Genomic DNA, 987,951 nt, shown 5'->3' on the forward strand with positions numbered 1-987,951 from the left:
GAGTAAAAAAGAACTTTCTCCGATTAGTTTTAAATGTGCCACATGCTAACTTCATGGAGTGCCCCCTAGTCTTTCTATTATCTGAAAGAGTAAATAACCGATTCAAATCTACCCGTTCTAGACCTCTCATGATTTTAAACACCTCTATCATATCCCCCCTCAGCCGTCTCTTCTCCAAGCTGAAAAGTCCTAACCTCTTTAGTCTTTCCTCATAGGGGAGCTGTTCCATTCCCCTTATCATTTTGGTAGCCCTTCTCTGTACCTTCTCCATCGCATTTATATCTTTTTTGAGATGCGGCAACCAGAATTGTACACAGTATTCAAGGTGCGGTCTCACCATTATGACATTTTCCATTTTATTCACTATTCCCTTTCTAATAATTCCCAACATTCTGTTTGCTTTTTTGACTGCCGCAGCACACTGAACTGACTATTTCAATGTGTTATCCACTATGACGCCTAGATCTCTTTCTTGGGTTGTAGCACCTAATATGGAACCCAACATTGTGTAATTATAGCATGGGTTATTTTTCCCTATATGCATCACCTTGCACTTATCCACATTAAATTTCATCTGCCATTTTGATGCCCAATTTTCCAGTCTCACAAGGTCTTCCTGCAATTTATCACAATCTGCTTGTGATTTAACTACTCTGAACAATTTTGTATCATCTGCAAATTTGATTATCTCACTCGTCGTATTTCTTTCCAGATCATTTATAAATATATTTAAGGGTCCCAATACAGATCCCTGAGGAACTCCACTGTCCACTCCCTTCCACTGAGAAAATTGTCCATTTAATCCTACTGTTTCCTGTTTTTTAGCCAGTTTGCAATCCACGAAAGGACATTGCCACCTATCCCATGACTTTTTACTTTTCCTAGAAGCCTCTCATGAGGAACTTTGTCAAACGCCTTCTGAAAATCCAAGTATACATCTACCAGTTCACCTTTATCCACATGTTTATTAACTCCTTCAAAAAAGTGAAGCAGATTTGTGAGGCAAGAGTTGCCTTGGGTAAAGCCATGCTTACTTTGTTCCATTAAACCATGTCTTTCCATATGTTCTGTGATTTTGATGTTTAGAACACTTTCCACTATTTTTCCTGGCACTGAAGTCAGGCTAACCGGTCTGTAGTTTCCCGGATCGCCCCTGGAGCCCTTTTTAAATATTGGGGTTACATTAGCTATCCTCCAGTCTTCAGGTACAATGGATGATTTTAATGATAGGTTACAAATTTTTACTAATAGGCCTGAAATTTAATTTTTTAGTTCCTTCAGAACTCTGGGGTGTATACCATCCAGTCCAGGTGATTTACTACTCTTCAGTTTGTCAGTCAGGTCTACCACATCTTCTAGGTTCACTGTGATTTGATTTAGTCCATCTGAATCATTACCCATGAAAACCTTCTCCAGTACGGGTACCTCCCCAACATCCTCTTCAGTAAACACCGAAGCAAAGAAATCATTTAATCTTTCTGCGATGGCCTTATCTTCTCTAAGTGCCCCTTTAACCCCTCGATCATCTAACGGTCCAACTAACTCCCTCACAGGCTTTCGCTTCGGATATATTTTAAAAAGTTTTTACTGTGAGTTTTTGCCTCTACGGCCAACTTCTTTTCAAATTTTCTCTTAGCCTGTCTTATCTTTTATTTGTTATTTAGTTTTTGATTTTATTATTTTATGAATTTTATGTATACTATTTTTTTATGTTCAATATATTTTTATTGAGTGAATTCGCTCAAGTGGTACAGAAGCAAAGCAACAACGAAAATGCCAGAAAATGAAAGCACAGCAAGAGTACACCGCGTGTTGACTAGTAACTCTACACTCCTTTCATAGTGAACCATGAATGTTCTAAACTGTTCCCCCTCCCCGCCCCCCCTTAAACCTCCCCTTCCCCCTCTGGAGACCTAGTCCCAAAATCAAACACTGTCCAGATACTCCCCAAGTATACATAATCAATCATTGAGAGCCAGACTTCTAGCTCTATGGGGCAAAGACTGTAGATATGGTTCCCAGGTAAGCAAAAAAATCTTCCATCTTTTGGGTGAAGTACGAGCATAGAAAGCATCCATCTGCATTAGTTTATGGAAATGGATCCTCCAAGTCCGAAAGGAGGGTGGCTCTTTATCACGCCAATGAAGGAGAGTGATCTTCTTCCCCACCAGTCCAGCCTTTTTTAGCAAAATTCGTGAACTAGGATTCACCACCAGGTGTCGAGTAACACAATGAAATAACCAAAGATATGGTGACATCGGTAGACGAACCCCCACCAGCGACTTTAAATAACCAGCAATTTGTCGCCAATAATTTGCTATTTTTTGACACTCCCAAAAAACATGAGCCAGGGTCCCCAACCACATCTGGCAGCGTACACATTTATCAGTGTTGGCAATACCAGCTTTATATGCAATCTGAGAAGCGAGATATGCCCTACGTAAAAATTTTAAATGCATCTCCCGAAAGTACATATTGCCAGAGAGAGGAAGTACACTCCGTAAACTATAGGAGAAAATGAGAAGTGTTATCAAAAATGCTCCGTCTCGGTTCCAGCGATCAACAGAAACTTGACAGGACTCCTTGGGGGTACCACATGCCAGCCTCTTATAATAAAATGGTCAAAGTGAAAAAAACCATCCAAAGCTTTAAACACTGCCAAATGTTGAGCAGGAGGACCCAAGTCCCGAAGATAATGGCCAAGTTGTTTATGTATACTATTTTAAGGATATATTAATGATTTTATTATTTTATGATAATTTAATGGTTTGCGATATTAATTGTATTTCTGATTATTGTATTTTATGTTGATTGTACACCGTTGTGATGGTCTTTTAGACTGATGTAATGGTATAGAAAACCCATATAAACTATAAACCATAAACTAAACTATCAATGTCTTACATTTAACTTGCCAACGTTTATGCATTATCCTATTTTCAACTGTTGGATCCTTCTTCCAATTTTTGAATGAAGATCTTTTGGCTAAAATAGCTTCTTTCACCTCCCCTTTTAACCATGCCGGTAATCGTTTTGCCTTCTTTCCACCTTTCTTAATGTGTGGAATACATCTGGACTGTGCTTCTAGAATGGTATTTTTTAACAATGACCAAGCAATTAGGCATACTTAGCAAAATAAAATGAACAATTTAAATTTTTTAAGGAGACAAAATGGTATTTTTTAACAAGGACCAAGCAATTAGGCATACTTATCAAAATAAAATGAACAACAATTTAAATTTTGTAAGGAGACAAAAAAACCCCAAATCCTGTACACGCCCTGGAAAGTGGACCACGTGTCTCCGATGCCCTGGAAGCTGCAGCCACCGGGTAAGATTCGTGTCCGGGGCGCAGGACTATAATTCCCGGCGTGCAACGGTAAACTGCGCTTGCGCAGTGAGCTGGGGAGGCCCCACAATCTGGGCAAACCTGGCATATCACCGCCTGGACAATAGCGAAGGGAAACAGTAGTCCTCGAGGACCGGCGACCGGGAGATCCAAGCATGGGGGATCAGAAGGTAATCAGGGATGTAGGGAGGACTGACAAGGCTGTGGGCGGTGCTCCTGCTGTTTCAAGGCGCTCTGTGCTGGGATAGGGAGGGGAGCGTTTCTTTTCAGGTAATGCTTAGAGAGATGCAGCCGGCCAGGAGCCTTGCACCACCCACCCAGCAGCTTCCTGCAGTTTTAGGAGTGCATCAAAGGACAGGATGTAAAGGAAGACGTGAATCCTATATCCTGTATGCTCCATCCAGTCTCTACATGAGTCAGGGCTGTAGCCGAATAATAATGTTAATTCGATTACCCTGCATGTAGTGTTTCTCCCACACGCATCCCTTTTGTCAGTGCAGATAATACACAATGATGCGGGCTTTCAGAAACAAACAAAAAAAATCCACATTTAGCTAGGATTGCATCGCGATTAAGGTTGCAAACTTTCAACCATCGGATTTCCGAACACTTGGAAATGCAGTTTAATATGTTCTCTGATGAGTTTTTCACAAATTAATATTCTTCCATGATTAGAAAAACAGAGAAACATAGGTCAGTATCTGCCATTGTATTCTATCTACTGTGCCCAGTTTAGTTCCTACTACAGTGCCATCAGAGCTAGATTTAAGAGTGTATGGTGCACATAGGCAGGGGGTTTTGCTCCTAGAAATGAAAGAGCAACAGGAGAAGACCCAATTTGTGGGCATCTTCAGAATTTGGTGCCCTCAGCACTTGCCTGTGCCTAAATCCGGCCCTAAATACCATAGACCCCAGTTGATCTCTACCTTTCCCCTCACTCTTGCGAGGAGTTCCTTTGGTCTGAAAAAGGTTTGCTTCTATCAGCCGAGAGGGCCAAACTATATTTTTAAAAATTTTTTTAGGCTTCTCAGTAAACGGTGGACTGAAGGCTACGTAAATGATACAAAATGTATTCAACACATAGGGCCAGATTTTAATAGCTACGCGCGGGTGTAGATTTGTGCGCGCAACCCAGCGCACACAAATCTACGCCCAATTTTATAACATGCGCGCGCAGCCGCGAGCATGTTATAAAATTCAGGGTCGGCGCACGCAAGGGGGTGCACACTTGTGCACCTTGCTCGCACCGAGCCCCTAGGGGAGCCCCGATAGCTTTCTCCGTTCCCTCCGAGGGAAGGGAACTTTCCCTTCCGCTCCCCCCCCACCTTTCCCACCCTTTCCCCTATCTAACCTGTCCCCAGCCCTACCTAAATTCCCCCCCCATCTTTATTTTGCTATTTGTGCCTGCCTGTGGCAGGCGTAACTTGCAGCCGGCGCGTGATCCCCTGGCACGGCCACTGTGCCAGAGGCCTCGGTCCCGCCCCTGAACCACCCCTGGACCGGTGCCCCACCCTCGCCCCCTTCCTGCCCCTTTTTCAAAGCCCTGGGACATACGCGCGTCCCGTGGCTTGCACGCGTCGCCTGGCCTATGCAAAATAGGCTCGGCGCATGTAATCCCCCCTGCGCTCGTAAATCTAGCCGGATTTATGCGCGCAGGGCTTTTAAAATCTGCCCCATACTGAATACAGAGTAGCTATCAAAGTGCCTGCAATATAGTATAACTGCAGGGGAGAATTGGATGGTAACCTGTAGCTGGAAGGCTAAAATCAGGACATTGCTGAATATTTTAGCTGTCCCTCATTTTTCGGTACAGTACCTCCAGAATCTGTACAGTCCAGAAAAACATCAGGACAATCGGCAGCCCTAATTAGGATGCATAAGGGACATAAGTGGATAAAATTAGAAATCATCCACACTCCGCCTCCTTCAAATTGAATAAAATTTTGTGTGGATGTTCGCTAGGGCCTCAAACAAAACTCTGCAAAATGTTTCGGCTGGATCTCTATTGGTTCAAGTGCCAGAGGCAGCTGAATGAAGGTCACTCTTAGAGTACTGTGCTCTGTGCAACACAAAATGGCCACTTTGTCCAGGCACTGCAGCCATACAACCCCTGTTAGGGGCCTGAAATTTTGTGGATTATTACAACTTTTGGTGCTAAGTTCCTATGTAAAGTTTTGAGCTTGCCACCCTTTTTATTTACCAGCAAAGTATGCAAAAAATTTTACAAAAGAAATTTAAGGCCTATTTTGCTCCTGATGTAAACTTCAATTCACGCCATAACTGGATCAGTAGTCATGACCTATGACATATATCTAGGATTTTCACTAGGAGGCTTTGCATCCAATTGGAAGCACAGGTATAGGTATATAAAGACATGATGTCACCTTTTTATGAAAATTGTGTAGCTTTTAATTTGATTTCTTTCTAATGTCGCTTGAAAGAGCACATTTTTAGCTAAAAAAAAAAAAAAAAGTCACCTTGTTTCATAAGAACATAAGAAAATGCCATACTGAGTCAGACCAAGGGTCCATCAAGCCCAGCATCCTGTTTCCAACAGTGGCCAATCCAGGCCATAAGAACCTGGCAAGTACCCAAGAACTAAGTCTATTCCATGTAACCATTGCTAATGGCAGTGGCTATTCTCTAAGTGAACTTAATAGCAGATAATGGACTTCTCCAAGAACTTATCCAATCCTTTTTTAAACACCGCTATACTAACTGCACTAACCACATCCTCTGGCAACAAATTCCAGAGTTTAATTGTGCGTTGAGTAAAAAAGAACTTTCTTCGATTAGTTTTAAATCTGCCCCATGCTAACTTCATGGAGTGCCCCCTAGTCTTTCTACTATCCGAAAGAGTAAACCGATTCACATCTGCCCGTTCTAGACCTCTCATAATTGTAAACATCTATCATGTCCCCCCTCAGCCGTCTCTTCTCCAAGCTGAAAAGTCCTAACCCCTTTAGTCTTTCCTCATAGGGGAGCTATTCCATTCCCCTTATCATTTTGGTAGCCCTTCTCTGTACCTTCTCCATCGCAATTATATCTTTTTTGAGATGCGGCGACCAGAATTGTACACAGTATTCAAGGTGCAGTCTCACCATAGGGCGATACAGAGGCATTATGACATTTTCCTTTTTATTCACCATTCCCTTTCTAATAATTCCCAACATTCTGTTTGCTTTTTTGACTGTCGCAGCACACTGAACTGACGATTTCAATGTGTTATCCACTATGACGCCTAGATCTCTTTCTTGGGTTGTAGCACCTAATATGGAACCCAACATTGTGTAATTATAGCATGGGTTATTTTTCCCTATATGCATCACCTTCACTTATCCATATTAAATTTCATCTGCCATTTGGATGCCCAATTTTCCAGTCTCACAAGGTCTTCCTGCTATTTATCACAATCTGCTTGTGATTTAACTACTCTGAACAATTTTGTGTCATCTGCAAATTTGATTATCTCACTCGTCGTATTTCTTTCCAGATCATTTATAAAGATATTGAAAAGTAAGGGTCCCAATACAGATCTCTGAGGCACTCCACTGTCCACTCCCTTCCACTGAGAAAATTGTCCATATAATCCTACTCTCTGTTTCCTGTCTTTTAGCCAGTTTGCAATCCATGAAAGGACATCACCACCTATCCCATGACTTTTTACTTTTCCTAGAAGCCTCTCATGAGGAACTTTGTCAAACCCCTTCTGAAAATCCAAGTATACTACATCTACCGGTTCACCTTTATCCACGTGTTTATTAACTCCTTCAAAAAAGTGAAGCAGATTTGTGAGGCAAGGCTTGCCCTGGGTAAAGCCATGCTGACTTTGTTCCATTAAACCATGTCTTTCTACATGTTCTGTGATTTTGATGTTTAGAACACTTTCCACTATTTTTCCTGGCACTAAAGTCAGGCTAACCGGTCTGTAGTTTCCCGGATCGCCCCTGGAGCCCTTTTTAAATATTGGGGTTACATTTGCTATCCTCCAGTTTTCAGATACAATGGATGATTTTAATGATAGGTTACAAATTTTTACTAATAGGTCTGAAATTTCATTTTTTAGTTCCTTCAAAACTCTGGGGTGTATTCCATCTGGTCCAGGTGATTTACTACTCTTCAGTTTGTCAATCAGGCCTACCACATCTTCTAGGTTCACCGTGATTTGATTCAGTCCATCTGAATCATTACCCATGAAAACCTTCTCCATTACGGGTACCTCCCCAACATCCTCTTCAGTAAACCCCGAAGCAAAGAAATCATTTAATCTTTCTGCGATGGCCTTATCTTCTCTAAGTGCCCCTTTAATCCCTCGATCATCTAACGGTCCAACTGACTCCCTTACAGGCTTTCTGCTTTTGGATATATTTTAAAAAGTTTTTACTGTGAGTTTTTGACTCTACAGCCAACTTCTTTTCAAATTCTCTCTTAGCCTGTCTTATCAATGTCTTACATGTAACTTGCCAACATTTATGCTTTATCCTATTTTCTTCTGTTGGATCCTTCTTCCAATTTTTGAATGAAGATCTTTTGGCTAACATAGCTTCTTTCACCTCCCCATTTAACCATGCCTGTAATCGTTTTGCCTTCTTTCCACCTTTCTTAATGTGTGGAATACATCTAGCCTGTGCTTCTAGAATGGTATTTTTTAACAATGACCACGCCTCTTGGACATTTTTTACTTTTGTAGCTGCTCCTTTCAGTTTTTTTTTTAACAATTTTTCTCATTTTATCAAAGTTTCCCTTTTGAAAGTTTAGCACGAGAGCCTTGGATTTGCACACTGTTCCTCTTCCAGTCATTAAATCAAATTTGATCATATTATGATCACTATTGCCAAGCGCCCCCACCACCGTTACCTCTCTCACCAAGTCCTGTGCTCCACTGAGAATTAGATCTAAAATTGCTCCCTCTCTCATTGGTTCCTGAACCAATTGCTCCATAAAGCTATCATTTATTCCATCCAGGAACGTTATCTCTCTAGCTTGTCCCAATGATACATTTACCCAGTCAATATTGGGGTAATTGAAGTCTTCCATTATTACTGCACTACCAATTTGGTTAGCTTCCTTAATTTCTCTTAGCATTTCACTGTCCATCTCACCATCTTGACCAGGAGGATGGTAGTATACCCCTATCACTATAGTCTTCCCCGACACACAAGGGATTTCTACCCATAAAGATTCAATTTTGTATTTAGTCTCATGCAGGATGTTTATCCTGTTGGACTCTATGCCATCCCGGACATAAAGCGCCACACCTCTTCCCGGGTGCTCCTCTCTGTCATTGCGATATAATTTGTACCCCAGTGTAGCACTGTCCCATTGGTTATCCTCTTTCCACCATGTCTCTGAGATGCCAATTAAGTCTATGTCATCATTCACTGCTTTACATTCTAATTCTCCCATCTTACTTCTTAGACTTCTGGCATTAGCATACAAACATTTCAAAGTTTGTTTTTTGTTTGTATTTTCATTCTGCTTTTTAATTGATAGGGATAAGTTAGAATTTTTTGGCTCAGGTGAGTTTTTAGTTACAGGCACTTGGACTATTTTTCTAATTATTGGAACCTCACTGTTGGGATGCCCTAATTCTAATGCATCATTAGTATCCTTTGAAGATACCTCTCTCCGAACCATGCGCTGCTGAGCGACTGTCGGCTTTCCCCTTTGTTCTAGTTTAAAAGCTGCTCTACCTCCTTTTTAAAGGTTAACGCCAGCAGTCTGGTTCCACCCTGGTTAAGGTGGAGCCCATCCCTTCGGAAGAGACTCCCCCTTCCCCAAAAGTTCCCGAGTTCCTAACAAAACTGAATCCCTCTTTCTTGCACCATCGTCTCATCCATGCATTGAGACTCCGGAGCTCTGCCTGCCTCTAGTGACCTGCGTGTGGACAGGGAGCATTTCAGAGAATGCTACCCTGGAGGTTCTGGATTTAAGCTTTCTACCTAAGAGCCTAAATTTGGCTTCCAGAACCTCCCTCCCACATTTTCCTATGTCTTTGGTGCCCACATGTAGCACGACAGCCGGCTCCTCCCCAGCACTGTCTAAAATCCTATCTAGGTGACGCGTGAGGTCCGCCACCTTCGCACCAGGTAGACATGTTACCAGGCGATCTTCACGCCCACCAGCCACCCAGCTGTCTACATTCCTAATAATTGAATCACCAACTATGGCGGCCGACCTAACCCTTCCCTCCTGGGCAGTAGGTCTTGGGGAGATATCCTCAATGCGAAAGGACAATGCATCACCTGGAGAGCAGGTCCTTGCTACAGGATCCTTTCCTGCTGCACCTGGTTGGTGCTCTCCCATCATGAGACCTTCTTCCTCCAAGGCAGCACCAGGGCTGCCAGTCTGAAGTTGGGACTTGGCTACTATGGACCTGAAGGTCTGATCTATATACCTCTGTCTGCCTCAGCTCCTCCAGGTCTGCCACTCTAGCCTCCAGAGATCGCTCTTTGCATCACATCCACATGTACAACTTCTCACCGGTGGGTAAAAAATCATACATGTGACACTCTATGCAAAAGACTGGGAAGCCCCCCTCTTGCTGCTAGACTGCTGCCTTCATCTCAATTTTGATCAGTTCCTAGTTAAGTTTAAGGTTGCTATGGGAGTAGGAATGTGTGTAACGTCCTTTAAATGTATTAGTGAATTCACTATGTGTCTGGTAGTGGCCTCCCATGGTCTGATCGAATTCTCAAAGTTTTTGTTGATGTTTTTTTTTTTTGTGTGTGAAAGTGGCACCTGCCTATAAATTAAGGGATGAGCTAGGGGTGGGTGGGTTGGAAAATCCAAACAGTCTAACTTCAGTTAGTCAGCTAGAGTGACTCACTGCTCTCTTGATTAACAAATGTTGGTCCCTATTCAAATCAATCACACTACCTCAACACCTTTCCAAGGTGAGTAACTGAGCTGAACTATTCAACTTTTTTACTTAGGTATACACTGCTCCTAGCTTATTTCTAGCTTCTGGCTACTTTTTGGTTTTGGGTTTGTTTTTTTTTCAATACAAACACTCAGTTCTTTAAAAGTCTGCAGAACACTCAGTTCTGCAGACTTTTAAAAATAAACACACTATCTACTGCTTACTAGCTACCTTATTGTCTGACTATTTAAAAATACAGTCTAACTTGTTTATTCACTGCCTTTCTGACTATTAAAGGCACAAACACACTAAATAATATTCCCAGATAGTTAACTTTGCCCCAATACTTTAAAAAAAGACAATGTCCCAAGCAAAAACTTACTGATTCCTTTCAGCCACCAGCAAGGTGATCCTCTCCTCTCAGTGTTCCCTCTCAGTGTTTCGTCTTGGACCCAGCCTTCTTTTGGTCAGAATTACTGTTCAAAAGACCATTATTTGCATGCGTGAATGCATTATATTAAAAAGAGCCATCTTTGGTACCCAACTGTGAAACATGTAAATGAGCTAGAGATGTGACATTTTACAATACAGCTCAGTTTATGATGCTTACCACACTTTTAGCTTTTGACACACATTTGTTTAGACATATTTTCAAAAATTAGTCATCAAAGTCTGCAAAAAACGTTGTATGCTGATTAGTTGCCTTGCTTTGTTCAGTGGTGGCTGAGCCATTGCATCAAAATTGACAACCCCGTTGCCTAGGAGCCACTCCAGACAGCCAGACAAGGTACCAGCCACAGGTTTTATTTAAGCACAAAACAAGAAAAAGCAAGATACTGCATATGAAAATTGTTTAAACTACAGACTTCACAAAAATTCACTTAGTCTTTTTTCCTGCTTTGCACATGCTTTTGTATGTCCCATCGATGCATGACAAAGTGGCTTGTGAATAAATGTACTGCCTACCTGAAGAAGTTGTTATGGGTGCATCAAGAGTAGCAATAATGTGCTCTTCTGGAACCCCCAGGTGCCTCTATGGGGCGGGCTCGTAAAATGACCTGGCAGGACCTTGGGGGTGCAAGAAATTGACCAAAATGACATGTTCCTCATTTGAGACTTTGCATATATGGCCAGTCCACCAGGAATTATCATAGATGCAAGCTAAATATTGACTAGCAGGCCGATACAGTACAGTGCGCTCCGGTGGAGTGCACTGTTAACCCGCGTTTGGATGTGCGTTTTCGACGCGCTAGCTTTACCCCTTATTCAGTAAGGGGTAATAGCGCTTCGAAAACGCGCATCCAAACCCCACCCCCCCAAAACTAATAGCACCTGCAACATGCAAATGCATGTTGATGGCCCTATTTGTCATTCCTGCACGATACAGAAAGCAAAATGTGCAGCAAAGCCGCTCATTTTACTTTCAGAAATGTGCGCTTACCCAAAGGTAGGCGCTAATTTTTGCTGGCACCAGGAAAGTGCACAGAAATGCAGTAAAAACTGCTTTTCTGTGCACCCTCAGACTTAATATCATGGCAATATTAAGTCGGAGGTCCCAAAAGTTAAAAATAATTTAAAAAAATAATAATAAATTTAAAATTGGCTCGTGGTTTGAAAACCAGACGCTCAATTTTGCCGTTTTATTGTATCGGCCTGAAGGTTGGCAGCTGAATACTTGAAGGACAGGCAACATCATTCAAAATTTTGCTAATGCAAATTTTAGTTCCATCAATGGGCTTGAATTGATGATTTTCCTTTGTGCCAGCAACTGTATGACCTTTTTAAACCTCTCATCCTGAACAGGTCTGATTGCTTCAATGTCCTCCTTTGGCACAAAAAAAATTTGATACCACAAAGGGCACAATGGTGTCACAGACCAGGGCATGTTCCCAAAATCTTTGCCACAACACACTTAACATGACATTACCATAGTTCCTTGTGAAGGTGATACTTTTGCATGCAGTAAATAACAGCACAATAAAATATCCATTTTGAGGGGTATTTATAAAAGTGTCGAAACAAGATGTCAGAAGCTAAAAGCTTCACCGCATTGTAAAGTTTCACATCTCTAGCTCATTTGCATGTTACACAGCAAGGTGCCAGGGATGCCTCTTTTTAACATAGCGCGCCCATGTATTCAAATGATGCAGGTCATTGGGGCCTTAATTGTGACCAAAGCAAGATCGGGTCCAAAATGACAGTGCGACTTCTGTTGAAAAAAAGATGCTCTTTCAAGTGACATAAAAAAGAAAAGCTTTAAAAACAACATGGTAGAGATATTTGCACCTGAAAATTGGCAAAAATTTGCATTAAAAAAGTGACATGAAGTTTTTATGTAATTGTATCTGCTTCCAGTTACCTGTAAAGCCTATGGGGCGGATTTTAAGAGCCCTGCTCGCGTAAATCCGCCCGGATTTACGCGAGCAGGGCCCTGCGCGCTGGTGCGCCTATGTTCAATAGGCCTACCGGCGCGCAGAGCCCCGGGACTCGCGTAAGTCACAGGGTTTTCCGAGGGGGCGTTTCGGGGGCATGGTTTCGGCCCGGGGCGGTCCGGGGGCGTGGCCGCGCCCTCCGGAACCGCCCCTGGGTTGCGTCTAGGCGCGCCAGCGACCCGCTGGCGCGCGGGGATTTACTTCTCCCTCTGGGAGGCGTAAATCCCCCAACAAAGGTAGGGGGGGTTTAGACAGGGCCAGGGGGGTGGGTTAGGTAGAGGAAGGGAGGGGAAGGTGAGGGGAGGGCGTTAGCGAATTCCCTCCGAGGCCGCTCCGATTTCAGAGCGGCCTTGGAGGGAACGGTGGCAGGCTGCGCGGCTCGGCGCGCGCCGGCTACACGGAATAGGCAGCCTTGCGCGCGCCGATCCAGGATTTTAGCGGATACGCGCAGCTATGAGCGTATCTACTAAAATCCCGCGTACTTTTGTTGGCGCCTGGAGCGCCAACAAAAGTACACGAACGCGCCGTTTTTGAAAATCTACTCCTTAGTGCAAATCTTATACGTATATGCCATGGGCATATACGTATAAGTCAGGGCCTGAATCAAAGTATAGGTTAGGACAGTGGTCTCCAACCTTTTTTGCATCAGGGACTGGCTTCAAGCAAGACCATTTTTCCATGGCCTGGCAGGGCGGGGTGGGGGTGGGGCAGGGGCGGGGCTTTGGTCATATGGGGTGGGGTTATGGAGGGGGTTGGATTTTAGTGCATACTTATCATTTAATTATGACATTTATAATGTGAATGTGACTCAACTCACCATAGGTTCAGAATGAGTGGGAGCTTGTTTTCCTTGTTTTCCAAACTTCACACCTCTCTCCTCCACCTGACGCCTTCCCTCTCATGACCTCCCCTGGCTGTGAGCAAACCCCAGGAAGACACCCATTCATTCTCATACACAGACACACCCTCAGGCAGGCACCCATGCATTCACACACATACACCACCAGGCAGACTCCCATTCATACTCATGCACACACTAAAGGCAGACCCCCTCTCTTTCTTTTGCCAGCAATCTCTGAGCCTCTCTCGTTCTTCTGCTGCCACTGTCACTGCTGCCGCATGGCTATTGCGGGGACGCTGATTGCTGCTACTGGCTCTGAAGCCCATTTGCTGCCTCCTCTGTGCAGGCACCGTGGGCTTCCAGTTCCTCCATGCTGATCTCGTACATTGTGAGATCCGCATAGAGAAAGTGCTACTCTTGCACATTCCGAAAGATTACATGTGTCAATCTGTAAAAAGTAATTTATTTTTTTTTCCATTTGCTGTCTGATCTTAGTTTTCTAATCGGTTGTCACAGGCTTTTTTTTTACCACCTTGCCTTTCTTATTTTTTTGTCAATTCCTTTTATATTGTCTTTTTTTTCTATTTCTTTACTCTCCATCTGTCTTCTTCCCTCAAACACACAGTCAGGTTCTCCATTCTCACATTCTCTCTCTCTCTCTCTCACATGCTCTCTCTCATACAGTCATTCATACACACAGTCTCTAACTGGCACATGCTGTCTGACTCTCACACACACAGGCTCTCTCTCACTCCCACATGCTGTCTTGCTCAAGCACAGGCTCTCACTGTCACATGCTGTCTCACTCACACACACAGAGGCTCTCACATGCTTTCTCTGCAAACATTCAGGTCCTCACTCCCACACACAGTCTCTCAACTCACTCTCACACACAATCTCTCAACTCATCTCATACACGCACACATACACACTCAGCCGCTCTCTCACCTCTGGGCCTCTTCTTTACGGGTGCCACAGGATGGGCTCAGCAGCAGCCCTGGTCTTCTCGGGCCGCGCTGCTCCTCTTCTGCATGCGGCTGATGCTCCTCCTCCTTCCTGCCCTCACGGCTCCGGCAACGTTTTTCTTCCGGGGCCGTGTGGGCAGGAAGGAGGAGGAGCACCTGCACGTTTAGACGCGACCTTTTTCTTCGGACCGTGGTGACGTGAGCTCCAAAACGGCCCTGCTGATCTTCTTGCTGTGTGTATCCGGCACACAGCACAGAAGTAGTTCACTGCTCAGCAGCATCCACCCCACAAAGTGTGCTCTGAGCCGCCATAGAGCAGAGCACACAGTCAGTGTTTAGTGCTGGTCTGCGGCGGTGGCGAAGACCAGCAAAAAACCCCCAACGGCCCGGTCCTGGTCCGCGGAACGGTGGTTGGGGACCCCTGGGTTAGGAGCATTATGGGGCGGATTTTAAAACCCCGGCGCGCCTATTTTGCATAGGCCGCCGGCGCGCGCAGAGCCCCGGGACGCACGTAAGTCCCGGGGCTTCCAGTCGGGGGGGGTGGCGGAGGCGTGGCGGGATGATGCGGCGTTTAGGGGGCGAGGCATTTTGGGGGCGGTGATATGGGCGTGGTTTCAGCCCGGGGGCGTTCTGGGGGCGTGGCCGCGGCCTCCAGAACTGGACCACGGACTGGACCACGGAGCGGGGCAGCCGGCCGACGCGCGCACCTTTGCCGACAAAGGTAAAGGGGGGGGGGTTAGATAGGGCCGGGGGGTTGGGGTTAGGTAGGGGAAGGGAGGGGAAGGTGGGGGGAGGGCGAAGGAAAGTTCCCTCCGAGGCCGCTCCGAAATCGGAGCGGCCTCGGAGGGAACAGGCAGCAGGTGCTGGGCTCGGCGCGCGCAGGTTGCACAAATGTGCACCCCCTTGCTCGCGCCGACCCCGGATTTTATAAGATACGCGCGGCTACGTGTGTATCTTATAAAATCCAGGGTGCTTTTGTTCGTGCCTGCTGCGCGAACAAAAGTATGCGCTCGCGCAAGTATTTAAAATCTGCCCCTATATTTCTATTGTAAAATTTTTCACATACTTTGCTGGCCCATAATAAGGGAGGCAAGCTCACGTTATGTTCCAAACTTTGCACTGTGATTTATGACCAGGGGTTGTAATAATCCACAAAATTTCAGGCCCCTGAGAGGTGTTGTCAGGCTGCAGCACCTGGACAAAATGACCATGTTAGTTTGCGTAGAGCATGGTACTCAGAGGTGACCTCCATTCAACTGCCTCTAGCTCTCCAACCAATGGAGATCCAGGTGAAAAGTTTAGTACACTTTTGTTTGAGACCCTAGAGAACATCCGTGCAAAATTGTGTTCGATTTGGAGGACATTGAGCATGGACACCTGTTCTACTTGATATGATTCTCTGGGGGAATCTTTTTGCTCAGAAGTTTTTATTTTTAACGCACAAAAATGGTGGTTACCATCTGCTGTGTAGAGGTTACACATCCAGTGCAAAATACCACATGCTGTCTCAACTGAAAAGTATTCCTGCTTAGAATTACAATAGTGCGGGATACACATTTAAAAACAAACAAATAAATACAAATTGTACATATATTCCATTATCTGTTTCTTTTTTTTATTGCGGAAAAAAATGTCATTCCTGGCTGATGTTTTTAGATTGGGGGAAAAAACCGATGTGCGTAGTTTGAATTTTCAAATATTTGTGCATCATCTTTTGCGGGATAGGTCCATCCCCAGAAATAGCCTGGATAAGTGTAAGTATCCACGTTAACATTACACAGATTTTCAAACAGAAACTATCTGGGGAGCTTCTGTGTGATAATCCACCTAGTGGCCTGCTGCAAATTTACCCCTTAACTTCTATATAGTAGTTTCCAGAGGGTTTTTTTGTAGCTGTTTTCCTGAACCCTTGGGGAGGTCCAGCATGTCTAGAAAGCATTGTGATGTGTTTCTGTATGTCATGTCCGATTGTGTTGGCCCTGGCCGAGACACACTGAAGTCTCATGCAAAGAATGACATGTGTAAACGCAGCTGTGTCCAGCGGAAAGAAATAGAAAAGACCGTAAAAGTTAGAGTTTTCATTCTTGCAGGGTGAGTATTGCTTCCTGCGTGCCACACTTTAGAAATATCATGTGCTGCACAGTGGGTAAAGAATCTTTTCTATGTAATAAGGGGAAGGGAGGGGAAGGTGGGGGGAGGGCGAAGGAAAGTTCCCTCCGAGGCCGCTCCGAAATCGGAGCGGCCTCGGAGGGAACAGGCAGCATGCGCTGGGCTCGGTGCGCGCAGGTTGCACAAAATAAGCTACTATGCGCGCAGGTTGCATAAATTAAGCTACTATGTAACCAACCTACTATGTTTTAACCCACGTTAAACCTCCAATTAATCTCTTGTAATTACCTCTCAGTTCCTGTGCTTTCTCAGCTGCTATCCCTTCCTCCTTTACTTTCTCCCCTTCTCCCCCTCCCCTCCTTTTTTCGAGCCTGCTCCATCACCCGCTCCCTGTTTTTTGTAACTTTCCTCCTTTCTCAAGTTTATTGTAAACCAGCGTGATGTGCTCGCACGAACACCGGTATATTAAAAGCTGTTAAATAAATAAATAAATAAATAATGCTTGCTTTGCATTGCCTCAGCCTCTGTTTAGGCCACCTGTCAACTCTTATCTTGAACACCTGAAGAATTTCTGACCTTTTGAGGCCTCGAGCCAATTTCCTTCCTTTTCAGATGGTCAGATGATGCGATCTCTTTTATTTGCCCACCGCTCTGCCCCCTTGCAGTGGGGTCATCTTGAACTTTTCACTGATTGTCCAGATCCCTTAAAGATCAAAAGAGGCAAAACTCAGACCATTTTGTGAACAGCCAAACTTATTGGGTATCTCAAGAGGTATTGTAAATGAATACAGGGCAGGAGCAAGGGGTAAGCAGAGAAATGCAGAAAATCGGATGACCCTCTGTTTGCCCCCTTGCTTTGGCCTTTTTGGCTCCAGTCTTAAAATGTAACCCATGCTCTCAAGAAAAGCTTACCCCTGGACACATCTGCTCTGACTCCATAGTGATGTGCATGGCGGCCAAAAATTTTCATTTTGATTTGTTTCATAAATTGTTTTGGTGATTTCAGGGGCCATTTTCAGTTCATTTCAGAGTTAATGAAACAAAACAAAAATGCCCATTTTCGGTTCAGATTACAATTCGTTTTTAAACAAATGCACAGCCTTAATGTGCCTCAGCAGAGCTTTGGTGGAGCTCTCAGGTTTTCCTGGCAGCCTTTTGTCCTTTCTTTTCATGCAGTCACTGGGGAAGTTGCTGTGTGATGCAGCTTGAGGTTTACCATTGTGCTGTTCACAGAGAAACTTGTGCATGTGAGGCCAGGGGGCTCCAGTGAGAACATTTTGCTTCTGGTGAGAATGTCCAAAGCTACAAAATCCAGTGGCTTTCTTACTCTGAGCATGTGATAGACAAAATTAGCTCTGTGATAGAGAGGTGAAAAGTCGCAGTGAGGTCGCTAGGCTGGATTTCCAGGTACTGTCATCTCTTGAGGTGGTGGTGTTATTTTTTTCCTTTTCTTCCTTTAACTTTTGAAATAGGAGTCTCTAAAGAAGATCATAACTACCTTGGCTGTTAAGAATGAGGAAATCCAGAATTTTATTTATACCCTGAAGCAGATGCTGCAGAATGTAGAGGTAAGGGTGGAGCATGCATGTCACTGTTCTTCTCACAGTGCACCCATTCTCTTCCTTGTCCCCACTGCTCTCCTCTGTTTGTATTCCTCTACCTTTCTTCAGGTCCACCTTCTGGGTTGTTTGGTTTTTTTCTTTCTGTCCTGCTTTTCTCATCCCAACTTCCTCTCTCCCTTCCATTGCTACCCTCTAGTTCTGGGATACCCAACACCAATCTTTGTAGACCCCAGTCAGGTCTGGCTTTTAGGCAATTCATGATGGATATGCATGAGAGAGATCTGCAAACATTGATTCTGAGAAGTAGGTTCGTTTTGCATACTTTTGCTACCCTGAAATCCAGAGGTGTTTGAGGGCCCTGAGAACTGGAATGAAGAATCAGTGCCTTGTCTGCCCTTTGCCCCCACTGTTGCCTCTCCTTTCTCTCCTTCTCTTTCCTTTCCCTCTTCCCCATTCTCTTAGAGCTCCATGTGATGAGAACCGTTTACATGCGTGAGATTCTGAGCAGGGAGCCATAGAGGTTACACACTAATTGTATGGATAGGATACTGTCCATCCAGGTGCCCAGGAGTCTACAAAGAATGTCCTGCAGATGTATATTTGCATAATTAGCTTTGTGAATGTACTACTGTTAGGTTTTGTTACCAAGCTGCCAGCAGTTTTATAACCATTACCCATTTGGCACCGGTAAGAACTGGCTTAGGGCCCTGTCCTCCTGTCTTTGCGTGGATCTGGTGGATAGGATTTCATCTGCTGTTGCTGCTGCCTCTCTGACCTCAGGAGAACTCCATCAAGGTGCAGCAGGATCTGGAGGCAGAGTTCCAGTCACTTTACAGCATTCTGGATGAGCTGAAGGAAGGGATGGTGATGAAGATCAAACAGGAGCGAGCGAGCAGGACCTACGAGCTACAGGTAGGAGCAGATCCTTGCTCAGTTATCTCCCTCCTCCACAATCTCCCTGCTCCCTCCTCCCCTTTCTTCCTGACAGTAAAACTAATAGTGATTTTCAGGGCCAGTAAAAGCCAGACAGATATGGAGGGAGATGAGTTGGAGTTAAGTCTGTGAGGTCAGATGTAAATCCATGGAGGGAAGCAGAGGCTGAGGCCTGTTGATGGGTTCATTGTGATTCTTTCTTTACAACTGATTTTTTTCTCTCTCTTTCTGACTCTTGGATAGAACCAGCTGGCAGCCTGTACCAAGGCCCTGGAAAGTTCCGAGGAGTTGCTGGAAATGGCCAATCAGACGCTGGAGGTGGCTGAGAGCGACAGCTTTTCTCAGGTAAAGCAGAGCCCCTCTCTGCAGTACTTCCTCAGCCCTCAGGGGTAAGACGTGAGAAATGCCTGCATTAACCAGGAGAGAGAGTACCTACTGGTAGGCCAGAAAGCCCCTGGGGACAGAGAGGTGAAGTTACATTCGGAAGGGATGTGGGGGAGATTATATCAAGGAATAAAAGCAAGGTGCCCGAAGTCCCTCATGTCAAGCCAGCATGGCCCTGTGAAAAGGTCACCCTTAAAGATTCGTGCTGGTAATATCCCGATGAAATCCCACAAGGATGGAGGTGAGCAGCAGCCGACGGTGAAGAAGTAAGGGTGACATTTCAGCCTCTGAGAAGACAGATTCCCCTCTGCCAGTGAAGTACACATGGTTGCTGAGAAGTAACATGGCCCTTGTCAGCAACTGTGACTTCTCAGCTCACCCAGTTCCCCAGCCCTGCCTATGGTGTCATGGCAGCCTCCAGTCCATCCCGGCCACTTTCCTCCCTTCCTCCCTCCTCCTTTCCACCTCCCTCTGTGTCCCTGGCATGCTTCACTCAGCACCATCTCTGCTGGTGGGGGATTTCAGATACCCACCACCCTCTCAGATTTCCAGGCTCTTGCTGCCATGAGGAGGGAGCTGGGTTCAATTCTCGGCTCAGGACCTTCCACTCCCCGGACCAGCCAGGGATGCTGTGGAGACAGATCTCGTAGCTCCTGGTGGGTGAGGGTGTCCCAGTCGTTGCATACTGGCAGCACTTAGTGACCAAATTAGGGCTCTGCAGTGATGGAACAAAAGTAGGTCAGGAGGGGATAAAGACCCCAGGTAGTTGTGAATGAATGCTTATAGCACCCAATCTGAGCTTGGTTCCATCTGAGTTGGAAGCACCACCTAAAGAAGCAGGAGGAAACGGCTGGGGAACAAAACAGAATTTCCTGATATGTTTGGTAACGATGTTCTGGGCATCTTGGGCCTTTGCTGCATACCAGGTTGTTAGAGACAAAATAGTAGGGGTGAAGGGGGAGGAGGCAAAGGCTAAGATCAGATGGGACCTCTCCCCACCTCATCCCTCAAAAATAGAAAATATCTTAGTTTTTCCCACTGTGCTGATCTGGAAAATGCATCCATTTAATATTTTAAGATGTGACTCCTTCCATTGCTGCAGGTTGGATGGTAGGAGGCGGGGTGGAGTTAAACAAGGGTCGGAGGCCTTGTGCCCACGTACTGGGGGGAAAAAACTGGGCTGGATTTCCAGAAGGATAACTGAAGCTTTGCTTGCAGCTTCCTTGTCTTGTCTTATTGTCTTCCCCTTTTCTCTCTCTCTCTCTCTCTCTCTTGTTGTGCTTCGAAGGCCGCCAAACAGATCAAAGATAGGTACAGTACCAACCTCCTCCTCCTCCTCATCTCATCTGTCATCCCATAGTAACCTCATTCTGCTCGTGAGTGCTCCGTTACCATAGTATTAACAGGTGGCAGTGGCTCACTTTCTGCCTCCCCATTTTCATAATGCTAACATAGTGCTGTGTGTCACACTCCACCTCCCCTGAGCTCCCCTGCTCCTCCTCCTCATAGTGCTACCGTAGTCTCCCTCCACTTCCCCTGGGCACCAGGAAAAACTCTCAAGCTCCGTAATCTAGAGGACAGGGGGAACGAGCTGTGCCTCTCCCCTTATTTATATTTTCTTGATAACCCCCCTCCCCGCCCACATTCCTCCAGTTTTGGTTTTCTTTGTGCCACTTAAGCCCCAGCAGCAAAGTTTTAGTCAACTAAAACAAATTCAGAAGTTTGCCAAACTGAACGGCTGCTGTAGATTGGTACTGGAATCTGGTCACTCTTTTCTTTTAATTTGCAAAAAGCTGTATAAGGACAGCAGCGACCGATACGGCCCGTCACAATTTGCAGCATCTTGGGCTCAGCCCGGCAAGAAGCAAGCCCCAGGATGTGCGGCTGTTGCTTCTTGGCTTTTCAGCCTCCTGCCTGAACCCATTTCCTCGGGGCTCTGAGCTCTCCAAATTGGGGGAGATGGGTATTTACACAACCAGGGATTTGTGTCTAGCTTGGGATCCAACCTGCCAAGCCAGAGCTTTTGAGGAAGGGGACGGACCCAGCTCTGGTTCTACAATAGGATGTCGGCCCTTGGGAATCTCCCTGATTACCATAACAGCCACCATGTAATCTGACTGTGCTAAAAAAAAATGATAATATTAAAAGATTGGCAAAGTTATGCTAACATTAAGCATTAGAATTAAACTGAAATAAGTTCTAAAGCAAAACTCACACTGTCTTGCTCTCTTCTTTGTCTTGCCACGCTCGCCTCTTTCTGTCTTGCGCTTTCATGTCTGCTTTGTTTTTTTGTTGGTTTTTTCCCCCTCTCTTCTCTGCCTCCACCTGTGCACCTTTTCTGGGGAGCGGTGCTGGAAAGAGCCTCTCATTTCCTGGACTTCAGGTGTTAGCTGATCCCACCATTTCCTTTCCATCCCCTGGTCTGTGTTTGGTTTGTCTCCTTAAAATGTCTTTTATTTTTTAAAGTGCTTCTTTATTAAATTTTCACAACCAAGCCTTCACATGGTGTTTTCCAAGCCAGGCAGCTGCTCACCAACCAGACATCAGCTCTAGCAGATCATTTCTAGGAATGCCAAGGCCAGCCTCCATGTTTTCTGAATTTCTTTAAAAAATGTCCTTATGCTCTGTCTGTGCGGGGTGGGAAATATGGAGGGCATCTACCTAGGCCCGTGGGGAAATCCCTTGAGCATGTTCTGGGTCTGGTTAGAGGAACAGAAACTCCTTTATGCGCCATCTTGTTGATGTTGTACCTCAGGACGGGGGCTTCCAGTGGAGGGCATCTTTCTGTCTACAATTCAGTTAGAAAGGGAAATCCCTTCTTATTTGACTCCTGCCACCTTTTGTGTCTCCTCCCCCCGCCCCCAACTTCTCTCTGCAGTGTCACAATGGCCTCTGCATTCCGGCTTTCACTCAAGGCCAAGGTCAGCGATAACATGACTCACCTGATGGTAGACTTTGCCCAGGAGCGGCGGCAACTCCAGGCCCTAAAATTTCTGCCAGGTCTGACACACACAAAGCTGTTGAGGGAGAGTGTGTGGGGGTGGGGGTGTGCGTACGCGTTGGGAATGAGAAGCAGAACAGACCATGGGGCATATGTCTAAAAGAAGAACCAAAAACTTGACCAAATATTCTCCAATCCTGGGTGACATTTCTACGTCTGTTCTTTGGTGTCTTGTACAGGGTAGCCTTTCTCGGGACTGATTATTATCTTAAAGGTTTCCGTGGACAGGATTATATGAGTGTGATATGACTTACTTAAGCCTTGCTCAGGATGTGGCTATTATGATAGCCATCTCAGTGATAGCTGCTTTGATACTGCTTACAATAGCTCTCGTTCCATGACTCTTCTCTCCCTCTCCAGTTCCCAGTGCCCCAGAAATTGATGCATCTGAATCCCTGGTGGCCGATAACTGTGTGACGCTGGTCTGGAGAATGCCCGATGAGGACAATAAAATTGATCACTACGTCCTAGAATATCGCAAGACCAACTTCGAGGGTCCACCCCGGTTGAAGGAAGACCACCCGTGGATGGTGATCGAAGGGATCAAAGAGTCTGAGTACACTCTATCAGGTGAAAGGCAGAAAGGGCTCTTGAGGGTAGCACCCAGTTCCCTGTACGTACCCGGATCAGTCCAGACCGTGAGTTGAGCCTCCTGTCCAGCAGATGGAGATGTAACCGTCTCTTTTAGTCAGTAAGGAGGCCCAGTCAACTGATCCGTAAAGATAGACTTTTATTGCCAGCAAGATGCAGCTAAGACAAAGGCTCAGTACAACTGCATGCCACGCCCCCTCGGGAGCAAACTTTTATGCACTTTACAACTCTTATCTTTCACACATGCGTTCTGATTTTTGCTGAACAAACAATTCACAAACTGCTGAACAAGCATTAGCTAGCGTGGTCCTCTAGGAGGTGTAGCTTATGATCATATTATCGTTTCGTCATTTAATTGACGTGTTAGACATTTTACAGCGGCATTCGTATTAATACAATACAAATTATTATTCCAAAATGGAGTTACGTTACGTTACGTGTTAGTGCGCAACTGCGTCACTACGCATTACGTGTCATTTGCGTTGCAAACATTAGTACGTTCAAAATGGCTGTGCGTTTCACTGCTGGCATGATTAGTCGGAAGACTTTCAGTTGTTTCATTCTTCGGGGGGCCACGAAATTGAACCCCTTCATTCCCCCCTTTGATACTTCAACTTCGGGTAGAAGGCAGAAGTATCACACTTCATCGTCTGGGTAGTAACTGAAATGACAAACAAGAATTAATACCAGTGTCATTAGATTTGAGCCCTAATGTGTTGCTGTGTCGTTGGTTGCTTCACGGGTTTGAGACGGGTGGACCCTATTGGTGTCACCCCCCTTTGTAGCCCGACTTACCACAGCGAACAAAGTGGCTCAGTAATGTTAGTTACTCAGAAGTTATGCAAATTATAAGTTAGTGGTTAGGTACTCATGATCAGAATCAACATCAGGAATATCTGAATCATCGGTAGTGTCGTAGTCAGATGAATCGTATGAAGGGAATGTGGAAACAGACACATACTTATTAATCATCATGACGTGGGCAGCCGCTCGTCGATCAGCAATATTTTCAATCATGGATCGGAGATTCCTGAAAATAAGAGGTAGACACAGAGGAAATAGAATACAAGTTAAAATAAGAAATAGGAAGGGAAGGAAGAGTTCCTTAAGTCCTGGGATGGAGGTAAGCCAGTTGGGTAAGGAGGCTGTCCAATCAAGAATCCCAGACCACGTCTGTACTGGAACATGTGCCAGTCGGATCATTCGATCAGTGATCTCTTCAATGACCTTACTCTTGTCATCGACCTGTAAACAGCAATTAGAAAGATTAAATTTTCCACATACACCTCCTTCCTGTGCTAGGAGGTAATCCAAAGCCAATCGATTTTGGTAAACAGCGGTGATAATTTTTGTGTTCTGCTTGGCGAGGATGTTGAGAGCCAAGGCAGAATCATTTGTTAGGAGTTCTAATACAGCTTGTAGTCTGATAATACGATTGAGCATGTAAATAGGGGTTCTATACCCATAAGAACCATCCTCAGCCCACGTTGCTTGGCCATAATATTGTACAATTCTTTCAGGAGGCCACTCCTGATCTTTCCAGTCTCCAATGGTTACTTTGGAATTTCTGCGACGTTTGTTTGGTCGCATGGGACTGTATACTGGTACTCCTAGGGTTTCTCCAGCAGTGATTGGAAGTAAGAAGAAACTGGGTCGTATAGTAGCCAAGAAACAGGTTCCGTACCAGTGTGTGGGTAACTGTTCATAGGCTCTTCGCCCACATACAAAATAGTAGCCATCTGGGGCAGTGAAGATGGTGGTGGGTACGCCTGCAGCAGTCCATGTCTTGTTTAAAGTTGATTCAGTCCAGATGGGAGCAGGCATGGTGGAATTTTCCGTCTGCCACCATGTATGGTTAGTTAGATTGGCTGTGAGAACTCCAGTACATGGAGAGTTTCCAACAGGTATGGTATAGATACGCGAACGTTGTCGAGATATACATTGTCTGCCAATCACATCAGTCTGGAGGGCCCACTCATATGGATGAGTTTTACGGTTGTAAGTAACAGTTGTGTTCAATGTATTAAGATCAGATTGAAATGTTTCTTTGGCTTCCCAAGGCCATTGCTCTCCTGTATTTGTTCCTCCACATACAAAACAGTTCTTGACTTCCAGAGAGAGAGCAATATTCTCAGCCAAATTAACGAACATGTTCTTTGCTTGCTGAGAAATTGTATGTTTCTTCAATTCCTCAGTCACATGAGATATTTCATCGAAGAAAGACTGGTAGCCCACTACAGTGGTCTGGTGAATAATTGGACGAGGTTTGTCTCTCCGCTGCGTGATAGTAATGTAGGTCATGGGGTCTTTTCCAGTTCCATCGATACCAAATCCCCAAGTATCTTGCCAGGGGAATCCTTCACTTCTTATAGGCCATTGTATAGACACAGTGTTACCAGTTACTTCAGTTAGCCGGCCTATGCCGTGGCAGCCATGGTAACCTCCTCCAGTATAGTCGCAGACTAGAGCCCATCCTGACAGGGTCAGGTCCCCTCCACATGGTATCCAACTGGATGGATTGGCGGCTCGATTGTATGGACTAAGGTATTTGTGATTGTACACATAGGATTTTTTCCAGGCTTGAGACCCACAATGGAGTGCATTTGGGTGTTTATCAATGGCCTCACAGGCATCGAAGGTTATTGTGACGGTAGACTCTCCTCCCATAAGGACTTTGGTCGAGTTGATGTAGTACAAGATACCTTTTCCTTCGGGGATAATACTTGATGTGTAGCTTTTTGGTAATCCAGCAGTGAGGGTAACATTGTAGTACTTAGGAGTAGTTGGGGTATGACAAATGATTTTGCTACCCTCTAGACATCGATGGAAAGATTGATAGCCTTGAGTAGTATTCAAGGCACAAGCAGGTAGTGTGGCACAGGACGTAGGAGGTTGAGATTGGTGGATGATTGTTGATACAACTTGGAATCCATCTTGAGTTGTAGTGCGGATTAGCTTGATGCATTCTGTACAATTTTTGCTCAGAGGCAGGAAAAGAGAGGTAGTAGTCAGTACAGAAGAGTAGTAAAGAAATTTGTAGGCTGATTGACAATTTCCTGTAGAAGGTAGTTGCCGCGTAGATCTTTGAAGTCGGTATCTGTGACATTGCTGTATGATGTAGACAGTTGCAGTCATAAGTTATGGAGTCTGAAAGGAAGGAAAGAAATGGACACGTTAATATTGTTTAGAAGTTACTGAGGTCTTTTGCTCAGGACTAGCATTGTGCCTGCCTTGGGTGAATCTTAACTTGTGGTCCCCAATCCTGGAGACTTGCCAACTGGATGCAGCTGGTTTAATTCGTGACCAATGAATCCATGAAGGGCATCCAAAGACTTTAACTGCTGTTGGAGTGGTCAGTAACACAGTGTACGGTCCTTTCCATCGGGGTTGGAGGAAATCAGACTCATCCCAATCTTTGATCCACACAGAATTCCCAACCTGGAATGGGTGGATCGGGGTTAGCAGGACTAATGGCTCAGTGTCACAGGTGTAATTTTGAATTGCATTGACTGTGTTATATAGTCCTTTGAGTTGGTTACTGAGAGACATCTCCCCTTGTATCTGCAATGATTCAGGAAAAGATGGAAGGGGTGGAGGTCTTGCATACATCATTTCATAAGGTGTTAGACCAGACTTTCTTGGAGTGCATCGAACATGTAGTAAAGCTAATGGCAGGATGTCTGGCCATTTAGTTTTTGTTTCTTGACACAATTTAGCTAACTGATTCTTTAAAGTCCTGTTAGCTCGTTCAACTGCTCCGCTACTCTGAGGTCTCCAAGCGCAGTGCAGGTGCCATCGGACACCCAAAATTTGACTCAGTCGTCGTGTGACTTCACTGGTGAAGGCTGGTCCGTTGTCTGAATTTACTTGTCGTGGTAATCCGTATCGTGGCAAGATTTTATGGAGAAGCAAAGACACTACCTCCTTGGCAGTCTCAGTTCGCGTAGGTACGGCTTCGATCCATCCAGTATAAGTACAGACAGCTACCAGCATTGCTTTGTATCCTTTTGAAGGAGTCATGTGGGTGAAGTCGATTTGGCAAACTTGGAACGGAGTAGTCCCTCGTAGTATATGTCCAGGGGCTGGACCAGGTCCATTTCTTGGATTGTTTCTTGCACAGGTGACACATTGATTGACAGCATATTTAGTTAGCTGTATGAGTCTGTTAATGTAGTAAGTTTTTGCCAATAGAGTTGCTAATGCATCGCGACCAAGATGAGTTTTATTGTGGGCTTCTTTGACGATGGTCCAAGCCAGTGCGTCGGGTATCCACACCCGATCTCCTTGCACAATCCACCAACCATCCTGCTGGCGGAATTGTTCAGTTTGTGCCCAGTCATTTTCTTCTGCCGAATAGACAGGGATTTCAACCGGAAATTGCAGAAGTGGGCAAGTTTTAGTTGAGGTGTGTAATCGACGTGCACGTGCTACTTCTTTTGCTGTCTTATCTGCCCATTAGTTTCCTTTGGCGATGGGATCTGATTTCCCGGTGTGGGCTTTACAATGCATGACAGCTACTTTCTTTGGTGCCCACACGGCATCTAGCAATTGATGTATTTCAGATGCATTAGCTAGTTGTTTCCCTTCAGCAGTTAGGAATCCGCGTTCCTTGTATAAGGCTCCATGTACTTGGATAGTAAGGAAAGCGTACTTTGAGTCAGTATAAATGTTGACAGTTTTTCCCTCTGCCAACTGTAGAGCCCTGGTGAGCGCAATGAGTTCTGCTTTTTGCGCTGACGTCCCCTGGGGTAGGGGCTCTGCTTCGATAATGTCGTCCTCGGAGACCACAGCATATCCAGCGACCCGGGCACCATTTAGAACCTGGCTACTTCCATCAGTGAACAAAGTCCAGGCTCCCTGCCAAGGTTGATCGTGTAGATCGGGTCGGCTGGAATGTACTATAGCCATGATTTCCTCACACTTATGAGTGACTGAAGTGGGAGTTGGGAGTAAAGTTGCAGGATTCAGATTTTTACTGTCCTGTATTTGAATTTCTGGAGTTTCACATAACAAAGCTTGATACTTTACGAGACGTGAATTAGTCATCCATTTTGGCCCATGAGTCTCTAGCAGTCCTTGAATGGTATGGGGAGTTGTTACGTTCAGAGTTTGACCAAAAGTTAATTTGACTGCTTCTGGAATGAGTAAACATGCAGCCGCGATGCTTCGAAGACACCCAGGCCATCCTTTTGCTACATTGTCCATTCCTTTTGAGAGATATGCAACAGGTCACTCCCATGAGCCTAAAGTTTGAGTCAATACCCCAATGGCCATTCCCTTTTTTTCATCGACGAATAGATGGAATGGTTTCATTACATCTGGCAATCCTAGAGCAGGTGGTTCAATTAAGGCTTCTTTTAATTGACGTAAGCTTGCTAGTTCATGTCCTTCCCACTGAAAAGGTTGGGACTCAGTTTCTTTACCCCGCAATTTGTCGTACAGGGGTTGAGCAATAACTGCATAGTTAGCAATCCACAGTCTACAGTATCCTGCAGCTCCAAGGAACGCTCGGAGTTCTTTCTTGCAAGTGGGTACAGGTTGACCTCTTATCGAACTGGTGCGAGAAATTCCCAGACAACGGGTTCCTCCACGGATCTGGAAGCCTAAATACTCTACTTCCAACTCACAGATTTGCGCTTTCTTTTTACTTGCACGATATCCTTTTGAGTACAACGTCTTTAGCAGCTGAAGAGTGGATACTGCACATTCGAGATACGTCTCTCGAAACAACAGAAGATCATCCACGTATTGTATTACTGGCCCATACATGACTTGGTACATCTTCAAGTCTTTTGCCAGTTGCTCACCGAACAGCGTAGGTGAGTGCCTAAACCCTTGAGGCAAACGAGTCCATGTGTACTGCTGCTTTATTCCAGTAGGTGCATTTTCCCATGTGAAAGCGAAAATCTTTTGACACTCCTCCGCCACCGGGACGGAGAAGAAGGCATCTTTGAGATCAATGACACTGTACCACTTTGATGCAGGGGAGACTTGGGCTAGGATTGAATATGGATTTGGCACGAGGGCTACTAGATCCTCTACTTGACTATTCACTTTCCTCAGGTCTTGTACTGGTCGATAATCATCAGATCCAGGTTTCTTTACGGGCAACAAAGGGGTGTTCCAAGCAGATCGGATGCGTCGGAGAATGCCCAAATCGTACAGTCTCTGCAGATGTATCTGGATTCCTTGCCTGGCCATATATGGAATGGGGTATTGAGGTTGATTGATCACCTGTGCATTCTGTTTCATCTCGATCCAAATAGGGGTAGCATTGATGGCTATTCCTCCTGGGTTTTGTTCGGCCCACACTTTAGGTACACTATCCATCAGCTGTCTGCGCTTTTCGTTAAGGATGGTGTTCTCTCCATAGCGGTGCGTAATGATGTGCTCAACTACAGGAAGATGTAATCTCCATTCTTCTTGGAGCGGGCAAATGAGAGAGACTGGGTTATCAGCGAAGGAGGCTTTGATTTCTCCAGTAGATTCGAATTGTAAATTGGCTCTTAATTTGCAAAGAAGGTCTCTCCCTATGAGTGGGACTGGGCATCCGGGGACATAGAGGAACTGATGGGATACTAATTGTCCCCCTACTCGAACCTGTCGTTTTTGGAGAAAAGGAGCGATGAGTGGCTTTCCAGAGGCTCCTACGATGGAAATATTTTTTGAAGTGGGCGTGGTGATAGCGGTAGTCATGACTGATCTTTGTGCCCCGGTGTCTAACAATCCTTTAAACGTCTCAGTCCCTACTTTGATTTCTACTAAGGGATCCAGGGGAAGATTTCCCCTGTCTAGTCATGTTTCACTGTCTTCGCCAGAAGTTTCCCCTACGGCCATCTGCCATTCAGCTTCTTTTGGTTTGGACGGAGTATATCCTTCCTGCTTCATTTGCAGGGACTCCGGGCATTCAGACTTCCAGTGTCCTTCTTGTCTGCAGAATGCACATTGATTGGCCCCCAACGGCATCCTTCCACCTCTGAACGATCCTCCTCTACTTGCTCGTCCTCTGGGCGGCCCCCTCGAGGGCGACCTGCCCCTTCCTCTCGGTCCAGGATATCCTTGGTAGTGCCTGGACGAGTTCCCGAAATTAGTTTCTTCCAGCGCTGCGGCTAACAGACTAACACTTTCTCTTAACTTTCTACTTTCTTTCTTTTCCTTCTTTTCTCCGTCCGGCTCTCGGTTTACATAGAGTTTGTCGGCCATGGCTTTTAATTGGCTAATAGTCATTCCCTCGAATCCTTCTGACTTCTGTAACTTCCGGCGGATATTGGGATAAGACTGTCCGACGAAACTCATCACTATGACGGACTGACTTTTGGGGTCCTCTGGATCAAACGGACTGTATTGCCGATATGCGTCCATCAATCGCTCCAAAAAGATTCCGGGGGTCTCGTCTCTCCGTTGCACCACGTCTTGGATCTTTCCCATGTTCACAACTTTCTTCTTTCCTTTCTTTAAAGCTTCAAGAAAGGCGATTTGGTATGCAGCAATGCGCTCGCGCCCTGCTGCGGTCTGGAAATCCCAGTTGGGATCGGCAACCGGGGCTTGTGCTCTTACTACTTCATCAGGATTACCGTCTGCCCCAGCTCCTAATCGAGCTGCCTCTTCCAGATTTAATTGTATTTGTCGGTGCTCTTCAGTGGTAAAAAGAATGGAGGCTAGATGCCGAATGTCAGCCCAGTTGGGGTTATGGGCTGCAAAAATTCCCCTTAAAAAATCTATCATCTGATCTGGTTTATCAGCGTAAGAGGGGCCAAGCTGTTTCCAGTTAAAAAGATCACTGGAAGTAAAAGGTATGTAGGTAAATAACTTTATTGTTTGCGTAGTATGATATTCGTTTTCTTCAGTCGGGACCACGGGAACTACGGTGGTCGTTTCCCTAATTGGTAGCTGCAAGCTTGCGGCTTGGGTTTTACTGCGAGTACCGCCTGCCACGGACGATTCGCCGCCGTCTTCAACTTTTGCCGCTGCCGCTTCAAGCCGTGCTTCGGGAATCGGCACTAGTTCAGGATCAGCTTGGGCATTGGCGGGGGCTGAGGGACCTGGTGGCGCATTGTACGCTGGAGGGTAGCTAGGGACATACGGTGGCGGCAGAAGATGTTCTGCGTCAGACAGTACTGCGGACGGCAGGGGTTTAATTTTTTTTTCTTGAGTCCTTGCATTCCCTTGCACTACAAACATGGCCGCCGCAGCTGACGCATGGTCTTGTATTCCCAAGATGGCTGCCCTTCCCTTTCTCTTCCGGTTTGGGGACTTCCGGTCTCCCATTTTGTTCACTTGCGCCACCATTACGAGGGCGGCTCCCTCCACTAACTTCTTTGCCCATGACGGAGGATTCTCAATGACTGCAAGCCAAGCAGTTATGTACGGTAAATCCTCAGGGCAACCCGTATCCCCCTGTTTCAGGGCTATATTCAGGACCCTTGTGGCCGTTTGGAAATTGAAAGTTCCTGCCGGAGGCCAATTTACACACAAACTGGGCCACCTATGGGTGCATCGCTGAATCATTCCGGGTTTCGTACATTTACGTTTATCGAACACTTCACTATAGTGCTCCGTCATAGCTTTTAGCGGAGTTGAGTAGCCCCCTCCCATTAGGATAGAATCACAGACAGAGAAGGGAAGGGAAGACGGATAGGTAAGGGGTCCGTATCCGCCAGACACAAAAGGGTCACAATTGCCCCGACTAGAACTGCGAGGCCATTCACTCTCTTTCACACAACAAGAAACCTATTCCCGCTATTATACACTTTACTTATAATTTCCTTTTTATGCGCGTGGCTTTCGGAATACGATTCCTACTAACCCACGGCGTGGGGTGTGATCAAAGCCCCCTCGGTCCGCTTGGGGATGGACCGGTTATTTGCTACTCTTTTAGCTATCCTTCACTTCTCCCACAATACTCGCCTGCAGGGTTCTTCCGATCGTCACGAAAGCCTTCTTCCCGGATCACCAGCCCAGAGGTCTCAGAAGAATGTCTGTGGAACGGTCCCCTCAGAAACCTGATCGCTGAACTCAGCGGTGGCCACTCACCAGGTGCGTATGGGGGATCGCTCCGCCACCAACCTACCGGACCCACTGGGGGGCTAAAATAGCGTCCCCGGTACCTCCTGGCTGGCTCGCCAAATGTAACCGTCTCTTTTAGTCAGTAAGGAGGCCCAGACAACTGATCCGTAAAGATAGACTTTTATTGCCAGCAAGATGCAGCTAAGACAAAGGCTCAGTACAACTGCATGCCACGCCCCCTCGGGAGCAAACTTTTATGCACTTTACAACTCTTATCTTTCACACATGCGTTCTGATTTTTGCTGAACAAACAATTCACAAACTGCTGAACAAGCATTAGCTAGCGTGGTCCTCTAGGAGGTGTAGCTTATGATCATATTATCGTTTCGTCATTTAATTGACGTGTTAGACATTTTACAGCGGCATTCGTATTAATACAATACAAATTATTATTCCAAAATGGAGTTACGTTACGTTACGTGTTAGTGCGCAACTGCGTCACTACGCATTACGTGTCATTTGCGTTGCAAACATTAGTACGTTCAAAATGGCTGTGCGTTTCACTGCTGGCATGATTAGTCAGAAGACTTTCAGTTGTTTCATTCTTCGGGGGGCCACGAAATTGAACCCCTTCAGAGACAGACCAAAACTGTGAGGGTATCCTATATCAGGACAGAGCCTACCCTACACCCCTTCAGTATTGGTCTATCTCCAGCAGATGCAGGCAGCTGAACCAACGGTTCCCCTTCTTTTTCTTCCCATAGTTTCCCGAAGGGGATCTTCTTTCCTTTTTGGTCTGGATCAAGCAAGTATTTAATTCTTGTTTGTTTTTGTTTTTGGTTTTTTTTTATTTATTTATTGTTTTTTTCACATAATATACATTCAAATATAACACTTGAAATACAATTTCCTCATTTCAACATACTAAAATAATCAAATAAAGAAATAACAATCTGGATAAACAAGTAATCTTATGTTGAAATACCATCATTGTGAATTGAATTTTTCATCAGGAGTATTAATACTACATCTGAGAATCATTAGGGAGGATAAATGGAGATAATTAACCTGAAAATACTTTACTAAGGATAAGGTACACTTTCACAGTTATAATTATATTCTGCCTGACACCTAGGTTGTTACTGGGGAGGAGGTGATTGGTTCTCTAGCCACAATGAATTGAATCAATTGTTCCAGTGGTCCCCAACCTTTTTTGCACCAGGGACTGGCTTCAAGCAAGACCATTTTTCCATGGCCCGGCAGGGTGGGGCAGGGGCGGGGCTTTGGTCATATGACGGCGGGGTTATGGAGGGGGTTGGATTTTAGTGCACACTTATCATTTAATTATGACATTTATAATGTGAATGTGACTCAACTCACCATAGGTTCTCATATGCATGGCACACTGACCCATGATCGTCATGGGGCTAGATGTAAAAGTACAGTTTGTATCCACGGGAACCCCCCTGACCCACAATAATGGATGTAAAGCAGAATTCTGACATTCCCCATACAACTCACCCTACAAAAAAGATGTTCTGGTGGCATCTCAGTAACAGTAACTCAAACTCCTTCAACTTCCAGGCTCAATAGCCCTACTTATGAAAAGACAACAGTTTACCACCAATGCATGTCCTCTTGAGAAAACACAACAAATAAGACCGATACAAACGCTTACATGCTAGCAAAATATTTCATCTCAGTAACAGACACAGAACCGACCTAACATACTCCCAGGATCTGTAGTAATGCACATAAACTAATCTGCACACAGTTACACCTGTATTATGGAATACACGCAAACAGGAGCAACCCTATCTATGAAAAGGCAACACTACAAATATTAAATCAGGTCCTAAAAACCAATACACCTCTTATTAGGAAAACAGAACTAGCAAGCAGCTATAGATCCCCACACAGAAATAATTGTAAAACTATACTAATAAGCAGAATAAATGTTTCAAAACAGCTATGAACAGAATAATATCAAACAATTAAAAACTCATAAAAACTATTAAACATTCTCCAAACACCAATAAAATATTTCAAAAAAGCAGACATCACACAATTAAAATGGCAGTCAAGAAAAATAAACTTAAAAAGCCACTTTTACTTACCCCCTCCAGCAGCTGTCCTACTCCCCTTCCCTGCAGGCCGTGGCACACACCAGAAGCAGCAGTAGAAGCTAAGCTCTATACTTATGGTCCTCTTCCTTAGTGCCCTTGTCTCTCACACACACACCATACCAGTCATGCCCCCATGACCAGTTTCTGTCTCTCACACACCAATCATCTCCCAAACAGTCTTTGGCACACACACACCAGTCACCTTCCTGAACAGTTTCTCTCATGCCATACACACACACAGGCTTCCCACTCCCGTGTTCTACTTACATATATGGGTTTCTCACTCTCATAATCACTTTCTCTGTCTCTCTCTCTCACACACACACACACTCACCAGTCTCTCACTCCCATGTTCTCTTTCAGATATACAGGCTTCTCCCTCCCATGATGTGTCTCACACACACCCAGGTTTCTCACTCCCATGCTCACTCTTCACATGCACAGGCTTCTCATTCCCATAATCACTTTATTTCTCTCTCTCTCTCTCTCTCTCTCTCACACACACACGTCACCTGATCTCGCTCATGCATACACACACACACAGGCTTCCCACTCCCATGTTCTCTTTCAGATATACAGGCTTCTCCCTCCTATGCTGTGTCTCACACACACCCAGGTTTCTCACTCCCATGCTCACTTCTCTTCACATGCACAGGCTTCTCATTCCCATAATCACTTTCTCTCTGTTACACACACACCAGTCTCTCTCATTTCCATGCTCACTCTCCACGTGCACAGGCTTCTCATTCCCTGAATCACATTCTCTCACATGCTCTCACATTCACACACACCAGTCTTTTTCTCTCACACACACCGTCACCTTACCAAGCAGTCTCTCTCTCTCATGCATGCACACTCACCCAGGTTTCTCACTCCCATGCTTTCTTTCACCCCCACACCACCAGGCTTCTTACGCCCATGCTTTCTCACATTCCCAGACTTCTCATTTTTCTCTCTCACACACACACATCAGTCACCTCCCTGACTAATGTCTCACACTCTCACATACACATCAGTCATCTCCCTGAACAATCACTTTCATTGTCTCTCACATACACACACACATCAGCTCTCTGACCAGTCAATCACACACATGCTGGCTGCCTGCTTCTCTCTCTTTCTCTCACTCACTTCCTCTCCCCCCCCCCCCCCCCCCCCCGAGCACAAACGGTAGCTGCACCTCCTCCTCCTCCAGCCCCCGCAGGCCAAGAAAGAAGAATCCCATCGGCCGCGGGAGGCTCACGCTGCTGTCTCCTTTCCCTATTATCAGCTGCTTCGATTGCTCGGGGGCCGATGCTGCTGTCGCCGCTGCTATTTTTTTCATGCGGCACGGCTCTTTCTCCTTCCCGCGCACCACGTATCACTTCCTGTTCCGGGTCAGAGGGAGGGGGGCGGGAAGAAGAAAAGGCCAGCCGCGGATGCCACGGCTTTTTTTTTTTTTTTTGCACCGCTGCCGTTCCCGCTGGGCTTGAACGTGCTAATAGCCCAGCGGCAATGGCAGCAGGGAAGGAAGAGCAGCGGGAGAGACCGGGAGCGCGCGACACACCTGCCGGTGTTTGGCGGCGCCGCGGACCGGCAAAAAACTCCCAAGGCCCGGTCCCGGTCCGCGGACCGGTGGTTGGGGACCCCTGAATTGTTCCACCAAAGTGAAACTAAAGGACTCATTCCCCCTTTTAATTATACATCTACACGGGTATTTCAGAAGAAAAGAGAAACCCAGAGATATAACTCTGGGTTTTAAAACCAAGAATTCTCTTCGTTTACTACGAGTAATTGGTGCAAGATCCGGGAAAATTTTAACATCTTGTCCCATATATGAAATCGGAAACTTTTGAAAGTAACTCTTCATTAATTTAGTAATATCCCCTGTAGTTACAAAGGACACTATTAAGGTGTTTCTTTCAAGGACCTGTAAAGTTGAATCTTCCAGAAAACCAGTAAGATTTTCTGGAATAGTTACTATCGGATCTGAAGATCTTTTCTTTACAAAGAAACATGAGTTCACAGAAGGAATATCATTTTCAGAAAATCCAAGTATCTCAGACAGAAATCTCTTTAGGGAAACAAATACAGTTTCACCTATAATTTTGGGGAAATTTACAATCCTTACATTTAGGTGTCTAGCGTTATTTTCAAGATATTCTAAGCGCTTGGAACAAATTACATGATCTCTAATCAACATATTATTGACAGACTGTACCACTTCTATATTTCTCTCTATTTCTTCAACTCTGGTAGTGAGTCCAGTTACTTGATTTTGCATAGTGGAAACCTGTTGTTGTAGATTAGAAGAAACATTATCAATTTTCCCCTCCAGCCTGTTCACTGTGGCATTCAAGCCACTCACCAAGTCCCAAATAGCTCCCAATGTAACCGTCTCGGGCCTAGTTATTGATGGCTGTACATCCACGGATATTTCGGGTTGGGGGGATCGTTGTTGTGGACCTTCAATTGAAGTTGAGGGTTCCCCTATTACAGGAGAAATCTCCTCAACTCCTTTCACTCCCGATATCAAGGCGGGGCTTGCTCCCTCAGATGCAGTCTTTTGTTCCACCTCTTCGGTGGACAAAGTTGCAGCTCCTCCGCCTGTTCCACGTTGGAAGGGAGACGGACGGTAGACAGGACTAAGGGAAGCCTCTTCCTGGGAGGCCGCTTGTTCTCCTTCCAAGAGGCCTCCAAAGGATTCATCGGTATCCTCCTTTTTTAACTGTGTCATAAAACGGTCTATCTCTAGTTGTAAGAGGGGAGGCAGGGGTTCTGAGGGAAACACCCTTACCTTCCCCTTTCTTTTGGCTGGCATAATAACTCTTAAGGGAAACAAATTTCAAAACCAGTAATCAGAACGCTTTAATGGTACCTGTTTTCCTATGTTCTCAGTTATGGAGTCTAGAACAAAGAGACTTCCTCCTTCTAGTCCGTCTTAATCCGGACAAAGCCGTGCGCACCCGGGACCGGACCATCTCCCCACCCCAGCTGGACGTGAGTGGGAGGAGCCGCGAGCAACAAAATCGCCGCGGCGGCGTTCAAGGAGAGCCGGAGACCAGACTGCTGGGCCCCTCTTCCGGGACCGGACCATCTCCCCGCCCCAGCCGGACGTGAGTGGGAGGAGCCCGGAGCAACATTAATTCTTGTTTTAAAAAAAAAAAAAGAGGACTTTGAAAGTTTTCTCCTTTTTTTTTTTTTCTCACAGAGATAGTTCGGTCTCTTCACTCTACTGGGAGCCAAGGGGGGGACTTGCCCTCCCCTTTTTTTTTTTATCCTAGGCTCCCTTTTCCCAGTGACCATCTGGGGTGATACTGGTGGTCCAGTCACTCCCCCATTGTCTAGCTGTCCACTGTAGAACAGTACCCTCTGGCTTGAGGGGGAGTGTTTTTCCCCTTGACTTAAAAAAAAAAAAAAAAAAAAAGGGTACAGGCAGGGCTGTATTTTTGTAAGTTGCTTGTCTTTTTTACCTTTTAAGAACTGTGGACAGCTCCGGCAGCATGCAGAGTTCAGTCACTGCCTCCGCTGACCGGCTTCAGCCCTGCACAGCTTAGCTGTTTTTAGTTTATCGATTTTTTTTCTTTAGCGCTGATGCTACGTTCCAGCGCCTGTAAAGCATGTGGAGAGCCTGCCACGAGGCTTTCCTGCGGAGGCCTCTGTTCAGGGTGCCTGCCGGGTGGGGCAGGTACCTCATCGGTCCCCTTGCCCACAGCAACCCGGGGGTGAGTTCCCCGCCGCATGGCCAGGCCGTTCCCGGCCCAAAAAACCACGGGAATGGTGGCCATCTTGGAAGCAGGCTCTAATGCAGAATCGGATGTGCAGGAAGAAAGTGAGCCCGATTCTGTAGTTTCTCCGGATTTGAGCCCCCGGAAGGGGTGCCTGACCTTTCCCTCCCCCCCCCCCCCCCCCCCCCGGGAAGTCTAAGTCTTGTTTCTCCACGGAGTTTGTCCTCCTTATCCACAAGGGGTGCCTGACTTTTCCCTTCCCCCCCCACCCCCACCAAAAAACCCGCGAATTTCCCCTCCAAAGGCGCCAGAGGGATAGGGCTCAGTTAGGGTGGTTCTGGGGGTCCCGCCGCCTCCGGGTCCCCCACAGCTGCCCCTGGTCCCAACTCCAGATCCAGATGTTGATCCTCTGCTTCCTAACCCCCCCCCCGACGGGGACGATCCTCGGGTTCTATGCTTATTTCAAAAGGAGGAACTAGAACCGCTCATTCCCTTCATTTTGCAGGAACTAGGAATTGAGCTCCCCCCCCCCTGGCGGATACGGTTACAGACGCAATGCCTCCCAACATGGACCCGCTTCTGGCGGGATTTAGGGCTCTTCATGTACTTTTCCTTTTCACGCTATGCATAAGCTGATGCTCCTTATGGAATGGGAGTCCCCTGAGGCAAGAATCCGAGTGGGTAGGGCTATGGACAAACTCTACCCCCTCCCTGAGGACTTAAGATGCCCAAGGTGGATTCCTCTGTCACAATGGTCACCAAACACTACCATCCCAGTGGTTGGGGCTACGGCTCTGAAGGATGTCCAGGACCGCAAGTTGCAGTTGAACCTCAAACCCTGTCCTTGGTAGTCGAGCGACAATCTGCGGTAGTCTCATGCAGCGGGCAAGCCTTAGGTGGGTTTAGTAATTACTCAGCAGCCAAGACCTCCCGTCTGCAGAGGCGGAGCAGGCGGATCGCTTGGAAGGAGCGATTGCATATGGGGTGGACGCCCTTTACGATTTTCTGTGAGTGCAAGCCAAGGCAATGGTCTTCGCGGTCTCGGCCAGGCGCCTCCTCTGGCTGAGAAATTGGTCTGTGGATGCCTCTTCCAAAGCGCAGTTGAGAACCTTTCCCTTTAAGGGCTAGTTGCTTTTTGGTGAGGATCTAGAGCAACTTATCAAATCTCTGGGAGAGTATAAGGTTCATAAGTTGCCGGAGGACCGCCCGAAACAGTCTAAACCTTTCTTACCCTCTCTCGCACTCAATTTAGGGGGCAGCATCGTTTTAATACCAGAGCACGGAGTTCTTTCCCGAGGATTAATGCTTCCCGATCTCAATCCTGGTCTCATTCCTTTCGGGGACGCCGGCCTTTCAGGGATAGTAGCCAGCAACACTCTGCCACCAAGTCCTCCTCCCAATGCAATGGGGCCGGCTCATTCCTCCGTGCAAAACTTAGGTGGACGACTGTCCCAGTTTCTCGAGGAATGGGCCAACATAACGATGGATCAGTGGGTCCTAGAGGTGATAGAAAAAGGCTACGCATTAGAATTTGCTCGAGACCTATCGGTTCTTCATCTGATCTCCCCCTGCGGAAGTCGAAAGAGGCCTGCAGTCGATCGGGCTGAATTGCTTCGAGAACAGGTGTGGGCTTCTCGGCGCTCCTCGAGCCCACAGCCTGGGACTACCTTCAGCTCCTGGGATCCATGGCCTCCACTATCGATCTCGTACCCTGGGCCTTTGCCCATCTACGCCCCTTACAAAGGGCGCTGCTCTCGCGCTGGAAGCCGGTCTCACAGGATTACCAGCTTGTCCTTCCACTCCCCCAGTTTGGCAGGGACAGCTTCCTATGGTGGCTAGACCCATGTCACCTGGCGCAGGGCATGTCCCTCGATGTGCCAGAGTGGGTGGAGATCACCACGGATGCCAGCCTGTCTGGCTAGGGGGCAGTCTGTCAGGTGAGATCTGCACAAGGTCAGTGGACGAAGACCCAAAGCGCGTGGCCCATCAATTGCCTGGAGACGAGGGCAGTACGCATGGCACTGGAACAGTTCCTTCCACTTGTGCGGCATCGGGCAGTCCGGATTCTATCGGACAATGCGACCACAGTAGCGTATATCAACCGCCAAGGTGGCACAAGGAGCCGTCACGTCTCCCTGGAAACGGACCTCTTGATGGCTTGGGCGGAGATCCACCTCGCTCGTCTAGCAGACTCTCATATTGCGGGCGTGGACAACATTCAGGCGGATTTTCTGAGTCGAAAACGTCTGGATCCCGGGGAGTGGGAACTCTCTTCCGGCGATGCAACTACTCGTCTGTCGCTGGGGGACCCCACACCAGGACCTTATGGCCACCTCGAGCAACGCCAAAGCTCCGAGACTCTTCATTCGCAGAAGGGACCACGGCGCAGAGGGCATGGACGCGCTTGTCCTCCCATGGCCTCGGCATCTTCTACTCTACGTGTTCCCACCGTGGCCACTAGTAGGCAAGGTCCTCCGAAGAATAGAGGGGTACCAGGGAGCAGTGATTATGGTGGCGCCGAAATGGCCACGTCGGCCTTGGTTTGCGGACCTGATCAACCTGGTGGTGGACGGTCCACTACACCTGGGGCACTTGCCGTGTCTTCTTCATCAGGGCCCAGTATTTTTCGATCAGACAGAACGCTTCTGTCTTGCGGCCTGGCTTTTGAGAGGCGGCGGCTCCAACGCCGAGGGTATCCGGAATCTGTAATCACGACGCTGCTCAAGGCTAGGAAAACCTCAACATCCATCGCTTATGTTCGGGTCTGGAGAGTCTTCGAGGTCTGGTGCGGGTCGCATGCTACATGGCCGAGCTCGGCCTCGGTGCCTCAGATACTTGAGTTTCTCCAGGATGGGTTGGACAAAGGTCTCACCTACAACTCCTTGCGTGTCCAAGACACGGCCCTGGGGTCCTTGTTGCAGGAACACAGGTCCCTGTCTTCTCATCCCGACATAGTTCGTTTCTTCAGGGGGGTGAAGCATTTGAAGCCTCCAAGCCAGTCTCCTTGTCCCTCCTGGAGCCTCAACTTAGTTCTCCGCGCTCTGGCCGGACCTCCCTTTGAACCACTGCATTCCTCCACTCTCAAGGACCTCACGGTCAAGATGGTTTTTCTGGTGGCTATCTCCTCTGCCCGTCGGGTCTCAGAGCTACAAGTGCTATCATGCAGGGAACCCTATCTCCGTTTCACTGACTCCGTCGTGTCCTTACGCACAGTGCCCTCCTTTCTGCTCAAGGTGGTCTCGGCCTTTCACCTGAACCAGACAGTAGAATTGCCTTCCTTTTTGTAGGGATGACTCACGGGATCTTCGCAGACTCGATGTCAAGCACATATTGATCCGATACCTCTAGGTCACCAATGATTTTCGTCTCTCCGATCATCTTTTGGTCCTCTGGTCTGGACCAAAGAAGAGTTCCAAGGCGACATAGTAGTCAAGTCCCAACTTCAGACTGGCAGCCCTGGTGCTGCCTTGGAGGAAGAAGGTCTCATGATGGGAGTGCACCAACCAGGTGTAGCAGGAAAGGATCCTGTAGCAAGAACCTGCTCTCCAGGTGATGCATTATCCTTTCGCACTGAGGATATCTCCCCAAGGCCTACTGCCGAGGAGGGAAGGGTTAGATCGGCCGTCATAGTTGGTGATTCGATTATTAGGAATGTAGATGGCTGGTGGGCGTGAGGATCGCCTGGTAACATGCCTACCTGGTGCGAAGGTGGCGGTCCTCACGCGTCACCTAGATAGGATTTTAGACAGTGCTGGGGAGGAGCCGGCTGTCGTGGTACATGTGGGAGGGAGGTTCTGGAAGCCAAATTTAGGCTCTTAGGTAGAAAGCTTAAATCCAGAGCCTCCAGGGTAGCATTCTCTGAAATGCTCCCTGTTCCACGCGCAGGTCACTAGAGGCAGGCAGAGCTCCGGAATCTCAATGCGTGGATGAGACGATGGTGCAAGGAAGAGGGATTCAGTTTTGTTAGGAACTGGGGAACCTTTTGGGGAAGGGGGAGTCTCTTCCGAAGGGATGGGCTGCACCTTAACCAGGTGGAACCAGACTGCTGGCGCTAACCTTTAAAAAGGAGATAGAGCAGCTTTTAAACTAGAACAAAGGGGAAAGCCGACAGTCGCTCAACAGCGCATGGTTCGGAGAGAGGTATCTTTAAAGGATACTAATGATGCATTAGAATTAGGGCATCCCGATAGTGAGGTTCCAATAATTAGAAAAGTAGTCCAAGTGCCTGTAACTAAAAACTCACCTGAGCTAAAAAATTCTAACTTATCCCTATCAATTAAAAAGCAGAATGAAAATACAAACAAAAAACAAACTTTGAAATGTTTGTATGCTAATGCCAGAAGTCTAAGAAGTAAGATGGGAGAATTAGAATGTATAGCAGTAAATGATGACATAGACTTAATTGGCATCTCAGAGACATGGTGGAAAGAGGATAACCAATGGGACAGTGCTATACCAGGGTACAAATTATATCGCAATGACAGAGAGGAGCACTCGGGAGGAGGTGTGGCACTTTATGTCCGGGATGGTATAGAGTCCAACAGGATAAACATCCTGCATGAGACTAAATACAAAATTGAATCTTTATGGGTAGAAATCCCTTGTGTGTCGGGGAAGACTATAGTGATAGGGGTATACTACCGTCCACCTGGTCAAGATGCTGAGACGGACAGTGAAATGCTAAGAGAAATTAGGGAAGCTAACCAAATTGGTAGTGCAGTAATAATGGGAGACTTCAATTACCCCAATATAGACTGGGTAAATGTATCATCGGGTCACGCTAGAGAGATAACGTTCCTGGATGGAATAAATGATAGCTTTATGGAGCAATTGGTTCAGGAACCGACGAGAGAGGGAGCATTTTTAGATCTAATTCTCAGTGGAGCACAGGACTTGGTGAGAGAGGTAACTGTGGTGGGGCCGCTTGGCAATAGTGATCATAATATGATCAAATTTGATTTAATGACTGGAAAAGGAACAGTGTGCAAATCCAAGGCTCTCGTGCTAAACTTTCAAAAGGGAAACTTTGATAAAATGAGAAAAATTGTTAGAAAAAAACTGAAAGGAGCAGCTACAAAAGTAAAAAAAGTCCAAGAGGCGTGGTCATTGTTAAAAAATACCATTCTAGAAGCACAGTCCAGATGTATTCCACACATTAAGAAAGGTAGAAAGAAGGCAAAACGATTACCGGTATGGTTGAAAGGGAAGGTGAAAGAAGCTATTTTAGCCAAAAGATCTTCATTCAAAAATTAGAAGAAGGATCCAACAGAAGAAAATAGGATAAAGCATAAACATTGGCAAGTTAAATGTAAGACATTGATAAGACAGGCTAAGAGAGAATTTGAAAAGAAGTTGGCTGTAGAGGCAAAAACTCACAGTAAAAACCTTTTTAAATATATCCGAAGCAGAAAGCCTGTGAGGGAGTCAGTTGGACCGTTAGATGATCGAGGGGTTAAAGGGGCACTTAGAGAAGATAAGGCCATTGCGGAAAGATTAAATGATTTCTTTGCTTCGGTGTTTACTGAAGAGGATGTTGGGGAGGTACCCGTAATGGAGAAGGTTTTCATGGGCAATGATTCAGATGGACTGAATCAAATCACGGTGAACCTAGAAGATGTGGTAGGCCTGATTGACAAACTGAAGAGTAGTAAATCACCTGGACCGGATGGTATACACCCCAGAGTTCTGAAGGAACTAAAAAATGAAATTTCAGACCTATTATTAAAAAATTGTAACTTATCATTAGGGATTGCTTACCTTACCTTAACTTAACTTAACTTACCTTAGGGATTGCCCCATCTGTTCGGAACTCTCTCCCTTGAAAAAGTTGCTGGCTGAAGTTAAAGCTGAATTAGCTTCAATAAAGAAAGTCTCACCCACTTTTAAAACCTAGCTCTATGGTACCGTAACACTTTACTATTTTTCCTGTACAGCCCAAGTTTGCTTATGTCCTGTTTAATGTAACTTTGGAACAACATTCCTTCAAGCCTCCGATTAGAACCCTGTCTCATTACGTTCAGAAAAAAACTTAAGACGTGGCTATTCCACCAAGCCTTCGATGATCCTCCAGACAATCCTTAGTCTTCTTTTTCCTCACTTGGACGTAGAAGATTAAAGTCCTCCAACCATTCAAACGAAGGACTCTGGCACTCACTGATTAAAGCATCTTTTGCTCTAATCCAAATTCCCTTTTGTATTATGCTTCTTTAATTACCTTTTGCCTTTAACTTTCTTCCAGCTCTTAAGCTTCCCAAGTTTTTTACTCCTTGTTAAATGTAACTTTACCTTATTCACTTCTCTTGTTAATTACTTTTATTTATTGCTTCAGTTATACCCTATGTAAACCGATCCGATATGGTTTTTTACTATGAAGGTCGGTATAAAAAAGTGTTAAATAAATAATAAATAAATAAATAAAATCATCCATTGTACCTGAAGACTGGAGGATAGCAAATGTAACCCCAATATTTAAAAAGGGCTCCAGGGGCGATCCTGGAAACTACAGACCGGTTAGCCTGACTTCAATGCCAGGAAAAATAGTGGAAAGTGTTCTAAACATCAAAATCACAGAACATATAGAAAGACATGGTTTAATGGAACAAAGTCAGCATGGCTTTACCCAGGGCAAGTCTTGCCTCACAAATCTGCTTCACTTTTTTGAAGGAGTTAATAAACATGTGGATAAAGGTGAACCGGTAGATATAGTATACTTGGATTTTCAGACGGCGTTTGACAAAGTTCCTCATGAGAGGCTTCTAGGAAAAGTAAAAAGTCATGGGATAGGTGGCGATGTCCTTTCGTGGATTGCAAACTGGCTAAAAGACAGGAAATAGAGAGTAGGATTAATTGGGCAATTTTCTCAGTGGAAGGGAGTGGACAGTGGAGTGCCTCAGGGATCTGTATTGGGACCCTTACTTTTCAATATATTTATAAATGATCTGGAAAGAAATACGACGAGTGAGATAATCAAATTTGCAGATGACACAAAATTGTTCAGAGTAGTTAAATCACAAGCAGATTGTGATAAATTGCAGGAAGACCTTCTAAGACTGGAAAATTGGACATCCAGATGGCAGATGAAATTTAATGTGGATAAGTGCAAGGTGATGCATATAGTGAAAAATAACCCATGCTATAATTACACAATGTTGGGTTCCATATTAGGTGCTACAACCCAAGAAAGAGATCTAGGTGTCATAGTGGATAACACATTAAAATCGTCGGTACAGTGTGCTGCGGCAGTCAAAAAAGCAAACAGAATATTGGGAATTATTAGAAAGGGAATGGTGAATAAAACGGAAAATATCATAATGCCTCTGTATCGCTCCATGGTGAGACCGCAACTTGAATACTGTGTACAATTCTGGTCACCGCATCTCAAAAAAGATATAATTGCGATGGAGAAGGTACAGAGAAGGGCTACCAAAATGATAAGGGGAATGGAACAATTCCCCTATGAGGAAAGACTAAAGAAGTTAGGACTTTTCAGCTTGGAGAAGAGACGACTGAGGGGGGATATGATAGAGGTGTTTAAAATCATAAGAGGTCTAGGACGGGTAGATGTGAATCGGTTATTTACTCTATCGGATAGTAGAAAGACTAGGGGGCACTCCATGAAGTTAGCATGTGGCACATTTAAAACTAATCAGAGAAAGTTCTTTTTTACTCAATGCACAATTAAACTCTGGAATTTGTTGCCAGAGGATGTGGTTAGTGCAGTTAGTATAGCTGTGTTTAAAAAAGGATTGGATAAGTTCTTGGAGGAGAAGTCCATTACCTGCTATTAAGTTCACTTACAGGTCGATACAGTAAGGCCGCGGTAGAAACAGTGCGGCAGTGTCAGGCGCACCCTTCCTCCCCGCACGCACAGTTCTCTTCACTAAGTCCCCGATACTCTCTTCTAATTGCATGCAAATGCATGCCGCGGCTGTGAAGCGATAGGGAAGGGTTATGCCCGCGCAACCCATTTTACTGTATAGGCGCTTAATACAGCACCTATACAGTAACCTGGGTGCGCTGGTACCTGTCATTTCAAATGTCATTTCAAATGACATTTGGAATGACAGGCACCGGGAGGAGAGAAGCAGCGAAGCGACTTACTTCTTGCTGTATCTCTCCTCCTCCCGGAGCAGGGCGCGAAAGCAGCCTTGCTCCGGGAGGAGGTGGGACACAGCGGCGAAGCAAAAAAAAAAACCAAAGGCGATCGGGCGGGTAGGCGGCAGCAGCGGCGGCAGAGAAGGAAAAAAAAACCAAAAGCAATTTTTTTAAAAGCGACAATTTTGGTTTTTTCCAAAAGCGACTTACTTTTGGGATCTGTCAAGATCCCAAAAGTAAGTTGCAAAAGTAACTTACTTTTCTGAAGCCATCAGGAACAAGATCGTAGCTCCTCCCGATGAAGACGAAGATGGCCGCCTGCACGGGAAAGCGTGCAATTGGCCGCTGAAGACGTGACGTCACGACGTTTGGCGTCACGGGATGTGACGTCACGTCTTCAGCGGCCAATTGCACGCTTTCCCCCGTGCAGGCGGCCGTCTTCGTCGGGTGGGAGCTACGATCCTGCTGATGGCTTCAGATCCCGGGGGGCGGGTGGGCGCGTGTCCGGCTCACGCCGCTGCCTGGATGGGCGCGTGTCCGGCTGGATGAATGCCCGTGCGATTTTGGCACTCATGCCATAAGCGCCAAAATCGCACGGGCATCCATTCCGGCGGGGGCCGTGCACTCATCCAGGCAGAGGGAACCGTGGGCCGTTTTCGCCACCGGTTCCCTCTGCCTGGATGAATGGCCGTGCGATTTTGGCGCTCATGGTATGAGCGCCAAAATCGCACGGGCATCCATTCCAGCGGGGGCCGTGCATTCATCCAGGCAGAGGGAACCGTGGGCCGTTTTCGCCACGGTTCCCTCTGCCTGGATGAATGGCCGTGCGATTTTGGCGCTCATGGTATGAGCGCCAAAATCGCACGGGCATCCATTCCAGCGGGGGCCGTGCATTCATCCAGGCAGAGGGAACCGTGGGCCGTTTTCGCCACCGGTTCCCTCTGCCTGGATGAATGGCCGTGCGATTTTGGCGCTCATGGCATGAGCGCCAAAATCGCACGGGCATCAATTCCGCTGCTGCCCCCGGATCCCGGATGCCGCTTTTTTTGCTTCTTTGCTCCCCCCCCCCCTGCTGCCGCTGCCGCTTACCCGCGAAATTGGGAGGAAGGGAGAAGGGACTACCGTAGCAGGCCCGAGCCTTGCTACTTTTTCGGTTTTTTTTTTTTTTTGATTCGGGAGGAGGGGACCGGACGGGGCTGCAGGAGACCGGACTGGGGCTACACCGGATGGCTGGACCGGGGACCAGGGCAGGTAAGCAATTTTTTACACTACACTACACTACACCAACACCTACTAGGGGGAGGCGGTAAACTAGCACGTTAAGGCTGCGGCAGAACAGCGGGTTACTGAGGAGATAATATCAGCGCCCGTTACAGTATCGGAGGGGAATAGCTAATTCCTTCATTATACAGCTTTTTCGTTCATTTACATGCTGGGTGCGGAAAGGGTTATGTGTTTATTTTAGGAAGCGCTAAGGACGCGTGAAACTGGAGACTGTATTGCTGGACCGCCTTACTCGTCTGTATTGTGCGCTCCCAGCACGTTACAGACGGGGAATCTTTAACTGCACGTTACTGTATCGACCTGTTAGAGAATAGCCACTGCCATTAGCAATGGTTACATGGAATAGACTTAATTTTTGGGTACTTGCCAGGTTCTTATGGCCTGGATTGGCCACTGTTGGAAACAGGATGCTGGGCCTGATGGACCCTTGCTCTGACCCAGTATGGCATTTTCTTATGTTCTTATGTTCTGGTAGAAAATGGATGGTTTTGAAAGTTAAGGGAAGGCTTGGAGGAAGAGCCAGGTCTTAAGTTTTTTTCGAAAGGTTAGAGGGCAAGGTTCTAGCCTGAGGTCTGTGGGCATGTTATTCCAAATGGCCGGACCCGCTGTCATTGCGATATAATTTGTACCCCGGTATAGCACTGTCCCATTGGTTGTTCTCCTTCCACCATGTCTCTGAGATGCCAATTAAGTCTGTCATAATTCACTGCTATACATTCTAATTCTCCCATCTTCTTAGACTTCTGGCATTAGCATACAAACATTTCAAAGTTTGTTTTTTGTTTGTATTTTCATTCTGCTTTTTAATTGATAGGGATAAGTTAGAATTTTTTAGCTCAGGTGAGTTTTTAGTTACAGGCATTTGGACTACTTTTCTTATTATTGGAACCTCACTGTCGGGATGCCCTAATTCTAATGCATCATTAGTATCCTTTGAAGATACCTCTCTCCGAACCATGCGCTGCTGAGCGACTGTCGGCTTTCCCCTTTGTCTAGTTTAAAAGCTGCTCTACCTCCTTTTTAAAGGTTAGCGCCAGCAGTCTGGTTCCACCCTGGTTAAGGTGGAGCCCATCCCTTCGGAAGAGACTCCCCCTTCCCCAAAAGGTTCCCCAGTTCCTAACAAAACTGAATCCCTCTTCCTTGCACCATCGTCTCATCCACGCATTGAGACTCCGGAGCTCTGCCTGCCTCTGGTGACCTACGCGTGGAACAGGGAGCATTTCAGAGGTTCTGGATTTAAGCTTTCTACCTAAGAGTCTAAATTTGGCTTCCAGAACCTCCCTCCCACATTTTCCTGTGTCGTTGGTGCCCACATGTAGCACGACAGCCGGCTCCTCCCCAGCACTATCTAAAATCCTATCTAGGTGACGCGTGAGGTCCGCCACCTTCGCACCAGGTAGGCATGTTACCAGGCGATCCTCTCACCCACCAGCCAACCAGCTGTCTACATTCCTAATAATCGAGTCACCAACTATGACGGCCGACCTAACCCTTCCCTCCTGGGCAGTAGCCTTGGGGAGATATCCTCGGTACGAAAGGATAGTGCATCACCTGGAGAGCAGGTCCTTGCTACACCAGGTTGATGCTCGCCAATCATGAGACCTTCTTCCTCCAAGGCAGCACCAGGGCTGCCAGTCTGAAGTTGGGACTTGGCTACTATGTCCCTGAAGGTCTCATCTATATACCTCTCTGTCTGCCTCAGCTCCTCCAGGTCTGCAACTCTAGCCTCCAGAGATCAGACTCGTTCTCCGAGAGCCAGGAGCTCTTTGCATCGCATGCACATGTACAACTTCTCACTGGTGGGTAAAAATTCATACATGTGACACTCGATGCAAAAGACTAGGAAGCCCCCCTCTTGCTGCTGGACTGCTGCCTTCATCTCAGTTTTAATCAGTTCCTAGTTAAGTTTTAGGTTGCTATGGGAGTAGGAATGTGTCTAATTGATGTCCTTCAAATGTATTAGTGAATTCACTATATGTCTGGTAGTGGCCTTCTGGGGTCTGAATAAATTCTCAATAAAGTTTTTGTTGTTGTAGTTGGGTTTTTTTTTTTATGAAAGTGGCACCTGTCTATAAATTAAAGGATGAGCTAGGGGCAGGAGGGTTGGGAATACAAACAGTCTAACTTTAGTTAGTCAGCCAGAGTGACTCACTGCTCTCTTGATTAACAAATGTTGGTACCTATTCAAACCAAGTCACACTACCTCAACACCTTTCAAAGGTGAGTAACTGAACTGAACTTTTCAACCGTTTTACTTAGGTATACACTGCTCCTGGCTACTTTTTTTTGTTTTGTTTTGTTTTTTAAATACAAACACTCAGTTCTGCTTACTAGCTGTCTTATTGACTTACTATTTAAAAATACAAACAGTCTAACTTGTTTATTCACTGTCTTACTGACTATTAAAAGCACAAACACACACACACTAAATAATATTCCCAAATAGTTAACTTTACCCCAATACTATTAAGAAAGACAATGTCCCAAGCAAAAACTTACTGATTCCTTTCAGCCACCATCAAGGTGATCCTCTCCTCTCAGTTTTAGTCATGATTGTTAACTATATATAACTTGATCCACCGCTGTTTTCTAAGGCTTTGATATTCTCGATACTGAGACTTCTCTGAGGGTGCACTGGCTTATGTGGCAGCACCCTCCGAAGCTTCATTCTGACTCCATCTGCTGGATGGAGGACGTAACCCACTGTCTGGACTGATCCGTGGTACTATAGGAACGAAAATTAGCAGGTAAGGAATAATTTTCTTACGCCAGCCTCTCCGGCTGGGGAGCTGTATGCCAGACCCAGTCTACCCAGGGGTATTGGTCTCCAGTCCAATCTCGCTGGCACATCAGTCGACTGGAAGCTTGAGCAGTTCGACTGCCTCTCAAGCCCTCCTTCCCCTACTCCTCCAGAAGGCGGTGCGGGTGCTATTGGACAATTCCACCACTGTAATCTACATCAATCGACAGGGGGGCACCAGGAGTCGCCTAGTCGCTCTGGAAGCCAGCAAGCTCTTCGCATGGGCAGAACGTCACCTAGAGTGCTTAGCTGCATCCCATATTGCGGGGAAGGAGAACGTTCAGGCAGATTTCCTCAGTCGCCAGAGGTTAGACCTCGGCGATTGGGAATTGGTGGCCATCAGATCCCCTCACTTGGATCTGATGGCCACCATGAGCAATGCGAAAGCTCCTCGGTTCTTCGGCCGCAGACGGGAACATTGCGCGGAAGGGGTGGATACCCTGGTCCTTCCCTGGCCCCGTGTCGTTCTACTGTACGTGTTCCCTCCCTGGCCATTAGTGGGCAAATTCCTCCGAAGAATCGAGCTTCATTGCAGTCCCGTCATTCTAGTGGCTCCAGAATGGCCCCGCAGACCGTGGTTTGCGGACCTCGTGAATCTCGCCATGGACGGTCCTCTCCGCCTCAGTCATCTTTCCCATCTTCTTCGTCAGGGTCCCATATTTTTTAATCAGGCGGATCGCTTCTGTCTCGCGGCCTGGCTTTTGAACGGCGGAGATTGAGAAAGAAGGGATATAAGGAAGAAGTTATATCCATTCTAATGCGGGCCAGGAATCCAACTACCTCGCTTGTTTATATCCGAGTATGGAAGGTTTTTGAAAGTGCATGTGTCACCTCAGGTATATCGGCTCGTAAGGCTCCGGTTTCCCAGGTCCTTTCTTTTCTCCAGAACGGTCTCGCCAAGGGTTTGTCTTTCAGTTCCTTGCGAGTGCAGGTCTCCGCTGTCGGTTCCCTCTTAGGTACCATTGATGGTTATTCAGTGGCGGCTCATCCAGATGTCGTCTGTTTCCTCAAGGGAGCCAAGCACTTGAATCCTCCAGTCCGGGTTACTTGTCCCTCGTGGAGTCTTAACTTGGTTCTCCGCGAAGCTCCTTTTGAACCTTTAAAGAGAGCCATGCTTAAGGATTTGACTCTCGGAACCGTCTTCTTTCCTAGCGTGTAGCAGATGGACTCAGGACTCCTGTGCTCCTGATAGCATTTGGGGACGGATCAGATTTCAATCTGACATCAGCCTTAGTACATATACCCCTGCAGGAAGCTCTGTTCCTCAGTATTTTCCGTCTCCATAGCAGTTCGGGACTCTAAACACGCTTGCACAGCGTTAGAGTATTCTAACCAAAGAAATCTAAAACAAAGAAGAAAACTTACCTCTACAGACGAGCCCCGCTGTCCTGCGGTGATACCTACGGGTCCCTCCCCCAGTTGAGAATAGCTGAGGTGATTTCTGCGATCCCTCAGAGGTAAGCCTTGGTCCGGCAGCCGGTTCCCAACGTGGACTTAGCTCCCAGCAACAGGTGCGGCTGAGAGGCAGCGGGTGCAACTTCGAGCACGGCGGTGAAGGTACTTTTCCCTCTCCCCCCCCGCAGCTGGAGACCGCCCGGAATGAGACCAGGAAACGCCGAGATGAGGTAAGGTAGAAAACTTCTTAAAAGTCTCCGGTCTCCGAGGCTCGAATAGCTGCACAGATTGCCAGCCGGCGTCACTGCTACCGATTTGATAAGCCCTATCCGGGCTAGACCTCGGTCCGATACGAGGGTCCTCCCACGTGGAGACCCTCCAAGGTGGTTGCCTTATTGCTCGCGTGGTCGCCGTCGCCATTTTCACTTGATCGCCGTCCTGTCCGCCAATTCGATCCGTGCGCACAGAGGTGAGCTGCGCGCGCATAAGTGCCGTGCGCACAATGATGCGCACAGCCACACACTCAACTGTGCCAGGCGCATAAGTAAAGCCCGTGCGCACAGCGGTGCAGGCATCTTATTGAGTGCGCATCCGGCCTACACGCACAACTTCGGCGCATGCGGAGCGCATAACTCAGCCTCCCGGCATACGCTTGAACGCACAAACCGGAGTGTTCTGTAATCCTACGCGCACAAACCATGGCACCACCAGACAAGAAGCTCAAGGCCCTGGGCCTCTGCCCAGCATGCCACATTAGAGCAGCGCAGCACGAAGAGGCCACAGCCCTGTGTCTACAGTGCGAGGAGGTTCCGGGTGAACCAGGCCAAGGTCCTCTCCAACCAGCACTGGGATCTGGTACACCGGATCTGGCTACCCCCAGCGGGAGCCTCCCTCAAACGGGGCTCCCCGAGGACGCAGTGCCTCTCAATTTAGACCCAGCATCTTTCTCCTGGGTTGAATTCTTCAAAGGCCTACATACCTTTGTTCACATGCAACTGGCGCCCCCATGACACAACCAGAGCCTCCCCCAGAGGACCCTAACATCCCGGTACCCTCTAAACCCAGATAAATGCCCCTCCCACCTCAAAGCCCCAACATTGGGAACACGGACACCTCGGACGAGGATCAAGACTCCCTGGAGGAAGGGGAAATCCCTCCAGGAACGTAACCGTACCGAACCATGAGGCGGTTCTTCGCCAAAGATGAACTATAAGACCTTGTGGCTCACAGCTTGAAAGAGCTTGCTATCCCATGTATGAGTGCCACAGGAGAACCGAAGACGAACCCCCTCCTCGAGGGACTCAGTCAGGCCTCCCGCCATTTCCCTTTGCTGCAAGCCGTTCAACAGCTGATTGACCTGGAATGGGAGGCTCCAGAGGCCACGTTCAAGGGGCACGGACTCTAGCAGCCCTATACCCCCTGGACCCCGCTGCCAAAGATCTCCTGGCATACCCCAAAGTGGATGCCATGGTCTGAGCGATCTCAAAGCGAACTACCATCCCAGTCGAGGGAGGAGCGGCCCTCAAGGATGCCCAGGACAGTTGTCTGGAATCCATCCTCAAACAGTCATTCGACGTATCAGCTATGTCACTACAGATTGTGGCCTGCTGTGCCATGGTGACACGCGCCTGCTTATCAAAGACCAGGAACACCACCACACCCATCGAAGCACTAGAACCAGCGGTATCATTCCTCATGGATGCAACCTCTAACCTGGTGTGCACCGCAGCCAGAGGCATTTCGTCTGTTATGGCAGCCAGAAGGCAACTCTGGCTTCGAAACTGGTCAGCCGACATGACGTCCAAGACGAGACTCACGAGAATGCCTTTTAAGGGAACCCTCCTGTTCGGAAGCGAGCTGGATAAGTTAGCCGACAAATGGGGCAAATCCCCAGTACTGCGGCTACCGGAGGACAAGAACAAGAGAAGCCAGCGCCCCTCCCCCAGAATATCTAAGGGCAGGGGGATCACAACGCTTCAAACCGTACAAAAGTACATATCAAGCATCTCGCCCCGCAGGCAGGGGCCAGTCCTTTCGGAACAAACACAGCAAGATGGGAACTGGCGCGGGTCCAGGCCCCAGCCGCACCCCAAAATGAAGATCAGCTGACCCATCCACAGGAAGAAGCCATAGGGGGCAGGCTTGCCCTATTCTAAAAAAGATGGGTCGAGATAACTTCGGACAAGTGGGTCCTAATTATCATTCGAGAGGAATATTATCTGGACTTCCACAATATCCCTTTGGACAAGTTTGTGAAATCTCCCTGCCAGGACCCTTTCAAGAGGACGGTACCTCGCTTCTGCATGGAAACCCTACTCTCGGTCATAAGGGTGATACAGCCAGGAGAATTCCTTAATTCCCTGGATCTGTCAGAAGCCTGCCTGCACATCCCAGTCCATCACGAGCATCAGCATTTCTTATGCTTTGCGATCCTGGACCACCACTACCAGTTCCAGGCACTACCCTTCGGGCTAGCCACAGCACCCCGAAAGTTCACCAAAATCATGGTTGTAGTTGCGGCGGCTCTGAGGAAAGAAGGAATCCTTGTACACCCATATCTGGACGATTGGCTGATCAGGGCAAAATCCCCAGAGGAAAGTCATCAGGCGACCACCAGAGTCAAAACTCTACTGGAGAACCTCCGGGTGGGTGGTCAACACAAACAAGAACTGTCTGCAGCCCTCCCAATCTCTGGAATACCTGGGAGTCCGGTTCGACACCAGACAAGACTGACTCCTACAAGGAGAACAAAACTGATGAACCAATTGCAAAACCTGTTAAGCAGTCTTCGTCCCAAGGTATGGGACTACCTCCAAGTCCTCGGTCTCATGACATCCACACTGGAAGTGGTTCCATGGGCAAGAGCTCATAGAATCCGATGTCCCAGAACTACTCCATTCGCCTCCAGCTCCCGGAGGAAGTTCGAACCCAACTACAATGGTGGCTACAAGACCATCTGAGCAAGAGAGTAAGGCGATCCTGCTCACCACAGATGCGAGTCTACGAGGGTGGGGAGCCCACTGCCAGGAACTAACCGCCCAGGGGCAATGGGACCAGGAAGAGTCGGGATGGAACATCAATCGACTGGAAGCACGGGCAGTCAGGCTAGCCTGCCTACGGTTCAGTCACAGACTGCGGAGCGAATCGGTCAGATTCATGTCAGACAACGCCACAACAGTTGCCTACATCAACCGCCAGGGAGGAACCAGATGCCAACAGGTGTCCCTGGAAATAGACCCCCTAATGGCGTGGGCGGAGTCACACCTACAAGAGATCTCAGCCATCCACAACGCAGGAAAAGACAACGTCACTGTGGATTACCTCAGCAAAGAAAGTCTAGACCCAGGGAAATGGAGGCTGCCTTCCAGTTGATAGTAAACCGCTGGGGAACACCAGCCATGGAACTCCTGCAACCCGGTCCAACGCCCAAGTTCCCGAATTCTTCAGTCGCAGACGGGAACCACAATCTCAAGGGATCGATACACTCGTCCAGGCCTGGCCACAGGAAACCCTGCTATAAGCCTTCCATCCGTGGCCGCTACTGGGCGGGATCAACCACAAGATAGAACACCACAGTACTGCTAGTGGCCCTGGAGTGGCCAAGAAGGCCATGGCCATGGTCTTTCTGCCAGGATCCTTTCTCAGTCTCTGTCCTCCTCCACTGCAGGGGCTCGTGCGGTCGGCACAGCTCAGTCGGGGAAGAGCCCGCTCACCCCTCCCTTCTGTGAGCCAGCAGTGAACAGTGAACCGGGAAATTAAGAGAAAAAAAGAGACAAGAGGGCTCAGAAACCTGCAAAATAAAGAGAAGCAGCAGGACCACGTGGTGAGTGATACTGCTCCCACCCCCAGCCCAGCACTGTTTTCAGGTGTTTAAATTACAGACGCTTCCCTGGGCGTCCCTCTTTCTGCCAGGATCCTTTCTCAGTCTCTGTCCTCCTCCACTGCAGGGGCTCGTGCGGTCGGCACAGCTCAGTCGGGGCAAGAGCCCGCTCACCCCTCCCTTCTGTGAGCCAGCAGTGAACAGTGAACCGGGAAATTAAGAGAAAAAAAGAGACAAGAGGGCTCAGAAACCTGCAAAATAAAGAGAAGCAGCAGGACCACGTGGTGAGTGATACTGCTCCCACCCCCAACCCAGCCGTCTAGCCCAGCACTGTTTTCAGGCCATTAAATTGCAGACACTCCCTGGGGCGTCGCGCACCAGGCGTCACGCACCCGAAGGAGCGCAACCTAAGGGGCCTGCCCCTTAGTGCGCTCCTTGGAGCGTCCCAGAGCAAGATCCATTACCCACCCTTATCCATCCATCCAGCGATCACACATCCACTCATCCAGTCTCCAGCAGCACTCATCCAGTCTCCAGCAGCACTCATCCAATCTCCTGCAGCACTCATCCAGTCCCCAGAGGCACTCATCCAGCAGCACCCATCCAGTCTCCAGCAGCACTCATCCAGTCTCCAGCAGCACTCATCCAATCTCCTGCAGCACTCATCCAGTCCCCAGAGGCACTCATCCAGCAGCACTCATCCAGTCTCATGCAGCACCCATCCAGTCTCCTGCAGCACTTATCCAGTCCCCAGAGGCACTCATCCAGCAGCACTCATCCAGTCTCCAGAGGCACTCATCCAGCAGCACTCATCCAGTCTCCAGAGGCACTCATCCAGTCCCCAGAGGCACTCATCCAGCAGCACTCATCCAGTCTCCTGCAGCACTCATCCAGTCTCCTGCAGCACTTATCCAGTCCCCAGAGGCACTCATCCAGCAGCACCCATCCAGTCTCCTGCAGCACTCATCCAGTCTCCAGAGGCACTCATCCAGTCCCCAGAGGCACTCATCCAGCAGCACGCATCCAGTCTCCTGCAGCACTCATCCAGTCTCCTGCAGCACTCATCCAGCAGCACTCATCCAGCAGCACTCATCCAGTCCCCAGAGGCACTGATCCAGCAGCACGCATCCAGTCTCCTGCAGCACTCATCCAGTCTCCTGCAGCACTCATCCAGCAGCACTCATCCAGCAGCACTCATCCAGTCCCCAGAGGCACTCATCCAGCAGCACGCATCCAGTCTCCTGCGGCACGCATCCAGTCTCCAGAGGCACGCATCCAATCTCTAGCAGCACTCATCCAGGCTACAGAAGCACACATCCAGTCTCTAGCAGCACATCCAAGCTCCGGTAGCACTCATCCAGCACCGATCCAACCTGAACAATAATGTACTACAGACCACGCACCTACAAATCACTCATCCCAATCATGATTTCCCCCACTACACAGTTACTAGGACTCACCCTATTCACCATAATCCTATTCAACGCCCAATCTCTCACCAACAAAACTCTTATACTCAACGACATACTGCAGGACACAACCCCAGACGTTTGCGCCATAACAGAAACATGGCTCAAATCCACGGACATCACACTCATTAACCAATTACCAACGCAGACTTACGATTTCTTCTCCATCCCAAGACAAAAAAAAAGAGGAGGGGGTATCTTCCTAGCTGCAAAAAAATCCTTAAGGTTCTCACACCACCCCATCAGTACAGTAACTAAACTAGAACTAGGATTGTTCAAATCAGAACAACTCCAAATCCTGCTAGTCTACGCCCCGCCAGGCTTACTAGAGTCAGACTCCTCTCCTATCATCGAAACCATAACTCTGCATCTCAATCTTGACTCCCCTGCTATAATCCTGGGTGACTTCAATTTACATGTTGACAAAGTTCCCCTCTCTACAAACTGTGAAGCCCTCCTCACCGCACTGTCAGCGATGGGATTCAGACAACAAATCAATAAACCCACCCACAAAGCAGGCCACACGCTCGATCTACTCTTTACAAACACTGGTATTTCTCTTACAAAACAACCAAATTGCAAAAAAGTCCCATGGTCAGATCATTCTCTAATCTCCACCAGTTTTTCCTTACCTCGATCAGACTCCAAACTCAACTCAAGACCCTCTTTCCTATACAGAAAACCTTGCAACTCGGAACATCTAAGTAAAGCTCTAACCTTGGATCTACCACTCATTGAAGTATCTACCCCTAACGCTGCCCTCCAATCCTGGTCCAAAATAACAAAATCTATAGCAAACACTCTCTGCCCACTGACAACCAAAACAAGGTCTGCTAATACATCCAAACGTCAACCCTGGTATAATGATGAACTACGAAAACTCAAACAATTACTTCGGCAAAAAGAAAGAAAATGGCGCAAAGCCCCTTCACCAGCCTCACTCTCTGATTACAAACGATCACTCCATCTTTACAAAAGTACCACGTTGAAAATCAAAAGAGACTACTATGCCCGAAAGGTTCATCATCTCAGCTTTGACTCAAAAGCTCTATTCGCCTTCGTTTCCAGCCTCACTAAACCTATCACTCCAGATATACCACCCGAACAAGCCCAGACTAAAGCAGACGAATTGGCTCTTCATTTTAACAAAAAAATATCGGATCTCCTTAATCAGCTGATTCCAAACACTACGTCTCCAGATAACACATATCTTCCCCAAAATAAAGACATCCAGCTTAATGCCTTTGAACCCATCACAATCACAGAGATACAAAATGTATTAAAAAGAATGAAACCGTCATCACACCCATTTGATCAAATCCCTACCAAAATGCTTCTTCTTATCCCGGACACAATAGCAAAAACCCTAGCAGATATTATAAACTGCTCCTTATCACATGGCATCTACCCAGATGACCTAAAAACTGCCTCAATCAAGCCACTGCTAAAAAAACCAAATCTAAATGCATGTGATCCCAACAACTTCCGCCCTATTTCCAACCTACCATTTATAGCTAAAATCATGGAAAAACTGGTAAACACCCAACTATCCAACTACCTAGAGGACCACAGTATTCTGTCCCCAAACCAATATGGTTTTCGCAAAGCCGCAAGCACCGAAACGCTACTAATTTCACTCATGGACTACCTACTCTCTGGTATTGATAAAGGCCAAGCATATTTTCTAATCCTCCTTGACTTCTCGGCGGCCTTTGACACCGTCAACCACGCCCTTCTTCTAAAACAGCTGGCAAACATTGGTTTAACAGGTGCCACACTAAACTGGTTCAAAACATTTCTAGAAAACAGAGGATACAGAGTCAAAATTCATAATAAAGAATCCCAATACCACCCTTCTAATAGAGGAGTGCCGCAAGGATCATCACTTTCACCCACCCTTTTCAATGTCTACCTGCTACCACTCTGCCAACTACTAACAAAATTAAGCCTGAAACATTTCCTTTTTGCAGACGACGTACAGATCGTAATCCCTATAAAAGAATCAATCTCAAAAACAATGGAATACTGGGACAGTTGCCTATTAGAAATTAAACTTCTCCTCAACAGTCTAAACCTTGTACTCAATGCTTCGAAAACAGAATTCCTGCTCATATCACCGGAAAACAATAACACACTTCCTAAACCACCCACACTCCTTCAAACAACCCACGTAAGAGACTTAGGAGCCATCCTAGACAATCGTCTCAACCTCAAAACATTCATTAACCAAACCACCAAAGATTGCTTCTACAAATTACATATCCTGAAAAGAATAAAACCGCTGTTTCACACTCAGGACTTCAGAACAATCTTGCAAGCAATAATCTTTTCCAAACTAGATTATTGCAACTCATTACTATTAGGCCTCCCAGCTTCTTACACCAAACCTTTACAAATGGTTCAGAACTCTGCAGCCAGAGTCCTTACAAATTCCAGGAAAATTGACCACATTTCACCTATTCTCAAAAACCTCCATTGGCTTCCGATCCACTATAGAATCATGTACAAAACCATTAACATCATATACAAAACTATCAACCAACACACGCAACTTGACCTACAAATACCACTTAAAAAATTCACCTCCGCCAGGCCTATCAGGGAACACTACAAAGAGTCACTCCAAATTCCAAAGGCCAAAACCTACCAACATAAATCCTTGAGTCTCAGAGCCTTCTCATCAGCAGGTCCAGCTCTCTGGAACTCGATCCCACCTGATTTGAGACAAGAGCCATGCTCTTTAACATTTAGGAAAAGACTAAAAACTTGGCTTTTCAAAAAAAGCATTTCCAAGCCTTGAATAAAACCTCCTCTCACTAGCACTAACTCGTATGCAATAATGGAATGTAAACACGAATCAACCAACCTCAAACCCTCTCTCACTAATTCCTGCTGAATATTTATCATACTATTACCATTCACAACTGTCATATTTATTCATTTGATTACCTATGTACCGTTTCATTTTTCACTTGCTATTCTAATGTATCAATAGGCTGAAATGTAAATATTGTGCTGTTCAATTTCTCCCCTTCCATCCCAAGTTTATTTTCCTTGTTTTTTGTAACTTTCCCTCTCCCTTTTTCTGATTCACTGTATTTAAAGTTCAAGGTTCTTATTGAAAATATTGTTTTTTACGTTACGTTATGCTTTACACTCCTTGTTATTTGTAAACCGGGTTGATGTGATGCCTATCATGAAACTCGGTATAACAAAAACAATAAATAAATAAAATAAATAAATGGTACGCAGACATGAGAAGACTACAGACAGGGAGCCCTCTCCCTCGACCTCCACACAGGGATCTGCTCCAACAAGGCCCGATCCTCCACGAAGACCCAACTCTATTCTCTCTTATGGTCTGGCCATTGAGAGGACACGCCTGAAGAAGAGCAGATACTCAGGGGCGGTGATTGACACTCTGCTCCGAGCACGCAAGTTTTCCACATCTCTAACCTACAAACGAATATGGAGAATATTCGAAGCCTGGTGTGAAGACCGCGACCTCCTTCCGTGGACAGTCAAAATTCCCACGATTTTGGAATTCCTGCAGAACTGCTTACAGAAGGGGTTGTCCTTCAACTCCATCAAGGTGCAGGAGGCCGCGTTGGCCTGCGTTAGAGCCAAGCTGGAGGGTGGCAGCCTAGCCTCTCTCACCCGGACGTCTCCCACTTCCTGAAAGGGGTCAAACAGATCTGATCACCCCTAAAGTGGCTGGTACCCTAATGGAATCTCAATCTAGTCCTAGACTTCCTAGCAGGAGCATCCTTCAGACCCACACGCGGTCTGTCCCTCCAACTACTAACGTTGAAGACTGCATTTCTAGTGGCAGTCTGTTCGGCCCGTCGCATCTCCAAGTTTCAAGCACTGTCCTGTTGAGAACCGTTCCTCAGGTTCAAACCGGGATCCATACAGCTACGCATGGTCCCCTCCTTCCTCCCAAAAGTGGTTTCTCACTTCCATCTAAACCAAACTATCTCGCTGCCATCACCAGACAAGCATAAGGACTCGGAAGAATCTCGCCGCCTTCGCTATCTTAACGTCGGCAGACTCCTAGTCCGATACCTGGAAAGGTTGGAATCCGTATGAAAGACGGACCACCTATTCGTCCTTCACAGCGGGAAGAAACAAGGGGAAGCGGCCTCCCGGGCTACCATAGCCCGCTGGATCAAAGAAGTTATCAAAGTGGCCTACATAGAGGCAGGCAAGCCTCCACCTCTACAAGTCAAGGCCCATTCCACTAGAGCTCAGGCAGTGTCCTGGGCGGAAACCAAGATGCTGTCACCTGCCGAGATCTGTTGGGCGGTAACATGATCCTCCATTCACACCTTCTCTAGGTTTTACTGCCTGGACATTCAGGCTTGGGAGGACACAGCATTCGCAAGGGCCACGGGCACCCTCCCACCCAGTTCGGGAGTAGCTTTTGTACATCCCATTGGTCCTGAGTCCATCTGCTACACACTAGGAAATGGAGAAATCACTTACATGATAACTTCATTTTCCTTAGCTGCCGACAAACACAGAAACCTCGGGTGACCAAGAGCAAGACAAACATGGGTAAGCCAAGCTTCCCTCTAATTAAGACACCCATTCCTTCCGGGTGTTGGCGTTTCTCTGTTGAGTGCACTGGCAGTCTCCAGATATAACCACATCAGCCAGTTCAAGTTAATCAAAGTTAACCAAGTTAATCAATTTGTTCAGTCACACATATATCCACAATTGCTTTTCAAAGAAAATACTGAGGAACAGAGCTTCCTGCAGGGGTATATGTACTAGGGCTGACATCAGATTGAAATCTGATCCATCTCCAACTGCTATCAGGAGCACACTATACCATTGGTCCTGAGTCCATCTGTCTACACTAAGGAAAATGAAATAATCAGGTAAGTAATTTCTCCATTGGTGTCCATTTGTTCAGCCAGAAGAGTCTCAGAGCTCCAAGCCTTGTCATGCAGGGAACCTTTTCAACGTTTTTCTGATTCAGGGGTATCCCTTAAGACGGTACCCTCTTTCTTACCAAAGGTCGTGTCTTCCTTTCATGTCAATCAGTCCCTGGAACTCCCGGCTTTTTCTTCGTCAGAAGTAACAAATACATCTGGGGGTGATTTGCGGCGCCTCGATGTGAAACGGGTCTTGCTGCGTTACATTCAGGTTGCAAATGAGTTCTGGGTCTCTGACCACTTGTTTGTGCTGTGGAGTGGTCCAAATAAAGGTAATAAGGTTTCCAAGGCCACAATCACACATTGGCTAAAGGAGGCCATTGCGTTGGCTTACATCTGCAAGGGTCAGCCAGTGCCGGAAGGCTTAAAAGCTCATTCCTTACGGTCTCAGGCTAGTTCTTGGGCGGAGAGTCTCTCCGCAGGAAATATGTAGGGCAGCTACTTGGAAATCCCTGCATACTTTTGCTCGTCATTACCGCCTTGATGTGCAGACTCCAGTTTTTGGTTTCTTCGGGCAGCAGGTTCTTCGAGCGGGACTATCTCGGTCCCACCTTGTTTAGAAAAGCTTTGGTACATCCCACGGGCTGGACTGATCCAGGTACGTGTACATGGAAAGGAAAATTGGTTCTTACCTGCTAATTTTCATTCCTGTAGTACCACGGCTCAGTCCAGACACCCTCCCGTACTAGATCTGATACGTCTGCATGAAGGTTCTATTTTCTCTACAGGTTTTTCAATTATCTGATTTTTTTTTTTTTTTGTCTATTATTACTCAGGCACCAGAAGCATCTTACAGATGAAAATACAATATTTCCTGGCGTGTAGCCAGATGGACTCAGAACAAATGGGATAGTATCCTCGTGCTAGCAGTTGGAGACGGATCTGACGTCACCACGGGGGCGTATATATCCCCACAGGAAGCGTAGCTATTCAGTAATTTCCGTCTCCAAAGCAGTTTGGAGTGCTTGCACGCTAGTTGAGCGTGCTTTCCAAGACTACTTTAATTTTTCTCTTTTCTTATCATTCTAGATTCTACTTCGTTTTGCTGTCTATTCGACTTAGAGCCCCGCGCTCCTGCGGTAGATACCCAAGGGTTCCTCCCGCAGCGAGCTCCCGGGGTGATTGCCGTGCTCCCCCAGTGGGAAAGTCCTCGGTCCTGCCGAAGCGCGGCAGTGACGCAGTCCCCGGACGCAGTCCGCGTGAGGTATACGAGGCCCTCGGTCCCGGTGGGGACGAGGTAGCGGGTGCATTCCCTCAATTGCGGTGGCGAGGTGCTCCCTTCCCCCGCAGCCGGAGACCGCCTGTGTTCCAGCCGGGAAGCGCCGAAGCTGGTAAGGAGTACGTCTCTTCCTACGGGTCTCCGAAGCGCAGAGGATCGGCGGCGTGGCACGCCGTGGAGGACGCCCTGGTTGGGCCTTGCTCAGGTACTCCGCGCCCGTAATAGGCGCGGCTTTCTTCCTCCTTACTGAAAGCTTATTGAATGCCTATTGAGAGCATATTGCTGACCGCTTATTACTGAAAGCTTATTGAATGCCTATTGAGAGCATATTGCTGGCCGCTTATTACTGAATGCTTATTGACTGCCTATTAAGAGCATATTGCTGGCCGCTTATTACTGAAAGCTTATTGAATGCCTATTGAGAGCATATTGCTGGCCGCTTATTACTGAAAGCTTATTGACTGCCTATTAAGAGCATATTGCTGGCCGCTTATTACTGAAAGCTTATTGAATGCCTATTGAGAGCATATTGCTGACCGCTTATTACTGAAAGCTTATTGAATGCCTATTGAGAGCATATTGCTGACCGCTTATTACTGAAAGCTTATTGAATGCCTATTGCGAGCATATTGCTGGTCGCTTATTGCTGAAAGCCTATTGAGGGCACATTAAGCGCTTATTGCCTGTTGTATTACGCGCCTATTGCTGCCACTTATTATTATTGAGCGCCTGTTGTATTCAGCGCCTATTGCTGCCGCCTCTTATTATTGAGCGCCTGTTGTATTGAGCGCCTATTGCTGCCGCATATTATTATTGAGCGCCTATTGTTCAATGGATCAGAAAGCTGCAGAGTCTTCAGCGACGGCGCCGCCTGCTTCAGGCATTGCAGCCCTTGGCCTCTGCTCAGCATGCCACCTTAGGGCCACGCGCAGGGATGAGCCAGATTCTCTGTGTGCCCAATGTGAGGGGGCCGTGCGACCCTCGGGCCAGGACCTGTCTCAACCACGATTTGTGGACAGTTCCCCAGGGGCTACCCCGGAGTTAGGGGGCAGTCTCGACCAATCAGGCATCCCGGGGGAGCTTGTACCCCGGCGATTAGAGGCTGCTTCCATTTCCTGGGTGGATCTCTTTAAGGGAATTCATGCTTTTGTACAGATGCAAACGGCTGCCCATCCAGGCCCTGCGGTTCCTGTAGTTCCTGTGGTGGCTGCGCCTGCGGCGGCTGCTCTGGTAGCAGCTCCTGCGGATCCGGTTCCTGGACCATCACAACCTTATCGCAAGCGGGACTTCCCACCGATGGATAGCCCAGATCAGTCAGACCAGGAGGTCTCACAGGACGAGTCAGAACTCCCGGACGAGGGAGACCTCCCTCCAGGGACTGAGCCATATCGAACCATGAGGCGGTTCTTCCCTAAGGAGGATCTCTCCGACCTGGTGTCTCAGTGTCTGGCAGAATTGGATATTACAGGTCCCAGCGCTTCGGTACCTTCTGCGCAGAACCCCCTGCTGGAAGGTCTTCGTCCTACGGCCCGCCATTTTCCATTCTTACAGGCGGCGCAACAACTGATCGATTTAGAATGGGTGGCTCCAGCGGCTGCCTTCAAAGGGGGTCGGGCTCTGACGAGCATGTACCCATTGGCACCGGCTATCCAGGATCTGCTGGCGTGCCCTCAGGTCGACGCCTTGCTTAGCGCTGTGGTCAAGCGCACTACCATTCCAGTTGAAGGGGGGACGGCCCTCAGGGAGCCGCATGATCGGCGACTGGACGCCATTCTGCATCAGGCCTTTGAGGTGGCAGCTTTATCTTTACGGATCGCCACCTGCTGCACAGTGGTGACGTGTGCCTGTTTGTCATAGGTTAGAAACAACGCTCCAGCGGCAGACATGGAATCCGCTCTTTCGTTCCTTACGGATGCGGCATCTGACCTGGTCCAGACGACAGCTAAGGGGATTTCATCCTCCGTAGCCGCTAGGAGGCAGCTCTGGATCCGAAGATGGTCGGCGGATGTGCCTTCTAAAACCCGCCTCACCAGATTGCCCTTCAAGGGCTCTTTTCTATTTGGCAGCGACCTTGATAAACTGGCCAGTGCATGGGGCGCCTCTCCAGTGCCCAGATTGCCGGAAGATCGGTTCCGAAGGGGCCAGCGCGCCTTTCCAAGGCCCTCCAGGGGCAGGAGTTCCCAGCGTTTCGTTCCTTACAGGGGTCGTTACCAGGCACCACGTCCTCCGGCCAGGAATCAGTCCTTTCGGACCAAGCAGCGCAAGAGGGGAGCGGGCCCGGGCTCGGGTCCCGGCCGCGCCTCCCAATGAGAATCCGCCGATTCATCTGGGGGACGGAGCCATAGGGGGCAGGTTGACCCTCTTCTACCCCAGATGGGTCGAGATTACATCGGACCAGTGGGTTCTTGCCGTTATCCGGGAGGGATATTATCTGGACTTTCATCATCTCCCTCCGGACAAGTTTGTGGAATCTTCGTGTCCCATACACAAGAAGGCAGCATTGGAAGCTACCCTGGCAAGGCTCCTGTCCTTGAAAGCCATCATCCCAGTACCTGCCTGGGAAGTGAATTCTGGACATTATTCCATTTATTTCATGGTACCCAAGAAAGGGGGTACCTTTCGGCCTGTCCTGGACCTCAAGTCTGTCAATTGATACTTACGGGTCCCGAGGTTTCGCATGGAAACTCTACGCTCCGTCAAGGCCGCAGTACAGCCAGGGGAATTCCTCACGGCATTAGACCTGTCAGAGGCATACCTGCATATCCCGATCCATCCGGATCATCAGCGCTACCTACGCTTCAAGGTTCTAGGCCGCCACTTCCAGTTTCGGGCTCTGCCCTTTGGGTTGGCGACATCGCCACGGACATTCACCAAGGTAGTAGTAGTAGTAGCGGCGGCGCTCAGGCGGGAAGGAATTCTGGTCCATCCCTACCTAGACGACTGGCTGATCAGGGCAAAGTCTCGAGAGGAGAGCCTTCGGACCACCGACAGAGTGATAGCCTTTCTGGAAAGCCTGGGCTGGGTTATCAACCTCGGCAAGAGCTGCCTACAGCCTTCCCAGTCACTGGAATACCTGGGAGTACAGTTCGACACCCGGGCAGACACGGTCAGTCTCACCACCAAGAGGACGCTGAAACTTCAGCAGCGTATCCAGTATTTGATGGGAGCCAGTCGACCCACCGCCTGGGATTATCTGCAGGTTCTTGGTCTCATGGCATCCACCCTGGAAGTGGTGCCCTGGGCGCGGGCCCATATGAGACCTCTCCAACACGCCCTGCTCTCTCGCTGGAGCCCCCGTCTACAGACCTACTCCACGCACCTACCTCTACCAGCCCGAGTGCGGACCCAGTTACGGTGGTGGTTGCAGTCCAACCACATGAGCAGGGGATCGAAGATGTCCTCACCCACGTGGATTTTGCTCACCACAGATGCCAGCCTAAGCGGCTGGGGCGCACACTGCGAAGAACTCACCGCGCAAGGGCAGTGGAACAGAGAAGAGTCGGCGTGGAACATCAACCGTCTAGAGGCCCGGGCTGTCCGATTGGCATGCCTTCAATTTGCCCACAGACTGCAGAACAGAGCAGTCAGAGTGATGTCCGACAACGCCACCACGGTGGCATACATCAATCGTCAGGGCGGAACCAGAAGCCGACAGGTATCTCTGGAGATCGCCCCTCTGATGACTTGGGCAGAGGTGAATCTTCAGGACATCTCCGCCGTCCACATCGCCGGGAAGGACAATACCACAGCAGACTTCCTCAGCAGGGAAAGCCTGAATCCGGGAGAGTGGCAGCTCTCACCCACGGCCCTTCCAGATGATTGTGGATCATTGGGGGTTTCCGGACATGGATTTACTGGCAGACAAGTCCAATGCTCAAGTACCCAGATACTTCAGCCGTAAGCGCGACCCGTGCTCACACGGAATCGATGCCCTGGTTCAGCCGTGGCCTCCAGGGACTCTACTGTACGCCTTTCCTCCGTGGCCTCTGCTAGGCGATGTCATCCGCAAGATTCAGAGACACCGGGGCCTAGTCCTTCTAGTGGCGCCAGACTGGCCAAGACGACCCTGGTACGCGGACATGAGAAGACTACTGGCAGGGGAGCCCTTTCCCCTGCCTCCTCTCCGGGACCTTCTACATCAAGGTCCCATTCTTCACGAGGATCCGGCTCAATTCTCTCTTACGGTATGGCCCTTGAGAGGGCTAGATTGAAGAAGAGGGGTTACTCGGAGCCCGTGATTGATACCCTCCTCCGAGCTCACAAGTTTTCCACATCCCTCACATACATCCGGATCTGGAGAGTATTTGAAGCATGGTGCGACACCTACGGCACCAATCCTCATGCAACCACAATCCCTATTGTGTTGGATTTCCTGCAGGATGGCCTTCAGAAGGGTCTCTCCCTCAGCTCCATCAAGGTTCAGGTGGCTGCGCTGTCTTGCTATGGTCCCAGGAGGGATGGCAAGACCATCGCCAAGCACCAGGATGTTTCTCGCTTCCTGCAGGGAGTCAAGCATATTCGTCCGCCACTGAAGTGGCCTGTACCTTTGTGGAACCTCAACCTTGTTTTGGATTTCCTTGCGGGATCCACCTTCAGGCCCCTTCGGGGCCTGTCTCTTCGTTCCCTCACTTTGAAGATGGTATTCTTGCTGGCTGTATGTTCAGCCCGCCGCATCTCAGAACTACAAGCATTGTCCTGCCGTGATCCCTTTCTCAGAATCACTCCAGAGGCTATCCATCTTCGTACGGTTCCCCCCTTTCTACCTAAGGTGGTTTCACAGTTTCATCTTAATCAAACCATATCCTTGCCTACCACGGCGGGTCTGAAGAAATCTGAAGAAGGGCGTTTGTTACGCCATCTCGACATTGGCAGATTGCTGCCCAGATATTTGGAACTTACACAAGACCTACGAAAGACGGACCATCTGTTCGTCCTGTACAGCGGGAAAAAGCTAGGTGAAGCGGCCTCGCGGCCCACCATCGCCCGCTGGATTAAAGAAGTTGTCAGAGCAGCGTACGTAGAGGCCGGGAAGTCTCCGCCTCTACAGGTCAAGGCTCATTCTACCAGAGCACAAGCAGCATCTTGGGCAGAATCCAGGATGCTATCGCCTGCGGAAATCTGTAAAGCGGCGACTTGGTCTTCCCTCCATACCTTCTCCAGGTTCTATCGTCTGGATGTTCAGGCCGGGGAGGACTCGGCATTTGCGCGGGCGGTACTACATGGGCCTCAGGCAGCCTCCCCCCCAGGCTGGGAGTAAAGCTTTTGTACATCCCATTTGTTCTGAGTCCATCTGGCTACACGCCAGGAAATGTTGGGATTACTACCTGATAATCCCCTTTTCCTTAGTGTAGACAGATGGACTCAGCATCCCGCCCAGCTGCCTGCGTACATGGGTATCACTGTTTCAAGGTAAGCCATGTCCTCTGTTTCCATAAGAGCGTACACTCTACCAGGTGTCCACGCCTTCCGGTTGGGAATGCTGGCGGTCTCCAGCTACTGTCAATCGGTCAGGGGAATCCTGTTTCACTTTTTAACTGAGCGTCAGTACACACATCTATAACAGCTTTTGCAAGGAAGATTACTGAATAGCTACGCTTCCTGTGGGGATATATACGCCCCCGTGCTGACATCAGATCCGTCTCCAACTGCTAGCACGCGGATACTATCCCATTTGTTCTGAGTCTATCTGTCTACACTAAGGAAAAGGGGATTATCAGGTAGTAATCCCAACATTTTAATTAAGAGCGTTTTTGTTCATTCAGAATTCTTTCAATTGTTCACTGGTTAAATTTACCAGTTTTTTTCCTTGTTGCTTGCTTGATCCTTGGGAAGTCATATTTGCTTTGAAAGTACTTTTTACTGAAGGGGTGTAGGGTAGGCTCTGTCCTGATATAGGATACCCTCACCGTTTTGGTCTGTCTCCATCTGCTGGACAGGAGGCTCAACCCACGGTCTTGACTGATCCGTGGTACTACAGGAACGAAAATTAGCAGGTAAGAACCAATTTTCCTTTGTGAAGGAGCTTAGTGCTTCTGCAGTACCAGCTACTGCCACCAGGAGCTGCTGCATTGCCTGGTGCCAGAGCTCTGCCTATGGTGTGGCCATTGCAGCCACAGAGTCCCAGTTTCTTCCAACAGGAGGCACTGCAGGGATCAGTGCTAGGAGGTGGGGCAGTTCCAGTCTCTTTCATCAGGAAAAGCTATATGGAAGGGTTCAGGGCCTCTGTGAGTGTGAACAGTGGAAAGGCAAATAAAAAAAACAAAAAGGGTGGGGAGGCATTGCCATTGAACTTGCTGTCTAGCTTTCTGGTGGTAGAAAGGACTTTTTGTAGGCCACATGATCAAGACTGTGACAGGTTCATTGCAAAGTCCATTGTCCATGGCTAACAGACGAAGGCTGGGTGGAAGGAATCTTGTGCGCTGTGCTGGAGGAATTGCACAGAGCCAGGGCAGTCTTCATATCGCTAGAAACATATATTTTTCCTTTCTTTTCCATAGGTCAGAGGTTTGATATGAAGTACATGAACTTCCGGGTGAAGGCCTGTAACAAGGCTGTGGCAGGAGAGTTCTCAGAGCCCGTCACTTTGGAAACGTCAGGTACATGTCCGAGGCCTTCATACCCCAGAGGTTCTCTGTGCAAGCTCCTTCTGGAGAACAGTGATGTTACTTCTCCCTCAGGACCTTCACCTCTGAGCCATCCTGCCATGCTCCCAACAGGGCCTCCAGCAGAGCTATCCTGACCCCGTCCCTGAGTGTAGCTTGTCCTCTTGTGAAAAGCAGTTTTCCGAATGCCACAGCGCCTTTACTGTGTCCTTGCAGGATAAACGTGTCACTGAACAGAAGAGCGATGGACTCCTTGGTCAGCAGGCGCCTTGGGGGGATAAAAGGCTGCTGCGATCAGACTGCTGTGAATTGCTTGTATCTGTTTCAACAGCATTCATGTTCAGGCTGGATGCTGGCACATGTCACCAGAACCTGAAAGTGGAGGATTTAAATGTGGAATGGGATGCCATGGGAGGAAAGGTGCAAGACATAAAGGCTAAGGAGAAGGAGACCAAAGGCAGGACAGCCTCTCCTGTCAACTCGCCAGCCAGGTAAAGTGCCCACCTCTACCAGCCCCTTCCCAGCTAGGTAAAGTGGGTCTGCCTGCCCCCTCCCTCCTCACCTCACCCATTTCCAGCTAAATAAAGTGCCCAGCTGCCCCATCCCAGCCTGGTACTGAGTGTTATATCCTCAGCACTATGTTAATGCACATGCCACTGAGAATCGCATTCAGTCTTTACTGAGGCTGCTAACATGGGGCATCAGTTAGTGCCGACGGTGGTGGAGCATGCAGTGCTGCAAGGGCACCCTCGCTAGGATTGGGACTCTGACCCCAGCCATTAGGATGATTCCGATCTTGGATTGCTCGTAACCAGCTCCATCCAGTCCCCTTTCATTGTGTCTGTTATGCAGAGTGATGTGTAGGGGTGGGGAGATAAAAGGGTACCCAAATGGAGGGAGGGTATAGTGTGAGAAGGAAGTACATTGTCCTTCCAAGTGCCTCCCACTATCTGACAGTCTCCTCTGCTGTCCTCTGCAGGTGTGTGCCATCCCCCAAGAGGATGCCTACGGGACGGAGTGGCAGGGACCGATTCACAGCAGAATCTTACACCGTCCTGGGTAAAAGGGGACTCTGAAGAGTGAGGCATGACAACTAAGACAGCCACTCCATCCTCTCTCGCCAACCAGGGGAAATTCTTCACCCCCAACAGCAGGCTGTGGCTTGTGGTTGAAAGTTTTTTTTCTGAGAAATGACATTTTGTGTGACACTGGGGAGAGGAAAGGGAGAGAAGATGCAGGGGTAGAGTGGGGAGTCTTTCCCTTGAGACCTCTGCACTGAACTCACTCCCTTCCTGTGTCGTTCTGTTCCAGGTGACACTTTGATTGATGGGGGGGAGAATTACTGGGAAGTTAGGTACGACCGAGACAGCAAGGCCTTTGGCGTTGGGGTGGCCTACAGGACTCTGGGTAAGTTCGACCAGCTTGGGAAGACCTCTGCATCCTGGTGCCTGCACCTCAACAACTGGCTGCAGGTGAGCTTCAGCGCCAAGCACAACAACAAGTCCAAGACACTGGATGTGACTGTGCCCGACAGCATTGGGGTCTACTGCAACTTCCCTGAAGGTGAGCGCCTGCACTTGGAGGGGGATAGGGGGTACAGGGACACTCTCCTTTATTTTAATTGTTGTGCCCCCTCACATTTTATCTCTTCAATTAGTCAAAAGCGCTCTCTTGTGAATTCATGAAAAATAAGGAACCAAGAAGTTCTACCCACAACTAATGGAAGCTTAATGTTCAAGACACGTGCATCCATCCATGGTCTGCATAAATCCCATCTCCGTCAGAGTCCTTGTGTCCCTTCTCTCATATCGTAAAAATGTGATGTGGATAAAGTAGGCTAAAACTCCTAGTGCATGTATAAAAACAGCAGAAGCCAGGGCTGATTCTAGGAGGGTGTGGGGGCCTGGAGCAAATCAGCCAGAGTAGACCTTGATCCAATCTGCAACTTTATTTGTTGACCACTGAGATCTCAGCCATCAGTGCTCAGGAACAGGTAGTGATGTTGGATGACACAATTGGGGGGGGGGGGGGGGGGCACAGCTGCTGTGGCAGAGCAGGCCATTACAAAGTGTGGGGCCAAGGGTAGTCACCTTGACTTGCTCCCCTGTACCATGTATGGCCTGGGAGATACCATGGCATAATCTGCTATGCCTCAAAAGTGCTTATAAAAGAAAGTCCACTCACATCTACTGACTCATATCTGGGAGGAGGCACGGGCTCAATGAGACACCAGCAGGAGCTATGACTGATGACTTGGAGCCATCTTGCGGTGATGTTCTCGCCTCCCTGGTCAGTTGGATGACGCCATGAGCAGCTCATGATCCTGAAAGGTGTGAGCGCCGAGAGGGTAAAATGAGAACTATTTGTTTTATTTTGTTAGAAAATGTATCTCATCCCATCAAGTTAAAGAGAGAGATTCAACACAGTGTGTAGAAAGGTTTATCAGAGTCTTCCTTTCCTCACAGTAGAGCTGAACATGGAGCTTGTGCCATGGTGTATTCATACTGGTGCGATGCACGTGGCAGTTTTGTTTGCTGCTTGTCTGTTCTCGGCACCCACCTTGGCCTCCTCATACTATGTCTCTCTGTCTGTCTCTTTCTACTCGCAGGACACCTCTCTTTCTACAATGCCAAGACAAAGCAGCTCCTCCACTCCTTCCGGACCAGATTTATGCAGCCTGTTCTGCCCGCTTTCATGGTAAGACCTGCTTTTTCTTGGCTGGGGCTCATCTAGTCTCTTCCTTGATTCTTCTGGACCTATTTTTTCAGTTCCTTGTTTTCTGCCCTCAGAAAATGCACGAAGGATAGCACTGTAGGACTGTTCTTGTATGCCCTTTAACTAGCAAGCGTACGGACAGGGTACTGATGCGAGGAAGCTCATGCTGCTGATACAAACAGCCTCCTGGCTGCCAGACTAATGGCCTTCCCCCCCACCTCGTCTTCCCCTTTTCTGCAGGTATGGTGTGGAAGCTTTCATGTGCACTCAGGGCTGCAGGTACCAAGCTCCGTGAAGTGCTTGCAGAAACGAAACAGCTCCAGCAGCAGCTCCACCGCTAGCCTAACTTAATGCTGGCTTCTGAAGCTGGGAACTTCCAGAGCTTTCTCTAGGGCTGGGCCCCAGCCTGCCTCTCTCCACCAAAGCCTTCTCCTGAGGCAGTGAAAGTGGTGCCACGTTTTGGATCCCAGGAGCTGGAGAGCAACCTCTGTGCAGAATCAAGGCCTCGCTTGAAAGTTCCAGTACTATGGCTCTCTATGAAGCCCACTCAGCCCTTCCTAGCCATTACAGTAGGAAGCCAAACTCATCCCTTTATAACATGAACCAGTGGGACAGACGGTTAGGGATGAGAGAGGGTGGAGCAGGAGTTGTCCCAGTTGAAGACCTTGGAGGTGTGCTTTTTCCCCATTGCCCATGTCCTCACCCTCCACACCTGTCCAGATCCCACCAATCTCTGCACCCAGACTAGCCAACAACTAATATATAGGTGATTACTTTTTTTTTTTTACAGATGTGTGTGGAGGAATTAACTTAATACATTTGTAACTGGCTTTCAAGAGCTCTGTTCACTTTATCAGGTCAATGCAGAATTCTGGCACTCAAAAATAAAAACAGACTCTTAAAGGGGGTGCTCTGAGAGTCATAGCTGCAGGTAATTGGACACACACATCATTGCTTCTGGCTGTATCTTCTGATAAAAATACTGCGTCTAGCCTTAATAAATTGTGTTGTAGAAATTTCTCCTGCCTTGATGCCATTTCCCTGCCCTCATGCAGGGAAGTGTGTGGGTGGGGGATGAGATGGTGAGATGGAAGTCAGTTTTTGTTAAAATCCATGGAGCAGTCCAGTGCGGTACTATTAACCCCTAAACAATGTTTAGATAATTCATTTGGATTCTTGGTGGACCACTGTAACTCCTTTCAGTGAACCAGCACCAGACTTATCCAGAGCTGATGAAGGACGCCGCAGGGCAGTAGCCACTGAAGGCAACGCTGCAGACCAGTGGGCATGGGAGAACCAGCTGGACTAGCCCAAAAGTTTGTGGAAGGTCTTCAGTGCTTTTAGACGTGTCGCATGTCCAGCAGGTTGTAGCAGAGCCTTCCCATAGGATCCAGTGGTTTATTTATGGGAAGTGGGGATTTGAATGTTCATGGGCATTTTGTGTTTAGACATCCCCATGTAGCTCACAGGATGTTTGTAGTGACAGTTGGGGGTGAGTCTCTCTTTTGACACTGACCGAGGACACACAGTTTCTTCAGAATATGTGCCCCCCCCGTTTCTCTTTGCCACCTCTAAAGGTGCATAATATGGACTTCAGCACCAAACTAGGGTGACATTGTGAGGACATTTTTGAAAAGAATTTGCTCAGCTAACTAAGAAATTACCCGAGTAAATTCACAGGATGAAAATGCCCCTCTCCTCAGCAGACAGGAGGGCACTGTTTGACAATAGGCGGACTTCTGCCTTTGGGTTAGGGCAGGGAAGGTAATGCACATGCTTAGATTTCATTTTAGAATATCTGTGTTTTGCACCTTCCTTGCAGAGGCCCTGGGTATATCACTGCCGCATGTGTTGTGTGCAGTGGGTGGGGTTTGCAGCCCTACACGCTGCTCACCAACTTTGGAAATTGCCCCCTTTACTTTTTCTCATCTGTAAAAATTGCAGCAGAGACAGTGAGTCCTGTAACAGTTCCCAGCACCACATTCTGACAGAAGAAACCAGAGGCCACGGGTATCTTTCCCAGTCCACCCAGCTCTTGTACTGCACTGCTCTGAGCAGAAACAGTAAGGAAAGAATTTGCATACATGAAAATGAAAATAAGAGGTGAGATAATGTACACTTAACATTTAAGGATGTGTAAACTCGGAGTGCCCAGCTGTTTGCTGTCTGATATGGTGCCAAGTTTGCATACGGTGGGTGATGCCTGCGTCTGCCTTTCAGAGTACTCAGCTGAAAGGTTTAGATGTGTGGACTAATATTAATGGATGTAAACTCTGCTAGTGGCACGGTGCACGGATGCTGCAGGTTGATACGCTGTTTGTGCATGAGTCGGCAGGGAGCTGTGCGCGTTCTCTGCACCATTCACTGCTGTACCTCCAGGAGAGAGAGCAATGCTGCAGGAGCTGGGCCTCCAGATCAGGCACCCTACGCTCCCTGTTGTACTGCATTGCTGTGGCTCCAGGAGAGAGTGCTGCAGGCGGCAGAGATATGTTACAGGAGATTAACAGGATAAAAGTACACCAGCCTACCATGTTAGGCACAAAGAAACAGAACCAAGAGACACAACAAAGTCAGAAAGTATTAATTTTAATTGCATTTTTTGATCAAGAGTTTTACTTATAGTCCTCTGAATCTCTTTGGCAGCTGTAGATCCACATATCTTAAAGTTGGTTAAAAATTCCTGCGAAGTACATCTGGTATTCTTAAACTGGTTCCACTCGAGCATCACTTTCAAGAGTTATCAGAATTACAGGATTCACCACAAAAAAATTTAAAGTGCCTTGAAAAGCAGGATGAAATTGTACCCTTTTTTGTTTTTAAATAATGCTGCAGTTTCAAACCGCACAGCTATGTGATCTTGGTTTGTCCTGGTGGAGCTTTAGCTCAGGACCCACTGTTCGAGGGTTCTGTGAAACTTTGGGCTTGGTCTACTGCTAAGAAAGCAGACTGGCATGTTGCCAACATGACCTTTTGACAGAAACATGGTAGAAGGTGGGATGTTTCATTGTAGCTTGTGTCTGCCAGGTTCTCTGGTTCCTTTGAACGTGACTACATGCATGATGGAGGAAGAGAGGGCCTTTGTGTTCAGATACAAGAAGTACAGAAGGAATTTAAATAGGCCTTAAGAAGCACTGGCAATTTTTTTGGGGGAGGGGTGCTTAGCTCATCTTTGAAGATTATGCTCAAAGTGGCTTAGACTAGAGCATTATTTGAATTCAGGTACAATGTGCCCAAGAGCTTAAAATCTGCATATCACATATCATGGCACCCCTCTCTGTTCACTGATCTCCTTCCCTCTCGTCATCTTTGCAGGGAGGATCATAACAGGTCTGAAAGGTCAGCTTGCCATCTCTCATGATAATTAACATGCAAAAGATCGGTGACGTGCAAATGACAGGTGAGGAGGGAATTACAGAATCCTGAACGGCTCACACAGTTGAGGTTTTACGTAACGGTGCCTGGAGAGGGGATCCCCCAGTGCTCCTTCACTGGTCGGTCATTTTTGTTCCATACTCGCTCCCTCCCTCTTAATGCTGCAGGATCTTGGTCTTGCCCCCTCCCTTTTACCCCTCCAGCTTCATCCGCCGGATTTGTAGCTTCTCAAGCAGCTCCAGGCTCATATCTGCAAAGCAGCAGAGAAGAAAGGCAGTTACAAAGCAGCAGATGTTCTCAGGCAGTCTGCCCCTACCGTGCATCTTTTTGTAGCGTCCCTGGAAACATCCAGACAGGGGCCCTTCCCCACCCCCCAACATTGCCAATCATATTTAAAGCAAGCAAACATAAAACAGGACCAAAACAAAGGTATCTCTAAACAAAGAAAAGCTAATAATTCTCAGTCTGATCTAAAGTTATGAGCTTGGAACTAAGAGAGGTGAGCACAGCTGCCTGGGCCCTGCTAAACTGTACTTGAACATTATGCCCCTTCCTGCTGCTGGGTAAGCGAGCAGGTTCCTCGCCTTACCCAAGAGCCCTGCTCAGTCAGGGGACCTGGGTAAAATGCCAAGAGTAGGCTGAAAGCTGGAGCAGATGCCGCTTTTGATGAGGCGCTTCCCCTCTGCTGTTATGTGTACTAGTCAGTTGGCTAGAAGGAAGGATGAGGGTAGAACAGGGGCTTCACGTTAATCTTCATCATCATCATGCTTCCAAACACCAGAAGCTGGAAGTATTTGACTTCCAAAATGTTTATTTCTTTAAAATGTATGTCATTCACTTTGAATGTATACACAGCGTTGTTCTCTGCTTCTACGGCAGGGGGGTAATGTGGAAAAAAGGATTAGCATTCAGACAACAACCAACAAGCTTGGGGGTAGCTTGCTTATTACGGCGGTTACTACCCTAAAACAATTAAGCCTGATACATCACTTTGAAAGCATATACAGCATTGCTATCTGCTTCAACGGTAGGGGGACGTGAGGAAAACAGGATTTACATTCAGACATCATCCAATAAGGCATTGATCTGTGCAAACTGGGTAAACAAGCATCGGGGTAACTTGCTTGATACGGTTACAACCCTTAACCTTAAGCCTTATGCTCACCTTTGATGCAACTCCAACATTACTCTCTGCATCAATGGCAGGAAATTTGAATCAAACAGTTACCAACAAGAGCCCTGAAGTTGGTGGTTGGTGAAACAGATAAGTATGGGAAAATAAGTGTGGAAGCTTGCTGGGTAGACTAGATGGGCCGATAGGTCTTTTTCTGCTGTCATTTCTATGTTTATTTATATTTCCAAAGGCGGGGCTTTCTGGACATGTGGGAATTTTCAGCTCTCAAAACAAAATATCCTCACTGTTAAAGTAAGTGCCCCTGCTTTCAAGCAGCAAGTGTCCCTCCCCCTCCCAGTCAAGGATGCGCGGGGTGGAAGGCAGGAGAGAGGGAGAGCCTAGCAGTTGTTCTTGTGGTCCCTCTTGTGTCCTTCAGGTTTCCTCTTCCCAGTACTACATCCAAGGAGACCAATCTCCTGGCAGAATGAACTGCGATTGGGATATGAACCTCCCCCTGCAGGCACTTTGCTTTACGAGCAGATTCCTAAGGGGGGGGGGGGGGGTGAAACAGAGTGACAAGAAACCTGCAGTGAAGTACAGCCCAGCGCCCATGGGATGGGGGAAGAGGGAAAAGGCCATACACACATTAGGACTGTGACTTATTCACCATGGCCCACTGCACCTAAATCCACGATAAGCTCATTAGAATAAGATAATATCTGCCTCCTTAAAGGGAATGGAGATTGTTCAGCAGAGTGAAGCAGGGGAAGCTACAGTCTCTTAATTACACCTGCCCACTGGTTTTGCCCAGTGTTGCTTCCCTTACTCCCAAATCATCCATCTCATCATAACCTCCAAGGGCATTCACAGCTGTGCTAGAGCATCACGAGAATAATTTTTCTAGAAAATAAAATACACTGCATGGCCTCAAAAGTTTGAAAATATTGGAGACTCCAACTAAATACAAATAGAAGGAGTGAATATGAGAAACTGTGGCAAAAACAACGAGAGAGTTGGATGTGATACATCAGTGAGAGAACTGGAGCACTCAGAAGTATGGAAAAGAGCAAGAGCCATGCAGGAACAACTCACAGGCATGAGATGCAGAGGTGTGTCAGGGCAATCGCAGGCAAGGAATATAGCCAGAGGCATGACCAGACCATTCCAGTTAGGGAATACAACCAGAGCCCTGCAAGAACACCTCAGAGGCAAGGAGTACAACCCAACGTGTGCCAGGGCACCTCACAGGCAGGGAATACCACTCAAGGTGTATCAGAACACCTCAGAGGTAGGGAATACAGGCAGAGCCCTGTCAAGACACCTTAGAGGCAGGATATTGCAGCAAGAGAACAAAATTAGCAGAATGAATGGGCTTTCTGGTCCTCTTCTATTATTCTCTATATATCTTGAGCAGTATAGGACAGTGGCACTGTCTGTCTCTGCCAGCCTCCAGCTTTTGGAACCCTAAAATGAAACAAGAAAAGCGGAACTACAACTGAACTATAATTAAAAAATCATGGTGCAGAGAAAACTCTGAGACCTGGAACTGCTTCCTGACTCCCAGCCACAACCAAAAATTAGATAGGCCCTCTCTACCTATCAGAAGAGAGTTTTGCCTCCACCCTACCCATCTCTGGAAATCTGGATGCCCAGTCATCCTAGAGCAGTGGCCCATTTCATAACTTGTTGCCTAAGTAACCTAACACTACAGGCAGGTGGGAAGTGGATTTACCTGCTGCTATTGTCTGTGCAGCAGCCACAGTTGTTGGAGTCTTTGGTTTGATATTCACATTCATCGGAGTCTTGGGTGTGGCAGTCACATTTCTTGGAGTTTTTGGTTTCACTTTCACATTTTGTGGCTTAGCACTCACATGTGATGGGACCATGGGTTTGCAAGGCACAGAGGGCAGTGCCATACCAACTCTTGGTTCTGTACAAAAAAAAAAAGACAGATGTACTCAGTCCTGTAGAAAATACCAAAGTGCTAAAACACAAAGAAAGAAAGGATGTAAGAAATTAGCAGAGACAGGTGCACAGTGTGGGTGCAAAAGATAAGAAAAAGAGACTAAGAAGGTGAAGAGAAAGAGAGGTAGAAAGAAATATATATATATAAGCAGGGAGAGACAAGTCTGGTCATGAAGAAAATCAAGCACTATTCGCTCTGCTTCATTAGGGATTTCTCACGGTAGAAACAGGGGCTGTAAATATCACACCTTGACCTGCTTCCCCAAAAATCTACTGCATTCTTTCATACTGGGATACATGACTGAAATGGGTAGTATGCAGAGGTCGCACTGAATAGCTTTAGAATTCTAACAAGAAAAAACATTTCTAAAAGTGGATGCCCTGCTGTTGGTAATGTGGTGGTTCCCCTTTCCATATGGAAATATTCCCGATTTGGCAGCTAAGGTTTCCAACTCACCCGGATTAATGTACTCGGCGTCTTCATCTATTGGCTCATATGTGTCCTCCTCATCTGATGGCAGGGGGTCTGTTGGTATTGCAGGGGGCACTCTCTCAAAGGGCTTCATAGGCACCACTATTAGATGCAAATAAACCAAAACCAACAGGGTCATGATACAGAGGGCAGGATAGGATCTTGACTCAAGGTCATACATTACGAACAACTGAAAGTTCTCAACAAGGAGAGCTGAGAGACAAATGTCTTAAAGCAGCAGCATTAGAAACTTTTTTTTTTTTTTTTAAATATGTAATTAAGTTGGTAGCATGCCAAGAAAAATTATTTTTTGTTCTATTTTTATATGATTTCTGAGAAGATATTGATGTTTAGTGTATGTGAAAGCTCTTTACCACTCCCTATTCTGAATCTAAATCAGGGCTCTTCCTCTTCAGAATCCAATGCAGCTATCACATCAATACATGTAAAACATAGATATTGCATGGGCATGTAAAGATTGACCTCTGAAAGGAAGGAATTAGTCTCTTCCAACATCTTCTGTGCCTTACACTCACATAAGCATCCTCAGGAGCTGAGTGACATCACCTGTGATGCACCATGGGAGTTTGAAGGCTCTTGGAATCTAATAGGGTCATTTATCAAATCGTGTTATGATGTTTTCGCATGTGAAAAATGCCTTAACGTGCGAAAACGCCTTAACGCACGCGATAAGCACCATAACCCATGGTGCGATGCAAATTTTTAAAAGAGGAGGGATTGGGGAGGGGTAAAGGGCAGGATTTCCGAAAAAGTGGGCTGGCTTTGCCATAACGCATAATATTACACAGTTTTAACGCCGAAAATATGCCTTTTTCAATTGCAATTTGCGATTTTTTGGCAAATTTTTAGGCTGGGAGAGAGAGAAAGAGAACACCTCTAGGGTGGAATCATAGTAAGCAGCTATTTATGCTACTATAGAAAGCCCACCTAGTAAGTCGAGGTGAGGTTTAGGTAGTAGTGTAGGGCTGAGGGGCCACTTTTACATGCAGACTGAGACATACGAACAGAACAGTACACTCTTGTGAAGATTTGATGTCCAAGATGAGATTTGTACAGTGTTTTCTCACCCTAGCTGGATGGACTTTCTACCTAGGTAACATCAAGCTAGGGTGAGAGAACATTGTACAAATCTCATCTTTGTGTGAGTTTCCTCACTCCGAAGGACATCAAATAAGAAAATTATTCCTTACCTGCTAATTTTCATTCCTGTAGTACCATGGATCAGTCCAGACAGTGGGTTATATCCCCCAACCAGCAGATGGAGTCAGAACAGAGCTTGAGAGCGTCAGCATATAGAGTAGTGCACGCTCTGCTGGAGCTCAGTATTACGCATAGCAAAGCCCAAAAGCAAAACACAACATTTTGGATCCAGATCCGTCCCCAAAAAGGAACAGAGAAAGATATAAGTAAACAAACGGTCAACGGGACCACCAACAGTCAACTTGTGAGGAGCTGTGAACAGTAACAATAATCAGAGACAAACAGAATGAAAGTTACCTGGAAGAATCCGAGCAGGACCTAATGAAACCCCTAGTGGCGGGCGTCTGGACTGATCCATGGTACTACAGGAACGAAAATTAGCAGGTAAGGAATAATTTTCTTTTCCCTGTACGTACCTGGATCAGTCCAGACAGTGGGATGTACCCAAGCTTCCCTAAACCGGGTGGGGTCCTGAGAGACCTGCTCGGAGAACTTGATCGCCAAAAGAACCCGTGTACTGAGGCGCCAGGTGTAGTCTGTAATGTCTGGAAAAAGTGTGCAACAACTTCCACGTTGCCGCACGGCAGATTTCCTGGGAGGAAACGGAGCGAGATTCCGCCCAGGACGTCGCTTGGGATCGCGTGGAATGAGCCGACACGCTGCGAGGCGGCACCCGCCCCGCCACAATGTAAGCCGATGAGATGGCGTCCTTTATCCAGCGCGCAATAGTCGTCTTGGATGCCTGAGAACCTCTCCTCGGTCATGACCAGAGGACAAACAAAAGATCGGATACCCGGAAGTCATTGGTAACCTCCAGGTAACGGAGCAGCACACGCTTGACGTCCAGGAGCCGGAGAGACCGGGGTTCCTCTGGAGCGAACGCTGGAAGCTCCACCGTTTGATTGATGTGGAAGGCCGAGACCAGCTTTGGTAGGAAGGATGGCACCGTACGAAGGGAAACCCCGGAGTCGGAGAAACGCAGATAAGGGTCCTGGCAGGACAAGGCTTGGAGCTCTGAGATCCGGCGAGCAGAAGAGATGGCTACCAGGAAAACCGTCTTGAGGGTCAGGTCCTTGAGGGATGACTCCCTCAGGGGTTCAAAAGGAGGGCCCGACAGCGTTCGCAGCACCAAGTTGAGGCTCCAAGAAGGGAAAGGATCCCTGACCGGTGGCCGTAGGTGTTTGGCACCCTTCAGAAAACGTGCGATATCCGGCTGAAGGGGTAGAGAGCAGTCCTTCTGTACCAAGACATTCAAGGCCGCCACCTGAACCCGGAGCGAATTATAGGCGAGACCCTTATCCAGACCATCCTGTAGGAAATGAAGGATCAGCGGGACAGTCGCCTCCATGGTTTGGACCCCGCAGTCGGAGCACCAGGCTTCGAAGACCTTCCAAACTCGAACGTAAGCGACGGAGGTCGAAGGCTTGCGGGAACGAAGCATCGTTGAGATCACTGTCTCCGGGTAGCCTCTGTGGCGGAGACGGCGCCGTTCGAAAGCCAGGCCGCAAGACAGAAGAGTTCTGCCTGCTCGAAAACTACCGGCCCCTGACGCAGAAGATGAGGAAGATGGGACAGGCGAAGTGGGCCGTCCACCGTCATCTGAAGTAGATCTGCGAACCATGGCCGACGGGGCCATTCCGGGGCGACGAGAATTACAGTCCCTCGATGATGTTCCAACCTGCGGAGAACCTTGCCGACCAGAGGCCAAGGAGGAAACACATAGAGCAGTTGATCCGACGGCCACGGAAGGGCGAGGGCATCCACCCCCTCCGCGCCGCGCTCTGATCTGCGGCTGAAGAAGCGTGGAGCCTTGGCGTTGAGAAAGGTCGCCATTAGATTGAGGCTTGGAGTCCCCCAACGACGGACGATGAGATGCATTGCCTCGTCGGAGAGAGCCCACTCGCCGGGGTCTAGCTGTTGACGACTCAGGAAGTCCGCCTGAACGTCGCACCAGGGGAAGAAAACGCTGGAGAGTGAAACGCACGGCTCTCGTTTCCAGGCGATTGATCGGCCACTTTGCCTCCTCTGGCGTCCAAGTCCCCTGCGTGGCGCTTCTTTTGCAGACAGCGCCCCATCCCGCGAGGCTGGCATCGGTGGTCACCACCCAATTGGGAACCTCGAGCGAGACTCCCCGAGCCAGATGCGAGGGGACAAGCCACCAATCCAGGCTTTTCCTGGCTAATGGTGGAAGCGGCAGGATCACCTGATACTCCTGGGAGACTGGTTTCCAACGGGATAGCAGGGACGCCTGCAGTGGACGTAGGTGTGCAAACGCCCAGGGTACCATGTCGATGGTGGAGGCCATTACTCCCAGGAGCTGCAGATAATTCCAGGCGGTTGGTTCTTCCAAAACCGAAAACCGAGACACGTGCTCCCTCAGGGCTTGCGCCTTGTCCTGGCGCAGGAACACCATACCCCGTCGGGTATCGAAGCTCGCTCCTAAGAAATCCAGGTGTTGCGAGGGCACAAGGGAACTCTTTGGAAGGTTCACCACCCAGCCCAGAGAGTGTAGGAATTGTACTACTCTGGCCACTGAGGTCTGACCATGTGAGAAGGACTTCGCTCGAATCAGCCAGTCGTCTAGGTACGGATGTACTAGGATACCCTCCTTGCGGAGGGCCGCCGCCACCACTACCATGATCTTTGTGAAGGTCCGAGGTGCGGTCGCCAAACCGAAGGGAAGCGCCTTGAACTGAAAGTGTTGACCGAGAATCTTGAAGCGAAGATACCGCCGGTGAGCCGGCATGATGGGAATGTGCAAGTATGCTTCCGAGAGATCCAGTGAAGCGAGGAATTCTCCCTTGTGCACTGCGGCAATCACTGATCGAAGAGTCTCCATGCGGAACCGGCTGACCCTGAAGGCCTTGTTTACCTCTTTCAAGTCCAGGATGGGCCGAAAGGAACCGTCCTTTTTGGGAACGATGAAGTAAATGGAATAGTGGCCCAAGCCCACCTCGTCGAAGGGGACGGGAACGATGGCCCCTATGTCTTGCAGTCGGTCTAGTGTTTGTTGAACCGCTATCCTCTTGAGATCCGAACCGCAGGGGGAGAAGATGAACCGGTCCCTCGGGGGGCGGACAAACTTCAAGGCGTAACCGTCTCTTATGGTGTCCAGCACCCACTGGTCCGTGGAGATAACTGCCCACTCCTCGTAGAAGTCCATGAGGCAGCCTCCGATCCGGGGAGGTGAGAAGTGGGCTCCTTTGGCATCATTGGGAGGACTTTGTGGGCGGATTTCCCTGCCCTGGACCCTCTCTCGCGTGTCTCCGCCCATGAAAGGAACGAGACCAAGGCTGGGATCTTGTCGGCTGTGTCCGGGAACCGGACTGCCGGTAAGACCTATAACGTCGCTGTGCCCTGGCCCTGGTTCTACCGGAAGAAAATGACCTGAAGGAACGCTGTCTATCCTCCGGCAGCCGATGCACCGAATTTTCCCCCAGTGACTTGATGATCTGATCCAGGTCCTCTCCAAATAAAAACTTCCCCCTAAAGGGGAGGGAGCCAAGGCTCAACTTGGAGGAAGTATCCGCCGCCCAGTTGCGAAGCCACAAGAGCCGTCGGGCTGCTACAACCAAAACCATGGACCGCGCTTTTACGCGAAAGAGATCATACAAGGCGTCCGCCCCGTATGCTATGGCAGATTCCAGACGGTCCGTCTGGGCGGCCTCTTCGCGGGGCAACTCCTGAGAGGTGAGAAGCTGCTGTACCCAGAGTAAGCTGGCCCTTTGCTCGAGCGAACTGCACATCACGGCCCGCATACCTAGGGCGGAGACTTCGAAGACCCTCTTGAGGAAGGTTTCTAGTTTACGGTCTTGCGTATCCCGCAGGGCCGTTCCACCCGTGACCGGGATGGTCGTCCTCTTGGTCACTGCCGACACCGCTGAATCCACCTTGGGCACCTTGATAAGATCCAAAAAATCCTCAGGGAGCGGGTATAGCTTTTCCATGGCGCGTGTGACCTTCAAGGACGCCTCGGGAGTGTCCCACTCCCTGGTGAGAAGCTGTAGGAAGGACTCATGGATAGGGAAAACCCTTGCCCTAGGACGGAGGGCGGCAAGTACTGGATCCCCTTTGCGAGAAGAGGTGGCGACGGCAGGAGCCACAGGGATCGGCGGATCTGGAGGTGGGTCGAGGTCCAGCTCCTGAATAATATGGTGGATGAGTTCATCCAGCTCTTCTTTTTGAAAAATCCTTAGGGCTCGAGGGTCGTCCCCCTCCGTATGTCCATCCGGATGCGCCTCCGGGGGTTCCGGGGAGTCGTCTCTCACCGGCGAAGCCGCCCCCGTGGTACGCCGGGGTGGCACGGGAGAGGGACCCGGCAGGGATCCAGGCATAACGGGCGAGGCGGTGAGACCAACAGCAAGTTTAGGAACCTTGGGGGGAGGGGCCCCCAGGGGATTCGGCGCCTGCGCTCCCATACCCTGCAAATAAGCCATGTGCATTGCCAGAATAAAATCAGGTGAGAAAAACGGGGAGCTGATTGGAATCCCTGGGGGGGGACCGTCCTGGGAGCCCCGGTCGGGCAAACCCCCCGCTGGGGGCAGAGCCTGTTGAAAGCCAGTGCAACCAATCCTGTCTGCATCTGGGAGCAAGTCCGTCTCACGCTGTCCCCCTAAAATGGCCGCCGTTCCCGCCAAAGGCGGCGTCGTGGCCGGCCCGCACCGCCCGGGCTGAGGAGGAGGCAGGTCCGAAATCGCAGCGGAGGACTGCAGGGTGCCTTCCCCGTCGGGGAAGCACCGCTCACAAAGCCCCTCCCTCAGAAATTGATTCCCCGGTTCGCCGCAGGCCTCACACCTCGAGGACCGCGGCATGTCAGTACCGGGAAAAAAGCCTCGGGGGGGGGGCCAAAAACGAGCTAGTGCCGTGGGGGGGCCTGGAATGGCCCTAACAACCCGCCGAAGGGGTCCAGGAACTGCGAGGGAAAACCCCCGTTTCAGTTGAGCACACACCCGCGGGCGGAGCTTGCGAACCGCGGGACCCACAAACGACACGTGGAGCGGCCGGAACCACCGGCATCCACGGGGCACCACCAAAAAGCAAACCTGTGGAGAAAGAAACTCAAAAAACTTCCACTTACCCCAACGGAAGAGGAAAGGAGTACAGAATAGAGAAGGCAGAGCCACAGACACACGCCTCCTCAAAAATTGAAGTCTTTTTTTTTTTTTTTTTTTTTAAATTTTAAGGATCCAAAATGAAGAGAAACATAAGACAGGGAAATACTGTGGAGAAAAAGAAAGAAATAACCAAAAATGAAGAAACCCTGTCAATCTGGGGGAGCTAGTGGATCCCCCTGCTCACATCTGCTGGAGTCAGAAGAATACTGAGCTCCAGCAGAGGGTGCACTACTCTATATGCTGACGCTCTCAAGCTCTGTTCTGACTCCATCTGCTGGTCGGGGGATATAACCCACTGTCTGGACTGATCCAGGTACGTACAGGGAACTTCAGTATTCTGTTCGTACGTCTCACTCTGCATGTAAAAGTGGCCCCTCACCCCTACACAACTACCTAAACCTCACCTCGACTTACTAGAAGGGCTTCCTATAGAGCATGCTCTCTCTCTCTCTCTCCTTCCTCCCCCCCCCCCCCCCCCCTCCCAGTGGAGAAATTAGTACTTTGCAGCTAGGAAAATGCAATTATAATTATATACTTCGCATAAGTATCACCGCGGTGATACTTATGCGAAGTGCTAATGTAGCGCACATTGCGATAATTAGGAATTAACATAAAACACGCCCCTTTTTCTACCGCATGTGATATTTACAGCAATTGATAAATCCAGCTATAAGATGGCTGCCTGGTCCCCATGTCATTATTCTTTTTTAGAATGTACAACTTCTGTCTTCAAGGGCACAATGTGCATGCAAATCTTTCTCAGGCAGATTCATTAGAAACATCCTAAAAACCTGACTGGCTTATGGCACTTCAGGGCTAAAGCTGAACAACCCTACTTTAAACATTTTTTCACCCTCGAATAAAGTATCAGAATACCTGAAAGGCCTAAAACAGAAGGTGAGATTGGTTGGGGGATTTTGTGTTTTGGAGGTTGCAAGACCTTTCCTTTGATCTATACAGAATTTCTCTTATCTCCTGCACTACGTAGTAGGAAGCATTACCTGGAAGAGGTGCAGGAAGGATTGAGCCTTTCTGGAACACACTTTCTCCACTCTCATTATCAACCTCAGGATAGACTGAAAAATAGAAGAGACCAAGGAATCAAATATGAATAGACAACTGACTTTGCTGAGCAGAAATAGGATTTTGCCACACAGAAATATTTATTTCCCTGTACGTACCCGGATCAGCCCAGACCATGGGTTGAGCCTCCTGTCCAGCAGATGGAGACAGACTAAAACTGAAAGGGTATCCTATATCAGGACAGAGCCTACCCTGCAGCCCTTCAGTATTTGTCTGTCTCCAGCAGATGCCGGCAGCTCACCCTGCGGTTCCCTGGCTTTATTACTTAGCCTTTGCCATGTGGGTTCTTTTTCCTCTATTTCTTTCAAGATCAAGCAAGTATGTTTGTTCCTTCTAAATTTAAAAAAAAAAAAAGTTTTTGTCAAAGTTTGAAAAGGCTCTGTTTCTTCAGGAGACAGCGCTGGCTCCTCGCTCTTGGGGAGCTTGCCCCTTGTGTTATGCAGCCTAGGCTCTCTTCCCGGTGAACCTTGTGTTGGGGCGATACTGGTAGTCCCTTATATAGCTGCCTCTTTCCCGGGACGCTTAATTCCCCGGCCATGCCAGCAGGGAAGTTCATTCCCCTGCATTTCAAAGTAAAAAAAAAATAAAAATTGAGGCACTACATCTTTTAAGGGTGTTTTTATTACTCGGCAGCTTATTTCTGACAGAAAAGGAGCGAGCAGGGTTCATTCTCCTGCACCCGCTCCTCAAGGCAGCACAGCTCAGCTGTTTTTTTTCTCTGCCTCACGGCTCTTCTTACCTCCTCATGCCACGTTCAAACCTCTGCCTTGCCTGTGGGGAGCCTGCATCGCTGCTCTCCCGCGAAGGGCTCTGTTTGGGGTGCCTATTGGGTGGGGAAGGCCCCTCCCCGGCAGCGATCAAGCCAGAGACCCGGGGTCGATTCTCCCACCACATGGCCAGGCCGTTCCCGAGTCGACAAACTGCGGGAACGGCGGTCATCTTGGGAGAGGGGCCTGATTTTAATATTTCTCCCAATTTAAGCCCCGTGCGGACTCAGGATGCGGGTCCTGACTCTTCCCCCCCCCACCCTTCCCCCCGGAAAATCCAGGCCACGTTTTTCTTCGGAATTTGTGCTGTTAATGCAAAAATCTTATCTGGCTAGTTTACAAGAGGAGGAGGAACCCCCCCCAGTCCTCCTCCCGCTAAAATCCCATGGATGCCCTCACCACTCGCTCCCGCGGCGCCGGATGCGCAGGGGTCCGTTAGGGTGCGGGTGGTCCCTGGGGCTTCTCCCCCCCCTCCGGATCCACCTGCGGCTCCGGACCAGGTTCCGGATGTGAATTTGTCAGGGACAACCCCCCTTTTAAAGGGGATGACCCCTGAGTTCTCTGCTTATTTCAGAGGGAAGAGCTGGAGCCGCTCATTCCTTTTATCCTTCAGGAGCTGGGGATTGAGAGTCCTTCAGTGGATACGCTCACGGCCACGATGCTGGCTCATGTGGACCCAGTCCTGGTGGGACTTAGGGCTCCTCCACGCACCTTCCTGTTCCATCCCATGCACAAGCTGCTACTTCTCCGGGAATGGGAAGCTCCTGAGTCGGGGCTCCGAGTGGGGAGAGCTATGGACAAGCTCTATCCTCTCTCCGAGGATTGCCTGGAAATGCTTATGATTCCCAAGGTGGATTCTTCTGTATCTGCGGTCACTAAGCACACCACTATTCCGGTGGTGGGGGCCACGGCTCTTAAAGATATTCAGGACCGCAAGCTCGAATTCTATCTCAAGTGTATCTTCGAGGTCTTGGCCTTAGGAGTTCGGGCGACGATCTGCAGCAGTCTCATGCAGCAGGCAAGCCTTAGGTGGGTTCAACAATTGCTCAGCACCCAGGACCTCCCGTCTGCAGAGGTGGAGCAGGCTGAAAGGTTGGAAGGCGCTATAGCGTATATAGAAACATAGAAACATAGAAATGACGGCAGAAGAAGACCAAATGGCCCATCCAGTCTGCCCAGCAAGCTTCACACATTTTTTTCTCTCATACTTATCTGTTTCTCTTAGCTCTTGGTTCTATTTCCCTTGCACCCCCACCATTAATGCAGAGAGTGGTGATGGAGCTGTATCCAAGTGAAATATCTAGCTTGATTAGTTAGAGGTAGTAGGGGCAGTAACCGCCTCAATAAGCAAGCTACACCCATGCCCATTTGTTTTTACCCAGATTATGTTATACAGCCCTTATTGGTTGTTTATCTTCTCCCCTGCCGTTGAAGCAGGGAGCTATGCTGGATATGCATCGAAAGTGAAGTATCAGGCACATTTGGTTTGGGGTAGTAACCGCCGTAACAAGCCAGCTACTCCCCGCTTTGTGAGTGTGAATCCTTTTTCCTTCTCCCCTGCCGTTGAAGTTATGCTGGATATGCGTGAAGTATCAGTTTTTCTTTTCCCCTGCCGTTGAAGCAGAGAGCTATGCTGGAAATTCGTGATGTATCAGTCTTTCTCCCATGCCGTTGAAGCAGAGAGCCATGCTGGATATGCGTCGAGAGTGAAGTATCAGGTACATTTGGTTTGGGGTAGTAACCGCCGTAACAAGCCAGCTACTCCCCGCTTTGTGAGTGCGAACCCTTTTTTCTTCTCCCCTGCCATTGAAGCAGAGAGCTCTGCTGGATGTGTGAAGTAACAGTTTTTCTTCTCCCCTGCCGTTGAAGCAGAGAACTATGCTGGATATGCATTGAAAGTGAAGTATAAGAATGGAGTGGTCAAGCTAGTTGAAATGCATCAGGAATAGAGGAAGGTGGAGGTAGTAATTTGGTTATTTGGTTTGGGGTAGTAACCGCCGTAACAAGCCAGCTACTCCCCTCTTTGTGAGTGCAAATCCTTTTTTCCACATTTCCTCTTGCTGTTGAAGCTTAGAGTGATGTTGGAGTCACAGTAACCATGTGTATGTTTATTGAATAAGGGTATTGTCTCCAGGCAGTAGCCATCATTCTGGCGAGTCACCTACTCTTCATTGGCGGCCTCTTGACTTTATGGATCCACAGTGTTAATCCCACGCCCCTTTGAAGTCCTTCACAGTTCTGGTCTTCACCACTTCCTCCGGAAGGGCATTCCAGGCATCCACCACCCTCTCCGTGAAGAAATACTTCCTGACATTGGTTCTGAATCTTCCTCCCTGGAGCTTCAAATCGTGACCCCTGGTTCTGCTGATTTTTTTCTTATGGTAAAGGTTTGTCGTTGCCTTTGGATCATTAAAACCTTTCAAGTATCTGAAAGTCTGTATCATATCACCTCTGCTCCTCCTTTCCTCCAGGGTGTACATATTTAGATTCTTCAATCTCTCCTCGTACGTCATCCGATGAAGATCCTCCACCTTCCTGGTCGCCCTTCTCTGTACCGCTTCCATCTTGTCTTTGTCTTTTTGTAGATACGGTCTCCAGAACTGAACACAGTACTCCAGGTGAGGCCTCACCAAGGACCTGTACAAGGGAATAATCACTTCCCTTTTCTTACTCAATATTCCTCTCTCTATGCAGCCCAGCATTCTTCTGGCTTTTGCTATCGCCTTGTCGCATTGTTTCGCAGACTTCATATCATTTGACACTATCACCCCAAGGTCCCTCTCCTGCTCCGTGCACATCAGCCTTTCCCCCCCCCCCCCCCCCATCGAATACAGTTCATTCGGATTTCCACTCCCCATATGCATGACTTTGCACTTCTTGGCATTGAATCTCAGCTGCCGTATCTTCGACCACTCTTCCAGTTTCCTTAGATCCCGTCTCATTCTCTCCACTCCTTCCGGCGTGTCCACTCTGTTGCAGATCTTAGTGTCATCCGCAAAAAGACAAACCTTACCTTCTATCCCGTCCGCAATGTCACTCACAAAGATATTGAACAGGACCGGTCCCAACACCGATCCTTGCGGTACACCACTTAAAACCACTCTCTCTTCAGAGAAGGTTCCATTTACCATCACACATTGTCTTCTGTCCGTCAACCAATTTGCAATCCAGGTCACCACCTCGGCACTCACTCCTAAGCTTCTCGTTTTATTCACCAGTCTCCTGTGCGGAACCGTATCAAAAGCTTTGCTGAAATCCAAGTATATGACATCGAGCGCTCTTCCTTGATCCAATTCCTTGGTTACCCAGTCAAAAAAGTCGATCAGATTTGTCTGACAGGATCTTCCCCTGGTGAATCCATGTTGCCTCTGGTCCATCAATTCTCCGGACTGTAGATAGTTCACTATTCTCTCTTTCAGCAGAGACTCCATTACTTTTCCCACCACCGAAGTGAGGCTAACCGGTCTGTAGTTGCCAGCCTCCTCCCTGTTCCCACTCTTGTGAAGCGGGACCACCACCGCTCTTCTCCAATCTCTCGGCACCACTCCCGTTTCTAGGGATCTATTGAACAGGTCACACAGCGGACCCGCCAGAACATCTCTGAGCTCCCTCAATATCCTTGGATGAACCCCATGGCTTTGTCCACTTTCAGGTTCTTTAGCTCTTCCCACACATTTTCTACTGTAAAAGGATTTTCATCTATTCCACTTCCCTCCAGTTTTTTGTTGTGTAGAGATGGTCCTTCTCCAGGGTCTTCTTTAGTGAACACAGAGCTGAAGTATTCGTTTAATATTTCTGCCATTTCTTCGTCTGTCTCCACACATTGATCATTACCACCTTTCAATTTCACTATACCACTTTGGACCTTTCTCTTTTCGCTGATGTATCTGAAAAATGTTTTGTCACCATTTTTTATCTCCTTGGCAATCCTCTCTTCCGCTTGATTTTTTGCCAACTTGATTGTTTTCTTCGTCTCCCTCAGTTGATACAAATATTCTTCTTTGTGCTCCTCCCTTTGGGATCCTTTATATTTCTTGAAAGCTGTTCTTTTAGCTTTAATTTTGTCAGCCACCTCCTTTGAGAACCAGATAGGTTTCAATTTTCTTTTGCTTTTCTTTATGTTTCTAACATATAGAGCAGTTGCCTTGGTGATTGCTCCTTTTAGATTGGTCCACTGCTGATCCACATCTCTCTCGTTCTCCCATCCTTTAAGTTCTTCCTCCAGGTACTTTCCCATTTCCTCAAAGTCTGTGTTTTTGAACTGTAAAACTCGGGTCTTTGTGGTTCTTTTCCCTATTCTATTAGTGATATTAAACCATACCGTTTGATGATCACTGCTGCTGAGGTGGGCGCCCACCTGGACATCTGAGACATTATCTGCATTAGTGAGCAATAAGTCGAGTATAGGGTGGATGCTCTTTACGACTTACTCCGCATCCAGGCAAAAGCGATGGTTTCAGCGGTGTCGGCCAGACAACTCCTCTGGCTGCGCAATTGGTTGGCGGACTCTTCTTCTAAGTCGCAGTTGGGCACACTTCCTTTTAAGGGTAAGTTGCTTTTTGGCGAGGACCTGGAACAGCTTATTAAATCCTTGGGTGAAAACAAGGTTCATAAGCTGCCTGAGGACCGCCCGAAACCGTTTAGGGCTTTTTTCCCTTCACATTCCAGCTTTAGGGGCCAGCGAAGGTATAATAATCGGGCGCGAGGTGCTTTCTCTAGAGGAAATTCCTCCAGATCTCAGTCCTGGTCTCATTCCTTTTGGTGTCGTCGTACCTTCCGAGATGGTAACCCACAACATTCCACCACAAAGACTGCCTCCCAATGAGATCCGGCCGGCCCATTCCTTCGTTCCAAACTTAGTTGGTCGTCTCTCCCTGTTCTTAGAGGAATGGGCCAAAATCACGTCAGACCAGTGGGTCCTCGAGATAATAGAGAAAGGTTACGCTTTAGAGTTTGCTCGAAACCTGCCGGATCTGTACTTAGGCTCTGTTTGCGGACACCGAAAGCGGGCTGCCGTATGCCAGACTCTTTCCAGGGGCTGGGGGCCATAGTCCCAGTCCCGGTGGAGGAACAAGGTGCTGGCCAGTATTCCATCTATTTCGTTGTGCCGAAAAAGGACAGTTCCTTCCGCCCAATCTTGGACCTCAAGAGAGTCAACCGAGCCCTCAAGGTACCACATTTTCGGATGGAAACCCTGAGGGCGGTAATAGTGGCTGTACGCTCCGGAGAATATCTGGCCTCTCTCGATTTGACGGAGGCTTACTTACACATACCGATCCGATGCGAGCATTAGAAGTATCTCTGATTCAACATCTTGGGCCAGCATTTTCAGTTCAGGACTCTGCCCTTTGGTCTAGCCATAGCGCCGTGCACATTTACCAAGGTCATGGTGGTAGTGGCGGCCGCTCTCCGGCAAGAAGGGGTCCTTGTCCATCCTTACCTGGACAATTGGTTCGTGCGGGCCAAGTAGGAGACTCTCTGCAGGCTGGCAGTTGACCGCGTCCTTGCTCTCCTCACCTCTCTCGGGTGGATAGTCAATTTTCCCAAAAGCAATCTGCAGCCCTCCTAGGTCCTGGAATTTCTGGGGGCACGCTCGGGCGTTCAAGCTGATGGATCAAGTACGAAATCTCCTCTCGCTTCTGCTTCCTATGGCGTGGGACTACCTCCAAGTTCTGGGGACCATGGCTTCCACTATCGACCTGGTCCCCTGGGCTTTTGCGCATATGTGACCATTACAGAAAGCTTTGCTATCCCCTCTGGAAGCTGGTGTCGGAGCAGTTTCGGACGGCTCTCCCAATCTCCGACTCTACCATTGTCGACATACAATGGTGGCTATCGCTAAAGCATCTCCTGAAGGGAATCTCCCTACCGACTCCGCAGTGGATTGTAGTCACGACAGATGCCAGCCTCTCTGGGTGGGGAGCAGTCTGCCAGTCCCAAACTACGCAGGGATACTGGTCCCCAGTCCAATCCTGCTGGCACATCAATCGCCTGGAGGCCAGGGTGGTCCATCTGGCTCTCAAAGTTTTTCTTCCGCTGATTCGCTGCAAGGTGGTACGCATGCTCTCGGACAATTCCACCATGGTGGCTTACATCAGTCGACAGGGTGGCACCAGGAGTCGCCTGGTGGCCCTAGAAGCCAGCAAGCTCTTTGCCTGGGCGGAGCGCCTCCTGGAGCACTTAGCAGCGTCCCATATAGCAGCAAGGAGAATGTGCAAACCGATTTCGTGAGTCGCCAGCGTCTCAATCCCGAGTGGGAGCTATCCGACGGAGCGATGGATGAGCAGGTGGGGCCTTCCTCACCTGGACCTGATGGCAACCTTGAGCAATGCCAAAACTCCCAGGTTCTTCAGCCGCTGGAGGGAGCACTGCTGGGAAGGAGTGGATACACTAGTCCTTCCCTGGCCCCGCGACGTCCTGTACGTGTTTCCTCCTTGACCCCTAGTGGGAAAAGTTCTCAGAAAAATAGAGCTTCACAGGGGTCCAGTCATTCTCATAGCACCCGAGTGGCCCCACACCGTGGTTCGTGGATCTGGTAAACCTGACAACGGATGGCCCTCTTCGTCTCTACCATCTTCCACGCCTGCTACGGCAGGGTCCCGTATTTTTCGACTAGGCGGATCACTTCTGTCTAGCGGCCTGGCTTTTGAACGGCAGAGACTAAGAAAGAAGGGATACTTGGATTTTCAGAAGGCGTTTGACAAAGTTCCTCATGAGAGGCTTCCAGGAAAAGTAAAAAGTCATGGGATAGGTGGCGATGTCCTTTCGTGGATTGCAAACTGGCTAAAAGACAGGAACAGAGAGTAGGATTAAATGGACAATTTTCTCAGTGGAAGGGTGTGGACAGTGGAGTGCCTCAGGGATCTGTATTGGGACCCTTACTTTTCAATATATTTATAAATGATCTGGAAAGAAATACGACGAGTGAGATAATCAAATTTGCAGATGACACAAAATTGTTCAGAGTAGTTAAATCACAAGCAGATTGTGATAAATTGCAGGAAGACCTTGTGAGACTGGAAAATTGGGCATCCAAATGGCAGATGAAATTTAATGTGGATAAGTGCAAGGTGATGCATATAGGGAAAAATAACCCATCCTATAATTACACAATGTTGGGTTCCATATTAGGTGCTACAACCCAAGAAATAGATCTAGGCGTCATAGTGGATAATACGTTGAAATCGTCGGTTCAGTGTGCTGCGGCAGTCAAAAAAGCAAACAGAATGGGGCAGATTTTAAAAGGCCTTCCGGATTTACGCACGCAGGGCCCTCGCGCACCGGCGCACCTATTTTGCATAGGCCACTGGCGCGCGTAAAGCCCCGGGATGCGCGTAAGTCCCGGGGCTTTGGAAAAGGGGTGGGGAGGGGGCGCGTCAGGGGCGTTTCGGGGGCGTGCCGCAGCGTTTCGGGGGCAGGCCCGTGGGCGTGGCGCCGGCCCGGGGGCATGGTCGAGGCCTCCGGACCAGCCCCCGGGACCGGAACACGGAGCGGGGCTGCCGGCCGGCGCGTGCAAAGTTAGGGGGGGGTTTAGATAGGGCTGGGGGGGGTGGGTTAGGTAGGGGAAGGGAGGGGAAGGTGGGGGGAGGGCGAAGGAAAGTTCCCTCCGAGGCCGCTCCAAAATCGAAGTGGCCTCGGAGGGAACAGGCAGCGCGCGCCGACCCCGGATTTTATAAGATACGCGCGGCTACGTGCGTATCTTATAAAATCCAGCGTACTTTTGTTCGCGCCTGGTGCGCGAACAAAAGTAAGCGATCGCGTATTTTTTTAAGATCTACCCCAGTGTTGGGAATTATTAGAAAGGGAATGTTGAATAAAACGGAAAATGTCATAATGCCTCTGTATCGCTCCATGGTGAGACCGCACCTTGAATACTGTGTACAATTCTGGTCGCCGCATCTCAAAAAAGATATAATTGCGATGGAGAAGGTACAGAGAAGGGCTACCAAAATGATAAGGGGAATGGAACAGCTCCCCTATGAGGAAAGACTAAAGAGGTTAGGACTTTTCAGCTTGGAGAAGAGACGGCTGAGGGGGATATGATAGAGTGTTTAAAATCATGAGAAGTCTAGAACGGGTAGATGTGAATCGGTTATTTACTCTTTCGGATAGTAGAAAGACTAGGGGGCACTCCATGAAGTTAGCATGGGGCACATTTAAAACTAATCGGAGAAAGTTCTTTTTTACTCAACGCACAATCAAACTCTGGAATTTGTTGCCAGAGGATGTGGTTAGTGCGGTTAGTATAGCTGTGTTTAAAAAAGGATTGGATAAGTTCTTGGAGGAGAAGTCCATTACCTGCTATTAAGTTCACTTACAGAATAGCCACTGCCATTAGCAATGGTAACATGGAATAGACTTAGTTTTTGGGTACTTGCCAGGTTCTTATGGCCTGGATTGGCCACTGTTGGAAACAGGATGCTGGGCTTGATGGACCCTTGGTCTGACCCAGTATAGCATGTTCTTATGTTCTTAAGTTATATCCACTTTACTGCGTGCCCGCAAGACTTCTACTTCGCTTGCCTATGTCCGGGTTTGGAAGGTTTTTGAAACCGTCTGTGCAGAATCGGGTGTGTCGGCGCATTCTGCCCCGGTATCCCTGGTTCTTTCTTTCTTCAGAGAGGCCTCTCCAAGGGCCTATCATTCGGTTCGCTTTGGGTACAGGTGTCCACTCTTGGGTCTGTCTTAGGCAGTATTGATGGTTATGCAGTTGCGTCTCATCCGGATGTTGTCTGTTTCCTCAAGGGCGCCAAGCATTTGAATCCGCCTATCCGCCCCACTTGTCCTTCGTGGAGTCTTAATTTAGTTCTTCGGGTGCTCTGTGAGGCACCTTTCGAACCTCTCTGTCAGTCTACTCCTAAGGATCTGACACTTAAGACAGTTTTCCTGGTTTCTATCTGCTCCGCTAGAAGGGTGTTGGAGATTCAAACGTTGTCCTGTAGAGAAGCCCTTCCTGCAGTTTTCTGATTCAGGCGTTTCTCTCAAAACTGTACCTTATTTCTTACCGAAGATTGTCTCTTCCTTCCATGTCAATCAGTCGGTGGAGCTTCCCGCCTTCTCTCCTGAAGATATAGTGAGTACGGTTGGGGGTGATCTTCGCCACCTTGATGTAAAACACATTTTACTGCATTGTCTTCAGGTTACCAATGACTTACGGGTTTCAAATCATCTTTTTGTCCAATGGAGTGGTCCAAATAGGGGCAAACAAGCTTCTAAGTCTACGATCGCTCAGTGGTTGAAGGAGGCGAACTCGTCGGCCTATATCTGCCAAGGCCGAGCGGTTCCGGAGGGCCTAAAGGCTCATTCCTTGCGTTCTCAGGCTACTTCTTGGGCAGAGAGTCAGTCGGTCTCTCTGCAGGAAATATGCAGGGCCGCTACGTGGAAATCCATGCATACCTTTGCTCAACATTACCGCCTTGATGTACAGGCGCCAGTGTTTGGTTCCTTCGGTCAGCAGGTTCTTCGAGCGGGACTATCTCGGTCCCACCTGGTGTAGGGAAGCTTTGGTACATCTGGACTGATCCGGGTACGTACAGGGAAAGGAAAATTAGTTCTTACCTGTTAATTTTCGTTCCTGTAGTACCACGGATCAGTCCAGTCACCCTTCCCTGTACTTTTTCTGCCATCCACTCGAAGCTTTTTTTTCATCTGTGATTCTCCTTAAAGGCACCGGAAGCATCTGTTTTGATGACAATGGATATTTATGCAAGAGCGATCATATACAGAGTCCATTCAATGTTTTCAATTGTTAGGTTTTTCTGAGTTCTCTCATTACTTGCTTGATCTTTTACTGGTTATCTTTATGCTTATCTGCTTTGACAATGGTAACACTGAAGGGCTACAGGGTAGGCTCTGTCCTGATATAGGATACCCTTTCAGTTTTGGTCTGTCTCCATCTGCTGGACAGGAGGCTCAACCCATGGTCTGGACTGATCCATGGTACTACAGAAATGAAAATTAACAGGTAAGAACTAATTTTCCTTTATTGGACTTGTATCCCACCAATCCAGGCTGCTAGCTGTTGATACATTTACATTTTGCTATCACTCAAAGATGAAACATCACACAATACAATGCTAAATTACATGCACACATAATGGCAGTGAAAGTTAGTAGAAAAAGAAAATGATTCCTTACCTGCTAATTTTCGTTCCTGTAGTACCTCGGATCAGTCCAGACTATGGGTTATATCCCCATTCCAGCAGATGGAGACAGAAGAAAAACTTGTGAGGTGCTCTGAATTACCCATGAGCACCCTCTGCATCCCATCAGTATTAACAATATCAAAGCAGAACAAAAAAATCAGAACTAACTGATGAATGGATCAAGCAAAAAACTCCCAACCAAATAGGGAACTATATACAGGTTGCCGTTAAGGCATATAGTGTCTGTAGCCCCAAAACTTGCAAATGCAAAATCTCGAAGCCTTCGAGAAAAATCTTGCAACCTGAATATACCGCCAAAGAACAGGCTAACTGTGCTGAGGAAAAACAAGATATTGCACAGAAATGTGCTATCGAAAAGTGTGGGTGTGCATCTGGACTGATCCATGGTACTACAGGAACGAAAATTAGCAGGTAAGGAATAATTTTCTTTTCCCTGTACGTACCCGGATCAGTCCAGACCATGGGATGTACCAAAACATCCCCACATAGGGTGGGCCCTCGATAGCCCTGCTCGAATGACCTGGTCGCCAAACGAACCCAACCCCGGAGGTCTTAGATTAAGACGATAATGACACGCAAAGGTATGTAGATCCTTGCATGTAGCCGCTCTGCAAATTTCTTGAGGAGGTACCAACTGACTTTCTGCCCAAGAAGTCGCCTGAGAACGGAGAGAATGCGCTTTAATACCATCCGGAGGGGGGCTTACCAGATCCGATATACGAGGCAACAATGGCTTCCTTCAACCAGTGAGCAATAGTAGTCTTAGAGGCCTGTTGACCTTTCTTGGGGCCACGCCAGAGAACAAACAGATGGTCTGAAAGATGGAAATCGTTAGTGACCTCCAGGTGACGAAGGAGCACTCGCTTAACATCGAGCCGCCGCAGTTTCTGGAGTCCTCCTTTGGAAGGCTGGAAGCTCCACCGACTGATTGAGATGAAACGAAGATACCACCTTCGGGAGGAAAGATGGCACTGTGGCCAGGGTGACACCCAAATCCGTGAAGCGCAGATAGGGTTCCCTACAAGACAAAGCTTGCAGTTCCGATATTCTGCGAGCTGAAGAGATGGACACGAGAAACACAGTCTTCAGAGTTAAATCCTTGAGCGTAGAATGCTTCAGCTCAAAAGGTGGACCACTCAAAGCCCATAGTACCAAATTCAAATTCCACGAAGGACACAGGGCACAGGCCGGAGGTCTCAGGTGTTTGACACCTTTCAAAAAGTGGACAATGTCTGGATGTGATGCTAGAGGTGTTCCATCCAAATGCCCAATGAGCGAACCAAGGGCCGCTACCTGAACCCAAAGAGAATTGTAAGCCAAACCCTTGCCGAGTCCGCTCTGCAGGAAAGAGAGAATCTGAGCCACAGACGCACGACGAGGAGCAATTCCCCTGGAGACTCACCAGGAATCAAAAACCTTCCATATTCGTACATAAGAAATGGAGATGGAAGTCTTCCTGGCCTGCAAAAGCGTGGAAATGACTTCCTCTGGATAGCCTCTTTTTCTCAGCCTTCTCCTCTCAAAAGCCAGGCCGCAAGACAGAAGCGATCTGCCTGAACGAAAAATACGGGACCCTGACGAAGGAGTCGAGGAAGATATCCCAGACGAATTTGACCGTCCACCGCTAGATTCACCAGATCTGCAAACTACGGCCTTCTTGGCCACACTGGCACCAACAGAATCACTGCTCTGTGGTGAACTTCTATTCTCCGTAGAACCTTCTCCACCAGAGGCTATGGGGGAAACACGTAAAGCAGAACGTCGTGAGGCCAGGGCAGTACCAGAGCATCTGGCCCTTCCGCCCCATGTTCCCGTCTGCGACTGAAAAAGCAGGATGCCTTTGCATTCCTTAGAGTAGCCATCAAGTCGAGGTGAGGGGACTCCCACCTCCCGACCAGAAGAGACATTGCTTCTTCGGATAGCTCCCACTCTCCGGGATCCAACATCTGCCGGCTTAAGAAATCCGCTTGAACATTGTCTACTCCCGCTAAGTGAGAAGCCGCCAGACGCATGAGGTGACGCTCCGCCCATATCATGAGTTTGTCTGTCTCCCGAGAGATGTATCGACTCTTCGTTCCCCCTTGCCGATTGATGTATGCCACCATCGTAGCATTGTCTGAGAGGATCCGCACAGACATGTCGCGCACCAAAGGGAGAAATCGTTTCAGGGCAAGCCAGACTGCTCGGGTCTCTAGGCGATTGATTGGCTATTTCGCCTGCATCGATGACCAGTGGCCATGTGCCGCCTGAGATTGATACACCACCCCCCAGCCAGAGAGACTGGCATCCATGGTGACAACCACCCACTGGGGGACTTCCAAGTCTACACCACTGAGCAAATGATCTAGACTGAGCCACCAGCCCAGGCTGTTCTTGACCAGATCCGGAAGTGGTAAGGGAGCTTGGAATTCCTGAGACACCGGCTTCCAGCGAGAGAGCAATGCCCTCTGCAAAGGTCGCATATGCGCAAAAGCCCAGGATACCAAATCTATGATGGAGGCCATGGAGCCCAGTACTTGAAGATAATCCCACGCCGTGGGAAGTGTCAGACTCTGGAAACATTGAATCTCTGAAATGAGATTGAACGCCCGGTGTTGATGCAAGAAAATCTTGCCCACACTGGTGTTGAAAAGAGCTTCCAAGAAATTCAGTGTTTGCGACGGCGTAAGACTGCTCTTAGCAAAATTGAACACCCATCCGAGAGAGTTCAGGAGATGCAACACCTTGTCGCCCGACTGCTTGCAAAGATCCTGGGACTTCGCCCGAACGAGCCAGTCGTCCAGGTAGGGATGACCTAGAACACCCTCCTTCCGTAGAGCTGCTGCCACCAATACCATTACCTTGGTGAAGGTGCGGGGAACGGTTGCCAGACCGAAGGGCAGGGCCTGAAACTGGCATTGCTGACCCAGAATCTTGAACCGGAGAAATCTCTGATGAGCCTTGTGGATGGGAATATGGAGATAAGCCTCCGTAAGATCTAAGGACGCCAGGAATTCCCCACTGCGGACCGCCGCTATCACTGAACATAGAGTTTCCATCCGAAAATGTGGAACCTTTAGGGCCCAATTTACTGTCTTGAGATCCAATATGGGTCTGAAGGCATTGTCCTTTTTGGGAACCACGAAGTAGATGGAATAGTGGCCTTTGCCTTGCTCCCTCACCGGCACTGGGAGAATGGCTCCAAGGTAGAGTAGCCTGTTCAGCGTCTGATGCACTATTAGTTGTTTCCACAATGGACTGCAGGGGGAGAACAGGAACCTGTCCCTTAAGGATCGAGCAAACTCTAAGACGTAACCGTGCTTTAGAATATCCAGGACCCACTGATCCAACGTGATTTTGACCCACTCGTAAAACAGGGAGAGTCATCCCCCAATTCTGGGCGGCAAGGAGTGGGCCGGCGACCCTTCATTGGGTTGACTTGGAAGCGGATCCTTGTGGCAAGCCCTCTCGAGGGGATCTGCGGCCACGAAAGGAATGAGACCAAGATTGAGACCTGGTAGAGGGAGGATGTTGAGAAACAGGTCTTGACTGTGAAAAATGCATTTGTCCTCTGAATCGGGCCCTAGAAGAATTGAATGTTCGAAAATTCCTCGGACGGTCTTCTGGATGCTTGTGTACTTTATTCTCCCCAAGAGATTTGATAATCTGCTCCAAACAACAATTTACCCTTAAAGGGGAGAGAGCCCAGCTGTGCCTTGGAAGAAGAGTCTGCTGACCAATTGCGGAGCCAAAGGAGACGTCTGGCCGAGACTGCCGACTCCATCGACATGGCCAGGACCCTCAAGAGATGATAAAGCGCATCCGCCAAATAAGCAATCACCGCCTCCAGGTGTTCTGCTTGCTGCACTTCTCCAGGTGGCAACTCCTGGGTACCGAGCAACTGCTGTACCCATCTCAGACCTGCTCTTTGCATTAGAGAGCTGCAGACCACTGCTCTGACACCCAATGCTGACACCTCAAAGATCCTCTTGAGATATACTTACAGTTTTCGATCCTGCAGGCCATGCAAAGCTGTCCCCCCTGTCACTGGGATGGTGGTCCTCTTAGTGTCCGCCGACACCGAAGTGTCTACTTTTGGGACTTTAAGAAGTTCTAAGAATTCCTTCGGGAGAGGATTTAACTTATCCATAGCTCGGCCTACTCGGAGGCTCGAGTCAGGAGAATCCCATTCCCTGGAGAGCAGCTGCAGCAGCATGGGATGAAAAGGAAAAGTTTTTGCAGGAGGATGCAGTCCCGCTAACACAGGATCACCTTTTGACGCCCCCGTATTCAAGCCTGAGGGGTCCTGAGGCACATCTATATCTAATTCAGAAAGTACATGGGAAATAAGCGGTTCAAGCTCATCCCTTTTAAAAAGCCGCAAGACTCTGGGATCATCCCCCTCCATGTGCATACTGGAGAAAACTCCATCCGGGTCCGCAGCACCATCTTGGTCCGGATCCGGGTCGACCGGAGCTGGGTCTGGTAAGTTGGGAATGGGAACTACTCGAGCCCGAGTAGAACCTGAGGGAGTCCACGAAACATCCTGGGCACCCTCCAATCTGGTTACCTTAGGGGGGGAGGGCCCAGAAGGAATGCTGTCCTGCTGAAACATGTGGGCCAGGTAAGCATTATGCATTAATAAAATAAAATCAGCCGAAAAAGCCAGTGGGGGATGGGCCCCATCTAGGGGAACAAAAGAGCTAATCCCTGGAGTTGTCCCGAAAGTTGAGGGGTCCCCGGGGGGGTCCACTGGAGTCAAAACGGGCGGAGGCAAAATCGCCATCCGGGCTGCCCTGCAGATGCGCTGACACAGACGCATCTGAATTCAAAATGGCCACCGTTCCCGCACTCGATGGGAACGGGGCCAACCTCCCAGGAGAAAGACGGGCTGAAAAATGACTGCTCGGTCTGCTGTCTGCCCTCGAAGAGCCCACCCCACCAGGGAGGCATTTGGTGCAAATGCCTCCCTGTTTCCCTTCCCCCATGCCGCGTCCCTCGCGGCATGGGGGAAGGGAAACAGCTGAGGCGCTGACAAAAAAAGAAAAACTGCTCTCGAAAGTGCTCCTGGCAGCCGCCAAATGAAATGGAGCCAAAAACTTTTCTGCGGACGACCGCAACGGCCCTACTCGCTTTCTTTCTTTTCTTTTCTTTTTTTTAAATAGGGCTGAGGAATGGCGCCTCTCAGCTCCCAGAACCCCGAGGAATGGTGCCTCTCAGGTCAGTCAGCCTTAGGGTAGGGGGAATGGCTGGACCACCAGCTTACACCCCTAGGGCCAGGAACGAAGAAAAAAACCTTAAAAGAAAACAAAACCTACCTTAGAAATAATACAAGCTTATTTTCAAGGCAGCAACACATGCAAGCTGTAAGGCAGGCAAGCTTAAGAGCCTCCTATCAGTTTCCTGACAGACTCAAACACAAACTTTCTTTTTTTTAAACTAGATCCATTCAAAGAAAACATGCACTGTGAGAGGAAAGGGAAGAAATAACAATTATTCTACAAACTTTCCTTAAAGATTTGAAAATTTAAGTGGGAACCGCAGGTTCAAACAGCCTTCATCTGCTGGAGACAGAAGAATACTGATGGGACGCAGAAGGTGCTCATGGGTATTCCGAGTGCCTCACAAGTTTTTCTTCTGTCTCCATCTGTTGGAATGGGGATATAACCCATGGTCTGGACTGATCCGGGTATGTACAGGGAATAAATGAGCTTTGAGCTTTTTCCGAAAGAGCACGTAGTCATAAATTAGATGAAGCTCCCAGGCCAAGGCACTCCACAGGGATAAATCTATCACTGAAAAGGCCTGCTTCTGCGTCACTTGCATCCATGTTGCCTTAAATGACACATCCTCCAGCACCTTCATTGGCTACCGATCAAACACAGGATTCACTTTAAAACCCTTATGATGACACACAAGGCCCTACACAACATTGCACCTCTCAACCTAACCTTTCAACTCCAGCTGCACTCCTCCAAAAGACCGACTAGAAGCGCCTACAAGAACATGCTACGCACCCAGCCAGCAAAAACCTCCCTGAGGAAACGTGCACTTTCTACAGTGGGCCCCACACTCTGGAATTCGCTCCCTCCAGACCTTCGCCTTGAATCGTGCCATATGGAATTCAAAAAGAAGCTAAAGACTTGGCTTTTCGCCCAAGCATTCCAGGAGAGCTAAGGGCCAGAAGAACATAGATCTCCTTCTGTACATAGGTTTTCAGATTAGTTCTCTGTTTGTTACTTAATTAGAAATGATTGTTCTTTGTAAGTTCCCCCTAAGCTCTTATTTGTTTTAATGTAAGCCGCCTGCGAGGCAACAGTTCTATTTCCTTGTAAACCGGTGTGATATGTATATTATACAGGAACATCGGTATATAAAAATAATAAATAAATAAACTAAGAGATTGTCACTCTTAGAATGCAAAGATCATGCAGGCACATGTACATGAAAGGAATCTTTCAGATACCCAAAAGGGCCTTAAACCTTATCCTCTATATAACAGGAAGCCAGTGCAGCTGACACAGAATTGGTGACACATGGTCTTTGAAAGGGCAAGGAAATAAACAATATCAACAGTTCTTACATTTGCTGCCATGAATGAATAAACTAGGGGTGGCCAATTCTGGTTCTCAAGAGCTAAACATAGGCATGATTTTCAGGATATCCATAAACTTGGGCACAGTGATCAACACAAAGCAGTGCTCACACTGCATAATGCACATATTTGTGCACTTTTGCTCTAGGAGGTGGGTTAGGCCTCGAGTTGGCTATTCAGTCCCAGGCAAATCACAGGAAGGTCATATCTTAGGCTTGTATTACTATGCTGGCTGACAAATTGTATGGAGGACAATTTGGTCAGTTTCAAAACCCCAGACCCATCTGGGGAAACTGGTACCTCATGGTTAGTGACTCTGGAGTTCCAACCATCTGCTCAAATCCTTGCAGGAAGGAAGATGAGCTACTGGGATTAGCTTCCAGTTGATGGGCAGAGTTCCCCCTCCAGACTGGAGGCCTGCTTGAAATCGTCTCACTGTGTTGCATCCTGAACAACACACACCCCACACACCTATCCACATGGTCACAGCTATTTATGCACTTATTCCCCCACATTTCTGTGCTCACTCCTGTCCGTACAAACACAAATACACTGAGCCATGCTCACTGCTCCACACTCACACACCTAAGCTCACACCTCATACTTACCCAGCCGGTCTTCATAGTCTGTGTTCCATACAAAAGGAGTTAGTTTGTACTTAGTGCTCATCACAAAATAGTCCACGATATCTGTAAGTGAAAAGAAGCACACCTAGAAAAGGGATAAAAAAAAAAAAAGGTGTTAAATAGAGCCTAGAGAAACAACGGCAGGCGAGAAGAGTCAGTCAAAAACAAGCACCAGGGCATAGGGTTGAAGAACAAGACAGAGCAGAAAATTAAACAATATAAATGGAGAAAACAACCTAAGGCCAAAGGTTAAGCAGTTTTCATTTGTGTCTACTAAGAAAGAGGCAGGCATGCTTGAGTGTGTGCAGCAAGACAGAATTCAGGAGAGAAGCAGTGGGAGGGACAGAAACAGATAGTCATTGGAACTCTTGGTCAGTTCTAGCTTGTCCGAATCTCAACACAGTTCTCTTCATGTCTCTGGAAGGCTAGTTATGCGAGCTGACTGAATATCTATTAGGATGGCCACCAGGAGCTGTTTGGGACCCAGTGGGGGCAAGAAAGGGAAGCAAAACTATTCAGACCCAATCTCTGATCTTAAAACGCTTAAAAAAGTTTCCATCTTTGGCCTGTGCTAGGCTCTTACTATTGTCAGGCTCCGGGAGAACTACCCCTCTCCCTCCTCTCCCGCAGCAGCCCTGGCTTCTGAGAGATTTCAGTAGGAATGTTCCAAGTGTGTCTGCTGATCTCCAAAGAGCAGCATCCAGTTTTCTGATAATGAAAGGGTCTAGGAAATACTCACAGGTGGGTCCACCTGCAGCACGTATTCCTTCTCGGTCTGCTTCACTTTGAAGTGCTTCGTAATAGGTTGGCTGCAACAGAAAGGAAAGGGATTTGACAGAGACACAGCTGAGGACTTGCCAACCCAGCTCAACTAACTTCTGAGCCAGCTGTCCAGACGCAGGAGTTCTCAACCCAGTCTTCGGGACACACCTAACCAATCAAATTTTCAAGATATCCATAATGAATATCAAAAGATAGATCTGCATACAATGCAAATCTCATGTATATTCATTGAGGATTTCCTGAAAACTTGACTGGCTAGGCGTGTTCCATAGAACCCATGGTTCAGAAGGTCTGATGTGACATTCCAGCGAGTAGAAATTCAAGTTTACACTCCCAGCCTCTGAGTGCAATGGGCTTCCATGCATTTGTGCCAAGTTTATAGAATGATCCAGTCCTGTTTTTAACCCCATTGCATACATGGGGTTAAATAATACAAGCCCTGTAGTTCCGACCTGTCTTAGGGAAATTGTTAACGAATTCTGTGCCTGCAAGAGGGCAAAACTAGGACTGGATAAGCTTATCCTGGAAAAAATGGAAATCAGTTGGCATCCCTGATGTGAAATCCAGAGTCGTCAAGTAACTCCTCCCCAACAATGGAGGGGCACAAGCTGAATTCTGTTATTAATAAATTCATTTTCAAAGCAGAACAAGCATCCTTTCCAGTAAGACAGTCAAACTCTGAGGCAGTCTACATGCAGGTGAACACTGGCAGAACCATCTTCAGTGGAGGGCTTCAACAGTGCCTGTTTTTTAGTTGCTCATTGCTAAGGGTTAAGGACATGCCTAGTCTCAGTAGGGTTAACAGGATGGACAAATGCATAGCTTCAAGAGTGAAATGCCAATTTTCTTCTCCTACCTGCAATGGATGTAGCATATGGAGATGGATAAGCTTGTCTGGTCTGATCCTGGACGCATCAGGAGGTTTCCGCAGCTCGGGTTATTCTCTAGCAGAGCCTGGGCCTCCATCCGTGACACTTTGTAGAAACAGCTGGTGATCCAGGAAAGGAAGGGGGGGGGGGGGGAGAGACCGCGTCACCACTTTGGTGGGATAAGAGCCTCTCTCTGCCCATATCCTGCAGACCTATGCTCAAGCTCCAAATGTTTCACTTCCAGAGAATCCCTGTGTTCTCTCTCCACCACCCCCCACCCCTATCCACCGCTAGAGGGCTCAGTTTTAGGCTGAGAAAGGAGAACGTCCAGAGGTTCTATGTGAGTTAGCCATCCAGAGGCAAAGAGGCTCGCCTTCCCTCTCACTGCTGATTAGAGATGTGAATCGGAACCGGGTTCGGTTCCGGTTCCGATTCAAATTTTATAATTTTTATCGTCCGGCCCGATTGTTTTTTTGTTTATCGGCTGCGCCCGATCCGATAAACAAAAAACCCACCCCGACTCTTTAAAACTGACCCCTTAGCCTCCCCCACCCTCCCGACCCCCCAAAAACGTTTTAAAATTACCTGGTGGTCCAGTGGGGGCGCAGGGAGCAATCTCCCGCTCTCGGGCCATCGGCTGCCACTAAAAAAATGCCACTAAAAAAATGGCGCCAATGGCCCTTTGCCCATACCCTGCTCCCCGCGCCCCCACTGGACCACCAGGTAATTTTAAAACATTTTTTGGGGGGTCGGGAGGGTGGGGGAGGCTAAGGGGTCAGTTTTAAATGGTCGGGGTGGGGTTTTTTTTTATCGGGCCATCGGCGCCATTTTTATTAGTGGCAGCCGACGGCCCGAGAGCGGGCAATCGGTCCCGGGGCTTCCACTTGACCACCAGGTGATTTTAAAACATTTTGGGGGGGGGTTTAGGGGTTTTAAAGGGTCGGGGTGGGTTTAGGGGTTGTTTTGGTGTGCCGGTTTTCCCGCCCTCCCCCCAAATAACTCCCGTTAGTGGACACAAACCCGATTAACGATTTTTCACGATAAATCGGGGGAATTTCTATTGTATCGCACTCTAACGATTTTTGACGATTTAAAAAATATCGGACGATATTTTAAATCGTCAAAAAACGATTCACATCCCTACTGCTGATTCATTTTTCACTAAAAGGTACAATGTGGTAGCGTGCACTAGAAGACATGCACACATTCACTTAAATGTCCATTTGCAATGGCACCAGAGTGGCTGAAATGAAAGGTCTCATTTTTGAGACTTTTGTGCATGAGTGCAGACTCAGACAGTGGCCTTGGATGCAGGCTTGGGTAATGGGCCCAGGTAAATGGGATCCAGGCTCAGACGGAGGCTCTGGTGAATGGAATTGAGTCTTGGACAGTTGTCTTGGTAAATGAGATCAAAACTTGGATGGTGGCCTGGAGTGGAATCCAGGCCGTTTGCAAGTGTGACTGAGACTCAAGACGGTAGCCTTGGTGAGTGGGATCCAGCACTTACGAAGGCTTTTCTTCATCATCGGCCCGATCATATTGGCTACTCTTCAGCTCAGCCAGTCGCTGTTTCTCCTTCTCCAAAGCTTCCCCCAGCATGCACAGGTGGCCCGGTAGCAAAGTCAAATTAGTGGGAACCCTCAGCTGCAGAAACATTAATACCACCATGGAAAGAGCAAGAATAGGAAAGTACAATAAATAAATATAAATAGTTACAAAAATATATAAATAAATAAATAAAGCAGAGCTTCCCAAACCTGTTCCTGTGGACCCCACAATCAGTTGGGTTTTCAGAATATCAACAATGAATATGCATGAGATACATTTGCATACCATGGAGACTCAGTATATGCAAATTTATCTGAAATAGAGGTGTTACATCAACAATGACAGTAGTTAGAGCCCTTCCTCCAAAGCAATACCACCTTTTCACCACCCACCATCAGTGCTTCAGAGCACTCCTGCATATGCACATGTGCTCACTAAAAAATCTTGATGAATTAGCTTCAGTGAAGTGTAACATAAATCATAAGTGTGGTGCATAGGCTGAAATCATATTCCGCAGTCCTAGAAGAGGAGGAGAGAGGTTGGCAGAAATTGAGTCTATGGACTTCCATGGCAATACCCTCAGCAATGCCGTGCCTATTCCATTAGAACACAGATCTTCCACTTTTTATGGTCTTAAGCATAGGGAAGACTAGAATCATTTAGAAAGCAGGTTGGCAGGTCTGTGAGTGAGGCAGTGTTGCTTTTGAGCCTTAGTATTTCATCTTGACTTGGCCAACAATACTATACAGTAACTGTACCTCAACCACTGTCAAAATGAATCCTTTCCATAGCTCTCGCAGCTCCAGGTTCTCAACCTGTGAACAGAAAAGAGGACTTTAAAAAGATGAAGAAACCCTTGTGCCTTTCTTCAGTCTTCCCAACACTCCTTGGTGCTCAGCAGTGACCTCTCTGACATACTCAGCACGGAGAAAGAGAAGTCTTGTATGCTAATGCCAGAAGTCTTGTATGCTAATGCCAGAAGTCTAAGAAGTAAGATGGGAGAATTAGAATGTATAGCAGTAAATGATGACATAGACTTAATTGGCATCTCAGAGACATGGTGGAAAGAGGATAACCAATGGGACAGTGCTATACCGGGGTACAAATTATATCGCAATGACAGAGAGGAGCAGTCGGGAGGAGGTGTGGCGCTTTATGTCCGGGATGGCATAGAGTCCAACAGGATAAACATCCTGCATGAGACTAAATACAAAATTGAATATTTATGGGTAGAAATCCCTTGTGTATCAGGGAAGACTACAGTGATAGGGGTATACTACCGTCCACCTGGTCAAGATGGTGAGATGGACAGTGAAATGCTAAGAGAAATTAGGGAAGCTAACCAAATTGGTAGTGCAGTAATAATGGGAGACTTCAATTACCCCAATATAGACTGGGTAAATGTATCATCGGGTCACGCTAGAGAGATAACGTTCCTGGATGGAATAAATGATAGCTTTATGGAGCAATTGGTTCAGGAACCGACGAGAGAGGGAGCAATTTTAGATCTAATTCTCAGTGGAGCACAGGACTTGGTGAGAGAGGTAACGTGGTGGGGCCGCTTGGCAATAGTGATCATAATATGATCAAATTTGATTTAATGACTGGAAAAGGAACAGTGTGCAAATCCAAGGCTCTCGTGCTAAACTTTCAAAAGGGAAACTTTGATAAAATGAGAAAAATTGTTAGAAAAAAACTGAAAGGAGCAGCTACAAAAGTAAAAAATGTCCAAGAGGTGTGGTCATTGTTAAAAAATACCATTCTAGAAGCACAGTCCAGATGTATTCCACACATTAAGAAAGGTGGAAAGAAGGCAAAACGATTACCGGCATGGTTAAAAGGGGAGGTGAAAGAAGCTATTTTAGCCAAAAGATCTTCATTCAAAAATTGGAAGAAGGATCCAACAGAAGAAAATAGGATAAAGCATAAACATTGGCAAGTTAAATGTAAGACATTGATAAGACAGGCTAAGAGAGAATTTGAAAAGAAGTTGGCTGTAGAGGCAAAAACTCACAGTAAAAACTTTTTTAAATATATCCGAAGCAGAAAGCCTGTGAGGGAGTCAGTTGGACCGTTAGATGATCGAGGGGTTAAAGGGGCACTTAGAGAAGATAAGGCCATCGCGGAAAGATTAAATGATTTCTTTGCTTCGGTGTTTACTGAAGAGGATGTTGGGGAGGTACCCGTAATGGAGAAGGTTTTCATGGGTAATGATTCAGATGGACTGAATCAAATCACGGTGAACCTAGAAGATGTGGTAGGCCTGATTGACAAACTGAAGAGTAGTAAATCACCTGGACCGGATGGTATACACCCCAGAGTTCTGAAGGAACTAAAAAATGAAATTTCAGACCTATTAGTAAAAATTTGTAACTTATCATTAAAATCATCCATTGTACCTGAAGACTGGAGGATAGCAAATGTAACCCCAATATTTAAAAAGGGCTCCAGGGGCGATCCGGGAAACTACAGACCGGTTAGCCTGACTTCAGTGCCAGGAAAAATAGTGGAAAGTGTTCTAAACATCAAAATCACAGAACATATAGAAAGACATGGTTTAATGGAACAAAGTCAGCATGGCTTTACCCAGGGCAAGTCTTGCCTCACAAATCTGCTTCACTTTTTTGAAGGAGTTAATAAACATGTGGATAAAGGTGAACCGGTAGATATAGTATACTTGGATTTTCAGAAGGCGTTTGACAAAGTTCCTCATGAGAGGCTTCTAGGAAAAGTAAAAAGTCATGGGATAGGTGGCGATGTCCTTTCGTGGATTGCAAACTGGCTAAAAGACAGGAAACAGAGAGTAGGATTAAATGGGCAATTTTCTCAGTGGAAGGGAGTGGACAATGGAGTGCCTCAGGGATCTGTATTGGGACCCTTACTGTTCAATATATTTATAAATGATCTGGAAAGAAATACGACGAGTGAGATAATCAAATTTGCAGATGACACAAAATTGTGCAGAGTAGTTAAATCACAAGCAGATTGTGATAAATTGCAGGAAGACCTTGTGAGACTGGAAAATTGGGCATCCAAATGGCAGATGAAATTTAATGTGGATAAGTGCAAGGTGATGCATATAGGGAAAAATAACCCATGCTATAATTACACGATGTTGGGTTCCATATTAGGTGCTACAACCCAAGAAAGAGATCTAGGTGTCATAGTGGATAACACATTGAAATCGTCGGTTCAGTGTGCTGCGGCAGTCAAAAAAGCAAACAGAATGTTGGGAATTATTAGAAAAGGAATGATGAATAAAACGGAAAATGTCATAATGCCTCTGTATCGCTCCATGGTGAGACCGCACCTTGAATACTGTGTACAATTCTGGTCGCCGCATCTCAAAAAAGATATAATTGCGATGGAGAAGGTACAGAGAAGGGCTACCAAAATGATAAGGGAAATGGAACAACTCCCCTATGAGGAAAGACTAAAGAGGTTAGGACTTTTCAGCTTGGAGAAGAGACGACTGAGGGGGGATATGATAGAGGTGTTTAAAATCATGAGAGGTCTAGGACGGGTAGATGTGAATCGGTTATTTACTCTTTCGGATAGTAGAAGGACTAGGGGACACTCCATGAAGTTAGCATGGGGCACATTTAAAACTAATCGGAGAAAGTTCTTTTTTACTCAACGCACAATTAAACTCTGGAATTTGTTGCCAGAGAATGTGGTTCGTGCAGTTAGTATAGCTGTGTTTAAAAAAGGATTGGATAAGTTCTTGGAGGAGAAGTCCATTACCTGCTATTAAGTTCACTTAGAGAATAGCCACTGCCATTAGCAATGGTTACATGGAATAGACTTAGTTTTTGGGTACTTGCCAGGTTCTTATGGCCTGGATTGGCCACTGTTGGAAACAGGATGCTGGGCTTGATGGACCCTTGGTCTGACCCAGTATGGCATTTTCTTATGTTCTTATGTTCTTATGTTCTTAGAGATAAACAGGACCCATTCTTCTGGCACACAGCAGAATGGCAGAGCCTAGCCAGGCATGCCATAACATTAAAGCATGGTGCAATGTGGTGTGATGTAGTGTGGCATGGGTAGGCCCAGTGTGCAGTAGTAGAGATGTGCATTCTTTTATCACGAATTAGGCAATTTCAACGAAATTGCCCAATTCATCATGGTTCGGGGGACCCGAACCCCGAAATGGATTTTCCCCGAACTTTGGGGAAAATTTGTTTTTCAGGTTAATGTGGGGGGGGAGGGGCACATTTATTTAAAAAAAAACAACCCACCCCAACCCTTCAATTTTACTTTATTACAACCCCCCCACCATCCCGATCCCTTCCCAAGAGGGTCCAGCGGGGTCCCGCGAGCGATGTCTCCCTCTCGGGTCATTGGGCCTGCCACGAATCAAAATGGCGCCGGAGCCCTTTGCCTTTACCATGTGACAGGGGCTACCGGTGCCATTGGTCGGCCCCTGAGCGATGGATGGATGGTGCCATCTTAGAAAATGGCGCGAGTCATCCATTGCTCCTTACCATGTGACAGGGGCTACCGGTGCGCCCCTGTCACATGGTAAGGGCAAAGGGCACCGGCGCCATTTTGATTCATGGTAGGCCCGATGGCCCGAGAGGGAGACCGCTCGCAGGACCCTGCTGGACCACCAGGACTTTTAGTAAGTCTTGGGGAGGGATCGGGATGGTGGACGGGTTATATTAAAGTAAAATTGAAGGGTTGGGGTGGTTTTTTTCCGATTCGGTTTTTTTTTATTTGTTTTTCGGGTTCGTTTTGCCGATTCGTACCGCCGAAAAATGATCCGTGGGAAAACAAAATTTCCCCCGAAGTGCCCGAACCGAAACCCGACCCGGAAAAATGAAGCTCATCTCTATGCAGTAGTACGGTGTGCCGTGGCCCAATGTAGAGAGGTGTAGGACATACTTTTAACTTCACTTCTGTGCTTCTCAGCTTCAGTATCAGCCTGTGCTCCTTCTGATTTTTGCTACTGCTGTCATCGGTCAGGGACACAAAATTCTCCAAGTCCAGTTGCTCGACGTCCTGAAACATGAAACATGTAGCATGTAATACGTGATGGGAGGTGCGCTTCATTGTAAAACACCATCAGACCATCAACGATATTTATTATGCCATTTTGTGCCGTTTCCCATCTGAAATACAAAAAAACTAACAAAATATTGCTTTTGTCGTTTATGTCGATGTAATGCATACTGTATACAAAATCAAATAAAATACACGCATTGTAACTGTTTGCACATTGTAAAAATATAACCAGATGGCATAAACTGAAACAAAATGACATAATGACATGAAACATATATGCAAAATCTAATCAACTGAAAAGAGAGGGCCAGGAGCTTTCAAACTGATCAAGCGAATCTGACCGGGGAATCAGCTGTCTTTTCTGGACTATTGACAGATTAGTTACAAAGAGAAATGCTAGGGTTAACAATATGTTGGGTGGGGCAGTCCCTTGCTCAAATTCATGATACCTGGACGTCTTTGAAGTAGTTGTAGAAATAAAGTGTCTTTCCCAAGATTCCTGTCCAGAATTTCTTAAAATCCTGAAAAACAACCAAAAGAAAAATAACAAATAAAACAAAACAAAACAGAAAATGTTAGAGTTTGCAGTTGGGAGAGCGGAGGTGAGCATGGCCGGACAAACAAGCAAAGAAAGAGAAAGCGAGGAGAAGATGGGAAAGACCGGACAACTGGGGGATGTAGGAAGTTAAAAAAACACAGTGACAAAAAGGCCGCAACCAAGACATCTGCTATTGTGGAATGCGAGTCCTAGAACAGGAGGTCAGAATATGGGGTTTGAAGAGGATGGACTCAGGAGTAACATCAGAAAATATTTCTTCATAGAGAGGATGGTGGATGATTGGAAAAACTTCCAAGGGAGGCGGTGAAGGGGAAAAAAAAAACCGAAGAGATTTTAAGAATGCCTGGGATAAACACAGACAATCCTGAGCTGCAAAGAATGAAAAATAAGAGATTAACTGGGGTCTATGGCACTGCATAAGGAATGATATTGGACAGATTAGATGGGCCTTAGGGTAAGGACCTGCCATCATATACTCTCCAAAGGTCCCACTGATCTTACCCTTCAATGTTTCCCATCCTGCCAAAAATGTCACACCCTCCCTTTTGTACCAGACTTTAGACTCCTCCAATATTTAAAAATATTTGTTTACATTTGGGTTTGGTTTCAGCTTCCTTTCCATAGTTCCCTGTCATTCCACGGTCAAATATACAGAAGCTTCCTGGCACTGGCACTGGGAAGGATGTTCGAGAAATTCAGATCAATCTCTCCTTGCTTCCACTTTGGTATCAGTGAAACAAAAAGTCTTTCTGCTCTGCCATTCAAGTCTCCAGCACTATTCGCATTTTTAGCCCCTATGCTCTCCGCACTTTGCTGGAGTCTCTGGCATGCTCGGTTCCTGCAAAACTTTGCAAGCGTATGTAGGCATGTGCAATTGCATGCTGTGCACCTGTGTATTCATGGGTTTAAGTACATCCCAGTGCGTGTGCAAATAAAATTGCTTCTCTTTATTCTTCATGGTTTGATTACAGGAAGAAATAAATACCTACTGTTTTACGTTCTTGAAAAACATTCAAAACAAAGCAGTGCACGTACCAGAGCTGTCTGAAGCTCCGAGGGAAGTCATGACTGCTGGAATTTGACTTGTGTAACTAGATTCCAGACCTAAAATAGGTCATGTTTATTTACGGAGCCACAATGACAATCAGACAGAGAGCCCACAGGAAGTGCACACAGGAGATGCATTCACACACTACACATGAGACAAGATTGCACATACGTACAGCCCCTGCAGTGGGAAAAACAGAATGTGAAGGGAAGGAAGAATATAAAGGGTTTGAAAGAGAAAGAGAAGCTGGGCAAAGAGAAGAATTTCGCCCAGCCTTGATAGGAAGGAACTCACAGCAGGTCATCTCAGTATACAAAATGCATGGAATGGGAAATTATGTAACCAACCATTGTTTATTTGTTGAGTTAGAACGATTAATTTCACTTTGTAAACCGTTATGGTCTATATGTGGAATGACGGTATATAAAATGTCTAAATAAATAAGTCATGAGAGGCCTAGAACACATAAAAGGTATGGCGAGAAGAACCTGACATCCACAAGAAGCCTGGAAAGAGGTGTTACCTCCACGAGAGGCAATAAAAGGAGGTGTCACCTCCATTAGGTGGCACTGAGAGGAGGTGTTTCCTCCATAAGACAATGCATTGAAAAGGATCTGTCAATCCAAAAGTGGTGCAGAATTGAAAATGCATAACCCTAGGAGAGACACAACTGAGGAGAGCATGTCACCTCCTCGACAGGTACAGTGAGGGGGTTCTATACCCTAGAAGAAGGGTTTGGGGAGAATGTGTCACCAGCATGAACATCTTTTAGTGGTACAGCAGAGAGTTCTAGAAATCAGCCTCCTGTTACTGAGGATACTACCATGGCCTTTCTCACAATTGTCCCCAGCAGTAGGTGCTGTGTGACAGGGGTACAAGAACCTCACAGCAACCTTTATCTTACAGCAGCTAAGGAATGCAGAAAAAGATAACATGCTGATTCATGGGGAGAGGGTGAAGAAAAGGTGCCAGGCAGTGCCACTAAGTGATATAGTCACAAAGCAGGAAACATGGCAAAAAAATAAATACTCCCGAGGCAGGCAGGATGTGGCGATCTTGCCACTTGGATTAGCATTGGTATCAATGTGACTGGGCCACTTCCTGCATGGGTGGCGGAGGAAGGGACCATCTGGAAGGCCTTAAAACACTTCTGTGCCCAACTGTGCAGGTCAAAAGCTGACAGGGCAAAACCAGGACACTTTACCAAACCTGAGACCTACGACTGTGGTGAGAGACGGATCATGCAACACCTTAAGGTCTGCCCATTGGTTGGGGCCGGCCACCGCATGGTGCGGGATCTTGCTAAGACCAACACACATGAACTGAAATGTGCTCACCAGTGGAAAGAAATACAACTGGTGGCAGGAGATGAGAAGAAGACCTCTGCCAAAATATAAAAAAAACTTCAGTTTCTACGACTTAGCCATTTCTCTTAATTTCAGGGTCTCCTTATGCATTCTCTCTCTCTCTTTGCCTCCAGGGTTCCTCTCTCTCCCTTTCCAGACCTTCATCTGTCTCCCGAGTCCACATGCACAACCGCACATTCCTCATCAATAGAACTGCCTCTATAAAAAACAAACCTAGAAATGACTGCTCTGTTGTGATATCTGCACTTAATGTAAAAATGAAAGCCAGCAAATAAATGTAAATGATAGATTTTTATCTCACAAATGTGTTATTTTGGACCTGCAGAACAGGACTCTGTTGGGCTATGGCATCATAAGTCTTAATTTTTCTCCTATTTTTATATTTCTCTCCCAAGTCAGCTCTGCCAGTGCATGACAGCAGTTAGCCAGGGGCCACAAACTGCATTTCCCTGCAGAACTCGGCTAATGTGAACTCTAAGTCTGGTCTCTAATTGTCACCCTTAAGTGATGGCTGGTACTCCTCCCCGGAACTGTGAACGCTGTCTCTATAGCATCGCCAGTTCCAGCCAACCCAGAGAGCAAAGGCCTGGTCTGGAAATCAAACTCAAGTCTCCTGAATAGTAGTGCACAACGCTATCAATGAGCCACCAGGCTGGCCCTTTTATTGGGTTAACTTAATACACGTGTGACTAGTTTTCAAAAGCTAGTCACAAATGTAATAAATTCATCTAGTGTAAAAGGGTAGATTCAGGAGTAATTTAAGGAAATATCTCTTTGCAGAAAGGATGGTGAATGCATGGAACAGCCTCCCAGTGGATGTAGTCAAGACAAGGACTGTATCAAAGTTCAAGAGAGCATAGGACAAACAAAAGGGATCTCTGAGGGAGAGAAAGGGGCTATACAACTGAACAAGAGATGTGGATTGGCCCTATGGTCTTTATTTGCTGTCAGGTTTATATAATATAAAAAGCCTCATTTACAATGTATTTGCTGACTTTTACTGCTATATGGCCAGGAGGAATAATGTGGCAACAACATAAGATGCAGATATGCTTCTGGTCTTCTTCTAAATTCTTTGCTACACATAGACATGATGCATAGAGTCTAGTTTCTGAATGCAATTAATAATTGTAAGCAGTTTTTATCCTGTTGCCTATTGATTTTCACCAAGAATGACTGAGTCCCAACTTACATTGTTAACCAGGGTCCAGCCCTAGCCAAGATCTGCTAGAATCACCTAGTTCTGCAGCAACATTAGGTTTTCTTGCTTCTTTGACTATATCAGCCCACATTTCTTTGAAGCATTGACTAGGAGCACATGAATCCAGCTTTATTTTTAAAGCCTTCCAAGTGAACATGCCCAAGAAGCTTACAACAAGGAATAAAGGAAAATTAGTTCTTACCTGTTAATTTTCATTCCTGTAATACCACGGATCAGTCCAGACCATGGTGTTGAGCCTCCTGACCAGCAGATGGAGACAGACCAAAACTGAAAGGGTATCCTATATCAGGACAGAGCCTACCCTGCAGCCCCTTCAGTATAACCATTGTCAAAGCAGAAAACATGAAGATAAAAAGTAAGGAATCAAGCAAGTAACAAGAGAACTCAAGCAAACAACAAGAGAACTAAAAAAATTTGAACAAGCACAAACATTGACTGGACTCTGTAGATGGATGCTCTTGTATGAATGTCCATGGTCATCATATAGAAGCTTCCGGTGCCTCTTGATTATCATCACAGAAAAAATCATTCGGAGTCCTGCAGAGAGAGGAAAGAAGCTTCGAGCAGACAGTAGGAAGTAAAGGAAAGGGTGTCTGGACTGATCCGTGGTACTACAGGAACGAAAATTAACAGGTAAGAACTAATTTTCCTTTCCCTGTACGTACCCGGATCAGTCCAGACCATGGAATGTACCAGAGCTTCCCTAAACAGAGTGGGACCGAGACAGTCCCGCTCGAAGCACCTGCCAACCAAAGTAACCAAAAACTGGCGCCTGAACATCAAGGTGGTAATGCCCAGAAAAAGTATGTAGAGACTTCCATGTAGTTGCCCTGCATATCTCCTGTGGAGATACCGACTGACTCTCTGCCCAAGAAGTTACTTGAGAACGCAAGGAATGAGCCTTCAGACCCTCTGGGACCGCCCGGCCCTGACAGATATAGGGTGATGTGATCGCCTCCTTCAACCAGCGAGAAATCGTAGTCTTAGAGGCCTGTTTGCCCCAGTTGGGACCACTCCATAAGGCAAAGAGATGATCCGAAACTCGGAATTCATTGGTTACCTGAAGATAACGCATGAGAACACGCTTCACATCCAGATGGCGTAGATCATCCCCGACCGTACTTGCATTATCCACGGGAGAAAACACGGGGAGCTCCACCGACTGATTGACATGAAAGGCAGAAATAACCTTCGGAAAGAAAGACGGTACAGTCTTAAGGGAGACCCCCTGAGTTCAAAAAACGTAGGAAGGGCTTCCAGCAAGACAACGCTTGAATTTCCGACACCCGTCTGGCGGAGCAAATAGAGACCAAAAACACCGCCTTAAGTGTTAAATCCTTGAGAGTAGAGCAGCGGAGAGGCTCGAAGGGAGCAAGGCAGAGAGCCCGGAGGACCAAGTTAAGGCTCCAGGAAGGACAAGTGGAATGCAGCGGCAGCTTCAAATGTTTAACTCCCTTGAGGAAACAGACAATATCTGGATGAGACGCAACCGCATAACCTTCAAGATTTCCCAAGAGAGAGCCCAGGGCAGAAACCTGTACCTGGAGCAAGCCAAACGATAGGCCCTTAGAGAGCCCGCGCTGGAGAAAGGAAAGAACCAGCGAAACTGAGGCTGAATGTGCCGAGACACCCGATTCCATGCAGACAAGTTTGAAAACCTTCTAAACTCGGACATAGGCGAGGGAAATAGAAGTCTTGCGAGCATGCAGAATAGTGGAGATGACGTCCTCCCTATATCCCTTCTTCCTCAGTCTCCGCCGTTCAAAAGTCAAGCCGCTAGACAGAAGCAATCCACCTGGTCGAAAAATACGGGACCCTGCCGGAGAAGGTACTAAAGATGACCAAGACGAAGAGGGCCGTCCCTCAACAGGTTTACTAGATCCGCAAACCACAGTCTACGAGGCCACTTGGGAGCTACGAAAATGACCGGACCTCTGTGGAGCTCTATCCTTCTGAGTATTTTTCCCACCAGGGGCCAAGGAGGGAACACGTACAGAAGGACGTCGCGTGGCCAGGGGAGGACTAGAGCATCTACTCCCTCCAAGCAGTGCTCCCTCCAGCGGCTGAAAAACCGGGGATCTTTGGCATTGTCCAAGGTTGCCATCAGGTCCAGGTGCGGGGGACTCCACCTGTGGACAATCAGATCCATTGCTTTGTCGGACAACTCCCACTCGCCTGGATCGAGATGCTGACGACTCAAGAAATCGGCTTGAACATTCTCCTTGCCCACAATGTGAGAAGCTGCTAGGCACTCTAGATGGTGCTCCGCCCACGCAAAGAGCTGACTGGCCTCGAGGGCCACCAGGCGACTCCTGGTGCCCCCCTGGCGATTGATATACGCCACTGTGGTAGAGTTGTCCGAGAGCACCCGAACTGCTCTTCGGCGAAGCAGCAGGAGAAACGCTTTGAGAGCCAGATGAACCGCTCGAGCCTCCAGGCGATTGATGTGCCAGCGGGATTGGGCTGTAACTGGCAGACTGGCAGACCGCTCCCCATCCAGAGAGGCTGGCATCCATCGTGACTACAATCCACTGCGGAGTCTGAAGGGATATTCCTCTCAGAAAGTGCTTGAGCGATAGCCACCATTATATGTCACTGATGGTAGAGTCGGAGAGCGGGAGCGGTGTCTGAAACTGTTCCGACACTGGTTTCCAACGGGATAGCAAAGCTTTCTGTAAGGGACGCAAATGCGCAAAAGCCCAGGGGACCAAGTCGATAGTGGAAGCCATGGACCCCAGAACCTGTAGGTAGTCCCACGCCGTGGGAAGAGGCATGGAAAGGAAGTTTCGGACTTGATCCATCAGCTTGAACGCTCAAGAGTCCGGCAGGAAAACCTTGCCGACTCGGGTATCGAACCTAGCCCCTAGGAATTCTAAGACCTGGGAAGGACGGAGATTGCTCTTGGAAAAATTGACTATCCATCCCAGGGACGAGAGAAGAGCAAGGATGCGGTCCACTGCCAGATGGCATAGGGTCTCTGACTTGGCCTGTACTAGCCAATCGTCCAGGAACGGGTGGACTAGGACTCCGTCCCTCTGGAGGGCGGCTGCCACCACCACCATCACCTTGGTAAACGTGCCTGGTGCTGTGGCGAGACCGAAGGGCAGAGCCCGAAACTGAAAATGTTGACCCAAAATGTGGAATCGGAGATACCTCTGATGTTCAGCATGGATTGGTATGTGCAGGTAGGTCTCCATCAGGTCAAGAGAGGCCAGAAATTCTCCGGGATGAACAGCTGCTATAACTGCCCGCAGGGTTTCCATCCGAAAGTGGGGCACTTTGAGGGCTCCGTTGACTCTCTTAAGATCCAAGATGGGACGGAAGGAGTCATCCTTTTTCGGAACCACGAAGTAAATAGAATACTGGCCGGTGCCTTGTTCTTCCTCCGGGACTGGGATTATAGCCCCCAGCCCCTGGAGCCTGGCGAGAGTCTGACACACAGTGGCCCACTTCCGATGTCCGCACAGAGAGACTATGTACAGGTTCGGCAGGTCTCGAGCAAATTCTAAGGCGTAGCCTCTTTCGATTATCTCGAGGACCCACTGGTCCAACGTAATTTTGACCCATTCCTCCAAGAACAGAGATAGACGACTACCTAAGTTGGGAACGGAGGTATGGGCCGGCGGAATCTCATTGGGAGGCGGGCTTGGCCGCAGGGCATTGTGGATTACCATCCTGGAAGGCACGACGGCCTCGAAAGGACTGAGACCTGGACTGAGACCTGGAGGAATTTCCCCTAGAGAAGGCGCCTTTCGCCCTGGGGTTATATCTCCGCTGACCCCGAAAGCGGGTGCGTGTAAGGAAAAAGGTTCTCGACTTTTTCGGGCGGTCCTCAGGTAGCTTATGAACCTTGTTCTCACCCAAGGATTTAATAAGCTGCTCAAGGTCCTCGCCAAAAAGCAACTTACCTTTAAAGGGAAGTGTGCCCAGCTGCGCCTTGGAAGACGAGTCAGCTACCCAATTATGGAGCCAGAGAAGCTGTCTGGCCGAGACCGCCGAAGCCATCGCTTTCGCTTGGACCCAGAACAAGACGTAAAGGGTATCCACCCCATACACTATAGCGCCTTCCAACCTTTCAGCCTGCTCTGCCTCTGCAGACGGGAGGTCCTGGGTGCTGAGCAATTGTTGGACCCACCTAAGGCTTGCCCGCTGCATGAGACTGCTGCAGATCGTCGCCAGAACCCCCAAGGCCAAGACTTCAAAGATGCGCTTGAGATGGAATTCCAGCTTGCGGTCTTGGACATCCCTCAAGGCCGTAGCACCCATCACTGGGATGGTGGTGGTAGTGACTGCCATCACAGAAGAATCCACCTTGGGAATTTTCAGCATGTCTAAGCACTCTTCCGGGAGAGGATAGAGCTTTTCCATGGCCCTCCCGACGCGGAGACCCGAATCGGGGGTCTCCCATTCCCGGAGGAGCATCAGCCTATGCATTGGATGGAAGGGAAAGGTGCACGGAAGAGCCCTGAGTCTCGCCAGGACCGGGTCCGCACAAGCTGGCATCGCAGCCGAGAACTCGACCACTGAGGGACACTCGATCCCCAATTCCTGAGTGATAAAGGGGATAAGGGGCTCCAGTTCCTCCCTCCGGAATAGACGGAGAACTTGGGAGTCATCCCCCTCTAGAGGGGGAGGAGTTTCAGCAAAATATGGATCCTGATCCAGGTCCGGGACAGTCAAGGGAGCGGGGGGATCCGGAGGGGAGAACCCCTGGGACCAGCCGCACCCGAATAGACCCCTGCATGTCTGGAACCGCGGGAGCAGAAGGCACGGCAATTTGAGGAAATTTAGGAAGAGGGGGGCCAGGGAGGGGGTCCGATTCCTCTTGCAAGCTAGCTAAATAGGATTTGTGCATTAAGGGCACAAATTCTGAAGAAAAACGAGGTCTGGAACCTCTGGAGGGGGGCGGGGGAATAGAGGAGGGGGGTCAGGACCTGCATCTGGAGACTGCACGGGGCTCAAATCGGGGGGGGGGGGGGGACTCCAAAAAATCCAGGTCCTGTGAGTCTTGCTGCCCCAAAACAGGAGCAGCCGAGAAACCCAAAATGGCCACCAATCCCGCGGTTTGTTGGCCCGGGAATGGCGTGGCTATGTGCTTGTGCGGCCTAGCTCGGGCTCCGGAGGAGATCGCAGCCCCGGAGGGACCCAGTAGAAGAGAGAGAGAGAGAGAGAGAGGCTGTACACGGGGAGTGACTGACACCACCAATTTCACCCAAGGGGCAAAGCCCCCCTAGGCCCCCCCCCCAAGAGCGAGGAGGCAGAAACTGTCTCCTGTATGGAAATCAACAGAGTCCAATATTTTTTATTTTTTTAAATTGATAAATAAATACTTGCTTGATCCAATAAGTTTAGAGAAGAAAGCCCCAAAACAGGGGCTAAGCAAAAGAAACAGGGAACCGCAGGGTGAGCTGTCGCATCTGCTGGAGACAAATACTGAAGGGCTGCAGGCTAGGCTGTGTCCTGATATAGGATACCCTTTCAGTTTTGGTCTGTCTCCATCTGCTGGACAGGAGGCTCACCCCCCATGGTCTGGACTGATCCAGGTACGTACAGGGAACTTAATTTTATTTTCTGTGTGCAATCCCTCCCCTGCCCCAAGTTCAACTTATTCAATCTATTGTAAACAAACCTTCATCTGTAGGCACTTTCAAGTATCCAATTACATGGGTTTCTGTAAAAGGATGGATTTATAGAATGGTTAGACTGAAGAGACCCGATATTATATCCTGACCTGAAAACCTGGGGTGGACTGGAAATCTACTGCAGAACTTCTAGTGACATATGGATTCTCCACTGCCATAGAGATATATATTATTAGACTCTGTTGCTCTTACTGAGGAATTCAGTCCAGGATCTCCCTAAGTCCCCTCATTTCTCCCTTGCACATATGGGTACAGCCATTTCAAAACTAACCACAAATGAAAGCTGGATGCACAGAACCCAAGGAAAGTGACTGGCTGAGTCCCAACAGAATCATATTTCATTCACAAACCCCTAGAGAAAAGGAAAGCCACATCTCAGTCTTACCTTGTCCTTTGAACCCTTCTTCTCCATGTATCCCTCATAATAATGTGCTCGCAGCATTATCTTTGCTCTGCTGTTTCTAAGATTGGAACCGGAGTTAGCCATGCTTGCTGGCTGCCCCTACACTGCAACAGTACAGATTGTGGGAGAGACTTTAACTGAATGTATGTGCAAAGATCAGTACCAGGAAGTAACAAAGATCCACCAGTTGTGGCAGTTTGCCCAGAGAAGTCCAGACTACTCCACCTACTTCTCCTTTACTCACCTAGCAAAACAGATACTCCCTAGGAGCTAAGGTAGGGATCTTTCACAATTAAAATTCTCTTGTAAAGTGTAAAGAAAGAGATATGAGGATGGACAAAAGAATGGACAGGCACAGCTTCCCATAACGCAGCAGCCCACATTCTGCCCCCCATTAAATTCTCCTTGCCCACAATATTGTTGTTAGTTTTGTATTTTGCTACCAGGTGTATGCAGCTCTTTACAGACATATAGGGGGTCATTTTCAAAAGGAGTTATGCGCATAAATGTAACTACTATTGTAGCAATTTTCAAACGCTATTTACTCACGTAAAGTGCATTTATGTGAGTAAATCCTATGGACAATTCAATGGCATATATTGTAGCAATTTTCAAAAACCCACTTACTCGAGTAAAGTGCATTTACTCGAATAAAGCCCAGTTTTACTCAAGTAAATGCTTTTAAAAATCAGGCCCATAATAGATAGCCCCTGCTTCTTGAAGCGTACAATATAATACTGCTATAAAATGCTGGTGAGTCCTTATTCTTGTGTAATCTATGGGTATTGATGGATATCACCAGTTTTTGAAGCCAGCAAGGTTTCTTATTTTAAAAAAATGCATGTAAGATAGACAATTCAGTTATTCCCCTCTCTAGATTTTGGAGGCTTTTCCCTCTTCTCAGAATAAAACCAAACTGACAACATGAGTTTATACTTTAATTGGAGTCTTGGGTGATAAAATTATGTTGAAGGAGCCTTTTAATAAATGCTTTTTGTGCTATACAGTACCACCCCTCAAAAAGTGTTGTCCCTGGGATTGACGGTAGGAAGAATGGACAGGGTACATCATTTTACTTTTGCTTGCATTTCTTAGACCACCTTTTCAATTTTAGCTCCAGGCAGTTTACTACATTCTCCAAGTATAATAAATCCCTTTCCAAAAGAGCTTACAATCAGATGGGTACATGAAGCAATGGGAGATAAAATGTCTTGCCCAAGGTCACAAAGAGCGCCAATGAGAGATGTGGGATTTGAACCCTGGGTCACCGGCCCATTGCTCTAACTACTAGGCCACTCCTTCTGTAAGTAATTGAGTTATGAGTAAATACCAAGCAGACCAGAGGAGCCTTCAAGAAAGAAATGATTGTATAGGGAAAATTGTGAAAAACATACATATAGGAAACCTTTTGCCGAGAAAGAACCACAGGATCATGTGTATCCTTGTAGAGGGATGAATCTTCATTCATCCTCAGGGAGAAGGAGTCAAGGATGGGGGCAGGAGGTTCGTGGTACCCTTTTATGTGGTAAATTATAATCTCAAGGAAATTAAAGAAGGAGATAAGTAAAACCAGTACCAGTCAGGTACAATATAACAGGAAGGAGGAGAAGATGGAAGAACTGTAAGAAAGGTATGAAAAATGGGATTTTTATCATGAGACATCTAACTTGGTATAATACTATACCCATCAGCTAGTAGGAGGGTGATTGTAAATTGCCCTAACTACTGGAAGAGAGAAAGGCTAAAACTATCTGTTGAAACTGGCTTGATCATCAGTATAACTTTACTGGAAGTGAGAGGTCACAAATTTACTACAGATCTGGACTGTAAAAATGGATTGTTGATCATCCATAGCTATAAAGAACTGCTTTACCATTTGCATTAATTATTAGTAAAAGTTTTAAGTTGAAACCATCACAACTTCCAGGGTGCTTATTACTGCTGTTTACCTGTATGAGATCATTAGTGCTATTTTCCACTTAATTTAATGTGTGATTGAGAACTAAACAACGCACAGAGCCCAGAAGAATTATCTTCCCCCTGCTCAGGGATTCCCTGAGCAGGAAGAAACTTTAATATCTGAGAATGTTTTGAGGTGTGGCTCTTGTGGCCCTTTTGGGGATTGTTAGCCCAATGGTTACAGAAGTCTATGGAGGTAGGCAACATGTGGGAAGAGATATTCAGTCCACGAAGGTGAATAGCTCAATTGGGAAGGTGTTGGCCTCTCTGAGGGTATTCTGAGTGCAGAAGCAGAACTAATTTGTTTTGTGAGAATGCAGGAATTTAGAAGTGATCTCTTGGCTCTTGCTCTGCTCTCACTCACTGCTGGAATTTGGCTGCAAGTCAAGAGAGGGAAAAACCCATTTGAAATAATAAACTTTTAAAACTGTTCCTGGAGTAAAGGTGTATTTTCACTAATCTAGATACACAGACCATGTTCCAACAATCTGTGCTTCTGAAAACTGGCTAAAATAAAAAGCTGCCTGACCTTTAACTAAGAAAAACGTTAAAGAAATAGTTGAAAGCAGCATAAAGTCTGAAGGTATGGCACAAAAAATTGGAATGGATAGTGTGGACAGGTTAACATGTATTGCCTGGATATATGCAGGAATGTAAATTTAATGCAAAAATAAAGCTGCTTCAATTACTTAAGATCTTTGGGTTAGGGACTTACCATACCTGAATACTTATCACTGTTGTACAGTGCTGCATACATCTAGTAGTGCTATAAAAATAAGTATTATTATTAAAACAGACATTGCAGAGGGTAATGAGTCTCAAGTCTCTTTCTATTGTGTCTCCGCTTTGATCTTGCTGAGCCAGTAGCAAACCATCTGTATGGAAGGCTGCATGGACAGAAAGAGGGAGAATGACAGTAGAAATTATTATTTTTATTATTATTTTTTGCCCTGCAGTTTCCCCCTGCACCTGTGAGCCTCCAGCACAATCCAAGCATAGTCAGTGATGTCAGCAGATAAAGATCTTTTGGTCCATCTAGCCTACCCGGTTTGCTGCAAATGAATATATTAGCACCTTGCTGCAGTTTCATGTTGCCTCAGTCTCCTTCGAAGCCTATTGCAGCTGCACTAGTGAGGTGATGGTGCCATTAACCATTATTTGTTGCTTCCTGGGGTTTCCCCCTATGTCCATTCCTCTCCCGTCAACTCTAGCTCATCCATTGTAGTACAGTCTGGGCTGGGGGTCATGGATTGTCACTTCTTCTGGACCCCAGCACAGGTCTACCTTGAGTCTGGCTACAAGGAGAAATCATTGAAACAATTGGAGAAATTACTTACCTGATAATTTCATTTTCCTTAGTGTAGACAGATGGATTCAGGACCAATGGGTATAGTGTACTCCTGATAGCAGTTGGAGACGGATCAGATTTCAATCTGACGTCAGCCCTAGTACATTTACCCCTGCAGGAAGTGCAGCTCTTCAGTATTCTCCTCAAAAAGCATTGTGGATATATGTGTGACTGACTAATTTGAATAACTTCAATAACTTCAATAACTTGATTAACTTTATAACTTGATTAAATTGAATTGGCTATAGCTGGAGACCGCCAGTGCCCTCAACCGGGAAACGTTGACACCCGGTAGGGTGGGTGTCCTAGATGAAGGAAAGCATGGTTTACCCTTGATCCCTCGTTCTCGGAGCTGTCCCCCAAGAATTCCCAGAGTAACGGCAGCCATGGGTGAGATGCTGAGTCCATTTGTCTACACTAAGGAAAATGAAATTATCAGGTAAGTAATTTCTCCATTTCCTAGCGTGTAGCAGATGGACTCAGGACCAATGGGATGTATAAAAACTACTCCCGAACCGGGTGGAAGGCTGCCCCTGATCCACTGAGTACTGCCCTTGCGAATGCTGTGTCCTTCCGAGCCTGAACAACCAGGCGGTAAAACCTGGAAAAGGTGTGGATGGAGGACCATGTCACCGCCCTGCAGATCTCTTCTTGGCCAGTCCGAGGCCACAAGAAGTACTGGCCCCTGTGTAGACTTATCTTGTGAATGATCGCACCTAGTAGGGGTCACGGTGGGAAGGCGTATAGCAGAGTCTCCTGTGGCCATATCTGTACCAGGGTATCGATGCCCTCGGACTGAGGTTCTTGCCTGCAGCTGAAGTAACTGGGTACTTGGGCGTTGGACCGGTTTGCCAGAAGGACTATGGTTGGTGTTCCCCAACGGTTCACTATCAGTTGGAACGCTGTGGTCGACAGCTTCCATTCTCCTGGGTCTAGACTTTCTCTGCTGAGGTAATCCGCCGTGATGTTGTCTTTCCCGGCGATATGGACGGCCGAGATCTCCTGGAGGTTCCCTTCCGCCCACGACATTAGGGGGGTCTATTTCCAGAGACACCTGTTGGCTTCTGGTTCCTCCCTGACAGTTCCTCCTTGTGCTCCTACCATGTGACAGGGGCTGACCAATGGCACTGATAGCCCCTGTGACATAGTAAGGGCAAAGGCTATCGGCGCCATTTTGATTACTGGCAGCCGATGGCCCGAGTGCAGGAGATCACTCCCGGACCCCCGCTGGACCACCAGGGGCTTTTGGCAAGTCTTGGAGGATCCTCCTGACCCCCAAAAGACTTGCCAAAAGTCCAGCGGGGGTCCGGTAGCGACCTCCTGCACTCGAACCGTCGGCTGCCAGTATTCAAAATGGCGCCGATAGCCTTTGCCCTTACTATGTCACAGGGGCTACCGGTGCCATTGGTCAGCCTCTGTCACATGGTAGAAGCACAAGATGGCGCCAGCCATCCAGTGCTCCTACCATGTGACAGGGTCCGGCCAATGGCACGGATACCCTGTCACATGGTAAGGGCAAAGGGCCATCGGCGCCATTTTGATTAGTGGCAACCGATGGCCCGGGAGCAGGAAATCGCTCCAGGGACCCCCACTGGACCACCAGGTACCTGTAAAAGGTTTTTTGGGGGGGTCGGGAGGGTGGGGGAAGCTAAGGTATTAGTTTTAAAGGGTCGGGGTGGGTTTAGGGGTTATTTTTATGTGCCATTTTTCCCGCCCTCCCCCAAAACGATAAGAGAACCCCCACGATCAATATCGTGGGGTTTTCCTATCGTTTTGGGGGAGCCCCCGATTTCTGACGATTTTGAAAATATCGTCCGATATTTTCAGTCGTCCGAAGCCCAATTCACATCCCTATTTGTCTCGGAGTCTGTGACCGAACCGTAGGTAGGCTAGTCTGACTGCCCGGGCTTCTAGGCGATTGATGTTCCACCCCGACTCTTCTGCGTTCCACTGCCCTTGGGCGGTTAGCTCTTCGCAGTGTGCTCCCCATCCTCGTAGGCTGGCGTCCGTGGTGAGCAGGATCCAGGTCAGTGAGGATAGTCTGTTTCCCTGGCTCAAGTGGCCGTCTTGTAGCCACCACCGTAGTTGGGTTCAAACTTTGCCCGGGAGCGGTAGACATACGGTGTAGTTCTGAGACAGTGGGCTCCATCGCGATAGGAGTGAGCACTGTAAGGGCCTCATATGAGCTCGTGCCCATGGTACTACTTCCAGTGTGGATGCCATGAGACCGAGGACTTGTAGGTAATCCCATGCTGTGGGGCAAGGTTCGCTCAGCAGGGTTCGGAACTGGTTCATCAGTTTTAATCTCCTCATCGGTGTCAGGATGACCTTGTCTTCCTTGGTGTCGAATTGGACTCCAATTCGACACCAGTCTAGAGACTGTGAGGGCTGTAGACAGCTCTTGTTTGTGTTGACCACCCATCTGAGGCTCTCCAGTAGAGTCTTGACTCTGCTGGTTGCCTAGCAACTTTCCTCTGGGGATTTCGCCCTGATCAACCAATCATCTAGGTAAGGGTGTACGAGGATTCCTTCCTTCCTCAGTGTTGCTGCCACCACTACTATGATCTTGGTGAACGTCCGGGGTGCTGTGGCTAACCCGAAGGGTAATGCCCGGAACTGGTAGTGACGGTCCAGGATTATGAAGCGAAGGAAGCGCTGATGTTCTTGATGGATCGGAATGTGTAGGTAGGCTTCCGACAGATCTAGGGATGTGAGGAACTCTCCCGGTTTGTATCGCCCTTATTACAGAGTGTAGGGTTTCCTTGCGGAAGCAGGGGATCCTCAGGTGGTGGTTGACCGACTTGAGGTCCAGGATGGGCCTGAACTTTCCCTCTTTCTTGGGGACGATAAAATAAATGGAATAATGTCCAGTATTTATTTGTTGTGGAGGCACTGGGGTTATGGCCTCTAGGGCCAGTAATCTGGTCAGAGTAGCCTCCACTGCCACCCTCTTGGAGGGGGTCGTGGTAGGGGGATTCCACGAACTTGTCCTGAGGGGTTAGGAGGAAGTCCAGGTAGTATCCCTCTCGAATGATGGTTAGGACCCACTTGTCCGAAGTTATCTCGACCCATCTTTGGTAGAATAGGGCAAGTCTGCCCCCTATGGCTTCTTCCTTTGGACGGGTCGGCTGAATCTCATTGTGGGGTGCGATTGGGGCTGGGGCCCGAGCTGGTTCCCCTTTTGTTGTGCTTGTTCCGAAAGGACTGGTTCCTGCCTGTAGGACGAGGCGCTTGATAAGTGTTTCTGTATGGATTGAAGCGCTGTGAACTTCTGCCCCTGGAAGATCGGGGGAAGGGTCGCTGGCTTTTTTCTTATTCCTGTCCTCCGGTAGTTGTGGCAATGGGGACTCTCCCCATTTGTTAGCCAGTTTCTCTAGTTCGCTGCTGAACAGGAGGGATCCTTTGAAGGGCATCCTTGTGAGTCGTGTTTTGGAAGATGCGTCGGCCGACCAGCTTCGGAGCCAGAGTTGCCTCCTGGCTGCCACAACTGATGATACTCCTCTGGCCGCTGTGCGTACCAGATCGGAAGCAGCATCCACAAGGAATGATACTGCTGGTTCCCATGGCTTCTCCAGGGGTGTTGCTCCTGGTCTATGATAGGCAGGCACATGTCACCATGGTGCAGCAGGTCGCTATTTGTAGGGACATAGCGGCGACATCAAAGGACTGTTTAAGAATGGATTCCAGGCGTCGGTCGTGAGCATCTTTGAGCGCTGCACCTCCCTCCACTGGGATAGTAGTGCGCTTCAAGACCACGCAGGCCATGGCATCCACTTTTGGGCATGTCAGAAGGTCTTTGGCTGCCGGGTCCAGAGGGTACATGGCTGCCATAGCCCATCCCCCTTTGAATGTAGACTCTGGAGCTCTCCATTCCAGGTCAATTAGCTGCTGGATGGCTTGTAACAGAGGGAAATGGCGGGAGGTCTGGCGGAGTCCCTCTAGCAGGGGATTCGTCTTAGGCTCCCCCGAAGCACTTGTGCCTGGGATAGCAAGCTCCTTCAGGCTGTGGGTGACCAGGTCTGGGAGCTCGTTCTTGGTGAAGAAGCGTCTCATAGTACGGTGAGGCTCTGTCCCCGAGGGCAGTTCCCCCTCTTCTAGGGGCTCTGATTCCTCCTCTGAGTTGTCTGTGTCCCCAAAGGTGGGACTTCTGGGCAGTGGATTCATTTGTTTGGGCCTAGAGGGGCCTGGGGCGTAAAGGTCTTCTGGTGGAGGCTGTGGCTGTTTTGCTGGAGGCTCCGTCTGCATGTGAACGAAGGTGTGTAGGCATTTGAAGAATTCCACCCATGAGATAGACACTGGGTCCAAGCTAGGGGGTGGTGTGTCCCTGGGGGTCCCCGTTTGAGGGGGTGTCCCGCTGGAATTTGCTAGGTCCAGGGTACTCATTGAGGAGCTAGTACTCGGCCCTGGGTGGGACTGGCCCTGGGCTGGATCTCCCAGGGCCTTCTCGCACTGGACGCACAGGGCGTTGGCCTCTTTGTGTTCTGCGGCTCTGATGTGGCATGCTGGGCAGAGGCCTTGAGCCTTGAGCTCCGTTTCCGGTGGTGCCATGGATATAGGCGTGTAAATCTTTATGCGCTCCAGTGCGTCGAAGATGTGCGTGTGGGTTGTGTGTGCGCGCAGGAGTGAGCACAAGTCGCAGTTATGTGCTTAGCCCAGTAAGCGCGTGATACGCACATATCTTGTGCGCACGGTACTTGTGCGTGTAACTTTATGCACACATGTATTTTGTGCGCCCGGATCGAGACGGCGGACAGAGCGGCGAATAGGGCCAAAATGGCGATGGCGACCACGCGGGCAATATGGCGACCACCTCGGAGGGTCTCCACGTGGGAGGACCCTTGGATCTAACTAGGGCCTAGCCCTGCTAGGGCAGATCAACCCGGTGGCACTGGTCCCGGCCGGCGACCTGTGCGACTCCTCGAACCTCGGAGACTGGAGTCTTTAAAGAAGATTTCTACCTTACCTTGTCTTTGACGCTTCCCAGTTTCATTCCGGGCGGTCTCCGGCTGTGGGGGAAGAGGGCAAATACCTTCATCGCTGAGCTCGAGGATGCACCCGCTGCCTCTCAGCTGCGCCCAAATTCAGGGGCTAGGTACGCGCCGAGGATCGGCCGCCGGACAGAGGCTTACCTCCGAGGGACCACGGAAATCACCTTGGGAATTCTCAACTGGGGGAGGGACCCGAGGGTGTCATCGCAGGAGACCGGGGCTTGTTTGTAGAGGTAGGTTTTCTTCTAAATTTGGGTTTTCTCCGTTGAATTTGTTCTAATGCTGTGAGAGCGTGCAGGTAGTCCCTAACTGCTATGGAGATAGAAAATACTGAAGAGCTGCACTTCCTGCAGGGGTATATGTACTAGGGCTGACGTCAGATTGAAATCTGATCTGTCTCCAACTGCTATCAGGAGTACACTATACCCATTGGTCCTGAGTCCATCTGCTACACTCTAGGAAATGCCATGTTTTCTGCTGCTGTAAGTACAAAAGTAACAGACTAGTATTAAAAAATATGACAGGGGGGTGAGTTCAAGATGGCGTCCTGACCAGACGTGTGGACTCTGAGCTCCATTTCCTCCCTTTACCTTGCATTTTCTTGTTTCTCTTTCCTTTTTGGCGCTATGGGGAAGAGGAAAGGGGCTGTTAGAACTTACCCCTCTGTTAGAGCTACACGGCAGACCACCATGCCTGAGTTCTCACCCACATCACCTTTGCTGATGTCAACTGCTGACTTGGCTGGTGGGGCTGCTGGCCCATTGATTTCTGAGGTATCGCTCAGCCTGATCATTGCCGCAGCCACCTGGATTTGCCACCAGCGTGGGTGTAGAATTGCCAGAGCAGGCGCAGTTCCCGGAGTTTCTCCCACTTTTTCAGGCAGTGTTTGTGTCTCTGCTGCTGCTGAGGGACCGCAGCTGAAAGTGGCAGAGCAGTTCCAGCTATGCCAGGAGGCAGACAGTTCATTGAGGGAACGGTTCCTGGCGCTCTGGCAGCAGGTGAAGTTCCCTCACCTGGCAAGGTCTCTGGCTTACAGCAGATTTGGGACACATTCAATATTCAATATCTGCTTTGATTAAACCCACCCGTAACTTTGGATAGATTATGGGGTGTCCTTACATCAGTTGAGAAGTCTTTCATCCCTGGTCACCCTAAATGTTTGAATCAAGAACAACGAATGGCTGCATGTGAAGGTTCTATCTATAAACTGGAGACATCAGTCTCTCAGATTAAAGAATTGCAAGCTAAACGAGTAGTGAAATCTACTTTGGTATCATGTAAATTAGAAAGCTTGGAGAACGTTTCTAAGAATTTGAATTTTCCTCAAATTCCATTACTTTCTCCAACTAAAATGTTCAATTATATGAAAGAGGTTCTGCAAATCCAGGTGTCGGCCTATCCCCCGTTTCAAAAAGTTTATTATTTTCCATCTACTAAGAAAAATATGGACAGAATACAACAAGAAGCTTCTCTGAATTTAACAGAGTTCCTCAGAATTCTGCTTTGCCATCTGATAATCAAGCTAACTTTGTTAATCTCTTTTGTATTCTTTCAAGACAGAGACAATATTCTTCATCTATTTTTTCGTAAACGTGAAGTTCTGTTTAAAGGGGAAAAGATTTGGGTTTTTCCTGACCTAGATAGGTCTACTCAGGAGAATAGAAGAAAATGTCTTGTTATGCAACCAGATGTGTTAGCAGACAGCCATGCTCAACTGGGGGACTTTATTGAGGCTAGGTGCTTTGTTTCCCCTCAACTTACTTAAGATAAGGATTGAGTGGGTAATGCAAGTCAGGAACGCTGTCTTTTTCTCTTTATTTCTTTTTTTCCTGATTTGATTGGTCTATTTGCCCTTCGACCTTTTTTCTTCCCCCCATTATTTTATTTATTTATTTAACAGTTTTTTTTATACCGACCTTCATAGTAAATTTACCATATCAGATCGGTTTACAATTTAACAAAGGGAAAAACTAGAGTAACAGATTCACGTAAACGAAAGATAACAATAAGTAGGAATAAGTCAAAGTTACAATCAACAGGGGGAGCGAACTTGGAAGCTTGTAACAAGCTGGAAAGAAGATAGGCCGGTAAAAAATTTTACCATAGAGTGTACAAGTTAAAAACTTAAGGACGGTGCTTTAACCTGAATGTCTCAGAGTCCATTTATTTTTTCTTTGAGAAACGGAGTGCCAGACCGGGTAGGAATGAAGGCCAACTAGTGATTGTCTGGTGGTTCAGGGAAGGCTTGTTGAAAGAGCCAGGTTTTAAGACTTTTTCTGAAAGATAAAAGGCATGGCTCCAGTCTGAGGTTTGATGGGATACTGTTCCAGATCGATGGGCCTGCTATCGAAAAGGCTCTGTCTTTGGTTATAGCGAGGCGTGTGGCTTTAGTAGGGGGAACATTAAGAGTGCCTTTGTAAATGTCTCTAGTTGGTCTGATAGAAGAGTAGAGTTTGAAAGGTATTTCCAGGTCAAGTTGAAGTTGATGATGGATGGTTTTATGGATTAAGGTAATCGATTTGTATAGAATTCTGTAATTTACTGGTAACCAGTGTAGTTTCCTGAGAATTGGTGATATGTGATCGTAGCGGCTGGTACTGGTTAACAATCTTGCTGCCGCATTTTGAATCATCTGCAGAGGTTTAGTAGAGGATTTGGGAAGTCCTAGTAGAAGTGCGCTGCAGTAGTCTATTTTGGCAAACAGTAGCGCTTGGAGGACTGTCCTGAAGTCGTGGAAGAATAAGAGAGGTTTAAGTCGTTTTAGAACCTGTAATCTGTAAAAGCAGTCTTTCGTTGTAGTATTGACCATTTTCCTTAGGTTTAGTCGGTTATCTAGAATCACCCCAAGATCTCTAACCTGCTTACATGTGATGTGAGAGTCGAGTGGTGTAGGTTGGTGGATATTGTTGTCATTTGAGGAGATGAGGAGAAGCTCTGTCTTAGAAGCGTTAAGGACCAAGTTTAAACTGTTGAGTAGATTGGTGATGGAAAGTAGGCAGTTATTCCAATGGGTGAGCGCTTTTGAGATTGATTCTGTTATGGGGATTAGAATCTGTACGTCGTCTGCGTACAGATAATGAATTAGGTTGAGATCTGTTAACATTTGGCAGAGGGGGAGGAGGTATATGTTGAAGAGGGTTGGGGATAAAGAAGATCCTTGTGGTACGCCAAGATTAGATTTTGTTAGGGGTGACTCTTTATTATTGATTTTGACTTTGTAAGTCCTATTGCTGAGGAAGGACTTGAACCAATTGTACGCAGATCCAGAGATGCCGATATCTGCTAGGCGATCCAACAGGATGGTGTGATTGACGGTGTCGAAAGCCGCCGAAATATCTAACAAGACTAGTAAGAAGGAGTGTCCTTTATCTAACCCCATAATAATATGGTCTGTTAGTGAGATGAGGAGGGTTTCAGTATTGCGTGATTTACGGAAACCATATTGCGAAGGGTATAAGATCTTGTGGTCTTCCAGGTAGTCAGAAAGCTGTGTGTTTACCAGTTTCTCCGTTAGTTTAGGGACGAAAGGGAGGTTAGAGATGGGTCTGAAATTTGCTGGTACATTTGGGTCCAAATTGTGTTTCTTGAGGAGGGGCTTGAGTGAAGCGGTTTTTAGGATGTCTGGGTAGCTTCCTTGGGATAGGAGGCTGTTTATTATGCTGGTCAGAGGTCCTGAGATCAAGTTTGGGATGAGAAGCAGGAATCTCGATGGGATATTGTCAGCTGGATGGCTAGCAGGTTATATTATATCTATGCTTACTAAGAGGAAATTGCTGTGATATTTTATTATCATTTTATAATTACTTTTTGTTAGCAATATAACCTCTGTTTTTCTTTTCAAATATGTGTGTATTTGAAATAATGTTAAACCTCAATAAAAATAAAGTTAAAAAAAAAATGACAGACATTGAGGAAAGCAAGTCCTTACGGTTTCTGTGCTACATGTTCACCCTTTTGGGCTTCATCTGCATGGAACTAATCCAATCATCAATGAACAAGGAGAGCTGAATGTTTAGGAAAACAGCCTAACCGATCTTGGTGGCTGTGTAGATTGTTGCAGGGCTTGGTAGAGGAACACAACGGACCCTGGGTGCTGCATTGAGTTGTAGTCTTCTGGAAAGCAAAGAAAGATGCAAAGGCCTGGGGTGGCCTGCTGGAGGAAGTAGTTAACTTGATTAGTATATATGTATGGTGTGGTGGGGGGGAAGCAGAGTTAGGGAATTCAGGTGGGAGACATGCTAGGGGAGGGGAAGAGGGGAATGGCATTGGGTATGGGAATTTATGTGCTCGAATACCTAGGGTGGTAGAAATATATAGATCAAGAATCTTAATTGGGCAGACTGGATTGGTCTTTATCTGCTGTAATTCACTAAGTTGCTGATCAATGTTTGCACATAGCTAGCCATGCTGCCTACTTTTAAGGTAATATAGCCCTGCTGGACCATCAACCACAGGGGAGAATATTATTTTTTTGTTTTCTTTTATTTAAAATATGTAGTGTCAACCTGTGCTGTTTTATCAACCACTGAGTTTGAAAGCATATAAACTGAAAGCTTCTGTGTAGTTTGATTGCTATTCTCGAAGTAACCAATGAAATATAGTTTGAAAGAAGATTCCCTCTCAGGAGCTTTGGCATGTTTTTCCATTGAAGTCTCTGGAAGTTAATGAATTAACAGTGGTGGGTAGGAGATAGAAGAGAACTTTGCACAGTTCACGGTAATGAATGATAGGGAAAAGTATTTACATAGACTGGTAGTGTATGACAGTTTAACGCCAGATTACAAGAACTACATATGGTCACTGTCATATAGCTTGGCAATTACCATACCTGGAAAATCTCTGGGTTTTACCTAGACTCCTGAACATTCTTAAAATTGCCAGGTCTCTGCAGACATAAAAAATCTCTGGGTGCTGGAAGGATGCACCTGTAGCCACATGTTGAAAGGAGGATGTGGCAATGACTGCACATGCCACAGGAAGAAGTAGCATCATAGGCCCACATGGGCCAGAGAAAGTGGCAGTGGCTGAATCAGCCTTGGGTAGCTAAGGTAGTCACAGCTTCAGAGGTGGGAGGGTTAGAGGCCAGTGTGGTGTCTGTATACCGTGTGCATACCGTGGGGGTACTGGGACGGGGATGGGGCATACATCTTTTTTAAAATTAGCGGCCAGCTCGTCTCGCTCCCTCCACCGTGATCGGCGAAGACCCATTGGGGTCCGTGGAGGCCGCACCGGACAGCAGCGCCGAGATCCAGCCGACTTCCAACCTCGCAAGGCCCGCCCTGCCGAACACCAAGAGGCCCGCCCCGTTGACGACATCACCGCAAGCGCCGGGTAAGGGGATTTAAAATCCAGCCCCTACCTCAAGCGCCTTCTCTTCGCGGCCAGCTCGTCTCGCTCCCTCCACCGCGATCGGCGAAGACCCATCGGGGTCCATGGAGGCCACACTGGACCACAGTGCCGAGACCCAGCCAACATCTGACCTCGCAAGGCCCGCCTCGCCGAACACCATGAGGCCTGCCCTGTTGACGACGTCACCGCAAGCGCCGGGTAAGGGGATTTAAAATCCAGCCCCTACCTCAGGCGCCTTCTCTTCGTGGACAGCTTGTCTCGCTCCCTCCACCGCGATCGGCGAAGACCCATCGGGGTCCGTGGAGACCGCACCGGACCGCAGCGCTGAGACCCAGCCGACGTCCGACCTCGCAAGGCCCGCCCCTCCGAACACCACGAGGCCCACCCCGTTGACGTCACCGCAAGCACCGGGTAAGGGGATTTAAAATCCAGCCCCTACCTCAGGCGTCGTGTGACTAAGGGGCAGGCCCCTTAGTGTGCCCCTTTATGCCGCTCCTTTCGGCCGCTCCAGCCTTCTTGAACATGCAACATAGACCAGATCAATAAATAATATATGAGCAACATAACCATATACATTTACACCTCCCTCCCATCACACGCCTGACCTCCCTTCAAAGCTGCCTCATAGACCGCAGCTGAAATCGCTGACTGATCAGCTCAGGCCCGCTCTCAGTCCTGCCGTACCTGCCTCTACTCTAGGTCCCCCTATACACCTTCCCTCCCCCCCCTCGCATCCTCTTACAATATGGATACAAGATTCACACCCCCTACATAAGCCACCCACACCCCCTACAAACACTACCCGTTTAACACAACAACAGGAGCCAACCTCAGAAGACTTATCACCATTCCCCTATTCCATGACACACACATGGCTGCCGTATCAGTCCTTACCCTCCTCCTACTGAACGCACAGTCCATAACAAAAAAAATCCCCATCCTCAATGACCTCCTCACAGACCAAAATCCAGACCTTCTCTGCATCACAGAGTCATGGCTCAAGAACTAAGATACCCCCCCCCCCTTATCAATTACCAACAAGCAGTTACAATATCTTCTCCATTCCAAGATCCAGAAAGAAAAGAGGCAGCCTTCTGTTTCTAGCAGCCAAAAAACTTAAATTCAGTACTCTCCCCATCAACCCCCCGTTACCCCTCGAAATCAGTCTCTTCAAGTCTAAAGCTCTACAAATCCTGCTGATCTATGCCCCTCCGGGCATTCTCAACAAGGATCCCTGCCCCCTCCTCGAAACCATAACATCTTACATCAACACCAATCACCCCACTATCATCCTAGGAGATTTCAACCTCCACATTGACAAATCTCCCCATTCCCCCATCATGCGAGCTCCTCCTCAACACTCTAACTGCTATGGGCTTCAAACAAATAATCAACTTTCCCACTCAAAAATCAGGCCACACCCTGGACCTGATATTCATCAACAACAAAGTAACACTCAATTCCCCCCCTTCCACCACCTCTGTCCCCTGGTTAGACCTCATGTTAATACAAACCAAGCTCCAAGTGGATAACACCCATTTCCACTCCCACAAAGACAAAAAAACTCATTTAATTCACCAAAACCTGCTCCAGTGAAGTCCTAGAAAAAACCCTACCGGAAGCCCTAAAACAACTGGATACCTCCAATACCATAACTGCAGTTAACTCATGGACCACAATCAACACGGAGATTGCAAAAAATGTATGCCCAACCATCAAAAAAGAAATAAGTACCTCACTAAAACACAAAGCACCCTGGTATAACCAGGATCTAAAAAACATAAAACGCCGGTTAAGGCAAGCTGAAAAAGCCTGGAGAAGAAACCCTACAAACCAACTTCGTGACCGATACAGAACACTGCTCTACATATATACAACAGACATCAACAAAGCCAAACGGAATTTCTACTCCAAAAGAATTCACGACTACCAATACAACCCGAGAGTCCTATTCGATTATGTCACAAAACTGACTTGCCCCACAAACAACGCACCTCAAACAGATACCCCAACAATATCCAGTCATAAATTCGCCCAATACCTTAAAGACAAAACATCCAAACTAAGTTCAAATAGCCCATCAATCAACTCTGAACCCCCTACAACATCATCCCTTACTACACCCAAGTGGTCACATTTTGAGACCCTTGCCTCCACTGAGGTGGAAACTATTATCCGGAAGATCAACCCAGCGGCACACCCACTCAACCCCATTCCAACGAAAACTCTCAGACTAATCCCGAACTGCCTAGCAAGACCCAATGCGGACATCATCAACCTTTCCCTTGAACAAGGTCTCCTCCCGGATTCCCTTAAAAGCGCCGTGGTAAAACCTATTCTAAAGAAGCCTCAACTGGATCCGACCATCCTGTCCAACTACCGACCCATCTCTAACCTTGCCTTTCCTGGCCAAGATCATCAAGAAAACAGTTAACCACCAACTCTCAGAATTTCTGGAAAACCAAAATACACTTGTTTCTGCCCAACACGGTTTCAAGAAATTTCACAGCACCAAATCATTACTACTCACCCTCACAGATACAATACTTCGAGAGTTTGACAAAGGTACTTCCTTCCTCCTAATACTTCTTGACATTTCTGCCGCATTTGACACAGTCAACCACGAGATCCTAATCCACAGACTACGAGAAATTGGTCTCAATGACACCATTCTCCAATGGTTTCAATCATTCCTTTTTAACAGATCCTTTAAGGTAACCTACAATAGTAGAACATCAGACCTAATACCCCTATCACAGGGAGTCCCACAAGGCTCATCCCTATCCCCCACCCTCTTCAATGTTTATATACTGCCATTATGCAACTATTTGGACAAAGCAGGCCCTTCCTATTTCCTATACGCTGATGATGTACAGATTCTGCTTCCCATCAGAGATAGCATCAATAACACACTAAGCCAATGGGAAACATACCTTACTGATATAAAACGTATCCTCACCCAAATGGCACTCACGCTCAACCAGAACAAAACGTAAATTCTTCACTTTTCGAGCAAAACTTCAACACCCCCCACTGTCCCTACAACACCGCTCAAATACAAACTGCTCACAACAGTTAGAGATCTCGGAGTCAACTTGGACAAGGAATTAAATTTTAAATATCATATCAACACTCTGATAAAAGAAGGTTTCTACAAACTACAAATCCTTAAAAAACTCCAACCCTTGCTACATCCTCCAGATTTCCGGACAGTGCTACAATCCCTCCTCTTCGCCAAGTTAGATTACTGCAACTCCCTCCTAATAGGCCTTCCCGCTGCCACCCTCAAACCCCTCCAGCTCCATCAGAATGCAGCCACAAGATCACTAACTAATAGCAAAGAAACAGATCACATCACACCCCTACTCAAACAACTCCACTGGCTACCTGTCCCATTCAGATCTCAATATAAGATCCTCATGCTCATTCACAAAGCAATCCACAATGACAAGACCAGATGGCTCCAAGAACCACTGCACCCCTGCATTCCGACAAGGAACCTCTGCTCATCCAACACAGGTTTGCTTACAACTCCCTACATTAAGGAAGTTCATCGAGCCTCCATAAGAGAAAGCACTGCATCAATAGCAGGCCCCTACATCTCGAACAACCTCCCGGTTCCTCTCAGAACTGACCCCTCTATATCTTCCTTCAGAAAGAGTCTCAAAACTTGGCTCTTTAGAAAAGCTTTCTCTACAGAAAACTAACTCCCGGCTCCCCCCTCCCCCCCACTCTGCCTCTGTACATAGCAAGTTTAAACTCAGAACTTATTTACTGTTAGTAAAGTTATTATGTAAAGCAAGTTTTTCTTTATATTTACTCGGTTAATTTGTTATACTGTATCATGTCACCATAAGGTTCACCCTTTGACATCCTGTTGTATGTAAACCTGCGAGGTCGGACGCATCGAATATCGGTGTAGAAAAATAAATAAATAAATAGATTTAGCTGAGCACCACCAAAGTTGCAGCTGCAGCCTGCAGAAACCAGTAGAGCAGAGGTGCGAAACCCGGCCTCCGGGTATTTTTTTTTCAGTTCTATTCTGAGACTGCACCACCAGCTTATCCCCTGCCAGTGACTGAGAATGGCAGGGGAGGCACAATTGACATGCGTGCAGGCTGGCCAGAAGCAAAAGAAACAAGAAGAGCAGATGCTTTGGGTGAGGCAAGGAACCCGAGAAGAAGCAGCCAGTGACTTGTGTCAGCCTATTCAGGGCTGGGGATTGGAGTAAGATTGCAGCAGGACATCAACTATGGGCAGAAGAGAGGGGCAGATGACAGTGATGGCCTGTATATATAGAGCTGGAAAAGGAAACCTGAAGAACAAACTTGGCATTGAGCAGAGGCAAGGAGAAAACAAACAGGATATGGAGGGAGGGAGGGGCCAGAGAGCCAACCTGGCATTGAGGGAAGCAGGTGAGGTGTGTGTATGTGTGAGAGAGAATGATTGTGAGCCTGCCTTGAGAGGAATGTGTGAATGAATGGAAGACTGCTTGGGAGGGGAAGAGAGTGTATGTGAAGTTTGTGCTGCTCCACTAATCCATGACAAGCTCAATCTGACAGGAAAACAAACATTTTCAGGTAAGGATAGTGAGGGATTTTTCCATCCTTTTAATTACTGGGTGACCGATGTGTCTGCCATGTTGAAATATTTTATTCCTGTCTGGAAGAGTTTAAAAACTTTTTGTATGAGCTCTTAATTATTGGATATTACTCTGTTCATCAGCTCATTGGAAATATTCTTTTTATTAGTGTGGCTTTACTATTATGATTGATTTTTATTTCTTGATTTTATAGCTTGATTTATGAGGATTGGTGATGTTTTTCCATTGTTACATTGCCTACAGTAACATATCGTAGTAACATAATCTGCACTGAACGCTTAATGCTAAGAGGATGCATAAGATTCAATATAAATATAAACAGTAATGACAGCAGAAATAAATGGCCCATCCAGTCTACCCAGAAAGTTTCTTAAGATAGAAACTGCTGCTTGTGCAGTTTACCCCATGTTTCTTTTAAGGGTTGTAACTGCCGCTCGGTGCAGTTTACACTCAAGCCTTATGTTAAGGATAGTAATATTTACAATTAACTCAAGGAACTAATGTAGAAATTACTTACCTGATAATTTCATTTTCCTTAGTGTCGACAGATGGACTCAGGACCAATCAGTATAGTGTACTTCTGATAGCAGTTGGAGACAGAGTCAGATTTCAATCTGATGTCAGCACTACATATACCCCGTGCACGAGGCTTTGCTCTCCAGTTTTCTCCTTGACAGGCAATTATGGATATATGTGTGTTTGGATAATTTTGGTTAACTTGAGTAACTTGATTAACTTGATACTTGATTACTCGGATTGGTGACGTGGTTTCTAGCTGGAGACCGCCAGGACACTCAACCGAGTGTCCTGGCGGTCTCCTGGTAATATGGGTGTCTGAGCTAGAGATAAGGGTTGGCTTACCTGTGCTTGTGTTGGACTCGGGGGGAGGTTCCCCTGAGGATTCTTGATTGCGAGGCAGCCATGGGCAGGGTGCTGAGTCCATTTGTCTACACTAAAGAAAATGAAATTATCAGGTAAGTAATTTCTACATTTCCTAGCGTGTAGCAAATGGACTCAGGACCAATGGGATGTACAAAAGCTACTCCCGAACCGGGTGGGAGGCTGCCCGTGGCCCATTTAGTACTGCCCTTGTGAATGCTGTGTCCTCCTTGGCCTGAACATCCAGGCAATAGAATTTCAAGAAGGTGTGGATGGAGGACCACGATGCCGCCCGACAGATCTCTGCAGGTGACAGCATCTTGGTTTCTGCGCAGAACACTGCCTGGGCCCTTGTGGAATGGGCCTTGACTTGTAGAGGTGGAGGCTTGCCTGCCTCTACTTAAGCCGCCTTGATTACTTCTTTGATCCAGCGGGCTATGGTTGCCCGCGAGGCCGCTGCTCCTTGCTTCTTCCTGATCTTTCCAGGTATCGGACTAGGAGTCTGCCAACATTCAGGTGGCGAAGAAGGCGTGAGTCTTCTGAGTTCTTATGCTTGTCTGGAGATAGCAGTGAGATGGTTTGGTTTACATGGAAGTGAGAAACCACCTTTGGCAGGAAGGAGGGTACCATGCGCAGCTGTATGGATCCTGGCGTGAATCTGAGGAACAGCTCCCGGCATGATAGTGCTTGAAGTTCGGAGATTCGACGGGCTGAGCAGATTGCCACGAGGAACGCCATCTTCAAGGTCAGGAGCCGTAGCGACAGACCGCGAGTTGGTCTGAACGAAGCTCCCGCTAGAAAGTCTAACACTAGATTGAAATTCCATAGAGGTATCGGCCACTTTAGGGGTGGCCGAATGTGCTTGACCCTTTTTAAGAAGCGGGAGTCATCTGGGTGGGCCACTAGGCTGGTGCCATCCACCCTGGGTCTGAAGCTGGCCAGAGCGGCCAGTTGTACCTTGATAGATTTGAAGGACAACCCTTTGTTCACGCCGTCCTGCAGAAATTCCAGGATCATGGGGATTTTGACTGTCTGTGGAAGTATGTCGCGGTCCTCACATCAGGCTTCGAATATTCTCCATTATGTTAAGGAGGTGAAGAACTTGTGTGCTCGGAGCAGTATGTCAATCACTGGTCCTGAGTATCCACTCTGTTTCAGACGAGACCTCTCAATGGCCGTAAGCGAGAATCTCGTTGGGTCTTCATGGAGGATCGGTCCTTGCTGGAGTAGATCCCTGTGTGGAGGTAGGCGTAGAGGGTTTCCCGCCAGAAGTCTTCGCATTCCGCGTACCACGGTCTTCTTGGCCAGTCCGGAGCCAATAGAAGTACCAGCCCTCTATGGTGTTCTATCTTGCGGATGATTCCGCCCAGTAGTGGCCATGGAGGGAAGGCGTACAGTAGGTCCTCCTGTGGCCAGGTCTGGACGAGGGTGTCGATTCCCTGGGACAGCGGTTCCCATCTTTGGCTGCAGAACTTGGGAACCTGGGTGTTGGACCCGGTTGCCAGAAGATCCATGGCTGGGGTTCCCCAGTGGTTTACTATCCACTGAAAGGCTGCTGTAGACAGTGTCCATTCCCCTGGATCCAGACTCTTTCTGCTGAGGTAGTCTGCAGCGATGTTGTCTTTTCCCGCGATGTGGGGGCTTTATTTCCAGGGACACCTGCTGGCTTCTGGTTCCCCCCTGGCTGTTGATGTAGGCCGCTGTTGTGGCGTTGTCCGACATGACTCTGACTGATTTGCCCCAGAGTCTGTGGCTGAACCGTAGGCAGGCTAGTCTGACTGCTCGGGCTTCCAGTCAGTTTATGTTCCATGCCGACTCTTCTTTGTCCCATTGCCCTTGAGCCGTTAGCGCTTGGCAGTGGGCTCCCCATCCCCGCAGGCTCACATCCGTGGTAAGCAAGGTCCATTTCGGTGTGGATAGGCTTGTTCCCTCGCTCAGATGGTCTTCTTGTAGCCACCGTTGTAGTAGGTTCCGAACCTTCGCTGGTAGCCGGAGGGGGGCGGAGTAGTTCCGAGACATCGGGTTCCACCGTGACAGTAGAGAATGTTGTAGGGGCCGCATATGGGCCCTTGCCCACGGGACGACTTCTATGGTTGATGCCATGAGTCCGAGGACTTGGAGATAGTCCCATGCCATGGGGAGAGTGCAGTTCAACAATTTATTTATTTATTTATTTGAGTTTTTTCTATACTGGCATTCGCGATGGGAATCGCATCATGCCGGTTTACAATTAACAAGGTGTGACAAAAGGAAAATAATAAGAACATTAACAAGTGCTAAAAGAAAAAATAGCAGTTACAATAAAACAGGGACATAATACAACTTGGAACGGTGAGAAGGCGATAGTAATTTAACAGTGAAAAATAAAAGAATAAAAACCTGCCAATTTAAAAGAGATGCTCGTAGTTGTTCCATCAATCTCCTTCTCCTTTGTTCTATTTGGTGTCGAACCGGACTCCCAGGTACTCTAGGGATTGGGAGGGCTGCAGGTGGCTCTTGGGGTATTGACGACCCACCTGAGGTTCTGCAGTAGTTCCATGACTCTGGTGGTTGCTTGATGGCATTCCTCTGGCGATTTCGCTCTGATCAGCCAATCGACCAGGTATGGGTGCACAAGGATCCCTTCTTTCCTCAGTGTCGCCGCTACCACCACCATGATCTTGGCGAACGTTCAGGGAGCCATAGCTAGCCCGAACGGTAGGGCCTGGAACTGGTAGTGATGGCCCAATATCGCGAAGCGTAGGAAACGCTGGTGGAGGCGATGGAGCAGTATGTGGAGATAGGCTTCTGACAGATCCAGGGAGGTCAGGAATTCTCCCAGCGGTTGTACCGCCTTTATGACTGAACGCAGGGTTTCCATGCAGAAGCAGGGTACCTTCAGGTAGCGATTGACGGTCTTGAGGTCCAGTATGGGCCGGAATGTTCCCTCTTTCTTGGGCACAATGAAGTGGATGGAATAGTGCGTTCCCTCTTTCTTGGGCACAATGAAGTGGATGGAATAATGCCCAGAATTTAGTTGGTACGTGGGCATAAGAACATAAGAAATTGCCATGCTGGGTCCATCAAGCCCAGCATCCTGTTTCCAACAAAGGCCAAACCAGGCCACAAGAACCTGGCAATTACCCAAACACCTAGAAGATCCCATGCTACTAATGCAATTAATAGCAGTGGCTATTCCCTAAGTAAACTTGATTAATAGCAGTTAATGGACTTCTCTTCCAAGAACTTATCCAAACCTTTTTTGAACCCAGCTACACTAACTGCACTAACCACATCCTCTGGCAACAAATTCCAGAGCTTTATTGTGCGTTGAGTGAAAAAGAATTTTCTCCGATTAGTCTTAAATGTGCTACTTGCTAACTTCATGGAATGCCCCCTAGTCCTTCTATTATTCGAAAGTGTAAATAACCGAGTCACATCTACTGGTGTTATTGCCTTTAAGGCGAGTAGTTTTGATAGTGTGGTTTCCACTGCCTTCCTCTTGGAGGGGTTGTGGCATGGAGAAATCACAAACTTCTCCGGGGGGATGCTGTGGACATCCAGGTAGTATCCCTCTTGGATGATGGATAGGACCCAATTGTCCGACGTTATTTCGACCCATCTTTGGTAGAATAGGGCAAGCCTGCCCCCTATGACTCTTCCTGTAGATGGGTCTGCTGATTCTCATTACGTGTTGCGGCGGGGGCCTGGTCCCGAGCCGGCTCCTCTTTTGCTGTGTCTGTTCCGAAAGGACTGCCCCTTGCCGGCGGGGCGCTTGGTAAGTGCTTTTGTATGGTCTATAACGCTGGGATCCTCTGCCCTTGAGTGCCCGGGGAGAGGGATGTTGGTTCCTCTTGTTCTGTCCTCCGGTAGACGGGGTACTGGGGACTCGCCCCATTTGTCGGCTAACTTGTCCAGGTCGTTTCCGAATAGGAGTGTTCCTCTAAAGGGCATTCTCGTGAGCCTCGTCTTAGAGGTCGCGTCGGCTGACCAGCTTTGGAGCTAGAGCTGTCTTCTGGCTGCCACTATGGACGAAAGGCTCCTGGCTAAGGTGCGTTCCAGGTCTGAGGTCGCATCCGTGAGGAATGATATTGCTGGATCTAATGCCTCGATTGGCGTAGTTGCGTCCCTGGCCATAGCCAGGCAGGAGCGTGATACCACTGCGCAGTAGGCAGCGATCTGTAAGGTCATAGCTGATACATCGTAAGGCTGCTTGAGGATGGATTCCTGCCATCTGTCATTGACATCCTTGAGTGAAGCTCCTCCCTCGACTGGTATGGTAGTGCACTTTGTGGTGGTGCAGACCAGGGCATTGACCTTGGGAAACCTCAGGAGTTCCTTCGTCGCTGGGTCCAAGGAATAGAGAGCTTCTAGGGCTCAACCTCTCTTAAAAGTGGCCTTTGGAGCGTCCCATTCCAGATCGATCAGTTGTTGTATGGCCTGTAGCGTAGGGAAATGGCGTGAGGTCTGGTGCAGCCCGGCCTGGAAGGGGCTCGCCTTGGACTCTGCTGTGTTGCATGTATCCGGGATGGCCAATGCCTTCAGACTCGTGGCTACGAGATCTGATAATTCATCTTTTGGGAAGAAGCACATCATGGTGCGATAGAGTTCCGTTCCTGGAGGGAGTTCCCCCTCTTCCAGGGGTTCTGATTCCTCCTCCAAATCATCTGTGTCCCCTAAGGGGAGGTATTTGTCCAAGGGAGGCTCATCTGGTGGAGGCCGGGAGGGGCCTGGGAGATTCTGGACCACTGGCGGGGGTTGTGGTTGTGCCGCTAGTGGCCCTGTCTGTGCGTGGATGTAGGATTGCAGCTCAGCAAAGAATCCCGCCCAGGTGAAGTTGCCTGGGACCGCATTGGGTCCGACGGCGCTCCCCGAGGGCCCCCACTGTGGAGGGGCCGAGTTGGGAATAGAGAGGTCCAGGGTAGTCTCGCTGGTGGATCCGGAGTCCTCTACAGGCTGAGGGGAACCTTGAATCGGCTCCCCCCGAGCTTCTTCGCATAGCAGGCACAGGGCGGAGGTCACCTCAGGCTGTGCCGCTCTCAGGTGGCATGCCGGGCAGAGGACTGGATCTTTAGCTGTCTTGGACGGCGGTGCCATGATTTGCACGTGTATCCTGTACAGGTGCGTGGGCCGGGAGGCCTGGTTATGCGTTCCGGGTGCACCTACGTTGTGCGCGTAGGAAAGGAAGGTGCGTGCGGGCCTAGTTGTGCGCTTGGCACCCCTGGGCATGCCGCTGTGCGTGTTGCTGTGCGCACAAGTACTTTGTGCATCCGGCTGGCCGCTGTGTGCACAGCTCAGTTGTGCGGATGACGCAGCGACCGGGGGGGGGGGGGGAGGTGCCAGTGACCATGCAGTAAGATGGCAGCCCTCCTCAGGGGGTCTCCACATGGGAGGACCCTCTTGCCAGATTGGGGTCTAGCCCGGATGGGGCTGCTCAACCCGAATGTACAGACGCCGGAGGGACGATCTGTGCGGCTGTCCGAGCCTCGGAGACCGGAGACTTAGAGAAAGTTTTCTACCTTACCTTGTCTCGGCGCTTCCCAGTCCTCTGCCAAGCGGTCTCCGGCTGCGGTGGGGAGAGGGAATTACCTTCACTGCCGCGCTCGGTTCTGCACCCGATGCCTCTCAGCTGCTCCCTTTCAGGGGGCTAAGTCCAAGCCGGGTCGGCTACTGGACCGAGGCTGCTTCTCAGCCGCTCCCTTTCGCGGGGGCTAAGGCCATGCCGGGACCGAGGCTTACTTCTGAGGGATCTCGGAAATCACCTCAGGAAATCTCGACTGGGGGAGGGACCCTTAGGCATCACCGCAGGAGAACGGGGCTTGTTTTGGAGGTAAGTTTTTCTTTGTTTTTTCTTTAAATTTGGAGTTTGGTTTTCTAACGCTGTGAAATCGTGTGAAGTCCCGAACTGCTATGGAGACGGAAAAAACTGGAGAACAAAGCCTCGTGCAGGGGTATATGTAGTGCTGACGTCAGATTGAAATCTGACTCCGTCTCCAACTGCTATCAGGAGCACACTATACCCACTGGTCCTGAGTCCATCTGCAACACGCTAGGAAAACAAAATTACTGCTAGCAACATTTTTACAGGGTGAGCAGCCTTCCTGATAATTCATACAAAGCTGTTGCTTGAACATAGTTTGCTTTTGGACTTGGCAGTAGAATCAGTCCTGTGCTTTTTTCCTTATGCCTGTAAACCAGTATCTAAGACTGTAAAAGTCAAGGCCCATGCTGGCTGCTGTTTAGGAGGAGGATGTTCATAACTCGAAGACCAGAGTTGTGGAACTCAGTGCCACAGGAAATAAGATTGGAAATAATTTTTTTAGCTTTTAGGAAGAAAATAAAAATGTTATTTTAATTTGGAAAAGCAGAGTACTTGTATTTTTATTGGTTTGATATGAAGTTATGACTGATTTTATATTTTGTTTTCTAAATTTTTGTATACTGCTCTGACCAGAATTGTTCTGCTTTAGCAGGTTAAAAGAATTAATAATAAATAAATAATTCCAATCCCCACCCCCATTGTTAGAAAGTGATGTTGCAGTTACATCAAAAGAATCTTGCTTATTGCAATTTCCAGTTTGGTTTGTCTACAGGAAAATTATGTTTCTTACCTGATAATTTTCGTTCCTGTAGTACCAAGGATCAGTCCAGACTGCTGGGTTATGTCTCCCCTCCAGCAGATGGAGTCAGAGAGAAAACTGAAAGCACCTACCAGATATACTGGTGCGCCACCTGCCGTCCTTCAGTATAATGGATAACCAAGCAGAAGAAGAAGAGAACTCCTCCGCACACTTAGCCAAATAACCATGGCAACTGTCTAGATCAAGTAGTAAGGAAGGTAAAAAACAGTAACCTCGTGCAGAAAAGGCAAAGCGCAAACAATGCAAACACCAATAGAACGCAATGCGCAAAACGAAGAGAACAATAAATCTGCAGCCCCTAAGGCATTCCTTCCCCAAACGAGAAAGAAGGAAAAATTCCACTTACCTTGTGCAAAGCGGAATTGTGATAGAAATGGGAGTCGAGCGGATTCTCCTACGCACAAAATAGGGCGGGCGTCTGGACTGATCCTTGGTACTACAGGAACGAAAATTATCAGGTAAGAAACATAATTTTCCTTTCCCTGTACGTACCAGGATCAGTCCAGACTGCTGGGATGTACCCAAGCCGCTTTAAATGGGATGGGACCCCGAGAGTCTCGCTCGAATTACACTACTGCCAAAAGAATCAGCCGACGGCCCACGAACATCCACCCGATAATGACGAGCAAAAGTATGTAATGACTTCCAAGTGGCTGCCCTGCAGATCTCCTGGCTAGAAACCAGAGGATTCTCTGCCCAGGAAGACGCCTGAGAACGCAGAGAGTGGGCCTTAAGGCCGTCCGGAACGGGCTTACCACAACCAATGTACATGGACGCGATCGAGCCCTTCAGCCAACGGGCAATAGTGGTCTTGGAGGCCTGTAGACCCTTTTTTTTGTGGCCCCTGCCACAAGACAAACAGGTGATCTGACCGTCTGAAGGCATTGGTGAACTCCAAATAGTGCAAGAGCATGCGACGAACATCCAAACGCTTCAACTCGGACACGTGAGAAGACTTCAGCTCCGCCTCCGAGAAGGATGGTAAATCTACAGACTGATTAACGTGAAAAGCCGACACAACTTTAGGCAAAGGGCGCGACGGTGAGGCCCTTGAGTACCAAATTCAAGCTCCAGGAAGGACAAAGGGCTCTGAGAGGAGGACGCAAGTTTCGAACACCGCGCAAGAATCTGGCCACGTCCGGATGCGAGAGAGGATCCTTCAATCTTTCCTCTCAAACAACCCAGAGCCGCCACCTGGACTCTCAGAGAACTGTAAGCTAAACCCTTCTTCAGACCATCCTGTAGAAAAGTAAGGATATCCGCTATCACTGCACGACGAGGCTCAACGTGGGCGGTCGCGCACCAGGAGTCAAATACTTTCCCCACCCCGGCATAAGCAAGTGTGGTAGAAGGTCTCCGCGCGCGAAGCAAGGTAGAAATAACCGGTTCCGAATAACCTTTCTTTCTCAACCGCCTCCGTTCATAAGCCAAGCCGCCAGACAAAAGCGATCCGCCAGATCGAAAAATACTGGTCCTTGACAAAGAAGGTTCGGAAGGTGGCTCAACCGTAAGGGCCCGTCCCTGGCGAGATTGACTAGGTCTGCAAACCATGGTCTTCTTGGCCACTCGGGAGCCACTAGAATCACTGGACCTTGATGGGATTCTAGACGTCTTAACACCTTGCCGACTAAGGGCCAGGGGGGAAACACATAGAGTAGGGTGTGACAAGGCCATGGAATCGCTAGCGCGTCCGCCCCCTCCGATCCGTGTTCTCGCCTCCGGCTGAAGAAACGCGCTGCCTTGGCGTTTAGCCGGGTTGCCATCAGGTCTAGTCGCGGCACTCCCCATCGCCGGGTGATGAGACTCATTGCCTGGTCCGAGAGCTCCCACTCCCCGGGATCCAAGTACTGACGACTGAGATAATCCACTTGGACGTTGTCTACGCCTGCGATGCGAGTAGCCGCGATGCGAGCCAGGTAGCGTTCCGCCCAGGTCATTAACAAGGACGCTTCGACCTCCACCTGCTGACTTTTCGTGCCGCCCTGGCGATTGATATACGCTACCGTGGTTGCGTTGTCTGTCAGGACTCGAACTGCCCGACCCCGTACCATCGGCAGAAGCTGACGCAAGGCTAGGCGTACCGCCCTGGTTTCCAGACGATTGATGGACCAAGAAGCTTGACGAGGGGTCCACGACCCTTGCGCCGCTCGCGATTGACAGACTGCTCCCCAGCCGGTCAGACTGGCATCCGTCGTCACTATGACCCAAGGGGGGGGGGGCTCGAGGTCCACTCCTTGTAAAAGATTGTCCGGGACCAACCACCACGCTAAGCTGGACCGCGCTCGGATTTCTGGTCCCAGCGAGAAAGAAGAGCCCTTTGCAACGGCTGCATGTGAGCAAAAGCCCAGGGCACCATCTCCAGAGTAGACACCATATGTCCAATGACTTGCAAATAATCCCAGGCCGTGGGCAACGTGAGATCCAGAAGTCTCTGTACCTGAAACATCAGATGCTCCATTCCCTGCCGAGTCAGGAATACCTTGCCTACCAAGGTATCGAAACGTGCTCCCAAAAATTCCAACCGTTGACTCGGGAGCAGCTGGCTCTTTGCAAAGTTGACCACCCAGCCTAGCGACTGCAGTTGCTGTATCACCAGCTGGACTGCCCGGTTGCACTCGCTCTCCGATTTCGCCCGGATGAGCCAATCGGCCAGATAGGGATGCACCAATATTCCTTGACGTTGCAGGAAGGCCGCGACTACCACAAGCACTTTGGTAAACACCCTCGGAGCCGTTGCTAGGCCGAATGGAAGGGCGCAAAACTGGTAGTGTTCGCCCAACACCATGACTCTCAGAAATCTCTGATGACGTTCCTGGATTCCGATGTGGAGATATGCCTCGGCTAGATCCAAAGAAGCCAAAAATTCTCCCTTGTGGACGGCCGCAATAACAGACCCTAGAGTTTCCATGCGAAACCGGGGAACGCGCAAGGCCTTGTTTACTCGCTTCAAATCCAGGATAGGACGGAATGTTCCTTCCTTCTTTGGGACTAGGAAGTAAATGGAATAGCGGCCCGTCCTTACCTCGTCCGAGGAAAACGGGCAGCACTGCTCCTAGGGCCCGTAAGTGATTTACCGTTTGGGCTATAACCAGTTGCTTTTCTCGAGGCCCGCAAGGAGATATCATAAAAAAAGTCCCGGAGGGGCCGAGCAAAGTCCAACTCGTAACCGTAACGCACCACGTCGAGGACCCATTGATCTGACGTGATTTTGACCCACTCCTCCCAAAACAGGGACAAACGACCTCCGATTCGGGGGAAGGAGGAATGGGTCAGCGCGCCTTCATTGCGAGGGTTTCCCGGCGGGCAATGGCTGGGAGGATCCCAATCGCTGCGGTCGCCTGCCTCGAAAGGAAGGAGACCACGATTGAGACCTCGGGCCTTGCTCTTTCTGGGAAAAAGAGCCACCCCTGCCGTAGTGAAATCTGCGCTGCCCCCGGAACCGGGATCGCGCATTCCCGAAAGGCCGAAACTGACGGGGCTTGTCTTCCGGTAATTTATATACCTTATTATCCCCCAGGTCTTTGATGAGCTGAGCCAATTTCCCACCGAACAATAACTTCCCTTTGGAGGGGAAGGCGGCTAGACGTGATTTAGAGGAGGCATCTGCCGACCATCGACGGAGCCAAAGTAACCGCTGAGCCGCAACTGCCGAAGACATAGTACGGGCAGAGGTTCTTAATAGATCATACAAGGCGTCCGCCATGTAAGCAACCGCAGCTTCTACACAGTTAGCCTGCTCCGCCTCAGCCGGCGGAAGTTCCTGTGTGGTAAGCAATTGCTGAACCCAGCGGAGAGTGGCTCTCTGCACCATACTGCTACAAGCCGCTGCACGGACCCCCAGGGCCGCTATTTCAAAGATGCGCTTTAAAAGAACCTCTAACTTTCTATCTTGGAGATCTTTCAAGGCTACTCCTCCAGTGACCGGAATGGTAGTATGCTTAACCACAGCGGTGACCGCCGAATCAACGGACGGAACCTTAAAGATCTCCAAAGAATCTGAGGGCAGGGGATACCACTTAATCATTTCCCTACTCCCGCGCAGCGATGCCTCTGGAACGTCCCAGTCTTTAGAAACAAGCTGCACTACCTTGGGATGTAAGGGAAAAGTTTGAGGGGGGGGATCTCCAATTCCTTCAACACATGCAGGATGAGAAAGTTAAGCTCGTCCTTGCCAAATAAGCGCAACACTTCGGGGTCATCTCCCTCGAGGGACCCCTGTAGGTCCGAGACCTCCGGGCCTGCGCCATCCGGAGATTCCTGGGTAAAATCTTGGCCCTCCAGGCCACCCGTACCCCCTAAAGAGATATTTCCCGTTCCTACTGGAGCCACAGCTTTTCCAGGGAGCTCAGGCTTACCTGGGATAGGAGACACCCTAGGGACCTTCACGGTAGGGGGCTCATCTGGCTCCCAGCCTGCCTCTGCCTCCAAGAATGCCTGGTGCATTAAAAGCACAAACTTTGATGAGAAAGGCACCCTCCGTTTAGTTGAGCCTGAAGGGGGGAGGGGCTGGAGGAGCAGCTTCCGACCCACAGCGTGGGCTTAAGGCAGGCGGCGAGAGAGGAGAGAGAGCCTCCTCATCTGACGCTGAACCCTCATTTTGCCGCGCTGTCAAAATGGCCGCCGGCTCCCTCACACAGGGAGGCGGGGCTGACGACCGCGCGGCAGCCAGTCTCCCCTGTCGCGCCGAAGACGACTGCAAAGTGCCGCTGCGGGCAGCGCTCGGCCCCAGGGAGGGTCCCTCGCCCCCGGGAATGCAACGGGAGCAGAGACCCTCCCTGGAGAGTCGCGCCCCCGCCCTACCACAGGCCGTACAGGCCGAAGATCGCGGCATGCCAAGACCGGGACAGAAGACGCGCCGAAGGTAAGAGTTCGCACAGCCCCAGAAAAGCGCACCAAACAGCAGCTCGAGAAATCGCCGGGTGACTCAAAATCCACCCCCTCCGGAGTCCCTGGTAAGCGCGGCAGGCTAGGGTTTTAAAATAGGGCACTGCCTGCAACCAGCAGGCCTTACGTGTCCGCGAAGGTTCAAATTTACAAATTTTTTTATTTTATTTTTTTTGTAAAATGAAAAAACCCTCTTCAGCTTATGCTGGCAAAGATACCCCTAAAGAGGGGAGGGTGACCGGCCCACCGGTAAGCTCTCCCCCGATACCAAAGGGACACTTAATCCGGGTAAACAGGGAGAGCGAAGCTCTCCACGCCTGCCTGAAACCCCTTAGAGCACTGCTGTTAACTTAATAAATCAAAAAATCTTTTTTTTTTTTTTTTTTTAAACTAGGGAAACCCCAGTTGATCTAGACAGTTTTGACAGTTTGGTCAGAAAAAGAGAAGAAAAGACCTAAAAGAAAATTTTAGTCAGGACAAACCGCAGGTTATGTCTCTCATCTGCTGGAGTCAGAGGAAATACTGAAGGACGGCAGGTGGCGCACCAGTATATCTGGGAGGTGCTTTCAGTTTTCTCTCTGACTCCATCTGCTGGAGGGGAGACATAACCCAGCAGTCTGGACTGATCCTGGTACGGATTTCCATTTATACTTTATGATCTCTTTATTTTGTATTTGGTGAGGGCCTGTGTTCTGCATGTAAAACTGAGGTGGGGTATTGTGCTAGCATGTAATTTCTATGTAGGGCCTGGTTGTTCTGTTTTCATCATAAGAGGTGCATTGGTGTTTTAGGGCATGGTGTAATATTTGCAATGTTGTCTTTTCATAGATAAGGTTGTTCCTGTTTGAGTGCTGGCATTAGTACTGATTTGGTACAGAAAGTTTACGATATAGCTATTGTTCAGTGTATTCAAGTCTTTCATAGGGCCTAACCTACATCCAACATGTTTCAGGAAATCTAATACAATATGGGCTCCAAGTGTCTATTTTTTTTTTTGCAGGGTTTTCTGGGTGGCACCATAGCAGTACATTTATTTCAGTACAGAAAATGGGACCAGCTGGCACAAATTTTACATACGGATTGGTGAGGAAGGAGCACCTGCCCAGTTTAGATGTTTTGGACCTGCAGATGGGGTAAGATAATTTCGGGAGGCGTGTCAGTTTTGAAAGTTTAGAATGCAGGAGGGAGCAAAGCTTTTTTTCAATGGGGAAGGGGGCCTAGGACAGACCATGAGCCTAACAGTTTGTATTGTGTTGGTTATCAGAAAAATAATAAAGATCCTGTGTAAAAAAAAAACAAAAAACAAAACAGAGGGAGGCAGCACAGTAATTGTTTTCACAGGGCAGCAAAATTGCTAGCACCAGCCTTGGGTGTCTGACCTGCAGGGCTAAGAGAAAAGACAAATGGTGCGGACGGGCATGGGAGCAGGAAAGAGAAAGTGCTGGGTTCCAATTTATGGAGGTAATGGGATTTGGCATGAGAAGAGCATTGTGCTCCTCCCCGCAGGTGCCCACCTCCCTTCTGCTAATATTGATCCACACCAATCTCAAGGGGTCTAGAATTTAATAAGGTATGGCAATTATGCACAAACTGAATAAATGCAGAACAAAGTGAAAGGATACCTGAGCAGTATATAACAATACCTGACATAGCGAAAGAGTATTTGAACAGTTTAGGACAATACATGGCATAGTGAAGGAATATTTAAAGAGGTAATGGAGATAAGTGACATAATCGAGTGGATGTTCTCCGAACGAAAGCACTATTTAACCTTTCACTCTCTCCTCTCTTTCTCACAGATGAAACATGACCTACTTCCATTCTCCCTCTTACTGACGCCCCACCCCCAACCACAATTCATCTTCCGCTCTCCTCACACACTCGGCCCTCCAATGCGGATATTACATCACTTCCTCCCGCGAGCCGCATCTTTCCTCTGCCCTTTTCATTACAAAGCGACTTCAGCCGGCTCTGAGTCCGAGAATCGAAGGGCAGGAAATGACGTAAACCTCTGCCCCTCGGTAGTCCTGGCGGCGGGTCGGTGCCGGGAGAAAGAAAAGCGGTATGGAGCATGCGCTATGACTATGTCGTGGGAAGGCGCGGAGTGGAGGTGACATTTAAAGAGACAGCGCTGGGCAACTTATTCTTGTTTGCCTGGCTGAAAGAGTCAGGCTGTGGTTTTGTTCATCATAAATCTGTTACCATCCCTTCCCGGTGTTATATTCTTCACTTTATTGCAAATCTGTTACTGTTGGGCAACTTGTTTATATTTATATCATCCTGTTTGGTTAACATGTTCATATATAACAAAAAAAAAAAAAAGAAATAGCCTTCGTTAGTGCTGATTTCCTGTTCATTATTACAGGTCTGCATAAATATTTCCCCTGATGTGCTGTTCATCATAGACCTATACAAACATTCCCTACCAATCTTGTCTTGTTATATCTTAACATCCACTCCTCTGGTGCTGTGTTTTGGTTTATCATTACAGGCTTGTGCAGACAGATCTCCTTTCCGTCCCCTTCCGTTTCTTTGCGCCTGCTGATCACAGAAAATTGTAGTACTAGAAGAAATAAATGAGGTGTGTGAAGTTAACGTTATCGTACAGGGAACTGATTTTTTTTTTTAATGGGCTGATGCTTTTCGTCATGGGAATTTTTGAGAAATTTTCTTGCTTTGCAGATGATGTGATTAGGTGATTTACTCCTGGAAATATCTCTGTGTAGCACGAGTGCTTAATAGAAGTATAGGCTATAGCAGTGCTTTTCAACCTTGTTTTATTTCATGGAACACTTTCAGGTTTAATCCTTGTGGCACACCAAACCAAATTTTCCACAATTCTCACCCCTCCTTCCACCAGCAGAAGGAAATTAGCATTTTTTACTTATGTGCGCCTCATTCTGCCAGCTTCAATCTGTCATCTGAATTTTTGGAACAAGCGGGTCCTGCAAGATTACAAGGCCCCACACATTTTGAACATTTATTTATTTATTTTTAATTTTTATATACCGATGTTCTTGTATGAAATACAAATCACTCCGGTTTACATAAAACAGTGAAATGCCCAAAAAAGGGGAGGGGATTTACATAGAACAATTGAACAAATACAAATTAAACAAAGTATAATATAGTATAAATACAAGAAACGATTGAACTCAAAATCATAGTGCAGTTAAAAAATCATAATAGTGCAACAATGAGGTGTCCTATAATTTGGGTTTATTATCGCATCTAGGCAGCATTAAGTGTCTGGGAAGGCTTGGTGGAAAAGCCAGGTTTTTAGCTTTTTTTTAAACTTCTGATGACCTGGTTCAAGTCTTAGATCTGGAGGGAGCACGTTCCATTGGTGGGGGCCTGCTGAGGATAGTGCTCGTTTGCTCAATGATGATTTTACCTGCAGGGCATGCAGTGTGCCTTTGTATGCGCTTCTAATTGGTCTGGAAGATGTATGAGGTTGGAATTGTGTGCTTAACATGATAGGAGCAATTTCCTAGCGTGTAGCAGATGGACTCATTACAAAAGGGTATAGTGTGCTCGTGCTAGCAGTTGGAGACGGATCTGACGTTAGCACGTGGTACATATACCCCTGCAGGAAGTGCAGGCGCGCAGTAATTTCCGTCTCCAAAGCAGTTTGGAGCTACCTCACGCTCGCTGAGCGTTCTTTTCCAAATTCTAACGACTAAATTCAGAGATGTCCTACCTGAAGACGAGCCCCACACTCCTGCAGTGATACCATTGGGTCCCTCCCCCAGTTGAGTTTCCCGAGGTGATTTCTGTGGTCCCTCGGAGGTACAAGCCTCGGTCTGGTGGCCGATTCGCGGCAGGGATCTAGCCCCCGAGTGAGAAGGGCTCGGGCGCGGCATAGAGGCAGCCTCGGTCCCGATCCGTTCGCGGTGAGGACTTGGCCCCCGAGCGAGACGAGTTCGGGCGCGGCCTAGAGGCAGTGGGTGCACTTCCTCGAGTGCGGCGGTGACGGTAATCGCCCTCTCCCCCCGCAGCCAGAGACCGCCCGGGTCGCAGCCGGGAAGCGCCGAAGGTCAGGTAAGGTGTACATCTTTACTTTACTGGTCTCCAAGGAAGCGAGGATTGGCGGGGTCTACCTGCATAGCAACCCGCCTAGGAGGTCGCCATTTTGCCTGCCTGCTCGCCGTCACCACTGCCCTGGTTCGCCGCCTCGCCCTAGCGCTCAGACTCAGCACACAGGCGACGGGCGCATTAGTTAGGTGCCCGAAAATAATTGGGCGCATATTGTTGATAGGCGCACGCTGCTAAGCGCACATTGATAGGCGTACATCTTCGCGCATATTTCAAAGCGCATAGAGATAACATACGCGATGGATCGTATGAGAGCCCACACGTCCGCAGAGCCGGCACCTCCAGAATCAGGCTTAAGAGCTCTAGGCCTCTGCTCAGCATGCCACCTCAGAGCCACACAGAGCGAGGAAGCAGACTCCCTATGTGCCCAATGTGAGGAGGCCCTGGGAGTTCCAGGCCAGGGCCGGTCCCAGCCCAGCATAATGGCTAGTTCTTCGGGGAACACCCCGGACCTAGCAGGCTGCGCCGAGCAGCCAGGGAACCCTAGAGACCTGGTGCCCCTAAGGCTAGAACCTGCTTCGCTCTCATGGGTGGAATTATTCAAGGGGATCCACGCCTTTGTCCAGATGCAGTCTGATCCCCGAACGGTCCCATACGTACCAGACGACCGGGCCCCTGGACCCTCAAGACCTAGGCACGGCCACCCGGAAGCCCCATTTATGGGGATTCAGATTGCTCTGTGGAAGAAGAAGAGCTCCCCGAGGAGGGAGAACTTCCCTCGGGGATAGAGCGGTATCGAACCATGAGACACTTCTTTCTTAAAGGAGGATCTCCCAGACCTGGTCTCTCAATGCCTGTCGGAGCTGGCTATCCCGGGCCACGGCACCCCAGGGGAACCTACAATGAACCCCCTGCTGGAAGGCCTTCGTCAAACGGCCCACCACTTCCCCCTCCTACAAGCAGCACAGCAGCTAATCGATCTCGAGTGGAATGTGCCGGAGGCCTCATTCAAAGGGGGTCGGGCCTTGTCTGGCATGTACCCCCTGGACCCGGCAACCAAGGAGCTGCTGGCGTGCCCTAAGGTAGACGCCATAGTTTGCGCAATTGTGAAGCGCACCACCATTCTGGTGGAGGGAGGGGCGGCCCTCAAGGATGCACATGACCGGCGCATGGACGCCATTCTGAAACAAGCCTTTGAGGTGGCAGCCATGTCCCTACGAATTGCGACCTGCTGCACCGTGGTGATGCGTTCCTGTTTATCACAAGCCAGGAACAACACCCCGGGAGAAGAAATGGAATCAGTACTCTCGTTCCTCACTGACGCCTCCGATCTAGTCCGTACGGCAGCCAAGGGAGTGTCATCCTCAGTGGCAGCCAGGAGACAGCTCTGGCTGCGAAATTGGTCAGCCGACTCCTCCTCCAAGACGCGCCTTACCAGAATGCCCTTTAAGGGATTCCTCCTGTTCGGCAGCGACCTCGAGAACCTGGCTAACAAATGGGGTGCCTCTCCATTGCCCGTCTACCAGAAGACAAGTCAAGGAGGAACCAGCGCCCTTTTCCTATGCCATCCAGAGGTAGAAGCTCTCAACGCTTAAACCCTTACAGGACTCGCTACCAAGCACCTCGTTCTCAGACCAGGAACCAGTCCTTTCGGACCAGGCACAGCAAGCGGGGAACCGGCTCGGGTTCGGGTCCCGGCCGCACCCCACAATGAGAATCAGCTGACCCATCTGGGGGACGAAGCCATAGGGGGCAGGCTAACCCTATTCTACTGCAGGTGGGTCGAGATTACTTCGGACCAGTGGGTCCTCGACATTGTCCGGGAAGGGTATTACCTGGACTTCCTTCACCTCCCTCCGGGCAAGTTTGTGGAATCTCCTTGTCCGCCCCTCAAGAGGGCGGCGCTGGAAGCTACCCTGGGAAGGCTCCTGTCCCTAAAAGCCATAATCCCAGTGCCTGCATGGGAGATACATTCTGGGTATTACTCCATTTATTTCATTGTACCCAAGAAGGGTGGCACCTTCAGACCCGTCCTGGACTTCAAGTCTGTCAACCGGCACTTAAAGGTCCCAGGATTTCGCATGGAAACTCTGCGGTCAGTCCGAAGTGCCATACAGCCAGGGGAGTATCTCACATCCCTGGATCTGTCAGAAGCTTATTTGCATATCCCAATCCATCGGGATCATCAGCGCTACTTACGCTTCAAAGTCCTGGGACAACACTTTCAGTTCCGGGCTCTACCCTTCGGGTTAGCCACCGCGCCACGGACCTTTACCAAGGTAATAGTAGTGGTGGCGGCATCACTCAGGAAGGAAGGAATTCTCGTCCATCCCTACCTAGACGATTGGCTGATCAGGGCAAAGTCACCGGAGGAGAGCCGCCGGGCAACCAACAGAGTTATATCTCTCCTGGAAAGCCTAGGATGGGTAGTCAACACAAACAAGAGTTCCCTACAGCCTTTGCAGTCGCTGGAATACCTCGGAGTCCGATTCGACACCCAGGGAGACAAAGTCAGTCTGACCTCCAAGAGGAAATTAAAACTCCAGCATCATTTGCAGACTTTGCTGAGCGCCACCCGGCCCACAGCTTGGGATTACCTACAGGTCCTCGGCCTAATGGCCTCCACTCTGGAAGTGGTACCATGGGCGCGGGCTCATATGAGACCGTTGCCACGCGCCCTTCTATCTCGGTGGAGCCCACGATTACAGAACTACACCGTGCATCTACCTCTACCGGCCGGAGTACGGCATCAGTTACGGTGGTGGCTGCAGCCCGGCCACATGAGCCGGGGGTCAAAAATGTCCTCTCCAACCTGGACCCTGCTCACTACGGATGCCAGCCTGAGCGGCTGGGGAGCACACTGCGAAGAACTAATCGCCCAAGGGCGGTGGAACAGAGAAGAGTCGGAGTGGAACATCAATCGACTAGAGGCATGGGCAGTCAGGTTAGCATGCCTGCGGTTTGCCCACAGACTTCGCAACAGAGCAGTCAGTGATGTCGGACAATGCCACCACGGTGGCATACATCAACCGACAGGGAGGAACCAGAAGCCGACAGGTATCCTTAGAAATAGCCCCCCTGATGGCGTGGGCGGAAGCAAATCTCCAGGACATCTCCGCCATCCACATCGCTGGGAAGGACAATGCCACGGCAGACTTCCTCAGCAGAGAAAGCCTAAACCCAGGGGAATGGCAGCTGTCGTCCACGGCCTTCCAGATGATCACGGAGCAGTGGGGGACGCCGGGCATGGACCTACTAGCGGACAGATCCAACGCTCAAGTACCCAGATATTTTAGTCGCAGGCGAGATCCTCTATCCCAGGGGATCGACGCCCTGGTACAGCCATGGCCTCAGGAGATCCTGCTATATGCCTTTCCCCCATGGCCCCTGCTGGGTGCCATTATACACAAGATTCAGCGGCACAGAGGCCTAGTTCTTCTGGTGGCCCCGGACTGGCCAAGAAGACCCTGGTACGCAGACATGAGAAGACTACTGGCAGGGGATCCTCTACCCCTGCCTCCTCACAGGGACCTGCTGCGGCAAGGTCCCATCCTCCACGAGGATCCAGCTCAATTCTCTCTTACGGTCTGGCCATTGAGAGGGCTAGACTGAAGAAAAGGGGATACTTGGGGCCGGTAATAGATACACTCCTCCGTGCACGCAAGTTCTCCAATTCACTAACTTATATAAGGATCTGGAGAGTATTTGAAGCCTGGTGCAAAACTCGCAGCACCAATCCACATGCCGCTAAAATCCCCATCATTTTGGATTTCCTGCAAGATGGGCTCCAGAAGGGTCTGTCCCTCAATTCAATCAAGGTTCAGGTGGCAGTGCTATCCTGCTCCGGCCCCAGGAGTGACGGCAACAGCGTTGCCACACACCCAGATGTTTCACGTTTCCTGAAAGGAGTCAAACACATTCGCCCGCCACTGAAGTGGCCAGTGCCCCTGTGGAACCTCAACCTAGTTTTGGACTTCCTAGCGGGACCTGCCTTCAGACCCCTCCGAGGCCTGTTCCTCCGTTTGTTAACCTTGAAGATGGTGTTCTTGCTGGCCGTGTGTTCAGCACGCCGCATCTCAGAGCTACAAGCACTGTCCTGCCGCGATCCGTTTCTCAGGATCACCCCGGGGGCTATCCATCTTCGCACGGTTCCTTCCTTCTTACCCAAGGTAGTCTCGCACTTCCACCTCAACCAAACCATATCCTTGCCAACCACGGAAGGTTTGAAGAAGTCTGAAGAAGGTAGAATACTGCGCCATCTCGACATCGGCAGGTTATTGTCCAGATACCTAGAAATGTCGGAAGCAGTACGAAAGACGGACCACCTGTTCGTCCTTCACAGTGGGAAGAGGCAAGGCGAAGTGGCCTCACGGGCGACTATTGCCCGATGGATCAAAGAAGTTATCAAGGCGGCCTACGTAGAAGCGGGAAAACCACCACCTCTACGGGTCAAGGCTCACTCTACCAGGGCGCAAGCGGCCTCCTGGGCAGAAACTAGGATGCTGTCGCCTGCAGAGATATGCAGAGCGGCAACGTGGTCCTCCCTCCATACCTTCTCCAGATTTTACCGTCTGGACATCCAGGCCAGGGAGGACACAGCATTTGCAAGGGCAATCCTAAACGGACCTCGGGCAGCCTCCCACCCAGTCCGGGAATAGCTTTTGTACATCCCATTTGTAATGAGTCCATCTGCTACACGCTAGGAAATGGAGAGATAACTTACCTGATAATCTTGTTTTCCTTAGTGTAGGCAGATGGACTCAGCATCCCGCCCGGCTGCCGATATACATGGGAATTCACTGATTCAAGGTAAGCCATGTTTTCTGACATTGGGCATCCACCCTGCCGGGTGTCGACGCCTTCCAGTTGAGAACACTGGCGGTCTCCAGCTACTGTCAATCGGTCAGGTGAATCATGTTCAGTCAATTGATCGGTCAGTCACACATATATCCATAAAGCTTTTGCAAGGAAGATTACTGAGCGCCTGCACTTCCTGCAGGGGTATATGTACCACGTGCTGACGTCAGATCCGTCTCCAACTGCTAGCACGAGCACACTATACCCATTTGTAATGAGTCCATCTGCCTACACTAAGGAAAACAAGATTATCAGGTAAGTAATCTCTCCAGTTTGTGTGTTGCTTTGTGAACGATTGTGAGCACTTTATAGAGGATCCTGTGTTTAATAGGAAGCCAATGAAGGTTGCGAAGGATTGGAGTGATATGTTCTCTTTTGTTAGAGTTTGTGAGGATTCTGGCGGCGGCGTCCTGTACCATCTGTAAGGGTTTGATAGTATTTGTGGGGAGACCAAGAAGAAGGGAGTTGCAATAATCGAGCTTAGATAATATGATGGATTGGAGTACTAGCCGGAAGTCAGTAAAGTAAAGGAGGGGTTTTAGCTTTCTGAGGACTTGCAATTTGTAAAAGCAGTCATTTGTGGTAGTGTTTATAAACTTTTTTAGGTTTAGATTGTTGTCTAGCCAGGCTCCAAGATCTCTGACGTCAGGTGAGAACATGGTATTTGAGTTTATTGATTGAGAGGAGCTTGATGAGATGGTGAGGGGGTCATGGGAGATAATGAGCATTTCAGTTTTATTGGCATTCAATACTAAGTTGAGGCTAGAGAGTAAGTCTTTAATTGGCTGAAGGCAATCATTCCAGTAGGTGATAGTTTTTTGAAGGGATTCTGTAATCGGGAGAAGGATTTGTATGTCATCCGCATAGAGGTAGTGGGTGAGCTTGAGGTTTGCGAGTAGGTGGCAGAGAGGGAGGAGGTAGATATTGAAGACATCAGACTGAAGCTGGCAAAGGAGTCACATACAGATAAGTTCTACTTTCTTGCCAGGGGGAAAGAGGGTAAAATTAGCAGAGTTCTAGGGGTAAATTTGGGACACTTGTTCCCTGTAATGCTTAGTAGTGAGTGAGCAATTTATTTTGGTGGACAGTCGCCATGGAAATTGTACTAATCTAATCTACTCTCAAAATATACCTAAGGGCACATTCTTTAAGTTTTGTTACCATTGAATATTTTCAAGCCCAATACAAAAGCCTCCTTGCTGGTGGGTATGTCCTGCATACAAGATAATTATGTACCAGAATAAGTCAAAATTAGCCAATAAAATCCAGTTATTCACAACATGCAAATTCTAATTGGGATGGGAGACTTTTCCATTTGAACTGTGTCACAGGCTATTTGTACTGATGTGTTATTAATATTCTCTATCAGGCAATACATTTCCAACCTTTAGTGTCTGGCTTTTCTGGCTCATTGTCTTTTTTTTCTCATTCAGTGCTGGCCTTCTCTGTTTATTTTTTTTGTTTTCCTTCTCTCTTCGGTGTCCTCTTTCCTGCTTCTTTGTCTCTTACCTTCAGTAGATATTTTAATACTTTTCAACTTTTCTGCTCTTTCCTTGATGCTCTCTGTTCCTCCTCTCTCTCCTCAATTCCTCATTCCCTTTCTTCATTATCTTCCAAGATTCCCCACCTCCAAATCCAAAGTCATCTCTCCCTCTCCCCCATCCCCAGCTTTTATTCTGGTCCTCTTTCTCTCTCTCCCTTTCTGTCCATCTAATACCTGATCCCCTCTTCCACTTCCTTATCCAGTGTTCTTTCTCTTATCTCTGCCCCCCCCCCCTCCATCTCTCCCCCTAGTCCAGGTCCCCCTTTTTCTCACTAATCCTAAGTCATTTCTCCATATCCATCTTCCAAGTACCTGATCCTCCCTCTCTTTCTCTATCCTGGGTCCTTTTTCCTTCTCCATCACCCTGCCCCTTATCCAGGGTCCTTTGTCCTTCCTTCCTCTCCCTCAGTCCCTAGTCCTCTTTCTATCTTCTCCTGCACCCTCCTGGCCCCCCTCCCCTTCTTTCTCATACCTGATCCTTTATTCCTCCTTATCCCCTCCCATGATATGCCCTAGCTCGTCCTCTCAATTCTTTCAATGCCCCCAGACAGCAGGAGCAGCAATGCATAATATTGTGTCAGCATCCTGGACTTCCTCCCCCAACATTCATTCACCTTTTTGCACTTCCCACCCCAAGCATTCACCCACTTCTCCCCTCACCCTCTTTCAACATTCTCTCCCCTTCCCACAAATCATTCTTGCCTGACTGGAGCGCCAGGTGGCTTCCTACTCTACTGTCAGATGAGTCTCACGTTTCTGCAGAATAGACATCTAAGGCATGGGGCCCTGACTCTTCAAGCAAACAGAGACAGCAGAGAAGAGCCCTGCACTCCGGGCAGCAAAAGGGAGCGGAGGCTCTTGTCTGCCACACACTGCTGCAGTGCTGGTTCCCTGCTCCTGCCCCTCCCTTCCAGTTGTCCCAGAGATGTCTGGACAGAGGGGCTGGAGTAGGAAGCAGATCTGAGGTATTGTCCAAAAGAGTCAGAACATGAGCCTAGGGAGGAGGATTTTGCTAGGGCTGCCAGTACTGAGGCATAGGAAGTACTGGCACACTGGTTGAGAATTATTTTTCTAGTCAGGATTTGACAAGTGCTTGTAACCCCTGGATGGGAGGGATCCTTTACTTGGCACCCAGGGGAACATAAAAATAAATTAGAGATGAACCCTTTCTGTACCACTGCTCCAAGTTTCTATACAATTCCTCCCTAATCTGTTGTCCAGGAGCTTCAAATTGGTGGGGACAAACAATGTCTTATATCCTGCTTTTTTGCAGTTGGCCCTGTTGCCATCCTTAGTTCATAACACTACTCATTACACAGTCTCTGCATCCAATAAACACACAGGAGAAGAATGGTGGTTTCCTACTTCTTTACTGATATATCAGATGACTGAATATTATCTACACCTCTCTGAGTTGATCGATTAGCAACAATAAATAATAAGGCAACAGACAGAATAAACTTGTGATTTCTTTTCTTTAGCAAAGTCTCTACTTCTGGAATCCCATTTTTTACCCTAAATTCCTTCTTGCATGCACTTTGTTTTTAAATTACTCAGCTTGTTCAGATTAGTTTAATCGTTCTTTACCTCCCAATCGGGCTGATACAGGTACCTGGATACGTATGTACCTGGATCAGTCCTGTACGTACCTGGATCAGTCCAGACTCCTGGATTTTGCCTCCCCTCCAGCAGATGGAGACAGAGAAATTTTGATGGACTCTGCCATAAATACCAGGATGCCACCTACAGTCCGTCAGTATTACTCTGTCTCCAGCAGATGGCAGATGCAAAACCTACAGTCTGTGAAGTGATTTAGGATTGGCATTAGGTTTAGTGCTAGCATAGATAGTTTTCTTGAGGATTTTATTTCCAGTGTTTCCAAAAAAAAAAAAAAATTCAGAGGAGACAGTCTTCCGCCTCCCAGAGGGTTGTTAGATCCTGAGGGAATCATCCCCTCTGGTTTTCGAGGCCGCTGATGTACAGGGTTGAGAACCCTATTTCCAGCCACTCACTGTCCTGGAGGTGATACTGGGGAGCCCGGCTCACTCCCCCCAGTAGGATCGGGACCCGGAGGCTCTGCGGCAAGTTAAAAAAAAAAAAAGTCTTTTTTTTCTGGTTGTCACTTTGTGGGCTCTCTTTTCCCTCTGTTCCCTTCAGGCTTCCTTCGCCACGCCATTTTTGGGTGGTGCTGCAGGAAAGTTTGGGGGTTGGAGTTGTCAGTCATGTTGAGGAGAGCCGCGTGTAAGGCATGCGGTGCCATGCATGCCCGGATTTCTTCTGAAGGTCTTTGTGCCTCTTACCTCTTCGGAGGAGAGGGAGCCTCTGCGACCCATGCGGGTCCAGACTGTCTCCGGAGCGTTTGGGACCCTGCTGGCCCCGAATTTCGGCCTGTTCCCGCTGAGCGCGGGAACGGGCGCTATCTTGGATTCGCTCACATCGGCGAGCGCGGCAGCGGTGGGGGAAGGGAATCTCCCACCGCAGTTATCCCCTCAAACGTTTCGGGGGTGCTTGGCCCTCATGGTGTAGGGAAGGTCCCGGCAGGAAATGCTGCGGATTCTTCTCTGATTCGTCATTTAATTCTGACTTTGTGCTTCTGATGCACAAAGCTTTTAAAGCCAGACGGTCAGGCAAAAAGAGGGGAAGAGAGGCCACGAGAATTTTGGACCCTACGGCCCAGCCACAAAAGAAGGCAAAGCATGTGGAGGAGACGGTACGTCCACAGGGAAGGAGACATAAGAACATAAGAAAATGCCATACTGGGTCAGACCAAGGGTCTATCAAGCCCAGCATCCTGTTTCCAACAGTGGCCAATCCAGACCACAAGAACCTGGCAAGTACCCAAAAACTAATTCTATTCCATGTTACCATTGCTAAGGGCAGTGGCTATTCTCTAAGTGAACTTAATAGCAGGTAATGGACGTCTCCTCCAAGAACCTATTCAATCCTTTTTTAAACACAGCTATACTAACTGCACTAACCACATCCTCTGGCAACAAATTCCAGAGTTTAATTGTGCGTTGAGTAAAAAAGAACTTTCTTCGATTAGTTTTAAATGTGCCCCATGCTAACTTCATGGAGTGCCCCGTAGTCTTTCTACTATCCTCTGCGGTTTGAGGCCCCTCAGGAGGTCTCGTCTACTTCTTCGGAGTCTGAGGATCCGGAGGATCCGCAGTTACCTTCCCAGCCTCCGAGGGGGGATCGAAGGGGAGTCGGATCCCACGCAAGGGAGTCTACATAGAGCTCATGGAATGGATGACGATGATCCTAAAGTTGTCAGGCTTTTTCGTTGAGATGAGTTAGGCCCTCTCATCCCTGTCATATTACAAGAACTGGGTATTGAGACCCCCCCAGGCAGAATCTCGGCTGGGGGCTATGGACCCGGTTGTGTTGGGCTTGCGGGGGCTGCCTTCCTCCTTTCCATTTCATTTTTCAGCTTCAGACTTACTCTTGTGGGAGTGGGATACCCCGGATTTGGGGCTGAAGATAGCCAAAGCTATGGATAAGCTGTATCCTCTGCCAGAGGAGGCCTTGGAACTTCTCAGACTTCCCAAAGTGGATTCGGCAGTTTCGGCGGTCACAAAAAAGACCACCATTCCGGATAGTGGTGCGATGGCCCTTAAGGACTTGCAGGAACAAAAGCTGGAAATTCAGCTCAAGAAAATTTTTGAAGTCTCAGCACTTGGGGTCCGCGCGGCAATGTGTAGCAATTTTGCCTTGCGAGCAGGTCTTCGCTGGGTTCAACAGTTATTAGCCAACGAGGCATTGTCGGAGGAAGAAGCCCTCCAGCCGGGGCGTCTGGAGGCAGTCATTGCCTATAGTGCGGATGCTTTCCATGATTTACTCTGCACTTCAGCCAGGTCTATGGTTTCCGCTGTGTCGGCTCGCCATCTGTTATGGTTGCGAAACTGGGCGGCAGACATTTCTTCCAAGTCTCAGTTGGGATCTCTGCCCTTTAAGAGCAAACTGCTCTTTGGCAAGGAGCTGGAGGACCTGATTCAGTCCCTCGGTGAGAATAAGGTACACCGTTTGCCTGAGGACAGGCCGAAGTCTAGAGGATCGTTTGGGTCCAGATCTCTGTTTCGTGGGGGTCGAAAGCCTTGGACATCCCGTCCACCTGCTTCCTCCTTTCGACAAAACGCTAACAGACAGCAGTCTTGGTCCCAATCCTTTCAAGGGAGGCGTTTTGGTAGACCTGGTAATACCCAGACCTCCCCGGGGGGGCAAGCCTTCGCAATGATGGGCGACTGACCCGCTCCTCGGTGCCAGTGGTCGGAGGCAGACTGTTTCTGTTTTACGAGGAGTGGGTCAGACTCATGTCGGACCAGTGGGTCCTTTCAGTGATAAGACACGGTTACGTGTTAGATTTTGCATGGCGGCCCCGCCATCAGTTTCTTGTCTCTCCCTGCGGGTACATCACCAAGTGACGGGTGGTCAGGGAAATTCTTCAGCGCCTTCTGGATCTCGGGGCAATTACTCCCATTCCTCCAGCGTAACTGCGGCAAGGTTGCTACTCTATTTATTTACTTTGTGGTTCCCAAGAAGGAGGGAACCTTACGGCCCATTCTTGATTTAAAGAAGGTCAACAGATTTCTCCGGATTCCTCTGTTTCGAATGGAGACATTGTGGTTGGTGATTGCTTCCGTGCGGCAGGGGGAATTTCTAGCATCCCTGGATCTGACAGAGGCGTATCTGCACATCGGGATCAGGGCCGATCATCAGAAGCTTCTACGGTTCTCTATTCTGGGGCAACATTACCAGTTTCAGGCTCTGCCTTTCGGTCTGGCCACTGCTCCCAGAACATTTACCAAAATCATAGTAGTGGTAGCTGCACAACTGCGCAGGGAAGGATTTTTGGTGCATCCATATCTGGACGACTGGCTGATTCGGGCGAAGTCAGTCAGAAATCCTTTGCCAGGAGGCGATCAACAGGGTACTTCAGCTGCTGCATGCCCTCGGATGGGTTGTCAACCTGTCCAAGAGTCACCTGGTTCCCTCCCAGTCTCTGGAGTTTTTGGGAGCTTTGTTCGACAGTCATCTAGGCAGAGTTTTTCTCACAGCGGACCGCATTGCCAAATTGCAAGGACAGGTGAGAGCATTTTTGTCCAAATGTCCGCTGACGGTCTGGGATTACTTACAGGTTCTGGGATCTATGGCTTCGACCCTGGAGCTTGTCCCTTGGGCCTTCGCCCACATGCGGCCCTTGCAATCAGTTTTACTTTCTCGTTGGAGTCCAGTTTCCGAGCAATTCCACCTGCAGTTACCTTTACCGGACACAGCACGAGCCAGTTTAGACTGGTGGCTCCTTTCGGGAAGTCTGAGCCGTGGGGTTCCTCTGATTGTCCCGGAATGGACGGTCGTAACTATGGACGCCAGTCTCTCCGGATGGGGAGCGGTTTGTCTGTGACAGTCTGTGCAGGGGCAGTGGGCCCAGGAGGAGCCCAAATGGTCCATCAACCACCTGGAAACCAGGGCAGTTCGCCTGGCATTGCAGGCCTTTCTCCCACTTATCAAGGGGAAATCAGTCTGGGTTCTGTCTGACAACGCGACCACGGTGGCCTATATTAATCGCCAGGGCAGGCCAAGAGTTGGCCGGTGGCGTTGGAAGCTCGTATGCTGATCAACTGGGCAGAACAATACCTGGTCAATATTGCAGCATCTCACATCGTGGGGGTTGACAACATTCACGCGGACTTTCTCAGTCGACATTGCCTCGATCCTGGCGAGTGGGAGCTGGCTGGGGAGTTTTTCAACTCATGTGCGACAGGTGGGGCACGCCCTGCATGGATCTGATGGCAACATTTCGGAACTCCAAGGCCCCACGTTTGTTTGCTCGCCGCAGAGAACTGGGGGCAGAAGGAGTAGACACTCTGGCGCCTCCATGGCCGACAAATGTATTGCTGTATGTTTTCCCTCCTTGGCCACTAATCGGAAGGGTACTCAGGAGAATAGAGCGTCACCCGTCCGAAATGATCCTAGTGGCTCCCGAGTGGCCTCGATGCCCTTGGTTTGCGGATCTAGTCAATCTTGCAGTGCAAGGTCCTCTGTGGTTCCCGAATCTCCTAAACCTCCTTCATCAAGGACCTGTATGTTTCGACCAGGTCGATCGCTTTTGTCTAGCGGCATGGCTTTTGAGAGGCAGCATTTGAAGAGCAAAGGTTATTCCGATGTGGTAGTCTCCACACTATTGAGTTCACGCAAGGCTTCCACATCCCTGTCTTATGTTCGCGTATGGAAGGTTTTTTAGACTTGGTGCGTAGACAGGGGGATTCTGCCTTCTCGAGCGTCCGTGCCGGAGATTTTGTGCTTTCTTCAGGCTGGTTTGGCGAAGGGACTGTCGTGTAGTTCCTTGAGGGTAAAGGTCGCAGCGCTTGGTTCAGGGTGTTCCATTGGCGACGCATCTGGATGTGTCTCGTTTTCTTTGCGGAGCAAAGCATCTTTGGCCGCCGGTGTTTCGTCCTTGGCCATCTTGGAATCTAAATTTAGTGCTTTCGGCCTTGTGTGCTGCACCGTTTGAACCGTTAAAGAGAGCAACGTTGAAGGATCTCACGTTGAAGGTGGTGTTCCTAGTGGCAATCTCTTCTGCTTGGTGGATTTCTGAACTTCAGGCTTTGTCGTGCAGAGAGCCATTCCTGAGGATTTCGGATTCGGGGATATCCTTGCGGATGGTTCCTTCCTTTCTTCCAAAGATAGTCTCCTCCTTTCATTTGAATCAATCAGTGGAGCTTCCTTCCTTTTCGGATTTGGATAGTTCTGATCCTCTTGCTCGCGACTTACGGAAACTGGATGTCTGTAGCGCATTGTTGCGTTATCTTGAGGTTACCAATGGTTTTCGGGTGTCGGATCATCTCTTTGTCCTCTGGAGTGGTCCTAAATGAGGTAATTTAGCATCAAAGACCACTATCGCCTGATGGTTGAAGGAGGCTATCAATTCAGCTTACTTGTTGAAGGGCAAGTCCCTGCCTCAAGGGCTCCGAGCGCATTCTACTCGTGCTCAGACGGCATCGTGGGTGGAATGTCAGCATATTTCGCCACAGGAGATTTGCCGGGCGGCCACCTGGAAATCATTACATACGTTCGCCAGGCATTACCGCCTGGACATGCAGGACCCAGGTGCGGGAGGATTTGGAGCAGGTGTGCTGAGAGTGGGCCTCTTTGGATCCCAGCCCAGGTAAGAGTGCTCTGGTACATCCCAGGAGTCTGGACTGATCCGGGTACGTACAGAGAAAGGAAAATTGGTTCTTTCCTAGCATGTACCAGATGGACTTAGGACTAATGCGTATAGTGTACTCCTGATAGCAGTTGGAGATGGATCAATTTCAATCTGACGTCAGCCCTAGTACCTATACCCCTGCAGGAAGTGCAGCTCTTCAGTATTTTCTGTCTCCATAGCAGTTAGGGACTACCTGCACACTCTCACAGTGTTAGAGTGAAATCAACGGAGAAAACCCAAAATAAGAAGAAATTTTACCTCTACAGACGAGCCCCACTCTCCTGCGGTGACACCTTCGGGTCCCTCCCCCAGTTGAGAATTCCTGAGGTGATTTCCATGGTCCCTCTGAGGTAAGCCTCGGTCCGGCGGCTGACCCTTGGTGGGGACCTAGCCCCCGATTTCGGGTGTGGCTGAGAGGCAGCAGGTGCAACCTCGAGCGCGGCGGTGAAGGTATTTGCCCTTTCCCCCCGCAGCCGGAGACTGCCTGGAACGAAACCGGGAAGCGCCGAAGACAAGGTAAGGTAGAAATCTTCTTTAAAGACTCTGGTCTCCGAAGTTCAAGGAGTCGCACAGGTCGCCGGCCGGGACCAGTGCCACCGGGTTGATCCGCCCTAGCAGGGTTAGACCCCGGTTAGATCCAAGGGTCCTCCCACGTGGAGACCCTCCGAGGTGGTCGCCATATTGCTCGCATGGTCGCCGTTGCCATTTTGGCCCTATTCGCCGCTCTGTCCGCTGTCTCGATCCGTGTGCACAAGACGAGCTGTGCGCACAAATTTACTTGTGCGCACAACGTTACACACACAAGTACCGTGCGCACAAGATACGCACGTATCATGCGCTTACTGGGCCGGGCGCATAACTGCGACCTGGGCGCACACCAGCGTGCACATCCTGAGCGCACACCCAATCCACGCGCACATCTTTGACGCACCGGAGCGCATAACAGATTTTGTGTGCCTATATCCATGGCACCACCGGAAAAGGAGCTCAGGGCCTCTGCCCAGCATGCCACATCAGAGCCGCACAGCACGAAGAGGCCCACACCCTGTGTATCCAGTGCGAGGAGGCCCTGGGGGATCCAGCTCAGGGCCAGTCCCAACCGGGATTGAGTGCTAGCTCCTCAATAAGTACCCTGGACCTAGCGATCCCCAGCGGGACCTCCTCTCAAACGGGTCCCCTCAGGGACACAATGCCTCCTAGCTTGGACCCAGCATCTATCTCCTGGGTGGATTTCTTCAAAGGCCTGCATGCCTTTGTTCACATGCAGATGGAGCCTCCGATAATACGGCCACAGCCTCCACCAGAGAATCTCTACGCCCCGGGCCCAGAGAAGTGAATCCACCGCCCAGAAGCCCCACCTACGGGGACATGGACGACTCGGAGGAGGAGTCAGAGCCCCTGGAAGAGGGGTAACTTCCTCCGGGGACAGAACCTCACCGGACCATGAGGCGCTTCTTCACCAAGGACGAGCTTCCAGATCTGGTCTGAAGGAACTGGCTATCCCTGGCACAAGTGCCTCAGGGGAACCTAAGATGAATCCCCTGCTAGAGGGACTACGTCAGACCTCCCGCCATTTCCCCCTGTTACAAGCCGTCCAACAGCTAATTGACCTGGAATGGTCTACCTTCTACCTTCAAAGGATGACGGGCTATGGCACCCATGTACCCTCTGGACCCGGCCGCCAAAGACCTTCTGTCATGTCCAAAAGTGGATGCCATGGTCTGCGCGGTCTTGAAGTGCACTACTATCCCAGTGGAGGGAGGAGGAGCACTCAAAGATGCTCAAGACCGACATCTGGAATCCATCCTTAAACAGTCCTTTGACGTCGCCACTATGTCCCTGCAGATAGCGGCCTGTTGCACCGTGGTGACAAGTGCCTGCCTATCACAGACCAGGAGCAACACCCCTATGGAAGCCATGTAACCAGCAGTATCATTCCATCAGCGGTGGCATCCAGGAGACAACTCTGGCTCTGAAGCTGGTCGGCCGACGCGTCTTCCAAAACGAGACTCACAAGGATGCCCTTCAAGGAATCCCTCCTGTTCGGCAGCGAGCTAGAGAAACTTGCTAACAAATGGGGAGAGTCCCCACTGCCGCGGCTACCGGAGGACAGGAATAAGAGAAACCAGCGACCCTTCCACCGATCCTCCAGGGGCAGAGGTTCACAGCGCTTCAATCCACTTATCAAGCGCCTCGTCCTACAGGCAGGAACCAGTCCTTTCAGAACAAGCACAACAAAAGGGGAACCAGCTCGGGCACAGGCCCCAGCCGCACCCCACAATGAGAATCAGCCGACCCGTCCAAAGGAAGAAGCCATAGGGGGCAGACTTGCCCTATTCTACCAAAGATGGGTCGAGATAACTTCGGACAAGTGGATCCTAACCATCATTCGAGAGGGGTATTTCCTGGATTTCCTCCGAATTCCCCCGGACAAGTTCGTGGAATCCCCCTGCCACGACCCTTCCAAGAGGATGGCAGTGGAAGCAACACTGACCAGATTACTGGCCCTAGAGGCCATAACCCCGGTGCCTCCGCAACAAATAAAATAAATGGAATAATGTCCAGTATTTATCATCCCCAAGAAAGGGGGAACGTTCAGGCCCATTCTGGACCTCAAGTCGGTCAACCAACACCTGAGGATTCCCCGCTTCCGCATGGAAACCCTACGCTCTGTAATAGAGATGTGAATCGGAACTGAAATCGGATCCAATTCTGGTTCCGATTCACATCTCTACTCTGTAATAAGGGCGATACAACCGGGAGAGTTTCTCACATCCCTGGATCTGTCGGAAGCCTACCTACACATTCTGATCCATCAAGAACATCAGCGCTTCCTACACTTCAAAATCTTGGACCGTCACTACCAGTTCCGGGCACTACCCTTCGGGTTAGCCACAGTGCCCCAGATGTTCACCAAGATCCTAGTGGTGGTGGCGGCAACACTGAAGAAGGAAGGTATCCTCGTACACCCTTACCTAGACGATTAGCTGATCAGGGCAAAATCCCCAGAGGAAAGCCACCAGGCAACCAACAGAGTCAAAACTCTAATGGAGAGCCTTGGATGGGTGGTCAACACAAACAAGAGCTGTTTACAGCCCTCACAGTCTCTAGAATACTTAGGAGTCCGATTTGACACCAAAGAAGACAAGGTCATCTTGACACAGACAAGGAGGTCAAAACTGAGGAACCAGTTACAAACCCTTCTGAGCGAACCTCGCCCCACAGCATGGGATTACCTACAAGTCCTCGGTCTCATGGCATCCACACTGGAAGTAGTGCCATGGGCACGAGCTCACATGAAACTCCTACCGCGCTCACTCCTATCGTGATGGAATCCACTGTCCCAGAACTACACTGTACGTCTACAGCTCTCGGGCAGAGTTCGGACCCAACTACAATGGTTGCTACAAGACGACCACCTGAGCCAGGGAACAAGACTATCCTCACCATCCTGGATCCTGCTCACCACGGATGCCAGCCTACGAGGATGGGGAGCACACTGCGAAGAGTTAACTGCCCAAAGGCAGAGGAACGCAGAAGAGTTGGGATGGAACATCAATCGCCTAGAAGCCCGGGCAGTCAGACTAGCCTGCCTATGGTTCAGTCACAGGCTCCGAGACAAAGCGGTCAGAGTAATGTCGGACAATGCCACAACAGTGGCCTACATCAACCATCAGGGAGGAACCAGAAGCCGACAGGTGTCTCTGGAAATAGACCCCCTAATGTCGTGGGCGGAGGTAAATCTCCAGGAGATTTCGGCCGTCCACATCACCGCGAAAGACAACATCACGGCGGATTACCTCAGCAGAGTAAGTCTAGACCCAGGAGAATGGAAGCTGTCGACCGCAACGTTCCAACTAATAGTGAACCGTTGGGGATCACCAACCATGGACCTCCTGGCAAACCGGTTCAACACCCAGGTGCCCAGTTTCTTCAGCCGCAGGCGGGAACCCCAGTCCCTAGGAATCGACACCCTGGTACAGGCCTGGCCACAGGAGACTCTGTTATATGCCTTCCCGCCGTGGCCCCTGTTGGGCACCATCATTCACAAGATAGAACAACACAGGGGACCAGTACTTCTGGTGGCCCCGGACTGGCCAAGAAGACCGTGGTACGCAGACATGCGAAGACTATTGACAGGGACCCCCCTGCCACTACCCCCACACAGGGACCTGCTCCAACAAGGACCGATCCTCCATGAGGATCCAGCTCTATTCTCTCTTATGGTCTGGCCATTGAGAGGGCCCGCCTGAGAGAGCGCGGATACTCGGGGGCGGTAATTGACACCTTACTCCGAGCACGCAAGTTCTCCACATCTCTAACATACATAAGGATTTGGAGGGTATTCGAAGCCTGGTGTGAGGACCACAACATCATACCACGATCAGTCAAAATCCCTGCGGTCTAGGAATTCCTGCAGAAGGGATTGTCCCTCAACTCCATCAAGGTGCAGGTGGCCACATTGTCATGCTACGGAACCAAGAGCGAGACAGACAGCATAGCCTCTCAAACGGATGTTTCACGCTTCCTGAAAGGAGTTAAGCACATCCGACCACCCCTAAAGTGGCCGGTACATCTTTGGAACCTCAACCTGGTCCTAGATTTCTTAGCAGAAGCCTCTTTCAGACCTCTCTGCGGCCTGTTTCTCTGACTGTTAACATTGAAAACAACCTTCCTGCTGGCAGTTTGTTCAGCCCGTCGTATATCCGAGCTACAAGCACTGTCCTGTCGTGAGCAGTTTCTCAGGCTCACCCCAGGAGCCATCTAGTTACGCACGGTTCCCTCGTTCCTCCCCAAAGTGGTGTCTCACTTCCATCTTAACCAAACCATCTCGCTACCATTGCCAGATGAACATATGAATTCTGAAGAGGCCAGAAGTCTATGCCACCTCAACATCGGCAGACTTCTATCCAGATACCTGGAAAAGCAAAATTGCTTACCTTGTAATAGGTGTTATCCCAGGACAGCAGGATGTAGTCCTCACATATGGGTGATATCGGTAATGGAGCCCTATCACGGAAAACTTTCTGTCAAAGTTTCTAAAAAGCTTTGACTGACACTGGCACAGTGAGTGCACTGAGCATGCTCAGCATGTTTCTACAGGGGTCTCCCTTCAGTTTCGTTTGTAGCATTATGCGTAAGCGAAAATATAAAAGAAAATAATAAAACGTATTGGACCCAACTCCGCGGGGTGGCGGGTGGGTTCTGTGAGGACTACATCCTGCTGTCCTGGGATAACACCTATTAGAAGGTAAGCAATTTTGCTTTATCCCAGGACAAGCAGGATGCTAGTCCTCACATGTGGGTGATTAGCAAGCTAGAGGCTGAGTCATTTTGTAGTGAATCAACATTGCAGTATTGTTGGTAAAAATGAGGAAGCCAAAATCACAGCAGGTTGGATGTAGAAGGAGTTGTTTAGTCTGGGTAAACAAATAAGCATGGGAGTAGCTGGCTTGTTACGGCGGTTACTACCCCAAATCAAATAAGCCTGATACTTCACTTTCAATGCACATCCACCATAGCTCTCTGCTTCAACGGCAGAGAGAATGAAGAAAAGATGATTTATATCTGCATCAACCAACAAGGAATGAATTACATAGTCTGGGTAAACAAATAAGCATGGGTGTAGCTTGCTTGTTACGGTGGCTACTACCCTGAATCAATTAAGCATGATACTTGACTTGGAATAAATATCCAGCGCAGCTCACTGCTTCAGCAACAGAGGGAATTAAGTAAAGAGGATTTTTATTCAGACAACCAACAATGGCTGAATTGCACATGCAGGGTAAACAAATGGGAGTAGCTTGCTTATTACGGCGGTTACTACCCCACACCAATTAGCTAGATACTTCACTTAGATGCAGCTCCAGCACTGCTGTCTGCATCGATGGTGGGGGTGGAAGGGAATTGGAACCAAAACGTTACCAATAAGGGCCCTGACCGCAGTGGTCAGAGTAACAGATTATGAAAACAAATAGGTGTGGAGGCTTGCTGGGCAGACTGGATGGGCCATTTGGTCTTCTTCTGCCGTCACTTCTATGTTTCTATGACTTGGGAATATATTGGAAACAAGTTCTGTAAGACAGATTGTCTAAAGGCCGAATCTTGTTGTTCTTCTTTGCCCAAGCAATAATGAGCTGCAAAGGTGTGAGGGGAACTCCATGTTGCAGCTTTACATATGTTAATAATGGGCACTGGACGATAGTGTATGTAGACATAGCCGTTACTACGTGTGCTTTTACTCGCCCTTGGAGAGGAACTTTGCTTTTTCATAACAGATTTCGATAGTCTGTTAGTCAGTAGGAGAGAGTCCGTTTTACTACCGCGACTCTTGGTTTATTTATTTATTTATTTATTTTTATTTTTGGTGAAAAGAAACAAAGAGTTGGTTGGATGTCCTATGGACCGCCGTGCGGTTCAGGTAAAAAGCTAGTACACGCTCTCAGTCTAAGGTGTATAAGACTCTCTCTCCTTGGCTAGAGAGAGGTCTTGAAAAGAAAGTAGGCAAGAGTATTGACTGATTAAGTGAAAATCTGTGACTACTTTTGGTAGGAATTTGGGGTGAGTGCAAAGGACTACTGTGTCATGCAGGAACCTTATGTAGGATGAGTATGTGACGAGAGGTTGCAACTCAGTAACCCTCCTAGTCGATGTAATGGCTACTAAGAAAAATAATTTTTAGAACATAAGAACATAAGAAATTGCCATGCTGGGTCAGACCAAGGGTCCATCAAGCCCAGCATCCTGTTTCCAACAGAGGCCAAAACCAGGCCACAAAAACCTGGCAATTACCCAAACAATAAGAAGATCCCATGCTACTGATGCAATTAATAGCAGTGGCTATTCCCGAAGTAAAATTGATTAATAGCCATTAATGGACTTCTCCTCCAAGAACTTATCCAATCCTTTTTTAAACACAGCTATACTAACTGCACTAACCACATTCTCTGGCAACAAATTCCAGAGTTTAATTGTGCGTTGAGTAAAAAAGAACTTTCTCCGATTAGTTTTAAATGTGCCCCATGCTAACTTCATGGAGTGCCCCCTAGTCTTTCTACTATCCGAAAGAGTAAATAACCGATTCACATCTACCCGTTCTAGACCTCTCATGATTTTAAACACCTCTATCATATCCCCCCTCAGTCGTCTCTTCTCCAAGCTGAAAAGTCCTAACCTCTTTAGTCTTTCCTCATAGGGGAGTTGTTCCATTCCCCTTATCATTTTGGTAGCCCTTCTCTGTACCTTCTCCATCGCAATTATATCTTTTTTGAGATGCGGCAACCAGAACTGTACACAGTATTCAAGTTGCGGTCTCACCATGGAGCGATACAGAGGCATTATGACATTTTCCGTTTTATTCACCATTCCTTTTCTAATAATTCCCAACATTCTGTTTGCTTTTTTGACTGCCGCAGCACACTGTACTGACGATTTCAATGTGTTATCCACTATGACACCTAGATCTCTTTCTTGGGTTGTAGCACCTAATATGGAACCCAACATTGTGTAATTATAGCATGGGTTATTTTTCCCTATATGCATCACCTTGCACTTATCCACATTAAATTTCATCTGCCATTTGGATGCCCAATTTTCCAGTCTCACAAGGTCTTCCTGCAATTTATCACAATCTGCTTGTGATTTAACTACTCTGAACAATTTTGTGTCATCTGCAAATTTGATTATCTCACTCGTCGTATTTCTTTCCAGATCATTTATAAATATATTGAAAAGTAAGGGTCCCAATACAGATCCCTGAGGCACTCCACTGTCCACTCCCTTCCACTGAGAAAACTGCCCATTTAATCCTACTCTCTGTTTCCTGTCTTTTAGCCAGTTTGCAATCCATGAAAGGACATTGCCACCTATCCCATGACTTTTTACTTTTCCTAGAAGCCTCTCATGAGGAACTTTGTCAAACGCCTTCTGAAAATCCAAGTATACTATATCTACCGGTTCACCTTTATCCACATGTTTATTAACTCCTTCAAAAAAAGTGAAGCAGATTTGTGAGGCAAGACTTGCCCTGGGTAAAGCCATGCTGACTTTGTTCCATTAAACCATGTCTTTCTATATGTTCTGTGATTTTGATGTTTAGAACACTTTCCACTATTTTTCCTGGCACTGAAGTCAGGCTAACCGGTCTGTAGTTTCCCGGATCGCCCCTGGAGCCCTTTTTAAATATTGGGGTTACATTTGCTATCCTCCAGTCTTCAGGTACAATGGATGATTTTAATGATAAGTTACAAATTTTTACTAATAGGTCTGAAATTTCATTTTTTAGTTCCTTCAGAACTCTGGGGTGTATACCATCCGGTCCAGGTGATTTACTACTCTTCAGTTTGTCAATCAGGCCTACCACATCTTCTAGGTTCACCGTGATTTGATTCAGTCCATCTGAATCATTACCCATGAAAACCTTCTCCATTACGGGTACCTCCCCAACATCCTCTTCAGTAAACACCGGAAGATACACATTTAGGAGGCCCTTGATGGAAGAAAGGCGTCTATGGGAACGCATTGGAAACATGTGTAGGTAGTAGAATCTGTGCACCTATGGTTCGATTCGGAAGCAAAGGGCAGGTTTGATTGACCTGCACGCTAGAAGATTTTCCTCACTACACATGTTGAAGACCATTCGACAGGATGGACACCTATATGGAGAAGATCTGCTAGTGCATTCAGTAAGTGTCTGAGATCAGTGGCTCGAGGATGCATAGAGTGAGCAAGGGCTAAGGACAGATCTGTGCAGCCTGCTTGCAGAGCAGCTAAGATGTTGTGCATGCTTGTATGTTGGAAAGCAGATTGTCCCTATGCTGTCTGTCTGTATGCACAAAGCATTGTTGCAGAGGCAGTATTAGAAGGCATAAGGGTATAACTCATGTTACAAGATCCATGAAGTTTATGTGGAACTGCTTGGAGCGGAATAGACGCATATTGGTGAGAAGATTTGTGGTCAAATTTACAACCTGAAGTAAATGCGAGCATGAGCAGGATCAGACTAGGATTTTGGTTCCAAATCCGTGATATAGAGAGGGACGAAAGCGGTTGAATAGCTTAGACCCACTGATAATGGGATGTCACTGAATCTAATTCATAGCAGTTTTGGTCTATGAGGGAAGTGCATAGTGAAGGTTATGGAATATGCGCGCAGGGAAATGTAGGAATGTATTAAAATGTCTGTGCGGATGCTGGACAGTAAGGTCATTGTGACTATGGTGTCCAGAAGTGTATAAGGGAATTATAGCAGTGACAGTAATCTCAGATAGTGTACTGCCTGTGGTTATGCAGCTGTCCATGTAAGGAAAGCGTGAATGATGTCGGACTCCGTAGAGAAACAGCAGTCACTGATATTGATTCAATGAAATACCCCAGTTGTCGCAGCTTGTGCCACCGGCAGAGCTTGGAATTGTAATATTGTTGACTCACCATGAGGCGCATAGAAAGAATAGAGGTAATGTTCTTACTGCAATTTGGAAACATGGTAACGAGAGATACCATTTTACCTGTGCCTTCTGAAGAAAGTTGGTATTTCTGAGGTCCAGGATGGGTGGAGAGTAACTACTTTCTGTTGAAAGAAAGAATAATGTAATTAAAACTCCCCAACCCCCCTCTTCCCCCTTCTGCGCTTTGAAGCGTGTAGGGGAGTGTACCGGGAACCTTGGTACAAGGTGGGGGTGGCTGCTCTGATATCCGCCCAGTTGGAAAACCGGGAGGTGTCCAATTGGAGGGGTTGATGTAATGTGGACATCAGGTAACCTCCCACGGGAGTGAGAGCGGTAAAGTCTTACCCGCATTTCTGAGTGCTGTACAAGGAGACATCGAGACCCATATCAGGCTTCGAGGTGGACTTATAGTTGAGGCAGCATGTGCTGGATCTCGTGTTTAGCAGAACAGTAAATGCACCTAGAACTTTGGTACTGAAACAGGAGCCAAAAGCTAGAGCATTAATCAGTACAGAGCCACGTTGCTGAAAAAGGGAGGAAGCCCTGATGCAAACCCAAAGAAAAGAAAGAGAGGTTCTCCTGGTATTGTGGCTGACATAGCTGGCATAGTGACATGTGACACTAATACAGTTGTTGGAAAGTACATGACCTAGAACTTTTCTAACCATGTGGCCAGAATTAGAGAACACATCTCAATGGGAATGCCGCAGAAGCGGGTACTTACCATCCGACGTGAACCGCCGAAGGACGACCCGGTGAAGATTGCTGGCTCCGTGGATTTCCGGAGTCCTCTAAGGGTAGCCTGTGGACGTCAACGTCCGTCTCAACTCTGATATCTGGTATGGTGGCGCAGGTATAGAGGAGACCAGGCTGGGCGTGGCTGGCGCTTAGACCGTAATGAGCGGAGGGCCAGAATCCCGCACCAATGTCGGTGGGGTACGTCTGGGAACAGGGGAGCCAATTAACGAACTCATGAAGCCAACCATTGTCACAGCGGCACGATGTCTCTTGATGCCAGTGCAGAATTCTGCGGACCTCGATCCGGTGTTTCTGGAGCAGAAAGGACTGCCAAAACTGTGCGGAACAGTGCCGATGGCAGTGGTGATGTTGCTCGGCCCGAGCATTGTCCAGCATCGAGAAGAATAGCAGCAATGTGTTGGATGGCATCGGTGGCAGACACCCTCCAGCATCATCACCACCTTCTTTTCCTCTCTTTTTCCTCCAACCCTGGCATCATCACCTTCCCTTTTTCCCCAACTCCCTGGTGCTCGACTTAGTCATTCCCCAACGCCGAGATGGAAGCCCTCGCTGTCCTGGATGGCGATCGATGATGGCTGTCAGCATGCCTGCTCTGCTCCTGATATGGGGCATTAATAAGGACCCAAAGCATGGAGCACTGTGTTCAGGCGAGGGCATTATGTGGCGGTGTTATGTCGGCATTGACGGTAATCGAAAACATCGCTGGATTCAGAAAAATGATATGGGCATTGCCGGAATCAATGACCGCATTCATAAAAACGTAGAAGATGCCGATGGGAACGACATGGGTGTCGAGATCATCGATGTATGGAGGCCGGCGCCAACAATATCTGCAGTATGGCCACAGGCATCGATGGTATCGATTGGATCGACTCGGGCAACAATGACATCCATGGCAGTTATGCCACGGACATGGGCACCGATGGAATCTATGTTGACATGGATTTCATCGATGGAAATGGCATTGGGATGGATGCCATGCATGGAAATGGCATTGGCATGGATGCCCATCGATGGAAATAGTCTGGGCATCAATTTCCATTGATGGAAATAGCCTGGGCATCAATGGAAAACAGCCTGGCATCGATGGCCATCTATGCCCATCGATGGAATAGATGAAAAGGTCCAGGGCATCGATGGCATCCATAATTAAAGGATGGCATCGATGGAAATGACCCCAACAGCGATGGAAGTGCCCAGGGTAGCGGTGGCATCGACCAGAGTATGGATGTCAGCGACGAGGCAAGGTGTCCATCGATGGCATCCATCTGGGCAACGATAGCACCAATAAAAGTTAAGGAAATAAATCAGTGCCATGGATAAAACATAGATGGCACTGATAGAAACTATGTAGGGAGGATGGCATCAGGGTACCGCAGGGGGAGGGGTACCTGTGGCATCTAAAAATGCAGGGTTGTCTGAAGGGGGGTACCTACGGTAGCGATGGGGTATCTACTGTGCGAAGGTACTGAGGAAAATAAAGGACCTGAATCTACCGGGGCAGTGGCAGCACCGGTAACCGTGGAAGTCCCTGTCCCACTAGCCAAGCAGAGTGGCACAGAGGGACACTCGCAGGCTGGGTGTGACTAACTGAAAAATAGGGAGAGGGAAGGCCGCAGTTGGTTGGCAGCCAGAAATGTGACAGGAACCGACCGAAAAAATATGGCATAGTACTCACCGAACGTCGATTAAACCAACGCGGAGGGAGACCCATGCAGGGAAAAGTGTTTGTGAAGTAAAAATGTAAATCTTTCCGTGAGGAAAAAAGTGTTAGAATTTCTCACAGAGCTCCTAATCGCTATGCTTACAGCAGAGCGGAAAAAAGAAGACTGAAGGGAGACCCCTGTGGACGCAGGGATCATAGCATGCTGAGCATGCTCAGTGCACTCACTGTGCCAGTGTCCGTCAAAGCTTTTTAGAAACTTTGACAGAAAGTTTTCCGTGATAGGGCTCCATTACCGATATCACCCATATGTGAGGACTACATCCTGCTTGTCCTGGGATAATGTCGGAATCCGTACGAAAGACGGACCATCTGTTCGTCCTTCACAGCGGGAAGAAGCAAGGGGAAGCAGCCTCGCGAGCAACCATAGCCCGCTGGATCAAAGAAGTCATCAAGGCGGCCTATGTAGAAGCAGGCAAGCCGCCACCTCTACAAGTCAAGGCCCATTCTACTAGAGCCCAGGCAGTGTCCTGGGCAGAAACCAAGATGCTGTCACCCGCCGAGATCTGCAGGGCAGTGACATGGTCCTCCATCCACACCTTTTCCAGGTTTTACCGCCTGGATGTTCAGGCTTGGGAGGACACAGCATTCGCAAGGGCAGTACTAAGTGGGTCACGAACAGCCTCCCGGGTTGGGAGTAGCTTTTATACATCCCATTGGTCCTGAGTCCATCTGCTACACGCTAGGAAATGGAGAAATTACTTACCTGATAATTTCGTTTTCCTTAGTGTAGACAGATGGAATCAGCATTCCACCCACGGCTGCCGTTACTCATGGAATTCTCGGGGGACATCCCCGAGAGCGAGTGATTCAAGCATAAGCCATGCTTTCCTTCATCTAGGACACCCACCCTAACGGGTGTTGACGTTTCCCGGTTGAGGGCACTGGCGGTCTCCAGCTATAGCAAACTCAACCAATTCAAGTTAATCAAGTTATGAAGTTATTCAAATTAGTCAGTCACACATATATCCACAATGCTTTTCGAGGAGAATACTGAAGAGCTGCACTTCTTGCAGGGGTATATGTACTAGGGCTGACATCAGACTGAAATCTGATCCATCTCCAACTACTATCAGGAGTACACTATACCCATTGGTCCTGAGTCCATCTGTCTACACTAAGGAAAACGAAATTATCAGATAAGTAATTTCTCCATTACCTGATAATTTTCGTTCCTGTAGTACCACGGATCAGTCCAGAGTCCCTCCCAATTGGAGTGCGCAGGTAATCGAGAGTCCGCTCATTCAGCTGGTCTTAAATTTAATCGGCCGATCTTTGTTTACCGTGTCTCACCGTTCTGTTCCCACTTGGGGGTTAGTGAACCAGTTTAAGTTGTTAGGTTACCGTATATAGTTAGTTTGGTTTCTTACCATTCTGCTTTGTGACTGAGCAATACTGACAGACTGTAGGTGGCATTCTGGTATTTATGGCAGAGTCCATCAAAATTTCTCTGTCTCCATCTGCTGGAGGGGAGGCAAAACCCAGGAGTCTGGACTGATCCGTGGTACTACAGGAACGAAAATTATCAGGTAAGAACCAATTTTCCTTTAGCCCGGGTTTGGCCGCGCGTTTTCGACACGCTAGCTTTACCCCTTATACAGTAAGGGGTAATAGTGCATCAAAAACGCGCGGCCAACCCCCCCCCCCCCCAAACTAATAGCGCCTGCAACATGAAAGTGCATGTTGATGGCCCTATTAGTTATTCCCGCGTGATCCAGAAAGCAAAATGTGCAGCAAAGCCGCACATTTTACTTTAAAAAATTAACGCCTGCCCAAAGGCTGGCGTTAATTTCTGCCGGCGCCGGGGAAGTGAACAGAAATATCATAGCGATATTAAGTCGGAGGCCCCAAAATTAAAAAAAAAATAAATTTAAAAATCGGCCTGCGAGTCGGAAGACGGACGTTCAATTATGCCGGCGTCCATTTTCCGACCTCTGCCTGTCCACTGACCACATCTGACCACTGCCTGGAACTTGACCTTTGCCTGACCTGACTATGCCTGGACTGACTACAGGTACTGACCCCTGCTTCGGCTGACCATTTTGGACTGATACTCTGGCCTGAATCCTCGCTATCCACTCGGACACTCTATTCTGGCCTCCTGCGACCTCTGGACATTCTTGCTTGGACATTGACCATGCACCCTTGTTCATGGTGGGCACTCCCCTGCGCTTCCTCTCTAGGAGTCCCTGCGAGGCTCACTAAGACAAGGCGGCCTGGGTACCCAAGGGCTCAACCTGCGGAAACCCCGGGTTGCTATTGGCGAAGCTCCAGTTAGCCTCTGTCTCCTCCTGTGCTCCGCCTCCTGGTGGCAGGTGCTCTCTGGGTCTGACCAGAGGGCTGTACCAATCTTGCACCAGGCCAATACTTGCCTCCAGCGCAATACTGATGAGCCAATCATCCAGGTACTGGTGCATCAGGATTCATTCCCTCCTTAGTGCTGCTGCCACCACCACCACCAATCACTTTCATGAAAGTCCATGCCACTGTCGCTAACCCAAAAGGAAGAGCCCAAAACTGAAAATGCTCCCCTAGCACCTTGAACCGCAGGAATCTCTGATGGCCAGATCTTATGTATTTAGGCCTCCGTCAAATCCAGTGATACCAGAAACTCTCCCTTATGAGCCACTGCTACCACCGTCCGCAGTATTTCCATACTAAAGTGTGGCACCCGCAGCACCCTATTGACCTTCTGTAGATTAAGGATGGACAGAAAGGTCCCCTTTTTCTTGGGAACCACGAAATACACTGAGTACCTTCCTAGTCCCTGCTCCTGAGAAGGAATCGGAACAATCACATTTAGGCGCTGTAACCTACCGTAATGTGTCCTGCACTGCCTCTCACTTGGTGTGGGAAGTGCAATGGGAGACCACATAGGCTTCTCATAAGAACGTAAGAAATTGCCATACCTGGTCAGACCAAGGGTCCATCAAGCCCAGCATCTTGTTTCCAACAGTGGCAAATCCAGGCTACCTGGCAAGTACCCAAAAACTAAGTATATCCCATGCTACTGATGCTAGTAATAGCAGTGGGTATTTTCTAAGTCAACTTGATTAATAGCAGGTAATGGACTTCTCCAAGAAAATTCTAAGGTGTAGCCATCTCTTATCACCTCCAGAACCCATTGGTTGGAAGTGATCTTGGTCCATGCCTTGTAAAATAGGGACAGTCCACCTCCGACAGCTTTCAAGGAGGAGCGGACCAACCTGCCTTCATTGGCTGGCCTTAACTCTTCCAGTCTCCTGGCTGGAGCCATCACGGGAAGGTCTACATGCCCCCTGAAAAGATTGCTGCCTTCATGAGCCTTGCTTTTGCGTTGTAGGCATAGAACCTCTGTTGGAATGAAACCTTCTTGCGTCTCAAAAACAAGCACATAGTGAAAAAGTCTTCTTGCCAGCCTTCTTAACTTCGGATAACTTATTCCCTTTTGACTCCCCCAACTTCTTCATCAGCTGTTCCAGATCCTCTCCAAACAGCAGCTTTTCTTTAAAAGGGGGGATTACATAGCTGCACTTTAGACCACACATCCGCCAACCAATTCCACAACCACAGGAGTCTCTGTGCTGCCACTGCGGAAACTATATTTCTGTTGGAAGTCCAGACCATGTTGTATAGGGCATCCACCACATATGCCACTCCCACCTCCAACCAGACAACCTGTCTAGAATTGGTCACAGTCCCAGATTCCTTCTCCTATGCCTTCTGCACCCAGCACAGGCAGGCTCTCTGCATCAAGCTCCCACAGTTCGCTGCTTGAAGGCTTAAAGCTGAGTCCTCAAGCAGCCTCTTCAATAGAATCTCCAACTTCCGATCCTGGACATACTTCAGCGTGGCTGATCCTGCCACAGGGATGGTAGTCTTCCTTGGTCACTGCTGACACCACTGCATCTACCTTAGGAAGCCTTCAAAGCTCCAAGATCTATTCCGGCAAAGGATACAACTTAGCCATAGCCATGGATACCTTAAGAACCCGCCTTAGGAGATTCCTACTCCTAGTCAACCAACTTCGGTCAGTTCAGTGGAGCAAAGAAGGGAAGTAAAGCTTCCAAAGGCATGATTGTGCAATGGTTGAAAGAGGCAATATTTTCAGCCTATATTTTTAAGGGTTGATCGGTCCCTGGGGGAGTTGTGGGCGAATTGTATTAGAGTGCAGTTAACCTCCATAGGAGATTTGTCAGGTGGTGACATGGTCTTCACGTCACACTTTTACCAAACATTACCATCTGGATGTTTGTGCACCAGAAGAAGTTGCGTTTGGGGAAAGTGTATTGCATGAGGGTCTTTCAGGTTCCCACCCAGTGTAGAGGGGCTTATATACATCCCATTTGTCTGAACTGATCTGGGGTATGAACAGGAAAGGAAAATTAGTTCTTACCTGCCAATTTTCATTTCTGGAATACCCCAGATCAGTCCAGAAGCCCGTCCCCTTGATTTTTCGAAAGACTTTCTTCGCCTCTGGATGTTGCTCATGCAGTTTTTAGTCAAATGCAGACTTACAAAGATTGTACATAGGTTAAATAGTTACGCTTGCAAATTGTAATGATCATTATTATAAAAGAAGGGGGCCCTAGTTTTAGGGGACTCCAACTTTGAGTCTATGCTCAACCAGATTATTTGGGTTTTTTTTCAGATTGAACATCTTGGCTTGGGTACAGGTCAATACTGAGGGACTGCAGGTGGCATTCTCGATTATGTAATAGTGCCTGAAAAGTTTTTATTCTCTGCCTCCATCTGCTGGTAGGGATGCAAAATCCACTTGTCTGGACTGATCTGTGGTATTTCAGGAACAAAAATTAGCAGGTAAGAACCAGTTTTCCTGTATAGATGCCTGATGAGACCTCCTTTGGAATACTATGTACAATTCTGGAGACTGCTCCTTCAAAAGGATATAAACAGGTTGGAATCGATCTAGAGGATGGCTTCTAAAATGGTCAGTGGTCTTCATTCTAAAGCATATGGGGATAGACTTAAAAATCTAAACATGTATACCCTGGAGGAAAGGCAAGATAGGAAAGATATGATAGAGACATTAACTATTTCAAAGGTTTCCATGCACAGGATGCAAGCCTCTTTCAACAGAAAGGAGGCTCTGGCATGTAGGGTCATGGGATGAGGGTGAAAGGGGGTAGACTCATGAATAATCTTGCATGGAACGGCCTCCCAGTGAAGATGATGGAGACAAAAACATATCTGAATTACCTGCCCCAGACTGTTCTTTGGGGGGGGGGGGTGGTAGTAAATAAAATTAAATAAAAATGGGAAAAATAGAGGGGATCTCTGAGGGAATGATGGGAATTGTAAGGCTAGATAAACTGACTAGCAAGGTGTTATTAAACTCACTGGGTGCCGAGGCTACAGCTGTTCATTTTTAGAATATGAATGAAGTGCTTTGTAGCTCTATCTGTATTTTTCCAAATTATCTTATGTTTATTTTTTCTGAATTATCTCCATTTCTGCATTCAAGTGGGAATCCCATCTCAGTTTTCTTGTCCTTTTGTTTCAAGCCATGGATCCACAGTCCCCTGGTGGTGAGGAGGCATTGGAGGAGGAGGAAGAAGAAGAACTAGAGGCGAGCACAGAAGATCCTGGAAAGACAGTACCCAGTGGCCGTGGCTGCTTCCTGACCCGGCGAGGAATCACACTACGAGTGCTCCTGAAAGATGGCTTGATTGAGCCTGGGGAGGGCAAACTGTCCATTTACTACCTGGTGAGGGATCACAAAGCCAAATATAGCCTTTTAGGCTCTCAGAGGATCCCACTACTTGTCTTTACAGAATAAATTTGGCACACTACCCAGCCACCTAGCTGGGCAGGAAGGTTGAGACCTAACTGCTTCCTGAGCTAGCATATCTTGAAGATGGGCTTCCCCAGTGTTGGTACGGTTGCTGGGGGTATGCATCTTATGCTGCACTAGGAGACAAGTGATGCCACCATGTCCCATCTTTGGCAGGAAACGTTCTGCAAGATATTCAGGACCAGGAAAGCTTGGTCTTAAACTTGGCCAGCTAAATGTCTAGACAGTACGTCCCCAGCTACGTCCCCTTGAAATTTTGGACACAAGAGGTTCCCCTTATACCCAATAAGCTTTTCAAATATTCCTTAAATATAGTGTAAAAACTGGAGAATTATATTCCGACAGTTTAGAAAAGTGTAAATTATAATTTACCTGATGAGAGAAGTAGGTTAGTGAGGATTTCATTCCAGGCATCCCTTTTTTTCTCTCCTTGATTTTTCTAGGGCAAGAGGTTTATTGGTGATCTCCTGCCAGATGGGAAGATTCAATGGCAAGAGACTGGACAGGTGTTTAATTCTCCCAGTGCATGGGCAACACACTGCAAGAAACTGGTGAATCCAGCCAAGAAGTCAGGATGCGGCTGGGCATCCGTGAAATACCAGGGTCAGAAAACTGGGACCAGTACAAAACAACATGGCTTAAGAAACACCAGCCAAATGTGCAAGCCATGGATGTAGTAAGGAGTTTACTTTTCCTCTATTGCTTACACCAGACACTGCTTCAGTATTGTTTACTTGCATGAATCTGAGCTTAGTTCAGTGCATGTCTGCATGTGGGAACTGAGGCCTTACTGGAGGGTGTGTGAAGTTGAAAGCTCTTGGTTGAGGCTTTCACTGTGCAGGGCAATGAAAGGAGTATCTTATCAGAGCAGGATAGATTTTGATGTTGCCTTCACCTCTCCAAGTTGTGTGTGCCCCATAACATGAAGGCAGAATAGAGCTACCAAAGTTCTAACCTTTCACTTTTCTCCCTGCGTTCAGAACTTGGTGAGTGAAGGAGAAGAAGAAGAAACTGGGTGAAGAAGAGGAGGAAGACACGGCAAAAGACAGGGAAAACCCTTGTGCCTGACTCTACACTTGGCAAGAAAAATGGAGGGAAAAAAACGCAAGCATCAAAGCAAAGCATCTTGGATCATACTACCAGTAACTATAAACTAGGACTTGTGGGGAGGTGTGGGTATGTGTCTCAGTTGTGATAGTGCAAGAATGACCAACTCACATCCTCAAGAACCACCAACAGGCCAGGTTTTCAGGATATCCAAAATGAATATGCAGGAGATATGGCAGTGCATGCAAGTCTATCTCAGCACCCTTGAAGGAGCTGTACCAGAGCAGAGCTTTAGAGACTACACACAGTATTTTGATACAGTGGCAACATGCTGGAGCTGTCAGAGCTTAGGAGAAGCTGCAGCGAGGACTGTGGGCTTGAGATTTCCTCTCTTGCTTGGAGCTGTTGTCACTGGAAGTTTGTTCTGGATAGTTTATTGCTGGCAGTATAGCAAGCAGCTCTTTAGTAATATTAAGGATTCTCCGCGTCCCACTTCCACAGGAGTGAGGAGGCCTCCTTATACAGAAACGTTCATGAATTGTCTGTCCTTACAGATAATGGGCAGAATGAGAAGCGGAATGGAGAGCAAGAACCGCACACCAGTGTCTTACGCCACGCTGGGGAGCCGTGACTCTGCCAGGTATGGATCATTTCCATACTGCCTTCCCTCACATCATGTGCTGCAACATCTGCCCCCCTTCTGCCTTCCACTAAATGTCCTGCTGTCCGATCTGCCTTCTCCTTGCACACTCTGCCATCAGATCTTCCCCTCACACACTCCATTAGATGTGGCTTTCATCCGCCTCTCCTCATACGCTCTGCTGTTAGCCCTGTCCTTCTCCTGCCTTCCCAGTCTGGGTGTTGACGAGATGTTTGCAGTGACATAAGATGATACAGTGAAGGAGTATCACTGCTGACACTCAGTGTGGACCTTCCTCAGCATCCTGGACTTGTTGACAGCAGTAATATTGGCATTTGGAAAGATGGAGTAATAATGAATAAATTAAATAAATCCTTGGAGATGCGCTTCTGTCTGTTTCCTCTGCGATTGTTTGGGCCTGCTGATCCTGGGGAAGAGGGTCCTGGCTCAGGATTCTATGGGGCCAGTTTCAGTTTTTGTGCTGAATGGGTTTTCAACTCTATTTCAGGGATCCCCACACACTGGTAGAAGTAACTTCCTTTTCGGCAATTAACAAGTTCCAACCTTTTAATGTAGCAATTTCCAGCAATGTGCTCCTGCTGTTGGTATGTATTAATCTACTTCTAACCCTTGACAGCCTAATCTCTCATTTACCTCACCCTTTGTTCCCCCCTGACCATTCATACCTCACCACTGACTCCACCCTGCACAACATTCCATTAACTTCTTAAACCTCACAGCCTTGCCCTGAAGGCTCTGAAACTTATTCCAATCCTTCGCAGGTCTGACAGCACTTTTTGTAAAGTGTCTCTATCTGCTGATAACTCACAGCTTCATGTGACCTCTGTAACCTAACTGGAAGCTCTGACATCTCAGTACCTGATTGTTGATGTTCCTCTAACTTCACCCTAACAATAACCATTTTATCCTGCCAATCCCCACTCTAATCCTTTTCCAAAAATCTGCCCAGTGTCTGATAGTTTAAACACCATATAGCCTAGTCCCTCTAAACTAGTCAATAACAAAATAATGCATCACTGGTGGGGAGGAGTTACAGTAACTTTCCTGTCACTAAAACAGAAGCGTGATCATGCTTTAGCCATTCACATTACCTTAATAGGAAAGTGAACACGCTGTGCAGTGCAAAACATTTGGACGTTAAACCTGGTATTTAAAACTTGTTCTTATGTATTGATTTCTGAACTTCTTTGTACTCTCCTGGAGCCTGTCGTATTGGCAAATGTCACAATTGATACCACATTTCTCCAGATTTGATTGTTTACATTTTGGCTATGGGATCACCCATTCTGTATGAACCAATTAGCTAGCAATTCTATGTAGCGTAGCCACCAGAGGGTATAGGGGAAATTCATGAAAGAATTTCAAAAACAATAGCAGTTCCTGTACATACCCAGATCAGTCCAGACCAGTGGGTTATGCACTCCCAACAGCAGGCAGGAGAACACTATATACCAAGTGTGCCACCTGCAGCTCCTCAGTATTTCTCTGTCTCCAGCAGATGGTTGTGCATACCTGCAGCTCTGAGCAGAGTTTGGATTCCTTGCTCCTCGGGGTGCCAGGTTTAGTTTTCTGGACCATCCCTTGAGTAGAGCCGGGTGAACGGGGGGGGTTCCCTGTACGTACCGGATCTGTCCGACTCCTGGGTTATGCCGCCTCACCAGCAGGTGGAAACAGAGCAAAACTTGACAGGCTCTGCCATATATACTGGTGGTGCCACCCAACAGCCTGTCAGTATTTCTCTGTTTCCAGCAGGTGGTATGGGTGCATAGCTCACAGCCTAGTTAAAAAATAAAATAAATAAATAAAGGGAGAGGGGTTTTTGGCTATAGGATAGATAGCCAGTGTACTTTTTTCGCTCTCATCCTGTTTAATTAAGTTTTCAGAAAATAAAAAAAAAAAAAAGTCGCGATACTTTCTGTTTTTTTCCTCAGGTAGCAGAGGAACGGTCTGTGCTCCCAGGGGGTTGCCAGGTCCTGAGAGGGCCAGCCCCCTGGTCGAGTAGATTGCTGGGGCTAGGGGTTGAGGACCCCATCGATCCAAGGCCAGCCGGGGTGATACCGGGGAGCCCGGCTCACTCACCCCAGCCGGACCGATCCAGCACTCGTCAGGGGACAGCGCCAGTGAGGTAAAAAAAAAAAAATTAAATTCTTGTCGGCGATCCTCCGAACTGGTGCAGCGGCTATATTTTTTTAACCCGATCCTCCTCCCCCTTCCTTTCGGCGAGCGTTTTCAGGGCTAGCAGCAGGCATGCCACGTGGCACGGTCTGCGGCTCCAGGAGCGCGCGCCTCTCCCGGGATGGGCTGTGCTCGGCCTACATCCCGGGAAGTGAGGGATCGTCGGGGGCCATTCGGGGGGTGCTGGTTCGGCAGAACTCGCTGGCGATCGCGGTGGGAACGTGGTCCATGCCGGTATCTACGCTCCCTAGGAGGAGCGCGGGAAACTCCACCATTTTACCGCCAGAACCAGGGGTTGTTGCGCCGGCGGGGGAGGGCCCAGGGACTCCCCCACCCCCATCCCTCTCCCTGCAATGTCCGGCGTCGCAACCCCCTTCCCCATCGGCGACCGCAGGGATGGGGATGGCTCGGAATACGGACACAGATTCGGATGGCTCCTGCACCTCGTTTTCGTCGGGGTTTTATTTTAGCCATGCATAGGGCTTTTAAAGCCCATAAGGCCATCAAGAAGCGTCCTCCCCCGCCCGCGCCCCAGGGGATACCACCCTTGGCGCCCAAGGCTCGCCCTTTACCGAAGGACATAGCGGGACCTCCTAAGGCCAAGCGGCCACTGTGAGCTTTCCCAGTTCAGGACGATACGCACCCTTCTGACACCTCGGAGGACGCTGAGAGTCAGGAGGCTCCCTCACCGCCCCTGAGGGGGGCTGATGGAGATGGTACTCCCCGCACAGGGAGTGGCGCGCCAAGGCCAGAACTCAGAGGGCGATGACCCGAGGGTCATATGCCTTTTTCGCCGTGACGAGTTGGGACCCCTTATTCCGGCCATCTTGGAGGAGTTGGGGATAGCAACATCTCCGGAGGAGTCGCGACTCGGCTCCATTGATCCAGTGTTGTTGGGGCTGAGCGGTCCCCACACAACCTTCCCCTTTCATTTTTCCTCGACGGACCTGCTCTTTCGAGCGTGGGATACTCCGGACCTGGGACTGAAGGTGACAAAGGCCATGGATAAGCTTTATCCTTTGCCGGAGGAAGCGCTAGAGGTCCTGAGATTACCGAAGGTGGGACACTGCGGTTTCAGCGGTGACAGAGTGGACGACCATTCCAGTTATGGGTACCACGGCACTGAAGGACCTTCAGGATCGGAAGTTGGAAATCCAGTTGAAGAAGATTTTCGAAGTCCTCAGCCCTGGGGCCCGGGCGGCGATCTGCAGTAACTTCAGCCTTGCGGGCCGGTCTGCGTTGGGTCCAACAGCTTCTGGCCAATGAGGGTCTCTCAGAGGAGGAAGCCAGACAGGATGAGCGTCTGGACGCGGTGGTCGCCTATAGTGCCCTGCATGACCTATTCCGCACTTCGGCCCATTCTATGGTGTCCGCGTTCTCGGCCAGACGTCTCTTTTGGTTAAGAAACTGGTCAGCGGACGGGGCCTCCAAGTCTCGTCTGGGTTCTCTTCCTTTAAGGGCAAACTGCTCTTCAGTAAGGAACTAGATAACATGATCCAGTTACTAGGCGAGAATAAAGGGTACCGTCTGCCAGAGGGACAGGTCAAAGGTCTAAGGGAGCCTTTTTGTCTCTTTCCAGATTTCGGAGCAGTCGTAAGTCTCTGTCCTCTTGGCCCTCTACCTCTTCTTCCTCCTTTTGTTCGGGAGGCGGCAGGCAGCAGTCTCAGCCCTTTCATGGAAGACACTTCGGTTAGACCTGCTTCCACCTCCTCGGCCCCGAGTGGTAAGTCGACTCAATGATGGCCTGCCGGTCCATCCCTCGGGTCCCGAAGGTAGGGGGCAGGCTGTCCCTCTTCTACGAGGCTTGGACCGCAATCACAACAGACCAGTGGGTACTATCAGTGATAAAAGACGGTTACGCTCTAGATTTTGCTCATGCCTTCCCCCACCCGAGATTTTTTCCCTCCCCATGCGGGCACACAGTCAAGCGGGAAGCGGTGCATCAGACGTTGGTCGGTTGTCAGAACTGGGGGCTATTGTTCCAGTTCCCGCCTTGGAGCAACGAAGAGGATACTACTCAATATACTTCATCGTTCCAAAGAAAGAAGGTTCGTTTCCGCGCCCATTCTCGATCTAAAGGAGGTCAGTCGTTGTCTCTGGAATCTACACTTCCGCATGGAGACTCTGAGATTCATGATTTGTGTCAGTTCGACCAGAAGAGTTTCTAGCTTCACTGGATCTCACGGAGACGTATCTGCACATCGGGATCCAGTAGGGGCATCAGAAGTACCTTCGATTCTTTGTGCTGGGGAAACACTATCAGTTCCAAGCATTGCCGTTCGGGCTTGTGACGGCTCCCAGAACCTTCACCAAGATAATGGTGGTAGTGGTGGCCCAATTGCGTCGGGAGGGGCTATTAGTCCATTTGTACCTGGACGATTGGCTGATACGGGCAAAGTCAGAGGAGTTGTGCAGGGCGGCGATTCGACGAGTCCTACAACTGTTGCACTCGCTCGGCTGGGTAGTCAATATGACCAAAAGTCACCTACAACCCTCTCAGTCACTGGAGTTTTTGGGAGCATTATTCGACACGCGACAAGGCAAAGTTTTCCTCTCTCTGGACCGCTGTTGCAAGTTATGAGGATAGGTTACGGCCTTCCTGCACATGCAGCCGCCGACAGTCTGGGACTACCTACAGTTGATTGGCTGCATGACCTCTACTCTGAAATTGGTCCCGTGGGCTTTTGCGCACATGCGTCCCTTGCAGTCGGTGTTACTTTCCCGCTGGAGACAGGTATCTGAGCAGTTCCAGCTTCCCTTGCCTCTGACGGCCGCAGCACGTTCCAGCCTGAGATGGTGGCTGCAACTGGACAATCTGCTGCAGGGGGTCTCGATTGTGGCCCCGGAATGGACGGTGGTCACCACAGACACGAGCCTCTCTGGCTGGGGGGCGGTATGCTTACAGCAGTCAGTCCAGGGTCGCTGGTCCCTGATCGAGTCCCGCTGGTCGATCAACTGCTTGGAGACCAGGGCGGTGCGCCTGGCGTTACCGGACTTCCTACCCCTGGTCCAGGGAAAATCGGTCAGAATCCTGTCCGACAACGCGACCACCGTAGCCTATATCAATCGGCAGGGGGGGACTCTGAGCCGCCCGGTAGCCTTAGAAGCCCGGCTCCTAATTCAGTGGGCGGAAAGGTATCTTCTCCGCATCGCCACGTCTCATATCGCAGGGGTAGACAATATTCACGCGGACTTTCTGAGTCGTTATCAACTGGACCCAAGAGAGTGGGAACTGGCGGACAACGCCTTTCAGCTTCATCTGCGACAGGTGGGGACGACCGGCCATGGATCTAATGGCGACCTTTCAGAATGCCAAGGCGCCCCGCTTCTTCGCCCGTCGCAGGGAACCAGGGGCGGAAGGGGTGGATGCCCTGGTGCTCCCTTGGCCGACGGCAATCCTCCTGTATGTCTTTCCTCCCTGGCCTCTCATAGGCAAAGTCCTGCGTCGCATAGAGGATCATCCCACGGAGGTCATCCTGGTAGCTCCAGAGTGGCCTCGAAGGCCGTGGTTCATGGACCTCTGTCAACCTGTCAGTGGAAGTGCCCCTCCGGTTACCGGTGTTACCGAATCTTTTTCATCAGGGCCCCGTCTGTTTTGATCAGGTAGTTCGCTTTTATCTAGTGGCTTGGCTTATGAGAGGCGCCGGCTGAAGGGAAAAGGTTATTTGGATGCAGTGGTGGCCACCCTCTTGCGGTCGCGCAAGGCCTAGACTTCGCTCTCATATATGTGTGTCTGGAAAGTTTTTGAGACTTGGTGTGTGTCTCGTGCGATCCGTCCTACTCGGGCAACTATTCCTGATATCTTGGCTTTTCTTCAGGGGGGGCTTGGCTAAGGGGCTGTCTTGTAGCTCTCTGCGAGTACAGGTGGTGGCCCTTGGTTCCTTGCGTGCTCGGTGGATGGGGGACCGTTGGCATCTCACCCTGATCTGGTATGATTCCTGAAGGGAGCAACGCATCTGCGCCCACCGGTGACTGTACCTTGTCCCTTCCTGGAACTTAAACTTAGTTCTCAAGGTCTTGTGTGCGCCCCCGTTCGAACCCCTGAAGAGCCTCTCTGAAGGATCTGACTTTGAAAGTCGTATTTTTGGTGGCAATCACCTCGACTAGAAGAGTCTCGGAGCTTCAGGCCCTATCCTGTAGGGAACCATTCTTGCAGATCTCTGAGTCGGGCGTGAGTCTCCGGACTGTCCCTTCGTTCCTTCCCAAGGTAGTACCCACTTTTCATCTGAATCAGTCAGTGGAACTTCCAGCGTTCGTCCATCTCGAAGGTTCGGATAAACCCTCCAAGGAATTGAAGAAGTTGGATGTGCGTAGGGTCCTCTTATGCTATCTTGAAGTCACTAATGGATTCCGAGTTTCGGATCACCTTTTTGTACTTTGGAAGGGTCCCAATAAGGGCAATATGGCGTCTAAGACTACCATTTCACGTTGGTTGAAGGAATCTATAAATTCTGCGTACCTTCTGTGTGGTTGGCCTCTACCCTTGGGGCTGAAAGCGCACTCTACGCGTTCGCAGGCGGCTTCCTGGGCGGAGTGCCATCAGATCTCTCCGGTAGAGATCTGCAGGGGTAGCAACTTGGAAATCTTGGCACACATTCGCGCAACATTATCGTCTGACATTCAGGGTTCCAGGGAGGGTAACTTCGGAGCAGGCGTGTTACGAGCGGGCCTCTCCGTTTCCCACCCCAAGAAGTGAGCTCTGGTACATCCCAGGAGTCTGGACTGATCCGGTACGTACAGGGAAAAGAAAATTAGGTCTTACCTTCGATAATTTTCATTCCTGTAGTACCAAGGATCAGTCCAGAGTCCCGCCCTAGGCTGCAGTAAGTTCGGAGAGTCCGCTGTTCTTGGTTTTTCCTCGCTGAGTTTGGTTGTTTTTTGACAACATTTTGGAATCTGTTCCCTGAGTTCGACTGGGTTAGGTCCTTGTTGGGGGCTGTGACCCATTAGTTCCCAGGTTGACATTCATGTACATAGTTAGACTATATGGGGGTATTGTCCTGCTTTGACATTGTGTAATACTGACAGGCTGTGGGTGGCACCCCCAGTATATATGGCAGAGCCTGTCAAGTTTTGCTCTGTTTCCACCTGCTGGTGCGGAGGCATAACCCAGGAGTCTGGACTGATCCTTGGTACTACAGGAACGGAAATTATCGAAGGTAAGACCTAATTTTCTTTTGGATACCCCTGGCAGTGCTAGCCCGTGTAATAGCCAGGGGACTGGCTCCCTCAGCGACCCGAAAGCTCCCTCTCCATGACTGCGGTTCAGGGAAGTATCCCCATTGGGGAAAGTTAATTTTTTCTGTTTGCATTAAGTTTTGATGGGAAAAAAAAAAAGTTCCTTTTTCTTCTGTCCCACAGCTCCCCAGGAGAATCAGTCTGCTCAGCGGGGTTGGGCCAGACAGGCCAGATTTCAATTTCCTGAAGAGGGGAGAGCTAGCAGCCTTTAGTGGAGCCTTCCCCGGGTGGTGAAGGGCCTCTAGTAAGTGTCTCCGTGGCAGTCCTGGGTCTATTTTTGGCACGGAGGCCATTTTGGGTTTTTTTTTCAGCTTCCACGAGGCTCCCCGACGGTGCTGGAGCTGATTTTTCCCGACGATTTTTTGGGGAAACATCAGTCCTCCAAGGCAGCACTTGATTTCTCCTGGGGGGGAGTGCCCTTGGACCCCTTTTGGAGTGGTACAATGGCAGAGAAGCCACTGGTGGAACCCTGCAGGGCTTGTGGGGTATGGTCTGCCTATTTGAACACCCTCTCACTTTGCACTACTTGTGCTGTGGGAGGGGGTCTTCAGCTAAGGGTTCTAAGCCTTGGAAGGTCACCGGAACTGGGTCCAAAGGTAGTGCTTCGGCACCCGCTGCTCCCCCTGCGGGAAAAGATTCCCAGGATGACCTTCCTCCGCTGTCTCCCGCGGTGTGGGAACCGAGACCGGAGGACTTGAGGGACACGGAGTTGGACTCCAGTGGTGATGAAGCTAGCCCAGGCAGTTTTTCACCAGAATGTGTGCTCCTAATGCATAAGGCATTCCTGGCAAGGAAGTTTGCGAAGCATAGATCCCTGGAGGGAAGTGTGGGGGCCCCAAAGCGTCCCCATCTAAGAGCGGACAATTATATTTCCTGCGCTGCCTTGGCACGGAAAGATTTGGATGGCTTGTACGACCCGTTGGGGGAAGAGGTTCCTCCTTCCCCAGGTGACCCCGCTGATGATCAGGGGGAGGTTCTCCTGGACTTGGATGCGGGCGATGGCGACCAGTGTCAGGTGGACCCTGGCCCGGAAGGCGACGATCCCCACGTAGTCCGGTTGTTCAAGAAAGAGGAGCTACAGCCCTTTATTCCCCAGGTGCTGGAGGAACTGGGGGTGAAACTCTCTCTGGAGTAATCAGTGACCGGGGGCCACCTAGCGCCTTTCCCATCCCGTAGAAGATTCAGAAGCTCATCAGCCGTGAGTGGGAGTCCCCGGACACAGGCCTTAAGGTTGGCCAGGCAATGCAAAAGTTATATCCGCTACTTGATGAGCACTTTGAACGCCTTAAGGTCCCTAAGGTGGACGCGGTGGTATTGGCAGTCACTAGGAAAACTGCCATCCCAGTGGCAGGGGCTGCGGCGCTTCGAGATATGCAAGACCGCAAGCTGGAATTGCAGCTGAAACTCTTGTTCGAAGTCTCCTCGTTGGGCCTTTGGGAGGCGGTGTGCGCAAGCATGATGCAGCGGGCATGTTTATGTTGGATTCAGAAATCACAGGAAGCAACGTCCTCTGGTGTCCTGTCCACATCTCAGGCGGCCGCTTATGTGGCAGATGCCTTATATAACCTGGTGCGTGTGTTTGCCCGGACCATGGTTTCTTCGGTTGTGGCTCGATGGCTTCTGTGTCTCTGCCATTGGGCAGCGAAAGCTTCCTCTAAGTCGCAATTGTGTAATCATCCCTTTCAGGGGAAATTACTATTTGGAGAGGATTTGGACCAGCTGATGAAATCTCTGGGAGAATCCAAGGGCAATAAGTTGCCGGAACATAGGAAGCCCTTTAAGAAGCCCTTCGTTCCATGGACCTGGTTTCGGGACCCCGAAAATACAGATCAGAGAGAAGTGCTCCTTCTAGTGCCAGGCAGTTCACTTCTCGTCCACAGTCCTTTTGCGGCGCCGGCCCACATGCGAGGACCTGGAACTGGTAAACCTGCTCAATGAAATCAGGCCTGCCCACCCCTCGTGTGGGACGATTGGGGGCAGGTTGTCCCATATTTACGAGGAGTGGGCCAAGATCACTTCAGATCCCTGGGTGCTGGACGTGGTAAAGGACGGTTACGCCTTAGAATTTTCTCGGCCTCTCAGGGAGGTTTTCCTGGAATCGCGCTGCATTTCCCGCAACAAGCGGGCTGCGGTGGAAGGCACCCTACAAAGATTGTTGGACCTGCAGGCTATCGTTCCCTTACCGCCGGAAGAGCAGGGAAGGGGGCGGTATTCCATTTATTTCATGGTTCCCAAGAAAGAGGGGACTTTCCGCCTAATTCAGGACCTGCAAAAGGTGAATCACAGCCTGAAGGTCCCCCACTTTTGGATGGAGACTCTCCGAACTGTTATCGCGGCGGTCCAGAAGGGGGAATTCCTCGCCTCCCTGGATCTCACTGAGGCATACCTGCACATCCCGATTCGCAGCGATCATCGGAAGTTCTTGCGACATTTCCAGTTCTGAGCGCATCCATTTGGCCTGGCGACGGCCCTGCGCACCGTTACCAAGGTGATGGTCATGGTGGCCGTGGCCCTCCAGCAGAAAGGGGTGATGGGTCACCCGTATTCGACGATGGATGATTGAGCCAAGTCAGAAGAGGACTGTGTGCGGGCGGTACGCTGGGGTGACCCATTGCCTTCAGTCCCTCGTTTGGGTGATCAACGAGGCGAAGAATTCATCTCTGACCTCTTCCCAGCCCCTGGAATATTTGAGAGCCTGCTTTGACACCTTCCTGGGCAGGGTGTTCCTTACAATGGACAGGTTGTGCAAATTGCAGCAGCAAATGTGTCTTCTACTGCATCTCCCGATCCCCAGAGTGTGGGACTATCTAGAAGTCCTAGGGTCCATGGCATCGACTTTGGAGTTGGTTCGTTGGCCTATACTCACCTGAGACCATTGCAGATGGAACTCCTTGACCCAGTGGAATCTGGTGTCTGAGCAGTACCAGTTACTGTTGCTGTTGTCACAGCAGGCCCGGTCCAGCCTGGAGTGGTGGCTGTTGGAAGCTAACTTGCAAAAAGGGAATGCCCCTCGACATCCTGGATTGGGTGGTCGTGTCGACAGATGCAAGTCTCCGGGCTGGGGAGCGGTGTGCCTGGGTCATGTGGCCCAGGGTCTCTGGTCCTGCCCGAATGGTCATGGCCCATCAATCACCTAGAGACGAGAGCAGTCCGCAAGGCGGTTGGTAGCATTCCAGTCCCTGGTTCAGGGAAGGATGGTCGTGTCTTCTTGGACAACGCCACCACGGTTGGCTTATCTCAAGCGCCAGGGAGGAACCAGGAGTCCAGCAAGTGCAGGAGGCTCACCTCCTGTTTGCTTGGGCCGAGCTTCATCTGGAAAGAATCGCAGCCTCTCACGTGGCAGGTGTGGACAACGTGCAGGTGGACTTCCTCAGCCATCAGCAGCTGGATCTCGGAGAATGGGAGCTGTCCTGGAGGCTTGGAATCACATTTGTGCCAGATGAGGAGCCCCACAACTGGACCTCATGGCGACCCGCATCAACGTGAAGGACAGATTGGTTCTTCAGCCAGAAGAAGGAAGTTGGGGGCGGGTAGGAATGGACGCTCTAGTTTGCAAATGGCCAACCGGAATCCTCCTGTATGTCTTCCCACCCTGGCCACTGATTGGTCCAGTCTTGCGGCATATAGAAGATCATCCCGGGCTGGTAATCCTCGTGGCCCTGGAGTGGCTTCGGCGGCTGTGGTTTGCCGATCTGGTCCAACTGGCAACCGAAGGTCCATTGCGCGTGGCTCATCTCCCGGACTTCTTATGTCAAGATCCCATCTTTTCGGATTGGGAGGATCGCTTCTCTCCTTGCGGCCTGGCTTTTGAGAGGCGGAGGTTGCGAATGAAGGGGTATTCGGGAATAGGTGATTTCCACCCTGCCTGCAGGCCAGGCGGCCCTTGACTTCTATGGCTTACGTCCGGGTGTGGAAGGTGTTTGAGGTCTGGTGTGTGATCAACAAGGTTTACTGCCGTTGTTGGTATCCATTCCTCAGGTTTTGGCTTTCTGCAGCAGGGGTTGTCTAAAGGCTTGGCTTATAGTTCCCTGCGGGTTCAGGTTTCAGCTCTGGGGTCGGATAGTGTGCAGAACCCTGGCCAGCCACCCAGATGTAACCCGTTTTCTGAAAGGGATAAAGCATCCTGTGTCCTCCGATTCGTGCCCGGAGTGGAAACTCGACCTAGTGTTATGGGCGCTCTGTGATCCCCCTTTGAGCCTCTGGGGGCACGCCTCTCTGAAGGACCTCACCTTGAAGACAGTGTTTTTGGTGGCCATCTGCTCCGCGAGGCGTATTTCAGAATTGCAGGCCCTGTCCTGTAGGGATCCCTTCCTGTGCATTTTGGCGGATAAGGTGTCCCTGCATACAGTGCCCTCCTTTTTGGTGACAGTGGTGTCTGTCTTCCATGTTAATCAGACTGTGGAGTTGCCCGGTTTTCCCGAATGGTCTCGTGACTCGACTTCGGGAAGGGATCAGCTTCTTCTTGATGTTCTCCGGATTCTCCGTCATTTGAAGGACATTTAACTCCTTTCGGAAGTTGGACCACCTTTTTGTTTTGTTTGGGGGTCTGAGGAAGGGTGAGAAATCATCCAAGGCCTCCTTGGCTCGCTGGCTGAAGGAAACGATTTGCTTGGCTTACATTGGTAAGGGGCGATCCGTACCTGCCGGATTGAAAGCTCACTTGACGAGGGCACAAGCGGCTTCTTGGTGGAGTGTCAGTTGTTGTCGCCTGAAGAAATTTGTAGGGCCACAGTCTGGTCCTCCCTGCATACCTTTACAAGACATTACCATCTGGATGTCAGGGCTCCGGACCAAGCCCTTTTTGGAGAAAGTGTTCTGCGAGCGGGTCTTTCGGGTTCCCACCCGGTGTAATGTGGCTTTGGTACATCCCACTGGTCTGGACTGATCTGGGTATGTACAGGAAAGGAAAATTTGGTTCTTACCTGCTAATTTTCATTCCTGTAATACCACAGATCAGTCCAGGAACCCACCCGCGTGTTACTGCCGAAACACTGATTTACCTGCACTTTAGCCACTGTACATAAAAAATCTATCAGAATTGCAACTAGGACAATTCGGTGATAGGAACTGTGGTTCGGACCTGGTGTCTTCAGGTTCGAGTCCTTTTTTTGTTTCTGGCCCTTGAGGGTTTTTTTCTTTCATGTTTGCCCTTTTTTGGGAGTTGTTTCTTGGCTTGGGTATGGTTCGACACCTTCCTGGGCACCTGAGAAGCTGCAGGTGGCACACTTGATATAAAGCAGTGCCTCAAAGTTTTGTTCTCTGCCTCCATCTGCTGGTGGGAGTGCATAACCCACTGGTCTGGACTGATCTGTGGTATTACAGGAATGAAAATTAGCAGGTAAGAACCAATTTTCCTTTTTAAGTGAAGATTTTTAAATTGGCGCTTGGGAAGTATTGCTGCTTGCCTTGTGTATTTTCCAAGTACTGTACACTACCCAAAGACTGGAGTCTGTTATTTCTGGTTGGACTCTATGGAGGTGTTTGACACTGCCAACATTAAGCTCATTATCTTTCAACCCTCCCTGCTAACCTTAACCTTAAATTATCCTCATCAACAAGTCATTTATGTACATATGTTATATACTATAATCAAATGTTCCATGTAATCCTGTTATTTCTGTTATAATTCGTTATATTTATTACAATGTTATAATTTATTATATTTATTACAATGTTATAATGTAAAATAGGGCTGTTACTACCCTATTCTTTTAGTTATCTGGAAACCGATGTGATATCTCGATCGAACGTCGGTATATAAAAGAAATAAATAAATAAAATAAATAAATTATCCCTCATAATGAAGGATTGTGAGGGTTCTTTCTTGTGGGAGCAGACTTCCTGAGGTGACTCATGCCTCATCATAAATATGTTATTTATTTAAAGTATTTAGTACCCACATCTCCAATTATAGGTTGGGGCAGGGAACAATAAAACATACATAATTAGAAAACAACACAGGACAAAGTAAAAACACACCAAATAATCATACAATAACGAATCATTAAACAAAATGCCAAAATAATAGCAGGAATCTTGATACTAAAGGTGGAATATCTGGTGGACAGAAATTCAGGGAGATATAAGAGGTCAATATTTATTGTTGGTGAAGGCTTTAAGAAACAAATCGATTTTTAGAAGTTTCTTAAAGTTTTCACTTTCCAGGGCCAAGTAAGTATAACTTGGCAGGGAGTTCCACAATGTGGGGTCATAAATAGAAAAGAAGCCCGCCCTTGTGACTGAGAGGCGAGCCCCTCGAGGGGAAGGAATATCCAAGAGATACTGACCAGAAGAGCACAGAAAGCATGAAGGGGCGTGAATACGCAATGTGGACTCGATCCAGGGAGATGAAATATTGTAAAGAAGGTTCTGAATAATGACAGCAGTTTTATATTGTAAATAAAACTGTATTGGTAGCCAACACATGGGCCGATACAGTAAAGTCCGCGGGAGAGCGGATGAACACCCGCTCTCCCGGCGCGCGTGATTCACTATGCAAATTAGGCAGCGCGGTAGAAACGAGAAAAAGGAGGCGCTAGGGACACTATCGCGTCCCTAGCGCCTCCTTTTTGACAGGAGCGGCGGCTGTCAGTTCTCGAGCCTGCTGACAGCTACGGGCTCAGAAACTGGACGCCGGCAAAATTGAGCGTCCGGTTTTCAGCCCGGCAGCTGGAAGCTGAATTCAAATTTTTTTTTTTTTTTTACTTTTTTTTTACTCTTCGGGACCTCCGACTTAATATCACCATGATATTAAGTCGGAGGGTGAACAGAAAAGCAGTTTTTGCTGCTTTTCTGTGCACTTTCCCGGTGCCGGAAGAAATTATCAGCCTGACAGTGACTTAAGAACAGGCATAATATGATCTCTGAGTGTGCTTGTGAGTAACCGGGCTGCAGAGTTTTGTTTTATTTGCAAGGGGCAAATTGTTGAAAATAGCAAAGCGATGTAAAGAGAATTGCAATAGTCTAGTCCTGTGAGGACTAGTGCTTGTTGGATGGTATGGAAATTAACTGATTCCAGAAAATATTGAGGTGATGTAACTTTAATTTAAAAAAAGAACTCTGAACACCTGATTGGACTTGGACTATCGTTGATAGTCTAGGATTAACGTATACTCCAAGATCACATGCTTTGTTTGCAAATGTTGTGGGCAAAGTATACGCTTGCTGTTGCCCTAAAAGAATGATTTCAGTTTTTGGGTTTTTTTTTACATTAAGGGTTAACTTGTTTGGCCAAAGCCAATACTTAATAGAAAACCAGGCACAGGGAAAGAAATGATTAGCAGCAGACTAGGCTGCCAACAGGGGGAAGGAGAACATGAAAATCATCAGCTTACAGAACAACTACTAATCATAGCAATCGGCAACCTAGTTTAAGACCACTAATTTCTCTGGAATCTTTTCCTTCTACTCAGGACTTTCACAGTCACCTGACGAGAAGCGAGGTGGTGGGTTACTTGGGAGCCGATGGGACACCAACACTCAGCGTAGGTATCAGGCATGTGATAGTATGAATTGGTTGCCACGATAGTTTTCACCTGTCATTCACCAGTTTGAAATCATGTAAGGGTCAGGCTGAGCCAAGCCTAATTTTTCCCCAGTACATCTGTAGTTCAGAATTTATTAAAGCCTCCTTTCCTGTGCTAGTGCCTCAGCTGGCAGAGCACCCTGCTGAAAAGTTGGCTCAATCTTTAGGTGCTTAAAGGCCAGTCACGGCTCCAGCTTTAAGACCCAGCAGAAGGACTGACAGTGGTACTCAAGACTTAAATATTATCATTTTATTTAATCAGGCAAATTTGATATAGATGACAAGAACTACCCAGCCAAACACCAAGGTTCTTAGAATGCATTGATTTCCAGTATCACATTTTAGACAGTGTATTAATGTGATGCTAATATGTTGAAGCCTTGATAATAGTGCAGGTCATGTAGTGATAATCAAAACTACCACATTTTGAAGACCTTATTTAGTACTTGCTTTTTTTTGTTATCAAGACAGCTTCCAGCCATCATTATATTGTTCAGACTTGCCCATAAGAGAATGAGGTACATTTCTAAACAGGTATTTCACTCCAAAGGTTTTACGGGTAGATAGAATTGATCCCTTTGGAGATGGCAAGGAGAGGCAGGCATTGACTATTCCTTTTTCAACTCAGTGGCTGTTTCCATGATTCTTTTATATCTTCCAGTTGTTAACGGTCCTGCGAGCTTTCCTCCTGCCGGACACGACTGGGAGATGCAGACTCAGCTGCTGCTATTGAGGAGGAGGTAATGTTGGTAAGAGGGTGGCAGGAGAGTCTCACACTTGGTATTTTCCATGTGGCTATCTCTGGGTCTGAACCGTTTACCTCTTTAAAAGACATTGAGCAGGAGAGGCAGCACCCTTGGTAGAGCTTTTGGGAGACCCCTCATCTAGCTCTCCCGCCCCTTATTGCTTCAGCAAAATCTAGTTTCTGCTGAATCTCACCCAGAAACCATAATTATTTGTACTTTGACTGCTGATTAGTACCTTACTGCTGATTGTTATTATGTTGTATGGAGAGGGCCTATGGGCATGTTAGACTACAGTTTAATAAAAAGGGTCATTCCTAGAGCAGTGAGGAAGTTGGTGTAGTGTTCATCCTGATATTCAGAGAAAACAATCAGAAATGCAACCTACCATTAAAGTGTGTGTGTGTGTGTGTGTGTGTGGGGGGGGGGGGGGGGGGATAGGGGTATGGAAACCTACCATTGTGTGTGTGGGGAAGATAGGGTATGAAACCAACCATTAAAGTGTGTGTGTTTGTGGGGGGGGGGGGGAAGATAGGGTATGAAAACCTACCATTAAAGTATGTGTGTTGTGTGTGTGGGGGGGGATAGGGTATGAAAGCTACCATTAATGTGTGTGTGGGGAAGATAGGGTATGAAACCTACATTAAAGTATGTGTGTGTTTGGGGGGGGGGGGGGGAGGATAGGGTATGAAAACCTACCATTAATGTGTGTGTGTGTGGGGAGAATAGGGTATGAAACCTACCATTAATGTGTGTGTGTGTTGGGGGGGGGGGGGATAGGGTATGAAACCTACCATTAATGTGTGTTGTATGTGTGTGGGGGGCAAGGGGAGAATAGGGGTATGAAACCTACCATTATTGTGTGTGTATGTGTGTGTGGGGAGAATAGGGTATGAAACCTACCATTAATGTGTGTGTGTGTGGGGGGGGGGGGAAGGGGGGGGAGGATAGGGTATGAAACCTACCATTAATGTGTGTGTGTGGGGAAGATAGGGTGGATTCCAACTTCCATTTTTTCTTTCAGATTTGCCAGAACCTTTTCCTTCGAGGCCTCTCCGTGGTAGGCTGGTATCACAGCCACCCTTCCAGCCCTGCTGTGCCATCCCTGCAGGACATTGACATGCAGATTGGATTACCAGCTAAAATTGCAAGGCAGCAACAACAGCTTCCAGCCCTGCCTGCACTGATCTCTGGTAACAAGCCTAGAAGGGTGGGGCTTTCACTCAAACCCTGCTTCACTTCATGACCAAGCAGCTCCTTAACATCCCTCTTCCCCAGCTGGTGTTTGCAGAGGAGGGAGACCTTGTTCTCTCAAGGTGTCATTTCTGCATTACCCAATAGTAGTAATATTAAAGAGGGGGAGGGATGGCAAATTATTTTACCCTCCCCTCTGCTCTGCTGAAGTTCTTTGTGTTGCACAGGCATTGCCCATTCATCTAATTTTCAAGTTCCAGGCAGCACTATCTGCCTCATGTAACAAGCCCAAGTTTCCTGTTTTGAAGAAAATCCAGGAATGTACAGGCTGATGAGTTCTCTCTCTTCCTGCCCCCAGCTCCTTATCACCATGGCAAACCAGGGTGCAGAGTCTAAAATTTCACCCTTCTGGGTCATTGCCACCTGCAGAGGTAGGTTCCTGGCAAAGATTAATCCGTTCCTGTTCTGCTGGAGGGGATTGGGGGGTTTATGGTGTTTCTCGGGACAGAGGTTTTCTGTGCTGTCTAGTGTTAAAACACATAACTTTTTGTCTTTCATCCCTTGTGACTAGCAAAGGCCAAATGATTATGGAATCCCAATGGAGGTAGAAATGACATACATGCAGGATGGCTTCTTAACCAGCGATGTTCTCCATGAGATGGTAAGACCCAGCCTTTAACAGGTACAGGGTCTATTCGCATCATGTAAACAAGTCTCACCCTCTTTTCTTAATATAAAGTACAGCCAATAAACCGCCCTATGTCAGGACCCCACCATTTGTTTAGGTGAATTGTGGAGTTGGTTTCTCAGGCAGGATGTTCTTTCACTGCAGATGCTGCTTGTTGAATTTTATAAAGGAGCCCCAGACCTGGTGAAGTTTCAAAACATTTGGAAGCAAGACCAAACCTACTTAGAAAAAACTGAAGGTCATACCTTATTTCTCTTTCATCTTCTATGGCCCACTTTCTGGTGTGCTTGTGCCTGTACTGAATGCTAACATAATGCTTAAACCAAGCCTAGGAGGCCTGCAAGCGAAAGGCCATGGGCTTAACATCACTCCTGGGGCCTGGCTTAAGACTAGGAATGTAATGATCTTGTTCATCTCCAACTCCCTGCTAACGTGGCATAGTTCAGTACTGTTAGGATTAAATTCCTGCCTCTAAATAGGTACTGAAGATTATTTACTTATACATATATCCTAAAATTAATTCAGTGCTTTATTTCAGATAAGTAAAGCAAATGGTATTAAGCAACATCTACAAAAGAAAAAAAATTAAAACAATTTTTCCTCCTTTAATAGATTTTTATTTTCTACATACCAGTTACTCTGCTAGTCAGCCAGGACTATTACTAGCTAAACATATTTCTCAAATCCAAGTGGAACAGGTTGAGGTAGTAGTAGTGGTACATATACATTATACAGTCCACTTCAGTAAACTATGCACTTGAAGAGTTATAGATGCAATGCTGGAGTATAACATCTCTGCTTCATTTTCAGGGCTCCCTTGCCTGCAGAACTCCCAAAGATCAGGGGTTTAAACATGTCCTAGAACAGATTTACAGCCTGCTCAAGCACATTAGCTGACCTCAACAGCAAAGCAGAAGTGCATCAGGTGGCCCTCCATCATCGCACAGCTAATGCACCATAATTAGACAGGCTGCAAGAATAGCATCATACGTTTTCTCTACAGCCAGCAGTAGTGATCCTGCACTGTGAAACTCTCTCCTATATATCTCGTCACCTCCTGCAGTAGGGCCTGATGTTGGATGCAATCTCTGGTCTTGGAGGGCTGAGTGACTTAGGTGTGAAAAGCAGCTGTAAACGATATATTTCTCCTTATTCTGCTGTAGGCTTCAAGGGTTAAAATTTAAATATCACCTCTTTCCTGCTACGAGGTGGAGGGGGGGATAGAGCAGACAGTTCTATACTTTGGCATTAGCATTTCTAGTTCCATCACACTGGAGCAGCTGGAAGAAAAAACATCTATTAATTTCAGGGACTATAGGCAACTGCACTGCAGAAATGTGACCTAATCGATAGAACATTCCAGGATGCTGTGGCTATACTACCATCTACAGGTTGTAGAGGAATTGCACTCAGCTGCAGAGTCACATTGTTCTCTTGCTCAGTACTAGCTTTAAACAAAGCGTGAAGGACTCAGATTCCTGTATGGGTGTAAATGATCCTTTTGAAGGGAATGATATTGGAAAAAATTTCTGCAACTGTTTGAAACCGCTCTCTTTGTCATTGTTGGAAGATGTAGAAACTTGCTAAGCTATTCTTAAATTCTATTTAAAGTTGATGGAACATGTGGTTTTATATTAAATTAAGTCTTTGCAACTTATCCATGGCACAATTGCATTCCTGTACAAAAGCATTAAAGATCAAAGTGAAAGGGGGAGAGGGGTTTGAGAAAGTCACTTCTTCTGCAGATAGGCCCCTTTTTCTTAGAGAAGCAATGATACCACAAAACGGGATTTTCGATCTTGATCCAGCAGGTCAGTCCAAACCAGTGGGTTGGGTCCCTCTAGCAGCAGATAGAGACAGAGCACACTCATTTCTGCAGTGACATTACTAAAACTATGTATAGGTGGTGCAGCACAGGGACGACCCAATATTCTTTGCCTCCCACAGATGGTAAGAGTCACTGGCACTGTTGCAGGCCAGACCCCTGCTATGCCAGTTGAGTGAACCATCTAAGAGGGGCACTCAGTCGGGGGGGGGGGGGGGGGGGGGGGGGGAGAATCTCCTGGAAAAAAAAAATAGTCCAACACATCTTGCTACACCAGTCCAGCTCTGACAAATGGGTTTTTTCCCCCTACCAGCAGCAGGAATCCAGTATTTTCTGCTTCCAGCAGATGGTAGACATGGCATGATGCAACATGCCATGGTCTGCTCTCACTCCTGGAGTGTTTGGTTGTGCTTCAGAGGAGCATGATAAAAAAAAAAAAAAAGACTGGGGGATGGCGAGGAAGGGAGAGGACAGAGAAGCTTAATTTGTTTTTTTTCCTTCTAAGAGGAGCTTTTGGTTCCTGTACCTTTTGTGAATTGTTTGTTCCCCACATTGTTTCCTTCCCTCCCTCTCTTGAACAGCCATGGTGGTGTGCAGGACAGCAGCAGTGCAGTGGTAGTGGTGGCTGTCTGGAGGTGAGTGCAGCTGGTGTTGCTGGAACCATGAAAGGGGGGGGGGGGGGTGGAGCAGGAGGAACTGGGGCACTCTTACAGCAAACAGTGTAGTGGCACAGTTAACCAAATGAAAAAATTGGGCTGTGGATTCCATTGCTGCGAGGCCTGTGGAGTCCTTCCAGTGTGGGGAAGAGAGGCCCCATGTGCCTGGCACGACACCAGACGGGGCAGAACCCAGCTCTTGCGCACATGAGAGCTTGGCTCTTCCTTCACCGTTGGCACATAACTGTAGAAGACCCTGACATGCAGTCATCAATTAGGCTCCAGAGGCAGCTGCCATCTTGAATGTTGCCACATGTTCAGGCATGGATGGGCTGTGAGGGGGCAGGAGGCGGGGTGGGGGGAGGTGGATTCTGCTCCTGGTTTGGTGCTGACTATGGCTGAAGGGGGAACTGCATAACTGGATTGACACTGGGAGCGAGGGGGGATTCTTTTCCAGAATATTTCACTTCCTTCACTAAGGCTTATATGCATTCTCCAAACCTGCGGGGCCACAGCTAAGATGGAAGGTGATTGTTTGTCAATTCCCTCTCCCGAGATTCCTGCCAAGAAGATATGGCTGGCGATTGAGGGGCCAGGGGATTCTTGGGAGGAAGCAAGGATGCCAATAGTTTGGCATTGTTGGAGGGGAAACGCTTCACGCTAGCTGAGACAGATTCTATGATTCATCTTTTTTATAGGGACAAGATCGGTTATTTGATTGAGCAGGTGATTTCTTGTTTCCGCCTGGAGGAGATGAAGCCACAGTAGACTCCAGCTTTGAATTCTATAATTAAGGGAAAGAGGAAATCCACAATCACCCTTCTGCTTAACCCGCATGTAGAGCAGAAGATGTTGGCTGAATGGGAATCCCCAGTCAAGCCTTTGGTTTGTTAATTTCCTGCCATCTGTTGTACCCACATCCAGGGGCCTTGGTATAGAGGTTTTTCAGATCCTGTATGGGGATGCTCTGGTTACAGCTGACACCAGGCATACCACCATTGGAGGGGGAGGGGGCACATCAATGAAGGATCAGTTGGCAGTTTGGATTTCCATTTGTTTGGCGGTAGCGGCTGTTGAATCCAACAGCTGCTGGAGAGCATTGAGGTGGCCAGAAGAGAGTCCACAGCAGCTTTTCTGATGGACACTTTGTATGACTTGATCTGAAGCTCCTCACGGACCATGGGCTTTTCGGTTATAGTGTGGCTGCTGACTCTTGATATAAAACCTGCCTGGGGAACTTGTTCTTTGAGGGCAAGCCATTGTTTGGCGAGGATCTGGACCAATTTGTCAAGAATCTCTGAAATCCAAAAGCCCAGTGCTTGCCAGAGGACAAAGGTCGCTCCTTTTGTAGAATGGGCATAGATTGGAGACAATTTTGAGCCTCCAGACCGTAGCAGCTGGGTAGACAGTTTTGAGGGGCCATCTCCTTGGTATATTCTGTTCTAAGAAGGCAGGTACCCAATTTTACCAAGAGTACACTTCAGCCCACACAGTCCTAGGGTACCTGGGGGCACAGTTCAATACGCAGGTAGGACAAATATTCCTCACGGATGAAAGGGTCTGGCCGAAACTCCATCAGATTCAAAGGTTCCTGGAGATGCTAGTTCCCTCCATGTGGGACTATTTGCCAGCACTTGGGTTGATGGCAGCAACCCTGGACTTGGCCCCATGGGTCAGAGCCTACATAGAACTTCTCCAGACATCACTCCTGTCAAGAAGGTCTTCAGAGATTCAGGTCTACAGCATGCAGCTTCTACTGAGTTAGCTGGTATGTGAGTCACTACTTTGGTGGATGGTTCCTTTACATTTGTTGAAGGGAGTCGGCTTAACAACACTGTCCTGAATTTTGATGATGATGGTTGCGAGCCTCGCTGGGGCTCACTGTCAGGATCAGGTGGATCAAGGAACTTGGTGTCCGCTGGAGGCTGGGTGGTCCATCAATAGATTGGAGAGCAGGGCCATTGGGGTTGTATCTGACAACGCAACAGCAGTGGCGAATGCGATTGGGTAGGGAGGAACCCAGAATCTGGAGGGGGGGGGGGTGTTTCAGTGGAGATGTCATTCCTGTTTCCTTGGGTGGAGAGGAACCTATGGTTGCTTTCAGCAGTGCACACTGCCGGTCAGGAAAATGTTCAAACCTACTTCCGCTGCTGAATCTGGTTAGATCCCAGGGAATGGAAGTTAAGCAAGGATGTTTTTTTACTAGATCTGTTGGAGGTAGCAGTTGTCCACCAATGGATTTGATGGTGATCCAGCAGAATACAAAAGGTAGATCATTTTTTCAGTCAGCGACAGGACAAGGGAGTGACGGGCATAGACACCCTAGTACAGCCCTGGCCAGAGCGAGAGCTCCTGTATGTCTTCTCTTCATGGGCACTCATAGGCAGGCTGCTATGGAGAGTAGAACTAGAAAGCAACTAGGTCGTTCTGATTGTGCTGGACTGGCCTCGTGGACTGTAATATGCGGACTGCATGCGGTTGCAAATGGACTGATCCTTTTGCCTTCCGAAGGCATGGGGGTCTTATGGTTCAAGGGCCCGTGCTCAAGGAAGATGATGCTCCTTTCTGTCAGAGTCTGGCTCTTGAGCGTCGACTTTGGAAGAAAGGGTAGTCCTCAGCGGTGATTTCTATGCTGTTTAAGTCTCAGAAATGGTCCACTTTCTTGGCCTATATTTGCGTCTGGCTGAGCAGTTTTGAGGGTCCATATCAGACTTTCCCTATTGGGTACACTGGATCTTGGCCTTTCTTCAGGGTGGTCTAGACAAAGGAGCTTGCCTTAAATTCCTTGAAGGTGCAGGGGGAAGAGATTTCATGGTACCAGGCCCTGCTGGGGAGGTGTTGCTCTAGTGGCTCATTTGGATATGTCCCGCTTCTTGAGGAGCATGAAGAGGTTGTGATCTCATTTTTGACCCATTATTTCCATATGAGATCTTAATTTGTTGCTGAAAGCCCTACTGAGGGCTTCCTTTCAGCCTCTGAAGCAGGCTTCACCAAAGGACCTATCATTGAAAATGCATTCCCGGGGCAGGTCTTGTCTCAAAGGGATCCCTTTTTGGTGATCTCATCGGGTGCAGTCACTTCATCCGGTACCGGCATTTCTGCCTAAAGTGAATTCTGTTTTTCATATCAATCAAATGATTTCCCTCCTGGCTTTTTCTCAAGAGAAGCGTGGGCTGCAGTATTGGTCTCTCAAGGCCTGGACGTGGAGGCTTATTCTGCGATATTTGGAGATTACTAATGACTTCAGCAAGTCTGACAAATTGTTTATCCTGTTTTGAGGTCTACGTAAGGGGGAGGCAGCCTGTAAGGCTGCCCTGGCTCACTGGATAAAGGAAACTATTGTTTTAGCTTATTTCCTCAGCGACAAGAAACCTCCAGCATTAGTGCACGTGAACTCCACCAGGGCACAGTCGGCATCCTAGATGGAGGTGAGGGCTCACAGTAGCTGATAGTTGCAGGACAGCTATGTGCCCATCGCTGAATACCTTTGTGAAGCATTAACAGCTAGATGTGCTTGTGCAGGAGGAAACAGCTTGGGGGGGGGGGGAGAAGTTTTGCAGGCAGCCATCATTTCCTAGCTCCTGGGTAATTGAAGCTTTGGTACTTTCCACTTCTGAGCGCTGGACTAGTGTAGCAGGATGAGATGAAAGGAGAAATTTCCTTTCCTTTTAATGAGGCTTCAGGACCATCTTCCTCTGCATCTCCCAGATGTCAGGGGTCTTCTAGTTCATGGATCAATTGCCATGATCAACCCTTTTCAGATCTATCTTACAGCTTGGCTTATGAAGGGCATGCCTGAGCAAGGCTTACTCTTCTTCAGTCATTTCCACTCTTTTAAAGGCTTGAGAGTTTGACTTTGGCTTACATTTGGGTTTAGCCCATCTTGATGCCTTCTGCAAGGAAAGGTGTTTCCTTAACATTGCAATGTTCCTGGCCTTTTGGCTTTTCTCCAGAAAGGTTTGGAAAAAGGCCTGGCATTGGAGTTCCATGCAGGTTCAGGTTGGAGCTCTGTTCTGTTCCAGGGGACAGTGGTGTGTCTGTGGCTGCTCATTTGGACTGGTCCCCCTTTTTTTTTTTTTAATGGGGAGAACTTTGCCCTCCCTTGCAACCATTGGGATCTCAATTTGGTTCTTAGGGGTTTGGCTGCAACTCTTTTTAGTCCCTGAAACAGGATTCTCTGAAAGATTTTACCTTGAAAGCAGTTTTTGTACTGGCCATTTGTTCAGCTCAATGTATTTCAGAAATTGTAGAAGTCCTTTTCTGATTATTGGTTCTGAATTTGTGTCCTAACATATTCCCCACTTTTTGCCTAATGTCTTGTCAAGTGTTTCATTTGAAATCAGTCTATTACCATTCTGGTCTTTTCAAAGACCAAGTGTCAGGGCAATAAGTAGTACTTAAGGTTTCTGGATGGGTGTCAGGTCCTCCTTAGGTAGTGGGAGTTATCTTTTTTTTTTTTCCATATGACAGATTGTTCATTTTGTTTAGGGAGCCACACAGGAGTGAAGCAGCCTCAAAAGGCACTATTGCCAGATGAATTAGAGAGATGATTGCTTCAGTGCATTTACTTAGGGGTCTGGCACAGTCCTCCTCTCGGGCAGAGACTGTCACAGTTTCTCTTGCAGATAGTTGCAAGGAAGCTATCGGGTTGTCCTTGTATTCTTTTTGCAAGCATTGGACAGCTTATAGCATTGGGAGTTGTGAAAGCAGCCCTTGCTTCCTCCCTCCCTCCCTAAAGTAGAGGGGCTTTGGTACTTGTATTTATTAAAATGTATTAAGCTCTGCGGGCCTAGGCACTGTGCAAAACATACATAAGTCACAAATCTAAACATAGTGCAGAGTTAACTAAAATTATAAATACAGAACAAACTGCCAATACCACAATCACCATGCAAGCTGTTTCATTCCATAAATTTCTGTAAACAGTCAATTACACAAACACTAGTCCCAGCAGGAAAAAAAAAACAAACCCCCCCCCCCCCCCCAAAAAAAAAAAACCAAACCAAAACCCAACCCACTTTGCACTTGTTTGGACTAGACTAATTTGAGCAAGATGAAATGGAAGGAGAACCAGAAAGTTTGGCTTCTTTGCGTTATGCTCAGCCTGTGATTCCACCACTTATCTTTATTTTGAATATATTTCTTGCAAGCCAACTCTGTTGAATTTCCTACTGGGGATGCTTTTCCTCCCCATCCTGTTTTCTGCCTTTGTTTTGTCACTGTTTAATTTTTTTTTTTTTTTTGTATTTTTTAGTCATTTTCATCCATATACAACTTTAGCTGAAATGCAACACATGAGAAGAAGACTATCACTATGGGGTGGATTTTAAAACGAGCGCGAATAGCCTACTTTTGTTTGCGCGCCAGGCGCAAACAAAAGTATCCGCTAAAATCCTGGATCGGCGCGCGCAAGGCTATCGATTTCGTATAGCCGGCGCGCGCCGAGCCGCGCAGCCTACCCCCGTTCCCTCCAAGGCCGCTCCGAAATCGGAGCGGCCTCGGAGGGAACTTTCCTTTGCCCTCCCCTCACCTTCCCCTCCCTTCCCCTACCTAACCCACCCGCCCGGCCCTGTCTAAACCCCCCCCTTACCTTTGTCGGGGGATTTACGCCTCCCGGAGGGAGGCGTAAATCCCCGCGCGTCAGCGGGCCTCCTGCGCGCCGGGACGCGACCTGGGGGCGGGTCCGGAGGGCGCGGCCACGCCCCCGGGCCGTAGCCACGCCCCCGGAACGCTCCCGACACGCCCCGAAAACGCCGCGCGGTTCGGGCCCGCCCCCGACACGCCCCGACACGCCCCCTCTGAAAACCCCGGGACTTACGCGAGTCCCGGGGTTCTGCGCGCGCCGGTAGGCCTATGTAAAATAGGCTTCCCGGCGCGCAGGGCCCTGGTCGCGTAAATCCGCCCGGTTTTGGGCGGATTTACGCGAGCAGGGCTCTGAAAATCCGCCCCTAAGGTTTTGTTCTGATCATAGGCTTGTACCGTTGTTCATACCACAACCAACACTATCCCCTCAGTTACTCTCCTCCTCCTGCCTAGGTAGAACAGTTCGTGTTGCCATTTATCCTGCCTTTAACTCTGGTTGCAAGTTAAATTTCCTAGCGTGTAGCAGATGGACTCAGGAGCAATGGGTATAGTGTACTCCTGATAGCAGATGGAGCTGGAGTCAGATTTCAATCTGATATCAGCACTACTTCCCTGTACGTACCCGGATCAGTCCAGACCATGGGTTGAGCCTCCTGTCCAGCAGATGGAGACAGACCAAAACTGAAAGGGTATCCTATATCAGGACAGAGCCTACCCTGCAGCCCTTCAGTATTTGGCTGTCGCCAGCAGATGACAGACAGCTCACCCTGTGGTTCCGTTAGCTTGCCCTTACCCTGCGGGGCTTCTTCTTTGCTTCTTTTCTTGGTAGGCAAGCTCAAGCAAGTATTGATTGGATTTAATTCTATTAAAAAAAACAAAACAAAACAGATTTTAAATTGTGTCACTTTCTTTGACTGTGTTAGGGAGACAGTCCTGTCTCCCTTGCTCTTGGGGTGCCTAGAGGGGCTTGCCCCTTGACTCGTTCAGCCTAGGCTCCCTTCCCGGTGATCCTTTTACTTAGGGCGATACTGGTGGTTCCAGTCACTCCCCCTTTGCCTTCTGCCTTGCCCCAAGATGTTGGTTCCTCAGGTGTGTTCTCAGGGACGTTTATTCCCCTATCATATTTTTAAAAAGGAGAGAAACTTAGGGAGATTGCAGAGAGGCAGAAAGGTTTATTTGGCATTTGTTGTTTGTCAGGGAGAGAGCAGGGTTTGATCACCTGCACTTCTCTGCCAGGGGCTCCCTGCTCAGCTGATTTTTGTTTGTCTCACGGCTGTGCTTCACTTTTAATGCCACATTCAAATCTCTGTAGTGCCTGTGGAGAGCCAGCCTCCTGGCTCTCCCGAGATGGTTTGTGCTCCGGATGGCTGCCGGGTGGGGAGGGCCCCTTCTCGGCAGCATCAAACTTCAGCCCTGGGACGTGCTCCCCAACGCATGGCCAGACCATTCCCGACCCGACAAACCACGGGAACGGCGGCCACCTTGGGAATTAGTCCCGATGCCGATTCTGCTTTACAGGGGGCAGAGGAGCAGGATCTGCACGTTTTACCCCCTGATTTGAGCCCGGTGCGCTCTCAGGGGGTTGTGCCGGACCCCCCCTCCCCCCATGGGAAAATCATCTCGGGCCCGATTTTTCTTCTGAATTTGTGCTTCTTTTGCACAAATCATATTTAGCTAGCCTGCATGAGGATCCCCCTCTAGGTCCCCCCACCAAAGATTCCTCTGATGCCCGCGCCACTACCCCCCACGGTGCCGGATGCACAGGGCCCCGTCCGGGTGGTCCCGGGGGCCCCCCTCCCTCCGGATCCGCCGCAGCCTCCCATGGATCCCCTTCAGGATCCTGATGAGGATTTTTCTACGCAGGCCCCTCGCTCGAGGGCGATTATCCCCGCATACTCAGTCTATTCATTCTACAGGAATTGGGGATTGATGCTCCCCCTGGAGGATACGGTGACAGCCGCGATGCCGGCTAATGCAGACGATGCCGGCTAATGCAGACCCGGTCCTGGCGGGACTTAGGGTGCTCCTGCGCACATTTCCCTTCCATAGATTACTTCTTTTACACAGGAATGGGAAGCTCCAGAAATGGGTCTCAGAGTCGGGAGAGCTATGGATAAGCTCTACCCGCTCCCAGAAGATTGCCTGGACATGCTGAAGACTCCCAAAGTGGATTCTTCTGTCTCTGCGGTCACCAAGCATACCATGATCCCAGTGGTGGGCGCTACAGCTTTGAAGGATGTTCAAGACCGCAAACTCGAGTTTTTTCTTAAGTGGATCTTTGAGGTCTTAGCTTTAGGTGTCCGGGCGACAATCTGCAGCAGTCTCATGCAGCGGGCAAGCCTTAGGTGGGTTCAGCAATTACTCAGCACCCAGGACCTCCCTTCTGCAGAGGCTGAGCAGGTGGAACGCCGCTTAGAAGGCACCATTGCATATGGCGCGGATGCCCTGTATGACTTGCTTCGCGTGCAGGCCAAGGCAATGGTTTCCGCAGTTTCAGCCAGACGCCTCCCTCTGGCTGCGCAACTGGTCCGCGGACTCTTTGTCCAAGGCTCAGCTGGGCACACTTCCTTTTAAGGGCAAGTTGCTTTTTGGAGAGGACCTGGAACAGCTTATCAAATCCTTGGGCGAAAACAAGGTCCATAAGCTGCCAGAGGACCGCCCTAAACAGTCTAAGTCTTTCTTCCCGACACGTACCCGCTTCCAGGGACAACGCCGGTACAACAGGGTGTGAGGTTCCTTTCCCAGAGGAGGCACCTCCAGGTCCCAGTCATGGTCTCATTCCTTTTGGGGCGGTCGTGGCTTCCGCGATGGGTAGTCAGCAACACCCGGCCACCAAGTCCGCTCCCCAATGAGATCCAGCCTGTTCATTCCTCTGCACGAAACTTAGGTGGGCGTCTTTTTCTGTTTTGCGAGGAATGGGCCAAAATCATGTCCGCTCAATGGGTCCTCGAGGTGATAGAAAACTGTTATGCGTTAGAATTTGCCCGGGACCTACCTGATCTTCATCTAGTCTCTCCTTGCGGTCCACGAAAGAGGCCTGCGGATGGTCAAACCCTAGCCAGGCTCCAGGAACTTGGGGCGATAATCCCGGTAACCAGTGCAGGAACAAGGTGCCGGCCAGTATTCCATTTACTTCATCATGCCCAAGAAGGACAATGCCTTCCATCCAATCCTGGACCTCAAGCGAGTCAACCAAGCTCTCAGGGTAAACCATTTTCAAATGAGACCCTGAGGGCGGTGATAGCGGCGGTCCGTCCAGGCGACAGAGGCTTACCTTCACATACCGATTCGATGAGAGCATTAGAAGTATCTCAGATTCCACATCCTGAACCAACACTTCCAGTTCCGGGCTCTACCCTTCGGCCTTGCCATCGCTCCCCGCACTTTTACCAAGATCATAGTGGAAGTGGTGGCTGCACTCCGCCGAGAAGGAATCCTAGTCCACCCTTATCTGGACAACTGGCTCGTGTGGGCCAAGGCGTCAGCTCTTTGCGGGCGTGCGGTTGACAGGGTCTTTGCTCTCCTCACTTTGCTCGGCTGGATAATCACCTTCCCCAAAAGCAATCTCCAGCCCTCCCAGGTCCTGGAATTCCTGGGAGCTCGCTTCGATACCCGGACCGGAAAAGTATGTCTCCCAGACGCTTGGGCGCTCAAGCTCACCGATCAAGGCGCAGCTTTATTTCCCTGCCGCTTCCCATGGAGTGGGATTACCTGCAGGTTCTGGGGACCATGGCCTCCACTATCGACCTGGTCCCCTGGGCTTTTGCGCATATGCGGCCATTACAGAGAACGTTATTATCCCGCTAGCAGCCAGTGTCCGAGCAGTTCCAGGAGATCCTACCTCTTTCCAACTCTACCAATGCAGACATACAATGGTGGCTGGTGCATCTCCTAAAGGGGTTGCCCCTACTGACTCCCTCGTGGGTCAGTCATGACGGACGCCAGTCTCCCTGGGTGGGGAGCAGTCTGTCAATCTTAAACGACACAAGGACACTGGTCCCCAGTCCAGTCCCATTGGCACATCAATAGTCTGGAAGCTCGTGCGATGCGCCTGGCTCTCAAGGTTTTTCTCCCGCTAATCCGCTGCAAGGCAGTACGTGTTCTCTCTGACAATTCCACATCTGTGGCCTATATCGATCGTCGGGGGGGGGGTACCCGAAGATGCCTGGTAGCGCTGGAAGTCAGCAAGCTCTTCACTTGGGCGAAGAGGCACTTGGATCGTCTGGCTGCCTCCAGCATAGTGGGCAAGGAGAGAGTGTTCAAGCCCACTTCCTCAGCCGACAACGTCTCGATCCTGGCGAGTGGGAGTTGTCAGATGAGGAGATGGCTCTGATTGTTCGCAGGTGGGGTCCCCCTCACCTGGACCTGATGGCAACTCTGTCCAACGCCAAAGCTCCAGATTCTTCAGCTGCTGAAGGGAGCATGCTCAGAGGGAGTGGATCTCTGGCCCTCCCTTGGCCTCCCGACATTCTCCTCTACATGTTTCTGCCTTGGCCACTAGTGGGAAAAATTCTCAGGAGAATAGAGCTTCACCGGGGACCGGCCATTCTCGTGGCCTCGCAGGCCATGGTTCGCGGATCTGGTAAAGCTGGTGGACGGTCTTCTTCGCCTTGGCCATCTCCCCCGTCTTCTTCGGTAGGGTCCCGTATATTTTGACCAGGCGGATCGCTTCTGTCTAGCGGCATGGCATTTGAACGGCGAAGATTGAGGAGAAAGGGTTATAAAGAAGAGGTTATCTCCACTCTGCTCCGGGCTCATAAGCAGTCTACGTCCCTAGCCTATATCCGCGTCTGGAAAAGTTTTGAGAATGCCTGCGCGGAATCTGGTGCCGTCGGCTCGTTCCCCTTCGATTTCTATGATTCTCACTTTCCTTCAGTGGGGTCCTCTCCAAGGGTCTTTCCGTCAGCTCTTTGCGTGTCCAGGTTTCCGCCCTCTGTTCCCTCCTGGACACCATCAAGGGTCATGCGGTGGCCTCTCACCCAGATGTCGTCCATTTCCTCAGGGGCGCTAAGCACCTGAGGCCACCCGTTGGGCCACTTGTTCTTCTTGGAGCCTAAATTTGGTCCTCCAGGGTCTTTGTGCGGCTCCTTTCGAACCTCTCCATTGGGCTACTCTCAAGGACTTGATGCTCAAGACTGTCTTCCTGGTTGCCAGTGCTCCGCTAGAAGATTCAAGCTCTGTCCTGTAGAGAGCCTTTTCTGCAGTTCTTGGATTCAGGCGTCTCTCTCAAAACCGTACCTTCCTTCTTGCCGAAGGTTGTTTCCTCGTTTCACGTCAATCAGTCAATGGAACTCACCGCGTTTTCTCCTGAGAATATAGCGAGGTCAGGTGGCAGTGACCTTTGCCGACTGGATGTTAAACGCATTTTACTGCGTTACCTTCAGGTTACGAATGACTTCCGGGTCTCGGATCATCTTTTTGTTCTGTGGAGTAGTCCTAGTAGGGGCAACCAAGCTTCTAAGACTATGATCGCTCAGTGGTTGAAGGAGGCGATTTCTTCAGCCTATATCTGTAAGGGCCGGGCAGTTCCTGAGGGCTTGAAGGCTCATTCCTTGTGTTCTCAGGCTACTTCTTGGGCGGAGAGTCAATTGGTCTCTCCACAGGAAATATGCAGAGCAGCTATGTGGAAATCCCTGCATACCTTTGCTAGGCATTACCGCCTTGATGTACAGGCACCAGTGTTTGGTTCCTTTGGTTGGCAGGTACATTGAGCGGGACTGTCTCGGTCCCACCCTTTGTAGGGAAGCTCTGGTACATCCCATGGTCTGGACTGATCTGGGTATGTACAGGGAAAGGAAATTAGTTATCATCTGTTAATTTTCATTCCTGTAGTATCACGGATCAGTCCAGATGTGATACCAGTCTTTCCTGGTTTTTTCCTTCTTATAGGAATATTTTTGTGTCTGCATGGCTCTCTTGGATTCTCATTACAGGCACCGGAAGCATCTTTTATGATAGATCTGGGGTAGTCATACAAGAGCGATTAGTCACACAGTTCTTTCAATTGTTCTATTGTTTGCTTATTCTAAACAACTTAATAGTTATCTTGTTACTTGCTTGAACCTTATGCCTTTTGCTGCTTTGACAATGGTTATACTGAAGGGCTGCAAGGTAGGCTCTGTCCTGATCTAGGATACCCTTTCAGTTTTGATCTGTCTCCATCTACTGGACAGGAGGCTCAACCCATGGTCTGGACTGATCTGTGGTACTATAGGAACGAAAATTAACAGGTAAGAACTAATTTTTCCTATATACCTGTGCAGGTAATGCTCTGCTCTTCACTATTTCTCAGTCTCTTTAGCAGTTTGGGACTCTACCCACGCTTGCTCAGCGCTAGAAAATCCAAACCAAAGAAGAAAGAAAATTCCAAAATCTTACCTCTACAAGTTGAGCCCCGCTCTCCTGCAGTGATACCTAAGGGTCCCTCCCCCAATCGAGATTTCCTGAGCTGATTTCCGAGATCCCTCAGAGGCAAACCTCGGTCCAGTAGCTGGCTCCCGGCATGAACTTAGCCCCCAGGAAACGGGAGTGGCTGAGAGGCAGCTGGTGCAATACCGAGCGCGGCGGTGAGTATTTCCCTCTCCCCCCGTAGCCGGAGACCGCCCGGCGCAAGACCGGGAAGCACAGAGACAAGGTAAGGTAGAAACATTTTAGTCTCCAGTCTCCGAGGCTCAGATAGCCGCACAGATCGCCCTCCGCGTCTGTCCCATTGGGTTGAACAGCAACCGTCCGGGCTAGAACCCGATTCGGTAACAAGGGGAGGCCGCCCTCTTGCCCATAGTGGTAGCCGGCGCCATTTCCCCCCCTTTGATCGCTGTATTGGGCGCACAACTGAGCCGTGCGCAACAGCGTCGAATCAGGCGCATAAACTACTGCCTGCTGCGCCATGGTGACACGCGCCTGCTTGTCACTTTCCAGGGATGTAACTATGTCCATTGAAACATTAGAACCGCGATATCTTTCCTCACAGATGCGACCTCCGACCTGGTGCGCACCTCAGCAAGGGGCGTCTCATTCTTAGTGGTAGCCAGAAGGCAACTCTGGCTCCGAGGGTTGGTCAACCAACATGACTTCCAAGACTAACGTCATGAGATGCCTTCAAAGGAGCCCTCCTGTTCGGCAAGCGAACTGGAGAAGTTAGCCGACGAATAGGGGTATCCCCAGTACCCTCGGCTACCGGAGGACAGGAACAAAAAAGAAGTCACGCCCCTCTCCATCGAACACATAAGAACATAAGAAATTGCCATGCTGGGTCAGACCAAGGGTCCATCAAGCCCAGCATCCTGTTTCCAACAGAGGCCAAAACCAGGGCCACAAGAACCATGGCAATTACCCAAACACTAAGAAGATCCCATTCTACTGATGCAATTAATAGCAGTGGCTATTCCTAAGTAAAATTGATTAATACCATTAATGGACTTCTCCTACAAGGTTAGAGATTGCAGAGTTTTAAAGCATACAAAAACCATACCAAGCACCTCGCCCCGCAGGCAGAGGCCAATCCTTTCGGAACAGACACAATAAGAGGGGAGCTGGCTCAGGCCCAGGCCCCACCCGCACCCCACAATGAGAATCAACAGACCTATCCACAGGAGAAGCATTAGGCTTGCCCTATTCTAACCAAAGATGGGTCGAGATAATGTCAGACAAGTGGGTCCTAACCATCATTCAAGAGGGATACTACCTGGACTTCCACAGTATCCCTCCAGACAAATTTGTGAAATCCCCTTGCCACTCTCTCGCCAAGAAGACGGCGGTGGAAACCACACTGACAAAATTACTCGCCCTAAAGGCTATACTGGACACTATTCCATCTATTTTATCGTCCCCAAGAAAGAGGGAACGTTCCGGCCCATCCTGGACCTCAAGTCCGTCAACCGCCACCTGAGGGTACCACACTTCTGCATGGAAACCCTACGCTCGGTCATAAGAACAGTACAGCCGGGAGAATTTTTGACCTCTCTGGATCTGTCAGAAGCCTATCTCCACATCCTGGTCCATCACGACCACCAGCGCTTTCTACGCTTCACGATCCTGGACCATCATTACCAGTTCCGGGCACTGCCCTTCGGACTGGCCACGGCCCCTTGGACGTTCACTAAAATCATGATTGTACTGGCGGCGACACTGAGGAAAGAAGGAATCCTCGTACAACCCGTATCTGGACGATTGGCTGATCAGGGCAAAATCGCCAGAGGAAAGTCACCAGACGACCACCAGAGTCAAGAATCTACTGCAGACACTTGCGTGGGCCTGTCAACACAACCAAGAGTTGCCTGAAGCCCTCCCATCACTAGAATACTGGGAGTCCGGTTTGAAACCAAACAAGACAAGCTCGTTCTTTCCCCCTACAAGGAGAAGGAAGTGATGGAACCAGTTGCGAAAAATGTTGAACTGTGCTCGGCCAAGGTATGGGACTACCTCCAAGTCCTCGGCCTATGACATCGACCCTAGAAGTTGTCCCATGGGCAAGGGCTCACATGCGACCAATTCAACGTTCCCTACTGTCATGCTAGTAAACCCGATGTCCCAGGGCTATGTCGTTTGCCTCCAGCTACCGGCAGAGGCATGGACCCCAGCTCCAATGGTGGCTACAAGACGACCATCTGAGCAAGGGAGTAAGGCTATCCACAACCGACTTGGATCTTGCTCACCATGGATGTGAGCCTACGAGGGTGGGGAGCCCACTGCCAGGAACTGACGGCCCAAGGGCAATGGGACAAGGAAGAGTCGGGATGGAACATCAACTGACCCGGAAGCCGGTCAGTCAGACTAGCCTGCCTATGATTCAGTCACAAGACTCCGGGGTGAATTTGTCAGTCATGTCAGACAACGCCACCAACAGTTGCCTACAATCAACCGCCAGGGAGGAACCAGAAGCCAACAGGTGTCCCTGGAAATAGACCCCCCCCCCTAATGGCGTGGGCGGAAGCAAACCTGCAAGGGATCTCAGCTGCCTACAATCGCGGGAAAGACGTCGTCACTGCCGGATACTACCTTAGGCAGAGAAAGTCTAGACCCAGGGGAATGGATGCTGTTGACCACAGCCTTCCAGTTGATAGTAAACCACTGGGGACACCAGCCATGGATCTTCTGGCAACTCGGTCCAATGCCCCAAGTTCCCAACTTCTTCAGCCACAGACGAGAACCACAAATCCCAGGGGATCAACGCCCTTGTCCAGACCTGGCCACAGGTGGACCTGCTGTATGCCTTTCCCCCATAGCCACTAGTGGGCGGAATCATCCACAAGATAGAACATCACAAAGGGCTAGTACTTCTAGTGGCCCCGGACTGGCCCAAGAAGGCCGTGGTACGCAGACATGAGAAGACCCTCTGGCGGGGAACCCTTCTGTGTCTACCTCCATACAGGGACCCTGCTCCAGCAAGGACCAATCCTCCATGAAGACCCAACTAGATTCTCTCTTACGGTCTGGCCATTGAGAGGACTCACCTGAAGAAGAGTGGATACTCGGGGGCAGTGATTGACACCTTGCTCTGCGCACACAAGTTTTCCATGTCTCTAACCTACATATGAATATGGAGAATATTCGAAGCCTGGTGTGAAGACTGCGACATCCTTCCGCGGACAGCCAAAATCCCCATGATCCTGGAATTTCTGCAGGACGGCTTAAAGAAAGGATTGTTCTCTCAATTTCCATCAAGGTTCAGGTGCCAGCACTGGCCTGCTTCAGAGCCAAAACGGACTGCAACAGTCTATGTTCCCATCAAGACATCTCCCGCTTCCTGAGAGGGGTCAACAAATCCGACCTCCACTAAAGGTGGCCGGTGCCCCCTATGGAATCTCAATCTAGTACTAGACTTCCTAGTGGGAGCTTCCTTTAGACCTACCCCGCGGTCTGTCCCTACGGCTCTTGACCTTGAAGACTGCATTTCTAGTAGCAATATGTTCAGCCCGTCGCATCTCTGAACTTCAAGCACTATCCTGTCGGGAACAGTTCCTCAAATTTACACCGGGATCCATTCAGCTATGCATTGTCCCCTCCTTCCTTCCAAAGGTGGTTTCGCATTTCCACCTAAACCAAAACCATCTCACTACCATCTCCAGACGAGCATAAGGACTCTGAAGACTATCGCCTTCTTTGCCATCTTTACATTGGCAGACTTCTAGGCAGATACCTGGAAAGATCGGAATCCATACGAAAGACGGACCACCTATTCTTTCTTCACAGCGGGAAGAAACAAGGGAAAGCGGCCTTGCGGGCAACCATAACCCGCTGGATCAAAGAAGTAATCAGGGTGGCCTACATGGAGGCAGGGAAACCTCCACCTCTACAAGTCAAGGCCCATTCCACAAGGGCCCAAGGCAGTGTCCTGGGCAGAAACCAAGATGCTATCACCCGCCGAGATCTGTCGGGCGGCGACGTGATCCTCCATTCACACCTTCTTGAGGTTCTACCGCGTGGATGTGCAGGCCCGGGAGGACACAGCATTCGCAAGGGCAGTACTAAGTGGGTCACGGGCAGCCTCCCACCCAGGTCAGGAGTAGCTTTTGTACATCCCATTGGTCCTGAGTCCATCTGCTACACGCTAGGAAATGGAGAAATTACTTACCTGATAATTTTGTTTTCCTTAGTATAGACAGATAGACTCAGCATCCTGCCCATGGCTGCCCCAAAATATGGAAACCTCGGGTGACAATCCTCGAGAGCAAGACAAGCACGGGTAAGCCAGACTTTACCCCTAGTTAAGACACCCATAGTTACTGGCGTTTCTCAGCTGGTGGTCTCCAGCTGAAAATTACGTCAACTGGTTCAAAGTTAATCAGGTTAATCAAGTTATCCAAACACAAATATATCCACAATTGCTTTTCGAGGAGAATATTGAAGAGCAGAGCTTCCTGTAAGGGTATATGTAGTGCTGAAGTCATATTGAAAACTGACTCCATCTCCCACTGCTATCAGGAGTACACTATACCCATTGGTCCTGAGTCCAACTGTGTACACTAAGGAAAACGAAATTATCATGTAAGTAATTTTTCCAATGTCATCAAGTTAAAAATCGTTAAGAATTAAGCTCCTTGCTTTTTGGGGTAGAGATTGTATGCATAAATTGCAAACTACCAGAAACATTTTTCTTCAAGTCTGTTTTTTCCACATACTTTTCACATAGATACACATGATCGATTTGGTTCCTCCATTGAGTAACTGTTGGTGGATGTTCAATTAAATTTTGCAATATAGTTTTTTTTTTCTAACACTAGCACCTTGTGTATCCAAACCCTTGTAAGTTTTGGTCCCACCACCAATCCATTTAAGTTGTCAAATAGCAAAACGCGTGGCTGGTGCGGTAATTTTACATTACCCACCATCGGCAACAATTGCATAACTGAATTATTTAACTGGAGCACTGAGCATAGGGATCTTCAAGCATGGACTAAAGGGGTCAACAAAAAACATTTTCTGAGTATCACCTTGAATGGTTGAAGGCAAATGTAAAAGGAAACCCAAATTAAGTAAAGAAACACTCTTGTTCCTTTTGTGTAGGGGGTGCAAAATTGTGTACCCAATATCCAGTGTGCCACATGTTGCATGCCCTATTGTAAAGCCTCAGGATCGGCTAAACTCATAACTCCTCTGTCTCGCCTCTAATGCCAGTTGTGGCATTGCATTTTTCCATAGAAAACTTCTCAAAACTACTGTAATTCCGATTAGTTATGGAACAGGGTATAATCTGAATCAGAGCCACTTGGGCAACACAAACAGCTGAAAGAGGTTTACGCTGCCTGATAGACAGTGGGAAGTCCTGCCAATGCTGAAAAAGCGCTTTTGTGGAATCCAAGAGTCAACTTCAACTTATATAATTTGCCAGGATCAACTGCAATGTTACTCCTAAATATGTGAATCAGTCATCCATCTCATTCAAAAGTTATCCCCACAATTCTCTTGTCCACATCTCCAAGCAGGGAGTGCTTTACATTTTTCTAAGTTTAATTTTAACTCAGCCACTTTACCATATTCTGTCATTTCTCCTAATAGAGCTTGCAGTGAATTTTTAGGGTCTGCTATATGCAGCAAGATGTCATCTGCAAAGGATCTGGTTTTCACATCAAGAGGAAAGCAGAGTTCCTTACCTGTAACAGGTGTTCTCCTAGGACAGCAGGATGTTAGTTTTCACAGATGGGTGACATCATCAGATGGAGTCCAGCATGGAATACTGCACACTGAGCATGCCCAGCATGTCACTAACCCCATAGCCACATGGGGGTCCCCTTTCAGTCTCGTATCATAGCAGAAAGAAAGAGCAAAAAAATAAAATGCAGACAAACCCAACTCCACGGGGTGGCGGGTTGGTTTCCTGAGGACTAATATCCTGCTGTCCTGGGAGAACACCTGTTATAGGTCAGCAACTCTGCTTTCTCCTAGGACAAGCAGGATGGTAGTCCTCACAGATGGGTGAATACCAAGCTGCAGGCTGCCCCCGGAATACACTGGGCCAATAGGCACCCAATAAAGTGCAACAGGCACAACAGGGGTGCTATTGGCAACAATGGGAGGCAAGCTGAATCTCATACTGGGCCCTAGGTAGGGAGAGTTGGGTTCTCACACTGGGAATAAGTTACAGAGGACAGACTGGCCAAAGATGCTGGCCTGTCAATTATCCTTGTCCACACAGTAATGGGCTGTGAAGGTGAGGAGGGAACTCCATATTGCGGCCTTACAGATTTCGGCAATAGGGACTGCCCGGAAGTGGGCTACTGACTCTGCCATGGCCCTTATTGAATGCGCTTTCACTCGGCTTCCGACTGGAAGGCCTGCTTGCTCATAACAGAAAACGATACAGTCTGCCAACCAATTGAACAGGGTCTGCTTGCCCACTGCAACTCCAAGTCTATTCTTGTCACAAGAGACAAAATGTTGGGTGGACTGCAGACCAAGCCTGCTCACCTGGGTGACAGTGTGGCCTCGGGAAAAAGGTGGGCAACATGATGGACTGATTCAGATGAAAGTCAGTCACTACCTTAGGCAAGAACTTAAGATGAGTGCGCAACACCACCCTGTTGTGGAAGAACCTTGTGTAAGGCGGATAGGTCACTAGGGCCTGCAGCTCACTGACTCTGCGAGCAGAAGTAACTGCCACTAGGAAGATGACCTTCCAGGTGAGATACTTCAACTCGCAGGAGTGCAGGGGCTCAAATGGAGGCCACATGAGCCATGTCAGAACTATGTTGAGGTCCCAGGGCACAAAAGGAGAATGTAGTAATCCTCTCATGAAATGCCCCACTAAAGGCTGCACCGAGATCAGAGTGTCGCCTATTCCATGGTAGTAAGCACTGATGGCACTTAGATGTACCCAGATTGAGGTAGTCTGTAGCCCAGACTCAGAGGCGCCAGAGGTAGTCAAAAAATCTAGGTGTTGGGCAAGTGAAAGGGTCAAGACCCTGTTCCGCACACCAGGATGAGAACCACCTCCACTTCACTTGGTAGGACTTCCATGTGGATGGCTTACGCAAAGCTACCAGGACTTGTGAGACAGTGTCCAAAAGGTTGAGGGATTGCAGCGCTAGCCTTTCAACATCCAGGCCATAAGGGCCAACGACCGGAGGTTCGAGTGGCATAGCCTGCCCTAATCCTGTGCGATGAGGTCAGGCAAGGTGCCCAGATGGATGGGTTGCAGAGGATCGGAAACCAGACCTGTTGCGGCCAATGCGGGGCTATAAGGATCATGGAGCCTCGGTCCTATCGTAGCTTCACGAGAGTATTACCTATGAACAGAACCGGAGGGTATGCATACAGGAGACCGCACTCCAGGTGTGGGCGAAGGCATCCACGGCTGGTCCCTTTCCCTCCCTGCACAGGGAGCAGAAGCAGTTCACCTTGTGGTTCTGCCAGGACATGAAAGATCCAAGTCCGGTTGACCCCACTGGTGTAAGATCTTGTCTGCCACAGAGGGGTTGACGGACCACACAGGGTGGAATGTCCGACTGAGACGGTCCGCCACCACATTCTCCGTACCTGCCAGGTAGATCATGCACAGGAGCATGGAACATGACAGGGCCCAGGCCCAAATCTGCGTTGCCTCTTGGCAGAGGAAATAAGAGCCTGTGCCCCCATTTGTTCACATGCCACATGGCCACTGGGTTGTCCGTCTGGATTAAGACGACCCTGTTGGAAAGGCAGTCCTGGAATGCGTAGAGTGCATACCACATCGCTTGGAGTTCCAGGACATTTATCTTGCATCTCACCTTGGGCTTTCCTAGTGTGTAGCCAGATGGACTCAGCAGATGGGAGACTGAGTCAGATTTCAAAACTGACATCAAACTAGATATATCCGGCAGCTGTACCCAGAGATGCAACATCTGAAGCTTTCTCTGTTGGCCCCGATGTCATTGGGAGGGGCCCACGCGCCAATATAATCGGCGCTGCAGCGGCGCTTCAGTGTAGCTGTACCTGGATTGAGAGACATACACCTGGTGAGACCCAGAGACGCAACATCTGAAGCTTTCTCCGTTGGTCCCGTCATTGGGAGGGGCCCACGCACCATTATAATCGGCGCTGCAGCAGCGCGTCACCAAAGCCGCGCATGCCTAAGGGGCGCATGTAGCTTGGTCCGGCTTAGTCCGGAGTAGTGGAGAAGAATCTCCGATCTATTACAGCTGCCACAGAGGTAAGAAAATTTCACAGTTTGCTGAGCATATACGAAATACCCTATTGAAGAAGTATTCAAGCTTTTCCTTACTAATATGCCTCCAAAACGAAAGGGGAAAGTCAGGGTGTATCCCTCAATGCCCCTTCCATCTCCTATTCAACAGGAGATTGTTCAATATATGTCAGCGTCTGCACTAAAAAGTCCAGCTGCCAAGGAACCTGCTGAACCAGATCGTTTGGGAGGAAGATCTGGATCTACAGAGGAGGCATCGCTGAGCCCCAATCTTGGTTTACCACCTTTGCAGAGGGCGAATGAAATTTCTCCTGGGAACATACTGACTAAACCATGCTCTCTAGGAGCCGAGGATTCCTTGGAGTGCCTAGGAGCAGGGTCCTCAGCTGCAGAGGGAATTAGCATGGGCCAGAGTGAAGAACAGCAAGAGGGAAGGATATCCCCCGAGGCCGCGATTGGAGGGGAAGATCTGGCAGCTGGTGGAGAGGTTTAGGAAACTAACTCGCCCTACAGTGGTAACACTGGAACTGGTGTGGGACTTGATGGTTGTGATGTCAACTAATATTAAAGGGTTAGAGAAAAAGATAGATTCTATTGCAGGGAAAAGTCAACAGGATATATTAGGTATACAAAATGTGGTTAAAAAATCCGAGGATAGAATTAAAACCCTGGAGGAAACAGGAGTAAAGAATTTGGAATTTCAGGCTGCTGTAGTAAAGGATAGAGAAGCATTATCTAGACGAATAGAAGTCTTTGAAAACAATTCCAAACGTTTAAATCTGTGTCTACTTAATTTCCCGAGGGTAGCAGGGGAAGTTTTGATGGAGACGCTGCAAACATTTCTAAAGGAAGTTTTGCTTTTTTCTGAACAAGAATTGCCAATTATAATTTACTGTTATTTTTTACCTAAGAAAAATGTTAATTTAAACATTTCGGAGCTGCCTTTTCAGGGTAATTTAACAAACTTTCTAGAAAGATCAAATAATAGATTGGGGTATATAACTTGTTTCCTTTATAAACTTTTCTGACCTTAATAAGGTTATGAAAAGATATTTTTCCAAATATCCTATTTCCTTTCATGAAAATATAGTAAAGATATTTCCTGATCTATCTTTTGCTACGCAGTTGAGGAGAAAAGAGTTTTTGGTCCATCATCAGGAAGTGATATCTATGGGATATTCCTTTATCCTAAGATTTCCTTGTAAGTGCTTAATAAAGAAAGAACAAGATGTTTTCATATTTTTTCTACCCGATCAGTTGAAAAATGTTATTGAACAGAGGAGAATAACCACCTCTTCCCCACTTTCTAGTGAATAGATTAAATAGTACAGAACTGTGAATTGTTTATTGAGTAATATGTCATGTTATATTGTATCTCCCAATAATCTTTAAGCCTCTGTTTTAGTTGACAAAAGTACCTGTTTCAATTGACTATGCTATAAAAAACAATTACTTAATAATTATTGGTGAAGTTATTAAGTTTGGAGGGTTATTCACTGTACCAAATTTTGTGTATTTTTGTTTATTTTAATTATGGAAAATCAATAAAGATATACATTTAAAAAAACAAAAACTAGATATACCCCTGCAGTAACCTCAGCTCTTCAGTATTTCTCCGTTTCCTAGCAGATGCAGACACTATCCCACACACTAGAATAGTGTTAACAAATACAGCAAAGAGACAGAAAAAGAAAATTTACCTTACAGATCGAGCCCCACTCTCCTGCGGTGAAACCTAAGGGTCCCTCCCCCAGTTGAGAATTCCTGAGGTGATTTCCGATATCCCTCAGAGGTGTGCCTTGGTCCGGTAGCCGGTTCCCGGCGTGGACTTAGCCCCCAGATTGGCTGAAAGGCAGCGGGTGCAAAACCAAGCACAGTGGCGAAGGTAAAGCCCTCTAACCCCGCAGCTGGAGACCGACCTGGCACTCTATCGTTAAGCGCCGAGATCAAGTAAGCAGAAAAACTTTAAATCAGGTCTCCGGTCACCGTACCAATTTTACTTACTTCCCAGCGAGGTAAAAGGGAGCACTGTTTGGGTTGAGCAAACCTAGTTGGGCTAGGCCCCGATTCGGTGCAGGGGTCCACGTGGAGACCATCGGGGGCGCCAGTGCTATCTTCCCTTCTCGACCAGTGGTACGCGCAGGGCAGGCCGGGCAGCCGATGCGCCTAACTTGCGCATTTCCAATACAGATGCGCGCACAGCTGCACACACAGCAGCGCGCACAACTGGGCCGCGCTCACCGCGTTGGACAACTACATGCACAGCCGCGTTTACAGCTACACATGCGCATTGAAGCTAGAGGCAACGTCACCAGCACCCAAGAAGGCCAGAAGGCACTCTCTTTGCATAGCCTGCCACATAAGAGCCGCGCAGCCTGAACTGGAGTCCTGCTTGTGCCAGCATTGCGAGGAAGCCCAGGGGGAACCAAAGCCTGGCCCCTTGCTGACTGGGAATGGGTCCGGAACTACTACAGACTCAATAAACAATTCACAGTTCCCCAGATCTATGCATCTCTGAGATGGCTTCTCCACAAGAGAGCACCTCAGGAGCTCCTGCGCTGACTCCCCCTGGGATTAACATGGACCTTCTCCTGGTTAGAATTTTTTCCAAGGGCTACAAGCCTTCGTTCAAGCACAATCAGCCCTGGCTGCACCCCGGGCTCAACCCTTGCCGGAAGCACAAGATCCTCTCGGCCTTGCTCAGATGCCTCGAGACATGCTTCGCCTAACCAAGAATTTCCCTGACAGGGACCCAGACATCTCAGATGATGATGGCGACTCCCTGGAAGAAGGTGAAATTCCTCCAGGCCTGGAACCATACCGAACCATTCTTCATTTCTTCCACAAGGATGAACTACCAGCCCTTGTTTCCCAGACTCTGAAGACTCTGGGTATTCCAGACACGGACCCGATGGCGGAACCAAAGAAAAACCCCATCCTGATGCCCCTTCGTAAAGCCTCATGCTACTTCCCAATGATGGAAGCCATCCAGGAACTGACTGACCTGAAGTGGGATGCCCCGGAGGCCAGCTTCAAAGGGGATTGAACATAAGAACATAAGAAATGCCATACTGGGTCAGACCAAGGGTCCATCAAGCCCAGCATCCTGTTTCCAACAGTGGCCAATCCAGGCCATAAGAGCCTGGCAAGTACCCCAAAACTAAGTCTATTCCATGTAACCATTGCTAATGGCAGTGGCTATTCTCTAAGTGAACTTAATAGCAGGTAATGGACTTCTCCTCCAAGAACTTATCCAATCCTTTTTTAAACACAGCTATACTAACTGCACTAACCACATTCTCTGGCAACAAATTCCAGAGTTTAATTGTGCGTTGAGTAAAAAAGAACTTTCTCCGATTAGTTTTAAATGTGCCCCATGCTAACTTCATGGAGTGCCCCCTAGTCTTTCTAATATCCGAAAGAGTAAATAACAGATTCACATCTACCCGTTCTAGACCTCTCATGATTTTAAACACCTCTATCATATCCCCCCTCAGTCGTCTCTTCTCCAAGCTGAAAAGTCCTAACCTCTTTAGTCTTTCCTCATAGGGGAGTTGTTCCATTCCCCTTATCATTTTGGTAGCCCTTCTCTGTACCTTCTCCATCGCAATTATATCTTTTTTGAGATGCGGCGACCAGAATTGTACACAGTATTCAAGGTGCGGTCTCACCATGAAGCGATACAGAGGCATTATGACATTTTCTGTTTTATTCACCATTCCTTTTCTAATAATTCCCAACATTCTGTTTGCTTTTTTGACTGCCGCAGCACACTGCACCGACGATTTCAATGTGTTATCCACTATGACACCTAGATCTCTTTCTTGGGTTGTAGCACCTAATATGGAACCCAACATTCTGTAATTATAGCATGGGTTATTTTTCCCTATATGCATCACCTTGCACTTATCCACATTAAATTTCATCTGCCATTCGGATGCCCAATTTTCCAGTCTCACAAGGTCTTACTGCAATTTATCACAATCTGCTTGTGATTTAACTACTCTGAACAATTTTGTGTCATCTGCAAATTTGATTATCTCACTCGTCATATTTCATTCCAGATCATTTATAAATATATTGAACAGTAAGGGTCCCAATACAGATCCCTGAGGCACTCCACTGTCCACTCCCTTCCACTGAGAAAATTGCCCATTTAATCCTACTCTCTGTTTCCTGTCTTTTAGCCAGTTTGCAATCCACGAAAGGACATCGCCACCTATCCCAAGACTTTTTACTTTTTCTAGAAGCCTCTCATGAGGAACTTTGTCAAACGCCTTCTGAAAATCCAAGTATACTATATCTACCGGTTCACCTTTATCCACATGTTTATTAACTCCTTCAAAAAAGTGAAGCAGATTTGTGAGGCAAGACTTGCCCTGGGTAAAGCCATGCTGACTTTGTTCCATTAAACCATGTCTTTCTATATGTTCTGTGATTTTGATGTTTAGAACACTTTCCACTATTTTTCCTGGCACTGAAGTCAGGCTAACCGGTCTGTAGTTTCCCGGATCGCCCCTGGAGCCCTTTTTAAATATTGGGGTTACATTTGCTATCCTCCAGTCTTCAGGTACAATGGCTGATTTTAATGATAAGTTACAAATCTTTACTAATAGGTCTGAAATTTCATTTTTTAGTTCCTTCAGAACTCTGGGGTGTATACCATCCGGTCCAGGTGATTTACTACTCTTCAGTTTGTCAATCAGACCTACCACATCTTCTAGGTTCACCGTGATTTGATTCAGTCCATCTGAATCATTACCCATGAAAACCTTCTCCATTACGGGTACCTCCCCAACATCCTCTTCAGTAAACACCGAAGCAAAGAAATCATTTAATCTTTCCGCGATGGCCTTATCTTCTTCTAAGTGCCCCTTTGATGATCGAGGGGATCATCTAACGGTCCAACTGACTCCCTCACAGGCTTTCTGCTTCGGATATATTTTAAAAAGTTTTTACTGTGAGTTTTTTGCCTCTACAGCCAACTTCTTTTCAAATTCTCTCTTAGCCTGTCTTATCAATGTCTTACATTTAACTTGCCAATGTTTATGCTTTATCCTATTTTCTTCTGTTGGATCCTTCGTCTAATTTTTGAATGAAGATCTTTTGGCTAAAATAGCTTCTTTCACCTCCCCTTTTAACCATGCCGGTAATCGTTTTGCCTTCTTTCCACCTTTCTTAATGTGTGGAATACATCTGGACTGTGCTTCTAGAATGGTATTTTTTAACAATGACCACGCCTCTTGGACATTTTTTTTACTTTTGTAGCTGCTCCTTTCAGTTTTTTTCTAACAATTTTTCTCATTTATCAAAGTTTCCCTTTGAAAGTTTAGCACGAGAGCCTTGGATTTGCACACTGTTCCTTTTCCAGTCATTAAATCAAATTTGATCATATTATGATCACTATTGCCAAGCGGCCCCACCACCGTTACCGCTCTCACCAAGTCCTGTGCTCCACTGAGAATTAGATCTAAAATTGCTCCCTCTCTCGTCTGTTCCTGAACCAATTGCTCCATAAAGCTATCATTTATTCCATCCAGGAATGTTATCTCTCTAGCGTGACCCGATGATACATTTACCCAGTCTATATTGGGGTAATTGAAGTCTCCCATTATTACTGCACTACCAATTTGGTTAGCTTCCCTAATTTCTCTTAGCATTTCACTGTCCATCTCACCATCTTGACAGGTGGACGGTAGTATACCCCTATCACTGTAGTCTTCCCTGACACACAAGGGATTTCTAACCCATAAAGATTCAATTTTGTATTTAGTCTCATGCAGGATGTTTATCCTGTTGGAACTCTATGCCATCCCGACATAAAGCGCCACACCTCCTCTACACAGTTCTGGTCATTGAATCTCAAGAAAGATACAGCGGAACTAGAAAAGGGGTGTAGGGCCTTGGAAGCCCTATACCCCCTAGAACCAGCAACCTAGCAACGCCTGCATTTCCCGAAAGTGGACACCATGGTCTGTGCCATCTCAAAGCGAACATCGATTCCTGTTGAGGGAGGGGCTGCATTGAAGGATACTCAGGTTAGACGTTTGGAATCCATCCTTAAACAGGCCTTTGACGCAACAGCAATGACACTGCAGATTGCTTCCTGCTGCGCACTGGTGGCATGTTCCTGCTTGCTCCTCTCGAGAGAGGCAAATAACACCGGAACGTATACCGGTGAAACTATGGAACCTGCAGCAGACTTCCTGATGGGTGCAAGCTCAGACCTGGTGTGTACCTCAGCCAGAAGCATAGCCTTGGTCTTGGCAGCCAGAAATTGGTCTGCTGACACGACATCTAAAGCGAATCTCACAAGAATGCCTTTTAAAGGATCTCTCTTGTTCGGAAGCGAATTGGAGAAGTTAGCCAGCAAATGGGGTGAATCCCCAGTGTCTTGGCTACCAGAAGATAGGAATAAAAGATCTCAGCATCCCTCACCCAGGAGAACCAAGGGTAGAGGCTTGCAATGCTTTAGACCCTATAGGAACTCGCAGTTCCAAGCACCATGTCCCTCCAGAAGGTCCCAGCCCTTTCAGAGCCGATAGACCAAGAGAGGAGCAGGCCCGGGGGCAGGATCCAACCGTGCTCTACAATGAGAATGGGCCAACCCATCCACAGGAGGAAGAAATAGGGTGTCGACTTGCCCTCTTCTACCAAAGATGGGTCGAGATCACGTCTGACAAATGGGTACTAAACATCAACCGAGAAGGCTACTCTCTGGAGTTCCGCAGCATCCCTTGACAAATTTATGTCACCACCCTACCACTCCCACACCAAGAGACTGGCAGTAGAAACCACCCTGACAAGACTACTCAGTCTGAAGGCAATAACTCCGGTTCCCACGCCCCAACAAAATATGGGGTGCTATTCCATCTATTTTATCATTCCCAAGAAGGAAGGATCATTCAGACTCATCTTGGATCTCAAGAATGTCACCTGTCATCTGCGGATACTACACTTCCGCATGGAAACCCTTCGTTCCGTCATAATGGCAGTACAACCAGGAGAGTTTCTAATCTCCCTGGACCTCTCCGAAGCCTACCTTCACATTCCAATTCATCAAGATCACTAGCATTTTCTACGCTTTGCGATACTGGGTAACCATTACCAGGTCAAAGTGCTACCTTTTGGCCTAGCAACTGCCCCCAGAACATTCTCCAAAATTATGGTGGTCGTGGCAGCAACACTGAGGAAGGAAGGGATCTTGGTACACCCTTACCTGGATGACTGGCTGATCAGGACAAAGTCTTTGGAAGAGAGCCGACAGGTGACCAGCAGAGTCAAGAGCCTACTGCAAGAACTCGGTTGGGTCGAGAATGGGCAAGAGCAGTCTGCAGCCTTCTCAATCCTTAGAGTACCTGGGGGTGCGTTTCAACACCAAACAGAACAAAGTCTTCCTCCCTCCCCCGAGGAGAAGGAAACTGATGGAACAATTACGACGATTGATGACCAATGCACGCCCCAAGGTGTGGGACAATCTTCAAGTCCTCAGCCTCATGGCATCAACCCTGGAGGTCGTCCCGTGGGCAAGGGCCCATATGCGACCGCTCTAACCCTCCTTACTGTCACGATGGAACCCACTGTCCCAAGACTACTCAATTCACCTCCAACTACCAGCAGAGGTACGTTCTCAGCTTCAGTGGTGGCTACAGGAAGCCCACCTAAGCAGAGGAGTAAGCCTATCCCCACCAAATTGGATCTTGCTCACTATGGATGCGAGCCTGCGAGGGTGGGGAGCCCACTGTCAGGAGCTGATGGCCCAGGGGCAATGGAACAAGGAAGAGGCAGAATGGAACATAAACCGCCTGTAAGCTCGAGCAGTCAGACTAGCTTGCCTGTTATTCAGGCACAGACTCAGAGGCAAAGCGATTCAAGTAATGTCGGACAACCCTACAATGGTAGCTTACATCAACCGCCAGGGAGGAACCAGGAGCCAGCAGGTATCACTGGAGATAGACCCTCTCATGGCATGGGCAGAGATAAACCTAGCAACCGCCCCCAGGCGGCCTCCTACATCGCAGGAAAAGACAACGTCTCAGCAGACTTCCTCAACAGAGAGAACCTGGACCCGGGGCAATGGACGCTGTCGACCACAGCCTTCCAACTAATAGTAAATCGCTGGGGCCTCCCAGCCATGGATCTACTGGCCACCTATCTCAGTGCCCAAGTCTCCAGGTTCTTCAGCCACAAACGAGAGCCACACTCCCAAGGGATCGATGCTTTTGTCCGGAATTGGCCAGAGGAAGACTTACTGTATGCCTTCCCCCCCCCCCGGCCGCTACTGGGCAAAATCATCTGCAAGACTGAGCATTGCAGGGGACTAGTTCTACTAGTGTCCCTGGATTGGCCAAGGAGGCCATGGTACGCAGACATGCAAAGACGTCTTGCGGGGAACCCTCTATGCCTACCTCCACACAGGGCCCTGTTCCAGCAAGGCCCGATTCTTCATGAAGATCCGTCTTGATTCTCTCTAATGGTCTGGCCCTTGAGAGGACTTGCCTGAAGAAGCGAGGTTACTCGAAGGCCGTGATTGACATCCTGCTCTGAGCACGCAAGTTCTCCACATCCCTGTCATACATACGGATCTGGAGAGTATTCGAAGCCTGGTGTGAGGACCGCAGGATACTCCCGCGGACGGCCAAGATGCCCATGATTCTGGACTTCCTACAGGATGGTATGAAGAAGGGGTTGTCACTCAACTCTCTCAAGGTCCAAGTAGCCACACTGTCCTGCTTCAGAGCCGAAGAGGACGGTATCAGACTATCAACTCATCCAGATTTGTCCCGCTTCCTGAAAGGAGTTAAACAACTCTGGCCACCCCTAAAGTGGCCGGTACCCCTATGGAATCTCAATCTAATATTAGACTTTCTAGCAGGGACTTCCTTCAGACCAATCCGCGGTCTGTCACTATGCCTCTTAACATTGAAGACGGTATTCCTGGTGGCAATATGTTCAGCTCATCGCATCTCTGAACTACAGGCACTATCCTGTCGGGAACCATGCCTTAGGTTCACTCCTGGAACCATACAGCTGTGCATCATTCCCTCCTTTCCTTCCTACCGAAAGTAGTCTCAGAGTTTCATTTGAACCAGGCCATCTCCCTGCCATCTCTGGATGAACTTAAGGACTCTGAAGACTCACACCTTCTTCGCCACCTAAATGTCAGCAGACTCCTGGTGCGATACCTGGAAAGATCGGAACAGATACGCAAAAAACGGATCGCTTGTTCGTTCTTCACAGCGGGAAGAAGCAAGGAGAAGCGGCCTCGAGGGCGACCATAGCCCACTGGATCAAAGAAGTAATCAAGGCAGCCTACACAGAGGCAGGAAAGCCCTTACCCACTACAGGTTAAGGCTCATTCTACGAGGGCCCAAGCAGTCTCTTGGGCAGAAACCAAGCTGCTGTTGCCCGCCAAGATCTGTCAGGCGGCGATGTGGTCCTCCATGCACACCTTCTCCAGGTTCTACGCCTGGATGTTCAGGCCCGAGAAGACGCAGCCTTCGCAAGGGCCTATCCAGGAGTAGCTTTTGTACATCCCACTGGTCCTGAGTCCATCTGGCTACACGCTAGGAAATGGAGAAATTACTTACCTGATAAATTCGTTTTCCTTAGTGTAGACAGATGGACTCAGCATCCCGCCCACGGCTGCCCCAAAGAAGGAGAACCTCGGAAAGCGAACCTCGAGACTAAGCAAATACGGGTAAGCCGCTGCCTACCCTTAGTTCAAGACACCTACAGTTTGTCCGGTGACTGCGTTAATTGGTTGTGTACATTGGCGGTCTCCAGTCTTGAAATCAGTTGAATCAGTTAATTAAGCAAAGATTTATCCACAATGGCTTTTCAAAGAGAATACTGAAGAGCTGAGGTTACTGCAGGGGTATATCTAGAGTGACGTCATCTTTGAAATCTGACTCAGTCTCCCATCTGCTAGCAGAAGAGCACATAACCCACTGGTCCTGAGTCCATCTGTCTACACTAAGAAAAACGAAATTATCAGGTAAGTAATTTCTCCATTCGATCACACCCCTTGCGTGTGGAGGCTGACATGGGCCCCCCATCCTAGGCTGGAGGCATCCTTGGTCAGGATCACCTGAGCAGCAGGGGGCTGAAAAGGAAGTCCCTTGGCTCAGGATGGATTCCTGCACCCGCCAGGTGAGGGAGAGCTGAAGTGGTTCGGTTATCCAGACCAGTGTAGAGAGTTCTTGAGAGGCTTGGTGCCACTGAGACCGCAGAATCCACTGCATAACCCTCATGGCCAGGTGGGCCATTGGGGTGATGTTTACCGACGAAGCCATGTGACCCAGCAACTTCAGAGGCAGGCGGGCTGAGGCCGTCTGCCGGCGACGCATGGACCTGGCTAACCCAGCCACGGTGGCTATGCGTTTGCTGGGAAGGAACGCCTTGGCCACCATGGTATCCAGATCCTCATCAATGAAACCGAGCTTCTGGGATGGCGTCAGCTGGGATTTCAGGAAATTGATGAGGAACCCCAGCAATTGGAGGAGCACCACCGTCATTGTTCAGGGATTGAAGGGCTCCTGCCCTCAAAGAACTCCTGATGAGCCAATTGTCCAGATATGGGAACACATGCACCCTTTCCGGCACAAATGTGCTCCTACCACTGCCAGGCACTTTGTGAAGACCCGGGATGCGGAGGTGAGCCCGAAGGGAAGAACCCTGTACTGTAAGTGCCGCTGGCCTACCACAAGCACACACATTTCCGATGAGGCGGAAACATGGCAATGTGTGCATAGGTGTCCTGTCAATCGAGAGAGCAGAGCCAGTCCTCTTGATGCAGAAGGGGGAGTAAGGTACTCAAGGATATTAGTTTGAACCGCTCTCTCCGGAGGAACTTGTTTAAGGCCCAGAGGCTGAGGATGGGATGGAGACTGCCTGTTCTCTTTGGAATGAGAAAATACCTGGAGTAGAACCCCCGGCTGTGCTGAGCCCGGGGGACTGGTTCTACAGCTCTGGACCGTAGTAGGGCCGAGAGTTCTAGTCGAGGGTCATTGTGTGTTCCATGAGGCTCCATGCCGGAGAGGGTGAGGAGTCTGGGTGGAACATTGAGAAGGTTCAGGTGGTAACCCTGTGCTACGATGGATAACACCCATCGGTCGGTTGTAATGGGGGACCAGCTTTTTGCGAATAGGCAGCCTGCCCCCCACCAGTGGGTCGGACGGTGCGGGCACTGGGGTTAGGCTACTGCTCTCTCTGTGCCAGTCAAAATCCAGCTGCAGAGTTAGGTTGAGGGGCTGGCTGAGACAGAGGTATCCGTTGTTGGCGAGGGTGGCCCTTTTGGGTAGCTCGAGCCAGACGAGCGCATGAGGCTGGGGGCAATATCTCCATTCCCTGTAAAATTGCTTTCTGGAATCTCTACATGGCACCCTGTGGATCGCCGAGGAGGGGTCCGAGGTGGTAGTAGATCACTGGCGCAGGGTCTCATGGTAATCCTTGAGCTGGGCCACTGCATCCCAGATTTTGTCCCCAAATAGGTTTTCTCCTGTAGAGGTGAGGTTGGCCAGTTTGTCTTGGATCTCTGGATGGAGATCGGAGGCTTTCAGCCAGGCCCAGCATCGGGCACTAATGCCCTCTGCTAAGACCCTTGCCGTCGTCTCAAAAACATCGTAGGCCGCCCTCACTTTATGCTTACCGGCCTCAAATCCTTTTTGGAGAATGGATTCCAAGCCCTCCTGGAACTGTTGTGGGAGGCCCTCAGCAAACTCCTGGACCTGTTTCCAGAGGTTTCGGTTGTACTGGTTCATGTACAACTGGTATGCCGCTATTTGGGTGATGAGCATAGCCCCTTGGAAAACTTTCTGACCTAGAGAGTCTAAGGCTCTGTGGTCCTTCCCCGGAGGGGCGAAGGAGAGAGGATGGGCTCTCTTGGCCTTTTTCTGGGCTGATTCCACTACCACTAACTGGTGAGGCAACTGGCTCTTCTGGAAGCCCAGGGCCTGATGCACTAAATAGGTGGCATCTGTCTTTCTGTTGACCGGAGCCACGGAACCTGGCTGCTCCCAGAGCCGGTAGAGGAGGTCCAGGAGAACCTCATGTACCGGGATGGCCATCATCTCCTTAGGGACATCCACGAATTGGAGGACCTCCAACAGCTTGTGGCGGACATCCTCTTCCGTTAAAAGTTGGAAGGGAATGGTCTCTGGCATCGCCTGCACAAGGCTCGCGAAGGATAAGTCCTCAGGAAGCGAGGCATCTCTCCACAGGTTGCAAAGTGCCTCCTCCTCACCACTAAACTGTTTGGGTCATGGAGGAATGGCCAAAAACCAAATCACTGGGCGTGGGCACTGATGGTAGGTGAGGGGGAACAGACAGCGGTTACACCGGCATTGAGGGCACCGGGACCTGTGATGGTTCAACTCCTCTCTAAATGCGGGTGCGGAGAATACAGACCCGGGAGGAAGAGGCAAGCTGGGCATCACTGGAGCATCCACAGGTATCTGCGGGGGCTCGGTGCCCGACACTGAAATCGGTGGGAACGCCCTGGGGTATCGGGCTTGGAGGAGGCCCCGTCCTCCTCCCCTCGGTGCCTCTTTGGAGGGGGTTCGTATGAGGCCGATGCCCCTCTGGTGTCTGTGCCAGCACCGGCCGGTGAAGACAGTCTGTGCCGGTGTCTATGCTTCCCATGGTGCTTGGCCCAGTACTTTTCCGGCGCAGAGGAAGACGATCCAGAAGCCTACGAATATCCTGCTGCTGGTGAGGGGCAATCTCTTGCCCCTTGATCATCACAACAGGGTACCAAACGCCAAGGTCCCGAGTCAGATCGATCCCCGCAATTCAACGTAACCAGTACTGGAGTCAATGGAGCACTTGCTTGGAACCAATGGAACACTTGTTTGGAACCAAGCAAGTGCTCCATTTTGTCCAGGCGGGCATGCCGCCTTTGGGGGTTCATATAAGCACAGCTGGGACACCGATGGACATCATGGGAAGGGCCGAGACACAGGACACAAACGTCATGTGGGTCCATGATGGACATAGTCCATGGACACTCAGAGCACTTCCTAAACCGGTCACCATTGAAAAAAGGCATCGTGCAGTCGGTGGCCGGCAGCCACCAGGAGGTAGACGCTCGGGAACTAACCGCAACAATGCGAAAAAATACCTACCGAACGCTGGAGGAATCGATTCACGATGGGGGACCCAGAGGTGGGGAAAAACCGAAGGGAAAAAAAATGGTGAAGTTCTTCCGTGAGGGAAAAATAAAAGAGCGCCACCAACCGTGAAGCAACAGTACTGCGGAAAAAAGGAGACTGAAGGGGGACCCCGTGTGGCTACAGGGTTAGTGGCAGTGCTCAGTGTGCCAAAGTTTCTAGAAACTTTGACAAAAGTATTCCGTGCCGGGGTCCATCTGATGATGTCACCTATCTGTGAGGACTACCATCCTGCTTGTCCTGGGAGAAAGCTCTTAATCAGATTGTTATTTTTGATTCTCATGAGAAGGGGTTCTAATGCTAGGATAAATAATAAAGGAGATAGCGGGCACCCCTGTCTCATTCCTCTACTTAAATAAATGAGACTTGAGCTATAGCCATTAACTGAGACATACACTTGTGGACTGTTATATAATAGTTTCTACGCCTGTACAAAATAGCCTATCCTAAAAAACTGTAGCATTTGAAACAAATTCCCACGCCAAACGATCAAACACATTCTCCGCATCCAGACTCAGCATCAACGATGGCATCCGCCCATTCCTACTGCTCTCTAGTGATGCAATAATCCTATGCCTATTTATAATGGGATAATGGCCTTGTACAAATCCTATTGCTCATCCCCAATGAGTGTAGACAAGATGTTAGCCAAGCGATTTGACAATATGTTTGCCAATAGTTTAGTATCAAAGTCTAATAGTGAAATCAGACAATAGGATGCTGCAGAAGTCAGATCTTTACCTCCCTTCGGCTTGATTAGGAGCTAGCGGCAAGTGTCCCAGTTCAACCAAATCCTTGAACATTTTCCCCAGCGGTAGTACTATCTTCTGGGATAGGAGTTTATAAAACTCTGCTGAGAACCCATCCGGGTCTGGCGCCTTCAGTAACTTCGCTTCTTTAATGCCCTGCATTATCTATATATGGGCTGGTTTAATTCTGACAATTGATCTGCACTTACACGCAGCAGTCTAATTGACTAAGTAGATTTTATCTTGCGGATCTCCCAGGGCCGCTGTATATAAAGCTTGGTAGTAATTCCTAAAAATTCCTATCTTTCCCCGAGTTGACCATTGCACTTGATTCATTCCATAACATTGTGACATACTGGGTTTGCGGCCAATTTTTTGTTATGTTAGCCAAAGATCTGCTCATTTTGTTTCCTTGTTGATAAATTTATATCTATAATATATGATTCCCTTCTTTGCCTTCTACTGCAATAATGTAATTAAAGCTGACTGCATGGTCAAGAATTTCTATGAACTGTGTTTGGACTTGCTCATATCTATTTTTGTCTAAATGTAATTGTATTCTAGGGCTAGGACCCTTGCAGCAGTAGCTTTTTTCTTTGCAGCCACATACAACATAATATTGCCTCGTAACACTGCTTTAGCCATGTTCCAGAATAGTAGGGGTATTGCCTGGTGCATCCTATTATTGTCAAGAAAAAATCCCATCTTTTCAGTAAATAGTCCCCAAATGCTACATCTTTATAAAGATATCTAGGAAAGCACCACATTGGACAGGCACCCTTCCAGGTGAAAACCCTCCAAGTCCACCCCATATAGGTGCGTGGCTCGAAATAAGCAAACCAGTTTTTGAGTCCAAAACAACCTCTGAGAAAGTCTCACATTTTAGGAGTATATAATTAATGCGAGACTGTGTGTTGTGAGCATGCAACATATGTGTGAATTCCTTTTCTAAGGGGTGGAGCATCCTCCATACATCTATTAAATCTAAATTTCCTAGCATGGAGCCAGATGGACTCAGAACCAATGGGTTATGCTCTCCTGCCAGCAGATGGAGACAAAGTCAGATTTCAAAGCTGATATCACCCTAGATACACTCCTGCAGTGACCTCATTCCTTCAGTATTTCTCAGTCTCCAGCAGACGGTGGCTGTACCTCTCCCTATGAAGATTGCTGTACTTTTTGGAAGGAGAAATTCTACATTTAAATTGGAGAAAAAATTGAGCCTGTTAAAAACCTTGAAACTTACCCCTCCTGGTTTCCTCCCCAGAGATAGCCAGTGATGAAACAGGCTTAGTTTCAAAACATAACATTTATTAAGTAGCTTAGAGATCTTATAAGAGCTGGCAGGATTTATTTCAGCTTGCATACAAAGTTAAGATAGCGGAAACTATAAGGAAAATCAAGATTGTGTTTTCCTTATGGAAGTAAACGGAGCCCAGCTTACAGAATATACTATTTTGTGAGCAATGCCAGTTTACTCATAGTTTTAAATTTGCATTGGTCTTTTATACACTGTTAAACATGGCTCACATATGCTCCCCCCCCTTCTCATCCCCTACATTTGCTGGTAATTTTCCTTCATGCGCCTCTCAGACATCACATATTCTGCTTACTCAGTGCTTCTTTTGTTTCTTGTAACTTTGGCACCTTTCTTATCAGGAATTCAATCTGACTCTCATGCCGTTCTCAGCCTCAGTTGTTCTGTCTCTGGGCTGAATTTTTTTTCTCTTCAGGCCTTTTTAATCCAGTTACTAGTCAACATGGGGCAGTTTTCTTAAAGCAGGAATTAAACTAAATCCTCCAGCCCCCATTCTCCTGCGGTGATACTTAATGGTCCCTCCCCCAGTTGAGAATTCCTGAGGTGATTTGCGAGATCCCTCAGAGGCGTGCCTTGATCTGGTAGCCAGTTCTTGGTGTTGACTTTGCTGCTTAAGCAGCTGAAAGGCAGCAGGTGCAGGAAACAGAGGGTAGGGATTCATCCGGTAAGCGCTGAGCCCATGCAAGTTTAAAAAAAAAAAAAAAGATTTACCTCCCCATTCAGAGACATTTGGAGGGATTTGGGTAAGATGTCCTCCGGTCTCCTAGCTCAGCGCCCCGTACCAACGACATTCCAAATCCCGTTGGGGTAAGGAGAACTGGGCTTCTGAGCGGCCCCCGGTGGGCTAGGCCCCGCTTTAGACTTGGTTGGCACACTATGTGGTGGGCTGTGGCAGCGCTATCTTGTGCGTGTCTTTGTGCAAGCCGTATTGCCCTCCATAGAATGTCGGTACGCGGTGTGCGTCGGCTCTGTGCACTTGCCTCATGCATAACATCACACGTGTACATACGTCCACAACCTACTAAGCGCAGAATACAGGTAAAGCTGGGCGCACAGGCTGTGCATGACCCTCACCGCATCCCGCTTAGGTGCCCAAAATCTGTGCGCATACAATTTTTTTTTTGAAACTTTCTTTATTGAGGTTTTCAACAGTGTACAATTGAACACAACTCTTCCATTTCTAACAACTCATTCTGTAACCTTCCCCTCCCAACCCCCCTGCTCCCCATCCAACTCCCCCATACCCACCACACCACATACAGTTGACCAAACAATAATAAAAGTAATTAGAGTTCGGTGACTCGTTGACGTACTCTTGCAGTCAATCTAGCTTCAATATTCAGATTCGTTAGTATAATGGCTCATAACCGTGTCTTGTATCCTAAACCTTATAGCGACCTTGATTCTTCTGACTTTTGTTTACAGCCTTCCCTGGAATGTGTATACTTGTAGCCAGTTGTGGCTAAAATAAGATCTCGCCTGATATCCGTGAGAGACCACCAGAGTTTGTTCCATATTGCCGAGCATATGGTCTGCTTTGCCTGAGGCTGAGTCTGCGCGGACCAGAGTTCATGTTGCAGCAACGATACCAAACACGAGTGCCATTGTCCCCCTGTAGGTCGATCGGGTGAAGTCCACTGGCACATGATTGTCTGTACTGCGATTAGTAAGGCTTTTTCCACAAATGTCCAGTCCCCGTCCAGCAAGTTCTGTAAAGTAGCAGTATTAGGTAGATGTCCTTGGAAATGTCCTTGGAAATTGAGATGCGCATAATATTCTCTAAACTCAGCAGCACCTCCGTCCAGAACAGCTCTATTTGAGGACACTCCCAAATCCCATGTATAAAAGTGCCTTTTTCCTTCTGACATTTAAGACAGGCAGCGGAGTCACATAATTTCGCTGCGTATCTTTGAGCCTGAGATATGTACATACAATGCAAAAGCTTGAAACCCACCTCTTGAAGAACATTTTCTGACACTTTAACACTTTTTTCTAAAATTTCACCTATCTCAGCAATAGCCAAATATATATTTGCCACCCTGACCCATTTGTTTTGTATCACCAGTTTGACCGACAGGACAGGAATTTCTTGCAGGGCTTGGGACAATGAGGAACAAGAATGCCCCGTCCTTGAACGCGGCCCGAAGAAAACCCGTAATGCTTCCCATCTTGGATCCAGCTTGTAAGCATCCATAAGTGTGTATACATAATGCCTTACTTGCAAAAATGCAAAAACATCTTGCTTCCGAATCTCATATACAGACTGCATCTCTTGAAAGGACCACATTATCCCAGTTCCGGGCGCTAATAAATTAAAGACATTCTGTACCCCCTTGGCTCGCCACCCTTGGAACCCGTCAGACCACTAGGGAACATGGGATTACCCCATAGGGTTATGTATGGCGTAGTGACTCTACCTAATTTTAATTTCTGAAGGCATAAGAACCTCCAAGCTTTTCTCCCTGTAGTAATGATCATATGACGTTTGTAAGAAATAGGAACTTGAGCCCCCGGCATTTGTATCAGCGTTTCCGGATTGTAGGGATACAACCAGTCTAACAAAAACCGTCTGGGTGTAAACTTCCCTGTATTCTCTAACCAGTCCTGTATATGGTGTAATATACACGCTAAGTTATACTCTCTCCAGTTAGGGCAGGCCAACCCCCCTTGCTCACGGGTTAACTGCAAGGTCTGTAATGACAGTCTGGGTTTACGTCCCTCCCATAAATATGTTCGAATCGCTCGATGAATATCATCTATCTCGGTCTTTTTTAGCCACAAGGGGAGTTGTTGTAAGACATATAACCAGCGAGGTAATTCCAACATTTTGAGTAGTGCAATTTTCCCTTTCAGTTTTTTAGTCAGATTGTGAAGTAACGGGCAAATATTCACTTCGTGGAGTTGAGTAACATCTCTAGTAAGTAAGATTCCTAAATATCTCATGGTCTTGGTCTACCCATCGCAATTTAAACTCCCCTATCCAATTTTCCCGAATATTCTTGCCCAGCTCCATAGCTTCCGATTTATCAACATTTATTTTTAACCCTGCAAATGCCCTGACAACTGCTGATGTGCCAGTACCTTTTCCAGAGAATTTTGCGGAGATGTTAGAAACACAAGGACATCATCTGCGAATGCTGAAACTTTGAATTCCTGCCTCCCCCATGTAAAGCCTTTTATCTGTGCATCCGCTTCTATCTTCCGTAGCAAAGGGTCTATGGACAGAATATATAACGGGGGAGACAGGGGGCACCCTTGTCTCGTGCCTCTGTATAGCCTAAAGTCCTCAGAAACCCGCCCATTTGCTCTAATCGCTGATGTTGGGGCAAGACAGAGCATCTGAGTAGCTTGAACTATCTTCCCCCTCGAAGCCATATCTATGTAAAACTGAAAAAAGGTATTCCCATGAGACCCTATCGAATGCCTTTTCCGAATCAAAGCCCACCAATACTGCCTCTATTCCCTGTTTATGGCATTCCTCCATGGCTATTATCAGTTTGGTAATGTTAGTACTGATCGCTCAACCTTTAACGAAACCCACCTGATTTTGGGTAATAATGTCTGGGAAAACTCCGCTCATCCTATCTGCCATGATTTTGGCAAACAATTTAGCTTCAAAATTTAGAAGAGAGATCGGTCTATATGCCGCTGGAGTAGACAAGTCTTTTCCTGGTTTCTCCAATACTGTGATTTAAGCTCTGGTTGTTTCATCCGGAAATTGACCCCTCCTTTGTGCTTCTTGATAAAAGGCCAATAAATCTGCTCCCGCCCTTATGCTCAAACATTTATAGTATTCAGCAGAGAGACCGTCAGGACCCGGGGCCTTATTCAGTTTACTAGCCATTATGGCTCCCCGCAGTTCTTCGAGCTGGATGGGTTTATTCAAATATTCCAACTGTTGGGCCGTAATCTTTGGGATATGTAACCCAGTGAAGAACTCGTCCTCTTGTGGACGTCCCCCCCCCTCCTGTCCTCCGTGTATAACTTCTCATAAAAGGTACGAAATTTTGCACATATCTCCTCCCCGGTTACTAATGGGGTCCCATCAACCCGTCTTAATTTATCAATCACAGTGCTGCCCCTAGCTAAGCGGACCATGTTCGCCAATACCCGTCCTGATTTATTCCCATATCTGAAAAATGTATGCATTCCTCGCTGTAGCCCCCTCTGTGCCCTCTCATGGAGTAATGTATTAAGCGAACGCAATATATCGTTATAGTGCTCTAACGCCTGAGTAGAGTTCTGTAGTGCCAATCGCTGTTTTGCCTGACGTAATTGTTGTTCCAAATGCAATATATTCTGGATCATTGCTTTTGATTTTGCTATTGTGTAGGACATTATTTCCCCCCTCATGACTGCCTTGCTGGTCTCCCAGTATAGCCAGGGGTCTGTTTTATGCGCACTGTTGTTTTTTTGCAAAGTCTTCCCATTTACTTAATAGGAATTCCCGAAATTTGGAGTCGCCATGCAGGTGACTGGGAAAGCGCCACTGGTGAGCCGCTGCCCCCCCTGCCCTATCGCCTATGTCCACCCAAATGATCGCATGGTCCGATATTTCTATAGGACCTATCTTGGCTCGTCCAGTTTTCGGAAGTAAACTGGTCGAAATCAACACATAGTCAATTCTAGACATAGTTGCGTGTGCCTTCGAGACATGAGTATAGTCCCTTTCAGTCGTGTTGAGTATACGCCAAATTTCAAGGAGCTGAAGCTCCTCACATACATATGCGACTCCCTTTCCCCTCATATTTTGTGTAGATTGCGCCCTATGTGACCTATCCACTCCAGGGTCACTCACACAGTTAAAGTCCCCCAACATCACCACAGGTCCCCACATAGGACCCACCAACTCGTTTACCACTCCTTGGAAAAAGGTATGAGTATACGCATTTGGAGCATATATATTGCACACAGTGACGTCCATGCCATTCACCTTACCAATCAAAATGATATATCTGCCCTGCTCATCAGATCAGACACCTGTCGGATTAATTCAAACTTTATAGATTTATGGATTAATATCACAACTCCTGCCTTCCTCCCCACCGCCGGCGTGGCATAACACTGTCCCATCCATTGTTTTTTCAGTTTCATACTTTCAACCATGGACAAATGTGTCTCTTGAAGGGCTGCTATCCCCACCTTTTGCCGTTGGAGGGCGCTCAATATTTTTTGTCTCTTAATCGGTGTATTAATGCCTCCCACATTCCAGGATATATACCGAATCTGTCCTATCCTGTAGTCAAAGCCGTCTCATACTACCCGAACCAAAATTTCCATATTCCGGACAGCAGCCTCCCAGCCTGAACCACCCCCCGATTATGTTGCAAGCCACTTTCCTCCCTCTGACTTCCGCCTGTGGTGTAGCGTGTATTCCCCTCCCTAACAGCCCCCTCCCATTCAGCACTTTGTCTCCCTCCCCTCCCCCCAAACCCCCCCCCCAAAGTGAAGAAGTACTAAGATAATGTCCCACATGTATGTGGGCTAGAGGACCGTTTATAATGCATCCAGGTGTGAGCCCACTCATGAACTTTTCTAAGCCTCTGCGTCTAAACATAAAACATAGAACACGCACTTGGTAAACAGTTCAAAATCATGCACCAGTTTAACTTTGCTAACTCTTAACCTCCAGGAGGCTACTTTGTGACCACGCACAAGTCTGGGCGGTACATTGAGTACCAACATTGTCCTGTTCTAGCCATAGCACTTAGCTGACATCCTTGCTCGGCCCTTTTCGATAGTCCCATGCGTAGACGTGTCTTGTCCAAGCCGTTCATTCACTGACCAGGGGTTCCGGGTATGTGCCCCTAGTGCGCTCTACAAGTTCCCCCAAAATCCCTGCTGCCATCGTGTATCTTCTCAATTTCGGATTAACAGTGCAACTGTGGTGCTTCTGTCCCAAACGTGCAATAACCCAATAACAGTGAACTGGCATCCCTTAAAATTGTCTCTCCTGCAGAAAAAAACACCCTGGAAATTTGACCGTAGCTCCCCATTGCTCCTCCGCATTAAGATCAAGCTATCAGTCAGTCTCTTCCCATTCCAGTTAAGTTGATTCCAAATTGTTACCCTTGTCCATAAGGTTACTTCGCAACGCCATTATTTTGATGCCACTCCTTCGCCTTGTCGGGCGTGTCAAAGGAGTGCACTTTGCCATCTCGCCACACTTTTAAAATCGCGGGGAACTGCAGCACAAATCAGGCATTGCTGTTATATAAATCGTTACAAATGGAGGCAAGCAGTCTTCTCTTGGCCGCCACTACAGCCGAAAAGTCCTGGAACATCACAATCTTATGTTCTTTATATCGGAGGTTTCTTTTCTTTCGGTAAGCCGTTAAGACAAGAGATCTTTGAGCCCAGTTCATAAATCTGGCAATGACTAAGCGCGGGCGGGTTTCTGAGTCCCTCCTAGGTCCCAATCTGTGCGCTCTCTCAACAACAAGCTTCCCCGCCATGCTTTCCAAGTTCAGAGCACCCGGTAGCCATGTTTCTATTAAAGTCTGCAACTCACCCTCCAGTATCTCTTCGGGCAATCCCATAAATTTAAGATTGTTTCTCCTCGCCCTATTTTCTAGATCCTCTAATTTGTTATCAGCCAGGCTCACCGTACGCTCCAGGGCTGTGACCCGTGCCGCGAGTGATTGCTGGTCCTCCTCCACTGCAGCTATCCGGCCTTCCGCGATCTCAATCCGATGTCCAATGTCTCCTAAAGATTCTTTAAGGGTCGCAAAGTTTTCAGCAATCCCCGCAAAATTTGGTTCAAGCGCCTCTACCATGGCTGCCGTCATTCGGGTAATCGCCGCTTCATCAAAGCCAGCATTTTCAGGCTCCTTCGCGCCGTCGGACATTTTGGGCTCACTTCCTCCGCTCTTCGGTTTTTCTTTTTCCTTTCTTGGCGGTTTTGCCGACATTCCCTCCAACCTGCAAATCTCCTTGTTTTAGCTCAGTGTTCTCCGCCGCCCTCTGATACCGTTTGTCAGCTATTTGGCGTAATTTAACACTTCCAATTGTTAGCTTTTAGCTGGCCCACACCCAGAGCTCTGGAGAGCGCGGCTCACCAGGCTAACGCATCACGTGACCTCGCGCATAAAATTTTAAGCGCGAGCCGACTGAACACACAGTTACTGCCGCCAATGGCTCCAGCAGCCAAGAAACATAAGCGCCTTTCTTTCTGCGCAGCTTGTCATATTATGGCTTCACAGTCTGACCTGGATTCCAATTTATGTCAGCACTGTGAAGAAGCCCAGGGAAAGTTGGCCTCCCTGGACTTTGCTAAGCCCGGCTCCTCCCATACAGAGGATGGGTTAGCTACAGCCTTAACTGGAAGTACTCTAGATCTGAGGACCCCCAGACTGAGTCATCCATGGGAGAGGGAAATTCAGCAGAAACTACCCCAGTACCTCCTAGGCTAGGAATGGACCCAGCTGTCTTCTCTTGGGTGGAATTTTTCCATGGCCTTCAAGCCTTCGTACAGGCGCAGACTGTTACCTCACTTGCCCCTGTCCGGACAGAACCTCAGCCGGAAAGCCCTCCCTCTCCCAGTCCTATCGGCAGACCTTGAGGAATGCTTCGCTTCACCAAGGGTATCCCCCTAGCAGGGGCCTGGACGAACAGGAAAGCAAAATTGCTTACCTTGTAATAGGTGTTATCCCAGGACAGCAGGATGTAGTCCTCACATATGGGTGACATCGGTAATGGAGCCCTATGTACGGAAAACTTCTGTAAAAGTTTCTATGAAACTTTTGACTGGCACCAGAGTGCCTACTGAGCATGCCCAGCATGTCATGATATTCCCTGCCACAGGGGTCTCCCTTTAGTCTTTGTTTGTAGCAAATAGCGTTAGCCAAAAATAAAACAATAAAACGTATCGGACCCAACTCCGCGGGGTGGCGGGTGGGTTTCGTGAGGACTACATCCTGCTGTCCTGGGATAACACCTATTACAAGGTAAGCAATTTTGCTTTATCCCAGGACAAGCAGGATGCTAGTCCTCACATATGGGTGATTAGCGAGCTAGAGGCTGATTCATTCGGTGCTGAAACGACTGTAAGGTATTGTTATTGGAATGAATCAGTCGAAATCCCAGCAGGTTGGATGAAGAAGGAGTTGGGGTTAAACTGGAAACAAGTTCTTTAAGACAGATTGTCCATATGCTGAATCTTGTCTTCCCTCTTTGTCTAGACAGTAGTGAGCTGCAAAGGTGTGAAGAGAACTCCATGTTGCTGCTTTACAAATGTCCAGAATAGGTACAGAGCGAAGGTGTGCTACTGAGGTTGACATTGCTCTGACTGAATGTGCGTTTACTCGCCCTTGGAGAGTAAGGCCTGCTTTTTCATAACAAAATTGTATGCAATCTGCTAGCCAGGTTGACAGAGTATGCTTACCCACTGCTTTACCTGGTTTGTTTGGATCATAGGACACAAACAGCTGATTTGATTTTCTTTGGGCTGCAGTGCGGTTTAAATAGAAAGATAACGCACGCTTACAGTCCAAAGTGTGTAAGGCTCTCTCTCCCTGGTGAGAGTGAGGCCTAGGAAAAAATGTAGGTAAAACTATGGTTTGGTTTAAATGAAATTCCGTGACAACCTTAGGAAGGAATTTTGGATGTGTACGGAGGACTACTCTGTCATGAAGGAACTTCGTGAAGGGTTCGTAAGTTACTAGGGCCTGCAGTTCACTGACCCTTCTAGCTGATGTAATGGCTATAAGAAATACCGTTTTCCAAGTAAGGAATTTAAGGTCACAGGTATTTATGGGTTCAAATGGAGAACGCATAAGCTTGGTTAAAACTACGTTCAGGTCCCATTGAATGCTTGGGGAATGAATTGGAGGTTTAATGTGAGTTAGGCCTCTCATGAATTTACTGACGAGAGGCTGCGTGGAGATCGATGTATCTCCTAGCTTGTTATGATAAGCTGAGATTGCACTTAAGTGTACCCTTACAGATGACGTCTTAAGACCAGAGTCTGAGAGATGGTAAAGGTAATCTAGTAGCGAGGTAGTGGGGCAAGTGAAAGGATCTAAATCTTTCTGAGTGCACCATAAAGTAAACCTTTTCCATTTGTAGGAATAATTCTTTCTAGTGGAAGGTTTACGTGCAGCTATAAGTACCTGAGATATATTAGTTGAAAGGTTGAATGGTTGTAAGATCAGGCTTTCAACATCCATGCTGTCAGGGACAGGGATTGAAGGTTGGGATGGCGCAACTGACCCTGTTCCTGAGTTATGAGATTGGGAGCTACTCCCAGGCGAATTGGATCCCTGACTGAGAGATCTAGCAGTGTGGGGAACCATACTTGTCGAGGCCAATATGGGGCTATGAGTATCATTGTCCCCTTGTCCTGTTGTAGCTTTACTAAGGTTTTGGTTATGAGCGGTATTGGTGGATACGCGTATAACAGGCCTGAGTTCCAATGGCGGGCAAACGCGTCCTTTGGTAAGCTGTTCTGCCGGAAGAGGAGAGAGCAGTAATTGTTCACTTTGTAGTTCAGATGTGACGCAAAGAGATCTATTGTTGGTTGACCCCAGCGTTGAAATATCTTGATTGCTAACGCTGGGTCGAGGGACCACTCGTGTGGTTGAAAGTGACGGCTGAGGCGATCCGCTACTGTGTTGTGGATGCCTGCTAGGTAGGTGGCCCGTAGTAGAATTGAGTGTGCTAGGGCCCAGTCCCATATTTGAGCCGCTTCCTGGCAAAGGAGGTACGAGCCCGTACCACCCTGTTTGTTGATGTACCACATGGCTACTGTATTGTCCGTTTGGATCAGAACAGTCTTGTGTGAAAGGCAGTCCTTGAATGCATATAGAGCATAGCGTATAGCTCGAAGCTCCAGGAAATTTATCTGAAAGGAAGCTTCTTGCTTTGTCCACTTGCCCTGTGTTTTCAGATGAGCAATGTGCGCTCCCCATCCCAAGGTGGACGCATCTGTAGTTAAAGTCACTTGTGAAACTGGTTGTTGAAAAGGTAGGCCTTTGAGCAAGTTGAGTGGTGATGTCCACCAGAGAAGGGAATACTTCAGCTCTGGTGTTATCTGGATGTGAGTGGACAGTGGTTGAATGGCTTGAATCCATTGAGATTTGAGTGTCCATTGCATTAGTCGCATGGTCAGTCTGGCCATGGGAGTGACGTGAACTGTTGAGGCCATGTGTCCGAGTAGGATGAGGCACTGATGAGCTGTGACTGTATATTGATTGCGAATAGAATGTACTAGGAGAACGAGCGATTGAGCCCGGTCTTTCGGAAGAAAAGCCTTTGCTGTGATGGTGTTGAGATCTGCACCTATGAACTGCAACTGGTGAGATGGTGTGAGATGGGATTTGTCGTAATTGATGAGAAATCCCAAGGAGTGAAGCAATCTTATTGTGAGATGGAGAGAAGTGACAGCTCCGCTCTGTGTATGACTCTTGATGAGCCAATCGTCCAAGTAGGGGAACACATGTACTTGTTGCTTGTGAAGATGTGCCACCGCTACTGCTAGACACTTTGTGAACACTCGAGGTGCTGAGGCAAGGCCGAAAGGTAGCACCCTGTATTGGAAGTGTTGACCTTGTACCAGAAATCGTAGGAACTGTCGATGAGGTGGAAATATGGGAATGTGAGCGTAAGCGTCTTGAAGATCCAGAGAGCAGAGCCAATCTCCTTTTTGAAGAAGAGGTAGCATGGTGCCTAAGGACACCATCCTGAATTTTTCCTTCTTTAAAAATTTGTTGAGATTTCTTAGGTCCAGGATAGGACGTAGACCCCCGGTTTTCTTTGGAATGAGGAAATATCGGGAGTAGAATCCTGTGCCCCACTGAGGCCTGGGAACTCTTTCGATGGCCCTGGCAGTCAGGAGGGTAGATAATTCTGCTTGCAGGATTGTGTAATGATGAGACACTGTCCAAGACGGAATAGGGGGATTGTCTTTTGGTACAGTGAGGAAGTCCAAGTGGTACCCCTGAGATATGATTGAGAGTACCCATTGGTCTGTAGTGATGGAGGTCCAAGTTTGAAGATGGTGAGCAACTCGGCCTCCAACCGGTACTTGTGGATAGGGATTTTGATAATGACTCATGCCCTCTGGTTGAACTTCAAAATCCGGAAGTGGACGCCGCAGGCGGAGGTTGTTGAGGCCTAGCAGGTCTTTGGCGAGGCTGAGGCCGTTGAGCAGGTCTTTGTTGTCTGGGCCTGGCTACTGGCGGATAATACCGCCTAGGGCGGTAATATGGCTTTCTTTGTTCCCTTCTTGGAGGCCTCCTAGAAGGTTGATGTACCTCTTGTGGCAGCTGAGAAAGCTGTTTGAGGGTTTCTGTATGGTCCTTGATGGTGGCTACTGCCTCCTTGACCTTATCGCCAAAGAGGTTCTCTCCTAAGCAAGGCAGGTCCGCCAAGCGCTCCTGTACTTCTGGTCTGAGCTCTGATGATTTAAGCCAGGCCCATCTTCTCGCCGTTATTCCAGCTGCAGACAATCTGGAGGTTGTCTCGAATGAATCATACGTGGCCCGAACCTCGTGTTTCCCCGCCTCTAGGCCCTTATGTACTAGGTTTTGAAAACCTTCCTGAAGATGGTCAGGTAACTGCTGAGACAGGGATTCAACTTGCTTCCATAGGTCACGCTGGTACTGGTTCATAAAAAGCTGGTATGAATTTATTCTAGCTACTAGCATAGCAGCTTGGAAGATTTTTCGACCAAGATTGTCCAAGAACCTATTATCCTTTCCAGGAGGTTTGGAGGCATGTTGCTTTAATCTTTTGGCCTTCTTTTGGGCCGACTCGACCACCACTGACTGATGCGGTAGTTGAGTTTTTTGGAACCCCGGGATGGGTTGTACTAGGTAAGTGGCATCCGCCCGCTTATTAACAGCTGCCACCGACCCAGGGTGTTCCCATATCCTGTACATAAGTTCTTGTAAAACTTCATGAACAGGAATAGCAAGAATTTCCTTGGGAGGGTCTACGAATTGAAGCACCTCCAAGGTTTTTTGTCTGCTGTCCACTTCAGAGATGAGAGAAAAGGGAATTGTTTGAGACATCTCCTTAATAAAGTTGGAGAAAGAGAGATCCTCCGGTGGTGACTTTCTTCTATCTTCTGGGGGAGAAGGCTCAGAAAGGAGGTCTTCATCCGAGGAGAATTCTTCGTCACTATCATCCAGAGGGAGCTCCAACGGCCTAGTAGGCTTAGTTGGCATTTCAGAAAGTGGAGTCTGAGGTCTGAGGGGTGGTGGGACACCCGAAGGACCTGGTATTGGCTCTTGACTGTCATCTACATCTATAGGATGTGGTAGAGATGAGAAGCAATGTATTAGTGAGTCCAGCTTGTCCATCAATGGTTGAAAAATGGACTCTTGAGAAGGCATCGAAGGTGCCATCGGGATCGATGGCCGTGGTGGAATCGATGGTACTCGGGGAATCGGCAATGCTGAATCCGGTGGCTGCGGCCTAGGTAGAACCGGCAATGGAATCGGCGCCATCGAGGAGAGCGGTGATTTCCTTGGCATCGGTAGTGAAGGAATCGGTGATGGAACCGGAGATCCTCCTATGACCGGTGTCGATGGCAGAACCGGAGTGGCAGGCCGTGGCATCGCCTCGATAAAGGCATCCTTAACCGCTTGACGTATGTAACTGTCAAGTTCCGCCCGCATGGATGATGTGAACAGAGCACCCATGGGGGGAGGCGGTGGTGGCGACAGTAGTACGACCTCAGGGCCCTGAGGAGGTACGATTCCTTCCGCCGGAATCGGCGAGGGTTGGCCTGTCGGTGGCTCGGAAGCCTTACTTTGGAGCCGGGCTTTCTTACTCGGTGCCCCGTCTTCCGCCGATGGCTCGCCGGGTATCGGAGCGATGGTTGCTGGTTGCGGCCTGCGATGCCGATGGCGATGTTTATCTTTTTCGCGCCCTTTTTCGCTACTCGATGTGGACGCTCTGGACGATGGTGAGGGGGAGGAAAAAGGAGCGTCTCCCGAGTCACCGGAGTGACGTTTCTTCAAGACCACTTTCCTAATCGCCCCAGCCGGAGACGATTGTGTGGAAGTAGATGGAGCAGTAATCAGTTGAATTTTGAATAATTGCTCCATCTTGTCCATCCGTAGACGTCGACCTTTCGAGGTCATCGTAGCGCATAAGGGACAATTTTTTACATCATGACCTTCACCAAGGCAAAGTACACAGTCTTGGTGAGGGTCTGTAATAGACATATTTCTCGCGCATTTCGGACATTTTTTAAAACCTGTAGCCATTTTGTGGCCGGGCAGCCGTCGACGGCCTAAGGCTCAGGTAAATTTTGTTTTTAGTCAAAAAACGGCACGGAACCGTGAGAACGGGAAAAACTCACCGCGATGATCAAACTAAGGGAGACCCTCTGCGTTTGAAGTTTTTTAAAGCTTTCCGTAAGGAAAATATGTGGAGAATCCCACAGGACTCCTGATAACCGCGAGGCTAATTGCTTCGCGGAAAAAAGAAGACTAAAGGGAGACCCCTGTGGCAGGGAATATCATGACATGCTGGGCATGCTCAGTAGGCACTCTGGTGCCAGTCAAAAGTTTCATAGAAACTTTTACAGAAGTTTTCCGTACATAGGGCTCCATTACCGATGTCACCCATATGTGAGGACTAGCATCCTGCTTGTCCTGGGATAAAATACAAATTCCTTGGAAGAAGGGGGAAGTCCTCCTGGTTTAGTACCGTATCGGACCCTGTTACGGTTTTTCCATACAGACGAATTACCGGCCCTGGTTCCCAGACCCTGAAGATGCTGGGAGTTCCAGGGGCAGAGTCAATGACAGAACCAAAAAACAACCCCATTCTGATTTCCCCACGGAAAGCCTCTTCCTACTTTCCAGTGCTGGAAGCCATCCAGGAGTTGATTGACCTGGAATGGGATGCCCCAGAAGCAAGTTTAAATGGGGACGAGCATTAGAAGCCCTATACATATATTATATATACATATACATACATATATAGAAACATAGAAACATAGAAATGACGGCAGAAGAAGACCAAACGGCCCATCCAGTCTGCCCAGCAAGCTTCACACATTTTTTTTCTCTCATACTTATCATTTTCTCTTAACTCTTGGTTCTATTTCCCTTCCACTCCCACCATTAATGTAGAGAGCAGTGATGGAGCTGCATCCAAGTGAAATACCTAGCTTGATTAGTTAGGGGTAGTAGGGGTAGTAACTGCTGCAATAAGCAAGCTACACCCCTGTTTATTCCCTTTACCCAGACTATGTCATACAGCCCCTATTGGTTGTTTTTCTTCTCTCCTGCAGTTGAAGCGGAGAGCCATGCTGGTTATGCATTGAAAGTGAAGTATCAGGCCCTTTTGGTTTAGGGTAGTAACCGCCGTAACAAGCCAGCTACTCCCTGCTTTGTGAGTGCGAATCCTTTTTTTTTTTTTTTTTTTTCTCCCCTGCAGTTGAAGCTATTCTAGATATGCGTGAAGCCTCAGCTTTTCTTATTCCCCTGCTGTTGAAGCAGAGAGCTATGCTGGAAATGCTTGATGTATCAGCCTCTCCCATGCCATGAAGCAGAGAGCCATGCTGGATATGCATCGAAAGCGAAGTATCAGGCACATTTGGTTTGGGGTAGTAACCGCCGTAATAAGCCAGCTACTCCCCGCTTTATATATATTATAAGCCAGTTATAATTCAACCAGACTTGGTTCATCTTTATCTAAAACCATCCAGTTTGTCCCTAACCCAGAGAAGTTACCTTATGAAGTTTCCTTGAATCGTTACTATTCATTATGTTATGTAAAGCCTTGTTTAATATGTTTCTTGTAAAGCCAGGGGCACTGTTTCCCGTGCCGCGGCATTATTGTTGTTACCTGTAAACCGGACTGATTTGTTTCCCCAACAAGAATTTCGGTATATAAAAATTCTAAATAAATAAATAAATAAATATACCCACTGGATCCGGCAGTGAGAGATCGTTTGCGTTTCCCTAAAGTACATGCGCTGGTCTGTGCCATCTCTAAGCGAACAACTATCCCAATGGAGGAAGGAGCGGCCTAAAAGGATGCACACGATAGCCGGATGGAGACCATCCTTAAACAGGCCTTTGACATAATAGCAATGACCTTACAGATTGCTTCTTGTTGTGCCCTGGTAGCTCGTTTGTGCCTACTCCTGTCTCAGGAGGTGGATGACGTAGGGTTGAATTCCATAGTGGTTATGTAACCTGCCGCAGCCTTTTCAGATGTCGCAGGCTCGGATCTAGTTCCTACTTCATCCAGACGAGTGCCCTTAGTGGTGGCGGCCAGAAGACAGCTATGGCTACAGAACTGGTCAGCAGATGCAACCTCCAAGGCAAATCTTACAAAGATGCACTTTAAAGGATCACTGCTTTTCGGATGCAAATTGAAAAAGCTGGCCAGTAAATGGGGCGAAGCTCCAGTTCCCGCTACCAGAAGATAAGAGAAAGCAGTTACAGTGTCCCTCGCCTATGAGGGGGTCAATCCAGGGCCTCCCTACGCTTTCACCCCTACAGAAACGACATTTCAGAGATCATGGCCCTTTTAGAGGACTCAGTCCTTTCATAGTAGACAGCCTAAGAGAGATGAAGGCTCAGGTTTAGGTTTGTCCCAAACCCCCCAGTGAAAATTTGCCGACCCACCCTCAGATCGGGGCGTCGACTGCCCTCTTCTACCAGAGGTGGGTCAAAATCACTTCAGACAAATGGGTACTGGAGGTCATATGAGAAGGATATGCGCTGGAATTTCACAGCACTCCTCGGGACATATTCATGATGTCTCCTTGCCACTCCCAGCACAAGATGCAGGCAGTGGAGACTACTCTTAAGGCTCTTCAAGATGAGGGCTATAATCCCAGTACCTGCACCCCAGGAAAATACGGGGCATTATTCCATCTATTTCATTGGACCCAAGAAGGAAGTTTCCTTTTGCTGCATCCTGCACCTCAAGAGTGTCAACAGACATCTATGAGTGAATCATTTTCGCATGGAAACCCTACACTCCATGAAAATGGCCGTACAACTGGGAGAGTTCTTAACCTCCCTGGACCTATTCGAGGCCTACCTACATATTCTAATCCGTCAAGAACACCAGCGTTTCCTATGCTTTGCAGTACTGGGTCGCCATTATCGGTTCCAAGCACTGCCCTTCGGCCTAGCCACTTCAAAGGATACTAATGATGCATTAGAATTAGGGCATCCCGACAGTGAGGTTCCAATAATTAGAAAAATAGTCCCAAGTGCTTGTAACTAAAAACTCACCTGAGCTAAACTCTAACTTATCCCTATCAATTAAAAAGCAGAATGAAAATACAAACAAAAAACAAACTTTGAAATGTTTGTATGCTAATGCCAGAAGTCTAAGAAGTAAGATGGGAGAATTAGAATGTATAGCAGTAAATGATGACATAGACTTAATTGGTATCTCAGAGACATGGTGGAAAGAGGATAACCAATGGGACAGTGCTATACCGGGGTACAAATTATATCGCAATGACAGAGAGGAGAACCCGGGAGGAGGTGTGGCACTTTATGTCCGGGACGGCATAGAGTCCAACAGGATAAACATCCTGCATGAGACTAAATACAAAATTGAATCTTTATGGGTAGAAATCCCTTGTGTGTCGGGGAAGACTATAGTGCAAGGGGTATACTACCGTCCACCTGGTCAAGATGGTGAGATGGACAGTGAAATGCTAAGAGAAATTAGGGAAGCTAACCAAATTGGTAGTGCAGTAATAATGGGAGCCTTCAATTACCCCAATATTGACTGGTAAATGTATCATAGGGACACGCTAGAAAGATAATGTTCCTGGATGCAATAAATGATAGCTTTATGGAGCAATTGGTTCAGGAACCGACGAGAGAGGGAGCAATTTTAGATCTAATTCTCAGTGGAGCACAGGACTTGGTGAGAGAGGTAATGATGGTGGGGCCACTTGGCAATAGTGATCATAATATGATCAAATTTGATTTAATGACTGGAAGAGGAACAGTGTGCAAATCCAAGGCTCTCATGCTAAACTTTCAAAAGGGAAACTTTGATAAAATGAGAAAAATTGTTAGAAAAAAACTGAAAGGAGCAGCTACAAAAGTAAAAAAATGTCCAGGAGGCGTGTCATTGTTAAAAAATACCATTCTAGAAGCACAGTCTAGATGTATTCCACACATTAAGAAAGGTGGAAAGGTGGCAAAACGATTACTGGCATGGTTAAAAGGGGAGGTGAAAGAAGCTATTTATTTTAGCCAAAAGATCTTCATTCAAAAACTGGAAGAAGGATCCAACAGAAGAAAATAGGATAAAGCATAAACATTGGCAAGTTAAATGTAAGACATTGATAAGACAGGCTAAGAGAGAATTTGAAAAGAAGTTGGCTGTAGAGGCAAAAACTCACAGTAAAAACTTTTTAAAATATATCCGAAGCAGAAAGCCTGTGAGGGAGTCAGTTGGACCGTTAGATGATCGAGGGGTTAAAGGGGCACTTAGAGAAGATAAGGCCATCGCGGAAAAATTTAATGATTTCTTTGCTTTGGTGTTTACTGAAGAGGATGTTGGGGAGGTACCCGAAATGGAGAAGGTTTTCAGGGGTAATGATTCAGATGGACTGAATCAAATCACGGTGAACCTAGAAGATGTGGTAGGCCTGATTGACAAACTGAAGAGTAGTAAATCACCTGGACCGGATGGTATACACCCCAGGGTTCTGAAGGAACTAAAAAATGAAATTTCAGACCTATTAGTAAAAATTTGTAACCTATCATTAAAATCATCCATGGGGGGCTGACCTGAGAGAAAGAGGAGGCAAGGTTTGTCCAGCCGAGGAGCCTTTTCCCACCGCCTAAGAGTCTTTGCATCTGACTCGGGAGTCCCGGAGTGGAGAGGGGCGTGACGTCACTTCCGCCCCCACCGAGACCCAGCCTATAAAATCGGGGCTGTAGCGGTGAGAGACGGGGGCTGACCTGAGAGAAAGAGGAGGCAAGGTTTGTCCAGCCGAGGAGCCTTTTCCCACCGCCTAAGAGTCTTTGCATCTGACTCGGGAGTCCCGGAGTGGAGAGGGGCGTGTCGTCACTTCCGCCCCCACCGAGACCCAGCCTATAAAATCGGGGCTGTAGCGGCGCGCTGCCTAAGCCGCACGCGCGGTTGTGATTTTGTTTGGGGGAAGTCTTCATAAAATTACCTTTAAAGTTAATTATTTACCCTCGGATCCAAGCAGCCCTTCCACTGAGAGATTCAAAAAGAAGAAAGCAGTCAGTAAGTAGAACTCAGACTCTTTGTTGAAATTTCTTTTCTTGCTAATAAATGCCGCATACAAAAAGGAAAGGGAAGGTGAGGGAGGCAACCTCGACCCCTCGCCAGGCCTCCCCAACTCAAACAAAGATTAAAGAATTCTACCCTGCAGTGGGGGCCACACCAGGAGAGTCAGCTGGGTTACAGGATCAGGAGCAGAATCCTTTACCCTTTGACGAAACATCTCTGAGCCCTGGTGGTCCTGTGACCCCTTCTCACCCTCTCCACGATACAGCGACTGATACTGCTAGCCCCTTGAGACCAAAGATGTCTCAAAGTGGGGAAGCAGTCGAGGGAGCAACAGCCGCTGTAAAAGTTGGACACCTTCAGGGTGAGAAAGTTTTATCTGCCCTGAGGGAGATTAATATCGGGACGATTTCTGGGATTGGAAGTTCAACTCCATTACCCAATGAAGGGGAGACACTAACAGGAAAGGACAATTTATTTACTTTTTCTCAGAGATCTCCAGCAGTCATACCTGAGGTATCATTGTTAACAAAACCAGAAGTTGTCACTCTAGATACACTATGGAATGCTATTTCTGTTTTTGAAAAAACTATAGTATCTCTAACTCAAGCTTTTCAAGTTTTTCAGGAACAATCATTAATGGTTAATCCAGTAGTATTGTCCAATTCTATTAAAATACAAAAGTTAGATAACCAAGTAGAACAAATCAAAGAGACGCAAATGACTTTAATTCAAGGGGAGACTAGAAATGATAAAAGAATAGAGATCTTAGAGAATAGACTCAGATATAACAATCTGAGGATGATAAATTTCCCAAAATGTAAACTCATTTCTCCTATCGAACAACTAAATAAGTATTTTAAAGAGGTACTATCTTATTCTCCCACAAATATGCCAAATGTAATAAAAGTTTACTTTTTACCTGATATTTTGAAAAGTGGAGAAGGAGAAGGAGTGAAAAGCACCCCTAAGGAAAATAAGCCTTCATTATCCCCCTTGGAAGATTTATCAGGCTTTTTGGAGACCTCTCAGGAAGAGCAGATAGAGAGGAGGGGCATATTACTGGTTACATTTGCAATATCTATGGAAAGAGATACCGTGTTAAGAAATTTTCTTACAGCAAGGAATAAATTATATTTGGGGGAAAGAATCTGGGTTTACCCAGACGTGGTAAGAGTCACACAAATTCGTAGGAAAAATTTTTTAAATTTGTGCCCTAGAGCACGAGCATTGGGGGCACAAATATTGGTTAAATTTCCTTGTAAATGTATTTTGACAATAGATAATATACGGTATGTATTTCTGGAGCCTGAACAATTAGAGAAATTTTTGTCCTCTAGAGAGGAATCTATTTAGTTCTTTCTGTAAGTGGATCCAGGATTATAAATGATACCTCCACTTCTTTCTATACTTATTTATATAAAATTGGAATGAAATTTCTGCTCTATTAATTTCCTAACGAATCTTTCAGATTTCATAGTATGATATAAGGTAATAGTATGGAAGTATATGTCATTTTTCTTTTTCTTTCTTATAACCTGTTAGTAGAAAATATACTATGCTATACCTTATGGTAAGGTTTAATCCTTATTTGTATGTAAGTTGAAAAATTAATAAAGAGATAATTAAAAAAAAAAAAATCATCCCTAGAGGAGCTAGCATGACATTAAGATATCCCTGTAAATGTCTCCTGAAATATCAGGAAGCTAAATATATATTTCTTGAACCAGAACAACTAAGAGATTTCTTAGATGGAAAGGCTTGATTTGCAGTAATTAATCAGGGATAGTCCTATGCTGTTTGGTTTATTTTTCCTTATATTCATGATTTATTTAAGAGCTCTATAAAATTCCTATCTTGGTCCTATATTGCCTGAATAATTTGAGATCCATTGGAAAATTTTATGAAAATGATTTTGCATATGTTGTTAATACCTTGGATCTTTATTGCCTTGTCGATATATGATGTAATATATCTAAAACTGCATAAATACAAAATTTTAAAAAAAAAATCATCCATTGTACCTGAAGACTGGAGGATAGCAAATTTGATTTTTATTTATTTTATTTTAAGTTTTTCTATACCGGCATTCGCGATAAATATCGCATCATGCCGGTTTACATTTAACAAGTGGATAGGGAACAAAAAGGTAAAAAATAACATTGATCCTAATAATAGTAATAAATAATGATAATAGTAATGATAAAACATTAACACATTAAACAAGAGAAAGGCTAAGGAATGCAGTTACAATAAAACAAGGGAGTAATACAACTTGGAGCATAGAAAAGAAGCAGGGGATTAAATAGAGAGAGTATATATGTCAGACAATGTGCTTGAAGCATTAATGAATTGCCCTTATGAGGTAGGGATGTTAATTACCATGATTAAGGCAAAGTCTGAGCGACTATTTAATAATGGAATAGGTTCAGTTTAGTTCGGGAAATATAACCCCAATCTTTAAAAAGGGCTCCAGGGGCGATCCGGGAAACTGCAGACCGGTTAGCCTGACTTCAGTGCCAGGAAAAATAGTGGAAAGTGTTCTAAACATCAAAATCACAGAACATATAGAAAGACATGGTCTAATGGAACAAAGTCAGCATGGCTTTACCCAGGGCAAGTCTTGCCTCACAAATCTGCTTCACTTTTTTGAAGGAGTTAATAAACATGTGGATAAAGGTGAACCGGTAGATGTAGTATACTTGGATTTTCAGAAGGCGTTTGACAAAGTTCATGAGAGGCTTCTAGGAAAAGTAAAAAGTCATGGGATAGATGGCGATGTCCTTTTGTGGATTGCAAACTAGCCAAAAGACAGGAAACAGAGAGTAGGATTAAATGGACAGTTTTCTCAGCGGAAGAGAGTGGACAGTGGAGTGCCTCAGGGATCTGTATTGGGACCCTTACTTTTCAATATATTTATAAATGATCTGGAAAGAAATACAACGAGTGAGATAATCAAATTTGCAGATAACACAAAATTGTTCAGAGTAGTTAAATCACAAGCAGATTGTGATAAATAGCAGGAAGACCTTGTGAGACTGGAAAATTGGGCATCCAAATGGCAGATGAAATTTAATGTGGATAAGTGCAAGGTGATGCATATAGGGAAAAATAACCCATGCTATAATTACACAATGTTGGGTTCCATATTAGGTGCTACAACCCAAGAAAGAGATCTAGGCGTCATAGTGGATAACACTTTGAAATTGTCGGTTCAGTGTGCTGCGGCAGTCAAAAAAGCAAACAGAATGTTGGGAATTATTAGAAAGGGAATGGTGAATAAAACGGAAAATGTCATAATGCCTCTGTGTCGCTCCATGGTGAGACCACACCTTGAATACTGTGTACAATTCTGGTCGCCACATCTCAAAAAAGATATAATTGCGATGGAGAAAGTACAGAGAAGGGCTACCAAAATGATAAGGGGAATGGAACAGCTCCCCTATGAGGAAAGACTAAAGAGGTTAGGACTTTTCAGCTTGGAGAAGAGACGGCTGAGGGGGGATATGATAGAGATGTTTAAAATTATGAGAGGTCTAGAACGGGTAGATGTGAATCGGTTATTTACTCTTTCGGATAGTAGAAAGACTAGGGGGCACTCCATGAAGTTAGCATGTGGCACATTTAAAACTAATCGGAGAAAGTTCTTTTTCACTCAACACACAATTAAACTCTGGAATTTGTTGCCAGAGGATGTGGTTAGTGCAATTAGTATAGTGGTGTTTAAAAAAGGATTGGATATGTTCTTGGAGGAGAAGTGCATTACCTGCTATTAAGTTCACTTAGAGAATAGCCACTGCCATTAGCAATGGTAACATGGAATAGACTTAGTTTTTGGGTACTTGCCAGGTTCTTATGGCCTGGATTGGCCACTGTTGGAAACAGGATGCTGGGCTTGATGGACCCTTGGTCTGACCCAGTATGGCATTTTCTTATGTTCTGGAATTTTTGCAGGATGGCTTGAATAAAGGTTGAATGAAGGTCTAAGTGGTGGCTCTCTCCTGTTTCAGGGGTGAGGTGAATGGAACTTGCCTGTCGGCTCATCTGGATGTGGCCTGTTTTCTGAAAGGGATGAAGCTCCTACGGTGGCCAGTTCCCTTGTAGAATCTTAATCTATTAGAATTTTTGGCAGGGCTTTCCTTTCAGCTGCTGTGCAGTCTTCCCTTGCATTTATTAACCTTGAAAATGGTGTTCCTGGTGGCTATATGCTCGGCATGTCGCATCTCTGAACTACAGGCATTGTCGTGTCGGGGACCGTGCCTCTGGATGACTCCCAAGAATGTTACAACTTCGTACCTTTCCATCCTTCTTGCCCAAGGTAGTCTCAGAGTTTCATTTGAATCAGTCCATTTCGTTGCCATCCCTAAATAAGCACAAGGACGCAGAAGAATACCGCCTCCTCCATCATTTGAATGTCAGTACACTTTTGGTGTGGTATCTGGAAGTTTCAGAACCGGTCCGAAAGATGGACTGCCTATTTGTCCTTCACGGTGGAAGGAAGCGGATAACCAGCTTCACGGGCTACTATAGCTTGCTGGATTAAGGAGGTGATCATGGGAACCAATGAGGCAGCAGGAAAGCCATTACCTTCTCAGGTTAAAGTCCATTCCACTAGGGCTCAGGCGGTCTCATGGGCGGAAGCCTGACTGCTGTCTCCTGTCGATATCTGCCGAGCGGTGATGTGGTCCTCCTTGCACAACCTCTCCAGGTTCTATTGCCTGGACATACAGGCCCAAGAGGATTCAGCCTTTACAAGGGTGGTATTAACCGGACCGCGGGCAGCCTCCCAACCCGATTGGGAGTAGCTTTTGTATATCCCATTGGGCCTGAGTCCACATGACTACACATTAGGAAATTGAGAAATTACTTACCTGATAATTTCGTTTTCCTTAGTGTAGACAGATGGACTCAGCATCCTGCCCATGGCTGCCCAAGAATGGTGCCAAGGATTTGCCCGTGGATTGGATATCGACTCCAAGAGATTACGGGTAAGCTGTCATCCAATCCCTAGATCAGGGTTTAGTGATTGTGATTGGTTGAGTACAATTATAATTATCTGTTTTTAATCATATTTTAAATCGAGTTTTTTCAATAGTATGTCCACAGTAGCTTTTGAAGAGAATACTGAAGGGCTGAGGTCACTGCAGGGGTGTATCTAGGGTGGCATCCGCTTCAGTCTCCATCTGCTGGCAGGGGAGCATAACCCATTGGTCCTGAGTCCATATGTCTACACTAAGGAAAACAAACTTATCAGGTAAGTAATTTCTCCATTCGAGCACAGATATTTTATACTCTTACCCAATGTTATCTCAGGGTTTATTCTCGCAGAGGAACGATTTAATCGGTTATTGGTAACATAATTAAAATCTCCCCCCAGTACTATAGGCACATTTCCTTATGGCAATAAGAATTTCTTTATTTTTGTAAAGACAGAATACTCATAATTATTTGGGGCATATATGCTACAATACATAATAGGTTTCCCATGAAGAAGGCCTTCTACCACCAAGAAACGTCCCTCATCTGTAATAATTCTGGTATGTTGAAATGATAATGTTTTAGCCATTAAAACTGCCACCCCTGCTTTTTGTGAACTTGATTGAGCGGAGTAAACTTTCCCTACCCATTGCCTTTGTAATTTCCCATATTCCACGATATCCAAATGCATCTCTTGAATCATTGATATTTGTGCTTTCCACCTTTTTAAAGTTTGTATCATTTTATACCTTTTCATTACACAGCCAATTCCTCCCACCTTCCAAGTAATGCATTGTAAACTAGATGAAGTCATCTAACTTATTAAAATTAGGGCTGCCTATGTTATGCTATGTAAACCAGTTAGAGCCTCTCCAGCCTAGGCTCCAACATCTTACATGTAAACTCAAAGCATAATTGTGGCCAGTCATGGCATATTAATTGATGGACAACAGTATGGCTACTTCTTTCATGTCCCTCAACCTTATTATCCTGAATTTTCCCTCTCCTTCTCCCCATTCAAACTCCTTTGGTTATACCCTTAGGTTCAAATCATAACGCATACAATTCGCTCAAACTCGAACTGGAGATAACGTGATTTAAGTGTGTTGGGGCCTCATTCCCCTTAAAAACTGTAAGGACAACTACAATTGAAATTGAATAGCTCAAGTTAGAGTGTATAGCAGCAAATGATGAGATTGACGTAATTGGCATCACAGAGACTTGGTGGAAGGAGGATAACCAATGGGACAGTGCAATATCAGGGTACAAATTATATCGCAATGATAGGGAGGATCAACTTGGTGGGGGTGTGGCACTTTATGTCCAGGAGGGTACAGAGTCCAACAGGATAAAGATCATACAAGAGAGTAAATGCTCAGTAGAATCTATATGGGTAGAAATCCCATGTGTGTTGGGAAAGAGTATAGTGATAGGAGTATACCACTGTCCACCTGGACAAAATGGTCAGACAGATGATGAAATGCTAAGAGAAATCAGGGAAGCAAACCAATTTGGCAGTGCAATAATAATGGGAAATTTCAATTACCCCAATATTGACTGGGTAAAAGTAACATCAGGACTTGCTAGAGACATAATGTTCCTGGATGTAATAAATGATTGCTTCATGGAGCAATTGGTTCAGGAACCAACAAGAGAGGGAGCTATTTTAGATTTAATTCTTAATGGAACGCAAGATTTGGTGAAAGAAGTAACTGTGGTGGGGCCACTTGGCAACAGTGATCATAACATGATCAAATTTAAACTAATAACTGGAAGGGGACAATAAGTAAATCTGCAGCTCTAACACTAAATTTTAAAAAGGGAAACTTTGATAAAATGAGGAAAATAGTTAGAAAAAAACTGAAAGGTGCAGCTGCAAAGGTTAAAAGTGTTCAACAGGCTTGGACATTGTTTAAAAATACAATCCTAGAGGCGCAGTCCATATGTATTCCGCGCATTAAGAAAGGTGGAAGGAAGGCAAAACGATTACCGTCATGGTTAAAAGGTGAGGTGAAAGAGGCTATTTTAGCCAAAAAAAACATCCTTCAAAAATTGGAAGAAGGATCCATCTGAAGAAAATAGGATAAAACATAAGCATTGTCAAGGTAAGTGTAAAACATTGATAAGACAGGCGAAGAGAGAATTTGAAATGAAGTTGGCCATAGAGGCAAAAACTCATAATAAAAACTTTTTTAAATATATCCAAAGCAAGAAACCTGTGAGGGAGTCGGTTGGACCATTAGATGACAGAGGGGTTTAAAGGGGCTCTTAGGGAAGATAAGGCCATTGCAGAAAGACTATATGAATTCTTTGCCTCCATGTTTACTAATGAGGATGTTGGGGAGATACCAGTTCCGGAGATGGTTTTCAGGGGTGATGACTCAGACGAACTGAACGAAATCACTGTGAACCTGGAAGATGTAGTAGGCCAGATTGACAAACTAAAGAGTAGCAAATCACCTGGACCGGATGGTATGCATCCTAGGGTTCTGAAGGAACTCAAAAATGAAATTTCTGATCTATTAGTTAAAATTTGTAACCTATCATTAAAATCATCCATTGTACCTGAAGACTGGAGGGTGGCCAATGTAACCCCAATATTTAAAAAAGGCTCCAGGGGCGATCCGGATAACTATAGACCAGTGAGCCTGACTTCAGTGCCGGGAAAAATAGTGGAAACTATTCTCAAGATCAAAATCGTAGAGCATATAGAAAGACATGATTTAATGGGACACAGTCAACATGGATTTACCCAAGGGAAGTCTTGCCTAACAAATCTGCTTCATTTTTTTGAAGGGGTTAATAAACATGTGGATAAAGGTGAACCGGTAGATGTAGTGTATTTGGATTTTCAGAAGGAGTTTGACAAAGTCCCTCATGAGAGGCTTCTACGAAAACTAAAAAGTCATGGGATAGGAGGCGATATCCTTTCGTGGATTACAAACTGGTTAAAAGACAGGAAACAGAGAGTAGGATTAAATGGTCAATTTTCTCAGTGGAAAAGGGTAAACAGTGGAGTGCCTCAGGGATCTGTACTTGGACCGGTGCTTTTCAATATATATATAAATGATCTGGAAAGGAATACGACGAGTGAGGTTATCAAATTTGTGGATGATACAAAATTATTCAGAGTAGTTAAATCACAGGCAGACTGTGATTCATTACAGGAGGACCTTGCAAGACTGGAGGATTGGGCATCCAAATGGCAGATGAAATTTAATGTGGACAAGTGCAAGGTGTTGCATATAGGGAAAAATAACCCTTGCTGTAGTTACACGATGTTAGGTTCCATATTGGGAGCTACCACCCAGGAGAAAGATCTAGGCATCCTAGTGGATAATACTTTAAAATCGTCGGCTCAGTGTGCTGCAGCAGTCAAAAAAGCAAATATAATGTTAGGAATTATTAGGAAGGGAATGGTTAATAGAACGGAAAATGTCATAATGCCTCTGTATCGCTCCATGGTGAGACCGCACCTTGAATACTGTGTACAATTCTGGTCGCCGCATCTCAAAAAAGATATAGTTGCGATGGAGAAGGTACAGAGAAGGGCAACCAAAATGGTAAAGGGGATGGAACTGCTCCCCTATGAGGAAAGGCTGAAGAGGTTAGGACTTTTCAGCTTGGAGAAGAGACGGCTGAGGGGGGATATGATAGAGGTCTTTAAGATCATGAGAGGTCTTGAACGAGTAGATGTGACTCTGTTATTTACACTTTCGAATAATAGAAGGACTAGGGGGCATTCCATGAAGTTAGCAAGTAACACATTTAAGACTAATCGGAGAAAATTCTTTTTCACTCAACGCACAATAAAGCTCTGGAATTTGTTGCCAGAGGAGGTGGTTAGTGCAGTTAGTGTAGCTGGGTTCAAAAAAGGTTTGGATAAGTTCTTGGAGAAGTCCATTAATGGCTATTAATCAATTATACTTAGGGAATAGCTACTGCTATTAATTGCATCAGTAGCATGGGTTCTTCTTAGTGTTTGGGTAATTGCCAGGTTCTTGTGGCCTGGTTTTTGGCCTCTGTTGGAAACAGGATGTTGGGCTTGATGGACCCTTGGTCTGACCCAGCATGGCAATTTCTTATGTTCTTAACTTTAAAAACACTGGGAAGAAACAACATGAATGCATCCAATAAAGTGGCAAAACCTCATGTAGAGTGCTGACAGTCACACTTAAAGTAGTTGAACCCAAAGATTTGAGAATTGGTCCTTTATCCACTTTTGTCTCAGATTGCTCCAGTATCACCCAGAAACTCTGATGCATTCATTCAAATATGTCAAAACCAGTATTTCTTTCACAGTATCCAAACTGAGCCAAACAAATGAGTACTATGCCACAGTATCACTAATCTCTCATGTCTTCCCGTGACTCTGGTGTTTTCAGGTGCGTACGAAAAAATTCTTCTGCCTCTTTCACTGAATCAAGCATGTGGCTAGCATTACTGTAGGTAACTCTCAGCCTTGCTGGAAATTGCAAGACAGAACTGATTTGTTGCTGCACTAGTTGAGAGCAAATGGAAGCAAAAGCTTTCCTCTTTGTTGAAACTGCAACGAATAATCCGCAAAAATTAACAGAGTGCCCCTCATATGCCAACTCTTGTTTCTGATGATATTGCCGCAGCACTTCCTCTTTATGCCGAAAGTTTAGGAATTGTGCTATCACGGGCCTGGGTTTCCCTTGACTTCTTCCATGGGTTCCCAGGCGATGTGCCCATTCTGTAATGAACTTCTCTGGTATCGCTGCTAGCTTGAGCGCTGTCTGTAGCCACACTTCTAATGTTCACAGTAGGACATGATCATCAATGGTTTTGGGAAGGCCAATGGATCGTAGATTACTCCTACGAGAGCAATTTTTTAGGTCATCTGCTTCTAGGTCTGTTTTCACTGCCTTGGATTTAAGTGCTGCCCATTTCTTGCTCTAGGGCCTGCTCTCACTTGTCTACCCCAGTAATGTAGAGATTACTTACCTGATAATCTCCTTTTCCTTAGTGTATGCAGATGGACTCAAAACAAATGGGTATAGTGTGCTCGTGCTAGCAGTTGGAGACTGATCTGACGTCAGCACGGGTACATATACCCCCACAGGAAGTGTAGCAAATCAGTAATCTTCCTTGCAAAAGCTTTATGAATATATCTGTGACTGACCGATCGATTAAATGAACAGGATTACCCTGACCAATTGATGGTAGCTGGAGACCGCCAGCGTCGACACCCGGCAGGGTGGATGCCCTATATAAGAAAACATGTCTGACCGTGAGTCGGCGAATCCCCATGTATACCGGCAGCCGGGCGGGATGCTGAGTTCATCTGCATACACTAAGGAAAAGGAGATTATCAGGTAAGTAATCTCTACATTTCCTAGCGTGTAGGAGATGGACTCAAAACAAATGGGATGAACAAAAGCTACTCCCGGACTGGGCGGGAGGCTGCCCGAGGACCGTGTAGGATTGCCCTCGCAAATGCTGTGTCTTCCCTGGCCTGGAGAAGGTATGGAGGGAGGACCACGTCGCCGCTTTACATATCTCTGCGGGCGACAGCATCTTAGTTTCTGCCCAAGAGGCCGATTGTGCTCTGGTAGAATGAGCCTTGACCTGTAGAGGCAGTGGTTTTCCTGCCTCTACGTAGGCTGCCTTGATAACTTCTTTAATCCAGCGGGCGATGGTCGGCCATGAGGCCGCTTCCCCTTGCTTCTTCCCGCTGTACTGCTTCTGACATTTCCAGGTATCTGGACAGCAGTCTGCCGATGTCGAGATGGCGTAACATTCGACCTTCTTCCGACTTCTTCAAACCTTCTGTGGTAGGCAAGGATATGGTTTGGTTGAGGTGAAATTGTGAGACCACTTTGGGTAAAAAGGAAGGAACCGTGCGAAGATGGATAGCCTCTGGAGTGATTCTGAGAAATGGATCATGGCAGGACAGTGCTTGTAGCTCTGAGATGCGGCGTGCTGAACATACGGCCAGCAAGAACACCATCTTCAAGGTTAACAAACGGAGAGACAGGCCTCGAAGGGGCCTGAAGGCGGACCCCGGTAGAAATTCCAATACTAGGTTGAGGTTCCACAAGGGCACTGGCCACTTCAGTGGCGGGCGAATGTGTTTGACTCCTTTCAGGAAACGTGAAACGTCTGGGTGTTTGGCAATGGAGTTGCCGTCACTCCTGGGACCGTAGCAAGACAGCGCTGCTACCTGAACTTTGATGGAGCTGAGGGACAGACCCTTCTGAAGTCCATCTTGTAGGAAGTCCAAAATGAGAGGGATCTTAGCAGCATGTGAATTGGTGCTGTGAGTCGCACCAGGCTTCAAAACCTCTCCAGATCCTGATATATGTCAGTGATGTGGAGAACTTGCGTGCTCGGAGGAGTGTATCTATTACCGGCTCAGAGTATCCTCTTTTCTTCAGTCTAGCCCTCTCAATGGCCAGACCGTAAGAGAGAATTGAGCTGGATCCTCGTGGAGGATGGGACCTTGCCGCAGCAGATCCCTGTGCGGAGGCAGGCGTAGAGGATTCCCTGCGTGCCAGGGTCTTCTTGGTCAGTCCGGGGCCACTAGAAGAACTAGGCCTCTGTGTCACTGAATCTTGTGTATAATGGCGCCCAGCAGGGGCCACGGAGGAAAGGCATATAGCAGGATTCCCTGAGACCATGGCTGTACCAGGGCATCGATCCCCTGGCATAGCGGATCCCGCCTGCGGCTGAAATATCTGGGTACTTGAGCGTTGAACTTGTCTGCTAATAGGTCCATGCCCGGCGTCCCCCACTGATCCACAATCATCTGGAAAGCTGTGGGCGACAGCTGCCACTCCCCCGGGTTTAGGCTTTCTCTGCTGAGGAAGTCTGCCGTCGTGTTGTCCTTCCCGGCAATGTGGACGGCAGAGATGTCCTGAAGATTTGCTTCTGCCCAAATCATCAGGGGAGTTATTTCTAGGGACACTTGGCTTCTGGTTCCGCCCTGTTGATTGATGTATGCCACCGTGATGGCGTTGTCTGACATCACTCTGACCGCTCTGTCGCGAAGCCTGTGGGCAAATCGCAGGCACGCTAGCCTGACTGCCCATGCCTCTAGTCGGTTGATGTTCCACCTTGACTCTTCTCTGGTCCACCGCCCTTGGGCAGTGAGTTCCTCGCAGTGTGCTCCCCATCCGTTCAGGCTGGCATCTGTGGTGAGCAGAATCCAGGTTGGGGAGAACATTCTTGTTGCTGTAGCCACCACCGTAGTTGATTCTGCACTCTGGTCGGCAGAGGTAGGTGTATGGTGTAGTTCTGTGATCGTGGGCTCCATCGAGATAGAAGGGCGCGTTGCAATGGTCTCATATGAGCCCGCGCCCATGGCACCACCTCCAGAGTGGATGCCATGAGGCCGAGGACTTGTAGGTAATCCCGGGCTGTGGGCCGGCTGGCGCTCAGCAGGACCTGTAGATGATTCCGGAGTTTTGACTTTCTCTTGGAGGTCAGGCTGACCTTGTCTTCTTGGTTGTCAAATTGGACCCCTAGGTATTCCAGCGACTGGGACGGCTGTAGGGAACTCTTGTGTATGTTGACTACCCATCCTAGGCTTTCCAGAAGAGCTATAACTCTGTTGGTTGCCCGGTGACTCTCCTCCGGTGACTTTGCCCTGATCAGCCAATCGTCCAGGTAGGGATGGACGAGAATTCCTTCCTTCCTGAGTGCCGCCGCCACTACTACTATGACCTTGGTGAAGATTCGCGGCGCGGTGGCTAACCTGAAGGGTAAAGCTCGGAACTGGAAGTGCTGATTCAGGACTTTGAAGCGTAAATAGCGCTGGTGATCCCGATGGATTGGGATATGCAAGTAGGCTTCCGACAGATCTAGGGAGGTGAGAAACTCCCCCTGGCTGTACTGAATTCTTGACAGACCGTAGAGTTTCCATGCGAAAGCTGGGGACCCGTAGGTGTCGATTGACTGACTTGAGGTCCAGGACGGGCCTGAAAGTGCCCTCCTTCTTGGGTACTATGAAATAGATGGAATAATGCCCAGAATTTCTCTCCTGCAGGTACTGGGATTATGGCTTTTAGGGCCAGGAGCCTCTGTAAGGTCACTTCTAGTGCCGCTTTCTTGAGCGGTGAGCAAGGAGATTCCACAAACTTGTTCGGCGGAAGCCGAAGAAAATCCAGGTAATATCCTTCTCGGATGATGGTGAGGACCCACTGGTCTGAAGTGATCTCGACCCACCTGCGGTAGAAGAGGGTTAACCTGCCCCCTATGGCTGCTACCCTCGGATGGGTCGGCTGATTGTCATTGTGGGTTGCGGCCGGGGCCAGAACCCAAGCCGGTTCTCTTCTTGTGCTTAGTCCGAAAGGGCTGGTTTCTGGCCTGAGAACGAGGTGCTTGATAGCGAGTCCTGTAGGGGTTGAAGCGCTGAGAGTTTCTAGCTCTGGATGGTCTAGAAAAAGAACGCTGGCTCCTCCTCGACCTGTCTTCTGGTAGACGGGGTAATGGAGAGGCACCCCATTTAGTAGCCCAGTTCTCAAGATCGCTGCCGAACAGTAGGAAACCCTTAAAGGGCATTCTTGTGAGTCGTGTCTTGGAGGACGAGTCGGCCGCCCAATTACATAGCCAAAGCTGTCTCCTTGCTGCCACTGAGGAGGATACTCCCTTGGCTGCCGTACGGAGGAGGTCGGAGGCTGCGTCAGTGAGAAAAGCGAGAGCTGATTCCATGTCTTCTCCCGGGGTGTTTCTCGCTTGTGATAAACAGGAACGCGTCACCACGGTGCAGCAAGTCGTGATTCGTAGGGACATGGCTGCTACCTCAAAGGCTTGTTTCAGAATGGTGTCCATGCGTCGGTCATGCGTATCCTTGAGGGCTGCTCTCCCCCTCCACCGGAATGGTAGTGTGCTTCACAATTGCGTTAACAATGGCGTCTACCCTGGGGCACGCCAGCAGCTCCTTGGACGCCGGATCCAGAGGGTACATGCCTGACAAGGCCCGACCCCCTTTGAAGGAGGCCTCTGGTGCCTTCCATTCCAGATCGATTAGCTGCTGTGCTGCTTGTAGGAGGGGAAAATAGTGAGCCGTTTGGCGCAGGCCCTCTAACAGGGGGGTCATTTTGGGGTGTCCTGGGGTGTCCTGGCCTGGAATGGCCAGCTCCGATAGGCATTGTGAGACCAGGCCTGGAAGATCTTCTTTCCGAAAGAAGCGTCTCATGGTCCGACATGGTTCTATCTCCGAGGGAAGTTCACCCTCCTCGGGGGGCTCCTCATTTTCCTCGGAGCAATCCGAATCACCATAATCGGGGCTGTCGGGTGGCAAGTGGCCATGCCTAGGTCTCGAGGGTCCAGGGGCCGGATCAACCGGGACGGAAAGACCCATACGAGGAGCAGACTGCATCTGGACAAAGGCGTGAATCCCCTTGAATAATTTCACCCAGGAAAGCAAGCCGGATCTGGCCGTAGGGGCACCAGGTCTCTCGGGTTCCCTGGCTGCTCGCCATGGCCTGCTAAGTCCGGTGTGTTCCCTGAGGAACCGCTGGGCTGGGATCAGTCCTGTCCTGGAACTCCCATGGCCTCCTCACATTGGGCACATAGTGAGTCTGCTTCCTCGCTCTGTGTGGCTCTGAGGTTGCATGCTGAGCAGAGGCTTAGAGCTTTCATGCCTGATTCTGGAGGTGCCGGCTCTGCGGACGCATGGGCTCTCTTATGCTCCATTCGCCTGAAATTCGGTGTCGCCCAACGATGTACGCCTAACAGCATGCGCCTATAAACGGGCGTCTTATAAATGTGCGCGTATCCTAGTAGCGTGCGCTTAGTCAACGTGCGCCTATCGCGTGCGCGAACGTGCGCCTAACGCATGCGCTAACAACGTGCGCTTATCGCGTGCGCTTAGCAACGTGCGCTTAGTTGGCGAAGATGAGTAGGCAGGCAAAATGGCGATCTCTTTGGCGGGCTGCCTCATAGGCAGGCCCAGTTAGTCCACACTTCCTCGGAGACCAAGTAAAGATGTACGCCTTACCTTGTCTTCGGCGCTTCCCGGCTGCGACCCGGGTGGTCTCCGGCTGTGGGGGGAGAGGGTGAGTACCTTCACCGCCGCGCTTAAGGAAGTGCACCCGCTGCCTCTAGGCCACGCCCGAACTCGCTCGGGGGCCAAGTCCATGCCGGGACCAAGGCTGCCTCTAGGCCGCGCCCGAACTAGTCTCGCTCGGGGGCCAAGCCGCGCCCGAGCCCTTCTCACTCGGGGGCTGGGTCCCTGCCACGAATCGGCCACCGGACCGAGGCTCTTACCTCCGAGGGACCACAGAAGTCAGCTCGGGAAACTCAACTGGGTGAGTGACCGCCTGGTATCACCACAGGAGTGCGGGGCTCGTCTTCAGTAGGTTTCTTCTATGAATTTAGTCATTAGAATTTGGAAACACGCTCAGCGAGCGTGAGGTAGCTCCAAACTGCTTTGGAGACTGAAATTACTGATTTGCTACACTTCCTGTGGGGGTATATGTACCCGTGCTGACGTCAGATCCGTCTCCAACTGCTAGCACGAGCACACTATACCCATTTGTTTTGAGTCCATCTGCTACACGCTAGGAAAGATGTGTTGATCTCAGTGAGACACCGAGAGTTATCGGTAAGCAATGTTTGAAGTTTATCAAATCTGGCATATTTATCTCATTTAGAGTCCATTGAATGTTCACAGTTATATCCCCCGTGTTTCTGTTGCTGGTGACAGCAGATCACCAGGAACGCTCACTATTTTGCTTATCCCAGGCTTGGTTTTCTCTTTCTGGGGTACTTTGTCATTCAGATCACGAACCGGTAAAAAATTCCCATTTCTCAACTTGTCTGTTTCACCTTTCACCTGGTACCACTAGCGGTAGCGATCGTAAATTGAGGGAGCAGATACAGCCAGATATTGGGAGTGGGGCCCCGGAGCTATATAAAGGATCACATGCACGTGCTCTCACCACATTATGTGACCTTGTTTTGTCACTGTTTGATCAGGCGGTGGATTCTCAAGGATTTCCTTTTTCACATGTCTTTTGTTATAACTGTTATCTTCTAATTTGTGTGTTGTTTTCATTGCTTTGCCATACTGATACTGGGTTCTCGCTGCGCTACCTATATCCAGTGATGTCACTGGATAAGTCAGTACATTCTGCTTGCATCTGCTGGTAGGGGGACAAAATGCACCTGTTGTGACTGGACTGGTGAAAGGATTGCATTGTTGTCCTAGCTACTGTAAGACTAACATTTTATTGTATAAGAAATTAAAATCATGAAACGGGCATGGGCTCCCACTCGACAAAGGTTACTCACATAGCAGCAGGTAGTCACTCATATGGCCAACTTGCCAGGGGAAGCTAATCATTGTTTCAGGCAGCAGGACCCTCAACCCAGAAAGCATCACCTCTTAAACATCAGATACTTATATACCGCAAAATAGGACAGTAATCTGACCATCAAAGGCAGTGATGGCCAACCTTTTGCGCTCACAGTGTGTCAAAATTCATAAAAAAATGAGCATAAATCTGGTGGTGTGTCACTTCTAGAAAAATCCATAATTTTGTGATATTTGTAGCTCTAATATTAAATAACAAAAAGTTATAATTTTAATATATGTTCTGTATTTATTAATAAAGCAAAAACAAATAATTCTTTACCTTACCTGCTTAGTGACTTTTTTGTTGCTGAATTTCATTGGCTAAATCTTCAATTAAAACACTCTCTCCCCCTCTACCACCCCCCCCCCCCCCCACATACACAAACTCTTACTCCCCTGGATTTTCTCATACACACTCATGCTCTCACACTCACTGGCTCCCTCACACACACACACCCAGGCAGGCTCCCAGTCACTCACACACACACACACACTGAACCCCAGGCAGGCTCTCATTCATTTTCACACCACTCCAGCTCCATCCTCCAGGCAGGCACCAATTCATTCTCACACACACACCCCCAACCCCGGGCAGGCACCCATGCAGTCACACACATACACCCCCATGCAGAGTCCCATTCATTCACATGCACACACTAAAGGCAGACCCCCCTCTCTTTTGCCAGCAACCTCAGAACCTCTCTCATTCCTCTGCTGCCACTGTCACTGCTGCCGCATGGCTATTGGGGAGGCACCGATTGCTGCTACTGACACTGAAGCCCATTCTGCTGCCTCCTCTGTGCAGGCCCCGTGGGCTTCCACTTTCTCCATGCTGATCTCGTACATTGCGAGATATGCATAGAGAAATTGCTATTCTTGCACATTCCCAAAGATTACATGTGCCAATCACTAAAAAGTAATTTATTTTGTTTTTTTACCTTTGCTGTCTGATCTTCGTTTTCTAATTGGTTGGTCACAGGCTTTTTTTTCCCACCTTCCCTTTCTTATTTTTTTTGCCAATTCCTTTTATATTGTCTTTTTTTCTGTTTCTTTTCTCTCCATCTTCTTCCCTCAAACACACAGGTACTCATTCTCACATGCATTTCTCTCTCTCACACACACACAGGCTTTCACTGTCACATGTTCTCTCTCATTCAGTCATTCATACACACAGTCTCTCACTGGCACATGCTGTCTGACTCACACACACACAGGCTCTCTCTCCCACATGCTGTCTTGCTCAAGCACAGGCTTTCACTGTCACATGCTGTCTGACTCACACACACACACAGGCTCTCTCTCACTCCCACATGCTGTCTTGCTCAAGCACAGGCTCTCACTGTCACATGCTGTCTCTCTCACACACACAGAGGCTCTCACATGCTGTCTCTGCAAACATTCAGGTCCTCACTCTCACACACAATCTCTCAACTCATCTCATACAAGCACCCTCTACAGACCCTCAGCCTCTCTCTCACCTCTGGGGCCTCTTCTTCGCGGGTCGCCGCAGGATGGGCTCTGCAGCGGCCCTGCTACCGGGCCTCTTTCTCTTCTCGGGCCGCTGCGTCTTGGGATTTGCGGCGGCCCTTAAACGCAAGCGCTGCTCCTCTTCTGCACGCGCTGATGCTTTTCCTCCTTCCTGCCCACGCGGCTCCGGCAACGTTTACTTCCGGGGCCGCACAGGCAGGAAGGAGGAGGAGCATCAGCGCGTTTAAACGCAATCTTTTTCTTCGGGGCGTGGTGACGTGAGCCTCACCACGGCCCTGCCTATCTGCCTGTCGCTGCGCCCGGGGGCATTTGGGGGGGGGGTGTGTGTGGAGGGATACTAAAAAACTAGTTTTAAAGGGTCGACGCAGCTGATAAAAAAAAAGGCTCGGCACAGCCGATAAAAAAAAAAAAATTCCCGATAGTCCACGAACGCTGTGCATGTCAGCAAAGTCTCGGCGTATCACCTCTGACACACGTGTCATAGGTTAGCCATCACTGATCTAAGGGGTAGCCAACTCCAGTCCCTCAAGAGCCACAAACAGGCTTGGTTTTCAGAACATCCACAAGGAATATGCATGAAAGATTTACATGTAATGCCTCAGATTTGCAAACAAAGAAGGTAGTGCATATTCATTTTGGATATCCTGAAAACCAGGCCTAAGTCTGGCTCTTGAAGACTGGAGTTAGCTACCCCTGCCGTATTGCAGCTTGATGAAAATAGCATCTAGACACCATACAGGAAGTTAGCAACATTTAATACTTTTATTTCAAGATTACAATTCAAAAACAGTTTATTTTTTTTCTAAACAAGGAGAAACTATAACAAAAATTAGTTTCCCTCCAATTAATATTTTTTTCCATTTTAACTGCAGAAATTTAGCAAAAACATGGCTTTTGGAAAACATGGAATGCATAGCCAGCAACTTAGGGATAAAAGAAAAAGTTAGCCATTCTGCCCAACAGAATTCCAGCTTGCTGCAGGGTTGAGAGTCACTTAAGCACATTAGCTGGCACGTGTTTTCACAGAAAGGGCTAGCAGTAGGCTGCTGGCCCCTAATTGGTGTGATTTTAAGACAAATCACTGGGTGTAATAAACATACATTAACATGCCTGGTTAAAAAGTAGAATATGCGCTTCTGCAGCTGTAACAAGATATAGAGTCCATATAACCAAAAAAAGCATTGTTTACAAGAAGATTACATAGATCTACACTGATAAACCCCCAGAAAGGAGTAATACAAATACACTATAAATTCCACAGATACTGACGGTGCATGGGATGGGGTGCAGAGGTGCATGTGCCTGGAACACATAGTGGGATATCTTTCATAAAAGGATCTTCCTTCAAGAATCTGACAAAAGCTGTTCTAGGTACCTATGGATTCCAGTACCAGCAGAACATTTAGAGAATCAATGGTGATGGGAGAAGGAAGCTTATTTCCATGCCTTCCATAACACTTGGCTGGCTTAAGATTACCCTAAAGTTCCAGGTAACTAGAAAGCAAGGGCCAAAAGAAAAAGCACTATTTTCACTGTTTTCAAGGAACACTGGGGAATGTAATTGAAAATGGATTTTTGTGCTTTACACGTGTTCTAGAAAAATCCGATATGACCCCGTGTGTGTATATATATATATATATATATATATATATATATATATATACACACATACACACACACACACACATACATACATACATACATACACACACCCTTCTACTAAATGAGTGTAGGTATTCACATTGCCCCAAAGACTGCATCTATGAAGACTAAGAAAGAGGAAGATCATGGCTTCCTCAGGCTGTGAGCAGGATGGTATTTAATACTTACACACAGTTACATAGTAAAATTACTAGTCCATGCTAATGTTTTATTAGCTAGTCTAAACTCCTTCCACAGTATTTGTACTCAGCTTCCAGATAAAGCCCCTTGAAAAACCATTCCATTTTACAAAGAATGGACTTTTTTTTTTTTTTTGCATACTCATGCTGCTTTTCTTTCTGTACTCCAGACAGCAAGCTTGAGGGAAGAGGATGGCAGGTCTGCATTAAGACTTAACTTTTCTCATTTTGTCCTCTAGCAGTATACCCACAGTATATTCCCCCTCTACAGAGGCTTGCTATTCTGTTGCATGGCTGAATAGGCAAAACTTGCCTAGTCTACAATATAAAGAAAGTTTGGTGGGGAGTTTGAGAGCAGCAGATGGGGAGGGGAACTGAGTGTCAATGGACAGCTTTGTTTTGAGATATAGGTTTCATGTAATCTCTTATCACCTCCCTCCCCTATACCCTGGCAGACTTCACCACAATGCAAGGATTGGAGGGGATGAGGCAGCAGCTCCAGGTGCTATGGAGGATGCTGAATCTGGCCTCTGCATATCTAACACATACCATGTGCTAGTTAGCAAGTCACAAGTCTTGATTAGTAACAAGGCTGCTATTATGCAAATAAGGGAAAACATTTTTACCCCTTAACTTTAGAACTTTAAACAAATATAAAGAGAAAATCAGGCAGAGATGTTTAGGTTAAGGTCCTGATTAATAGTATAAGAGAATAGAAAAGAGGGAACACTGTAGGGGGAAGAGGCAAAAATAAAAGCAGGAGAAATTTACAACAGTGGGATTCTCCTGAGCAGCACTACAAAGGGAGAAGGGAGGGTATGTCCTATTTTGTTTACAAGAATAAGCTTTCCTTAATCTGGTTTGTAGTGTTTAAAGCAGATTGTAGTGTTACTACTTTAAGTGCTGCTCATGGGGCAAATTAGGGGTTCAACAGGCCAAGGGGCTACGTTTACGATACTCCCATCCCCTGCGTAACAACTGCACACACTATGCTGTAACAGAAAAGAGGAGCATACCACTATGGCAAGTGTCCACAAGCATCTCCGCCCATCAGAGATCTGAAGCATGGATAATCAACCCTCCCCCCAAAAATTGATGAGTTCCTTTTATAGTCTCTCTCAATGATCTTGTTTTGTAGTTCTTTGCTACTTGGGTTCACCTGATACTGTTATGCTATGTGGTCCCTTTATGAAGTCACCTGAAGGCACAACAATGACAGCTGTTCCACAGCTCATCCCAACATGTTACTGCTGGCATACTAGAAGAGGCAAATGGACAGCCACCTTCCTTTTTGCTTTAATAACTTGGAGGTGACACAGCAAGGAAGACTCAAGAGTGCTGTAGGGTATACAAAGGAATGGGGCAGGGGTAGAGGTAGATGTTGAAATTTTTCCTCACTGTAGGTATGCTGCACATCTTTCCTGTCTGTACAATCTTATAAGGAATGACACTTCACTATACTGAAAAGTGCAATCCTATGCCAAAGGAAGTACCTCAGTCAAACACCAGTACTTACTGGGCTCTGTAGGACCCTACCATCCCTCTTTGCACCATCCCAGTGCACTACAGGTATAGTTTATGCACTGCTTTCTGCTGGAGAAGAGGGCTAGTGTGTTATACCATGGAATGCAGGAAAAATATGGGAATCACCTCTTCGTCGTGTGGTAGATTTTGGGGCCCTGTTTGTATGAGGAGGGGTATGGAGGGGATGCTTCATTGAGGTAGTGGGACCAGCACCTCCACATAGTTGAGTGGGAAGAAGCCTGATTGGCCGTTGATCATGCCTTCGTACCAGTTTTCATCGATCTGATTGGTCAGAGTGATGATGTCTCCCTCTCTGAAGCCTAGCTCCCCATCATTTTCAGGCTCAAAGTCATACAGTGCTTTGCAGCAGGGCTGGTCCAGGGCTGAAAAAAGATAAAGCATAGGTCAGTTTGAGATCCTGGGTTCCTTCTCCTGCCACACACTTCACACCAGGTCAGTCACCACATTTTTTTTCCTTTCCTGAAGCTGAGGAAAGGATTTTCCACACCTGGTGTTGTGTCCCACAGCATGTGATCTTTCTGGGAAAATTGAGCTCTTTAGACTGTGTGCGCAAGACCCTGCCCATCAATGAAACTGATTTGCAGCAGGTCCTTCAGGGTGAAAGAAGTTGATAAACAGTACTGTTCTTTCTTCATGATACCACACTAAATAAGCAAATGCTAGTAATGGCATTGAAAAGCATGGGTGAGAAAGCAGAGTTGCTTACCTGTAACAGGTGTTCTCCAAAGGACAGCAGGATGTTAGTCCTCACACATGGGTAACATCAGATGGAGCCCTGATCAGGAACTTTGATCTCAAAGATTCTAGATCTTTCAAACATGCCCTACTGAGCATGGGCAGCTGTAATCATCACTCTGCCCCCAAGGCAGAGTCACTCAGTCCATGATATAACTAATACATGGAGAAACCAACTCCCAAGGGAGGCGGGTGAGTTTCGTGAGAACTAACATCCTGCTGTACTCAGAGAACACCTGTTATAGGTAAGCAACTCTTTCTGTGAGGACAAGCAGGATGGTAGTCCTCACATGGGTGATTCCCAAGCTATAGGCTATCTGTGCAGGACAAAGCAGGAAACCTCACAGTGCTGAAAGCACCACCTCTCATCCTTTTGCCTGTGAGGCAGCCAACCCACAAAGGGGTCTACGTGGGAAAACAGTTGGGTTCTATAAAGAGAAAACCATAGAAACGACTGACAAACAAAATGCCCATGCATAGCAGGGGGTGCTTAAAGCAGAGAAGAAAGAGTGACAGCAAGAAACATACTTCGCATCACGGAAAACATTACAAATATGATTTTGGATCAATAAACCCTGATGACAGTAGGTCTAGAACCTCCTGGATCCCAGAAAAAAATCTAGAGATGTAAACAAGAGAAGGACTCTTGGCCATAGAGGCAAAAACTCACAACAAAAACTTTTAAAAATATATCCGAAGCAAGAAACCTGTGAGGGTTGGACCGTTAGATGACCAAGGGGGTTAAAGGGGCTCTTAGGGAAGATAAGGCCATTGCAGAAAGACTAAATGAATTCTTTGCTTCTATGTTTACTAATGAGGATGTTGGGGAGATACCAGTTCCGGAGACGGTTTCCAAGGGTGATGAGTCATAGAAACTGAACCAAATCACTGTGAACCTGGAAGATGTAGTAGGCCAGATTGACAAACTAAAGAGTAGCAAATCACCTGGACCGGATTGTATGCACCCTAGGGTACTGAAGAAACTCAAAAATGAAATTTCTGATCTATTAGTTAAAATTTGTGATCTACCATTAAAATCATCCATTGTACCTGAAGACTGGAGGGGGGCCAATGTAACCCCAATATTTAAAGAGGGCACCAGGGGCGATCCGGGAAACTATAGACCTCAGACTGGTTTAAGTGCCGGGAAAAATAGTGGAAACTATTCTAAAGATCAAAATCGTAGAGCATATAGAAAGACATGGTTTAATGGAACACAGTCAACATGGATTTACCCTTGCCTAACAAATCTACTTCATTTTTTGAAGGGGTTAATAAGCATGGATAAAGGTGAATCGGTAGATGTAGTGTATTTGGATTTTCAAAAGGCATTTGACAAAGTCCCTCATGAGAGGCTTATAAGAAAACTAAAAAGTCATGGGATAGGAGGTGATGCCCTTTTGTAGATTACAAACTGGTTAAAAGACAGGAAACAGAGAGTAGGATTAAATGGTCAATTTTCTCAGTGGAAAATGGTAAAAACAGTGGAGTGCCTCAGGGTCTGTACTTGGACAGGTGCTTATATATATATATATATATATATAGATATATATATATATATAGATAAATGATCTGGAAAGGAATACGATGATGGAGAAATTACTTACCTGATAATTTCGTTTTCCTTAGTGTAAGACAGATGGACTCAGGACCAATGGGTATAGTGTACTCATCATAGCAGTTGGAGACGGAGCAGATTTCAATCTGGCGTCAGCCCCTAGTACATGCAGTAAGTGTACATGTAGTAACTGCAGGAAGTGCAGCTTTTCAGTATTCTCCTCGAAAAGCATTGTGGATATATGTGTGACTGACTAATTTAATTAACTTGATTAACTTTATAACTTGGATAAACTTTATAAATTGATTAACTTGGTAAATTTGGTCTGGTTGACTTGGCTATAGCTGGAGACCGCCAGGATACTCAACCGGAAGGCGTCGCCACCCGGATGGGTGGGTGTCCTAGGTGAATGAAAACATGGCTTACCCTCGAAACATTCGAAGATCTATACGCAACGGCAGCCAAGGGTGGGATGCTGAGTCCATCTGTCTACACAAAGGAAAACGAAATTATCAGGTAAGTAATTTCTCCATTTCCTAGCGTGTAGCAGTTGGACTCAGGACCAATGGGATGTATAAAAGCTACTCCCGAAGCGGGTGGGAGGCTGTCCGTGAGGGAGGCGTTGCAAATGCCGTGTCCTCCCGAGCCTGAACATCCAGGCGGTAGAACCTGGAGAAGGTGTGGATGGAGGACCATGTTGCTGTCCTGCAAATCTCGGCGGGCGACAGCATTCTGGTTTCTGCCCAGGACACTACCTGGGCTCTAGTAGAATGGGCCTTGACCTGTAGAGGCGGAGGCTTGCCTGCTTCTATGTAGGCCATCTTGATGACCTCCTTAATCCAGCGGGCTATGGTTGCCCGCGAGGCCGCTTCCCCTTGTCTCTTCCCGCTGTGAAGGACGAACAGGTGGTCCGTTTTTCTTACGAGTTCCGACATTTCCAGGTATCTGGATAGGAGTCTGCCGATGTTGAGGTGGCGTAGGCTATAAGCCTCTTCCGAATTATTCAACCCATCTGGCGATGGTAGCGAGATGGCTTGGTTAAGATGGAAGTGTGACACTACTTTGGGAAGGAACAAAGGGACTGTGCGTAGCTGGATGGTTCCCGGGGTGAGTCTGAGGAACGGTTCACAGCAGGACAGTGCTTGTGGCTCCGAGATGCGTCGGGCTGAACAAACTGCCAGTAAGAATGCTGTCTTGAAGGTTACAGGCGGAGTGACAGACTTCGGAGAGGCCGGAAGGAGTTTTCTGCTAGAAAATCCAAGACCAGGTTGAGATTCCAAAGAGGTACCGGCCACTTTAGTGGTGGGCGGATGTGTTTAACTCCTTTCAGGAAGCGTGAGACGCAATTCTGTCGCCCTCGCTCTTGGAGCCGTAGCATGACAATGCGGCTACCTGTACCTTGATGGAGTTGAGGAACAGACCCTTCTGTAGCCTATTCTGTAGGAATTCCAGGATCATGGGAACTTTAATTGAGCATGATATGATGTCGTGATCCTCGCACCAGGCTTCGAAAACTCTCCAGATCCTTATGTACGTTAAAGATGTGGAGAACTTGCATGCTCAGAGTAGGGTGTCGATTACAGCCCCCGAGTACCCGCTCTTTCTCAGGTGAGCCCTCTTGATGGCCAGGCCGTAAGAGAGAATTGAGCTGGATCCTCGTGGAGGATCGGTCCTTGTTGAAGCAGGTCTCTGTGTGGAGGCAGTGGCAGAGGGTTCCCTGCTAATAGTCTTCTCATGTCTGCGTACCACGGTCTTCTTGGCCAGTCCAGGGCCACCAGAAGTACTAGTCCCCTGTGAAGCTGTATCTTGTGAATGATTGCGCCCAATAGGGGCCACGGCGGGAAGGCATATAATAGGGTCCCCTGTGGACAGGTCTGCACCAGGACATCGATCCCCTGGGACTGAGGTTCCCGCCTGCAGCTGAAGTACTTGGGTGTTGGACCGGCTTGCCAGGAGGTCCATGTCTGGTGTCCCCCACCGGTTCACTATCATTTGGAACGCCGCGAGCGACAGCTTCCATTCTCCTGGGTCTAGACTTTCTCTGTTGAGGTAGTCCGCCGTGATGTTGTCTTTCCCGGCGATGTGGGTGGCTGAGATATCCTGGAGGTTTACTTCCGCCCACGACATTAGGGGGTCGATTTCCAGAGACACCTGTTGGCTTCTGGTTCCCCCCTGACGGTTGATGTAGGCCACTGTCGTGGCGTTGTCCGACATTACTCTGACCGCTTTGCCTCGGAGCCTGTGAGCGCATCTTAGGCAGGCAAGTCTGACCACCCACGCTTCTAGGTGGTTGTTGTTCCATCCCGACTCTTCTGCATTCCACTGCCCTTGGGCGGTTAACTCCTCGCAGTGTGCTCCCCATCCGCGTAGGCTGGAGTCTGTGGTGAGCAGGGTCCAGGTTGGTGAAGATAGCCTCGTCCCCTAGTTCAGGTGGCTGCCTTGCAGCCACCACCGTAACTGGGTCCGAACTCTGCATGGGAGTGATAGACGGACGGCGTAGTTCCGGATTCCATCGTGTCAGAAGTGAGCGCTGTAGGGGTCTCATGTGAGCTCGTGCCCATGGCACTACTTACAAGGTGGATGCCATCAGACTGAGGACTTGTAGGTAATCCCAAGCTGTGGGGCGAACCGCCCCACAGCTTGGGAACCGCCAAGCAGGGCTTGTAACCGGTTCCTCAGTTTTGATCTCCTTGTGGAGGTCAGGCTGAACTTGTCCTCTTTGGTGTTGAATCAGACTCCTAGGTATTCTAGCGACTGTGTGGGTTGCAAACAACTCTTGTTTGTGTTGACCACCCATCCGAGGCTCTCCAGTAGAGATTTGACTCTGTTGGTTGCTTGGTGACATTCCTCTGGCGATTTCACCCTGATCAGCCAATCGTCTAGTTAAGGGTGTACGAGGATTCCTTCCTTCCTCAGTGTTGCCGCCACCACCACTATGATCTTGGTGAACGTCCGGGGTGCTGTGGCTAACTCGAAGGGTAGTGCCTAGAACGGGTAGTGACGGTCCAGGATTTTGAAGCGTAGGAAGCACTGATGTTCTTGATGAATCGGGATGTGGAGGTAGGCCTCCGACAGATCCAGGGATGTGAGGAACTCTCCCGGTTGTATCGCCCTTATTACGGAGCGTAGGGTTTCCATGCGAAAGCGGGGGATCCTCAGGTGGCGGTTGACCGACTTGAGGTCCAGGATGGGCCTGAACATCCCCTCTTTCTTGGGGATGATAGAATAAATGGAATAGTGCCCAGTATTTATTTCTTGTGGAGGCACTGGGGTTATGGCCTCCAGGGTCAGTAGTTTCCACTGCCACCCTCTTGGAGGGGTCATGGCAGGGGGATTCCACGAACTTGTCTGGGGGAGGGGGTGTCGTAGGAAATACAGGTAGTATCCCTCTCGAATGATTGATAGGACCCACTTGTCCGAAGTTATCTCAACCCATCTGTGGTAGAATAGGGCTAGTCTGCCCCCTATGGCTTCTTCCCTTGGATGGGTCGGCTGAATCTCATTGTGGGGTGCGGCTGGGGCCTGGACCCGAGCTGGTTCCCCTCTTGCTGTACTTGTTCCGGAAAGGACTGGTTTCTGCCCGTAGGGCGGGGCACTTGGTAGTTGCTTCTATATGGATTGAAGCGCTGTGAACTTCTGTCCCTGGACGATCGGGGGAAAGGTCACTGGTTTTTCTTATTCATGTCCTCCGGTAGTCGCGGTAATGGGGACTCGCCCCACTTGTTAGCCAGTTTCTCTAGTTCGCTGCCGAACAGTAGGGATCTTTGAAGGGCATCCTTGTGAGACGCGTTTTGGAAGATGCGTCGGCAGACCAGTTTTGGAGCCAGAGTTTTCTCCTGGCAGCCACAGCTGATAACACTCCTCTGGCTGCTGTGCGCACAAGGTCGGAAGCAGCGTCCGCAAGGAATGACACTGCTGGTTCCATGGCCTCCCCAGGGGTGTTGTTCCTGGTCTGAGATAGGCAGGTACGTGTCACTATGGTGCAGCAGGCCGCTGTTTCTAGAGACATAGCAGCGACGTCAAAGGACTGTTTAAGGATGGATTCCAGACGCCGGTCCTGAGCATCCTTGAGCGCTGCTCCTCCCTCCACTGGGATAGTAGTGCGCGTCGAGATCGCGCAGACCATAGCATCCACTTTTGGGCATGTCAGAAGGTCCTTGGCCGCCGGGTCCAGGGGGTACATGGCTGTCATAGCTCGTCCCCCTTTGAATGTGGACTCTGGAGCACTCCATTCCAGGTCTATTAGCTGCTGGGCAGCTTGTAAGAGAGGGAAGTGGGTTCGCCTTAGGCTTCCCCGAAGCGCCTGCGTCCGGGATAGCGAGCTCCTTCAGACTGTGGGTGACCAGGTCTGGGAGCTCGTCCTTGGTGAAGAAGTGTCTCATGGTTCGGTGAGGTTCTGTCCCCGGGGGGAGTTCCCCTTCCTCTAGGAGTTCTGTTTCTTCTTCAGAGTTGTCCGTGTCCCCATAGGTGGGATGTCTGGGCGGTGGAAACATTTGTCTAGGCCTAGAGAGCCCTGTGGCATAAGGGTCTTCTGGTGGAGACTGTGGCTGTCTAGCCAGAGGCTCCATCTGCATATGGACAAAGGTGTATAGACCTTTGAAGAATTCCACCCATGAGATGGGTCAAAGCTAAGGGGCATTGAGTCCCTGGGGGTCCCCATCTGAGGGGGTATCCCGCTGGAATTTGCTAGGTCCGGGGTACTCACTGAGGAGCTAGTACTTGGTCCTGGGTGGGACTGGCCCTGGCCTGGATCTCCCAGGACCTCGTCGCACTGGGCGCACAGGGCGTTGGCCTCTTCGCTTTGTGCGGCTCCAATATGGCATGCTGGGCAAAGGCCTTGAGCTCTGTTCCCAGTGGTGCTATGGCTGTAGGCGCTAAACCCCTCTTTTTATGCGCTCCGGCGCGTCTAAGATGTGTGTGCGGGTTGTGCGTCTAAGTCGTATATATGCGCTCAGGCCAATAGGCGCGCGAGGCGCGTATAACTTATGCGCGCGGCCCTTGTGCGTGTATTTTATGTGCACATGTACCTTGTGCGCACATGTATTTTGTGCGCCCGGATCGAGACGGCAGACAGAGCGGCGAATAGGGTCAATATGTCGACGGCGACCACGTGGGCAATATGGGGACCACTTCGGAGGATCTCCACGTGGGATGACCCTTGAAACTAACCGGAGCCTGGCCCTGCTAGGGCAGATCAACCCGGTGGCACAGGTCCCGGCCGGCGATCTGTGCGACTCCTCAAACCTCTGAGACCGGAGTCTATGCTGAAGATTTCTACCTTACCTTGTCTTCGGCGCTTCCCGGTTTCGTCCCGGGCAGTCTCCGGCTGCGGAGGGAGAGGGCAAATACGTTCACCGCCGCGCTCGAGGGTGCACCCGCTGCCTCTCAGCCATGCCCGAGATTGGGGGCTAGGTCCTCGCCGCGATTTGGCCGCCGGACCGAGGCTCACCTCCGAGGGACCATGGAAATCACCTCGGGAATTCTCAACTGGGGGAGGGACCCGAGGGTATCACTGCAGGAGAGCGGGGCTCGTCTTCGAGTAAGTTTTCTTCCAAATTTGGGTTTTCTCCGTTAAATTTTGATCTAATGCTGTGAGAGCGTGCAGATAGTCCCTAACTGCTATAGAGACGGAAAATACTGAAGAGCTGCACTTCCTGCAGGGGTATATGTACTAGGGGCTGACGTCAGATTGAAACCTGATCCGTCTCCAACTGCTATGACGAGTACACTATACCCATTGGTCCTGAGTCCATCTGCTACACGCTAGGAAAGTGAGGTTATCAAATTTGCGGATGATACAAAATTATTCAGAGTAGTTAAGTCACAAGCGGATTGTGATACATTACAGGAGGACCTTGCAAGACTGGAAGATTGGGCATCCAAATGGCAGATGAAATTTAATGTGGACAAGTGTAACCCTTGCTGTAGTTACACAATGTTAGGTTCCATATTAGGAGCTACCACCCAGGAAAAAGATCTAGGCATCCTAGTGGATAATACTTTGAAATAGTCGGCTCAGTGTGCTGAGGCAGTCAAAACAGCAAACAGAATGTTAGGAATTATTAGGAACGGAATGGTGAATAAAACAGAAAATGTCAATGCCTCTGTATCGCTCCATGGTGAGACCCCACCTTGAATACTATGTACAATTCTGGTCGCTGCATCACAAAAAAGATATAGTTGCGATGGAGAAGGTACAGAGAAGGGCAACCAAAATGATAAATGGGATGGAAAAGCTCCCATATGAGTAAAGGTTGAAGAGGTTAGGGCTGTTCAGCTTAGAGAAGAGATGGCTGAGGGGGGGGGATATGATAGAGGTCTTTAAGATCATGAGAGGTCTTGAATGAGTAGATGTGAATCGGTTATTTACACTTTTGGATAATAGAAGGACTAGGGGGCATTCCATGAAGTTAGCAAGTAGCACATTTAAGACTAATCGGAGAAAGCAAAATTGCTTACCTTGTAATAGGTGTTTTCCCAGGACAGCAGGATGTACTCCTCACATATGGGTGATGTCACTGACGGAGCCCTACTGCGGGAAAACTTTCTGTCAAAGTTTCTAGAAACGTTTGACTGGCACTGTGAGGCCACTGAGCATGCCCAGCATGCCATGATATTCTCTGCCACAGGGGTCTCTCTTCAGTCTCGTATGTAGCAATAAGCTTTAGCAAAAATAAATTAATAAAAGGTAACATACCCAACTCCACGGGATGGCGGGTGGGTTTCGTGAGGACTACATCCTGCTGTCCTGGGATAACACCTATTACAAGGTAAGCAATTTTGCTTTATCCCAGGACAAGCAGGATGCTAGTCCTCACATATGGGCGATTAGCAAGCTAGAGGCTGAGTCATTTTGTAGTGAAGCAACATTGAAGTATTTTTGTTGAAAATGAGACAGCCAAAATCACAGCAGGTTGGATGTAGAAGGAGTTGGGATTAAACTGGAAACAAGTTCTTTAAGACAGATTGTCCATAGGCTGAATCTTGTCGTCCTTCTTTGTCCAAACAGTAATGAGCTGCAAAAGTGTGAAGAGAGCTCCATGTTACAGCTTTACATATGTCAAGAACTGGCACTGAACGATAGTGTGCTACTGAGGTTGACATTGCTCTTACTGAATGTGCCTTTACTTGCCCTTGGAGAGGAAGGCCTGCTTTTTCATAGCAAAACTGTATGCAATCTGCTAACCAGTTAGATAGAGTATGTTTACCCACTACGTTATCTGGTTTGTTTGGATAGCAAATGTTGCTTACCTGATGTAACAGGTGTTCTCACAGGACAGCAGGATGTTAGTCCTCACAAATGGGCGACATCGAGGATGGAGCCCCAACCACGGAAAACTTCTGTCAAAGTTTCAGGAACTTTGACTGGCCCCTACTGGGCATGCCCAGCACGGCACCAACCCTGCAGCCAGCAGGGGTCTCCCTTCAGTCTTGTTTTCAAAGCTACAGGCAGTGCCGAAAAGATAAAATAAAAACAAACCCAACACCGCAGGGGTGGCGGGCGGGTTTCGTGAGGACTAACATCCTGCTGTCCTGTGAGAACACCTGTTACATCAGGTAAGCAACATTTGCTTTCTCACAGGACAAGCAGGATGGTTGTCCTCACAAATGGGTGAGTACCGAGCTGAGGATGTCCTGACTTGCACCAAATGTACCCAACGGCGTGCAACAGGCACAACAACTGGGGAGGAATTTCGTAAGGGTGTTGGTACATCAAGTTGGAAAAAGGTTACGCAAGACAGATTGGCCGAAGATGGAATCTTGTCTTCCAGCTTTATCCAAACAATAGTGGGCTGCAAAGGTATGGAGGGAACTCCAGGTTGCAGCTTTGCAGATGTCAGGAAGCGGCACCGATCGAAGGTGTGCTACTGAAGTCGCCATGGCCCTCACAGAGTGTGCCTTAACACGGTCTTGGAAAGGAATGCCAGCTTGCTGATAGCAGAAGGAAATGCAGTCCGCCAACCAGGAGGAAAGAGCTTGCTTACCCACAGGTTGTCCTAACTTGTTAGGATGGAAAGAGACGAATACTTGAGTGCTCTTCCTGTGAGAAACTGTATGGTCTAGATAAAAAGCTAGAGCTCGTTTACAGTCTAGGGTAATCAGAGTCTGTTCCCCTGAGTTGGAGTGGGGCCTGGGAAAGAAGATAGGTAGTATGATGGATTGATTGATATGAAACTCCGAAACTACCTTAGGTAAAAAATTAGGGTGAGTGCGGAGTACCGCCCGGTCCTGCAGGAGTTTAGTGTAAGGCGGATAGGTAACTAGGGCCTGTAATTCACTAACCCTGCGAGCTGAAGTGATAGCCAAAAGGAATAACACTTTCCATGTGAGATATTTTAGGTCACAGGAGTGCAGAGGTTCGAAAGGTGGTTTCATTAGGCGACCAAGAACCAGATTAAGGTCCCAAGATGGGGCCGGAGGGCGTAAAGGTGGCTTCAAATGGAGCAAGCTTTAAGAAAACGGGTTACCAGGGGTTGTACTGAGATAGGGACATCCCCGATACCTTTATGAAAGGCGGCTACCGCACTAACATGCATTCTAATGGAAGAGGTTTTTAGACCTGATTCTGATAGATGCCATAAATAGTCCAAGAATTTAGAGATTGGACAGGAAAGGGGATCAAGGGACTGAGAAGTGCACCATGATGTGTACCGTTTCCATTTGTATGAGTAAGATTTTCTTGTGGAAGGCTTTCGTGAAGCGATCAGGACACGAGAAACTGAATCCGAAAGGTTAAATGGCTGAAGGACTAACCTTTCAACATCCATGCCGTCAGTGACAAGGCTTGGAGGTTGGGATGGAGGAGGCATCCGTCGTTTTGAGTGAGCAGATGCGGGTCCGTTCCCAGAGGAATGTGTCTGCGGATGGAGAGATCCTGTAGTATGGGAAACCACACTTGGCGTGGCCAGTGCGGTGCTATCAGGATCATAGTTCCTCTGTCCTGACGCAGCTTCACGAGAGTCGTCGACAGAAGAGGAAATGGAGGGAATGCATAAAGCAGACCGGTTGTCCACGTGAGGGAGAACGCATCCCTCGGCCGAGAGTGCTGGCTCCGAATGAGAGAGCAGTAATTGTCCACTTTGTGGTTCTGAGGGGACGCAAAGAGGTCTATGTGGGGATAACCCCACTTGTGAAATAGAGAGGTCGCCACCAAGGGATTGAGTGACCACTCGTGTGGTTGGAAGACACGGCTCAGCTGGTCTGCCAATACATTGTCCACTCCCGGGAGGTAGGTGGCTCTGAGGTACATGGAGCGGGAGAGGGCTTCCGCCCAAATCTGCGCAGCTTCCTGACACAGAAGGAAGGAGCCTGTGCCTCCCTGCTTGTTTATGTACCACATGGCCACCTGGTTGTCTGTTTGAATTAAGATTGCGTGGTTCGATAGGCAATCTTGAAAGGTCCTGAGAGCATAGCGGATTGCTCGCAGCTCCAGGAAATTTATCTGGTGTTTGGCTTCCTCTAGTGACCAGTATCCTTGAGTTTGCAGATTGTGTAGATGGGCTCCCCACCCAATGTTGGAAGCGTCGGTGGTGAGGATTATCTGGGGATCTGGTGGAAGAAAGGACAAGCCCTGTAGGAGGTTGCATTGATTTGTCCACCAGGCAAGAGACAGATGGAGTGCATCGGTGATTGTAACAATGGAGGACAGAGGCTGAAGAGTTTGAGTCCATTGTAGTCGTAGAGTCCATTGTGTGACTCTCATGGCCAGACGGGCCATGGGAGTTACTTGAACTGAGGAGGCCATATGTCCTAGTAGAATGAGGAATTGGCGAGCTGTGGCTGTGTGTTGAGACCGCAGCTGGCGAGCTAGGGACACCAGAGTCTTGGCCCGTTGATGAGGGAGGAAGGCTTTTGTTTGTAAGGTGTCCAAGTCTGCCCCAATGAAAGATAAGGTCTGAGATGGGACCAAGTAGGATTTCTCGTAATTGATAAGAAATCCTAGAGAGAGCAAAGTATGAATTGTTAGTGTCAGGGAGGACCAAGCTATTTGCTGGGTTGGGGCCCTGATTAACCAATCGTCCAGGTAGGGGTAGACGTGGACACCTTCCTTCCTGAGGAATGCTGCTACCACCACGAGGCATTTGGTAAAGACTCGTGGTGCGGACGCCAGGCAGAAAGGTAGTACTCTGTATTGGTAGTGGTTTCGGCCTACTAGAAAACGCAGGTATTTGTGATGAGATTCTGTGATCGCAATGTGGGTATATGCGTCTTTCAGGTCTAGAGAGCATAGCCAATCCCCTCTTTGCAGTAGAGGGAGCAGCGAGCCCAGGGTTACCATCTTGAACTTCTCCTTGGAAAAGTACTTGTTGAGGGCCCATAGGTCTAGGATTGGACGAAGTCCTCCTGACTTTTTTGGTATCAGGAAGTACCTGGAATAGAACCCGAGTCCTTGTTGTAAGGGAGGAACGGGTTCTATAGCGTTTGACTGTAGGAGAAGAGAAACTTCCTGCTCTAAAAGAACAGAGTGATCGGTGAGTCTCCACGCCTGCAAAGGTGGGGAGTCGGCAGGAAGGGATAGGAAGTTGAGGTGGTAACCCTGTGCAATGATTGCTATCACCCATTGATCTGTGGTGATTTGATGCCACTTTTCTAGGAAGTGGCACAGCCGTCCTCCTACCGGTATAGCTGGAAGAGGGGTTTGGCAACTGCTCTCTAAGTGAAAGTCAAAAACCCGCCGCAGGGCCCGGTTGTGGAGCTGCTGCAGGCTTTTGCTTACGAGTCTGGCGAGGCTGAGTCTTATGGTAAGACCGTGCAGGCCTAGGCTTGGTTGATGGGGGATAATACTTTCGTGGCCTAAAGAAAGACTTCTTGGAGTCCTTTCTAAAGGGCTGTTTAGAAGGCAAGTCAGGAGGAATGGATGAGAGCTGTTTAAGTGTCTCATGATGATCCTTCAATTCAGCAACAATTTGTTGAATTTGCTCACCAAACAAATTATCCCCTAGGCAGGGTAAATCAAAGAGCCTGTCCTGAGCTTCTGGACGAAGGTCAGATGATTTAAGCCAAGCCCAACATCTGGCAGAGATGGCCGTGGCAGAAATTCTAGTGGAAGCATCAAAGATGTCATAGGCTGTTCGTATTTCATACTTCCCAGCTTCAAACCCTTTATTTAGAAGGGATTGAAGCTGTGCCTGGAACTGTTCAGGCAAGGCATCAGTGTATTCCTGCATCTGTTTCAGGATGACCCTATTATATTGAGTCATATAAAGTTGATAAGAAGCTATTCTGGAAATCAGCATAGCTCCATGATATACCTTCCTACCTATACTATCTAGGAATTTGTTTTCCTTAGTAGGAGGTATGGAAGAGTGTGGCTTTAGTCGCTTAGCTTTCTTTTGAGCTGATTCTACGACTACAGAATGATGGTCTAACTGAGGTTTTTGAAAACCAGGTGCTGACTGTACAAGATATGTAGAGTCAGCTTTTTTGTTGACTGGGGAAACAGATCCGGGAGATTCCCAATTCTTTTTAAGAAGGTCTAGAAAAACCTGATGAATGGGAATAGAAGTGATGACTTTCGGGGCATCCAAAAATTGGAGCAATTCCATCATCTGGTGCCTGTCATCTTGTTCAGATTGAAGTTGGAATGGGACCAACTCTGACATTTCCTTCACAAAATTTATGAAAGAGAGGTCCTCAGGAGGAGAACGCTTTCTACTCTCCGCAGGAGAGGGCGGTGAAGGCAAATCATCGGTGTCAGTAGAGGTATCATCACCCCAAGTATCATAGGGATCTGGATGATGACCTGCAGGACCTCGAGGGGGCTGAACACCTGAAGGCCCAGGTTGAGGTTCCGAAATATTGGTTGGAATCACCGGGGGCATTGAGAAAATCCTCAATGGAATCGGTGCCGGTGTAGGCATCGAGAGAACCGGTGTCGGTCTCGATGGAATCGGTGTCGGCATCGGAAACCTCGGTGGAGCAGAGGTGCGTATCGCCCCCGAAGAAGAAATCTGTGGCGAGGGACGACCTGGCATCGATTGAACAATTCCCAAAGGGGGAATTCGATACGGTGTTTCTCCACCTGATGATAAACCTGTCGGTGACAGCGGTCTTACCGGTGTCGGTGACTCAGGTATCACCGGTGGAAGGGCTGTCATGAGCGCCTCCATCCGGTGTAGCAGCGGTGCCAGTGCTGCTGCAATCGGCTCGGTGACCGGTTCCACTCTCGGTGCCGGAGGAGTCTGGAACCGTAGCATCGCCTTGTCGATGGCCTCCTGGACCAGCCGGTCCAGTTCTGCCCGGAGACCAGGGGTAACAAGACCCGGCTCGACGGGAGACGGAGGCTGAGGCTGAGCCGGAGGGACCACCGTCACCGGTGGGATCGCGGCTCCCAAACCCCGAGGAGGTGAGGGTTGCCTCGGTGCCTGCGAAACAGTAGTGGACGGTGCCACTTCTGATCGAGACTTTTTTGGTGGTGGCTCGGTCGGTGCTGAGGTCGATGACGTCGATTCCTCGACAGGCCGAGACTTATGACGTCAATGGCGATGTTTTTCTTTCCGATCCCCTCGATCATCAGGGGAAGGAACGGGAGTCGATGGCCGCGAAGTCATCGATGGCGGACGGTCACCGAAGGGTTGTCGATGATGAGACCTCGACGGTGCCGGTTCCGATGACGTCGATGCAATCGATGGCGTTGGGGTACGAGCTTGGAAGAGGAGCCCCATCTTCTCCATTCTGGCTTTGCGACCCTTTGGTGTCATTAGGGCACATTTGGTGCAAGTCAGAACATCATGCTCACTCCCTAAACACAAAACACAGACTCCATGAGGGTCTGTGATTGACATAGTTCGGGTACAGTCCGGACACCGACGGAACCCCGACGCCATGGCGAAAGGCCAAAAATTTAGCCGCGGGACTGTCGAATGCCAACGGGCCTCAAGGGCCAAACTCGACGGAAGTCGACCAAACGACGGCAAAAACTTACCGAAGTTCCGCGGACCGAAAAATTTGTTGAAGGGAGACCCCTGAGGGGCAAATTTTTCTTCAGAATTATTCAAAATTCCTGTCAGGAACGTGGTTAAGAGCTCTTCTACCGCGTGCCTACTGCTGCGCGGAAAAAAGAAGACTGAAAGGAGACCCCTGCTGGCTGCAGGGTTGGTGCCGTGCTGGGCATGCCCAGTAGGGGCCAGTCAAAGTTCCTGAAACTTTGACAGAAGTTTTCCGTTGTTGGGGCTCCATCCTCGATGTCACCCATTTGTGAAGACAACCATCCTGCTTGTCCTGTGAGAACATGGAATAGACTTAGTTTTTGGGTACTTGCCAGGTTCTTATGGCCTGGATTGGAAACTGTTGGAAACAGGATGCTGGGCTTGATGGACCCTTGGTCTGACCCAGTATGGCATGTTCTTATCTAAGCAAAAACAAAAAGACACTGTAAATTATTTCTCCATGCTGTGGACAACCAACTATAATGTGAAAATTAATAAGATTAATGAGATGAAACCGCATCAGCAAGCCAGACAACGGCAGTGTTTCAACTTGCCGTCTGGACCACTCGTCATTTGCAGTGTGATCTTTTCAAAGTCCGAGCGACTTAAGTCATAAGAATGTTCATTCAAAAAATCATATATCAATCATCTGTTCCCCGAAGTAAAGTTGAAGAATTAAACCCGACAACGGCCGGTGTTTCGCGATATCACAATCGCTCCTTCAGGAGTAAATTTCTAGAAGTATATTTTCAGGACAGATGCTATTAATTCAAAAAGAATAGAAGTCAAATGTATTGATTCCACAAGATAAGATAAATACTTAACTCAAGATGTCACAGCGGCACCAACCTTCATCCTGGACGCAAACGTCTCAAACGCGATTCTGATATGAACGGGACAGAGAACGACCTGAACTACTTTTGAAAGTGATGACGTATAGCGTACCTACGTGCTGACGTGTCGTTGCTATGTTAGCATGTAAACATTTGTGCATTTATAAGAACACTTGTAATTCTAATGTCAAATTCAAACCTGCAGGTTGCACGGTCCCGAGCCGATGAATCCAGCGTTGTTCTGCATGCAATAAACGAGTGTTAAAGTCCCCTCCTCTCCAATTATGGGATAGTTGTTCGAGAACACAAACTTTTAAATCATCAAAAGTGTGTTGAAATTCCACGCAGTGAGATGTCAATGGGGCTGTAAGCCGGCCCGTGGAAATGCAGGACCGATGTTCAATGAGTCGAGTTTTAAGTGCCCGTTGAGTCTTTCCTATGTACCAAAAGTTACAAGGGCACTGTATGAGATAGATTAACCCTGTTGAACGACAATCTGTGAAATTTCTTAGAACAAAAGTAAAATCAATTCTTGCAAAATGTAAGGAGGACATATCAATCATTACATGGCAGACTGTACATGCACCACAAGATGTATGTGCTCCTATATTAGTAGAAGACTGAGTCACCGAAGAGTCAGAGTGTACCAAAAAATCTTTAAAATTGGAACTCCATGTGAATGCAAACCTTGGAAAATCTTGAAATTCATTGTGGATCTGTAACATATGCCAATTGTGATGAATAATACGCTTCATAGTCTGAGTCATAGATGAGAAAGGCAAAACACAAGTCAAAATGTCCATAGAGCATGGCAAAAATAACCAATCTCTATTGGTGAATTTTGCTCGAGTGAAAGCACGTTTGACACACCGCAAGGGGTAACCTCTCTTAATGAACCGGTCTGTCAATGAAACTGCTTGATGACGGAATTCTTCTGTCGATGTGCACAGTCTTCTTAACCTAAAAAATTGGCTCACTGGAAGATTTTCTTTCAGAGAACATGGATGTGCACTAGTGAAATGCAAAAAGGTATTAGATGAAACTGCTTTTCTATAAATCATAGTGTCAAAACCATGGGATTTTTTGAAAATCTTAATATCCAAAAAATGAATATGTGTAGTGCTGGTATCAGAGGTGAAATGAAGATGGGAATTCCGACCATTCAGCCAACTTAAAAAATCTTGAAAATGGGAGATGGGACCATTCCAGAACAATAGTATGTCATCTATATATCTTTACTCAAAATAATGATCCAGATTATACCAGACACTTGTGTACTCAACAAAAAATATGAATAGTCTGGCTGGAAATGGATTGTATATGTTTGAACTGGGGAAACCTCATAAAGTGCCTAAATTGGGCTATATGGATATGCCCAATGGCTACTAACGAGACTCTAGCTCCAACTTAGTGGTTGTTAGAGAAAAGTTATTTATAATCATTGGAAAACCCCAGAATGTACAAGTTGCTCAATCTATTATTCTGATGGCTAACTTGATAGTCCAGTGTGAGTCAGCTGTGGTGGTATACAAAAATTAAATGTTATACCATAAAAGACTCACATTTATGACGCCAAGATATTGTATACATAACTTCATGCAATAAGTATTGTAATCCCGACAGTGCAGTGTTTCGAGTAAATCCTCTTCATCAGGGAGTGACTCTTAAGCATGGAATATACCTCTATGACTCAGCTGTGAAAATGTGCTCTTTAGGTGATGGCAAAATTTGCTCCTTCACATTGAGTGCTGTGCTGACGCTGAAAATGTCACAGTGATTATATCTTCTTGGTCAGAGTGCTTTTTCTCTCTTAGAATGCGCGATGTATTCATACCGCTGCTTTGGCACTGTCAGTGCACTGTCAGTGCTGCTTTGGCACTGTCAGTGCACTGTCAGCACTGTCAGTGCTGCTTTGGCACTGTCAGTGCACTGTCAGCACTGTCAGTGCCGCTTTGGCACTGTCAGTGCACTGTCAGCACTGTCAGTGCCGCTTTGGCACTGTCAGTGCCAAAGCAGCGGTATGAATACATTGCGCATTCTAAGAGAGAAAAAGCACTCTGACCAAGAAGATATAATCACTGCGACATTTTCAGCATCAGCACAGCACTCAATGTGAAGGAGCAAATTTTGCCATCACCTAAAGAGCACATTTTCACAGCTGAGTCATAAAGGTATATTCCATGCTTAAGAGTCACTCCCTGATGAAGAGGATTTACTCGAAACACTGCACTGTCGGGATTACAATACTTATTGCATGAAGTTATGTATACAATATCTTGGCGTCATAACTGTGAGTCTTTTATGGTATAACATTTAATTTTTGTATACCACCACAGCTGACTCACACTGGACTATCAAGTTAGCCATCAGAATAATAGATTGAGCAACTTGTACATTCTGGGGTTTTCCAATGATTATAAATAACTTTTCTCTAACAACCACTAAGTTGGAGCTAGAGTCTCGTTAGTAGCCATTGGGCATATCCATATAGCCCAATTTAGGCACTTTATGAGGTTTCCCCAGTTCAAACATATACAATCCATTTCCAGCCAGACTATTAATATTTTTTATCTATATATCTTTTCCATGCTTTTATATATTGATTAAAAGGATTGTTGTTATATATCCAGTTGTCTTCAAAAACAGCCATATATAGATTAGCCAAATCTGGTGCCATAGTGGCACCCATGGCAGTGCCACAAATTTGTTGATAAAAAACTCTTTCAAACACAAAGAAATTTTTTGTCAAAGCAATATCTAATAATGCAGACAAAAAAGTAGAGGGGATCCTATGCGGACGTGGTCTGTCTTCAAAAAACGTTTTCTGCGATTTGTAACATCTCATCCTGAGGAATACAGGTATACAGTGCTTCAACGTCAATAGTCACTAACAATAGCTGAGAAGTGTCCTCATGAAAGGTTTCCAGGAATTGAATAATCTGTTGAGAGTCTCTAATATATGATTGTTGTGTGGTGACAAAAGGAGCTAGAAAAAAATCAATAAATCTAGACAATGGCTCCAATGACGATCCTTTACTGGAAACTATTGGTCTTCCTGGTGGATTTGAGATATTTTTGTGAATTTTGGTAAATGATAAAATACTGGAACAACTGGATGTTTGTTTAATAAGAAGGCAATTTCATGAGCTGTCAAAAAACCAACGATTCTGTTGAGTCTGTGACCGGGTCTGTCTGGTGTAATTGGGCCCTTCTGTCCAACGGCCCCCTCAAGATTGTGGGGGGCGTCGGAAGCCCCGACCATGGCCTAAAAAACGATTCTCAGTCGAAGGCTCTCTTTGCGGTGCTGTATTAGAACTTGGGACCAACTCATCACCTGATGAATTATCACTGCCTGAGTCGAAAGTGACCCTATTGGGCTTCTTTTTTGCTTTTTCATCCATCCAAGGATAGACATAGCCTTGAGTGTAGTCCCTTTCGTCTCTTTGTAATTTTTCAAAATTTCATTTTTTTCAAATCTTCCTTAAATTTGTCCAAAGAATCATTTGTATTTTTGAGTTTTTCCGTATATAGGTCCAATTCAGAGGAGCTGGACAATTGCTCTTGTAACGATTGAATTTCTGTCTTAATTTCAGACTCTTTTACTTGTGCTGTTATTGGAGCCATTGTCTAGATTTATTGATTTTTTTCTAGCTCCTTTTGTCCCCACACAACAATCATATATTAGAGACTCTCAACAGATTATTCAATTCCTGGAAACCTTTCATGAGGACACTTCTCAGCTATTGTTAGTGACTCTTGACGTTGAAGCACTGTATACCTGTATTCCTCAGGATGAGATGTTACAAATCGCAGAAAATGTTTTTGAAGACAGACCACGTCCGCATAGGATCCCCTCTACTTTTTTGTCTGCATTATTAGATATTGCTTTGACAAAATATTTCTTTGCATTTGAAGGAGTTTATCAACAAATTTGTGGCACTGCCATGGGTGCCACTATGGCACCAGATTTGGCTAATCTATATATGGCTGTTTTTGAAGACAACTGGATATATAACAGCAATCCTTTTAATCAATATATAAAAGCATGGAAAAGATATATAGATGACATACTATTATTCTGGAATGGTCCCATCTCCCATTTTCAAGATTTTTTAAGTTGGCTGAATGGTCGGAATTCCCATCTTCATTTCACCTCTGATACCAGCACTACACATATTCATTTTTTGGATATTAAGATTTTCAAAAAATCCCATGGTTTTGACACTACGATTTATAGAAAAGCAGTTTCATCTAATACCTTTTTGCATTTCACTAGTGCACATCCACGTTCTCTAAAAGAAAATCTTCCAGTGAGCCAATTTTTTAGGTTAAGAAGACTGTGCACATCGACAGAAGAATTCAATCATCAAGCAGTTTCATTGACAGACTGGTTCATTAAGAGAGGTTTATCCCTTGCGGTGTGTCAAACATGCTTTCACTCGAGCAAAATTCACCAATAGAGATTAGTTATTTTTGCCACGCTCTATGGATACAATGGACATTTTGACTTGTGTTTTGCCTCTCTCATCTATGACTCAGACTATGAAGCGTATTATTCATCACAATTGGCATATGTTACAGATCCACAATGAATTTCAAGATTTTCCAAGGTTTGCATTCACACGGAGTTCCAATTTTAAAGATCTTTTGGTACACTCCGACTCTTCGGTGACTCAGTCTTCTACTAATATAGGAGCACATACATCTTGTGGTGCATGTACAGTCTGCCACGTAATGATTGATACGTCCTCCTTACATTTTGCAAGAATTGATTTTACTTTTGTTCTAAGAAATTTCACAGATTGTCGTTCAACAGGGTTAATCTATCTCATACAGTGCCCTTGTAACCTTTGGTACATAGGAAAGACTCAACGGGAACTTAAAACTCGACTCATTGAACATCGGTCCTGCATTTCCATGGGCCGGCTTACAGCTTCATTGACATCTCACTGCGTTCAATTTCAGCACACTTTTGATGATTTAAAAGTTTGTGTTCTCAAAACAACTATCCCCTAATTGGAGAGGAGGGGACTTAAACACTCATTTATGGCGTGCAGAACAACGCTGGATTCATCGGCTCGGGACCGTGGAACCTGCAGGTTTGAATTTGACATTAGAATTACAAGTGTTCTTATAAATGCACAAATGTTTACATGCTACCATAGCAACGACACGTCAGCACGTAGGTACGCTATATGTCATCACTATCAAAAAGCGCGGGCTTTTTTAAAGGGTAAGTAGTTCAGGTCGTTCTCTGTCCCGTTCATATCAGAATCGCGTTGGAGACGTTTGCGTCCAGGATGAAGGTTGGTGCCGCTGTGACATCTTGAGTTAAGTATTTATCTTATTTTGTGGAATTAATACATTTGACTTCTATTCTTTTTGAATTAATAGCATCTGTCCTGAAAATATACTTCTAAAAATTTACTCCTGAAGAAGCGATTGTGATATCGTGAAACACCGGCCGTTGTCGGGCTTAATTCTTCAACTTTACTTTGGGGAACAGATGATTGATATATGATTTTTTGAATGAACATTCTTATATGACTTAAGTCGTTCGGACTTTGAAAAGATCACACCGCAAATGACGAGTGGTCCGGACGGCAAGTTGAAACACTGCCGTTGTCTGGCTTGCTGATGCGGTTTCATCTCATTAATCTTATTAATTTTCACATTATAGTTGGTTGTCACAGCATGGAGAAATAATTTACAGTGTCCTTTTGTTGTTTTTGCTTTGATTGATAAGACTGTGGCTTTTTGGTTCTTTCTATTTTGTATGTTCTTATCTGAGCCATTGTTAGGCATGCCGCGTGTAGAAGGTGTCCTACCAGTCTCTGAAAACCTTGCACGCTTGACTGGTTAGACCATCGTCCCAGTAAATATAATGCTGGATCAGGCTTCAGCGATTGAGAGCATATGACTGATATAGTAGGGCATTTTTGAAAGTTCTAGAATCTTTGAGATCAAAGTTCTGGATCGGGGCTCCATCCGATGATGTCAGCTATGTGTGAGGATTACCATCCTGCTTGTCCCTCAGAGAACTCCTTTATCTTTCACAGGGAAAACTGGTCTTTTTTTTTTTCCATTTATTATAATGGAATAAAAAGTTACTGCAGCACACATACACATCAGGACAAGTGAAAAGCTTTTGAAACATGGTGACTGGTACAGATGTAAATGCAAAAGAAGTTCTCATTTACTTTCAATAAATAAAAAGATTGTTAATTCACGAAGAGGTGAAAAACAGAATTTTAGTTGAAAAAAAATAGAGTTAGCAAGCGACAAGGTTTATATACTATACTGAGAAAAACTTATGAACGCCAAGTATAATGAGAATTCATGTTTGTTATCATCCAGACAAATGGGTTTTTCCTCCCGTATCGGCAGGTAGAAACAAAATAAAAGCTTCACTGTTTCAACTAAATGTACTGCAGTTCCTCAGTATTTCTCTATCTCCAGCAGATGGCAGAGGTACTGGTCCTGAGGTCAGATGATCTGTGGAACAAACTGCTCTGAGAAGTGGAAAGTCTGCAAAGGCTATCCTCCTGGTTCAGTAGGGGGGGGGGGGGGGGACAGGAGAAAGGGAAATAAATGTATGGCCTTTGATATGCTGCTGCTCTTTAATCAAGAGACACCTGAAAACCAGTGGTGCTTGTTCCATCGTTCCTCTCTCTCCTGCTCTGGCTCCTGAAGACAGCTGTCAGGGAAGTATTCTTTTTTTTTTCAGTAGGTTTTGTTAAAATTTAAGAGAGAAAAAGAGGGAATCTGAATCACTCGTTGGCTGGGGCAGGGCAGTGAAGTGGCAGCCTTTCAGATGGTGCAGGTCTGTGACAGTGTTAGCAGTGGTGGTGGTAGTGGGGGGGGGGGGGGTAAAGAGTAACTGGCAGGGTTATTTCATTTTTAACTCGCAGCAGTGCAGCATCATCATGGCTGCTTCCACTGAGAATGAGAAGTTGTCTCTCACATGTGGAAGTTGGTGGGGCTCCATCCTGGCCTCTGGGTTGTGTTGATCTTGTTCCAGAGGTAGGGAGGGCCATTTGGAAGAAACTTCCTTCCCCCTCCCCTATATCAGATGGCAGATGAGCCATGAGTAATAAGCAGACAGAAGTTTATCTGCCTAGATTTAGTGGGAGAGATCTGAGTAGAGTGGCAAACAGGCCATTATCAGTCCTTCTCCCATTGGGAGGGAGAAGGTTCTGAACTGTTTGTGCCATAGAGTAAGGTAGAAAGGAGTTCTGCTCTTCTGGAGGATTTGGGATTGTATTCTAAGGAGCCTTTTCTCCTAATTTTTTGTTAATGCACAAGGCATTTTTTAATTAAGAAGTCTGAGGCTTCAGGTGATATTTCTTTGGGAGCCCCAGTTGTCCCATCTCCTAAGCAGCCTGGGCTTGAAAACAACATGCTCTCCCATAAGAGAGCCTCCAAAGGGAATTTTTGTGGACAGCAAACTGGATAAAGACTTGGAGGAGGGAGATAATCCTAGTGTATTCCAGCTGAGTTTGGTATTAAAATAAAAAACAAACAAAAAAAACCAAAACAAAACAGAGTAATAAGGGGAAGATCCTATATTAAAGGGTCTTAGGGACCATGCTAAAGCATTTCCTTTTCACAGGACAGCTAAAGCCCTAGTCTCTAAGGAATGGGACACTCGAAGCTGATCTGAAAGTGAGCAGGGCCATGGCTTAGTTGAATCCCCTTCCTGGGGTAGCCTTGGAACAGGTGAAAATAATGTCTAAGATGAATGCTTCAGTGTCCATAGTCACAAAGATGACAACAATCCTTGTTGAGAGGAATGCAGGATGCTGACGACAGGATGCCAAAGACAGGAAAATTGAGATGCATCTCAAGAGGGCTTTTGAGCTTTTGGCCTTGGTTCTTAAGAGTAGGTCTGGATGAGGTGTGTAGTCTGAGCGGGATTTGAAGGTTAAGAGGGACTTGGTTGTGGATGAATTTATGGATGATGGTGGTGGACTTGTGAAGTATTCTGAAATGTATTGGCAGCCAGTGTAGATTTTTGAGAATGGGAGAGATGTGGCCTCTTCTTCTGGTGTTTGTCAAGATTCAGGCTGCTGCATTTTGGAGCATCTGGAGAGGTTTGATGGTGGATGAAGGGAGACCTAGCAAGATAGAGTTACAATAGTCTATCTTATAGAAGATTATAGCTTGGAGGACTGTTCTGAAGTCCTTAAAGTGAAGGAGAGGTTTAATTTATTTTAGAACCTGCAGTTTATAAAAGCCGTCCTTAATTGTACGGTTGATGAATGTTTTTAAATTAAGGTGGTTATCAATTACTGCTCCTAGGTCTCTTGCTTGGGTAACGAATATATTACAGGGTGCACTTTGGGTGATATTACTGTTTTCCAGAGCGATAAGGAGGAGTTCAGTTTTAGCTGAATTTAGTATCAAGTTTAAACTAGCAAGGAGGAGGTTAATCTCATGGAGGCATTTTTCCCAGTACTCGAGTGTTTTTGTGATAGATTCTTTAATGGGGATCAAGATTTGCACATCGTCGGCGTATAGGAAGTGTTTTAGATTAAGTTTGGTTAACATCTGGCAAAGTGGAAGAAGGTATATGTTGAAGAGAGTAGGGGATAGGGAGGAACCTTGAGGGACTCCCAGTGAGGAGTTGCAGCGGGTGGATTCTTTATTATTGATTCTGACTTTGTAACCTCTGTTACTGAGGAACATTTTGAACCATGTAAATGCAGTTCCTGTTATTCCAATGTCTGACAACTGATTGAGGAGGATGGAATGGTTTACAGTATCGAAAGCTGCCGAGAGGTCAAGGAGGATCAGTAAGAAGGATTGTCCTTTGTCCAGGCCCATGATGAGGTGGTCTGTCAGAGATATGAGTAGGGTTTCGGTGCTCCGTGCCTTGCGGAACCCGTATTGGGTGGGGTACAGTATTTTGTGATCTTCACTGTAATTGGAGAGTTGGGAATTGACAAATTTCTCCATGATCTTAGCTATAAAAGGAAGATTGGAAATAGGGCAGAAATTGTTGGGGTCTTTAGGATCCAAATTCGGTTTCTTTAGGAGAGGTTTAAGTGAGGTCAGTTTTAGGGCATCTGGAAAGATTCCCTGAGATAGTGAGCAGTTTATGATATCAGCCAGGAGTTTGGAAATGGTGTCTGGTACTAGCAGGAGAAGGTTAGTTGGGATTTGGTCGAAGGGATGGGAGGACGGCTTCATTTTCTTTAGTAGCAATTGGATCTCCAAAGCAGTAGTGGTTTCAAATGTTTCAAGAACGATTCTTTTGTTTAGGGGATGATATGATCTAGTAGTAGATGTGGGGCTAGGGGGCAACTGCATTAGGAGGTTGGAGATTTTACTTTGGAAGAAAAGAGCCAGTTCGTCAGCTTTGGATTGTGCTTGGTCATTAGGGATAGCTAGTGTGTTAGTTTGTGTAAATTCGGATACGTAAGAGAATAGTGCTTTAGCGTCAAAGATAAGGTCATGAATCTTGTGCGCGTAGAAATTCCTTTTTGATCTTAAGGTAGAGTCCTGTAGTTGTGGAGAGCGAGTTTGTAGGCGGATAGTGTGCTGGGGCAAGGGGCTTTGCACCATTTTCTCTCTGTCTAAGGCTTTGAGTTTTCGAAGTTCGTTGGTGAACCATGGTTGTCTTTTTGGGGAATTAGGGTTGAGTTTTTTTGTCGATAGTGGACATAATTTGCTACTATCTCTGTGATGTTGCTCCAGGATCGAAGAGCTGAGTTAGGATCAGAAAGGTCAATGTGAGGGTTTTCATTAGCCAGGTGGTTGCTGAGGTCATCGGAAGAGCAAGATTTTCTATAAAGAAACGAGGATTGAATGGGGTGAGTGTTACGGGTTTCTGTCATAGTGAAGGAAGCGGAGATTAATGCGTGATCCGACCAGGCAACCTGTGTGCAGATAGATGGGGATGAGTGCTTGATGACAGAGTTTATGAAGATAAGGTCCAGAGTGTGGCCAGCTTATTGATGACCTGATTGAAGCCCATAGCAGAGAGGGTGGTGAGAAAGGCCTCACAATTGGTTGTGAGTGTGGTGATGTCAACATGAAGGTTGAAGTCTCCTAGGATTATAGCAGGGGAGTCCAGATTGTAGAGATTACTTACCTGATAATCTCGTTTTCCTTAGTGTATGCAGATGGACTCAAAACAAGTGGGTATAGTGTGCTCGTGCTAGCAGTTGGAGACGGATCTGACGTCAGCACGGGTACATATACCCCCACAGGAAGTGCAGCAATTCAGTAATCTTCCTTGCAAAAGCTTTATGGATATATGTGTGACTGACCGATCGATTAAATGAACAGGATTACCCTGACCGATTGATAGTAGCTGGAGACCGCCAGTGTTCTCAACCGGAAGGCATCGACACCCAGCAGGGTGGATGCCCTATATAAGAAAACATGGCTTACCGTGAGTCGGTGAATCCCCATGTATACCGGCAGCCGGGCGGGATGCTGAGTCCATCTGCATACACTAAGGAAAAGGAGATTATCAGGTAAGTAATCTCTACATTTCCTAGCGTGTAGCAGATGGACTCAAAACAAGTGGGATGTACAAAAGCTACTCCCGGACTGGGCGGGAGGCTGCCCGAGGTCCGTTTAGGATTGCCCTCGCAAATACTGTGTCCTCCCTGGCCTGGACGTCCAGATGGTAGAATCTGGAGAAGGTATGGAGGGAGGACCACGTCGCCGCTTTACATATCTCTGCAGGCGACAGCATCCTAGTTTCTGCCCAAGAGGCTGCTTGCGCTCTGGTAGAGTGAGCCTTGACCCGTAGAGGTGGTGGTTTTCCCGCTTCTACGTAGGCCGCCTTGATAACTTCTTTGATCCAACGGGCGATGGTTGCCCGCGAGGCCGCTTCCCCTTGCTTCTTCCCACTGTGAAGGACGAACAGGTGGTCCGTCTTTCGTACTGCTTCCGACATTTCCAGATATCTGGACAGCAGTCTGCCGATGTCGAGATGGCGCAGTATTCGACCTTCTTCCGACTTCTGCAAACCTTCCGTGGTTGGCAAGGATATGGTTTGGTTGAGGTGGAATTGTGAGACTACTTTGGGTAAGAAGGAAGGGACCGTGCGAAGATGGATAGCCTCTGGAGTGATTCTGAGAAACGGATCACGGTAGGACAGCGCTTGTAGCTCTGAGATGCGGCGTGCTGAGCATACGGCCAGCAGGAACACCATCTTCAAGGTTAACAAACGGAGGGACAGGCCTCGAAGGGGTCTGAAGGCGGGTCCCGCTAGAAATTCCAAAACTAGGTTGAGGTTCCACAGGGGCACTGGCCACTTCAGTGGCGGGCGAATGTGTTTGACTCCTTTCAGGAAACGTGAAACATCTGGGTGTGTGGCAACGCTGTTGCCGTCACTCCGGGGACCATAGCAGGACAGCGCTGCCACCTGAACCTTGATTGAATTGAGGGACAGACCCTTCTGAAGTCCATCTTGCAGGAAATCCAAAACGATAGGGATTTTAGCGGCATGTGGATTGGTGCTGCGAGTGTCGCACCAGGCTTCAAATACTCTCCAGATCCTTATATATGTTAGTGATGTGGAGAACTTGCGTGCTCGGAGTGTATCTATTACCGGCCTCGAGAATCCTCTTTTCTTCAGTCTAGCCCTCTCAATGGCCAGACCGTAAGAAAGAATTGAGCTGGATCCTCGTGGAGGATGGGACCTTGCCGCAGCAAGTCCCTGTGCGGAGGCAGGCGTAGAGGATTCCCTGCCAGTAGTCTTCTCATGTCTGCATACCAGGGTCTTCTTGGCCAGTCCGGGGCCACTAGAAGAACTAGGCCTCTGTGCCGCTGAATCTTGTGTATAATGGCGCCCAGCAGGGGCCATGGAAGAAAGGCATATAGCAGGATCCCCTGAGGCCATGGCTGTACCAGGGCATCGATCCCCTGGGATAGAGGATCCCGCCTGCGACTGAAATATCTGGGTACTTGAGCGTTGGACCTGTCCGCTAGTAGGTCCATGCCCGGCGTCCCCCACTGATCCACAATTATCTGGAAAGCTGTGTGCGACAGCTGCCACTCCCCCGGGTTTAGGCTTTCTCTGCTGAGGAAGTCTGCCGTGGTGTTGTCCTTCCCGGCGATGTGGACGGCGGAGATGTCCTGGAGATTTGCTTCCGCCCAAGTCATCAGGGGAGTTATTTCTAGGGATACCTGTCGGCTTCTGGTTCCGCCCTGTCGGATGATGTATGCCACTGTGGTGGCGTTGTCCGACATCACTCTGACCGCTCTGTTTCGAAGTCTGTGGGCAAATCGCAGGCCTGCTAGCCTGACTGCCCGTGCCTCTAGTCGGTTGATGTTCCACCCCGACTCTTCTCTGTTCCATCGCCCTTGGGCGGTGAGTTCTTCGCAGTGTGCTCCCCAGCCGCTCAGGCTGGCATCTGTAGTGAGCAGGGTCCTGGTTGGAGAGGACATTTTTGACCCCTGGCTCATGTGGCAGGGCCGCAGCCACCACCGTAACTGATGCCGTACTCTGGCCAGTAGAGGTAGATGCACGGTGTAGTTCCGTAATCGTGGGCTCCACCGAGATAGAAGGGCGCGTTGTAACGGTCTCATATGAGCCCGCGCCCACGGTACCACTTCCAGAGTGGAGGCCATTAGGCCGAGGACTTGTAGGTAATCCCCAGCTGTGGGCTGGGTGGCGCTCAGCAAAGCCTGCAAACAATTTCGGCGTTTTAATTTCCTCTTGGAGATCAGGCTGACTGTCTCCCTGGGTGTCGAATCGGACTCTGAGGTATTCCCGCGACTGCGAAGGCTGTAGGGAACTCTTGTTTGTATTGATTACCCATCCTAGGCGTTCCAGAAGAGATATAACTCTCTTGGTTGCCTGGCGGCTCTCCTCCGGTGATTTTGCCCTGATCAGCCAATCGTCCAGGTAGGGATGAACGAGAATTCCTTCCTTCCGGAGTGATGCCGCCACTACTACTATGACCTTGGTAAAGGTCCGCGGCACGGTGGCTAACCCGAAGGGTAAAGCTCAGAACTGGAAGTGTTGGCTCAGGATTTTGAAACGTAAGTAGCGCTGGTGATCCCGATGGATTGGGATATGCAGGTAAGCTTCTGACAGGTCCAGGGATGTGAGAAACTCCCCTGGCTGTATTGCACCTTTGACTGACCGCAAAGTTTCCATGCGAAAGCTGGGGACCCGTAGGTGTCGGTTGACTGACTTGAGGTCCAGGACGGGCCTGAAAGTGCCCTCTTTCTTGGGAACTATAAAATAAATGGAATAATGCCCAGAATTCATCTCCCATGCAGGCACTGGGATTATGGCGTTTAGGGACAGGAGCCTCCGCAAGGTAGCTTCCAGCGCCGCCCTCTTGAGGGGTGGACAAGGAGATTCCACAAACTTGTCCGGAGGGAGCCGAAGAAAGTCCAGCTAATACCCTTCTCGGATGATGGCGAGGACCCACTGGTCTGAGGTAATCTCGACCCACCTGCGGTAGAATAGGGTTAGCCTGCCCCCTATGGCTTCTTCCCCCAGATGGGTCGGCTGAATCTCATTGTGGTGTGCAGCCGGGACCCGAACCTGAGCCGGTTCTCCGCTTGTTGTGCTTGGTCCGAAAGGACTGGTTCCTGGTCTGAGAGCGAGGTGCTTGGTAGCGAGCCCTGTAAGGGTGGAAGTGCTGAGAGCTTCTACCTCTGGATGGCCTAGAAAAATGGCGCTGGCTCCTCCTTGACCTGTCTTCTGGTAGACGGGGTAATGGAGAGGTGCCCCATTTATCAGCCAGTTTCTCGAGATCGCTGCCGAACAGGAGGGATCCCTTAAAGGGCATTCTTGTGAGGAGAGTCTTGGAGGAGGAGTCGGCCGACCAATTTCGTAGCCAGAGCTGTCTCCTGGCTGCTACTGAGGAGGACACTCCCTTGGCTGCCGTACGGACTAGGTCGGAGGCTGCATCAGTGAGGAACGAGAGAGCTGATTCCATTTCTTCTCCCGGGGTGTTGTTCCTAGCTTGAGATAAAACAGGAACGCGTCACCACGGTGCAGCAGGTCGCAATTCGTAGGGACATAGCTGCCACCTCAAAGGCTTGTTTCAGAATGGCGTCCATGCGCCGGTCATGTGCATCCTTGAGGGCCGCCGCCCCCACTCCACCAGAATAGTGGTGCGCTTCACAATCGCGCAAACTATGGCGTCTACCGTAGGGCACGCCAGCAGCTCCTTGGTTGCCGGGTCTAGGGGGTACATGCCAGATAAGGCCCGACCCCCTTTGAATGAGGCCTCCGGCGCATTCCATTCCAGATCGATTAGTTGTTGTGCTGCTTGTAGGAGGGGAAAATGGTTAGCCGTTTGGCGCAGGCCCTCTTAGCAGAGGGTTCATTCTAGGTTCCCCTGGGGTGCCTTGGCCCGGGATAGCCAGCTCCGACAGACATTGAGAGACCAGGTCTGGGAGATCCTCTTTAAGAAAGAAACGTCTCATGGTTCGATACGGCTCTATCCCCGAGGGAAGCTCTCCCTCCTCGGGGGGCTCGCCTTCTTCCTCGGAGCAATCTGAATCCCTATACGTGGGGCTTCCGGGTGGCGAGCGGCCGAGCCTGGGTCTTGAAGGTCCAGGGGCGGGGTCCTCCGGTACGTATGGGTGTGTTCGGGGATCAGACTGCATCTTGACAAAGGCATGAATTCCCTTGAAGAATTCCACACAGGAGAGCGAAGCAGGTTCTAGCCTTAGGGGCACCAGGTCTCTCGGGTTCCCTGGCTGCTCACTGTTGCCTGCTAGGTCCGGGGTGTTCCCTGAGGAACTGGCAAGTACGCTGGCCTGGGACCGGTCCTGGCCTGGAACTCCCAGGGCCTCCTTACATTGGGCACATAGGGAGTCTGCTTCCTCGCTCTGTGTGGCTCTGAGGTTGCATGCTGAACAGAGGCCTAGAGCTCTTATGCCTGATTCTGGAGGAGCCGGCTCTGCGGACGCATGGGCTCTCCTACGCTCCATCTTGACTGTTATCTCTATGTGGTGTGCTCCCAGCCGGAGTATGCGCATTGTCTACGTGCGCTGTGCGCCTATGAACGTGCGCTTACCTAGCAACGGGCGGCTAGCGGCGTGGGCTGAACAGCGTGTGCCCATCAACGTGTGGCTATCAAGGTGTCTTCGATGTGCGCCGTGTATCAAATATGTGCCCAATTATTTTCGGGCGCCCAACTTATGCACCCGTCGCTTGTGCGCTCAGTCTGGCCGGAGCGCTAGAGCGAGGCGATGAACCAGGGAGATGGTGACGGCGAGCAGGCAAGAAAAATGGCGACCTCTTTGGCGTGCTGCCACGTAGGCAGACCCTGCCAAACCTCGCTTCCTCGGAGACCCACAAGTAAAGATGTATGCCTTACCTTGACTTCGGCGCTTCCTGGCTGCGACCCGGGCGGTCTCCGGCTGCAGGGGGAGAGGGTAATTACAGTCACCGCTGCGCTCGAGGAAGTGCACCCGCTGCCTCTAGGCTGCGCCCGAACTCGTCTCGCTCGGGGGCCAAGTCCGCACCGGGACCGAGGCTGGCTCTGTGCCGCGCCCGAGCCCTTCTCACTCGGGGGCTAGGTCCCTGCCGTGAATCAGCCACCGGACCGAGGCTCTTACCTCCGAGGGACCACGGAAATCACCTCGGGAAACTCAACTGGGGGAGGGACCAAATGGTATTACTGCAGGAGTGCGGGGCTCGTCTTCAGGTAGGATTCTTCTATGAATTTAGTCGTTAGAATTTGGAAAGAAAACGCTCAGCGAGCGTGAGGTAGCTCCAAACTGCTTTGGAGACGGAAATTACTAAGTTGCTGCACTTCCTGAGGGGGTATATGTACCCCGTGCTGACATCAGATCCGTCTCCAACTGCTAGCACGAGCACACTATACCCACTTGTTTTGAGTCCATCTGCTACATGCTAGGAAAATTAGTTTTACCTGATAATTTTCGTTCCTGTAGTACCACGGATCAGTCCAAACTCCTGGGTTTTGCCGCCCCCCCCCCCCCTCCTCCAGCAGATGGAGACAGAAGTTTAGCAGCAAACTCCGCCTTATCTAGGATGGTGCCACCTACAGTCTGGCAGTTATACTTAATATCAAAGCAGAATGGATTCCAAAACCCCCAAACTAACTATATACAGTAACCTAACAATTGTAAACCCCCAAATGGGATCAGCACCCAAGGTATTCAGAAAAAACACAACTGATCTGCAAGAGAAAGAACAACTCATGAAAGCAATAGCACGGACTCTCCAAATTCTGTTAAGACCCAAAACAGGGTGGGACTCTGGACTGATTCGTGGTACTACAGCAACGAAAATCATCAAGTAAGAAACTAATTTTCCTTTCCTTGTACGTACCTGAATCAGTCCAGACTCCTGGGATGTACCAGAGCTTCACTTTCTTGGGATGGGATCCGGAGAGGTCCGCACGCAGTACCCCTGCTCTGAATGCCCCTGTCCCTGACGCTTGAACATCCAAACGATAATGTCTAGCAAAGGTGTGGAGCGACTTCCACGTAGCCGCTCTACAAATCTCCTCCGGGGATACCTGATGACTTTCCATCCAGGAAGCGGCTTGAGATCGAGTAGAGTGAGCTCGAAGCCCCATGGGCAATGGCTGACCGCTCAATAAATAAGCAGAATTTATGGCCTCTTAACCAACGAGCTATCGTAGTCTTAGAAGCCATATTACCCCGACAAGGTCCACTCCAGAGTACAAAGAGATGGTCTGACACCCTGAACTCATTGGTAATTTCCAGGTAGCGCAGCAACACTCGAAGAACATCTAACTTCCTCAAATCCTTATAATCTGGGTCCGACAGTTCTTGATCAGAGAAAGCCAGAAGCTCCACAGACTGATTCAAATGGAAACAAGACACCACCTTGGGAAGAAAGGATGGAACTGTACATAGGGAAATACCCGAATCAGAAATCCTCAAAAAGGGTTCCCTACATGACAACGCTTGAATCTCCGACAGTCGGCGTGCCGAGGCAATCGCCACAAAAAATACCACCTTCAAGGTGAGATTCTTCAAGGTCACACTACGCAAAGGTTCAAAGGGTGCCGCACACAAGGCTTTAAGAACCAAATTCAAATTCTAAGACAGCATTTGAGACCGTACTGGCGGTCTCAAATGCTTCACACCCCTCAAAAATCAAGAGACATCAGGATGCGCCGCTAGGCCCATCCCTTGAATATTACCATGCAAACAACTGAGCGCCGCAACCTTCACCCGCAAGGAACTCCAGGACAAGCCCTTCGACAAGCCATCCTGAAGAAAGCTCAAGACAACCGCGGCTACCGCCCGGGTAGACACAACACTCGTGGCGAGACACCATGCATCAAAAACCTTCCAGACCCGGACATAAGATAAAGAAGTGGAGAACTTACAGGACTGCAACAATGTAGTTATTACAGCATCCGAATACCCCTAGGATTTCAAACGTTTCCTCTCAAAAGCCATGCTGCTAGACAAAAGTGTTCGACCTGATCAAAATAAACCGGACCCTGATGGAGGAGGTCCGGCAGCTCCTGAAATCTCAGAGGACCGTCAATGGCCAGATTGATCAAATCCGCAAACCATGGGCACTGTGGCCACTCGGGAGCTAAGAGAATCACCTCGCCGGATGCAATTCTATAAGAACTTGCCATCCTGGGTCAGACCAAGGGTCCATCAAGCCCAGCATCCTGTTTCCAACAGAGGCCAAACCAGGCCACAAGAACCTGGCAATTACCCAAACACTAAGAAGATCCCATGCTATAGATGCAATTAATAGCAGTGGCTATTCCCTAAGTAAACTTGATTAATAGCTGTTAATGGACTTCTCCTCCAAGAACTTATCCAAACCTTTTCTGAATCCAGCTATACTAACTGCACTAACCACATCCCTGGCGACAGATTCCAGAGCTTTATTGTGCGTTGAGTGAAAAAGAATTTTCTCCGATTAGTCTTAAATGTGCTACTTGCTAACTTTATGGAATGCCCCTAGTCCTTCTATTATTCGAAAGTGTAAATAACCGATTCACATCTACTCGTTCAAGACCTCTCATGATCTTAAATACCTCTATCATATCCCCCTTCAGCCATCTCTTTTCCAAGCTGAACATCCCTAACATATTCAGTCTTTCCTCATAGGGGAGCTGTTCCATCCCCTTTATCATTTAGGTTGCCCTTCTCTGTACTTTCTCCATCGCAACTATATCTTTTTTGAGATGCGGCAACCAGAACTGTACACAGTATTCAAGGTGTGGTCTCACCATGGAGCGATATAGAGGCATTATGATAGTTTCCGTTTTATTAACCATTCCCTTCCTAATAATTCCTAACATTCTGTTTGCTTTTTTTGACTGCTGCAGCACACTGAGCCGACGATTTTAAAGTATTATCCACTATGATGTCTAGATCTTTTTCCTGGGTGGTAGCTCCTAATATGGAACCTAACATCGTGTAACTACAGCAAGGGTTATTTTTCCCTATGTGCAACACCTTGCACTTGTCCACATGAAATTTCACATGCCATTTGGATGTCCAGTCTTCCTGTCTTGCAAGGTCCTCCTGTAATGTATCACAATCCGCTTGTGATTTAACTACTCTGAATAATTTTGTATCATCCGCAAATTTGATAATCTCACTCGTCATATATATATATATATATATATATATATATATATATATATATATATATATCTCTAGATTATATATATATATATATATTTATTTATTTATTTAACAGCTTTTAATATACCGGTGTTCGTGCAAGCACATCACGCCGGTTTACAATAAACTTGAGAAAGGAGGAAATTACAAAAAACAGGGAGTGGGGGAGTGGAGCAAGAGCGAAAAGAGGGGGGGGGAAGAGGGGGGAGAGAGGTAAAGGAGGAAAGACAGCAGCTGAGAAAGGTATAAGGAACATATCAGTATTTACAGGATAGGTTGCTTAATGAGGTTAGAACAAGGTTGATTTTTTACAGCGGTTAATGAGGAATAAATAGATTATATAATGATATATATTAAAGCTTAATTACAGCAGTTATGGTGGATTATATAGATAACTTATTAAACAATTAAACACTTAAACATATATATAACTTATTAAACAATTAAACAATTAAACATATATATAAAGTATTAGCTTATTTACAGCAGTTACAGCAGGTAATAACGGAGTCTTGATTTCGACATATAGGTTGTAAGTTTTAACTGGGTTACAGTGGAGCACGATGGGAGGGTGGCGGGGGTATAGGGAAAGGGTAAGGGGAGGGAGGGTGGGGGTATGGGTGGGTTGACGGGTGAGGCTCGGGTGGATTCAGGGTGGTGAGGCAGGGGAGAGACAGGGGGGAGCGATTGGGGGGGTTTCAGGGGGGTAGACTATAGGGGGCCGGGGCAGATTTAGGGGGGTGGACTACGAGGGGCTGGAGCAGTGGTAAGCCTGTCGGAAGAGCCAGGTCTTAATGCCTTTTTTGAAGATGGTTAGGGAGGGTTCAAGACGGAGGTATGTGGGGAGGGAATTCCAGAGGGCGGGGCCTGCGATGGTAAAGGCTCTTTCTCTGGTGGTGGATAGGCGGGCAGTTTTGAGGGGGGGAGTGTGGAGGGTGCCTGTGGAGGTGGATCTAGTCTGGCGGGTGGAGAGGTGGAAGTGGGGCATTTCTTTAAGCCAGGGGGAGTTGTTATTGTAGAGGGTGTTGTGAAGAATAGTAAGGGTTTTGTATTGGGAGCGGAACTGGATGGGCAGCCAATGTAGGTCTACTAAGATGGGTGTGATATGCTCTCTTTTACATATATATATTTATATATATATATATTTATATATATATATATGTATATATATATTATATATATATATACATATATATATGTATATATATATATACATATATATTTATATATATCTATCATATATTTATATATATCTATCATATATATATATAGAAAAGCACCGGTCCAAGTACAGATCCCTGAGGCACTCCACTGTTTACCTTTTTCCACGGAGAAAACTGACCATTTAATCCTACTCTGTTTCCTGTCTTTTAACCAGTTTGTAATCCACGAAAGGACATTGCCTCCTATCCCATGACTTTTTAGTTTTCTTAGAAGCCTCTCATGAGGGACTTTGTCAAATGCCTTCTGAAAATCCAAATACACTACATCTACCGGTTCACCTTTATCCACATTTATTTTTTTTAAATCTTTTCTATACCATCGCTAAGTTATATACCATTGCAACGGTTTACATGTAGGCACATAAATTAAAGTAGGTGAGATGTGTACCATAGTACATTCTAACAGGTGCCACAATAGGTTCAGTTACAATATATTAAATAATACAATCGATTGTTTAGTGAAAATGGTCATGACCAGGTGTGCCTGTAAGGTACTATTCACAGATAAAATACATAATCTTTGTGTTTTACAATTTCGTTTGATGTGAAATAGAGTTGTTAGACTATTTTAATGCACATTCTGAGAATAGTGCTGTGTGCTGTTTATTAACCCCTTCAAAAAAAAATGAAGCAGATGTGTTAGGCAAGACTTCCCTTGGGTAAATCCATGTTGACTGTGTTCCATTAAACCATGTCTTTCTATATGCTCTACGATTTTGATCTTGAGAATAGTTTCCACTATTTTTCCCGGCACTGAAGTCAGGCTCACTGGTCTGTAGTTACCCGGATCGTCCCTGGAGCCTTTTTTAAATATTGGCGTTACATTGGCTACCCTCCAATCTTCAGGTACAATGGATGATTTTAATAATAGGTTACAAATCTTGTAATAGATCAGAAATTTCATTTTTTAGTTCCTTCAGTACTCTAGGATGCATACCATCCGGTCCAGGAGATTTGCTACTCTTTAGTTTGTCAATCTGGCCTACCTCATCTTCCAGGTTCACAGTGATTTCGTTCAGTTTGTCTGACTTATCACCCCTGAAAACCATCTCCGGAACTGGTATCTCCCCAACATCCTCATTAGTAAACATGGAAGCAAAGAATTCATTTAGTCTTTCTGCAATGGCCTTATCTTCCCTAAGAGCCCCTTTATCCCCTCGGTCATCTAATAGTCCAACCGACTCCCTCACAGGTTTCTTGCTTCGGATATATTTAAAAGTTTTTATTATGAGTTTTTGCCTCTATGGCCAACTTCATTTCAAATTCTCTCTTCGCCTGTCTTATCAATGCTTTACACTTAATTTGACAATGTTTATGTTTATCCCATTTTCTTCAGATTTCTTCCAATTTTTGAAGGGTTTTTTTGGCTAAAATAGCCTCTTTCACCTCACCTTTTAACCATGATGGTAATTGTTTTGCCTTCCTTCCACCTTTCTTAATGTGTGGAATACATATTGACTGTGCCTCTAGGATTGTATTTTTAAACAATGTCCAAACCTGTTGAACACTTCTAACCTTTGCAGCTGCACCTTTCAGTTTTTTTCTAACTATTTTCCTCATTTTATCAAAGTTTCCCTTTTTAAAATTTAGTGTTAGAGCTGCAGATTTACTTATTGTCCCCCTTCCAGTTATTAGTTTAAATTTGATCATGTTATGATCACTGTTGCCAAGTGGCCCCACCACAGTTACCTGTCTCACCAAATCCTGCGTTCCACTAAGAATTAAATCTAAAATAGCTCCCTCTCTTGTTGGTTCCTGAACCAATTGCTCCATGAAGCAGTCATTTATTACATCCAGGAACTTTATGTCTCTAGCAAGTCCTGATGTTACATTTACCCAGTCAATATTGGGGTAATTGAATTCTCCCATTATTATTGCACTGCCAAATTTGTTAGCTTCCCTGATTTCTCTTAGCATTTCATCATCTGTCTGACCATTCTGTCCAGGTGGATGGTAGTATACTATCACTATACTCTTACCCAACACACATGGGATTTCTACCCATATAGATTCTACTGAGCATTTAGTCTCTAGTATGATCTTTATCATGTTGGACTCTATACCCTCCCGGACATAAAGTGCCACACCCCCACCAAGTTGATCCTCCCTATCATTGCTATATAGTTTGTATCCTGATATACGCAGCTCAAAACCTGGCTTTACATACAAGCCTTCAAGAAAGAAAAATGATGCAGGAAACCAAGCAAAGATATGCGGCATAAAGCACCAAATACCTAATTTAACGATCCTTACTGAATTATTTCAACCTTTTTAACTGTAGGCAACCTTCAGGACACATTGCTATGCAACACTCAATACCCAAATAAACACCTTATTGTTACCGAATACTAATGGCACCACCTATGTAATGTACGACCCATATTTTTTATATTGGTGCCCTATTGTAAACCGTTATGATGGTGAATAACTTAATGACAGTATATAAAAACTCTTAAAAAAAATAAATAAATAAAGCAAAAGAAAAATGAAACCTATCTGGTTCTCAAAGGAGGTGGCTGACAAAATAAAGGCTAAACGAACAGCGTTCAAGAAATATAAAAGATCCCAAAGGGAGGAGCACAAAGAAGAATATCTGGTAGAACTGAGGAACACGAAGATATTAATCAAGACGGCAAAAAGTCAAGCGGAAGAAAAGATTGCCAAGGAGGTAAAGAGAGGTGACAAAACATTTTTCAGATACATCACTGAAATAGAGAAAAGTTCAAAGTGGTATAGTGAAATTGAAAGGTGGAAAGGATCAATGTGTGGAGAGATACGAAGAAATGGCAGAAATATTAAACAAATATTTCAGTTCTGTGTTCACTAAAAAGAGGACCCTGGAGAAGGACCGTCACTAGTTAACAAGAAACTGGAGGGGAGTGGAGTAGATGTAACTCCATTTACAGTAAATAATGTATGGGAAGAGCTGGGGAAACTGAAAGTGGACAAAGCCATGGGGCCTGATGAAGTTCATCCCAGGATAAATGAGGGAGCTCAGAGATGTGCTGGCGGGTCCACTGTGTGACCTGTTCAATAGATCCCTAGAAACGGGAGTGGTGCTGAGTGATTGGAGAAGAGCGGTGGTGGTCCCGCTTCACAAGAGTGGGAACAGAGAAAAGGCTGGTAACTACAGACCAGTTAGCCTCACTTCGGTGGTGGGAAAAGTAATGGAGTCACTGTTGAAAGAGAAACTAGTGAACTATCTACAGTCGGGAGAATTGCTGGACCAGAGGCAGCATGGATTCACCAGGGGAAGATCCTGTCAGACAAATCTGATTGACTTTTTTGACTGGGTAACCAAGGAATTGGATCAAGGAAGAGCACTCAATGTCATCTACTTGGATTTCAGCACAGGAGACTGATGAATAAAATGAGAAGCTTAGGAGTGAGTGCCGAGGTGGTGGCCTGGATTGCAAACTAGTTGACGGACAGAAGACAATGTGTGATGGTAAATGGAACTCTCTCTGAAGAGAGAGAGGTTTTAAGTGGTGTACCGCAAGGATCGGTGTTGGGACCAGTCCTGTTCAATACCTTTGTGAGCGACATTGCAGACGGGATAGAAGATAAGGTTTGTCATTTTGCAGATGACACTAAGATCTGCAATAGAGTGGACACGCCGGAAGGAGTGGAGAGAATAAGACTGGATTTAAGGAAGCTGGAAGAGTGGTCAAAGATATGGCAGCTGAGATTCAATGCCAAGAAGTGCAGAGTCATGCATACGGGGAATGGAAAATCGAATGAACTGTATTCGATGGGGGGAGAAAGTGTCTAGTGATCTGAAGTCGGCGAAACAATGTGACAAGGCGATAGCTAAAGCCAGAAGAATTCTGGGCTGCATAGAGAGAGGAATATTGAGTAAGAAAAGGGAAGTGATTATCCACTTGTATAGGTCCTTGGTGAGGCCTCACCTGGAGTACTCTATTCAGTTCTGGAGACTATCTCCAAAGAGACAGAGAAAAGATGGAGGCGGTCCAAAGAAGGGCGATCAAAAAAGTGGAGGGTCTTCATCGAATGACTTATGAGGAGAGATTGAAGAATCTAAATATGTACACCCTGGAAGAAAGGAGGAGCAGAGGTGATATGATATAGACTTTCAGATACTTGAAAGGTTTTAATGATCCAAAGACAATGACAAACCTTTTCCTCGGAAAAAAATCAACAGAACTAGGGGTCACGATTTGAAGCTCCAGGGAGGAAGAATCAGAACCAATGTCAGGAAGTATTTCTTCACGGAGAGGGTGGTGGATGCCTGGAATGCCCTTCCGGAGGAAGTGGTGAAGACCAGAACGTGAAGGACTTCAAAGGGACGTGGGATAAACACTGTAGATCCATAAAATCTAGAGGACGTGAATGAAGAGTGGGTGGCTCGCGGGAATGATGGCTACCACCTGGAGATAATACCCTTATTCAATAAACATACACACGGTTAATGTGACTCCAACACTGCTCTAAGCTTCAACGGCAAGAGGAAATGTGGAAAAAAGGATTTGCATTCACAAAAAAGCAGGGAGTAGCTTACTTGTTACGGCAGTTACTACCCCAAACCAAATAAGCCTGATACTTCACTTTCAATGCATATCCAGCATAGCTCTCTGCTTCAATGGCAGGGGGAATGAAGAAAAGTGGATCTATATACAGACAACAACCAACAAGGACTGAATTATATAGACTGGGTAAACAAATAAGCATGGGTGTGGCTTGCTTATTGCAGTGGTTACTACCCCTAACTAATTAAGCTAGATATTTAACTTAGATGCAGTTCCAACACCGCTCTCTACATTAATGATGGGGGTGGAAGGGAAATAAAACCAAAAGGTTACTAAAAGCCAAGAGTAACATAAGTATGAGAGAAAAAAAAAGTGCGAAGCTTGCTGGGCAGACTGGATGGGCCGTTTCGTCTTCTTCTGCCGTCATTTCTATGTTTCATTTCTATGTTTCTATAGCACTGTCCCATTGGTTATCCTCTTTCCAGCAAGTCTCTGTGATGCCAATTATGTCAATATCATCATTTGCTGCTATACACTCTAACTCTCCCATCTTACTTCTTAGACGTCTGGCATTGGCATACAGACATTTCAAAACGTGTTTTTTGTTTGTATTAACAACCTGCTTTTCAGTTGTTAGGGATAATTCAGAAATCATTAGCTTCGATGCTTTTTTACATATAGGCATATGGACTATGTTTGCTTTTAATGAAACCTCACTGTTGGGATGCCCTAACTCTCCTGTTTCATTAGTATCCTTCAAGGATACATTTCTCCGAACCATGCACTGCTGAGTGACTGTTGGCTTTCCCCCTTGTTTTAGTTTAAAAGCTGCTCTATCTCCTTTTTGAAGGTTAGTGCAGCAGCTTGGTTCCACTCTGGTTAAGGTGGAGCCCATCCTTTCGGAAAAGTCTCCCCTTTCCCCAAAAGTTTCCCAAGTTCCTTACAAAGCTGAATCCCTCTTCTCTGCTCCATCGTCTCATCCACGCATTGAAACTCTGGAGCTCTGCCTGCCTCTGGGGACCTGAACGTGGAACAGGAAGCATTTCAGAGAATGCCACCCTGGAGGTTCTGGATTTCAATTTTATTCTGCGAAGAATTCGACCGATGAGTGGCCAAGGAGGAAACACAAAGTAGGACATACACCACCAAGCTTCTTTGCCCTCTGTGCATGGTTCCCCGCTGTGGGCAAAGAAGCTTGGCACCTTGATGTTTCTGAATGTCGCCATGAGATCCATACAGGGTGTTCCCCAATGGGCACAAATGCGATGAAAAGCTTCGTCAGCGAATGTTTTCGACTCTGGCAATGTGGGAGGCCGCTATGGTGAACAAGTTCCATTCTGCTCAAGTGATCAGCAGATGAGCTTCCAATGCTACTGGATGACTCCTTGTTCCTCCCTGACGGTTGATATAAGCCACCGTGGTCGCATTGTCAGACAGAACCCGCAAAGACTTGCCTCGGAGAATTGGAAGAAATGCCAACCTCACCGCTCTGGTCTCCAGGCGATTGATGGACCACCTGCCCTGCACAGACTTCCACTGACAAACCGCTCCCCAGCCATAAAGGCTGGCATCTGTCGTGACCACCGTCCAATGCAGAATTACCAAAGGCACTCCCCGCTTTAAGTTGTCCGGGTTGAACAAGCGCATTCCATCAGAGACAAAGGAAGATGAAACTGTTCTGAGATCGGGTTCCAGCGGGAGAGTAACGCGGATTGCAAAGGCCTCATATGAGCGAAAGACCAAGGAACCAATTCCAGAGTTGATGTCATGGAATCTAGCACCTGTAAATAATCCCAAACTATTGGAGAAGACTTGGCTAGCAAGGCCCGAACCTGACCTTGAAGCTTGGTCACACGCTCTTCCGTTGAGATACCATGCCAGGACAAGTGTCTAACAAAGCCCCCAAAAACACCAAGGACTGGGAGGGAGTCAGTCGACTCTTGGTCAGGTTGACCACCCAACCAAGGTTCCCTAGCAACTGCAATACCTTATGGACTGCTTCCTGATAATGCAATTCCGACTTTGCTCGGATCAGCCAATCGTCCAAGTATGGATGGACTAGATATCCTTCCTTGCGGAGCTGCGCCGCCACCACTCCCATAATCTTGGTGAATGTTCTGGGTGCCGTGGCTAGTCCGAATGGAAGTGCCTAGAACTGACAGTGATGCCCCAGGATGGAGAATTGTAGAAAACGTTGATGATCTGCTCGGATGCCGATATGCAGATAGGCTTCGGTGAGATCCAGAGACACCAGAAACTCCCCCCGACTCACTGATGCAATGACGAATCTTAGTGTTTCCATCCGGAATAGAGGAATCCACAGGCATCTGTTCACCTGCTTGAGATCTAGAATGGGTCGAAAGGTTCCTTCTTTTTTTTGGCACCACGAAATAAATGGAGTACTGGCCCTTTCGAAGCTCCTCAGACAGCACTGAGTTTGAGCAGCCATTGAAGCGCTTCTTATACCTTTCTGCGCTTTGGTGCCTGGCTGCAGGGAGAGACCAGGAACCGCTGGTGGGGCATACGTGCAAAATCTAACGCGTAAGCGTGTCTTATCACAGAAAGGACTCACTGATCAGACATTATTTTGGCCCACTCCTCATAAAACAGAGTCAGTCTGCCGCCCACTACTGGGACCGAGGAATGAGCCGGCTGCCCATCATTGCGAGGTCTTTCCACCCAGCGCGCTCTGGCCGGAGCCAGGCCTACCGAAACGCTGCCCCCGAAAGGACAGAGTGTAGGACTGCTGCCTACTGGTGTTGTGATGAAAGGAAGAAACCAAACCTCAAGAAGTCTCGGTCCTCCGACCTCTGCGAAAACGAAACCTGGAGGGAACAGAGCTCCTCTTGATCGGCTTATCCTCCGGCAGGTGATGCACCTTATTCTCGCCTAAGGACTGGATTAGATCCTCCAGTTCCTTGCCGAAAAGCAGCTTACCTTTGAATGGCAGGGAACCTAGTTGAGCCTCCGAAGACACGTCCACAGCCCAGTTACAGAGCCACAAAAGACGTTGTGTGGACACCGCCGACACCATGGTCCTAGCTGATGTGCAAATCAAATCCTAAAAGGCATCCGCACTGTAGGCAATGACAGCCTCCAGACGACCTGCCTGTAGGGCTTCTTCCTAGGATTACGACTCGTTGGCAAGGAGCTGCTGGACCCAACGCAGACCTGCTCTCAATGAAAAATTACTACACATCGCTGCCCGAATCCTCAGGGCAGAGACTTCAAATATCTTTTTAAGCTGAACTTCCAGCTTACGATCCTGTAGGTTCTTCAGGGATGTTCCCCTCCCGTGACCGGAATAGTGGTGGTCTTTGTGACTACCGCCACCGCTGCATCCACCTTAGGGACCCTCAATAGTTCCAAGGCCTCCTCAGGTAAAGGATAGAGCTTATCCATGGCCTTCGCCACCTTCAGTCCGGAGTGTCCCACTCCTTAAAAAGTAAGTCCGTGGCTGAAAACTGGAAAGGGAAGGACAAAGGAGGCTCCTGGAGTCCCAACATCACAGGGTCCGTAGCCCCAAGCCGAGACTCCTCCTGAGGAAGCTAAATGCCTAGCTCCCCCAGGATAGCAGGTATAAGAGGTCCTAGTTCATCTCTGCGAAAAAGCTGGACCACCTGTGGATCATCTCCGTCCGTCCCATGGACTCCCCGCAGTCCTCCCTGTTGTCTCTCGATGTCTCCCCTCCACCCCCCCTTGGGGACTGAGAAGGCAACTTTCGGTCGTCTTGGTCCTCTGATTCTGAGGACGAATCGGAGTCAGCCACCGTGGTTCTTAAGGGCTTCGGTTGCTGGCCAAGCAAAAAACTCGCATCCTGAGGAGCCCTAGCCCGCTTCGGAGGCCAGGGTTGAGAGTCCAGGAGCAGAGGCCTCTTTTTACCCGCCTTGCGGGCCTTATGCATGAGGAGAACAAAATCTGAGGAAAATGAAGACTCCGAGGAAGTGTCATCTGTATCTGAAGCATGAGACCTGCTCCCCTCCGCGGTCCTTTCCCCCTTAGGGACTCCACGCTGCGGGGACAAAGTGGGAGGAAGCTCCTCCTCTCCTGGCGCTGCCTGCACTGCTGGACTCATTGCTGTGAAGGGAGGCAAAATGGCGCCCACCGGAGCCTCCGACCTCGGGGAACCTAAAATGGCGTCCGTTCCCACGCTGCCCGGGAACGGATCAGAGATCGCCCCCGGCAGCTCACCAAACGTGCCCATCACGGTCTGGACCCGGAGAACGACTCTCTTCGGGGCCGCACAGGCACCCTCGCCCCCGGAAACACACGCGGCGCACAGGCTGTCTCTGGACAGCCGCGAGCGCGCCACAGGCTCGACACGCAGCCCGACGCGGCATGGAGGTTGAAGGAACGACCCCCCCCGCTCCCTGAAAACGCGACAAAACGGCGTATAAACACCCTCCCCCCCCCCGCAATCGGGGCAGCCCCGGAGATAAGCTGCGCTAAAAATAAACATCAGATTTTTTTTTTTTTTTTAAAGTACCTGTCCGGCGCCTCTGGGTCCTGAACATACTGGGGGGGAATGAGCCAGGCTCCCCGGTATCACCCCCAGTAGTAGAAAGTGTTGATCGATGGGTCCTCAACCCACAACACTTACAGCCTCTGGAACCAGGGATGATGGTCCCCTCAGGACCTCACAACCCCCTAGGAGGCAGGAGACCCCGACCTGCAGGAACACACTGCAGTCGGTCTCCTGACAAGAAATATTTTTTAAACTTTTGCCTAACACTAACTCAGCTAGGCCCTAACTCAGGACTGTAGGTTTTGCACCTCCTCCACCTGCTGGAGACAGAAAAATACTGCCAGACTGTAGGTGGCACCATCCTAGATAAGGCAGAGTTTGTTGCTAAACTTGTGTCTCCATCTGCTAGAGAGGGGGGCAAAAACCAGGAGTCTGGACTGATGCAGGTACGAACAGGGAACCACCATTCCAGCAAGCCACTCCCATGGCTCTACTCTTCATTTCCATCCTCTAGCCTTTATGGATCCACAGTGTTTATCCCATGCCCCTTTGAAATCCTTCACAGTTTTAGTCTTCACCACTTCCTCCGGAAGGGCATTGCAGGCATCCACCACCCTCTCCGTGAAGAAATACTTCCTGACATTGGTTCTGAGTCTTCCTCTCTGGAGTTTCAAATCATGACCCCCAGTTCTACTGATAGTTTTCCCCAACAGAAAAGGTTTGTTGTTGACCATGGATCATTAAAACCTTTCAAGTATCTGAAAGTCTGTATCATATCACCCCTGCTCCTCCTCTCCTCCAGGGTATACATATTTAGGTTCTTGACTCTCTACTCGTAAGTCATTTTATGCAGACGTTTTTGGTCTCCCTTCTCTGAACCGCCTCCATCCTGTCTGTCCCTTTGGAAATACGGTCTCCAGAACTGAACACAGAACTCCAGGTGAGGCCTCACCAAGGCCCTGTACAAGGGGATCATCACTTCCTTTCTCTTACTAGATATTCCTCTCTATGCAGCCTAGCATTCTTCTGGCTTTAGCTATCACTTTGTCACATTAAAGAGACTATTGCTTCAGCATATATTTGCCAAGGTCATATTGTGGCAGAGGTTTTACGAGCTCACTCAACTAGGGGGCAGGCGGCTTCTTGGGGTTAGCATCAGCTGGTTTTACCACAAGAAATCTGCAAGGCAACAACTTGGTCTTTGCATACTTTTTCCAAGCATTACAGATTGGACCAGAAGGCTTCAGAAGTGGAGGTCTTTTGGAGCAGGAATATTGAGATCAATTTTTGCAGGGTCCTTCCCAGTGTAAGAATGGCTTGGGTAGATCCCATTCATCTGGACTGGGCTGGTAGATAAGGAAGGAAAAACTGGTCCTTGTCTGCTAATTTTCTTTCCTTGAGTCCTACCAGATCAGTCCAGAGTCCCACCTGGTTGGACTGCAGACTGCTCTCACATGTTTGTATATACTATGTAGAGCCATTATTTGCTTTTGGTTTTCAGTGTTTTTTTCAGCTTCTTTCAGTTGAAGGGAGTCAAGTTGTAAGAATAGTGGACCCTTGTGCTGTTGCATAGTTGACACAGCCTAGTAGGCAAACTTACTAGGCCCACGTCGACATTTGGCGAACATGGAACAAGACTTGAGCTTCACCTATACCAGCCCCATTCCCCACAGGTTGAGCCTTTGGGTTCCAGGGGCCAGCAGGACTTAGTGAAGGGTCCCCACAGGCATAAAGGGTAAGAGTCTGGGACTGGATCAAAGTCAGAACAAGCATGCTCAGAGAACAACAAGTAGCAAAATGGAGATTGAGTAGGCGGCAAGCAAGACATAGGCAAAGTCCAAAGATAAAGTCAGTGGTAGGTGGCAGGCAGGCGAGTAGTCTGTATCCATAGCAGAGGTCAATATTGAAGTCAGTCTGGAGACAGGGTAGGTTGGACAAGGCAAGGCAGGTTCAGGAACACAGGAGAACATGTACTGATAACAAGCAGGAAGGCCTGTTGTTGAGGCAAGGAAGGGAGTGTGGTTGGGACCTTTATACCCAGCTGCATAATATCTTCAAGGGGCGCTAGCCAGGCTGTTTCCCGCCACGGGAACTATAAAGGCACCATACTGCGCAAGCCTAGGGAAACTCGAAGAGCAGGGGTGCTGGTGGCATCATGGTAGCATCCTCACTGCTTCAGGGGAAGTTGGCATCCTGGAGAGAGTGCTGCCGGAGGCGCTTGGGAAGCAGGAGTGCTGGTGGCGTCATGGCAGTGTCCTTGCTGCATTGGATGCAGTCTGCATTATGGGCTGAGTGCTACTGGTTGCAGGATGACCCTATGATCAGTAAAACATTACAAAAATCTGTTTTATGGTTCACTGAATAACACTGTATACCTCTGCTTGAGGGGGTGAGGTGGGGGGTGTATGGGGTTTTAGCTTTGTTACAAGAATACTGAGAAACTGCAGGTGGCACAGTGCATTAAATAGTTGATACAGTGAAGCTTTTATTCTGTCTCCATCTGTTGGTAGGGGGGGGGGAAAAAACCCATTCATCTGGATCGGTTTGGTATTACAAGGAAAATTAGCAGGTAAGAAGCTTTTTTCCTTCTTATCATGATAGCCTTAATTGAAACTAGACTTCTGAAATAAAAAGGGTATAAACTAAAAACAGTTCCACGTTTTAGATACAATAATGTACAAAGTAAGAATAAGACTAATTCAAAATTAGTGTGTGGGAAATATTACATTAACTTCTAGTTTCTTTATCCCAACTAATTGGAAACAACTCAACATTCAATTACATTCTACTACAGAATGACTGAAGAAATTTCATGTTTTGGATTTGCCATCTACAAATCCTGACCTAACCCCTACTGAAATGCTGTGGTAAGACCTGAAATGAGAAGTTCATGCAAGGAAGCCATCAAATGTCAGAGCAGACAGTTCTGTATGAAAGAGATTTTGGCCAATTGACACTTATGAGAAACATTTCGTTGAAGTTATTGCTGCATAAGTTGGTGCCAATTAGTGAATGAAGGGTTCATACAATTTGATTGTTCAAAATAAGTATCTGTGTGAAAAAGTATCTGTCTTATTTATTCAAAGGGGTTTTATTTCTAATCAGGCAATCATGTTTTGAGTATAAATTGTGCTAAAAATAGATCATTCTCGGGAGTTCACAAACTTTTTCAGCACTATATATCTATAGGTGGTAATGGCCTCAATTTTACAGTATTAATGACCCAGCCATGATCATCCAGCAGATAATCTGACTCCACTGCCACCAAAGCACCACAAAATTTGAAGGAAAAATGTTCCGTTCTTGGAAACCCAGACAGACAAGAGTCTATACTGGTTGAATACCATCAAAGACTAAGCTCTTGAATACATCCAGCAGCAGAAGCATTGATGATAGCTTGAAGTCCGGGTGTGGGGAAGAAGATCAAAGATGAGCAGATGTCAAATGCTTACTTCAGCAGTAGTGTGGAATTCTCCATAATTCTCACCACATGCAATTTGGATGGTCCATAATGCATTGTGAAATGGAGCTCATGACAGAGGCATCACCTGCTTCTACAGCAAGCACAAGCCAGCCAATGGAGATGCAGTTAAGGGGCTGGGGTGTAGCAATAACCGCTTCATTCACAGGACAGTTTTTGTTTTGTAAGCAGGTTTTTTTGATGCCTTTGCCATTTCAAAACATACATATACATATATACATACATACATATATGTATATATATATATATATACACACACACATATATATATACACACACACATATATATATATAGTGCAACCCTATAAAAAGGTAAAAAGTCTTCTCATACGGTGAACATTTTCCAAAACACGATTCTTTCCAGAAAAGCCTGCATTCCACTACAAAAGATAACTGCTATATGTTCTAGTTGCTTCAGTACACAGCAAAGATGATCATCCCCTTTGTATCACAAACACAAACTCTGTATTCATGGAAAATGCTCTTGATAAACATAAATACAGATTTGTTAAGCAACTGGCTTGCAATTCTCATTCCTGGGAGCAGTCACATTAGTGAGGGATAGAAATTACCTCATGCTCACTGACTCAAATTAACATTGTAGCCAACACAAATGTTAATTTTTGACTATTTCCAATATGGCAGTCCCCAGGGTTCTTAGGAAAAAATTGCAGTGTTGCTGCTTGAAAGAACTTCAGAACTATGCATTTAGCAGGAAAGTCTGTACCAGACCCAGGCTGAGAATCAGCACCTGCCATGGGTGCTTATGAAACACACAATGCAGACAGGTCCTACTTTTCTTTCCAGACTGCTTGGCAGTCTACCAAGTGCAAAAAGTAAAGAATTCACCATGACACATGTTTAAAGATATAAGCATGTTCTCCCTGTAGGATTTCATTTGATTTTCCTAGGGCAGGAAGAGGGAAGTGAATTGTTTGGTACAATTCTTGTGGAAAACATTTAAAGTCATGAATACCAATATGTTTATTTCATAGGACAAAAAAAAAATAGTGACAATTGATCTAACCATACTGTTCGATTAGGCAACTGTTTTGTCACAACCATCCAGTCAAAAATGTAGAGCTAGAGAAAATCCTTTCCATCCACTACCAAAAAAAAAAAAAAAAAGCCTTTTTGGCATATTCCAGAATTAATGTTTTCTATCAGATCAAGGCAAAAGTTTTAATGCGCTGTGCAGTCTCATGCGACAAGTGTGGAGAAAGAAAGAAGGAAAGGCTGGAAGGCTGGGAGAACATCCTACTCCATGCAGGACAGGAGATAGAATCAGGGGAAGACTCACGCGTGCTCCTGGTGCTTGGAGTCCGGGTGGGCTTGTCAAATCGGAAAGAGGATGAGGCTGCTTACATTAAAAAGTAAAATAAATGCACACGAAACAAACAAAAAAAAGAAACATGGATGTTTGAAGACACAGCATGGTGCAATAAGATCCAGATACTTTCTCAAATGCCTATTTAACTATCAAAGCCTATGAGTATTGCAAGTGCATGCCCCAAATGTGTTCTGGATCAAGAAACATGGCCAGATAACCAGATTGCACACTACAGCCTATAAAGAAACAAGTGTTTTGGTTAGCTGTCTAATTCAATGGTTTGGGTTTTATGCTCCTCCTGCAAGCTCTCACAGCCCCCACCACATCTAGTCTATTGACCACAGCATAAATCCAGTATGTGTGCATACCAAGTCTGGCCACTAGGTGTCATTGTGCAATGACAGACAAAGAAACCCAGATCCTTGTGCCACAGTGCTGGGTATTTTTTTTTTAATTTTAATTTTAATTTATTTATTTATTTATTTATTTTTAACACAAACACTTTAATCTACTTCACTTAAAGCCCATTATGCAGATAAGTTAGCCATGGGTTTATTGCACTAAACACAATCATATGTGCCCCAACAGCATTCTCTGAAATAGGAAAATTAGTTTCTTACCTGATAATTTTCGTTCCTGTAGTACCAAGGATCAGTCCAGGACACCTGGGTTGTGACTCCGCACCAGTAGATGGAGACAGACTAAAACTTGTGGGCGGAGCCATATAGGACCCTGTGCCAGTCACAGCCCCTCAGTCTTACGTAATGTCAAAGTAGAAACGCAACTAGAACTAGCTATCAACTATCTGTAATTAAACCGAACAGAATGTCAAACCCCTGTCGAAACTGGACTCCCCAACCAGGAGAGCGAAAACAAGCGACCAGGTTAGCTAAGAAGAACTCGGAGCGGACTCTCCGTTACTTCAAAGCAGCGCTGCGGGCAGGATCCTGGACTGATCCTTGGTACTACAGGAACAAAAATTATCAGGTAAGAAACTAATTTTCCTTTCCCTGTACGTACCAGGATCAGTCCAGGACACCTGGGATGTACCAGAGCTAAATTACCGAGGGTGGGAAGCAGAGAGTCCCGCTCGGAGTACCCTCTCTCCAAAAAACCCCCCGAAATCAGTAGCCTGAACATCCAATCGGTAATGTCTAATGAAGGTATGGAACGAATTCCAGGTAGCAGCCCTGCAAATCTCTTGAGGCGACACCTGCGAAAATTCCGCCCCAAGACGCCGCTTGAGACCGTGTCGAGTGAGCCCTGAGGCCCCAGGAATCGGTTTCCCCCCCGCACAAAGTATGCCGAACCAATGGTTTCGTTTAGCCAACGGGCAATCGTCTTGCGGGATGCTGTGGCCCCTTTCTTTGGACCCGAAAAGGAAAACAAATGATCTGTTATCCGAAAGGAATTAGCGACCGCCAGGTAGTGTAGAAGGGAACTTCGCACCTCAAGTCTCTTTAAGTCCCTCGCTTGAGGATCAGAGGAGCTCCCGTCCGCAAAGCGGGCAGCTCCACTGACAGATTCTGATGAAAAGACGAAACGACCTGAGGTAGAAAGGAAGGGATCGGCCGCCAGAATACCCCCGAATCGGAAATACACAAAACGGTTCTCTACAGGAGAGAGCCTGCAACTCAGAAAAGCGCCGCGCCGAGGCAATCGTCACCAAGAATACAGTCTTTAAAGAGAGAACCTTAAGAGTTGTACGCTTCAAGGGTTCAAACGGTGCCGAGCACCAGGTGGAAAGAACCGAATTAAGGGTCCAGGACGGGCAGGGGAAACGCAATGGCGGACGGAGATGCTTAGCCCCCCGGAGAAACAGGAAACATCCGGACCCGCAAGCAACCAAGCGCGGACCCGCCGGGAACTGCATGCCAATCCTTTGGCCAGACCAGCCTGGAGAAGCCAGAATATCAGAAACAGAAACGGCAGTGGAATCCACACCCCGCTGCACGCACCATACCGCAAAGACTACCCAGAACCGGACGTACGCCAAGGACGTAGACTGCTTCCTGGAACCTCAGCAGCATAGCCACCAGCGCGTCAGAGTAACCTTCCCCTGTTAGCCGATGCCTCTCAAACGCCAGGCCGCGAGACAGAAGGGATCCGCATCCTCCAAACAGACGGGGCCCTGACAGAAGAGCCCCGCGAATCCCTGGAGACGCATGGGACGCATGGGAGCCGCCACCGACAAACTGAACAAGGTCCGCGAACCACGGACGGCGAGACCATGCCGGAGCCACCAGGATCACGTTGAACACGTTGAACGGGTGCAAATCTATGCGGCGCAGAATCGTGCCGAACATCGGCCACGGAGGAAAGACGTACAGCAGGACATCCGTCGGCCAGGGAAGCACCAAGGCGTCGACTCCTGCTCCCCATCCTTGACGCCGACTGAAGAATTGCGGAGCCTTCGCATTGTGGCCTGTGGCCATCCAGTCCATGTGGGGAATACCCCACGTCTTGCAGATGAGGCGAAAAGCTTCGTCCGCCAGCTCCCATGCCCCGGGATCCAGATGATGACGGCAGAAAAAATCCGCCTGGACGTTGTCGACCCCAACGATGTGAGAGGCTGCAATGTATGTGAAGCTGCAATGGATGTGAGAGGCTGCAATGTTGTCTAGATTTAGCTCCGACCAAGCCATCAAGAGCCGCGCCTCGTCCGCCACCTGTGGACTTCTCGTCCCTCCTTGGCGATTGATGTAGGCCACCACGGTTGCGTTGTCCGACAAAACACAGACTGCCCGTCCCCTCAGCAGAGGTAGGAACGATTGCAGCGCCAGATGGACCGCTGTGGTCTCCAGTCGGTTGGTAGCCCATCGGGCTTGAGACGCTGACCGTAGGCCTTGAACCGACTTCCCTAGGCAGACTGCTCCCCATCCGGAGAGACTGGCATCCGTAGTCACCACTGTCCAGTTGGGCACTAGGAGTGACACTGCAGAGGTCAAATGACTGGAATCGAGCCACCAGGACCGGCCGGATCTCGCCCGGCCTACGAGTGGAAGTGGACGGTAGAACGCTTCCGGAGACCGGCTGCCAGCGGGATGGTAAGGACGACTGCAACGGCCGTAGATGAGCCAACGCCCAGTGGACCAACGCGAGAGTGGAGGCCATAGTACCCAGGACCATGAAGTAATCGCCGACCCGTGGTAGGCGGAGCGACAGCAAGCGCCTCACTGGAGACTGCAGTTTGCACCTTCGTTCCTGCGATAAGAACACCCTGCCCCGTTTCGTCGAATACGGCTCCAAGGCATTCCAGGGTCTGCGTGGGTACCGGCGTGAGTACCAATGGACTCATGTTGAAATCGACTACCCAGCCTAGCGACTGCAAGAGGTGTAGGCCCCTGGCCACTGACAGCCGACACTGATCCTCGGACTTCGCCCGAATCAACCAATCGCCCAGGTAAAGATGAACCAGAAACCCTCCCGGCGAAGTTGCGCCGCCACCCCGACCATCACCTTCGTGAAAGTACGAGGCGCCGTTGCGAGCCCAAACGGGAGAGCCTTGAATTGATAATGCCGACCTAGGATGCAGAACCTTAGGCATCGCCGAAGAGACAGTGGAATACCTACGTGAAGGTACGCCTCCGTGGAACCTAGTGAGGCCAGGAACTCTCCTGAACGCACCGAGGCGATCACCGACCGAATAGTCTCCATTTGGAAGTGAGGCACACACAGGCATCTGTTCACCCCTTTTAGATCCAGGATTGGTCTTGAAGTGCCGTCTTTCTTTGGAACAATGAAGCAAATGGAGTAACGTCCTTTACTGTGCTGACTGACCGGAGCGGAGGAAATGGCTCCCAAATGTTCCAAGCGCCGGATGGTGTCTAGCACTGTTGCCTTCGTTTTGGGAGCCTTGCACGGCGAGCCCAGGAATTAGTGTGCTGGGGAACGAACAAAATCTAATGCGTAGCCGTGCGTTATCACGTTGAGGACCCACTGGCCCGATGTTATCCTGGCCCCTTCGCCGACGGGGCTCCACCCTGTCTACCGAAGCGTGTACCCTGAAAGGACTGCTGCCATTGATGGTTACAGGAGGAAGCTGACCTATAAGAAGGACCGGTAGACCTTCGAGGACGCGAATTCCTGGGCCCTTGGAACCGGGATCTGGCCAAACAGAAGGAGCGCGCCCTGAATCTGTCCTCGGGCAGCTGCTTTGGACGAACCATCTGCAGCCCAGTTGCGCAGCAACAGCAGGCGACGCGCCGATACAGCCGCCACCCCGGACCTAGCGGATGTACGCAGCAAATCTTGGAGAGTATCTGCCCCATACGCTATTGCTGCCTCCAACCTATCTGCCTGTGATGCCTCTTCCGCCGACAGACCTGCGTTCGCCTGAAGAACTTGGGCCCAGCGCAGACTCGCTCACATAGCGAAGTTGGTACAGAAGGTAGCCCGCACACCCAGGGCAGACACCTCAAAATCTTCTTGAGTTACACGTCCAGCTTCCTATCCTGTATATCCCGGAGAGCCATGGCTCCCGTAACCGGAATAGTCGAGCTCTTAGTCACCGCAGAGACAGCGGAATCCACCTTCGGCAGGCGAAGGAGCGCCAGCACATCCTCCGGTAGCGGGTAAAGCTTGTCCATGGCCTTACTGACCTTCAATCGTAACTCCGGCGTGTCCCATTCACTGAACAGGAAATGAAAATTGAAAAGGAAATACTAATGTCGGCCCCGTGAGACCTAAGAGCACCGGATCCATGATTGCCTCTCGGTGGATCCATGTTTGCCTCTCGACGGGCCCCCCCCCCCCGGCAGAGCCTCCATTGCCAGTTCCTGAAGAATTGCTGGAGTTAGCGGGGACAGTTCCTCCCTGCGAAATAGCCGTACCACCTTGGGGTCATCCCCCTCCACGGCTAGTGCCCCTTTGCCCGCGCTGGGCTGGACGGGACCATCCGCAGCCGCCTCCTCGGCCCCCATCAGGGACGGGACCGTCCGCAGCCGCCTCCTCTGCCCCCATCAGGGACTCCACTGGAGACTCTGAGTCAACTGCCGATGAAGATTCCATCGCAGACTCCTGAGGTACGCCACGCGGCGGATGCTTCCCCCGCGAGGGCTCCCGAGAGCCCCCCGCAACATCCATAGTCTTCTTTTCTTTGGAGCAGACCTGCGGGTGGCCCCCCCCCGCGACGCCCCTCCGGCTGCGCTAAATACACTTATATTTGAAAACCCCGAGCAACAGGAGCGCAAAATCAGATAACATCTGAAGAATAATCCGCGGGAGCCACCGGGGAACGAGGCCCCTCCGTGGGGACCCCCCCCGCCGGACCCCGCTGCAGGGAAAGCGCGGGGGGCAGGGCTGTATCCCCTGTTGTGAACCGAGCGATTTCGCGGCCGGAATTTAAAATGGCTGCCGCGCTCGCACATCTTGGGGCCTAGCAGCCGAGCCCCCCCCCCCGCGCGGCGGCGATCGCGCGGTTCTGGACTGGGCCCCCCGAGGCGCTCCGGACACTCCTTCTCCGCCCGTGCGACCGGAGCTGCAGAGGCCTTGCTGCGAAAAGCGCGCGCGAGCCGAGCCGCAGGCCGGGCAGGCCGACCCTCGTGGCATGCCGGCGAGCGCGGCGAAAAAACGGGCGGCGAAATTCAAACTAAACTTAAAAATCAAAATCGGCGACCTCCCTTCTGCTACCGGCGCCCCCCCCCCTAAAAAACGGAGCGAAGACGCGAGGAAACGGAGAGCCGGCACAACGAAAACAAAAACCCTTTTTTTTTTTTTTTTTTTTTTTACAAAGCTTGCAGCTGTCCTTGGTTCTGGAGCCCTTTTCCTGCAGGGGTGAGTGAACCGGGCTCCCCGGTGTCACCCCTGACGTTGCTACTAGGCAAGCCGGGTCCTCGACCCTAGCAGCGGCCTCGACCAGGGGAGGGTAGTCCCCTCAGGACCTCTCAACCCCCCTGGGAGGCAGGGCGGACAGACTTTACTCACCAAGAGAAAACACCTACTTTGAAAAGCGCACCTAAGCTTACCTCAAAAACACAAAATTACTTAAAAAAATAACCGGACCTGACCGACTAACAGAATCATGCCAGGCAGGGGCTGTGACTGCACCTGCACCATCTACTGGAGACAGAGAAAGACTGAGGGGCTGTGACTGGCACAGGGTCCTATATGGCTCCGCCCACAAGTTTTAGTCTGTCTCCATCTACTGGTGCGGAGTCACAACCCAGGTGTCCTGGACTGATCCTGGTACGTACAGGGAACTAGTGTTTTCTGTTCCTTCCCCAGTTGCATATTCAGGCAGTGGCAGCTTAGCAGGCTCAGAGGAGGATCAGTCGGAAGCTAGATGAATAGCAACCATCCAAAAAAGCAACAAAAAGCCACTGCTATTACTAGCAACGGCAACATGGAATAGACTTAGTTTTTGGGTACTTGCCAGGTTCTTATGGCCTGGATTGGCCACTGTTGGAAACAGGATGCTGGGCTTGATGGACCCTTGGTCTGACCCAGTATAGCATGTTCTTATGCCAGAGACGATGGCTTTTACTTTCCATGCTATTTTCTCTGGAGTGGGAACAATCCCTATTTTGCAACTATCACCCCAAGGACAGCCTTCAAGCCATCTAAATCTGGAGTTTTCTTTATTCTGAACTTTTAATTTATTCTGTTATCCTGGGAGCACTGTATACAGCGCCAGCTTGGGCATATTCATATCCATCTTTTTTTTTTTTTTAAACTAACTTTAACAGTAAACCATGCATAAGATAATCAGCCATTTTAAAATAGATGCCAAGTTTCTTTGTTTACAATTCTTACTTCATAAAATGAATCCTAAAATAAGCCATGCGCTTTGGAACAGCTGGACTATGCTGTATGCAACTGGCTTGGCCATCTGCTGCGCGGTTTTGAAATTGGTATGGAATCTCTATGAAAGTAGACTTGCAGACATCTACTTCAATAAGGCATTGATTTTGAGGGGTACAGGATGCTTCCCACTCCCACCCGTTTTGTCTAGTAGCTCTTCCTTTTTCCTCCTTCCAACACACTCAGAATCAATGCTCTGATGAGTCAACATGAGCCTTCATTTTCAATAACCCTGGGATTTTTCCCTCTATTTTAACAGCTCCTTCCTTCCACTATTCCTAGTCTGGTCACTGCAGCAAAGGGCCTGAGGCCAGGAGCCAGGCACCTAGGCTTCCTCCACAATCCTGTATCATGGTTTACCCCATTCTACCCACTTCTGAGGTCAAGCTATCTTGTTATACACTTTTTAGCCACTAAAGCTTCCAAGAATTATTTCTCCTAATCTGTCAAGTGTAGTCTTAATTCCAAACGTTATACTGCATCCAATAATATGTTTACATGAGTGGCTACTTTGTGTTATTTTTTCTCCAGAAAAAAAATCACTAGGTAAGACAAGAAAACACGCAAACGTGTCCCTCAATTGCCATAACTCCTCCATCAGTTGGCCCTTCCTGGACTATTTAAATTGGGATGGGGGGGTGTCTGAAAACAAAAGCCAAAACGTAGTAACACAGTAGATGACCAGTCAAGCCCATTTAGTTCACTCAGTTGGTTTTTTTTGGGGTTTTTTTTAACACATTGGATAAGCATATAAAATGCCTATACTTAAATCAAAGCCAACTGCCCACACCCATGTCTTACCAGAGCTCTCAATCCTGTATCTATAACTGCCCTCCATATCTTTCCTAAACATACTTAAATTCTGTTAAATTGTTGGTTTGCACCACCTCTGCCAGTAGGCTATTCCAGGTCCTATCATCTTCAATGGCTCTTACGAGTTTCATACTTAAATCCTATACCTGGGCCTCCTCCCATGTCTTGCCATTGAGTTTTGAAATAATCCAAATTTGGATCTTCCACTCAAATTCATTTAGGAAATTTGTACTAACTTCCACAGATCTCTACCCACTCTTTTCAGGTGTTTTCTACCTCAAGCTCAATTGCCCATGCATGCAAACTTTTTTTTTTTTTTTTTTTTTTTTTTAAAGAATGTGTACACATGTGATGTAATTCAGCTACCTATTCATATGTGATCTGCCTCCAGCTGACACTGATCTACCTTCAAGTTGTTTTGTCATGTAAGTATCTACCACGCACCTGGGACCTCTCTACCCGGCACTCGGACAGATGCATTACAGGAAAACCCTCCATTGGACTGGCTGGCTTCTCCAAAGTCGTAGTTCTCTCTCAGCTTTGGTTTGTATTCTCGCTTAGGTCGGGAAGATGCTTCTCTTATCCTTCAACAGAACAGAACATATCCTTAACATGAAAATTACATACAGCATGCTGGAGACATCACACAAATTAATATGGAAATGCAGACCTTGCTCAAGGATCCTGTCAACTATAAACCAATTAAACATCAGTATATAATCCTAAAAGGTTACACGTCTTGGGATCAAGACCCATAAAATTATAGGGAGGAAGATAGCAAAAGCTTTATCATGCAAAAAAAAACCCAAAAAACAACCTTACAAAAGAGACAAGATGACAAATTGTCAACTTCTCCTTTATAACAACTCTTGGCATAACTTTCTCATCTACAGCTGTTGATATACACCACTTTGGGGAGAATTATATGGTAAAGAAACCCCTGCCGATCCTGATGTGAACACAGGGAGATAAAAAAAAAACTTATGTTTTGCAGAAGTGGCATAGGAAAGACTAGAACCTGTGTTCTACAGGTCTGTGGCTTGTACAAAGCTGCAACTTTAAAACTCTTTTGTATATCTAACCAATTCTTCCAGGCTCCACAGCTCATATGGAACACAGAGTTGGATAACTGAGTGCAATGTGGTCTTTTTGAGTTTGTCTGGGTGATGGCCACACTCAGCCTGACTCAGAAAGTGTTATGGATATAGAAAAGGGAACTGTTATGCTGCTTATAATAAAATGCTTCTGAGAACTGCTTTGAGAACCATGTAGAAATGTTAGGCTAACATGCTTATGTGAATTCTCAGGAAAGAATCTGGAAACTGGAGTTAGTGCCAAGGCAGTTCCCAGGTACAAAGGTATATACAGATATACTAGTCCAAGAGTCTGAATGGATAATATTGAGAGGGAGGGGACATCACTTCTGCTTTGAGCAGTTACAAATTCCAGTCTCACGCAACTGCTTTTTTCTAGTATAAAATGGTGCGATTACTTACCTGATAATCTCGTTTTACTTAGTGTAGACAGATGGACTCAGAACAAGTGGGTATAGTGTGCTCGTGCTAGCAGTTGGAGACGGATCTGACGTCAGCACGGGTACATATACCCCCACAGGAAGTGAAGCTCTTCAGTAATCTTCCTTGCAAAAGCTGTTATGGATATATGTGTACTGACGCTCAATGAAATAGTGAAAACAGGATTCCCCTGACCGATTGATAGTAGCTGGAGACCGCCAGCATTCCCAACCGGAAGGCGTCGACACCTGGCAGAGTGGACGCACTCATGTAAGAAGTGATAAGGCTTACCTTGCATCGGTGAAACCAATGACTACAGGCAGCTGGGCGGGATGCTGAGTCCATCTGTCTACACTAAGGAAAACGAGATTATCAGGTAAGTAATCTCACCATTTCCTGTCGTGTAGCCAGATGGACTCAGAACAAGTGGGATGTACAAAAGCTTTACTCCCGGACAAGGGCGGGAGGCTGCCTGAGGACCGCGCAAGACTGCCCTCGCAAATGCTGTGTCCTCCTTGGCCTGGACATCCAGACGGTAGAACCCGGAGAAGGTATGGAGGGAGGACCATGTCGCCGCTTTACATATTTCTGCAGGCGACAGCATCCTAGATTCAGCCCAAGATGCTGCTTGGGCTCTGGTAGAATGGGCCTTGACTTGTAGAGGCGGTGACTTCCCGGCCTCTACGTAGGCCGCTCTGTTGACTTCTTTAATCCAGCGGGCGATTGTGGGCCGAGAGGCCACTTCTCCTTGTTTCTTCCCGCTGTGAAGGACGAACAGATGGTCAGTCTTTCGTACTGTTTCTGTCATTTCCAGATATCTGGGCAGCAATCTGCTGATGTCAAGATGGCGAAGCAAACGCCCTTCTTCTGATTTCTTCAAACCCGCCGTGGTAGGCAGGGATATGGTCTGGTTGAGGTGAAATTGTGAGACTACCTTAGGCAAGAAGGATGGAACCGTGCGAAGATGGATAGCCTCAGTAGTGATTCTGAGAAAGGGATCACAGCAAGACACAGTGCTTGTAGCTCTGAGATGCGGCGTGCTGAACATACAGCCAGCAAGAACACCATCTTCAAAGTGAGAGAACGGAGAGACAGGCCCCAAAGGGGTCTGAAGGTGGATCCTGCGAGGAAATCCAAAACTATGTTGAGGTTCCACAAAGGCACTGGCCACTTCAGAGGCAGACGAATGTGCTTAACTCCTTTCAGGAAGCGAGAAACATCTGGATGCGTGGCAATGGTCTTGCCATCCCTCCTGGGACCATAGCAAGACAGCGCAGCCACCTGAACCTTGATGGAGTTTAGGGATAGACCCTTCTGAAGCCCATCCTGCAGGAAATCCAGAACAATAGGGATAGCAGTCGCATGTGGATTGGTGCCATGAGTGTCGCACCAGGCTTCAAACACTCTCCAAATCCTGACGTAGGTGAGGGATGTGGAGAACTTGCGCGCTCGGAGGAGTGTATCTATCACTGGCTCCGAGTAACCTCTTTTCTTCAGTCTAGCCCTCTCAATGGCCAGACCGTAAGAGAGAATTGAGCCGGATCCTCGTGAAGGATGGGACCTTGACGTAGCAGGTCCCGGAGCGGAGGCAGGGGAAGTGGCTCCCCTGCCAGTAGTCTTCTCATGTCCGCGTACCAGGGTCTTCTTGGTCAGTCTAGTGCCACTAGAAGAACTAGGCCCCGGTACTTCCGAATCTTGTGGATAAGGGTGCCCAGCAGGGGCTACGGAGGAAAGGCGTATAGCAGGGCCCCTGGGGGCCATGGCTGAACCAGGGCGTCGATCCCTTGAGAGAACGGATCTCGCTTGCGGCTGAAGCATCTGGGTACTTGAGCATTGGACCTGTCCGCTAGTAGGTCCATGTCTGGAATCCCCCAGTGATCCACAATCATCTGGAAGGCTGTGGGCGACAGCTGCCATTCCCCCGGATTTAGGCTTTCTCTGCTGAGGAAGTCTGCCGTGGTGTTGTCCCTTCCGGCAATGTGGACGGCGGAGATGTCCTGAAGATTCGCCTCTGCCCAAGCCATCAGCGGGGCTATCTCGAGGGACACCTGTTGGCTTCTGGTTCCGCCCTGTCGGTTGATGTATGCCACCGTGGTGGCGTTGTCCGACATCACTCCGACTGCTCTGTTCCTCAGTCTGTGAGCAAATCGCAGGCAGGCTAACCGGACTGCCCGTGCCTCTAGTCGGTTGATGTTCCACCCTGACTCTCCCCTGCTCCACCGTCCTTGGGCGGTGAGTTCTTCGCAGTGTGCTCCCCATCCGCTCAGGCTGGCATCTGTGGTGAGCAGAGTCCACGTGGGGGAGGACATCTTTGACCCCCTGCTCGTGTGGTTGGACTGCAACCACCACCGTAGCTGAGTCCGCACTCTGGCTGGTAGAGGTAGATGCATGGAGTAATGCCAGAAGCGGGGACTCCAGCGAGAGAGCAGGGAGCTTTGTAGAGGTCTCATATGGGCCCTTGCCCAGGGTACCACTTCCAGGGTGGATGCCATGAGACCGAGAACCTGCAGGTAATCCCAAGCTGTGGGCCGACGGGCTCCCATCAAGGACCGAAGACGCGTCTGAAGTTTTAATCTTCTCTTGGTGGTGAGACTGACCGTGTCTGCCTGGGTGTCGAACTGGACTCCCAGATATTCCAGAGATTGGTAAGGCTGTAGGCAACTCTTGTTTAGGTTGACTACCCATCCCAGGCGTTCCAGAAGGGCGATCACTCTGCTGGTTGCCCGATGGCTCTCCTCTCGTGATTTCGCCCTGATTAACCAATCGTCTAGGTAGGGATGGACGAGGATTCCTTCCCGTCTGAGCGCCGCTGCTACTACTACGATCACCTTGGTGAAGGTCCACGGTGACGTGGCCAGCCCGAAGGGCAAAGCCCAGAACTGGAAATGACGTCCCAGTACCTTGAAGCGTAGGTAGTGCTGATGATCCTGGTGAATCGGGATATGCAGGTAGGCTTCTGATAAATCTAAGGCCGTGAGGAATTCTCCTGGCTGCACTGCGTTCTTGACTGAGCGCAGAGTTTCCATGCGTAAGTATCGGTTTCCATGCGTAAGTATCGGTTGACTGACTTGAGGTCCAGTACGGGCCGGAAGGTGCCCTCTTTCTTGGGTACCATGAAATAAATGGAATAATGCCCAGAATTCATTTCCCGTGCAGGTACCGGGATTATGGCTCTCAAGGACAGGAGCCTCGCCAGGGTAGCTTCCAATGCTGCCTTCTTGTGGATTGGACACGAAGATTCCACAAACCTGTCCGGAGGAAGATGATGGAAGTCCAGAAAATAACCCTCTCGGATGATGGCGAGGACCCACTGGTCCGACGTAATCTCGACCCATCTGGGGTAGAAGAGGGTTAACCTGCCCCCTATGGCCCCGTCCCCCAGATGGATCGGCTGAATGTCATTGGGAGGCGCGGCCGGGGCCTGCACCCGAGCCGGCTCCCCTCTTCTGTTGCTTGGGCTGAAAGGACTGGTTCCTGGCCTGAGGACGAGGTGCCTGGTAGCGACCCCTATAGGGAATGAAGCGTTGAGAGCTTCTGCCTCTGGAAGGCCTTGGAAAGGCGCGCTGGTTCCTTTTGAACCTATCCTCCGGCAGTCGAGGTATTTGAGAGGCACCCCATGTGCTGGCTAGTTTATCAAGGTCGCTGCCGAACAGGAAAGAACCCCTAAAGGCATTCTGGTGAGGCGTGTCTTCGAAGGAGCATCCGCTGACCAATTCCGTATCCAGCGCTGCCTCCTGGCAGCCACAGAAGATGAGATCCCCTTGGCTGTTGTACGGACAAGGTCAGATGCAGCATCCGTGAGGAATGAAAGAGCGGACTCCATGTCCGCTGCCGGAGCATTGTTCCTGACCTGTGACAAACAGGAACGCGTCACCACTGTGCAGCAGGTTGCGATTCGCAAAGACAGAGCTGCCACCTCAAATGTCTGTTTCAAGATGGCGTCCAGTCGCCGGTCGTGAGCCTCCTTGAGGGCCGCCCCCCCCTCAACTGGAATGGTAGTGCGCTTGACCACCGCGCTAGCCAAGGTGTCCACCTGAGGGCATGCCAGCATCTCCTTGATTGCCGGATCCAGGGGGTACATGCCTATCAGGCCCCGACCCCCTTTGAATGAGGCCGCTGGTGCAGTCCATTCCAGAACTATCAGTTGCTGTGCGGCTTGCAAGAAGGGAAAGTGGCAGGCTGTAGGCTGAAGACCTTCCAGCAGAGGGTTCTGTGTAGACGGCACCGTAGTGCTGGGGCCTGAAATATCCAACTCCGCCAGGCACTGAGATACTAGGTCGGAGAGATCTTCCTTGGGAAAGAACCGCCTCATGGTTCGATATGGCTCCATCCCCGAGGGAAGTTCCTCCTCCTCGGAGGGTTCTGATTCAGTCTCCGAGACATCAGGGTCCGCCTGAACCGGACTGCCCGGAGGCGGGTGTACTTGCCCACGATAAGGGCGTGAAGGTCCAGGGGGCAGGATCCGCTGGAGCAGCAACCGGAGCCGCAGCAATAGGAGCAGCAGCAGCAGGGCCTGGATGGGAAGTTGATTGCATCTGTACAAAGGCATGGATCCCCTTAAAGAGATCCACCCAGGAAATGGAGGTGGTCTCAAGTGGTCGGGGTACCAGGTCCACCGGGATCCCAGGTTGTTCGAGACTGCCTGCGAGATCCAGGGTGGTCCCTGGGGAACTGTCAACAAACCTCGGTTGAGACTGGTCCTGGCCCGAGGCTCCCACTGCCTCCTCACATTGGGCACAAAAGGAGTCTGGCTCCTCGCTGTGCGTGGCTCTGAGCTGGCATGCTGAGCAGAGGCCGAGAGCTTTCACGCCGGAATCAGGAGGCGCCGCCGCCGGGGACACCGGGGCATTCAATTGTTCCATTGCGCGCTGATTAATATGCGGCAGCAATATGCGCTCAACAATACGCGCTCAACAATACGCGACAGCTATATACGCTTAATACAATATGCGCTCAATAATATGCGGTCAGCAATATACGCTAAACACAATATGCGCTCAATAATATGCGGTCAGCAATATACGCTAAATACAATATGCGCTCAATAATATGCGGTCAGCAATATACGCTAAACACAATATGCGCTCAATACGATACAGGCGCCTATCATGGGCGCTCAATACCTGAACAGGGCCAACAAAATGGCGACCTCCGTGGCGTGCCACATACAGGCAACGCCGATGATCCTCGAACTTCGGAGACCAAAAGTAAAGGTTTTGCGCCTTACCTGATCCTCGGCGCTTCCCGGCTGAAACCCGGGCGGTCTCTGGCTGCGGGGGGAGAGGGGAAATACCTTCACCGCCGCGCTTGAGGAATGCACCCGCTGCTTCCCAAGTCCACGCCGGGACCGAGGCGCCTCTTAGCCCGACCCAAGCCTTCCTGCTCGGGGGCTTGGTCCCTGCCGCAATTCGGCCACCGGACAGAGGCCTAACCTCCGAGGGACCACAGAAATCACCTCGGGAAACTCAACTAGGGGAGGGACCGAATGGTATCACCGCAGGAGTGCGGGGCTCGATGTTCCTGTAGAAATTTGGTAAGTAGAAAGTAGAAAATAGAAAGTAGATTGGAAACACGCTCAGCGAGCGTGCAGGCTCTCCAAACTGCTTTGGAGACGGAAATTACTGAAGAGCTTCACTTCCTGTGGGGGTATATGTACCCGTGCTGACGTCAGATCCGTCTCCAACTGCTAGCACAAGCACACTATACCCACTTGTTCTGAGTCCATCTGGCTACACGACAGGAAAATAGAGATTAAATCATACATACTTCATACTTCTGGAAGTGGCAGAGCAGACTGATTCCTTGGGTTTGACATAAAAAATGTAAGCTTTATGATATATACATACACATATTTAGGCATTCTCTTTAGTAATTGTTAACTGCAAACAAGTCTTCTGTATTATCTGATTTTATTTATTCTCTGTTCTATCATCTTATTGCTCAAATAAATGTATCAAGTGTGTGTGTATGTGTGTGTGTTAAGATCCTGGGTTCTAGCCCCTGGTTATAACCCTAGAGTTGGCCAGTATGTTTACTGTTTAAGCTCCTGAGGCACATTCCTGTTGGTATACAGGTTAATCCCTTGGGTAGTTCTCTCCTTTGACCTGACTAGCATGTATATGTAAGCCTCTTGGGTATAATTCCACTGTGTGCGGTCTGAACCCAAAACACAGACTCAAGAAGCTTTAATAGAACCTGTAAAAGTAGATAAATCACAGAAGAGCAGAAATGTGAAAAAAAAAAAAAAGTTGCTTTTTCTCTTTCCAGAGTTGGATAACTGTGTAGCTGCGGAATCAGTTTTTGTTACACACAGCAGCCTCTTCTTACCTGTCCTTGAGTTTATCAGTCAGCTCCTCTAGGATTTGCACAGCTTGCTTGTGATAGTCTAGCTGAGCATCCACTAGGGCTGAGAGCTGGCTCACTTGCTCAATCTGCAAGAAAGATGTACATGTCCATCTGCCATTAAACACAGCACATCCTTGCACAGGAGGGGTAACTGCAGTCATTAACATTAGTCCTCAACAGGGTAGGGCATCCTTAAACTTTTCATTATTTGGGTTGGAGAAATATAAACAGATACAGCAGCTGGAAAATGTATCCAGGGATTTTAATCATATAGCCAAGGAAAGGCAACAGATTGATACCAGATATTCACATGCTGTAGCATTTGACAGAATCAATGAGATGTTGGGTTTGTGTTGGTAATGGAGCACTGAGAGTAAGGGCTGCTGCAGGCCAAGATTAAATAGACTTGGCCACAAACAATGATATGAATTCAGCATCCTCACAGGGAGGTATGCAAACCCCATGCTGCATATGATGTGCCCAGGGCCCCTTACGTCTGTCTCCAGCAGGTTATGCATGCTGGTCTCTGCCACCTCCTTGGATTCCTCAAATTTTTCCATGGCCTGACGCAGTTCCTCATCTGGAATCTTCCCTTGTCGTTTCTTCTTGTAGTCAAAGTCGAGGCGCCGGCCTTCCAGCTTCTTCAAGTGATGCTGCAAGAGGAACAGGAGTGGGTACAAAGATCAAAGGCAATGGTGCCATCTGTCACACCCACTCAAGAAAGCTTTTTATTTTGCATCTTCAGAACCTGAGGAAGCATGTGAAGTCACATGTAAAGCAACAGCAGCCTAGGCACACACTGCCAGATTAATAAAACTGCAGATAAGTACCTGAAACAGTCTGTGCTCATGTGCTGGCAGAAACCAGTTAGAACTAGGAATAATGCAAAAAGCAGAATTTTTTTTTTTTTTTAAACAGATTTCATATTTTCTATGTTTAACAAAGTCTGGATTCCTCAATCCTAAGAAAGAACAGAATGGCCTACCAGGGTGTTTTCTCTTTATCCCCTTCCTACATGTCAGAGTAGTGATAGAAGACCTACAAGCCATGAAAGATCTCAACATGAGCCTCTGCACCTGGATGCATTCATCTTATGCCCAGTAGCTGAAGCAGTGATGTGAGCTTGAATGCAGGTAGACAGACTGGCAATGAGCCAGTGTTTTGCACTTGAGCAGTAGTGTAACATCTCCATAACCCTCTTATACACAAGTTCTGCTTCAAACCCATCTCTTTCTCCATGTGTTATTTTCAACTGGATGGCATGTAAACCCACTGAGAAATGGATCATCATATCCAAGGTTATCACCAGTGTTTACAGCCATGCTAAACAAGCCAGTAGAGCTGCAGATATAAGAGACTGGAGTATAAAAATACCGTCATCCATAGTGGAAACTCTACACTGACAGACTGTCCGAGTCCTGCTGCAAAAGCAGGGTTTAAGCACCTACACTAACAATATTTTATCTATGGTTGTCCAGCCCTCCCATGGACTAAAAATCTTCCTGCACTAGGGAACATTAATTTAATCTTTCTGTTTTTTTCTGCAGTTCTTGTATCCAGAATGAAATGGTTCCTAGAAGCAAATAACAGGAAACAGGAGGTTTAAATGAAAAAATAAAAAAGTCACAAACACCCTTTGAAATCAGACTACCTGAATCTCTTTCAAGTCTTTGTCACACAGGTTCTGTAGGGGGTCAATAAAGTTTTGTTTGACTTCAATATCTAGAGAGTCCTTCACTTCAGCCAATCGTTTCATGGATTCTCCGGCATCCAGAAGGGCATCACCTTTTTGGGTGGGGTGGGAGAGAAGAGAGCGTGATAGGAATCAAAGTTAGATAGAGCTCAGCAAGACATCTGACAGAGTTAGGTGGGCCTTCATGTTTGTCCAGGTTATTCAAGCTCTATATCATAGAGCTTCTAAAGAGGTAATGATCAATGGTACTTCCTCCATGGAAATTGTATTACGAAAGAGATCTAGACAAGGATGTCCACTCTCACCACTTTTGTTTGTCTTGAGCCTCTTCTTCAATGTACTAGACAAGAATGGATAATTTCTGGAGTCAGGATGGGTCTTCTCAGAGTTTAAAATTGTTATCAAAATGTAATCAGAAAATGCTGCATGTTTTTGACCTATTTGAATCTTTACAGTGCATTTTACAGGAATTCTTAAGAAAATGGGGAAACTGCTGGGTTGAAAAAACAACCAAATCTGATGCCTTGGCCATGCTGGATGAGGTGAAAGACCTATGGAGATCTCAATTCCCTTTAAAATGGGCAGGGGACTTTTAAGTATTTGGGAATCTTTTTGCCCAGAGATGTCATGACCTTACAGTCTAAGGCAGGGGTGGGCACTTCCGGTCCTCGAGGGCCACAAACCCGTCTGGTTTTCAGGATATCCCTAATGAATATGCATGAGAGAGATCTGCATGCACTCTGCCTCAGTTGTATGCAAATCTATGTCATGCATATTCATTAGGATATCCTAAAACCTCGACAGGTTTGTGGCCCTCGAGGACTGGAATTGCCCACCCCTGGTCTAAGAAGTTTCCCCATTTGCTCTATACTACCAAGCTAGGTCAATATTTTTCAACCCAGTCCTTGGGGCACACCTAGCCAGTCAGGTTTTCAGGATATCCACAACGAATATGCATGCAATAGATTTGCATACAATGGAAGCAGTGCATGCAAATCTCTCTCATACATATTCATTGTGGATACTCTGAAAACCTGACTGGTTAGGTGTACCCTGACGAATGGGTTGAGAAGCCCTGGGCTAGGTTTCCAGATTCTTTTAATTGTTAGGATTCATCTACTGCATATGATATTTCCTAAATGGCTATATGTTTTTCAACCACTACTCAAGTATTTGACTAAAAAATGTAGCAGCTTTGATTAGTAAAGTTAAGGGAATTTTTGAGGGGTAAATGCAAGAATTGCTTTACACATATTAATGATGCCAATTGAACAAGATGAATTAGGTCTAATTCCTCAGGTGTATAACACCTATTATACGTCTGTGGAGGTGGAACAAATATTGTTTATATTCCCTGTTCTTCTGTTCTAACTTAAGTTTAAGCTGTTGCTATAAGTGGTTGATATTTCCCCTTGTTCTTCTTGGCAACCCATCTTCCTTTACTCATCCATTAGCCTGTTCTAAGCTGTTCATAATCCAGTTCATAGTTCTCTGTAAAGCCTGTTTGCTATACTTTAGTTTATGTAAACCGATATGATGTTCCCCTACTAGTATCTGTATATAAAAATGTTCAAATAAATAAATAAATATTGTTCAGATTTTTTTAATTTGACCTAGATACATTGCCTTCTAAGATCCCACCTAGCCTTAGATTAACTGGTTTGATTCAATGGGTAGTAAAAACTTGGAGATGGCTATGTTCAGCTGTTTCTAGACCAAATGGCAGTACTTTGTATTATATAGAAACATAGAAATGACAGCAGAAAAAGACCAATCGGCCCATCCAGTCTGCCTAGCTAGCTCCCTCACTTATTTTCTCATACTTACCTGTTTCACCAACCACCAAGTTCAGGGCCCTTGTTTGTAACTGTTTGATTCAAATTTCCTGCCATCCCCTGCCATTGATGCAGAGAGTAATGTTGGAGTAGCATCAAAGGTAGCATAAGGCTTAATGGTAAATGGTAACTGCCGCATCAAGCAAGTTACCCCGATGCTTGTTTACCCAGACTGCACAGATCAATGCCTTATTGGATGTTGTCTGAATGTAAATCCTGTTTTCCACATCTTCCCCTGCCACTGAAGAAGAGAGCAACGCTGTATATGCATTCAAAGTGATGTATCAGGCTTAATTGGTTTAGGTAGTAACCGCCGTAAAAGCAAGCTACTCCCACGCTTATTTGTTTACCCAGATTGTGAAGTTCAGTCCTTGTTGGCTATTGTCTGAATGCAAATCCTCTTTTCCACATTTCCCCCTGCCGTTGAAGCAGAGATCAACGCTGTATATGCATTTTAAGTCTGATGTATGAGGCTTAATTGGGTTAGGGTAGTAACCGCCGTAAAAGCAAGCTACTCCCATGCTTATATGTTTACCCAGATTGTGAAGTTCAGTCCTTGTTGGTTGTTGTCTGAATGCAAATCCTCTTTTCCACATTTCCTCCTGCCGTTGAAGCAGAGAGCAATGTTGGAGTTGCATTAACAGTGCGAAGGCTTATTGAGTAAGAGTAGTAATCACCAGGTAGTAGCCTCCACTCCAGTAATCCACCCCCATGGCTCTTCTCTTCATTCCCATCCTCTAGCCTTTATAGATCCACAGTGTTTATCCCATGCCTCTTTGAAATCCTTCACAGTTTTAGTCTTCACCCCTTCCTCCAGAAGGGCATTCCAGGTATCCTCCACCCTCTCTGTGAAGAAATTCTTCCTGACCTTGGTTCTGATTCTTCCTCCCTGGAGCTTCAAATCGTGATTTTTTTCCAACGTAAAAGGTATGTTGTTGACCATGGATCATTAAAACCTTTCAAGTATCTGAAAGTCTGTATCATATCACCCCTGCTCCTCCTCTCCTCCAGGGTATACATATTTAGGTTCTTCAATCTCTCCTCATAAGTCATTTGTTGAAGACCATCTACCTTTTTGGTCGCCCTTCTCTGGACCACCTCCATCCCGTCTCTGTCCCTTTGGAGAAACAGTCTCCAGAACTGAACACAGTACTCCAGGTGAGGCCTCACCAAAGCCCTGTACAAGGGGATCATCACTTCCTTTCTCTTACTAGATATTCCTCTCTATGCAGCCCAGCATTCTTCTGGCTTTAGCTATCTCCTTGTCACATTGTTTCGCCGACTTCAGATCGTTAGACACTATCACCCCAAGGTCTCTCTCCTGCTCCGTGCACATCAGCCCTTCCCCCGCCCCCCCCCCCCCCCCCCCATCCCATCAAATACAGTTCTTTCGGATTTCCACACCCCATATGCATGACTCTGCACTTCTTGGCATTGAATCTCAGCAGTCATATCTTTGACTACTCTTCCAGCTTCCTTATATCCCATCTTATTCTCTCTACTCCTTCCGGTGTGTCCACTCTGTTGCAGATCCCGTCCGCAATGTCGCTCATGAAGATACTGAACAGAACCGGTCCCACCACAGATCCTTGTGGCACTCTGCTTAACACCGCTCTCTCTTCAGAGTAAGTTCCATTTACCATCACACATTGCCCTCTGTCCATCAACCAAATTGCAATCCAGGCCACCACCTTGGCACTCACTCCTAAGCTTATTGAAAGTGTTGGTTTTGCAATGGGTGACGTCAAACAGCACCAAGTCAGGTAGCTAGTCTCTCCTAGCTCAGGTCTTACTAGAATTTTCATGAGCATGTACGATTGTCAGCATGCCAATGTTGCTGCTCGAGCCACCTCGGTCTCATTTTGTCCCGCTTTGCAAACAGTTGGATCACAAGTCTTTCCTAACTTTGCTGCATTAAAAGAATACATTCTTTAACACCTTTAGATTCTTTAGCTTTATCAGTTTAGCTTTAGATTTAGCTTAGGTCTATTTCCTTGCAGTTTAAAAAAAAACAAACAAAAAAAACCTCAGGATGAAAGGTTATTGAGGAAAGGTAGAAGACCATTAAAATTGTGAGAAATGCTATTAAAAAAGATGGACAGTCATGACCAGCACAAACTGTGCTTAAAATGTTTAGGAACAGACCATGATACAAGACTTGTTGCACCTAGGAGCACATCTCTCTGTGCCCAGTCTTAGAGCTCTAAAAATAAAAGATAACTTGCTAAAAATTGTCAAAATGGGTCTGAGAATAGAAAAAGGAAAAATACCATCTTCTCCAGAAAGATCTCACAAACATCAAAAGTCCCATAGTTCAAAAAGGGCACTGATAAGTCTTCAGAAGCACCCAAAGCAACTGATGCATAGGTGTATTTCATAGCCCAAGGAACTGTGAGAGCTCAGAGTTGGTGTTGACATATGGTGTATAGTGTGAAAAATAAACGCTGATGTATGGCACAGTATCACTGTTGTCAAGTCAAGTGCTAAAGTGCTGTTGTGTTTGTGGCATTGTGGACCCTTGGTCGCTATGGAGATGACTCCTCCCATGGGGAGGGGCCCTATGGGAAACCACAGTGATAGGCTAAACTCAAATAGCAGACACGGAATGAATGGAAGGCTTTATTGTACTGCTGTAGATAGTTGGTATGAAGCAGGAAGATAAGGCACAGAGGTCCGCGAGGTGCCAATGCGTTCAGTCTCAGATGAAGAATCTCACCCTGATGTTCAAGATAGGTGGGAGCCCGCAGTGCGGGTAACGCCAAGCCTGGTGGATGGAGTTGGATCACCGGATCATAGAGGTACTCAAAGGAGTGCAGGCGTCTTTCTGGTAATGAGATGGTGGGACTGCAGGTCCCTGGTGCAGGATACATAGACTGGTAGGCCCTCGAGGAGCGAGTACCTGATAGTCTGGAGAGAGACAGACCCCCGAGGAGCGGTTGTCTAGTTAGTTGAGGCCCCAAAGGGTGGATGGTAGCGAGAGACCCCCGAGGAGCAGGTGCCTAGAGCTTCTAAACGGAGCGAGGCCCTGAAGTGTAGAGCAGCTTAGAGCGGTCAGAGTAGTTAAACCGAAGTCTTTGCTAACTCAAAGGTGGAAGCGTAGCGGAGGCTTTAAATACCCGGAGGTATTGACATCATGCAGTGGGGACGCCCCCGAGGTTCCCACCATGATGTGTATTTGAGTGTAGGAGATGTGCGTGCGCGCGCCCTAGGAGGCCATGGGAATGAGCAAGGCGGACTGGGACACCCATGCTGAGCTGGAGACGCTGAGGCCCTCGGCACGGAAGCAGCCATCTTGCCCAAGGAGGAGGAAAAGGGAAGAAAAGAGGTAAGGCAGAGCAGTCACAGACGTCTGCGACAGACGGATGCAACAAGTGCTTTGTCAATGATCACATGCTTACAGAGTAGCTGCCACCTAAAAAGCATAAAAGCAAAATAGAGAATATTGAAAAAATTTGTCTCCACGACTTAAACATGTCAGAAGGTATCATGATAGTTTAGAGTGCAGTATTACATACAGACTCTCCAACATGCTTAGAACCAGCCAGACATGCCCCAGAAGATAAAAAGCAAATTCCACTGCATCCAAGAGGCTACTTTTTTGAAGATATATTATGGTCGAAATTTGCAGCAAATTATATGGATATAAAGAACCTTTAAAACCTAAGATATCAAGTCACAATGCTCAGGGAGAATTATCTCAAAAAGGAGAAACTGATATCAACAAAAAAAAAAAGACACAAAGTCTTCGGCAGGCCCTGACCAATTGCTAGAAGTAGAAACCCAATCAGAGATTTCTTTAGACTCAATTTATTCATCAGAATATTCTGAAGCACCTTTAACTGCACATATATCTTCAGGTTCATCACCTGGACCTACTGGTAGAACAACCCAGCCGGAAGATACTACATATCCAGCATTTCTTCAGGAAGTGCCTGTGCTAAATAAATTGAATCTGCTGGAAGAAGACGCAGAATGATGATATATACCAATTTATACAACCTCTGAAGCAATGTAAAGTACTGCTATTAGAACTACAATCACAAATGTTATGTTATTATGTTAACATGTTACCTATCTAGTTGATTCTCTCAGGTTCTCATATATAGCCTACGCTAACTGCAACACTGTTGTTGCTTAAGTTCCACTTGTTGTCCCTCTTCTTTGTATTTTTCCATCTGAAGTTTTAATGTAAACCGACATGATGTACCTACAAATGTCGGTATAGAAAAACTGTTAAATAAATAAATAAGGAAAATACATTTTTCAACATCACCAGTGGAAAAAAGTGTAGATATGAAATACAAAATTCAAAGATGTCCAGGGCATGTAAAAGCTCAAATACCCCATGAATCAATAGTCGTAAAAACAGCCTTAAAAAGACTGAAAAGTACACACTCATTCACCCTCACTGGAAAGGGATGCGAGATTGAAACTTTTTTTCCTGTCATGTGACATTGATTTCAAGAATAGCTGTTCATTAGATACAGATGGCTAGGTTTATCTATAACACTACTCAAAATCTAGAAGACCTTACTCAGCATATGAACCCAGACTATCAAACTAACTCAGATAGTAACAGAAGCCAGAGACTACACAAAACATATGACAAGATCCACATATGATGAGACAGCTTCTAGAGCATCTGCTTGAGGAATATCAATAAGAACATTAAGTCTTGACAATTTGAGCCAAGCCAGAAAAGACATCCATGAAAAGCTTGAAGACACTGTGTAATGGCAAAAAACTTGTTTGTAAACCAGGTTAAAGAGGCAGTGGAGCACTTGAAAGACAAAAACACAGCTATCCTGTCTTTGTCCATTCCTCCCAGACTGGATTTTATAAATAAAGCAGCTACCAAAGGAAACCATTCTACAACACACAAAGACGACGGAAGACCTTAAAACTAAAATTTATCCCGTACCATATGCTCGCTATCTGGGAATAATGATAGTGAGCTGAATTTTAAGACACACATTGCAACAAAAATCAAAGAGGGTTATTACAAACTATTAACTTTGAGGAGGCTAAAGCCTTTTCTTAACCCCGATGATTTTAGAACAGAATTGCAACTTCTCATTTTTACCAATATAGACTACTGCAATTCTCTCTTACTTGGATTACCTTTATCTACAATATGACCACTTCAGATATTACAGAACTCAGCAGCCAGAATCTTAACTGGTACCAAGAAACGCATGTTACACTGGTTCTGATATCCCTGCACTGGCTACCAATAAAATTTAGAATAGAATATAAAATCCTAACAATTATCCATAAAATCATGTACAGAGAACAAACAGACTGGCTTAACACGGCAATTAAAATACATGTACCTCAAAAGGAACTTATGCTCTGCTAATAAAGGCCTTTTATCTATTCCATCAGTATACTCAGCACAGCTTACCTAAGTAAGAGAACATGCAAAATCCCTTGCTAGTCCAAAGATTTGGAACTCACTCCCCACAGAAACACGCCTACAACAAATTTAAAGATATTTAAGAAAGAGATTAAAACCTGGCTTTTTATGAAGGCTTTTAATGATTGAGAAGAGTGAAATCCGAATCATGAATCTTAATACATAGCAACAAATAGTGGCCCTTGGGGGTCCTTAGTACAGCGTTTACATTCAAATACCAGGATAGATGCAAAGAGAATACCAACCCCCACATATTTAGCAGTTTTGTTATTGGCAGACTAGTATTGGTGATTACATTTGGATGACTTCATGAGAGATTCATGTCGACTGGAGAGATGAGTCTCCTGCACAAATACTATGTCTAGGTAAGAAACAGCCAATTCTCTATAAAAGAAAGCGCTTTTGTGGGGAGTTTAGTCCCTTGGCATTTACAGAAAGGAGTTTTAAATCTGCCATTGCATGTTTATTAATTGTAGGAGTGTTAGAGAAGCAAGACACTCATTTCTCGAGTCCAAAGCAGTGAGACTACCGGTGGTACCAGTTAGAGAGGCATTCAATACCTGAAATAGAAGGCTTAAGAAAGGAATTAGTATAAACATCAAAGAGACATTATAAAAGTTTAGTCTCATCCGTGCTAAGAACAAAACATAAGGAAGAATAGGCATGAAAGTAGTATAGACAACAGAAGTAGCATGAATCCCTTGAGGACTATATATGTCCCCTAAGTATGCCTGCATAAACCTCCAAGCAGGCTTGCTCCATCCCCTATCTGGGGGAGAATACACATCACTCACGAGAGGGGTGGCTCTCCACCGTCTCCCATACCAGTTATAGCATATTATGGAAAGATACAACAAAACATGTAAACAGCACCTGTGTCCAAAAACATGAAACAAGGACAACCGGACCAAGTAAGGTGAAAGATTAAGTTATACCAGAAAGCTAGAAAGTCTGTCTACTGTCTCCTTTTTTGTTTAGGTAGTTGCCCTATACAGCAGTATAAGGTTAAGCAAATTGCTCAGGTGGGACCTTGGCTGGTAGCAGAGCCTCTGGAATGGCGGCGCAACCTGCTGTTGCGTTTGCCTACTCACTGCCAAGCTGGATATGGTAAGTGGGAGGCTGTCGCGCTGGGAGCCTTCATCGGAGCTTGCGAGCTAGTGAACCTGCATGGTGATAATATTGGTAGTGCTTCTGTGGGGGCCAGGATTTTGTGGGTAATGCCTTCCATAACAAAAGGGAGCCCAAACGGATGCATCCACCTATATTTTATATTTTTGCTGCGAAGAAAAGTGGTGATTTCTCTTAAGGGTTGCCGGTTTTGCAGGATGAATCAGGAAAGATGGTGATATCATGCCCTTTCCAGGGCCACGCACTGCGAGCCCTGGCTGCTGCTGTGATTTGTTCTTTAATAGAGAAATCATTAAAACAAACAATAATGTCTCTGGTGCGATTTGGCTATGGGGCTTTAAGAGCTCTGTGCGCCCAGTCCAATTTTATTTCTGGAGGAGCATAGCCTTCTGAATTGTTTGCCTCTGTCAGCAAATGGTGACTACATTTTTTAATGAGATCCTGGCAATTCGCTGGGGCCGCTGCCTCGGGGAATCCTCGAAAGCAGAGATTGCTCTGGCTTTTCCGGTTCTCAATGTCTGCGATTTTCGATACTAATTGATAGCTTCCGATCGCAGTGATTCACAGACTATTTTGTTGGAATTGGTTAGCTCCACTTGCCCATCGAGACGCGCATCCATTCATCAACGTGATGCCCCATGGATGTAAGTTCTTCCCGCATCTCCTCCTGCTGATACGTTTTAATGTCTGCCTGGAGACTGGCGAACCAGTCCCGGAATGCGGCACAAGTGGGGTGATCAGAATCTAACATGCTCGATTGCTTGGAGCATATCCTATGTGTTTCTGGGCTTTGAGAGCGCGAGTCGGCGTCATCTTGGGCCTCTATCTCACCGTCGGCTAGGCGTTCCGTAGTACGTCTGCAGTCTTTAGTAAAGGGAAAGCATTGAAAGTCTAACTTTTTCTTTTTCGCCGCCATGGCGAAGTACTTAGCTGCTTTCCCAAAATAACAGAGAAGTTTTATAGCTGAGAGGGCGCAGATGCTGTCAGATTTACCAGGAGAGGTGGGAGCTTAGGAATCAAGCTGCCATCTCAGCTCGTGACGACATGTCCTCCCTAAAATCCAGACACTCTTATTCATCAACAAAAACAGTCAAGACAAATGGAAGTCGTCAAGAACGAGTTGGAACACCTGCTATAAATCAGAGCAGTAGAACCTGTCCCTCCAGATCAAAGAGGGAAAAAATTCTACTCCAAAAAACATTCCAATTCCAAAGAAAACAGGGGACTTTTGTCCAATACTAAAACCTAAGATAATTGAATTTCTAAAGAGAGAAATTCAAAATGAACTTGTTAAGCATGATTTTTCCACTACTGGCTAACATCCATAGATCAAGGACATCCATACATCCATATGGCTAACATCCATAGATCAAGGACATACATACCCATACATGTGAAAACAGAAACTTCTTGACATTCACATTCCAAAACCAACATTTTCAATATAAAGTACTGCCATTTGGTCTAGAAACAGCTCCCAGAATTTTCACCAAGTGTTTTGCAGTAGTAGCAGCCTGCTAGCGTTTCTGTGCTTCAACTGGTTAATATTGAGAGCATCATTTGAAGAATGAACGATCTAGCTCAAGAAGTGCAAACTATGCAGCATTTAGGTTTTGTAATTGTCTGAACCAAAAGGACACTCATTCTAAAAGGCATAATACATATTATCCACAAGAGAATGTGGGAAGCTCCCAGAAGTTTCCTCCACTTGTTAGACCACATAGCATCTACAGTGCATGTAATATCCCTAGCACATTAAACACGAGTTGAGCAAAATAGCATTTGAGAGATTGGCCTATTTAAATCCAAGACACTTCAAATCTGCCTAATCTACGCTCCCCCAGGCATTCTCGAAAACAACCCATCACTACTCCCAGAATTCATCGCCAAACACATTGAAATCAACTCCCCAGCCATTATACTGGGGGACTTGAACGTTCACGTTGACCGCCTCCCACAATCCCCAGCCTGCGAAGCATTAATGACCTCACTGAACGCTCTAGGTTTTCAACAAACTGTGGCTAGCCCCACACACAAGGCTGGACATACCCTCGATGTAATATTTACCAACTCACTCGTCCAAACAGACCTACCCCGCTGCACTCCTATCCCCTGGTCAGACCACTACCGGATCGATATGTGTTGTACAATTAAGCACCCCCCACCTACTTCCCACTGCAAAAAAAACGATATACTTTCGAAAACAGTGTCAAATGGAAGATATCATTAATGCTCTATCAGAAGATTTCAAAAAATTAGACCTCACAAACGCAGACACAGCCTCCTCATCTTGGTTCCAAATTACTAGCAACATAGCAGACAAACTCTGCCCTTTGCGAACCAAAGAAATCAACACAGAGAAGATGAACAAAAAACCATGGTTTACACCTGAACTAAAATCAATGAAAGCTGAACTACGCAAATCGGAAAAGAAGTGGCGCAGAAACCAAAATCCAACATTTTTATTAAAATTCAAGTCATTACTCCACAACTACCGCCAAGCCACGGACAAAGCAAAGAAAGACTTTTATGCAGCGAAAATCCACCAATTCCAATTCAACCCCCGTGCCCTCTTCCAATACGTCAACAGCCTCGTCACTGCACCAGTCAACTCAAACTCAAACAATGATGATGAATCAAATTGTGAGAAACTAGCTACTTACTTCCACAACAAAATAGAAGCTATTCTGACACGCTTCAATTCACAAATCTTGCCCAACCCATCTTTAACTCCAGCAACGCTCACAACAACAAACACCCTCTCACTACACTCACAACCTCCATCAACCAATCATTACAGCCACTCATACAAACATAGAAATGAAGCTTACAAACCTTGAGACTACTTCTTCTACAGAAGTCGAGACTATACTGAAAGAAATTAAACCAGCACTGCACCCCGCAGACGTAATGCCTACTAAACTCTACTTTCAAACCCCACTACTATAGCAAAACCCATTGCAAAGATCCTCAACAAATCGATTTTATTGGGCACTGTTCCTTCTCAGCTCAAACATGCCATCATAAAACCTACCCTTAAAAAAACAAACCTAGATACTGCTGATCCAGCGAACTATCGTCCAGTTTCGAACCTCCCATTCCTATCCAAAATAATGGAGAGAATCATCAATAAACAACTCACCGAATACCTCGACGAGCATCAATTACTCTTCCCGTCCCAATATGGATTTAGAAAGTACCACAGCACGGAAATGCTTCTACTATCCCTATCAGAGTCTATCCTAAAAGCCCTAGACTCTGGCCACTCATACATTCTTGCCCTTCTAGATATATCTGCTGCCTTTGACACTGTCAATCACAACACCCTCATCACCCGCCTCACTGAAATAGGTACTACCGGCACAGCTCTACGCTGGTTCCAATCATACCTGAACAATAGGACCTACAGTGTTAAAAGTGGACGATGTGAATCCAAGCCAAGAAGCCTCGCACAAGGAGTACCCCAAGGATCCTCACTTTCTTCAACTCTGTTTAACATTTATCTCACACCTCTGTCGACTACTCTCAAAACTGGGTTTCCAACACTTCATTTACGCAGATGATGTGCAGATCCTCATACCTATAAACAGCTCTCTCACTAATGCCCTGAACACATGGAATGCAGCACTCACGGAAATAAAAAAACTACTTACTGACAACTACTTGGCCATTAACACCAACAAAACTGAGCTGCTCGTCATCTCACCTCCAAACAACTCCACTCTGAACACAACTTCCTTATCCCAAGTCTGCCCACCCACAGCACAACAAGTCCGCAGCCTTGGAATCATCATTGACAACAATCTCACCTTTAAAAAATTCATCACTGCCACTGTTAAAAATGGATTCTTCAAGCTCCATACACTAAAGCATATCAAACCTCTCTTACACCCATACGACTTCCGCACAGTGCTACAAGCTACAATCTTGTCAAAGCTTGACTACTGCAACGCATTACTGTTAGGCTTACCAAAAAACACGTTACAACCATTACAAATGCTACAAAATGCAGCTGCCCGCATACTCACCAACACACACTGCAACGATCACATCACTCCTACTCTTCAGTCTCTGCACTGGCTACCCGTTGCATCCAGGATTATATACAAATCCATTACACTAATACACAAGGCTATTCATAACAGAAACATGCAATGGTTTTCCGAACACCTGTATTTCAAGAAGACAAACCGACCAACAAGATCGCTGCATCAGGCCAGACTGCCGATCCCCTCCCCTAAACTTACCAAACATGCATCTACAAAAGAACGCTCTCTCATCATAGCAGGATCCACAATATGGAACAGTATGCCCTCTGAACTACGCCAGGAACCATGCAACAGAAAATTTAAACAAAACCTATAAACCTGGCTGTTCAAAAAAGCATACCCATAACTGACTGGGCCCTATATAGGCCGCATATGTCGCTCTTTAACCTCCATCCTGATTCCCCCTCCCATCCTACCTGCACTTGTTCCCTAGAAACGCTCGCTACTGTATAATGCTATATGTAGATCAAATTCTCGGTAATCCCTGTTACTCTTACATCAATGATATTTATTTGCTTAGTTAACTGTTAAACTTGCTGTTTGTACTTTTTTTCTTTTATTATTTTTGCTCCGTTTAATATTTGATTGTAAAGCCTGTTGCTGCATTGCTGTTTGCTGTAAACCGAGGTGATGTGCTGCACGTGCCGCAGTGTATAAAAAAAAAAAATCTCTAAATAAATAAATAAATAAATAAACTTGTGCAGAAATTGCACAATTGCTATTGCACAGAATTCTGATCACCCAGAATTATTTCCCATTCTCTAAAATAGTGGATGAATGAAACATCCTTGCTGGTCAGAACATTCATATGCTAGATGGAGAAATTACTACTTACCTGATCATTTCCTTGTCTTTAATAAGGACAAGTGGATCCAAAACCAGATGTAGACGGAGCAAAGCCGATGTCATGGTAATATACCCCTGTACTGACATCAGCCCGCCAGTATTCTCTCCAAAAGCCAACTATGGATAAACTAACAAAACTTGACTATTAACAGATAACCATTCCAGCACTTAGCCAACAGGAAAACACTGAGCTCAGAAAAAAAAAAAGTGTAATAACACTAGTCTAGGGATTGGAGAAACACTTACCAGTAACCCCTGGAACATGCAGCCACACAGGACGACAATAGCACAACCATCCAGGAGCCAATGGTGGGAAAGTGGATCCACCTGTACTTACTAAAGAAAAGGAAATCAGGCAAGTAGTAATTTCTCTTTTCTTAGCATATGGACAGGTGGATTCAAAACCAGTGGGTTGTACCAAAGCTATTCCTAAACAGGGCAGGAGGCTGCCTGCAGACCGATCAACACAGCACGAGCAAAAGTTGTGACCTCCCGGGCCTGCACATCCAAGTGGTAATACCTGGAAAAGGTGTGTAAGGAGGACCATGTCACAGCTCGACAAATGTCGACAGGAGACAACAATCTAACCTCCGTCCATGACACTGCCTGAGCACTCTTGGAATAAGCCTTAACTTGACTAGGCAACAGCTGCTCAGCATCCACATACATGGCTGTGACTACCTCCTTAATCAAGCAGGCTAACATAGCCCATGACACTGGCTTGCCCTGTTTACTCCTCAAAATATGCCTCTTGACATCCAAGGGCTGTAACAGGCGATATTCCTCTGTATCTCTTTCCCTGTCCAGAGATGGCAGGGAAATTGATTTAAGTGAAAATCCAAGACCATTTTTGGCAAAAAAGGAAGGCAGGAACAATACACAGCTGTATCGCCCCCAGAGTTACCCGTAAAAATGGCTCCTGGCAAGAAAAGGTCTGTAGTTCGGATACTCTAGGCGTAGAACAAATTGCCACAAGAAACAGAGTTTTCAAGGTCAGTAACCTCAAGGAAAGACTAAGCATCAGTCGAAAAGGGCCTGCCAAAAAAATCAAACTATATTAAGGCTCCACAAAGGCACCAGTAAGCGCAAGGGAGGACGAAGATGCTTCACTCCTTTTAAGAAACGAGCCAAGTCTAGATGAGCTGACGAGTGACCACCATTCATCTGACCAAGAAGACAGGCAAGAGCCGCCACCTGTACCTTTAATGAATTAAGGGCCAACCCTTTATTCACTTCATCCTGCAAAAGTTCCAAAATGAGAAGAATTAACTGAGTGAGGAGGAATCCCTTGATGTTAATAGCAAGCTTCAAACACTCGCCAAACTTGCACATAGGCTAAAGAAGTGGAGAACTTTCTCACTCAGAGCAAGGTGGCAATCACTGCAGTAGAATATTCATGCTTCAGCAACCTAGCCCTCTCGAGAGCCAAGACAAAACAGAGTTGGATCTTCGTGAAGAACAGGCCCCTGATGTAGCAGATCCTGTGAAACAGAAACTGGAGGGGAGAGTCCACCAGGAGACTTTACAAATCTGTATAGCACGGTCTTCTGGGCCAATCCGGTGCCACCTCCGAATCATTCTGCACAACATGGGCAATGGGGGAAAGGCATATAGTAGCTTGCCCTCCAGTCACTCTTGATGAGGGCATTGATGCCCAAGTACTTTTGATCTCTCCTATAACTGAAGAAGTGAGGAACCTTCGCATTGTGAGAGGACGCTAGCAGGTCCAGAAAGGGAAGGCCCCAGCGATCCACTATGAGCTGGAACGCCTCATTTGACAATTCCCATTCTCCTGGATCCAGACACTGTCTGCTGAGAAAGTCTGCTCTTACATTGTCTTTTCCTGCAATGTGCGAGGCTGAGATCTCCTGACGATGCACTTCCACCCATTTCATAATTGGGCTATTTCCTGCAACACTTGCTGGTTCTTGGTTCCTCCCTGCTGACTGATGTAAGCCACTGTCGTTACATTGTCCAACATTATCCGGACTGCTCAACCCTGCAATCGGTTGCCGAATCGCACAAGCATCAGTCAGCTGGAAGCCCCAGAGAGACTCTTCTGTACTCCAGTGCCCTTGTGCTGCCAGCTCCTAACAGTGAGCTCCCCAAACCTGGAGGCTCTCGTCTGTCATGTGTACTAGTCAGTCCGGTGAACTTAGGGAAACCCCCTTTCTTAGATTTGCTGCTTGTATGTAGACCTCCATTGGTAGGTGAAGCCGAATTGAATAGTCCTGAGACTGAGATCCAACGAGACAGCAGAGTGAACTGAAGAGGACACATATGCGCCCTTGCCCACAGCACCACCTCCAGTGTCACCGCCATCAATCCGAGTACCTATAGATAAGACCACACTGTCAGATGAATTATGTTCGTCAATAGATGCACCTGCACCATCAGCTTTTGAATACAGCCCTTCAGCAGGAACACCCTGTTCTGCTTCAGGTTGAACCGAACACCCAGATACTCCAATGACCTTGGTAGCTGAAGATTGCTCTTGGCCAGGTTCACCACCCAGCCTAGCTCCTGCAACAAGGAGATCGCCTTAAGTGAGACCTGAAGACTCTCTTCCAGACTCTTGGCCTGAATCAGTCAGTTGACTAAGTATGGTGTACCAGTCAGTTGACTAAGTATGGTGTACCAGAATCCCAACCTGTCTCAACTTCGCTGCCACCACAAAAGTTTGGGGCACAGTGGCCAAACCAAAAGGCAGTGCTTGAAACTGATAATGAAGCCACAAAACCGCAAAATGCAGAAATCGTTGATGCTGTAGTTGGATGCTAATATGCAGGTATGCCTCGGACAAGTCCAGAGACATCAGATACTCCAACTGTACTGCCATTATTACTAAGCGCAAGGTTTCTATGCAAAAAAAGTCACCCACAAATGATGGTTGACCCCCTTGAGATCTAGGATGGGGCGAAAAGAGCCCTCCTTCTTGGGTACAACATAATAGATGGAATATTGGCTCGTATTTTCTTGAGACGTGGGTAATGGAACCACAGCCCGCAGGCTGAGGAGTCTCGACAACATACACTCCACTGCCTATCTCTTCTGTGAAGAGTTGCAGGGAGACACCATGAAAACATCACAAGGAACACTGTGAAACTCCAGCGCACAACCATCTCTTATCTCCAGAACCCACTGGTCTGACATGATCTCGACTCACCTCCAATAAAAGAGAAGTGAACCCCTATCTCCTGTTCCCGGGGGTGGGTCAGCACACCTTCATTGAGAGGCTCAGGGGGCGCCACTAACCAAGCCTGCACCCCGTCTGGATTGCCTGGGATGAAAAGGACAGACCTACCCAAAGGTCGAGCCCTCTGAAAGCCACTCCCTCTGTAGGGTTGCAAACGTTTGAATCCCCTAGTACGACCTCTCGTGCTAAAGGAGTGCAGCATTTGTTTTTTATCTTCTGGCAAGTGAGGAACCTGGGACTCACGCCACTTACTGGCCATTTTCTCCAGCTCACTCCCAAACAAAAGCGAGCTTTTAAAGGGCAATTTCATAAGGTTAGACTCGAGGTTGTATCAGATGACCAATTTCTCAGCCATAACCGACGCCTGGCCGCTATTACAGAAGCCAATCCCTCTAGCCAAAGTGTGGAATAAATTGCAGCCTGCATATGCCAAAAAGGTGGCTGCTGGTTCCATCACTGCCCTGGAATTCACACCAGATTAAAATAGACCTCCTGAGAGAGAAGTAAACACGAGTGAACCACGAGAGAACAAGAAGCTATCTGCAAATTCATTGCCATTGCTTCAAAAGCATACTTAAAGATGGCCTCAATTCTCCTACCCTATGCATCCATCAAGGCTGCTCCCCCTTCTATGGGGATAGTCTGCTTGGTAACGGTACACACAAGCGCATCCACTTTTGGGAAATGCAATTGCTATCTCGCAGCTGGATCTAGGGGGGTACAGTTCTTCCAAGGCTGGTTCCCCTTTAAAATTAGCTTCCAGGAACCCCACTCAAGATCGGTCAATTATTGAATGGACTCCATAATACAGAAGAAACATGAGGCCTCACAAAGAAATCAAAATAGGATCTTTCTTTGGTTCAGACATGGATTCAGCCTCCAGTACTCTCAACAACCTCAATGTCTGGGAAATCAGGGCCGGTAACTCCTCTCTATGAAAGAACCGCAACATAGTTCTATACAGCTCCAATCCCAGAGGAATTTCCCCATTCTCAGGGAGTGCAGGGTTATATATACCATGACGTCAGCTTTGCTCAGTCTCCATCTGCTGGTAGAGTTGCATAATCCACTGGTTTGGATCCACCTATCAGTATGCTAAGAAAATCCAAGTTACCCTCATTACAGATGTATCACCTCACAGACCGAGAAGCCAATCTCAACCAGATGTACACACAAGGTCTTTGGAATGCACAAGAGAGCAGGAATCATACCTATCTTTTATAATTGAGAACAATGTACAAAGCCAGGACAGTATTCAAGACTTAGATAACAGGCAAAGTACTCCAAATACAGGCAGACAATCATGTAGCAATGTTTTATATAACAAGTAAGAGGGAATAGGTTCCTATACTCTGTGCAAGAAAGCAACAGCTATATGGGCAGTCAGCAAAAACATTCAAATATCTGTGATCTGTTTTCTAGGCAGGGACAACAAGGTCAGACACATTGAACAGAAAATTACAGCCTCACAAATGGTCTCTAGATCAAAAGAAAATTCAGAAAATCCTCAACACATGGGGAATACCAGATGTAGATCTGTTTGTATCTCAGAACAATCAAACTGTAGTAGTTCTGCTCCAAGAGACCTTCCAAGAAAGATATAGCTACAGACGCATTTGTAATTCTGTGAAACAGAAATCTGATGTATGGGTTTCCCTTCAATTTTGAGGACTATTCAAGGCCAAAAAACATGAAGTTTCAATGATTCTAATAGACCTGTATTGGCCAAGACAGATTTGGTTTCCATAGCTACTAAGGCTGTCAAAGGCTCCCATTCGACTTCTGAAATTTCCTAACTTCCTAATGCAACATCGAGGAATACTAAGCCTTCAAAACCTCAAAGCCCTAGTACTGACAGCATGGATGTTGAAGGAAAAAAAATCAATAAATAGCAAATGTTGCTTACCTGTAACAGGTGTTCTCACAGGACAGCAGTATGTTAGTCCTCACATATGGGTGACATCACAGGATGGAGCAAGCCCTTCAAAAAGCATGTGACAAGGGGCTGTATTGAAATGGGTACATCCCCGACACCTTTATGGAAGGCGGCTACCGCACTGACATGTACCCTGATAGAAGAAGTTTTGAGGCCTGACTGACAGGTGCCAGAGATAGTCCAGAAACTTTGGTGTGGGACAAGTGAAGGGATCGATGGACGTACACCATCCCGTAAACCTGTTGCCCATGAAAGGGAGAACATATCTCTTGGTAGTGAGTGTTGGCTGTGAGTGAAAAAGCAAAAATTCTCTACTTTGCGGTTTTGAGGTGACGCAAAGAGGCCTATGTGAGGGTAACCCCAACGTTGGAATATTGAGTCTGCTACTGTGGGGTAGAGGGACCACTCGTGGTGCTGAAAGGTGCGACTCAGCTTGTCTGCCAACACATTGTCCACTCCCGGCAAGTAGGTGGCCCTGAGGTACATCGAGTGGGAGAGGGCTTCCGCCCATATGCAGCTTCCTGACACAGGAGGTAGGAGCCCGTCCCTCCCTGTTTGTTGATGTACCACATGGCCACTTGGCTGTCCATCTGGATCAGGATGACCTGGTTGGAAAGGCGATCCTGAAACACCCTGAGAGCATATCTGATTGCTCTTGGTCTCCAGAGGAAGCCAAACATCAAATTTCCTGGAGCTAAGTCCCTTGAGTTTGCAAATTTATTATTTATTTTATTTATTTGTGATTTTTCTATACCGGCATTCACGGAGTTCGTATCATGTCGGTTTACATAAAACAAGGGGTGAGCAATACAAAACTATAACTTGAATGTATTTATTTATTTATTTATTTATTTAGAGGTTTCTTATATACCGAGGCACGTTTGCAAAACATCACCTCGGTTCACAATGTAACATAAATTAGCAACAGGCTTTACAATAATAACATTAACAGGTAGGAATTAACAAGGGCAGAGGAGAATAATACGAGAAATATATACAAATGTACAAGTTGATATTAACAAGTGGGTTAAATAAGCAATAAGGATGATTGGGGGGGAAGAAGAGGAGGGAACCTAGGGTAAAGAAGGGGGGGAAGGAGAGGGTGGGGGGTGTAGAATGGGCGAGGGTCAGAAGGGTGGGGAGAGGGTCAGATGGGGTAGGGAGAGAAAAAAGAAGGTGAGAGGGTCAAATGAGCGGTCGGTTGGTGGTCAAATGGACGGTCATGTCGAATCTATGTGGGGAGTCAGTTTATTAGTCAGGATACGCTAGTTTGAACAGCCATGTTTTAAGATTGTGCTTAAATGTTTTGTGGCAAGGTTCCTGGCGTAGTTGGGAAGGCATTTTATTCCAGTGGGAGGTTCCTGATATGATAAAGGATCGCTCTCTAAAGGTGATATGTTTCAAGCACTTAGGAGAGGGTATTTGGAGTTTGGCTAGGTGATGTGTTCTTGTGGGTCTTGTCGGAGTGTGAAGCAGGAGATGTTCTGGGAACCATTGCATGTCCTGATTATGAATTGCTTTGTGTATTAGCGTGAGTACTTTATATATTATCCTGGAGGTTACGGGGAGCCAATGTAAAGATTGAAGGACTGGTGTGATGTGGTCATGACGGTGTGTGTTGGTAAGGATGCGTGCCGCAGCATTTTGTAATAACTGTAGAGGTTGTAGGGTACTTTTTGGTAAGCCAAGGAGGATAGCGTTACAATAATCAAGTTTGGACAGGATCATAGCTTGCAGAACTGTGCGGAAGTCGGAGGTATGAAGAAGAGGTTTGATTCTCTTCAGTGTGTGGAGTTTGAAGAATCCGCTTTTTATAGTGGCTGAAATGAATTTTTTAAGGTTAAATTGGTCATCTATTATAATGCCAAGGTTGCGGACTTGTAGTGTAGGAGGGCGATCAGGTAGTTGGGATGTGGGGGAGAGATAGCGTGAGGGGTTGTTAGGAGGGGAGAGAAGGAGTAGCTCTGTTTTGTTAGTATTGAGTGCTAGGAAGTTATCGGAGAGCAATTTATTTATCTCAGATAGCACAGAGTTCCAGATCTTCATGTATACATTACAACTTATAATAAATTATAACAAATTATAACAAGTGCTCAGAAGAAGAAGTTACAATAAAACAGGGATGATTCTAACTGGGAGTAAAAGAAGAGGAAGATAGAAGTTTAACAAGAGGTAGAACTTTGCCACATGTGCTCCCCAGCCGAGGTTGGAAGCATCGGTGGTAAGGGTTATTTGAGGATTTTGAGTCTGGAAAGGTAGGCCTTGGAGGAGATTGGTCTGATTTTTCCACCAAGCCAGAGCTGTCGAAGTGGGTCGGTGATGTGGACAATGGTTAACAGTGGTTGAATGGATTGAGTCCATTGTGACCGTAGAGTCCACTGCATGACTCATGGCCAAGCCGGCCATTGGGGTAACATGCACCGAGGACGTCATGTGCCCCAGCAGGATGATGAAATGGCGTGCAGCTGAGCATTGTTGAGACTGTAGCTGGTGTGCGAGAGTGAGAACTCGCTGTTGAGGCAGAAATGCCTTTGCTTTGAAGGTGTCCAAGCCTGCCCCTATGAATGACAAAGTTTGAGATGGGACTAAGCAAGATTTCGTGTAATTGATGAGAAATCCTAGAGAGATCAGAGTGTGTAAAGTAAGACGTAGGGACGACTGAGCAGCCTGCTGAATGGGAGCTCTGATTAACCAATTGTCGAGATGGGGTAGACGTGAAGACCTTGGGTCCTTAGGAAGGCTGCTACCACTACGAGGCACTTGGTGAAGACTCGTGGAGCAGATGCTAGGCCAAATGGGAGCACTCGGTACTGATAGTGCTTTGGGCCTACCAGGAATCTCAGAAATCTGCGATGAGACTGAGTGATGGCTATGTGCATGTAAGCGTCCTGGAGGTCTAGAGAGAAGAGCCAGTCCCCTCTTTGCAGAAGAGTAAGGAGGGAACCCAAGGTTATCATTTTGAACTTTTCTCGTTGGAGGTACTTGTTGAGGGCATGTAGGTCCAGAATTGGACGAACGCCGGCTGACGTTTTGGGGATTAGGAAGTACCGGGAATAAAATCCGAGGCCCTGTTGGGAGTTGGGCACTGGTTCGATTGCTGTGGATTGAAGGAGGAGAGAGACTTCCTGGCCCAGGAGTAGTGAATGGTCTGATGTTCCCCACTTCAGCCGAGGTGGGGAATCCAGTGGGATGGAGAAAAAGTTCAGGTGATAACCTTGAGAAATTATGGCAAGGACCCACTGGTCTGAGGTGATTGTGTGCCACATGTTGTTGAAGTGGCACAAATTGACCTCCCACTGGTACATGCAGCCGTGGAAGCTGGCTGCTGCTCTCTATGCAGGCGTCAAAAACCAGAAGCAGGCCCCACTGAGGAGCTGCTTGCAGTTTTTGTTTACGAGGTTGACGAGACTGAGCCTTTTGGAAAGGCTTTGTGGAGCGACCTCTAGACTGTGGTGGACAGGACTTCTTTTGATGATAGAATGACTTTTTGGAGTTCTTCCTGAATGGTTGTTTGGCTGGGTATTCAGAAGGCATCAGAGAGAGTTGGCGAAGAGTCTCATGATGATCCTTGAGCTGCGCCACTGTTTGTTGGATCTGTTCCCCAAACAGATTGTCTCCAATGCAAGGCAGATCGGATAATCTGTCCTGGATTTAAGTCTGAAGACTTAAGCCAGGCGCATCTTCTTGCAGAAATAGCAGCTGCCGAAACCATGGAAGCCGTGTCAAAGATGTCATAAGAGGACCTTATTTCATGTTTCCCTGCTTCAAAACCTTTGTGAACCAGGGTTTGTAGCTGTTTCTGGAATTGCTGAGGCAGGGACTCTGCAAATTCTTGTATTTGTTTGAAGAGGACCCTGTTGTACTGGGTCATATAAAGTTGGTAATAGGTGATCCGAGAGATAAGCATTGATCCCTGGAAGACACGCCGACCAATGGCATCCAGGAATTTCTGCTCCTTGCCTGGAGGGAAGGAAGAATGGGGCTTTGAACTACGGACTGGTGATCCAATTGAGGTTTTTGGAACCCTGGAGCTGACTGGACCAAATATGTGGTGTCTGCTTTCCGGTTGACTGGTGCTACCGAACCAGGGTGTTCCCAATTCTTTTTGAGAAGATCCAAAAGAACTTGATGGATAGGGATGGAGGTGACTTCTTTGGGAGCATCCAGAAATTGTAACAGCTCCATCATCTGATGTCTATCAGTTTGCTCAGTCTGTAGTTGGAAAGGAACCAACTTCGACATTTCCTTCACAGAATTGATGAAGGATAAGTCCTCCGGAGAAGAACGCTTCCTGCTTTCAGTAGGAGAGGGTGGTGATGGTAAATCATCAGTGTCTGGTGACGAATCGTCGGTCCAGGTTTCATAAGGATCAGCTACTGTCCCTTTAGGAACCTAAGAGGGACGGGACGAGGGTATTCCCCGAAGGTCCCGGTCTAGGCTCCAAAGGCATCGAGGGAGTTACCGGGGGCACAGATGTCGGCGTCAAGGGCATTGATGGACAAGTCGGCGGCACTGACGGCAGTAGCGGCATCGAAGACATTGATGGTTTAGACAACGGCAGGACTCCCGATGGAGGCAGATGGAACAGTGTTTCTCCTCCCGATGACAGCGGAAGTGGAGAGGGCGCCGGATCCATCGGTGGAAAAGCGGCTATAAGCGCTTCCAGTCTCGAAAGCAGCTGTGCCATCGCTGCTGGAATGGGGTTGGTGATTGGTTCCACACTCGGCACCGGGTTTGGCATTTGAGGAACCTGGAATCTGTGCATCGCTTTGTCGATGGCCTCCTGAACCATCCGGTCCAGCTGTTCACGGAGACCTGGAGCAAGCAGCCCCGGCTCCGGAAGGGGAAAAGGAGGCAGAGGCGTAGCCGGAGGGACCACTGTTAAAGGCAGAGTCGCGGCTCCCATTACCCGTCCAGGTGAGGGTTGCCTCTGTCTCAGAAAGGTTCGATGCCTTTTCTGGACGGGGCTTCTTCGATGGTGGCTCGGACGATGGCTCAGTCGATGATTTGCCTTCATCGATGGTCTGAGGTTTTTGGTGCCGATGTCCATGTTTTTCTCTTCTATCCCCTCAGTCCTGAGGGGGAAAAGAGGTATTCGATGGCCAGGAAGTCATTGATGCTGGATGGTCACCGGCCGGTGCCCGATGCTGGCTTGACGTGGATGGTGCCGGTTCAGACGACGTCGAAGCTATGGATGGCATTGGAGTTTGAGACCAAAAGAGAAGTCCCATTTTCTCCAGTCTGGCTTTGCGACCTTTTGCTGTCATTAAGGCACATTTGTTGCAAGTCAGGACATCATGCTCACACCCCTAGGCACATTACACAGACTTTATGCGGGTCTGTGATGGACATGGTGTGAGTGAAGTCAGGGCACAGACGGAACCCCGACGCCATGGCCTTTGAAAAAAAAAAATTGAGCCGCAGTGTGGTCGATGGCCAGTAGGCCGCAAGGGCCAAACCAGATGGGAATCGACCGGAACTGGGTAAAAACTTACCGGAGTACTGCGGAACTAAAAATTCAAGAGGGGGACCCCTGTGGGGTATGAAAGTTTGAAGTAACTCCGTGAGGAAAAATTCCTGTCAGGAATATCCAAGAGCTCCTTAACCACGTGGCTACTGCTGCGCGGAAAAAAAGAAGACTGAAGGGGGACCCCTGCTGGTTGCAGGGTTAGTGCCATCCTGGGCATGCCCAGTAGGTGCCAGTCAAAGTTCTAGAAACTCTGACAAAAAAGTGTTCCGTGATTGGGCTCCATCCTGTGACGTCACCCATATGAGGACTACCATCCCTTCTTGTCCTGTGAGAATGCATATCCCTTCTAACATAAAAAGTGTCCCATAATAGTAAATGGAAAAGATTTTCAATCTGGTGTACAAACCACAATGAAAACCCATTCCAGTGTTCCACTGAAAGCATTGTGTTACCTTTTACATATTTCAGAGGCAGGATTAAAAACAAACCGAAAGAGTTCACTTCATCACAATTGCAGCACATCAGCTAATCTATGCGAAACCTGTTTCTCAGAATGCTGTAGTAGCAAGATTTATGAAAGGCATATTTAATCTTAAGCCCCCAAAAAAGACTCCACCGGCACAATGGGTTTTAAATGTAGTATTAAACCAGTTAATGCAACTCCCATTTGAACCACTATAAACATAAAATTTGTGTCTTCGAAAGTATTGTTCTGTTAGCAGAATCAGTAGCTTTGGTTTACACTCCTTACACTCAAATATTTGAAGTTAATAGTTTTTTTTTAGAATGCACCCAAAATTCCTTCCTAAAGTAGTATCTCAATTTCCTATTATCTTAACCATTGTTCTACCATCCTTCCTGAAACATACCAATTCAGAAGAAAACCATTCGACTGTAGAAGAGAATTATACTATATTTAGAAAGAACTAAATCATATGGAAAATTTCAATTTTTTCTCTTTCATGTCATAAAAAAAAAAGTTCCAGTTTAGAAACAAACTGTCAAAATGGCTAACACTGCTACAAACGATTGGACCAAAATCAACCTACAGGAACAATGGAGATAGAGTACACACTCTGTAGTGTAACAGTACGAGAATAAAAGCATGAACATTATAAGCGAGTCCTTACAGTATAATTCATGGAAGAATCGTTCACTTTCAGGCCGATTCAGTAAAAGTCGCGGGAGATGTGCGCGTGATTCAGGGGGGAAGAAGATGCAAATGAGGTCCGCGGTAAAAAGAGGCGCTAGGGACACTACCGCGTCCCTAGCGCCTCCTTTTTGACAGGAGTGGCGGCTGTCAGTGGGTTTGACAGCCGATGCTCAATTTTTCCTGCATCGGTTCTCAAACCCGCCGACAGCCACGGGTTCGGAACACGGACGCCGGCATAACTGAGCGTCCGTTTTCCGACCCGCGGGCACATTTTACATTTAAAAAAAAAATGTTTTCATTTTTTTTATTTTTGGGGCCTCCGACTTAATATCGCTATTCTTTTCTGTACACTTCCCTGGTGCAGGCCGAAATTAGCACCTGCCTTTGGAAGGCGTTAATTTCTGAAAGTAAAATGTGCGGCTTAGCTGCACATTTTGCTTTCTGTATCGTGCGGGAATGTCTAATAGGCAGGCGCTATTAGTTTCGGGGGGGGGGGGGGGGGGGGGGGGTTGGCCGCGTGTTTTCGACATGCTATTACCCCTTACTGTATAAGGGGTAAAGCTAGCAGTGTTAGGAAATATTTTAAAGTAATAATACAAAAAAAGTAATAACTTTCTGCAAAAGTCACAGGTTGTAGTATAATAAAAAAAAAAAAAAAAAGTTACACTACAACCTTACTTAGGTCCCACCTGTGTGGATGTATTGTCCAGCTTGTCCATGGAGAAAGCAAAGTTGTTCTCTGTGGATAACAGGATAAATAGCCACACAAACCTGCCCTCCTCCCAGAAAAGTTCAGATAAGCTAGGAATCAGACAGAGATGGCTTGAGTGGCATTGTTGGCACGATGACAATGGCACATGCTCAGAAAAACTCTAGCAAGTCCTGCACCTGACTTGGAACTGTCATATGACATCACCCAGTTGTATGGGTGTTTGTCCTGCTGTCCACAGAGAACACCTGTTACAGGTAAGCAACTTTGCTTAACTTTCAAGCGTGCTATAAAGCTTCTCCATATTTACCCATCGTAGGCAATAAAGAGTTCTCCCCTGGATTACAAAAACGTATTTACAGATACAGCAAGCAAACAGGCCGATACAGTACAGTTTGGCCGCGCGTTTTTGACGTGCTATTTTTACAGTAAGGGGTAATAGCGCGTCAAACGCGCTGCCAATCCCCCCGAAACTAATAGCGCCCGCAACATGCAAATGCATGTTGATGGCCCTATTAGTTATTCCCGTGCGATACAGAAAGGAAAATGTGCAGCCAAGCCGCACATTTTACTTTCAGAAAATAACGCCTGCCCAAAGGCTGGTGTTAATGTCTGCCGGCACCGGGAAAGTGCACAGAAAAGCAGAAAAAACTGCTTTTCTGTGCACTTAAAATTGAGCGTCTGCTGTCAAACCCGCTGACAGCCGCCGCCCCTGTCAAAAAGGAGGCACTAAGGACGCACTAGTGTCCCTAGTGCCACTTTTTACCGCGGGCTCTCATTTAAATACTGGATCGCACGCCCAGGAGAGTGGCCTCTCGCGTCGGAGCGCCGGCTCTCCTGCGTATTTTACTGTATCGGCCCGAAAGCGAGGAAAGCAGAGTTGCTTACCTGCAACAGGTGTTCTCCCAGGACAGCAGGATGTTAGTCCTCACATATGGGTGACATCATCAGATGGAGCCCTGTCACGGAACACTTTTGTCAAAGTTTCTAGAACTTTGACTGGCACACTGAGCATGCCCAGCATGCCACTAACCCTGCAGCTACCAGGGGTCCCACTTCAGTCTCATTTGTAGCAAAAGTACGAGCGAAAAATAAAATAATAAAACTTAAGCAAACCCAACTCTGCGGGGTGGCGGGCGGGTTTCATGAGGACTAACATCCTGCTGTCCTGGGAGAACACCTGTTACGGGTAAGCAACTCTGCTTTCTCCCAGGACAAGCAGGATGGTAATCCTCACATATGGGTGAATAGCAAGCTACAGGCTGAGTCGTACGCATGAGGCCAAGCAGCACCCAACATGTGCAACAGGTACAACTGGGGTGCTGTTCGCAAGGATAAGGCAGCCTGAAATTCACAGCGGGTCGAGGTAGGACGAGTTGGGTTCCTACACTGGGAATAAGTTCCTTAGGACAGACTGGCCAAAGATGGAATCCTGACTCCCAGCCTTGTCCAGGCAGTAGTGAGCTGCAAAGGAGTGAAGAGAGCTCCATGTCGCAGCTCTGCAGATGTCAGCAATCGGTACTGAACGGTAGTGTGTTACTGACGTTGCCATTGCTCTGTGTGCCTTCACTCATCCCTGTAGTGGAAGGCCTGCTTGCTGGTAACAGAATGCGATGCAGTCTGCCAACCAGTTTGACAGTGTTTGCTTGCCCACCTGATTCCCAAGTTTGTTCTTATCAAAAGAGACAAAAAGAGTTGTGTGGACTTCCTGTGGGCTGTAGTGCGGTCCAAGTAAAATGCAAGAGCACACTTACAATCCAAGGTGTGGAGAGCTCGCTCACCTAGGTGAGCGTGAGGTCTTGGAAAGAAAGTGGGCAAGACTATGGACTGATTTAAATGGAAATCAGTTATTACCTTAAGAAGGAATTTAGGGTGAGTGCGAAGAACCACCCGGTCATGGAGGAACCTTGTGTAGGGTGAGTAGGTCACAAGGGCCTATAACTCACTTGCCCTGCGAGCAGACGTGGTGGCTACAAGGAAAAGTACTTTCATGTTCCTGAGTTCGCAGGAGTGCATGGGCTCAAAAGGAGTGTGCATGAGCCATGCAAGTATGACACTGAGGTCCCATGCCATGACCAGTGGCCTTAGAGGAGGCTTAAGCTGTACTAAGCCTCTCATGAAGTGACTCATCAGGGGTTGAGCCGTTATCAGGGCATCCCCTATTTCTTGATAGTAAGCAGAGATGGCACTAAGGTGCACTCGGATAGATGATGTCTGGAGACCAGATTCCGAGAGGTGCCAGAGATAATCTAATAGATTCGATGTGGGGCAAGAAAAGGGTTCCAAGCTCATTTGTGTGCACCACAAGGAAAATCTCTTCCATTTGAGGCGGTAAGATTTCCGCGTGGAAGCCTTCCGTGACGCTACTAGGACTTGAGATATGTCACTTGAAAAGTTGAGTGGTTGTAGTATCAGCCTTTCAACATCCAGGTCGTCAGAGAGAGGGCCTGGAGGTTCGGGTGGCGTAACTTGCCGTGATTCTGTGTTATGAGGTTGGGCGACGTGCCTAGGCGAATGGGGACCTGGACAGAAAGGTCGCAAAGTATGGGAAACCAAATTTGGCGTGGCCAGTACGGGGCTATGAGAATCATTAAGCCCCGGTCCTGTTGTAGCTTCATGAGAGTCTTGCTTATTAGTGGAATCGGAGGATACGCATAAAGCAGGCCTTTGTTCCAGGGACGGGTGAAGGCATCCCTGGCTGGTGCATGCCGATCCCTGTGCAGGGAGCAGACGTTTTCCCACTTTGTGGTTCTGACTGGACGCAAAGAGGTCGATGGTCGGATGAACCCACCGGAGGAACTTCTGCTCACAACTGAGGGATCCAGAGACCATTCGTGGGGCTGGAAATGTCGGCTGAGGCGGTAAGCCAGTGCATTTTGTGTGCTCGCTAGATAAGTGGCTCGCAGAATGGAATGCAACAGGGCCCAGGCCCAAACCTGCGCCGCCTCCTGGTAAAGCAGATAAGAGCCCGTGCCCCCCTGTTTGTTCAGGTACCACATTGCAACTTGGTTGTCTGTTTGAATCAGGACAACTTTGTTGGAGAGGTAATTTTGAAATGCATAAAGGGTGTACCACATCGCTCGAAGCTCCAGAAAGTTGATATGATGGATCGCTTCGGCTTTTGTCCAAGTCCCTTGAGTTTGAAGGCCTTGGACGTGGGCTCCCCAACCTAGGTTGGAGGCGTCCATAGTTAAGGTCACCTGAGAAGACGGTTGCTGGAAAGGAAGACCCATTTGTAAGTTGGCTTTGTGTGTCCACCAGGCAAGGGACAGACAAAGATGGCTGGTTATGTGTATCATGGACGACAGCGGCTGAGTAGCTTGTCACCACTGAGATTTCAGAGTCCATTGGGTCACACTCATGGCAAGACGTGCCGCCATAGGGGTGACATGGACTTTTGATGCCATGTAACCAAGCAACCTTAGTAGCTGCCAGCTGAGGCTCTTTTTCGATGGCACATAAAGCTGGCAAGGTTGGACAGTGTAATCGCACGGTCGTTGGGTAAGAATGCTCTGGATAATGTCATGTCTAGGTCTGCTCCTATAAAGGAGAGAAGATTAAGAAAGGTGGAAAGGTGGCAAAACAATCACCGGCATGGTTAAAAGGGGAGGTGAAAGAAGCTATTTTAGCCAAAAGATCATTCAAAAATTGGAAGAAGGATCCAACAGAAGAAAATAGGATAATGCATAAGCGTTGGCAAGTTAAATGTAAGACACTGATAAGACAGGCTAAGAGAGAATTTGAAAAGAAGTTGGCCGTAGAGGCAAAAACTCACAGTAAAAACTTTAAAAAATATATCTGAAGAAGAAAGCCTGTGAGGGAGTCAGTTGGACCGTTAGATGATCGAGGGGTTAAAGTGGCACTTAGAGAAGAGAAGGCCATCGCGGAAAGATTAAATGATTTTTTTTGCTTCAGTGTTTACTGAAGAGGATGTTGGGGAGCTACCCATATCAGAGAAGGTTTTCATGGGTAATGATTCAGATGGACTGAACCAAGTCACGGTGAACCCAGAAGATGTGGTAGTCCTGATTGACAAACTGAAGAGTAGTAAATCACCTGGACCGGATGGTATTCACCCCAGGGTTCTGAAGGAACTAAAAAATGAAATTTCAGCCCTATTAGAAGAAAATTTATTTATTTATTTATTTAACACTTTTTTATACCGCCCTTCATAGTGATAACCATATCGGATCGGTTTACATAGAACAAGGATAATTGAAGCAATAAATAAAGTGATTAACAATAGAGGAGAAAAAGGTAAAGTTACATTTAACAAGGTGTAGAAACTTGGAAGCTAAAAATAGCTGGAAAAAATAAAGGCAGGAAGTATTGTTATTTATTTATTTTATTTATTTATTTAATTTTTAATTTTTATATACCGAAGTTCTTGTAGGGACTACAAATCACTCCGGTTTACATAAAACGAAGAACTGCTCAACAGAGAGCGGAGCTTTACATGGAACCGTATAACATATGGAACAGTATAACTGGTTGACAATTTAACATAGTGCTAAATAAAGTAATAATATTTTAACTGGTAATAAATAAAGAAATATAATATTTTATATAAGAAGTATAACTATTTAATGTAGCAATAAATATAAATATAAGCAATGCCAAATATATATATGAAATAAAGTGAATTTTTGAGCTCAAAGATAATTGTCCAGTTGCAGATTCTTAAAAGTAGTACTTGATACAGTGTCCATAGTTAAGGGATACCTGGTAATTAGGAAGTCTGTCAGTCACAGTAAGATTAAGCGTCTGGGAAAGCTTGTTGGAAGAGAAAAGTCTTCAGTCTTTTTTTGAATTCTTGATGACTGGGTTCTAGTCTAAGATCTGGGGGAAGCGTGTTCCACTGGTGTGGGCCTGCTGAAGATAGCGCTCGTTTGCTCAATGATGATTTTATTTGCAGAGCATGCAGTGTTCCTCTGTATGCGCTTCTGATTGGTCTGGAGGAAGTGTGCGGTTGGAGTTGAGAGCTTAATGTGATGGGGGCTAGTTTGTTTGTCGCTTTGTGGATGATAGTGAGTACCTTATAGAGTATCCTTTGTTTAATGGGGAGCCAATGTAAGTTCCGAAGGATTGGGGTGATATGATCTTTTTTGTTAGTTAGAATTCTAGCCGCTGAATTCTGAACCATCTGTAATGGTTTGATAGTGTTGGCGGGAATACCTAGTAGCAGGGAGTTGCAGTAGTCTAGCTTGGAAAGAATGATGGATTGTAGTACTAGCCTGAAGTCGGAGAAGTGAAGGAGGGGTTTAAGTTTTTTGAGGACTTTCAGTTTGTAAAAGCAGTCCTTTGTGGTATTGTTTACGAACTTTTTTAGGTTTAGATGATTATCAAGCCATGCTCCAAGGTCTCTGACGTCCGATGAGAACGAGTTGTTTGTGTTTGGTAGAGAAAGGCTGGAAGAGATTGTGCGTGGATCCTGGGAGACAATGAGCATTTCGGTTTTATTAGCATTCAATACTAAGTTGAGGCTTGAGAGTAGGTTTTTGATGGGCTGTAGGCATTCGTTCCAGTACGTGATGGTTTTTTGAAGGGATTCTGTGATCGGAAGGAGGATTTGTATGTCGTCTGCATAGAGGTAATGGGTAAGCTTAAGGTTTGAGAGTAGATGGCAGAGAGGGAGGAGGTAGATATTGAAGAGGGTGGGTGAAAGTGATGATCCTTGTGGGACTCCTTGCTCTGTCAGGATTGGATGCGATTCTTTGTTGTTTATCCTTACTTTGTAGAATCTGTTGCTTAAGAAGGAATGGAACCATCTAAGGGCTGTGCCTTTGATCCCTATGTTGGCTAGTTGGTCTATTAGAGTAGAGTGTTTTACCGTATCAAATGCAGCGGAAAGATCCAGAAGAATGAGCAGGTAAGATTGTTTATTCTCCAGATTAACGAGGATTGTGTCAGTGAGAGATAGTAAGAGCGATTCGGTGTTTAGGCGTTTTCGGAATCCATATTGAGCTGGGGATAGAATATTATGATCTTCCAAATAATCTGACAGTTGCTTGTTGACAATTTTTTCCATCAGTTTGGCGATAAGTGGTAAGTTTGCGATGGGTCTAAAATTAGCTGGGTCTGATGGGCAAGCGTTTGGTTTCTTTAGTAATGGTTTCAGTATTGCCAATTTTAACTGGTTAGGAACTAAACCTTGAGAAAGGGATGTGTTGATAATTTCTGCAATTGGTTTTGAGATGGTGTTTGGTATGGCAATGAGGAGATTTGTTGGTATTGGGTCAGATGGGTGGGAGGAAGGTTTGAATTTTTTGAGTGTGTTTTCAATCTCCAGTGAAGAAGTGAGCTCGAATGAATCCAGGCTTGTGGTTTGTTGTGGCAAAGATGTGAGATGGTGTGTTAGGGTAAGGCTGTTGGATGTGATTGATTGGGTAAGGTTGGTGATTTTTGTTTTGAAGTAGTTGGCTAGTTCGTTTGCTTTGTTGAGAGCTTGGTGGTCTGGGATAGTAGGAGGAGATGGTTTGGTTAAAGAGGAGACGTAGGAGAAAAGAGCCTTTGAGTCGAATATAAAGTGGTGTATTTTTTTTCCGTAGAAATCTTTCTTTGTTCTAAGTATTGTATTCCTATAGTTGTTGAGGAGGGATTTGTAGATGGCATGTGTTGAAGTGGTTGGGTTTTTTCTCCAGCTTTGTTCTTTTTTTCTAAGAGATTGTTTAAGGGATTTAAGTTCGGGTGTAAACCAAGGTTTCCTATTGTCTAGTGTAGGTTGTATGGTTTTGGTTGTAGTTGGGCAGATTTGATCTGCAATTTTATTGTTAATATTGATCCAAGAGGTAGTTGCAGTTGTTGCGTCTGTGAGATCTAGTTGCTTTAATGCATCAGACATCTTTTCACTGAGTATGTCTGGAGAGCATGGTTTCCTGAAGTGGATGGTGGTTTTGTTAGTGGTTTGAGGTGGTGGGTTGTTGATATTGAGGGTTGTGTGGATAACTTTGTGGTCTGACCATGGAACTGGTGAGCAAGTTGGGTTAGTATGAATGTTAAAGGGTTCGTTAATAAAGATGAGGTCCAGAGTGTGGCCTGCCTTGTGGGTAGAACTGTTGATAATTTGAGTAAAGCCCAAATGGTTGAGAGAGGAAAGAACTGTTTGGCAGTTGATGGATTGTGGAGATGCATCTACGTGTAAATTAAAGTCTCCGAGGATTATAGCAGGTTTGTCGGCGTTTATGTGTTTGGCTATAAGTTCTATCAGTAGAGAGGGATCCAATTCTAAGGTTCCTGGTGGTGCGTAGACTAAAGCTATTTGGATTTGTTCAGATTTAAAGAGGGAGAATTCTAGTTTGTTGGAGGAATTGGTAAGTTGTAAGGTAATATTAAGACCTTTTTTTGTTGCAAGAAGGAGACCTCCACCTCTTTTTTTGGGTCTTGGGACGGAGAATAAGTCGTAAGATTGTATGGGCAGTTGATTTATGAGTACAGTATCTGTGTGTTTTAGCCACAGATACTGTACTAACATAATAGTAAAGGATGTGTGTTAAAGCTTAAGGTGCTTTAACCTGGAAGTGCCTGAGTCCATCTTTCGAGAGGATAGCAAACCATTCGTCTGGGAGGGGATAAATTCGTCCAGGAGAGAATAATGGTGACTAGAGATTGTCTGGGGGGTCAGCAAAGGCTTGATGAAATAGCCACGTTTTGAGTTTTTTTCTGAACGTTAAGAGGCAGGGTTCTAATCTGAGGCCTGAGGGAATAATTCCTTACCTGTTAATTTTCGTTCCTGTAATACCATGGATCATTCCAGACGGTGGGTTATGTTCCATGTCCAGCAGAAGGAGTCAGAACACAAAATTCCCAGGGGAGGAACCACATAACCACGCCTCCCCTGTAACAGCTCTCAGTAACTAGACTAACAAAGCCCAAAAGAGAGAGACTAAAAACAGAGGGATCAAGTAATCAAAGAAGGAATTGAAATAACCGCTGTCCAAATAAACAGCAACTAAATTCTGAACAGTGAACTTGCAAACAGCAGTGAGTGAACAAAAAGGACACGCAATATTCGAAATACAGAGTAAAAGATTGTTAAGACAGGTAGGCAGGGATGTCCCACAAGCAAAACCCCCAAACCAAGGGACCCCGTCTGGAATGATCCATGGTATTACAGGAACGAAAATTAGCAGGTAAGGAATAATTTTCTTTTCCCTGTACATACCAGGATCATTCCAGACGGTGGGATGTACCAAAGCTTTCCCATCACGGGTGGGCCGCAGACAGCCCTGCTCGTATTACCTTGTCTCCATGCTGACCGCCCGATGGAGCACCGACATCCAGGCGATAATGTCTCGCAAAAGTATGGATCGACTTCCAGGTGGCCACCCTACAAATCTCCTGAGTGGAGACTGAGGAGCTCTCCGCCCAAGATGTCGCCTGGGCTCGAAGAGAATGAGCCTTGACAACCAGCGGAGGGGACTTACCTACACCAAGGTACGCCGCTATGATCGCTCCCTTCAACCACCGCGCTATAGATTGTTTGGAGGCCATGCAACCCTTCCGGGGTCCGGACCAGAGGATAAAGAGATGATCGGAGAGCCGAAAATCATTAGTCACCTCCAGATAGCGTATCAGAGACCGCCGTACATCCAGTCTACGCAGGTCTCCAGACTCAGAAGAGGCAAAAGATGGTAATTCCACCGACTGGTTGAGGTGGAATGCCGAAACCACTTTAGGGAGAAAAGAAGGAACCGTCCTCAGCGAAACCCCTTCAGGCGTGAAACGAAGGTATGGTTCACGACAGGATAGGGCCTGCAGCTCGGAAATACATCTTGCTGAACTGATTGCCACGAGAAAAATGGTCTTGAGAGTGACGTCCTTGATGGTAGCCGAGCTTAGAGGTTCGAACGGCGAACCACAGAGGACTCGGAGAACCAGATTCAGATTCCACGACGGACAAGGTGGGCGAATCGGAGGCTTCAAGTGTTTAACTCCTTTAAGGAAACGGGAGATGTCCGGATGAGAGGACAGAAACTCCTTATTTCCACTGCGAAGAAAAGCCCCCAAGGCCGCCACCTGAACCCGAAGAGAATTGTAAGCAAGACCCAAATCCAAACCTGCCTGCAAGAAGGAAAGGACTTGTGGCACTGAGGCCTGCATGGGAAGAATGTCATTCGCTCCACACCAACCCTCAAAGACCTTCCAGACTCGAACATAGGTAACAGAGGTGGACATCTTACGTGCTTTCAGTAGCGTTGAAATAACCGGCTCCGGATAACCACGCCTTCTCAACTGACGCCTCTCAAAAGCCAGGCTGCAAGACAGAAGCGATTTGCCTCCTTGAAAAATATTGGTCCCTGGCGTAGAAGACATGGCAGCTGACCGAGACTAAAGGGACCCTCCACCGTCAAATTGCGCAGATCCGCGAACCACGGTCGTCGGGGCCACTCTGGCGCCAGAAGGATCACCGGCCCTTGGTGTCCCTCTATCCTGCGGGTGACCTTGCCCATGAGAGGCCACGGTGGGAAAACATATAGGAGACAGTGGCGCGGCCAGGGTAGGACCAGCGCGTCCACGCCCTCGGCTCCGCGCTCCCGCCTGCGGCTGAAGAAGTGGGCGGCCTTTGCATTTCCGGCGGTTGCCATTAGGTCTACGTGCGGTGTCCCCCATCGCCGTACTATTATCCGCATTGCCTGCTGCGAGAGCTCCCACTCTCCGGGATCCAAGTTTTGTCGGCTGAGAAAGTCTGCCTGTACATTGTCCACTCCCGCTATATGCGAGGCCGCTAGTCGTTGGAGGTGAAGCTCTGCCTGCTCCATCAATTTGTCGGTTTCCAGAGAGACCAACCGACTTCTCGTGCCTCCCTGGCGATTGATGTACGCCACTGTAGTCGCATTGTCCGATAGCACCCTGACTGCTTGAAGGCATACTATGGGGAAGAAACCCTGTAACGCCAGACGGACCGCCCTGGTCTCCAAGCGGTTGATGGGCCACTTCGACTGTTCCTCTGTCCATCAACCCTGGATTGAGCTGTCCCGACAGACCGCTCCCCAGCCTGTGAGGCTGGCGTCCGTGGTGATAATCACCCAATCCGGGTCCTCCAGCGACACCCCCTGAGCTAGGTGCCGCGGTTCCAGCCACCAATGGAGACTGATGAAGGTTCCTCTCGGAATCGGAAGGATTGCCTGAAAATCTCTTGACACTGGCTGCCAACAGGAGAGTAGGGATCTCTGCAGAGGCCTCAGATGCGCAAATGCCCAAGGAACCAGATCGATGGTCGAGGCCATGGTCCCCAGTACCTGCAGGTAGTCCCAGGCAGTGGGTGTCTCGAGCGCCATAAATCCTTGAATCTGCTGACGCAGAGAATGAGCTCTGTCCGGATGCAGAAAAACCCTGGCATTCTTGGTGTCGAAGTGAGCTCCCAGAAAATCCAACGACTGGGACGGGACCAGGCTGCTCTTGGCGAAGTTGACAATCCATCCCAGAGATTGGAGAAGTTGTACCACTCTGTCGACTGCGAGGATACACTGCGCTCATGACTTTGCACGGATGAGCCAATCGTCTAGGTAAGGATGCACAAGGATGCCTTCCTTGTGCAAGGTTGCTGCCACTACCACCATGATCTTCGTGAAAACCCGTGGAGCTGTGGCCAGGCCAAAGGGAAGAGCGCGAAATTGGAAGTGTTGACCCAAAACTTTGAAGCATAGGTAACGCTGATGAGCTTGACAAATTGGTATGTGGAGATACGCCTCCATGAGATCCAACGAAGCCAAGAATTCTCCCGGATGAACTGCCGCTAACACTGAACGGAGTGTCTCCATGTGGAAACGAGGAACTCTGAGAGACTGGTTGACCTGCTTGAGGTCCAGGATAGGACGAAAAGTACCTTCCTTCTTGGGAACCACAAAGTAGATTGAATAATGCCCCCCGCCCAGTTCGGCGGCTGGCACCGGCACTATGGCCCCCAATTGAAGGAGACGATCGAGGGTCTGCTGCACGGCTCCCTGTTTGATTAAGGACCCGCAAGGGGAAAACAGGAACTGGTCCAGAGGAGCGCAAACAAAATCCAAAGCATAACCGCGTCTTAGAATATCCAGAACCCATTGATCCGACGTGATTTGGACCCACTCTTCGTAGAAGAGAGCAAGGGGACCCCCCCAGTCGAGGGACCACCTCGCGGGTCCGTCTGGCATCATTGGGTAGATTTAGTGGATGCACCAGCACCCTGCGCTTCCTTACCCTGGCGGCGCCCACGAAAGTGCCGGTTCCAGGAGTGCGAACGAGAAGAGGGAGCCTGAGGTGGCTGTTGCCTCTGAGGACGCGCTCTCCGCTGGTTACGATAACGGTTTCTGGAGTAATTATATGATCTTGACGAACGGGGACTTGATGATCTGATCCAAGTCTTCACCAAAAAGATACCTACCCTTAAAAGGAAGGGACCCCAAACGTGTCTTGGAAGAGGCATCAGCCGACCAATTGCGAAGCCAAAGGAGCCGACGCGCTGAGACCGCCGCCATCATGGTTCGGGCTAGGACCCTTAAAAGACCATATAAAGCATCCGCTCCATAGGCAACAACGGTTTCCACTCTGTCCGCCTGGTGAGCCTCAGCGTCTGGTAAGGACTGGGAGGTGAGAAGCTGCTGCACCCACCGAAGACCCGCTCGCTGTGCGAGGGAACTGCAGATAGCCGCCCGCATCCCTAAGGCCGAGACCTCAAAGATACGCTTGAGGTAAACCTCCAGCTTCCGATCCTGCATATCCTTCAATGCCGTCCCTCCAGTGACAGGAATAGTGGTATGTTTTGTGACTGCTGATACCGCAGAATCTACGGCGGGAACTTTGAGAATTTCCAAAAAATCGGCTGGCAGAGGATACAATTTTTCCATGGCTCTACCGACCCTAAGGTTGGCCTCCGGGGAATCCCATTCCCGAGTGATCAACTGCAAGATCCTGTGATGAGTGGGAAAAGACTTGGCTAGAGGCCGCAGTCCTGCTAGGAGGGGGTCCCCACCTTCTTGAGAGCCGGGTCAGGCCCCACCGGTTCCGGAGAGGGATCAATATCCATTTCCTGGAGGATATAGGAGTGAGGTCATCTAACTCCGCCGCTTGGAAGATGCGGAGGACCCTAGGGTCGTCGCCCTCCACCTGGGCCGCCAAGGTGGGGTTGTCCACGTCAGGGTCCTGGGATTGTCCTTCCCCCGGCGAAGTCTGTATTATCGATGGTGTCCCGGTAAGGCCACGAGATGTCCCCGCTCCCCCGCCTACTAAAGGGGGGCGAGCCTGAGGGAGTGTCCCACCCAGGAGGGGGTAGGACATGGTATCTTGGAGGGAGAGGGTCCCCAGGTCCCGAAGGTCATGTCTCTGCTCTGAAGAAAAGCCCTGTGCATCAGGACTATGAATTCAGGGGAAAAGGCCTGGCATCCTGAGGGGTCACCCCCAGGGGATCCCACCTCTGCCTACCAGGATTAGACTCGGAGCAAGGGTCTAAAACGGGCCAAGAAGTGGGGAACGGATTATCCGTGTCCTCCTCAGAAAGCACGGCATCAGAATCTTGCAACAAAATGGCTGCCGTTCCCGCGTTGAGAGGAAACGGGGCCTGGCGCTTCCTTCCCACGCGGTCTGCAGCTCGAACGTCCTTGTTAGTAGCTGGCGCACATTCCCCCTCAGGGAAACCGCCTGAGCACAGACCCTCTTCAGAAAATAATCCGGCCCCGGAGCCCTCACAAGGCGCCGCGGACTGCATCGCCGCAGGGAGAGAGAGAGGAGGGGGGGGAGGCTCTACAGGTGGCTTGCGCCTAAAATGAGCGCCGACCCGGCAACGGACGCTTGCCGCGGTCCCCCACCGACCTGAAAACTGACTGGGAATTAACCTCCCGACAGCAGGCGGCCCCGAGGAATGGTGCTTTGCGGGGCCGCAGGTCGGGACGTCGGTCGCTCCCCAAAAGGGAGGGGGGAAAACCTGGGTCAGGAGGGAGAGGCCTGCGCTACTGACTTTCACCTCAGAGAGCCGAACGGAGTCCAAAAAATTGTAGTCTTCTGCTGAAAAAGAAGATGAAACAAAAAATACACTTACCCCAACTGAGCCCTCAGTGAGGAAAATGAGAAAAGAAAGAAAGAAAAACAGGCAACAGCCTGTCAGCAAGTCACCAGGCTAGAGAGCGATGAGCCAGCACCAGCGGAGAGCTCTCCCCCTGCTGTAAGGGGAGCCTTAGCAAAGTGACCTAAACTGTAAATTTAAAAACTTCCTATTTTTTTTTATTTTTTTTTTTTTTTTTTAACTTGATCCCCCTGAGGAGGTAGCCCTAAGCTAACAAGCTGGGGACCACAAGTCCAACCTGGGAATTTTGTGTTCTGATTCCATCTGCTGGACATGGAACATAACCCACCGTCTGGAATGATAAGAACATAAGAAATTGCCATGCTGGGACAGACCAAGGGTCCATCAAGTCCAGCATCCTGTTTCCAACAGAGGCCAAAAACCAGGCCACAAGAACCTGGCAATTACCCAAACACCAAGAAGAACACATACTACTGATGCAATTAATAGCAGTGGCTATTCCCTAAGTATAACATCGGACAGTTAAGACAGCCTCAACACCAGGCGTCGCATGTGGGAAGCCAGATAACATCAAGGGGCACCCTGCAGCGCTTCTCACCCCACAGTCATGGGAGGGGAAGTGAAGGAAACAGCTTGATCTTCACCTGGAACTGGAAAGAAGCAGCGATGTAAGTGCTGAGTTCGTTAGACCCGCCCCCCCATGACGTCACTAACATCGGACAGTTAAGACAGCCTCAATACCAGGCGTTGCGCGCCAAAGGCGCGCGACAAAGGGGCTCTCCCCTTTATGCACCCCTTCGTGCAAACCTTTGTGTATATGTAAAAATTTATTTTTATGTTTCCTTTGTTAACTAAGCTGTTTCATTGTACTCGACTAAGGAATTTTTTCCTGCTTTTTCTGTTTCACTGTAAACCGGCATGATTTGCATTTAATGCAAGAATGTCGGTATATAAAAGTTAAAAATAAATAAATAAATAAATAAATAAATAAATAAATAAATATAATTGATTAATAGCCATTAATGGACTTCTCCTCCAAGAACTTATCCAAACCTTTTTTGAACCCAGCTACACTAACTGCACTAACTACCTTCTCTGGCAACAAATTTCAGAGCTTTATTGTGCGTTGAGTGAAAAAGAATTTTCTCAGATTAGTCTTAAATGTGTTACTTGCTAACTTCATGGAATGGCCCCTAGTCCTTCTATTACTCAAAAGTGTAAATAACCGAGTCACATCTACTCGTTCAAGACCTCTCATGATCTTAAATACCTCTATCATATCCCCCCTCAGCCTCTTCAGCCTTTCCTCATAGGGGAGCTGTTCCATCCCCTTTATCATTTTGGTTGCCCTTCTCTGTACCTTCTCCATCGCAACTATATCTTTTTTGAGATGCGGCGACCAGAATTGTACACAGAATTCAAGGTGCGGTCTCACCATGGAGCGATACAGAGGCATTATGACATTTTCCATTCTATTAACCATTCCCTTCCTAATAATTCCTAACATTCTATTTGCTTTTTTGACTGCTGCAGCACACTCAGCTGACCATTTTAAAGTATTATCCACTATGATGCCTAGATCTTTTTCCTGGGTGGTAGCTCCTAATATGGAACCTAACATCGTGTAACTACAGCAAGGGCTATTTTTCCCTATGTGCAACACCTTGCACTTGTCCACATTAAATTCCATCTGCCATTTGGATGCCCAATCTTCCAGTCTTGCAAGGTCCTCCTGTAATGTATCACAGTCTGCCTGAGATTTAACTACTCTGAATAATTTTGTATCATCCGCAAATTTGATAACCTCACTCGTCGTATTCCTTTCCAGATCATTTATATATATCTATTGAAAAGCACCAGTCCCAATACAGATCCCTGAGGTACTCCACTGTTTACCCTTTTCCACTGAGAATATTGACCATTTAATCCTACTCTCTGTTTCCTGTCTTTTAACCAGTTTGTAATCCATGAAAGGACATCGCCTCCTATCCCATGACTTTTTAGTTTTCGTAGAAGCCTCTCATGAGGGTATGTACAGGGAATAAAAATTTGTAACCTATCATTAAAATCATCCATTGCACTTGAAGACTGGAGGGTGGCTAATGTAACCCCAATATTTAAAAAGGTCTCCAGGGGCAATCCGGGAAACTCTGACCAGTTAGCCTGACTTCAGTGCCAGGAAAAATTGTGGAAAGTGTTCTAAATATCAAAATCACAGAATATACAGAAAGGGATGGTTTAATGGTATAAAGTCAGCATGGCTTTACCCAAGGCAAGTCTTGCCTCACAAATCTGCTTCATTTTTTTGAAGGAGTTAATAAACATGTAGATAAAGGTGAACCAGTAGATGTAGTGTATTTAGAATTTCAGAAGGTGTTTCACAAAGTTCCTCATCAGAGGCTTCTAGGAAAAGTAAAAAGTCATGGGATAGGTGGCGATGTCCTTTCATGGATTACAAACTGGCTAAAAGACAGGAAACAGAGAGTTGGATTAAATGAACAATTTTCTCAGTAGAAGGGAGTGGGCAGTGGAGTGCCTCAGGAATCTGTATTGGGACCTGTACTTTTCAATATGTTTATAAATTATCTGGAAAGAAATACGACAGTGAGGTAATCAAATTTTCAGATGATACAAAATTGTTCAGAGTAGTTAAATCACAAGCAGATCGTGATGAACTGCAGAAGACCTTGTGAGACTGGAAAACTGGGCATCCAAATGGCAGATGAAATTTAATGTGGATAAGTGCAAGGTGATGCATATAGGGAAAAATAACCCATGCTATAGTTACAAAATGTTAGGTCCTATATTAGGAGCTACTTCCCAAGAAAGATCTAGGTGTCATAGTGGAAAACACATGGAAATCATCGGTTCAGTGTGCTGCAGCAGTCAAAAAAAGCAAACAGAATGTTGGGAATTATAAGAAAGGGAATGGTGAATAAAACAGAAAAGGTCATAATGCCTCTGTATCGCTCCATGGTGAGACCGCACCTTGAATACTGTGTACAATTCTGGTCGCCGCATCTCAAAAAAGATATAGTTGCAATGGAGAAGGTACAAAGAAGGGCGACCAAAATGATAAAGGCAATGGAACAGCTCCCCTGTGAGGAAAGACTAAAGAGGTTAGGACTTTTCAGCTTGGAGAAGAGACGGCTGAGGGGGGATATGACAGAGGTGTTTAAAATCATGAGAGGTCTAGAACGGGTTAATGTGAATCAGTAATTTACTCTTTCGGATAATAGAAAGACTAGGGTGCACTCCATGAAGTTAAGATGTGGCACATTTAAAACTAATCGGAGAAAGTTCTTTTTCACTCAATGCACAATTAAACTCTGGAATTTGTTGCCAGAGGATGTGGTTAGTGCAGTTAGTGTACCTGTGTTTAAAAAAGGATTGGATAAGTTATTGGAGGAGAAGTCCATTACCTGCTATTTATTAAGTTGACTTAGAAAATAGCCACTGCTATTACTAGCAACAGTAGCATGGAATAGACAGTTTTTGGGTACTTGCCAGGTTCTTATGGCCTGGATTGGCCACTGTTGGAAACATGATGCTGGGCTTGATGGACCCTTAGTCTGACCCAGTATGGCATGTTCTTATGTTCTTAAGTTAAGACGTGTTAATTTGGATTTGGGATAATTTATTAGAAATCCCGAGTTTAGAAACCTTGTGGTGAGACCGAGAGAGTAGAGGTCTCCTTGTTTTGATTGGCTTTTTATGAGCCAGTCGTCCAGGTATGGAAAAACATATGCCTCTGCTGTGTAACTGCGCAGCCATGATAGGCACTTCGTAAAGACTCGAGGCTTCGTAAAGACTCGAGGCTAGGCCGAATGGTAGTACCTTGCATTGATAGTGACTGCGGCTCACCACAAATTGCAGATATTTGCGATGAGGAGGGGAGATCGCAATATGGGCGTATACGTAGAAACATAGAAATGACGGCAGAAGAAGACCAATCGGATTATCCAGTCTGCCCAGCAAGCTTCACACTTTTTTTCTCATACTTATCTGTTTCTCTTGGCTCTTAGTAACCTTAGGTTCTATTTCCCTTTCACCCCCACTATTTTTTCTCATACTTATCTGTTTCTCTTGGCTCTTAGTAAGCTTAGGTTCTATTTCCCTTTCACCCCCACTATTAATGTAGAGAGCAGTGATGGATCTGCTTCCAAGTGAAATATTAAGTTTGATTAGTCGGGTAAGCGGCAGCAGAGAGCAATGCTGGATATGCGTGAAGTATTAGTTTTTCTTCTCCCCTGCCACTGAAGCAGGGAGCCATGCTGGATATGCATTGAAAGTGAAGTATGCCTTGAAAGTCACATTAACTATCATCAAATATTGAAAAGCCTAATAATTGGTAATTGAATAATCCTAATAATTGGTAATACCTATAGCCCATAAACCCATCCCTGTTTTGTTTATTTGTTTTTTTTTCTTTTTTTTAAAATTGGGAGATGGCAGCCCTCCATCCTTCCGCTCCGTGAAGGTGGAACACCAACCACTGGCCACTGGCATCCCGCTCCGTGAATGCCTCTGTGGCTACTGCCGCTCCGTGCAGTGTTTTGCTGCCTACTCTTTATACGCGTCCTCTAGACCAGATGGATCCACAGTGTTTATCCCACGCCCCTTTGAAGTGCTTCACAGTTCTGGTCTTCACCACTTCCTCCGGAAGGGCATTCCAGGCATCCACCACCCTCTCCGTGAAGAAATACTTCCTGACATTGGTTCTGAATCTTCCTCCCTGGAGCTTCAAATCGTGACCCCTGGTTCTGCTGATTTTTTTCTTATGGTAAAGGTTTGTTGTTGCCTTTGGATCATTAAAACCTTTCAAGTATCTGAAAGTCTGTATCATATCACCTCTGCTCCTCCTTTCCTCCAGGGTGTACATATTTAGATTCTTCAATCTCTCCTCGTACGTCATGCGATGAAGATCCTCCACCTTCCTGGTTGCCCTTCTCTGTACCGCTTCCATCTTGTCTTTGTCTTTTTGTAGATACGGTCTCCAGAACTGAACACAGTACTCCAGGTGAGGCCTCACCAAGGACCTGTACAAGGGAATAATCACTTCCCTTTTCTTACTCTATATTCCTCTCTCTATGCAGCCCAGCATTCTTCTGGCTTTTGCTATCGCCTTGTCGCATTGTTTCGCAGACTTCATATCATTAGACACTATCACCCCAAGGTCCCTCTCCTGCTCCGTGCACGTCAGCCTTTCCCCCCCCCATCGAATACAGTTCATTCGGATTTCCGCTCCCCATATGCATGACTTTGCACTTCTTGGCATTGAATCTCAGCTACCATATCTTCGACCACTCTTCCAGTTTCCTTAGATCCAGTCTCATTCTCTCCACTCCTTCCGGCGTGTCCACTCTGTTGCAGATCTTAGTGTCATCCGCAAAAAGACAAACCTTACCTTCTATCCCGTCCGCAATGTCGCTCACAAAGATATTGAACAGGACCGGTCCCAACACCGATCCTTGCGGTACACCACTTAAAACTGCTCTCTCTTCAGAGAAGGTTCCGTTTACCATCACACATTGTCTTCTGTCCGTCAACCAATTTGCAATCCAGGTCACCACCTTGTCACTCACTCCCAAGCTTCTCGTTTTATTCACCAGTCTCCTGTGCGGAACCGTATCAAAAGCTTTGCTGAAATCCAAGTATATGACATCGAGCGCTCTTCCTTGATCCAATTCCTTGGTTACCCAGTCAAAAAAGTCAATCAGATTTGTCTGCAGGATCTTCCCCTGGTGAATCCATGTTGCCTCTGGTCCATCAATTCTCCGGACTGTAGATAGTTCACTATTCTCTCTTTCAGCAGAGACTCCATTACTTTTCCCACCACCGAAGTGAGGCTAACCGGCCTGTAGTTGCCAGCCTCCTCCCTGTTCCCACTCTTGTGAAGCGGGACCACCACCGCTCTTCTCCAATCTCTCGGCACCACTCCCGTTTCTAGGGATCTATTGAACAGGTCACACAGCGGACCCGCCAGAACATCTCTGAGCTCCCTCAATATCCTTGGATGAATCCCATCAGGCCCCATGGCTTTGTCCACTTTCAGGTTCTTTAGCTCTTCCCACACATTTTCTACTGTAAAAGGATTTTCATCTATTCCACTTCCCTCCAGTTTCTTGTTGTGTAGAGATGGTCCTTCTCCAGGGTCTTCTTTAGTGAACACAGAGCTGAAGTATTTGTTTAATATTTCTGCCATTTCTTCGTCTGTCTCCACACATTGATCATTACCACCTTTCAATTTCACTATACCACTTTGGACCTTTCTCTTTTCGCTGATGTATCTGAAAAATGTTTTGTCACCATTTTTTATCTCCTTGGCAATCCTCTCTTCTGCTTGATTTTTTGCCAACTTGATTGTTTTCTTCGTCTCCCTCAGTTGATACAAATATTCTTCTTTGTGCTCCTCCCTTTGGGATCCTTTATATTTCTTGAATGCTGTTCTTTTAGCTTTAATTTTGTCAGCCACCTCCTTTGAGAACCAGATAGGTTTCAATTTTCTTTTGCTTTTCTTTATGTTTCTAACATATAGAGCAGTTGCCTTGGTGATTGCTCCTTTTAGATTGGTCCACTGCTGATCCACATCTCTCTCGTTCTCCCATCCTTTAAGTTCTTCCTCCAGGTACTTTCCCATTTCCTCAAAGTCTGTGTTTTTGAACTGTAAAACTCGGGTCTTTGTGGTTCTTTTCCCTATTCTATTAGTGATATTAAACCATACCGTTCGATGATCACTGCTGCTGAGGTGGGCGCCCACCTGGACATCTGAGACATTATCTGCATTATTGAACAATAAGTCGAGTATAGCACCTTCTCTCGTGGGTTCCAACACCATTTGTTTGAACAAAGATACTTGCATGGCATCCATTATTGCTCTACTATTTTTAGTTTCTGCAGATGGGATTTTCCAGTCTACATCTGGCATATTAAAGTCACCCACGATCACCACTTCTCCCTTCCTGCCTATCTTATGGATGTCTTCAATCAGATCTCTGTCCAGCTCTTCCTTTTGGTTTGGAGGCCTGTACACCACTCCAATATAAATGGACACTCCGTCATCTTTTTTTAGGTCGACCCATAGAGCTTCTTCTTTACCCCAACTTCCTTGTAGCTCAGATGCTTGGATGTTGTTTCTGACATAAAGAGCCACACCTCCCCCTTTTCTATGCTCTCTGTCCTTCCTTAACAAGTTGTAGCCTGGTATTGTATCCCATTCATGAGATTCTGTGAACCATGTTTCTGTGATAGCAACAATGTCCAATTCTGCCTCAGCCATTAGGGCCTGCAGATCTGGGATTTTATTTCCCAAACTATGAGCATTTGTGGTCATAGCCTTCCAGGTACTCTCTTTAAGGTTATTGCTTTTCCTGGACTCCTTATGAGATATTAGTTGAGATTTGTTATTCACTTTACTCTTTCTGTTTGTAGTTGTGCCACTGTTGACAGAGTTATCCATCTCAATTAGATTTTTCTTTTGGTATGGATCTTGAAATACTGCATGCATTGTGTTTTTTCTCTCTTTTCTGGTAATACTGCAATGTTTTTCTCAAGAACTTTCTCAGTTTTTAATATAGCGAGGGCTTGTTCTTTTTGCATTTGGTACATTGTGTGTCTCTTCATCACAGGTCTAATTCTACCAGAGCCCACTGTAATCCTGGATTGTAAAGAATTTCTTAATGACCTGTTTGAGTGGGAGGGTGTACCTGTTGGCTGCTCATCTGTCAAGAATGGATGACTGTGGGTCCTACCTGAGCCTAATGGATCTCCTTTTCTTGACTCCTGGTTTTTCCGTGATATTGGGGAATTATTATCTGTGTAATGCAATGTGGGTGTAGTACTTTTAATTGAAGCTAATTGAGCTTTTATCTCCGTCAGCTCCATTTTCAAGGAAGAGAGTTGTGCACAAATTGGGCAAGCTCTAAGTTTCCAGATGCTTTCCCTCAGAATAAAGGCTCTACAGCAGTTACATTGGATAGTCCTCATCTTGGTAGTTTGTGATTTGTATTTCCTTGACTGTTACCAATGTACTAATTTATCTCGCTGCCAATGGGAAGTTAGGCAGTCTTTATTAGAAAACAAGCCCCAGGGGTGGGTGGGTAGAGGGGTAGCGAGGGAGGGAGTCAAACAGTTTAGCCTGGGACAAGCTGGGTAAAGTAGGGCACTTCTGGACTGTTGCCTTTGCTTTTGGTCAATTGTTTTAAAAAACAGTCTTTATGCCCCAGTTTTTAGTTTGAACCGATTTTTTGTGCCAACTAACTCCAAGGGAGAGTTTAAAAGGTGTTTTAAAAGCTAGAGAGCTGTCTGCTTGGAGGTTTCTTTTTTTGGGTTTTTTTTTTTTCCTTCTAGCTTTATTCAAACAGCAAATCAACTTACTAGATTAATAACTTACTATAAAGAAATGAAACACAGACTATAAAGAAAATTAAAAACAGACAGGAATAATCACAGAACCTTTCTACAGTAATAGTAATTACTTTCTACAGTAATAGTAATAACTATAAAGAAATGAAACAGACTAAGAAAATTAAAACCCACAGGAATAATCACAGAACCTTGCAATAATCAAAAACCTTGCAATAATCAAAAAATATACTTAGCCACAATGCAGATTTCACAATGTAATATACACGTCCACCAAGAGAAAAACCCCTCCAACTTGTGCTCAGGAACACAATCAATTTTTCTACCCTTTTATTATAATCATTGTATATATTATTTTGGCAACTCATGTAAAACTGTCATGCCAATAAAATTATCTGAATCTAATGCTGTTAGTGAGTAAACATGTCAGGAAAGAGCTGCAACTCACCAAAGTTGGATTCATCTCCGAGTTCTTTGCCATAGCGGATCATGCTTTCCCCCAAAAGTCCTTCTGGCTGGGGGTATCCAGGATTCTTCACTTGTCCACGGATCTTTGATACGGTGTTTAGCATAGACAGCTTGGCCCTGGAAGCTGAAACATGCAAATTCATTTAGCTGAATTCGTGCTGCCAATACTCTGCAGAGAAGGGACATAGCTCAACTATTTCAGGATTTTGCTGTTACTTGAACTGCCAGGAAAACCTATTGTCTTCATATCCCCTAGGAAGCATCCTATTAGAAAGGGAGCTCTCACTCTATACAGCCTTTAGCAAAGCTTCCAACAAGATCTAAGGAAAACCCCAGACACACCACTCGTAGGGCACTTGCACAGAAATGAGTCACATCTCTTCACAAAGACCCACTTTGAGCACTGGTTTCCCAGCAAGTCAAATAAAAAGCATCCATTTTTTAAATTCTCAGTTTTTCTTCCCTCCCCCAAGTTCTCTTATTTTAAGCTTTGCTTTTACCAGTTTGCAGGTATTTTTTTGAACAGTGTGTGGTTTTCAATGAACTAAGCAGTAAAAGTTCATATTTTTCTGCATTTCCCCCCAATTGTCACATCACAATTCAGTGTTTGTTACTTCCGCATCATAGCGGCAAAGTGTTACGTTTTGAACTTCCTACAGCCTGCCTTGTCATCTGGCTCAGACACCTTTACCCTAGTTCTAGGTCCATCAGACATTTACTGGGCAGGACTTGAGGTCTAGATACCCATGTAAAAATAAGACAAGAGGATACATCATGGGAGGAAGGCACGGCCTTCAGTAGTAACTGGTGCTCAATTGAGTTTACCTGGGTTGGGCTGAAGGTATTCAATAGTTTTGGTTAACACCTCTGCCACAGCCTTGCTGGTTACGTCCACTTTCTGAGAAGAAAAATAAAGCAAGTTTGTTGACCATAAATAGTGTTTTTTGTAGATAGCAGGATGAACTAACCATGACATATGGATGATATCATTTGGTGGCACCAAATGGACTCATCTCTCCTAGCTAAAAGAGCTTTGAGCACTACTTTGCATGTGCAGGAGTTCCCGAGTGGGCCTCCTCGATCAATCTAAGAGCTAAGCCTAGCTAGGGAGTCGACTGTCTAGGGAGATGGGCAGGTATTTTAAGTGGCTAATTCATCTTGTTATCTACGGAAAACACCTTTTATGGTAAGCAAACTTGCTTTTTCCGTCGATAAACAGGTTGAATTAGTCATGACATGTGGAGAGTCTCAAGCTGAGGGTAGTAGAGCATTTACTGAGTAAGCAACCTAAGCTCCACTGTGGACAGTAGACTACTGTGAGAAGTTAGGAAAAACTGCTTGTCCAAATTTGTCAGTCCAAGAGATTATCTAGACAGTAGTGGGATGCAAAAGTATGTACCATGTCGCAGCTTTGCAGATATCTTCAAGAAGTACCTCTGAGGTGGGGAAAAGAAAATTGGTTCTTACCTGATAATTTTCATTCCTGTAGTACCAATGGATCAGTCCAGAACTCCTGGGTTAATTCATCCTGCCAGCAGATGGAGACAGATAAAGCCTCACTAACACTGCTTGAAAATCCCTGGTGCCACCTGCAGTAGCTCAGTATTGATCTGTACCCAAGCTGAAAAAACACCATGTGCAATAACTGACTAAAAATGTCTTAAACAACTTGAAAAACTTTTATAAGTTTACAACAAAGAACGTAAGTTTGCTGACAAAGTTGTAGCTGAGCGGATGACTCTCCCCTCTAACCAGGGTGGGTTCTGGACTGATCCGTTGGTACTACAGGAACGAAAATTCAGGTAAGAACCAATTTTCTTTTCCCTGTACGTACCCGGATCAGTCCAGAACTCCTGGGATGTACCAAAGCTTCCTAGAGAGGGTGGAACCTGGAGAGTCCTGCTCGCAAGACACCTTTACCAAAAGACCTGGAATCCGAAAATCCCAAATCCAACCTGTAATGCTTTGCAAAAGTATGCAGCGACTTCCAAGTTGCTGCCCTGCAAATTTCCTGCGAAGACACCAACTGAGCCTCCGCCCATGAAGCGGCCTGAGCCCGCGTCGAATGAGCTCGCAAACAGTCAGGAACCTGGCGGCCCTTGAGAATGTACGCTGATCCAATAGCCTCCTTAAACCACCTCGCAATCGTTGTTTTAGAGGCCTTGGTACCCTTCTTTGGCCCGCTCCATAACACAAACAAATGATCCAATCTTCTGAATTCATAAGTAACCTTGAGATAACAAAGCAAGGTTCTGTGGTCATCTAACATCTTAAGCTCTCGAGCATGCTGCGTAGAAGCATCCAAGTCTGGAAACTCTGGGAGCTCGATGGTCTGATTAACACGAAAGGCAGACACTACCTTTGGGACAAAGGAAGAAACCGTATGCAATGTAATACCTGAAATCAGATATTTGGAGAAATGGATCCCTACACGACAAGGCCTGCAATTCTGAAATCCTCCTAGAGGGGCAAATGGCCACCAAGAACACCACCTTCAGAGTCAAATCTTTAAAAGTCGCTCTCCGAATAGGTTCAAATGGAGCATCACACAAAACTCGCAGAGCCAGATTAAGGTTCCAGGAAGGGCAAATTTTCCACTCCAGCGGCCTCATATTCTTAACTCCCCGAAGAAACTGCTGCACGTCCGGGTGAGAAGACAGGGGATAACCCTCAATCTTTCCTTGTAAGCAAGCAAGCGCTGCTACCTGCACCTTTAAGGGAATTAAAGGCAAGACCCTTAGATAAACCCTCTTGTAGGAAAGACAAGACATGAGAAATCGAGGCCTGAACCGCAAGAACCCCTCAGTCGGTACACCAAGTTTCAAACACTTTCCAGACCCGAACATATGAGAGGGAAGTGGATTGCCGCCGAGCCTGTAAAAGTGTAGTAATCACCGGTTCTGGATATCCTCTCCATCGCAAGCAACGCCTCTCAAAAGCCAAGCCGCCGGACAAAAGTGATCTGCCTGGTCGGAAAATACAGGACCTTGACAAAGCAGTTCTGAGAGGTGACTCAGGTGCAATGGACCATCCACCACTAGATTGACAAGATCTGAGAGCCACGGTCGATGCGGCCACTCAGGAGCCACTAGGATCAACTTCCCTAGGTGCTTCTCTATTCTGCGCAATACTTTGCCCACCAGCGGCCATGGCGAGAATACATACAGCAAGACTTTCGGAGGTCAAGGCACAACTAGAGCGTCGACTCCCTCAGCCCCGTACTCCCTCTCCTGTGACTGAAGAACCGAGGAGCTTTCGCATTGAGCCGAGTCGTCATCAAATCGACATGGGGATGACCCTACTGTCTCCGGGTGCAAGGCAGTACCGGAACCACCACTCCCAACTCGCACAACCTTCGCAACGTCTCTCGAACTGGACACTTTGCTGAAAACCCGCAAGGGGAGACTAAGAAGAGGTCGGGAACAGAATGTGCAAACTCTAAAGCTTAACCGTCTCTTATGACTGAGAGTACCCACTGATCCTGCATGATTTTGGTCCACTCCCCGTAAAAATCTGCCAGTCGGCCACCTATATAGGGAATGGTGGAGTGAACCGGCCTTGCTTCATTGGGAGGACTTGACCGCTGCTGCTCCTCCTGTCGCGGGAGCTCTAAAAGGTCGTTGCCCTCCGTGAAAGGACTGACCCCGGCCAGAGCCCCGCGGTTGCTGAAAAGGCTTTTGGGACTGCGCCCCTACGGGCCCCTATGGAAGGACGAGACCGTCTGGTGTCCCTGAAGCGTGACCTGGATTGAAATGCCTGGCAATTTCATAATATGGAACCTAACATTGTGTAATTATAGCATGGGTTATTTTTCCCTATGCATCACCTTGCACTTATCCACATTAAATTTCATCTGCCATTTTGTTGCCCAATTTTCCAGTCTCACAAGGTCTTCCTGCAATTTATCACAATCTGCTTGTGATTTAACTACTCTGAACAATTTTGTATCATCTGCAAATTTGATTATCTCACTCATCATATTTCTTTCCAGATCATTTATAAATATATTGAAAAGTAAGGATCCCCATACAGATCCCTTCCACTGAGAAAATTGTCCATTTTATCCTACTCTCTGTTTCCTGTCTTTTAGTCAATTTGCAATCCACAAAAGGACATCGCCACCTATCCCATGACTTTTTACTTTTCCTAGAAGCCTTTCATGAGGAACTTTGTCAAACGCCTTCTGAAAATCCAAGTATACTACATCTACCGGTTCACCTTTATCCACAAGTTTATTAACTCCTTCAAAAAAGTGAAGCAGATTTGTGAGGCAAGACTTGCCTTGGGTAAAGCCATGCTGACTTTGTTCCATTAAACCATGTCTTTCTATATGTTCTGTGATTTTGATGTTTAGAACACTTTCCACTATTTTTCCTGGCACTGAAGTCAGGCTAACTGGTCTGTAGTTTCCCGGATCGCCCCTGGAGCCCTTTTTAAATAAATACGTACGCGACCGACGCCTCCACGCAATCCGCATCCGAATTATCGGTCCCAGGAGGTGCATCCTGAAAATTCTGCACCCATTGCAGACATGCCCTCTGCATAAAGCCGGAGCACATGGCAGCCTGGAGCCCTAAGGCTGCACTCTCAAAAACCCTCTTAAGATGAAGTTCCAACTTTCGGTCCTGGGCATCCTTGAGGGCTGCGGCCCCTTCCACCGGAATCAGTCTTCTTAGTGACCGCGGAAACTGAAGCATCAACCTGCGGAAGTGCAAAACGCTCCAAGGTTTGTTCCGGCAACGGGTAGAGCTTGGCCATAGCCCTACCTACCCTCAAACCGGAGTCCGGGGAATCCCATTCGTGCTCAATAAATTGCTGGACCGACCTATGGTACGGGAAGGCAAAAGTGGGGAGCACGAAGACTATCGAGCACGAAGACTAACCAGCACGGGGTCGCACCATCCACCTCCGGAACCTCCTGCGGGGGTTTTAACCCCAGCTCCTCAAGGACCTGTGGAAGTAGAGGTGCCAGCTCTTCTCTCCGGAACAACCGAAGAATCTTGGGATCATCCCCTTCTGCCACCGATGGCAGTCCTATGTCATCTCCTTGGTCCGGATCCAGCAAAACAAGATCAGGCGCTGAAAACCTCAACACTGCACCAGCCAGAGGGGGCTGGGACCTGTGAGCCCTCTGGGCTCCCCCACGGGGCCAGGCTCGACGGGAATGGCCGAGTCTCACGGCTGCTCGGATCCCGTCCCGGAATTGGTAGGCTGTGGACCCAGATTCTGAGAGGCCAAAAATCCTGGAGCCCCCCCCATCCCCTCCTGCTGCGCCAGGTAATGAAATCTGCACCAGAATGGTCTCCCTCCGGTCCCTGAGGTAAGGGATCCAAAGAATTTGCTTCTCCAGTGAGCCCCTGCGTATCGGGGGCCCGGGATGGACAGGTGAAAGCCGCGGAGGAGAATCCCCTCTCCCTCCGATAATGGCGGTGGGCGCGAATCCGCATTCAAAATGGTTGCTGCTCCCGCCTCGAGGGAGCCAGCAGACCTGGGGGTAGCAGGAGACTGCAAAACCTGTCCAAACGCAGCAGCCGCGTTTTTACCGAGGCGCTGGCATTTGCCCCCACCCGGGAGGAGGGAGGGAGGGAGGGCCTCCCCCCCCCCCTAGAAATACAACCCGAACAGAGGCCCGATCTACTGAGGCACGCTGGGACCGCCCCACACATGCGGCAAGCCGAGCTGCGAACCATGCCGGTAAGCATACGAAAGAAAACACAAAATCAAAAATTAAAAAAAGAGCCGAAAAGAAACCCGATCGGGGAAGGGGGGGGGAAGAGAGGGAGACACCCCGGAGCCTTATCGTCAGCTGACTTCCTGCTGGTTACAAACTTTTTTTTTTTAAACTTTTTTTTAAAGTTAACAAATAACAGAGCTTCTCTCCCAGAGCTGAATGGAGCTGTCCAGCTCAAAACAGCTGCTGAAATTTATTTATAAACTTTTCTATACCGATATTCGTAGCGACATCATATCGGTTTACAGTATAACAGCAGGTGGAAATTAAATTGAACAGGGAGGAGGCTATAAGGTATACATAGGAACAGTAAGCTTAGCAAGGAAGGGAAACCTCTGACCAAAAGAAGGGCTGCAAGCTGCACGGCTGGCTTCGTGAGGGGAGGGATCTGGACCACCAGATTTACACGCCACGGTACAACCTGGACCTCAACCGGTCCATCTCAACCGAGCAGAGAAGGGTTCCTCAAGGAACCAATCCCCTGGGAGGAAGGCTCACCCGAAAAAGAAAAATCTAAAAGGAAAAAACAGCAAGGGTAAAAGAAAAAGCCCTGCAGGTTAATGCACCAGCCATCTGCTGGAGACAGATAAATACTGAGCTACCGCAGGTGGCACCATGGATTTTCAAGTAGTGTCAGCAAGGCTTTATCTGCTGGCAGGGATGAATTAAGGTAGCAGTAGGTAGGCAGTGAATAAACAAGTTAGACTGTATTTTTTAGTCAGTCAATAAGGTAGCAGTAGGTAGTGTGTTTATTTTTAAAAGTCTGCAGAACTGAGTAGGTAGCAGTAGGTAGTGTGTTTATTTTTAAAAGTCTGCAGAACTGAGTGTTCTCCAGACTTTTGAAGAACTGAGTGTTTGTATTTAATACTGAGTGCTTGTATTGAAAAATAAAAAAACCCACCAAAAAAAAAAACCCCAACCCAAAAAGTAGCCAGAAGCTAGAAATAAGCTAGGAGCAGCGTTTACCTTAGTAAAAAAGTTGAATAGTTCAGCTCAGTTACTCACCTTGGAAAGGTGTTGAGGTAGTGTGATTGGGTTTGAATAGGGACCAACATTGTTAACTAAGGGAGCAGTGAGTCACTCAGGCTGACTAACTGAGTTTGAAGGTTGTGTGTTTGATGTGAATAGGGACTATTTTTTGTTAATCAGCACAGCAGTGAGTCACTCAGAAAATCTAACTGAAGTGTACATCTCCTAAGGGAATAGGTACTATTCTTTGTTAATCAGCACAGCAGTGAATCACTCAGGAAATCTAACTGAAGTGTAAATCTCCTAAGGGATTGCTTTGCACTAATTTACCTAATTTACTAATTCACCCACCGGTGAGAAGTTGTACATGTGCATGCGATGCAAAGAGCTCCTGGCTCTCAGAGAACGAGTCCGATCTCTGGAGGCTAGAGTGGCAGACCTGGAGGAGCTGAGGCAGACAGAGAGGTATATAGATGAGACCTTCAGGGACATTATAAATTAGAAGGAAAGAGCTCAGTAACCCACATTCCAGTGGGCACACAGAGGAAAGGATCACCTTGCTGGTGGCTGAAAGGAATCAGTAAGTTTTTGCTTGGGACATTGTCTTTTTTAAAAGTATTGGGGCAAAGTTAACTATTTGGGAATATTATTTAGTGTGTTTGTGCCTTTAATAGTCAGAAAGGCAGTAAATAAACAAGTTAGACTGTTTGTATTTTTAGTCAGTCAATAAGGTAGCAGTAGGTAGTGTGTTTATTTTTAAAAGTCTGCAGAACTGAGTGTTCTCCAGACTTTTAAAGAACTGAGTGTTTGTATTTAATACTGAGTGCTTGTATTGAAAAAAAAAAAACCCAACCCAAAAAGTAGCCAGAAGCTAGAAATAAGCTAGGAGCTTGTATACCTTAGTAAAAAAGTTGAATAGTTCAGCTCAGTTACTCACCTTAGAAAGGTGTTGAGGTAGTGTGATGGGTTTGAATAGGGACCAACATTGTTAATCAAGGGAGCAGTGAGTCACTCAGGCTGACTAACTGAAGTTAGACTGTTTGTATTTCCCAACCTTCCCACCTACCCCTAGCTCATCCCTTAATTTATAGGCAAGTGCCACTTTCACAAAAAAAAAACAAAAAACAAACCATCAACAAAAACTTTATTGAGAATTTGATCAGACCTCGGTAGGCCACAACGAGACACATAGTGAATTCACTTATACATTTAAAGGACGTTAGACACATTCCTACTCCCATAGCAACCTAAAACTTAACTAGGAACTGATCAAAATTGAGATGAAGGCAGCAGTCCAGCAGCAAGAGGGGGGCTTCCCAGTCTTTTGCATCGAGTGTCATATGTATGATTTTTTACCCACCGGTGAGAAGTTGTACATGTGCATGCGATGCAAAGAGCTCCTGGCTCTCAGAGAATGAGTCCGATGTCTGGAGGCTAGAGTGGCAGACCTGAAGGAGCTGAGGCAAACAGAGAGGTATATAGATGAGACCTTCAGGGACATAGTAGTCAAGTCCCAACTTCAGACTGGCAGCCCTGGTGCTGCCTTGGAGGAAGGAGGTCTCATGAAGGGAGAGCACCAACCAGGTGCAGCAGGAAAGGATCCTGTAGCAAGGACCTGCTCTCCAGGTGATGCGTTGTCCTTTCACACTGAGGATATCTCCCCAAGGCCTACTGCCGAGGAGGGAAGGGTTAGGTCGGCCGTCATAGTTGGTGATTCGATTATTAGGAATGTAGATAGCTGGGTGGCTGGTGGGCGAGAGGATCGCCTGGTAAAATGCCTACCTGGTGGCGGACCTCACGCACCACCTAGATAGGATTTTAGACAGTGCTGGGGAGGAGCCGGCTGTCGTGGTACATGTGGGCACCAACGACATAGGAAAATGTGGGAGGGAGGTTCTGGAAGCCAAACTTAGGCTCTTAGGTAGAAAGCTTAAATCTAGAACCTCCAGGGAAGCATTCTCTGAAATGCTCCCTGTTCCACGCGCAGGTCACCAGAGGCAGGCAGAGCTCCGGAGTCTCAATGCGTGGATGAGACGATGGTGCAAGGAAGAGGGATTCAGTTTTGTTAGGAACTGGGGAACCTTTTGGGGAAGGGGGGAGTCCCTTCCGAAGGGATGGGTTCCAACTTAACCAGGGTGGAACCAGACTGCTGGCACTATCCTTTAAAAAGGAGATAGAGCAGCTTTTAAACTAGAACAAAGGGGAAAGCCGACAGTCGCTCAGCAGTGCATGGTTCGGAGAGAGGTATCTTTAAAGGATACTAATGATGCATTAGAATTAGGGCATCCCGACAGTGAGGTTCCAATAATTAGAAAAATAGTCAAAGTGCCTGTAACTAAAAACTCACCTGAGCTAAAAAATTCTAACTTATCCCTATCAATTAAAAAGCAGAATGAAAATACAAACAAAAAACAAACTTTGAAATGTTTGTATGCTAATGCCAGAAGTCTAAGAAGTAAGATGGGAGAATTAGAATGTATAGCAGTGAATGATGACATAGACTTAATTGGCATCTCAGAGACATGGTGGAAAGAGGATAACCAATGGGACAGTGCTATACCGGGGTACAAATTATATCGCAATGACAGCGAGGAGCACTCGGGAGGAGGTGTGGCGGCTTTATGTCCGGGATGGCATAGAGTCCAACAGGATAAACATCCTGCAGGAGACTAAATACAAAATTGAATCTTTATGGGTAGAAATCCCTTGTGTGTCGGGGAAGACTATAGTGATAGGGGTATACTACCGTCCACCTGGTCAAGATGGTGAGACGGACAGTGAAATGCTAAGAGAAATTAGGGAAGCTAACCAAATTGGTAGTGCAATAATAATGGGAGACTTCAATTACCCCAATATTGACTGGGTAAATGTATCAGCGGGTCACGCTAGAGAGAACTTTCCTGGATGGAATAAATGATAGCTTTATGGAGCAAATGGTTCAGGAACAGACGAGAGAGGGAGCAATTTTAGATCTAATTCTCAGTGGAGTACATGACTTGGTGAGAGAGATAACGGTGGTGGGGCCGCTTGGCAATAGTGATCATAATATGATCAAATTTGATTTAATGACTGGAAGAGGAACAGTGTGCAAATCCAAGGCTCTCGTGCTAAACTTTCAAAAGGGAAACTTTGATAAAATGAGAAAAATTGTTAGAAAAAAACTGAAAGGAGCAGCTACAAAAGTAAAATGTCCAAGAGGCGTGGTCATTGTTAAAAAATACCATTCTAGAAGCACAGTCCAGATGTATTCCAGACATTAAGAAAGGTGGAAAGAAGGCAAAACGATTACCGGCATGGTTAAAAGGGGAGGTGAAAGAAGCTATTTTAGCCAAAAGATCTTCATTCAAAAATTGGAAGAAGGATCCAACAGAAGAAAATAGGATAAAGCATAAATATTGGCAAGTTAAATGTAAGACATTGATAAGACAGGCTAAGAGAATTTGAAAAGAAGTTGGCTGTAGAGGCAAAAACTCACAGTAAAAACCTTTTTAAAATATATCCGAAGCAGAAAGCCTGTGAGGGAGTCAGTTGGACCGTTAGATGATTGAGGGGTTAAAGGGGCACTTAGAGAAGATAAGGCATCGTGGAAAGATTGAATAATTTCTTTGCTTCGGTGTTTACTGAAGAGGATGTTGGGGAGGTACCCGTAATGGAGAAGGTTTTCATGGGTAATGATTCAGATGGACTGAATCAAATCATGGTGAACCGAGAAGATGTGGTAGGCCTGATTGACAAACTGAAGAGTAGTAAATCACCTGGAACGGATGGTATACACCCCAGAGTTCTGAAGGAACTAAAAAATGAAATTTCAGACCTATTAGTAAAAATTTGTAACTTATCATTAAAATCATCCATTGTACCTGAAGACTGGAGGATAGCAAATGTAACCCCAATATTTAAAAAGGGCTCCAGGGGTGATTCGGGAAACTACAGACCGGTTAGCCTGACTTCAATGCCAGGAAAAATAGTGGAAAGTGTTCTAAACATCAAAATCACAGAACATATAGAAAGACATGGTTTAATGGACAAACTCAGCATGGCTTTACACAGGGCAAGTCTTGGCTCAAAAATCTGCTTCACTTTTTTGAAGGAGTTAATAAACATGGGGATAAAGGTGAACCGGTAGATATAGTATACTTGGATTTACAGAAGGCGTTTGACAAAGTTCCTCATGAGAGGCTTCTAGGAAAAGTAAAAATGTCATGGGATAGGTGGCGATGTCCTTTCGTGGATTGCAAACTGGCTAAAAGACAGGAAACAGAGAGTAGGATTAAATGGACAGTTTTCTCAGTGGAAGGGAGTGGACAGTGGAGTGCCTCAGGGATCTGTATTGGGACCCTTACTTTTCAATATATTTATAAATGATCTGGAAAGAAATATGACGAGTGAGATAATCAAATTTGCAGATGACACAAAATTGTTCAGAGTAGTTAAATCATAAGCGGATTGTGATAAATTGCAGGAAGACCTTGTGAGACTGGAAAATTGGGCATCCAAATGGCAGATGAAATTTAATGTGGATAAGTGCAAGGTGATGCATATAGGGAAAAATAACCCATGCTATAATTACACAATGTTGGGTTCCGTATTAGGTGCTACAACCCAAGAAAGAGATCTAGGTGTCATAGTGGATAACACATTGAAATCGTCGGTTCAGTGTGCTGTGGCAGTCAAAAAAGCAAACAGATTGTTGGGAATTATTAGAAAGGGAATAGTGAATAAAACGGAAAATGTCATAATGCCTCTGTATCGCTCCATGGTGAGACCGCACCTTGAATACTGTGTACAATTCTGGCCGCCACATCTCAAAAAAGATATAATTGCGATGGAGAAGGTACAGAGAACGGCTACCAAAATGATAAGGGGAATGGAACAACTACCCTATGAGGAAAGACTAAAGAGGTTAGGACTTTTCAGCTTGGAGAAGAGATGACTGAGGGGGGATATGATAGAGGTGTTTAAAATCATGAGAGGTCTAGAACGGGTAGATGTGAATCGGTTATTTACTCTTTCGGATAGTAGAAAGACTAGGGGGCACTCCATGAAGTTAGCATGGGGCACATTTAAAACTAATCAGAGAAAGTTATTTTTTACTCAACGCACAATTAAACTCTGGAATTTGTTGCCAGAGGATGTGGTTAGTGCAGTTAGTATAGCGGTGTTTAAAAAAGGATTGGATAAGTTCTTGGAGGAGAAGAGTCCATTACCTGCTATTAAGTTCACTTAGAGAATAGCCACTGCCATTAGCAATGGTAACATGGAATAGACTTAGTTTTTGGGTGCTTGCCAGGTTCTTGTGGCCTGGATTGGCCGCTGTTGGAAACAGGATGCTGGGCTTGATGGACCCTTGGTCTGACCCAGTATGGCATTTTCTTATGTTCTTAACCCAGGAATTCTGGACTGATCCGGGTACGTACAGGGAATGGAAGATACCATAGCTCTATCGATGAGCTTTGACAAGAGTTTGTGATTTGCAAGCCTGCAATTCATGACAGTGCTGAATGCAAGACACTATATCCAGTTAGACAAAGTATGTTTGGCGACTGGGATGCCAAGTTAATTTGGATCATAGGATACAAAGAGTTATGAAGCTTGACGATGTGTTTACGTTTTTTGCTTGTAAAAAACTAAGGCTCTTTCACAATGCAAAGTATGAAGGGCTTTCTCCCCTTCATGCATATATGACTTTGGAACGAAGGTGGGTAATACAATGGATTGAGTGAGTGATATGAAAACACTGAGATGACTTCTGGAAGGAACTTTTGGCGAGTGTGGAACACAACCATGTGGATAAGGAAAGAGTGCTTGCAGTTTGCTGATTCTTCTGGCTGATGTTACTACTGCAAGAAAAAAGTTACTACTACTACTACTACCACCTTCTATTATTACAACCTTCTATTTATTGTCATTTTGTTCAACCAGTTATTTTGTTTAATGTAACTTCTAACCTGCTCTTTTCCACATCCTCCTCCCTATCCATTCTTTGTAAACCAATGTGATGTACATACGAACTTTGGTATATAAACGTGTTAAATAAATAAATAAGTAAGAAAAACAACTTTCCAGATCAGGAACTTGTGGGAAGTTGTTTCTAATGATTCAAAAGGCAGCTTCATCAGTTATGAAAGGATAAATTCAGGACCTATGGAACCTGAGGTTAAACAAGCCACAAACTCTTCTCAACAAAAGCAGGTGAGAAGAGATGGGTCTATTGCCAACTGTTAGATGGTAAGCTGCTCGGATACTGAGATGCACCCTCATAGAAGACATGGTGAGGCTTGATTTGGAAAGGAAGAGCATTTCAGAAAATATTTTGGCTCACAAGAAAACGAGTCCAAGGTGTTTTGAGGACACCATCTGGAATTTCTTTTCCTTTTAAAAGCTGCAGACTTTCCTAGCAGATGGCTTCTTGGTGGAAACTAATATGCCTTCTCTCTCTCTGGGTGAAGAAAGATTTGCGATTACTCAGTATTCAACGTCCAAGCCATCAGGTTGAGAGACTGAAGGGTGCATAAACAAGGCCAGGTCTGTTCCCAGATGGATGGGAGGATTGATAGAAAACTATACAAGATATGCAAACCAGATCTGTCTGGGCCATGCTGGAACTATAAGGATCAGTTGAGATTGATCCTATAGCACTTTCTGCACTATTCTGGCAATCAAAAGGTATTAATGGAAAAGTGTAAGAACATAAGAAAGTGTCATGCTGGGTCAGACCAAGCCCAGCATCCTATTTCCAACAGAGGCCAAACCACAAGAACCTGGCAAGTACCCAAACACTAAGAAGATCCCATGCTACTGATGCCAGTAATAGCAGAAGTCATTCCCTAAGTCAAATTGATTAATAGCAGTTAATTGACCTCTCCTCCAAGAACTTAACCAAACCATTTTTAAACCCAGCTACACTAACTGCACTAACCACATCCTCTGGCAACAAATTCCAGAGCTTAATTCTGCATGGAGTGAAAAAGAAATTTTCCGAAAGTGTAAATAACCAATTCACATCTACTCGTTCAAGACCTCTCATGGATTTTAAAGACCTCTATCATATCCCCCTTCAGCCGTCTCTTCTCCAAGGTGAACAGCCCTAACCTCTTCAGCCTTTCTTCATAGGGGAGCTGTTCCATCCCCTTTATCATTTTGGTCACCCTTCTCTGTACCTTCTCCATCACAACTATATCTTTGAGATGCGGTGACAAAAACTGTACACAGTATTCAAGGGGCAGTTTCACCATGGATACAGAGGCATTATGACATTTTCTGTTTTATTAACTCATTCCCTTCCTAATAATTCCTACATTATAAGTCTTCTGTGCAGAATTGTCAAAGGCCTTGCTGAAATCCAAGTACACTATGTTGAATGTTAGTCTCCCACAGAATCATCCTTTACAGGTAAGTCTCCCACTGTCCTATCATTCAAAATAATACATGTCAAAAAATGCAAGCATGTCTACCTTTTTCTGTTCCCAATTTTTTACAAGCTAGAAAAAAACAAGCTTCAAACAGAAGTAACATACAGCAATCAATAATGCCAAAGCAAACTTCCACCCCATAGAAATTCACCAACCCATTGGTAAGCAAAAACACCCAACCCAGTTCTCTATTTCCCTTCACCCCAACCTACCCATATTCCTCTTAACTGCTTACAACTGGTAACATCCCAAAATGATTGCAGCGCTGAGTAGGTACCCAACCCATGCAGTATTGTCCCAACAAAAAAATTAAAATAAATAAATAAAAATACAGTCCAGTCAAAGTATCTGGAGTCCAAATGATAATCTGGCCATATAAAAAGAACAGGCTGCCAAACAAAATAATATTGCCTCTTACGAAGCAATAACAAAAAAAAAAAACACCAAAAGAGCAGTCTATGAAAGTGTCCAAAAACACAAAATCCAGTAAAAGATAGCTTCAGAATGATTGATTATAAAGAACATTTTGAAACTTTTTTTTTTTTGTCATAACAAAAAAGAGGAAACCCCCCATACTGATAAGTCAAAAGAACAGTGGCCCAACATAATAGATGGCCCCCAGTCCAGCCTTGAACTAATAAATGAAAAAAGAAAAAAAGAAATACTGAAAGTCAAAAACAGAAAAATGATTGTGTATTGCATCAATCTTCCAAACACCATTCAAGAAAGAGAAGCAACTTGCTCAATCCAATGCCTTGTGAGCCGTTGTCCAAATAAATGTACTTCAACCGGCTGTATTAGCAGATTGTTATTCTAATGAAAAACCTCGACCTCTGGCAATTGAAACATGGGGTGTTGACTTTTGTCCAGGACACAGAGCTTTGCTGACTATAACATGGCATATTGAAGACCTCTCTCCTACCGTGCATATTTTTATTTCACCATAATTTTGCCTTTGTTTTTGCATCATCATGGAAAAGTCCAGGAAAATAAAAATCCTTTTTCCCTGAAAGAACAATTTGTCTGGCCATATTCAAACTTTTTAGTTTGGCTTTAAAATTGTGATCATGAATCACTAATGCATGAGCCCTGCCATTGGATCTAGGCTACAGACTCAGTGATCTATGAGCCCTATCAATCTTGAGGCGGCCCTCCTGCATCAACTCCAACAGATCTAGCAGCCATTTTGAAAAGGCTGCCATATAGCGTCCTTCCACTGACTCTGGTAAGCCTGCTTTCTTTTTTCCAGATTTGTTTGTTTTTTTCTAAGAAGTTTTTAAAAGATTTCTCCAGTTTGTCTATCTTTCCATATTCCTTGTAAATCACAGATCTGGAAGTTGACGTTTTCCAGCTTTTCCTCCTGTTCCCACACCAAGGCCACCAAATTTACAACTTTCTGTACCACAATAGACAGTTTAGCATCAATATTCCAAACCATTTTGTCAGAGAATGTGTCAAAATGTTTTTCGAAAGTATTCTCCGAAGCCTGCACTTTCTTCCTCACCAAGAGACGAATCTTCCACTGTGCTGTGAACTCCAATATTCGAGCCAGTCTTACCAGACAATGTGGGGTGCTTTGTTTTGTTTTTTATTCCCTAGCCTCGTCTGCCCAGAGTTTAGCAAAAGACCATTTCTGCAACTCTTTGGCGCTCATAATGTCATAAGAAAAAGCTCACATTTAGGATAAAAATCAGTAAATGAGAAAGATCGTACAGGAGCTCTACTAGTAAGCTGTTAGACTTAGAGCATCACCTGATCCCTGGTATTCGAGACATTTGATACTGATAGCTAATATGCCTCAGTGCATGATGCATGGTCTGATTCAGGTGATGCATTGTCCTTTCGCACTGAGGATATCTCCCCAAGGCCTACTGCCCAGGAGGGAAGGGTTAGGTCGGCCGTCATAGTTGGTGATTCAATTATTAGGAATGTAGATAGCTGGCTGGTGGGCGTGAGGATCGCCTGGTAACATGCCTACCTGGTGTAAAGGTGGCGGACCTCACGCGTCACCTAGATAGGATTTTAGACCGTGCTGGGGAGGAGCCGGCTGTCGTGGTACATGTGGGCACCAACAACATAGGAAAATGTGGGAGGGAGGTTCTGGAAGCCAAATTCAGGTTCTTAGGTAGAAAGCTTAAATCCAGAACCTCCAGGGTAGCAGTCTCTGAAATGCTTCCTGTTTCACGCGCAGGTCACCAGAGGCAGGCAGAGCTCCGGAGTCTCAATGCATAGATGAGACGATGGTGCAAGGAAGAGGGATTCAGTTTTGTTAGGAACTGGGGAACCTTTTGGGGAAGGGGGAGTCTCTTCCGAAGGGATGGGCTCCATCTTAACCAGGGTGAAACCAGACTGCTGGCGCTAACCTTTAAAAAGGAGAGAGAGCAGCTTTTAAACTAGAACAAAGGGGAAAGCCGACAGTCGCTCAGCAGCTCATGGTTCGGAGAGAGGTATCTTCAAAGGATACTAATGATGCATTAGAATTAGGGCATCCCGACAGTGAGGTTCCAATAATAAGAAAAGTAGTCCAAGTGCCTGTAACTAAAAACTCACCTGAGCTAAAAAATTCTAACTTATCCATATCAATTAAAAAGCAGAATGAAAATACAAACAAAAAACAAACTTTGAAATGTTTGTATGCTAATGCCAGAAGTCTAAGAAGTAAGATGGGAGAATTAGAATGTATAGCAGTGAATGATGACATAGACTTAATTGGCATCTCAGAGACATGGTGGAAGGAGGATAACCAATGGGACAGTGCTATACTGGCTACAAATTATATCCGCAATGACAGAGAGGAGCACCCGGGAGGCGGTGAGGTTGCTTTATGTCCGGGGTATATAGTCCAACAGGATAAACATCCTGTTGAACTATAGGGAAGTAAAATCCCTAGATTTACAGCCTAAGGTTAATAGGCTGGGATGGTCTGGGCAATCCACATTCAGGGAGACGAATTCTCTGGGATTGTCTAGGACTGGGATACAGGGTAGTGAATTCCCTGGGTATTTAGCCTTGGAAACGGCTAGGATAAGTATGGGAAGTGCACCCCTGCTTATGAAAAAAAAACAAAAAAACAAACCAACAGTGTGGAAAAAGGGGATAGCAAAAAGAACTTTGATTTCTTGGGAACACTTGCATACATGGAGTATTTGTGATACAAGAGGAGAGTGTCTGTAATCCGACAAAGGATTGCTACTTGAGAAAAAAAATGAGAGATTTACCTAGCAAAGTAATACCAGAACCAAGGGTCCCTTACAAATCATTTTTACCGAGCACTAGCATTAGCTACAACTCCTGCATACAGGGAAACAGTGCCTTATGATGCAGGCTATTTTTAAGAACTGCCTATATATCTATTAGGAAAAGTGTTATGCAAGTGTTGCTGCCTATTAACCAAACTTCATAGTCTCTGCTATGGTAGATTGGTTTGAAAGATTTCTTTTTGGTCAAATGCACTATTTCTTTTTATCTACTTTGGGGATGCCCATTACAGACTATTTTTACTTAAGGAGAACTTATTAAAAGTGATTGTGAAGTATTTATCTGTATATTTGTTAATAAATGTGTACTGGGAAAAAAAAACCAAAAACAAAACTATACAAGGAAAATTTAACAGTCCCAATCTGGTTTTTTATTTATGTCTGATTTTTGCTGTAATGCATTACAATTATTATGGCAATTCCAGCACTTGAAAGGTCACAGTAAGTACTTTAATTTAGTAGAATTCTTTCAGAAAGATTGGTTTCATCAGCCTTCTCTGGCTGGCTAACATGTGGTTAAAAGTTAATAAGCTATTGAGTTTGTAAACAATAAATTTAAAAAGACCTTACAATAGGCATAGGAGGTATATTGCATTTTTGTATTGAAAGCACCTAGTTTGGTTCTTGTTGATTTAAGTTATAAGATTGATTTATGGGTCTCAAGGATGGACAGCGGCTGCTTCTCAGCATAACAATTTAACCACTAAAACATTTCTCTGGTAAGTTTGGGATTTCAAATTATGAATTAAGGATTGTGATATATGCAGCAGCTATCTTTTAATTGCAAAAACATGTACCAAGGATTTTTAATTGTTTTTAATTGTTTAACCCCTAATAGGCAGAGAATTTTGATTTATAGATGAATCCTGTACAAAATCAAATCCAGGATTGCTTTGCTGCTAGAGGTAAACAGTTCTCATTACCATCACAAATGTCTGCACAGGGAGCAGAATTTATGAATGATGCTCTAGTTCCCCTGACAGTTTTCACTGCTTCACATTATATATATATATATATATATATATACACATATATTTTCATCTATTAATAAACACTATACGAGTAGTGCACAACCCATGTACCAGCATGTGGGTTCCAAACTTACAGACACCTTTTTCTTTGTTACCAGGTTAAAAATGTTTCTTAATATTTGTCATTATAGAAAAGAGTAAAGGAGGTGAAGATTTAATAAACTCCTAACTAAGGTAGCATTAGAAGAATTAACTATAGCATGGTAATGAAGTGTCTGTAATTAGAGTCAATCATACAAAAATAAGGATTCAGAATTAACCATGACTTACAACACTTATAGTTTATAGCACTGACAGTTATCCCAGAAGGTTAAGATACCTTAATTTGTTAATGTTCTTTTGTATTGTCTCACCCAGTTTTGCATAAGCCATAGTGAAGTAGAAAAATGTTTTCTGCATTCATTCATTAGTTCTTAAAGTATTAAAAGGTAAACGTCAAATGGGTCAATTAAGATAAGATATTATGTTTTATTTCACAGTATTCAGTTTTACATAATGCAAAGACTCAGGTAATCACATTGGAACGCATGATAAAGTATGAACTCCTTTTACAATCAAGGAATATCATCTCTGTTCTGCTCTCACCCCTGCTACCTTGTTACCAGAAATAATTGATTTAGATGTTCCAGACCATGATTGTGCAATGTTAATGGAATGTGAATTACAACCCCGGAAGGCTTAAAAGATATCCCTCTCTCTAATGCTGACGCAGTTTACTCTCCATGATAGTGCAGGCTCGCTGCAGATTGAATGTGCTGTGTGTGTGTGTCCCATGGGGGGGGGGGGGGGTGCTGGAGGCTGGACTTCTCACTGGGGGAGGGGGATTGTGTCTCACTTGTGGGGCATTGTGGAAGATGAGAGAGGTTTTGGCAGCGGATGGGGGAATGATTGGGAGTGTTCCTTTGCTGGAAGCTATCTTGTTGCCTCTCAGGCTGGCAGTAGTAAAAGAAAATAAACTTGACAAGATAAAGCAGCCAAGAATGCAGCCCTGACCAACAGTACAGTAGGAGTTGCAAGATACCTTTTATTAACGCCCACTCCTCATAAGGAAAACAAAGATTTTACTATTAAAAATTTGATACAGTGGCAGGCACAGGATAAAGATGACAGGAAATTGTGAAAAAAAAAAAGGGAGGGGCAACAATCCACAATCAGGGACAAGATCAAATATGGTTCGCCCCAAATAGCGAAGTAATGGCCCCCCGGCACATACTGCCCTATATCCTACTCTCCCTTCATCAGGCATCTCATGCAGCTCCTACAGCACTAATAGGCAAGTTCTTTCACCACTGGTGGAGGTTAGTTTCAGCAGTTAGGACTCTGGCTAATACCATATGTTCTCAGTGTATGCAATGTAACTTGTGCAAGGCCTCCAAGGGCTTGATTGTCACTCCTGCACACCTAAAACCGCCCCCTGGGCCCTCTCTTGCAGATCCAGGTTGACTTTATTGAATTACCCCAATGCCAAACTTACAAGTATGTACTAACAATGTTTTGCAGCTTCTCAGGATAAGAGGAAGCTTTTGCAGTAGTAAGAGCTGATGCAATCTCTGTAGCCAAGATTTTACTAAGGGAATTTATTCCAAGATATGGAATCCCAGAATCAATTGATAGTGTTCAGGGGAAACACTTTGTGAATGACATCGTTGTATCATTAAGTAATGCATTAGGAATCTCTCTAAGGTTTCATACACCTTACAGACCCTCAAGCCTCTGCCCTTATAGAAAACTTCAATGGCAGGCTAAAAACTAAGCTGGGCATTATCATGGCTGCAGCACACTTAACCTGGCTACAAGCTCTCCCTTTAGCTCTAATGGCTTTGTGGGCATCACCCCATTCCAAGACAGGGCTTACCCCATTTGAGATAGTCACTGGTCGACCAATGGCTATTGGTCTAATGCTAAAACCCTCCACTGCTCTTATATTTTCACAAGAGGTATGTCTTAACCATTATTTGTTTATGTTGCAGAAAGTTTTGACTTCAAACTGGCAGAAAGTACGAGTATCTTTTCCTCCAGTGTACACTGAGAGTGTGAAAACCAGGGGACTTTGTTTTTTGAAGATTTTTCGGCAAAAGAACTCCTTGGCTCCCAGGTGGAGAGGACCTTATCAGGTATTTTTAACCTCACATTCCGCAGTAAAATTGGAAGGACACCCTACTTGGGTACATCTTTCTCACTGCAAAAGAACCGACAGTACTGCAACAGCAGGAAGCTCCAGGACATAGAACTCTCTGACGAGGCTACTGGAACGGACATGACCCTGCTTTTGCTTCTCTGGGCAAACTGCACCGATATGATGGCCGTCACCTACAAAAGGTTTACTATTGTGTGGTGAAATATCGTCTGTCTGTCCGCACGATGGAACTTTGTGCATGAATGTTTTGACCATGAACTAAACATGACTGCTCACCTATATAAGGTTTACAACAAGATGGCGGCTCTTCCCGGGGCGCATCCTTCATACTGCATGGACTATAAGCATCCTCCGTGCTTTAACAGGACTCTACCTTGTTGTGACCACAGCAAGAGCAGCCAGTCAGTCTATGCAATACGCCAGCTGTGCCCTATGGAAGCGGAGAAAAGGATTCAAGGGACCTGTCCTACTGGTTATGGATGCAACTTCAGGTGTACTGGGAACTATATTCATGATGAGTACACCCCTTTACCCATGCTTCTGTTTGCCAAGGCTTATATTGAAGAGCAAGGCTGCTCTGTGCTGGGCCTTCCTGTTGTAACTGGAAGGGAACATATCAAAAATCTACTTCACCACCTCTGAGGTAAAAGTGAATGACAGCAGACTATCAGTTTATAGTACTTCAGGACTATGGTTCTTTGCACTGTGGGGAGCAGTAATGTTGAGATTACTTACCTGATAATCTCCTTTTCCTTAGTGTAGACAGATGGACTCAGAACGAATGGGTATAGTATGCTCGTGCTAGCAGTTGGAGACGGATCTGACGTCAGCACGGGTATATATACCCCCACAGGAAGCGCAGCAACTTAGTAATCTTCCTTGCAAAAGCTGTTATGGATGTGTGTACTGACGCTCATTGAAATAGTGGAAATAGGATTCCCCTGACCGATTGATAGTAGCTGGAGACCGCCAGCATTCACAACCGGAAGGCGTTGACACCTGGTAGAGTGTACGCTCTTATGTAAACAAATGACATGGCTTACCTTGAATCGGTGAAACCCATGTACACAGGCAGCTGGGCGGGATGCTGAGTCAGGTAAGTAATCTCAACATTTCCTGGCGTGTAGCCAGATGGATTCAGAACGAATGGGATGTACAAAAGCTTTACTCCCAGCCTGGGCGGGAGGCTGCCTGAGGACCATGTAGTACCGCCCTCACAAATGCTGAGTCCTCCCTGGCCTGGACATCCAGACGGTAGAATCTGGAGAAGGTATGGAGGGAGGACCTTGTCGCCGCTTTACATATTTCTGCAGGCGACAGCATCCTGGATTCCGCCCAGGATGCCGCTTGTGCTCTGGTAGAATGAGCCTTGACTTGTAGAGGCGGAGACTTCCCAGCCTCCACGTAAGCTGCTCTGATAACTTCTTTAATCCAGCGGGCGATGGTGGGCCGCAAGGCCGCTTCACCTTGCTTCTTCCTGCTGTGCAAGACGAACAGATGGTCCGTCTTTCGTAGTTCTTGTGTCACTTCCAGATATCTGGGCAGCAATCTGCCAATGTCGAGATGGCGTAATAAACGCCCTTCTTCAGATTTCTTCAAACCCGCAGAGGTAGGCAAGGATATGGTTTGGTTAAGATGAAACTGTGAAACCACTTTCGGTAGAAAGGAGGGAACTGTGCGAAGATGGATAGCCTCAGGAGTGATCCTGAGAAATGGATCCCGGCAGGACAGTGCTTGTAGCTCTGAGATGCGGCGTGCTGAACATACAGCTAGCAAGAACACCATCTTTAAGGTTAGAGAACGGAGAGACAGGCCCTGAAGGGGTCTGAAGGTGGATCCCGCGAGGAAATCCAAAACAAGGTTGAGGTTCCATAAGGGCACAGGCCACTGCAGTGGCGGACGGATATGCTTGACTCCTTTCAGGAAGCGAGAAACATCTGAGTGCTTGGCGATGGTCTTGCCATCCCTCCTGGGGCCGTAGCAAGACAGCGCAGCCACCTGAACCTTGATGGAGCTGAGGGAGAGACCCTTCTGAAGTCCATCTTGCAGGAAATCCAACACAATAGGGATTGTGGTCGCATGTGGATTGGTGCCATGAGTGTCGCACCATGCTTCGAATACTCTCCAGATCCTTACGTAGGTGAGGGATGTGGAAAACTTGCGAGCTCGGAGGAGTGTATCTATCACGGGCTCCGAGTAACCTCTTTTCTTCAGTCTAGCCCTCTCAATGGCCAGACCGTAAGAGAGAATTGAGCTGGATCCTCGTGGAGGATGGGACCTTGACGTAGAAGGTCCCGGAGAGGAGGTAGGGGAAGAGGCTTCCCTGCCAGTAGTCTTCTCATGTCCGTGTACCAGGGTCTTCTTGGCCAGTCTGGTGCCACTAGAAGAACTAGGCCCCGGTGTTTCTGAATCTTGTGGATGATGGTGCCCAGCAGAGGCCACGGAGGAAAGGCGTATAGCAGAGTCCCTGGAGGCCATGGCTGAACCAGGGCATCGATTCTGTGTGAGAACGGGTCGCGCTTGTGGCTGAAGTATCTGGGTACTTGAGCATTGAATCTGTCCCGCCAGTAAATCCATGTCCGGAATCCCCCAGTGATCCACAATCATCTGGAAGGCTGTGGGTGACAGCTGCCACTCTCCCGGGTTTAGGCTTTCTCTGCTGAGGAAGTCTGCCGTGGTGTTGTCCTTCCCGGCAATGTGGACGGCGGAGATGTCCTGAAGATTCGCCTCTGCCCAAGCCATCAGTGGGGCGATCTCCAGAGATACTTGTCGGCTTCTGGTTCCACCCTGACGGTTGATGTATGCCACCGTGGTGGCGTTGTCGGACATCACTCTGACTGCTTTGTTCTTCAGTTTGTGAGCAAATCGAAGGCATGCCAATCGGACTGCCCGAGCCTCTAGACGGTTGATGTTCCACGCTGACTCTTCTCTGTGCCACCGCCCTTGTGCGGTGAGTCCTTCGCAGTGTGCTCCCCAGCCGCTCAGGCTGGCATCTGTGATGAGCAGAGTCCACGTGGGAGAGGACATCCTCGACCCCTTGCTCATGTGATCGGACTGCAGCCACCACCGTAACTGTGTCCGGACTCTGGCAGGCAGAGGTAGGTGCGTGGAATAGTTCCGTAGACGAGGGCTCCAGCGAGAGAGCAGGGAGTGTTGTAGAGGTCTCATATGGGCCCTTGCCCAAGGTACCACGTCCAGGGTGGATGCCATGAGACCGAGAACCTGCAGATAATCCCAAGCTATGGGCCGACTGGCTCCCATCAAGTACTGGATACGCGTCTGAAGTTTCAACCTTCTCTTGGTAGTGAGACTGACTGTGTCTGCCTGGGTGTCTAACTGCACTCCCAGGTATTCCAGTGACTGGGAAGGCTGTAGGCAACTCTTGCTGAGGTTGATTACCCAGCCCAAGCTTTCCAGAAGGGCGATCACTCTGTCGGTTGTCCGATGGCTCTCCTCTCGTGACTTCGCCCTGATCAGCCAGTCGTCTAGGTAGGGATGAACCAGAATTCCTTTCCGTTTGAGTGCCGCTGCTACCACTACGACCACCTTGGTGAAGGTCCACAGTGACGTGGCCAACCCGAAGGGCAGAGCCCGGAATTGGAAGTGGCGTCCTAGAACCTTGAAGCGTAGGTAACGCTGATGATCCGGATGGTTTGGGATATGCAGGTAAGCTTCTAACAAGTCTAATGCCGTGAGGAATTCTCCTGGCTGTACTGCGGTCTTGACGAAGCGCAGAGTTTCCATGCGAAACCTCGGGACCCTTAAGTATCGATTGACTGACTTGAGGTCCAATACGGGCCGAAAGATGCCCCCTTTCTTGGGTACCATGAAATAAATGGAATAGTGTCCAGAATTCACTTCCCAGGCAGGTACTGGGATGATGGCTTTCAAGGTCAGGAGCCTCGCCAGGGTAGCTTCCAATGCTGCCTTCTTGTGTGTGGGACAGGAAGATTCCACAAACTTGTCCGGAGGGAGGCGATGAAAGTCCAGATAATACCCCTCTCGGATGATGGAGAGGACCCACTGGTCTGACGTAATCTCGACCCATCTGGGGTAGAAGAGGGTTAACCTGCCCCCTATGGCTCCGTCCCCCAGATGGATCGGCGGATTCTCATTGTGAGGTGCGGCCAGGACCTGAGCCCGGGCCTGCTCCCCTCTTGCGCTGCTTGGTCCGAAAGGACTGATTCCGGGCCTGAGGACGAGGTGCCTGATAGTGACTCCTGTAGGGAACGAAGCGCTGGGAGCTTCTACCCCTGGAGGGCCTTGGAAAGGCGCACTGGTTCCTTCTGAACCGATCTTCCAGCAGTCGAGGTACTGGAGAAGCGCCCCATGTGCTGGCCAATTTATCAAGGTCGCTGCCAAACAGGAAAGAGCCCTTAAAGGGCAATCTGGTGAGGCGTGTTTTTAAAGGCGCATCGGCTGACCATTTCCGGATCCAGAGCTGCCTCCTGGCAGCTATGGAGGATGAGATCCCCTTGGCTGTTGTTCGGACTAGGTCTGATGCAGCATCCGTGAGGAACGAGAGAGCTGACTCCATGTCTGCTGCTGGAGCGTTGTTCCTGACCTGTGACAAACAGGCACGCGTCACCACTGTGCAGCAGGTTGCGATCCGCAAAGATAGGGCTGCCACCTCAAAAGTCTGTTTCAGAATGGCGTCCAGTCGCCGGTCATGAGGCTCCTTGAGGGCCGTCCCCCCTTCAACTGGAATGGTAGTGCGCTTGACCACAGCGCTAATCAAGGCGTCCACCTGAGGGCACGCCAGCAGGTCCTGGATAGCCGGTGCCAATGGGTACATGCCCTTCAGGGCCCGGCCCCCTTTGAAGGAAGCCGCTGGTGCCGCCCATTCTAAATCTATCAGTTGTTGTGCTGCTTGCAAGAATGGAAAATGGCGGGCTGTAGGACGAAGACCTTCCAGCAGGGGGTTCTGCGCAGAGGGTACTGTAGCGCTGGGACCTGTAATATCCAACTCCGCCAGACACTGAGACACCAGGTCGGAGAGATCCTCCTTGGGGAAGAACCGCCTTCATGGTTCTATATGGCTCAATCCCTGGGGGAAGCTCCCCCTAGTCTGGGAGTTCGGACTCATCCGGTGAAACCTCCTGGTCCAACTGATCTGGACTGTCCAGCGGCGGAAGGTCCCGCTCACGATAAGGGCGTGAGGGTCCAGGAACAGGATCCGCAGGAGCCGCCACCGCAGCAGCAGCCGCAGCAGCCACCACAGGAACAACAGGAACAGCAGGAACAGCAGGGCCTGGATGGGAAGCCGTTTGCATCTGTACAAAGGCATGAATCCCCTTAAAGAGATCCACCCAGAAAATTGAAGCAGCTTCTAATCGCCGGGGGACAAGATCCCCCGGGATTCCCGATTGGTTGAGACTGACCGCTAAATCCGGGGTAGCCCCTGGGGAACTGTCAGCAAATCGTGGCTGAGACTGGTCCTGGCCCGAGGGTCCCACGGCCTCCTCACATTGGGCACACAGGGAGTCTGGCTCTTCACTGTGCGTGGCTCGAAGCTGGCATGCGGAGCAGAGGCCGAGGGCTTTAATGCCGGAGGCAGGCGGCGCTCCCGCTGAGGCGTTCTGTTCCATTGAAAAGTATGCGCTGAATGAAAAGCGGCAACAACATACGCTTAATAGAACAGGCGCACAAGAATAATATGCGGCAGCAATATGCGCTCAATACAACAGGCGCACAATAATAATATGCGGCAGCAATATGCGCTTAGCACAACAGGCGCTTAATAATATGCGGCAGCAATATGCGCTTAATACAACAGGCGCTTAATAATAATAAATGCGGCAGCTATATACGCTTAATAGAACAGGCGCTTAAGAATAATATACGGCAGCAATATAGACAACAAGTGCTCAGCCATATGCGGCTAACAATATACGCTCAATGGCATTCAATATGCTCTCAGCAATAAGCGGTTAGCAATACACGCTCAATGGCATTCAATATGCTCTCAGCAATAAGCGGTTAGCAATACACGCTCAATGGTATGCAATATGCTCTCAGTAATAAGGCAATATACGCACAATGAGGAATATAATATGCGCTTAGTCATAGAGCGGCGCCTATTACGGGCGCTCAATACCTGAACAAGGCCCACAAAATGGCGCCCTCCACGGCGTGCCACGCCGCCGATCCTCTGTTCCTTGGAGACCAGAAATAAGAGATGTATGCCTTACCTGATCCTCGGCGCTTCCCGGCTGGAACCCGGGCGGTCTCCGGCTGCGGGGGGAGAGGGCAAGTACCTTCACCGCCGCGGTTGAGGATATGCACCCGCTGCCTCGTCCACGCTGGGACCGAGGCGCCTCGTATGCCTCACCCGAGGGCTACGTCCCTGCCGCGAGTTGGCCACCGGACCGAGGACTTAAACCTCCGGGGGATCACGGAAATCACCCCGGGAAACTCTACTGGGGGAGGGACCTTAGGGTATCACCGCAGGAGTGCGGGGCTCGATGCTGTAGAAGTTTTAGTTGAAAGAAAGTAGAATGTAGAAAATAGAAAGTAGATTTGGAAAACACGCTCAGCGAGCGTGCAGGCTCTCCAAACTGCTTTGGAGACGGAAATTACTAAGTTGCTGCGCTTCCTGTGGGGGTATATATACCCGTGCTGACGTCAGATCAGTCTCCAACTGCTAGCACGAGCATACTATACCCATTCGTTCTGAGTCCATCTGGCTACACGCCAGGAAAAGACTATTTCCTTCAATACTACTGCTCAGTTTTCCTTTGGATACATTATACCAGTGTCTTCTTTCAACAGAACTGATTTGCCCCTAAGAAAAGGCGCAGGTCACCTACTCGATTTTCAGATGGACTGTGATACTTTCATCGTATTTTGCGGACTATTTTTCCTGGTTTAGGTGTTTTTGAACTTGAAAGTGCTTTAAAAAGAAAATCTTTCTGCCACTGTGGAAGTCACTATGAATGAGACAATGAAGATTATGGGACTAATGCAACAAGAAATTAAATCTCTTAAGGAAGTAGTTTTAGATAATGGTGCTAGATGTGTTTGGCTTAGGCAGGATGCTAGGACTTTGGGGCCAAGAAAATGTTGATGATTATTATAACTATTTTAGTGTTCCTTCTAATTTTATGTGTATCTGTTCAATGCATTGTTATGTTATACAAGAAAAGCGTTCCTAAAATACTGGTCTCTAAAACACTTACAGTACCACAGAACGCATCTCCGGATGAAGAGTTTAGCAGATTATGCACTATGGGTGAAAGTGTAACTAATTTTAAGACAAAAAAGGACAAAAAAAGGAGGGACTGTGATAAAGAAATATTGGGGCCATCTGTTCAATACAGATGCACCATCTGAGGTCCAGGGGGCACTGCTGGCTTGTAAATTACAATATTCTGCTTTTCTGTCTCTCTTTCTCTAAATAAATAAAAGAAAGGATGTATCTTTTGAAGTTGCATGCTCCCAGGAAAAGAGCTATAAAATGTAGATCTTTTCAAGGTTAGTTCAGCTTCCTAGGGCTCTGTGAAATGTTAGAAGTAGCAAAATATTTAAACAAACGTTTTCCTGTAATCACGTGACTAATTCAAAGGAGTGTTGTCTTAATTACTGGGGAGAAAGATATTTAAGAATGACCAAATTCGATCACAAATTAAGTCGGGCTCTCAGGCCTACGAGACCCGACTTCCTTATGCATAAGAGATATATATATATAATAAATAAGAAGTAAGAAATAAGGCTATTATTCATAAGAAATACACTGTCTATGTTGTCCTCTGTGTCCTTGGTAAACTTTTTTATTGCAATATGCATGAGAGATTTGATACAGTGGAGGCAGTGCATGCAAATATATCTCAGGAATATTCATTGTGGATATGTTGAAAACCAGGCCTGTTTGTGGCTCTCAATGCCCAGAGTTGACCATCCCTGCCCTAGAGGAAAGGTGCGTTAGGGGAGATATGATAGAGATGCTCAAATATCTCTCATTGGTTTCCATGCACAGTAGGTGAGTCTTTGTCAACAGAAAGAGCCTCTAGAATGAGGGGTCATGCAATGAGGTTGAAAGGGGATAGACTCAGGAGTGATCTTAGAAAATATTTCTTTACAGAGAGAATGGTGGATGTGTAGAACAGCCTCCTAGTGGAAGTGATGGAGACAAAAACAGTATCTGAATTCAAGAAACCATGGATAAATACAGGGGGATCTCTAAGGCAGCGGTTCTCAACCGGTGTGTCGCCAAGAACACACAGGTGTGTCGTCACACTTCCCAGTCCCCCGCTGACGCAGCTGCTCCCCCTATCCAAGCGAAATAGGTCCTCTGCCTGGGCTTAAAATGCGTGGAAAAAGATTTGCATTCACAAAAAAAAGCGGGGAGTAGCTTGCTTGTTACGGCGGTTACTACCCCAAACCAAATAAGCCTGGTATTTCACGTTCAATGCATATCCAGCATAGCTCTCTGCTTCAACAGCAGGGGGAATGAAGAAAAGTAGATCTATATACAGAATAAAACCAACAAGGTCTGAATTATTTAGTCTTGGTAAACAAATAAACATGGGTATAGCTTGCTTATTGTGGCAGTTACTACCCCTAACTAAATTAACTACCCCTAACTAATTAAGCTAGATATTTCCTTTTCTCCATGAGTTTATTGTAAACCGGTATGATGTGTCCTACAAATATCGGTATATTAAAAGTTCATAAATAAATAAATTTCACTTAGAGGCAGTTCCAACACTGCTCTCTACATTAATGGTGGGGGTAGAAGGGAAATAGAATCTAAAGGTTACTAAGAGCCAAGAGTAACAGATAAGGTCCATCAGGTCTAGAGGACGTGTATAAAGAGGAGGCAGCAAAACACTGCACGGAGCGGCAGTAGCCACAGAGGCATTCACGGAGCGGGATGCCAGTGGTTGGTGTTCCACCTTCACGGAGCGGAAGGATGGAGGGCTGCCATCTCCAAATTAAAAAAAAACAAAAAAAACAAAAACCCAAAAACCCAGGGGTGGGTAAGAGTATGTAAAATTAACGGAGAGTTCAAAGGCTATAGGTATTACCAATTATTAGGCTTATTCAATATTTGTTGATAGTTAATGTGGCTTTCAATGCATACTTCACTTTCAATGCATATCCAGCATAGCTCTCTGCTTCAACGGCAGGGGAGAAGAAAAACAACCAAGAAGGGCTGAATAACAGTCTGGGTAAACAAATAAGTATGGGTGTAGCTTGCTTATTGCGGCGGTTACTACCCCTAACTAATCAAGCTTGATATTTCACTTGGATGCAGCTCCATCACTGCTCTCTACATTAATGGTGGGGGTGAAAGGGAAATAGAACCAAAGGTTACTAAGAGCCAAGAGAAACAGATAAGTATGAGAAAAAAGAAGTGTTAAGCTTGCTGGGCAGACTGGATGGGCCGATTGGTCTTCTTCTGCCGTCATTTCTATGCTTCTATGTTTCTATGACAAGGGGCTGTGCTGAAATGGGTACATCCCCGACACTTATGGAAGACAGCTACCGCACTGACATGTACCCTGATAGAAGAAGTTTTGAGGTCTGACTCTCAGGTGCCAGAGATAGTCCAGAAACTTCGGTGTGGGACAAGTGAAGGGATCGATGGACATGGAAGTACACCATCCCATAAACCTGTCCCATTTATAACGATAAGACTGCCTTGTGGAAGGCTTTAGTGAAGCTACTAGGACACAGGAAACCAGCTCTGAAATGTTAAGAGGTTGAAGTATTAACCTTGCAACATCCAGGCAGTCAGGGAGAGGGCCTGGAGAATGGGGTGACGAAGGCAACCGTTGTTCTGAGTGATCAGAAGTGGGTCCTTCCCCAGAGGAATGTGCTGGTGTACTGACAGGTCGTGGAGAATTGCAAACCAGACCTGGGTCAGCGGGGAACCGGGAAGTGTGGCGACACACCTGCGTGTTCTTGGCGACACACCGGTTGAGAACCGCTGTCTTAGAGATCCCCCTGTATTTATCCCATGGTTTCTTGAATTCAGATACTGTTTTTGTCTCCACCACTTCCACTGGGAGGCTGTTCCACACATCCACCATTCTCTCTGTAAAGAAATAGTTTCTAATATCACTCCTGAGTCTATCCCCTTTCAACCTCATTGCATGACCCCTCATTCTAGAGGCTCTTTCTGTTGACAAAGACTCACCTCCTGTGCATGGAAACCAATGAGATATTTGAGCATCTCTATCATATCTCCCCTAACTCAACTTTCCTCTAGGGCAGGGATGGTCAAAACTCTGGGTATAGAGAGCCACAAACCCCCTGTCCCTTCGCAACTTCACGAGAGTCTTTGAGATGAGTGGAAGTGGAGGGTATGCATAAAGGAGACCACTGGCCCACGAGAGGGAGAAAGCATCTCTGGGCTGGCAGTGTTGGCTGCGAGTGAGAGAGCAGAAGTTCCTACTTTGCAGTTGTGAATTGATGCAAAGAGGTCTATGTGAGGGTAACCCCAACATTGGAATATTGAGTCCGCTACAGTGAGTGGAGGGACCACTCGTGTGGTTGAAAAGTGTGACTCAGCCTGCCACCAATACATTGTCCACTCCCGGCAAGTAGGTGGCCCTGAGGTACATCGAGTGGGAAAGGGCTTCCGCCAATATCTGTGCAGCTTCCTGACACAGGAGGTAGGAGCCCGTTCCTCCTTGCTTGTTGATGTACCACATGGCCACCTGGTTGTGGTTTGAATCAGGATGACCTGGTTGGAGAGGTGATCCTGAAAAGCTTTGAGAGCATATCTGATTGCACGAAGCTCCAGGAAATTTATCTGGTGTTTGGCTTCCTCTGGAGACCAGATGCCCTGAGTTTGCAGCTTTCCAACGTATGCTCCGCAGCTTTCCAACATATGCTCCCCAGCCGAGGTTGGACACATCTGTTGTCAAGGTTATTTGAGGTTCTGGAATCTGAAATGGAAGGCCCTGCACCAGACTGGATTGATTGGTCCACCAAGCTAGCGATAGCCAAAGCTGTTTGGTGATGCGGACTGTGGAGGACACTGGCTGAGAAGACTGTCCACTGTGATCTCAGAGTCCACTGTATTACTGTTATGGCAAGTCGAGCCTTGGGATTGACATGCATTGTGGAGGCCATATGACCCAATAATATCAGGAAGTGACGTGCAGTTGAATGTTGCCGAGACTGCAGTCGAAAGGCCAAAGAAGCGAGAGTGAGAGCTCGATCTTGAGGTGGGAAAGCCTTCACTTTTAGAGTGTCCAAGTCGACTCCTATGAACGATAGAGTTTGCGAAGGAACTAGCCTGGATTTTTGATAGTTTATGAGAAAACCCAGGGAGATCAGGGAATGCAAAGTGAGGCGAAGGGACGTCAGTGCACCTTGCCGAGAGGGAGCCCTGATCAACCAATCGTCCAGATGGGGTAGACATGGACACTCTGACTCCTGAGGTAGGCCGCTACCACCACGAGGCCCTTGGTGAAGACACATGGGGCAGATGCTAGGCCGAAAGGTAACACTCGATATTGGAAGCGTTTTGGGCCTACTAGGAATCGCAGGAATCTGCGATGTGACTGAGTGATGGAAATGTGCATGTAGGCGTCCTGAAGGTCTAGAGAGCAGAGCCAGTCTCCCCTTTGAAGGAGGGGAAGTAGAGAACCCAAGGTCACCATCTTGAACTTTTCTCTTTGTAGGTATATGTTTAGACTGCAAAGATCCAATATTGGGTGCATACCACCTGGCTTTTTTGGTATCAGGAAATACCTGGAATAGAACCCTTGCCCCTGTTGGGAGAGGGGCACTGGTTCTATTGCTCGGGACTGGAGGAGGAGGGAGACCTCCTGCTCCAAGAGTGGTGAATGGTCGGATGTTCCCCATGTCAGCCGAGATGGGGAATCTGGTGGGACAGAGAGAAAGTTGAGGTGGTAACCTTGGGATACTATTGCAAGTATCCATTGATCTGTGGTGACTATGTGCCATACACTGGAGAAGTGGCACAACCGGCCGCCGACCAGAATAGTTGGAAGTGGAAGCTGGGTACTGCTCTCTAGAAAGGAGTCAAAAACCTGATGCTGGACTTGGTTGAGGGCCTGACTGCGACTTCTGCCCTCTAGGCTGCCTAGGTTGGCCTTTTTGGTAAGGCTTAGAAGGCCGACCCCTGGACGCTGGGGGATAGTATCTCCTCTGCCGGTAGAATTGCCTCTTGGAATCTCTCTTAAAGGATCTTTTGGAAGAAGAAGAGGGATCAGAAGGAAGTAAGGAGAGCTGGCGCAGAGTCTATTGGTGGTCCTTGAGCTGCGCCACTGCTTCTTGAATCTTTTCACCGAAAAGACTATCCCCGCACAGGGCAAGTCAGCCAATCTGTCTTGTACCTCTGGTCTGAGGTCTGAAGATTTCAGCCAGGCCCATCTCCTTGCACTGATACCGGCTGCCGACACCCTGGAAGCGGTGTCAAAGATGTCCTATGCTGATCGTACTTCATGCTTTCCAGCATCTAAGCCCTTTTGTGCTAGGGCATGAAACTGGTCCTGGAATTGCAAAGGTAAGGCTTCAGCAAAGCCTTGAATCTTCGTGAACAAGGCTCTATTGTATTGGGTCATGTAGAGTTGGTAGGATGCAATGCGCGGGATGAGCATTGAACCATGGAATACCCACCTTCCAAATGCATCCAGAAACTTCTGATCTTTCCCTGGGGGAATGGAAGAGTGAGGTTTGGAGCATCTGGCCCTCTTTTGGGCTGACTCTACAACCACTGAGTGAAGATCCAACTGAGTTCTTTGGAAGCCAGGGGCTGACTGAACTAGGTAGATGGCATCTGCTTTTCGGTTAACAGGTGCCACCGAGCCAGGATGCTCCCAGTTTCTCTTCAAAAGGTCCAAAAGGATGTCATGAATAGGGATGGACATAATTTTCTTTGGAGCATCGAGAAATTGTAGAAGCTCTAACATCTGATGTCTAGAGTCCTCTTCTGTCTGAAGCTGGAATGGGATCATTTCAGACATCTCCTTTACAAAATTAATAAAGGACAGGTCCTCTGGAGAATGCTTCCTTTCATCAGGAGGGGAGAGCTGTTAAGGTAGATCATCAGAATCCTGGGACGAATCGTCGGTCCAAGGATTATAAGGGTCATCACCAGTTCCAAAATGTTCTTCAGAAGGAAGTAACGGAGTTATTCCTGAAGGCCCTGGCCTGGGCATCAATGGCCCTGAAGGAGGAATCGAAGGCATCGATGGCGGCATCAAGGGCACCGAAGGGGGTATCGACGGAGGCACCAATGGAATCGGTGACATCGATGGTTGTGTCGGTGGCGGTGCACCCGATGGCGAAATGAAGAGTGGTGTTTCTTCTTCCTCGCCAATTCCCTTGTCATTACAAGGGAATTGACGAGGAAGGGTTAGGTCCCTCGGATCCATTGGTGGAAGGGCACCGATTAACTTGTCCATTCTTACCAATAGCGGTGCAAGCGCCATGGGTATTGGGTCGGTGACCGGAGGAGGAACCGGCACCAGCGAAATTGGAAGCCCTGGAGTGCTTTGCCGATGGCCTCTTGGATCATCCGATCCAATTCCTCATGGAAACCTGGGGCATGAATACCCGGTTCCAGATTGGGAGGCAGCACTGGCGTAACCGAAGTGTCCACCGGTGAAGGTGGAATCGCGGATCCCGGCACCTGTCCAGGTGGGGAGTGCCTTGGTGATCCAGAGACAGAAGAGGACGAAGCCTTTTCTGTACGGGGCTTCTTTGTCGGAGGCTCAGACTACATCTATTTCGAGGGTTTACTGTTATCTATGGTGGTATCGATGTTTTTCTCGATGTTTACTCCGGTGTTTTTCCATAGGAGGAACAGAGGGGTTCGACACCCGTGGAGTCGTCGAGGCCGGTCAGATAGCAGCAGATTCCCGGTGCTGGCGCGACAGACGGCGTCAAAGCTATCGATGGAGTCTGGGTTTTTGGCCGAAAGAGAAGACCCATCTTATTGAGCCGAGCCTTACGACCCTTTGGTGTCATTTGGGCATATTTGGTGCAAGTAAGAACATCGTGGCCAGACCCCAAGCACATCACGCAGACCGTGTGAGGGTCAGTGATGGACATTGTTAGAATGCAGTCGGGGCACAGACGGAAACCCGACGCCATGGCTTCGACAAAATTTAGTCGCGGTGAGGTCGATGGCCGGCAGGCCGCGAGAGAAAAACTCGACGGGAATCGACTGCAAACGGGCAAAAGACTTACTGTTCAACTGCGGAGCAAAGAAATCAATAAGGGGACCCCTGTGGGGTAGAATTTTTTGAAATTTTTCTAACAAAGTTCCGTGAGGAAAATTCCTGTCAGGAATCTCTGAAGAGCTCCTTAACCCGCGTGGCTATTGCTGCGCGGAAAAAAGAAGACTGAAGGGGGACCCCTGCTGGCTGCAGGGTTGGTGCTATGCTGGGCATGCCCAGTAGGTGCAAGTCAAAGTTCTGGAAACTTTGACAAAAGTGTTCCGTGATTGGGCTCCATCCTGATGATGTCACCCATATGTGAGGACTACCATCCTGCTTGTCCTGTGTGTGTCTGTGGTGAGGGAGCATGTGATTGAGAGCCTATGTGTAAATGAGAGACAGAGAACATGTTTGTAAGCATGTAAATGAGTCTGTGTGAGAGAAAAAAAGACAGCATGGATGTGTGTGATTGAAAGCCTGTGTGTGTAAGCGTGAAAAGATAGACAGCATGTGCGTAAATGTGTAATTAAGAGCCTATATAAGTGAGAGAGAAAAAGCTTGTGTATATGTGAGAGACAGAGCCAGTGAGAGAAAAAGAGAGAGAGGAGAAAGTTGCAAGCAAACCATCCCTCCTCCTGCTAATTCAAAACAATCTCAGGGCACCTGGATATCAAATGTTCCCAGGTATGCAAAGAATATTTTGTATCCTTACTATTTTTCATTACTGGGTCTTTGTGTCTGCTATTTTGAAATATTTTATTGGTATCTAGAAATTGTTGATATGAGTTTTTAATTTGATATTCCATTCATCAGCTGTTTTGAAATAATCTGTTCTTTTTGTTAGTATGGTTTTACTGCTGCTGATTTTATATTTCTTGATTTGTTTTATAAGGATGGGTGATGTTTCTTTTTTTTCCTTTGTTTACACTGCATACAGAGACTCTGGTTTGTTCCAATTTCCAATTCAGTTTTTGTCTGCATGCTTTAGTTATGTGTTTTGGTCTCTTTATTAGGTGAGGATCAGCACATGTGATTCAGGTGAGGTTTTCTACTGGCATGTAGTTTCTGTGTAGGGTTCTATAGCAGCCTGACTTGGTCCGTTTTCCTAATAGGAGATGTATTGGTGTCTTATGGCCTGGTGTAATAATTTTCAGTGTTGCCTTTTCTTAGGTAAGGTGGTTACTATTTAAGTGCTGGAAATTGGTGCTGTTTTGGTGTGGGATGTTTACTATTTATGCTCAGACAGAATATGTATCTTTTCCTTGTGTCATTCTTACAAAAATAAAAGGTCCAGTATTATTTTTATTGTTATTTCCACCGTGAATTGTAATGAGCAGTGTGTCACACATTTGAGCATGGTCTGTCAGGTGTGTCACGATGGGAAAAAGGTTGAGAACCACTGCTCTAAGGAATTGATGAGACTTATCATGCTAGATTAATTGGACAGATGGGGAGATTGGATGGGCCATATGGTCTTTTTTTGCTGTCACGTTTCTGTGTGCTTATTTTTTATTGGTTTGATTTGGGATTCCCTGCATTATTTTTTTCACATATTAGATGTCTGTTTGGTTTGAAGATCATTTCTTTGAATGTACAGGGGCTTTCCAATCCTATTAAATGAACTAGAATTTTACACTATCTTGAACAAAAAAGGTTCACTTAATGTTTCTGCAAGAAACCCATATATTTAAATATAAGCATGAAAAAATGGCAAGGGCCTGGATAGATACCGTGATAACGTCTTCATTTAATACTACGAGCCAGGGTACTTGTATCTTAAAACATTACCCTTCACTATTTTCTGAAATTTTCGTGATCCATGGTCATTACTGAAGGTATAGATATTGCTGGTAAATATTTATCGCCCCAATAATTATTCAGAGGAGTTTCTTTATTTGATAGACTTAAATCATTTCCCTCTCAATGTTATTATGGGAAGTGACTGGAACATTTGTTTAAATTCTCATTGGATAGGTCACATTTACAATATGCTTCTATTCAGGTCCCAGCTGCCCTCTGTTTAAATATATAGATATAGATATAGATATAGAGAGAGAGAGAGAGAGAGAGAGAGAGAGAGAGAGAGAGAGAGATTTTCCAGTAGCCATGATTATTTTCTATTCTCCCAGACACTTTATGTATAGTAGAATAGATTTATTTTTATGTAGCCAATCTTTTAATTAGAGAATGCCAGAAACATCACAGTCAAAAACAATTCTCTCAATTCATTTCACTATTACAGTTTTTATTGATTTTATGATGGAACGAGGATCTCGTAATAGATGGCATCAATCTATCTCAGCTTAAGAGACCTGGTTTTTCTGAAAGGATTAAAAAGACTATACATGAGTTCCGAATTCATCACCCAGTTGAGGATTATGACTCTAGGTTGAGGTGGAAGATCCTTAAAGCTGTTCTTTGGGGAGAAATTGTTTCTATTGGTAGCCATAAAAGCAGTTTTTGCTTAAACAGCAGGAACTGCCTCAAGATATTGAGAGACTTGAAACAAATGTGATTGCTCTACATAAACTTATTAAGTTTTACAGTTGGCCAGAGATGAGCTTTCATAATTGCAAACGCTACAAAATGAAAAGATACTTAGGTTCACTAATCACAATTATGAACAGGTAATAATCCTATCACATTGTTGGCTCATTTGATAAATATTAGCGGCTCCTCTTTTAATGTTAGCGCTTTAAGAGATATTCTGGCAAACTTTTACATTCAACAAATCATTTTTGGTGAATTTAAAACTCATTCTGAGTAGTTATATACAGAACCTACTTGTAGGATAGACATACTACAATCTTTGAATACTGTTTCATTACCCAGAGTCTCTATTGAAAGTCAAGGATTCCTTGATGACTCCCTTTACAATACTGGAAATTATCTGAGCTATTAAATATTTGGCTTTAAGAAAGAGCCATACACCGGATTGTTTTCCCTTGGATCATCATTATTTTTTAGAGCAATTGTCCCCTCTTTTGTTGGAATTATTTAATTATTTGGGAACCTCAAATTCCCAAACTGGAACTTTGTTAGATACAATTATTAGTCTCATAACTAAACCCAGTAAAGATCCCCTAGACTGTAATTTGTACAGGCCCATGTCCTTAATGTGGACATGAAAATCATGGCTATGGTGCTACAACTCCAACTAGAGCATATATTGCCTTTGCTTGTTGATTCGTATCAGACAGGTTTTGTTAAAAACAGATCTTCTACCAACACTAAAAGATTGGTGAACATTATTCACCTAGCAAAGACAGACTGTAGATTCTGGGAGTTATTCTCTCTTGATGCCAAGGCATTTGATAGGATCTCTTGGCAATATATGCTTCTAGTATGAAAGTCTTATGGGTTCCCTCCTCAATTTTTGCACTGGGTGGCAGTTTTATGCAAGAATCCTTGTGCTCGCATATTATATAATGAGTTATTTCCTGACTTTTCCTATTTTGCATGGAACCAGACAAGGTTGTCCCCTTTCTCCTTTATTCAATTTAGCTTTTTAATCCCTGGCACAGAAGAATAGAGAACCTATTGATATTTTTCGCTTTAAGGTACAATCTACGGTATATAAAATATCGTTGTACGTGAATATTTTGTTATTACTTAGCCTGACAAATCTATTTCATTTCGACTTTTAGTTATGGCATCTTTTCTGGATAGAAAGATAATTACATTAAATCTCTCCTGCTCCCTATTGGGCCCTTACTTGGACAGTTAATTGTTGACAACTTTTCACTTACTGACAGGCCAATACAGTAAAAATCGCGGGAGAGCGGGCAAGCGCCCACTCTCCAGAGCGCGTGATTCAGAAAAAAAAATTATTCAAATCCTAGCGCCTCTTTTTGGACAGGAGCGGCGGCTGTCAGCGGGTTTGACAGCTGATGCTCAATTTTGCCGGTGTCTGTTCTCAAACTCACTGACAGCCACGGGTTCGGAAACTGGACGCCGGCAAAATTGAACGTCCGGTTTTCAACCCGTGAGCCAATTTAAATTTTTTTTTTTAAAATTTTTGATTATTTTTAACTTTTGGGACCTCAGACTTAATATCGCCATGATATTAAGTCAGAGGGTGTACAGAAAAGCAGTAAAAACTGCTTTTCTGTACACTTCCTGGTGCCGAGAGAAATTAACACCTGCCTTTGAGAAGGCGCTAATTTCTGAAAGTAAAATGTGCGGCTTGGCTGCACATTTTACTTTCTGTATCGCGCGGGAATAACTAATAGAGCCATCAACATGCATTTGCATGTTGGGGGCGCTATTAGTTTCGGGGGGGGGGTTGGACGCGCGTTTTTGACGCACTATTACCCCTTACTGAATAAGGGGTAAAGCTAGCGTGTCGAAAACGCGCATCCAAACTGTATCGGCCTGTAAGTCAGATATAAAATACTTAGGAATTTTGGTTTCCTTTAATCTTAGTGATGTTTACAGACTGAACTACCCAAAAGGTTCTTAAAAATTACAATTGGATTTGGCAAGATGGACTAATTTTCCATTATTGTTATTGCGTGGATTGTACTTGGTCAAAATGTTGACGTTCCCTTGTCGTTTATATCTCTTTCAACATTTGCCCTGTAATGTCCCACAGAAGGCTTTTAAAGACCTTAATAGTGATATCTTCTTTTCTTTAGTAGAGAAGAACCCTTTCATATTAATTAGCTTGACTACTTTATGCTCCCTAGGGACTGTAGTGGATTGAACATCCCTGATTTATATATTATTTTTCTGTCAATGGTTAGGTATAAGAGTTTGATTTTTTCATTTATATGCCCAATTGGGTTTCTTTGGTATACTCTCAGTCAGAAGCAGTTGATTTAATTGCTCTGCTGACTATGTCAATGCATTACCTCTTTATGCCAAATATGTAGATCTAGCCTGTCTCTTTCACATACTTTAAAAATCTGCAAATTTTGAATAAAATGTTGCGTATTCTCCTGGATAGACTCTCTCCCATTTCTTCTTTAAAAGATAATTCCCATTTGTCTGCAACCACTCTGTCTATTGACATGAGGGACTGGTTTGATCATATTTTGAGATTATTGAATCAAAATTTGGCAGAGTGATCAATTCAAAACCTTTGAGGCTCTCAAAACTGAATTTGGTATTTCTAATCACACACATTATGTTCTTCTACAATTGTGCAGAAATGTCTTTAGAATTAGAGGGGATGCAGAGGTTCTTAGAACATGAACTGATCTAGAAACAATTCTAAAGCAATCCAGTTTCCATTTCATGTTGATTTCTCGCTAATATAAATATCTACGGGATAGGATTCAAAAACCTGAAAAAATTCCTTCTCTTATACAGAAATGGAATACTGATCTCCCATTAACTTTGGGCAAGGACGTTTGGAGGGGTATATGGAGTAAGACTCTTAAATTGTCCAAATGTAATAAAGTTGCATCGAAATTCTGATATCCTTTGTACTTTGCTTGATTCAGTGCAGCTAGTCCATTATTATTAGTCCATTAAGAAAGAATAAGCTCTAACTCGTTAAACTATTCGTATCGTTATATTTACTCTACCTGCCTTTATCTTCCTTCCAGCTTGTTTTAAGCTTCCAAGTTCTTCCATTCCTTGTTGATTGTAACTTTGACTTATTCCTTTTCCTTTGTTTATCTATTGTTACCAGAATTGTCACCTCAGTTTACCCTTGTTAAAATGTAAACCGATCCGATATGGTTATCTACTATGAGGGTCGGTATAAAAAACTGTTAAATAAATAAATAAATAAATAAATAAATAAATGTTGCAAAGCATGTGGTATTCCTGCTTCCTATGTGCACATGTGATGAGACTATGTAATAGTCAAGAGATTTTTGGAACCAGGTACAATCATACAGGTTATTACCAATTCTATTGTTCAGCTTAAGCTTCCTTATGTTTACTGGGTAAGCCAGTTGACCAGGTTTTGACTGGATTGGTTCGATAACATTATATATTTGTTACATGCAGCTCGAATTACTAGAGCTTATTATTGGAAATCTACACTGCACCTTGTCCACTGGAAAGCCATGGTAACTGATATTCAATAATGGAATGTATTTCATTTGCTCTTCAGGATAGAAGTGAACAGTATGCGACTATATTGGGGGAGGGAGGTCTATTGGCAATGGAGACATACATTTATAGTCTATTTTGAGATATTTTTTGTTTTTGCTCTGCCTGTTATTTTTTTTTATACTGGCTAAGACTGCAATTCACATACCAAATGAAGAGGTCATATACATGCCTCTGCATTTAGAAATGGTTGGAGGATAACCTCCCTCATTATGCTGGAAGGCAGGCTTCAGTTTTTGTATGCAGTCATGCAGGTATTGTACCATATAAATCTGGTGAAGATATGAGTAATTAGCATTGAACTCAAACACTTTCTTACCAAAATTGTCAAGTAGCCTGCAATCTTTCAATGGAGGGGAATTCAAATAAGTTCTCATTTTATTTGCCTTCCTTATGACGGGTTCTACTATAACTGACTGATAATTGAATATCAAAACCAGGTGATTTTTGTACTCTGAACTTCCTTGCTGTTGAAATGCAAGATATAGTGTTTTCCCACATTCTCGTTTGCAATTGATTCTGAAAGTCATAAATTGGAAGAGCAGATCTTTCTGAAGGAGATCCACAACTTCTGCTCAGGGTCTTTGAATGCTTTTCCCATTTTTTCCCACAAATTTGGAATCATAAAGGTCTTCTGGAGGACTGGCATGTTCCAGAGGACGTAAGGATGCAGGAACACTAATCCAGGACCCAATGATGAAGATGGCAATTCAAGGGGCTCTTTCAGTTATCTGAGGGGATAATCCCTAGTCTACAACCTCTGAGTGCAATTGAGTGGGATGATGAGAAACCTCACAGCAAGGGTTCTAATGATGTATTTATCTCAGAGGAAACTGGAACTGCGCTTTGAGGGATTGCTGAAGCAAAACTGGAAAGGAGAGGATTTAAAGTACCTTCTGACTTTTTAGTTGAGGTAAAGAAACTCTTCACCAGCTCCATTATTTGGTCGAGTGATTGCCATATCCTTTGACTTGGCATGGTGTGGCACATCTTAAGCATAGTCTCCTGTTCCTGTATGGGAGGCAGATTGGATGAAAGTAGTACCAGAGAACATATGGGGTCCAGAGTCTCCAAATGGAAGCCTTGTGCCAGAAGTTTGAAAGATGAAAGTACTCTGTTATGGGAGGAGGCATAACTAACATATCTCATTCTGCTCCCATTCTCAGTTGATGAGCATAAGGTTGTGCTGGTAATTCTACAAGATGGCTATGGTCCGAGGCACGATGCGTGGACTGATGCAGTGTCTTGGACTATGCATCGATGAGAAGGGTGCTTCCAAGACTTTGACAAAGCATGCTTAGATTGCTTCGAGCCAATTTGCTTCATATACATCAAAAACAGTTGGAACCAAGCGGTAGTGCGTCGATGAAGCTTATGTTGAGAGCATTGGTGTCGCTTGTATTGAGAGGACTCTGGTGCTGTGGGTCTGTATGGTAAGCATCGATGAGTCGTGCATCGGCAGTACCGATGTACTGGACAACAATGAACTTCAGGCATTGTGGAGAAGCAGCACCGATGTGTCGATGGCATCAATGCACCACTCTTGCAGAAGTAATGCCATTTCTTTGTTGAGGCAGGGCAGCCAGAAATACTCAACCTCATACATCTCTGGGGGAGTTTTTGAGGAGTTCCTGCTTAATTCATAAACCAGCAAGGCAGACAAAGCTGCCCTGGAGGAAGAAGACCAACTGCGGCTTCTAAGACTTAACTAACTCCTCCATTTTGTGCACTCTGGACTATCAAATATGAAGGGACATTCTTCTGTAAGCATAACAGTTAGCCTGGCTGAGGTCCAGACCAAGGAGACGATAGCATAATTCATGTCAGTCAGGGAGGGATATCACCTTACTACAAATATAGTTCTTAAAACTGCTCATCATAGGTTTATTTTTGACATTCTAACAGACAAAAATAAAGAAGCTCTTTTTTTGTAGCACTGAAAAGTGCTGGTTTTGTGCTGCAGAGTCAGCAAAGCAACTGAAGAATAAAAGTGAAGAATGAAAAATTTGAAAGATATTGAAAAAATTATCTGGAGAGACTAAGTACACATCCGTGCTGTGCTCAGACAGAAAATCACTGAAGATGCTCACAAGGCTTTGCCAATGTGGGTACTCCTGCACATACTCTGAGCTCAAAGCTCTATTAGTCAGGAGAGAAGTCTGTTTGGTGCTGCCGGATGATGTCACCCATATGTCATGGCTAACTCAGCCTGCTTATTGATGGAAAATCCAGATAAAAACTGTAGTCATCTTCCACTAGTTTTAATGAGGACAAAATAACTACCATCTTTCTCATCTTCCCCCGGACAATTGCACTGTTCCCTCCAAGTTAATCCATTGGAAAAAACATAAGTCAGTCAGTACCACTGCATAGCAACCCAAGGGTATCCAAGCTATGTGTGTGTAAACAAAACCCCCCTTTCCTAGGAACTAAACATATCCTCAACCATGCATTGGTACCCTGCTGAGCAGAGTAACATCTGTCACTTGTGCCACAGAGCCCCAACCTTTTTCTATAGGATCCAAGTGCCTGTAGCCTCCCTGTTCCTAGAACAGTCTCCCCAGAATCAGTTCTGCACACCTTCTCCATTTCCTTGAAGTCATCATCCAGCTTGGTGCCTTCAGCTCCTCCGACCTTCTCACTGACGAGCTGCAGAATGATGAACAATTGATTAAAATAAAATTTAAAACGATCACATGAATGATACAATTTACAGCAGGTCAGGACTGAGTTGAGGTTCTCTCACCACCTTCCAGAGGAATCACAGCACAGAGGATAATTTTAAAATATCCCATATAAATAATGCTGCAAAACTACATGCGCAAGCTGCACCTGATGTTAAGTGCACACAAAAATTCCCTGAAAGTTTACACGCATATGGAAAGAAATGACAAGAGGCGAGTGGCACCATATAGACTAATCAATTTATTGAGAATTGAGATTGTAGACGAAGTCTACTTTGTCAGAGGGAAAAATTGGTTCTTACATGCTATTTTTCTTTCCCCATGTCCTAGCAGACCAGTCCAGACAGGGTTTTCTCCCCTATCAGCAGATGGAGACCGAAAACAAAAGCTTTACTGTACACATGATACATCATCTAGTATGTCAGCTATAGTTAGTTGCTCAGTAACTCTCTAACCAAGCTAATAAACCCCATGAGCAGGGGGAAAGCAACAAATCTTGCTGCTGAATCACCAGTTAGCCTTGACTATCCCAATGAGAGGGTATAAATGCCCAGAATACATGATCTTAACATTTGCAACCCCCCACCCCTCCTTCAAAAAAAAAGAAAACACAACCCACCTATATACACATACCCAGAGCAGCAGTCAAGCATAAAAGGGTGGGACTCTGGACTTGTCTACTAGAACTTAAGGAAAGAAAATTAGCAGGTAAGAACCACATTTTCTCTTCGTCATCATTCACCAGGCCAATCCAGACAGATCAGATATACCCAAGCACCATTAAACTGGAAGGGAACCTGAGAGTCGCTTGCAAGACGTCCACCCTGAAGACAGTAGCATATGAAGTATGCACATCCAATCTAATGATGAGAGAAGGTACGTAACAAAGATCATGACTCCACCCTACTAATGTTTTGTGGTGACAATAACTGACTTAGGGGCCCAGCGCACTGTTTAACCCTCTGTTGGACGCGGGTTAAATAGGCGCTAATCCACCCCCTAATGCAATAGGGGGATTAGCACCTATTTAACGCACGTCTGACGCGGAGTGAATGAGTTAGTGCTCATCACATGCAAATACATGTTAATGAGGCTATTACTCATTCACTCCAAATGCAAAAAAATAAATTTGCATCTCAGACGCACATTTATCGCTCAGTTATTAATGCCTGCCTGGAGCAGGCGTTAATAGCTGAACGTACTGAAAGAAAAGCACAGAAAAGCAGAAAAAACTGCTTTTCTGTACTTTTTTTTTTTTTAAGTTAAAAAAAAAAAAAAAAGAAAAAAAACAAATTCTGCCGGCTGCTTGACGCCGATATGCTCGGCGTCTGTTTTCATAACCAGCCGGCTGCAGTAATGAAAACAGACGCCGATAAAGTTGGCATCGCTTTTCATAACCAGCTGACTACAGTTAGTGGCATCGGTGTTCATAAAACGGCAGACCGCCAGTAACCACGGGGGTCGCATTAGCAAGGAGGTGCTAAGGTCGCGCTAGTGACCCTAGCGCCTCCTTGCTAGCGCAACCCCCTAATTTGTTTATTGCATGGTGCCCCCCCTTGCGGGCGCCATGCGTGTACTAAGAAAGCGGGTGCTGAAAAGTCAGCGCCCGCTTTCCACAAATTTTATTGCATCAGCCCCTTAGCCCATGAAGTCACTTGACTCCTAGCGGAATGAGCTTTTAGACTCTCAGGAATCAGCAAGCCCAAAGAAATGTAGGCTAAAGTAATCACCTGCTTAATCCATTGAGTGATGGTAGCTTTGAATGCCTGTCTGCCTTTCTTAGATCCAGCAGACAAGATGAAAAGATGATCTAACCTCCTGAATCTATCAGTCACCTTTAAATAGCAGAGCTAAACCCTATGTATTTCCAGTACATGAAGCTCCTTGTCCGTTCCTCCTGTCACGGAGCTGGACCACCTAAAGGAAGGCACCTCCAATTGATCCAGATGGAACACGGACTATCTTACGTAAAAAAAGGAGAACTGTATGGATTGAAAATCATTTGGCAAAAAAAAATAGAAAAAACCCCACAACAATGCCTGAGGCTCATATGCAAGTTTTGCAAAACAAATAGCTACAAGAAAAAATAGCCTACAGCGAAAGATCCTTCACAGATGCCTTGTGGATAGGTTCAAAAGTAGCCATTCACAACGCTTTATCACAAAATTGAAGTTCCATGGAGACACCAATCTCTTAAAAAGGGAGGACATGAAAGCTTCCCGATCTTCAAAAACCTTACCATATCCTTGTGAGATGCCAAAGCCATTCCTTGCACTATACCTCTGTAACAGAGTGCAGCAACGTGGCCTATAAGAGAATTGAGGGCTAAATCTTTCTGCATCCCAGCCTGCAGAAAGAAAAGAATAGAAAAAAAAGAATGACGCTTTGGCATTCAGACCCCAGGTCTCAAACAGCTTCCACACATTAACATAAGCCAAGGAAGCAGATTTCCTAACCAGCAACAAAGTAAAAAAATAACCTTCCCTGAAAATGTTTTCCTTTTCAACCTTCTCCTCTCAAGAGCCAGGCTACGAGAAAAAAAGCAATCCACTTGTTCCAAGCAAATTGGACTTTGATGAAGAAAATTTTGAACCTGGGAGAGACCACAGTAAACAGACAATCTGAAGTCCGATCAAATCCATGAACCAAGGAAATCTGGGCCATTCTGGGATTATCAAAATGACCATTCCCCAATGCCTCTCTATCTACCAAGGAACCTTCCCTCCTGACAGGCCACAGGGGAAACACATACATAAAGCAATCTGGATGCCAAGGTTGTGAGGGCATCCAGACCCTCTTCCTCTACCGTTCTCTCCTGTGGCTAAAAAACCACAGCACTGTGGCGTTCACCTTTGATACTATCAGACCTACAAGAAAAATTCCTGACTTGGAGTGGACAAACAAATACCTCTTCTGCTACCTCCCATTCCCCGAGATTCAACATACGACTGTTCAGATAGCCTGCACCTTTCCATCTCGGCAATATGGGAAAATGACAGCTTTCAAATGGCATTCTGTCCATCAGAACAAATTACCTACTTCCAACGCCACCATCGAAATCCTGGTTCTTTCTTGCCTGTTTACATATGGCACCTCTATCATGTTATTTTGACAGAACTCTCACAGTCTGACCCTTAGCAATGGCCAGAAAGACCACCAAAGCCCTTCTGATTGCTTGTTTCCAGTCAACTAATGAACAAGGACTCCTCTGCTACATGTCAAAGGCCCCCCGAGTCATTCTCCCCTGAAAGAGAGCTCCTCATCTCTTCAGAAATGACATCTGTGGTTACAATTATCCAAACTGGAATCTCTAACTCACTCCCTTGGACAAATTGAGATCCAAGAGCCAACAGTATAGGCTTACTCTGGCCTTCCCCCAAAGAGGCAACTGGACCTCCTACTCCTGAGACTGCAGCATCCATATTTATTTATTTGTTAGTTAGTTTTTGTATACCAGCATTCATGCAGAACATATTGTTAGAAGCATCTCTCCCAACAGGCACATATGAACCTGCTGCTTAAGGCACAAGATCTAATGTTGAAACCACTGATCCCAGAGCCTGGAAATAAAACTATAAAACCAGGCCCTGGGATACCTCATCAGCAGCAATCTGCAAATTTGTGATGGGAGCTTCAATCATCTTACCATGGTAAGAAACTTTCCCTCAAACTGTTTCGAGCTGAGCACTAAGATACTACAAAAGCTGACAGGGAGAAAAGCTTGCTTTTATGAAAATTGATCACCCTATTGATTGCGCTCAGATAATCTTCCATGGCCTTTGCCCAAATCAACAAATCATTCTGATTCTTGTAAAGATATAAGGAGCTGTTGTCAAACCAAATGGCAAAGCCTGAAACTGGAAGTGACTTCCCAGAACAGCAAAAATGAAGGGGCAGCCGATGATTCCTTCAGATAGGAATGTGCAGAAAAGCCTCTGAAAAGATCTAAATGCCAGAAACTCCCTCTTCCACAGTGCAGGAATCACCGATAGGAGAGTCTCTATGTGAAAAGGGGACAATTTCCAACATGTTCTCACCCTTTTAAATCCAGAACAGAATGGAATCTTCCATCCTTTTGGAACAGCAACCCTAACACTGTTCTCTGACCGGCAACGGGATTACTGCCACCAACCAGAGAAGGCAGCCCAGAGTACCCTTCATCATTTCATACTTTAGACAGGAAGCACAAGGGACATCATGAACACGTCACATAAAGGGCAAACAAATCCTAAGGTGTAACCATTTCTTATGACAGAAAGAACCCACTGGTCCATAGAACATGGCTCCACTCTTCATAAGACTCTAATAACCAGCTCTCAATCTTAATCAATAAATGGACACATTGGTCCTCACTGAACTTTGCATCCTCCCAAAACAGCTACAGTGATTGGGAACTCTTCCTTGGGTGAGACTTCCTAGACTCGTGGAACTTTAGTCTGGCAGGGAATACCTTACACCCGGATTCAGGTTTCTCCTCAAACAACTTATGAACATTGGACTTGCAGAGATGTTTAATCAGTTTCTCCCAATATATTCCAAAAAGAGGCCTCCCTCTAAATGGCAGTTTTGTCAATTGACCACATATTCATGACCCAATTATAAAGCCATAACAGTCTAGCTGCCAACAAAGTTGACAATGCCCGTAGCTGAAGTACAAATGAAATCAAACAAGGAATCAATTCTAAAGGCAACACCTATTTTGATCCACTTCAGAGACAGCCACTGGAATCTGCTACATCTAGGGTAAACACAGCTGGGCCATGACACTTCGACAGCAGCCCCGAAAGCTAGGGCTGAAACATCAAAAGCTCTCAAGATAAACCTCAATCTCCTATTATGAGTATCCCTCAGAGTTGCACCCTTTGGTAGGGACTGTTGTGTTCTTAGTAACTGAGAACACAAAGCATCCACCTAAGGCAACACTAGTAAAGATAATGAATCCTCTGGAATGGGGAACATCACACTACAGCACCATCGACCTTTAGACCCTGCCTCCAGCGTATCTCATTCCAACATTACTAAAGCCTTAGTTGTCCTATGAAACAAGAAGGCTTCCACAGGGCCCCTAAGCCGCTCCAAAATGGGACTTTCATCAATTGTCACCAATTGCCAAAGGCTCAGCTGATTTGTCTTTGATATCTAGCTCTGCCAGAGCCCTTGTAATTGTAATAGTCAACTCCTTTCTCAAACATGAATCCCTGCTGATTATCACCTTCTGAGACAGGAATTTCTTTTTCTTCCAGGAGATCTCTGCCTGGCTCTCAATCCTCTGGAACTCCTGGAGGAACCTGTTCCAGAGATTTGTCCCCTGAAGGCAATCAATCTCCTTCAAAATATAACTCTTCTAAACAAACATTTTGTGCGAGGAGGATACTCACAAAAAATGCCCAGTGCCCCAAATCTAGAAGTACCAGTGCTCTTTTAATAAAAAGGCTTAATAAAAAGGCTTTATGCATCAGCATTACAAACCCTAGGCAAAAAGGCTCCTCAGGGAGCCTACTCCAACTAGTCCTGCAAGGCAGAGCTTCCAGCCCCATGCTCCCTTCACGGTGCACCAACTGCCTTCTCTCACCACCAAAACCAGCGGTTCTGAGTAAGTCTCGCCATCAGAAGTATTCAAAATGGCCACCGCAGCTCCTCTGCTCAGCTACACAGCTGACTCAGGATCCCCAGGAAGCACCAGTTTCTGCTTGTCACATGTTTTTTTTGTATGTCAGCACCCAGGATTCTTCTGAATGCCCCTCTCAACCCCTGGAACAAGAACTACCCAACTGGGAAGCCTGTATAGACCTGCAGCAGCCTCCTCATGCAGGACATTTTTCCCACGCTCAATCATTGTGGCCATGCTGCTGGTGCAGTTAGTAGAAGGGGGATTAAGTTAGAAGCATTTCATGTTCATAACTCTCCCTATGGCCAGAGCCAAACCCAGAGAAACAGCCCCACACCATGGAGCATCTGCCGCTGACAAACACAAGCAGTAGCAATGCTCCAAACTCCCTTCTCCTCTGAATGGAACCGCTTAAGCCTTTTTTTTTTTTTTTTAAACTTTAAAGTACCCTTAAAGCAGCCAAACCAGGAATAAGGAATAAGAAAATCATATACCTTCCTGAATAGGGCACCACAAATCCTAAAGGGAGTGGCCAGAAGAGAAAGTGGAGAAGAATGGGAATGAGGGAGCCAGATTCCCTGGCAATTAGGTCCTCCTCAATACTGGGATTAAAACTTTCCAAGAGTCACCGACCCCCAAGCTCATTCCTACTCGACTAGGAGGATAGCCCCACCAGGATCTGCCCACTCCTGGGAGTAACATCCACCAGATCAGATTGATTGGGTTTAGAGAATTACTGAGTGACTGTGGGCAGCACACTAGATTAAATACCAGGCATTCAGTAAAGCTTTTGTTCTCTGTCTCTATCTGCTGGTAGGGAAGAAAAAGTCATCTGTTTGGACTAGTCTAGTGGACTATGCGGAAGGTTGAATGTTATAAATTATGTAAGTCCTAACCCCTCCCCAATTCTGCCCCAATAATGCCTCCAATCAGTCCAGGAAAACATATGCATGTTGGATGGGCAATTTTGTAAAAGGCCACTTCTACGCATAAAACATTTTCATCTGCAGAAATCCCTTTGAAAAGTACCCCAAAATGGACCAAAATTGAAAAAACCCCATGTTCCACTCTACCCAAAGCAATAAATCTGACAGTGTGCATGTCCACAAATCAATGCTGTTAGGCCTAGAGCAATACCACATTTTCAGCATTATATTCTGTTTCCCCCTTCCCCCCAAGATAGTGCTCAGTGGATGGTTTATACAAACAGATATAAAGAATCCTAGCCAGACACCAAGTAAATCTCAGCAGACCCACTGAGGACACTGACTACCCAACCCAGTGTGACTCAACCAGTACTATCATTACCCTAATAGCCTGGCAGCTCCCAGACACACCCGAGGGAAGATTTCATGCCAGGCCCTCCTAACAATTTATGTATACCTAAATATAGTACTTAATTAGCTAGAAGCAAGATGACAATAAAAGAAAGGTTATTACATTTCTTGAACAGTTTTTCATTTTTATATTCACACTATGGCAGGGCTTCCCAAACCTGTCCTGGGGACCCCACAGCCAGTCTGTTTTTCAGGATATCCACAATGAATATGCATGAGAAATTTGCATATACTGAGTCCATGGTATGGAAATGTATCTCATGCATATTCATTGTGGATATCCTGAAAACTCGACTGGCTGTGGGGTCCCCAGGACAGGTTTGGGAAGCACTGCACTATGGGCTCAATTCGCTAAGGCTCTTCTATTTTATATCTGTGTGGAAAAAAAAAAAAAAAAAGGTTACAGAATCAGACTTTTTGCAATGTTTATTAAATTCACAATAAATTGAATTTTATAAAATTTCTATTTAGTGAATATTTTCTGGATGATCCTACCACTGTGATGAACATTTTATCTCATGAAAAAGGTTGACATTATAGAAGCTAGGATACAAAATCAGATTTTCCTGAAAAGTTTTAAGTTTTTCCAGCTGCTGCAGCAGCTTCATATCTCAGGTCACACTATATTCTACCATGTGTTTCTATAGGAAGAAAGTATCTTTCCAGCTAAAGAAGAGTTTCAAGACCAAGGATGGTAAATTATCAGATTGTGCTGCTTCCACAGAGGCCTCCAAGTCCCCCCGCAACCCCCAATAAGTGCAATCAGCAAACACCAATAGAAACCAGTTTGAGTATACCAGCACCTTATCACATTTTAAAAATCTGATACATCTTGCAATGAATGGCCTCAGCTGAGGCCATTTACATTTTTGAAAACTTAGTATATTGAATTTCATTAACATCCCTTGGAAGGTCAAATCTCTTTTCCTTTTAATATCTGATCTAATGCCCAGGTGCCATGTTGTTGCCACCTAGGACAATTAATACAAGAACTGTTCATTTTAAATACTCTGTTGTACCACAGGAGCATTCTGGTAGTGATCATCCAATTTCTGAAATGCTGCATAGTCTGATTAATTTTTCCTAAATTTTTTTAGGAACCAGGCAGCAAGAGGCAATGAATATCATCATGTGCTTATAAGCATTGCTAGACTACTTGACTATTTGCTTTTAAGGCTCTGCAGAAAAAAATTCTAACATCTGAGAAAATTAGTATAACCACAATATCACTGTACTTCAATGACTGTCCAGCTCCAGCACAATGTGCTTTGCTAATATTTGAATAAGGCCAGATTTTATTTTACTGTTTGCATTAAATGGGCAGAGATGGTAAATAATCCAAAGTTTTAAGTGTCAAATTTTATTTAAAAAAACAAAACAAAACAAAAAAACCCCACAAAAACACAGCAAAGAATAAAACAAAATCACTATCCAAACCAAAACAATGAAGAAGGAGAAACAGAGACAGAAACCATGAAAAGCTAAACAGATATTTTTTTAGGGGGGTGGGGAAGAAGGGAGAGCAGGCACTGAAAGGATTACATGAGCGCCACTTTCTACACATTTCCCCATAACATCCAGCAATAATACAGAGGTGGTAAATACAGAGCCAAAGGGAGCATCACCTTCATAACAGCAGAGCTCAAATTTAGTTATTACACAGGGAAAAAATTCCAGGAACCAGGTGGGGAATGGGCAAAGTAGATAGAAATACAGGGACAGCAAAGACAAAAAGTGATGAGTAAGAACAGAAAAGCAGAGAAAAATAAGCAAAAACATCTATATGGATGGGTAACTGCCCTGGCTCTAAGAAATTTGGGCTAGCACTTAAGCTGTTATACTGTTTCCGCCTCTATCTATGGGCACGATGACAAGTACTTGTCACCAGCTATCAAAAAAATAAATAAATAAAAAATTCACAAAATCCTAAACAGCTGCAAATTACTTTCTAGACAATACACTGAAATACTCAGCTCAGCTAATGCTGGTGGTAAAAAAAAAAAAAAAAAAAAGCAGCAAAATTTGAACATAAGAACATACCATTCTGGGTCAGACCAAGCCCAGCATCCTGTTTCCAACAGTGGCCAATCCAGGCCATAAGAACCTGGCAAATACCCAAAAACTAAGTCTATCCCATGTTACATTTGCTAGGAATAGCAGTGGCTATTTTCTAAGTCAACTTAATTAATACCAGGTAATGGGCTTCTCCTCCAATAACTTATCCAATCCTTTTTTAAACACAGCTACACTAACTGCACTAACCACATCCTCTGGCAACAAATTCCAGAGTTTAATTGTGCATTGAGTGAAAAAGAATTTTCTCCGATTAGTTTTAAATGTGCCACATGCTAACTTCATGGAGTGCCCCCTAGTCTATTACCTGAAAGAGTAAATAACAGATTCACAACTACCTGTTCTAGACCTCTCATGATTTTAAACACCTCTATCATATCCCCCCCCTCAGCTGTCTTTTCTCCAAGCTGAAAAGTCCTAATCTTTAGCCTTTCCTCATAGGGGAGCTGTTCCATTCCCCTTATTTTGGTCGCCCTTCTTTGTACCTTCTCCATCGCAATTATATCTTTTTTGAGATGCGGCAACCAGAATTGTACACAGTATTCAAGGTGCAATCTCACCATGGAGCGATACAGAGGCATTATGACATTTTCCGTTTTATTCACCATTCCCTTTCTAATAATTCCCAACATTCTGTTTGCTTTTTTGACTGCCGCAGCACACTGAACAGACGATTTTAATGTGTTATCCACTATGACGCCTAGATCTCTTTCTTGGGTGGTAGCACATAATATGGAACCTAACACTGTAACTATAGCATGGGTTATTTTTCCCTATATGCATCACCTTGCACTTATCCACATTAAATTTCATCTGCCATTTTAATGTCCAATTTTCCAGTCTCATAAGGTCTTCCTGCAATTTATCACAATCTGCTTGTGATTTAACTACTCTGAATAATTTTGTATCATCACCTACACCCAGTTTTTGTGCCCCTGTTACAATGTAACGTTTTGCCTCTTCAATCTGTGTCTCTTGTTATTTGGTTACGGTTAACCGCTTTGTTCGATGTAAACCGAGTTGATTTGATTTGTATCAAGAAAGTCGGTATATAAAAGCCTTAAATAAATAAATAAATAAATATGTAAATTTGATTACCTCACTCATCGTATTTCTTTCCAGATCATTTATAAATATATTGAAAAGTAAGGGTCCCAATACAGATCCCTGAGGCATTCCACTGCCCACTCCCTTCCACTAAGAAAATTGTCCATTTAATCCTATTCTCTGTTTCCTGTCTTTTAGCCAGTTTGTAATCCACGAAAGGACATCGCCATCTATCCCATGACTTTTTACTTTTCCTAGAAGCCTCTCATGAGGAACTTTGTCAAACGCCTTCTGGAAATCCAAATGAATCACATCCAACATCTACCGGTGTTGGATGTGATTTTCTAAATGTATTATTTATGAATGTTTAATATGTACAGTAATTTAAACTGGACAATGGGATTTGAAGTCACGGTATACAAGAACATACAAATAAATAGGTTAGTAATGATCCAAAAAGGAACACAGAATATAGAGAATATATTATAATCTATTGATCATGGTGCAACTACACCTCGAGTATTCAGTACAGTACTGTCGCCCCATCTTATAAAGGGGATAACTGTCTGATACTACTTTTGGTATAATATTATAATACTGCAGATACAGAGGACAGTGGATGAAAGCCTGGAGTTCACTAAATCTTCTCTCAGAGGTGACTGCAACAAGGAAAATTGTCTTCCAAATGAGGATCTTCAAGGAAGCAGACTAATGGCTCAAGAAGCTTCATCAGTTGAGAGAGGACCATGTTGAGATCTCATAGAACAGGTGTTTTCTATATCAGGGCTTTGATGTGTAAGAGCCCTTTCATATAATGAGATGTGAGTGGGTAAATTGAGATCGGTTTGTTGTCCAAGACGACATGGTATGCTGAGATTGCACTCAGATGAACTTTTACTGAGCTGAGCTGGAGGCTGCCGGTACAGTGGCCATTTGCCAGCTCAGAAGTTGGAAGAAGTTCCGAAATAAAGAAAAATACAAAAGGAAGGGCCTTCAAAGGGGTTGGGGAGGAGAGGGAGGACTCGACCTGAAGTAAGTTGCGCACACTGGCAGCATGCGAGGCTCCGGGACAGGGATCCATGGTGTCTGCCCACCCCCCCCCCCCGCAGGAAGACTGGCATTTATGCGCATACCGGCCTTTATGCGCATGGCCGGGCCTTTTGGAAAATAGGCTCAGCGCGTGCAAGGCCCGGCCACAAGCGTAAAGGCCAGATTTTACGTGCATGGCCTATTTAAAATCTACCCGCAAGTCTATTAGGGTCGTATACAATGAATAAATGTGAAGCCTGATGATATGGTTGAGTTCTCTTCTTATACTAGGCAATGGCTCTTATTTTAAATTTTTTTTTTTTTTTTTTTTTTTAATTAATTTCCCAACATATACAGTCCATCCAACATAGAAATATTTAATGCAGGCGGGCCTATTGGTCGACACTTCCCAGTGTCCTGATATCATGACTAAATAACATTGTCCTTCAAATAAACCCCCAACTCTCCCTCTCTAACCTTCCCCTCATACACCAGGAGTTTTGACCTTAGTTTATCCTCCAACCCTAATCCTTACATTTTAAATAATACATTGCATTAATAGTCATTTAGAACTAGACTGTGAGCTCTATGTAGTAGGGATTGTAAATAAAGGTCCCAAATTAGTAAAAAGATTTTTTATGCAAATCAGTCTTTTCCATATATTTTTCACAGATAAATATATGGTGAAGTTGGTTCCTCCCCAAGTCATTGTCTGTGGGTCTTCCTGCAAACACTGAAGAATGGCCTTCTTTGCCAACAGAAGAGCTTTGTGTATCCAAAGTCTCAAACTTTTGACCAATGCCAACTCCACACATATCAAACAAAAGCACTGTAACCTGGAATGGGAGCAATGAACGTAGCTTCCAATAGACTTCAAAAACTTAACAGAACATCCCCAAAATTGATGACCCATGCTTCCAGAACTCAATTTGTATTTAACACATTTATCTGACAAAGCAATTTTCATAACAAAAGCTAACTTTTGAGAAGAATAGTACCGCATTAAAAATTTATATTGCATTTCCTGCAATGAACATTACCAGTGATAGACCTTATTCTTTTAAAGTCCTGGGCATATTGATCCTCTGTTAGCTCCATTTCAAATTTCCACCTTCCAACCTTGCAGAATATTTTCATACCCCTCACATGGTGTCTTTCCCATCAAAACTGTTTGGAGAGGCAGCTGGAGCCTCTCCAGACACACCGGCACAGGATGCTCTGCTCTCTGCTTAGCAGAATGCCACCATTAAAGGCTCAGGTACACACACAACTAGGACCTGGCAGACTGACACCTAGGCACACAAATTTGTACATGCTTTGGCAGGAAATCCTGGCAGTTGCCCAGTGATGACATCACACGCTCCTGGCTACTTATACCTACCTGGATTCCTCATCTCAGCAACAGGTCTCCTGATTAGCCTGCTTCTCAGTGCAAGTTGCTTGCTATTTCTGCCTTGTGCTTCCTGCTCCTGTGATCCAACTCCTTGGTTGTCCTGTGTCTACTCCTTTCCCCCATCTCTTGACTTGTTTCCTCTCCTGGCCCTTCCTGCTTGTTTGGATCAACTTCTTGGTTTAACCTCAGCTTGGCCATGGACTCTGACCACTTCCTCGACAAGACTCTGGCTTTGGACCTATCTACTGCTTGCTTACCACCTGCCCTGACCCTGGTTCGCCTCTTGGATTCTGTTTGTTGTGGGCCCTGACCTTGTTTTATGCCAGCGTTTCCCAACCGGTGTGCCATAGCTGGAGTGCAGGTGTGCGGCGGCTGCAGTCTCATTTCCTGTTTCCCACCTGGCCTGCAGAATGTCCTTCTGCCAATAGGGGGTATCAGAGAGCAGTGCTTATCAGCAGCTGCTCCTGCTTCCTCTCTGCTGGCTCTCCTATGCAACAGAAACTGCTTGGGGCTCTGTAGGCTTGTGAGATCTGCTGGCCCCATGCAGTTCAAATTGCAGAGGGAAGCCGGCAAAGTAGGAAGAAGCAGCACTCAGTAAGCCTGCTACAGACTTTTGCTGTTCAAGGACTAGGGGTGAAGTGGAGAAAGTGACACCTGAACATGCCACAGGGTGTGGGGAGGGGGGGGGAAGAGAAAAGGGAAGGTGATAATACTAGGAGATGGGGGAGAAGAGTGGAGGGAGAGAGAAGATGATTCAAGGAGGTGGGGAGGAAAGGTGGAAGGACAGGAAAGGTGATAATGATGCTAGAGAGAGATTGAGGGAAGGTGATGCCAGGGGGTGGGGGAGACAGAAGATTGATGATGTCAGTGGGGGGGGGGAGGAGTGGAGAAGGTGATAATGACTACATCGGAGATGAAGAGTTTTGGGGAGAGGGGTAAAAGGGAAAGGGAAGGTAATGATAATGATGATAGGGATGAGGAGGTGAAGATGCCAGAGGGTGCAGGAGTGTGGTAGAAGGAGAGTGAAGGTTATGATGCCAAGGAGTGGGGGAGAGGGGTAGAAGCAAAGGGAAGGTGGTACTGATGATGCCAAGGGTGAGGAGGTGGAGAGAAAAGGTGATGTTGATGCAAGGGAGTTAAGGGGAGAGAAGGTGATAATACAAGGGAGGGGAAGAAATGGTGGGAAAGATGGTGATGCCAGGGGGTGGGGGAAAGGAAAGAGAAGATGGTGATGCCAGGGAGAGACAAGATTATGATGCTGGGGGAAGAGGGAAGGGAGAAGGTGATTATTCCAAAGGGTGGGAGAAAAGGGAAGTGAAGAGAAGAGAAAATGATGGGGAAGTAGGTGGTGTGCCACATCAAGGTGACCCATGTATCAGGTATGCCCCAATTCAATCAATTGCTCATATGTTTTTGTCATTGGGAGAGCTACTTTATGGGCCAACAGTAATATTCAGCAGAGAAACCATCAGGTCATGGGGCCTTTAACAATTTAGCCTTTTTTATTCCTTGTAGGACCTCTTGCAAAATTGCAGCGGCTGATTTAATGCCAGCAATTGTTTTTCCTTTGCCTTATTGTAAATAACTTAATATTCTGCTGTGTGCCTAGAGAAGCCATATATAGCAACTGTAATAGTCTCTAAAGATTGAACAAATACCCTTCCCAGAGGTCACCAATTTCCCTGTTTTATCTTGTATCTAGTTACACATTTTACACCCACCCAATTTTTTGTTAAATTAGCTAAGAACTTGCATTGCCTACATGGATCTCGCTCATATTGTCGCTTGTCCAAATGTACTGTAATTGTTTCTCGGGTTAATATAACTGACGCTGCTGCCTTCTACTTAGCCACACTATAAGAAATAATATCCTCCCTTAGCACTGTTTAAGCAGCTTCCCAGAATAGTATCGGTGAGTCCTGATGTGCAACATTATAATAAAGAAAAACGTCCCATTTCTTAGTTAGGAATTCCTGAACCGCCATATCTTTATACAGACACTTTGGGAAGTGCCAAGATTTGTTAATGTCTGATGGGCGGAATCCGTCTAAGTCTCCCAATACTGGGGCATGGTCTAAAATGATCAAAGGACCTATCTTTATGTCCAAAACTCTGGGAAAAATTTCCCGGCATGCAAGGATGAGGATATCAGGAAATGCTAGCTTCTCCACAACTGAATGACCAAACAGACTGAAATTCCATTTTCAGCTCCAAGTATTCGCTGACATCTGTTAACATGGCTCTAATTCTGCTGCAAATTTTCCATCTGACTTCACACACTATTGCATCTAAAGTTGAGGAGTGAATTCCCAGAGAATTCCAATCAATAGTAAATTTATAATCCAATTACTTCTTCCCTCAAGATTCAAATCCTCTGCTAAAGATATGCTCTCATGGTGCACTCAAACAAGTATTCTTCTTACAAAAGAGAAAGAAAAAGAAAAATGTTTTGCTGTAGTCAAAAGTTGTTAGTATATTAATGAAAAATATGTTGCTAGTCAGACTGCCGAAAGAACTGAATTGTACTCCATAATGTTACTTCTCCATAGCAGACTTTAAAATTTCCTGCGTGTCCTCGACTTTCAACTTCGCTGGAAATTGCAAGAAAAATCTGATTTTTCATTCCTCCAGTTTGGAGCATACTGGGATAAATGAATTTCACTTGTTTGATACCACTACGGAGTAATCTTGAAAAATCAGGGTTTGAACCCCTTCATTCTGTATATTCCTATTTTTTTTCAATATGCCTGCAAAATTCCTTGTTTATGAGCTGAATTCAACAATTTGACTATTATGTAGGTTGGTTTATTCCGGGACAGTATGCATGCTCCCAGTCTATGATCCCATTTTATTTTTAAGATGCCATGCTTAATTGCTCAGAGTGAGGGCCTGAATCAACTAATTCTCCAAAAGTGCTAATTCACTTTCTGAAATATTTTCAGGGAAGCCAACAAATCTAAGATTACCCCTTCAAAACCTCCCAGGTCTTTCAACTTTTCCTCATATTTAGAATTCAAAACTTAAATTTGCTATCTCCATTTCCAAAGCCTGTGTGTGGTTATCCAGCCCTTACACGTGTGCTTCCATTTCCTGCAGTTGTTTCTTGGTGTCTGAGAGCAAAGTGTAAGTTTTATTGAACTTAAGCATAGATTTTATTAAATTTCTCTTCCAATATCTCCACCACTGCTGCCTCTACGTCTTGCATGTTTTGCTCTGCAGACTGTACGGGGGACTCCGGTGAGGAAGGATGGCTTACCCTACTCCCATCTTGCCCGTGGATGCTCTCATTTTCTCTCTTTCACACCAGTTTTGAGGCCATTGCTGAACCCTCCCCCCCCCCTCCCAAACAGATCACCTGCTCGACTGCTATTTGAGATATTCTTTAAATCCCAATAGCTCAGTCTCAACTGCTGTTTGCTTTGCTGTTTGGGAGTGGGGTCCCAGAGCAAAGAGACATCACACCATATGACCCCCCCCCCAGCTCTTTTATAAATTTATGGTATGAAGAAGGACTCTCTATCCTGAAAGCAGACTTTGGTAGAAGTTTTATTTATTTATTTAGCATTTTTTTATATACCGAGGTATAGCATAGTTGCCTTCACTCCGGTTTACATAAAGAACAACTTGTTACATTGAAGGATTTTTTAAACTTTAAATTTAACAATTATGGGAAATGGCATAAAAAAGAAGAGGTACTCGTGTACATAGAGTACACAGGATAGGTACACTGAATAGGTAGACAGAGATAACTGAGTTCTTCATAAAAAGGGAGCATCAATAGCTTGAAACAGTTGAGATTGTCCAAGGGGAATAGTGGGAGTTGGCAGTTTATGGGATTATAATATAAAGTAATTGAGAGCTGTCCTTAAGAGAATGGTTGAGAAGCCAGGATTTTAGGTCTTTTTTGAAGGATTTTAAGTTTTCTTGCGCGGTGATGAAGTGGGGTAGCGAATTCCATAACTTTGGTCCAATGATGGAGAAGGCTCTGTTTCTGGTGGAGGAAAGTTTGGCATTAGGAAGTGAGGGAATCACAAGTTGAAGTTTACTAGATGTTCTTGTTGTGCATTGGGAGCGATGTATGTGTATCATGTCATCAAAGGCAGTGAAGTCGGCTTTGTAGATTGCTTTGTGGATTATTGATAGAACTTTGAATTCAATTCTTTTTTCTATTGGGAGCCATTGTAATTGGTTGAGGACAGGGGTAATGTGATCATATTTGCTTTTGCCCGTTAGAACTCTGGCAGCAGCATTCTGAAGAAGTTGCAAGGGTCTCAAAGATGATTTTGGTAAGCCAATCAAAAGGGAGTTGCAGTAATCCAAACCGGAAAAGATGAGGGCTTGTAGTACGGTTTTGAAATCATGGGGGTGAAGTAGAGGTTTAAGATGTTTGATAATTTGTAGTTTGTGAAAGCCTTCTTTGATTTTATTAGAGATGTGTTTTTTGTAATTTAGATCAATGTCTAACCAAAAGCCCAGGTCTTTAACGTTTTCTTTAAGTTGGATGAGGGTCTTGTCAAAGTGGAAGGGAGGTATTGTTTTTTGTTCAGGGTTTTTTTTGTTAATTAGGATACATTCAGTTTTGCTCATATTTAAGCATAATTTGAGGTGGATTAGCATGTTTCTGATTGCATCCAGGTGAGAGGCTGCTATTGACATGGCATCTTCTATCGTAGAGGAGATTGGAACGAGGAATTGTATATCATCAGCATATATGTAATAAGTTATATCAAGACTTGATAAGAGATGGCATATAGGAATAAGGTAGATGTTGAATAAAATGGGTGATAGAGCCGATCCCTGTGGCACACCTGTTTCGAGGGGGATAGGGTTCGAAGATGAATTGTTGAAAGAAACTTTTAGGTGAGTGGGAAGGGCTACCCGATCATGGAAGAATTGCAGAATGGCGTCTAGCGGACACGATCTTGGAGCTTGTTTACCCTTGTTGCTGGGGAAACTGCAATGAGTAACAGCTACTGTCCAGGTCAAGAACTTAAGAAAACAAATGTCTGTAGTTGCCCGAAAGGCGGCTTCATGAGACAAGAAAGGACAAAATGCAAGCCCACAAAAATGAAAGTTTTCATGTTGGGGGCTTAATGCTGCATAAGCCTTTCATAAGTCTCAATAACAGTGGATGAACAGAGATGGGTTTAGCATGCATGTGAATGTGAAAAGGCGATAAGGTGCTGAGATGTACTTTCACTGACAATGTGGCGAGATCTGAGGCAGAAAGGAGGAGTAAGTACACTATCAAGTGCTTGGGTTCATAAGAAAATGGATCCAAGGTTTTGTGTTGGCACCATTGGGAATATTTGATCCATTTGATTTTTCTGGTGGATGGCTTTCTAGCTGGAACCAAAAAGTCTTCACCTAAGGCAAAGAGATATGAGCAATTACTGAGCATTCAGCATACAAGCTGTTAGATTGGGGCAAGGAGAAAGTTTGGGTGATACAGCATTCTTTTGCCCTAAGTGAATGCAATCTGTCCGCAGACATATGGTGAGACTGCTGGAAATTTGTATGAGATATACAAAGCATATCTGTCTGGATCATGCTGTCATGGATATGAATCCTTGGGTTGTGTGTGAGTGATGCAGCCTAGCAGGCAGACCTATTAGACCTACACAGACAGCAGGCAGACTTGCTTTTATTAGGACTAGAGCATCACCTATATCAGCCCTGTTCCCTATAGGATGAGCCCTTGGGTTCCAGGGGCCGACAGGACTTAGGTGAAAGTCCCGTAAGAAGCAATCTGAAAGTCAAGTCTTGGACTGGCAGCGAGCAATGATATCCAGGTCTAGGCAGCGAGCAGGCAAGTCGAGGTCCAAGCTAGAGCCAGGGAAGGCAACAATCCAGAAGAGTAGTCAGCATACGTAATTATCAGAACCAAGAATCAGGCAGAGATGGATGGAAAAAACAAGACAAGGCACAGAGGACAAGACACAGGAAGGGCAGGCAGGACAAGATAACAGAGAGGCAGGGCAAGGCAGTAAGGAAACAACAAGGGAAGGCAGGCAAGGTAACAAGGCAGGACAATACAGAAACAAGACAAGGCAAAAAGGCACAAAGACAAGTACAACACGCGCTGCAACTCAGGAGGAGCTGTTGCTGAGGCTCTGGCTTGTAGTCTCGGTGATGCTCAAATAGGGCGCCATAGAGCTTTTCCCCCTGTGGGCCCTTTAAGCTTCAGCGCATGCACATCTGAAGCCGCCCAGGATAAGAAAGAAGTATGGTGGCCTCCCTATTGCAAGAAGTGGTCTGCGTTAGGGTGAGAGAGACAGACCTTGGGATTATCCCGCGGCAGGCCAAATGTTACAGTAGCCCCCATTCTAAGCCTCCTCCCCAGGCCTCTTGGCTTAGGCTTCTGAGGAAAGCGTTTAAGAACTCCCTAGTGAGTCGAGAGGCTTGAACATTGGAAGCAGGTTCTCAAGTGTTTTCTTCAGAGCCGAACCTCTTCCACCAGATAAGTTAGTGAAGGAGTTTATTCTGAATTCACTTGAAATCAAGCATCTTCTGGACTTTATACTCTGTATCCTCCTCTGAAGTTACCTCCATTGGTTTGAGAGGAGATCATGAAGGCCATGACAAGAGTAGTTTGAGTAGCGAGACATTGTGAACCTTTAGAGCAGGTGGCAGTTTTAACTGATAAGCCACTGGTTTAATTTGTCAAACGATTGTGAATGACCCAACAAAATGTGGTTAGAACTTGGTAGATGAATTCTTAGAACATAAGAAATTGCCATACTGGGTCAGATCAAGGGTCCATCAAGCCCAGCATCCTGTTTCCAATCCAGGCTACAAGTACCTGGCAAGTAACCAAACACTAAGTAGATCCCATGCTACTGATACCAGTAATAGCAGTGGCTATTTCCTAAGTCAACTTGATTAATAGCAGTTTATTTATTTAAGGATTTTTTATATACCGCAGTAACTTAGCAACAGGCTTTACAATTGACATTCTTAGCAGTTATTAATTAGAAAATGGATTTCTAATTAATGTTAATGTTAATTAACATTAACAGTTAATGGATTTCTCCCCCAAGAACTTAACCAAACCTTTTTTAAACCCAGCTACACTAACTGCACTAACCACATACTCTGGCAACAAATTCCAGAGCTTAATTGTGCGTTGAGTGAAAAATAATTTTTTCTGATTAGTTTTAAGCCATAGATTGCAGGTACTCAGTCATACTAAATCCTCAGATTTCAGATAAAGTACCGTATCCTTTAAAATTTGTCCAAAAATCATACTGGATACCACAAATACTTCATAGGCTTAAACTGTACTTGGTTCATCCTGAATTTCATCCCATACTTCAAGTGCTAGTGCTCATAAATATTGATTTCTGTAACAAACTACCTTGGATTATTGTATTATGTCATAAAATCTCTACAGATGATCCAAAACTCAGGAGCAAGAATACTTTAGAAGCACTAACAGATTTGCGCACACCAGTCCAGTTCTTTGTGCTTTACATTGGCTCTCCATACCGTAGAATGCATACAATTTAAAATCTTAAGAATACTGTTCAGTTGCATAATGGGATGGTTGCATTCATGCATCTGTAACTTACTGAAAATCACGAAGTCCCAGAACAGAAAATCAGTGTTTGGTGCATTCATGGTGGTAGATGCAGTTTGCTAAGGCTCTAACCACCCTGGGGCTGTTACTATTTCCCCCCACTAAAGTCATACATTTGATCTGCAGAAGGAGACAAGGGCATAGGAAGCGCGGGTATGAAGCTGTTTGCTGAGATTTGGGAGTAAATGTTGATCATGGCAAATTGAGCTGTAGACACACTCGCAAGCATGCAGGAGAGGCCTATAACAGATTACTACCATGAGACTGGAGAGGTGGATGGCTCAGGTGGGGGAGGCAAGGAGAAAATGGGCAATAATAGGTGATAATGAAAGCATAGCTAGTGTGCCCAAACAGGAGGCAATGGTACAAATCCTGGGCGAAATAAGGAGTTTGAAAAGTGGAGGTTTATTTATTTAAACATTTTTATATACCAGTATTAGTTGTGGACATCATACCGTTTTACATAGAATGAATCAAGTTTGGAAATTACGTTATAACAGGGAAAGGCAAACTGGGAGAGAGGGTTAACAAGAGGCAGCTAAGAAGAAAAGATTAACAAAAAAGATTAACTAAACAACTGGGTCCTCAATATGAGGAACGCTGAAGCACCATGTGGTGATGCATAATTTGACATGTTTGTGGGCCGTCTATTCTGGGTAAGCTTGTTTAAATAAGAAAGTTTTAAATTTCTTTTTGAATTTGATTGCACATGGTTCCAGGCGTAGGTTGGGCGGCAGGGTATTCCAGAGAGAGGGACCTGCGATCGAGAGGGCACGGTCGCGTGCAGAGGAGAGATGGGCTATTTTAAGTGAGGGCACAAGGTGGGTGCCTTTGTTGGCAATTCTAGTAGGTTGAGTGGACTGGGGAGCAGTGAAGGGAAGGTCTAACCATTTGGAGTTGTGGGTGTGAATGGTTTTATGTATTATGGTTAGGGTTTTGTAGTGTATGCGGGAGGGTATGGGGAACCAGTGAAGGTCTCTGAGGATGGGAGTAATGTGTTCATGTTTACGGGAATTTGCAATGAGTCTTGCTGTGGCATTTTGCAACATTTGTAGTGGTTTAATAGTGGAGTGTGGGAGCCCTAGGAGGAGAGCATTACAGTAGTCAAATTTGGACGAAATGGTGGCCTGGATCACTGTACGGAAATCTTGAGTGTGTAGGAGGGGTCTGAGTTTTTTTGAGTACGTTAAGTTTGAAGAAGCCAGCTTTAAGTATTAAGTTGACGTAGTTCTTCATGCTTAGTTGGTGGTCGATGAGTACTCTGAGGTCCTTTACAAAAGGTTGCCTTGATAGAAGTTTGTGCTTAGGGTTGTTAGACAGTGAGAGGGAAGGGGAGGACTGGGTGGAGATAAGTAGGGATAAGGAGGTTACTGGGTGGAGATAAGTAGGGATAAGGAGGTTACTAAAGAGCTGGATTTGGTGCGAATAGCAATTGCAGAGATTAAGGATCATATGGATAGTGTATGTCTGAAAGTAGAGTTAGAGAACAGAGTCTGCTTTGGAAGATTGGGAAACCACAGCGGCAAACTCTCTAGCTGCTCTCAGAAAGCAAGTGGAATATCTTGAGGAGAAAGTGGTAGATTTAGAAGACAGATCCTGCTGTACTAGTGTAAGAATAGTCGGGGTCCTCAAAGTTGGAGGGGTAGCGGGTAAAGGAGTTCGTAGAGAAATTACTGTGTATGGTATTGCACCCAGAGGAGTGGCACCCAAGGCTGGAAGTTGACCAAGGCAACCAGGTGGCGGGGTTTGGGTGCTCTAACCCTAACTCCTTAGGAGCTATTATTGTGAAATTTGATCGTTTCTAAACAAAGGAGAGGGTCCTGAGGAAGACATGGGAATTAGGCCCGCTGACGTTTCAAGGTAATCGCGTGGCTTTATTTCCTGACTATAGTACCATTACTCAAAAACAATGGGCAGAAAATGGCCAGGTAAAAAAGCTCCTGCATGAGGTGGTTAGTTTTGGCTGCTTTACCTGGCTAAATTATTAATCCTGGTGAATAGAGCTTGGAAAGGGTTTGAAACACCACATGAGGCAACCTACACTAAAGATGGTGCCAAGTCACCAGGTTCAGAATCTTGAAATAGAGTGAGTGGTCACAGCAGCCCAGGTAAAGAGCAAAGAGGGAACCAGATAGCAGGAAGCAACAAGTACTTTTGTTGATAACCATGAGAGCCCAAGAAGAAAAAGCCTGAGAATGCGTGGCAGAGTTTATCAGTATGTGCAGGAACCTTGACAGCAATGCTGGGCGCAGTGTGTGAGCTCCGCCAATCAAGCAGTGAGCGAGGCCAGAGTCAACCCTGTTTCTCCATGGTCTGCTCGAGGAAACAGTGCATGAAGCTGATACTCATAAAGGCTAAAAATCACTGAAATAGATAACAGAAAAGTACCTGAGGTTGCCCAGTAATTGAGCAATATCCTTTTGGCATATGTACATTTGTATGTGTCATGCATGGGACTTCTCCCCCTCGTTTATTTTTTTAATTTAATTTTATCTTATATCTTAGAGGTACTTGGGGTTTAGAGTTGGATGGGGGAAAGGAGGTGTCTGTGTATGGGATACTGAAAGGCTTAGGTCCTGGGGGATGGTGACAAAAGATGGAAGAAGAAAGAGCATTGCTAGTTGGGGAGGGAGAGGGATGAGTGAGGAAAAGGGAGGGATGCAATATCTCAGAATTTTCCTTGTCACTGCTGTCTTGGGAGTCATATTGACCATGGTTAGGTGATCTTCCGTCTATATGTAACTACTCCTGGTATTCAGACAAGAGTGAGGGCTGCAGAGGATCCAAAAAAGTTGTGGACCGAATATGCCACTGAGACGCAGGAGAGAATACGGAAGAGTTCCAGGAAAGAGCATCCTGAGAATTGAGGAGAGGCCTCTGGAATTGTGGGGGTGGATAGCTGTGGACTTAAATACAGTTCTTGGACCTGATAACTGTGACAAGATAGGAGGGGGTTGTTGGGGGGAGAAATGGGTCAAGGTAGAGGTGGGGGAAGAAAGGGGATAGTTCGGGTAAGATTAATCTTCCCTAGAGGAGCACATTGTTGGGATTTAGATGCGCTGTCTGAAGGGAAGAGGGTGGGGCCTGGGTAGAGGTGGTCTGGGGGATGAGAGGCTAAGGTTGGAATGGAGCGAAGGGTCCCCTCACATCCACCAGCGACTATGGCTTAGCTCAGGAGAGAGGGTTGGCTAGTTCCATAGATTTGGGAGTACACATAGTTTAAGGTGCAAAATGAGAAGATTGATGTAAAAGAAGCTAAATTGTTGCAGGCTATTTCAGTGCTTGTCGTCAAGTTCTACCTAACCAATTATGTTCTGTACTGAGGTAAACCTCATCTCATTTAATGTAAGGGGTATTAGCACTCCTATAAAATGTAAACTTATATTGAATTATTTGAAAACGCGAGGAGCAAAGATAGCACTCCTTTAGGAGACTCATTTTAAGTGACATGAAACATGCTAAACTGTAATGGGAGTGGGTAGGCCAGGTGTATTATTCATCCTATAACTTAAAAAGCAGAGGGGTCTTTATCTTGGTGCATAGGTCTCTGCCCCTGCAGGTAAATAAGCAGTGCACAGACCCTAAGGGTCGGTATGTAGATTTGGAGTGCACAATGTATGGAGAAAAATTGCTTTGGTTATGGCCATGGCCTTAATGAGGGCCAGAGGGAGTACTATAAAAAGGCATTGGGAGTACTGGAGAGCTTCTCGTCCCTGCTTTATATTCTGGGGGAGACGAACACTTGCCTGGACCCAGAGAGGGATAATTCAGGGTTGATCAGGCTAGGCAACAAGAAGGTGGTTTCTGAATATTGGCAGATAAACTTTGCTTATTGGGTGTTTGGAGAACTCAATATCCATCAAGCAGGAATTATACCTGCTTCTCTCAGAGACATCAGTAATATAGCCATATAGATTTCTTCCTTTGTGCAAATGCCCTTTAACACCTCACTGGCTCTATGGATATCTTGCCAAGTCAAATCTCAGATCATAATCCAGTTCCTGCTGCCCTTAAATGTATCAAGGCACTTTAATCCATTGCTACTAGCGAATGATTGCTTTTGTGATATGATAGCAAATGAAATTAAGGAATATAGAGATCCATGATGGGGCAAGAGCAGAACCTGTTGTGATTTGGGAGGCTATGAAATCTGTGCTCAGGGGACAAATTATTAGTTTTGCAAGCCACCAGAAAAAAGTGAAGCAGCAGAAGGAAAGGTCCCTAGAGCAGCCCTTAAAGCAGGGGTCAGGAACCTTTTTGGCTGAGAGAGCCATAAACGCCACATATTTTAAAATGTAATTCCATGAGAGCCATACAATATGTTTAAAACTAAATACAAGTAAATGTGTGCATTTTATGTAAGATCACACTTTTAAAGTACAATAAGTCTCTGAAAATATTACACCAGGCCTTAAGACACCAATACATCTCCTATTAGGAAAACGGACCAAGTCAGGCTGCTATAGAGTCCTACACAGAAACTACACGCCAGCAGAAAACCTCACCTGAATCACGTGCTGTCCCTCACCTAACATAGAATAAAGAGACCAAAACGCATAACAAGAAGCATGCAGACAAAAACTGAATTGGAAACTGCAACAAGCCAGAGTCTCTGTATGCAGTGTAACAAAGGAAAAAAGAAACATCACACATCCTTATAAAACAAATCAAGAAATATAAAATCATCAGCAGTAAAACTGTACTAACAAAAAGAACATATTTCGAAACAGCTGATGAGTGGAATATCCAATAATTAAAAACTCATATAAAACATTTCCAGATACCAACAAAATATTTCAAAATAGCAGACACAAAGATCCAGTAATGAAAAATAATAAGGATACAAAACTTTTTTTGCTCTGCATACCTGGGAACGTTTGATATCCAGGTGTCCTGAGATTGTTCTGAATTAGCAGGAGGTGGGGTGGTTTGCTTGGAACTTTCTCCTCTCTCAGTCACATACCAGCGCTCTCTCTCACACTGGCTCTCAATGACACACCTATACACACATGCTCTCAGTCACTCACATATACAAATGTTTTTTCTCTCTCACTTATATAGGCTCTTAATTACACATTTACACACATGCTGTCTATCTTTTCACGCTTACACACACACAGGCTTTCAATCACATAAATACATGCTGTCTTTTTCTCTCACACACAGACTCTCATTCACATGCTTACAAACATGTCCTCTCTTTCTCTCATTTACACACAGGCTCTCAATCACATACTCACATGCTCCCTCACCTAAATCAGCTCTCAATCACACACATACACACATGGTCTCTCTCTCTCATTTAAACACAGGCTCTCAATCACATACTCACATGCTCCCTCACCTAAATCAGCTCTCAATCACACAGACACACATGGTCTCTCTCTCTCATTTAAACACAGGCTCTCAATCACATACTCACATGCTCCATCACCTAAACCAGCTGTCAATCAGACACAGACACACATGATCTCTCTCTTACTTATACACACAGGCTCTTAATCATACATACACATGATCTCTCTCACACACAAAGGATCTCAATCATACACACATACTCTTTCAAACAAACAGGTTTTCAATTACAAACTTACACATACAGGTTCCCAATGGTAAACTTAATTCATGCTCTCTCTCTCACAGGCAGGATCTCAATCACAGACATACTCTCTTTCACATATACAGGCTCTCAATCATTCACATACATGCAATCTCTCACTCACACACACAGGATCTCAAACACACATCTCGCTCATTCACTATCTCTCTCTCTCCCCCTTCCCCCCCCCGCCCCCCGGGAACTCGCGGCAGCAGCAGCCACCTCCCAACGCTAACCTCCTTCATTTTCAGCCCTCGCGGAGGCGAAGGCGGAGTCCCATCGGCCGCGGTTGAAGATTTTCATTTTCCTCCGAGCCGCGCTGCAATCTTCTTCCCGTCGGACACTAGCGTGCCTGCGCGGGTCTTCCCGCGCAGGCACCCGATGCTCTCCACTTCCGGGCCACGGGAAGAAGAGAGCACGCCGTGCTCTCTTCCCGCGCAGGCACCCGATGCTCTCCACTTCCTCTTCCGGGCCGCGGGGGGGGAGGGGGGGGGGGAGAAGAGAGCACGCCGGTGCCGCTGACTCCAGCTGTCCTGCCGCGTTCCGCCCGGGCTGACAGCATTTTAAGCCCGGGCGGCGGAGGACCGGGGAGCAGCTGGGTCAGCGGGGAACCGCGAAGTATGGCGACACTTGTCTGCGAGCCAGATGCAGCCCTCAAAAGAGCCATATCTGGCTCGCGAGCCATGGGTTCCCGACCCCTGCCTTAAAGGGCTTGGAATTTCAGCATAAAGCTAGTTGCTCTCAGCGAGTATACAAGTCCTTGTAGAAAGTGAAAGAGGAGCTCCGGCACCTTCAAGTAGAGGGAATAGAGAGAGCAATGCAGTTCTCCCATCAGAAATTCCATGAACAAGACAGGAGTGCTCTTGGCTAGATTGATAAGGGAAAAAAAAGCCCAGACATGGAATAAATAATATCCACACAAAATCAAGGAGGATAGCTCATGATATCAGAGGGAAATGATGACATCTTCAAAGTCTATTATGAGGAGCTGTATATTGACTAGGAGGGGGGGACCACACCAGAATTTAGCAAAGTATTTGAAGGAGGTAGTCCTACCTAAGGTGACGGAGAGGCAAGTGGCTAAGTTGCAGCACCAATAAAAGTGCAGGAAATATGTAAAGCGATAGGGGCACTCCCAAATGGAGAGTCCAGAACTGAATGATTACCATATTGATTTATACAAATGATTTTCCCAGGAACTGGTACCAGTACCGGAGAAAGCATATGAACTTTTTAGGAAGTATCCGGAAACGGAACATACCGTTACAGATGCCATTATAGTAGTGCTACATAAATCCGGTAGGGTCAGCTTAGAGCCCAACTCATATCGCCCGATTGCTCTACTAAATGCAAATATTGAAATAGCCAAAGTTCTGCAACTACAGCTTGAAACTATTTAATAGAAAATCACCAGACAGGTGTCAGTGAACACGAGGCGGTTGATGAATATCCTGACTTTAGCTAGACAGGAGAAGAGAGAAGGCTTGGTGGTAGTGTTAGATGCGAAAAAGACCTGTGACAGGCTCAGTTGGCCCTTTGTTTCAGGTGCTTGAGAAGGTGGGATTTCCAGAGAAATTTTTTTCAAGGGTCAGGACACTTTATTCTCACCCTAAAGCTCAAGTATTAACAAATGGGTGCTTCTCAGGTCCCTTTGCCATATTACAGAGTGCTTGCCAGGGTTGTCCCTTATCCCAGCTCCTGTTTGATTTGGCAATTGATGTTCTAGCATGGAGGTTGTGTGCTTGCCTGGCCATCACAGGATTTAAGGCAGGTGGGACAGAGCATCTTATCTGTTTGTATACTGATATTTTATTTTACTTAACAAACCCAAGAAGAGCAGGCCCCAGGTTTTTAGCAACTATCTGCTTATAGTAAGTTATCCAAATATAAGATAAACTATTCTAAATCAGAGGTATTTTCAATTGGTAACATAAGGGTAGGAGATATTTCTTCATGTTTCTCTAATTTTAAAATTGTGGAAGATGAAAGTAAGTATGAAAATTTGAGTAACTAAAAAGCCTGCTGACCTATATAAGCGTACCTGTACGCAGTTGGCAGACCATATCCAAAGAGACTTAAGCTGAATGGGATGAGTGTTTCTCTTTTGGGCTGGAAGAATAAACATCTTGAAGATGAATATTCTTCCCAGATTAATATATATTTTTCAGCATATTGCGTGTTACTTACCTAGGGTTTTTTCGCCTCCTAGCAGGGGACATTGACTACATTTATATGGAATAAGAAGGCAGCTCATATTAAGCTACAGAGCTTTTGGAGGCCAGAGGAAGCAGGGGAAATAACACTCCCTTATTTACAAGGCTATTACTGGGCATCAGGATTTGTGGGTGCTATGGTGTGGCTCCATAGGGACCACATGACACTATGGTACTCTTTGGAAACACATCTGACTGGGGGAATGGATTTACCCATGTTATTGCAGCCTGAGCAATACCCATGATCACGAAGTGCTAGCTATGCGACGCCATATATATATATATATCACATATTATGAAAGCTTGGAGGTCAGTAATCAAGATCATGGGCTTTCCCTCACAGTTGTTGATGGGAATAATGTCTATACGATGGCAACTGATTGAAGGAAGCCAAGGTTGAAATTCCTGGGATGAAGGGGAGATCGCTAGTATGAAATTATTCCAAGATTTGAGAGAGGAATATGATGTGCCAAGAGAATCTGAACCCTTTTATCACAAGCTAATGGAGGAGCTCGAAAGATAAGAGGGGAAAAGGATGGAAACAAAGGGGACTCCACACTATCGAGAGTTATAGTAAAAGAAATGTGCCACAGCGGGAAATATCTAAGCTTTATACGGCGGTTTTAGACAGTCAAATGGAGCGGGATCCTCCCTTAAGCCTTATAGTTAATTGGAACAAGAACTTGCAGTGGGACCTAAATGCTGAACACTGGAAAGCTGCATATAAGATGTTGATATGTAGTAAGCAAGGGGAGTTAATGGTTAAACTCTTTCAGAGTGGCAGGTTCCCAGATTACTGTACTAAATTTGCGACAAATGCCTCAAATCTTTGCTGAAGGGAATGTGGACAGGAAGGCACGTATCTGCATGTGTGTTGGGACTGCATCTTAGTAGCAGAATTGTGGAAAAGCTTGGGCAAGAGATTCGGCATGTTTTGGGTGTGGACATTTCCTTGTCACAATCACTTTGTCTCTTGGGGTGGTGTGATCGACACACTAAGTATGGCAAAGCATCAGCAGGCAGGTTTACAATAGCTACTTTGAGGAAGTCAGCCCCTACGATGGCCTGTTGGTGCCAGCAAGTACACGAAATTGCCCTGGTGAAAAAACTCACATATGTGCTGCAGACAAATGTCTCTTCATGAAAAATTTTGGATCAGAGAAGATATATATAAATATATTGTTTATGAATAAGATACATCTGGGGAGCACTCATGCTATATAGCAGTATTGAATGAGCTTTATAAATGTGAATGGTTAGAATTGTCAGCTAGCTAGTGATAAATGGGACTGTTAAAGGAACGTAAAATATAAAGACATATACTGTGATATCTGTATCTGCTATAATTTTGCTTCTGAGCGAATGTCAAATGGTAATAACTCCAGAACAAAGGAGTTAAAGGAAGAATCCCTAGTCAACTCCAAGTGAATCACAGATGGAGGAGGAAGAGATAATAAACCTCTCTCAGAAGAACTGATTAAGCATACAGTTGTGTAAGGGGCTACAAGTCTAGCAAGGTATAAAGGAAATCCAGTATGTAATGCTTGAAAAGTAAGACATTAAGATTTTAAATTGTATATGGTAATTAATCATAAGGCAATGCAATTGTGACAAAATAGGAGTAATATGATCAAATTTCTTAAAGCCGTAAATTAGTTTAGCTGATGTATTCTAAAGCAATTGTAATCTTTTCAATTGATAGCTTGGTAAACATAACAATAAGGAATTACAATCATCAATTTTTGAAGTAATAAATGCATGAACTAGAGTCTTCAAGTCATGAGGCCCCAGGAAAGGATGTAGATGATGACTGTATCTACGATTAAAAAAAAAAAAAATGCCTTTTGCACTATAGAAGAGATTTGATGGACCATAGTGAATTGTGGATCAAGAATAACTCCCAAAGTAGTCACGGTATTTTTCAAAGAGTTAATAGTTCCTGCCATAAAAGGAATCAATGAAGGAAAAGAATATCTGAAACTGAACCAGAGTGCTTCTGACTTTGCTGGGTTTTCTTGTAAATGATGGTCAAATAGCCAAAAAGCAACATGCTCCAGACAAGAATTAAGAATGGCAAGATAAAAAATAAAGCAAGTCTTTACAAAAATAATGACTTTAGTTAAGATGATTACGATATCCTCTGTTTATGGTGAACTCCTTCCTGGCCAGCTGTCCTTAATCACTTTACCAATCATGCTTTAAACTGGGTTCCTGCACAAGGAAAGCATCTCCTTCTACAATCTATGCAGTCTATTGATCACCCTAGGCTTACCTTGGCTGATCCTCCATAATCCTTCTGTAGATTGGCAGGCTCTGCAAGATTGCTGCTGGGGGCCCTCTTACCAGCAACGATGTCTCATCACCATTATTCCACTGGAACGTCTAGCCTGAACTCAGATCTCAGACCTCCTGGCCTTCCTTCTCAGTATGCAATATTTAGTGACATTTTTAGCAAGAATTATGCTAAAAAAACTGCCACCCAACAGGTCTTACAACTTCCTGATCGACCTGCTCCCAGTCAAAATGTCTCCTAGGGGCAGGGTCTATACACTATATGCTCCTGAGACAGTGACCATGTTCACTTACATCCAGGAAAACTTGGAGCTTGGTTTTTATCCGTCCTTATCACCTGCAGGAGCAAGATTCTTCTTTGTTGGCAAGAAGGATGGCTCCCTCAGGCCATGCATTGATTATAGGAGCCTCAGTGCCAGTACGTGCAAGAACTACCTGCCGCCCCTAATTATGGAACTCTGAGAAATCCTAGCAGTGAAACTGGCCCTGGAAGAGTGGCACCATCTGCTGGAGGGAGCTAGGCATCCAATCACAATCATTACCAATCAAAAGAACTTGTAGCACTTAAACTCAGTGGTTAAACCCACACTAAGCCTGATGGGTCTCTGTTCTTTAACCACTTTGACTCTGAGCTCCGGAACCAACTGGCGGAGAAAAATCAGCAGGCCAACACCCTTTTGTGGTTCTTTGACAGAGGAAATGACAGAATCACCTCGCACATTGTCAATCCTGCAAGGATTGTCTTAGCCATAGCAGGTCCTATATCACCAGGGGAGATGGTCCCCAAATGCCTTCAGGAGAAGATAGTTAAGTGGGCCCAAAATTCCTGCTTAGCAGGCCACCCTGGAATAGCTAAAACCATGGAACTTCTCCTCTTCCACTATTGGTGGCCTCAAATGAGACATGATGTATGACACTACGTGATGTCCTGTCCCAATTGTGCTGTTAACAAGAACTCCTACACTAGCCCTTGAGAACTGTTACAGCCATTGGCAGCCCCTGAGAAACCATGGACCTCATCACTGACCTACTCCTCTCTAATGGCTGTACTTCCATTTGGGTTGTAGTGGCTCATTTTATACCACTCCTTGGACTTCCTTCAACACCAGAACTGGCGTGTCTTTTTCTAGCATATCTGCCAATTTCTTTGGACTTCTCCTCCGTGTATCATCCACAAAATAATGGACAGACGGAAAGAACTAATCAAATTCTAAGAGATTCCTGAGGACCTTCGTAAAAGAATGGCAGAATGATTGGGTATTTCTCCTTCCCAGTGCATTCTGGTCAGAATAAGGTAAGTATGGTTTTAGCTTTTTAAGAAAATCATGGAGGTATTGCACCATGTAGAACTGATGAATATTAATACAGACCAAAAGAATAGCATTATGAAAAATTGTGTCAGAATTGTCCAGAAATTTGTAATTTTTACCTGCAGGGGAATTGGAATGAATACAGAGTTTTTTTGCTTTCTTCATAGCAGATTCCACAACAAATGGTGTGGCAGATGCACCATGCCTGGTGACTGCTGGATTCTTCTTCGGCTAATTTTCGAGCAGTAGGTGTATCCTAAATTGGAATTTCTGAAAGTTTTTATGAGTAGCACTTTGAGAACATCATGAACTGTTAAGAGCGGCTGGTTCAGCCGAAGTAGCCAGAATTTTAAGAATTCCAGTAGTTTGGTAAGTGGATCTTTATTGTTATGGGCATAAACTCCTAATTTCTCCACAAATTTTGAATAGGTGAGACCTTCCAGACTGGAAGTGTGTTCTGAAGAATCTGGTGTAAAATCTGAAGGTATGTATATGGAGTCCTCATCAGAGTCAAAGGGTATGGGTTTGTTAATCTAGGACTCCATTGATCAAGGGAGCAAATCGGGGGGGGGGAGGTGTCCCTCAGATTGTGGCTTCAGAGGAACAGCCTGGTCTAGAGCCTCCACTGCATTTGAGTGTGTGAATGAAGAGCTTCTAATTTGGGGTTCTTTTTTTTAAACTTTATTTTTTAATCATATTTATACATTTAACAACAAGAAAAGAAGCTTCTTGTTAAGAAAAGTGAATAGGAAGTAAACAATATAGATAATACAAAAGGAAGAAAAAAAATCACAAAAAAAGTACATAATATTTAGAGGAAGGTGGTCAAAAAACAAGGAAAATCCGAAGGAAAACAAGAAATAAATAGAGCAGCTCATTGAATTACAAGTCCATAATTATTAGAGATAGGTACCCGGACGTATGCCCAAGAAAGAGAGAAAGAAAAAGAAATAATTTTTACACAGTCACAGAAGGAGCCTTGTCAGAAAGAAAAGCGGTCAATTGGGCAGGTTTAAAGGAAACATTTAACATTGCAATATTTAACAAAACACTTAGCTGGATATTTTAAATAGAACATTGCACCAATCTGTAATATTTGAAGTTTTAACAAAAGAAATTGCCTACATCTCAGTTGAGTAGCACGAACATCTGAGTAAATACAGATTTTACAACAAAAAAACCCCAACTCATCTATGTTTGAAGAATAATCTCAATCCAATCCTTGTCCGGTTCCAAAACTAAACAACCAATGTAGCCACATTGATCTGAACTTTACCCATGTCCTCAAGGAAAGCCATAAGATTCTCAATATCTAAGGAAGTAGATTAAACTATATCCCAAGCTGGTGTTGAAGAAATTTCTATATGAGGAATCTGAGGAATAGATTCCACTGGAATTTTCAAAAATCTCAAATACTTTCCAAACATTTCTTTAGGAGATTGATTAATTTTTTCCCAAGATTGACTCTAACGAAGATTTTTGGCTTTGGTAATGTTCAAGAGATTTAAGTTTCCTGTGAATAGAAGTATTATCCTTTATTAAAATAGTAGCATGTGTCTGTAACTGCGCCACTTTTTGCTCAGCTACCTCTATTTTCTTAGAATATTCAGCCAAAGCTTTCTCTTGGGCAGTAAGATGCAGGTTTATGTCTTGTATTGGTAACAGTCTGGGAAATATGTGAGGACAAAATTCTCCCCAAACCATCAATAGCCAGCCAAACAGTTTCCAAAGTAAATACTTGCGGTTTTGGAAGAGAAAAACCACACACTGCAGTCGCACCGAGAACAGGTGAAGCACCTTCCTGTAGAAAACTTAATTCTTGGGCATCTGAACGGGAAGGCTCAAGCAAACTGACCGCACTGCCCTCGGCACTACCAGACATTACCACAGCAGCAGAATCCATCAGGGTCCTTCTCAGCGCGTCGGCCAGAATGAGGTCATCGACTGGGGACACAGACCGTCCCCTAGTCAGACACGCTGAAGCGCTTCTCTCCTCAGGACTCAGTGAGGTGTCTAGTGCCGCAGGGGATGAACATGAGACCATCTTGGTTACCCCACTGTAAAGCAAGCTCATGGAGGTATCGGGCTGGAGACTCTCCTGGACATCGAAGTGATCGATAGTTCCTTGTATAGGAATATCAGAAGGCTCAGTCAGGTAAGTTCTTTATTTCCCCTTTGAGCTTTATCATAATAGAAAAAAGGACCAAAGTTCCAAATAAAGCAAGGAAACGGGAGTTAGCTCAAGAGAGATCAACGGGCTGCCATCTTGCTCTGCCCCCTTACGTCAACCGGTCCTAATTTGGGGTTCTGATGAGTGTGCACCCATACGGGAGCCTAGGACTCCAGCTTGTGGAATTGCCAAAGTGAAAGTTGCAAAGAGGCTGGAACATTTCATCCACCTTCTTAGTCAGAGGTAAAGAAACTCCTCATGAACCCTGCAATTTTGTTGAATTACTGTTGTGCCCTCTGGCTTGGGGTAGGGAGAAGTACTATTTCTTCCGACACTAAGATATATTGCATCGCAACAGATGGTCTATTTGATGAGAACACTACTATGGAGCAGACAAGCTTTGCTGTTTCCAGGCAAAGTCCCTCTGCTACAAATCTAGGCAGCATTAGCATTCTGATAATTGGAAGAGATAAGGGTAAGTTTACTCCTCCCACAGAAATTGGATGGCTAGTATATTGTTGTATAGGCAACCCTACTGGAACGGAGGAATCAAAACTGCCTGAGAGAGCTGAACACTTGGATGTTTTAGATGACCATGAGTAGTAGTATGTTCCTGAAGGACTTGAGTCAGCAAGAATAGAGAGAGTGTCCAGGAACATCATGGAGGTAAGTATGCATCAAGTGCTGGCTAACTTCTCCAATTTGCTTCCGAATAAAAGAGATCCTTTACAGGGCATCCTTGTGAGATTCGCCTTAGAGGTCGCGTCCGGAAACCAATTCCGCAACCATAACTATCTTCTGGCCGCCACTACTGAGGCTATTCCTCTGGCTGAGGTTCGCACCAGATCTGAGCTTGTGGCCATCAGATAGGCTGCTGCCGGTTCAATCGTTTCACCGGTATATGTTCCTGACTTGTTTGCCTCTCTTGAGAGGAGCAAACAGGAACATGCCACCAGTGCACAGCAGGGAGCAATCTGCAGTGTCATTGCTGTTGCGAAGGCCTGCTTAACGATGGATTCTAATAGTCTATCCTGAATATCCTTCAATGCAGCCCCTCCCTCAACGGGAATGGTTGTTCGCTTTGAGACGGCACAGACCATGGCATCCACTTTCGGAAAATGTAGGCATTCCTTGGTCGCTGGTTCCAGAGGCTTACAAGTTGGCCTCTGGGGCATCCCACTCCAGGTCAATGAGTTCCTGGATGGCTTCCATCATTGGAAAGTAGCATGAGGTTTTACGAAGGGACACCAAGATGGGGTTCTTATTTGGTTCCGCCATAGGGTCCGTGCCTGGAATACCAAGAGTCTTCAGAGTCTGGGAAACAAGGGCCGGTAATTCATCCCTGTGAAAGAAGCGAAGCATGGTTCGGTATGGTTCCAGGCCTGGTGGGATTTCTCCTTCTTCCAGGGAGTCGCCATCATCATCTGAGATATCTGGATCCCTGTCAGGGAAATTCTTGGTTAGGCGAAGCATGTCTCGAGGCATCTGAACAAGGTTGGGAGGATCTTGTGCTTCCAGCAGGGGTTGAACCTGGGTCACAGCTGGGGCTGATTGCACCTGAACGAAGGCTTGCAGCCCTTGGAAAAATTTTAACCAGAAGGTCCCTGGGTCCATGTTAATCCCAGGTGGAGTCGGAGTAGGGCCCCTGAGGTGCCCTCTTGTGGGGGGAAGTCATTTCGGAGTTGCATAGGTCCGGGGTGCTATCGAATGTAGTAGTTCTGGACCCATCCTCAGACAGTGAGGGACCAGGCTTTGGTCCCCCCTGGGCTTCTTCGCAATGATGACACATGCAAGACTACAGATCAGGCTGTGCTGCTCTGATGTGGCAGGCTGTGCAAAGAGTGCCTTCTGGGTTTCTTGGACGCCGGTGCCATTGCCTCTATTCAATGTGTGCACATGTAATTGTAAGCGCAGCTGTGCATGTAGTTATGTGCGCGGTGTGCACTCAGTTGTGCGCGCAGTGTGTGCCTGGTTATGCGTGCGTCTATATTGGATGCACACAAGTTGGGCGCATAGGCCGTCCGGCCTGCCCCATGCGTACAACTGGTCGAGAAGGGAAGATGGCGCTGATGCCCCCGTGTGTAAGATGGTGCCCCCGAGGGTCTCCACGTGTCTGGACCCCTGCACTGGATCGGGGCCTAGCCCAACCAAGGCTGCTCAACACAATCAGTGCTCCCTTTTTACCTCGCCGGAAGAAAAGAGAAATCGGTACGGCAATCCGAGCCCCAGAGACCTGAATTTAAAGTTTCTGCTTAGAGGGGGCGCTGTTGGCCACGTGACTGGATGGCTGCATGAGCAAGGGGCTCCCGTCCCGCTCCTCCTTGAAGATTAAAGAATGCTTTTAAAAAATGTGCAAACCGCGCTGTTAATAACTCCATCGGAATGCTTGAGCGATGCTGATCAAATCCATACCGCTTGATTATAAATAAAAGCAGCTATTTGAGAGACCGGAGCGCCACTCTTGCAGGTATAGCTGGGCCGAGGTTCTCCCGATCGCCATTTTGGACATTCTTTTTTGCTGTGAAATTTCTGCCGTGGTGCTACAGAGCCTGCCGGATCCTATGTTTCTGTGCAGAGTAAGCACAAAATAAACGAGTTTGCTGAAAAGTGCAGACAGCGATCGGGGACGTGGAGAGGCATCCCCTGGCCAGACGACACATCTAGAGGTAAACATAACAGAAGAGCACAGTAGCGCCACGTGGTAACGTGGTGAGCCTGCGTTTCGACCGGCCTTTCTGCCGAACACGTCAGGGAATGGGAGAGGCCTTGTCTGTGTGGATGAATGTGAACGTAGGGGCAAACTTAAAAATACCAATAAATCGCGTGCAAAGACCCGGCTTACCCGAACTGCATGAGTGATGGAGGAGGGGCGCTGGAGACTCGAGACCTGACCCGCCATTTTACTATTAGTAGTGGAGTGCATTCAAGGCCTGCGGCAACTGACAGCTGAGCTTCTGAATTGCAAAAGAGAGGAAGTGGTGCACTAACTGCTGCGACTTGTAAGAGCCGCGAGAGGGAACAGGGGAAGGGGAAAAAAAAACAAAAAACGAGACAGGGCAGCGTGACTGGACACGAAGCTGAGGGAAGAAGCGGATACTTCGGTACATTGCTTCCATTTGGCAGCTGCAGCAAGGGTGGGCTTCAAGGAGGGCTTAGCCCAGACAACAATTAATTCAAGTATGTGGCGTCGTGCTGGGGTCTGCCTCTAAGTTTTTATAAAAATGGGGCCAGTGCAGTCCTTAAACAGTGCGTGAGCTGCTACCCGAGGACTTTGTGGCACTAGCAGTGAAGAGGAGGAAATCCGAGGGAGGAGGTTTGTGGCCCCGCTTCAGCTTCACACTGGGGAAGCACCTTTGCGGTGTGGTAGTCCAGCCTCAACAGTTTATTGCTGACTCCGGTAAAAGAGTGGGGCTGCCTGCAGTTGGGGGAGTTCAGACTGTGTTGAGTAGGAAAAGGTGGGAGCAAATTAACCAGTGGAGAGGCTGGGCGGTGATCTTCCTCTCATTTATAGCGGATCTGATTAGGCAATTCACTAACAGGCAATTTTTGGGGGTTTAACTTCCATTAAGCTGATGGCTGCCAGGAAAAAAAGTGATTTACAAAAGTTCTCATTTACCAAAGTGGCAGCAGAGATGCGGCAATCAGGGATGGACATAACAGAAGGACCTGAGGAGAGTGGAGGGGGAGGCTCTGATTCTGAGGCGCCAATATTATCCCCACAACCATCTCGGGAGGGGGCGCCATCCCTTTCGGATTTACCAACGAAGGATTCGATGAGAGACTGGTTTATCGAACTTCGGGCAGACATGAAGAAGAATAAAGAGGAACTGCTACACTCCTTTTCTGAATTGAGAGAGGATTTTATGGCGTTGGGACGCAGAGTTGATGATTTAGATGTTCAGGTGGAAAGCCATGAGGCAGCGCTGCAGACCCTAACCCAGAAAACTACTGAAACTCATACTGAACTGCTTGTTCTACAAGATAAGCTGGAAGATATGGAAAACCGATCGAGGAGAATGAACATTCGACTGAGAGGGATACCTGAATTGGCAGACTTTAGAGACAGCATGGAGACTGCAAAATCGTTTTGCACCTTTCTTCTTGACCAGGGAGAGGAGGAAGCGACGTCCACGGAAAGGGATTCAGCACAAGACTCCCTTACAATAGAAAGAGCGCACAGGGCATTGGGAGCCCGCAGAGATAACAAGCCGCGAGATATTATAATAAATTTCAATAGCTACCTGCAAAAGGAAAACATTCTGGCGGTGGCCCGTAAGAAGAAGCAGTGGAATTGGAGAAATACTACAGTATCGGTTTATCAGGATTTGGCAGCTAGTACCTTAAAAAAGAGATATGAATTGAAAAGTGTTACAGCAGCTCTACGTGCGGCAGACATAAGATACAGATGGAATTTTCCTTTTTCCCTGTCTTTTCAAAAGGATGGGACGACATATCGTTTGAAAACCATAAAGGAAGCCACCGAGGTTTTTCGACAGGCGTGTTTGGAACCCCCTTTGTCTACTTTGGAAGAGACAGTCACGAAGCTTCGGGGGGCTGCGACCTCGAATTGGCAGCGAGTAGAACGTCCGAAGAGGAAAACAGCTTCCAGAGTTTCATCAATGATGGAAAAGGCAGTGATGCAGGACTAAATGGACTGGTCCAGACTAGTTGGAGGTTATAGGATTACTTTAACTGGGAGTGTCAGCGCATAGTTGTTCCAAGTTTATCAACCGAGGTGCAGCAAAATGATAGTAATTTCAAGAAATGGAAACAAAAAAAAAAAAAAAAGGGGTTATGCACATACTCGATGGCTTTATGAGCAAGCGTGGTGGAGGATAGGAGGAGTGGGAGGGGGGGGGGGGTGGCTATCCGGTCTGTGGTACGCCCTCAAATGCAGACCCGGGTGGGGAAAATCCCGGTTTGCGTTCTCATGAAAGGGGTAGACCCATCTGGGGTCAGGGGGAAAGATGAGGGAGCGGGGGAGGTAATGGGGGAGGGGTGGGGAATCTCTGGGGAGGGGAGGGAGAAGAAGGTGGGGTTCAAAAATGAGCTGGCTGATGGCTTCTTAAGCTGTTCCATTCACTGTATTCCTTGTTTTTTTATGGGAACGTTCCAGTATACTATTGCAAAAAAAAAAAAAAAAAGGGAAAGATACGTACGAGGGCCTTAGCTGGGACGGCCTTCGTGTGGATTGCAAACTTAGCCAAGCTATGCTGTTTCTTTTTTCAGCTCCATGCCTAGCACACTCACTCGCATAGTTTCATGGAATGTATGCGGCATCCATACCCCGATTAAGAGAAATAAGATCCTACAGGCGTTAAAGCGTAAAGGGACCGACATTGGATTTTTACAGGAGACTCACCTTACTGATATAGAACACACTAAATTAGCTGGAGGTTGGGTGGGGGGGCTGTACTATGCATCGGCTACTACCCGATCGGCAGGGGTAGCGATTTTGGTTAATAAATTTTTACCATATCAAATTCAGAAGGAGATTAAAGATCCGGAGGGCAGGTTTCTTATATTGATTGGGGAGTTATACGCTAAACCTTTGATATTATGTAACTTGTATGCCCCGAATACTTTTAGCCAAAAAATTTTTCAGGAGGTGTACCAATACCTCCTTCCTTATATCTCAGATAATATTATTATGGGGGGAGACTTTAATACGATTCAGGACGTCCTGCTAGACGCCTCCCAGAATAGTCGCAGGGAGTATGGAATGGGCAGGGGACCTGCTCATTTGGAGAAAAACCTGCATTTAGTGGATCCGTGGCGTACTCTGCATCCAGGGGAAAAAACTTTTACTCACCTGTCTCGGGCGCATGCCACCTATTCCCGTATAGATTTTTTTCTCACTAGCTCTCATATGTTCCCTATGATACAAGAGACGGGTATTGATGATATTTTAATCTCAGATCATGCCCCTGTCTGGCTAGATGTACAGGCTGGGCGTCCTGAACAAGGGGCTCGACTGTGGAGATATCCCTAATACCTGGCTGAAGATAAGCATTTTAATGAATATTTAACCAAACGGTGGGTGGACTATGAATCCTTGAACCAGACGCATATTGAGCAGCCAGTGTTATATTGGTATACCGCTAAAGCGGTCCTCCGGGGAGATATTATCGCATATGTGGCACATCGGCGGAAGAGTTTGAATAAGCAAGTCTTCCTGTTAACCGAGCAATTACGCAGGGCCCGGATCTGTCTGGTCCGTTCACATACGAGACAAAATAGAGATAACTACCTATCTGTGCAAAATACGTTAAACTCAGTACTACACCAGAGAGCAAAAAAAAGTATTTTATATTATCAACATCGGCTTTATCAACATAGCAATAAAGCGGGTAAATTAATGACACATTTGATTAGATCTTCAAGAGCGACTCGGTTTATTACGGGACTAAAGAATGAGAGTGGGCATGTGGAAACAAACACACGTACTATACTGCGCCTCTTTCGAAATTTTTATCAGCAATTATACGAGACGGAGGGTTGGTCGGAAGAGGCATGCAGGCAGTTTTGTGAGTCTCTCCCGATTCCTATTCTTACAGAGGAACAAAAAAAGACTTTAAATATGCCAATTTCAGAGGAGGAAGTCCGGAGGGCTATTTATAAGTCCAAACGCTTGAAAACCCCGGACCAGATGGTCTCTCGGCAGAATTTTATAAGGGCTTGCTTGATAGAGTGACGGGACCTTTAACGTCGCTTTTTTCCTCTTTAATTCGACAGGGAAGTTTTCCACCCCAGATGAATGCAGCCCATATCACTCTTATTCCAAAACCGGGAAGGGACCCATTACAGCCTGATGCGTACCGTCCTATATCTTTGCTGAATTTTGACCAAAAGTTGTTAGCAAAAATTTTGGCAGACCGCCTAGCCGTGGTTTTGCCCTCTTTAGTAGGACCCCATCAGGTGGGATTTGTTCAAAAGCGATATGCCCTCTCAAATCTTAGACGGATTTTAGTGGCTATGGAAATATGTCGTTTTATGAATACTCCCTATTTGGCTATTAGTTTTGACGCCGAAAAGGCCTTTGATAGGGTGGAGTGGAGTTATCTGTTTTATATTCTGAGGCACATGGGTTTTGAGGGCCTGTTTTATGAGGCAGTGCAATTATTGTATGAGGATCCACAGGCAACTATTTTGGTTAATGGAGATAGGTCAGAACTGTTCCCTATCAAGAGAGGCACTCGTCAAGGATGTCCTTTGTCTCCGCTTCTTTTTCTTTTGCAATTAGAACCTCTGTTGCTTACCATACAGAGAACACCCGATATTCGGGGAGTACGATTTGATAGAGAAGTCTTTAAATGTGCAGCCTTTGCGGATGACCTTTTGGTATTTTTGACTGAGCCTGTTCGGTCTTTGGGCTCCCTGCTCGCTGTGATGGGCTCATTTGGAATCTTTTCGGGATTTCGGTTGAACGAACATAAGTCCTCTGCATTGGCCTTTCCAGACGCGTTGAGGGAAAGATGGAGAGGCTCTTTCCCATTACAATGGGCTATAGATTCCTTTCGCTATCTGGGGGTGAGAGTGCCGGTAGACCCTTCTCTGGTTTACAAAGCTAATGTGCCGAGTCTAATCCGATACACACAAGACACACTTGCTGCGTGGCAAAACTTTCCTTTATCTCTGTGTGGTAGGGTAAACTTATTTAAAATGGTTATTCTACCCAAGTGGTTATACTTATTTCAAACCCTCCCTCTCCATTTGAAAATGGGGGATGCGCTTTTATTAGATAGTTGTGTGCGGAAATTTCTGTGGAGGGGAGGTAAGGCGAGAATCCCTTTGGTCTGGTTGCAACAAAAGTGGGGGATGAGAGGCCTGGGGGTTCCGAACCTGGCGTTGTACGCCGTGGCATGTAACATGCGTATTATACGGGATTGGTTACTTGGTACTTCTTCACATACTAGTTTTATGGCGGAAAGTGCCCTTCTTTACCCGGTTCATGTTAGCTATGCGCTCCAAGTAGAGCCAGCAAAAATCCCCCCCGTGCTGACTCAGTCTAAGGTGGTATTGCCGATACGACAGGCCTGGGTTATTTTGACTAAAACTCTTCAAATACCTAGAGTCAGTGCATATTTACTTCCGGTTCACGGGAACACTGATTTCTTGCCAGGGATCACCTCTCCACAGTTTCAGGAATGGAAAAAGGTGGGAATTAAATATCTGGGGCATCTATTCACAGAACAGGGGGATCTGATGTCATTTTCTGAACTGCAGGAGAGATATGGGAGGGGAGTGGTTACTGTCTTCCCTTATTTACAAATTAAACACTATGTTCAGACCATCCCTATGGCATTTAAGCTAATCTCGACCTTTCAGAAACTGGAAACTTTATTGTCCCTCTCTAGAAATAAAACACCCTCCTTATCATATTATTATCAACAATTACACCGCTTGAAAAGGGTGGAGATGTACTCCATATTGGCAGAAAGATGGACTGCAGATGGGGAGTTTGTGGTCACTGCCTCCATATTGCGAACTTGTTATGGTCGGATTGCCAGGATCTCATATAATACTTATTATAGAGAACTGCAGTACAAATTTTTGGGACGGGCTTATATTTCGCCTCAGATGGCAAAAAAACAACATATTGCAATATCGGGTTCATGCTTGCGGTGCCGAAAGGAGAGAGCTACCTTGGCTCATGCGTTTTGGGCTTGCCCTGTGGTCCAGGCTTTTTGGACCCAGATTGCACATTATTTAGCTACAATCTTACGTGTCTCTATTCTGATTGCGCCCTTGTGGATCTTAATCGGGTGCATACCCCCGTTGAGAATACGAGATCCTGGCACCAGGTTACTACTGCAGAAAGCTAGTGTGGTTGGGAAACGAGTGATTCTCATGAATTGGAGAAGTGCTGAATCCCCTTCTTTCTGGGCATGGAGGAATCTTTTTTTATACGATGATGCAGATGGAGCAGATGTCCATTCGACAATCCCCAATACAAAGTAAACAATTTCTTAGTGTTTGGGATCCATATATTCAGTCTCTTCCTCACGTTGCCAGAAGCCGGATTCTTGTATGTAGTCAATTTGGGTGGGATACTGGAGTTTTCTTCTCAGTCTTACGGGGTTGGGACTGGAAGGTTTTTCTTTTTTTTCTGGTTTGAGTTTGGAATACATGGATGTATATCTAACTGGAGGGGGTTGGGGCAGGGGAGAGGTACGGAAGTTATTCAGTTCAGCTCACTGATGTGGTAATGTTTGCTGTGGTTGAGATACATAAGTGCTCACTTTGTGAGGCGGGTAATTAAATCCTGGATATCAACCCTACTTAAGCGGAGGGAGGGGATGGGGGGGGGGGGGGGGGAAGAAGTTGGGAAATCATTAGGTTAAACTTCAATGTTTCACTTTGTGGGCTTAAGCAAGATGTATTCAGAGTTGATTGTTTATAGTTGTAGGTGGTATCAGACCATTCTATAACTTGAAAGGAGGGCTTAGTTATAGAGCACTCTTACAATGGGAAATGTCATATGTTGTGTTTCAAGTTTGCAGAGCTGATTGTGATGCTTATACCACTGTTCAATGTCTACATGTATTGTATAAGCTGGTTTCTCAATAAAAAACAAATAAACTTTAAAAAAAAAAAAAAAAAAAAAGTTTCTGCTTACCTGGTCTCGGCGCTTACCGATCGAGTGCCGGGACGGTCTCCAGCTGCGGGGGGAGAGGGTTTTACCTTCACTGCCGCGCTCGGTTGTGCACCCGCTGCCTTTCAGCCACTCTGGGGGGCAAAGTCCTTGCCGGGAACCAGCTACCGGACCAAGGCACACCCCTGAGGGATATCGAAATCACATCAGGAATTCTCAACTGGGGGAGGGACCCTTAGGTATCACCGCAGGAGAGCGGGGCTCGATCTTCTTTAAAGGTAAAAAACTTCTTCTTTGTTGTAATTCTTAACACTATTTTAGTGTGTGGGATAGTGTCTGCATCTGCTAGGAGACAGAGAGATACTGAAGAGCTGAGGTTACTGCAGGGGTATATTCTAGGGTGACCTCAGCTTTGAAATCTGACTCCCATCTGCTAGCAGAAGAGCACATAACCCACTTGTCCTGAGTCCATCTGGCTACATGCTAGGAAATGACTGTCTGGTGCTCTAATACTTGTGTTTCTTTGTAATCGGTAAGACTAATTACAGGAAATGTTGCTTCTGTTTCGATGCAGAGCGGCAGGCCAAACTCAACCCTATGGTCTTGGCCTGAGCAAATGGGGGAGTTTTGGATGAACTGCTATACAAAGTTCTTACCAGAAGACCAGGATATGACTGCACTTTGGAAGGAAGACCTGCTGTGACTCCAGAGATTTAATGTAGCTCTTCCATATGAAAGGCCTTGGCATGCTGTGAGCACGGAGACATCCATCTACAGGCTTCACAATTCTTCTGATCATGGTACAGTTCGAAGAGTCAACAGCATAAAACATGGCTGACATTATCTTGCTGCCAGCACAGTTGTTAAAACCACTTTTTTTTTTTTTTAATATGGTACTTAGAAGTGCTGCTGTAAGGGCTGCAGAAGCAGCAAGGCAAGACAAAAAAAAACCAAGTTTGCTTACCGTAAACGGTGTTTCCGTACACATAGCAGGATGAGTTTGCCATGCTAATTAGCCATGCGAGCGACCGGTCAGTAGGTGGAGTTTTCTCAGTTAGTACAGTTTTGAACTCTGTACAGCTGTGTGGTGAGCTTCCCGCACGATTGCCTTGTTACCTCAGTCTCTTGTAGCCAAGCGAGATGTACGTGGAAATGTTTTTTGGTTGAATCTGTAGATTGTCTAGGGAGGTGGGAAGGGATCGCATAGCTAATTCATCCTATCTATGGAAACACCGTTTACGGTAAGCAAACTTGCTTTTTTCCCCCGTCTATAGCAGGGCTGAATTAGCCATGCTGTCTGGGAGTCCCAAGCTCCTGGGTTGTATCCATATAGTAAGTTTTTATGATTTGAGGACACTACCCTTCAATAAAGGTAGACAGTCTTATTCTGTATTTAGGGTGGACAGAACTGCCGAACCCAGAGCTACATCGGAAGATGTTTGCTGTCCGATACAGTAGTGAGATGTGAAAGTATGAACAGAAGACCAAGTTGCCGCTTTGCAGATGTCCAGCAGCGGAACTTTTCTTAAATGCGCAACAGATGCTGCTGTTGCTCGTATCTGATGTGCTTTTGGTTTGTTGCTCAAAACAATAGAACATTTATTGTAGCAGAATTCAATGCATTGGGATAGCCAACTAGCAGTGGTTCTTTTGGAGACAAGCTGGTTTGGATTATTAGGGTTAAAAGAGGAACAATTGAGATGGTCTTCTTTGAGATTGAGTCCTTTGTTTGTAATAAGCTAACACTCTTTTACAGTCTAAAGCGTGCAGAAGCTTGTCTCGGTCATTATGATGAGGTTTAGGTTTGAAGATTGGCAATGTAATTGACTGGTTTATGTGGAAAGCCGATACTACTTTAGGAAGGAAAGTAGGATGAGGCCGAAGAGAATAGTGAACCAAGGCTTGTAGTTCACTTACTTTCCGTGCTGATGTGAAGGCCACTAGAAATATCATTTTCCATGTGAGGTATTTAATGTGGCATGAATCTAATGGCTCAAAAGGAGGCAGCATTAGCAGTTCAAGGACTATATTGAGATTCCATGGTATAGGTGGCTGTAGACGTAGCATGCCCCGCATGAATCTGGAGATCAGCGGATGGTTGGAAATGGGAAGTCCATTATGAGAGTGGTGGAAAGCTGCAATAGCGCTAACATGCACACGAACGGAAGCCAACGCTAGACCAGCAAGACAGAGTGTATGGAGATACTCTAGAAGTTGTGTGGCTGTTGATGAGAACAGATCTAGTTGTCGTGGTTTGCACCATTCCGTGTAACGATGCCACTTTCCTGCATAGTTATGTCTGGTTGAAGGTTTCCTGGATGCAAAGAGAATGTCTTCAAGTTGAGATGGCAGACCCAGGTGACTTAATAAATGCCTTTCAACCTCCAAGCTTTCAGGTGGAGGGAATGATGCATTGGATGAAGGAGGGACCCCCCTTCTTGAATTAACAGACGTGGATGGTTCTCCAGTGGAATTGGTGGGTGAATGGAGAGCCGCATGAGATACGGATACCAGGGCTGTCTTGGCCATGCTGGAGCTATGAGGATCATATCCGCTGTGTCTCAGATGCATTTCTGAATTGTCCTTGATATTAACGGAATGGGAGGGTAAGCATAGAGCAAGCCCTCCGTCCATGGGATGAGAAAGGCATCCGGAGCATGACGAAGTTTGCTCGGGTAAATGGAGCAAAATGCTTGTGTTTGACGGTTGTTCTCTGTGGCAAAGAGATCTATTGTTGGGTTGCCCCAGTGTTGAAAAATCCTTGTTGCTACTTCTGGATTCAAAGTCCATTTATGTGGATGAAATATTCTGCTGAGGCGATCCGCCGTGACATTGTCTAAACCCAGAAGGTAAGTGGCTTGCATTGAAACTTTGTTATTGCCCACATCAGTATTCAAAGTGTTTCCCCGACAGAGGATCCATGAACCTGACCCTCCTGCCTTGTTTATGTAGAACATGGCGACTTGGTTGTCTGTGTATACCATGAGATGCTTGCCCCCGAACTTGAGGGGAGAAGGTTTGAAGTGCTTTCCAGATCTGTTGTGTGCTCTCTCTTGAGGAGATCAGAGACCTTGAGTCTTTAGATTGCTCAGATGGGCTCCCCAGCCCCTCCAAGATACATCCGTTGTGAGCATAAGTTGATGGGAAGTTAACCGGAAAGGTGCTCCCGAGGTCAGGTTGTTGGTGTTTTTCCACCATTAAATGTCGATACGCATTTGAGTCATAAGTTGTATCCTGGTTGAGAGGGGTTGAAAGTATTGAGACCATTGATTCTTTAGTCCCCATTGTAGGTGGCGCATGTGTAGTCTGGTGTACGGAACTACATGGATAGCTGCGATGTGACCCAGTAACTGGAGGACTTGATGTGCCGAAGTATATGATCAGTTGCATAGACGTCGAGCTAGTGAAGATAGTGTTTGAATCCTGTCCTGCGGAAGGTACGCTCTCTGTTGTGTTGTATCGATGAGCGCTCCAATGAACTGTAGTGTTTGGGTATGTTGCAGGTTGGACTTCTCGTGATTTATTATGAAGCCCAATGTCTGAAGGCAATTGATTTTTGGAACGTGCGAGTCTGTAGAGTAGCCTGATCCAAGGCTACTAAAAGCCAGTCGTCCAGATAGACAACTGTCAATCCAGGTATTTCCCTGAGGTGAGCCATCACCACCACTAAACATTTTGTGAACACTCTTGGGGCCGAAGATAGGCCAAAAAGGTAGAACTTTGTATCAATAGTGGCTGTTCTGAGCTTGAAAGCAAAGGTATTGCCAGGAAGAAGGGTGCACGGGTAAATGGGAGTACGCATCCTTCAAGTCATTGGATTGTAGGAGGGAAAGAATAATCTTTAGAGACGTCATCTTGAATTTTTCTTTCTGAATGTGTTTGTTGAGATTCCGTAGGTCTAAGATGGGTCGAAGACCTCCGGACGTTTTTGGGATGAGGAAATAATGGGAGTAGAATCCCTGATTTTCTTGTGATATTGGAATTCTTTGAATGGAGTTTTGGCTTTGTAGATTTTGTAACTGTTCCTGAAGGTACAGTGAGTGGGTTGATGTATTCCGGGGGGAGAGAATATGAGGGAGGCATGGGAGTGTTACAAAATTTATCTGGTAGCCTTCCCTTATGATGTTCAGCACCCAAGAATCTGAGGTAATTGCCTCCCAATTGGCAAAGAATAGCCGGAGGCGACCTATGTATGGTGGTGGAGGTGGCTTGGGATAGCTCAAAAAGATGAAGTCTGTTTTTGAGGGGGTGCTGGTGCTGGCTTTTGTGGTCGTTGTTGACGAGGTCATCCACGGGATTGATGAGTGAGATTGGTATGTCTGGTGGGAATAATTTTGCGTTCGATATGGTTTAAAGGGTGCCCTTGAGTAGGATTTCTTCCTGAATGAAGGGTAAAATTTTCTGGACGAGGTATGGAGAGTTAGTAGGAGAAATGAGTGACAGTACTGCGGTACTCTGTTCTTTAAGAAGGGTAACTGTTTCTGCAAACTTCTCACCAAAAAGATTGTCTCCTAGACATGGTATGTCCGCTAACTTATCGTGGATGTCCTCTCTTATAGCGCTCGCTCTCAACCATGCCATTCGTCTTGCTGCTATAGCTGTAGCCGAAGATCTTGCGGAAGACTCAAACGACTCATACACAGACCGAAGTAGATAACAAAGTCCTTCTTCCATGTCTGTAAATGGTTGTGGAAGAGTATTATCAGAGTCTAAACATATGGGACGTAATCTCTGAAGACATTCAAATAAATACTGGATTACGTAAAACTGATGGTGTTGAATTTTTGTTGCTAGCAAGGACGAATGGTATACTTTACGGCCGAAGTCATCCATGGACTTATGGTCCTTCCCTGGTGGTGAACTGGCATGAAGTTTTGACCTTTTTGCCTTTGATAGTGCAGATTCCACTACTATTGAGTTGTGTGGCAATTGTGTGACATCGTAAATTGTTGAATTACGCATACGGTACTTGAAGTCCGTTTTCCTTGATTAGCTATGGTGGTAAAAGGTTTCTCCCACATTTTACTAAGGACTGTATCCAGTACTGTATGTGGTGGTAGAGCTATTGGCTCTGGAGGCATTTCGAATATTTTCAGTATTCCAAGAACCTCCATCCTAGGATCAGGAATCTTTCCCATCTCTATATTTAAAAGAGAGCCTACTTTCTCGAACTTTGCATAGGACAAGTCTTCGGGAGGGGAATAAGGTTCCGGGAGACCTTCTGGAGGGTCAGATGGAAAACCTGAAGATGAACCAGGGGACGATGGCCATAGCGAGTCTGGAGAGTCCGGTCGATCAGCAATTGGAGATGGTGCTGACGGCTGAGAGGGAAGGAATAGAGTTGGCAAAGGCTGATGATGTACAGTGTTGAGATCTTGAAGAAAAGTATTTAATGCCTGCAAAATCTGTAACATCGCTTTAGATGAGAGAGAGGTTGTGCAGGTCCTGAAAAAGGAGCTGGTCCTGAAGGCATTGCTGCTATGAGCGAATCTTGAGGAAGGGATTGTGGTCTACTAAGGGAAGACCTATGAGAATCAGAATCTTCGCTAGAGGTGTCGGAGTCATGGACAGAGACTAGTTCCAGATGCTGGTCAGAAACTGTGTCACTAGGTTTTGAAGATGTTAAATGTTTCATTTTTTGTGACTTTTTAAGACATTCCTGACTTAGCAGTATAGGCTGCATCAAGGCTGGTGTTCTGTGCGCCGGAATTCGAGGTTGACTCGATAGCTTTGCACGTTTTAAGCCATGATGGTCTGCTGCGTCGTGTGGTATAGACGCTGTACGCTTAAATGTGTCTTTGTGCGCGGAGCCACGCACCGACTTGTTATGCGCCGGGCTAAGCGCCGTGCGCTCATCCTGGCACAGATGCGCTGTCCAGCTTCGGCTGATTTGATTTTTTATGACCCGAGGGGGATCGAGCGGGTTCAGTAAACTGAAACCCATGCAGCTCATGAGGGGATTTCTGTGAAAGAGGAGCTGTGGCCTCAACTCTCTTCACTGACCTTGGTGGATTGACTGACCTGGCCGAGGTACCTTCTAGCGATGCAGACCTTTTTGATGGAGTCTTCGGTCTCTTCGACGGTCCCAGTGAAGACTGTGTTGACGATACCTTTAGACGTGCAATTTTTTCTGCGCGCTTCCTTTTGGCTCTGGGAGACATATGAGCACAGTCCTGGCATGAGACTTGGTCGTGTTCCGGTCCCAGGCAAGTATAGCAGTAATTATGTCCATTTGTAATGGACATAATTTTACCACATTGGCAGTACTTAAATCCAGATGGCTTAGGAGCCATCACTGCCTAAAAAAAATTGAAGAAAAAAAAAATTTGAGAAAAAATCTCTTCAGAGACGAGAAGGAGAAAAACACCGCGTGCAGACTTGCTCGCGGAAAAGACTGAGGTAACAAGGCAATCGCGCAGGAAGCTCACCGCGCAGCTGTACAGAGTTCAAAACTCTGTACTAACTGAGAAAACTCTTGCTCCCAGACAGCATGGCTAATTCAGCCCTGCTATCGACTGGAAAGGTTTTTTGACCAAAAACTTTAATTTTGAAGAAAAATGAAGAGAAAAGAGATGGCATACATGTTTGTGCTTTAGCTCGGTCAAAAAATGACTAAGGAGGTTCACGAGGCAACACCCATGCAAGAACTCCCAAACATACTCAGTACAGCTCAAAGTTCTAGAAGCTTGGAGAGACAAGTCCATTCGGTGCTGCCGGATAACATCACCCACATGTAAGTAGGCTGAATTAGCCATTATCGATGGAAAAAGTACTTTTTCATTCAGTACATATTATAGAATCTGTTACCAGAGGATGTGGTCAAAGCAATTAGCATTATGGGGGTTTAAAAAAAAAAAAAAAAAAAAAAGAGATTTGGACAAGTTTCTGGAGGAAGTTCAAAACACATTAGCCAAGGAGACTAGGGACAGTCACTGCTATCTCTGGGAGTAACAAAAAACAGATATACTTATTGGGCTTGCTGGCCACCAGAGACAAGATACTAGGATTGATGGACCATGGTCTGACGCAGCATGGCATTTCTTATGCTGCTGGTTTTTTTGCTACAAGACCAGGTTTCACACACAAACACTGAGCATTACCAGAAAATATTGCCTAATGAAGAGCTACCATCCTATGAAGCACAGAAAAATTCAGATTTAATGCAATATTTATTATTTGCCTAAGATTACCACTTAAGGTAATTCATGGTCTTTCAGCAGAAGTAAAAGAGCAAGAAAACATATATATACTTCAAGTCAAAATTGAGCAGAACTATGAGCTTGTTTGTTCTGGTTCACATGCAAGGACCTCAAATACCAGGTAACAATCAAAAATACAACACAGTCTTAGAACATACCTAAGAATGGCTACAGAAGCTGAGCAGTATCCATGTAACAGCCCTAGCAAAAGATTAGGCTTGCAAAGAAAGCTCTATCATATGAAGATATTGTTCAAAGTCACTTATGTAATTATTAATAGAAAAGATTCCAAGATAAGCATAACTCATGATTCTTGAAGGACCCATCCAAGTTACATAAAAGTAGAATAAAGATCTTACCAAGGGCTAGTAATTGAACGTGTGTTGTGGCACAGTATAGATCCTGGCAATGGGTTTGATTTTGACAGTCAGAGCCCTCATACAGAAAAAAGGTGGTTCCCATAAGTCCTGTCTTCTCTAAACATTTTGGGAGGACTCCCACCTTACAGGGCGGGCATCAGTCAATGCTTTGTACTGTAGGGCCTTAATGAGGCTATTCCTCTCAAAGTACTGTTTGTAAATTATTGGATTGATGAAACAAATGATGTTAGTATTAAACTGACCCAAAGTCAAATTAACAGCAGCAGCAGTAACAGCAGCAAATCAAGCCATTCATTTCCCAGAAACCTCTAGGTATGAGGGTGATTTTACTTCTGCTGATGGTCTCATTTTAATTAGTAACAATCTAGAACCATTTACAAACATGTCTTAATTGTTTTCTGTCTGGAGGAAAAAATGTCCTGTGATACTAATGAAACATTCCAATCCATTAATATATGTTTTAGCAGCATACCAAACTGGCTGCTGCATATGTTTTGTAAAGAATCAAATATGATTAACCAGAAATTCCATCATCAATTCACAAAACTAACTGCTGTAAGAAGGAGAGAAACAAAAGCAAAAATAGAGGCACCAAAATTAAATATCCAGCACTCTTTAATACAAGGCAGCAATATGAAGGAACACAATATGAAGTTGGAAGAAGAGGGACTTGGGGGAGGAGTGCACAATTTCTCATTACCAATTGGCTGGAAGATGCCTAGCCTAGAATTGCAGATGTGATGGCATTAAACAAAACTGACAATTTAGGTGTACTTGGGGACAAAAGGATAATTAAAGGCAAGGGAGGGAGACAACACAAGCAGGATAACAACTGGGCAGTCGGGTTGGGCCTTAAAGGGCTTCTACCACCTTTTAGCCCTTCTAAAATTGAGAGAGGAAAGAGTGAAGATTTAAGGACTTTGTTCCCGTGTTATCTGGCCCCGTTTCCAGCTGATCGGGCCCGGAAGCCATGCCCCCACAGTGATGTCACTCTGTGGGGTCAAAAGCTCGCGTGGGATGCCAGAGGCGCCCCGCGCCAGAGCGTCGCACGACTTGTCGCGACGACGAAGGAGCGCGACAAAGGAGCTCCTTTGTGCGCTCCTTCGTGCGCGATGAGTGTTGATGAGGGTGCCGTTTCTATAATTGATGATTCCTCTTCTTCCATTCAGCAGATTCCAGTTATTTTTGGTAATGGTGTTTATGGTTCTTTGGTTAAAAAGCATAATTCTTTAAAAAAAATCTTCTCTGCGTTCTTCTCATTTAGTGAATATTCCACAGTCTGACTTAAAATCTGTTCCACTGACTAAAATGATCAGAGGTCGGGGGCAAGATGGCGGCGTAGCCAGTCACGTACACGCTGAGTTCTGATTCTTGCTACAATTTCATCAAAATGCCCGCGAAAAGAAAAGGCAAACTCCGAATTTTTCCTTCGGATTCGGAGGTAATGGCTACTCAACGTTTGATAACATCGTACGTACCTGGAGTGACCTGTGAAGCGGGAGGTGTTAGCTCTGCTGTAGAGTCAATTGAGGAAGCAATGGCTCTACCTGGAGAAGTCACTCTTACCCCTCCCGTTCCTCGCAGACCCGAAACTACTCCACTTCCCGAGAGCCCCCAGGCAGTGGCGGCGCATATTCATGACGCGATAGATGCGACCCCCGTGGGAGGAGGCCAGAGGGCGGAGGACGCCGACGATCTACTGCAGCCTACAGTGAGCCCAGAGAGACCGCGACCAGAGGTAATAACCCCGGATCCTTCGGCGTCTACACAGACTTCGGAGAGGGGACCTGAAGGGCTTGGAGAAGTGTCGACGAAACCCAGACGGGAAGTTTCACTGGCAGGAATATCACCAGTGCAGAAAACGGGTGAGTCAGTTTCAAGACCCCGTTTTCAGATGCCTGGCAAGCCGGATAAAATAACTTTGGAATCTATTTGGGATGTAATGGCAGCTTTAGTTAAATCTATCGGGGACTTCCAAGAAAATCTGGATAAAGTGGAACAGAGTTTGGAGATTTTTGATTCGCAGTTAAAAGAATTCAAGCCAAGAATAGGAAAAGTTGAAGTTGAAATGGAGAAAGTACAACAATGTAATGGGAAAATTATAAAAGATCTAAATGGAGCTTCTAAAAGACTAGAATACTTAGAAAATTACTCGCACCATTTGAATTTGAGATTTCTTAACTTTCCGAAAATGGTAGGAGAATTACCTTATGTAACTCTTATGAAATATTTTAGGGAAGTGCTGAAATTCAAAGAAGGTGAAACTCCATCTGTAAATAAGTTGTATTTCTTACCTGTTACTATGAAAAATAGAGAACAACAACAACAACAGGTTGTGGATATGAGCAAAGGTAATTTGACTAGGTTTCTAGAAGATTCTGCATCAGAATATTATGAATGTGCTACGTTGTTTGTATCATTCATAATAGAGAAAGATATTACTGATATCATGAAAAGATATTTTAGAAATATTGATCTCCAATTCAGGGGATCATTGATCCGAGTATTTCCTGATTTTGCTCCTGTCACTCAAGACAGGAGGAGAGAATTCCTTATAATGAGATCACAAGTAGTGGCCTTAGGATTTTCTTATGTTCTAAAATATCCTTGTAAGTGCGTAGTAAAGTCCCCAAAGGAGTGTTTCATTTTTTTTTTACCCTGAACAGTTAAAATCTTTTCTAAATGCTAGACAGGTAATTGTTACTCCCGCCTTGAAGCCGTAAAATGAGGATCAGATTAAAAAGATGGTCACTTGTCTATGTAAAGCCAATACTTGCATTATGTATTGATTTGTATATCTTCCTATTTTCTTTGCCCCCAATAATTTCTTCATAGGAGAAAGCATTATCCTGATATTAAGGTGATGGAACATTTGTAATGTGTATTTCTTTTTGTAATGGTTAATGCATCTCATTTTCTGTAAGTAAGTTGGATGACTTGCTGTATAATTTAAAATGATTAAAAATAAAATTAAAAAAAATAAATAAAATCTGTTCCACTTATTACTGATTTAAAAATTGCATTAATTAATGCCCAGTCAGTTAGGAGTAAGTTTCAGCTTATATATGATCTTATTATTGATGAAAATCTTGACATCTTGTGCATTGTTGAGAGTTGGTTGCTTGATTCAGATCTTGTTACTTTAAATCAGATTTGTCCTTTAGGTTTTACCTTTTTTTCTCAGCCGAGAGCTAAAGGTAGGGGTGGCGGTTTATTAATAATATGTAGAGATTCACTTAATTTAAAATCACAAGATCTTAGTGGGTCATTAAGTCAGGAGTTATTACTTGTCTATAATTCCTGTTTTTCAATTTGTCTTGTGTACTGTCCCCCTAGGGTCTTGCATTCTAATCTTTCTTTATTATTTGAACAATTATTTTTAGCCCCAGTTTGTTTTAATGACATGATCCTACTGGGTGATTTTAATTTACCTTTTAATCATTTAAGTGTAGATCCTCAGGTTCAGCTGTGTTGCGATATTTTGCATTCTTTAGGGTGGCGTCAGGTTGTGGACTTTCCTACCCATCGTCTAGGAAATATACTTGATCTTGTTTTTATCACCCTGGTCAGATCATTCAATACTAAGTTTTAGCCTGCATGGTTTAGTTGGACGCCTCAATATTAATGATTCTGATGTAAATTATGAGAAACAACCTTTCATTGATACTGATAAACTAAAGGAAATTCTTATTAACATCCCCGAAAAAGTTGAGAATGTAGATTTCAATGCTTTCTTTAATGAGTGGGTTCTCTAATGTCTTCTATTGATAAAATTGCCCCTTTGAAATCTTTTTTGATCTCTGATTCAAATAAGAAAAAGCCTTGTCCCTGGAATTCCCCTGCTCTAACTTTGTTACGGCGACAGCTTCGTAAATCTGAACGTAAGTGGTCTAAATATTCTTCTTGTGAGAATGCTAGTATATTTCGATCTTTACTAAAACAGTATCAATCTGCCGTCTTAGCTGCAAAAAAGGATTATTATTCGAAAAAGATTTATGAAATAGGTTATAACCCTAAAGCTTTATTTTCATTGGTCCATAGATTGACTGAAAAGCAGAAATCTAAGAAGTGTGCTGAACATTCTATGTTAAATGCCGACTCTTTTGTTAGATATTTTTCTACTAAGTTAGAGAATTTACTCTCAACTTTCAAGGATGTTCCTTTATGGTATCTGGACTTGCCTGTCAGTGGTCTTTCTTTGTGGTCTGAATTTGACCTTGTTGCTTCTACCCAAATTGCTAGTGTTATTGCCAATCTTAACAACACGATGTGTCCTCTCTTGAAAATCTCTACTATTTCATTCAAAGAGATATTTGAAATTATGAAAGTGTCAATTTCTTCTTTGGTAAATTTTTCCCTTAGTAGTGGGACCATACCCTTGGTCCTTAAATCTGCATTGGTTAAACCTTTACTTAAAAAATCTACTGCAGATGCGTCTAAAGTAGAAAACTACAGACCTATTTCATCACAATATCTAACAAAAGAGTCAGCATTTAACACCTTGAACTTGACCTCAACCAAACAAAGACTAGCAACAACACTAAATCTCTCGCCTCTCTAGTCTGCACCTCAACACTAGAAATTGAAACCCTCATCAAGAAAGCCAAACCCTCCACCCACCCATCTGACACAATACCCACTAAACATCTTCTTACAATACCTAGCCTTATTGCTAAACCCTTAACAAACATCATTAACCTGTCCATTAACTCTGGACAGGTACCTGTCCCCCTTAAACAGGCAATCATCAAACCTATTCTAAAGAAGCCTAAACTCGACCCCTCGGATCTAGCTAATTATCGCCCCAATTCCAATCTTCCTTTCATTTCTAAACTCCTTGAAAAAACTGTCAACAAACAACTCACAGAATACCTCGAGGATAACCACATCCTTGCTTCCGCTCAGTACGGTTTCCGGAAATCCCATAGTACTGAGACTCTTTTACTCTCCCTGTCAGACTATATTCTTAAAGGATTCGAGAAAGGGCAATCCTATATTCTCGCCTTTCTCGACATCTCCTTCACATTCGACACCATCAGCCATTCTATTCTCCTACAGCGCTTAACTGAAATCGGCATTACAGGTGTTGCCCACAACTGGTTCAACTCCTACCTTAGTAACAGAAATTTCAAAATCCAACTAGGAAATCACGAATCCAAGGCCATCCCCCTCAATCACAGTGTCCCACAAGGTTCATCCCTCTCCTCAACTCTTTTCAATATCTACATCCTACCTCTCTGTCACCTCCTTTGTAGTCTTAATCTCCCCCATTATGTTTACGCTGATGACGTTCAGTTGCTCATACCAATTACCGACTCTCTATCGAAAACCATGGATATCTGGAATGACACCCTCCAATCCATAAACACTCTCCTATCTTCCATCCATTTAGCTCTAAACACCGCCAAAACTGAAATCATGTTCATCTCACCCCAAAACCAACCTAACCCCCCCCCCCACTTTCTCATATCCCATTTGCCCAACAAGTCCGTGATCTGGGAATCATCCTTGATGGTCACTTCACGCTGAAGAAATTCATCAGTAATATACTAAAAGACGGCTTCTTTAAACTTCACACCCTAAAAAAACTTAAACCCTTATTACATCCCCCTGACTTCCGTACAGTACTACAAACTACCATTTTTGCCAAAACCGACTACTGTAATTCCCTTCTCCTCGGCCTACCGAACAACGCCATCCACCCCATTCAAATATTGCAAAACACAACAGCCCGGATTTTGACCAACTCACGCAGACATGACCATATCACACCTGTTTTAAAAGATCTACATTGGCTCCCTATAGCATCCCGCATACAATATAAGGCTCTCTCTCTCGTCCACAAGGTCTTATACAATCCCGAAATGAACTGGTTTAACGAATCCTTCCGTCTCCACCAATCCAATAAGCCCACCAGACACCCACATCTCGCCACCATGCTTATCCCCTCTCCCAAACTCTACAAACTAACCTCCACGAGAGTCCGTGCGCTCTCTATCGCTGGGCCGACCCTCTGGAACACAATGCCAGTCGAACTACGGCAAGAAGAATGCCTAAAAACCTTCAAACGGAAGCTTAAGACCTGGCTTTTCACCAAAGCATACACCTAACTTCCCTATCCCTCCCACCGCGCTACCCTCCCCTCCTTTCCCTCCCCACGCCTCCATCCTTCTTCCCCTTCTCTTTTCAATTTCTGCCCAAATTTTATATCATCTGTTATCTGCCCAAATTTTTATCTTATGTTATCCACCTCGCTACCCTCCCCTCCTTTCCCTCCCCTCTCCCCTTCCCTTTCTCCCCCCTCATTTAAAATTCTGCCCAAATTTATATCTTACTTTATCTGTTCAAATTTATTTCCTATTTTATCTCCTATTAATGTACATAATGTATATATTTGCAAATCTTGTTTATAAGATTTAATGCTATACTCCCCTTTATATCTCCCTCCCCCTCAATTACTCTCTTGTTAAAATGTTATACTTGTTCGATGTAAAGCGCTATCCCAGGTGTTTGTTTGCGTTACACTGTGAACCGATGTGATATCATTGATGAATGTCGGCATATAAAAATTTTAAATAAATAAATCACTTCCTTTACCGATTAAAGTTATTGAAGGGATTGTTCTTCAACAATTGACAAACTTTCTTGAGAAGCATGATGTTTTGAGTCCCCATCAATTTGGTTTTCGTCGTGGTTTGAGCACTGAGCTTCTTTTGTTTTCCTTAATTGATTCCATAAAAAGGGGTCTAGACAGCGGTCAACAGTTCATTTTAGTTTTCCTTGACATTACATCAGCATTTGATTCCATTGATCATAAGATATTATATCGTCTGCGGGAATGCGGGATTACAGGCACAGTCCTTGGTTGGTTTGAAAATTATCTTTCAGAACGTTCTCAAAAGATTTGTTTTAATAATCTCTGCTCTGAAGTTCAGTATGTTAAAGTTGGGGTTCCACAGGGCTCAGCTCTTTCCGCCATGTTGTTTAATGTTTATCTTGCTCCCATTGCGAAGTTATTGGCCATTATCACTGATGGCTTTAAGATATATGCGGACGATATTCAATTTTATGTTAAAGTCAAAAGTTCTTGGCAAGAAACAGTTGATTCACTTGCTCTTTGTTTAGACACCATCAATCGTTGGTTAAAACACAATAAATTGTTACTCAATACCAATAAGACTACTATGCTGTTAATTCATCGTGCATTATCTACTCCAACTCAAATTTCTCTGGTCATTGATAACATGTCTTTTTCTCTTCTTAACCCGATTAAGAGTTTAGGATTTCTGATAGAGTAGAATCAATCTTTTAGACCTCAAATTAGAATGTTAATTAAAACTGGGTTCTTTAAATTGCGTCTACTGGTTGGTTTACGCCACTTGTTATTTGAGAGAGATTTTTTGATGGTTGTCTGGGCACTTATATTTCCACACATTGATTACTGTAATGGTCTCTATATAGGCTTGCCTAAATGTTATATTCAGCCCATACAGTTATTATTAAATTCTGCTGCCAGGCTAGTTTCCAATTCAAAACGTTTTGAGAGGATTTCACCAGTTTTGTGTAATCTTAACTGGTTGCCAGTTCATGAACGGATTGTTTTCAAAATAGGGATGATAGTTTTCAAACTTCGTACATCCAATTCCCCTTATTGGTTTAATGCACTTTTGAGGATCCATAAGCCTGCTAGATCAGGGGTGGGCAATTCCGGTCCTCGAGGGCTGCAAACCAGTTGGGTTTTCAGGATGTCCTTAATGAATATGCATGAACGAGACCTGCATACACACTGCCTCAGTTGTATGCAAATCTATTTCATGCATATTCATTAGGGGTATCCTGAAAACCCGACTGGTTTGCTGCCCTCGAGGACCGGACTTGCCCACCCCTGTGCTAGATGCTTGAGATAGTCACAGTTGAATTTGCTGGAGGTTCCTTCTGTCCGTCAGGCTCGTTTATTTATCACTAGAGACACATCTTTTTCGATAGCGGCACCCTGTCAATGGAATCTTATTCCTTTGGATTTAAGATCTCTTGAAGATGTCAAGAAATTTAAAACATCTTTCAAAGAATTTTTGCTTGCCCGTGCGTTTAATGTCTAAAATTGCGGAGAGAAGTTTTGCTACATGACAGCTGATGATTCAGTAATTGGCCTTATGTTATTATGATGTGTATTATTATTGTTATGATTCATGATTTTTGGTTTGTGAAACCATGTGTTTGTAATGATTTGATTTTATGTATGTAATTATGTTCATCGCCTAGGCCTTTTTGTGTTAGGCGTTTAATAAATTCTTTTAAATGAAATGAAATTAACTAGTCAGGTAATATATTATAGAATGTTGTGCATCTGGGAAGTCCTGCGATGTTCATCATATCCTCTGCTCCTCTTCTTCTTCAGAGTACATTTTGAGTTCTTTAAGCCTTATGTTGATACTGTGGTAGACCCTGTATCATTTTAGTACCCATCACCTGAACTACCTCTGTCCTCTCAATGACCTTCCAAAGGTGTGACCTCAAACTGAAGCACAGAACTAGAGATAGAATTTTGCCAGTGTTTTGTTCAAAGACAATATTACTTTTCCTACTCATACTTATGTACCATCCTGTTTTCTCACGCTGACTTTCAGGTCAGAGATTAGTTCCTTTTAGGTCCCTTTCCTGTTTGGTAGCTGCCAGTTCTTATCCACCTAATTGATAAATTCTAACACTTTAAAATTTCACTTTGTTTCAAAGCAAAAGGTTTAACAACTAGAAACAAAAATTGAAACATCAAGTGGTGTTCCAAAGGCAGCTAGCATAGCCTCAACAAGAGAGATAAAACGTTCTGATACATATAATCTTTCTAAGGGGGGGGGGGGGGGCGGAACTGTCACATTGGCCCAAGTATACATGTAATAAATTTGGTTTGAACATCTTCAGGTGACAAAATTGTTCTCAGTGCCTGGCAGGGCGGAGGTCATGATAATTATAAAGTTGAAATTTCATTCTCTGGGATTATTTTGCATCATCAGCATATCATACATATAAGGTTTGAAAATGCAAACAGGTCACTGTGCAGAACTCCCCCCCCCCCCAAAAAAAGGAGAGAGAAACTAAAATTATGTGAATAGAATTACATATATACACTCACAATCAGGCCGATGCAATATTGACGCGGGGAAAACAGGTGCTCATGATTGAGCGTTTCCTCTCCTAATGCACACCAATTGACCTCTCCGGGGTGCCCAATTTAATATTGAAATTGGCTGCCACGGTAAAAAGGAGGCGCTAGGGAAATTGTGTACCCCTAGCACTTCCTAAGCAGTGGGCACCCAGGAGAAGTGGCTGTCGGCAGGTTAGAAAAACATGTGCTCAATTTTACAAGTGTCCCTTTCCCTAACCTGACTGCTGGCACACTTTTTAAAAATTTTTTATTTTTAAACGTGCTCCATTTTGTTCCTCTGACTTAATATCATCACAATATTAAGTTGGAGGAAGTACAGAAAAGCAGTATTTTCTGCTTTTCGGCACAGTTTTTGAACAATCCAAAAATTAAATTCCTGCTCCAGACAGGCATTAATTTCGGAGGGTAAAAATCTATGCATCAGGCGCACATTTTTTTTTTTTTCGCATCAGGAGAAAATAGCCAATAGCCTCATCAGCATGAATCTACATGTGATGAGCACTATTAGCTTTGCTGGGGGGGGAGGAGGGGGTGGTGGTTGGGTGTGTGTTTTGGACGCACTAATCCCCTTATAGCATAAGGGGTTGTGGATGCGTGCCCAAAACGCATGTCCAACCATGGGTTAAACCAGTGCACTCGGCTGAGCGCCCTGTATTTAATCAGCCTGAATGTCTTCCTACAGGAAAGAAATGGGTGAAACACATAGGCCCACTTCTCCCCTCCATCTCATATCCAGGAAATAAATGACTAACCTAGGCAAGCCATATCAAAAGTAGTCTACTGAGTTTACTGTCCAAGGACAACACAATGCCAGCAATCACCCTGACAACTATACTTTCACAAAACAGTGAATCAGGTCAGCCATTAACTGCCTAGTTCTGCCAGAAATCCAAGCCATGATCTAGTTTATTAAACCCTTTCCATTAATTCCTTGGTGGTCCCACACCTTTCAATGTTTTAATTGGTATATTTGTAGCTCCTTGGACATAGGCATTAATTGGTCAGAGTACTATTCATCGAAACTCATTTCTTTACAGATACTCATGCCACATACTAATCACGCAAACATTCAAATAATGCAGGAACAGCACCTAGAGCAACAAGCAAAGGGTAGTCAAAAGAAAATAAAATACTGGGAAGGATAAAAAAACAAACAAACCACCCACAGAAAGAGAAGCATAAATGTGTCCAAGCAATATTATTACTAACATCATAACAAACATTCAAAGTAACTTAACCTGTTATGCCTTTGGTTATGAAGTGTTTAATGACACCATTTAACCACTGGTTCAGAATTGCATCCCATACACAAGTCTAAGGAACATCAAGACACATAAAAAGATAGCAAGGAAAACAAAGGTGAAAGGGTAGTTAGCATCTGTAACACTGCTCACTGCAAACTAGAGTAATGGGAGATTCAAGGGCCTATGGAACTTCATACTTAAGAAAGGAGTCTAGAACAGCACAGTCAGCCCCTGTCATCAGAGTAGAAGAATATATTTCAGGTAAAGCCTTCACCCTTCCTCTGCAATCTCATATCTAATCTATGAAACCTGCGATTTACTAAATAGGGAACAGGAATGATCAACACCCTGTGCCCAAGCACATGGTTCTGAGGCTTTTATTGCCCTGATAGTTTACACACTCTAAGCAACTGTATCCCAAAACTTGGTAACACCATAGTCTGTGTGTGGTGCAAAACTGTTACATCCAGCTGCTTGCTTTCTTGGCCTGTTTTGGTGGACTGCTAAGCTAGTGTGATTGCATAATAGATTAGTCAGTGGATCTGAGTTGAGGGTTCATTTTCTCAGTCTGATTTCCATAGCAACTCAATGGCTAAAGGTGCAATCACATCTTGTTACACTACACTACAGTAGAAACAAAATCCTGCTGACAGTACCGGTGACCTGAATGACAAACCTCACTCTCCCTGCCCCAGCTGGGCTCTATCCAAGGACAACTTGTTTGCCTTTCCAGCCCAGAGATGACATCTATTTCCTGTTCCTGCTGGAAACTATCAATGAAAGGATGAGAAGGGGTGTTCTGGATGGGAGACAGAGGTGTAAGCAACATCAAGAAAAAACTGAAGCGAACAACACTGTTCGTGGGCAATTGTAACTCATACTAGATAGCAATTTTTACATAGATTTACCCAATATAAACAAAGTACTCCATCTGGAAATGTATTTATTTATTTTTATTTAACAGTTTAACAATTTTCAGGCATTCAAGAAAGTCAAAATGTCCAAAGTCACAAATATGTGTGCGATGAAAATGTACATTCTCAGCAAATGATATTGTAATGTAATTGGAAATACTGCAGTAATTATTAGAGATGTGCATTTGTTTTCAACGCATGGGCAATCCGCAACACATAAGTCCCTATTTGTTGTATTTGTGGGTTTGCGAAATGCATCGCGATCCCCCACTAATAACATATCATATTAGTTTCATTCTTTTGGCTCGCAGTGATTTCTTAGTGGCTGTTCGAAATAGGAGATAGCAAAAACCAGCCCTTTCCAATGAGTCATAAGTGACCTCACAGCCCTGTCAGAGTGGGTCAGACAGGTTGGCAAGAAGACCAGAATGCAACCTATCAGAGCTAAGCATTTTTCTAATGCAGCCAATCGTCGCTCTCACTCAGTGCTCTGTGACACTATTCCTGATGACGCAGCAGTATTTATACCTTAAGCACGCGGCGTGCCACGCACACTCTTTGCGGGGATGGTCTGGGGAGGTGGCTGCACTCAGAGCTAGTCTGAGTGTCTGAAATCTGTATTCAATTGCTAGCTACTTTGATAGAATTTTCCATTTAAAAAGATATTTCTTCTTTTTTGCTACTGTGCCAAGTAAGCCATGCTTTTTATTTAACTGCAGTTTTTTTTTTTAATTAAACTCAGACTGTCTCTGTGCTCTTTTAAGCCAAGAAGTCAGTGCACTGGGCAGTTTTGCAGACTCACATATATTGGGACAGCGGTGCTCTCTGAAGCCAAATCCCCAGTGGGCCTCTTTTGGAAATAATTATTTTAATTGAAATCCCTAGTAGGCAGTGACATTAAATCCATGATGTCAGGGAAACCTAAACGTGGTCGAGTGTTGGGACTGGCAGAGGAGGCACTTCAAAAGGCAGTGCCAATCCCCCATTAAAGTTAAAAAGGGACCTGTTCCAATCTAAAATCTCTGGAGGGGCAGGCAGTTCCATCCGGGAAAAAATGAAATTTAAAGATGATGCATCGCCACCACCTGTTTCTGACCCTTTAATTTTGGAGGTGAGGGACGGGGAGGCTGAGTCATGCCAGACAAAATGGCGACACCCAAAAGCATCAGACAGATGCTGGCGGGCTGGCAACTACACCAGCGAGACAGGAATCCACAGGCAGGGTTCTGTGTCACAGACAATGGTGCAAACATGGTAAAGGCAACATGCGATGGGGGCTTTCAGAACATCCGATGTTTTGCACACACTCTGCACCTGGTAGTGAAGTCAGCTCTGGGGTTGGAGTCCAATCACCAAGAGAATGAATACCTGCATACTTTAATACACAAGTTCAGGAACACAGCAGCGCACTTTCACAGAAGTGGGAAGGTGGGGCAGGTTCTCTGACAAAAGCAGACTGATTTGGAGATGCCTCACAAGCATCTCATTCAAGACATTGCCACCCAGTAGAATTCCACCTTTATGATGCTGCAGAGGTTAGTGGAGCTGCAGACACCCCTTCATGAACTTTCTGGTTCAATGGACATAGGTGTGCAGAATCCCCTAGGGCATCATGATTGGTCAATCATGAGTCAGCTGGTAAAAATCCTGCAGCCCTTCAAGGATGTCATGGAGGAGCTGAGTTCCAGAAGTACCACCTTGGCTGACATTATCCCTATAGTTAATTTTCTGGAGGAAATTTGGAGGGCTTTAAATAGGAAGAGGGAATGACAGTTGAGGTGCTGCATTGTCTGGATGTTTTGAAGAAGCAGGTGCAAGAGAGATTAAGGCTTTTAACAGAAGACCAGACATACATGCTCGCTACAGTCTGTGATCCTCGTGTGAAAGGGAAACTCGCCCTACAGTCCAATTGTCTCTCTTTTGTAAAGGACCTGCTGTTAGTAAAAGTCCGTGAACAGGAGCACCATAGGCAGAGACAGATTAGGCATGAAGCAGAGGAGGAAACAGTGGGCACTTCAGAGAGTTGTGCAAACCCAAGCAGGAGCAGCACTGTCAGCGACAGCTAGTACCTCCTCCTCCTCCTCCACTTCAGTACGCCAAAGGCATGTTGCCCATAAAGATTCATCTGTTCTGCTACGGGCTAGAGAGAAAGCAGCTGGCATGAGTGACTCTCAGCCCACCCAAGCAAAGGAAACACCAGCACAAATGTCAGTGACACGGTATCTCTCAGAGCCCACAGAGGACATGCAGACAGATCCGCTGGCAAATTAGGCACACAAGTCCACTGTCTGGCCACACCTAGCCAAAAGTGGCTCAGCGATATCTGTCATGTCCACCAACCAGTGTGCCCAGTGAACCTGTATTTTCAATGACAGGGGATATCATGAGCCCTCACCGCTCAAGGCTGGCACCAGAGTTGATAGAAATGCTAGTGTTTTTGAAAATAAACATGCTTTTGCTTGGTTTCCAAATTTTCCCTGTGAATGGCAAGAAGAATAAAAGCAATTGAAAGCCTTGCAGCAGCTCCAACTGCCTCCTATGTTCCAGATAATATCAGCACATGTACCTGACCTCAAACGCTGTGCCTGTCCGTCCACTGTCCAGGCAGTATGTCCCTACAAGGGCCTGACCTCAAACACTGTGCCTGTCCGAGTTTAGTTCTAGTATTTCTAATTTCAGTTTCATGTATTTGAGCATCACTTCTTTCCAGAATATTCTGTTTCCTGTTTTGCAACATTTGGAATGTAAGAACATAAGAAGCAGACTTAAGATGTTTGGAGATTGCATATTTCATATGCTCAATAGATTTCATGACGTTTATAATATGGCCCATTTTTCCTAGATGTTTCTTAGGTGCGAACATTAATGTTTCTAGTGCTATAGAAAACTGGTAGTAGTTGCCCTCTAGTTCATCCTCTGTGTTACCATAATTTACAGAAGCACTGTGTAAACTACAAAGTCAACATAGGTTGATTTGGACTTGAGTAGCAGTTTTCTTATTTCTCAGAGCTCTTCAAGTTCCTTTGCCATCAGCTGAAGTGCATAAGTATCAAGTACAGTTAATAGCTTCTGGGTATTTATAAGGGCCTGACCTCTATCCTCTAATGCTGTGCCTGTCCGTCCAGGCCTTACGTCCCTACGAGGGCCTGACCTCTATCCTCTAATGCTGTGCCTGTCCGTCCAGGCCTTACGTCCCTATGAGGGCTTGACCTCTAATGCTGTGCCTGTCTGTCCAGCTTGGAGCTTGGCTATTTCATATGCTCAATAGTTTTCATGACCTTCATAATAGGGGCCATTTTCCCTAGATGTTTCTTGGGTGCCAACATTAATGTTTCTAGTGCTATAGAAAACTGGTGGTAGTTGTACTCTAGTTCATCCTCTGTGTTACCATAATTTACAGAGGCACTGTGTAAACTACAAAGTCAACATAGGTTGATTTGGACTTGAGTAGCAGTTTTCTTATTTCTCAGAGCTCTTAAAGTTCCTTTGTCATAAGCTGAAGTGCATAAGTACAGTTAATAGCTTCTGAGTATTCACCAGACGCCAATGGAACCACCACACTCTATAGGGGCCAACCCATTCAAGGGAGCACTTTCCTGAGCACAGGAAAGGTAACTCTCTCTGGGTGCAGCCAGCCTCTCTCTTAGCACCCTCTGACTCATTTTGAACCGCTGTTCACATGGAAACCTCCTCCACGTCAACTCGCCATGCTTGAAGGCTCGTGCTCCACTCTAGGGGCCAACCCATTCCAAGGAGCCCTTTCTTGTGCAAAGGAAAGGGAACTCTCCCCGGGTGTAGCCAGCCTCTCTCTTAGCACCCTCTGACCCATGTTGAACCGCTGTTCACATGGAAACATCCTCCACCTCTGCCTTGAATATTCTCATGTGTTTATCTGCTACATCCACCAGATTTTAAAAGACCAGCGAGAGCTCACTAGACGCCAACGGAAACACCTCACTCTAGGGGCGAACCCATTCTAGGAGCCCTTTCCTGCGCAAAGGAAAGGGAACTCTCCCCGGGGCCAGCCTGTCTTGCCCCTATCAATTTTCTGCCACTCTGCCTTGCTGCAATACACCAGATGACTCACTCAACTCCTTGTGGTGTTCTTGCCACTATCATGGTTCCTCAGTGTGTTGGTGCTAGTCTTTCTGCTTGCTATGTTCCCCCTTCATTGTGCTGTAGGATGTTGATGCCACTTGCCTTGCCACTTTGCCTGTCATTCTGCCTTCGAGGGTTCATGCATCTGTTATCGGTGCTCTCTTTTGAAGCTGTGGTGTGTTTGACACTCTCGCTACTACTCTGCACCTCTGTTAAAGCACTCTTGCCATTCCTGGTACCCCTTTGCAAGTGCTTAGGCTATTCATGCCACTTTGGTGCCACTTTGCCACAGTCTAAGTACCTTGGAGCTCTTTTCTCGTTCTGATGATTGCTCCCCAGAAGTTTCATCAGAATTGATAAGAAAACTCCAATTCTGCAGCCAAAAATAGGCTGCAAATAGTTCCCCCATTGACTTTAATGGGAAAACGGACAACGAATAAAACTAATCAATGAATTGGTTTTCCCCTCTATGAAACTAATGCAACGAATTTGGGTCCCGGCGAAACAAAAACCGAATCGAAACAAGTTTTCTCCTTCTGCACATCCCTAATAATTGTCCAGAATAGTTCAAGCAAACCAACAATCCTTATCATCTAACTTTGTGTGGCAATAAAGTCAAGATATTTTCCCCACATACGGTTTTTAAAGCCCTTATTTATCATCAATTCATACTGCAACTTTTCTATGGCTTCTATATTTGCCACTTGTTCTCACCAGTGGTTCATGGATGGCTGTGACTTCCAGAACTGGGCAATAGTGAATCCAGCGGCCAAAATTAATTGGCTCACTAATGGTCGGAGAGAGCAAGGGATAAGCAACCCCTGCCAAACACTCAACAGCCCCAGAATTGAACATACATTAACTGGGATAGCCAAATATTAGACATCTCCTGTGCAACTTCCCCTCAAAACCAAGATATCCCAGGGGAGTGCCACCACATATGAACGTAAGTGCCCCATTCCCCACAGCCCCTCCAGCAACAGGTATATGTTGGAAACATCTACTAGATAAATGAAGCTTGACCAACGTGCCGCAAATGCGCAGTAGAGAGCAATTCTACTGCGCATGCGCGGGCAGCACGTCTGTCAGAACTTGCCTGTAACAAAAATGGCGCGGCGAGGAGCAAGAGCAGTAGCAGTAGTGGCAGTGCGCACGAGGGAGGGAGGGACCTCCCCCGGAGATCTTCCGTCTACGCCATCCGAAGGGGTTGTGAATGAGCTGAGAGGGGAGGCGATTGAGAGAGGGGGAGTAAGAATGAGGGGTAAGGAAATGGACCAAAAAAAAAATAAATTTTAATGTAGCCCATTGTTACGGGCTTAACGGCTAGTCTTTGTATAACATACTTGAGTTCGGTAGTCCGGTGGAGGAGTCTAATCATCAATGCAATCCTTTTGCCACATACGGAAATCTGATGTGCCATAGCCCAAATCCTTTTCCATGCTTTTGCATCAAGTTCCATCCCTAGATCCTCATTCCAAGCATCTATGAGACGGGCAAACTTGTACAACAAAATGTCCCAATACATATTTGTTATTCCTTTGGACTGTGCTTTTAAAGTACACAGATAAATTTCCATTCTATTAAGCTTTCGAAAGGGAGCTTGTAAATTCAATCTGCCAACCCAACACTCTCCTGATCTGCAAATAGGCAGTCAGCGACTTGTCTTCCAACCCCTATTTTTCCACTAAGTCCTGGAAATTTGTTTTTAAACTTTTCTTCCCATTAATCACATTTTAGCTCTCCCCTCCCCCAAAAATATGCATGAGGAGCATCTCCAAGGCACAGCCTCAATACCATTGCTTGACTAACAGGGATCACAAAAATAGCAGCTTCCCTTCTTCCCTGGGCCTACATACACCTATGGCACACCCAAGCCAGACCATGATGGATGAGTGATTCAAACCTGAATCCCTTGCTTAACAGCATGCAATGCTATGACCTGAGTTATGGCACAGCTCATGTAAACGTTTCTACTATAGTTAAGAAAAAAAAGCCAATACACACAAGAAAAGAATGCAGTTCATTTGTATGCATGCTTGACTCCCTAAAACTAGATTCATAAGCTCAATACTAAAGTCTATTTTTGGCTAGATCCATAAATTTTCTGGGGAAACATTTTCTAATTTGTATATAGCAATACCTATATTGTAGGTTGAATGGTTCAGGAGAATGTGTAGACAGATAAAGGGAATACATAAGATTTTTAGAAAAAATATCTTCAGAACTCCCCCAATTCTGTTCCTGACCAACAGGAACCACTAATTCCTCAAACACACCCAAAGTGGTTATAAACTACATTTTATAATCCTCTCTTGAAAAAATGTTTAGCAAAGGACAACAGGAAAATTGAGACAGTGTATTTCTCATGAATATAGCCTTTATTCTTAGGCGCATAAGGAAGTCAGCTTAGTAAGTCTAAAGGACTGACTTAATTTGTGATTGAAACGGCCATTCTTAAATACAGTCTTGGATAGCAATTAAAACAGCACTTCTTTGATTTAGGGTCACGAGGTTACAGAGAAACATTTGTTTAAATATTTGCTACTTCTAACATTTCCTAGAGCCCTGAGAAACTAACTAACCTTGAAGAGATCTACATTTTATAACTCCCTTCCTGGGAGCCTGTAACTTCAAAAGATACATCCTAATATATTTTATTATCACATGGTACACAGCTCTCTAGATATAAGAATACAAGGCTTTGCTAGAAAATAAAATTTAAATACATGTGGAGTGTTGGACTACAAAAGTTCCTTTTTAATTTGGAAAAAAAGGACCTCAAACACAAACTTTCATAGGAAAACCTGATCCATAATTTCCTAGAAGCTCCATACAAGTCTTAATACAAGCACTATGTTTCACTCCCAGGAGCTACATCTGGGGAAAAGTGAAAGGCTGATCTGGAATCTGAGAAAACTAACATTCTCTTTTAATAAAATGGAAAAAATTCAAGGAGACATCATTAAATATTTTAATAGACAAAAATATATCAGCACATTATTGGTTCATGTTGCCTTCTCAAATTTATTTAGGAGATGATCCCTATTTTTGTTGTGTAGTGCTACATGTAACAAGATCAAACAAACCTGGATCACTATAGAGTTACAGCGAATGACTAACCTATGGTGCAAACATGTAATAGGTAAGGGTATTACCTGCCTCAAAATGCTTATCCTCTATTTGGAAAAGCTTAGCAGACTGGATAGGGGGGGGGGGGGAGGGGAGGCAGAGGATGGGAGAACTAGTTAAAAGAAGTGATGATTAAGGCAACAGAACAGTGGATCCCAAATCTGTCCTGGCGGACTCCCGGCCAGTTGGGTTATCAGGACATCCACAATAAATATGCATGAGCTAAATTTGATTGCACTGCCTCCATAGCATGCAAAATTTGACCTCATACTTATTCATTGTGGATATCCTGAAAACCTGACTGGCTGGAGGTCCCCCAGGACAGATTTGGGAACCTCTGCAATAGAACTTGGAAAAAGAGGCTTAAAATGAAGAAAATAATAGGGCATTTATTTATTTATTTAAAAAGTATTTATATACCGTTTTTTAAAAAAGAAATTTTATCAAAAACGGTTCACAGATTTAAAACCAAAAATAAAATAATCAAAATAAAATGGAATTTTTAAACTTTACATAAAAATTGGTAATAACTAGACAGAATGCTAGTATATAAGGTTATTAAAAATATAAAAAGTTTGGAACCATGGGCTTATTGTTTTGGGGGAAAAGGGGAAAAAGGGGGGAAGGGGAACGGGAGGAGGAAGGGGAAGTGGGAGAAATAGAGCGTAAAAATTATATGAGATAAAGGGAAGAAGGGAGAAGGGTATGATAGTTGGAAACGTGTGAATGAGCAGGTATGTTGTAGTTATGTGTAGTATAAATGGGATTGTAATGGGTGTAACTATGTTTAAGAGGGTAATTTCGGTATTGATGATTAAGTTTAATTAGAAGACGTGTTGAATGCAAGTTGAAAAAGATATGTTTTGAGAGATTTTTTGAAATGTGCAGGGTTGGATATCGAGCGAAGATGGTTTGGTAAAGTGTTCCAAAGTGTTGGACCGGCTATTGAAAAGGCTCTTTTTCTAGTGAGGTCTAATCTGGCTTGTTTAGGAGAAGGGATATCTAGTAAATTTTGGTTAAGTGATCTTAAGTGTCGCGTCGGTTTGTATATGCGCAGTATTGAACAAAGCCAGGTAGAAGTATGATTATGGTTATGAATTAAACTATGGATAATAGAGAGAATTTTGTATTTTATTCTGAACTTTATGGGTAACCAGTGTAATGATTGTAGAATAGGGGTGATATGATGACGTAAAGATGTTCTGGTTAGTATCCGGGCTGCAGAGTTTTGGATCAGTTGAAGGGGGTATAGTGAAGAGTCTGACAATCCTAGGAAGAGAGCATTACAATAGTCTAAGCCAGAGAAGATTAAGGATTGAAGAATGGTTCTGTAATCTCGGTAAAATAGTAGAGGACGAAGATGTTTTAACAGACGTAGTTTGAAAAACGATTTTTTTGTAAGTGAGGATATGTGTTGTTTTAGAGAAAGATCTGAATTAATGTTTACACCTAGGCTTATAGCAGAGCGTGTTATGGGGATAGTAACATTATTGATTGTAAGATGTGATGGTGGACCTAATGAAGAATCAGAGATGGAAGTTAAGTATACGAGCTCAGTTTTTGCTGGATTCAGTTTTAATCGATTGTGGGAGAGCCAAGAGTTGATTGTAGATAAGTATAGAGAAACTAAAGATAGATTATGCCACCTTCTGCATTCCTGCACTAGACATGGTGAGCATGAACTTGTTTGCAAATAGTAAGAAAATCCATGTGAATGTCTAATGCACATAAACACTTGTACACAGGAAACTGTGTAAGGAGTGCTGCAGAAACCTCACCCTTTATAAATAAAGTTAATTTCTCGTATTCTATCAGTACTTTTCCATGAACTAGGATCAGCTTGGTCAGTTTGCCTGTGTGCATACACACAAACATGCTGTTACTAGAGCAGGGAATATGTTCCCTCTGCTTGGTGATCCCAGCTCAGCATCAACATTTGGGGTTGTATTAGAATGCTGAGGATGGATGAGACGAGGACAGTCTTTTGACAGGGGGAGAGAAAGAAGTAGTTGTGGACAAAAGCTAGAGAGATCCTTACACATTTTACTCAGGGACCTTATGTCCATCATACAGGACACTTTTGCTCCAATATAGTATCAGATTTGGAGTTATAAATATTTTGTTTTATCTGTTTCTTACTGGAGAAAAGCGAGGGGGATTGGGCATTCTTTGAGTGGGGAAGATACTTGCAATGTTATAAATAAAAAGTCAAATTAACTTTTTTTGTGCCACGTAGCAGTAGAAAGGAGATAAATATAGCAGACAGGGAAACCTGAAATCTGTTCCTATTTGACTTGCTGATATAAGAACATAAGAAATTGCCATGCTGGGTCAGACCAAGGGTCCATCAAGCCCAGCATCCTGTTTCCAACAGAGGCCAAACCAAGCCACAAGAACCTGGCAATTACCCAAACACTAAGAAAATCCCATGCTACTGATGCAATCAATAGCAGTGGCTATACCCTAAGTAAACTTCTCCTCTAAGAACTTATCCAAACCTTTTTTGAATCCAGCTACACTAACTGCACTTAACCACATCCTCTGGCAACAAATTCCAGAGCTTTATTGTGTGTTGAGTGAAAAAGAATTTTCTCTGATTAGTCTTAAATGGCAGCTTTCTTACGGGCAGATACAGTAAAAATCGCGGGAGAGCGGCCACTCTCCAGTAAATAAAAATATTCAAATTAGGGCCCAAGGTAAAAAGAGGTGCTAGGGACACCAGCGCGTCCCTAGCGCCTCTTTTTTGACAGGAGCGGTGGCTGTCAGCAGGTTTGACAGCCGACGCTCAATTTTGCCGGCGTCCGGTTTCCGAACCCGTGGCTATCAGCGGATTTGAGAACAGACGCCGGCAAAACTGAGCGTCCGGTTTTCAACCCGTGAGCCTATTTAAAATTATTATTTTTTTTTTTAATTATTTTTAACTTTTGGGACCTCAGACTTAATATTAAGTCGGAGGGTGCACAGAAAAGCAGTTTTTACTGCTTTTCTGACCACTTTCCCGGTGCCGAGAGAAATTAACGCCTACCTTTGGGTAGGCGCTAAATTTCTGAAAGTAAAATGTGCGGCTTGGCTGCACATTTTACTTACTGAATCTTGTGGCAATAACTAATAAGGCCATCAACATGCATTTGCATGTTGCGGATGCTACTAGTTTCGGAGGGGTTGGACGCGCGTTTTCGACCCGCTATTACTCCTTACTGAAAAAGGGGTAAAGCTTGCGCATCGAAAACACGCGTCCAAACGCGGGTTAACAGTGCGCTCTGCTGGAGCGCACTGTACTGTATCGGCCTGTTAGAACATAGAAAGTGATTGCCTTGTTTAGTAAATATTAAAGATCTTGGCTCTGTTTCTAATCTAACAGAATCCCATTTCTGAGAGTCACAACTCAAGGAGTAAACTTCAGTGACAGGGTTGGAGGTTTATTGCATTCGGCCCTGTTGTGGAATTCCTTTGTGAATACTAGTTGGCATGTTGCTTCTCACTTCTGCTATGGGCTGACTCCCCAGGTGAAATACCTTATCACCTTATTTCCTGTTAAGTTACAATACAATTATACAATAGAAAGTCAGCATGGCTTTACCCAAGGCAAGTCTTGCCTCACAAATCTGCTTCACTTTTTAGAAGGAGTAAATAAATATGTAGATAAAGGTGATGTAGTGTATTTGGATTTTCAGAAGGCATTTGACAAAATGTTCCTCATGAGAGGCTTCTAGGAAAAGCAAAAATTCATGGGATAGATGGCGATGTCCTTTCGTGGATTACAAACTGGCTAAAAGACAGGAAACAGAGAGTAGGAATAAATGGCCAATTTTCTAAGTGGAGGGGAGTGGGCAGTGGAGTGCCTCAAGGATCTGTACTGGGACCCGTGCTTTTCAATATATTTATAAATGATCTGGAAAGGAATAAGACAAGGAAGGTAATCAAATTTGCAGAGGATACAAAATTATTCAGAGTAGTTAAATCACAAGCAGATTATAATAAATTGCAGGAAGACCTTGTGAGACTGGAAAATTGAGCATCAAAATGGCAGATGAAATTTAATGTGATGCATACAGGGAAAAATAACTCATGCCATAGTTACACAATGTTAGGTTCCATATTAGGAGCTACCACCCAAGAAAGAGAACTAGGTGTCATAGTGGATAACACATTGAAATCGTCGGTTCAGTGTGCTGCAGCAGTCAAAAAAGCAAACAGAATGTTAGGAATTTTTAGAAAGGGAATGGTGAATAAAACGGAAAATGTCATAATGCCTCTGTATTGCTCCATGGTGAGAACGCACCTTGAATACGGTGTACAATTCTGGTCGCCGCATCTCAAAAAAAGATATAGTTGCGATAAAGAAAGTACACGGAAGGGCGACCAAAATGATAAAGGGGATGGAACAGCTCCCCTATGAGGAAAGACTAAAGAGGTTAGGACTTTTCAGCTTTGAGAAGAGACGACCGAGGGGGGATATGATAGAGGTCTTTAAAATCATGAGAGGTCTAACACGGGTAAATGTGAATCTGTTATTTACTCTTTCGGATAATAGAAGGACTAGGGGGCACTCCATGAAGTTAGCATGTGGCACATTTAAAACAAATCGGAGAAAGTTCTTTTTCACTCAACGCACAATTAAACTCTGGAATTTGTTGCCAAGGGATGTTAGTGCAGTTAGTGTAGCTGGGTTTAAAAAAGGATTGGATAAGTTCTTCAAGGAGAAGTCCATTACCTGCTATTAATTAATCTGACTTAGAAAATAGACACTGCTATTACTAGCATCAGTAACATGGGATAGACAGTTTTTGGGTACTTGCCAGGTTTGGCCACTGTTGGAGACTGTTTGCTGGGCTTGATGGACCCTTTGGTCTGATCCAGTATGGCATGTTCTTATGTTCTTACTTTATTCCCACTTAAGATTCTACCTGGGATAGGCATTGCATATTACTGCTGTTCCACAAGGGGAAGGAAGTCAAATGATTATTTTACAAAATAGAGATTTTGATGCATAAAAATTTGCATTATATTCTTTGGAAGATCCCTGTTTGTTTCATTAGTCTTGCCTTGGTTGCCTAAATTTAAGATGGACCATTCAGAGTTCTTTCATGAGAGCATGTAACATGAATTTACAAGAGCTACCACCATTTCCTCCTGCATCTTTCTGGCCATGAAAGCAATCACCCAGGCAGTACAAACTATTCTACAGAAATGAGATTTTCCATTCTAAAGCCAATTTTTACCAGTTTAACTAGTGACTCATTCTCTAGGAACATCTGTTTGCAGTAAATAATTAAATCTGCATTTAATCAGAAAGGAAATAGAAGCACAATGTATATCTCCCAGTTTAGCAGTCTGTATAATCACACACACACACACACACATTTTGTCTAGTTCTACAGTAACTGAAAGCACCACATTGCAGCGAGGCAAAAATCCCAGGGGAGAATATAGTTTCTAAAACCACCACTTTTCCCTTCCAAAGATTTTTCACAAAAGAATGAAAAGCAAGTCATCCCCTCATGTGCTACGCATCTCATGATTTAAAAAGGTGGATTTTTAGGTATTACTAGTAAAACTTTGAAGACGGCTTAAAGGCAGCTTTCCAGACTAGGGTTCGAGGCAGGACGCAGAAAACAATCATCTATGGATAGAGGCAGACGCTGGATTATCCAGTAGTGCAGTGCAGTGCTTTATATCTTTGAATGCCTCACGGAAGGCAACTTACAATTGATTTTAAAAAGGCATTTACTTGTAACTGGTAGGACTTGTTCCAGCAGTTCATGACCTAGCTCACTTTACAAGTATTTTTTCATAAACATTAAGTTTTCTTAAGTAACTTTATTACAGTATGGTGTGACAACATTCAGAAGGAAATGCATTTTTGCCTTTGAAATTTCAAGTTACTTAAAAAAAAAACCCACAGACTTATGTTTTATATACCGTCATTCCATATGAAAATCATTAGCTCATAACGATGTACAGGTTTGACATTCAAAAATAATGAAAACTGAAGTAGGCATATATACAGGTAGTAAACTAGGGAAACATTTAGCGATGGAGGGTGTCTATCAAAGACAGGTACATTTAAGGAAAGACATAGCTGGGCAATAGAAGGGCCAAGGGTAGGGGGAACTGGTCAGGACAATTCTGGTTATTGGACCGAAGGTGAACTGGAGTTTTCTGTCAGAAGGTAGGCATTTGTTAATAGCCAAGTTTTTAACTCACTTTTAAATTTTTTAATGTCTGTTATTGTTTGTAGGTCCTCAGGCAATGAGTTCCATAGTTTTGGGCCAGCAACTGAAATCGCTCTCTATTGTTTGCGTTAGGTGAGAGTTTCTTATGGTCGGGATTTCAAGGAGGCCTTTGTTTTATGATCTAAGCGTTCATGGTGGAATATGTGGTTTAAATGTTATTACCATCAGATTGTTGTTCGGATAGATGTTATTGAATATAATTGTAATTACTCTGTAGATTATTCATGATTGTACAAGGAGCCAGTGCACAGCGATCAGAACTGGGGTGATGTGATCGTGTTTCCTTGCACCAGACAGTAGTCTTGCTGGAGCATTTTGCAGTAGTTGCTGAGGTTTTAAATGATTGGTTAGAAGTCCTAGAAGTAGGGAATTACAGTAATCAAGGTTTGAGAATATTAGAAATTATAATACCGATCTAAAACCTGCTGTGTTTAGTAGAGGTTTCAATCTGCTCAGGATTCACAGTTTTTAGAAACCAGATTTGACCAGTTTGCTAACGTGGGTTTTCATTAAGTTTTTATCAATTTGAGTTCCTAGGTCTCTTACTTAAGTTGCTGGGATTAATTGGCAATTTCAAAGATTTACACCTGGTGGAATAGATTTTGGTGGGTTTCGGCTCAGCCAAATTATTTCTGTTTTTAGGGGGTTCATTCAGAGTTTCATTTGTGCAAGTTTTACTTTTATTGTGACCATATATCCATAGATAAGTGAATCTGTATTATCAAATGATTTTGTTAGTGGGATACAGAATTGCAGATAGTCAGCATATAGAAATAATTTTATTCTTATGTCTGTTAGTAATTTGCACAAGGGCAGCATGTAGACATTAAATAGGGTTGCAGACGGAGGGGGGCAAGATGGCGGCTGTGTAAGTTGGATCGGAGGAACGCTCTCTCTGTTAGCTTACGTTTCTTCTTAAGATGCCCCATAAAAGAAAGGGCAAAGTTCGCTTGTACTCCACCGAAGCCGCTATGCCCTCTTCACAGAGACTGATAACATCTTACCGTTCCACTCCAACCATTGAAAAGGAGGGTGAATTCCCCGCTGTGAGTAACCTCGAGGGAGCGAGGGAACCACCTGGGGAGGTGACTCTGAGCCCTCCGTACCTTCAACCTCCTCAGGTCCCGAGATTGTCTGGCTCCTCTCCCAAGCCCGGGGCGCCGTTGGATGACGTCGAACGTGTGACTCCGGATGGTGGGGGCTCGAGAGCGGTCTTACTCGGGCAGAGCTTAGCACAGTCGCGGTCGGAGGACCTGAATAGCGTTGGAGGTGGGGCGTGTTTTCTGACCTCAACGCCGGACAGAGAACCTGGAACCCCGGCTGGAGCGACAGGAATGCCCGGGACAGCAAGGGAGGAAAGTGACTTAACCCACTTGGAAGAAATGGGTGAGTCTTTTCATATGCCACCTAAACCTGAGGTTGTAACGCTGGAAGCGTTATGGGATTTAATGGTCACTTTAGGCCAGTGTCACAAGGAACAAGGGTCAGAATTGAGGCGTGTAAAGAAAAAGATGGAAGTGATGGAAGGGAAAATGGAGGAGCAGACTTCTGGATTTAAAGAACAGATTGAAAAAGCAGAATCATTGACCTCTAAGAACTCAGACTGTGTGGTTAAATTAATTAAGGACATAAACTATCATAATAGGAGACTAGAACAACTGGAAAATTTCAATAGAAGATTAAATCTACGTTTCCTGAATTTCCCTAGAATTTTAGGCCAAGATTTGCTTATAACTTTGAAAAGGTTTATGCTGGATGTGTTAAGATTTGAAGAACAATATGTACCTGTAGTGAATAAGCTGTCTTATGTACCTATAACTCCTAGTGTAAGAAACAACCAAAATAAGCCTGAGATACTAGAGAATTTAACCCAGTTCTTGGAAAGTTCTGTGGAAGAAGTATATGTACGGGGAACCCTGATAGTGACTTTTTTCAATGAGGCTGATATAAGTCAAATAATGCAAAGATATTTTAAAAATTTATCAACCAGTTTCTTTACTCAGCAGGTCAGAATTTATCCTGACCTTACTCGAGTCACACAGGAGAGGCGCCGTGAATTCTTGGTCTTAAAGTCCCAAGTAACGGCTCTTGGTTATAGCTTTACATTAAGATATCCTTGTAAATGTCTCGTAAAAGTGAATGATGAGTCCTTCATTTTCTTTATTCCAGAATAACTGAAATCCTTTATAAACGCTAGGACCATAACTACCCAATCCTTAGTAACAATCTAGTCCCTGAAAGTACACGTTATATAGTGTTGGATACACAGCCTGTTTCTATATATATTTTCTTTATTCACTCCCAGGATTTCTTTACACCCCCCCCAGCTGTTTCCTTATTTCCTTTATTGTGGGGGTCATGAGTATATGATTAATATAGATTATATGCTTAAAGATTATTTTTGGGCTATTTGCTTGTGGATATTGTTGAAGATTTCTTGTGTTGTAACTGTGCTTTAACATATGCTTATGTATCTCTAATTTTTGTTGGAAGTAAGAGTGATTACTTAAATGTAGATGAAAATGAATAAAAATTAAAAAAAATAAAATAAATAGGGTTGCAGAAAGCACTCATCCTTACAGAAAACCTGTTGAGCAGTGGAATATGTTGGATAAATGATTGTTGAGTAAATTGGAAGGATATGTTTGCGAGGAATGAGGTAAACCATTTTAAGTACACTTCCTTCGATCCCTAGGTTTCTCAACTGTTGGCAAAGTAGACTGCGGTCAACAGAATCAAAGGCTGCTGTGAGATCAATCAGCACTAGGCAGTATGATTCATTAGAGTCAAAGGTGTGTAATATAGAGTCCCTTAAGGACTGTAGAAGAGTTTCCATGGATTGTTTTTTTCGAAATCCAAATTGGTTGGGATACAGGGTTTTACTGTCTTCTAGATGAGACTCTAATTGGTTAAGTACTTTTTTTCAAGAATTTTTGCGATGAAGGTTAAGTTTAAGATTGGTCGTAACTTGTCCTACTCTGATCTTTTTATTCTTTAAGATTGGTTTTATAAGTACCTATTTTAAGCCATTGGGAATATGTCCTTCTGCAAGAGCAAGGTTTACTATTGTTGAGATTAAAGGGGTTATGACATAGATTTACTTGTTTCAGCGAAGAGGCAGGTATCAGGTCAAGAGGATGAGTAGCTGGTTTTGGTTTAGTTATGATTTTGCTTATCTTCATCTTTGAGACTGTGTCATATGATGACCAATATGTGTATTAAGATCATCCAAAGTGTTAATAGAGTAGGTATAGGGGATTTGTTGTCTCAACCTCTGTATTTTTTCCGTTATTGCTGTAGCATAGACATTTCATGAAGTTCTTATTCAAAATGCAGAAGGGTCTTTTATTAGACTCTTAACTGTTTCAAAACAGAAGTTTTGAGCTGAAAATAACTGCTAGAATTTGTTTTGTATAACAGTCTTTTTTTGGATTTATTTGTTAGTGCTCAGTAATGTGAGAGGCATGATTTGTATCGTCTTAGAGATTCATCTGTAGGTTTTTTTTCGCCAAAGTTTTTCAAGTTTTCTGAAGTGCTTTTTTTTGTTTCTTTTAGTTTTTCATTGTAACAGGGGTTCACTTTTTTTTTTTTTGAGATTATCATAATTTTTGTTTGAAGTGGGAACACTGAGAGGAGAGGAGCACCCTGCTGGTGGCTGAAAGGAATCAGTAAGTTTTTGCTTGGGACATTGTCTTTTTTAAAAGTATCAGGGCAAAGTTAACTATTTGGGAATATTATTTAGTGTGTTTGTGCCTTTAATAGTCAGAAAGGCAGTGAATGAACAAGTTAGACTGTATTTTTTTTTCAATTCTTTATTTATTGCTTTTAAAATCATTCAAACAACAAATAATATAGCCAATTACCTTATCATAGCTTTTGATTGATATTTTATACAAAAAGGAAAAACAATCCCATATCAGTATCTGTTTTCTCAATCAGTCACTTATATTTATTTATTTATTTATTTATTTCTTTTGTATACCGACATTCGATCGAGATATCACATCGGTTTCCAGATAACTAAAGGAATAGGGTGGTAACAGCCCTATTTTACATTATAACATGGTATTAAATAGATATAAGAATATTTTACATTATAACATGGTAATAAATATAACAAGAATATTTTACATTATAACATGGTAATAAATATAACAAGTTGTAACAGAACTAACAGGAGTACATGGAACATTAGACTATAGTATATAACATATATACATAACTGGCTTGGTGATGAGGATAAATTATGGTAAGGAGAGCAGGGAGTGTAGAGGGGGTAGGGGAGAGGAAGGGATGAGTGGGAGGAAGGTAGTGATAGGGAGGGAAAGGGTGGTGGGAGATGCTTGTGTAGGGAGGGAAAGGTGTGGGGCGAGATGCTTGTGGAGGGGGCATGGAGTGGATGGTGCGAATTGGGCGGGTTATGTGTCGGGTGGGAAAGCTTTTAAAAATAGCCATGTTTTGAGGTGTTTTTTGAAGACTTGCAGTGAAGGTTCGTTTCTGAGACAGGTGGGGAGGGTGTTCCATAAGGTGGGGCCCGCTATTGTTATGGCTCGTTTGCGGGTGACGTTGAGGTGTGCAGCTTTGAGATTGGGGACGGCTAGGAGTCCAGTGTTGGTGGATCTGAGAGTTCTTTGAGTAGAGTAAGGTTGTATTCCGTTGTTTAGCCAGTCCATTTTGTTGTTGTTTATTTTTTTGTGCATGAGGGTGAGGGTTTTATACTGGATTCTTTGTGTAATGGGTAGCCAGTGGAGTTCTTTGAGCGTGGGTGTGATGTGAGGGGATTTTTTGTTGTTAGAGATGATTCTGGCGGCAGCGTTCTGTAGAACTTGGAGGGGTTTGATGTGTATTTCTGGTAGTCCGAGGAGGAGGGAGTTGCAGTAGTCGAGTCTTGACAAGATAATTGATTGGAGGACTGTTCTGAAATCGTGCTCTTGGAGAAGGGGTTTGAGTTTTTTTAATGTCTGCAGTTTGAAGAATCCATCTTTGATTGTATTGGAGATGTGTCGTTTAAAGTTGAGTTGGCTGTCAATTGTTACGCCTAGGTTTCTTGTGGACGGCGTGAGTGAGGTTTGTGAGATTTGTGGCACTCCCGGGTTGATTGAGTTTCCTGGGTGGTCAGAGGGGGTGCACTTGAGTGGATAGGAGGGATGGTCATCGTGGAAGTGAATGATTTCTGTTTTGGCTTGGTTGAGACATAGTGATAATTGAGATAGTAAATGGGATAAGTTTGAGCTGAGTTTGTTCCATTTTTCCATAGTGAGTTGAATGGAGTTGTTTATGGGGAGTAATATTTGTATGTCGTCTGCATAGACAAAGTAGGTGAGGTTTGCCTCTGATAGGTATTTGCATAGTGGGATGAGATATATGTTGAAGAGGGTTGATGATAGGGAAGAACCTTGTGGGACTCCATGAGTGAGGGGCACTTGTGAGGATTCAGATGAGTTCATCTTGACGATGTAAGATCTGTTTGAGAGGTAGGATTTGAACCACTTGATTGTGGTGTCTTGGAGACCAATTTCTTTAAGTCTGGTGAGGAGTGTTCTGTGATTGATGGTGTCGAAGGCGGCTGATATATCAAGAAGTATCAGGAGGAACGATTTGCCTTTGTCGCGGCCTTTGAGGATGGTATCGGTGAGGGAGAGGAGGAGGGTTTCAGTGCTGAAGAGTTTTCTGAAACCATGTTGTGCAGGCTGAAGAACATTAAAGGTTTCAAGGTGGTCTGTGAGTTGATTGTTTACTGTTTTTTCGATGATTTTTGCTAGGAATGGGAGGTTGGAGACTGGTCTGTAGTTTGCTGGGTCGGATTTGTCGAGTTGAGGCTTTTTGATGATTGGTTTGATGATGGCGTTTTTGAGTTTTTCTGGGAAGATTCCTTGTTCTAGGGATAGGTTGATGATGTAGGTTATTGGTTTGACAATAATCTCTCTGATGAGTTTTAGGGTTTTGATGGGGATGGGGTCTAAGGGATGGGATGCAGGGTTGGTTTTTCTGATGATAGGTTCAATTTCTGTGGTAGCAACAGGAGTGAATTGTGACCATGAGTGGATAGGAGGGGGGGTGTCAATTAAGTCATTGTGGGTTTGCGGAATCTTGGCAATGATGTTGTTGACTTTATCCTTGAAGAAATGTGCTAGTTTTTCACTGGAGATGTTGCTGGGGTTTGGCGTATTGTCATTTTGGATGGGGTTGGTAAGGTCTTTGACATAGACGAAGAGGGTCCTTGGGTTAAATTGGTAATCGTGAATTCTTGATGTGTGGAAATTACGCTTTGCTGTGTTAAGGTCAGTTGTATAGTTGTGTAGTAGTGTTCTGTATTTGTCTTTCAGGTTTGAGGTGGGGGTTCGTCTCCACTGTTTCTCAGTCTGTCTCAGTGTTCGCTTTGAGGTTTTCAGTTCTGGGGTGTACCAAGGTGTTCTTTGCTTTGTGGATTGTTTTATTTCCTTTTTTATCATGGGGCATAATGTATTGGCTATGTCTGCGTTGATAGATATCCAGGAGTTTGTGGCTGTGTTGGCGTCATTTAAGTTGATTGTTTTTAGTGCCTCAGGTAACAGTTTGGTGATGTCTTCACTGGAGCATGGTTTGGTGAATTCGATGATTCGGTTGTTTGTTTGTAGTGGGATTGATTGGAGTTGAAGCTTGGCTTGGATGAGGCTGTGATCAGACCATGGGGTGGGGGTTGTAGATGGTGGTTCAGTTGCAGATATTTTGTTGTTTATGAATATTAAGTCCAGGGTGTGTCCTGATTTTTGGGTGGGTGAGTTGATGATTTGGGTGAATCCGATGGCAGACATGGTGGATAGGAGCAGTTCGCTTGTGGGGGATGGAGGGTGGGTGTCGATGTGGAGGTTAAAGTCTCCTAGTATTATAGCTGGTTCTTGTAAGTTTATGTGGGTTGTGATGGATTCAATCAGGGGGGAAAGGTTGTGCTGTAGGCAACCAGGAGGTGCATATAGGAGGAGAATTTGGAGATGTTTTGATTTGAATAGGTTGGTCTCGATAGGGGGTGGTAAGTTTAGGGAGTGGGAAGAGAATTTAAGTTTTTTGTGAGCTAGGAATAGTAGGCCACCTCCCTTTCTTTTGTTTCTGGGTATGGAGAAAATATTGTATGTGTTTTTGGGCAGTTGATTGAGTAGGACTGTGTCAGAATGTTTCAGCCAAGATTCGGTTATACAGAATATGTCTGGTTGGTCATCTGTGAGTATGTCATGGATGATTGGGATTTTTTTGGTGATTGACTGTGCATTAATGAGGAGTAGAGTAATGAGTGTGATTGTGGTATAGGGTATGTTAGGGTTGGGGTGAATTTTGGTGAGACGTCTAGTGGTGGGTGTGGATTTAGGAGGGTGGTGGTTGTTGTGGCGATGGGTTAGTTTGGGGATGTATTGGGCTGAGGCCATTGTGTGAGTTTTGTGTGAGAAGGTTGTTGCTTGGTTGCTGAGTGGGGAGTGAATGGTGGTAGGGGTTGTTAGGTTGTTTGGGAGTTGGATGATTACTTTTCAGAGATTCATATGTTGAGTGTTGGGAAGAATATAATGGGGCTGGTAGTTGTTGAGGGCTGTGGGGGGGGTTGTAGGGGAGGAACATTGAAGACAGAGGAGCATACGGGAGTACACAAAGGGAGCGCGCCGAAGGAGCGCACAAAGGAGCAGGCTCCTTTGGCGTGCTCCTTCGGCGCGCGACGCTTGGTGCGCGGCGCCTGGAAGACTGCTATATTTATAATTAGAGGGTTAATCAGGGTTGTCCCCTGATTGGCTGTGCGTCGGCAGCGTGTCCCTCGGAGGCGGAGGAAGGTCGGCCGATGACGTCAGCGCTTCCCGGAGGAAGGCAGGGGCTGCCTCGTGGTCGGGGTCGGAGGCGGTCGTGGGTAAGTGTGAATTAAGTAGGCCTTACCCCGGCGGGTCTCCGGCGCCGACCGCGCAGGCCCTGCACCGCTCCAAGTCGTCTTCTCCCCTCGGCAGCGTCCGGGTGAAAGGGGCTCAGTCCGGGCGTCTCTCGGGTTTAAAGGCCAATCAGGGCTGTCCCCTGATTGGCTGTGCGTCGGCAGCGTGTCCCTCGGAGGCGGAGGAAGGTCGGCCGATGACGTCAGCGCTTCCCGGAGGAAGGCAGGGGCTGCCTCGTGGTCGGGGTCGGAGGCGGTCGTGGGTAAGTGTGAATTAAGTAGGCCTTACCCCGGCGGGTCTCCGGCGCCGACCGCGCAGGCCCTGCACCGCTCCAAGTCGTCTTCTCCCCTCGGCAGCGTCCGGGTGAAAGGGGCTCAGTCCGGGCGTCTCTCGGGTTTAAAGGCCAATCAGGGCTGTCCCCTGATTGGCTGTGCGTCGGCAGCGTGTCCCTCGGAGGCGGAGGAAGGTCGGCCGATGACGTCAGCGCTTCCCGGAGGAAGGCAGGGGCTGCCTCGTGGTCGGGGTCGGAGGCGGTCGTGGGTAAGTGTGAATTAAGTAGGCCTTACCCCGGCGGGTCTCCGGCGCCGACCGCGCAGGCCCTGCACCGCTCCAAGTCGTCTTCTCCCCTCGGCAGCGTCCGGGTGAAAGGGGCTCAGTCCGGGCGTCTCTCGGGTTTAAAGGCCAATCAGGGCTGTCCCCTGATTGGCTGTGCGTCGGCAGCGTGTCCCTCGGAGGCGGAGGAAGGTCGGCCGATGACGTCAGCGCTTCCCGGAGGAAGGCAGGGGCTGCCTCGTGGTCGGGGTCGGAGGCGGTCGTGGGTAAGTGTGAATTAAGTAGGCCTTACCCCGGCGGGTCTCCGGCGCCGACCGCGCAGGCCCTGCACCGCTCCAAGTCGTCTTCTCCCCTCGGCAGCGTCCGGGTGAAAGGGGATATTAGGCAAATATAAAGTAAAAAGGTATTTGCCTAATTATATTAGGCAAATACCTTTTTACTTTTTAATATTATATTAGGCAAATATAAAGTAAAAAGGGGATATTAGGCAAATATAAAGTAAAATCTTTATATTTCTTTGAGTGTTAATTTTAAAGTTAAACTTACAAAGCAAACATTATCTAGGACCCTTACTTTAATATTTACTACCGGATTTATACCTCTAAAAGGGTTTTGAGATCTTCAGAGTTCATAAATATATAATTTTTCCCTTCCAATTTTACGATACATCTACATGGGTATTTAAGCATAAAATAACCCCCTTTGTCAATTACCCCTTTTTTAAGTGATAAAAATTTCTCTCTCCTTAACTGAGTTTTTTTTAGCAAGATCTGGAAATATCCATATTTATCCCCATAGTATATTTCAGAACGGTTGCGAAAGAATGATCTCATCACATTATCTTTATCTGTAATAAATGCAAATTGGACCAACAAGGTCCCACGTATTTTGACCACTAATTCATCTTGAGACTTCTGCAAAAGGTCAAATAACTCCAGTGAATCATCTTGAGGTTCTTTTTGAACCAATTGTTCTTTTTCACCTTCTCTCACCTCTTTACCCAATTGATATTGTTTACTTCTCCTATTTCCTGATCCTAAATAAAAAGCCTTAACAATAACAGGTAAACAATCATCTGGAATCTTCAAAACCTGTTTTAGATAATTTCTAAATAACTCAGTTGGTTCTACCTTTTTGATAATGGGGAAATTATTAACCCTTAAATTCAAGGATCTAATCGAGTTTTCAATGTTTTCTATTCTTTTATTAAATTCCTGTTCAGTATTTATTTGATAAGATTGTTTTTTGTTTTTTTTTGAGAGACCCAGTTATCTATCTTTACTATTTCTTTCCTCTGTTCTTCCACTTTTGCAGAGTTCTGAACAGATGAATTTGTGGTTTTCATTACCTCTTTTGTCAATTTTTTAATTGATAAGTCTAATTTAACCAGGTAATTCCACACATTCTCCAACGTTATATGGCAGGTTTTTCTGGTATCTTATCTGTTTTAATTATATGAACATTATCTTGTTCCCTATTATCAGGGTACTAGTTCCTCTAAAAGAAACATCTACATTCTCAATTATGCTCAGATATAAAAGTTTTTGTTCTTAGATGTATTCGTATCAAGTTCTTTTTGATTCTCATCAAATAATAAATCTGGAGATCTCGATGCCCCTTCAAGCTCAAATTCTGGTTTCACAGGGGATATTCCCCCTTCACTACCAGGTGGTGGTGCTGTTACCGGTGCCCCTGGACTTAAAGATGTCTCCTCGATCAAAGGAAGGGGATTCCGCTCAACAACCTCTTCCACAGCGATCTGTCCTACAGGGGTATAACTTGGAGAGTCCAACCACTCAGACAGTCCTTTGACCTAATTCCACAGCACTCACTCCAACTGAAGGCCTGAGTATAGCCTTCCTTTTGGTGTGGGGCATCTTGTCAGGATAACTCAAGCAGATAATAACCAGTCAGTGAATTGTGTCCAAGAGATAATGCAATTATAGTAAAGATTTTACTGTAATCAGTTTTTCAAATACTGTAAGTAATCCCTTACTCAAAGTGATTTAACTAAATGACATGCAAATTCTCACTTACTATATTTTGAACACAAGCACAAATTTCCAATAGTCCACTTCACCTACACCAACCAGTGCCTTTACCTCAGTGTAAAGATTTAGAAGCAGTTTATTTTTCAGAAATCCAAACTCCACCCGTATGTCTACTCTTGCAAGCACTTCAGAAGGAATCTTGTGGTTCTGTAAACCACAAACAGCTGACACAAGAAAGAAAGTGAATCTTTTAGCTGTAAGGCTGCCTTCTTAACTTGATATCACTCTCTCTACTATTCAGAAAGCATCAAGAATCTCTTGCTAACACTCAAAATGTTATGGAGATAAAACAGGCAACTGAGTAACATGAGCTTTCAAACAGCTTATTTTGGCTAAAAACATTGAAATAATCAATACACCAATTTTACTTGCATCAATATGGCCTGCTTCTTGAATCAACGCAAGCTACCAGAGGGCTGATTCTCTCACATCTGTATCTCAGCATCCCCCTCCTTCCTAAACCACCAAATTCTTTCCCATTCCTGCTGCCAATTTTTTGTTCAGGAAGACCAAATTTCCTGACATTTTGCTGCAGCTGCAAAGATTTGCTGATGTTCAAAGTCTTATGCAGAATTCTGCCTCAAAACCCATCCCACATTCTGTAAGTACAAATCCTTCCTACTCTGAAGCCAAAATCCTAATGTGGGCAGTAATTTGACAATACCCATGAAGATGAAAATCAAGAGGTCTCTTAAAGTCACCAACTTCTTTCTTACTAGACTATAACATAGTAAGTGACAGAAGATACAGCCCAACTGGTTCACCTAATCTGCCCAGGTGACCCTCTCTTTGTTGCTCTAGTTAAGTCTGACTGTCTGTAGGAATCTGCTCTTTGTTGCCATTCCTTTTTGGTGCTTTACCATTCTGGCAGAGTTCCTTTCATATTTTCCATACATAAACCAACACCCCAACCCAGAAAATTACTATTTATGGATTTTTAAAAATGATCTAGTTATGTATTTTATACATTATTTTTCTCCATTGGAAACTTTTTTTTTTTAATGAATCCACATAATAAAACAACCTATTATGCCTCTTTTTAAACAATCCTAAGAATTATAGGATTATACATGTCACTGAAGTATAATCCCTGCCAGATGCTGAAAAAACGTGTACAATGTACATCCAGAACACTTGATGAAAACAATAAATGTATATAAAAGGTTATGATGTGGTCTCTAAACTGGGCAGTATTCCTTCAAGTAAATTAAACTAGGAAATTTAATTTATTAAAAAAAAAAAAAGTCTTAATTGATCCCTAACTGGTCAGGACTGGTCCCCTGGAACATTTTTTAGTGAAGAACCAACTACCCAGGCACTATCAACATTCACCTGCAGTTATTTGAGGGTAGCTCCTTATACCATAGCACAGGAACAAAGTATAATTAGTTGATTTTTCTCTCTCGGCTAGATAGTAAAACGGCCCTGCAAAAGGACTATTTTAAAGGGGGCAGGAAGAAGTGATACAGCTAGACTATGAATATTAAATAAGCTTCCCTCACTCTCCCTCCAATTTAACCCAAATAGATGGGTCTAAGTTTAGTACACTTACCATATCTACTTTGACCACTTTTCCATGTTTTAAAACAAATAATTAGAGTGGAATACTTAGCCTTCTATAATTACTGTCTCACACTTGGTGTCATATTTAGTTTAATTCTAAACCTAATGTCTCGATTAGATAGCTTGCAAAATGAACCCTTCTACTCGGTCGAGGATCCTGATTATAACTTGTCTCATTAAGGGCACACGTTGACTATCGAACCCATGTGGAATGTCGACATTCCCTTTTAGCAAAGTTAGGGTCTAGTACCTTGAAAACCTCCCTTAAAGACCTCTTTCCCCCTTTCTCCTCCTTGAATATTGCTATGACAGTTCTTTACACACTTCCAAATTATAGCCTCTCTTTTGTCCCCTCCCCCGATTCATTCCTCTAGGCGATTTTCACTTCCGGTTTCCCCCTCCCCCTTGAGGGATTCTATCCATGTCTCCCCGGTGCTTCCGTCTCATAAGAAAGCCTGTATCTCCCCTAGGGATTTCCTCACCATTGTCCTCTAGCTGCTCCCACGTTTTCCCGGAGGCTTTCTCCCAATCCAACCCCCTTAGTTTTTCCTCACCTGACTTGCTTTGTAGAACTGTTTCTTCAGCCCCGCTACCGACATGTTGTCTCCGGGACGCACAAAGGCCAAGGTCGATCTTTTCCGGGATATAAAATATGTGCAACCCTCAAGAGGGAATAAGGGATAGGGGAGACGCTAACACACAGCACCGGGGGCTCAGACAGACAGGCCCGACAGCAACAGCCGGAGCTGGGCCTAAGGACACACTAATGATATAAGAACAACCAACTGACAGAAGCACAGACGAGTACTCGCCCCGCTCAGGATATTACATGGCAACCACACACTTCCTGCAGCCAAGCAGGAAGTTAAGGGGAAGAGAAGATCCAGCTAACTCCACCCCCAAACTACTATGGAGGGAGGAGTTCGTGCTGAAGGATCACGTGGTGGGGAAACTATGTTGGAGTATAATACCTGTTGTCCGCTGCTACTAAGTTTTAGGGTTAGAGTTAGATACCTGGCTATTTGTAAATTGTAAAATGATAATAGATACAGAGAAATCAAATATCTTATGTAATCCATAACTAGCGAAATAAGATATAGAACTAGTAGATGTGAAGAAAGGAAGTCTTTTATGTGGTCACCAACTTCTTGTTTTTGGCTTACTAGTGCTATCTAGACTCCAGACAGATTTTTGGATTAAATATAAGTAATGTAAAAGTCGTATTAAATACGGTTTGAATTAGCAGAAGTTTGAATTCGTAAGATATTAAGGCTAATTTTCGTTTTCTTATGCACTGCTGTTTATTTTGGGCATAAATTCCTTCCAGTTTTTATACAGGGTAATCCTAGATTAGTTAGGCTGTATGCCCCAGTTTCAACTTCAGTATTTCTGAATTATTAGGGTCAGTTATCCCATTCAGTTGATTTCATTTTCTGTTATTTCAGGTTTGGAATCAGTTTTAACAGTTTCCCACATAAAAGACATGCTTAGAAGTAGAAGAGTACCCATACAATTCAATATACCAAAAAAAAAAAAAATTCTAGTACACAAGAAAAATAAAAACTAGCAAAAAAGAATTACTGCCTTTCAACCCCTGCCGGGTTCTAACCTGGCAAGCCAATCATTGAGCACTAGAGCAGGATTATGCCTGCTTTTCGATAAACTGACATCCTGCTTGACCAATCAAAATTAACTCCAGCGCAAAGATAAATCAGTGGCGTGTGTAGACTACATAGCCTTCCATTTCCTGCCACCGCGACTCGCGCCCTGCTGGATTTACATTTGATAGAGTGAATACGTCATAGAAAAATCTCGCGATGAGAAATTTGAGCTTGTTTTTTTCGGTCACGTGGAAGGCTTTCAACATACTGAGAGGCTGGATGGCGGGTCGTGACGAAGTTCCCGCCAAATACAAGAGGTAGTGGCTGTGCGCGCGCCGAGTGAAGTCTGACTGGAACCGGGGCAGGCCCGGAGTGGGGGCGTCGCGGGAGCCCTGGCGGAAGGGGGGCTCGGAGCCAGAATGCCGGGGTTGGAGCAGCTTTCTGCAGTGACGGAGGCGCTGATTGCAACCCAGAAAAGCCCGGGAGGTAAGAGTCCTGGTGAAAGCCCGAGAAAAAGAGAATGGAGGTGTCTTTGGACCGGCTGTCAGCCTTCGCTCTTGGGGGGGGGGGGTAAAGAGGCCTTGGATTCCCCGGCTTTGTATTTGGTAGAGCCGGAGTCCCATGGGTAGGGGATCGCATTTCAATGACTTCTGCCTTATATTCGGGAGGGTGAAGGTAAGAGGTTCCCGGGCCGGCGGGAGTCTCCCGGGCGCCATTTTCCGCTTTCTTTACTTTTACCTTCTCTGTTCGAGTCATTATAAATCTCCAACTTCTGCCAAATTTGGCGAACTCGAACATGGCTTCAGAAACTAAGGGTGAATCCCCTCCCCACCCCCTAAAGTCTTTAAAAGAGAACTAGTAAATGCCCCCTCAGGTGTCTGTAATGGAGAATTTCATAGTTTTTTGTCTTCCTGGACAGAGAGCCCATATTAGTTATTTATCTTATTTTATGGAATCGTGTTACAAATTCTGGAAGCCATGTATTGCCCCTGGGGAAAACTTGCATTCTTTGGCAATTTGTGGTGATGAAGAAAGAGATTGTCACATAAGGAGTTTGCCGTATTTTTCTCCAGGGCCACTATAGTGCTGCTATCGCCAAGAAATTTGTATTACGGAATAGAAAATAGTATGCCTTGGGACAACTGAAAAAAAACAAAAAAACCCCCAAAACACAAAGCCTTGCTGGATGTAGACATTTTATCAATCTATAGCCCACTTAGAGCTAGCCATAATAAAATACTACTACTTATTTATATAGTTTCATGGACTTACACATTATGGTGCAATGTGATAAGTATTTAGGTACAACAAATCTCTACTTCAAAAAGTGTAGAATTTAAATGGGTACCCACATGCATAAGAGAGAAAATGATTGTCCAAGTCACAGTGAGTGTCTGAGGAAGAAGCAAGATTTGAGCCCTGGCTTCCCTGACTCTTAGCCCATCGCTGCTAGGCCTTTCTTTTTCCAACTTGGTGGTACTTATGTTCTGTGACCATCTTGGTCACAGAACATAAGTACCAAGTGCCTAGGGTGGAAATTATGAAAGCACCTACCCAAACCAAGAACTCCTTATACTGCTGTCTGAATTCCAGGAATGAAACTCCCCACCCCACTCCAGGATCCTCTGCCTATGGGTACCAGAATCTTAAATCAGACCCTGATTGGTTTATAACAATGGTCCATTGAGCCCAGCAGCCTGTCTTTTTGATAATGGCTAATCCTGGTCACCTAGACCTACTTGGCAGATAGGAAAGTGCCTACTTGGCAGATAGGAAAGTGCATTCCATATTGCTTAATTCCAGAGACTGAGAAATTGTTATATAGTTTGTGATGTATCTCTAAATATCAGATTTATCACTGCTACTACTAGCAAATGTTTATACAGTGCTACAAAGTGTTCTCTGCGCTGTATAAACACACAGACAATCCCTGATCTGGCGCTCAGTCTAGTCAAGATGCAAAATCTTGAGGATAGTGGCTACTTTAGTGGAACAGAGATGCTCACTCTAGTCCCTCTCCAAGATATAAGAAACAGTAACACAATGAAATCCAACTATAATCTAGAGAAAAATCACAAAACCCGCATACCCGAAAAAGGGACTTTTGTGATTGCAGAGTTCACATAAAATATGCACATAAAATATGATGCACTTTTCCAGCCAGGGAGTTCAAAGTGTTATAATATATAGTATCATATACAGATTTCTAGTGCAATGCCTATAGGATAAGGCATTCAAATAGTTAATAGTTCAGTAGCCTTGCTGGAGCCAGGTATGTTGTAAAAATGTGGACCATAAAATAGTCATTCTTTACATATAGATAGATAGCTGGAAGAGTAAAATGGTTAAATATTATCAGGATAAGGTTTATTACATAATGCATAGAGCAATATGTGAATATATAATGGACTAAAATCTTTGGGAGGGTTTCTGTACTTATGATAATATACATATATAGTGCAATCTGCTCTCTTACTGGAGTACAGTCTGTGTAGGAATTGAGTTCTTAGTTGGGTACAGAGACCCTGAAGAGATTTGCGACTCTAGTTTGGAGTGAAAGCTACTTCAGACTCATGTTTTCATTCCTTTCCTGAAGGCCATGAGATCTGGAGCAAGTTAGATGTGTTTTGGTAGGGAATTCTACATTGTTAGGAATGAGCTTGTAGAGGTTATTTTCTGGTATTGATGAGGCCCATGATTATTGGGGATGGTATTTCTAGTCGTGCTTTGCTTTGAGAGCACAGTGCATGGCAGGAGTATAGAGAGAGAGATTGGTGCCAAACGTTTGGCCAGGGTTAATATGGTAGTTTGAATTTTGAATGGTAGTGTAGACAGATGGAGTCAGCATCCCACCCACGGTTGCTGTTACTCATGGAATTCTTGGGGGACATCCCCAGAGCGAGTGATTCACGGGTAAGCCATGCTTTCCTTCATCTAGGATACTCACCCTACCGAGTATCGAAGTTTCTCGGTTGAGGGCACTGGCGGTCTCCAGCTATAGCCAATTCAACCAGTTCAAATTAATCAAGGTAACCAAGTTATAAATTAATCAAGTTATCAAAGTTATTCAAATTATTCAGTCATACATATATCCACAATGCTTTTCGAGGAGAATACTGAAGAGCTGCACTTCCTGCAGGGGTATATGTACTAGGGCTGACGTCAGATTGAAATCTGATCCATCTCCAACTGCTAGCAGGAGTACACTATACCCACTGGTCCTGAGTCCATCTGACTACACTAAGGAAAACGAAATAATCAAAGTAATTTTTCTACTATCCATCATCCGAGAGGGATACTACCTGGACTTCCACAGCATCCACCCGGACAAGTTTGTGACTTCTCTGTGCCACGACCCCTCCAAGAGGAAGGCAGTGGAAACCACACTATTAAAACTACTTGCCCTAAACACAATAACACCGATGCCCACGCACCAACAAAATTCTGGGCACTATTCCATCTATTTCATTGTGCCCAAGAAAGAGGGAACATTCTGGCCCGTACTGGACCTCAAGACAGTCAATCGCTACCTGAATGTACCCCGCCTCCGCATGGAAACCCTGTGTTCGGTCATAAAGGCGGTATAATCGGGAGAATTCCTGACCCTCCCTGTATCTGTCAGAGGCTATCTCTACATACCTATCCATCGCCTCCATCAGTGTTTCCTATGCTTCGCGATATGGGCCATCACTACCAGTTCCAGGTCCTACCGTTCGGGCTAGCTACAGCTCCCCGAATGTTCACCAAGATCATGGTGGTAGTAGTGGTGGACAGAGGAAAGAAGGGATCCTCATGCATCCATACCTGGACAATTGGCTGATCAGGAGCGAAATCACCAGAGTCATGGAACTACTGCAGAACCTCGGGTGGGTCGTCAACACACCCAAGAGCCACCTGCAGCCCTCCCAAGCCCTAGAATACCTGGGAGTCCAGTTCGACAGCAAATGGAACAAAGTCACCCTTCCCCCTACAAGGAGAAGGAGATTGATGGAACAACTACAAGCATTGTTGAACTCCACTCTCCCCACGCATGGGACTCATGGCATCAACCATTGATGCCATGAGTCCTATGCCACTTGCGGCCACATTGTGGCCCATACAAACATTCCCTACTGTCACGGTGGAACCGATGTCTCGAAACTACTCCGCCCCCCTCCGGCTTACCTGCGAAGGTTCGGAACCTACTACAATGGTAGCTACACGAAGACCATCTGAGCGAGGGGAACAAGCCTATCCCCACCGGAATGGACCTTACTCACCCCCATATGCGAGCCTGTGGGTTGGGGAGCCCACTGCCAGGAGCTAACGGCTCAAGGGCAATGGGCAAAGAGTCTGCATGGAACATAAACGACTGGAAGCCCGAGCAGTCAGGACTAGCCTGCTTATGGTTCAGGCCACAGACTCCGGGGCAAATCAGTCAGTCATGTCTGACAATGCCACAAACAGTGGCCTACATCAACCACCAGGGGGGAAGCAGAAGCCAGCAGGTGTCCCTGGAATAGAGCCCCTAATGACGTGGGCAGAATCAAACCTACAGGGGATATCAGCTGCCCACATCACGGGAAAAGTCAGCGTCACTGCAGACTACTTCAGCAGAGAGAGTCTGGATTCAGGGGAATGGACACTATCTACAGCAGCCTTCCAGTGGATAGTAAACCATTGGGGAAACCCAGCCATGGATCTTCTGGCAACCAGGTCCAACATCGGGGTTCCCAAGTTCTTCAGCTGAAGACGGGAACCACTGTCCCAGGGAATCGACGCCCTTGTCCAGACCTGGCCATAGGAGGACCTACTGTATGCCTTCTCTCCATGGCCACTACTGGGCAGAATCATCCGCAAGATAGAACACCATAGAGGGCTGGTACTTATAATGGCCCCAGACTGGCCAAGAAGGCCGTGGTACGCAGACATGCGAAGACTCCTGGCGGGAAACCCTCTAAGTCTACCTCCACACAGGGACCTACTCCAGCAAGGACCGATCCTCCATGAAGACCCAAGGAGATTCTTGCTTTTGGTTTGGCCTTTGAGAGGTCTCGCCTGAAAAGAGTGGATACTCAGGACCAGTGATTGACACACTGCTTCGAGCACGCAAGTTCTCCACCTCCTTAACATATATACGAGTATGGAGAATATTCGAAGGCCTGATGTAGGACCGCGATATCCTTCCAAGGACAGTCAAATCCCCATGATCCTGGAATTTCTGCAGGACGGCGTGGACCAAGGGTTGTCCCTCAACTCCATCAAGGTGCAACTGGCTGCTTCTGGCCAGCTTCAGGACCCAGGGTGGATGGCACCAGCCTAGCGGCCCACGCAGACCTCTCCCACTTCTTTAAAAGGGGTCCAGCACATTCGGGCCATCCCTAAAGTGGCCAATACCCTTATGGAATCTCAATCTAGTGTTAGACTTCCTAGTGGGAGTCTCATTCGGACCAACTCGCGGTCCTGTCCCTACAGCTCCTGACCTTGAAGACAGCGTTCCTCGTGGCAATCTGCTCAGCCTGTCGAATCTCCGAACTTCAAGCCCTTTCATGCCGGGAGCCGTTCCTCAGATTCACACTGGGATCCAGTACAGCTGCGTACAGTACCCTCCTTCCTGCCAAAGGTGGTTTCTCACTTCCATCTAAACCAAACTATCTCGCTGCCATCTCCAGATGAGCATAAGGACTCTGAGGACTTACACCTTCTTCACCACCTGAATGTCGGCAGACTCCTAGTCCGATACCTGGAAAGATTGGAACCTGTACGAGAGATGGACCACCTGTTCGTTCTTCACAGCGGGAAGAAGCAAGGAGCAGCGGCCTCACAGGCAACCATAGCCCGCTGGATCAAAGAAGTAATCAAGGCAGCTTAAGTAGAGGCAGGCAAGCCTCCACCTCTACAAGTCAAGGCCCATTCCACAAGGGCCCAGGCAGTGTCCTGGGCAGAAACCAAGATGCTGTCACCTGCAGAGATCTGTCGGGCGGCAACGTGGTCCTCCATCCACACCTTCTTGAGATTCTATCGCCTGGATGTTCAGGCCAAGGAGGACATAGCATTCGCAAGGGGCCACTAAATGGGCCAAGGGCAGCCCCCACCTGGCAGCCCCCCACCTGGTTTGGAAATAGCTTTTGTACATTCCATTGGTCCTGAGTCCATCTGCTATACGCTAGGAAATGTAGAAATGACTTAGTTGATGATTTCATTTTCCTTAGTGTAGACAGATGGAATCGGCACCCCACCCATGGCTGCCTCGCAATCAAGAATCCTCGGGGGAACCTCCTCCGATTGCAACACACAAGCACGGGTAAGCCAACCCTTATGTGTAGTTCAGACACCCATATTACCAGGTGTCGGCACTTCTCGGTTGAGTGTCCTGGCGGTCTCCAGCCAGAAACTACGTCAACCAATTCAATTTATCCAAGTTAATCAAAAAAATTATCCAAACACATATATCCATAATTGCTTTTCGAGGAGAAAACTGGAGAGCAAAGCCTCGTACACGGGTATATGTAGTGCTGACGTCAGATTGAAATCTGACTCAGTCTCCAGCTGCTATCAGGAGCACACTATTCCCATTGGTCCTGAACCCATCTGTCTGCACTAAGGAAAACAAAATTATCAGGTAAGTAATTTCTACATTAAAGCTTTTCCTACTGTTCATCTTCTGTATTGGAATAGAATCAAACAAGGGTTCGAGTCTGGGTGTATTTTTTGTTTGATTTGGTGTCTGTGTTTTTGTTCATCTTTTCTGAAGTCTCTGGAATGAACTTGTCTGGAGATAGATGTTACCTGTTTGCTTTTCTTTCCACAGTCATACGTTGCAAAGACAAATCGGCTACTCCTGCAAAGAAGCTAGTCCAAGGTAATTATTTAAAGAGGGCAAAAATGGTGATGAAGATGGAAGGGCTTGAGATTTTTCTTCCTGTGTATATCTAAGCTTTTCAGGCCCAAATCTGATGTACCTCAACAATTGCTATAACAGCACTAGTAAAATATTTACCAAATATGGCATACATAATCCAATGTTTCTGTTTCTTGTTAAGAATTTGTTTTTTTTGCCTGGCAGCTTCCTCCTGCTCCTTTCAATGTCCAGTTCATTTGGAGCCCCTGGCAAACCTCTATTGACAATTATCTAGAAGGCTCCCTCTGTGCTCTACTAATGCAGTAATAGTCCTCTGGCTGAGAAGCATGGACCTTGGTTCTCTCCAGAACCTGGCAAAAATGCATTCTTGAGTAATCACTGTGTTTCCTCTGTCCCAGGGGCTATGAACACTATGAGGAGCAAGAGTGTAGTTTGGATATAGGAATGAACTTGGATTTCCTGTATGTCAGCAACTGAACCACTAGGCTGACCCTTCAAATTTTTATTTTAAAGGCATAACATACAGCAAGTAAAAGATATTGTATTTTATTTATTTTATTTAGCAGTTTTTTATACCGACCTTCATAGTAGATAACCATATCGGATCGGTTTACATTTTAACAAAGGGTAAAACTGAGGTAACAATTCTGGTAAATAATAGATAACAAAGGAAAAGGAATAAGTCAAAGTTACAATCAACAAGGTATGGAAAACTTGGAGGCTTAAAGACAAGCTGGAAGGAAGATAGAGGCAGGTAGAATAAATATAACATGATACGAATAATTTAACGGGTTAGAGCATATGCTTTAACCAGGAAATGCCAGTGTCCATTGTTCAGGAGGAAGTGTGTCAAAGTCCTTGTAAGAAGTGAGGCTCAAACTAGTGATATATTGTACATATCAAAGCACAGATAGGGCTATAACTCATATACAGTATAAGTTCTTATCAAGGTCTTATTTTAGTACATTACGTTAGCTAATTGGCTGGTCATTAGTGCAATTTGGTGTACTGTGATTGAAATTTTGTTAAGAAACCTTATTGTTAATGATAAACTCATGGGAGACATTTCAAGTATTCTTATGGGCCATAGGGAACAAATATAAAATTTATCCTTGGTATCTAACATGTTCCTTTACTACTATTGCTACTACTACCACCACCACTTGTAATACTATTAGATATATTCATCATTGTATAGATAAACATGAGTCAGCCGCTTTCACTGAGCTTAAATTCTAGTCAGAATGCACAGATAAGACAAGGGCAGCAAAAATGTGTATTTGGTTTGGGGGGTGCATGCAAACTGCTCCCAATTCTGCCCCCTGTTTATAACTCATTCTTTGTGTAAATCATATGAAGTATGATTGAATAGAATAATGAAGAAGTGAGGTGGGAGAAAGATCAAGAGTGGGGAAATAAGGTTGAGGGGAACAGGACAGGGCATGCAGCGAAAGCAGGGGGGTGGAAATGATGGGCAAGAGGAGGAAAGGTAAAGAGGGGGATTAGGAGAGAGATGGGGTTCTGAAGGGGGCTGAGGAAAGGACTGTGAGAAGGAGAAAGGGGCAGGTGAAAGAGAAGGATGGACTGGGTCATGAAGAAAGAGGAGGTGGCTGAGGGGAGAGACTTGCACCTCGCAAGAAAAACAGACTCAGCAGCCCTAACATAATAGGCCCCCCAAGAAAAAAATCATAGACTCGGCAGCGCCAACATAATACGGGTATTGTGTTGGGGCGGCCGAGCTTCTGTCCTTTTTTTTTTTTTCCCCTTTGGGGGTTAGATAAGGGTGGGGATAAGAAGGAAAGAGCAAGAGAAGGTGGGAGGGGTGGGGGAAGGGAAAAGAGCAATAGTTGGGCTGAAGGGTATGAGCAAGGGAAGAAAAAAGCGATGGGAGAGGGCAAGGCATGTATTAGGAGCAAGAGGAGGTTGGGATAGAGGAAGAGGGAATGGGGAAGGAGAATATGGGGGGAGAGGAGGGGAAGGGGGCATGGGAGGTCCCATCCTCTCTATCGCCCCTGTTCCTAGCCCTCTCCTTTCCCTCCTCCAGCATCCTGCCTTTCTCTCCTGTCCTTCTCTCTTCAGCTCCTCTTCTCTCCATATTCTCTCCCCAGCTTTATAAAGGCAGTCCTGCAGCCTGGGGCAGGAGAAGGACATTCTCATTTGTGGCAAAGGAAGAAGGGGGTCGGTGGTGGAGGGCCCACATGTGCTGCTGTTCTTTAAGTTTGCTCTGTTTTAATTTAAATCTTTAAGATATAATTTCTGCTGTGAGTAAGCTTCACATAAAGGGAAGGAGAACCCAAGCACTTGGAAATTGTGTAGGGGATTGGGGAAGCACGAAGATGTTGTGATGGCTCGAACTAGAAATAGAATGCATGGATTAGAAATAGAGCTCCCCAGCCAAAAGCTGGTAGGGCCATGATCCCTGCAGCTCATCCTGTTCTGATGTCTATGAATAGGAGAATGCAGCAAGAAAAAAATAAGTTTAAAGCAGAACTTAAAACTTGGCTATTCTATGCAGCATATAATGAAGATAAGAAATAGGCATCAGTGTAACTGCACAATCACAGGTGGCTCTGACTTTTATTAACCTCAATACTTAAAGCATGTTTTATGTTTTTAGTATTTATTGGTTTAATATTTATGGCTTCACACATTATTTTATTAAGACATCTTTTATTCCTACTTGTTAAATTTTACCTTCTATTATTATTATTGTTTGTAATTTTCTTTTATTGTATTTTATTGCTATGTTAACCGCTGTGAAGGCTACGCCGAGACAACGGTATATAAGCACAAATAAACCTTAAACCTTAGTAAATATGGTTAAAATTGTTAAGGCTGTGATCAGGAAGATCTAGGGTTTAAGAGCAACCTCAAAAGCTAGGTTTTTAAGTTGGATTTAAGTTATGCATTGAAATGAGGTTCCTTTCTCTCCATTGGCTGTGCATACTGTGTAAGAATGTTTGTTTGTGTTTTAGCTCGGTTGCCATTCAAGCGTCTGAATCCTGTACCTAAGAAAACAGATGAAGGCTCAGATATCAAGAAAGCAAAAACCTGCTCGGAGACTGCAGTTATCCATAATAAACTCCCCAACCTCAACACATCTGCAGATGATGTCGAAAATGACTGCCAGATGCATGCTGAAATTGCTCCCACTGTTCTACAGACTGTTAAAAGAAAAGGGCCACTAGATCACTTCATAAAGAAAACTGGAAAAATCAGCATCTGTGTACCGCTAGTCACTGTTGACTTGACAGCAGACTCAAATAGTGGACTCTCTGATGAGGCCTGCAGAACATTTAATGCAGCAGCATCTTCACAGATTATAAATGGGTCATTACAAAATGCCAAAAGTCAGTCAGGCTCTTTAGGAGCTGGTCAAGATGACCAGTCAGATGTTCCTATGGAAACTGAAGTCCCAGAGCATACAACAGCTATTAAGTATGAAGATGATACTAATACGACTAAGCCTTACCCTTCTTTAACAAGCATACAGGAAGCAAGACCTGAAAATGAAATTGTAGAAAAGAGCAAGACTGACCACAGTGTAAAAGATGTTATCTTTCATATGAAGTTTCCTGTGGTAGTTCTGGAGGACATAATGACAATGAAACATGCACAAATGGCATCTATTAAGGGTAGTATGGTGTCTGAGATTAAGGTGCCAGAGGAAGTGGATTCCTCTCCAGAAGATGACTCTGTTCAGTCCTCATCAAACTCTCCCTCCGTTTCCGATAGCTCACCAGATGTGCAGTTTGTTCAGAACAGAAACAGTGTTAGCCATTCATCTGCTTCAACACCTGTACACAAGGTTAGTACTCCATGACAGATTATTTTTGTTTGGTTTGCCTTCCTCCATAACTATGCTTCCAGTTCAGTAAGAGGGTGCTCTAACAGCACTGACACTTACAGCAGTGGAGGTAAAAAGGTAAGCCACAGTGAGCATTCATTTGTGAACGAAGAGGTTTTCCCCAGGTAAATCTTGCCCTCCTTTTTGTATTCTGCCATTGCAATAACATTCATTAGTAGGGTGCCACAGGCTGGGCTCTTTTTGGAGCCTAGTATGTTTGCACCCTCTTTTTCACCATTAGATAATAGTGGTTGCTTAGGATTCCCTTCTTCTGTTGGCAGTGAAAACTGTTACTATAGCATGCTCAGCTTGTCTGAGGAGCATAATATAATGAATAAAAAATAAATAGCTCACCCATTCTGCCTAGGAGCAAATTGGCCACTTTGGGAAGATTTATTTAATGTATCTACTTGAGTAGATACACACACAAATTCCACATGGAATCTGCAGATTCCAGATCTGAAAATTGAGCCCATGTTTGCTGTAGATTCCATAAAGTTAATATTAGGAGAGGGTGGATGATCTACTGTGTTGCAGATGAGCTGCCTTTAAGAAGAAAATCTCTAGACCTTGTTTCTAAGCTTTCCCCCCCCCCCCCCCCCCCCCCCCACCTTTTGCTGTTCTTTGAAACTCCTCCTATGGTCTTGCTACTTCAGAAGCCCACATTTTGTGGTGGTTTTCTCATGTCCATTGCCAAAGTCATACTTCCTCATTGTCCTGTCCTGACCAGACCAATCCAGATGTATGGATTTTTTTCTCCCCTACCAGCAGATGGAGACAGTAATAAACTATACTGGAAGCAATCTACATAAAGAACTGTGCCACTTGCAGCCTTTCAGTATTTCTCTGTTTCCCTGTACGTACCCGGATCAGTCCAGACTCTGTGGGTTGAGCCTCCTTTCTAGCAGGTGGAGACAGACTAAAACTGAAAGGATATCCTATATGAGGACAGAGCCTATCATGTAACCCTTCAGTATTTGTCTATCTCCAGCAGGTGCATCAGCTCACCCTTCGGTCTCCTGATCTCGGCTAGTTAGCTGTCTCTTTCTCTTTCGGGGATCAAGCAAGTATTTCTTCTTTCCAAAAAAAAAAAAAAAGAGGATTTTTCCTTAAGTACTTTGTCTCTTTTTCTGCAGGAGCTGCTAGTCGTTTCCTGGCTCTTGCCGGACTCAGGGGGGCTTCACCCCTTGTGCAGAGCATAGCCTGAGTCCATGGGCACTTCCTGGTGTGGGGACAGAGGCTGGTGGTCCAGTTCTCGTCTTCCCTTCCTCTGGCTGCCTGAGGGGCTTAGAACCCCACAGCTATGCTCAGTTTAAAAAAAAAAAAGTGTTTAAAGTTTGCTTTACCTTTTTTTTTTTTTTTTTTTTCTTCTTCTTCAGGGACTCGAACTGGCAGCCAGAAAGGCAGGAGTCAGCAGGTTTCCCCCCTGCTTCACTCCGGGCCTGCCGGCTGTCAAATCAAAAGCTTTTTTTCAACTTATTTTCTCTCAGTGCGGCTCCGATGCCGCGGCAGGCAGCCTGCCTCTCCTGTGGCAAGCCCTCCTTGCGATTTTCACGAGGGGGCCTCCTCTCAGCCTGCCTGCCGGGTGGGGAAGGCCCCCTCCTCGGCAGGACAGGCAAATTTAGACCGGGGATCGAGTCCCCAAAGCATGGCCAGGCCGTTCCCGGGTCAGCAAAGCCCGGGAACGGCGGCCATCTTAGATTTTTCAGCGGCTCCGTTTTCGGGGCTGATTTTCTTTCGGAGACACCCCCCGATTTGAGCCCCCCCCCCCCCCTCCCCGGGAAATCCAGGACCTGTTTCTCCCCGGAATTTGTCCTCCTGCAGGCTAGCTAAAAAGGATTTGTGCAGGAGGAGGAGGACTGGCCCCCCCCCCCCCCCTCGGCAAAAATTCCTCGCTCCGCGCCATGGATGGTTGGCCCGGCTGTGGAGTCCCGGGGTCGCTTAGTGTGCGGGTGGTCCCGGGGGTGTCCCCCCTGACCCCCCAGTGGACCTGGTACCCCCAGATCCCACCGCTATCCCGGATACAGAGGTTACTCTCCCCCTGGAGGGGGACGATCCCAGAGTCCTCCACATGTTCCGCAGGGAGGAGTTGGAGCCCCTCATCCCCTTTGTCCTCCAGGAATTGGGGTTGGAGGGGCCCCCCCGCGGATACCCTTATGGACTCGTTGCCCAAGGATATGGACCCAGTCCTGGCAGGACTTAGGGCTCCGGCAAGTGCCTTCCCTTTTCATCCCATGCACAAGCTGTTGCTCCTGAAGGAATGGGAGGCTCCTGAGGCGGCACTCCGGGTGGGGCGTGCCATGGACAAGCTCTACCCCCTCCCGGAGGAATGCTTGGAAATACTGAAAAATCCCTCCGTGGATTCCTCAGTCTCTGCGGTCACCAAGCATACTACGATCCCGGTGGAGGGATCCACAGCACTGAAGGACGGGCAGGACTGCAAGCTCGAGGCTCACATGAAACGTATCTTCAAAGTCCTGGCTCTCCGAGTCCGGGCGACTTTCTGCAGCAGTCTCATGCTGCGGGCAGCCCTCAGGTGGGTTCAGCAGTTACTCGGCACCCAGGACCTCCCGTCGGCAGAGGCAGAGCAGGCTGAACGTCTGGAAGCCGTCGTCGCTTATGGGGCAGATGCTCTCTACGATCTAATCCGCATTCCCTGTACGTACCAGGATCAGTCCAGGACACCTGGGTTGTGACTCCGCACCAGTAGATGGAGACAGACTAAAACTTGTGGGCGGAGCCATATATGCTCCTGTGCCAGTCACAGCCCCTCAGTCTTACTCTGTCTCCAGTAGATGGTGCAGGTGCGGTCACAGCTCCTTCCTGCCCTGGTTCTGGTATTCCTTCAGGGTTGGTTATATTTTTCTTGATTTTAGGCCAGTTTAGGATAAGGCGTTTTATTTGGGTTCTTTTACTAAATTGTCCCTGACGTCCCGTCCGCCCTGCCTCCCAGGGGGGTTGAGAGGTCCTGAGGGGACTACCCTCCCCCGGTTGAGGCCGCTGCTAGGGTCGAGGACCCGGCTATTCCAAGTAGCAGCGTCAGGGGTGACACCGGGGAGCCCGGTTTCTCACCCCTGCTGGATTAGGGCTCCAGGACCTTGGTCAGCGACAGGCTTTTTTGTGTAAAAAAAAAAAAAGTGTTTTTTTTATTGTGAGCCGGCTCTCTTGTTTCTTTGCGTCGCCGCTCTCGGGGGGGGGGGGGCGCCGCTGACAGGGGGGAGGCCGTTCGCACTAATTTTATTTTGCTTACCTGCCGTTGCTCCCCGTCTTCGCGCCGTTTTCGCCGGCATGCCTCGCGGTTCGATTTGCCGGGCCTGCGGCTCGGCGCGCGCGCGTCTCTCACGCGACGGCCTTTGCGCGGCCTGCATCCCGGGCGATGAGGGGGGCTCGGTCGCGACCCGCGCGAGCGCCGCTGAGCGGGGAGGGCGCGATAGAGAAGCCCCAGGAGCTTTTCCCGCTCAGGGCGGGTGCGGCGGCCATTTTGGCCACGGGCCACGAAATGGCGCGGGAAACGGCAGGGCCTGCAGCCCTGCCCCCCGCGTTTTCTCCTCAGCGAATTGCGACGGAGAGGGGTCCCTCGGGGGACCCGGGGTCCCCGGGGAGTCCCGCTGAAGTTTCTTCCGGTTCCGGTTCGTTTTCAGAGGACTTTGCGCTCTTGCTGCGCAAAGTCCTGAAATATAAGAAGAGCAAGCGCGGCCGGAGGGAATCCCGCAAGGCTCCACGGCTGAAGAAGTCCAAGAGGCCATCGGGGGTTGCGGAGGTGCCCCCGAGCGCTTCGAAGGCAAAACGGCCTCCGCGTGGCGTCCCACAGGAGGCAGACTCAGATTCCTCCACTGGTTCGGACACTGATTCCACTGAAGAGCCCCAAAAGGGGGCCGACGAGGTGGCAGCGGACGGATCCGCTCCGTCCGGCGCAGGAAAAGGATCACAGGCAGTGGAGGGAGACGATCCCAAGGTGGTCCGGCTCTTCCGCAGGGAGGAACTGCCGCCCCTAATTCCAGCCATTCTCCAAGAGCGGGGAATAGAGGCCCCTCCGGTAGTGGTTCGGCAGGAGGCGAACATGGATCCGGTCCTGATAGGCCTCATGGGCCCGGCAGTTGCTTTTCCGTTTCATTTTTCTTCACGGACATCCTGTTTCGCGAATGGGACACTCCAGAATTGGGTCTGAAGGTCAGCAAAGCCATGGACAAGCTTCACCCGCTCCCGGAGGATGCGCTGGACCTTCTCAAACTGCCCAAGGTGGATTCAGCGGTTTCTGCGGTAACGAAGAGATCCACCATCCCAGTCACGGGAGCGACAGCCCTCAGGGATCTTCAGGACAGGAAGCTGGAAGTTCAGCTTAAGAATATTTTCGAGGTCTCCGCGCTCGGAGTACGAGCCGCCATCTGCACGACTTTCGCGATGCGAGCTAGCTTGCGCTGGGCTCAGGTTCTTCAAGCCAATGCGGATCTTTCTGCAGGCGAGGCAGCGCAGGCGGATAAGTTGGAAGCGGCGATAGCTTATGGCGCAGATGCGCTCCACGATCTGCAGCGCACCTCGGCGAGATCTATGGTGGCTGCTGTTTCGGCGCGTCGCCTCCGGTGGCTACGCAACTGGGCGGCGGACGGCTTTTCCAAGGCTCACCTCGGGGCGCTACCATTCAAAGGTAAGTTGCTGTTTGGCAAGGAATTAGACGATTTAATGATGTCCCTGGGGGAAAACAGGGTTTTCAGGCTGCCCGAGGCTAGATCCAGGTCTTTTTCCTCCCGTACCCCGCAGTGGCAACAGCATTCCTTTCGGGGGAAGCGCTTCGGACGGCAAGGCGGACCCCTGGCGATCACAGGGGCCAAGTCTTCACAATGAAAGGTGGTCAGCCCATCTCCCGCCGCAGCCCCAGCACTCCGTTCCCAACGTCGGGGCGCGGTTGATGTCTTTTTTTCGAGAGATGGGCCGGTGTAACGTCGGACCTGTGGGTCCTCAACGTGATAAGACACGGCTACGCGTTAGATTTTGCTCGCACTCCAGGGGACAAGTTCCTCGTCTCGCCCTGCAAGGCCCCCGAGAAGAAGGTGGCGGTGCTAGACACCATCCGACGCTTGGAAGGCTTAGGGGCTATTTCCCCCGTCCCGGTCAGCCAACACGGCAAGGGCCGTTATTCCATCTACTTCATCGTCCCAAAGAAAGACGGCACGTCCAGACCAATTCTGGATCTCAAAGGGGTAAACCGATGCCTTCGCGTTCCTCACTTCAAACTGGAGACGATTCGCTCCGTCATAGCTGCGGTTCTGCCCGGCGAGTTCCTGGCCTCCCTGGATCTCACAGAGGCGTATCTTCACATAGGCATTCAGCCATCGTTCCAGCGCTTCCTCAGGTTCTGCATTCTGGGACGGCATTACCAGTTTCGTGCGCTCCCGTTTGGGCTCGCGACGGCCCCCCGTACATTCACAAAGGTGATGGTGGTGGTGGCAGCGCAGTTGCGCCGGGAAGGTCTCCTGGTCCATCCTTATCTGGACGATTGGTTGATTCGGGCGAAGTCCGAGGATCAGTGTCGGATGGCGGTGGCCAGGGTCCTCCATCTTCTGCATTCCCTAGGATGGGTGGTCAACTTCAGAAAGAGTCATCTGGCCCCCACGCAGACCTTGGAATATCTGGGAGCGGTGTTCGACACGAAACAGGGCAAGGTGTTCCTGTCGCACAACCGGGTATGCAAACTGCAATCTCAAGTGAGGCGCTTATTGTCTCTCCGCCAACTGCGCGTCTGCGACTACCTTACGGTCCTAGGGTCGATGGCTTCAACGCTAGCACTGGTGCCCTGGGCGTTCGCTCATCTGCGACCATTACAGTCGTCCTTACTGTCCTGCTGGAAGCCGGTCTTGGAGGAGAGGTCCAGCCTGCTCTGGTGGCGGGATCCCAGTCATCTGTCTTCTGGAGTCTCCCTTCTAGTGCCCGATTGGATAGTGGTTACCACGGATGCAAGCCTCTCCGGTTGGGGAGCGGTCTGCCTAGGGAGCTCGGTCCAAGGCCTATGGTCAGTGTCACAAGCCCAGTGGTCTATCAATCGCCCGGAGACCAGAGCGGTCCGTCTGGCCCTGCAAGCTTTTCTGCCGTTGCTGCGGGGAAGGGCAGTCCGAGTGTTGTCGGACAATGCGACCACCGTGGCATACTTCAACCGCCAGGGCGGGACAAGGAGCCTCCAGGTAGCGGAGGAGGCTCAGCGCTTGATGGCCTGGTCGGAGCTGCATCTCAGCAACATAGCAGCGTCTCACATTGCGGGAGTCGACAACGTGCAGGCGGATTTTCTCAGCCGTCAGCGCCTAGATCCCGGAGAGTGGGAGCTGGGGGACGCAGCGTTCCTTCTCATTTGCGAAACGTGGGGTGTGCCCCACATGGATCTGATGGCCACGTGGCACAACGCGAAGGCCCCGCGATTTTACAGTCGACGTCGAGAACGGGGGGCAGAAGGCGTCGACGCGTTGGTGCTTCCCTGGCCGGATGTGCTGCTTTACGTGTTTCCCCCGTGGCCGATGATCGGCAAGATTCTACGGCGCATAGAGTTGCACCCGGCCAATGTGATCTTGGTGGCACCGGAGTGGCCGCGCCGGCCGTGGTTCGCGGACCTCGTCCAGCTGGCGGTAGCGGCTCCCCTTCGGCTCCAAGGAATGGCGGGCCTACTCCGTCAGGGCCCTGTCTGTTTGGAGGATGCGGATCGCTTCTGTCTCGCGGCATGGCTTTTGAGAGGACGCGGCTGAAGAGAAAAGGTTTCTCAGATGCGGTGGTGGCTACGTTGCTGCGTTCCCGGAAACAGTCGACGTCTCTGGCTTATGTCCGAGTCTGGGTGGTCTTTGAGGAATGGTGCGTGCAGCGTGGGGTGGACCCCATTTCGGCGTCAGTCTCCGACATTCTGGCGTTCCTCCAGGCAGGTCTGGCCAAAGGTCTGGCGTGCAGTTCTCTACGTGTCCAAGTAGCGGCGCTTGGTTGTTTACGAGGTAAGGTCCGTGGTACGTCCCTGGCGCTTCATCCGGATATTTCTCGTTTCCTTTGGGGTGCTAAGCACCTTCGCCCTCCATTGCGTCTCCCTTGTCCGGCTTGGAACCTCAATTGGATTCTCTCCGCTCTCTGCACGGCGCCGTTTGAGCCCTTGAAACGCGCAACTCTTAAGGATCTCACTTTAAAAACGGCGTTCTTGGTAGCGATTGCCTCGGCACGGCGTGTTTCCGAGTTACAGGCCCTGTCCTGTAGGGAACCTTTCTTGCGTTGTTCGGATTCCGGAGTTTCTTTGCGGACGGTTCCCTCCTTTCTTCCGAAAGTTGTGTCGTTTTTTCACGTGAATCAATCGGTGGAGTTGCCCGCTTTCGCGGGAAGGGAGTCCTCCGATCCAGAAGAAAGGGATTTACGGAAGCTTGACGTGCGGAGATCCCTCCTTCGATATCTCGAGGTCACTAATCCGTTTCGGGTCACAGATCATCTGTTTGTCCTGTTCTCTGGTCCAAAGAAAGGGGCCGCAGCGTCACGCACAACGATCGCCCGTTGGCTCAAGGAGGACATTGGGTCGGCGTACTTGGTACGGGGGAAAACCACTTCCTGCGGGCCTTAGGGCTCACTCGACTCGTCCTCAAGCGGCGTCTTGGGCGGCAGCTTCGCAGGTGTCGCCTCAAGAGATTTGCAGGGCGGCTACCTGGAAGTTGTTGCATACCTTTATCCGGCATTACCGGTTGGATGTCCGGGCTACCGATTCCGGAGGGTTTTGGAGAGTAGGTACTCCGAGCGGGACTCTCTGCTTCCCACCCTCGGTAGGTTTGCTCTGGTACATCCCAGGTGTCCTGGACTGATCCTGGTACGTACAGGGAAAGGAAAATTAGTTTCTTACCTGATAATTTTCGTTCCTGTAGTACCAAGGATCAGTCCAGGATCCCGCCCGCAGTGCTGCGCTGAAGTAATGGAGAGTCCGCTCTTGTTCTGAATTATTCTGTTCCGCTTGTTTAGCTCTCTCGGTTGGAGAGTCTGTTTCCAGGAGGGGTGTTTCTTTCCCCGTTCTATTAGCGGTTTATAGATAGTTTAGTTCTCTGGTTGTGTTCTACTTTGACATTACGTATGACTGAGGGGCTGTGACTGGCACAGGAGCATATATGGCTCCGCCCACAAGTTTTAGTCTGTCTCCATCTACTGGTGCGGAGTCACAACCCAGGTGTCCTGGACTGATCCTTGGTACTACAGGAACGAAAATTATCAGGTAAGAAACTAATTTTCCTTTCAGGTGAAGGCAATGGCTTCGGCGGTGTCCGCCAGACGTCTTCTCTGGCTACGCAAATGGTTGGCCGATCTGTCCTCCAAAGCCCGGTTAGGCACGTTGCCTTTCAAAGGTAAAGCTGCTCTTTGGTGAGGACCTTGAGAAGCTTATGGATTCTTTAGGAGAAAATAGGGTCCATAAGCTTCCGGAGAACCGTCCTAAACCATCCCGTTCCTTCACATCCTCTCCTCTCTTCTGGGGTTAGAGACGATATACCCCACGCGGATGGGGTGGCTCCTCGAGGGGTTATTCTTCCTGGTCTCAGTCTTGGTCTCAGCCCTTTCGTGGGCGGAGGCCCTTTCGCGAGGGCCAGCCCGCACGCTCCACCCCTAAGCCTGCCACACAATGAAGTTCAGTTGACTCATTCCTCTGTCCCCCCCCATAGGCGACCGCCTCTCCTTGTTTTTCGAGGATTGGGTCAAAATCACGTCGGACCAGTGGGTCCTCGACATTATCAGAGACCGGGTACACCTTCGAGATTGTTCGCGACCTTCCAGATCTTTTTCTCTTCTCCTCATGCGGGCGGTCCAACAGGGACATGGTGGAACAAACCCTCGCCAGGCTCCTGCGTCTGGGTGCGGTGGTCCCGGAGAGGGAGCTTGGCACCGGCCAGTATTCTATTTACTTCATTGTTCTCAAGAAGGACGGCTCTTATCGCCTGATCTTGGACTTCAAGAGGGTCAACCGGGCTCTCAAAATTCCACACTTCCGCATGGAAACACTGCGAGCAGTTATCGCAGCAATTCGCCCCGGAGAGTTCTCGCTTCACTCTATCTTGCAGAGGTGTACTTCCATATTCCGATTCACTGCGACTACCAGAAGTATCTTCACTTCCATGTACTCAGCCAGGATTTCCAGTTTCGGGTGCTTCCCTTCGCCTCGCGACCGTGCCTCACACCTTCACCTGGATGGAATAAATGATTAGCTTTATGGAGCAATTGGTTCAGGAACAGACGAGAGAGGGAGCAATTTTAGATCTAATTATCAATGGATCACAGGATTTGGTGAGAGAGGTAATGGTGGTGGGGCCGCTTGGCAATAGTGATCATAATATGATCATATTTGATTTAATGACTGGAAGGGGGGGACAGTAAGCAAATCCACTACTCTCATGCTAAACTTTCAAAAGAGAAACTTTGATAAAATGAGAAAAATAGTTAGAAAAAAACTGAAAGGAGCAGCTACAAAAGTAAAAAGTGTGCAAGAGGCGTGGTCATTGTTTTAAAAAAAAAAAAAAACCATTCTAGAAGCACAATTCAGATGTATTCCACACATTAAGAAAGGTGGAAAGCAGGCAAAACAATTACCGGCATGGTTAAAAGGGGAGGTGAAAGAAGCTATTTTAGCCAAAAGATCTTCATTCAAAAATTGGAAGAAGGATCCAACAGAAGAAAATAGGATAATGCATAAACGTTGGCAAGTTAAATGTAAGACACTGATAAGACAAGCTAAGAGAGAATTTGAAAAGAAGTTGGCCATAGAGGCAAAAACTCACAGTAAAAACTTTAAAAAATATATCTGAAGCAGAAAGCCTGAGAGGGAGTCAGTTGGACCGTTAGATGATCAAGGGGTTAAAGGGGCACTTAGAGAAGATAAGGCCATCGCGGAAAGATTAAATGATTTCTTTTCCTTCTGTGTTTACTGAAGAGGATGTTGGGGAGGTACTCGTACTGGAGAAGATTTTCATGGGTAATGATTCAGATGGACTGAACCAGAAGATGTGGTAGACATGATTGACATACTGAAGAGTAGTAAATCACCTGGACTAGATGGTATACACACCAGAGTTCTGAAGGAACTAAAAAATAAAATTTCAGACCTATTAGTAAAAATTTGTAACCTATCATTAAAATCATCCATTGTACCTGAAGACTGGAGGATAGCTAATGTAACCCCCATATTTATTTATTTAATATTTTTATATACCGGGATTCATACAAGATATTGCATATCGTCTCGGTTTACATTGAAACTGAAAACAAGCATGAGAGCATGCTAATTACATAGAACATAAAATGCTGATAACATAGAATGCTAAATGCTAATTACATGTAATGCTAGTTGCATGGAACTGTGATAACAAACATGAGAGAATTTAAAAAGGGCTCCAGGGGAGATCCGAGAAATTACAGATCGGTTAGCCTGACTTCAGTGCCAGGAAAAATAGTGGAAAGTGTTCTAAACATCAAAATCACAGAACATATAGAAAGACATGGTTTAATGGAAAAAGGTCAGCATGGCTTTACCCAAGGCAAGTCTTGCCTCACAAATCCACTTCACTTTTTTGAAGGAGTTAATAAACATGTGGATAAAGGTGAACCGGTAGATGTAGTGTACTTGGATTTTCAGAAGGCATTTGGCAAAGTTCCTCATGAGAGGCTTTTAGGAAAAGTAAAAAGTCATGGTAACTGAGTAGGATTAAATGGACAATTTTCTCAGTGGAAGGGAGTGGGCAGTGGGAGTGCCTTAGGGATCTGTACTGGGACCCTTACTTTTCAATATATTTATAAATGATCTGGAAAGAAATACGACGAGTGAGGTAATCAAATTTGCAGATAAAAATTGTTCAGAGTAGTTAAATCACAAGCAGATTGTGATAAATTGCAGGAAGACCTTGAGGCTGGAAAACTCCGCATCTAAATGGCAGATGAAATTTAATATGGACAAGTGCAAGGTGATGCATATAGGGAAAAATAACCCATGCTATAGTTACACAATGTTAGGTTCCATATTAGGTGCTACTACCCAAGAAAGAGATCTAGGCGTCATAGTGGATAACACATTGAAATCATCGGTTCAGTGTGCTGCGGCAGTCAAAGCAAACAGAATGTTAGGAATTATTAGAAAGGGAATGGTGAATAAAACAGAAAACGTCATAATTCCTCTGTATCGCTCAATGGTTGAGACCCACATCTTGAATAATGTGTACAATTCTGGTCGCCGCATCTCAAAAAAGATATAATTGCGATGGAGAAGGTACAGAGAAGGGTGACCAAAATAAGGGGAGTGGAACAGCTCCTCTATGAGGAAAGACTAAAGAGGTTAGGATTTTTCAGCTTGGAGAAGAGACAGCTAAGGGGGGGATATGATAGAGGTGTTTTTAAAATCATGAGAGGTCTAGAACGGGTAGATGTGAATCGTTTTTTTACTCTTTCAGATAATAGGACTAGGGGACACTCCATGAAGTTAGCATGTGGCACATTTAAAACTAATCGGAGAAATTTTTTTCACTCAACGCACAATTAAACTCTGGAGTTTTTTGCCAGAGGATGTGGTTAGTGCAGTTAGTATAGCTGTGTTTTAAAGGATTGGTTAAGTTCTTGGACAAGAAGTCCATTTACCTGCTATTAATTAAGACTTGGATAATAACCACCGCTATTACTAGCAACGGTAACATGGGAACAGACTTAGTTTTTGGGTACTTGCCAGGTTCTTATGGCCTGGATTGGCCACTGTTGGAAACAGGATGCTGGGCTTGATGGAACCTTGGTCTGACCCAGTATGGCATGTTCTTAGGTTCTTAGGTTCTTAAGGTCATGGTGGTGGTGGTGGCAGCTCTTTGCCGGGAAGTAATTCTGGTTTACCCCTACCTGGACGACTGGCTCATCAGGGCCAAGTCGGTGGCTCTCTGCCGTCAAGCGGTGTATCGCGTCTTAGCCCTTCTCTCATCGCTCGGGTGGATAGTCAATTTCTTCAAGAGCAATCTTCAGCCCTCCCAGGAGTTAGTTCCTGGGAGCCCACTTCGACACCCGAGTGGGCAAGGTCTTCTTGCCTCGTGCGCGGACTATCTGCAGGTCCTGGGATCCATGGCTTCCACTAGCGACCTAGTCCCCTGGGCCTTTGCTCATAAGCGACCATTACAGAAAGCGTTGCTATCTCACTGGCAGCCGGTATCGGAACAGTTTCACACAGTCCTCCTGTTCTTGGACTCTACAGTCGCTGACTTGCAGTGGTGGCTTTCGCTTCCTCATCTGCTTCAGGGAATGCCTCTCCAAGCTCCACAGTGGACAATAGTAACCACGGACGCCAGCTTTTTGGGCTGGGGTGCGGTTTGTTTCTCCCAGTCCACCCAGGAGATCTGGTCACCGATTCAGTCTCACTGGCACATCAATCTGTTGGAGACTCGGGCGTTACACTTGGCTCTTCATGAGTTTCTTCCCTTGATAAGAGGCAAAACGGTCAGGATACTGTCCAACAATTCCACCACCATGGCTTACATCAATCGCCAGGGAGGCACCCGCAAGCCCCTGGTGGCCCTAGAAGCCAGCCGTCTCTTTGCATGGGCGGAACGGTATCTACAATGCCTAGCGGCCTCCTACATCGCGGGCAAGGAGAATGTTCAGGCCGATTTCCTCAGTCGTCAATCGCTGGATCCGGGGGAGTGGGAACTCTCAGACACAGCCATGATTCTGATTCTCGACAGGTGGGGCCCCCCCCCACCTGGACCTCATGGCGACCTTGTGCAATGCCAAGGCAAATCGGTTCTTCAGCCGTTGGAAGGAGCACAGCTCGGAGGGCGTAGACACTCTGGCTCTCCCTTGGTTGGAAGACATTCTTCTGTATGTGTTTCCTCCGTGGCCCCTGGTGGGAAAAGTTCTCAGAAGAATAGAGCTCCACAGGGGACCCGTGATTCTGGTGGCACCCGAGTGGCCACAAAGGCCGTGGTTCGCGGATCTCATCAACCTGGCGACAGAGGGCCCTCTTCGGCTAGGTCATCTCCCTCGCCTACTTCGGGAGGGGCCTGTATTTTTCGACCAGGCCGATCGCTTCTGTCTAGCGGCCTGGCTTTTGAACGGCGATGCCTGAGGCGTAAGGGCTACAAGGAGGAGGTCATCTCCACCTTACTGCGCGTCCGAAAGCAGTCGACTTCTCTGGCTTACGTGTGTATCTGGAAGGTTTTTAAGAACATAAGAAATTGCCATGCTGGGTCAGACCAAGGGTCCATCAAGCCCAGCATCCTGTTTCCAACAGAGGCCAAAATCAGGCCACAAGAACCTGGTAATTACCCAAACACTAAGAAGATCCCATGCTACTGATGTAATTAATAGCAGTGGCTATTCCCTATGTAAACTTGATTAATAGCCATTAATGGACTTCTCCTCCAAGAACTTATCCAAACCTTTTTTGAACCCAGGTACACTAACTGCACTAACCACATCCTCTGGCAACAAATTCCAGAGCTTTATTGTGCGTTGAGTGAAAAAGAATTTTCTCCGATTAGTTTTAAATGTGCCCCCTAGTCTTCCTATTATCCGTTTGTGCGGAGTTGAGTGTCGCAGTGCATTCCGCCCCGGTTTCATTGGTTCTTTCCTTCAGAAGGGTCTTTCTAAGGGCCTTTCCTTCAGTTCTCTGCGCGTGCAAGTCTCTGCTGTCGGTTCTCTTCTGGGTCGGGTAGACGGTTATCCCTTGGCGGGCCACCTGGACTTGATCAACACCCGCCCTCCTGTACCACTTGCCCGTCGTGGAGTCTAAACCTGGTCCTTTGGGCCCTCTGTGTTCCGTTCGAACCTCTCCGTCGCGCTACGCTGAAAAATTTTACGCTTAAGACTGTTTTTCTGGTCGCTGTCTCTCCCGCTCGACGGATCTCAGAGATTCAAGCATTGTCCTGTCGGGAACCTTTTTTGCATTTCTCAGATTCGGGGGTATCCCTCAAGATGGTCCCTTCTTTTTTTGCCAAAATGTTGTTTCCAACTTCCATGTCAACCAGTCGGTAGAACTCCCTGCGTTTTTCCCCAGAAGAGATTGTGGGTACGACTGGGGGCGATCTCTGTAAGCTGGATGTCAAACGGGTTCTACTTCGCTATCCCCAGGTTACCAATGACTTTCGGGTCTCGGACCATCTTTTTGTCCTCTGGAGTGGGCCTAATCTGGGTAAGCAGGCTTCTAAGACCACTATCACGAGGTGGTTGAAAGAAGCGATCTCCTCTGCCTATCTTTGCTAAGGTCGGGCGGTTCCCAAGGGCCTAAAGGCTCATTTGCTACGTTCTCAAACTACTTCCTGGGCGGAGAGCCAATCTGTCTCTCCGCAGGAGATTTGCAGGGCCGCCACATGGACATCCTTGCATACTTTTGCTCGACACTACCGTCTGGATGTGCAAGCTCCGGTTTTTGGTTCCTTTGGGCGGCAAGTACTTTGAGCGGGACTGTCTCGGTCCCACCCGGTTTAGGGAAGCTTTGATACATCCCACAGTCTGGACTGCTCCGGGTACATACAGGGAAAGGAAAATTAGTTCTTACCTGTTAATTTTCATTCCTGTAGTACCATGGATCAGTCCAGGCGCCTTCCCTGTCTCTCTCTTTCTGTCCTCTCGAAGTTTGTTTCTTGCAGATTCTAATACTGCATTTGTTTGCAAGAATACTGAGCAATTACACCGGAAGCCTTGGACGTTTAAACACCAAGTATATGCAAGAGCGTATAGCTATACAATGTTTATTACAATGTTCTACAGTTGCTCCATTGAGCTTTATGGTTACTTGCTTGATCCTATTCTGGTTTTATTGTTTTCTGCTTTGACACTGGTTATACTGAAGGGTTACAGGATAGGCTCTGTCCTCATATAGGATATCCTTTCAGTTTTAGTCTGTCTCCACCTGCTGGAAAGGAGGCTCAACCCACAGTCTGGACTGATCCAGGAACGAAAATTAACAGGTAAGAACTAATTTTCCTATCCAGCAGATGGTAAAGGTGTCAAACCTGTAGTTGGTGGATGGATGCCCAGGTTTTGTGGTTGTTCCTGCCTCACCCCCACTGGTTGAGCAAGGGTGAGCAGGGGGCTTGGTGACCCTTAAATGACTGGATGCTGTTACTGGGGGACGGACGGACTGCAAAATCAGTAGTGCTGGTTCCCTCTCTCTCCTTCTCCCCCCCGGGTGTTTCCCAGTCTGGGACCTCTGAATGGAAGATATACCTATGATCAGCAAAGTTCTCTCCTTTTGTTGAATTGTGGGTTGCTTTCTATCTAGCTGAATAAAACTAATACAAAAACAAAAAAGTGATAGGAGCTGCAGTAGCAGCAGCTCCTTGGCTAGGAGATCAGCAGCTGGAGCCTGACTGTCCCGTGGTACAGGAGAGTTAGGGGATATGGATTAAGAGTTTGTAAGGAACTGTGGGGGCCTGTTTCTGAATCACAAGGTGTGCTCAATGTGGCTGCCACAGAACGTGGGAAAAAATGTCCCACTTTTAGGAGCTGTTGCAGTAGCATTTTACCGTTGAGATTGCACTGGGGGGGGGGGGATTGTCGTTCCGAAGAACTGCTGACAGGTGGAGGAAAAAATGTTAAAATCTGCTCCTGAGAATGGTTTTTCCAGTGGGGGGAGCAGGTGAAACGATTGGAGGAGACCATTCATAGAAACTCCAGGTAGTGCTGTGGAAGGTAGAAACGCTGGTCCTGTCCCTGCAGAGGAGGACTCATTTCTACAAGAAGAAATTGGAATAGGCTTTAGAGTACATGAGAGCTATTTTTTCCCGTCGATAGCAGGGCTGGATTAGCCATGCTGTCATGGGGAACTGTCCGTCAGGCCCGGGAGGCAGAGCTTCACTAGTGATGTCAAAGCTTTGCTCTTAGGTTGCGTGTGGTTTCCCGTGCTGGAAAACGACTCTCCTCAGTCTGTAGAGGCAACATGGCGCAAAGGAGTGTCTCGCCAGGGACGGCGCAAGACTCTGTGCCGAAGAAAAGAAGGCGGGTGATTGAACCTAAGAAACACCACAAGGCGCATGCGTCGAAAATGGTGCAATTAAGCAAGGGAACAGACCACCCACCTACGGATCCTCCCTCCATAAATCGGTGCATATCGGTTGGGCAACATCACCGGAGCCGACCTTGACCCCCACGAGGTGCCATACCCACGGCCAGCTCAACTACCAGGACAATGAAATGTGGACAAGAAGCAGTCCCCGCCCCCACAAACGTAGACATGCATCGGGGGCGATGGGGCCACTGTTCACTTCGGCTTTTTCAGCTTCTGAAGGAGAAGGGGCTCAGACACTGTCATCACAGTCTCCATCATCCTCTTCCTCCTCAGGCAGAGTCTCTTCAGATTTATCACTAGCCTCGCATCGGAGATCAGACACCAGTTCCTTGCAAGAACCTCTGTCCAAAAAACGACGGTTTCCAGATGAGACCCGTACTCCTCGTTCTCCGGATAGAAGACCGGATGCGGATATCCTCTTAGCGGCAGTTCCGGTAAGATCTCCACCCACAGGCCAAAAACCGGCCATGCCGCCGCAGACTAAGGATGCGTTTGTTAACCTCTCCCTGGCGCTCTCTGGATTTTTTTTTTTAAAGTCATGCAGGCGTCCTTCCACATGCCGACCTCCAATCCTCCCAGTGGAGCAGCTTCCCCGCAACCATCGGTATATTCATCACCAACACAACCACGGTCGCCGTCACCTAGGACTCTACCATCAGATCCTACTCCGGTGTCACCTCTGAAGGAGGACCCACCTCGCACTGTTCTTCAAGAGTTTCAGGATACTTCCCTGATTCATCCATGGGGTGCCCAGCAGAGCCCTACTCTCCGCCGGAAGACCTTACATATCCAAAATTCTTGGAGAAGATAGGGAAAGTCCCAGACCCTAGATCGGACATGCTGGATTTCCTAAAGATCTTCGACCTTCCGGCCGAGCCAACAGCCTTGCCACCACATACAGTTTTGGACTCAGTCCTCAAGAAATCTTGGGATACCCCATTCACACTACCAGCAGTACTACATTCACACTACCAGCAGTACTACAGTACTACACAAACCCTCAACTGCCACATGCGTCCTTGGTTGTGGAGTCCGCAATGGGGAAAGCGAAGAAGACAAAACTGCATTCCGCTTCACCCCCAGGGAATGATCTTCGCACTTTGGACGAGTTCGCCAAGCGAGCCTACCAAGCATCCATGCTCTGTGCACATATTAACCATCACCAATTCTATTTGGTACAATACCTGTTCGAATGCATGCAATGCATCAGGGACGATCCACAGTCCCTCCATGACTCCAACCCACTATAGGACATGGAAGAGGCCATCAGACATTTACTCCGTACCATCTATGAAGGATTCGAAACTTCCTCTAGGGTCTCAGCCAGTGCAATTGCGGCACGTAGAATGGCGTGGCTCAGAGCCAGCTCCATAAGGGATGATGTCAATGATAAATTGGCCAATCTTCTCTGCCGGGGAGACAATTTGTTTGGCTCCAAATTACAGGAAACTGTGGCTTAGCTCAAGGAACAGTCGGTAGCGGTACAATCGGTCACCTCACCCCATTCTTATGCTTCTTCGCGGAGGTTCTATGCTCCGTATCGATGACAACCTTTCCAACGGCGGGCATTCCGCCCCTATGCATTCTACCGTCCACAACCATACCAGCTGCCTCCACACCAACAACCCAATCAAAACCAAAACAGGCGTGGGCGACCTCGCCCACAGAGTCCGCAAAACAAATAGCCATCCTCTAACAAATGGTCTTCTTAGAGCTACCTATGCCACCATCGCCAAAGGTATTTGCAGGAGGCATTACATCCCACCTCCAACAATGGGAATCCATCACATCAGACCAATGGGTCCTGGAAGTGGTATGTCGGGGGTACCGAATTCCATTCCAAAACCCCCCCACCCCTCCCTCACCTACCAATCAAGGGAACCTGATCCAATCCAACCCGGCTGGAGGAGGAAGTGACCGCCTTATTACATCTGAAAGCGATCCACCTCCTTCCACTATCCTTACAGAACAAGGGTTTTTACTCCCCATATTTCCTAATTCCAAAGAAATCTGGGGACCTCCGACCAATCCTGGAACTCAATAAATGTATAATCAAGGGAAAGTTCAAGATGATATCCCTCAAATCCATCTTGCCCCTAATCCAGCACAATGCATGGATGTGCTCCATAGACCTCAAGGATGCCTATACTCATATTCCAATGCACCCTTCTTCTTGCCAATACCTTTCTTTTCAAGTCAATGGCCGGCACTTTCAATACAAAGTACTTCCCTTTGGACTGTCAACAGCACCCAGAGTGTTCACCAAGTTCATGGCAGTGGTGGTGGCATCCCTCCGGCAGCGGGGGATCATCCTTTTTCCCTACCTGGACAATTGATTACTAGTAGCGTCCAACCCCAATACACTTCGGCAACACCTCTACGACATGATCCATTGTCTCAATTGCCTGGGTCTGATCGTCAACTACCAAAAATTCCACCTGCAACCCACGCAAGTGCTCCAATCATTGGAGCCCTACTGGACACGACGAAACAGTCTTCCTTCCACAGGACAGAAGACAAACTTGCGCCACATTTTCCGCCGCTTACAGGCAACCTGTGTTCCCTCAGCCCGACAAGTTCTGATTGCTCTAGGACACATGGCGGCCTCCATCCATACAGTCGTCCACAAGCTCCTACACATGTGAACGCTACAGTGGAACCTCAAGCATCGGTGGAAACACACACAACCACTCAATTGGAAGGTCTCGCTAACAAAAGCCATAACCTCAGAACTCGACTGGTGGCTAAGAGGACGAACCTTGACGAGAGGAGCACCTTTCACCCTCCTCCCTCACAATGCAGTACTCACCACGGACGCCTCCTGCAAGGGATGGGGGGCTCACCTCTATCATTTTCAGACACAAGGGCTATGGGCTCAGCACAAACAATGCTTCCAAATCAATCTCCTAGAGCTACGGGCGATACGTTACGCATTACGCACCTTTCTCCCCTACATTCAAGGTCACAGAGTCATGGTCTACACAGACAACCAGGTGGCCATGTTCTACATCAACAAACAAGGGGGCTCGGGATCCTGGACCCTTAGCAGAGAAGCCCTCATCTGGACGTGGGCATGCAGCCACTCCATTAACTTGGAGGCCACATATATCCCAGGGATTGCCAACACCCGAGTGGACAGATTGAGTCGTGTATTCCACCCACACGAGTGGGCTCTTCACCCAGAAGTGGCGGAAATCATATTCAGCAGATGGTGACAACAGACAATCGACCTGTTTGCCATCGAGCACAACAGGAAGGTGACCCGTTTTTGCTCCGTGTGGCCCAGCCCACTACGTCAAGCTCAGGATGTGTTCCTCATACCATGGACAGAACCGTTGATGTACGCCTTCCCTCCCATTCCGCTGATCACACGCATGTTACAAAAATGCATGTTTCCTGTCGTGTAGCCAGATGGGCTCAGAACAAGTGGGTATAGTGTGCTCGTGCTAGCAGTTGGAGACGGATCTGACGTCAGCACGGGTACATATACCCCCGCAGGAAGTGAAGCTCTTCAGTAATTTCCGTCTCCAAAGCAGTTTGGAGAGCCTGCACGCTCGCTAAGAGGCGCCTCTGTCCCGGCATGGACTTGGGAGGCAGCGGGTGCATTCCTCAAGCGCGGCGGTGAAGGTATTTTCCCTCTCCCCCCGCAGCCGGAGACCGCCCGGGTTTCAGCCGGGAAGCGCAGAGGATCAGGTAGGGCGCACAACTTTTACTTTTGGTCTCCGAAGTTCGAGGATCGGCGGCGTTGCCTGTATGCGGCACGCCGCGAAGGTTGCCATTTTGACGGCCCTGTTCAGGTATTGAGCGCCCATGATAGGCGCCTGTATCGTATTAAGCGCTTCTTATTTGAGCGTATATTGCATATTGAGCATATATGGTATTGAGCGTATATTGCTGTCCGCATATTGTATTTAGCGTATATTGCTGTCCGCATATTGTATTGAGCGTATATTGTATTAAGCGTATATAGCTGCTGCTTACTATCGAGCGCATATTGTATTAAGCGTATATAGCTGTCGCTTATTGTTGAGCGCTTATTGCTGCTGCATATTATTCAGCGCATATTCTTCAGCGCGCAATGGAACAATCGAATGCCCCGGTGTCCCCGGCGGCGGCGCCTCCTTCTGATTCCGGCGTGAAAGCTCTCTGCCTCTGCTCAGGATGCCAGCTCAGAGCCACGCACAGCGAGGAGCCAGACTCCTTTTGTGCCCAATGTGAGGAGGCAGTGGGAGCCTCGGGCCAGGACCAGTCTCAACCGAGGTTTGTTGACAGTTCCCCATGGGCCACCCTGGATCTCGCAGGCAGTCTCGAACAACCTGGGATCCCGGGGGACCTGGTACCCCGACGACTTGAGACCACCTCCATTTCCTGGGTGGATCTCTTTAAGGGAATCCATGCCTTTGTACAGATGCAATCAGCTTCCCGTCCAGGCCCTGCTGTTGCGGTTGCTGCTGCTCCTGTTGCTGCTCCAGTGGATCCTGCCCCTGGACCTTCGCGCCCTTATCGTGGGCAAGCACACCCGCCTCGGGCAGTCTGGTTCAGGCGGACCCTGATGTCTCGGAGACTGAATCAGAACCCTCCGAGGAGGGGGAATGTCCCTCGGGGATGGAGCCATATCGAACCATGAGGCGGTTCTTTCCCAAGGAAGATCTCTCCGGCCTAGTTTCTCAGTGCCTGGCAGAGTTGGATATTACAGGCCCCAGCACTACGGTGCCATCTCCACAGAACCCTCTGCTGGGAGGTCTTCGTCCTACAGCCCGCCATTTTCCCTTCTTGCAAGCCGCACAGCAACTGATAGATTTGGAATGGGCTGCACCAGCGGCCTCATTCAAAGGGGGTCAGGGCCTGATAGGCATGTACCCCCTGGATCCGGCAATCAAGGAGATGCTGGCGTGCCCTCAGGTGGACGCCTTGGTTAGCGAGGTGGTCAAGCGCACTACCATTCCAGTTGAGGGGGGGGGGGCGGCCCTCACGACCGGCAACTGGACGCCATCCTGAAACAGACATTGAGGTGGCAGCTCTGTCTTTGCGAATCGCAACCTGCTGCACAGTGGTGACGCGTTCCTGTTTGTCACAGGTCAGGAACAATGCTCCGGCGGCAGACATGGAGTCCGCTCTCTCGTTCCTCACGGATGCTGCATCCGACCTAGTCCATACGACAGCCAAGGGGATCTCATCTTCTGTGGCTGCCAAGAGGCAGCTCTGGATACGGAATTGGTCAGCGGATGCTCCTTCGAAGACACGCCTCACCAGAATGCCCTTTAGGGGTTCTTTCCTGTTCGGCAGCGACCTTGATAAACTGGCCAGCACATGGGGTGCCTCTCCAATACCTCGACTGCCGGAAGACAGGTTCAAAAGGAACCAGCGCACCCTTCCAAGGCCTTCCAGAGGCAGAAGTTCTCAACGCTTCATTCCCTATAGGGGTCGCTACCAGGCACCTTGTCCTCAGGCCAGGAACCAGTCCTTTCGGCTCAAGCAACAGAAGAGGGGAGCCGGCTCGGGTGCAGGCCCCGGCCGTGCCTCCCAATGAGATTCATCCGATCCATCTGGGGGACGGGGCCATAGGGGGCAGGTTAACCCTCTTCTACCCCAGATGGGTCGAGATTACGTCAGACCAGTGGGTCCTCGCCATCATCCGAGAGGGTTATTTTCTGGACTTCCATCATCTACCTCCAGACAGGTTTGTAGAATCTTCGTGTCCGATCCACAAGAAGGCAGCATTGGAAGCTACCTTGGCGAGGCTCCTGTCCTGGAAAGCCATAATCCCGGTACCTGCACGGGAAATTAATTCTGGGCATTATTCCATTTATTTCATGGTACCCAAGAAAGAGGGCACTTTTCGGCCCGTATTAGACCTCAAGTCAGTCAATCGATACTTACGGGACCCGAGGTTTCGCATGGAAACTCTGCGCTCAGTCAAGAACGCAGTACAGCCTAGAGAATTCCTCACGGCCTTAGATTTATCAGAAGCCTACCTGCATATCCCGATTCACCAGGATCATCAGCGCTACCTACGCTTCAAGGTGCTGGGACGCCACTTCCAGTTCCGGGCTTTGCCCTTCGGGCTGGCCACGTCACCGCGGACCTTCACCAAGGTGATCGTAGTGGTAGCAGCGGCGCTCAAACGGGAAGGAATCTTTGTCCATCCCTATCTAGATGATTGGCTGATCAGGGTGAAATCGCGAGAGGAGAGCCATCGGGCAACCAACAGAGTGATCGCCCTTCTGGAAAGCCTGGGATGGGTAGTCAACCTAAACAAGAGTTGCCTACAGCCTTCCCAATCTCTGGAATATCTGGGAGTCCAGTTTGACACCCAGACAGACACAGTCAGTCTCACCACCAAGAGAAGATTAAAACTTCAGACGCGTCTTCGGTCCTTGATGGGAGCCAGTCGGCCCACAGCTTGGGATTACCTGCAGGTTCTCGGTCTCATGGCATCCACCCTGGAAGTGGTACCCTGGGCCTCTACAACGCTCCCTGCTCTCTCGATGGAGCCCCTGCTTCCGGAATTACTCCATGTATCTACCTCTACCAGCCAGAGTGCGGACTCAGCTACGGTGGTGGTTGCAGTCCAACCACACGAGCAGGGGGTCGAAGATGTCCTCCCCCACGTGGACTCTGCTCACCACAGATGCCAGCCTGAGCGGATGGGGAGCACATTGCGAAGAACTCACCGCCCAAGGACGGTGGAGCAGGGAAGAGTCGGGGTGGAACATCAACCAACTAGAGGCACAGGCAGTCCGGTTAGCCTGCCTGCAATTTGCTCACAGACTGAGGAACAGAGCAGTCAGAGTGATGTCGGACAACGCCACCACGGTGGCATACATCAACCGACAGGGCGGAACCAGAAGCCAACAGGTGTCCCTCGAGAGAGCCCCGCTGATGGCTTGGGCAGAGGCGAATCTTCAGGACATCTCCGCCGTCCGGACATGGACCTACTAGCGGACAGGTCCAATGCTCAAGTACCCAGATACTTCAGCCGCAAGCGAGATCTGTTCTCTCAAGGGGTCGACGCCCTGGTTCAGCCATGGCCCCCAGGGGCTCTGCTATACACCTTTCCTTCTTGGCCCCTGCTGGGCACCCTTATCCACAAGATTCGGAAGTACCGGGGCCTAGTTCTTCTAGTGGCACCAGACTGGCCAAGAAGACCCTGGTACGCGGACATGAGAAGACTACTGGCAGGGGAGCCTCTTCCCCTGCCTCCGCTATGGGACCTGCTACGTCAAGGTCCCATCCTTCACGAGGATCCGGCTCAATTCTCTTTTACGGTCTGGCCATTGAGAGGGCTAGACTGAAGAAAAGAGGTTACTCGGAGCCAGTGATAGATACACTCCTCCGAGCTCGCAAGTTCTCCACATCCCTCACCTACGTCAGGATTTGGAGAGTGTTTGAAGCCTGGTGCGACACTCATGGCACCAATCCACAGGCGACTTCTATCCCTATTGTTCTGGATTTCCTGCAGGATGGACTTCAGAAGGGTCTCTCCCTCAGCTCCATCAAGGTTCAGGTGGCTGCGCTGTCTTGCTATGGTCCCAGGAGGGATGACAAGACCATTGCCACGCATCCAGATGTTTCTCGCTTCCTGAAAGAAGTTAAGCACATTCGTCCGCCACTGAAGTGGCCAGTGCCTTTGTGGAACCTCAACATTGTTTTGGATTTCCTCGCGGGATCCACCTTCAGACCCCTTCGGGGCCTGTCTCTCCGTTCTCTCACTTTGAAGATGGTGTTCTTGCTGGCTGTATGTTCAGCACGCCGCATCTCAGAGCTACAAGCACTGTCTTGCTGTGATCCTTTTCTCAGAATCACTACTGAGGCTATCCATCTTCGCACGGTTCCATCCTTCTTGCCTAAGGTAGTCTCACAATTTCACCTCAACCAGACCATATCCTTGCCAACCACGGCAGGTTTGAAGAAATCTGAAGAAGGGCGTTTGCTCCGCCATCTCGACATAGGCAGATTGCTGCCCAGATACCTGGAAATGACAGAAACAGTAGGAAAGACTGACCATCTGTTCGTCCTTCACAGCGGGAAGAAACAAGGTGAAGCGGCCTCTCGGCCCACCATCGCCCGCTGGATTAAAGAAGTTATCAGAGCGGCCTACGTAGAGGCCGGGAAGTCACCGCCTCTTCAAGTCAAGGCTCATTCTACCAGAGCCTAAGCGGCATCTTGGGCCGAATCTAGGATGCTGTCGCCTGCAGAAATATGTAAAGCAGCGACGTGGTCCTCCCTCCATACCTTCTCCAGGTTCTACCGGCTGGATGTCCAGGCCAGGGAGGACACAGCATTTGTGAGGACAGTGTTACACGGTCCTCAGGCAGCCTCCCGCCCAGTCCGGGAGTAAAGCTTTGGTACATCCCACTTGTTCTGAGTCCATCTGGCTACACGACAGGAAATGGTGAGGTTACTTACCTGATAATCTCGTTTTCCTTAGTGTAGACAGATGGACTCAGCATCCCGCCCAGCTGCCTGTAGTCATTGGTTTCACCGATGCAAGGTAAGCCTTATCACTTCTTACATGAGTGCGTCCACTCTGCCAGGTGTCGACGCCTTCCGGTTGGGAATGCTGGCGGTCTCCAGCTACTATCAATCGGTCAGGGGGATCCTGTTTTCACTATTTCATTGATCGTCAGTACACATATATCCATAACAGCTTTTGCAAGGAAGATTACTGAAGAGCTTCACTTCCTGTGGGGGTATATGTACCCGTGCTGACGTCAGATCCGTCTCCAACTGCTAGCACGAGCACACTATACCCACTTGTTCTGAGTCCATCTGTCTACACTAAGGAAAACGAGATTATCAGGTAAGTAATCTCACTATTAGACGCAACGCAGATCATATTAATAGCATCTGCGTGGCCTCTTCAGCTGTGGTACACATCTCCTCCAGTTGTCCACGGAACCACCGTTTCAATTGCTACTTTGTGCAGATCTTCTTTCACAAGAACACAGCGCCCTATTTCACCTACTCCACTCCTCCCTGCACTTCACAGCTTGGAGGTTGAATGGATCCTGCTCTCAGAACAGGGACTCTCCCTCACAGTTCAGGAGGTGATCTTGGCATCGCGGAAACAGTCTACACGCCGTAACTATCAGTTCAAATGGAAACGGTACGTGACCTGGTGTGCTTCCGAACAACTTGACCCACTGTCATGTCGTCTGACACGTCTCCTTGACTATCTTCCGACCTTATACCAGTCAGGACTGGCCTCGGCCTCCGTTCGAGTCCATCTGAGTGCGATTGCTGCCTTCCACAGGCTACAGGATGGACAGCCTATTTCCCTATACCCAATGGTGTCACGTTTCCTACGGGGCCTTGCACATCTTAGCCTTCCAACTTCTAAACCTCCAGTTCCTTGGAACCTTAACTTGGTTCTGGAGCAACTAATGAAATCACCGTTTGAACCCTTAGTCTGCTCATGTCAAGTACCTCACATGGAACGTAGTCTTAACTGCCATTTACGTCAGCTCGTCTAGTCAGTGAACTACAGGCACTGGTACACTATAGCCCGGAAGTCCAATTCTATCACCACAAGGTGCTGTTGCGACCACATCCTTCTTTTCTTCCAAAAGTGGTCTCTTCATTCCACCTGAATCAATCCCTCGAACTACCAACGTTCTACCCAAAACCTCATGCCACAGAAAGAGAAAAGCTCCTGCACACATTGGACTGCAAACGAGCATTGGCATATTATAAGCAGCAAACTCAGCTACAAGACAGTCTCAACTCTTTGTTTCCTTTAACCCGAATGCGCCGGGCCTTCTGGTGGCAAAACAAACCATATCTAGTTGGATCACTCAATGCATACAGTTTTTTTGCGATAAGCAACGAGAGTAGTCTACACGCCCCATGGCGCATCAAACACGAGCGGTGGCTGCCTCTCTAGCTCACCTCAAGCATGTTCCACCGTTGGACATCTGTAAAGTGGCCACTTGGGCCTCCCTTCATACATTTACAGCCCATTACTGCTTAGATCAACAAACAACGAACGATGCCAAACTTGGGCATTCCCTTCTACAGGCATTTGCCGCAGATACTTCTAAGTCGATGGACACTTAACTACATCACGCTTCACTTACCTCAGAGACTGGCATACCAATACAGTGTGATGGGGAGCTTAGGACTCCCATGACAGCATGGCTAATTCAACCCTGCTATCGACGGGGAAAAAGCAAGTTTGCTTACCGTAAACGGTGTTTCCGTAGATAGGATGAATTAGCCATGCTGACCCACCTACCTCCCTGTCCAGTCAACTTTCTGTCTACACAACCATGTTTGCTTTATCACAGACTGAGGAGAGTCATTTTCCAGCGCGGGAAACCACGCGCAGCCTCAGAGCAAAGCTCTGACATCACTAGTGAAGCTCCACCGTCCGGGCCTGACGGACAGTTCCCCATGACAGTATGGCTAATTCAGCCTGCTATCTACGGAAACACCGTTTACGGTAAGCAAACTTGCTTTTCTCAGGTGGAGTCTTTTTCTCCCAGAATTTGTGGTTACTGCATTAGGTTTGTTTAAGTAAAACGCTGGAACCAGGAAATCTCTCTTCCTTTAGGGCAGAGCTTTCCAAAGTGTGTGTCGCGACACTTTAGTGTGTCGCCTGCAGTTTGCCGGTGTGTCACGCAAGCCCGGTGCACGTGGCACACCAGCAAGTGGGAGCCAATGCAGCCGCCGGTGGAGCTCGTCCCACTGGCGGCTGAGTAGTGAAATATCGCTGTGCTGTGTGCCGGAGACACACAGCAGGAAGATCGGCATGGCCGTGGTGGAGCTCACCTCACCACGGCCTAAAGAAGAAAAAGGTCACGTCGAAACGTGCAGGTGCTCCTCCTCCTTCCTGCCCGTGCGGTCCCGGAAGAAAAATGTTGCCGGAGCCGCACAGGCAGAAAGGGAGAGGAGCAGCAGCGTTGTTGCAGCGGGCGAGAAGAGGAGGAGGCCAGATAGCAGGGTCCCCATCGCGGATCGGCCCGAGAAGATCAGGGCTGCTGCAGAGCCCATCCTGCAGCGACCCGTGAAGAGGAGGCCCAGAGGTAAGAGAGAGGCTGAGGGCCCGTAGAGTGCGTGTATGAGGTTAGTTGAGCGATTGTGTGTGGGAGTGAGGACCTGAATGTTTGCAGAGACAGCATGTGAGAGAGCCTTGTGTGTGTGAGACAGCATGTGACAGTGAGAGCCTGTGTGTATGAATGATTGTATGAGAGAGAACATGTGACAGTGAGAGCCTGTGCTTGAGCAAGATAGCATGTGGGAGTGAGAGAGAGCCTGGGTGTGTGAGTCAGACAGCATGTGCAAGAGAGACACTGTATGAATGATTGTATGAGAGAGAGCCTGAGAGTGAGAGCCTGTGTGTGTGTGAGAGAGAGAAAGCATGTGAGAATGAGAACCTGACTGAATGTTTGAGGGAAGAAGATAAATGGAGAGAAAAGAAATAGAAAAAAAGACAATATGAAAGGAACTCTTCTCCATGGTTGCCGATCTAACCTCGCCCTCCCTCACACAACAACCTGCAATTTCCTCAAAAAATCGGTGCAATGAGCTTGCACAATTTTTTAAAAACAAGGTATCCTCCATCACAGCACAATTCTCTCGCAACAGCTTCAAAATCTGTCTCCCCTCTATAAACTCACCAATCTCCCTTTCCACTTTTGATTCCTCTTCCTCCCTGGAAGTTGAGAACATCCTAAAAAAAATGAAACCCTCTTCACATTCCTCTGAAACTATTCCTTCTAAACTCTTACTATCTATACCCAAAGTGATCGCCAAACCTTTATCGAATATTCTTAACTGTTCCTTAGAGCATGGCACAGTCCCTAATTTTCTCAAGCAAGCAGTAGTGAAACCGCTACTCAAAAAACCCAATCTTGACCCTGCCACCCTATCTAATTACAGACCCGTCTCCAATCTACCCCTCCTAGCTAAAGTCCTGGAAAAACTAGTTAATTCACGCCTATCTGATCACCTAGAACAGAACAATATTCTCCCATCCACCCAACACGGTTTCAGGAAGCATTTAAGTACTGAAACCCTACTGCTCTCCCTACATGATACCCTCATCAGAGGAATCGACTCAGGATCCTCTTACCTGATTGCAATGCTTGACATTTCTGCTGCATTTGATACAGTCAATCACGATGTCCTCCTCAATATCTTGAAGAGTATCGGGATTACTGGCAATGCCCTCACCTGGATTCAATCGTACCTCCAAAATTGCTTCTTTACTGTTTTAGTGGACAACAATGAATCTGACCCCATCAGTCTCCCTCAAGGTGTGCCCCAAGGATCCTCTCTCTCTTCTACCCTCTTTAATATATACATGCTTCCCCTTACCACGCTTCTCACTAACCTTCACATCAAGCATTTCATATATGCTGACGATGTGAAACTCATCTTCCCATTCTCTGACTCTCTACAAACTGCGCTACAGAACTGGGAATCCTGTCTCTCCTCTATCAACCAACTCCTCAATGACATGCAGCTAGCTCTAAATCCCAACAAAACTGAACTATTAATCATATCTAACAGGCATCCGCTCCCAGACATTCCTTTTGCATACTCATCTACCACTTTCCCCCCGCACACTCGCAACCTAGGTGTCCTTATTGACAATCATCTCACCTTTAAACCATTCATTAAATCCATCCTAAAGGAATGCTACTTTAAGCTCCAAACGATAAAAAAACTCAGACCCCTGCTTCATTTCTCCGACTTCCGCACAGTTCTCCAGTCTATCATTTTGTCTAAAATAGACTATTGTAACGCTCTCTTCCTCGGCATCCCTGCAATACATACCAAGCCTTTACAACTTTTGCAAAACGCCGCCGCTAGGATTCTGTCAAACACAAGAAAAAGAGACCATATTACCCCCACACTCATAGAACTACATTGGCTCCCAATAAAATCACGAATTCTTTATAAAGCACTCTCCATCATTCATAAAAGTCTGTTAAACTCCAACCTCAACTGGATCAACCCCCCCCCTCCTCCCCCGCACCTCCAACAGACCCACCCGCACAGCCCTTCAAGGGACCCTTCGTGCCCAACCCATCAAAACTTTCAAACTCTCCTCTACTATTAGCAGAGCTTTCTCCCTCGCCAGCCCCACCTTATGGAACTCCCTACCCCATGATATACGCCTAGAGACACATACACCCAAATTCAAAAAAAAACTGAAAACCTGGCTTTTCCAGCAAGCCTACTCCATATCCCCCCCCACCACTTAGAATTTCCCCTTTAGAGAATTCCTCTATAATATATACTCTTCGAGCTATGACTATGAATGCCTTCGATTTAAGACTAAGAATTTGCCTGCTGTTTTTTGTACTTTGAACTCTCCTATCTGTTTATATAGTTGGTTTACTCATATTGATTTATATTTATATCTAGTTTTCACCCCCCTGTTTAATGTACTCTATTGGTTATATGTAAGGGCCCCGCCCAAAAGTTAATCTTGTTCCGCTGTTATATGTAAGGGCTCCGCCCAAATGTTTTTGTTTTTTGTAAACCGATGCGATGTGTCAACGGATGTCGGTATAAAAGAGACCTTAAATAAATAAATAAATAAAACTGGCAAAAAAATAAGAAAGGGGAGGTGGAACAAAAAAGCCTGTGACCAACCAATTAGAAAACTAAGATCAGACAGCAAAGGTAAAAAAAGAAATAAATTATTTTTTACTGATTGGCACATGTAATCTTTGGTAATGTGCAAGAGTAGCACTTTCTCTATGCTGATTTCACAATGTACGAGATCAACATGGGGGAAGTGGAAACCCACGGGACCTGCACAGAGGAGGCAGCAGAATGGGCTTCAGTGCCAATAGCAGCAATCAGCGCCTCCCCAATAGCCATGCGGCATCAGTGTCAGTGGCAGCAGAGGAATGAGAGAGGCTCTGAGGTTGCTGGCAAAAGAAAGAGAGGGGGTTTGCCTTTAGTGTGTGCCTGCCTGAGGGTGTGTCTGTATATGAGAATGTATGGGTGTTTTCCTGGGGTTTGTATGTGTGAGAATAGGTGCCGGCCTGTGTGTGGTGTGTGTGTGTGTGTGTGTGTGTGAGAATGAATTGGTGCCTGCCTGGGGGTCTGTGTGTGTGAGAGTGACTGGGAGCTTGCCTGGGTGTATATGTGAGGGAGCCAGAGAGAGTGTGTATGAGAAAATCCAGGGGAGTAAGAGTTTGTGTGGGGGGTGTGTGTGGAGGGGGAGAGAGTGTCTTAGAGCTTGAGAGTGTCAGTGACTGTAAGAGCGAGAGGTTATGGTGGGTATAAGAGCATGAATGTGTATGTATGTGACAGTGTATGTATGAGAGAGAATGGACATGTGAGTATGTGTGTGAGAGAGAGAGGATAACCTCCTAATCCTTGACAATATCAGGGTGACTGGAAATCAAGAGCTCCCACGTATGGACAGCAGGGGCTTTTTAAAATCCTTATTAGTTTTAATTATTGGGTGTTGTTTGATATATTTGCTGTTTTGAAATATTTTATTGGTGTTTGGAAAATTGTAAAAAATGTATATGATTTTAATGAATAGAAATTCTATTTATCAGTAGTTTTAAAATATTCTTTTATTAGTATGGTTTTACTATTAAACTGATGCTTTGTTTCTTGATTTTATTTGTTTTATGAGGAATGGTGGTTCTGTTTTTCCATTATTAATACACAGAGTCTGGCTTCTTGGGGTTTCCATTTCAGTTTTTGTCTAATTTGTGCGCCTTTATTTTGTATTCTGTATTTGGTGAGGGTCTGTCTCTGCTCTGTGTGTGTGACCATGATGAGAAATTCGCTAGCATAGGGATCTATAGCAATCGGGTTTGTTTTGTTTCCTCAGTAGGTGGTGTATTGGTATTCTAGGACCTAGTATAATATTTACCCTTGCTTTTTCACAGGTAGGGTTATTGTTGTTTGAGTCCTTGGTGTTATTACTGTTGTTACAATGGGATTGCAGTATAGATTTTGTGTCTTTTTTTTTTTTTTTTTTTTTTTTTGCGAGGTTTTATTTTCGTTCACAATGTGCCTGGCAGTGGAAGGTGTTTGTGCTGCTGTTACTGTGAGGTGACACCAGAATTTGAAAATATCTTTTAGTATGATGAGCTGTAAGGGAAACATTCAAGCTCCATTGTTTGGGGGAATTTCAGTGGATGCACAGAGTTACAGAACTGGAGGTGCAGGATTTATATTGACATTCTGTCCCTTCCTATAAATTCCAGACTTCACTCTCATAGCCATATAGAATTAGTTGAATGAGGCTATCAAATAATTATATAGTGCGAAACTGGCCAGCTTTTTAAAATTACGCAGAAGACCCTTTGGATTTTCTTATTAACACCAAATATTCAAAAGCTGTGTTCATCCCATCAAGCTCATATATCTCATTAAAGAGGTAAATTGAACAACAGAATAACTGTTTTATTATTGTTACTCATAAATTATAACAATAACATTAATCTTGGAATATTATATATTTTTAATATAAATGAAAGGTTTTCACAAGATAGGTTGTGTCGTGAAACATTTTATTATGTATATATTTAAGGAAACATACATAAATTGTCGAAATACATTTTGTTCGTTTAACCTTTAACCTCTGGTTTGCTAGTAGACTGAATTACTGTGTCCCGAAATTGTTTGTCTAAAAAGTGTCACCAACATGAAAAGTTTGGAAAGCTCTGCTATATAGGGTACCTTTTGGATTCTGGTCTCCCGACATCCTCTGCACAGGTACACCTCAGTGCCATTTCAGCGTACCACCAAGGAGTAGGGGATGACCTGATAACGGCTCAACCCTTCATGAGTCTGCTTATCATGGACTTTCTACAACTTAAGCCTCCTCTATGATCACTGGTTACGGAATGGGACCTAAATGTAGATCTCACAAGGCTCATGCATTCCCTGTTTGAGCCTTTGCATTCCTATGACATTAAAAATTCTAACATGGGAAATTCTTTTCCTTGTAGCCATTACATCTTCTAAAAGGGTCAGTGAGTTACAAGCCCTTCTTGCATACTCACCCTACACTAGGTTCCTCCGTGTCCGAGTGGTCCTCCGTACTCGCCCTAAATTTCTTCCTAAGGTGGCCAGTCTCTTCCCTTATTCAGTATATAGTCTGCCCACTCTTTTCCCAAGGCCTCACTCTCACCAGGGTGAAAGGTTTTTGCACACCTTGGACTGTAAGCATGCACTTGCATTCTATCTAGACCACACTGCAGTCCATAGGAAATCCATCCAACTCTTTCTTTTGACAAAAACAAGCTGGGAGTTGCAGTGGGCAAACAAACTCTCCAACTGGCTAGCAGACTGTATCGAATTCTGCTATGAGGAAGCAGACCTTCCTCTCCAGGGGTGAGTGAAGGCACATTTTGTAAGGGCCATGGCAAAGTAGGTAGCACACCTCTCTTTTTTTTTTTTTTTTTTCTCTCCCCTCTCCTCCTCTCTTCTCTCTTTTAAAGTCTCAGCCAGGCTTGGGCTCACATGCTATTTCCTGTACAGAAGAATGGAAATGCCCCCAGTCCCTCTGAGCACCGCTATCCGGGAGCTGCAACTTTGGGCATGGACTGACTGAGCACTCAACATAACCCCACTGCGCGAGTAGCTGCCGCTGCTACATGCATGAGGCCAAATCCCGCTGTCGCCCAGCTCCTTTGCCACCATTGCATCCTGGCCAACTCTGGTTCTGAAATTACTGCGAGTGAGAACCGCCTTTACATCATTGCCGCTGCTCCAGGCCCCGGGCTGCCCCTGCGTGGGCTTCCAGCCGCTGTCGCCCTCTGCACTTTCTGGAGGCGGCGGTGAAACTTCCTCAAGTTCCTTTTCGCTTCCCGATGTACATTTTGTCATCCGGAGACTCCTGGAACCGTGTTGGTGGATTTTTATCTTGAAAATAGCCGCCTTTGTACTCCGTTATGTTCTGTGCTTTCCCGCTTTGACGGAAGGTTATGTTGGGTTGCTACATGAAAGCAGACATGGTAGTTCCATTCAGATACGACTGCACAAAGCATTGGGGGATCCTTATTGGGCTTATTCGGATGATAGAGCAAGTCTGTTTTGCAGACTAAAGATAAGTCACTTCTTAGCCATCAATCCTCTTCGACTGACCGCCCCACGACACCGGCCTACCCGCGACCGGGCCTGCACCCAGCCGGACATCTTCCGCCGATGCCCTCTACCCCGCACTACTGGCGCAGACCCACCGGGGTCCCGAGCAACTCACCTCTGCCAACCCACCAGACGCCTGCATCATACAGCGTGTCTGTAACAGCGAGGGAGACTCCCAGCTCCATGTCACTCCAGTGACCGGAGCTCCCAGGCCTTTAAAAGGCAAGTCCTGGGTGCCCCGCGCCTGGCGTCACGCGCCAAAGGAGCACGACAAAGGGGCCTGCCCCTTAGAGCGCCCCTTTGAGTTGCCCTTTTGAGTCTCACTTTTTAACCTCACCCCATACTTTTCAACCACACCAGCGACTTAGTTTCTGGACTTCCACCTGTGCATGGTGTCACTCCAAACTCCTACGTGGAGCCCCCCCCCCCCCCCGTGGGCTGCCAAGAGGCCCTTGCCACTTTGCACCGGCTCCACAGAACAGAGAATCGCACACGATCATAACAGCCCGTGACAAAAACCGGATCTTCCCCAGTCCGCTTGAACGCTTAGAACGCCGTGAGCCTACCCGAGGTGGCCATCGCACCTTCGCCCTGATCGCCCGACACTGCTACCGCCTCCGGTGTCTCCACCTTGGACACAGTCGATCCCGGACGCCTTGGGGCCTTCTCATGGGCTCTGCCCTCCCGAGTGACTTCAGAGAAAACGCGTTGAACAACGAGGGATAGATCGTTCTAAACCCCCCAGCACACCCCTTGCCCCTCCCCTTCAGCCTCTCTATACCCATCTTTTGCTATCCACCATGCCCTTACCCCACCTTTTACAGCTCCTCCTACTCCACACTCTCACCTACCCATTACCCCTCCCCCACTGCCAGCCCCTGTGCTCGCTCCCTTTTCACTCCAGGCCCCCCTCACCACTTCAGTTCTCTTCCACAACTGTCCCATCCTCACACAGCGCTTATCACACTCTCATCACTTCCAGTAACCACCTCTACTGTTTTCCTCGACTCCCTTCAATTCCATATCTGTCACTAGCCTGCCTGCAGTAGCCATCATGCAGACTTTCCCAATCTCTATCATCAACCAATGGTCCCTTAACCCTAGGAAGCCACCCACTAAAGTACACACGTCACTTCCCATCATACTCTCCCCGCTTACACAATTTCTAGGCCTTACTACCTTCACACTCCTACTCTGCAACTCAGTCCATCTAAAAAAAAAAAAAAAAAAATAGTCGTTGAGGATAGGTATTTACCAACCCTCCCACCCCTCGCCTACCCACCCCTAGCTCATCCCTTAATTTATAGGCAGGTGCCACTTTCACAAAAAAAAAAAAACACCAAACATCAACAAAAACTTTACTGAGAATTCGATCAGACCCCGGTAGGCCACTACCAGACACATGGTGAATTCACTAATACATTTAAAGGACGTTAGACACATTCCTACTCCCATAGCAACCTAAAACGTAACTAGGAACTGATCAAAACTGAGATGGAAGGCAGCAGTCCAGCAGCAAGTGGGGAGCTTCCCAGTCTTTTGCATCGAGTGTCACATGTATGATTTTTTACCCACCGGTGAGAAGTTGTGCATGCGATGCAAAGAGCTCCTGGCTCTCAGCGAACGAGTTCGATCTCTGGAGGCTATAGTGGCAGAGCTGGAGGAGCTGAGGCAGACAGAGAGGTATATAGATGAGACCTTCAGGGCCATAGAAGCCCAAGTCCCAACTTCAGACTGGCAGCCCTGGTGCTACCTTGGAGGAAGAAGATCTCATGATGGGAGAGTACCAACCAGGTGCAGCAGGAAAGGATCCTGTAGCAAGGACCTGCTCTCCAGGTGATGTATTGTGCTTTCACACGGAGGATATCTCCCCAAGGCCTACTGCCCAGGCGGGAAGGGTTAGTAGTTGGTGATTCGATTATTAGTAATGCAGATAGCTGGGTGGCTGGTGGACAGGAGGATTGCCTGGTAACATGCCTACCTGGTGCGAAGGTGGCGGACCTCACGCGTCATCTAGATAGGATTTTAGACAGTGCTGGGGAGGAGCCGGCTGTCGTGGTACATGTGGGCACCAACGACATAGGAAAATGTGGGAGGGAGGTTTTGGAAACCAAATTTAGGCTCTTAGGTAGAAAGCTTAAATCCAGAACCTCCAGGGTAGCATTCTCTGACATGCTCCCTGTTCCACGTGCAGGTCACCAGAGGCAGGCAGAGCTCCGGAGTCTCAATGCATGGATGAGACGATGGTGCAAGGAAGAGGGATTCAGTTTTGTTAGGAACTGGGGAACCTTTTGGGGAAGGGGGAGTCTCTTCCGAAGGGATGGGCTCCACCTTAACCAGAGTGGAACCAGACTGCTGGCACTAACCTTTAAAAAGGAGGTAGAGCAGCTTTTGAACTAGAACAAAGGGGAAAGCCAACAGTCGCTTAGCAGCACATGGTTTGGAGGTATCTTCAAAGGATACTAATGATGCATTAGAATTAGGGCATCCCGACAGTAAGGTTCCAATAATTAGAAAAATAGTCCAAGTGCCTGTAACTAAAAACTCACCTGAGCTAAAATATTCTAACTTATCCCTATCAATTAAAAAGCAGAATGAAAATACAAACAAAAAACAAACTTTGAAATGTTTGTATGCTAATGCCAGAAGTCTAAGAAGTAAGATGGGAGAATTAGAATGTATAGCAGTGAATGATGACATAGACTTAATTATCTCAGGAGTCATGGTGGAAAGAGGATAAATAATGGGACAGTGCTATAACTGGGTACAAATAATATCGCAATGACAGAGAGGAGCACCCGGGAGGAGGTGTGGTGCTTTATGTCCGGGATGGCATAGAGTCCAACAGGATAAACATCCTGCGTGAGACTAAATACAAAATAGAATTTTTATGGGTAGATATCCCTTGTGTGTCGGGGAAGACTATAGTGATAGGAGTATACTACCGTCCACCTGGTCAAGATGGTGAGACGGACAGTGAAATGCTAAGAGAAATTAGGGAAGCTAACCAAATTGGTAGTGCAGTAATAATGGGAGTAATAATAAAATTCAGAACTTATAAAATGATTGGAATCTCATTTGATCAGGACTAAAAGTTCTATGCTCTGCACTTTTGTGTTCTTTAATTGTCTTGTAGTGCAGCACCTTGCTTTGGTGTGTTTAGACTTCAATTACCCCAATATTGACTGGGTAAATGTATCATCGGGACACGCTTGAGAGATAAACGTTCCTGGATGGAATAAATGATAGCTTTATGGAGCAATTGGTTCAGGAACCGACGAGAGAGGGAGCAATTTTAGATCTAATTCTCAGTGGAGCACAGGACTTCGTGAGAGAGTTAACTGTGGAGGAGCCGCTTGGCAATATTGATCATAATATGATCAAATTTTATTTAATGACTGGAAGAGGAACAATGTGCAAATCCAAGGCTCTCGTGCTAAACTTTCAAAAGGTAAACTTTGATAAAATGAGAAAAATTGTTAGAAAAAAACTGAAAGGAGCAGCTACAAAAGTAAAAAAAAAAAAAGTCCAAGCGGCGTGGTCATTGTTAAAAAATACCATTCTAGAAGCACAGTCCAGATGTATTCCACACATTAAGAAAGGTGGAAAGAAGGCAAAATGATTATTGGCATGGTTAAAAGGGGAGGTGAAAGAAGCTATTTTAGCCAAAAGATCTTCATTCATAAACTGGAAGAAGGATCCAACAGAAGAAAATAGGATGAAGCATAAACATTGGCAAGTTAAATGTAAGACTTTGATAAGACAGGCTAAGAGAATTTGAAAAGAAGTTGGCTGTAGAGACAAAAACTCACAGTATTTTTTTAAATATATCCGAAGCAGAAAGCCTGTGAGGGAGTCAGTTGGGACCGTTAGATGATCGAGGGGTTAAAGGGACACTTAGAGAAGATAAGGCCATTGAAGAAAGATTAAATGATTTCTTTGCTTCTGTATTTACTGAAGAGAATGTTGGGGAGGTACCCGTAATGGAGAAGGTTTTCATGGGTAATGATTCAGATGAACTGAATCAAATCACGGTGAACCTAGAAGATGTGGTAGGCCTGATTGACAAACTGAAGAGTAGTAAATCACCTGGACCGGATGGTATATACCCCAGAGTTTTGAAGGAACTAAAAAATGAAATTTCAGACCTATTAGTAAAAATTTGTAACCTATCATTAAAATCATCCATTGTACCTGAAGACTGGAGGATAGCAAATGTAACCCCAATATTTAAAAAAGGCTCCAGGGGCGATCCGGGAAACTACAGACCGGTTACACTGACTTCAATGCCAGGAAAAATAGTGGAAAGTGTTCTAAACATCAAAATCACAGAACATATAGAAAGACATGGTTTAATGGAACAAAGTCAGCATGGCTTTACCCAGGGGAAGTCTTGCCTCACAAATCTGCTTCACTTTTTTGAAGGAGTTAATAAACATGTGGATAAAGGTGAACCGGTAGATGACAATGACCACGCCTCTTGGACATTTTTTACTTTTGTAGCTGCTCTTTTCAGTTTTTTTCTAACAATTTTTCTCATTTTATCAAAGTTTCCCTTTTGAAAGTTTAGCACGAGAGCCTTGGATTTGCACACTGTTCCTCTTCCAGTCATTAAATCAAATTTGATCATATTATGATCACTATTGCCAAGCGGCTCTTCCACCGTTACTTCTCTCACGAAGTCCTGTGCTCCACTGAGAATTAGATCTAAAATTGCTCCCTCGTCTGTTCCTGAACCAATTGCTCCATAAAGCTATCATTTATTCCATCCAGGAAAGTTATCTCTCTAGCGTGTCCCGTTGATACATTTACGCTGTCAATATTTGGGTAATTGAAGGCACCCATTATTACTGCACTACCAATTTGGTTAGCTTCCCTAATTTCTCTTAGCATTTCACTGTCTGTCTCATCATCTTGACCAGGTGGACGGTAGTATACCCCTATCACTATAGTCTTCCCTGACACACAAGGGATTTCTACCCATAAAGATTCAATTTTGTATTTAGTCTTATGCAGGATGTTTATCCTGTTGGACTCTATGCCATCCCGGACATAAAGCACCACACCTCCTCCCGGGTGCTCCTCTCTGTCATTGCGATACAATTTGTACCCCGGTATAGCACTGTCCCATTGGTTATCCTCTCTCCACCATGTCTCTGAGATGCCAATTAAGTCTGTCATTCACTGCTATGCATTCTAATTCTCCCATGGCAGACGAAATTTAATGTGGATAGGTGCAAGGTGATGCATATAGGGAAAAATAACCCATGCTATTATTACACAATGTTGGGTTCCTTGTTAGGTGCTACAACCCAAGAAAGAGATCTAGATGTCATAGTGGATAACACATTGAAATCGTCGTTTCAGTGTGCTGCGGCAGTCAAAAAAGCAAACAGAATGTTGTGAATTATTAGAAAGGGATTGGTGAATAAAACGGAAAATGTCATAATGCTTCTGTATCGCTCCATGGTGAGACCGCACCTTGAATACTGTGTATAATTCTGGTCGCCGCATCTCAAAAAAGATATAATTGCGATGGAGAAGGTACAGAGAAGGGCTACCAAAATAAGGGGAATGGCACAGCTCCCCTATGAGGAAAGACTTAAGAGGTTAGGACTTTTCAGCTTGGAGAAGAGACGGCTGAGGGGGGATATGATAGAGGTGTTTAAAATCATGAAAGGTCTAGAACGGGTAGATGTGAATCGGTTGTTTACTCTTTCAGATAATAAAAAGACTAGGGGGCACTCCATGAAGTTAGCATGTGGCACATTTAAAACTAATCGGAGAAAGTTCTTTTTTACTCAACGCACAATTAAACTCTGGAATTTGTTGCCAGAGGATGTGGTTAGTGCAGTTAATATAGTTATGTTTAAAGAAGGATTGGATAAGTTCTTGGAGGAGAAGTCCATTACCTGCTATTAAGTTCACTTAGAGAATAGCCACTGCCATTAGCAATGGTTACATGGAATAGACTTAGTTCTTGGGTACTTGCCAGGTTCTTATGGCCTGGATTGGCCACGGTTGGAAACAGGATGCTGGGCTTGATGGACCCTTGGTCTGAACCCAGTATGGCATTTTCTTATGTTCTTATGTTTCTTTTTTTTTTTTTTTTATTTATGAATTTTCAATCCAATACAAGAATTTTAACAAATATCTTGTCAAATGAAATACAGGTCATTTACATCCCATATACATTTTAAAATTGCAAAATAATCATTTAACAATTGTCCTCAGTAAATGGCCCTACTAACTACAAGAAATTTTTGAGATCCGTTACTTAAAGAAAAGAAAAGGAGCCTTCTTGCAAAGAAATTAAATACTATTTATCCTAGTACATAAACCTCTATTATTCCTTATTCACCTGACTCTATTTACCGAGGAGGTTTTTTAGCTGTTCTGGGTCTAGAAAGGAATAATCCTTTCCCCCTAATTTAATTACACATCTGCAAGGATATTTTAGGAGGAAAAGACCTCCTTTCTCCTCTACTTCTTTTTTTTAATCCCAAAAACATTTTCCTACGCAGTTGGGTATTTTTTTCCAAATCGGGATAGATCCAAATTTTTTGATCAAAAACATTTTTTGATCTGTTTCGAAAGAATTTTAACACATTATCCTTATCCGTAGTGAATGCAAATTGAACTAATAGAGTACATCTGTCTTTAATATCTAGTTCATGAGACTTTTGTAATAAGTCTGATATATTCATAGATGACTCCACAATTTGTTCTTTCTCATTATCTACTCTTTCTACCTGCTCTTTTCTCTTTTTAAACCCAACATAGAAGGCTCTAACTACTACAGGAATAGCTTGTTCAGGTATGTTAAGGATTTTGATGACACATGTTTTAAACAATTCAATTGGGTTTAAGTAATCAGAAACAGGAAAATTTATGATCCTTAAATTCAATGCCCTGACAGTATTCTCCAGCAATTCTATTTTTCTTTGATATAAAATTTCATTTTTCATTTGAATCTCCTGAACCTTTTCTACCTGTTTCAACCAATTATCTATTTTACCTATTTTTTCCTGTTGTTCTTGGATCTTTTTTCTATTCTCCTTCACAGATATATTCCTCTGTCTAACTTCACCTGTTAGGTTTACAATAAGAGTATCGATCTTAACCATATAATTCCAAAGGGAATCTAATGTTACAGTACTAGGTTTCATTACTTTAATTTTAACAATCTACCGAATCAACCACATCTCCACTAGACATCTTAGGTGTACTAGAGTCTCTAGGTTCTATTTGGGATCTTTTTTCCCCCAGCAATTTCCAGATCTTTTTCCATCTGAGGTGATTCCTCCAAATTACCACTCTTTTTGGATTCATCTTCTTGCAGGTCTGATACAGTTCCAATTCCAATTCCCTCTATCCGGTTATCCTCAGGCTCTGTTAGGGGAAGAATCCCCTTATAGCCAGGGGGAGATGGTATTTCAGGTGCCCCCGGGCTTAAAGATATTTCTGAGGCCTGGTGTGGGAGGTTTGGCTCTAAACCCTCCCACACAGCGGCTTGTACTTCCGGGGTCATTTGAGAGGATTCCAACCAATCTGCTACCAGTCTTTGTCCAGGTAATGCGGTATTAGTAGAGACAAGGCGTAATCTTGCCTTTCTCTTTGTATGAGGCATAATTATTTGTAGAAAATTATAACCTGGACTCTTCTGGCCGTAGATGGAAACTAGGAGTATATTATCTTTAAGGCGAATCTCTTGAAGAGAGACACGGGCTGAGATCCTTAACAAATTATCAAGAAAAAATATAACTTACATTTCCGAAGTTTCCAGGCTACTCAGGCAAAGCCAGGCTAAGCCAGTCAGAACCTAAGGGGCGCGCGCCAGGGGCTGACGCCAGGCGCGCCACCGTCAGCAAGATTTTATAGTCCCGCCTCCAGTTCCGGTTCGGGGCGGCCGGGCTGTCAGGCTCTACCTCCGTCGTGGCTCTGGAATCTCCTTGTAACCCCCGGTTCAGGGAGAAATCGCAGGTAAATGGAGGAAAAGGGTTTCTCACCCGGTGTCTCTCTCCATGTTCTTATGTTTCTTATGTTCCTCCTAGACTCTAATCCTGACATACTCACTTTAACTGCAACTTGGCTTAATGAAACAGACATCGTACTCATTAACCAACTACCCATACACAGCTATGATATATTCTCAATACCTCGACCAAAAAGAAGAGGAGGAGGGCTTGTCCTAGTGGCTAAAAAAGAGCTCAGACTCACATTGCTCACTGCAAACTCTATATCCAAACTAGAAATTGACCTCTTTAAAGCAAATTGTTTACAAATCTGCCTTATATACACCCCACCTGGCCTCCTTGATAACAACCCTTTACCACTTACAGAATTTATCACAAAAAACATCGATCTGGACAGCCCTGCCATTATTCTCGGAGACTTCAACCTCCACGTTGACGCTACCTCCCTGCACACCCTCTTCTTCCTCTCCTCACTCAAAGCCATGGAGTTCACTCAAATAGTCAACACTCCATCCACAAAGCTGGCCACACCCTGGATTTAATATTAATTAACTCCCAAATTCAATCCAACGCAGCCCCCTCCTGCACCCCTATACCTTGGTCTGACCATTCTCTCCTAACAACCCAACTCTCCTTAATCTACAACCGCCCTGATGCCCATTCCAACAAAACCATCATATTTCAGGAAACCATGCAATAGAGACAACCTCATCACCACCCTCTTCAACAACTTAGTTAACTTGACCTCACTGACACTGAATCTGCCATTTCATCCTGGAACGAGATCACAACCAACATTGCCAACTCGATATGCCCCCTCACCACTAAAACCCTAAACACATCTAGCAACACTAAAAATCCCTGGTACGTTCCCGAACTCAAGGAACTTAAACAGGCCCTGAGATTCCTGGAAAAGAAATGGTGCCAAGACCCTACCCCACCCCTCTTGTCCAACTACAAGATTGCCCTACACAGATACCGTACTGCCATACTTAAAACTAAAAAAGACTTCTTTGTGATCAGAACACATGACCTGCAATTTAATGTGAAAGCTCTCTTCTCCTATGTAACTGAGTTCACCAAAGCCCCCAGTCCCAACCCGACAAGCTCAGACACACAATCAAAATGTGATAAACTTGCCCTCTACTTCAGTGAAAAAATTGATAAACTCATTCAATGCTTCCCCCACCACATCCTCGCCTCCCACACCACTCACTACTTCTGCACAAACTCCCCTTAACAATTTTGAACTGACCTCCTCCACTGAAATAGAAAGGATACTCCAAAAAATGAAACTAGCCAGACACCCCTCAGACACTATACCCAAAGCTTTACTATCCATCCTTAGTACCATTGCAAAACCTATTGCTGACATCTTGGGAATTGTACCTGACCTCCTTAAGCAAGCGTTGGTCGAAACCTAATCTTGCCCATAATGACCCCTCCAACATCCGACCCATTTCCAACCTCCCTTTTCTATACAAAATACTCGAAAAAGTAGTAAACACACAGCTCTCTGACCACCTTGAAACTCATAACATCCTCTTCCCTTCTCAATTCGGTTTCCGTAAACTAATCAACACAGAAACTCTCCTGCTCTCCCTCACTGACACCATTCTACAAGGCTTTTGATAAAGGTCACTCATACCTGCTGGCAGTACTTGACATGTCTGCGGCTTTCGACACAGTAAACCACAGCATACTCCTAACACGCCTCAAGGAAATTGGCATCTCCGACACCCCCCTCCAATGGTTCAAATCATTCCTTACCAATAGAGTGTATAAAGTTAAAATAGATGAATACGGATCCAAACCCATTCATCTCCACCAAGGCGTACCCCAAGGTTCCTCACTGTCCTCGACTCTCTTTAATATATACCTACTTCCCCTCTGCCAGCTCTTCTACGATCTTGACCTCCCCCACTTCCTATATGCCGATGACATTCAGATACTCGTCCCCATTACAGACTCCCTTACCTGCACCCTTAAAAGATGGGAAAACACACTTTCATCTCTAAATAGCCTCCTCACCCACCTTAAACTTGCCCTAAACTCTTCTCAAACGGAACTATTAACTTTTGCATCGCCTCATCACAACATTAATATTCCCCCCCCCCCCAATCTCTTTTTCACAACATGCATGAGATTTAGGCGTCACAATCGATAATCACCTCAACCTCCAAAAATTCATCAGTGCGACCATGAAAGACTGTTACTTTAAACTCAACACTCAGGATGCCGCTGCCAGAATACTCACAAACTCACGCAAATTGGACCATATCAACCCCGATCTCAAAGATCTGAATTGGCTCCCTATCCACCACTGCATAACATATAAAACATTCACCATCATACATAAAACATTCCACAACCAGAACATGCAGTGGCTGAAAGATACTATCCACTTCCAATAGACCTACCAGATCATTATATAAAGGTACTCTTCACACTCCTTCTCTGAAACCTTTGCATCTCAAGTCAACCAAAGAGCGGGCCATATCCATTGCTGGTCCTTATGTCTGGAACTCCATGCCACCCGAACTCAGACTGGAGCAATGCGCACAGAAATTAAAAAAAAAAAAAAAAAGTTAAAACATGGTTTTCGAAGAAGCATACCCCTAAACCCTAAAAGTGTTCAGAGTAGTTAAATCACAAGCAGATTGTGATAAATTGCAGGAAGACCTTGTGAGACTGGAAAATTGGGCATCCAAATGGCAGATGAAATTTAATGTGGATAAGTGCAAGGTGATGCATATAGGGAAAAATAACCCATTCTATAATTACACAATGTTGGGTTCCATATTAGGTGCTACAACCCAAGAAAGAGATCTAGGTGTCATAGTGGATAACACATTGAAATCGTCGGCTCAGTGTGCTGCGGCAGTCAAAAAAGCAAACAGAATGTTGGTAATTATTAGAAAGGGAATGGTGAATAAAACGGAAAATGTCATAATACCTCTGTATTGCTTCATGGTGAAGACCGCACCTTGAATACTGTGTACAATTCTGGTCGCCGCATCTCAAAAAAGATATAATTGCGATGGAGAAGGTACAGAGAAGGGCTACCAAAATAAGGGGAATGGAACAACTCCCCTATGAGGAAAGACTAAAGAGGTTAGGACTTTTCAGCTTGGAGAAGAGACGACTGAGGTAGGATATGATAGAGGTGTTTAAAATCATGAGAGGTCTAGAACGGGTAGATGTGAATCTGTTATTTACTCTTTCGGATAGTAGAAAGACTAGGGGGCACATTTTAAAACTAATCGGAGAAAGTTCTTTTTTACTCAACGCACAATTAAACTCTGGAATTTGTTGCCAGAGGATGTGGTTAGTGCAGTTAGTATAGCTGTGTTTAAAAAAGGATTGGATAAGTTCTTGGAGGAAAAGTCCATTACCTGCTATTAAGTTCACTTAGAGAATAGCCACTGCCGTTAGCAATGGTAACATGGAATAGACTTAGTTTTTGGGTTTTTGCCAGGTTCTTATGGCCTGGATTGGCCACTGTTGGAAACAGGATGCTGGGCTTGATGGCCCCTTGGTCTGACCCAGTATGGCATTTTCTTATGTTCTTAAACCACACGCATCTTAATTTCCATTGGATCATCTCTACACAACCTCACCTGCCCACCCTGGATGTTTCCTGCCCGTTACAATCTATTGATGGTAAATGGAACCTTCTCTGAAGAGAGAGCAGTTTTAAGTGGTGTACCGCAAGGATCGGTGTTGGGACCGGTCCTGTTCAATATCTTTGTGAGCGACATTGCGGACGGGATTGAAGGTAAGGTTTGTCTTTTTGCGGATGACACTAAGATCTGCAACAGAGTGGACACGCCGGAAGGAGTGGAGAGAATGAGACGGGATCTAAGGAAACTGGAAGAGTGGTCGAAGACATGGCAGCTGAGATTCAATGCAAAGAAATGCAAAGTCATGCATATGGGGAGTGGAAATCCGAATGAAATGTATTCGATGGGGGGGGAAGGCTGATGTGCACGGAGCAGGAGAGGGACCTTGGGGTGATAGTGTCTAATGATATGAAGTCTGCGAAACAATGCGACAAGGCGATAGCAAAAGCCAGAAGAATGCTGGGCTGCATAGAGAGAGGAATATCGAGTAAGAAAAGGGAAGTGATTATTCCCCTGTACAGGTCCTTGGTGAGGTCTCACCTGGAGTACTGTGTTCAGTTCTGGAGACCATATCTTCAAAAAGACAAAGACAAGATGGAAGCGGTACAGAGAAGGGCGACCAGGAAGGTGGAGGATCTTCATCGGATGACTTACGAGGAGAGATTGAAGAATCTAAATATGTACACCCTGGAGGAGAGGAGGAGCAGAGGTGATATGATACAGACTTTCAGATACTTGAAAGGTTTTAATGATCCAAAGACAACGACAAACCTTTTCCGTAGGAAGAAAATCAGCAGAACCAGGGGTCACGATTTGAAGCTCCAGGGAGGAAGATTCAGAACCAATGTCAGGAAGTATTTCTTCACGGAGAGGGTGGTGGATGCCTGGAATGCCCTTCCGGAGGAAGTGGTGAAGACCAGAACCGTGAGGGACTTCAAAGGGACGTGGGATAAACACTGTGGATCCATAAAGTCAAGAGACCGCCAATGTAGAGTGGGTGGCTCACCAGAACGATGGCTACTGCCCGGTGACAATACCCTTATTAAATAAACATACAGATGCTTACTGTGACTCCAACATCGCTCTAAGCTTCAACGGCAAGAGGAAATGTGGAAAAAAGGATTTGATATCACAAAGCGGGGAGTAGCTGGCTTGTTACGGCGGTTACTACCCCAAACCAAATAAGCCTAATACTTCACTTTCCAAGCATATACAGCATAGTTCTCTGCTTCAACGGCAGGGGAGAAGAAAAGAGGGTTCGCACTCACAAAGCGGGGAGTAGCTGGCTTATTACGGCGGTTACTACCCCAAACCAAATGTGCCTGATACTTCGCTTTCGATGCATATCCAGCATGGCTCTCTGCTTCATGGCATGGGAGAGGCTGATACATCAAGCATTTCCAGCATAGCTCTCTGCTTCAACAGCAGGGGAATAAGAAAAGCTGAGGCTTCACGCATATCCAGAATAGCTTCAACTGCAGGGGAGAAGAAAAAAAAAAAAAAAAGATTCGCACTCACAGAGCAGGGAGTAGCTGGCTTGTTACGGCGGTTACTACCCTAAACCAAAAGGGCCTGATACTTCACTTTCAATGCATAACCAGCATGGCTCTCCGCTTCAACGGCAGGAGAGAAGAAAAACAACCAATAGGGGCTGTATGACATAGTCTGGGTAAAGGGAATAAACATGGGTGTAGCTTGCTTATTGCAGCAGTTACTACCCCTACTACCCCTAACTAATCAAGCTAGGTATTTCACTTGGATGCAGCTCCATCACTGCTCTCTACATCAATGGTGGGGGTGGAAGGGAAATAGAACCAAGAGTTAAGAGAAAATGATAAGTATGAGAGAAAAAAATGTGTGAAGCTTGCTGGGCAGACTAGATGGGCCATTTGGTCTTCTTCTGCCGTCATTTCTATGTTTCTATGTTTCTATTTATACATAATGTTTTGAACACCCTAGCCAACTTTTCACCCGCCTCTCCCTTAAGCCAATCAAGACGTTGACACATAACTTGTAAATAGTTATCTACTATTATATTGTTATATTGATTATACTGTTATACTCTACCGCTGTTGTAAAATGCTGTCTTAGTTTTAGTTATTTATGATTTCCTACGTATGCATCTATCCCTGCCTCTCTATGCATCTAGCACTCTCTCTCTATCCTTTGCACGCTCACTTCTCCCATTCTGTGGATCCATAATTTTTGTAACTGATTTCTCCCTGTTTTTGCATTGTAAACCAGCATGATGTCTCTGACAAATGTTGGTAAAGAAAAGCCTTAAACAAAAACAAATAAACTATCGTTTAGTACCAATTGCCGACATCTGCTAGGCTGCGACATGGACATAAGGAAGGCCGTCAAGACTCTGCCTTTGGACTGTCTTGAGAAAATTTTTTCCAGTATAATGCCGAACTCCTTCCACAACCACCTGCTTTGATTTCAGGCTGCCTCATCATTTCCAATAGCACCCAAATTATTGTGCCTGTTACACGAGTTGTCTGCTATTGGCCTGTGTAATATGAGTTAGCCTGTAGCTTGCTAATCACCCATATGTGAGGATTACCATCCTGCTTGTCCTGGGAGAAAGCAGAGTTGATTACCTGTAACAGATATTCTACCAGGACAGCAGGATGTAGTCCTCACGAAACCCACACGCCACCCCATCCGGACTTGGGTCCGCTTACGTTTTTTATTTTATTTTTCGCTTGCACTTTTTTGCTACAAACGAGACTGAAGGGAGACTCCTGTGGACACAGGGATCATGGCATGCTGGGCATGCTCAGTGTGCCAGTCAAAGTTCCGTAATAAGGCTTCACCTAATGATGTCATCCATATGTGAGGACTACATCCTGCTGTCCTGGGAGAACACCTGTTACAGGTAAGCAACTCTGCTTTATTGTTAAGAATGACACAAGGGAATAAGAGTACTTTTTTCTGTCGATAAGCAAGGCTGAAGTAGCCATGCTGTCGTGGTAATTTCCTCCAGTGTACCATGTAGAGCACACTTTCAGTAAATCAGAGCTTTGTTCTGCTGCGCATGCGAGGCGGTTCATGCATTAACGTGTTAGGTACCTTCCTCCTCAGTCTTTTTTTTTTTTTTCCACGCTTTGCACATGCTATTTGCCATGTCTGTCGAAGAAGCCGGGCTTTAAGTACTGTCAGTGTGGACATATTATGTCAGTCACTGATGGTCACAATTATTGTTACCTCTGCTTGGTCCCAGACCACAACTAAGAATTGTGCCATGACTGTGGTCACATGTCACCGAGGGCGCAGAGACCGAGAGTGTCGAAGATAGCAGCACTCCGAGGGCAGGAAGCCAGAAATGGTAGTTGTGCTCAGTCTGTTTGTCAATGTGTTCTTCGCCCGGGCCTAAAAACCATCATCAGGACCAGGATAAGAGAATGGCCTCGGAAGGACTATCTTTTAGACTCCCCCAGACTGGTCCAGAGTAAGTCCACTACCCTGGCAAGGACTCCTTGGGGTCCTTGTTTGCTAAAGCACCAAAAATCTCCTCAGCGAAGCCATCTGAACTGCTCAAGATAGTGCCTAAGTGCGTCGAGTCAGTGAGAGTGCCATCGCAGGACTCCATACTTTCCCAAGAAGCAGCACCTCCTATGGCAAGGACTGGTCCTAAAGGAGGACCTGGCTTCATTCTTTCTTTTGGCTTGGCCTTTGAAAGGACATACTTGCATAACAGCTGTAATTTTAACCATGATGAAGATTGATTGAGGAGCAGAGAAAATGAACTTTATGGCAACCAGCATAAATGCCCAGAAGAAGCAACTTCAGTCTCAGGAAAGCACCAAGGGTCCAACAGCTTGGATGCCCTAGTTCAGGAATGGCAACTTCAGAGTCTTATGTATGTGTTTTCCCCTTGGCCCTTGTTGGGTAGAGTCATTCAAAGGATAGAAGGCATCATGGTCAGGTAATTTCAGTGGTTCTTGATTGGCTCAGGTGCCCTTGGTATACAGATCTGATAAGTTTGTTGGACAGGGAGCCTTTGATGTTACCTCATTCTGGAGGTCAATCCTTCTCTGGCACAGTGGAGAACTGTACCAGAGTCCTGTGATTCATGAAGTTCTAGCTCAATTTTGTCCTATGGGCATGGCCCTTGAAAGTTCACATCTGACTAAGAAGGGTTGTTCAGAAGGCATAGTGTCTACTCGCTTGGAAAGCTAGGAAGGTGTCCACATTTCTGATGTATGTAATGGTTTGGAAGGTGTTTGAAATGTGGTGTGCAGACCAAGGATTGGCAGCAAGGAAGGCTTTGCTGGTGACTATTTTGGCCTCTTTACAACAAGACTTGGAGAAAGGACTTGCCTTAAAACTCTGAAGGTGCAGGTTGTGGCTATTGCCTGTTATAGAAGCCTAATTATGGGTAGTCTGTTACCTTCTCACATTGTGTTGAGATTCCTTGAGGGTGTCGAGCATATTCAGCCTCCCAGGGAGGGAGTTGGTTTCATCATGGGACTTGAATGTGGTCTTGAACTGCTTAAGTTGCCTGCCTTTTGAGCTGTTTAGGAAAGCTTCCCTTAAGGACCTTACTTTTGAAGACTGTTTCTGGTAGCCATTTGTTTGGGTAGGCAAATTTCAGAATTACAGCCTTTGTCATGCAGGAAGCCCTTCTTTTTTTTTTTTTTTTTTTTTTTTTTAAACTCTTTATTTATATTTTCATGAATATACATATACAAGCAAAATGCTTGAAACAGATACAAGGGCTAAATCACAAAGCAACGATAATAAGCAAAGGCCTTACAATCAGCATCTATAAATTGTGTTCCTTGAATCTAGCAAGTACAGGACCAGTGGTGCCCAAGTATATGATTTAGGTGTTTAGAGCAGACAAGGTACCCAATACAAATTCTGTACTGTGTTGAAGGGCCATGATTTGCCTAGTATTTTTTGGGTTACCTTTGTTCACAGCTGGTTGTAAGAGTCATTCTCACTTGGAAGCCCTCTGGTTAGGAAGGATGGTGTAAGTACGTAATGTTGAGGGTGTAATTTATTTTGTTAAATTTATTAGCTTGTTTACATAGAATACTGGCAAGCTGAGTGCAGTGTAGGACCAACAAACCCGTTCTGTCTCCATTTGCTGTGTGGACTGGTGTGGCTGGATTCAAGGGATCAAAATTATTGGGTAGGAATAAAATTAATCTTTGATACTTGTGAAATTGCACACTCTACACAAAGGATCCTGTTTGGAAACTTTAGAAGTGATAAATATGTATTTCATGACTGATAGCTTATTTGTTTTCATATATCGGTGTTCAATCTGAAATATCACATCTGTTTACAGTGCAACTGGGGGTTCTAAGAAGACAAAGGCTTCTTATTTTACATTGTAACTTCATATTTCTTACACTATATAAATTTTAACTGTCTAGCTTAGAGTAACATAGTGTTTACAGTTTGGCATAGAATAAATTATAAAGTTTAAATAAGATCAAGAGACAACATTGAGGACATTCAAGTGGAGATGGGATTGGTTATTTCTATGTACATATTTATATTAATAGGGAGTCAAGGGGTCCTGGAATTAGCGAGGGGATATGGCGCTGCTGGTGGGGATAGTTGGGGGGGGGTGGGGGGTAGGTATGGAGGAATAACCAGATGGTCAGATGGGGGGAAGATGTTCTTCTAAGGCAGTTGGTAGATGGGCATTAGGTAGTTGTCGGGAAGGCTTTTTGGAAGAGCGGTGTTTTGAGTTCATTTTTTTTTTTTTTTTGTTTTGTTTGTTTTTTTTTTGAAGGATTGAGTAGTGGGATCCAATCTTAGTAGGGTTGGTAAGTTGTTCCAGAGCGAGGGTCTTGCTACAGATAGAGCGCATTCTCGTGTTGTGGTCAGGTGTGTGTCACTTTTGGTGAGGGTATTGGAATGAACCCGATGTTAGTGGAGCGGAAGTTCCTTTGGGGGTTGTAAAAATGGAGGGCCGCATTTAGCCAGTTAAACTTATCATTGTAGAGTGCTTTGTGGATGAGGGTTAGTACTTTATATTGTATTCTGAATGGATGGGTAGCCAGTGTAGGTTTTTGAGAATCGGTGAGATATGATCAGATTTTTTGCTGTTTGTGATCTTGTCACTGTGTTTTGTAGCAGTTGCAAGGGTCTGAGGAAGGTTGTTGGGAGGCCAAGAAGGAGGGCATTGCAATAGTCTAGTTTGGAGAATAGTAATGCTTGGAGGACTGTTCGGTAGTCATAGTGATAGTTGCCTCTTTACAAAGGCTAAGCAGAAATACCAATTGGTTGGACAGATGTCCTTTCAAAAATCTCAGTTGAACTGTTACTTGATTTGATTTCTCATGGATTGCCTTACAACAGTTTACAACAGATTAATACAGATTCATAGGGGTGCTTGGCAGACTTTTTGTTGGCAGAACTCAAGTGCAATTTCCATTGTTCACAGGGCCGGAGGAACCACTAGGCGAGCTAGGCAGCAAAATGTGCCCTTTCAAACTTCTGCCAGCACCTCCCCCCCCCCCCCCCCTTGTGGTCCAGCGGAGGGCCCGGGAGCGATCTGCCGCTCCTGGGGCCTTGGCTGCCACTAAGCAAAATGGTGCTGGTGGCCTTCAGCCCCTACCATGTGACAGAGGCTACAGGTGCCATTGGTTGGCCCCTGCCACATGGTAGGGGCTAAAGGTCATCGGCGCCATTTTGGATAGTGGCAGCCGAGGCTCCGGGAGCGGCAGATTGCTCCCGGGCCCTCCACTGGGACCACCAGGGGGGCATCAGTAGGGTGGCACTGGGGGGGAGGCAGGGCAAGTCAGGGGCTGGCTGCCTGCCGCGGCGCCCCCTAAGTCTCAGCGCTTGGTCTCTGGCTGCGCCGATCTTCCTTTCTTCAGCCACGTGATCAGCTAGACCGGCTGCACCAATCTTCTGTGTGCATGTATGTGAGAAAAGAATGGTGCTTCTGTGTGTGTGGGAGAGGGGGGAGAATGGTGCTTTTGTGTGTATATGTGGGAAAAGAATGGTGCTTGTTTTTTATGTTTAACAATTTTTATTGCTTTTTCCAATAACACTAATTACAGTACAATTTGCGAGACAGTGTTTCTTCAGCATCCCACAACAAGAAGCAATACACGGTAATAGATCAATGTATCAAACCCCCAACTGTTTACCACCCTCCACCCAACAAGAGATCGAGCTAAGACATGCTGTGACGTGGTATCCGGAATCACTACTACCAGTTTAGAAATCAATGAGAAGTCAATGAGGTCAGTCATTCAAAATCCAACTGCGGGCTCGATGTGGCAGGGCTTGAAGATAGGGATCCCAAATCTGTAGAAATGCACGACGTAATCGTGATGAAGCTCACGCCGTCAGCTGTTCCATCTGCATCAAACGGTGCCAATGGTTTCGCCAGGCCAAAAGGAGGGTGCCGTCGATTCCTTCCAATGAATAAGTATTAATTTTTTCCCCACAAAACAGGCTTTCATAAATAACATACGGGGTCCTGCTTCCCGAATGCGCAAGGGTGGAATGCAATCAAAGAGTATCAAGAGAGGAGACACTGGCAGAGAGATACCCAGCAAGCTAGCCACATAGCAAACAATACGCTTCCAAAATCGCTGGATGGCTACACAGCCCCAGAACAAATGAGTGTCCCAACTTCCCGGTTACACTTCCCACATGTATCGACCGGTACCAAGGCAGAACGGAAGGCCAGCTGCGAGGAGACATACGCTCTCCACAGGAATTTATACTGCATTTCTCGGTAATATGAATTTGAGGAAAGCTTCGCTATACGTCGGAAACAGGCACCTAATTGCGCTTCCGTTATCCGGAACACTCCTTCACTATTCCAGCGGTTTGCTAAGACTGAGCATGGATTCTTGTAGGCCGCCGCCCTCAACTGTTTATAGTAATGCGAGAGGGAAGGTGCTTTTTCCATCCCCAACAAGAAACACGCCTCAATAGCATGAACTCCAGATGTCAACAAGCTGGCCTTTGGTACTGATTTGGCATAATGTTAGAGTTGTAGGTAAGAAAACACACACAAATTTCTCAGGCCATAAACCTCAGACATCGTCTGCAAGGTAAATATCTGCCCAGCGTCATCAAAGATGTGACCCAATAAAGTAATCCCCCGTGTTGCCCAGCCTTTAAAAACTAGGGAAGTAGAAACCGGCAAGAAGTCTAAGTTGCCCTGCAGAGGTAAAAAGTAGGCACACACCTTTGGCAGCCGCAGCAATCCCATAAGATGGGACCACGCATGACGAATCGGGGACACCAGACTAGCTTATGGGTTCAGATATATTCAGCTTGTCCCTCATGGTCTGTAAGGCAAAACGCAAATCTAGAGAACCAAGGAGCGTGCGCTCAGCTGGAAGGTTAGTATAAAAACTTTCCCCCACCAACCAGTCCCGCACCACCCTTAAATTACTCGCCAAAATATACAAACAGAAATTGGGGACACTAAAATCCCCCATCTCCCATTTGTCCTGTAATCTATAAAGGGCTATCCTAGATTTCTTCCCCCTCCAGAAAAATCGCCGCATTCCTTGTTCCAACTGTTTGATATCTTTAACTTTTAACGAGAGTACTAAGTTTTGAAAAACATAAAGCCATTTAGGCAAAACGATCATCTTGAAAAGGTTTATGCGACCCCCCTAGGGATAGTGGGAGGGATTGCCAGCGCTGAACCCTTTCCAAAGTGAAAGTCAGTAAGGGTGGTATATTTAAATGGTATAATTTGGACACCTCCGTGGTCAGAAATACACCTAAATAACATATGTGTGCCTGCGCCCAAGTTAAGGGAAACGGACCTTCCCATCTGTCTAGCAGCGCATCCGGGAATGCTAGCGCCTCCGACTTATCAGGGTTTAATCTAAAGCCAGAGAAGGAACCAAATTCAGTAAAGAGTGACATTAAGTGGGGCAGAGAGGACCCCGGTTGAGTTAAGAAGACCAATATATCATCAGCAAATGCTGCATATTTGAACGTGTGATCCTGAAGGCTAACACCTTTAACCTGCCTGGCCGCCTGGATCGCCAGAAGAAGGGGTTCGAGCTGTAGGATGAACAGCATCGGAGATAGGGGGCAGCCCTGCCTAGTCCCCCGGCAAATAGGAAAACTCTCAGAGCGAGACAGGTTGGCCACAACTTTTGCTACAGGGTCTTGATAGAGGAGATGTATCGCCTCTTGGAAGCGGTCTGTTATATTCATCTGCTCCAATACATGAAACAGATATTGCCACTCCACCCGATCGAAGGCTTTTTCCGCATCGAAACTTATGGCCAGGTATGGTTCCTTAAACTGCGTGCACAATGCCATGGCCGTCAATACTCGGCGGATGTTCTGGAGTGCATATCTTTTTTGCACAAAACAGACTTGATCCGGCTTAATCAGGGAAGGCAAAATCGGGGCCAACCTATCAGCCAAAATCTTGGCCAACAACTTCTGATCCACATTGAGTATGGATATAGGTCTGAAGGAGGTAGGAGATTGTGGATCCTTCCCAGGCTTTGGAATTAACGTAATATGGGCCTCATTACTTTGGCTCGGATAGGAGCCCCTATCAATCAGTGCATTAAAGGAGTCTGTGAGTGGTTTGACCAACGCATCAGAGTCTTAAAATATTCGGTTGTAAAGCCATCTGGGCCCGGTGCTTTATACCGCTTCGCCCGCCAAATAGCACGTCTAGTCTCCGCTTCTAAAATCGGCTGATTCAATTGGGCTTGTTGCTCAATGGTAATTTGAGGGAGCTCAATGTTATCGCAAAAACGGTGGCATCGCTCTAAGTCCCATCGCTCTGTAGTATACAAATGCGCATAGTAATCCCGAAAAGTTTTGAAAATGGAAGGGGTATCTGTGACTAAGCGTCCCGTGGGGGATTTCAGGGCGGCCACAAAGTGGGACGCCCGCCTTGCTCTGATTATATTGGCCAAAATCTTGCCAGATTTATTCCCCATTTGAAACAATTTATGCTGGTAATATAACAAACTTTTCTTTGCCCTCTGGTGTAATAGGGAATTGATGGCATTTTGAACAGAAAGGTAAAGATCCCGCTGGGCAGGCGAATTATCATATAGTAATTTCTGCTTGGCACGTTGGAGCTGAGAGCTTAAGGCTAGAATTCGTTTGTCTAACATTTTCTTCCTATGTGCCATGTAAGAAATAATCTCCCCCCTCATGACAACCTTAGATGTGTACCAGTAAAGCACTGGGTCTCCCACATGTTGCTCATTATGGGAAGCAAACTCCTTCCATTTAGCTTGGAGGTGCTCACGAAAGCCCACATCCCCATCCAAGTAATAAGGATATCGCCAGTTCGGCATGGCTGGGGTCCCCGTAGACCAGGTTAATTCCACCCACACAGGTGCATGGTCAGAGAGTATAATAGCATCGATTCCTGCATCCACGAGCTTAGAAAACAGACCAATGCTAAGTAGAATGTAATCAAGGCGGGAGTATGTAGCGTGAGAGGTACGTAAAATCCTTTGCCGTAGGATTCAAAAGACGCCATGCATCTACTAAATCTAACTCACGCTCAAGGAGGGTAATATGTTTACCCATAACACCTCTACCTAGTCCCGTTGCTCCACCCCTATCTAGCTGAGGATCTTTAACAGTGTTAAAATCGCCCCCCACTATAATGTTTTGATCCATGAAGGGTACCAATTTATCGTGGACAGTTTGAAAGAATGCCATACTCGAGTTATTTGGAGCGTATAGATTACACAGGACCACCGGGGTATGGAATACTTCAGCAAGCAATATAATATAGCGGCCCTAAGGATCCTTAATTTCTTGTTTGATTGAAATAGGCAAGCGTTTATGTATTAAAATAGCAACCCCAGCTGACTTGGAGGTAGCAGAAGCAAAATGCACTGATCCCACCCATCCACGGCCGAGCTTTTTATGTTCTAAATCAGTAAGGTGCGTCTCCTGAAGAAATACCAAATCTGCTGTCTTCTTTTTAAGGCGTGTAAGAATTTTTGTTCTCTTAATTGGAGAGTTGATACCGCATATGTTCCAGGATATCAGACGCACCTGTTGATTAGCCATCTACCTCCAAGTCATCAGAGTAAATGGAAAAAATTAAGATAAGTTGGGAAGCGAGGATCCTCCCAGCTAGGATCCCTGCTCTACTCCTCCCTAGCATCCAACGTTCTAAAGTACCTATACACTTCACACATGGACCCCCATCACAGCATCTCGTCCATGCATCAATAACAGTTCCCTTTCCCCCCTCCTTCCTCCCAGCCCTCCCTTTCCGGGCTTACCATCAGGGAAATACATTCCCTGAACCAAGGAGATCACTTTTAATGCACCGACCTCTCCACCCCCCCACCATCACAAAAAATGTGCCTGGAGCAGTGCACAAACGCTCAAGTAAAAAACATGTCAATAACAAAATCACCCCAGAGAACGAGTGTCCAGGCAGCATACCACATCCCCCAAATATGTTACACAGGCGAGCACAGAACAGCATTTCAACTTAGGCTGCCCCGACTGTAAACTGTTGAACCCACCGAAGAAATACAAAGAAAAGATATAAAATAATATAGGAAAAAAGACCCAAAAAAAAAAAAATAGCGGGAGAGATCGCCTGCTTCGGCCTCCCACCGGCATCCCCCTGGGTCCGGACCAAGTTCCTCCAGCACCTGCCGCGAGCTGGCAGAGAGAATGAGGATCCCCGCCCGTTCACCGCACGCAATGACTCCCCAAGCAGGTCTCCCAGGGTGAAGAGTTGCGAGTCAACATGCTGGTCCTCACAAGCAGGCGTCGAGCGCCAAACAAAGAAGAAAAGAAAACAGACAAAAGCACCCGAACTGAAGGAAGCAACTCGCGCCATAATGTAGCGCGGGCCACTTCATAAGGCCACATCGATCCAGTGCCGACATCCTCCCGCAGCCCACCGCTCCTTGAAAGAACTCACAGGGACTCAGGGATCTGTTCCGGTTGCCTCAAACGCAGCATTTCCAAAGGTTGCCAAAAACTCCCGGGCCTCCTCAGGATTGTTAAGCCATCGGACGCCATCACGGGTAGGTACTCTAATACGAGCCGGATACACGAGGACAGCCCTCATGTTCAGGGCATATAGACGATTGCAGAAAGGCGCAAATGCTCTGCGTTGCTGGCTGAGGCCCACAGAGAAATCCTGAAAAATGAGGATCTTGTGATTTTCAAACTCCAACACTTTCCCAGCCCGCAGCGCTCGGAGGATCGCATTTTTATGCTGAAAGTTTAAAATTTTTGCTATCACAACCCTCGGCCGTGCTGCTGTGTCTCGTTTAGGGCCTAGTCTGTGGGCTCGCTCAACTCTTAAGGGCCCATGTGACATTGAGAGCTCCAACGTACGGGGCAGCCATTCCTCCAAGATTGCAGCCAAATCGCGCTCAGCCACCGTTTCTGGGAATCCAACGAATCTCAGATTGGATCGGCGGGACCAGTTCTCAAGGTCCTCCAGGCGATCCGATTGTTTTGAAGCCGTGGCTTTAAGGCACTCGAGCTCCCTCCGGGTTTTGTCATGCTCGTCTTGCACATCAGAGATGCGCTGTTCAATGGCTGTGGCTCGCGACTCAAACCCTGCGATTTGAGGCATTTAACTCTGTCAACTGATGAGAAATGGTAAGTAATTCGGGCCCCAGCACCTCTCAGACTGCTGATCGTATCTCTGCTAGGGCCACAGCCGAGCTTATCTCCGGCACACCACTCTCCTCCTCCGGGGCCTGCTCAGGTAATCGGGCCTTCTCCTTGTCTCTCTCTTTCTTTGCGGTCTCTTGAAGCCATCCGTCTGAAGTTGAAGAATCAAGGCTTCCCCCACTCTTTAGGAGCAGATTAATATAAGTTATTTGGTGGTGGGGTGCCTTAGATGGGATGGGATGGAGGCAGAAAGGCCGAGAAGGGAAATCTTACGTCTGATCCCCTTACTGCATCACGTGATCTCCCAAGAATGGTGTTTTTATGTGTGTGTGTGTGTGGGAAAAGAATGGTGCTTTTGTGGGGGTGTGTGTGGGTGGGAAACGAATGGTGCTTTTGTGGGGGTGTGTGGGAAAAGAAGTGTGGGGGTGGGAAAAGAATGGAGGGGGGGGGTGTGACAATACATATACCTCCAACTTTTGTGCTGGTAGCTCATCTTTTGAAAAGTTGGATAAAAGATGAAATTACTGAATTTTAAGCATCCCTCTTCTGGAAAATAAAATTTAACAAAGTAGGTAGGGACAAATACTAAAGCAAAAAAAAAAAAATTAAAATATTTAAAATGTACATCTCAGCAAAATCAGAAATTTAAGGTACTGATGCCAGGTGGGGTGGTTTTTTTTTTTTTTTTTGTTCTTTTTAAAGCCTTTAGAAAATGTATATTTTTAAATGACCAAGACTGGAATCTTCCCATTTAAAAGGAAATCTGACTAAGGATGTCTTTCTGTTCCATATCTCCCACATGAATAATCATACGACTGATAGTTTGAAGAAAGACACTTGCTTTATTGCCTGAAAGCGTAAAACAAGAGAAGCTGTACGGTGTGGGTGGCTGTCCCTTGGGAGGACAGAACCTGAAGGAAGGGTGTCATTTCGCCTTCTGATAGGAATGTGGTTTTCTTAACGGTTGGAGCATCACTTTCACTTTTAGTAAAAGTGACATGCTGCAAGTCTGAAAGCAGGGTGCTTCATTTATGTGAGAAAGGGAGGGTGCTTCGTGTATGTGAGACAGGGAGGGTGCTTGTGTGTGTCAATGTGTGTGTGCGAGAGAGATGGAGCATGTTTTTGTCTGGCTTGTGGCTGTGAGAGAGGGCATGTGTGTGATTGAGCCTGTTTGTAAGTAAGAGAGCGAGAGCATTGTGTGATTGAGAGAGACTGGCCAGAGAGGTGACGTGTGTATGTGTGAGAGACTGATCAGGGAGATGACTGGTATGTGTGTGCTTGTGTGTGTGAGAGACTGGTTGGGGAGATGATTGGTGTGTATGAGACAGAAACTGGTTCTGAGGGTGTGACTGGTGTGTGTGTGTGAGAGAAGAGAGTGGTTGTGGTCCCTAAGGAAGAGGACTGTGAGGACAGCTTCAGCAGCTACTGCTGCTTCTGGTGTGGTCTGCAAGGGAAAAGGAGGTAGGAGAACTGCTGGAGAGGGTAAGTAAAGGTGGCTTTTTAAGTTAATTTTTCTTGATTGACTACCATTTTAATTATTGGGTAGTATGTGATGTCTGCTGTTTGAAATATTTTATTGGTGTTTGGTAAAGCTTTCAAAATTTGCATGAGTCTTTAATTATTGGATATTCTATTCATCAGCTGTTTTGAAATTATTTTATTTGTATGATTTTATAATATGATTAATTTATGTATCTTGATTTTATTGATTTGTTTCACAAGGAATGGTGACATTTTTGTTTTTCCATTGTTACACTGTATAGAGTCTGGCATGATGCATTTTACAGCTCAGTTTTTGTCTGCACATTTCTATTTATACTTTATGTGGCTTTATTCTGTATTTGGTGAGGGTTTGTGTTCTGCATGCAAAGACTCAGATGAAGCATTCTTTTAGCATGTGGTTTCTCTGTAGGGATCTGTTGGCCTGTTCTGTTTTCCTGATAGGAGGTGTATCGATATTTTAGATTCTGGTGTAATATTTGTGGTATTCTTTTTCATAGGTGGGGTTGTTATTCTTTGAGTGTTGGCAAATAGTACTGTGATACGGGAGGACAATAGGTATGATGCCATATGAATTCCAAGATGCAAAGTTTTCTTGTTGGCATCACAACAACTTGTATATTAATTTTACCTCAGAATGTCATTTTTCATGTAAAATGTTATAAATGCATAATTTAAAATTGTGTATGGGGAGGGGGCGCCAGACTGTAATGTTTGCCTCGGGTGCCTAATACCCTTGCACCGGCCCTGATTGTTCAAAGGCACATGCACAAACATACATATCCCATATTTGCTAATTGTTATAACTGCTGTCATCCTCCAGGTTTCTACTTGTGCTAAAGAACATTTGCTCCTGCAAGTGTTCAGTTGTTCAAGTAAGATGTATTGAAAAGTGTGTTTTTTTTGTTAACCTTTATTTCTGTGCATTCAACTGAGCTGATATAGCAGCATGAGGTTCTCAAAGAAATGGTGGGGTATGTGAAACTTAATGTATAAAACGTATCCATCATTGTCTGGTCATATATTGAAACACAAACTCTCATAAACATGGTGTCAAACTCTTTTTGTAATTCCAGATAACAGAGAACATTGTTAAACGTTCCACAGAAAAGAAAAAGCAAAGGGTAAAGTATTTTCCTTTGACTAGAAATGTTGCTTGCTTCTGTCTTCTGTTACATCTCTCTTTATTCAGAAGCATAAAGTTTAGTTCTCTTTCCAGATAAATTCAATCGCCCCTCATCTCAGACTGCTAGGAAATTTGAACATGTAGACTAAGGCTTAAAATATTTCATATATTTACATTTATAGAGGTCATTAAAATTACTTTAAAATGATTGCCAAAAATGTAGGTATAATTATAAACACACTTTACACTTTTATTTACACCTTAAAATCTTTTTTTTCCCATCAGGCTCAGCAGTTTCCTTTTGTTTCTTTGGGCTTCCATTTTAATCAGAACTATGTCTGGGATCTAGTTCCATGAACCTTCATTTTGTAACTTTTCATGGATTTTCCCCCCCATTTTATATCCCTTCTCAGCTTGCCTAGCCCAGTAATGCTGTGGCAACCTTCAGCTAGGGGCCATGCACCAGAGCTCCTTCTAGACCCTGACAAATTCAGCCACTAGATGTTGCCATTGTGCAATGACTGGAAGATTTTGCTTACTCGCCCACCACCAGAGGCTGTGGATGCTGCCTCTGCAGCATCCCCAGCCTGCTGGGGAATGGAAGTCCTGACCCAGGAATTGAACCTAGGTTCTCAAGGCAGAGCACAGCACTGCCACTGAGTAGTCCCACCTTAAAATCTTTTATACACTATGTCTTAAAAAGATTTTAAGTTTAGTAATTGAAGTGTACTGAGAACGAGTGGTATTTGATTTGTTTACTGATATGTAATGTGGTATCTTTGACATTATCCCAGGACAAGCAGGATGCTAGTCCTCACATATGGGTGACGTCATTCACGGAGCCCTTAAGCGGGAAAAACTTCTGGCAAGTTTCTAGAAGCTTTTAACTGGCTGCCTGAGGCTACTGAGCATGCCCGGCATGCCATGATATTCCCTGCCACAGGGGTCTCACTTCAGTCTTCTTTTTTCCACGCTGCTGACTGCATCGCGGTTCATAGGAGCCCTGTGAGTTACCTCACAACTAGAAAAGTTTTTATAACATATTTTGCCCTTTACGGGTCTCACCTATTTGTCACCGGCTGGTGACAAAAACTATACGTTTTTCGCCAAGAGAAACACCGTATTCATCGACGGATGTCGACTGAAAAGACTTCGGGCTTCAAAAAGTGCCCGGCCTGCAACCGGACTATGTCAATAACGGACCCGCATGTCGAGTGCGTTCGCTGTCTTGGTGGAGACCATGACATCGCGGCTTGCACTCAATGCCAAGAAATGACAGTGAAGGGTAGGAAGCTTCGTCACGAAAGATGGCACAAATTTTTCAAATTCAGACAACGCCATCGCCGACGACTTCCACAAAATCCTCACCGGTGGGCATCACAAAAAAGATCTTAATAAAGAAAAAGATTCCAGAGGGTTCCGGGGATGCCGCCTCTCCAACACCCTCCGCGTCATCGACAAGGTTGGTATCTGATACTCGTCCAAAACATAAGCACCGATGGCACCGTTCCATTCCTCCGTTACCACCCCGAGGAACCGGTACCTAAAAAACAAAAAATTTCATCGACCTCCGTAACATCCGGACAGGAATCGATGCCATCGACATCGGTTACAGACTTAACCACGTTGATCAGGCAGATAGTCACCGATGCCCTGAAGGATAAAATATCGGCGTCATCGCCGATGCCGACCACAGAGTCGATGCCGACATCGATGTCGATGCCGATACCGGCTACAGTGTCTATGGAAACAGCCCTGTCGATGGCCGGCAGACTTACCGAGGATTCAACCGCAATGCCGGCTACCCAGCCGATGCCAGCGACCTCATCATTCCCGATATCCGCAGTGACTTCCTCGATGCCGTACTCTACCTCTGCGATGACAGTACCATTCCGCGCTGCCAGAACCATCGATGACATCGATAATCTCACAAACCTCGATGACCACGATGGCTTCTAGACCCATTTCATCAATGGTTCCCATCTCCATGTTTACATTCCTTACTTCATCGATTCCAACTACTTCCCAATCGATGCCTCTATACACTCTAGCTTCAACTAGAGTACCTGTACAAGGAAAAATTACTTCAACAAACAAAGGCATCAGGAAAATATAAACATACTTCCCATGCCAGTTCCAGAAACCTCTTCTGAGAGAAGACTACATGCGATACTCACTAAAAGGTATCAAGACCTTTTAGCATCCTTACCTACAGAACCTGATGAAGTAATGGAGGATGAAGGCAGTGACGGTTCACCAGATATTCAGGATCCCTTACAAGGACCATCAGGAGTTTCCCCATCTAAAAGACTGGAACCTCATCATTACTAACCTACATCAGACACATGGTCAGACACACAATCAGAGCATTCCTCAGAGGATTTTTTATCTGAGAATACTCCACCTCAAGCTAAAAGCAGTCACCTCCAGAGGACCTGTCATTTTCCTCTTTCATTCAGGAAATGTCCGAGTCCATCCCATTTCAACTCCAGGCCAAAAAGATGAACGACAACAGACGTTGGAAATACTACAATTTGTTGATCCTCCAAAACATAATTTGGCCATCCCAGTGCATGAAGTACTTTACAACTTCAGCAAAGAATATGGGAACACCCTTGCACAACCCCTGGAGTAAACAGGAGAGTAGACTCTACGTATCTGGTCCAAGCAGCCCCAGGTTTTGAAAAACCTCAACCTCCCTCACAACTCCCTAGTTGTAGAATCTGCTCAAAAGAAGTCACGCAGATCCAGAACACATGCTTCAATCCCTCCAGGGAAGGATAGCAGATTTTTAGACCTCATGGGAAGGAAAATTTACCGGGGGAGCTATGCTGAACTCGAAGATTGCTGCATATCAGCTTTATATGACGCAGCACCAGAGAAATCTCTGGAAACAAATAGAAGAGTTTCTACCATCCCTGCCTCAGCAACAACAAGACGGCAGCAGCAGCAAATTGTACAGAAAGGCCTAGGATGCTGGAAAGCACGAGGGTAAGGGCAGCTTATGATGCTTTCGAAACCTCATCAAGAACTGCGGCATCTGGCATCAGCGCGACGAAGATGGGCCTGGCTAAAGGCTTCAGATTTATGTCCTGAAGTCCAAGACAAATTAGTGGACCTACCGTGCCAAGGAGATAATTTGTTTTGGCACAAAGGTGCAAGATGCTGTGGCACAGCTTTCGAGAACACTCAGAAACCTTGAAACAACTCTCCACTTTGTCATATGACACTACAACTCATCCAACCCGCAGGCCACCACGTAGGGACACTAAACGTCCTTTCTACCGACCAAGGAGATATTATCCTCAGGCCTCTAGATCACGACCTCCAAGGACTCAACAACGTCCACAACAAAGACAGCAGCGGTCTGCAAGGCCACAGCCTCCGCCTCAAACAGCTTCACCTCGGGGTTTTGAAAATCATCCCAGAGTGCAGAGCCAACTACCTAATCCTTATCCCGAATTGCCAGTTGGAGGAGAATTTCCCAATTTTACAAAGAATGGACAAACATTACAACAGATCAATGGGTCCTGTCCATTGTTCACCAAGGCTACCGCCTTAGACTTCACATCTCTCCCTCGGGAGTTTCCACACAAAACTCCCATCTCGAACATATTCCTCAATTACAAAACAGAATTATCTGCTCTTCTGAAATCAAAAGCGGTGGAACACGTACCACACACTCAGAAGGAAGAGGATTCTATTCCCGGGATTTCCTTATTCCAAAGAAAACCGGAGGCTTACGTCCCATTCTAGATCTCAGGAATCTCAACAAATTTCTAAGAAAAGAAAAATTCAGGATGGTGTCCCTAGGCACCATGCTTCCACTCATACAAAAAGGGGATTGGCTTTGTTCTCTGGATCTTCAAGATGCATACACTCACATTCCAATATTCCCCCCTCATCGCAAATACCCTCCGATTTACGGTAGGACATCAACATTTCCAATACAGAGTCCTTGCCATTCGGCCTAGCCTCAGCTCCCAGAGTATTCACCAATGCCTAGCAGTGATAGCAGGACATTTGCACAAACAAGGTGTTCATGTTTTTCCTTATCTCGACGATGGCTAATAAAAAGTCAGTCACAACAAGGAGCATTACACAATACAGTTACTTCACAAACTGGGATTTCTCATCAATTATCAAAATCCCACCTGCACCCGTCTCATCTACTCCAATTCATAGGAGCAGAATTAAACACAAACCTTGCACAAGCTTTTCTTCCAGAAGACCGTGCACTCACACTGTCCCAGGTTGGCGTACTCCATATCCATACAACCACAAGTGACAGCTCATCAGTTTCTAATTTTACTAGGCCACATGGCTTCAACAGTTCACATCACTCCTATGGGCAAGACTTGCCATGAGACTCACCCAATGGACTCTTCAATCACAGTGGATCCAAGCCATTCAACCACTGCATTATCAATCCAAGTAACCCACCAACTACGCTCTCTCGCTACAATGGTGGGACAATCAAGGACAATTGTGCAAGGGCCTACCCTTCCAAAAAACCGATCCCTCAGATAACATTAACTACAGATGCATCCACCTTGGGATGGGGAGCTCATGTACACTCTCTTCAAACCCAAGGAACTTGGACAAAACTCGAAGCCACATATCAAATCAATTTTCTGGAACTTCGAGCTTATTACGTTATGCGCTGCATGCGTTCAAAGACTGCCTTTCACACAAGACTGTGCTAATCCAGACAGACAATACTGTACCCATGTGGTACATCAACAAACAGGGAGGTACGGGCTCGTATCTTCCTTTGTCAGGAAGCGGCACAAATTTGGGACTGGGCCTTGAACCACTCAATGTTCCTACAGGCCACTTACCTAGCAGGGATTCAAATGTACTAGCAGAGACCGACTCAGTCGCCAGTTCCAACCACACGAATGGTCTCTAATCCCTCCATTGCGACCAAAATATTCCAACGTTGGGGACAACCAACAACAGACCTCTTTGCGTCGCATCTGAACCACAAAGTGGACAACTTCTGTTCTCTGCACAAACAGAAGAACCAACCAGCCCAAGGACGCCTTTGCTCGCCCTTGGAACTCAGGTCTACTATATGCATATCCTCCAATACCGCTTATCACCAAGACGTTGGTGAAGCTACAACAGGACAAGGGGTCCATGATACTCCATAGCCCCATATGGCCTCGACAAGTATGGTTTCCCACACTGCTAGACCTGTCAGTCAAGGATCCAATATGCCTGGGAGTAGCTCCCAATCTCATCACTCAGGATCAGGGTCGGTTTGCGCCATCCCAACCTTCAATCCCTATCCCTGACATGCATGGATGTTGAAAGCTTAATCCTACAATCACTTAATCTTTCAACTAATGTTTCTCAAGTGCTTATAGCTTCACGCAAACCTTCCACACGAAGGAATTACTCTTTCAAATGGAAGCGGTTTACTTTCTGGTGCAAGCAAAACATATTGATCCTTTCACTTGCCCCACAACTTCTCTTCTAGATTATTTGTACTATCTCTCAGACTCTGGTCTGCAGACATCGTCAATCAGAGTGCAGTTGAGCGCAATCTCAGCTTATCATAACAAGATAGGAGATGCACCTATATCCACTCAACCTCTCGTCAGTAGATTCATGAGAGGTCTAACTCACCTTAAACCACTAATTCGGCCTCCAGTCACGCAATGGGACCTGAATCTGGTTTTAACAGGATTAATGCGTCCTCCTTTCGAACCCATAGATTCCTGTGAACTGAAATTTCTAACATGGAAAACTATTTTCCTCATAGCCATTACATCAGCTAGAAGAGTTAGTGAGTTACAAGCACTTGTCACGTATGAACCTTATACAAGTTTCTCCATGACAGAGTGGTTCTCCGAACACACCCAAAATTCCTTCCTAAGGTAGTTACGGAATTCCACTTAAATCAAACAATAGTTCTACCCACGTTCTTTCCAAGGCCTCACTCTCACCAAGGCGAAAGAGCTCTACACACTTTGGACTGTAAACTTGCATTGTCTTTTTATTTGAATCGCACTACGTCCCTCAGAAAATCCAATCAGCTTTTTGTCTCTTATGACCCAAATAAGCCAGGAAAAGCAGTGGGTAAACATACTCTATCCAATTGGTTAGCAGATTGCATACAGTTTTGCTATGAAAAAGCAGGCCTTCCTCTCCAAGGGCGAGTAAAGGCTCATTCAGTAAGAGCAATGTCAACCTCAGTAGCACATTTTCGTTCAGTGCCAATCATTGACATTTGTAAAGCAGCAACATGGAGTTCTCTTCACACCTTTGCAGCTCATTACTGTTTGGACAAGGAAGGACGACAGGATTCAGCCTATGGACAATCTGTCTTAAAGAACTTGTTTCCAGTTTAAACCCAACTCCTTCTACAACCAACCTGCTGTGATCTCGGCTGCATCATTTCCTCAAAAATGCATTACTGCTACCAAGGACAATGACTCAGCCTCTAGCTTGCTAATCACCCATATGTGAGGACTGGCATCCTGCTTGTCCTGGGATAAAGCAAAATTGCTTACCTTGTAATAGGTGTTATCCCAGGACAGCAGGATGTAGTCCTCACGGAACCACCGCCCACCCGCGGAGTTGGGCCTCAGAATTTATTATTTTATTTTTGCTATCGCTTATTGCTACATACAAGACTGAAGTGAGACCCCTGTGGCAGGGAATATATGGCATGCCGGGCATGCCTAGTAGCCTCAGGCAGCCAGTTAAAAGCTTCTAGAAACTTGCAGAAGTTTTTCCCGCTTAAGGGCTCCGTGAATCGACGTCACCCATATGTTGAGGACTACATCTGCTGTCCTGGGATAACACCTATTACAAGTAAGCAATTTGCTTTTTTACCAGTGTGGCTTGTCTTTAAAGAAACTGCTGAATTACTCAGAATTACTTTAAGCACAGCAAACAATCTATATCTGCTCTCTTGTGTTGTATAACTTCCTGGAGAATAAACATAGCCCTTTTGGCTGCATGTCTAAACAATACACAAATCAAGTTTGAGAGATTTTATTAAAAGAAAGCTCTGCACATTTTCTGGCGATAAGCAGGGCATTTAGCCATGCATAGTGGGTAACGTCATCCGTGATGTCACGAAGGCGGAGCTATTCTCTTAGCTCTAAGAGCTTTGAAGTGCACGTGCTCTCGGGTTCCCGCGTTCCTCGAGCTCCCTCTCAGTTATAGTTTTCCATGGTTACACACGGAAGTGTGTGTGCTACTCTCGCCCTGACTTAAATTAAAAAAAAAAAAAAAGTTTCAGATCGTCGCGACGGACAACGGCAGAAAAAAGAAGACAGGATGCCAGAAAAGCCCAGGTTTTAAGTATTGTACCTGCGGCAAAATTATGTCCTGTGACCGGGCATAATTATTGCTATTTATGCCTCGGTCCCGACCATGATCAGGCCGCGTGCAGGGACTGTGGTAAAATGTCCCCACGGGCCAGAAGACAACGGAAGGAAAAGATGGAAAGGTTGAGGCAAACATATGCCCCCTCTCCGGATGATTGCTTGACTAAGTCCTCCCGGGTAAGCAAAAACCCCGATCCGAGGCCCCTTGATGCGCACACTCGGCCTCGAGGGCCGTGCGTCGCACACGGCGTCTGTGTCCACGCATGCTTTCGACCACTCCACAGACTACGACGCATGCGCTGTTAAAACCGCGTCGCGTCCTGCATCGATGCCTCGTACGACGCTACAGACGCATGTGTCGACTCCATCGAAGAAGTCTTTCTATGACACATCTCATCAGTCTACGAAGCAATTACCTCAAAACTAAAAAACCTTCTTCCCCCCACAACCATGTTATGTTATACGTTATATGTTAAGAAACGCTGTTCCATGTAACGCCATTTGTGCGAAAAGTTTTGTTATATGTAAACCGAACCTGATTCGATACTTGTATTGAGAATGTCGGTATATAAAAACCCGAAATAAATAAATAAATAATAAATAACCAGAAAAAACCAAGTCTCAACACCAACAATTCCGAATAAATCGGGGAAATCTTTCAAGACTAAACATACTATAACTCCATCTCAGCAAGGAGGTCATCACTCTCCTTTATCAGTTTTGTCAGATGTTATCCCCAGATCGTGGAGCTCGTCCTAAACAATCCAAAAAGACCAAGGTCTCCTCATTCATCAGTCCCTAGGATGCTGCCTAAACGATCAAAGAAATCAACCAGATTTACCTGTTCATCCACATCGTCAAACAGCTGAAGAGACAATGTCTCAAATAACTACGCTGTTACATATGTTTTTTCATGGCTTACTATCTGATCCTAACGTTTTACCACCAGATCCTCAGGTTCCTACATCACCCGCAGGGGTCTCCAGATCCATCTCATAACCTGCCGGTCTCCACAGCAATCACCTCCCTCTTCTGTTCACACTATTTCACCAGATCCTTCTCCGGTATCACATCGCCTGGAAGTTCAACAGATATTCCATCAGACCCCCCATAAGATCTTCCTCAACCAACTTCCCCACCGGAAGATTTAACTTACTCTAAATTCCTAGAGAAACTGGGGTTAGCCTTAAATATAGAACTCGAAAACTTCCAGATCCAAGATCTGAAGTTATGGGGATTCTCCCAATACTAGACGTTCCATCTGAAGCCAACTGCTCTACCCCTCCCCACCAAATATTGGAGGGTCTTATGGATAAGCTTGGGATACTCCACACCTTCCATCTATTCTAAGAAAATAGATTTAAAATACAGAATGCAAAAAACTTCCTACTACTCAAACGTGCAGGTTCCTCACAATTCAATAGTCGTTGAATCGGGCAATGAAGAGAGCCAAGAAAAACAGATTATACATCAATACACCTCCCGGAAAGGACAATAAACTCCTAGATGACTTTGCAAAGAAGATTTACCAAAATTCTATGCTTAATTCTAGAATTAAACCACCACCAGTTTTACATTATACAATATTTATTCAATTGTACTCAACAGCTCCAGCCCTTCCTAACTACTTCACAAGGATATGCTCCACTGCCTCAACACTTCCGGACCTGCAGGAAGGCTTACATCATTTGTTGCGGACATCATATGAAGCCTTTGACAACCTCTGTGAGATCATCAGCTACTTCCATTTCCGCTAGACGTCTGGCATGGGCTCAGGGCCAGCAGTATTAGAGAAGATGTACCTGATAGGCTAACCAATTGCCTTGCAGACCAGATAACCTCTTTGGGGAGAAGCTACGAGAGACAGTGTCTCTTATTGAAGAACAGAATATAGCGGTCCAGTCTTTGACGACACCTCTGGATACGCCTTCAACATCTAAAATATTTCTTGGGTCAATTTAAAAGAGGTTACCACTATCGCAGACCATACCGCTACCATCAACCTACCAAACCTAGTTATAGGCAACCTCAGAGACAGCAATCCCATCTGCAAGGACAAAAGACCACGACAAAGAACACCAAGACAACAAAAAACCACAAGCCTCTCAACAGACACCAAAGCAGTCTTTTTAAATCATCTTGCCACAACAGTTCACGTGGGGGGAGACTATGCTTATTTCATTCCCAGTGGTCTACAATTACCACAGATCAATGTGTGTTAAGTATTATACTTCAAGGGTACCAGCTACATTTCAGCTCCTTCCCAACTCTTCCACATCTCATTCCCAACTCTTCCACATCTCATCACCTCAGACTCCCCAAAATCAAGTCCCTTCTCTCATGACAGAAGTTTCCATTCTCCTTCGCTAGAGGGCAATCCAGCCAATCCCCTCTTCTCAGGAGAACAATTTCTACTCCCAATATTTCCTCATTCCCAAGAAGTCGGGAGTCCTACACCCTATTTTAGACCTTCGAGCCCTAAACAAACACCATCACAAGAGAAAAATTCAAAATGAGTTCTCTCAAAACAGTACTTCCCTTTCTACAAACTAACGACTGGATCTAAAGGATGCGTACACTCGCATAACATCCACAAGGATTTTTTGGCGTTACCTTTGTTTCCAGGTTGTGAATCATCACTATCAATACAAGGTACTCCCATTTGGTCTCTCCTCTGCCCCACGAGTATTCACAAATGTCTTGCTGTGTTGTGGCACACTTATGCAAACAAGAATAAACATATTCCCTTACTTGGACAACTGGCTTCTGGTATCTCCCAATCCACAACTCCTGAAACAAGTGGAATGCACGCCCCTTTGTCTACAAACTTGGGATGGATAGTGAAATACGAGAAATCTCAACTCCATCCCTTGCAAACCATTCAATTCATAGGAGCATTAATTCAAACACCAATATCCAGAGCCTTTCTCAGACTCTCTTTTACGTCAGACAGTAGTTCCAGCTTGTCAAATACTGGTGCTCTTGAGTCATATGGCGGCAGCAATTCATGTAGTCCAGAATACAGTCTACACATGAGACGTCTCCGGTGGGGTCTAAAATCTTAATGGAACCAGCTGACCCAGCAAATGTCCCACAAAGTACGCGGGACACGCTCCATGAAAAAAGATATCAAAATGGTGGCTCCGACTGTCCGTTCTGAACGAAGGAAGCCCTTCCAGCTTCCCCCTCATCAGTTTTCCTCAGCTCTTCCCATACATTCTCTACTGTAAATGGAGTTACATCTACTCCAATTCCCTCCATTTTCTTGTTAACTAGCAATGGTCCGTCTCCAGGGTCTTCTTTAGTGAACACAGAACTGAAGCATTTGTTTAATATTTCTGCCATTTCTTCGTCTCTCTCCACACATTGATCATTTTCACCTTTCAATTTCACTATACCACTTTGAACTTTTCTCCTTCACTGATGTATCTGAAAATGTTTTGTCACCTCTCTTAATCTCTTTGGCAATCCTTTCTTCCGCTTGAATTTTTGCCATCTTGATTACTTTCTTTGTCTCCCTCAGTTCTACCAGATATTCTTCTTTGTGCTCCTCCCTTTGGGATCCTTTGTATTTCTTGAACGCTGTTCTTTTAGCCTTTATTTTGTCAGCCACCTCCTTGGAGAACCAGATAGGTTTCATTTTTCTTTTCTAACATATAGATTAGTTGCCTTGGTATTGCTCCTTTCAGTTTGGTCCACTGTTGTTCCACATCTCTCTCGTTTTCCCAGCCTACTAGTTCTTCCTCCAGGTAAGTGGACAAATCCATACTAGTTCTTCCTCCAGGTAAGTGGACAAAGCCATGGGGCCTGATGAGGTTCAATCCCAGGATACTGAGGGAGCTCAGAGATGTGCTGGCGGGTCCACTGTGGGACCTGTTTCAATAGATCTCTAGAAACGGGAGTGGTGCCGAGTGACTGGAGAAGAGCGGTGGTGATCCTGCTTCACAAGAGTGGAAACAGAGAAGAGGCTGGTAATTACAGACCAGTTAGTCCTCACCTCTGTGGTGGGGAAAAGTAATGGAATCACTGTTGAAAGAGAGAATAGTGAACTATCTACAGTCGGGAGAATTGCTGGACCAGAGGCAGCATGGATTTACCAGGGGAAGATCCTGTCAGACAAATCTGATAGAACTTTTTGACTGGGTAACCAAGGAATTGGATCAAGGAAGAGCACTCTGTCATCTACTTGGATTTCAGCAAAGCTTTTGATACAGTCCCGCACAGGAGACTGGTGAATAAAATGAGAAGCTTAGGAGTGAGTGCCCAGGTGGGGGCCTGCATTGCAAACTGGTTGACGGACAGAAGACAATGTGTGATGGTAAATGGAACTCTCTCTGAAGAGAGAACGGTTTTAAGCGGTGTACCGCAAGGATCGGTGTTGGGACCGGTCTGTTCAATATCTTTGTGAGCGACATTGTGGACAGGATAGAAGGTAAGGTTTGTCTTTTTTCGGATGAGTGGAGAGAATGAGACGGGATTTAAGGAAGCTGGAAGAGTGGTAGAAGATATGAAAGCTGAGATTCAATGCCAAGAAGTGCAGAGTCATGCATATGGGGGAGTGGAAATCCGAATGAACTGTATTCGATGGGGGGAGAAAGGCTGATGTGCACAGAGCAGGAGAGAGACCTTGTAGTGATAGTGTTTAATGATCTGAAGTTGGCAAAACAATGTGATAAGGCGATAGCTAAGCCAGAAGAATGCTGTGCTGCATAGAGAGAGGAATATCGAGTAAGAAAAGGGAAGTGAATCAGGGTCACAATTTGAAGCTCCATGGGAGGAAGACTCAGAACCAATGTCAGGAAGTATTTCTTCATGGAGAGGGTGGTGGATGCCTGGAATGCCCTTCCGGAGGAAGTGGTGAAGACCAGAACTGTGAAGGACTTCAAAGGGGCATGGGATAAACACTGTGGATCCATAAAGTCTAGAGGACGTGAATGAAGAGTGGGTGGCTCGTGGGAATGACAGCTACTACCTGGAGATATAATACCCTTATTCAACAAACATACACACGGTTAATGCGACTCCAACATTGCTCTAAGCTTCAACGGCAAGAGGAAATGTGGAAAAAAGGATTTGCATTCACAAGAAAGCGGGGAGTAGCTTGCTTGTTTCGGCGGCTACTACCCAAACCAAATAAGCCCGATACTTCACTTTCAATGCATAGCTCTCTGCTTCAACAGCAGGGGAGAAAAGTCTGATACTTCACGCATATCCAGCATAGCTCTCTGCTTCAATGGCAGGGGAGAAAGTCTGATTCTTCACTTTAAATGCATATCCAGCATAATTCTCTGCAGGGGGAATGAAGAAAAGTGGATCTATATAGAGACAACACCAACAAGGACTGGATTATTTATTCTGGGTAAAACAAGCATGGGTGTAGCTTGCTTATTGCGGCGGTTACTACCCCTAACTAATTAAGCTAGATATTTCACTTAGATGCAGTTCCAACACTGCTCTCTACATTAATGGTGGGGGTGGAAGGGAAATAGAATCAAAAGGTTACTAAGAGCAAGAGTAACAGATAAGTATGAGAAAATAAAAGTGCGAAACTTGCTGGGCAGAATGGATGGACCGTTTGCTCTTCTTCTGCCGTCATTTCTATGTTTCTATGTATGTTTCTATAATACAACAGATGATTTGGAAATGTCTTTTTGCAACCTATGTGCTTGGGGACTCCCACTATGCATGGCTAAATGCCCTGCTTATCGCTGGAAAAAAAGCAAGTTTGCTTACCTTAAACGGTGTTTTCCGTAGATAGCAGAGAGTTTAGCCATGCATTCCCACCCACCTCCCTGGACAGCCTTCCATCCTCACAACACCTACACAGCACTTAGCTTGGAAAACCAACTGAGAGGGAGCTTGAGGAGCATGGGAACCTGAGAGCAGGCGCACTTCAAAGCTCTTTGAGCTAAGAGTAGCTCCGCCTTCGTGACATCACGGATGATGGTCACCCATTATGCATGGCTAAACTCCCTGCTATCTACGGAAAACACTGTTTAAGGTTAGCAAACTCACAAAAGAACCAATAATAAGCTCCCTATATTTAAAAATCAACTGCTGGGTCAATATTTTAAGTTCTTTACCCAGCTCCCCTGCAGTCTCCTGGGGACTGCATGTTTGGAACTGTATCACAATTTATAACACACAGAATGAGATTTGATTGCTTTATGGGGATAAGGAAATACCTATAGTACCTGAATGTAATCCATTTGAAGCGCTGAAAAAAGTTAAAAAAAGCGGAATATAAATAAATGTTGCTATGATGTCCCCAGTGACATCATGTATTGTATGAACCAGTCACTTTCCATTCTATGTAAGGTAATTTTTGTGCAAGACACTCATGGTGGTTCTTGAGCCCATGTTTTCCCTGTGCCGAGCCACCAAACTAATATGTTTCTGAATTTAAAAAGAAGTTGAATTCTTTCTAAAGTACATGAGGGTCATTTATCAATATCTTTTTTTTCTGTGGAAACTAGGAGCAGGAGCGTGAGGAAAAGCGCCTAAAGCTGCAAGCCGAAAAGGAAGAGAGAGAGAAACTAAAAGAGGAAAGCCAGAGCTGCAAAGGAGCGTGCCAAGGAGGAGGCTAAGAAGAAGAGAGATGAGGAGAAAGGACAGAAAGAGAAGGAGAAAAAGGAGAAAAAGGAAAAAGAGGATCGAGAGAAAGCTGAGAAGTTGAAGCTGAAGGAGGAAAAACGCAAGGAGAAGCAGGAAGCCCTTGAGTATGTTGGTTCTTGTGATCATGTTTGTTGCACATGGGAGACCAGCTGTTTCTTAGCATGTAGACAGATGGATTCAGGACCAGTGGGTTATGCACCTCTACCAGGAGATGGAGCATACTGAAGTCACAGTATATATATTCTCCTGCAGTGACAGCCTACCAGTATTCTCAGTCTCCAGCACATGATGGACGTGCATCTCCCTTCTGAAGATTGCTTCAGCTTTTAAAAGGAGAATTTTGAAAGGAAAATAGATTTGCCCCACTCTGTGGTGATACCAGATGGTCCCTCCCCCCAGTTGAAAATTCCTGAGGTGATTTGTGTAGTCCCTCGGATGTATCCCCTGGTCCTGTAGCTGGTTTTTCAGCTGGCGAGTACTTAGCTGATTGTACAGCTTAAAGGCAGCAGGTGCAGGCAGCCGAGCGCTGCATTGACTGCATATACCCTCTCCCCCCGCAGCCGGAGACAGTCTCTGTACTCAGCTGGGAAGGGCTGAACTTATGTGTTACAGAAAAAAAAAAAAAGAAACTTACAGATGCAGTGAAGGTGATTTGGTTTCAGAGATTCCCCTTCTCCGGTCTCCGAGCTCGGCATGTCCGTTCCAACTTTAGTTGCGACCCGCAGGAGGTTCAGGGATGGGAGCAGCCTCTCTTGACTAGGCCCTGCTCTGAGGCTTTTCCGCTGCGTAGTAAGGTGCGACAGCGTTTTCACGTTCTTTAGCATGTATGTTCGGCTGCCCTCTTCTAGATGTTGGTTCAGCGAGGTTTCTGGCGCTGTGCGTCCTGGTTTGTGCATCCAGGTTTTTGGAAGCTTAGGTTGGGTGACCAGGTTGTAGTGACATCCGGCGTGTTTCTTCTGGACACACTAATTGGCTGTGTTTGTGTGCACTTAGGTTGGGACCCCCTAACATTGTGGCGCCTATCCCCTGGACACCTAAAATGCACAAAAAAAAAAATGGCATCTATAGCTAAGAAACCTAAGCTCCTTGCCCTGTGCCCTCCTGTCATATACGTGCGTCTCAGCCTGGCGTGCCCTCTAACTTGTGCTAGCACTGCTTAGAGGCTCAGGAAGAATTACCTTCCTCTGATTTTACTAAGCCTGATTCTTCCCAGCCTAATGAGGTTATGGGTCAGGAGAGAGCCTGATATTTGAACTCCCTTGACTGGTTCCTCAGCAGGGATGGCAGCTCAGTGGGTGCCGCACAAGTGTCTCCTTGCTTTGGTATGGATCCTTCTACCTTTTCTTGGGTAGAATTTTTTTCAGGTATTACAATCCTTCCTTTAGGTGCAGTCTTCAGCCCCGCCAATCCTGTCAGACCAGATCCTCAGACAGGATAAACGCCAACGTACATCTCAAGCTGCAAGGTGTTCCTGACAGGGATCCGGAAGGCACTGATGATGAGGCAGATCCTGACTCTTGAGGATGGGGAAATTCCCCCCAGGATTGGAACCGTATAAGACTATGTTCTTTATAGAGATGAACTGCAGGGCTGATCTTCCAGATATTGAAGCTGCTGGAGTCCCTTGAGCAGATTCTATTTCTGAACCAAAGAAAAATCCTATTTCAGTTTCTTTGCAATAAAGCCTTTTGTTTTTGTTCGGTTATGGAGGCCATTAAAGAATTGAATGATCTTGAGTGGGACGCCCCGGAAGCAAATTTTAAAGGGGCTCTGACCTTGAAAGCCCTATACTCCCTGGATTCAGTGGTAAGAGATTGCCTGCGTATTCCAAAAGTGGATGCACTTGTCTGTGCAGTCTCTAAACGACAACTATCCCTGTGGAGGCCTTGAAGGATGTGCATGATAGGAGAATTTTGGTCATCTTTAAACAGGCGTTTGAAGTGGGGCAATGACATTGCAGATAGCTTCTTGTTGTTCCCTGGTGTCTCACTCAGTTATGGAACCTGCCACCGCCTTTTTAGCAGATGCGGGCTGCGATTCGGTCTGCACTTCGGCCAGAGGAGTGGCTTTGGTAATAGCGGCCAAACGCCAGTTATGGCTGAGGAATTGGTTGGCCAATGCGACCTCCAAGGCTAACTTTACGAAATTGCCCTTTAAGGGCTCGCTCTTATTTGGAAGCGAGTAGAGAAGCTGGCCAGTAAGTGGGGCAAATCACTGGTTCCTTGGTTGCCGGAAGATAAGCAGATACACATCCCTCTGGTATGAGAAGTTCCAAGTGTTTTTGTCCCTACAGAGGAACCACCTTTCAGAGGACTCTGCCTTTGGTGGGTCTTAGTTTCTTTCGTCCAGACAACACAAATGGGATGGAGTCTCAAGTAGTGAAACCTCCTGAGCTCCATTGAAGGTTTGCAGATCCACTCCTGGGAACAGGAGATAGGGGGACGATTCTCTTTTATCAGAGGTGGATGAGATCACAATTGGACCAGTGGGTCCTGGAAGTCATACGAGAAGGATATGCACTGGGAATTTCAAAGTGTTCTTTGGGACATGTGCATGGTGTCTCCCTGCAAAAGAAGCAGGCAGTGGAGTCTACACTGTCAAGGCTCCTTAGTCTGAGGGGTGTAGTTCCAGTACCTACTTCTCAAGAAAATACGGGGTGATATTCCATTTATTTTGTTGTGCCCAAGAAGGAGGCTCTCCAAGGGGTCAGCTGTCATTTGTGGGTGACTCGTTTTCACATGGAACGACACTATATAAAATGGCTAAATAAAATAAATGGAAACATTGCGCTAAGTGATAACTGTCAGGGAATTCCTGACTTCCTTGGATCTGTCCAAGGCATACTTCCATATTCCTATCCTATAGGAATAGTGTTTTCTGTTTCACAGTGTTGGGCTGCCTTTTGGTCTAGCCACCGCCCCCAGACCTTTTCCAAGGTTATGGTGGTAGTGGCAGCAGAGCTGACAGAGGATGGGATCCTAGTACACCCATATTTAGACAACTAGTTGATTCTGGCCAAGTCTCTTGAAGAGAGCCGTCAAGTGACCCACAAGGTAATATCCGTGTTGAAGGACCTTGGCTGGGTGGTGAACCTGGCCAAGAGCAGTTTTCAGTCATCTCAGTCGATGGCGTTATCTGGGTGTGGTTAGACACGAAGCAGGGCAAAGATTTTCTGCCAAACTCGTATTCAGAAGTGATGTCCCAAGTGCATTTTTTTTGGTGCTGTATGGTCGATAGTATGGTCCTATTTTGCAGGTACTCTGTTTTCTTGGTGGTGTCCCTGGAAGTGGTGCTTTGGGCGAGGGCGTATATGCGTTCACTTCAGTACTCCCTTCTGTCTCGTTGGAACCCACAGTCTCAGGACTATTCGTTTTGGCTTTACCTGCCAATGGAATTGTGATTTCACCTCCAGTGGTGGTTGCAAGCAGATCACCTGAGAAAAGGAGTCTTTCTGACATCACTGGACTGGTTGCTACTCACAACAGCTGCGAGCCTCCAAAGTTGGGGAGCTCACTGTCGGGAACTGTTGGAGTAAGGGCACTGGAATACAGAGTCATCTCTCTGGAACATCAATCTCCTGGAAACCCGGGCAGACTGGCTGGCGTGCTTGCAGTTTAGCAACAGACTGCAGGGTCGCGCGGTCTGGGTAATGTCTGACAACGCAACGATGGCAGCTTATATCAATTGGCAGAGAGGAACCAAGAGCCAGCAAATGTCACAAGAAATAAACCAACTTAAGGAATGGGTGGAAACACATCTTCAGGAGATTTCGGCATCACACATTGTAGAAAAAGACAATGTAAGAGCTGACTTTCTCAGCAGAGAGTCTGGACCCCAAGTATGGGTATTGTCAGACGAGGCATTTTATCTGATAGTGGATTGCTGGGGCTTTCCCTTTCTAGCCCTGTTGGCGACTTCTCGCAGTGCGAAAATTAATTGATTCTTCAGTCGCAGGAGAGATCTGAAGTCTCTTGGTATTGATGCTCTTGTGCAGGCCTGGCCGGAACACAAGCTGCTGTATGTCTTTCCCCCATGGCCCATGTTGGACAGAATAGTTCGGAGGGTCGAAGGCCACAGGGGGATGCTGCTCTTGGTGGCACCGGATTGGCCCAGGAGACCATGATATGCAGATCTGCGAAGATTCCTGGTACTCTCTCCTCAGTCTTCTGCCACACAGGAATCTTGCAGCAGGGACCTGTCCTTCACAATGATCCAACTCTGTTTTGTCTTACGGTATGGCCTTGGAGAGGGCTCCCCTGTAGAAGTGTGGATATTCTGCTGCGGTGTTTGCCTCCTTGCTTCAAGCATGAACGTTTTCTGCATCCTTAGCCTTTGTGCAGTTTTGGCATGTGTTTGAGGCTTGGTGTGAAGTTAGAGATGTGCTTACTCGTTCAGTTAAGATCTGCTCATTTTAGAATTCCTTCAGGATGGGTTGAATAAAGGATTGACCCTTGATTTCTTGATGGTACAGGTAGCGGCTCTTGCCTGTTTCAGGGGCAGGTAAATGGTGAAACTTATTGCCTCATCCTGATATGGCCCGTTTCTTGAGGGGAGTGAAACATCTCCTCCCCTGCGGTTATCAATTCCCTTGTGGAGTCTTAATTTGGTGTTGGATTTCTTGGCATATCCTATGTTACGGCCACTGCAGGGCCTTTCATTGCGGTTACTGACCTGTTTTTCTTGTGGCTCTATGTTCTGTGCGTTGAATTTCTGAGCTGCAGGCCTTGTCTTGCTGGGAGCCATTTCTTTGGGTGACTCCAGGAACGATACAGCTGGGTGAACTGTTCCTTTTTTTTGCCTAAGGTGGTTTATGATTTTCACTTGAACCCGTCCATTCCTTGCCGAACTTGGATAAGGAAAGAGATGCGGAGGAATATTACCTGTTATGTTCCTTGGATGTCAAGAGGCATATTTTGAGGTATCTGAGGTTTCTAAACCTTTCCAAAAGACAGATCGCCTGTTTGTCCTTCATGGTGGAGGAAAACAGGGCAAACCAGCTTCGCCAGCTACAATAGTTTGCTGGATTAAGGAGGTGGTCATAGCCATGTATGAGGCTGCTGAAAAGCCATTGCCTGTTGAGGTTGTGGCTCAATCCACTAGGGTTCAGGCAGTGTCATGGGCGGAGGTTAGATTTTTGTCTCCCACTGACATTTGCCGAGCTGTGACGTGGTCTTCCTTACACATCTTTTCCAGGTATTGTCTAGATATGCATGCCCGGGTGGATGCAGTGTTGACTTGGCCGCGGGCAGCCTCCCACCCTAATCAGGAGTAGCTTGGTATATCCCACTAGTCCTGAATCCATCTGTCTACATGCTAGGAAAAGTGAAATTACTACTTATCTGATAATTTTGTTTTCCTTAATGTAGACAGATGGACTCAGCTTCCCGTCCTTGGCTGCCAAATCATTGTGTTATGGTCCTCCTGTGTGGATGTGTTCAAGGGTATTACTGATAAATGTTCATCCATTCCCTAAACTAATATGCATACGTTCTTGCCTGTGTTAAGAGTTTAAGTACAGAAATGGTTGTCTGTTTTAATTGTGTTTTGCTAGTCTGTCCACAGTTGCTTTTCAAGACAATACTGGCAGGCTGATGTCATTGGAGTAGTATATATGCTGTAATGTCAGTTTGCTCTGTCTCCATCTGCTGGTAGAGGTCCTGAGCCCATCTGTCTACATTAAGGGAAATGAAAATATCAGGTAAGTAGTAATTTCTACTTAATTTTTATACGAGCAAATGCTGGACTTCGTTTAATTCTGTGAAAATATCAACCATTTTTTTATATTTTGATTTTCATATTTATGGATCGATAAAGCACCAGCTAATATAACATCATGGTTCAAAATTATGAACACTGCAAACAAACACCACATGTAACCATTTTTATGAACAAAATATTTCTTCCTTTTCGACCAATTTTCAGTTAAAAAAAAAAAAGTTTGTGTAGAGCAGTGGTTCCTAACTTGTGGTCTATGGACCTCTAAGTGTCTACCAAAGCATATCGGGGGGAGGGGCCCGTGGAAAATGAAGTGTGTGAGGAGAAGATAGAGCCCGCACTGTGAAAGAAAAGGCCGCCAAGGAGCCCACCCATGGCGGCTGCGAAAGAGGAGACCAGACAGCTGCCAGCAGCTGAAGACTAAAGGAGGCTGTTGGTGCATCCCAATTTGCTTGACAGTCTGAGGCAGTGGCTGTGGAACTCCCTCTCCCTATTGACTCCAGGAAAGGAGAAGGAGAGGCCTAGGTGAGAGAGAGAGAGCGTGTGTGTGTGTGTGTGTGTGTGTGTGCACCCCCACCCATACTTATTTGCAATGACGTTTTGAAATATTTTATTTCCTAGCGTGTAGCAGATGGACTCAAAACAAGTGGGTATAGTGTGCCTCGTGCTAGCAGTTGGAGACGGATCTGACGTCAGCACGGGTACATATACCCCCACAGGAAGTGTAGCAATTCAGTAATTTCAGTCTCCAAAGCAGTTTGGAGCTACCTCATGCTCTCTCTGAGCGTGTTTCCAAATTCTACGACGACTAAATTCCTAGAAGAAACCTAGTGAAGACTAGCCCCGCCCCGCCCTCCTGCGGTGATACCATTCGGTCCCTCCCCCAGTTGAGTTTCCCGAGCCGACTTCCGTGGTCCCTTGGAGGTAGAAGCCTCGGTCCGGTGGCCAACTCGCGGGAGGGACCTAGCCCCCGAGTGAGAAGGGCTCGGGCACGGCATAGAAGCAGCCTCTGTCCCGGCGAGGACTTGGCCCCCGAGCGAGATGAGTTCGGGGCGCGGCCTAGAGGCAGCGGGTGCACTTCCTTGAGCGCGGCGGTGAAGGTACTCACCCTCTCCCCCCGCAGCTGGAGACCGCCCGGGTCGCAGCCGGGAAGCACCGAAGACAAGGTAAGGCGTACATCTTTACTGTGGTCTCCGAGGAAGTGAGGATTTGAGGGGCCTGCCTACGGGGCGGCCCGCCAAGGAGGTCGCCATTTTACCTGCCTACTCGCCTTCGCCACCTAGACGCATGTTGCTGTACGCACGCTGAGTTAGGCGCCCGTTGGTAGGCGCATGTTCATAAGACACCTGTTCATAGGCGCATATAGCTAAGCGCAGGTTGATAAGCGCACACTCATAAGATAAGCACATATTAGTAGGCGATACATATTGCAAAGCGTATGGAGCATAAGAGAGCCCATACGTCCGCAGAGCCGGCACCTCCAGAATCAGGCATAAGAGCTCTAAGCCTCTGCTCAGCATGCAACCTCCAGAGCCACTCAGAGCGAGGAAGCAGACTCACTATGTGCCCAATGTGAGGAGGCCATGGGAGTTCCAGGACAGGACCGGTCCCAGCCCAGCGGTTCCTCAGGGAACACTCCGGACTTAGTAGGCCGCGGTACGCAGCCAGGGAACCCGAGGGACCTGGTGCCCCTAAGGCCAGATCCGGCTTCACTCTCCTGGGTGGAATTATTCAAGGGGGATCCACGCCTTTGTCCAGATGCAGTCTGCTCCTCGTATGGGCCTTTCTGTTCCGGATGATCCGGCCCCTGGACCCTCGAGACCTAGGCACGGCCATTCGCCACCCGGAAGCCCCACTTATGGGGATTCGGATTGCTCAGAGGAAGATGAGGAGTCCCCTGAGGAGGGAGAACTTCCCTCGGAGATAGAACCCTATCGGACCATGAGACGCTTCTTTCAGAAAGAGGATCTTCCAGGCCTGGTCTCACAATGCCTATCAGAACTGGCTATCAAGCACCTCGTTCTTAGGCCAGGAACCAGCCCTTTCGGGCTAAGCACAACAAGAGGAGAACCGGCTCGGGGTCTGGTCCCGGCCGCAACCCACAATGACTATCAGCCGACCCATCCGGGGGTAGCAGCCATAGGGGGCAGGCTAACCCTCTTCTACTGCAGGTGGGTCGAGATTACTTCGGTACGCTTGCGATTTATTGTGTTGTTTTTCGCATGCTGTTTTTGCTATACATAAGACTGAAGGGAGACCCCTGCTGGATGCAGGGTTAGTGCCATTCTGGGCATGCCCAGTAGGTGCCAGTCAAAGTTCTAGAAACTTTGAAAAAAGTATTCCGTGATTGGCTCCATCTTGATGTCACCCATATGTGAGGACTAACATCCTGCTGTCCTGTGAGAACACCTGTTACAGGTAAGCAACTCTGCTTATCACCTGGTTTTTTGTTTTTTTTTTTCTTACTGGTTATTCTTCTCTATGCAGCCCAACATTCTTTTGGCTTTAGCTATCGCCTTATCACATTGCTTCACCGCCTTCAGATTATCAGACATTATCATACCAAGGTCTCTCTCCCAGTCCGAGCGTATTAGTCTTTCACTGCTCTTTTGGATTGCCACACCCTAGATGCATGACTCTGCACTTCTTGGCATTGAATCCCAGCTTTCAAATCTTCGACCACTCTTCAAGCTTTCTTAAATCACTTTTCATTCAGGCGTGACTACTCTGTCTATTTGCGGATGATACGATGATCTGCAACAAACTTACCTTCTATCCTTTCCACTAGGTTGCTCAAAAAGATATTTAACAGAACCGATCTGTGTGGCACACCACTTAACACTGTTCTTTCTTCGGAGTAGGTTCCATTTACCATTACATATTGTCTCCTGTCAGTCAACCAGTTTGCAATCCACGCTACTACCTGGTTGTGGAGATTCACCTCCTACAAAGTTTAGGATTCCTCATAAACTTTGTAAAGTCAAACCTGGACCTTACACAGCACCTCCAAATTCATTGGAGCATACATAGACTCATTGCATCAGAGAGCTCACCTGCCCTATGACAAATGATCTTTTCTGGTCTTGCTCATCCATCAGCAGCTCTCCCTCTGAGATCCACAACCAAGTGGATCTTCGTACTGCTGGGTCATATGGTGATGGCAGTCTATGTAGTTCTGCCTTCACAAGCTGTCACCTTCAGTGGAACTTGAAATCTCAATAGGATCAACTCGCAACAACCCCTCTCTTCAGTAATGTGGATCACACCACCAAAAGCAAGGGAGTTTTAGTGGTGGTTACAGCCCCTCATGCTTTGGAGAAGTTCTACTTCACATACTTTTCCCATCAATTTGTCCTCACTACGGACTCTTCCACCAGAGTGGGGAGCCATGTGGGATCCTACTGCATCCAGGGGAACCTGGTCTCATCAGGAAAGTCATTTCCAAATGAGTGTTCCCTGTACGTACCCGGATCAGTCCAGGACTCCTGGGTTTATTCATCCCTGCCAGCAGATGGAGACAGAGAAAGCCTCGCTGACACTGCTTGATAAGCCCTGGTGCCATCTGCAGTAGTGTAGTATTTCTCTGTCTCCAGCAGCTGGCTGGTGCACAAACTTGCAGTTCTTCTTTTTACCCCTTTTTTCTAGCCTTTTCTTTTTGGGTGAGCTTCCTCCCAGGGAGCTGGTTCCTTTTGGGAACCATTCTTGTTCGGTTGAGGTAGACCAGCTGAGGTCCAAATTGTTCCGTAGGGTGTAAATCTGGTGGTCCAGATCCCTCTCCCCTACGAGGCTGGTTTTTGCCGGCCTTTTATTCTTCAGGGGTTTCTCCTCCTTATTACTTAGTGGCTGATCTGAGCTGGACAGCTCCTTTCAGCTCTAGGAGAGGAACTTCCCTGCTATTTTTTTGTTAGTTTTAAAAAAAAAAAAAAGGAAGAAAGGCTGAGTGGTAAGGTCTGGAGTGACCCCCCCCCCCCCCCCCCCATTGTTCGTGCCAGTTCGTTTGTGGGGGTTTTTTTTCTCTCTGATTTTTTTTTTTTTTTTGTTCTGTTTCCTCGGCATGGTTCACTGCTCGGCTTCACGCAAGTGGTGAGGCAGTCTCGGCACGTCTGTCAGGCCAGTCTGTTCTGGCTGTGGTTTTGGGGGGGGAGGGCCCCCTCCCCCCTCCCTACCCTCCTCCCGGGAGTCGCTAAACATCGGCGCTTTAGCGCGCAGCTGCCATGGTTGGGCAGATTTTAAATTCCCCTGCTTGACTGTCTGCGGCTTCCCTCGTGGCAGGAGCGACGGCCCATTTTGGTGCCGGACTTCGTGCACGCTGCATTTTTGGAGGGGGATCTTCCTCCAGGCTCTCCCCAGTCCATCCAGGCCCCCTTTGAGGGCCTGGGGGAGACCAGGTCCCAATTTTACCTCCAGGTTTGCGCACCTTCTCCTCTGACTGTATTCTCCTGCTTCACCAGGCCTATCTTGCGCAAGCAGGAAGGTTTAGGGTGCCCGAAGTTGCCCATGGCACCCTCTGGATCTGTGCCCTGTAACTCCAGGGGTCAAGTCCGGGGGTCCATGTGGTCCGCGTGACTTGGGGTCCGCCTTTCCCAGTTCGGGAAGGGCGACAGGGGGCTTAGAGGTCCCAGTCCCTCCAGCAGGGACCAGAACAGTGGTCAACAGCACAGGATCTGGTATCCTCTGACTTGGATCAGGGAGATGACTGGGGATACCTTCAGTGTGGCAGAGGGTGATGACACCATGATTCTCAGTTGTTCCGGAGGGAGGAGTTGCGATCCTCTGCTTCCTCAAGTTCTTGAGGAGCTGGTTTGAAAGCTCCTTAGGAGGTTCCAGAGATGGATGGAGCGGACTCTGTCTTTGATAGCTTTAGGCTTCTCCTTCAGCCTTTCCTTATCATAGGTAGGTGCGGCAGTTGGTTGAATGCGAGTAGGATTCCCAGACTCGGGCTTGATTTTGAGGGTGGGTAGGAGCGATGTGAAACTCTACCCCTTGCAAGAGCAAACCTTGGAGCTTTTTGGCGCTTCTGCAGGTGGATGCGGCAGTTTCCGCGGTCACTAAGAAAACTACTATTCTCGGTGGCAGGCGCCACGGCACTTGAGGATGTTCAAGATCGGAAGTTGGAGCTTCATCTCAAGAGGAGATTTGAGGGGGCGGCCTTGGGGCTGCAGGCCGCCATTTGCCTCCGGCTTTATGCAAAGAGCAATGTTTGCGCTGGGTTCAGAGTTTTCAGGAATGGGCAAACGCTACCGGATCCGACCCATCTATGCAGACGCATGGAAGCATTGGTCGCATATGTGGCTGCGCTCTCTATGATTTAGTGCGTTCGCAGTCTCAAGTTATGAATTCTGGCGGTGGCGGCCCGACGTTGCTGTGGCTCTGTCACTGGTCTGCGGATGTCTTCCTAAGGCCAGTTTAGGTCCTTGCCCTTCAAGGGTAGTCTGTTTTGGGAGCAGCTGATAAAGCAGTTGAGTGAAATGAAGGTTCACAAGTTGCTGGAGGACAAGCCTAGGAATCGTCAGGCTTTTCAGTCCTGGTCGCGTTTTAGGGATGGCAGACGATCTTGTCCTTGTAGGAGGTCCATGGGGTCGCAGTCTCAGAAACCCTTTCAACCTCGGGGTTTGAATTGGGGTTAGTCCTTTCGCGGTCGGCCGAAGACCCTTTCAGGGCCCCCACGGCCGGGGGACCCGCTGGGGGTCAAGTCCTCCCAATGAAGCGAGACGGTTCACTCTGCATTCCCTATATAGGGGCAGTCTGGCAGAGTTTTACAGGGAGTGGACCAAGGTTACACAGGATCAGGGGTCCTCTTGGTGATAAGAGACGGTTACGCGTTAGTTTGCATTGTCCCGTTCGCGACCTATTCTTAGTCTCCTCTTGCGGGTTCTCAGCAAAGTATCACGCGGTTCGGGAGACTTTGCGGCAGGTTGTGGGAGTTGGGGCGGGTTGATCCCAGTGCCTCCGCATGTGCAGGGCAGGGGTCGTTACTTCATCCTACTTCGTGGTGCCAAAAAAGGAGGGTAAGTTTCAACCCATCCTGGACCTCAGGTTGGTCAAAGCGTCTTAAGATACCTGCGCTTCCGAATGTAGACTTACGTTCAGTGATTGTGGTGGTGCGCTCTGGGGAGGTTTTTGGCTTCCTTGGATCTGATGGAGGTGTATCTACATATTCCATTCATCCGGATCAGTGTGTTCTGAGGTTCGCAGTGCTGGTCAGCATTTCCAATTTCAGGCTCTCCCCTTCGGACTGGTCAAGGCTCCTCGCACATTCACAAGGTGTAATGGTGGTGATGGCAGCAGCTCTTCATCGCTAGGGGGTGCTGGTGCACCCTAATCTCGATGATTGGCTATTCAGGAGAAATCGTTGGACGGATGCCGTTCTCGGTTCAGAAAGTATTCGTCTGCTAGAGTCTGCTGGGTGGACAATCGGGCAGAGAGTCCATTTGGAGCCGTCCCAGACACTAGACTATCTCGGGGCTCGTTTTCAACATGATGCAAGGCAAAGTGTTTCTCACAGAGGAGAGAATGATCAAGCTACAGTTTCAAGTTTGCCGCTTATTGGCATTGAGAGTGCCCCGTGCCTGAGATTTTTTGCAAGTCGGGGTTCGATGGCCTAACACTGGAATCGTGCCGAGGCCTTCACGCATATGCTGTCCCCTTCAGAGGGCCCTGTTGAGAGGTGGAATCATCTGTCGCAGGCTTTTCATTTACCAGCTCTTGGCTGTGATGCGATTGGCACGGAGCAGCAGCCTCTTGTGGCTACAGTCGTCCAATTCTGCAGCGTGGTGTCAGTCTCGAGGTTCCAGATTGGGTGGTTCTCACTACCGATGCCAGTATCTCTCTGGTGGGGGGGGGGGAGGTCTGCGAGCGGCAGTCGGCCCAGGGCACTTGGTCAGCAGTAGAAAGAACCTCGTGGGCTTATCAATCAGTTGGAGACCAGGGTGGTGCGGCTGGCACTTCCGAGCCTTCCTCCCCCTCATTCAGGGTCGTTCGGTCAGGGTTCTGTCGGACAATGCCAAGACTGTAGCTTACATCAATCGTCCAGGGGGCACCAGAGCCAGGGGGTGGCCCTGGAAGCTCAGGAGCTGTTTCTCTGGGTGGAACTGTACTTGGTTCAGTTAGCTGCATTTCATATCTTGGGTGTCGACAACATCCAGGCCGATTTTTCTCAGTCATCAGAACTTAGATCCAGGCGAGTGGGAATTGACTGATTCCACAATGCAGCTCATCCGGAAGAGGTGGGGTTGTCCTCACGTCTATTTGATGGCGACTCTGCTCAATGCGAAAGCTCCTCAGGTTTTCAGCTGCAGGAGGGAGTAAGGGGCCTCGGGGGGCGACGCTCTGGTAGTGTCTTGGCCTCGTGGATCTTGCTTTGTTTTCCCTTCATGGCCTCTAGCGGGCAAGGTGTTGCACCGCATAGAGAAATGCTCCGGAGTGGCTGCGTCGTTCGGAGTGGCTGCGTGGTTCGCAAATCTAGTCAATCTAGCAGTGGACGGTGCACTGCGCCTCAGCCATCTTCCGGATCTTCTCTGTCAGGGTCCTGTATTTTCCGACCAGGCAGATCGCTTTTGTCTAGTGGCTTGGCTTTTAGAGGTGTCGCTTGAGGCGGAGAGGATATCCAGAGCTGGTGATCACTATGCTTTTGCAGCCTAGGCAGCAATCTACTTCCCCCTCGTATGTTCGGGTTTGGAAAGTGTTTGAGGCTTGGTGGGGGATACAGGTGGTTCGTGCTTCGGTTTTTTCACGTCTTGTCTTTCCTACAAGAGGGTTTGGCTAAAGGCCTTGCTTTTAATTCTCTTCGGGTACAGGTAGCGGCTCTTGCCTGCTTGCAAGGGAATATTGAGGGGTACTCTTTATCTTCTCATCCGGATGTACAGAGGATTCTGCGGGGAGTTAGGAATTTGCGTCCTCCGGTGCGGAAGGTCTGTTCCCCCGCCCCCCCATGAACCTTAATCTAGTTCTGCGAGTATTGTGTGACGCTCCATTTGAGCCAATTCAGAGAGCGACCCTTAAGGATCTGACTCTTAAGGTTGTGTTTTTGGTGGCCATCTGTTCCACCAGGAGGATTTCTGAATTGCAGGCCTAGTCTTGCAGGGACCCGTTCCTTCAAATATCTGATTCTGGAGTCATGTAGCATACGGTTCCTTCCTTTGTCCTGAAGGTGGTCTCTGCCTTTCATGTTAATCAGACTATCGAGCTCCCAGCATTTACAGAGTTGGGTGATTCTGTGCAGCATGCTCGGGAGCTTAAGCTGTTCGATGTCCACAGGGCCTTGCTTTGCTAACTCAAGGTTACTAATGATTTCAGGAGGTCTGATCATCTTTTTGTTTTATGGAGCTGATCAAAGAAGGGTACCCATACCTCCAAAGCAATGATTGCCAGGTGGCTCAGGAGGCTATTGGTTCGGCGTATATTCTCGGGGGCCGTCAAGTCCCTGAGGGTTTGCGGGCCCACTCGACTCGGGCTCAGGCAGCTTCATGGGCGGAGGCTCAGTTGGTGTCTCCGCAGAAGATTTGCGGGCGGTGACTTGGAAATCGCTGCATACTTTTACAAGGCATTATCGTTTGGATTTGGGAATTTCTGATTCCTGGTCTTTTGGTGAAGGTGTCTTGCAAGCAGGACTCTCCAGGTCCCACCCTCTAGGAAGCTTTGGTACATCCCAGGAGTCTGGACTGATCCTGGTACATACAGGGAAAAGAAAATAGGTTCTTACCTGTAGTACCAACGGATCAGTCCAGAACCCAGCTGGGTTGGAGGGGGAGAGTCTTCCGCTCAGCTGTAATCCTTTAGCATACTTCTGTTCTTGGTTTGTTCATAACTTACTGAATTTTTTTGCAAGTTTTTTTTTTTTTTATTTATACTTTATTAAAGATTGTAAACAATACACTTGCAAAATCAAAAGAACAAATTTTGTATGCAGGAATAAGTATTTCCACAATCCCTTAACATTCTTATTGCATCAAAACTCTTAGTCCACATTACGGGAGGAATTTCAAAAGGAAAAATAAACAAACAACAATCTGTAACATCAAGTTACTACAGGAGATATATTTTTACTAAGCAGTCTATATCTCAATCTTTTTCTTTATCATCCAGAAAGGTTTCCAGGTGGGTGGGGGGGTCTTGGAAGATAAAGTATTCTTATGGAGAACAACCACACATTTGCAGGGAAATTTTAAAAAGAACTTAGCTCCCAGAGTTATAACTCTGGGCTTCATAGTCAAAAATTGTTTTCTCCTTAATTGTGTGTTCCGCGACACGTCAGGAAATATCTGGACCCTTTGTCCCGCAAAATAAGAAATCCTTATTCTTAAAATATTTTTGCATTATTAAGCTTTTATCATTTTCTCTACACAAAGTTACCAAGAAAGATGTTAAATTAGGTGACTGCTGCTGGACAAGGTCCATTCCTTCCCCTTCCACCTGGCTCCTTAATCTGGAGTTCATGACATAATAAATTTTTGATACACTTTTATCATCTATTGTCGAAATTGACAAAACTTCTATTAGGCATTTTTTAAATAACTCACTCGCAGATAAAAAGTCTGGTAATTGGAAAATACAGAAATCTTAAATTTCTGACTCTTAATTCATTTTCCAGATTCTCCATCTGCCTGTGGGTTACCAAACTGTCTTTAATATGAGAATTGTTAACAGCTTGTAAGGTAGAAATTTGCGCTGTTGTTGTTTTACCCATCTCTTCTAATTGTTTTAAACGACCATCATGCATTTCTAAAACATTTTTAAATCCATAGAAGTTTTTGTTATTCTGACTTATAGCGTTTGAAACTATCTTCTGAAGTTCAGTTATTGCCCTCCAAACATCTCCCAATGTAATATTTTGTGGGTCTATGGGCTCTGGTACTGTAACCTGTAATCCAGAGCTCATCATATTCTCAACTGTTTCTACTTCACTACCCCGTAAGGGGTTAGAAATCTCACTCACAGTTGAGTTTACAACTGCTTGTGGAACATTTTGGCCAGTTTGGGTAGGGGATTCCATCAAAGATTGAAATTGCTGCACTTGGCCAGGGCTGTCTGATGCGCCTGAAGAGAGAGAAGTATCAGGTATCACGAGCTGATTGGCTCACTCGTCTTATCACATGAGTGTCTATAGGACCCCTTGCCACTTGTACAGCTGGCGAAGAAGTCCACAATTTGGTCTTTCTTTTCCTACCCATAAAGATACAAAATGTAAGAGAAAATTCTTACCAAGGGGCGTGCCCCTTTGGTGCACAGCTTTGGCAGTGCGCAGGCGGCTGCGCGCCCACACCTGGCTCGAATTTATCCGGCTTTCCTGCTCCCCTGGATGATGTCACTAGAGGGGCGTGGCCTTGGGATAGTCGCGATGTTTCTAGTTTTCAGGTGTTAAACAAGCACCTCAAACTTAATCCCTTATGGCCTCTCCTCTCCTCTCAACGGAGAGGTTTCTCCGCTCGAATTTCGTCCAATTTTTTTTGGCAAGTTTTTATTCAGTTTTTTTTGCACATATTTTCAGCTTGGGTACAGATTAATACTGAACTACTGCAGGTGGCACCAGGGCTTATTAAGCAGTGTCAGCGAGGCTTTTCTCTGTCTCCATCTGCTGGCAGGGATGAATAAACACAGGAGTCTGGACTGATCCGTTGGTACTACAGGAATGAAAATTAGCAGGTAAGAACCAATTTTCTTATTTATGGCATGCTTTCACCTTTTTCATGGATTTCCTCTGAAGGAGGAACATTCTAATTCAAGCAATCAGATCGCCTTGTTTTATATCAACAAACGGGGGAACAGGATCATGGCATCTTTGCAGAGAAGCACTGAAAATCTGGATCTAGGCAGAATGATATTGAACTATCTTTCAGGCCACTTATTTACCAGGCATCTCCAACATTCTAGCAGATCACCTCAGCAGAATATCTAGACCTCACAATTGCTCTCTATATCCATCAGTAGCAAACATACTGTTTGACTATTGGGGTCTACCAACATTGGACCTCTTTGCATCACAGGACAACACAAAACTAAGTCAAATCTCCTGAGTTCTACCAAGCGACCACAGACTAGCACAGGATGCTTTTCTATTCAGTTGGGGCTAAAGCCTTATGTATGCCTTTCTGCCAATACCTTTCATTGCCAAACTAGTGCCAAGCCTGCTTAATCCTCATAGCACCAACATGGCCAAGATAAATTTGGTATGCATATCTCATTAAGCTTTCCAGAAGTCCTCTCTTAGTGCTAGGGACAGACCCTGCTGTTCTAACTCAAGACAATGGGATACTCTTGTATCAATCCCCCAGTCCTCAATCTCACATCTTGGATGTTGAGCTTGCAGTGATTGTGCAGATCCATTCGCCGTTTGAAATAGAGGTTCCCTGTACGTACCAGGATCAGTCCAGACTGCTGGGTTATGCCTCCCCTCCAGCAGATGGAGTCAGAGAGAAAAACTGAATGCACCCCCTAGATATACTGGGTGTACCACCTGCCATCCTTCAGTATTTCCTCTGACTCCAGCAGATTGAGAGACATAACCTGCAGTCCTGTCTATCCTGACACAAAAACTCTTTTCAGGTGTCATTTATTAATTTATTGATTTATACTGTCTAGATCGATTAGTTATTTCTCTGTTTAGTTTAAAAAAAAAAAAAAAAGTGGGACTGTTTTAGTTTTATTCTTTCCCTGTTTTCAGCGCAGCGTGTTATTCCCTGTAGCATACAGGCAGGCTGAGAGAGCTTTGCTGCTCTTTATTTTCCTGGTTGGTGTCCCTTTGGTCGGGGGGAAAGTCTACCGGTGGTCCGGTCACCCTCCCCCGTCTATTCCTGCTTTATTCCAGGTTTCTCTCCTGAAGAGGGCTTCTGTTTTTTAAAAAAAAAAAAAAACTATTTTAAATTCAGTGTGAGGACCCGTAAGTCCTGTTGGAAACAGGCTGTGGTCCGTTGTAGCCCTAGCCTGCCGCGCTGACCAGGGACTCCGGAGGGGGTGAGGTTTCTTCACCCGGCGTTTTTTTTTCCCATTGCTACTTTTTTGGCGCGAATTTGCTGCTCCCAGCCAGATATTCACGTTTGCAGCCTCAGGATGTCCCGAGCTTCGGCCTGCACGGCCTGTGGCAAGGCGGGGGCACGACTCTCCAGGGAGGGTCTCTGCTCCCATTGCATTCCCGGGGGCGAGGGAATGCAATGGGAGCAGAGACCCTCCCTGGAGGGTCTCTGCTCCCATTGCATTCCCTGGAGGGAGCTACGAGTTGGAGTTTGCTCGGCCCCTCCGGGATCTTTTTATGGTCTCTCCCTGCGGTCCTCAGGAGAAGCGGCAGTTTATCGTCCACACGGTGCACAGGTTGCGGACTCTGGGAGCGATATTGCCGGTTCCTCCGGAGGAGACCAGAACAGGCAGGTATTCCATTTACTTCCTGGTCCCAAAGAAGGAAGGTACGTTTCGCCCAATTTTGGATTTAAAAAAGTGAACAAGGCATTGCGAGTTCCCCGGTTTCGGATGGAAACGCTAAGGTCTGTTATTGCGGCCGTCCACAAGGGAGAATTTTTGGCTTCTTTGGATCTGGCCGAGGCGTATCTTCATATCGGGATCAGAGAACGTCACCAGAGGTACCTCAGATTCACGGTTCTGGGGGAGCACTTCCAGTTTTGCACCCTTCCGTTCGGGCTAGCCACCGCCCCGAGGGTATTTACCAAGGTTCTCGTCGTAGTTGCAGCCTATCTGCGACGTCAAGGAATTCTGGTGCATCCCTATTTGGACGATTGGCTCATCCGGGCGAAGTCAGAGGCGTGCCGACGAGCAGTCCAGTCGGTGGTGCAGCAACTTCAATCGCTAGGTTGGGTAATCAACTTTGCGAAGAAGCCAGTTGGTCCCGAGTCAACAGTTGGAATTTTTGGGGGCGCGCTTCGATACCTTGGAGGGCAAAGTATTCCTCACGCAGTAGCGACTAGGGAACCTGATGTTTCAGGTGCAGACCTTGCTAGCTCTACCGTTACCTACGGCCTGGGATTATTTACAAGTCATTGGACATATGGTTTCTACTCTGGAAATGGTGCCGTGGGCCTTTGCTCATATGCGTCCTTTACAGCGAGCTCTCCTCTCCCGCTGGGACCAGAAATCGGAGGATTACGGTGTCCAATTGCCGCTGTTGGAGCCGGCTCGGTCCAGTTTGGCTTGGTGGTTGATCCCAGACAATTTATTGCAGGGGGTGGACCTATAGCCGCCCCCGTGGGTCGTAGTGACGACGGATGCCAGTCTGACAGGCTGGGGAGCGGTCTGTCAGTCAGGCGTGGTGCAAGGAACGTGGATCCCTCTTCAGGCAGCTTGGTCCATCAACCGTCTAGAGACCAGAGCGGTACGTCTCGCCCTACGCCACCTTCTTCCGTTGGTACGAGGTCGGGCGGTGCGAGTTCTATCAGACAACGCAACCACGGTAGCGTATATAAATTGTCAGGGCGGCACAAGAAGTCGGCCGGTGGCGGACAAAGCGTCGCTGTTAATGTCCTGGGCGGAACGTCACCTATCCCGCATTGCGGCCACCCACATAGCGGGCGTCGACAACGTACAAGCGGATTATCTCAGTCGTCAATACTTGGATCCCGGAGAGTGGGAGCTCTCAGCCGAGGCAATGGGCCTCATCACCCGGCGATGGGGAATTCCGCATCTGGACCTGATGGAGACTCGGCAGAATGCGCAGGCGGCGCGTTTCTTCAGTCGACGGCGAGAACACGGTTTGGAGGGGGTGAATGCCCTGGTGCTTCCATGGCCTCGGCACATCCTCCTCTATGTGTTTCCCCCGTGGCATCTAATAGGAAAGGTGTTAAGACGCATAGAATCCTATCGAGGTCCAGTGATTCTAGTGGTTCCGGAGTGGCCAAGAAGACCGTGGTTTGCAGATCTCGTCAACCTGGCGCAGGACGGTCCTCTCAGATTGGGTCATCTTCACCACCTGCTTCGGCAGGGACCCGTATTTTTCGATCTGGCGGACCGCTTCTGTCTGGCGGCTTGGCAAATGAGAGGAGGCAGTTGAGGAGGAAAGGATACTCAGAACCTGTCATTTCCACTCTCCTTCGGGCGCGCAGACCCTCCGCTACGCTAGCCTATGCCAGAGTGTGGAAGGTGTTTTGACTCCTGGTGCGCTGCATCTAAAATCCCGCCGCGACGGGCCTCGGTAGGGGATATCCTTACGTTCTTGCAGACGGGATTGAAGAAGGGGTTAGCTTACAGCTCTCTGAGGGTTCAGGTGGCGGCCCTGGGCTGTTTGAGGGGCAAAGTGGACGGGTACTCGCTCGCTGTCCACCCAGATGTAGCTCGATTTTTGGGGGGCGTTCGGAACTTGCGTCCCCCATTTAGACCCCCTTGTCCTTCTTGGAGTTTGAATTTGGTGCTCAAAGGTCTAGTCAAGGCCCCCTTTGAGCCCCTCAGGCAGGTGTCGCTAAAGGATCTCACGCTCAAAACCGTGTTCCTAGTGGCCATTGCGTCAGCCCGTCGGGTGTCGGAACTCCAGGCACTTTCGTGCAGGGATCCGTTCTTATGGATTTCGAATGCCGGCGTGTCGCTGCGTACGGTCCCTTCGTTCTTACCGAAGGTGGTATCGGCTTTTCATGTTAATCAGACAGTGGAATTGCCTTCATTCTCAGAGTCTGACCTAAAGTCTTCGCACGGTTCCGATGTGCGGCGAGTGCTCATGAGGTATTTGGAGGTAACTAATGCATTCAGACGGTCGGATCACTTGTTTGTCCTGTGGCAGGGGCCCAAAAAGGGCCTACAGGCGTCCAAAGCAACTATTGCTCGTTGGCTGAAGAGTTCGATCGCATCCACGTATATTGGCTGTGGTAAGTCTGTTCCTGAGGGGCTCAAGGCGCACTCTCTGCGTTCGCAGGCGACTTCCTGGGCAGAAAGTCGTTTGGTTTCTAGCCAGGAGATATGCAGAGCAGCCACGTGGAAGTCATTGCATACCTTCGCTCGACATTATCGGCTTGATGTTGGCAGCATATCAGCTGATTCCTTTGGCAGCAGTGTCATTCGAGCGGGGACTGTCTGGGTCCCACCCCAATTAAGGCGGCTTGGGTACGTCCCAGCAGTCTGGACTGATCCTTGGTACTACAGGAACGAAAATTATCAGGTAAGAACATAATTTTCCTATTTTTTAGTCTCGTCTAGGAAACCTTTGACTAGAAGGAACTATGCTTTCAAATGGAAGAGATTTTCCATCTGGTGTCAACAGCATGATTTAGATACTTTTTCATGCAAGCCTCCACAACTCTTACAATACCTGCTTCACCTCTAACTCAGGCCTTGCCACTGCCTCAGAGTCCATGTGAGCACCATCTCAGCTTATCACACCTTGCTAGCGAACAAACAGATCTCTACTCACTTGCTCGAATCTTGCTTTATGAAAGGTGTCTAGCAGGTTAAATCCCCGATACAGAAACCTCATGTTCCATGGTATATCAGTGTGGTCCTCTTCCAACTAATGAAGCCTCTTTCATGCCACTGGAGTCTGCTTCCTTGAAATTCTTAACTTGGAAGGTGCTTTCCTCATTACAGTCACTTTGGCGAAAAGAATTGGCAAACTCTAAGTTCTCACCCATTACCCTCCATATTTACAGTTTTATCACAAAAGAGTGGTTCTTCAAACCCACTTGAAGTTTCTGCCGAAAATAATTTTAGTTTTCCATATCAATCAATACATAGTACTACCTACCTTCTTCCCAAGGTCCCATGTGCATGAAGGTGAGAAAGCTCTCCATACTATGAACTGCAAACTTGACTTGGCATACTATAAATGACGTACTGAACCCCATCATCAAACCAACCAGCTGTTCGTCTTGTATGACCCTAACCGCCTGGGAGTAGCTGTTAAGTGAATTCTGTCCAACTGATTAATTTGTTGCATCCATCAATCCATCACTGCTACGCTTTGGCAGGATTATAAGTTACAAACTTAATCAAAGCTCTTCAGATTCAAGCTATGGCTTCTTCTGTTGCTCATCTTTGAGCAGTTCCCATTGAAGATATCTGCAAAGTTGTGACATGGTCTTCAGACTACACTTTCACATCCCATTACTGTCTAGATAACCTGTCTAGAGAGGATATAAAATTTGAACACGCACTTTTGCACAATCTATTCTAAGTGTAGTTCACTCTCCTCAGTGGAGTCTAGGTTGTTTTCAAGTAATTGCTCCATTGCAGCCCTTAGCTCAGGACTTCCCACATGTAATTGCAAATTCAGCCTGCTTATTGACAGAAGAAAGTAAATTTGCTTACTGTAACCAATGTTTTCAGTAGATAGGATGAATTTAACCATGGAATACCCATCCACCTCCATAGAGCATTGACTACATAGCTAGATTCATCTCTAATACTGACTGAGGAGGCTCACAAGGTAATACCTGCATGGGAACTCCTGCACATGCTCAGAACTCAAAGCTCTACAAGCTTGGAGAGAAGTCCATTCAGTGCTGCCAGATGGTGTTGCCCACATGAAATGGCTAATTCATCCTGCTATCTACAGAAAACACTGTTTACCGTAAACAAACTTACTGACTCTTGTCAGCATGTTTGCCATTCCCTTCAAAAAAAAAAAATGTAACTGGTCTTTAAGGCAAGATTTCTACTTCCTAAATCCATGTTGGCTCTGCTTCATTAGTCTGTGTCTATCCAGATAGCCAGTAATTTTATTCTTCAGAATAGCTTCTACCATTTTGCCTGGCATCAACATCAGGTTCACTGATCTGTAGTTTCCCAAATCACCTCTGGAGCCCTTTAATAAACTGGACATCGTTTGCCACCCTCTAGTCCCTCGGGTATTGTAGCCAGTTTGAATGAGAAGTTAAGGTTATTAGTAATAAGTATGCGATTTCATTAGCGAGGTCTTTCAGAACTTTGGTTTATACTGTCTGGTCCCAGTGATTACCAGTTTGCTTCAGTACATCTTCCGTTTATTGGTTAGTTTCTTTGAATCATTACTCTTCAAGAATGTTTCTGACATAGGTATCTCCCCAATACCCTCCTTGGTAAAGACTGAAGCAAAGAATTCATTTTGAATTTCTGCAATAGAAACTTATAGAAATGACGGCAGAAAAGGACCAATTATCCAACCAGTCTTCCTAGCAAGCTTCCCATGGTAGTATCTACCATGCAGGCTACCCCCATTTATCAGTCAGTGCTGCTTGATGTGCTATGCTTATGGACTTGGCTGTAGAAGCAGTCTTGTGGGTTTTTTTTCTTAATGTCTGTCCATCAGTACTCCAGACTGCAAAAAAAATTCGTGGCTCATGTTGGTTGTTCTTGAATCCAAATTTCTCTTTCCCTCCACCCCCTCCCCCCTTCTTTGAAGCAGAGAGCGATGTTGCAGTTGCATCAGAAGCATCAAGGCTTATTTGTTAAGGGTAGTAACTGTTGCTGTGTTCAAGTTACTCCTATGCTTATCAGTTTCTGTGCGCATTGCTCCAGTCTGAGTTCAGGTAGCATGGAGTTCCAGACATAGGGACCAGCAATGGATATAGCCCGCTCTTTGGTTGACTTGAGGTGCAAAGGTTTTAGAGGAGGAGTGTGAAGGGTACCTTTTTATATAATGATCTGGTAGGTCTATTGTAAGTGTGAAAGTGGATCGTATCTTTCAACCACTGCATGTTCTGGTTGTGGAGTGTTTTATGTATGATGGTGAGTGTTTTATATGTTATGCGGTGGTGGATGGGGAGCCAATGCAGATCTTTGAGGATCGGGGTGATATGGTCGAATTTGCTTGAGTTGGTGAGTATTCTGGCAGCAGCGTTCTGAGTGTTGAGTTTAACAATTTTTCATGGTTTGAGGTAGAGGTGATGATCGATTGTGACGCCTAAATCTCATGCATGTTGTAAAAAAGAGAGATTTGGAGGGGGGGAGATATTAATGTTGTGATGAGGCAGTGCAAAAATTAATAGTTCTGTTTTGGAGGAATTTAGGGCCAAGGTTAAGGCGGGTAAGGAGGCTATTTATAGATGAAAGTGTGTTTTCCCATCTTTTAAGGGTGAAGGTAAGGGAGTCGGTAATGGGGATGAGTATCTGAATGTCGTCAGCATATAGGAAGTGGGGGAGGTCAAGATCAGAGAGGAGCTGGCAGAGGGGAAGTAGGTATATATTAAAGAGGGTTGAGGACAGTGAAGAACCTTGGGATTACGCCTTGGTGGAGATGAATGGGTTTGGATTCGTAGTCATCTATTTTAACTTTGGTAAGGTATGATTTGAACCATTGGAGGGGGGGTGTTGGAGATGCCAATTTCCTTGAGGCGTGTTAGGAGTATGCTGTGGCTTACTGTGTCGAAAGCCGCAGAGATGTCAAGTAGTGCCAGCAGGTATGAGTAACCTTTATCAAAGCCTTGTAGAATGGTGTCGGTGAGGGAGAGCAGGAGAGTTTTTCTGTGTTGAATAGTTTACAGAAACCAAATTGAGAAGGGAAGAGGATGTTATGAGTTTCAAGGTGATCGGAGAGCTGCGTATTTACTACTTTTTTCGAGTATTTTGGATAGAAAAGGGAGGTTGGAAATGGGTCGGAAATTGGAGGGGTCATTAGGGTCAAGATTGGGTTTCTTAAGTAGGGGTTTGACCGAGGCTTGTTGTTTAGGAGGTCAGGTATAATTCCGAGGATAGCGAACTGTTTTAAGATGTCAGCAATAAGTTTTGCAATGGCACCTGGGATGGATAGTAAAGCTTTGAGTATAGTTTTCAGAGGGGTGTCGGGCTGTTTCATTTTTTGAGTATCCTTTCTATTTCAGTGGAGGAGGTCAGTTCAAAATTAAGAGGAGTTTGTGCAGTAGTAGTGAGTGGTGTGGGGAAGCAGGGATGTGGGGGGAAGCATTGAATGAGTTTATCAATTTTTCACTGAAGTAGAGGGCAAGTTTATCACATTTTGATTGGTGTCTGAGCTTGTCGGGGTGGGACTGGGGGCTTTGGTGAGCTCAGTTACATAGGAGAAGAGGGCTTTCGCATTAAATTGCAGGTCATGTATTCTGATCACATAGAAGTCTTTTTTTTTAAGTATGCCAGTACGGTATCTCTGTAGGGCAGTCTAGTAGTTGGACAAGAGGGGTGGGGTAGGGTCTTTCATTTCCAGGAATCTCAGGGCCTGTTTAAGTTCCTTGAGTTCGGGAGTGTACCCAGGGTTTTTTAGTGTTGCTGGATGTGTTTTAGGGTTTTAGTGGTGAGGGGGGGCAATATTGAGTTGGCAATGGTTGGTTGTGATCTCGTTCCAGGGATGAAATGGGCAGAATTCATTGTCAGTGAGGGTCAAGTTAACTAGGCTGTTGGAGAGGGTGGTGATGAGGTTGTCTCTATTGCATGGCTTCCTGAATTTGATGGTTTTGTTAGAATGGGCATCAGGGTGGTTGTAGATTAAGGAGAGTTGGGTTGTTAGAGAATGGTCAGACCAAGGTATAAGGGGTGCAGGAGGGGGCTGCGTTGGATTGAATTTGGGGGGTTAATGAATATTAAATCCAGGGTGTGGCCAGCTTGTGGGTGGGTGTGTTGGACTATTTGAGTGAACTCATGGCTTTGAGTGAGGAGAGGAAAAGAGGGTGTGCAGGGGGGTAGCGTCAACATGGAGCTTGAAGTCTCCGAGAATAATGACAGGGCTGTCCAGATCAATGTTTTTGTGATAAATTCTGTGAGTGGTGAGGGGTTGTTATCAAGGGAGGCCAGGTGGGGCATATAGAGGCAGATTCGTATACGATTGCTTTAAAGAGGCCAATTTCTAGTTTGGATATAGAGAGTTTGCAGTGAGCAATGTGAGTTTTAGCTCTTTTTTAGTGAGCCGCTAGGAGGAGCCCGCCCCGCCCTCTTCTTTTTGGTCAAGGTATTGAGAATATATCATAGCCATGTATGGGTAGTTGGTTAATGAGTACGGTGTCTGTTTCATTAAGCCAAGTTGCAGTTAAAGTGAGTATGTCAGGATTAGAGTCTAGGAGGATGTCTTGAGGATAGGTTTTTTTTTTTTAGATGGATTGAGAGTTGCAGAGTAGGAGTGTGAAGGTAGTAAGGCCTAGAAATTGTGTAAGCGGGGAGAGCATGATGGGAATGGACATGGAGTGGTGTACTTTAGTGGGTGGCTTCCTAGGGGTTAAGGGACCATGGTGGATGATAGGGATTGGGAAAGTGATAATAGATATGGAATTGAAGGGAGTAGAGGTACTGGAAGTGGGTGAGAGAGTGTGATAAGCGCTGTGTGAGGATGGGACAGTTGTGAAGAGATTGAAGTGGGGAGGGGGGACAATGGAGTGAAAAGGAAGCATGGGTAGGGCTGGCAGTGGGAGGTAATGTGTAGGTGAGACAGTGTGGAGTAGGAGGACTGAAACAGGTGGGGTAGGTGGGTAAGGGTGTGGTGGATAGCGAAAGATGGGTATAGAGGCTGAAGGGGAGGCACAAGGGGTGTGCTGGGGGGTTTAGAACGATCTGTCCCTCGTTGTTCAACGCGTTTTCCTCTGAGTCATTCGGGGGAGGGCAGACCCATGGGCAAGCCGCAAGGCATCCAGGATCGACTGTGTCCAAAGGTGGAGACACGGAGGCGGTAGCAGTGTCAGCAGGCGATCAGGGCGAAGGTACGAGGGTGCGATGGCCGCCTCGGGTATACTCAACGGGGGCGGATTTTCAGAGCCCTGCTCGCGTAAATTCCGCCCAAAACCGGGCGGATTTACGCGAGCAGGGCCCTGCGCGCCGGAAGCCTATTTACATAGGCCTCCCGGCGCGCGCAGAGCCCCGGGACTTCGCGTAAGTCCCGGGGTTTTTGGAGTGGGCGTGTCGGGAGGCGCGTGGTCGGGGGCGGGGTCCGGAGCGCGCGGCGTTGCGGGGGTGCGTGTCGGCAGCGTTTTGGGGGCGGGTACGGGGGCGTGGCTGCGGCCCGGGGCGGGCCGGGGGCGTGGCCGCGCCCTCCGTACCCGCCCCCAGGTCGCGGCCCGGCGCGCAGCAGGCCCGCTGGGCGCGCGGGGATTTACGTCTCCCTCCGGGAGGCGTAAATCCCCCGACAAGGTAAGGGGGGGGTGTAGACAGGGCCCGGTGTGGGTGGGTTAGGTAGGGGAAGGGAGGGTAAGGTGAGGGGAGGGCAAAAGGAAAGTTCCCTTCTAGGCCGCTCCGATTTCGGAGCGGCCTAGGAGGGAACGGGGGTAAGGCTGCGCGGCTCGGCGCGCGCAGGCTATACGAAATCGATAGCCTTGCGCGCGCCGATCCAGGATTTTAGCCGATACGCGCGACTACGCGCGTATCTACTAAAATCCAGCGTACTTTTGTTTGCGCCTGGAGCGCAAACAAAAGTAGGCTATTCGCGCTCGTCTGAAAATCTACCCCACGGTGTTCTAAGCATTCGAGCGGACTGGGGAAGATCAGGTTGTTACGATCGTGTGCGATTCTCTGTTCTGTGGGGCCGGCGCAAAGTGGGAAGGGCCTCTTGGCAGCCCACGGGTGGGCTCCACGCAGGACTTTGGAGGGACACAGTGCACAGGTGGAAATCCAGAAACTAAATCGCTGGTGTGGTACAAAAGTCTGGGGTGAGGTTAAAAAGTGCAACTCAAAGGGGGCAGGCCCCTTTGGCGCAGGGCGCCCAGGACTTGCCTCTTAAAGGCCTGGGAGCTCTGGTCGCTGGAGTGACGTGGAGCTGGGCGTCTCCCTCGCTGTTACAGACACGCTGTACGATGCAGGCATCTGGTGGGCTGGCAGAGGTGAGTTGCTTGGGACCCCAGCGGGTCTGCGCCGGTGGCGTGGGGCAGAAGGCGTCGGCGGAAGATGTCCTGCTGGGTGCAGGCCCAGTCGTGGGGTTGGTCGGTTGTCCGGCGGGGTCGGTCGAAGCAGACTGATGTGCTTGGCTAAGAAGTGACTTATCTTTAGTCTGCAAAACAGACTTGCTCTATCACCTGAATAAGCCCAATAAGGACCCCCCCCCCCCAATGCTTTGCGCCGTCGTATCTGAATGGAACTACCATGTCTGCTTTCATGTAGCGACCCAACATAACCTTCCGTTAAAGCGGGAAAGCACAGAACATAACGGAGTACCAAGGCGGTTATTTTCAAGATAAAAATCCACCAACACGGTTCCAGGAGTCTCCGCATGACAAAATGCACATCAGGAAGCGAAAAGGAACTTGTTGAGGAAGTTCATCACCGCCGCCTCCGGAAAATGCAGAGGGCGACGGCAGGTGGAAGCAGCAGCGACGGTGTAAAGAATGCTTCCACTCGCAGTAATTTCAGAACCAGAGTTGGCCGGGATGCAACGGTTGCAGAGGAGCTGGGCGACGGCGGGATCCTGCCTCGTGCATGTAGCAGTGGCAGCTACCCGCACAGTGGGGTATGTTGAGTGCTCGGTTAGTCCATGCCCAAAGTTGCAGCTCCCGGACAGCGGCGCTCAGAGAGGGACTGGGGGCATTTCCATTCTTCCGTACAGAAAGTAGCATGTGAGCCCAAGCCTGGCTGAGTTTAAGAGAGAGAAGAGGGGGGAGAAAAAAAAAAAAAGGTGTGCTACAGACGTTGCCATGTGCCTTCACTCAGCCCTGGAGGCCTGCTTCCTCATAGCAGAATTCGATACAGTCTGCTAGCCAGTTGGAGAGTTTGTTTGCCCACTGCAACTCCAGCTTGTTTTTGTCAAAAAAAAGAGTTGGATGGATTTCCTATGGACTGCAGTGTGGTCTAGATAGAATGCAAGTGCACGGTTACAGTCCAAGGTGTGCAAAAACCTTTCACCCTGGTGAGAGTGAGGCCTTGGGAAAAGAGTGGGCAGACTATATACTGAATAAGGGAAGAGACTGGCCACCTTAGGAAGAAATTTAGGGCGAGTATGGAGGACCACTCGGACATGGAGGAACCTAGTGTAGGGTGAGTATGTAAGAAGGGCTTGTAACTCACTGACCCTTTTATTTATTTGAAGAGTTTTATATACCGTCATTCGGAAACGTTAAAATAACACCATCACAACGGTTTACAAAATAGGTTATAGGGAGATGGGGGGTTAACAATGGTTGTAAAGTACAAACTGTTATTAGGCTTAGGAAATAACATAAGTAATGATTAAGTTCAGTTTGAGTTCTTATTTAAGAAAAGCATAGATGTGATGAATTTCAATTAGTCATGAGGTTGTGTTGGAGGACGGCGATGTTTCAATGATCCTTGGGTGAATTGATATGCTTTGAGCAACCAAGTTTTTAATTCTTTTTAAAGATCTTTTAGAAGATGTAATGATTACAAGGAAAAGAATTTTTAATGTCATGGGAATGCATGAGCCTTGTGAGAACTACATTTAGGTCCCATTCCGTAACCAGTGATCATAGAGGAGGCTTAAGTTGTAGAAAGCCCATGATAAGCCGACTCATAAAGGGTTGAGCCGTTATCAGGGCATCCCCTACTCCTTGGTGGTACGCTGAAATGGCACGGAGGTGTACCTGTGCAGAGGATGTCTGGAGACCAGAATCCGAAAGGTACCCTATATAGCCTAATAGAGATGGAGTGGGGCAGGAAAAGGGGCCAATACCTTTTTGTGTACACCATTTGGTAAACCCTGTCCATTTCGAATGGTAAGATTTACGTGTGGAAGGTTTTCGTGAAGCTACAAGTACCTGAAAAACATTAGTGAAAAGATCTGAAGGTTCGGATGGTATAAATTGCAGTGATTTTGTGTTATGAGATTGAGCTGTGGACAGGCGAATTGGTTTCTGGATTGATAGGTCGAGAAGTATGGGGAAGCCTACTTGTCAAGGTCAGTATGGGAGTATGAGAATCATTAAACCCCTGCCTGATATAGCTTCACGAGAGTTTTTTTGGTATGAACGGTATCGAGGAGACATATATAGGAGGCCTTTGTTCCAGGGGAGAGTAAAGGTGTCATGGCTAACGTGTGTTGTTGCCTGTGTAGGGAGCAGAATCTGTTCACTTTTGGTTCAATTCGGACGCAAAGAGGTCAATGGTTGGTTGACCTCAGCGCTAGAAGATTTTGCTCGCTACACATGGGTTCATAGACCACTCGTGGAGATGGAGACCAATTTGAGATGGTTTGCTAGTACATTCGGTAAGCCTGTTAGATAAGTGGCCCGGAGATGCATGGAGTGTGCAAGGATCCACGCCCAGATCTGCGTGGCTTGCTAGTAGAGTCAATAAGAGCCTGTGCGTCCCTGCTTGTTCGAGTACCACACTGCCACTATGTTGTCTGTCTGTATCCACACAGTTTTGTGTGAGAGGCAGTGTTTGAAGGCATAACATATGGCTCGAAGCTCCAGGAAGTTGATCTGAGACTGTTCATCAAGCAGAGTCTACACATCTTGGGTTTGGAGGTTAATACGAGCTCCCCAACCCAAGATGGATGCGACCGTGGCCAAGGTCACCTGAGGAATTAGTTACTGGATCGGTGACATGGATCAGGGACAAAAGAGGTTAAACGGCTTAGAGCCACTGAAATTTTAAAGTCCACTGAGTTTTTCCCATTGCTAGTCTGGCCATAAGAGTGACATGGACCGTGGAAGCCATGTCGCCCAGCAATTGGAAGAATTGATGGGCTGAGGCTATGTTGCATGAGCGCAGAGATGTGGACAGTTTGATAGGATGTCTGCGTGGTTGTTGTGAGAGAGGTAACCGTGGTGGGACCGCTTGGCAATAGTGATCATAATATGATCAAATTTGATTTAATGACTGGAAAAGGAACAGTGTGCAAATCCAAGGCTCTCGTGCTAAACTTTCAAAAGGGAAACTTTGATAAAATGAGAAAATTGTTAGAAAAAAAAACTGAAAGGAGCAGCTACAAAAGTAAAAAATGTCCAAGAGGCGTGGTCATTGTTAAAAAATACCATTTCCTGGCGTGTAGCCAGATGGACTCAGAACCAATGGGATAGTATCCGCATGCTAGCAGTTGGAGACGGATCTGACGTCAGCACGGGGTATATAGCCCCACAGGAAGCGCAGCGATTCAGTAATTTCCGTCTCCAAAGCAGTTTGGAGTGCCTACACGCTGGTTCAGCGTGCTTTCCAAGACTACTTTAATTTTTCTTCTTTTTTTCTCATTCTAGATTCTACTTTCCTTCTCTACAAACGATTGTTGAGCCCCGCGCTCCTCAGGGGACGTTTCTGCCACTCCCCCCAGTTGAGCTTCCCGGGGTGATTACCGTGGTCCCCCCGGACGTAAGTCCTCGGTCCGGCCGAACCGCGGCAGGGACGCAGCCTCCCGGGGAGACTCGGGTGTGGCTTCGAGGCCCTCGGTCCCGGCGTGGACGAGGTAGCGGGTGCAGTTCCTCCAATGGCGGCGGTGAAAGGTACCGGCCCTTCCCCCCCCCCCCCCCCCCCCCCCCCCGCAAGCCGGAGACCGCCTGTGTTCCAGCCTAGAAGCGCCGAAGATTGGGTAAGGCGTACACATCTTCGCCTAGGTCTCCGAAGTCTAGAGGATCGGCGGCGTGGCAAGCCGTGGAGGACGCCATTTTGTGGCCCTATTCAGGTATTCCGCGCCCGTAATAGGCGCGGCTTTCTTCCTCCTTGTGCGTTTATTGTATTGTTTTCGCATATTGGCTGCCACTGTGAGTATTTGCCGCATATTATTGAAAGCCTATTGCATGCCATAGAGCGTATATTGCTAAACGGCTTACTGCTGATTGCCTATTGACTACCGTTAAGCGTATATTGCTAACTGCTTAAGTGCTGATTGCCTATTGAATGCCATTAAGCGTATATTGCTAACTGCTTACGTGCTGATTGCCTATTGAATGCCATTAAGCATATTATTGCTATTGTGCGCCTGTTGTATTAGGCGCCTATTGCTGCCGCATATTATTACTATTGTGCGCCTGTTGTATTAGGCGCCTATTGCTGCCGCATATTATTACTATTGTGCGCCTGTTGTATTGAACGCCTATTGCTGCCGCATATTATTATTGTGCACTTGTAGTATTAAGCGCCTATTGCTGCCGCATATTATTACTATTGTGCGCCTGTTGTATTGAGCGCCTATTGCTGCCGCATATTATTACTATTGTGCGCCTGTTGTATTAAGCGCCTATTGCTGCCGCATATTCTTCTTGTGCGCCTGGTGTATTAAGCGCCTATTGCTGCCGCATATTATTACTATTGTGCGCCTGTTGTATTAAGCGCCTATTGCTGCTGCATATTATTGCGCGCTTGTTCTATTTGGTATGGATCAGCACGCAGCCGCATCCTCAGCGGCGCAGCCGCTTGTCTCAGGCATTTCAGCCTTTGGCCTCTGCTCTGCATGCCACCTTAGAGCCACACGCAGTACTGAGCCAGACTCACTATGTGCCCAATGTGAGGCGGCAGGGGGACCCTCCGGCCAGGACCAGTCTCAGCCGCAGTTTCTTGACAGTTCACCTGGGGCTACCCCGGATTTGGGGGGCAGTCTTGACCATTCGGGAATCCTGGGGGAGCTTGTACCCCGGCGATTAGAGGCTGCTTCCATTTCCTGGGTGGATCTCTTTAAGGGGATTCACGCCTTCGTCCAGATGCAGACGGCTTCCCGTCCCGGCCCTACTGTCCCTGCTGCTCCTGGGGTTCCTGCTGTTGCTGCGGTTCCTGCGGTGGCTGCATCTGCGGCGCCTGCTGTGGCCGCCGCTACGGTGGCAGCGCCTAGGGATCCTGTGCCTGGACCTTCACAGCCTTATCGGGAGCGGGACCTCCCGCCACTGGACAGTCCAGATCCATCGGACCAGGAGGTTTCGCCGGACGAGTCCAACCTCCCGGACGAGGGGGACCTCCCCCCGGGGATTGAGCCCTATAGAACCATGAGGCGGTTCTTCCCTAAGGAGGACCTCTCGGACCTCGTGACTCGGTGTCTGGCGGAGTTGGATATCACTGGTCCCAGTGCTTCGGTCCCTTCTGCGCAGAACCCCCTGCTGGAAGGTCTTCGTCCTACAGCTCGCCATTTTCCTTTCTTGCAGGCAGCTCAGCAACTCATAGATTTGGAATGGGCGGTGCCGGCGGCTTCCTTCAAAGGGGGCCGGGCCCTGAAAGGCATGTACCCCTTGGCACCGGCTCTCCAGGACCTGCTGGCATGTCCTCAGGTGGACGCCTTAATTAGCGCTGTGGTCAAGCGCACTACTATTCCAGTGGAAGGGGGGACGGCCCTCAGGGAGCCCCATGACAGACGAATGGACACCATTCTGAAACAAACTTTTGAGGTGGCAGCTCTTTCTTTGCGGATTGCGGCCTGCTGCACTGTGGTGACACGTGCCTGCTTGTCTCAGGTCAGGAACAACGCTCCAGCGGCTGACATGGAGTCCGCTCTTTCCTTCCTCACCGATGCCGCATCGGATTTGGTTCGCACTACTGCTAAGGGGATTTCATCCTCCGTAGCCGCCAGGAGGCAGCTCTGGATCCGGCCATGGTCAGCTGATGCGCCTTCGAAGTCTCGTCTCACCAGGTTACCCTTTCAGGGCTCGTTTCTGTTTGGCAGTGACCTTGATAAGCTAGCCACTACCTGGGGTGCCTCTCCTGTGCCTAGACTTCCGGAAGATCGATCCAGGAGGGGACAGCGCTCCTTTCCACGGCCCTACAGGGGCAGGAGTTCCCAGCGCTTTGTTCCGTATAGAGGGCGCTATCAGGCGACTCGTCCTCCGGCCAGGAATCAGTCCTTTCGGACCAAGCAGCGCAAGCATGGGGCTGGCCCGGGCTCGGGCCCCGGTCGCGCCCTGCAATGAGATTTTGCCGACTCATCTGGGGAACGAAGCCATAGGGGGCAGGTTGACCCTCTTCTACCCCAGATGGGTCGAGATTACGTCGGACCAGTGGGTCCTTGCCATTATCCGGGGAAGGATATTATCTGGATTTTCATCTTCTTCCTCCGGACAAGTTTGTGGAATCTTCCTGTCCCCGGCACAAGAAGGCAGCATTAGAAGCTACCCTGGCGAGGCTCCTGTCCTTGAACGCCTTCCTCCCAGTACCTGCCTGGGAAGTGAATTCTGGACACTATTCCATTTATTTCATGGTACCCAAGAAAAGGGGGCACTTTTCGGCCTGTGCTGGACCTCAAGTCAGTCAATCGCTACTTACGGGTACCGAGGTTTCGCATGGAAACTCTGCGCTCCGTCAAAGCCGCTGTCCAGCCCGGAGAATTCCTCACGGCATTAGACCTGTCCGAAGCATATCTTCATATTCCGATCCATCCGGATCATCAGCGCTACCTGCCCTTCAAGGTTCTGGGCCGCCACTTCCAGTGTCGGGCTCTACCCTTCGGGTTGGCCACGTCCCCACGGACATTCACCAAAGTGGTAGTAGTGGTGGCAGTGGCACTCAGGCGGGAAGGGATTCTGGTCCATCCCTACCTAGACGACTGGCTGATCAGGGCGAAATCTCGAGAGGAGAGCCTGTGGACAACCGACAGTGATCGCCCTTCTGGAGAGCTTGGGCTGGGTGATCAACCTCAGCAAGAGCTGCCTACTGCCTTCCCAGTCAATAGAGTATCTGGGAGTGCAGTTCGACACTTGGGCAGACACGGTCAGTCTTACGACTAAGAGACAGTTGAAACTTCGACAACGTATCCAGTATCTGAGAGCCAGTCGGCCCATAGCCTGGGATTATCTGCAGGTTCTGGGTCTTATGGCATCCACCTTGGAAGTGGTGCCTTGGGCGCGGGCCCATATGAGACCTCTACAGCATTCCCTGCTCTCTCGCTGGAGCCCCCGTCGGCGGGACTATTCCACGCACCTTCCTCTACCGGCCGGAGTTCGGACCCAGCTGCGGTGGTGGTTGCAGTCCAACCACCTGAGCAGGGGGTCGAAGATGTCCTTGCCCACGTGGACCTTGCTCACCACGGATGCCAGCCTGAGCGGCTGGAGAGCACATTGCGAAGAACTCACCGCGCAAGGGCGATGGACCAAGGAGGAGTCAACGTGGAACATCAATCGCCTGGAGGCCAGGGCAGTACGTTTGGCATGCCTTCGATTCGCTTACAGACTACGGCACAGAGCTGTCAGAGTGATGTCCGACCGCCACCACGGTGGCCTACATCAAACCGGCAGGGCGGAACCAGGAGCCGACAAGTATCTCTGGAGATCGCCCCACTGATGGTTTGGGCAGAGGCGAATCTGCAAGACATCTCCGCCGTCCACATTGCCGGGAAGGACAATACCATAGCAGACTTCCTCAGCAGGGAACGCCTAAATCCAGGAGAGTGGCAGCTGTCCCCCACAGCTTTCCAGATGACTGTCGATCACTGGGGGATTCCGGCCATGGATTTACTGGCGGACAAGTCCAATGCTCAAGTCCCCAGCTACTTCAGCCGCAGGCGCAACCCGTTCTCACACGGAATCGATGCCCTGGTCCAGCCATGGCCTCCAGGGACTCTACTATATGCGTTTCCTCCGTGGCCTCTGCTGGGCGCCATCATCCACAAGATTCAGACGCACCGGGGCCTAGTTCTTCCAGTGGCACCAGACTGGCCAAGAAGACCCTGGTAAGAGGACATGAGACGACTACTGGCAGGGGAGCCTCTTCCTCTGCCTCCTCTCCGGGACCTTCTACGTCAAGGTCCCATCCTCCACGAGGATCCAGCTCAATTCTCTCTTACGGTCTGGCCCTTGAGAGGGCTAGACTGAAGAAGAGAGGTTACTCGGGGCCCGTGATTGATACATTCCTCTGAGCTCGCAAGTTTTCCACATCCCTCACCTACGTACGGATCTGGAGAGTATTTGAAGCATGGTGCGACACTCATGGCACCCATCCACATGCCACCACCATACCTATTGTGTTGGATTTCCTGCAGGATGGGCTTCAGAAGGGTCTCTCCCTCAGCTCCATCAAAGTTCAGGTTGCGGCACTGTCCCAGGAGGGATGGCAAGACCATCGCCAAGCATCCAGATGTTTCTCGTTTCCTGCAGGGGGTCAAGCATATTCGTCCGCCACTAAAGTGGCCTGTGCCCTTATGGAACCTTAATCTTGTTTTGGATTTCCTCGCGGGATCCACCTTCCGACCCCTTCGGGGCTTATCTCTCCGGTCTCTCACCTTGAAGTTGGTGTTCTTGCTGGCGGTGTGCTCCGCACGACGCATCTCTGAGCTACAAGCACTATCCTGCCGTGAGCCCTTTCTACGGATCACTCCGGAAGCTATCCATCTTCGGACGGTTCCCTCCTTTCTCCCTAAAGTGGTTTCACAGTTTCATCTTAACCAAACTATATCCTTGCCTACCACGGTAGGTTTGAAGAAATCTGAAGAAGGCCGTTTATTACGCCATCTCGACATCGGCAGATTGCTGCCCAGGTAGCTGGACGTGACACAAGACCTGCGACAGACGGACCACCTGTTGGTCCTACACAGCGGGAAGAAGCAAGGTGAAGCGGCCTCTCGGCCCACCATTGCCCGCTGGATTAAAGAAGTTGTCAGAGCAGCCTACGTGGAAGCTGGGAAGGCTCCGCCTCTACAGGTTAAGGCTCATTCTACCAGAGCGCAAGCAGCATCTTGGGCTGAATCCGGGATGCTGTCGCCGACAGAAATCTGTAAAGCAGCGACGTGGTCCTCCCTTCATACCTTTTCCAGGTTCTACAGTCTGGATGTCCAGGCCAGGGAGGACTTTGCTTTTGCAAGGGCGGTACTACATGGTCCTCAGGCAGCCTCCCGCCCCGGCGGGGAGTAAAGCTTTTGTACATCCCATTGGTTCTGAGTCCATCTGGCTACACGCCAGGAAATGTTGAGATTACTTACCTGGTAATCTTCTTTTCCTTAGTGTAGACAGATGGACTCAGCATCCCGCCCAGCTGCCTGTGTACATGAGTTTTCACCGGTTCCAGGTAAGCCATGTCATCTGTTTACATAAGAGCGTACACTCTACCTGTATCAGCGCTTTCCGGTTGTGAATGCTGGCGGTCTCCAGCCACTGTCAATCGTCGGGGGAATCCTGTTTCTGCTTTTTCCCTTTCACTGAGTGTCAGTACACACATCCATAACAGCTTTTGCAAGGAAGATTACTGAATCGCTGCGCTTCCTGTGGGGCTATATACCCCGTGCTGACGTCAGATCCGTCTCCAACTGCTAGCACGCGGATACTATCCCATTGGTTCTGAGTCCATCTGTCTACACTAAGGAAAAGAAGATTACCAGGTAAGTAATCTCAACATTCTAGAAGCACAGTCCAGATGTATTCCACACATTAAGAAAGGTGGAAAGAAGGCAAAACGATTACCGGCATGGTTAAAAGGGGAGGTGAAAGAAGCTATTTAGATCTTCATTCAAAAATTGGAAGAAGGATCCAACAGAAGAAAATAGGATAAAGCATAAACATTGGCAAGTTAAATGTAAGACATTGATAAGACAGGCTAAGAGAGAATTTGAAAAGAAGTTGGCTGTAGAGGCAAAAACTCACAGTATAAAAACTTTTTAAAATATATCCGAAGTGAAACCCTGTGAGGGAGTCAGTTGGACCGTTAGATGATCGAGGGGTTAAAGGGGCACTTAGAGAAGATAAGGCCATCGCGGAAAGATTAAATGATTTCTTTGCTTCGGTATTTACTGAAGAGGATGTTGGGGAGGTACCCGTAATGGAGAAGGTTTTCATGGGTAATGATTCAGATGGACTGAATCAAATCACGGTGAACCTAGAAGATGTGGTAGGCCTGATTGACAAACTGAAGAGTAGTAAATCACCTGGAACGGATGGTATACACCCCAGAGTTCTGAAGGAACTAAAAAATGAAATTTCAGACCTATTAGTAAAAATTTGTAACTTATCATTAAAATCATCCATTGTACCTGAAGACTGGAGGATAGCAAATGTAACCCCAATATTTAAAAAGGGCTCCAGGGGCGATCCGGGAAACTACAGACCGGTTAGCCTGACTTCAGTGCCAGGAAAAATAGTGGAAAATGTTCTAAACATCAAAATCACAGAACATATAGAAAGACATGGTTTAATGGAAAAACGTCAGCATGGCTTTACCCAGGGCAAGTCTTGCCTCACAATCTGCTTCACTTTTTTGAAGGAGTTAATAAACATGTGGATATAGGTGAACTGGTAGATATAGTATACTTGGATTTTCAGAAGGCGTTTGACAAAGTTCCTCATGAGAGGCTTCTAGGAAAAGTAAAAAGTCATGGGATAGGTGGTGATGTCCTTTCGTGGATTGCAAACTGGCTAAAAGACAGGAAACAGAGAGTAGGATTAAATGGGCAATTTTCTCAGTGGAAGGGAGTGGACAGTGGAGTGCCTCAGGGATCTGTATTGGGACCCTTACTGTTCAATAAATTTATAAATGATCTGGAAAGAAATACGACGAGTGAGATAATCAAATTTGCAGATGACACAAAATTGTTCAGAGTAGTTAAATCACAAGCAGATTGTGATAAATTGCAGGAAGACCTTGTGAGGCTGGAAAATTGGACATCCAAATGGCAGATGAAACTTAATGTGGATAAGTGCAAGGTGATGCATATAGGGGAAAAATAACCCATGCTATAATTACACAATGTTGGGTTCCATATTAGGTGCTACAACCCAAGAAAGACATCTAGGTCTCATAGTGGATAACACATTGAAATCGTCGGTGCAGTGTGCTGCGGCAGTCAAAAAAGCAAACAATGTTGGGAATTATTAGAAAAGGAATGATGAATAAAACGGAAAATGTCATAATGCCTCTGTATCGCTCCATGGTGAAGACCGCACCTTGAATACTGTGTACAATTCTGGTCGCTGCTTCTCAAAAAAGATATAATTGCGATGGAGAAGGTACAGAGAAGGGCTACCAAAATGATAAGGGGAATGGAACAACTCCCCTATGAGGAAAGACTAAAGAGGTTAGGACTTTTCAGCTTGGAGAAGAGACGACTGAGGGGGGATATGATAGAGGTGTTTAAAATCATGAGAGGTCTAGAACGGGTAGATGTGAATCGGTTATTTACTCTTTCGGATATTAGAAAGACTAGGGGGCACTCCATGAAGTTAGCATGGGGCACATTTTAAACTAATCGGAGAAAGTTCTTTTTTACTCAACGCACAATTAAACTCTGGAATTTGTTGCCAGAGAATGTGGTTCATGCAGTTAGTATAGCTGTGTTTAAAAAAGGATTGGATAAGTTCTTGGAGGAGAAGTCCATTACCTGCTATTAAGTTCACTTAGAGAATAGCCACTGCCATTAGCAATGGTTACATGGAATAGACTTAGTTTTTGGGTACTTGCCAGGTTCTTATGGCCTGGATTGGCCACTGTAGGAAACAGGATGCTGGGCTTGATGGACCCTTGGTCTGACCCAGTATGGCATGTTCTTATGTTCTTAAGGCCTTTTGGACTGTAGTGCCCAGATCTGCTCCGTGGAGATGACAGATCCATATGGGATTTATGGTAGTTGATCAGAAATCCCAGCAAATTTAGTAGATTTATAAGTGAGTCTTAGAGAATTTAGAGCTCCTTGTTTGGATTGACTCCTTATCAGGCAGTCCAGGTAAGGGATGTTTTATATTCAGACATCTACCAACAAGGAGGACTGAATTACATAGTCTGGGTAAAACAAATAAGCATGGGTGAAGCTTGCTTGTTACTACCCCAAATCAAGCCTGATACTTCACTTAGAATACATATCCAGCGCAGCTCACTGCTTCAACGGCAGGGGGAATGAAGAAAAGAGGATTTATATTCAGACAACCAACAAGGTTGTCTGAATATAAATCTGAATATAAACACACCCTATTGAACTTAACTTAACCTCGACCTCCCATCCATTCCCATTCCCATTCCTCCAACCCTCCCCTCATCCTCCTCCCCTCTCACCCTCCCCATCATCCTACTACCTGCCCTAACCGCCTATATACCTGTCACCTTGTGAATAGTTAAATATGTGAATATGTAACCACCTGTCACCTTGTGAATAGTTAAAATATGTGAATATGTAACCACCTGTCTCAAGTTGAATTAGTTGCCTCAATGTTTCTTCCTACTCTAAATTATTGTAAAGCCTGTTGCTATGTTATGTTACATTGTGAACCGGGGTGATGTTTTTAACGTGCCCCGGTATATAAAAAAAACCCTTTAAATAAATAAATAAATAAGGACTGAATTGCACAGGCCGGGTAAAACAAGCGTGGGAGTAGCTTGCTTATTATGGTAGTTACTACCCCAAACCAATTAGCTTGATACTTCACTTAGATGCAGCTCCAGCACTGCTATCTACGATGGCGGGGGTGGAAGGGAAATAGAATCAAAAAAATTATTTAAAGGGACAAGAGAAACAGAAAAGTATGAAAAAAAAAAAAGAAAAAAGTGTGAAAGCTTGCTGGGCAGACTGGATGGACCGTTTGGTTTTCTTCTGCTGCCATTTCTGTGTTTCTATGTAAGGAAGCAAGTGAGTGCTGTTTTTTCAGAGATGAACGGCAATCAATGCTAGGCATTGTCGAAGCTAATTCGAATAGCAGAACTTGGTATTGAAAATGCTATTGACTCACTATGAAGCGTATTGAAGGTCCAGAGAATAGTCAACCTCCTTGTAGTAGTAAGGGAAGCAAGGTGCTGAGACACCACCATACTGAACTTTCTGAAGAAATTTGTTGAGATTTATGAGGTTCAGGATGGGTGGAGGTCGCCTGTTTTCATTGGAAGTAGGAAATAGCGGGATTAAAATCATCTGCCTTGCTGTGTCCGGGGAACGGTTGTCCCAAGCCCTGGTCCTCAGTGGGATGGACCATTCTGTCTCTGGCAAGGTTTCAAAATCCAAAGCCTGCCCACCTGGCGGAGCTGGTGTGATCTGGATATTTGTTATTGACATGTACGTGCTTTTTGAAGTGGACTGGTTGGTCTCACGTGGGAGCTGGGTAATACTGGTGTGAGCGGTTAAAGGTCCTAGCATCACTCTTCGCTAGTTTTCTAGCCGAGGAGGGAGGATTTGCAAGAAACCACGAGAGCTGTCACAGGGTCTCGAGGTGGTCTTGCAATTGAGGCACTGTCTGCTGGACCTTGTGCACAAAGAGATGATCTGCGGTGCATGGCAGATCAGCTAGTTTATCTTGGACTTTGGGCCATAAATCAGGGGCCGTAAGCAGGTTCATCATTTATTTAGCACTTTTATATACCGAAAAAAAGAGGGCCGCAAACGGTTGGTAACCCGGGGGATGTGAAAGTGAAGGTGACAGGAACTGACCGGAGAACACAGAATAGTACTCACCGAGCGTCGAGGAAAATGTACACGAAGGGAGATCCGTGTAGGTAAATTATTTGTGAAGTAAAACTTAAAGTTTTCCGTGAGGAAACGTTGTGAGAAAATCTGAGCTCCTAAACGCGAGGCAAACTGCAGCATGGAAAAAGACTGAAAGGAGACCCCTGTGGACACACGGATCATGGCATGCTGGGCATGCTCAGTGTTCCGCAATAGGGCTCCGCTGAACATCACCCATATGTGAGGACCAAATGCATGTTGATGGCCCTATTAGCTGTTCCCGCGCGATCCAGAAAGCAAAATGTGCAGTGAGGGGCCCGTGTCTCTTTTTACCACGGGCCCTCATTTGCATACTAAATCGTGCGCACAGGAGAGTGGCCTTTGCCTGCGTCTGGAGAGCCGGCGCTTGCCTTATATCGTCCTGATAGTGCCATAACTGAAGGCAGGCATAAAAATTCCTCTGATCCAACCCAATGGTCTCTTAACTTTTGAAAATATTAATTTTTTCTCTATTATCCATTAAGGCCTGTTCAGTTATACCAAAACTTTGACATTCCTACTTAATAAAAATGCTGTTCTCCAACCCCTGTGAAATAATTTCTCCTAATGGGTAAGAAACAGGACACCTGATATTTCTTCCATACCCAGTGCACTACCTTATGAATGGGCTGAAATAATACATGAAATTTAAGCTGAGGAGTTAAATCAGAAGGATGTACATGAAGAACATAAGTAATTTAAGGGGAGGAACTAAACTTTGTTCCAATTTCAAATCAGTAAAAATACTTGCAATGTTTGACTACAGATGTCTCCAGTTAAGTAACATCTTACTAAATCTTAAATAACATCTTAAAGCACATTCAACCTATCTAATTTGGTTAGATCCTTGGGAATCCTCAATCCTAAATACAGGATATCTTCCCCTGTCCACTCGACAGTAAGGAGAATACTCCCCCCCCCCCCCCCCACCCCCCCCCCCCCCAAATGGATCTAACTATTCAGAAACATCCAAAGCTAAAGACTTAAAAAAATTTTAAGTACGGAAATATTGCAAAAGTATGCAATATATCCATAAAATTCCTAAAGAAATAGGTCTTGACAGACAAACCAAAAATCATCCGCCAATAAGGTTAATTTAATTTCAACTGCAGCACAATATAAACTTTCTCAAAACGTTTTGCTAAGGGTTCCATGTTCAATATAAGAACATAACAAAACCAACAAAAAGACACTGAATTATTTCTCCATGCTGTGACAACCAACTATAATGTGAGACTTAATAAGGTTAATAAGATGAAACCGCATCAGCAAGCCAGACAACGTCAGTGTTACAACTTGCCGTCCGGACCACTCGTCATTTGTGGTATGATGTTTTTGAAGTCCTGGATCATATATGAATGTTCATTCAAAAAATCATCTGTTCCCCGAAGTAAAGTTGAAGAATTAAGCCTGACAACGGCCGGTGTTTCGCGATATCACAATCGCTTTTTCAGGAGTAAATTTTTAGAAGTGTATTTTCAGGACAGATGCTATTAATTCAAAAAAATATAATGGAAATCAGATATATTAATTCCAAAAAAGATGGATACTCAGCAGAGAAAGCCTAAACCCAGGGGAATGGCAGCTGTCGCCCACAGCTTTCCAGATAATTGTGGATCAGTGGGGGACGTCGGGCATGGACCTACTAGCAGACAGGTCCAACGCTCAAGTACCCAGATATTTCAGCCGCAGGCGAGATCCTTTGTCCCAGGGGATCGATGCCCTGGTTCAGCCATGGCCTCAGGGGATCCTGCTATATGCCTTTCCTCCAGCATTATAAGCAAGATTCAGCGGCACAGAGGCCTAGTTCTTCTAGTGGTCCCGGACCCTGGTACGCAGACATGAGAAGACTACTGGCAAGGAATCCGCTACCCCCTGCCTCCACACAGGGACCTGCTGCGGCAAGGTCCCATCTTCTATACGAGGATCCAGCTCAATTCTCTCTTACGGTCTGGCCATTGAGAGGGCTAGACTGAAGAAAAGAGGATACTCGGAGCCGGTAATAGATACACTCCTCTGAGCACGCAAGTTCTCCACATCACTAACATATATAAGGATCTGTAGAGTATTTGAAGCCTGGTGCGACACTCACAGCACCAATCCACATGCCGCTAAAATCCCTATCATTTTGGACTTCCTGCAAGATGGACTTCAGAAGGGTCTATCCCTCAACTCCATCAAGGTTTAGGTGGCAGCGCTGTCTTGCTACAGTCCCAGGAGTGACGGCAACACCATTGCCACACACCCAGACGTCTCACGTTTCCTGAAAGGAGTCAAACACATTCGCCCGCCACTGAAGTGACCAGTGCCCCTGTGGAGCCTCAACCTAGTGTTGGAATTTCTAGTGGGACCCGCCTTCAGGCCCCTTCGAGGCCTGTTTCTCCATTTGTTAACCTTGAAGATGGTGTTCTTGCTGGCCGTGTGTTCAGCAAGCCGCATCTCAGAGTTACAAGCACTGTCCTGCCGTGATCCGTTTCTCAGAATCACTCCAGAGGCTATCCATCTTCGCACGGTTCCTTCCTTCTTACCCAAAGTAGTCTCGCACTTCCACCTCAACTAAACCATATCCTTGCCAACCATGGAAGGTTTGAAGAAGTCGGAAGACGGTCGAATATTGCGCCATCCCGACATCGGTAGACTGCTGTCCAGATACCTGGAAATGTCAGAAGCAGTGCGAAAGATGGACCACCTGTTCGTCCTTCACAGCGGGAAGAAGCAAGGGGAAGCGGCCTCACGGGCAACCATCGCTTGCTGGATCAAAGAAGTTATCAAGGCGGCCTATGTAGAAGCGGGAAAACCACCACCTCTACGGGTCAAGGCTCACTCTACCAGAGCGCAGGCGGCCTCTTGGGCAGAAACTAGGATGCTGTCGCCGGCAGAGATATGTAAAGCGGCAACGTGGTCCTCCCTCCATATCTTCTCCAGATTCTACCGTCTGGACGTCCAGGCCAGGGAGGACACAGCATTTGCGAGGGCAATCCTAAACGGACCTCTGGCAGCCTCCCGCCCAGTCCGGGAGTAGCTTTTGTACATCCCACTTGTTTGAGTCCATCTGCTACATGCTAGGAAATGTAGAGATTACTTACCTGATAATCTCCTTTTCCTTAGTGTATGCAGATGGACTCAGCATCCTGCCCGGCTGCCGGTATACATGGGGGATACACCGACTCACGGTAAGCTATGTTTCTTTATATAGGGCATCCACCCTGCCGGGTGTCGACGCCTTCTGGTTGAGAACACTGGCGGTCTCCAGCTACTATCAATCGGTCAGGGGTAATCCTGTTCATTTAATCGATCGGTCAGTCACACACATATCCATAAAGTTTTTGCAAGGAAGATTACTGAATTGCTGCACTTCCTGCGGGGGGTATATGTACCCGTGCTGACGTCAGATCCGTCTCCAACTGCTAGCACGAGCACACTATACCCACTTGTTTTGAGTCCAACTTCATACACTAAGGAAAAGGAGATTATCAGGTAAGTAATCTCTACATTGTACCCTGCTATAGCACTGTCCCATTGGTTATCCTCCTGCCACCATGTCTCTGAGATGCCAATTAAGTCTGTCATCATTCATTGCTATACATTCTAATAAAGAACATAAGAACATAAGAAAATGCCATACTGGGTCAGACCAAGGGTCCATCAAGCCCAGCATCCTGTTTCCAACAGTGGCCAATCCAGGCCATAAGAACCTGGCAAGTACCCAAAAACTAAGTCTATTCCATGTAACCATTGCTAATGGCAGTGGCTATTCTCTAAGTGAACTTAATAGCAGGTAATGGACTTCTCCTCCAAGAACTTATCCAATCCTTTTTAAACACAGCTATACTAACTGCACGAACCACATTCTCTGGCAACAAATTCCAGAGTTTAATTGTGCGTTGAGTAAAAAGAACTTTCTCCGATTAGTTTTAAATGTGCCCCATGCTAACTTCATGGAGTGTCCCTAGTCTTTTCTACTATCCGAAAGAGTAAATAAACCGATTCACATCTACCCGTTCTAGACCTCTCATGATTTTAAACACCTCTATCATATCCCCTCTCGGTCGTCTCTTCTCCAAGCTGAAAAGTCCTAACCTCTTTAGTCTTTCCTCATAGGGGAGTTGTGCCATTCCCCTTATCATTTTGGTAGCCCTTCTCTGTACCTTCTCCATCGCAATATATCTTTTTTTGAGATGCGGCGACCAGAATTGTACACAGTATTCAAGGTGCGGTCTCACCATGGAGCGATACAGAGGCATTATGACATTTTCCGTTTTATTCATCATTCCTTTTCTAATAATTCCCAACATTCTGTTTGCTTTTTTGACTGCCGCAGCACACTGAACCGACGATTTCAATGTGTTATCCACTATGACACCTAGATCTCTTTCTTGGGTTGTAGCACCTAATATGGAACCCAACATCGTGTAATTATAGCATGGATTATTTTTCCCTATATGCATCACCTTGCACTTATCCACATTAAATTTCATCGCCATTTGGATGCCCATTTTCCAGTCTCACAAGGTCTTCCTGCAATTTATCACAATCTGCTTGTGATTTAACTACTCTGAACAATTTTGTGTCATCTGCAAATTTGATTATCTCACTCGTCGTATTTCTTTCCAGATCATTTATAAATATATTGAACAGTAAGGGTCCCAATACAGATCCCTGAGGCACTCCACTGTCCACTCCCTTCCACTGAGAAAACTGCCCATTTAATCCTACTCTCTGTTTCCTGTCTTTTAGCCAGTTTGCAATCCATGAAAGGACATCGCCACCTATCCCATGACTTTTTACTTTTCCTAGAAGCCTCTCATGAGGAACTTTGTCAAACGCCTTCTGAAAATCCAAGTATACTATATCTTCCAGTTCACCTTTATCCACATGTTTATTAACTCCTTCAAAAAAGTGAAGCAGATTTGTGAGGCAAGACTTGCCCTGGGTAAAGCCATGCTGACTTTGTTCCATTAAACCATGTCTTTCTATATGTTCTGTGATTTTGATGTTTAGAACACTTTCCACTATTTTTTCCTGGCACTGAAGTCAGGCTAACCGGTCTGTAGTTTCCCGGATCGCCCCTGGAGCCCTTTTTAAATATTGGGGTTACATTTGCTATCCTCCAGTCTTCAGGTACAACGGATGATTTTAATGATAAAGTCTACTTCTTAGACTTCTGGCATTAGCATAGAAACATTTCAAAGTTTGTTTTTGTTTGTATTTCATTCTGCTTTTAATTGATAGGGATAAGTTAGAATTATTAGCTCAGGTGAGTTTTAGGTAGAGGCACTTGGACTACTTTTCTTATTATTGGAACCTCACTGTCGGGATACCCTAATTCTAATGCATCATTAGTATCCTTTGAAGTTACCTCCCTCCGAACCAAAAGCGGAGAGAACGAACAGCTTTGTTCATCCCACTGTGAAATGAAAAGTAATCAGATGATTCTATTACCAATAACCACAACTCTAGTTTTTATACAACATTTAATCGTAGAAATAGTCTTCTTGGTAACCAAATCTCTCCAATGTATAAAATAAATACTGCCAACATAAATGATTGAAAAGCTTTCTCAATATCAAAACTTAAGAGAATCTTGCTTCATCCATATTACACTATAAAGCATTGCCAACATCCAATGAACATTCTGTGAAGTATTGCTATCTTTCACAAATCCAACTTGTCTTTAAAGAACAGATCCAGCAGTATTGGAACTGATTTGTTCACCAACATTTTGGAGTAGATCTTAACATCAACGTTCGAGAGATCTATCTATGTAACAAAAGTTGTTCCACCCTATCTTTCCCTTTCTGTGGAATAAGTGTTATTAAAGCATCCTTCATAGCAAGAGGCAATTTTCCTATAAGATTTCTTCATTGCTAAGGAACTTATTTAATCTAGTTTTTCAGCCTCAATTTGAGTAAATCCACCTGTTGAAAAAACTCCTCCTGGCCCAATGTTTATTCATCTCCGCTATAATAATGATCAGTATAAAAATTCAATTAATTCCTTATTTGAATGATACCTGACCCTTCTATCAATTCTCGTTCCGTTCTCAGATTTCCCCAGTCTTTCCAGATCTTTACCCTATTTTCAAATTTAAAAAATTTCTGCTGCTATGAGTATTCATATATGCTGGTGGAGCAAAAGATATAAATTGGTTTATATAACAAAAAATGTTCTATTTTCTTTTGTCATATGTCCTGCTAATTTCAAATAGGCTTCTTTGTCATTTCTCCAAACAATATTCCTACTCATAAATGTTCTTGTTAATTGCATATGAAATGATCTCCACCCTACAAACTGCTTTTGCAGTTTCCTAGTATAAGTGGGAACTGTTTTCATGCTGCTGATTATACTCAGCAAATCCCTGCCACTTATTAGAAATAAATTCTTGAAATCAGGGTCCACGACTAAGTTAACAGGCATATGCCAAAGATATGTATGATCCTATCTGCCAAACTTATACTCTAAAATCAATGGGGCATGGTCGGAAATAGTCAAAGTGCCAATTTCCACTATTTGTACCTGTAAGAAAAAAGTAATTCAAATATCACAAAATAATTAATCTACTCTGAGTCAGATGTGCTCTGGATATATGAATACATTCTTTTTCTGCCAGATGCATCAGACACCATATATCCATTTGGTCCAAACCATGACATTGAGTCCCCTTTCCACAGTCCTAACTGCTTCTATGTAGTCAAACCAACCCTGGTCCATTAGAGGGTCCACGACACAATTCATATCCCCACCTAGAATTAGTGGAAAATCCTCAAATCAACCAATACTGCTATCAAGTGTGAAAAAAGGTTTGCAAGTAAACATTGGATTCATATACCAAACAATATTTATTCTTTCTTCCAAAATATGTCCAACTCATATTACATATTGACCATCCACGTCTTTTAATAATTTTCTCTTCCTTAGCTGCCAAAGACCTATGCAGCAAAATAGTCACTCCAGCCTTTTGGACAGATGGGGAAGAGGCAGCGTAACAGTCCCCAAATCAATTCCTCTTCAATTTGTGTTCACTGTCAGATAAATTAAATTTCCTGCAACAATACAATGCCCCACACCCTTGTTTTTTCAATGCACTTAATATCTTCTTCGTTTTAATTGGTGATCCAATGCCATTACTATTCCAGGTAATTATTTTACTACCCATTCAGAAACTGCATCAGAAACTTTAGATTAAAAAATGCAGAGTATATGAGTCGGTGCTTCCCCATCCTAAGCACTGGCTCTTATCTGCCCACCAATGCCCAAAAAAACTATTTCCAGCTCAATAGATCAAATCCCTGTAGCTATAACAATCCTTTTCCCACCCCACTTCTCAACCACTTGCCCCTCTTTCCCAATCTCTTCCCAACCGCACAATTTAAAGAAACCAATCTGTTCAGCAGACAAGAGATCACTCACATATCCATAGTATCACCAAGCATACCCTCACAACCATTATGCAGTCTGGTACCACTCCCAAATACTAAGCACTACCTTTTCAGAAATCACTCTGCCAAGCCACATTTCCCTGCCATAATTGTTGCTGTGCTGCTTCCTTTTAAAGGGCTAAACAAGAAGAAAAAAGAAAAAAAGAAGAAGAAAACGGTTGAAAGAGGAAGAAAAGGTATTTTGTAGAAAAGGGAGGTGGGGTAAAGAATTGGGATTATCCTTTACTTCTCAAAAATGTTACTATTTGTGGATAGGCAACAGCTTCACTGATAATGGGAAACTAAGAACTGTTACTAGATTGGTGATGCATTGGGAAGAAATGATATGCGTTGAGTTGGTTTTTTTACAATATATTTATGCATTGAACAGATATATTCCCAGTACTGAGCATGGTATGTAGAGATATTGATATATGGGAGGTAATTAACAAAAGTCATATAGATCTATCAGATAACCTTTCTGTGCCATCCCGGACTACCTGTATGGTCCCTTACTTTCATGAGCATGAAAATATAATTTGGCACACTTTTTAAATCAATAGAGCCTTATAAAAGGCAATATTCAAAGGGACTTCTAATGTTTTATGGCTTTTTATGAAATTGCCAGCCTGATATGCGGGTAAATTTGTTTATGTATATCATGTTTAAGTTTATATGAACTGAGTGGAGGTGTTTCCTGGGGCAGGCTAAGTGCATACTTTTGGATTTTCAAAAGTATGCACGTACAGTTTCGCAAAAAATGTGTACAATTTAGGAGATGGGATAATTATGAAAGATGGTGTATTTGCCATCTAATTGATAGGGACTGTTTAAAAACAAAAAAAAAATTCCATATTTCTCTTAGCAAAAGCAAGTACTCCATTTACCCTTCTCGAACAATGTTTTCCTAGCGTGTAGCCAGATGGACTCAGAACAAGTGGGTATAGTGTGCTCGTGCTAGCAGTTGGAGACTGATCTGACGTCAGCACGGGTACATATACCCCCACAGGAAGTGAAGCCACTCAGTAATTTCCGTCTCCAAAGCAGTTTGGAGAACCTGCACGCTTGCTGAGCGTGTTTTCCAATTCTACTTTCCAAATTTCTCAGACGACGAGCCCCGCACTCCTGCGGTGATACCCTCGGGTCCCTCCCCCAGTTGAGTTTCCTGAGGTGATTTCCGTGGTCCCTCGGAGGTTTTAGGCCTCGGTCCGGTGGCCGAATCGCGGCAGGGATCTAGCCCCCCGAGCGAGAAGGGCTCGGGCCTGGCTGAGAGGCGCCTCGGTCCCGGCGTGGACTTAGCCCCGAGCGAGACGAGTTCGGCGGCTTAGAGGCAGCGGATGCATTCCTCGAGCGCAGCGGTGAAGGTATTTCCCCTCTCCCCCCGCAGCCGGAGACCGCCCGGGTTACAGCCGGGAAGCGCCGAGGATCAGGTAAAGCGTACATCTCTTACTTTTGGTCTCCGAGGTACGAGGATTAGTGGCGTTGCCTGCATGCGGCACGCTGTGGAGGTCGCCATTTTGTCTGCCTGGTTCAGGTATTGAGCGAGGCGCACACAGATAGGCGCCTGTGGATAGGCGCACAACGCAGCATATTTATTGCTAAGTGTATGTTATTGAGCGCATATTGTATATTATTGAGCGCATATTGTTTATTATTTAGCGCATATTGCTGAACGCATATTATTGAGCGCATATTGTTTATTATTGAGCGTATATTGCTGAACGCATATTATTGAGCGCATACTGTTTATTGTTTAGCGTATATTGCTGAACGCATATTATTGAGCGCATACTTTTGAGTATTGAGCGCATATTGTTCTTGGGCTCATATTATTCTTGAGCGCATATTGCTGACAGCATAAGCGCCGGCACCATGGAACACTTAAACGCCCCCGGCGTCTCTAGAGGCGGCACCTCCTGATTCCGGCGTGAAAGCTCTTGGACTGTGCTCAGCGTGCCAGCTTAGAGCCACGCAGAGCGAGGAGCCAGACTCCCTTTGTGCCCAATGTGAGGAGGCAGTGGGAGCCTCGGGCCAGGACCAGTCTCAACCGAGGTTTACCAACAGTTCCCCAGGGGCCACCCCGGATCTAGCGGGCTGTCTCGAACAGCCAGGAATCCCGGGGGACCTGGTACCTCGATGGCTGGAGACCGCTTCCATTTCCTGGGTGGACTTATTTAAGGGGATCCACGCCTTTGTACAGATGCAGTCGGCTTCCCGTCCTGGACCTGCTGCTGCTCCGGCTGACCCTGCCCCCCGGACCTTCTCGCCCTTATCGTGAGCACCAGCCTCCGGGCAGTCCGGCTCATGCGGACCCTGATATCTTGGAGGACGAGTCCGAACCCCCTGAGGAGGGGGAACTTCCCTCGGGGATAGAGCCATATTGAACTATGAGGCGGTTCTTTCCCAAGGAAGATCTCTCCGAACCTGGTCTCTCAGTGCCTGACTGAGTTGGCTATTCCAGGCCCCAGCACCATGGAGGCATCTACGCAGAACACCCTGCTGGAGGGTCTTCGTCCCACAGCCCGCCATTTCCCCTTCCTGCAAGCGGCGCAACAGCTGATAGATTTGGAGTGGAATGTGCCGGAGGCCTCGTTCAAAGGGGGTCGGGCCCTGTCTGGCATGTACCCCCTGGACCCGGCAATCAAGGATATGCTGGCGTGCCCCAAGGTGGACGCCTTGGTTAGGCGCACTACCAATCCAGTGGAGGGGGGGGGGGGGTGGCCCTCAAGGAGGCTCATGACCGCCTGGACGCCATCCTGAAAACAAACCTTTGAGGTGGCAGCTTCTGTCTCTACGAATCGCAACCTGCATGCACAGTGGTGACGCGTTCCTGTTTGTCACAGGTCCGGAACAATGCTCCGGCAGCGGACATGGAGTCAGCTCTCTCGTTCCTTACGGATGCCGCCTCCGACCTAGTCCGTACAACAGCCAAGGGGGTCTCATCCTCAGTAGCAGCCAGGAGGCAGCTCTGGATTCGGAATTGATCAGCCGATGCTCCTTCTAAGACACGTCTCACTAGAATGCCGTTCAAGGGTTCTCTCCTGTTCGGCAGCGACCTAGATAAACTGGCCAGCACATGGGGCGCCTCTCCAGTACCTCGACTGCCGGAAGACAGGTCCAAGAGGACCAGCGAATCTTTACGAGGCCCTCCAGAGGTAGAAGCTCCCAACGCTTCACTCCCTATAGGAGTCGCTACCAGGCACCTCGTCCTCAGGCGAGGAACCAGTCCTTTCGGACCAAGCAGTGCAAGAGGGGAGCCGGCTCGGGTTCAGGTCCCGGCCGCGCCTCACAATGAAATCAGCCGATCCATCCGGGGACGGAGCCATAGGGGCAAGTTAACCCTCTTCTACCCCCGATGGGTCGAGATTACGTCGGACCAGTGGGTCCGCGCCATCATCAGAGGGGGCTATTATCTGGACTTCCATCACACTCCTCCGGACAGGTTTGTGGAGTCTCCGTGTCCAATCCACAAGAAGGCAGCATTAGAAGTTACCCTGGCAAGGCTCCTGTCCTTGAAAGCCATAATCCCAGTACCCTGCATGGGAAATGGATTCTGGGCACTATTCCATTTATTTCATGGTGCCCAAGAAAGAGGGCACTTTCCGGCCCGTATTAGACCTCAAGTCAGTCAACCGATACTTAAGGGTCCCGAGGTTTCGCATGGAAACTCTGCGCTCAGTCAAGACCGCAGTACAGCCAGGGGAGTTCCTCATGGCCTTAGACTTGTCAGAAGCGTACCTGCATATCCCGATCCATCAGGATCATCAGCGTTACCTACGCTTCAAGGTTCTGGGACGACACTTCCAATTACCGGGCTTTGCCCTTCGGGTTAGCCACGGCGCGCGGACCTTCCAACCAAGGGATTGTAGTGTAGCAGCGGCGCTCAGACGGGAAGGAATCCTTGTCCATCCTACCTAGACGATTGGCTGATCAGGGGCGAAATCCCGAGAGGAGAGCCATCGGGCAACCAACAGAGCGGCCTATGTAGAGGCCGGGAAGTCACTGCCTCTGCAGGTCAAGGCTCATTCTACCAGAGCGCAGGCGGCCTCTTGGGCAGAATCTAGGATGCTGTCGCCCGCGGAGATATGTAAGGCGGCGACGTGGTCCTCCCTCCATACTTTTTCCAGATTTTACCGTCTGGATGTCCAGGCCAGGGAGGACACAGCATTGCGAGGGCAGTCCTATGCGGTCCTCAGCAGCCTCCCACTCAGTTCGGGAGTAGCTTTTGTACATCCCACTTGTTCTGAGTCCATCTGGCTACACGCTAGGAAATGTTGAGATTACTTACCTGATAATTTCCTTTTCCTTAGTGTAGACAGATGGACTCAACATCCCGCCCGGCTGCCGGTATACAGGGGTTTCACAGATTCAAGGTAAGCCTTATCACTTCTTACATGCGTGCGTCCACTCTACCAGGTGTCGACGTCCTCCGGTTGGGAACGCTGGCGGTCTCCAGCTACTATAATCGGTCAGGGGAATCCTGTTTCACTAATTAATTGATCGGTCAGTACACATATATCCATAACAGCTTTTGCAAGGAAGATTACTGAGTGGCTTCACTTCCTGTGGGGAGTATATGTACCCGTGCTGACGTCAGATCCGTCTCCAACTGCTAGCACGAGCACACTATACCCACTTGTTCTGAGTCCATCTTTCTACACTAAGGAAAAGGAGATTATCAGGTAAGTAATCTCAACATTAATGCACTAAGGCTAGAAATCTGTGCTAACCTGCTCTTCACTCTCCAACAGTATGGATGATCTCATTACCATTTATTATAATTGGAGTAGGCACTTGTGTACTATGTATTCCACTTGTAGTTGAGAGAACTATAGTGGTATGGGACATCCTTTTTTTCCGCTGATAAGCAAGCTGAATTAGGCATTACATATGGGTGATGTAATCTGGCAACACTGAACAAACTCGTCTCTCCTAGCTAATAGAGCTTTGAGCTCTACTGAGTATGTGCAGAAGTTCCTTCTTAGGCGTTGTCTTGTGAGTCGTCGCGGTCATTTTTTTGTCCGAATTCAGCATCTACATGTACTCGCTCTCCAGATAGTTTTTCAAAATCCTTAATTTTTTTATTTTCTTCAGTTTTCCTACTTTTAGCTGCACTGCAACACTCATAACAGCACTTCCAGTGCTCCAAAAAAAACCCCAAAAAAAACTTCTGCTGCCTCAAAATGGCCAGCAAGAAGAAACCCATCATGAGTGGATTCAACAGTTGCATCAGTGGTAAGGCTTCACCAGATATACTTGTTTCGCTCTGCACCATGACCAGGCAGACTGTTATGCCTGTGGACAGATGTCCCTTGTTCTCAACACTCCAAGGCACGTTGCGTAGAGACACTGTGTAAGTCTCTCAGAACCCGCTGTGGATCTTCATCCCACAGTGCAGTGTTTTCTGCGTTACCGGGGCATGAGTTGAGCAGGAGCTCCTCAAAGACTTCTCCATTGGCCCAAAATGAAGCCACAGGGTTGAGTGATGCAGGCTCTGGTTTAATGCAGGGTGATTGTATCGAAGAAACATAAGTCAGCATCAGCACGCCCCATGCGATGTAGTTGTCCGCACAGTGGCATGATGCATGCATCAATACACACTACGCATCGACAATATCAAAGCACCTGATGTACTCTACATCTCGACGCATCAATCCACCATTCTAAAGACCCATCGATGTACAACTCAAAAACAAGCATGGGTGCCCATTCAAAGCCAATCACTTGATGCAATCAATGCATGCATTGCCAATAACATCCTTGCTCTACACTCTATCAAACATCAAGCTGCATTACCTATACAGCTGCATTCAAGCTGCTTTAGGCCAGCTGCTCTGAAGGAGTCATGTTATCTTTACTGCCTCCAGTTATCACAGCAATCATTCCTTCTAGGTTGATAGTCTACAGCTTCCAATTAGGGATTCCAGCTCTGGTATGGTTCGTACTGTTACTTCCAAAAAGAAAAACCATTCTGTTGAGGTGCAGGAACCTATCCTTTTCCCCGAAGAGGATATTCCTCCACCTGCACAAGTAACAGCGGACACATCTGTCAGTCAGTCAGATTGCAGGTGTAGTGAGAAATTTTTCTACCTCTTCATCTAGACATGGAAAGAATAATCCAGTTGCTTCTCTCCAGCATTGCTGCAGCGATGCCTCAAACCGGAGTCCCAGTATCACCCATTGAGATGAACACATCAGAACCCTTGATACAGGCTCTTCATCTTCCTATTCAAGGGCAGCAGAGTCAAGTTGCTCAGAGGCGGTTGACCAGGGATGTTCCCCTTCAGGCAACCAGTAGAGCTCCTCTCAGGTTGCCTTTGTTGTCATCGGGCTCCTGGCTTAGAAAGCTTTCACATTCATCAGAAGGTTCTAAAGATATACCTGACTATATCTCGCCCTGGAACACCTGTCATATTTAAAGTTCATGGAAAAGGTGGGGACAATGCTTAGCGTCAAAGACCGCCCAACCCCCCCCCCCCCCCCTGCTTAGACGTCTTCAGACCCCTCCAGATATTGGATGCCCCATCAGATTCAATGGTTTTCCCAGTCCACAACATTCTACACTGGTTGTAGATGAGAATGTGGAAAATTCCTATCTGGCATTCTATGGCTAGGAAGCTGTAACTGAAAGAGTCTCTGGTTCGAAGTTGTTCAACTGTGACAAGAGTCAGTCAGTGTTGGGTCAGCCCTAAAAAAGACTGCTAGACAATTTGGCATGAGAGTCTTCCAAAGGTTCATGCTGAGTGCCTATATCACTATGCACCAGTTCTATATGGTGCAATATCCTCACAATGGTATTAAGAATATGAAGGCTTTCTGCAACTTGTGGAAGGAGGGTCTTATTACTCACAACCACTTTTTTGAAGGCAAAAGAGTATATTCGTCACCTTCTTCATTCTGTCTACAAATTTTCCAACTCCATTTTTCACGCACCACATCTGCTTCATTTGGAGCTCAGCGTATGACAGAGCTTAAGGCAAGTAGCATCTGAGAATGGTATCCATGAAAGTTACTGGACCTACCTGGTCTTGGTGATTAAACTAAGAAATAGAATATAGCTGTCTAACCTTGAGCATCTTCTACACTTAAGGGTCATACTTTCACAGGCATCAATTCCATTTTTCTCTTCAGTACTGCTTCCTACCCAGCATCAGCAGCCACTACTGGTCGGATCCCAGCAGCATGAGTGTCATCAGCCTAAGAGTATGCAACAGGCCTAGCACCTGGGCCTAGTTTTTGATCCCTCTAAACTATATTCCAGGAGGGGCAGGGGGAAGAAGAAGATCCAAATCTTCTTGGAAACATGGTGCCCGATAACCTCCAAATATTGGAGTCTGGATGTATTTCTCCCGCTATCCTTTCGCAACAGCTTCAATCATGATCCACACCCATCTCATTTGATGCACTTTTGCCGAGAAATGTAATTATTTCTTTACCGATGTCCCTGCATGGACAGGGTTTCTATTCCCAGTATTTTCCCGTCAATAGCAGGGCTGAATTAGCCATGCTGTCATGGGATCTGTCAATCAGGTCCGGGAGGCGGAGCTTTACAAAGCAGAGATTTAGAATTTAGCTCTCTGCTGCTGCGCGTGTGTTCCCGCGCAGGAAAGTAACAGATTCTCCTCAGTCTGTTTTTTTCCGCGAGCGGGATCGCACGCGGGGCTGACTTTTCCTCAGCATTTCTTATTTTCTTGAAATGTCAAAAAAGCCAGGGTTTAAACCCTGTATTTGTGCCAAGGTAATGTCAGTCATGGATGGCCATGACCAATGTTACCGATGCTTGGGGCCAGAGCATAAATTACAAAATTGTGATTTTTGTGCTCTAATGTCCCCAAGAGCCCAAAAACAAGGGGCCTACAGAATGCTTGAACTTCTTACTTTTTCCAAGCCATCATTCTTTTTCCAAGCTCATTCTTCACCTGGTCCCTCGTCAGCGGCAGCTCTGTCACAAAAAAGAGCGTCGTCGTGGGATCCTCAACCCTCCAGGCTTGGAGGTAAGGACTTACCGAGCCAACATAGGCCATCGGATCCGAGAGGACCGAAAGAGCCTCGGCGATCAGCGCAGGGAATAATGGCACCTAAAACTTTGGCGCCGACAACTTATGCACCTGAAGCATCTTCTGCGCCCAAATCACCATTGGCGCACAGCACTTCTGTGCCCGAATCGACATCGGCACGCAAAAGACATGTGCATAAGGCGCCGAGGACGTCTGCGCGCTCGACAGCACACAGATCACTGCACAGTGGACTACAAAGGTCCAAGCAAGCATATCATTCAATACCACATGGGGTAAAACGAAGACAGTCTCCAGATGTACCTCATTCCACCTCTTCAGACTGTGAGTGACCATCGTCACTCACATCAAAAAGCTGTGAAGACGAGAGATACATGGGCAGTGAGCCCTTCTACTTCTAGGTCATCTCACCCACAAAGTGCAGATTCCTTATCTCGTAGACAATTAATAAAAATCACTTCCTCTGCTGCATCTACATCCTCAGATAATTCTGTTAAGACCACAGAGGACAAGATAGGGAACCAGTATGATGTACCAACTGCTTCCCTAAAATTAATCCAGTACCACCTAAAACAGGTGAACTACCAAAACAATCTGGTCGTTCAGCAATGCCTCCTCAACAGAGGCATTTTTTCAATTATCCCAATCATTGGTGGGGTTTTACGAAACTCTTCAATCATCTTTTAAGATGTCTAACGAACTCTCAGTAAGTTCCCCAGAACAGAGTATACGTACTTCCAGAGAACCGTCGGTGGAGCCTCCGGCATCCCCAGTGACAAAACGACCAATTTCACCAATTCAACAGCAAGATACCCCTATAGATTCTCTGTCTCCGCAAACGTCCCCATTGTCATCCACTGGATTCCCATCGGATCCACAGGAACCATATTCTCCAGAGGACCTGACATACCCAACATTTTTAGAAAAATTGGGCACGATACTACATCTGGAGGTCCAAAAGGAGACGGACCCTAGATCAGAAACCTTTTGGTCTCCTAAAGATTTTCGATGCTCTGGGAGAACCAACATCTCTTCCACCACATGAATTATTACATACTGTCTTACAGAAATCATGGGAAACACCTTACTCTCAGCGGTTTCCAAGAAAACAGATATAAAATTCCGTATGCGAAAAACATCGCCTTAGTCTGTACTACAACTACCACATGCTTCAATTGTGGTAGTCTGCAATGCAAAGATTCAAAAAAGCAAAGTCACATACCTCATATCCACCGGGCAAGGACAACCGGTTTTTAGACTGCTTTGGCAGGAAGATGTATCGCAACTCAATGTTGAATGCCCGCATTATGCACCATCAATTTTACATGGTGCAAATACCTATATGAGTGCATACAAGCCACAAAAGGTATGCTTTCCTCAACGGCAGATTCAATTCCACCACCTCTTCATGACATAGAGGAGTGTTCTCGACACCTTCTGCGGTCGATATGAATATTTGAAACATCTTCTAGGGCGTCTGCGACAGCCATCGCAGCCTGTAGGATGGCATAGTTACGCTCTAGTACGATACGAGAAGATTTACACGAGAAACTAGCAAACCTCCCGAGTGCAGGAGACAATCTGTTCGGAGAACGGTTTCAAGAAACAGTTGGGAAATTAAAGGAGGAAGCTCTAGCAGTCCAATCCTTAACATTACAATCTCACTACTTGACCACATGTCCATTAATGTGTGGATCTACACGTAGATAATCCTTAACCATAGACCTTACAGGTCTTATCAATCCTTTCGTACACAGACGTATCCATCTTACCAGCGTCCCCCACCGCAACAAAACACGACTCAACGTAGGGGTAAGCCATGTAACCAGAGACAGCAGACACAACAACCGGCTGCTGCAGTAAAATAAACGCTGTCTTTTTAATAACCACCCAGCCACCACCACTACATCAAACACCACCTGGCAGAATTCATTCTTGCCTGGCAGCCTGGGAAAGAATAACAACCGATCAATGGGTTTTAGAGAGAGTACGACATGGCTATCAACTCCAATTTACCACAAAAACCCATACTACACCTCACCTTTCCATATAAAGAGTCAAAGCTTCCAACCCAACTGGGGGAGGAGATTGCTTTGATCCGCAAACAGCAGGCCATTCGAATTCTCCCGAAAACCCAACAAGCAGGGTTTTATTCCCCATACTTCCTCATACCCCAAAAAGTCGGGTGACTTCGCCCATATTAGATCTACGGGAATTGAACAAATTCCTAACCAAAGAGAAATTCAAGATGGTATTGTTGAAATCTATCTTACCTCTGATTCAACCCAATGACTGGATGTGTTCCATCGATCTGAAGGATGCTTACACACACATTCCAATCCATCCATCCTCTTTGCGTTACCTATGCTTTCACACTACAGCCATCAACACTACCAGTACAAGGTTTTTCCCTTGGACTATCTGCTGCACCCAGAGTTTTCACCAATGCATGGTTTGGGTGGTGGCTCATCTCAGACAACAGGGTATGACTAGCTTTCCATATCTGGACGATTGGCTAATAATAGCTTCGAACCCGGACATCTTACTCTATCACCTCCGGGTGATACAGTGCTTACAGGAATTGGGACTAGTGATCAATTTTCAGAAATCACATCTCCAACCAACACGACTACAGTTCATAGGAGCAGGCCTGGACACTGTTCGCAAATGGGCATATCTCCCAACAGAGAGAATAATACAAATACGTCAACTTCTCTACTCATTGAACAACACTCAAAGGCTGTCGGCGAGACAAATTTTCGTAGTCCTTGGCCCCATGGCAGCGGCTATCTTCACAGTGCCAACTCCAGGCTACACATGAGACGCCTACAACGGGGACTAAAACGTCAATGGAAACACTCACAACCGTTGACACAGAAGTTATCGTTGACTTCCGAGATGAAACAGGACATAACATGGTGGCTCCTAGACTCCACCTTGTCCAAAGGAGCATTATTCAGTCGTCCTCCTCACAACCCAGTCTAACCACAGATGCGTCTCGCAAGGGATGGGGAGCACATCTCGAGATTTATGAAACCCAAGGGTTATGGACAATCTCCGAGCAGACCCTGCATATAAAGTTATTGGAGCTCAGAGCAATTCGGCAATGCGTTACAAGTGTTTCAAGATCACTTAAAGGGCCACAGGTCATGGTCTACACAGACAATCAAGTGGCAATGTTTTATATCAACAAGCAGGGAGGGTCCGGTTCATGGTCCCTTTGCAAGGAGACCCTGACAATCTTCCTACATGCTCACCAACATTGCATACATCTGCAAGCAACTTATCTACCAGGAATAGCAAATACAAGAGTGGACAGGCTAAGTCACATCTTTCATCCTCACGAATGGACACTCAATTCAGAGGTAGCCCAAGACATCTTCATGCAATGGGGGATGCCTGCGATAGATCTCTTTGCAACAGAGATCAACGCTCAGGTTCCCAAATTCTGCTCGATAAGACCAAGTCAATTTAGGATCGCCCAGGATGCCTTCCTTATTCCGTGGATGACAGGCCTCCCATACCACTCATAACACGGACACTTCAAAAGTGCATAGCAGACAAGGCTCAACTGATACTTATAGCTCCAGCTTGGCCAAGGCAACCGTGGTACAGCTTCCTTCTCTGACTGTCCATCATGGACCCCATTCTGTTACCGAATCGCCCAGATCTTCTCTTCCAAGATCAGGGAACGCTTCTACACCCACTACACTCATCTCTCCATTTGACAGCATGGAGATTGAGAGGCTCTTTTTAACGGAACAGGGAGTTTTCACTTCAGCACAATCCATTTTGTTAGAATCCAGGAAACTCTCAACAAGGAAAAACTATAGCTACAAATGGAAAAGATACTTGACCTGGTGCAGTTCTAACTGTGTACCACCACTAGACTGTTCATCTGAGTTACTCATGGATTATCTACATACACTGTACACAGCTGGTCTTGCAACATCATCCATTAGGGTTCATCTCAGTGCCATAGCGGCATATCACAGATCACTTAAACGATATTCCTATTTCCAATCACCCCTTACTATCTCGTTTCATTAAGGGGTTAACTCACCTTCGTCCTCCAATCTCCAAACCTCCAGTTCCGTGGAACCTCAATATAGTTCTTGAACAGCTTATGCTTTCCCCGTTTGAGCCCATGGACTCAGCGCACATTAAATACCTCACATGGAAAGTGGTGTTACTGGTTGCAGTAACATCAGCACGACAAGTCAGTGCCTTGGTCCACTGTTCTACGTATTTACAGTTTCATCACCAAAAAGTGGTTCTCCGAACTCACCCATCCTTTCTACCAAAAGTGGTTTCTCAATTCCATCTCAATCAGAACATAGAACTACCCATCTTTTCCCCTAAACCTCATGCAAATGACAGGGGAAAACTACTGCATACACTAGGTTGCAAAAGAGCTTTAGCATAATACAAAGAACAAACTCTGACTCCCGTGTTTATCAACTCTTTTTGTCTCTTTCGACCCGAAAGCACGTGGACTACCGGTGGCTAAACGCACCATCTCCAGCTGGATAGCACAGTGCATCAAGTTCTGCTACGACAGCTACATTCTGTTCCCAAAGCTCACCAAGTTAAGAGCAGTGGCGGCCTCCTTGGCATACCTTAAACATGTACAAACCCATAGACATTTGTAAGGCAGATACATGGTCATCGCTCCATACCTTCACATCGCACTACTGCCTTGATCAACAAGCAGCCGCTGATGTGAAGATTGGACACGCAGTCTACCAATCTATCTTCTTGTACACGGTGAATGCCACACTGTTCATGATCACGAACAAACATATATTATTATTATTTATTTATTTCTTTTATATACTGACATTCAATCGAGATATCACATCATATAACATAAACAACATGATCGGGAGCTTGGGACTCCCATGACAGCATGGCTAATTCAGTCCTGCTATCGACGGGGAAAAAGCAAGTTTGCTTTACCGTAAACGGTGTTTCCGTAGAGAGCAGGATGAATTAGCCATGCTGACCCACCCTCCTCCCTGGCAATCACCGTCTCTTCAACTACACCACAGCTCAATCACAGACTGAGGCGAATCTGTTACTTTCCTGCGCAGGAACATATGCGCAGCCACAGAGAGCTAAAATCTAAATCTCTGCTTTGTAAAGCTCCGCCTCCCGGACCTGATTGACAGATCCTATGATAACATGGCTAATTCATCCTGCTATCTACGGAAACACCGTTTACGGTAAGCAAACTTGCTTTTTCTCATCCCCCCCCCCCCCCCCAAGAAATCAGCAGGATTGAGGCCCATTCTGGATCTGCGACCCTTGAACCAAATATATACTTTGTGAAGAATTCAAAATTAATTTTCCCAGCAAAATTCTTGTAGTGGCAGCTGTGCACTTGCGTCACCAAGGACTTCAGGTTATCCTGTACCTGGATGACTGGCTAATCACAGCAAGCTGTCGAGTAACCGTTACTTTTTCTACACAGGACATTCTCCTAGGACAAGCAGAATGGTAGTCCTCGCAGATGGGTGACATCAGGTGGAGCCTGGCATGGAAAACTTTTGTCAAAGTTTCTAGAGCTTTGACTGGCATGCTGAGCATGCCCAGCATGCCATGTGTCTATGTAGGGTCCCTCTTCAGTCTTTTTTTTTTTTTTTTTTCTGCGAAGTAGTTGACTTGTGGTAGTAGAGCTCTGCTCTTAGCTTATTCTTTTCAAAGTATTTCCCAATCGTTTTCGACATTCTCAGTGACAGGTCCTTCTTCTTCAGTCTGTGCCATCCGGCGTGCGGTAGATGTTTAAATTTTCCATTCGTGGGGTCAGTTCGACTCCCAGGTCTGATAGAGGATGGTGTCTCTTCCCCACAGGGTCACTTCAGTTGTAGCCATGATGCTGAACCATCCCAGAGCTGATGCTGAACCAATCCCAGAGCTGTGCACCAACAGCGACCGGTGACAATGCTTGCGTAACTTCCCGCGGTGCTAGGCCCAGTCTTTCCCCGAGCAGAGGAAGGTGAAGATCCTGACATCCTTGAGTGCGACGACACCGGAGATTGGCCTATCACTGGGCTCCACTCGGGGCTCTGGTGACTCCTCCGCCATCTGTCTTTTTTTTTTTTTTTTTTTTTTGTCAAAATCCTTTTTTTTTTTATTAGAGGAGCAACACAGGTACAATCCAGAACCCAAACTTAAGATAATACACATTGAAATCCAATATGATCAGACAAACACGTTTCAAGAACAATGTCCAAGTTAACGAGGTCAATTATAACACCCCGTGGACTCTCCTCTTGTGGTCCTCCTGACCAAGAGAAACAGATTAAACTCCAAGCATAACCCACCACCCAGTCACACCATACACGTCCACTAACATTCCACACACTACACATACCATCCCCCCGCCCCCCCCCCCCCCTTTTTTTGCCCTGTGTGACACCCCTCCCATAACTAACACTGTCCAACATTGGTAAAAAGAAACAGCGTTACATGCCCTTGCAAAGTGCAATCATCCTTGTAATGTACAATGATCTCAAAGCAAGTCATTTCCAAGAGGGATGGTAACCAGTGGCGGTTAAAGTAGATTGAAGGTCTGACTGCAGTAGGCCATAACAAACTGACCAACAAGACTGGTATAGCATATCCCTTTCTCTCTCACTGTCCATGGCAACCAGTCACTCCATTTGTATTGAAAAGGCCAGCCGCCCAAACCACACTCGCAGGTTGGGTGCCTTATCTGGTGTTATCCAGTCGCCTAAAATTGTACGGCATGCCAAAAATATGGCCGTATGTCCAAATTTATCCAAAGATAATTTGTAAGAGGGAAGAGTTCCTTGTAAACCAGAAAGAAGTAACTTGCCCGTCCAACCAATAGACGAGCCAGTGCATTGAGCTTCGTCCAAAAAGGTCTCAGAACAGGACATAGAAACAGTTTATGTGCCAAAGTACCTGTCACCTGATGACATTTAACACATTTTGGGTTGGGTAGCCGTCCCATCCGGCAACGACGAACATCATCGCAAAAAATATGGTGCAAAATCTTAAATTGCAATTCCTGAAGAGAGAGGATCTGGTAGGCTTTTGGGCATAAGCTTAAAAACATGAAAGCAGATAAGTAGATATATCCATGTTCCACGTCTCTGTCCAATAGCACGCCAAAGAAGCCACATGTGTCGCAGAGCGATATGATTTACCAAACTCGCACCAACCTTTGGAGTTACGCTTTAATGCCCTATCAAAAAAACGCTGTGTAAAGGCTGACTCCCGATGATATGACTCCTCAGTCCAATGAAAGGATTGGAGATAATGACAAGGTCTGTAAATATGCATAGAAATGTTTAGCTGGTAGTCATATTCTCGGGCCAAAAATGCAAAATCATGGACCATGGCAAGTCCATAACATAGAACAGAAAATGAACGCTAAACCTTTCTGCAGGCCATGTATCAAAGAAAGTAGTTTGTCGCGTCCTGGGAGGAAGTCCAAGTTGCCCATTAATGGCATGAAAAGAGAAGAAGACCCGACAGTCCTCCTCTGGACCGTATTCATCACCAAGCCTGACGACATGGTTGTACCAGAGTACGAGGGATATGTTTATGTCCTATGGGCCCCAGGACTAGCCTGAATCAAGTACAAAGGGGACCACGGTGCGACCATACTGATAACCAACCCATCCTCACAATATGCTATTCATCAAGGATCCATTCCCCACAAATCTAAGTTGGCAGGCCGCGTTGTATACCGACATACGGCATGCCAAGTCCACCCTCCCCTCTCTGAGACATCAACACACCTGGTAGCGATAACCTCACTTTTTTCCCTGCCCAAAGACATTTTTGAAAAGAAGACTGCAACCACTTTAAATCTCTATTAGGAAGCCAGCAGGGCAACATGTGCAATTTATAAAGGAGCTTAGGCATAAGGACCATCTTAATAAGAGCACCTCTACCAAAAAGAGAGAGGGGCAGAGAGTGCCAAGCCTTCAGATGAGCATCCAAGTCTACCAGTGTGCTTTTTATATTCCAAGCAAAAAGATCCAAAGGGTCTCGAGAAATCCATACCCCCAAATATTTCAGTTTATTCGGAGCCCACGTGAACGGGAACCCTCCCTGCCAATGTTGTTGTACCCCAGGGTCAAGAGCGATCGCTTCTGATTTAGAAAAATTAATGGTCAGGGCCCGAAATGGAGTGAAAAACATTAAAACATTGAATAATTTATTTATTTATTATTTTTAATATACCGATGCTCCTGTATACAATACATATCGCACTGGTTTACATGGAACTGAACTGTCGCCACAGTGGCGGGAAATACATTGAAACAAGTTGAGGAAAAAATTTTTTCAGGAAACAATCATAACAAGGCTAACTGCAAAACAATCAAAACAAGATAAACTGAAAAGCGAGGAAAGCAATCAGAGTATGTACAGCCGTATGGATTCCAACTGTCGCTTCATCAGGTTAGCTATCGAGGAAGGCTTGTGTGAATAGCCAAGACTTCAGCTTCTTTTTGAAAGTTGCTAGGCAGGTTCTTGGCGGAGGTCCGGTGGCATCCGGTTCCAAAGTGGGGGGCCTGCCGGTGGATAATGCTCGTTTCCTCAGTGAAGTTTTAGCTGGGTGGGTGTGTAGCATGTTTTGGTATGTGCTTCTGATCGGCCTCTTTGAGGTGTGTTGCTGTAGTTGAAAAGTTAGGTTGAGAGGGGAGATGTTGTGTAGAGCCTTACGAATCATCATAAGTGCTTTAAAGTGTATCCTGAATTTTATAGGTAGCCAGTGAAGGGTCTGGAGGATAGGGGTAATATGTTCCCTTTTTTTAGTGTTGGTGAGTATTCTAGCCGTCGCATTCTGAACCATCTGAAGAGGTTTGATGGTGCTAGCGGCAGGCCCAGGAGGGAGAGAGTTGCAGTAATCCAGTTTAGGGAGGATGATGGATTGTAGTACCAGGCGGAAGTCTCGGAAGTGTAGGAGTGGTTTTAATTTTTTTAGGACCTGCAATTTGAAAAAGCATTCTCTGGTGGTGTTTACGAATTTGATGAAGTTGAGTTGGTTGTCAAGCAGCACGCCAAGGTCTCTAACTTGCGGAGAGTGATCGATCTGTGTGAGGGAGAGTTGGGAAGAGATAGGCGGGTTAAGCAGGGATCAATTATCTGGAGCTATTATGAGGATTTCGGTTTTGCTGGTGTTTAGTACAAGGTTGAGGCTGCAGAGCAAGTTGTTGTTTGTTGTAAGGCAGCTGTTCTAGTAAGACCACGTTTTTTGAAGAGATTCAGTTATAGGGATGAGGATCTGGATGTCATCCGCGTATAGGAAGTGTGTAAGCTTGAGACTGGATAGTAGATGGCAGAGAGGGAGGAGATAAATATTGAATAGTGTAGGTGACAGTGATGATCCTTGTGGAACCCCCTGCTTCGCTTTGACAGGGTGTGACTCTTTGTTGTTGATTCTAACCTTGTAGTGCCTGTTTTCAAGGAAAGATTTGAACCAGTTGAGCGCCACTCCTGTTATGCCGATGTGTGCCAGACGATAGAGCAGGCACGCATGGTTCACGGTATCGAACGCTGAGGAGAGATCCAGTAGTGCTAGAAGGAAAGGTTGACCTTTTTCCTGATTGATGAGGATGGAGTCAGAGAGTGTGGCTAGTAGAGATTCAGTGTTCAATGATTTTCGCAATCCGAATTTGTTTGAGGTGAGAGTGTCGTTTTTTTCCAGAAATTCAGATAATTGTCTGTTTACAATCTTCTCCATGATTTTAGCGATCATTGGGAGGTTGGCAATGGGTCTGAAATTGGCTGGATCAGCGGGTGATAGGTTTGGTTTTTTAAGGAGAGGCTTGAGTATTGCCAGCTTGAATTGGTCAGGGACTTGGCCTTGAGATAGCGAACAGTTTATGATGTCTGCAATGGGTTTAGTGATGATGTCAGGAATGGAGAGCAGCAGATTGGATGGGATTGTGGTCTGATGGGTGGGACGAGGGCTTCATCTTTTTGAGGATGTTTTCTATTTCAAGCCCGGACGTCAACTTGAGGGTGGCCAGCAGGGCTGGACTTGTGTTTTGATGCTGTGGGGTATGGAGCAAGCGATGGAGGCGTAGAATGGTTGAGGAGAGGGTCCATTGAGTGGAGCGATGAGTGTGTCGATTTTTTTCTCAAAGAAGACCGCCAGTTCGTTGGCTTTATCGTAGGCTTGAGCGTCTGGTATGAGGAGTGTGATTGGTTTAGTCAGGGCTGAAACATAGGAAAACAGAGCTCTAGAGTCGAAGATAAAGTGATGGATCTTTTTTGAGAAGAATTCTTTCTTAGTTCTATTTATGCTGTTTCTGTAAGAATTTAAGCAAGATTTGTAGGACAGAAGGCTTGCTGTGGAGGGATTTTTACGCCATCTGTGTTCCATGCTTATCAGCTCTTGCTTGAGCGACTTCAACTCGGGGGTAAACCAGGGTTTCCTGTTGTCCTTGTCCGGTGAGCGTTTTTGTTGTCATGGGGCATAGTTTTTCTGCCACCCTGTTAGTGATGTTACTCCATGAGGTCGTGGCAGAGTTAATGTCGGAGAGAATCTAGATGGCTGAATTCTTTGGAAAGCTGTGCACTGAGAAGATCTCCGGAGCAGGGTTTTCTAAGGAGACTGAGCCCACGTGTGTAGCTAGAGGAGGGTGTTCCTTGATCTCTAGTGCCGTGGAGATGATTCGGTGGTCTGTCCACCGGGACTGGTGAGCATGTAGGGTTTAGTAATGAGCGATATTCCTTCATTATGAAAATGAGGTCTAACGTGTGACCGGCCTTATGGGTGGGAGCGTTGACGATTTGTCTGAAACCCATATGCCTGAGTGAGGAAAGTAGGGTTTCGCAGTTGGTGGAGCAAGGATGGACGTCCACGTGAAGGTTGAAGTCCTCCCATCAGAATCGCTGGTTTTTCCGGTATTAAGATGTTTCGCAACAAGTTCGATGATGGGGGAAGGGTCTGCCTCGAATTCCAGGGGGGGGGGGGCGTAAATTAATCCGATTTGGAGGTATTTTGATTTGAAAAGGGCAAATTCCAGGTTGGATGATGTAGATGAGGCTTGTAGGGTTGAATAATGTAGGCTTGATTAATGATGGGGATGCTAGTCCGAGGCTGCCCCACAAACAAAATATCATCAGCGAACATTGCTAACTTCATTTGATGACAGGCCTATAGGGATGCCTCTAAACCTATCCTCAAACCTCAACTTAATAGCCAAAGGTTCCAAAGCTAATACAAATAGAGGGGACAAAGGGCAGCCCTGGCGCACCCCACATAATATAGGGAAAGCTTCCGACAGAGTACCATTAATAAGTAACCTGGCACTCGGATTAGCATACAGGGCTTGCAACCAAGATAAAAAGGGAGCCTGATATGCCATAGGCCTTGCCAAAGCCCAAAATAAATAGTCCCACGAAAGGGAGTCCAAAGCTTTTTCCGCATCCCCAAGCTCAGCAACCAGGGCTTCGGTGTTAGAATGAAAATTTAATAGGGCCAATCGGGCGCCTCACATTTTTTAACGCCTTGACGCCCCTTAATAAAGCCAGTTTGGTCACCATGTATTACGGAGGGCAAAAAGACTCAATCTGGCCGCCAGCACTGCTGCCAATATTTTTAAGTCTCCATTTATAAGAGAGATAGGCCTATACGAGCCCACTTCCTTGTAGATCCTTCCCAGGTTTGGGGAGCAACACTATAGTGGATTGATTGTCTGCGAGGGTAACCGAATTCTTCTGTACTAAACTATTATAATATGATCGTATCACAGGTAAAATGGGGGAATTTCAAATCTTATAAAACTCCGGCCCCAGGCCATCTGGTCCAGCCACCTTACCCAACTTGAGACCATGTATAACGGCAATGAATTTCAGTGTCAGTTACAGGCATATTTAACGATAGAATCTGCGCCTCAGTAAGGTGCGGCCAAGGAAGATCAGAAAAGAAAGACTCTCTTGATGGGTATGACTATCCTTTTTCCCATAAAGCCCACTATAGTATTCCAGAAAACGCCCCATAATTGCTGTTGAAGTGTTTTGACTGGACCCAAACCTATCCCTAATACTTGTTATGAGAGATTTGGGGGCCACGCACCCTAACCAAACTGGCCAGCAACTTACTGGGGCCGATTACCATAGTGATACAATTGATATTTATATACCTCATAGACTTGGATGCGCGCTGAAACAAGAGCGTTGTAGAGTTTCCCTCAGCTCGTCTACTTCACGCTTGCTAGATTCTGACATGGCACTAATTTGTCGGAGCTATGCCTGTTTCAATTCTTCAGTTTAAGAATTGCAGCATTACGCTTCCTAATCTGGGTAGCAACATAGGCTATAATGTGTCCCCCGCATTACTGCTTTTCCTGCTTCCCATAAAACCCGTGTGTGTGATATCAGAAGTATTATTTAGAAGCATATATTCTTCCCAACGGGTTACTAGGTAGCGAGAAAACTCCTTATCCAAGAACAGCCCGGGGGACATGCGCCAAGAAAAAGGGGGCTTAGGAGTACGTCCCAATGTTACAGTAACAGAGAATGGCGCATGGTCTGATAAGGCAAAGGTGCCTATGATATCTGTCACCCTGGGGAACAGGAATTCCGAAATCAGAAAATAATCCAAACGGGAATAGGACCCATGAGGATGTGAAAAAAAAAGTATAATCCGCTCTCCAGGATGCACGCCCTCCAAATGTCCAACAGGCGCAATTCATGGCATATAAAATTAGGGCCTTTATGGATGTCATTAGGTTCTACAGATTTAGGAGGTTTGCAGTCTTCCAATTTGTTGGCTACCATATTGAAATCCCCCTACCACCAAAAGTGCACAATCAGAAAGTTCAGCAAGGATCCCCACTAGACGAGTGAAAAACTCATGTTGATAGACATTAGGGCGCATATACGTTACACAAAGCACTCTTTGTTGATTACACGATCCCAGGACTATGACATAGCGACCCTCAGGGTCATGCCATATCCGCTCAGATTGAAAAGGCAGTTGTTTATGAATGAGTATAGCGACCCCTCTTTTCTGGACGAGTACGAGGAGAAAAAACACTGTCCCACCCACTCTCTTTGTAATTTGATATGTTCACTCGCTGACAAGTGAGTCTCCTGGAGGAACACAAACCTGTGACCCCAGGCGTTAAAAGCCATAAGGAGTTTTTTTTCCGTTTGATAGGGGAGTGTATGCATCTACATTAAGAGATGTACATTTTACTGTAGCCATAGCCAAAAGAAACTTAAAAAATAGTACCACATAGGATGCGACCAAGCCGCCATGGCAACAAAAAAAATCCCGAGGCTTCCCAGCCTAAGCCCCCAGGATCATGAGGAAATGACCACCAAAAATATAGGTCAATGGCCATAAACTGCCTCTTCACCCAGATGATATGGATGTCTCCCAGGATTCCCACCCCAGACCCAGCAGACTGAATTTCTCAACCCAAGCACACCATTCACAACCACCTAAACCACAGACACACATAACCCACCACACGAACACCTCCCCAAGAGGCCCAGAGCCATTCCTCCCATCCCCATTCCTGGAAGCAGTAGTGAAAAGAAGGCCCCCTATACCTCCCCCCCCCCCCCCCCCCCCGAAAGGACAACAGAACTTGTACAAAGGATCAAGCAACATTAACCAGCATTTTAGAGGCATATTGAAGCCACGTGGCCCCCCCATCACGGAGACCTCCACTTGTCTGTTGCACTGCAGGGTCTCGGACACCATAGCATAGTCGGAAGAGAACATGCTTCAGCTACAAAAACGTGTGACATGTCCTGCCGATCTCCACGGTGAGAATAAGAATTATGTAACAAAAACCAGGATTCTCAGCTTTCCTCCCTCTATTCCGCTACAAAAAGAACTTCCTTAGAACAATTCGCATTTATTCCTCCACTGTTGCTGGCAAGGTAGCTATAAATCTGTCCGCAGCATCTCTGGAGGTGAAGAAAAGAACCTTGTTGTTATGAAAAACTCGCAGCTTAGATGGATAAAGCAACCCAAATTTGATGCCTCGCTTATGCAACTCTGTGCACGCTGGGGACATGGTTTTTCGTTGCGCCACTGTCGCAGCTGAGAAATCATTGAATAGAAGTATCTTATGGCCTTGAAAGTCCATGGACGCCCGCTTAGACGCTCGCATGATCTGCGTTTTATGTGCCCAGTTCAATATTTTCGCTAGCACCGGTCTGGGTCTATTCGCTCCTTCCCGCAAGATTCCAATTCGGTGAATTCGTTCACAGACCCATCAGCATCACAGAAAACTCCAAACCCAGTTGTCTCGGCAACCAAGATTCCACAAATTCGGACAACTCACTGTCTTTTGACTGACTCTGGAACCCCGATGATACGGATATTGTTCCTCCGCCTTCTGTCTTCTAAATCTTCAATTTTGGCCAGCAAGTCTCGCTGTGTAGCTTGTAGTGCTTCCACACTGCGCTCTGACTCGCCCAGCCGGTCTCCATGTTCTGACAGCACATGTTCCACTTCATCCAATCGTTTTGTCTGACCTTCCAACGCTGATTTGATATTGTCCATAGATGCCTGTATTTTGTTGAGATGTAGGTCTAAGGCTGCTGTGACACTTTGAGAGATTGAAGAAGTGCATCTGCAGACAGCGAATCAAGAACCTTTGCGCCTGCAGGGGCCTCTGCCATCTTGACAACCGGAACTTGAGACCGACAGACGACACTCGTCCGCAGCGCTCCTCTGGCGCATTGCCTTTTCCTCCAAACGGTAAGGGTGGGCCCCTTGGGCAGCAGTACAACAGCAAAGCCTGATAGCACAGATGAGATATCTAAGCAGGAATGTTCCAATCACTCAGCAGAATGTAACAGCGCAACCAGTGGGTACAGTATGAGACATCTGAGAGAGAAAGGTCCATATATTCAGCGGATTGCAACAGCAAGGCTTAAAATTGCAGTATGTGATATCTGAGAAGTAATGTTTCACATAATCATCAGAGTGCAGCAGCGCAGCCAGAGAACTCAGTATGAGACATCGGAGAAAGGGAAGTCCATATATTCAGCGGAGTACAGCAGCAAAACCTGCGATTACAGGTTATGATATCTAAGAAGTAAGTTCCAAATAATCATCGGGTTGTAACAGCGCAAACATAGCGTACAATATGAGACATCTGAGGAAGAAAAGTCCATATATTCAGCGGATTGCAACAGCAAAACCTGAGATTACAGGTTGTGATATCTGGGAAGCAGCGTTCCAGGGAATCATCCGGATTTAACAGTACAAACAACGAATACAGTATGAGACATCTGAAAGTAAGCTCCAAATAAGCAGCGGAGTGCAAACAGCAAGACCTGGGATTGCAAGATGAGATATCTGGGAGAAATTTTCCAAGTAGTCAGTAAAATATTATAGCGAAACCAGATAGGACAGTCCGAGACATCAGGAAAAAAAAAGAAATTCCAAATGTCCAATTGGGTGCAACAGCACTGCCTAAAATTGCAAATAGTCACCACCTTTAGTACAGGGGCTTGTCAAGGCCAGGCTTCAAACTGCTATGGGACAACTAACCAATGCCGTCCGGCTGCGCTCCACACCAGAAAAGAGAGGATGGGCCCAGATTAGAATAAGATCCAAAGTGGTAAATACTGAGAAACAATCCCAAGGCTCCAGCCCCCGCTCTCCAGCATGTTCACTCACTGTGCCACCAGATAATGAGGCCATCCCAGCCCGGCAGCTTTTCCTGCAAGTCGCGTCGGGTTCACAGCCCCATCCAGCACATTATTTGGTCCCCTGACCTTCCGGGTGGTAGCCACGTAGTTTTTAGCGAAAAACGCCGCTGGGCCGCTCCTGTAACGATCCAGAATGCGCGGGCCGCGCCGTTGCCGCTCGCATCCTGTCTTCAATCTGCCTAAGTGTAAACAACCACTTCAGGGGTCCATCGTCCTGCAAAAAACCCCCGAAGCAAATGTTGCTCTGTATTTTGTCAATTTATTGCAATCGGGGAGAGAAGACCCGCAGGGGACCACGGAGCTTAAATTCCCTCCTCCGCTCCGAGTGACATCATCACCGGAAGTCCCATCTGTCTTAACTACAGCAGACTTTCAGGAGGAGTTGGACCACAGGATTCAGCAGGCAGTGCCCCAAGCCTTTGAGGGGTATTGAGCTGCCATCGGCGCCAGTCCCCATGACTGAGCCTTCACTGTCTCTCTTGGCGCCCCTGCTAGAGTGACTAGACATTCTTCTGGGCATACTTCCAATGCAGCCAGTGCACAGGGGACCATCTGTTCCCTAGCGGCCACCGATGCCCCCCTCTGGAGTGATTCCCATTATCGGGTCCTCCAAGGAGGAAGAATCTGTATGGCTGATGGTGTGTCCTCGGGATCCTTAGTGTTGCGGCTGGGGTTCCCCGATCATCAGGGATCTTGGTGCCATTGATGCCCTCGATGGCCAAAACAGAGAGGCTTGGGCAGAGACCCTCCATGCTGCTCCCTGAGGGACCTTAGCGAGGAGGAGAACCCGTATGATCCTTGGAAGATGACACATCTAAATCTTCCTCTGAGCACTCAGATGACCCTTTCCGAGCCGTGTCTGTCTCCCCTGGAGGATCTTTCCTTTATGAGCTTCGTCCAGGCTATGGCTGAGGCCATCCCATTCCAGTTCCTCACTGAAGAGGACACTTGGCACAAAATGCTGGAGGTCTCTGTTTGTTGATGCACCAAAGGATATAGTGGCTGTCCCAGTCCATGAGATCTTCAAGGAGCTTTCCTAAGGATCTGTCCCTCCGGTCAGTCAGAAGGCAGACACCATTTATGTGGTGCAACAAGCTTTGGGCTTTGAGAGGCCCATACCAGTCTGTGGTGGTGCAGTCTGCCCTCAAGGCCAAGCGCTCTCGCACCCAAGCCTCTGCCCCCGCCAGTAGAGACCCTTGGAAACAAGTCCAGGAATTGTCTGAGCACTTGCCCCAGCAGCAGTAGGACACTTTCATGGCGGTAGTGCAGCAAGGCCTGGAGGCGGGCAAGCATGAGGTGTAATCCACCTATATGTTTTTGAAATGGCGACCGAGGGTGGCTACAGCTGGCATTGTGCCTGCAGAATGGCCTGGCCTTCAAGCCTCTGACCTTCTACCAGAGGTCTAGGAGAAGCTGGTGGGTTTACCCTGCACAGGGGAGAATCTTTTTGGAGATAAAGTTAGGGGACATGGTGGCCCAGTTAAAAGACCACCACAAGACGCTACAAACCACTTCTCAGCGAGTACCTCAGATCCGCTGTCCTCGATCAGGAACCCTTGCAGCAGGGCTCCAGGAATCCTTTTACCACCAGAGAAAAGTACTACCCTCCTGCCTCTCAGACACACAACGTTATGTACCAGCTCTCTGGGTCACTCACATCAACAGTGAACTCCCAGGCCTCAACCTGCCCCCCAGCAAAGCCCCGCTACGGAGTTTTGACTATGGGCGAGAAAGCATGTGCCAGATGTGCCGTACACTCTGCCCCCTGCCCCCCAGTCAGGGGCTGGCTACGTCTGTTTGCGGACCTCTGGCCCAGCATTATGTGAGACCGGTGGGTTCTCACCATCGTTAGCCGAGGGTACCAGCTGAACTTCAGGGATGTCCCCGTGGACCTCTCCCTCTGTGTCCATCGTGTGGGATCTGTCCTCTCCTCTCATCAGGAAGTGTTTATGACAGAGCTCTCCACCCTACTAATGGCCAGGATGGTAGAAACCATCCCCCACCCCTGCCAGCAGGGGCCAGGGGTTCTACTTTCGGTACTTCCTGATACCAAAGAAAACAGGGGGCCCGCACCCTATTCTTGATATGAGGGCCTTGAACAAGTTTCTTCAAAAAGAAAGTTCAGGATGGTCTCTTTGGGCACCCTGATCCCTCTCCTGCAAAAAGCAGACTGGCTCTGCTCCCTTGACCTAAAGGATGCCTCCACCCTTATCAAGATCTTCCCCCAGCCACAGGAAGTATCTCAGCTTTCTGGTGGGCAAGGATTATTTCCAATACTTTGTGTTGCCCTTTGGCCTCACTTTGGCTCCGCAGGTCTTCACAAGTGCCTGGTGGTTGTGGGGGGCACACCTGCACCGGCAGGGGAGTGCATGTGTTTCCCCTATATGGACGATTGATTATCAGAAGCAACACCCAGCAGGGGGTGCTCTGCCCCTGACGCTAACTCCTATGTGCTGCAGTCTCTGGGTTTGTCATCAACCACTCCAAGTCCCATCTCAGCTCATCTCCACATCAGGGCTTTATTGGAGCCAGAATGGGCACGGTTCAGACCGAATGCATTTTTGCCCCACGACCAAGCGCTTGCCCTGGAATCACTGGCGCGGGTTTTGGTTCACCACATCATCAGGTTTCCGCTCATCTGTTGCTCTGTCTTCTGGGTCACATGGCTGTGTCTGTCCATGTTACCTCATTCGCCTGCTTGTGTATGTGTACTGCTCAATGGATCCTGCCGCGCTCAGTGGCTGCAGGCAACCCAGGACCTCAACGCACGTATCTTGCACGCCTCTGTACACAGAGTTGATGGATGGCACAGGAAGCTCACTGCCAGATCAATTTCCTGGAACTCCGAGGGATCCACTATGTTCTCTGGTCATTTCGGTATAGTTTGTCCCACAAAGCTATCCTGTTCCAACGGGACAATCGGGTTGCCAACAAGGAGGCATGGGCTCCTTCCTCTTTTGTCAGTAGGCAGTGCAGATATGGTCCTGGGCCCTATCTCAAGGCATCTCTTGCGAACGATTTACCTGGCTGGGACGGAAATGTGGTGGCGTTCAGACCACAAAAGTGGTTGCTTGTCCCCCTCAGTAGCGGACCAGATCTTCCACCTGTCGGGGAACCCCAAATGTGGATCTCTTTGCCTCCCCTTGCAAACAACAAAGTCAGCTTCTTCTGCTCCCTGTACAGGAGTGACGGGAAGCCAGCTTGACGCCTTTGCCCGCAAACTGGGGCAAGGGTCTTCTGTATGCATATCCTCTGCTTCCGCTGGTAATGGAGAACTCTCATGAAACTCCAGCAGGATAAGGGGACCATAAGCCTGGTGGCCCAGTATTGGCCGAGGCAGGTCGGGTTTCCAATCCTGCAGGACCCTGTTGGTCAGAGAGCCCATTCGTCTGGAGACCTCCCCTGATCTGATCATACAGGATTGGGGCAGGCTGCACCATCCAAATCTCAGGTGATTAGCTCTGATGGCCTGGATGTTGAGAAGGCTAGTCCTGCAGTCCCTTGATCTCTCTGACTACTTGTCTTGGGTACTGGTAGGTTCAAAAAGCCTTCCCCCAGGAATTCTTACAGGCTCAAGTGGAAGAGGTTCTCCATCTAGTGTGTGGAGGTCATGGCTTGGATCCATTTTGCCTGCCCTATGCCGCAGTTGCTAGACTACCTCTGGCTCCTCTTGGAGGCTGGCCTGAAGACCAACTCGGTCAGGGTCCACCTGAGTGCCATCAGCACTTACCAACAAGGTATTGGTGATACACCCATCTCTGTAATAGGGTGATTTTATGTGGGGGTTGCTTCAGATGAAGCCCCCCCATGCGTTGCCCTGTTGTCCCTTGACCTCAAGTGGTACTAGCACGGCTCATGCATGAACCGTTCAAGCCTATGCGCTCCTGCGATCTGAGGTACCTAACCTGGAAGGTTTCTTCCTCATGGCAGTCACTGGCTCGCAGAGTTAGTGAGCTTCAGGCAATGGTTTCATATCCGCCCTACACAAAGTTCTTTCATGATAGGGTGGTCCTGCGTACTCACCTTAAGTTTCTGCCTAAGGTGGTGACTGATTTTCATCTTAATCAGTCTATTATTCTGCCCATCTTTTTCCCGAGACCTCATTCTCACCAAGGCGAAAGGGCTGTACGCAGTTTGGACTGTAAGAGGGCTTTTGCCTTCTATCTTGAACGCGCTGCAGGCCGTAGGCAGTCCACACAACTCTTCATATCTTTGACAAGAACAGAATGGGCGTTGTGGAGGGCAAACAAACTGTTCAATTGGCTGGCAGATTGCATCTCCTGCTATGAGCAAGCAGACCTTCTTCAGCTTGGAGGCTGCGTCAAGGCTCACTCGGTGAGAGCCATGGCAGCATCGGTAGCCCACTTATGAGCGATTCCCATTACTGAAATCTGCAGAGCCACAATGTGGAGTTCCCTACATACTTTTGCTGCTCACTACTTCTTGGACAAGGATGGTTGTCATGATGGTAACTTTGACCAGTTTGTCCTTCGTAACCTCTTCCAGGTTTAAAAAACCCAACTCTCCCTGCCTAGGACCCATTGTTTGGGTTCATGCTGTCTCCCTGTGTTACCAACAGCACCACAGTTATTTTTTGCACCCGTTGACACCTGGTTCGGTGCTTGTTGGTCATAGTCTTACTGGGAGCAGCCTGTAGCTTGGTGTTAGTCCTCAGGAAACCCGCCTGCCACCCCGCAGAGCTGGGTTCACGCATTTTGTTTTATTTTTCGCTCGAGAATTCTGTTACGAGACGAAAGAGGGGACCCCGTGTGGACGCACGGATAGTGGCAATGCTCAGTGAGCAGTCAAGTTCTAGAAACTTTGACAAACATTTTCCATGCTGGGCTCCATCTGATGAATGCGCCCATCTGTGAGGACTAACATCCTTCTGTCCTAGGAGAAATCCTGTTACAGGTAAGCAACTCTGCTGTCAATCTTGTTCAAATTTGGGCTTTTCTGGTCAATTTTGAGAAGTCAAATTTATTGGTTTAAAGGATGAAATCTATTTGAGCATGGATAGATTAGCTGCAGGAGATGGCATTTCTAGTGAAGGATAGCGTGTACACCATGATATTCCTCATACAACTGACCTTTCAATGCGTGACAACCAGAGTTCTCACTGCATCAGGTCATATGGTGGCAGCCATTGCACATGGTCCCACTGACCCACTTTCCTACCTGTATCTACATCGGTGGTGTCTGCTCTCAGCGGGATTAGCTGACCCAACCATTATCAGAGTCCAGGTTTCTAAGTGTAAGAGTTACTTTGATGGCAAACCCCTGTTTGCTTCAGCCAGAGCGCTGCTTCATGTTTTGCCTCATCAAGTTTTCATTAATGGACACCCACCTGAAAGGAGGGGAGTTCTCACACAGGATCACTTGGATCCCAGGGTATCTCTTCTCGCAGGGAGAGCCACTTTCAGATGAATCTGCTGGAACTTTGAGAGAGCAGATGCACTTGTTCATGCATCTTCATGGAAGAGCATTTTAATTCAAGCAGACAACCAGATTTCTCTAATGTCAGCAAACAGGGAGTCACAGCCTCTCTGCAAGGAAGCATTGAAGATTTGGGAGTGCACAGTCACTGGCTTGTAATACAAACCACCTAGGGAATCTCCATCATGATGGAGGATCACTTCAGCAGAGTATTCTGACATCACAAGTATTTGTCGTGACACTTATTAGCCAATGAGCTAGTTGTCTAAGGGGGATCAACTGTCAATTGACCTGTTTGCGTTGGAGCAGAACAGAAAACTAGATATTTTTTCTGCCATTCTACCCACCGATCTGACTGTGCTCAAAATGCTTTCCGCTTGAATGGGGGACAAGCCTCATACATTTTTCCACTAATACCGCTGATTCCTAGAACAGTGCAAATGCTGCACAAGACTGTGCTTGCTTGATTCTTACAGCTCCAGCGTGGCCCAGACAGACATGCTTCGCATATTTTGTAAAATTTCCAGCAGTCTCCCCATATATCTGGGACAGACCCTATGTTCACTCAGGACAAAAGAATGCTATATCATCCAAACCTTCCATGCCTCAATCTAACAGCTTCAGTATTGAATGCTCAGTAATTGCTTATCTCTTTGCCTTGAGCAAAGATATATTTTGGTTCCAGCTAGAAGAGCTCTGCCTTCAAATGGATTGAAAATTCCCAATGGTGTCAAACAAAGCCTTGGACCCATCTTGCGAGCCCAAGCACTTGACAACATACTTGCTCCTACTTTCTGTGACCAACCTTACCACATTGACATGAATGTACATCGCAGCGCTTTAGCAGCTGACCACCTTCAAGTATATGCTAAACCCATCTTTACTCATCCACTGTTATCGAGATTTTATGAAAGGCTTGTGCTGCACTAAGCCCCTGACCAAAAAAAAAACCTTCATGTTCATGGGCCTTGCATTTTGACCTTTCTCGGCTCATAAAGTTGTCTTTTAGCCAACACAGACCTGTTTTTCTTACATTCCTGACCTGGAAAGTAGTGTTCCTCATTGCAGTTACCTCAGTGATGAGTCAACAAGCTCTAAGCTCATGCGCGTTATACGCCATACATGCAATTCTTCCATGATTGGATAGTTCTTCCCACGCAGCTGAAATTTCTACCAAAGTTTGTCTTGGCTTTCCAGATCTACCTTTTTTTCCCAAGACTATGTCCCATGAAGGAGAAATAGTCCTTCATACCTTACATTATAAAAGAGCCTTTGCCAGGTTTCGCATTTATTCATTGCATATGACCCTAAACAAACTTGGCGTTAGTCACCAAACTTACACTCTCTACTTGCATATTGGAATGCACTCAACACTGCAATACTTTTAACAGGATTGCAGATCACAGTTACGGTCTAAGCTCATCAAATCAGAGCTGTGGCTTCTACTCTTGCCTCAAGTTAGAGAGATGCCTCTCAAGGACTTTGCAAAGCTGCAGCTTGGTCATCATTTCACACCTTCTGTGTCCCATTGCTGTCTAGATAACCTTGTTAAGGATTAACAGTAAACTCAGACAAGTAGTTTGTGTAACTTTTTCTCACAGTAGCCTACTCTCCACGGTAGGATCTGGGTTGCTTGTTCAGTAATTGCTCCACTGCAACCCTCAACTTGGACTCCCCACATGTAACAGCTAATTCAGGCCTGCTTATCAATGGATATAGCATATTTTTCTCACCATAAATGGCATTTTCCGTAGATAGGATAAATTGGCCATAGAATACCCCGCTCATGTTCCTGGAGAGTTGATTACCTAGTTAGATTTAGTTATGATATAGATTGAGGAGGCTCATGAGGCAATACCCACACGGAAACTCCTGCACATGCTTAGTAAAGCTCAAAGCTCTAATAGCTAGGAGAGATGAGTCCCATTCTGTGCTGCAAGATACCCCACATGCACCCACATGTAATGGCTAATTCATCCTGCTGTCTATGGAAAACATTGACAATGAGCAAACATGCGGGCCGATACAGTAAAGTCCGCAGGAGAGCGGGCGAACACCCACTCTCCCGCCGCGCGCACAGGCCACTCCCCTGTGCGCGCGATTCAGTATTCAAATTAGGCCTGGCTGTAAAAAGAGGCGCTAGAGACACTCGCGTGTCCCTAGCACTTCTTTTTGGACAGGAGCAGCAGCTGTCAGCGGGTTTGACGGCTGACGCTCAATTTGCCGGCATCTGTTTCTCAACCCGCTGACAGCCATGGGTTCAGAAACCGGACGCCAGCAAAATTGAGTGTCCGGTTTTCAAGCTGCGGGCCGACTTCAAATTTTTTTCACTTTTTTGTAATTTTTCGGGCCTCCGACTTAATATCGCCATGATATTAAGTCGGAGGGTGCACAGAAAAGCAGTCTTTACTGCTTTTCTGTGTACTTTCCTGGTGCCCGGAGAAATTAGCACCTACCTTTGGGTAGGCGCTAATTTTCTGAAAGTAAAATGTGCGGCTTGGCTGCATATTTTCCTTTCTGAACCGCGCGGGAATCCTAATAGGGGCCATCAACATGCATTTGCATGTTGTGGGCGCTGTTAGGTTCGGGGGGGGGGGTTGGACCGCGTTTTTCGATCCCTTACTGAATAGCGCACTGTACTGTATCGGCCTGATGGTTTATTACCTCACTCAAAAGCTATGAATCCAAGGAGTCATATTGGTGCATAAGGTGGCAGCATGACTTTTAGAAGCTTAGCCTGTTTGTCTTTGTATGTAACGGCTTATATTTGTATTTGTCTATCCCCTCAATGTGTTTTAGCGTATAAAAGCTGAAAAGGCTGAAATCACCAGATTCTTCCAGAAACCAAAAATCCCACAAGCCCCTAAGGTGAGAAAGCAAAATATCATACTAGATTAACCCAGTTTTTTAATCATTTGCACTAGATGAGCCAAAGCTTGATAGAATATTTGTGCATTTTTAGTAAATAGGATAGAAAACCATTGCTTCTCTGAGCTATTTTGAGTAGGATGTTGGACATTTGGATATGTAGGTTGACTACTAAATATTACTTGGACAACAAAATTGACTTAGGTTCTTCAGGAATCGACCCATTCTATTTCAGTTCTTTCCTAGCTGTGGTTTAGGTATGTTATGGGTGGAGGTGGGAGGAATGTAGTTAAACCATAAGGGCTTAAGAGGAAACTGGTGATCAAATGAAGTGTAGTGTTGCACCAGAAGAGAAATTGAGCAGACTAGATGACTTATGGTCCCTATCTATCATGATGATCTATATTTCCATTGAAAACTTTGTAAGTTTTATGCGCTGGAAATATACCAGCTACTAATATAACTTAATTTCTAGATACATGTCCTTTATGACTTAAACACTAGGACCATCTTAATTTTCTACTTTTTCCACTGTGCAGACATTTGCTAGCTTTTGTGGGAAGTTTGCTCCCTTTGAAATAAAAAGAACATGGCCCTGGCTCCTCTCTGTCGGGTTGTCTTTGATCAAGATGCCATGGAACAGTTTGACAATCTATAGAGGAGCAGAACTCTGAATTTTCTTACTTGGAAGACTTAAGTTGCCAGAAGCCACGAACCTCCGGCCGCACTGTTGTTCAGCACAGAAGCATTGGTCCAATTGACAGGTTAGTGTCTGGGCTCTTCAGATCAAGAATTCTTCATACTCATCACCTATGTTCAGGGCTGTCCTTAGGGGTGGGGGAAGGGGACGAAACAGGGGTGAATGCTATGGTAACTATCCCCAAAGCTATAATTTCCTGTTGGCCAGCATGCTTTGGGCCCCACTGCAGTTGATTTCACCCTGGGTTCCGCACCCTCCTAAACTCAGCCTTGTCTTTCTGAAACTGAAACGACTGAGATTAATGTGCCATTTAGCAGGGCACTTCTTTACTCGCCAGTTTTTTTTTCTTATTTAGATTTATATTCCGCTTTTTGCATATTTTTTTTCAGCGCTTCAAAGTGGATTACATTCAGGTACTGTAGGTATTTCCCTATCCCCAGAGGGCTTACAGTCTAAGTTTGTACTGAGGCAATGGAGGGTAAAGTGACTTGCCCAAGGTCACAATGAGCGATAGCAGGATTCAAGCCCTGGTCTCCTGGTTTGTAGCCCACTGCTCTAACCACTAGGCTAGTCCTGAACGTTTACAGTCCAAGGTGTGTAAAACCTCTCTCGCCCTGGTGAGAATGAGGCCTTGGGGAAAAAGGTGGGCAAGACTATAGACTGATTCAAGTGAAAGTCAGTAACCACCTTGGGAAAGAATTTAGGGTGAGTACAGAGGACTACTCGGTCATATAGAAACCTTGTATAGGGTGAGTATGTGACAAGTGCTTGTAACTCACTAACCCTTCGAGCAGATGTAATGGCTACTAAGAAGAGAACTTTCCATGTAAAGAAACTTAACATCACAGGAGTGCAAAGGCTCAAACGGGGAGCACATGAGCCTTGTAAGTACTACGTTTAGGTCCCATTCTTTAACTGGTGGCCATAGAGGGGGCTTAAGTTGTAACAGGCCCCTCATAAACAGACTCACAAGGGGTTGTGCTGTTATTGGGGCATCCCCTACTGCTTGCTTTTTTTTTTTTTTTTGTTCCCTACACTTTATTTCCTCAACTCTGGCCCTTATCCTGCTACATTGGACAGCTACATTGGACTGCTCCTGTAAAGGCATTGCCGGAAAGTTGAGTTACTTGTAAACCGATACGATGTGCAAACGGTTGTCGGTATATAAAAAGTTCTAAATAAATAAATACATTCAGCAGTGGCACAAAGGACATACCTCAGAACTTCCGTGCAGGTGATAACTGCAGTTTACTTTTTTCCTTACAGCAGGCATTGATGGATTTAACCTTGGGGAAAGGGCTTTCCTTTTCAGCTAATGTCCAAATGCAGGATTTATGCTCTCACACAGGCAGATGGAGACAGAATAGGTTTGCTGATGCCACCCTTTATTAGGACCCTGTGCTGACCTCAGCCTGCCAGTAATCTGTCTCCAGCAAACATATCCCATGCTGTGAGCCTAAGACAGAGTGAAAAGGAAGTCCGATTTGGACTGCTCCTGGGGTGACGGGGGCTGATCCTCCCTCTGTTAAGCAAAGCCAGAAACTAGGGGGCTTCAGGTGCCAGGGCACCTGGATTTAGATGACCAACTGTGATGTAAGACTGCTGGCTTGTTTTTTGGGGGGTTTTTTTTTTTCTTTCTCTTACATCTCAGTACCTCATTCTCCTCAGTCCCCTGCCCACTTCTGTTGAGGGTCTTTGCTTTATTACCTTTTCTTTTGGTTGAAGTGCCTTACTGGGGGCTGCTGTTGCTGCCAGTAATGCATGGGCCCGTGTTCCTGCCTAAAGCCCACCTGTAACTGGGCACCATGGGTGGTGGACCCATTGACTGCCCGGCCTGGTGGGACTTCGGCAGCGTCATTGTGAGATCCAGCATGACTCTCTCCATTCCTCAGCCCTTCCCCTCCGAGTGCGCAGGCTTCTGGCATGCAGATGATGTGGTGGGGAGGGGGGAAAGGGAAGAGTGGTCATGGAGTGATGACGTCATGGCCCACATTTGGCCTCCTTGTTTCCTGTCAAGCCTTTCCACCCTGGGTATTGGTGTGTAGAGTATGTTTCATTGTTGTCAATGCTGAACTTCAGTTATGTTGAAGTGTGGGACATATTTTCCATGATTAATATGTGAAATTGTCTGTAATGGCCTGTGCATATAATGTAGCATCCAGCTAGCAATGCATGGAATATGGGATGTAATTCGTGAGCAATGTATTTAGCAGCATGTTAGCCATGTGAGGGTGAATGTACATATTTCATGGCAATGTCAAAGCAGGAGAGCGAGGAAGCAGGTAACTGGGCTGGTGGGAGCATTTCGAACGTGGTGCAGGGCATGCGTGATGGTCCAGGTCAGCAGTGGACTGGCGCCTTGGACAGTGCATGGTGGTAAAATTGTAAGCCTCAAGGGGGCCCCCTTGCTTGGGGATGAGGGGGGCCTGGGTTCGATGCTGCCTTGCTTGTTACGGCAGGCGGTGGAGGTTGTGGTGTAGCCTGGTTTGGCAATTACTATATCAGCTTGGGTATAGATTAACGGGGGTGTGTGTATACATATAAATAAAGCTGAGGCCTGTTTTATCCAATTTCTATATTTCTGTTATTGCATGATGGTGTTATTCTGGATGTGGAGGGTAATGGACTTGGGAGTGGGAAGGGACATAGCCAGAGCGACACTATAGTTTATGGCTGTCAAAGTTAAAGATAGGAAAGAGAACAGATCTTGCAGCCGGCAATGGGGTGATATTGAAGCAAGGAGGTAAACAAGGCAGCCAAGAGGTGGTGCATCTGTGGCATTGAGGCCATGGTGGGGAGCCTTGGGGTGAGTTCCCCACTTGGCAGGGAAGGCATTGCAGGGCACTAGAATACTGCTGATACGGAGTTACCTCTTGTTTCTATGATGTTGCTTGTGGTTCTAGCAATGCTGGGAGGAGAGAGAGAGATGGGTGGCAGGAAACTGCCACTCAATGACTTTTCAAAGCGGCGAAGCCAACATTTCACGTAGTCTCATCATCATGATCGCAGCTACAGTAGGAATGTCTGCCATCTTGGAGCTACACGGTGAAGAGTCAGCAAATATGGAGTCTCATTCATTATTACTAGCAGTTTTTGGTGGAAGACTGTCCTCGGATGGGCAAGAGGGGGAAGGGCGTTTTTGTCCTCTGGTTCAGCATTGGCTCCCTCGCCCCTCGTGCTCTTCCCTGTTCCCAAATCTCCTTAGTTTCTCTGTGGACAAGCAGGCAGATAACCACACAAGTGGGTGGTGTCCCCCATCAGCACTAGGCTGGAGTGCTGTCTCACATAGCTCAATGTTAGATTTTAAAATGCTTCTGAGCATACATGATATTTCCTGTGCTGCTGCCATGGCCACAGGAGTCTCCTCAGTTTCTTTGCATCCACTCAACAAACAGTTGGAATTTTCCTCTCTCTCTTCACCTGTCGTGTTTTTGTTGAAGTCTGTTATGCTTTTTTGAAGATCACGTTCTTTTTTTTTTTTTCTTCTTATAGTGAATTTAGTTTAAAAAAAAGAAATAATATAGTTTATCAATTGAGTTTTTTAGTTTAACTGAACATGTCCACTATGGTTGAGAAGTTGCCTATTTCAGACGTACACTAACTGCCATCACAAATGGCAGTTAGTGCATAATCCATCAGAATGCAGTCCTGGTGGTAGAATGTCACTTAGAGCTTGAATAATCAGGAAGTTAAGATTAAAATATCAAATATCATCAAAATTGTAGACTAATAAATCTTCAAAAGAAAGACCAAAGTCTCATAGGGGTAGAGAATTCCCCCTCACACTATGCCTAGAAGAACCAGAAATCATTTCCCCTCAATGCCAAGGATGCACTCTGTGCCAATGATTGGGGGGACCAGGAGCATTTGGAGCCCACAAGATGGGTGCCGTCATTGAAATGGTCTGTAACCAAATGATCATCGATGCAGCGGTATGGGTCATTAGCTTCAGCACTGAAGCATTCAGCGTCACTATGCTGCCACTCTACCTTGGCTTCTTCTAAAACAAGTCACCTTATCAATAAGAGCTCCTTTGGAGCTTCCTCTTCCACAATGCTATTCTTTTGTCCAAAGATTATGGTCAGACCATGACATCCCTCCACGGACAGCCAAAATTCCCATGATCCTGGAACTCGTGCAGGACGGCTTACAGAAGGGGTTGTCCCTCAACTTCATCAAGGTTCTGGTGGCCGCATTGGCATGCTTCGGAACCAAAGTGGAAGGCATTAGCCTAACATCTCATCTGGATGTCTTCTACTTCCTGAGGGGGTCAAGCAGATCCGTCCACCCTTAAAGTGGCCAGTACCCCTATGGAACCTCAATCTAGTACTATACTTCCTAGCGGGAGCCTCCTTCACACCTATCCACGGTCTGTCTCTACGACTACTAAACTTGAAGACTGTATTTCTAGTGGCAATATGTTCTTCCCATTCCATCTCCGAATTTCAAGCACTATCCTGTCAAGAACCCTTTCTCAGGTTCACACCAGGATCCATACAGCTACGCACTGTCCCCTCCTTCCTTCCTTCCAAAGGTGGTTTCTCTCTTCCATCTAAACCAAACCTTCTCGCTGCCATCTCCAGACGAGCACAAGGGCTTGGAAGAATCTTGCCATCTTCACCACCTTAACGTCGACAGACTCCTAGTCCAATACCTGGAAAGGTCGGAACCCGTACAAAACCTATTCGTCCTTCACAGCAGGAAGAAAGAAGGAGAAGTGGCCTTGCAGGCAACCATAGCCTGCTGGATCAAAGAAGTAATCAAGGCGGCCTACGTAGAGGCAGGCAAGCTTCTACCACTACAAGTCAAGGCCCATTCCACTAGAGGCCAGGCAGTGTCCTGGGCAGAAACAAAAATGCTGTCACCCACCAAGATCTGTCGGGCGGCGACATGGTCCTCCATTCACACCTTCACCAGGTTTTACCGCCTGGATGTTCAAGCTCGGGAGGACACAGCATTCGCAAGGGCAGTACTAACTGAGCCACAGGCAGCCTCCCATCCAGTTCGGGAGTAGCTTTTGTACATCTCATTGGTCCTGAATTCATCTGCTACATGCTAGGAAATGGAGAAATTACTTACCTCATAATTTCATTTTCCTTAGTGTAGACAGATGGATTCAGTATCCCGCCCACGGCTGTCGCTATGCTCCAAAACCTCGGGTGTCAATTCCCGAGAGCAAGACAAACACGGGTAAGCCACGCTTCCCTTCAGCTAGGACACCCATAGTTGCCGGGTGTAGGCGTTTCTTGGTTGAGAGCACTGGTGGTCTCCAGCTATAGTCCACGTCAACCAGTTCAAGTTGATCACATTTCTCAAGTTATTCAAATTAAACAAAGTTAACCAAGTTAATCAAATTATCCAGAAATACATATATCCACAATTGGTTTGCGAGGAGAATACTGAAGAGCAGAGCTTCCTGCACAGGTATATGTACTGGTGCTGAGGTCAGATTGAAATCTGACTCAGTCTTCAACTGCTATCAGGAGTACCCTATACCCATTGGTTCTGAATCCATCTGTCTACACTAAGGAAAAAGAAATTATCAGGTAAGTAATTTCTCCATTTTCATTCATTGCCACCTAGTGGCTCCCAGATTACATCATCCCTCGCGGGAGACCACTGTTCTGTTCGTGCATCTCAAGTTGGATGTCGGGGTGGCCCCTACCCCCCTGCACTGGTGCTTGGCCCTCGCCTCGGGTTGCTGGGTGGGCCTCCCATGGGGATGCGGGTGCCTGTCTGGGGAGGAGGCACTGTGGCGGGTCTCTCTCTCTCTCTCTCTCGTGAACCACGATATATACTGGCAATGTAGCCCAAATTGGGCTAATAGTGCAACTTGCGATAACAGCCTTTCGCATAGCTGATATCGCAATTTGCGATACACATGCTTATTAGCATAAGGTACATCCCTTTTTGGTATCGCATGCGATATTGGAAAATGAGGCCCTTAGATTGCAACAACAGAGGACCAGACTTAAGTGTTAATTTATCTTATAGCCGATATACTTAAAGTAGACATGACTTATCACAACCACTAAGTAATATTTAATATGGAAACTGTTACAGTATTGATGGCACCTGTTTAGTTAATATAATTCAACACATTTAAATTTGAAATTATGTGCCTTATTGTGAACCGTTGTGACGGCAACTAGCTTAATGACGGTATAGAAAAGATTTTAAATAAATAAATCAATTACAGATTCTAATACAAGAAGTAAAAACATTACTTTCCATAAGGGCAATCAAACCTATTCCACAAGAGAAAACAAACATAACCACAGAAAAATTCTAAATGACTTATCTAGTGTGCCCATTCACCCAACTAATTTACGTTTTGCAATTCCCGTCTCTCTCAGAGATCCCCTGTTTATCCCATGCTTTTTTAAGTTCAGATTCTGTTTTTGTCTCCAACACCTCCACTGGGAGTCTTTCATGCATCCACTCGCTCTCTGTAAAGAAATGTTTCCTTAGATACTCCTAAGTCCTACACCCTTTCATCCTCATCCCATGACTCCCTCATTCTAGAGCCTCCTTTCCTATGAAAGAAGCCTGCCTCCTGTACATGGAAATCTTGGAGGTATTTAAATTTCTGCCCCGTATGCTTTAGAACATTTTATTAGCCATCGTCTGGACAGACTCTAAGAAGCATTGAAGAGGTCAGCCAGCTGAGCTGCCAGAACTTTTTTAAGTTCCCTTAATACCTTCAGATGTATCACATCCAGTCCCATTGCTCTGTCTTTTTTGCTTAACTAGCTCCTCATGAACACACTTTTCTAAAAATCGACTGAGATTTACTTCACTTCCAATCTTTTTTGTTTTTATGTGGTTCTTCCATAGTAAACACTGAACAGAAATAATTGTTCAGCAGTTTTGCTTTTTCCCCTTCACCTTTGAGTCTCTCAATGCCACATTTGTACTTCCTTTTATCACTAACATATCTAAAAGTGTTTTGTCTCCCCCTCCCATTATACCGTAATTTTTTTTTCATTTGAATGTTTGCATTCCTGACTACTTTCCCAGCTTTTCTTAGCTTTTCCAGATATTGTTGCCTGTCTTCCTCTTTTTGTGATCTCTTGTAGCATACAAATGCTAACTTTTTTCTCCCTTTTTAGCTACTTCATTAAAAAACCATCTCTGCCTTTTTCCTCTTTCCTTATTTACTTCCTAACGAAAAGGTTAGTTGCCTTCATAATATCTCCTTTATTTTACCCACTGCTCTCCCACTTCTCCTAAATATTTCCATTCAGTAAACAACTGCTTAAAATACTCCCTCACTTTAACAATTAGTTTTTCTGAAGTCTAGAACCCTCGCCTTTGAATGACGCTTCATCTCCTGCTCTCTAATACTAAGCCATATCATCCTGTGAACACTGGATCCCAGATCGTCCACTATATGAGAGATGCTGTCCACATGGTAAGCACCATGTCCAATATCACCTTTTCCAGTTGATAGAACAGTTTTCCCTGCAGAGAATCCAGAATCTCCTTGTAGAAAACATGGCAGCTGGAATTTCCCATCAGTATCCGCATATTGAAATCTCCTGGCAATAGCACCCTCCCCTTTCATCACAATTTTGTGAATGTCCTCCATTAATTCTCTATCCATTTCTTCTGTCTGCGATGGAGGTCTCTATATTATACCATATAAATAGATGCTCCATTCTTTTTCCAGATTAACCCACAGTGCCCTCTTTGTCTCATAAGATGCCTCCTTATCTTGTAAGCCCTGTAATTCTGTTGCTTTAATATTTTTTATATATAATGCCATAACATCTTTCTTTCTTACTACCTGGTCCTTCCTGAACAGATTGTAGCTAGTCTAATTATATCCCTGTCATGGTTTTCTGTGTATCATGTCTCAGTGGTAGCCACTGTATCCCTCTGTTTCTTCCATGATTGCCTCTAGATCTGGGTCTTTATTTCCCATACTATGGGCAATAGTGTACATAGCCTTCCAAATGTATAAAAATGAGAAAAAAATTTAAACAAGTATTCAATGTTTTACTTTAGAGTTTTGTTCACCCATCCTTGATGATCCTAGTTGAAAGCCCTCCTCAATAGGTTTGCCACTCTGTGTGGAAGATTCTGAACTCCTCCTTAGACAGGTGGACCCTATCTCTGCTCAGCAGTCCTTGAAATATCATCCCATGGTCCAGGAAGCTGAAATGCTCTTGTTGACAGCATCTATGCAGCCATTCATTCATCTCCAGAATGCAAACTTCCCTGCCTTGGCCTTTATCCTTGACTGGGAAGATGGAGGAGAATATCACCTGTGCACCTATCTGCTTTACCGCTCTCCCACAGCCATGAAGTCACTTTTGATATAATCAGTGTGGTACTTAGCAGTATCATTTGTGCTAAACATGGATGAGTAGCATCAGATAGTAGATTTGAGGATTTTTGGCAAACTCTCCATAATCTCTTAACTTTTGGCACCTGATAGATAACATAGCTCTCAGAACAGCATGTCTGGTTGCTTCCATGCCCCTCAGAAGCAAGTTGCTAATCACTTGCTTAATTTTCCACCTCCTAGGTGCAGTGGGTGTTGAGCCCACAGCTTTGCATGTTTCAGTTCCTCCTCCTCCACTTCCAGGGCCACATACCAATCTTCAGCTCAAGGGCAGTCATGTAGGATCTAGTAGCTGTAGTAATTTGGGTCCAGTTTGTCATCTTATGGTCCAGTTTTACGATAACCCCCACCCGGTGGAGTTTTTCATTGATGATGCTTCGATAAGCATTTAATCGGTGGTGTCCTCGTTCTTCTGTTTCATCACCTCCTCTGAATTTTGCCACCGGTTTCTAAGGGAGTCAATCTGTCAACATTTTTCACATTGCTCTGATTCCTCACTGTGGATCAGGACAACTGTTTGAACAGTAGAGTAGAAGTAGTAAACTGCAGCGACAGCTCTGGCAAGCAGTTTCTATTTTAATTAGAGAAAAAAAAGGAAGCTGCACACAATTTAAACGTCTTCACTCTGGTATCATATATCGTGCAATCAAGCCATATGCCAATAGAGCACACTGCAGTTATTCAAATTGCATTAAAAACTTCTCCACTGTGAAAAGCGTTATTAGAATCTCATTGTTAAGCCAACTGTAAGTACCCAACCGATTGCCAGTCCCACACAGATTTGCACTCGATGAAATAAAAAAATAATGTAATATCAATTGTACTTAGCTTAGGATGAACTTCTTGTGAGTATCACTAAAGTATCAAGTTCTGGACAATTCTGCATATGAAGCTGAATAGATAGGATTTACCTGTTGGTTGAGAGAGTATATCTGACACCACCAGTGTTCAGTGACAAGCCATCTATTTCGTGGGCCAGTTAGCAAATCCTACAAATTAAAAAAAAATCAATTATACTTCCAATCACCAGAGTGGGAAAAAAAAAAAAGAAAATCTGAAAACTTTGTAAGCTAGACATACTATGGTTTCATCTCGCTTCAAAAAAAATGGCCACATCACATCAGATGTCAGTGCGTCTGTCAGCATGTACAAGAATTTAAAGAATCTGAAACCAATCAAAACGCACATTAAAAATGATGTAAACCATCTACACGGTTTCATTGTAGCGATGATCACAAATAGTGTAAAAAAAAAAAAAAAATATATATATATATATATATATATATATATATATATATATATATATATAATTACCAATTAAAACTTTTTTCAACTTTTTTATTAATCTTTTTCCTAGCATGTAGCAGATGGACTCAGGACCAATGGGTATAGTGTATTCCTGATAGTAGTTGGAGACGGATCAGATTTCTGTCTGACATCAGCCCTAGTACATATACCCCTGCAGGAAGTGCAGCTCTTCAGTATTTTCCATCTCCATGGCAGATAGGAACTCTATGCACGCTTGCACAGCGTTAGAGTAATTTCACCAAAGAAAACCAAAAAAATTAGAAGAAATCTTACCTCGATAGATGAGCCCCGCTCTCCTGCGGTGACACCCATTGGGTCCCTCCCCCAGTTGAGAATTCCTGAGGTGATTTCCACAATCCCTTGGAGGTAAGCCTCGGACTGGCGGCCGAACATTAGTGGGGATCTAGCCCCCGACAACGGGCGAGGCTGAGAGGTAGCGGGTGCAACCTCTAGCGCAGCGGTGGAGGTATTTTCCCTCTCCCCCTGCAGCCGGAGATCGCCCAGAACGAGACCAGGAAGCGTCGAGACAAGGTAAGGTAGAAATCTAAGTCTTCGGTCCCTGAAGCTTGTGGAGTCGCACAGGTCACCAGCCGGGACCAGTGCCATTGGGTTGATCTGCCCTAACAGGGCTAGACCCCGGTCAGATCCGAGGGTCCTCCCACATGGAGTCCCTCCGAGGTGGTCGCCATATTGTCCGCGTGGTCGCTGTCACCATTTTGATCTGTTCGCCTCCCCGATCCGTGAGCACAGAAGCAAGCCGTGCGCACAAATACCTTGTGCACAAAAGTCACGAGCACAAGTACCGTGCGCACAGACGACGCACGTAGCCACGCGCTTACTGTGCCGCGCGCACCAAACCTATGCGCACAACTTTGACACACCGGAGCGCTCAACTGTATTTTACACGCACAAGCCATGGCACCACCGGAAAAGAAACTCAAGGCTCAGGGCCTTTGCCCAGCATGCCACATTAGAGCTGCACAGCATGAGGAGGCCACAGCCCTGTGTATACAGTGCGAAGAGGACCTAGGGGATCCAACTCATGGCCCTACCCAGCCGGTACCGGGTTCCAGCCTCTCAAACAGTACGCCGGACATAGTATTGCACAGCGGGACCCCTCCACAAACGGGGCTCCCCAGGGACACGGCACCTCTTAGTCTAGACCCAGCATCTATCTCCTGGGTGGAATTCTTCAAAGGTTGCATACCTTCGTCCACATGCAACCGGGGCCTCCTATAATACTGCCACAAGCTCCACCAGAGGACCTCAATATCCCGGGACACTTTATGCCCAGGGAAGTGATCCCACCGCCCAGAAGCCCCATCTTTGGGGACACGGTCAACTCTGATGAGGATTCAGAACCCCTGGAGGAAGGGAAACTCCCTCCAGTGACAGAGCCCCCCACCGAACCATGAGGCACTTCTTCACCAAGGACAAGCTTTCAGACCTGGTTACAAATAGCTTAAAAGAGCTTGCTATCCCGGGCACAAGTGCCTCGGGAACCTAAGACAACCCCCCTACTAGAGGGTCTCTGTGAGACCTCCCGTCATTTTCCACTATTACAAGCCATTCAGCAACTAATTGACCTGGAATGGGATGCCCCGGAAACTACATTCAAAGGGGGGTGTGCTCTGGCAGCCATGAACCCTCTGGACCCGGCCACTAAAGATCTCCTGGCATGTCCGAAAGTGGATGCCATGGTCTGCTCTGTCTCGAAGTGCACGATTATCCCAGTGGAGGGAGGAGCAGCACTCAAGGATGCTCAAGACAGATGTCTGGAATCTATCCTCAAGCAGTCCTTTTGACGTCTCCTCTGTCTCTACAGATCGTGGCCTGCTGTGCCGTGGTGACACACGCCTGCTTATCACAGACCAGGAACGACACTCCTGGGGAAGCCCTGGAACAAGCAGTATCATTCTTCGCGGATGCCGCTTCTGATCTAATGCGCACCGCAGCTAGAGGAGTGTCATCCGCCGTGGCAGCCAGAAGACAACTCTGGCTCCGAAACTGGTCAGCTGACGCATCTTCCAAAACGAGACTCACAAGGATGCCCTTCAAGGGAACCCTCCAGTTCGGAAGCAAACTAGAGAAACTAGCCAACAAATGGGTGAGTCCCCACTGCCACGGCTACCGGAGGACAGGAATAAGAGAAACCAGCGACTCTTCCCCCGAACTTCCAGGGGCACAGGATCACAGTGCTTCAACCCATATAGAAGCACATATCAAGCGGGCCGGAGCCAGTCCTTTCGGACCAAGCACAACAAAAGGGGAGCCAGCTCGGGCCCATGCCCCAGCCGCACTCCTCAATAAAAATCAGCCGACCCATCCAAAGAGGAAGCCATAGGGGGCAGGCTTGCCCTATTTTACCAAAGATGGGTCGAGATAACTTCAGACAAGTGAGTCCTAGCCAATCATTCAAGAGGGATACTACCTGGATTTCCACCCACCTCCCTCCGGACAGGTTTGTGGAATCCCCCTGCCATGACCCTTCTAAGAGGATGGCAGTGGAAGCTACACTCACCAGATTTCTAGCCTTAGAGACTATAACACCAGTGCCTCCACAACAAGTAAATACTGGACATTATTCCATCTATTTTATCGTTCCCAAGAAAGAAGGGAACGTTCAGGCCCATCCTGGACCTCAAGTCGGTCAACCGTCACCTGAAAATTCCTCGCTTCCGCATGGAAACTCTACGCTCGGTGATGAGGGCGACACAACCGGGAGAGTTCCTTACATCCCTGGATCTGTCAGAAGCCTACCTACACATTCCGATCTATCAAGAGCATCAGCGTTTTCTGCGCTTCACGATCCTGGTCCGTCACTACCAGTTCCGGGCACTACCATTCAGGTTAGCCACAGCACCCCGGATGTTCACCAAGATCATAGTGGTGGTGGCAGCAACACTAAGGAAGGAAGGAATACACGTACACCCTTATCTAGATGATTGGCTGATGAGGGCAAAAGCCCCAGAGGAGAGCTACCAGGCGACCAACAGAGTCAAAACTCTACTGGAGAGCCTTGGGTTGGGTGGTCAACACATACAAGTTTTCTGCAGCCCTCCCAATCTTTAGAATACTTGGGAGTCTGGTTCGACACCAAACAAGACAAGGTCACCCTGACACCGACAAGGAGATCGAAATTGATGACCCAGTTGCGAACCCTGTTGAGCGAGCTTCGCCCCACAGCATGGGACTACCTCTGCCTCGTGGCATCCACACTGGAAGTAGTGCCATGGGCAAGAGCTCATATGAGACCCCTACAGTGCTCACTACTATCGCGATGGAATCCACTATCCCAGAACTATACCATACGCCTTCAGCTCCGGACCCAACTACAATGGTGGCTACAAGAAGACCATCTGAGCCAGGGAGTGAGACTATCCTCACCATCCTGGATCCTGCTCACCACGGACACCAGCCTATGAAGATGGTGAGCACACTGCCAGGAGCTGACCGCTCAGGGACAATGGAGCAAAGAAGAGTAGGGTTGGAACATCAGTCGCCTAGAGCAGTGGTTCTCAACCTTTTTTCTGTGGGGACACACCTGACAGATGGTTCTCACATGCATGACACAGTGACCCATGATCGTCATGGGGCTAGATGTAAAAGTACAGTGTGCATCCATGGGAACCCCCCTGACCCACAATAATGGATGTAAAGCAGAATTATGACATTCCCCATACAACTCACCCTACAAAAAAGATATTCTTGTTCTGGTGTCATCTCAGTAACAGCAACTCAAACTCCTCCTACTTCCAGGCTCAGTAGCCCTACTTATGAAAAGACAGCAGTTTACCACCAATGCATGTCCTCTTGAGAAAACACAACAAATAAGACTGATACAAACGCTTACATGCTAGTAAAATATCTCATATCTGTAACAGACACTGAACCGACCTAACATACTCCCAGGATCTGTAGTAATAAACATAAATTAATTCGCACACAGTTACACCTGTATTATGGAATACACTCAAACAGGAGCAACCCTATCTATGAAAAAGCAACCTATGAAATCCGTTCTGAGGAAACGTGCATTATCCACAGCAGGCCCTTCACTTTGGAACTCGCTCCCTCCAGACCTTCGTTTAGAACCATGCCACTCTACATTTAAAGGGAAACTTAAGACTTGGCTTTTCAAACAAGCTTTCCCCTAGAGCCAAGAACACGAAGAAAAGTCTTTTCAAGCCCACAACGAGTTATTCAGATCTATTTTTTTCTTCCTTTGTTAATCAGAAATTTACACATGCTGACTTCAATGTAAAACTTATTACTTTGTTTTTGTTCAATGTAAAACTTCTTTTATTCTGTTCTATGTAAACCGCTATTTGTAGCGATAGTTACTGTTCTTTGTGAACCGGGGTGATATGTATATTATACAGGAACCTCCGGTATATAAATTAATTTAAATAAATAAAATAAATAAATAAATAAACTACAAATATTAAATCAGACCCTGAAAACCAATACACCTCTTATTAGGAAAACAGAACTAGCAAGCAGCTATAGATCCCCCACACAGAAATAATTGTAAAACTATACTAATAAGCAGAATAAATGTCACAAAACAGCTATGAACAGAATAACATCCAACAATTAAAAACTCATAAAAACTATTAAAAATTCTCCAAACACCAATAAAATATTTAAAAAAGCAGACATCACATAATATTAAATAATTTAAATGGCAGTCAATCAAGAAAAATAAACTTTAAAAGCCACCTTTACTTACCCCCTCCAGCAGCTCTCCTACTCCTCTTCCATGCAGGCCGTAGCACACACCAGAAGCAGCAGTAGTGGCTAAGCTCTATACTCATGGTCCTCTTCCTTAGGGCCCATGTCTCTCACACACACACACCATACCAGTCATGCCCTCATGACCAGTTTCTGTGTCTCACATACCAATCATCTCCCAGTCTGACACACACACCAGTCACCTTCCTGAACAGTTTCTCTCATGCCTTACACACACAGGCTTCCCACTCCCATGTTCTACTTACATATATGGGCTTCTCACTCTCATAATCTTTCTCTGTCTCACACACACACACACTCACCAGTCTCTCACTCCCATGTTTGTTCTCTCCACATGCACAGGCTTCTCATTCCCATACTCACTCACACACACACACACTTCTCACTCCCATGCGCTCTCTCTTCACATGCAGAGGCTTCTCATTCCCATAATCACTTTCTCTTTGTTACACAGAAACACACACTATTCTCTCTCTCTCATTTCATGCTCGCTCTCCACGTGCACAGGCTTCTCATTCCCTGAATCACATTCTTTCTCTCACATTCACACACACCAGTCTTTCTCTCACACACACAATCACCTTACCAACCAGTCTCTCATCCATACACACACACAGGCTTCCCACTCCTATGCTCTCTCACATAATTAGGTTTCTCACTCCCATGCTTTCTTTCACACACACCCCCCACAACACCAGGCTTCTTACTCCCATGCTTTCTCACATACCCAGATTTCTCACTTCCATGCTTTTTACTCTCTCCTCGCACACCATCAGTCATCTCCCTGAGCAGAGTCCACTTTGACTGTCTCTCACATATACACACACATCAGCTCTCTGACCAGTTTTCTCTCAATCACACAAATGCTCTCAATCACACACCACATTCTCTCACTTACAAACAGGCTGGCTGGCTGCTTCTCTCTCTTTTTATCATTCACTTCCTCCCCCCCCCCCCCCCCCTCCAGCCCCTCAGGCCAAAAAAGAAGAATCCCATCTGCTGCGGGAGGCTCATGCTGCTGTCTCCTTTCCCGATTACCAGCTTGCTTCGATTACACGGGGCCGATGCTGCTGCCGCTGCTGCTACTTGTCCACGCGCACGGCTCTTTCTCCTTCCCGCGCACCGCACTGGTGTAGCACTTCCTGTTCCGGGTCACGGGGCGGGGGCAAGGCGCGGGGAAGAAGAAAAGGGCCAGCCGCAGGTGCCACGGCTTCTTGCACCGCTGCCGTTCCCACTGGGCTTGAACGTGCTGATAGCCCGAAGGCAACGGCAGCAGTGGGAGAGATCGGGAGCACGCAACACACCCGGCCGGTGCTTGGCGACACACTGGTGTGTGGCAACACACTGGTTGAGAAGCGCTGGCCTAGAGGCCTGGGCCATCAGACTAGCCTGCCTACGGTTCAGTCACAGACTCAGTCAGAGTTATGTCAGGCAACGCCACAACAGTGGCCTACGTCAACCGCCAGGGAGGAACCAGAAGCCAACAGGTGTCTCTGGAAATAGACCCCCTAATGTCATGGGCGGAAGTGAACCTTCAAGAGATCTCGGCAGTCCACATTGCCGGGAAAGACAACATCACGGCAGATTACCTCAGCAGCAAAAGTCTAGACCCAGGAGAATAGGTTTCGATCACAGCATTCCAACTGATAGTAAACCGTTGGGGAACACCAACCATGGACCTCCTGGCAAGCTGATCCAACGCCCAAGTACCCAGCTTCTTCAACCACAGGCAGGAACCCCAGTCCCAGGGAATCGATACCCTGGTACAGACCAGGCCACAGGAGACTGTTATACACCTTCCCGCCGTGGCCCCTATTGGGCGTAATCATCCACAAGATGGACCACCACAGGAGACCAGTACTTCTAGTGGCCCCAGACTGGCCAAGAAGACTGTGGTACGCAGACATGCGAAGACTGCTGACAGGGAGCCCCCCTCCCTCTACCTCCACACAGAGACCTGCTCCACCAAGGACCGATCCTTCATGAGGATCCAGCTCGATTCTCTTACGGTCTGGCCATTGAGAGGCCTTGCCTGAGGAAGAGTGGATACTCGAGGGCAGTAATTGACACCCTACTCCGAGCTCGCAAGTTCTCCACATCCCTAACATACATAAGGATTTGGAGAGTATTCAAAGCCTGGTGCGAGGACCGCAACATCGTTCCACGCTCAGGTCAAAATTCCTGCGGTTTTGAAATTCCTGCAGAACGGGCTACAGAAGGGATTGTCTCTCAACTCCATCAAGGTACAGGTGGCAGCATTGTCAGCTACGGAGCCGTGAGTGGCAGCATAGTCTCCCGCCCGGATGTCTCCCGCTTTCTGAAAGGAGTCAAGCAGATGGAACCACCCCTAAAGTGGCCGGTGCCTCTGTGGAAACCTCAACCTGGTCCTGGATTTCTTAGCAGGAGTCTCTTTCAGACGTCTTCGCGGCCTGTCTCTCTCCGACTATTAACATTGAAGACAGCCTTCCTAGTGGCAGTCTGTTCGGCCTGCCGTATTTCCGAGCTACAAGCACTGTCCTGCCGGGAGCCATTCCTCAGACTCACCCTGGGAACCATCCAGTTACGCACGGTTCCGTCATTTCTCCCCAAAGTGGTGTCTCACTTCCATCTCGCTGCCATCACCAGATGAGCATAAGAATTCGGACGAGGCTCGAGGTCTACACCATCTCGACATCGGCAGGCTCCTAGCCAGATACTTGGCAAGGTCGGAATCTGTACAAAAGACGGACCATCTATTCGTCCTTCACAGCGGGAAGAAGCAAAGGGAAACAGCCTCGCGAGCAACAATAGCCTGCTAGATCAAAGAAGTCATCAAGGCGGCCTACGTAGAAGCAGGCAAACCTCCGCTTTACAAGTCAAGGCCCATTCCACTAGAGCCCAGGCTATGTCCTGGGTGGAAACCAAGATGCTGTCACCCGCCGAAATCTGTCGGGCGGTGACATGGTCCTCCATCCACACCTTCTCCAGGTTTTACCACTTGGATGTTCAAGCTCAAGAGGACACAACATTTGCAAGGGCAGTACTAAGAGGGTCACAGGCAGCCTCCCACCCGGTTTGGGAGTAGCTTTTATACATCTCATTGGTCCTGAGTCAATCTGCTAGGAAATGGAGAAATTACTTGATAATTTCGTTTTGTTTTCCTTAGTTTAGGCAGATGGACACAGCATCCCACCCACGGCTGCTGTTATTCATGGAATTCTCGAGGGACATCACCAACAGCAAGTGATTTACGGGTAAGCCACGCTTTCCTTTAACTAAAACACCCATCCTACCGGGTGTCTACATTTCTCGGTTGAGGGCACTGGCGGTCTCCAGCTATAACCAATTCAACCAGTTCAAGTTATAAAAGTTATAAAGTTAATAAAGTTAGTCAAATATATCCACAATTGCTTTTCGAGGAGAATACTGAAGAGCTGCACTTCCTGCAGGGGTATATGTACTAGAGCTGATGTCAGATTGAAATCTTATCTGTCTCCAACTGCTATCAGGATGGTCCTGAGTCCATCTGTCTACACTGAGGAAAATGAAATTATCAGGTAAGTAATTTCTCCAATTTAGCCTGTTAGTAATAACAGTATTACATTTAAAAATTACTCTCTGTTCACATTGCAGCAATAGCCACCCTGACTGCTGTAAATCAGTTTTTACAATACTGCAAATTTAAGTTCCCTGGATCAGTCCAGACTCCTGGGTTTTGTCTCCCCTCCAGCAGATGTAGACAGAAGATTTGACAGACTCTGCCCTATATCCTAAAGTGCCACCCACAGTCCGACAGTATTTCTCTGTCTCCAGCAGATGGTGGAGGTGCAAAACTCAGTCGGTACTGATTACTTAGTTTAAAAAAAAAAAAAGTAGAGAAATCATAGACAGATAGGAATAGTTTAAAAAAAAAAAAATAGTGAGGAGAAGTAAAGATCTTTCAACCTCCCAGGTGGTTGCCAGGTCCTGAGGGGACCATCCCACCTGGTGCTTGAGGCAGCTCCGGGTCAAGGGCCCTATTGCCACTGTACAGTGCCTGGGATGATACCAGATCACTCATCCCATAGGGACCAGGACCCAGAGGTGGCTGGGCAGGTTGTTTTTACAAAAAAAAACTTTGCTAAACTGATCGGGTTATTTATTTGGGCTCTCCCTTTCCTCGCTGCCCGCGGCTATCTTTGCGCCATCGTTTTGTTTGCCGAATTTATATTCTGTTCCTTTTCCTTGCATGGTTATGCTGCGAAGGTCGGCGTGCCGTGTATGCGGCTCTCCAGGGACAGCCTATGCTCGGCCTGTCTCCCTTGGGGCAAGGGAACCTCCGCAGCCACCGGGGGGGCGGGGGCGTAGCGGTCAGTCAGCTTGACCTCGCAGGCGTTCGGGGACCTGCAGCCTTCTTTTCCTCTCCCGTTCCCGCTGAGCATGGGAACAGGCGCCATCTTGGGTCCCATCACCTCGCCGGCACGAGTCGCAGCGGGGGAGGAGATTCTCCTGCCCTAGTCTCCTCAGCGGCTGGCCCCGGCAGGCAGAAAATCACTGTTTGAGGACTCAGAGGCCTGGAAGGATGAGCTTCCTGGCTCTAATGCACAGGGGGATGACCCCGATGGATGGCTCTTCCTCATCTTCTCAGATTTTGTTATTACACAAGGCTTTTAAGGTCAGGAAATCCAGCAAAAAGCATTTTCCTGGCAAATCTGCTTTATCGGTGCCACCTTCTAAGGGCAGAAGTGTTCCAGACCTGAGGAGGGTGTGGGGGGCCCCTAAGTCGTGGCGCCCCAGGTCGACTGACACGTCTTCGGACTCTTCTGATCCGAATGATCAGAACATGCCATCCCAGCCTCCAAGGGGAGTTGAAGGGGATGGGGACCAGCAACAAGGTGCTGTTCGCGAGTCCCATGTCGTGAAAGGTGATGACCCGAAGGTAGTCTGCCTATTTAGGAAGGAGGAGCTCGGACCTCTTATTCCCGCTAATTTAGGGGAATTGGGTATCGAGGCCCCGCAGGAAGAATCCCGGTTAGGATTTACAGATCCGGTGTTTTTGGGCCTGAGGGGATCATCCTACTTTTTTCCCATTCAATTTCTCGGTTACTGACCTGTTTAGGGAGTGGGACACCCCTGATTTAGGATTAAAGGTCACTAAGGCCATGGATGACAGAGGGGTTAAAGGGGCTCTTAGGGAAGATAAGGCCATTGCAGAAAGACTAAATGAATTCTTTGCCTCCGTGTTTACAAATGAGGATGTTGTGGAGATACCAGTTCCGGAGATGGTTTTCAGGGGTGATGAGTCAGACGAACTGAACGAAATCACTGTGAACCTGGAAGATGTAGTAGGCCAGATTGACAAACCAAAGAGTAGCAAATCACTTGGACCGGATGGTATGCATCCTAGGGTTCTGAAGGAACTAAAAAATGAAATTTCTGATCTATTAGTTAAAATTTGTAACCTATCATTAAAATCATCCATTGTACCTGAAGACTGGAGGGTGGCCAATGTAACCCCAATATTTAAAAAAGGCTCCAGGGGCGATCCAGGTAACTATAGACCAGTGAGCCTGACTTCAGTGCCGGGAAAAATAGTGGAAACTATTCTCAAGAACAAAATTGTAAAGCATATAGAAAGACATGATTTAATGGAACATAGTCAACATGGATTTACCCAAGGGAAGTCTTGCCCAACAAATCTGCTTCATTTTTTTGAAGGGGTTAATAAACATGTGGATAAAGGTGAACTGGTAGATGTAGTGTATTTGGATTTTCAGAAGGCGTTTGACAAAGTCCCTCATGAGAGGCTTCTACGTAAACTAAAAAGTCATGGGATCGGAGGCGATGTCCTTTCGTGGATTACAAGCTGGTTAAAAGACAGGAAACAGAGAGTAGGAATAAATGGTCAATTTTCTCAGTGGAAAAGGGGTAAACAGTGGAGTGCCTCAGGGATCTGTACTTGGACCGGTGCTTTTCAATATATATATATAAATGATCTGGAAAGGAATACGACGAGTGAGGTTATCGAATTTGCAGATGATACAAAATTATTTAGAGTAGTTAAATCACAAGTAGACTGTGATACATTGCAGGAGGACCTTGCAAGACTTGAAGATTGGGCATCCAAATGGCAGATGAAATTTAATGTGGACAAGTGCAAGGTGTTGCATATAGGGAAAAATAACCCTTGCTGTAGTTACACGATGTTAGGTTCCATATTAGGAGCTACCACCCAGGAAAAAGATTTAGGCATCATAGTGGATAATACTTTAAAATCGTCAGCTCAGTGTGCTGCAGCAGTCAAAAAAGCAAATAGAATGTTAGGAATTATTAGGAAGGGAATGGTTAATAGAACGGAAAATGTCATAATGCCTCTGTATCGCTCCATGGTGAGACCACACCTTGAATACTGTGTACAATTCTGGTCGCCGCATCTCAAAAAAGATATAGTTGCGATGGAGAAGGTACAGAGAAGGGCAACCAAAATGATAAAGGGGATGGAACAGCTTCCCTATGAGGATAGGCTGAAGAGATTAGGGCTGTTTAGCTTGGAGAAGAGACGGCTGAGGGGGGATATGATAGAGGTCTTTAAGATCATGAGAGGTCTTGAACGAGTAGATGTGACTCGGTTATTTTCACTTTCGAATAATAGAAGGACTAGGGGGCATTCCATGAAATTAGCAAGTAGCACATTTAAGACTAATTGGAGAAAATTCTTTTTCACTCAACGCACAATAAAGCTCTTGGATTTGTTGCCAGAAGATGTGGTAAGTGCAGTTAGTGTAGCTGGGTTCAAAAAAGGTTTGGATAAGTTCTTGGAGGAGAAGTCCATTAATGGCTATTAATCAATTTTACTTAGGGAATAGCCACTGCTATTAATTTCATCAGTAGCATGGGATCTTCTTAGTGTTTGGGTAATTGCCAGGTTCTTGTGGCCTGGTTTTGGCCTCTGTTGGAAACAGGATGCTGGGCTTGATGGACCCTTGGTCTGACCCAGCATGGCAATTTCTTACGTTCTTATGGACAAAACTATCCTCTGCCGGAGGAGGCTTTGGACCACCTTCGGGTGCCCAAGGTGGACGTAGTGGTATCTGCAGTCATTAAGATCACTATCCCAGTTGCTGGGTCGACGGCCCTCAAGGATTTGCAGGATTGGAAACTGGAGCTTCAGCTCAAAAAGATCTTTGAGGTTTCTGTGCTGAGAGTCAGAGCAGCGATGTGTAGCAGTTTTTCATTAAGAGCTGGCCTGCAATGGATGAAACAGCTGCAGGCCAGCGAGTTGCTGTTGGAGGGGAAGCTCTCCAGGCTGGACGGCTCGAGGCTGTGATCGCTTATAGTGTAGATGCCCTTTATGATTTACTACGCACGTCTGCCAGGTCCATGTTTTCAGCTGTCTCTGCGCGTAGGCTGTTGTGGTTAAGAAACTGGTCGGCGGACGTTTCTTCTAAGCCTTAACTGGGCTCTCTGCCCTTTAAGGACAAGTCTCTCTTTGGTAAGGATCTGAAAGACATGATTCAATCCCTGGGAGAGAGCAAGGTTCACCAGCTGCCTGAAGATAGGCCAAGTCTGAGAGGTTCGAAGATCCCGAGCACCCTGGACATCCACTTCCTCTTATCGACAGAATTCGGGCAGGCAGTAATCTTGGTCTCAGACCTTTCGCGGGCGATGGGGAGCTCGCGGGCGATGGGGAGCTCCCAGGCGATGGGGAGCTCCCAGACCGGGAAGCTCCCAGGCGACACAGGCAGTAAGCGCTCACAATGATGGGCGGCTGGTCCATTCCTCTGTTCCGGTGGTAGGGGGCAGGCTGTCCCTATTTTACGAGGAGTGGACCAAAGTTACATCAGACCAAATGGGTCCTTTCAGTGATAAGACACAGTTACACTTTAGATTTTGCATGTCGCCTTGTCCCAGGTTTCTTGTCTCCCTGTGCTTTTACACGGCAAAGCGTCAGGCTGTGCAGGAGACACTGGAGCGACTTCTCGGCCTTGGCGCAATTACGCCAGTTCCTCCTGAAGAAATACGGAAGGTCCGCTACTCCATTTACTTTGTGGTTCCAAAAAGGAGGGTATCTTCCGGCCCATTCTTTACTTAAAGTGGGTCAACAGATGTCTTCGGATCCCTCTCTTCCGCATGGAGACGTTGCGGTCCATCATTGCTTCAGGTCGGCAGGGGGAGTTTCTGGCGTCGCTAGATCTGATGGAGACGTACTTGCACATTGGAGTTTGGGCCACTCACCAAAGGTTTCTGCAATTTTTCATTCTGGGATGTCACTATCATTTATGAGCGCTGCCTTTCGGTTTAGCCACGACGGCCAGGACCTTCACAAAGATAATGGTAGTGGTGGCAGCGCAGTTGCAGAGAGAAGGTGGTTTAGTACATCGGTATCTGGAAGATTGGCTCATCCGGGCAAAAACAGAGTCACTTTGCCACGCGGTGGTTCACAGAGTGCTCCAGCTCCTGTGTACGCTCGGATGGGTAGTCAACCTTGCCAAGAGTCGTCTAGTGCCCTCTCAGTTGTTGGAGTTCCTGGGGGCGCTGTTCGACACGCATCAATGAAAAGTGTTCCTGGCGGCAGAGCGCATTCTCAAGCTCCAGGGTCAAGTCCAAGGGTTGTTGTCCAAGCATCCTCCACAAGTTTGGGATTACATGAGTCCAAGGATCAATGACATCTACTCTGGAGCTGGTCCCATGGGCCTTTGCGCATATGCGTCCCTTACATTGCTTTCCCGGTGGAACCCAGTTTCCGAGCAATTTTATCTACCCTTCCTCTGATGGATTCAGCGCACTCCAGTCTGGATTGGTGGCTACTCTGACAACTTGAGCCACGGAGTCCCCTTAGTGGTTCCCGACTGGACAGTGGTGACCACAGATGTGAGTCTTTCCAGTTGGGGAGCAGTTTGTCAGAGGAAGTCCGTGCAGGGCCTATGGTCCCGGGAGGAGTCTCAGTGGTCCATCAATCGTCTAGAGCCCAGGCGGTACGGGTAGCGTTACAAGCCTTCCTTCACCTTCTCCAGGGGAGGTCGGTCAGGGTGCTGTCCGACAATGCGACAACAGTGGCTTATATCAGTCATCAAGGAGGTACCAGAAGCCAGTCAGTGGCGTTGGAAGCTCACCAATTAATCAGCTGGACGGAGTAGAACCTGGCCAGCATAGCGGAGTCTCACATTGCTGGGATCGACAACATCCACACAGATTTTCTCAGTTGCCACCGGCTCAAGCCAGGGGAGTGGGTGTTGGCAGACAAAGCCTTTCATCTCCTCTGCGACAAGTGGGGCACACCCAGCATGGACCTGATGGCGACGTTCAAGAATGCCAGGGCCTCACAGGACCTGAAGACATCGACAAACCTTTTCCATCAGAAAAAAATCAGCAGAACCAGAGGTCACGAGCTGAGGCTCCAGGGAGGAAGACTAAGAACCTATATCAGGAAGTATTTCTTCACGGAAAGGGTGGTGGATGCCTGGAATGCCCTTCCGGAGGAAGTGGTGAAGTCTAAAACTGTGAACGACTTCAAAGGGGCATGGGATAAACACTGTGGATCCATCAAGTCTAGAGGGCGTGAATAAAGTGGAGACATTCAAACACTGCACGGAGCGGCAGTAGCCACAGCGGCATTCAAACACTGCACGGAGCGGCAGTAGCCACAGAGGCGTTCACGGAGCGGGATGCCAGTGGCCAGTAGTTGGTGTTCCACCTTCACGGAGCGGAAGGATGGAGGGCTGCTATTTCCAAAAAAAAAACAAAACAAAAAATAAAAACAGGGGTGGGTAAGAATATGGGGCAAGGGGGTGGCCTGCTTGTTGCTACCCCCAATTGAGCTGGATGTCACTTGGATGCAGATTCAAAGCTGCTCTCTAAATTGGGTGGAGGGGAATTAGGGCTGGAGGGTACTGGAAGCCAATAGTAACAGGTGGGAGAGAGAAAAAGGGAAAAAAAAATGGATTAAGTGCGTAGCTTGCTGGGCAGACTCGATGGGCCATTTGGTCGTCTTCTGCCGTCATTTCTATGTTTCAGTCTCCGCAGGGAGACGGGCAGAAGGAGTAGATGCCCTGGTTTTTCTCTGGCCAACAAATGTCCTCATCTACGTGTTTCCACCTTGGCCACTGCTTGGCAAAGTGATCAGGTGAATAGAACTGCACCTGGTGGACGTGATCCTTGTTTCTCTGGAGTGGCTGCGCCGTCCTTGGTTTGTGAATCTGGTCAATCTAGTTTTAGCCCAGCCCCTGCGGTTTCAAGATCTTCCGAACCCGTTACATCAAGGTCCCGTCTGTTTCAACCAGGTCGATCACTTTTGTCTAGCGGCATGGCTTTTGAGAGGCAGCGTCTGAAAAGCAAGGGTTATTCTGACGGCAGTAGTAGCTACACTTTTGAGATCTCGTAAGACGTCCACTTCCATGTCTTACGTCCGGGTGTGGAAAGTATTCGAATCTTAGTGTGTGGAGCGAAAGGTAGTCCCTACCCAGGCGTCCGGTCAGATATTTTGGGTTTCCTGCAAGCCGGGCTAGCCAAGGCTTATCGTGTAGTTCCTTGAGAGTGCAGGTGGCGGCCCTTGGTTGTTTACGAGGTACCATACAAGGCGTAGCTTTGGCTGTGCATCCGAATGTCTCTCCATTCCTTCGGGGAGCAAAGCACTTACAACTGCCAGTAAGACACCCTTATCCTTCTTCTTGGAGCCTAAACGTAGTCCTCATAGTCTTGTGTACTGCGCCCTTTGAGCCTTTGAAAAGGGCAACATTGAAAGACCTCACGTTAAAGGTGTTTTTTCTGGTTGTTATCTCCTTTGCTCATAGGGTGTCCAAGCTTCAGGCGGTATCCTGCAGAGAGCCTTTCTTGAGGATTTTAGATTCCGGAGTATCCTTGCGAACGGTCCCCTAATTTCTTCCGAAGGTAGTTTCCTCTTTTTCTTTGAATCAATCAGTGGAGCTCTTGTCTTTTTCGGAGCTGGATCGGTCGGATCCCCTTTCTAAGGACATAGAAAGTTAGATGTTCGCAGGGCTATTCTGTTATCTGGAAGTTACGAACAGTTTTCGTGTCTCGGATCATCTTTTTGTGCTCTGGAGTGTTCCAAAAAGAAGTAATCTGGCTTCTATGACCACAATAGCCTGATGACTGAAAGAGGTTATAAGTTCCGCATACTTGCTGCCCTTGCCGGTTGGACTTTGAGCCCATTCTACCCGTTCACAGGCGGCTTCCTGGGCAGAATGCCAATAGGTTTCCCTGCAAGAGATTTGCAGAGCGGCTACTTGGACGTCTTTACATACCTTTGCGAGACATTACAAGCTGGATGTCCAGGCCCCAGGTTCTGGAGGCTTTGGAGAAGATATGCTAAGAGCGGGCCTCTCCGGAACCCATCCCAGGTAAGGAAAGCTCTGGTACATCCCAGGAGTCTGGACTGATCCGGGTACGTACAGGGAAAAGAAAATTGGTTCTTACCTGATAATTTTCATTCCTGTAGTACCACGGATCAGTCCAGAGTCCCGCCCACTCTGTGCACAGAGGTCATGGAGAGTCCGTTAATTTCTTTTATTTCTGGTCTGCAGATCAATCTGTTTTATCATATTCATCAGGTTCTGTTCCCATTTGGGATTAGTGATCCAGTTCCAGTTATATGTTAGTTGTATATAGTTGGTTTTGATCCATTCTGCTTTGTGACTGAGTAATACTGACTGACTGTGGGTGGCACCTTAGAATATAGGGCAAAGTCTGTCAAATCTTCTCTGTCTCCATCTGCTGGAGGGGAGGCAAAACCCAGGAGTCTGGACTGATCCGTGGTACTACAGGAACGAAAATTATCAGGTAAAAACCAATTTTCTTATCCTCAAAAAAAATAAAAAAAAATCAGTCACCCAATGCGTGACTTGCGGTGCCTCAGGTTTCTTACACTGTATACAACTGAGTTGTTCCTTTATACGTATTTGCAATGTGCACAAGGTTTTCTCTAATGTAGGGGACAATGGCACCAAATCATGTAGAGGACTCCCTTAATTTCACATATAATCATGCCATTAATCATGCCATTTGTACATAACTTGTAATGTGACTTGTATATCGTTTAACCATTTATTCTTTCCTTTTTCTTCCTCTTCACCAAGTTCTGCCACCCTTGTTAATTGTAACTGTACTTTCGGTCACCTGAGTTCTAGTTTGATGTATTTAATGCACTCCCGTTTCATGTAAACCAACAAGATATGTTCTCATGATTGCCGGTATATAAAAACCTTAAATAAATAAAATAAAAAAAATATAGTAAATGTTCTTAAAACATAAGGATGTCGAAGAAGAAAAGGCAGCACATTGCCACTAAGTGAGCTAGAATATATGTTGCAGTGTTCACAAGGAAAATGGCCCAACCTTATGTTCTAATTCTAGTACAACAGAGGTTTGAAATAAAAGATGAAACCAAATAATCCTGGAGATTCCAGGCTCTTTAGTGCAAAAAAAGGCTCCTCTTGAAATACAGAGTGCAAGCTCAACACTTTGTCAAAGTTGCACTAAACAGGTCTGAGGAGTGTAGGGCAACATGCATACCAAACGTGACTATAATCTTGTTAAATTTAATAGCACTTTTAAATGAATGTTGGATAACCCCTAGAGGGAGGGTATCCTTGTTCTAAAACATGGACTTTCATTTCCTGAGCACAGAAATTGTATTCAAAGTCCATGAAGCATAAGCTACTTAACCTTTAGAAACTGTCCAGTAGATGTAAGGGCCCAGTCTCCGGAATTATTGAAAGGCAATTGCATTTTGGCCTTTTACTAGAGATGGGTCCAAATAACTGCAGATTGGTGAGTGCCAGAAGTTGTGAGAAAAGATTGTGCCAGGGAATGTCCAGTTTCTGTCAAAGATACTTTATGTGTCCCCCTGTATTTCCCATTTTAAAGGTGGCAATGTGGGTAAAGCTGGACAGTAGTGCCAGGTCCAGTGTTAAAATGGGGACAAAAGATATTCTATATCTTTGTGGTTCCCAAGAAGGAAGGGATTTTTTGATCTATTCTGGTCTTGAAGCAAGTCATCAAGGGTGTTAAAGTCTCCATTTTGAAAAGACAGACCTTAAGTCCTGGCAGTTTAGAGAAGGCAAACGTTTGACTTCCTTGGGTTTGACAGTGGCCTAGCTTCATATTCCTCTGAAGGAGGAACACCAGTGTGGCCAGACTATTGCAAACGTGATGTCATTTCTGGTTTTCCCGTTGATGGCAGGGCTGAATTAGCCATGCTGTCATAGGAACTATCCATCAGGGCCCAGGAGGTGGAGCTTCCACAGTAGAATTCAGAACTTTGCTCTGTGCGGCTGCACATGCCTTCCCGCACAGAAATAGATTCTCCTCAGTCTGTTTTTTCCGCTCGGGGGATCGCACGCGGAGCTTCATTCTCCTTAGCAGGAAAACATAATGTCCAAAAAGTTAGATCCCAGGCCGTCCGGCTTCAAACCCTGCTCATGTGGTAAGATCATGTCCATCACCGATGGACATGATAGATGTTATCAGTGTTTAGGACCCAAGCATGAGCAGGCTGCTTGTCCACACTGCGGCCGGATGTCACCGAGAGCTCAGCAGCAGCGAGCTCAGATTTCTCAACTAAAAATGGCAGCGGGGGGTTTTTACGCACCTCCATCGGAGGCCCATTCCTCCCCAGGCCTGACTAAGGACAAGCCCCCAAAGGTACGAAGGGCAGCGTCTGTTGAACCTCAGACCTCCAGGAATGGAGGTCATCATGAGAGCAAGGTGGCAAGGAGAGCTCGGCATTTACAGGCCTCAAAAAGGCCTAGTCACTGAGATACGGAGCCGTCCGTGCCTCAATCGACCAAGGGAACTTCGTATGCTGCTCACAGTTTCCCCCTGCCAGTATCGACTCAGGCAGTGACGCTTCCCACTTCAAACCCGCAAGTGCGGTCAAAGCCGGCTAAAAAAGCACAGACACAATTAGCGTTGGGATCGACGCACAGAAAGAAGGTTTCGACGCATGGGCAGCCATCCTCAACAACAGACACACGGGAACCACAAATGATGGGCCTGCAGAAGAAAAAAGCGTCACGTTCCTCACAGGGGGACACCCACTATGACTAAAAGACAACAGAAGTCGAAAACAAGTCATCCAGCCCACATTTTTCAGAACATTCCCCACCACTGCTCGGGGGTCAAACGACAGGTTTTTCCCCACACTCAAGGAAGAATACGTACAAGTGACTTCACTTTCTTCTTCGACATCATCATCATTACAAATATTTTCCAATCTCTCATCTAGTTCCAGACATAGAGAATTGGAGGAGGGATGCAGGAGCCATTACAAAAGAAGAAGAGGAGAGTGACTCAAGATTTACAACCGCAAAAACACCACTCTGGGGCTCCAGATGCTGCTATCCTGCAAGCAGCATTGCCACCTTTTGAGTTCAAAAAAGTTCTAGACCTCAAATGCCAGCTCAGTCGCAAAAGCTTTTACCCAGCTATCGTCAGCTCTTGCTGACTTCTTTGAAGCTATGCAGTCCACTTTTACTTTACCTCCCTCGCCAGCAGGGAGTGATCATGAATCTCAAAACCTTACAATGCCCTCCTCCCCAGAATATAAAGGGACAGAGTCACCAAGGGAACCGTCACCACAACCTACAGAACATCTGCCTCTTCCACGAGAGCCTCTGTTCAGTGTTGAACCGGACTCCCCTCAAACATCACCAGCTACGTCCACCGGATATCCATCTGACCTTCTAGAGGATCCTCCTGAGCCATGCTGTCCATCAGAATAAGACAATCTCCATTCTATTCTATACCACAATTGCCTCATTCATCGCTGGTGGTAGTCAGCCATTCAATGGGCAAAAAAACCCAGATGCATGATTCAGTTCCTCTGGGTAAAGAACAGAAATTATTGGACAAATTCACAAGGAAATTGTTCCAGGGGGCAATGCTATCTGCCCGCATTAGTAACATCAATTTCCTGGCGTGTAGCCAGATGGACTCAGTACGAATGGGATAGTATCCGCGTGCTAGCAGTTGGAGACGGATCTGACGTCAGTACGGGGGCGTATATAGCCCCACAGGAAGCGCAGCGACTCAGTAATTTCCGTCTCCAAAGCAGTTTGGAGTGCCTGCACGCTAGTCGAGCGTGCTTTCCAAGACTACTTTGATTTTTTTCTCTTTCTTCTCATTTCAGATTCTACTTTGTTGTTTATTGCCTATTCAGGCTTAGAGCCCCGCGCTCCTGCGGTAGATACCCTCGGGTTCCTCCCCCAGCGAGCTCCCGGGGTAATTGCCGTGCTCCCCCGGTGGGAAAGTCCTCGGTCCTGCCGAGCCGCGGCAGTGACATAGCCCCCGGACGACGTTCGGGTGTAGCCTACGAGGCCCTCGGTCCCGGCGTGGACGAGGTAGCGGGTGCATATCCTCTAATCGCGGTGGCGAGGTGTTCCCTTCCCCCGCAGCCAGAGACCGCTTGTGTGCCAGCCGAGAAGCGCCAACGCTGGTAAGGTGCACCGCTCTTCCTACAGGTCTCCGAAGCACAGAGGATCGGCGGCGTGGCACGCTGTGGAGGACACCATCTTGGGCCTGGTTCAGGTACTCCGCGCCCGTAATAGGCACGGCTTTTCCTCCTCCTTTTGAGTTTCTGGCTTATTGTGTGCCTATTGCATGCCACTGTGCGTATAACGCTAGCCGCCTATTGCTGAACACCTATTGCTGAACGCCTATTGAATGCATATTTATTTATTTATTTATTTGAAGCTTTTATATACCGAGGTTTAGCGCATGCCTTCACCCCGGTTTACATTGAAACGAAACAATGATACATAGAACAAGTAGTGAAACAAAAGTATATGCATATAACAGGTCATGGAGCAGGTTGTAACAGGAAATAACTAAAATAGTTTAAGCCAAATAACAAAAATGAATATAGAAACGAAAAACGAGGAAGGTATATACAAACTCATGCTCTAAATACAAGAAAGTATGAGTGGGTAAATGAAGGGAAAGAAGGGGGGGGAATGGGTGGGAGGTAGGGGTGGGGGGGATAGAGGGGGAGGCAGTGGGAGGAGGAAGGGGTAAATATCTGCGGAAAAGAGAAGAGGGGAGAAGGAGGTGGAGGCTTAAGGCATCACAATTGTAATTTGCTTAAGTCATCATTGAAAGTCTGGCTGAAGATCCAGGTTTTCAGTTCTTTTTTGAATGATTTATTTATCGATGATATTGGTTAGGTAGTATGGTAGGGCATTCCAGAGTTTTGGCCCAGCTATGGAGAGAGCTCTATTTCTGGTGTTCGTAAGCTTTGCCATGGGATATGTGGGTATTTCGAGAAGTTGTTTGTCAGAAGTTCTGGTGTTCCGTTGAGGTTTGTGGAGGTGGAACATTTTACTGACTGCGGAGTTATCTGTATTGTGTACTGCGTCGTGGATGATCGTCAGGGTTTTGTATTCTATTCTCTGAATGATTGGTAGCCAGTGTAGACTTTTTAATACTGGGGTGATGTGATCCGATTTTTTATTTCCGGTCAGTACTCTAGCAGCGGCATTTTGCAGTAACTGTAGTGGTTTTATGGTGGATTGGGGAGACCTAGTAACATTGAGTTGCCAAATAGTCTAGGCTGCTGAAGATCAGGGATTGTAGTACTGTTCGGAATTCCTGATGGTGGAGGAGCAGTTTTAGGTGTTTTAGTACATGAAGTTTATAGAAACCTTCCTTGGTTTGGTTGCTATGTTTGTTTTTAGGTTAAGAATCTTTGTCGATCCATACGCTGAGGTCCTTTGTTAAGCTTTTAGAGGTATGGAGATGTTGTTTGATTAGAAGAGAGTTGAGGGAGATGGTTTGGTCTGAGACGTTTCTTCCAATGAGGATACATTCAGTTTTATTCATGTTAGGCATAATTTTAACTTGTTGAAGCATGTTTACTAATTGTGGTTAGGTGTTTTGGCAGCAGTGCTGAGAGCGTCTTCTATTGAGTTGGTGATAGGGATGATGAACTGAATGTCATACAGGCGTACAGAAAGAAAGTTTATTCCAAGACTGGAGATGAGGTGGCAGAGAGGGATTAGGTAGATGTTTAAAGGAGGGTGGCCGAAAGGGCAGACCTTGTGGTACACCGGTGTCTAGAGGAGGGGTTTTGATGAGATGTTATTCATAGTGACCTTGAGGATCTGATATTTAGGAAGGAGGTGAACCATTTGAGGGTGGTGCCGACGAGAGGCCGATGTTTGGTGAGGCTAGATAGAAGGATTTTGTGATCAAACGGTATCGAATGCCGCGGAGAGGTCTAGGAGTATTGGAGGTGGTTAATCTTGATGTCAGCACTTCTTAGAATTTCATTGGATAGGTTGGCGAGAAGTGTTTCCGGGCTGTGATTTTTTTTTCTAAATCCGTGTTGATTCGCGTGTAGTATGTTTGTTTGAATTCAAGGTGTTCGTTAGTTGGGATAAAGCAACTTTTTCTGTCAGTTGGCTAGTAGGGGTAGATTGGAGATGGGGCGGGTAGTTATTTCGGGTCTGACGGATCTAGGTTCTTCTTTTTTAGAATGGGAGAGTGATGGTTGCCTGATTTTAGTTCAGTTGGGAGTTCGCCTTCTTCTGATGATTTGTTCATGATGGCGGCTAAGATGGGGTGCGATGATATGTGCCATATCTTTGAGGTTCCGTGTTGGGATAGTGTCAAGTTCATGACGCGCAGGGATTTATTTTATTTAGCATTTTTTCGGGCTTCAGTGTTGGAGACAGGGTTGAAATGTGACCACTGGGGTATATTCTTAGATTCTAACCAGTCATCAGTGGTAGTAGATTGTTTGAGAGAGCTTATTAGTCTGTTGATTTGTCATTGAAGAACGTGGCAAGGGTCTTGAGTTAAGTTGGTATCATTGTGTGAGTGTGTGGTAGTGTTTTGTCCTCTGTGAGGTTTTTATGATGTTGAATAAGGCATTTGAATTATTAGGAGAGTTTTGTGTGTATACTGCTGGCCCCCTATTGCTGAAAGCCTATTGAATGCATATTGAGCGTATATTGCTGGCCGCCTATTGCTGAACGCCTCTTGAATGCATATTGAGCGTGTATGGCTGCCCGCCTATGACTGAGAGCCTATTGCCCGCACACTGCGTCTAGCGCTAACCGCATATTATTATTGAGCGCCTGTTGTATTAAGCGCCTTTTGCTGCCGCATAGGATTCTTGAGCGCCTGTTGTATTAAGCGCCTTTTTGCTGCCGCATGGGATTATTGAGCGCCTGTTCTATTAAGCGCCGCTTGATGCCGCTTTTTCTTATTGAGCGCCTATCACTCGATGGAGCGGGACGCAGCGGAGTCTGCGGCGCCGGCGCCCCCTACCTCGGGCATTGCAGCCCTTGGCCTCTGCTCTGCATGCCAGCTTCGGGCCACGCGCAGTGATGAGCCAGACTCGCTTTGTGCCCAATGTGAGGATGGCCGTGCGAACCTCGGTCTGGACCAGCCACGGTTTGTGGACAGTTCCCCAGGGGCTACCCCGGAGTTAGGGGGCAGTCTCGACCAATCCGGAATCCCGGGGGAGCTTGTACCCCGGCGATTAGAGGCATAGCTTCGATTACCTGAGTGGAGCTCTTAAGGGAATATCATGCTTTTGTACAGATTCAATGGACGGCTGCCAAGCCTGGCCCGGCGTTTCGGCTGTTCCTGTCATTCCTGCGTGGCTGCGCCTGCGGCGCCTGCTGCGCCTGCTCTGCGGTGGTGGTTCCTGCAGATCCGGTTCCTGGGGCCATCACGCCCGTATCCGCGAGCGGGACTTCCCGCCGCTGGACAGTCCGGATCAGTCGGACCAGGAGGTCTCGCCGGACGAATCCGAGCTCCCGGATGAGGGGGGACCTTCCTCCAGGGACTGAGCCATATAGAACCATGAGGCGGTTCTTCCTAAAGAGGATCTCTCCTACCTGATTCTCGGTGCCTGGCGGAATTGGATATTTACTGGTCCCAGCTCTTCGGTGCCCCCGGCGCAGAACCCACCTGCTGGAAGGTCTTCGTCTACAGCCCGCCATTTTCCTTTCTTACATGCGTCACAACAAACTGATCGATTTGGAATGGGCGGCTCCAGCGGCTGCCTTCAAAGGGGGGTCGGGCACTGAGGGGCATGTACTCATTGGCACCGGCTATACAGGAGTCGCTGGCGTGCCCTCAGGTGGACGCCTTGATTAGCACTGTGGTCAAGCGCACTACCATTCCGTGGAAGGGGGGACAGCCCTCAGGGAGCCTCATGACCGGCGACGGACGCCATTCTGCGACAGAACCTTTGAGGTGGCAGCTTTATCTTTGCGGATCGCCACTGCTGCACGGTGGTGACACGTGCTGTTTGTTCACAGGCTCTGAACAACGCTCCAGCGGCGGACATGGAACCCGCTCTTTCCTTTCTTAACAGATGCGGCATCAGACTTGGTCCGCACAACAGCTAAAGGGATTTCATCCTCCGTGGCCGCCAGGAGGCAGCTCTTGGATCCGGAAATGGTCAGCGGATGCGCCTTCCAAACACGCCTCACTAGATTGCCCTTTAAAGGCTCCTTTCTCTTTGGCAGCGACCTTGACAAACTGGCCAGTGCATGGGGCACCTCTCCAGTGCCCAGATTGCCGGAAGATCGGTTCCGAAGGGGCCAGCACGCCTTTCCAAGGCCCTCCAGGGGCAGGGGGATCACAGCGCTTTGTTCCTTACAGGGGTCGCTACCAGGCGCACACTTCCTCCCGGCCAGGAATCAGTCCTTTCTGGCCAAGCAGCGTCGGAGGGGAGCAGGACCGGGCTCGGGTCCCGGCCGCGCCTCCCAATGAGGATGCGCCGACTCATCTGGGGGACGAAGCCATAGGGGGCAGGTTAGCCCTCTTCTACCCCAAGTGGGTCGAGATTACGTCGGACCAGTGGGTCCTCGCCATGATCCGGGAGGGATATTACCTGGATTTTCATAGTCTCCCCCCGGACAAGTTTAAGGAATCGTCCTGTCCCACGCACGAGAAGGCAGCATTGGAAGCTACACTGGCGAGGCTCCTGTCCTTGAAAGCCATCATCCCAGTACCTGCCTGGGAAGTGAATTCTGGTCATTATTCCATCTATTTCATGGTACCCAAGAAAGGGGGTACCTTTCGGCCTGTCCTGGACCTCAAGTCCGTCAATCACTACTTACGCGTCCCGCGGTTTCGCATGGAAACTCTATGCTCCGTCAAGGCAGCAGTACAACCAGGGGAATTCCTCACGGCATTGGACCTGTCAGAGGCATACCTGCATATCCCGATCCATCCGGATCATCAGCGCTACCTACGCTTCAAGGTCCTAGGCTGCCACTTCCAGTTTCGGGCTCTGCCCTTCGGGTTGGCAACGTCGCCACGGATATTCACCAAGGTGGTGGTAGTGGTAGCAGCGGCACTCAGACGGGAAGGGATTCTAGTCCATCCCTACCTAGACGACTGGCTGATCAGGGCGAAATCACGAGAGGAGAGTCTGCGGGCTACCGACAGAGTGATCGCCCTTCTGGAAAGCTTGGGCTGGGTGATCAACCTCAGCAAGAGCTGTCTGCAGCCTTCCCAGTCCATAGAGTATCTGGGAGTACAGTTCAACACCCGGGCGAACACTGTCAGTCTTACGACCAAGAGACAGTTGAAGCTTCGGCAACGTCTCCAGTATTTGATGGGAGCCAGTCGGCCCATGGCTTGGGATTACATGCAGGTCCTGGGTCTCATAGCATCCACCCTGGAAGTGGTGCCCTGGGCGCGGGCCCATATGAGACCTCTACAGCATTCCCTGCTCTCCCGCTGGAGCCCCCGTCGACGGGACTATTCCACGCACCTTCCTCTACCGGCCAGAGTTCGGACCCAGCTGCGGTGGTGGTTGCAGTCCAACCACCTGAGCAGGGGGTCAAAGATGTCCTCGCCCACGTGGACCTTGCTCACCACGGATGCCAGCCTGAGCGGCTGGGGAGCACATTGCGAAGAACTCACCGCGCAAGGGCGATGGAACAGAGAAGAGTCAACGTGGAACATCAATCGCCTGGAGGCCCGGGCAGTCCGCTTGGCATGCCTTCGATTCGCTCACAGATTACGGCACAGAGCGGTCAGAGTGATGTCGGACAACGCCACCACGGTGGCCTACATCAACCGGCAGGGCGGAACCAGAAGCCGACAAGTATCTCTGGAGATCGCCCCGCTGATGGTTTGGGCAGAGGCGAATCTGCAGGACATCTCCGCCGTCCACATTGCTGGGAAGGACAATACCACAGCAGACTTCCTCAGCAGAGAAAGCCTGAATCCAGGAGAGTGGCAGCTGTCCCCCACAGCTTTCCAGATGATTGTCGATCATTGGGGGATTCCGGCCATGGATTTACTGGCGGACAAGTCCAATGCTCAAGTACCCAGATACTTCAGCCGCAGGCGCGACCCGTTCTCGTACGGCATCGATGCCCTGGTCCAGCCATGGCCCCCAGGGACTCTACTGTACGCCTTTCCTCCGTGGCCTCTGCTAGGAGCTGTCATCCGCAAGATTCAGAGACACCGGGGCCTAGTTCTTCTCGTGGCGCCGGACTGGCCAAGAAGACCCTGGTACGCGGACATGAGAAGGCTACTGGCAGGGGAGCCCCTTCCCCTGCCTCCTCTCCGGGACCTTCTACGTCAAGGTCCCATTCTTCACGAGGATCCGGCTCAATTCTCTTACGGTATGGCCCTTGAGAGGGCTCGATTGAAGAAGAAGGGTTACTCGGAGCCCGTGATTGATACCCTCCTCCGGGCTCGCAAGTTTTCCACATCCCTCACATACATCCGGATCTGGAGAGTATTTGAAGCATGGTGCGACACTCATGGCACCAATCCACATGCAACCACAATCCCTATTGTGTTGGATTTCCTGCAGGATGGGCTTCAGAAGGATCTGTCCCTCAGCTCCATCAAGGTTCAGGTGGCTGCGTTGTCTTGCTATGGTCCCAGGAGGGATGGCAAGACCATCGCCAGGCACCAGGATGTTTCTCGCTTCCTGTAAGGAGTCAAGCATATTCGTCCGCACTGAAGTGGCCTGTGCCTTTGTGGAACCTCAACCTCGTTTTGGATTTCCTCGCCGGATCCACCTGCCGACCCCTTCGGGGCCTGTCTCTTCGTTCTCTCACCTTGAAGATGGTATTCTTGCTGGCGGTGTGTTCAGCACGCCGCATCTCCGAGTTACAGGCACTGTCCTGCCGTGATCCCTTTCTTAGGATCACTCCAGAGGCTATCCACCTTCGTACGGTTCTCTCCTTTCTGCCTAAGGTGGTTTCACAGTTTCATCTTAATCAAACCATATCCTTGCCTACCACGGCGGGTTTGCAGAAATCTGAAGAGGTCGTTTATTACGCCATCTCGACGTTGGCAGAGTGCTGCCCAGGTATCTGGAACTTACACAAGACCTACGAAAGACGGACCATCTGTTCGTCCTGTACAGCGGGAAGAAGCAAGGTGAAGCGGCCTCGCGGCCCACCATCGCCCGCTGGATTAAAGAAGTCGTTCGAGCCGCCTACGTGGAGGCTGGGAAGGCTCCGCCTCTACAGGTCAAGGCTCATTCTACCAGGGCCCAAGCGGCATCTTGGGCTGAATCACAGATGCTGTCTCCGGCAGACATCTGTAAAGCAGCGACGTGGTCCTCCCTTCATACCTTTTCCAGGTTCTACCGTCTGGATGTCCAGGCCAGGGAGGACTCAGCTTTTGCGAGGGCGGTTTTGCATGGTCCTCAGGCAGCCTCCCGCCCAGGTGGGAGGTAAAGCTTTTGTACATCCCATTCGTACTGAGTCCATCTGGCTACACGCCAGGAAATGTTTAGATTACTTACCTGGTAATCTTCTTTTCCTTAGTGTAGACAGATGGACTCAGCATCCCGCCCCGCTGCCTGTGTGCATGAGTTTCACCGGTTCCAGGTAAGCCATGCCTTTGTTTACATGAGAGCGTGCACTTTACCAGGTGTCAACGCTTTCCGGTTGGGAATGCTGGCGGTCTCCAGCCACTGTCAATCGGTCAGGGGAATCCTGTTTTCACTTTTCACTGAGCGTCAGTACACACATCCATAACAGCTTTTGCAAGGAAGATTACTGAGTCGCTGCGCTTCCTGTGGGGCTATATACGCCCCCGTACTGACGTCAGATCCGTCTCCAACTGCTAGCACGCGGATACTATCCCATTCGTACTGAGTCCATCTGTCTACACTAAGGAAAAGAAGATTACCAGGTAAGTAATCTAAACATTCTACATAGTTCAGTATTTATATGAATGTGTACAAAACATTAAAAAAAAGTGCTTCCTGACACTGAACATCATACCAGTGATATCACTCAACCAGTTCAAGATATGGAGGAGGGCATCCGGCACCTCCTTTGTACTATATATGAGGCGTTTGAATCCTCGTCACGTATCTCCGCATCCGCCATAGCGGCGAGAAGGATGGCGTGGTTCTGCTCCAGTGCTATACGCGAAGACGTACATAGCAAACTAGCAAACCTACCTTGCAAAGCTGACAACCTGTTTGGGGATAGGTTTCAAGAGACGGTGGCCAGCTTAAAAGAAGAAGCAGTGGCAGTGCAGTCCTTGATACAACCATCAATGTATCCTCCACAACAGAAATATTTTACCCAACTTCGTAAACAACCGTACCAATGCAGCAAACCGTTCCGACACTACCCAAAGTATCGAACCCCAGCCTACAATCTGCCTCAACGAATTCAACCACAGCAGCTGCAGCAAAGAGGTTGCCCGAGGGGTCAATGCCCACAGAGCCAACAGACCACTTTTTCCGCCAAAACGCCGTCATCTTTTTAAATGTGCAGCCACCACCACTACACCTACACTCACCAGGCAGAATGTCACCTGCCTAGCAGAATGGAAAGCAATAACAAGCGATTAGTGGGTTCTAGAAGTTGTAGAAAGGGGGGATACCAACTTCAGTTTTCCACAAAACCTCAGCTGCCTCATCGACCAGCCAGGTTATCAAAACACCAGCAACCCCAACTAATGAAGGAAATCGTATCCCTTCAACAACAACGGGCCATTCACTTAGTTCCACCACATGCCCGAAACGAGGAAATTTTATTCACCATATTTCCTAATTCCCACAGACCAATTATGGATCTACGGGAGTTGAACAAACACCTTCTCAAAAATTCAAGATGGTATCACTAAAGAATATCCTATCAATTCTTCAGCCCAACGACTGGATGTGTTCCATAGATCTGAAGGATGCATATACCCACATACCGATCAACCTCTCTTCGTGGCGCTACCTGTGGAAGCTGCGCCTCCTGGGCCCTGATGGACAGTTCCCATGACAGCATGGCCAATTCATCCTGCTATCTACGGAAACACAGTTTATGGTAAGCAAACTTGCTTTTCTGTGTCACAAAGGGATTATTTTCATCCTTGGCTGGATGATTGGCTAACCTGAGCAAAGTCAGCAATAGGGAGAGATGGCCATTGCCAAGGTATTATGGTTATTACAGGAGCTGAGCTGAATGGTCAGCTTTGCCAGGATCAAGTTTATTCCCTTCCAGAATTTGGAATTACGTGAGGTTGGATTCAACACCCAAAAGGGGGGTGTGCACATGACAGAGGGAAGGATCCTCATAATCTGGAGTCAAGTGCAAGGTGTGGGATTTTTAGGTATTAGCTTACATGGTGGCAGTAGGTGAATGCACACACAACGTCTGCAAAGAGCCTTATTTCCTAGCGTGTAGCAGATGGACTCAGAACAAATGAGTATAGTGTGCTCGTGCTAGCAGTTGGAGACGGATCTGACATCAGCACGTAGTACATATACCCCTGCAGGAAGTGCAGAAGCTCAGTAATTTCTGTCTACAAAGCAGTTTGGAGCTACCTTACGCTCGCTGAGCGTTTTTCCAAATTCTAACGACTAAATTCATAGTAGAATACCTGAAGACGAGCCCCGCACTCCTGCGGTGATACCCTCTGGTCCCTCCCCCAGTTGAGTTTCCCGAGGTGATTTCCATGGTCCCTCGGAGGTATGAAGCCTCGGTCCGGTGGCCGAATCGCGGCAGGGACCTAGCCCCCCGAGTGAGAAGGGCTCGGGCGCGGCACAGAGGCAGCCTTGGTCCAAGATATGCCAGATGAATACGTGCAAGTGAAAGGCGACCCCCGCGGGTCTTGCGTTTATTCCAAAAGGATAAGTTAGATCTCTTCATCCCCCATGTTCTGGCGGAGTTAGATATTGATGCTCCCCAGGAGTCGCCAGTTACCCCTTCGGGAACTAAGAAGGGTGACCCTGCTCTTGCTGGGCTGTGCCCGCTGGCAAGCACCTTTCCTTTCCACCCTATGTTACTGCAATTGTTGTCCAGGGAGTGGGACTCTCCGGAGGCTAGTCTAAGGGTCGGCAGGGCTATGGACAAGCTCTACCCCTTCCCGGAGGAGTATTTGGAACTCCTCAAGGTTGATGCGTCAGTCTCGGCGGCCATTAAAAGAACTGCTATTCCGGTGACAGGTGGAGCTGCCCTCCGGAACTTACAGGATTAAAAACTCGAGGTTTACCTCAAGAGGATCTTTGAAATTTCAGCCTTAGGGGTCAGAGCCACAGTCAGTCTGTAGCTCTCTGGTGCAGCTCGCAGGTCTCAGATGGGTCCAATAGCTGCTTTGCACTCAAGATCTGCCTCCAGAAGAAGCGCAGCAAGCAGAACGTCTAGAAGTGGTAATAGCTTATGGAGCGGATGCTTTATACTATCTTCTCTGCATCTTGGCCAGATCGATGGTATCAGCAGTTTCTGCTAGACGCCTTCTCTGGCTCTGTAACTGGTCAGCGGATGCTTCTTCTAAGACTCAGTTGGGTTCTATTCCCTTCAAGGGCAAGTTGTTGTTTGGGGAGGATCTAGAGCAGATCATCAAAGCCCTTGGGAGAGAATAAAGTGCATAAGTTGCCGGAGGATCGTCCTCGGACCTTCAACTCTACCAGAAGCCAATTCCGGGGGCAGCAACGTTTTCGTCAGTCAAGACCATCTTCGCAAAGACTTCCTTCCTCACGGTGGCAGTCCTGGTCTCAGTCCTTTCGGGGCCGCAGACCAACCCGAGATGACTTCTCTCAAGGGGCCCAATGAAGCCTTGCCAACCCACTCCTCAACTCTCAGGATAGGGTGACGTCTTTCCCTCTTCTTCGAGGAGTGGGTCAAAATTACTTCTGACAACTGGGTTCTGGATATTCTACAGCACGGCTACGCTTTAGAATTTGTTCGCCCCTTAAGAGACAGATTTCTCTTTTCTCCCTCGAACGCTGCAGAAACAACATATAGTTCAACAAACGCTCGACTGACTCCTGGACCTAGGGGCCATCCTCCTGGTGCTTCAGTCGGAACAAGGGTCAGGCCATTATTCCGTCTACTTCGTAGTCCCCAAAAAGGAGGGCGCCTTCCGGCCAATCCTGGATCTCAAGATGGTCAACAAGGCCCTCAAAATCCCACACTTCAGGATGGAAACTTTGCGATCCGTAATAGCAGCGGTACACCACGGAGAATTCCTAGCCTCCTTGGATCTGACGGAGGCTTACCTTCACATACTATCCTGAAGCAGCATCAACGTTTCCTTCGGTTCAAAATCCTCAGACAACATTTTCAATTTCAGGCCTTGCCGTTCGGTCTGGCGACCGTTCCCCTGCACCAAAGTTGTGGTGGTGGCGGCAGCCCTACGAAGAGAAGGGATTCTGGTCCATCCCTACCTGGATGACTGGCTCATTCGAGCGAAGACACCCTGGACCTTTGTCAACAGACAATCGACAGTCTTGCACCTTCTGCACTCTCTGGGATGGGTCGTCAACTTTTCCAAGAGCAGCCTTACGCTCTCACAGACAATCGACTTTTTGGGAGCACGCTTTGATACCAGCATGGGCAAAGTCTTCCTCCGTCACAATCGTGCTCAGTCTCTTATCTCGCAGGTACAGCGATTCCGCTGTCTCCCTCTCCCCACAGCATGGTCCTGGGCTCGATGGCTTCAACTATAGATCTAGTACCTTGGGCCTTTGCACATATGAGACCGTTGCTCTCCTGCTGGAAACATATGTCTCGAGTTTCAAGCCCTCCTGCCGCTGTCGGAGGTTGCCAAGGACAGCCTGAGCTGGTGGCTCTGTCTCGACCACTTGCTGCTGGGAGTGTACTTAGAGATCCCTCAGTGGGCGATCATCACCACGGATGCCAGTCTCTCTCCGGCTGGGGAGCGGGTCTGTGTCAATTGCAAGTTGACTCTGGCGATGGTCGTCAGTGCAGGCGACAATAGCCGATCAACCGTCTGGAGACTAGGGCGGTTCATATCACGTTAAAGCATTTCCTCCCTCTGGTTCATCACCGGCGGGTAAGGATCCTCTCCGACAATGCGACGACAGTAGCGTACATCAACCGTCAAGAGGGAACAACAGAGCCCAGCATGTCTCTCGGGAGGACGGACAGTTAATGGCATGGGCAGACTCCACCGCTGGCAGCTTCCTACATAGCAGGGGTCCGACAACGTTCAGGCGGACTTCTTAAGCCGTCAGCACATAGATCCCAGGGAGTGGGAACTCTCCGAAGCGATGGCGCTGCTCGTCAGACATTGGGGGGCCCCCCATCTGGACCTGATGGCCACTCAGAGGAATGCGAAGGCTCCGCGCTTCTTCAGTCGCAGAAGGGAGCACAGCGCAGAAGGCGTGGATGCCCTAGTCCTCCATGGCCGACACACTTCCTGCTCTGTGTTCCCACCATGGCCCCTGGTGGGAAAGGTGCTTCGAAGGATAGAAATTCACCAGGGCCAGTAATCCTAGTGGCACCAGATGGCCCCGAAGACCATGATTCGCAGACCTTGTCAACCTCGCTGTGGGACGGCCCTCTTTGCCTGGGGCATCTGAAGAACCTGCTGTGTCGGGGTCCACTATTTTTTGACCGGGCAGATCGCTTCTGTCTTGCGGCCTGGCTTTGAGAGGCGCATGTTGCGGAGATGGGGCTACCCGGAGCAGGTTATCTCGACGCTCCTGAGGGGCCAGGAAGACGTCCACTTCTATTTCCTATGTCTGGGTCTGGAAAGTTTTCGAGGTCTGGTGTGACTTCATCCGGATATTGCCACGTCACGCTTCAGTAGTCCAGATCCTCTTCTTCCTACAGCGAGGCCTTGATAGAGGTTTGGCTTACAATTCCCTGAGAGTTCAGGTGGCCTCCCTTGGATCTCTCATCCGTCTCCTGGAGGGTGCTCCTCTTTCCTCGCATCCTGTCATAGTCTGCTTTTTAAGGGGAGTGAAGCACCTACATCCACCAGTTCGCAGCTTATGTCCCTCCTGGAGCCTAAATTTGGTTCTTCGGATCTTGGGTGGCCCGCCCTTCGAGCCGTTGCGCAGAGCTACCCTCAGATTTAACTCTCAAAACAGTCCTCTTGGTGTCTATCTGTTCTGCCCGCAGAATCTCGGAGATTCAAGCACTATCATGGAGAGAGCCCTTCCTCCGGTTCTCGGACTCGGGAGTATCCTTGAGTACAGTGCCCTCTTTTCTGCCGAAGGTGGTCTCAGCTTTTCATTTGAACCAATCGGTTGAGCTTCCATCCTTTCCTGACAAGGATTCCAAGGAACTTTGGCTCGATGTCAAGTGAGTTCTTCTTCGCTACTTGGAGGTTACCAATGACTTCCGACTATCGGACCGTCTCTTTGTCCTCTGGAGCGGTCCCAAGAAGGGGGAATGAGGCTTCCAAGACTACTATTGCTTGCTGGCTAAAGGCAGCCAACTCTGCAGCATATATTGGTGCCGGGAAGCAACCTCCGGAGGGCATTAAGGCTCACTCCCTACAGGCCCAAGCAGCCTCCTGGGCGGAAACCCAGGCAGTCTCTCCACAGGAGATATGCAGGGCAGCTACCTGGAAGTCGCTGCACACCTTGGCTCGTCATTATTGGTTAAATCGCCAACCTCCGGTTTTGGGCTTGTTTGGCACTCAGGTCATTCGAGCAGGGCTATCCGGGGCCCACCCTACGTAGGGAAGCTTTGGTACATCCCACTGTCTGGACTGATCCGGGTACGTACAGGGAAAAGAAAATTATTCCTTACCTGCTAATTTTCGTTCCTGTAGTACCACTGATCAGTCCAGACTCCCACCCTCAGGTTTCATGGGTTTTGGGATTGTCTTGCAGCTCGATTGATGGGGAGATTTCAGACTGTCTGTACCTGTTTAATGGTTCAGTTTGCAAGTTGTTTTCTTGTAGTTAAGCACAGGTTTTCGAACATTTTGTACGTTTTCCAGTTGGCTCGTTGGTTTCCATGATCCATCCTATGTTTTCTTCTGGCTTTGATATTCTTAATACTGAAGGGACGCAGAGGGCGCACCAGTGACTGGGGAGGGCGCCTTCAAGTTTTTCTCTGACTCCCTCTACTGGAAGGGGAAAATAACCCACTGTCTGGACTGATCCGTGGTACTACAGGAACAAAAATTAGCAGGTAAGGAATAATTTTCTTATAACAGAGCTTGCTCCATTGAGGCAAGAGGTTTTTCAACTGCAGGAAGGAGAAGAATATCTTCCTGGCTTTTAAAGATGGTCTTGGAATCCCTGAGTGGCCTTCCTTTTCTGCCACTCAGGAGAGCATCTATTAAGGATCTCACTTGGAAGGCAATATTTCTGCTAGCTTGTTCAGGCAATTCTCTGAACTGTAGGCCTTGTTGTGCAGGGAACATTTTTTTGAGATTCTTGGACGAGGCAGTCTATTTGCATAGTTCCTTCTTTTTTCCTAAGGTGTCCTCTGAGTCTGTTAGCAACTTCAGTCTGGATGTATGCAGATATCCAAAGGTGACCAATAGGGTTAGGAAATTGGGTCATCTCTTTGTACTGTTCAGTGGTGCCAGGAAAGGTGAAACAGTATCAAAGATGTTCATAGCATGATGGATTCAGGAGGTGACAGGCTTAGCTTTTACAACCAAGGTTTTGCTGTTGCCCAAGGAGCTTCCAAAGGACAGGGTTCATTGGGGGCAGAGCTCCATTTTGGTATCTCTAGTAGAGATTTGCAGAGCTGCTTTCCTTACATTCCTTCACAAAGCGTTATTGAATTGATGTCCAAGCCATGGCAAAGGAGTGTGTGTGTGTGTGTGTGGGGGGGGGGGGGTTGACCTGCATTTTGAGAGCAGGGCTGACAGTGTTACATCCAGATGAGAGAGAGCTTGAGTATGGTCCCATGTGTCTGGACTGGTCTGGTTGAATGAAGAGGAGGGAAAAATGTAATCTTACTTGATGATTTCATTTCCTTGAGTCCGACCAGACCAGTCCCAGAAATCTCCCAGACTGCCAAAGGTTGCTTTTACTTTGAATACGAAATCTATAGTGTTTAGTTGGTTCAGCTTTACTTGTTTACTCCCTAAGATAGGAGATGGAGTAGTTGTTCTGCCTTGAAAACCCTTGGATTTTGGGGGTGTGTAACGGAATATTTAGATTGCTTAATTATTACAACGAATACTGGCAGGCTGAGGTCAGCACAGGACTCTATAAGGGCTGACATCAGCAGACATGTCCTCAGTCCATCTGCTGGTAGGGGAACATTAACTCATGCATCTGAACTGATCTGACGGGAATCAAGGAAAGGAGATTATTCATGTAAGATAACATGTATCCATCACTATATTTCTGCCCTCTAAAGATCTGGAAATAAATTAGTGACTAGCCGGCTGACTGTGTAAAATATGTCTACATTAAAATAAAAACAGATAAAAGATAGATATGTTATATATGTTTCAAGAGATGGAACCATACAAGAGGCTTGGGCTAATCTGCAGTTTTTTTAGAGGTTTTTGCCATTACCCATTGATCTTTCCTCCAAATCATTAAGAATGGAATACAAAAGCTGAAAATGTTTCCCATAGAAGGATAGGGGGAGATAAATGAGACTATATTTTACATTTCTCTGTGTTTGTTTCTGTAGTGATGCAGTTATGCTGGAGAGAGAATGGTGAATGAACAGGTGAGGTGCAAATATTGACCATACCCGAAGTTTCCCTCAGCAGTATGATTCGGTTCTGGTTGACCAAACGGTGAAAAGGATGGTGTGCCAGAAAGGAAGAAGGTTTGGAAGGATGAAGCTCTTGCAATTTTGTGAGAATTACCGACGGCATACTGGGGAACATGGAACAAGATGAGTGAGACAGTCCATGCCAGGAACCCATGGTCTATGGACTATGTAAGTGCATGCGTGGCAGTACTTATCCTTGCACTGACATTATTGAACAATCCATCTTTCACATATCTCAGATGTATTTTTGAACTGATGTCATCCTGTATCCTCATTCTACTGGAAATCAGGCTTTCTTGGTGATTCTACTTAGTCCTAGATAATGAAATGCTCTCTTCTAATGGGGACAGAGCATCCTTTGGGTTTGGCTTGGAAATCAGCAATCAAGCCACCTTTTTACAGATGAAATGTGGAGCTTCTATCAAAGATCATTTTTCCCACAACATAGTTCTAGGGTACTTAACACCTATCTGTTGATCATTCTCTGCCTCTTCCAGGTGATCCTGTACAGATTACTACTTCTACATGGGCTACAGAGTTCTCATAACTAAAGAATGTAAACCAACTTGCATGTGAATATAGCTATGATATTTTTTTATTTTTTTATTTTTTTTGGTAGAAGCTGTTGGACTATGAAGTAGATAGTGATGAGGAGTGGGAAGAGGAAGAACCTGGAGAGTCGCTTTCCCACAGTGAGGGGGTGAGTGTCAACCTATTTACACTGAGTCCAGAGTGCCTCAGAACCATAGCTATTTAGTAGGTCTCTCACACGAAATTGGGTTGTATTGTCTAATAGTGGCTTACTTTTCTTTTTGGGAGGTACCCCTGTAATACTTCAAATTATATGAGAGGTACTTAGTTTTTATGTTTAATTTATGTAAATAGAGGGAAGGCCAGTAACTTTATTTTTTTTTGCCTGCCTGCTCACTGTTTGTAGATGTACTAAGGTGGACAATTGAGCCGATGAGTGATCTCCGCTTTCACTGCTAAGACATTAGAATAGCTCAGCTTTGTGCTCCACGTGTGAAGAATGCATGAGGCTAGTTTTGCAAGAATCTTGGAAAGTGTCAACTTTCTAAATATCCCCAGCCCCTCTTGCAAATATATCTGCATATATTGATGCACTGAGCCTTATATTGCAACAGTGGTTTTGTGTGTGATTCTATTACAAAACAGCTTTGCTTGAGGGTTCAGCATATAACTAGTTTAGATCCATTTCTTCCTTTCTCTGCAGGATGAAGATGATGAGGCAGGAGAAGATGAGGAGGAGGATGATGGTTTTTTTGTGCCTCATGGATACCTTTCTGAGGATGAAGGTGCCTCAGAGGAGGTAAGAGGAGGGAGGAGGCTTGGTGAAGATGGTTGTAATGAATTATACATTCTTTGGGTGTGAATTTTGAATTCCCTGTATGTACCCGGATCAGTCCGGTTTTGCCTCCCTTCCAGCAGATGGAGACAGAGAAGTTTTGACAGACTCTGTCTCCAGTAGATGGTGTAGGTGCAAAACCTATAGTCTTGTTCTGATACTTAGCTTTATAATAGACTTAGACAGGTTGCTTAAAAAAAGACACATGAATTAAAGAAGTAAAAAGACACTGGTCAGCCTCCCAGGTTGTCAGGTTCTGAGGGGACCATTCCCCCCCCCCCCCCCCCCCCCTCCCCCTGGTTCCAGAGGCAGCTGCGACTAGGAGCTGAGAGCTCAATTAGTCTGTAAGTAGCAGTGCTGTGAGTGAAACCGGGGAGCCCGGCTCACTCACTCCAGTTAGTCCAGGACCCACAGGAGACTGGGCAAGTGTCTTTTTGTTGCATTTCAGTGCATTTGTTTGACTATTTAAAAACAAAAAAAACCCCTTTTTTTCGGACTCTTATTTGCCTTGTGCTTGCGGGCAGGCTCAGATCGCTGGCTTTTTCGCAGGGGTTATTGGCTATTTTTTTCATTGGAAAGAAGACATTTTTTACTTTTTTCTCTCAGTACTCATTCTGCAAAGGTCAGCTTGCTGCACGACTCTCCAATGGCGGTTTGTGTTCAGTCTGTCTTCCAAGGGGAGAGGAAGCCTCTACAGCCCCCAGGAGGATTGTCGTTCGGGTGTAGAAGGTTACCGGAGCCTTTATTCAGCTGGAGCTTTCTACTTCAGGTCTGTTCCCGCTGAGAGCGGACGGGCGCCATTTTCAATCCTGCAGCGACCTCTGCGGCACTGGCCGCGGTGGGGGAAGGGAATCTCCCGCCGCCTTTATCTCTCCATCTACCGATCCCTGAGGGGGATGAATCATGGGGATTGACCACTAATACCACAGGGGATAGCCCCGAGGGGGCTACGGACTCCTCAACTTCCTCCTCCTTTTTTTTTCTTCAGACTTTGTTTTGTTCTTACATAAGGCTTTTAAAGCCAGAAGAGCTGGGAAATAAATAAATAAAAATAGAAGAGGTCAGCTGCTCTAGCATGGTTTCCTGAGCCCCTCATCAAGCACAACGAATGATCTGTTAGTGGGCAGTGCAAAGCCCATTAAAGGAGGGCGTCCATTAAGATCAGAGGAGCTCCTCCCTGGCACGGATACATCGTCAGAGGCCTCTGAATATGATGAACCGGAGCCCGCATCCCAGCCTCCTCAGGAGGTTGAAGGGGATGAGGACCAGACGCTAGGTGCGGGGGGTCTCATGCAGTGGATGGTGATGACCCAAAGGTGGTGCATCTCTTCAGATGGGAGGAGTTAGAGCCCCTTATTCCTACTATTTTGGGAGAATTGAGCTTTGAGGCCCTGCAGGTGGAGTCCCAGTTGGGTTCTATGGATCCCTTGTTATTGGACCTGCGGGGTCCACCTACTTTCCATTTTGTTTTTTGGTCACTGCCTTGTGGTTCCGGGACTAGGACACTCCGGATTTGGGACTGAAATTTACTGAGGCAATGGAGGAGGCTTTGGAGCTTCTTAGGGTCCCTAAGGTGGATGATGTGGCAGTGTCAGCGGTTCCTAAGAAGACCACGATCCCAGTTACTGGATAGACAGCTCTCAAGGACTTGCAGGATAGGGAACTGGAGTTCCTGCTCAAAAAGGTTTTTTGAGGTTTCGGCTCTAGGGGTCAGAGCTGCGATGTGTAGCAATTTCTCGTTGAGGGTGAGCCTTCGTTGGTTCAACAACTACAGGCCATCGAGTCCCTATCTGAGGAGGAGGCTCTTCAGGCTGGGCGCCTTGAAGCGGCAATCGCGTACGGTGCCAATGCTCTGTATAGCCTATTGTGCTCTTCTGCCAGGTCCATGGTTTCCGCGGTGTCCGCTCGAAGTCTGTTGTGGTTAAGAAACTGGGCTGCGGATGCTATCCTCCAAGTCTTAACTCTGTTCATTACCATTCTAAGACAAATTGCTGTTTGGAAAAGATCTGGAGGGCCTGATTCAATCTTTCGGAGAGAATAAGGTGCACCGGCTATTGGAGGACAAGCCGAGGCCAAGAGGTGTGTTTTCGGCTAGATCTTTTTCGGGGCAGCCATAAATCTTGAGCACCATGTTCAACTGCTACCGCCTATAGTCAAAATATTGGCAGGCAATAGTCTTGATCTCAGTTCTTTCGAGGATGACTGTTTTCCAGGCCTGGAATCTCCCAGTCCGCGCAGAGTGTTAAGCCCAATGATGCGCGGCCGGTCCTTTCCTCTGTTCCGATCGTAGGGGCAGTCTGTCTCTCTTTTGCGAAGAATAGACCCAAAGTGACATCGGCCCGGTGGGTCTTTTCAGTGATAAAACACTGTTACGCTTTAGATTTGGCACGTCGCCTCAGGCATAGTTTTCTAATCTCACCGTGCATTTACGACATGAAGCGTCGGGCGGTACGGGACACATTGCAGCGCCTTCTCGATCTAGGCGCAATCACGCCTGTTACCCGGGCACAAAAGAGAAGGATCGTTACTCAATTTATTTTGTGGTGCCAAAGAAAGCAGGAACCTTGCAGTCCATTCTCTGCCTATATCGGGTCAGCAGATGTCTTCGCATACCCCGTTTTCACATGGAGGCTTTGCGGACCGTCTTTGCTTCCATTTGACGTGGAGTGTTCTTAGATCTCATGGAAGCGTACTTATACATCGAAATTAGGAACAACCATCAGAAGTTTTTCTGAGGTTCTCCATTCTGGGACAGCATTACCTGACTTGCTACCACCCCCAGGACTTTTGCCAAGGTAGTAGCAGTACAGCTACAGAAGGAAGGTCTGTTGGTACATCCCTACCTCGATGACTGTCTGATTCGGACAAAATCAGTCTCTTGCTGTTTGGCTGTCAACAGAGTGCTTCAACTATTGTGAGCGTTCTAGAGCCATCTCAGTCGGTGGAGTTCCTGGGGGCCCGGTTTGTCACACAGCATGGCAGTGTTCCTTACAGCAGAGCACAGTCTAAAGCTGCAGGGACAGATTCGAGTGTTTTTATTCAAACATCCTCCTCGAGTGTGGGATTGCTTGTGAGTGCTAGGATCGATGATGTCTACATGGGAACTGGCCCCGTAGTCTTTAGCTTTCATGCGTCCTTTGCAGTCATCGCTATTTTTCTCAGTGCAGTCCAATTTCCAAGCAATGTCAGCTACCCCTGCCTCTTATGGAGGCTGCGTGATTCAGTCTCGATAGGTGGCTGCTCTCCGACAACTTGACCTGTGGAGTTCCCTTGCTAGTACCAGAGTGGACGATCTTTGCCACAGATGCCGGTCTTTCAGACTGGGGAGCAGTGTGTGTGCGAAAATCTGGGCAGGGCCTCTGGTCCCGAGGGGACTATTAGTGGTCCATTATTTGCCTGGAGACCAGGGAGGTATGTTTCGCTCATCAAGTTTTTCTCCCGAGGCTTCAGGGAGTTCAGTCAGGATGTTATCGGACAATGTGACCACAGTGGCTTATATCGAATCGCCAAGGGGGAACCATGAGCCGGCCAGTGGCTTTGGAAGCTCATCACTTGATCAGCTGGGCGGAACGGCATCTGGTCAGGATTGTGGTGTCTCATATAGCCAGTGTCGACAACGTTCACGCAGATTTCCTCAGCTGGCACTGACTTGATCCTGGGGAATGGGAATTAGCAGAGGAGGCTTTTCAGATCATTTGCGACGATTGGGGCACACCCAGAATGGATCTGAGGGCGACGTTTCATAATACCAAGGCTCCGCGATTCTTTTCTCACCACAGAGAAGCAGGAGTGGAAGGAGTAGACACGCTGGTTCTTCTCTGGCCGAGAGATGTTGTTCTGTATGTCTTTCCGCCTTGGCCGTTCATCGGGGAAGTTCTCAAGAGAATAGAACTTCGCCTGTCGGAGGTAATACTAGTAGCTCCAGATTTGCCGAGGCATCCATGGTTTGCGGATCTAATCAATTTGACGCTGGCAAGGTCCCTGCGTTTTCAGTCTCTTCCGAGCTTGGATTGCCTTTGTCTGGCGGCTTGGCTTTTGAGAGGCAGCATTTGAAGATTAGGAGTTCGTTCGTGGTGGTTACTCCCCTCTTTGGATCTCGCGAAACGTCCACTTCTCTCGCATATGTCTGTGTGTGGAAAGTCTTTGTGTCTTGGTGTGTACAACGTGGAGTTCTTCCTCTTCGGGCATCGGTGTCTGATTATTTTCTGTTTTCTCACAGGACAAGCAGGATGGTTGTCCTCACAAATGGGTGACATCGAGGATGGAGCCTGACCATGGAAAACTTCTGTCAAAGTTTCAGGAAATTTGACTGGCCCCTACTGGGCATGCCCAGCACGGCACTAACCCTGCAGCCAGCAGGGGTCTCCCTTCAGTCTTCTTTTTTCCGCGCAGCAGTAAGCCACGCGGTTAAGGAGCTCTTACCACATTCCTGACAGGAATTTCTTCAACTAATTTCTTGAAGAAAAATTTGCCCCTCGGGGGTCTCCCCTCTTCAAATTTTGCTCCGCGGTACTTCGGTAAGTTTTTGCCGTTGTTTTTGTCGACTACCGTCGAGTTCGGCCCTCGAGGCCTGTTGGCAGTTGACCGTCCCGTGGCTAAATTTTTGGCCTATGGCCATGGCGTCGGGGTTCCGTCGGTGCCCGGACTGTACACGTACTATGTCCATCACAGACCCACATAGTCTGTGTTTTGTGTTTAGGGAGTGAGCATGATGTCCTGACTTGCACTAAATGTGCCCTAATGACACCAAAAGGTCGCAAAGCCAGAATGGAGAAAATGGGACTCCTTTTCCATGCTCACACTCTGCCATCGATTGCATCAACGTCATCGGAACCGGCACCGTCGAAGTCTCACCATCGTTGACAGCCTCCCGGTGACCGCCTGTCATCAATGTCTCCGCGGCCATAGACTCCCGTCCCTTCCCCCGAAGATCGAGGGGATCGGAGAGAAAAACATCGCCATCGACGTCACAAGTCTCGGACCATCGAGGAATCGAAGTCATCGACTCAGTACTGTCCGAGCCTCCTCCGAAGAAGTCTCGACCAGAAGTGGCACCGTCCACTCCTGTCTCGCAGACACAGAGGCAACCCTCACCCCTTCGGGGTTTGGGAGCCGCGACTGCACCGGTGACGGTGGTCCCTCCGGCTCAGCCTCAGCCTCCCTCTCCCGTGGAGCCAGGTATTGTTACCCCAGGTCTCCGGGTAGAACTGGACCGGCTGGTCCAGGAGGCCATCGACAAGGCGATGCAACGGTTCCAGATTCCTCCGGCACCGAGAGTGGAACCGGTCACCGACCCGATTCCAACAGCACTGGCACCGCTGCTTGCCCGGATGGAAGCGCTTATGACTGCCCTTCCTCCGGTGATACCCGGGTCTCCGACAGCTATCTCATCGGGTGGAGAAACACCATACCGAATTCCCCCTTCGGGGGTAGTACCATCGGTTACCATGTCGTCCCTCGCCACCGATACATTCCACGGGGGGCGATTACGCACATCAGCTCCATCGAGAATTTCGATGACGGCACCCCATACCTTCGATGCCGACACCGATTCCTTCGAGGCCGGCGCCGATGCCACCGAGGACATTCTCAATGCCCCCGGCAATTCCTTCGAGTTTCTCGGAGCCTCAACCAGGGCCTTCAGGTATCCAACCCCCTCATGGTCCTACAGGTCAGCAACCTGATCCTTATGACACCTGGGGTGATGATACCTCCACAGACACCGATGATTTGCCTTCACCACCCTCTCCTGCAGGAAGTAGAAAGCGTTCTCCTCCTGAGGACCTCTCTTTCATAAATTTCGTGAAGGAAATGTCGGAGTTGGTCCCTTTTCAGCTTCAATCGGAGCAAGATGACAGGCACCAGATGATGGAGTTGCTCCAATTCTTGGATGCCCCTAAAGTCATCACTTCTATTCCAATTCATCAGGTTTTTCTGGACCTTCTAAAAAAGAATTGGGAATCTCCTGGATCTGTTGCTCCAGTAAACAAAAAAGCTGACTCTACCTATCTTGTACAGTCAGCACCTGGCTTTCAGAAACCTCAGCTAGACCACTCTGTGGTAGAATCAGCTCAAAAGAAAGCTAAAAGAATAAAGCCACATTCTTCCATACCTCCTACTAAGGAAAATAAATTCCTAGATAGTATAGGTAGGAAAGTATACCAAGGAGCCATGCTAATTTCCAGAATAGCCTCTTATCAGCTATATATGACCCAATACAATAGGGTCATTCTTAAACAGATACAGGAATACTCAGATACCTTACCAGAGCAGTTCCAACCACAACTTCAATCCCTACTAAATAAAGGGTTTGAAGCTGGGAAGCATGAGATAAGAACAGCTTACGACATCTTTGATGCTTCCACCAGACTTTCTGCTACGGCCATCTCCGCAAGACGCTGGGCTTGGCTTAAGTCATCTGACCTTCGTCCGGAGGTTCAGGACAGGCTCTCTGACCTGCCCTGTCTAGGGGATAATTTGTTTGGTGAGCAAATTCAGCAAATCGTTGCTGAATTGAAGGATCATCATGAGACACTTAAACAGCTCTCATCCATTCCTTCTGACTTACCTTCTAAACAGCCGTTCAAGAAGGACCCAAAAAAGTCCTCCTTCCGTCCACGGAAGTATTATCCCCCACAAACCAAGTCTAGGTCTTCGAGGCCTTACCATAAATCTCAGCCTCGCCAGTCTCGAAAACAAAAGCCCGCAGCAGCTCCACAACCTGGCCCTGCATCGGGTTTTTGACTTTCAATTAGAGAGCAGTTGCCAAATCCCTCTTCCAACCATACCAGTAGGAGGTCGGTTAAGCCACTTTCTAGAAAAATGGCATCATATCACCACAGATCAATGGGTGATAGCGATAATTGCACACTGTTACCACCTCAACTTCCTGACTCTCCCTTCGGACTCCCCGCCCATGCAGGCGTGGGGACTCACCGATCACTCTGTTCTTCTCGAGCAGGAAGTTTCCCTCCTCCAGTCAAACGCTCTAGAACCCGTTCCTCCCTCACAACAAGGACTAGGGTTCTACTCCAGGTACTTTCTGATCCCAAAAAAGTCAGGAGGACTTCGACCAATCCTGGACCTACGGGCCCTCAAGTACCTTCACAGAGAGAAGTTCAAGATGGTAACCCTGGGCTCGCTTCTCCCTCTGCTGCAAAGAGGGGACTGGCTCTGCTCTCTAGACCTAAAAGACGCCTATTCTCACATTGCGATAACTCAACCTCATCGCAAATACCTCCGTTTTTTAGTAGGCCGAAATCACTATCAATACAGAGTGCTCCCTTTCGGCCTGGCATCCGCACCTCGAGTTTTCACCAAATGCCTCGTGGTAGTTGCAGCATTTCTCAGGAAGGAAGGTGTCCACGTCTACCCCTATCTGGACGATTGGTTAATCAGGACCCCAACCCAGCAAATCGCTCGGTCCTCCCTGACCCTGACAATTCAAACTCTACTTTCTCTAGGGTTTCTTGTCAATTACGAGAAATCCTACTTAATCCCATCTCAGACCTTATCCTTCATTGGGGCAGACTTGGACACCTTACAGGCAAAAGCCTTCCTTCCTCTTCAACGAGTCCAAATCCTTGTGTCCCTAGCTTGCCAGTTGCAGTCTCAACGCACAGCAACAGCTCGACAATTCCTCATTCTGCTGGGACACATGGCCTCCTCAGTTTGTGACTCCCATGGCCCGCCTGGCCATGAGAGTCATGCAATGGACTCTGAGATCACAATGGATCCAAGCTGTTCAGCCTTTGTCCTCCATTGTTCGCATCACCGATGCACTCCGTCTGTCTCTTGTCTGGTGGAAAACTCAATCCAACCTCCTACAGGGCTTGCCTTTTCACCTACCAGATCCTCAAATAATTCTCACAACCGACTCGTCCAACGTCTGTTGGGGAGCCCATGTAAACAATTTATAAACCCAAGGATTCTGGTCTCCAGAGGAAGCCAAACACCAGATCAACTTCCTAGAACTTCGAGCAATACGACATGCTCTCAGGACTTTTCAAGATTGCCTATCGAACCACGTAATCTTGATTCAGACGGACAACCAGGTGGCCATGTGGTACATAAACAAGCAGGGGGGCACAGGTTCCTTTCTTTTGTGTCAGGAAGCTGCGCAGATTTGGGCAGAAGCCCTCTCCCGCTCCATGTACCTCAGAGCCACCTACTTGCCGGGAGTGAACAATGTTTTGGCAGACAAACTGAGCCGTGTTTTCCACCCACACGAGTGGTCCCTCAATCTTTTGGTAGCGACCACTCTTTTTCAGCAATGGGGTTATCCCCACATAGACCTCTTTGCGTCCCCTCAGAACCACAAAGTGGACAATTACTGCTCTCTCATTCGGAGCCAGCACTCTCGGCCCAGGGATGCATTCTCCCTCACGTGGACAACCGGTCTGCTTTATGCATTCCCTCCACTTTCTCTTCTGTCGAAGACTCTTGTGAAGCTACGTCAGGACAGGGGAACCATGATCCTGATAGCACCGCACTGGCCACGCCAAGTGTGGTTTCCCATACTCCAGGATCTCTCCATCCGCAGGCACATCCCTCTGGGACAGGACCCGCATCTGGTCACTCAAAACGACGGATGCCTCCTCCATCCCAACCTCCAAGCCTTGTCCCTGACGGCATGGATGTTGAAAGATTAGTCCTTCAACCATTTAACCTTTCGGATTCAGTTTCTCGTGTCCTGATCGCTTCACGAAAGCCTTCCACAAGAAAATCTTATTCCTACAAATGGAAAAGGTATACATCATGGTGCACTTCTCAGTCCCTTGATCCCCTTTCCTGTCCAATTTCCAAATTCTTGGACTATCTCTGGCATTTATCAGAATCAGGTCTAAAGACCTCTTCCATTAGAATGCATGTCAGTGCGGTAGCCGCCTTCCATAAAGGTATCGGGGATATCCCTATTTCAGTACAACCCCTTGTAACACGCTTTCTTAAAGGATTGCTCCATTTGAAGCCACCTTTACCTTAATCTGGTTCTTGGTCGCCTTATGAAACCACCTTTCAAACCTCTTCACTCCTGTGACCTAAAATATCTCACATGGAAAGTGTTATTCCTTTTGGCTATCACTTCAGCTCGCAGGGTTAGTGAACTACAGGCCCTAGTTACCTATCCGCCTTACACTAAACTCCTGCAGGACCGGGCGGTACTCCGCACTCACCCTAAATTCTTACCTAAGGTTGTTTCGGAGTTTCATATTAATCAATCCATCATACTACCTATCTTCTTTCCCAGGCCCCACTCCAACTCCGGGGAACAGATTCTGCATACCCTTGACTGTAAACGGGCTCTAGCATTTTATCTAGACCGTACAGTTGCCCACAGGAAGAGCACTCAATTATTCGTCTCTTTCCATCCTAACAAGTTAGGGCAGCCTGTGTGTAAGCAGGCTCTTTCCTCCTGGTTGGCGGACTGCATCTCCTTTTGCTATCAGCAAGCTGGCATTCCTTTCCAAGACCGTGTTAAAGCACACTCTGTGAGGGCCATGGCGACTTCAGTAGCACACCTTCGATCGGTGCCGCTTCCTGACATCTGCAAGGCTGCCACCTGGAGTTCCCTCCATACATTTGCAGCCCATTATTGCTTGGACAAAGCCGGAAGACAGGATTCCATCTTCGGCCAGTCTGTCTTGCGTAACCTTTTTCCAGCATAAGGTACCAACACCCTTCCACCTTCCCGGTAGGGTGCAGATGCCCTCTACCAAATTACACCCCAGTTGTTGTGCCTGTTGCACGCAGTTGGGTACATTTGGTGCACGATAGGACATCCTCAGCTCGGTACTCACCCATTTGTGAGGACAACCATCCTGCTTGTCCTGTGAGAAAGCAAATGTTGCTTACCTGATGTAACAGGTGTTCTCACAGGACAGCAGGATGTTAGTCCTCACGAAACCAGCCCACCACCCCGCGGTGTTGGGTTCGTTTTTTCTTATGTTATTTTTTGGTACTGCCTGTAGCTTTGAAACAAGACTGAAGGGAGACCCCTGCTGGCTGCAGGGTTAGTGCCGTGCTGGGCATGCCCAGTAGGGGCCAGTCAAAGTTCCTGAAACTTTGACAGAAGTTTTCCGTGGTCAGGCTCCATCCTCGATGTCACCCATTTGTGAGGACTAACATCCTGCTGTCCTGTGAGAACACCTGTTACATCAGGTAAGCAACATTTGCTTTCTTCAAGCAGGTCTATCCAAGGGCTTGTCTTGTAGTTCTTTGAGAGTACAAGTGGCAGCTTTCGGTAGTTTGCATGGCACAATTCAGGGAGTGGCATTAGCTTCACATCTAGATGTGGCTCGTTTTCTTCGGGTGCTAAACATTTATGTCCCAGGGTCCGACATCTTTGTCCTTCCTGGAATCTAAACTTAGTTCTTACCACCCTATGTACTGTGCCTTTTGAGCCTCTCAGAAGGGCGATGTTGAAAGATTTCACATTGAAGGTAATTTTTCTGGTGGCAATTACTTCAGCGCATAGTGTCAGAGCTCCAAGCTTTGTTGTGCCTTGAGCCTTTCCTGAGAATTGTTGATTCTGGATTTTCTTTGTGGACTGTTCCTTCCTTTTCTTCCAAAGATGGTTTCTGCGTGTTCATTTGAGTCACTCTGTGGAGCTTCCATCCTTTCCGAATCTGGACCGGTCTGTTTCTGTCTCTAGGGAGTTACAGAAGTTGGATGTCCGCAGAGCCTTGCTGCGTTGGTGTTTATGGAGTTGTCCAAAAAGAGGTAATATGGCATCTAAAACCACAATAGCCCGCTGGTTGAAGGAAGCTATACATTCAGCATACTTATTGCAGGGTGAGCCTTTGCCAATGGGAGTGTGTGCCCACTCTACCAGCTCGCAGGCGGCGTCTTGGTCAGAATGCCAATAGACATCTCCACAAGAGATTTGTAGAACGGCTACTTGGAAATCTTTCCATACCTTTGTGAGGCATTATAGGCTGGATGTCCATGCTCAGGGTTCTGAGGGATTTGGAGAAGGAGTGCTCCAAGCGGGCCTTTCTGGATCCCATCCCAGGTAAGAAAAGCTCTGGTACATCCCAGGAGTCTGGACTGCTCCAGGTATGTACAGGGAAAGGAAAATTAGTCCTTACCTGTTAATTTTCGTTCCTGTAGTACCACAGATCAGTCCAGAGTCCCGCCTGTTTCATAGAGGGAACGGAGAATCCGCTCGTTTACAATTTCTTATTTATTTTGGGTCTGCAGATCAAACTTCTTTACCGTGTTCAATGGGTGCGGTTCCCATTTCAGGTTAGTGATCCAATTTGGATTGTATGTTTGGTTATAGATAGTTTGGTTTTGAACCATTCTGCTTTGATACTGAGTAATACTGACTGACTGTAGGTGGCGCCTTGGCATATAAGACAGAGTCTGTCAAAACTTCTCTGTCTCCATCTGCTGGAAGGGAGGCAAAACCCAGGAGTCTGGACTGATCTGTGGTACTACAGGAACAAATATTAACAGGTAAGGACTAATTTTCCTTTCATTATCCCAGAGTTTGGGTGGAAGGAGTGAAAGAGGTGGTGAAAGACTTTGGAGAAATAAGGGATATCTGTATCCTACAAAGTACAGCAGTGAAGCCTGTTAAAATAAGTGAGCTCAGACCTGATCAGTGCTTGATATCCTTTTTGAAATGTTTATCAGTGCTGCACAAGTGCAAAGAAGAGGACATGGGTAAAAGTAGCAAAAAAGTTACTTTCTTCAGAGATAAGTAGACATGGGCTTTTGTAAGAACCTAAATGATTGTTTTGTTTTTAATTGCTTCTACTTGTTTTATGTTCAAATACCTATATACTAACCCTTGTTAAATGTATAACGCTCCGGCGTAAGTTCCTGTTCACTGTACACCGACGTGATATCTCTGAGCGGCGGTATATAAAAAACTATAAATAAATAAATAAGAATAAAGGAATTGCTCATTTGGTGAAGGGATAATTGACTATGCTAATAAGCAGATACTGGTAATGTGCTTTCTCCTTGGACAAGCAGCACAAGTAGCTACACAAGATGGGTGACTTCTAACCGCACCGAATCTGTCCATTCTCCCTAAGCTCAGAACTTTTTTTTTGTTTGAGCATGCATGGCAGTTCCTGCATTGGCATTGCTGTACAACCCTGCTTCAGTCTTTTTTCATCCACTTGTACAAACAATTGGAAAAATTCTCAAGTCATCGCCACATTTTCAACTAGGAAAGGAAAAGCCCCTTTTCCCTGTACGTACCAGGATCATTCCAGACGGTGGGTTATGTTCCCTGTCCAGCAGATGGAGTTAGAACCAAAAATTCCCAGGAGAGGACCTATATAGCCACGCCTCCCTTGCCTCAATCCTCAGTATAGTTCTAACTCCAGCAGATTGAGCAGGGGACACGGTTGTCCCCAGCACTTTTCTAGTTTTATTTTCTTTTTGAGGGATCAATTAAATAATATTAGATAAAGGTTTTCTTCTAAGGGATAGGTTCTGTAGTGTTCTGACAGGACCACTCCGTTCAAAGAGAGACACTGTTTTCCAGTCAGGAACTTGCTGACAGGCTGTGTTTTTTGCCTGTCACTTTAGTTTTCTCTTTGTTTTTCCTCTTCCTTGCCCGGCTACAGTGTGGTAAGTGTTGTTTTTATTTTATTTACAGTCGTTGGGAGGAACAGGAATTTGTGAGGGGTGAAGTTGGTAGTGCCGACCGCTCCCCCCTAGCCCCGGAGTTTGTACTCTTCCCCTCCTCCCCTTCGGGGAGTGATTGGAGTCCCGCCCTGCAGCTATGCAATGACACATTCCCCGGAGCTGCTTACCGTCGGGACGGCGCTTTCCCCGACGATCTCTTGGGGACAGTGAGGGGTCCGGAGGCCGGATAGCTCTATTGCTTCGCCGCTTCCGTTGTTGCCGCATGCCGCAGCCACCCCTCCCCCTCCCTCCCGCCACGATGCAGAGATCGCCTAACGGCTCCGGAGCTCGGCAAGGGGTTCAGCAGCCCTCAGAGGGATTTTCTTCGGCTTTTCCTGAGGGGGAGTATAGCTTACCTGGTGGGCAGCTTGGAGGAGAGTCGGACCGCGCCGGCAGGAAGCGGCATGCCCGTTTCCCCTTAGCGCGGGAACGGCGGCCATTTTGTTAGCTGACTCGGAGGCAGCTCTCTCTGAGGAGGACGTCGACACTCCGCTCCAGGTTTCCTCTCACAGTATGGGGTTTCTGAGTGCAACGGACCAGGGCAGGCAAGGGGACGACACCTTGGGGGGCCCTTCATCAGCACTTCCTGCTTTTTCGCCAGAATTCGTCGTTTTAATGCACAAGGCATTTTTACAGAGCAGGGATCCGAATCTTGGAAATTGGGGTCCCCCTCCTCCCAAACTGACTTGCTTGACCCAGCTTTCGATGGCAGACCCTCCCTTAGGGAAGGCTTCTTTGCCCACAGGGGGTGCGGGGTCCGCTCGGCCCCCTCCCGTGGTCCCTACACCGCTGCAGGAACCGTCGGGGGATTCATGGCAGGACCCAGATGCGGATGATCCCTCCCTGGCGGCCCAGGTAGAGGGTGTCGACCCGAGGGTTCTCCGCATTTTTCAAGCAGCGGAGTTGGATGATCTCATTCCCCACATCCTGCAGGAAATGGACATCGACCCTCCTCCGGATCCTGTGGCTCAGGATCCAAAGATTAAGAAAGGGGACCCTCTGCTAGCGGGCTTGCGAACCCTAGCGAAAGCTTTTCCCACGCATCACAATATCTTGCAATTGATTTCAAGGGAGTGGGATACTGGCGATTATCCGCGGTCACGAAGCATACCACCATCCCGGTCACGGGTGGGATGGCGTTGAAGGATGTCCAGGATCGCAAGCTCGAGGTGTACCTCAAGCATATCTTCGAGGTCTCAGCGTTGGGGATGAGGGCTGCTATCTGCAGTTCCCTAGCACAGCGAGCAGCTCTGCGTTGGGTACAGCAGCTTCTCACATCCCAATCTTTGCCACAGGCAGAGACTATTCAGGCTGATAGACTTGAAGCGGTGGTTGCCTATGGAGCTGATGCTTTTTATGATCTGTTAAGGGTTCTCGCTCTATCCATGGTGGCGGCGGTGTCCGCTCGCCGTCTTTTGTGGCTTCGCAACTGGGCGGCAGATGCTTCGACTAAGACGCGCCTGACTTCTCTTCCTTTCAAGGGCAGATGCCTGTTTCGGGAAGATTTGGATCAGATCATCAGATCTCTTAATGAGAATGCGGTGCACAAGCTACCAGAAGATCATCCACGTTCTTCTAGATCTTTTTATTCCTCCAGGAACAGGTACCGGAATCAACAGAGATCGCGTCCTGCCAGACAGCAAACACCTTGAGCGCCTTCTACATGATCACACACCTGGAACCGGTCCTTTCATGGACGCCGCCACGGTAAGGATACTCAAGGGGCAGGTGTCTCCTCAAAAGCTTCACAATGATGCTAGAGGGTCCCACGAGGGGATCCCCCACCTGGGGGGTCGCCTTACTCTCTTCTACAAAGAGTGGGTCCAAATTACATCGGATCAATGGGTGCTGGACATTTTAAGTCAAGGCTACGTATTAGATTTTGTACACGAATCCCGAGACTGTTTTCTCTTTTCTCCTTGCGGTTCCTGCCTCAAACAATTAGCAGTTCAACAGACTCTCGATCGTCTGCTACAGCTGGGGGCGATAGTCCCGGTAGCGGCCTCCGAACTGGGAAGAGAACATTATTCGTTCTACTTTGTGGTTCCCAAAAAGGAGGGCACGTTTCGACCTATCCTGGATCTCAAGACTGTCAACAAGTGTCTCAGAGTTCCTCGTTTTCGTATGGAAACGCTCCGGTCAGTGTTAGCAGCTGTGCATCTGGGAGAATTCTTGGCCTCGTTGGACCTTACAGAAGCATACCTTCACATCCCGATCCATCACCATCATCAGCGCTTCTTACGCTTCAAGATTTTGGGACAACATTTTCAGTTTCGTGCTCTCCCCTTTGGCCTGGCGACGGCTCCGCGAGTCTTCACCAAGATCATGGTGGTGGTAGCGGCGGCGCTCCGCAGGGAGGGTATCCTAGTATCTAGACTACTGGCGCTCCGCAGGGAGGGTGTCCTAGTATCTAGACGACTGGCTATCCTAGTATCTAGACCCTATCTAGACGACTGGCTCATTCGAGCGAAGTCGAGGGCGCAGGGCTACCGTGCTGTCGACAGAGTGGTACAGCTTCTTCAATCTCTGGGATGGATCATCAATTTCTCAAAGAGCAAACTGATACCGTCCCAATCGCTGGATTTTCTGGGAGCACACTTCGACACCAACCAGGCCAAAGTGTTTCTGCACCCGGACAGAGCTCGGGCTCTACGCGCTCAAGTAACCGGTTTTATGGCTCTCGTCACTCCCACTGCATGGGACTATCTTCAGGTACTGGGAACCATGGCTTCAACCATCGATTTGGTACCTTGGGCCTTCGCTCATCTCCCACCTCTCCAGAGGTCCCTACTTTCGCGATGGAACCCTGTGTCCAGAGATTTTCAGGCAGTGCTGCCCATTATGAGTGTTGTCTTGAGCAGTCTACAGTGGTGGCTGGACCCTCAACAATTAGCTCAGGGAGTGTCTCTGCAGAACCCGAATTGGGTGGTCGTCTCCACGGATGCCAGCCTCACCGGCTGGGGGCGGTTTGTCAAGACAGGTCTCTCCAAGGCCGATGAACGGTAGATCAGTCCACTTGACACATCAATCGGCTGAAGACCAGGGCAGTCCTTCTAGCGCTGCAGGGGTTCTACCCACTGGTACGCAGTCGAGCGGTTCTGATTCTCTCGGACAATGCGACCACCGTGGCGTATATCAATCGCCAAGGGGACACCAGAAGCCATCTAGTCTCCTTGGAGACTGACGACTTGATGGTGTGGGCGGAGCTATACTTGCAGCGTCTAGCGGCTTCGCACATAGCGGGCGTGGACAACGTGCAGGCCGATTTTCTCAGCCGGTAACACCTGAATCCAGGAGAGTGGGAACTCTCAGAAGACGCAATGCGGAGGATAATACAGCGTTGGGGGATACCCCATGTGGATCTAATGGCAATCACGACAAATGCAAAGGCCGCCCGTTTCTTCAGCCGCAGGCGAGAGCACGGCGCGGAAGGAGTCGACGCACTAGTTCCTCCCTGGCCTCGACAGTGTCTTCTGTATGTCTTTCCTCCGTGGCCTCTAGTGGGCAAGGTCATCTGACGGATAGAGACGTATCAAGGTCCGGTGATCCTAGTTGCGCCAGAGTGGCCTCGACGTCCATGGTTTGCAGATCTTCTCAATCTGGCAGTGGAAGGCCCGCTTCGACTCAGTCACCTATCACGTCTCCTTCGCCAAGGGCCAATATTTTTCAGAAGGCAGATCGCTTTTGTCTTGCGGCCTGGCTTTTGAGAGGCGCCAATTAAGAAGGCGCGGATATCCAGAGTCTGTCATCTCGACGCTCCTGAAAGCTAGGAAGACTTCCACATCCGTTACCTATGTCAGAGTATGGAAGATTTTTGAGGAATGGTGTGAGTCAAAGACTATTCTGCCAATGCAGGCCTCAGTAGCGCATGTGCTTTCCTTCCTACAGGCGGGTCTGGATTTGGGCCTGGCCTATAATTCTCTTCGTGTTCAGGGTAGCGGCTTTGGGAGCTTTCCTATGGAGTAATGACAGGGAGCTCCTGGCCTCACATCCGGATATTCTACGTTTTCTAAAGGGGGTAAAACACTTGAAACCTCCCATTAGACCGCCTTGTCCTTCATGGAATCTCAGTTTGGTACTCCAGGCTCTATGTGCACCGCCTTTTGAGCCTCTGAGTTCGGCCACACTCAAGGATGTCACCCTTAAGACCATTTTCCTGGTGGCGATCAGCTCAGCACGTCTGATCTCTGAACTACAAGCTCTATCATGTCGGGAGCCATACCTTCGTTTCACGCCAGGGTGAGTATCCCTGCGGACAGTTCCATCTTTTCTGCCGAAGGTGGTCTCGACTTTCCATCTCAACCAATCGGTAGAGCTTCCGTCATTTGTATCCTCTGATTCTTCTGACCTGCGTCGGTTGGATGTCCGACGTTCTTTGATACATTATTTGGAGGTCACTAATGAATTTCGACTCTCCGATCATTTGTTTGTCCTTTGGTCAGGACCCAGGAAGGGTTGCATGGCATCCAAACAATCAATTGCTCGCTGGCTGAAAGGAGCGATTATAGCCGCATACATCGGAGTGGGTAAGTCTCCACCTTTAGCTGTTAAGGCGCATTCTCTACGCGCTCAAGCGACGTCGTGGGCGGAAAGTTCTGCAGTTTCTTCTCAAGAAATTTGTAGGGCGGCCACATGGAAGTCTCTCCACACTTTCGCAAGACATTATCGTCTAGACATTCGCGCACCGTCTCACGGTCAGCTTGGAGACGGTCATACGGGCAGGGCTGTCCGCGACCCACCCATGATGGGGAAGCTTTGGTACATCCCACCGTCTGGAATGATCCTGGTACGTACAGGGAAAAGAAAATTATTCCTTACCTGCTAATTTTCGTTCCTGTAGTACCATGGATCATTCCAGACCCCTCCCTGGTTTTGGGGGTTCTTTGTGGGCCATCCCTGCTTTCCTGTCTTCACAATATTTTTACTCTGTATTTCTAGTTATTGCGAGCTGTGTCTTTGAACACAGTGCTGTTTGCAAGTTCTCAGTTACAGTTTTTTTGAGTACAAGTTACTTGCTGTCACTTACAGCTGTTTTTTTCTCTATATTTTTTAGATTAATTGATCCATCTGGTTCTGTCTCTTCTCGTCTTGGCTTTGCTAGTCCAGTTACTGAGGATTGAGGCAAGGGAGGCGTGGCTATATAGGTCCTCCCCTGGGAATTTTTGGTTCTAACTCCATCTGCTGGACAGGGAACATAACCCACCGTCTGGAATGATCCATGGTACTACAGGAACGAAAATTGGCAGGTAAGGAATAATTTTCTTTTAAATCTTGTGATAAATATTTATTTAAAAAAAAAATTTTCCTGTACGTACCCGGATCAGTCCAGACGCCTGGGCTCATGCATCCCTGCCAGCAGGTGGAAACAGAGAAAAAAACTTGCCTGACCCTGCTACATAAAAACTAGTGCCACCTGCAGTTCCTCAGTATTTTCTCTGTATCTAGCAGATGGCACAGAGTGCTCTACCTGCAGTTCTGCTGGTTTTTTCTCTTTAACGCTTTTCTTTTGAGCCTTCCTTCCGGGGTGTTTGATTTTTTTTTTTTTTTCTTCAGATTCCTTGTGGATCCTACCCCATCCGGTAGAGGCAGACAGGCTGGGGGTTTTTACCCTTTTGTGAACCTGTTTGTGCGCCCGTGGGGTGTACATCTGATTGTCCAGATCCCTCCCTCATAAGGCCACCCAGGCGGCTGCAGGCTCTCCGAGGATTTTTATTTTACTTTCCCTAGGGCTGAGAGAGCCTGTTCTTTTTAGTCAGGTTTCTCTTTGGTTCCTAGTGTTTGTGGATAAAGTTTTGAAAAAAAAAAAATAGGCTGTTTTTTTTCTGAGCAGATGGCAGCACAGCTCTGTGAATGACTTCCCTCTGGTAAAATCAGCTCCAGGGTGAGGGAAGCTTTCTTTTCCTTTGGGGTCTTCTTTCCTCACTCTGTTCTTTTGTTCTCTGCAGGTTTTCTTTTTCTCCTCCCTCAGCATGACCCAGGGGACCTCGTGCCGAACCTGTGGCTCGGCGCAGTCGCGTCTTAATATGGCCGCTCTTTGCGCTTCTTGCTCAGAGGGCGGGGAGGGCGGCGTCAATCCAGCGATTCAGGGGCTATTTTCAGCCGCAGCACTGTCCGGGGTAATGATTCTTCCTCCGAGGGCGCGGGAACTGCAGCCATCTTGGATTTTTCGACAGCAGTTCCCGCGCCATCGGGGAGAGTGGGGGAGGGTCCGCCTCCTTCGTCTCCGGCCCATTACAACTTCAGGGCCGGTCGGGGGGCCTAGAGGGGATGGAAATCATGAGTGGGACTGGTGCTGCTGCTAGCTCTGAGGGTGGTGGGGCTGTAAAGAGTTTTTCCCCAGAATTTGTTTTACCACTGCACGAGGCCTTTTTGGCCAGTAAACAGCCTGGATGCGGAGTTGGCCTTAATGCTGAGCGGACTCTGACTGGGGGAAGTTTGCTGCTAGGCTTGGGACCCGCTTTGGGGGTCAGGCCAACATTGCCCTCGGCTCAGAGGTTTCAGACACCTCCTGCACCAGGGCGGTCTGTCAGAGGGGGTCTTGGTGACTCCGGTGATGCTCCTGAGGAGCCGGACCCAGGGATACTGGCAGGTCAGGAGGTGCCGGCATCTGGGGATACTTTGCTGGGAGATGATCCAGGGGTCCCTAGTCTCTGGTCCGAGGATACTAAGGAAGTCCGCCTGTTCCAAAGGGAGGAATTGGAGGTGTTGCTGCCCTTAGCCTTTCAGGTGTTGGGCGTTAAAGTGCCCCAAAGTGACCCGGATTTGGAAGAAGAGGATCCTCTCCTGGACTGGGTAAGAGGTCCCCTGGCTTCCTTCCAGTACTATAAGGCAGTTAAGAAGTTTAGGGAGGACCTTGGGGAAGCTCTATCCCCTTCCAGAGGAGGTCTTGGAGTGTTTTGACCTTCCTAAGGTTGATGTGGCAGTGTCCGCAGTGACTAAGCAGACCACCATTCCCGGGGTGGGTTCTGCGGCATGGAAAGATATTCAAGACCGCAAATTGGAGGTTCACCTCAAACGGATTTTTGAGGTCTCTGCGCTGGGTTTGCGTGCGGCGATTTGCTCAAGTTTTATGCAGCGGGCTTGTCTCCGTTGGGTGCAGCAGTTGCAGGACCTGCTCCTGAAAGTCGGGAGAGCAAGCGGATAGTGTCAAGCGAATAGAGGCGGCAGTTGTGTTTGGGGCAGATGCCCTCTATGATTTGGTGCAAATGTCTTCCAGAGCTATGGCTTCGGCTGTCATGGCCAGACGGTTGTGGTTGCGTACTTGGTCAGCGGTCATCTCTTCTTAAGATGCAGTTAGGCTCTTTGCCATTCAAGGGCTGTCTGTTGTTTGGGGACTGCCTTGAGCATCTGATTCAGTCGCTTGAGGAGAATAAGCCGCTATAGCTACAGGAGGACAGGCCTAAGGCAAAGAGGTTTTCTCAGACCCATTCGCGTCTCTGTGCTGACAGGAGATCCCGGCCGATGCAGGCTCCCTCTGCTCCTCAGAGGTCATTTTCCCCTAGAGGGCATAATTGGGGGCAGTCCTTTTGGGGGGTTTGTAGGCCTTTTTGGGGTGCTGCAGGAGGATCTGCAGCTAGTGGAAAGTCCTCTCAATGAGGCGAGGCCGGTCCACTCAGACGTTCCTATTATAGGAGGTTGCTTGACGCAGTTTTACGACGAGTGGGCCAACATCCACGCAGGATCAGTAGGTTCTCAGTATAATAAGAGACGGCTATGTGTTAGAATTTGCTCGGTCCGTTCGCGATCTATTTCTGATTTCACCTTGTGGACCGGGGCGCAAGTGTGAGGCGGTACTGGAGACATTAGGCCATCTCCAGGAATTGGAGGTGGTCATTCCAGTGCCCTTGGCAGAGCTTCGAAAGGGGCGCTGCTCCATTTATTTTGTGGTTCCAAAGAAGGAAGGTACGTTTCGGCCCATCCTCGATTTGAAGAGAGTGAATACTGCCCTCAAAGTCCCCCCACTTCCGGATGGAAACCTTGCATTCGGTAATAGCTGCGGTTTGCAAGAGGGAGTTCCTGGCTTCTCTGGATCTTACAGAAGCCTATCTGCACATTCCGATTCACTCAAGTCCAAGCGTTTTCTTTGCTTCATGATCCTGGGACAACATTTTCAATTCAGGGCCCTTCGTTTCGATCTGGCCACAACCCCACGCACTTTCACTAAAGTGGTGGTGGTGGTAGCAGCAGCACTTCGGAAGGAAGGTCTCCTGGAGCATCCTTATCTAGACTAGCTTATCAGCGAAGTCAGCAGATCTAGGTCTACAGTCAATTCGCAGGGTTTGCGATGTTCTCCACTCTCTCAGCTGGGTTGTGAACATGGCCAAGAGTCATCTGACCCCGACACAATCCCTAATCTACCTGGGAGCGAGATTAGACACCCAGTTAGGCAAAGTGTTTGTCAGAAGAAAGGGTGCTTTCTCACAGGACAAGCAGGATGGTAGTCCTCACCATATGGGTGACATCTTCAGGATGGAGCCCAATCACGGAAAACTTCTGTCAAAGTTTCCAGAACTTTGACTGGCCCCTACTGGGCATGCCCAGCATGGCACTAACCCTGCAGCCAGCAGGGGTCCCCCTTTGGTCTTCTTTTTTCCACACAGCAGTAGCCTCGCGGTTTAGAAGCTCTGAACACATTCCTGACAGGAATTTTTCCTCACGGACTTATTTAAAATATCTTTGCCCCACAGGGGTCCGTCCCTCTAACTTTCTCTGGCCGCGGTACTCCGGTAAGGTTTTTCGTCGATTACAGTCGAGTTTGGCCCTTGCGGCCTACTGATCCTGAATTCAGCTGCTAGAGTTGTCTCTTCTAAACGCTTTGACAGGATTTCTCCTGTATTATCTAAACTTAATTGGCAACCTGTTCATGAGCGTATAATATTCAAGATAGGTATGATAGTGTTTAAACTGCATGTCTCTGAGTCAACTGTCTGGTTTAATGCGCTCTTACGAATTCATAATCCTGTCAGATCTTTAAGATACTCACAACTGAACTTATTAGAGATCCCCTCAGTTCGACAGGCAAGACTCTTTAATACTAGGGAAACCTCTTTTTCTATAGCGGCTCCAGTTCAATGGAACCTCTTATCCCTTTTGAAATCCGTGCGCTGGAAGATGTGAAAAAATTTAAGATGGCATTCAAGAGTTATTTGCTTACCCGTGTATTTAATATTGTATAAATACAATATGAATGTTTCCAACATGCTAAAGTGAGCTCACAGAGTGTTTTTGTTGAATCTCTCTGTTGGTTCCACCATAAGGTATGTCATTCAGTGAATCTTCTTGTAGGGACAAGTCTCTAATGTTAGATCTGTGCAATATGATATGGTTTCTATGAAACCTGATATAAATGAGTGTATTTATGTTTTTGTTTTTATTATTATGTATGTTTTTATATATATCGCCTAGGCCTTGCACTGTTAGGTGATTAATAAATTTATTAAATGTAAATGGCCGTCGACTGTACTGCGGCTCGATTTTTTTCTATGGCCATGGCGTCGGGTTTTCGTCTGTGCCCGGATTGTACTCACACCATGTTGATCACAGACCCTCATAGAGTCTGTGTAATGTGCTTAGGCCATGAGCATGATGTCCTGACTTGCACCAAATGTTCCCTCATGACACCAAAAGGTCGCAAAGCCAGAATGGAGAAGATGGGACTCCTTTTCCGTGCTCACACCCTGATCCCGTCCATCGCATCGACGTCATCGGAACCGGCACCGTCGAAGTCGCACCAACATAGACAACCGTCCGGTGTCCACCCGCCATCGACGTCTTCATGGCCATCGACTCCCATTTCTCCCCCTCAGTATCGAGGGGATCGAAGGGAGAAACATCGGCATCGTAAGTCTCAGACCGTCGAGGGAGCGAAATCATAGACCTCACCACCATCCGAGCCACCATTGAAGAAGCCCCGTCCAGGAACGGCACCGACCACTCCTGCAACCGGGACAACGAGGCAACTCTCACCCGATCGGGGTTTGGGAGTCGCGATTCCGGCTGTAAAGGTGGTCCCTCCGACACTGCCTCAGCCTCCCTCTTCCATCACGGAGCCGGAGCTGATTGCCCCAGATCTCCGGGAAGAACTGGACCGGCTGGTCCAGGAGGCCATTGACAAGGCGATGCAACGACTCCAGGTCCCTCCGGCACCGACATCGGTACCGAGAATGGAACCGGTCACCGACCCGATTCCGGCAGCACTGGCACACCGCTGCTATCCCGGATGGAGGCGCTCATGACTGCCCTTCCACCGGTGATTCCTGTGTCTCCGGTGTGCTCCCCGATGACAGCCTCATCGGGAGGAGAAACACCGTTTCGCATCCCTCCTTCGGGAGTTCTGCCTCAGCCATCGATGCCATGTCGTCCCTCTCCACAGATTCATTCATCTGGAGCGATACGCACATCGGCGCCATCGATGCCTTTGATACCGGCACCGATGCCTTCCAAGCCGTCCACGGTGCCCCCAGCGATTCCTTTGATTTTCTCGGAGCCTCAGCCGGGGCCTTCGGGTATCCAACCCCCTTCTCATCCTACAGGTCAGCCTAATATTTTTTTTTTTTGAGTAATTAATTTGATTTATTTTTAAAAGTTTTAGCTATTGATTAATTTTTGTATATTTTAACTTATTTTTAATTTGACTTTTCTTTTTAAAAACTTTATTTTAATTAATGTAAACCGTTTTGACAAAAACTCATTTTATAAAACGGTATATAAATACTTTTAAATAAATAAAATAAAAATAAATACTGATCCTTATGACACCTGGGGTGATGATACTTCCTCAGATACCGTTGACTTACCTTCACCTCCCTCTCCTACTGAAAGTAGAAAGCGTTCTCCTCCAGAGGACCTCTCTTTCATTACTTTTGTGAAGGAAATGTCAGAATTGGTCCCTTTCCAACTTCAGACGGAGCAAGATGATAGGCACCAGATGATGGAGCTTCTCCAATTCCTGGATGCCCCTAAGGTAATCACTTCTATTCCCATTCATCAAGTTCTTCTTGACCTCCTCAAAAAGAACTGGGAAAATCCTGGATCTATTGCCCCAGTACACAGAGAGGCTGACACTACTTATCTGGTACAGTCAGCCCCTGGCTTTCAAAAATCTCAGCTTGACCACCACTCAGTTGTGGTGGATTCAGCTCAAAAGAAAGCAAAAAGGACAAAACCACACTCTTCTACCCCTCCTGTCAAAGAACACAAGTCCCTCGACAATGTTGGTCGTCGAGTGTTCCAAGGGGCCATGCTTATCTCCAGGATTGCTTCTTACCAGTTGTATATGACCCAATACAACAGGGTTATTTTCAAGCAAATACAGGACTTCTCTGAAACCCTGCCTGACCAATTCCAAGAACATCTTCAAACCCTTGTTCACAAGGGGTTTGAAGCAGGAAAGCATGAGATAAGAACAGCTTACGATATCTTCGACACCTCCACTAGAGTGTCTGCAGCTGCCATCTCGGCAAGACGCTGGGCCTGGCTCAAGTCTTCTGACCTTCGCCCAGAAGTACAAGACAGGCTCTCTGACCTGCCCTGTATAGGAGATAATCTATTCGGTGAACAAATTCAGCAAATAGTGGCTGAATTGAAGGACCATCATGAGACCCTCAAACAGCTCTCATCGATACCTTCTGACTTCCCTTCTAGACAGCCCTTCAAGAAGGACTCTAAGAAGTCATTCTTCCGGCCAAGGAAGTACTATCCTCCACCAGCAAGGTCCCGAGTTACGAGGCCTTATCAGAAATCTCAGCCCTGCCAGGCCCGAAAGCAAAAGCCACAAGCAGCTCCCCAGCCGGGGCCTGCTTCAGGTTTTTGACGTTCCCTTGGAGAGCAGCAGCCGGATCCCTCTGCCAGCCATACCAGTGGGAGGTCAATTGTGCCATTTTCACAGCATGTGGCAATCAATCACAACCGACCAGTGGGTGCTAGGAATCATTGCTCAGGGTTACCACCTGAATTTTCTTGCTCTTCCACCGGATTCGCCACCTCTACAAGCGTGGAGAGTAAACGACCACTCTCTCCCTCTGGAGCAGGAGGTTTCCCTTCTTCTCCAGTTAAGAGCAATAGAACCCGTCCCTCTTTCACAACAAGGCCTAGGGTTCTATTCCCGGTACTTTTTGATCCCCAAAAAATCCGGGGGGCTTCGTCCAATTCTGGACCTACGTGCCCTCAACAAGTACCTCCAGCGGGAAAAGTTCAAGATGGTAACCTTGGGCTCACTTCTACCTCTTCTACAAAGAGGAGACTGGCTCTGCTCTCTGGACCTCCAGGACACGAACACCCACATTGCAATAGCTTCAGCTCATCGCAAGTATCTTAGGTTTTTAGTAGGCCCAAAGCACTATCAATACAGAGTGCTTCCATTCGGCCTAGCATCTGCACCACGAGTCTTTACCAAATGTCTCGTAGTTGTCGCAGCCTTTCTCAGGAAAGAAGGTGTTCACGTCTACCCCTATCTAGACTGGTTAATGAGGGCCCCAACCCAGCAAGCCGCTCGATCGTCCCTGGATTTGACCCTACACACTCTAATTTCTCTAGGATTTCTCGTCAATTACGAGAAATCCTATTTAGTCCTCATCGCCCTTCCTTTGCCCGCCCTCGTTCTGCAAATTTACAAAATTGCGCATTGTGTCCAATATAATTAATCTTATCCTAATTGTAACTACTGTATATAGCTCCTTCTGTAAATAAGTTCCTCCTATTTCTTATTTTGACGGTTGTTTTTTACTCTCTCTCACGCTACCTATCTTTCCCTCTCTTCTCCTGTCTCCCTTACCCCCCTCCTTTTTTCTGGCCTGCTCCCATCCCCGCTCCCTGTTTATTGTAATTTCCTCCTTTAATTGAGTTACTTGTAAACCGGCGTGATGTGCCATACGAACGTCGGTATATTAAAAGTTGTTAAATAAATAAATAAATAAAATAAATCTCAGACCTTGTCATTCATTGGGGCAGACTTGGACACCTTACAGGCAAAAGCCTTTCTACCTCATCGAGTACAAACCCTCGTTTCTCTCGCTCACCAGTTGCAGTCTCAGCACACAGCAAAAGCTCGACAATTCCTTGTCCTTCTCAGACACATGGCGTCCTCAGTCCATCTCACACCAATGGCCCGCCTGGCCATGAGTCATGCATTGGACTCTGAGGTCACAATGGATTCAAGCGACTCAGCCTCTGTCAACCATTGTTCACATCAGCGCCGCACTCCGTCTGTCTCTCACCTGGTGGAAAGATCGGAACCATCTCCTCCAGGGGACTGCCTTTTCATCTGCCAGATCCTCAACTCATTCTCACCACCGATGCTTCCAACCTTGGCTGGGGAGCTCATGTGAACGACCTGCAGTCACAAGGATTTTGGTCTCCAGAGGAAGCCAAACACCAGATAAATTTCCTGGAGCTTCGAGCAATGCGATATGCTCTCAGAGCTTTTCAGGATTCTCTATCAAATCACATTATCCTGATTCAGACGGACAACCAGGTGGCCATGTGGTACATCAACAAGCAGGGATGCACAGGCTCCTTCCTTCTGTGTCAGGAAGCTGCGCAGATTTGGGCGGAAGCACTCTCCCGCTTGATGTACCTCAGGGCCACCTACTTGCCGGGAGTATACAATGTCTTGGCAGACAAACTGAGTCGTGTCTTCCAACCACACGAGTGGTCGCTCAACCCCTCTGTACCGACCTCTCTTCCAACAATGGGGTTATCCCCAAATAGACCTCTTTGCGTCCCCTCAGAAACACAAAGTGGACAATTACTGCTCCCTCGTTCGGAGCGAGCGCTCTCAGCCCAGAGATGCATTCTCCCTCTCGTGGGCAACCGGTCTGCTCTATGCATTCCCTCCACGTCCTCTTCTCTCGAAGACTCTTGTGAAGCTCCGTCAGGACAAGGGAACCATGATCCTGATAGCACCTCACTGGCCATGCCAAGTGTGGTTTCCCATACTCCAGGATCTCTCCATCCGCAGGCACATTCTCTTGGGAACGCACCCGCTTCTGATCACTCAGAACGACGGATGTCTACGCCATCCCAATCTTCAGGCCTTGTCCCTGACGGCATGGATGTTGAAAGGTTAATCCTTCAACCACTTAACCTTTCAAATTCGGTTTCTCGTGTCCTGATTCTTGTGGAAGGCTTTCCTATAAATGGAAAAGGTATACATCATGGTGTTATTCGCAATCCCTTGATCCTTTTTCCTGTCCAATCCCAAGGTTTTTGGACTATCTCTGGCATTTATCGGAATCAGGTCTAAAGACCTCTTCCATCAAAATACATGTCAGTGCGGTAGCCGCCTTCCATAAAGGTGTCGGGGATGTCCCTATATCAGTACAACCCCTCGTAACTCGTTTTCTTAAAGGCTTACTCCATATCAAACCACCTTTACGTCCTCCGGCCCCTTCTTGGGACCTTAATCTGGTTCTTGGGTGGCTCATGAAACCACCCTTCGAACCTCTTCACTCCTGTGACCTAAAATATCTCACATGGAAAGTGATTTTCCTTTTAGCTATCACTTCAGCTCGCAGGGTTAGTGAGTCACAGGCCCTAGTTACCTATCCGCCTTACACTAAATTCCTGCAGGACCGGGCGGTACTCCGCACTCACCCTAAGTTTTTGCCTAAGGTAGTTTCGGAGTTTCACATTAATCAATCCATTATACTACCTATCTTCTTTCCCAGGCCCCACTCCAACCTAGGGGAACAGGCTCTGCATACCCTTGACTGTAAACGGGCTCTAGCGTTCTACCTAGACCGTACAGTTGCCCACAGGAAGAGCACTCAGTTATTCGTCTCTTTCCATACCAACAAACTAGGGCAACCTGTAGGTAAGCAGACTCTCTCCTCCTGGTTGGCGGACTGCATATCTTTTTGCTATCAGCAAGCAGGAATTCCTTTCCAAGACCGTGTTAAAGCACACTCTGAGGGCCATGGCGACTTCAGTAGCACACCTACGATCGGTGCTGCTTCCTGACATTTGCAGGGCTGCCACCTGGAGCTCACTCCACACTCCAGACCTTAGAATTGAACAATCGACTCCCACCTTTAAAAAAAAAAAAAAAAAGACTAAAGACCTGGTTGTTTAACCAAGAATTCTCTTAATCTTAAATTCAATATCTAAGCTTTGTTCTCCATGACGGTCCACTACTTTGTATATAATAACTTAAAAAAGGGGAAGGAGAGTAATTATTATTTATGATTTCCAAGTTCTATTTACTTTGTAAGACATTATTCTATATACTGTCAATCTATTGTTGTAATGTAAACCGAAGTGATTAGTAACTCTGTTACCAGAACTTCTGTATATAAAACTGTTAAATAAATAATTGCTTGGATAAGGCTGGAAGACAGGATTCCATCTTCGGCCAATCTGTCCTGTGTAACCTTTTTCCAACGTGATGTACCAACACCCTTCCGCCTGCCCGGTGGGGTTCAGGATGTCCTCTACCAAATTTCACCCCAGTTGTTGTGCCTGTTGCACGCCGTTGGGTACATTTGGTGCATGTTCGGACATCCTCAGGTCGGTACTCACCCATATGTGAGGACTACCACCTTGCTTGTCCTGTGAGAAAGCAAATGTTGCTTACCTGTAACAGGTGTTCTCACAGGACAGCAGGATGTTAGTCCTCATGAAACCCACCCGCCGCCCCGCGGTGTTGGGTTCGTAACGTTTTGTTTTATTTTTTCGGCACTACCTGTAGCTATCAAATAAGACTGAAGGGGGATCCCTGCTGGCTGCAGGGTTAGTGCCATGCTGGGCATGCCCAGTAGGGGCCAGTCAAAGTTCTGGAAACTTTGACAGAAGTTTTCCGTGATTGGGCTCCATCCTGATGATGTCACCCATATGTGAGGACTAACATCCTGCTGTCCTGTGAGAACACTTGTTACAGGTAAGCAACATTTGCTATCTCTTCAGAAGCGAGTTCGGTTATTGCAATTGCAAGTTCCCAGAGTATGGGATGATTTGCAGATCTTAGGGTCCATGACTTCAACCTTGGAGTTCATTCCCTGGGCTTTTCTCCATATAAGGCCATTGCAGAGAGTGCGTTGGTAGTCTAGCTCAGAGGAGTTTTATCTGCTGCTGCCCCTGGAGGGGGGAGGCCAGGGAGAGTATCTAAGTGGCTTCAGTCAGCCAGTCTTCTCCGCGGAATGGACCTCGAGGTCCCGGATTGAGTGGTGGTGACTATCAATGCCAGCTTTTCCAGCTGGGGGCAGTTTGTCAATGCCATTCCGTCCAGTGTTTTTGGTCTATGAAAGAATCTGCATGGTCTATCAAGCAGTTGGAGACCAGGGCAGTGCGGCTTGCATTGAGGGAGCTCTTGCCACTAGTGAAAGGTCGCTTGGTCCGGATCCTGTCTGACAGTGCGACAGCAGTGGCGTTTATCATTCGGCAGGGCGGTACGAGGAGTCAGTCAGTAGATCAAGAGGCACAGCTCTTGATGCGTTGGGCGGAGGCCCATCTAGAGCGGATAGCTGCATCTCACATAGCTGGGGTCGAAAATGTCCAAGCGGAGTTTGCAGAGACCGCGATGCAGCTCATCCGGAGACGTTGGAGGGGTCTCCTCACGTGGATTTGATGGCGACTTGTCAGAATGCCAAAGCGGTTCGCTTCTTCAGTCGAAGGAGACAGCCCGGTGCCAAAGGCGTTGACGAGCTGGTTCTGCCTTGGCCTCAGGGGGTTCTACTTTGTGTTCCCTCCTTGCCCTCTGGGGGGGCAGGGTGTTGGTTCGCATTGTGAGACATCACAGGGAAGTGATTCTGGTTGCGCTGGAGTGGCCTCGGTGTCCGTGGTTTGCGGATCTCATCAACAGGGCAGTGGATGGTCCGATTTTCGTTTGGGACATCTCAAGAGCCTTCTTCGGCAGGATCCTATATTGTCTATCACTATTGTCTAGCGGCTTGGCTTTTGAGAAGCGGAGGTTAAGGAGTAAAGGATATCCGGAGTCTGTCGTCACCACTTTGTTGCAGGCCAGGAGGCAATCTACTAATCTGGCTTATGTTAGAATCTGGCGAGTGTTCAAGTCCTGGTGTACTGCTTATGGTGTTAACGCCCTTCGGTCCTCCATTCCTGAGATTTTGTCTTTTCTGCAGGAAGGTTTTGCTAAGGGTCTATCTCCAAGTTCCCTTAGAGTTCAAGTGGCGGCCTTGGGCTGTCTGTGGGGTAAAGTTGGTGATTCTGCTTTTTCAGCTCATCCGGATGTGATAAGGTTCCTCAGAGGAATTTGAGGTCTCCTGGATCCTGAATCTCGTTCTATGGGGTCTTTGTTCAGAGCCGTTCGAGCCTTTGCGGAGGGCGACGCTGAAGGACTTGACTCTCAAGGTGGTTTTTCTTGTAGCAATATGCTCGGTTAGGCGGATTTCTGAATTACAAGCTTTGTCCTGTCTGGATCCATTCCTCCAGATTTCAGACTTGGGGGGGGGGGTCTCGTTGAGGATAGTGCCTTCCTTTTTACCCAAGGTCGTTTCAGCGTTTCATGTGAACCAGACTGTGGAGCTTCCCGCTTTTCCGGAGAGGGAGGCATCTGCTCCTGTTGTGAGAGTACTCAAGAGTTTAGATGTTCGAGCTCTTGTGCTCTATCTGGAAGTGACTAATGATTTCAGGAGATCCAATCACCTTTTTGTATTGTGGAGCAGCGCGAGCCGAGGCTCTAAAGCTTCAAAGGCTACTATAGCACGCTGGTTGAAGGAGGCTATTGGTTCCACTTACATTACTGCTGGGCGGCATGTTCCAGAGAGCTTACGTGCTCATTCTACACGGTCTCAAGTGACCTCCTGGGCAGAGGCGCAGCTGGTATCTCCTCAGGAGATTTGTAGAGCTGCAAATTGGAAATCCTTACATGCTTTTGTGCGATACTATCGTCTGGATTTGGGGGCTTCTAGGTCTCCTTTTGGCAAAAGTGTTCTGCGAGCGGGACTTTCCAGGTCCCACCGCATTTAGGGAAGCTTTGGTACATCCCAAAGGGGAAGGAAAATTGGATCTTACCTGCTAATTTTCATTCCTGTAGTACCACAGATTAATCCAGAACCTGCCTGTTTATTGTGGAGAGTCGCTAGTTCAGCTGTAGTTTCGCCTTATGTGTACAGATTCATAGCAGCCTGTTTATAGTTTTTCACGTTGACAAGAAGTTTGAGGTTTTACACTTTTCTATTGCTTCATTGAGTTGAGCGTTGCAATTTTGCTTGGGTACAGATCTATACTGAGGAACTGCAGGTGGCACTAGGTTTTATGTAGCAGGATCAGGCAAGTTTTTGTTTTTTGTTTTTTTTTGTCTTCACCTGCTGGCAGGGGTGCATGAGCCCAGGCGTCTGGACTGATCCGTGCTACTACAGGAACAAAAATTAGCAGGTAAGAACCAATTTTCCTTTATTTATAAAATGTATAATCCGCCAATTCATAAATGTTGGCGGATAACAGCAAAACACTCACAATAATCAGTCATGTTATAACATAAACAAAGTGCAACAACACCTAGTTCAACAGAGACAACAAGGAAGACAATGCTACTTCCTCTGCACTCAGGCAGGCCAGTCCCCAAAAGTGAGTTATGCACCATTTACTTCTGGGGGAATTCTGTGCAAAAAACATAAAATTCTGCACACAAAAACATAAAATTCTGCAAACTTTATCTGGTCAAAATAACATAATTTACATGACAGTCTTTAAGTAATTACATTTTAAATTAATACAGAAAAAAGTAATTACTTAGATGCAGAATTTTAAATATTTTGAGCAGATTTATACATTGGTCTTCATAATTATTACCATACTTGGTGTCAAATTATTATATCTAGTAATGAAATTTATAGTTCCATCACTAGTGATATCTGATCCCGATCTAGATAATAAATCTGTTTATAAACCTGGCTCTTTTGTAGGCACATCGAATTTATTTATAAGGATAACCATGTTCCAACAATTTACAACTCAAATTTTGATAATGTTTCTTAAATTCATAGATGTTTGTGCAATTTCTTCTTATCCTCAAATGCGAATATGGTAAGGTATTCTTTAGATGTTTAGGATGAAAGCTTCCATTACTTTCAAATTTATCCATATACAGATTTGCAAGAGATGGGGCCATAGTGGCTCTCATCGCTGCCCCGGCTATTTGATATATTTGTCCTTCAAAAATAAAATAATTTCTAGTTAATGTAAGCCTCTTTAAATATATAATAAAGCTTGTGGGAACATTATGTGGCTGCAGTCTTTGACTCAGGATGGCTCTAATGATGTTTAACAATTGGGATCTGAGGTTTAGATGTGTAAAGTGATTTCACATCTAACTTTATCAAATACAACACACTGCAGTCCTCTTGATAATCCTGCAAGATATTAAAAAAATGAGTTGTATCTCTTATATAGGAATTTGACTCACAGATGACTTTAAAAAGATATCAACATACACTGAAATTTTTTCTAGTACAGAATTGTTAGCTGAAATGATTGGTCTGCCGGGGGATTGACTTGATCTTTGTATATTTTGGGTAACATATATTGTAGATATACATAGATATTTAGGGTTCAGAAAATCAAATTCTTTCTTGGTTAAAAAACCAAAAATGTAGCCTCTAAGGTAACCATTTTTGTCTCATTTTGTAGAGATTTAGTTGGATCCAATTTACGGCGTTTGTAGATAGTTTATAGTTTTACTTTCTATGTTTCTATATTACTTTTTTATATACTGACATATCGGGAATCCATCACATTGGTTTACAATGAGCAATATGAAACATAGAAATAAATACTCAGTACAATCTTGAGGTTAAAAGAGCAATGCTTAATTCTAAAACAGTGCTAAAATTATCAAAAAGCAATCTAAAATAAGTATTAATATCAATTAAATACATTACTAAAAGCTAAGGACAGTAAAATCTTAATCATACTCGGTTATCTTAAAATGTATTTAAAAAAAAGACACAGCATTAAAATCATTAACTAGGTCTAGTGTAAGCACAGTTAAATAACCAGGTTTTTAAATCTGCTTTAAATTTTTTGGTGTCTGTTTGGAGCCTCAGGGAGTTCCACAGCTTAGGGCCTGTGATTGATACCACTCTTTCTCTAACCTCTGTCAGGTGTGCAGATTTTATAGTAGGAATTGTAAATAGACCTTTGTTTGCTGATCTAAGGTTCCTTTGAGGCACATGTAATCGGATGGCACTATTTAGCCATTCGGTTTATTCGCCATAGATTATTTTATACAAAATGCATGCCGTTTTATACTGAGAAAGATATACTATCGGTAACCATTGCAGAAAAATCATTGTTGGTGTTATGTAGTTGTGTTTTTTTGCTTCCTGTCAGGATTCTGGCTACAGGATACTAATGTCCTGTAACTGACTTGATAAATTCTTAACGTAAACCTCACGATCTTGAATCATGATGGATCCTCCATTGTCCACATTTTGTGATGATGGATCACTCATTCAATACTTTCAATGTTAGTCATTCATATCTTGTGAGATTATTCTTCCCAAAAGCACCACATTTACTCTGAATCAGTTCTATGCACTCAATATCCCGAATGGCCAATCTTTTGTCTAAACCAGGATCACAAGGACCCGGTGGACACCACCTTGATTTTTCAGAAACTCTGGATAAAGCCTGTTCCAATTGTGCATGCTCTGAAAAGTACAGCTTCAGTGTTCGCATAAATCTTTCAAAATCTATGCAGAATTGGAAGGGATTATAACGAGTATATGGAACAAAGGATAAACCTTTGTTTCCCTGTACGTACCCGGATCAGTCCAGACCATGGGTTGAGCCTCCTTTCCAGCAGGTGGGCGGCCGACTCTTCCTCCAAGACACGCCTCACCAGAATGCCCTTTAAGGGATCCCTACTGTTCGGCAGCGATCTCGAGAAACTGGCTAATAGATGGGGTGCCTCTCCATTACCCAGTCTACCAGAAGACAGGTCGAGGAGGAGCCAGCGTTCTTTTTCTAGGCCATCCAGAGGTAGAAACTCTCAATGCTTCAACCCTTACAGGGCTCGCTGCCAAGCACCTCGTTCTCAGGCCAGGAACCAGCCTTTTCGGGCTAAGCACAACAAGAGGAGAACCGGCTCTGGTTCTGGTCCCGGCCGCACCCCACAATGACAATTAGCCGACCCATCCGGGGGTAGCAGCCATAGGGGGCAGGCTAACCCTCTTCTACCGCAGGTGGGTCGAGATTACCTCGGACCAGTGGGTCCTCGCCATCATCCGAGAAGGGTATTACCTGGATTTTCTTCGGCTCCCGCCGGACAAGTTTGTGGAATCTCCTTGTTCACCTCTCAAGAAGGCGGCACTAGAAGTTACCTTGCGGAGGCTCCTGTCCCTAAAAGCCATAATCCCAGTGCCTGCAGGGGAGATAAATTCTGGGCATTATTCCATTTATTTCATAGTACCCAAGAAGGAGGGCACTTTCAGGCCCGTCCTGGACCTCAAGTCAGTCAACCGACACCTACGGGTCCCCAACTTTCTCATGGAAACTCTGCGGTCTGTCAAGAATGCAGTACAGCCAGGGGAGTTTCTCACCTCCCTAGATCTGTCGGAAGCCTACTTGCATATCCCAATCCATCGGGATCACCAGCGCTATTTACGCTTCAAAGTCCTGAGCCAACACTTCCAGTTCCGAGCTTTACCCTTCGGGTTAGCCACCGCGCCGCGGATCTTTACCAAGGTCATAGTAGTAGTGGCGGCGGCACTCAGGAAGGAAGGAATTCTCGTCCATCCCTACCTGGACGATTGGCTGATGAGGGCAAAGTCCCTGGAGGAGAGCCACCGGGCAACCAACAGAGTTATATTTCTTCTGGAAAGCCTAGGCTGGGTAGTCAACACAAACAAGAGTTCCCTACAGCCTTCCCAGTCGCTGGAATACCTAGGAGTGCAATTTGACACCCAGGAAGACAAGGTCAGCCTGACCTCCAAGAGAAGGTAAGTGTTCATCCAGTCCCTAGATTGATCAAAGTTGCTTTTGAAATGAATACTGGCAGACTGGTATCACTGCAGGAGTATATATACTGTTACATCAACTTGCTCCGCCTCCATCTGCTGGCAGGGGAGCATAACCCACTGGTCCTGAGTCCATCTGTCTACACTAAGGAAAATGAAATTTTCAGGTAAGTAGTAATTTCTCCTTAGACTTCTATATCCAAAGGAATGCCATTTCCCAAGAAATTGAGGATATACCTTTCCAGGTCTCTGGTGGCTTCATGGGCATCATCTGGTGTTGCCATTGGAGATTGGTAAAGCAGCAACCTGGTCCTACTTGCATACATCTCGATCTTTGAGCTAGGGAAGAGGCTTTCTGTGTTTCAGAAGTTTTGAGAGAGGGTTTGGCAGTATCCCACCAGGTAAAGGAATAGCTTGGGTACTTTCCATGCGACTGGACTGGCTAGATGAAGAGGAAGGAGAAATTAATTCCAACTTTATTTCCTTTCCATGAGTCCAACCGAACCAGTCCAAGCCCTTCCCTCTTCTGCCAAGCATATTATGTTCTTGATTCTTTTTCAGAATAACTGCTTGTGTGCAAAACAGGGCTTTGTACAGAGACCATGTTAGCAAAAAATACCTTGTGTTGCTCGTGTTGTATGGTTCACAGCTGATGTACGTTTTCAAAACCAAAAAAGTGGAAAAGAGAAGAGCCTGTGTGTGTGCCTGCCTGAGACATGTTTTTGCAGAGAGCTTATTGTCTTTGCATAGTATACCTTTCACTGTTAGTACCTGGTGGCTGCAGACATAGACAACAGTATGACTAACTGACACAAGCCTTAGATATATACATGGTGGTGTTTGTTTTTCCATTTTGCACTGCACGCAGAGTTTGGCTCATTGGTCTAGTTTCCTAGAATACCCTGGGGCCTTTTTTTAAATATCTGGGTTAGATTGGCCACTCTCCAATCTTTAAGCATTACCAGTAACAGATCTGCAATTCCATTTTATTTAGTTCTTTCAGAACTCTGGGATGTATACCATCTGGTCTAGGCGATTTTGCTACTCTTTTAATTTATCATAGAAACATAGAAATGACGGCAGAAGAAGACCAAATGGCCCATCTAGTCTGCCCAGCAAGCTTCACACATATTTTCTCTCATACTTATCTGTTTCTCTTAGCTCTTGGTTCTATTTCCCTTCCATCCCCACCTTTAATGTAGAGAGCAGTGATGGAGCTGCATCCAAGTGAAATATCTGCTTGATTAGTTTGGGGTAGTAGCCGCCGCAATAAGCAAGCTGCACCCATGCTTATTTGTTTTACCCAGACTATGTTATTAGCCCTTATTGGTTGTTTTTCTTCTCCCCTGCCGTTGAAGCAGGGAGCTATGCTGGATATGCGTGACATATAAGTCTTCTCCCATGCCGTTGAAGCATAGAGCCATGCTGGATGTGCATCGAAAGTGAAGTATCAGGCCCATTTGGTTTGGGGTAGTAACCGCCGTAACAAGCCAGCTACTCCCCGCTTTGTGAGTGCGAACCCTCTTTTCTTCTCCCCTGCCGTTGAAGCAGAGAGCTCTGCTGGATGTGTGAAGTATCAGTTTTTCTTCTCCCCTGCCGTTGAATCAGAGAACTATGCTGTATATGCATTGAAAGTGAAGTATCAGGCTTATTTGATTTGGGGTAGTAACCGCCGTAACAAGCCAGCTACTCCCCTCTGTGAGTGTGAATCCTTTTTTCCACATTTCCTCTTGCTGTTGAAGCTTAGAGCGATGTTGGAGTCAAGCCTGTGTATGTTTATTTAATAAGGGTATTGACTCCAGGCAGTAGCCATCATTCTGGCGAGTCACCCACTCTTCATTGGCAGCCTCTTGACTTTATGGATCCACAGTGTTTATCCCACGCCCCTTTGAAGTCCTTCACAGTTCTGGTCTTCACCACATCCTCCGGAAGGGCATTCCAGGCATCCACCACCCTCTCCGTGAAGAAATACTTCCTGACATTGGTTCTGAATCTTCCTCCCTGGAGCTTCAAATCGTGACCCCTGGTTCTGCTGATTTTTTTCCTTAGGAAAAGGTTTGTCGTTGTCTTTTGATCATTAACACCTTTCAAGTATCTGAAAGTCTGTATCATATCACCTCTGCTCCTCCTTTCCTCCAGGGTGTACATATTTAGATTCTTCAATCTCTCCTCGTACGTCATCCGATGAAGATCCTCCACCTTCCTGGTCGCCCTTCTCTGTACCGCCTCCATCTTGTCTTTGTCTTTTTGAAGGTACGGTCTCCAGAACTGAACACAGTACTCCAGGTGAGGCCTCACCAAGGACCTGTACAAGGGAATAATCACTTCCCTTTTCTTACTCGATATTCCTCTCTCTATGCAGCCCAGCATTCTTCTGGCTTTAGCTATCGCCTTGTCGCATTGTTTCGCCGACTTCAGATCATTAGACACCATCACCCCAAGGTCCCTCTCCTGCTCCGTGCACATCAGCCTTTCCCCCCCCATCGAATACAGTTCATTCAGACGTGCCATGGCGGGAATACATACAGTAAATATACTTTTGGCCAAGAATGACCACCGTGTGTATATTTTCCTTGAATTATTTGCGTTGACTGAAGAATTGGTGAGCTTTGGTGGTTTTTGCCCTAAGATCTGCTTAAGGAGTGTCTCATCGATCTACTAGCTTTTGAAAAGCTTCTTGACTGAGTTCCCAGGCACTTGGATTCAGATGATTTGTGCTGAGAAAATCAGCTTGAATGTTTTTCTGATCTGTAATATGCATTGCTGAAATATATAGATTTATTTATTTATTTATTTAAGGTTTTTATATACCGGCAATCATGAAAAACATATCTTGCTGGTTTACATAAAACAGGAGTGCAGTAGATACATCAAACTGGAACTGTGGTGACCGAAGGAGCAGTTACATTTAACAAGGGTAGCAGAACTGGGAGAAGGAGGAAAAGAGAGGATAGATTAGTAACAGTTAAACAATATACAAATTAAATACTATATACAAAAAAAAAAAAAGAAAGAAAAAAAAACATGGTTGAGGGCTGCTTGTTTTGAGAAGGAGACAGTGAAGTCATTAGATTGTGTCCGGGAAAGCTTGCTTGAACAGCCAAGTCTTAAGTCTTTTTCTAAAGGTTAGGAGGCAGGGCTCCTGTCTGAGATCTGTAGGAATGGAGTTCCATAGGGGAGGACCATTTTCTCCACACAAAGGAAACAAGAGGGTTCGTCTTCTCAGATATCCCCTGGCTTCATGGGTAGCTCAAGGCAATCTGCTGCCTGAGGCGAGGGATGGCACTCTCCCTCCCTCCCAGGGAATGGCACGGGTCAAATCATTGAGAAAGGTGGTGGTCGGGGGTTTCCCTTGGAGTCTGGCCCTTTGAAAGGGGGAAAACAAGGGTTAAAGTTCCCAGAGGAGTGTCAGATAGTCAGTGATGGAAGTGATGTCATCCACCCGAATGGCAGCATGAGACCCAAGCTCCCCGTTCAACAGTGAATAAATCCCCCTACCAGCATGCCATCCGTGGGCCTTTTGCTTCGCAAATTGCAGACATCGAAAGAACAAATACTGATATGTCGGTAAGAAAAGAAATTGCGGACCTCAACCAGTTTTATTTTGAAAGCGAGACTGATAGATGCCAGGAAGGCCTAGCCGGAAGAAGCCGCAGAGCGTCCCGAGCGACAGCGAGCAGGCTCTCGGAGGCGGGAGGAGGTGCGGTCGACCCCCATGATCTCAAGAGCCGATTTTCAGGCATGGTTCTAGGAGATCAGGGATGGAATGGGCGCTTTGAAATCCGAATTCCAGCAACTAGCAGCTGATTCACAGTGCGAACATGATGCGCTAGAAGAGCGGGTGTTCTCGGTGGAAAGCCAGGTGACAACGCAAGAGACAGCATTAGATAATGCTCGGGCAGAAATCGCACTGCTCAAACAAAATCAGGCAAACCAAAAATCATAGCTTGAAGACCTGGAGAATAGGTTAAGGAGGGGAAATCCTACGCTTTTGCGAGATTCCTGAGGGGGAAACCAATGCAGACTGTGCAAAAGTGGTAAGATATTTGTTTGCTGATCCTACATGAGGACAATACAGATACAATTCAGGAAGAACCACAAATTAAACTGCACTGGGCACATTGGTCACTGGCCAAGCCGAGGGGAAATGTCCCTAGAGACATTGTAGTCAGTTTTCACGAATTTCAACTTAAAGAAACAATACTGAGAGGAGCGAGGAGAATTACTGACTTATAGTGGCATGGTAATCGAGTTGAAATTTTTCAAGATCTGTCTCCTATAAACATACAGAAAAGGCGGGAGTTCCGGGAGCTACTACAGGTGCTGAGAGATGGGGAACATCGATACAAATTCCTGTTCGGCTTGCAATTCACTATCAACGAGACTACATTGAGGTACAGACGGTGGAGGCTGCAAAAATCATCCTACAAGACGCCGGGATCTGGAAGGGTACAGATCCCTCATCTAGACAGCCAGCGCAGCCTAGTCTCTCCCAAGCAGCACATCAAAGATGGCAGAGAGTGCCCCATGGCGGCAAACATTTGAGATGTCACTCAGGAGGAGAAATGGGAACCAGGAGAGCAGCTCCTTGAGACTATGCAATATCTGTTTGGTCCTGGCCATCCAGATTTATTGAAAGTTGATGATACAGTTCTTGATGATGACTTATTCCTATCATTAGAAGTGAAAGACAGTCTGTTCAGAACAGCCACCGGCATTTTGGGGCAGCTTTTTGTTGATATGAATAGACTGACTCGACTATAATAAGGGTAGAAAGGCGGGATGTTCTGTACAATATTGTTAATGCTTATGGGGGGCCCTCACGTAGCTATGTGATAGGTGACAGTAGTCCTCAGAGAGCGGGGGTGGGGGGGAGGGTGAGGAGAGGGGGGTTGAATGGGCGTTGGTGGATGGGGCAGTGCTCATCGGTGGCTTATGGTTTAAGAATTAAAGTCAGGGTGATATGGAAGGGGGGGACAAATATCTGTTCCATGTTTTTCTGGTACAATTCTGTGCTGAGTCCTAGTTGTTTTGATTAATATGGCGGGAACATTTAAAATGTCTTGGAATTTTAAGGGACTAAATACATACCAAAAAAGGAAAAGATTACTACAAGATGCCTTAAATGCCAAGGTAGACATTTTATTCTGTCAAGAGACACACTTAAAAGTATGAGAAGTTATTAACATTTCAGAACTTCCCCTTACAGTATTTTGCTGTGGCCTCAACCAAGGGTAAATACAGCGGGGTAGGAATCCTTTTCTCCAAAAACCTAACAGTGGAGGTGCAGACTGTAGTCAGAGACCAGGAGGATAGATATCTACTTCTTAAAATTAAAATAGGTACTCAAGTATACACATTAGTGAACATCTATGCTCCAAATGTAGGGCCAAGGACCCTTTATAGAAAAAATATCTGCGGTCATGCAACAGTGGGTAGAGGGCTCGCTGATTGTTGGAGATTTTAATTTGACCAGGTACCCTTTTTTAGATACCAGTACGGGTGGCCAAACCTATGCTAGGACACACAGGAAATGCTTGAAGGCATTTATGCGGGAATGGAACCTAGACATCTGGTGCTTCAGAACGAGATTACACCTTCTCACACGCTCATGGGACATACTCTAGGATAGACATGTTTTTAGTAGATAAAGCTCTGGTCAACCATGTGCAGGATACTGGCATTGATATAATAACATGGTCTGACCATGCTGCTATTAAGCTTACGCGGAAGGGGTTGGAAAATGACAATGGGGAAGTGTCTCCAAACACACACACTGCTTTAAAGAGGTGTGGTTAGGGGCAAGTTAATAGCCAGAGCTACTTTTGTTAAAAAAAAAAAAAAAAAAAAAGTGAGTCAGTGGACCATTATCTTGAGCCAATTGGGAAACTTGGAAATTAGGAATAAAAGAAAACCAGATCATCAAGTACGTTCTCAAATAGAAAAATTAAGGGGTGATCTAAACAAGTTAGATCTGGGGAATATAGCTCATCAGCTAGACAAAGTGAAACAAAAGTTCTACGAGGGAGGGAATAAGGTGGGACAGCTATTGGCTCGTCACCTTAAAACTAGAATGAGCGTTAATCAAATAATAAAAATCACAAATGGATAGGGGGAAATGGTCTCTGAGAGTGCTGCTATTCGGGATCGGTTTACTCAATTTTATCAACAACTTTAGAAGATCTGATATCACACAGGAGACCATAAAGGAATATCTGACAGATCTTACCCTACCACAATTACAGGCCAAGTGGCGGGATCTTTTAAATAGGGAGATCTCAGAACTCAAGGTAGCTCGAGTAATTCAAGGATTAAAACTGGGTAAATCCCCTGGTGTAGATGGCTACTCAGGATTTTACAAGAAACTAAATGCTATAGTAACTTGTCCTCTCTCCAAAGCTTTCAATAACCTCTTGAAAGACAGGTTAATTTCTGAAGATGCTAACAAAGCGGGGATTATGATATTGGCAAAACCGGGCAGGGACCAGACGCTGTGTGGGTTGTATAGACCTATCTCCCTTATAAAGAACCCTGCCTCCTAACCTTCCGAAAAAAAACTTAAGACTTGGCTTTTCCGCCAAGCCTTTCCTTACGTTTTAAGATATCAACATACTTCTCAATCAGACTCAACCTAATTGGCTAGACTCCCGGTCCAGCCCCAGTATATATAAATATGTGTTCAACCTCTAGTCTTTGCTTTCCTTTTACTTCCTGGCTACTCTAGCCCCCAAGTTCAATCTCCCTGTTATATGTAACTGTGCTTTGGCCTTCCTGCTATATGGTTTATTTTGTTAGTCTCTAAGTTCCATGTAAACCGGTTTGATATGAATCTTGTCATGAAGGTTGGTATAGAAAATGTTAAATAAATAAATAAACAAATCTTGACCTCAGAATTTTAGCTAAGATCCTCGCCAGTTGTTTAGGGGGAGTAGCCACTCACTTAATTCACCCGGGCCAGACTGGGTTCGGACTTGGAAGGCTTGCTGCCGATAATGTACGACGGGTAATTGACTTGATCTAGTGGAGGCAAGAAGAAAAAATTCCCCTGGTACTTCTTACGGTTGGTGCCGAAAAAGCTTTCGACTTGGTCCACTGGGATTTTCTGCTGGCAGTGTTGGATAATATGGGAATGGGAGGGAACATTTCTACATGGATCAAACAGCTTTATCGTAACCCTAATGCTTGTATTAAAGTCAACGGAGGCTATTCAAAAACATTTAGGATCGAACGTGGTACTAGACAGGGATGTCCCCTTTCCCCGCTCCTTTTCGCCCTATACTTGGAGACTCTCGTGGCGGCAATTAAGGGGGTGCGTGTGGGGGAGCAGGAATACAAATTCTCGATGTTCGTGGATAACATTCTCTTTACTACAACTTGTCTTGCTGAGTCATTAGAATCGCTGCTTACTGAGATGATTAGATTTAGTGCAGTTTCTGGTTACCAACTTAACGCAGACAAATCTGAGCTTCTAAACGTAACAGTCCCAGCGCTCCAATTTGAAAGACTGAAAAAGAAATTTCCTTTCAAAGTGGTTCACAATCATTTGAAATACCTTGGGGTGAAAATAGGCCCCAAATTAGACAACCTATTTCAGATCAATTATGAGGGCCTGTGGTCCTCAGTTTTACAAGATATGCAGGTATGGGATATGCAGGTATGGGAATACAAGTTCTCATGGCTGGGAAGAATCTCCATGGTCAAAATGAATATCTTATCCTGCTTTAATTATCTGTTCCAGACACTGCCAGTTGAAATCTCTGTGGATACCATTAAACAGTGGCAGAGGAAGCTTTTACGCTTTATTTTGGACACAGACCCCCCCCCCCCCCCCCCGAGTTAGCAGTAGAGTACTGTATCTTCCAAAATTGAGGTGGTCTTGGAGTCCCGTGCTTATTGTGGTACTATGTAGCAGCTCAGTTAAGAGCAGCAGTTCACTGGCATACGACAGGGGGTAGCAAGAGATGGGGGTTGGCTTGGAAATAGACATGTTACAGGGGCAAACCCCAGCATCGCTGCTGTTGCTGAGAAAAACAGACTGTAGGATGGGTTCTTCTATCCCACCCACGGTCCAGCTTACACTAAATATTTGGGACTTGTGGAAACAAAAATATATAGGGGACAGGGATTTCTTTTACAGAACACTGGTTGTTTTATAATAAGGGGTTCGCTCCTGGTCAATCTAAATCTTTGGCCCGCCGATGGACTGAGAGGCTGTTTTAGACTGGAACATGTTACAGGGAGGGGCTATACGGGAATTTTCAGGTTTAATGGGACAATATGGTCTCTTACCCTCGGATCAATATTTTTATATGCAAATACGACATATGTCCCAGTCTCAGATCAGCAGTGACCTATCGAAGGGCAAATTGCTTTTTGAGGGCTATTGCGATAAAGTAGAGAACTTCCCTAAGGTTATATCAAAGATTTACAGAATATTAAATAGTGACTTGCCGACTCCGCCAACTCATATTCAGAGATGGGAGACTGATATTCCTGAGCTCTGCATTTCAAAGTGCTGGACTGAGAGTTTTCTTAAGATCAAGCAGAGTTCAATTTCGGCATCTTTGGTAGAACAAGGATATAAAGTCCTATACAGATGGCACATGACACCCTCTAAATTGCATAAATTTGCTTTTAAGCCGGACAACCTCTGTTGGAGGAAGTGTGGACAAATTGGTACATATTTCCATATGTAGTGGACATGTCCCAAAATTGTTGCCTTTTGGACAGAGATAGCGAATCTTGTTTTTGAAATAACAAACACACACATAGTGCTGAACCCAGCCATGTTTTTATTAAACATACAGACCTCTGTGATCCCATTAGACAATTTCCATTTAATCATACACATTAACAGCAGCAAAGACAGAAATTGCAAGGGGATGGAAGCAGGTGGAAGTGCCCTCCAAACAGAATGTTATACAGAAAATCGCAACAATTCATTATTTGGAGCACCTGACAGCCCTTAAACACAAACGTATGGATAGGTTTATGAAGCGTTGGCAAACCTACACATATTGGCTGACCAGCCAGATCCTCATATCTTCTGAAATGTAAGCTTACAGACTAACTTTACATACAGATGCAGCGATATCACACCCTATACGCAGCCCTATGTTGCTAGCAGTAGTTGAGAGCGTTGACTATTTCCTGCCAATGTGGGATGGGTGGGGGAGGGTATATCTCATCTCATCAAATGGATGGGATAACAGTGAGACCTCTGGATCTCGGTTTATTAGATGTTTTGAGAATATTTGCATATCTGTGTGTTTATGATCCTCCATACATGTTTATAGGTTTCGGTCTTTCTGTTGTACACTGGTTATCTTTGAAAAATTATAAATAAAAATAAGTCAGTGATATTTCTAGGAAGCTGGCAAACATGCCACTCTCTCAAAAAACCTATAACCTGCCTCCCATATTTCCCTAGCATTTGTCTCCTGGAGAAGTGAGGGGGGGGGGGCGGGAGAGGCTGTGTGTGGTGGACTCCTTACAAGTCTGTGCAAGAGTATTAGGCACCTTAGGAAACTTTTTAGCCTTGTGATGCCATCTAGAAAACCTTGCAAAAAAGACACTTGGAACCCACATGGTATTAGGAGCATTGTAAAGTGCATTTGATGTGAGCTTGGCCCTCATAAAGCCATAAGTTAACTGAATTACAGTACAGTAAACCTTTCATACCGAAACAGCACTAAAAGCCAGTCCTCAAATAATACCACCTATGAAAAAACATAACACTGCAATTATACCAGGCCCTAAACCACCTGGTGGAAAACAGTGCAAGCCAGGATTGTATAGATCACTGCACAGAAACTACATGTCAGCAGAATACCTCACCTTGGTCACATTTGCAGAATACAGACGGACTCTCGCAAAATACAGAATAAAACAACTCTTGCTGCCTCCCACCCAGATTAGTGGTACTTTCCACTTGTCCGGTTTCGTGTAACAGGATGGAAAGGAAGGAAAAATGTAGTATTACCTGTTAATTTTCTTTCAGCCCTGCCAAACCAGTCCAGAACCCACTCGTCAAATTAAGACTCTAGTGGTTTTCTTTTCCTATTTATTATATTAAAGATTTTCCCCCTTCTGTGTTTCACCATTCCGGCTGCATCTGGAGGGACAGAAGCTCAAAACTAGTAATTTAAACATGTAACATAAGAAATAATATAGTATGGCATCTCCAGGTTGTGTGTGAAGAAGTCCAGGTGGCTTAAGACTACTGTTCGTCCCCCAAATTCTCATAAACATGAACTAAGTAATTCGGAGGATTAATACTGGGACTTGTGGGGTTGCAAAACCAACAAAGCTTAGAGCGCCTGACACTTCTGTCCCTCCTGACGCAGCCGGAGTGGCGAAACACTATCCGTGTCGGGGGACCTACTTGTATTTCATCTACATATCTCTACTTATTAAAGATTGATGTCACTTGGCATGTATTATATTGATTGATTCATCTTTTGAAGTTTAAGGATCTGCACACATCTTGGCGCTACACTTCAATATATTATGTATTTGCTTATACCATAACTCAATAGATAGTGCTGATTTCCACATAATTAGCCAGGTGATATTCTCCCCACCGCCCCAGGAGAGAGAGTTCTGACGTTAAAAGGATACCTTGGCCCTATATATAAGGTGACATTTGATAAGAGAGGTGCAAGGGGTTCAGCAGCTGACCCAGAGGTGGTTGCAACCAGGTCTCTAGTCTGGAGCTTGGTTTGCCACTCATCAGTCATGTGGGCCCCAGCCAAGAACAGTCTTTGTTGTGCCTGTGGCCTATGCAACACTGCTTCAGGCACTAGTGGTTATTGCTGAGTTTGCATTGAAGAATGAGGGAGAGCTGAAAGCTCAGGACTGAGTCTTCCAGAGTCACGGTTTGTGGCAGACCCTAATCTCTGGTTCCTGCCAGCACATTTTCAGCTGCAGTGGGAATGGTGGCCATTTTGGAGCTGTGTGGCTCCCTGGAGGTTGGAGAAATGGGGCCTCCTGTTTTAACTCCTGATACCTCAGGAGAAGGACAGGGGCCCAGCCTTGGACTGATTGTCCCCTTCAGTGGGACCTCTGGGTCTTCCTCTGCCTGCAGTTCCCTCAACCTTGCCTTTTTCCCCCAGAGTTTATTCTCTTATTGCATCAGGCTTTTTGTTTACAGGAGGATACTGGTAGGGTACTCCTTCTTCCCCAGCTGGGCCTTCCCAGGGGTAGGGGACTCTAGCACAGAGGGGAAAACGCTCCTTAAGCAGACTGTGAGTTGGAGAAAGAGGTTCTCTCACTTGGGCACTTCCCTGATGTCAATCAAGAAGGGACAGTGTAGTGATTTGAAAGAGAGCACAGAGAAAGTGAAATTTCCTCCAAAGCAGAAGGAGGAATCTACAGAGCTAAGCCTGTTCAGGAGAGGAGTTTCCTTCTCTGATCATTAGTTTGCTGAGAGCATTGGGCATATAACAGAGGAGTATGCTGAGGGGCACAAGAATTCAGGGGATCCTATTATTGCTGGCATGAAAAAACTGGCCAGAATGTCACCCTTGCGTCAAGTGGTCAGAGCAGAATGGGATTCCCCAAAAGTAAAACTCTTGAGTTAGAAAGGTGCTGAGTAAAAGTCTACCCAGGTCAAGTGGAGGAAAGGAAATAGCTGTAGGGCCCAGTAAGTGGATGCACTGGTATGCACAGTCACCAGGAAGACCTATGGAAACGTCTTGAGTTAGAAAGGTGCTGAGTAAAAGTCTACCCAGGTCAAGTGGAGGAAAGGAAATAGCTGTAGGGCCCAGTAAGTGGATGCACTGGTATGCATAGTCACCAGGAAGACCTGTGGAAACGGGGTCAGTCCAGAAGGTCATCCAGGATTATACGGCTGAATCCCTTTCCAAGCAGTTCTTTGAGGTTTCTGGTCCCGCTCTCCAGGCCACTATCTATAATAGCTATGTGGCCAGGTCATGTCTAATTGGATGCAGCAGCACTAGGAGGCTGGCTTGGACCTGAAGAATGCAACACACTAGAAGTGAGCATGATACTCCTGGCAAATACCTCTTATGACGTAGTCCAGGATTCAGCGAGGAGCATGCCCATGGAGGTGACTGCTTACTATTTATTCTAGTTAAGGAACTAGGCAGGGATTTGGCCTCAAAGGCATGTCTAACCAAACTCCCATTCCTGTATGTACCCGGATCAGTCTAGACAGTGGGTTGAGCCTCCTTTCCAGCAGGTGGAGACAGACTAAAACTTACTGGATGCCCTATATCAGGACAGAGCCTATCCTCTCACCCTTCAGTATTCGTCTGTCTCGCAGCAGATGCAACATCTTCCCTTCGGTTCTCTGCTGTAGGCTAGTCAGCCTCTTTATTCTCTTTTGGTTCAAGCAAGTACTTCTTTTGGTTCTTGTTTTTAAAAATTATAGATAGTGAATCTCTGAAGGAATTTTTACCACCTTTAGTGCCTTTTTGTGTGGGAGACGTCTGTCTCCCAGCTCTTGCCCGGCTCAGGGGGGCTTGTCCCCTTTTGCAGGAGGGGGTTCCCTGCTTAGTCCTGAGTCCGTGTACGCTTCCAGGTGTGGGGACCGACGCTCTCTGGGCCTCGTTCCCCCTCTGGCTGCTGAGAGGGTTTTGAACCTGCTGCTGCGCTCAGTAAAAAAAAAAAAAAGTTTCAAAGTTTTAACTTTCAATAAGTTGCAGGTACTCAACTACCTCTAACTTATTTGCAGCAGTTGACCAGCTTTTTTAACTTTTTCTGGTCAGTATAGGATTAGAACCAGCAGTCAGAGAAGCAGAACGCAGCAGGTTCCCGCCTGCTCTCTCCTGCTGTGCAGGCTGTCAATCAAGCTTTGTTTTTTTCAGCTTTCTTTATTGAAATTTTTAACATTTTCAACCAAACTGTACGCTAGCATCATACTACAACAAGATCCACATCCCTTCCTTCCCCCCCATTCCCCCCCCCTCTCCCTTTTCCCATACACATCACTCCCAATACTGCTAATACAGTTCAATGAATACCCTAGGCTTGGAAATAGCCGAACACCGATACAAGCGTATTCCTCTCCACCTGCTCCACTTTATTATGCACAAATATCTACCCAATTACCCATAGTCATATCTGCCCCCTGCTTATTAACTCTTCCCCAGATTTCCGGGCTCCAGTTTTCGACCCTCACTGGAATGTCTGTACTTATAGCCCGTTACAGTTAGGATAAGGTTGCGTTTGGTGTCTGTGAGAGTCCACCAAAGTCTGTTCCAGACTGCCATGCACTGGGCCTGTTTTGCTGGAGGTTGATACTGCACTGTCCAGAGCTCGTGTTGCAGTAACGCTAGCAAGCGTGCGTGCCAGTGCCCCCTGGTAGGACGATCTGGTGAAATCCACTGTGATAAAATTGTCTGGACAGCAATTAGTAGAGCTTTTTCCACGAATGACCACTCCCCATCCGGCAAGTCCTGTAATGTAAGAGTGATAGGAAGGCGAAACAGACACACCTTAATGTCCCGAGGAATGAAGATGTGTAGGATCTTCTCTAAACTCTGCAACACTTCCGTCCAAAACACAATTGGAGGGCATTCCCACACCCCATGTACAAATGTGCTCCGTTCCCCCTGACATTTAATACATTCAGCAGAGTCACATAAGTTCGCTGCGAACCTTTGAGCTTGTGATATATATACATGCTATGCAGAACTTTATAACCTATCTCTTGAAGAATGACATTTTCAGACACCTTAGCAGTTTTGTCTAAAATTTCCCCTATTTCTTCGAGGGCTAAATACACATTCGCCAATCTTACCCATTTGTTTTGTATCTCCAGTTTGACCGTCAAGACTGGGATTTCCCGTATAGCTTGGGATAACGAGGAGCAAGAATGTCCTTTCTTGGCTCTCGGCCCAAAGAAAGCGCGCAAGGTATCCCACTTTGTATCTAACTTATATGCCCCCAGAAATGTATACACATAATGTCTTACTTGCAAAAAAGCAAAAAAGTCTTGTTTCGGGATCTCATATGCGGTCTGCAGCTCCTGAAAGGACCACATAATCCCAGTGCCAGGAGCGAATAACTCAAAGACATGCTGTATCCCTTTAGTACACCATCTTTGGAACACTGTCCCCATCAGGCCACTAGGGAACATAGGGTTTCCCCACAATGTTATATATGGCGTACTCACTCCTCCTAAACGTAATTTCTGAAGGCACAGATACCTCCATGCCTGCCTCCCGACATGTATAATCATGTGACGTTTATAATAAACGGGTATGTGAGCCCCCGGGATTTGTATCAGCGTTTCTGGACTATATGTATAAAGCCAACCCAGTAAAAACTGTCTGGGCGTATATTTCCCTGTATTTTCCAACCAGTCCTGGACATGTCGCAGTATACATGCCAAGTTGTATTCCCTCCAATTGGGGCATGCTAACCCTCCTTGCCCTCGAGGCAGTTGCAATGTACGTAAGGACAGTCTAGCTTTTCGACCTCCCCATAGGTATGTGCGTATCGCTCGATTCACTAGTTATCTCTTTCTTCGTTAACCATAGGGGGACTTGTTGTAACACATATAACCAACGCGGTAATTCTAACATTTTGAGTAATGCAATTTTCCCTTTCAGGGATAATGGTAAATTTCCCCACGTTTTTAGTTTTTTAGTCATGTTTTGGAGTAGCAGAGTGATATTCACTTCATGCAGTTTACTAATATCTCTAGTAAGTAAGATTCCTAAATATCTCATGGTTTTGTCCGCCCAGCACAATCGGAAATCCCCCACCCAATTGACCCGAATGCGGCTTCCTAATTCCATAGCCTCCGATTTCTCAACATTTATTTTTAGCCCAGCAAATGACCCGAACAAGTGTTGATGGGCTAGGACCGTTTCCAAGGACCGTTGCGGATTCGTCAGAAAAACAAGGACATCGTCCGCAAAGGCGGAAACTTTAAATTCCTGCCTCCCCCAGATAAATCCGGATATCTGCTGATCCTCTTCTATCTTCTGTAACAAGGGATCTATAGACAAAATGTATAACAGGGGAGACAGCGGACACCCCTGTCGTGTACCCCTATAGAGCCGAAAATCTGGCGAAACCTGTCCATTTGGTCGTATCGCGGACTTTGGAGCCTGATAGAGCATCCGAATAGCTTGAACTATCTCCCCCTCAAACCCATATCTATGGAGTACCGAGAAAAGGTAGTCCCAGGAGACCCTATCGAACGCCTTCTCCGAATCAAAGCCCACTATGACAGCCTCGATATCCTTTTTTAGGCATTCCTCCATTGCTACAATCAATTTTGTGATATTTGTACTGATCGCTCTACCTTTTACAAAACCCACCTGATTTTTTGTTATAATGTCCGGGAATACCCCACTCATCCTGTCTGCCATGATTTTGGCAAATAATTTTGCCTCAAAATTCAAAAGAGAAATCTGCCTATACGCCGCTGGCTTAGATAAATCCTTTCCCGGTTTCTCCAAAACCGTGATATAAGCCCTAGTTGTATCGTCCGGGAATTTACCCCTCCTTTGCGCTTCTCTATAGAAGGCCAATAGATCTTCCCCCGCCCGGGCATGCAAACTTTTATAATATTCGGCAGTGAGCCCATCCGGGCCCGGGGCCTTGTTAGCTTTACTGGTCATTATGGCCCCTCGCAGTTCCTCTAATTGGATAGGCTTATTCAAAAATTCCAATTGTTGGGCCGTCACCTGTGGTATATGCAGTCTAGTGAAAAACTCATCCTCTTGTAATCTTCCCCCCGTCCTGTCCTCCTCATAAAGCTTCTCATAAAAGGAGCGAAATTCTGCACATATCTCCTCCCCAGTTACTATTGGGGTCCCATCCGCCCGTCGGAGTTTATCAATCATAGTACTGCTTCTAGCAAGACGGACCATGTTCGCTAGTACCCTACCGTATTTATTGCTGTAGCGGAAAAATTGATGTGCTCCCCGCTCCATCCCTCTCTGTGCCCTCTCATGTAATAAGGTATTAAGAGACCTTAAAATGTCATTATAGTGTGTTTGTGTCTGAAAGGATTTCTGGCGAGCCAGGTCTTGTTTGGCCTGGCTTAATTGTCGTTCCAAGTTCAGTATACTTTGAACCATGGCTTTTGATTTTGCTATTGTGTGAGAGGATTTCACCCCTCATAACTGCCTTACTGGTTTCCCAGTAAAGCCACAGGTCAGGTTTATGCGCCTCATTATTTTTAGCATAATCTTCCCATTTACTTAATAGGTAATCCTGAAACTTGGAGTCTCCATACAAATGACTCGGAAATTTCCACATATTAGCTTGCGCCATCCCTGCCCCATCACCCACATCCACCCAAATTATCGCATGGTCCGAGATTTCTATAGGTCCTATCTGGGCATGCCCAATTTTGGAAAACAAACTGGTCAAGACCAACACATAGTCAATTCTTGACATAGTCGCGTGTGCTTTTGAGACGTGTGTATAGTCTCGTTCAGTTGGGTTTAGTGTGCGCCAAATATCTAGGAGCTGAAGTTCTTCACACACATGCTACGCCCTTGCCCCTCATGTTTTGCGTAGAATGGGCCCTGAGGGACCTATCTACTGTCGAATCATGGACACAGTTAAAATCCCTTAGTAGTACTACCGGGCCCTGCCCATTCTCCACCAATTTTGTCACCACCTCTTGAAAGAACGTGTGGGTATAGGCATTTGGGGCGTACACAGCGCAGATCGTAACCTTCATGCCATTCACCTTGGCAATTAAAATAAGAAATCGACCCTTGTTATCAGAAATTTGTCAGATTAATTCAAACTTAATAGTTTTATGTATTAATATCGCAATTCCTGCCTTCCTCCCCACTGCTGGGGTAGCATAACACTGTCCCACCCATTGTTTTTTTAATTTCATGCTTTCAACCATAGACAAATGAGTCTCTTGAAGGGCCGCTATCCCCACCTTGTGCCTTTGGAGAGCACTCAATATTTTTTGTCTCTTAACCGGTGTACTAATTCCACCCACGTTCCAAGATATATATCTAGTCTGACCTATCCTGTAGTGAGTTCCGTCTCATACCACCCCATCCCAAATTTCCATAGTCTGGCGGGCAGTTTCCCAGCCTGAACTGCCCCCCATCTCAGTGGCACGCCAGCTACTTCCTCCCAGGTTATGATGTGTCCTCCCCCCCCCCTACAGAAACCCTCCCCTCCCACAATTTGTCTTCCTCCCCTCCCTCCCAGCCCCCAAACCTGCCCTCCCAAAAATAGAAGCACAAATAGAAGTATAAAGGCCCACATAAGTGTGGGCTGGAGGACCGTTTCTAATGCGTCCAGGTGCGGACCCACTGTTACACCTTTCATGTCCCCAAGCTCTATAACCAAAACAGCAAACACAGAATACACACTTGGAAATCATTTCTCAGACAACCAGCAAGAACACTTTATGAACGTGACCACCTTGCAGGTCCCATGCAGCCGCGCATGCTCCCAGGCCTTAATATAGGATCCGTCACTGCCTTGATCCAAGCAAAAACTTCTCAGCTGTCCACTGAAAGTCACATCAATTGGGCATATCATAAATGGCTCCATTCTGCTCCCATCAGACACTGTCCATGTGCACTGGGTAAAAACACCCCAGATTAGCTTTGTACGCTCCCCCAGCATTCTCCCCTGCCATCTTACACCCATTCAACTCCTGTTAAAAGGTCCCATTAAGGCGCTTCACATCCAAACAAAAAAAAAGAACCAGATGTAACCAAAATGAACAGAGAACTAGTAGTCTGTACCGTTGTTCCTCTCGTCAAAAGCACCCCCGTCCATATCCACAGATCTCCATGACTCCTCTTAACCAGTCAGTATTAAGAGCATGTTTTCCAGACAAACTTTTCCTAGCCGGATATGTGAGGTCTAAATGTCCTTCTTCCTCAGAAAGCTACTTCACACCACCTGTGCTCTGCAGCCATTCTTTTGCCTTGTCTGGTGTATCAAATGAGTGTACTTTGCCATCACGCCATACCTTTAGTAGCGCGGGAAACTGCAGCGCAAAGCGGACATTACTATTATAGAAATCATTGCAGATTGGGGCGAACAGCTTCAGTTTAGCTGCCACTGCCACCGAAAAGTCTTGGAAGAGTACAATTTTCTTATCTTTATAACGGAGGTCACGTTTCTTCCGGTACGCTGTTAAAATCGCAGTTCTTTGCGCCCAGTTCATGAATCGAGCAATAACTAAGCGAGGTCGGGTGTCTGCGTCCCTCCGGGGCCCCAGTCTATGGGTTCGTTCAATAATCAGCTTACCCGCCAGGTTGTCCAAATTCAGAGCGCCCGGTAGCCACGTTTCGAGCAAGGCCTGCAACTCACTCTCCAGAATCTCTTCCGGCATCCCTAAAAATTTAAGATTATTTCTCCTTGTCCTATTTTCCAAGTCTTCCAGCTTATTATCTGCCACGCTCACCGCTTGCTCCAGGGTTTTAACTCATGCCACGAGGGATTGCTGGTCTTCTTCCACGGCAGCTATCCGGCCCTCAGCAATTTCTATCCGGCGCCCGATGTCCCCTAGAGATGCCTTGAGTGTTGTAAAGTTCTCTGCTATGCCTGCAAAATTAGGTTCCAGTGCCTCTACCTCAGCCGCACTGTTCGATGTAATGTGTTCAATATAAAGTGTTCGATGTAAAGTGCTTTCCAAGCACTAGTTTTATGTTTCGCTGTGAACCGATGTGATATCATTGATGAATGTCTGTATATAAAACCTTTAAATAAATAAAATAAATAAAATTTTAGAAATCGCCGCTTTATCGAGGCCTGCAGGCTCAGTCTCCTTCGCGCCGTCGGCCATTTTAGTTTCACTGCCACCGCACTTCGGTTTTTCTTTCTCTTTTCGTGGCGGTTTTGCCGACATGCCCTCTGGTATGCCACTCGCCCTGCCTGATCGCAGAATTGTCCGCTGCTCTCCGGTCCCTTGAAACCCCTTTTTAATTTATATTGACGCTTCCGATTTGCAGTTTTCAGCGGGGCCGCACCCGGAGCTCTGGAGAACGCGTCTCAACAGGCTAATGCATCACGTGACCTCCCTTTTCAGCTTTTTTTTCTTCAGCCGAGGTTGCTATGTCCCGGCTGACAGCCTGTGTTTCTTGTGGGCTGTCCTTGCGTTTTTCGTGGCAGGGCCTCTGCACTGCTTGTCTGCCGGGTGGGGAGGATCCCTCCTCAGCAGGACAAGCAAATTTAGCCCGGGGCTCCACTCCTCCCGGCATGGCTAGGCCTTTCCCGGGTCGGCAGAGCCCGGGAACGGCCGCCATCTTGGATTTTTCGTAGGGGCTGATTTCAGTGCTCCCTGGGGCTGGGGGGCTGGATTTTTTCGATTTAACCCCCGATTTGGCCACCGCGGGTTCTCAGGAGGGGGGGTCCTGACCTTCCCTCGCCCCCCCCCCCCCCCCCCCGGTAAATCCAGGGTCCCCTTTTCCGCGGATTTCGTCCTCATGCACAAATCTTATTTAGCTAGCCTGCATGAGATGGATGAAAGCCCCCCCCCCCCCGTCTAAAATCCCTCGCTCAGCGCCGTTGACCTCTGGACCAGCTGCAGAGCCTCAGGGACCAGTTCGGGTGCGGGTGGTCCCGGGGGTGCTCCCCTCCCCCGGTGTCTCCTGGGTCCTCAGACCCCGCTGCTTCCTCGGATTCGGTAGATGCCCCCCCCCCTAGAGGGGGATGACCCCAGAGCCCTTCGTCTTTTTCGTAAGGAGGAGCTAGAGCCCCTCCTCCCTTTTGTTTTGGAGGAGCTGGGTCTGGAAAGTCCCTCTGTGGATAATCTCATGGCCTCACTTCCTAAGGATATGAACCCGGTTTTGGGAGGGCTCTGGGCTCCGGCCTCTGCCTTTCCCTTCCACCCCATACTTAAGCTCCTTATCCTACGGGAATGGGAGGCTCCTGAGGGTTCGCTCCGGGTGGGGCGTGCAATGAATAAGCTCTATCCCCTCCCGGAAGAGGGCTTGGAGCTGTTGAGATATCCATCAGTGGATTCTTATGTTTCTGCAGTGGCCAAGCACACCACGATCCTGGTGGAAGGTTCCACGGCCCTAAAGGATTCGCAAGATCGTAAGCTGGAGGCTCACCTGAAGCGCATCTTCGACGTCCTGGCCCTCTGGGTTCGGGCATCTTGCTGTAGCAGCCTCATGATGCGGGCAGGCCTCCAGTGGGTCCAACAGTTACTCTGCGCCCGGGAGCTTCTGCCAGGTGAGGCAGAACAGGCCGAACGTCTGGAGGCGGTAATCGCTTACGTGTCTGACGCCCTCTACGATTTGGTCCATGTCCAGGCGAAGGTGATGGTTTCAGCAGTGGCTGCCCGGAGGCTCCTTTGGCTTCGCCACTGGTCGGCTGATCAGTCCTCGAAGACCCGGCTGGGCACGCTTCCCTTCAAAGGTAAGATGCTCTTTGGCGAGGACCTCGACAAGCTTATGGACTCCTTGGCTGACAACAAGGTCCATAAACTTCCAGAGGACCGCCCTAAGGCTTCTCGGTCCTTCGCGGCCTCTCGCTTTCGCTTCAGGGGTCAGCGTCGCTTCGCTTCTCGAGGGCGGGGCGGTACTCCTAGGGGGTCTTCTCGTGCGCAGTCCTGGTCGCAGTACTTTCGTGGCAGGCGGCCCTTTCACGAGGGCCAGCCCGTGCGTACCACCGCTAAACCTGCCACACAATGAAGTTCAGCCGGTCCATCCCTCGGTCCCTTACCTCGGTGGACGCCTCTCCCTGTTTTTCGAGGAATGGATCAAAATCACTTCGGATCAGTGGGTCCTCGACATTATCAGACACGGGTACGCTTTCGACCTCGTCAGGGAACTTCCAGATCTCTTTCTGTTCTCACCTTGCGGCCGGGCCAAGAGGGATGCGGTGGTCCAGACTCTCTCCAAGCTTCTGGATCTGGGGGCGGTGGTCCCAGTCCCAGAAAGGGAAATTGGCGACGGCCAGTATTCTATTTACTTCACCGTGCCCAAAAAGGACGGGTCCTTCCACCCAATCCTGGACCTCAAGAGGGTCAATCGGGCCCTCAAGATCCCCCACTTTTGCATGGAAACCCTGCGGGCGGTCATTGCGGCGGTCCATCCAGGAGAGTTCCTTGCTTCCCTCGATCTCGCAGAAGCATATTTTCATATCCCCATCCACCGCGACTACCAGAAGTTTCTCAGATTCCACATTCTCAACCAGGACTTCCAGTTTCGAGCTCTCCCCTTCGGCCTCGCGACCGCTCCTCGCACCTTCACGAAGGTAATGGTAGTAGTGCCTGCGGCCTTGCGCCGGGAAGGAATTCTCGTCCAGCCCTATCTGGACGATTGGCTCATCAGGGCCAAGTCGGAGACCTCTTGCCGGCGGGCGGTGGATCGAGTCCTGGAGCTCCTTGCCTCTCTCGGGTGGATAGTGAACTTTTCCAAGAGCAAGCTTCAGCCCTCCCAGGAGTTGGAATTTCTGGGAGCACACTTCGACACCCGAGTAGGCAAGGTTTTCTTACCTCGGGCGCGAGCCCTCAAACTGATCGGTCAGGTTCAGAATTTGATTGCGCTATCTTAAGACGGCCCGGGATTATCTCCAAGTCCTGGGCTCCTTGGCTTCTACCATTGATCTGGTCCCCTGGGCTTTTGCTCATATGCGTCCATTACAGAAAGCTTTGCTGTCTCGTTGGCTACCAGTGTCGGAGCAGTTCCACGTAGTCCTTCCCTTCTTGGAGTCTACTGCCGACGAGTTACAGTGGTGGCTGTCCCTTCCTCATCTCCTACAAGGGATGCCTCTTCAAGCTCCACAGTGGACAATAGTAACCACGGACGCCAGCTTGTTGGGCTGGGGTGCGGTCTGCCTATCTCAGTCCACCCAGGGGACATGGTCGCAGACTCAGTCGCGCTGGCACATCAATCGGCTGGAAACTTTGGCGGTCCGCCTGGCCCTTCAGGAGTTCCTTCCTCTGATCCGCGACAAGGCGGTATGAGTCCTGTCAGACAACTCCACCACAGTCACCTACATCAATCGCCAAGGGGGCACTCGCAGTCCCCTGGTAGCCTTAGAAGCCAGCCGCCTACTCGCTTGGGTGGAGCATCACCTACAGTGCCTTGCGGCCTCTCACATCGCCGGAAAAGACAATGTTCAAGCCGACTTCCTCAGCCGGCAGTCGCTCGATCCGGGAGAATGGGAACTCTCGGACGCGGCCATGGCTCTGATAGTGGACAGGTGGGGTCCTCCTCATCTCGACCTCATGGTGACTCTGCACAATGCCAAAGCCAATCGGTTCTTCAGCCGCTGGAGGGAACACGGCGCAGAGGGTGTGGACGCTCTGGCTCTCCCTTGGCCGGCGGACGTGCTTCTGTATGTGTTCCCCCCCGTGGCCTCTGGTACTGAAAGTTCTCAGGAGAATCGAACTCCACCGGGTTCCGGTGATTCTCGTCGCTCCCGAGTGGCCGCGAAGGCTGTGGTTCGCGGATCTCAATCTAGCGGTGGACGGGCCCCTGCGCCTCAGTCATCTCCCTCGTCTCCTCCTGCAGGGGCCTGTATTTTTCGACCAGGCCGATCGCTTCTGTCTAGCGGCCTGGCTTTTGAATGATGTCGCCTGAAGCGCAAAGGTTATAGGGAGGGAGGTCATCTCCACCCTGCTGTGAGCCCGGAAGCAGTTGACTTCTCTGGCCTATGTGCGCATCTGGAAGGTCTTTGAGTCCGCATATACGGAGGCGGGCGTCCCGGTGCACTCCGCCTTGATTCCTTTGGTTCTTTCTTTCCTTCAGAAAGATCTCTCTAAAGGTCTCTCCTTCAGTTCCTTACGCGTTCAAGTCTCTGCGCTTGGCTCTCTCCTGGGTCGGGTGAATGGTCATGCCTTGGCTGCTCACCCGGACGTCATTCGTTTCCTGAGGGGTGTTGGACACCTCCGCCCTCCCTCTCGGGCCACGTGTCCATCTTGGAGTCTCAACCTCGTCCTTCGTGCTCTCTGTGCGGCTCCCTTTGAGCCTCTTCGCCACTCTACACTCAAGGATCTTACTCTTAAGACTGTCTTTCTAGTCTCTATCTCCTCTGCTCGTCGTATTTCCGAGCTTCAGGCGCTGTCCTGTCGGGAGCCCTTCTTGCGTTTTTCTGATTCCGGGGTCTCTCTCGGGACGGTTCCTTCCTTCTTGCCTAAGGTTCTCTCCGCTTTTCACGTCAACTGTATTGCCTACCCGCATTCTCTCCGGAGGAGATTGCTGGTACGGCTGGGGGCGACCTCCGTCGACTGGATGTCAAGCGAGTCTTGCTTCGTTATCTTCAAGTCACCAATGACTTTCGCGTTTCGGACCATCTCTTTGTCCTTTGGAGTGGTCCCAACCGGGGTAAACAGGCTTCTAAGACCACGATTGCGCAGTGGTTGACGGAAGCCATTTCCTCGGCATATCTTTGTCAGGGTCGTCCACTTCCTGAGGGTCTGAAAGCCCATTCTCTGCGTTCTCAGGCTACTTCTTGTGCGGAGAGTCAGTCTGTCTCTCCGCAGGAGATTTGCAGGGCTGCCACTTGGACGTCTCTGCACACTTTTGCTTGGCACTACCGTCTGGATGTACACGGTCCGGTGTTCGGTTCCTTTGGACGGCAAGTGCTTCGAGCAGGGCTGTCTCGGTCCCACCCAGTTTAGGGAAGCTTTGGTACATCCCACTGTCTGGACTGATCCGGGTACGTACAGGAAAGGAAAATTAGTTCTTACCTGTTAATTTGCGTTCCTGTAGTACCACGGATCAGTCCAGACGCCCTTCCCTGTCTGTCTTCTGTCCTCTCGAAGCTTGTTTTCTTGCAGGTCTGCAGATTTCATATTTTCCTTGGTGCAAGATTACTGAGCATTTACACCGAAAGCCTTGGTGGTTATTTTATACCAAGTTTATATATACCAAGAACTTCAAAAAATTCATCAACAACACCACCAAAGAAGGTTTTTACAAACTACAGGTACTAAAACAGTTAAGACCTCTCCTACACTTCCACGACTACCGTTCGGTCCTTCAAGCCATACTATTCTCAAAGATTGACTATTGTAATGCGTTGTTGCTTGGTCTCCCGGCCTCTTCTACAAAACCTCTTCAAATGCTGCAAAACGCTGCAGCCAGGATCCTCACAAACTCTCGCCGCATGGGCCACATCACCCCGATTCTAAAAATACTCCACTGGCTACCCATTCGCTACAGAATTCTCTTCAAGACACTTACTATTATCCACAAAACCTTATTTCAGGAATCCTCGCTCCAACTTACCATACCCCTCAAACCACACTCCTCTGCAAGACCCACCAGATCTGCCTACAGAGATTCCCTCCAGGTTCCCCCCAAAAAATCCGTTCTCCACAACACCATTGAAAAACGTGCACTATCAATTGCCGGTCCACATCACTGGAACTCTCTCCAGCCAGATCTCCGCCAGGAACATTGCCATATCACTTTCAGAAAAAAAATTAAAAACTTGGCTGTTTCGCCCAAGCATACCCCTGAAGAAGCCTCAGGGTCACCCTCACAGTCAAATACCTCGGCTAACTGCACTTTAATATAACTTGCCTAATATTACACGATGTAAATTTGTATATAATGCTTACCATGTAAGCACTTACGTTTCTGCTTATTTGCTCTGCTCTCCAGTTAGAAATTGTTTAACCTATCCTCTTTCTCTAACAGCCCAGTTCCACATTCCCTGTTATAATGTAATTTCTTGCTTTCATTGTTAACTGGTTTTTTCCCCCTAGTTCATTGTAAACCGGTACGATAAGACCTGGTCTTGAGCATCGTATATTAAAAGAATTTAAATAAAAATAAATAAAATTTATGCAAGAGCGTATAGGTATACTATGCTTCTACATTAATCTATGGTTGCTTCCGTTGAGCTTTTGGTTACTTGCTTGCTCCTATTCTTGGTTTTATTGTTTTCTTGCTTTGACATACGTTATACTGAAGGGTGAGAGGATAGGCTCTGTCCTGATATAGGGCATCCTGCAAGTTTTAGTGTCTCTCCACCTGCTGGAAAGGAGGCTCAACCCACTGTCTGGACTGATCCATGGTACTACAGGAACGAAAATTAACAGGTAAGAACTAATTTTCCTTTTAAGTGCAAACTCCTCTTTGCGAAGGACTTGGAAAAGTTGGTCAAGGGCCTGGGAGGAATCTAAGTCCCCAGACTTCTGGAGGATATAGCAAAGAGTTCCTTCATTCTTCTCTAGCTGGAATCTCTTCAGGGAATCAAATTGCTATTTTACTGGCAAAGGTTCCTTATTGCAATGAAGCTGGCCATTTCATAGGTCACAACGTTTTAAGGGGGATAACAGAAGCAAAAAAGATAGGATCAATAATGGGACTGGCAGCATGTGCAACTCCCAGTGAGATTTTGAGAACCCTATCTCAAAATTCAAATTGGTGGTTGCTTGTCATTGTTTTACCAGAGGGTCCAAATCACTTCTAATCAGTGATGATGGAGATTATTATGCCTTGTAATTTCCGGTCCTATTTCAATGCTTTTTTACTGTTTTTGTCACTCTTGTCTAAAGAATGAGACAGTTCATGTGACCTTGTAACACCTTTGCCAGATGAAGTAGTAGTCTCAGTTCTAGGGACAAGGAAGATATTCATTTATTTCAAGGTGTAAAGTACTGCCAATTCAGCCGTCCTGCTGCAGTCAGCATCCTCTTACCTCCGCTGCGCCATGCTGCCTCCACCGCTTCTGACTCCCTGGCCTCCCATAGGCATGTGTGCCTGCAGCACATTGATATAGGTCCCTCAACGGGAAGCCTCTCTGCAGTGCTGATGGATGACATCAACAATCCTGGCTACTTAAACCCCTGCTGGTTAGCATGCCGATGCCTCTGCAACAGGTTCACCTTGCTACTCCCGTTCCTTGTCTCGCTTTTCCTGTGCCTCCTTGATTCTTCCTATTCCTACATTGCTTTGTTTATGCCTTCTCCTGCCTCTGTGCCTGTTTGCTTCTGTCATATTTGTCCTAGTTCTTGTTGCCATGTCTTGTCTGACTTGTCCCTCTGTGTCTCATCCCTGTCCATCTTGTCTGTCTTGGCCTGACTTCTGGTTTATTTTATTTTAAAATTCTTATATACCACTTAATCAATGAAGGTTAGGTCTAAGCGGTATACATGTCAACATACATAATAAATCACAGTCTAATATAAATATAAGTTAAAGCAATTAAAAGCTTAGGATTTGATGAAAAATTGTAAAAGAGAAAAGGGGCAGGGAAAAGGAAAGGGGGCAAAGAGAAGGGTAAGATTGTTTTATGGAGGTTGTTTATAGGCAATGGAGAATAGATAAGTTTTTAACTGTTTCTTTAAGTCTTTGTTGTTAGTTAGAAGTCTGAGGTGATCAGGGAGGGAGTTCCATAGGTTAGGGCCAGCAACAGAAAAAGCACGACGTCAAGTCTCAAGTCTTGCTAGTCTACAGTATGAACTTCAAGAAGACACTTGTTAGTGGAGCGTAACTGTCTCGAGGGTTGGTAGAGCCGGAGGAGGGCACATTGCTATAGCTGATGGATTGTAAATTAAATTATGAATGAAACAAAGAATTCTATGTTGTATGCTTAAAGAAATGCGAAGCCAATGTAGAAAGTAGAGAATAGGAGTGATGTGGTCTCATTCTTGAACCAGTAAATTTGGGCTGCAGCGTTCTGGACTAACTGTAGAGGACAAAGAGAAGAATCAGGTAGGCCTAAGAGTAGGGCATTACAATAGTTAAGACCAGTTAATATCAGTGCTTGAAGAAACAGGCGAAAGTTGTAAAACAGCTGAGGTTTTAGATGTTTCAGGAGGCGAAGTTTATAAAAAGATTTTTACCATAGATGAGATATGGTGAGACATAGAAATGTCGGCAGAAGACCAAACGGCCCATCCAGTCTGCCCAACAAGCTTCCATGCTTATTTTTTTTTCTCATACTTATGTTACTCTTGGCCCTTATTAGTAACTTTTTGGTTTTAGTTACCTTCCACCCCCACCATTGATGTAGAGAGCAGTGCTGGAGCTGCATTTAAGTGAAGTATCAAGTTTAATTGGTTAGGGGTAGTAACCGCCACAATAAGCAAGCTACTCCCACGTTTATTTGTGTACCCAGCCTTTGCAATTCAGTCCTTGTTTGTCTGAATATAAATCATCTTTTCTTCATTCCCCCTGCCGCTGAAGCAGTGAGCTATGCTGGATATGCATAGCTAAAATCTAAAATCCTTCATCAAACAAACTACTAAAGACGGATTCTATAAACTTCAAGTACTTAAAAGAATCAAACCGCTCCTTCACATGCGAGACTTCAGAACGGTCCTTCAAGCAGTAATCTTTTCTAAGATAGGCTACTGCAATTCCATCTTATTAGGTCTCCCTTCTGCTTCCATTAAACCCCTTCAGATGCTTCAGAATTCAGCTGCGAGAATTCTGACTAACACCAGGAGAAGAGACCACATCTCTCCTATTCTCAAGAACTTGCACTGGCTGCCAATACACTTTAGAATTATCCACAAATCCCTCACTATCATCTACAAGACTATCCATCACCAAGCATCCCTCAATCTTCAAATTCCACTCAGAAAGCACACATCCACCAGACCCATCAGAGAAGCCTACAAAGGATCACTCCTTGTTCCACAAACCAAAACCACTCAACACCTAACCTACAGAGACCGAGCCTTTTCCACAGCCGGACCTTCACTATGGAACTCTATTCCTCCCGATCTAAGACAAGAACCATGCCTTCCTACTTTCAGAAAAAGGCTTAAGACATGGCTATTTAAGCAAGCCTTCCCAGATCCATATTGAAAGACAGTAACATCTTATAAGACACTACACAATATTATGTAAATTATTAATGTAAATAATTCATCTTTACTACTCAACTATCTTACTCTAATTCTCTCCCCAGTTTTATGACCCTGTTGTAATGTAACTTTTATTTCTTTGCACTTGTTTATGTTCTGTTTTTTGTGCACACCCTCTTGTTATTTGTAAACCGGCATGATGGGGTTCCTAATCTCGAATGCCGGTATAGAAAAATCTATAAATAAATAAAATAAATAAATATGCATTGAAAGTGAAGTATGAGGCTTAATTGATTCGGGGTAGTAACCGCCGCAACAAGCAAGCTACTCCCCCCCCCCACTTTTTTGTGAATGCAAATCCTTTTTTCCACATTTCCTCTTGCCGTTGAAGCATAGAGCAATGTTGGAGTTGCATTAACCGAAAGCAGCTGTCGTTCCCACAAGCCCCCCCTATGCCTCTTCTCTTCATTCACATCCTCTAGACTTTATGGATCCACAGTATTTATCCCACGCCCCTTTGAAATACTTCACAGTTTTCGTTTTCACCACTTCCTCCGGAAGGGCGTTCTTGGCATCCACCATCCTCTCCATGAAGAAATACTTCCTGACACTGGTTCTGTCTTCTTCCCTGGCGTTTTAAATCGTGAACCCTGGTTCTGCTGATTTTTTTTCCCAACGGAAAAGGTTTGTCGTTGACTTTGGATCATTAAAACATTTCAAGTATCTGAGAGGACAGAGTCAAAATAACACCTAGGTTACGTGCCTTAGTGGAAATCGCAATGGAATGGTTATCAATGATAAGAACATAAGAAAATGCCATACTGGGTCAGACCAAGGGTCCATCAAGCCCAGCATCCTGTTTCCAACAGTGGCCAATCCAGGCCATAAGAACCTGGCAAGTACCCAAAAACTAAGTCTATTCCATGTAACCATTGCTAATGGCAGTGGCTATTCTCTAAGTGAACTTAATAGCAGGTAATGGACTTCTCCTCCAAGAACTTATCCAATCCTTTTTTAAACACAGCTCTACTAACTGCACGAACCACATTCTCTGGCAACAAATTCCAGAGTTTAATTGTGCGTTGAGTAAAAAAGAACTTTCTCCAATTAGTTTTAAATGTGCCCCATGCTAACTTAATGGAGTGTCCCCTAGTCTTTCTACTATCCGAAAGAGTAAATAACCGATTCACATCTACCCGTTCTAGACCTCTCATGATTTTAAACACCTCTATCATATCCCCTCTCAGTCGTCTCTTCTCCAAGCTGAAAAGTCCTAACCTCTTTAGTCTTTCCTCATAGGGGAGTTGTGCCATTCCCCTTATCATTTTGGTAGCCCTTCTCTGTACCTTCTCCATCGCAATTATATCTTTTTTGAGATGCGGCGACCAGAATTGTACACAGTATTCAAGGTGCGGTCTCACCATGGAGCGATACAGAGGCATTATGACATTTTCCGTTTTATTCATCATTCCTTTTCTAATAATTCCCAACATTCTGTTTGCTTTTTTGACTGCCGCAGCACACTGAACCGACGATTTCAATGTGTTATCCACTATGACACCTAGATCTCTTTCTTGGGTTGTAGCACCTAATATGGAACCCAACATCGTGTAATTATAGCATGGATTATTTTTTCCCTATATGCATCACCTTGCACTTATCCACATTAAATTTCATCTGCCATTTGGATGCCCAATTTTCCAGTCTCACAAGGTCTTCCTGCAATTTATCACAATCTGCTTGTGATTTAACTACTCTGAACAATTTTGTGTCATCTGCAAATTTGATTCTCACTCGTCGTATTTCTTTCCAGATCATTTATAAATATATTGAACAGTAAGGGTCCCAATACAGATCCCTGAGGCACTCCACTGTCCACTCCCTTCCACTGAGAAAATTGCCCATTTAATCCTACTCTCTGTTTCCTGTCTTTTAGCCAGTTTGCAATCCATGAAAGGACATCGCCACCTATCCCATGAAGATGAGTTGGTTCTGACCCCTGCTTTGATTCTGACTCTTCTCTGGTTTTCTACCTGTCCTGACCCAGACTCTGTCTTCTCGCTGCCTGCCTCGACCCTTGGACTGAACCTAGATATTCTGTTTGCTGCCTGCCATGACCACTATACCTGGACTCTGACTGCTCTTTGAGGGACTCTCTCCTAAGCCCTGCCAACCCCTGCAACCCAAAGACTCAACCTGTGGGAAACGGGGCTGATACAGGTGAAGCTCCAGCTCCTGCCCAGCAAGGGCATTTCTGCCTGCTGTCGGCATGGGCCTACTAGGCTGCATCAACCATGCCACAGCCTGAGGGCTCACACCTGTGACCCTGATACAGGGTTTCCAAGAAAGAAGGTACTTTCCAGTGCATCTTGAAGATGAAGCATGTCAACAGGGTACTGAGGATACCTTTGTTTTGGATAAAAACACTGAAGTTGATCTTCACAATGAGGCACAGGGAGTTTAACATCCCTGGATTTGACAGAAATCTATCTTCATATTCCTGTCAGGAAGGACGATCAAGATTCCTATACTTTGCAATTCACATAGGAAACTTCCAATGCAGGGCATTGCCATTTTGACTGGAGACAGTTCCCATAACTTTCTGAAAAATGATGTTCATAGTGGTAGCAACCTTGAACTAGGAGGGGAACCTGTTTCCAGTAAAGACCAGAACAGCCTGCTCTGGTTGGATACCAAGAATTTGGAAACAAAGTAGATCTGGAGATCTTGGGTTATGATTACAACCCATCTTGGATTATTATTCCACTGATGCCAGTCTATTTGGTTGGTGGGTTCACTTGGGATCAGGTAGATTGGGGACCTCTGGAGGACAGTTGATCCATTAGTCATTTGGAGACAAAAGCCATAAGAGGCCTTACAGTAGTTTTGTCCTGATCATGCAAAGACAGGCTGTATGAATCCTCTCAGGCAGTGTGATAGTGGTGGCATATATGAATCTTTGGAACAGAACAAGGAATACTCTGGTTTCCGAGTAAGACCAAGGTGGATAGATGTTAGCTGTAAACAAGAGGAAGATTAGGAAGGGACTGGATGCTCTGACACAGTCATAGCCTCCACACAGTCTATTGTATATCTTTTCCCCATGGCCTCTGATAGAGTGTGAGCTACAGCAAATGGCCAGAGTTCAAATCGGGGGATCCTGGTAGTGTCAGATTGGTCCAGACACCCATTGATTATGGTTCTCATGAGGATCAAGGAAGGAGAATCCCTCAGGCTACCGCAGAGTAAAGGGTACTCTGATACATATTGGCATTGATATGTGAGAATCCAGCTCCATTTGGTCTTATGGCCTGGCCATTGAGAGAGGATGCATCTAACAAAGAAAAGTTAAGGTGGCTTCTACTTTTTCACAGACCCGCAAGAGATCCACTTCCTTGATTTCAGTGAGGGGGTGTAGGATTTTTGAGGCTTGGTATGTGGATAGGGTGATTTCCCCTTGAAAGAAGTCAGTGGCTGTGCCTTTAACCTTCTTGCAGGAGTATCTAGAGAAAAGCCTGATGCTTAATTCTCTCAAGGATCAGGAGGCAGCTATTGCCTGCTGCTGGGGCATTTATTTATTTATTTATTTTTAGTTTTTATATACCAATCTTCTTGCATTAGATGCAAATCAAACCGGTTTACGTTAAACAAAGAACTTGCCTGTAGGCGGTACATGGAACCATTAACATATAAATTATATTAATATATTATATTATAATATAATATATATATTATATAATATAATATATTAGTATATATTAACGTATAACGCATTATATAAAACTCATCACTGGCAGCACATCCTGATGCCTCATGTTTTCTGAAGGGTATGAAACACATTTGATCATCCAGGAGGGATTTGCTTACCTTGTGTGATCTGAATTCTGTTTTAAGAGCCTCAAAAGAGCAACTCCAAAGGGTATGTCCTTGAAATTTGTGTTTCTGGTCACAATATGTTTTGGTGAGGTGGATTTCAGAGCTTCAGGTTCTTTCCAGTAGGGAATCGTTTCTAAGGTTCTCCGCTGAGGAAGTGTTGATCTGTACAGTTCATTCTTTTCTGCCTTAGATGGTTTAACAAATTCATCTTAATCATACAATTTTCCTCCCTCCCTTCAGGAAGAATTCTTTGAAGGGTAGTGAAGATTTTTACCAATTGGATGTTTGCAGGTTGCTTCTATTATAATTGAAAATGACTAATTCTTTCAGGAAATCTGACATTTGTTCATCCTTTTCAGTGAATGGAAGAAGGGAGAAGCTGCTTCTAATGCTTGATGAATGCAGAGCCAACGGTCTCTTTGATCTATTTCTAAAGGTTTACCATTTCCAGAGGCTCATTCAACCAGGGCTCAAGCCTCTTCTTGGGCATAATTTCACCTGGTTTTTCTTTAAGAGATATGTAGGGTGGCTTCTTGTGCATCCTTGCATTCATTTACAAAGCATTATTGTCTGGATGTTCGAGGATGCTGCCTTGACTTCTGCATTTTGAGAGCAGTTCTAGCAGTATTCCACTGAATCTGCAGGATGGCTTTAGTACATCCCACTTGTCCAGACTGATATATCAGGACAAATAGAAAGGTGAAATTGTCATATCTGCTAACTTCCTTTCCTTGAATCCTGCAGGACCCACTCAGACTGCACGTTGCTTGATCTGTTCTTTGTCAGTGGAGGTTTGACTTCCAGTCTTGCTAAAGATATCTGTATGTATATAATTTAGATATTTGGGGTTAAAAGCCTTGTTTAACCTCTCTTTAGTTTATTTAAAACTTTTTTCTATACTGACATTCATGGGAATATCACATCGGTTTACATTAAACAGGGGTAACCATTAACTTTGGAAAATAGAAATTACATATAACGTAAGGAAGCTAAACTGGGGAGAAAGGGCTAGAGTAGCAGAGTCAGGTACCAGAAGAAGTATGGTTACAACAAAGAGTATTAATTGTTTAATGATATATGATGATATATGACTAATTTACAATATGTACAAAATAAAGTTCGTAAGGCAAAACGAGGTTAGGTAGTTAAGGGGTAGAAAGGGGGGCGGGTGAGGAATAGGAGACTGTGGGAGGTACTGTGAATTGGAGATGGCGGGGTTAAGTAAAGGCTTGTGTGGGGAGATTGCTGATGGTTCTCGTTCTGCTAATGTTGGAGGGTGGGGAGGAATTGTGTTTAGCTTGTTACAGAAAATACTAGCGGGCTGAGATCACAGGATCCTATATAGGGTGATAACATTAAACCAGTTACTCTGTCTGCTGGTAGAGGCATATAAGCCACTTGTCTGGACTGGTCTGGCAGGCCTCAAGGAAAGGAAGTTGGCAGATAAGACTAAATTTCACCATAAGCACATTAATACTTTGTATGAAATTGATGTTATCTCCTGTTAAAGTGGGGCAGTGTGGCTGTAGAATGTATATATTATGACAGGTAAATGGATAGCAAATACTGTCCTAGTGCCCAGGTAATCTTAGTAGTTGGATGTGTTGTGCATGTACATGAATATTTTGTTGTGCATGTGTTGTGCATGTACATGAATATTTTGTAATCCTATAGATCTGTCATATGGCATCTTTGATTTTTTTTTTTCTGTAAAGCAGTTTGTCAAACTAATTTAAATCTGTAACTGGGCCAATAGGTTGTATATACTGAAGGAGGGGAGATATGATAGACATTCAGATACCTGAAAGATATTAATGATACAGAGAAGATGAGCCTTTTTTAATAGAAAGGAGGTTCTAGAACAAATAGTGGTCTAAGAGGATCTGAGGCGATAAACTTAAGATTAACATCAGGAAGAAATTTTTTATGGCAAGGACAGTGGAATGTGTGGAACACAAGCAGACTTTTAAAGGCAAGGGTTAAGCACCGAGGATCCTTAGTTTTTGTAAACCCACCATGATTGTACCTCAGAACAACGGTATATAAAGAAACAAAATCAATATACATAAAATAAAAAACTATGCATAAGGATATAGGATTTTTAACAGACACACAAAGTTCATTCACCTTCATAAGCATCTCAGCTTTAACCAGTAACAAATTTGGCCAAAGAATTATGTTCTTATAATGCAATAAACTCCATCTCTGAATTAAGTTTAGAGAGTTTAATTATTCTAGATGCCACTTTGAAAAGCCAGGTTTTCAGTCCTGTTTAAAGATCTTGAAATCTTATGCACCTGTAATTCTTCAGGCAAAAATGATTAAAGTGTCCTCCAAAACAGATTCAACAACTAGTTTTGAGGTTGCCAGAATGAAGGCAAAGTGGGTAATAAAAAATCTTAGAATTCCTAGCAGAAATGAAGGTACTCACATAGCCAAATCTGAATGACAGGACCCAGGAGGCTGGATGCTTGGATAGCAGCCATACTGGTGTTGGTGGCTGTTCATATTATTTCAGGGCTTATGAATTGATGTAGGGAGGGGTGCTGGGTGTGAACTAAGTGGGGGGACCTTGTATGCTTACCTGCCTAATATGGTGGAGTAGAAATCGGGAAGACAAAAGGAGCTGTCCTGGATGGTGGGGGAGATATTTTGCAGCTTGTCACTTGGCTTGTGACTGACAGCTGGGATATAGCCTTGTATTGTGGATAGGAATAATTGGACAGACTAGAAGAGCTTGTTGGTCTTTTTCTACCACCATTCTCTGTGTTTCTGTGTTGATTGGAAAGTGCTTTGTTTGTGGTTTTGTTTGGGTTTTTTGGGGGGGGGGGGTTCTTCTGTTGTGTGGGACAGAGAGTGATTCTAATGGCTATATAGGCAGGATTCCTTTAGTTGTTTTTTTTTTTGGGGGGGGGGGGTGCTAATGTATTACCTCAGCATTGCATCCACTTTTATTTATTTATTTTTTTGTTAGGAAAAGATTGATCCAGAGCATCAAAAGGTTCATCAGAAACTGAAGGCAAAAGAATGGGATGAGTTGCTTTCAAAAGAAAAGAAGTTCCATGTCCTGCAGCCTGTGGTGATTGGATGTGTCTGGGAGGATGCTGGTGTTAGCAAGGAACTCAGGGCATTGCAGCGGTTTGCAGTCTGCATTCTGGAATCTGCAGTTGCAGAGGAAGAACTGGTGCAGGAAATGAGCACAAAGCGTGCCGCAAAGGACCAACAAAGTAAGACCTAAGGAGACCTTCAGATTATCTCTGCAATGGTCTTAATTTGAGATCCAAATATTTTTTTAAGGCTTATTTCCTGGCGTGTAGCCAGATGGACTCAGAACCAATGGGATAGTATCCGCGTGCTAGCAGTTGGAGACGGATCTGACGTCAGCACGGGGTATATAGCCCCACAGGAAGCGCAGCGATTCAGTAATTTCCATCTCCAAAGCAGTTTGGAGTGCCTACATGCTGGTTCAGCGTGCTTTCCAAGCCTACTTTAATTTTCTCTTTTTCTCATTCTAGATTCTACTTTTCTTCTCTACAAACGACTATCGAGCCCCGCGCTCCTCAGGGGACGTTTCTGTCACTCCCCCCAGTTGAGCTTCCCGGGGCGCTTACCGTTGCCCCCCGGTGGGAAAGTCCTCGGTCCGGCCGAACCGCAGCAGGGACACAGCCTCCCGGGGGAGACTCGGGTGTGGCTCCGAGGCCCTCTGTCCCGGCGTGGACGAGGTAGCGGGTGCATTTCCTCCAATCGCGGCGGTGAAAGGTACCGGCCCTTTCCCCCCGCAGCCGGAGACCGCCTGTGTTCCAGCCTAGAAGCGCCGAAGATCGGGTAAGGCGTACATCTCTTCGCCCAGGTCTCCGAAGTCTCGAGGATCGGCGGCGTGGCAAGCCGTGGAGGACGCCATTTTGTGGCCCTATTCAGGTATTCCGCGCCCGTAATGGGTGCGGCTTTCTTCCTCCTTGTGCGTATATTGTATTGTTTTCGCATATTGGCTGCCACTGTGAGTATATGCCGCATATTATTGAAAGCCTATTGCATGCCATAGAGCGTATATTGCTAAACGGCTTAGTGCTGATTGCCTATTGAATACCATTAAGCGTATATTGCTCTCTGCTTAGTGCTGTGTGCCTATTGCTATTTGTGCGCCTGTTGTATTACGCGCCTATTGACGCCGCGTATTATTGCTATTGTGCGCCTGGTGTATTGAGCGCCTACTACTGCCGCATATTATTACTATTGTGCGCCTGTTGTATTCAGCGCCTACTGCTGCCGCATATTCTTCCTATTGTGCGCCTGTTGTATTAAGCGCCTTTTCCTGCCGCATATTATTACTATTGTGCGCTTGTTGTATTGAGCGCCTTTTCCTGCCGCATATTATTACTATTGTGCGCTTGTTGTATTGAGCGCCTCTTGCTGCCGCATATTATTATTATTGTGCGCCTGTTGTATTACGCGCCTATTGCTGCCGCATATTACCGCTATTGTGCGCCTGCTCTATTAAGCGCCTATTGCTGCCGCATGTTACCGCTATTGTGCGCCTGCTGTATTAAGCGCCTATTGCTGCCGCATGTTACCGCTATTGTGCGCCTGCTGTATTAAGCGCCTATTGCTGCCGCATATTATTGCGCGCTTGTTCTATTTGGTATGGATCAGCACGCAGCCGCATCCTCAGCGGCGCAGCCGCTTGTCTCAGGCATTTCAGCCCTTGGCCTCTGCTCTGCATGCCACCTTAGAGCCACACGCAGTACTGAGCCAGACTCACTATGTGCCCAATGTGAGGCGGCAGGGGGACCCTCCGGCCAGGAGCAGTCTCAGCCGCAGTTTCTTGACAGTTCCCTGGGGCTACCCCGGATTTGGGGGGCAGTCTTGACCATTCGGGAATCCCGGGGGATCTTGTACCCCGGCGATTAGAGGCTGCTTCCATTTCCTGGGTGGATCTCTTTAAGGGGATTCATGCCTTCGTCCAGATGCAGACGGCTTCCCATCCCGGCCCTACTGTCCCTGCTGCTCCGGTGGTTCCTGCTGTTGCTGCGGTTCCTGCGCTGGCTGCATCTGCGGCGCCTGCTGCGGCCGCCGCTACGGTGGCAGCACCTAGGGATCCTGTGCCTGGACCCTCACAGCCTTATCGGGAGCGGGACCTCCCGCCACTGGACAGTCCAGATCAATCGGACCAGGAGGTTTCGCCGGACGAGTCCGACCTCCCGGATGAGGGGGACCTCCCCCCGGGGATTGAGCCATATAGAACCATGAGGCGGTTCTTCCCTAAGGAGGACCTCTCGGACCTTGTGACTCAGTGTCTGGCGGAATTGGATATCACTGGTCCCAGTGCTTCGGTACCTTCTGCGCAGAACCCCCTGCTGGAAGGTCTTCATCCTACAACTCGCCATTTTCCTTTCTTGCAGGCAGCTCAGCAACTCATAGATTTGGAATGGGCGGCGCCGGCGGCTTCCTTCAAAGGGGGCCGGGCCCTGAAAGGCATGTACCCGTTGGCACCGGCTCTCCAGGACCTGCTGGCATATCCTCAGGTGGACGCCTTAATTAGCGCTGTGGTCAAGCGCACTACTATTCCAGTGGAAGGGGGGACGGCCCTCAGGGAGCCCCATGACAGACGAATGGACACCATTCTGAAACAAACTTTTGAGGTGGCAGCTCTTTCTTTGCGGATTGCGGCCTGCTGCACTGTGGTGACACGTGCCTGCTTGTCTCAGGTCAGGAACAACGCTCCAGCGGCTGACATGGAGTCCGCTCTTTCCTTCCTCACTGATGCCGCATCGGATTTGGTTCGCACTACAGCTAAGGGGATTTCATCCTCCGTAGCCGCCAGGAGGCAGCTCTGGATCCGGCCGTGGTCAGCTGATGCGCCTTCGAAGTCTCGTCTCACCAGGTTACCCTTTCAGGGCTCGTTTCTGTTTGGCAGTGACCTTGATAAGCTAGCCACTACCTGGGGTGCCTCTCCTGTGCCTAGACTTCCGGAAGATCGATCCAGGAGGGGACAGCGCTCCTTTCCACGGCCCTACAGGGGTAGGAGTTCCCAGCGCTTTGTTCCGTATAGAGGGCGCTATCAGGCGACTCGTCCTCCGGCCAGGAATCAGTCCTTTCGGACCAAGCAGCGCAAGCGTGGGGCTGGCCCGGGCTCGGGCCCCGGTCGCGCCCCGCAATGAGAATTTGCCGATTCATCTGGGGAACGAAGCCATAGGGGGTAGGTTGACCCTCTTCTACCCCAGATGGGTCGAGATTACGTCGGACCAGTGGGTCCTCGCCGTTATCCGGGAAGGATATTATCTGGATTTTCATCTTCTTCCTCCGGACAAGTTTGTGGAATCTTCATGTCCCCGGCACAAGAAGGCAGCGTTAGAAGCTACCCTGGCGAGGCTCCTGTCCTTGAACGCCATCCTCCCAGTACCTGCCTGGGAAGTGAATTCTGGACACTATTCCATTTATTTCATGGTACCCAAGAAAGGGGGCACTTTTCGGCCTGTGCTGGACCTCAAGTCAGTCAATCGCTACTTACGGGTACCGAGGTTTCGCATGGAAACTCTGTGCTCCGTCAAAGCCGCTGTCCAGCCCGGAGAATTCCTCACGGCATTAGACCTGTCAGAAGCATATCTTCATATTCCGATCCATCCGGATCATCAGCGCTACCTGCACTTCAAGGTTCTGGGCCGCCACTTCCAGTTTCGGGCTCTACCCTTCGGGTTGGCCACGTCCCCTCGGACATTCACCAAAGTGGTAGTAGTGGTGGCAGCGGCACTCAGGCGGGAAGGGATTCTGGTCCATCCCTACCTAGACGACTGGCTGATCAGAGCGAAATCTCGAGAGGAGAGCCTGCGGACAACCGACAGAGTGATCGCCCTTCTGGAAAGCTTGGGCTGGGTAATCAACCTCAGCAAGAGCTGCCTACTGCCTTCCCAGTCAATAGAGTATCTGGGAGTGCAGTTCGACACTCGGGCGGACACGGTCAGTCTTACGACCAAGAGACAGTTGACACTTCGACAACGTATCCAGTATCTGATGAGAGCCAGTCGGCCCATAGCCTGGGATTATCTGCAGGTTCTGGGTCTCATGGCATCCACCCTGGAAGTGGTGCCTTGGGCGCGGGCCCATATGCGACCTCTACAGCATTCCCTGCTCTCTCGCTGGAGCCCCCGTCGACGGGACTATTCCACGCACCTTCCTCTACCGGCCAGAGTTCGGACCCAGCTGCGGTGGTGGTTGCAGTCCAACCACCTGAGCAGGGGGTCGAAGATGTCCTCGCCCACGTGGACCTTGCTCACCACGGATGCCAGCCTGAGCGGCTGGGGAGCACATTGCGAAGAACTCACCGCGCAAGGGCGATGGAACAAGGAGGAGTCAACGTGGAACATCAATCGCCTGGAGGCCCGGGCAGTCCGCTTGGCATGCCTTCGATTCGTTCACAGACTACGGCACAGAGCTGTCAGTGATGTCCGACAACGCCACCACGGTGGCCTACATCAACCGGCAGGGCGGAACCAGAAGCCGACAAGTATCTCTGGAGATCGCCTCACTGATGGTTTGGGCAGAGGCGAATCTGCAAGACATCTCCGCCGTCCACATTGCCGGGAAGGACAATACCACAGCAGACTTCCTCAGCAGAGAAAGCCTGAATCCAGGAGAGTGGCAGCTGTCCCCCACAGCTTTCCAGATGATTGTCGATCATTGGGGGATTCCGGCCATGGATTTACTGGCGGACAAGTCCAATGCTCAAGTACCCAGATACTTCAGCCGCAGGCGCGACCCGTTCTCGCACGGCATCGATGCCGTGGTCCAGCCATGGCCTCCAGGGACTCTACTATACGCCTTTCCTCCGTGGCCTCTGCTGGGCGCCCTCATCCACAAGATTCAGACACACCGGGGCCTAGTTCTTCTAGTGGCACCAGACTGGCCAAGAAGACCCTGGTACGCGGACATGAGAAGACTACTGGCAGGGGAGCCTCTTCCCCTGCCTCCTCTCCGGGACCACCTACGTCAAGGTCCCATTCTACACGAGGATCCAGCTCAATTCTCTCTTACGGTCTGGCCCTTGAGAGGGCTAGACTGAAGAAAAGAGGTTACTCGGGGCCCGTGATTGATACACTCCTCCGAGCTCGCAAGTTTTCCACATCCCTCACCTACGTACGGATCTGGAGAGTGTTTGGAAGCATGGTGCGACACTCACGGCACAATCCACATGCCACCACCATACCTATTGTGTTGGATTTTCTGCAGGATGGGCTTCAGAAGGGTCTCTCCCTCAGCTCCATCAAAGTTCAGGTAGCGGCACTGTCTTGCTATGGTGCCAGGAGGGATGGCAAGACCATCGCCAAGCACCCAGATGTGTCTCATTTCCTGCTGGGTGTCAAGCATATTCGTCCGCCACTAAAGTGGCCTGTGCCCTTATGGAATCTTAATCTTGTTTTGGATTTCCTCACGGGATCCACCTTCCGACCCCTTCGGGGCTTGTCTCTCCGGTCTCTCACCTTGAAGTTGGTGTTCTTGCTGGCGGTGTGTTCCGCACGCCGCATCTCGGAGCTACAAGCACTGTCCTGCCGTGATCCCTTTCTACGAATCACTCTGGAGGCTATCCATCTTCAGACGGTTCCCTCCTTTCTCCCTAAAGTGGTTTCACAGTTTCATCTTAACCAAACTATATCCTTGCCTACCACGGTAGGTTTAAAGAAATCTGAAGAAGGCCGTTTATTACGCCATCTCGACATCGGCAGATTGCTGCCCCGGTATCTGGACGTGACACAAGTCCTGCGAAAGACGGACCACCTGTTCGTCCTACACAGCGGGAAGAAGCAGGTGAAGCGGCCTCTCGTCCCACCATTGCCCACTGGATTAAAGAAGTTGTCAGAGCAGCCTACATGGAGGCTGGGAAGGCTCCGCCTCTACAGGTTAAGGCTCATTCTACCAGAGCGCAAGCAGCATCTTGGGCTGAATCCAGGATGCTGTCGCCGACAGACATCTGTAAAGCAGCGACGTGGTCCTCCCTTCATACCTTTTCCAGGTTCTACCGTCTAGATGTCCAGGCCAGGGAGGACTCGGCTTTTGCAAGGGCGGTACTACATGGTCCTCAGGCAGCCTCCCGCCCCGGCGGGGAGTAAAGCTTTTGTACATCCCATTGGTTCTGAGTCCATCTGGCTACACGCCAGGAAATGTTGAGATTACTTACCTGGTAATCTTCTTTTCCTTAGTGTAGACAGATGGACTCAGCATCCCGCCCAGCTGCCTGTGTACATGAGTTTTCACCGGTTCCAGGTGAGCCAGGGCATTTGTTTACCTAAGAGCGTACACTCTACCAGTATCTGCGCTTTCCGGTTGTGAATGCTGGCGGTCTCCAGGAACTGTCAATCGGTCAGGGGAATCCTGTTTTCACTTTTCACTGAGCGTCAGTACACACATCCATAACAGCTTTTGCAAGGAAGATTACTGAATCGCTGCGCTTCCTGTGGGGCTATATACCCCGTGCTGACGTCAGATCCGTCTCCAACTGCTAGCACGCGGATACTATCCCATTGGTTCTGAGTCCATCTGTCTACACTAAGGAAAAGAAGATTACCAGGTAAGTAATCTCAACATTTTAGTTGTGAAGCATTCTTAGACATCTTTGAAAGTTTGTTCATTGTTACTTTGCCTCTAAGATTTTTTTTTACTCTGAAATTTTGTTTATTTTTTAGTTTTATAGCTTATTTTTCACTGAAATCTCTTAATTGTTCCCCTATTTTCTAGTTCTGGCCCAGTTGCTGCCTCTGCTCCATGGAAATGTCAATAGCAGCAAAGTCATAATTCAAGAGTTTCAGGAGTATTGTCGTCGAGGATTGCTGATTGATGGAGCTACTGCACCAGGAAGCAATAGTGCCAGCCCCACTAGCCCTAACACTTCCCGACCCCAGACTCCTACCACCAATGAAGAAAAATGCCATACCTTCCAAGGCCCGGCTTAAGCGTATTATCTCTGAAAACTCTGTGTATGAGAAAAGGCCGGACTATAGGATGTGCTGGTATGTCCATGCTGAAGTGCTGAGAAGCTTTGATCGGGAGGATCTATCTGTCCCATGCCAGTGGCTCTACCTCACGCAAGTAAAAGAGGATAATAGCAATGCTGCCACTGGAGGAGGGCTAACGCAGACCATGCCAGTATCTGTAAAGAGGAAGCCCACTGGAAGTATGTCTATCACCAAATTCATGAGGAAGCCCAGGGAGGTGCAGCAAGTAAGTTCTGTGCAGAGAAACTTTGTTTTAATATTGGAGACTTGCTGCTTTTGAATGTAACTTGCAAGCTGTCTATTGCAGCACACATTTGTATCTTTTTTTTTTTTTTCCTGTTTTCGCATATAAAAATTAAATTGTGACATTGTATAATAGTAGTGTGTGCTACAGCCATAAAGGAAAATTGGTTCTTACCTGCTAATTTTCGTTCCTGGAATACCACAGATCAGTCCAGACAAGTGGGTTTTGCATCCCTACCCCTAGGAGACAGAGAATAAAAACTTTTCAGGCACTGCACCTATGGTCTCTCAGTACTGACCTGTACCCAAGCCAAGATGTCTAACCCCAAACTCAAGTTGGAATTTCTAACCAAACTGACCCCTGAACTAGGGTCAAGAAAAGGAGTTTTGGTTCCCAAACTGAGAACTATATACAATTTTATTCATACTTCTGCAGTACAAAACTTAAATTCTGCATCTCTAGCAGCATCCAGATTTAGGAGAGGCCTTTCGACAACATTACTCATACTCATAATGGGACAGGAGTCTGGACTGTTCTCCTAGGACAAGCAGGATGGTAGTCCTCACATGTGGGTGACGTCATCAGACGGAGCCTGGTCCTTTTGTCAAAGTTTCTAGAACTTTAAATGGCACACTGAGCATGCCCAGCATGCCATAATCCCTGTGGCAACAGGGGTCTCCCTTCAGTCTCTCTTTTTTTTTTTTTTTTTTCCTCGCTGAAGTTTGCCTCATGGGTTAGGAGCTCTGTGAGATTTCTCTCACCTTTTTTCCTTGCGGAAAAACTTGAAGTTTTACTTCTTTAAAGTCCCCTAACAGGTGTCTCCCATTGCGCTCCATTTTCCTCTGATGCTTGGTAAGTACTTTTCCCGCGTCTCTGGTCGGTTCCTGCTGCCTTACCATTCGGTTCCTGCAGGCCACGACCGTTTCGCGCCCTTTTTATCAGCATGGCGACCGAGTTCAGAAAATGCCCAGAGTGTCCGCGAACAATGTCCATCATGGACCCTCACACTGTGTGTTCTGTGCTGGGGCTCGTTGCACGATGTCAGTCGGTGTCCCGAATGCGCCCAGATGACTCCAAAAGGCAGACATAGCCGTCTGGATAAGATGAAGTCACTTTTCAAATCAAAGTTGATTCCATCGACTTCTGCACAGTCATCACCGGTGAGTAAAGATCCTTCCACTGACAAGCCTCTCCGGGCACGGCAGGGAGACTGTGACCGTCCGTCACCGACGCCATCCAGGGCATCGGTAGCGTCATCCTCTGTGCCAGGGAAAGACCGGACCGAGCACAGAGGGAAATATCGTCACTGGCACCGAAGCGATTCCACTCCCATTACCGGCACAGACATCACAGCAGCATCGATGGCCATTGAGCCGCCTTCGAAGAGGGCCTGGGCAGAGGAGCCCCATCCTCCTCTGCACCCGAGATCCCGAGGCATTCCCACCGACATCGGTGCTGGGTACAGTGCCTCCACAGATTCCTGTGAAAGAGCCAGTAACGCCTAGCCTGCCTGCCTGTTTCCCCTGTAGCTGTGCTATTCACACCAGCTTTCAGGGAGGATCTGGACATCCTTGTCAGCAGGCAGTCCTCGATGCCTTCCGGAACCTACAACCGCCAGCAATGCCGGCCCCCATACCGGCACAGACCCTGGAACCATCGATGTTTGCACCGCTACTGGACCAACTTGATACCCTCATCTGTGCTTTTCCAACTCAGCCCGTTCCATTAGCACCGAGTTGGCCATGGAGACCTCCGCAGCTCCCGATACCCATTCCGGGCTCCTCGAAGGACAACGATACTACTTCCAGTCCAACTCCAGCTCCAGGTCCATTGATGCCGGAACCGCTTCCAAGTCCATCAGGTCTCTAAAGACCTAAACGTCCACCATTCCCCTCGATGCCATAGATTCCATCGAAGCCTCCATTGAAGCCAATACACCCTCCATCGAAGTCATCGAGGCCTCCATCGATGCCCACATGCCCTGGAGTGTTGGACATTCTCCCTCCTTCCGGATCTTGACATGAGACTCCCTATGACCCATGGGAGGATGTGGTTACAGATACCGCTACATCAGAGGACCTGCTCTCAGAGCCTTCTCCAGAGGAAATACGGCGGTCTCCTCCCGAGAACCTTTCCTTTGCCAACTTTATCAAGGAAATATCCGAAACCATCCCCTTCAATCTAGTGACGGAGGAGGACACGCGTCACAAAACCTTGGAGGGTTCTGCAGTTTGTTGATGCCCCCAAGGAAATTATGGCCATTCCAGTGCATGAAGCCTGTTAGATCTCCTACACCACTTATGAGAGCATCCTGGTACTGTTCCACCAGTAAACAGGAAAACAGATGCAACATATCTAGTTCAACATGCCCCAGGCTTTCAAAAACCACAACTGCCTCATCAATCTGTTGTGGTGGAATCTGCACAGAAAAAGGCAAAATGATTACGTCTGTATTCCTCAGCTCCTCCTGGTAAGGACCAGAAGTTCTTAGATGGACTGGGTCGGAAAATTTTCCAATGCTCCATATTAGGGTGCTGGATAGCCGCCTACTAGCTATATATTTTATTTATTTATTTATTTTAAAGTTTTTTATATACCGCACATGGGGTCACTTACGTGTCCGTCTAGGCGGTTTACAATTTACATACACAATAAAAACAATTTGAACATAAGACACAATAAAACAAAATAATTCTTTCTTTACAAGTATCAAGCAGATATAGATAATTCAGAGTAAACATTTAAATGGTGGTACTGAGATTGTATGCTTCATTAAATAGAAAGGTTTTAACCATCTTTTTGAATTCATTTCGATTAGATGTCATTCGGATACTGTCTGGTATAGAGTTCAACAAGGAAGGACCAAAAACTGAGAAAGCTCTGTTTCTTGTTAGGGCTAAGCTAGTAGATCTGACTGACGGAATTTCCAGTAAACATTTGTTTGTGGAACAGAGTTGTCTTGTTGGTTTATATATGTGTAGCATAGAGCAGAGCCATATAGAATTAGGGTTATAAAGTAGGTTGTGGATAGTGGTTAAGATTTTGTATTTTATGCGGTGAGTAATGGGAAGCCAGTGTAAATGTTGGAGTACTGGGGAGATATGTTCTCTTTTAGGAAGGTTGAAAATCAGTCTAGCAGTAGCATTCTGAATAAGCTGAAGTGGGCGTAAAGATGATAGTGGGAGTCCAATGTATAGTGCATTACAATAATCCAGATTTGATAATATTAAAGCTTGTGTTACGGTTCGGAAGTCTGATGACAGCAGAAGTGGCTTTAGTTTTTTTTAACGTGTATCTTGAAAAATGATTTTTTGACTGTTTCTGATATGTGTTTTGATAGAGATAACTTAGAATCTACTGTTATGCCAAGGTTTCTAGCATGGTTAGTTATAGATATAGATTGTCCTTCAAAAGTGAATGTTTTTGGAGGGCGTTGAGTGGAATCGGGAATAGTAGATAAGTAAATTAGTTCTGTTTTCGCTGCGTTCAGTTTGAGTCGATTGTGAGCTAACCAGGTTTTTATTGTTTCTAGATAGATTTGAAGTAGTGAAAGTGTTTTGGGCCATGTTTCAGTGAAAGGTAAGATAAATTGGATATCGTCTGCGTAAAGTTTGAAATTTAAGTTTAAACCATCTAGAAGTCGACAAAGGGGTAAGAGATAGATATTAAAAAGTAATGCAGATAAGGATGAGCCTTGTGGGACACCCATATTAGTTGTGTACGGGTGTCCCAGTGCCAAAGAAACCTTTGGAAACAGGTACAAGATTTTGCAGTCTCATTGCCTCAACAACAAGAAAGTCTAACTGCCATCATCCACAAGGGCCTCTAAGCAGGGAAGAATGAAGTAAGAGCGGCATATGACTCCTTCGAGACTGCTTCCCGTTTGTCAGCAACAGGAATCCGTGCTAAGAGATGGGCTTGGCTAAAAGCTTCTAATTTAAGACCTGAGGTCCAAGACAAGCTTGCTGATCTCCCGTGCACTGGAGATAATCTTTTTGGTGATTAAAATACAAGATGCAGTGACTCAGTTGAAGGACCACCACGAGGCCCTATGTCAGTTGTCTATAGTCATCCCGCAAAAGCATGAGAAGGGACCCCAGAAGACCATTCTACCGCTCACGCAAATACTATTTTATTTATTTATTTATTTTTATTTATTATTTTTTCTTCCTATCCTCCTGCATCTAGAGCAAGACCAGCCAGAGCCCCTCAGAGGGGGTCATACACGCCAGCCCAAAGCACCCAAAGCACAGCCAGCTCCACAAGCTGGTCCAGCCTCCGGATTTTGATGCGTTTCCAGAGAACAGCGGCAACTCGTCCATGAACCCAAAACCAGAAATACCCATAGGGGGCCGATTGCGCCACTTCAAAAACAACTGGCACCTCATAACAACAGATCAATGGGTAATATCCATCATAGCCCAGGGCGACAGTCTAAACTTCCTCACAGTACCCCCGGACTCTCCACCAAATCTACTGTGGGCGCGAAAAGACCACACATTCCTTCTAGAGTCAGAACTTTCCACCCTTCTGCGAACCAGGGCTGTAGAAGCTGTCCCCCTGGCACAGAGGGGCAGAGGGTTCTACTCATGCTATTTTCTGATTTCAAAATAATCAGGCAGTCCTCCGCCCCATCCTAGACCTCCGCAATCTCAACAAATTCCTTCAAAAAGAAAAATTCAGGATGGTATCTCTCGGCACCAAGCTTCCTCTACTACAACAAGGAGATTGGCTCTGTTCTCTGCACCTTCAGGACACATACGCACATATCGCCATATTCCCACATCACCGCAAATACCTGCGCTTCATAGTGGGTCACAGACATTTTGAATACCGAGTTCTGCTATTCGGTCTGGCCTCAGCATCTTGAGTGTTTAAAAAAATGGCTTTCAGTGGCTGCCGCACATCTATGCAGAAGCACTGTCCAGGTGTTCCCTTACCTGGACGACTGGCTAATAGTCGATCCAAGCAAGGAGCGCTCAACTCTCTAAAGCTCACCACAAATCTTCTACACTGGCTAGGATTTCTGATAATTTACCAAAAATCCCACTTGAATCCATCTCACCTCCTTATCTTCATCGGAGCAGATTTGGACACCACAGTCGCAAAGGCCTTCCTGCCCAATGACCGCACAGACATTCTCTCCAAACTGGCTACACCTCTGCGCACATACAAAACAGCCTAAGCCCATCAATTCCTCACGTTGCTGGGCCACATGGCTTCCACAGTCCACGTCACTCCTATGTCCCGGCTAGCCAAGAGAATAACTCAGTGGACTTTGAAATCTCAATGGCTCCAAGCCACTCAACCTCTTTCATCCCAGATCCATCTAACCGACCAGTTGTGTCTGTCACTTTCTCTAGTGGATAAACAAAGCCAACTTGCAGATAAGTCTACACTTCCAGCAATCAGTTCCTCAAGTGACCTTAAGCATGGACGCATCCAACTTTTGTTGGGGGTGCTCATGTGAACAACCTTCAAATTCAAGGGACTTGGACACAACTCAGAAGCAAAGTTTCAGATCAACTTCCTAGAGCTTCGAGCCATACGTTATGCTCTATATGCGTTCCAGGACTGCCTTTCATACAACTGTTCTCATACAGACAGAGACAACACAGTTGCAATGTGGTACTTGAACAAACAGGGGGGGCACAGGCTCTTACCTCCTCTGCCAAGAAACTGTGCAGGCCTGGGCCCTTGCACACTCCACGCATCTCCAGGCCACTTATCTGGCAGGCATATAGAACGTAGTAGCAGATTGCCTCAGTCTGTTTCCATCCCCATGAGTGGTCTCTGGATCCCTGTGTAGCGAGCAAAATCTTCCAGCGCTGGGGTCAACCAACCATCGACCTCTTTGCATCTGAACTGAATCACAAAGTGGACAGATTCTGCTCCCTGCACAGGCAACAAAACACATTAGCCATGAACGCCTTCGCTCACCCCTGGAACACAGACCACTTATGTGCATATCCTCCGATACCACTAATAGCCAAAACTCTTGTGAAACTACAATAGGACAAAGGATCAATGATATTCATAGCCCCGTACTGGCCTCGACAAGTATTGTTTCCCATGCTCCTCGACCTCTTCATCAGAGAACCAATTTGCCTGGGCACAGCGCCCAATCTCATAACTCTGAACCAAGGCATGTTACGCCACCCGAACTTTCAGACCCTATCCCTCACAGCCTGGATATTGAAAGCCTGATCCTACAACCGCTCAGTCAACTAAGGTCTCTCAAGTCCTTGTAGCTTCACGAAAGCCTTCCATACGAAGATCCTATCTTTAAGTGGAATAGATTTACCACATGGTACACTCAAAAAGGTATCGACCCCTTTTCCTGCCCCTCTCCATCCCTATTAGACTATCTCTGGCACCTTTCAGATTCTGGTCTCCAGACTTCCTCGGTAAGGGTACACCTCAGTGCCATCACAAGGGAGTAGGGGATGCTCCAATAACTGCATAACCCCTTGTGAATAGATTTATGAGGGGTCTATTACAACTTAAGCCCCCTTTATGGCACCAGTTACTGAATGGGACCTAAACGTAGTACTTACAAGACTCATGCGTTCCCCATTTGAGCCTTTGCACTCCTGTGATGTTAAATTTCTTACATGGAAAGTTCTTTTCCTAGTAGCCTTTACATCTGCTCGAAGGATCAGTGAGTTACAAGCCCTGGTCACATACTCTCCCTATACAAGGTTCCTCCATGACCGAGTGGTCCTCCGTACTAACCCTAAATTCCTTCCCAAGGTGGTTACTGATTTCCACTTGAATCAGTCTATAGTCTTGCCCACTTTTTTCCCAAGGCCTCACACTCACCAAGGTGAAAAGTTTACCCGTCGATAGCAGGGCTGAATTAGCCATGCTGTCATGGGATCTGTCAATCAGGTCCGGGAGCCGGAGCTTTACCAAGCAGAGATTTAGATTTTAGCTCTCTGCGGCTGCGCGTGTGTTCCCGCGCAGGAAAGTAACATATTCTCCTCAGTCTGTTCTTTCCGCGAGCGGGATCGCAAGCGGGGCTGATTTCTCCTCAGTGTTTTTATTTTTTTCTTACAGTGTCAAAAAAGTTTGGGTTTAAACCCTGTAGCTGTGGCAAGGTAATGTCTGTCAAGGATGGCCATGACAGATATTACCAATGGCCTGGGGCCAGAGCACAATTTAAAAAATTGTAAATTTTGTGCCCGAATGTCCCCAAGAAAACACTACAGCACAGACACACTGCTGCTTGCGTTAACAGATAACATCATGAGAGGGTTCGATAGCGGTAAACATTACATCCTTGTGATGCTAGACCTCTCTGCAGCCTTCAACACCGTAAATCACAACATACTTCTAAATAGACTAGATGAAATAGGATTAAGTAACAAAACTATGAAATGGTTTAGATCTTATCTAAGTAACAGATATTTTCAAGTACAAATCAAAGAAGTAATGTCAGAAAAGATAAACCTTCAAACAGGAGTACTACAGGGCTCTGCCCTATCGGCCATACTATTCAACTTATATCTCTTACCCCTATGCCACCTATTGGCGGGTCTGGGCACCACACATTACATATACGCTGACGATATCCAGTTAATACTACCCATTGACGACACAATCAAAAAAACATTAAAAATAGCAAATATGTATCTGGATATCTTCAAACAATTGCTAAACCAAATGGAGCTAGTAATATTGAGAAAACAGAATTTATACATTTAGAACGAAAAAGAACGGAGATCGTTCAAAACCCAATTATACTCAATAACAACCAAAAAATAGAGTTCACAGATAAAGTACGGAATCTAGGCGTAATAATTGACACAGAACTAAGCTTAAAACAACACATATCTCTAAAAGTAAAGGAAGGATACGCCAAGCTAATGGTACTGAGAAGACTTAAACCTCTCCTAACAACCGCCAACTTCCGATCAGTACTCCAAGCGCTGATCTTTGCTAGTACCGATTACTGTAACGCCCTTATGCTAGGCCTACCATACACGTCACTAAGACCACTACAGATATTACAGAACACAGCTGCTAGAATTTTTACCGGCAAAAGCAGAAGAGACCACATCACAGAAACCCTAGCAGAATTACACTGGCTACCCATTGAACAAAGAATTCAGTACAAAACACTATGCACCATACATAAATTAATACACAATGAAAAAGCAGACTGGCTGAACACAGCCCTTCGTGTACACGTCCCAAATAGGAATCTGAGATCTGCCAACAAAGCACTCCTCACTATTCCATCAGTCAAAACAGCTAGACTCACACAAGTAAGAGAAAGAGCTCTATCCTTGGCAGGATCCATACTTTGGAACACTATGCCCACATAGTTGAGACTACAAAGCAACAACAAAACCTTCAGAAAAAATCTAAAATCCTGGCTTTTTAAACTAGCTTACCAAAAAGAGAAAGGAGAATAGTACTCAAGGGAAAGCAGGTACAAATAATTGAACAACAAACACATAAGCAAAATCAATGTGTGTAACACATAACCAAAATCAATGTGTGTAATTTTTAATCAGATTAAGTTTCATTCTTTTAAAGCTCAGCAAAAGGGTGAAAGTGCAACGATAAAGGTAATCTAGTAACCTAAACTGTTAAAATATGAATTGGAAATGACTCATTACACTTACCAATTAATATCATTTACAAACTTTTTTACCGACCCTAAAATGGCACCTATGTAACTTAAGATACGTTAGCCTCATTTTATGTGCCTTAATGTAAACCGCTGTGACGGTTCCCACCAAACGACGGTATAGAAAAATGATAAATAAGAGCCCAAAAACAGCGGGCGTATAAAATACGGGAACTTTTCAGTTTTCAGAGCCATTGGAGGCTCATTCTTCGCCTGGCTGCCAACAACCATGGCTCCATATCAAAAGTGAGCATCGTCGTGGGATCCTCAACCCACCAGGCTTGGAGGTAAGGACTTGCCGAGTCGACATAGGCCATCGGATCCGGTAGGACTGAGAGAGCCTCAGCGATCGGCGCGGGAAACAACGGCACCTGAAACTTCGGCGCCTACGACTTATGCGCCCAAAGTACTTTCTGCGCCCAAATCACCGGTGCATAAAAGTTCTGTGCCCAAAACGACATCGGCGCGCGCAAGGCACTGGAAACAACGGCGCCAAAGACTTATGCGCATAACTTACAGAACTCAAATGCTATACCCAAACTGTAATAACAAGATACAATATGAGAAAATTTATACAACTTGTTATGTATGGAGGATGTGGATTGAGCGTGCCTTCATACGATGCCAACCTGTGAAGTTTGGCTATCGTGTATGTGAGCCTTAAATGGCTTCTAAATCATTAGGCACCTCAATACAGGTTTTAAATTTATGGTTGTGTCCACGGGTTTGCGTGCTCTGCAAATTGTTTTTTCTAGATATTCAAGCCACCACTTGTATTATACTTGCGTGTGTGTAGTCAATCTTGTGCTGCCTTTGCTTTGACAAGAGAGACCGCAAAAACACTGTGGCAATTATTGCTGTGGCTGTTCGAATGGTCGTGGACTGCGGCGCTGGAGACGCTGGTTGTCATGCTCCATGTTCTGAAGTTGAGGTGCCTAATGATTTAGAAGCCATTTAAGGCTCACATACACGATAGCCAAACTTCACAGGTTGGCATCGTATGAAGGCACGCTCAATCCACATCCTCCATAACTTACAGAAAACATCTGCGCACATGGCAGTAAAGAAATCGACACACAGTGGACTATAACAGTCCACTCACTCATATCATTCAATACCACATGGTTTAAAACGAAGACATCAGTCTCCAGATGTACCTAATGCCACCTCTTCAGATTCCAATTCTACAGAGGTGAAATCAAAACGTACAAGACTATTGCCATCGGGACGTGGAATCCACACAAGATCATCGTCACGCCATCATCATAGGCAATCACGTCACTCACATCAAAGGTGGTGAAGACGAGGGACACATGGGAAGTGAGCCCTTCTACTTCTAGGTCATCTCACCCATGAAGTGCAGCAACTTATCTCGTAGACATAATACAAATAACTTCCTCTGCTGCATCTACATCCTCAGATAATTCTGTTAGAACCGCAAAGGGCAAGGTGGGGAAGAAGTATGATATGCCAAATGCTTCCCCTCAAATTCCTCCGGTGCAACCTAAAGCATGCGAGTTACTGAAACAATCTGGTCGTTCAACAATGCCTCCTCAAACAAGAGGCATTTTTTCAATTATCCCAATCGTTGGCAGGGTTTTACGAAACCCTTCAATCATCCTTTAAGATGTCTAACGAACTATCGGGGAGTTCCCCGGAACACAGCATACACACCTCCAGAGAACTGTCAGTGGAGCCTCCGGCATCCCCAATAGCAAAACGACCAAGTTCACCAATTCAACAGCAAGATACACCTATCGATTCTCTGTCTCCACAAACATCCCCATCATCATCTACCGGATTCCCATCGGATTCACAGGAACAACTGCACGAACCATATTCCCCTCCTGAGGACCTGACATACCCAAAATTTTTAGAAAAATTGGGCATGATATTACATCTGGAGGTCCAAAAGGAGACAGACCCTAGAGCAGAAACCTTTGTTCTCCTAAAAATTTTCGATGCTCCGGGAGAACCAACATCTCTTCCACCACATGAACTATTACATACAGTCTTACAGAAATCTTGGGAAACATCTTACTCTCTGTCAGCGGTTTCAAAGAAAACGGATATAAAATTTTGTATGCGGAAAACATCGCCTTACTCTATACCACAACTACCACATGCTTCAATTGTGGTAGAGTCTGCAATGCAAAGATTCAAAAAAGCAGTGTCTCATACCTCATATCCACCGGGGAAAGACAACCAATATTTAGATGAGTTTGGCAGGAACATGTACCACAACTCAATGTTGAATGCCTGCATTATGCACCATCAATTCTACATGGTACAATACCTATATGAGTGCATACAAGCCACAAAAGGTATGCTTTCCTCGATGGCTGATCAAGTACCACCGCCTCTTCATAACATGCAGGAGTGTTCTCGACACCTTCTGCGGTCAATATATGAGGGATTTAAAACATCCTCTAGGGCGTCTGCAACAGCTATCGCAGCCTGTAGGATGGCATGGTTACGTTCTAGTACGATATGAGAAGATTTACACGAGAAACTAACGAACCTCCCGTGTACAGGAGACAACCTGTTAGAAGAACGGTTTCAAGACACAGCAAATTCAGAGGAGGCTCTAGCAGTCCAATCCTTAACATCACAACCTCACTAATCTACCAAGCGTCGTTATGTGGGATCTACTCGTAGACAATCCTATACCCGTAGGCCTTACAGGTCTTAGCAATCCTTTCGTATACAGACGTATCCATCTTACCAGCGTCCTCCGCCACAACAACACAACCCGACTCAACGTAGGGGTAAGCCACGTAACCAGAGACAGCAGACACAACAACCGGCTACTGCAGTAAAATCAATGCCATCTTTTTAATAAACCAGCCACTACCACTACATCAAGCTCCACCTGGCAGAATTCATTCTTGCCTGGCAGCCTGGGAGAGAATAACAACCGATCTATGTGTTTTAGAGAGAGTACAACATGGCTACCAACTCCAATTTACCACAAAAGCCATACTACCCCAGACTCAAAGCTTCCAACCACAACTGGGGGAGGAAATTGCTTTGCTTCACAAACAGCAGGCTATTTGAATTTTCCCGAAGACCCAACAAACAGGATTTTATTCCCCATACTTCCTCATACCCAATAAGTCGGGTGGCCTTCGCCCCATATTAGATCTACAGGAGTTGAACAAATTCCTTACCAAAGAGAAATTCAAGATTGTATCGTTGAAATCGATCCTACCTCTGATTCAACCCAACGACTGGATGTGTTTCATCGATCTAAAGGATGCTTACACACATATTCCAGTCCATCCATCCTCTTGGCGTTACCTATGCTTTCGCTACAGCCATCAACATTACCAGTACAAGGTTCTTCCCTTTGGACTATTGTCTGCACCCAGGGTTTTCACCAAATGCATGGTTGTGGTGGTGGCTCATCTCAGACAACAGGGTATGACCATCTTTCCATATCTGGACGATTGGCTAATAGCTTCAACCCCGGACATCGTACTCTATCACCTCCGGGTAATACACTGCTTACAGGAATTGGGATTAGTGATCAATTTTCAGAAATCACATCTCCAACCAACACAAAGACTACAATTTATAGGAGCAGGCCTGGATACTGTTCGCAACCGGGCATATCTCCCAACAGAAAGAATAACACAACTACGTCAACTTCTCTACTCGTTTAACAACACTCAAAGGCCTTCGGCGAGACAGTATTTGGTAGTCCTCAGCCACATGGCGGCGGCTATTTTCACGGTTCCCAACACCAGGCTACACATGAGACGCCTGCAGTGGGGACTAAAACGTCAATGAAAAAACTCACAACCATTGACACAGAAGTTATCATTGACCTCCGAGATGAGACAGGACATAACATGGTGGCTCCTAGACTCCACCCTGTCCAAAGAAGCATTATTCAGTCCTCCTCCTCACAACACAGTCTAACCACAGATGCGTCTCGCAAGGGATGGGGAGCACATCTCGAGATTTACGAAACCCAAGGGTTATGGACAATCTCCGAGCAGACCCTGCAGATAAATTTATTGGAGCTCAGAGCAATTCGCAATGCGTTACAAGTGTTTCAAGATCACTTAAAGGGCCACAGGGTCATGATCTACACAGACAATCAAGTGGCAATGTTTTATATCAACAAGCAAGGAGGGTCCGGTTCATGGTCCCTTTGCAAGGAGACTCTGACGATCTTCAAACATGCTCACCAGCATTGCATACATCTGCAAGCAACTTACCTACCAGGAGTAGCAAATACAAGAGCAGACAGGCTAAGTCGCATCTTCCATCCTCACGAATGGACACTCAATTCGGAGGTAGCCCAAGATATCTTCATACAGTGGGGGACGCCTGCGATAGATCTCTTTGCAAGAGAGATCAATGCTCAGGTTCCTAAATTCTGCTCGATAAGACCAAGTCAGTTCAGGATCGCTCAGGACGCCTTCCTCATTCCGTGGACGACAGGCCTCCTTTATGCCTTTCCTCCCATACCACTCATAACAAGGACACTTCAAAAGTGCATAGCAGACAAGGCTCAACTGATACTCGTAGCTCCAGCCTGGCCAAGACAACTGTGGTAGAGTTTCCTTCTCAGACTGTCCATCACGGACCCAATTCGGTTCCCGAATCGCCCAGATCTTCTTCTCCAAGATCAGGGAACGCTTCTACACCCGCTACACTCGTCTCTCCATTTGACAGCATGGAGATTGAGAGGCTCCTTTTAACGGAACAGGGAGTTTCCACTTCGGCACAATCCATTTTGTTAGAATCCAGGAAACTCAACAAGGAAAAGCTATAGCTACAAATGGAAAAGATACTCGACCTGGTGCATTTCTAACTGTGTACCACCATTAGACTGTTCACCTAAGTTACTCATGGATTATCTACATACACTGTACACAGCTGGTCTTGCAATATCATCCATTCGGATTCATCTCAGTGCCATAGCGGCATATCACAGATCACTTAACGATATTCCTATTTCCAATCACCCCTTACTATCTCATTTCATCAAGGGGTTAACTCACCTTCGTCCTCCTATCTCCAAACCTCCAGTTCCGTGGAACTTCAACATAGTTCTTGAACAGCTTATGCAGGACATATTAAATTCCTCACATGGAAAATAGTGTTACTGATTGCTGTAACATCAGCATGACGAGTCAGTGAACTACAGGCCTTGGTTCATTAATCTCCATATTTACAATTTCATCACCAAAAAGTGGTTCTTCGAACTCACCTGTCTTTCCTACCAAAAGTGGTTCCTCAATTCCATCTCAATCAGACCATAGAACTACCCATCTTTTTCCCTAAACCTCATGCAAATGACAGGGAAAAATTACTGCATACACTAGACTGCAAAAGAGCTTTAGCATAATACAAAGAAAGAACAAACTCTGACTCCCGTGTTTCTCAACTCTTTGTCTTGACCCGAAGGCGCCTGGACTACCGGTGGCTAAACGCACCATCTCCAGCTGGATAGCACAGTGCATCAAGTTCTGCTACGACAAACAGAACCTACAGCTACATTCTGTTCCCAAAGCTCACCAAGTTAGAGCAGTGGTGGCCTCCTTGACACACCTTCAACATTTGTAAGGCAGCTACATGGTCATCACTCCATATCTTCACATCGCACTACTGCCTTGATCAACAAGCAGCCGCTGATGCGAAGATAGGGCATGCAATCTTCCAATCTCTATCCTCGTGTACACGGTGAATGCCACACTGTTCATGATCACGTACAAACATATATACCATAAACAACGTGATCGGGAGCTTGGGACTCCCATGACAGCATGGCTAATTCATCCCTGCTATCAACGGGAAAAAGCAAGTTTGCTTACCGTAAACGGTGTTTCCATAGATAGCAGGATGAATTAGCCATGCTGACCCACCCTCCTCCCTGGCAGTCACCGTCTTTTCGACTACACTACAGCTTAATCATAGACTGAGGAGAATCTGTTACTTTCCTGCGCGGGATCACACGCACAGCCGCAGAGATCTAAAATCTAAATCTCTGCTTTGTAAAGCTCCGCCTCCCGGACCTGATTGACAGATCCCATGACAGCATGGCTAATTCATCCTGCTATCTTACGAAACACCGTTTACGGTAAGCAAACTTGCTTTTACACACTTTGGACTGTAAATGTGCACTCACATTTTACCTGGACTGCACCTTAGTCCACAGGAAATCCACCCAACTTTGTTTCTTTTGATAAAAACAAACCGGGAGTTGCAGTGGGCAAACAAACTCTCTCCAATTGGCTAGCAGTGTATTTGATTCTGCTATGATAAGGCAGGCCTTCCTCTCCAAGGACAAGTAAAGGCGCACTCAGAGCAATGGCATCCTCAGTAGCACACTATTGTTCAGTTCCTATTGCTGACATCTGTAAAGCTGCAACATGGAGCTCTCTTCACACATTATAGCCCATTACTGCTTGGACAAGGAAGGACGACAAGATTCAGCCTTTGGACAATCTGTCTTAAAGAACTTATTCCAGTATAGTCCCAACTCTTTCTACATCCAACCTGCTGTGATTTCAGGCTGCCTCATTTTTTCCAACAGTACACCAGTTGTGCCTGTTGCACAAGTTGTACACTGTTGGACCAAACCAAATATGACTCAGCCTGTAGCTTGCTAATCACCCATATGTGAGGACTACCATCCTGCTTGTCCTGGGATAAAGCAGAGTTGCTTACCTGTAATAGGTGTTATCCCAGGACAGTAGGATGTAGTCCTCACAAAACCCACCCGCCACCCCGCGGAGTTGGGTCCGAAACATTTTATTATTTTGTTTCGCTCGCACTTACTGCTACAAACGAGACTGAAGGGAGACCCCTGTCGCTCGAGGGATAATGTTATGCTGGGCATGCTCAGTAGGCTCACTGTGCCAGTCAAAAGTTTCTAGAAACTTTGACAAAACGTTTTCCTTGATAGGGCTCCGTCCAGTGATGTCACCCGTATGTGAGGACTACATCCTGCTGTCCTGGGATAACACCTGTTTTACAGGTAAGCAATTCTATCTGCAGGTTTACACCTCTACCATCTGCTGAAGACAGAAGTACTGAAGGACTGCAGGTGATGCTCTAAGTAGCAGTGCCTGAAAAGTTTTTATTCTCTGCCTCCATCTGCTGGTAGGGATGCAAAACCCACTTGTCTGGGCTGATCTGGGGTATGAACAGGAATATCAGTTATGATCTGAGTGGGAAGTGCTCTTATGAGGCTGTACCAGAAGGTTATTCAGATCCTCCACTTATTTTGAGGGGAGGAGGAGGTGTAAGAAATTCATGGCCCCCCTCTGAGTTATTGCCAATGAAGTAATTGATTGATAATTTATGATCTTGTTTCTTTATCATATTAGGTTGAATGTATATAGCTTTCATCCACACAGGAGTGCAACATACTTTATTCAGTTTAGGACTTCTGATACCCCTGCAGCCTCCTCTGGCGTGGATTGCATTGCACTATATAGCTGGTATTTTGGAATGTATGTCAATTCTTTAACTGGAAGAAATAACACACTCCATGGATAAGCAGGACAAAAAGCCACACGAGTGAATAAAATCTTCTGCTCCCTGTACATACCCAAATCAGTCCAGACTCCTGGGTTTTGCCTCCCCTCCAGCAGATGGATACAGAGGTTTTGACGGACTCTGCCGTATATACCAAGGTGCCACCTACAGTCCATCCGATATTTCTCTGTCTCCAGCAGATGGTAGAGGTGCAAAACCTACAGTCTGTTCTGGTTACTTAGTTTAAAGAAAAAAGAATAATTTAGACAGCATTACAAAAAAAAAAAAAAAAAAAGCAAAGGAGAAAAAGGGGCAGAAAGGAGACAGTCTTCAGCCTCCCAGGGGGTTGCTAGGGCCTGAGGGGACCATCCCTCCCCCCATATTTGAGGCAGCTGCAGGTCAAGGGCCCTATTGCCATCTACTTGTAGCGCTGGGGGTGATACTGGGGAGCCCGGCTCACTACCCCCAGAAGGACCAGGACCCAGAGGCCAGTGGGCAAGTTTTAAAAAATAATAATAATTTTATTTTCTCATTAATGATTTTTTTCTGCCTTCTTGGACTCTCCCTTTCCTTGCTGTCAAGTGGGCGCTCCGGTCGTTGCTGTCCGCCGCGATTTCAGGCCTTTTTAAGTAAGGGGAAACTTGCTATTTTTTGACGGAAAAATGCTGCGGAGGTCCGTGTGTGGTGCTGCGCTCAGTTCGCACACGACGGCTTTGTTCAATTTGTCTTCGTGGCAGCGAGGGAGCCTCCTAGACTCCCGCGGGGGTCATTTTACAGGTCCAAACTGTCTCCGGAGCCTTTGGGGAGCTGCAGCCCCTTCTCTCGGCCTGTTCCCGTGTTCAGCTGAACGCGGGAACGGGCCGAGAGAAGGGGCTGCAGCAGATTCCCCTCCCCTGCCGCTGTAAGCGGCAGGGGAGGGGAATCTCCCACTGCATTTATTGCCTCGACAGTCCCTGAGGGGCAGCAAGTCAGGGGGGCTTGGCGCTAAAAACAGCAGAGGATTTCCCCGAGGGGGATTCAGATACCTCATCTTCTGCTTTATCATTTTCTTCTGATTTTGTACTTCTAATGCACAGGACTTTTAAGGCCCGGAAAGCAGGGAAAAAGAGGGCGTCTGACATCCCTTTTATCAGAGCCCCTTCTCAGGTCTAGCAAGCGGTCCAGACCGGAGGATGCGGGACCCTCTAAGTTGCAGCGACCATTAAGGGCAGGAGCTCTGCAGACCGATTCAGATTCTTCCTGAGGACCACGATAATCAGGATTTACCATCTCCACCTCCGAGGGGGGGTTGAAGGGGATGCAGACCAGCAGCAGGGTACTCTGCTTGGGTCTCATATCATGGGCAGAGATGATCTGAAAGTGGTTCGTCTCTTCAGGAAGGAAGAGCTGGGGCCTCTTTTTCCTGCTATTTTAGCGGAACTTTGTATTGAGGCTCCCCAGGAAGAATCCTGGCATGGGGCTATGGATCCAGTGTTGTTGGGTCTGCGGGGGCCGCCTTCCTCCTTCCCATTTCATTTTTCAGCCACGGATTTGCTTTTCCGGGAATGGGACACCCCAGACTTGGGCCTGAAGGTTTCAAAGGTGATGGATAAGCTGTATCCTTTGCCAGAGAAGGTGTTGGATCTTCTTTGGGTGATCAAGGTGGATGCAGCAGTGTCGGCGGTAACAAAAAAGACCACCATCCCAGTTATTGGCTCAACGGCCCTCAAGGATTTACAGGATCAAAAGCTAGAGCTTCAACTCAAAGATTTTTGAGGTCTCAGCGCTTGGGGTCCGTGCTGCTATGTGTAGCAGTTTTTCTTTGAGAGCAGGCCTTTGCTGGGTGCAGCAGCTGCAGGTCAACGAATCGCTGTCTGAGGGGGAGGCTCTCCAGGCGGGTCGACTTGAGGCAGTCATTGCATATAGTGCAGATGCCCTTTATGATTTGCTGCGCACATCTGCCAGGTCCATGGTGTCCGCTGTCTCTGCTCGTCATCTCTTATGGCTAAGAAACTGGGCGGCAGATGTTTCTTCCAAGTCTCAGTTGGGGTCCCTGCTTTCAAGGGTAGGCTACTGTTTGGAAAGGAACTAGAGGACATGATTCAGTCACTGGGAGAGAATAAAGTTCATCAACTGCTGGAAGATAGGCCAAAGTAGAGAGGTTCCTTTTCTAGGTCTCTATTTCGGGGTGGTCGCAGGTCTCGAGCACCTCGAACGACCAATTCCTCCTTTCGGCAGAATTCTGGCAGGCAGCAGTCATGGTCTCAGTCCTTTCGAGGGCGACGCTTCGGTAGACCTGGTAACTCCCAGTCCACTCAGGGTGGTAAGCCTTTGCAATGATGTGCAACCGGTCCATTCCTCGGTTCTGGTTGTAGGGGCAGACTGACTCTTTTATACGAGGAATGGACCAAACTCACGTCAGACCTGTGAGTTCTCTCTGTGATAAGACTATGCTTTAGATTTTGCACGGCGACCCCGTCCCTGGTTCCTGGTCTTGCCATGCAGATACGCAACAAAGCATCAGGCGGTAAAGGAGACATTGCAGCGCCTTCTGGAGCTCAGCGCGATCACTCCAGTTCCTCTGTCAGAACAACGAAGGAGCTGTTAGTCCATTTACTTTGTGGTACCAAAAAGAGGGGACCTTCTGGCCCATTCTCGATTTAAAGCGGGTCAACAGATGTCTTCGGATACCCCGCTTCCGCATGGCGACATTGCGGTCCGTCATTGCTTCAGTCCGACAGGGGGAGTTTCTTGCTTCCCTGGATTTGACGGAGGCGTATTTGCACATCGGGATCCGGGCCGATCACCAGAAGTTCCTGAGGTTTTTGATCCTGGGACATCATTACCAGTTTCAAGCCCTGCCTTTCGGCCTTGCTACCGCTCCCAGGATGTTCACCAAGATAATGGTGGTGGTGGCAGCACAACTATGCCAGGAAGGATTGTTGGTTCACCCGTATTTGGACGATTGGCTGATTCGAGCAAAATTGGAGGCCCTTTGCCAAGCGGGGATCCACCGGGTGCTTCAGTTATTACGAGCACTTGTATGGGTTGTCAACCTGGCCAAGAGTCATCTAATTTCCTCCCAGTCATTGGAATTTCTGGGGGCTCTGTTCGATGCACAGCAAGGGAGAGTTTTCCTGACAGCCGAGCGCATTGTCAAATTGAAAGGTCAGGTGCAAGTCTTATTGTCCAAGTATCCTCCGAAAGTCTGGGATTACTTACAGGTCCTAGGTTCGATGACTTCAACACTGGAATTAGTTCCTTGGGCCTTTGCTCACATGTGACCGTTGCAATCTGTGTTTGTTTCCAATGGAATCCAGTGTCCGAACAGTTTTATCTGCCACGGACTGAGTCCACGTGATCCAGTCTGGATTGGCTGCTTTCGGACAACTTGGCCCGCGGAGTCCCCTTGGTGGTTCCAGAATGGACAGTGGTGACTATGGATGCCAGCCTTTCCAGTTGGGGGGCAGTGTGTCTGAGGAAGGCCGTACAGGGGCAGTGGTCCTAAAAGGAGTCCAACTGGTCCATCAATCTTCTGGATACCAGAGCAGTGTGGCTGGCGTTGCAGGCCTCCTTTCTACCGCTTCTCAGGGGCAAGTCGGTCAGGGTACTGTCAGACAATGCGACCATTGTGGCTTACATCAATCGCCAAGGAGGAACCAAAAGCCAGTTAATCAGCTGGGTGGAGCAGAATTTGGTCAGCATAGCGGCGTCCCACATAGCCAGGGTCAACAACATTCACGTGGATTTTCTCAGTCTGAATCGTCTCGATCCAGGAAAGTGGGAGTTGGCTGACAAAGCCTTTCGACTCATCTGCGACACGTGGAGCACGCCTTGCATGGATCTAATGGCAATGTTCAAGAATTCCAAGGCTCCCTGCTTCTTTGCTCGCCACAGAGACACGGGAGCAGAGGGAGTAGATGCTTTCATTCTTCCCTGGCCAACGAATGTCCTACTATACGTATTCCCACCTTGGCCGCTGATCTGCAAAGTGCTCAGGCGGATAGAGCTACACCTGGCGGAACTGATCCTGGTGGCTCCCGAGTGGCTGCATCGTCTGGTTTGCGGATCTAGTAAATTTAGCGTTGGCGGGTCCCCTGCGATTTCCGGATCTCCCGGACCTGCTGCATCAAGGGCCCATCTGTTTTGACCAGGCCGGTTGCTTCTGTCTAGCAGCATGGCTTTTGAGAGGCAGCATCTGAAGGGCAAAGGATACTCCAAGGTGGTGGCTACGCTTTTGAGGTTGTGTAAATCTTCCACTTCCCTGTCTTATATTAGAGTATGGAAGGTTTTTGAGTTGTGTTGTGTAGACCTGGAGATTATGCCCACTTGGGCTTCTGTGTCAGATATCTTGTGTTTCCTTCACACTGGATTAGGATTATCGTGTAGTTCCTTAAGGGTACAGGTGGCAGCTCTTGGTTGTTTACGTGGTACCATACAGGGGGTAGCGTTAGCTGCACATCCAGATGTGTCTTGCTTCCTTAGGGGAGCAAAGCATTTATGCCCGCCGGTGCGACATCCTTGCCCGTCCAGGAACTTAAACTTAGTCCTCACGGCTTTGTGTGCTGCACCCTATGAACCTTTGAAAAGAGCAATGTTGAAGGACCTCACGTTGAAGGTGGTGTTTCTAGTGGCAATTTCCGCTGCTCGTAGAATGTCCGAGCTTCAGGTTTTATCATTCAGGGAGCCCTTCTTAAGGATTTCAGATTCTGGAGTATCCTTGCAAACGATTCCTTCCTTTCTTCCAAAGATAGTTTCCTCCTTTCATTTGAATCAATCAGTGGAGCTCCCGTCCTTTTCAGACCTGGATCAGTCTGATCCTCTTTCTAAGGTCTTAAGGAAATTGGATGTTCGTAGGGCTTTGATGCATTATCTGGAGGTTACCAACAGTTTTCGTGTCTCGGATCATCTTTGTGCTCTGGAGTGGCCCAAAAAGGGGTAATATGGCATCTATCTATCTATTTATTTATTTATTTATTTATTTATTTATTTAGAATTTTTTATATACCGACATTCTCGATAGAAATATCAAATCAGATCGGTTTACATTAAACAAAACAGTCGCGGTTAAGGCGTTACATTGAACAGGGTGTCAGAACATTAGAACGTAAATATTAGATAGTCATAAATAATCGAACAATGTTAATAGACGTAACAAAATAAATAAAATAGCGATGAATGGGAGATGCATGTAACAGCAAACAAAATTAATGGTCGTAGCATAAGCTCATGAATTAATGCATCTACTAAAGTGTCTTACAAAGCATATGGACTGTCCAGTTCAGGCGTGAGCGGCCCTGAGGGGGGTGAGAGTGGTCATGAGTTTTCTAGTGGTCCATTTTGCCCTTTGACCGGTGTCAGAGTGTTCTTGCGATTCTGGGAAGGCTTGTCGGAAGAGCCATGTTTTTAGGCTTTTTTAAAAAGTTTGGTGACATGTTTCTTGTCGAAGCTCCGGAGGCAATGAGTTCCAGAGGGTGGGCCCAGCTGTAGAGAGAGCTCGTTTTCTTAGTGAGGTTTTGATCGGAGGAGCATATAGGGATCCTTTGTAATGGTATCTTATAGGTCTTTGTGATATGTGAGGGCGGAGTTGTGTGCTTAGGTTGAGGTGGGCAATGCCGATAATGTCCTTGTGGATCATCATTAACGTTTTGAAGGCGATCCTGGATTTTATAGGGAGCCAGTGAAGACCTTGTAGAATTGGTGTGATGTGGGCTCTTTTATTTGAGTTAGTGAGTATCCTCGCCGCTGCATTCTGGACCATCTGTAGGGGTTTGGTAGTTATGGCAGGAAGGCCTAGGAGAAGAGAGTTGCAGTAGTCTAACTTAGTCAGAATTATAGATTGAATTACTAAGCGGAAGTCGCTGAAATGCAGGAGAGGTTTCAGATTTTTGAGCACTTGAAGTTTGAAAAAACATTCTTTAGTAGTGTTGAGGACGAAGGCTTTTAGGTTGAATTGATTGTCGAGTCGTACCCCTAGGTCTCTGACGGAGGGGGAGTGGTTGATGGATGATTTTGCGAATTGTGTTGCGCTTTGGGAGTTAATGAGTGTGGTTTTCATCTGGCGAGATGAGGATTTCAGTTTTATTTGAATTGAGAATAAGGTTCAAGCTGGATAGCAGACTATTGATAGACTGTAAGCAATCGTTCCAGTGTGCCCAGGTTTTATGCAGGGATTCAGTGATAGGAAGAAGAATCGGGATGTCGTCCTCGAAAATGTAATACTTAAGTTTAAGACCACTATCGCCCGATGGCTGAAGGTGGCTATAAATTCCGCATACTTACTCCTTACCCGTGGGTCTTCATGCACATTCTGCTCTTTCTCAGGCGGCGGAGTGGGCGGAATGCCAACAAATTTCGCAGCCAGAGATTTGCAGAGCGGCTACATGGAAATCCTTACATACTTGTGCTGAGAGCAGGCCTCTCCGGATCCCAGCCCAGGTAAGAAAAGCTCTGGTACATCCCAGGAGTCTGGACTGATCCGGGTATGTACAGGGAAAGGAAAATTTCCTAGCGTGTATGTGCCCAATGTGAGGAGGCCATGGGAGTTCCAGGACAGGACTGGTCCCAGCCCAGCGGTTCCTCAGGGAACACTCCGGACTTAGCAGGCCGCGGGGAGCAGCCAGGGAACCCGAGAGACCTGGTGCCCCTAAGGCCAGATCCGGCTTCTCTCTCCTGGGTGGAATTATTCAAGGGGATCCAAGCCTTTGTCCAGATGCAGTCTGCTCCTTGAAGGGGTTTTTCTGTTCCGGATGATCCGGCCCCTGGACCCTCGAGACCTAGGCACGGCCACTTGCCACCCGGAAGCCCCACTTATGGGGATTCGGATTGCTCCAAGGAAGATGAGCCCCCCGAGGAGGGAGAACCTCCCTCGGAGATAGAACCATATCAGGCCATGAGACGCTTCTTTCGGAAAGAGGATCTTCCAGGCCTGGTCTCACAATGCCTATCAGAACTGGCTATTCCGGGCCAGGACACCCCAGGGGACCCTAACAAAGAACCCCATGTTAGAGGGCCTACACCAAACGGCTCACCATTTTCCCCTCCTACAAGCAGCACAGCAGCTAATAGATCTAGAATGGACTGCGCCGGAAGCCTCATTCAAAGGGGGTCGGGCCTTGTCAGGCATGTACCCTCTGGACCCGGCGTCCAAGGAGCTGCTGGCGTGCCCCAAGGTAGACGCCATAGTTAACGCAATTGTGAAGCGCACCACCATTCCGGTTGAGGGGGGAGCGGCCCTCAAGGATACACATGACCGGCGCATGGACACCATTCTGAAGCAAGCCTTTGAGGTAGCAGACATGTCCCTACGAATCGCAACCTGCTGCACCATGGTGACGCGTTCCTGTTTATCGCAGGCTAGAAACAACACCCCGGGAGAAGACATGGAATCAGCTCTCGCATTTCTCACTGACGCAGCCTCTGACCTCGTTCGTACGGCAGCCCAAGGGAGTGTCATCCTCAGTGGCAGCCAGGAGACAGCTCTGGCTACGCAATTGGGCTGCCGACTCTTCCTCCAAGACGCGCCTCACAAGAATGCCCTTTAAGGGATCCCTACTGTTCGGCAGCGATCTCGAGAAATGGGCTAATAAATGGGGTACCTCTCCATTACCCCGTCTACCAGAAGACAGGTCGAGGAGGAGCCAACGTTCGTTTTCTAGACCATCCAGAGGTAGAAACTCTCAGCGCTTCAACCCTTACAGGGCTCGCTATCAAGCACCTCGTTCTCAGGCCAGGAACCAGCCCTTTCGGGCTAAGCACAACAAGAGGAGAACCGGCTCGGGTTTTGGTCCTGGCCGCAACCCACAATGACAATCAGCCGACCCATCCGGGGGTAGCAGCCGTAGGGGGCAGGCTAACCCTCTTCTACCGCAGGTGGGTCGAGATTACGTCGGACCAGTGGGTCCTCGCCATCATCCGAGAAGGATATTACCTGGATTTTCTTCGGCTCCCGCCGGACAAGTTTGTGGAATCTCCTTGTTCGCCTCTCAAGAAGACGGCACTAGAAGTTACCTTACAGAGTGGCTTTTAGTGCCAGGAGCCTTACAGAGGCTCCTGGCACTAAAAGCCATAATCCCAGTGCCTGCAGAGGAGATAAATTCTGGGCATTATTCCATTTATTTCATAGTACCCAAGAAGGAGGGTACTTTCAGGCCCGTCCTGGACCTCAAGTCAGTCAACCGACATCTACGGGTCCCCAGCTTTCGCATGGAAACTCTACGGTCTGTCAAGAATGCAGTACAGCCAGGGGAGTTTCTCACCTCCCTAGATCTGTCAGAAGCCTATTTGCATATCCCAATCCATCGGGATCACCAGCGCTATTTACGCTTCAAAGTCCTGAATCAGCAATTCCAATTCCGAGCTTTACCCTTCGGGTTAGCCACCGCACAACGGATCTTTACCAAGGTCATAGTAGTAGTAGTGGCAGCAGCACTCAGGAAGGAAGGAATTCTCGTCCATCCCTACCTAGACGATTGGCTGATCAGGGCAAAATCACCGGAGGAGAGCCACCGGGCAACCAACAGAGTTATAGCTCTTCTGGAAAGCCTAGGATGGGTAGTCAACATAAAGAAGAGTTCCCTACAGCCGTCCCAGTCGCTGGAATACCTAGGGGTTCAATTCGACACCCAGGAAGACAAGGTCAGCCTGACCTCCAAAAGGAAGTCGAAACTCCGGAAGCGTCTGCAGGCCCTGCTGAGCGCCAGCCGGCCCACAGCTCGGGATTACCTACAGGTCCTCGGCCTCAATGCATCCACTCTGGAGGTGATACCATGGGCACGGGCTCATATGAGACCATTACATACCGCCCTTCTATCTCGGTGGAGCCCACGATCACAGAGCTACACCGTACACCTACCTCTACCAGCCAGAGTGCGGAATCAGCTACGGTGGTGGTTGCAGCCCGGCCACATGAGCCGGGGGTCAAGAATGTCCTCCCCAACCTGGACCCTGCTCACTACAGATGCCAGCTAGAACGGATGGGGAGCACACTGCGAAGAACTCACCGCCCAAGGGCGGTGGAACAGAGAAGAGTCAAGGTGGAACATCAGCCGACTAGAGTCACGGGCAGTCAGGCTAGCGTGCCTGCGATTTGCCCACAGACTTCGCAACAGAGCGGTCAGAGTGATGTCAGACAACGCCACCACGGTGGCATACATCAACCGACAGGGCGGAACCAGAAGCCAACAGGTATCCCTAGAAATAGTCCCCCTGATGTCTTGGGCAGAACCGAATCTCCAGGACATCTCCGCTGTTCACATCGCCGGGAAAGACAACACCATGGCAGACTTCGTCAGCAGAGAAAGCCTAAATCCAGGGGAATGGCAGCTGTCGCCCACAGCTTTCCAGATGATTGTGGATCAGTGGGGGACGCCGGGCATGGACCTATTAGCAGACAGGTCCAACGCTCAAATACCCAGATATTTCAGCCGCAGGCGGGATCCGCTATCCCAGGGGATCGATGCCCTGGTACAGCCATGGCCTCAGGGAATCCTGCTATATGCCTTTCCTCCGTGGCCCCTGCTGGGCACCATTATACACAAGATTCAGCGACACAGAGGCCTAGTTCTTCTAGTGGCCCCGGATTGGCCAAGAAGACCCTGGTACGCAGACATGAGAAGACTACTGGCAGGGAATCCTTTACCTCTGCCTCCATACAGGGACCTGCTGCGGCAAGGTCCCATCCTCCACGAAGATTCAGCTTAATTCTCTCTTACGGTCTGGCCATTGAGAGGGCTAGATTGAAGAAAAGAGGATACTCGGAGCTGGTAATAGATACACTCCTCCGAGCACGCAAGTTCTCCACATCACTGACATATATCAGGATCTGGAGAGTTTTTGAAGACTGGTGCGACTCACAGCACCAATTCACATGCCGCTAAGATTCCTATCATTTTGGACTTCCTACAAGATGGACTTCAGAAGGGTCTGTCCCTCAGCTCCATCAAGGTTCAGGTAGCGGCGCTGTCTTGCTACAGTCCCAGGAGTGATGGCAACACCATTGCCAAACACCCAGATGTCTCACGTTTCCTGAAAGGAGTCAAACACATTCGCCCGCCACTGAAGTGGCCAGTGCCCTTGTGGAACCTCAACTAGTGTTGGAATTTCTAGCGGGATCCGCCTTCAGGCCCCCTTCGAGGCCTGTCTCTCCGTTTGTTAACCTTGAAGATGGTGTTCTTGCTGGCGGTGTGTTCAGCACGCCGCATCTCAGAGCTACAAGTGCTGTCCTGCCGTGATCCGTTTCTCAGAATCACTCCAGAGGCTATCCATCTTCGCACGGTTCCTTCCTTCTTACCCAAAGTAGTCTCACAATTTCACCTCAACCAAACCATATCCTTGCCAACCATGGAAGGTTTGAAGAAGTCAGAAGAAGGTCGAATACTGCGTCATCTCGACATCGGCAGAATGCTGGCCAGATACTTGGAAATGTCAGCAAGCAGTACGAAAGACTGACCATCTGTTCGTCCTTCCACAGCGGGAAGAAGCAAGGGGAAGCGGCCTCACGGCCCACCATCGCCCGCTGGATCAAAGAAGTTATCAAGGCGGCCTACGTAGAGGCAGGAAAACCACCACCTCTACAGGTCAAGGCTCACTCTACCAGAGCGCAAGCGGCCTCTTGGGCAGAAACTAGGATGCTGTCACTTGCAGAGATATGTAAAGCGGCAACTTGGTCCTCCCTCCATACCCTTCTCCAGATTCTACCGTCTTGACGTCCAGGCCAGGGAGGACACAGCATTTGCGAGGGCAATCCTAAACGGACCTCGGGCAGCCTCCCGTCCAGTCCAGGAGTAGCTTTTGTACATCCCACTTGTTTTGAGTCCATCTGCTACACTCTAGGAAATGTAGAGATTACTTACCTGATAATCTCCTTTTCCTTAGTGTATGCAGATGGACTCAGCATCCCGCCCGGCTGCCGGTACACATGGGGATTTGCCGACTCATGGTAAGCCATGTTTTGCTTATATAGGGCCTCCACCCTGCCGGTGTCGACGCCTTCTGGTTGAGAACACTGGCGGTCTCCAGCTACCATCAATTGGTCAGGGTAATCTGTTATTTAATCAATCGGTCAGTCACACATATATCCATAAAGCTTTTGCAAGGAAGATTACTGAATTGCTACACTTCCTTTGGGGGTATATGTACCCGTGCTGACGTCAGATCCGTCTCCAACTGCTAGCACAAGCACACTATACCCACTTGTTTTGAGTCCATCTGCATACACTAAGGAAAGGTGATTATCAGGTAAGTAATCTCTACATTGGTTCTTATCTAATAATTTGTAGTACCACGGATCAGTCCAGAGTCCACCCACTTGGTACTTAAAGGTAATGGAGAGCAGCATTTGTTTACTTTTGGTCTGCAGATCAATCTAGTTTACCGTATTTACCGGGTTCTATTCCCAAATGGGGGGTTAGTGATTCAGTTTGTGTATATAGTTTGGTTTTTGAACCATTCTGCTTTGTGACTGAGTAATACTGACGGACTGTAGGTGGTACCTTGGTATATACGGCAGAGTCTGTCAAAACTTCTCTGTCTCCATCTTCTGGAGGGGAGGCAAAACCAGGAGTCTGGACTGATCCGTGGTACTACAGAAACGAAAATTATCAGGTAAGAACCAATTTTCCAATGGTGCCAACATGGAAAAGATGTTGCTGACCAAAAAGTGTTTTGAGCACCAGCCCTGGCCCTGTTTTTTCTGTCTTCAGCAGCATTCAGACTTTCTAAGGGATCACTCTTTCATTGTGCCATCCTTGCTTATTTTTTCAAGTGTTTAGCTTAGCTTTAGTTATTTTAGTTTATTTTTTATCAAAAGTAATTAAAATGAATTATAGTCTTCATTGGAAGCTGACAACAAAGTCATCCAGGGCAAGGAAAAGTCCCTTTAAGTTATATAATGATGTGTGTACATAAAATGGGGGTACAGAATCTGCATGAACTATGTTTAAAATGTCTGGGTCCGCACCATGACACCACAATCTATAGCAAAACAGAGAGCCAGGGGTAACACCACGCAAGTAATTCAAACAAAAAAAGGGGAATCAAAAAAATGCAGAGTTCTCGTGCAGTCAGAAGAAAATAGCCATCTTCTACAGGATCTGACAACAGTCTTAAAAATTAAGCATACCCCTGAAGAAGTTGGCTATAGCGAAACACTGGCTACATTGAGCTCCCTGATTATTAATGTAGACTGTTGGGATTTTTAGCTACTAAAAAATACTTAAATATAGAGACATTAGATTGAGGTGGATGATCAAACTGTCCGGATGGTCCTTGCCTCACTTGGAACACATTGTCAGGCATGCTGACACCTTTTCATTAATTTCATAATGTAAAATCTTTCTGCTGTCCGCATGAGAAGTCTGTCTCTTATGGGTTCCCCTTTTTTTGTTTGGACCACTGTCTATATATAGCACATGTGGAAAAATGTTTCCACAGGCAGTGAGATAAAGATTAATGAACTCAAGTATAAGCTCTCTTAAAAAAAAAAAAAAAAAAAAAAAAAGGAACCTCCTTCAAAGAGACCAACACCAAATAGGTTGAAGTCTCAAGATTCAAAGGAGGCTGCAGAAAAGAGGAAGCATGATCATTCATCAGGAAAAAAAAAGCACGATCTGAAAGCACAGTGGTGTTCGCGTTGTTTTTTATATTCTGATGTTCCAGCATTGGTGCCAGTGCTCTCTGTGCCATTCACTTTGGCACTATGTCACTTGGAGCTGACTTCCTCAGCGCAAGTCTCCCTGGCACAGGGAATAAAGAAACATGAAATACATCTCCAGTTTTAGTAACAGCATCCAGTAACCATCAGGAAAACGTCAGGAAACTGTTCATCTGCTACCTGAGGCCTTTGTTCAAAATTTGTGAGAAGTCTTCATCAAATCAAACATGGTAAATCCAGCTTTAGCCTTCTACATCAAGAAGCACCTCCCCTCTTCCAATATTAGAAAATTGTCCGATCATTTTCTTTTCATTTGGCTGGACCTTGACATTTTTCAGCATCTCTTATGTTAAAACTGAATCCCCAAGCAAGAGTTCTCTACTTATAATTCCAGCTTATGAAAACTTCAGTTATTCAGACCCCTCTGATTCTTTGCATTCATTAGAGGAGTCATTTGAACGTCTACCAGATTTATCTCTAGAACCACAAAGAAGTGCTATACCTTCAGAGGACATGAGCTATCCTGCTATTTAGCAGAAAATTTTTTCAGCTAGAAAAAACTATGCAGAAGATTGAAGAGATGCAAAGGGTGTTGAAATCTATTCATCCACAAAACAGATAAAAGCAGTGTCTATACATAAGTCACTTCTGGGGTTACATGATGTCTTGCTAGAGGATATATGCAGGAAGCCTAGTTCCCTTGGCCCACAACTAATTATCCTGATATCCTCTTCAAATGGGATGTCTAAGAAGTCTTTTTAGGTGATTTGGGGTGATCAGTCAGGAAAATTGCAGCGAATTAGTAAAAAAAAAAAAAAAAAGACATCTGAGAAGGTGTTAGTATGAGGACTTTGGTTTGGAAGAGTGGCTGATTCCTGCATCACCACATGACACAAAAACCTTGTAGAAAATGTTTGAAAACTTCTCAGAAAAACCAACAAAATTGGGAGGGGTGGTGGATAAAATGGCGCATGGCTTTCAGGGAATCCAGCTCCCTCCTGGTGTCCTGTACATCTGATATACGCTGCTCAATCGCATTAAACCAGGATTCAAATCCCGTTATAGATGTCAGTTCTGTGAGCTGATTGGAAATGGCTAGCAATTCGGGCCCTAGGGCCCCCCGAACCGCCGATTTGATCTCTGCCAGCGCCACAGTCTGAGTTGCTTCCAGGAGTGTAGTCTCCGTGGTCGGGCCTTCTCCTTTTCCTTCTCTTTATTTCGCTGCTCGGGACGACATACTGCAAATTTTTGTATGTGGTAGGTCACACGATGCTGATTTATTTCATCCAATTTAATTTGGGATGGGTTGCCTCAGATGGGTCAGGATGGAGGCGGAGAGGCCGAGAAGGGAAATCCCACGTCTGATTCCCTTACTGCATCACGTGATCTCATGAATTTATAAATTTCAATCCTGTTTCTTTTCCAAGTTAGAGCCCTAATATGTTTAGCCTTTTCCTTTGAGACTACCTCCTCCTCCGAAATAGAATCACTCTTAAAGAAAATTAAACCTTCATCACACCCATCCGATACCATCCCTACAAAATCATTGACAACGATCCCAAACTTAATAGCCAAACCCCTAGCAAATATCATCAACTGTTCCCTCACTCTTGGAAATGTCCCTGCCCCATTGAAACAAGCCATCGTCAAACCTATACTGAAGAAACCTAACCTCGACCCTGCAGAACCAGCAAACTTTCGGCCAATCTCAAACCTACCTTTCTTAGCTAAACTCATGGAAAAAGTTATCAACCTCCAACTCTCTGATCATTTAGAAAAACACAATATTTTATTCCCGTCCCAATTTGGTTTCCGCAAATTCTTCAACACTGAAACCGTCCTAATCTGTCTCACGGACACTATCATCAAATGATTAGATAATGGCCACTCTTACATACTTGCAATGCTAGATGTATCATCTGCATTTGACACAATCAGCCACAACATTCTACTGAATCGACTCACTGAAATTAGCATTACAGGAACCTCCCTTCACTGGTTTGAATCTTACCTGGATAATAGACACTACAAGGTCAAAATAGGTAATAGTGAATCTAGACCCATCAATTTAACTCGAGGCATACCCCAAGGCTCAGCTCTTTCCTCTACTCTTTTCAATATTTACCTACTGCCCCTATGCCAACTCTTTGCCGACCTAAGTCTCACTCACTTCATCTATGTGGACGTCATCCAAATCCTTATCCCCATTACAGAATCTATTTCCAAATCTCTCACGACCTGGCAAAACTGCCTCACGTCTGTTAACCACCTCCTCACAAATCTCAATCTTGCCCTTAACACTACTCCCTCTGACATCAACACCTGTTCCCCTTCATTATCTATCTCCCAACATGTACGAAATCCAGGTGTCATACTAGATAACCAACCTAAACCTAAAAAAATTCACCAACTCCACTATGAAGGATTGCTATTACAAACTTCGTTCTAAAAAAAACTAAAACCCCTCCTCCACTTCAATGATTTCCGTACTGTCCTTCAGGCTACAATATTTTCCAAAATCGATTACTGTAACACCCTACTTCTAGGCCTCCCCACAACTACCATCAAACCACTCCAAATGTTACAAAACGCTGCCGCTAGAGTCCTCACAAACCCTCGCAGAAAGGATCATATCACTCCCATCCTTAAAGATCTCCACTGGCTCCCAATCTCTTTCAGAATTCTCCATAAGAGTCTCACAATCATACACAAGACTCTACACAATCAAAATGTGCACTGGCTAAATGATTCCCTACACTTCCACACCTCGAATAGACCCACCAGATCTGCCTACAAAGGAACCATACACACACCCTCACCCAAACTTACCCATCTCATCTCTACGAAAGAACGTGCACTATCTATAGCTGGACCTGCAACCTGGAACTCTATGCCCCCAGACCTTCTTCAGGAACACTGCACCCAGACATTAAAAAATACAAAGCCTAAAATCCTGGCTTTTCAAACAGGCCTTTACATAATCTCCTCCTCCATTGTCCTCGCCACAATACATTATTCCATCACCCTAATCAATTTCTTAAATCATCATTCTTTTCCCTCCTTGCTACTGGTCCTTTTCATCTCCCTATTGCATTTACACATCATGTTTATTTATTAACCTTGTTTTAATTTTTGCAATCTCCAGTTACGGCTTTTGACATGTTGCTTTCCTTTTTTCCACATATCAATGGGTTTTTTTCCTACCTCCCGTTCCATGTAAACCGATGTGATGTGCAAACGAATGTCGGTATAGAAAAAGTTTTAAATAAATAAGGGAGCTTTTCTATCCCCTTTATCATTTTTTTTGTCCCTTCTGTCCCCTATGACTTCTTTGAGATGAGGTGACCAGATCTCCACACAATACACAAGAAGTGGTTGCACCATGGGTCTAAACAAGGGCATTATGATGTCAGATTTGTTCTCTGTTCTTTTCCAAATAATTCCTAGCATTCTATTTGCAGTTTTGACTGCTGCCTCACACTGAGCCAAACATTTCAAGGTAATTTTCACAAGGCTTGCTAGGTCCTTTTCTTGGGTGGTGACGTCTAACACAGAACCCAATCTTTGTACACCTATAGTTGGGATTATTTTTCTGCCATTTAGATGCTCAGTGTCCTAGTCTCACAAGGTCATTGTAGTTCTTCACAATCTGCTGCTGTTTTAATGACTCAAAACAATTTTGTAGCATCTGAAAATTTGACCACCTCACTCTATCCCTTTCTCCAGATCATTTATGAATACAGTAAATAGCACAGGTCCCAATACAAACCCATGGGGCACTCCTCGAATGATCTTTCTTTATTTGGAAAACTGATCTTTATGTCTTACCCTCTGTTTCCTCTTTTATCCAGTTATCAATCCACATTAGAACACTGCTGCTGATCCTATGACCTCCCAATTTCTTGAGAAGTCTCTCATGAAGGACTTTGTCAAATACCTTCTGAAAATCCATATAACTGATCCAAAGGTATAACTGATACCTTCTGAAAATCCATTAACTGATCCAAAGATCAGTTAATCTTTGTCCGCATGTTTTACACCCTCAAAAAAAAAAATGTGTAAATTAGTATGGCAGGCCTTGCTTTTGCAAAAACCATGTTGCTCTTCACATAAATGGCTATGGATTAATAGCAATCAGTAATTTAGGTTTTAAGAGTAGTTTGTTTTGCCCAGCACTGACATCAGGCTTACCAATCTTTAGTTTCCCAGATTACCCTGGAGTCTTTTTTAAAAACTGGTGTTACATTGGCCACCCTCCTAGTCTTCTGGTACCATGGCTGTCTTAAATGATAGGTTGCAAATCACCAGAAACAGGTCTGCAATTTCATTTATTTTCTATCTATAAACTGGCTGAATTAACTATTACATGTGGGGTGACGCCATCCAGCAGCACCAAACGGACTCAAGTTTCCGACCTAGTAGAGCTTTGAGCTCTATTAAACCTATATAGGAGTTGAATCGTGAGCTGCCTCAGTCATTTTTTGTCTGAGCCCATGGCTGTGTACTCACTCTCCAGATATTTTTTTTTCAAATTCCTTTAAACTTTATTTTTTTCATTATTCTCTTTCCTACTTTATTCTCTTTCCTACTTTGTTGTCATGCTTCACCCAGCACAGAACCTTTCATTGCTACCAAAAAAAAAAAAACAACCTTTGCCTCCTCTAAATGGTCAGCGTCTGTAGTAAGGTGATGTTCCAGACCCAGGCAATGTTATCATTGCCTGGGTCTGGACCATGACCTGGGTCTGGACCATGACCATGACCAGGCAAACCATTCTACCTGTGGATAGAAGTCCCCTTTTGCTCCAGGGCACACTGTGTAGAGGAACTTAGTAAGTCTTTCAGAAGCCACTGTAAATCCTCCTCCCGCAGTGTAATTGTCTGCCTCACCTGGGACATGAGTTGAGCAAGTGCTCCTCAGAGACCTCCCCATCAGCTCAAGACTAACCCGCGGGGTCAAGTGATACAATCCGCCTTACATTGAAGGAAAAAGTGGCATTCCCTGTACGTACCCAGATCAGTCCAGACCATGGGTTATGCCTCCCTTCCAGCAGGTGGAGACAGAGAAAAACTTGAAAGGCACCCTCACTTAAACCTGGTGTGCCTCCTGCATCCCTTCAGTATTTCTCTGACTCCAGCAGATGGAGGTGGTGCAAACTCTGCAGTCTTGCCCTGTTTCTGGGGTGTAGACTATCCCTTGAAATTAAGAGTGAACTAGCTATATAAAGTTTTGAATCAAGCAAGTTAAAAAAAAAAAAAAAAAACCCCAAAGAAGAAGTCTTCTGTAGCAGGGAGTGTTTCCCAATCCTCCCAGGGGGTTGTTAGATCCTGCGGGGTCATCCCCTCTGGTGGCAGGTTATTGGTGAAAATGTTTTCTTGTTTGGTGGGTTGCAATCCAGGACCCCTCCCCATCCGAATCGAGGTGTTTTTGATTAATTTTGCTGCATTTTTGCCGAGTATTGGCCTGTTTTTCCCCCTCCATGATGTGGAGAATCGTCCGTGCGGTTTTCTCGGGCTGGTATTTGCTCCCGCTGCCTTCCAGGAGGGGAAGGCAGCTCCCTTTCTAGGTCTGCGGCATCAGCTAAACCCTAGGTGGTACCGGGCAGTGCGGCTACAGTTGCAGTGACCTCTCCTTTCTCCCCGGCTGGAGCAGGATCGGAAGATGAGCAGGGGAAGCAGAACCCCTGGGATGGTGATGATCTTAAAGTGGTTCGGCTGTTCCAGAGAGGAATTAGAACCTCTCATTCCTGCAGTTCTTAATGAGCTTGGGGTGGAGCTCCCTCCGCATGTTCCGCCGCAGGACTCAGTGGACCCAGTCCTGGCGGGATTGAGAACCCCCGACCCGAGCTTTTCCTTTTCATCCCATGTTTCAGCAGCTGATGACCAGGGAGTGGGATGCTCCGGATGCTGGTCTGCGGGTCGGCCGGGCCATGGATAAGCTGTATCCATTACTGGATGAATCTCTGGAGCTCCTGCGGTCCCCCAAAGTGGGTGCTTCAGTTTCGGCTGTTAAGCAGACCACCATTCCAGTCGCAGGTTCGGCGGCTCTCAAAGACCTTCAGGATCGCAAGCTGGAAGTACTGCTTAAGTGCATTTTTGAGGTGTGGGCCCTAGGTATCCAGGCAGCAGTGTGTAGAAGTTACATGCTGTGTGCGAGCCTGCGCTGGGTACAGCAATTGCTAATGTCTAGAGATCTTCCTCCGGGAGAATCAAAGCAGGCGGAACATATGGAAGCTGCGGTGGCATATGGAGCGGACACACTGTATGACCTGCTCCGCACTTCCTCTCGCACAATGTCGTCGGTAGTGTCAGCAAGGTGGCTTTTGTAGCGCCAAAACTGGTCCGTGGATGTTTCCTCCAAGGCTCAGCTTGGGACTATTCGATTTAAAGGTGGTTTTCTTTATTTGGTGAGGATTTGGAGCAGTATATAAAGTCCCTGGGAGAGAACAAAGTTCACAAGTTACCAGAGGACAGACCGAAGCCTTCCAGAGGATTTCCATCATCCTGCTCTCGTTATCGAGGGCAACGTCTGTTTCGGCAGAGCGGGCTGCAAGCGCCCGGACAGCGGCAACCAGTGGCCAGAAACCAAGCCTGGTCCTCATCCTTTCGAGGCCGTAGAACCACCCACAAGGGTGGTTCTTCCTCATCTCTCGCCTCCAAAGCTACGCAATGAGATGGAGCTGGCCCCATCCTTTGGTTCCTCGGGTTGGGGGTCGCCTATCCCGGTTTTACAAGGCATGGACCAGGATAACTTCAGATCAGTGGGTGCGAAGCATAATAGAACGCGGCTACGCTTTGGAATTTGCTCGACCTCTTCGAGATTTCTACCTAATATCCCCATGCCGTCCCCAGGTCAAATAGCAGATTGTTCGTCAGACTCTCGAACGCCTCCTAGCTCTCTGTGCTGTAAAACCGATTCCTCCAGAACACTGGAGGACAGGGAGGTACTCCATTTACTTTGTGGTTCCAAAGAAGGAGGGATCCTTCTGACCACTCTTGGATCTCAAGAAGGTAAACAAGTCTCTCAAGGTGCCGCATTTTTGCATGGAAACTCTGTGTTCTGTAATCGCGGCAGTACGCAAGGGAGAATTTCTGGCCTCTCTGGATCTGATGGAGGCATATTTACACATTCCCATTCGCAAGGATCAGCAGAAGTTCCTTCACTTTTATGGACCTGGGAATGCATTATCAATTTTGTGCTCTGCCATTCGGTCTCACGACCGCCCCCCGTACGTTCACCAAGGTCATGGTGGTTGTGGCGGCATCTCTCCTGAGACAAGGCCTTCTCATCATCCCTACCTGGACGATTGGCTCATCAGGGCAAAGTCGAGGGAATGTTGTCTGGAAGCGATCCACAAGGTTACCGCTCTCTTGGAATCCCTCTGATGGGTAATCAGTCAGGCCAACAACTTGGTTCCTTCTCAAACATTGGAGTTTCTTGGAGCTTGGTTCGACACTATGGTCGGGAAAGTTTTTTTCTCCCGACGGACCGAATGCACAAGCTGATGGGGCAAGCTAGTCGCTTGTTGGCTCTTTCACGGCCTGGGACTACCTTCAAGTTCTCTGCTCGATCGCATCTACCCTGGAGGTGGTTTCCTGGGATTTTGCTCATATGAGACCATTGCAACGAGCGTTACTTTCCCAATGGGATCCCAAGTCGGAGAAGTTTCAATTCCCACTGCCGCTCAACGCTCATTGCCAGTCCAGTCTTGCCCACACAACCTGTCGCGAGGGGTGGATTTGGAAGTCCCGAACTGGAAAGTGGTGACCACGGATAGCAGTCTCTCAGGCTGGGGAGCTGTTTGCCAGTATCTTTCAGTGCAGGGCAGTTGGTCTCCGAAAGAGTCCAGATGGTTGATCAATCACCTGGAGACCAGGGCAGTTCACTTGGCCGTGCAACAGGTCTGGCTTTGCAAATGGCTTTCTTCCCCAGTTACGCCATCAGGCAGTTCGCGTCTTATCCGACAATGCGATGACTGTGGCCTACATCAACCATCAAGGAAGCACCAGAAGTCAAGCCATAGCCGATGAGGCGGAGCTGCTCATGGCTTGGGTGGAACAAAATCTGGCGATGATTGTGGCATCTCACATCGCCGGGAAGGACAATATACAAGCAGACTTTCTAAGTCACAGGCGCATAGATCTAGGAGAGTGGGAGCTCTCGGACAGAGCAATGGATCTCATTTCTCGCAGGTGGGGGACCCCCCACATGGACTTGATAGCAACGCGAGACAATGCCAAGGCTCCTCGCTTCTTCAGTCGCAGAAGGGATCACAGCACAGAGGGGGTCGATGCGCTACTACTACCCTGGCCAACGTCAGTTCTCCTTTATGTGTTTCCTCTTTGGCCTCTGGTGGGCAAGGTGCTTCGCAGGATAGAGGTCCACCCAGGGGCGGTGATCCTAGTAGCTCCCGAATGGCCCCGATGCCCGTGGTTCGCGGACTTAATCAATCTGGCTGTGGACGGGCCACTGCGACTCGGCCATCTCCCACATCTTCTTCATCAAGGACCTGTATATTTCGACCAGGCAAATCGCTTTTGTCTAGTGGCCTGACTTATGAAAGGAGGAGATTAAGGAAGAAAGGATACTCTGAGGAAGCACTACACTGCTTCAAGCCAGAAAAACATCTACCTCTCTCTCGTATATTAGAGTGTGGAGACTTTTTGAGACGTGGTGTTGTGAGGAAGATATTCTTCCCCGACACACTACGATTGCTCAGATGTTAGCCTTTTTGCAGAATGGTTTGGCCAAGGGCTTGTCTTTTAACTCCCGGGTACAGGTGGCAGCCCTAGGCAGTTTGGTTGGTAGCTCGGTGGCGTCTCATCCAGATGTAGTGCGTTTCCTCAGAGGAATAAGGCATTTGAAGCCCCCTGTACATCCGGTATGCCTGTCGTGGAGTCTTAATTTGGTTTCTTCGCATATTGTGTGATCCACCGTTTGAAACCCCTTAAAACGGTGAAATTGAAGGATCTTACCTTGAAGATGGTGTTTTTGGTGGCTATATGCTCAGCTCGCAGAATTTCTGAATTACAGGCTCTCTTGTAGGGAACCTTTTTTGAGGATCTCTGATTCGGGGGTGTCTCTTCGAACTGTTCAATCTTTTTTTCCTAAAGTTGTATCCTCTTTTCATTTAAGTCAATCAGTTGAGCTTCCAGCTTTTCCTAATTTGTCGAATGATGTACCACACGCACGAGAGCTTCGTCGGTTAGATGTTCGGCTATCCTTGTTACGTTACTTGGAAGTCACAAACTCTTTCAGACTCTCAGATCATTTATTTGTCCAATGGAGCGGCCCCAGGAAGGGTCATAAGGCGTCCTAAAACGACGATTGCAAGATGGTTGAGAGAAGCCATTTCCTCTGCATGCATTTGCAAAGCCAGACCTGTTCCTGAGGGCCTGAAGGCCCATTCTGTCCGCTCTCATTTTTTGAGGGCAACATCTGTTTCGGCAGAGCAGCCCGCAAGCGCCTGGACAGCGGCAACTAGTGGCCAGAAACCAAGCCTGGTCCTCATCCTTTCGAGGCTTCGTGGGCCGAATGCCAGTTGGTAACGCCTCAAGAGATTTGCAGAGCGGCTACTTGGAAGACTCGCCACTACTGGTTGGATGTTCAGGCTCCCAGGAATTTTGGCAGTGGCGTACTGTGCGTGGGACTCGCATGGTCCCACCCAGTTTAGGGAAGCATTGGTACATCCCATGGTCTGGACTAATCCGGGTACGTACAGGGAAAAGAAAAATGGTTCTTACCTGATAATTTTCATTCCTGTAGTACCACGGATCAGTCCAGACACCCTCCCAAGGATTAGGAGTGGGTAACATGGAGATCTATATATCTAAAGTCCACGCGTGCATATTCAAGTTATGTTATTGCAGCATACTAAGAAAGAAAGTTGCATGTTTATACGTTCTTGCAGTTCTGTTCTTGCTTGATTCATTGCTAGTATTCTGCTTTGATACTCTATATACTGAAGGGATGCAGGAGGCACTCCAGGTTAAGTTTAGGGTGCCTTTCAGTTTTACTCTGTCTCCACCTGCTGGAAGGGAGGCATAACCCATGGTCTGGATTGATCCGTGGTACTACAGGAACGATAATTATCAGGTAAGAACCAATTTTCTTTCATTTGCTGGCTTCGGAACCTGCATCAAAAAATCATCTCAGCTCTCTATGCACAATAGAAAACAAGTGTGGTTACCCATTCGAAGCCAATCACTTTTTTGCAATCAATGCATCTATCAACAAAAATAACCTCGCTGTACATTGCACTGAACCCTGAACCAAAAGAATCAAACTACATTACCTACACATCTGTATGCAAGCCACTCTAGGCCAGATGCTGAAGGAGTTATTTTGCCTCTACCCTTTCCAAAAAAGAAACCACCCATGGAAGTGCAGGAACCTATCATTCGGGCCGATTCTGTAAAGTTCACTCAGCCGTGCCCACCGTTTAACACGGGTTTGGGTGTGTGTTTTTGAGGGGTGTCTATTACCCCTTATACTGTAAGGATTTTAGTATCTCAAATACATGCGGCCAAACCCCCCTGAAAACTAATAGCGCTTATCACATGCAAATGCATGTTGATGAGGCTATTAGTCACCCAGCATTCTGTAAGTAAAATGTGCGGCCAATCTGCACATTTTGCACTCATAAATTGTCTGCCCAAGGGCAGTCATTAATTTATGAGCAGCCCAAAAAAGTGTACAGAAAATACTGCTTTTCTGTACACCCTCAGACTTAATATCCTAGCGATATCCTAGCGATATTAAGTCGGAGAAAGCAAAAAAGTAAAAAAAAAAAAAAGAAAATTTTTTTTTAAAATGTGCCGCCAGTCCGGTTAGGGGAACGGATGCTCAGTTTTACTGATGTCTGTTCCCTGTACGTACCTGGATCAGTCCAGACTCTGGTTTTGCCTCCCCTCCAGCAGATGGATACAGAAAAAGTCAAAGGACTCTGTCCTAATACCTGAGGTGCCACCTATTTCTCTGTCTCCAGGCTGTTTAGTTTAGTAGTTCTTAAAAAAAAAAAAAAAAAAAAAAAAGTGAGATTAGTCAGATTGAACAGGCAATTTGGTTGTCTTGATAATACTTTTAAAAACAAAAAAAGACAGCTTCACGGCAGCTTTCATTTAGCCGCCCGGGGGGGGGGGGGTTGCTAGGTCCTGAGGAGACCATCCCCCCTGGTGTTAGAGGCTTCTTGGGCTAAGGGTCGAGGGCCCTTTTGCTTGCTGAGTGCCACGTACGGGGTGATACCGGGGAGCCCGGCTCACTCACCCCGGCAGGACCAGGCCCTGGCAGAAACTTCAGCTCAGGCAGGTTGTACAAGTAAAAAAAAAAAGTGAAGCATTCTTTTCTAGTGGGGCGATCGGTCTCTCCTGTCCTTCGTGGCTGTTGGCTCCGTCCCACGCGCCTGCCGTTTTGTTTTTATTGTTAGTTTAAATCGGCGTCGGAAGGCTTCTGCAGCCATGCCGAGGGGGGCTGCTTGTCAGGCCTGCGGCTCCGCACACGCGTGTTTGTCGCGTGAAGGGGTGTGCTCCTCCTGCCTCCCCAGGGAGGGGAGGGAACCTCCGGTCCGACCGGGGAACACAAGGGCAGTGGCCGCAGACAAGGGCAGAGGCACAGATCCTATTCTCCTGCTCTGTTCCCATGGAGCGCAGGAACAGACGCCATTTTAGGCTCATTCTCGACTGCCACATGCGACAAGGTGGGGGAAGGGAATCTCCCGCTGCCATTATCGCCACAGCAAATGGCCCCTGGGGGTTCGATCAGTGCAGCAAGGCACGGGCGCGGCAGAGGATAGCCCCGAGAGGGGGTCTCACCATCCTCCTCCTTTTCATCCAAGTTTATCCTGAGGATGCATAAGGCTTTTAAAGCCAGTAAGGCCATGAAAAAACAGGGGGGAGAGAAAATTTCTTTGGCTCTCTCAGCTTCAAAACCTCTGAAGCGTCCTAATTCTCCTGGGAGAGCTGACGCTCCAAGGATTAAATGACCCTTACACTCTGTAAGGCCAGTGGATACGGATCCTTCCTCCGATTCTTCAGACATAGATGGGCAAGCAAGCAACCTAAGCCTCTGTCGGGGGCAAATGGGGATACAGATAAGCAACAAGAGGGGGATGACCCAAAGGTGGTCCGCCTGTTTTAGGAAGGAGGAATTGGGTCCTCTTATACTGGCCATTTTGGGGGAGTTGGGAATTGAGGTGCCGCCTCAGGAGTCCCTGCTGGGAGATATGGACCCAGTATTATTGGGCCTGAGGGGTCCGACTACTTCATTCCCGTTTCATTTTTCAGCCACGGATTTATTGTTCAGGGAATGGGACACTCCTGATCTTGGCCTGAAGGGTCAGTAAGGCGATGGATAGGCTCTATCCTCTGCCGGAGGATGCCTTGGACCTCCTGCGTGTTCCTAAAGTGGATGCGGCGGTGTCCGCGGTCACCAAGAAAACTACTATCCTGGTGACAGCCCTGAAGGACCTGCAGGATCAGAAGTTGGAGCTCCAGCTCAAGAAAATTTTTTAGGTCTCCGCCCTGGGAGTGTGGGCGGCCATGTGCAGCAATTTTTCTTTGTGTGCTGGCCTGCGCTGGATTCAACAGCTTCAGGCCAATGCTGGTCTTTCAGACGGGGAAGCACAGCAAGCAGGTCGTCTGGAAGCAGCAATTGCTTATAGTGTTGATGCACTTTACGATTTGTTACGGACTTCAGCCAGAACAATGGTTTTGGCCGTCACGGCACGCAGACTACTGTGGTTGAGAAATTGGTCTGCCGATGTCTCTTCCAAAGCTCAGCTGGGTTCCTTACCGTTCAAGGGCAAGTTGCTTTTTGGAAAGGACTTGGAGGACATGATTCAGTCCCTGGGCGAGAATAAAGTCCATAAATTGCCTGAGGATCGCCCCAGAGCGAGGGGTTCCTTTTCAGCTAGGTCTCAATTCCGTGGCAATCGCAAGTTCCGGATTCCCCGGCCTTCCAATTTTTCCTTTCTGCAGAGTTCGAGCAGGCAGCAGTCCTTGGTCTCAGCCTTTTCACGGCAGTTGTTTTGGTAGATCCAACAACTCCCAGGCTGCTTTGGGAACAAAATCTTCACAATGAAGTTCAGCCGGTCCATTCCTCGGTTCGCGTAGTGGGAGGCCATCTTTCTCTCTTTTTCAAGGAATGGGCCAAACTAACGTCGCATCAATGGGTCCTTACAGTGATAAGTCAAGGTTACGCTTTAGATTTTGCAACGCGCCCTCGAGACCGGTTTCTGGTCTCTCCATGCAGGTACGAGGAGACGAGAGAGGCAGTAAACGAGACACTTCAGCGTCTCCTCGAACTCTGTGCCATTTCGTCAGTTCCTCCTACAAAGCGGAGAAGAGGCCTTTATTTGATTTACTTCATGGTTCCCGAGAAGGAGGGAACCTTTCGACCCATCCTAGATTTAAAGCGGGTCAACCGATGTCTTCGGGTGCCTCGTTTTCGCATGGAGACTCTGAGGTTGGTCATTGCCTCACTGAGAAAAGGGGAGCTCCTCATGTCGCTGGATCTCACAGAAGCTTATTTGCACATAGGCATCCGGGGCGCTCACCAGATGTTTCTACGGTTTTTCATCCTGGGAAGGCATTATCAGTTTCGAGCGCTACCCTTCGGACTTGCCACTGCGCCTCGGACCTTCACCAAGGTGATGGTCATGGTGGCAGCACAGCTCCGCAGGGAGGGTCTCCTGGTGCATCCGTACCTCGACAACTGGCTGATTCGGGCGAAGTTGGAGGAGCTTTGCAAAGCGGCGATCCACAGAGTACTTCAGTTGTTGCTTTCGCTCAGTTGGGTAATGAACCTAGCAAAGAGTCTTCTGGTGCCCTCTCAGTCTTTGGAATTCCTGGGAGCCCTGTTTGACACTCGTCAGGGGAGGGTGTTTCTTACCTCGGAATGCATTTCCAAGCTTCAGGGCCAGGTTCGAGACTTGTACAAGCGTCCTCCCAGATTCCGGGATTATCTCAGGGTTCTTGGATTGATGACTTCCACGCAGGAGTTAGTACCATGGGCATTTGCTCATATGCGGCCGTTACAATCTGCCTTGCTTTCCTAATGGAATCTGATCTCAGAGCAATTCCACCTACCCCTTCCTCTTACAGATCCTGCAAGGTCCAGTCTAGATTGGTGGCTCCTCTCGGACAACTTGACTCGGGGGGCAGGGGTTCCTCTGGTGGTGCCCGAGTGGACGGTGATTACCACAGATGCCAGCCTCTCTGGATGGGGAACGGTCGGTCTGGGGAAATCTGTACAAGGGCTATGGTCTTCATAGGAATCTCAGTGGTCGGTCAGTCGCCTGGAGACCAGAGCGGTCTTCCTTGCATTACAAGCCTTTCTACCGCTCCTGCATGGGAAGTCTGTCAGGGTCCTGTCCGACAATGCGGCCACGGTGGCGTATATCAATTGCCAAGGGGGACCAAAAGCCAACCCAGTAGCGAAGCAGTTGATCAGCTGGGCGGAACAGCATCTGGTCAGCATTGCAGCATCCCACATAGCCGGCATCGACAACGTTCAGGCAGACTTTCTCAGTCGGCACCATCTCGATCCCGGGGAGTGGTAGCTGGCCGACGAAGCATTTCAGCTCATATGCAAAAAGTGGGGCACACCCAGGATGGATCTGATGGTGACATTCAAGAATGCCAAAGCCCTGCACTTAGTCGCTCGCCGGAGAGAGATGGAGGCAGGAGGAGTAGAAGCTTTGGTCCTTCTCTGGCCAACGAACGTTCTACTGTATGTGTTTCCACCGTGACCCCTGATCGGGAAAGTACTCTAGCGAATAGAACTACATTGATGTGCGGTAGTTCTCGTAGCCCCGGAGTGGCCGAGAAGTCCATGGTTCATGGACCTGATCAATCTAACTCTGGAGACGCCACTGCGTGTCTGTTTCCTGAACCTGCTGACACAGCCACCTCTCCTGGGCCAAAAAGGCACTAGGGGCGTGTAATCATCCCTAGCGCCTCCTTTTAGCGCGATCCTTCATTTAAATATAGGATCATGCATGTTGGGAAAGTGGGCGCTCAACACGGAGCACCCGTTCTCCCGCGATCCATTCGGAATCGGCCTGATTGTCCCCAAACAAAATGTTCCATTGCCTGTTCCAGGACAGAGACGCATCAATCCTTCACTCGACCAGATTGTAGGCCTAGTGAGAAATTTCTTTACCCCTTTATCTAAAGAGATGGAAGGAATAATCCAGCTGCTCATCTCCAGCATTGTAGCAGTAAAACCTCTTACTGGAGTCCCAATATTGTCCATCAGGGTGAACACTTCATCGGAACCCTTGCTGCATGATTCTTCATCTTCCCATTCAATGGGAGCATGTCATTAGAGGTGATTCACCAGGGCTTTTCCCCCTCTGAAGCAACTGGAAGAGCCTCCTGTTTGCTTTTGTTATAATTGGGGTCCTGGGTTAGTAAACCCTCACATTCAGAGGAGGGGGTCTACAGATATACCTTCTAACTCATTTCTGGATATGCCTAACTGTACGTTACCACAGAACATCTGTCAAATTCATAGTTCTTGGAAATGGTGGGGATAGCACTTATTTATTTTCCAGCTTTTATATACCATACACTCAGCAAAAGCTGACTGGAACAACAAAATACACAATACACAAATATAAAATCATTAAAATAACCTCCTATAAAACAAATATAACATTATATGACTGCATACTTTAGACACAATTCAGAGCTAAAAGACAAACCAGACCAACCCTCTATCATTTACTTTTAACAGCCACTCTTCCCCCCCCCCCCCCCCCCCCCCCACCCCCTCTGCTGCTAATAAGCAGGCCTTTACCCTCTTCCTGAAGGCCAAATAATTAGACCCCTCCTTGGAAGTTTTCTGGCCCTTCCACATATTGGATACCCTGTCAGATCCAGGAGCTCTGCTAGTCCAGAACATTCTAAATCGGTTGTAGATGAAAAAGTGGGAAATGCATATCTCTAGCATTCCTACACCTAGGCAGATAATCTCAAAAATAGTCCAGAAATCCCAGGGATTTGGAGTTGAGCCGCATCAGTCAGTCAGTCATTGAGTCCGCCCTGAAAAATATTGCTAGACCATTTTGGCAAGAGAGTCTTCTGAAGCTCCATGCTTACCGCCTATATATCTATGCACCAGTTCTGTATGGTACAATATCTTCATAACTGTATTCCAAATCTGTATGCTTTCTAAAATCTGCAGAAGAAAGGTCTTATTACCCATAGCTGCTTTTGAAGGTGGAAGAATGCATTCGTCACCTTCTCCAGTCTACAATTTTTTTTTTTATTCCATTTCACATGCCTCCTCATTTCAGTTGGAGCTTGGTGTATGATGTGGTTTAGGGCAAGTAGCTTCCAAGATGATATCCGCAAAAAGTCATTGGACCAACCTGGTCTCGGTGATAGATTGAGAAGCAATGTTTGCGGTCCATCCCTCTTGAGGGTCCCCGAGCACTTTCACATACAAATGGTCATACTTTCACAGGTATCATTTCCAGCCTTTTCAGCAGTATCGTTACTGCCTTTTCCGGCCCAATGTCAACAGTCACTTACAGTCAGAACCTGCCAGCATGAGCACCATCAGCCTATGACTGTACAACAGGCCCAGCCTGAACCTGAGCCCAGATTTTCATCTTTATGATCTCTGTTCCAGTGGGGAATCTGGTCAGTTTGGAAAAGATCATATCAATAATTTGGAGCTTAGAACAATTTTCAGAATTATTCAGGTATTTGAAGATTGGATAAAACATCTCTCAAAATATGAGCCAACAACCAGGTTGCCATGTTCTACATTAACAAGCAGAGAGCACAGGCTCGGCAATCTTGTGGAAAGAAGCGTTCCCTGTACGTACTAGGATCAGTCCAGACTGTGGGTTATGCTCCCATTCCAGCAGGTGGAGTCAGAAGCAAAAGCTCGAGGGGAGGTCTTATATGACCTCACACCTTGTGCCTCAATCCTCAGTATCTTCTGACTCTCCAGCAGGTGTGAGCAGGGGACTGACCAGTCCCCAGCACAGGTTTTTAGGTTTTAGGCCTTATTTCCTGTATCTTTGAGGAATCAAGAATTAAAAAAAAAAAAAAAATGTAATAGTTCTTTAAACTTTAGTGGGATAATTGTTTGTTGGTTAGAGAGGAACTTGCTGACTAACTGTCTCTCTGTTCCTTTCCCCTAGTCGTTTTTCTCACTGTCGTTTTTGGTAAGTGTTTAAAAAAAAAAAAAAAAAAAAAGATTTTCTTTCAGGTTTCCCTCTTGCCAGTTTTCTCGGCACTGGAGGACGACGACATTTGTTGTTTTTCAGTCAGTGTTTCTGACTGCTACCTTCAAGACACCCCTACCTCCCCCTTCCTAACTAACTTGTTTTTTGATTACCGACCCGCGGCCCCGCGACGCAACATTCCCCGGGGCCGCCGGCTTCTGGGAGGTCCTTTCCCCGGCAGCTATCTCGGTCGGTAGGAGGGGGTCGAGGGTTTTCGGGCGTTGGTTTTCAGAGCGCTGGGGTTCTTTTTCTTCAACTGCCGCGCCATCTAGTTTCCTGCCTCTCCGAGAGAGGGGGTTTTTTTCCCTCCTCATGCCGCGAACGTCGGCTTGTTCGGTTTGGGGAGTCGCCTCTCCACTGAGGGACTGTGCTCTGACTGCATTCCTACTGATGTGGTAGGCGCACCGGCCGGAGATGGCACAGGAAATTCAACGGAGGGTAACACTTGCAGGCAGCGGCAGGCCCCGTTCCCGTTAAGTGCGGGAACGGCGGCCATTTTGTTTTCGGAAGATGAGGCGGGAGTCTCAGACTGTGAGGAAGAGAAGGATCCTATTCCTTTACAGACCACTGTTTTGATGACCACAGGGATCCAGGGACAACATCTTACTCTTGGGGGACTCCCTGCGGGAATTCCTCCGGGTTTACCAGGATTTTCCCCGGAATTCATCATTCTTATGCATCGCGCCATTTTGCAAACCAGCGGTCAGTCGTTGTTATCTCCCTCGGAGCCTCCTCCTGCCAAAATTCCATGTATAGATCCCTCACTAGGGGGTCCTTCCTCACAGGGTTCGAAACAACCGATAGCTACGGCGCAGATGCCACCCAGACCTCTCTCGGGTCCGCCTCAGGGATCTCCAATAATCCCAGGGGGGGATGTCAATCCAGATTCAGCTGGTGATGATCTTTCTCTCTCAGTGCAGGTAGAGGGAGACGATCCGAGGGTGCTACGCATCTTCCAAGCGGATGAGTTAGAGAGCCTCATTCCACATATTCTCCAGGAAATGGACATTGATCCCCCCCCCGGATCCAACGCCTTCGGATCCCAAGGTAAGGAAAGGGGACCCCCTCCTTGCGGGGCTCCGGCCCTTGGCAAAAGCATTTCCTACGCACCCCAGTTTTCTACAACTGATTTCCAGGGAGTGGGATACTCCAGAGGCTTCCCTCAGGGTAAGCAGAGCCATGGAGAAACTGTATCCTCTCCCGATGGATTTCCTGGATCTTTTAAAGGTACCAGCAGTTGATTCTGCGGTCTCGGCGGTTACGAAGAGCACCACCATTCCGGTTACTGGTGGTACGGCTTTAAAGGACCTACAGGATAGGAAATTGGAAGTCTACCTTAAGAGGATCTTTGAGGTTTCGGCTCTCGGAGTTCGGGCTGCCATTTGTTCCGCCCTCGCACAGAGAGCTGGCTTACGTTGGGTACAACAACTCCTCACTTCTCAAGATCTTCCTGCCGCCGAGGCTCATCAGGCAGATAGATTAGAGTCCGTGATGGCATACGGTGCGGACGCACTGTATGACCTTCTCAGGGTTCTCTCTCGATCTATGGTGGCGGCTGTTTCGGCCCGCCGTCTCCTATGGCTCCGCAACTGGTCAGCAGATTCCTCTTCCAAGACACGTCTCGGTTCATTGCCTTTTAAGGGCAAGTTCCTTTTTGGTGAAGATTTGGACCAGATAATCAAATCTCTGAATGAGAACGCGGTACATAAGCTTCCGGAGGATAGACCACGGTCAGCTAGATCATTCAGTTTCTCTAGAAACCGTTCCCGGAACCAGAGACGCTCTCGAACGAACAGACAACAACCGACATCGAGGACTCCCTCATACCGCTCACAAGGATGGAATCGGTCCTTTCGAGGGCGACGTTCGGGAAGAGAGGCTACTGCCCCCCGCTCAGCCTCCAAGCCAGCGCAATGATGCCAAGTTAGCCCGCGGGCTGATCCCGCGGGTGGGGGGCCGGATCTCTCTCTCTTACGAAGCATGGTCCCAAGTCACCACGGACCAGTGGGTCTTGGACATCTTAAAACAAGGTTACGCGTTGGATTTTGTCCGCGCCCCCAAAGACAGATTTCTTTTCTCCCCTTGCGTTTCGCTTCACAAGCAGCAAGCCGTACGCCAGACTCTACAACGCTTGCGGGCCCTAGGGGCAATAAGGCCAGTATCCGTCACCGAGTTGGGACGAGGTCAATACTCCATCTACTTCGTAGTACCCAAGAAGGAGGGCACTTTTCGATCCATTCTGGATCTGAAAACCGTCAACAGGGCGCTTCGGGTCCCACGCTTCCGCATGGAAACGCTCAGATCGGTGTTAGCGGCGGTCCATCGGGGAGAATTTCTAGCCTCATTGGACTTGACGGAGGCGTACCTCCATATCCCAATCCATCCGGATTTCCAAAAGTATCTGCGCTTCAAGATACTGGGACAGCATTTCCAATTCAAAGCGCTGCCTTTTGGCCTAGCAACGGCTCCTCGAGTATTTACGAAAGTAATGGTCGTAGTCGCAGCGGCACTTCGCCGGGAAGGGATCCGGGTGCACCCGTATCTAGACGACTGGCTCATTCGGGCAAAGTCCAAAAGCCAGGGGGTCCATGCTGTGGATAATCAATCGCTGGGCTGGATAATCAACTACGACAAGAGTCAACTAACACCCTCCCAGTCAATAGACTTTCTGGGCGCTCACTTCGACACAAGGGAAGGAAAGGTGTTCTTGCGTCCAGAACGGGCGCAGTCATTGAGAGAGCAGGTTTTTCGATTCTTGACACTCCAAGTCCCAACAGCCTGGGATTACCTTCAGGTTCTGGGAACGATGGCCTCCACGATAGACCTTGTACCTTGGGCGTTTGCGCACCTCCGACCTCTACAGAAGGCGCTGTTATACCGGTGGAAGCCAGTATCTCGAGATTACAGTGCGATTCTGCCAATTCCCCCAGTGGCGAGACTCAGTCTCCGTTGGTGGCTGGATCCCCGCTCTTTGTCTCGAGGAGTTTCTTTGGAAACGCCGGACTGGTTGATGGTTACTACAGATGCCAGCCTCTCAGGATGGGGGGCGGTATGTCAATCGAGTTCCATCCAAGGCATTTGGACGAAGGAACAGAAACAGTGGTCCATCAACCGGTTGGAGACAAGGGCAGTACGTCTTGCTCTACAGGGATTCCTTCCGCTGGTTCGTCGGCGAGCGGTCAGGATACTCTCGGACAATGCAACTGCAGTATCGTACATCAACCGTCAGGGAGGCACAAAGAGTCGCCTGGTCGCGTGGGAAGCGGAAAAGTTAATGCAGTGGGCGGAGCAACACTTAATCCGCTTAGCGGCCTCTCACATCGCAGGTATAGACAACGTACAGGCGGATTTCCTCAGCCGACAACGTCTGGATCCAGGAGAGTGGGAACTCTCCAGGGAAGCGATGTTTCTGATAGAGAGGCGTTGGGGTCGTCCTCACGTGGACCTCATGGCCACTGCCGGAAACGCAAAGGCTCCGCGCTTCTTCAGTCGCAGGCGGGAGCACGGAGCGGAGGGCGTAGATGCCCTGGTACTTCCGTGGCCCAGACAGGTCCTCCTTTATGTTTTTCCCCCGTGGCCCCTGGTGGGGAGAGTGCTCCGTCGGATAGAGAATCATCCAGGACCGGTAATTCTGGTAGCTCCAGAGTGGCCAAGGAGACCGTGGTTCGCGGATCTTCTTCATCTAGCTCGCGAGGGACCGATTCATCTCGGACACATCCCTCGACTTCTAAAGCAGGGGCCCATATTTTTAGAGAGGGCAGATCGCTTCTGTCTTGCGGTCTGGCTTTTGAGAGGCGCAAGCTGAGGCGTCAAGGATATCCAGAAGCGGTTATTTCCACCTTATTGCGGGCTAGAAAGTCTTCCACATCCATTACCTACGTGCGGGTATGGAAGGTTTTTGAGGATTGGTGTGTGACCCGTTCCATTTTTCCGGGTCTTGCCTCAGTGAGCCAGGTTTTAGCTTTCCTCCAGACCGGGCTTGAGATGGGGCTTGCCTATAACTCCCTTCGAGTGCAGGTATCGGCGTTGGGAGCCTTGTTGCAGTCTGGTTCTCTCTCGTCGCTGTCCTCTCACCCGGATATCCTCCGTTTTCTCAGGGGTGTACGTCATCTGAAACCTCCTTCCAGGTCACCCTGTCCGTCTTGGAGTCTTAACTTGGTGCTCGAGGCTCTCGGAGGTCCTCCCTTTGAGCCTTTACGGGGGGCCTCCATCAAAGACCTCACCTTAAAGACTACTTTTCTGGTGGCCATAAGTTCCGCGAGACGTATCTCGGAACTCCAAGCTTTGTCTTGCCGAGAACCCTGGAAGTCTTTACATACTTTCTCTCGACACTATCGTCTGGATGTTCGTGCTCCGGGTTTCGGATCCTTCGGCGGTAGTGTTTTGAGAGCAGGGCTGTTATCGGCCCACCCGGAGTAGGGAAGCTTTGGTACATCCCACAGTCTGGACTGATCCTAGTACGTACAGGGAAAAGAAAATTATTCCTTACCTGCTAATTTTCGTTCCTGTAGTACTCAGGATCAGTCCAGACACCCTCCCTGGTGTTTGGGATTTATATATTCGGGGATAAGCCTCTGCTCTCTAAGTCTACTCCTTTTTCTTCTCTTAATCTAGCCCTGGGGCTCCAGGGCTTACTGTTTCACAGTTTGGTTTACAAGTTCCATGTTGGTGTTGTTTTACCAGTTTTTTAATCTTCGTTCTTTCTTGTTGAATAAGTGTTATTCTTGATTCCTCCGCCTCTTCTCTTTGGCTTTTTAAGTCTAGTTACTGAGGATTGAGGCACAAGGTGTGAGGTCATATAGGACCTCCCCTCGAGCTTTTGCTTCTGACTCCACCTGCTGGAATGGGAGCATAACCCACAGTCTGGACTGATCCTGAGTACTACAGGAACGAAAATTAGCAGGTAAGGAATAATTTTCTTATAAAGATTTGGATCTAGGTGACAAACATTCTTATCGGCAATTTACTTTCCAGAAAATGACACTGTACTAAGAGCTGCTTTCCGTTGTCAACGTCAACCATACAAATGATCGATCTCAACATTCCAATAATGGGGAACACCTTTCGTAGACCTTGCATCATCATCAAATCACAGACTTTCACTATACTGTTCCAGGAGATCAACAATGGAAGCATATGTTCTTGATGCATTGCTCATCCCTTGGAACAAGGGTCTTATGTATGCTTTTTCTCCCATTACTCTCATTTCACAGACTTTACTGAAACTGAGGAAGGACAAGAGAACAATGATTGTAGTAGTTCCTTCCTGGCCTCATCAAGCTTGGTTTTCATAGTTCCATTGATAAATCTACTAAATTTTCCAAAGCTCCTAACCCAGCACCAGAGTGCTCTTATCCATCCCAGTCTTCACCTTGGCTCTAACAGCATGAATGTTGAAAGCAAAGTGGTAATGGCATTAACATTTAATGGGGAAGTAAAGCAGGTCTTATTAGCAGCAAGAAACCTAACAATAGACATTCCTATAATTAGTAAGTGGAAAAGATTTTAATCATATTGTGCTACAGTTAATGAGATCCCCTTTACTGGCTCGGTGGCATCCTTATTTCAATACATATGTCACCTTTGTAATGTAGGATTAAAATCAAACTCTGTAAGAATTTATTTGAGTGCAATTTCTGCATATCACCATTTCTCAAAGAGATATTCCTATTTCACAATTATCAATAGTTTCAAAATTTAAAAAAGGTTTGTTCCATTTAAAATCTCCAATAAGAGCTCCACCCCCTTCAGTGGAACTTAACATAATTTTGGCTAAAAAAGAGGCCACTATTTGAACGTTTAGCAACTACAGATGCTAAATAGTTGACTTCAAAATGTTTGCTCCTCATAGCAATTATGTCCACATGAAGAGTTAGCAAACTACAAATATGCCTGCCTTATACGCAGATATTCCCAAACTAAACCATTTTAGGGACTTGCCCAAAATTCTTGCTGAAGATAGTTTCATCTTTCTCACAGGACAAGCAAGATGGTAGTCCTCACAAATGGGTGACATCACAGGATGGAGCCCTGTACGGAAAACTTTTCTGTCAAAGTTTCTACAAAGCTTTGACTGGCACTGCCACACTGAGTGCACTGAGCATGCTCATCCTGCAACTATCCCCGTGAGCCACACGTGTCTCCCTCAGTCTTCTTTTTTCCGCTCTGCAGTAAGCATAGCGGTTGGAGCTCTGTGAGGAAATTTTAACTTTTTTCCTCATGGGAAAACTTACTTTTTACTTCAAAAGACACTTTTCCCTGCACGTACGTTTTTATGACGCTCGGTGAGTACTTTGACTTACTTTTTAGGTCGATTCCTGTCACCTTCTAGCCTGTTAACCGACTGAAGCCTTCCCTCTCCCTATTTTTCAGTTAGCTACACATAGCCTGCGAGTGTCTCTCTGTGACACTCTGCTGGTTATTAGCGCTAGTGGGACAGGGACTTCAACGGTTTTCGTTGCCGCCAGGGCCCCTTTTCTTAGGGTCCTTTCTTCCCCGGTACCCTCGCGCAGTCGATGCCCATCGCTACCGTAGGTACCCCTCCTCGGTCTGTCGTGGATTTTAGGTGCCATCAGTACCCCTCCCCCGCAGTACCCTGATGCCATCCTCCCTGCATCGTTTATCAGTGCTGCCAGGTTTTTTATTCCTTCGTGCTGTCTTTCCCTTGGGCTCCTTCGGTGCTGCCTTACCCAGGTGCATGCCCTCGACGCATACCTTGTCTCGTCGTTGCCACGCATACTCCGGTCTATGCCACCATTGCCCGGGACACTTCCATCGATGCCAGGGTCACTTCCTCGATGCCATCCCTTAAATTATGGAGGCCATCGAGGTCCAGAGCCTTTCCATCGATGGGCATCGATGCCAGTCTATGCCACCGATGGGCGCCGATGCCAGCCGATTCCGTCGATGCCCGGGCCCATTCCATCGCTGGGCATCGATGCCCTCGACACCCACGTCGTTCCCATCGGTGTCTTCGTTCCTATCGATGCGGTCATTGACTCCATCGATGCCGGTTTCTTGTTTTTAATAACGATGTTTTTCGACTATTCGATGCCACATCCTTCCCATAGATACCTATGCCGATGCTGTCAGTGCTCCATCACTGACATCATTACTCTGGCCGAGTCATCGACATTTTTTCATATCTATTTTTGACGATACCTCGAGGCCACTTCGGCCGCCCTTGATACCGTCACTACCGACATAACACCGCCACGTAATGCCCTCGCAAGCACACAGTGCTCCATGCTTTGGGCTCTTTTAAATCCCCTTTTTAGCAGAGCAGGCATCCTGACAGTCCGTCATCTTTCGCCATCAAGGACAGCGAGGGCTTCCATCTCGGCGCTGGGGAATGACCGGGCCGAGCACCGTGGCGCCCATTGTCACCGACACAGTGATCGTCCGCTTGCTGACGCCATCCAGCTCATCGGTGCTATCCTTCTTGAGACTGGACAATGCTCGGGCAGAGCAACATCACCACTGCCATCAGCACTGTTCCGTACAGTTTCAGCAGTCCTTGGTGTTCCAGAAACACCGGATCGAGGTCCAACGGATTCTGCATTGGCGTCACTACACATCGAGCCGCTACGACGAGGGAGGGAGCATGAGCTCCAAGGGGCTCCCCTGTTCCTGGCGTGCCCCACCGTCAAGTGGTGCGGGATTTTGGCCCTCTGTTTTCAATAGCAGTCGAAATGCCATTCACGCCTGACCTGTCTCCTCTGTACCTGTGCCACCATACCAGGTTTCAGAGTGAGGCGGATGTTTTACGTCCACGGCCTACCCCTCGAGGACTCCGGATATCGACGATACCAACAATCTTCACCGGCTCATACTGCGGCGATCCTCGTCGGATGGTAAGTACCCGCTTCTGCGGCATTCCCATTGAGATGTGTTCTCTAATTCGGGCCACATGGTTCGAAAAGTTCTGGGTCATGTGCCTTTCAAGAACTGTATTGGTGTCACATATCGCTATGCTAGCTATGTCAGCCACAATACCAGGAGAACCCCTCTATCATTCTTGGGATTGCGTCAGGGCTTCCTCCCTTCTCAGCAATGAGGCTCTGTACCGATTAATGCTCTGTCCTCTGGTTTCTGCTTCAAAACCAAAGTTCAGGTGCGTTCGCTGATCTGCTCAACACGAGCCTCAGCAAATATTGCCTCAAGTATAAGTCTACCTTGAAGCCTGACGTCAGGTCTCAGTGTCATCTTGTACAGCACGCAGACATGCGGGTACGACTTACCGCTCACACTCCCGTGGGAGCTTACATGATATCCAGATTACTTCAGCCCTCCACTGGGACACCTCTTGGTCTCCCATCTGGCCGGATATCAGAGCGGCTACCCCCACCTTGTACCAAACTTCCCGGTACACTCCCCCCAGGCGCTGCAAAGTGCAGAGGGGAGAAGGGAGGGGGGTTGGGGAGTTTTAATTGCACTATTCTTTCTTTCCACAGAAAGTAGTCACTCTCTGCACATCCTGGACCTCAGAAATACTAAATTTCTGGTATTTCTGAGGTCCAGGATGGTACAATGGTAACTCTTGTTTCCATGCTTCCAGATTGCAGTAAGTATATTACTCTAATCTTTCTAAGTGCTTTATGGTGAGTCAACAAATCTGCCACTGGCATCACCTTCGGCAGCCGAACTTTTTCATTGAATCACTATTGGTGAATGCTGTTTCTCTGCGGACTGCAACATCATTCACGCTTTTCCTTGCAAGGACAGCTGCACAACCACAGTCAGTCCATGCAAGGAGCTCTAACTTCTTCATGACTCACTATACATTGCCTAACTGGGATTACTGTCACTACCATAAATCCCTTATACAACACTTCTGGACACCACAGTCATAAAGACCTTCCTGTCCAGTATACACGCAGACATTCTAAAAAAAAAAAAAAAATTTATTTTTTTTTTTTTTTTTTTTACATGTCCCTGCGTGCATCTTCTACTACCTCAGGCCCTCAATTCTTCATTGTCGGGCCATGGGGTTTTTTCACTATGCACTTTCCTCATAGAAAACTGCTATGGGTTACATTCAGTGACATTCCAATATTAGTGGGTCTAAGCTGTGCAACCGCTTCGTCCCTCATCCATATTACAGATCTAGAACCAAAACCTAGTCTGATTCTGCTCATGCTCGCATTTACTCAGGGTTGTAAAGTTTGGCCTAAAAGTTTACAAACCCTATATGCGTCTATCCACTCCAGGCACAGTTTTCTCATAAACTTTCTGAAGCTTATAGTCATGAGTTATACCCGTATGCCTTCCAATGCTGCCTCTGCAACAAACCTTTGTGCATACAGACAGACAGCATAGGGATAATGTGCTTTCTAACACACAAGCACCCATTACCTTAGCTGCCCTGCTGAGAAGCTGCGCAGCTCTATCCTTGGCCCTTGCTCATTTCATGTATCCTCAAGCCACTCATCTAAGAGATTGCTGAACGCACTAGCAGACCTTCTCCATGCAGGTTTCTATCCTCTCGAATGGTCTCCGACTACATGTGTAAAGAGAAAAATCTTCTAACGCTGAGGTCAACCAAACTTGCCCTCTGCGTCTGAATCGAACCATACGGTGCACAGATCCTACTCCCTATACATGTTTCCAATGTGTTTCCATAGATGCCTTTCTTCCATCAAGGGCCTCTTAACTATATCTCTTCTGCTGCCTCTCATAGCCAGCACTCTTCTAATGTGGAACAGGGACGGGGTTCACTATTCTCTAACCCTCGTCCTGACCGAGACCAGTATGCTTCCCATACTTCTCAGTCTATCACACCAGTAACCAATCTACCTCCTCACCAGTCAGTCCCACATCGTAGACTAACTGATGTTCTCAGGTTTCTGGTAGCGCCACAACACCTTCCACACTTAAATCCTACCATTCAAATGGCAGGATTTACCACATGACGCATACAAAAGGGTAATACCCTTTTTTCTTTTCCACACCACTCTTTCTCTTGCTCCCTCGGATTCTGCTCCCCAAACATCCTCCACATACGTACACCTCTGTTCCAACTGGTGTATCATTTGGGAGTGGGGATACCCGATTTACGGTACATCCCTTCTGAGTCAGCTTACCATGGATTATCCACTGATCAAGCCGCCTCTATTTTCACTATTCACAGAATGGAATACATACATACATACATTTCACAGTTTGGCATGGGACATTCTTCCCTCATAAATGTCAGTTCTGCCAGCAGTGTCAATGAGTTATACACTTCTAGTTACATACTCATATGACCCTGCTTTCCTCCGTCACTGAGTGGTTTTCTCAAGTTCAACTTTCTATCTTTCTTAAGGTAGACGTTGCATCTCACCTTACTCAGGATATACTCTGCCCATTTTTTCCAACATCTCTCTCACCAGAGCAAGAGGATTCTTTCCTTTTCTTGGACAGAAAGGCTACGCTTGTATTCTACCTAGCTTGCCTACATTCCATAGGAATTCCACCTAACTCTTTCCTTCTGTGGCAAGAGCCAAGCTGCGAGTTCCAGTTGGCAAACAGACCTATTCCTCCTAATAAACGGTCTGTATCTCTTTTCCTACCAACAAGCAGGCTTTTCACTACAACACTGTGTGTAACCACACTCTGTTCCATCCGCCTCAGCCTTAATAGCTTCCCTTCGGCTGCTGCTGCTTGTACACATATTATCAGGCTGCAACCTGGAGTTCTCTCCATACCTTCGCAGCCCATTATTGCTTACACACGACTGGCCGGCATGCTCCATGTTTGGCCAGTCCGTCTACTCTTATTCCTTTCGGGTTAACTACCCAACATCCTTCCACCAACCCTTTAAGGATTTCTGGATGCCCTCCATTCCAAACTCTACCCACGTCATCGCGCCCTTCACGCATCTTGGGTCCATTTGGTGCACTCTCGGGCATCCTCAGCTCGGTACTCACCCATTTATGAGGACTACCATCCTGCTTGTCCTGTGAGAAATGTTCATCTGTGAGGAAGGTGTCTCCAGGTAAAAGTCCTTCACAGGGGACCTTTTCTCTCTGTGCTTACCTCCCGAGGACCATTCCTCTCGGGTTTGTATAATTGGTAAAAGAAATTTCTCAGCCTTGTAACTAAGCAATTATCTTTTATTAAGTAACAGTAGGAAATAAGAGACAGTTTAAGAATGCGAGAAATAGGGGGGCGCTCTTCCGCCGGCGAACAAGATGGCCGCGTAACAACCTTGCTCCGCTCCCGATGTGGCGAGATTAGTGGCGAACCCCGGCTTCCCTCACGCTACACCCCTCAAACGAGTGCGCTTCGGCAGCTGACAGTCTCCCGACACCGGCGGTTATGGCGGTGAAGAAAAAAGCCGTAGATCTCAAGCATTTTCAGTTTAGCAAGCTCCCCCCGGATCTCGGCGATGACCATGAGGCAGGGCCGGCGCAGGCCACGGACCCGGCGAGCACAGCACTGACGCAGGTACCCGACTCCCCAACGGGAAAGACCGCGGAATGGGCAGAGACGACAGCCCAACTTAAAAATGATATTAGAGGGTGGTTTATTGAATTTAGGGCTGACTTAAAGACGCATAAACAAGAGCTTATGGCCTCCATGGCGGACATCCGCGAGGATATAGCTGGCCTGGGCATTAGAGTAGACGAGCTCGAGACCCGCGTGGATGCCCATGGGACCTCCATGAATACCATCATTACACAGCAGAATGCTATGGAAGCTGATTTTGGCTCCATTCAGGAAAAATTGGAGGACTTGGAAAATCGCTCCAGGCGCTGCAATATTAGAATTCGGGGGGTCCCAGAAGCGCCTGAGTTTGGGGATACTATGAAAACAGCCAGCGCTATCTGCGACTATATTCTTACCCACCGCCTGGATTCTGAAGGTCAGCCGGAGGGACTTCTACCTGAACCTGTCAGGTTAGAGAGAGCGCATAGGGCTCTTGGCCCCCGCACAGACACCAGGCCGAGAGATATTGTTATCTGCTGTCATAGCTTTTTGCTAAAATCCAAAATCATGGAGATTGCGAGCAAGCGGAATTCCTGGTCTTGGGAAGGCCACTCTTTGTCACTCTTTCAAGATCTGGCGCCCTCGACTTTGCGCAAAAGATTTGAACTGAAGGAAATTACCACGTATTTACGGGCTGAGAACATTCGCTACCGGTGGACCTTCCCGTTTGGGCTCCAATTCACGCTCAACGGTGTGACATCGCGGGTTAAAACACCTGCGGATGCTCTGGGGGCACTTAATAAGGCTGGCTACAGACCTAGTATTGAGGCACCGAAGAAGCCTATTCGGCATACGAAACTGGATGACCATCCAAAATGGCGCAGAGTCGGGAAAGGAGGAAGTAGACTGCGCCGCCATTCTGAGGATTCACGTGCTGTGTTATCTGACCAAGGCTGATTTTCCTGTTCTGAGCGGCGGGATCGTTGACGGGAGCAGGGGACCAGATGCACCTGCGCTACTTTCTTCTTTTATACTCCAATGCTTCTCTCCTGCAGAAGTACGCTGTGGGCTCTATCTGTGGTCCGCGGGAGACTACTGGGACTTCATTATGCTGTGAGACTGTTTGGTTTGGTACATTTTGAGAGGGGGGATGTAAGGGGTTCTTTGTTGTGTTTTTTTTCTCGGTAAAGGGTAGGGGGCGGGAGCTTGCGGGCCATGCTGGTGGAGAGTGACTCCCCGGAGTGGTGTTTTTTCACTCACGGGAACCAGTGGGTGATGTTGTGGTTCGGGGGGGTTGGGGGTTTCTTTTATCCAGGGGACTCTAGAGTTCAAATTGTCTGGGGTGGCTTGATTCCTGTTGTGTTGCAGTGTAACTACTATCCTGTCCCTTATGGCTACATTATCTAGGGGAATGGATCAGGGAGAGTGTGTTATGTCCCTTAACGTAAAAGGCCTTAATCATTATCGCAAAAGGTTTTTATTGTATCAGGATTTACGTACCCATCATGTTTCTATTGCATTAATCCAGGAGACCCATTTGAAAAAACGGCATGAAAGAGTATTGTCATCTTCCTTTTATCCTCATCAATATCTTGCAGCTAGCACCAAAGGTTCTAAATATACAGGAGTGGGTATCCTTATTGCTCGGGATCTTGTCCATGAAGTTTTACAGGTTGCTAGGGATCCTGGGGGACGCTATGTGCTACTCAAAATACGAGTGGGCCAGCAGGTGATCACCTTACTTAGCATTTACGCCCCTAATACGGGACAGGATCTTTTTTTCAAGGAAATAGATGAGGTGCTGACTAAATATGCGGAAGGGGCAATAATTCTGGGGGGGGATTTCAATGTGACTCACAGCCCTTCTCTAGATAACTCCACACGCACCTCCACAGTTCCCAAAAAGGTGCGGACACAATTATCCTCTTTGATATCCCATTGGCAACTAGGTGACGCCTGGCGGCAGAGAAATCCCCACTCACGGTGTTATAGTTATTTCTCACCAGCTCACCAACTTTACTCCAGACTGGATTATTTCTTGGTGGATAGGCAAACACAAAATTGGGTGACCGATGCTGGCCTTGAGCCCATTGTGTGGTCTGACCACGCTCCGGTTTGGATACGGCTCCACCTCCATAATAGAGACCCGGGGTTGAAATTCTGGTGATTAAATGAAGGTCTTCTCAAGGATCCCACTTTTGTGGCCCATCTAGGTGAGCAGCTTACTGCATTTTTTCAACAACATCAGGCTGATAGTACACCCACGCCAACGATATGGGACTGTTCCAAGGCGGTGGCGCGGGGTCTCCTTGTCTCCCGTGCGTCCTTTTGCAAAAAAGAGAAGGAGAAACAAAGACAAATCCTGTCTGCTGAGTTAGCTCATTTATCTCAGCGACATATGCAAACGCAGTGCCCGCTGACTCTAAAAAAAAAAATGACTGGCATTCGTGATGCCATTAAGGCGCTAGATGCAGATAAACTAGCGTTTCAATTGGATGTGGTTAAGCAGAAATATTTTGAGGAGGGCAACAAGGCCCGCCGATTAAAGGCAGTCTTCCTCCAAAATAACATCATTAAAATAAAAGATAAGGGGGGTCCCTTCATTACGTCCTCGGAAGGAATCCGAAAATGCTTTACTGATTTCTATGGTCAACTTTATAGCGCAGATAAGTCCATACTAGATTCGGACATAGATACGTACTTACAGGATTTGTCTTTACCCACTCTCACGGACTCACAACAGGAATATCTAGATGCACCCATATTACTTGAGGAGGTTCAACGGGCGATCACAGCCCTAAAGCCGGGTAAGGCCCCGGGTCTAGACGGGCTGACGGGCAGTTATTATAAAAAACTTTCGTCTGTGGTGGCGGAACCCCTTTTGGAGATGTTTAATTCTTTGCGCACTACTGCATCGATAGCGATTAATGCTAATGTTGCCGGTATTACGGTTCTGGCCAAGCCGGGAAGGGATCCTATCCATTGTGGGTCGTATCGCCCAATCTCCCTGATAAACTTAGATTTAAAAATTCTAGCCCGGATACTAGCAGAACGGCTTAAGGGCATTCTTCCCTCCCTCGTACATAATGACCAAGTAGGATTTGTTCCCTCTCGTATGGCAAGTGATAATATTCGAAAGGTCATAGATTTAATAGATTGGGTACACCATCATAAGTTACCGGCTGCTTTACTGGCTATCGATGCAGAAAAAGCCTTTGACTTAGTTCATTGGCCCTTTCTCTTTCGGGTTTTGGACACCATGCATTTTGGCGCTTCTTTCCAACTGTGGATAAAGAAATTGTATGAGAAGCCTCAAGCAAGGGTTAAAGTTAATGGGGGTTACGGCCCGGTCCTTGATATACAGAGAGGAACTAGGCAGGGATGCCCACTGTCCCCTATGCTTTTTGCTCTTTTTTTGGAACCTTTTGCTTTGACAGTGCGGAAGTCCGCCTTGATTACGGGAGTCCAAATGGAAGATTTACATTTCAAGCTGTCCCTTTTTGCGGACGACATCCTCTTTACCTTAACTGACCCTGCAATTTCTTTAAAGGGGGTTTCGGACGCTCTGGAACAGTTCCATAAGGTGTCGGGCTTCACGGTAAACCTAGAGAAATCGGAACTGTTGAATCTCACTTTACCCCAACAGACAGTAGTGGATATCAAAAAACAATTCCCCTTCAGATGGGCCAGCGTCTCCCTTAAATACTTGGGAGTTCAGATTGGTCCCTATACGTCACAATTACACTCTCTCAATTATACTTCTCTATGAAAAAAACTTGATAGGGATATGCTGACTTGGTACAGGGATTCCCATTCATGGCTGGGTAGGTTGGCTATAGTTAAAATGGTCATCCTTCCACGCCTGCTATATTTTTTCTCCACTATCCCTATTTTTATACCCTCACTTCTCTTAAAGAAGTGGCAGGCCAAAATTTATGGCTTCATCTGGCGGAAACGGCCGCCTCGGGTGGCTCGTTCAGTTCTATTCTTACCCAAACGGGCAGGGGGATTGGGGGCTCCGAATCTCCTGTGGTATTATGCTGCAGCACAGCTTCGATTTTTGGTAGATTTTTACAATACAGTGGATGTCAAACAATGGGTCCAACTGGAACAGAGGCAGGTCGGGTCTATGCCTATTCAGGCGTTAGCCTGGCAACCTAGATCCACTTGGCTTCCGTTAACCCAGGTGCCCCCAGCATTACATACTACTTTACGGGTTTGGACGGCCTGGAAATCTAAGCTTGTGGGCAATAAGGCATACTTCCAATCCTCACGCCTCTTCCATAATAATCTTTTCCAAAGCAGGAATAATACTCGCCTAGCTGACTGGGAACAGCATGGGCTCACTACCTTTGGGCAGGTATTGATGGGAGGTACCTTGCGCACTTTATCAGCCCTATCTCTCCCAGGGCCCAATGACTCCGGGCAAGTACTAGCATATGCGCAGGTTCGCCATTTTATACGCTCACTGATCTCGACCAACCAGATTCATCCATCTAAAACGCTCTTTGAGTCGTTTTGTGAGCATTCCGATAAAATGAAGGGCATTCTATCAAAAATATACAAACTATTGAATAATCAGTCACCTTACGAGGCGACCCACATTCAAGCCTGGCATAGGGACCTCGGAGAAGTCCTCTCTAAAGATGATTGGGATCTCATTTTTCTACAATTGTCTAAGGTGTCTATTGCGGCCTCCATACAAGAGCATTGCTATAAGGTGCTGTATAGATGGCATTTGACCCCCGATAAACTGCATAGAATGATACCTGCCATCTCTAATTTATGTTGGCGAGGCTGTGGACACATTGCTACTTATATCCATGTGTGGTGGCACTGCCCGAAGGTTACCTCCTTTTGGGACGAGCTTTTTGCGTGGATAGCGTCAGTAGTACCGGGCTTTAGAGTCCCGAGCGTTTTAAACGTATTGTTGCATGTTCCTTCTGACAAATACCCGAAATCTACCAACACATTTCTCAGTCAAGTATACATAGCTGCCAGGACTGAACTGGCCGCTGCCTGGAAACTACCAGACACACCGACCAGGGCAGTTGTGCTTCATAGGTTACACAGACAGTATCACCTATCCCATCTTACCGCTGTCAAACATGACAAGCTGAAATCTTTTCAGATAATTTGGAGGCCGCTGATGCAATGGCTAAAGGCTCAGAACCCTATTCCATAGGGGATGCACACTTAGCTAATTAGCTTTTTGGGCACATACACACATACACACGCAAGCTTCTCTATACTTTGGACAGGTGGTGTACGGGTTCATAGATAACACACGGACACAGGGATCGATTATATATTAGCAAGGTTTATTGGTACCAAGACAGACATCTTTTAGAGCAATGTGTTTCACGTGGTAACCTGGATTGGGGGGGGGGGGAAGGGGATTGGGATATGGTTTTGACGGTACATATGTTGGCCTTTGTTTGTTCTCGGCTGCACATGAGTATACTTCATCAAATGTTTTGGAACGTAATTGTTCTGTACATGTTATACTCTTGGTTGTTTTTTCCATGGTATTGTTACTTGGTTACATTTTGTATATGTACTGTATTTTCAATAAAATTATAAATTAAAAAAAAAAAAAAAAGAATGCGAGAAATACAGTCGATTCTCGGGAGTAGTTTGAGACAGTTCCAATAATGACTTGTCCCAGAATCTACTCAACTTATCCATCACATTTAGCTTTGTTAAATAGCACAGTGTTTTTACTTATTTTCTTTCTCCGGGGCTTACCATATTAGGCATGGAAAGTTACAGAAACTTCTTAATACTAAGGCTAGAATTGAGAGCTGCCAAATACCTTTATCTGAGATAATTTTCTGTTCACTGGTTTCTGGCCTTGGACTTATAATGGGTGAATTTGTGTAGCCACTGTTTCAGTTTCTTGCTCAAGGTTATGCCTGTTTCTCACTTGTTCTGCATTCTTGCTGAAGTCTTCATTTCATTATTTTATTATTTATTTTAACCCATTCCATCTTCAGAAAGCAGGTGTTGCTTGCCTGTAACAGGTGTTCTCACAGGACAGCAGGATGTTAGTCCTCACGAAACCCACCTGCCACCCCGCGGAGTTGGATCTCTATACGTTTTCACGTTTTATTTTAGTTTCGCTTGCGCTTTTAGCTATAAGACAAGACTGAGGGAGACACCTGTGGCTCACGGGGATAGTTGCAGGCTGAGCATGCTCAGTGCACTCAGTGTGCCAGTGCCAGTCAAAGCTTTGTAGAAACTTTGACAGAAAAGTTTTCCGTACAGGGCTCCATCCCGTGATGTCACCCATTTGTGAGGACTAACATCCTGCTGTCCTGTGAGAACACCTGTTACAGGCAAGCAACACCTGCTAAACCAAACATTAACTTCCAACATTTCTCCACAACAGAACAAAATTTCCATACCCTGGACTGTTGATGAGCGTTACTTTACTTACACAGAACTAAACCTTATAGAAAATATGCACAGTTAATCCTTGCATACTTGAACAACAGAAATGGCTAGGTAAGAAACAAACACTATCTAATTGGCTATCATAGGGTGTCTCTTGTTACTCCAAAGCAGGAGTACAATGCCCACAAAAGGTAACAGTACACCAACTAAGGGCAAATGCATCCACCATTGTACATTTAAATTCAAGACATTTGTAAACCGGCTACTTAGTCAACTGTTTGCACTTTTACAAACATTATTATTTGGAACAAGATTCATGCAATTACAGTAATTTTAGTCAGTTCTTAAAAATGTATTTCATTAACAGCTTCAACTTCCCTTTTGTTTGTCTAGGAGGTTGCACAAAAAATATATCTATAAATAAATGTTAAAACAATACCATATATTGATGGAGACCCTTAGCTAGAGAGTTTCCACTTGTGTGGGGTTTTGTCCTGCTTGTCCACAAAGAAAATGGAGTTGCTTACCTATAACAGGTGTTGTCTGTGGACAGCAGGACAAATCAGCCACACAATACCTCCCACCTCCCTAAATTTGAAGCTTATCTAGGGAATAACTGACAGGACTCACGCTGGGACGGCTGTGCAAAAATGTCCATGCATGCTCAAGACTTTTTTTTGTCAGTAACAGCTGTGAGTTTTTCCACGTCTGTGCTGTCAGACATCATTCACTTGATTAGCTGATTTGTCTTACTGTCCATGGAGAAAACCTATTTACAGGTAAGCAACTCTGCTTTACCCAATTATAGTTGGGTAAACTGCTAAATAGGGATATAGTGATTTGCCCAGAGTCAAACACCATCCATAGCAAGGAGCGCACTGAATTCATTTCCCAGCACGTTTGCTGATTCTCCTTTAACCACTACATATATAGAAACATAGAAATGATGGCAGAAGACGACCAAACGGTCCATCCAGTCTGCCCAGCAAGCTTTCACTTTTTTTTCCCATACTTATCTGTTTCTCTTGTCCCTTGTAAGTGACTTTTTGTTCTTTCCCTTCCACCCCGCCATCCCTTCCACCCTCACCATCTATGTAGTTAGCAGTGCTGGAGCTGCATCTAAGTGAAGTATCTAGCTAATTGTTTAGTAACTGTCGTCATAGCAAGCTACTCCCACGCATGTTTATCCAGCCTATGTAACTCAGTTCTTGTTGGTTGTTGTCCGAATACACTGGGCAACAAATTTTCACAAAAGTCATGTTACGGAAATGAAATTAGTCAATTCTTATAAATTTCCATGTGCTAAACACGAATGTGACTGTGAAAATGCAAAATTGGCTCTAGTTTTTTTTGTAATATGCAATAATATAATTACATCTTGAACTGTATGCCAATAGTAGGAGACCTACGGTTAATACCGTTTGAAAAATGAAGTAATAGACTACGTCTTAGATTTCTTTGCTTGTCTCTTGTACACCTGTTCGGGAGCATCTCTGCGGAGTGTCCAGCAGTAGTCAGCCAGCATGAATATTTCAAATGCTCACCCTTTCTGACTGGGCTTCATATAGTACACTGCTGACATCAGCTTACTCGGCAGCAGCATGGCAGTAGAACTGCATTGCATCAGAAAATGATGTAATAAACTCTGGATGATGTGTGCATGATGGTATTATGCAATATTACATCATTCTAGGCTTATTTACAGTCCTGGATAAATTTACATGACTAAACATAGAAAGTGAACTATATTAAATATCTTCAAAACGAGAGCCAATAAAAACTTTTCATGGTCATATTCATGTTCAGCACATCAAGATACTACAGAGTAGGACCTTTTTAGGTCAGTAACACTTTCATTGTTGCCCAGTAATATAAATCATCTTTACATCATTCCCCCTACCGTTGAAGCAGTGAAGTATCCAGCTAATTTGGTTTGGGGTAGTAACCGCCGTATCAAGCAAGCTACTCCCCTGCTTTTTTGTGGATGCAAATCCTTTTTTTTTCCCCCCCATTTCCTCTTGCCGTTGAAGCATAGAGCAATGTTGGAGTCACATTAACAGTGTGTGTTTGTTTAATTAAGTCTTGACTACACTTTCTACTTTACACTTGACTACACTTTCCAGCATGCCTAGCTTTCTCTGCCCATACATGTTGGAGGTTTGTGTTCAGTTTTCCCTAGCATCTTTCCTTCCTTTTTCTTCTGCTCTAGTTTGTTTAAAGATGGGCCTTTGATCCTCAGTGGAATTATTTTGTTCTGACACATTTTAAGTTTTGGGAGTCTCTGAAACGTCTCTTACCATTTCAGGCTGAGGTAGTGGAAGTTGATGGATTCCAGGCAGATACAGAAGAAGAAGAGAATGAGGATCCGGACTGTTTGATTGTAGACATGGAGCCAGGTGAGAAAAAAAATGTGAAATTTAAACTAACTTGTTAATTTCCTTATCCCAGGACAAGCAGGATGATAGTCCTCATATATGGGTGCCATCATCGATGGAGCCCCCTCACGGAAAAACTTCTGTCAAAGTTTCTAGAAACTTTTGGCTGGCACACTGAGCCTACTGAGCATGCCCAGCATGCCATGATCCCTGCATCCACAGGGGTCTCCCTCCAGTCTCTCTTTTTCAGCGCTGTTTTTAGCCTCGCGTTGAAGGAGCTCTGAGTTTTTCTCACTATTTTTCCTCTCAGAATATTTCACCTAAAATTAATATTTTCTGTCACAAAAATTTCCCATCGTGTCTCCCTTCGACTTCCTGTTCGGTGACCACTCTTTGGAGCCTTTTTTCACCGATTCTGGTTATTTTTTATAACCGGTATCTGCAAGTCACCGACCGTTACCAGGCCTAAAAATTTTCAACATTGGCCACCGGTTTCAAAAGATGTCCTAATTGTCCCCGGACAATGTCAATTACAGACCCGCACGACATTTGCGTTTTGTGCCTGGGATCAGGCCATGAGGTCTGCATGTTCAACCTGCGCCCAGATGACACCAAAGGGCAGGCATGCCCGGATTGACAAGATGGAGGAACTTTTTAAAAGGATCACTCCATCATCATTGTCGGCGTCATCACCGAAAATACTGGCTGCTTCTGCTGAAAAGCAAAGAGGTAAGAAGAAATTCGGTGACCAATCATCACCAATGCCATCAGGATCTTTGATAGCGTCCTCGTCCGCCAGTAAAGAACATTGAGAGAAAAAACGTCATCGGCACCGATCCAATTCCGTTCCTTCGGATCCATCAGTGACCACATCGAGTTCGTAGGAGGTCGAACCGATGACAAAATGGGTCCGGGTACAAGAGCTTCCATGCCCCTCTGTACCTGAGACACCGAGGCGCTTTCCGCAGGCAACTGTGTTAGAGGCTGTACCGACACATACTGTTGTGGAAGTACCAGCAGTGCCAGTTCTTCCTTCTCCGGTGACAGAATCCTGTCCCAGTGTCAAAAGAAGTAGTCACCTCGATGATTCAGCAAGCAGTCACCGAAGCTTGGAAGAAATTCCAACCTCCATCGACACCGATGCCACCATCAGCACCTGAGCCGACCATATTTGCTCCACTACTAACAAGGATCGATGCCTTGCTCGGTGCCCTCCCGGCACCGACACAGATACCATCGGGTGCTACGATACCTCCATCGGAGCCATCTTTACACCCGCAACCAAAGACTGCACCGCCAATTCCGATTCCAGGTTCATCTGAGGACAATGACCATGACTTGGATCATACACCTGGACCATCGGGCTTACAAAAGACTTCGATGCTGTTTCCTAGTCCTTCGATGCCCTCGCAGCCTGTCCATCGGGAGATTTTATTGGCCGTTCCCGTCGATGCCATCTGTGCCCTTCGGTTCTCAGTCGAGACCTTTTCTGCCTCCATCAATGCCAAAGCAAATTCCAACTCAAATTCCAAAATCTGCATCGATGACAAAGCATCCTCTTCTGCAGGATACTACACATCCTTCTGGATCTTATTTCCAGCAGCCACCAAATACTTGGGAGGACGTCAATACTGATTCTAATACTGACAGTGATGACCTTCCATCTGAACCTTCTCCACCAGAAGAGCAAAGGAAGTCCCCACCAGAGGACCTATCTTTTCAACACTTTGTTAAAGAAATGGCAGATACCATTCCATTTGAACTGCTGGCTGAAGAAGATACTAGACATAAGACACTAGAGGTCCTACAATTTGTAGATGCACCAAAGGAGATCATGGCAATACCTATCCATGAAGTTCTTCTAGAGCTTCAACACCGCCTTTGGGAGCATCCTTGTTCTGTGCCTGCAGTTAATAGGAGAACAGATGCTACATACTTCGTCCAGCATACACCAGGTTTCCAAAAGCCACAGTTACCACACAATTACTTTGTTGTGGAATCTGCTCAGAAAAAGGCAAGGAAACAGAAGCCACATTCATCTACTCCTCCAGGAAAGGAACATAGATTCCTTGATACTTTAGGAAGAAAGGTATTCCAGGGGTCCATGCTGGTGTCACGTATAGCTGCATACCAGCTATATATGACCCAATATCAAAGGAATTTATGGAAACAGGTCCAGGAATTAGCAGATTCCCTTCCTCAACAACAACAACAAACACTCAACGCCCTTGTTGACAAGGGACTAGAGTCAGGAAAACATGAAGTCAGGGCCGCATATGATTCTTTCGAGACTTCGGCCCGTTTATCAGCTATGGGAATTAGTGCACAGAGGTGGGGTTGGCTGAAGGCTTCCCATCTCAGAATGGAAGTCCAAGAGAGACTCATGGACCTTCCATGCACAGGAGACGACCTCTTTGGAGAGAAGGTACAGGCCACGATATCTTTACTTAAAGATCATCACGAGACACTACGTCAACTCTAAGTTACCATTGGATCCAGCATAGCCACTGCTATTACTAGCAATGGTAACGTGGAATAGACTTAGTTTTTGGGTACTTGCCAGGTTCTTATGACCTGGATTGGCCACTGTTGGAAACAGGATGCTGGGCTTGATGGACCCTTGGTCTGACCCAGTATGGCATATTCTTATGTTCTCTGTATGTAAACCCGCTAGGCGTGACACTAGGCACCCTTTTTACAGACCTCGTAGGTACTATTCTCCTACCTCCTCTGCACGACCTTTCCGTCAACCTCCGAGAGGACGTTCACGTCAGCCAAAACAGGTTAAGCCTCAGCCACCTCCAAAGTCAACACCTGCATCTGGTTTTTGAAATGTACGCCAGAGGACAGCAGCTTCTCCCACAATCCTCAAACCAAATTACCCTTAGGAGGTCGGCTCCATTACTTCCAACATCAATGGAGTCTCATCACCACAGACCAATGGGTTCTAGCTATCCTAAGGAGAGGATACCGCCTAAAATTTCAAACTCTACCCCCAGAGTCTCCACCTTGCCCCTCTGTGGTCCCACAGCATCATAACGTCTCAACTACAATCAAAGCTTTCCACCCTTCTGACTACCAGGGCTGTAGAAACCGTTCCCCGGTCTCAACAGGGCAGAGGGTTCTACTCCCACTGTTTTCTCATTCCAAAGAAAACAGGCGGCCTCCGTCCCATACTAGACCTCCGCAATCTCAACAAATTTCTCCACAAAGAAAAATTCCAAATGGTTTCCCTAGGGACCATTCTTCCCTTGTTGCAACAAGAGGATTGGCTCTGTTCTCTAGACCTTCAAGATGCCTACGCTCACATTCCCATTTCCCCACATCATCGAAAGTACTTGCGATTTGTAATGGGGAAAGGGCATTATCAGTATCGAGTCCTCCCATTTGGACTGGCCTCAGCACCTCGAGTATTCACAAAGTGCATGGCAGTCGCAGCCACACATTTGAGAAAAAACAGCATTCATGTTTCTCCATACCTAGACTGACTCATCAGGAATCCATCCAAACAAGGAGCTCTTGCCGCACTCCAGTGCACCATATCCCTCCTGCATTCCTTGGGGTTTCTAATCAACTACCAGAAATCGCATTTGACCCCGTCTCAGATTCTTACTTTCATCGGGGCAGACCTCAATACCACAATCGCAAAAGCTTTTCTTCCAAGCGACTGTGCCAACAATCTAGCAACGCTGGCAAATCACTTGAGTACCTGCAACGTTGCCACTGCTCTGCAATTCCTAACCCTGTTAGGCCACATGGCGTCTACAGTTCATGTAACACCTATGGCAAAGCTAGCCATGAGAAGGACTCAATGGACATTAAAGTCTCAATGGCTGCAAGCAATTCAGCCTCTGTTGACCATGATTCGAATCACAGACAATTTACATCTTTCACTTCAATGGTGGACAAACCAGTCTGCTTTACGGACCAGCTTACCATTCCAGCAACCGACTTCTCAAGTAACTCTAACCACAGGCGCATCCTATTTGGGATGGGGAGCGCACGTAAACAACCTTCAGACTCAAGGTACGTGGACACCGCTCGAACAAAATTGTCAAACCTTTTGGAGCTTTGAGCGATAAGATATGCACTCTATGCCTTCAAGGACTGCCTATCCCACAAGGTTGTGTTGATACAGACAGACAACACAGTGGCAATGTGGTACATAAACAAGCAGGGAGGCACAGGCTCCTATCTCCTCTGTCAGGAAGCAGTGCAGATTTGGGACTGGGCCTTAGCACACTCCATGAGCCTCAAGGCCACGTACCTAGCAGGCATACAAAATGTCCTAGCGGACAATCTCAGTCAACGTTTCCATCCACACGAATGGTCTCTGGATCCCTGTGTAGCGAGCAAAATTTTTCAACGCTGGGGTCAACCAACCATAGACCTCTTTGCGTCCAAATTGAATCACAAGGTGGAAAGGTTTTGCTCCCTCCACAGCCGTCGACAAAGGTTCCCCCAAGGACTCCTTTGCTCGCCCTTGGAACACAGGCCTTCTGTATGCATATCCTCTGATCCCGCTAATAGCCAAGACTCTCGTGAAGCTCCAACAGGACAAGGGGATAATGATCCTCATAGCCCCGTATTGGCCTCAACAAGTTTGGTTTCTAATACTTCTCGACCTCTCGATCAGAGACCTAATTCGCCTGGGCACAGGACCCACTCTCATAACTCAAAATCAAGGCAAGTTACGCCACCCGAACATGCAAACCCTTGCCTTGACAGCATGGATGTTGAAAGCTTGATTTTACAACCATTCAATCTTTGAACGCCGGTCTCACAGGTTCTCGTAGCTTCACGAAAGCCTTCCACATGTAAATCTTACAGTTTCAAATGGACTAGATTTACTAAATGGTGCACGCAAAATGGTGTTAACCCTTTTTCTTGTTCCACTTCATCTTAACTAGATTACTTATGGCACCTTTCAGAATCTGGACTCCAGACTACTTCTGTATGTGTACACCTCAGTGTCATAGCAGCATATCACAAACCGATACGGGATGCCCCTATTTCAGCACAACCCCTAGTCAGTCTGTTTATGAGAGGCTTACTTCAGCTAAAGCCTCCCATCCGATCACCGGTTACGGAATGGGGCCTTAATGTAGTACTTGCAAGACTCATGCACTCTCCGTTTGAGCCTTTGCATTCCTGCGATGTGAAATTTCTTACATGGAAAGTATTTTTCCTCATAGCTATCACATCGGCTAGGAGGGTCAGTGAGTTACAAGCACTGGTGACTTACTCACCCTATACCAGGTTCCTGCACGACCGAGTGGTCCTATGCACTCGCCCTAAATTTCTGCCTAAAGTGGTAACGGCTTTTCACTTCAACCAATCGATTGTTTTACCCACTTTCTTCCCAAGGCCTCACTCTCACCAGGGAGAGAGAACCTTGCATACCTTGGACTGTAAGCGTGCACTCGCCTTTTATCTTAATCGCACTGCAGTCAATAGAAACTCCACTCAACTTTGTTTCTTTTGACAAAAACAAACCAGGAGTTGCAGTAGGAAAGCAAACTCTTTCCAACTGGCTAGCAGACTGTATCAAATTCTGTTATGAAAAAGCAGGCCTTCCTCTCCAAGGGCGAGTAAAGGCGCACTCAGGGCTATGTCAACATCCATAGCAGACTACCGTTCTGTACCTATTGCAGATATTTGCAAGGCTGCTACCTGGAGTTCGCTGCATACCTTTGCAGCTCATTATTCCTTAGATAAGGAAGGAAGACAAGACTCTGCCTTCGGACAATCTATCTTGAAAAACCTATTCCCAGTTTAATACCAACTCCTTCCACAACCATTTGTCGTGATTCAGGCTGCCTCATCTTCGTCAATGGCACATCAGTTGTTGTGCCTGTTGCATGTGTTATGTACCATTGACTACTTCAAGAATGAGTCAGCCTGTAGCTTGCTAATCACACATATGTGAGGACTATCATCCTGCTTGTCCTTGGATAAAGCAAAATTGCTTACCTTGTAATAAGTGTTATCCCAGGACAGCAGGATGTAGTCCTCACGAAACCCACCCACCAACCCACGGAGTTGGGTCCATTACGTTTTTATTTTATTTTTTCACTCGTACTTTTTGCTACAAATGAGACTGGAGGGATGCATGGATCATGGCATGCTGAGCATGCTCAGTAGGCTCAGTGTGCCAGCCAAAAGTTTCTAGAAACTTTGACAAGTTTTTCGTGAGGGGGCTCCATCAATGATGTCACCCATATGTGAGGACTACATCCTGCTGTCCTGGGATAACACCTATTACAAGGTAAGCAATTTTGCTTTTCCTTTAGTCCTGCCAGACCAGTCCAGACAAGTGGGTTATATCACCTTGCCAGCAGATGAAGACAGACAAAAAGCTCAAAGCTGACTTCACTCTTCCTATAGGTGTCTGGTGCTGTCTTCAGCTCTTCAGTATCCTATGTAAGGTAAACAGTGGAGTGCTTCAGAGGTCCATATTTGGGTGCGTTTTAATATATTTATAAATGATCTAGAAAGGGATACAACTAGTGAGGTGATCAAATTTGCAGATGACACAATTATTCAGAGTAGCTAAATCACAAGCCGAATGTGAAAAATTGCAGAAGTACCTTGCAAGGGTGTCCAAATGGCAGACGAAATTTAATGTGGACAAGTGCAAGGTGATGCATACAGGGAAAAATAAAGCCATGTTGTAGTTACATGATATTAGGTTCCATATTATGTATTAGGAGTTATCGCCCAGAAAAAAGATCTGGCATTATAGTGGAAAACACATTGAAATCAGCTCAGTGTGCTGCGACAGTCAAAAAAGCAAACAATGTTAGGAATGATGAATAAAACGTAGAATGTCAATGCCTCTGTATCTCTCCATGGTGAGACCGCAACTTAAATACTGTGTGCAATTCTGGTCACCGTGCCTCAAAAAGGATATAGTTGCACTGGAGAAGGACTAGAGAAAGGTGATCAAAATGATAAAAAGCATGGAACAGCTCCCCTATGAGGATAAGCTAAAGAGGTTGGGGCTGTTTTAACTTGGAGAAGACAGCTGAGGGAAAATATGATAGGGGTCTATTAAATCATGAAAGGACTTGAATGGGTTGATATGAATTAGTTATTTATTCTTTCAGATAACAGAAGTATTAGGGGGCTCTCCATAAGTTAGCAAGTAGCACATTTAAAATTGAAGAAAATGTTTTCACTCAATGCACAATTAAGCTCTGGAATTCGTTGCCAGAAGATGTGATTAGGGAAGTTAATGTAGCTGGGTTTAAAAAAGGTTTGGATAAGAACTTGGAGAAGTCCATAAACTGCTTTTAATCATGTTGGACTTACAGAAAAGCCACTGATTATTACCAGCATTAGTAGCATAGGATCTGTTTGATGTTTGGGTATTTGCCAGGTACTTGTAACCTGGATTGGCCACTGTTGGAAATAAGATGCTTGGCTTGATGGATTCTCAGTCTGACCCAGTGTGGCAACTTCTTATTTCAAAGCTAAGACAACAGAAGGCAATTCTTTGTTTTGGTTTTCAAACCACCACAACCAAAAGCAGATGGTCATTAACCCAGGAATTAAATAATCCCTACACTAAGGTCATAATCAGGCCAACTACTTTCAGAGCAGGCAACAACATACTCGCTGCTAATTTTTTGAACTTGTCACCATGGCTTCCCTGGGTGGGTTTCATACTAGTCTGGCAGGAGAAAAAGATAGGAAATTTAACAGTAAAGTTTAAATTTCACCTTCCTTATCATCCATGTCAGACCATTCCAGACAATTGGGATGTATCCATGCTCATAAGAACATAAGAAATTGCCACGCTGGGTCAGACCAAGAGTCCATCAAGCCCAGCATCCTGTTTCCAACAGAGGCCAAAACCAGGCCACAAGAACTTGGCAATTACCCAAACACTAAGAAGATCCCATGCTACTGATGCAATTAATAGCAGTGGCTATTCCCTAAGTAAACTTGATTAATAGCCATTAATGGACTTCTCCTCCAAGAACTTATCCAAACCTTTTTTGAACCCAGCTACACTAACTGCACAAACCACATACTCTGGCAACAAATTCCAGAGCTTTATTGTGCGTTGAGTGAAAAAGAATTTTCTCCGATTTAGTCTTAAATGTGTTACTTGCTAACTTCATGGAATGCCCCCAGTCCTTCTATTATTCGAAAGTGTAAATAACCTAGTCACATCTACTCGTTCAAGACCTCTCATGATCTTAAAGACCTCTATCATATCCCCCCTCAGCGTCTCTTCTCCAAGTTGAACAGCCCTAACCTCTTCAGCTCCACCTAGACTGGCTGGGAGAAAGTCTCAATAGTTCTCAGGACTCTCGCATCCAAAGTATAGCCTTTCCCAACATGCACACCCACACTGAGGTGTGTAGAGTAGGGATGAATTAGAGACAAGGGTGCTGCCCTGCCATTATACTTTGGAAGGACAGGATCTGATTTCTGCTTAGGAGGAATCCTGCTCCCTCATAGGACAGCTGTTGTAGTGGGTGATTTGATCATTAGGAAAGTAGCTGGGTTGGCTGGTGGGTATGAGGATCGCTTGGTAACTTGCCTTCCTGAACATACCCAGATCAGTCCAGACCAGTGGGTTGTGTATCCCTACCAGCAGATGGAGTCAGAGAGAGAAACTTTTGGCACTGCCATATATGCAGGAGTGCCACCTGCAGTCCCTCAGTATTTCTCTGACTCCAGCAGATGGTAGAGATGCACTCCTGTAGTTTTAGTTAGTTTTTTTAGTTAGATTTTAAAGAGATTTTTTCTTTTTGATTAGGGTCACTTCCTGAGGTGTTAGGCACCTCCATGGGCCATCACTCACTGGAAGCCGGGCGTCTGGGGGGTTGGACACCCCTGTCTAGGTTTTGCCCACGTCAGCTCAGTGGTAGAAGGCCAGGGGCTCCTGGTTGCTCCCCACCAAAGCTGCTTAAGCTGCTCCCTCACCTCCACTAATTTGGCTCCATAAAGTTTATTAAAAAAAAAAAAAAGAATGTTTAGCCGGTGGACATCTTTCTCCTCTGAGGTAAGGAGTCTGTGCAGCGGGGGCCTGCCTGTAGCGGCCGATTCGGGAGTTGGCAGCATGTTCCCTCAGCAATCAGGGCTCTGGGGTGTTTCAGGAGGGAGAGGGTGAGTTGGGCTTTGGGCCCATTTGCAGCGCGTTTCGCCGTGTTTCAGCACTGCTGTTACCGCTCGGGTTGGCCTGCAGTTATATTTTTTTCCAGTGCCAATAGAGCGCGCGCTTTTTCCTGACATCTGCCTTCTTCCCTCAGCGTCGAACCGCGTGGCTGCCGCGTGTGTGGTGCGAGCGGTCAGGCACTGGATGCGGTTTCCCTTTGCTCGGCTTGCTCCTCAGGTATGAAGGGCTCTTCGGGACCAGTCGAACCCCCTCTCCCCGTGGAGGAGGAGTGCCTGCACCGCGGATCGAGGGATGAGGATTCCCGTCCCGTTTTAGCCCCCGTGGGGAAAGATCTGACTGGCGATTCGACCCCACGCGATTCCCCAGAGGGGTTTTCCCCTAAATTCATTGTACTTATGCACCAAGCCTTCCTAGCTAGGAGGCATACGGCGCCTAAAAGTCTCTGACAACCTGTGGACCTGTCTGTACCGCCTGCGAAGAAGGGACGGGTTGCAGAGCAGCTACAGTGCCCGGTGGAACAGCCTCGCCAGCTGGGAGACACCACCCGGGTGCCTCAGGACCCAGTTTCAGGGTCAGGCACTGCGCCAGCTCTGGGGGCGGATCCGGGAGCTGACACTATTCCGGATCCGGGGGACGTGGATCCTGATGATCTGGATGGTGACTATATCCCACCCACTGAGGGAGATGATCCCAGCGAGTCCGACTTTTTAAGCAGGAGGAGCTGTGGCCCCTTGTTCCCCAGGTTTTGGACATCCTGGGCTTTAAGGTTTCTCAGGAAGAATCAGACAATGAAGGAGTTAATCCTGTCCTAGATGGGGATACGGGGCCCTACAACTTCTTTTCCGTTGCCTATGAAGTTCCGCAAGCTGGTAACCCGCGAGTGAGATGCTCCAGATGCGGGGCTGAAGGTCGGCAGGGCCATGGCGAAGCTATACCCCTTGTCATCAGATGTTTTAGACCTTCTGAAGATTCCGAAGGTGGATGCGGCGGTCTCTGCGGTCACTAAAAAGACCACTATCCCAGTAGCTGGGGCAGCAGCTTTGAAAGACATGCAAGATCGCAAACTAGAGATCCAGTTGAAGTGAGTTTTTGAAGTGGCCACTTTTTGAGCCTTCAGGTGGCAGTTTGCGCTAGCCTTATGCAGAGGGCGTGCCTGTGCTGGGTTCAGGACTCTGCTTCCACTTCGGGGGCTGTCAGCAGTGGGGCGCTGCAGTCCGCTCGCTTATGTTGCGGATGCGCTTTATGATCTGGTGCAGACTTCAGCATGAAGTATGGTATCTGTGGTGGCGGCGCACTGACTCCTCTGACTTTGGAATAGGGCAGCCGATTTGTCCTCGAAATCCCAGCTTTGTAATCTCCCCTTTAAGGGCAAGCTCCTTTTCGGGGTCGACCTCGATAAGTTGGTTAAGCTGCTCGGGGAGTCCAAGGGCAATAAGTTGCCGGAGGATAGGAGACCTTCAAAGAAAGATTTTCCGCCTCGGGCTCTTTTTCGAGATTCTCGCCGGCATCGAGCCACCAGATATTCCACGCCTTCTGGTCCTAAACAAACTCCGGGACGCCAGCAGTCCTTTCGCGGTGGTCACCGCTCCTGTAGGGACTCTGGAAAACCCCGGTGCGGGAAACAGTAAACCCTCCCAATGAGGCCAAGAGCACCCATTCCATCGTCGAAGCTGTCTGAGGCAGATTGTCCAACTTTTACACGGAATGGGCAAGGATTACCTCGGACCGCTGGGTCCTGAAAATGATCAGAAACGGCTACGCTCTAGAGTTCTCACGACCAGTTCGGGAGGTTTTTGTGGAGTCCCACGTGGCCTCCCGCAATAAGCGAGAGGCGGTGCGGGCAACCCTGTAACGACTTCTCGAGCTCAGAGCTATTGTCCCAGTTCCGGAGGCACAGCAGGGACGGGGCCGGTACTCTGTTTACTTTGTGGTTCCCAAAAAGGAGGGCACGTTTCGTCCCATCCTCAATCTGCAGAAGGTGAACCGTTGTTTTTGGATTCCTCTTTTTCAAATGGAGACCCTGAGGACGGTAATGGCTGCGGTACGGACAGGGGAGTTTCTAGCGTCCCTGGACCTCACTGAGGCATATCTACATAAACCAATCCGGTTGAGCCACCAGAGGTTTCTGAGCTTCAAGGTCTTGGGGCAGCACTTCCAATTTCGGGCCCTCCCATTTGGTCTCGCCACAGCTCCTCGAACATTCACCAAGGTGATGGTGGTGGTAGCGGCCTCCCTTCGCAAGGAGGGGATTTTAGTCCATCCTTACCTGGACGACTGGTTGATTCACGCAAAGTCACGGGACGACTGTGAGAGATAAGTTTCCATGGTGATGTTCACCTTAGTCACTCGGGTGGGTCATCAATGTGCAGAAGAGTCACTTGGAACCCACCCAAGAGCTTATTTACTTTGGAGCACAGTTCGATACCTTGTGCACAAAGTGTTTTTGGCAGCAGACCGAGTGACAGTTACAAGGCCAGATCCTCGCCCTTCAGAGGAAGAATCCCAAAGTATGGCATCATCTGCAAGTCCTGGGGTCCATGGCTTCCACTTTGGACTTGGTTCCATGGGTGTTCACTCACTTACGACCGTTACAGCATGCACTTTTTTCGCGATGGAGTCCGGTGTCGGAACAATTCCACCTACCAATGCCACTGCTTCCAGAATCCAAAGTCAGTCTGTCATGGTGGCTATCGCGCGACAATCTGGAACGGGGGGTGGCCTTGGACCCTCCGAATTGGCTTATCTCCACAGATAGCAAAAAAACAGGAACCAGCTAGTGTCAATTGTAGTCTCAAAATTAGCTAGCTGTAAATGTCACAAATCGAATCTGGTAAATCTGGTGAAATACTGTTAATAACAAACTTTATTTAAACCATGTTTATTGGAAATTAAATATTTTTCTAATTTTTCTAATTTTTTTTATTTTTTCTATTTTGAAGAGACAGAGACCTCAGCACTGGTAAAACAGGTTAGTTAACCACGTTTTTTGAAAACCAGTAAACTCAATCACGGGTCTCAAGTTAGTCTCTCTTTTTTTATTTTTTAAAATTGAAATGTGTTTTCACTCTTGAGGAAAGTGATCTTTGAATCCTCATATAGTGCGTCGTAAGTGATACCACGTAATAATACTCAAGTGGTAAATAGAGTTCATGTATAATTTGCACTACTGCTGCAATAATACACTTTGAAACCGCTGTCCGGCTTGTTGTTCGTTACAGCGGCAGGAGTTTTTTGGCTGCTAACTTGTGCACTATTGTAGAAATATATTCCAGAATTGATTTGTTAGTTTGAAGCCCTTATTAATGAATTGAATCACAACATGGACGAGACTAATTCTTTAAATCTCTGTCCTAAAAAATAAAGTATTGCACTTATCTTTAAAACTCGTGGCCATTATTTTGTGCCTGAAACGAGTCTATGCCAAGAGTCCCCGCCAACATTAACGTTTCGCTTAACGCTTCCTCAGGGCGAGTTCTATGAAACAAGAATTGTAAAAAATCATTAATTCATCAATACAAGTTTTAAAACATCTTCTCATTTAATGTTTTACTCACGGAACTGGCTGTGATTGAACGCCTACGGGCTTCTTACTGCCGATTAACATGGCTCTACTCGTTTTATAGTACTCCCAAGTTTTAAATAGTGACCAATCAGATTCAACGTTTCTAACGTACTTGACGTATCAACGTGGCTACGTTCTTAGTTTTTTATACTGATTTGCAACTCCAGCGTATGTCATATTTTGACGTTATGATTTAAAGACAAAAATGATCGCTACAAAAATCAAATTTCCAATACATTTCAACACTTAAACATGAATTTTAAATCATTTGGAATTCTGTTCGAGTATGTTTATCTTCCAGTATCTTGGTTTCTTTAAGGACTAATTTGTGAAAGGAGTCTATTAAAGGATTAATAGGACCCGGTGGAATCCACACTGATGGATCACTGATGATACTTATATCATTCGTACAAAAATCACTCTGAAAATGGTTCTTTAGTATTAGTTTTCTAATGAAACGTTGTAAATCTATTCTAAACTGGAACGGATTATGTCTTTCCGCCATCTCTATGGCCTATGTGAGGGTCTGGAGGCTGTTTGAGACGTGGTGCCACCAGCATTCCTGCTATCCATTAGCAGTCGATGTTCCTCGGGTGCTCAACTTTCTGCAGCAGGGGCTTGCTAAGGGTTTAGCGTTCAATTCTCTTCGTGTGCAAGTTACGGCACTGGGTGCCTTGCAGGGGAAGTTTGACGGCTGTTCGCTTGCGGTGTAACCAGATATTGTTCGGTTTCTCAAGGGGATTAAACTTTGCGCCCTCCCGTCCATTCTGTGTCCCCGGATTGGAGTTTGAATCTAGTTCTTCGTGTGCTACGTGGCACCCCTTTCGAGCCTCTCCACAGGGCTTCGCTGAAGGATCTGACTATGAAAGCAGTGTTTTTGGTGGCCATTTGCTCGGCTCGTCAGATCTGAGTTACAGGCGTTGTCATGTCGGGACCCTTTTCTTTGTATTTACGACGATAGGGTATCATTGCGCACGATTCCGTCCTTCGTTCCTAAGGTTGTTTCGGCCTTCCACGTCAATCAGACTGTGGAGCTACTGGGGTTCTCACAGTGGTCTTGGGAGTCCTCACAGGTCAAGGACCTTCATCTTTTGGACGTGCGGTGCGTTTTATTGTGCTATCTGACGGTTACCAATGACTTCCGACGTTCCAATCGTTTCTTCATTCTCTTTGGTGGCCCAAAGAAGGGGGACAAAGCATCTAAGGAAGGAGCGCAGTGAAGGAGCACCGGGACCGCTGAGTGGCCTGCGCATTCGGCGCCGAGACCTGCCGGGGTAAGGCCTTTAATTCTCAGCTTACCCACGGCAGCCCCAGCGCTGAACACGAGGCTGCCCCGACCGAAAAACCGCGCCTCTTCCTCCACCTCCTCACCGGAACCAATCGAAATCTTCAGCCGCACAGCCAATCGGGGGACAGCCCCTTTGGCTTTAAATCGAAACGCGGCAGAAAGAAAGCCCTTTTCCAGCACAGTGAAGGAGCACCGGGACCGCTGAGTGGCCTGCGCATTCGGCGCAGAGACCTGCCGGGGTAAGGCCTTTAATTCTCAGCTTACCCACGGCAGCCCCAGTGCCGAACACGAGGCTGCACCGACCGAAACCGCGCCTCTTCCACCGCCTCCTCGTCGGAACCAATCGAAATCTTTAGCCGCATAGCCAATCGGGGGACAGCCCCTTTGACTTTAAATCCAAACGCGGCAGCTAGGCGTCGCGCGCCAAAGGGGCAGGCCCCTTTGTGCGCCCCTTCGTGCGCACCAGTAGCACCAGATCATAGAAGTTGCAGACACTCCTAAATTCCATTTGGAGTGTCCAGCACACTCCTAGCTCAATTTATCCACAGTATCTCTTCCAGCCACCACAGAATTCTCCCAACCACCAACTCTGCATTCATCCAACTACCTCTGCATTCATCCAGCCTCTCCACCATTCATCCAGCAAAGGATTGACACAGCCAAGCACATTAGTCATACCCCCTCAAAGAATACTTCCACAATCCTTCACCTCCATCACGCCATAGGACACCATTTGCTGACAAATCCTGTCAAAGCGATCTCCCTAGTCCTATCATGATGCTAGGATACCCAATACACATTACATCACAACACCTGCTTCAAGATGAAGCCAACGTTACGTTACCATCCCATAACTCGTAGAAATCTAACCCCGGTGACTATCTCCCCCTTCACGCAACTACTTGGCCTGGCACTATTCACTTTAACACTATTCAATGCCCAGTCAATTACCAAAAAAACCCACATCCTTCACGACTATCTGCTTGATGCCGGGCCAGACATCTGTGCCATCACGGAGACCTGGTTAAAACCCTCAGACACAGTTTTAATAAATCAACTGCCTACACAGATATATGATGTCTTCTCCTTACCCAGAAAAAAGGAGGAGGTATCCTCATAGCTGCCAAAAAATTTCTTAACCTCACTCTACAATACCCAAACTGGAGGTAGGCTTATTCAAATCTAAGTCGCTTCAAATTCTCCTCACTTACGCTCCCCCTGGACTTTTAGATGAAGACGCTTCTCTTATGGTAGAAGTCATAGCCAAATACTTAAAACTAGACTCTCCAGCCATAATCCTTGGAGATTTTAACCTCCACATTGATGCCAATCCTCGATTGTCTAATTGCGAAGCCTTCCTATCAGCCCTCTCAGACATGGGCTTCAAACACATCAACCAATCCACACATAAAGCAGGTCATACCCTTGACCTTATCTTCACAAATTCCAATCTCACTCCACTTTCACCTCCCTTATGCCTCCCGGTTCCATGGTCAGACCACTTCATGATCAACTCCACCTTCAGGTCATTGACAGGATTCTCTGCACCTCATCAGGTGACCACCCTATACTACAGGAAATCATGTCCTTCAGAAGACCTCGGCAACTCCCTGAATAAAGAACTTTCTAACCTGGATCTTTCCAATCCCAACTCAGCTATCATCTCATGGCAAAATATTACCGAAACGATAGCCAACAATTTATGCCCACTGTCAAAAAAAATTATAAACCCTTCTCAAAAAAACAAGCAGCCGTGGTTCTCAAATGAACTCCGCACCCAGAAGCAAAACCTAAGATGGAAAGAAAAAGAATGGAGGAAGACTCCCAATCCCCTTTCTCTCACCATATACAAAGCAGCTCTCCACCATTACAGATCGGCAACACTTCGAACAAAAAGAGATTTCTATGCCCACCGTATCCATGATATGATATTTGATGCGAAGGCCCTTTTTTCGTATCGGAGCTTACCAAAACTGCTCCCCCTACAATCCCAGACGATACAGCCCAATCGAAGGCCAACGATCTGGCCTTATTCTTTCAGAACAAAATCTCTAACACCCTGGCCAGATTACCTACCAGCCCAAATTCACTTCTTCCGGATACAATCCACCTACCGAACATAGACATAAGATTGGAATCCTTTGATCCTACCCACACTATAGAGGTAGAAACCCTGATAAGAATGAAACCTTCGACCCACCATCTGGACCAAATACCTTCCAAATTTCTGATTCTCATACCAGAATACATCTCCAAATAACTAGCTGATATCATAAATTGTTCTCTCTCACAAGGAACATTCCCGGATGCTCTCAAATTGGCCACGCTCAAACCCATACTCAAAAAATCGAACCTTGACCCGGACGACCTCAACAACTACCGCCCCATATCAAATCTCCCGTTTGTAGCTAAGATCATGGAGAAAATTGTAAATAAGCAACTTTCAAATTACCTGGAAGACCACAACATTCTACACCCGTCACAATATGGCTTTCAAAAAGAACACAACACTGAAACCCTCATCACCTCACTCCTTGATCCAAGTATACATCGGCTTTGATAAAGGACAGTCATTCCTCTTAGCTCTTCTCGACATCTCTGCAGCTTTCGATACTGTAAATCATAATATCCTTCTAAACCGGCTTTCAGACATAGGAATTGCAGGTTCAGCTCTTAGATGGTTCAACTCCTTCCTTAGCAATAGAGGCTATAAGGTAAAAATCAAAAACAAGGAATCCTCTCACACTAATGCACCATTTGGTGTCCCCCAGGGCTCCTCCTTATCGCCCACCCTGTTTAACATTTACATACTCCCTCTCTGCCACCTACTCTCAAACTTCAAACTTAAATTCTATATATACGCAGACGATGTTCAAATTTTAATCCCCATATCCAACTCACTGGACTCAACACTCAGGTTATGGAACTCTCACCTGCAAATGATCAACCATCACCTTTCAAGCCTCAATCTGGTGCTCAACACTTCCAAGACAGAACTTTTGCTAATCACCCCAGAAGGCAGCCCCGTCCTTCACCAATCGCAAGCTAATTTACAAATATCCCACGCTAGAGATCTTGGAGTCTTAATTGACAGTCACCTGAACCTAAAGCATTTTATAAAACACACCACAAAGGAGTGCTTCTACAAGCTTCAAGTACTCAAAAAAACTCAAACCGCTCCTATTCCATTACGATTTCAGATCCATCCTCCAAGCCATTCTGTTTTCAAAGATAGACCATTGCAATTCCATTTTGCTAGGTCTCCTGGCCTCTACTATAAAACCTCTCCAGTTGCTCCAAAATGCAGCGGCGAGAATTTTGACGAATACAAATCGGAGAGAGCATATCTCTCCCATTCTAAAAAGACCTTCACTGGCTCCCGGTAAACTTCAGGATTCTTCATAAATCACTCACAATCCACCATCAGACCCCTCTTGAATCTGCTTCACCCTCTCAAATTGCACTCGACGGCCAGACCCTTAAGGGATGCCTACAAGGGATCCTTACATGTTCCTCCTATCAAAGCTTTGCACCACTCAAACATCAGAGACTGGTCATTCTCTACCGCAGGTCCCTCCATCTGGAACACCATGCCTCCGGACCTCAGACTGGAAACCTGTCTACTAACTTTTAAAAAGAAACTAAAGACATGGCTGTTCTGCCAAGCCTTCCCCACTACAAGCCCCACAGACTGACCTAGAATTGTTCCATCACTCACTTATGTAAACAAACAATCGCCACATCACACTTACTATCAAGAGGTCGGCTTCTTGCCTCCCTCCCTTGTATATAGTATTTATCTTCGTTCACCCTTCTTTATTTCCTACTCCCAGTTAAGGCATCCTTGTTATAATGTAACTTTTATGCTCCTTTAAACTGTCTCTTGTTGATTGGTTATTTATATTTACTGCTTAGTTCGATGTAAACCGAGTTGATTTGATTTGTATCAAGCAAGTCTGTATATAAAAGCCTTTAATAATAATAATAATCTAAGGCGAACATATCTCGTTGGATTAAAGAAGCCATTTGTTCGGAACTTGCCCAAGGTGGCCAAGTTCCGTTGGGTCTCAGAGCTCATTCCACCAGGGCCCAGGCTACCTCCTGGGCAGAGTGTCTGCTTCTGTCGCCTCAGGAAATGTGTAGGGCGGCTGTGTGGTCCTCTCTTCACACTTTCACTAAGCATTATCGACTGGACGTTAAGGCTACTGACGAATCGTCCTTCAGTGAGAGTGCTCTGCGTGCAGGTCTTTCAGATTCCTGCCCAGCTTGGGTACATCCCACTGGTCTGGGCTGATCCGGGTATGTTCAGGAAATGAAAATTGGTTCTTACCTGCTAATTTCCGTTCCTGTAATACCACAGATCAGTTCAGAGGCCCACCCCTTACTTCAGATACCGAAAGTCTGTCTTAGCTAGACTTTTGCTGTGTTTTTCACGGAGCTCCTTTTTTGCAGATATTATTGATGGAGCAGCTTTTTATAGAAGTTACTTCGGTTTATGTTTTTTACTTGGAGCAAAGTGGTAGACAGTTGGTTATTCAACCCTTCGCCCATTAGTGTTTGTGTGGGTACAGGCCAATACTGAGGGGACTGCAAGTGGCACTCTTGTATATATGGCAGTGCCCAAAGTTTTGCTCTCTGACTCCATCTGCTGGTAGGGATACACTGATCTGTGGTATTACAGGAACGAAAATTAGCAGGTAAGAACCAATTTTCATTTCCTGATGCAAAGGTAGTGGACCTCATACATCACCTAGATAAGATTTTAGAGCCTGCTTAGAAGAAGCTGGCTATTGTGGTACATGTGGGTACCAATGACAGAGGGAAGTTCTGGAGACTAAATTTAAGCTGTTAGGTAGGAAATTGAAATCCAAATCACCCAGGATTGCATTCTCAGAAATACTCCTCTTTCCACGTGCAGGATGCTAGAGGCAGGCCAAGCTCTGGAGTCTCAATGCATGGATGAAATGATAGTGCAGGGAAGAGGGGTTTAGATTTGTTAGGAACTGGGGAACATTCCGGGGAAAGGGAAGCCTATTCTGACAGGATGAGCTCTACCTTAACCAGAGTGGAACCTGGCTGTTGGCACTAACCTTTAAAAGGGAGATAGAGCAGCTTGTAAAATAGATAATGGGGAAAGTTGACAATCGCTCCAAAGCTCATGGTTCGGAGTGATACTCTTTGAAGAATACTAACAAAAACAGGGAAGTTAGGGCATGCCGATAGAATATCCCATATTTCTTTAAGTAAAGAGGAAACTGAGCAAAAAGTCCAAATTTCCCTTGTTAACTGATAAGCAAGTTCATAATACAAATAAAACACATTCTTTGAAAATGCCTGTATGCAAATACTAGCAGTCTGAAAAATAAGATGGGAGCAGTAGAATCTATAGCACTGAAAGAAGAGTTAGATATAATTGGCATCTTGGAGACCTGGTAGAAGGAGGATTATCAATGGGACACTGATACTAGGGTACAAATTATATCAGCGGCATGTATCAAATTGAAGGGTGGTCCATCCCAGCACAAAATTTTTCGGATCTGCACAGCTTGACAAGTAAATTTAATCTGGAATTATAGGCCTGCACGTATCAAGCTTGGCCAGTTATGGCTTGACAAACAGCAAGGGGGGGATGGCTATGCCTAACCTTCAAGTATATTTCTGGCAGCCAGATTGGCTTGTTTACAGAACTGGATTTGTAATAATGTTTCTTGGCTGTCCCTGGAGAAGGAATAGGCTGATATAATAGAAAAGGGAGCATTGCTAAATCTATTGCCTACCTCACCAAATAGTCACACGATTTGCAGAGCTAGTCCTATTGTTAGGAACTGGGGAACCTTTTGGGGAAGGGGGAGTCTCTTCCGAAGGGATGGGCTCCACCTTAACCAGGGTGGAACCAGACTGCTGGCGCTAACCTTTAAAAAGGAGATAGAGCAGCTTTTAAACTAGAACAAAGGGGAAAGCCGACAGTCGCTCAGCAGCGCATGGTTCGGAGAGAGGTATCTTTAAAGGATACTAATGATGCATTAGAATTAGGGCATCCCGACAGTGAGGTTCCAATAATTAGAAAAGTAGTCCAAGTGCCTGTAACTAAAAACTCACCTGAGCTAAAAAATTCTAACTTATCCCTATCAATTAAAAAGCAGAATAAAAATACAAACAAAAAACAAACTTTGAAATGTTTATATGCTAATGCCAGAAGTCTAAGAAGTAAGATGGGAGAATTAGAATGTATAGCAATAAATGATGACATAGACTTAATTGGCATCTCAGAGACATGGTGGAAAGAGGATAACCAATGGGACAGTGCTATACCGGGGTACAAATTATATCACAATGACAGAGAGGAGCACTCGGGAGGAGGTGTGGCGCTTTATATCCGGGATGGCATAGAGTCCAACAGGATAAACATCCTGCATGAGACTAAATACAAAATTGAATCTTTATGGGTAGAAATCCCTTGTGTGTCAGGGAAGACTACAGTGATAGGGGTATACTACCGTCCACCTGGTCAAGATGGTGAGATGGACAGTGAAATGCTAAGAGAAATTAGGGAAGCTAACCAAATTGGTAGTGCAGTAATAATGGGAGACTTCAATTACCCCAATATAGACTGGATAAATGTATCATCGGATCATGCTAGAGAGATAACGTTCCTGGATGGAATAAATGATAGCTTTATGGAGCAATTGGTTCAGGAACAGACGAGAGAGGGAGCAATTTTAGATCTAATTCTCAGTGGAGCACAGGACTTGGTGAGAGAGGTAACGGTGGTGGGGCCGCTTGGCAATAGTGATCATAATATGATCAAATTTGATTTAATGACTGGAAAAGGAACAGTGTGCAAATCCAAGGCTCTCGTGCTAAACTTTCAAAAGGGAAACTTTGATAAAATGAGAAAAATTGTTAGAAAAAAACTGAAAGGAGCAGCTACAAAAGTAAAAAATGTCCAAGAGGCGTGGTCATTGTTAAAAAATACCATTCTAGAAGCACAGTCCAGATGTATTCCACACATTAAGAAAGGTTGGAAAGAAGGCAAAACGATTACCGGCATGGTTAAAAGGGGAGGTGAAAGAAGCTATTTTAGCCAAAAGATCTTCATTCAAAAATTGGAAGAAGGATCCAACAGAAGAAAATCGGATAAAGCATAAACATTGGCAAGTTAAATGTAAGACATTGATAAGACAGGCTAAGAGAGAATTTGAAAAGAAGTTGGCTGTAGAGGCAAAAACTCACAGTAAAAACGATTTTAAATATATCCGAAGCAGAAAGCCTGTGAGGGAGTCAGTTGGACCGTTAGATGATCGAGGGGTTAAAGGGGCACTTAGAGAAGATAAGGCCATCGCGGAAAGATTAAATGATTTCTTTGCTTCGGTGTTTACTGAAGAGGATGTTGGGGAGGTACCCGTAATGGAGAAGGTTTTCATGGGTAATGATTCAGATGGACTGAATCAAATCACGGTGAATCTAGAAGATGTGGTAGGGCTGATTGACAAACTGAAGAGTAGTAAATCACCTGGACCGGATGGTATACACCCCAGAGTTCTGAAGGAACTAAAAAATGAAATTTCAGACCTATTAGTAAAAATTTGTAACTTATCATTAAAATCATCCATTGTACCTGAAGACTGGAGGATAGCAAATGTAACCCCAATATTTAAAAAGGGCTCCAGGGGCGATCCGGGAAACTACAGACCGGTTAGCCTGACTTCAGTGCCAGGAAAAATAGTGGAAAGTGTTCTAAACATCAAAATCACAGAACATATAGAAAGACATGGTTTAATGGAACAAAGTCAGCATGGCTTTTCCCAGGGCAAGTCTTGCCTCACAAATCTTCACTTTTTTGAAGGAGTTAATAAACATGTGGATAAAGGTGAACCGGTAGATATAGTATACTTGGATTTTCAGAAGGCGTTTGACAAAGTTCCTCATGAGAGGCTTCTAGGAAAAGTAAAAAGTCATGGGATAGGTGGCGATGTCCTTTCGTGGATTGCAAACTGGCTAAAAGACAGGAAACAGAGAGTAGGATTAAATGGGCAATTTTCTCAGTGGAAGGGAGTGGACAGTGGAGTGCCTCAGGGATCTGTATTGGGACCCTTACTGTTCAATATATTTATAAACGATCTGGAAAGAAATACGACGAGTGAGATAATCAAATTTGCAGATGACACAAAATTGTTCAGAGTAGTTAAATCACAGGCAGATTGTGATAAATTGCAGGAAGACCTTGTGAGACTGGAAAATTGGGCATCCAAATGGCAGATGAAATGTAATGTGGATAAGTGCAAGGTGATGCATATAGGGAAAAATAACCCATGCTATAATTACACAATGTTGGGTTCCATATTAGGTGCTACAACCCAAGAAAGAGATCTAGGTGTCATAGTGGATAACACACTGAAATCGTCGGTGCAGTGTGCTGCGGTAGTCAAAAAGGCAAACAGAATGTTGGGAATTATTAGAAAAGGAATGGTGAATAAAACGGAAAATGTCATAATGCCTCTGTATCGCTCCATGGTGAGACTGCACCTTGAATACTGTGTACAATTCTGGTCGCCGCATCTCAAAAAAGATATAATTGCGATGGAGAAGGTACAGAGAAGGGCTACCAAAATGATAAGGGGAATGGAACAACTCCCCTATGAGGAAAGACTAAAGAGGTTAGGACTTTTCAGCTTGGAGAAGAGACGACTGAGGGGGGATATGATAGAGGTGTGGAGAGAATGAGACGGGATCTAAGGAAACTGGAAGAGTGGTCGAAGATATGGCAGCTGAGATTCAATGCCAAGAAGTGCAAAGTCATGCATATGGGGAGTGGAAATCCGAATGAACTGTATTCGATGGGGGGTGAAAGGCTGATGTGCACGGAGCAGGAGAGGGACCTTGGGGTGATGGTGTCTAATGATCTGAAGTTGGCGAAACAATGCGACAAGGCGATAGCTAAAGCCAGAAGAATGCTGGGCTGCATAGAGAGAGGAATATCGAGTAAGAAAAGGGAAGTGATTATTCCCTTGTACAGGTCCTTGGTGAGGCCTCACCCGGAGTACTGTGTTCAGTTCTGGAGACCGTATCTTCAAAAAGACAGACAAGATGGAGGCGGTACAGAGAAGGGCGACCAGGAAGGTGGAGAATCTTCATCGGATGACGTACGAGGAGAGATTGAAGAATCTAAATATGTACACCCTGGAGGAAAGGAGGAGCAGAGGTGATATGATACAGACTTTCAGATACTTGAAAGGTGTTAATGATCAAAAGACAACGACAAACCTTTTCCGTAGGAAAAAAATCAGCAGAACCAGGGGTCACGATTTGAAGCTCCAGGGAGGAAGATTCAGAACCAATGTCAGGAAGCATTTCTTCACGGAGAGGGTGGTGGATGCCTGGAATGCCCTTCCGGAGGATGTGGTGAAGAACAGAACTGTGAAGGACTTCAAAGGGGCGTGGGATAAACACTGTGGATCCATAAAGTCAAGAGGCTGCCAATGAAGAGTGGGTGACTCGCCAGAATGATGGCTACTGCCTGGAGTCAATACCCTTATTAAATAAACATACACATGCTTACTGTGACTCCAACATCGCTCTAAGCTTCAACAGCAAGAGGAAATGTGGAAAAAAGGATTCACACTCACAAAGAGGGGAGTAGCTGGCTTGTTACGGCGGTTACTACCCCAAATCAAATAAGCCTGATACTTCACTTTCAATGCATATACAGCATAGTTCTCTGATTCAACGGCAGGGGAGAAGAAAAGCTGATATTTCACACATCCAGCAGAGCTCTCTGCTTCAACGGCAGGGGAGAAGAAAAGAGGGTTCGCACTCACAAAGCGGGGAGTAGCTGGCTTGTTACGGCGGTTACTACCCCAAACCAAATGTGCCTAATACTTCACTTTCGATGCACATCCAGCATGGCTCTCTGCTTAAACAGCATGGGAGAAGACTGATACTTCACGCATATCCAGCATAGCTCCCTGCTTCAACGGCAGGGGAGAAGAAAAACAACCAATAAGGGCTGTATAACATAGTCTGGGTAAAACAAATAAGCATGGGTGTAGCTTGCTTATTGCGGCGGCTACTACCCCTAACTAATCAAGCTAGATATTTCACTTGGATGCAGCTCCATCACTGCTCTCTACATTAAAGGTGGGGGTGGAAGGGAAATAGAACCAAGAGCTAAGAGAAACAGATAAGTATGAGAGAAAAAATGTGTGAAGCTTGCTGGGCAGACTGGATGGGCCATTTGGTCTTCTTCTGCCGTCATTTCTATGTTTCTATGTTTTAAAATCATGAGAGGTCTAGAACGGGTAGATGTGAATCGGTTATTTATTCTTTCGAATAGTAGAAAGACTAGGGGGGCACTCCATGAAGTTAGCATGGGGCACATTTAAAACTAATCGGAGAAAGTTCTTTTTTACTCAACGCACAATTAAACTCTGGAATTTGTTGCCAGAGAATGTGGTTAGTGCAGTTAGTATAGCTGTGTTTAAAAAAGGATTGGATAAGTTCTTGGAGGAGAAGTCCATTACCTGCTATTAAGTTCACTTAGAGAATAGCCACTGCCATTAGCAATGGTTACATGGAATAGACTTAGTTTTTGGGTACTTGCCAGGTTCTTATGGCCTGGATTGGCCACTGTTGGAAACAGGATGCTGGGCTTGATGGACCCTTGGTCTGACCCAGTATGGCATTTTCTTATGTTCTTATGCTCTTATATTGTTGCCTGGAATGTTTCTCAAATTCAATCTTTAGAGAAATTTTCATCCTTGGAACAAAAGGTTTCCAGCATAGAAAATCTTCAATATTCATTTATTCGAGAGAAACAGTCTCCAAAGGAGAGTTGAATTCTTGGGGAATAAGGCACATCTGCTTAATTTGACTTAAATTTCCCAAGCTTACCCAGCATGACTTTAGGCCATTATTTCCTGCAAGTGTTGAAAATTTCAGAAGAAACTGTCCTTACTCTTAGTTTTTCATTTCATCTGGGAATAGTCAACCACAGGCAGTTGATCTTGATTTATCTGCTTTCCTGGCGACTTCAGACTTTGAGGTTGTAGAAAGATCTATTCTATTGGTTAACTTTTTCTCTGAGTCAGACCTCAGTTTCATAATGAAGAATTACTTCAAGAACATTTTTAGGATCTTCCGTTCGGATATTTCCTGACTTTTCTTGAGCCACTTAGATTAGGAGAAGAGCCTTTTTGGCACTTGGAACAACGTTTAAGATTTCCTTGTAAATGCTTTATCCAATGACAATTTTATTTTTTTTTTATTCCTGAACAGCTCCAAGTCTTTGTAAATGCCAGGAAAGGTTTGACTTCTAGTCCCATAGATTCTCTGTAGGAATGTCTTATTTCTTGTAATGCAGCTTATTGTCACACATAGTAATTTCCTTAATATTTTTAGCCTCTCTTTTCTCCTTTTTTCTGTCCCCCTTGTTTCCTTTGTTTGTGGACATCACTAGAATGTTTATTTCCTTTGTAGATTTTGTTCATACTGAACGATTTTTGTTTTTTAATTTGGTACAAAGTATTCTTTGTAAGCATTGTTAAAATTATAAATAGAGTAGTTAAATCATAAGTGGATTGTGATAAATTGCAGGAGGACCTTGTGAGACTGGAAAATTGGGCATCCAAATGGCAGATGAAATTTAATGTAGATAAGTACAAGGTGATGCATATAGGGAAAAATAACCCATCCTATAGTTACATGATGTTAGGTTCCATATTAGGAGCTACCACTCAGGAAAGAGATCTAGGCATCATAGTGGATAATACATTGAAATCGTTGGCTCAGTGTGCTGCAGCAGTCAAAAAAAAAGCAAACAATGTTAGGAATTATTAGGAAGGGAATGGTGAATAAAGCAGAGTTGCTTACCTGTAACAGGTGTTCTCCCAGGACAGCAGGATGTTAGTCCTCACATGTGGGTGACATCAGATGGAGCCCTGTCACGGAATACTTTTGTCAAAGTTTCTAGAACTTTGACTGGCACACTGAGCATGCCCAGCATGCCACTAGCCCTGTGGCCACCAGGGGTCCCCCTTCAGTCTCATTTGTAGCAAAAAGTACTAGCTAAAAATAAAATAAAACATTATCGAACTCAACTCCATGGGGTGGCAGGTGGGTTTCTTGAGGACTAACATCCTGCTGTCCTGGGAGTACACCTGTTACAGGTAAGCAACTCTGCTTTCTCTCAGGACAAGCAGGATGGTAGTCCTCACATGTGGGTGAGTAGCAAGCTACAGGCTGACTCATAACTAATCAGGCCAACCAGCACACGTGCAACAGGCACAACAACTGGGGTGCTGTTTGCAATGATGAGGCAGCCTGAAATCCACACGGCGTCGAGGTAGGACAAGTTGGGTTTCTATACTGGGAAATTCCTTAGGACAGACTGGCCAAAGACAGTCTTGTCGTCCAGCCTTGTCAAGACAGTAGTGAGTTGCAAAGGTGTGGAGAGAGCTCCATGTCGCAGCCCTACATATGTCGGTAATCGCTACTGAGCAGTAGTGTGCTACTGACGTTGCCATGGCTCTGTCTGAGTGTGCCTTCACTCGTCTCTGAAGTGGAAGGCCTGCTTGTTGGGAACAGAATTGAGTGCAGTCTGTCAACCAGTTGGAGAGAGTTTGCTTGCCCACCGGAATTTCAAGTTTGTTTTTGTCAAAAGAAACAGTTGGGTGGAGTTCCTGTGGGCAGTAGTGTGGTCTAAATAAAATGCTAGCACACGCTTACAGTGTGTAGAGCTCGCTCACCTGGATGAGTGTGAGGTCTTGGAAAGAAAGTGGACAAGACTATGGACTGATTTAAGTGAAAATCTGTTACCACCTTAGGAAGGAATTTAGGGTGAGTTCTGAGAACAACCCAGTCATGGCGGAACCTTGTGTAAGGTGAGTAGGTCACAAGGGCCTGTAACTCACCCTGCGAGCAGATGTAATTGCTACTAGGAATTACTTTCCATGTAAGAGATGAGTTCGTAGAAGTGCAGTGGCTCAAAAGGAGGACGTATGAGCCATGCAAGAACCACTGAGGTTCCATGCTGCAACCGGTGGTCGCAGAGGAGGCTTAAGCTATATTAAGCCTCTCATAAATCGACTCACCAGGGATTGAGCCGTTATCAGGGGATCCCATATTCCTTTATTTACATCTTTTTACTATACCGACGTTCAAGACGAGGATTCTTATCACACCAGTTTACATCGAACCAATCCTTGGAAAAGTTACAAATAACAAGTTGCTCGGTCCAGTCCTCTGGCAGAAAGGACGCTGTAGCTGATGCCTTCAATGGTGTTGGTGACGGACGGTCATCCGGTCCACAATGTTCCTGGTGGGGCATCTCTGAGGTCAATTGACCCTCTCTGGTCGGTGGCACTTGAACTGGCATCAATGGAGCAGAACTTTTTGAAGCAAACAAATGCTCCATCTTGTCCAGACAAGCGCGCCGGCCTTAGGGGGTCATTTGTGTGCAACTAGGGCATTGGACGTCGTGCGAGGGATTTAAGCACAAAACACAAACACTGTGCGGGTCTGTGATGGACATGGTCCTCGGACACTCGGGGCATTTTCTAAACCCGATCTCCATTGAAAGAGGCGGGCGCGCTGTCGGGAACCGAGAGGTAGGCTACAGGGAACCGACCGCAAATCACAGGAAAAAAACACTTACCGAGCATCGGAGGGAACGGACCCCGGTGAGGGTGATTTTAAGAAGGTAAATAATAAACTTCAAATATTTCCAGTGAGTAAAGTTGTGAGAATTTCTCACAGAACTCCTAACCGCAAGGCAACTTGCTGCGCGGAAAAAAAGAGACTGAAGGGGAGCCCCTGGTGGCCACAGGGTTAGTGGCATTCTGGGCATGCTCAGTGTGCCAGTCAAAGTTCTAAAAACTTTGACAGAAGATTTCCGTGACAGGGCTCCATCTAATGATGTCACCCACATGTGAGGACTATCATCCTGCTTGTCCTGGGAGAAAACGTAAAATGTTATAATGCGTCTGTATCGCTCCATATTGAGACCGCACCTTGAATACTGTGTACAATTCTGGGGGCCGCATCTCAAAAAAGATATAGTTACGATGGATAAGGTACAGAGAAGGGCAACCAAAATGATAAAGGGGATAGAACAGCTCCCCTATGAGGAAAGACTAAAGAGGTTAGGACTGTTCAGCTTGGAGAAGAGACAGCTGGGGGGGGGGGGGGGAGATATGATAGAGGTGTTTAAAATCATGAGAGATCTAGAACAGGTAAATGTGAATCAGTTATTTACTCTTTCGGATAATAGAAGGACTAGGGGGCACTCCATGAAGTTAGCATGTAGCACATTTAAAACTGATCGGAGAAAGTTCTTTTTCACTCAACGCACAATTAAACTCTGGAATTTGTTGCCAGAGGATGTGGTTTGTGCAGATAGTATAGCTGTGTTTAAAAAAGGTTTGGATAAGTTCTTGGAGAAGTCCATTGCCTGCTATTTATCAAGTTGACTTAGAAAATAGCCACTGCTATTACTAACATCAGTAGCATGGAATAGACTTAGTTTTTGGGTACTTGCCAGGTTCTTATGGCCTGGAATGGCCACTGTTGGAAACAGGATGCTGGGCTTGATGGACCCTTGGTCTGACCCAGAATGGCAATTTCTTATGTTCTTAAATAAAATTACATATTGCTTCTCTGAGCATCATTAGGTTGAAAATGCAATCCCGAACAGCCATGTTTTTAACTCTTTTCTAGTCCTTCTTTTCTAAGTATTTTAAAATCTATGCATATTTTCAAGCTCTCAGGCATTGAGTTCCAGAATTTTGGACTAGCTATAGAGATTGCTCTTTCCCGGACCTTTCTTAAATGGGCACTGCATACTGATGGCACCTCTAGTAAACCTTTATTTGAGTATCTAAAATTTTCCTGCAGAATATAGGATTGAAAGGGTATCTCCAAGCTAGACCGTGTCCTTGTTTGGAAAAAATCTTGCAAATTAATGTCAGAACCTTATATTGAATACAGTAGTAAATTGACAACCAATGTAATGAGTATAATATAGGTGTGTTATGATCAAATTTCTTTGCACCCGTTAGACTAGTTGCATTGTTTTGTAGCATTTGTTTTCTGCTTCTTTATTTAGTGCTTTTTTTTTCCTTTCTGCTGGTAGGGGGGAATAAACTCATATGGGACTAGTATAGCAGGATTCAAGGGAAGGAAATTCAGGTTAGGATACATTTTTCCTTATACTCATTTTTAGTAACTTTACTGCCGCCATGTTACTTTCCAAGAATAGAGGGAAAGTGTGCTGGCAGTAGCTTCTGCTGCCAGTGCCATCCAGTGCTAAACCACCAATACAGGAAATCAGACCCCCAACTGAGTCTGTTCCCAAGGGTGAAAGGGAAAATCATTCTCACTAGGTCAGTTGCTAGATATGTACTCAAGACTCTGCCTATGCTCCACTGGGAATTTGGGGCCTTATTGGGGGTAGCCTACTCCTAGCTGCATCACTAGTCCAACATTTGCACCATCTGCTGGAGACAAATGCTGAAGAGCTAAAGACAATATCAGACCCCTATAGGGGGAATGAAGGTGGCATTGAGCTTTTTTTCCCCCCTCTAGCTCCTCCTGTTAGAGGGGAATATAACCCACTTGTCTGGATAGGTCTGGCATGGATGATAGTATTTAATTTGGAAATTGGGCACTTGTAACTTTCTAATGTGAATAATATAATCTCTAGCTATTTCAAAAGCTACATCCCTTAAGGTGATGCCACTATAGAAGTCAGATGAAGTCTGACTTTAATAGTAGTTTTTCTTTTGTTACAGTTTCAATGGTCATGTCTACGCAAACTGCTAAGCCTGAGGAAGAGATGGAGACTGAACCCAGCAACCATGCTGTGGTACATCCCCTGGACTCTGCTTGAAACATGAATCCCCACTAGCCCCTTCCCACCCCCTTGTATGTATGTAGAAATTTATTTTAGAATGTTTAAGATCCTCTTTATAATGCTTTGTACCAGATACTTGAAAGTATTCAGAGTTCCTATGTAAAGAGATGGCACTTTGTTCTGCAAAGCAGATCTTCTGGAGGTTCTCAAAAAGAGAAATTTTTATACAATTCATTATACAGATTAGTCCTTCCTTTGTAACGAACTGTAAAAAGATTGCATATTAATCTGTTTTTAATAAAGCATTATTAAAATTCACACTAGGCATCTGCATATGAGAGAAGTGGTGTGCATTTATCATTTGTGTAGTCTTGTGAAAACATACAGTAGTCACTTGTTGATTTTAAGCAAAGCTTTTTCCTCATCCACCTTACCAGCTGATTGATATGGTACTAAATAGATACTTTTGTCTTGGATTTGCCATGGAACTGTATGGAAGCATTTGTTTTTATCCACCCTATAGTAAATTGAAAAGAGTGCTTTCACCAACCCTCATCCATAGTAGATCATTTCATTGTACATACAATTGTGCTGATGTAATAAGTTACGCTGTGCCTAGCACGGCTTTTTACTCTTGTTTTAGAATGGGCTTTTTGACATTAACCTAACCTCAGCACTGGAAAAAACCATAGTAAAAGGGGAGTAAAAAGCCACGGCAAGATAAGCACAAATCTAAGTACAGACTTAGGGGCGGATTTTAAAAGCCCTGCTCGCGTAAATCCGCCCGGATTTACGCGAGCAGGGCCTTGCGCGCTGGTGCGCCTATGTTCCATAGGCCTACTGGCGCGCGCAGAGCCCCGGGACTCGCGTAAGTCCCGGGGTTTTTTGAGGGGGGCGTGTCGGGAGGCGTGTCAGATCGGTGCGGCGTTTCAGGGGCGGGGCGTGGTTTCGGCCCGGGGCGGTCCGGGGGCGTGGCCGCGCCCTCCGGAACCGCCCCCAGGTCGCGTCTCGGCGCGCGGGGATTTACTTCTCCCTCCGGGAGGCGTAAATCCCCCGACAAAGGTAGGGGGGGGGTCTAGATAGGGCCGGGGGGTGGGTTAGATAGAGGAAGGGAGGGGAAGGTGAGGGGAGGGCGAAAGTGAGTTCCCTCCGAGGCCGCTCCGATTTCGGAGCGGCCTTGGAGGGAATGGCGGCAGGCTGCGCGGCTCGGCGCGCGCCGGCTACACGAAATCGGCAGCCTTGCGCGCGCCGATCCAGAATTTTAGCGGATACGCGCGGCTACGCACGTATCTACTAAAATCCAGCGTACTTTTGTTGGCGCCTGATGCGCCAACAAAAGAACGCGAAGGCGCGCTTTTTGAAAATCTACCCCTTAGATTGTAAGCCTCCCTGGGGAAAGTGAAATACCTACAGTACCTGAATGTAATCTGCTTTGCAATGCCAAAAGATGGAATATAAATAAAATTAGCATGTTTCTATGCAAACTGCAGGGTAATGAGTTTATAAATTATTACCCTATAATGGAAAGAGGCTACTTAGCAGACCTTTTACCATGGGAAATTTAACTCTTGGTCAGAGGCAGGAGTTGGCCTCCTCTCTAATGCAGGACGTTTATTGAACCCCACTTGGGGTGGCTCGGCAGGGCGGATCAGTCCAGACCGTGGGTTGAGCCTCCTGTCCAGCAGATGGAGACAGACCAAAACTGAAAGGGTATCCTATATCAGGACAAAGCCTACCCTGCAGCCCTCCAGTATTTGTCTGTCTCCAGCAGATGGATCAGCTCACCCTGTGGTCTCCTGATTTGGGCTAGTCAATCTTTCCTTTTCTTCCTTTCGGGATCAAGCAAGTAATTTCCTTCGGGATTGTCTTAGGATTTTTCCAATTATAAAAAAAAAATTTTTTTAAGACTAATTGATTTTATTTCCTCTCTTTTTTGCAGGAGAACTGTTCCGTCTCCTGGCTCTTGCCGGACTTCGGGGGGCTTCGCCCCTTGTGCAGGGCATAGCCTAAGTCTGTGACTGCTTCTCTGGTGTGGGGACTGAGGCTGGTGGTCCAGTCACTCGTCTCCCCCTTCTGGCTGCCTAGTGAGCTCAGTGCTCCATTGCCTTTTTTTCCCCTCAGTTTGGCTTCATTCTTGAGGGAAAAAAATAAATAAATAACTTCAGATTTTTTCTATTAAGATTTAGCTGGCAGCCAGGCACAGCGGAGCGTGCAGGCTTCACTCCCCTGCCTCTGCTCCTGCCAGCAGAGCATTCAGGGAGTTATTTTTAGCTGTCAGCTGTTTCCCTCCTTCAGCTCGCGGCTCCTCTTTGGTGGGGATGCCACGGCCAAATGCCTGCCTAGCTTGTGGGGAGCCCTTGTTGCGCGAGGGGCTCTGTTCTGCCTGCTGGGTGAGGAAGACCCCTCCTCGGCAGGGCAAGCAAATTTACCTCTGGGACGAATTCCCCTTGGGAACGGTGGCCATCTTGGGGATTTCGGCAGCTCCCAATTCGGAGCTGGGGAGCAGAATTTCCAGGAGTTTCCCCCGATTTAAGCCCCGAGCTGCCCCAGGATGTGGTCCTCCCACCCCCTCTGGTAAATCCAGGACCCGGTTTTCTTCTGAAATTGTTCTCCTGCATATATCCTATTTGGCCAGCTTGCAGGAGGAGGACCCAGCCCCAGGCCCCCTCCCGCCGAAAATTCCGTGTCCGACCCCCGCTGCCCATTCTCCCTGTCCCGGAGCCCCAGGGGTCTGTTAGGGTGCAGGTGGTCCCGGGAGTGGTCCCTATTCCTGATCCCCCCCCCCCCCCCTGTGCCCCTAATTTCTTCAGATCCGGACCCCACTACAGATTTGGCGAGTGCACTCCCACCCCAGGAGGGGGATGATCCCAGAGTGGTCCGCATGTTTCAAAGGGAGGAGTTGGAGCCCCTCATCCCCTTTGTCCTGCAGGAGCTGGGGCTGGAGGGGCCCCCTGCAGACACACTTACGGCCTCTTTACCCAAGGATATGGACCCGGTCCTGGTGGGACTTAGGGCTCCGGCAAGCGCTTTTCCTTTTCACCCCATGCATAAGTTGCTGCTCCTACGGGAGTGGGACTCCAGGTGGGGCGGGCTATGGACAAGCTCTATCCCCTCCCGGAGGAATGCTTGGACATGCTGAAGATTCCCACCGTTGATTCTTCCGTTTAGGCGGTCACCAAGCACACCACTATCCCCATGGTGGGAGAGATGGCCCTGAAGGACAGACAGGATCGTAAGCTCGAAGCCCATCTGAAGCTTATCTTTAAGGTCCTGGCCCTGGGAGTCCGGGCGACTATCTGCAGCAGTCTCATGCAGCGGGCAGGTCTCAGGTGGGTTCAACAATTACTCGGCACCCAGGACCTCCCATCTGCAGAGGCGAAGCAGGCTAAACGTTTGGAAGGCGTCATAGCATATGGGGCTGATGTGCTCTACGACCTCCTCCGCATCCAGGCAAAAGCTATGGTCTCGGCGGTCTCCGCTAGAAGGCTCCTCTGGCTGCGCAATTGGTCCGCCGACCCACCCTCCAAGGCAAGGCTGGACACGTTGCCCTTCAAAGGTAAGTTGCTTTTTGGAGAGGACCTTGAGCAGAAAACAAGGTTCATGAGCTACCGGAGGACCATCCGAAACAATCTCGATCCTTTACGCCCTCCCGTCCTCGCTTCCGAGGTCACGGACAAGGTGGCTCCTCCAGAGGTTATTCTTCCCAGTCTCAATCTTGGTCTCAGCCCTTTCGTGGACGTCTATCCTTCCGCGAAGGACAGTCTCAGTGCGCCACCCCAAAGCCCGCCACACAATGAAGTTCGGTTGACCCATTCCTTGGTCCCCTTCCTGGGCGGTCGTCTCTCCCTGTTCTTCGAGGAGTGGGTCAAAATTACGTCGGACCAGTGGGTCCTTGACATTGTCCGAGACGGTTATGCCTTAGAATTTGTTCGAGATCTACCGGACCTCTTTGTATTCTCCCCATGCGGCCGTCTCAAGCGGGAGGCGGTGGAGCAAACCCTCACCAGGTTTCTGAGTCTGGGCGCCGTTGTCCCGGTTCTGAAGCGGGAGCTCGGCGCCGGCCAGTATTCTATTTACTTCGTGGTGCCCAAGAAGGACGGTGCCTTCCTGCCGATCTTAGACCTCAAGAGGGTCAACCAGGCCCTCAAGATCCCACATTTTCTCATGGAAACCTTGAGCGGTCATCGTGGCGGTTCACCCCGGAGAGTTCCTCGCCTCTCTCGATTTGACAAAGGCCTACTTCCACATTCCGATTCACCGTGATTACTAGAAGTATCTTCGCTTCCACATCCTCAACCGGGATTTTCAGTTTCGGGCACTGCCCTTTGGCCTCGCTACTGCACCACGCACCTTCACCAAGGTCATGGTGGTGATGGCGGTGGCCCTCCGCCGCGAAGGAGTCTTAGTCCACCCCTATCTGGACGACTGGCTCATGAGGGCCAAGTCGGAGAGTCTCTGCAGGCAGGCGGTGGATCGGGTTCTAGCTCTCCTCGCATCTCTCGGCTGGATAGTGAATTTTCCCAAAAGCAATCTTCGGCCTTCCCAGGTGTTAGAGTTCCTGGGGGCCCACTTCGATACTCGGATCGGCAAGGTGTTCCTACCTCGCGCGCGGGCTTTCAAGTAGATCGACCAGGTTCGGAATCTGCTCTCTCTGACTCTCCCGACGGACTACAGGTCTTGGGCTCGATGGCCTCCACCATCGACCTCATCCCCTGGGCATTTGCTCATATGTAACCGTTACAGAGAGTTTTTGCTATCCCGTTGGCAGCCGGTGTCTAAGACTTTCACGTAGTTATCCCACTTTCGGCCTCTACCATCGCCCCCTTGCAGCGGTGGCTTTCGCTTCCTCATCTTCTCCGGGGAATGCCTCTTCAGACACCACAGTGGACGATAGTAACCACGGACGCCAGCCTCTTGGGCTGGGGCGCAGTCTACCAGTCCCAGTCCACACAGGGGATCTGGTCTCCAGTTCAGTCTCGTTGGCACATCAATCGGTTGGAGGCCCGGGCGATGCGTCTGGCTCTACAGGAGTTTCTGCCCCTGATATTCGGCAAAGCGCGGTGAGGGTTCTTTCTGACAACTCCACCACCATTGCTTAGATCAACCGTCAGGGAGGCACTCAGTCGCCTAGTGGCTCTAGAAGCCAGCTGTCTCTTCGACTGGGCGGAACGGCATCTGGATTGCCTGGCGGCCTCCCACATAGCAGGCAAGGAGAATGTACAGGCCGATATCCTCAATCGTCAGTCTCTCGATCCGGGAGAGTGGGAACTCTCAGAAGAAGCCATGGACCTGATCATCGACAGGTGGGGTCCCTCTCTCCTGGACCTCATGGTGACCTTGTGCAATGCCAAGGCCAACAGGTTCTTCAGCCGCTGGAGCAAGCACGGCTCGGAGGGAGTGGATGCTCTGGCTCTTTCCTGGCCCGCGGATGTCCTTCTGTACGTGTTCCCTCCGTGGCCTCTTGTGGGTAAAGTTCTCCGCAGAATAGAACTCCACCGAGGGCCAGTGGTTCTGGTAGCACCCGAATGGCCTCGCAGACCGTGGTTCGTGGATCTAGTCAACCTGGCAACGGACGGACCTCTCGGCTAGGCCATCTTCCTAGTCTGCTTCGGCAGGGGCCCGTATTTTTCGACCAGGCCGATCACTTTTGTCTAGCGGCCTGGCTTTTGAACGGAGACCCCTGAGACGTAAGGGCTATAAGGAGGTTATCTCTACTTTGCTGCGAGCTCGGAAGCAGTCAACTTCTCTAGCGTACGTGCGCGTTTGGAAAGTCTTTAAGACTGTGCGGAGTCGGGGATCTTGGCACACTCCGCTCCGGTCTCTGTTCTTTCTTTTATCCCAGGACAGGCAGGATGCTAGTTCTCACATATGGGGTGACATCATTGATGGAGCCCTATTGCGGAAAACTTTGTCAAAGTTTCTAGAAAAATTTGACTGGCACTCTGAACCCACTGAGCATGCCCAGCATGCCATGATATTCTCTGCCACGGGGGTCTCCCTTCAGTCTTCGTTTTTCCGCGCTGCTGTTGGCATCGCTGAGCAGGAGCCTGTGTGAGTTTTCTCACATACTGTCTGACTAAAAATCAGATTAAAAAACAAATATTTCTCTCCCATTTCGGGGTCTCCCGTGTTACCACCAGCCAGTGAGTACTTTTTCTCACATTTTTACTCTTGAGTAAAAATATTCTTTCTTCTCATTTTCATCGACGGCTGTTGATGAAAATTTGGCCACGGGATTTAAAGAATGTCCCAACTGTAATCGGACTATGTCCATTACAGATCCACACCTCGAGTGTGTCCTTTGTTTTAGGTCAAACACATGATGTAACATCTTGTCCAAAGTGTGCTGAAATGACCGCGAAGGGTCGACAGGCTCGACGAGAAAAGATGGAAAACTTATTCCATCTATAACTGTTGCCGTCGACGTCCACTCAATCATCTCCGGCCGGAGTTTCAAAACGTTTAATCCTCAAAAAACGTCGTCCAGAAGGCTCAGGGGGAATCATTCATCGCCGACCCCCATCCGTGGCATCGACTAGGTCAGCAGCGGAACATCAACCAAAGCATCACCATCGGCACATAAGAACATAAGAAATTGCCATGCTGGGTCAGACCAAGGGTTCATCAAGCCCAGCATCCTGTTTCCAACAGAGGCCAAAACCAGGCCACAAGAACCTGGCAATTACCCAAACACTAAGAAGATCCCATGCTACTGATGCAATTAATAGCAGTGGCTATTCCCTAAGTATAATTTATTAATAGCCATTAATGGACTTCTCCAAGAACTTATCCAAACCTTTTCTGAAACCAGCTACACTAACTGCACTAACCACATCCTCTGGCAACAAATTACAAAGCTTTATTGTGCGTTGAGTGAAAAAGAATTTTCTCCAATTAGTCTTAAATGTGCTACTTGCTAACTTCATGGAATGCTCCCTAGTCCTTCTATTATTCGAAAGTGAAAATAACCGAGTCACATCTTCTTGTTCAAGACCTCTCATGATCTTAAAGACCTCTATCATATCCCCCCTCAGCCGTCTCTTCTCCAAGCTGAACAGCCCTAACCTCTTCAGCCTTTCCTCATAGGGAAGCTGCTCCATCCCCTTTATCATTTTGGTTGCCCTTCTCTGTACCTTCTTCATCGCAACTATATCTTTTTTGAGATGCGGCGACCAAAATTGTACACAGTATTCAAGGTGTGCTCTCACCATGGAGCAATATAGAGGCATTATGACATTTTCCGTTCTATTAACTATTCCCTTCTTAATAATTCCTAACATTCTATTTGCTTTTTTGACTGCTGCAGCACACTGAGCCGACTATTTTAAAATATTATCCACTATGATGCCTAGATATTTTTCCTGGGTGGTAGCTCCTAATATGGATCAGTCACCCATTGATCCTGGAGGCACTTCTCTCCCCAGAGAAATCTACCGCAAAATGGCCTCGCCTTCAAGAAATACCGAGGCCTTCAACGCCGAGGCCTTCACCTCCTCTCGATGCACCGACCATCGAACCTCCACAGGGCCCTGTGGAGGACCAACACCACCTCCACCACCACCACATGTAGCACCAGCTATCACGGAGGAATTGACAGATTTTATCTATCAAGCGGTGCTCCAAGCATTGCAGGACCATCGATGTCTATGCCGGTGACCGCACCGAGGCCGGTACCAATACCGAAGCCACTGACTGTACCGGCGCCGATGCCCGGCCCAATGCCAGAACCAGCCCCGTCAATACTGACGCCAGTGCCTGGGGCCCTAGGTCAGCCAGAATTAGCGTTGTTTCAACTTCTAGTGAACAGATTCGATGCAATCTGTGCTCTACCACCGAAACAGATTCCAGCCAAACCACATGAAGAAGTCCCTGGACGGACACCATTTGATGATCCACAGCCAGGTCTTTCAGGGCTTTTTCGACCACCAAGGTCTTCTCCCACTTCTCCATGTAGAGAAGACCCATACGATTCCTGGGAGGACAAACATATGGATACTTCTTCTGAGAGTTTTATGTCTGACCCTTCTCCCCCGGAAGGAAGGAAGAAATCCCCACCAGAAGCTTTATCCTTCACCAATTTTGTTAAAGATATGGCAGACACCATACCATTTACTTTGGTATCTGAAGAGGACACAAGACAGCAAACTTTGGAAGTCCTGCAGTTCGTGGACCCTCCAAAGGAAGTCCTGGCCATCTCTGTCCACGAAGTACTGTTGGAATTACAGCACAGACTATGGGAGCATCCATGCTCAGTACCATCCATTAACAAGAGAGTGGACACCACTTATTTAGTTCAAAATGTCCCTGGATACCAAAAATCATAACTGCCACATCAATCAGTTGTTGAATCTGCACAGAAGAAGTCTAAGAGAATAAGACTTCATTCCTCCACTCCTCCTGGGAAGGATCACAGATTCCTGGACTCCTTGGGCAGGAAAGTGTATCAAGGACCCATGCTCAATTCAAGGATTAAATCATATCAGCTATATATTTATTTATTTATTTATTTAACATGATGCAATATCAGAGGAATCTGTGGAAACAGATGCAAGAGCTTTCCAATTCCCTGCCTCAGCAATACCAAGAAGCAGCTCAAGCCATAATACATAGGACTTGAAGCTGCAAAGCACGAAGTCTGAGCCACTTACGACAATTTTGAAACTGCTTCCAGAGTAGCGGCCTCAGGCATCAGTGCACGTCGCTGGGCAGGGTTGAAGGCCTCAGGCCTGAGGTCCAGGAAAAACTGGTTGATTTGCCATGCGTAGGTGGCCCAGTTGAAAGAACATACCGAAACCTTGCGCCAACTGTCGTCAGTTCTGCAAGATTCTGCTCATCATCATCTTGCCGTCCTTCAAAGAAGGAATCTCGAAGGCCTTTCTACAGGCAGCGGCGTTATTACCCTCCAGCATCAAGGGGTAGATCTTCTCTTCCGCAGCAAAGATCTCAGCCCAGACAACCTAGAGCTGCTAGGCCTCAACCTCCACTGCAGACAGGACTGGCTGCAGGCTTTTGAGGCCACCACCAGAGACCAAGGTCATCTCCACAACCCACAACCTGATCTACCAGTAGGAGGCAGAGTTTCCTCCTTTTACAACCATTGGGTACAGATAATAGACCAATGGGTGCTCTCAATAATATCTCGAGGTTACCAACTCAATTTTGTCTCAATTCCAAGAGATTCTCCTCCAAAACCTCTTCCACTAAGCGAAAATCACATAATTCATCTACAAGCAGAATTATCCACCCTTCTGAGAGCCAGAGCTGTAGAGCCGGTGCCCTGGACTCAGCAGGGCAGAGGATTCTACTCCCATTATTTCCTCATTGCAAAGAAAACAGGAGGCCTACGTCCCATCCTAGACCTCAGAAATCTCAACAAATTTCTGAAGAAAGAAAAGTTCAGGATGGTCTCTCTAGGCACCATGCTTCCACTTCTTCAAACAGGAGATTGGCTTTGTTCTCTGGATCTTCAAGACACGCTCACATTCCAATATTCCCTCCTCATCGCAAGTATCTGCACTTTCTGGTGGGTCATCAACATTTCCAGTACAAAGTACTACCATTCTGACTTGCCTCAGCTCCCAGAGTATTTACCAAATGCCTGGCAGTAATAGCAGCACACTTACACAAGGAAAGTGTCCACGTCTTCCCTTATCTGGATGACTGGCTCATCAGAAGTCAGTCTCAACAAGGAGCTCTGGCTTCTCTCAATCGAACAATTGCTCTACTTCACTCCATGGGGTTTCTCATCAATTATCAAAAGTCCCATCTCATTCTGTCTCACCTGCTTCAATTCATCGGAGCAGAATTGAACACCATCCTCTCAAAAGCCTTTCTACCCGACGATCGGGCAAAGACACTTTCCCTATTGGCAAACTCGCTACACTCGAAGAAACAAGCAACAGCTCATCATGGCCACATGGCCTCCACAGTTCATGTCACTCCTATGGCAAGACTAGCCATGAGAATAACCCAATGGACTTTAAGATCACAATGGATCCAAGCCATTCAACCACTGTCCTCTCCAATTCAAGTAACCCACCAGCTGCGTTCTTCTCTACTTTGGTGGGTGAACAAGGACAACTTGCGCAAGGGCCTGCCCGTCTAACAACCAGTCCCACAGATAACTTTAACTACAGATGCATTCACCTTAGGTTGGGGAGCTCACATAGACAATCTCCAAACCCAAGGTACTTGGACAAAACTCGAAGCAACATTTCAAATCAATTTCCTGGAACTTCGAGCTACACATTATGCTCTGCATGCGTTCAAGGACTGCCTTTCCCACAAGACTCTTCTCATCCAAACGGACAACACAGTTGCCATGTGGTACATCAACAAACAGGGAGGTACGGGCTCGTCTCTCCTTTGTCAAGAAGCTGCACAGATTTGGGGCTGGGCCCTAACACATTCAATGTTTCTCCAGGCCACTTATCTGGCAGGTATTCACAACGAAGTGGCAGATAGCCTCAGTCGTCAGTTCCACCCACACGAGTGGTCCCTGGATCCTTTAGTAGCGACCAGGATATTTTAACGTTAGGGGCAACCAACAATAGACCTCTTTGCATCACACCTGAATCACAAAGTGGACAAGTTCTGCGCTCTGCACAGGCAGAAACACCAGCCAGCCAAGGATGCCTTTGCTCGCCCATGGAACTCAGGCCTTCTATATGCATATCCTCCCATACTGCTCATAACCAAAACTCTAGTGAAGCTACAACAGGACAAGGGGTCCATGATACTCATAACCCCATATTGGCCTCAACAAGTATGGTTTCCCATACTTCTAGACATCTCGATCAGAGAACCGATTCACCTGGGTGTAGCTCCCACTCATAACTCAGAATCAGGGTCGGTTGTGCCATCCCAACCTTCAATCCCTATCCCTGACAGCGTGGATGTTGAAAGCTTGATCTTACAACCACTCAATCTTTCAACCAATGTCTCTCAAGTGCTTATAGCTTCATGTAAACCTTCAACATGAAAGAATTATTCTTCGAAATTGAAAAGGTTTACTTTGTGGTGCACAGCAAAGAATATTGACCCTTTTTCTCCTGCCCCACAACTTCTTTCCTAGACTACTTATGCCATCCTTCAGATTCTGGTCTCCAGACATCATCTGTAAGAGTATATTTAAGTGCAATCTCAGCTTACCATAACAAGATGGGAGATGCACCAATATCCATACATCCTCTTGTCAGTAGATTTATGAGAGGTTTAATTCACCTTAAACCACCAATTTCCTAGCGTGTAGCAGATGGACTCAAAACAAATGGGTATAGTGTGCTCGTGCTAGCAGTTGGAGACTGATCTGACGTCAGCACGGGTACATATACCCCCACAGGAAGTGTAGCAAATCAGTAATTTCCGTCTCCAAAGCAGTTTGGAGCTACCTCACGCTCGCTGAGCGTGTTTCCAAATTCTAACGACTAAATTCATAGAAAAAACCTACTGAAGACGAGCCCCACACTCCTGTGGTGATACCAGGCGGTCACTCACCCAGTTGAGTTTCCCGAGCTGACTTCCGTGGTCCCTCGGAGGTAAGAGCCTCGGTCCGGTGGCCGGTTTGCGGCAGGGACCTAGCCCCCGAGTAAGAAGGGCTCGGGCGCGGCTTGGCCCCCGAGCGAGACGAGTTCGGGCGCGGCCTAGAGGCAGCGGGTGCACTTCCTTAAGCGCGGCGGTGAAGGTACTCACCCTTTCCCCCCGCAGCCGGACACCGCCCGGGTTGCAGCCGGGAAGTGCCGAAGACAAGTTAAGGCGTACATCTTTACTTGGTCTTCGAGGAAGTGTGGACTAACTGGGCCTGCCTACGAGGCAGCCCGCCAAGGAGGTCGCCATTTTGCCTGCCTACTCACCTTCACCAACTAAGCGCACGTTGCTAAGCGCACGCGATAGGCGCACGTTGACTAAGCGCATGCTACTAGGATATGCGCACATTTATAAGACGCCCGTTCTAGGCGCACATTTATAAGACGCCCGTTCTAGGCGCACATTTATAAGACGCCCGTTATAGGCGCAAGTTATAAGACGCCCGTTATAGGCGCAAGTTATAAGACGCCCGTTATAGGCGCACGTTATAAGACGCCCGTTATAGGCGCACGTTATAAGACGCACGTTATAGGCGCACGTTATAAGACGCCCGTTATAGGCGCATGCTGTTAGGCGCACCTGTTAGGCGACACCGAATTTCAGGCGAATGGTGCATAAGAGAGTCCATGCGTCCGCAGAGCCGGCACCTCCAGAATCAGGCATGAAAGCTCTAAGCCTCTGCTCAGCATGCAACCTCAGAGCCACACAGAGCGAGGAAGCAGACTCACTATGTGCCCAATGTGAGGAGGCCATGGGAGTTCCAGGACAGGACCGGTCCCAGCCCAGCGGTTCCTCAGGGAGCACACCGGACTTAGCAGGCCGCGGCGAGCAACCAGGGAACCAGAGAGTCCTGGTGCCCCTACGGCCAGATCCGGCTTCGCTTTCCTGGGTAGAATTATTCAAGGGGATTCACGCCTTTGTCCAGATGCAGTCTGCTCCTCATATGGGTTTTTCCGTCCCAGTTGATCCGGCCCCTGGACATTCGAGACTTAGGCGTGGCCACTCGCCACCCGACAGCCCCGATTATGGGGATTCGGACTGCTCCGAGGAGCAGTCCGAATCCCCATATGGTTCCATCTCCTTCGGAGATGGAACCATATCGGACCATGAGACGCTTCTTTCGGAAAGAGGATCTTCCAGGCCTGGTCTCATAATGCCTATCAGAACTGGCTATTCCAGGCCAGGGGACCCCAAAATGAACCCCCTGTTAGAGGGCCTGCGCCAAACGGCTCACCATTTTCCCCTCCTACAAGCAGCACAGCAGCTAATCGATCTGGAATGGAAGGCACCGGAGTCCTCATTCAAAGGGGGTCGGGCCTTGTCAGGCATGTACCCTCTGGATCCGGCGTCCAAGGAGCTGCTGGCGTGCCCCAGGGTAGACGCCATAGTTAACGCAATTGTGAAGCACACTACCATTCCGGTGGAGGGGGGAGCGGCCCTCAAGGATACGCATGACAGACGCATGGACACCATTCTGAAACAAGCCTTTGAGGTAGCAGCCATGTCCCTACGAATCGCGACTTGCTGCACCGTGGTGACACGTTCCTGTTTATCACAAGCGAGAAACACCCCGGGAGAAGACATGGAATCAGCTCTCGCATTTCTCACTGACGCAGCCTCCGACCTCGTCCGTACAGCAGCCAAGGGAGTGTCCTCCTCAGTGGCAGCCAGGAGACAGCTTTGGCTGCGTAATTGGGCGGCCGACTCGTCCTCCAAGACATGACTCACAAGAATGCCCTTTAAGGGTTTCCTACTGTTCGGCAGCGATCTCTTATTTTATTTATTTATTTATTTAAGTTTTTTTATATACCAACATTCAAGACGATAGTCCCATCATGCTGGTTCACAAGAAACAGGGGTGCAATTAAAATAAACTTTACAATTTGAACAATAGTGCAGAAAAGCAGTTACATGTAACAGGGAATCAATAACTTGGAGTAAGAAGGAAAATGAAGATCAGATAATTATAAATATATATAATAACATTATAAGGGGTGGCTATTAATGCTATTACTAGCGAAGTATGTTGATTGAAGGGAGTTAAGTAATGTTGGAGTTAGCAAAGGCCTGCGTGAACAGCCACGTCTTGAGTCTTTTCTTGAATGTTGAGATGCTGGGTTCCATTCTAAGATCCGGGGGAATGGAGTTCCATAAAGTTGGACCAGCTGTGGAGAAGGCCCGATCTCTAAGCGTGATGTGTCTGGTAGTTTTGGCTGGAGGTACTTGAAGTGATCCTTTGTAAGCATCTCTTGTCGGTCTTGTTGAGTAGTGTAATCGGAGGGGGATATGGAGATCGATTGGGGCTAATTGATGGATGTTTTTGAAAATGGTGAGAATGGCCTTGTAGATTATTCTGAAGTGGATAGGCAGCCAGTGGAGGCCCATCAGGATAGGTGTTATGTGTTCTCTTCTCCTGGTGTTAGTGAGTATACGGGCGGAGGCATTTTGGACCATTTGCAATGGTTTGGTGTGTGATGAAGGGAGACCAAGCATGATGGTGTTACAATAGTCCAGCTTTGCGAAAATGATTGATTGTAGAATCGTTCTAAAGTCATGAGTGTGGAAGAGAGGTCGTATTCTTTTCAGCACTTGGAGCTTATAAAAGCAGTCTCTGGTGGTTTTGTTGATGTTCGCTTTCAGGTTTAGGTGATTGTCAATTAGAACTCCTAGGTCTCTCACTTGTGTAGTGTTTGGTAAGGTTGGATGAGTGTGTGTGAGGGAGCTGTTTTCTGGTGTGATGATTAGAAGTTCCGTTTTTGATGAATTTAGTATCAGGTTGAGACTTGTGAGAAGCTGTTTGATATTTTGGAGGCAGGTTTCCCAGTGAGACAGTGTTTTTGCGAGTGACTCCTTGATGGGGATCAGGACCTGAATATCGTCGGCGTAGAGGAAGTGTTTGAGATTGAGGTTAGTGAGGAGTTCACATAAGGGTAACAGATAAATGTTAAACAAGGTAGGAGACAGGGATGAGCCCTGAGGGCTCATCCCTGTCTCCTACCTTGAACTGGGCTACTAAATGGGGTGCCTCTCCATTACCCGTCTACCAGAAGACAGGACGAGGAGGAGCCAGCATTCTTTTTCTAGACCATCCAGAGGTAGAAACTCTCAGCGCTTCAACCCCTACAGGACTCGCTATCAAGCACCTCGTTCTCAGGCCAGGAACCAGCCCTTTCGGACTAACCACAACAAGAAGAGAACCGGCTCGGGTTCTGGCCCCGGCCGTAACCCACAATAACAATCAGCCAACCCATCCGAGGGTAGCAGCCATAGGGGGCAGGCTAACCCTCTTCTACCGCAGGTGGGTCAAGATCACTTCGGACCAGTGGGTCCTCGCCATCATCCGAGAAGGATATTACCTGGATTTTCTTCGGCTCCTGCCGAACAAGTTTGTGGAATCTCCTTGCTCACCACTCAAGAAAGCGGCACTAGAAGTGACCTTACAGAGGCTCCTGGCCCTAAGAGCCATAATCCCAGTACCTGCAGGAGAGAGAAATTCTGGGCATTATTCCATCTATTTCATAGTACCCAAGAAGGAGGGCACTTTCAGGCCCATCCTGGACCTCAAGTCAGTCAATCGACACCTACGGGTCCCCAACTTTCGCATGGAAACTCTGCGGTCTGTCAAGAATTCAGTACAGCCAGGGGAGTTTCTCACCTCCCTAGATCTGTCGGAAGCCTACTTGCATATCCCAATCCATCGGGATCACCAGCGCTATTTACGCTTCAAAGTCCTGAATCAGTACTTCCAGTTCCGAGCTTTACCCTTCGGGTTAGCCACCACACCGCGGATCTTTACCAAGGTCATAGTAGTAGTGGCGGCGGTGCTCAGGAAGGAAGGAATTCTCGTCCATCCCTACCTGGACAATTGGCTGATCAGGGCAAAGTCACCGGAGGAGAGTCACCAGGCAACCAACAGAGTTATAGCTCTTCTGGAAAGTCTAGGATGGGTAGTCAACATAAAGAAGAGTTCCCTACAGCCGTCCCAGTCGCTGGAATACCTAGGGGTCCAATTTGACACCCAGGAAGACAAGGTCAGCCTGACCTCCAAGAGAAAGTCAAAACTCCAGCATCATCTGCAGGTCCTGCTGAGCACCAGCCGGCCCACAGCTCGGGATTACCTACAAGTCCTCGGCCTCATGGCATCCACTCTGGAGGTGGTGCCATGGGCGCAGGCTCATATGAGACCATTGCAACGCGCCCTTCTATCTCGATGGAGCCCACGATCACAGAACTACACCATACACCTACCTCTGCCGACCAGAGTGCGGAATCAGCTACGGTGGTGGGGGTCAAGAATGTCCTCCCCAACCTGGATTCTGCTCACCACAGATGCCAGCCTGAACAGATGGGGGGAGCACACTGCGAGGAACTCACCGCCCAAGGGCGGTGGACCAGAGAAGAGTCAAGGTGGAACATCAACCAACTAGAGGCACGGGCAGTCAGGCTAGCGTGCCTGAGATTTGCCCACAGACTTCGCGACAGAGCGGTCAGAGTGATGTCAGACAACGCCACCACGGTGGCATACATCAATCGACAGGGCGGAACCAGAAGCCAACAAGTGTCCCTAGAAATAACTCCCCTGATGATTTGGGCAGAAGCAAATCTTCAGGACATCTCCGCCGTCCACATTGCCGGGAAGGACAACACGATGGCAGACTTCCTCAGCAGAGAAAGTCTAAACCCGGGGGAGTGGCAGCTGTCGCCCACAGCTTTCCAGATGATTCTGGATCAGTGGGGGACACCGAGCATGGACCTATTAGCAGACAGGTCCAACGCTCAAGTACCCAGATATTTCAGCCGCAGGCGGGATCCGCTATCCCAGGGGATCGATGCAGTGGTACAGCCGTGGCCTCAGGGAATCCTGCTTATATGCCTTTCCTCCGTGGCCCCTGCTGGGCGCCATTATACACAAGATTCAGCGGCACAGAGGCCTAGTTCTTCTAGTGGCCCCGGCCTGGCCAAGAAGACCCTGGTATGCAGACATGAGAAGACTACTGGCAGGGAATCCTCTACGCCTGCCTCCACACAGGGACCTGCTACGCCAAGGTCCCATCCTCCACGGGGATCCAGCTCAATTCTCTCTTACGGTCTGGCCATTGAGAGGGCTAGACTGAAGAAAAGAGGATACTTGGAGCTGGTAATAGATACACTCCTCCGAGCACGCAAGTTCTCCACATCACTAACATATATAAGGATCTGGAGAGTTTTTGAAGCCTGGTGCGACTCTCACAGCACCAATTCACATGCCGCTAAGATCCCTCTCATTTTGGACTTCCTACAAGATGGACTTCAGAAGGGTCTGTCCCTCAGCTCCATCAAGGTTCAGGTAGCAGTGCTGTCTTGCTACGGTCCCAGGAGTGACGGCAACTCCATTGCCAAACACCCAGACGTTTCACATTTCCTGAAAGGAGTAAAACACATTCGCCCGCCACTGAAGTGGCCAGTGCCCTTGTGGAACCTCAACCTAGTATTGGAATTTCTAGCGGGATCCGCCTTCAGGCCCCTTCGAGGCCTGTCTCTCCGTTTGTTAACCTTGAAGATGGTGTTCTTGCTGGCCGTATGTTCAGCACGCCGCATCTCAGAGCTACAAGCACTGTCCTGCCGTGATCCATTTCTCAGAATCACTCCAGAGGCACTATCCATCTTCGTACGGTTCCTTCCTTTTTACCCAAAGTGGTCTCACAATTTCACCTCAACCAAACCATATCCTTGCCTACCACGGAAGGTTTGAAGAAATCGGAAGAAGGTCGAATACTACGCCATCTCGAAATCGGCAGACTACTGTCCAGATACCTGGAAATATCAGAAGCAGTACGAAAGACGGGACCACCTGTTCGTCCTGCACAGCGGGAAGAAGCAAGGGGAAGCGGCCTCACGGCCGACCATCACCCGCTGGATTAAAGAAGTTATCAAGGCAGCCTACGTAGAGGCAGGAAAACCACCGCCTCTACAGGTCAAGGCTCATTCTACCAGAGCACCCTCGGCCTCTTGGGCAGAAACTAAGATGCTGTTGCCTGCAGAGATATGTAAAGCGGCGACGTGGTCCTCCCTCCATACCTTCTCCAGATTCTATCGTCTGGACGTCCAGGCCAGGGAGGACACAGCATTTGCGAGGGCAATCCTAAGCGCTCCTCGGGCAGCCTCCCGCCCAGTCCGGGAGTAGCTTTTGTACATCCCATTTGTTTTGAGTCCCATCTGCTACACGCTAGGAAATGTTGAGATTACTTACCTGATAATCTCCTTTTCCTTAGTGTATGCAGATGGACTCAGCATCCCGCCCGGCTGCCGGTATACATGGGGATTCGCCGACTCACGGTAAGACATGTTTTCTTATATAGGGCATCCACCCTGCCGGGTGTCGACGCCTTCCGGCTGAGTACACTGGCGGTCTCCAGCTACCATCAGTTGGTCAGGGTAATCCTGTTCATTTAATCGATCGGTCAGTCACACATATATCCATAAAAGCTTTTGCAAGGAAGATTACTGATTTGCTGCACTTCCTGTGGGGGTATATGTACCCGTGCTGACGTCAGATCAGTCTCCAACTGCTAGCACAAGCACACTATACCCATTTGTTTTGAGTCCATCTGCATACACTAAGGAAAAGGAAATTATCAGGTAAGTAATCTCAACATTCGGCCACCTGACACAGAATGGGACCTGAATCTAGTCTTGACAAGGCTCATGCATTCTCCTTTTGAACCCATGAATTCCTGTGATGTTAAATTTCTCACATGGAAGACTATCTTCCTCATTGCTATTACATCGGCTAAAAGGGTTAGTGAATTACAAGCACTTGTCACGTACTCACCCTATAGAAAATTCCTACATGACAGAGTGGTTCTCCGTACACATCCAAAATTCCTCCCCAAAGTAGTTACGGAATTCCACTTGAACCAATCCATAGTTTTGCCCACATTCTTCCCAAGGCCTCATTCTCACCAAGGGGAAAGAGCCTTACATATCTTGGACTGTAAATGTGCGCTAGCATATTACTTAGACTGCACTGAGGTCCACAGGAAATCCACTCAACTCTTTGTTTCCTTTGATCCAAACAAACCGGGTAAAGCAGTGAGCAAGCACACTCTCTCCAACTGGCTAGCAGATTGTATACAGTTCTACTATGAAAAAGCAGGCCTTCCTCTCCAAGGGCGAGTAAAGGCACATTCAGTAAGAGCAATGTCAACCTCAGTAGCACACTATCGTTCAGTGCCAATTCTTGACATATGTAAAGCAGCAACATGGAGTTCTCTTCACACCTTTGCAGCTCATTACTGTTTGGGCAAAGGACGACAGGATTCAGCCTATGGACAATCTGTCTTAAAAAAATCTGTTTTCAGTATAATCCCAACTCCTACATCCAACCTGCTGTGATCTTCGGCTGCCTCATTTTTACCAACAATATATCAATGTTGCTTCACTATAAAATAACTCAGCCTCTAGCTTGCTAATCACCGATATGTGAGGACTAGCATCCTGCCTAGTTGGGTCCGATACGTTTTATTTTATTTTTTGCTAAAGCTTATTGCTACATACGAGACTGAAGGGAGACCCCTGTGGCAGAGAATATCATGGCATTCTGGGCATGCTCAGAGTACCAGTCAAAAGTTTCTAGAAACTTTGACAGAAGTTTTTCCGCGATAGGGCTTTATCAATGATGTCACCCCATGTGTGAGGGCTACATCCTGCTGTCCTGGGATAACATCTATTACAAGGTAAGCAATTTTGCTTTCTACAGAAGGGTCTCTCCAAGGGTCTCTCTTTCAGTTCCCTGTGCATGCAAGTTTCTGCTCTCTGCTCTCTCCTTGGACGGGTGAGGGTCATCCCTTAGCGGGTCACCCGGACGTGGTTCAGTTCTTGAAGAGAGTCTAGCACCTGCGACCGCCCACTCGCTCTACTTGCCCACCGTAGAGTCTTAATCTTGTCCTCCGGGCTCTCTGTGTGGCCCCATTTGAACCTCTCCGTTGGGCTACAGTCAAGGACCTCACACTCAAGACAGTCTTTCTCGTCTCTATCTCTTCTGCTCGGCGGGTCTCCGAGCTTCAAGCATTGTCCTGTCGGGAACCTTTTTTGCGTTTTTCCGATTCAGGTGTTTCCCTCAAGACTGTGCCTTCTTTCTTGCCAACGGTTGTCTCCGCTTTCCATGTCAACCAGTCAGTGGAGCTGCCAGCATTCTCGCCAGAGGAGATTGTGGGTACTGCTGGGGGCAATCTTCGCAGACTTGATGTCAAACGAGTTCTACTCTGGTATCTCCAGGTCACCAATGACTTTTGGGTCTCTGATCATCTTTTTGTCCTCTAGAATGGTCCCTATCGGGGCAAACCGGCTTCTAAGACTACTATTGCGCGGTGGCTGAAGGAGGTGATTTCCTCGGCCTGTCTGTGCCAAGGACGGGTGGTTCCTGAGGGCCTAAAGGCTCATTCGTTGCGTTCTCAAGCTCCTTCCTGGGCGGAAAGCCAATCTGTTTCTCCACAAGAAATTTGCAGGGCCGCTACATGGACATCCCTGCATACTTTTGCTCGACACTACCGCCTGGATGTGCAAGCACTGGTTTTTGGTTCCTTTGGGCGGCAAGTGCTTCGAGCGGGACTGTCTCGGTCCCACCTGCTTTAGGGAAGCTTTGGTATATCCCATGGTCTGGACTGATCTGGGTACGTACAGGGAAAAGGAAAATTAGTTCTTACCTGTTAATTTTTGTTCCTGTAGTACCACGGATCAGTCCAGATGCCCTTCCCTGTTTCTCTTTTCTTATTGTCCATTCAAAGCTTATTTCAGATTTTCAGAAGTCGATACTTTAATTTCTACTGAACACTGGACGATTACAGCGGAAGCCTTGGTTGTTGCAAACCAAGTATATGCAAGAGTGCTTAGTTCTACCATGTTCTTTGCAATGTTATTGAGTTGCTCAATTGAGCTTTTTGGTAACTTGCTTGATCCTATTTATGTTTGTTGTTTTCTGCTTTAAAAATGGTTATACTGAAGGGCTGCAGGGTAGGCTCTGTCCTGATATAGGCTACCCTTTCAGTTTTGGTCTGTCTCCATCTGCTGGATAGGAGGCTCAACCCACAGTCTGGACTGATCCGTGGTACTACAGTAATGAAAATTAACAGGTAAGAACTTTTGTTCCTTTATCACCACCCTGACGTTGAACTCAAGTGAACCTGAGCTAGGCCTAACTCCCTTTAATAGAGAGGTCCTGGAAACTAAAGGCATTCACAAACTGAGAAAACAAAACTGCAAGGCCATCCTTAACGAGAAACGAGCTGAAATACCTCCTGTGCCAGCTCCCAGTACCTGGGGCCAATGGGTGGCGGCTGAGAATCCACCTGAACATTTTTGATGCTACACTATGGGAAGTCGACAGAGCTTGAAGATGCTGCTCCGCCTAAGGCAGCAGGACATCCATTGCTAGAAAGACCTGTTGATTCAGAGTCTTTCTTTAAGGATTTATGTAGGCTACCGCCTTGGTGTTGTCCAACATCACTCACACTGCTTTCCTTCTCAGATGGTCCACAAACTTAAAAAAAAATGCCAGCTGAATTGCCTGGGCCTAGTCTATTAATGGACCATGTCATCTCCTTGGCAGACCCTTGTCCCTCGCCACTGTTCCCTCGAGGCTTGCATCTGTCGTGACCACTATCTAGTCCGGAACTTCCAAATCTACCCCTTAGCTGCGCTGATTCCTCTGCTTCCACCATAGCAACCTTTCACCTCTGGTGGTAACAGCTGACCCTGTAATCCTAAGACTGAGGATTCCATCTGGCCAGCAAAGACTTTTGAAGCGGGTGCATGTGTGCCCTTGCCCACAGGACTACATCCAGTGTCGCTGTCATAGAGACTGTAGATATGTTCACACTGTCAGATGGTCCTGGACTTGCCCCTAAATTTTCTAGATATACTGTTTGGGGAGAAATACTGTATTGAACCTTACACCTAAATACTCCAGAACGTGGAAGAGTTAGAGCCTGCTCTTGGCTAAATTTACCACCCAACTCCTGCAGCAGCTGGACCACTCTGTGAGATCCTGCATTGTTTTCAGTTCCGACTTAAGAATATAGGATGCAGGGCTTGATGGACCCTTGGTCTGTCCCAGTATGGCATGTTCTTGTTTCCAACAGTGGCCAATCCAGTCCATAAGAACCTGGCAAGTACCCAAAAGCTAAGTCTATTCCATGCTACTGTTGCTAGTAATAGTAGTGGCTATTTTCTAAGTCAACTTAATTAATAGCAGGTAATGGACTTCTCCTCCAAGAACTTATCCAATCATTTTTTAAACTCAGCTACACTAACTGCACTAACCACATCCTCTGGCAACTTGGCCCTGATTAGCCAATCATCTAAATATGGGTGAACTAAGATACCTTCCTTGTGAAGAACTGCGGCCCCCTCCACTATTACCTTGGGAAAGGTTCTGCGCAGTGTGGCCAAGCCAAAAGGTAATGCCTGGGAGCTCATGCGAGGCAGTGAGGGAGGAGAATGTAATCCCCCTTTGCTCGGGGCCGGGCCTACTGCATCCGACCCCATCTGCCCCCCTAAAAGCCAAATCGTGAGTCTGATTGTGCGTGGCTGGACTATCGGGGAACAGAAAAAGAAAGGTATGTCCACCCGACTGGTTAAAAAAGACAGAGAAAAAGTGAAGGAGGGTCAGAGGCCTTCAGCCAGTTCAGTCATGGCTACCAGTCCTGTGCCCAAATCGCTTTCCGTTGCGGCACTTGCCGATGTCAAAACTGTGGTGCTGGAGGCTCTGGGACCCAATATTAAAAATATCTCCCTTAAAATCACTGAGATATCTGCGAATATGAGGAAAATTGAAGCGCGTTTTTCAGAGCTGGAGAACTGCATGTCTGATGCCCAAGATAGACTCCAGACAGCACTACAAGCCTCGGTAGTAAAACAGGCGGCCCGAATTGAGGATTTGGAAAATTGCTCACGCAGGTCAAACCTGCAATTTGTGGGGTTGCCGGAGTCCCTTGAGGACAAGAATACCTGCAAAATTGGAGGCCTGGTTAGAGCAGGAGCTGGGCCTAACGCGAGCACATGGCAAGCTGCGTATTGAGAGGGCACATAGGCTTATACCCACAAGCAAGAGATCCTTCAGGCGGCAAGAGCGAAGCGAGAATTGTGCTATGAAAATGCAAATATTCTGGTGTTTCAGGATTTCTCTGCGGCGGTGGCTGCGCAGCGCAGGGCAATGGCTCCTGTTTGCCCTCAATTAATAGCCCAGGGAGTTTGGGCCACATTTCTTTACCCTGCTCAGCTGAGGGTTGCCACAGCTAAAGGTGTTTCCTGGTTTAATTCTGCTGAGGAGGCGAAGGCATTATTAAAAACTACAGTGTCAGGACCCAACAGTCTGCAACCTGCGCAAGCAGAACCCTGACATTTAGCACTAGTTTTGTGAGCAAGGAGTGTTTTTTTTTCCTTTGTTTTCTACTACTGCAAGTGAGATATGCACCAATGAGTTGGGGGGAGTACATGGTTTTTTGTTTTTTTTTGGCAGCCTAGCAGTCTATCATCACCTACAGAGCAATGTGATTGCTTATATTGTTACTTATGGTACAGCTCTGTTTTCTGCTAAACTTACACTATTTTACCTCTGTGTAAATTCCGATCAGTGCAAGTGGACTTTTGACAGTGGGCACTGGTTCTGTGAGCGAATATATTTTTTTTTTATTCTCTGTTTCGTTCCTAGTGCTACTGAACTATGTAACCGAACCGGTGCAAGTGCCTGGGTTTTCTTTACAGCCTGGCACTCTGCCACCATTTACAAGGCGATATGGGTGTTTATGTTGCCAGTTATAGTTCACTGAGCCAGTTAAGTTATGGCAGCTTTGTTTCTACTTTAACAACTATTATAAAACATTTTTTTTCCATGTGAGGAGTAAAGGTCAATTTAACATGAAGTGACATGTTAATGTGAAGTATAATAAGGTATTTATCATCTCATTTATTATAAATGATGGGGAGCAGATGGGTTCAAGATGGAGGGGTGGGTGAGCCAGCATAGTAGTGGTCTCTGTTGTACAAATTGGATGGGGAAACAATGGTGGGGTTGGGAGGGAAGGAAGACAAGGGTAATGAGTCATGTAAGTGTTCATAGTGTGATCTGGCCTCTCTGGCATATCTTTTACAGACTTGAGTATCCTCAACTGCTCATCACTTCTTCATCCTGCTAAGTCACATGGCATCCTCAGTGCATGTCACTCCGATGGCCTGCCTAGTTATGAGAGTCATGCAGTGGACTTTAAAATCCCAGTGGGTTCAAGCTTGTCAGCCAATGTCCAGCATTGTTCACATTACCACACAGCTCAGACTATCACTGGCCTGGTGGATGCAACACTCCAATCTAACTCAAGGCCTTCCATTTCCGGCTACAGAACTTCAAATTACTTTGACAACAGACGCCTCCAACCCTAGGGTGGGGTACTCATGTAGTCGACCTGCAGACTCAGGGAACCTGGTCTCCAGAGGAAGCCAAACACCAGATAAATTTCGTGGAGCTTTCGGCAATCATATGCCCTCAGGGTCCTTCAGGATTGCCTCTCAAATAAGACCATCCTAATTCAAACAGACAACCAGGTGGCGATGTGGTACATCAACAAGCAGGGTGGAACAGGCTCCTACCTCCTGTTTCAGGAAGCTGCACAGATATGGGCATGGGCCCTAACCCACTCAATTTACCTCACAGCCACTTACTTGCCGGGCGTGGACAATGTGTTGGCGGACAAGTTGAGCCGCTCGTTTCTTCTGCACGAGAGTGGTCTCTCAACCCCACAGTAGCAGACACAATATTCCAACGTTGGGGTTATTCTCACATAGACCTCTTTGCATCAGTTCACAACCGTAAAGTAGAAAACTTCTGCTCCCTCAATGGCAGCTACCACTTGCAACCGAGAAACGCTTTCACCCTCTCGTGGGCCAGCAGTCTCCTCTATGCATACCTTCCACTTCCACTCATATCAAAGACTCTCATGAAGTTACGGAAGGACAAGGGCATAATGATTCTGATAGCCCCTCACTGGCCACACCAGGTGTGGTTTCCAATCCTCCAGGATTTTATCAGTACACCGCCACATTCCTCTGGGGAAGGATCCACTTCTGATAACTCAGAACAACGGATGCCTGCGCCACCCCAACCTCCAAGCTCTATCTCTGACTGCCTGGATGTTGAAAGGTTAAAACTCCAACCTCTTAACCTTTCAGAGTCGGTGTCCCAAGTCCTGGTAGGTTCATGAAAGCCTTCCATGAGAAGGTCTTGCCACTCCAAATGGAAGAGGTTTACAGTATGGTGCACCTCTATGTCCTTAGACCCCTTCACTTGTTCCACATTGAAGTTTCTGGACTATCTCTGGAATTTGTTGGAGGCAGGCCTGAAAACTTACTCCATCAGGGTGCATGTCAGCGCGGTAGCCGCGTTACATAAAGGCGTTGGGGATGTTCCTATTTCCACACAACCCTTAGTAACGCGCTTTGTAAGAGGCTTGCTCCACTTAAAACCTCCACTGCTCATGAAACCTCCGTTTGAGCCTCTCCACTCCTGTGATCTCAGTTATCTCATGTGGAAAGTAGTTTTCCTTCATGCTATCACGTCTGCTCGCAGAGTTAGTGAATTGCAGGCATTAGTTGCCTACCCGCCTTACACTAAATTTCTGCATGATAGGGTAGTGTTCTGTACTCACACTAAGGGGTAGATTTTATAAAACTACACCCGTGTGTACTTTTGTTCGCGCACCAGGCACAAACAGAAGTACACCGGATTTTATAAGATACGCGCGTAGCCATGTGTATCTTATAAAATCCGGGTCGGCGCGCACAAGGGGGTGCACATTTGTGCAATTGCGCGCGCTGCCCGTTCCCTCCACAGCCGCTCCGAAATTGGAGCGGCCTCCGAGGGAACTTTCCTTCGGCCTCCCCCCACCTTCCCCTCTCTTACCCATCCCCCCTCAGCCCTATCTACACACCCCCTACCTTTATCGCGAAAGTTACGCCTGCTGGCCGGCCACCGCCGCGCAATTCCACGGCCTGGGAGCGATTTCGGAGGCCTCTGCCATGCCCCTGGGCTGGAACCACACCCGCGGCCACGCTCCCATAACGCCCCCGAATGACGCGCCGCTGCGACACACCTGACATGCCCCCCCAGGAAAGCCCCGGGACTTACGCGTGTCCCGGGGCTTGCGCGCACCGCCAAGCCTAGGAAAAATAGGCTCGGCGCGCGCAGGCGGGTTTTGAAAGGGTTATGCGCGTAACCCTTTTAAAATCTACCCCTAAATGTTTAACAAAGGTAGTGTCAGAATTTCATATTAACCAATCTATTATCCTACCTACATTTTTTCCCAGGCCCCATGCAAACCCAGGAGAACAGGCTCCGTATTCTTTGGACTGCAAACGTGCTCTAGCCTTCTATCTAGACTGCTAGTTGGCCCACAGGAAATCCACTCTTTCGATTCCATCAAATTGGGAAATCCTGTGGGAAAGCAGACCCTCTCCTCCTGGTTAGCGGACTGCATTTCTTTTTGCTATCAACAAGCAGGCATTCCGCTGCAAGACCCTGTAAAAGTGCACTCTGTCAGGGCCATGGCTACAGCAGTAGCACACCTACGTTTGGTGCCGCTTGCTGATATTCATAAAGCTGCTACCTGGCGTTCTCGCCATGCATTCACAGCACATTGCTTAGATAAGGCTGGCAGGCAAGATTCTATCTTTGGCCAGTCTGTTCTACGCAACTTATTTCCTGTTTAACTTCCCATCATCCTTCCACCGACCCGTCCAGGGTTCAGGATGCCCTCCTAACCAAATTTCCACCCCGGTTGTGCCTGTTGCACGTCTTTGTGTGCATTTGGTGTATTGCTCGGGCATCCTCAGCTCCGTACTCACCCATATGTGAGGACTACCATCCTGCTTGTCCTGTAAGAAAGCAGAGTTGCTTACCTGTAACAGGTGTTCTCACAGGACAGCAGGATGTTAGTCCTCATGAAACCCGCCCGCCACCCCGTGGAGTTGGGTTCGTTTACGTTTTATTTTATTTTTTGCACATACTTTTTACTATAAGACAAGACTGAAGGGGGACCCCTGCTGGATGTGGGGTTTATGCTGTGCTGGGCATGCGGATGAGGTGCAAGTCAAAGTTCTAGAAACTTTGACAAAAGTGTTCTGTGATTGGGCTCCATCCTGTGATGTCACCCATATATGAGGACTAACATCCTGCTGTCCTGTGAGAACACCTGTTACATGTAAGCAACTCTGCTTCATGGCCTGTGCCTCGAAACCACAGCCCTCAACTGAGACAGAGCTGCTTATTGCTGGTACTGAAGGACAGACCTCCCAAACCTTCATTGTGAAGAACGGGAAGCTCCAGAAACAGTTTCCATCCATACCAGGCTTCTTTCATTGAAAGGACTGATTACTCTCAAAGTATAGAGATGTCTGGTTTCCAGAACCTCTCGGCGCATAAAACTGGTGTAAGTTGTGAAACAGCTCTCTCAAATAAAAGTGGGATCTGCCCTCTTTTCTAACTTGTCCTCAAACAATAGGCATCCCTTGAAAGGGTACCTTTGAGATTTGATTTAGAAATAGCATCAGTTCTGCAGCCAAAGCTGGTATCTGGCTCCTATCATTGAAGCAACTCTGTGCCAGCTCATAGCTGGTAGCAGCCAGGAAAGCAAGCCCTAGCTCTAAGAAAGGGCCACTATCCCCCAATGCTGCCTGAGCCTCCTGGCTCAAATGCAAACTGGCCCTCACCACCCTACAACAGCATGTGGAAATTTGCAGAGCCATGGCCTGTTTCAGAATAGCCTCCTGCTAGGTTGTTCCATCTTCCACTGGTATGGTGGTCTGTTTTGTCACTGAGCACACCAGTGCATCCACCTTTGCAAAATGAAAATGTTCCTTGCCTTAGAATCAATAGTGTAAATATCCAGCAAGGATAGTATCCCTTTAAAATTTGCATCTGGAGCACTCCACACCATATCTATCACCTCTTGTACCACTTTTTACCACTTTGTGGAGAGGGAAAAAACAGGAAGCCTCCTGTAAGCTGACCATAATAGAATCTTTCTTTTGTGTTTTAGTCATAGTGGGAGCTGCCCCACCACATCCCAGCATCTTTAGCATCTGCAATAGCCCTGAGAGCTTATCTTGATGAAACTGCTGCAGCATAGTTGTATGTGACTCCATATCTGTGGTAATTTTGCCCTCTTCCACAGTTGCCTTTGCTTTGTCTTGTGTAGAGGATCCAAACTCCTCAGATCAATCTGTCACCTGCATAGTCCTTCCCCCCCCCCCCCCCCAAACAATATGCCTCCCTCTGCCCCTTCACAAATCTGGACAGAGAAGAGATCAGGGCCACATGTTTGCCTCAACATGAGGAGGGTGACTTGGGGTGAGACTTCCCATGGGCACCAGCTCCTTCCAAAAAGACTTAAGTCCCTTAAAAATTTCAATCCACGCAAGGGCTGCCAGATCCTTGTGCGGTGGGAGGGAGACAAGCAAAGCCATCATTTACTAGCGCCTGTAGCTGCAGGTGAAATAGGTTTTAGCAGAGGATGATGTGAACTCTTCTCAGACACAAGTGTAAACTCCCTTGGAGGAACTTCTCTCTGTCTCTCCCAACACTTCTGGCACCCATTGATGCTAAAGATGCTGGGATGTGGTGGGGCAGCTCCCACTATGGCTCAAACACAAAAGAAAGATTCTATTATGGTCAGCTTACAGGAGGCTTCCTGTTTTTTCCCTCTCCACAAAGTGGTAAAAAGTGGTACAAGAGGTGATAGATATGGTGTGGAGTGCTCCAGATGCAAATTTTAAAGGGATACTAATCTTGCTGGATATTTACCCTATTGATTCTAAGGCAAGGAACATTTTCATTTTGCTAAGGTGGATGCACTGGTGTGCTCAGTGACAAAACAGACCACCATACCAGTGGAAGATGGAACAACCTAGCAGGAGGCTATTCTGAAACAGGCCATGGCTCTGCAAATTTCCACATGCTGTTGTAGGGTGGTGAGGGCCAGTTTGCATTTGAGCCAGGAGGCTCAGGCAGCAGTGGGGGATAGTGGCCCTTTCTTAGAGCTAGGGCTTGCTTTCCTGGCTGCTACCAGCTATGAGCTGGCACAGAGTTGCTTCAATGATAGGAGCCAGATACCAGCTTTGGCTGCAGAACTGATGCTATTTCTAAATCGTATCTCAAAGGTACCCTTCAAGGGATGCCTATTGTTTGAGGACAAGTTAGAAAAGAGGGCAGATCCCACTTTTATTTGAGAGAGCTGTTTCACAACTTACACCAGTTTTATGCGCCGAGAGGTTCTGGAAACCAGACATCTCTATACTTTGAGAGTAATCAGTCCTTTCAATGAAAGAAGCCTGGTATGGATGGAAACTGTTTCTGGAGCTTCCCGTTCTTCACAATGAAGGTTTGGGAGGTCTGTCCTTCAGTACCAGCAATAAGCAGCTCTGTCTCAGTTGAGGGCTGTGGTTTCGAGGCACAGGCCATGAAGCAGAGTTGCTTACATTTAACAGGTGTTCTCACAGGACAGCAGGATGTTAGTCTTCATATATGGGTGACATCACAGGATGGAGCCCAATCACGGAACACTTTTGTCAAAGTTTCTAGAACTTTGACTTGCACCTACTCGGCATGCCCAGCACAGCATCAACCCCACATCCAGCAGGGGTCCCCCTTCAGTCTTGTCTTATAGTAAAAAGTATGTGCGAAAAATAAAATAAAACGTAAACGAACCCAACTCCACGGGGTGGCGGGCGGGTTTCATGAGGACTAACATCCTGCTGTCCTGTGAGAACACCTGTTACAGGTAAGCAACTCAGCTTTCTTACAGGACAAGCAGGATGGTAGTCCTCACATATGGGTGAGTACGGAGCTGAGGATGCCCGAGCAATACACCAAATGCACACAAAGACGTGCAACAGGCACAACCGGGGTGGAAATTTGGTAAGGAGGGCATCCTGAACTCTGGACGGGTCGGTGGAAGGATGTTGGGAAGTTAAACTGGAAATAAGTTGCGTAGAACAGACTGGCCAAAGATAGAATCTTGCCTGCCAGCCTTATCTAAGCAATGTGCTGTGAATGCATGGCGAGCAATCTTGTACTGAGTGCTCTCCTGTGACAAGCCCTACAACTCGGAACCCATTTCCTATGCTGGCTGCTCAGTGGCATGGTGCACTCCTTCATGTGATTTGTCTCCTGCTGCTCACATCTGGTGAAATGCTTGCGGCTCTGGTCTGCTGCTGTCCTCTACCATTGGGAAGCACTTGGCTCCAAGTGCAAAATTGTGGTGATTTTTTTTTTCAAACTTTCTTGGCTTGCTGTACTGCTGTAATTTCTCTGCCATGTGCCCAGTACCAAACAAAGCAGAGGAAAATGGACAGCTGAGGTAAGGAAAAAAAAAGTGTAGGGCTGAGCCCAATTCTTCCTTATCCCAATGCAAATTGTAGCCACCACATGGTGAGGGAGAGGGCTACCTCCCTTCCCCTCCCACTGTCCATTTTTTTTCTCACCAAACAGGCCCCTCAACTGAAGGAGACCTCAGGTGTGCCTTCAAATCTGGACTATGGCCACATGTAAAAAGGCATGATTACCATCTGCTGAAGCCAGAGAATAGTGAAAGGCTGATGTTTGTGCAGGGCTGCATGTGAGTAATGTTACCGAGACAGTAAGGGAGTATATAACCCACTTGTGGGGATTGGCTGATGAAGAATAGGTTAAATTTTAATTTACAGAGCTGTTTCAGTGAGCCTAAGTTAAGCTGGTCCACTGCTGTATCATTATAACTATGACAAATATCATGAACAAAAATCATTCATTTGCTGCGAGTAAAACTCGATTTTGTGTAGTTAAAAGGTTAACTTATGCAAATCTTGCACCAGCCACTCTGGTTTTGGTGCTGAAGTATCTCATCACAGAAATATTACCACTGCAAAGGTGACAATTTTGAGGGATTGGTGTTATTTTTAAACTGGCACTACTATATTCATTTCTCTGTACACAACCATACCAGTCCAGGCACATGGCTTATTCCTCAGGCAGCAAATACAGTCAGAGAAAGGAAAATTGGTTGTTACCTGCTCATTTTCATTCAGATACCTGGGTTTCGCCTCCCTGCCACCAGATGGAGACAGAAGAAAAGCTTTACTGCCAGTGCTACTTAATCTAGTGTGCCATCTGCAGTCCCTCAGTATGACCTGTACCCAAGCCAAGATGAGAATAAGTGAGATCCTCAACCCCTCTCAGCACACAGAAGGCAGAGCCTCGATGCAAACATGCCACCAACATTAAAAAGAATATCATGTAACCAAACAAACCATTCTGCATCCTTTACATACTGCCAGGATGAGCAAGCATTACTGAATAGACAGGATTCTGGACTGAGCTGTGGTATTCCCGAAGAAAAATTAGTAATTAAGAACCAATTTTCCTTTCCTGTTCATACCTAGATCAGTCCAGACTTCTGGGATGTACTTTGCCTCTCTCTACTGGGCAGGAATGTGACAGCCCCACTCATAGTACACTCGCACCAAAACCAGCCAAGTCTGGCATCTGGACATTAACATCAGCTGAAAATGTGTAGTGAAGAGCTGACAGAACTCCTGTGGGGAAGCTAGCAGCCAGACAACATAGGAGGTTGAAGATAGCCCAGAAGAATGGGCTCTCAGGAACCAGAAGACTCCTGTAAATGTATGATTATCCAATGGCTGACTCAAGCTACTTCCAATAGTAGCCATTGAAGCCTGACTTCTTCTCTTTGGATCATCTCATAGCGTGAATAGGTGATCAGATTTCCAAAAACTGATGGTAAGTTTCAGATACCGCAAAAATGCTTGACTGTAGTCTAATCGAGGAGGTTCTCTGAGATGAAATGCAGAACAGACCGTTAGCAGAAAGGCAGTGTGCACCATGACAAATCTCCCTCCGAAAGCTGTAGAAAAGGGTCCTGACTAAATAAGGCTTGCAGCTCTAAAATACTTCCCACAACACAAAAAAAAACAACAAAAAAGACCTTTAAAGTGAAATTCTTTTAAAAACACCCCTATCAATGGCTCAAATGGAGCTCATTTGAGCACTTGCAACACCAAATTAAGGTTCCAATGTTAGAAAATGTTATTAATTTGTGTTTATTGATAATTATATTCAGTGTAGTCAGTAATCAATAGGCCATAAGAGAAAAAAAGCATTGGTTCCCACATGCTTCCTTTTTTTTCTTGTCTAAAAACTCAGCACTGCTCAAAGAAGCCTTCCTTGGAAGCCCTCTAACCCCCCCACCCCCCCCCTTCCCAGACCTTGAAAGGAACAGCTTTGAAGCTAAATCCTTATCTCTGTGTCTGGTTGTAAAAGAAGCTTACTTTAGGAGAGAGAGAGAAATGGGAGAAGGGAGGGTTTTCACAACTTAGTCAAACTTTTGATTAAACATTTGGTTCTCAGGAAGAGCTTTGAAAAAAGCTGAATCTTTATCTGTCTAGTTGAAAGGGGCCCCTGTTCACTTTAAAAGTACCTGGAGTTTCCTGGATAGGAAGGAATACTTAATTTCTTATCTCTGCAAATTAAAAAAAAAGAAAAAGAGATTCCTTTCCCTTGTATTGCCTTGCACTGCATGAATGAAAAAAATACAGGCAGCATTTTAATCGGGCAGGAAACTCCTATATTTTTATTTTTCATATCCTGATATTAATTAAATTGTTTGAACCTTTTCAAGGTTTCAAACCATTTTCTTCAAAGGCTAATTATTGAAGTATTGAGAGAAATGAAACAGCTTATGGGTTTTTGGGGTTATAAAAATAAGCAAAGGAAGAAAAGGACTACTTTTGCTTTTTCTTGACACGTGCAGCTGAGAGAGACAAAGAGCGGGACCACTTCAGATATCTGGTAAAAATTATTTTTATTTCCAGCATATGAGAACTCAATTTTTAAACTAACTGCTATTGTTTCTAAATTGGCACATATATATTAGAAATGCATTAATTAAATAGAAGACTGTCATTGGTAGACATTTATTTAATGTTAATACTATCTGTCACTGTATTAATGGTCTTCACATTAATTGTAGTGTATAGTTTGATTTGAACATAGAAATGTTTCATAGAATCATTTAGAGAGTTTAAGATTTAATATTTTTCTTTATTTGGAATAAAGAAAATATTTTTACTACATATTGTCTGGTTTTATTCTAGTGCATGCTGTGCTGCACTAATCATTGGTTAATAAAATTCTGAAGTGAAAAGAAACCACATCTCTAAATTAAATATAAACTTCTGTCTATAAGGCAAGAAGGGTAGAAAAAAGGATAAGAAAGGGTTTTTCATCTAACCAGGATCCCCTGGTAAAAACTTTTAATTCTCCTAGTGGTAAACCCCAAAACTTATGCCCTTTTTTCCACACCAAGAGCAATATCTTTTTCACCGGAGGATGCAAATTCTTCTCACCCCAAAGAAAAAATGAGCCTCATCTGGCTAAGAAGCTAAGGCAAATCCCCCCCAAAAAATGAAAAGCTAGTCCATATCTCGGACCCCTTTGCACAAATCAAACTATGTGAAACTGAAGCTCGAGTCTTACAATAAAAGGTAACAAGACATGCTAGAGACATAAAATTACTGGATGGAATAAATGACTGCATCATGGAGCAATTGGTTCAGGAACAGACAATAGGGAGATATTTTAGATTTAATTCTTAGTGGACACAGGATTTGGTGAGAGAGCTAACAGTGGTGGGGCCACTTGGCAATAGTGATAACATGATCAAATTTGAACTGTCTGGAAGGGGGACTATGTAAATCTACAGTATAACACTAAATTTTCAAAGGGAAACTGATAAAATGAGGAAAACTGAAAGGTACAGCTGCAAAGGTTAAAGGTGTACAACAGGCATGGACATTGTTTAAAAATACAATCTTAGATGTATTCCAGGCATTAAGAAAGGTAGAAGGAAGGAAAAACGATTACTGGCAAGGTTAAAAGGTAAGATGAAAAAGGCTATTTTAGCCAAAAAACATCCTTCAAAAATTGGAAGGATCCATCTGAAGAAAATAATTTGACAATGCTTATGCTTTTTCCTAAGTGTAAAACATTGATAAGGCACGCTAAGAGAGAATTTGAAATGAAGTTGGCCATAGAGGCAAAAACTCATAATAAAAACTTTTTTTTTAATTCACTCTATTAATTTTTACTTAAAGTAAGCATACATCTTACTCCGTAAAGAAAAAGAAATGTAAATCAATAATAACACATTAACAATCTCAGATACATAAGTTACATCAATTTTCTGAAAGGTAAATTTATATAAGAAAAATAGAGGCCCAGTAATACAAAGGGGAGTATTAAAGAAAAAAATATATATATCCAGGAAAACAAACTTAGCGGATACTGTGGTTAAACAATTACTTGATTATCTTAGGCATCTGTTTCCCCAGGATTGATGCTCACACTCCTGGCATTTATGAAGGTTTTCAATTATTCCGGCAATGTAAAAACAAAACATTCTTTACCTGCTAATTTTCATTCAGATACCTGGGTTTCGCCTCCCTGCCACCAGATGGAGACAGAAGAAAAGCTTTACTGCCAGTGCTATCTACAAGGATATTTTAACACAAACATATAACACAAAAGTAATACTTGAGATCTCATACTAAGAAAATTCCTCCTCCTTATTTGGGTTGTCCTAGAAAAATAGAAAGCGCAGTTGCTTACCTATAACAGGTGTTCTAGGACAGCAGGATGTTAGTCCTCACAGCAGGATGTTAGTCTTTCCCAGCTCCATCATCAGAAGGAGCGGTCCCCCTCCAGTCTCGTAACATAGCAAAAATATGAGCAAAAAAAAATTTTATAACCCAACATCCTCAGGGTTGCGGGTGGGTTTCCTGAGGACTACCATCCTGCTTGTCCTAGGAGAAAGCGCAGTTGCTTACCTGTTACAGGTGTTCTCCTAGGACAGCAGGATGGTAGTCCTCACAGATGGTTGAACACTAAGCTCCAGGCTGCTCCCGGTCATAACTAAAATCAACAGTCACCAAACAAGGTGCCAACAGGCACAACAACTGCGGTGCTGTTGGTCAGCAGGGAGATGGCCTGGCTCTAAACAGGGGCCTTAGGTAGGATGAATTGGGTCTAAACCTGTAAGAGATTACGGAGGACAGATTGGTCAAAGGCACTGTCCTGTCGACCATCCTTGTCCAAACAGTAGTGGGCAGTGAACACATGTAGGGAACTCCAGATCACTGCTTGACAAATGTCAGCAATGGACATCTCCCGCACATGGGCTACATACGCTGCCATGGCCCTCACAGAGTGAGCTTTGATTTGGCCGGCAAGCTGAAGGCCCGCTTGTGCATTGCAGAAGGCAATGCAGTCCACAAGCCAATTAGATAATCTGTTTACCCACTGCAACTCCCAGCCTGTTGTTGTCGAAAGATCCAAAGAGCTGAGTGGATTGCCTGTAAGCTGCTGTGCATTCCGCATAGAAAGCCAAAGCGCATTTGCAATCCAAAGTATGAAGAGACTGTTCCCCCAGGTGGGAATGAGGCCTCGGAAAGAAGGTAGGCAAGAAATGGACTGATTGATGTGAAAGTCAGTCACAACCTTAGGCAGGAACTTGGGGTGCATACACAGGACCACTCGATCATGAAAAGGGTATGGTGGGTACATGACCAAGGCCTGAAGCTCACTGACTCTACGAGCCAAAGTGATCGCCACTAGGACTATGACCTTCCAGGTGAGGAACTTCGGGTTGCAGGAGGGTAGAGGCTCAAAGGGAGGACGCATGAGCCGTGCTAGGACAATGTTGAGGTCCCAGGAGACAACAGGAGGCCGAAGAGAGGGCTTAAGATGAATCAGACCCTTCAAAGTGACCCACTAAAGGCTATACCGAGATGGGAGTGCCAGCGACACCCCGAGGGTACGCACCAACGGCACTTAGGTGAACCCTGGCTGAGCTGGTCTGAAGCCCAGACTGGGAAAGGTGCCACACATAGTCCAAAAACATGGGGAGGGGGCATGTGAACAGAACTAAGCCATGCCCCTCACATCAGGTGGCGAACCTCTTCCACTTTGATCTGTAAGACTTCCTGGTGGAAGGCTTTCTAGAAGTCACCAGCACCTGGGAGACATTTTCCGAGAGATGCAGGAGTTGAAGGACTAGGTGCTCAACATCCACGCTGTCAAGGCCAATGCCCTGAGGTTCAGACGGTGCAAGACGCCCTGGTTCTGAGTGATCAGATCGGGTGTGGTCCCCAGTATGAAGAGTTCCCTGATTTAACAGATCCTGAAAAATAGGGAACCATATCTACCAGGGCCAATAGGGTGCCGCTAGTATCATGGTCCCCCGAGCCTGTTGAAGTTTTAGAAGTCTTCAAGAGGAATGGGAGAGGAGGATACACGTACAGGAGGCCCTTCCCCCAGTGAAGGGAGAAGGTGTCAGGCCAGATGACTGTCCCTTGCGAACAGGGAGCAAAAATTGCTCACTTTGCAGTTGAACGGGAAGGCGAAAAGGTCTACATCTGGGGTTCCCCACCAGAGGTAAATCTGGGCCGCCACAATCAAATTCAGGGACCACTTGTGTGGCTGAAAAGAGCGGCTTAGATGGTCCGCCAGCACATTCATAGCCACGGTAAGTATGTCGCCTGCAGCAACATCCCCTGCAATAGGACCCAAGCCCAGAGCTGCACTGCCTCCTGACAGAGGAGGAACGACCCCATGGCTCCCTGTTTGTTGATGTACCACATCACAACTTGGTTGTTCATCCGAATCAGGACTCCCTTGTGTGACAACTGGTCCCAGAATGACCAGAGGGCGTAATGAATCACATGAAGCTCTAGAAAGTTTATCTGGCAGAGAGCTTCCTGAGCAGACCAGTGACCTTGCGTGTGGAAGCTGACCACATGGGCTCCCCAGCCCTGAGGAGAGGCATCGGTAGTAAGGAGTACTTGGGGCAGGGCGGCTTGGAAGGGGATCCCCTGCTCCAAATTGGAGAGACTCTCCCACCAGGACAGAGAGATCCTCAGAGATAATGTGACGGGAGACACAGACCTCGAGGTCCTGGGATGTCTGCTGCCATTGAGACTGCAATGATCATTGTGCTCTACACATGCAAAATGGGCTAGTGGAGTAACAAGGACCGAGGCCATGTGGCCCAATAAGCGAAGCAGAAGGTGGGCACTTACATTCCGACTGCTGTGCACAAAAGTCACCAACGAAGCTAGAGCAAGGGCCCATCGGGTAGCAAGAATCTTTTCGCCTGCACCGTGTCCAGCCTGGTTCCTATGAAGTCCAGCCTGGGAGACGGGCAGAGGTGAGATTTTGGGTGGTTGATAACAAAACCCAAGGACTGCAGCGTCTGCATTGTCAGGGTTAAGGTGTCCATTGCCCCCGTGAGTAGGTCGCTTTTGACTAACCAGTCATCTAGGTACAGGAAGACGTGCACCGCATGGCGTCAGATGCGTGGCCACCACTGCCAGGCACTTGGTGAAGACAAGGGGCTGAGGCCAAACCAAAAGGCAGTACCCTGTACTGATAATGAGCCTTCTCCACTACGAAGCGCAGATACTTTCTGTGCCTGGAGCAGAGCAATGTGGGCGTAAGTGTCCTTGAGAGCGAGGGAGCAGAGCCAGTCTCCTCTTTTGAGGAGGGGAATCAGAGTTCAAGAAACTATCTTGAACTTTTCTCTTGCAAGAAATTTGTTCAATGCCCTGAGCTCGAGAATGGGGCGCAAACCCCCAGTCCTCTTCGGTATGAGAAAATACCTTGAATAGAACCCCTGGCCCTGCTGAGTGCAAGGAACGGGCTTCACCACTCCTGCTGTGAGAAGGGCAGATAGTTCTGTCCGAAGTATGACCTGCTGGGTGGACGAACCCCACGATGGACTTGAGGGAGAGTTCTCTGGAATCCTTCTGAAATTGAGACAGGAAGCCTGACAAACTAAGGTGAGGACCCATTGGTCCGAAATGATGGTTCCCAGTGGTGGGCGAAGTAAAGAAGTCTGCCTCCCACTGGGGGAATCCAGTGCCAAAGTACGTCCTGCTGACCCATGCTCCCTCGCCACCAGTCAAAAGCCTGTAGCCGGGGACTGTTGGGGGGCCGGCTGGGGCCTAGGTGCACACTGCTGATGGGAATGGTCCCTGGAGTTAGCACGGGTGTGCGAGTCCGAGAGGCGGGGGGAATAATATTTCTACTGCCAGTAAAAGGACTTCCTGGAAGATTTCCTGGCAGAGGAGAGTGGGTCTGAATCCCTAGCAGAGAGTTGTTGGAGGGTTTTGTGGTGATCCTTCAGAGCTACCGCATCTCTGACCTTATCCCCAAAAAGGTACCCATACATAGGAGGTCAGCCAGGTTCTTGTGCACCTCTGGATGGAGGTCAGAAGCCCATAGCTAGGCCATCCTACAGGCACCAATGCCCATGGTAGCCATCCGGGCTGCTGTCTCAAAACTGTCGTAGGTGGACCTCACCTCATGTTTCCTGGTTTCCGGACCCAACTGGATAAGAGCAGAAAGTGACTCCTGTTGCTGCAGCGGGAGGCTTTCTGCAAGCTCCTGGACCTGCTTCCACAGGTTTCGTTTGTACTGGGTCATGTACAACTGGTAGGAGGCAATATGGACGATGAGCATAGCGCCCTGAAAAACCTTCCAACCCAAAGTATCCAGTTTGCTATGTTCCCGCCCCAGGGGGGCAGAGGCATGGGTGCGGGACCGCTTGCTCTTTTTGAGAGCGATGCCACAACCATAGACTGGTGAGGGAGATGCCGTCTCTCAAACCCTAATGCTTGCTGCACCAGGTAGGTGGCATCCACCTTCCTGTTCACTGGAGAGATAGAGATCGGGTGTTCCTACATTCTAAGGAGAAGCTCCTTAAAGATGTCATGAATGAGAACAGCCACTATCTCCTTAGGAGCGTCAACAAATTGGAGTACCTCCACGATCTTATTTCGCGCATCCTCCTCCGTGAGAAGCTGGAAGGGGATAGCCTTGGCCATGGCCCTAACAAACGCAGCAATGGAGAGGTTCTCCGGGGGAGACAGACGCCTTTCTTCCAGTGCAGAATGCTCTGAAAAGGGGGTCTGCCGAGATTTTGGATGAAGCCGCTGAAGAGTCAGCCCATGGGTCATAAGGGCCTTTTTCCTCCTCACTGAGGCCATTCCGGGACCTGTGCAGGCGAAATCCCTGGCCCTGGGCTCAGAGGGCCATTAAGGCACAGAGGGCACTGTTGGAACCAGTGGTCCTGCTGGTAACAGGGGAACCAAGGGCTGCAGAAGGCCAGAGGGCCTGGGTAAAGGCTCGGGGGAACTGAAGCACCAGCCACATCTTCCTCCTCGGAGGACCCAATAATGGAGGCATCGGTGGCCCATGGGACACTGAGGGCCCTCCGGGCACCGATTGCATTGAAAGGGTGACGAGAAGGATGTCCAGACGCTTGAGCAAGGGTGCCAAAATAGAAGGCAGAGGCTCAGCACCGGCGTGGGGAGCCGCTGGTGGAGACGGCTCAACGCTCCACAGAGCTCAGAGCACTGCACTCTGCACCCTGCGGTCCAGCTCCTCCTGAAAGTCCATTGAGGCCAGGCCTGAGGGACAGGGATGTGGCATCACAGGTGCTTCCTTGGTTCTCCAAGGAGGCACAGTGCCCAGCACCGATGTCGGTGGGGAAGGCCTGGGACTCCCAGGTTTATCGGAGGATGGGGCCTCTGTTCTACGGGGTCGCTTCGGTGGCGGTGCGGAAACCGCTTGCACCACACCATAACCGGAGCCATGCGTCGACGGCAACCATAAGAACATGCCATACTGGGTCAGACCAAGGGTCCATCAAGCCCAGCATCCTGTTTCCAACAGTGGCCAATCCAGGCCATAAGAACCTGGCAAGTACCCAAAAACTAAGTCTATTCCATGTTACCGTTGCTAGTAATACCAGTGGTTATTATGTAAGTCAACTTAATTAAGAGTAGGTAATGGACTTCTCCTCCAAGAACTTATCCAATCTGCTGTGTTTAAAAAAGACACAGCTATACTAACTGCATTAACCACATCTTCTGGCAACAAATTCCAGAGTTTAATTGTGCATTGAGTGAAAAAGAACTTTCTCCAATTAGTTTTAAATGTGCCAAATGTGTCCAAGCTGAAAAGTCCTAACCTCTTTAGTCTTTCCTCATAGGGGAGCAGTTCCATTCCCTTTATCATTTTAGTCGCCCTTCTCTGTACCTTCTCCATCGCAATTATATCTTTTTTGAGATGCAGCGACCAGAATTGTACACAGTATTCAAGGTGCGGTCTCACCATGGAGTGATACAGAGGCATTATGACATTTTCCGCTTTATTCACCATTCCCTTTCTAATAATTCCCAACATTCTGTTTGCTTTTTTGGCTGCCGCAGCACACTGAACCAACAATTTCAATGTGTTATCCACTATGATGCCTAGATCTCTTTCTTGGGTAGTAGCACTTAATATGGAACCTAACATTGTGTAACTATAGCATGGGTTATTTTTCCCTCTATATGCATCACCTTGCACTTGTCCACATTAAATTTCATCTGCCATTTTGATGCCCAATTTTCCAGCCTCACAAGGTCTTCCTGCAATTTATCACAATCTGCTTGTGATTTAACTACTTTGAACAATTTTGTGTCATCTGCAAATTTGATTACCTCACTTGTCGTATTTCTTTCCAGATCATTTATAAATATATTGAAAAGTAAGGGTCCCAATACAGATCCCTGGGGCACTCCACTGCCCACTCCCTTCCACTGAGAAAATTGTCCATTTGATCCTACTCTGTTTCCTGTCTTTTAGCCAGTTTGTAATCCACGAAAGGACATCACCACCTATCCCATGACTTTTTATTTTTCCTAGAAGCCTCTCATGAGGAACTTTGTCAAATGCCTTCTGAAAATCCAAGTACACTACATCTACAGGTTCACCTTTATCCACATGTTTAACTCCTTCAAAAAAGTGAAGCATATTTGTGAGGCAAGACTTGCCTTGGGTAAAGCCATGCTGACTTTTTTCCATTAAACCATGTCTTTCTATATGTTCTGTGATTTTGTTGTTTAGAATACTTTCCACTATTTTTCCTGGCACTGAAGTCGGGCTAACCGGTCTGTAGTTTCCCAGATCGCCCATGGAGCCCTTTTTAAATATGGGGGTTACATTAGCTATCCTCCAATCTTCAGGTACAATGGATGATTTTAATGACAGGTTACAAATTTTTACTAATAGGTCTGAAATTTCATTTTTTAGTTCCTTCAGAACTCTGGGGTGTATACCATCCGGTCCAGGTGATTTACTACTCTTCAGTTTGTCAATCAGCCCTACCACATCTTCTAGATTCACTGTGATTTGATTCAGTCCATCTGAATCATTACCCATGAAAACCTTCTCCATTACGGGTACCTCCCCAACATCCTCTTCAGTAAACACCGAAGCAAAGAAATCATTTAATCTTTCCGCGATGGCCTTATCTTCTCTAAGTGCGCCTTTAACTCCTCGATCATTTAACGGTCCAACTGACTCCCTCACAGGCTTTCTGCTTCGCATATATTTTAAAAAGTTTTTACTGTGAGTTTTTGCCTCTATGGCCAACTTCTTTTCAAATTCTCTCTTAGCCTGTCTTATCAATGTCTTACATTTAACTTGCATTATCCTATTTTCTTCTGTTGGATCCTTCTTCCAATTTTTGAATGAAGATCTTTTGGCTAAATAGCTTCTTTCACCTCCCCTTTTAACCATGCCGGTAATCATTTTGCCTTCTTTCCAACTTTCTTAATGTGTGGAATACATCTGGATTGTGCTTCTAGGATGGTATTTATTTTTAACAATGACCACGCCTCTTGCACACTTTTTACTTTTGTAGCTGCTCCTTTCAGTTTTTTTCTATTTTTCTCATTTTATCAGTTTCCCTTTTGAAAGTTTAGCACGAGAGCAGTAGATTTGCTTACTGCCCCCCTTCCAGTCATTAAATCAAATTTGATCATATTATGATCACTATTGCCAAGCAGCCCCACTACCATTACCTCTCTCACCAAATCCTATTCTCCATTGAGAATTAGATCTAAAATTGCTCCCTCTCTCGTCGGTTCCTGAACCAATTGCTTCATAAAGCTATCATTTATTCCATCCAGGAACTTTATCTCTCTAGCGTGTCCCGATGATACATTTACCCAGTCAATATTGGGGTAATTGAAGTCTCCCATTATTACCGCACTACCAATTTGGTTAGCTTCCCTAATTTCTCTTAGCATTTCACTGTCAGTCTCACCATCTTGACCAGGTGGACGGTAATATACTCCTATCACTATGGTCTTCCCCAACACACAAGGGATTTCTACCCATAAAGATTCAATTGTGCATTTAGTCTCTACCCATAAAGATTCAATTGTGCATTTAGTCTCGTCGATGCTTATGAGATCTCCCACTGTGCTTGGCTCGGTCTTTCCCTGGCACTGAGGAGATGGAGGATCCTGATGTCCTGGGAACCAGTGAGATCATGGAAGACCGATCACTGTTCCCTCGGTTTTTAGAAGAGTCATCGGCAGAGTGGTGAAGAGGGGGCCATATTAAGCAGCTCCCCTCGACAGCCGTGTGTCAGGGACTTCGACGCAGGTGTTGATGGTTCTTTTTAGAACCAAAAGTTTTCTCCATTTTATCAAGACAAGCACAACGGCCCTTGGGGGTCATCTGATCACACAGCTGACACCCTCGGCCATTGTGTGAGGCCCCCAGGCAGAGGATGCAAACCTCATGCGGATCTGTGATGACACTGGGGGCACTGATGAAAGCTGGATGCCGCCATGAAAACACAACCAGCTAGGGGTCGATGACCATGGGACTCTGGAAATCACCTGAAAAAAAGGAAAAATGTTTTACCTACCGCACCGAAGAGAGGGACTAACCACAAAGGGGGACCCATCAATGGAACGGGAAAAAATTCCTGAAATGAGCACAAAATAAAGAGAATGATGCAGAGCTGAATAAACCGCAAGGCAACTGCAGCACGAAAAAAGACAAAGGGGACCTCGCGTGGACACGCGGATGGTGGCATGCTCAATGTGCTATTCAAAGCTTCTTGAAACTATGACAAAAGTTTTCCGTGCCGGGCTCCATCTGATTATGCCATGCCTCTGCGAGGACTACCATCCTGCTTGTCAGAAAGACATGGTTTAATGGAACACAGTCAGCATGGATTTATCCCAAAGGAAATCTTGCTTCACAAATCTTCATTTTTTTTGAAGAGGTTCATAAACATGTGGATAAAGGTGAACCAGTAGAGGTAGTATATTTGGATTTTCAGAAAGTGTTTGACAAACTCCCTCATGAGAGGCTTCTAAGAAAAATAAGAAGTTGGAGGAAGTGACATCATCGCCGGCAATGGCCGCTTGACTTTGGGCTCCTGCCCCGGCTCAGCTCAGTCCTTCCTCATCCAGCCCTGAAATGCTAGATTCACCGGTTTTTAACATCATCCTCGCCCGCTTACCCAGCAGAGATGTCCCTGCCGCGGAAAAAAGCGGATTTGCAGCATTTCTCGTCCTCGGCTGGAGGGGACAGCACGGGAGGCACAGCACCGAGTTGGGCCGAATTTTTGGGCTGGTTTGGTGAGCTGAGGGGCACTATATCTGGGCTGCAGCAAGATGTCAGGGATCTGCGCTCGGAGATAGCCGGGGAGATCGCAGCTCTGGGAGGCAGAGTAGAGGAGGTGGAAACCCGGCTGGAAGACCAGGCCTCAGAACTTGCTAACTGCAAGATAGCACAGGACAAATTACGAAAAGTGAATGGGGCGCTGCAAAACAGGCTGGAGGACTTAAAGAATAGATCATGGAGGGCTAATCTGCATTTTAGGAGTCCCTGATTCATCTGATTACACAGACTGTAAGCAAGTGGTAAATAGTATTTGTGCTTAAATCCTGGGGCTTGAATCTGAGGGTTCTGAACCTACAGCAGTGGTGAAACTGGAAAGAGCCTACAGGGCACTGGGGCCCCCATGGGCTAACCGGCTGAGAGATAGTGTTATTTGCGCTCATAGCTATATGCAGAAAGAAGAAATCGACATGAAAGCTCGCAAGACAGGACCAGTTCATTGGAAAGGAAACCGCATCGAGATGTACCAGGTCTTAGCACCTACTACCATTCACAGGAGATATGACTTCAGAGAGGTGGTAGCCACGCTTCGTGCCCATAATGTTAAATATCGATGGTTATTTGCCTTTAGACTGAGCTTCACTGTTTCTGGAGTAACTTCCAGGATTTCTATTGAGGCAATGAAGACACATCAGGCAGGATTCTGAGAAACTTCTGTTGTGAGTAGTTTTAATACATGGACTGTCTGATTAAATAGGGCAGTCGTCCAGTTAGCTAGGATGTGTAAGTCTCTGTAATTCATAGCTGTCCCCATTGGAGGAAACAGGCTTCTAGCTACCTGGGTTTCTGTATACTTATCTATGGGATTATTGATCGCCTCCCTTTTATTACGGAGTCTTGCTTTGGGTAAATTTTTGACTGCATAGTATGAGGGGAGGATGTAGCCTAGAGTGCATCTGCCTCTCCATCTGGGGGGAATGTGCATATATGCTCTACGCCCACACAGCATCCAAATGTTCCCTATCTGGTTAGTGTACCAGTTACGGGGCCGTTTGACTTGTTGTACCATTGCGGCTACATACTCACACAAGCTAAATTGCCCGTCTGAGAATTTTTCTTTTCTATCACACCTTTTTGGTTCTCCCAAGGAACATCCTGAGATCAGCCAATTGCACATATAGGGGCGGATTTTAAAAAGCATTTACATGCGTAAATCTGGGTTTTACGCATGTAAATGCACTTTACTCGAGTAAGTGGGCTTTTGAAAATTGCTACAATATATGCCATTGAATCGTCCATAGGATTTATTGGCATAAGTGCACTTTACGTGAGTAAATGGCTTTTGAAAATTGCTACAATAGTAGTTACATTTATGCGCGTAACTCCTTTGAAAATAACCCCCATAGTGGGTAAAGCTATGCAAGTATTCTGTGATATTTTGTGGGAATTCAGGGTATGCTGTTACATTAGAGTACGATCTGATCATGACTTCTTCTAATACAATGTTCGACTACAATATGGATATTTTCCCACCTGAAGCCCCTTCCCATCCCCTGTATCATAGTCCCAACAAAGAGCGGCAGTCTCTTGAATACGGCTGCCGATGGGTATTATGGTATTACCAGCTGGAAAAGTAATGAAAACACCTCTCTGTAAAGGATAACTAGTCCATACTGTAAGGTTAAATGGTACAGCATGCATCAGTAGTTCTCCGCAGGCATGGGTTGGCATGTGTGTGCAGATCCAACAGTCTGTTCGATTCAACAGGTGTGAAAAGTTCTGTGCATCGAGGATGTACATGTTGTCCTGCCAGAGTCCTTGCTCGGAAATCGCCATAGCTGGAGAAATAAGGCAAAGGAGGAGGGTGCAGAACACAATTGTTAATGAGTTGGCATTCAGGCAAGAAAAGGCAGCTAATAAGTTCTCTGGAGTTTTCTCAAGGCCTTGCTGTTCCAAGAGTTGTGCAGATTGGTTGGATAAGGCCTTGATCTGTCCCCAGGTCATGTGGTGCTGCTTTTTGCGGGGAGTCCGGTCTCTGTCCTTCTGAGGGCTGTGGAGGCTCAGGGAGAAGTTGGGGATCGGGTCCTGTAGACCTGGACACCTTTCCATCTTTCCACGGCTTGATATGACGGCTTGGAACCCAAAGTGGACCTGTGGAAGCAAGCAGAGAAGCATATCCTTGTCCCCATGTTAAGGGAACGGGACCGTACCAGACAGGGTTAAACATTCTATACAAAACTGATGGCTGTGGGTGACTAACCCTAGTCCCATAATGATTACCCATGGCTGTGGTCTTATTTGAATTTGATATGTTTAGATGATTTAAAGTAAACAATACTTTGTTCAGCCAGTCCTGTTTAGTGGGAAGTCCAATGGCATTCCCTCCTTTTTGTTTGTGTTCTTGAGGGTGTGATTTGCTCTCTCCACAATGGCTTGCCCTGTGGTGTTGTAGGGAATGCCAAATACGTATTTAATGTTCAATTATTGACAAAATTCATGCAAAGGAATGGCTGCAGTAAGCGGGGCCATTATCAGTTTTCAGAACAGAGGGTAATCCCATTATCAAGAAAGTTTTTATGCAGTGATCAATTTTCATTCAGTAAAATAGCATACATGTAAATTAATCATTTAAAGGAAAAGTCATTTGTAGTAGGCTGAACCACAAATGACAAGTATTTTAGACATTACATTAAGCATATGTTACACAAGACTGACACATATTCATTCATCCTGCAAATATTCATTTACACAAAACTGACACATATTCATCCATCCTGCAAATATTCATTCATAGTCTTCTTGACATCAAGACAGACAATAGATAACACATAATTTGAGCTAAAAATTTCGTATCAAAAACAAAATTAGATCAAGGATCAAAAATCAAAAGGTGTCAGAAAAATGTTTGAAAAATGTTAAAATAAGCTGCAAAGTGTTCATCTTCACATCTCTCATGGCAGGAAGGCTGTCAATCTGGAAAATATTAAAAACTGGCATACAGCAAAAAATTTACTAAGGTAAGGATTAAAGTGAAATTCTTACTTTTTTAACCTTGGAGAAATCAATTCTATTATTCAATTTAATAAAATCAATTTGGATTTGCAAGAAAAGGCTTGGGAGGGATTGCTTTAGATGTAGCAACCTCTATCAGTAAAAATTTTAAGGTTCAGAATTCTGTAAAAATTTGTGAAAAAGAAAATAAAACTGAAGTTTCCTTAAGACAGGAGGACTATAGACCTGAAAAATAAAAACTAGTATACAACAGAATTATTAAAATAATAATATAATATAACTGGTAGAATAGCATAGCGCCTCCTAATGGAGGCACCATCATTACTTTATAGATTGCAACCTGGAACAACAAACTCAATCAACAATACTCTGAGCTTACTTTCAATGTGGAATATCAGAATACAATTTCTTCATATAATTATTAGAATAGGAAATTAAACACGCTGTTCGCTCAGCTCTGTCTGCTGCACGCTAAAGTGACTGTTATTACTATTAAATGTCCTTGTCAGTAACCTCAGTTCAGTATTAAAGAAGTTTGAAAGTATTAAAAAGATTAACAACAGAAAGACAGAGTGAGAGGAAGGGCTAGTGTAGGAATGCATTGAAGGTTGAGGGAAAAGATTTGGATCAGCAGGAGATCTGATCTGTGTCCCCCTTTGAAAGCTGCAATGCACAGTTGCAGCAGATAATTCAGGAATTGAGAGGTATAAAGTAAGTGTTGTGATAGAGAAATGTATAAGATATAACAGATAGGGAGAGAAACTGTAGTACTAAGTCCAGTTTTTTCTTTTCAAAAGTTCTCCCTCCCCCCCCATGAGTGGCAACCAAGAGTTAATAACAGAAAGACAGAGTAAGAGGGGGAGGAACAGTGTTTCTCAAAAGAAAATAAACAGAGGAGAGAACTTCATTCAATGAATTAATCCTTCAGTCTATAGGAACTGAAAAGCAGCCCTGTATATCATTAACTTAGTTAAGTATGCAAGAAGTGTACCAGTAAGTGATAACAATCTAGATAACATCAACCAGAGACAATGACTGGCAAGGATTTGCTGATCTCTTGTAGACAGATTCTATCTTAACTTACTTTGTCCTAAAGGGAAAATTACAGTAAAAATACAAGTTCTGTGCGCTGGCAATACAAGCAATTGCTATAAACTTAAATCTCAGAGAAATTGAGTCATTTTAAATGTGAGCCAATTTAACTTTGCAAAAGGGAAACATTTCACATGAAATTTATACAGTATACTGTTGCGATTCCGGTCACTGGGGCAGTGACCGGGCCCTTACCTCCTTCTGAGGCGCTGCGATTCGCCGGTCCCCGAGCCTCTCGAGCCGCGTGGCAGCGGCTGAAAACCGCCGGTTCCTGGGCCTCCCAAGCCGCATGGCAGCGGCGTCTCCACGAGGGAGATGCCGCCGAAGACTCCGCCCCCTTGGAGTGCCACGCGCGCGCGAGGACCGCCGTTTTATTGGTGCAGCCCCGGATGTCAGAATCCGCCTCCTGATGACGTCAGACGCCAGTAAGGGGGATTTAAACCGAGCCCGGGGATTCTATCTTTGCCTAGCAACGAGGTCACTTTCTGAAGTGCTAGTTGCCTCCTGTCGGTTCCTGATTCCTGCCTGCCTGCCTTGTATTCTGCTTGCTTAATCGTTGGTTCCTGATTGCCGCCTGCCTTGATTCCAGCTCGTGACTTTGACTTTGCCAGTTTGCCGCCTGCCCTGATTTCTGCCTGTGACTCAGACCCTGCTTGACTGCCACCCGCCTCGACTCCGGTCCGTGACTCCGTCTCCGCTGCCAGCCTCCAGTCCTGACTCAGCTCCGTGACTTCACTTTGCCTGTTTGCAGCCAGTCCTGACTCCGGTTCACACTCTTCCTGGGTTCATCAGTACTTCGCCTAAGTCCCAGCGGTCCGGGTCCCTACGGGCTCCTCCTGGGGGGACCTCGGACTTCCAGGGTGAAGACGCCTAAGCCCTAGCGACCCGGGTTCCTACAGCTCCTCTGGAGGAATCACGGGTTTCCAGGTGAAGCTCGTCAGCCCAGTGTGTGTTCTGCCTCCCGGTCGTCCTTCCTGGCCGGCCGGCCCAAGGATCCACTTCCCGGATTGGATAGTCGTAACAGTTTGCTAGGCCATGGATCTGGCAGACCGCGCTGGTCTCCAGGCCATTCCGGGGCTCGCCCAACGGCTGGTGCAACAGCAGCAAGTATTGGACTCCTTGGTTGCCACTGTGGAACGCATGGCAACTCGCATGGATACTGAACCACAGGCTCCAGCACCGGTACCTGTGGCTGCTCCGGTTGTCACATTGCAGACACCCACGCAGCTTCCCGCTCCCTCTCGGTACGCAGGAGACTCTAAAGCGTGTCGTGGGTTCCTAAACCAGTGTTTTGTGAGATTCGCTTTACTCCCGAACCAGTTCCCTACCGATACGGTTAAGGTGGCATACATCTTCTCCTTACTAGACTGTAAGGCATTGAATTGGGCATCTCCAATGTGGGAGAAAAATGACACAACTCTCTCCAATTTGGATCACTTCGTGGCTAATTTCAAAGCAGCGTTTGATGAACCCGCTCGTCAGACTTCTGCAACCTCTGAATTACTACAGCTCTGCCAGGGACCCCGCACTTTGGCTGAATATGCGCTGGAATTTCGCACGCTGGCGCTGGAAGTAGGCTGGCGTGATGACGCCCTGCGCGGGATTTTCCTTGAGGGTTTAGCGGGACGAATCAAAGATGTCTTGGCAGCCCGAGACATCCCCGAAGACCTTAACGCTCTCATCGAGCTTACTGGACGCATAAACCAACGTCTGCACCAGAGGGCCAAGGAGGTATGTCCTCCCCGACGTATGGTGCCTTTGGCTCCCGCTTTCTCGAGGCCGCTCGTGTCCATGCCTCGATCCACGGGGGCGTCCACTGAGGCCTCTCCCGAGGAACCCATGCAATTGGGTAAAACTTCTTTGACGGAGGAGGAGAGACGTCGTCGCCGGTCTCTGGGCCTTTGTTTGTATTGTGGCGGAAAGGGTCATTTCCTGTCGCAATGTAAAGTAAGGCCGGAAAACGCTCGAGTCTAGAAGAAGCAGAGGAGTGTCTTCTGGGCTGTTTCAACGCTGCTCCTCAATGTACAGTTCCTGTAACTTTAAGGTTTTCCGGAGGTTCCTTCGAAACTCAAGCTCTCATTGACTCCGGAGCTGGAGGGAACTTCATCACCCAGACCTTAGTTCAGCAACTTCAGTTATCCACGCAACCTCGTGTTCCACCATTACGGGTTACTTCCATCCAAGGAACTCCGTTGCCCGGGAGTATCTCTGTTATCACGAAACCACTGATACTTCAAACCGGGATATTACATGAAGAGACAATCTCATTTTTGGTCCTGGAGCGCTCTGTGCACCCGATTGTCCTCGGTTTACCTTGGTTGCAGTTACATTCACCAACGATTTGCTGGGATGATATTCAGATTACTCGGTGGAGTTCACATTGTCTCCAGTCCTGCATCAGGGCCACACCGGTTCCACCTATTCCATTGGCTCATATTGGAGTTCCACTCCCAGCTCCCTACGCGGACTTCGCGGACGTCTTTTCTAAAGAAAAAGCGGAGATTCTACCCGAACATCGCCCCTTTGACTGTGCTATAGACTTACTTCCTGGAACCACGCCTCCACAAGGTAGGGTCTATCCTCTCTCTCAACCTGAGACTAAAGCCATGACAGAGTATATCCGTGAGACTTTCGCTAAAGGGTTCATCCGACCATCTAAATCATCTGCAGGAGCGGGGTTCTTTTTTGTGGCTAAAAAGGATGGTTCCCTCAGACCATGCATTGACTATAGGGGTTTGAATACCATTACTAAGAAGAACCGCTATCCGCTACCATTAATTCCTGAACTGCTTGACAAACTTCAGGGAGCTCAAGTATTCACTAAACTGGATTTGCGGGGGGTTTACAATCTGGTCCAGATCCATCCTGGGGATGAATGGAAAACTGCATTCAATACCCGGGACGGGCATTATGAGTACCTGGTCATGCCATTTGGGTTATGTAACGCCCCAGCGGTATTCCAGTATCTCAAGAATGAGATTCTTCGTGAACTATTGTATTCTTGTGTTATTGTGTATCTGGACGATGTCCTTATTTTCTCGCAGGACTTGAAGTCTCATCGACGCCAGGTACGACAAGTACTCCAGATTCTCCGAGAGCAACACCTATATGCGAAGCTAGAGAAATGTTTATTCGAACAGGATTCGGTACCATTCTTGGGATATGTTATTTCCGCTACCGGGTTCAATATGGACCCCGAGAAAGTGTCAGCAATCCAGAAATGGCCACAACCTATCGGATTAAAAGCCTTGCAGCGCTTTTTAGGGTTCGCGAACTTCTACAGACATTTCATCCCTGGATACTCACGTTTAGTAGCACCATTGACGGCCCTAACTAGAAAAGGGGCAGATACTCGACTCTGGCCTCCCGAAGCATGTCAAGCGTTTCAAGACCTAAAGGAGGTGTTCCTGACGAGGACATGTTTATGCCATCCTGATCCTTTGCGTCCATTCATAGTTGAGGTGGACGCTTCTAGTGTGGCTGTAGGGGCGGTTCTGTCTCAATACTCCAGCACGGGGAAGCTATTACCATGCTCATACTTCTCCAAAAAGTTCACTCCTGCAGAAAGCAACTACGGAATTGGCGATAAGGAACTACTGGCCATTAAATTAGCTTTCGAGGAGTGGAGACAATGGCTGGAGGGAGCCCAGCATCAGGTCACCGTATACACTGACCATAAGAATCTCGAGTTCCTAGCACAGGCCCAGCGCCTTAATCCTCGGCAAGCTAGGTGGTCTCTTTTCTTCAGCCGATTTGATTTTATTCTGAAGTACCGGCCTGCCGCTAAGAATGTCCAGGCTGATGCCTTATCACGTAACACCATTTTCGAAGAAAAAGATGACCCCCCACAGTACATTATCGATCCGGCCCGAGTTCTCCTTGCTGGCACCAGTGTATCCACGCAAGGAAGGGTGGTCGTTTCTCAACGGGATCATAGAAGGGTGTTAGAATGGGCCCACGACTCCCTTACGGGAGGTCACGCCGGTCAGGAGAGAACATTAACTCTTTTGAACCGATACTATTGGTGGCCATGAGTTCGGCAGGATGTGCGAGAATATGTGGCAGCATGTCCGACTTGTGCCAGACAGAAACCGCTAACTGGACGGCCTTGGGGTCTTCTTCATCCTCTGCCCATACCCACAGAACCTTGGACCCATATTGCCACAGATTTTGTAGTGGATTTGCCCCCATCTGATGGCAACACGGTAATATGGGTCACCGTAGATCGGTTCTCTAAGGTGGTGCATTTAGTTCCGCTGCCTAAACTGCCATCTGCACCAGAACTAGCAGCCTTATTTACTCAGCACATCTTTCGAGCCCATGGTCTTCCGCAGAGCATTGTCTCCGATCGAGGACCACAGTTTACGGCCCGCTTCTGGCGCGCTCTGTGCAAGAAAATCGGAGTACAGTTGAATTTGTCCACCGCGTTTCACCCACAGAGCAATGGACAGACTGAACGGATGAATCGCTCTCTCAAGACTTTCCTTCGGAGCTTCATTTCAGAACGTAGGGATAATTGGGTTTCCTTACTCCCATGGGCCGAGTTTGCCTACAATAATCACATCCATTCAGTTACAGGGCAATCTCCGTTCCAAACTGTCTTTGGACGACATCTTCGGTCTCCTGTTCCAGTTCCGGTTGAAGTTCCTTCACCAGCGGCTCAAACTATGGCCGCGCAACTTCATCAACTCTGGAAACTACTTCAACAACGACTCGCTACTGCTGCTCGAAAAGCACAGGACACTACCAATCGTCATCGACGTCCAGGCCCTGAATTGTTGCCTGGGTCCAAGGTTTGGTTAAGCACCAAGAACCTTCATTTTCCAGGACGGTCCCGCAAGCTAGCTCCCAAGTTTTGTGGACCATTTCCTGTGGCAGAACGGATAGGCCTGGTTTCATATCGGCTTCGGCTGCCTTCAACCCTACGCATCCACAATGTGTTTCATGTGTCCCTCTTAAAACCTGTAGTGTACTCCCGTTTCCATCGCATCACTCAAGATGAGGTACCCGCTTCAACACCTGCAGATCCGGTGTACCAGGTACATGAGGTGAAGGATGTGCGCTTCCATAGTCGGCGCTGGGAGTACTTACTTGCCTGGGAGGGTTGTGGTCCGGAGGAAGATTCGTGGGAACCGGCACGCAATATCACCTGGACAATCCTGGAAAACCTGGTCCTCTTAGGAGGGGGCGTAAAAGGGGGGGTACTGTTGCGATTCCGGTCACTGGGGCAGTGACCGGGCCCTTACCTCCTTCTGAGGCGCCGCGATTCGCCGGTCCCCGAGCCTCTCGAGCCGCGTGGCAGCGGCTGAAAACCGCCGGTTCCTGGGCCTCCCAAGCCGCATGGCAGCGGCGTCTCCATGAGGGAGACGCCGCCGAAGACTCCGCCCCCTTGGAGTGCCACGCGCGCGCGAGGACCGCCTTTTTATTGGTGCAGCCCCGGATGTCAGAATCCGCCTCCTGATGACGTCAGACTCCAGTAAGGGGGATTTAAACCGAGCCCGGGGATTCTATCTTTGCCTAGCAACGAGGTCACTTTCTGAAGTGCTAGTTGCCTCCTGTCGGTTCCTGATTCCTGCCTGCCTGCCTTGTATTCTGCTTGCTTAATCGTTGGTTCCTGATTGCCGCCTGCCTTGATTCCAGCTCGTGACTTTGACTTTGCCAGTTTGCCGCCTGCCCTGATTTCTGCCTGTGACTCAGACCCTGCTTGACTGCCACCCACCTCGACTCCGGTCCGTGACTCCGTCTCCGCTGCCAGCCTCCAGTCCTGACTCAGCTCCGTGACTTCACTTTGCCTGTTTGCAGCCAGTCCTGACTCCGGTTCACACTCTTCCTGGGTTCATCAGTACTTCGCCTAAGTCCCAGCGGTCCGGGTCCCTACGGGCTCCTCCTGGGGGGACCTCGGACTTCCAGGGTGAAGACGCCTAAGCCCTAGCGACCCGGGTTCCTACAGCTCCTCTGGAGGAATCACGGGTTTCCAGGTGAAGCTCGTCAGCCCAGTGTGTGTTCTGCCTCCCGGTCGTCCTTCCTGGCCGGCCGGCCCAAGGATCCACTTCCCGGATTGGATAGTCGTAACAGTATACTGCTCAAGTTTCAGTACAGTTATAACATAAGGCTCTGCATACACTTTCTGTGGGGAAATGCTCTCAAAGTATGCAGATTTTCTGTGACTGAATATCAAAGACCAAGATAAACACTCCTTCCATGTCTGCTCTGTCTGCTCAATTACTCGGTTTAATCTGGTCTGCAATAGGTTATTGTACTGTCTTATTAAATCATTTTTTTCCTATTGATACTGTCTTTGTTTGTAACACCACTGTGATATCAGGAATGTTGCTGCCTGGCCCAAGGTCTTATAAGCTAATTTCTTTGAAGACCTGGAGGCATAATTATTGCTTATGGCACTCTGGGCGTTATTCAATTCTATTGCTGTCAGGGATCTCTCTAGCAACCCTTTGGTGTAAGAGGAGTGAAACCCTGCCTCTTTGATACTTGTGCAGAGTTTCCCTTGTGAGATTTCCATTCACTTGTTTACAGGGGGCGGCGGTTTGAGATGGTAATTTACCTAGACAAATAGGTGATGCAGAATCAATGACTGTCTCAGGCAATGGCAGCTGGGGGTACAGGGAGTTGGTGGTTGGTGGGGGAAGGGCTTGCGGGCAAGGTGGAGGGAGGCTAGCTTCTCTGATTTCAGTGTCTTTAGTTTCCTGGGGTTTTTTCTCTGAGGTGGACGCAGAGGAAGCCACAGGAGCCATGGTAGGGGACGGTGCCTTGTGAGTGTGTGTCCCCAGATGTTCTATTTCTTATTCTGTCCCCCCTAGTTCATGGGTCCTTTCTGTGATGGGAAAGGCTTGAAGTCCTTCTAATAGTTCTTTTCCTGTAAGGTTTCCTTTTTGCTGTTCCTGGTGAAACCCTATGCACAGGCCAGGTTGTGGCTTAATTGTGCTTAAGGGCTGTTTTTCTAAAGAAGGCGGGGAGGTGTGAATGGGCTGTGTCATGGGTGTGGGTATGGGGAGCTGCGGATACAGAGAATTTGCTGTCTCTGAGGGAGTTTGTGGATAAGGTGGGGGAAGGGTATGTGGATTGAGTGTACTGATGGGCGGTCTGCCTGCTTCTTTACTGTCTGCTTCTAAGGGCACATGAACTGGAAATGGTGCTTTTAGACTTTTTGTCCCTATGTGTTCTAGGGCCTCTGTGCATTTTTGCCAGAGTAATAATTGCTTTATGGGGGGTCTTGGGAGCATATGAAGACTGTTGCCTATTTTAATCCAGTGCTGGACATTCAGAGTTCCCGCCTCTGAATACCATGGGCAACGGCAAGCTATTTCACCTATCAATTCTTCTAAATCCCCTAGCCTGACTTGTGCTATTTTTCCCCTGGTGATGAAATAATGATTCTTAATTATTTTCTGCAGCTTTCTAGCATGACACGTCTGCTTAGCTGACAGTTTCCCCCCATACTCACGATTGTTGGGAGCAGACTTGCTGAAAAATTACTTACGCTTGCGGGAGCACGTCTGCTGCTGCGGTAGCTACCTAGCAGGTCGATACAGTAACGTTGAGTTAAAGATTCCCGGTCTGTAATGTGCTGGGAGCGCACAATACAGACGAGTAAGGCCATCCAGCGATACAGTCTCCAGTTTCACGCGTCCTTAGCGCTTCCTAAACCCTTTCCGCACCCAGCATGTAAATGAACGAAAAAGCTGTATAATGAAGGAATTAGCTATTCCCCCTGCGATACTGTAACGGGCGCTGATATTATCTCCTCCGTAACCCGCTGTTCTGCCGCGGCCTTAACCTGCTAGTTTACCGCCTCCCCCTAGTAGGAGTTAGTGTAGTGTAGTGTAGTGTAAAAACATTGCTTACCCGCCCTGGTCCCGTCCGGTCTCCTGCAGCCCCGTCCGGTCCCCTCCTCCCGAAGCAAAAAAAAACCAAACGAAAAAGTAGCAAGGCTCGGGCCTGCTATGGTAAGTGTAAAAAGTGTAAAACGTGTTAAAAACAAAAAACCTGTGTGTTATATAAAAAAATAAAACAATTTTAAATACCTGTCGGAGGGCCGTGGGTCCAGGCGGCCGGTGGGCGGCGGGCAGCCATCAGCAGCATCCGGTAGTCCCTTCTCCCTTCCTCCCTCCCTCCCCTGCCTGGATGAGCGCCAAAATCGCACGGGCGGGTCGGCAGCGGGGGGGGCGGCAGCAGGATCCGGGAGCGGTGGGTAGGCAGCAGCGGGGTCCGGGGGGGCAGCGGCGGCGGGGGCCGGGGGGGGCAGCGGCAGCAGGATCCAGGGGCGGCAGCGAGATCCGGGGAGCGAGTAGCGGCAGCGTGTTCGATCGGGCAGGCAGGTAGGTGGCAAAATAAAGATGGCCGCCTGCACGGGAAAATCGTGCAATTGGCCGCTGAAGACGTGACGTCACGACGTTTGGCGTCACGAGGTGTGACGTCACGTCTTCAGCGGCCAATTGCACGATTTTCCCGTGCAGGCGGCCATCTTTATTTTGCCACCTACCTGCCTGCCCGATCGAACACGCTGCCGCTACTCGCTCCCCGGATCTCGCTGCCACCCCTGGATCCTGCTGCCGCTGCCCCCCGGACCCCGCTGCCGCTGCCCCCCCGGACCCCGCTGCTGCCTACCCGCCGCTCCCGGATCATGCTGCCGCCCCCCCCCACCCCCGCTGCCGACCCGCCCGTGCGATTTTGGCGCTCATCCAGGCAGGGGAGGGAGGGAGGAAGGGAGAAGGGACTACCGGATGCCGCTGATGGCTGCCCGCCGCCCACCTGGACCCACGGCCCTCCGACAGGTATTTAAAATTGTTTTATTTTTTTATATAACACACAGGTTTTTTGTTTTTTACACTTTTTTACACTTCCTGGTGCCTGTCATTTCAAATGTCATTTGAAATGACAGGTACCAGCGCACCCAGGTTACTGTATAGGCGCTGTTACAGCGCCTATACAGTAAAATGGGTTGCGCGGGCATAACCCTTCCCTAACGCTTCACAACCGCGGCATGCATTTGCATGCGATTAGAGGAGAGTATCGGGGAGTTAGTGAAGAGAACTGTGCGTGCGGGGAGGAAGGGTGCGCCTGACACTGCCGCACTGTTTTTACCGCGGCCTTACTGTATCGAGCCGTAGGCTGTTCCAGCCGAGTGAACAGGGAGCTTCTTATCACGTCGCGGGATCACCAGATATTGAGGCAATGAAGACACATCAGGCAGGATTCATGGCAGGCAGGAAAAGGGAAAGACCACTCCCATGGGTCCCCTTTTTATTGTACATACATTCAATAGCATACAATGTGTCATCACATCATTGGCTCCTCTCCCCATAGCATACAGACGTGTCACTACACTATTGGCTTGGCTCAGGGGGTGTGTACGGATCATTTCATTGGCTGCTGAATCCTATACCTCCTGTCTTTATCCTGCATCTGACTACGTGGCAACTAGCTATTCTTTTAGGCAATCAGGGTTAATTATAAGCTAGAGAAATACGTGACAGTCAGGTATCCTCTCCTTAGGCAGAGAGGTTTAAGCACTAGTGTTGCTTCATTCAGTGCAAAGGTCAGGGAGAAGGAAAGTTAGTGTTAAACCCTGACATGGCCTGCCGGCAAAGCTCATAATTCCCCACAGATTTCTATACCAGAGGAAGCAGGAGCTATACTGCAATCAGCAGGTATAAATCTTCATACTACCAGTTCCAACGCCCCCGCTGGCACTGAGAAGCTCGGTCAACCTCATGGCGAAACACCAAGGTGGCAATGCATTGAAAAGGGAGGCAAACGGCTGCAGCGCCACTCAAGCGGATCTATACATCTGAAAGACTGTCCGGGTTGATTGCAGATGATGCCTGCCTTTGTGGATTTTCAAATACTCAAAGGATGAACATTCGACTTACTCGAAGATAAGACCCTGGTGCCGCATACTGATGTTCAAGTTCAGGGTTTACATTTTCTATATATTTTTCTGTTCTTGAAGGGCTGAGCCAGGGGAGGGGGTGGGTTGGGGGGGCTGGGTATGACTATGTACGCACTCCTCCGTACAGAAGCCCATTGGGTTTGGTGGTGGGCTTCATTCTGGTTGATTTTGGGGTGGGGGGTGGCACCGGGAAAACTGCAAATACTGGCTACATAAGTCATATTAGCTTTTTATGTTGTGGGTTCTGGTGGGGCTTCTGGTGTAAGGGGCACCATCTTTACTCAATCCTTAACAAAACCTAATGATGGCTAAGGTACACATTATGTCTGTAAACACAAAGGGGTTAACTCGCCCTATAAGAGAAAGTCCCTTTTTCAAGAGGCAAGGAGGGGATGGGCGAATGTTATATTTTGCCAACAGACACTCTTGCTTAAGCGTACGGAATGTCTGCTTTGGGACAAGTATTACTCTCAGCAATACTTAGCGTCCGCCACAGTTAAAAGGAGATATTGTGGGGTGGGAATCCTTATAGCACAAACATTGGTGGCGGATGTTAAGGATAGCAAATGTGATCCCGAGGGCAGATATAAAGCGCTTAAATTATTGGTTGCATCAACCTTGATTATCCTTCTGAACATATATGGTCCCAATTCTGAGCAGGGATTATTTATCCGAACTATATCAACTTTATTAGAAACTTGGGCAGAGGGACATGTAATGGGGATTTTAACCTAACCAGATAACCCTTTTTAGATAACTCAGGGACTGGGGGTATGACAGGGATCGACAGGCTCTCAAACATTTGCTTTCCGATAGAGGGCTGGAAGACATGTGGCAGTTAAGGAACCCCACCCAGCGCAACTATACGTTCTATTCTCATGTCCATAGTATATACCCCCATATAGATATGTTCCTTATTGATAAAGCTCTAGTAGCATTTACAGTAGATAGAGATATTGGCCTAATCACTTGCAGGCCGATACAATACAGTGCACTCCGACGGAGCGCACTGTTAGCCTGCTCTTGGACGCGCGTTTTCCCTTACCCCTTATTCAGTAAGGGGAGGAAAACATGTATCCAACCCATGGCACCTAATAGCGCCCTCAACATGCAAATGCATGTTGATGGCCCTATTAGGTATGCGCGCGGGCTAAAGAACGTAAATGTGCAGTCAAGCCGCACATTTTACTTTCAGAAATTAGCGCCTACCCAAAGGTAGGCGCTAATTTCTTCCGGCACCGGGAAAGTGCACAGAAAAGCAGTAAAAACTGCTTTTCTGTGCACCCTCCAACTTAATATCATGGCAATATTAAGTCAGAGGTCCCGAAGAGTAAAAAAAGTTTAAAAAAAAAAATTTTTTTGAATTTGGCCCGCAGCTGTCGGGCCGTAAACCGGACGCTCAATTTTGCCGGCGTCCGGTTTCCGAGCCCGTGGCTGTCAGTGGGCTCGAGAACCGACGCCGCGTCTGCTGTCAAACCCGCTGACAGCTGCCGCTCCAGGCTAAAAGGTGGCGCTATGGACGTGCTAGTGTCCCTAGCACCTCCTTTTCCCCTTTTCTAACGCACCACCTAATTTGAATACTGAATTGCGCGTGCCGGGAGAGCGGGCGTTCGTCCGCTCTCCCGCGGACTTTACTGAATCGGCCTGTTGGTCTGACCATTCCCCAATTTGGTTAGGAATCAGGCTTCCCTCCAAGTCAGCTGGGATAACCTACTGAATGATAGTCTCCTCAACAACAAATCCTTTGTAGAATCTCTCTCTAGGGACATCAAAGAATACCTGACTCAACTGCACAGGGGGCATTCCTTCTATTACTATATGGGATTGTCTTAAGGCAGTGGTTCGAGGTAAGATGATTTCTCAATAAAGAAAGAAACTCTAGGTGGATAGTTACTACACCGGATAGCACATCTTTTGCTTAGTTTCTGGGGGTCCCTCGACCCCCAGAAACTAGAGGAACTCAAATCTGCAAAAAAAGAATTACAGGCTCTAGCTTTGGCAAAATTAGCTTTCCAGATGGACTTGTTGAAGCAACAACATTTCGAATTTGGGAATAAGGCCGGGCGCAATTTAGCTTGTAAACTAAAGGAAAAAGATGCCCAATCTCATATCACTAAGATACAAGATACCTCCGGAGCCTTCTTTATATACTGCAGAAGAAATTAGCACTAGATTTACCAGCTTTTACACTGAGCTTTATGCATTGGTTTGTGGGCTCCTCTAACATAGATGATTACTTACAGGGGTGGAACTTCAGACACTCCCGGCAGACTTGCAATAAGGGCTGAATAACATAGTCTGGGTAAAACAAATAAGCCGCAATAAGCAAGCTTGCTTATTGCGGCGGTTACTACCCCTATTAACCCTAACTAATCAAGCTTGATGTTTCACTTGGATGCAGCTCCATCACTGCTCTCTACATTAATGGTGGGGGTGGAAGGGACATAGAACCAAAGAGCTAAGAGAAACATAAGTATGAGAAAAAAAAATGTGTGAAGCTTGCTGGGCAGACTGGATGGGCCGTTTGGTCTTCTTCTGCCGTCATTTCTATGTTTCTTAATGGAGAGATTACGAATGCAGAGTTATATCAAGCCATACAAGAGTTAAAGGTGGGTAAGTCTCCTGGGCTCGATGGCTTCACTGCTAAATTTTATAAAGTGTTCCATGCCGAGGTGACCCCTCCTTTGCTGAATATGTTTAACTTCTTGAGGGAGGATAGCTCATTTTCAGCTGAATCTAACTTAGCGGGTATAACGATTCTGACCAAGGGAGGGCGGGATCCCACTCAGTATGGCTCATACCACCCCATCTCTCTGATTAATGTTGATCTCAAACTCCTGGCCATAATTTTAGCCACCAGGCTAGCGTTAGTAGCCCTGATTCTGATCGATGAGGACCAGTCCGGGTTTATGCCAGGCCGCCTAGCCTCAGATAATGTGAGGAGGGTCCTGGAGATAATTTGGCAAGCCAAAACGGCAGAGGTGCCGATGGTGTTGTTAGGGGTCGATGCTGAAAAGGCCTTCAATAGGGTACACTGGCCATACCTGTTTAAGGTTCTTGATAAATTCCAGTTAGGTGCCCATTTTGTTAAATGGATCCAGTGTTTATATGAAAACCCACAGGGGAGCCTGAAGGTTAATGGGGAATATGAAGCCCCATTCCCAGTAAAGATGGGTACCAGACAAGGGTGCCCCCTCTATCACCGCTTCTATTTGCTTTATCCCTGGATCCATTTGCTGCTAGGGTAAGGGCGAATCCAGAGATTCAGGGTCTAATGAAGGGATCCTATGATTACAAGATCTCAATGTTTGCAGATGATCTCTTGTTCACAATCACCAAACCTGAGGACCCTTTACCTCCTCTACTGTAGGCCCTGAGAGACTTTGGTGGAGTCTCAGGCCTTAAAGTTAATGAAGATAAATCAGAGCTCCTCAATATCTCAGTACAGCCAGCCCATTTTGATAATATTGCTTGCACTCTTCCCTTCCGAGTTGCGAGGGAATGGGTGAAATATCTTGGTGTTAAGATTGGGCCGGAGTATGGGGATGTCTACAGACTAAATTAGGACCCATTGTTTCGTGCTAACCATAGAGATCTAGATTGTTGGGATAGGGGACTGTTTTCCTGGTTTGGGAGAATAGCTATAGTGAAGATGAATGTCTTACCTCGCCTCAGCTACCTCTTCCAAACGCTACCGATACCGGTGCCAGATAGTACATTAATACAATGGCAACCCAAACTGCTTCGTTTTATTTGGAAGTGGAGACCTCCTAGAGTAGGGCGTGCCACCCTTTTCCAAGGGAAACTACAAGGGGGACTCCAGGTACTTAATTTAATCTGGTATTTTGGAGCATCTCAGCTAAGTGCGTTCCTTCAATGCCAATCAGGGGACTCACTTAAACTTAAGCCATGGGTAAGGATTGCCTCTCCTGCAAGCCATCAGCCTCCTCTCCATATTAGGGCATGGCAGAGGGGTCGTACCGAGTCTAAGGACCTCTCTCCCTTCATGCAGTTGTTATTTCACATTTGGGAAAAGTGGAAGTTAAGATTAGTAGGAGATCTTTTCTATATGACAAATTGTTTCCGCCGGGTACTGAACCCATTGTAGTTAACAGATGGAGAACTATAGCCCTCTACAAATGGGAACAACTGTGGGATGGGCAGAAACGTCTCTCCTTCCCTGACTTACAGCACCTATACAGCTTTTACATCAGGTTTTACATTATTTCAGTATAGCCTAAGTAAAGGAACTAAGTAAAGGCAAGTCTTTGTTTGAAAGCCTGTGTTCCCAATCATCCCGTGTGGCAAAACCCATTACCAGAATACTTTTGATTATTAGGGGGTTGTACCGAGTAAAGCATCGTTCCAGCGAGCATGGGAACGGGATCTGGGGTGGATCTAGAGAATGGTGAATGGGATCAGATTTTCACCACTGTTAGCAAGAGTTCAGTGTCCACTACCATAAAAGTAAATGGGTACAAGATTTTATACTGTATCTTACACTGTAAAAAAATCTGTAAAATACGCGGTGGATCAGACGGCACTTGCTGGAAAAAGGGTGGACAAAATGGGACTTTTCTACACATGTTGTGGGAATGTCCGAGACTTTATTTACAAGGTGGCAGGAGTAATTGTACCTGCAGATCCCAAAGTATATTTACTACGTGCCCCATTTGAGGCAGGCTCTACTTATATGTCACACTGGATACAACATGTTTTTCTGCTGCCACATGTGAAATTGCTTTATGGTGGCGCAAGGCTGAAGTGCCATCCTTAAACCAATTTCTGTCCTGCTTGGAAACCGTCTTTTATATGGGGAAATTAACAGCTTTTAGATGTGATCGCCTACATAGTTTTGAGAAAGTATGGCAGCCTTACCTAACCTGGAAAGGGAAGGGAGGGGACACTCACACATCGGGTACTAGAGGTATGTAACGGTATTATCCCACTGCTCAACAAAGCCCTCTGATCTTGGTTATTTGAGACTTGGTCTTTGGGGAGGAGGGGTCTATACACATTCAATTTGGGTTCCCACTCTTTGATGCATTTTGCTACCACACAACTCTTATAATTCTCATTGTGTTCAACTTTAGTAGTGGAGTTTGCAGTTTACTGGGGGGGGGGGGGAGGAAGAAACAGGAGGAAACTATTTGTTTGCCGATAGGAAGTTGACTAAAAGAAAAAAAAACTGCATCCCTTTTTTTTTTTTTAATCCATGCTATTTTATTGCAGTTGATTTCAGCAACATTCCTTGACACTGTCATAGTTCACCACATGTTATTATGCATTTCGATTTCATTGGAGAAATTACTTACCTGATAATTTCGTTTTCCTTAGTGTAGACAGATGGACTCAGGACCAATGGGTATTGTGCTCTCCTGATAGCAGATGGGAGATGGAGTCAGATTTCAAAGCTGACGTCAGCCTACATATACCCGTGCAGCGTGCTTAGCTCTTCAGTATTGTCTTTGAAAAGCCAGTGAGGATATATGTTGCTTAATACTTAATTATACTTGATTAGCTTTGAACTGGTTCAACTGATTATATATATAAAACATTTGGAACTGGAAACCGCCAGTGCACTGAAACAATAAACGCCAACACCTGGGCAACTGCGGGTGTCTTAGATTAGAGTAGGCCATGGCTTACCCGTACTTGTTCAGTCTCGAGATTTGATATTCGAGGTTCTCGATTTCTGGAGCAGCCGTGGGTGGGATGCTGAGTCCATCTGTCTACACTATGGAAAACGAAATTATCAGGTAAGTAATTTCTCCATTTCCTAGCGTGTAGGCAGATGGACTCAGGACCAATGGGATGTACAAAAGCTACTCCCCTATAGGGTGGGAGGCTGTCCGTGGCTGTATCCACCCTGGCCTAAATATCCAGGCGGTAAAACCTGGAGAAGGTGTGTAGGGAGGACCATGTCGCCACCCGACAGATCTCAGCTGGTGACAGCAACTTGGTTTCAGCCCAGGAGACTGCCTGGGCCCTTGTAGAATGCACCTTGACCTGTTGAGGTAATGGTTTTCCTGCCTCTATGTAGGCAGCATTAATTACTTCTTTGATCCAGCGGGCTTTGGTGGCCTGTTATGCCGCTTCCCCTTGTTTCTTCCCGCTGTGATGAACAAACAGATGGTCAGTTTTGCGCAAGGATTCCAATCTCTTCAGGTATCGGACTAGGATTCTGCCGACATTCAGGTGGCGGAGGAGGCATGAGTCTTCCAAATCCCTGTGCTCATCTGGTGATGGTAAGGATATGGTCTGGTTCATATGGAATTGGGAAATCACTTTCGGAAGGAAGGATGGTACCGTAGGGATGTGCAGAAGGAGAAAATTTGTTTTGATTTGGTTTTTGTTTCGCTGGGACCCAAATTCGTTGCACTAGTTTCAGAGGGGGGAAAACCAATTCGTTGATTAGTTTTATTCTTTTTCCTTTTTCCCATTAAAGTCAATGGAGGAAGTACTTGCAGCATATTTTTGGCTGCAGAATTGGGGGTTTCTTATCAATTCTGATGAAACTTCTGGGGAGCAATCATCAGAACGAGAAAAGATCTCCAAGGTACTTAGACTGTGGCAAAGTGGCACCAATGTGGCATGAATAGCCTAAGGTACTGTAAAGGGGCAAAGGGGTACCAGGAGTGGCAAGAGTGCTTTAACAGAGGTGCAAAGCAGTAGTGAGAGTGTCAAAAACACACCACAGCTTCAAAAGAGAGCACCGATAACAGTTGCATGATCCCTCGAAGGTAGCATGACAGGCAAAGTGGCAAGACAAGTGGCATTAACATCCTATAGCACAATGAAGGGGGAACATAGCAAGCAGAAATAGTGTCAGAAAAAAACACAAGGCGCCGATAAAGGGACAAAGCAGCAGAAAGACTAGCACCAACACACTGAGGAACCATGATAGTGGCAAGAACACCACAAGGAGTAGAATGAGTTGTCTGGTGTATGGCAGCAAGGCAGAGTGGCAGAAAGTTGATAGGGGCAAGAAAGTATGGCAGAGCGGAGGTAGTCTGGTCCCTGTGGTTTTGATAGGGGTAAAACAGGCTGGCCCTGGGGAGAGTTCCCTTTCCTTTGCGAAGGAAAGTGCTCCCTAGAATGGGTTCGCCCCTAGAGTTGGCATCTCGCTGGTCTTTTAAAATCTGGTGGACGTAGCAGATATACAAACGAGAATTTTGAAGGCTGAGGCGGAGGAGGTTTCCATGTGAACAGTGGTTCAATATGGGTCAGAGGGTGCTAAGAGATAGGCTGGCTACACCCGGGGAGAGTTCCCTTTCCTTTGCGCAGGAAAGGGCTCCCTAGAATGGGTTGGCCCCTAGAGTGTGGTGGTTCCGTTGGCGTCTAGTGAATACCCAGAAGCTATTAACTATACTTATGCACTTCAGCTGATGACAAAGGAATTTGAAGAGTTCTCAGAAATAAGAAAACTGCTACTCAAGTCCAAATCTACAATATCAACCTATGTTGCATTTGTACCCTACAGTGCCTCTGTAAACTATAGGAACACAGAGAATGAACCCAAGTACAACTACCACCAGTTTTCTATAGTACTAGAAACATTAATGTTGCCACCTAAGAAACATCTATGAAAAAAGGCCCATATTATGAAGGTCATGAAAACTATTGAGCATATGAAATATCCAAGCTCCAAGCTGGACAGACAGGCACAGCGTTTGAGGTCAAGCCCTTGTAGGGACCTAAGGCATGGACAGTGGACCGACAGGCACAGTGTTAAAGGTCAGGCCCTTGTAGGGAAGTAAGGTCTGAACGGACAGGCACAGCGTTTGAGGTCAGGCCCTTGTAGGGAAGTAAGGTCTGAACGGACAGGCACAGCGTTTGAGGTCAGGCCCTTGTAGGGATGTAAGGCCTGGACAGACAGGCACAGCATTTGAGGTCAAGCCCTTGTAGGGACGTAAGGCCTGGACGGACAGGCACAGCATTTGAGGTCAAGCCCTTGTAGGGACGTAAGGCCTAGATGGACAGGCACAGCGTTGAGGTCAGGCCCTTGTAGGGAAGTAAGGTCTGAACGGACAGGCACAGCGTTTGAGGTCAGGCCCTTGTAGGGAAGTAAGGTCTGAACGGACAGGCACAGCGTTTGAGGTCAGGCCCTTGTAGGGATGTAAGGCCTGGACGGACAGGCACAGCATTTGAGGTCAAGCCCTTGTAGGGACGTAAGGCCTGGACGGACAGGCACAGCGTTTGAGGTCAGTTTGAGGTCATTTGTGGGTACATCATGCCGGTTTACAATATAACTGAAGGAGGAAATTACAAAAAGCAAGGGTGGGGGGAGAGGGAGCAGATAGGAAGAGAGAAGGGGTGAGAGAAGAGAGGGAAAAACAGGAAGAGGAGAAAAGGAACAGTACCTGATGGAAAACAACAGGAGAACATAATAAGTAGCATTGCAAATTATGCACTCAATAAGGGACTGTGTATAACCTTATACACTGTGGATAACCTTATATAAATTATACACTCCAAAAAGTATTATATACAATAATAACAAAAAATATTATATACAATAATATACATTATCTTTAACTAGTACATACAGGAGACACTATATATGACATTACAAATTATGCATTCAGAAAGGCAACTATATATAGACTAGCAGGGTTGCTATAGGGAAAAGTAAGGTTTAAAGGATAGCGGAAGGGGTAAATAAAAGGGGTATAAAAGGGTCCCTTGTAGGGATGTAAGACTTGGACAGACAGGCACAGCATTTGAGGTCAGGCCCTTGTAGGGACGCAAGGCCTGGACGGACAGGCACAGCATTTGAGATCAGGCCCTTGTAGGGCCGTACAGCCTGGACAGTGGACAGACAGGCACAGCATTTGAGGTCAGGCCCTTGTAAATACCCAGAAGCTATTAACTGTACTTATACACTTCAGCTGATGACAAAGGAACTTGAAAAGCTCTCAGAAAAAAGAAAACCGATACATAAGTCCAAATCTACAATATCAACCTATGTTGACTTTGTAGTTTACACAGTGCCTCTGTAAACTATGGGAACACAGAGGATGAACTAGAGTGCAACTACCAACAGTTTTCTATAGTACTAGAAACATTAATGTTGGCACCTAAGAAAGATTTAGGGAAAATGGCCCATATTATGAAGGTCATGAAAACTATTGAGGATATGAAATATGCAAGCTCCAAACATCTTAAGTCAGCTTTTTATGTTCTTACATTCCAAATGTTGCAAAACAGGAAAAAGAATATTCTGTAAAGAAGTGATGCACAAATACATGAAACTGAAATTAGAAATACTAGAACTAAACTCAGACAGGCACAGTGTTTGAGGTCAGGCCCTTGTAGTGATGTAAGGGCTGGACAGTGCACAGACAGACACAGCATTAGAGGTCAGGTACATGTGCTGATATTATCTGGAGCATAGGAGGCAGTTGCTGCAAGGCTTTCAATTGCTTTTATTCATCTTGCCATTCACAGGGAAAATTTGGAAACCCAAGTAAAGGCATGTTTATTTTCAAAAACACTAGCATTTCCATCAACTCTGGTGCTAGCCTTGAGCAGTGAGGGCTCATGATATCCCCTGTCATTGAAAATACATGTTCACTGGGCACACTGGATGGTGGACATGACAGATATTGCTGAGCCACTTTGGCTAGGTGTGGCCAGACAGTGGACTTGTGTGCCCAATATGCCAGCGGATCTGTCTGCATGTCCTCTGTGAGATACCATTTCACTGACATTTGTGCTGGTGTTTCCTTTGCTTGGGTGGGCTGAGAGTCCTTCATGCCAGCTGCTTTCTCTCTAGCCCGTTCCAGAACAGATGATTTTTTAGGGGCAACATGGCTTTGGGGTACTGAAGTAGAGGAGCAGCACACTGCTCCTGCTTGGGCTAGCACTACTCTCTGAAGTGCCCACTGTTTCCTCCTCTGCTTCATGCCTAATCTGTCTCTGCCTATGGCGCTCCTGTTTCAGGACTTTTACTAACAGCAGGTCCTTCACAAATAGTAGACTGTGGCAAGCATATATGTGTGGTCTTCTTTTAAAGGTCTTAATCTCTCTTGCTTCTGCAAAGGTCCAGACAATGCAGCGCCTCTGCTGTCATTCCCTCTTCCTGTTTAAAGCCCTCCAAATTTTCCTCCAGAAAATTAACTATAGGGATGATATCAGCCAAGGTGGCACTTCTGGAACTCACCTCCTCCATGGAATCCTTGAAGGGCTGCAGGATTTTTAGCAGCTGACTCATGACTAATCAATCATGATGCCCTAGGGGACTATGCACACCTATCTCCATTTCCAGAGAAAGGTCATGAAGGGGTGGCTGCTGCTCCACTAACCTCTGCAGCATCATATAGGTGGCAATGTCTTGAATGAGACGCTTGTGAGGCATCTCCAAATCAGTCTGATTTTGTCGGAGAACCTGCCCCGCCTTCACAATTCTGTGGCAGTGTGCTGCTATGTTCCTGCACTTGTGTATTAAAGTATGCAGGTATTCATTCTCTTGGTGATTGGACTCCAACCCCAGAGCTGAATTCACTACCAGGTGCAGAGTGTGCAAAACATCGGATGTTCTGAAAGCCCCCATCGCATATTGCCTTTACCATGTTTGCACCATTGTCTGTGACAAAGAACCCTGCCTGACAATTCCTGTCTCGCTGGTGTAGCTCTGTCTGATGCATGCTAGAATATTGGCTGAGGTATGGGCGTCGTCCGTTAGATGGGTGTGTAGTAAAGCCCACCTCCACCCTGATACTTGTTCACTAATAGAGCTGCTGCCTGCCCCTGCCTCAGCCAGGTCCCACCTGGCTGAGGCATAAGAACATAAGAAAATGCCATACTTGGTCAGACCAAGGGTCCATCAAGTCCAGTATCCTATTTCCAACAGTGTCCAATCCAGGCCATAAGAACCTGGCAAGTACCCAAAAATTAAGTCTATTCCATTTTACCGTTGCTAATTCTCTAAGTGAACTTAATAGCAGGTAATGGACTTCTCCTCCAAGAACTTATCCAATCCTTTTTTAAACACAGCTATACTAACTGCACAACCACATTCTCTGGCAACAAATTCCAGAGTTTAATTGTGTGTTGAGTAAAAAAGAACTTTCTCCGATTAGTTTTAAATGTGCCACATGCTAACTTCATGCAGTGCCCCCTAGTATTTCTATTATCCGAAAGAGTAAATAACCGATTCACATCTACCCGTTCTAGATCTCTCATGATTTTAAACACCTCTATCATATCCCCCCTCAGCTGTCTCTTCTCCAAACAAACCCATGGTACAACCAAAAGATAAAAGAAACCAAGCAAAATCTGAGAAAAAAAGAAAAAGATTGGAAAAAACACAAAACAAATGAAAACTTAACTAGATACAGAAAACACCTAGCCTACTTCAAACAAATAATCCTTGACACAAACAATACTATAGATCAAAAATTGAAAAATTTTCAAATAATCCTAGAACGTTATTCACCATGGTCAAAAACCTAACCAACGATAGAACAGAAGCTCCCACAGACTTACCTGAAAACAAATGTAATGAAATAGCTCAGTTCTTCCATGTCAAAATTAGATACCTAAAAACCAAAATTCCAAACACAACAAAACAAGAAATTAAAATGCACAAAAGAGACAGTGCACATTGGTCCAAATTTGAGGCAACAACAGAACCTGAAGTAGAAGCTATGCTAAAAAAAATAAACCCAGCCCCACATATAATTGACACCCTACCAACAAACGACATAAACAAATTAGCAACATAGTCTCCCCCACATTAACAAAGATCATAAACCTATCCTTAGAAGAAGCATCCCTACCAGATAACCTGAAAGGAGCAATAATTAAACCAATAATAAAGAAAAAAAACAGTGACCCACTTATACTTAGTAACTACAGACCAGTCTCAAAACGTCCACTAATAGCAAAATTAATAGAAAAAAAAGGTTCAAAAACAACTAGCTGAACACCTAGACAACAATAATATACTGTACCCCTCAAAGCACGGATTTCGCAAACATTACAGCACAGAAACCTTACTACTCTCATTGACTGATAACATAATGAGAGATTTTGACAATGGTAAACATTACATCCTACTAATGCTCGACCTATCTTCTGCCTTTGACACAGTAAATCATGACATACTGCTAAAGAGACTTGACGAAATTGGATTAAAGAAAAAAAACCTAAAGCCTAGTTCAGATCATACCTAAGTAACAGATATTATCAAGTTCAAATCAAAAACATGTTGTCAGAAAAAATAAATCTAGTAACTGGAGTACCACAAGGATCAGCACTCTCCGCCACACTCTTTAATATCTACCTACTTCCACTGTGCCATCTCCTAGCTGGCCTGGGTATCATACACTACATATATGCCGATGATATTCAAATATTACTACCAATCGCTCACTGGAAAAAACACTAAACCTAGCAATCATGTAACTTGACATCATTAAACAGCTACTAAACCAAATGGAGCTAGTCATTAACATAGAAAAAATGGAATTCCTCCATCTAGAAGAAAAAACATGACAGTCATCCAATCCCCAATACTGCTAAAAAAAACAATCAGAAAATTGAAATAGCCGAGAAAGTGCGGAACTTCGGTGTAATAACTGACACAGAACTTAGCCTCAAACAACACATATCATTAAAAGTCAAAGAAGGATATGCCAAACTAATGGTCCTCAAGAAACTTAAACTGTTACTAAATCAAACAAATTTCCGAACAGTGCTACAAGCACTAATATTTGCCAGCACTGACTACTGTAATGCCCTTCTATTAGGATTACCATACACGACAATAAGACCACTCCAAATACTCCAAAACTCAGCTGCAAGAATTCTGACTGGCAAAAGTAAAAGAGATCATATCACTGAAACGCTAGCTGACTTACACTGGCTGCCAATTGAATACAGGATAAAATATAAAACTAATCCACGACGAAAAAGCTGAATGGCTAAACACAGCACTCAGTGTCCATGTCCCACACAGAAACCTGAGATCTGCCAACAAAGCCCTCCTAACCATCCCCTCAGTCAAAACTGCAAAACTAACACAAGTCAGAGAAAGAGCACTATCATTGGCCGGGCCGATACTATGGAACACCATGCCTAAAGAGGTAAGACTACAGAGAGATTTCAAAGACCTTCAAAAAGAGCTTAAAGACATGGCTCTTTAAAGAAGCATTTCACAAAGAGAGTGAGAAATAGAGAAACGCTGAAAGCTGTACACACAAAACCTTCATACAGCACACAGCATATTATATGTATGTATGTTTCGGTTTGTTTATTGCACCTTTTAACTTGAATGTATAATCTAACAGTTTTTATTGTAGTTAAAGGACAGATTAGACAACATTGAATAATTCGCCATTATTATGAAACTATGTTACCGAGCTTAAAAGGCACCTCCATTACCAATAATAGGAACAGATACATGTACAATTTACTATATGTGCCTCTATGTAAACCGTTGTGACGGTATGTTACTGAAAGACAGTATAGAAAAGATTTTAAATAAATAAATAGATAGATTAATTGCATCAGTAGCATGGGATCTTCTTAAGTGTTTGGGTAATTGCCAGGTTCTTGTGTCCTGGTTTGGCCTCTG

At 46.9% G+C, this 987,951-nt stretch overlaps 5 protein-coding genes across 12 annotated transcripts; 3 read left to right on the plus strand and 2 right to left on the minus strand.

The window, feature by feature from the left end:
• Positions 1-3,397: 3,397 nt before the first annotated feature.
• On the plus strand, positions 3,398-73,218 carry FSD1 (fibronectin type III and SPRY domain containing 1). The gene is made up of 13 exons (XM_029614506.1): positions 3,398-3,518; positions 18,030-18,125; positions 18,900-19,031; positions 19,296-19,397; positions 20,725-20,747; positions 22,315-22,436; positions 22,798-23,007; positions 69,386-69,484; positions 69,822-69,981; positions 70,470-70,549; positions 70,802-71,053; positions 72,099-72,187; positions 72,446-73,218. Exons 1-13 carry the CDS (start codon positions 3,504-3,506, stop codon positions 72,554-72,556), a joined length of 1,491 nt encoding a protein of 496 aa, XP_029470366.1. The 5' UTR covers positions 3,398-3,503; the 3' UTR covers positions 72,557-73,218.
• Positions 73,219-74,771: 1,553 nt separating this feature from the next.
• On the minus strand, positions 74,772-155,701 carry STAP2 (signal transducing adaptor family member 2). 6 transcript variants are annotated; one of them, XM_029614510.1, is made up of 12 exons: positions 155,663-155,701; positions 113,336-113,407; positions 112,767-112,883; positions 108,638-108,694; positions 107,839-107,975; positions 106,319-106,450; positions 105,419-105,488; positions 104,662-104,764; positions 86,465-86,539; positions 79,114-79,230; positions 78,424-78,621; positions 74,772-75,827 (listed from the first exon to the last, which is right to left on the minus strand). In XM_029614510.1, the coding sequence occupies exons 1-12, from the start codon at positions 155,684-155,686 to the stop codon at positions 75,769-75,771; spliced, it is 1,161 nt and encodes a 386-aa protein (XP_029470370.1). In that variant the 5' UTR covers positions 155,687-155,701; the 3' UTR covers positions 74,772-75,768. The 6 variants fall into 6 exon arrangements, with proteins under 6 accessions (XP_029470370.1, XP_029470367.1, XP_029470372.1 ...); XM_029614507.1 differs by lacking the exon at positions 155,663-155,701 and adding an exon at positions 123,110-123,285; XM_029614512.1 differs by lacking the exons at positions 78,424-78,621; positions 155,663-155,701 and adding an exon at positions 123,110-123,288.
• MPND (MPN domain containing) lies at positions 155,686-210,052 on the plus strand. Its single transcript, XM_029613563.1, is given in 19 exon segments — positions 155,686-155,819; positions 156,249-156,338; positions 188,835-189,037; positions 189,568-189,738; positions 189,741-189,800; positions 190,105-190,133; positions 190,135-190,176; positions 190,209-190,266; positions 190,726-190,811; positions 191,320-191,416; positions 205,658-205,703; positions 205,706-205,729; positions 206,437-206,510; positions 207,538-207,639; positions 207,641-207,693; positions 208,066-208,138; positions 208,279-208,368; positions 208,540-208,627; positions 209,201-210,052. Coding segments are annotated over 17 exon segments (1,386 nt in total). The 5' UTR covers positions 155,686-155,819; positions 156,249-156,338; positions 188,835-188,836; the 3' UTR covers positions 209,293-210,052.
• Positions 210,053-284,223: 74,171 nt separating this feature from the next.
• On the minus strand, positions 284,224-532,010 carry SH3GL1 (SH3 domain containing GRB2 like 1, endophilin A2). 3 transcript variants are annotated; one of them, XM_029614521.1, is made up of 11 exons: positions 531,698-532,010; positions 445,726-445,833; positions 443,383-443,451; positions 400,884-400,956; positions 400,039-400,182; positions 352,450-352,583; positions 351,293-351,451; positions 350,781-350,884; positions 343,384-343,523; positions 335,296-335,352; positions 284,224-286,058 (listed from the first exon to the last, which is right to left on the minus strand). In XM_029614521.1, exons 1-11 carry the CDS (start codon positions 531,740-531,742, stop codon positions 285,865-285,867), a joined length of 1,227 nt encoding a protein of 408 aa, XP_029470381.1. In that variant the 5' UTR covers positions 531,743-532,010; the 3' UTR covers positions 284,224-285,864. The 3 variants fall into 3 exon arrangements, with proteins under 3 accessions (XP_029470381.1, XP_029470382.1, XP_029470383.1); XM_029614522.1 differs by lacking the exon at positions 335,296-335,352 and having other exon boundaries at positions 531,698-532,009; XM_029614523.1 differs by lacking the exon at positions 445,726-445,833 and having other exon boundaries at positions 531,698-532,008.
• Positions 532,011-532,730: 720 nt separating this feature from the next.
• On the plus strand, positions 532,731-917,553 carry CHAF1A (chromatin assembly factor 1 subunit A). The gene is given in 23 exon segments (XM_029614524.1): positions 532,731-533,230; positions 539,535-539,585; positions 542,561-543,393; positions 558,960-558,996; positions 570,482-570,501; positions 617,162-617,233; positions 617,235-617,404; positions 665,648-665,679; positions 665,682-665,707; positions 697,433-697,501; positions 698,041-698,083; positions 698,086-698,160; positions 698,163-698,233; positions 700,843-700,866; positions 743,473-743,575; positions 743,578-743,648; positions 744,100-744,180; positions 744,715-744,810; positions 813,950-814,202; positions 820,702-820,883; positions 820,885-821,184; positions 887,321-887,411; positions 917,159-917,553. Coding segments are annotated over 23 exon segments (2,865 nt in total). The 5' UTR covers positions 532,731-533,163; the 3' UTR covers positions 917,257-917,553.
• Positions 917,554-987,951: the final 70,398 nt, after the last annotated feature.

The sequence above is a fragment of the Rhinatrema bivittatum genome, chromosome 8, assembly GCF_901001135.1.
Source record: "Rhinatrema bivittatum chromosome 8, aRhiBiv1.1, whole genome shotgun sequence".
NCBI lineage: Eukaryota > Metazoa > Chordata > Amphibia > Gymnophiona > Rhinatrematidae > Rhinatrema > Rhinatrema bivittatum.

Coding starts and splice junctions, on each gene's coding strand:
- SH3GL1 (XM_029614521.1), bottom strand. CDS start 531,742: ATGTCGGTAGCGGGGCTGAAGAAACAGTTCTACAAAGCAAGTCAG. Junction 400,957..443,382: donor ACTTCAAGGAAATGGAGAAG/GTGTGCAGAACT, acceptor TTTTCTTCTCAG/AAAGTGGACGTAACCAGCAA. Junction 343,524..350,780: donor ACTGATAAACTCAAGGACAG/GTAAGAAGAGGC, acceptor GTTCTGTTGAAG/GATAAGAGAAGCATCTTCCC.
- FSD1 (XM_029614506.1), top strand. Junction 19,032..19,295: donor GCAGGACCTACGAGCTACAG/GTAGGAGCAGAT, acceptor ACTCTTGGATAG/AACCAGCTGGCAGCCTGTAC. Junction 19,398..20,724: donor AGAGCGACAGCTTTTCTCAG/GTAAAGCAGAGC, acceptor TGTGCTTCGAAG/GCCGCCAAACAGATCAAAGA.
- STAP2 (XM_029614507.1), bottom strand. CDS start 123,211: ATGGCTAACTCCGGTTCCAATCTTAGAAACAGCAGAGCAAAGATAATG. Junction 113,408..123,109: donor AGAAGGGTTCAAAGGACAAG/GTAAGACTGAGA, acceptor GTTGTTTTTCAG/GATTTTAAGAAATTCTGGAC. Junction 104,765..105,418: donor TGCTGCAGGTGGACCCACCT/GTGAGTATTTCC, acceptor TCCCTTTTCTAG/GTGTGCTTCTTTTCACTTAC.